The 1,113,354-nt window shown below is 44.8% G+C and overlaps 1 protein-coding gene across 1 annotated transcript; it reads right to left on the bottom strand.

Annotated features, from left to right (window-relative positions):
• Window positions 1-298,538: 298,538 nt before the first annotated feature.
• On the bottom strand, window positions 298,539-949,538 carry LOC146857855 (uncharacterized). The gene is made up of 57 exons (XM_085648551.1): window positions 949,148-949,538; window positions 911,961-912,054; window positions 773,419-773,572; window positions 714,211-714,335; window positions 710,206-710,279; window positions 706,839-707,027; window positions 695,204-695,343; window positions 691,545-691,657; window positions 690,809-690,891; window positions 649,980-650,091; window positions 643,220-643,340; window positions 631,299-635,096; window positions 605,446-609,951; window positions 597,008-597,117; window positions 593,685-593,782; window positions 572,193-572,461; window positions 568,417-568,514; window positions 567,688-567,806; window positions 556,452-556,607; window positions 554,780-554,953; window positions 552,481-552,682; window positions 524,135-524,274; window positions 516,652-516,780; window positions 514,444-514,534; window positions 502,804-502,983; window positions 493,766-494,081; window positions 492,383-492,497; window positions 487,356-487,685; window positions 485,725-485,794; window positions 482,980-483,114; window positions 472,848-473,003; window positions 470,491-470,686; window positions 468,853-469,071; window positions 454,673-454,869; window positions 453,857-454,014; window positions 452,328-452,564; window positions 450,766-450,904; window positions 445,384-445,636; window positions 431,836-431,916; window positions 422,512-422,611; window positions 421,037-421,167; window positions 418,825-418,912; window positions 418,480-418,585; window positions 407,938-407,992; window positions 402,978-403,155; window positions 400,998-401,113; window positions 390,236-390,407; window positions 388,080-388,333; window positions 386,351-386,564; window positions 379,754-379,863; window positions 354,444-354,594; window positions 347,715-347,849; window positions 345,774-345,877; window positions 334,328-334,420; window positions 323,668-323,773; window positions 315,094-315,231; window positions 298,539-300,183 (listed from the first exon to the last, which is right to left on the bottom strand). Exons 1-57 carry the CDS (start codon window positions 949,214-949,216, stop codon window positions 300,097-300,099), a joined length of 16,284 nt encoding a protein of 5,427 aa, XP_085504677.1. The 5' UTR covers window positions 949,217-949,538; the 3' UTR covers window positions 298,539-300,096.
• Window positions 949,539-1,113,354: the final 163,816 nt, after the last annotated feature.

Genomic DNA, 1,113,354 nt, shown 5'->3' with positions numbered 1-1,113,354 from the left:
TAATGTTGTCTTGGTACATTGAGATACAATGCGAGATTTTCTCACACATTGATCCTCCCAAATAATGAATAGAAAATAAGGGGTCCATAACTATTTCGTTACTTCTACGGATGTCTCTTTTGGATAAAATGTATCCCAGTTGTGGGATCATTACAAGTTCATAAATTCAATATTTCGGGTTTGTAACAAATTCCATGTTCAGGGGCACTTGGCAGACTTCCTGGGCTTGTCGTCATGATCATGGCTTTTCAGTTCATCAAAAGTGCAAGGTCACAGGCAGTGTGAAGCTTCCTTGCAGAATTTCCATCTTCTCGAATGCAGGCTGCGGATGGTAGCCATCTTTTGGTAGGCCTCATTGGTCAACTTAAGTGAAATAAGACATAAAACAGAATTACTGCACGGATATGATTATACAGTGTTATTCCCCTGCTAATACCCTTTTGTGTATGTATTTATCTAGCCATTTGCGACATCAAAAGCCATTAATGCATATTAATTATAAGCGCAAAACACAATAACATCGCATAAGCAACATCTATTTCGTCAATTTGCACACCAACTTAGTTCATTTATTAATTTAGCCATGCAATAGCGTTCCCACGTCTAATTCTTCTATTAATAGGATTGTTTAAACCAAACTCGACAAACTTTTAGTAGTTATTAATTAATCAGTAGTACTTTTAATTATGACATACGAAAATGAAACAGGTATTCGGTTTTAAAGAAAAAACCCTGCTCCATCACACCTAGAGGTAAAACATTTTTTGCAATAAATGGCAGACACTCAAAACACTAAAACAGAGGTTACGTTACATGAGGCAGTGGTGGCCGTTGTGCCTGTATCAAAAGCAAACAAAATACAAGAGGTAGCAAACAATACGTTACAAAAGGAGAGGTGACGTGTGCATGTTACAAAAGAGTACAAAGTACAAGTAGAGGTATAATACTGCACTAAATGGCAGACACTCAAAACACAAAAACACACTGGGAAGGCACTTCTATAGGCATGGAGAACAGAATTTCCAATAATGGAAGGACTTCCTTCAGAAAATAGAGGGCGTGAATTAAATTTGGAAGTGTCTTTGAAGGAGGAGAGCTTTGAGGTCAGTTTTGAAGGCCTGGGAAGAGGTGGTGGTCCGGAGCTGAGGCGGAAGTGAGTTTCAGATTCTCACCGCGTTGCCTGAAAAGGATTGGGCCATCGATCTTTCCTTCTTGAAAGTGGGAGGTTCAAGCAATACATTTTCTGCATTACGTGATGGTCTGGAGCCTCCAGAGAGTTTCAGTTTATTCGCCAGGTAGCGAGGGGAGGAGGAGTGCAAGGCTTTGTGGGTGATACAGGCAGTCTTTTAGATAGATCTTGCCTCTATGGGAAGCCAACGGAGGGTGGATAAAATGGGTGTGATGTGGTCGCTTCTTTTGGCCCCATATATGAAACGAGCTGCTGAATGGAGAACAGACTTCAGGGGGGACAGGTGGGATTTGGGGAGGCCAGTAAGAAGAGAATTGCAGTAGTCCAATCTGGAGAGAACCAGCGAGTGGACCAGGGTTTTAAGGTCGTGCTCCGGGAAGAAGCGACGAATCCCCCAAAGAAGGCGCAGTTGGTATCGAGCAGACTTTGCAATGGAATCGATGTGGGAGAGTAGATTGAGTTTTTTGTCGAGTATGACACCAAGGCAGCCGCTCCTTTTCTGCTGACCCCCTTCTGTAGTTCATCAGTGCTGCCCCCCACTCATGAGACCAGAGCACAGATGGCGCACACACCATTTACACTTGTAGGAATATGGCAGCGCCTCGCCTCCACTGAAACTAAATTGTGTAGGAATTCACTGACCTGAGAAGGCCAGTGGTCCTCACTGTAATTGACAAGGTTGTTTCGAATGAATAGCATCCCCACATAGTACAGCAGATTTTGCATGATGGGCAAAACATATTTGCTTTAGACAGTTAATGTTGTCAATCACCACATGACGTTTAGAACGTTCACCTATTGCACAGTACGGATTTTTTTTTTTTTAATTCAAATCGTTTTTATTGAAAAAGAAGAAGAAAGAAAGAAATACATGAAATGAATGACATATGTTGTCATAGTAAAACATAAAACATAATTGTAAATAAATGAATCATACAAATCATAATAAATAATAACAAATAAAGGCAGGATAATGCACTATACCATGAGTTACATAAAACACCTACCATAAGATCCGACTGCGCAATACTAGTTGAACACCATTACTACAAATACAATATTGCATATTCATGCCTTGTCCAGAGCCCTGGACTGAAATCTCTATTTTATACATTTCCGTAAATTCCATTGAAAATCGGTCCCTTTAGGGATGATGGTTCCACCCATTGCCTTCCCCATACAATATCAAGCATACGACAATTAAACTCCACTTCGTCATTGATTTACGCATGACTATAACACATCATGGAGGATCAAATGAAAATGATGAGGCATCAAGAGATTTCCAAAGCTTCTTGTGGGAAGCACGCCATGGGGAGGAATGTAGAGCAGGGTTGTCAGCTCCTCTTAGAAAAGATAGCCATTCTTGCCATAGCCTAAAGGACACCTCCGAAGCGCTCTTCCATTTACATAACACCACTTTACAGGCCAGAGTAAGCAAAATATCCAGCAATTGGCGATCATGAGCGTTATCTAGGTTATGGTCCAGGACACCCAATAGGATATAAACAAATTCCCTCTCAGGTTTGATACTGAAAATATGCTCTATGCAGTCAAAACATTTTCCCCAGAATGATCCCAGAGACGGACAGTTAAAAAGCATATGGGCCAAGTCTCCCACAGCTGAGTCACAGTTCCAACACTTAGGGCTATCTCGCAGTTGGAGTTTAAAAAGCTTATCTGGTGTCCAGTACGTCCTGTTTATTAGCATATATTTGGTTTGGGATAGTATGGGTGAGACTTTGTTCGATAAAGCGGTGGTGTGTATCATCTCCCAATCGAACATTAAGCCCGTAGAGTTGGGTTCCGACTCCCATCGAACTTCATTTCGCCTGTGAGCTTTCCTAGGTAGAGGGAGGAGAAGCTTGTATGTTTTCGAGACAAAATGACCAGCCGCCATGATACGTGTTACATGGGTCTTAATCCATGGATCACAGGGTTTAAGAGAACATGTGGATAAAAGGACTTTTATCTTCAAAAAGTCATAAAAGTCTATCGGCGCCAGATTATGTATGGCCTGGAGCGAGGAGAACGGTAAAGGGTGTATCCCTCCATACAGGTCGCTCACCAAATTGACCCCCTTCCTTGACCAATATTCCCATTGGAGGGGTTTTCCTTCAAACTTAAATGAGGGGTTACGCCACAAGGCTACCATGGTAGTGTTTTTGATTTTTAAGCCTGTTTGTCGGCTTGATCGAGTCTTAGGAAGGCCTGTCTTCTGTTTAGTAAGATGTATTTTGAATGAGGAAGATGGGAGAGATCCATAGTAAGTAAGGCAGTAAGGGGAACCCCATCAATGAGGGATTTCTCAACATCCAGCCACAACGGGGTGTAGGCCGAGTCTTCAATCAGCCATTGTGCGCCTTGTTTACAAAGGAAAGCAGTCTGATAATTCCTGAAGCTGGGGAGACCCAAGGCCGCCTTTTTCTTTAGATAGCTGTAGCTTCTTCATTGATATCCTGGGTTTCTTCCCCTGCCACAGGAATGTACCAAAGAGCCTGTCCACCCTGTCTAAAAAGTCATCCGAAAAGGTCATCAGCAACATTCTCGCCAGGTAATTCACCAATGGAGTTACCATAATTTTCAGGGTTTCGGCCCTGCCCCACCATGAGAGGTACTTAGGAGACCAACCATCTAATAATGTTGATATTTTCTTTAAGGTCAGATTTTCGTTAATGCGTAGTGTTGTAATTAGGTCCTTATCAAAGTCCAACCCCAGGTATTTGAAGCAGTCCGTTTGACAAGTTAGACCAGAGTCCCCCATTACATCCTTATTTCCCTGATTATTTAACAATTTAACCTTCGTTTTATCCTTATTTAACTTATACCCCGATACCCACGAGAACTCGTCAATAGTAGACATGAGGGCCGGTATAGCCTCCTCCGCCTTTTCCGAGACAACCAGGACGTCATCAGCATATGCGGTTAGCTTTATTGTACAGTCTTTAAATGGAATTCCCGAAATGCCCTTACTAATCCGCAAGTGGTGGAGGAATGGTTCGATCGCTAATAGAAATAATGAAGGGGAGAGGGGGCATCCCTGCCTGGTTCCTTGTTGTAATCGGAATGATGAGGAGAACGAGCCTCCCGCTCTAACTCTGGCAGAGGGGCAGGAATAAAGGGACATCACCATCTTTGTGAAGGACGGACCTAGGTTAAATTTATTTAGTACTGCCTCCAGGTAAGTCCAGTCCACTCTGTCGAATGCCTTTTCGGCATCGAGCGTAATTGCTACAGTAGGGGTGGTTAAAAGCTTCGCCTTTTCGAGTACATGTGCTAATGTTCTGGTGTTGTCACTGGATAACCTATACTTCAAGAAACCTGCTTGGGAGGGGTGGATAAGTTTGGGCAGAACTTTCTGGAGGCGGTTAGCTAGGATCATGGCTAAGAGCTTACAATCAAGGTTAATAAGCGAGATAGGCCTATAGTTCTTAGGGAGTATTGGATCTTTCCCTTCTTTGGGAAGGACGGCAATGATAGCTTCAGATAGTGTACCTTTCACCTCCCATGTACTATTGATTTCCTGAAACAGGTGTAGGAGTGGATGTGATAGGAGAGAGGAGAAGCACTTATAGAATCTAGCAGTGAACCCGTCCGGTCCGGGGGCCTTACCACTTTTTAACGATTTGATAGCCTTTTCAATCTCCTGGAGCGTGATTGGGTTATTAAGATCATTTTGATCGGCAAGGGAGAGAGACGGTAGCTCACATTCCCTTAAGTAGCCCTGAATTTTGGTTTCCTCCACTTCTATGTTCTTTGCATAGAGACGCTCATAAAAATCTTTAAATACAGCTGCGATCTTGACAGGATCTGAGTGGGCCACCCGATTGATCTTGAATGGAATTTATTGTGTTTTTCTGCACCTTAAATTTGAGATAAGCAGCCAGACTCTTCCCAGCCTTATTTGATTCACATAGCTTAAATTGTTTCCTCCTGTATTGTATTTATATTTCTTATTGGCCAGCTTATTCAGTGTATCTTCTTTCCTGTCGAGTAGATGTCTATTCTCCAGGGCAGATATTTCTCTTTCAAGATTTTCCAGGGCCTTGTTATGATTCTTGTTCATGGCTGACCTAATTTTGATACTGACCCCACTAACAGTACTTTTTAGTGCCTCCCAACGGATCAGATCAGTGGTGTCCCCCCTAATGTTATGTTCCAGGTAATCTTTAATGGCAGATTCAATGGCAGACTGATGTTGCTCCTTTTCGAGTGCCTCCTCATTGAGCCGCCAAATTGATTGACGAGTAGACGATTTCACATTGGTAATGGACAGGGATATACATGAATGGTCAGACATAACCCTTGGCTCTATTGTTGTCTCTTCTATTCTGGGGATGCCATTCTTCGTGATAAATAAGTAGTCGATACGGGAGAACGAATCGTGTGGAGATGAGTAAAAAGTGTAGTCTCTCCCATCAGGGTTTTGCAATCGCCATGAGTCTACTAAGTTAAATCGGGTACAAAGGTTAGTGAAGGCCTTGTGAGACATTGCCACGGAAGGTGCATCGGGAGTCCCTATCAAGAGATGGATCGAAGGGTAGATTGAAATCCCCTGCGAGAATGTGTATAGCTGAGTCAGGGATGGTCTCAATTTGTTTAGTGAGGTCTGACCAAAAACTTATATCACATGTGTTAGGAGCAAAAACATTCGTAACATAGAATTCAGTATCATCTTTGAGCAACTTGGTTGTGACCCACCTCCCCTTAGTGTCAGATATTGAGGAGAGCAAGTCAACATTGGATTTTTTCGCTATTAGTGTTAAAACCCCATTTTCCTTGCCTATTACCTCCGAACCTGCCACTTCGACATAGAATTTGTTCCGAAGTGTATTAAATTGTTTAGCATCGATTTTAGATTCTTGCAAAAAGACAATATCCCCCTTTTGCCTGCGTAGGTAATCTAGGACTTTCTGACGTTTAACAGGTTGATTAAGACCTTTAACATTAAGAGAAAGTATTTTCAGGTTGTTTTTACCGATTCATACCGTGTCCAGCTGACCACAAGGCCGCTGGATCAAGGGTTCAAGAAAACTTTTTTTTTTTTAACTCAAACACCTGCCAATATGTATTTATTTTGCTTTGCAATCAGTATATATTACAAACCATGAATTCCACTGTAGTCTGCAGACACTTTAAAGTAAATGGAATATTTAGTATGTGAAATTTTAGAAATATTATTCCGTTAAATGTTGTAGGGGAATATCAACATGTGGATGGAGCCCTCACAATAGTACTTACAGATCTATTTATTTTGATCATATTAAGTCTGGTAACAGCTATAATGTCAAACAAGACCTCAAAACCAGGGCATTCCACATGTCAGCGTGCAAACCCATCTCTCTTTTACCTGCCTAATACACTAATGATTTAGGAGCGCAGTAGTTCCTATCCGTACTTTGGTGCTCCCCCACTGGATCCGTCTCTCTTTTGTAACTCTTAAACATTAAAATAAAGCTGTGCCCTTTTCCAAAAGACACTGAAGAAGGTGTTGAGAAATACAGACTTTTTTTTTTGGTGCCATCACAAATCAGTTTATATAACAGTACATAAAACATAAATATCAAGAACTCAGTAAAGTTCAATTAGAAATCCAGCATAGATTTGCCTTCTAAAGTGGGGAAAAAGAGGTCTCCCACAGACAGTGAAAAGCAGGTTCTTTTATTGGACTTTAGACAAAGTATTGCATACATTAACTACATGAGAAGATGGCACCCAAGTTGTGCACTGATGGGGAATGAGCAAGAAGAAACATTTTACTGCAGAATGAATTTGAAGAGTCTGTCATAATACTATTACATTAGATTCAGTCTTTCTCAGAGTCTATTCGGGTAACATGAGTTGATGCATATTATATTAGACATTCTGGGCCAGCCAAGATTTCCTTGGTTAGGTACATCATGTTCAGTGTGACTGAAAAAGCTTTAGTATTTCAGTATTAAAGCATACTGTTCTTTATTACAGCAATAAAAATAACAGCAGCGGTGATCACATGGTGTATTACGACGACGCATTCAAAATGGAAAAAAAAGCATAAAATTGACTTATGTTAGTGTAAGCTTGATTCCAAATACATTAAACATTACAATTCAACGAAAACAGATTACACACACACACATAAAAGGAGGACTATATGTGGCGGCCACAGCATCATAGGATTACAGGAACAATGGTCATTTTCATAGTACTATCATAACACAGCTCTGGAGACGTATATAGGGTGGCCAACTTTCTGTTATCACTTTGCAAGGCCCTTTTTGTGTACAGCGACACTCTATAACCATAGAGCCATCAGAAAACATTTATTTGCTGCCAGAGGTGACTATGAGTAGCTGAGTACTTTTGGGGTTTTTATTCCACAAGAGCCTCAGACCCCAAGTCCCTTTAAAAGCTTTAACTTTGACAAGACATTGAGTTCTCCTATGCCATACTGTATCCAAGTTGCTATCCCACATTCTGTTGGTAGCCTTGGCTGCTCGATGTGACTTAGCTGGAAGTCAAGTGAATACAGGCAGTAGGTGGTTATTGAATTGGATTTAAAATAGTATTGATAGAAATACATTTTTTAAAGTTCGACTTGCATACTGTATTAGAATTTCACCTCAGAATGCATTTAAAACTCTGCTAAAGAACTGCATTTATAAAAATGCGTAGTGAAAATGTGCTTTATTTAAATGTGAAAGAATCACTTGACCTTCCTGGTAGGTCGCTCCCCCCCCCCCGATGCTGCTCCGCCTGCACCCCCGCTGAGGACTACTGACCGCCGCCGAAGTTGAGGCCCTCCACCACCCACAGGCTTCCACCTGAGCCTCATCCCTGGTGACCAGTGGTGGCCAGTGGTAGCTAGTGGTGGCCTTAGGTTCGTATCTGCTCTGCTGTGCCTTATCTCTGTCTGCCCGCTCCTCTTCTGTGTCCCCCTGCCTACCGCTCGCCGTTTTGCTCTGTGCCCCCTTTTTTTGATTCTGTGCCCCGTTTTCCTGACTGCTGTTGCCCTCTTTTGATTCTTGTGCCCCGTTTCTGACTGCTGTTGCCCCCTTTTTTTGATTCTGTGTGCCTTTTGCTGACTTCTGTGCCCTCTGGATCCTTGCTCCTTGCCTGCCTCCTTCCTGCGGTCGCTCCGCTCCCCTTCCCTGCCCCCGTCCCTGCCGCTGCTTCCCCTGCGGCCCGCCCCCTCCGCGCCCATTCGCTGCCCCTGCAACACATCTCCCGCCTCCCAGCTGCTCCTCCCTCCCCACCTCCCCATATATGGCGGCCGCTGCGCGGTGAGGAGAGCGACCCTTGACCTTCCTGGTAGGTCGCTCCTCCCCGCTGCAGCTCTGCCTACACCCCCGCTGAGGACTAATGACCGCCGCCAAAGTTGAGGCCCTCCACCACCCGCAGGCTTCCACCTGCACCTCATCCCAGGTGGCCAGTGGTGGCCTTAGGTTCTTTGATTCTGTGCCCCGTTTTCCTGACTGCTGTTGCCCCCTGTTTGATTCTTGTGCCCCGTTTTCCTGACTGCTGTTGCCACCTTTTGATTCTTGTGCCCCGTTTCTGACTGCTGTTGCCCCCTTTTGATTCTTGTGCCCCGTTTCTGACTGCTGTTGCCTACTTTTTTTGATTCTGTGCCCTTTTGCTGACTTCTGTGCCCTCTGGATCCTTGCCCCTTGCCTGCCTCCTTCCCGCGGTCGCTCCGCTCCGCTTCCCTGCCCCCATCCCCGCCGCTGCTTCCCCTGTGGCCCGCCCCCTCCGCGCCCATTCGCTGCCCCTGCAACACACCTCCCGCCTCCCAGCTGCTCCCCCCTCCCCACCTCCCCGTATATGCTGGCCGCTGCGCGGCCGCGCCGCTGGCGCTCCGAAGGTGCGCCTAAGGCAAGCCCGCCTGCGCCCGTCCGTGCCTGGACCGCGCCCAGCGCCAGAACCCCTGCCCCCCGCACCAGCCACGAAGACCGCCTCCGCTACGACGCCAACACCCTCGTCGCTCTCAACCCAGGAAGGACCCACACCTGCTGCAAGGCCACCCGAAGCGCACCCACTGTCCTTTCACCTGCCTGAACTGCAGCTTCTCCTACCTCGAAGGCGCCGAGACACCCGCCACGATGGAACCCAACCAGCTTAGATGCATCCTGATCAACACCCGGTCCGCACGCAAACACGCCGTCGAGCTCTGGGACCTACTCGACACCGCATCCCCGGACGTCGCCTTCCTGACCGAGACCTGGATGAACGAAGCCTTCTCGCCAGACATCGCCATAGCCATCCCCGACGGGTACAAGATCACCCGCAGAGACCGCCCCAACGGTGCCGGAGGAGGAATCGCCATCGTCCACAAAAACACCATCAGGATCTCAACAAACACCAACGACACCCTCAGCACCGCCGAACACATGCACTTCCAGATCCACACGGACCCCAAGACCACCCTAAGAGGCACCCTCGTCTACAGACCGCCAGGACCCCGGCCTCAATTCTGCGACTCCATCGCCGACCTCATCAGCATGCACGCGCTGACCTCCACCGACTACATCCTCCACGGAGACCTGAACTATCATCTGGAGAACAACAACGACAACAACTCCTCCACCCTGATCGACAACCTCGCCAAACTCGGACTAAAACAGCTCGTCACGACGCCGACCCACATCGCCGGTCACACACTTGATGCCATCTTCTCCTCAAGCCCCCACGTCACCTTCAGCCACGCCTCCGAACTCACCTGGACAGACCACCACTGCATCCACTTCTCCTTCCGTAAACCCCTCACACACCACCGCACCCTACAGATCCCCCGCTGCTGCTGGGGCAAAGTCACAGAAGAACAACTACAGACAAGCCTCGCACTCAACCCTCCCACCAACCCCACCAACCCCGATGATGGTGCACTCACCCTCGAATGCTGGATGAACGACTGCGCCAACACCGTAGCCCCGCTGAAAAAACCCACCAACAGAGACACCAGCAAAAGAGCCAGCTGGTTCACCCCGGAACTCCTCACCTCAAAGCGCACCTGCCGGAAATTGGAGAACATATGGCATAGCGACAAGACGCCGGACAGCCGCGCTGCCCACAAAGACATCATCCGCAACCACCACCACCTCATCAGGACCGCCAAAAGGACCTCCTTCCCAGACCGCCTTGACAACAACGCACACAACAGCAAGGAGCTCTTCAACATCGTGAAGGAACTCTCCAACCCCAGCTCCACCGCCAACGACATCCCGCCATCGCAAGCCCTGTGTGACTCCCTCGCCACCTTCTTTCACCGAAAAATCACTGAAATCCATGACAGTTTCAAACCCCGGACAACCCCTGCGGGCCTCGTTGCACTGGACCCACCGCACCCCACCGTTCACGACTCCCTGACAACCTGGGCCAACGTGAGCATCGAGGACACAATCAAGACCATGGGCACAATCCACTCCGGATCCCCGTCCGACCCTCTCCCACACCACATCTTCAACAAAACCGGCAATTCCATCGCACCCCACATCATCAACCTCTCGTTCGAGACCGCTACCTTCCCATAGAACTGGAAGCATGCAGAGATCAATGCCCTACTGAAGAAACCCAAGGCGGATCTGAGCGACCTCTAGAACTTCCGGCCCATCTCCCTGCTTCCGTTCCCAGCAAAGGTCATCGAGAAGATAGTTAACATCCAGCTCACCCGTCACCTCGAAGACAACAACATCCTGGTCCCCTCCCAATCAGGATTCCACAGCAACCACAGCACCGAGACCGCCCTCATCGCCGCCACAGACAACATCAGGATCCTTCTAGACAACGGCGAGATGGCGGCCCTCATCCTCCTGGATCTCTCCACCGCCTTCGACACCGTCTTCCACCACACACTACGCACGCGCCTCCAAGACGCAGGGATCCGGGAGAAGGCCTTGGACTGGACCACCTCCTTCCTCTCCAGCAGAACTCAGAGAGTCCGCCTCCCCCTTTCCAGTCCGAGGCCTCTGAGATCATCTGCGGCGTCCCACAGGGATCCTCCTTTAGCCCGACGCTGTTCAACATCTTCATGGCACCACTAGCACGCATAGCCCGACAGCATGACCTCAACATAATCTCCTATGTCGACGACACACAGCTGGTCCTCTCCCTCACCAAGGACCCTCTCACCACCAAATCCAACCTCCACCAGGGAATGAAGGCCGTCGCCGACTGAATGAAGGAAAGACGACTTAAGCTGAACTCAGACAAGACGGAGATCCTCATCCTCGGGTCCAACCCCTCAGCATGGGACGACTCATGGTGGCCCGCATCACTGGGGACCCCCCCGACCCCTACGGACCACGCACATGCTCCAGCGCGGAGTGCCAAATCCCTCCCTCCGTCACAGACCAAAGATCTCACATACACACACTATCCATACATTTGCTGGTGGGGCCCATAACACTAACATTCACTCACCATTAGTCCGTGTAGGAGGCGATTATCTTCCAAGCGCTGGTGTGAGAAGGAAATACCACCTTTACCCTAATGAGCGACAAATCTACACCACCTTCTGATACTCATTAGGCCCTGACCCTCCCCTTTAGTATTCCTCTCATAAATCGGGATGGATCAGTTATTTGCTGATTTAGCCCACATTTCTAATTCCCTAATTAACCTTTTCATTAACACATTTCAATGAATAAACAACCCAACTAATTTCTGTAGATATTCAACTTCAATTTTTATATTAATATTGCAAATTAAATCATTCATTTGATCAAGTTGCCATTCATATTTACCTATTCTGGCTAAATGTCGTCCCTTATGTAAAATCTGTCAGTCTCGCAAATCTATGCTCATCAATTTAGTAGGTTCGGTTCATCAGGAGTTTGGGCATTAATTCAGTCCGTCAAAGATTCAGGCAAACAGCTGTCCTGCAGTGTCACCGTCCTCTCCGTCAGCATAACGTCAGGAAATTGAGAAAGGCCAGAAACGAACCTGCAGCAACCTCTCTATTCTACCATAATTTATAGTAAAAACCATTGACAATTTGTATCGAAAACGGGTCTTCAAATGTTCAGATTGGTCCTTTGAAATCGTCTGACAGGATTCCCACCAAAATAAAGTCTCTGATGTCATTATAGTTGATTTTTCCGGTTTTTAGTAGCACATTATTGTTCATTCAGAAAAGCTGGCTTGTATCCCAGAGCAATCTTGAAGGGTACATGTTCATCTGGGGTCATGACGAGGCCACTGTAGCTGTCGTCAGCGCAGGCGCACTTCACCCAAGCCTTGTTCAGCGTCGGCAGTCGGGTTAGGCACCAAAGGCAGCCATCTTTCAATAGGCCAAAATGGTCAACTTAAGCAAAGAAACACAAAACTTAATTAACACATAGAAAGGACTAATTAAATGTTATTCCCTCGCTAATACCCATATGTGTGTGTATTTATCTAACAAAAGCAACACTCGCTGCGGTTTATACTTACTAAAATAAAGCACAAATCACAATTACATCACAAAAGCGACATATATCATGCAATATTCTATTTGTCTATCATTAGTATGTGTACAGAATTTAGTTCACATATTAATTAAGCCATGCAGATACAAATCACATGTGTAATTCATATATTAGTAAGGTTGGTAAGTATTTTCCACATCACTTCAATCCATTAGTTCGATTATAATTAATTAATTAATCTAATTAATAAAACAACATGCAAAATGGGGTGGGTAAACACATTTAAGCATTACCCGCTCCAGCAATCCCCCCTTTGGTGATTTTATCACCACACCACCCATACATTTTTCCTGTCTTACGGAATCTTTAAAATGTTTTCTTGCTCTTAATCATAATTCAGTTTCACCTATGTCTTCTCTTTTTACTGATTCCTACATACTCTCCTTCCACTCCTCCAATTCTATTTCGTCAATTTCTCTTTCTTGTTTCTTATCTTTTCTTTTTGAATTTTCGCTTTTTATTCTTTTCTTATTTTTCTTATTTTTACAACACATACAACCTAATCTTATCACTAAGAGTATGCAAATTACACATGTTAATGGAAACAATATTTTACCTACAAGAGTACTACCTATTTTTACTAATAAATTCTTAATAGCAGCTATTTTCTTTCCAATCCTTTCCCAAACACCTTCAACCTCCAGTGGTGCAAGTTCATCATGCAATTCAGTAATAATCTTAATATCAATTTTCAGATCTTTGCTTTCGTCAGGAATGTAAGTACAACAATGTTGAACTTTCAGCATTCCACAGACTCCACCCTCTTTTGCCAATAATATATCAAGGGCAAGTCGATTCTGCATTACCATAGCACGCATGGCAACCATTTCAGTGTTAACCAATAAAAATACTCCAGCGGTGCTTGTTGACAAGCGATCCACTACTGTTGATAATTTTCTAATTTTGTTTGCATTCAGAGTTATTCCCACTGCTGGTATCAATGCTTGAAAAATGTCACCTACAATTTCTGCCCAAGATTCTCTCTTTGTCCTGGCTAAATGATTACTTAAGCTATGTACACCATCTTCTCCTCTATCCATATGAAAATTTTTAGGAAAGACCAGGCCTACGTAACATGTGCCATACCAATGGTCTGGCAAACGATAATATGCCCTGTTCCCACAAATAAAATATAATCCAGGAAAGACTGGATCTTTACCACCTTTAAGTCCCCATCCACCCATGATTCGGTATGTATCATGGCACTCACTATTACTTAGGAAATAATTATCATACACAGTTTGATTCCTTCGAATGCAAAATTTCCCTTTCTGAGGCCAGTCTAAAGCTATAGTTGGACTAGCTTCTCCTTTCAAATGTTTTTCTTTCTCTATGTCCCAGACTGTTTTCTCAAATTTCCCTTCTGCTGCCTTTCTTTGCATTTTCAATCTCCTTTCTTCAACCATGTCTAAGAATGTCTTTTCCTCCTTCTTCAAACTGCATGTCAAATTGATTCTAAAAATATACTCTGTTAGCTCTTTACTTTCTAAGAAAAATTCACCTAATACCCTAGCAGGTTTTACTTTGTTTAATTTATTATTAGAAGGCACTTGCGCAAAAATGTTATCTACATCTGAAAAATAATATTCTAATTTCCCTGTCTCATAAAATAAACTAGCTATTACACTACATGTTATTCCATACGTTGCCGGAAGGTGATGATATGTCACTCCCTCTGAAACAGATGCAGTAACTGCATACATACGTAGCAGTCCCGTACGTCCATTGTCTTTACATATTCATACAATAATTTTGAAAACACATTATTAGAAAAATCTGTTATTGACCTGTATTTGTGAAAATAATTATTATCTATTCTAGTTGGAACTACCTTTGAAATGTTCCCTATATTAACACATTTTACACCATCTTTTCATGAATGTACATCTACCTTTACTACTTTCTATGTTAGCCATCTTTGTTAAAATGGACTGTGTCTTTTGACTTAGCCTCTTTTACTTCACAACTAGTTTTTCTAACCTAAGGTTCTAACACCAATATGGTTCTACCCGTCTCTATCTTTTGATTCAATATTTTGTTTTCTTCATCAGTAGTTTTCTTGATTTATTCAGTGTGGCATCTCATCATTCTTCACTCTCCTCTCGTCATCCAAATACAGATTTTCCTGAACTTCCGTTTCTTCTTCTCCAATGTCGGACAAGAGAACTCTCAGGATTTCAGATTCTATTTCATCCTCAACCACTTTCAGTACAGCCTCCTCTGGATTTCCTTGACTATCTGCCTCTTCTCCCTTTTCAGGCAGCGCCACATACGTCCATTCCGGTGACTTATACTTCTGGTTAGGTTTCCTTGTTCTTTTACTCTCTTTGTCTCCAGTTAATTCGTCTTCTTTTGATTTTTCTTGACTTGTCACTTCATTCACCTGTTCAGCTCTTGGTGAATTCACTTGTGTCAGTCAATATCTCAGTTTCCTTATTTTACTGGGCCAAACATCATCTCTTGCAACTCTTTTTACTTTGCTCCCTTTGTCATTCTTTTCATTCCTCCAAGCCCTCTTCCTTAAAACTCGACCTCCAGGTATTTCCTTTTCACTCTCTTCAGACTCTGTCTCAACTTGCTTTGTCTTTTCAGCGACTTCTTCTTCCACCACTTGTTTTGTTTTCCCTACTTCTGTCCCTCCTCGGATCTCCGACACGCAATCTTCCTGCTGGCTACTTGTCCCTTCATCTAACTGGATGTTGTAGTTCCCTACACCTCCTCGGGGGTCTTACGCAGAAATCTGTCCCTCTCTCTCTGTACCTGTCCCTTGTTCACTTAAATTTGTTATTTCAGGTGGAATTTCTCTCAGTCTCTCATCTGGTACTTCCTTTTCACGAATTTCTCTTATTGTTTCTTCAGCACTCTTTCCTTTTTTCTTTCTGTGTTCTTTTTTAGAACTCTGCGCTTCTTGCTCGTTTCCAGAATCGCTGGATTCAGAAATCTGCAATCTTCTTCTCAGAGAGCTACTTCTGGGGACCAAAGCTGAACTTGGTTCTGTTTCCCCCCTTTCAGAGTTTTCACGTGTCTTTGACCCTTCGTCATCTGACTCAGTACTTGATTCTGATTCATCAAAGTATTCATTTCCTGTGCTGTCCACCGGATTCGGAATTCTCAATGTATGACTTGCATGAATCCAGCTTTTCAGTCCAGCACACTTCACAGCTGTGGTCAGAATGACTTGTCGTGATTTTACCCACCTTGGAACCAAACAATTTCTTCTTCTGTGGACCTTTATCCTTACCCAGTCACCTGGGCTCAGATCATGGGCTGGCTTCTTTTCAAGTTTGGTGGCGTCTGCTCCAACCTGATGAAACACAGACTGAACTGCGTCAGCCAGGCCTTTACAGTATTCCAATACCATGTCATCAGTTATTGTCATCAGCTTGTTGACTGGTATAAACACATGTCCATAGCACGCCCCATGATTATTTCATGAGGACTCAATCCTGTAGTTCTGTCTGGAATTGACCTTATTGTCATGAGTACTAGAGGCAAGACATCAGGCCATTTCATACCTGTGGCCAAACACATTTTCCCTATTCTATTTTTGATAGTACCATTCATCTGTTCAACCACACCAGAAGCCTCTGGTCGGTAGGCACAATGTAGTTTTTGTTGTACATTCAATGCTTCACCAATTAATCCTACAATCTCATTATGAAAATGTCCTCCTCGGTCTGACTCAATTGTCACTGGGAACCCGAACCTGGGGATGAATTCTCTCAGCAGTAGCTTGGCTACTGTCAACCCATCATTTCTTCTTGTTGGGAATGCGTTCACCCACCTAGAGAATAGGCAGACCACAACCAAAACATACCTCAGTCTGTTACAGGGAGGCATCTCAATGAAATCTACTTGCATTCTGGTGAAAGGCCCTCCTTCTCGACCTATTGTTCCCAGACTCACTACTGTTTTCCTTCCAGGATTGTACTGCTGACATATTAAGCATCTTTGACAAAGACTCTCTGCTACAAGTCTGAATTTCGCATTGTACCAGGTCTGCTTAAATGACCTGATCATGGCATCTCTCCCAATATGTCCCTGGCCATGACACATCCGTGCCATAGTAGACATCATGCTATCAGGCATAACTGGTCTTCCATCTCGATAGACCCACACATGATCCTTTTCTCTTGGGGCACATCCTGCTTTTACCCACTGTCTCATTTCCTCATCTCCTGCCTCATCCTGCAATTGCCTTACCTCTTCCCAAGTTCCCACAATGTTAGTGAACATCAATGAGCAAGAAGACATTTCTCTTTCCTTAGCCCGATTGACCGAATTCTGATTTTGTGCACAATACTGTGCCATGTCGTTGGCGTACCTGTTCCTGGTGGCAATATAATCACCACCTTGACTATGAGCAGCACATTTTACAACAGCCAATTGTTTAGGCAGCTGTATCGCCTCAAGCAACTTTCCTACCACTTCTGCATTCTTAATAAGAGTTCCACTCGAGGTCAGGAAGCCTCTTTGTAGCCATAGTTGGCTGAAGTTGTGTACGACTCCAAAGCCATACTGGCTGTCAGTTATCACAGTCACTCTCACACTCTTCCCAATCTTGCATGCTCTAGTCAAAGCCACAAGTTCTGCTACTTGGGCTGATTTCACTCCTTTCACATATGATGCTTCTATTACTGCTTGTTGACAAGTGATCCACTACTGTCGATAATTTTCTAATTTTGTTTGCATTCAGAGTTATTCCCACTGCTGGCATCAATGCTTGAAAAATGTCACCTACAATTTCTGCCCAAGATTCTCTCTTGGTCCTGGCTAAATGATTACTTAAGCTATGTACACCATCTTCTCCTCTATCCATATGAAAATTTTTAGGAAAGACCAGGCCTACGTAACATGTGCCATACCAATGGTCTGGCAAACGATAATATGCCCTGTTCCCACAAATAAAATACAATCCAGGAAAGACTGGATCTTTACCACCTTTAAGTCCCCATCCACCCATGATTCGGTATGTATCATGGCACTCACTATTACTTAGGAAATAATTATCATACACAGTTTGATTCCTTCGAATGCAAAATTTCCCTTTCTGAGGCCAGTCTAAAGCTATAGTTGGACTAGATTCTCCTTTCAAATGTTTTTCTTTACCTATGTCCCAGACTGTTTTCTCAAATTTCCCTTCTGCTGCCTTTCTTTGCATTTTCAATCTCCTTTCTTCAACCATGTCTAAGAATGTATTTTCCTCCTTCATTCACTTCATTCACCTGTTCAGCTCTTGGTGAATTCACTCGTGTCAGTCGATATCTCAGTTTCCTTATTTTATTGGGCCAAACATCATCTCTTGCAACTCTTTTTACTTTGCTCCCTTTGTCATTCTTTTCATTCCTCCAAGCTCTCTTCCTCAGAGCTCGACCTCCAGGTATTTCATTTTCACTCTCTTCAGACTCTGTCTCAACTTGCTTTGTCTTTTCAGCGACTTCTTCTTCCACCACTTGTTTTGTTTTCCCTACTTCTGTCCCTCCTCGGATCTCCGACACGCAATCTTCCTGCTGGCTACTTGTCCCTTCATCTAACTGGATGTTGTAGTTCCCTACACCTCCTCGGGGGTCTTACGCAGAAATCTGTCCCTCTCTCTCTGTACCTGTCCCTTGTTCACTTAAATTTGTTATTTCAGGTGGAATTTCTCTCAGTCTCTCATCTGGTACTTCCTTTTCACGAATTTCTCTTATTGTTTCTTCAGCACTCTTTCCTTTTTTCTTTCTGTGTTCTTTTTTAGAACTCTGCGCTTCTTGCTCGTTTCCAGAATCGCTGGATTCAGAAATCTGCAATCTTCTCCGACACGCAATCTTCCTGCTGGCTACTTGTCCCTTCACCTAACTGGATGTTGCAGTTCCCTACACCTCCTCGGGGTCTTCCACAGAAATCTGTCCCTCTCTCTCTGTACCTGTCCCTTGTTCACTTAAATTTGTTATTTCAGGTGGAATTTCTCTCAGTCTCACATCTGGTACTTCCTTTTCACGAATTTCTCTTATTGTGTCTTCAGCACTCTTTCCTTTTTTCTTTCTGTGTTCTTTTTTAGAACTCTGCGCTTCTTGCTCATTTCCAGAATCGCTGGATTCAGAAATCTGCAATCTACTTCTCAGAGAGCTACTTCTGGGGACCAAAGCTGAACTTGGTTCTGTTTCCCCCTTTCAGAGTTTTCAAGTGTCTTTGACCCTTCGTCATCTGACTCAGTACTTGATTCTGATTCATCAAAGTATTCTTTTCCTGTGCTGTCCACTGGATTCGGAATTCTCAATGTATGACTTGCATGGATCCAGTTTTTCAGTCCAGCACACTTCACAGCTGTGGTCGTGGTCAGAATGATTTGTCGTGGTTTTCCCCACCTTGGAACCAAACAATTTCTTCTTCTGTGGACCTTTATCCTTACCCAGTCACCTGGGCTCAGATCATGGGCTGGTTTCTTTTCAAGTGTGGTGGCGTCTGCTCCAACCTGATGAAACACAGAATGAACTGCGTCAGCCAGGCCTTTACAGTATTCCAATACCATGTCATCAGTTATTGTCATCAGCTTGTTGACTGGTATAAACACATGTCCATAGCACGTCCCATGATTATTTCATGAGGACTCAATCCTGTAGTTCTGTCTGGAATTGACCTTATTGTCATGAGTACTAGAGGCAAGACATCAGGCCATTTCATACCTGTGGCCAAACACATTTTCCCTATTCTATTTTTGATAGTACCATTCATCTGTTCAACCACACCAGAAGCCTCTGGTCGGTAGGCACAATGTAGTTTTTGTTGTACATTCAATGCTTCACAAATTAATCCTACAATCTCATTATGAAAATGTCCTCCTTGGTCTGACTCAATTGTCACTGGGAACCCGAACCTGGGGATGAATTCTCTCAGCAGTAGCTTGGCTACTGTCAACCCATCATTTCTTCTTGTTGGGAATGCTTCCACCCACCTAGAGAATAGGCAGACCACAACCAAAACATACCTCAGTCTGTTACAGACTGGCATCTCAATGAAATCTACTTGCATTCTGGTGAAAGGCCCTCCTTCTCGACCTATTGTTCCCAGACTCACTACTTTTTCCTTCCAGGATTGTACTCCTGACATATTAAGCATCTTTGACAAAGACTCTCTGCTACAAGTCTGAATTTCGCATTGTACCAGGTCTGCTTAAATGACCTGATCATGGCATCTCTCCCAATATGTCCCTGGCCATGATACATCCGTGCCATGGTAGACATCATGCTATCAGGCATAACTGGTCTTCCATCTCGATAGACCCACACATGATCCTTTTCTCTTGGGGCACATCCTGCTTTTACCCACTGTCTCATTTCCTCATCTCCTGCCTCATCCTGCAATTGTCTTACCTCTTCCCAAGTTCCCACAATGTTGGTGAACATCAATGAGCAAGAAGACATTTCTCTTTCCTTAGCCCGATTGACCAAATTCTGATTTCGTGCACAATACTGTGCCATGTCGTTGGCGTACCTGTTCCCGGTGGCAATATAATCACCACTTTGTCTATGAGCAGCACCCCTTACAACAGCCAATTGTTTAGGCAGCTGTATCGCCTCAAGCAACTTTCCAACCACTTCTGCATTCTTAATAAGAGTTCCACTCGAGGTCAGGAAACCTCTTTGTAGCCATAGTTGGCCGAAGTTGTGGACGACTCCAAAGCCATACTGGCTGTCAGTTATCACAGTCACTCTCACACTCATCCCAATCTTGCATGCTCTAGTCAAAGCAACACGTTCTGCTACTTGGGCTGATTTCACTCCTTTTAGATATGATGCTTCTATTACTGCTGTGACTGTGCATACTACATACGTTGCACTCAGCACTCCTTCATCTGTTCTCAAACATGACCCATCAACGAACATCACAAAATCACTTTCTGGCAAAGGTACATCTTTTATATCTGGTTGTGGTTTTGTACAAAAATCAATAACATCCAGACAATCATGATCTACTTCATCTCTCACTTCCACAATCTCAGCATCAGGCAACAAAGTTGCAGGATTCACATTCAAACATCTTGCAAGACTCACATTAGTGGCACCCAATATGACCTTCTCATATGTAGTTAGCCGACTGTGTGTCATATACTGAGTATGACTCCTTGTCAACAGAATTGCTACATCATGAGGTACAAACACTTTCAATGGATACACCATCACAATTCCTTCACTCTGCTCCAAACTTCGACATGTTGCAGCCACCGCTTTCAAACATCCAGGTAAACCTACAGCTACTGGATCTAGCATTGATGAAAAATATGCAATTGGTCTTCTCATTTTTCCATGCTTCTGGGTCAACATAGAAAGTGCACATCCATTTCTCTCACTGCAATACAACTCAAATTCTTTTTCATAGTCAGGCATACCTAATGCAGGTGCTTCACACAAACCATCTCTCAATTGTCTAAATGCTGCCAATTCTTCCTTGTTTAATTCATTCATTTCATAAGGCTTTATTCGGAGCAAAAGACAAGTCCATAAAAGCACAGCATAAAAAGACAACAATATAAAACAACAGTCAAAAGCAGGAGATACAACAGTTTAAAAAGGTTAAAAAAGCATACTTTTCCTTGCATTAATTGATTTAAGGAGAAAGGTAGTCGTATAAAAACAAACGTCGGGGTGATGTAAGTTAAAAAGCAAGCTCATGCAGTCTCGTATTTTCCTGATTTCAAATTTAGCAAACAGGGGTTTCAAGTAAGCAATCCGCAGGTATTTGTACAGCTGACAGAGCAAAAGAAAGTGCACAGTGCTTTGGGGGGTGGTATTGTCACACGGACAAGGGCCAGCAGGATGTAAATGCTAAGAGGGGAAAGCAACAAGGTTGTGGACTACTCCGGTTCTAAGTCTAGCCAACACAAACCGATGTGCCTTCCAGGTCACTTGTGACAAATATGGTTGGAAACCCACAAATTCATTTAAATCGTGATAAAGAACACAGGATGAGAGTTCAGAGCTATTTTGATGCCTCCTGGTGGAAAGCTGTTGTAAAAAACAGTGCTTAAGTTCGATTTTAGACAGCTCAGTAGCCCCACATCGATCCGCAATGATATTAATGCTAAAGATCTCACGACAATTATCCACAATATACTTTAACCATGGGATCTTTAAATGATGGTCCAAAGAGAGGCAATCAGAAATAATGGCTCTGCACAATGAGGTCTCTACTTTTATCCAAATGGAACGCCATAGCATCAGTGGCCTAAGGAGGATCAAGTCGGCAAGATGGTGAATACCCAGTTCATTGTGCACTAAAGCATTAGAAACAGAGCTTGGCAGGCACAAAAGTCTCTTCAAGAATACATTCTCCTCAACCTGAAGAGATCCTGCCGGGGCGTGGCCCCAAATGCCCGCTCCGTACAAGGCAATCGAGACACAACGGGTCTGAAAAATTTTAAGCATGTCATGGACCCGCCTGTCTCCCAGTTTCGTAGCCATTGTGAAAATTCCATGAGCACTCCTCGCCATCTTAGCCCGGACATTCTTATGTTCATTGGCCCAAATGTTATTATTTGAAAAAGTGACCCCCAAGTACGAAAAATTGTCAACGGCCTGGACCTTCTGTCCCTCTATAAAAAATGAGAACTGTTTCTTTCTGTTCCTTCGCCCGCATTCCATAACATAGGTTTTAGATTTATTTAACACTAACTTTCTGCTTTTAATGAATTGCGAAAAGCCGTCCATCAGCCGTTGAAGGCCGTTTGGGGTGCGTGAAATTAGGACCGCGTCATCCGCGTAAAGTAACACAGGGACGTTTTACTCATTAATTTTGGGAGCCTCCACTGCCAGAGATTTGAGAAAAGAATCAATCTCATTGATGAAAAGGGTAAAAAGCAGTGGGGCCAACACACATCCCTGTCTAATTCCATGCCCGATCTCAAACTTAGTTGTACATTCCCCGTTGGAACCGTAACGGACACAAGCACGTAGTTTGGCATAAAGACGTGCTAGAAAGAACACAATGCCCTCGGGTGCCCCAATTTCAATTAGCTTTGCCCAGAGAATGCCATGGTCCACCAGGTCGAAGGCACTACTCAAATCCGCAAAGCAGAGATAAATAGTGCCGGTCTTTGCCAAGGTATATTTACCGATGAGCAGGTCTAAACTTAGACACTGCTCAATCGTACCATGACCCTTCCTGAACCCAAACTGGCTCTCTGCTAGAATGCCATTATCCTCCGCCCATTCTTCCAACCTTACTAGAAGCACTCTACTCATTACTTTTACGGAAGAATCCAACAAGGAGATTGGACGATAGTTCTTAACGTCCCCTCGGTTTCCTTTCTTAAATATTGGAATTAGGATGGATTCTTCCCAGGTAGGGGGCACCTCATTACGGACTGCTGCGTTGAAAATATTAGTTAACAAAGGCCCCCATACTTCAGGGACCAATTTATAAACATCGATTGGTACCCCGTCTGGACCCTGTGCTTTTCCTCCTTTACTGACCCTTATACTATCTAAAACCTCTTGGACGGTGATATTCAGTGGCGTATGCGGCCACCTATCCCCTATATCCCTGGATGCACTGTCCGAATCAAAGATTTTAGAAAAATGAGAGTCCCACTCTTCCTTCATAACGTTGGAAGTTAATTCAGGGATTTTATCATCTTTGAGGAATCGGGAATTAACTGTTTTCCAAAACAGGGTACAATTATTCAATTCAGCAGCCAGGGTCAAATTGTCCCATGCCTCCTGTTGGAGTTCCAATTTCCTCCATTTAAGGGTTTCTTTGTATCTGGCTCTAAGATCTACAACCAAACCCTTATCTCTTGGCGTAGCTGATAAAGCTGACTTTAGTTCCTTTAGGGCCAGGGTACAAGCTGAATTGAACCACCCCCGCAGGCGTTCCTCCTTGTACTTGAGTGTACTAGTAAGCTTAGAGTCAATGACCGCATTAATACCAATAAAATACTCAATAGAGCCAGTGGTACCTTGATTGTCTTCTAAGATCCCTGTAATACCTGCCAGGCAACTAGTGATAATTGAATCAGACATGATTTCAGCCTTATCCCCCTTTCACCTGAGTCTGGTGCCATTAGGGCACACAGCCTCAATGTTGTTAACAATACACCCCGGAATGCGGGTCCCTTTGTTTTCCCATAACATGGCCTCTACTATCAGGCAATTGTGGTCACTAAGCTGGATGTCTATAACTTTAGGTGCCAAAGTACAGGCCTCAAGACTCGAGGAGATACAAATAAAATCAATAACAGAATTCGCTCCCCGGCCTGTGAAAGTTGGGCAAATCTCCTCCTGTTAATTTTTCTCGTTAACCATAATATACATGTTATGTGAGTCAAGGAGACTGTTTAAGGCATCTCCATAATAGTTGTGTTGAAAATGGGGGACTCCATCTCCATGACAGTCCACCGCCCCACATACATTGACATCTGAGAGTGGGCAGGTAGTGGCGTTAAAGTCCCCTGCCATGAACAAATCAAAGATTACATTGGAATCCTTAAGGATGTCATCCAATGCACTTGATAGTGCTCTAACCACCTGATCCCTAGTATCATCAAAAACGTTGTTATAAAAATTTATTAAGAGAATATTCCTACCTCCTGTTTTGTGCAGCCATAAAATCTGGGAATGAACCCCAACTTGTACGTATTTTTTGACCAGCAGAGGAGTTTGGACAGAAATCAAAATCAAAAGGCCCCCCTTAGCTCTACCTGATAGGGAACCGGTAGCAGGTAGCTGGTAAGAGACAAAACCATTATATCCTTTAAAGTCCCTACACCAGGTTTCCTGTAAACAGATAATATCATAGAGAGCTAAAAATTCAGTCCAACCCAGACAGTCTGATTTGGACCTAATACCCGCAATATTCCAACTGGCAATATGACAGCTGGAAAAACCGGAGACACCTGACCCCATAGGAGAACAGTTACTACCCTGCTGGAAAAAAGCGATGTTAGAAGTATCCGATAATAACTCCGGGCAACCTACTGGATCACCCTCCTTGCCCATAGGCGTACAATCTACAGTTGTCCCAGAAATGTTAACCATAGGCCCTGATATACAAACACTATGACCCATACCAGACGAGACCTGTCTCTCCGAGATTTCTGGGGGTACCGTACACAGCTCCAGTAATGACTCCGAGCAACCTACTGGATCACCCTCCTTGCCCATAGGCGTACAATCTACAGTTATCCCAGAAATGTTAACCATAGGCCCTGATATACAAACACTTTGTCCCATATCAGACAGAGCCTGTCTCTCCAAGGTTTCAAGGGATACCGTACACAACTCCAGTCAATCGTTTTGATCCAGCCCACTAAATCATTGGAAACGATTAACGGTGTTCACCTGGAAACTATTTGGAAAGCTATGCAAAGCTTCCCCCCTCGTTCTCTCCCCCCCCCGTGGTTACTAGGATGAAAGCCAGTGTGTTGTCTATAGAAAAAGCCCAAAGGACGGAGTGAAATGCCCTGCTCGTTACAGGGGCAAGAAGTGGCTCGAATCAGAGCTGTCGTGGCAAGGTGTGGGTTACTGAAATTAATAATAACGCAATCCCCAGAGATGTTCTTCGGGGACGTGCCAATCCAGTTGGTTCTAGTTGTGGCCAAGATTTGGTCCACCAGGGCCACTGGAAAGCCACACTCCCGATTGAGCCATGCCACAGTTTTGTATTTAAGGGAGTCATGTGATTCCATAGAGTGGTGAAGCCCATCCTCCCTGATTGGCGTAACGTTAGTCAGGACTGCTACATAGGGTGCGCAGTCCGGTGGGAGGTTCGGTTGAGAGAGGCCTCAATTATTAGACTTCCCCCTTTCGGTAGTCTTCAACTGATTCCCCGGGACACGGGTAGTGGGGGGGTTCAAAGGGACATCACTAGAGCATAAAGGTGTTACTGCAATGACATTAATAGTGTCCCCTGTAGACGGTAGTTTTGGTTTGCCAGTTACGCCCTGCTGCTCGATAACTGTTATGGGACTACTGTTTGGCTGTGCAGGAATGCTAGAGCCTGCACAGGCCACTCCAACACTGGATGTGCCTTTGTTGGATTGCACGGGCTTACTAGTCCTGCCCCCAGCCACAGCAGCTACAGCAGCTGGTTGCGGACTGTTGTTTAGTTTCAAGCCGGATTGCACCAACACACCCAATCTAATCACTTCCCTAGAAACAGCCTCGAGTTTATCCAGGAGTGGAAGGACAATTTTGTCTAACTTGGCATCAATCATACCAATAAGCAGCTCAAGCTGATTGGAGCTAGTTTCAAGTGGGTGGAATAAACGTCCTTATGTAAACAATTTAGCTCAATGGGGCCCCCATTTGATACAGAGACAGTGTTCTTTTTACTTTTACGACCCCCCTTTTTAGACAGTACAGGTCTATTTAGATGTCTCCCTGCCCTCAACACTCTATGAGTTTTGGGGGCCACGGAACCCAGGGCGTCAGAGTCATTATGGGACTCGTTTGCATCGGATTCCTCTGCATCAGAATCATTGTGAGGGTCCTCAACGTCAACGTCAAGGATATCCTGTGATGGCTCTATTTCGTTGGTTCCCTCCCTAGTTGGACAATCCGGAGAGACCGTTACACAACTGTCATCAATGGTGGGAATCAACAAGGGGGTAGGCAAAGGGGCAGGGATCTCAGCAGAGACTAGTTGGATCGTGGGGTCAGGGACACTTCCTAGACCCAGGGATAGTCTTCGTTCCTTATTAATCTTATCTACTACTTTAACTAAGTAGTTGTCAAGTGTAGAGACAATGGGGCGGGAATTCCCGACTGACTTGGGCATGTTGCCTTGGAGAAAGGTACAAAGGTACAAAGGTACAAAATAACCAGCACAGATATTACCAGATGAGAGAAAAAAAAAATAGATATTAAATCCGAATAGCACTTAATATGAAATGACTTAAAAACACAATTATAAAATAAACGACGACCAATATCAGACCCCTAGATTGGGAACAAGGTTTAGGGATACTGTTTTTTACCGGGAGTAGACCAATGTTCAGGCAAACGGCAGAGTCTAAGAGTCCAAATGCGCTCCAAAATTATAGAACGTGTGACGAGCAGGGTCGTGGCTAGCAGGGTGCGCAGGCCGGGTCAGACAGATCTCGCAGGGACTCCTGGACTAGCGAGTCCCAGCGGCGCTCCACCTCTGCTGCACTTGCTGAGTTTGTTTTTCTGCCCCAAACACCACTGGGAATGTCCCGGTTCCACGGAACAGCACCCGTGAAGCCGCGAAGCTGCAAGGCGCTGGCGGGACAGGACAAGCTCCAAAGGACAGAGATTCAGGGGTAAGTTCGCCTGCAGAAGTCACACTTGAGACCCACCAGTATCCGCCTCCCGAAGTCTCTCCGAAGACTCCTCCGACCCCACTCCGTTACCCTCGTGGACCAGCCAACTCATCGGCGTCAGTCAGTCAGGTGAGTTGACTGCTAAGATCCGTTTCCAGTGGTGTGTTTCGGAAGGGTGCGCAGTCCGGTCCAGGGGGCACTCAACTGGGCTTAACACTGTAGATCTCCCCTGCTCATCACTGCCCAGTGAAGCGACAACTTTAACAGCAGCTGTATATGATCTTCAAGCCTCTGGGCTTCTCTCGCCGTGCTGCAATGACTGACCCCCTGTGTGTGTTCTGGGCTCCAGGCCGGTATAATGCACTCTGGACTTTTAGTTGCTCACTGGCACACCACAGTCCCTCAGAAGCCCCCCAAACCTCCAGAAGAGAAGGGCAGTCCCGGGCCCCATGCGGCACCGCCGCGCGTACCTCACGTTCAACAGGATTATGCTCCTTAGTGCTCGGGAGGGGGCCCAGTTTCGCCACAGATACCAACAGCAGAGGCCGATGTAAGTCACCTTAAGGGGGCAGCACAGACTCCTCCCGCTGCTCACTGCCTTGGTCAGTAGAGCACCGGGCCTCTGCAGTCAGTGCGCGCTGCAGCAAGAGCGCGACCATCTGCACCTTTCTCTTCCGCTCTGGTCGAGTCTTCCAGACTTCGTTTTTGGGTGCCGCCACGCCCTAGTGCAGTCCCAGCGAGGAGTCTGTTCAGAGCGGAGGGAGTCGAACAGGACCCTTGAGTCTCCCGCTCACCTCGTACACCAACGCAGACAAGTAATGTCTGCCCAGTGGTCAGACGAACGGTCGGTCGCGCCTCTCGTCACCGGGGCACTTCATGGAGGGTCACCACTTCTCACCGATGTACACAGGTGGGCTCAGGACAGGCGTCACCTCTCGGCGTGCATATCTCTGCCGTTTCACCTTGGATTCGACACGGAGCAGTGCCGATTGATACCGGAGAACCTCCGACACTCCAGGCACTACAATTCAGGCATATTAGGCTGCAGGGTCTGCCAGGATATTGGAGGATAGTACTATAGCGTAGCGGAGCTCAACTAGCATGTGGCTCTTTCACATCACTTCTCGTTAATCGCACCAAAGGTTTTGCAGTCAAGGAGAAGTTACTAATCCACTGACGACAGTATCCAACCATTCCCAAAAACATTCTCACTTCTCTTTGAGTCATGGGAGCTCTCATTCCTTTTATTATTCTGATTCTGTCTATTGTTATTTTCCTTAGTCCTTTCTCAATGTTATGTCCCAAATACTGCACTTCCTTCTTACAAAACTGTAGTTTCGCTGGTGACACTTTAAGTCCTCCATCTGCCAAATGATTCAGCAAGGCTATTGTATCTACCTCACAGGCCTCACGTGTTTTTGATGCCACCAATAGGTCGTCAATGTATTGGACTAATACAGAGCTTTCGGGCATTTCTAGACTCTCCAAATACTTTTTTAATAGCTGATTGAATATTGAGGGGCTTTCTGTATACCCCTGTGGGATTCGGCACCATGCCAAAATACGCTCACCAAAACGAAAGGCAAAAATTTGCTGACTGTCGTGGTGCAATGGGATGGAAAAGAAAGCATGACACAGATCAATCACTGTATACCATTCTGCATCATGGGGAATCTGATATAAGATCACTGATGGATTTGGTACTGTGGAAATATGGATTTTTTCTGATCAGTTATGTCCCCTATCTTGGACCCCAACGGTTCCATGTATGAATCACAAGTACATGTATGTTCCCTCCAGTTCTAGTTCTGAAGACGCAAACACATGTGCGTCCACCGTCAACATGTCCTCTGTCAGATCCGCCATGAATGGGCTGGATATTCAATTCCTAAGTACGAAAGGCCACCGACTTTATATGGCTCAGTTACTCCATTTTGCAGTTCAGGCGAGTAGGCCCGATTCTGCCATCAAGCTTTTCTCTGCTCTCTGCCTCTGACAGCTTCAGTTTGAGCTCGCATCTGTATCCATGAACTTTGTCCTACTCCCTGTGCGGCTAACGGTGCCTGCCTCGGCCGGTTTGCCTGCCTGCCAAAAACTGTATTTCACCTTCGAGTTATCTGCTTCGCTCCTCAGCCGATGCATTCCTGTCTAGTAGTTTAGGTAAACATTTCCTTCAGCTACCGAGCAAAGGGCCCGGCCTCTCTGTCCTCATGCAAGTAATTCATAGCCCTGTTACCATGGAAGGTTTCTGCCCCTTGCATCTCATATAGACACTTAGACGCTTGTGCACGCACACACAGTCAGTATAGAATAGATTTTGTCCAAGAGTCCTCCCTTTGTGGATAACATAGTTCTTTAAACATAGGATGTTAGATATGATTTGGGATTAGGTTGACTTGACCCCCCAGACTTCTTGTCTCCACATGTAGAGCTAAATGTCAAGTCCCCTTCACCCCCTAGTTGCACGTCAATCACACGTCATGCTGCTGCGCACGCATCTATGCCAAGTATAATCTTATAGATCCACCTATATATGACATCATAACCAATTATGTTCCTTTTTACTCCCCATTACGCCCATCTTCGGTTACACATGTGAATCGTCATCTTCCTTATCAATTGTTACGCCTACCGCATTCGCTTCATTGTAATGTATGTTCTATAAAAGTCATTTCTTGTCAATAATGTATGTACTTCACTTCCTGAACCTCCGTGGTGATGGAACTTGGAGCAACCGATTATAATCGATCATTGGAATAAAGCCCATTCCGAACCTCTAATACCACGGATTCTGCCTCTTATTTACTGAGCTGTTTTATTATGTTTCTGTACCAAATTAAGTCCCGGTAATTAAATTATTTACCACATGAATGGCGCCCGAACAGGGACACTTTCTCATCTCACGCGCCGGCGGTGAGTTGCAGGCCCGGTCTCCTGCCACAGCTGGACGGACAATAACGCGTACCAGCAGGATTTCCTGTATCTCCCTCCGGTCAAGCGGGGGCGACTGAGGCTGCGATCAACACCCAGACGAGGCGGTGAGAAGTGCGAAGTATCCCGACCAGAGCCTAGCTGAGAGAGCAAGATCCGAGGTATACAGAGGCCCACCAGTTTCCGAAGTCCCAAGTCGAGTCCAGTCTCCGCAGTGTTCGAGTCGAGTCCAGTCCGGTTCAAGTTCAGTTCAGTTTCCGAGGCCTTCCGTTTCCGAGCTACCCGGTGAGTACCATTACTGGGGAGGCTTTCTGACGTGCACATAGTTTGTGCCGGTCAAGACGGGTTTGGGTACACAAATCCGGTCTGCACTGTTTCAGCAGTGTATCTGTACTGTTTAGCAGTATATCTAGTATATCAAGTATATAAATTCAGAATAATTCAGTTAAAGTCGAGTATTATGTTTTAGTGATTTAAGTTTTCCTTAGATCGTCATCATTATTGATTGTTCAGGTAAATGTTAAATGTTAAATGTTTTAAGTACGTTCTGCATATTGTGGTATGAATGACTGTTCATTATCGTGTTTACTGTATTAAGTTTGTTCAAAATCAAGTATCAGATCAGTTCTCAATATGCCGCTCTTTTCGAAACTAAGACAGATCACAACAAGAAAAGGGGTTCTCGAAGAAGCCGTTCCTATTCCTCCTAGGGACACTCCAGGGTACTTCATGTATCATAAACATGGCTTAGATGCTATATTATTTCTTGATTTATGGGTAGACTACACCAAGGAATTACCAGAAAGTCAGAGGTGGCCCACAGCGGGAACCTGGGATGCAGAGTGCATCATGAAAGTCGAGGAAGAGTTATGGAAAAGGAAAGTCAGACAGTCACAGAAAGATGCCGTTGAGTTATGGCGTAAAGAATCTCATAGACGTACAGAAAAAGCACTCCGACAGGAAGAGAAGAATAAAGAGAGTTCAAATAAAGTTCGAGAAAATCTATTAATTGAAGAAGGTACAAGAGTGAAATCAGAACAAGTAGACAGACAAAGACATGCCCTTATGAATGGTATGTATCCCCTTCTGGCCGAAGGATTACCTAAGGCTACTCCAGAGATACCAAAAGACTTGCCAACCCCATTATTTCCAATAAAGGTACATCCTAAGGGGCATCCTAGAACCGCAGAAGATGTTTTTCTTTCCTCATATTTAGATGACGCAGCTCCCGAGTATGCTAATTCCGCCCCACATAGACCGCCTGCCAGGGAGGTTCAACGCCAAGATCCAGTACCCGTATCTCTACAGCAACGAGTTCCGGCAAGCACATCTGTTTCTACATCTGTCCCTGCAGATACTTCTATAGCTGTGTCCACACCTATAGTTGCTGTATCGCGTTCAACGAATCCTTTCACGCCCGACACCCCAGATGGGGCTACGGGAGGTACTAGCAACATTTTTTCTACGCCACCCAGAATAAATAAACTTACTTTTCAAGAGTCAGCACATTCACGTACACCCAAACTCATAAATGCCCGTACGCTTAAGGAACTTCTTGTAGATTGTAGATATGACCCTGTGCCCGGCAAAGAGGACGAAATGATCATGGCATCATTACGCATCAGACGAGCCGCGGTGTATTTAGGGAAGCTACCAGGAATGACTGCGCATCTAGATAATATATATCATTTTGTTCAAACAGGGCGAGATTCTGAATGTATTAACAGAGCTATGGAATATCAGAAAGTGGAGATACAGGGGGAACTGTTACGTTTCCTCATAAATTGTGTGATCAGAAATCAAGACCGACCAGGGGTAGACCCGGAAGCAATGCAAATTCTTACCAGATGGAGTCAGAATATATCAGAAGGAAGACATGATAAGCAGAATTGTATAATAGCCATGTGCCGAAAGATCCGAAAAGAAATAGAACGCCTACACGAAGAAAGATTAGCGGTAGACCAGTTCGAACAAAGCGAGGAAGAAGGATCAGGACTGCCTACAGGACAGTCAGACACCATAGCCTATGTAGGTAGAGGAAGATCTTGTAATAGTAATAGATGTCTTATTGACCCGATACGTCCGATATGTCCAGATAATAACAGGAGTTTCCCAACACCCATAGTCCATATAAAGTCTAACGAGCATTCGTTCCAAGCCGCTGACAAATTACTCCGAGAACGAAGGGGTTATCATTTTCTCGATTCTATGGATGAACAAGAATTAGCCAGGTCAGCTGTCCATTGGGTTGACAGTCCCGGAAAGTACAGTGATGATACAGTAGCACGCACGTTTTTGAATCTCACCCCAGATGAACAGCGTTTAGCTGGGATTTATATGATTCAACAACTCCTTATACTATATCAGAGTCAGCATTCGGACCCTGGTCCCTTACCTGATATATTGACTGTATTACTCATGAATAGATGGAGAGGTTCAGGTACTAAATTAATTAAAGAAATACTAGAATCAAGAAAGCAGTACATTCTTTTTGTATGTTCAGAACATGTTTCATTACCCATTAAGGAAAGAACCACGTATTACATGGACAGACAGAATCCTTTACGAGAAGTACACCCAATAAAGGGCGAGGACAATGAGTTTAAACGCGTATTTGTATACACGCCCATATCGAAAATAGAATTGTTAGAAATGAAGAAAGTGGTACCCAGTCATGACAAAGATCCAGCGGGTTTTCACCGAGAAATTAAAGACATGTTACTCATGGGAGAGTATACCTATCCCGACATTATGACAATATTAAAGGTATTAATGCCTGCTGGCATTTATGAGAAACTCAGGGAAAAAGAGTGGGAGGTAGGAGACCAAAAGATAGAATGGTCAGTATTAGAAGCAGAAGAAAAGGCCCGAACTGCAGGAGCAGGACTTGGGGATAAAACTAAAGCACTACCAGGCTTATTAGTACAGGTACTGCCACGTTTATTAACTACGAAAAAGGAAGATTGGGGTACAATTTCAGCCTGTAAACAGAAGCAAGATGAAGACACTAGTGATTACTATGCCCGATTTGAAAAATGTTTTGGTATAAATAGTGGCATAAAAGCAAGTAGCGAATCATACCCGCATCTGTTTGTAACAAAATTAGTAGAAAATGCCCTGCCCCAAGTAAAGAATAGAGTATTAAAATTCGAGAGTACCTGGCAAGGTAACACTCCATCACAAATGTTACAAATGTTACAGTACCATCACAATAGAATTAGAGAGGAACAAGAACATGAACACAGACGCATGAAAGACACGAAAATGAAAATACTAGTTTCTCAGACAGTCCCAGCTGAAGGACATAAAAAGGGTATGACACATTCCGGTGATTCAGCAGGACCTGTAAAAGGGACATGCAATTATTGTAAAAAGCCAGGTCATTACGTACACGATTGTCCAGTTTTGAAACATAATATCGCCATAGGTAATACAAAAGAAAGACCACGGCCACCTAGACAGGATCAGAATGAACAAGGAGCCCCGCAGCACGCACAGTCCATGCCAGCTCCACCACAGTCTGTACAGTTTGTGCCGGCTGCACCAGCGCTGCCTGTTACTGCCACACAAACCACGACACGACAACTGTACCAAACCGCACAGTACGACTATCCTGATTATCAACGATACGCATGAACCAGCCTAGAGAGGGAAGTTGACTTACCCCTTATCGAGATCCCAGTAGACCAAGAAGGACCTTATGTACATAGTGAATTATTAGGCCAAGACAGAAAATTTTTACTCGATACCGGGGCAAGTCGAACAACCATAAAACGTAGTGAAGTTCCAGGGGCACCCCTCTCAGGCTCACAGAATATTTCCCTTGGTTTTTCAGGAAAACCTATTGTTAATGAAGTGTCACAACCTCTTCCACTTACGATAGGACCTTTGACCCGAACTACAGATTTATTGCTTACTAAATCATGTCCAGAAAATCTGTTAGGAATAAAAACACTGAAAGCTCTAGGAGCTATAATATGTTGTTCTCCGGAAGGAGTAAGATTGTTTTTACGTGATTTTAAAGGTCACTATGTATCTAGAGACATGGATCCCCGACTGCAGACTTTACCTACACATCTATGGGCACAAGGCCCTACTGATGTTGGTTGCATGAATATTACACCATATCGAGTCACACTAAAGGCAGGAGTGGTACTACCACGAATGCGACAATACAAGTTACCACCAGATGCTGTAGTGGCTTTGCTGCAAATCATTGACGAGCTCATTGCCCAAGGAGTAGTTGTGGAAACAGACTCCAATGTATGTAATTCACCAATAATTCCGATTCTTAAACGAACAGATCCAAAGGCCCCGCCAGTATATCGATTGGTTATTGATCTGCGCGAATTAAACCAGTGCATTGTGCCACAATTCCCTGTGGTCCCTGATATCTCGTCATTATTGACAGCCATTGATTCCGAAGCAACATTCTTTACTGTAATTGATCTTAAAAATGCCTTTTTCAGCGTCCCAATAGATCCGGAAAGCCAATATTTGTTCGGATTTAGTTTAAATGGACGTAGCTTTAAATTCTCACGTGCACCTCAAGGATTTACAGAAAGCCCCAGCATCTATAGCCAAGCACTGAAACGAGAACTTGACAGTATCCACATGCCAGTTAACACTGCCTTGCTTCAATATGTCGATGATCTGTTGATCACCGCTAGAAGCGAACCCGAATGTGAGAAAGCATCACTGACAGTTTTACAATTTCTAGCTGAAAAGGGTCACAAGGTGTCCCCTTCTAAGCTGCAATTCTGTGTCCAGCGAGTTGTTTATCTTGGACACTCGCTGTCCAAGGAGGGAAGGCAGCTTACGCCCGACCGCATTCAGTTAATAGCTAACATGCCAATACCCAAGACACAAAAGGAAGTACGGGCTTTCATAGGCCTCACTTCATACTGTAGGCAGTGGCTAGTACATTAGATCCCGTAGCTCAGGCTTTGCCTGCATGCCTAAAATCAGTGGCAGCGACAGCTTTAGCAATCAGACAAAGCGATGCCATAGTGTTAGGACATCCATTGACAGTTCAAGTACCACACGCAGTAGAGGTTCTTGTAAATAGAACGCAAACACAACACTTGACTATAGCGCGACTTACAGGGTACGAACTTACATTGTTCCAGCCACATATAGAAATCAGACGCTGTAACACATTGAATCCTGCCACACTTTTGCCAGTAATCGGAACAGACCCACTAGCCCATGACTGTATTGAAGTTATTACTATAACGACGAAACCCAGACAAGACTTAACCGATGTCCCATTGTCAGATCCAGACCTGACATTGTATGTAGATGGTTCATGTATGAGAACAAATACAGGAGAGTTAGTGGCTGCTTACGCAGTCACAACAGATACTGAAGTCATTGAAACAAATCGTATAAATACTTTGTCAGCTCAAGCCGCAGAGCTCATCGCTCTGACACAAGCCTGTATTCAAGCCACAAATAAAAAAGTCAACATATACACTGATTCACGTTATGCATTCGGAGTTGTACATGACTTCGGCGTGCTGTGGCGAGAGAGAGGTTATTTAACTTCCCACGGTGCCCACATTCAGCACGGACCCCTCATTCATGCTTTATTAGATGCGATACATCTACCGACTGCAATATCAATTATGAAATGTAAAGCTCATACGAAAGTCACTCATATCATTTCTCAAGGCAATGATCTAGCCGACAGAACAGCTAAACAGACTGCTCAAACACAAACATCCGACATGACAAAGACAATAGTCCCGACGCCGACACATTGTATGACAGTTAAAGATCCTACTTTTGACGTAATTGACATCCAGACACATGCTACACCAGATGAAATAAAGAAATGGACCGAATTAGGAGGGATCCAAACGTATCAAGGATGGATGATGAAGGAAAAGTCTGTGTGGTTCCTTCCTGATTCAATGGTCCAAGTTATAATTAACACTATACATAGTCCAGCACATCTAGGAGAAAAAGCTATGCTAGATAGCATTCAACACATTTGGTTCAATAAACATTTACGAGCAGCAGCCAAACAAAAGGTCCGTACCTGTATGATCTGTTGCCAGTTCAACCCAGGAAAAAGCGTTCCCGTAGAACAGGGTGGATTTCATCCTCCTGATCACCCTTTTGAAGTCCTCCAGATGGATTATATCCAGATGGAACGATGTCGAGGATTCAAATATGTTCTTGTAGTTGTTTGTGCTCTTTCCCGTTGGACGGAGGCATACCCGGTTTCAGATTACACTGCCCCGACTACTGCCAAACAGTTGGTTCGAGAATTCTTCCCACGATACGGTTTACCACGTGTTGTTCACTCAGATAACGGCCAGCCGTTCTCATCCGAATTAATGAAACATGTTTTACTTTTGTTAGGTTATCAGTGGAAATTCCACTGTGTCCGACACCCTGAGGCAGCAGGTCTCGTAGAAAGACATAATCAGACCCTGAAAATTAGATTGTCCAAAATATGCAGGGAGAAAGGTGTCGACTGGGTAGTAGCACTACCAGTTGCACTCTTTTACACGAGAATGGTAGCACACTCTCGAACAGGGCTATCCCCGTATGAAGTGATCTTCGGCAGACCACCAAATATGTGGGGGACGCCTATGCCACGAAAAATAACTGATATTGACTGTAATATGCTGACAGATTACTTGGCTTCTTTGATGTCTGCACTACAATATTGTCGTTCCCAGGTAGCTGCAGCTTTTCCTGACAACACTGAGGTGAAACCCCATGACGTGGTTCCGGGAGACTTGGTTCTCGTGAGGAACTTTGATCGAAAGACTCAGCTGGAACCTAGGTGGAGGTCACCTCAGCTGGTGTTGCTCACCACAAGAACAGCCGTGAAGATCGAGGGCAGGAAAGGCTGGATTCATTCAAGTCATATCAAGAAATTCCATGGACTATCAGCAGATGTGAATACCGCACCTCGTGTGTCTTCACCCATTGACTCAAAACTTCCTTTTGTTGAAAAAAGTAGTCCTGAACTTTATAAACTAAAGCTTAGGTCCAACCAGTCAAGCAATTTGATTGTTTAAGTCCTCTCCAAGGTGAAGCGGTTGAATTGTCTCTGACATGTATCCCTTGGACCTAAATAGAGAAAGCACCCGAAAAATGTTGAAACGACAGGCGTACTGTAAATCGCTGCGTAGCCATTGCATAATGACGTTATTAATTTTGTTTTTCTTGAGTTTTTTAATAATTACTGCAAGTATATTGTTGCACATATATTATCCTATTTCTAGACATGTTTACAATGTTACTGCTGAACATTCTTTTAGTGAATTACCTCCGCTTGAGTTGTCTTATAGATTTGCGCTACGCAATAACACTTTTATTAGTATGTTACATCATTCCCATCAGGTTAGCAATGCTACAAATTGTTGGATATGTGGCCGACTCCCTCCCTATCAGAATTATAAAGGAATTTTACCTCTCTTTCCATACCCGTTCACACACAACGGCTCCTGTGGAGCATGGTTTAGTTTAATTAATTCTCTAGATTCGAATTCTGCAGTTTATCAAGATAACTGGGTATGGGGAAATTTGAACTTAATTTTACTTAAGGTCTGCTACCTCAACAAGGAGGGACTTCCCCAGAGAACAGGAACTGATCTAGAAAATGAGGTGTATGGATTAGGTAATTTCACGCTTAATCTTATGATCCTAAATGTCGAATCCGAAGCTACTCCAATTTTGCCCGCTATGTCAATATTTCCAGTAAAGGGTGAACTATGTGTAAGGAAAAATGGTTCCATACATATGGGCCATAGTAAATGCACGACTGTAGTAGAATTTAGTGATCAAGGCAAGTCCACATTTAGAGCTTCCCGCCATTCCTATTTCATATGTGGTCAGACGGCATATGTACGTTTGCCTCTAGACTGGGATGGTACTTGCTATATTGGATTCCTTTTGCCACCTGTTTTTTTAGCTCCTCCTGATTATCACAGAAATATTCATTTAGTAAATAGTAGAGTAAGGAGAGATTTCCCAATAGTCGATTACACTGAAACAGCATGGGAAAAATACACAGATTTCAATAAAGGTCTCTTTCCCTATATAGGTACTGTTACTAATAGTAAACTGATACGTAGATTAACTAGAACCCTTGAAGCAGTAGTGAATGAGACTATTTCCGCTTTAGGCAATTTAACAGAAGAGCAGTCTGCTATGCGGATTGTTGTGCTTCAAAATCGTCTTGTCCTTGACGTCATCCTGGCTGATAGGGGCGGAGCTTGTAGGGTCATCGGATCAAGCTGTTGCATTTTCATACCAGAAAATTCGCCATCTGTATATAAGGCCATAACTCGCCTTCATAAGATTGTAAGCCAGATACACCAGAACCCAGGCACCTGGACTTGGTTGGCCAATTTATCATTAATTTACACTTTGTCCATAGATCTACTGGTACGATTATGTCGAACAGACTATTCAAATCAATAATACTTTAGACAATTTCATAAATCTGTCTACCTGCCTGTACCACTCGATGGGCTTCTCACGCAGTCCAGGGAAATCATTCGTAAAAGACAAAATATCCTGTCTTGTCCATGGGACATATACATATCCTCCTCCTGGAATCTCTCTCATAGGGCACTCTGTCACTACCTTCTCCTTTTCTCTTACAGGAAAGGCTGAAAATGTCTTATCTGAGGCATCATCATTATGTTTCTGTACCAAATTAAGTCCCGGTAATTAAATTATTTACCACATGAATGGCGCCCGAACAGGGACACTTTCTCATCTCACGCGCCGGCGGTGAGTTGCAGGCCCGGTCTCCTGCCACAGCTGGACGGACAATAACGCGTACCAGCAGGATTTCCTGTATCTCCCTCCGGTCAAGCGGGGGCGACTGAGGCTGCGATCAACACCCAGACGAGGCGGTGAGAAGTGCGAAGTATCCCGACCAGAGCCTAGCTGAGAGAGCAAGATCCGAGGTATACAGAGGCCCACCAGTTTCCGAAGTCCCAAGTCGAGTCCAGTCTCCGCAGTGTTCGAGTCGAGTCCAGTCCGGTTCAAGTTCAGTTCAGTTTCCGAGGCCTTCCGTTTCCGAGCTACCCGGTGAGTACCATTACTGGGGAGGCTTTCTGACGTGCACATAGTTTGTGCCGGTCAAGACGGGTTTGGGTACACAAATCCGGTCTGCACTGTTTCAGCAGTGTATCTGTACTGTTTAGCAGTATATCTAGTATATCAAGTATATAAATTCAGAATAATTCAGTTAAAGTCGAGTATTATGTTTTAGTGATTTAAGTTTTCCTTAGATCGTCATCATTATTGATTGTTCAGGTAAATGTTAAATGTTAAATGTTTTAAGTACGTTCTGCATATTGTGGTATGAATGACTGTTCATTATCGTGTTTACTGTATTAAGTTTGTTCAAAATCAAGTATCAGATCAGTTCTCAATATGCCGCTCTTTTCGAAACTAAGACAGATCACAACAAGAAAAGGGGTTCTCGAAGAAGCCGTTCCTATTCCTCCTAGGGACACTCCAGGGTACTTCATGTATCATAAACATGGCTTAGATGCTATATTATTTCTTGATTTATGGGTAGACTACACCAAGGAATTACCAGAAAGTCAGAGGTGGCCCACAGCGGGAACCTGGGATGCAGAGTGCATCATGAAAGTCGAGGAAGAGTTATGGAAAAGGAAAGTCAGACAGTCACAGAAAGATGCCGTTGAGTTATGGCGTAAAGAATCTCATAGACGTACAGAAAAAGCACTCCGACAGGAAGAGAAGAATAAAGAGAGTTCAAATAAAGTTCGAGAAAATCTATTAATTGAAGAAGGTACAAGAGTGAAATCAGAACAAGTAGACAGACAAAGACATGCCCTTATGAATGGTATGTATCCCCTTCTGGCCGAAGGATTACCTAAGGCTACTCCAGAGATACCAAAAGACTTGCCAACCCCATTATTTCCAATAAAGGTACATCCTAAGGGGCATCCTAGAACCGCAGAAGATGTTTTTCTTTCCTCATATTTAGATGACGCAGCTCCCGAGTATGCTAATTCCGCCCCACATAGACCGCCTGCCAGGGAGGTTCAACGCCAAGATCCAGTACCCGTATCTCTACAGCAACGAGTTCCGGCAAGCACATCTGTTTCTACATCTGTCCCTGCAGATACTTCTATAGCTGTGTCCACACCTATAGTTGCTGTATCGCGTTCAACGAATCCTTTCACGCCCGACACCCCAGATGGGGCTACGGGAGGTACTAGCAACATTTTTTCTACGCCACCCAGAATAAATAAACTTACTTTTCAAGAGTCAGCACATTCACGTACACCCAAACTCATAAATGCCCGTACACTTAAGGAACTTCTTGTAGATTGTAGATATGACCCTGTGCCCGGCAAAGAGGACGAAATGATCATGGCATCATTACGCATCAGACGAGCCGCGGTGTATTTAGGGAAGCTACCAGGAATGACTGCGCATCTAGATAATATATATCATTTTGTTCAAACAGGGCGAGATTCTGAATGTATTAACAGAGCTATGGAATATCAGAAAGTGGAGATACAGGGGGAACTGTTACGTTTCCTCATAAATTGTGTGATCAGAAATCAAGACCGACCAGGGGTAGACCCGGAAGCAATGCAAATTCTTACCAGATGGAGTCAGAATATATCAGAAGGAAGACATGATAAGCAGAATTGTATAATAGCCATGTGCCGAAAGATCCGAAAAGAAATAGAACGCCTACACGAAGAAAGATTAGCGGTAGACCAGTTCGAACAAAGCGAGGAAGAAGGATCAGGACTGCCTACAGGACAGTCAGACACCATAGCCTATGTAGGTAGAGGAAGATCTTGTAATAGTAATAGATGTCTTATTGACCCGATACGTCCGATATGTCCAGATAATAACAGGAGTTTCCCAACACCCATAGTCCATATAAAGTCTAACGAGCATTCGTTCCAAGCCGCTGACAAATTACTCCGAGAACGAAGGGGTTATCATTTTCTCGATTCTATGGATGAACAAGAATTAGCCAGGTCAGCTGTCCATTGGGTTGACAGTCCCGGAAAGTACAGTGATGATACAGTAGCACGCACGTTTTTGAATCTCACCCCAGATGAACAGCGTTTAGCTGGGATTTATATGATTCAACAACTCCTTATACTATATCAGAGTCAGCATTCGGACCCTGGTCCCTTACCTGATATATTGACTGTATTACTCATGAATAGATGGAGAGGTTCAGGTACTAAATTAATTAAAGAAATACTAGAATCAAGAAAGCAGTACATTCTTTTTGTATGTTCAGAACATGTTTCATTACCCATTAAGGAAAGAACCACGTATTACATGGACAGACAGAATCCTTTACGAGAAGTACACCCAATAAAGGGCGAGGACAATGAGTTTAAACGCGTATTTGTATACACGCCCATATCGAAAATAGAATTGTTAGAAATGAAGAAAGTGGTACCCAGTCATGACAAAGATCCAGCGGGTTTTCACCGAGAAATTAAAGACATGTTACTCATGGGAGAGTATACCTATCCCGACATTATGACAATATTAAAGGTATTAATGCCTGCTGGCATTTATGAGAAACTCAGGGAAAAAGAGTGGGAGGTAGGAGACCAAAAGATAGAATGGTCAGTATTAGAAGCAGAAGAAAAGGCCCGAACTGCAGGAGCAGGACTTGGGGATAAAACTAAAGCACTACCAGGCTTATTAGTACAGGTACTGCCACGTTTATTAACTACGAAAAAGGAAGATTGGGGTACAATTTCAGCCTGTAAACAGAAGCAAGATGAAGACACTAGTGATTACTATGCCCGATTTGAAAAATGTTTTGGTATAAATAGTGGCATAAAAGCAAGTAGCGAATCATACCCGCATCTGTTTGTAACAAAATTAGTAGAAAATGCCCTGCCCCAAGTAAAGAATAGAGTATTAAAATTCGAGAGTACCTGGCAAGGTAACACTCCATCACAAATGTTACAAATGTTACAGTACCATCACAATAGAATTAGAGAGGAACAAGAACATGAACACAGACGCATGAAAGACACGAAAATGAAAATACTAGTTTCTCAGACAGTCCCAGCTGAAGGACATAAAAAGGGTATGACACATTCCGGTGATTCAGCAGGACCTGTAAAAGGGACATGCAATTATTGTAAAAAGCCAGGTCATTACGTACACGATTGTCCAGTTTTGAAACATAATATCGCCATAGGTAATACAAAAGAAAGACCACGGCCACCTAGACAGGATCAGAATGAACAAGGAGCCCCGCAGCACGCACAGTCCATGCCAGCTCCACCACAGTCTGTACAGTTTGTGCCGGCTGCACCAGCGCTGCCTGTTACTGCCACACAAACCACGACACGACAACTGTACCAAACCGCACAGTACGACTATCCTGATTATCAACGATACGCATGAACCAGCCTAGAGAGGGAAGTTGACTTACCCCTTATCGAGATCCCAGTAGACCAAGAAGGACCTTATGTACATAGTGAATTATTAGGCCAAGACAGAAAATTTTTACTCGATACCGGGGCAAGTCGAACAACCATAAAACGTAGTGAAGTTCCAGGGGCACCCCTCTCAGGCTCACAGAATATTTCCCTTGGTTTTTCAGGAAAACCTATTGTTAATGAAGTGTCACAACCTCTTCCACTTACGATAGGACCTTTGACCCGAACTACAGATTTATTGCTTACTAAATCATGTCCAGAAAATCTGTTAGGAATAAAAACACTGAAAGCTCTAGGAGCTATAATATGTTGTTCTCCGGAAGGAGTAAGATTGTTTTTACGTGATTTTAAAGGTCACTATGTATCTAGAGACATGGATCCCCGACTGCAGACTTTACCTACACATCTATGGGCACAAGGCCCTACTGATGTTGGTTGCATGAATATTACACCATATCGAGTCACACTAAAGGCAGGAGTGGTACTACCACGAATGCGACAATACAAGTTACCACCAGATGCTGTAGTGGCTTTGCTGCAAATCATTGACGAGCTCATTGCCCAAGGAGTAGTTGTGGAAACAGACTCCAATGTATGTAATTCACCAATAATTCCGATTCTTAAACGAACAGATCCAAAGGCCCCGCCAGTATATCGATTGGTTATTGATCTGCGCGAATTAAACCAGTGCATTGTGCCACAATTCCCTGTGGTCCCTGATATCTCGTCATTATTGACAGCCATTGATTCCGAAGCAACATTCTTTACTGTAATTGATCTTAAAAATGCCTTTTTCAGCGTCCCAATAGATCCGGAAAGCCAATATTTGTTCGGATTTAGTTTAAATGGACGTAGCTTTAAATTCTCACGTGCACCTCAAGGATTTACAGAAAGCCCCAGCATCTATAGCCAAGCACTGAAACGAGAACATGACAGTATCCACATGCCAGTTAACACTGCCTTGCTTCAATATGTCGATGATCTGTTGATCACCGCTAGAAGCGAACCCGAATGTGAGAAAGCATCACTGACAGTTTTACAATTTCTAGCTGAAAAGGGTCACAAGGTGTCCCCTTCTAAGCTGCAATTCTGTGTCCAGCGAGTTGTTTATCTTGGACACTCGCTGTCCAAGGAGGGAAGGCAGCTTACGCCCGACCGCATTCAGTTAATAGCTAACATGCCAATACCCAAGACACAAAAGGAAGTACGGGCTTTCATAGGCCTCACTTCATACTGTAGGCAGTGGCTAGTACATTAGATCCCGTAGCTCAGGCTTTGCCTGCATGCCTAAAATCAGTGGCAGCGACAGCTTTAGCAATCAGACAAAGCGATGCCATAGTGTTAGGACATCCATTGACAGTTCAAGTACCACACGCAGTAGAGGTTCTTGTAAATAGAACGCAAACACAACACTTGACTATAGCGCGACTTACAGGGTACGAACTTACATTGTTCCAGCCACATATAGAAATCAGACGCTGTAACACATTGAATCCTGCCACACTTTTGCCAGTAATCGGAACAGACCCACTAGCCCATGACTGTATTGAAGTTATTACTATAACGACGAAACCCAGACAAGACTTAACCGATGTCCCATTGTCAGATCCAGACCTGACATTGTATGTAGATGGTTCATGTATGAGAACAAATACAGGAGAGTTAGTGGCTGCTTACGCAGTCACAACAGATACTGAAGTCATTGAAACAAATCGTATAAATACTTTGTCAGCTCAAGCCGCAGAGCTCATCGCTCTGACACAAGCCTGTATTCAAGCCACAAATAAAAAAGTCAACATATACACTGATTCACGTTATGCATTCGGAGTTGTACATGACTTCGGCGTGCTGTGGCGAGAGAGAGGTTATTTAACTTCCCACGGTGCCCACATTCAGCACGGACCCCTCATTCATGCTTTATTAGATGCGATACATCTACCGACTGCAATATCAATTATGAAATGTAAAGCTCATACGAAAGTCACTCATATCATTTCTCAAGGCAATGATCTAGCCGACAGAACAGCTAAACAGACTGCTCAAACACAAACATCCGACATGACAAAGACAATAGTCCCGACGCCGACACATTGTATGACAGTTAAAGATCCTACTTTTGACGTAATTGACATCCAGACACATGCTACACCAGATGAAATAAAGAAATGGACCGAATTAGGAGGGATCCAAACGGATCAAGGATGGATGATGAAGGAAAAGTCTGTGTGGTTCCTTCCTGATTCAATGGTCCAAGTTATAATTAACACTATACATAGTCCAGCACATCTAGGAGAAAAAGCTATGCTAGATAGCATTCAACACATTTGGTTCAATAAACATTTACGAGCAGCAGCCAAACAAAAGGTCCGTACCTGTATGATCTGTTGCCAGTTCAACCCAGGAAAAAGCGTTCCCGTAGAACAGGGTGGATTTCATCCTCCTGATCACCCTTTTGAAGTCCTCCAGATGGATTATATCCAGATGGAACGATGTCGAGGATTCAAATATGTTCTTGTAGTTGTTTGTGCTCTTTCCCGTTGGACGGAGGCATACCCGGTTTCAGATTACACTGCCCCGACTACTGCCAAACAGTTGGTTCGAGAATTCTTCCCACGATACGGTTTACCACGTGTTGTTCACTCAGATAATGGCCAGCCGTTCTCATCCGAATTAATGAAACATGTTTCACTTTTGTTAGGTTATCAGTGGAAATTCCACTGTGTCCGACACCCTGAGGCAGCAGGTCTCGTAGAAAGACATAATCAGACCCTGAAAATTAGATTGTCCAAAATATGCAGGGAGAAAGGTGTCGACTGGGTAGTAGCACTACCAGTTGCACTCTTTTACACGAGAATGGTAGCACACTCTCGAACAGGGCTATCCCCGTATGAAGTGATCTTCGGCAGACCACCAAATATGTGGGGGACGCCTATGCCACGAAAAATAACTGATATTGACTGTAATATGCTGACAGATTACTTGGCTTCTTTGATGTCTGCACTACAATCTTGTCGTTCCCAGGTAGCTGCAGCTTTTCCTGACAACACTGAGGTGAAACCCCATGACGTGGTTCCGGGAGACTTGGTTCTCGTGAGGAACTTTGATCGAAAGACTCAGCTGGAACCTAGGTGGAGGTCACCTCAGCTGGTGTTGCTCACCACAAGAACAGCCGTGAAGATCGAGGGCAGGAAAGGCTGGATTCATTCAAGTCATATCAAGAAATTCCATGGACTATCAGCAGATGTGAATACCGCACCTCGTGTGTCTTCACCCATTGACTCAAAACTTCCTTTTGTTGAAAAAAGTAGTCCTGAACTTTATAAACTAAAGCTTAGGTCCAACCAGTCAAGCAATTTGATTGTTTAAGTCCTCTCCAAGGTGAAGCGGTTGAATTGTCTCTGACATGTATCCCTTGGACCTAAATAGAGAAAGCACCCGAAAAATGTTGAAACGACAGGCGTACTGTAAATCGCTGCGTAGCCATTGCATAATGACGTTATTAATTTTGTTTTTCTTGAGTTTTTTAATAATTACTGCAAGTATATTGTTGCACATATATTATCCTATTTCTAGACATGTTTACAATGTTACTGCTGAACATTCTTTTAGTGAATTACCTCCGCTTGAGTTGTCTTATAGATTTGCGCTACGCAATAACACTTTTATTAGTATGTTACATCATTCCCATCAGGTTAGCAATGCTACAAATTGTTGGATATGTGGCCGACTCCCTCCCTATCAGAATTATAAAGGAATTTTACCTCTCTTTCCATACCCGTTCACACACAACGGCTCCTGTGGAGCATGGTTTAGTTTAATTAATTCTCTAGATTCGAATTCTGCAGTTTATCAAGATAACTGGGTATGGGGAAATTTGAACTTAATTTTACTTAAGGTCTGCTACCCCAACAAGGAGGGACTTCCCCAGAGAACAGGAACTGATCTAGAAAATGAGGTGTATGGATTAGGTAATTTCACGCTTAATCTTATGATCCTAAATGTCGAATCCGAAGCTACTCCAATTTTGCCCGCTATGTCAATATTTCCAGTAAAGGGTGAAGTATGTGTAAGGAAAAATGGTTCCATACATATGGGCCATAGTAAATGCACGACTGTAGTAGAATTTAGTGATCAAGGCAAGTCCACATTTAGAGCTTCCCGCCATTCCTATTTCATATGTGGTCAGACGGCATATGTACGTTTGCCTCTAGACTGGGATGGTACTTGCTATATTGGATTCCTTTTGCCACCTGTTTTTTTAGCTCCTCCTGATTATCACAGAAATATTCATTTAGTAAATAGTAGAGTAAGGAGAGATTTCCCAATAGTCGATTACACTGAAACAGCATGGGAAAAATACACAGATTTCAATAAAGGTCTCTTTCCCTATATAGGTACTGTTACTAATAGTAAACTGATACGTAGATTAACTAGAACCCTTGAAGCAGTAGTGAATGAGACTATTTCCGCTTTAGGCAATTTAACAGAAGAGCAGTCTGCTATGCGGATTGTTGTGCTTCAAAATCGTCTTGTCCTTGACGTCATCCTGGCTGATAGGGGCGGAGCTTGTAGGGTCATCGGATCAAGCTGTTGCATTTTCATACCAGAAAATTCGCCATCTGTATATAAGGCCATAACTCGCCTTCATAAGATTGTAAGCCAGATACACCAGAACCCAGGCACCTGGACTTGGTTGGCCAATTTATCATTAATTTACACTTTGTCCATAGATCTACTGGTACGATTATGTCGAACAGACTATTCAAATCAATAATACTTTAGACAATTTCATAAATCTGTCTACCTGCCTGTACCACTCGATGGGCTTCTCACGCAGTCCAGGGAAATCATTCGTAAAAGACAAAATATCCTGTCTTGTCCATGGGACATATACATATCCTCCTCCTGGAATCTCTCTCATAGGGCACTCTGTCACTACCTTCTCCTTTTCTCTTACAGGAAAGGCTGAAAATGTCTTATCTGAGGCATCATCACGTTTTCAATACCACCTGCTTCTCCATTTATCCACGTCGCCCCACTTTCTCAGCAAAATGATTATGTCCTTAATTTGACCTATTCGTCCTGTGGTATTCATATTCTCAATGTCCTTTTCAGTGAATTCTACTCTATATGGTTTCTGTAAGGCTTTTACCTTTTCAATATCAATGCCCATCTCATTTGCTACTTCTTCTAACCTTTCATGTAAGTTTTTTGCTCTCCAGGTCACACTCTTGCACAAAAATAATAATTCTTCATCCTGATAGGTTTTCAATTTTTCTGTCGGGCTAGTCCCTACTATTAATTCTTCCAATACCATTCGTAACTTGGCCACATCAATTGATTGGGATTCCTTGTCTTTCCTCTGCAAGCTTCTTAACCATTCACTTAACTTGTCTGTTGTTGGTCCTACTGGTTTTTCTATACTTCCGTGTCCAAAATCTTTTTGTGTTTCTGTCACTGTCTCTATCATTGTCATACGCCTCTCTGCACAATTTTGATCTCCAAATGGATTGTTTGTAAAACTCAGTTCCATTACACTCATAGTCTGCCTCCATGGATTCTCATTCTGACTCATTCTTGGTTGTTCTACGGGTTTATTACTTCTTTAAGGGACTGTTAAACAATGCTCACTGTCCTTCTGTTTGTCAAAAATAGGCATTACTGGACCTATCGTTACTGGAACAGTTACCGCTTCTAGATTCTTAGTCAATTCTCTTATTTTCTCAGTTAATTCCAGGGTTGTTTTCGCTAATTCTGCAGAGTTTTCTCCATCTGTTCTTTCCTCTGATCTCTTTTCTACCTCCCTAGTAACACTGTTTTACTCAAACTTAGGGATTCTGGTTCCGATTTTATAATTTGCATCGTTTCTCTCATTGGGGCACTTGGAGTTAATATTTCTGGTTCTGGTCGATATGGTGGTGGATTTTTTTAGAACATATCATCAAGAACATCATCCTCAGACTCATTCGCTCCATACCCTCTTGACTCCACATTATGCCTCTTTTCAATACACTTTCGACCTTCATTCTCTCCTACAGTTCTTACAGGGAACACACCCTCAGTCATACTCGCATCCTGCCATCTTTTCATTCGATAACTATGCGTTTCATGTCCGTATGATCTTCCAAACCAGTACCTATATCCTCTACCACTTCTTTGTCTTTCTCGTTCATGCATTTCGTCTTCCCATTCCGTCAAAGCCTCAAACTGCGTCGGTCTAGGTCTTGGTTCTAAATTCATCATCTTTTCTCTCAAATTTCTCAAAACAGCCAAATTAAATGAACCATGCTCTGGAAAAGCTAATACTCCGTCGTCCTTTGTGTATCTCACCCAGTTATCCAACCAAATACAAGTATGATACCCATATTTCGCAATCATAAAGGAGCAGGGGTTTTCGGTGGAGGAAGTAACTGTCCTTCCCTAGTTTTAACTGGTTTGTCCTTCTTAAACCACTTCTTGATTCTCCCTAACCATGTTTCTTTCTCTTTTTCAGTTGGATCGTAATACATTCTCTTGCCTTTCGCGTATCGCTAGTCTCTCTTTACAACTGTACCACTAGTCTATCCAATCCCAGCACGACTTCACACTAACGCACCAATAAGGAGCGTCTACGTCACCTTGTTTTTCTCCACTCCTAGCGCGGCATTCACTAACGCACCAATCTGGGGCGTTTCACAGTTCTGACCGACTGTCCAATCCCAGCGCGGTCGTTCTGACGTCAGCAGCCGCTGCGGCAGCTCCTGCTTCTGCTCCTGCTTCTGTCTACCCCTCCTTTACAAATCTGCTCAGTACGTTTTTGTTTCAATTTCTACACTTCTGTTAATAACAACATAGAAACATCTCCATTGTCCGCTTCGCTAAGCAAAGAACAGCAAAAAGACCTTTCTCACGAGAATTCCTTCTTTCCCGAGAGCAGCGCTTACCTCTGCCCTACAACGGAATCATCACTTCCGTTGATAAAGTAGCACATCCCTCTACTTCACCCTTCTAACGGCATTAGCTGATTGTTTCTCTAGTATTTAAGACACATGGTTGGAGATACAATGCTCCTGAGGAATAAACCTAGAGTTTCGCAATCGACCCAAATGCCTTTACATTCACTCTCGTTCACACAAGAAAATGTAGTACATTCACACAGAATCCTGTCTTTCCCGAGAACAGCGAAAAGTCTGTCCTTCTACAGAATTATGACATACGTTAACAAAGCAGCGCTTACCTCTCCTTTGCCCTTCTAACAAGCTCAGAGAGTACCTATTACGTTTCCAGTGATAAGCGTTATCGGAATGCCAGTTGGATCCTTGGTACCCAAGACCAGAACTTCACAGGTAACCTTCGCTTTCATACACTCGTCTCTCACACTATAAATGTCTCTAATGGCAACACATGACGATACTACCGAATCGAACCCAGACAATGCGCTGTGCAACTTCAATTGTCACACGTTTCCCCTGTGTACCTACAGGGCAACAACAATTCCGTCTTTCCCGAGAGCAGCACTTACCTCTGCTCTACTACGGAACCGTTACAAACTTCCGACTTCCTACATCCCAGAAGTCGTGCTTACAACGTATAACTCAACGTAACTCAACATAGAGTGTTAGTACATAAATCAATACCAATCAATAACCAAAATCAATAGGCAATGTACAAGCAATAATCACTAAACCAAAACAATAACAACCATCATCTTGCTAGCAGAAAAACTGCTCCATCGCGGGGTGCAAAATCCCTCCCTCCGTCACAGACCAAAGATCTCACATACACACACTATCCATACATTCGCTGGTGGGGCCCATAACACCAACATTCACTCACCATTAGTCCATGTAGGAGGCGATTATCTTCCAAGCGCTGGTGTGAGAAGGAAATACCACCTTTACCCCAATGAGCGACAAATCTACACCACCTTCTGATACTCATTAGGCCCTGAACCTCACCTTTAGTATTCCTCTCATAAATCGGGATGGATCAGTTAGTTGCTGATTTAGCTCACATTTCTAATTCCCTAATTAACCTTTTCATTAACACATTTCAATGAATAAACAACCCAACTCACTTCTGTAGATATTCAATTTCAATTTTTATATTAATATTGCAAATTAAATCATTCATTTGATCAAGTTGCCATTCATATTTACCTATTCTGGCTAAATGTCGTCCTCTATGTCAAATCTGGCAGTCTCTCAAATCTATGCTCATCAATTTAGTAGGTTCGGTTCATCAGGAGTTTGGGCATTAATTCAGTCCGTCAAAGATTCAGGCAAACAGCTGTCCTGCAGTGTCACCGTACTCTCCGTCAGCATAACATCAGGAAATCGAGAAAGGCCAGAAACGAACCCGCACCAACCTCTCTATTCTACCATAATTTATAGTACAAATCATTGACAATTTGTATCGAAAACGGGTCTTCAAATGTTCTGATTGGTCCTTTGAAATCGTCTGACAGGATTCCCACCAAAATAAAGTCTCTGATGTCATTATACTTTATTTTTCCGGTTTTTAGTAGCACATTATTGTTCATTCAGAAAATCTGGCTTGTGTCCCAGAGCAACCTTGAAGGGTACATGTTCATCTGGGGTCATGACGAGGCCACTGTAGCTGTCGTCAGCGCAGGCGCACTTCACCCAAGCCTTGTTCAGCGTCGGCAGTCAGGTTAGGCACCAAAGGCAGCCATCTTTCGATAGGCCAAAATGGTCAACTTAAGCAAAGAAACACAAAACGTAATTAATACATAGAAATGACTAATTAAATGTTATTCCCTCGCTAATATCCATATGTGTGTGTATTTATCTAGCAAAAGCAACACTCGGTGCGGTTTATACTTACTAAAATAAAGCACAAATCACAATTACATCACAAAAGCGACATATATCATGCAATATTCTAATTGTCTCTCATTAGTATGCGTATAGAATTTAGTTCACATATTAATTAAGCCATGCAGATGCAAATCCCACGTGTAATTCATATATTAGTGAGGTTGGTAAGTATTTTCCACATCACTTCAATCCATTAGTTCGATTATAATTAATTAATTAATCTAATTAATAAAACAACATGTAAAATGGGGTGGGTATACAAATTTAAGCATTACCCGCTCCAGCACACGCAACCTGGGAGTCATCCTCGACTCAAAACTCACCATGACCTAACAAGTCAACGCAGTCTCCTCCACCTGCTTCAACACCCTCTGCATGCTCCGCAAGATCTACAGATGGATCCCGACAAACACGAGGAAAACAGTCACCCAGACCCTAGTCAACAACAGACTCGACTACGGAAACACCCTCTACGCTGGAGCCTGGTCCAAGCTCATCAACAGACTACAAATAATCCAGAACGCCTCTGCACGCCTGATCGTCGACGACCCGCGCCGCGACCACATCACCCCCCACCCGAGGAACCTGCACTGGCTCCCCGTCGACAGAAGAATCTCCTTCAAGCTCCTGATCCACGCACACAAGGCACTCCACAAAACCGGCCCAGCCTACCTCAACAGTCGACTCTCCTTCTACGTACCCAACAGGAAACTCCGCTCCTCTGACCACGCCCTGGCCACGGTACCGCGCATCCGCAGAACCACTTCTGGAGGCAGGCCCTTCTCCCACCGCGCCACCAAGACCTGGAACTCCCTCCCCCTCTACCTACGACAAACCGAAGACCTGCTGACCTTCAGGAGACAACTCAAGACCTGGCTTTTCGACCAGTGGCAGCAGCACCCCCCCCCCCCCCCAAGCGCCTTGAAACCCTTACGGGTAAGTAGTGCGCTTTACAAATTAACTGATTGATTGACTTTAGAATGCTTTTAAAACTCTGCTAAAAGAACTGCATGTATAAAACACACGTAGGAAAAACGTGCTCGCTTTAAACGTGTAGGAAAAATTTATGTAAAAAAGAAAATTGTATTTTCAATGTGCTTCTGTAACTAGGCCCAAGCCATTATTCTTCCTACTCTTGCTCACAGTTAAATGGACCTTTATATAGAACATTTTGTCTAGCACCAGCATCGTACTAAAGAATTGGCTGACTTTAAAATTATGTTCGTTTGCTTCATCACACGACATTAGCACACCCTGTTTTAACGATAAATTTGCTGTGGATTTATAATGAATAAAGAACAAATTAGCGCTATAATGTGTATGCTTAACCAGGACATTGTCGTTAGACTTGTTTCATTGCATTTTGACTTTGTATTCACAACCGGACATTGAAATCAGCTTATAGTTAGGTATGAAGGTTGTAATGAGAACATTTCCCTATGTATCCAAAAATTGAAACAGAATTCAACTAATGTACCAGCGTGAAAGTTTACTGTGGGAATCAAGAGGAGAAGCAACGGATGTCGACGACACCATCAGATGACCAGTTTCCATTGGCTAAGGACGAAGTACACCTACTAATTTTCTGCACATAATTGTGCATTTTCATATAATAACAGAGTGTTCCTAGCTAGAGAGGTGAGAAGACCCTTTACCTTGCCCTACGCTTGACGCTTCAGGTATTCTGTCCTCGTTACTAAAAGCGACTGCTGACAGTGACTTACCCTGTTTTCACTTTGATTCTTTTTGATCAGTGCTACTGCTGCAATAATTCCTCTATCACTGATTTATTTTAGCAATTGCTACTGCAGCTGTGGGGAACTCGGCTGAGTTTCCTAAATGACCCTTTACAGGAAGTTCAAGACTTTATGCTCTGAATATCTTGTTCTTTTTCCAGAGGAGACTCTTCGTGGGATCTCTACAGGGTAGGTTTGGCTCTTAAATAGAACAGGGACTGATTCCTTTATAGAACACTCTGTTTGATTATGCTGCCACTAATCAACCTTTTTTCTCGATATTTCTGTAATTGAACTAATCTGAATAACAATGACGAAACCATAAGATAAATAAAGGTTATGGAAACTTCTTCTTCTTCTCATCATTGACTGAAAATGTAGAACCTGGCAGTTAATTATGCGTGAACTGTATGTTCTGTTTTAGCTCCAATTTGAAAACAGTGGCATAGGTCCATTCAACCTGTCAAGCGCCATCTGGATTTGGAGGGTCCAAGCTGCAAGTTTGGGGCGATTGATTTTGGACCTGATTTTACCAAATTTTAGTCACTAACAGTATCCTGGATGCTGGAACAACTATTGTAAAGAGCAGTATCTGTCACAGATGAAACAACCTATTGCCTCAGGACCCTGAGGAAAGTTTACAAAATCCCCAGCCCTTATTCTTATATCTGTTAACATTCTTAGAAACATGCTCAATTCAAGTAGTGATTCCTCTAAAAACACCCTGTCAGGGCCCCTTCTAAGTTATTCATTTATTGGTGAGGGCAGACATCACCACCCTCACCATTAGATGTGGTACACTGGGTAAGATGTATCCATGGAACTATGGGACTTGAAGTCGAAACCCAAAATGAGCCGACAATAAACATTACATTAAAAATCTGGTCAAGACTCTATCAGTCACATTCCTCAGGAAGGGCACCCCAGGGCCTCACCGGCGGAACCATCCCCATCACAGTTGCGGTTTAGTCAGCAAACCGGAAACTGTGGATTTAAGAGATATGTTTTTATTCCCTGCCTCCCCTTGCTATAAATCTATGTGGTCTTTTCTTGAATTATCATTTTCTGATTCTGTTTTTAAAAGAATAGGGTTATTTGCAGTCTGCTATTAAGGGCCTGATTACGATGTGAGTCAGAATCCGACTCACATCGTAGGTTTCACTTTTGACCGCCGCATTACAATGCCGGCGGTTGAAAGTGAAACCGGCCGGTCACTCTGGCTGGATTCAGACAGGCTCAAGGAGCCCGTCGGCCATTCGGAGGCCCCAGCGAAATCCCTGAGGACTGCGTTTCTGCCGTTGGGATTGCGATATCGGTTTGCAACAGGCTTTTCATGTCGGGCTTTCCGACATGGAAAGCCTGTTTGAAAGCGCCATTGGGGGTACCTAGCAGGGTTCCCATTCCTCCACGACCTTTGGTTGAGGGCTGAGGGGGCACCTATGATGCCCCCCTGTTAATGAGGTGCCTGCCACGTAGTGTAGGGATTAACATGGGGCATCATAGGTGCCCCCTGGTGCGGGAATTTACAGAAATGGGAATATGTGACTTCACCATGTGCGGTTGCATTACAATACTGCGGTCTGGACCTCCGAACAGAGGTCGGTCGGTCCAGAATCTGCGATGATGTCGGTCGGAGGCAACTGCGACCGGCATCATAATCAGGCCCTAATTGTTTGATGAGAAAACTGAACCGGAGCCCAATAGACATTAACAATTACCCCGGGGTAGACAGTGCCCAGTCTTATGTATTACTCTGTGCGTAGTGGGGTAGGTATGGGCTGTAAATGAACATTGTTTCATTGTAATCGTGGTCCTTCTTACTTCACAAAATTGTTTAAACTTGATCAAATCACGTTCTCCCTATGACTTTGTCCCCTCACCTATTATTTATGCAAGAATCGATACAGGTTACAGAAAATGAGCTATTCTAAATTGAGGCCCCAGACACAGTTTTCATTTATCCATGATTATGATTTCATCATGTTTTCATGGCTAAATGGGGGTACTCTTGACAACCAGTAACCACCTGCTCAGTCAATGTCCCAGATTAATAAAACACCGTATCACTTTTAGTTTCATGTGCTGTTTTTAGTCTTACATTATGTTAGACTAAATATGTGCGGCAATATCAAATTGCAACAATTCCAACAATTACTTTAGTATTTTTCTTTATAAACTGAAAATTTGTTAAACTGATTAGTCTGTGTAATATGAGAGAATGGGGGCGAGGGGAGGAAGTTTAGGCGTCAGAGGATCACTGACTATTGATATAATATAGCTAATGTAAAGGTTCAGGGCAATCATCCACAGGTTTAGGGCCGCTCTACTTCTAGTTCAGGGCCCCTTCATGCAGGTGTTCACAGTGCTCCATCTTTGCATATCTTAAAAGTAAATTGCTAGAGCAGAATTGTGCTGCGCACCCCTGCAGCAATTTTTTTTTCGTGTTACAAGCTATTCCATGTTATGCCAGGACAACCTTCTGCGCGAGTTGGGGTTCCCAGATAGACATTTTGTCTTGCAAGCCAGAGATCAGCCTGTCTGGGCAAATTCATCTGCATTCTCTGAACTTTGCAAGTGTATTAGTCTGTATTGTTCTCCATGACCACTAGAAATGTAACATTTGGCACTGTACACAAGCTCAGTGCAGGACTTTGACACACAATTACATGGAAAGACAGACCTTCAGAAGCTGATACAGTTTGCAAAGCTAATTGTATTGTAGTTGCATTTATATACTGTTTCTTACCACTTGTGAGGAGTCACAATGCGTTTGCACATTGACTGCACGATAGACTCTCTAGGAGTGCAGAACTGCCAACTCACATGGTGTGCCACCGTGTGTAGTACGGTATTGGAGCTCTTCACAAAGTCAAATTTGAAGAATCAGTATCACATGGTGAAAACAATGTGAACTAGAAACCTTAAGCAGACTAGGTTTCCAGTTTTAGTGTGTGGAGGCTGTGCACAGCTGTAGGTCATTAAGGGTTTTGCAATTAGTCCCAAGTAATTAGGAGTGGGGCAGAAGCCGTTGAGTTTTTGGAGAGAGTAGGAGTGGCACTGTGACATGTTCGGGCTCAGTCCTTTGCGCCTAATTCTCCTAGCCAGGCCCTTCCCAACATCCTGCCTCATCTCTCCATAGGTTCACACATTGAACATGTTTTCAAGGTTGGAAGGTCTGGGAGCAATTGGATTGAATACTGTGTGGCCCGTGGCCTACGTGGGTAGGATTTCAATTTCATGCATAAGGACCACAGTATGATCTTATTGTGTTTTTGTTGCTGTATATCACAGTGTATTGACATAAAATGAGCAAGAGATAATCCGCTCAAGTATATGGATAGATATAACTGGGGGTATTTAGGGAGGCCTACGTGAGCAGCATTTTGGTGCTGTATTTCTATGGAAGAGGCTGTCTTTACACGTCGCAGTGAATTTGTAACTGCACATAATCGCAGGTTGAGGCAGAATGTGTGAGAGTAGATGTGATTGTGCATGTGGAAACCTAACATCTTTGGGGTGATCTCTATCATTCAGTTTAAATAACATTCACTCTCACTATGAGTATCCCAAGTAAACTTCCCTTTAACTCTGCCCTCTTAGAGTCAAATACAGAAGATGACGCCCCCAGGGGATTCAAAGCAGGAGCCTGAGGGTCCTGCTTAGAAAAGAGAAATTGCTGAGTAAATCCAGATCTGAAACCCTCCATAATTCCTCATTTAGTCACTGAACAACAGTGCTCATAATCCCAGTAAGGCTATGACCTACCGGTCAGTCAACAATAAAAAGAGTTTATAAAGATGCCCTCTGATGCTGGAACTGTCAGCTCCTGGGCGGCATGGAGCAACCCCATGTAATGTACTGTATACAAATAGCCATGGTCTGACAAGCAAAAATCCAGAGCAGCAGGGAACAAACCATAGGAAAGGTTTTTATACAACCAGCCACGGTATATGCTCTGAGTTCACCGAGGTGTGCCAGTTGAGCAATCTGTAGGAATGCTCATTAATCATAAAACCATTTTTTGATCCACAGTGTCACTACGTTTCACCAGTGTGAATTCTAATAAGTGTGACTTCCAACAAATTATGTTCAAACTTTAAACCATTTTAAACCAGAATATATCTAAAATCTTTTTATAAAGTACATCTCTGGGTTCAATGAATATAAGGTACTTGACCTATCACATAACCCACTGCTAATAATAACAATCATGTCCCTCTAAGAAAGAGAGTGAATCTGGTCCATTTAAATTACTGCCCTTCTGCTATAATGCACCATTGACCTAAATTATTTCCATGAACTAATAAGCCTTTCCTGAATTCAGTGGTACCTCAATACATTTTGACCTTAGGGGCTAGGATACACTTCCAGCGAGGGCTTCATCCAAGAAAACCAATTCTATACAGTGTAAGGGTGTAAGAAATTGACTTATTAGTTGAGGAGAGTCACTACCCACCTCAAGTAATAATCACAATCCTTGTCAGGGTGAACCACTAAAGTCACTAATCAAATGTGAGCTCAACCCCCGGTAACTATGACACAGGGCAGACAGGCTTACCTTAGAGGCAATGTGTAAAGTATTTATACAGTACTAAAATAGTAAATATTCTAAATACAAAACAATCAAATTCCCAAACTGAATTAGAAAAATAGAGTAACATATATTAAACAAAGTAACACCACCATGACAAAAATCTATTAAGGGAAATAGGAGATATGAATTTGTAAAGTTTTAAGTAGAAATAGCGCCAAGAAGCACAAAGTGCCCATGATATTTAATGGTCGTGGTAGAACAGGACCTAGGCACAATTGGGCACTGACTGTAATGGAGTGCGGGTCGGATACACTAATCAGGTTCGTCCTGGTCAAATATTTAACCTCCTGACTTCTTACACAAAGTCAGTCCTTTGACCATAGAAGTCCACTTCTTCGTACTGGGTTCAAGAGGGAGAGCAAGTCCAGTCTTCTCAGCTCTTCTCTTGTGTCAGACAGCTGGTTCAGTCCTCGTCTGATCTTCCACAGGCCCAGTAGTGTTCTGAAGTGGGCATTCTCAGCTACCACATTTATCCCTGACACAAGCTAGTGGGTGAGAATGATCCCTGAGGATGACCTATAAGGTGGGGTAAAGCTTCCAGTGGACAAAACTAACATTTTGGGCATTTTCAAGATGGCCATGTACTTTAGCCAAAATAAACATGTGCCCTGAGGGCTAGGTGTGTGTGTGGCTGTAAATTGGCAATCACAGTGTTCTCCCACATCTAATACTATAATGGAGTTTGAATCAAGCCCCGTGCCTACAACAACTTCAGAGACAAACGTCTGGTAGAACAAAAGGTGACTTTTCAGCAACCAGACAGTGCATACAAATTGTTAGGCAGCCTGTTTCTCTGCTTTGGAATGTGCCCCAAATGTTATATATAAATGCAGCAGATATGTCAAACAGGCTATTATACTGTAACATCAATAATAGGCCCATTGTAATTGTTGCCTGTCTGGCTGGTGGACAAAGGAAGGGCCATGCCCAAGTGTCCGTTAACATTTGCTTGTGACAGGGGAGGATCGGTGAAGTGTCATAAGAGAAACCCCAGCAGACCTATATGCAGGAGATGAAATTCAAGTAGGATTTGACACTTTAATGTCAAAAAGTATCCTCACAGCCCCACACTGCACATTCTGTCAGGTTCAGATGGGTCATCTCTGCCCATTCTAGTCAGCCTAATGATTGCTCCTGGGAGCAAATGCATACCTCATTCATGTCTATTGAAATGACATTTACTGATATAGCTTCCAGGGACATTAGGCAGGGCAAAAGTAACTTTTTAGAAGCCCTCTTTCTAAAATATATATTACAAATCGAATGTCACTAGTGAATTGGGCTTGTAATAAATATTTTGAAAAGTCCAAAAATTAAATTTGTAGCTTTATTCTAACCTAAGATAACATTTATTAAACTTGATAGTAAATCCCAGTGCTTTCCTTTGAAACAGCTAACACTGCTACAGTGAAAATAGGGCCTGTTATGGCATTTTCACTGTAAGGACATGTTTAACCAAGGCCAGCTTTAGAGCAGTGCAACTGGTGCACCTGAACTTGACGCTGACCATGGCGGGGGTGCTCTCTTTAGAAATAACATGGGTTTCAAAGACCCTGCTACAGTTTTCCTTGTGCAACTAGCAGTTTTCTGGCAACAATAAAAATGTAAAGATAACACCAGTTATTAATATTTCTGCTGGAGAGAGTTCACGTTTTTTAGTGGCATGTATTGACTCAAAATATAGTAGCACAGAGGGTTAACATGCCTGCTGTAAAGAGTGTGCACCATGCAGATCACAGAATTGTATTTTAAATAGATAGCTCAGTGTGCTACTGCTTTTGTCACAGAGATCCTTTTCTTACTTGCAGTTCATAAGTCACAATCCTAATATAGCACAGTGACCTATGAACTGGCATATAAGAGCTGCATGCAAACTGCAAGGTATGGTTTAGAACGTTATGATTTTTTCCCAGTCTTTAATTATCCTAATGCTGCTTATGTTAGGCATAAATACATTCTTATTAGTAAATCCCACCCCAGCTAGTGTGCTACTTTTAAATCCTGAGCTTGTGTTTCTCCAGACCACGCACTCCTAAAATATAATGCCTACCCATATGGATGTCAAGTGACTCCTACTTTGCTTTGATTTTAACTCTCTACCGCCATTATTTTCTGTAGACAGTAAACCGAAGGAAAGGCAGTGTCTATGAGGAAATGGAGTAGATCTTCACGAGCCACAAGCTGCTAGAGAATGCACAAGGTGCACTGGCCTGAGGGAAGAGGCCACCTGAAGAGTGAGATTGGGTGCCAGACACGTAAATGAGTGCGACCTCGGAGTAAATAAATGGAAAGGGGAAGGAACGATGCCGCAACAGTCGGCCACCCCAGCACAGAATGGCCACCATTTGGCCACCAAACAAGTCACACGGAGTGACCGACTTTGACAAGCATGCCCTCACTTGGGCAGGACCAAGTGCTTCAACGACATAGCCCGAGGCGCAAGCAGTGCATCCTCTTGTGAAGATGAGGCGAAGGAAGAAGGGTGACCCTCCAGCCAGGGAGTGGAGCACTAGGAAGACAGGACTTGTGAGAGGTCCATGAGAGGAAAGAAAGCCTGTAAGAGGTCAATAAGAAGATGATTCAGGTCCTACAGAGAGGACAAGATGCAACCAGGGAGGTCCCTGTGAAAAGAAGATCACAGTGAGAGGCCTGGCCAGGAGACAGAGAAGAAGAGTCAGTCCTACAGGTAAGACGTGACCAGGGAGGCCAATGTGAAGTGCACGTCACATGGAGAGGCCTGGTAAAAGGGAAGAAGAGCGTGACTAGATGACATAAGTCTATGTCTCGAAGAGGAAGAAGAATGTGGAGAAGAAGAGAATGGCCTGACACCACTTTGCGGAAAAGATGAGTGACATGATGCCACAACGTAAAGAAGAAGAGAGAGAGTTGTGTGACAGACCCGTCACATTGAAGATCCCGACAACCAAAGGTGTGCAGGAGAAAGGAATAAGAGCGGCAAGCGTCTTCACAATGAATAAAAGGTTACCATCTGCAGCAAGGGTTGTCCAGTGGTAAAACTCGTCATCATATGTCACCTAAGGAGCATCACACCACCTGAGTGGAGCCTTACGCCTGCAATACAACCTGGACAGTGACAAGACGTCCCTGGTGTCGTGAGAGGCTCCACTTAGTGATCTTCTGTTACCTCCAGTGAACCTTGAACCTGCTGTAGAGAGCTTACCCTACCACTTGTACCATACACTCTTGGGGTTGCACGAGAGGCTTGGTCGTGGTCCTGTTTGGACTTCCCTAGCAACCTCGGTCGAGGGTTCAAGAAGTGGCTTTGAGCAATTCAGACAGGCCTATGGCAATCCAGGGGCAAGGGCCTCAGGGAATTACAGTGAGAAGGAAATCCTGACACAAGAGATTCATCTGCAGCAGCTCCACAGCGGGCACCAGAAAGCATTGGGGCCGCAGACGAATTCTAGTTATCCAAAGATTATCTAACAGATGCCTGTGTCCCTAAGTCCTGATGGCAAGAGCACACAAACCCTGAGACAACCACCCTTGCAGCGGAACAAATGACTTGTATGTGGTCCTTTTGGTGGTTCCCCAGTGGCCACTTTGTATGACCTGGTGGACTTACCGCACAGTCCAGACAGTCCCTTGGAAGCCCGGCAGAAAGGGCCTCAAGGAAAGTCCTGTGAGAGAGGAAGCCTGGCATGAGAGGGAAGTCTGAACCTCACCCAGCATCAGGTACTGGGCAGCACCACACCCGTCGAAGAAGACTTTCAACCACTGCAGTGTCATCTTCCGTCTTTGCAGGTTGGCCATTCATGGAAAGAGGGTTTCTTCAAAGATCTCGCTACAGTAGACTCCACCAGCGCTCTGGATGCACCATCACAGTAAACTTTGTAAATGGACTCCAACACAGGGAGAGCAGGCGGGACTGGACCAACAGTGCACAGGTGGACTATAACCTCATGGACGGGCGATTGAGAGTTCCAGACTTCATCCACATTGTCATTCGTGCCAAGAGTTGTCTGATTGAACTATGGAAGTGTGCTGTGAAGCCGGGTGCTCCCAGCTGCACCCGTCCACTCTTCCTCTCCGGCAAACAAACTGAAGAGACTTTATGGTGTTTTTGTTTTGATGTTTTGTTCGCCCCCACAGATTGGACTAGTTGTCTATTTTCAATAAAATTTGTGAGGGATTTAGTGACCGACTTGTCATGGTCTAGTGTTTCTGCACTCATTGAGGGCGGGCATCCACACTCACCACACAACCATCCATTACAGGCAGGACTTTAAGTGGGCCGGGTCTCACCAGTGATGAGCTCCAGCAGTTTTTTAAAGCAGGCCTCGAAACGGGTCTCTATCGGGCTCTGTTTTGTGCCCTGGCACAGACGGTCCATTTTTTTTCCGGACTGCATTGACAGCAGGCACATTGATGTGCACGTGCTCACAGTTCTCACTTCTCACTAGTGGAGAAGTTACGGCATGACGTCATGCCAGTTGAATTTTGTAGGGGAACGGAAACCCTTTAGAGAATGCTTTTCTCTTTGGATTTTCCTACTCTTTTTGAAACTCAGGAGCAGCAACATTGTTGTGGTGTCACCAAGGCTTTAAGTGGAAGCTTTTTCAATATCATATACAAGCCATAGTTGCTGCTTATTTATCTTATGCAACTAACAACCATTGACAGAGCCAATAGCCCGGACTTGTTGGAGGTATGATGTTAATTGTTGTATCACATATCTGAAAGCAATGAGAGAAACAGCAAAATACAAGTCGGGCGGCACACTATGCTAAGCACAGATTTTTAGCTTACGTGTTTTTTAAACCATGCCTTTAATTACATTGGCCACACCCCTTTGAGAGACCCCCAGTTTTTTCATCCCACTTCAAGCCCTGATTACAGGTGTTACCAGTGAGGTGACCCTGCTAATAAAAGGGGCCGGACGCAGGTGCCCTGGGTCAGTTCCGGACAGTGTTACTATGTGTCTGTGTCATTATTGCAGCTGCATGAGGGCCTAGGGCCCTAACCATTACAATGTGTTGAAAGGCATAAAAAAAAAACATGCTGTCTGGCACCTTTTAAAGTTCAGTTTACACTTGAAAATCAGGGGGATATTGTCCAGTCAAGACGAGTGAATCCCAGCAGCTCAGTCCCCACCGGTTCCTACACCTATGCTTCAATCCACAGATAACAATTTAGACACTAGGACAAGGCAGTCCTTGGTGCCTTGGTGTGCTTTGCTTTCATGCGAAAAAACGTGCATATTCACAAGGCCATTTCTGGACTTCTGTCTAAGATCTAACATGCATTTGCAATAGAATCGGTCTCGCCTTTGGGACCTTATATGTATTTAGCAATGCTGCACATTAGCCTGGTTGCTGAAACATCTACTGTTTTTCAACATGGAGTGAAAGTAAGCACCAAACTGCATGACACGCCAGGTATGGTACACATGGAGTGGAATATTGCCTTTCAGCGGGCAATGGTATAGTCCAAAGATCTGTTTTTAATATAAAACAAGGGCCTTTGGTGGACATATCACTGAAAATCCAAGATTTGAAAAAAATATTATTGTCTACGGGTGCTTGTGGAAGTCAAGTTCTATGGACTGGAATCTAGGGAATGCTAAAGTGATTCTGGTATTTTACTGACCTCTGCTGGTCGTTTTCTATCAAGACAGTTAAATAGAGGCAGCTGAACAAGCAGAAAGCAATTCTGGTGTTTTACTGACCTCTACTGCTTGTTTTCTATCAAGACAGTTAAATAGAGGCAGTTGAACAAAAAAAAAGTCCCTAAGCGGAAGCAGACAAGTTCTAGGGCTGATCTCCAGAGCCCACAAAGTACATAGAATGTCCCTAAGTGGAAGCAGACAAGTCCTAGGGCTGAACTCCAGAGCCCACAAAGTACATACACATATAAGTATATACTAAAGTATATACAAGAGGTCTCGAATGCTTGACCTAAAAAGCAGGAGCCAGTGTCTTAGCAAATGAGGTGCTTTTATCGACCATTTAATTACCATCGTGATCTTTCACTGGCAACTAACTAATGGTTGTTGACTAGTAATTGCAACTTCAAACTATCAGCAGCATCGTGTAGTGTGTGCCTTTTCCCCTTCCTCGGGACTGACTCGTCTCCCCTGCCGCTGCCGCACGCCCCCCACCCTCAATCCAAGGATTACATTATTTTTTTCCAGTGTAATTACTGAAGCGCAGAAAGCGGAGATGGTGGGAATTCATCACCTTCAGGTGTACACTAAAAACACTCTCGGCTACGTAACAAGATGGAGGGCCATCGCTAGCAGCCATTTACCACAGGCTCGCTGACATTTCAAGTCTGCGAGCTCAGCCACCATATAAACATCACGCAATAAATCTCCGGGAATATGTGATTAAAGCGATCCCGTTATTGTTCGCAGGAACTTCGTCTATACGACAGGCAGCGCCCGGACGCAGAGCAGAGGAAACAAATCTCGTGCAGCAAAATAGTGAAGTGAAAACAACTATCGGAAAAATGTATACACAGCTTGCCCCAAACGTTTGATTCGTTTCAGCAGCTGCCACGTGTGCATATTAAAAAGATACATTTGGCCAATGAGTGCACGTTCCTGCTTTGTCTGCTTTTGCGGCGCTATATTTCGTTTTAATCAGCTTTTTATAGGAGGTCTTTAGTGACTGAATGCTAGCCAGGAGGACGTAAACTTCTACATTGGAACTGTTTACTGTGCACGAAATGTTTTGTGCTGTGGCGATGGAAAGCTTTTTTCCCATCATCAACGCAACATGAATCCTGCAATCACGATGAAAAAGCCCTCGCGCTATTTATAGCAAAGTCGGGCATTTGTCAGCTCCCATTTCCCCAGAAATTGCCTTTCGCAGGGATTCCTTTAGAGCATTTTTTGGCCAATTGTGAGTGCATGGCTCTGCAGAACCCTATCATTTATTTTAAATGTAGAATAGGGATAGAGAATACGCAGCCACTATCCATTAAATGATTTCGCCACCGTCATGTTTACAAGTTATTTTGCCTTTTTTGCAGAATAACCCAAATTATCTGGAAAATATCCCTGTTCCCTGGGGCTTAACCCTTCCTGTAGATGTTTACCCTCAGAGGATACCTTGAGTTTGTGCCTCTCTTTGAACCACCATATTGCATAGAGTTTGCTACTCATCCTTAAGGCTGCCATGTTGCTGGCAGACCGCTCCCAAACCAAAAAAGCTATTTTGGGCTCAGCACTCCTCCCAAAGCAATGATTATGTGGGGGACTCTATACCCATATTCAATCATGCCATATTGTGGGGGATTCCTCACCCTTCTACATCTATGCATTTTTATGGGGGCTCATGACCTACCCATTCATTGCCCATCCATGCCTCCCTTCTTGGGAGAATGTGTATTTGCTACACTACCTTGTTGGATCGACTGCATGTTGCACCTACCTCTGTTGTGCATCTAGACAAAAAATGAGACCATTATTTGACATGCCTTTTCAACAAGCATTTGCAATGCAATAGGTCTCGCATTTACGTGAGTTTGAGCTATTGACATTGTAAATGACAATGCCTTTTATTTTTGTTTCTATTTTTAAAACATAAATAAAAGGCATTGTTATTTACAATGCCAATAGCTCAAACTCGCGTAAATGCGAGACCTATTGCATTGCAAATGCTTGTTTTATTTGTGTTTGCTTTAAAAGTGCTCGGGCTTCCAATTGACCTTCAGATGCAATGAAGAGACAGCCGAGGGGCTAAAAGAACAACAATATGGTGTCAGTCACTGAGATAAAAGGGTGCGTGACGCCACTTCATCTAACCCTGGCATTTTGGTGAATAGATGTGTATCAGAGACTCAGTGATGCAGCGTGAAGGGAAGCTTGGCTGTCATGTGCCTTGGTCTTCGCCTGTACTCACTTCACTGACAACCATAAGCTCTGAGTGAGTCAGCTCATCACAAAAACACACATGCCACTGAATCATAACAGGCAGAAAACAAAGAGACAAGTAAGGGTGAAGCAAACCAAGCAATGCAGCTGAGATACAGTTAACGACTGACAGTGAAGGGCGAAGGGACAGAAAGGTGGCGGGCAGAGGCAGACACGAAAGAGACATCCAGTCTGAAGATCACACAGGGAAGAGGAGAAAAAGATCAAGCGGCCAAGGAAGCAGTGGAGGCAGCAACAGACCGGGTGAGATGGGCTGGAAGGACACAAGGAGACTAGAAAACAGGGACAGATGGAACCCTGCTGACAAAGGCAGGGGGAGGGGAAGGGACGATCAGAGGCAGTGAGTACTGGACACAAGGAGCAAACAAGACTCACATGACAAACAAGCGGCCGCGAAAGTGAAAGTGATCGCGATCGCGATCAAACATCAAAGCGGCCGTGCGGCTGCGACAGTGAAAGCAAATGGTGTGCAGGCTGCCAAATGGTGCGCGCGCCCGGCGCACATGCACGGTATTTGGAGGCCTGAAAGCACTCGTTTGCACTTCCAGATCCCACATTTACAAAAGCTCTCGCGAGAGCAGCGCTAAAGCGCTGTCTCAGGCGAGACCTAAAAACAGGTGCCGAAGTAGGGGGCGTGGCCAACATAATTTCTAAACAGACATTGCCTCCTTTGGCAGGCCTGATATTGATCCTATAGTAATTCCATACCGAGGTGTGAATCCGAGATCCTAAGCGAACGGCAATAGCACCCTGAAGACTAGGGAGGCTCATGTTTGAGCTCAGAAGAGGTGACTCTCCAAAAAGATAGTCGGCTGAAAGAGAAGGATCGGCAAAGCCTGCAAACACTCTTGCCCCTTTGCCAAAGATTGCCAGTATTTGGTGGATGGGGGTCGAAACTGCTGGGGGCACGCCGCAGTCAACACAAAAGACAGCTGAACTCGCACTGCAAGGTGAGGTGGGTCTGAATAGCGGCATACAGGCGTGGCATTCAAACAAGGTGGTGGCACAACAGGACCCCACCCCAGCCTGAGGCCATGTGAGTGCTGCTCTGGGCGCTGCTGTCGAGTGCCTCAGGAGACTTGTGTAAGGAGGCGACTTCCCTACCAGACAGAGACCACTTTATGGACTGTGGGGGACAGCCCCGGGCGAACCCCTTCGGCCCTGAACCATGGAACCGCATTGCGGCTTGGCCTGCCCTCAAACAGCGCTGTAGTGCCCCACCTCGCCAGAAGTGGAACAGTCAAGCAGAGCAGGAGGACGTGTGTGAGGAGGAGAGGAGCCTCATTCTCCTCCATGGAGCAACAGCATACTATAAAATAGAAAAGTGGAGGAAAGGAAGTGATACAGGGCCCAAAGTAAGACTGTTGCCAGGGAAGGAGGCCTAACACATGAATGACATGGTTGGGAGGGCTGCGACAGTAATCTGCAGGGCTAGAGAGAGAGTTGAGGGCTTCAACCTCTATGACAACATTATTCCAACAAGCACGCTGGACTGCTTGTGGTGCCTATAAATCACAGGGGGTAAGTGTACTGGGACATCAGTGTGAATGATACGGAAAAATGCTGATGATCCATCCTTGGGCCTTGACCTATTTGTTACAGGCATCCAAAGAACTGAGTCTTCAAGTAGAAGATGTAGAAGGCCTTTCATGCAGAAATAATCTTCAGTACATTGGTCTCCCAGAGAGGGCGGGAGGAAAAGGCCCTGCACAATTTCTGAATACCCGGCAAACCTCAGTCATAGAACAAAAAACTTCTCCCCCTACTTCATCATTAAAAAGGCGCATAGGGGAGTGTATAGAGCGGCTGACCCGGTCCCCTCTCCACCAAGGCCAATGATGGCCTGCTTCCTTAAACCACCAAGACAGAAACACGACCCTTAAAGAATCAGATTTAAGGAGGAGATGCTGTTTGTAATGAAAAGCATGCTGAGATTCCTGGATTACACAAAGGAAGTTCAGAGGCAAAGTAAAGCATTTGATCAGGTAAAACAAATGATCCTGGCTTTTGGACTCAAGCCAAAGGAACAAATGATGGATGGAATTTTGAACAATGCAAACATTCACCCCCAGTCACAAAGATCTGTGTTTAATCCAACTTTCTTTTGCTCACCACGCCACCCCAGTTTGGACCCAGCCTTATGCAAATCAGTCCTGACCCTGTTCCTCATGGGAATATTCCAGCCCGAACTGCCAAGCCAGGTCCTCCCTGGACCGGAAACAAGCATCCTGGGACTGGTTTTGGGGTATCAACCCTCATCAGCCAGGCTAGCTTGAATCCAGTGGTGCAGTGAGCACGGGATCAATGTCTGGGCATACCCGTCCCACATAGGCTGACAAAAGCAAAAGGAACAAATGATGGACGGAATTTTGAACAATGCAAACACTGTATTAACCTGATACTGTGGGAAGCCTATAGGACAGTGCTCAGGGACAAAGTACAGAATATCATAGCTCACAAGAAAAAAACTGAAGTGAAAGGAGGTTAGAAGTATATATGGATTGCTAGGCTGATCCCCCAGATAGAGACACAACTGGAAACACTCTCACAGGAATACTGGAACTCAACATAAGACGTGGCACGCCAAAAACGTCTGTCAACGCAACATAAGTTATAAGAGGTGGGAGTCAAGGCTGGCTGTCTCTCGGCCTGTCTTAGTCAGAGGGAAGAAGAAGCCAGATGGGTGGGGGCGATAACAGATACCAAAGGAGAAACAAGGGACACAGACTGGGAAATCATGCAGGGCTTTGCACAATATTATAGCGCCATCTACGAGGCAGGAAATGTGGTTGAGGACATCGTTATTAAACAATTCCTAGATTCAGTGGCACGACTAACAGTGGAGAATCAATAAAGGGAAGATCTGTATCTGTCACGCTTGAGGAGGTCACAGAAGCCATTAATTAAATGTATAGCAGGGAGACCTCTGGACCCAACAGGATACCAATCAAACTATTTCAAAAAAACCTCCTAGCAAAACTATTACCCCACCTACTCCATACTGGGAACATATTGGCATCTCCAAACGAAGTGACCAAATGGAAGGAGATAGCATAAAACTATTCACTGCCCTAAAGACCAAGTACTGCCTGACCCAGACTTATATAAATAAATACACGCAGCTACGACATACCCTTCAAGCAGAAGGGCCTGAATGATCCAAAAATTCAAGACAATATCCTGATGGAAAATAGATTCCTCCTCACGAATGTGTTAGGAAAAGGAGCAATTTCGTCCTCCTACAATACTGTTATCGAAAACCCGCCAGTCGGGCTATAGAGGTTGGGGGCCAGGTGGGAAGATGACTTATGGACAATGGAGGACATAGACTGGGAAGCAGCATTGATGTATCCGAGGTAAGTTGCAATAAATGCAAGGTTACACCTGATCCAGATGAAATTCGTGCACAAGGCATACCGTCACACTGGTAATGTTAATTGGTTTTGTAAAGTGCACGGTCACTCAGAGATGCCCTGGTGCTAGCTCACGTGAAGTATCCAGAGTACGGATGCGGAAAAGATAAAAGAAAAAACAGGAGGGCCTAAATGTTAAACAGCCAAGTTTTCAGCAGCTCTTTCCTGAAACTGAGCAAGTTGGGAGCAGAGCATATGAAGTAAGACGGCTCGTTCCAAGCCTTGGCCATGCAAATGATAAAGCTTTGTCCACCCCAGTTAGATTTCTTGAATTTAGGGATGACCAGGGTTTTGGCACCCAAGGAACGAAATATTCTAATGGGTACATACCAGGGGAACGTTTGTCTAAGGTGAGCGGGGCCGGAATTGTGTAATGCTTCGAAGTCAGTGCACAAAGCCTGGAATTTGATCCTGTTCCTGACAGGTAACCAATGAAGTTTTTAGATTACCATTCAAACTGAGCTAAATTTAGGAGTACTTGAAAGAAGTCTAGCAGCGGCATTTTGAAGCACTTGCAATTTATTGAGATATTCCTGCTGCATGTTGAGAAATAGTCAATTACCGTAATCCCACCTTGACAGAACAAAGAGGTCACAACAGTTTTTTGAAACTTAAATGGGATAAAAGGCAGAATCTTTTCTAATCATCCTCAAAATAACTAAAGTAGAGGCCTTGACTGAGCTAACCTCATCACCGAATGTGAGTTTGTTGTCCATTTTGACACCCAGGTTTTTGTCTTTCCCGACAGTGGTAGGCAGTGTGCCTAATTCCTCTGGCCACGAAGATGGCAATGAGAAGGAGGTATTATTGCTGAAGAAAATGACCTCCGTTTTATTGGAGTTGATTGTGAGGCAATTGATAATAATCCGTTTGCTGATTGTATCGCATGCAGTCATGGAGGTTGCTGCCAATGTTGGTGTTCTGGTTTGACATATGTGGTCAGAGAAATCCCAAAATATCTTATTAAGGAAGCCAGGGTTGACACAAACATTAAACAGGGTTGGGCTGTGTGAGGACCCCAGTGTGACCCCACATGGGAGAGAAAAGGGCTCTGAAACCAATGAGTCCAGAGCCACAAACAGTTTCCTATCCAAAAGGAAGGAGAAAAGCAGAGTCTAAGCTATCCCCTGCATTTCAGTCCCGGCTAGACAGTCAAACAGGAGGTCATGGTCGACTGTGTCGAACACCACAGAGAGGTCTAATAACATCAAGGCGACATTTCATCCGATATCTAAAGCCTCTTTGATTTTTTCTGTAGATTTAATCAGGGCAGACTCAGTGCTGTGCCCCCCTTTGAAGCCTTATTGAGTGAAGGCTAACCGATGATTTTCCTGAATAAAAAAGGATATTTGGGAGTTGATGACTTATTCTACCACATTGGCTGACAGAGGGAGCATGGAAATGGGCCGATGGCCACTAACTGGCTTCATTAAATGGGACAGGCTCCCTTAACTAATTGCCTAAAATGGAAGAGGGCACCTTCATATCCACACTGGGCAATTGGAGGGTGTAGTAAAATCCAGGAATGTTAGCAAAGCATATTGCATGAATTGGGCCAGGTTCTAACATGTGACGTTTCCCCACTGCCTCAGTTCATAATTACGGGACTCTCCAATGACGAGGACCGGCCACACTCAAATCATGGTCTGGGTTTGATAGTAGCAAAAAGGGACCTTTATTGTGATATCTACTCAACTCAATCAAAGTTGTAATAGGATATATTTAAGAATATCAAAACAATTCTATGGGTATAGGTTTGAAAATCATCTTCATAATAAAGGCAATACATATGATCACAAGACCGAACGCTGCCATCAGTGCCCATGTGGCCAAGTTTAAATGGCAGATCATGTAATCCCTCCATAGGATAATTGATGTTTTGAGAGGCATGCAACCTCATGCCCGAAAGGATTGGATTTACACAACTTTACGTTTCATCAGCTTCATCATTACCCGTGGATGTGCGGGCGACAGGAATGTGCCAAGCAGCTCCATGTTGCATGTGTGGTGCAAATGAGGTACATACTAATGCATATGCATATGCATATGGCCAGGTCTAAACTGAAGTGGCATGGTGAGCAAAAGAATGATGGATTTAACCCAGATCTCTTGACTGGGGGTGAATGTTTTGATTTTTTCTGCATTCCGTCCATCAATTGTGTGTCTTTTGCTTTCTCGCCCTAAGTGCGCCGGGTATGCCCAGATGTGTGTCCTGGACTCACTGTGCCACTGAATTCAAGCTATCCTCGCTGATGAGGGGTGAAACCCCGAAACCGGTCCTCGGATGCTTGTTTCCGGTCCAGGGATGACCTGTCTTGGCAGTTCAGGCTGGACTGTTCCCATGAGGCACAGGGTCAAGACTGATTTGCATATGGCCAGGTCTTAACTGGGGTGTCATGGTCAGCAAAAGAATGACAAGCAGAAAGGACTTGGTGACAGTTCCCCTCTACAGTGCGCCTCTCTCTTCTAAAATCTGCAAGACTTTCATATAAAAAACACATCTTTAGAGAAAAAGTCACCTTCTTTTACAATCAACTTGACCGCTCTAAGCACAGACCTAGGGAGCTCTTCAACATTATCAATGGACAAACTACCCTTACCTCCCCTCTAGAAATAACAGCCTCCAATGAACACAGTGAAGATATAGCCTATTTCTTCATTGATAAAGTAGCAACAATTAAGCAATCCATTATCCAAGTGAATATTCTGTCTTCCATTCACACCCACCCCACTGTCTCATTTTCCTCTACGTTTGCCCCCACTCCAAATTTAACTAATGACCAATTGGTCCCAACTACAATGAATGTAGACTATGATCTTCCTCAACCGAAAAATAATGCTAATTGGTTTGATTTCAAACTCATGTCAGAAAGTGAAGTCTTCAATGTAATTGCAAACCTGAAGCCCACATCTCACACCTGTGACCCCCTCCCATCCTCATTAGTACAAAACCTCAACCACATCATCTCCCCATTTTGGTTAAAATTAATCAATTCATCTCTCTCCTCAGGACATGTACCGATCTCCCTCCAACTAGGCCAAATCACTTCCATACTCAAAAACCCAGGGACTGACCCTAATGACCTCAATAATCTCAGCGTTCTTCTACAACACAACCAACATATAGAGGAAATCCACCTCCTGGGCGCCTTCCAGTCAGGATTCAGAAAAGGTTGTAACACTGAAACTGCTTTGCTCAATATCTCAGACGATATTCGCAGATAACTGGATGAAGGTGACGATTGCCTTTTAATCCTACTTGACTTATCGGCAGCGTTTGATACTGTTAATCACCCAGCATTAATCTAGACACTCAAGAACCACAATGGTATCAATGGCACAGTCCTGAGCTGGTTCTCATTGTACCTTCAAAATTGCTCACAACAAATAAAAATCAATAACTGTTGCTCAAAACCAACACTAGTGCCTCAGGGTGTTCCCCAAGGCTCAATTCTCTCCCCATGCCTTTTCAATCTCTTCATGGAGTCCCTGGCTGTTATTCTGAACCAAGCAGGGGTCAAATACCACCTATATGCTGATGACACTCAACTGTACTACAATATTAAATCACTGAATGACATCATACATCCGAACGAAACACTAATCAAGATACAAACCTGGCTTAACAACAATCACTTAAAGTTGAACCCCAACAAAATTGAACTACTACTTTTCTCACCGAAAACAACCCTCTACCAATACAAGTCTGGGTCTCGAACCTTGATGCACTAAATTGTTCCCTTATACTATCCAACTCCGTAAAGTCCTTGGGCATCACTCTGGACAAAAATGTGTCTTTGAAGGACCACATCAACAACTCTGCCAAAGTGGCACTGTACACTCTTGAACACCTCAAGAAAATCATACCTTTTAGTCCGTCCAATGATTTTAAGTTGGTAGTGCAGTCTCTTGTCATCTCAAAATTAGATTCTGGCAACGCCATCCTCACAGGAACTCCGAAATCCCACCTTTCCCCCTCCTTACAACTGTTCTTAACTCAGCCGCACAACTTCTAACAGGTGTTAACCGATTTGAGCACATCTCATCGGCCCTCAAGAGCCTCAACTGGCTTCCCATTGAAGGACGATGCATCTACAAAACTGCTTGCATTACACATAAAGCCCTGCACACTCACAACACAATCTACCTTGGTGCAAACTTTCCAAAGCAGGAAGAGCTAGGGCTCTGAGAAGCTCCAGCGCACTTCTTCTAGTTCCACCCAAACTGAAAAAGAAATCTTCGCAGACCCGCTCTTTCTCTGGTAACGCTCCCAGGATCTTGAACTCACTCCCTAGAGATCTCCGCTGCAACTCATCCTTTTCCTGCTTCAAACGGGACCTTAAATACCTACTGCTTAACAAATTCCTTAAATCACAAAATCTGAGTTATGTTCCCAAAGATCACCCCCAATCCTTCCTGATCCTTTAAGGAGGTCATTTGATTGCTGAATCTTCTCCTATTTCCGTCTTGCCACTATCTTGTGATGCGCTAATTGGCCTCATATTGTATTTACCCTGACTGTATAAACTTTTTCTTGATCTGTATATATGAGTTTACTTCAATTGAATGATCTGCATCTTATGTAAAGCGCTCTGATACCTTCGGGTCCAGCTAGCGCTATATAAAACCTTTTAAATAAAACAAATTATGGATTTAACCCAGATCTCTTGACTGGGGGTGAATGTTTTGATTTGTTCTGCATTCCGTCCATCAACTGTGTTTCTTTTGCTTTGTCGCCCTAAGTGCGCCAGGTATGCCAAGACATGGGTACTGGGCTCACTGTGACACTGGATTCAAGCTATCCTGGCTGATGAGGGGTGAAACTCCAAACCGGTCCTAGGATGCTTGTTTTCGGTCCAGGGAGGACCTGGCTTGGCAGTTCGGTCTGGACTGTTCCCATGAGGCACAGAGTCAAGACTGATTTGCATATGGCCAGGTCTAAACTGGGGTGGCATGGTGAGCAAAAGAATGATGGGTTTATCCCAGATATCTTGACTGGGGGTGAATATTTTGATTTGTTATGCATTCCATCCATCAATTGTGTGTCTTTAGGGAGGAACACCAGCCACATGTAAGAAAATGTGACTTATTTTACATTACATCATCATTATCTATTTTCTCATGCCTATAGACATGGTGACATGCAGCAGCATATGCCAAAACATTACTGGCCAATTACGCACGGAGTGAATGTCACTGTTTCTGTTACAAGTGCATGTAACAAAATTGCAAATTAATGGCTGTCTCCTCATCCATCCTTCCTGTGAGTCTAAACAAAGTTGGGGCCTGTTGTTTGTGTTGGTTTCGTGAGGTTGTACATTGCATTCTACCTCTCACAGTTTGGTTGTGTGATATGCAACAATCGTGTTACAAGCTATCTGTGGGTGATAAAGGAGTCTAGCAGGCAGGCACATGCATTAGACTCTTGATTTGAGTATGCTAAAACTGTTGAATGAGTTCATGTATTCTCCCGTGTGCTGTGGTGTGGGTTTCTTCTGCTGGGGTCTTTGGATTTCCATCAACCACAATCTCAAAGTATAACCGTACTCGTCTAGAGGGTATTAGGCACTGATTACATATTTTGCCTTTGATGTGTCATCTACTCATATGATCTGATGGGCATGTATTTCATATATATCCATTAATATCCCTTGTCTCCACACAAAACTTTCTAAATTGATTGGTGGTACATTGCCTGAATATGTATGAGTCATGTCTACTGTCTAAGCTAAATACAGGGCAAAAACTATTTGGCATCACGGATGTACGTACATTTATTGAGATTACATTTTTTGCATAGAAAACTGTCTTGACCTTTTGGTGATCGGACCATGGTTTTGGGAATCTGAGGTGCTGCAATATGATGTAGAGGAATGCGTCAAGCACTGGTGACAGTAATGTAGGTAGCGCTCTTTGTGACACCCTCACTACTTTGGTGATGTGCTCTTGAGTGAGCCTGATAATAGTAGATGCACTATTGCAACTAATTTATTGTGAGCGGGGTTTGCATGCAAACTACCTGTAGTTGGCTCAAGATGGCCTAATTTGTTGAAAGACTCCATATTATTTCACTGCTTAGGCTATTGCTTTCCTTGATTACTGCCTCACATTTCCTTATTGGTCAATTAAGACAGTATGTACTAGCCTTGATGTATAGGGGTGCTTACTCTGGAGCAGGTCCTTCTGCCAGCTCCCCCTGAAACAGTTCCTCTGTCCAGCTTGCCTCGAGTCAGCTACCCTCTGCTGCCTGTGTACCTGCTGCCCTCAGTTTGTGCCGACTCTGCTCGTTTCTTGAACTGTTTTGCCTTTTCTGCTAATTTGTCTGCCCTCTGTTTAGCCTTTTGTGCTCGGGGTTCTGCCCTCTGTTTTGTGTTTCCTGCTAATTCTTTTGCCCTCTCTTTTACCTTTCAGCTTGTTTATCTGCCCTTTGATTAGCCTTTTTTCCTTCTTTTTCTGCCCTCTGTATTGGCTTTTCTGCTCGTTTTTCTGCCCTCTGTTTTGTCCTATTCTGCTCTGTTTTGCCTTTTCTGCTTGTTTTTCGTTAACTGCAACACTGCTAGAAATGCCTTCAGAATGCATAATTAATGGTAACCTTTAACCTAAATACAAGAGAATGACACTACATCTTTGTACATATTCAATACAGTGGATTCTTCAGAGTCATCCGCAGGAACAGGAAAAGTCCTTGCTTTGTTGCAAGAGTGAATACTGGTAGGACAGAGCTTCCGCCAAAGCTATTAAGAAATTGCATTTCGTTTCAGCATGGCCGCATAGAATAGATTGTATTCCTGCTATTTTCTGTTAAGGGAAAAGAACACCAGCAGGCCTTTTAAACACGAAGAATAAAATAGCATTTCTTTTGTAATTGAAGAAGTGCATGTGAGTACAGGTAAGCTGAAGCCCAGTCATGTCAACTCGAGGTCTAGTTATGCTAACTTAAATACAAACAAATGGACATTCATTTTAATCAATAAATCCACTCTGACATAAGTTACTTCGGAGATGCATGCATAGCAACTAAAATGCTGATAGTGCTGCCCACCAAAGCATGACACACCAGTTTTCTGTCAGAGAACCTTGCTTTACCGCCCCATCCTTCTGCATGTCAGTTCTTTACCATTGAGAGGAAGTCATGCCCCCAGCTGGCAGACTTACCTAGTTTGCCCCAAATAGGACCTTGTTGACAAAAGAAACTTCCCTTTCATTTATTTTTCAAAAAATTATAGCTTTGCCCACGGTCTGAAATTCTAACAGACAAGGGGCAGCTGAAGTGACATCACACATTCTTTTAACCGCACGATTGAGAGCTCTGAAATCTGAAGTATGTACAAATCTCTCACAGAGCCTGTGAGTGTTATAAAGGAGTTCAACTTTGTGCACACCCAATTCATGGCCTCTTTGCAGAGCACACAGAGTGACGGCCACATATGTGCCAATTATAAATAGGATTGTATGAGGAAGTGTGTGAAAGAGGTACACTACTGTTGAAATATTGATAGCGCAAAAGGAAAAACATTGCACAGATTATAGGTGGTGTGTGTCTGTAGGGTTTGCGAACTGGAGGAGCCGAACGAAGACGGTGCTGAAGAGGAAAGAGATAACAAATCAGATGGAGAATTTTAGAATGATGTTGGGAGGACAAGGGTGAAAGTGTCTAACAGAGAGAGAGACTGAAGAAGAGAGTGATGTGAAGGGAAGAATGAGAGTTACTGAGACACTCCAAAGATAACTAACCTCCCAAAAGAACCTCGTTATTCACACTCTTAATATCTTCAAAATTGCAACATTTATTTTCAGTTCAAATTATTCACAACAAAATCATTGTTACTACTCACCTATTTGATACAGCTAACAGTTATTGGAAAACACAATAGATCAGGCTTGTTTTAGGTACATACAAATTACTAGAAGAGAGGGATAGGATAGACGCCCAAGCACATCCTCCTAATTATGCAATATTTATAGAGCTCAGCACTGGCCATAGGCGTCTAGGTGCGATTGTCTCAGTTGTCCGATTCAGCCAGAAAGCAGTTTAGCAGAATTGCAAAACGAGCTGGGAGATCTCCCTGCTGGATAAAAAGCAAGGTTTTTGAGGCTTTTCTGAAGGGAGAGTGCAATTGGATACAAGTCAGATGATTAGGAAGCGAGTTCCACATTCTTGCTGCTGCGACCCAGAAAGCTCTGGCTCCACATCTCTACCTCTAAACTCTAGGCACTGTCAAACATTTAAGGTGAGCTGGGCGAAGATTTCTCCCAGGGATATACCAGTGAAACATGGACTTGATTCCAACCAAACTGATCTGGTAAAGGGCCTTGTCCACAATGCAGAGGGCCTTGAACATAAAGCGTTTTTTGGGGGGAACCAGTGCAGATCATGTGGACCCTTGGACACCGACTGCCATTATAGAATATTCAAGGTAAACCTAGCCAGCACATTCTGCACTAACTGCAATTTGGCCTGGATGCTGTTGTTGGTATCTAAGTAAAGCACATTACAATGATAAATCTTTGAAATGACGAACACCAGGGCTACTTGTTTCCCTGCCGAAAGGGTGATAAAAGAAAATATTTTCTTCAGCATTCTAATGAGCCATAAACAAGTTGATGCAGGGCGGTTGGCCTGCAGATCTAGTGAGAGCTTGCTGTCCAGGACCACTCCTATATTCTTGGCCTTCTCTGTTGGCATTGATAAACTACATAGTATCTCAGGCCACCAGTTATTATTCCAGATAGAGGCACCTCAGTCTTTTGCCCATTGAGCTTAAGGTAGTTTTTCCATTCACCCTGTTACTGCTGTCGTGCAGTGGTTAAAGTTAGTTGCAGTAGCTGTCATATCTTTCGAAACTGAAATGACAATCTGGGTGTCGTCAGCATACGAGACCTCTTGTAGCCCAAAGGAGCATATGATCCTGGCAACCGAGGACATGTAAAGATTAAAGAGTGTGGGGCTCCGAGATTATCCCTGCAGCACCCAACATGGCAGAGAAAACGGGTCAGATTGAAATTATTTCAACGTCACACTTTGGGATCTATCCTTAAGGAAGGAAGACAGTAGTTTCAAAGCCCTGTATGTGACACACAATTCCCATAGGCGTTTGATCTGCAGAGATGGAAAGATCGTGTCAAAGGCCTCAGACAAATTCAACAGGATCAGAGCCGCGCCCTGCCCAGAATCCACTAGCCGCCTATTAGAATCAGTAACAGACACTAACGCTGATTTTTCCGGAACCTGAACTGTGACATGTGCAGCCAACTCTGTTCTTCCACATATGCCATCAAGTGACTTTTGGGATGTTTCTCCAAGATCTTCGCTAGGACTGGAATAATAGGGCAGTAGTTTTTCTGGTCATTGGGGTCCAAGTTGGGCTTTTTGAGTAGTGGCTTCACTACTGCCTCCTTCCACAGCTGAGGGTAGCACCTGGAAGAGATGGCTTTATTCATCATGAATGAGAGTGAGTGCGCTACCAAGTCGCCTGCTGTACCTTCTTGAAGCTCCGGTGGGACTGGCGCATCTCTCCTGCCCCGAAATCCATTGCAGACGACCACCAGGACCGCGAAAAATTGCGGGGGTGGTGCGCCAAAGGTTCCTAAACGGCTAATACCATCACTTGAGCCCCGGGGCTGTCCCAAGGCTGTGGGCCCTGTCTGTATCAGGTCCGCTATCCACCTAATCCTGCATGTAAGGATCACCTCCTCAATTCCCCCACATCAACCGGAGAAGCTGTAGTGGCGGCTGGGACCTTTAACACTGTACGAACAGGGAGGCGCGATGGGCTGACTTGAGCCGGGAGGCTGTTCTCGACTAGTGGGGGAGCGCCATTACTCTCTCTCCCTCCGACCGCTGCTCCACCACCGTGGTATTGCCCACACAAGTCTGGTCACTCGACTTGTGGAGATTGCCGCTCGCTGTGCCATTCCGAGGGGCTCCTATCGTCAGATAGACTTTGCACCACTGCGGGGGAAAGTACACACTATAATCAATACCCCAATATACTACAGCGAGGATGGCGCTATTCTGACAGAACGAACAGTCGCTGTATTGCTGTATGGTCGCTGCTGCTTTGCTGCACCCCCTGCCTGGAACACACCCCCCCTTTTTGTTTTTCTTTGGCATCTGACGGCTCTGCCCACCCGCCTGAATACCCGAGAGCCAAATATCGCCCCAGCCTCTACTGACACTGCAATATGAGACCCTAAAGAGGCGAGCACGGGCACGTTGTCACCGCTTGCCTCCCTTACCTGGGGACACTGCCCACGAAGAACGAGTGCGCTCCTAACCTGTATCACTACACATCCACCTGGACAGACACTACTCGAAGACCACCTGTCTACCCATATTGCTGCGGCAGCTACTCCAACTGTGGAAAGATGGGGAAACCTGATGGGCGACAACCTAGACTCACCTTCGAAAATAAAAAGGTCTCAACAAGATCCACCTCCGCGGACTCTGGCCAGACCAGTGCAGACCAGGCCTCAGCACCCTCGCAATCCTCCGAAGATGACGTAAATACACTAGTCCTGGCTGTTCAACACAGCCTCACTGACCTTTCAGGGAAAATGGACACAATGAACAATCGGTTGGATTTCCTTGTTCAAAAAGTTGATTAACATGATGGACAATTGAAAGAAGCTGAACGCTGCAAATCCGAGAACGAAGATGCCACCTCGCAGATGCAACAACAGATGTCGCAAATGGATAAACTCCTCAAAGTAATTGCGGCCAAAAACGAAGACATCGAAGCGAGAAACCGCCGCAACAACATTCGCATCTTAGCAGGCATCCCTGAGAGCACAAATACGGGGCGTATGGAGGACTATGTTAAACGTCCCCTAACTAGTTCCTTCGGCGCTGGCTTCTTTTCGCCGCAGCTGATGGTAGAACGAGCCCATGGCTCCCTTGGTTCTCGTCTGCCGCCGGACGAGACTCCAAGGCCCATCATAGCCCAACTCTAAAATTATTGGGACCGGGATGCAGCATTGAAGAATGCCCGAGAAAAGAAAGCGCTACAATTTGAAGGCACCACTTTCAGCATATATCTGGACTTCACTATGGCAGTGCAGGAGGCGTGCCGCAAATTCCTTCCCGTCAAACAGACACTGCGCAAAGCTCCAATAGAATATGCCCTCATGTACCCTGCACGCCTTCAGATTTCGAGTCATGGCAAACACATATTCTGTACGAATCTGCAGCAAGTGGAGGACTTTTTGAAGGCCAACCAACGACGTTCACCGAGACGGGATGATACTTCCTGATCCCCTTCTCCACCTTTGGAATGACCAAAGGCTTCATGGACACGAATTGAGATGACCCGGGGATTGACGACCCAATCTTGCAAGCTTTGCTGGAGTGGTCCCCTGCGAAGATGGAGGTCATAGCATCGGCTCCCTTCCCGATGGGGCCCCTTTCGCTCCTCAGATGAGACTTCCCTTCCACAAGATGATCACAGACAGCTGAGTGCCCAGCTGGGGATTTGAACACTAATAGTGGCTTCAAATGTGACATATGTTGTTTCTTCTTTATTCCTCAGGTAGATTCGTACTGTGTGTTGCCAGGCACCCTCCTCCCCCACTACTCTCCCCCACCCATCACTCTGTGACATTTGGGGTCTGCATAGCAGTTAGAGGTTTGGGACCGGGAAGGTTTAAGACCCACTGGCGCTCCCCCCCCTTATGGGAGATCCCCCAAAATGTTTTTATCTCAATGTTGCTTATTGTTACCTTCTCTTACTGCTCCACTGGGCCTCTTTAGGCTATTGTTAGAGAAAGGTACTGAGATGGGAATGTTAAGTCTTCGTATCATGTATCTTGGACAGCAACTCACAAACGTATCAATATCTATGGACACGAACACACAGAATACGCACATTGTACTATCCATTTTAATTGTAGCACGTGTATGTAATGGCAACTCACACCGCGCAACTACACATTAAAATGCTAACATGGAATGTCAGAGGCCTACGTGACCCTCGTAAATGGTGACAAGTACTAGCACACCTCAATACCCACCATATAAAAATAGCAATGTTGAAAAAAACACATACCGATCCCCGCCGCCTTAGCTGTTTTGGTAGCAAATGGGCCTCTACCCGTGTGTTCGTCATATTACCAAGGTACGATCATATTAGTTAAAAAGAACACACCTTTCATTTTGGGGGGCACGTTCAGCGATCCCACTGGCCGTAGTTGCCTGCTCTGGGGTACGCTGGGCACACAATCAGTCACCTTAGCTTGTTGCTACGGCCCTAACACGGATGACCCAAAGTACGCTTTGGGGACACATACTTAAGGTGGGGTCCACTCATGTTATATGGGGTGGAGATTTTAACACTGCCCTGCGTCCATCTATGGATCGCTCCAATCCTGAATGAATTTAAAACATTTACCATGATAGAACATTGTAAAAATTGTTGTCTTTTGCAAAACTAAATTAGTTAAATAAATGAAAACATATCAAACATAAAAAGAGCAATTTTATATGTAAAATGTGTTAAAGTTAATACTTTCATAGTATCAAATTACACTTAAAACCCTTACAATCTAAAACATTAAATCACACATAATTACACAAATATTACTTTGAAATTTCCCCCTCCTGTTACCCTAAAAAACAACATTCGGCTACCAAAAACCTAAATAAATACAAATCTTAAATCCTCAAAACAACTTGAAAAAGAAATAGAAATTCATAAACATCACAAAGTAATAGCTAACAAATGTTGACTAAATCTTTTAATAAAAAATTAAACAAGTAACACTTTTAATAATACGTGAATACGTTTATAAAATATTTGGATTTTCTGCAAAAGTAACACAATAGCTATATAATACCTTAACGAAAATTAAATTAAAATTAATTCTCAATTATGTTTAAAAAGTTGGAAATATACAACATTTAATACTTACGTTTTCTATTTAATGACATTATTTAAAATTGTCAACTTCAAACAACAACAATTTATATTTTACATTTAAATTTGTTGAATTTAAAATTTTTATAATATACAATTACAAGTTAAAAACCTAAAGTCGCAAAAATTAGATCACATATATATTTAATCATACACTCTTCAAAAATCTCCTGTATAATCCCAACATCCTACTATTTAAAATGTTATTAAACATATACTGTGCTTTACAAAAATCATTTTACACCTACATCTACATGGCCCCCCTCGCCGCCATCGTCAGACAGCATGGGCTCAGCATAGTATCATTCGGCGACCCCCCCACAACCCATCCTCTCCCTCATGAAGAACACCGAAGACACCAGACTCTGCTTCCAGGAAGCAATGAAAGACGTCGCGGCCTGGATGAAGGACAGCTGCCTGAAGCTCAACTCAGAAAAAACTGAGGTCCTCATCCTTGGACCCTCCAACTCTGCCTGGGACAACACCTGGTGGCACTCCACCCTCGGGAGTCCACTCACCACTACAGACCACACACGGAACCTCGGCATCATCCTTGACTCCTCCCTCACCATGACCCGCCAGATCAACTCCGTCGACTCCACCAGTTTCAACTGCCTTCACTTCCTCCGAAAGACCTTCAAATGGATACCCCCCGAATGCAGAAAGACAGTCACCCACACACTCCTAACCAGCAGACTGAACTACAGCAACGCCCTCTATGCCGGAATCAACAGAACCCTTCTTCACAGGCTTCAAACCATCCAGAACACCGCAGCTAGACTCGTCCTCGGGACCCCATGGCATGAACACATGACCCAACACCTACGAGACCTCCACTGGCTCCCGGTTGAGAAGAGAGTAACCTTCAAACTTCTGACCCAAGGACCTCAACGAAAGAGTCTCCTTCTACGTACCCAAAAGAAACCTCCGCTCCGCCGATCTTGCCCTGGCAGAGACCCCCCCAGCCGCGGTTGGTAGTAGGTGTAACTGCAGGGCGGTGACGTGGGGAGGGGAGGGGAGGGGCACGGTGGGGGGTAGTTAACTATGGATTACGGAGGTTTACAGGTAAGTTAACATATAAATTAATAAAACGAATTTCGTTGCGTGCACTGCATCCCCAAATGCGATGCAGTGCACGCAACGAAATTCGTTTTATTAATTTATATGTTAATTTACCTATAAACCTCCGTAATTCCTAGTTTACTACCCCCCACCTTTCCCCTCCCTCTCCCTACGTCACCGCCCTGCAGTTACTCCTACTACCAACCGCGGCTGGACCGCCCGCATCCGCAGAAACAGAGCAGGCGGAAGAGCCTTCTCCTACATCGCATCGCAGCCAAGACCTGGAACGAGCTCCCAGTTAACATTTGGCGCTACCCGACCCTGCACACCTTCAGGAAGAACCTCAAGACCTTGCTCTTCGACTGAACCGGAACTGCTCACCCCTCCCCCCATCGTCTTGAGACCCTCACGGGTGAGTAGCGCGCTTTATAAACCCCTGATTGATTGATTGATTGATTGATTGATTGATTGATTGATATCTTTAAAAATAATAAATATTACAATTACTTTTTAATCAAATTACATTAAATCAACCTAATTTTAAATTAAAACATAAATAAATAACAACATATCATAAAGAACATTATCTACAATGATATTTTAAGAAACAATACATTTTATATTACTATTAAAAACAACCCTAAAAACAATATTGTTACCTTTGATAATTATGTCTGCAGAACAATTACATCAGGATATTTCAGTAACTATATTTTTGTATCATGATATTTAATTTTTGATATTCTGTCCATATACGCTGAACTAGAGATCTGCGTAATAAAGTCTCTCGGGGTTAAATCATGGAAAGACCCTAGCTATTTGTCACAGAGTTCACAATGCAAAAGACCTTCCTCTTATCTTTGTCAAAATGTTCACAATGTAAACCTTCCTATTGTATTTTTCAAAGAGTTTGTTGTAGGGATTCTGCGTATGCACAGAACTATGCGCAGGAAACCAGAACCTTAGAGAATTGTGGTGTACCAGAAACTCCCCTCAGAACTAAGAACCCCTTATCCGACTAGCTTAGTGTCACATTCGTTATCCGAGATTTAGCTCGGCGGTCCCAATGTATAGACAACCCAGAACATGCGACTTAGTTATTCTCAGGAATGGTGGGAACCCCATACCGTATAGATCAGCTTTGGTGTATCACATCACAGGATCAGCTCAGTGTTCTCTGCAACAGCTCTTCTATCGAATGCCCTCACAATATGCTGCGCTGTGATATTAAAGCCCACGACATTCTGGTATTTGCAGCTGCGTGCATGTTGTGACTAAACAGTGGTACGATCACCCTGAACATAATCAGCCGGCACCGTCTAGTGTCCTAGAACAGTTCTTTACTCGATGTACAGACCAAGGCAACTAGCAACTGTTAAGGATGTATAAATAACATTCACTTGAGACAAGAGCGAGTCTGCATTTCTCAAATGAATAACATGTAACAACAGTGTCGGGTGCAAAGGCAGCAAAAGCAACAAGATGTTTTTCCAACAGCTAACGTGATTGAGCTAACTTAGCACTGTAAATAGGGAGTGGCCTAAAACCACGTGACATCCCCTTTTGATTGAACCACTGTACAACCAGGGGTGAATATTCCAACAGAACGCAGAGTTCAAGATCAACGATGCAGACTAAAGAACTTGAAATGTGAGTTCAGAAAATGAGAGGAAGAAAAAATTTCGAAGAAGAGAGAGAGAGAGAGAAAAAAAATGTAAAAACACAATCCATCGTCCATAGAGGCCAACGATCGTTCGAGAGAAGATAGAAAAAAATTCACTCCATTGAACTCGCCATCCGGCAGTCAATTTAGGAAAGTATAAGCAGCATATGCAGCTGCAGCTTCCAGTAGAAAATCATTGGAGTCATCCGCAAAATTGGCTGTCATCCAATTCAGCAAAGAAAAAGAACACACGTGTTCCACAGGGAAATGAGCAACAAGCACTCCACGTGGACAAGAAGCAGGCATCTCGATGTAACTTCGTGCCAGGAAGTCAACTGCTGCTCTCTCGATATCCCATAATCCAAGGACTCCATGCGCCGCACCCAAGGCCATAAACCCGACTCCAGAACAGTCAAACTCATGAACCACTAAGGGATACATCAGTCGATCAAAATCCAGGTCAGGTGACACCAAGTTTGACAGACACATATCCAGAGCCCATTGGAACGGACATTCGAGACAGTGAAAAACAGGCTGTACACAAGTGAAAAACGGGAACCGGAAGGATAATCCATAAGCGACACTCAAGGTAGCCAGTGGTAAAGTCCCATAAGATTCCCACATCTGGCTACGCAGATGGAACAGGCTGAATCCGTGGTCGAGTAGCGCAAGTCGTGCAGCCATAGCGTAGTGCGCAGACCAACAGGAGTATGCCAGCAATTAATGCGAGTATCAGAGGAAACCCTCCGAAAACCCCAGAAAAAATAGAATGAAAAATAGCTGGTATTATACCAAAGATAGACTGGAAAGACGTCACAATGCCAGAGCCTACAATTTTAAAAAAATGGACCAGACCAGTCGTAGAAGAAGCATTGAAGATAGTGTGTATTAGTGTGCCAAAATGTAGGGGGAGGTCAGTATTCAAAAGCGCTTGAACTTCCGTGCGAGTGTTCGCCACCTGAAGGAGAAATGTTTCACGTGACGAAGTCAACGCAACCTCCTTTTGAGACAAAAGAGCCCTTATTCTGCTCATCCTATTGAACTCTGCTTTCAAGGTTGGAATCGTCGGCCAGATGGATATATCCAGTCGGCCTTGCGGGGGTGGGAAAAGCACGTTATTACAGCAAATTACTCTCCGTGAAACTGAAACAATATAGGGAATTCCAGCTAACATCCCACAGCAAGCCTCACTATTTAAAAGCAAATAACTACCATTAGCAAGCAGCGTAAATGACGGCGTTCTAACTGGCACAGGAATGCCCTTCAATACGCAAGCTAAATTAGGGGCATTCATATTACATGATCCATGTAATTGGATATGTCTACATACTACAGAATGATCAGGAGCAGACGTACACTCCTCACCTTTCAAATAAACTTCTTTGCCGTCTCTCTCACATCGATATGTAAATGGGAGAGACCAGACCTCATGCAAGAATGTAGAACCAAGTTTTTCGTATCTGCCTAAGGCATAATGTTTCATGCACGAACTAAACCTATACATAGAAATTGGTAGAGTGACCATCCCATGGATAAGCCACACAGCATAATCCGACTCAGCAACAGAAAAAGGCAAAGGTTCTAACTTTTCTATATGCAGTAGTGAATACGTAGCATCTTTCATGGACATGAATTGCTGCTTTGCTGTCAGATTAAATGGGCGGAATAAAGAAGAAATATTCATGTAATCCCACGGCACTTTCCCCGCCTTTAACGTCTGCAAAGTCCAAGCAAATTGCATTATCGAACGCAATTGATTTTGACCATGATACAACACAGACACATCGTCCTGGACAATATCTACAACAGATGAAACAATGTTATCCAATGTATATATTCTTGAAGATAAGGTATTAATACTATTATCTATTGCTGCCAATACTTTTTCCATATTGGCTTGGTCAATAGCACGGAGTCTGGAAGCAGCCTCAATCTGCGACAACTTCCATACCTCGTTGTAAACAGCATACACCCATCTTTTGGATCTCCCCAATGCAGGACCTTTAACAAAATCATTGAAATCAATTTTGTCATGCAAACGTGACAAGTGAATTTTAACAGAATCTAATGTGGAATGTTGCAACCATGCCTGGCACAATTTACCTACTGAGTAGGTAGTGACAGTGTGTGCGGACAGAAAACGTGGGTCTACTCTATCCTGTATGTACCCGGGAATTAACCCCAAAAATCTACGTTGACAGGCATCCGAACTTTTCTGCCATACCAACCAACCTTTAGGGTCTAATGCACTAATATTGAAGGTGGAATTGGATATAAAAGACTGCAACATAGTAAGGGACAGATCTGTGTGATTCTCCCAACCAGGATAAGCTCTCAGATCCGGGATCGAGGGGGAATTTAATTTTTTAGAAAGAGCTAATCCAAAACAGGTTGTCTGAAAAATTGTAGAATTTAAAAATAACATGTGGTTTGGGATGAGGCAGGCACGATGTAAAGCTTCTGTACCTTGTACTTGCCAAGATTTAGTTCCCCAAACCGATTTGAGATCAATATTATGTTTCCAAACGTCATACCCTCCAATTGCCAAATCGTCCATGAAGGACTTAGAAAACAACAATTTAGTGTGGGTCAAACGCACCTTTGAAATAGGTTCGTCTCTAAGCTTAAAATAAAAAAGATGCATTATTGGATACACTGAAATCCGAAAAATATGAAAAATTTTCGATCAATGTTTTTGAACTACCAATCTTCGGGGCTGGGCAATGTTCCCACTGCGTAAAGTTGACTAAACTACGAAATGTGTTCGCCCTATGAAGAAAATGTGTTCCATAATGTTGATAACAAAACTGTTCTGCATAGTTTTCATTATTCAAATACAAATCCTCAGCATCAAATGCGGCATAGTATTTCAAATCAGAAAACAGTGTCTCTATAGTTTTAACATCCCAATCATCAGATCAAATGTCTTGCTTCACCACATCACCCATAGAAACACGATATACAGATGGCACATTAATCACTTCCGTGGGCCCATGAATTTGAAATTTAACTGCATCCCATGCTATTCCATCACGGACAGGCCAGGCGGTGATATTTACAAAAGTCTGGTCCCTCTTCATGATGTGCGACGATGAATGTGGGGCCAAAGTTCCATTAATTAATCTAATTGTAGAACGTTCATTCAGGTAGTGTCCATTTATCAGCCTAAAAAACACTACCACAAAACCAATCGACATGAACAAAAAAATGCAAATGAGCACCAGCCAAATGTAAATCCAGGGGGGAACCAAAAATTGTCTCTTGAACCAGGCAAAAAATTTTGAAAATTTGGAAGGGGCAGTGGAAGTCAATGATTCAGTTCCAAAGGAAGAATTAGACTGGACAATGTCAGTTGAATGCAAAAGGGACAAAGGGACATCAGCAGGATAAGAATACTCAGCATCATCAGGCATAGCACCATCCGCAGGTGAAACAGCAGAATCAGAAAGTACTTGCATTTCAATGGCAACCTCAGGCACGATGTCAGATGGTGGAACCACAACAGAACTGCGCATCATCGAAGGGCAAGAAACTGAAGGTGTCAGACTATGGAGTATCGGCCACCCTGTGTAGCTTGACATTGTCAACTGAAATGTACCTGTTGTCTCTGTGACCAGGAAGTGGAGGCAAAACAATTGTGCGGGTACCCTCAACTCCAAGCACCGGCACTGGTGCACGATAAGAGGGGCCAAACTCCTTCTTCTTCTCCACCTTCTCACGGACCAGATCACCAACTCTGGGTAGCCAGCCGACTACCGGAATCTGAAGTCCAGCTTCGGTCGCAGAGGATATGTGCTCTTTTGCTAGAGTGTCTCTTGTAGATTCTGTAAGACAGTACAGTGGTCATCTAAGTCAAAAGGCGCGGCTGCCGCCGCCATGTCGAGACCCTCAAGGTCAGGGACAAACATTCGAACTCCGAAGAGCATCATGTATGGGGTCCTCCCACCCAGAGACCTTCTAGGGAGATTATTAAGTGCACGTTGGACGTCATACAAATGGGCTAGCCAGTTTTGCCAGTACCTAACACCCTGGCTGTCAATGATTGCTTTAGGTCACGGTTCATTCGTTCCACAACACTATTGCCCTCAGGCCGGTATGGAGACGAAAATTTGACTTGGACCCCCAAACTTCTCATAGCTTCTTTGTAAGCCTTAGAGGCGAACGCAGGGCCCTGATCAGAGTGAAGGGTGCCACATGCAAAACTCCCTATAAAGACACGCAATGCTTTGATGACAGTCCTGGCATCAGCACTCCTGTGTGGCCACACCCAAAGAAAACGTGTGCACGAATCTACTGCAACCAAGATATACTTTTACGCAGCGTCCGAGGAAAAAGGACCGCAGTGATCTAAATAAACACACGCTAGTGGTTGATTAGATATATGCAGCTGCGTTTGTGGTGGACGCGCCACCGTAGATGGCTTTATTTGTTGGCAAATCCCACAATTGAGGACATAAGTCCGTGTATGTTTGTACAAACCGTACCACCAATAACGCTGTTGCAACAGTGACACAGTTGCGGACACTCCGGCGTGCGCAGACGCAACACCCTCGTGCGCAGCTTGTACCAATGCAGGCCTACAGTCCGAATTGGGAATAACCCTATCCCCAACATCATTAATCCTCACTAACGGGACGTTATCAGGACTTAAGTGATAATGGTATCGAGAAGGGAAACCTCTAGGGAAGTTCGTCCCAGTCTCTGATGCAGCAATAGCTGCCAAGATGTCATCATCGATCTTACTTTTGGATCTTGTAACTGCTGCTACTAAGTATGTTGCCACTGCTGTTTTAGCTGCCTCGTCAGCCAAACTGTTACCGACAGCATGGACGCCAACTCGTTGGTGACCAAGAGTGTGAATAACATTCACAAGGGGTCGACTGCATTTTAGTTCAGCCACCCTAGCCCAAAGCGTTTTATGCTTCACTGTGCTACCTTTTGAATCACGAAATCCATTCGCGATCCAAAACATCAGATTGTCGTTGTAAGATTGTACACAATAGTAAGAATCACTCACTATAAGAGTTGTGACTCTGTAATCAGCAAACTCCAGTGCAAGCACCAGAGCTCTAAGCTCCGCCAATTGTGCGGTACAATCACCCAAAGTCTGCGTATGCACCGCATCCTGTATGAATTCTCCATTCACGAAAGTACCAACAACAATTGCGCAAGCCGCTGAATAAGCGTGCCTTGATCCAGTTGCGGGCTGCGCGGACCCATCAGTGTATATGACACAATGGAACTCCTCCAACGGGCGCAATGTAAGTGGAGCTGGATGAACTAATTCATACTCCAAACTCTCCTGAGTCTGAAGTCCTGCGTCAAAGATGTATTCGACATCAGGCGAGGCTAAGGAGGTCGCCCATTGTATCCACCTTGGATGCAAAGCTTTAGAATTCGGCACACTTGCTTTAGTGACTGCCTCTAAGGCAGGAAATGGTGTTACCACCATCATGCGCTTCCCCTGTGATAGCGCTCGTTCTTTCAGGATTGCCATCTGAACTGCCGTCAAAACTTTTTCGACAGTGGAGAAACGCATTTCAGCCGAAGTATATAAATGAGATTTGTAAGCAATGGGGACAGTGTCTCCTTCATTGTATGTTAAGTACGTGAACCCCTCCACACCCGGTACAATTCTTATGACCAGGTTTGTGTGGTTATCACGAGTTTGTAAATATTTCGCAGTAAGAAGGTCAGACTGCAAAGAGTGTAATGCAGCCGAATGTTCTGGCAGCCAGCAAGATTTGGTAAAAGTAGGTTGCACCAAGGCATATAGTGTCTTGATACGCTGGGCATATTCAGGAATGTAGGTACGACCGAAATTCAGAAAGCCCAGCAATGACTGTAGTTGTTTCAGTGTCGTAGGGATACGAAGGCGTGCGCATTTCTCAAGGAACTGCGGAGCCAGCCTCGGCCCTCATTGTTGAGTTCGTACCCCAAGAATAAAACTGTGTACTCGGCAATGTGGGACTTCTTAAAGTTAAACTTGTAACCAAAGTCCGCAAACATAGTAATTATGTTGTCCACGCGAGCAAGGTGTGGAAGCAACTCGTCGTCTGTTAAGTAGATGTCATCAACGTACGAGTACGCCTCCGGGTCTACCATCTCTAAGAGAGAGACCACACGGGCAGCAAATACCCCAGGACTATTCTTATAGCCCATTGGTAGCCTTTTGAACACTTTTTGTTTACCACCCGAAGTAAAAGCGGTCCACTCATAACTATGAGGGGATATGTTATGGCAATAAAAACCATTGGACAAGTCGAGTGTGGTTTTGAACCTTTTTCTCACAAGACTATCGACGAGAGCTGAACTATGGGTATTTTGCACCGCACAATTCCGGCAGTGCGAGTTTAAGTGCCGGTAATCCAAAACTAGGCGGTACGATCCGTCAGGCTTCGTTACAGTGAAGAAAGGATTATTCATGGATGACACACACGTTTCAATTACTCCCTGATATTCCAATTGTTCAAGGATAGCCGCGACGTGAGACCTAGCCTCACGACGCATAGGGTATTGGGGCTGAGGCTGGGGGTCGGACCGCAATGGAAATTCGTGGAGGGTAGAACTTTTATCCCACCCCACCTGATTACGATACAACGCAGGTGCAAGCACCCGCGCCCACTCCTCGGCCAACTTCTTAGACTCCTCCTTGGGCACTACGTGTCCAAAAGAAGGAAGAATGACTTCTTCCCCCCTTGGAGCGGTTAGAACGAAAGCCGGGGGCCAATCTTTCTCCGCCAATAGTATATCATAGGTGGTCGTTAGATTATCCCAAAATACCGCGTTAATTTTTCGTTGTATGTCACCCTCAATATTGAGGACTACGTCAAATAATCTCTCAGGGGGGGGCTACGCGAGTATCAGCAGTTTCTACTGTTACATAGATTTTAGTTGCTGTCGCCTCCAGAAATAGACGCAGTGCTCCCCGCACTACTGTAACCTCCGCCGCGCTGTCTAGCAGCGTCAGCGCCCATTTCATGTTCAGAAGCTGTGTCCGCACCATCTGAGGCATACTTCGCTGAGATTGCAGCTACCTTCTTTTTCTGAAACGGAGGACGTGGACGTGCAGAATCCTCCTGCTTGCCTTTTCCGTCCGCCTGTCGGGGCTGGTCTCGACCTTGAGCACCCCGGCCTCTCCCACGGTCTCCTCCACCAAAGTGTGAAGCCGCAGTTTCCTGTGAAGAACGAGGAGAGCGCTGGTCAGGAACCTGAAACCTATCAGGTGACTTAATACGAGAACGATCAACATATGCCTGAACTGGGGACGCTGGACGAGTCTCCTGTTTCTGTTGCTGTTTATCTTGTTTTTTAGCTCGCCAATTTTGTTTTGGAAAGTTGGGTTTATCGTCTTTTGTAGACGAACTCACTTTAGTGTGCTGTACTACATCAGGAATTTTGATGACGGGTTTCACGCCTAGGGCACTACGTCCAACCATCCTATAGGCTTTCGCAATAACTTTTGCAAACTCCCTCGGCTTATCGTCATCCGCAATAAGTGCCATCATGTTTCCCACTTGAAACTGCATGGCATCTCCTTTGAGATTTCCCATAATCATGGAACATACTATATCGAAGCTGTCGATAAGCCGCATTCCCAATTCAATAGCTGCTTCCGCCCCATGGTCCTCCTGGACTTTCTTGATAACGGAAGGTAGTACCGACATAGACGTAGTGCCGAAGCACTTCGAATAGGTCGCGGCAAAGACTTTGCCCCAATTGTCACAATCGACAATGTCCGGGACTAGTTCTTTCGGCAAAGTAATAGTGAGTATCCTGTGTTTATCCACAGGACTAGTTTTAGGAAACACGGCTTCCAGTTGATCGAATTTCTCTGCAAGCCAATAAGGATACTCATCCTTATTCTGGGGGCGCTTGCCAACAACCGCGTTTACCATTACAGGACTGATCACAACCGCATGATGGTGATCAGCCCGTGTCCCGCAACTGCAGGTGCCCCCACCTGTACAGTGCGCGACACATACTGCACTAACGCCCTATGGACCGTAATCAAGGTCGTGTGTAGTATACGTAAGCTATCCACTCCTACCGTCAGGTAGCGTGGATGAGGCGTATGTCCGGCCAGCACCGGCCAAGTAGCTCCTTCAATTGACAAAGGACCCAGTCTCGCCGGGGTGACCGTGTGGGGGAGGGCGCCATTAAACCAAATAGTGTGCTGCCAGGTTGAAATAGGAATTTCTAAAGCCATATATGGGGTATAATGAAGAGGCACCTGCGTAGCAGTGTATTTGTGGAACGTTTTATCTGTATCTTCCACAGCCTCAAAGGTAACCCAAGAGTAAAACAACTCATAAGGGTAAGTGGCACTTGCACTTACGACAAACACCACTGCCATCCCGTCATCAGGCACCCCATACGTCCTCAAATGATCACGCAGAGACACCCTACTATGCGCGGGAATATCTACCGCCATTAGGATTAAAAAGAAGATACAACGAGATCTTCAGTAGCACTTGGGCTTAGATTAGTGTAACCTTTTTTATTATCAAGCTTGAAAGAACCTATAGCCTAAAACCTAGGTAGGTTAAACCGTCACTCCCGTTATCCGGAAACCAGAGTGAGGGCGTTGTGGACTAATAAAAAGCACTACTAAGGCATCTCAGATATTAAGACCAAACGTTAGGTGCGCCATGTTGTAGGGATTCTGCGTATGCGCAGAACTATGCGCAGGAAACCAGAACCTTAGAGAATTGTGGTGTACCAGAAACTCCCCTCAGAACTAAGAACCCCTTATCCGACTAGCTTAGTGTCACATTCGTTATCCGAGATTTAGCTTGGCGGTCCCAATGTATAGACAACCCAGAACATGCGACTTAGTTATTCTCAGGAATGGTGGGAACCCCATACTGTATAGATCAGCTTTGGTGTATCACAGGATCAGCTCAGTGTTCTCTGCAACAGCTCTTCTATCGAATGCCCTCACAATATGCTGCGCTGTGATATTAAAGCCCACGACATTCTGGTATTTGCAGCTGCGTGCATGTTGTGACTAAACAGTGGTACGATCACCCTGAACATAATCAGCCGGCACCGTCTAGTGTCCTAGAACAGTTCTTTACTCGATGTACAGACCAAGGGCACTAGCAACTGTTAAGGATGTATAAATAACATTCACTTGAGACAAGAGCGAGTCTGCATTTCTCAAATGAATAACATGTAACAACAGTGTCGGGTGCAAAGGCAGCAAAAGCAACAAGATGTTTTTCCAACAGCTAACGTGATTGAGCTAACTTAGCACTGTAAATAGGGAGTGGCCTAAAACCACGTGACAAGTTCACAATACAAAACCCTTTCCTATTACATTTGTCAAAGTTCACAATGTAAAGTGCCTTCCTACTGAATTTGTTCTAGGGTTACACCATTTAAAGCCCCTTCCCTTTGTGCTTGACATGGGTTCTACCTTAGCAAAGGCACTAGCAGTTTAGAGCAAAGGAACTACTTCATAGGAAAGCGAACACAACTTTTACCCAAGCAAATGTCTGTAAGAAGATATCAATAAAGAAGTGGTGCTAACCATACTCCTCTCTACAATGCTTTTTAATTTTTTGAGATTACAAGTGATCTGGCATAACGCAAAGCTGTCTCTAGCCAGGCCTAAAATGTCTAGGAAGTTTTCTCATTTGGTGTTGAATGATGGAGAAAAGTAGAGCTGTTCCAGCTGCAACGCATGTAAATGTTACTTCTGAAAATGGCGGTAGTGAATGGCTCAAAAGTGGGCACACAACGTCTTGATGAGTCTCTTCTGCGAAAGATTCCTGTAGAGACCATGCATGCTCTAGGAGCACGGTGATTTTGATTTATAAGGTCTAAAAGCTTTCAAGGTAAATGCGCTCTCCATGTAAATGTACCAGTTATCAGCAGCAGCAACATAGAGCGGTTCTTGGGAGATAATTATTCCTTTCTTTGAGTGACATTATGAACCTAAGCGGTCGATGAGCCCATTGCATAAATGATGAAGCAGCATTACCAGCTGCAGATGCTTCATTCACGTGAAGGGCTCTCGAGTCATGTTTTGTTGTGGTGCTGTATAAAACAATTTGATGAAAACCATTTGAAACGCCACTCTTTCTACACCAAGCAGTATATTTTTCTGTCCTTGACTCTGGTGCTGCCCCTAGACTAGATTCCGACTCCTTTGTCAGCGTACTGTAACACTTACTTATATAAAAAGATTAAGGGAAAATTATTTATCTCGTCCAGAGTGTATAAGTGTGAAAATCATCAAGGGCGGACAACAGACATTTCGTTATTTTTTGCCTTATTTTGTCCTTTGTCTATGGCTGCGTGAGTGATGTCAGTGTTGAGAATATGCAATGTTTATGCAACAGTTGTTGTGTGCGTCCCACATTGGTCATTTGATGTACCTCCGCCTATGCATATGGAATAATTTAATACAAAAAGTAATAAATAAAGTTTTAGTTTAGTTTATTGATGTTCAATTAATTGAAATCGTTACATCTTAAACTGAGCGAGAAAAGTAAAAACCGAGTAAAAAAAACACGCATTCGTTTGGTATAAAAGAAATACTACAATGCAGAATAAAACTCACAGTAATGCTGTCCTGTAAAGAGACACAACAATAGCGATCAGAACAAGACCATTCCTTCAAGAGCGGCCTAATACGTGCAATCTGATATAACCCAAAAAGTGCTTTCAATGATAAAACATAATTTGGACGCAAATGTCTAAATCATATTGCTTTTTTTTTTAGTTAAAATATCCACCTCAACGCAGGATATTAAATGATGCCGTGACAAATTGGTATTTTAAGGACGCACACCACTTCATAGACCTTTTAAAGGATGTGCGTCTTAGTAGTACTGATGCCATGATTCATAATACATAAATTGTTCCTCACGCAGGTTTTGTCATCGATATATTCCTGATCATCAACCCCCATCTTGATTTTTCAATTTTCCTGTTATTGATTTCATAAAATGTATGAAGCGCCCATATATCTGACCTGATACTCTTGCAGGCAGGTAAAAACGGCAGCCCCACATATTCTTCTGTTTAAAATTCAAAATATTGGTTGTAGCCTGTAGCACCTTAGGGGTTTCAAGATTTTGCATATGCAGATTACATGCATTAGGGTTTCTTCTGTTTTACCTTACCATCTATATCATGCGTCGGTGTCCCCCTCATTTTGTCCGTACCAGTAACATTTTAGGGAGATCAACCCGAAACGCATTCTCATAAGGGCATACTTAGGGCCCGATTCACAGAACTAACTTAAGACAAAATCCTAAACTTTCTACCATTTTGTATTCACAGAAGGCACTTATTCATTTTGGTATTCACAGAAGACACTTACTCACTTCGGTATTCACAGAAGTTAGGAGTCCTAACTTTAGGACTCCTAAATGCCTTTTGTGAATACCGAAAGTCTTAAAATTAGGATTTTTCTCAGTTTAGGAGTCCTAAAGTTAGGAGTGCTAACTATACTACTACTAAACTGAGAAAAATCCTAATTTTAAGACTTTCGGTATTCACAGAAGGCATTTAGGAGTCCTAAAGTTAGGACTCCTAACTTTACTACTACTAAATTGAGAAAAATCCTAATTTTAAGACTTTCGGTATTCACAGAAGGTATGTAGGAGTCCTAAAGTTAGGAGTCCTAACTATACTACTACTAAACTGAGAAAAATCCTAATTTTAAGACTTTCGGTATTCACAGAAAGCATTTAGGAGTCCTAAAGTTAGGACTCCTAACTTCCGTGAATACCGAAATGAGTAAGTACCTTCTGTGAATACCAAAATGTGTAAGTGCCTTCTGTGAATACCAAAATGGTAGTAAGTTTAGGATTTTGTCTTAAGTTAGTTCTGTGAATCGGGCCCTTAGTGTGGTAGGGGAGCGGTGAGTGTAGGTAATCAGGTGAGATGCCAGGAGGAGTTTTTAAATCCCTTAAATCCAGTTCTCATGAGATTTTCTTAGCTTGCTGTGATAGCAGTTTTCCAGTAGTTCTTGATTGTAAGCTGCTTTTTAGTAAGTCTTCCGCACTTTGTCTTAATTGAAGTTTCCAAAAGCAAACACCATATAGTACCAGGGACGGGAACTTCTCCCAAAGCAGATGTTTTGTTGTGCCCATCGGGGCCATTTGCAGAGTTCTGCAATAAGTTATCAATTTTGCTCTTAGGACTAAGTCCTGCTTTGGCAATTTAAATTCTAGCCTTATTTGTGACTAGCTAGTACAATTCGGGAGAGCAAAGATATGTCGGTGGCAGATGCATTGCTGCTCATCTAGCCACTCGTGGAGATTATCTTTGAACATCATAGCACAATATATCAGGGCTGGCATCAGCTCTGCTGCCATCACCGTTAAAATGGCCTCTGTATTTTGGCTTGCCACACTTCTTTTCACCTGGCCCATCTTGCTGGCCAGGTGTTTGGCAGTCATTCTCAAGAAACCCAGCTGGGTATTCTTGCCTCCTCTTCCATCTAATGTAACCCCACGGTACTTAAAACTTGCTGTTCGTTCCAATCTTTTGTCTCCAATCAACCAGATGCCATTTTTAATTAGGTGTCTGTCAAAGATCATTGTTTTTGTCTTTTTCAGGCTGATGGTAATTTTATTTACTATGGAATATTATTCTAATGCATCCAGTGATCTCTCAAGGCCGATTTGAGTATTGTCAAGAATTACCATAACGTCTGCATATTGCAGAATTCGTATTTTCCACCACTTTGCCAGTCAGGTGGGAAAATCCTTGGTAGCACCAGATGGTTTTCCAGGTCTGTCATATAAAAATTAAAAAGGAGGGGGGCTACTATGCAGCCCTGTTTCAACCCTTTGTTCATAGAGACTGTTTCTGACGTCGCCCAATTTGCTAATTTGCTATTAGTTTGACTCTGACCCATGTGTAGCTGTATAATGATACTATTGCATTTAGGTGATGTGACTGTATCTGCCACTTCAAGGAATATTGTCGAAAGCGTTAGTAAGGGGGCGGAGCTTTCCTGGCTCCAAGATGGCCGTAAGAGCCTAGAGCTCTGGAGACCCGATCGCACAATCCTTTAAGAATCCTGTGCCCAAGGACTGCAACTGCCACGAAACGAGAGTGGTGCTGATGCGGAATGAGCCGTGACTCAGGGAACGTGGCCCTGTTTGGCAATATTTGCCGCAAGAGCTCAAGCGACATTCAGTCCGGAGTCGATACTGCGCCCAAATGGCGGCCGCTCAATATCCGCCCGTGATATCGCGGAGAGTGGCCAACTCGCGCACTGTGTCCTAGAAATATCAGCAGGGTACCGCAGGACTGTGCCCCCGGGAGGAGATAGATGTGGGCTGAGCCACGGAGGGGGACAGGAAAAGACCTAGCAGCCCCCCCCCCCCCCCCCCCCCCGATGCCGGTAGATGCGCACGGTAAGAGGATACCGAGGCCTTTGCTGACAACCGTGCGGAGGGGTTAGAAGTGGCGCCGTGACGGACCGCGGCATTGCAAAAAGGGCAGCGTGGCAGAGGACTAGCAAATCCCAAAACTGGCTGGTGCAACGTCTTGCACCAGATACAAGCCGCGACAGCCATCCTTGCACAAATTGCCATCAATGAAATAGTTTACTTCAATTCGTCCTTTAAATTCTGTTTATTCAAATGTTTAACATGGTTACCAAGTTTTACGCAGAGGCTGCGTGCTTCCATGCTTTAGCTACTGCAAAAATACCAATCCAGGCCTTAGTTTGCAGCCAGTCAGAAAACGCATTATACCCGAGTACACCCAATACATTTCTGGCTAAGCAAGCCCTTCGTCAGGGGTCTCTAATGGAAAGGAAGCCCATCAATAACCACAATCGTCACCCCAACACAAACAAAAAAACCTACGGAACATAAGGTATAAACCCTCAAAAACCAATAACTGTCTGCTAGTGCCTGTGATCCCTCTGCATCAGTGCTTTTCTTAACTTTTTGTTTTAAAAAACACATTGCCCCATATTTTACATTCCTTTCATATACCAATATTTGAACAAAAATTCCCCGTGCTTAGTTCACCCTCCGTGAAAATGCAAGTGGGGTGAAAGGCTTGGGACCGTCCAAAAGCCCTGTACAAGCAACACTTCAGCAGCATCAGTAAAAGGCTGGGGGGAGGGCCCATACTAACGGTGTGCATTATTGCATCACAGAATCTTCATTGCCGCGCAGCAATACCAATACCCCAGCTCAGAGTGGCGAACGGGCAAGCTGACACTGCGACCACTGCACATAACGAGTCCGGGAGAGGATGGCGTTTCTTCCACGAACACACCCAGGGAGCAACTACACAAAGGGATTGCCGACAACAACAGGCATACTACCGGAACTGGCACGTATGTGCAGGTTAGTTCTGCCTCCACAGAATGGGAAACGGACAAGGCGCAAAATAAGCTTCCATTTGAGGCCTGCAGGACCTCCAGGACAAAAGAGGCTGTCATGCATGGCGTGGAGCCTGAACCGGACCCTGCAGATCAGGCGGCAGACCCAGACCTCAAGCAGATACTCTTGGCAATGCAACGCAGCCACACAAAAATAGATGGGAAGATAAATGCACTGACATTTCCAATGGACAGAATGTCGGAGCACAAGGCTAGACGCGGTTGAGAAATGGGTATCCAACGCTGAAGATATCCTTTCGGCAGATTTCATGGCCCAAAAAAATGGACAACGCCCTACAAATACTGAGAGCCAAAACTGAGGATTTGGAAGCACGTTCCCAATGGAACAACCTGCGGATCATAGGAGTGGTAGAGACAACACGCCTCGAGAACATGGAACTTTTTGTTGAGAAACTCATGATGACCTCTATCTTAGGTAGGGATACGTTCTCCGATATCTTCATTGTGGAGTGAGCGCACCGCTCGCTGGCCCCCAGACCTGCACCTGGAGCTGCCCCTTGCCCAATTATAGCTCGTCTTCCCAACTACCGAGATCGTGATGCAGCGCTCCGCAAGGCACAGGAACTAAAGACACTGCTGTATGAGGGCATGGAGATATCGCAATATACGGACTACACTCAACAAGTGCAAGAAGCGAGACAGCAGTTTGCCATGGTGAAAAAGAGATTACGAGATATACAGCTGGACTACAGCATGATGTACCCTGCAAAGCTCCAAGTCAAGGCAGAAGGCAAAGTGCACTACTTCTTGGAGCAGAAGCAAGTTTTACATTTCCTGAAGCTACGTGGAAGCACGAGTAGCAGAGAAGCTCCCCACGTAGAGGCTCCAGCATATCGGAGGATGCGACGGAAGACAAGAACAACTAAGCAATCACTCCACTCTGAATAAACAGGAGCTACCTGCCCTTCTAAAATCAGAAGGACGAAGCCGTCGAGAGATGGGATGGACTGCGCATTAGCAATCATAGAGGTAGCATCGACGTCGGACCGTGGAGGGGACGCCGCAGACTTAGCTACAAACACAAACTGCACAGGTACGGCCATCCTGGCGGCAGGGCAAACCGTGCTCTTAAGACTCATACCATGGCTCTCTCCCCTGAGGAACTCTGGTTATTGCTTGGCACGTCCCATGACTCCCTACTAGGCCATATTGCATTAATAAGAGACAGAATACGAGTAACTGTGACGAAGGACGTAAACATTAGGCAAAGGAGGAGATTATTGCATGTGGACTTATTGTTGGCCTCTTCACCTGGCACTGGGAGTTGCGGCAGGACAGTTCAGCGGTTGGGCCAGAGGCAACAGAGACACGCATAGCAGGCAACATTCGCCCCTATGTGTGCAACTCCACAAGGGAACACAAGATTGGGGTTGTTAAGGGGGGTTCACTTTGTCGGGAGGGGGAGGGAATTTGTTTTGCGTTGCCAAGTTGGGGGGCAAATAGCGTGGGAGGGGATGAACTGGTTCATGTTAATGTTTGTTATCGGTACGTAAAAAACAAAATGGGACAGGTCACACAAGACAGCATGCAGCATCACCACATGAAGGAGTCAAAAAAACACATGAGTAACCAGCGCAAACAGGACAGCACAGAGGCACCTCATCTCAGACAGCTCACTTGGAACGTGCAAGGGCTCAACGATCACAGGAAGCTTAGGAAAGATGTAGCTTATCTCAAACGCCACAGGCGGATGCGCAATACTCCAGGAAACGTACCTCCCGCAGGGGACTGAGATGCTGACCAAACAAAGGATGCAAGGGCCTTACCATACTGCAGGATTCACATTACATGCTCGAGGGGTCCTCATCTGGGCGGACAATCTGGCGGGGGTGCACTTGACCGGCATACAAACGGATAAGGGTGGTAGATATGTGATAGCTAAGTGCCAGAAAGATGACTGGGTAGCAGATCTGGTGGGAGTATATGAGCCCAACAACGATGACCCACAATTTTACCATAAGCTCAATGCCAGGCTCATGCAGAGGGGCTACAACCCTCAGATATGGAGAGTGGGCTTTAAGTGCACGCTGACCCAAGCTTAGATTGGTCGGGGGCCACCTAGACATAAATCAGCTGCCGCCAAAGCGATATTAGACATTGCTGAGACCTCCGTTTGGTAGACATATGGAGGAATCAGCATCCAAATTAAGGGGCATTTACTCATTATTTATCTGCACATTATATACACACTCGCATAGATTACTGGCTCTTATCCAACAGCTTATTTTCCTGGGTGGGAAGGTGCAGGCCACGCACCCGTAACCCTGTACGACCACTCCCCAGTCCTTATGGAATTTAGACTCCTGCTCCGCCGGATGGCCCCGTTCACCTGGCGTTTTCCCCCCTACTCATTGATGAACCAGGTTTTTAGACCAGAGATGGGTCAGGCAATAGAAGAATTCTTTGTGCGAAACATAGGCACTGTCCCCACATTTGCCTTGGTGTGGGAAACATTTAAGGTATACATAAGGGGAGTGGCAATTTCCAAACAGGCGGGAGTACAGAGGTCCATAAGGAGTAGACTCTCGCACTTGGAAAAGGAAATATCCGATTTGGAGACGCGACATAAGCACACAGAAGATACCAAGGCGTGGGAAGAAATAATGACCAAACTAGCTGAATACCATGCCACAGCAGAATACAAACAGCTGTACAAGCATAGCAGACGAAGGAGGGAGTTTGGTCACGGAACCTGAGCAAATAGCAGTTAGATTCTGGCGCTACTACGCAGAATTATACCGCATGCGTATCGCTCATGATGAGGCCGCCACAACCGATTACTTTGAGCACATCGAGATGACCTGGCTCCCTGTCGAGCACAAAGAACATCTCATGGCACCGGGGAAGGCACCAGGAACAGACACCCTAACCGTTGCATTCTATAAGCCATATCAAGATTTCCTTATCCCACACTTGGTCACCCTTTATGAAGAGCAAGGACCCAGAGAGTTGCGCTTCATACAGACCCATGTCTCTCCTAAATGTGGACACCAAGATATATGCAAAAGTCCTGGCTAACAGGTTGGCCCTCCTGCTACCAGGGGTTGTAGGTGCCGAGGAGGCGGGATTTGTCCCGGGCAGAACGTTGACACACAATTTGAGAACACTCTTTGACACCATTCAATACATTGACCCGAAGGTGAAAGCTGCAGCAGTGTTCTTGGATGCTGAGAAAGTGTTTGACTCGATGGAGTGGGCTTTCTTGATGGCTGTACTTCGTAGAGTGGGGGTGGAAGAGGTATTCCTTAAGTTGATAGCGGTCCCATACAATAAGCCTACTGCTAGAGTGCAGGTGGGGAGCACTGTGACTGCCCCAATTGAGGTCTCCAGGGGCACCAGGCAGTGGAGCCCACTTTCACCACTTTTATGTGCTATAGTTGGTGAACCCCTGGCCTGTGCCTTTAGGGAATATCACGGGCACAGAGGCATACGCTTCTCGAACTACAAATTAATTACATCAACATATGTGGACGACACCTTGCTATATGTACAAGATCCTGACGTAAACCTATCTTTGGTGCTGAGGGAGGTTGTATGGTTTGGAGGGTTATCAGACTCCGCATTAACTGGGACAAATCGCTGATGTTCACACTCACCCCTGCCACGACACAAATAAACGCGGAGTACCCACTCCAGTGGATGTCTGACCCAATCAGATATCTGGGCATTCAGGGAGAACTATGGCCGAGCGGTCCAAAAGTTAGAAGAAGATATCGATAGATGGATTAAATTACCTTTATCCATGATGGGGCGTGGTGCCATAATGAAGCTGGTGGTCCTTCCTGGATTCTTATTCCTATTCCAAAATATCCCAATGTCACTGCCCGCTCTTTCTTCAATACGCTGCGATCCCATATGCTCTGGCTGGCCTTGGCTGGGAAGGAGCCTAAGGTTAGGTGGAACATCTTAGTACTGCCATATGACATGGGGAGACTTAACGCCCCAGATTTGGAGCTCTACTACAGATAAGCACAGAGCTCACTAGCGCTTCATTGGCTCCTGGATTCACAGGACTTACCACACTTGCATATTGAAAGAGGCGTTGTTGCCCATGCCGCCCTTCCCAGGCTGTTGTTCAGTGCCCTGGCAAGAAATTATGGAACTCTGGACTCACTCAACTCTACAATACATGGCTGGAAGTAGATACAGGAATACTATGCTGGCCCCCTGTTATACTCGCCACACATGAAACTCACCTGGTGCCATTGGCTTCGGCTTAGTCGGGAGGGGGGAGTGGTGAAGGCAATATGCACCCTTGGAGTTGAAAAACTGGGAGACCTATTGAAACCCGGAACGGTGAGGGAATGGGATTAATCCTGGGGGACTCCTCTACTCCTGTGTCTTTAACCAGATACCAGTACATTAGAGTGAGGCACTCCTTACGAGAACTACTGGGGAGTGAGATGCTAGAACCTCCAGACATATCAGCATTATCCGCCCTGATACAGGCGGACTACGCAGCCAAACTAGTCATGAAAATATATGCCCATACGCAGGAAACACGCAGACTGAAAATGATAAAAGACTGGAGTGGCAGAGAGATTTAGACATGATAATAGATGATAGGAGTTAGAAATACTGTTGTGCAGCAACACGCAGGGTGTCACTGAATGGCAGGCACAGGTTAATCCATTGCAAGTACATTAATAGAGTATATTATACTCCAGAGAGACTGTACAGGTATGGTATACGTGACACAAAAGAATGCAAAAGTTGCCACACAGACACCGCTGATTTTCCACATGTATTCTGGCTTTGCCTGGAGGTCGCTGGGTTCTGGGGAGGGGTGTTCCAGGAACTGGGTACCATAATAGGCACTGACTTAAAACTAGATCTCATGCTCGCCTTGCTAGGGTATGATAAAGGGTTTGTCGCCAAGGAAAGGAAACTGGTGGTAATTGGACTGATCTTGGCCAAGCGTAGAGTTGCAATGCGTCGGGCGAGGGGCCCCATCCCTACAATAAAGGAATGGTATACAGACATCGTGTATTGTAAGACTCAGACGGATGTCTATAGTGAACTATTATCGTCTCAAAGTCGCCCCAAACACTGCTAGAGCCCTCTCCAAAGGTACTTGGTTGGCAAAGAGACAGGCGAGGCCGAAGGCGAGCAAGATAGTAACAGGACAGAGCAAAGAATTCAAACAGAGTAGGCAGAATGTATATAGAAGTTGGGGGGAGCTCAACCAACAAGACACTCGGGATACAACCTGGAACCGAGAGTAAGGGCGGGGTGGAGGCTAGCACCTGGGGAGGGACGGCCGGCACTTCGCTCGAGCGGCAATCACTAGATGGTCGGGTCCCGCAAGATACTAAGTGTCGCAGACACAACCCTGTAAATGTTTGTACACGTTTACGGTATACTAAATGATGTGCCATGCTTAAAAACTGTCGGTATTTGGTATACTTGTCTCGCTCAATAAATAAAATAAAAATAATAAAAAAGCTGCATTTAATGGAAGGGCCTGGGGGCTCATTGCTTCATCAATCAGACAAGAAAGAATTAGAAGATTATCCTCTATGTGGCAGTGTTTTTTAAATTTGGCTTGAAACCATGGCTATTTTTTTTCCCTTGGCCCACGTTTCAAGCTCTTCATACAATAGTTTGGCATAGCACTTCCCTTCGACATCGAGAAGCACAATTATTTGGTAATTTATGGGTGAGGTTCTGTCCCCTTTTTTGTATACGGGTACTAGAGTCGAACATCTTCAGCTTTCCGGAATGGTTGCCATACTTTGGCATACTGAGAATAACTGGGTTAAGATGGGCATCCATAGGCTCAAATCAGCTTTTAATAGTGCTACAGGTAGACTGTTGGGCTCTGGTACCCCGGCCAATCTCATGGTCCTTAGGGCTGCTTCAACCTTTTTTCATTGGCAGCCAAGTATTAGTGTCAGTCAATGTTATTACAGAATCCTTTTCCTGCACCCCAGGGGGTGCTTATGATGGCTGGTTGGCAGCGCTTGTTGAGGCTTAAGTTGATGGCCATTGGGGATCTCACCAACTGGGGTGTGTAAGCTGTTATCTTCTGTGGGACATGCCCAGTTTATATTATACCCACAGAAGGGGTCCTCTTCTGCGCCAGTGGGGAAGCAGTAAGACAGCTTTATAAGATCGACCCATTGTTTTGCTGACTATGACAAACCGTTTGGCTTTGAGTTTTGGTGAACTTATTCACTAGCCCCCTAAATTCTTAGAATCTTCTTGCTTTAGTGCTGCATGTAGCTTAGCCCATTTTTGATTTTTATTTGACCAGTTATTCGCCCATAACTGACTTCTGTGTACTTGCCTTAATTTTCTTATTCCTTCCTGAGTTCCTTTAACAGCCCGACTTGTATGTTTTAGGTCCTGGAGTGCCTTATTTAGCTCCATCCTTATATATTTGTTTTCCGGCTGTCAGCATGCCCTCCTCTCTTTTGTTCAGCTCTTCTTTTTGGGCCTTCTGTAGATTTGTCTTGAAGCAATGTGATCAGGGAGGGCCATCCTGTTATTAAGTCCTCTTCCCTCTAGGCTTCATGTAGCCTTCCTATTATAGCTGCACTTTGGTTGTCAATTTGATAGTTATCCATTTGTCAGTTTATTCTTTTAATTGCAACAGATTCTTCTGGGCAGCCTAGGATCATGGGGCCCGATTCACAGAACTAACTTAAAACAAAATCCTAAATGTATTACCATTTTGGTATTCACAGAAGGCACTTACTCATTTTGGTATTCACAGAAGGCACTCATTTCGGTATTCACAGAAGTTAGGAGTCCTAACTTTAGGACTCCTAAATGCCTTCTGTGAATACCGAAAGTCTTAAAGTTAGGATTTTTCTCAGTTTAGGAGTAGTAAAGTTAGGACTCCTAAATGCCTTCTGTGAATACCGAAAGTCTTAAAGTTAGGATTTTTCTCAGTTTAGGAGTAGTAAAGTTACTTCTGTGAATACCAAAATGAGTAAGTGCCTTCTGTGAATACCAAAATGAGTAAGTGCCTTTCTGTGAATACAAAAATGGTAGTAAGTTTAGGATTTTGTCTTAAGTTAGTTCTGGGAATCGGGCCCTTTATTTTATACCAGAGTGGTATGAAAAGGGGGCATGGCCTAGGAGCACCACTCTGCAACGCAGCTCCCTGGCGCCCGCGGTCCCGCCGGCTCCTCGCCTCCTGCAGGAGCCGGCATTGCTTCTCCACAAGGGGAGCTGCTGAAATGCATCTCCCCGTGTGGAAAAGCAATCTGCTTTGGATTTTGGAAGAGAGAGCAGGCTTCCCTGCTCTCGCTTCCAAAGTCCAAAGCAAGTTTGGTATGACAGGGCGGGGGCCGCAGAGCTCCTGCCCTGCCATAGCAAACAGCAGTGTCCCGGGGGTGGGCACCCTGGGACACTGTAGGGGCTGGCCCTGGGGAGTGGTGGTCCCCATGTGCCCCCCGCAAATAATTTAGAAATGCTCCATGGGGTGGTGGTCCCTGGTGCTTGGAGGCCCCCTACACATTAAAAAGGAAACCCTCCCGCATATTATTTAAAGCAAGCCCCGGGGGTGGTGGTCCCCGGGGATGCGGGAGGGCCGAGTGCCTTCCCGCACATTATTTAAAGGAAGCCCCGGTGGGTGCCGATCCCCGGGACACATTATTTAAAGCAAGCCCCGGGAGGTGGCGGTCCCCGGGGCTGCGGGGAGGCCGCGTGCCCTCCCGCATATTATGAACATAGCCCCGGGGAGGTGGTGGTCCCTAGGCCTGTGGGGACCCCCTCAGGCCCCCGCATATATTTTTTGGCAATGCTCCCGGGACCTGGCCCACCCAGGGGCCTCAATTAAAAAAAAAAATTCCGCGGGATTCGCGATGCCAGCGCGAATTTTGCTGAAATTTTAAAAAAAATGCTCCTTTTGGCCCTGGGGGTTCTTGTGGGACCCTCTGAGCAGGCCTGGGGGGTCAGGGTGTTTCTACCCTGCCCCCTTTTCTTTTTGTTCACCTTTGTTTTACTGTTTTTTTACGGTAGAACCGAGTCACAAGATGGCTGCCAACACTTCCTGGTTTGTGGAGTGTTAGCAGCCATTTACAGTGAAGCTCATGGTCAGGAGGGTTCGCGAATCCACCGCGTCCCTATATATCGAAACTTTTATTTTTTGAATTTCTCAGCAACCACTGAACGGATTTACACCATTTAAAAAAAAGGACGCTTTCTGAACCAAGCCCTACCTTTTTGCCAAATTTGGTGTAATTCCGTTCAACAGTTCGGGCTGTAGCCTTGGCTAAAGTTTTCTATGGGAAATTGATTTTTTTGACTCTTATTTTAGGAATTTCTCAGCAACTACTGAATGGATTTACACCATTTAAAAAAATGGTTGCTTTCTGAACCAAGAGCTACCTTTCTACCAAGTTCGAGCTGTAGCCTGTCTAAAAATTTCCTATGGAAATTAACACATGAAAAACGCGTTTTGGGACCCCCTTTTTTCTCAGCCCCCGCTTGACGAATCACCCCCAAACTTTCAGGATAGGAGCTGACCTGGATAGACTTTTTTTTTGAGAATTTGGCGAAGATTCATCAAACGACGCCAAAGTTATTAGCAAATCAAAAAACGCTTTTCCTAAAACTGAAACTAGGTTCTAACTATAACTACCTACAGGCGACCGCCAGTAGGTAAGATATATATCTATGAATACCATCATATAAGGAAACTTAAACCCATGTACATGCACACTTGTAGATAGACAACCTCATCTGTATACCCAGACATACATATTTTTGTCAAGTTTGAATGTACATGTAGTGTCAATATTTATGTATTTCTTTATTTATTAACTTATTCCATATGCATAGGTGTGTGTGTGTGTGTGTGCGTGTGTGAATATATATATATATATCTCAAAAAGCAATTGTATTTAACAGTGTATGCATATTTATGAACATATATGTGTATGTCTGACCATGTAAATACTGTTATATGTATGTACTTATTACCTACTGGCAGTCTCCAGTAGGTAGTTATAGTTAGGACCTATTTTCCATAGGAAATCCGCAACATTCTATTTGGAATAACGTTGGCGCCGATTGACGAATCTTCGCGAAATTTTCCAAACTTCTGGCCACCTCCGGTCTGCTCCTATCCTGAAAATCACAATGATTCGTCAAGCGGGGGCCGAGAAAAAAGGGGGGTCTCAAAACACGTTTTCCCCATGCATTTTCCCATAGGACCTGTTGACGCAGCTACAGCCCGAACTGCTGAACGGAATTTCACCAAATTTGGCAAAGAGGTAGTCCTCAGTTCAGACTCGTGCCTTTTGCTTAAATGGTGTAAATCCGTTCAGTAGTTCCTGAGAAAATTAGAGTTAAAAAGATAGATATATCTGGGCGGAGCCTAACCACAAATCTCATCGTGAGATCTGATTGGCTGTCAGTACTTCATCCAAGAAGTGTTGGCAGCCATCTTGGGACCAATATACATGATAGTACCTCATTAAAAGCATTGCAGTTAATAGAAGGTTTAAGACTTTAGTTATATTATAAATCATTTGTTGATGGTACCATACTCATTTTAGGAATTGTGGTGTGTACTAAGGTGATTTTACCATGTGGAAAAGCCTTCTGCTGTGATATCATGAATCATGTTTGAGAGAAAACTATTTTCTCATGCTTTTCCCACAGAGGTTTGGAAGGTGATCTATAAGCTAAACTGAGAGCATATTTTCTGTAAATTCACATTATCTTTCTCAGTCATGTGAGAATGAAGTCTGACATTCTCAGTAACACATGTACATCCAACAAGGGCAGAGACTGTCAGTTGATTCCTTTGTGTTCTACTGCAGCTTCCCAGAGTGTTCTAAAGAACAACTAGAGCGCTAACAGTCTTACTTATGACAAAAGTATGGCACACCTGAAGCCATCTTGATTAGAATAAAGTGGTAACACTTAAAACATTTAATTTACAAAGGAACAAAATGAGGGGTGTTGTAAATAACCCCAAAAATGCAGAGTTGATTAGAGGTTATCGTTTATTCGTTAGGATCCTTCAGCCTCTCACAGTGGTATGTCAACATTCTAAGCGGAGCATCAGCTCCAACATTCTAAGCCTGGGCGAGCCCATAAGGCGAGGGAGAGGAGGGGGGAAAAAGGGGACAAGGGGAAACAGGACCAGATTACAACACATCTCCCTGCGAAGCAGAGAAAATTAAACATGAGTCAACATATCAGAGGAACAATTTCCCTTAGCCAAAAGCCAAAAATTAAGAGTTACATTTACAGTTTCAGTTACAGAATTGTGCACCAGGAAGGCGTTACCCAAGAATAAGGTTGGAACGAGAAAAAGAAATACACACAATGCAAACCTACAACAGTTCCTTACAGCTGAAGGCTACTACCCCAAGAGACTTGAGGGTGGGACTAGGGGAATTAAGGTCCCATTTTGTAGTCCGATTGCCAAGTTGGAGGTTTACGCACCCTTGTCACTTTGAGTTCCCCACTCATGGGCGTTACAGGACTACGCTCATTCTCATAAGTGGGTTTGGCCCCTGTAGTGCTTGGACAACTAGCTATGTTGTCCATACTCCACGTGCCTCCGTCTTCCAGCACAACTGAGTTGTTGTTAACCCGAGTTATTCTCAGTGGTTTGGTAAATGAGGAAGTCATGGATTTAGACAGGGACGGCCTCTTAACCACCACCCACTGGCCTTCACTCCACTTTTTCTGTGAAGCTCCCCATCGACTGTCGTACCTGTGCTTGTACTCTTGTTGATGTTTGTGAGTTTTCTCCAACACCACGTCTCTGTCCACCCACACCGGAGTTCCTCCGTTTAGCCAGTTAGGGGTGAGTTTGGAACCAGGGTTCCTGCCTTTGAGAGAAACAAACGGTGACACTCCAGAGACAGCATTGGGCGATGTATGGTATGACCACAGCATTTTCCTAATGGCTTCCTCCACCGGAACCTGGGTGCTCAAAGCAAGCTGGATGGTGTCCTTTAACATCCTGTTCGCCCTTTCCACCAGTCCATTGGCTTTGGGACAGTAGAGTGGGGCCTTGATGTGTGAGATGGACAGCATGGACATGAACTGCTTCATCTCCTCTGAAGCGAATTGAACTCCGTTGTCCGTTATTATGACACCTGGTATACCCTCCATGGAAAAGACGTCTCTCAAAAAACTCAATAGTGACGCGGTGGTAATGGAAGAAACCATTCTCGTTACAATCCAATGAGAATGGTAATCTATGGGGACAAACATGAACCTCTGAGATTGGTTCAGTAGGTTTAGGGGACCAATTATGTCCAATCCCAACTTTTCCCATGGTACGGTGGGGACTTCCACCGGGCTTAACGGTGCTTTGCGGACAACTTTGGTTTTGTCACAACAACCGCAGGCTGCACAGTTCTTTACTTGATCCTCCACTAGTGAATCCATTCCGGGAAATCAATAGTGTTGCCTGATTTTGCTTTTCGTCTTGCTCCTCCCTGGGTGGCCCTCGTGGGCAATCTGTACTACTCTTTCATACATGTTTTTCGGAGGAATGATCTTACTTCCTCTACAAATTTGGTTATCAACAATAGATAATTCATCTTGTACCAGCCAAAAATGGCGCATAGACTCCGGCACCTCCTGCTTGTTAGCAGGCCAACCTTTGCTTATCCAATTCCTCAGTGTAGCAAAATCTCTGTCATCACTTATGGATTTCTCCCACTCCTCTCGATTGATGGCTGGAATTTCAACCAACAGAATTGTCTCCTCCGGTGGGTTTTGCATCGGGTTCCCATTGATCATTGGTAGTCTGGAAAGACAGTCCGCTACCCTATTCTCACTTCCTGGGACGTATATCATGGTGTAGTTGAACCCTTGTAGACTCAGCACCCATTTAGAGATACGGGGAGTGGTATTTTCCAAGCGTTTAGTGGAGAATAACGGTAGTAAAGGTTTGTGGTCCGTCCTCAACACAAACGGGATGCCCCATAAGAAATACTTAAAGTGGTTTATGGCCCAGTAGCATGCCAATGCTTCTTTTTCTATTGTCGAGTAGTTCAATTCTGCGTCTCTCAAAGTTCTGGAAGCAAAGGCGATTACAGTCTCTTGACCGTTAGACCTCTGCGTTAGTGAAGCTCCCAAACCCTTCGCGCTAGCATCTGTGGTGAGAGTAGTTTTGGCATTGGGATTGAAGGCACTCAGAATGGGTGCATCGACAATGGCCTCCTTGATGAGTTGGAAAGCTGATTGGTGATCTTGTTTCCACTCGAATTCAACCCCCTTCTTCAGCAACTCTCTGAGGGGACGCACCTGATCCGCAAAGTTTTTGACGAACTTTGACATGTATTCCGCCAGCCCCAGGAATGATTTGAGTTCATCCTTGTTGGTGGGTGCAGGGGCTAGTTTTACAGAGTCCACCAGACTGGATTTGGGTTTGATTCCCTCACTTGAGATGGTGTGACCTAGATAAACTACAGATTCCACCCCAATTTTACATTTGTCCTTCTGAGTGGTGAAACCTGCCCTACTAAGTCTGGTCAACACTGCTTCCAGAGTTTTATTGTGTTCTTCAGCTGACGAACCGTGAATCAAGATGTCGTCCTGGAAACAGAGAACTTTTCCCAGACCTTGTAGTATGTGTTGCATGACGCGTTGGAACACCGCTGCCGCCGATGCCAGGCCGAAAGGCAATCTGGAAAACTGATAAGCTCCATGCGGGGTTATGAATGAAGTGAGGGGCTTAGAATCCGGGTGGAGAGCGACTTGGTGGTATGCCGAAGATAGGTCTAGGACAGTAAAGACTTTGGCTCCATGGATGGCGGACAGCATTTCATTGATGTTGGGGAGGGGATGTCGGTCAACCCAAATGTTAGAGTTCAAGTCCCTGAGGTCAACACACAGACGGATCCCCTTGTTACCCCCTTTGGCTGCTACCACAATGGGCGCCAACCATTCAGAGCTCTCAATCCTCTCGATGATCTTACACTCTTCCAACCTGTCCAGCTCCTTCTTAAGCGGTTCCCTCGTCAACAGCGGGATAGACCTAGGTTTGTGGATGATGGGTCTAGCATTGGCTTTAAGTTTGATTTTGTGGAGGAAGCCTTTCAGGAGTCCGAGCTTGTCCGTAAACACCTCTGGGAAACGATTGCAGACTTCCATTCCTACACTGGACCTGTCGATCAGGTACACCGGTTCCGTCGCGTTGGGGTCCAGTTTGATTCCTAAATCCTTTTGGTGTTTCCACCCTAGTAGGTTGGAACCGTTCTTTGTGATGTAGACCTTTCCCACGGTTGATCTGTCCTTAAAATTAATGTTCATGAGACGCATTCCTACCAGTGGTATGGGATCCTGATTATAACCCCCTGGTTTGATGTCTGGAGGTGAAAGACTATACACTCCTGTTCCCGACTTAGCCCGAAACGTGGCTTCATTGACGAGTGTATATGGGGAACAGGAATCAGCGTAGACCTCGTACTTGACGTTGTCCAAAAATATTTCACATTTGGGGTAGGAAATGCCGTTGCTTTCTGAAACATTGGAAACTTGGAACACTATATCCTCGCTAGGTAGTTGTTGTTCCTGCTCACTGCCTATCATGTGGGTGACACTGTTTTTCGCATTGTGGCATAGTTTGGAGAAATGGCCTCTTTTCTTACACTTGCTGCATATAACACCCCTTGCAGGACAGCTTACGCTGTTTGCTAGATGATTGGGATTTCCGCACCTGTAACATTTCAACTTGTTCCCCGATGCAGTATGTACTTCAGTACTGGAAGATGAAGGTTTGTGTTTGTGGTCTTTAACGGAGATCTTGTGTACACTGCTCTCCGCAACTTGTTTTACCTCCACGGCTTCCTTCATTTCATTCATGCAATAAGCTGTATGCTCTATGCTCTTAGCAATATCAATAGCACGTTTTAAATCAGGGGCTTCTGCAAGAAGTCTTTCCTGGATCTTCTTGTTACTGGTACACCTTACAAGCTGATCTCTAATTAGTGACTCAGTTAACACACCAAACTCACACGTAGAGGCTAAACCCCTCAGAACAGCAATGTCATTTATCACCTTTTCGTTTTTCCCCTGAATGCGCAAAAAAAATTTGTGGCGTTCCAACACAATATTAATTTTATCTCCGAATTGAGCTTCCAATTTCAACAATGTTAACTGATATACGTCATGTTGGACATCTCCCTCGCCCCCCACTCCCTCATTAGCATTTTCAACAATAGCATCAGGCAAGTCATCAAAAATATCCCTCCCATGCTTTCCCAGATTGTGTAATAGGACATGTTGTTTACACACTGCAGAAAACCTGTCCCCCCCAATGGCAATAAGGTAGGACTCAAACAGGTTTACCCATTTTTTCCAGGGAATAGTAGGATCCCCGCTCTCATCCAGGAATGGAGGGGGTTGGGACATAGCAAATGCGGACATTATGAAGAACAGTAAGGAAGAAAAAAGTAGAAGAGGGGAGAAAAGGACTATAGAAAGAAAAGTGAGGAAAGATGAGGTGAGGAAACGAAAGAAACAGGTGGCGGACTGGTACTAGATGACAATAAAAGAATAAGAGAAATAATTACAAAACCAGTAGTACAACCCTCTGTGCAAATGAAAAGAAACCTAGGAGAAAAACAAAATTGCAGAAGAAACAGAAACTTGCGTGAGCTGAGCCTGTCAGCGATAAAACGAGGCAGGCCGGATGATCTTTGAAAATAATAGAGAATGAGTTAATCTTTTCCAGCAGGGGGAGCAGTCCTGAAGAAAACAAAGAGCAGTGTCTTGCCACGGAGCGGCCTCTGAGGAATTCAGTCAGAGGAGGGGCGGAGACACCAGCAATAGGAGGAACGAAGGACGCTACACTGACGAGACAGGAAATTAGAAGGCGACACCATCGCTGAGGAGAGCAGCTCACGCGTACATGGCACACAGCTTCTCCCACGACGCGGCGCTGATCTTGGAAAGCAAGAACCACCAGCAGCTTGCTCCGAAAATCCAGTCGTGCCAGGAACTCTCGAGAGTCTCCGACTGCCAACTGCCGCGCAATAAATGCCGGCCCAGCGCCGGTCACCTAGGAACTCACCGCCCAGGAATTACCTCCGTAGTAAGGTTCATCAGGAGGAGAGCTGGGGAGGCGTCCCAAATTTGGAGTGGCGGAAAGCAGGCAAACCGATCACCTCAGCTGACCGGGGCTCATAGGCAGAGAGTAGTCACGGAGGAAACCAGCGCAAAAGCCTTACAGTCAAACTCTCCACCACGGGGTCAGCAGCGCCGAGGGTGTATGCCGCAGTCAAATCCCTCTTGAAGCGGCCAGTAAGGTAGAACGGGGTGCGGAGGGGCGACCACCAGCAGGAAAGTCCGATGAGAGGCAGCAAAATACTGGGGGAAGGATCCGGACCGTCCCCAGTACGGTGAGTTATATCGTCGCCAAATTAATGTTGTAAATAACCCCAAAAATGCAGAGTTGATTAGAGGTTATCGTTTATTCGTTAGGATCCTTCAGCCTCTCACAGTGGTATGTCAACATTCTAAGCGGAGCATCAGCTCCAACATTCTAAGCCCCGGGCGAGCCCATAAGGCGAGGGAGAGGAGGGGGGAAAAAGGGGACAAGGGGAAACAGGACCAGATTACAACAAGGGGGTTCATTTTGCCATAGAAATTATGATTAGTGCTGCAGAATGAAAAATTAGGGCACATTTTGACTTCTCAAATCCTCTTCTATTTCACAAAAAAATTCTGACATGCAGACTGAAACATGCACTTTGAATACCAGCAGCAGACTTCCCTGGTGAGCAGTAGCTTTACTACAGTGATCTAATGAGCAACTAGAGTGCTAACATTCAGAATTAATGGCAAATGTGTGACACATCTGAATGCCTTCTTGATGGAACCAAAGTAAAAAACTGAAAGTATTTCCTACTGAGGAGACTGCAGTAAATGAGGAAATTAGGAAACTTCATAACAAATAAATCTCCCAAGATGGCCACCAGAGACAAAAGAGCCCAAATGTAGCCCAAATATCACCCAGATGTAGCCCAAGTATAGCCCAAGTATAGCCCAATGACAGAATGTCCCAGAGTGTTCTAACGAACACCCAGAGCGCTAACAGTCTTACTGAGGAAATATGAATTTTTATGATCGATTGTGTCCCCTATCTTAGACCCCAACGGCTCCATGTACATGCTACAAGTACAGGTATGTTCCCTCCACTTCAAGCTATGAAGACGCAAATACATATGCGTCCAACGTTAACATGTCCTCTTTCAGATCCGCCATGAATGGGTCAAATATTCCGTTCCTAAGTATGCCTTGCCACCGTCTTTATATGGTGTACCTTTCACGTTTTTCAGCTCTGGCAAGGTAGGCCCTGAATTCTGCCATCGAGCTTTTCCTGCCTTCTGCCTCTGAATGCTCCAGCCTGGACCTGTATCTGTATCCATGACCTTTGTCTTACTTCCTGCGCGGCTAACGGTGCCTGGCCCGGCCTGTTGCCTGCCAAGACTGTATTCAGCCTTCAAGTTATCTGCTCCGCTCCTCGAGAAATGCATTCCTGTCTAGTAGTTTAGGTAAACATCCTTCCAGCTACAGAGCAAAGGGCCCGGCCTTACTGTCTCCGTGCAAGTAATTCATGGCTTCTGTTGCCATGGTAGGCCCATGCCCCCTCGCATCTCATGTAGACACGTAGACGCTTATACACGCACTAGTAGTCAGTATAGGATAGCCTCTGCCTGAGAGACCTTTCCTTCCAGATAATACAGTTCCTTAAACACAAGATATTAGATACGATTTGGGATTAGGTTGTTCTGACATCCCAGACTTCTGTCTCCTCATGTAGGGCTAAATGTCAAGTCCCCTTCACCCTCCAGTTACACGTCAATCACACGTCATGCTACTGTGCGCGTATCTCTGCCATGTATTTCTGCTGACTTTGCAGGATTCTCTTATGGATCCACCCACCTGTGTCATCATCAGAAAGACGTTTCCTGTACACGCCCTCATGCACGCCTATTGTAACGCCTTTTTCATTACGTATGTGTATTCTTATCTCTCTTCTCAGCTGTCACGCCTTCTGCATATGTCTTCACTGTAATGCATTGACTATATATATGATAACCTGTCAATAAAGTATTGCTCTATCCCTTCCCGAACCTTCGTGGTGACGGAACCCGATTGCCTGGTTCGAACCAATTCCTTTGTAAGGAATAAACCCATTTTAAAACCTCAAATACCACGGATTCTGCCTCTTATTTTTACTGAGTTATTCTTATTAAATTTTACCGCATAAATTAAGTCTAGGTAATTAAAATTTACCACATAATTGGCGCCCGAAGAGGGACACCTTCCCCACCTCACGCGCCGGAGGTGCGTTGCAGACCCGGTCTCCTGCCACAGCCGGACGGACAACTACGCGTACCCGCAGGATTTCCTGTATCTCCCTCAGGCCAACGGGGGTGACTGAGGCTGCGATCAACACCCAGACGAGGCGGTGAGGAGTGCGGAGGATCCCGACCAGAGCCTAGCTGAGAGAGCAAGATCCGAGGTATACAGAGGCCCACCAGATTCCGAAGTTCCGAAGTAACTAAGTCACGAGTCGAGTCCAGTCCAGTCTGGTCTAGTCCAGTCCAGACTTCCCGAGGCCTTCTGTTCCGTTCCGTGCTTCCCGGTGAGTACCGTTGCTGGGGACGCATCTAGACGTGCGCATTGGTTTGTGCCGGTCAAGACGGGTTTGGGTACACAGATCCGGTCTGCACTGTTTCAGCAGTGTATCTGTACTGTTTAGCAGTATATCTAGTATTATGCAGTTAACTAGTTTTATTCTAATTATTATTGTTCGTTTTAAAATGTTTTAATATGTTTTAAATGTCGTGGTATGAGTGATTGTTCGATCTTCATTACTGTGTTTATTGTATTAATTGTGTTCAAGTCCGAGTAGGAACCAAGTAGCAAGGTTAAGATGCCGTTATTCTCGAAATTAAGACAGATAAAAACTAGAAAAGGGATACTCGAGGAAGCCGTTCCCGTTCCACCTAGGGACACTCCAGGGTACTTTATGTACCATAAACATGGCCTAGATGCCGTATTATATCTCGATTTATGGGTAGACTACACCAAGGATTTAGCAGAGAATCAGAGATGGCCCGTTGCTGGGACATGGGATGCAGATTGCATCATGAGAGTAGAAGAAGCATTATGGAAAAAGAAAGCCAGACAGTCACAGAAAGATGCAATTGAATTATGGCGTAAAGAATCGCATAGACGCACAGAGAAAGCACTCAGAAAAGAAGAGAAAAGTAGGGAGGATTCAGACAAAGCCCGAGAAAACGTATTAATTGAGGAAGGTATCCGAGCAAAAGCAGAACAAGTAGACAGACAACGAAACACTCTTATGAATGGTATGTATCCTCTTCTGGCCGAGGGTTTACCTAAGGCCACCCTGGAAGTACCGAAAGATCTGCCACCTCCATTGCTTCCGACTAAATTGCACCCCAAGACCGCAAAGGACATTTTCCTTTCTTCCTATTTAGACGATGTAGCCCCCGAATATGTTAATGCTCCGCCGCCACGCACACCACCTGCAAATGGCGCTCGACCCCGAGATAATCTGCCCCCACTTCCGCAGCAACATACTCCTCCTTCCGTTCCAAACCTTCCGCCCGTTCCTCCACTTCTTCCTACACCTATTCTTCCTACCTTACACCCAACGAATCCTTTTGGACCTAGCACCTCAGGAGGTGCGACAGGAAGTTTTCATACGCCGCCATCAGTGCGTCGATTGACTTATAGGGATTTAGCACACCAACGTACACCTCAGACAGCGAATTATGACATATTTAAAGAGCCTCTTACAGACTGTAGATATGATCCAGTACCAGGTAAAGACGACAGAATGATGCTATCATCAGTACGTCTACGACGAGTTGCGAACTATTTAATGATATTACCAGGAATGATTGATCATCTAGACAAAATATATCACTTTGTCCAAACAGGGCAAGGTCCTGAAAGTATTGGCGAGGCCATGGCATACCAGAAAGTGGACACGCAAAAACTGTTGTTACGCTTCCTTATAAACTGCCTGATAAGACACAGAGATAGGCCAGGTGTAGACCCGGAAGAAATGAAAGCACTTAACAAATGGGGTCAGAATATAGCAGACGGAAAACATGATAAACAGAATAGTATAGAAAGTATGTACCGAAGGATCAGAAAAACAGTAGAACAAATATGTGAAAGAGAACAGCCTGAAAGAGAAATAGATGCAGATAAAACCGAGTCCTCGGGGGAGGAGGAGGAACAGCTAGAAATGACAACAGGACAATTACAATTACCAGCTAGAGAAACGATAGCTTATGTGGGTAAGGGAAGATCCTTCAATAATTCAATACGTCCGATACGTCCAGAAAGTAAGAGAATTTTTCGAGCAGCTATGTCAAACCCAAAGACTCCTGAACATTTGTTTCAGGCTACTGATAAAATACTTCAAGAACGAATGGGGTACCATGTACCCGATTCTATGGATGAACAAGAATTAGCCAGGTCAGCAGTACAATGGGCTGACAGTTCTGATAAATATAGTGATGACGCGCTAGTACATACGTTTTTGAATCTTTCACCAGACGAACAGCGTTTAGCTGGTATATACATGATACAACACCTCCTTATATTATATAAGGGCCAACACTCCGATCCTGGTCCCCTACCTGATATACTGATAGAACTACTGATGAATAAATGGAGAGGTCTAGGTACCGATCTAATTAAAGTAATTCTAGAATATCGACACAGATATAGTGCCTTTTTGTGTCCAGAGCATGATTCATTCCCTCCTTGGCTGAATCATGCTCCCTCCATGGAAAGAAAGACGTATTACTTAGACAGACAGAATCCCTTACGCGAAGTGCACCCAGTTAGAAATGATGATAATACTTTTAGACGCGTGTTTGTGTACACGCCTATAACTAAAATAGAACTATTGGAAATGAAAAAATTAGTGGCCAGCCATGACAGAGATCCAGCAGGTTTTCACCGTGAAATAAAAGACATGTTACTCATGGGTGATTATACCTATCCTGACATTATGAAAATATTGAAAGTATTATTGCCTGCCGGTATTTACGAGAAACTCAAAGAAAAAGAATGGGAGGTGGGAGAACAAAAGATTGATTGGACAGCATTAGAAAACGAAGAAAATGCCCGAACTGCAGGCCTAGGGCTTGGAGACAAAACTAAAGCGTTACCAGGATTATTAGTACAAGTATTGCCACGTTTATTAACTACGAAAAAGGAAGACTGGGGAGCAATCTCAGCTTGCAAACAGAAACCCGATGAAGACACTAGTGATTTTTATTCCCGATTTGAAAAATGTTTTGGTATTAATAGCGGCCTGAAAGCAAGTAGCGATTCATATCCACATCTTTTTGTAACAAAACTAGTCGAGAATTCCCTGCCGCAGGTTAAGAACAGAGTATTGAAAGTAGAGAGCTCTTGGCAAGCTAATACCCCGTCACAAATGTTACAAATGTTACAGTATCACCAGAATAGAATTAGAGAAGAACAAGAACACGAACAAAGACGTATGAAAGACACGAAAATGAAAATGCTCGTCGCCCAGTCAGTTCCAGCTGACAGTCATAAAAAGGGTGCGACACAGTCCAATAATTCAGCAGTTCCTGTTAAAGGGACATGCAACTATTGTAAACAGCCAGGTCATTATATAAACGATTGCGCAGTTCTGAAACATAATATCTCTACGGGTAAAACCAAGGAGAGACCGCGTCCGCCTAGACAGGATCAGATCCAACAACAAGTACCTCAGAATGTACAGCCTATGCAAGCTGCACAACAGACCGTAGCGGCCCCACAGCCACAGCCTATTGCCGCAACACAAAACACGACACAACAGATGTACCAGTATGCACAAAATGACTATCCCGACTATCAGCGATACACATGAAACAGCCTAGAGAGGGAAGTTGGCTTACCCCTTATTGAGGTTCCTGTAGATCAAGAGGGTCCTTATGTACATAGTCAAGTATTAGGGAAAGACAGAAAGTTTTTAATTGATACAGGGGCAAGCAGAACAACTATAAGTCACGACGAGGTTCCAGGGGCACCCCTCTCAGGCTCACAAAATGTTTCCCTTGGATTTTCAGGAAAGCCTATTGTTAATGAAGTATCGCAACCTCTTCCTGTTGCAGTTGGTCCATTGACACGGACTACAGATTTATTGCTTACGAAATCATGCCCAGAAAACTTGTTAGGTATAAAGACATTGAAAGCTCTAGGAGCTGTAATATGTTGTTCCCCGGAAGGGGTACGACTATTTTTGCGTGACTTTAAAGGTCACTATGTATTTAGAGACATGGATCACCGGTTACAGAATGTCCCTGCACATTTATGGGCACAAGGCCCTACTGATGTAGGTTGTATGCATATTACACCATATCGAGTCACACTCAAAGCAAGAGTGGTATTACCACGAATTCGACAATACAAGTTACCTCCAGATGCTGTAGTGGCTTTGCTGCAAATCATTGACGAGCTCATTGCACAAGGAGTGGTTGTGGAAACCGACTCCAATGTATGTAATTCTCCTATTATTCCAATTTTTAAACGAACTGATCCAAATGCACCCCCAGTTTATCGATTAATTATTGATCTGCGCGAATTGAATAAATGCATTGTACCACAATATCCCGTGGTTCCAGATATCTCTTCATTATTGACAGCTATAGATTCAGAAGCAACGTTCTTTACTGTAATTGACCTCAAGAACGCCTTCTTTAGCGTCCCAATCGATCCGGAAAGCCAATATTTGTTCGGATTTTGTTTAAATGGACGAAGCTTCAAATTTGCACGCGCACCTCAAGGATTCACAGAAAGCCCCAGCATCTATAGCCAAGCATTGAAAAGACAACTTGACAGTATCCACATGCCTGTTAACACTGCCCTGCTTCAGTATGTCGATGATCTGCTGATCACCGCCCGAAGCGAACCCGAATGTGAAAAAGCATCACTGACGGTTTTACATTTTCTGGCCGACAAGGGGCACAAGGTGTCCCCTTCGAAGCTGCAATTCTGTGTTCAGCAAGTTGTGTACCTTGGGCACTTGCTGTCCAAGGGGGGGAGACAGCTCACACCTGACCGTATCCAGTTAATTGTAAACATGCCACCACCCAAGACACAAAAGGAGGTGCGGGCCTTCATAGGTCTCACTTCGTACTGTAGACAATGGATTCCCCAATATGCATTTCTAGTAAAGCCACTCATTCAGTTGACAACCCAGGAGGCAGCGACTTCGACTGTCCTCCCTTGGACTCAGGCACATACACAAGCTTTTGAAGACTTAAAGAAAGCCTTATGTCAAGCACCTGTTTTAGCGACACCATGTTACAGTAAGCCTTTTACACTTTTTGTTACAGAACGCGAAGGTACTGCCTTGTCAGTACTCACTCAGGAACAAGCAGGTTCACACAAGCCGTGTGCTTACTTTTCTAGCACATTAGATCCAGTAGCCCAGGCTCTGCCTACGTGCCTGAAATCAGTCGCAGCAACAGCTTTAGCGATCAGACAAAGCGATTCCATAGTATTTGGACATCAATTGACAGTGCAAGTTCCACACTCCGTGGAAGTTCTTTTAAACCGAACTCAGACTCAGCACTTGACTATAGCACGACTGACAGGTTACGAATTAACATTGTTTCAGCCACACATAGAAATCAGACGCTGTAGTACATTAAATCCTGCCACACTTTTGCCATTAAGTGGAACAGACCCATTGGCACATGATTGCATTGAAGTCATTACTATTACGACGAAACCCAGACAAGACTTGACAGACATTCCATTACCAGATCCAGACCTGACACTTTATGTGGATGGTTCATGCATGAGAACAAGTACAGGAGAATTAGTGGCCGCTTACGCAGTCACGACAGACACCGAAGTTATTGAAACAAATTGTATTGACACATTGTCAGCTCAAGCAGCAGAGCTCATCGCTCTGACACAAGCCTGTATTCAAGCCAAAAATAAAAGAGTCAACATATACACAGATTCACGTTATGCATTCGGAGTTGTACATGACTTCGGAGTCCTTTGGCGAGAAAGAGGTTATTTGACTTCTCACGGTGCCAACATTCAACACGGTCCCCTCATTCAAGCTCTGTTAGATGCAATACATCTGCCTACTTCGATATCTATCATGAAGTGCAAGGCTCATACAAAAGTCACCGATATCATTTCCCAGGGTAACGACCTAGCAGACCGAACAGCTAAGCAAACAGCACAGAATCGGACTCATGTAACTGACTTGACAAAGACAATAGTTCCGACATCGACACACTGCATGACAGTTAGGGATCCCGCCCTTGATGTAATTGACATACAGACACATGCTACACCAGAGGAAATCAAGAAGTGGACTGAACTAGGAGGGATCCAAACAGATCAGGGATGGATGACGAAGGGAAAATCTACATGGTTTCTCCCAGACTCAATGGTTCAAGTTATCGTTAACACAATACATAGTCCAGCACATCTAGGAGAGAAAGCTATGTTAGACAGTATTCAAAACATTTGGTTTAATAAACACTTACGAGCTGCAGCCAAACAGAAAGTGCGTACTTGCATGATTTGTTGTCAGTTCAACCCAGGTAAAGGCGTTCCTGTAGAGCAAGGTGGATTTCAACCTCCTGATCACCCTTTTGAAGTCCTCCAGATGGATTATATCCAGATGGAACGTTGTCGAGGATTCAAATATGTTCTCGTAGTTGTATGCGCACTTTCTCGTTGGACAGAAGCATATCCAGTCTCAGATTACACTGCCCCGACCACTGCCAAGCAGCTGGTTCGTGAATTCTTCCCACGGTATGGTTTGCCCCGTATCGTGTACTCAGATAATGGCCAACCGTTCTCATCCGAGCTAATGAAACACATTTCACTCCTGTTAGGCTATCAATGGAAATTCCACTGTGTCCGGCATCCCGAGGCAGCAGGTCTCGTGGAACGTCACAACCAGACTCTGAAAATTAGACTTTCTAAAATCTGTAGAGAGAAAGGCGTCGACTGGATAGTAGCCTTACCAGTTGCACTCTTTTACATGAGAATGATAGCACATTCTCGAACAGGGCTATCCCCGTACGAGGTGGTCTTCGGTAGGCCACCAAATATGTGGGGGACGCCTATACCTCGTAAAATCACTGATATTGATTGTAATATGCTGACAGATTACCTTGCTTCCTTGATGTCTGCACTACAATCTTGCCGTTCACAGGTAGCTGCAGCCTTTCCCGACAACACCGAGGTGAAGCCCCATGAAGTGGTTCCCGGAGATTTTGTTTTTATAAGAAATTTCGACAGGAGGAGCCCGCTGGAGCCTCGCTGGCAAACGCCGAAATTAGTACTTCTGACCACGAGGACAGCAGTGAAGATTGAGGGCCGCAAGGGTTGGCTACATTCGAGCCATATCAAGAAATTTCATGGACTGCCTTCTGATTTGAACTCTCAGCCCTACCCTCCTCCACAGACTGACTCAAAACTCCCCCTGGTCGAGAAAACTGCTGCTCAAGAATATAAACTGAAACTAAGGTCTAGCAAGTCAGACAATTTGATTGTTTAAGTCCTCTCCTAGGTGAATCGGTTAAATTAGTCTCTGACATGTATCCTCTAGACCGAAATCGAGAGAGAGATAGACAGAAACAGCTCAAGAAACGTGCATATTGTAAATCACTTCATAGTCACTGTATAGTGACATTGTTGATTATGTTTTTTCTAAATCTTTTGATTATTGCTGCAAGTATACTGTTGCACATATACTATCCTATTTTTAAGCGTGCACATTCTGCTTACAATGTTACTGCCGAACATTCTTTTAGCGAATTACCCCCACATGAGTTGCCCTACAGACTTGCGTTGCGCAACAACACATTCATTAGTATGTTACATCACTCCCATCAGGCCAACAACGCTACAAATTGTTGGATATGTGGCCGACTCCCTCCCTATCAGAAATACAAGGGAGTTCTGCCTCTCTTTCCGTATCCGTTCACGCACAATGGTTCCTGTGGCGCATGGTTTAGTTTGATTAATTCTTTAGATTCAAATACCAAAGTTTACCAGAGCAACTGGGTATGGGGAAACCTGAACTTAGTATTGCTTAAAGCCTGCTACCCTAACAAGGAGGGACTTCCCAAAAGGACAGGAACTGATCTAGAAAATGAAGTATATGGATTAGGTAACTTTACACTTAACCTCATGATTCTGAATGTTGAATCCGAAGCTGCACTAGTCTTGCCTGCTATGTCCGTATTACCAGTCAAAGGTGAATTATGTATAAGAAAGAATGGTTCAGTACACCTGGGTCATAGTAAATGTACTACTGTGATCGAATTCAGTGATAAAGGCAAGTCTACATTTAGAGCTTCCCGTCATTCCTACCTCATTTGTGGTCATACCGCATATATACGTTTACCTCTAGATTGGGATGGTACCTGTTACATTGCATTCCTTCTGCCACCTGTTTTCCTAGCCCCTCCTGATTATCATAGAAATACCCATCTAGTACACAATAGACCCCAGAGAGATCTCCCAATTGTCGACTACACTGAAACAGCATGGGAACAATATACAGACTTCAATAAAGGTCTCTTTCCCTACATAGGTGTTGTCTCTAATAGTAAACTGATACGCAGATTAACCAGAACCCTTGAAGCAGTAGTGAATGAAACTACCTCTGCCCTAGGCAACTTAACAGAGGAGCAGTCTGCGATGCGGATTGTTGTTCTCCAAAATCGTCTTGTCCTTGACGTCATCCTGGCCGATAGGGGCGGACCCTGTAGAGTCATCGGATCAAGTTGCTGTGTTTTCATTCCAGAAAACGCGCCATCCGTATATAAAGCCATAACTCGTCTTCATAAGATTGCAAGCCAGATACATCAGAATCCAGGCACCTGGACGTGGTCCGGTTGGTTCTGGAGCATGTTGTCAGCCTGGGGATGGAAAGTCCTATCCTTCCTAGGTATTGGCCTTCTCATAGTATTCAGTTGCTGCCTGTGTCTACAATGTGGACCAGCGATTTGCGGCCTGTGTGCCACATCATGTATTCCACGTTCAAGTTCTAATTCAAAATCCCGGAAGAAGAAAGAAGAGCAAATGATGTTACATGAACAGATTGATGGATTCCTGAGGATCGATATCTCATGAAGGGTCCGTAGGGGACAAGGAGGGAATGAGGAAATATGAATTTTTATGATCGATTGTGTCCCCTATCTTAGACCCCAACGGCTCCATGTACATGCTACAAGTACATGTATGTTCCCTCCACTTCAAGCTATGAAGACGCAAATACATATGCGTCCAACGTTAACATGTCCTCTTTCAGATCCGCCATGAATGGGTCAAATATTCCGTTCCTAAGTATGCCTTGCCACCGTTTTTATATGGTGTACCTTTCACGTTTTTCAGCTCTGGCAAGGTAGGCCCTGAATTCTGCCATCGAGCTTTTCCTGCCTTCTGCCTCTGAATGCTCCAGCCTGGACCTGTATCTGTATCCATGACCTTTGTCTTACTTCCTGCGCGGCTAACGGTGCCTGGCCCGGCCTGTTGCCTGCCAAGACTGTATTCAGCCTTCAAGTTATCTGCTCCGCTCCTCGAGAAATGCATTCCTGTCTAGTAGTTTAGGTAAACATCCTTCCAGCTACAGAGCAAAGGGCCCGGCCTTACTGTCTCCGTGCAAGCAATTCATGGCTTCTGTTGCCATGGTAGGCCCATGCCCCTTCGCATCTCATGTAGACACGTAGACGCTTATACACGCACTAGTAGTCAGTATAGGATAGCCTCTGCCTGAGAGACCTTTCCTTCCAGATAATACAGTTCCTTAAACACAAGATATTAGATACGATTTGGGATTAGGTTGTTCTGACATCCCAGACTTCTGTCTCCTCATGTAGGGCTAAATGTCAAGTCCCCTTCACCCTCCAGTTACACGTCAATCACACGTCATGCTACTGTGCGCGCATCTCTGCCATGTATTTCTGCTGACTTTGCAGGATTCTCTTATGGATCCACCCACCTGTGTCATCATCAGAAAGACGTTTCCTGTACACGCCCTCATGCACGCCTATTGTAACGCCTTTTTCATTACGTATGTGTATTCTTATCTCTCTTCTCAGCTGTCACGCCTTCTGCATATGTCTTCACTGTAATGCATTGACTATATATATGATAACCTGTCAATAAAGTATTGCTCTATCCCTTCCCGAACCTTCGTGGTGACGGAACCCGATTGCCTGGTTCGAACCAATTCCTTTGTAAGGAATAAACCCATTTTAAAACCTCAAATACCACGGATTCTGCCTCTTATTTTTACTGAGTTATTCTTATTAAATTTTACCGCATAAATTAAGTCTAGGTAATTAAAATTTACCACATTACTTATGACAAAAGTATGGCACACCTGAAGCCATCTTGATTGGAATAAAGTGGTAACACTAAAACATTTAATTTACAAAGGAACAAAATGAGGGGGTTCATTTTGCCATAGAAATTATGATTAGTGCTGCAGAAAGAAAAATTAGGGCAAATTTTGACTTCTCAAATCCTCTTCTATTTCATAAAAAAATTCTGACATGCAGACTGAAATCTGCACTTTGAATACCAGCAGCAGACTTCCCTGGTGAGCAGTAGCTTTACTACAGTGATCTAACGAGCAACTGGAGTGCTAACATTCAGAATTTATGGCAAATGTGTGACGCATCTGAATGCCTTCTTGATGGAACCAAAGTAAAAAACTGAAATTATTTCCTACTGAGGAGACTGCAGTAAATGAGGAAATTAGGAAACTTCATAACAAATAAATCTCCCAAGATGGCCACCAGAGACAAAAGACCCCAAATGTAGCCCAAATATCACCCAGATGTAGCCCAAGTATAGCCCAATGACAGAATGTCCCAGAGTGTTCTTAAGAGCAACTAGAGCGCTTACTGTCTTACTTATGACAAAAGTATGACACACCTGAAGCCATCTTGATTGGAATAAGCTTGTAACACTTAAAACATTTAATTTAAAAATGAACTCAATGAGGGGGTTCATTTTGCCATAGAAATTATGATTAGTGCTGAAGAAAGAAAAATTTGGGCACATTTTGAGTGACTTCACAAATCCTCTTCTATTTCATAAAAAAATTCTGATATGCAGACTGAAACATGCACTTTCAATACCAGCAGCAGACTTCCGTGGTGAGCAGTTGCTTTACTATAGTGATCTAATGAGCAACTAGAGTGCTAACATTCAGAATTTATGGCAAATGTGTGACATATTTGAATACCTTCTTGATGGAATCCAAGTAAAAAACTGAAAGCATTTCCTACTGAGGAGACTGCAGTAAATTAGGAAATTAGGAAACTTTATAACAAATAAATCTCCCAAGATGGCCACCAGAGACAAAATAGCCCAAATGCAGCACAAATATCACCCAGATGTAGTCCACATGTAGCCCAATGACAGAAGTGTGCAAAACACTTATTTTTTGTGCATTTGCAGTTTTATATAGTGCAGACTTGTCAGGTATTGGAGTGCTTTACATGCGCATTGGTTACATCACACAAGATAAAATTCATTTTGGGTGTAGACATGGGGAGATTAAGTGATTTGACCAGAATCACAGAATGTTGAGCTGAAGCAGAAACTCCAACCTGGTTCCCCAGTTGCAAAGTCTGCAGCTCTGGAAGTAACACCACATCCTCTCCCCTAGGTGCAACATTTAATCAAGTGGTCAACTGGATAAAAAAACATAAAGATTACAAATAATGTAAAAGTTCTTTGTCGCTATTTGAAAACTCAGAAAATATGTCCTCATTTTAGTTTTTTAGGGCACTAACCATAATTTTGATGCAAATAAGACCCTCTCATATATGTAATTTCTAAAGGAAATGCTCTAGGTATTACAGTTTTGATTACATCAAGATGACGTCAGGCGTTCCACACTTTTGTAATAAATATAGAATGTTAGCAATCTAGTTGTGCATTGGGATACTGTTGAGAGGCAGAGGCCAGGGGCACAGACATTGAAAATTGAAGGCAGGTAGGAGAGGGCAGAGGCAAACATTTGACCACACTGGGCAGGCAGGAAGGGCAGTGGCAGCACAACAGACTATGGAGGGCAGTGGAAAGGGGGGCAGGGGCAACAAACCAACAATACAGGACTGGCAAGAGAGGCTGTGGCAATATAATAGACCATTGTGGGCAGAAGAAAGAGGCAGTGGTAGTACAACTATACATGCCAACAGACCCGTTTCAGCCAGGAAACGTCCAATGTTTTTAAGCTCAAATGGGCTTTATTTGATCTGTCTCCTGTCTACAATCTCCTCTTTTTCAATGTAACTCAAAGGGGAAAATCAATACCCTAGCTTTTTTTCAAAATCTCCTTCTTACCAAGTACAAAAAGTTGGCAAGTATGGTACATTGGATCATGGTAGGCAGGAGGAATTGGGGTAGGGACATGGACTCGGATAACAGAGGACAGGAGGGACATGGAGAGGTGCACCAAACTGACCCTACAGAGCAGGCATCAGGGTTTGCAGCAGCACAATACACCACACAGGGCATGCGGGACGGGAGTGCAGCACAACAATCCATAGAAAGCAATAGGGAGGGGACAGGATCATGCACATGGACAACAGAGAACAGAGGGGAAAGAGGCAATGGTAGCTAGCTGACCATAATGGATAGACAGGAGAGAACGCTGCAGCATAACAGACCATAAAGGTCAGGAGGGACGGATCAGGGGCATTACAATGGAACAGACAAGCCAGGAGGGAGGGAATAGGGGTCTGCACATGGAAACAGAGGGCTGGGGGCAAGGGGGCAGGGCAGGAGCAGCAAGATGACCATGGAGGTCAGGCAGGATGGGCACTAGAAACAAGACACACCATGGAGAGCAACAGTGAGACTATGATGGCATACACACAGACCATGGAGGGAAGGTGGGAGGGGGTCAGGGGCAGCTAGCTGACCACACATGGAAGGTGGGAGGGGCCATGGCAGCAAAGAAGACCATGCATGGCAAGCGGGAGGGTTAGTGGCAGCACAATGGCTATGATGGGCAAGAAGGAGGGTGCAGGGGCATGCACAAAGGACCATGGCGGATAGAAGGGAGGTTCAGGACCTGGGCACAGACAAGAGAGTTCAGGGGAAGGGGCCTCACAACAGACCACGCGGGGCAGGCAGGAGGAGCAGTTGCAGCACAACAGACCAGGGAGGGCAGAAGGGTGTGGCAGTAAAATAGACCATGGAGGACAGGAGGCAGGGGATAGGGGCATGGCATGTGGACAGGCAGGGTGGAGGTGGCAGGGACGGGTTACAGTCATCTGACAATGCTATGCAGGTCGGAGGGGAGTGGCAGCTCAACAGAACACTCAGAGTAGATAGGAGTGGCAGGTCCATGGAACATGGTGGGCAAAAAGGATGGAGCAGGGGAATGCACAAAGACATCAGAGGGCAGGGGGAAGGAGAATAGGGGCAGCAAGCTAAGCACAGAGGCTAAGCAGGAGATCAATGATGGGCCATAGAATTGGGCAATGGAGGGCAGGAGGAGTGGACTGGTACATCATGCTAAATGGAGGGCAGTGGCAGCACATCAGACCATGCATGGCAGGAGGGAGGAGGCTAGTCCATGGATTCAGACAACAGAGGATAGGGAGGAGGTGGATGGGGCAGCAAGCTAACTGTTCAGAGAAGGTGGGTATTAGGAACTTTATTGTTTTTAAAATGTGTGTCTGTGCGAACTACTTAAAATATGAACAAGTATGCAGCACAATCTCACTTTTATTCAGGAAGAAGAGGGCGTTTGTGAATGTGACTCCAGGCTCACTTGGCAGAAACACCCCCTGACCCTCCACTATCCACCCCCCATCGCAAAATGTAATGCCCGTGAAAAGGGCGACCCTTGACCTTCTGGTAGGTAGCTCCCCCCGCTGCAGCTCCGCCTGCACCCCCGCTGTCGCTGCTGCCGCCAGAGTAGTCGAGGCCCTCCACCACCCACAGGCTCCACCTGCGCCTCATCCCTGGTGGCCAGTGGTGGCCTTAGGTTCGTTCTCGCTGCCGCCTGTTGTTTTGCCTGTTTCTGTCTGTGCCCCCTGCCCCCGCTCGCTGCTTTGCTTTCTGCCCCTTTTATTCTGTATCCCTCGCCGTCCTCTTTACCCGTGCGCTGATTCTGTGCCCCTGTGACCCTTTAACTTTGTGCCTGTATCTGTTCTGTGCCCCCTGCCCCCCGCTCGCCGCTTTGCTTCGTGCCCCTTTTTATTCTGTAATCCTCGCCGTCCTGCCTACCCTCGCGTTGACTTTTGTGCCTCTGTGACCCTGATTTGTACACTTTCTTTTCTGTGCCCCACGCCGGTCTCCGGTCCCCCGTCCCCCGTCGCCGCCGCTGCCTCCCCTGCGGCCCCGCCCCCTCCGTGCCCATTCGTCACACCCATCCCCCGCCTCCCAGCTGCTCCTCCCTCCCCACCTTCCCATATATGGCGGCCGCTGCGCGGTGAGGAGAGCGACCCTTGACCTTCTCGTAGGTCGCTCCCCCCCCTGCTGCAGCTCTGCCTGCACCCCCACTGTTGCTGCTGCCACCGGATTAGTCGAGGCCCTCCACCACCCGCAGGCTCCATCTGCGCCTCATCCCTGGTGGCCAGTGGTGGCCTTATGTTCGTTCTCGCTGCCGCCTGTTGTTTTGCCTGTTTCTGTCTGTGCCCCCTGCTCCCCGCTCGCCGGAGTAGTCGAGGCCCTCCACCACCCGCAGGCTCCATCTGTACCTCATCCCTGGTGGCCAGTGGTGGCCTTATGTTCGTTCTCGCTGCCGCCTGTTGTTTTGCCTGTTTCTGTCTGTGCCCCCTGCCCCCCGCTCGCCGCTTTGCTTTGTGCCCCTTTTATTCTGTATTCCTCGCCGTCCTCTTTACCCGTGCGCTGATTGTGTGCCCCTGTGACCCTTTAACTTTGTGCCTGTATCTGTTCTGTACCCTCTGCCCCCAGCTCGCCGCTTTGCTTTGTGCCCCTTTTTATTCTGTACCCCTCGCTGTCCTGCCTACCCTCGTACCTGATTTGTACAATTTCTTTTCTGTGCCCCGTGCCGGTCTCCGGTCCCCCGTCCCCGCCTCTGCCTCCCCTGCGGCCCCGCCCCTTCCGCGCCCATTCGTCACACCCGTCCCTCGCCTCCCAGCTGCTCCTCCCTCCCCACCTTCCTATATATGGCGACCGATGCACGGCTGCGCCGCTGGCGCGCCGAAGGCGTGCCTAAGGCAAGCCCGTCTGCGCCCGGCCGCGCCTGGACCGAGCCCAGCGCCAGAACCCCTGGCCCCCGCAGCAGTCACAATGTCCACCTCCGCTACGACGCCAACACCCTCATCGCCCTCAACCCAGGAAGGACCCACACCTGCTGCAAGGCCACCCTGAGGCGCACCCATGGCCCCTTCCCCTGCCGGAACTGCAACTTCTCCTGCCACGAAAGCGCCAAGACACCCACCACAACGGAAGCCAACCAGCTCAGATGCATCCTGACCAACACCCGCTCCGCACACAAACACGCTGTCGAACTCTGGGACGTACTCGACACCACATTACCGGACGTCGCCTTCCTGACCGAGACCTGGATGAACAAAGCCTCCTCGCCAGACATCGCCATAGCCATCCCAGACGGATACAAGATCACCCGCAGAGACCGCACCAACAGGGCCAGAGGAGGAATCGCCATCGTCCACAAAAACACCATCAAGGTCTCAACAAACACCAACGACACCCTCAGCACCGCCGAACACATGCACTTCCAGATCCACACGGACCCAAAGACCACCCTAAGAGGCACCCTCATCTACAGACCACCAGGACCCCGGCCTCAATTCTGCGACTCCATCGCTGACCTCATCAGCACGCACACGCTGACCTCCACTGACTACATCCTCCTCGGAGACCTAAACTATCATCTAGAGAACAACAACGACAGCAACTCCTCCACCCTGATCGACAATCTCGCCAACCTCGGACTGAAACAGCTCGTCACGATGCCGACCCACATCGCCTGCCACACGCTAGGTGCCATCTTCTCCTCAAGCCCCCACGTCACCTTCAGCCATGCCTCTGAACTCACCTGGACAGACCACCACTGCATCCACTTCACCTTCCGAAAACCACTCACACACCACCGCACCCTACAGACCCACCCGCCGCCACTGGGACAAAATCACTGAAGAACAACTACAGACAAGCCTCGCACTCAACCCTCCAATGAACCCCACCAACCCGGATGAAGGTGCACTCGCCCTCGAACGCTGGATGAACGACTGTGCCAACACCGTAGCCCCGCTGAAAAACCCCACCAACAGAGACACCAGCAGAAGAGTCAGCTGGTTCACCCCGGAACTCCTCGACTCCAAACGCACCTGCCGGAAACTGGAAAACATATGGCACAGCAACAAGAGGCCAGACAGCCGCACTGCCCACAAAGACGCTATCCGCAACCACCACCACCTCATCAGGACCGCCAAAAGAACCTCCTTCACAGACCGCCTTGACAACAACGCGCACAACAGCAAGGAGCTCTTCACTATCGTGAAGGAACTCTCCAACCCCAGCTTCAACTCCAACGACATCCCACCATCACAAGCCCTGTGCGACTCCCTCGCCGCCTTCTTCCACCGGAAAATCACCGACATCCATGACAACCTCAGACCCCGGACAACCCCTGCCGACCACACCGCACCGAACCCACCGCACCCCACCGCCCAGGACACCCTGACAACCTGGGCTAACGTGAGCCTCGAGGACACAATCAAGACCATGGGAACAATCCACTCCGGTTCCCCATCCGACCCTCTCCCGCACCACATCTTCAACAAAGCCAGCAACTCCATCGCACCCCACCTGCACAAAATCATCAACCTCTCCTTCGAGACCGCCACCTTCCCTGAGAACTGGAAGCACGCAGAGATCAACTCCCTACTGAAGAAACCCAAGGCGGACCCGAGCGACCTCAAGAACTTCCGGCCCATCTCCTTGCTTCCGTTTCCAGCAAAGGTCATCGAAAAGATAGTAAGCACCCAGCTCACCCGGCACCTCGAAGACAACAACATCCTAGACCCGTCGCAATCAGGATTCCGCAGCAACCACAGCACCGAGACCGCCCTCATCGCTGCCACTGACGACATCAGGATCCTGCTAGACAATGGCGAGACGGCGGCCCTCATCATCCTGGACCTCTCCGCCGCCTACGACACCGTCTGCCACCGCACACTTCGCACGCGCCTCCACGACACAGGGATCCGAGACAGGGCCCTGGACTGGACCACCTCCTTCCTCGCCGGCAGAACTCAGAGAGTCCGCCTCCCCCCGTTCCGATCCGAGGCCTCCGAGATCATTGGAGGCGTCCCTCAAGGATCCTCCCTCAGCCCGACACTCTTCAACGTCTACATGACACCACTAGCACGCATCGCCTGACAGCACGACCTCAACATAATCTCCTACGCCAACGACATTCAGCTGGTCCTCTCCCTCACCAAGGACCCCCTCACCGCCAAATCCAACCTCCACCAGGGAATGAAGGCCATCGCTGACTGGATGGAGGACAGCCACCTCAAACTGAACACAGACAAGACGGAAATCCTCATCCTCGGGTCCAACCCCTCCACATGGGACGACACTTGGTAACCCACGTCACTGGGGTCTCCCCCGGTCCCCACCGACCACGCACGCAACCTGGGAGTCATCCTCGACTCAAAACTTTCCATGACCAAACAAGTCAACGCAGTCTCCTCCACCTGTTTCAACACCCTCTGCATGCTCCGCAAGATCTACAGATGGATCCCGACAAATACGAGGAAAATAGTCACCCAGGCCCTAGTCAGCAGCAGACTCGACTACGGAAACGCCCTCTACACCGGAGCCTCGTCCAAGCTCATCAGCAGACTACAGAGAATCCAGAATGCCTCTGCACGCCTGATCCTCGACATCCCGCACCGTGACCACATCACCCCCAACCTGAGGAATCTGCACTGGCTCCTCGTCGACAAAAGAATCTCCTTCAAGCGCCTGGTCCACGCACTCCACAAAACCGGCCCAGCCTATCTCAACAGTCGACTCTCCTTCTACGTACCCAACAGGAAACTCCGCTCCACTGACCACGCCCTGGCCACGGTCCCACGCATTCGGAGAACTACTTCCGGAGGCAGATCCTTCTCCCATCGCGCCACCAAGACCTGGAACACCCTCCCCCTCTACCTGCGACAAACCGAAGACCTGCTGACCTTCAGGAGACAACTCAAGACCTGGCTTTTCGACCAGTAGCAGCAACAACCCCCCCACCCAGCGCCTTGAAACCCTCCCAGGTATGTAGTGGGCTTTACAAATTATATGATTGATTGATTGATTGATAGGTGGACGCAGTGTTATATAGAACATAGTCCTGAGAGCATGATTGAAAATGAAAACTAGATATAGTATATGGTATAAACTATGCACCAAAAAGTGTGATATAAGATTAACCGGGCGTGAAATATAATATGCAAAACATTCTGCACAATTACAGATTCATTGGAGAGCGCGAGATAGCACAGGCACTAGCGCGTGCCATGCGATATGCGCCTTGGAGTGTAATATGCACAGGGCAGTGTTGTGCAACCTAACTAGTCTCTAAAGTTGCAATATAAAATATGTGCTGGGGAGTGTAACGTTGCATATGCACTGTGACAAAGATATGGATCCCAGATTGTAATATGTATGGCATAGTGCTGTTCGTTATAACATAGGCATCGAGGAAGGCACGTTAGATGGGGCAATATAACCCGTGCGAAGGCAAGTGTGGCATGACATATTCACGGGGTGGTGTTACAGTGCACATGGGCTAGAGAGTGTCATAGCATACGCACTAGCTGGTGGAAGCTAGAAAAGTGTAAAACAATGTAATTTGATTACACAGAAAAAATAGCAAGACGTCTACAATAAGTGAACACAGAACTCTTTATTAACAAACTTTTTAGGATTATCTCCCTTCCTCCAGTAAGGAACAAGCGCCACGCATCATCAGAGGTGTGTGGCACTCAGCGGGCACTGGTGGGTGTAACACAGCATTGGGCTCAGCCAGGAGCACGCTGTGACTCTCAAGTGAGGTTTGTCTCCTTTCCAGAGAGTAAAATAAAAAGTATTACACTTCTGGCGGTGGATGTGTGTTTTATTAACCGTGAGGGGGGTTTCTTGCATAGTTTGGTCGAATTTTTGTCGAATCCCCTTTGAATGGCTTGGTGTGCGTATGTATTAAATGTGCCCGTCAATAGCTACCCATGTTTGTATAAATAAACGACAAGGGTGTCTACTTGGAGAGTACCCACCGGCGGGGGCGCCGGGATTAGGCACGGTAGGGCGTCAGACATGTCAGAGCTTCACTAGCAGTTTAAATACATTCCACGTGGATTCATTGTATGCATAGTCGCCTTTTAATGAATATCACGCAAATCGTCATGGTGATAGGTACATACGGTTTGTCCAGAATGTCCTAGGTCTTTCTATAAATATATATTTTTTTTAAATAATAAAAAACAAAGGCCGGCCCCGGGGGGTGGGGTCCCCGGGGCTATAAGTGGCCTGAGGAGGGGGGCAACGCAGCACCCCTCCTAAAGAATAAAAAAAAAAGGCTATGACCTGGGGGTTGGGGTCCCCGGGGCTGATTAAGGCCTTGGGAGGGCCAAATTTATTTTTTTCAACAAAAAAATTAGGGTGCAGGCCCTGCCAATAAATTAGAAACAGAAGGGGGGCCACACAGCCCTTCTTCTTAAAAAAATAAAATAAATAAAAGACCGGCATCGTGCCGGAGGCCACGCCCCCTCCTTGCAGCACTCTGCAAACGCTCCCCCTGGCCAGTTGGAAGTTGGGGAATTAATTCCCCTTCAATACTGAGGGTCCCTGAGGGCCAACTAGCCCAACAGGTATCTCCAGTATGCGCCAGGGAGCTGCGTTGCAGACAGGTGTTCTGAGGCCACGCCCCTTTTTACACCTCTATGCAACGCAGCTCTATGGCGCTTACTGGAGGTACCTAGTGGGCTAGTTTGACCCTAGGGACCCTTAGGATTCAAGGGGACTTAATCTCTCAACTTAGAACGGCCACAGGGCGCGTTTACACAGTGGTGAAAGGAGGGGACGGGGCCTGAGGTGATGTGTGCAAACACGCCCTATGGCACGTTTTAAGTCGGGGAAATAATTCCCCTTCAATCCTGAGGGCCCCTGGGGGCTAACTAGCCCACCAGGTGCTTCCAGTAAGCGCCACTGAGCTGCGTTGCAGAGAGGTGGTCCAGGCCGTGCCACTTTTTACACCTCTCTGCAACGCAGCTCTGTGGCGCTTACTGGATGTACGTAGTGGGCTAGTTGGACCCTAGGGACTCTCAGGATTCAAATGAACTTAATCTCCCAACTAAAAACGGCCACAGGGCGTGTTTACACATTGGTGAAGGGAGGGGACGGGGGCCTGAGTTAACGTGTGCAAACACGCCCTGTGGCGCGCTTTAAGTTGGGGAAATAATTCCCCTTCAATCCTGAGGGACCCTGGGGGCCAACTAGCCCACCAGGTGCTTCCAGTAAGTGCCACTGCGCTGTGTTGCAGAGAGGTGGTTTAGGCCGTGCCCCTTTTTACATCTCTCTGCAACGCAGCTCTGTGGCGCTTACTGGAGGTACCTAGTGGTCTAGTTGGACCCTAGGGACCCTCAGGATTCAACGGGGGAATTTCAATGGTTTTGTACGAGTGAGAAGTCCAGCTAACTATAACGCCCCTGAAACCTATGGTTTTTTCAGTGAATATATATATATATATATCTATATATATATATATATATATATATATATATATATATATATATATATATACACTAAAAATAGAAAGATTAAAGTACAGTTATGTGTAGGTGTGATAGTAAGATTTTACCTTACGTTAGAATAAAGTTGAAATTCATTGAAAAAGCCAAAGGTTAAAGTGGAGTTACAAGTAGGTCTTCTAATAATAAAAAATGTACGCTTAAAAACGAAAAAACACTGAAACTCACCAGTTATATTTAACTGTCCTAAGTATAACTTGTAGTAAAAACAAGAAGGAGTCCCTTTGATGTCACTCACTCTAATTATCCGTTCTATACGATAATTCTATACAGTCTCATTCTGGCACAATATTTCCTTATTCCCAGTCACTCCATAATCTAAACACTGAACATAGTTATATGTAAAATGTCTCATTTAGTAAAATGATTTTCTTATGCAAAATATATTTACTGTGATTCGTGTTATGCAGCAAGCACATTAATCCATATGTATAACAGATAGACTTTATCCAACTATAAAATTAGATATGTACAACATCAAAGTTTAAAACAAATATCATTTATTTCTCTAGTCTATTACACACTAAAAACACAGGTTGTGTGTAATAGACTAGAGGAAAGTGTTCAGTGTTTAGATTATGGAGTGACAGGCGCATATCAACACAAATCCACACTACACCTCCACTGTCCTTTTTCTGGCACCACCACTATGGGCGAGACCCAGGGCATCGGACCGGTGGAGCGTTCAGCGATATCAACAGCTTTTCTAGTTCTTCCTCAACCGCTTCTTGCAAGTGAAAAGCAACTCTGCGGTGTGTTGTACAAAAGTGTGAATGTCCTCATTTAGATTAAGTTGCACTTTCATTTTCTTGAGTTTTCCCAAACCATGAAACAGCGATGGGAACTGACGTACAATTTCATTCTGAGTGCAAAGGTTGTAATTGAGAGATATTAGTCCCATGTCAGCAGCAGTGGCAAAGCTGAGCAGGCATGCACTGGATGAGGTTCCTTGAAGGACATGATCTGCACCTGCACTAAGGTTGTTTTGTGTCGCATCGTTTCTATGAATGACCATTGGCTTTGCATTGGTTCAAAAAGCAGCCCATGTGTATACCTCTGTTCTTGATGGAGTAAGGCGAGGCACATGGGACAGGCTGTTAAACATTTCCACAGGCATGATGTTGAGCACAGCACCACTGTCTATGATGAAAGTTACTGGTTGATCTTTCAATTTCAGTGTGATTTTGGTACAAGTAAGGTTTGTTGTTTGTTGTTTCGTTTGGTGATTTTGTTTTTAAGGCATGGTCTTCTTTACAAGCAGCTTTTCAAACATGTGCATGCTGCTCTTTGGTAGCTACCATCAGTGCACATCCATCTTCTTCATTGGTACTTGACAGCGATATCAAGGAGCCTTTGTACGATGAGCTCAATGACTATTGAGCAAGCCTTGTTTTATATTTGTCATAGTTAATGTTGCTTTTTGATATTGTGGTCGTGGCAAGAATGATCTGAAACCTTCTGGCACCCATTTTCTCTCCTTGCGGTGACGTATTTGACTTCTTCTTTGCTTTGCAAACTGTTATGAAGTGCTTTTATTTCCCACAACCTTTGCATGTCTGTCCTATGGTTGGACATTTACCTTCATGTGGAAATGAAAATCCACATTGGAAATATAACTTTGATTTCTATAAAGATGTTGACTTACTTGCATCTTGTCTTTGCTTGTGCTTGCTTTTCGTGGTCAAGGCCGATTCATAATGGGCCATTCCCACTTCCATATTAGGAACTTGTCAATCTTCTAATTCTCACGCTCTTGCAGCCATTAGCATTTTCTCCAGACTGCGTGTTTTTTTCAGCATGCGCCTTCTTAACGAATCGGAAAAAAAATCATCGATGATTCTGAGGCGCATTGCTTCTTCGTTGGTAAAATCACAGAACTTACAATGTTTAATGCGTGTATCAAGTCTTTCAACAAACGTATCAATTTTTTCACCAACCTGTTGTCGTGCTTGGTTGAAGATGAATCTTTCATTGTCAACTTTCACCATTAGATTGAACTTGGCTTCCCATGCTTCTTTTGGTACGATTTTGCTTCAGTTGACAAGCCTTTCTTTATGGAGCGAGGCTTTGACTCCACATATCTTGATCTCAGTTTGCTTTGCATCGATTTTGTATGCACAAGGTACGCACAAGCTTACTTAAATCTTGTTTAGAGTCCGCCCAGAGCCACAAGGGTCCTAGCGCTCATAATGTTAATGACTCTATATCAGTCTTGGGTTCAAGCACCGAGGCATGTGGAAGCGACTGGTCTAGGCATTGGCGCGGCTTGGAAACCATCTTCACCTCCCTCCCTTATTCCATCCCATTAGTGCATCTGCACTGTAATCCTGCGCCATTCCCGGGCATGATTTCAGACATGGCGGTGGAACCGCGGCATCAGGAGAGCAAACGCGGCGCTCTAGACATTTCAGCAGACATGATGCGGATGCGTCAAAAAGGGGGCAGGCCACTAGAGAAAACAACGCGGAAGTCGGAAGAGAAGGAGGAGGACGCGTCGGACCACGAGGAAGGGAAGTCAAGAGCCGAATCAAGAAGAGAGAAACCGAAGTTGCAGCAGAGGACTGGAGACCCCTGGGAGCAGACATGAAGCACCAAAGTGGACGGAACTGCGGAGCCCAAAGAACTGACGCCAAGAGACACTGCGCAACAGTCAAGCCGTCCTGGAGGAGAGAAGGACGGTGTGACACCCTCGGCCACGACCCTGGAGGGCCATGGTTCCAGGACACATATCAACCCCCTTCTTCTGATGAGCCCCATAGCTCCACTGCTCCTCTGCAGCCCCATCACCAGCGCTTATCTGCTGGGTCACCGGATGGATCTCCACAATCTCCCTCACATGTTCCAGCCTGTGAGCTTTGTTGCCCTGAGACAGGCTTAGTGTTCATCAATGGCTCTTCTGGGCCCCATGGTGGAACTTGGACACTGTGACCTGGGGCTACAGCTGTGCACTGGCCTGGGAAGTCGAGGCTGAACACCTGAGCCAGCGCTGACTTCACAGCTGGAGTAGGAAGGCATCTGCTCATCTGCATGTTTGAATTGGGCACCTGAAACTCTCTTGGCATGGCTGTTGCACCTGGCAGTTCTGCACTGATTTAAACTGACGACAAGTCCTACTGGGGCCTATTGGATAGAGAACTTATACTCAGCTTTCATTGCCATAGCCATTAACCCTACCTCTTCCAAAAGGAGAGAAAAGTGGTTTTAAGTGAATCCAAGTGTCGGAGTATCCTCATTAATTTGTGTTCCCTGTGTGTGGAGGTGGCAATTACAGATGAGCAAGGAGAGGTAATCCATTTGTTTAACGTTTGATAATATGACTGTCAAAAAACCAATAGGACTCATTCTCTACAAATAAAAAGGCGACTTGTAGTTCCTAAAGTGAAAGGGGAGCAGAAAAAGAGCCTGCATATTGTTTCTGTGGTGGGCCTTCTTCCTATACCCGAATTTTCCCCTAAACAGAAAATCAACGGGAAGGAAAAGTGTGATCTGAAAGAGAAAGGTGATAGGTGATAAGAAAGGCGCCTCTCTAACCCAAACTCATTATGCAACGATAGAGTCTGAATTTGTCTCCCAGTAAAGCCCTATCCTCCCTTTGTGGGCAGGAAGTATGAGCGTTGTTCGAAATGGGGGTCTCTAGTTGGCAATGGTTTGCATCCTTGTCCACGTAGGGACCCTTCTTCCACCCCCTGGTAGCTTGGCATGAGTAGACAGGCTTATCTCAGAGGCAGTGTGTAAAACTTTTGTCCACACATACAGTAATACAGTGAAAACACTACAAATCGACACCACACCAGTTTAGAGAAATAAGTCCTCTTTATCTAAACCAAAAAAGACACAAAACGACAAAAATCCACAATACAGTAATCAAAATATGACTTTTTAAAGGTAGAAACAGTTCTGTCATAGCAAACTAAAGATGCAAAACTTTCAACACAAAGTACCTTGGCTGCGTCAAAATCATAAACAAAAACTACCAGGGAAGGTGATGTGTCAGTTCCTTACGCACAGGGAAGGTGATGCGTCAGTTCCTTACTCCAGCGGAGGTGAAGCATTGGTTCCTTACTGCCATGCAGGGGAGGTGATGCGTTGGTTCATTACTGTGCGGGGAGGTGATGCGTCGGTTTCTTACTGTGACTCCAGCATTGATGTGGACTTAGCGCCACGGTGCGATGCGTGAGGATCGGGGATGCATCAGTTCTCGAAGCGGCTGCGGCAACTGAGCTGCGTTGGTTTCTCCAGCCGTGGTCCCACGATGCGTTGGTTCTTGCAGCCGCAAAGCAGGGCCTGCGTCGGAATTGGTGTGGTGATCTTGGACTTCGTAGATCGGTGCACTCGATGCAGCTTGCAGCGATTTATCCAGCGGTAGGCAGGCACTGCGTCGGTTTTTTCGGGGATGCTTCGGAAACAGGTGCAGATGCATCGCGCTTCTTGCCGTTGCGTTACTTTTCCAGCTCCCAACAGCAGGAACAGCCTCCAGAAGCCCAGAACAGCGACCGACACCTCTTGGCAGGTCAGAACTCCCAACAAAGAAGTTCAGGGGAGACTTCAAAACAGGAGGCAAGCTCTACTTCAAGCCCTTGGAGATCCTCCTCAAGCAGGGGACACAGCACACAGCAAAGTCCTTGTCCTTTCCTTTGCAGAAACAGTCACTGCGGGCCAACCTCAGACAACACACAGCAAAGGGCCAGTTCTTCTGAGTTTCTCCAGCCCTTCTCCTTGGCAACGATTCCTCTTGAATCTTAGAAGTAATCTAAAGTTCTGGGGTCTGGGCCCCAATATTTATACAGCAATTCTCTTTGTTCTCTGGTGGCAGAGAAGCCCTGTGCTCAGGCAAAACCAGTTCTGTCCTCTCTGGTGCAGCTTCCCGGCAGGAGATGGAGACAGCATTGTCGTAGCCAGACCAGGCTCATTCAGGTGTGAAAGAAATCTCCTCCCCCTACTCTAAATGCAGCCCAGGTCTATTCAGCCCAGGCCCGACTCATATAGGAAAGGCAGGACACACATCAACCCTCTGCCCCCGTGGCCGTCTGAGAGAATGCACATCCCCAGCCCCTGTCATTCAAAAGCCAGAAAGTTAATACACAAACCTAGCAGAGGCACACGGGATGGCTAAACAAGAAAATACCCACTTTCTAAAAGTGGTATTTTGAGGCCCACAATATAAAAATCATCTTTACTAAACAATGCATTTTATATTCTGAGTTCAGGCATGCTAAATCTTGCTATCTTGTCCCAATGCAAAGTTATATTTATAAGATGTTATAAATAAACTCCTATTGTATCCTATGGGACAGACAGCCTTTCAATAGTGAAAAATGAAATACACTGTTATCAGGACATGTCACACACCTCAGTACATGTCCTACCTTTCACATACACTTCACCCTGCCCATGGGGCTACCTTGGGCCTACATTAGGGGTGTCTTATATGTAAGAAAAGGGAAGGTTAGGGCCTGGCAAGTAGTTGCACTTGCCAGGTCGACATGGCATTACCAAATGGCGCACAGACACAGCAGTGGCTGGTCTGAGTTACCTTTAAAAGGCTGCTTGTAAGGGTGGCACACTCAGTGCTGCAGGCCCACTAGCAGCATTTGATTTACAGCCCCTGGGCACACAGAGTGCACTGTACTAGGGACTTAGCAGTAAATCAAATAATCAATCATGGAATCACCAATCCATCATAACAATTTTCAGGGAGAGCATATGCACTTTAGCACTGATCAGCAGTGGTGAAGTGCCCAGAGTCATAACCAACAAAAACAGGTCAGAAATAGAAGGCCAAAAAGCAAAAAGTCTGGGGATAAACCCGCCGGATAGGCCAGGTCTAACAAGGGTACTGATAAATCTAGATAAGAAATTCAGTCAGATTATCCCCTCTTGGATTATACTGTCCTGGAAGTAGACATGAGCACACTAATTAATGAGAAGAGGGAAAAGAACCCAGAAGGAAACTCTCAAACTCTTTAACAGCTGATAGTGATTTTCTCGACCATATAGATAATATTTCCCATTCCCCTGAATTTCCATTAATTAATTCTTATCATCCTCTAAGGCCCTGCAAACACTTTAGCAGAACCTTAAATCCATTATTTCCTTTCTTGAAAAAAACCTCTATCTTAGACCATAACTTCGAAATACTTTCTACAATGTACAAATGTCTAACCAACCAGGCGGTGTCAATTTCTTTAATTAAAAAAGAGGCAATAATGCCAATAGAATCTTCAATTTCTCAGGGTAACCGGAAACAGAAAGCCATTACTCAAAAGAAGTCGCAGACAACTTAGACACAGTCCTTATGATACAAATAAGCAAAAATCCAGAAGTAGGGCAACTGTTTTCTCCCTTCGCAAGATCCATAACTGTCACCTTCTCCTGCGCCACTCCCACTCTACCCAATTTTTAGAACCCAAAAAGGAGAGGGGATGACACAGAAGGATGTGTCTCAAATGAGACCGTCACAACCGAGTCAAATACTACATAAACCATTAAGGAGAACACGTAAGCGATGAATTACCAAAAACACTCCAAATGCTATAGATTTGATCTGAATAATGTTTCTACACTAAAAAATAAAATTATGTATTGTAACACTGCAGAGTCATCAACTGTATCACAATCAAGGGCACCATCGGTACCTTCCCTTACGACTTTTGGAGATGCACAAAGCAAACTAAGGGGTCTATTGCGATCGCCCGCCACCGAAACGGCTAAAGGGACCGCCCACCATAGGTGCGGCGGTCCTGCAGTTGGCATTAGGATGCGCCGGCAACACTGGCGGGGGCATCCCGCATTTTTTACATTGCGGCGGGAGGTTCTGCAAGCAGCACCCGCCACAAGGTAAAAAATGCATGGATGCACAATGTGACAGGCACCGTGCGGTGCCTGCCACCTTGTGCATGCATGGTACCCCCCATGTGCACCCCTCACCCCCCCCCAACACCCTGGGGGCCCCCAAATGCAGGATACGCATGCCTGCCATGGAAAGGCTGATCTCCGCAGTCATCTTAATATGGATGGCGGTGTCTTGCAGACACCGCCACCATACTAAACACTTTTTCCACCCGGTCTACGAGTCGACTGGCGGAAAACCAGTGGACGGTCTTTCCTTCCGCTGGGGTCCTCCCAGCCATCGTAATGTGGCAGGGGGAGATAGGAGGCGGGCGGTGGAAATTGGCGATCCGCCCGCCAACTTAATCGACCCCTAAATTCTAAGCTTCTGAATTTGAACCGCTTACTACACCATCAGGAGATCCTTTGCTTGAAATAGAAGCCATCACACCCGCTCTAAACCCTCAATGAATGAATGTAAGCCATATGACCTGAATGTTGAGACAAATGAATTTTCACATGTTGAGAAAAAGTACACTTTGGAGGAATTTACAGGATTTTACAGCAATGTAGCAGAATACGCTGTAAAACTTGTCTTTTGTGAAAGGAGCAAGCCCACACGTACATTAAGCATCTCCCTGACAATATGCAGAGATACAAAGTTGCAAGTATTTTTTCCAAGCATGGAACGAATACACACATGCGGACGTCTTGTGAATAGACTTTCAAACCACAAAGTGTGCACACGTGCGCCCAGGTGGCGCTGCTTCATTATCTTTCAGAGAATTCCGCGCGCCTATTGCAGGATCACAATAGTAGTTCTTTTTTAGCAAGGTACGCATATCTCCAATAATTAATATCTGTTACAATTTATGAGAACTCAGGACTTACTGTTATTTATAAATCTTCTTCCCAATTAATTATATGCTATGGTTGCGATAACTCGACATGCAGTCTTACTAGATTGGGCGAGTGCTTACTAAAGAATCTTCCTACCCACCTAATCATTGGGTGAGAATGAGATTCATTCCATGACATGTTATTACACCTTTCTATATACAAAGAGGCTCATACCGGGATATGCTGGATGAACATTTTGTGCCGTCTGCCCTGACTTTGTACCGAACAGGTGAGTGTCTGCATATATTTTCACCAGCCATGGAGATCGCTATTTGATTATGATCCATTAAACCCACTGTCTTTCTATAATACATGGGTACTTTTTTTAAACTAAGGTCAGATACAGCCCATCCCCAACTCCAGATGAGTCAAACCCTGTATTTCTTTATTTTACATTGGTTTTTAACAATCATTCATACATAAGATCTGACATGATACGTTTCAACAAACAGGGTGTTCCACATACAGCCCTGATGAAGGCCTCTTATTATGTAGAGAAAACACATGCTTCCTAAAAGGGTTTGAAACATCTACGGTTTTACACTCAGCCTGTACTAATGAACTCTGGGTCTTTCGCAACTTACCATCAGATGAATCCGGCTCACCAATGAGAGATTATAGATTTGAACTACTTGGGCAGGCTCACTGAAGTTTTCAACTGTTCTTGTAAACATGTTTGAGCACCATTTTCCTTGATACACTGCACAAGAACTTTCTGTCACTCATCACCTAGGGAGCATCTTAATGCATAATTTATTGAAATTGATATTGCTGTATCAACTCAATTTATATCATTCTCAGTAAGTTTGTTGTTTGGACCACCATGTTCCTTCTTTTCTATATCAACTCAGCATATGATTAATTCCACAATTATCCAACAGAATCAATTGTATGTATAGTGGACGCTGGCAATGGCAATGCACCAGTTGACCCAAAACAGGCTAAGATATATTGGAACTCCAGTATTATGAGATACTTTAATAAATCCATACCATTTCTCTGTGAAGTTGAGAAGAATAAGGAGGGCAATCACATTACATTTGAGTATCCACAAAAAAATAGAAAAAGGATCTGTTTATCTTCAACAAGAAAATTAGGCAACTAGAACTGGATTGGCATTCAGCAGGCAGCATTAAATAAAAAATCAAGGGTTTTCTGGAGCCTAATCGCAGTGCATAGTGGAATGAGAAAACCGACTTCTATTGTCTCAATACCTGGTACAGGATGGATTAAATATATCTCTAATCTATATGGGGAAAATATAGAATCAGGCTCTAAAATATGGTCTTCATCAGCACTTGGGTTTTGTGAGAATTCTTCTAAGAATCTTCATCTCCATCTAGTAGCCAAATCAAAACCTAAATATAAAGTGCAAGGTCATATGCAGTGATGGGCCCTGACCAGATCCCTGTCATAGTGTTAAAAGAAGATCCAACTGCATGGAATTTGTTTTGTTTTCTTTGATTACTGTTTGATTACTGTTTTTTCAAATCGACTGAGTTCCAGACTCTTGGAAAGGGAGTATCATAATACCTCTTCACAAAAAACGCTCTTGTTCCCTCACAAATCATTATTTACAGATTGCTCTCCTCAATGCTATAGGAAAAATCTTCTTGGGATTTTGCAAAAGGAGTAGCCCCAGAATAATACCCAACGAACTAGCTGGTTTCAGATCCAAACACTGTGTAATAAATAACATTGCAATCGCCTAAACCCTGATTGATAAGTATGTTGTTATGAAATCGCACACCCTGTATAACGTCCTCTTAGATTGTTCAATAGCATTTGATAAGGTGGACAGAACAACCCTATGGAGAAAATTGCCGACATTCGGCATTCTCACAAGCCACCTTAATTTGATCATTGCACTACATTCCTTCACATGGTGTAAGGTCCTGATGGGACAAAATAAGGGGCTCACACCTATAATTTTCACCTCAAATGGCTTAAAACTGTGGTGTCTGTTAGCTTCGTTATCTCCTTTTCCTGTACCTATATGATCTAACTACCGGCCCCGCTCGCCAATGTCAAAAAATTTCCAAAGCAAATAGCATCTTATAATATGCATGTATTACTGTGTGCAGATGGTGGGCTGCTATTTGATCTCACCCCATTTGGCCCCCAAAGTCCTTTGAAGGCTCTACATGATTATGTGGAGAAAAGGTTTCTAAAAAATCAATTTATCTAAAATCAAAGTTTTGCCCTTTAGGGAAAGAAAAAATTCTCATTACTTTTCCTTGACCTTAGGTGGCACAACACTTGAAACTGTACAATTTTATAGATAATTAGGAAGAGTTTTCTTCAATCATATTGATAATAATTAACATTTCTCAGACTCAAGGAACAAGGCCTTGGCCTATGAAATTCTTTGAACAGATTTTACAAATCTTCCGGAAGGAGACACTTTAAACACCTCTTAGAAATATATAAAGATCCACCCAACTCTTTAATATTTGATTGAACATACACTTGCTAGCAAATTGGGTTTATTTGACCTATACGAAGGGAAGAGCTGGAGACGGTTGATGACCCAAAGTCAAGCAATTCTGGTGCAGGCACTATGGGTAGAGTTTGGATTTTTTAGTTCCTACATCATTGCAATGGCAAATATAGGTTGCCGTCCTATAGTTTGCTTCACATCACAAAAGACACTCTTAATTGCCCTTTTTGTTTCTCATATGTTCTTCAAAGGGTTTTTATTATGACCGTTTTCCTGCCCTTCTCCAGTGTGTTTCCCACACCTAGGACTCCTTTGAGAAAAACAAAAGTGAGGGAAAGCAAATTCACCCGTCACCACCTCGTCACCTGTGCAGCCATTTCCCTCCCTAGGCTGTGGAGAGTCTGGGACTCGAAGAGTTGGGACTACTATACCTGTCTTTTCATTTTAGGTGCACACCTCAGTGACTGGGTCCTCTTCCTCAAGACCGCTCCTTTGAGTTTTGGCTCCCTCGGTGTGTGGCCTAGTTGTCGCAAGCATCCTTTTCCTTTTCCATCTGTCCTCTCCTTGTTTGGGTTCTCTCTTTCACGCCACAAATTTCCCCTTCATATTCCAGTACATGTTTTGTAACAAAGGTCACATGCGTGACTTTTGCGTCTCTCTCTTCTCCTACTTGTCCTGATTCTGTGTCGATTTCCACATGTTCTAGTCTTTTTTCCCTTTTTAATGTCTTTCTGCTCTTTTCTCTCTTAGGATGCCATGGCAGTAATGACACCGGGCGCCACTGTGGGAGTGCGGCTACCACAACAGGTTCATTCTTCCACAAACTTCTTCCCTTAGATTCTTCCAATCCTGAAGATTGAATAGAAACCTTGAGGAAAAAACTCTATGTGCCCTTGGTTTTTGCTCTTCCTATGTTTAACCTGGAAGTGATAGGGTTGTAGAGAAAGAAACCAGAAAAGTACTTGATGGTGTCGCTTCTTTCTTTCTCCTGGTGCAAAAAAAAGCCATATGACGCCAATCACCACACTCGAAGCATTGAAGTTCACTATTTAAGTCTGAAGTTCATTTCCATTTTAAAGCCCTTTGGGGGTTTCCAGGGTGAGGGGGAGTAACAAACCTTTAAGGTGATTTAGGAGGAGGATTAGGCTTATAACTTCTCCCAGTATCGATTTCCTTACTGCAGGCTTTGTTAGCTCTATGGTAGGCACTAGTCTTCTGAATAGTGGTGGTTAAACGTAATTACTCCTGTTGTCGCTAACCCATTTCTGAACTCCAAGGTAAAGAGCACACACAAACAACTCTAGGTAGATTTATCCATTATCTCCTCTTTACTTGAGTCTTTTGGCTTGAACCGTTTATCAGCTAAATCTTAAATTCTAAAGAATAGAGCGGTTGAATTATCAGTAGGCTGGCCTTGTTGCAGCGGGGTGGGAATTGCACGGTGCAGATACTTGGTGAAAATGCAAGTAAAAGCTGCATTTAAGAGGATGGGCGATTAATCCCGGGCTGAGGTTTTAACATCAACAAAACAACAAATAGTCATTGTCTCTGAAGTCCATTTGGCCCCATAAGGATGACAGAGGGTAGTAGATGTGCAAACCATGAAGGTTTCTTAGCAGATCTGCAAAGTTACAAATTCAGCTCGTTCAAAGGTAATCAAAATAGTAAGAAAGTATCATATTAGTATAATGGTCAGTATATTTCAAAGTGATCCTTATATAGCAAATACAAAAACAGGCTATTTAAAGTTGTCAAATGGAAATAAAGTAGATTTTAGTTTCCCATGAAGCGAAATTCCTTAATACTAAGCTAAGGAGTCGAAGGAATGGGGAAAATAGATCAGAACGTGTCAGGAAATAGAGCACCTAATGGCAGACTCAAACAAAGGTTCAATCAGGTATAGAAGAAAGGATTCGCTTAGGAGCCTAACTCTTTGAGCAGGAGCACATTAGGATATCTAGTCTCAGAAGAGTGGAGCGGGGAATCTAAGTCTAAATAGCTCAGTAATACTCAATTAAAAGAGTTCTTGACAGTTTACAACACTCCCCGTAGGTCTCAGGGGTAGCTGGTCAATCAGAATTGACAGTTTCAGGATAATGTGCCTGCACCCCTTCATCCCAGCCATCTCACAGTGAAAGTTTGCAGGTGCGTGGCCTTCAAGAGATAGCTCATAACAGGATGGTACATAGTGGTCAGCTTCTTCCTGGCGTAGGTGTGGAAATTCACTATTCACTCTCTACAAACACATACTAATAAATTTTTCTCAGAAACAAAACCAATTGTAACATTTAATTAGCTCAGACGTCTGTAACTTGGTTCCTGAATCAAGAAAAAGAGAGACAGAATACTGCAGTCAAAAGTACAGTGAAATGTTAGCATAAGTCAGTAGAACTGAGACATGAGACCTTAATAAAACCGGCCAATGTGATTTGTGTAGTGGAGGAAGCCAAGATTTGGTACATGTCCCACTTGCCTGTCCAAATGGCAACTTGGTTGATGCACGCTCTCGATTCTTAAAACCGATTTGCACAAAATATATTTTTAGAACTATGGATCTGCCTGAGCTTATAAGAACCCCACCTGATGAAAATGTATGTTACAAAGTTTGTAACTTTTTCAAGCGTTTTTCCTGCTATTTTAGAGATGTATAAAATAAGAAGAAGAATCTGTTTTGTATACAAGGTATTTCGTGATATATTATGGTACTATGGAATTGGAAATCTGTATATACTATTTTAACATATTGTGGATCTCGGAACAGGTCTATACCAATACATTTCATTTCATTAGAACTGAGACCTACATTAATTATGGCTAACATAACATGAACATGCTTTAACTATGGTCTACAGTAATGTAAAAACCACACTTTCAGTAAAAATAAATGATGTGCAAATTAGTATATGTTAAACAACCCGAAAATTGGAGACAGAGGGTTACCAATTCCTCCCGTTGATGACAGAGAGAGTCATCACACAGTGCAGTCATAAGTCCCCTTGTGAATGAATTTCAAATGCTAGTTGTTGACTTCTGCTTTTTACATCTAGACTCCTATAGGTCTCTTAGTTCATCATAAAGATGACTCTGCATCTCTTCAAGCTCCACCTTTTTTCTCTTTTGTTTTCTACAATTTCCCTTTGTCACCTATTCTCCTCCCTTACACTTTGGTCTCTTTCTTCCAGTTATCATTCTAATCCACCTAAACAGAAACAAGAATTTAGATAAGGTAGCAATAATCAATATTGGGGTCAAAATAGTCCATAATAGTCCACTACCAATGCTACTGAGCCACCTAACTACTGCGGAAAATCAAATCCTTTACCTAGAACCTCCCAGGCACCTGCTGCTTCCACCTACTTCAAATCTTTAAAAATATCATAAATGTTAGTAATAAACTTGTTTATTTCCTTGCTCTTGTCTGGCACATACAAGCATGTTAGACCTGTCACCCTTTGGTGGTAGTCACCCAGACGTTTAGCCTTTACCCCTCCTGTTTTGCTGAATTCATTTTTGTTAGCTTTAGGGCCCTGTGTACATTAACACTGCTAACTAGTGCTATAGTGCTTCTGCTCTCTCCCTAAAACATGGTACAATTGGCCTAAACCTAATTGGCACTTTGAATTTGTGTATAAGTCTCAAGTAAATGGTACTTCATGCACCCAGAACCTGTTAATTTAATGCTACTAGTGGGCTTGCAGCACGCATTGTGCCACTTACTAAAGTAGCCTTTTAAAACATGTATCAGGCCTGCCACTACAGCCTGTAGTGCAGTATTAAACTGCCTTTCAACCTGGCAAAATAAACCTTTTGCCAGACATAAGCCTTCCTTTTTAAAACATCTAAATCATCCCTTAGGTATGCCCACAAGGCTCATAGAGCAGGGTGCATTCTATTTAAAAGGTAGGACAGTTTTACATGTCCTGGTAGTGAAAAACACTTAGGTGCCGATTCCGATCCTGTAAAACCCGGGTACGAATGGTCGTACGGAGCGTATTCTCTGTCCGACTCGTACCCGGGAAAACCACCTTACAAACCCGCAAGTACGATTCGTACTGAAATGCAATTTCCGTACGAGTCGTACAAAACACCGACCGGACAAAAATACCCACAATTCCGATCCAGGACATCGCGTATGTGACGTCCGGACGGAGTCAGGCAGTGTTTTACGAACCAGCAAGTACGATTCGTGCCTACGTCACTCCGCACGTAGCATTTTTTACGGGAGCCAAAAACTGCCGGGAAATTGAGGACGACGCGAAGAAGGAGCACCTGTACGCGACGGACAGCCATGGACCCCACCCTACATGTCATCCCGGCCCTCATAGCCTACGACCTGGTGCACAGGAACCGACGCAGACGCCGCAGAAGGTCAGAACAACACCCAGGGGCAAAGGTGGGGGGCAGGGGCAGGAAACATAACCCCCACCCAAGATAACAAGTACACATGCCCTGTACATACCTTACCTCCAGGGTCTGGTCACTTCGGGGGGTGGGGGCGTGTCCACCAAGGCCTGCGTCCCGCCACAACAGAAGTGGACGTGGACGCGTCCCATCACCACAACAAATGTGGTACGCACCGTAGCCACGCCTTAAGAGCGTGGGTACGGGTCGTACCACGCGTACCCCTACGTCACCCCAACAATGGCGGTACAGCCCGTACCCACGTTCTAAAGGCCTGGGTACGGGCCGGACCACCATTCTTGGGGTGACGTAGGGGTACGCGTGGTGCGACCCGTACCCACGCTCTGAAGGCCTGGGTACGGGCTGTACACCTACGGCACCCAGGGGTGGGTGCCTATCACTCCCAGCAGTGCCCAGACATATGAGGGGTGGGTGCCTATCACTCCCAGCAGTGCCCAGACATTGGGGGACGGCCCGTACCCAGGCCTTCAGAGCGTGGGTACGGGCCGTACCGCCATTGTTGGGGTGACTAGGGGTACGCGTGGTACGGCCCATACCCACGTTCTAAAGGCCTGGGTACGGGCCGTACCACCATTCTTGGGGTGACGTAGGGGTATGCGTGGTACCACCCGTACACACGTTCTCAGAGCGTTGGTACGGAGCGCATCACGCGTACCCCTAGGGCACCAGCACATCATTGATACAAGGCGTACACACGCCACGAATGATGGGATAGGGCCTGGTGCAGCATCTGACCAGTATATTGGGGGGGGGGTGTATGGCCAGGTGAGCAGTGTACTGCACCAAGGGTGCAGGCGGGTGGGTGGGTGTGGTGCTACGATCCACATCAGTGGACAGAGACATAGGGGCGGGTGCCTATCACTTCCAGCAGTGCCCAGACATATGAGGGGTGGGTGCCTATCACTCCCAGCAGTGCCCAGACATATGAGGGGTGGGTGCTGAGGACTCCCAGCAGTGCCCAGACATATGAGGGGTGGGTGCCTATCACTCTCAGCAGTGCCCAGACGTATGAGGGGTGGGTGCCCAGGACTCCCAGTAGTGGCCAGAGACATGTGAGGGGTGGGTGCCTATCACTCCCAGCAGTGCCCAGACATATGAGGGGTGGGTGCCTATCACTCCCAGCAGTGCCCAGACATAGGAGGGGTGGGTGCAGAGGACTCCCAGCAGTGCCCAGACATATGAGGGGTGGGTGCCTATCACTCCCAGCAGTTCCCAGACATATGAGGGGTGGGTGCCTATCACTCCCAGCAGTGCCCAGACATATGAGGGGTGGGTGCAGAGGACTCCCAGCAGTGCCCAGACATATGAGGGGTGGGTGCCCAGGACTCCCAGCAGTGGACAGCGACATGTGAGGGGTGGGTGCCTATCACTCCCAGCAGTGCCCAGACATATGAGGGGTGGGTGCCTATCACTCCCAGCAGTGCCCAGACACACGAGGGGTGGGTTCAGAGGACTCCCAGCAGTGGACAGACATATGAGGGGTGTATCACTCCCAGCAGTGCCCAGACACATGAGGGGTTGGTGCAGAGGACTCCCAGCAGTGGACAGACATATGAGGGGTGGGTGCCTATCACTCCCAGCAGTGCCCAGACACAAGAGGGGTGGGTGCAGAGGACTCCCAGCAGTCGACAGAGACATGGGGTGTGTACATCCTCCTCCGATGACCAAACTCCATGGGTGCATGAAGGCATCCACAATGTGCGACTATGTTGAGAGTGCCATGACAACACATCACTGACAGCAGTGTCCCACTCCCATGAGGATGGATGTCCTTCCCCCACTGCATGACACACCACATGTGGGTGTGATGACAAATTACACATGCATACCCACCCCTGGCGGTGGCAGCACAATACACACACTGAGATCATGCAACAAGACTGTATACTCATGTTAAACCCTACTAAACTAAGAGAGCCTAAGGGAACACACACTGTCACGCACATTCCAGGACTGATAGGAATGTACAGGTGCTGGGGCAGCCAACAAGTTGTTGCCTCCCATGGAAGGAAAAGGGTGGAGTACCCACAGATACAATGCCCACAATTGATAGTCAGGTGCCCAAATACCCTGCAGAACAAGTAACACATGTGTGCTAGGCTGGGAGTACACACATGCATAGTGCGGAAAAGGGACCATGTCCACATGAAGCCATGGCAACATACTCCATACACAAGTACAGTGACTACCAAGGATGGCACAGACAATGCAGGCGGAGACATTGCTCAGCAGGCATGGCCAAAGTTGAAGGGATCCGTCACACACCAAGGAAATGTAGACACAGGTCAGCACAACAATTGGGAAACACCCTGCAGGGAAGATGTCAGGTGCCACAGAGGAAGGAACACTCCTTGGGACAATGTCACCATACAGTAAGAGCTTACATGACCAAAGATTATTTGCAGAGACCTTGTGATGGCACGCAGATACCAGGGTTCACCCCATGACCAGCACACTACAACATTTCCCAGACACCTAACACATTATCACCACCCCAACTCATGGAGCAGCAGCACCAACAGCAACACCAGAAAAGCATTAGTGTGCAAATGAAAAACAAAATGCTTTATTCAGCATAAAAATAATATTTGAATTGAAATGTACACTATATACAAGGCCCAGAGACCAGTCCATATGTGAACTCGTGGGGGTGGTCACATTGGGACGCGTCTCCCCTAGCTTGCCTGCACAGTTCAGAGTTCCTTTTCATCCACGGGGGGGGGGGGGCATCATGTGGGGGGGAAGGACCAGGCACCGCAGGGACAGGAGGGGCAAGGGTAGGTGATGTGGGTGCAGGGACGGACGACTCCACCACAGGGGGTGGGGCAGCGCCAAAGGTGGTGGTTAGGATGGCGCTGCACACGGTCGCTAGGTCTTCCAGCGTCTCCCCTGCACCCGAAGGAACAACAGGCCCCAAGGAGGGGGGGGGGGGTCAGAGGGATGGGTTGCAGCGCTATTGGGGGAGGGTGTGGACAGGGGGGAGACTCAACTCCCCTGCCCGGGGACTTCCTCGACCGCTTGCGGGGTGGTGTCACACTGGGGCTGAGGGAAAGACTGGCCATGAAGGACTCTTTGTCTGACTGTTGGGCAGGGGAGCTAAGGGGAGTGGTTTTAGAGGAAGTGGGTCATGAGGACTGCGGACTCCCACTGTGGCTGCGTGTCTGCCGTTTCCACCCCAACCCAGTGGGTGTGCCTACTTCCCCCTGTGTGTGCATGACAGGAGATGTGCGCTTGGCCTTCCCTGTTGGTGTGCTGCCTGTGTCTGGTGGGGTACGTGCATGGGGATGTCTGGGTGTGCTTAGGACAGGCATGGGAGTGGGAAGTGTGGATGGTGCAGGGGTAGGGGGGAAACGGAGCGCTGCAGGAGACCCACTGATGCCATCAGTTACGAGTCCATGGACCTCAGCAACATCCGTTGGTCAGACATCGCTGCTGACATGCCCTCCATGTACGACACCATCTGTGTCAGCAGTCTGGTGTGGCCATGGAGGACATTAAGCAGCGATGTCTGACCAACCTGCAACTTCCGCAGGATGTCCACAGACTCGGCATTGATGGCAGCAGGGGAGACAGGGGCAGGGGGTGCGGTGCCTGGCACGAAGGAGACATGTTGTCGCCTATCACGGACAGAAGGGACCCGAGCAAGTGGGAGGGCGGTGATGGGAATGGAGGGGGCGGCGAGAGATGGAGTGCTGCTTTCAGCTGTGGGAGCAGCCTCCGCCCCCTCTGGGAGCTCAGCCTCGGACCCGTCAGCGTCATAGTCGGTGTTGGGACTGGACAGGTCCTCCGCCTGACTCCCCTCGCCCCCCGTGCCACTTGCTGCGCCAGACTCCCCAGCACTGGTGGCACCGGTGCTGGATCCCTCCTCCACGTTCGTGCCGGTGTCTCCCTCGGTGTCCCCCGACGATGCTGTGGGCAAGGTGAAGAGACAGGAAATAATCAGACACCTGTATACATATGACACATGAGTCTAAAACTACATAGGTCACAGTGCATAGCATGAAAAGCATCATGAGTTACATCTACAATACTACACACATATGTAGGCCCTGCACTACACAGTTGGTTGACCCACCATGCCACTTGGAAACAATGGAGAGCATGACACAACAGCAAATAACTTGATATCGAATTATACAGAGAAGCAAGTGTCTGTGGACAGTCGAGCACAGCATCTGGACCACACACCGTTGCCAAAAAAGGATGAGCAGGAACTTTAGACACATGCTGCAAAGCACAAACATTAAAGCCTGCACAACATGACTGGGTCAATACTTGTTGAGTGTCTGTTCAGACTGTCATCACACACAGGCCAGACCTGGAAAGGAGACATAAGGTTTGGACATGTAGGCCTTGGCCGCACTAACCCCCCCTACCTAAGACTATGTGATTGAGACAGAGGAAGGACTTACACCTCTTCATCTGGGATCACAAAAATGGGCTTCATGTAATACAAAGTGCACTCTAACTACCCCTCGTGGGGCTGACCACACATATTATTGACAAACAACCATCATCAGATAGTTGTACCGAGACACACAGGCACTGGCCACAGTGAGTATGCACAAGCCACATTGGGTCACCCTGTACAGTGGACACATGTAGCACACTTTACGTAAATACAAATGAGGCCAGGGTAAAATGCCACAGAGCCCAACCTATGCTGAAGACACAGAGAATGTCCACAGTGTTGGATGACACACATGATTCCTAGGAAAAGGTGTCTCAGGGGGCTGTAGTGGCCACACTGCTCCATGGTCCTGGATAGATCTGACTGCAACAGGAGCAACCGTCCCCGCACTATGCATATCTCCCACTCATGCACATCATGTCTGAGGCCACAACATCGGTCATGCATGCTGGAAGTCTGTTCATTTCAAGCCTCACACTCCTATGTTGAGACTCAGCATCAGTGCCAACAATCATGGACCCCAATATGACTGAACTGGACAGGGCAGAGGCAAGGTCCCAACACATGTCACAGACCACCCCCACACATGATGCTGCAAGCTTTGGGCACTTGGATGAACTGGCAGCCAAGATTACCTTGTGCAAGAGTGACTACACACAGACCAGGGAACACATGTCAAGGAGGGGAAGGGAGGAAGAACAGCACCGGGTGACTTGGGGGAACAGGATATGCACTGCACATATAAACCCTGGCAGTGTATCCAGGCGACTGAGCACTTCCAAAAGCTGGTGACACACAACAAACACACATGTACCTACCCCCTTGCTGCTGCTCCTTCTCCTGTAGCCGCCTATCCATGTCAGGGAAGACCACCGCCAGGACACGCTTCATTTGGTGGGTCAGGCGCCGGCGCCCGCCGTGTTTGCGTGGTGGTGAGTCCCCCAGCAGGACCCGGGCGATCCTCCTGGTCCAGCACCGGATGTCCTGCCAGCATTTCCTCACCTGGGCCAGGCGCCGACTGCGACCCTCCACCGACCTCACGGCCCTGACGGCCCGCTTCCATATCTCCCCCTTGGCGTAGCTGGCTACCTGTGAGGATGACAAAGTGAGACAACATCAATACACCTGCTCCATGTCACAGAGACACACATTAGAACAATTTGGCTTGTTTGAACAGGGCATAGTATGCAGCCAACTCATTGCACCTTTGTCATAGGGACATTATCCTCTGGGGAAGGCCAAAAGCACTACGTGGCATTGAAAGTACACAGGTGGCATGAGGGGTGCGACACAATCACTGATCATGGCTCACACTGTGCATCACAAGCAACACCAGGATTATGGACAGCACCTCAAAGCAGTCACATGCCCCAGTCCACTTACGCAACCTCAGCGGAGTACACAGACACACACAGGCCAATCATCTGCCATTGGCAACTGCGGGTAAAAACCGCACTCTGCACATGTGCCACTTGACTGGGGGGTGTCACAGGTGTGGGGCTAGCTCGCACGTCCGACACACAGCACGGCTCCCTGCTCACATCAGATGGGTAGGGCATATGCATCCTCCATGCAGCTGGGGTGCAACACTCCACATAGACACTCACCCACATGACAGGGGGCTTACACACACACCAATGTCCAGGGCCCGTACACATCATTTGGACACTCTCACCACAGGTACACTCAACTCACACACATCTGTGGGTACAGTCACCTGTCACACTGGGGGGACCACAGAATCACATCAGGACTATAGAAACAACATTCCCAAGAGGATTACCCAGGCTGAATGTGGCATGCACCATGCAGTGATAGTCACAGTAAGCACAATGCAAGTAAGGAGTGCAGATATGAACCACATCATGCTCTGCATGGGAGACATAAGGCATTCCCCCCCCCCCCGGGACCCTCCATGAACAACATTGCATGTCTGTCACACCTGGACACAATGCCAGAAGTGACAGACACAAAAAAGGGGCACAGTCAAAGCTAGTGGAGTCAGCACTCACCTGCTCCCCTGGTCTCCCATACAGGCAGGGGTACTTTGGGAGGATGACGTCCAGCAACGCCTCTTTCTCCTCTTGGGTGAAAGGCTGGGCCCTCTCCACAGACCTGGCCATGGTGCCAGAGGAATCACAAGCAGCAGCAGTGGTGTGGAATGAAAGGTTGTGCAGGCAAGTGCTCTCTCATGGGTCCTGGTACAAAAAACAATGGCCCTGGACCTTAATTTATCAAGGGTGGGCTGTAAGTCCTTACTTAGTGATATCATTCAAATATTGTGAGCTAAAGGAGATCAATTTAGGTAGCTCTCAGTATTGAAGTCACAGCTGGGATGGATGCCAAACTGAGGCTGCTATAATCGTGATCACGAGCACTACGCGTTTCGGACGTCTGCCGGATTATAGCGGCCTCAATTTGGCATCCATCCCAGCTGTGACTACAAGAAAAAGATTATAAGTGGATTGGGACCACTAAATTAAGCCATTGATTAAACACCCACCTAGTGGTACTTCACAAGTGGATTCAAGAAGCATGATGCTCATCCCACATGTACCGTAAACAAAGAGATATCGCCTCATGCATGATAGCGGGCACTCGACAAGGCCCAGCACCTATCTAGGTTGCCCCCACAGTCCTGATGAAGATCCGCAAGGCCAAGGTTCAAATTCCCTCTTTAGGCCACTAAGACGGATCGAAACGTCGACGCCCTACATACATGAGCCTGGGATACACTGTTTTTCCCACGTGCTATATTAGAATTGCTTTCTAATGGATTTTGCAATTGTTTAACTCATTTTTCGCATAATTTGATAAACGTGACCAGGCTTCTTTTTGGACGGTGATTGACAACCAGTCCAGTGTCTAACTCCTTTAAGTATTTTATGTCACAATCTCTTGAATACTTTTTCTTTCCTTTCACTTTTTCATACTCAAGCACCCTTACTATTTTCATGTTCCCCTTGGAGCAACCTTGATGAAAATAACTGTTTAAAGAAAACTATGAAAAGAATAAACGTAATATGAATTTTTGATGTTGGTTTGTTGCATGTTTGACTTTATGATGAACATTGTATTCAATACTGAGAGCTACCTAAATTGATCTCCTTTAGCTCACAATATTTGAATGATATCACTAAGTAAGGACTTACAGCCCACCCTTGATAAATTAAGGTCCAGGACCATTGTTTTTTGTACCACAATTGCACCCAGGTCCTTGACTTTTTGGGTTACCCCATTTCTGTAATGGTTACCTCTCATGGGTCCTGGCTGCCTTATATCTGCCTTGCTGGGCTGTTTCATTTACAGGAGTACAGAGTGATTGGTCAATCTCATTTGCATCCTATGTTTCCTCCAATCCCTTTAAACCTACCCCAGTGAGGGTCTTTGCATGGTTCAAAATTTGAGCATGATGTCAAGTCAACAACCACTTTGCAACATAGTATATTGTCTCCAACCGACTTTTGCTGGCCACCTGATGAAACATTTTGAACTGGAAACTCGGTCTCCATGTCAACCAGCATGCATTTAGGCCCTTATACTTGTCCCTCATGTGTCCCCTATGTTATTTCACAATCCACACACAGGTACGGTGCGTTCCACACGTACCTCTAGGGCACCACTACTCCAGTGATACGGTCCGTACACGCGTGTGTAGTGTCCGTATCACTATGGTAGTGTTGCCGTAGGCATACGCCATAGTGATACGGTCCGTACACGTGTGTGTAGGGTCCGTATCACTATGGTGGTGTTGCCGTAGGCGTACGCCATCATGCTACGGGCCGTACTCACACGGGTACGGCCCGTAGCACTGTGGCTTACGCCTAAGGCAACACTGCCATAGTGTTACGGGCCCTACACACACGGGTACGAGCCGTAGCACTATGGTGATGTTGCCGTAGGCGTACGCCATCGTGCCACGGGCCGTACACACACAGGTACGGCCCGTAGCACTGTGGCGTATGCCTACGGCAACACTGCCATAGTGCTACGGGCCCTACACAGGCGTGTACGAGCCATATCTCTATGGCGTACGCCTACGGCGACACTCCCATAGGGATTGGACCAGTGTGTACACGTATGTGTGTACGGTCCGTACACACACGCGTACTCCTACCCAAACCCCATATAGTGATACGACCATACACACGCCCTCAGAGCGTGTGTACGGTGCGTTTCACAGCTCACACTGGTGATAGGAGGCGCACAGGGAAGGAATGGAGGTGTCAGACAGTGTAGGGCCTAGGTGTGTCAGGCAGTGAGCTGGCACATGTCCCCTCATGTTTTAACCCAATAGTTGTGTGATGACCTGTGTACACATGTCATGTGTGATGGGGCACTCTGTGGTGCACTTCCCCTTGACACCTTTTACATGTGTGCATGTAGTTCAAACTTGTCAAGCACTGCATCACTGGCATGGCACAGTCACCAACACCCGCAACTGTCCCCTGATGCCAGGTACACGGATGATGGCACCTGACATCTCACTACCAGCATGCCCCGATGTGACTATGTCATGTGTGTGTCATGTGTTTCCATGATCTTGCTGTTGGTGTTCCGTCAACGGCATCTGCTGTAGCTGCATCCAACATGTGTCTGTGTGTAGATGCCCATGTAACACTATTACGCACACCAGGACACATGTGGAATAACACGTAACGTGTGTCTGTATGCATCGAACAGGGACTTGCGAGCTTAGGACATATCAGCGTAGTCTCAATGTCTGTGTGATCATTTTTGACATGTACCCCTTCATGGCAAGGTGTGTGGTCTCTCCTTTATCCATGACATGTGACCTGTGCGTCTAGCTTGCCGGCAGCTGTCTGTATGAGATAACATCCTTCAAATGCACATATGTGGATGTATGTCACTCCTGTAATGTGTCTGGCTGTTCACTCACACTGGCCCACAGCTACTTTCATGGCATGTCATGTAGACCTTGACAATCCACGTTTGTAGCTGCCTCTTGTTAGGAGTATCACCTGGCTGGCATACGTGTGCAGGATGTATTGCACAGACCAGACTCTGTATGTAGCATATGTGTATTAGCTGTTGAACATGTGCTCAGTTCTTTGACATTGGTGTAGTAATGTACTCAATCATCATTATTCCTTCCAAATTTCTGCAGGGCACCGCCTCTCCCGACCAATGCCAGACTTGGCGGCCATGAGGGAACGCGACTGCATACGCCGCTACAGATTCCCCCAACGGTTAATTGTGGACCTGACAAACAGGCTGGCCCCACACCTCCAACCGCGACACAGTTATCCGACTGCACTGACCCCCAAGATGAAGGTGATGTCAGCCCTACATTTCTTTGCCACCGGTACGTTGCAATTGACCATAGCTGATGTGGGTGGCATGTCCCAGACCATGTTCAGCCGTGTCCTGCATGATGTTTTAGAAGCCATGTTGGAGCACCTGGATGAATTTATCAATTTTCCAACTCCTGAGCAGTTGACAGGTATCAAGGGTGAGTTCTATGCCCTGGGAGGGATGCCCCATGTAATTGGGTCCATTGATGGGACACATGTGGCTTTGGTACCACCACAGGCACAGGAGGTAGCCTTTCGTAACCGTAAACATTACCACTCCATTAATGCCCTTGTGGTGTGTCTTGCTAACATGGTGATTTCCCATGTCTGTGCACGTTTTCCAGGGTCAGCACACGATGCCTACATCATGAGGCGTAGCAGGGTGCCAGAAATGATGCTGCAGCTGCACAACGAACGAGCATGTCTTGTTGGTGGGTAGACTCTGTTTGTCCAGTATTCAGCGGTATCTTAGTATGTGACGGCATCTCCTGACCCACTTCTGTACATGATGTTTCCATGTAGGGGACTCTGGCTATCCCAACATGCCACAGCGGGTGACGCCTCTCCGCAACCCGAGAACAGCTGCAGACCACCGTTACAACAACGCCCATGGGCAGACCAGGTGAGTGATTGAGAGGACGTTTGGCCTCCTGAAGAGCCGATTCCGTTGCCTCCACAAGACCGGCGGGTTCCTCCCATATGCACCGGTGAAGGTCTGCAAAATCTTCCTCGTGTGCTGCATGCTGCACAACATGGCAGTGGAGAAAGCTGTGCCACTCATCCTGGATCCCGATGAGCAGGAACATCCACCCGTGGAGGATGACGGCCTTGGTCACGAGGCAAGTGAGGAGAAGGAGGAGGAGGAGGAGGAGGGCATCCGGAGTCAGCTCATAAGCAACTTCTTCTCATAATGGTGAGTCCCTGGGTCTGAGTGTGCACGCTTGGAGCCTTGTGTGGCATGTGTTGCAATGTGTGTGTCCAGCTGACTGTATGCTAAGTGACTTTGAGGTGTGTGCTGATGTGTCACTCGAGTGCTGATGTCATTCCACACATTTTAGCTGACACACTCAATTGACAACTAGCATGGTGTCAACCTTATTCATGTAGAGTACATGACCATGCATGCGGATGACTATGTGTTTCCTGACTTCTTGTGTGTCTCTCATCCCCAGGTATTTGCGCATGCTGTCTGCTCGTGGCATCGTTGTGCTCCTGCTATTCCTCATGAGTAATGCAACGTGTGCTGAATCAGCGTTACATGCACGGACATGGTGAGAAGTCACCTTTGGGTAAGGATTGCAGCAAGGCTTTTTGGGTGTGGTAGTTGTTTGTAATGTGTGGGCACTGCTCCTGTGCAGGTATTGTTACTATGCATACATGTCGACTCACCATGGGGCACATAGCATGTAGCATGACTCACATGAATTGATAGTCACACTTCGTGACAGTCATCTGTTACGGGATTGTTGATTTTGATGATGGCATCTATGTGTGTACAACTTCCCTCGGAAACATACGGGAGGCTACGGGTGGACATATTGCGGGACATCCCCATGAGAGGTTCAATGGGGAATTGCAGCCTCTCCGTGTGCAGCAGGGGATGTTTGGCTCACCCCCTTCACTTGTGTGCCACTCCCATGGATTGACAGCATCTGTGGTGCGAAGGGGGTGTCCAGTGTAGGTCCCACATGTTAATCCAAAAGACCATGTGAGTCTGTTAATATTGATGCATTTCCATAGGTGTGAGCCTGAGTAATAAAGGTGTTCCTCAGCCTCCAAGGTGCCTCATCTCTGTCAATGCAGGTCTCTTGCCACTGTACATGCGCCATCTCTGGCATGGTTGTCAAGGATTGTGCATATGAGTCTATGTGTAGATTAGCAACCTGCATGCTGTTCTACATGTATTTGATTCTCTATTGGGCATGACGTCCATGGCTGTGTATGTGTTTTGGTATGTTGGTCCCCACAACGGGCCGTCAACACCTTCGGGGGTGTGTTTCCTGTGCGCAGCTTGGCCTTCAGTTTCATGATCCGGTGTCGGTCATCTTTGGGGATTGTGCATCCTTTGTCTCTGGGTGTACCATTGAAAACCGGTCACTCCTTCCTTGACATACACCTGTTGCAGTAGTCCTTTCTGACATCCTAGTCTTTGTGTGGCAATTGTGGCATAGTTCCCAGGACATGCCGCCTGCTGTTGCAGCCACTGCAGCAAGGGCACACGAAGTTTCCTGATTTGGCAACACACACACATCAAAGATGCTCCTCCCTTCCTCCATTAACCCATTCATTTGGCTGTCATCAGCTTGTCTGTGCCACAGTTGCGGCCACGCCGTCCCACAGGCTGGACCGTCTACACATGCAACGTGCACATTGCATGAGCCTCATGTCCTTGCATGACCCACATCACACTACAGTCTGATGTTGCAGCCACCCTCCAAGAAATGTCCATCCACAGATCTGCCGCCAGCTCTCAGGCATACACTAAGCGCACACACAACACCTTTGCATGATGAATGTGCAACTCCGACTGCCTACACAGTGCTACCACGCCTTCCAGGCCCTGTCACACCCACCAGGTCATGTCCCTCCTACTCCCCACCGGCTCTGTACCCTGGCAAGGACATGGGAGTGGGACTCAAGGCTTCTGCATGTAGTATGCTGTCGTTGTGAGGCACATGGCACAGGTATCATCTGTCAGCGTGTCAAAATACAATGTGTCCAGGACACCCCTCTCCACCATCACATGCGCACACAACCTCATCATCAACTCGTATGCCATTGACAGCCAGGTGCTCCTCACCCTCACCAAGGGCGCAGACCTTGCCAGTTCCAATATTCTAGATTGCATGAGATCCATTGATGAATGGCAGAACAGCAGCCACCTGAGGCTGGACTTGTACAGGACTGAAGCCAACATCTGAGGATTGTCCCCTTACAGCTGGGTCAGCTGCTTGTGTCCCACCCGCAGAAGCCCCGCACAAGCACCCAGAGTCCATGCACACAAGATGGTGTGCATCATGGATTGCTTGCTCACATTTGCCATGGTAATCACCAGCATCTGTGCCGCAGACTGCAACACCCTCTGCATTATGCACATGATCTCCAGATAGATCCACTCCAAGGAAAGACGGACCATCCCCCAGGTCCACGACAACATCCGTGTCAAATACTGCCCTGCCCTCTACGGGGCAGCCACATCCAAACTCCCAGGACACTTGCCCACATCCAGGCTGCATCTGCACACCTCAGCTGAAACATCCTGCGCCCCAGCCACATCACCGTCCAGCAGAGATAGCTGCAATGGATCGCTGTGTGCTGCAGGATGACCTTCAGACTCCCCACCCACACTCAGGAGGCAGGCCACAAACCCGACCCAACATCAACCTTGTACCACTGTCATCCGAGACCCCGTAGTGCCATCTCCGTGCATCCAACCTTGACCTGGCTACCATTCTTCAGATCCACCGTACTCCAGCATGCAGGACATAGTTCTCCCACCTGGGAACACATACCTGGGACTCCCTCCCCGGGAACCTCCGAATGAGGCATGACCTCTACGCCTTGATGGTACTCTTCCAAATCGGTCTGTCGGCACAGTATTGCATGCACCCCCTCAGCAGCTTGAGGCCATCACAGGTGAGTATTGTGCTCCATGTCTGCATTGAATGATACATTGTGACCCATGTGTGTCCTGTACCAGACTCCTGTCCCAGGGTATGGATGTGTGGAGTTAGTTCAACACTCAGACATAGTTTGACATTCACACACACATATGTTGAGGAATAATGCAAAATGACAACAACAACTCATGACAAAATAAAGTATTTATTTTTGGTGGGGTAAGTCTTTTGGTGGATGAAGGAAGGTGCTCTACCGGGTGCATAGAATCCAAAGTTCACGGGGGGAGATGGCATCCTTGTCAGTTGGAGTCATCTGAGTCCAGACCACAGTGTTGGTCATCATTGGTCAGACTGTGACCAGCAAGTCCATGTGGCAGAGAATGTCATTGGGTGGGGTGGTGCTGTTGCGCCAGAGGGCCAGGTGCCAGGCCAGGTGACCTGGGAGATGTGGATGGTCCGCTGACTCTCACGGTCTTTTCCGTGGACGACCCACCTTCCTCCGGGGACCCTCAGATGCAGGCCTTGGCGATGTCTGTGATGCTCCGTCGGACGAATCCTCCTCCTCCTCCTCCCTCCCTGTGGCCGGTGCTGGTCTTCGCCTGGTGTCACAGGGAGGGTTGCCCATGTTGTCGGCAATCCGACGGAGTGAACGGCTCATGTCCGTTTGCACCGCCAGGAGCTCAGCCAGTCTTGCCTCCATCCGTCCTTGGTTTTGTTGTTGACTGGCATGTTGCTCGGCCTGCAGGTTCTTCATCTCGTCGAGGGTCCCCTTCAGCTCTGTGAGGCTCGACACTACCTGGTTGATGCCCCTGGTGTCACGCCGGTATGTGTCCAGGATGTGGCATATGTGTGACATACCGGTTCCCTCAGCTGGCTGGTCAGGTTCGCGCCTCCGCCTGCCTCCACTCCCACCACCCCTGCCCACACGAGCCTGGCCTGCCGTTGTGGGCACATCGGGTCTACGGGACCCCTGAGGGATGGCATTATCGGGGTTGTCTGCCTCCTCCTGGGTGCCCGGAGAACCTTGTCCCTCCTGGTCAGACTGGCTGTGTTGTTCAGTGCGAGCAGGGCTCCTGGGTGTCTCCTGGGATGTGGCAGGAATGGGGGTGGTGGTTGGCACAGATGTACCTGACGCAGGTGCTGCAGGGGCTTGGGCACCAGAGGGGCCAGGTTGGTCGGGGTCATCCACGGAGTGGTGAGAGTCGTCGCTGCCGGTGGGATCATCTTCACGCTGAGCCTGGGACTGTGATTGTTCCCCCCCATTGTTGGGGGGAGGTCGATGACGTTGCCCTGTGTGTGAGAGAGAGACAATGTTAATGCTGTTTCATGCCACATCCATGTTTCATACATATTCAAGTTGTCACAGATCCTCCAGGTAGTTTGATGTGCCTAGCATTCCTCTCAATGTCCACTTGGGGATGGGTATGTTGCGGGGGACAGTTTGGTATGTTCTCCTGAGTGTTTGACCAGTAGAATTTTGGCTCGGATGCTTATTTGGCGATGGATTGGTTGGTGTGGCCTGGGACATGGCATTGCCTTTATTTGTGAATGGGGCATGGAGACGTTAGTGGCATGAGCGTGGTTTTTGAGTGTGGTTGTGTGCGGTGAGGGCTTGGGGGAAGTTGCGTGCATTTGGTGTATTTGTGGTGTGGATGGCATTCCCCCCATGTTATGTGAGTTGTTTGTGTACTCACCAGGCTCTGCGACTCCTTCGACTCCGTGTACTCCCACTGGCGGAAGCATGGCCATCACCTTCTCCTCCCAGGGATGGTAATGTACGGGTCTGCGGGGCAGCCCGCCTCCAGTGATGTTACTCTGAGCGTATTCCTCGTTTATCTTCCTCTCGACTGCCCTGCGCAGATCGTACCGCCTGGCTTGGCATTCATGCTTGGTCCTTCGGATGGGCGCAACAGCATTCACCTTGTCAACGATCCTCTGCCACAGGCTTGTTTTTTGGGCTATGCTGGTCTGTCTGACCAATGTTCCAAACAGCTGTGGCTCGACTCTGATGACTTCGTTGACGAGGAGGTCCAGCTCCGCCCTTGTGAACTTTGGATTCTTGTCTGTGGGCATGGTGTGGGGTGTGGGTGTGGATGGTTGTGGGTGTGTGGGTGTGAAGGTGTAGGTGTGTGTGTGAATATGAAGAGGGGGTGTTTGTGAATGAGGTTGTGTGAAGGTGTGTAAGTGAAGGTGTAGTTAAGGTGTAAGTAAGGTGCAGTTGTTTGTCTGTGGGGTCTGGCAGCAGTGAGTCTGTTGCAAAGGCTCATGGGTTGTGTGTGTGGGCCCTTTTTATTGGTCCATTTGTGGGTGTGGCTGGGGTTGAATTTGTGGTGGGTGTGTTATAAGAGGTGGTTGTGATTTAGGGCCTCTGTTTGCCTGTTTGGATGTGCCAGGTCAGTCATAGAGATGTATTTCGTCATGTTGACGTGTTTTGTGGTGTTGTGCGAGTCGAATTGACCCTCCTTGTGCTGTTTTACAGTGTCCTGGTTCTGTACGAGTCTTTTTCGCGTAGGTAAGGTCCGTACATACGCGATGCTGGGTGAGGGTGCTGGGGTACGGTGTTGGGGTATGGTGTGTACAGGTACGGGGCTGGGGTACGAGCCTGGGGTGGGTCGTGTACAGGTGGGGGGCTGTGCTAAGGTGTTGGGGTACGGTGCGGGGCTGTGCTACGGTGTTGGGGTATGGTGCGTACAGATACGGGGCTGGGCTACGGTGTAGGGGTATGGTGCGTACAGGTACGGGGCTGGGGTACGGTGCGTACAGGTACGGGGCTGGGCTACGGTGTTGGGGTACGGTGCGTACAGGTGCGGGGCTGTGCTACGGTGTTGGGGTATGGTGCGTACAGGTACGGGGCTGGGCTACGGTATAGGGGTATGGTGCGTACAGGTACGGGGCTGGGCTACGGTGTTGGGGTATGGTGCGTACAGGTGCGGGGCTGTGCTACGGTGTTAGGGTACGGTGCGTACAGGTGCGGGGCTGTGCTACGGTGTTGGGGTATGGTGCGTACAGGTACAGGGCTGGGCTACGGTGTAGGGGTATGGTGCGTACAGGTACGGGGCTGGGCTACGGTGTTGGGGTATGGTGCGTACAGGTACGGGGCTGGGCTACGGTGTTGGGGTACGGTGCGTACAGGTACGGGGATGTGCTACGGTGTTGGGGTACGGTGCGTACTGGTGCGGGGCTGTACTACGGTGTTGGGGTACGGTGCGTACAGGTGCGGGGATGTGCTAGGGTGTTGGGGTACGGTGCTTACAGCTACGGGGCTGGGCTACGGTGTTGGGGTATGGTACGTACAGGTACGGGGCTGGGAGACGGGCCTGGGGTGCGGTGCATACAGGTGGGGGGCTGGGGTACGGGGCGTACAGGTGCGGGTCTGGGAGACGGGCCTGGGGTGCGGCGCGTACATGTGCGGGGCTGTGCTACGGTGTTGGGGTACGGTGCGGTGGGGGGTACGGTGCTGACATACGGGGGTACGGTGCTGACATGTGTGGAGTGAGTGGGGCTGTACGACTTGTATCCGGGCACAAGTTTACCCGTGTACATGTAGGCTACAGCGTTCGCTCCGTACGGGGCATTTTACATGCGGTTGTGTATTCGGATGGGCGGTACGGATCGTACTTGCGCGCTCGGACTTCTGTTTTACGATTTGCACGTAAAAATGTCCGGCTCCGTGTCGGACACTTTTCCCGACGCTATTCGGGCGTAAAAATGTACGGCTCCCTCTCGGACCATTTTCCCGACGCAATTCGTATGTATTTTTCACGTACGAATCATACTTCGCAGTTTGTACAGTACTTGTACGATTCGTACGTAAAAAAATCCGGATACGAGTCGGACGGTAAATTTTTTTAACGGATCGGAATCGGCACCTTAATGTTGTTTTTCACTATTTCAAGGCCTATCTCTCCCATAGGATAACTCTGGTGTTCCTTATTACACTTAGCAAGTGATAATAGAAGTTTGGCAGCAGATAGGAAAGTTATGTTTACGTCAAATGAATTGTAATGTAAAGTCTCCGTTGAAAATAAAGTTGGATTGCAAGACACAAGTCTGAAAATACCACTTTTAGAAAGTTTTCATTATCTTGTCCTAACCATCTGCCTTCTACCAGTATCCTGGGTTACATGGCTGTGAATAGCTCTGCTGTTGGGGATTGTGTATTCCTCTCAGACAGTGAGACTAAAGGGGACTAGGTTTTTGCAGCATGAGGCATTCCTGCCAGGATGGTTGGTGGCAAAGCTGTGCCCTGCCCTACTTACACTTAAAAGGGGCGTGCCTTCAGAGCACACAAAATACCTTCAAACTAGTCTTTTATTACCTGAGACATCATGTAGCCTTGACAGGGGAAGGGAACAACTTTCCAGAGCTAGATGTGGTGGTAGTATAGGAAATCCCCCCACGCAAAAGGCTGCCCCAGATATAAATATTTTCTCCTATTTTTCGATGCAAAAAAAATATTTCTTTTGCGCTCCACTCTGTACGTTGGTCTGTGTCAGGGTGTAGTAGTCTCCCTATGATGAAGCATGCCGCTATAGAGTGGGCAAGGGCAGTATTTACAACCTGTTGGGTTTTCTCAATTAGGTTGCCTCCCTTACTTTCCTCTGCTTTGTCGGTTCTTTCCCTTTATCCTCTTGGGAATAGCCAGCCCAAATAAAGTGGGGGGTCTGCCTCTCTTTCCCCATAGCTTGAGTCCTTCTTGTATAGTGAGTGATATAGATTTCTTGGGAGAACGAGGGAAGGTGGAATCTCTTGTCCCTTCTGTTTGTGTGAAAATTGTGAGGACGGCCGCTGAGCCACAGGGACATCTGTTGGTACCAGAAGATAAGATGGATGAACAAGGTCTATTTTATGGAGAAGATGCGGTGGCATCTATTTTAGCAGGAACCGTTGGGGGAGTCCACTATCACCCAGGCTGTAACAATGGTGAAGGGCTGGGATACTCTCACTGAACTAAAAAAAACTCAAGTTAAGACCATTTTACATGGTGCCATTCTAACAGAATATCTAAGAGCGAATGCTGCACCACGAGGATTGCTGGTTGTAAATGAACCGCTTATCTTTCTGGAAGACGCCTCTTTCCGAAAGGATTGGTCACTCATCGCATTGAAATGTAGCAAAGATTGGTTGATTTTCATCATTAATATGGCAAAAAATATCTGTGATGCATTACTAATTCAACCCCAGACAACTGAAAATATTCTAAAAACACAGATACAATTTACAATCTTTAAAAAGAAATTAGAAGAGGCAATCATGCAAGTGAATGAGTACAAAGATTATTTGACACGTTTAAAAAATCAATAAATTGCAGAAGGCTCTGGGAAAGGTTTTGCGAGAAAGAGGAGTAAGTAAAACAAAAGGATACACTAAATACTAAGAAAAACATGATAGGGAGAAGGGAGACGGATACCTCCAACTCAGGGAATGAGAGCAGCGATAACAAGCAGAGGGAGAGGAAGAGGCAGACAGAAGGGGCTCCAAGTGCAGTGGAAAGACCTGAATCAGCAGGTCACCCGGAGCATGACCAGAGATGTCCAACCAGGATCCAGCGAGGAAACACTCTGATTATGAATTTGACAGACATTGCACTTACCACAGAACAAGAGGCCATCCTGAATAGGGGCCTAGGTTTTGTCCCTACTTTTGTAATTGAGGAGAGTGCTGTCGTGATATGTAGACCAGGAGCCAGAGATGTAGTTAAGTAGATTTATTAGTTCATGTAAGATGGTACAGGGTGCCCCACAGGGAGCAGCATCCTGCTGCTCAGCCCCACTCAATCTAACTGATCACTTATTCAAAGCATGCACACACACCCAACATTCTATGACATCACACTCATGCAGGCTGAGCAGCCGGGACTAAGAAGCATAGGATATAACATATCTCCTTCCTTTAGAAACAACAAAACAACAAGAAGCAAAGTGAAGAAAATAATCACTTTTCGTTTCTTGGAAATTAAATCAAGATGGGACACAAAAATCATATTAGATAAGTAAATGCATTCTTAGTTCACAATATTAATCAAATGGCATTCTAGGCTATTAAGATCAACAAGATCAACTAAAATGATAAGAGATGAATGATTCCTCTCTAGTTCACTACAGTGACTTCAGTACAGCATAAATAATTGTGCTCTTCTTATAGAATAGTAATGAAACATGTAATGTCACATTTAAAAAAATTTCACATGTTTCAGGCAGGGTGCAATCAAAACAGACTGCAAATGTTTCAGGGAAAATGCATTCACAACACTTACCCAGTGCACCCTGAAGAACACCACAGGGAAAATGCAATCAGCACACTTACCCAGTACACTCTGAAGAACCCCACAACACACCTATTTCCCTCTGCCAAAGAACATGAAAAGAGAAAAAAAAATTGCACATGTTCCAGTAAGGATGTAATAACGCACAATAAAGGATGTGCGAGGCAGAACACAAATGTAATGCACGCCGAACATTACAGTTTAAATAGCTAGTGCACTACCAACGCAACCTTGACGTGTGAGGCAAAAGATAAATATAATGCACACGACAACTGCAACACTAATTCTTGAGTACTCTGCCAATGCAACTCTGACGTGCGAGGCAGAGCACCTTCCCAAACACAACCCTGACATGTGGGGGACATTCCCAAGGCAACCTTGACGTGCGAGGGAGACTGCCAACGCAACCTTGACGTGCGAGGCAAAACATATTCCCAACACAACCCTGATGTGTGAGGGACATTCCCAACGCAACCCTGACGTGCGAAGGAGACTGCCAACGCAACCTTGACGTGCGAGGCTAAACACATTCCCAACACAACCCTGACGTGTGAGGGACATTCTTAACGCAACCCTGACGTGAGAAGGAGATGCAAAAAAAAAATTACTGCACGGGGTACACCTAGAAATGGACAAGGTACTTAACACAAACAGAAATCACTGTGCACCTAGAAATGTAATGCGTACCTAATACTTCAAAATATGCACTTATCCAACAGTGCAACCACATCCACACTGAAGATTCACTTATAAACTGAACACAACTAAATGCCAGAAAATTCACCGAACGACATAAAACAACACACATGCCACAATAACACCCTTCCATACCGCTCACATGTACCACTCACTATTACCGCTCACAAGTACCACAAATGATAGCCTGTATGCGTGGCACATAAAAAAAAAAACTTCATGACAGTATGCACCACAATTGAATGGCCATATACTCAAACAAGTCAAATCAATTAAAACATTAGGTGAGTGACCTCTCACCCGAGCCCACAGCGCAAATAGCACCAAAATAAATCCTCTTCTGGCCCGCGACGTGAAAGGGGAAAGTCAGAAAGCAGGCTTGCGGGTAGCAACACACTTGTTCAAAGTATAAATGGATCCACAGATCGACTAGCACGCTAGAGTCACTATAGTGCGGTGCTAGTTTTGGAATGATCACTTTGAAAGATTCCTCAGTTCGTTGCTCATGCGCTATCATCTTTAAACAGGTGAAGTCACGTGCATTGGGTCGATTTCTCCTTTCAGCCAACAGTCTGCCAGGCTTGACCCAAAGGCCTCGCTTTTACAAACAAAATTAATCAAAGTAGTCACCGTTGTTCAATCTTCGGAGATAACTTCCTCCTCACGTAGTCCCGGTTTCCGCTATGCCGATACGTTGCCGCTGAACTACTTTGTCGAAGAAAAGTTGGATCATGCCTTGCCGCACTCAATGTACTCAGTTCCTAACTGCAAATTTTTTCCAGGCGCCACCAACCGCAATTTGGTGGCACGTCTAAAGACATTCGGCCGGATGGCTATCGGCACATTCTTGCACCTAAACCTCAGTGGTGCACAAGATTGCCTGGCAACGAAGACTTCGTAAAGGAGACCTGGAGGGAAAGCCTCTGTGTGACCGAACAAATGAAGGTAGGAGAGTGCACGCTCCCCGTGACTCGTGCATCATTTTTAAAAGATGTGTTACAGTTGAACAGGCAATAAGGGCGCATGGCCATGAAGACAAAAAAACAAAAATGTACCTTCAATTCAGCAACATCACTGTCAGGAATCCACCGTCCATTGCCTTTAAAAGTGTCGCTTCACATAATTGCCATTAACTGATGGGAATTTAAACTATGAACGGTGTTCAAGATTATTGCTGATGCCTTTCCAGAGTAGAGAATTCATACGACGTTTCGCGCTTCACACTATGGTCACAAACATTCTTTATTCCAGACAGACACTGCTTCACATCTCGCTGGAAACTTGTCCCCGATCGCTACAAGTCACGATCTGACCACTTCCCTGTATTCCTTTCTTTTACCACATGTCTTCGGGATGAAAAAACCGCTCTTGACAGTCTCTTAGTTGCGCTTATGATCTTGTGAAGATAAACCCTCTTCAAGTGCTGCTCCTTCGCACTTCGACTTCTCCATGCCTCACAATGCATTGACCTCAGACGCTCTTTCCCATAAAAGGTTTATTTCACAGGGGCACACTGCACTTAGACTTCACTTAACAGCGGGCGGGCCCGATACTTGCCCCATGCCCCTGACATAGCGTTTGTTCCAATTATGCACCTCAGGAGTCTGTGAGCAGGCAGGTTCCAAGTCGCTCAAGCCACATAATGTCCTACGCCAAACACATACCTCTGTGGACTGTCTGTTGGAAAAGACACCGGTGGGGCATCCAAGGCGTTGCACAGGCTTAATTTTCAGGCTTCTTTTCGGACTCCGGCCATCTTCTTTTAGTTCCTTGTGTAATTTCTTGGCTCTTCACGCGTGGTTCTTGCCATTTTTGTAATTGAGGATATGTAGACCAGGAGCCAGAGATGTAGTTAAGTAGATTTATTAGTTCATGTAAGATAGTACAGGGTGCCCCACCGGGAGCAGCATCCTACTGCTCAGCCCCACTCAATCTAACTGATCACTCATTCAAAGCATGCACACACACCCAACATTCTATGACATCACACTCATGCAGGCTGAGCAGCCGGGACTAAGAAGCATAGGATATAACACCTACCAATCAAGTTGGCCTCTTTAACTAGCTGAATTTTTTGGAAAATCCGCTTCAGTGTCTTCTATGGGAATGACAAAAGAGAGAATACAATACAGGGATGCACAGGACTTCTCCGTAAGTCTACTTTTGTTCTATCACTTGCGCAGGTATCACCAGATATAGGGGTATTCGAACAAGCAGTCATTCATGAAATTGAGCATTCAACTGAAATAAAGAGAAAAATCTGTAGCAATTTGGCAGAACTGGAGAAAAAAGCTATGTTAAAACTCAAAGAAGATCAAAGTATTATTATAAAACCAGCAGACCAGTGTGATGCCTTAGTCATCCAAACCGTAGAGGCCTATAATGCAGAATGCTTATGCCTCCTCAGAGAGGAGGAACTATGAAGTAATAGGAAGAGACCCCACAACAAAATTGCCACAAGAGATTAACAGCATTTTGGAAGAAGCACTTGTGAACGGGTGGATTAGTCAAAAGGAAGCATCCTTTTTATGTAAAGAAAGCCCTAACATCCCGTACTTTTATACACTGCCAAAAGTACATAAAATAACAAGGCCCCCACCAGGTACACCTATAGTCACGGGTATAGACTCCATCTTGGAACTGTTATCATAATTTTGTGATTTTTTTCCTCAGACCAATAGTTCATAAAATGCCATCATACCTGAAAGACTCTAGGGAGGTTTTAAACTTGATAAAAGCCTTACATTTTAATCCAAAAGAAGATCTCCTAATTGGATTAAATATTGAATCTCTCCCTCTATGCAAACATCCTGGAAATAGAGACATTGTGAGTCATTGAAAATGTCCTCTTCTCAGAGAATTGGGATTTCAAAACCCTGAGACCCTTTATATTAGGGTTGGCGGTATTGGCATTAACAAGAAATTTCTTTCAGTACAATGAGACTCTTTACTTACAGACCCATGGTTCTTAATTTGCACCCAGTGTGGCCTGTTTAAGTGTGTCCCAATTTGAGACGGAACACATTTGGATTCAATTAGGGCTTTGCGTCAATAATATATTGACAATGTCATTTTGATTTGGCATGGGGACTTAGTTGCTGCCAAGGAGTTCCTTACATGGCTCAATGGGAAAACTCCCTATCTTTTCTTTACATCAACCATTACAACAGAGTCCATGCCCTTTTTGGATCTAATCATCAAACCAAACAATAGGAAATTGATGAGTGAAGTATTCCACAGGCCAACGGAAAAAAACAATTTATTGTCCTTTCACAGTTTCCACTCAAAATCAATGAGAGAGAATCTTCCCTACGGACAATTCCTTCGGCCCCGGAGGAATTATTCAGAAATTCAAGATTTTGATAAGGAGGCAAACTGTTGAGTGGGAAATTACAAGAACAAGACTAGCCGCAACATATCAACAAAAGACCCTGGAAACGAGCAAAAAACAATAATAGAGAATCACTCTTAGAAGTTGAAAAACCCAAAGAGGACAGGAATGTGTGTGTGCCGACAGTTAGTACAGCATCAAATTGTATTAAGAGAATCATCACAAAAAAATGGCATATCCTGAATACAAATGGCTTAGATTTAAAGAGCCCATTATTTTCGTTCAAGAAAACTGCTAGTATACGTAATGTCTTAGTGCACACAAGACCACAACCTCAGAGATCAAGAAACAAGGCCTTACACTTTAGGGTTTTTCCCTAACCACTGGACATTATTCCTGTGGGTCTTGCAAAGCTTGTCCACAAATCATGAACATATATCTGTGTATCTTGGGTTAAAATACCCATGGGAATTGAGAAACCACACTACTTGCAATTCAGAAAATGTAATCTACTTGAGTAAATGCCCCTGTGGTTTACAATAAGTGGGTATGACAAGGCGGGTCAAGATAAGAATTTTAGAACACATGAGTAATGTGAGGAGTAAAAAAACGATGACAAACTTACGGCTCACTTATTGGAAATGAATCACACAGAAAAAGTTCTCAGGTGGCTAGTAATAGACAAACCTTACGTCCCCACAACTACAACAGGCACAACGAGATTGCTGTTTCTATGGGAACAGAGATGGGTACAAAGAGTTCAGGGCAGTGAAAAGGGACTCAATGATTCAATTCCCTGGTACCATCTGAATTCCACACGTTAAAGATTGGTAGATTGAGCAGAGACGTATAAGTATATATGTACTTCAACTCGTATGGAGATATGATATGATGTTAGCACAAATGGAATGATATGACCATGTGCTCATGAGGGATTCCAAATAACAGAAGCACTGCATGGACCTGAAGATCGGGTCCCAGAGTTAGGACAAGGGAAGTTAGATAAAAACAATATTTAAAAAACCTTTGGAATGAAGTTAATAACAACTTGTTTAGATGCCATGTCAACTAAGCAATAGGGCACAAGAATTTAAATACCTCATTTGAGGGACTATTTTATTTTCTATAACGAAGCTTATATCAATACAATCCACTATACAGCGGTCACCGTAGAAACAGACACAAAGAACAATTGACTGTAAATTACCTAAAGTAATACGTAAATAAGTTAAAAAAAAATTTTTTTTAGCCCCAGTATCCATACTTGATATTCCCCTGACACGCCTACATTCCCATTTAATTTGAGATTTGTGTCACCCTGCTAAGATGGCTGCCATACAAACCATTTCTCGACTGCATATCATTTCGAGGGAGCCCATGGGGTTGGGAGAGATACTGGAACATTCCCACCTACTGGGGCATGATGAGCGCTGTGCGCAGTGGATCTCGGATACCAGACTCAGCAATTCCTTATAAACTCGTGTTCCCAAGGGACAAGACTATACGACTTGTTAGAAATTAATAGGATTACATTGTAGTGGATACATCCTGGGCTGGAGTGGCTGTTGGGGGCACCGGGCGTTTCCCCTGTGGGCCGCCAGGGTGGGGGCCAGTTTTGGGACCCTGTGGGGCCGTTTTTGTTACGGGGGTCGGCAATATCGGCCTCCTGTAACAAAATCGGAGGAAACCGGCAAACTGCTCAGCTGCACCCCCGCCCCCCAACAGGGGGGCCGTCGGAGGAGTTTGCCAGGGCCGGTTTCGGTTCCCAGTTCGGCCCTGGATATATCAGTGATCTAGCAAGCACACACAGCTCAGAAAAAGAAAACATACATCGTCAGAATTGTATGGTGCCGCTATAAAAAAACAAGAATCAGAGTCCCTCCCACCAACCGAGGAGGGGCTGCTGATAATGCAGTTACAAGGAGCAGGAAGGCATATGCTCAGGCAGATGCAAGATTGGAGTCGCGCTGGGGAGTGTGCACACTAGCAATCAACTTCATACATATTATAACCAGGGGTTGAGGTTGTTAAAATAAGAGGCTCCTGCACAAGACTTATTTTTTTGATTAAAAACAGTAACTGGTAATCAAGATGCTGAGGTGTGAGTAACTTCTAAAGCATCCCTCTCATATACAAGGCCTTTTCAATCAGACAAAAAGACAAGTAGATGATTGGTTTTAAATTTCTTGGAAATAAACATATTCATGTTTTAATTACATTTAATTTCTTAGAGTGTGACTACAGGGCGGTGATCCCACTCTACCCCCCGAGTTTGGAGCATCATTGATGGAACTCGGGCAAGAATGGCGCCTGACATGCGACTGATGATTGTGTGGCATAACTCGAGTTTATATGAGTGCATCACTTTTCACGGGGTGTTTGTTATCAATTAATGGGGACATACAGTGAAAGCAGAATAAGGAGATCACGATTTGTAAGTGTGCTAAATAACAAAGGGGATAATTGCAGTGGAAGGGAGCATTGAAAATACATTAATGAATCTTGTTTTATTCTTGTAGGGATGTAGAGGTGTGTCTACTAATGGCAAGTATTGCCACCGAAAGGTTCCCTACCACACTGATAATACTAGGAGGGAAGTACTAATAGGACATTTTAAGTGATCTGTATCCTGATGAATGCCATTGACCCTGTTGGGCGGCAAACAAGTGCAGAAACATGTTGATCCAGCTAATTGAGTAATGGAGACGTTGCCTCTCTCATATACCCCTATTCCTTTTAACCCTGCCAAGTGGGACCCAGAATAAAGTTAAAGGATAACCACTTGGATAGTTTTATCATTTTTCTTTTCTGCAATAGGGATCCCGATATTTGGAATTTTCTTCTTTTTTTCCCGTAGAAAATGTTTTTCGTTTGTGCTCCACCCTGTGCATTGGTCTGCGCCAGGGTGTGGTAGTGACCTATGATGAAGCATGCCACTATATAGTGGGTGAGCGCAATATTTCCAACCTTTTGGGTTTTCCCAATTAGGTTACCTCTCTTATTTTCCTCTGCTTTGTTCTTTTCTTTCCCTTTATCCCCTTGCGAAGAGCCAGCCCAAATAAAATTGGAGACCTCGCTCTCTTTACCCATATCCTGAGTCCTTCTTGTATGGTGAGTTATATAAATATTGGACATCCTGATCTACTCATAAGATCGCCTCTTGAACTGTAAATGACTCAGAAGAATGACTCGGAACAAATAAATAAATAGAATAAATAAGAAGGCCTGCTCTGCTGCCCTGCTGCCGTGCTGCCCTGCTGCTGAAAGGACTGCCCTGCTGACTGAAGAAGTAAGATTGGACCTGATCCTTGAAACCAGGACCACCGCAGTGTCTGTAAGGGCTAGCTGACTGGCCTCTTTTGTGGACTACAGGGACATAACAAGCTCTATAGTCCAGTCCTGCATCTGACCAACTGAACAGACTCCACTGGATCTGCCTGTGCCCTGCTGGCCTCTCCTGGAGTGAGTCCTGCTCCCCAAGAGGTGCCCCCCATGTCCTGGACCTTTTGCTGGCATCAGAGTGTACTCCTCCTTGTCCAACTGAGGGTTCCCTCAAAACAGACACAGTGTTATGCAACTTGACGCAGGACCTCGCTTTGCAGCACCTCTCAGTTACTTATTGGTGGCTTCATCGTAACCAACACACCGTGATGCAACTTGAAGCAAGGCCTCGCATCGGAGCACATTGCAGGTCCTGATCTGCGGCCTCCACGGAACGAACACAGCATGAGGCATTCAACGCAGGACCTTGCATGTTGCACCTCTTATTCCGCAACCTCATTGGAATCGACGCAGAAGCTCCCATCAGAGCACCTCCCAGCTTCTGATCAGTGGCCGCATCGTACATGACACATCGTGATGCAGCGTGGCACACAACCTCTTATCTCGGGCCCAAGTAATACCAGGTACACCTTGTGGCAGGCCGATCTGGGTCCTGTACCCAGCCCACGTTCCATTGTGGTCAGCCTAAACCTATGACTTTGTTTTTGGTCCAGAGTGACTAGATAATCACAGTTGCTTTTTCGTGCTACTTAAAATGTACAATTCATAACTCTGGTTCTACTGATTGGATTATGTAAATTTTTGTGTCATTTTATTTTTTAAATGTCCTCTATTCCTGTAAATTAGTTTGGAATTTTCCTGGTGTTGAGTTTTCACTTTGTAACTGTTTAAGTGCTTCATAAATACTTTTGCGTTCCCTCCATCAATTTTTCTTTTTGCATTAGTCACCCCAAGTGGGAAGGGTATGCCAGATGTGGGTCCCATGCTCACTGTGCCGCTGGATTCAAGGTGACCTAGCTGATGAGGGGTGATACCCCAAAACAGGTCCCAGGATGATTGTTTCCGGTCCAGGGAGGACCTGGCCTGGCATTTCGTGCTGGACTGTTCCCATGGGGAACAGAGTCAAGACTGATTTGCATATGGTTGGGTCTAAAATGAAATTGCATGGTGAGCAAAAAAAACTATGCATATAGGCCCAGATCTCTGTACTGGGGGTGAATATTTGACATTGTTCAACATTCCGACCATCAATTGTTCTTTTTACATTTGTCGCTCTGAGTGTGAAGGGTAGGCCCAGACATGGGTCCTGTGCTCACTGTGCCACTCGATTCAAGTTAGCCTGGTTGATGAGAAGTGATACCCCGAAACCAGTCCCTGGATGCTTGTTTACGGTCCAGGGAGGACGTGACAGTTTGGGCTGGCCTGTTACCATAGGGAGCAGGGTCAAGACTGATTTGCATATGGCTGGGGCTTAATTGTAATGGCATGGTAAGCAATAAAACAATGTATTTAGGCCCAGATCTCTGTAATGGGTGTGAATGTTTGACATTGTTGAACATTCCGTCCATCAGTTGCTCTTTTTCCATAATTACTTAACACCTTGCGTCCAAGTTAAGCCTGTAGGCTTTATGCCAAGTACCAGAGGGTTGAGCACAGATTCATTTATTGATGTTTTGTGATTCACCCTTACAAGGATTGTGGCTGTTGCCTGAGTGGGACTTCCACCCTTCGTAAACAATAACTCAATTTCTTGCAGTTCAGCGTTGCTGGACATGTAACATGTGGCAGACTCTTAAGAGTAAGATATCTGAAGCAAGCCTATTCTGGAGAACCATTGCTCTAAGAGCGACTAATATTGTATTATTAGCAGTCACAGACACTGTTTTGCTGGCAAGATGGTTGACTAATGTAGGCAATTTTTTAATCTTTAATGTAATGAAAACTACTTCTACAGATGGAATCATAGTGCCAAAGATGTCACCAACTATTTATTGAGCACTACGCTTAGCTCTACCATAAAGCACTGCTCCCTTATCGGCTATCTCATGTACATGATAAACTTTAGGGAACACTATAGCTAGGAAGCAGCTGCCTACTCAATTTGCATGAAAGTAAGCATTCTTCCCACACACATAATAAACTTCAGGAAAAACATGGTCCCTTCCACCATTCACTTGGTTTCCTAAAGCCTGAAATCTCAGCATGTATTTCCTCCAACCCATCATCTGAGAATTTGTCATCTTTTCCGTTTACTCATAAACCAAAGTTTGCCATGCTTATATTAATCTAAATTCAACTTTGAGTCCCTTTCACACTTATCCTTGGTTTCCTTCTTTCCCTCAAAATCAATTTTGTCCCCTTTGTCTTGCAACTCCTCAGTAAAATTATTCTTACGCCTAGTCATCCCTTCTTTCTGAGTATGGGAAACATCAATCTTTGTTGGAGACCAAAAGAAATTCTATATTGTGTTTATATACCTAGCATTATAATCAAGATTCAGATGTTTATATAACTGTTCAAAGACTTCATCAAAATTAAAAAGTAATATTAAAAACGAACCTGATGGTAAAGAAGACTAAGAATTGTATTACAAGACAAGGAGTGGGGGGTAAGTGATGGTAGGTCAGTCACTTTGCAGTAGATGCAGGCTGATGAGATGATATATGATAATCATGCACAAGCATGATCCGAGAGTACACATGAAACAAGATAAAGAAAACATTGTTAGTATAGTTCCCCAGGGAACCATCCCAATTTAAAATCTTCATATTAAATCTGTGCTATTCATCTAGATGAGTTGAATTAGGCTTAACCATAGTGAAATGGTGCTATACAGGAGAATGTAAGCTCACTAATAGCCAGACCATGAGAAAGACTAAGACAATTGCCAATACAGTTAATATCACCATACATTTGTTTCGACACTGTTGGACTTGGTCCTTTTTTGCAGGGTCATCCCTAAACTTTTTGCCTTTCTCCTAGCCTTTTTTTTACATGGTGTTGGTGGTTTTTAGGACTCTGGGCACTTTAGCACTGCTGTCTAGTGTAAAGTGCATGTACTCTCTGTGATAAATATGGTAAGATTGATCTACACCTGTTTGGCCTATTTAATTTACCTGTCAGTCCCTTGTAAAGTGTTATCTCATATACCCAGGGCTGGTGAATTAAATGCTACTGGTGGGCTTGCAGCTCTGATTGCACCACCCACCAAAGTAGCCTTTCAAACCTATCCCAGGCCTCTGCCATTGCACTGCTTGTGTGCGCAGTGTTACTGCCGCTGTGACGTGGCACCTAAAGTGTGTCTGTGACTCCCCTTTTACTGCATGTCAGTCACCCCTAAGGTAGGCCCTAGCTAGTCCTATGGGCAGGGTGCATGGTAGGTAAAAGATAAGACATGTACCTTAAGTGTGTGACATGTCCTGGTAGTGTCTGTGAGACTGGCTTTGTGGCGTGGACCCTCCCGACCAGCAAGCAACCCTGCAACCACACCTGATCCCCGGTGTCACAGACTTCTGGCCACCATGACCCAACAAACCCGATGGCCGGCCGGGGCCCCAGCCGAACCCACGACACTACCACGCATGCCCGGCCGAGGAGCGGGTAACCCCCAAGCAAGACCAGGAGACGCCGTCTCGGTCACACCTCTGATCTCCTCCCCAAGGAGGGTTTCGATCGGCCACCAGGCCCCGGTGAGCGGGCGCCTCGCATGCTGGGCGTCTGGAGTCCCTCCCAGACCAACCTGAATAGATCAAAGGGCCGAGCGGCAGGAAATCCCGACACACCGCCCCCAGGCACCAAGACCCCTCTCCGCGAGGACTCCGGACTTCAAAGAGGAGGGGGAGTATAACAAGGGGTGCTGAAGGCACGGAAGGCAGAGAAGACCTGGACCTACGTGAGCCCTGCTGACGCTGTCGTGGCTCCCCGAACTCTGAACCACCTGAGCCCTGCTGACGCTGTCGCGGCTCCCCGATCTCCGAACCACCTGAGCCCTGCTGACGCTGTCGCGGCTCCCCGATCTCCGAACCACCTGAGCCATGCTGACGCTGTCGTGGCTCCCCGAACTCTGAACCACCTGAGCCCTGCTGACGCTGTCGCGGCTCCCCGAACTCTGAACCATCTGAGCCCTGCTGACGCTGTCGCGGCTCCCCGAACTCTGAACCATCCGAGCCCTGCTAACGCCGTCGCGGCTCCCGAGAACCCGAAACCACCTGTGCCTGCTGAGAGACTCGCGGCGCTCCTATCCAGAAAGATCGGCGGAGATTGCAGAGTGAACCCAAATCCCCCAGCTCGAGGATTGAGAGCTGTGTGAAGGATACTCTGCAGAGACACTGAACTTAAAGACTGTCATGCTACCCCAATACCCCCATCCCGAGACCGCTGCCGCTTGCGGCATTGATCCAACGGCTGTATCACGGATCATAAAGATCCCCTGACCTTTCGATAAAGTATACTGTCTTACTAAGAACTACTGTGTGGTGTCCCTCTGTCAGAGAGTGTAAGTTCAGCATGTACGATCCTAGGAACGAGACCCTTCCCGGAAGGGCCTCCCCGCCAGTGCTCGGCCTAACTCTGGGAGAGGTGGGTCAATGGGTGGTCAGGAACGTATTCCGAAGCCCCCCGGAGACCGCCCTTCCAACATTTGGTGGCAGACGACGGGATCCGAGCCGACACCTAGAGATCGTACAGTAAACGGCTGACACACTACCGAAAGGAGATGGAAGGAAAAATCACCATGAGTACTGCAGGAACCAACACAAGCCCGACGTTCCGAGAGGACCGGTTGGAATATTATACGCATCGAGAACTAAAACAGTTCTGCAAAGACCTTGGAATCGCTACCACCGGATTAAGCACTAAAGAAGATTTCCAGGAAGCATTGAAAACCTGGGTCGAGGCAGGAGCTTCCCTGCCTCAGACCGAAGGGGACGGCCAAGAAAGAGAGCCGCCAAATGAACCACAAAGCATCCCGGTAAGGAGCAACGCCCCAGAGGGGGGCCTATCCCCGGAAGAGCTAGCGGACCGAGAGAGGGGCCGCAACCACGAACTACAACTAGCCAAACTAAAAATAGAGGGAGAGCTAAAATTGGCCGAAAAGAAGTTAGCCATAGAACAATTACGCTTACAAGGGGAACTCGAGGAAAAGAAACGCCAGCGAGAACACGAAGAAAGAAAACTTCAACTAGAACACGAACGCAGCCTAAAAGAGATCGAACTCAAGGCCAAAAGTGAGGAGTCCAGAACCACAGGAAACCAACCGACCTCCTCCGCCGTGGAACCAAAGGTCCACATCCCCAAGGATGTGGTGAAGGAATACTACAAGAACGACGACATCCAGCAGTGGTTCAAGGCCTACGAAGTCCCCATGACCTCCCACCGAGTTCCGCAGAAGGATTGGGGGGCTGGCTTGTGGGGCCGGTTCCTGAGTGAGGGGAGAGATACCCTGCTGGACCTGCCCTCCATGCTGCTGAATTCCTACAGCCACATGAAAGAGGCCCTACTAGCCAGATATGGACTCACCCCCGAGATGTACCGGCAACGGTTTTGAGACTGCAAAAAGATACCCGGTACTACGTGGGTAGAATACGTGAACTTTTACAGCAGGGCCTTTGACGGGTGGATCAAGGGCAGCAAGGTCTCCACCTTTGAGGAACTGTTTGAGCTAATAGCATGGGAACACTTGTCCACAAATTGCTTTGTGGAGTTACGCCAGCACCTCCTGGACAGCAAACTCACTGACCCTCGGAAACTGGCGGTCGAAGCTGACCGATGGGTGAACACCCGGGCCTCCCGGGGTCCCGTGGGAGACTACGGTCGCCACAGTCAGGGACCCCCCCGCCAGAGGGGCGGAGGGAACCAAGGCCGACCGAGGGAATCCCAGGCGGGCTCCCAGCATAGTCCCCCCAGAGGCCAACCCCCGAATTTTCCAGCCCCACCTCCGGCCAGCACAGGGCCCCCGGGGAGGCAGGGACCCCGAGTCAAGATCACCTGTTTCCGCTGCCAACAGACCGGACACTATGCCAGTGACCCCCAGTGTCCCATGTACCAACGACCCGCAGCGACAGCCCCTCCAGCCCGACAAATGGCCTCCGTAGCCCTAGGAGAAGAGATGGCAGACTCCGAAGAGTGGGAACCAGCAGCCATGGCCCTGGTCTCCCTAGGAGACTGAGAGATGGTTCCCGGAACACCCCTACCCGCCAACACGGAAAAATACCGACAACAAGTGACGGTCAACGGCCACCGAGTCGAGGCCCTCCGCGACACCGGGGCGAGTGTCACAGCGGTCCACTGCCACCTGGTATCCGAAGACCAGATCCTGCCCGACGCCTTCTGTCCAGTCATATCTTCGGACAACTCCGAGAGCCTCTGCCGAATGGCCCTGGTACCTTTCGAATGGGGGGGAGTCACCGGTAAATTAAGTGTGGCAGTCCGAACATCCCAACCAGTAGACTGCCTCCTGGGCAACGACCTCGAGAGCTCCCTGTGGGGACAAGTGGAACGAAGAGCCCATCTGGAGATGATGGGCCTACCCGAGTGGGTATGCGCCACCAAGCGCTCCATGGCTACCCGATCGCCTTCCCCCGAGGGAGTTGAGGCCTTACCCCTGAACCCAGTCGCCGTCCCCGAGGACCGGGACGCGCTACCCGAGCCCGACGACCCTCTTCCGGAAGAAGAACCCGTTCCCAATAACGGGTCAGTGCATCCAGACTCCGAACAACCGACCGAGCTCGGGGACCTACCCGAGATGGCCCATTGGCACTGCGAGGGAGGTCCCTCCCGAGAAGAGTTCTGCAGGGAACAAGCCACCTGCCCTTCCCTCATTGGACCCCGACAGCAGGCCGACGCCCAGGCAGCAGGCAACCAGTCCGGAACCCACTGGGTATATTGGGACAACGGCCTCCTGTACAGCGAACAGAAGTCGGCCGAGCTGGGATCGGCCCGGGTACTGGTGGTACCCCTGCGCTTCCGAAGTTTCCTCCTAGGCCTAGCCCATGATGTACCCCTGGCAGGACACTTAGGCCAAGACAAAACCTATCATCGATTGGTGACCCACTTCTATTGGCCCAAGATGCGAGCGAATGTAGAGGCCCACTGCAAGTCATGTCTCACGTGCCAGGCCAGCGGAAAAAGGGGTGGGAAGTGCAAGGCTCCGCTACAACCCTTCCCCGTTGTTAGTACCCCTTTTGAGCGGGTGGGGATTGACATCGTGGGACCCTTGGATCCCAGGACCGCCCAGGGCCACCGGTTCATCCTCGTCCTGGTGGACCATGCCACCCGCTACCCAGAGACCATTCCCCTCCGCACCATGACGGCCCCCGTGGTGGGCCGGGCCTTGATGGGGATCTTCTCCCGCGTGGGGTTCCCTCGCGAAGTCGTGAGTGATCGTGGCACGAACTTTATCTCCAAGTACATGAGGTCCCCATGGCAACAATGCGGGGTGTCGTACAAATTCACCACCCCCTACCACCCCCAAGGCAATGGCCTAGTCGAACGATTTAACCGGACCCTGAAAGGGATGATCATGGGCCTCGAAGAACCCCTTTGCCGGAGATGGGACGTCCTCCTCCCTTGCCTCCTGTTCGCCTACCGGGAAGTTCCCCAAAAATCTCTGGGGTTCAGCCCGTTCGAATTACTCTATGGACACCCCGTCCGGGGACCCCTGAGCCTGGTCAAAGAGGGCTGGGAAACGGCTCCTCGAGGAACCCCTCCCGATGTATTCCGCTATATCCTGACACTCCGCAACCAGACCCGGAAGTTCTGGGAGCTCGCCGAGGCAAACCTCGAGGCTAGCCAAGAAGAGATGAAGCGCTGGTATGACCAGAATGCCACGCTGGTCGAGTTTCAGCCGGGCCAACAGGTCTGGGTAATGGCCCCGGTGAAACCCTGCGCCCTCCAAGACAGATGGACTGGACCCTTCAAAGTGGTCGAGTGGAAGAGTCAAGTCACGTATCTGGTTGATGTTCAGTCTCCTCGGAACCCCCTCCGGGTCCTCCATGTGAACCGCCTCAAACCCCACTTCGTGAGGACGGAGTTGAGTTTGCTTCTGGCCACCGACGATGGGACGGAAGAAGACACAGAGCCCCTTCTGGACTCCCTGTGTGCTAAAGAGAAAGATGGCTCCGTAGAGGGGGTGAGACTGTCATCCACCCTCACCCCCCAACAGTCCGACGACTGCCGCCAGCTATTGAGACAATTCACAGACCTCTTCTCCCTCATCCCTAGGGTCACTGACTGGTGTGTCCACAACGTAGACACCGGCGACAGCCCGCCGGTAAGACACCGAGCCTACCGAGTCCCTGACCGGGTCCGGACCTGCATCCAGACCGAAGTAGCCAAGATGTTAGCCCTAGGGGTGATTGAACCCTCCGACAGCCCCTGGGCCAGCCCGGTAGTCCTGGTCCCGAAAGCAGCCGCCCCTGGTGTCGCCCCCGAGCTGAGATTCTGTGTGGACTACCGGGGACTCAATGCGGTCACCCGAGCGGACGCTTACCCTATCCCCCGCGCAGACGAGCTCATCGACCGCCTCGGGCCACTCGCTACCTCAGCACCTTCGACCTGACCTGCGGATACTGGCAAATTGCGCTCACTGAGGGAGCCAAGGAGCGCTCCACCTTCTCCACCCCGGATGGGCACTACCGCTTCAGAGTTATGCCTTTTGGAATGGAAAATGCCCCGGCCACCTTCCAGCGACTGGTGAACAGGGTCCTGGCCAGGCTAGAGGGGTGGAGCGCAGCGTACCTAGATGACATAGCAGTATTCAGCTCCCAATGGACCGAACACCTCCAGCACCTCCGACAAGTACTGCTGGCCCTGCGCCAGGCCGGCCTAACCATCAAAGCCAGCAAATGTCAAATTGGACAAGGCTCAGTGATCTATCTGGGACACCAGGTGGGGAGCGGGTAGGTTGCCCCCCTCCAGCCGAAGATCGACGCCATCTTGTCCTGGGAACCCCCCAAGACCCAAACGGAAGTCCGGGCCTTCCTGGGCCTCACCGGTTACTACCGGAGGTTTATTAAAAACTATGGCAGCCTCAGAGGCCCCCTCACAGAGTTAACCTCCAAAAAGCACCCGAAGAAAATACAGTGGACTCCCCCGTGCCAAAAAGCGTTCGACGCCTTGAAAGCCACTATATGTACTGCTCCGGCACTCAAAGCCCCCGACTACTCTCAGGAGTTTGTGGTCCAGACGGACGCTTCGGAGCACGGCATCGGGGCAGTCCTCTCACAGTTCAACGACAAAGGCATAGATCAGCCCATAGCCTTCATCAGCCGAAGGTTACTACCTCGGGAACAACGGTGGAGCACCATTGAAAGAGAGACCTTCACAGTAGTCTGGGCCCTCAAAAAGCTGCGGCCCTACTTGTTCGGAACCCACTTCCGAGTTCAAACGGATCATCGACCCTTACGGTGGCTGATGCAAATGAGAGGAGAAAACCCCAAGCTGCTACGATGGTCAATCTCCCTCCAGGGGATGGACTTCACTGTGGAGCATCGCCCCGGGACTGACCACGCCAACCCTGACGGCCTGTCCCGATTCTTCCGCTTCAGCGAGGAGAACACCCAAGTGGATGGGTAGTTCTCCCCGCCTTTCAGCTGGCGGGGGGGGCACGTGTGAGACCGGCCTTGTGGCGTGGACCCTCCCAACCAGCAAGCAACCATGCAACCGCACCTGATCCCCGGTGTCACAAACTTCCGGCCACCATGGCCCAACAAACCCGATGGCCGGCCGGGGCCCCAGCCGAACCCACGACACTACCACGCATGCCCGGCCGAGGGAGTGGGAAACCCCCAAGCAAGACCAGGAGACGCCGTCTCGGTCACACCTCTGATCTCCTGCCCAAGGAGGGTTTCGATCGGCCACCAGGCCCCCGGTGAGCGGGCACCTCGCATGCTGGGTGTCTGGAGTCCCTCCCAGACCAACCTGAATAGATCAAAGGGCAGAGCGATAGGAAATCCCGACACACCGCCCCCAGGCACCAAGACCCCTCTCCGCGAGGACTCCGGACTTCAAAGAGGAGGGGGAGTATAACAAGGGGTGCTGAAGGGACGGGAGGCAGAGAAGACCTGGACCTACGTGAGCCCTGCTGACGCTGTCGCGGCTCCCCGAACTCTGAACCACCTGAGCCCTGCTGACGCTGTCGCGGCTCCCCGATCTCCGAACCACCTGAGCCCTGCTGACGCTGTCGCGGCTCCCCGAACTCTGAACCACCTGAGCCCTGCTGACGCTGTCGCGGCTCCCCGATCTCCGAACCACCTGAGCCCTGCTGACGCTGTCGCGGCTCCCCGAACTCTGAACCATCTGAGCCCTGCTGACACTGTCGCGGCTCCCCGAACTCTGAACCATCTGAGCCCTGCTGACGCTGTCGCGGCTCCCCGAACTCTGAACCATCTGAGCCCTGCTGACGCTGTCGCGGCTCCCCGAACTCTGAACCATCCGAGCCCTGCTGACGCCGTCGCGGCTCCCGAGAACCCGAAACCACCTGTGCCTGCTGAGAGACTCGCGGCGCTCCTATCCAGAAAGATCGGCGGAGATTGCCGAGTGAACCCAAATCCCCCAGCTCGTGGATTGAGAGCTGTGCGAAGGATACTCTGCAGAGACACTGAACTTAAAGACTGTCCTCATACCCCAATACCCCCATCCCGAGACCGCCGCCGCTTGCGGCATTGATCCAACTGCTGTATCACGGATCATAAAGATCCCCTGACCTTTCGATAAAGTATACTGTCTTAGTAAGAACTACTGTGTGGTGTCCCTCTGTCAGAGAGTGTAAGTTCAGCGTGTACGATCCTAGGAACGAGACCCTTCCCGGAAGGGCCTCCCCGCCAGTGCTCGGCCTAACTCTGGGAGAGGTGGGTCAACAGGGTGGTCAGGAATGTATTCCGAAGCCCCCCGGAGAACGCCCTTCCAACAGTGACAAACAGCCATTTTGGTTTCTCACTACTGTGGGTCTGCCCTCCTATAGGAATGCATTGGGGATTCCCTGATATGTGTTTCAGTGGTAATTCCAGATATGAGAGGAGCAGCGTGGTTAAGTTTAGTATATTTGGAATGGTAATAATAAATGCTGCGCAATGATGTGCGCAGATTTATTATAACTATTTAGAAATGCCACTTTTAGAAGTTGGCTGTGTGTCTGCCTGCCTGATGTGAATTGCATGTCTGGCTTTTGAGTGACAGGGGCTGGTGAGGTGTGTCTGTCTCAAGGAGGGGCAGGGTGAGTCATCACTAGGCTGAATGGGACATCTGCATTTGGAGTAGTCCCTGGTCACTGAATAGGATTGTATCTGCCCTAGTGAATGCTGGCTCCACCCCCCTGTGGTGTGTCTGATGCCGAGCCCCCACCTAACAACGGAGAAGAGGAGCCCTGTCAACAGAGTGCTCCAAAAGCCCCTAGAACCAGTTGGGAATGGTTTCCCCAAAGCCCTGTGCTGCAGACAAATATTAAATGTATATAAATACTGGGGCTGTGACCCCATGAAAAAGTTGAGCTTGTTCCTGTGCTGGGGGCTGCTGCTGCTGGGCTCCAGGAGGAACCGCCACAAGAGACTACCTCCCTGCTGGACGGCTCTGTGAGCTGGCCCGCTGAGCCCAGCCTTATGCCCCTAAAAACTTTGCTGCTGGAGCTGGGGCTCCTAGCACCTCGTGAGCGCTCTGATTTTTAATTGCCAGGAGAGAGGAGCTGGTGTTTGCAGTGCTGTATGAAGGATTTCAGAGGGAATCCCCATTGTAGGGATTCCCTCATGTTGGTTTGTGGAGCAGGAGCCCACCCCGCTGTTTTTATGCCTCTGGAAGAGCGGGTGCCCACCCCGTGTTTGTGCGTGTCTTGTGGCAGGAGCCCACCCCGCCTTTATGCTGTTGCCTACCCCGCTGATTTAAAAAAACGAGCAGGAGCCCACCCCGCATCGGTGCCTTTAGAGCGGGTGCCCACCCCGCATTTGGTCTTTTTAGCAGGAGCCCACCCCGCAATTACCTTTATTTTAACAAGCGGGTGCCCACCCCGCACGTTGACAAGAGAAAACAAGAAATCACCGCCACGTCCCGACCCGGAAGCCAGGCGGTTGTGCCTGGTTGGGGGCATTGCCAGCTGGCAGGGAAGAGGACCTCGGACGTGCTGTAGAAGGAGGCGGGGCCCCCATGTGCCGGTGGGAGCCCCGAGCGGAGATGGAGCCTCCAAGCTTGCGCCGGTGAGAGGAGACCAGGAGAAGAGGCCCCGAGAGCAGGGCCAATCCCAGCACACTGCCAGACTCGTCCCCAGCCCAAGCGGAGTTCTAAGAAAGAGCCTGCAAGGTCCCGGTGAGTGGGGCCGATCGGGAGGCAGCGTTTGTTAAATAGCCCAGTGGGGCTCACACAGGCATCGTTGGTGCCGTTCGGGGCAGCTTGTCGGTGCCCGTTTCTGCCACAGCTGCCCCGCCTGACAGTGGGCAGCTGCAATGTGGGCATATTCTTCGTGGTGGAGTCCCAATGGGGCTCACAAGGCACAGTGGTGCCCGTGCCATTTCCAGCTGCCCTGCGAGAGTGCAGGCAGCTGCCACGTGGGGACCATAGGAAGCAGTGAACGCCCGTGCCTACATTTATTGCCATAGCTGCCCCCCCTGACAGTGGGCAGCTGCAACGGTTTGGCTAATCATTGGTGGAGTCCCAAAGGGGAGCTCCCAAGCGGCACGGTGGTGCCAGGGCTGATTTCTCATTCACAGCTACGCTGCTCCCAGAGCGGACAGCTGCAACATTGTGCATAAGTGTTTAGAGAGTCCCAGTGGGGACCCAGAGGGCACAGTGAGTACCAGTGCCCACATTTTTGCCCGCACAGCTGCACCGCAATTAGCGGCAGCTGCCACGTTCAGCCCATCGCAGTTGCACACTTTTGGGATTCTGCTGCATTGGCAGCCAATCCCTGACATTCTGGACAAAGGGCGTTTAGGGCCCAGGTAAAAGGCCAGATGGCCTGGGGTCATTGGAGATGGTGATTGCATAATGTGATTTATGTGAGGTATATGCTAAATGTGATTTATGCTTTGGGGGTTATTGCATACTGTGTTTATGCTAGTGAGACCTAGTGTGTAATGTGTTTATGCTAATGAGGTTTGGGCCTAATGTGATTATGCCTAATCTCATGCTATGATATTTTAGGATGTTGTCTAATGCTAATATGATAATGCTTAGGTCATTAGGGTACCAGTTGTTACTGGTTGTGTTTTAGATTTACTTACCTGATTTAATGGTTCTGATAGCGGCCCGATTGGCCCTGTCCTGTAAATAATCCCCTGTGAATATTGCCCAGTGCCAGTTGGCACAGTGTAAATGTGTGATTATGTTTCTAATGTGTTTATGATGATACATAGGCTATTTGTTTATATTGCCTTGTGTGGAGTTCCTTTTTGTGGTGTGCCTAGTGTGTTGCTGCTGTGTGTGTTGCGCAAATGTTTTACACATTGCCTCTGGGATAAGCCTGACTGCTCGTGCCAAGCTACCAAGGGGGTAAGCAGGGGTTATCATCAGTGTGTAACTCCCTTGCCCTGTCTAGAGTGATGGTTTCTGCCTGGCTTTTTGTCATCTTCTATCATGCTAATCAGCAAAACGTTGATTGGTTCAAGGATGAGTATATATTTAGTTATCTTCAGAAAGTGTCCCTAACCATACATCATCTTCTTCGAAAATGACAACCCTGTTCTTCTATTGAAGTCTGGGCCTTAAGAAACTTTAGAAACTTCAGCAAGATTCAATTTGTGTGTACAGTTCACTTGGATTAAGTCAGCGAAGAATCAAGCAATCTTCCCAGTGGTAGCTCTATTCATGAAGATTGTTCGATGAGAATCAGTTTCATGTGTTATCGAATCAAGATCACTTTCAACAAAGTATGTCCTTTCAGGAGCTGAAAAAACTTGACTAGGCACCTGCGTTCTCTTTGATCTCCTGACTATTGGCTGCTCGTCCTCAAGTTCACTTTGTTCACTTGACTCTGTTTACATACACATGATTTTGTTATTTAAATTAGCCCCGTGATGTGACTCCAAAGAAACCAGCAAATCGAAATGAGGGACTAATTTCCTCAATAACAGCTTGGCCACAGTGACACTGTCATATCTCCTAGGTGGGGAAAGCTTCCACCCAATGGAAAAAAATGCACACCACTACTAAAATATAGTGGATCCCATTGCATACTGGCATTTCAACAAAATCAAGTTGCATACAATTGATGGTACCACTTGATCTCCATATATGACTTATTGTTAGTGCAGTTCTTCTGCCTCCATTTAAATGCTGGCATTGACACACCAGTGGCACAGATTCTGAGCAATGACACAGTAATGTGGATTAAACCAGTGTATCTTAAACAGGTGCACATATATGTTGTGGGCCATGAAAATACCTTGCCATAGCAGACAACATAACGTCTGCCATCTGTTGCAACCCACATCTCAACCTGTTTGTTCACACACTCTGCTCTAACCCATCGCTCATGTTAACTTTCTGGGGCTTCCTCCTGCAAACGTTTGATCTTTACCCATGTATTAGCATCAGTCAACTAATGGCTAGTAGCAGCATAAGTCTTAGAATCAAATGTGCATTGCCCGAGAACACTGTCCCTTGCTTTTTCGTATGCGTAGCTGTTTCCAGCGGTCACAAAATCACATCTGCTCTTGTGTGCTGCACATTTCACATCCGGTATTTCAAGGTTCAAGTGTAAAACGTCCAAAAGGTCCATAACTGAATTTCCATTTCAGATAGGTGATCCATAGGTCATGAAACCCCTCTGGCACAACAACTGTCCAAAATTATGTACCACACCAAACTCATATTGACTGTCAGTGTAGATGGTGACTGTTAGAACGTGAATCCCTTCTTGGGTGAGGTATGCACCCAGGCCAGGCAGGAATCACCACAGTAGTCAGGATGATCGCACAAAAAGAAATCCTGTGCTCACCCTCTGGTAGGTTGGCACAGAGCAGTCAGGCTTATTTAAAGAGGCAATGCGTAATGCATTTGTGCAACACACACACACACATACACTCGCACACAAAGTAACCCAATGAATACATGACAGAAATACTCCCCACAGGGTTAAAAATATAGATTATAATTTTATGAAAAAGCATGACCAAAACGGCAAAAATCCAATACGTAGAACCGGAGTTATGTTTTTTTTAAAGAATAAACCAAAAACAGTGTTTAGAAGACAATAGTGCTAAAAGGAACTTGAGTTTGCGCAAGATTGGAGTAAATCTAAAGTTCAGGCTGACTGGGATGGAGCGCTGGTCAGATACAGTTCCAAATAGGTCCTTCTGAAGTGTTACCTTCTCATGGGGAGCCAAGAGTCCCGTTCATGGGGGAGACAGTCATCGGTAGCAAGTAGAGCGGTGCTAGCAAAGATCATGTGGGTGCGAAGAGTCGGCTGGGCATCGCGGATGGCAGATGGGACCTCGTGGTTGCGGGCGGTGATGCTTGTTGTGTGAGGAGATGATGTTTCAGTGGCTCGCGCTGATCCTTCGAACGAGCGGTGAAGTTTCTAGAGTAAACGGGTCCGTTCACGGTCGCAAAGAGCCCAAACGCTTGGTTTTAAGGCGGGAGCATGTTGACAACAGGCCTAGGAGCTGTAGGTGATGAGTTGGAAGTATTTTGTATCCCTGAGACTTCAGAAGAACTATACGCAAGCCAGCAAGCCCTTGGAGAATACTTGGGAGAAGGCATAGTCCAGCTCTCCTTCAGCAGAGTCAGAGAGCAGCAGGCAGCAGGGCAACAAACAGAAAAGCAGGCATCCAGATCATCAGTCCACTTGAGTTCTTTAAGCAGCACAGCAGTTCCTCTGGTAGAGCTTCAGTTACAATTTCCAAGTGTCTGCTTTTAGGGGTCAGAGACCCAGTACCCATACTCCAAAATGCCTTTGAAGTCAGGGTTACATCAAAGCAGCTCTCTGAAGTGAACAGGTTCTCCTTTCAGCCCAGTCCTGTCTGCCAGGAAATCTATGGAGGATAAATGAGCCCCTTGTGTGGAGACAGGACAGAACCTATTCAAGTGAAGTGTTAGCCCCACCCTTCCATCCTGCCCAGGCAGGGCCATCAGAATGCTGATGTATGTAGATGGTTACTCAGACACACCTAGCCAGCCTGTGTTTGTGTCTGTGTGAAGGGACTGCACCAAGTATAGTTGTCACCCAACCCAGACGTGTATTGGAAACAGGCTGCAAGGCACACAGAGCAGTACGTTCAGAGAAATGTCCACTTTCTAAAAGTGACATTTTTAAAACAGTAAAGTTAAATGCAAATTCCCCAGTAAGGAGAATGTATCAATACCATTCCAAACATATGGAACATAAAAAAGCTTCTCCTCTCTGATCAGGAATTACAGCTTAAAAGAGTTTTAAGGAATTCCCAATGTTAACCTATGAGAGGAGCAGGCCTCACAGTAGTGAACAGTGAATTTAGCTATTTGCTACTGCCAGGACATGCAAAACATAACAGTAGACGCCCTACCTTTACTTACACAGCATCCTGCCTTGATGACTAATTAGGGCCTACCTTAGGGGTAACTCATGTGTAATACAAGGGGAGTTAAAGGCTTGGCAAGTGGTTTTAAATGTCAAGTCGAAGTAGCAGTCAACTGCACACACAGGCATTGAAGTGGCAGGCCTGAGACAGGTTTGAAAGACTATTTCTGTTGGTGGCATAATCAGTGTTGCAGCTCACTTGCAGCATTTAACTTAAAGGGCCTGGGTATATGGTTACCACCTTACAAGGGACTTATAAGTAAATTAAATATGTCACTCAGGTATACACCAATTACACACATGTTTAGGGAAGAAGCACATTCACTTTATCACTGACAAAAAGAATGGGGGAAGACCAGTCTAAGGCTGACAGGTGTATCAGTGATGCTCAAATTGTTAGTGACACACGGGATCTAGTAAGAGCAATCAGCTTGGCCACCTGTATGGTGGTTATATTACACAAACAAAGCTTCCAATACACCTTTTAAAATGTAGACAATATAAGAGACTTTCAAACTCCCTTGTCCATAAACAACATACAATCAGGCTGCTCCAGCGGGACATCTTGAATGTCAGGTCATGGCTTAGTGCACAATTCTGTAACAGCAAGACAATTATGGTCAACCCTGCCATCATTTTCATCAGTCACAGGTTAAGGCAATAGTATGGCAGATTTCAGGCTGTTACACCTCTGAAGAGAAATGCTGCCTGTGGCAAGGATTAGCTGTTCATACCTGGTCACATGGTTGATGTGTTGTGTTCGCAACAGAATGGGGAATCATAACCGTAAGGGGACAAACAATTATTTTCACATTGCTGAATGCTGACACAAACTACGGCCGCTGCCTTTAGCCAACCCGGAAATGCTGCAGCTGCTGGGTCAAGAGTGGCGAAAAAATAGGAGACAGGACATTTCGAATTTTCATAGGTCTGTGTGAGGACATATAGTGAGCACCCATCATGTTCACTGCAGTCCAAAATAAAATCCTTGTCATACTCAGGCATTCCTAGAGCTGGGGAGTGGCAGAGAATTTCTCTCAGCTTGAGGAAGTCACTCATGCAGTTGTTGTCCCAAGGTGGAGGCTCAAACTCATCTTTGTGTGTTAGCTTCTGTAGGGACTTTGCCACTTGGTAAAGGTTTGGAATCCACTGACAAAAGTATCCTACCATTCCGAGGACAATTCTGACTTCTCTTCGTGTTGTGGGAGGGTGGATTCCCAGCTCCTTTGTCAATACGGTGTCCGAGACACAGGACTTAATTCTGACAATATTGCTGTTTGGTTGGGGATACTTTGGTGCCGATTCCGATCCTGTAAAACCCGGGTACGAATGGTCGTACGGAGCGTATTCTCCATACGACTCGTACCCGGGAAATCCACCTTACAAAGCAGCAAGTACGATTCGTACAGAAATACCATTTCCGTACGATTCGTACAAAACTACGTGCGGTGAAAAAATACCCACAATTCCGATCCGGGACATCGCGTATGTGACGTCCGGACGGAGTCAGGCAGCGTTTTACGGACCAGCAAGTACGATTCGTGCCTACGTCACTCCGCACGTAGCATTTTTTACGGGAGCCAAAAACTGCCGGGAAATTGAGGACGACGCGAACAAGGAGCACCGGTACGCGACAGACAGCCATGGACCCCATCCTACGTGTCATTCCGTCCCTCCTAGCCTACGACCTGGTGCACCGAAACCGATGCAGACGCCGCAGAAGGTCAGAACAACACCCAGGGGCAAAGGGGTGGGGGGGGCGAGGGGCAGGAAACATAACCCCCCTCCCCCCAGTTAAAACATATATATCCTGCCCATAACTTACCCCCATAGTTTGGTCACTTTGGGGGGTGTGTCCACCAATCCCACGTACCGCCACAAAGGAAGTGGACGTGGACACGTACCCGTCACCACTACAATGGTGGTACGGCCCGTACCCATGCTTTGGGGGGCATGGGTACGGGCCGCACCACCATTGTAGTGGTGATGGAGGTGTACACGCCGTACCCACGCTGTGGGGGAGTGGGTACGGGCCGTACCACCATTGGGGTGGTGATGGAGGGGTACGCGCCGTACCCACTCTGTGGGGGCATGGGTACGGCCCGTACCACCAGTGGAGTGGTGATGGAGGGGAACGCGCTGTACCCACGCCCCACAGCGTGGGTACGGCGTGTACCCCTCCATCACCACTCCACTGGTGGTACAGGCCGTACCCACACCCCCCAGAGCATGGGTATGGCCGGTACCACCATTGTAGTGGTTATGGAGGTGTACGCGCCATACCCACGCTGTGGGGGCGTGCGGTACGGGCCGTACCACCATTGGGGTGGTGATGGAGGAGTACGCGCCGTACCCACGCTGTGGGGGCGTGGGTACGGCCCGTACCACCAGTGGAGTATTGATGGAGGGGTACGCGCTGTACCCACGCCCTCACAGCGTGGGTACGGCGCGTACCCCTCCATCACCACTCCACTGGTGGTACGGCCCGTACCCACACCCCCACAGCGTGGGTACGGCGCGTACACCCTATGAATGCGGGGTTAGGGTCCGTCCCACCTGTACCCCTACGGCACCAGTACAGAATGGATAGAAGGCGTACACACACCACGAATGTTGGCATAGGGCCTGTTGTGGCATATAAGCAGTATATTGGTGTGTGTGTATGCACAGGACAGCAGTGTACTGCACCAAGGGGGCGGGTGGGTTGGTGGGTGGGTGGCTGCAGAGGCCTCCCAGCAGTGCCTAGATATATGAGGGGTGGGTGCAAGTCACTCCCAGCAGTGCCCAGACATATGAGGGGTGGGTGCATATCACTCCCAGCAGTGCCCAGACATATGAGGGGTGGGTGCAGAGGACTCCCAGCAGTGCCCAGACATATGAGGGGTGGGTGCAGAGCACTCCCAGCAGTGCCCAGACATATGAGGGGTGGGTGCATATCACTCCCAGCAGTGCCCAGACATATGAGGGGTGGGTGCATGTCACTCCCAGCAGTGCCCAGACATATGAGGGGTGGGTGCATATCACTCCCAGCAGTGCCCAGACATATGAGGGGTGGGTGCAGAGGACTCCCAGCAGTGCCCATACATATGAGGAGTGGGTGCAGAGGACTCCCAGTAGTGCCCAGACATATGAGGGGTGGGTGCAGAGGCCTCCCAGCAGTGCCCAGACATATGAGGGGTGGGTGCAGAGGCTTCCCAGCAGTGCCCAGACATATGAGGGGTGGGTGCAGAGGACTCCCTGCAGTGCCCAGACATATGAGGGGTGGGTGCATATCACTCCCAGCAGTGCCCAGACATATGAGGGGTGGGTGCATGTCACTCCCAGCAGTGCCCAGACATATGAGGGGGTGCATGTCACTCCCAGCAGTGCCCAGACATATGAGGGGTGGGTGCATCATCCTCAGATGACCACAACTCCATGGGTCCATGAATGCATCCCCAATGTGCGACTATGTTGAGAGTGCCATATCAACACATCACTGACAGCAGTGTCCCACTCCCATGAGGATGGATGCCATTCCCCCACTGCATGACACACCACATGTGGGTGCGATGACAAATGACACATACATACCCACCCCTTGCGGAGGCTGCACAATACACACACTGAGATCATGTCACAAGACTGTATAGTCATGTGAAACCCACTAAACTAAGAGAGCCAAAGGGAACACACACTGTCACGCACATTCCAGGACTGATAGGAATGTACAGGTGCTGGCACAGCCACCAAGTTGTTGTCTCCCATGGAAGGAATAGGGTGGACCACCCACAGATACAATGCCCACAATTGTCAGTCAGGTGACCAAATACCCTGCAGAACAAGTACCATATGTGTGCTAGGCTGGGAGTACACACATGCATAGTGCGGAAAAGGGACCATTTCCCCATGGAGGCATGGCAACATACTCTGTACAGTGACTACCAAGGATGGCACAGACGATGCAGCCGAACACATTGCTGAGCAGGCATGGACATAGTTGAAGGGATCCATCAGCCACCAAGGGAATGTAGACACAGGTCAGCACAACAATGGTGCAACTCCCTGCAGGGAAGATGTCAGGTGCCACAGAGGAAGGAACACTCCTTGGGACAATGTCTCAAAACACAAAGAGCATACACAACCAAAGAATCGTTGCAGAGACCTTGTGATGCCACGCAGATACCAGGGTCCACCCCATGAGCAGAAGACTACTACATTTCCCAGATACCCAACACATGATCACCACCCCAACTCATGGAGCATCAGCAACAACATCAATACCTGAAAAGCAATTGTGTGCAAAGTAAAACAAAATGCTTTATTCAGCATGAAAACAAAAAGTAGAAAAGGACACTATTTACAAAGGCCATAGGCCAGTCCAGACACGAAGTCCTGGGGAGGGACACATGGCCATGCATCTCCCCTAGCTTGCCTGCACATCAGATACCTCTGGTTGATCGACTGGGGTGGGGGTATCATGTGGGGAAGGACCAGGCACCGCAGGGACAGGAGGGGGTAGGACAGGTGTTGGGGGTGCAGGGACGGACGACTCCACCACAGGGGGTGGGGTAGCGCCAAAGGTGGAGGTCAGTACTGCGCTGCACACGTCTGCAAGATCTTGCAGCTTCTCCCCTGCACCCGAAGGAACCAAAGGCCCCAAGGAGGGGGGGGGGTCGGAGGGATGGGTTGCAGCGCTACTGGAGGAGGTGGTGGACAGAGGGGGGGGACTCTACTCCCCTACCCGTGGAGTGCCTTGCCCGTTTGCGCGCAGGTGAAACCGTGGGGCTGAGGCCCAGCACAGCCAAGTAGGTCTCCTTCTTAGACTGTGGGGCAGGGGAGCCGAGGGAAGTGACATCGGAGGGACTGAGGAGTGAGGCATGCGGAATCCTACTGTGGCTGCATGTCCGCCTATGTGCCCTAGACCCAGTGGGTGTGCCTTCTTCCCCCTGAGTGTGCGTGACAGGAGGTGTGCGCTTGCCCTTCCCTGTTGGTGTGCTGCCTGTGTCTGGTGTGGTGCCTGTCTGGGAAGGTGTGTGTGTGCTTGGGACAGGAATGGGAGTGGGAAGTGTGGATGGTGCAGGGGTAGGTGGGGGGACAGAGCGCTGCAGGAGACTCACTGCTGCCATCAGTGACGAGTCCATGGACCTCAGCAACATCCGTTGGTCAGACATCGCTGATGACATGCCCTCCATGTACGACACCATCTGTGTCAGCAGTCTGGTGTGGCCATGGAGGACAGTCAGGATCGATGTCTGCCCAACCTGCAAATGCCGCTGAATGTCCACAGACTCGGCAGTGAGGGCAGCAGGGGAGACAGGGGCAGAGGGTGCGGTGCCTGGCACGATGAGACACGTTGTTGCCCTACACGGACAGAAGGAACCTGAGCAAGTGGGAGGGCGGTGATGGGAATGGAGGGGGCGGTGACAGTTGCAGTGCTGCTGCCAGCTGTTGGAGCAGCCTCCGCCCCCTCAGGGAGTTCAGCCTCGGACCCGTCTGCGTCGTAGTCGGTGGTGGTACTACCCAGGTCCTCCGCCGCACTCCCCTCGCCCTCCGTGCCACTTGACGCTGCCGACTCGCCAGGTGTGGTGGCACTGGTGCTGGATCCCTCCTCCACGTCCGTGCAGGTGTCTCCCTCGGTGTCCCCCGATGATGCTGTGGGCAAGGTGAAGAGACAGGAAATAATAAGTCACCTGTGTACATCTGACACATGAGTCCAAACTAAATAGATCACAGTGCATATCATGAAAAGCATCATGAGGAACATCTAGAATACCCAGCACATATGTAAGCCCTGCACTCCCCAGTTGGTTCACCCAAAATGCCCCCTGAAGTAATGAAAATCAGGACACCACAGCAAATAACTGGATATCCAATTATACAGAGAAGCTAGTGTCTGTGAACAGTGGAGCACAGGCAGACTATGACGGCATGCCACCTCCTGGTCACTGTGAACGAAATAGTATTGGTGCACCCAATGCCAAATAACAGACGCCAATGCTGAAGGGGTGCCCACACTCATAGACCTGTGAGTACTGTAGAAAAGAAAATGTAATACTATCTGATCCATTGGGAAGCACAAAACTTTACACAAGTGACATATTTGGAATGTCTGAATGTCCCACCTGTGGAACAGAACACACATGTGCATGAATATCAGAAGTCACACAAGGAGGTGCACACAAAACTACATTTACACAGTCATAGTATGAGCTGCCCGCATAATGGCAAGAAGCCAATGTTAAGAAGAAATGTGGTATCAGGAAGTACACATATATGGCACCACGGTGGTCGGGATGACTTGACACCGGTAAGTTGCCTTCAGCAACAACCAAGGACTAACCCAAATGCTAACACACTGTAGGAACATGGATATGTATAAATCCTAAACAACTTTTGGCCTGAAATATGCCCATGTTCTAATTGTGCCAGCGTGTACCACAAAAGTGTAAAAGTGGTACTTGTGCACTCCCTTGGGAGACCTCTGTCATGCAGGCACATCATTGTCCTTCACAAAAATCAAAGTGAAGCATATAAACTATTGGGACATGTAGACAAGTGTATGGAGTGCCAGGCCACATGCCTTCTTGAATAACAACTTAAAACATGCCACCTGTCACATGGCCATCCGTACCATGATGACACAGTTGGCAACACAGTTGGCAACACATCTGATACACTACCTGTCATGTGGAGTGGCACAAATGTCCAGACACAGGACAATGCATTAGCAAATGGCCCTGAAATTGTGTTGGAATAAGGAGCACCTGCACTGAGGAGACACCCTGATGTGAACGAAGAATGTCCACACAGATGTCAGCACACACAGATCAAACCACATAGCATCTGGAGCACACACCCATGCCAATAATGGATGAGCAGGAAACTTGTTTTTTAACTTGTGGCACATGCTGAAAAGCACAAACATGACACCCTGTACAACATGCCTGGGTCACTGCACGTTGAGTGCCTGTCCAGACAATCATCACACACTGGTCAGACCTGGCAAGGAGACATAAGGTATGGACATGTAGTCCTTGCCCGCAAAAACAACCCATACCTGAGACAATGTGGTTGAGACAGCTCAAAAAGTGACACCTCTCAATCTGGGTATACTAAAAAGTGCATCAGGAAATCCTAAATGTACTCCACATCACCTCGTGAGGCTGCCAACACATATTTGTGACACAAAACCTCAACAGATTGTTGGACATAGACACACAGGCACTGGCCAGTGTGAGGATGCAGAAGCAAAATGGGGTCAGCCTGTACAATGGGCACGTGTAGCACACTTTAGATAAATACAAATGAGGCCAGGGAACAATGCCACAGAGGGAAAACTATGCTGAACACATTGAGAATGGGCACAGTGTTGGATGACACACATGATACTGAGGCAAGGGTGTCTTAGGGTACTGAAGTGGGCACACTGCTCCATGGGCCTGGAATTATTTGACTGTAACATGAGCTACCGTCCCGGCACTATGCATATCTCCCACTCATGCACATAATGTCTGAGGCCACAACATCGGTCATGCATGCTGCAAGTCTGTTCATTTGAACACTCACACTCCTATGTTGAGACTCAGCAACAGTGCCAACTGATATGGACCCCCAAATGACTGAACAGGACAGGGCACAGGCAAGGTAACAACACATGTGTCCGACCCCACCCCCACATGATGCAGACAGCAATGTGCACTTGGATTAACCGCCAGCCTAGATGAGCATGTGCAATAGTGATTACACACAGACCAGGGAACACATGTCAAGGAGGGAAAAGGAGGAAGAACAGCAGCGGATGACTTTGGGGAACAGGAAATGCAATGCACATATTAACCCTGCCAGTGTATCGATGCGACTGGGCACTTCCCAAAGCTGGTGACACACAACAAACACACATGTACCTACCCCCTTGCTGCTGCTGCATCGCCGGTAACCGCCTATCCATGTCAGGGAAGACCACCGCCAGGACACGCTTCATTTGGTGGGTCAGGCGCCGGCGCCCGCGGTTCTTGCCTTCTGGTGAGTCCCCCAGCAGGAACCGAGCGATCCTCCTGGTCCAGCACCGGATGTCCTGCCAGCGTTTCCTCACCTGTGCCAGGCACCGACTGCAACCCTCCACAGATCTCACGGCCCTGACGGTCCGCTTCTATATCTCCCCCTTCTCGTAGGCGGTTACCTGTGAGGATGACAAAGTGAGACAACATCACTACACCTGCTCCATGTCACAGAGACACACATTTGAACATCTTTGATATGTTGAACAGGGCATAGTATGCTGCCAACGAATAGCACCTTTGTCATAGGGACATTAGGCTCAGTGGAAGCCCCAATGCACTACATGGCATTGAAAGTACACAGGTGGCATGAGGGGTGCGACACACTCCCTGATCATGGCACACACTGGACATCACAAGCAACACAAAGCTGATGGCCAGCACCTCCAAGCAGTCACATGCCCCAGGCCACTGACCCAACAGCAGCAGACTACACAGACACACACAGGCACAGATCATTCACCTGCCAGTGCCAACAGCCGATACAAACCTCACTCTGCACATGTGCCACTTGCCTGGGGGGTGTCACAGGCGTGGGGCTAGCCCAGCAAGTCAGACACACAGCACGGATCACTTCTCACATCAGATGGGTCGAGCTGTTGCCTCCTCCATGCAGCTGTGGTGCAACACTCCACATAGACACTCACCCACATGACAAGGAACATTCACACACATCAATGTTCAGATCATTTGGACACTCTCACCACAGCTCCACTCAACTCACACACATCTGTGGGTACAGTCACCTGTCACACGGGGGGAACACTGAATCACCTCAGGACTATAGAACAAGAAGGGCCAAGAGGATTAGCTATGCTGAATGTGCCATGCAGCATGCAGTGAATGTCACAGTAAGCACAATGCAAGTGAGGAGTGCACACATGAAATACACATCATGCTCTGCATGACAGACATGAGCCATCCCCCCCCCCTGGGACCCACTCTAAACAACATTTCATGTCTGTCACACCTGGACACAATGCCAGAAGTGCCAGTCACAAAAAGAAGGGGCACAGTCAAAGGTAGCGGAGTCAGCACTCACCTGCACCCCTGGTCTACCATACAGGCTGGGGAACTGTGGGAGGATGACGTCCAGCAACGCCTCATTCTCTTCCTGTGTGAATGGCTGGGCCCTCTCCACAGACCGCGACATGGTGCCAGAGAAATCACAAGCAGCAGCAGTGGTGTCGAATCAAAGGTTGTGCAGGCAAGTGCCCTCTCATGGGTTCTGCCTGACTTATATCTGCCTTGCTGGCCTATTTCAGTAACAGGAGTGCAGAGTGATTGGTCAGACTCCTTTGCATCCTACGTTTCCTCCAATCCCTTTAAACATACACCAGTGACAGCATTATGATTTTTTCGAATTTGCAGCATCATGTCAAGTCAACAACCACTTTGCAACAATGTATATTGTGGCCAACTGCTTTTTCCAGGCCACATGATGGAAAAATTTGAACTTCAAACTGGGTATCCATGACAACCAGCATGCATGTAGGCCCTAATACTTGTCCCTTATGTGTCCCCATTGTAAATTTCAAATCCCCACACAGGTATGGTGCGTTTCACACGTACCCCTAGGGCACCACTACTCTAGTGCTACGGGCCGTACACGCGCGTGTATGGCCCGTAGCACTATGGTAGTGTTGCCGTAGACGTACGCCATAGTGCTACGGGCCGTACCCGCATGTGTTGGGCCCGTAGCACTATGGTAGTGTTGGCGTAGGCGTACGCCATAGTGCTACGGGCCGTACCCGCGTGTGTAGGGCCCGTAGCACTATGGCAGTGTTGCCGTAGGCGTACGCCATCGTGCTACGGGCCATACCCATGCGGGTACGGCCCGTAGCACTATGGCAGTGTTGCCGTAGGCGTACGCCATCGTGCTATGGGCCGTACACACGCGGCTATGGCCCGTAGCACTATGGCAGTGTTGTCGTAGGCGTACGCCATCGTGCTACGGGCCGTACACACGCGGGTATGGCCCGTAGCACTATGGTAGTGTTGGTGTAGGCGTACACCATCGTGCTATGGGCCGTACACACGCGTGTACGGCCCGTAGCACTATGGTAGTGTTGGAGTAGGCGTACGCCATCGTGCTACGGGCCGTACGTACGCGGGTACGGCCCGTAGCACTATGGTAGTGTTGGCATAGGCGTACGCCATCGTGCTACGTTCCGTACACACGCGGGTACGGCCCGTAGCACTATGGCATACGCCTACGGCAACACTCCCATAGTGCTACGGGCCCTACACACACGGGTACGGCCCGTAGCACTATGGCGTACGCCTTCGGCAACACTACCATAGTGCTACGGGCCCTACACACGCGTGTACGAGCCGTATCTCTATGGCGTACGCCTACGGCGACACTCCCATAGGGATAGGACCAGTGTACATGTACGTGTGTAAGGTCCGTACACACACGCGTACTCCTACCCAAACCCCATTTAGTGATACAACCGTACACACGCCCTCAGAGTGTGTGTACGGTGCGTTTCACAGCTTACACTGGTCAAAGGAGGCGCACAGGAAAGGAATGGAGGTGTCTGACTCGCACAAGGATGGACATCAAGTCATTGTCAGTGCAGTGCTTCATGTGTAGGGCCTAGGTGTGTCAGGCAGTGAGCTGGCACATGTCTCCTCATGTTTTGACCCAATAGTTGTGTGATGACCTGTGTACACATGTCATGTGTGATGGGGCACTATGTGGCGCACTTCCCCTTCACACCTTTTACATGTGTGCATGTAGTTCAAACTTGTCAAGCACTGCATCACTGGCATGGCACAGTCACCAACACCCGCAACTGTCCCCTGATGCCAGGTACACGGATGATGACACCTGACATCTCACTACCAGCGTGCCCCGATGTGACTATGTCATGTGTGTGTCATGTGTTCCCATGATCTTGCTGTTGGTGTTCCGTCAACGGCATCTGCTGTAGCTGCATCCATGTGTCTGTGTGTAGATGCCCATGTCACACTATTACGCACACCAGGACACATGTGGAATAACACGTAACATGTGTCTGTATGCATCGAACAGGGACTTGCCAGCTTAGGACATATCTGCGTAGTCTCAATGTCTGTGTGATCATTTTTGACATGTACCCCTTCATGGCAAGGTGTGTGGTCTGTCCTTTTTCCATGACATGTGACCTGTGCGTCTAGCTTGCCGGTAGCTGTCTGTATGAGATAACATCCTTCAAATGCACATATGTAGATGTATGTCACTCCTGTAATGTGTCTGGCTGTTCACTCACACTAGCCCACAGCTACTTTCATGGCATGTCATGTAGACCTTGACAATCCACGTTTGTAGCTGGCTCTTGGTAGGAGTATCACCTGGCTGGCATACGTGTGCAGGATGTATTGCACAGACCAGACTCTGTATGTGGCATATGTGTATTAGCTGTTGAACATGTGCTCAGTTCATTGACATTGGTGTAGTAATGTACTCAATCTTCGTTATTCCTTCCAAATTTCTGCAGGGCACCGCCTCTCCCCCGACCAATGCCAGACTTGGCTGCCATGAGGGAACGTGACTGCATACACCGCTACAGATTCCCCCAACAGTTAATTGTGGACCTGACAAACAGGCTGGGCCCACACCTCCAACCACGACACAGTTATCCGACTGCGCTGACCCCCAAGATGAAGGTGATGTCAGCCCAACATTTCTTTGCCACGGTACGTTTCAATTGACCATAGCTGATGTGGGTGGCATGTCCCAGACCATGTTCAGCCGTGTCCTGCATGATGTTTTAGAAGCCATGTTGGAGCACCTGGATGAATTCATCCATTTTCCAACTCGTGAGCAGTTGACAGGTTTCAAGGGTGAGCTCTATGCCCTGGGAGGGATGCCCCATGTAATTGGGTCTATTGATGGGACACATGTGGCTATGGTACCACCACAGACACAGGAAGGAGCCTTTCGTAACTGTAAACATTACCACTCCATTAATGCCCTTGTGGTGTGTCTTGCTAACATGGTGATTTCCCATGTCTGTGCACGTTTTCCAGGGTCAGCACACGATGCCTACATCATGAGGCGTAACAGGGTGCCAGAAATGATGCTGCAGCTGCACAACGAACGAGCATGTCTTGTTGGTGGGTAGGCTCTGTTTGTCCAGTATTCAGCGGTATCTTAGTATGTGACGGCATCTCCTGACCCACTTCTTTACATGATGTTTCCATGTAGGGGACTCTGGCTATCCCAACATGCCATGGCTGGTGACGCCTCTCCGCAACCCGAGAACAGCTGCAGATCACCGTTACAACAACGCCCATGGGCAGACCAGGCAAGTGATTGAGAGGACGTTTGGCCTCCTGAAGAGCCGATTCCGTTGCCTCCACAAGACCGGCGGGTCCCTCCCATATGCACCGGTGAAGGTCTGCAAAATCTTCCTTGTGTGCTGCATGCTGCACAACATGGCAGAGGAGAAAGCTGTGCCACTCATCCTGGATCCCGATGAGCAGGAACATCCACCCGTGGAGGATGACGGCCTTGGTCACGAGGCAAGTGAGGAGGAGGAGGAGGAGGAGGAGGACATCCGGAGTCAGCTCATACGCAACTTCTTCTCATAATGGTGAGTCCCTGGGTCTGAGTGTGCACGCTTGGAGCCTTGTGTGGCATGTGTTGCAATGTGTGTGTCCAGCTGACTGTAAGCTTAGTGACTTTGAGGTGTGTGCTGATGTGTCACTCGAGTGCTGATGTAATTCCACACATTTTAGCTGACACACTCAATTGACAACTAGCATGGTGTCAACCTTATTCATGTAGAGTACATGACCATGCATGCGGATGACTATGTTTTTCCTGACTTCTTGTGTGTCTCTCATCCCCAGGTATTTGCGCATGCTGTCTGCTCGTGGCATCGTTGTGCTCCTGCTATTCCTCATGAGTAATGCAACGTGTGCTGAATCAGCGTTACATGCACGGACATGGTGAAAAGTCTCCTTTGGGTAAGGATTGCAGCAAGGCTTTGTGGGTGTGGTAGTTGGTTTGTAATGTGTGGGCACTGCTCCTGTGCAGGTTTTGTTACTATGCATACATGTCGACTCACCATGGGGCACATGACATGTAGCATGACTCACATGAATTGAAAGTCACACTTCGTGACAGTCATCTGTTATGGGATTGTGGATTTTGATGAAGGCATCAATGTGTGTACAACTTCCCTCGGAAACATACGGGAGGCTACGGGTGGACATATTGCGGGACATCCCCATAAGAGGCTCAATGGGGAATTGCAGCCTCTCCGTGTGCAGCAGGGGATGTTTGGCTCACCCCCTTCACTTGTGTGCCACTCCCATGGATTGACAACATCTGTGGTGCGAAGGGGGTGTCCAGTGTAGGTCCCACATGTTAATCCAAAAGACCTGTGAGTCTGTTAATATTGATTTATTTCCATAGGTGTGTGCCTGAGTAATAAAGGTGTTCCTCAGCCTCCAAGGTGCCTCATCTCTGTCAATGCAGGTCTCTTGCCACTGTGCATGCGCCATCTCTGGCATGGTTGTCAAGGATTGTGCATATGAGTCTATGTGTAGATTAGCAACCTGCATGCTGTTCTACATGTCTTTGATTCTCTATTTTGCATGAAGTCCATGGCTGTGTATGTGTTTTGGTATGTTGGTCCCCACAACGGGCCGTCAACACCTTCTAGGGTGTGTTTCTTGTGCGCAGCTTGGCCTTCAGTTTCATGATCCGGTGTCAGTCATCTTTGGGGATTGTGCATCCTTTGTCGCTGGGTGTGCCATTGAAAACCGGTCACTCCTTCCTTGACATACACCTGTTGCAGTAGTCCTTTCTGACATCCTAGTCTTTGTGTGGAAATTGTGGCATAGTTTCCAGGACATGCCGCCTGCTGTTGCAGCCACTGCAGCAAGGGCACACGAAGTTTCCTGATTTGGCAACACACACACATCAAAGATGCTCCTCCCTTCCTCCATCAACCCATTCATTTGGCTGTCATCAGCTTGTCTGTGCCACAGTTGCGGCCACGCGGTGCCAAAGGCTGGACCGTCTGCACATGCAAGGTGCACATTGCACAAGCCTCATGTCCTTGCATGACCCACATCACACTACAGTCTGATGTTGCAGCCACCCTCCAAGCAATGTCCATCCACACATCTGCTGCCAGCTCTCAGGCATACACTAAACGCACACACAACACCTTTGCATGATGAGTGTGCAACTCCGACTGGCTACACAGCGCTGCCACGCCTTCCAGGCCCTGTCACACCCACTAGGTCATGTCCCTCCTACTCCCCACCGGCTCTGTACCCCGGCAAGGCCATGGGAGTGGGACTCAAGGCTTCTGCATGTAGTATGCTGTCGTTGTGAGGCACATGGCACAGGTATCATCTCTCAGCGTGTCAATCTACAATGTGTCCAGGAACCCCCTCTCCACCATCACATGCGCACACAACCTCATCATCAACTCGTATGCCATTGATAGCCAGGTGCTCCTCACCCTCACCAAGGACGCAGACATTGCCAGTTCCAATATTCTAGATTGCATGAGATCCATTGATGAATGGCAGAACAGCAGCCACCTGAGGCTGGACTTGTACAGGACTGAGGTCAACATCTGAGGATTGTCCCCTTACAGCTGGGTCAACTGCTTGTGTCCCACCCGCAGAAGCCCCGCACAAGCACCCAGTGTCCACGCACACAAGATGGTGTGCATCATGGATTGCTTGCTCACATTTGCCATGGTAATCACCAGCATCTGTGCCTCAGACTGCAACACCCTCTGCATTATGCACATGATCTCCAGATAGATCCACTCCAAGGAAAGACGGACCATCCCCCAGGTCCACGACAACATCCAAATGTCAAATACTGCCCTGCCCTCTACGGGGCAGCCACATCCAAACTCCCAGGACACTTGTCCACATCCAGGCTGCATCTGCACACCTCAGCTGCAGCATCCTGCGCCCCAGCCACATCACCGTCCAGCAGAGATAGCTGCAATGGATCACTGTGTGCTGCAGGATGACCTTCAGACTCCCCACCCACACTCAGGAGGCGGGCCACAACCCCGACCCAACACCAACCTTGTACCACTGTCATCCCAGACCCCGTAGTGCCATCTCCGTGCATCCAACCTTGACCTGGCCACCATTCTTCAGATCCACCGTACTCCAGCATGCAGGACATAGTTCTCCCACCTGGGAACACATACCTGGGACTCCCTCCCCGGGAACCTCCGAATGAGGCATGACCTCTACGCCTTAATGATACTCTTCCAAACAGGTCTGTCGGCACAGTATTGCATGCACCCCCTCAGCAGCTTGAGACCATCACAGGTGAGAATTGTGCTCCATGTCTGCATTGAATGATACATTGTGACCCATGTGTGTCCTGTACCAGACTCCGATCCCAGGGTATGGATGTGTGGAGTTAGTTCCACACTCAGGCATAGTTTGACATTTACACACACATATGTTGGGGAATAATGCCAAATGACAGCAACATCTCATGACAAAATAAAGTATTTATTTTTGGTGGGGTAAGTCTTTTGGTAGATGAAGTAAGGTGCTCTACCGGGTGCATAGAATCCAAAGTTCACAGGGGGAGATGGCATCCTTGTCAGTTGGAGTCATCAGAATCCAGATCACAGTGTTGGTCATCATTGGTCAGACTGTGACCAGCAAGTCCATGTGGCAGAGAATGTCATTGGGTGAGGTGGTGCTGTTGCGCCAGAGGGCCAGGTGCCAGGCCAGGTGACCTGGGAGATGTGGATGGTCCGCTGACTCTCACAGTCTTTTCCGTTGACGACCCACCGTCCTCCGGGGACCCTCAGATGCAGGCCTTGACGATGTCTGTGATGCTCCATTGGACGAATCCTCCTCCTCCTCCCTCCCTGTGGCTGGTGCTGGTCTTCGCCTGGTGGCACAGGGAGGGTTGCCCATGTTGTCAGCGATCCGACGGAGTGAATGGCTCATGTCCGTTTGCACCGCCAGGAGCTCAGCCAGTCTTGCCTCCATCCGTCCTTGGTGTTGTTGTTGACTGGCATGTTGCTCGGCCTGCAGGTTCTTCATCTCGTCGAGGGTCCCCTTCATCTCTGTGAGGCTCGACACTACCTGGCTGATGCCCCTGGTGTCACGCCGGTATGTGTCCAGGATGTGGCGTATGTGTGACATATCAGTTCCCTCAGCTGCCTGGTCAGGTTCTCGCCTCTTACTGCCTCCACTCCCACCACCCCTGCCCACACGAGCCTGGCCTGGCGTGCCGTTGTGGGAACATCGGGTCTACGGACCCATGAGGGATGGCATTAGCTGGGTTGTCTGCCTCCTCCTGGGTGCCTGGAGAACCTTGTCCCTCCTGGTCAGACTGGCTGTGTTGTTCAGTGCGAGGAGGGCTCCTGGGTGTCTCCTGGGATGTGGCAGGAATGGGGGTGGGGGTTGGCACAGATGTACCTGACGCAGGTGCTGCAGGGGCTTGGGCACCAGAGGGGCCAGGTTGGTCGGGGTCATCCACGGAGTGGTGAGAGTCGTCGCTGCCGGTGGGATCATCTTCATGCTGAGCCTGGGACTGTGATTGTTCCCCCCCATTGTTGGGGGGAGGTCGATGACGTTGCCCTGTGTGTGAGAGAGAGACAATGTTAATGCTGTTTCATGCCACATCCATGTTTCATACATATTCAAGTTGTCACAGTTCCCCCAGGTAGTTGGATGTGCCTAGCATTCGTCTCAATGTACACTTCGGGATGGGTATGTTGCGGGGGACAGATTGATATGTCCTTCTGAGTGTTTGACTAGTAGATTTTGGGCTAGGATGCTTATTTGGCTATGGATTGGTCTTGTAGTGTCACATGTCCATTGTGGGAGTGGGTAGATCCGTTGCCTGCCCCGGGGGTGCGTGCTTGTGTGAGGGGGGGGGGGGGTGTGACCGGGCCTGCTGTTGTGTGTAGTGTGATTTGTCATTGGGTCTCCCAGGTGATGTGTCTGTCCCCTCATGGGGCATGCTGGCATGACAGTGAGTGTGAGTTCCTGCGCTAGATATCTGAGCTTGTGGAGTTGGTGTTTGAGTGTACAGTGGTCACAGGAGGGCCTTGTGCTGCATACAGCAGGGATAAGTGTCAGCTACCTTGTCAGTACTTTGCCAGTCCCTGTGCATTGGGCATGGTGCATGGGTATGTACCTAGGCCATATGGGCTGAGGGCATTGGTATCTGCTTCTGAGTTGCACAATGTGTTGTGTGAGCCCCACCCTCCCAGCATCCCGGACATCCAGTCTTGGCTTTGTGGTTGGTGTGGCCTGGGACATGGCATTGCCTTTATTTGTGAATGGGGCAAGGAGACGTTAGTGGCATGAGCGTGGTTTGTGAGTGTGGTTGTGTGCGGTGAGGGCTTGGGGGAAGTTGCGTGCATTTGGTGTGTTTGTGGTTTGGATGGCATTCCCCCCATGTTACGTGAGTTGTTTGTGTACTCACCAGGCTCTGCGACTCCTTCGACTCCGTGTACTCCCACCAGCGGAAGCATGGCCATTACCTTCTCCTCCCAGGGATGGTAATGTACAGGTCTGCGGGGCAGCCCACCTCCAGTGATATTACTCTGGGCGTATTCCTCATTCATTTTCCTCTTGACTGCCCTGCGCAGATCGTACCACCTGGCTTGGCATTCATGCCTGGTCCTTCGGATGGGCGCAACAGCATTCACCTTATCGACAATCCTCTGCCACAGGCTTGTTTTTTGGGCTATGCTGGTCTGTCTGACCAATGTTCCAAACAGCTGTGGCTCGACTCTGATGACTTAATTGACGATGAGGTCCAGCTCCGCCCTTGTGAACTTTGGATTCTTGTCTGTGGGCATGGTGTGGGGTGTGGGTGTGGATGGTTGTGGGTGTGTGGGTGTGAATGTGATGGTGTGTGTGTGAATGTGAAGAGGGGGTGTTTGTGAAGGAGGTTGTGTGAAGGTGTGTAAGTTAAGGTGTAGTTAAGGTGTAAGTAAGGTGCAGTTGTTTGTCTGTGGGGTCTGTCAGCAGTGGGTCTGTTGCAAATGCTCATGGGTTGTGTGTGTGGGCCATTTTTATTGGTCCATTTGTGGGTGTGGCTGGGTTTGAATTTGTGGTGGGTATGTTATAAGAGGTGGTTGTGATTTAGGGCCTCTGTTTGCCTGTTTGGATGTGCCAGGTCAGTCATAGAGATGTATTTTATCATGTTGACGTGTTTTGTGGTGTTGTGCGAGTCGAATTGACCCTCCTTGTGCTGTTTTACAGTGTCCTGGTTCTGTACGAGTCTTTTTCACGTAGGTAAGGTCTGTACATACGCGTTGCTGGGTGAGGGTGCTGGGGTACGGTGTTGGGGTATGGTGTGTACAGGAACGGGGCTGGGGTACGAGGCTGGGGTGCGTGGTGTACAGGTGGGGGGCTGTGCTACGTTGTTGGGGTACGGTGCGTACAGGTGCGGGGCTGTGCTACGGTGTTGGGGTACGGTGCGTACAGGTGCGGGGCTGTGCTACAGTGTTGGGGTACGGTGCGTACAGGTGCGGGCCTGTGCTTCAGTGTTGGGGTACGGTGCGTACAGGTACGGGACTGGGCTACGGTGTTGGGGTACGGTGCGTACAGGTGCGGGGCTGTGCTACGGTGTTGGGGTATGGTGCGTACTGGTGCGGGGATGTGCTACAGTGTTGGGGTTTGGTGCGTACAGGTGCGGGCAGTGCTACGGTGTTGGGGTACCGTGCGTACAGGTGCGGGGATGTGCTAGGGTGTTGGGGTATGGTGCGTACAGGTGCGGGGCTGTGCTACGGTGTTGGGGTATGGTGCATACAGGTACGGGGCTGGGAGACTGGCCTGGGGTGTGGCACGTACAGGTGCGGGGCTGTGCTACGGTGTTGGGGTACGGTGCGGAGGGGGGGTACAGTGCTGACATACGGGGTACGGTGCTGACATGTGCGGGGTGAGGGGGGCTGTACGACTCGTATCCGGGCACAAGTTTACCCGTGTACATGTAGGCTACAGCGTTCGCTCTGTACGGGGCCTTTTACATGCGGTTGTGTATTCAGATGGGCGGTACGGATCGTACTTGCGCGCTCGGACTTCTGTTTTACGATTTGCACGTAAAAATGTCCGGCTCCCTATCGGACACTTTTCCCGACGCTATTCGGACGTAAACATTTACGGCTCCCTCTCGGACCATTTTCCCGACGCAATTCGTATGTATTTTTCACATACAAATCATACTTCGCAGTTTGTACGGTACTTGTACGATTCGTACGTGAAAATATACGGATACGAGTCGTACGCAAAAAAAAATTCCCGGATCGGAATCGGATGTGAACAGATAAGTTTTGAAAATCTTTATCTAATCTGTAACACTCCAACCATTCCCTCTCACTTATGTTGCATAACCCTTGATCATGAATTAAAGCAATTTGCTCAATGTCCGAATCACAGCTTTCGCACTCCTTCAAGTCAACAGGTAACCTAGACAGAAAGTAAGCAATAAAATTATTTTTACGAGGAACATAAACAACTTTGTAAATGTAATCCTGCAGACACATAGAATAGCTTGGAAATCTTGCAGATGCATGCAAAAATCCCTCTTTAGTGAGTAACTTAACTAAGGATTTGTGATCACTCCTTATTTCACAGGGTTTCCACCACACAAATTAACGAAAATGCTCCATGGCCCACACACATGTAAGGGTTTATTTGTCAATCATAGAAAACTTCTCCTCAGTAGGAGACAAGGCACAAGAAGCATAAGCTACAATATTTTCTTTACCATCCCAACCCCTTGTTGCCGGCGTCCACAGTGACCACATTTTCTAAATCAGGATCGAAACCTTTCAATGCAGGGGCTTCCACAATAGCACACTTGATGCTTTCAAATTCAGACTGACAATTCTGATCCCATAAAAATTTTACATTGGTTTTAAGTAACTGCCTGATGTGAATTGATACATTAATCTTTGGAAAATCGCAGCAGCTGAAGCTAATCCAAAAGGAAGACTCTTGTATTGGTAACACCCAAAGGGTGTAATTAAAGCAGTAAACTGTTTACTCTCCTTGGCTAGTGAAATCTGGTGGTAGGCAGCAGAAAGATCAATGGAAGAGAACACCTTAGAATTCTTCACAAGGGATAGCATCTCAGAAATCTAGGTAAGGGGAAATTTGTGCACCAGAATGTTAATATTCAAATGTCTCAGATCAATTCACAACTTCAATTTGCCATTGCTACATCTGGCCACCACAATCAGAGAATTCCACTCAGCTGACTCAATAGGTTCAATAATATCAGCTTTAACCAATTCCTCCAACTCCTTTTCAACATCGTCCCTAATAAAAACAGGTATACTCCTAACTTTGGGAAACGGGTCAGGTTTCGAAATGATACGATGCTCAAAATCATTGAGATTGACAATACTACCATTGAAAACCTTAGGAAAGTTTTCAAAAATCGCATTACAAAGTAATCACCGTCACTAAGGACCATAACAGGATCAGGACTATTGGGGTTTATGATAATATCTAATTTACCTTGATCCTTCCAACCTAAAACAGCAGGTCCCTTTCTTAGCGACGTACTGCTTACCAATGGTCTCCCTACTCTTGAACTTAAAAACCAAGGAACTGTAACCTACCATATCAATTTTCTCACCCAAAAAACCTTACGGGTGGATATCAGGTTCCAAAGGTTTATCACCTAAATGCAAAGCAAAAAGGGATTTCCAGGTCTTTTCATCAATTATGGTGTATAGTGAGCCTGAATCAGCGTACATTTGAATATTAACACCGCCAATTGACATAGAGCATACAAGTTTCTTTAAACCTAAGTTGCTCTTATCATTGATATTCGAAATGAAAAGGCTTTAGGATCAAAAGTATGAGAATTATCATTAGAATCATCAATGGTAAGTATCTTGATGTTGCAAACCTCACTATCACTCGAGTCACAATCAGCTTCGTCAACGCACTTCACCTTCCTACTGTTCTTCCTCCTGCAAACTTTAGCAAAATGTCCAATTATACCACAATTGGAACATTTCTGTTTAAAAGCAGGACATGGCTTACCAGAAGCAATGTGAGTAGCACTATCACAACGATAACACCTGAAATTACCCCATGGAAAAGATTCCTTGTTTTGACTGTGTCTGTTTTTGGTTTAGTGGAACTTTTCATTTTAATTTAACTGATGACCTCAGCATGGGTATCAGCAACCTTAACCTCCTGTTTGAGCAGTTTAGCACTGCGACTAGACATTTCAGCTTTCCGAACAATGTTTAAAATATCTTTAAGTTCAGCATCCCCATTGATCCATAACTTCTTCTGAATAGCAGGATCTTTAGCATGCATAACCATTTGATCTCTAATAAATTGATCTAACAAATGGTCGAACTTACAATCAGCAGCCAGCTTCCTTAAGGCGGAAACTTACTCGTCAATAGTTTCATTAGACTCCTGTTTCCTGTGTAAAAACTTAGGGCCCGATTCACAGAACTAACTTAAGACAAATTCCTAAACTTACTATTCACAGAAGGCACTTACTCATTTTGGTATTCACAGAAGTTAGGACTCCTAACTTTAGGACTCCTAAATGCCTTCTGTGAATACCGAAAGCCTTAAAATTAGGATTTTTCTCAGTTTAGTAGTAGTATATTTAAGACTCCTAACTTTAGGACTCCTAAATGCCTTCTGTGAATACCGAAAGTCTTAAAATAAGGATTTTTCACAATTTAGTAGTAGTAAAGTTAGGACTTCTAACTTTAGGACTCCTAAATGCCTTCTGTGAATACAGAAAGCCTTAAAATTAGGATTTTTCTCAGTTTAGTAGTAGTAAAGTTAGGAGTCCTAACTTTAGGGCTCCTAAACTGAGAAAAATCTTAATTTTAAGACTTTCGGAATTCACAGAAGGCATTTAGGAGTCCTAAAGTTAGGACTCCTAACTTCTGTGAATACCGAAGTGAGTAAATGTCTTCTGTGAATACCAAAATGAGTAAGTGCCTTCTGTGAATTCGAAAATGGTAGTAAGTTTAGGATTTTGTCTTAAGTTAGTTCTGTGAATCGGGCCCTATAACCTTACAACACCTATGCAAACTTTTGGTGCAAAATAATTGTCAAAATCATTAATAATGGCATCAAAGACATTATTATCACCACTCCGCAGAGCTTTAGTCATTTCCTCATAAGCCTTCAAACCTCCAGGGCCTACTGAATGTAGTAAAATTATGTTTTTTCTTTCTGGAGTCATCCTACCATCTTCATCAATAGTGACGATGAAATTGAGAAACTAAGACTTCCACTCAGTCCACTTCATACATGGATTACTGCCAGCAGGCCAAAAGGCTTGGGGTGGTTGAAGTGAAATTTTTTGACTTGTCATAGCTTTTAAAATGAAAAACACCAGATAAATGTTACAGCGTCCAAACTTCACCAGAAAAATGACTAGTTCGCTGTACAGTGAATATTTTCCCTGAATGTAGTGCAATTAAACAGGAAAGCTTGTATATACTGAAAACTCTGTTGAAGAGGATAAGTTGAAGAGGATCTGTTGAGGGAGTGCGTATCACCGTGAATGAATGCACTGGTAACACAATAAAGTATTAGAATAAAATGTGATCATTACTGTATAAATTCCAAAGGTGTGCGTAGCACTGTGTTGTATGCACAGTAACATGCAAAGTAAAGTAGCCAAAGGATGAGCGTGTAACTTTTTAATGCCAAGATGTGCGCGTCACCGCGCAAAACAAAGTAAACATGAGGCGTATTGGAATCATGCAAGACACGGATGAGAACAAAAACAGATCAGGTGTGCGCATCACCGTGCAATAAAACAAGTACGTTGGTGCTGACAGAATGGCGGCACTACAAATTATGATGTATGCAAAGTAAAGAATTCAGGTTTAGCATCACCGCGCAGTCGATACATGTAAAGTTGGTGCATTCCAAAATGGCGGGATGTAAGGTCACGGTGCGTGACCCTGGACGTGATCGCATAGGAAACTGATGTCAGAACAGAGTGGCTGCAGCGCAGATTTGCCCCTTGGTTCGGCCCCCCCACCCTAAAAAGGGGGAGGATGTGGCTGGACCGGGGGCCTTAGTGGAGACCACCCCCCGGGAGCAGAACCCGGACTGGAAAGGGCGGGGTTAAGGGGAGCGTAGGCAGGGAACGGGCTGGGCAGCAGATTAGGACACGGGGTTCAGCCCAGCCATAAATTTAAGCTAGGAATTTGGCTGGAGGTGGTGGGGTATTTAAGCAGAAGCGCGGGTCGCAACACCCTCTTTCTCCTGGGAATGTTACAGAGAAGACCCACCCACCCGCTGAGAAATTAAAAAGTGGAGAGCGGGGTACACTTAGGAAAAGTCAGTCGCAGGGGCAGAGGAGACTTACAGGAGGGTGTCTTACTAGCAGAGGATAGTGATCCTACTTAAACTTTGCATCTGCCGAACAAGAACAGGCCCCAAACAGGTAACAGTCAGGACCCAGGGGGTACTAACAAGCTACCGCAAATGGCCTTGGGGGTTGAACCGGAAGAAAATAGTCAAGGGCGGAGCCTGTAGCCCGGAAGAAGTTGGGAGGCGTGATAGCACCGGAAGTGTAAGGTCACACGGTCAGGTTGGAAGCAGGCGCTTACCCGGAAGGAAATGCATGGTGCTACCTACCGGAAGTGAAAGGTCACCCGGTCGGGTTGGAAGCAGATGCTTACCCGGAAGCAGAGGTGGTTGCACCGGAAGTGAAAAGGTCACCCGGTCGGGTTGGAAGCAGACGCTTACCCGGAACGAAATGTGTGGTTGCACCGGAAGTAAAAGGTCACCCGGTGGGGAAGTGAATGATGGCCGGCACTGAATGTAGGGCACAGTGCTTCTGGCTATGGTACAGAGGTCACAGGCTTTCAAATAAATTGAAGTAGTGCGTGTGGAAGGATCACTTGTAAGTTTAAACTGCCTAATAAACTGCGGCCTCAATTCTGCCATAAAGGGAAATTGGTGTGGTCTAAGTTTGTGGGATCCGGGTGGGGCGGCCAGGTGGGGGTGCCTTCACTAAGTAGCTCCACAGAACACTGAAGACAAACCTCGCTGAAGCTCTAAAATCCACAATGCTCACAAGGTAGGAGCGCGCGCTCGCGTAGTTGGCAGTTAAGTATTCAAACTAACCAGATCGCAGTAAAAGGCAGCAAAAGTCATGTAAATCAAACAAATTGCTTATACGATCTGCCTGAGGGTGTTCAATAAATCAAACAAGGCAGAAAAATAAGGCGCAAGTCCAGACCCTAAATCTGAGGTCAAAACAGCAATCCTTAAATCCATAAATATTTAGCGTTCGCAAAACCGATGCCAAATGCGTCTATCCAACCGGTGTTCCACTCGTCTCCACTTGTAAAGTGGAGCAGGACACAAGAATGCTTAAATTAGAGCTTTATTCCATTGGAAAGACCGGCACATAAAAGCAGCCTCCGCTCCGGCCCAGCTCCAACGTCCCACTGCCAGCACTCTAGAATACAGAGCTGACATGGACAGTGAGAGCGAGACAAGGAACGGTGAGCACAACAATATATTAAAAGGAATACTTACAATTAAAGACACAACAGTACCCCAAAAAAACGCTTGACATTTTAAGTAAACTCTATGGTCCATATTTATCAAGGTTTTACGTTGCCCTTGTGCCACACAAGGTAACGCAAGGGTGATGCAAAACCAACATTCCAACATGAACATTGCCAAGTCACGCAAGGCTCCCTTGTGTGACCTGTGTAGGTTGGTAAATGTAGAGAAACGCAAGACATAACAAAGTCACTGCTTTGCATTGCTCTGCAGCAGGGAGGTGTTCCAGATTTACCAACATTGGTAGACCTGGAAATGCATCAGAATTATACGCCTCAACACCAGCGGCGAAATGAGGAGACATATCACTATTTATCCTCGTTGTTTCTGTTTTTAAGTGTGCTGCATCGTATAGCACACTTAGAAAGAGGAAAATACACCTGAGCATTGTTTTTGATTAGGAAGGTGTGCCGTCCCTGCCTACAACACATGGGTGCCTGCATTGGTGCTAGGCAGCAGTTTGTGTGCTAGCACAGGCAGAGACCAAGACTGCGCCGCATAAAGTCAAATATGGCACATTCCTGCCCTTTCACATAGTGCAGTAAGGTGGCTTGCTGCTTTGCATTGAGTGAAATATTAATACATACAGGCCCATTTATGTCTCCTTATCATAGCTTTTCATTTTCAGTAGATTTTCATTTGGGCCACAAACATCACCTTGCCATGTTCATTGAGTGTTAACATGACCTACTGCCATACATGGACAGATTCTACCTTACATGTTAATGTACTACCATCACCGGCCTGAGATGCTAAAAGCCAAAGTATGGCATCCCTGGCACAGTGGTGGAAATTCCTGAGAGATCAGGAATTTCCACCACTGTGCCAGGGATGCCATACTTTTGTAATGAATGGCCATATTATGCCAAAGGTGGTAATATTATGCCATGCCCACCATTGTGCCAGGGCTGGACTCCGTAATGACAAGAATTCACATTATGCCAAACAAGCCAGTAGTCACTTTAGACCAGAGCTGGCCCTTTCTGTGTAAGGTGACCTTCCATCCCCAGTTTTTAGGGAGAGTTCCAGATTTCAATATCTTATCCACACTAGCCTCTGTGACCAATGTTGTCCATCATTTTGAAAATGTAGCAGCCTTGGAAACTGCTCATCATCTGGAAAATGACGTTCCACAGTTGTAAGTAGAAGGAACCTGAGCTTCACTGGCAGCATGTGGGTTGAAATGAGCAGAGGCTCGGCAGAGATTACTGAATGCTCCAGAACTGTCAGCTAGCCAGTCCACATCGGGCAACCTATGAGGCAGAGACCAATCCCACTGAGAAACAGAACATGTTTATATAGAAATTCAGAAAAAAAGGAGCCAGTGTAAGTGGGGAAAGAAATCTATACCAGCATATTGTAACAAACAGGCCTATTTAAAAAGCACGTGTTTACCACCGAGGGGGTCTCCCAGTGCTGTTAAGAGGTAATGCATGTTTATGGTACTCACCGGATTTTATCGACCTGATAAGAATTAAAGGATGAGTGCACAATCAGGATTACAAATTGTGATCAAGAGGTCGAAGGCAAATGCCTGCAGTTATACTCGATACCAGTCCAATAACATCTTTGAGGCAGCTATAAGAATATTGTCCAATTTTATTGTAACATTATTGAGATCCACAAGCCCCTGCCTCCTCGAATGCGAACCACTCAAAATGCCACAGTGGCATGCCAAAACAGTGTTAAAACCAAATTTAAATGTGACAAGTATTTACCTTTATGTAAACACAGCGCGGTCTCGAACAATTGCCTTAGTTTCCTTGACATTGTCGTGTAAATGGAAATTAAGTGACTCAATTAAACACACTAGAGCTTTGAAAAGAAGACTGTCTCATCACGAAAAAACTACAAAGCATCCACTGTGTTCTAATAGCTTCTTTCTTGCTCGTGCTCTTTTTTTCATGTGCCTCTCGCATGGCAAAGTGACTCTTCGCCCTTTGTTATTTTGAGTACAGCACAATGATCAGTGTAGCCTCTCAGTGTCTTCAATACGATAAGGAAACGGGGAGGTCTGAGTGCGGTCCCTGGATGTTGCCCTAGTGAGGAGTGAGGGGTGATGGATTGACTGGCCTTCCCTTGCTTGGGCCCTGCTGACAGCCCACCGCCTTGATGTGAAAGTGTCAAGCTGTCGTCATCAAAAGGTGGCACAGGACATGGCTTAGTGAGCCGTGAGTGTGTTCCCTGTACTTCCCACAGTGAGGGACAGTTGAGTGGCAACAGATGAGCATGAATTCTATCCCTGTTTGTACCACCTCAAACCTCATTTTACTGTTCAGATCTCCCAAACAACCCTTTCTAACCCCTTCTATCATGTATCCCTCCTTAAACGAATCCAAGAATTATTTTTTCCCTAATGCACTTCTAGAGACTCTTCTCCCCTCTATCACTTCTTTACTCATCCCAAACTTACTCCTACAGCTATGCTCTCCAAATGAACATTTTCTAAGCCCTTCCCTCTCCTATCCCTCCATTATCCTTTCAATCCAACTAAGAGATTCACATGTCCACCTCTCAAACTAATTCATATTTCACTATACTAATTTCCCTCTAATCCTTTTTGCGTTCCGAAAAGAGTTTCAACGCCTCGTCAGGGAGAGTAACCCTGAAATAAATACAACTACAATTATCTGATTTTCAAAGAAGCAGCTTTTGGTCAAATTCCCTCAATGACTCGCCCATGCCTGCATTTTTCCTATATCCACCCCGGTGACCCACAAGGAGCAGGAGAAGATGCTACCTCCGTCATACTCCCTACTGTTTGTGCTTGTGCTGACTCTACCATTGTTTCCATGTCCCTTTCCTGTCTGCTCACTTGACCTAAAGGGCCCAGGCCTTCATCTTCAAAGAACTGCCTAAGCCATAATTTAGTGTACGACTTGTATGAACTCTAGACTAAGCCACAGTGAGGGATATTTGATAGATGACCAACGAAGGAAGCAGCTGCTGTCTTTATTACATATCCCATCTGTTCGTAACTGACTAAATTCTGTGGTCTCAGCGCTGCACCTAATTTGCCCGTCCATTGGTATAAAGTTGGTTAATTTAGCATCATCGTAATGATTGCACGGACCACGTGTAGCTCTGTCATGGCCCAGGACAAGGGAGGTGCATTGTACCCTATCAGTGGTCGGAAGAGGCCAGCGCTGGGCCGCTATGGTTGCTTTCTTAAAGCTCGATGGCTCGGAATCAAACAATGGTTCTTGTTTACACAGTTGCGTCACTAGGGTTGGTGTCACCCGGTGCGGATAACTCATGGTGTCACCCCCTCACGACTTACCGCATGGACCTCCTCCGCCCGAGTCCGCCAGTGGACACAGTTGGCAAATAACGGGACCATACAGAATCCTTAGTAACGTTTGTAAATGTAGGTCCTATATTTACAAAATGTGCCTGTTAACAACAGTGTGATAATGACTCATTAATCAAGTTGTACAGTGGGCTACCTGCTAGTCAACAGTTTATTGTAATTTATAATATCATAGGTATGGTACTTTTTATTGGTGTGGTGTTCCCACTATCCAGCAACACGATATATCAGTGGTCGAAGTGGGGGAAAAAAAGTAAGGGAACTGTGGTTGGAGAATCAGAGGGCGGGAATAACCCAAGGATTGGATCAGTGGGCGGAGCCAGAGGCGTGGCCAGAATGCGCAAACATCCCAATTTTTTGTATTATTTGTTTCACTGCCCAGTTTTATCAACCAATGGATACACATGATTATTTAAGGTTTTAATGAGTTATTGACAGTAAAGTGTGTTCACAAAGTGGGATATGCTTCTAATCACAGCATGTCCCCAAATACGATAAAATGTGGAAGCACAAGCCATTTGTCTCCGAGCCATGGAGTTTCTGTCATCAGCACTTCTCCCTTTTCCAAAACAGCAGTTTAAACATGAATGGCTAAAAATCCTAGTTTGCAAATGTTTTCTAAATAATAATGGCTCTGCCATATTTGCCTCATAATGCAAGATCTGTAGCATGATCTGATCATTTAAACTAATAAATTGTTTGTAGCTCAAACGTGTCAAAAGTTAATAAAAAATGTGACTTGTGTTGCTGCGGAGTAGATGACAGTTAATAACTCACTGTTCTATTTTAGGATTTTAACTTTTAAATTGCAAGTAACAAAAGGATCTCTCTGACAAAAGCAGTAGCCCACTGGCCTATTTACATTATGTGCACTTTGTGATCTGCATGGTACATGTTCTTTGCAGCAGGTACATTAACCCTCTGAGCTACCTTTCCATGAGTCAAATCTTCCATTAGACAAAATTCCGATCTCTCTCTAGGAAGAACATTAATCACCAGAGTAATCATGACATTTTTATTGTTACCGAAAATTACTGGAGGCCAGGAAGGAGGCAGCAAGCACTTTTAAAACCATATTATACTTGCAAAAATGATGCCTCCACCTAAAGTGTAGAAAAAACACAGGAGTATAACCCATAAACAAAACTGAGATCTGGGAAGGGACAATATAAATACAACAATATCTCAGCCGGATTTATTAAGACTGTTTATATTTGTATGTACAAGACATTACAATTAAAGAACACATGACGAGAGGCTTCAAGATATTTGTTCAATGTGCCCTTGGGCATCATATATTTTTTAGAAGATCAGAAAATACACATAACAGTTGTTACAGCACTGTTAGGCATAAATGCCAAGGCAACCCTAAAGTAAAGTGCACATAGTGCTCGTGACAAAGAAGTGACGGCGCAAGTGACAATGTGAAAAAACACCACAGCGTACGGCGCAAGAGAAGATACAATATATATATACAAGATTAAAAAGGTTCACACATAGATTACTTCAGATACATAATTCGTCATTTTCATTGTGTTAAAGAACCAAAATTCAAGGTGCGCCTAAAGCGTTTAGGCTGGTGGGCAAGGGTCAACGGCGTTTCGATCCTATTAAATTAGGATCATCTTCAGGACCTGGGTGGCCTATTCGGGTAGTGCTGTGTAGAGAAAAGAAAGTATCAGAGCGGCTGGGGGGGGAAAGCAAAACGGGGGGGGGGAAGTTGGTGGGATCGGGGAGGGGAAGAAGTCAGACATTTTAGGAAGGAAGGAAAATTACCTACCTGATGCGCGTCAAATTAGGTACTGGCGCAGAAGAAGGGGGAATGGGGAGTTGGAAACAACCGCTGAATGGTCGAATCAGAATTAGGCTGGGCGTCAGGAATAAATCATCCAGCAGAAATCTAAAAAGGAGACATAGTGATACGTGTCAAAGCGGGAGACACCAGGGACCCAATTTGACGCGCATCAGGTAGGCAATTTCCTTCCTTCCTAAAAATTTCTGACTTCTTCCCCCTCCCCGAACCCACCAACTCCCCCCCGTTTTGCTTTCCCCCCCCAGCCGCTCTGATACTTTCTTTTCTCTACACATCACTCCCCGAATAGGCCACCCAGGTCCTGAAGATGATCCTAATTTAATTGGATCGAAACGCCGTCGACCCTTGCCCACCAGCCTAAACGCTTTAGGCGCACCTTGAATTTTGGTTCTTTAACACAATGAAAATGACGAATTATGTATCTGAAGTAATCTATGTGTGAACCTTTTTAATCTTGTATATATATTATATCTTCTCTTGCGCCGTACGCTGTGGTGTTTTTTCACGTTGTCACTTGCGCCGTCACTTCTTTGTCACGAGCACTATGTGCACTTTCCTTTAGGGTTGCCTTAGCATTTATGCCTAACAGTGCTGTAACAACTGTTATGTGTATTTTCTGATCTTCTAAAAAATATATGATGCCCAAGTGCACATTGAACAAATATCTTGAAGCCTCTCGTCTTGTGTTCTTTAATTGTAATGTCTTGTACATACAAATATAAACAGTCTTAATAAATCCGGCTGAGATATTGTTCCACCTAAAGTGAGCACCTGGTTCGGTCACACCGGTTGCACCGCCCTAGAGCTGGCCCTTCTCAAGGGTCCTGTGATCTCAGTGACAGGGTCATTGTTCTAGGGTGTACTACTTTATAGGCCTGCCCGCAAGACTGGAGGTGAACTTCAGTATGAATAGTGGTGGACAAGCCTTGAAGGTTAACCTACACTTCTCATGCTAGGGTCCACCTGCTGGTGCTACGACACCGGGGCTTCTAATGTCTGCATGAGATAGTGCTCTCTCAGGAGAGTGGTCTGGCGGACTGGTTATTAAGGCTGAACCTGGTTCCCCAGTTCCAAATTCAGCAGCTCTGGCCATAGTGCCACATCCTCTCCCCCACTGAACACCATACTGCCCTACTGAGAAAAACTCAGACAGCCTTCAACTACAACCCAATTGTTGCCAGCTATAAACACCTGGATGCGGCTCAATTTAAATTACGCACTGGGCAAGAGCAATATGCGGCCTACAAAAAAAAGTGACTGCATCCAGGAAAAATCAAACAATCATAGGGAATGCAAAATTTTGCAAACCATGTGAAATGTAAGCAGGAACAACATGGTTACCTTAACGCTTTTACACTCACTGTTCAGAAATCAATGAGTGCTTTTGCCTGAAAAGTTAAGGACATGACAACAGGGTCCTGAATGGACCCATTTCAATGGCTATTGCTTATATCCTTACAAAACGTAAGCAGTATGGTAAAAAAAAGACAACATCCCTAGATACAGAGCAGCAGTACAAATTTTGTTTTTCATTCCTCACATTGCAGTACCTCCAGGATTGGTGCACTAGTTCCAAACCCAGGGAAAACAAAGCCAAGACAACAAAAATAGCGCTTCACTGGCAAACTCTGTAAAAGTGGCACTAATGTGTTTTGGTGTGAATAAAACCAATCTGGCCAGTTTGCCACCACTCTGTCTTACTTTATTTAGCTATTTATTTTTCATATTTTTAAACTTTTATTCCCGATGCTGCACTTTGGAATTAAATGTCAGAAAAATAGACATTGATTACCAGCAAAAGTGATTTTCTTTTTTGGATCCATTTCACAGGGAAGCAAATAAAAGAAAGGAGGGGAGACAGTGCGCACTGCGCACAGGCACCTCCTCCTCCTAAAAGGTTAGGTTGCTCTGCGCACACCGGCCCTGGTGGTGTCACCCCATGTGAGGGTGTCACCCGGTGCGGTCCGCACCCCCTGCACCCCCATAGTGACGCCGCTGTGTTTACATGCTATCCTTTCGGCAGCTACTAGTGCACTAAATAAGAAAATTGGTGATTCAAGTTAGATAGTGCAGTGCCTTAAAACCAGTGCACAGCTCTGCTCTGTACAAGTGCACCAGTTCATTGTATAGTAGTTGCATTTATATAGCATTTAGTAGCCCTGCCAAGGTGTTGAAGTTCTTTACTCTGGACGGCATGCTACTCTGGAAAGCAACATTTTTGATTAGTCCAGTATTGTTGGTTATTGTTGGCTATTGGGATTAGTCTTGTCTGCTCAAGCAAACCATTCCAAGCAGTCATTCCAGTTTCTTTGTCATACAATAAATTAGTAGGAGTTAGTTGGGATCATTAGTTGTGGGGGTGTGGGAGTGTGCACTCATTCAGATAGTTGGTGGGATTAACAGATGAGCTAGAAGAGATTTGGTATTGTTAGGTTGCAGGGACATTCGGAGGAGGAGAGGTTGTGATCTTGCAAATTAGTTGTGGGAAGGTTGCAGAAATACAATAATTGAGATTAAGGTGAACATGCATGTGACATAGGGTAGGTTGTGCTCCAAGAGAGGAGGCATGTAGAGGATGGAAAAGAAGGAAAGATCCATTTGAAAGAAAAAACTGAGGCAGCAATCAGAAGATTCAAATGAATGTCAATTCAAATAAAGGTCATGACGTATTCTAGGGATATAGAGAATGTTTTTTGATATAGCATGCAATTTGAGGATACACGATCATACACAACAATATTTGCATGTGAAGATAGAGCTATGTTAGGCATTTTTGGTAGGTATCAGAATTACACAGCCAGTCTGTCTGCTTCTGGCTACTGCTAGACCACAGCTCCGGCCTGGTCAGCAGGTTATCTCAATGATTGAAAGCACAAAATAATGGCTAGAAGCACATATAGGGAAATATCAAGAGCTTTAGGCAGTGCTCACAGGAAGCAGTAACTTCAAGATCATATCAGTTTGAGAAAATATATGGGTTAATAACATAAGCATTGAAAAGGAGATTCTGCAAATGCTGGGATGGATGTCTTCAGATGTGCGTACTCAAGTTGGTTAACAGTATCAATTACAAAGCAGAGTGGGATCCATTTTGAATGCCTCTTGTTTGACATGGCACAAGATGGAGGGTGGGGATAGCTTCCTGAGAAAGTGGTAGTGTATTGTTTGCATTCCTGTGGCTGGAGGGCTGAAATACAGACATTGAGGTGAGGAGGAAGATGTGGGGAATCTGATTTTTCTGTAAGATCACCCCACATTTTTCACCCTGTACTGGTCCCAATATGTTGGCTGGCTTTATGACTCTGTACACTTTACCCCTGCTAAGGGGTCGAGTCTGATTCCGGCCACAAAACGTACCAACCGTCACGAACCGGAAAGGGAGACCGACCGACAGGGACCGGCGTGTACAACCCGTGCAGTACGATGCAACGCGTGTGAATTACAACCGACACGTACGGAATACAAGCTGTATGACCGAGCAGTAGGGAAACCAGTGATTCACCTGGAAACCGGACGCGATTCGCCCCGACCGACACGCACCACGAATGAACCCGAGCGACACGTACCCACGATGTCCGATCCGCACAGTACGATGCAATGCGTGTAAAACCAGACCGACTCGCACGAAGCCCAAGCCGCATGACCTACAAGCACATGAAACAGGGACCTGAAGCAATAGGGATCTCCGCGACCGACGTGTATAAAACACAGAAGAAAATCAGAGTGAAAGACCCGGAGAAGCCCGCATGAGCCAACATCAGCGTCCGTCTCGGTCAGAAGAACGTCTACTTCATGCCTAGAAAACCCAAAGGAAAAAATACAAAAAAAGGACCAAACAAGCAATGACAAGGTCAATAAATACCACAAAAAACTTGGAACAAAGACACACCCACAACTCCACCTATGTGAAGGACACTAATCACTACCATGATCCTTTGCAAATTCAAGACAACAGCAAGCAGAGAACACCATCAGACAGCAACCACAGACACACTCACAACTCACCCATCACACAACTTTCACACCATTAGCACCTCACCAAAAGCACTCACACATACACCTAGCAAAACTGACACTCACCCACTCTCACTTGCACCCTCACACACACACATCACTCACCACCACCACCCATCACCATGCCCTCAAAGAAGAATCCAAAGTTCACAGATAGTGAGTTAGAAGTGCTGGTAGATGAAATCATCAGAGTAGAGCCACATTTGTTTGGTACATTGGTCCAAAGGACCCCCATGTCACAGAAAACAAAGATGTGGGCGAGGATTGTGGACAAGGTGAACGCACAAGCACCAATGTTGTGCACAAAGGATGTCAAGAAACGCATCGAGAAGGATCACGCCTTGAGTCAGCGCACTGGCGGTGGCCCTCCTGGCAAACCAGCATACTTCAGGTCCTGGGAGGAGAAGGTGCGGGACATCCTACCACCAGAGAGCGTCCATGGTCTATCAGACATACCAGAGCCTGGTGAGTACACAACCAATATACTCAATATTGTGTGGCAAGGGGACAGTGAAACCATGCACCATTAGCAAAGCCACAGTAACCAATAGATAATCATCCCAAGATGTGTATGCTAGTCAGACAAACACAATACCTGCCATCTCATAGTGACTTGTGACTGTGTCATGACATGTACAAACGTACCAACAAATAGAGCAAGGCAGTGGCACAAAGCTAAATAAACACTGTCAGACAGTTTGCCACCACAAACACACTACCTCACAGTGCAGCTGACTGACAGGAAGGAATAGTGGGTATGCAGGTGAAGTGAGTGTATCCAAAAGCATGATGGGGTTTGTAGTCACAGATAATGCTCCCCCTCCCAATTGGCCCATCAAGAACTTCCTGAACCAAGCCCACATCACAGGGAGTGGAAAATGACTGACAAGATGGCTGACACTGGGTCCTGCTGTGGGGAGCACAATGCCCTGGTAGGGGTTGTGTGCAAATCAGAAGCAGGACACCACTGCCTGATATCCTGAAAGCCAACTTGCATGCCCTCCAATGGAAGCACATTTCATGGTGGGATGTTTGGCCGGGTGGGCATGATGACTGACAGCTCTGACCATACTTACCAGCATGTGTAGACACACACACCCCTCAACACAAACTCCACACAACTCACCGGGTATGATGCATTGACTCACACTGTAGTGAAATATCACCCAAAGATACACCGCACTGGGTTATGCCGTGTGAAGCACAGGGGCTGTCTTTGAACTTGTACCCAAACAAACACCAGAACTGCACATCTTGCCATTGCTGTCACACTCCCTCACAGGAAAGCAGAGTCAAATGGAAGGAAGTAAGGGCATGCTGGGAAGGGGGGTGTAGCCAAAAGCATGATGGGAGTTGCAGTCACAGACAATCCCCACCCACCCACATGGCCCAGCAAGCTCACACTGAACCATGCTCACCTCACAGGGAGTGGAAATGGACTGACAAGATGTCTGACACTGGGCTCTGTTCTAGGGTGCACAAGGCCCTGCTGGGAACTGTGCAGCAACAAACACCAGGACTGCACTGACTGACATCCTGAAAGTTAACCTGCACCCACTGCAATGGTGGCACGCTTCATGATGGGATTACTGGCCTGGGGGAGAAGGAGGTCCTGACTTGAAAACAAATAACACCGATGCTGGCCATACACACACCTTCTAGGCTAAAACACATTGCACACGTGGTACCAGTCACTCACAAAGGTAATGCCCGGGCAAGATATCTGACACATGGCCTGATAAATGATGTGGCTGAAAATCACACATATGCACTGGCCAAACCAAACACGGTCGCACACACAGCCATTGCAACCATATGTTCAAACTCACTGTCTGGGGATGCAGTGTCCAGGGGTGCCCCCTGACCTGGCTGTGGAGGTGTGTCTTGCAGATGGCAAGTGTGGAGATCCATATATAGTACATTGCACAAAACACACAGGATCTCACATATCCATCATTGACAGGGGACATCTGACAGTGAATGGAATGGACACACCAATATAGCCAACACCGTAGCATGGTCTCATTCACACTCGGTGCTGTTGTGAGCTGTATTCCACTCCTACATGATGCTGCAACATATGCATCCTTCACACAACACACCACTCACTGTAATAGACACTGTAGACACAATGTCTAACCTGGACTGCATTGGAGGAGATATGCTACTCACAGCAGCCAAACCGCAACTCACGGTCATGAGCATTGAAAAGCCAGAGAGCTTCCTTGCCCAATCCATGTCACCATGGAGAACATTGACAAGTCAGATTCAGATTCAGAAAAACTTTATTCGATTGTAAACAACAATCATAAAAGTATACATAGAAAAAAACAAAGAAAAAACATAAAATCATAAAAAAACTGCAATTAAAAATACATAATACCCAAGGGTTACAGAAAGATACATTATAAAAACATCCTTTTCCTGATAAGTATCACTTTTTTCAAATACAGGGTAATTGTTGCAACACAAAGGTGGTTATCCAGGCGTTGAATATCATACATGGCACGGCAACATTGGCGATGCCCAATCACCCTTAAGAACGACAATAAAATGGTTCGCCTAACTTGATGGTAAAATTTGCAGAACAAAACAACATGCATGGTACTTTGGGGGGAGATTTCATCACAAGGGCAGGGAGACAATTCATGAGACCAATCATTGATTGTTGGGAAACTGACCAATCTATGAAACAGTCCAAATCTAAAACGGGATAATAAAAATCTATCATAATTACCCGGGACATGGATCAAGTAGGGTTGAATATTAAAAGATGTTAAAATTAATTGATGTTGTAAAACAGTGGGTTTTAAGACCTCCACAGCACTTCTTGTTGATTCTAAAAAGACCAGGCCCTCTTTTTTAAGCTCTTTCCGTGAAATTGCTGAGATGGTAAGAGGATTTAGAAAATAATCCAACTTACCCATATCGGTCAAAAACTTTCGTACATAACTCAGCCATGGTATCCTCATATATCCTTCTAATTTTAAGACATCTGACAATATATCTCTGTTAAGCTTAGGTTCTTCTTTTGACCATACCCTATGCCATAATAGCACAGGTTCTAGCTTAATAAGGTTCGTTATAAAAGAGAGTCCCAATTCTGCATGACAATTATAGTTAGAGGAACTCTTAGGAACTGCGAGGATAAACTTCAGGAAGGAGTTCTCAACTACCTGGAGCGGGATAGGATCCACAAACCCCCAGATCCCGCTACCATACATTGCACCAGATACGCATTTAGCCTTGTAAATTTTAATTAATTCTGCGGGTGGTCTGGTGCCTAATTTCCCCGAGAAGGACCTAAGGGCAGCAGTCGAGCGAATCATCGCCTGTTTTTTGCTACCATTGCCTCACCCCATACGTCCTTCTGGGTAAACAAAATACCTAGGTAGGAGAATTGCTTAGTTAGAACCAACCGCTGGCCTTCAATAAAAATGGCCTTCTTAATTTTTACATTTCTACCACAGTGCATGATGAAAGTTTTTGCAATATTAACTCTTAAGCCCAATTCTTTCATAAAGAGGGCAAAACTAGCCACCACGCGCTGTAGACCCACTTGAGTACGGGACATTAGTACTGCATCATCTGCGTACATTAATAGCGGAATTGGGTGGCCAGCTACGTATGGGGGATCAAAACTATTGTTGCACAGGGCTTTCTCCAAACCATTTATGTACAAATTAAAAAGGATAGGACACAACCTTGCCTAACCCCACTCCTGATTGGGATTTTACCAGTGCATTCCCCCTTACGACCATAGCGTACACAAGCAGATGCTTCACTATAAAAACATTTAAGAAAATAAATAATATTTTCTTCAACCCCAATTTGTTCCAATAACATCCATAGTTTAGAATGAATCACACAATCAAAAGCGGCTGAGAGGTCAACAAAAGCCACAAACAAATTCTCCCTCTTAGCCCTAGTGTACTTCCCAGTCAGCATCAGAAAATTTAGGCCTTGTTCCACTGTTCCTAGACCAGAGCGGAAACCATATTGTAAGTCGGATAAAATAGAGTTATCCTCAGCCCAAAAGAGTAGGCGGTCCAGAATTATTCGTCCAGCTATTTTTGTAAAGGAATCTAAAAGGGAAATGGGTCTATAACAGCCCGGGTCGTGTCTATCCCCTTTTTTATATATTGGGACAATTATGGACTCCACCCAGGTGGGCAATAATTCCGACGCACAACTGGCGTTTAACACCTGGACCAGAAGGGGGGCCCACAGAGGCATAATTGCCTTAAATACGTCTATGGGTACACCGTCTGGGCCGGGGGCCTTCCCACCCTTGCTTGCATATATAGCCTTTTCAACCTCTGGCAAGGAAAACTGCATATTTCTCAGAGATGAGTAGTCAGAGGGATTACAAGAGGGGGAAGGCGTTCTATCTCCCTCGTACACTTTAGAAAAGTGATCAATCCACTCGGCCTCAGAAATAGCTATTTCTAGAGTGGGACAGGTCTCTTCTCTAAATAGAGGATTTCTGATGATCTTCCAAAAACTTGCACAATCGTTGCATACCGACGCCTGATGCAACGCTTCCCATGATTCTTTCCTTAACTCATCTTTTCTTTCTTTAACAGCGAGTTTATACTTTTTCCTAGATCTACATACGTCTTTTACACACCTAGGTTGGTTATGCACTGCTTTCTTTAAAAGAGAGTACGCTTTGGTGCATCTGGAATTGAACCAGCCACCCCTGTGTGTTTTATTATTTCGACGTTGTCTCGTTAAGGAAGTTCTAATCTCATTACAAATTGACAAAAAGGATGCAAGTATATTTTCAGAAGTAGTATCCTCCGCTAGACACGTTGAAAAATCAGAAGCACAGTTAGTAATCACACTATTAAGCGTGTTAATTTGATCCACCTTATCCCATTTAAGCGTATAGCCATTGATACTTCCAATGGCGAGATTTTCCCACAATCTGTCTCTATCTGTGCTGTTTTTTGGGGCAGACCACTTTGGGATAAGAATGGCTAAGCAAAGTGGAAAATGATCACTTAAAACAGTATCAGATACGTTAAAAGTGACAATACTTCCAGCGTGCCTATTTGTAATTAGTGCAAAATCAATAGTAGAGGTGCAACCTCGCCCATTAAAAGTTGGAGGAAGAGAAAATGGTGTTGGGCAGACCTCGTTTATAAATCCCAGATCAAGTTGACCAATTAATTCATTAAATTGTTCTCCCAAAGTAGAATGATTGAAGTGTGACTGACTCACTCCATCTTCTCGTCCTATACTACATCTATTATCTGCCATCATGTTGCAGAGAGTACAATTAAAATCTCCCAAAAGAAGTGTCAACATGGTAAAACCAAAGATTTTTTCCTGTGAGAACACTGCTTTGGCCAATTTCTTAAAAACAGTAGGGACTTCCCCTGGGGGGAAGTTATTATATAAATTGAGCAAGGCAATCGGGGTGGCTAAGTCCAAGACTATTATCAGAATTTGAAAATAGGAATCTTTAACTGGCTCCATTATCTTTATAAGATTTAGTTTATTAGATACATAAGTCGTCAATCCCCCTTTAGCCCTTCCGTGAAAGGTATCCACAGCTGGAGTATGGAACGTTTTGAACCCGTTTAGATGGACCGGATCCCTGCTCCATGTTTCTTGTAAACAAATAAGATCTTGCATTTGGATAAAGTCTTGCCAGAGTGGATTACCTATTTTGGATTTAATGCCAGAAATGTTCCATGAACATACGTTGCAAGGCAGAATATCAGGTGAGGGACAGACAGGAGGAACTAGAGTGGAATCTGCCAACAGAGACAGTGGTCTACTCTCACTCTTCTCCGCTAATTCTGCCTCCAGTGCCGTCAGCCCCCCTGCATTACCCTCAATCTCTAGTAGGCTACTGACTGCCCCCATTCCTCCCTTGATATTATCCAAAGGATCACTATTCGACATAGGCTCTGTATCAATAATTGAAGTGTTTTGAGGAGAGTGACTTTGCTGTCAATCATTGTTATCTAAGCCACTAAGAATGGCAAAATTATTAAACGTTGGTATGCTATATCTTTCTCCTTCAAAACGCCCCTGCTTGAACAAATGGGAGCAATAACCCCGCAGCCTTTCCTGTCGTAAGGGGGGATAAAAGAAGTCAAGGGGAACAATGTTAACATAGTCAGTAGCTAAGTGGCCAGTATAACATTTCTCAAGTATGTTATTAACCAATAAGGGAGACCGGAAGGATACAATCACACAGTCCCCTCAATGATTTAGCTGAAGAACCAAGCCAACCAACTCTTCTAATCATCTTAAAATTTGAGAACAGAGCACTATTCGACCCAAATTTGATAGACAAGAAATGAAGGGCCTTATTCCTCAAGGTTGACCAATGTTCATAAGCATTTGGAGGAAGAGGAGGAACATTTGCTAACACCACAGTATAAGATAAAGCCTCGGGGGTAAATTCAACGTTGGTAAACTAGATGTGGTAATAACCTCCCTGGTGTCAGCAACAGTTCTTTGGGTAGTTAAATTTTTATTATAAATTGAATTAGAAGGTCCTGATGCATTTATTCCGACAGGTTTAATGCCTCTTGAGCCAATTGGCTCCTGCTGCACACAACTACCAAGCACCTCTGATACTTTTTTTGGGTTGCTATTCGGGTCGGGCAAAATTATTTGTGGTACAGCAGGGGGTAGGGTAAGAAGTACATTACCCTGTGAACCCTGTAAATTGCCCACAACTTGTTCTTCCATATTATTAACCCTAGATTCAATATTTGTTAATTTTGTCATGATAGGTACAAGAAGGGCAGTTAGCATATTCTCCATTTTTCCCCAAAAGCTCTCCCCTATTAATAGGTCACTCATACAGATGTTAGAAGGGGCAGCTAATGGTTTGTTGTTATCCTTTTTCCCTTGTTCCACATTAGGTTTACTAGCGGTTTTGCATGGTTTATAGGATCTCTTTCCTTTGCCATTTATTAATTGTGGCCCTTCCTTGTTGCTATGTTTTTGTTTGCATCTAGCCTTCTGGCCTCTAGTTGTCATTTGTGGTGTATCATTGATGATACTTTGCACTGAACCAGTAATTGAGATTGGGCTTAAAGGTGAATCTGGTCCCACCTGTACTGTGGGATTCTCATGCAAAAGTGGGAGCTCAGGCGGATCATTACTGGAAAAGATATCCGGGGACACAGATAGCCTAGATTGTATGGGCATAGAGTCTCCATCTATTTGTTGCTGGGGAGTTACAGTATCCCCTATTTCTTGTAGTGTTCGAGCCTCTGGAAGACCAATAAAAGATGGTACTATTAAAGAATCCTGAGAGTTGGTAGTAAGGATCGATGCATTATTAGCAGACAAAGGGGGGGGCATACCTACTGGAAGCGAGAGGCGCCTTTCAGTACTTTCAATGGCAGATGCAACCACCCCAATTGTTTTTTGCAGCATACGATCAATTGCTGTCAAGGTTGGTAGTGGAGTATTTTTTGGCTTTGGGTCATTGTGGACCTGAGCAACCGTATGCTTCCCCATATCTAATGTCAGTCAAATACAACAATGACTACCTTAATAAAAAAGAAACCAAATACAATTATAACACTAAGAATACACAAATAATAAGTACAAAATACAAAGAAACTACTTTAAGTATAATAAAGACTACCTAGGGAAAAACGGCTTGCATAAAATCGATGCCAAACATCAAGGGATGGGGCCCTGCCCGGCCTCCTCCGGCCCCTGACGGCCACAGACGGCCCGCCCTCTGCCCGGGCTCAGCCCGGCGCCGCCCGCGCGCGTCCCACGACGCGGCGGGAGCCGTTTGTTTTTAGCGCCTCCGGGCACGGAAGTTCCGGTAATTGGGGGCGGAGCTACCACTGGAGACCCTGGGAGCTGTAGTCTCCTTCACTCCGTTTGTAGTGCCCAGCTTGCTCCGCCGACAGCGAGAAGGAGATCGTCCACCTCCACCTCTCACGTAAGTCCTGCTGCTGCTGCTCGAAAAGAAAAGCACCCTGCCACCAGCGATGTCACCCGCTCCACCGCAGGAGCCGTTCGTTTTTAGCGCCTCCGGGCGCGGAAGTTCCGGTAATTGGGGGTGGAGCTACCACTGGAGACCCTGGGAGCTGTAGTCTCCTTCACTCCGTTTGTAGTGCCCAGCTTGCGCCGCCGACAGCGAGAAGGAGATCGTCCACCTCCACCTCTCACGTAAGTCCTGCTGCTGCTGCTCGAAAAGAAAAGCACCCTGCCACCAGCGATGTCACAAGTCAAATCACATATGCGCGTACAAAACTCAGCACCAGACTCATTAACAATGGTGACATCATCACTTGTATGAAATGAGATGGGAACTAGGAACACAATAAAAAAACACTTTCTCCCAAGAGATCCCAGGCATACCAGACTGTGACCATGTTGTGCCGATACACCAATGTGACACACAAAGACTAGCAAAATCTGCTACCACACATGCCCCAATCTTACAACATATCCTCAGTGGAATTGTACGTATGTCCTTGTTAAAGGTCAAATGTGTACAGGGATGACACACCTGTGTCAGCAACGTGATGGCCCTTGAGTAGTAATGGCCATGTACAGTCAAATCTATACATGAGCTGGTCATGCACACACTTCGACATGCACATTGAAATGCTTCATGTTGGCTGGACAATGTGCTACAACAATACCATTCACTGTCTGTGACAACTTTGGACAAAGCAGTGTACAGGCACGCATCCTGACGTACAGTAGCAAATGTCATGTATGTGAAACATTGATGCCTGTCGAAACATAACTTACATTGTGTGTCTCTTCCAAACACAGGTGGTGCTGGGGACACAGCAGCAAATGATGAGGAGTCCCTGTCCCAGACTCCGTTGGACCCTCAGCTCTCTGGTGTGGATCAGTCTCTGTCCTCTTCGGATGACGAAGAACAACCTGGCACCTCCGATGTGAGTCATCATGCAGCACCAGCAGTACAAACAAATGCACCCCCTGTACCAACGCAACCAACATCTGGCAGCAGACAGGGCACCCCGCCAACACGGACAGACCAAGGACACAGAATACATACAGCACAGGGACACAGGCCCCTCAGGAAACTACGGACAACACCACCAGTAACAACACCCAAGGGGGCACAGTGTCACCTGTGTGTGCCGCCGCAGGTCCTGCCCGTGTGACTAGGGGTGGTGGGAGGGGTGGTAGGCAGAGGTCGCGGCTTGCAGAGGGGTCTGGACTGCATGATGACCCCTAACTGGCACGAATCATAGATGCGTACCAGGATAGCACCGAAGGATTTGGCCAGGTAGTGGGGATCCTCAAGGACATTCAACAGGAGCAGGCTGCCCATCATGCTCGCATGGAGGCAAAGTGGGATGCACTTACTGCGGTGCAAATAGGACATACTCACATGCCTCCGCCAGATAAGCACCAACATGTACACACCTCCCTGTGTGGCCACAACATCTGTTGCCGCAAGATCTGCCAGTGCCACAGGGAGGGAAGATGACTCTGGCGGAGTGTCTGCACCGCAGACGCCTGCACCTGATGATCCCTTCCCCCCGAAGAAGAAGAGGGGTCGTCTGAAGAAGGACAAGTGAGAGGCAGATGGCCATGCACATACCCCAGGGTCTCAAAATGTTCTTTGTGTGCAAACCGTTCACCTTGTCGTATATAACCCAACTCGCCTACATGACATGGAAGGTTCATGTTGGTCTAATGTAGCAGATGACTGTGGACTTTTCTCTGGACATTTCAGCGACCAACACTTCAACTCTTCTGTAAACTTTGGATTCAAACCCCAAGGTACAGCACCCACCATCCTGTGCACTATCCTCACACATGTTTGTAAATAAACTCACCAGTACACTATACTTGCCTCTATTGTGATTCCAACTTGTTATGTGTCATGGAGATGTTGATCTGCTAAAGAACACAGTGCATGCCAAATACTACAGCAATGTGATCACCGTTATGAGAGTCATGGTGATGTGACATATGTAAGGGAGACACACCACTATGGCACCACAACACATACTCACCATGGCCATGTAACTCATCCCATACAATGATGTTGACCTGAAATACAGTGGAATGCAGAGACACCACACCTATCCACAGTCAGTGGTAACAAGCCCACAGGTGAGGTAAACAAATGTCAGTCAGATGTGGGAAGACAGACAACGCACATAACAAAGCGTAGCACAGGTTCATTACACATCAGCAACATGTTTATTCCCCAACAGTTGCAAGGTAATTCTACGTGACAATGGACACACGGTCCCAAAGTGTTAGAGAATTGAAGTCCAGGGGTGTGTGGTACATCACTTGATGGGAATCGACAACTTCCACCCTGGGAATGGGTTCTAGGTGTTGGGGGTCAGAGTTGACCAAACAGGCAAAGTACCCTGGGAAGGACAGACATAAGACACAGTCAAAAGCACAGTAGAACAGGAGAGAAATGCAATACACATGCACAAAACATGTCACAAGAAACCTACACAGCAACAAGTTAGCATGTCGACACTATTGTGGAGTACAGACTACCTGAAAGGACACATCACTGCACGCATCCAGTCAAGTAGCACACAGACACTGCAACAGAGCAGCCCGAACACATTTCAGGCTAACTCAATACATTGACATAACAACCCTGTAAACTCACATTCAGGTGAAGAAGTTGTTGATGAACTGTGTGCGGACGTCATACTCATCATCATCATCACTGATATCGTGGCCCAGGCCTGGATCCTCCACAGGTGGCAGATGTAGGTCATCGTCATCCTGGATGAGAGGCAACTTCTTCCGCACTGCCATGTTGTGTAGCATGCAGCATACAAGGATAATTTTGCACACCTTTGCAGAGTCATATGGGAGTGCCCCTCTGGTCTTGTCCAGGCAGCGGAAGCGGCTTTTAAGGAGACCAAATGTCTGCTCAATCACCCTCCTGGTCCGACCATGTGCCTCATTGTAGCGCATCTCGGCTGGTGTCACAGGGTTCCTGAGGGATGTCAGCTACCACGGCATGTTGGGGTATCCGGAGTCACCTACATACAAACAATTGAAGAATTAGCTGAGTTTTGAAAGAGGGTGGCATACAACATTGCCAAACACACACAATGGTAAACAGTCAGTACACACCAACAAGCCAGGCATGCTGGTTTGGCATCTGTGACATCAACGTTGCAATGTGACTACTCCTCATGATGTAGGCCTCGTGCGCAGAACCGGGGAAACGTTCACACACGTGTGATACACATGTCCACAAGACATACCACCAGAGCATTGATGGAGTGGAAATGTTTCCTGTTCCGGTATACCTGCTCATGTGCCCGTGGTGGTACCAGGGCCACATGTGTACCATCATTAGATCCAATGACGTTCGGCATCCTACCCAGTGTATAAAAAGCATCCTTTATGTCAGTGAGTTGACCTGGGCCAGGAAACTTGATGTACAGGTCAAGGAAATGCAACATCCCCTCCAAGAAATCGCATAGCACACGATTGAACATAGTTTGCGACATACCACCAGCAGTAGCCACAGTGTACTGGAAGGTACCAGTAGCAAAGAAGTGCAGGGCTGCCATCACCTTCACCTCTAGGGTCAGTGCTGTAGGGTATGTCCGGCCAGGTAGCACATGTGGCGCCATCTGCTCCGCCAACTCCTCAATCAGTGGCCTGGTGAAGTGGTACTGTCGGATGTAGTTGCGTTCCTGCATGGTTTCAAGGTCTGGGAACGGTCTATGGACAGCTGGTGCCCTGCAGTACAGAGATGAACAGAGGAAGATTATCGATTCATCCAACCATGTGGCTATGACCAAGCAAAATATCACGATACATGATGACAATACACAATGTACTGAGGTGTGTTCTGTTGGGTATGGACACATATGTCACCTACATGCCCATCACCTCACATCTCAAGTCCACAAGTCTACATAAATTCCATGTAGTGCAATGGCCAATCATTGGGCAGTTTCACAGTACCTATGTACTGCTGTCACGTTCCAAACACACACCACAGTGACAAGTGAGGCCTGATGTCTCCCAGGCATCACAGCTCTTTGACAGGCAGTTACCCACGGTCCATGTATTGCCACAGGTACACTGGCGTGACATGGCGTAACATGTACACGCCACAAAACAACCATGAGTCCCACAGGTAGTGGCCACTGTTGTCTCTGCAGGCCCTACATGGACGTCTCGTAGACACACAACATCAATGTTGATGCACAAACCACATGGATGTGGAGACTGTCTCCCATTGGGCACATTTGATCAGACACATCTGAGACACAACATGCACACAGACTGTGGATGTACATCAGAATTGTGGCTATGGGTCTCACTCTGACGTACATACCATCCCACCCAGGACTCATGGTGTATGTGACATGTCCAAAACGTATCCAACCTGCAACTGTGTCCATGACTCATGCCCATAACTGTACAGTTGCACATCATAGTGGTAATGTGCACAACACACAAAGGATTCTGTCCCCATGAACACGTGCACAGCCTGGGAGTGGCTGCACCAAAGTGCCACACAACAAACCAAATGTTGCCCCCCCTACACACACAGGTAATGCAGCCTTACATGCCATGGGACATAGTGTGGCACATACTGCAGTGTGGTAGGTGTGCAACTGAGTACCTGGCAAGTAATTGTGTGTGGAAGCCATCAAAAAATCACACCAATGTTAACCGACGTGGGTGACTTCTACAGAGACGCATTGCACAGTTCAGGACCGAGCTGTGCGCACGCTTAGCCATTGACTGCAATGAGAACCGATGAGGGTGACTATCATGCATACGCGGCGTGCAGGCATGGACCGAGCCCTGCGCACGCCTTGGCCATTGACTGCAATGTGAACCGATGCGGGTGACTATCATGCGTACGCATTGCACAGGTCTGGACCGAGCCATGCGCACCCCTTGGCCATTGACTGCAATGAGAACCGAGGCGGGTTACTATCATGCATACGCGTCATGCAGGCATGGACCGAGCCCTGCGCACACCTTGGCCATTGAATCGTATGGAGACGGGTGCATGTGGATTTTCAAACAATGCGTTGTACAGTCAGTTGACCGAGCCGTGCTCACCCATTGGCTCTGTACTGTCATGGAGACGGACGCGGATTCAATACTTGTACGAGTCGTGCGCTGGAAATTCAGTTGGATGCCTACAACAATGTTGCAATTTCTAGCGTGTCATGAAGGTGAGGATTTGAACGATGCGGAAGACGTGTACGAGTCGTACAATTCCATGGATTGGCCAGATTCATAGAATGCAACCGTGTTGGACCTATTACTTGGGACACATGGCACAGATTCTGCCTCTGCAGCACAGATATAAGGCTAGCTGGCCCCCAGGGAGCTCACTTGCCTGCACTACATGCTACTAGACCACATCTCTGCTACCATTGCTGCTGTCTCTGCATCCTCTGGCTACTGCTATGGCACGTACTCTGGTGAGGGCCCCAGCCTTCACTGAGGAGGAGAACCTGGTCCTGCTGGACGGGCTCCTTCCACAGTACTGCAAGCTGTATGGGAAACCAGTGGTGCAGGGGAGTGTGCAGTCCACTGCCTTCCTAATTGTGCATGTTGCCTGACTAGCAGTACTAGCAGTGTGTACACCAGTGGCAAGCGTACTCACTGAGTACTTTCAACCCCCAAACTGTGTAGGTATATGTGATGAATAGGTGTTCTGCAGCAAAAGCGCATTTGTGCAAGCTTCAACTTCCCAGGCAATGTTAACATGTCAGACATGCAGGGCATTTGTCCATTTCCATGGGTGCACTACCTGTGTACCTCATTTTCCTTGTGATGTTATGTTATGTTATGTTATTTTTATTTGTACCGCGCACAGCTGCCCCAGCAAAGGGGCGTCCTGGCGCTTTGAGAAGGTGAACACAACACAGCACTAAAAGCGGACAAAAGGAGACGAAACACAACAGATAAGCTAAACAAATGACGACATGTATATCCAACTGCGTGCAGCAAAAATATGTGGCATGTGTGTTAAAGGACTTTTAACTTTGTCATCCTCACAGGTTGATGCCCACCAGAAGGTGGATCTGGCTGACCATCGCCCGGGCAGTTAGATCAGTGGGGGTCTACAAGTGCCGGATCCGCAACTGCCAGAAGAGGTGGCAGGACCTTTGGGCTGGACCCGGGGGATCGGCAGTGCCCAGCTGAAGCCATCGCCTCCTCGCAGGAGGGGCAAACACTGGACCCTGACTCCCCACATGCTCAGGATTCTGGCGGTAGTCTTCCCGGACCTGGATGGGCAGCTGAAGACCAGACAGTAGCAAGAAGGGAGTAAGTCCATGCCTAATCTGTGTACTATGTCTGACATGCTATTTGCAGTCTTTTGGCCTGGTCACACTTCCACATTACGTAGGTCTTGTAGTCCAGGACTCATGTCCCTCAATTGTGTGATGCACCTTCCTCATCTGATCCACAGGTGTGGACTCTACAGTCTGTGGCTTGTGTCACTAGGGCACCGTGTCCCGGCAGTCAGCTATGCTTCAGGTTCCGGACAGCATCTGTTACCGTGACTCTGTTGTGTGTTTCATGGGTGGGTCAATTGTTTACACAATGCCTGAGATCTGACATGTGATCTGTGTGTGCCCTTGATATGTGTTCTAATTGCTGGTCTGACTTGCCACATGTGCCTGGGGTATTTCAAACACACCCATGCAGCAGGGGACTCCAAATTGTGGGCCTCAGGAGTATGTATATCAAGTTTGTCATACTTGCTTAGCCACCTGCCCACTGTCCAGGGCTATACACTGTTTCACGTACACCTGGGCAGTCATGCCTACTCCAGGGCATTTAGAAACGCTCTGTAATCCCACTCCTGTGTATCAACTTACAGGTTGTGCTTAGTGGCATGTGCCTTCAGGTGTCTCCCTCTGTGTCATTGTGGTGTGGCTTCCTTTTCAGGACAACTGGGGTGTTCATGAGTTTGAGGGTCAGCAGGACATCTGAGATATGACTATAGGAGACGAGACCTGTGTGACATAGAGGTGTGTGATCACTTGACAGTGCACAATGGTGTATGCAACTGTGAAGTTCAGACAGCTGTGTTTCATGCACATTAGACTGCGAGGTGCTCATGTTCAGGGCGTTGTGTTTGTAGACACTCATATGTCTGTTTTGTATGATGTGGGGTCATCTGGGTCCGAGATATGTTGTTTGCAGGGGATGGACAAGTGCACTGGTAGGCTGCAGAGTTTGCTTTACACACGACCTATGATTGTGACACAGTGCATACTGTTGTTGTCTGGATGCCCCTGTGACAGGAGACAGTGATGACTGACTTTCCAGGCATGCCTGTGCCATGGCATTTAACTTGCTAAGAGTGGTCCTGCATTGGGGTCAAATGTGCTCCATGCACCCCATTGTGGCATTGACTATCAGGACATGAGAACATCATAGTGTGTGTTGCTGGTATGCATAACAAGCATGTGAAATGAGACTTTGGCTATCCCTTCTTCGTGACACCTGTACTGAGTCAGTGGCAAGAGATGTGATGTGTGTATAGTAACATACTCCTACATGTTCACTTGCATGTCCAACAAATGTGTAGGTGGTGCATGTCTGCACATTGGGGCATTAGCATCCAACATGCAACAGACATATGGGTGCAAGTCCAGGAGGGATATGAGTGCCATGGTTGATGGTGAGACTGACAATTGGCTTATTCAAAACAGTGTGAGCACTTTGAGCATTGTTCAGCTGATGATGCCAGGACTTGCCCTGTGATGTGCTGTACTCACTGTGGTGTGTGCGGTCAGTGCAGGTGACTGATGTTGTTCTTTTTTCCTAATTGTATCCAGATACATACATGGCCACAGGAGGGGATAGCTCCATGGACCAGGAGGAGCCACAGAGCCAGACTGGGACAGAAAGCGAGGAGTTGGAGGGACCCAGTGGCACGGAGGGCGAGTGGAGCCACTCGAGGAGTCCTCAGCACCATCCACCCCAGCTGAGGGCCACAGCAGCTCGGAGGATGACTCCCTTGTGGAGGCGGGTGTCAGCAGCCAACAAACCCCAGCTAGCGAGGCTGTCCCCGCCACCACCACCACCACCACCACCACCATCATCACCACCCTCCCATCGGCTCCCATCCCAGAGGTCCGTGGAGGCTCCCGTGTTCGGGAGCATGTCACCTTTGTGCCAGGCCACGCATCCCCTGCCCCTTTGTCCCCTGCTGCCCTGAGTGTTGAGTCTGTGGACTTGCTTCGACAGACCATATAGGGCACACACCAGTCTGTTGACACAACTGGTGTCGTTCATGGAGGGCATTTAATCGGGCATGTCTGCCCTACAGAGGACCAATCAGTCCATGGCCTCCTCCCTGATGGCAGAAGTGTCCCTCCTCCAACAGTCCCTCACCTCTCCTACCCCTGCCCCATCCACGATTCCTAGCACCCTACCTGTCCCAAGCACACACCAGCACATTCACCCAAACCCACAGACACGGGCAGCACACAAACACCCAAACCAAGGTTTAGACGTACACACAAGCAACCTCAGGGGACTGATACCACACTCACAGGGGATGGTTTGCCAACACACACACACAGGCATCCACAACCACTCTGCAGTCCTCCGATACCTCTCCCTCCAAGACCCCTTCCCTTGCCTCACCTGCATCCCCATCTCCCAAGAAGCTTTTCCTCTGTGACCTTGGCCTCTTCCCCACCAATCCAGCAGATCCAGCCTACAAGGGGAATAGGAAGTCCCCACACACAGAGGGGAGTGCCCCTCACACCTGGACATCCTCCCCCAGGCGCAGTCAGATTTAGGCCCCCACCCGCAAGTCCCCCCGGAGCCGGAAGAGCAAGATCCCACCCCCGCCCCACAGCTCCACGACACAGTCTCCGTCCTCCATCCCTGAGGCCACCCCTCCACAGGTTCCCCCACCACACCCTGCCCCAGGTTCCCCCACCCACAGATAGACCATCCGGAAAATGCTCAGGCCCTCCCCCTCTACCACTTGCTCTTCCACCCCCACCCCCCCTGGTCAGACTGTTTGTGCCACTGGTGTGGACCATGGCCCCCCCTCTGTCCTGCCGACCTCACCTGAAATCCATTCTGCTCCCTTGGAGTTGGTCACTGCAGTGGAGTCCACTACCACCCCGTCTGACTTGGGTACTGCAGTGGAGACCCAGTCCACTCCATCTGACCTGCCCACTGCAGTTGTGCCGGCACCGACCCCATCTGACTTGTGCCCCAACAGTTGTGACTGCACCCACTATGTCAGACACCTCCACTGCAGTTGCCAGTAACTCTCCTGCATCCACCACCCCTTCACTGCCTCCTTCTGCCGAGCCCTGATCCTGTCCCTGCGGTGCCTGGCCTGCCCCCATGTATGCCCCTCCGAGTGGATGTCCCCTGTCCTTACCAGAGCAGGCAAGCAACGTGTGACAGTTGTCACTCAAATCACAATGTTGACATTTGGATATGGACTGGCCATTGGCCTTTGTTTTGAAAGGACTTTGCATTTCAAATTTGCTGAATAAAGCATTTGTATTTATCCTTGTGAATTTGATTTAGATGTACATTATGTTGATGATGTTTACCATGACCGTGCAGTTATAATGCTGGATTTCCAATGTTGAATACTGAGGTGTTGATGTGATGTACTCCATGTGGTCCATGAGATATGTATCCTATTCTGGTCTGTATCCATGTCATCCTTTGCAGCTAACTGGCTGTGTCATGATTAACAATTTGTGAACATCTCTGTAAAAATGTAATTTGCATTGTCACATCTGTGGCTTGCACACATGCCCATATGATGTGCTTCCCATTGTCCAATTAGTCTTTTTCCCTGACTGTGGGTGCATCTCCACTGGACCTGCAGGTGTGGGCATCATTGGTGTAGGAACAACTGGGTCCTCTGTGCAACTTGCTGGACATATGTATTGAGTATGTGCAGATGACTTAAGGGACACTCCCGCACCCAGGCTGTTGTGACCAGAGCCTTCATTGGGTGGTAACTGATGGCTGACTGACCAAGTGTTCTGCTGACATGACTGAGACCTGCTGGGACTATGTTTGGCACAGCTGAGCTTCCACAGGAGTTGAGTCCCCTCAAGTAGGTGTATTGTTCTGTGACATTGCCTGGGCCCATGGTGTGTGTTGTGTGAGCATGTGTGTGTGTGTCCACATGCCTTTTTATACACAGGCAGTGTTCCCTTGATATGTTCCTGTTGTTGATGCTTGCTGAGTTGTACTGTGTTCATCCCACATCTTTATCCTGGGCTACCTGATGTGTGGGTGCATGACACACTTCTGTTAATTGATGTTTCATCATTGGGATTTGTCAGTTCTGAGTGGTGATGATGTGGTCAGACTCAGATGAGACACAGTCAGGTGGCCCCAAGGCACTCGTTTGTTCGCAATATCATGTAGTTGTCCCTAGGTGGTACCTTTCGGTAATTGAGACATGTGTATGTGTGTGTGACTGCTCCCACTCTTCAGCTTCAGGGCTGCAATGTTAGCAGGTGTCCACATGTTTGCCTTGTGGTTCTCCTTGGCTTCTGCATTGTCCTGGGACTGTGGCAGGGATTCCAAAGGTTATGGGAGCTTTGACGTCATGGCCATGTACCGCATACTGTGCAGTATGTCTGTCATGCACCGGGGTTGTAGACTGTCCTTGTGTGATGAGTCTGTGCACCTTAGTTCCTCCCAACATTACTGTGTTTGTCATGGGTGCATGTGCAATGTCACTTGTCCATGTGGGCTTCACAGATGCACATTGGTGCAGTTAAGGGTGTGTGGTGTTGAGGGTGGACAGATGTGAATGTTTGCATGGATGGGCCCCTACCTCCCGTTTGTCCATGGATGACGGACCATGCTGAGTGATTTGTGTTTGTGTAGGTGTGATGTACGTTTGTGGCACAGGACACATGTCTGGGTTTCACAGTTTGTACGACATCTACCTTTGTCATCACAGTGGACGTATCATGCATGCTTGTGTCACCCCAATGTATGGTCCCTGGGGGTAGTGCTGCTGTGTGTCAGTCTCTTGCTGTTTTAGTTGTTCATTCCAGCTTGTGTCACATGTGTCTGTTGGGCTCCCTCTCATCTCACAATGCCTGATTGCCCATTAAGGGGGGCCCAATGATGGGCTACTTTTGTATGGCACTGTGTCCACATCTGTCTCACTGTGGTTCAGCCCCACTCATGTTTTGTGTAGTTGCCTGTGGATACTGAGACACACACACACATGTTGTGTCAGATGTGCAGTGTGAGGTTGCCTGTTTGTGTTTGTGCATCTGCACCAGTGCATTGGTATTGCTGTTGTGGGCTATTGTCTGGATGTTGTTTGGGTGATTTTCCCTGCTGTCCCTGTGAGTCATATCACATCATTCTGCACATTCATCCTGGTTGTTATGTCCCATTGCTGCCATGGAATGGGAGTTTGTGATCTGACACCTACAGTCTACACAGGATGTATTGATTTGTGTGTCTTTTTTCGAGATGTGTGTATGCATTATGATGGTCACTTCTGCTTTTGTGTCATTGTACACTGTATGTAATGTCAGCCCCCATGGGTGGTGCTTGTCTGCGCATGGCCGAGAGTATGTTAGATTTTCACAGCACCGTTAGCCTCACCACATCTCTGTGGGTGTGGGACACAACCACTACTTTGCCACAAAAGTGTTTCATGTTGGGACCAGGAATCATACATGCTGTTTGGTGTTTGCAGCTTTGACCATGATGACACTTACCTTTTGGTCACTGTGATGAGGGGGGTTTTAGACCCCATCACCACAATGCTCAACATTTGCTGCAGTTTGGAACCCCACACGTAACTTGTGTTTTACACAGTGAGGGGGTGTTAGTGCACATTGACACAGTGCTATTGTGATGCTTGCCTTATGTAGGCCACACTAAGGTTTTTGTCACACATGTGATGGTAGTTACATTGTCTGTTCGAAGTCCTATTCACTAATTTGGGCATTTGTCACAGACTACACACTGTTGTCATGATGTTAGGGGGGATGTATTTTGCTGACATACCTAATGTTTGTGTATGATGGATGTGTGACGCATCACCCATCCTATGGGTGTGGGTGTTGATAATGATAGTTACACAGCACCCTATGAGTGGGGATGGCAGTAGTGATGGGCAACAGGTCCCCTATGAGTGGGGGTGGCAGTAGTGATAGGCAACATACCCCCTATGAGTGGGGGTGGCAAGAGTGATGGGCAACATAACACCTAGAAGTGGGGGTGGCAGGAGTGATGGGCAACATGACCCCTATGGTTGGGGGTGGCAGGAGTGATGGGCAACATAACCCCTATGAGTGGGGGTGGCAGGAGTGATGGGCAACATGGTCCCTAAGGGTGAGGGTGGCAGGAGTGATGGGCAACAGGTCCCCTATGAGTGGGGGAGGTAGGAGTGATGGGCAACATAACCCCTATGAGTGGGGGTGGCAGGAGTGATGGGCAACATAACCCCTATGAGTGGGGGTGGCAGGAGTGATGAGCAACATAGTCCCTATATGGTTGGGGTGGCAGGAGTGATGGGCAACATAACCCCTATGGTTGGGGGTGGCAGTAGTGATGGGCAAGAGGTCCCCTATGGTTGGGGGAGGCAGTAGTGATAGGCAACAAGTCCCCTATGAGTGGGGGTGGCAGTAGTGATAGGCAACAAGTCCCCTATGAGTGGGGGTGGCAGTAGTGATAGGCAACAGGTTCCCTATGAGTGGGGGTGGCAGTAGTGATAGGCAACATACCCCCTATGAGTGGGGGTGGCAGGAGTGATGGGCAACATAGTCCCTATGGGTGGGGGTGGCAGGAGTGATGGGCAACAGGTCCCCTATGAGTGGAGGTGGCAGGAGTGATGGGCAACATAGTCCCTATGGGTGGGGGTGGAGAAGCGATGGGCAACATAACCCCTATGAGTGGGGGTGGCAGGAGTGATGAGCAACATAGTCCCCTATGAGTGGGGGTGGCAGTAGTGATGGGCAACAGGCCCCCTATGGTTGGGGGTGGCAGTCGTGATAGGCAACAAGCCCCCTATGAGTGGGGGTGGCAGTAGTGATAGGCAACAACTCCCCTATGAGTGGGGGTGGCAGTAGTGATAGGCAACAGGTCCCCTATGAGTGGGGGTGGCAGTAGTGATGGGCAACAGGTCCCCTATGAGTGGGGGTGGCAGTCGTGATAGGCAACATACCCCCTATGAGTGGGGGTGGCAGGAGTGATGGCCAACATAGTCCCAATGGGTGGGGGTGGCAGGAGTGATGGGCAACAAGTCCCCTATGAGTGGGGCTGGCAGTAGTGATGGGCAACAGGTCCCCTATGAATGGGGGTGGCAGTAGTGATAGGCAAAATACCCCCTATGAGTGGGGGTGGCAGTAGTGATAGGCAACAAGTCCCCTATGAGTGAGACTGGTAGTGCTGATGGCCACGCAACCCCTATGGTGACCTGTTGCTAATGGACAGGATATGGATCCCCTGGGTGTGTGTGACATTTAGCGGGTACGTGTCGTTTGTTTGTGTGGTGTGTGTCTGACTTACCCTCTGCGCCGTCCGCGTCTGTTCCTGATCTGGTCATAAATGTACAGTACTGGTATGACCTGCGCGATGGGATTCATGATGTGTTTGTCTCGTACACGCTGCTTGTTGCTCCGTCTAGTACCCGTTGCTACCTGGTCCGTCTCGTAGCCGTGGATTGTGTTCTGGCGTGAATCGTACCTGATATGCTGCTTTCCCGGATGCTGTGACGTGCTGTACATGGCGACCCGTCCGGCGTGTATGATATGCGCATTGTACTTGTCCGGCTGGATACTGCTGTGGGAACTTCTTCCGGGCGACTCGGTTCGGCGATCGGAGGTACGGGTCGCACGGACAATAAAGCTTGAATCGCAGCCTACGTGTCGGTCGGATTTGTGTCAGTTATGCGCATCGTACTTCATTGCACGGACGGACCGGCTCCCGGAACGTGTCGTCACAAGGTAAGGCTACGAACAGCTCTCGGAGAGCTGTCCGACCCGGATCGGAATCGACCCCTAAATGTAGTTAAGTGTCTGTACCCCTCCCCTTTAAACATGGTTGAATTGGCATATTCCTAATTGGCATATTTAATTTGCCTATGAGTCCCTGGTATATGTAAAAAGTGGAACCAGAGCTATGTAAGCCTTGGAGCCCATGGGGGAGAGTGCATGGTATTTAACAGTAGAACAAGTGAAAATGTAATGTTATACAGTGACAAGCACTCAAAAGCTATTTTTCATTTTGGAAGGGCTAGCTGTCCAATTTAGTAGAAAAGTAACTTTTAGAAAGTTACATTTTCTCTGCCTGACGTTCCTGAAGGCTAATTTGCATTTGCTCTCCGATTCCCACAGCCAGTGATTAGCAATTAAATATGCAGAGATGAGGTGTAAAAATTGTCACAAGAGCTACACAGTGTGTTGCAGCGATTGACAGGTCAACATGAATGGTAAGAGATGACATACAGTGCATTTCTTACAATACTTTTCTTTTTGACATTACAGTGTCAAGTCCTGCAGAATTTTTTAATCCATTTTGACATTCTGTTGAGCTTTACATATTACACTTCAGGCACACTTGAAACAGATGAAACAGAACAAAACAGGATGCCAAAACAATTCTCTCTGGTTTCTGGAAAACATTGTCTGGTTGATGGAAACTCTGCTTATATCCTACCATATATTTATCATCCTATTTAACACATGGGACACGCTTGAAAGGAAGGAAATAGGATGCTAAAACAATTCTTGTGTATCCACACTCTGGTTGCTCGAAACTCCTGCTTTTATCATACCAGACTTGTCTCTACACTGATTGGGGGTAGAGTGGCTGCTACAAACTGTATTGTGGTGTTACATGTGGGAGGTCACTAAGGTAACCATAGTACACTCCACATGCACACCCCAAGCACTTATGTTGAGTGTGGTCAAATCTTTTGGCATCTTAAAAATGCCCAAAGTGAGTAAGGTTAGCACTGTGGACTTTTACCCCATTAGTTAGGGCATACCCACAAGTCATTCCCACCCACTAGCTAGTGGCAGTCATAAATATGACACCACCAAACACCAACTTCAGAACACTTTCTGGATATGAGGTAGAACAAAAGAGGACTGGGCCTGCTGTCTGTGACTTGAGAGAAGCTCTGTGGGACTGGACCTAACCACAATACCCAGGATAATTAAGTGGACTCAAGGGGTATAAAGCTAACCCCTTGTTCAAGCTACAGAGAAAAAACAAGTTGCAAGAGGATTTTCTTGCAACAGGCCAGCTACCTAGTTGCAACTTATTCTGGACCGGACCCTGCTATTGGCCTCTGTGAGTCTCTGTGCCCCCTGTAGGAAACCAGGATCTGCTTATTATGGTTACCCCCACTTTCTGTTTGATGTTGCACTGTTTTTGACTAGTCTGACTGGGAGCCTGCTAATCAGGACCCCAGTCTATCTGCTTTCTCCTTTAAATTGTTACACATGTACTTTGTTACACTCCAGATTGGATACTGGGGTACCCTTATAAGTCCCTAATAAATGATACCCATGTAACCAGGGAATAGGTACCCCAGATGTCTCCTGGTCCTCATGACTGCAGAGTCAAGCACCCCTTCTTCGCACCTGAAGTACCCGACATCAGTGGACATCCGTCTACCGAGCCCCTGGTCACTCTGAAGTGACCGAGTTTCTGTCCCCTCTGCTTTCAGGTTCCGTCCTTCCAGAAGTCAGGCTTGGATTCCACCGGATTTGAGGTTTCAAGATAAGGCTCAAGGGGTCTCTTCGTGGACGTTAATGCCTTAAATCAGTTGTTGGAGAGGCTATTCTCGAGGTATTGAACCTTTTATACCTCACTTTTTAATCATTACTTGAGTGTGAGACTGCCTCCTCCTCCATTTCACAATGTTCCTTCATGCACAGATATCATTCTCAGTACCAGGTAGTAATTTCCAATATGTTCCTTTATTTATGCATTTAATGTATTTTCATAGGTCCATTTTGTAGTGTACTCGTGGACGGACCTGTCCATGTCGATAACGTACAGACCGCAGTAAAATTACAAATGCAGAATATACCTTGTGTCACAAGTGTGATCTGAACATTATGAAGCCATTATCGTATAAGCCTTGAAAAAGCCCTGGTCTGATTGACACTGTAGGGCGAAACATGTGTCGGCTGTTCAAGATCTTTTCATGCATCTGATTTCACAACGAAAAATGGATCTCTGAAAATACATTAAATACATAAATAAAGGAACATATTGGAAATTACTACCTGGTACTGAGAATGAAATCTGTGCATGAAGGAACTTTGCGAAATGGAGGAGGAGGCAGTCTCACACTCAAGTATTTGATTCCACCGGTCCCTTTTCACCTTCACGGCAGCAGTACTTCTTTGTTGCCCTCCATTGAGAACGACGGCGGTTTCTGACACCACTCCAGCCCTATGTACCCAGCTCCTCTGGGATCGGTAACTCTGGTACTACGGTATGCATGGGTCTTCAATCTCTTCAGTTCCAAAGGGTTTCCTCGAAGTCCTCCTAGAAGGGTCCTTAAACGGCGAAATTGCAACTGTGACCTCCCCCTACAATTGGACAGAACCCACAGTCGTATTAGCACACTGTACCCGTCCTCCGTGGGATCCCTATCTACTCACCTGGGTGGTTCCTTGGGGTCCCAGCAATTCTACGTGCTCTAGACCTTGTCTTGATCTGAGTCGTGGTTGTTATACCACTATTTTAGTAGATGGTTTGGTCTCCCCCTGGAGCCCACTGTGTATTGTGCTACTTACAACTGTTCTATTGAGCTCGTATTGTGTGCTTTGTGTTCTATCCTTTTGTAGAGGATAATATAGAGTGCTATATTAATAAATACATATTTTAATATACCTACTGTGTGGTTCCCCATTCATTTGTTTAATTCAGGAGGTGATATTCTGGTAAAACAAGCTGCTTTGCATTCCTTCAAGATTAAGCCTGAAGGCTGTGCTCCACAGCTACCACTAGGATAGCTTTCTAAAGGTTATCTTTAACCTCATACATCATAAGGGTCGTTTAGACTGGTGCAAGGTGGCCACTTTAATTAGTGGACAGCATATACCAGGCCAACTTCTCACATTGGTGTGCAGCGGTTGGGATTCAAGCCTGCATTGTTTTACCAGATACATCTCTTTGGATTGATTAACTGAAAACCAATAAATTATTAAGGCACTTATAATACTTAAAGATTAGAATAAGTAAGTTCTACTAAACTTAGGGTTGAACAAGTTAAGGGTCTAGCACACCCTTTCTCCAACCTAAGAGAGTTTAGTTCCCACTAGGTTAGGTAGGTGCATACACCACACCACACTAGCATGTCTTCTAAAGGAGAAGCCAGTGGCTCTCTGCCTTCTATGTACAATGATTTTGCATTTCAAGAATTGAATGCCATGTGTGTTTTTAGGAAGCTGAAGACAGGGAGAAATGCCAAACCCAACGTCTCATTGAGGTGTTACTCTTAGATCACCTTAGGAAGACCCCAGGGTCAGATGAGGTAGAAACAGTTGGTGAGGCAGGGTATGAGGACAGGTCAGGAGGTGAAACCTTTTTTGACCTAGACTCAAACCCTGGCCATACGGATCAAGATGATTCCTACCTGGACAACTTAGATCTTCAGGAAGAGGGTGGAGAAGGCTCCAGTGGCCCTCTCTTTACTCCTCCTGGAAGAGTGCAGAGTTTACCAAGGTGATCTAGATCTCTCTCTGCAGATTCTGACCATTCAGGACAGAGAAGGGCGAGTAAAAGGGTAAAGACCAGAAGTCTTTTATCAGGGCCTAAACAAAATCTGCATCTGGGGGGGTGGGTGGGGGGGGGGGTCACAGTCTAACAAAGGTAAAGGCAAAAAGAAATCTTGGAGCTTCCTGTTTAAGGAGAAACCCCATTGGACAAGAGATGACAATTGTCCAAGGGCCAAGGGTCCTCCTACCACCCCCTCTGCCCCTAAGGCAACTGTTCCCCCTAGTTCAGCTCAACGTGGTGGTAGAGGGAACAGGGGTATAGTAGGGTTAACCTTGGGATCTGAGATGGGTTCCTGCCTAGTCAGAACTCCAGCTCAGGCTGTTCTAGTCTGTGATGCGGGCATAGATATTGCCTCCCTATTTGTAACCCCCAGTAATCTGGGAAAATACAGACAACAGCCTTTGTTCAATGGTAAGGAGGCCATGGCATATAGGGACACAGAAGCAAGTGTCACAATGTGACAAAAGATCTTGTGGGCCCTTACCAGATCATACTTGGTGAGATATACCAAGTGACCAATGCTAATAATGTCAGGACAGACCATTCTTTGGCAGTTGTTAATTTCAGCTGGGGAGGGGTAACTGACCCTAAGAAGGTTGTGGTTAGCTCAGACCTCCTTGCGGAATTCTTGTTAGGCAATGATTTGGAAACTTCAGCCTGGGCTGAAGTTGAACTCAGTACAAATGCAGCAATGTCGGACTTCTCTGCAGATTTGTTTGCTGTGACTAGGTCACAGGCCAAACTGTCTTCAACTGAACAGGCCCTGGATCCTGGAAAATTGGACCAGGTGCCTTCCAACAGAAGGAGCAGTAGGGGTAAGGCAGTGTCTTCCCCCCAGACTCAAAGTCAGGATCAGTCTCTTGAGGAAGATGATCCCACTCCCTGTGAAGGAACTGTCTCAGAGGAACTTGAACCTGCTCAGGTTGAGTTCTTGGTGACAGGGGGACCTTCCAGGGCAGATCTGAGCCAGGAGCAGCACAACTGCCCTTCTCTTGAACCCCTCAGGCAGCAAGCAGCTGCTGAGGCTTCTGGGAATGCCAGAGGGGCCGACAGGATCTACTGGGATGAGGGACTCCTTTACTCAGAGGGTAGAGCCCCGAAGCCTGGTACCACCAGGAGTTTTGGCATACCTCTGAAGTTTAGGGGTTTCCCACTGACACTGGCACATGATATCACTTTAGTAGGACATCTGGGCCTAAGAAACTTGTGACTTGCTTGTCCTTCACTTTCACTGGCCTCACATGTCAGAGGACACCAAGGAGTTTTGTTGCTCCTGTACCACCTGTCAAGCCAGTGGTAAGGCAGGTGGTACCACAAAGGGCCCCTGATAACACTACCTGTGGTGGGGGTTCCCTTTAAGAGGGTTAGGATTGACATAATTGGTCCCTTGGATCCTCTAACTGCATCTGGGCACAGATATATTCTTGTGGTGGTGGACCATGCCACTAGGTACCCAGAAGCAATACCCCTTAGAACCACCACAGCTCCTGTGGTGGCCAGGGCCCTCCTGGGAATTTTTTCAGGAGTGGGTTTTTCCAAAGAAGGTCTTAACTGACAGAGGTACAAACTTCATGTCTAGTTACAATACTGCTATGTGAAGGAGTGTAGAGTAAATTACAAATTTACCACACCCTATCACCCACAATGCAATAGCCTAGTTGAAAGGTTCAACAAAACCCTGAAGGACATGATCGTGGGCCTCCCAGAAAAGCTTAGGCGAAAATGGGATGTCCTGTTGCCCTGCCTTCTCTTTGCCTACAGAGAGGTTCCTCAGAAGGGGGTTGGCTACAGCCCTTTTGAACTTCTGTTTGGACATCCAGTTAGGGGTCCCTTGTGTTTAGTGAAGGAGGGATGGGAGTTTCTTCTCAAACCACCTAAGCAAGACATAGTGGACTATATACTTGATCTCTGCTCTAGGATGGCTGAGTATATGAAGAAGGCAAGTAAAAACCTTGAGGCTAGCCAAGAATTACAGAAAGCTTGGCATGACCAAAAGGCTGTACTGACTGTGTATCAGCCAGGACAGAAGTATGGGTGTTGGAGTCTGTGGCCCCAGCAGCTCTCCAGGACAAGTGGAGTGGATCCCGTACCATTATTGAGCAAAAGGGAGAGATCACCTACCTGATGAACCTTGGAACTCACAGGAGCCCCACAGATTGCTCCATGTGAATAGGCTCAAGCAATATGTTGATAGGGCAGACATGGGTTTGCTCATGGCTACTGATGAGGGACAGGAGGAAGAGAGTGACCCACTCGCTGACCTCCTATCACAGAGCCCTGATGATGGCTCAGTTGATGGTGTAGCCTTGGCAGGCAGCCTCACTGAGCAGCAACAGACTGATTGCAGGAAGGTCCTTAATCAGCACAGACATATGTTTTCCCTGACTCCTAGTCAGACCACTTGGTGTACCCATGAGGTGGACACAGGTGAGAGTCTGCCTGTTAAAAATAAGATTTAATGGCAACCTGACCATGTCAGGGACTGCATCAGGACTGAGGTCCAAACAATGCTGGAATTAGGAGTGATTGAACCTTCAGATAGCCTTCGGGCTAGTCCAGCCAGTAGTCCTGGTCCCTAAACCTCACACCCAGGGTGGTAAGAGAGAAATGGGGTTTGTGTGGACTACAGGGGGCTCAATGCAGTCACTAGGACTGATGCTCACCATATTGCTAGGGCAGATGAGCTCATTGATACTTTGGCCTCAGCCAAGTTCGTGAGCACATTTGACCTCACTGCTGGATATTGGCGAATCAGACTAGCTGAGGATGTCAAATCCAAAACAGCATTTTCAACCTTAGTGGGCATTATCAAGATATTGTGATGCCCTTTGGTTTGAAAAATGCTCCTGCCTCATTTCAAAAATTGGTGAATAAAGTTCTTACAGGCCTGAAAGGTTACAGTGCAGCTTATCTTGATGATATTGCTGTCTTTAGTTCCACCTGGGAGGATCACCTGGTCCACCTAAGAAATGTTCTGGAGGCCCTGCAAAAGGCAGGCCTCACTATCAAGGCCACCAAGTGCCAGATAGAGCATAGTAAGGTTGTGTACCTGGGCCACCTTGTGGGTGGAGGCCAGGTTCAACCAATGCAGCGCAATATCCAGACCATCATGGACTGGGTTGCTCTAACTACCCAGACTTTGGTCAGAGCTTTTTTGGTCCTGACTAGGTATTACAGGATGGTTGTTAAGGGTTATGGATCTATAGTGACCCCCTCCTTAAATGATCTGACCTCTAAAAGAATGCCTAACGTTCAGTGGACAGTTAGCTGTCAAAAGGCATTTGATGACCTGAAGCAGGCCATGTGCACTGCTCCCATTCTGCAAAGTTCTGACTATTCCAAACAATTCATTGTTCAAACTGATGCATCTGAGTTGGGGGTAGGGGCTGTGTTATCACAACTGAATGAAGATGGTCAGGATCAGCCAGTAGCTTTTATAAGCAGGAGGCTGACCCCCAGAGAGAAACGTTGGTCAGCTATTGAGAGGGAAGCCTTTGCTGTGGTTTGGGTTCTAAAGAAGCTCAGATCATGCTTGTTTGGAACTCAGTTCATTGTTCAGACAGACCATAAGCCCCTCTTATAGCTAAAACAGATGAAGGGTGAAAACCCCAAACTCTTGATGTGGTCCATTTCCCTACAGAGAATGGACTACACAGTGGAACATAGACCTGGGAGTAACCATGCCAATGCAGAGCCTCTCTGCAGCCTTCGGAGACTATTCTCCTGGGTTGTCGGTGACTCAGCCGCACATATAGGTAGAGGTGCATTATAACCTTGCGGTAAATGCTATCTCAAACGGCTGCAAAGAAACATATTGTGTTTGGTATCAAACACCTTGGAATCATACCACCATACTGGTAAGTGGTGTGGGAGGTATGATTTCACCCTTCTGAAGCGAGCTTCGTGAGGTCATTGGTCAATCCGGTGCCAGCCTTCTTGAACCGGAAAGCACAAAATGGATGCTGCTGACCAGAGACACATTTATGCCCTCCTGCTGCTGAGCCAAGCTCGAGCAGAGGAAGGCAGCACAATAGGCATCCTGTCACAGGGAGGTGTGACCACATCCCAGACAGGGTTTAGTGTATTGGGGCTGGGTGGGTGCACTCTGAGAGTACCTGAAAGTCTGCACTGAGGGCACATTTTGAGTCTCTGTGCATAGTCCAGCTCAAATCAGTTCTGGGAGCCGTTAGCTCCTGCTCTGGTGCTAAACTGGACAAAGGACATGGGTGTAACCACCCCTCTGTCCTTACCCTCCCCTACGAGGGTCCCCTGAATTTGTGCATCCCTTACCCATGGGTACAAAAGGGCTTACCTGGCTGTAAGACTTTAGATGATAGGTGGACAAGATTCTACAAGAAGTAACCACTGAACTTCGACCGTCTGGACACTCTGGACTTCGCTGGACTTCGACTCAGCCCGACTTTGTCCACCTCTCCGTCCAAAGCTTTGTCTGTGCCCTTGCTCCATACAGGGGCATTCTTGTTTTTTTGCTCGCTGTATTCTGAATTCCAGAGCCTGTTGTTCCTCAACTGAATTAGTCCCCCCCCCGTTTTTCCTTGCTCCATACAGGTTCTGTGCAGGACCTGTGGTGCACTAAGTACAACTGAAGAATCTCCCTTGGAGTGAAGGAGTCACTCTCCTGCATTAGCAGACAGCTCAACACAACTGAATGGTCTGCTGCTCCCAAGCTCCTGTGGACTCTGACGATTTCAGCAACACAGGAGGTGGGTTTTTGAAGGTCCCTGAGGTTGGTCTGCCCTCTCAGCAAGTTTTAGGCTAGTATCCCTCGTGGGCACTGCATAACCCGAACCCATGTGCACCGCATCCATTTGCAGTTGCATATGCTTGTTGGCAGTTCCCGAGCTTGTGCATTGGACTCCGTGGAGTCCTTACCCTGAGCAGTATTTGCACTAAAGAACTCCGGTCTCCTTACACCGAGTGCTCCGTGGGCTGGTCCTTTGCAATATTGCTTGCGGTCCCCTCGCGACTCCTGGTCATTCGGCATGTGGGTCCTCCTGAGGGTCATCTTTATTTCTGTTTGGCTTCCCTGGCTGCTCCAGACGTACCCTTGCTGGTCCTCACCGTAACCTGCTTGACCTTCCTGTGTGGGTTGCTTTTTCCAAGGCTTGTTGGTGCTCCAGGCAGACATCTACCCCTCAGCACTCGACACCCTTCGTGGCACAGCTCGCATCTGGCTCCTGGTTGTCGTCAACATCTCCTAGTTGTCATCAACGTCTCCTTGTCCTTGTGGCTGCAGAGTCAAGCACCCCTTCTTCGCACCTGAAGCACCCGATTCATCTACCGAGCCCCTGTTCACTCTGAAGTGACCCAGACTCTGTCCCCTCTGCTTTACGGTTCCTTCCTTCCAGAATCCAGGCTTGGATTCCAACGTAACCTTTTCACCTTCACGGCAGCAGTACTTCTTCGCAGCCCTCCATTGAGAACGAAGGCGGTTTCCGACACCACTCCAAACCTATGCACCCGGCTCCTCTGGGATAGGTAATTCAAGTACTACGGTGTGCACGGGTGGGGTGGCTCTTCAACCCCTTAAGTTCCAAAGGGTTTCTTCGAAGTTCTCCTAGAAGGGTCCTTAAACGGTGAAATTGCAACCACAACTTCCCCATAGAATTTTACGAAGCCCATGGTCGTGTTAGCGCACAACACCCATCCTCCGTGGGGTCCCTATCTACACACCAGGGGTGGTTCCTTGGGGTCACAGCGATTCTACATGCTTTAGACCTTGTCTTGATCCGAGTTGCGGTTGTTATACCACTATTTTAGTATATGGTTTGGTCTCCCCCTGGAGCCCACTGTGTATTGTGCTACTTACAACTGTTCTATTGATCTTGTATTGTGTGCTTTGTGTTTTATCCTTATGTAGAGGATACTAAAGAGTGTTATATTACCACTGTGTGGTTCCCCTTTCATTTGATTAATAAAGGAGGTGATATTCTGGTTAAAAAAAAGCTGCTTTACATTCCTTCAAGATTAAGCCTGAAGGCTGCTCTTCATTGCTACCACTAGGATAGCTTTCTAAAGGTAATCTTTGACCTCATACATCATAAGGGTCGTTTGGACTGGTGCAAGGTGCCCCCTTTAATTAGTGGACAGCATATACCAGGCCAACTTCTCACACCTCCACTGAGGTTCTTGAGGTTCTGTGGACTGTAGAAGTGTACTAAATTAGTGGACTGGGAATAAAGGAATAAAGTCAGAAGTTAAAATATTTGACTTGGGGGAACCTGGTTGGTACATTCAACCTGCGCTTTTGACTTTATTAATATTTTAGTAGTATACAAATATTTTACATGTTGTCCTAAGTTAAGCCTGTCTTTTCTGTGCCACATCTACCAGGGGTGAGCTAATGTAAATGTAATTACTTTAAGGGTGTACCTGGACAAGGATTTTGAATATTCCTCGAGGTGGGCAGTCACCCATCCAAAATAAAAATCCAATTTCTTACAATTATACACTAAACTTTCAGAAATGGATGCGTGTATAAATAGGCAAAAGACAAGTTGCCTGGTGTCCTCTAGCCGAACAGTAACATAAGAGAACTTAAGCAAAAATTAATGAAACCGTTTCTTTTTGCACAGTATATATTGTTTCATACTTGCATGGATTTCACAGTTTATCTACCGTGTCACTCCTATTGTAAGAAATGCACTGTATGTCTGAATTGATGGAAGTTTAGTATGTTAATGTTTTAATATTAAAAGAAGACACATGTGCATAGTACTTGAAATTGCATCTGGATATTCTTAGTTAAATATAAATCCTCCTTCACTAAAGGCGTTTTTGCTACATCTGCAGAAATCAAATGAGTGCTCTCAAGATTCTCATCATTTACAATGGGTGAAATCTCATCATTTTTTCTTTTAACCCCACCTTATCCTTTCTTCTCTATAAGTGCCCCTCTGGCTAGGCATTTGACTCCTCTGAATACGAAATTGGAGGTAATGAGAAAAAGGAGAAGGGCAGAGAGTCAACACAGTGAAAAGGTGAAGAAAAGGAAAAACAAGACAGAGGTATACATGAGGTAGAGAGGTTAATGAGTTAGTGAGAAATATCATATAAAGTATGAAATGTCTGCTAGTCAGCAGGGCAGGACACTGGAACTAAAAGCAACCCTGGCACTATTGCTCAAATTAGCCCCTCTCACTTCATCTCCTTATCTTTCTCTTCCCTAACATCCATTTACTCACTCCTTTTTCCCCTTTCTCTTCTCCCTCTCTGGTCACTTTCTCTCTGTCTTCCTCCTCCACCCCTCTCTTTCCCTCTGCCTTGAAGCCTCCCTGTGCCCGCTGCAATTACTTTGGTGAGCTGTGGAAAGTGATAAAGACCCCAGTAGTGGCATGATGCTTTCCAAACCAGGCTCTATGGGCCCCAGCTTACTGGTGAAATGTCTGGTAGAATAAAAGGCCTGTCCAGCCCTGTTAGTCAGAAGGAAAAATAGAGGTCGAAAGAGGAAGACCTAGACCTAGAGGTTGAGAGATAGTTAACGAGATTAGAGTGTGAGAGAGGTAGTGAGAATGAAATAGAAAGAAGGAGAAGAGGAGGGTACAGCAAGGGCGAAGAGGGTTAAAGTATAAATTGAGGGAAGTGGAGAGAGGTAAAGTTTGGGAGAGGAAGAGGTAGACAAATATAGAGTCCTGAGGCAGTGAGAGAAACAGAGAGACGCAAGCTAGAAAGAGAGCTGGGAGGTAGAGAGGGACAACATGTGATGAGGCACAGACAGGAGGGCTTGGCTAAGACAGTAGAGAGGCAGAGAGAAAGTAGTGACAGGTAGAAGGAGAAATTAGGTATACAGTTTAAAGAGAAGCAGAGAGACACAGGTAAAGACGAGAAATGAGATGAGCGTCATGGAAGACCAAGAGAGGATGTTTTAGACAGATGGAGAGCTATGAGGTAGAAACGGAAGTGGAGATAGAAGGGAGCTAAAGAAACTTTTTAAGCTAGAGGTTGAAAGACAGGCAATGTAGAAAGGAGGAGTTCAAATCCAGAGGGACGGGCTACGAAAGATGAGTGTGTGAGAGAAGGGTTTTAATGCTATTGGGAAAGCTAATTTGTTAACATGAAAAATAATGAATCTAGCACTTTAATGTGCAATGTTAAATATTAAACGTAAAGCATAAAGTGACACACATTTGAAATGTGCTGATTTACAATAGGCAGTCATAGTTATCCGTGTATGCCATAGAAAAGCTATGAAGCAGGTTTTCTTTAACTATAAGCAAACAATGTGGTTTAGAAGCTTGATCCTAAATTGACATGCTAGAAAGGCTTAGAAATGTTGCCATTAAGGCAGAATGATCCGTTTTAACAAATGTATTATCTTAAAAGCAACATTATATTAATTAAAGGTCATTACCTCCTACTTTCTTACATTTCATATAACGTGTGCGTAGAATAATTTGTGCATTTAAATAATGGTGCTTGATTCATAGTAAAAGGAATGCATTGCCTAACAGTGATTTTGCCTTTTAGTTAACAGTGCATTGTTCTACCAGGGAAACCCACTGAGATGCAGAAGGTTGATCTGTGTTGAAAGGCTCATGGAAATAAAGATCAATGCTTCCAGAATCTAGCTACAGGAGACTGTGGGTTGCTAGCCTTGCGATAAAGTGTACAAGCCGCATGTATTTTCGTGGGATGGAGTAGTTGAAACCTGCTGACCGAAGAGACAAATATCCTATTCGATCATGAAGGAAGAAGCCTGATACAATGTTTTCAACATGTTTTCCTGACTTGTCTATTAGTCTGTGTTCCTAGGTAGAGGAATCTCGTCTCTTCTCTCTCGCGCTCTCTCTCAGATGGATTGTTCCGGACCCCTGATGGTTCTGGCTGCTGTTGCTACTGTTTTCCTTTTTGCCTCACTTTGCTATTTGATTTTGCTACTGCAACTGTATGTGGAGTTGCTTGAATTTATTGATTCTCCACTGATTCCTATGAACTACTCTTTATGGGAAGTTCTGCTACTGTAATTTGGCTTTGAACCTTTATGCTACTATGATCTCACTCTTTTCTTCACATCTGAGCTCTTCGTGGATGCTTGAACTCTAAACCTCTGATCTTGATCTTTAGAGTAGGGAATCTATTCCTTTATGGAATTATATACATTGGGGCTTATTTACAAGCCCCTTGTGCCGTCGGTGCTTCACTGTCTGTGACGAACCGGCTGCGCATTTTGCTGTTCTCGTAAATATGGCCCCTTTACACTTACACCCTGCACACAGACCCACTCACAGCCTGTGCCCAAACCCACTCAGAGCCTGCGTCCAAAGCCACTCAGCCTGCGTCCAAACCCACTCACAGACTGCGTCCAAAGCCACTCAGCCTGCGTCCAAACCCACTCACAGCCTGCGTCCAAACCCACTCACAGCCTGCGTCCAAACCCACTCACAGCCTGCGTCCAAACCCACTCACAGCCTGCATCCAAGCCCACTCACAGCCTGCGTCCAAACCCACTCACAGCCTGCGTCCAAACCCACTCAGCCTGCGTCCAAACCCACTCACAGCCTGCATCCAAGCCCACTCAGCCTGCGTCCAAACCCACTCACAGCCTGCGTCCAAACCCACTCACAGCCTGCATCCAAGCCCACTCAGCCTGCGTCCAAACCCACTCAGCCTGCGTCCAAACCCACTCACAGCCTGCGTCCAAGCCCACTCACAGCCTGCGTCCAAACCCACTCACAGCCTGCGTCCAAACCCACTCAGCCTGCGTCCAAACCCACTCACAGCCTGCATCCAAGCCCACTCAGCCTGCGTCCAAACCCACTCACAGCCTGCGTCCAAACCCACTCACAGCCTGCATCCAAGCTCACTCAGCCTGCGTCCAAACCCACTCACAGCCTGCGTCCAAACCCACTCACAGACTGCATCCAAACCCACTCACAGCCTGCGTCCAAACCCACTCACAGACTGCGTCCAAACCCACTCAGCCTGCGTCCAAACCCACTCAGCCTGCGTCCAAACCCACTCACAGCCTGCGTCCAAACCCACTCACAGACTGCGTCCAAACCCACTCACAGACTGCGTCCAAAGCCACTCACAGCCTGCATCCAAGCCCACTCACAGCCTGCGTCCAAACCCACTCACAGCCTGCGTCCAAACCCACTCACAGCCTGCATCCAAGCCCACTCACAGCCTGCCTCCACACCCACTCACAACCTGTGTCCACACCCACTTATAACCTATATACACACCCACTTACAGCCTGCATCCAGACCCCCTCACAACCTCATTGAGACCCCTCACTGCCTCAAGTTGACCCACTCACATACAGGTGACATGTGAACAAACGTTGACATTTCTATCATCACTTTTCGAGGTCCTACAGGCTACAGACCTCTTCTTACGATCTTTTGCAGAGATCTGTGTGACTGAAGCTTTGCGTTTTATTTTCAGCTGGTCCATTGGAAAAAATAGTGGAATCTTTGGATACAAGGGAGACGATGAGCACATAGCAGTTATTTGGACAAAGGTCCTTATGGTAAGAAGTAGTCGGCGAGTGAACATTCCATATCACAGCCAATAGGAGCCAACGATGCAAGGAATTAAGGCTGTGCATATTTATAGAGAGACATATACATGCACTTCATGCTTTCACAGCACGTGCATTCTTTACAACAAGTATGCCTTCCGGAAAGCCATGACTCAAGCGGGAAATAAAGCTTTTTTTTGTCATTCATTTAAACTGCAACTGCCTTCGGATGATCAGCACTTCAAGGCATTGGGGTTTTCCACGTGCCGTAAAAAGCCGTAAAATATTTCGGCTTCGTTACTGACCACCAGCTGGCCTTTGTGATCTCAGATTGCTAAACTATGCAGTTCTGGTTTTTGCCTTTTGATCCTGCAATGGTTGATTCTGCCTTTCCTAGAATCTCACGTACACATTCCTTTGGTAAACATTCTTCTTGGTTCTCTCACGGCTGTAGAGACAGTGTCAAATTAGCAGCAAACTCTGGGATCACTGGTTCTGTGCAGTTAATCCAGAATCCTGCTGCTAGGCTAGTTATATATTTTGCAAAGGGGACCATATAACTTCCACCTAAAAGTGTCCTTCACTGCGCTCTATGAATAAGAGACTGGCCTTCAAGGATTTGTAATTGTGCATAGGACTATTTATAGAAACTGTATTTTCTAGCTTCCGAATTCAGGTGGCCCTTGTTTGACCATCTCTCTGTACCAGTTGCATACTCGGGTAAAATGCTTCCGCTCAACCTGGTCAGGGAACATGATTTGCTGAATTTTAGGAAAGACTTGAAAACTTGACCACTGAGGCCCTGATTCACAAAAAGCCTCTGTCTTTGTGGCAGGACCTCTGCACTCCAGTTTCCCATTGCAGAGATCCCGCAACGCCTGCGGAGATCCTGCCACGACTGCGAGGCTACACACCGAGTGCAGAGGCTCTTTGTGAATGAGGCCTGAGTCTACAGCACAGGTTGTAGTCAAGCTTTTTTATATCTCAATGCCTTCCTAGAGCAACTTTGAAATTTTCAGATAGTTGTAGCGTCGACGTGGCTTTATTTGATTATAATTCACTATCTTATTCTTATTCAATTTAATCTTTGCTACCTATCAAACTTTCTTGGTCCTCCGATGGATCTTGTTCTGTGTTGAAAGAGGCCGGAACATTCAGATAATAAGCAATTATCAAATGTGGCCCAGGAGTAAGATAATTGCTATCAGATCATTTCATGCTCATAACATTTAGAAATCCACATTTATAAATCAGGAAAAGGACACTAGTCCAATTATTTCACCCACAAATAAATAATGAGTCAGAATCAGCAGAGTTTAGTTTAATCTCAAAGTTTTGGTATTTCATAAGATACTTAAATGAATGGCATTCAATCTTAATCAAGCTAATTCAAATTTAATAAAGCATTAATAAACTCTGCAAGATTCAAGAATGTAAGGATTGATCTTCCTCAGCCGAGGCAGATGAATTATTTATGCAAAATTTGATCAACAGGAAATTTAGTTGTGCCTCAATGTGGCACTCAGAGAATAGATGAATTTGTGGTCTCATACTTTGTCTGTTAGCTCTCAAGCATCTGTTCTAGTAAGCAGCAGTTTTTGTTGCAAGTTTAATCAGAGTGTGCTGCAAATGTCAATGGTAACTTTAGGAAAAATTGTCATAGGGTTCAGACTATTCAGTTCATAAGTTCATATTAATCAAAGAAGCAAAGTTGAGGCCTTCATGAAATATAGCTCATGCACGATGAAATTTTGCTAAAATTTGAATCTCGCATTACATAGCATGATGTATTAATTTTTCGATTAAATGTATTAATATAATTTCAATCATATTGTAATTAATTCATGTAAGAATAGGGTACTCAAACTTTTTAAAATGTTACTGTCACTCACTATATTTTTTACATTTCTTTTGCACATCATATGTTAATGAAGCACACTTGTTTAAAGGCACATCAAAGGAAAGATTTACGAAATGCAATTTTGCTAAACTCGCGTGCCACTTACCTTTCTTTTGTAATTTTTAGTACACACAATATACATTTTAATGTGCTATTTATCCCTAACACGTATAACATTTAATTCTCACATATAATTTCTTGTTACCGTTATTATCACAAGATCAAATGTCATTTAAGTGTTAAAATTCACACCTATTCATTAAATATAAAATGTACCAAACTAATTCTAACATTCTGCATGGTTTTACGATGCAGAATCTAAATCAGAACTTCGTTTTTGTCATTTCTAGAAACGCCTCACTTCAATGTGATTGGCCCCTCTCGATGGGTCTTCTACCTCCTCATCCCAAAATACCTGTCACTGATCTTTCAGGTGAGCAACATAATCAAACAATATCTTCTACCATCTTAAATGTCCTCCGGGGAATCCTGCTGTTACTAGTTTCATCCACAAAGGAAGTCCGTTGCCCTACCTTAAATCATCTCCAAAATTAATGATTGCAAATTCATTTATGGACGCCTACCAGACAACAACTACCAAGCTAGAAAGAGGTTGAAAACTATGACATAACATTCACCTTATCTATTAACTGAAGCACAGAGACAGCCTCTCACTGGCATTGATGTCTCTCCATTGACGTCAAAACAAACAAACAAACACCGCGATTAACTCCAAAACCTTTGTCTCAAGCACAAGGTTTTTGAGGGATATATACCGTCCCAGCTTTGTCTTGTTACCACCTTTCCGAATGACCAAGTGGCTTCCCAACACTTGGCCCATCTAGTGAGATGCAGATGTTTTGAGGGCACAACCCATTGCATATGAGGTCCTTCTTCTGAAACTCACTTGCTTTATCCATACACCACAAATCGTCCTGAGAGCCAGAAAAACCCGGCAAAGGCATCTGTTCTTTCATGCCACTGTATTTCATCAAAACTCACTGGCTCCAAAGTAGTGAACTGTTGATGGCATGTAAGGTCTCCTAGGATTTCATGGTCTTCCTCTGACACTCTTGTAACCTGTTAGAAATGGGATTTCTGGTTGGCTGGGGCTTGCGCCAAAGCCAGACAGAAACCACCACTCTAGTCAGGGCTGGGGAGTTACACGCCAAAGATAACCCCTGCTCACCCCCTTGGTAGCTTGGCACGAGCAGACAGGCTTATCCCTGAGGCGATGTGTAAAGCGTTTGCGCGCGCACCCAGCAACAACACCCAAGGCCCACCACAAAGGAAACTCCACACAAGGTATTCTATAAAAATAACCTTTGTATTATACACAACACATTAGATAAAAACACACACTCTACAATGTGCCACCAGGCACGGGCAGAATTTACAAGGGATTATATATACAGGGGACAGGGCCACATGGACCACTGTCAGGAATTAGCACTTAGAACATAGGAATAATACTGTAGTACAAAATAACATATGTAGCACACAACCAGTAACTACTGGTAACCAGAAAGTACCACCTACGCAACCCTAACCACCTTAGGAAAATATTGCGCAGGGAATCAGGAACTCACTAGCACCACCTGTGTTAGGGAGAAAACAACCACCTAAGTATCACAATACCTGTAGGGGTCTAAGCACATAAACACATGATGCATAACATTCAGAGGTGTAAAGCAAAGCACATGACGCATAAACACATTCAGAGGTGCAGGTTAGGAACACAATTGCGCAAGAACTCACATAAGCCACCACCTGTGGCAGTCCCTAGGCCAACTGGCCTTGTCGGGGCTAGGACGCCCTGTGTCCCAGCAAAGTCAGGGCGCGACTGCGCAGGCTGCGCAGACCAGGGCGCACAAAGCACAACCTACACGTAGCAGTTGCCCACTAAGTGCTGGGCAACTGGTGAAATACTGGGGCACCACCGTGCCTTCCTAAACAAATATGGCAGGGGTTGGAGCCTCGTGGCTCTAAATGCACCAAATGCCCCCTAGAGCCTTCGTGGCCCTAAACGTTACTGTGGGGCAAGGGGGGAGCGACCCGCTGCCATCTGGGGCCGCCCCGTCACGAAACAACTGGTGCCCCCTTTAGGTGGAGCCTCGATGGGCTCTCGCAAACCTTGCCCCGTCGTTGGAGCGCCACGCGCTCAGAAACTACAACAATGCCCCCGAGTACGTGGGAGCCTTCTAGGCTCGAGGACAACGTGCCCAGTCGTTGGAGCCTTCACGGCTCTGAACAAATTGGCCCCGTTCGTTGGAGCGCTCTGGGCGCTCTGAGCACCAGGATGCCCTGTACACGTTGGAGCCACGGGGCTCTGATTCTGCCCCCGCACCCCCAGCACATGCGCGGAGTCCCCCAGCCCTCTTAAACACTCACCGGGCTGTCTGCAGGGGACTCCCGCGTCGTCTCTCTCTCTCTGCTGGGGGGGGGGGAAGAAGGCTTCCCAGGCTTTTCCTGAACCGCGGAGGGGGCAGGCACCGATAACGTGCCTCGCGCCCCCCTCCACACAAGCTCCGGCCGCGCTCTCCTCACGGTCCAGCGCGGGGTGGGCTCCCGCCTGGATCTCCGGCTCCTCCGACTTGGCTGCGACCGCGTCGCTCCGTAGGAGGCGGGGTAGGCTCCCGCCCTCCTCTCCTCAGTTCCGGTCGTCCCGGAGGCCCGCCCGCCAGCCCGCCTGACTTCCGGTAAGCCCGGGCCGCGACGGTGATTCCAACTTTCGGGCAGCAAGAGGGGTAGGCTCCCTCGATTATAAAACACTATCCCGCGGGGTGGGCACCCGCTTTCAGTTACTGCAATGTCCCTGGCAGGGTGGGCACCTGCCAGGAGGCTTTACGATCCACGAAGCTGGGGCAAATGCCGGGTGGGCACCGGCTTTCAAGAATAAAGCGCTCCTAGCGCTATGACGCCAGTGAAAGCGCTCTCAGGCGCTTCGGGGCCCACATAAAGCGCTCCTGGCGCTATAAGGCAACTGAAAGCGCTCCCAGGCGCTTCGGGGAGCAGGAAAGCGCTTGCAGGCGCTTAGGGGAACACATCCAGCGCTCCCAGCGCTATGAGGGAAAGAAAGTCACTTCCTGGTGTTTTTAGGGGGGCAATAAAGCGCTCCCAGCGCTTTGAGCAGAATCCAAGCAAAGTTCTTCCCTGCATGCAGCAGGGCAGGGGTGGGGGCAAGGCTGGACCCAGAGCCAGCTCACTGGGCCTCCAGGCAGGGAGGTAGTCCAAGTGGCGGTCCTCTGGTCCAGCGGCAGCAGCAGCCCCCCTCAGGTAAGATCCTGGCAGAGAACAGTCTCTGTGGGGACACAGCCCCATTTTTATACAGGCAAACCCTTTGTTCTGGGTTCAGGGTGAGGGGGAAAACCAGTCGCAGCTGGTTGGGGAGCACCCTTGATGTGCTCAGCCCCTCACTCTATTCACTGGCAGGGCTAGGGTCGTCAGTCGCACCACAGGGGGCGGGGCCAGCATTGTGTGTGGAAAACCCTGTCCTATTCAGGACCCAGGTGTACTCCTCCCACCCATCTAGCTGCTGATCTCCCCATTCACCACTGGGTGACTCATCCTGACTCCGGGGAATCCCTAGCCCGTCACATGACACGACCAGCCAATCACGCGACAGACACACTGCACACAGAAGTGCCCACTTCTAGAAGTGGCACTTCCACACTAGGTACATGCACGCCGCACACATCATCGCGCAGCATTCACTCCCACGAGTCCGCACATACCAAACTCGGGCCTGCACACCCCACGCATCAGGAACTACTAGGGACACATACACTCCCCATGCATTCCTATGGGAGGGCAGGCCTATCTCACCACATGCACTCAGAGCACGCACGCACTTTACCCTGGGACACAGGGAAAGTGCGCAGAGACCAAACAATTACCACACCAAGTCACCAATAAAAAGCCAAAAAGTCCAGGGGTGAACCTGCCAGAAGGGCCAAGTCCAACACAACCCCCTTCCAGCCAAAACGCAGGGCAGACCAATCACCACCGTGATGAACTTCCCTGCTTGGGGCGATAGAACACGGACGCGGGCCCGCAACTGCAGGGACACCCTCCGGTTCTACGCCACGGTGAACCCATGGAATTCTTTCTAACACCACTGTCTGGACCAACTGGGCTACCCCACTGGTACTCCCAAGCTGTCCGCGGCCAAGACCAGGCCCTAGGCCACCCAGGTGCCACTGGTCTTTGCCTAACCACAGAGTGGGGGGTAGTAACCCCTGGCACATAGCGGCCATTCTCCACTCTTCCTCTCTGAAAGACAGGACTAGACTGCCACTGGTTCTCCAGCCTAGGGTCTACACCCTCAGGCGGACCAGGAGTCTCAGGGAAGGCTCTCCTCCCCCTACCTCTTCTCCTAGGGTTCCTCCTCCTCTGGCGAGGGGTACACCCAGAACGCCATTCCAACCCAGGGTTTAACCCCTCAGGTTGTACCGGGGGCAGAGGTGGGCTCTCCCACCCTCTGCACCCCCTTCCAGAGCCCTGCTCCCTTCCAACTGGGGCGGTACCTCTGGAAGAAGAACTGGTCGGGACGCTGGTTACAGACGTCCCACCCTTCAGGTCAGGCTGATCCTGAACCTGGCCTCCCAACCTCCGGCCTAGAACCTTTGGTGGAATAATTGCCTGGCACTCCAGGACTTCTGGGGATTTCCACTCCATCCCCCTGAGGCTATCAAAGGACACATATGTCGAGCGACTGTCTGTCTGGCGCTGATCTCCCGTCCCCTGTCCACCTGACAGTGCGCGGAGATCCCCCAGAACAGAAGTGGTGCCACCCTGGTCACTACCCGGGATCCTAGCCCAACTGGGTAGTCCCTGACCCACAGGCTCTTCCACTGGGGAACTCATCCCCCAATCACTCCTCACACTGGACTCCTGTACCCTCCCTACCGGAGCGGTACTGCCAGACTCTAGAACCACAGGAGCCCTGGTTACAGGTGCTCCAGGTCCTCTACTCACCAGGAGATCTCCCTCAAATGGGCTAACAGGACAGCCTAGGTCCCCAACTTGGTGTTCCCTCATGGAACCATCCAAGTCCTGAGGCAGGGTTTCGTACGTCCGGGGACCCTCGGTCACCCTCTCACTCCTGCTCCACTGAGCCAGGCAGTGAGCCCCTACACCCTCCTCGCTATCCTGGGACCTAGCTGGGCTACACTGAGCCTCTTCCACCACGCTGGGCTGGAAGATACCTGACCCACTACTTTTGGAGTCACTCCCTAATGACTCTAGAGAACCTCTAGCCCTTTCCCAGCGCTCTGCTTCCTCCGCCAGGTCAAATGGCTCAGACAATCCACACCCCAACAGGTGTTGGCGCAGCCCCGGCACACAACAACTGAGCAGGTGTTCTTTGAGAACCAGATTACACAGTATATCAAAATCACTTGCTGTGGAAATCCAATCAAACATTGCATCCTCACATCCATCCACAAACTCCTCCCAAGTCTGGTGAGACAGTTTCCTACTGCCCCTGAATTTCAACCTTAACTCCTCCTCCTGGGGAACAGGTACCAGACTGGGGGAACTGGGACTGGGATTTCCTACACTGGAATCTACATCGCTACTACCACTGGACTCAACCCTCCCTGGGGAGTCCAGAAAATTAAAACTGCGCGCAGGGGATAGTCTACCCTCCAGAGCTACTTTGCCTCTGGTGGAGGCCCTCTCAGCCTCCTCTACCCTCTCCCGCGCCAATACCCACTCAGTCTCTCGCTGTTACTTCCTGGCCTCCAGCTGCGCCATAGCCTGAGCATGCTCTAACCTGAGCTTCTCTAACGCCAGCTGGTGCTCCCTTTCTTTCCTCCTATCTTCCCACTCCTCTGGGGACAGGGAAAGGGATGAGGCGCTGCCTCCTACGCTGGACCCAGCAAGGGACGCCCTACCTATGGGGTCCTCACTCTCTACTGGCGTCCAGGTATTGTCATCCTCTACCTCCTCTTCTGACTCTTCCTCTGTACAGTACCTTTCTAACTCCTGCCTCTGGCGCCAAGCTAGCTCATAGGGATCACAAGCAGGCTCCATTCTGGCGGACGTTATGGTAACAATTATACAGGGAACCTAGGGGTCTGAGTTTCACACAGGAGCACACAATTCACAAAAAGATTCAGCAAGCTCTCTAACCCAGAGAACTCACACTCACTTGCCTAGTGCCACACACCATTCATCCACACACACAACCCTCCCCTCGGACTGGTAAGGCAGTTTCTACCACCCCTGATTCCTCAACCTGACCACCACGTGACACAGGTACCAACTCTGGGCGCAGGGCGGGGGACAAATGTACTGGACACTATTACGCTGCCACCACTGGATCCCACCCTCTGGTGAATCCAGAAACACAATGCACTAGGGGGATGATCTACCCTCCCGAGCTAGGGACACCTAACTCACAGTGCACAAGAAACACATTTCCAAAGAAATTACATTTAAAAGCAACCTTAGAACAATAATCCCTATACCATGTGATTTATCTAAATGCAGAGTTTTGTAGTGCGGCCAGTTGCCGCTGCGGTACAGCGCAAACGCAAGTCCAAATCCCACCGCTGATCACCAATGTTAGAAATGGGATTTCTGGTTGGCTGGGGCTTGCGCCAAAGCCAGACAGAAACCACCACTCTAGTCAGGGCTGGGGAGTTACACGCCAAAGATAACCCCTGCTCACCCCCTTGGTAGCTTGGCACGAGCAGACAGGCTTATCCCTGAGGCGATGTGTAAAGCGTTTGCGCGCGCACCCAGCAACAACACCCAAGGCCCACCACAAAGGAAACTCCACACAAGGTATTCTATAAAAATAACCTTTGTATTATACACAACACATTAGATAAAAACACACACTCTACAATGTGCCACCAGGCACGGGCAGAATTTACAAGGGATTATATATACAGGGGACAGGGCCACATGGACCACTGTCAGGAATTAGCACTTAGAACATAGGAATAATACTGTAGTACAAAATAACATATGTAGCACACAACCAGTAACTACTGGTAACCAGAAAGTACCACCTACGCAACCCTAACCACCTTAGGAAAATATTGCGCAGGGAATCAGGACCTCACTAGCACCACCTGTGTTAGGGAGAAAACAACCACCTAAGTATCACAATACCTGTAGGGGTCTAAGCACATAAACACATGATGCATAACATTCAGAGGTGTAAAGCAAAGCACATGACGCATAAACACATTCAGAGGTGCAGGTTAGGAACACAATTGCACAAGAACTCACATAAGCCACCACCTGTGGCAGTCCCTAGGCCAACTGGCCTTGTCGGGGCTAGGACGCCCTGTGTCCCAGCAAAGTCAGGGCGCGACTGCGCAGGCTGCGCAGACCAGGGCGCACAAAGCACAACCTACACGTAGCAGTTGCCCACTAAGTGCTGGGCAACTGGTGAAATACTGGGGCACCACCGTGCCTTCCTAAACAAATATGGCAGGGGTTGGAGCCTCGTGGCTCTAAATGCACCAAATGCCCCCTAGAGCCTTCGTGGCCCTAAACGTTACTGTGGGGCAAGGGGGGAGCGACCCGCTGCCATCTGGGGCCGCCCCGTCACGAAACAACTGGTGCCCCCTTTAGGTGGAGCCTCGATGGGCTCTCGCAAACCTTGCCCCGTCGTTGGAGCGCCACGCGCTCAGAAACTACAACAATGCCCCCGAGTACGTGGGAGCCTTCTAGGCTCGAGGACAACGTGCCCAGTCGTTGGAGCCTTCACGGCTCTGAACAAATTGGCCCCGTTCGTTGGAGCGCTCTGGGCGCTCTGAGCACCAGGATGCCCTGTACACGTTGGAGCCACGGGGCTCTGATTCTGCCCCCGCACCCCCAGCACATGCGCGGAGTCCCCCAGCCCTCTTAAACACTCACCGGGCTGTCTGCAGGGGACTCCCGTGTCGTCTCTCTCTCTCTGCTGGGGGGGGGGGGGAAGAAGGTTTCCCAGGCTTTTCCTGAACCGCAGAGGGGGCAGGCACCGATAACGTGCCTCGCGCCCCCCTCCACACAAGCTCCGGCCGCGCTCTCCTCACGGTCCAGCGCGGGGTGGGCTCCCGCCTGGATCTCCGGCTCCTCCGACTTGGCTGCGACCGCGTCGCTCCGTAGGAGGCGGGGTAGGCTCCCGCCCTCCTCTCCTCAGTTCCGGTCGTCCCGGAGGCCCGCCCGCCAGCCCGCCTGACTTCCGGTAAGCCCGGGCCGCGACGGTGATTCCAACTTTCGGGCAGCAAGAGGGGTAGGCTCCCTCGATTATAAAACACTATCCCGCGGGGTGAGCACCCGCTTTCAGTTACTGCAATGTCCCTGGCAGGGTGGGCACCTGCCAGGAGGCTTTACGATCCACGAAGCTGGGGCAAATGCCGGGTGGGCACCGGCTTTCAAGAATAAAGCGCTCCTAGCGCTATGACGCCAGTGAAAGCGCTCTCAGGCGCTTCGGGGCCCACATAAAGCGCTCCTGGCGCTATAAGGCAACTGAAAGCGCTCCCAGGCGCTTCGGGGAGCAGGAAAGCGCTTGCAGGCGCTTAGGGGAACACATCCAGCGCTCCCAGCGCTATGAGGGAAAGAAAGTCACTTCCTGGTGTTTTTAGGGGGGCAATAAAGCGCTCCCAGCGCTTTGAGCAGAATCCAAGCAAAGTTCTTCCCTGCATGCAGCAGGGCAGGGGTGGGGGCAAGGCTGGACCCAGAGCCAGCTCACTGGGCCTCCAGGCAGGGAGGTAGTCCAAGTGGCGGTCCTCTGGTCCAGCGGCAGCAGCAGCCCCCCTCAGGTAAGATCCTGGCAGAGAACAGTCTCTGTGGGGACACAGCCCCATTTTTATACAGGCAAACCCTTTGTTCTGGGTTCAGGGTGAGGGGGAAAACCAGTCGCAGCTGGTTGGGGAGCACCCTTGATGTGCTCAGCCTCTCACTCTATTCACTGGCAGGGCTAGGGTCGTCAGTCGCACCACAGGGGGCGGGGCCAGCATTGTGTGTGGAAAACCCTGTCCTATTCAGGACCCAGGTGTACTCCTCCCACCCATCTAGCTGCTGATCTCCCCATTCACCACTGGGTGACTCATCCTGACTCCGGGGAATCCCTAGCCCGTCACATGACACGACCAGCCAATCACGCGACAGACACACTGCACACAGAAGTGCCCACTTCTAGAAGTGGCACTTCCACACTAGGTACATGCACGCCGCACACATCATCGCGCAGCATTCACTCCCACGAGTCCGCACATACCAAACTCGGGCCTGCACACCCCACGCATCAGGAACTACTAGGGACACATACACTCCCCATGCATTCCTATGGGAGGGCAGGCCTATCTCACCACATGCACTCAGAGCACGCACGCACTTTACCCTGGGACACAGGGAAAGTGCGCAGAGACCAAACAATTACCACACCAAGTCACCAATAAAAAGCCAAAAAGTCCAGGGGTGAACCTGCCAGAAGGGCCAAGTCCAACATAACCTATCTCCAACGAGCATCCCCCAAAAAAATCAATATTGAACTCGAAAGCAGAGAATTAAGGGAGGAGAAAATAGAGTTCACCATACATTGCATAGTAAAAGAGTGGGAAAGGGGCGGAAGATTAATGAAAATATTATGGCGACAGTCTATAAGCGTGAGAGACATCAAAGTCAACAGCAGCTAGTTGTTAAAAATAAGAGGCATGAGTACATATTAATATCACAACAAAGAAGACTCAGTGGCGTCATTTTGCTAAGACAGTGGGATAGTAAAAGTGACATCACACACTCAATGATGATGAAATGACATCACAGGAAGTGACATCACAATCAGCGGAACCCCAGTGATGTGGCACTATACATTTGTTTAAACCATCTTGAATAAAAACTAAAGGTAGTATTGAGCTAATAAAAATGAATAATAATTGCAAAAAAACAGCACCCAAAATATCAACAGTTAAAGATTTAGGGCCATATTTATGACCATGTTTTAAGCCACACAAAGCCACTTTTCGTGGCTCTAAGTGGCTTAAAAAATCTGGAGTAAGGCAATGCAGCGTGCTAGGGAGGCTTTCCATGGGCATTGCATGGATGTTCCAATGCAATTCCCATTAATTTTGACACATCCCCTCATTTACAAGAACTTGTAAATATGGGGATGGACCGAAATCTTATGCCTCCCCAGGGGAAGCCTAACAAGGAGAAATATCTCTATTACTCCTTGTTTCTTCCCCTTTTTATGTGTGCTGCAATCTGCAGCAAACATAGTTAGAGAAATATGCCTCCTTGGGTTGTGTTTGTGCAGAAAGGTGTCCCTGCCTGCACTAAAACAATCCTGCATGCAACACAGGCTCACTTGCACCATGGTGCAAGTGTGCCTGCATTGGCGCTAAACATCACATTGTGCGCCAATGCAGGGGGAGAAGTCAGGAATGCGACATATGCCTTAACTACGGGGAATTCCTGCCCTTTCCCTGTAAGTTACTTGCTGTGCTGCACTGCATGACATTGTGATAAATATGCCACTTAATTACTTTTCAAAAGATCATTAATTGCATTCATCAAATCATACTGGTAACAATTACAAGTTAGTCTGCAAGCAGCAACACCTGGGTGAAATTACAGCCAACCACGCTGCTGCTGTCACCATGACAGCAGCATTGTGTTTGGTCTGAGTGCTGTGGTTCGGCGCTCAGCAAGTGAGTGGAAGCCTGTGCATGTTCTAAGGAGCCACCGCTGCTGGCTTGGACAGATATCACAGATAATGTTATGTTATGTTATGTTATAGAGACTTATAAAGCGCTCATATACCCTAGTGTGTCTTCGCGCTAGCACTCCAGCTACATGACTGAGGCGCGCCTAATTGCAAAAAAGCCAAGTCTTAAGTTCCTTCCTGAAGTTTACTAAGGTGAGGATACTCCTGATATCAAAAGGCAGGCTATTCCACAGCTTAGCAGTGCGAGTGAAAAAGTTCCTTTCGCCCTAGGTCGATGTTTGGACTCTGGACGCTGTAATTGCATGGGAACCCCTAGATTGAAGGTCTCTATTGGGATTATACCATTGAAATTTCTGTCTGAGAGTTTCAGGCCCACCATCCTGCAATGCTTTGTATGCGTTGGGCTTTGGATTTAATACGATTCCTTACCGGGAGCCAGTTGAGTTTTTTTGAATGCCTTGGGAAATTGAATGGAATTTGGGGAGTCCTAACACCATCTTTGCTGCAGCGTTTTGTACTAGCTGTAATTTTTTAGCAAGGTTTTTCTGCAGGTTCATAAGGAGCAGTAGTCTAGCTTGGTTAGCACTAAGGAAGTAACAACTAATCTTTTAAATGTGGCTGGGATAAAAGGCAGAATTTTCTTTATCATCCTAAGGGTTTAAAAGGATGCGGAAAGGACCACTGCTACCTGTACGCCATAGTTCAGCCTGTCATCAATAATTATGCCTAGGTGTTTAACCTTTGGCATTGGGATAGGAGGGGGGCCTAGATCATCAGGCCACAAGGATAGTGACCAAGGCAGTGCAAGCTTGCCAAAAATCACGACCTCCGTTTTTCCTGAATTCAACTTTAAGTTTTGTCTGTTCATCAAGGAGCTAACTGCTCTCATACAGTCCTGAAAAGGAGAGGACAGCTTAGGATCGTTTGTACGGTCTGACACCACAATCTTTGTGCCACATTATTCGATTACCTTGGCTAGTCCAGAGACATAGCAATTGAATAAGGTTGAACTAAGCGAAGACCCCTGAGGGACCCCGCAAGGTATGGAGAAGCAAGAGGATTCAAATTTGCCCAATGCCACAAGTTGTTCCCTGTTGGAGAGAAAGGAGGTGAGTAGGGCCAGGCCTCTGTCCTTGATTCCGCACTGTCCGAGCCTGATTAGTGGAGTCTTGTGGTTAACTGTCTCAAAGGCGGCAGATAAGTTGAATAGAACGAGAGCTGGTGAGTCTCCCAGTCTACGACAGCTCTTATCTCCTCTGTAGCTTTGATAAGCGCTGTTTCAGTGCTATGTTCTGGCCCAAAGTCAAACTGTGTTGGATCCATGAGATGGTTTTTCTGGATAAATTGGTACAGTTGCATGTTGAGGGTATTTTACACAATTTCATCTGGTAAGGGGAGCCGGATGATTGGATGGTAGATATTTGGATCTTTTGAATCTAGGCTGTTTTTTTCAGTAATGGGAGGATGGAGGATTTTTTCCAAATTGATGAAAAAACTCCTGTAGAAAACATGGAATTGAAAATCTCCGAAAGTCTAGTGGCATTTTATAATGGTGCTGATTTAAGTACCATAGGCGGGCAAGGGTGATGAGGGTCACCAGATTTGGCACTAATAAGGATTTCGGTCACTTGGGCAGGAGGGTTAGGGGTAAATTCCGTCATGAGGGAGTAGGTCTGCTTCCTAGGGACCTGCCATTATTTCTTCTGCCCCAGTGGATTTGTCAAAGATCTACACTATTTTGTCAAGTTTGTCCCAGAAACAGTGCGCTACTTTGTCACAAAAGTCTTGAATCGGGGAAGGCAGATTGTTACTAGGGCCTGAGGAGAGTTTTTTTCCTACTTGAAAAAGTTACTTTGTACAATTTGAGGCAGACTCTATTTGCTGCAAGTAATAATTACTTTTTTCTTCAATGAGAAAATGTTTGTATTTAGTGAAGACTAGTTTGTAAGCTAGCTTTTCTTGTGCATCGTAATGTCTACGCCAGCTTCTTTCCTGCCTTCTGCATGCTTGCTTCTCTATACTAAGCACCTAAGTGAACCAAGTTGCTGATAGTAATCTTCTATTTGACCGAGAGGATATGGGCGGGGCTACTGTGGCCAGCATGGAATTCAGCCACTCATTGAAATTATAGACTGCCTGCTCGGGATCTAGAGGCAGAGAGGGTTGGGAGAGACGGAGCGGTTGGGTTAGGATATCTTTGTCTATTATACTCCATGCTCTATAATTGGGAGAATTTTCCTCTCTCCTGGTAATATAGGTTCCACCAGGGATATTGAAATAAAAAATGATGGCTTGGTGATCTGACCAACTGAGAGGGAGCATCTCTGTTAATATGGCATGCAGGTTGCTTGTAAAAAGCCCCTCCAATGTGTGCCCTGCTTGGTGTGTGGGATGTTTAATGATTTGAGTGAGACCAAAAGAAGACATGGTCTCAACAAAGGTTAGAGCGTCTTTGTCAATTTGAGATTCCAAGTGGATCTTAAAATCCCCTAGGATTGTAACATCTTTTGTACAAAGACTGTTCTCGCAACACGCCAAAACTACTCACAAACTTGGCTTTAAGGCCTGTTGGGTGGTATAGTAGGATACCATTGAAAGTATATTTACTATTAAGGTTCATATAATAAAATAAGGCTTTGCAGTCCATAGAGAGGGCTGGTTTGAATAAGGCGGTGATCCAGGTGCGATAGATTACTGCAAGCTCTCCCCCTCTTTTAAGAGGTTTGTTCAGTCTAAATAAGGAGAAACCTACTGACACCGCTATTTGAAATCCAGGATTGCAGGCTGCATTCCATCAAGTTTCAGTTATATAAGGCACTTCTAGGTTTGGCTTTCGATCAGATCCGCTATTTCCATTTTGTTTTTGGCAAGAGACCATGCATTTATAAGGTTGAGCTGTATTTTGGTATTTTCCCCAGGGTGGAGACTGAGCTGTGGTCTCAAGGTAGGTTTAAGGATAGTTGATCTACAGCTGGGGCATGTGCGATGCACAGAATAAGGGACGGAGGCGTGGTTAACACAGGTCAATTTTCCCGAAAGTTCAGGTCAGAGATTGTATAGTTCCTTACCTGTGTACATTAGTGGCCCTTTATGAAGGAGGCTGGATGACCAGGTGTCTTGGTGCTGGGCGCGGACTGGGTGCAGATAGGAACAGATGGGCTTGCCTTTGGTGCGTCTTCGATAACGATAACTCATAAAAGGATTAAAATAAGAAACTAGTACCTTCGTAATAGCCCCAAACTGACAGGAGCCAGGCACCTCCGCAACTGGATACAATAAAAACAAAAGGTGGGGCACGTCCAGTGTGCTCAGGAGGAGCTGCGTGGATGTGCTTCCTGCATGTTTTAAATAGTCCTCTCAGAAGAGGGGAGCATGGCCAATAGTTCGGCATCGCAGTGCGATAAAAACAGTGGGTAAATAAAAACAGACTTTTTAACCGGGGTCCAGCAAGCCCCAAAGCGCTCACAGGCTCCCCTGTGAGATGTTGTCTACTGGTAAAGTAAATCAAAGGAAGCTAAACAATGAGAAATGATAACTTAAAAAAGAATTAAAATGGAAAACTAGTCCATTCATGATGGCGCCCAGCTAACAGGAGCCAGGCACCTCCGTAACCGGATACAAGGAAAACAAAAGGTGGGTCTCATCCTGCGTGTTCAGAAGGAGCTGCGTGGACACGCTTCCTGCATGTTTTAAGTAGCCTTCTCAGAAGAGCGTGGTGTGGCCAATAGTCTGGCACAGCGGCGCATTAAAAACAGTGGGTAAATGAAAACTGGCTTTTCAACCGATGTCCAGCAACCCCCACAACACTCACAGGCACCCCTGTGAGATGTTGTCTACTGGTAAAGTAAATCAAAGGAAACTAAACAGTGAGAAATGATAACTCAAAAAAGAATTAAAATGGAAAACAAGTCCCACCATTATGGTGCCCCACTAACAGGAGCCAGGCACCTCTGTAACAGGATACAAGGTAAACAAAAGGTGGGTAGCGTCCAGCGTGTAGTGGCCACCTGGCCAATACAATACAATGTATCGTGGTATTACTCCTCGTGACCGGGCGCGGTCCGAGGGTATAAACAAATTAGCCTGGGGTTGCACGTGACCCTCGGTTGAAAAGCATACCAGTGGACGTGTACATGTTACTGCAGCTCGCTGCTTATGCCCCTGCATCATACCTGGTCGTCCACCACTACACTGGCGACGAAGGTGTGAACGGACCCTCACGTCTCCCTGCATCGCCGAACTGCCATTCCGGTAGGCCTAATGTGGCCGGATCTGCCACGAGTGACTCAGCATGGCCCCTACGATCCAGCGCTGCCTGCCGCATACTCGCTCACCAGCAGCGGTGCACGCGGCTCCACCGTGGCTGACGACAGGCCGAAACACCCTGGGCCTGGGAGAGACAGGCCCTGGCAGGGCAGAAGAGCTCCACGGTGGAGCCTCAGCAGCAGAAGGTACCGCCTGCGTGAGACGCGCAACATGAGGGCTGGGCTTTAAGGCCCAACGTGGCAACTCCCTCACTGGGCCAGTGACAGCCTGGAAACGACCGGAGATTCCTCCCTGCAGGCCGCAAGTGCCCCAACTGAGGTACTGGGAACAAGTAGGCGAAAGAAACGGATAAAGAACAGCAGCAAAGAAAAAACAAAAACAGAAGGGGAAGTGAAGAAATCAAGTGCATACTGTGCACAACCTGTGCAAGTGCCTGCAGTCAGCCCCCAGCAACATGTGCCAGTACCATCCAGTCACAGTAGTCGGGTGGGGCCACCACAAAGTCCCAGAGTGGCGGACTCGAGGCGCAAGACGAGAGGGGTCCTCTTCACAGGCGGTAGAGCTGCCACGAAACACCTTACTCGGTGGACATCCGTGTATTCACCACCAGGAAAGACCAGTCCAGGCGCATCATGGGAGACCCTCCCCCACCACAGCCACCGGCACAAGCGCCAATGGCGCCATACCCACACGCATCAGTCACGCCAATACCCCCGTTCAGCCAGCTCTCGCACCCAGCCACAGCTGCGCCCAGATGGAAGCTCTGGGTAGGTCGCCTAAACCACTATTTCACCGGGATCAGAGAGACCAACGGGACAGTGAAACGCTCCCTTCTGATGCACTTTGGGGGTGATGAGCACTATGAGCTGTTCGAGACACAACCCAACAAAGGAGCGGCACCTGAGTACGATTGGGCCATCACAGCACTTAACAGATACTTTGACCCACAGATAAACCCCGACTATGAGCGGGTCAAGCTTTGCCAACCGAGGCAGAAACGGTGGACATGTTCTACATCCGACTCAGGAAGTTGGGGCGCATGAGCACCGGCATTGACAAAAACAGGGAGATCAGGGCACAGATCATCCAGGGGTACAAGTCTGTCACGCTGCGATGCCAGATGCGTCGACAACCGGGGATATCTCTAGATGAAATCCTGGTCCTGGCCCGCTCACACAAAATGTTAGACAAAAGGGCTGAAGAAATGGAGGCCGTTCGAGTTAGAAATACTCCGACCACGTCAACGCAGAAGATAGTCTAAGTCAAGGAAGAGACGGTGGGCGTCATACAGAGGCACCCCGTGCCAGGACAGAGGCAAGGCACTGGGAGCTGGCCAAGTGGCAAGTGTGGACATTGCGGATTTAACCACAAAGAACAAGATAGGTGCCCAGAGAGGGAACAAACCTGTTCCAAATGTGGCAAGGTCAATCATTATGCCAGCGTGTGCCGCGGCAGCGGGGGCGATCTCGAGGAGGTAGTTCCAGAGGGTGCCCAACAACTCTTCGACACCTCACGCTCGAAGAGCACGACAAACCGAGGGCACATCAGAACAATGTGCCACCGCATTTTATGAAGACTACGACAACACGTTTGTCTTCTCATTCGCAGAAAGGACAGGTCGCAAGAGGCGCCCACCCCCGATGTGCAACATCACTGTCAATGGAACCCATGTACACGCTCTGATAGACACGGGCGCATCGGTAAATGTGATGGACTCAATAGGAGCGGCTGTCACCCACACCCCGCATGGCACTTAGCTCGGCTAAAATTTACACCTATGGAGGCACGGAACCGTTACCTCTCTGGAGAATGATGGAAGTTGAAGTCTTGAGCTCCGAACACTCAGTAAGAACCAAATTCCATGTGATGGCAGGAAAGAAAAGGACGCTGCTGAGGTGCCACACCACAGACGACCTGGAGCTGGTATTCTTTGCCAAGCAGGTTCACGACACCCATGCGGAAGACATACTGAGTGAGTTTCCCCAGCCCTTCCCAGGATTGAGCAAGATGAGAGGGTGCCAAGTGAAGCTACATATCGACAAGGCAATCCAGCAAAGAGCACTCCGGCACAGACGCATCCCCTTTCACCTCCGCCCCTTGGTGGAAAAAGAGATACAGAACCTCGAGGCCTTTGGGGTCATAGAGAAGGTGTCGGGGCCCAACCCAGTGGGAGTCCCCGTTGGTAGTGACACCAAAGTCAAAACAACCTGGTGCCATTCGACTGTGTGTCGACATGAGGCTCCCCAATCAGGCCATCCGGAGAGAACGACACCTAACCCCGACGATGGATGACATTGTGGCGGACCTAAACAGCACACAGTGGTTCTCAAAAATCGATCTAAACTCCGGATACCACCAGTTGGAGTTGGCGCCAGAAAGTAGGTACCTCACTACCTTCTCCACGCAGATCGGCCTCCGATGGTATACCCACCTCAGCTTTGGGGTGTCCTCCACCTCAGAGGTGTTTCAAAATGCCATCAGGGAAGCCCTCTCCGGCCTGGTCGGAGTGATTAACTTGAGTGACGACATCTTAATATATTCACAAAGCTTGGAGGAACATCATATCTGGTTGAGGGCGACCCTGCAGAGGCTGTCAGACTGCAGACTCACACTCCACAAGAAGAAGTGCGAGTTCTACCAAGGGTTGATAGACTTCTTCGGATATGTCTTCTCACGAGACGGCCTCCGCGTCGACCCGCACAAGGCCAAAGCCATCAGGAGAGCCCCGGTTGCGCAGACTCCCACGGAAATACTCAGCTTCCTTGGGATGGTGATGTATTGCGGGAGGTCCATTCCGAACCTCGCCACCATATCAAAACCCCAACGACCGCTGACAAAGACAGGCACACCGTGAAAATGAACGCCCCAAGAAGAATCGGCATTCCAGGACATTAAAAAAGCTCTCCTGGATCAGACGACAATGGCATACTTTCACCCCAAGAAGAAGACAGAACTCGTGGTCGACGCGAGCCTGATCAGGCTCGAGGCAGTCCTTCTGCAGGAGGACTCCAGGGTAGTCCATGCCCTGGTGGCATACGCCAGCCGATCGCTATCCCCTACTGAAGCCAGATACACTCAAATTGAGCGGGAAGCCTTGGCCATAAGATGGATGTGCCAACATTTCCATGTGTACCTTTGCGGTGATCCCTTCACGATGATAACCGATCACAAACCCCTCCTGCCGCTGTTTAGTGGGTCCGCACTTCTAGCTCCCCCAAGAATTGAGAGGTGGGCGATCCAGCTGAAGGCGTACTCATTCCAATTGCTGTACAGACCAGGGTTGGCAACCCCGCTGACTTTCTGTCAGGACACCCCACGGTGGAGCACAGTGAGCTGACACAGGACACAGGACAATGCCACCAACGCCGAGGCATTCATAAACATGTTGGAAGACAATGCATGTCCCGTGGTAGTGACAAAAGAAGATCGTTGCGATGCCACAGATGAAGATGACACCTTGAGAAGAGTGAAGGAGGCCTTGGAAAAAGGGCAATGGTACCGATTCTTAGATGGAGTCTCTCTGCTCACCGCCGAGGATCAGAACTTCCGACGTCAACTCTGGAGGGTATGACATGATCTCGGTGTCAGTGGGTCTGGACTCATATTAATAGGGCAACGCATTGTCGTTCCAAAAAACCTGTCCCACATATGGTTGTGCTCGCACTTCAAGGATATCAAGGCACTGCAAAGGCCAAGGCCAGGCTACGTGCGAAGGTGTCATCAACAATGTGAGTTAGTACTGTTTCAGCACTGTGCCCCGCTCTGAAACCCAACTTGTATAGGTCAAGGAGCTGAAATTTCTCAATGTGGTTGCAGAGCTGTGTGGGAACGCCTTTCTCGAGCAGTCCTGCACCCCGCCAGTCCACATGGGCAGAATACAAGATATCCCCATGCAGCACCTACCTGGGAACAGGTGAACTCTGGGATCTGTTGTTCCGATGAACTACGGATGGTGAGCGGACACTTGATTGGGAGAGAGTGGGTTCCCGCCAATTGGAAAGTGGCAGGACAATTAAAACATGGGTATTACAAGCCTCCTGAACATTTAGGCATCTGACGAAGGCCGACTGGGCTGAGATGCATTATGCCGCAATATCAATAAAGGAGCTTCCTCAGAATCCCCTGTGTGGCCTCTGCTCTTTCATCTGGAGGAGTTTCGCAAACCTGTGAAAGTTGCCAAAAATAAATTGAGCAGTAACCAGGTTCTGGAGTGCCGCATCCTTTGAAAGTGTGTGTGTGTGTGTGTGTGTGTGTGTGCGTGCATGCGTGCGTGCGTGCGTGTGTGTGTGTGTATATATATATATATATATATACGCACAGTGATGTCTGTGTCATAAAGTCGAAGACAACACAGTAGCGGTCACTGGTATTGTGAAGTGGTGAGGTGGGTGGAGGGGCACTACAAACTAAAGAAAACTAAAGAAAAGCGAATTATAAATGTTAAAATTACACTTATTTTTTTATTTTAATTTTCTTTGAAAAGTTTTATATAGCGCTACTAGACCCGGAGGTATCAGAGCGCTTTACATGAGTTACAGCGAGTTACAGGTTACATAGTTACATCAATTAAATCAAAGAGTCACAGGGGGAGGAGGAGGGGGAGGGAGGGAATACACAACGGGAAAAATGAGGAAAACAATGTCAGATGTCCGGCTGGGTAGGTGTTGGCTGAGGGGGTGATACCAGGGCCAGACTCCTCTTTAGCTGCATATGACAGCTCCACTGGGCATCGGCCAAGGTTGCTCGTGTATCGAGGTGAGTACAAACAGTTTTGACGCCCATGGGACATCGTCAAAGGTCCAACAGAAGTTCAGAGGAACCTTATTTATGAGTAGGTTACAGAGCACTTTACATTAGGCCTCACAATGTTACAGAGAATGAAAACAAATACACATTACGTCAAAAATTAAGCAACAAATTGGGAGAGGAATGAAAGGTGAGACAAATAGAGAGGAGGGGGGGAAGGGGGAGTGTGAAGGGGGAGGATGAAAGAAAAGACGGCAGGAGAGACGAAAGGAAGTCTGCCCAAAGACCGACTGGGTAGGTGACGACCGAGGAGGGAATCCACAGCTCATCACCCCAATAGCTAAACAGGTAGCTCCATCGGGCATCAGTCAGATTGCTAGGTCTCAATTGACAAGGGAAAGTTACCAGAAGAATGTCCAGGGGATAAACAGGGTGGGAACTATGAGCAAGGACGGGTGAGGGCAAAAGTCAATAGCTGGAAAGAGGAGAAGAGTAGAGAGGCTGGGGGTAGGGAACATGGTGAAGAAGAGAAGAGAGAAAAGTCCAGTAGAGAGACACAGGAGAGTTTGTCCAAAGACCGGCCGGGTAGGTGATGGTCAAGGAGGGAAATCCATAGCCCATCTCCCCTTTAGCTCACGAGGTAGCTCCACCGGGCGTCAGTCAAAATGTCTACTTCTCAGCTGCCGATGGAAAATTCTCTGATTCAAGTGTCATGAGCAGGGTCGGGTGAGGGCTGATCCAGAACAGGACGATGACCAATGATTTTAGATCAGGAGAGATACTTGACCCTGTGGAACGTCCCACCAGCTCAGTTTGGGAGTGCCCCGGTACCTCAGGAGTCCCCCGTGGCGGTAGTCAGGACTGGCCCCAATCGCCTTCTTGGGGACAGGCACTGCAGCAAACTCCACCTCCGCCTCAGATGCAAGCATTGTGAAAGGCAGAGGGGAGGGGGGACAAGAAATCACAGTAGCCTTTCCAGCAGGAGACGTGGACTAAGGTCCAGCAGGTCGTTGGGCCAGAAATCCGAAGGTGTAACAGGTACTCACTGTGGACGATGAAGGTTCAGCTGAGCGCCGGGTGCTCCTCACGGCAGCGATGGCACAGGCCCAGGATTCTACGGCATGGGTCATCTATCAGCTCCCCAGCCGCAGCGACGGTGTGCAACCTAGGCTGGGTTTGGAATTTTGTAGTGTTGTTTATTTCGTTATTTTATTTATTTTTGGTATTGGTGTCCCACTGCTGGGGTTTCGAGCAGACTTCAGTCTTTCCATCGCGCATCCTGTACCCGCGCCATTTTAGGGACAAGCATGAACAGAATGGTGGTGGAGTGCCTGTAATTGTTGCTCTTACACTAACCTGCTCCGACTCCCGCCACCTTGCTCCTGATCCTCGCATCCTTCTCAGGAGCCTGCTGCACACTGCTCTGTCTCCCAGCTCCTATTCCCAGCACTGCTCACATGTTGGTAATTAATATTCCCAGCATGTGAGCAGCACTGGGATTGGCCTGAGTACCTCGGTTCGGCGCTCAGACATGGACTGGGAATCTGTACTACACAGCTCGATGGAGAAAGGCTAAGTGCGCAGGACGGTTTTGCTGGCTGCAGAGGGCCGGCCAAACCATCATGGGCACTTGGTAGTGCCCACCACTCCTCCCCCCTCCTCCCTGGTGCTGCAACTGTAGCGTCAGGATGAATGGCCCCACCCCTCCCTCGGCTCGCAGCCTGTAGGACAACAAATAAAATTATAATAAAAATGTTTTATCATAATTTTATTTCTGTTGGTCCCTCAGCTGGCTTTCAGCAGGGGGGGTGAAGCTCCTGCGCCATAACAGAGGAGCGGCCCCTTAGACACAATTAATAAAGTTCAGCGTGTCCACGAGTGATAGTTCCCTACACTGTAGTCAAGGGTCCTCAACCAGATAATATTTTATGGAGTCTACCTAGGAGCACCAACACCCAGACGCCTGGACACACGTTATAGAGACCAGGGAATACTGTAGGAATCCTCCTAACTTCTAGAGGCATGGCTGACTGAACAGAGAATACTATAAAGAGTCCACCCAAGAGCAAGGCAAGACCATCTCCTGAAGGCACGGTCAATCGACTAGAGAATATGCGATTATGCAACACCACCCACATATCACAGTCTAGGAATAGTGATGTGGCTCTCTTCAACAAAGAACATGGGTCATTCAGACAAGATAGTTTGAATACTTTTCACTCCACTGGGGTTTAGTAGATTAAGCATAGTAAAGTGGCCTAGGTAATGCAGGCAGTTTAATTACATTTCAGATCCACAAAGCCTTATCAGAGTAGGTACATTAAGAGTAGTTCAGCAAATTGCATCAAAGATCATGGCGGTTCAGACAAGACATGGCAGTAGGAGCGGCCCGTGAAGGTAAGAGTGGTTGGGTGGGGTGAGGGGTGATTTGACAAATGAGAGCGGGAGAAAATTAAATAAATAATCACATAGCTAGACAGAGAACCAGGGCAAGGGAAATGCATAACATTAGAAGTAGATCACTACATATCTTCCCCCTTTTAATATTAACAAAATGAAATGGTATAGAATTATATAAACGTAGGAAGAGAAGATAAACATCCTAGATATAAACACCATATAACAACAGAACTGAAAATAAGAAAAACTCTCCTTTTGTTGTAATAATAACAAAATAATGTAAATGTAATAACAGTAATGTAATAATAATAATGCAAGTAATAGACTGAAAGATAGAAATAAACAAATGTAAACAAATAGCAGGACCAGGGAATATTACATGCCCTCTACTGCATGCACAGTAATATCTGTACACTTACACCTACCGCACAGGGGGAATCCTCCTCCCTATACATCCCAGTTACCTCCAAAATTAATGTAAAGGGGGAATCCTCCTCCCTATACTTCTCAGTTACCTCCACAATAAATGTAAAGGGGGAATCCACCTCCCTATACTTCTCAGTTACCACCGAAATCAATGTAAAGGGGGAATCCACCTCCCTATACTTCTCAGTTACCTCCGAAATCAATGTAAAGGGGGAATCCACCTCCCTATACTTCTCAGTTACCTCCGAAATTAATGTAAAGGGGGAATCTTCCTCCCTATACTTCTCAGTTACCTCCACAATAAATATAAAGGGGGAATCCTCCTCCCTATAAAACGCATTAAATACCAAACTAATTTTAAATAACACTACTACGCAGCGCACATTAAAATAATGGCTATACATTGCAACCACCAAAAATAGCACTAGGGCCCTAAAGTGATGGTTACACACTACAATCTTCAAAAATAGCACTGTGGCCCTAAATAATGGGGACACACTACAACAACTAAAAATAACACCGGCCCCCTAACCAGCCCACAACTTCACATAATACCTTGAAATATCAATATATGCCCTTCTGTATGTAAAAGAACTGAAATACTCACCCCCACAGTGTTAAGTAAGCATCAGACCCCAAAACACATTTTACAACATTTAAATTAAACAAAACACAAAGCGCCGCTCTAGTGAGCACGCTAACATTTCAAAGCATCACCATCTTCCTTTCAAAGCTCTACAAATTACTCGTGTGTCTCTGGTTTCGCTGTGTTTCTTTTCTTTGCTTTAAGCGAATTAGAGCACAAAACGTGGACAAAATTTTCTTTTGGTTTTGAGCAACTCTCTGTCAATGCTGGAACTAAACGAAATACTCTCTCTGAAGTTGATGTTAGGCGCTTGACAAGTTTTCCCCATTAAATATGTGAATACAAAATCCATACAGTATTCCTTTTAACGCTTCTTCAGTGACGTTACTATTTATGTGCTTTTGAAGATCACCATCAAAACCAGCACTGGCTCAATTCTAGGCTTCCCTGGCGCTACACTCTCTTTCTTTGTTAATGGACGTTCCGCTTTTACGCTAAATCCACAAGGTGGCGTTGTTGTCACAGATTTAACATTGCCTGCCACAAAGATGTCTCAAAAACTTGCCTGCTTCACGGCAACGAGATCATAGACCAGCACGACAGCGTGTGAGGAAACTGAATGACAATGCCCACCTTATCGCCTCATTTTAATCTTCGAGCCGGCGGCGTTACGATGTATTCCAGTAAGCATAGGAACAACAACAATATGGCTGTTTCACGTTGTGAAAAGCTGCGCAATGACGTGTCCACCCTAGCAACACGGAAATAATTACTTTACCGTGACGGTGCACTGCCGCTCCACCGACACCCACGGAGATTCCAATACGTCATCAGTAGGAGGAAGACAGCACCCAGGGAAGGATCTCTCCACACAGCAACGGTAAGAAGGAGTTTGATACATTACTCTGAAGGAGTTTGACACGTTTCACCTCTCTCTTCAAATTATGCCAATGTCTAATTTTCTCACTCTCAGCTGCCTCACGAATTATTTACAGCTTGCCTCAAGTTCATATTTAAATCGGTAAAGTTACTTGTGAAACGCTCTTGCTTTGAATTAAAATCATAACATGCAGCTTGTAATGTCGAGTCGATATACTTTTGAGAAAACATGGATTCCAATTTAACAGAATATCTTTACTCATGTTGATAGCAGTGCGCACGCGACCAAGAGTCATCTCCAAACACTGGGGCTCAATGTGTACCCCCGACTAATACACTTCAGAGTCATCTGCGACATCCATCTGTGAGGCATCAAACACGCACCATGACTTCTCAGCCAGTTTCAGGGAGAGCGTCATAATTTCCTTGCACCGTTACAATAGTTAAATTGTTCAGCTTTTCACATCAAATCAAGCTTGGGAGTTGACAAGGTAGGTGAATCTGGCATCTTTAGTTTCCAGGGCGACCGATCTCAGGGTCACTGGTGGGGCGGATGCCAGATAATTTAAATAGTTCAGTGTCTTTAATAAAATTAGTACCTTTAGTTGCAGTTCCAAAATTCTTCTCCTTTGCACGCGTAAGTTCGTCTCCAAATCGTCGCCAATGTAGAAATGAAAGAAGTCTCATAGACAGGATCTTGTAGTTGTAGTTTATTCTTCAGTTACACCATTACAGGTTCCTTTGTAAGTCTTAATGTAAGCCCCACAAGGAGCAGCCTCCTGGCTACTCAGCCCATCTTCTCCACCTGTCACCCTTCAAGTACCAACATCCCTAACATTCTACATGACATCACATAGCTAGACAGAGAACCAGGGCAAGGGAAATGCATAACATTAGAAGTAGATCACTACACAGTTTTAATGGGTTTAGTCGATTATATATAGTAAGAGTAGTACAGTGAGTTACACATTTCCCAGTCGCCGGGTTCATAAAAGCACTTTAATTAGATTTGAAGTCTAGCTGGCCTCATCAGAGCAGGCAAAGTAATAGTAGTGTAATCATTAATAACGTCCCACTAGGACCAGGCGTGGGGAGACGGAGAAGTTAAGCAAACGTTTTCTATGCCCCTTTTTATGCAAACACAGACAATATATTTTATGTGCACTACAGAGCGACCATGGATGAACCAAACATTTTTTGCATTATACAACCAGTCTAGGTCCACCCTAGACTGACAGAGGAGGACCCCCCAGAGCTCTGAACCTTGAGCTGCAGGAATCAGTGTAGTATAAACAACCATGGGAGGATTTCCAAGGTATTTGTAGCGCAGGGTGTAATTATAGGCAATCCTCCAATATCTGTTGATTCAGCATCAGTTTCCCTCTTTCAGAGCAGATCGAATGCCAAAGCAACACTGGTGCTAACTTATTTATAACTGTAATATAGGGTAAACCCAGCTCACTATGGCATATATCACTTGAGCAGCTGGAAGGTAGTGCTAAAAGCTGTTTAATAAAAGCATCCTCGGCTCGCTGTATCTCGTCAGCTTCCACCTTACCCCAGACAACTGCCCCATAGGTGTGCTGTTGATCTTCAGCATCTAAGGGATAGGTTTCTTCCTAAAATTGAACAGGGCCAGAATAGTCTTTTCTAACATTCATGCCCTGTTTGACACCATGTGTTTCCAGGAGTGTATAATGTCAAAGAGAATCCCTAGATATGAAAGGTCTCAGTCTCATTCACCCTCTGGTTGTTGATGCTAAACACTGGGTGTTTCTTTGGGCATTTCCCACAATTAAGTGTGAAAGTTTTACTTTCATTCACCTGTAGGTCCAACTCTTTCATACAGATTGTATAGTCCTCAATGAGTCCCTGCAGTGCTCGACCAGTCCTTGCTACAAGCATGGCGTCATCTGCATGGAGGAGTATTGGGAGGGGGCAAGATCCAATACAGGGGGCATCTCTGGGCCTCCCCACTAGGGCTGATTCCACTCTGTTATAGTATAGGGAAAAAGGAAATGGGCAAGGACGCATTCCTGCCTCATGCTCAATTCAATATTAAATTGCTTAGTGCAGTCACCTTACAGACCATAGCGCACACAGGCGGTCGCCTCCGAATACATCTGTCCTATAAAGGAGATAATGACATCCTCTATACTCATCTCCACCACTAAGAGCCCACAATTTAGAATGGGAGGCACAATTGAACACAGCTGTAAAGGCCATAAGAGCCCAAAAAAGAATACCTTTCTTAGCCACTAGGTACTGGCCTATCAGCATACTCAGGTTTAGGCACCGGTCAATAGTACCCTGCCCCTTCTTAAATCTATACTAGGTATCTACCAGAATGTTTTTTCCCTCCGCCCAGTCCTCCAGTCTGTGTAGCAGGATACGCCCCATTAGTGCTGCTGTGGAATTGAGCAACGATATATGGGCATATAGTTCTTGGGGTTAGACTTGTCTCCCTTCCTACAAATTGGCACAATTACTGATTGCCTCCATGATGCTAGTGAGCTAACCTTTTCTATACACCATCTCACACCGTGATACCGTTACAACTCAGGCATTACAACGCAAGTCGTTACAACAACTTGCGCTGGAGGGCGCTGGAATTAGGAATAGTATGATTTACTATTCCAACTTCACCCTACGTTACAGTAGGGAAGGTGTTGAAATAGTAAATCTTACTATTCCTTAGATTAGAGCGCCATCCAGTGCAAGTCAATGATATCGTGGTGGCAGAAAACATTTTCCTGAAACAATTGTTGGGGGTTCCAAAGGGGACTCCTAACCAAATAGTGCACGAAGAAACCGGTACACCTTTTATTAGTGACACCTTAGCACTACGGCCACTAAATTTTTGGTTAAAATGTTGGCTTAATAAAGAATTGATTTTAAACCACCTACTCCTAAGAGAAGCAATATCTCTGGATAATATGCTTAAAATCCCTTGGCTAAAATATCTGAAGGACTGTTTTTTTGCCGTGGGGCGCTCAGAACTTTTTTTTAACCCTGAGTCGATCACATCTGCTGATGTATAGTCTGTGAGGAAATCCTTTTCCTTAGCTCGACAAATGAATCGTGAACAGGCGGAATTATTTAAACCGAGTGTTCGAAAACACGTCATGTTGAAAACTACACCTTTAATGGAGCCCTATTTATCTTGGCCCTTGTCGGGCTTCGAGCAACACTTGTTAATCAGGTTCCGGCTGGATTATTTTCATTTTCTTTTAACTGTTCCACAGGGTTGTCATCGTGGTCAAGTGCTGCCAAACTGCGGCTGCGACAATGTGTCTCCGCAGAATTTGGTGCACTTTTTATTTATTTGCCCCTTTTACGATTTACCCCGGAGGTTCTATCTAAAGCCTCTTTTAAAAAAACAGAACTTTACCCAGGTTAGACCAGCCCTTTGTTATTTACAAATGTTAAACCCCGAAAGTACTTTATTTTTGATGGGTTTTTAAAAATCTGCCTTAAAACTCAGAAACACCAGGGCGAGTTAACTGTTTAGAATTGCTGCTATCATGATACATATTTAATTGTGTCTGTTGTTATTAATACATACTTAACACTTGGGTTTTTTATTAATGTACATCAAGTTTTTATTTGTCAATGTGCTTTTATGGTTCTTTCTGTTTGAAAAACCGAATAAAGATTTTCTATCTATCTATCTATCTATCTATCTATCTATCTATCTATCTATCTATCTATCTATCTATCTATCTATCTATCTATCTATCTGTCTGTCTGTCTGTCTGTCTGTCTGTCTGTCTGTCTGTCTGTCTGTCTGTCTGTCTGTCTGTCTATCTATCTATCTATCTATCTATCTATCTATCTATCTATCTGTGCAAGTCATTGTAATGACTTGCGTTGTAATGCCCGCGTTGTAAAGGTATTGATGTGAAGACCGCGATGTAACCCATGTTTCCCTATCCTAGAAACACTTGAGTAAAGGATCCCCGCTATTAAAGCACGAGACTCCAGGCTAGCTCACATTTCGTTCATTTTTCTCAATTTTATGGACCCTGCCTTTTTGTGCTTTATGCAACCTTTACCAAGAGGTACCGCGTAGAAATATATTAGGAGGCAGAAGGGTGGACATGGCCTGCACAGCTCTCTGGAACTCCCACCCTTCGCCCAGTGCTCTAACAGTGTGCTGGCTCCATGCCAAGGCCTCATCATGACCTTGATGCCTTAGGGGGATGTTGTAATAGATGCACTTCAGTGGCCATGCTGCCGTTGTCAACAGAATGCAAATGCAATTAACAGATGGATGAATGAAGGTGCCTGCAGTCTGAATGGGTCAGGATGTTCTGGAAGAAAAGGGGGAGAGAGGCAGGGGCGCTGGGGGCCCGATCAGGTGGGATTTTGTTTTAAAATTCATTTGAGTACTCTCGGAACCAGGGCCTTTTGTACAGAAAGTCATGGAAATATACACGCTGGTAAATAAAACACTGGCAGAGGCAACAATAGAAATACATCCGTGGGCCACTATCTAGCTGGTGTTTGCGGGTAACACCAGTTCTGGGCTGCTGTCCATCAATTTCTTGTTCAAATAGTTTTTCCCTTATACAATGTGCATCATCAAATGGTTTTGACTTAATTTCTTCATCGTACTATGATGTTTTCCCCTTCTTCACTGAGCACTTGGGTCCGTTGAGTACTTTCTGTCTTGCTGCCCAGCATCTTGGCGGATAGTAACCCATTAGTCTTGCTTTAGCATCTGACAAGTCACAGAGTACGTTCAACACCTTTTCTTCCCTTTATTTCCAGGTGTGTCTTGGTAATTGCTTGTGTGATTGTCTTCTCATGAGTTTTATGGCACATTAGAAAGTTAGGAACGAAGTGGAACACATCTTTCTTCTGTTCGCCGACTGACCTGTTCGTGGAAGCAAGATGTGTTCTGCTTAGGATTGTTCCAGTGGTAGTAGTCCATTTGTAGCCAGGGTGAATAGCCTCCTCTCCACAGGATTTGTCACATAGAGCTGTGCGCACTGAGAGCCATCTAACAGCGCAGTTGAGCTGCTGCATGGAAGCTGTTGAAAGCCTTCAGTTTTTTCTTACTTGGAGTCAGGTGAGAGTGTTTGCTCAAGTTGGAGGTCTCTCATGAGGCCAGAGCGTTGCAGCCCTCAGGGTGCTCTCTTATGGTAAGGGGTTACCTGGAAGGGTCTGTTCCACACGGTTACTTGATCTCAGGGTAGAAAAAAGATAAACAGGTGGGCACTAGGCCTATCCTGAACCACTGTACCTTCCACCTGAGGGTCCCTTGGTTGCCCCACTACTCCATAGAAAGGAGCAGTTCAGACTCACTGGTGACATTATATCCAAGACGCCAGAAAAAGGGCAGTAAATGCGCAACCGAGATCGATTACCACTGCCGAGTCACCAACCTTGTGGCAGTTCCCTACAAAATCCCAAGTTGGTGCTGGCTTTCATGATGTCAGCTGGTAAAGCCTGGATAGAGTTCTGGGATGGGAGTCTGGGTCCCCATCTTCTGCAATGGGGTTACCTGTGAGGGTAGAGAATTGATTTCCTTCAGATTAGACTCCCAGGTTCACATTTCTCGCTCCATGTGAAGGTTCTCCATTCCCCCTGGTTTACAGAGGTGCTCCTGCATAGAGAAGATGCAGCGTCAAGGCGCAGGTTAGCCTTGAAAAATCAACCAGGAAGGTCTAATGTTGTCCTAAGTCCAGGGTACTGTGCCACTAGGGCTGTCTAAGTGTGTTGACTACCTGGCTCTACGTGTTATAAGGGTAGGTACGTTTCGGAAGGTGTGGGTGGCCAAACCCCCCGACAAGTATGCCTCTATGTATATGCTCCAATGAGGGTGCCATCTGCCATAGACTGCCACCGTTGCAATGAAGGTGTATGGCATGCAGGTACTTGATGACTGTACTTATTGGAGGAAGATAGGCTGGAAAAGGAAATGTTGTTCATGGACAGTGGATGCATTAATTATGGAAATGCTCATTGAAGAAGCAGTGCACATGTGGCACTTCATAAAGGCTGCACACTCATTCAGGCGCGGGAAGCACACTCCTGTCTGGCATCACCTCCCGTAGCGCAGGGAGGACTGTACCATGTCCCTTCCCTCATTCAACTATGGTGGACCGGGATGTAAGAGGTGACTCAAGCTTTAATGTTACTACTCGTACTGTAATTATGGTTATCTTGACTTCTATTTTATTAAGAATACATTTATCTTCGTAGGCACGATGGGTTTCTGGATACAAACAATAGCATCATTTACAGACCAAAAATGACTAACAACCAGCCCTTGCATTGACACACTCTTGAGTCTGGTTTTATTCACAATGCTTTCACACTCATTCTTTACATTTCTCATGTTAAATCAATAATTTAGCTCTTCAAGTGTAGTTTCTCCACATATATTATATTGTTGGATTAATCATTAAAATAACTTCTTGCCAGGTCACTCCTGCTTCAGAGATGGCGATCAGATCTTATACCAACAAAAGGCGAGTGCGTTCGGGAAAATGAATGCGAAATGGGGGATTAAGAAGTTCAAAAATGTCTGGGCTGCCTATTTTGATTAAAGTTTCGAACACAAGCTTATATTCTAGGAGGTACTCTTATTATGCTGGAATCTTATTCATGGTTGCATCTCTTGATATAATTGCACATCTTCTTGGACTTGATTGCACTATGGACACCCATCTATTCGCACTTTATTACACTATAGACACTTTAGTTTTTATTGCTAAGTATTTGAAGTTGCTTTTATAGGTTGAAATATGATCTACGGCGCACATGTTGATATCTCTGCATATTTTAATGTACCGAAGGCTATATTCGATTTTTTAGCTTGTTTTAAAATAGGCAGTCAAGGTTGTATTGGATCTTGAAATACTAGCCGTAGTTTTATTTAAGGTTATATTTATAAGACTCACTTGCATGTATTTTTCAATGCATTATGGGAACGTTTGCTATAATTTCCTTAATGTCGATGTGATATGATATCTGGTCTCTAATGTTCTTTTTTTCCTAGGCCAACTGGATTTTGGTACTGTATTAGACTTTGTGGTGTTGAACGGTTTTTATTATTTGACATTTTGAATGAATTGTATGGATGAATTTATAAAAATTTCCTGATGGATTTCAATAAAAAACTACATTTTAAAAAACTTCTTATTAATTGGGCTCTTAACCCTCAAATTAGCCTGCCTTCTCTAATACACACCCTCCAGCCCAACACTCCCAAAGGTAAACACCTTACCTAGTCTGTGCAATACGGTAAGTGCAATTGGTTTGAAACCTTCTCCTCCCCATCTCCTATCATCATAAATATTCTTTAAAAAAAGACTGGGAGCTAATAACATTCACAAACTTATTGCAAGTATCCTAGCAGAGCACCACGAAATGAAAAAGAGGGCAATTATTGTGTACAGTCAGATTACATTTTTTTATTTTTTTGTTTTATTCTCTGTCCCATAATAGGCTGGATGGAACCCTGGAGAGAGTTGACAATCCCTGCATCCCGAAGGGGAGTTATGAGTTACTATTAATTATTTTAAGAGTCATATTACTACAAATGTATTTCTTGGCTAAAGTAAACCGTGGTGTATATTGGCAGCCTCTCACTTACGGGTATTTAATATAGTCTCGAGAGGACCGTCTCTGTGCCAGATTTCAGGAAAACCTGCGCTTATATATGTGAGCTCGATGTACATTACATTTATGCAAATACATTTTATGGATATGAAAATCTGGACCTACATTTGATTCTCCACGTCTCCCTGCTCCCTTAGTATGAAGTTGAAGTTGGGCTTGTAGTGTTGAGGTTGCTACTTGGTGCCAGCTGATGGACCTACTGTGGACCCAACAACCACTATCCCAATTCTGCAAGTCTAGAAAAGCATGTTCAAGGAGGTCTGGCTGCACCTCTCCTAGTTTCCCAGCCATGTTAAATTATCTTGGATGTTACAATCTTCTAAAACCTGCCTCTTTCCGTCCATGAACTGAGGAGTCTCTTCCTGCCTTTTAATGGTTGAGTCACGTGCCGCGATTGCATCTTCTGCTGACCTGGTCAATCTTTGACTTCCTGGCTCCAGTGATCGTTCTCATGAGCCTGCCCTTCATACAATAGAGGCAAAGAAAATTTACGACGGAAAGAATAAGGCAAGCAGTCATGACATTGAGCAATTAATGTAGTTTTGTGCCACAGTTTATTTGCTTAAAAGCGCTCGTAAACATTGAGGCCTTGAGTTTGAAGAAGTCATCCATAATAAGCAAAGCTTGGTCAGAAACATTTGCTCTCCTCTAAAATCCCTGTACAGTAAAATACAAATCTGATTTTTTCATAAATCACATACAATAAATAATAAAATCCTTCCGAAGATCAAAGTGCAGATTGGGGGTGTGGAAGGGTCTCATAAAAAAGTGCTTTTCTAAGAGCTTGTGCCTTTGCAGTTTGTTAGTAATAAATGCAGTCTTGGTGTGGCATCTTGGCACTCGGGGAACCTTTAAGCTGTATGGCTGGCCAACGTGCCAGGATGGACACAGGCCAACGTGCCGGGATGGGCACAGGCCAACGTGCCGGGATGGGCACAGGCCAGCATGCCAGGATGGACACAGGCCAACGTGCCGGGATGGAGCACGACAAACAAACATCTCATATCATTTCTCAGAAGGAAATCGTGCACTATTGTTACTGTATGCTAGCATCACGCTTTCCAGACTGCCCATCTCAGGTCACACAGATGAGAAGATCGAAACATCCCTCTTTACTGCGATAATCGCAGCAGCACCGGGGGCAGCCATGGTCCATGCTGAGAAGCTGATTGCATCTCTCTGAATGCTTTGTATCGCCTTCTTTAAGGCAGGGTGAATTTCGGGTCACGTCGTGCGCCTTGGGCTAGACAAATGTGAAAGGTAACAGGACCTGTTCTCCTAGCAAGGTTTTTACACACCCTCGCCCAGCGCTGCCCAGTCGCCATAGCTTGGCAGTGCCTCTCATCTTGGGTACCATGTTGCGTGCACAATTAGATTGAAGCACTTGTTCATGCAGGCGAGCTGACATGGTCGGCATATCTGCATGAAGAACGGTGTGGCTCAAACATTCACCTAGGGGTACTGATCCCGGCGCATTGAGTTTGCCGATATGGATCAATACCCCATACAAGGAAAATAAACAAATAAATAATCCATTTATTGAGAATTAAAAACAATAATATACACAAATAATGCACGCTGCATCTTCTAACAGGTGAAACTGATTGGAAGTAATTGTGTACGTAAATGAAGCCTAGCATCACATCGGCTTCATTTCACGTTCTCGGTTTGAATTCCTCGTTTGCAATCGCGCACTTTTTTATGCTTTCCTTCTGTTTTTGCAAGCAGCAGAGGTAAAACTTCCGTAGTCCTCCTAAATGCCGTATAACTGTTGCATTAATTGTTGTACAGCATCTGACAGTTCTCCAATGAGGCTTCGTTTTAGTATTTACTTGCCTGTGGCTCTCGCCAGAATTGAGGGTCATCCGGCGCTGAAGAAGTTAAGAAATGAATGTAAACAATGCATAGTAAAAAATATAATCTTCTTAAAAAAAGAAAGAAAAAGAAACTCCTTTTGGCTGATGGTGACAAAGTTCGCAAAAGCAGATTGTTCAAACGGAACGCTTTCCTCGTTTTCCTTCGTAGTTGCATTAGTGGTGCTTTGACCGGGCCCCGCGCTCCGGGGCTCAGGGGAAAGAAAGTCCAGGCTCCTGTCAGGAGACAACGACCCGTGGGGGTTCCTGGCTGCCGCTGTTAGAGTTGTCGGGTGAGACTTGAGCCTGCGCAAAATTGATGAATACCTGAAATATGGGAATAAAAAGGGTAAATATATTGAAGAGAGGCACAGCGATATACACCAATCTCCAAAATGAATTGCTGAACTCATTACAAATGACTTTTCTTTGTTTCTCTGGGACTGGGCTTGCGCAGTTTGCCAGAGCTGAGCCTCGGCTGATACCAAGCTGAAAACATGTTGCTGGTTGCCCACCTGCCACAATGCCACTGAGATTAGAGGGCCAGAAGGTCCTTTGTACCAGGGTAGACTTTGTAACACTCTTTTAACATGTTCACGACTGTCAAACACTGTCTGACTGTTGCCCCTGCTGCAAGAGTAGCAGGAGTGACAACTAAAATGGTAATAAAATGAATTTATTACCATTTTATTATTCACTGCTGCTCTCAGTCCGAGCCAGGGCCATTGCTGCTAATGTTCAGCAGGGGAGGAGTGGTGCCCACTCCTGTTCAAAGAGCGCATGTCACTTTGGCCAGCTGTCTTGCGACGGCCAGCCTGACATGCGCTCTTCAATCCTTTCCAACACAAGCTGTCTTAGACAGCTGGGCGGAGAAGACGCACAGGCCCCCAGTGCCTAAGGAGCTTCGAGCCAGCCGACTCCAACCAAATCCTGGCGCTTCTCTCGATCTGCTTTACATTATAAGCAGCGTCTGGAGAGGTGGAGCGGAGTTGGCTGAGACTCCACGACTCACACTGGGACTGCCGTAGAGGACACTGAGGATGCTGGGTTAAGTAACATTTAAAAAAATAAAATTTGACCCACTGACAGGCACTGTGAGAAACTCGCACTGCCTTCAGCCTCAACTTCAGAGCTCTAAATCTTGGCATTAATATTGTTAACGAGCCATGATTGAGAGGTTTGGCACTGAGACTGTAGTCAATTATCATAGTGCTTTTCACTGTGTTAAAACATTGACTTCATTTCGGCACCTCTCCATTTCTAAATATCACCGCCCGCCACTGACAATGACCCCCCACGTGCTGGGAGTTAAAACTTCCAGCGATTATGAGTTATTTGATTTTGAGAATAAAACTGTCTATGCCCTACTTTGTAGGCTTGTTGCTGAAAATCAAAAAATATGCTGCCCGACTGCCATTACATTTTTGTGTAAAGTACTGAGGGGTACATTTATCAAAATATCATGCAACGCAGTGCAGCAAGACATCGTGCTGCATTGTGTGACAGATAAAGGGGCGGAATGCACCATATTTAACATTATATGGTGCCTTCCTTTCCTCTCCTATTATTGGCACACCATAGGCTGCATAGCGCCAACATAAGTACCCTTGCACCAAAGTTCAAGGTTGCCTGCATTACAGGCACAATTGTTTTTCCGAAGGAAGGAACACCTTACCGCACAAAAACAATCCTCTCGGATCCTCCCCTAAACATATTTCTCCTTGTTACACCTACACTGGAATGACCTAGCATTTTGAAACATTCCCATATCTATCACTCATGGTAAATCTGGCAACGTGCCAAAGTCCAAGGGTGAATGCGTAGGAGCACCCATTCACTACCTATGGAATACTACTCTGGGGCAAAGAACGGAAGGAATGTGTGCTGTCTTGTGTTACTCCAGATTTATCAAAGCACAGCATGGCCACACAAGGTGGCCTTGCGTAGCTTGGTAAAAATAATTTTAGGTTTTGCGTCGCCCTGTGTCTCCTTGCATAACGCAAGCGTGACGCAAAACCTTTGATAAATATGCCCCCGAATTTCATGTTGATGCAAACACTAACAATGTAAAGATCCAAACCAAGATGGCAGGAAATCTGTAGATATGGCAGGTGGTTCACTGCTGGCAGAGGAGGGGCTAGGCTACACCTGCAGGTTGGCAGGCTGTTGTGGAAGCTATTGGGTCATCATCAGTCTAAAAAAATTGGATTAAAGCAAATATATTTTTTGGTCTTAAAAATCACACACAGCCCTATTGTCCCTGGCACTTAAGGAAACTCATTTGTGTGTCTGGATGTGCTCCTTTTAGAAGGTCAGAATGTGGTCACTCACACTGAAGTTAACCAATGGGTAAAGAAGCCTGGCCCATTGCCCCTCACTCTACTGTAGTTGGTGGAATTAAAATGTGAATGATACAACAGAGGATTAAATGAAGAGGAATTGCTGAAAGTAAGAATAAAATACATATAATTTTTGTAAAACCAGAAGGTCTTGGCTAACTCAAGACCTAAAGAGTCTTAAAGGACATTGGCTTTGGCTCTTGTTCCTATGCCACTTATATACTAAACACCGCTTGAAAAACTGATTTTGCCTGGCTAATGTCAGAAATTTTAAAACATAGAAACCACAGTCATTGTAGAACACAGTTCACCTGTAAATTTGTGAGAAAAATTGGCTCTTTTTTAATGTTTAACCATCGTTGAGTTATGTGTTTTTACTTCCTAAGTGCAAAAGTGGCCTCTTTGCAGTTTAGCAGCGGACTGTCATCTCTACTTCACCACAGAGACTATAACCAACTATGACTGGCTATGCAGTGCATAATCCACTGGAACAACCCCCCCCATTGAGTAATAAGATAAACCCACCCTTCCCTTTGTTGTCGGTGGGAGCCTGGGGACTGTTAGGCAGCAGAAGGGAGAAGGCCACCCAGAACACACCAAAGATGGTTGGGAGCAGGCACAGATGAGTGGATAGCTAATGCAGCCTGCAACCGTGTCAGAGGGAGGCCCACAGTTCTCAGTGGGAGGTTGGCAGGGTCAAGTACAGACAGTATTGGTGCCCTGCCTGTTCTTTCTATGGTAGCTGCAACATGTTATAAAAAGGGCTCCTTCGTTCCTCAGGTTGGATCCAAGAGATGCACTGAAGTCTCATTGTGGGGCTGTGATCATTATATGAGAGGGCTCCCTCCTCCTGTGTCTGAGGGAGGGGAGCCATTTCTATAGCGTGAAGGGAAGATGGCTCTGTGATACTCCTACTCATTTGTCATATGTTACTACAATTGATGAAATGTTCTAATTATAGGCGTTCAGACAGCAGAAGGTAGCTCTAATAAGAAACTATGATACAAGCCTTTTGTAGGAAAGTCATCCTTTTTGCCCTGATCACCTCCAATGTTTGACTGATGCTGGTGGTTACTGAATCTAAAAGTGCCCTGGGCACTGCTAATCTGGCCCAGTGCCAGTGCTCTGCCCTTAAAAGTTATATGAAAAGGGGTATAATTCTTATTAGCCAAGACAACCTACCTATAAATCCCTAGCATATGGTAGGGCATAAGGGGTTTGAAGACCCCAGTGGACTTAATACACTATGCACTACTGTGGTGTCAGGCATCATTTTAAGGCCAGACCTGCTTTGTAGGCTGGTTTTAATACAAAACTCCGTCCAAATTCAAATTTGGAATTAAAAGTATATCCGAAGTCCAAAACTACCTTTTTAGTACATAAGAGTCACCCCTAAGGTCTGTTCTAGGTACCCTAAGGGGTACATTGTTATAAAAAGTAGTGACAATATGAAAGAGGTTTTATATGCCTTGGTAGTGAAAACAAGCCAAAGTTGTTTTTCCACATTGTAGTGCTAATAGCCCCATAGATTAAAACAGGCAGGCTTTATTGAAGTTAACTAAAATCTAACATTTGATTGGAGTTAGCTAGCAATACGATTCAAATTATCAAAATAATGGTTTCAATAAATCAAACAACTTGTCAACATTGAATTTATTATAACTATTATAGGAAAGTAATTGCAGAACTACAGTAGCCAAGATGCTGGAGTTGAGGATAATTGAGTCCTCTGACAGTCCATGGGCCAGTCTAGAGGTACTGGTGCCCAAACGTGATCCCCAAGGCGGAAGGAAAAAATTAAGGTTTTTTGTGGACTACAGAGGTTTGAATGTAGTCACCAAGACTGATGCTCTCCCCATACTTAGAATGATGAGCGTTAGGAGCTACAAAGTACTTGAGTACCTTTGATGCAACCTCAGGTTACTGGCAGATTGTCCTAAGTCCAGAAGCACTGAGCATTTTCTACCCCAGAGGCCAGTTTCAGTTCAAAGTGATGCCCTTTGGCTTATAGAATGCTCCTGCCACCTTCCAAAGATTGGTGAACAGAGTACCATCTGGGTCGGGAACTTTCAGTGCTATGTATCTAGATGATATAGCTGTATGCAGTTCCTCCTGGGGGGAGCACCTGGACCACCCGAAGGAAGTGCTTCACGCCTTGCAGCAGGCAGGCCTGACTATCAAGGCGAGGAAATGCTAGGTAGGGCAGGGTTCAGTGGTGTACTTGGGTCACCTTGTAGGTGGAGGCCATATACTACCTCTCCATCCCAACATCTAGACCATCCTTGATTGGGAGGCTCCTAAAACCCAGGCACAGTTCAGGGCATTTCTTGACCTGACTGGGTACTACCAGAGGTTTGTAGAGAACTATGTGACCATTGTGGCTTCCCTGACAGAGCTTACCTCAAAGAAGTAGCCCAAGTAGGTAATCTGGACCCCAGAGGCTATGTGTTCTGCACCAGTTCTACTGGCCCCTTACTACACTAAGGAGTTTGTGGTGCAGACAGATTCTTTAGAGTAAGTGATTGGGTCAGTACTGGCACAAGTAAACAAAGAGGGCCAGGATCAACCTGTTTTCTTCATTAGCAAGTGACTACTCCTCGGAGAGCAAAGATGGAGTTTCATTGAGAGGGAGGTCTTTGCTGTGGTCTGGTTCCTGAAGAAGCTGAGACCATACCCGTTTGGTGCTCACTTCCTAGTGCAAACTGACCACAGACCTCTCAGATGGTTTATGCAGATGAGGTGGGAACCAAAAATTGTTGAGGTGGTCCATTTCCCTACAGGGGATGCACCTTACAGTGGAACACAGACATCGGACTGCCCATGACAATGCAGATGTACTTTTGAGATTTTTGTGCACTTAGATGATGAGGTGTAGGTTAGTTACCAATCACCTTTTGTCTCGGGAAAAGGGGAGCCGTAGAAAAGTCATACTTTTTTGCCCTTATCACCCTCATTTTTTGACTGATGATGGTGGTTAGTATGAAAATGCCTTGGGCTCTTCTAACCAGGCCCTGGGGAAGTGCTCTGTCCTTAAAAGGTAGATGATAATTTGTATAACTCTAATGGCCAAGACAACATACCTGTAAGTCCCTAGTGTATGGTAGGGCATGTAGGTTTAGAGACTCCAGTGGACTTAACGTACTTAAGTATGCACTGCTGTGGTGGCTGCTGTAATTTTAAAGCCTGTCCTGCCATGCAGACTGGTTTTAAAAACAACTATGATTACATTCGACTTTGGAATTAACAGTACTTCCAAAGTCCAAAACTACCTTTTTAGTACATATAAGTAACCCCTAAGGTCTGCCCTAGTTGCCCCAAGGGTAGGGTGCATTGTTATAAAAAAGCAGGGACAATATAAAAGATGTGTGTAAAGCCCTGGTAGGGAAAAACAGCCAAAGTCGTTTTACCCCATTGTAGTGCTGCTAGTGCCACAGGCTAACATGAGAAGGCTTTATTAGACTTAAATAAAGTCGAACTTTTGATTGGAGTTAGCTAGCAGTTTGATTCAAAGTATCAAAATAATGGTTACCAGTAGAAGCCTCTTCTGATAGGCCATCCTTTCACAGCCTGAGCCAAGCTGATACCTGAGTAAGTGTGAAGAGGCCTGGGGCTGAAACAAGACAGCCATTTGGTGGAAGGAGATCTGCTTCCTTGAAAAGCCAGTGAGAGGAAGGGAGCTGGGGAGATAGGTAGGATTTCAAAGGGAGGAGAACAGATGTCTCAGGACCCAGACCAGCCCCCACTTCCTTGATCCCAGCCGGTTGGGAGCCCCCTAATTAGATTAGGACAGGGGCTGGAAGGAGCTTGTAGTGAATTGTTCATCATTACTTTAGGTTGGATACACAGACACACACTCCAAGAAGAGCATCACTCCATTTAGATTTTTTGATAACAGTGCATTCTGGGTGAAAAATATGGCACGCTTCAAAGGAAGTGGTCACAGCAGAGGGAGAAAGCTTTACAGACCCTCCATTTTGCCATTTGCAAAAATGTTGCGAAATCGCCAGTTTTGTAAAAAGCCAGTGATTTTTACAAAACCGCCCGTGAAATTTGGAGCATGCAATCATTTTTTTGTTGTTCACAAGGCTGACAAAGGATTGTGAAAACATAACAGATATTTTTGCCTCTTAATTCCCAATTTTTTTTAAACGAGCACCGACCACCTCTTGTGGCCATCTTATAATGTCCATGATATTAGTAGGTTTTGTTCATGTGATAATGTTTCATCATGAAGTACAATGCACTTTAATATCATAGGACTGCACTTAAAACAACAGCTGCCACCTTTGAAACTGTTACTATCAGATCACTATTTTAGGAACTGCAAACTGTGTTTTTGTATCCACATATGTTACCAAATGTAACTGTCATTTTATCAGTATAGTTTTGTTTTGATAGCAGAAGTATTTTAATAATGCAGAAATAAATAGAAGTGTGTTATTTAGGAAACACTGGAATATTTTTTTTTACAGATAGTGTATGTAAAATTATTCCAACAGATATGTTGTGTGTGGTGTATTGAGGTATCTCATACCCATCCTGGGATTTGATTGAGAGCTGAGAGACATCTGGGGGTGAGGGTTACTGGTCAGGTAGAGGGTTTTGCATTATATTTGTGCAGTTGTAAGTTTACATTTTGCCTGATGCCAAGAAGTGAGTGAAGAGCAAGCAATGCTTTGTATAGCAGGTGTCCCAGCTTCCAGGAGTGTGGTGTATAGTATGAGATGTACTAGGGGTCACCAGTGTATGATGTGTGATGCATGAGGTTAGCACGTGTGTGATATGTGGGTGTGTTAGGGAGAAATACGACACCCTCCCATGAGGTTAGGATTGGAGCAGTGCTTCCGTAGAGCTGCGGAAACTCTAAACAAGCCTATTTCAAAGTGGAATACTCTGCTAAAACAGGTTCCACGGATTTAAGGCTGAAAAAGAATGATTATGAGTAAAATAAAGTCCCACAATATTGCTGCAAAATTTATTTTTGTGCCACAAAATTTGCTCACCCAATATCCTGGGGGGGGGGTCTGACTTAACCCCTATTTGTTGGCGTATCCCCATCTTTGCCAGCTCATAATGGAGGATAAATATGGCAGAGCTGCAGGAGCTCCTCAAATCACTGCTTTAAATATCTGAAGAAGACTGCCCAGCTGGACCCTTGGACTACACCACGGAAGGCTTGTACTCAGAAGGACTGCACCTGCTGTAATCTTAAGGCTCCACAAAAAGGACTGTGCCTGATTCAAATGAAAAGGAGTGGACTCCCTGAGTAGCAACAGCTAGAAACGTGCTGGGAGAAGCCACCTTCAGCCGCCAAAGAGAGGACTACTTAAGCTGACCAGGTATAACTGGAGTTTTCTGGACTGCCCCGGTTCATTGTGGGAGACTGAGTCTCAAACCTCAAGAGGCAAACTTCAGCTTCCAAAACCTTTGGCTGGTGCTGCCGGACACTTTTCAATACAGAGGAAACAACCAAGAAGAAGTTCAAAAAATGTGAGAACTTTCTACAAAATTTTGTTTAAAAGCTCCAGAAGAAGACTAGCTCGACGTTGAGAGTCAAGCCACTGTCTTCGACTTGAGAACTGCCCTGATCTCGCTGGTTTGTCCCTCTAAAGCTCCAGAGCTCCTCGCCATCGACGCCGAGGACAAAGATTTCCAGAGACTCACTGAGGCATCGTGCTGCAGTAGGCTGCTGTAGTCAAAGCGAACTCTGGATCCGAGAACCAGAGGGCTCGACATTGAAAGAAAAGATCCAAGAAAAAGACTAAGTCCTAAGGTAAAATCATGACCGGAACCTAGTACTCAGTCTATCCGACCCACACTCCATTCTGGTCGGCCTAAAACCTTGACTTTGTCCCAGTCCAGCACAACCATATAGTGACGAGTGGTGCTAGAATGCACATTTTTTTAATTTAAACTTTAAAAATTCTTATCTCCGGTTCCCTACACTGGACTTTTGTAATTTTAGTTTCAGTTTATAGATACAAATATTCTCTATTTTTATAAATTGGTCTTGTATTTTTTTATTGTGCTGTGTCTTTTACTTATTTACTGTTTTGGTGATAATAAATGCTTCACACATACCTGTCTCCTAAGTTAAGCCTGACTGCTCGTTGCCAAGCTCCCATGGGTTGAGCAAGGATTCATTTATTGAGACTTGACTGGACCTTATTAGGCCCGGCCTGGGTGCCGCCTAGCAGCTGAGAACTCTAAGACTTGGGAGGCCTAGTGACTCATAGGAAGGGGGCTATAATAAGGCTGGTGAGAAGAATAGGACAGAGCGGTGCGGCCTCAAAAATCAGCCTTCAGAGGTGTAGGCCTGGTCCATCACGTCAAAAGCCGGTGGCTCTGGGCCGGTGCACATTACCAGACTGGGAAGGCCTCAAAGAGAAAAACCAGAGACAGTAAGGTGAGGAGAGGAGAGGAGAGAGAGTCCCAGTGGGAAGGAACCTGCCTAATAGACTTCATAGTTGTGGGCCCAAAGACAACAACTAGGAAGGGACTTGACCTGGGATGGGGCCCATTTGTCTAGAAATCTTAAGACCTGTGTTGTCGATACTCACAGGGGAAGTTCCCTATTAAGATCTGAAGAGAGGAGAAGCATCCACAGGGGTGTGGCTACAAACACTGGCCTAAGAACGGCCGACATTTTGGCTTGGCACAAAGGATTAATAAACTTGGAGAGGATGGTGCCCTTTGCCTTCCCATCTCTCTTTCTCTTTCAAAGTAGCAGTGACTAGGAGAGAGCCAGTGATAGGTTGGCAGTGAGGCACGGGGTCCATGGAGATGGGGTATACCTGGACCAGAGGTAGAGATAACATGGCAAGAAAAAAAGACCCATGCAAGCTAAAGTTCAAGACCCAGAGGCTACATAATAAATAGTGCCCACAGATCGCTTCCATAAACCGATCTTGCATCCCACTCCAGGATGGGGAAGGATAATGTCCACCCAAAATAACATAGCAAGCTAGACAGATATGCTAAATGGAGAGCCAAGAGAGTAGACACAGTCTGGCAGAAAACACCAGGAGTGGTGCTTCGTTAGAGGAGACACATACTTCGATACAACAGCAAATAATGCATTGATCCTTCAGGCCATTAAGGACACATACTCAATGCTAGAAATTCGAATAATAGAGGTTAGCATTGATGTGACACTCCTAATACAAGAGATACATGATGAGGTGGACAGAGTCAACGAGGTTGAACAAAGGGTGTCTGATGTAGAACAACCTACACACAGACACAGTTTTCCCTTTAACGCCTAACAATGGCTACTAGCTGGCTTTAAGACTGGATAGAAGATGTGGAAGGCTGCTCCTGACAGAACAACCTTTGCATACCTGGAATACAAGAAGGGAGGGAAGGTAACCAACCACAAAGATTCCTCAAGAAATAGCTGCTTACTCTGCTAAAACCACAAAATGTTTCAGAAACATGATCTGGGGCATGTGCTCATCCAATCATTGTCAAGTTCCTCAATTACAGTGATAGGCACGCTATCCTCAGAATGGCCAGAGAGCATAAAAAGGCTGCCTCTGAGGGCTCATGGATAATTTTTTTCCCAGAATTCTCAAAAGCGATACTGGAAAAAAAGCTTTCCTTTGAGGATGTCAAAACAAATATTAGGGCAATGAATATTTAAGACATGGTCTTTTCTCCAAGCTCAGATAAAGTTGATCTACAACTCATAAACCATATTCTTCGATACAGTGGAAGGATTGGGTAAGCTGCAACTTTCATTTTGATAAAATCAACTCACCCACAAAGGAATTTAAAGACTATTCAAGCCACCCAGGATGCAACTCGTCTAGAAAATTATCATCATGGATCTCCTTACAGCAGTGGAGAAGATGGAGAGGCAGGGGATTCAGAGGTGTGGCAAAGTAGCATACAGAAGATAGAAACCGAATAAGAAAAGTCTCAAGGAGAAAGAGACAAACTCTAATCCGTTGTGATATCTTGTTGAAAGGACTTGAGACTGAGAGGGGTCTTGAGGACAATGAGGTGGCACGGTGCAAGATACAAAACATAACATAAAGGGACTGTTTTGATAAATAGTAGAAAGATGTAAGTAGGGGCAGGAGTGACAGACCTTTCCAGGGTTGGGGAAGTGGGTACTTTTGAACCTGCATAAAGGAGGGAGGATATGTTGGGTAACAAAGTTGAGTTGAAAAGTTGGTTTGTATAACAGATCACATAGACGGACACAAAAGTAGTGGGTTCTTAAGTGGGGGATAGTAGTGAGAAGCCATTGATGAGTGATAAACCTGAAATGGAAGAAGTAATGATCCTATCATGCATCATCAATGGCCTGGCTAATAAAATCAAAAGAGGGGCAGTGGCATAATTTATCAGTAGGCTGTATGAATATGCACGACCCAGGCTTCAAAGGTGGTCTCGAAAAGAATGGGCCTTCTACTCCTAGACATAGACAACACAATGCCATAGTAGACCTTAACAATGTTCTAGTTAGAGAATCCGACAAGAGAACATTTAATCCTAGGACTCCACACACACCCACTAGCTTAGTGCAGTTCAAACATGCACTGATTCTAGCTGACACCTGGAGAATTAAGAACCCCTCAGAGAGACCATTTTCATTTTATTCGGGGCCCATAAGACATTCTCATGCTTTAAATACATATTCATGCCAACGGAGGAGATTACAGCAATACAAAAGGCCGAATTCTTGGGCAGAGGCATCACTGACCATTCTCCTATAAAGATTGTATTGGAGAGTGGGAGAACACAAGAAGCCCACATGCAGACTAGACGCTTTGGATTGGAAATACAAACAAAAAGTCTGGAAATGCAGGGTGAACTACATGTTATGCTTACATAAAACAAAGGCCCCGTTGATTCCTTTTCAACATGTAGGGAGGCATTTAAAGTTGTTATTAGCACAAAGCCGGATCGCACAAAACAATACATGCAAGGCAAGACAAGTTGTAGCCCTAAAAGGAGAGCTCCAGGTATACGAAGCATTATAGAGACAGGATCACAAGCTACGTTGCAAAATCATACAAGAAAATGGCAAGTTAGCCAAGACAGACTTGGCTAAAGAGCAGGCATTTGCGCAATACTACTAGGCGCTCTGTGCTGAAAGAAGAGTTGCTACAGAGGGTGACATAGCGGACTTCCTGAGTGAGCTGGTCATACCAATCTTAAATGATGAAGGCAGGGCAACCTTGGAGAAGGACTTCTCTCCAGTGTCTTTGGAAACCCTGCAGCAAATGCAAACTGTTAAGATACCGTGATACAACTGATTCTCAGTAGAAATGTACAAGAAGTTGTCTCCCATACTGGAAACCCACATTTTAAATACACTTAAAGAAGCCGGGGCAAAGGGGGCAGTGGCTCCACACTTAAGACATGAGATAATTGTAGTAATACACAAAAATGTAAGCCTAGAAACGAGTGTTCTTCCTAGAGGCCCATTTCACTCTTCAACACCGGAATCAAGATCTTGGTCAAAACTTGGCGATGTGTCTTGTGAAAGTTACTAATTCCCTCATACACATAGGTCAAACAGCGTTTATGCTGAGAAGGGCGACAAGAGTGAACCTTAATTTACTCAACTGGTTAGACAAAATAAGAAACATACAAGATCCGCTGGCAATCATATCACTTGATGCTGAAAAGGCGTTTGATTCTATTGATCGGTCATACTTACTTGAGACTCTGCAAGTAGATAGCATTACTCTATGATGTGCCAATAACGATGGTAAAGCTGAATCTTGTACTCACAGACATGTTTAAATTACAGAAAGTTATCTGACTAGGCTGCCTGCTTTCACTCTTGCTTTTTGTCTTCTGTATAATGCCTCCCTCATGCTGGGTTAAGGTAAGATCAGACAGGCTTTTATCATTATTACAATTCCTAAACTAAAGTATGTTCTGAAGAATATGCCTTTCATTATTCCAGACTACTACTTTGAAAGGATTGGTGAAACAGTGCATACATTTGTGTGTGGTGCAGTTACACCTAGGAGAGCATTACAACAACTGTCAGTAAATAATGGGGGTATTGCATTCCAAAATATCGGAGCGTACTGGTTGGCCACAGAACTCCAGACTGTGAATGAGTGGGGGTTTAAGACAAGTCACAAAGCAGCAATGTGGATGGAGAGATTCAAAATGGAAACCCATGCATATAGCCATTCTGTTTATAGTAGGAATAACAAAAGGATGTTGCTGGAGTTTACTCGGGAATGCCTTAACTCTTGGGACAGAACTGTAAAATATTTAGGCTTGCAAGGAAAAGTAACAGAAGAGACGCCATTGTGTAAGGCAATAGCGCTAAAAGAAGTGCAGAAATTGAGAGGCTTCCAAAAGTTGCACGTTAATAGGCATTTCTAGAATAGGACATGTGGTTTACCTAGAAGGGTTAAAAATGTTTAGAAAACTACAGCAACCGTATGGAATGATGCATACCCAGTTATATAAGTATCTGCAGCTTTACAAACCCCTGGGGCCAGAGGATATCAACTAGGGAGAAGTGCTAGACAGTAGCTTGTGGAAGAGATACCCCCCAAAGTGGTCTTGCAAATAAACTGAACCATAGTCAATAACAAGCCAGATACCCTATCTAAACTGCAGGAGACTAGAGAAAGAGATGTGGAGCCCACGGAAGACATGGATATACCCTATAGAAACAGTAACCTTGACACCTTTGGGTATTAGTGCACTCTATAAATTGTACCCTACCTGATCCTAATGAAATGCAGATTGAGGTTCATCCAGCTACAAATCCTAGATGGAACACTTTATAATAGAAGAGACCTTATAAAATGGTAGTGCTCAGACTCCCACATTCTATAATGTAATTCGGCTGAGGGTTCCAACATACGGTCTAGGAAGGCCTCCTTATTAGCAGGTATTGAAGAACTATCATCCGGGAGTTGGAAGAGATACTAGAAGCATACATACCATGTACACCACACTGTACCATATGAAGTGGACTTCCCACCATCCAAAGTAATGTTCTTTGAATTGGGCTTTATAGTAGGCAAGAGAGACATTGCTAGAATGCGGGGAAGGTAGCAAGCCACCAAACAATTATGGTTAATAGGCATTAATATATACATGGAAGCAGAAAGAGTGGTGAATGAAGAGAGGGGATGTCCAAGGAAATTTGAAAAAGTGTGTGGTGGCTGGAGAATGCATATGGACTTGCACAAGAGAACAGGTCAACATTAAACAGTATCTTATCATACGTTATTTGTAAAGTGCTGCTTATCACCTGCGAAGGCATCCAGTACCTCTGGTGTACAGGCGCAATCCACAGAGGGTACTAATATAAGCGAAATAGTAGCAGCTAAGAAGTGGTAGGCTTCTGAGAAGTTTAGGGGCTAAAGTGGGGAAGAGAATTGTTTTAAATGTCTTTTCTTGTAGGGGGGTAACATTGGTCAAATGCTTATCCTTTTAAGTTGGACAAAAGAATGAATAAAGTACTTTAAAAGTCTTAATTTTTTAACTTTGAACTTGTTGCCTTCAGATCAATGCAAATATCTGCAACGAGCATTATTAAGTCACTGAGCTACCTCGCCAGCATGTCTTTTTCAATTGACTATAAATTATCAACAGCTTTCCTGCAATCTGCTATCATTTGTCCACTATGCTATTTCAGTTTGCTACATCTTGTCCAGGGATCCAGCCATCTAGTGCCAAGATACTACAGGCCTACATGTGGTCCTCTGCTAGGGCGCTTGCAAGCTTTTTGCTAGTGCTATTATAGCCTAAGAAGCCCGCCATTAAAGGCCTGCTCCAGTGTTAAAGGCCCGAGCTGTAGGCGAAGGCCTTTAACAAGGGAGCGGGCCTTTAATGGCCGGTAAATCCCACTACGGAGGGCTCCAAGGCTATTAGAACATTATGCCCCTAGAAGGCAGATTCTTCTAATTTGTAAAACAAAGGCCTTACGGAACCCGAGTGGGGTTGAAATCCCTTCGGGCTCTATGAGGCTTTTGTTAAAAATTGAATCGTTGATGCTCCTGGCTTCTACCAGCCATTAGAAGCCCGGAGCACTCCATTGTTTTCAATGGAGCACTCAACATTCCAATGTTCTAATACAAGATATACCACAGCACTGTAATTGGATTTGTACATACCAGTATGTACCCACTGGCAATCACAATTTGGGGAGCACAGTGGGTTCCAAGCGCCGTGGGCCTTGCTGAATTGTAATCTACCAAGAATGTTGGTTGACCCACTGTAGTTGGGGGGAGGAGGGGGAGGCAAACAGATTAGAAAGGAGAAACAAGGAGGAGTTGGATCCAAGTCCACCAGAGCGCTAGCTTCAGGGCCCAACCTGTTCACTGCTCTGACATCAGAGCAGTGAATTTTGAATTCAGGTCAGCAACAGATTGCAAGATTGAGACTAAATGGTTAAATAATAAAACAATAGTGGAACAGGAGCACAAATTAAGGTATTTGGAAAAGTAAAACAAAGATTACATAGAGCGAGGATGATGAAAGGAAAGGGTAGGGAAAAAACAATGAAGAGGGATGGTGCTAGGACGACAATGGAAGATGAGGTGTGCTAAGGCAGGTAGATTGTTAGATGGTGTGGAGGGGAAACAAATGTGTTGTGTTTCAGAGAACTGCATGCACGATGGGCTTTGAGGAAAAAGACTCATTTAAGTCCCTTAAGAAGTAGAATATGCTGAGCTTGGTACACACATGCTGCTCGCTTCATAACAGTCTTAGCACAAGCACAAGTTGGGCAATGACACTTTTTTCACATTTTTATCTTTGGAGACACTAAATAATGCAGGATCTTCCTCTAATGTGAATACTATTCCCGCTTGTGTAAACAGCCAGTTTGCTCTGAAGTATTTTGGAAAGTTCTCTGTGGTGAGTGAAGAAACGCCTTGTCGAATTTATCTCTTTTGCCCCTTACCTCATCTAGGGTAGTCTGGCTAACAGAGAAGTGTTGGATGTTGAACGCTGCCTTGTTGGTTTCCAGGAGGTCGAAAATGTTGGCCACTCCTCCTGCGAAGACAGGCACATGGTACTCAAGCATGGTCAAGTGATGATCCTGCGAAGAGAAAGAGTTGCAGTCAGTGTTTTAATGACTGCCTTACCAGACAGATCTCATTTGTGTATGAATATACCCGAAGCCCAGGTCTAACCTGGTGCGGCAGCATCAGGGATCGGGCTATACGGAGCCTACTGCACCAGCTGCTTCACTCACAAGTTGCTGACACCGATTCTAGATGTCATATACTGACTAGCCCATGGTGGGGCCATTTTCTTTGCTTCCATTAGGGCCTATGTCAAACTCGCTAAGTCACTACTATTAAAAACATGCTACTAGGAGCCTTCGGTTTCCATTGGCTCTGGCAGAGAAGAGTCGCCCAACTGCTTTAAAGCAGTGCAGAGGAAAAAGAAAATGATAACGAAAAGTGCTATTATCATTTCCTTTTTCCGTTCCTAGGTGCGGGGAGGGGCGGGGCTGGCCAGAGCAGGGGCCAAGGGAGGAATGGTTTGCCCTCTCAAAGTGCATATGAATGTTTGACCAGCCGTCTTGGGCCGGCCAAAAATTCATGCGCACTTTGCATGTTCCCCACTAGGCTGGATTACACAGCCTGGTGGGAAAATGCACAGGCTCCCTGTACCAGTCTGAGCACTGAACCACGGAGCTCAGACCAATCACAGTGCTGCAATGCATCATTGTGATTGGCTCAGGGGAACCAATTACAATGCTGCATTGAAGCATTGTCATTTGCTTAGGGAGCCAGTGTGCTTCCCCTGCGACGAGGAGAGTCTTGCAGAGAGGCGGCGACTGGCGGCGTGAACAACAGGCGTGTTTTTTATATTTTTTGTCTATTTTTTTATTTTGTACAGCCACCGTTCCCTACCAGCCGCCTCTGCAGGTCTCACCTGCTTGGCCTGGCCTGCAAGTTCTGCCGTTCATTGCTGAAGACTGGTGTTTGGATGGCGTTCATATGAAGGCCAGGGCCAGGACTCCTTGTTGAGTTGTTTCATAATAACCTGTGTCAAAGTCAACTGACTTGAAAGCAGCATTTTATAGCCTAAGCAGCAGCCTTTCGAATCCTGTGTTAAGTCCCTCTGCTCCCAAATCACAAAGAACATATGTGTTTTGACTACTGTGAAAGTGCAAAACCACCCTTTTTGGAACCTCTGGAATTTTCAAAGGTTGCTTTTGCCCCTGTACAATGATTTACTTGCATAAAGTTATTTTTGCGAGTAAATGTACTCACCGTAGAGGACTAGAATTCCGAGGCTTGCATACATAATTGTGGGTATTTGCATGTTTCTCCTTGACACCTTTGAACTCTGATAAATGTCACATATCTGCTTCACTCAAGAGCAGAAGTAAATCGCTTTGCAGAGAAAAAGGGGATTGGAATACCCGAAAAACTAGGGTTTTATTCACAGGAAAAATTTCCCTGTGCAGTTTTGTTTTCATAAAAAAATTCCATCACAAAATATGATGGCTCTTCTATGCGCAATTGTAAAATATGTAGAAATGCACATTTGAGTGTTTCCATTTGGTGTCATAACCAGCGATTGACCCAGATGTGAATGTAAAATATTAGTACAGTTACAGTCATGCCAGGATTAAATGTCTATTTGTAGATTTACTCCTTTAAGTTCCCTGTGTGTGGGTGAGAAGTGAGAGTGAGGGCAGCAGGGGGACAGTAAACTTGGAGGAGTAATGACTTTTGAATGAGAGGTGTTTAAATAGGTCCTTGGGTAGTTACGTATTCACCCTGGTAAATCTGAAACAACACAAGTAAATGAGGTACCGCCAGTTGTGTCCCTACTTCATACGCCTGTTTTATGGTACATTGTTTTTTAACAAGAATATTGTTCATTCACCCATCACCAGGAGGCAAAATGTGCAGCTGTGCTCTGCAGCCCGGGGGCCAATGATGATAAACGTACGACGTTTGTTGGTCTTTCCTGTGAAATGGTGCTAAGAGCGTGTTGCCGTAAACCAGAGAACCACGCAGTGTATCCTCCTGCTCCCCTCAATGTATTTTGATCATTTATTGGAATGCCAGCGAGAACTGGCAACACGGCCTCCATAGGAGGAGCCTCACGAAGAGCATGCAGAAAGCCCCCTTACGTAGCGCCCTTGGATTCGTTCCCTTACGCACTGCCTTGTATGACCGCTGCCCAGTGGCAGCTCCTCCACTAAGGCAGAGGAGCCTCGCTCTTTGAGCAGTGCAAACAGAAGAAAATAAAACGATAATAACAAAGACGTTATCATTTTATTTTTCACTGCCGACTCGGAGCCAGGTTACGGCGGGTGGGACTGGCTGGAGCAGGGACAGTAGTGGTTGACACTCCCTAACTGCGCATGACGGTTTGGCCCGCCCTCTTTGACCGGCCAAGTCATGTGCACTTTGCATGCTCCCCACCCGGCTGTAATGCACGGCCTGGTGAGGAACATGCACAGGCTTACAGTCCCTTTCTGAGGCAAGAACCACGGCGCTCAGACCAATCACAAAGCTGCTGTAAAGCAGCGTCGAGATTGGCTGGGAGAGTCTGGGAGCCTAGGTGCTTCCGTTCTTCCAGTGCACTGCCGAGAGAAGAGGACGCAGGAGGGGTCGCGGTGTTTGTAGGTTGTTTTTTTATTTTTATTTTCACCCCGCCTCACCACCCCAGTTCAGAGGCAGCCTCCACTCTTCATTTTTTTTCATTGTCATTTGTGATTTAGCTCTCTATTGAAGTGCATGTCCTGATACTGTGCCTATTTCTTTATTTTCGCTCTCTCACTCTTTCCCTTAAACCCCCCATCAGGCTCTCTCTCCCCCACCTAACTGCACATTTTTACCTTTAACTTAACTACAACACTGAGCACCACTCTGGCTTGGTGTCACAGATTCTCTCTCGCCCACCTTTTTCCCACTCCTGCGCTGCATTTCTCCCACCTCCCGCCACTCTCCAGGCATTCATTACTATTGGCTTTGTGATTGCCACATGCCTTGAAAAAATGTTCCGGCAGAAGCAACAGTGGTGGCCGGCATTCTTTGAAGCTGTCATTTTCATACTTCTAATATTGGCAACACATTCTGTGATACAACGTTCCGTGATTCAAAGTTGCGCCAATCTCTAAAATATTTTGGTTGATACTTCCAAGCTGATCTCCATATTGTGTGACACAACACAATGTCATACAATACAGCCGCCACTTAGCAAGTGTGTTTTTTATTCTTCCAACATGGTTTCCACAGTGGGTAATGCAACATGGTGGCCAACTTGGAAATGCATTCGTTAAACTTCCATGATGGGTGCCATGCCGTGTGATGTAACGTGGCATGACACAATCTGTCTGCATTTTAGAAGTACACAAAATACACTTCCAAGATGGCCAGGCACCACTATTGTCTTTGCTAAAGCTGCTTCAAGTAAACAAGCCAATAGTGGCAAACAAGAAGCACTGGCAAACCGATACAATATGGCTTTGCCAATGCTTGATACCCTTTGAAGGTAATTGATTTGCTTATACTCTTGATGAGCTGAAAGTCATCAAGACTATTATCTCTTTCGACCAAACCCTCTCCCTCGCATCATCCTTTCAAGCATGCCATTACATTTACACTCATTTTGGTAACAGTTAGAACTCTGGTCAAAGCTTAAATTCCCTCTCCATTTTCACTCTTACTTTCTCTTACCCTTTTCCCCTTACTCCCTCTTGTCTTCTTCCCACATCTTTCCCATCTTAATTTCCCTTGTTCGCCTTGAATTAAGGAAGTGCCTCAAAAACTCTTCTTTCCACAAGTAATTTGTTGAAAGACCAATGATGGTAGTGGATCAACATGTTTTCATTACAGGCACGGGCCTGGGTCTGCTAGCCGATGAACGACTTCTACTTTTTGCATCAAGCCACACATGGGACAACCTGTGGCCGGATTGAAACATGGGCTATAAATCTTGGACTCTAAAATGGGACGTCATGGGAAGGGCGAGGGGAGGGTCTGGAATTTGGCAGGGAGTTCTATTTTGTTTTCTTCTTAGCTGAGTATGTACATTTCTTTTTTATAATGATTACATTTTAAAAAAATTATTGAAGCCTAAACTACCCATCTGTCCAATAGAATTCTAAATTTGACTGAAAATCGTATTATAACTGTCCTTATACAATAAGGTATTGTGCTAACATATACAAAAAAATAATGAAAATATTATTGAACGTGAAAGCAATAATGATGTTTTTGTCACCTGATTGAGTTGTCTGGGAAGTCTGGTTTATGGGAGAATCAAGACTATGCTGCTATTGCCATAGTATAAGTGGGAGGTTAGGGTGTCGGATTTATTTAAAAGTAAAATGATTAAAAGAAAGAAGAGTTCAATGGACAAAAATTACATTTAAAAAAGTTGTAACAGGGTGCTACATTGTGTGATCAGAGTGAAAAAATAGTCTATACTCAGTTAAGAGAACAGAACAGGGACAACAAACAATTGAAAATAATTCCACCGTCCCAAATAAAAGATGTAAGAAATACTGATAGATAGACTCTGAGGTAAAGTGATTCAGATGTTTTTGCATTGATATTTTCGCATAGAATCTAACATTGTTCATTTTATTGTTATGTCAACTGCTTTTGTCCTTAATTGTAGCCTTGTTTTCCAGTTCTTTGTTGTTTGTTGTAACTCTATAATGGCCAATTCTTAGAAAAAGGCTGCAGTTTTTAATTTTTTTCCATAGAAATAAAATACTCTGTCGGAGGCTTTTGGAAAATGTGTCCCTAGGAAATACTCTGAGAGCCACTACATGCCAAACTCTACTACGGAAAGCAAAGGTACAACTTATTAACCCAACATTTAGCCTAATATGCAAGTGCGGAAAAGGTGGTGTAGTGCTGGAATGAGATTTGGTAAACTGTGCTGTGACCCTTCAAAAACTGAACCACGGATACTAGGTATGTGGGAGTTGGAGATTAGTGAAGCTGTCCAACCTACTATTAATATTCTGAATCGGAGGATCCTGTGCAGTTAGGTAGACTCTGTGTAGTTTATGGATTCTAGAAGACAAGGATCCACTGGGTATTATGATTGAAGTATCCTTGTGTTGAGGAGCTCACAGTGTGAAAGCTGGTGTGGGATAATGATCTGGCTGCATAGCTCACTTGGTTGAGCCCTGACTGCATTGACCATGTGCACCAACAGTTTGAGTACCAGCAGGGTTTACGCAATCTTTAACTTTTTCATGGAAATACAATTTGCATCAGATTTGTAGAGTACACTATCAACTGGGAGGGTAGCCTACCACTGAGTTATTGAGTAAAATACACATTATTTAAGTATCTAGAGCAATTTCATAAGTCCACCTCCCACTATTTCTGACCATGCCATATGTGCATTTATTGCAGTCCTATTTCCTTTTCTTGTGTCTGCCTTCAGCGCGAATAAAACTGCTGATGCCCCAGTGAGCAGTGATCAAATCAAACATTTCTTTCTTGGGGGATGTAAAAGTCAGAGCGTTTTAGTGTCACTAATTTGTGGGGTTAGAAATCTTTAAGGACTGCAAGTGGCAAAACGACAAGCATTAAATTATCAATGACAATTGAACAGCCCAGGCGTCTCACCGAAAAAAAGGCAGCGGGAGAATAAATAGCTCACTAAACATGTTTTATGGAAGATGCATGCACAAGGCGAGACAATTGCAAGCCTGTCATTAGCAAACCACTTTGGGATATGACAGGAAACCTGCTACATCATTCCTGTATTCGCTGCGGTATACGGAGAATGTGCCTTCGTGCGGCTTTTTGATATGACTCAAAGACCGAGGGTTCCACAGGGAGATAGTGATTCTCAATGCCTCTGTTAAACAGGTAATTTGGATCCCTGACAATATTTATGATGTGATCCAATAGAAAGCAGCTGAAGGACAAGAAGAGGTTGAGGAAGATGTGCATTAACGCTGGCCTTTCACCATCCACAGAGAGCAGCATGAAGAGTGACAATAGCCGCTAGTGCGTTGTCCAGAGTCCATCACTGAAGGACAAATGTTCTTAGCTCTTTTTCCCAACTCTGGCTTTATCTGGATAGACTATATCTTGCTTGAAAACAACAAACTCCAGTTTCTTAGGTGTTCTACTGTTTTGTACTCTCAGAATCCCACCACGGTCAATGCATTCTAATGGGAATGGTGTTGGGAAGGTTAGGGCCAAAACGTCGAAAGTCCAGTGATTCAGAATAAAGACCAAGAGTTGGCAATCAGCCAGAGTACGACCAAAGTCTATGCAGGACCTCTTGGAGCTGCCAACAGTAGGGAAGCAGGTTGACAGGGTGGCTCAGGTAGTATGCACACTCTGCCAATTTCTTTTTATCTACATACAGTAATTATTGAGACCGCCCAACTGTAGGTGACATTCACATGCCTTGTAGACTTGTACTGCCTTCATGGGGGTGAGACACACGCAAAAAAGCGCAGAGGACGATTGGAACGGGAACAAGAGAAGAGTCTATGGGCTATTTTCGTAAATATGCTTTGCATAGATTTAGAAATTACACATATCACCATTGAGTCACTGCATTCTCGCACGGAAATTGCTATAGGAAAGGATTGAACTTGAAATTTGATTCCTCCTTCGGTGGTTTGAAATGCCATAAATAGTCATGTTTCAGTTAGAGTCGGGCTGCATTCCCACTTCATGAGTGCTGGACCTACTTACAGTCAAAGGCCCATTTCCCATCCAGGACAAATGTGCAATTGACAATATTGTCCCAAACTCTGGAATCAATGTCTGTTAAATAGCTGTGTATAAAGACTAAGCCTGGGCGGAGTTTGCGGAGTTCTGCTATGAGGAGCTCTGCAAGCGGCAGCGTGTGTTGGATAAATGCTGTTCGCTGTGATTTTCAGAGCCAGGTGCGTGTCTGCACTATGCAATCATCGCGAACGGCACCATGCACAGCGCAAGCGAGCGCTGCTTCCTTTCTGCTGCTCAAGTAGATTTTTACACGAGCGGCAGCTTTCTCAACGCGAACGGACAATTTCCCAACGCGAGCGGTCGGGACCATACACAACCACTCGCAATGAGAAATCTAAGTGCCTGCGTTGAGAAATCTAGCCAAGAGGTTGATTTTCCACGGTCGCCCTCACCAACTTGTTGTTGACGATCGCGAATGAAGAAAAATCTCACCGGGAAGTGGATTTTCCTCGCTCGCCAACTTGACGTTGATGAACGCGAGCATGGAAAAAAACTCGGAGTGGAGTTTTTTGGAACTCTGCGAGCTCCACATAACACAGAGTGCGGAAATCTCCGCAAACTGTGAGCGGAGCGGAGTTCACGGCCCAGACTTAATTAAGATCTAATATGGCTGTAATTCCACAAAGATTTTTTGACATCATTCAATTGACTGAAAAAGATTAATCATGCGGCATTTAATGATTGTCACAACCTGGAGCGGATTTTTTTAAGTTAATTGGGTTTCGGACCGCTTTTTCAAAGTAAAAAATGTTTTGCATTAGCACAGAGAACAGTTTAATGGGAGAAGGTTATTTTTCACGTGGTTTAAGTACAATGTATGGTGGAAGGGGCTCTTTTTACACTGATAAACAAATTAAATGTGTTATACAACATCCATGCACTACTTGATTTGTAAAAATATAAGTGCCAGTCCCAGGGTATTTCCCAGCAGCTGCCTCAACTACACCTCCTACCACAGTTGTCTAGTGCAGCATTTTGGACTATTGCAGGTAAACCCATGCTGTGGGGATGGCCTGAAATCACACAAACCGATTTGACATGTTTTAATAAATACATGTTTAAATTTAAGAATGAATAAATCTGTGTAGCACAGTTTTGTAAATGAAAATTACCTAAGGGCAATTTATTCTGAATTAGAGTATAGGGTACGCAAAAACACACAAATAGGGAGGTTTTTCCTTTGTGTCTAAAGGCAATGTGATCAGAGCGGTGGTTCACAAGTAGGCCCGAATGAAATTTCTTTTAATTTCCTTTGCAAAACCACGAAAATGCACCAAAAGTATGTGAATTCACTCACAATGTTAGCCATGCAATGTGTGCTATTTTTTCACAAAATGTGTCCTCATATCCATTTTTTATTTAAGTAAGTATTTTGTAGCAAAAAAAACACAGAAATTCGCACGGTTTTAAAACACAACAGCCACTCGCGTTCCCCTTGTCCGCCTTATTCCTGTACTCTTGCAATCGATTTTTAAGTTGAACAACATCACAATTGCGTAATTTGGGGTCATGGCGTAATCATGGCATTTCGCATGATAAGAGTAACGTGAAATGTTGGAAATTATGTGATTTCGCTGGCGAAGGCGAAATTTTACAGAAGCCAGTTGAGACGCACTAGCAGCCTAAATAGGTCTCTTCACACCAGACAATTTGTAAAATGTCTGTGTTGGTCTTTCAGTCTCAGTAGAGAGAGAGACCTATAACAAACCGCACAGTCCTTGTCCCCAACGATTTGCGAAGATAATCCGACTCTAGAACCCATGTTTCTTCTCTGATCTGACACCTACCTTCAGGTATGTGTTGGGAAAGCGTCCACGCATCAGCTGGGTCAGTGCCTCGACATCCACCGAGATGTCCCTCAAGTGCATCTTCACAGTGAATCCGCTTCCAAACCTTGAGGATAAAGGCCAGATGCAATTGTTTTTGGAAACACAAAAGAGAGTCGTCACCAGGCCTGCGTTTTGTGGGTTATCAATCTGTTTTTAATCATAGTCCTATCATCGAACTACATATATTTTTCTAAAATTAAGAATGAAAACATTTTACATTTAAAAAACATCACAGACAGGTCTAAAAAAGATGACTTCTCAAAAGTCAGTTCATGGAAATACTTAATACAAATATTCCACTCATTATATCCATTATCTTGCTTTTCTCAGTTTGGTGTGAATGCAGGATTTCCGAAATTCCTCCAATCCCCTCCACAGGACATAGCTAGCATTCCCTTCTTTCAACGTCTATCTTAGTTGATCCATTCCTCAAAGGTTGAAGGTATCATCAGTGTGTTTTCATGCTCCTAACATGATAACAACAATAGCCATCATTCTACCAGTCACAGCTACCAAAGGAAGAACAGGCAGTCAAATATTCTCAAGGGGATAATTTTTTGTTGACTGAGTGGGTATCTTTAAACTATTCAGTTCAGAGAATAGTGGGTAGCTTTCTGTCTGAGAAACAGACAAAATGTGAGAAAGAACGCCTGATAAGTTACAACACTATCAATTTCCTAATGTAAATGATTTCATTCGCAAAGCTTAGTTCAAGTGTAATACAGATTAAATAGACTCTGGTAGCACAAGTTTAGGAAATTGATCAGAAATGAGTGTAATGTGTTAAGTTTGATCAAACATTCAAATTTGGTTCAATAAAATCTTGCCTCTGTTCCTACAGACTATCACGCTTTCAATTACGCATCCTCACAGTTCCTCCAAAGAGATACCAAAATAATAAGAAACAATAATTTGTTATATTGGAAAGAAAACTTGCAGTAGCTTAATAGCAAATATTAAAACATTGCAATGTTGAGAGCTCCATTGAAAACAATGGAGTGCTCCAGGCTTCTAATGGCCGTTAGAAGCACGGAGCTCCAACCTTGTAAAGTTTGTTCACAGTTGTTACTGTGAATAATAGGCCTCACTGAGTTGTTTTACAAATTAGAACATTCTGCCCTTTAGGGCCGGAATGTTCTAATAGCCTTAGAACCATACGTAGAAACATGCGCGGGCGCCCACGCATTCGTGAGGAAGAAGCTATCCAGGAAGCAGCAAGATGGAGCCCCGGGATGCGGCTGCTCAGGTAAGTAATTTTCTTTATGTTATGTTTATAAGTAATTGTAAAATGAGGGCGGGAGGGAGGTGGGCGGCGGGCAACTCTGCTCCGCCGCCGGGTGTGCGTAGTCTGCCCCTGCTACGCCTACTTTGCGAAGCGCAAAGTGGGCAGTACTATGCACACTCCGCGGGCGGAGCGGAGCACTGCGCCCACCCTTAGCTCTAAGGCTATATTAGAACATTGGAATGTTGAGCGCTGCATTGAAAGCAATGGAGTGCTCTGGGCTCCTAATTGCCGGTAGAAGCCAGGATTATCAACCGTCCAATGTTTGTCTAGAACAGCAACAGCTGTGAACAAAGGCCTAAGGGAGCAGAAGGGGATTTCAACCCCCTTGGGTTCCGTGAGGCTTTTGCTTTACATATTAGGACTTTTCACCCTCTAGGGGCAGAATGTTATTAGAGTCCTCCACAGCCCCTCATAGCGGGCTCTACTGGCCATTAAAGGCCCGCTCCCTTGTTAAAGGCCCAAAGCGGGCCTTTAATGGCCTGTAGAGCCTGCTACGGCGGGCTCTAAGGCTATATTAGAACATTGGAATGTTGAGCGCTCCATTGAGGAGCTTCTGTTTAAAAAAATGTTTTGTTGCATACTTCACGGTCAAACACAGCTTCTCGCCTACAACCCTGGGGCTGGCAGCACATCTTTATGAACAGCAATACACAGCTATTAAGCCAACAACCCCTAGGGGCAGGCAGCGATCTTGAACCCATAACTCTGAAGAACAGTATGCGTAAGGGAAACTTAGAAAGCTACCCAAAAAAACCGAAACCAAACATACTCAGCTTGTGTCGCTAAAGTATCAATCCATATGCATAAAGATGTGAAAGGTCGATAAACATCAGTGTACGGTGGAAGGCTGAACCTATCTAGCATGTACTGGCAAGACCTGCGTCCCCTGTATGCAAACCCCACGTTGACCCTAGGAGGGAGGGGGGAGGGGAAAGTAACCAGAGCGCACAACCACCTCGGCTTATGACATATCTTCAGCAGTGATCACCACCCACCGTGGGCTACACAGACGCAGTATTCACAATGCCTTCCAAGTCCACGGGCGACTCAGTATTAGTGTCCTCCGCTCTGGCAAGCAGGAATGACGTGTAAAGTCCCCAGAAGTTCTTGGGTCTACTTCTGGGAGGAAGGAGCTCGCTAAAAGTCTCTGTTTCTGTGCTACAATAAAGCATACTGTGCGACCATTGTGCTATTGTGGGCAAGGGGCCTCTCGACCAATACATTGCAACACGCCGCTTAGCTATGAGAAGACCCATGTCCACTAGTCTAGGTATCGGTTTAGGCAGCAGTTTAGAGTACCCCAACAGAGCCATAAGCGGATCTGGAGTTATCACTGTCTCAACTATGTTCCCCAATTCCCGAAAGATAGACTCTCAGAATTTGCACACCCCTGGGCAGTGCCACACAAGGTGGATAAAATCCGCCGGTTGTGCTCTGCATCTCTCACAAGCCGAGGTGTCCCTTAACCCATATCATTGTAATCTCTCTGGGGTGTAGTAAACTCTATTGACAAACTTGAAGTGTATTAATCTGTGTCTGCCGTGCAGGGAAATACGTCGAGTGCTGGTGCAGCGTTGCTACGAGAGGTACCAGACCTGATATGATTTTAGCAGCCTACACAAGCAACCCTACACTCTTCCTACTCCCTGCTGACGAGAGGCAACTACCTCGAAACACGTGTCCAGGGATGGCTAACGCTACTCTGACTTGCACGCACCACTGAGCATAGGCGTACCCGCCGATGCTGACTACAGGGACCACAGTTTATTGGGGTAACACGCAGGTAGGTCAGCAACGTGCGACCATTTTGTTTAGTTATTTAGTGGCTCCCTGAGCCCCGAGAGCTGACGGGCTCTAGGTTAAGCACCTGCGTTGCTACGAGAGGTACCAGACCTGATATGATTTTAGCAGCCTACACAAGCAACCCTACACTCTTCCTACTCCCTGCTGACGAGAGGCAACTACCTCGAAACACGTGTCCAGGGGTGGCTAACGCTACTCTGACTTGCACGCACCACTGAGCATAGGCGTACCCGCCGACGCTGACTACAGGGACCACAGTTCATTGGGGTAACACGCAGGTAGGTCAGCAGTGTGCGACCATTTTGTTTAGTTATCTGGTGCAGCAGTAAGTCCACGTTGAGTCATCAATAGTTTGTTGCAAATCCCGTTGCCAGGCTAACCGAGCTTTAGAGAACTGGTGCGCTCTATGGGACATTGCTAATTTATATATATATTAGTAACCATTTTATGAGGTGACTTAGCTTTAAATATATACGACAATTCCAAAACTTCAGGGGGTTCCAGAAGTTCTTCTCCTAAAATGCCACCCAACGCTCTCCGCACTCTATGGAATTGAAACCGTTGTAAGAGAGTGCTAGGAATCACTGGGTCCTCCACCTCTTCCCAAGTCTTAGCTGTGCCATCTATAAATAAATCTCCTGCCGTCCGTATATTCAATGATTGCAACACTCGGATTACCCCTTTATCTCTACACGGGGCCAACCAGCGAGTCCATTTGATGGGCATGGACGGGGCATATAGCAACGCCCCCTCCTGTAATTGCAACATGTTATGCCATGTATGGCGGGTTGAGTTGACAGAGTCCAATATCCCCGTCCTGCGATCCACAGGTTCGAAAAGTGTAGCAGGGAGAGAGAGGGGATCCGCAAAGAGTTTCTCCATACGGATAAACGGAATATCAGGCGAGCCATGTATCCAATAGTATGCTAGAGCTCCCTGCGCCGCCCTATAATACAAGTTTAAATGTGGCGCACCTAACCCCCCCAAATGATATGGTAGTGTAAGTGTCTGCCAACTCACCCTAGCCTGCTTGCCGGCCCAAGCCAATTTAATTAATAATGTGTTGAAAGAGCAGGGTAAAACCAAGGGTATGTTAGTAAAAAGAAACAAAAAACGCTGCAGAACCATCATCTTCATTATTGATATCCTACCAAGTAAGGACAGTGGCAGTCTGATCCAGGTTTCAACGTCATCTTCCAGTCTGCTGACTGCGGTCCCATAGTTTTCCCTGAACACAGTTTCTGAGTCCATGTGAATACGAATACCAAGATATCTAATCGCTTCAGTGGACCATTGCAGAAGGTAATCCGGCTCAAAGGGATGTGTGATTGGGGTAAGAGGGAAAATTATTGATTTGGACCAATTGACTCGCAGGCCTGAAAGCGCACCGAAGTGTAGCACCTCCCATAGCACTGAGGAGAGGTTGTTTTCCGGTTCACGGACATATAATAAAATGTCGTCAGAGTTGGTAGAAACAATGATCTTATAAGTTGGGTAGCAGACACCTTTGTGGCTGTGGTATTCCCTTAAAGCGCACGCAAGAGGTTCTGCCACCAAAGCGTATAAAATTGGGGACAGCGGGCATCCCTGCCTCGTCCCCCTACTGATCGTGATAGCTTCGGTTACTAAGTCGCCTATTTTGATACGAGCCGTAGGGGAGTTATACAATACCCCAATCAATTGAAGGAAGACGGGGCCCAGTCCCATCCTGAATCAGAGGCTTTCTCCATGTCGAGGTAAACCGCGATCGCCCTAGAGTCTGGATTAGTATGCTGAATGGCACCGAACACCATGCAGAGATTGTAGGTAAGGTTCCTATCCGGAATAAACCCCGCCTGTTCTGGGGCTATCAGTACTGGCGCCAGAGGTACAAGCCGATTGGCAAGAATCTTAGCGAACAACTTAGTATCGAAATTTAGCAGGGATAGAGGACGGTATGAGGCACACTCGTCCAATGGCTTATCCAGTGTAGGGATGGCAGCGATTATCGCCTCTCTCATCGTCTGCGGCATCGTGTCCGACACACACATATTATCAAAAAGTGTTGAAAGATGCGGGAGCAGTAAATCAAGAAAACATTTATAAAAGCAGACGGTAAGGCCATCCGACCCAGGAGCGCTCGTGGCCCTCATTCTAGTCAGGGCTAAGACAATCTCATCTTTTTCAATCGGTCGCGTAAGAAATTCACAGTGAGAGTTAGTGAGAAATGGTAGTTTAATATGCTCTAAATAGTGAAGTATTTCTGCCTCCTATACGGACGATCATGCCGAGTACAATTCCGAGTAGAATTGCCTGAACCTGTCCGCAATATCCACCTCTACCGTTAAAATCTCACCGTCGGCCGACTTAAGTTCCCAGACCTGCGTTCTACCACGTTTGGCCTTCAATATACGTGCAAAGACAGAACCTGGCCTATCCCCTTCACCGTATACTCGGGCCGTGGCGTATTTACCTAAATGTTTAACTTCACTGTCCGCTGCATCCTGATACTTGCCCAGTAGCTCTCTCATTTCACGCATGATCTCCTCGTCATTACACTCCAGCTGGCGCCGTTCTAGAGTGATTAGCTTACGCTCGAGATCCGCCAGTCTATGTTGGATAGAGCGCAGTACACCCAAGTATTTTGCCATGGCCACCCCTCGGATGTAGACCTTAAAGGTCACCCAGACCACCTGGAAGCTATCCACGGATCCCACATTCACCATAAAGAAAGTGTCAATGGCTTCAGCTATACCTTCTTTAAAGACAGGGTCCAATAAAGAATAGGGCGGGAACCGCCAGGTGAACGGCGGGACAGCCTTCCTTGGCACGCTCAGTACCAGAAGTAGGGGAGAATGATCTGATAGTGTACGTGGAGGTATCTTACATTCCTGAGTGTAACACAAAAGAAGGGAAGATATCAACCAATAATCTATACGAGTGTGCAAATTATGATAAGCTGAGAAATGCGTGAAACCCCCTTTTTCTGGGTTTCTCGTTCGCCAGACATCACACAGATCCACGCCCAACAATACACTCTCAAGTGCCTTAGCTGCCGCCGAAGGGCACCTCGTCGGCCCCCCTGACCTGTCTAAATCCGGGTTCCTAACAAGGTTAAAGTCACCCCCCCAAAGGAAGCACGACTCCAGTTACTTATAGAGAGCGCTAGCAAGGTTATCATAAAACTCCGGGCAATCGTAATTAGGGCCATAGACGTTTACAACAATGAAATCAGCTCCTTTCCCATGACACCTGGAGAGTACAAATCGACCATCGCCGTCTGATTCTAGTTGGACCATTGTAATAGCTGACCTGGGGTTCACCCACGTCAGCACCCCTCTAGCATGCGTAGTGAATCCTGATGCGCTAATGTTGCCTATTAGGCCTCTACTACGCAGCAATGGACTGGACAGGGGCAGATGCGTTTCCTGTAGCAAGGCTACATCAATATTATGCCTGTGAAGATAATTCAGCACTTTGCGCAGCTTCCGGTGGTCGTTCAGCCCCCGTACATTCCATGTAAGAGCAGGAATGTGCCTATGGTCTCTAACGTGTGTGCCTCACTATGTCCCGCACCATGTGGAATGTAGCGCATTATGTAACCCGACCCACACCACAAAGAACTGGAATTCACATTGTGCACATTTAGACGCAAAGCTTCGTATGACTTTAAGAACAACAAGTTCCCGTCCAGCAGCCCACCCTCCACACACATCAGACCTCCCCCAACTTGGTTGTGGCTCATCCCTTTAAACACTCATCCACCCAAAAAAACAAATATGCACTCCCTTGCGTGCTGCAATCGAGGGCAGATGTTGCTCGCTCTTCAATATACAGCTGTGAAAGCACTGTAAACAGTTCACCCCCACGCATCGTCAAAGAAAGAGTGTACAGTCTCACAGATCAAATAAATGTAGACCATAACTTTCAAACTACTCAAGCCTGGCCATAGAGCCCCTTCACTCAAATCACATAAATTTGCAGCTCCAGGTCTTCAACTGGTAGAAGTTCCATTGCGTTCGTTGCCAAACCTACGCCCTCCCGCTCCCCCTCTTGGCTACCCCCGACACCAAGCAGCATCCAACCCCATGGGCCATCGGTCCGTTCCATGAGGCGTTCGGGTTAGTGGTCCAGAGTTCCTCCCCCCACACCAGACGAGTTAGGGAGCCATACCCCCTTACAGACATCATCCTAAGAGGACACTTAACCACCCGCAGAACCACATCCCACATGCCGGAAGACCATACTTATCGTCCATTAGCTGTTAGCTCCATCAGTCCTGATCGTCAAGTGAACCCCCAGACGCCTCAGTCACCAGTTGTCGCTCCGGACTGGCGCCGCTCCTTGGTCCAGCCTTTTAGGGCCTTTTGTAAGGCTTTGGGATCCGTGAAGATGTGAGAATGCCTGTCTATTGACCCAGAGTTTTATAGGGCACAGCATAGCGTAGTCAATACCCAAGTCGCAAAGTTGCTTTTTCATGGGAACAAACTGGTGACGAGCTTCCTGCACCCGAATGGTGAAATCTGGGAACAAAGATATTTCAGAGCCTTCGTACTGCAAAGAGCGTTTCTCCCTTGCCAATCTTAGTGCTGTATCCCTGTCCCGGTAGTTGAGCAGTTTAGCGATGATCGGACGTTTTGGCGCTCCCGGAGATGGGCGAGGTCCTAGAGAGCGGTGCGCTCTCTCTACCACGAACATGGCAGAGAAAACCCCTTCACCCAACAGTGTGATCAGCAGCTTTTCAACAAAGTATTCCATGTTTCCAGTGGGTGTAGTCTCCGGCAGACCTGTGATTCTTCCAAATCCTCTGTTTTGTCTTGGAGAACTCACAGGACTCTCCCCAGTTGCTTATGCTCCGAGTCCAAGGTGGTGTGCGCTTCCTCCACCTCCGTTAATCTCCGCTCGGTCATGTCCAATCGTTCCGCATGCTTGTCTAAGCACTCCGCCATTCTGTCCAAGCGTTAGTAAAGGGCATCCATCTTAGTGCCCAAGGAGTTGATTCCACTTTGAAAGTTTTTCTCCATAGCCACCAGCATCTCATGGAGATCTGGACTTGGGTCTTCTAACGTGGTTCTACTCTGCATCTGCTCCACCCCCCGTAGTGGCGTCCTGCGATTTCAACCTTTTTTGTTCGAAGGAGAGCTTGGGCTGGGCCTTGAACTCCCTACCCATGCCGACCTTCAGTGGAACTCACCAAGCTGGGGACCACAACGTAGCAAGCCCAGATTCTCTCAAGCCAGGCACCAGGCGTGGTGAAAGGGTTCCCCCCAAGTCCACTGGGCCGTATCACAGGCAGGCGTAGTCCAAGGTAGGTCCCCCTTCAGAGTAAAACTGGTGTCTTGTGTCCGTTAGTCTGCGAGACAGTGCAACAGTGCGCAAATCTGCCCCTCGATCCAGGCAGCAGATGGCGGACGATCTGAGGGTGCCCCAGCCTCCAGCAACTAAAACATCAGCAGCGATCCAGGTCGGCTCCACGGTATTATGGGCAGCCCAGCTGGCCTTCACTCCACAGTATGCCTCAACACTACCGAAGGCCACAGTGGAGCACGATGGACCAGAGCCAGGGGGAGAAGCAGAGTACGATCGCTAGCGCTAATCTCTGTGAGGCACTCTGCACTTTCTCAGCTCCAGCATACCTGCGCAGGGCCCATGTTCCAGCACAGCCGCTCCTGGGCAGTCAAATCTATTCCGAATCACCGTGGCGATCCCCGCTGCACTAACCACGCCTGACTTTCCCTGGGGGGGGGGGTCTAAGCAGGCATTCACGCTCTGGGCCGGTACTCACCAGGCCTGGCCACCACCTGTAGCAGCTCTCAGCCTGAGCGCCGAGCACGAAACCCACACGGAAAGTAGGCAAGCAGTCACTGGGGGTGGCGGGGGGGGGGATGGAGGTTCCACGCCGTATGTTGTTAAGGGCTCACATCAAAGGCAGCACACCTCGTCGGCACTGAGGCAACCTCCCGGGCTCCGTGGGAGGAGAAGACAGGGGCTCCCGGTTGAAGCGCGCATGTCGCCCTCTGCTTCCCGCCAGAGGTCAGACAGCCGGTCCCGGCGTCACGTTCCACCCCCGCCTCACTCCTTACTCTTTACAAACAGCATCACGTTGCAGACAGGTTCCAAGGAAGGGGAGAGGCGAGGTCCAAGTCACGAAGACAGCCCCAGAGGGCGAGACGGCAACCCAGCACTCCACTTCACAGCCGCTTGTCGCGTACCAGCCACAGCAGCGCACTACAGCTCGGGGATCCTGGCCTAACGAGGCCTGAGACTTCCGGATCGACTATCTCCGCTTGTGGTGATCGGAGCAGAGCCGGAGTACAATCCTCAGGAACCCGGCTCGCTCCGACTTTCAGAGCTTAGCTTTGGCAGTATAGAACACAGAGAAACTGTCGGATTCCTGGTGAAGAGTGTGACGATACTATGGAGCTCAAGGTTCAAGCGACCATCTTGGTCGCGAGCAAATTCCGCCTCCATTGAGGAGCTTCTGATGGCTGGTAGCTTTCAATGATTAGTAATGTTAATAAATGTGCAGGCATGGGGCACAAAACAACACACAATTTATTCAGCAACTGCCACAATTTCATCCTACAGGAAAAGGGGCAACCCATCAACTCAGGGACCTGTGTAATCAAGTAACAAAGCAAAACAGTAGTGCCTCAAGGGAGAAGTGTGAACCTCTACTTCTTAGGAAAGACTAAATGTAACTATCAAGAGATTGGTTTAATTTCTCAGTACGACCGTTTTATTTAAATTTCCTAAACAATAGAAAAAAATATTTCAATTTTATATACTGTCTTATTGAGAAATGGGACAAGTCTCTTGATGGTCAAAGTTATCTCTCCTAGGAAGTAGAGGTTCACACTTGCCCCTTAAGGGACCACTGTTTTGCTCCATTACTAATTTATCCTACTATACTTTACTTTTTAATGCCTAACGGGTTGAGACTGTCTCATAAAACATCGTAGATGCAACCTGGTTATCTCACGAAAGTACATTTGCTGATTTCCCATCATCTAACCAAGTAAAGGCCAACTGACTTCAACCTAACTTTATAAGACATTGTGGGTCAGAAAAACACAAATAAGGTTAACTTGTGGCCTCTAAATTCACTGCAAAATTTTACAGCGAAAGCCCAGTAACACATGACAGTAACACACAACTCCAAACAACCTTTGTCTGGAGAGACCATTTTATGGTATTCAGGGTTTTCTCTGTGGCAGACATAGTTTTTTACTTTGCCTGCAATGTTTTAAAAATTTGAAACTTCACTAGCGTGAGATGATCCGGGCAAAAAACATTTTGGAAGAGAATATTTTGTCGTTTTTTTTATATAGAAAGCTACTTCTATCACATATGAAACCACAATTTGCAAACTTTCTGAAGCTTTAAGAAGATGGTGAAGTTTTAAAGATGTAGAGGGAAAACATTTGCAGCTATTACATCACTAGTTTTTCCTCACTCCTTCTAAATTAATTTGATATCTGATGAGTAGATTTGAGGATCTCTATACTAACAAGTAGTATTTGAAACAGAGCTAGGGTAATAGTTACAAACCTGTTTTTGATGTGCTGCATAGATCCGATGCACTGGAACGCTCCCCGGACCATGATGGCCAGCCTTGTGCACAGAGCTTCGCACTCCTCCATGCTGTAACATAAGCAGTATTGTAATTTACGATGAGGTTGGGAGCAGGCCTTTATCATACATAATGCACTGAAGGTCCTTGAGATAAGCCACTAGGATATCAAAACAGTCAGTCGGGGCTCACTGTCATCTTAGAATATGTCCGGTTCCTAGCTGCACTGCAACGTGTGAGCATTTTATGCATAACTCGATCAGCCCCCCAATGCCACGAAGTACTAGCTTCATCAGATCTCGGGCTCACATCTATAGAGACCTGACGTTTAACTTTACTGGGACCCAGAAGCCCTACCGTACTCTCTTCACCAACTTCCATTGACTTCAGAAAGCTAGCTTCACCCAATGTCCCTGATTCCCAGCTTAACTAAATCCCAAGAAGCACTGATTGCGATGAGGCACCCGCAGCCCTGCTATCGAGTGCCAACGGGATCTGCTTAAGCATCCCTGTGGGAATGTGGTGAGCTGAGAGAGGGAATGGAAATAGCGAGGGAGGGGGAAGGAAATGCTAGCTTCACCAAAAGCCAGGACCCCTTCAGTCTACGCCTCAGCAGCCTTCAGGGCACCAGATTTCTAGCTTTCTTAGACTCAGATTCATGGCTTCACCAAAGGCCCATAACCTCCAGCTTCATCATCTCTCAAAAACCCACAGCTCTTAGTTTTCACCATCAGCTCCGAAGAAGGTTTTAATTCCTACCTTCAACAGCCCCTTTAGTTTATGATTCCTAGCACATGCCAACTCAGAAGGCCTCTTGATTACCATCCTCTTAGCTCAAGCAGACCTCTAATTCCTTGCTTGATCAACTCCTAGGGTACCAAATTCGCCATCTCCTGAATTACCAGCTCGGAGGGGTCGTCTCAGTTACATCTTCACCACTGAACAGGGATTCCTGGTTTCACCAGTTCCCAAGAGCCCTGACTCACATTTTCACCAGCTCCCAGTGACATGGATTCCCAATTTCAGCATCTATCAGAAGCAATGATCCCTGGCTTTATCTGCTCCCTGGAGACCCGACTCCTATCTTAGCCAGCATCCAGGAAGGCCTGTATCCCAGGTTTCACCAGCTCCACTAGCTCACAGCACCCCCATGTCACACTGACCTCTGACTTCCTTAGCCATCAGTCAGCACATGCCTTGTGTACAGCGGTACCCAGGCATTCCTTCATATACAATAGCTGGACTGAAGACACTGTAACCAAAACGCCCTCAAAAGGAATCTACATCAATTGTGGCACTAGACAGCATCCTTCTTGAACCAGAGACAAGTTTCCTTCTACGTGTACTTCTGAGCATCTCTGTGCCTCCTTCCTTGCAGCGGATTGCGAACAGAGAGTTGTTCTCGCCACATACAGGGGAGCTATTTCGCTAGGTGCGGGGCTGGCAGCTGGCGTCATTCAGTCATGGCATCATTCACATTCTGCTGAAGCTTTGCCTTTGAAGATCATTAAATCAAACCACCTGCTGCATTGAGCTGTCCAGCAAAGGGCAGGCTTCTCGGCCGGCTCCCAGCAAGCAGCAGGAATACACAACACATCCCCCCTGTGAGGGAGGGGCGACGAGGCACCCGCAGCCAAGCGAGCGGGCACTGATGTGACCAGCTTCAGCATCCCCGTGGGAAGGCGGTGAGCCGAGAGAGGAGGAGATGGCATGGAAATAGCGAGGGAGGAGGAGAGGAATGGGAAAGGCCCCAGCACACAAGAAAGAGAGGGGAAGGAGCACATAAGAAAGAGAGGGGAAGGAAGGGAGCGAGAACGACCTTGATGTAAAAGTATGAACTGAAGCAGGGACAGGGAGAAATGGGGACAGGTAGAGGGAGGGAAGACTCGAGGGCGAAGGACACAGAGATGGGAAAATTGTCCTGCATGGAAAAAAGAGAGGAAGGTGGAAAGCAAGCTCGAGTCATACAAATACAGAAAGTGAGACAGGGTTAGGGAGAGATGTAGCGGAGGAAAAGGCTGGGAAAGAGAAAGGGTGAAAGAAACAGAGGTGGTAAAACAGTTGTACTTAGAAAAGAGAGATGTAGGAAAGAACAAATCATACAGAGAAAGAAACTGAGCCAGGGCCAGGGAGGGATGGGACAGACCAAAGAGGTGGAAACAGATGATCTAGGAGGGAAGACATGATGAAGAGGGAGGGTGGAAGAGGAGAAACAGTATCTGACAGGGACTTTACATAATTGAGCATTTAGTTTAATTAGCTTTATCTCAGTTATCCTCCAAGTTACTACTATTACCACTCCACCTTTTCGTGGGGATCCACTCTCCCTAAACAAGAGGAGTGGTGAAGAGAGAGAGAACATATAACATGAAGATATATATGTGACGGCTAGAGGAAAGGGGCAGATGAAAATGGAATAACCTTGGGGCATATCAACAACAACTGGCGATAATTATCGCTAAGCGCACTTAGCGCTAGGATAATTATCGCCGCCTAGCGTGGATTTTTATCGCTGAGATAGCGTGCTATTAGCAACGCTTATCTCAAAAGCGATAAAAATCCTCACGCTAACTGCCTAACGTGAGATTATCGCTGGAAACCCAGCGATAGTCTCACGTTAGCTTGTTGATAGGGACTCACAAACTTAGCCATGATATCCTCCTTCCATAGGATATCATGGCTAAGTCAGTCCTGAAGCAGGCGTAAGGAAAGTAGCGATAACAGGGGTTATCGCTACTTTTCCTGCCGCTATGCTTCATAGCGTGGGGCTTGATGATAGGAGAAATGTCGCTTAGCGACATTTCTCCTATCATGTCAGGTCAGGAACGCCCACTTTGCATCTCATTAGAGATGCAAAGCTGGGCGTTAGGAATCCCCACGCTAAAGCAAGGTTTCACGCGTTGGCGTGACCTTGCTAATTAAGCGATAAAATTATCGCCGCTTTTCGTCCGAAAACGGCCGCTAAAGCGGCGATAATTTATTATTGCCTCCTTGTAAATATGCCCCCCGTGTGATTAAGGAAAGGAGATAAAAGGGGAAACGTAAAGGAGAAACAGAAATGTCAGCGCTGAAAAGAGGGTGACAAACGAAGACATAAATAAGATGTTAAAGATAATGCTTAAAGGTTGATAAACAGAGAGGAGAGTCAGAGTAGAGTCAGAGACGCGGTTGGTGAGACGGAGGAAGAGGGGGTAAGGAGTGATACAGCGAAGGGGACCAATAAACTAAGTCCCAGGGGGGGAAAACAACACAAGTTAAAGTGAATAATAAAGGACTTATAATACCCTACTTCTAGATCGTGGCCTATTGCCGGGAATAAGGGGTAGGTTGTGAGTGGTGGCTCTGGGCATGCCAGCCTCCCTGCAGGAAGGGGCTGCATTGCATCAGAGCGCCGAGGCCGTACATCAGTAAAATGGCACAATCCGGCTAAATTCCCCATCATCACTCTCCCAGTGGTATGAATTATCTCGAGGCAAGAGGCCTATCAGGTGTAGCATGAGGTGGGCCATTCAGTTAGTGAAAGTATCATATGTTAGATTTACATTACATGGGAGTACCTTTAGGGGAGGGAAAACATAGGGTTGCCCCAGGAGACTGACCAGTAAGGAAAGGTTGACCATGGGGGAGAGGAAGATACAGAGGAAATGCCAGTTTTATATATGGTCAGAACTTTTTCTCAGGTTTTCCCAGGTGCCCTTTTAAGGGTATGGCACAGTGGCATAATCTGCCATTCCGGGGACTGTCCCATCCTTTCTGGCACATGAAAATAACGAGCTGTACATTGATGTGGTGCTACTAGGAAGATGCAATAAGTAGACCTACCTACCAACCATAAGTAAAATGGCTACAACCTAGTCAACACCCATGTGTTTCATTCAAGTTGGTTGACCGAGCTAAATCAGCTGGCGGGGATTCAGGTTGTGCCAAGTTTCTCCTGCCAACCACGAGAATGTGTGTGTCTAACAGAGAAAATGGCAAAAAGATAAAAGAAAAGGAGTGGTAATGAGGAACACTAGTATTTCACTGAAAAAGGAAAAAGAGAGGCGAACATGAACTGCAATGAGAACAAGTTTAAATTAAAGAAAAGTAAAAAGGAGTGGTATTGAGAGAAGTGAAATAGAAGAAGGGGAAACAGAAGCAACTAGCATAATAAAAGCATAGTGATAATGAGGGAAGATGTAAAAAGGAGAAAGTTGCGACATTAAATAGGGAACTATCCAGGAGAAAGGGAAGATTTAAGAAAAGGGAAAAAACAAATGAGATGTATAGCTGAAAGTCCAAATAGTGAAGAGAAGTGGTGAAAAAGAGAGCTAGAGTGGTAAAAAATAAGCAAGTTGAAATATAAAAGAACAGGAATGATAAAGAAGGATGAAGAAACACAGAAAAACTTCCTTAAGACGGATCAAGGAGACATAGAACAAAGAAGGGTTAAGAGGCAGTGAGTATTAAACAGGTTGATGAAGAGGTCAGAGAAAAAGAAGAGGAGAACAAGGTAAATGCATAGGCAACTGAATGAGGGAAGAGGAAAGCAATAGATACTGAAGAGAGGGAGAAATGTGAGGAAATACTATATGGAGATACTGATAGAAGAAGCGAGCAGGAGATATAGGAAACAAGCATTGGCAAAGCCAATACGTCTTGTCTTTATAATGTGAGTGTCGACCCCTTGGCTTTGTGAATGGTTATAAAGTATTGTTTTCAAAAGTTAAAGAAAGAAACATTTCAAAATACTGAAGGAAGAGCAAACCCATATCTTATATAGTATCTCAAAACTGTACCTTGAATTCAATGTTTTTAATCTTTATAAATGACAAGGTTTATTTTTCAAAATACTTTTCAGGAAACTATGGCAATTTACAAGGAATACGGAAGACTTGACGGAAGGCGTGACCTTGCTAATTAAGCGATAAAATTATCGCCGCTTTTCGTCCGAAAACGGCCGCTAAAGCGGCGATAATTTATTATTGCCTCCTTGTAAATATGCCCCCCGTGTGATTAAGGAAAGGAGATAAAAGGGGAAACGTAAAGGAGAAACAGAAATGTCAGCGCTGAAAAGAGGGTGACAAACGAAGACATAAATAAGATGTTAAAGATAATGCTTAAAGGTTGATAAACAGAGAGGAGAGTCAGAGTAGAGTCAGAGACGCGGTTGGTGAGACGGAGGAAGAGGGGGTAAGGAGTGATACAGCGAAGGGGACCAATAAACTAAGTCCCAGGGGGGGAAAACAACACAAGTTAAAGTGAATAATAAAGGACTTATAATACCCTACTTCTAGATCGTGGCCTATTGCCGGGAATAAGGGGTAGGTTGTGAGTGGTGGCTCTGGGCATGCCAGCCTCCCTGCAGGAAGGGGCTGCATTGCATCAGAGCGCCGAGGCCGTACATCAGTAAAATGGCACAATCCGGCTAAATTCCCCATCATCACTCTCCCAGTGGTATGAATTATCTCGAGGCAAGAGGCCTATCAGGTGTAGCATGAGGTGGGCCATTCAGTTAGTGAAAGTATCATATGTTAGATTTACATTACATGGGAGTACCTTTAGGGGAGGGAAAACATAGGGTTGCCCCAGGAGACTGACCAGTAAGGAAAGGTTGACCATGGGGGAGAGGAAGATACAGAGGAAATGCCAGTTTTATATATGGTCAGAACTTTTTCTCAGGTTTTCCCAGGTGCCCTTTTAAGGGTATGGCACAGTGGCATAATCTGCCATTCCGGGGACTGTCCCATCCTTTCTGGCACATGAAAATAACGAGCTGTACATTGATGTGGTGCTACTAGGAAGATGCAATAAGTAGACCTACCTACCAACCATAAGTAAAATGGCTACAACCTAGTCAACACCCATGTGTTTCATTCAAGTTGGTTGACCGAGCTAAATCAGCTGGCGGGGATTCAGGTTGTGCCAAGTTTCTCCTGCCAACCACGAGAATGTGTGTGTCTAACAGAGAAAATGGCAAAAAGATAAAAGAAAAGGAGTGGTAATGAGGAACACTAGTATTTCACTGAAAAAGGAAAAAGAGAGGCGAACATGAACTGCAATGAGAACAAGTTTAAATTAAAGAAAAGTAAAAAGGAGTGGTATTGAGAGAAGTGAAATAGAAGAAGGGGAAACAGAAGCAACTAGCATAATAAAAGCATAGTGATAATGAGGGAAGATGTAAAAAGGAGAAAGTTGCGACATTAAATAGGGAACTATCCAGGAGAAAGGGAAGATTTAAGAAAAGGGAAAAAACAAATGAGATGTATAGCTGAAAGTCCAAATAGTGAAGAGAAGTGGTGAAAAAGAGAGCTAGAGTGGTAAAAAATAAGCAAGTTGAAATATAAAAGAACAGGAATGATAAAGAAGGATGAAGAAACACAGAAAAACTTCCTTAAGACGGATCAAGGAGACATAGAACAAAGAAGGGTTAAGAGGCAGTGAGTATTAAACAGGTTGATGAAGAGGTCAGAGAAAAAGAAGAGGAGAACAAGGTAAATGCATAGGCAACTGAATGAGGGAAGAGGAAAGCAATAGATACTGAAGAGAGGGAGAAATGTGAGGAAATACTATATGGAGATACTGATAGAAGAAGCGAGCAGGAGATATAGGAAACAAGCATTGGCAAAGCCAATACGTCTTGTCTTTATAATGTGAGTGTCGACCCCTTGGCTTTGTGAATGGTTATAAAGTATTGTTTTCAAAAGTTAAAGAAAGAAACATTTCAAAATACTGAAGGAAGAGCAAACCCATATCTTATATAGTATCTCAAAACTGTACCTTGAATTCAATGTTTTTAATCTTTATAAATGACAAGGTTTATTTTTCAAAATACTTTTCAGGAAACTATGGCAATTTACAAGGAATACGGAAGACTCCGAATTTAAAGGAAAACACTTGCCAAGGCTTTATTTACTTTCCACAGGATTCAGCCACGTGGGCCTCTGCAGTAGCCCAATGAGCAGGTTCCTGGGCCTCCGGGCAAAGACTCATACTAGGTACACATTTTGCCTCAGATGCCAGCTGAGTAAGTGCAGTAGATGGCCCTCCCCCAGATCGATAAAAGTCTTTCTGTGCCAAAGCTTGTTCTTTCATACAATGTTTGGAATGCAGTTGATAAAACAAAACAGCCCTTAAAGTCTGCTCTTCAGCCAGACTCCAGCAAACATATACCTGTTGCTGTGTTTTTAAAGAGGCAGGAAGGGCTGCAGAGCAGCATGGGGCGGGGGCAGGTATTTGAAGGGGAAAGCAGCAGATGAGTGTGTGAACTGTTATGGAGAGCTGAATGAAAAAGAAAATAATGGTTCCATAAATGTGAGCAGTGGAAGGATACAAGCCAGCTAATCAAAAGGACCAGAAAGAGGGTGTGCTCGATGGAAAGGATAAATGAAGAATATCGCAAAGAAAGCAAGCAAAGTAGTTGGTAAGCTATGGGAGGCTTCTAAGCCCAACTGGATGTTCAAAACAGGTCTTTCACAATCAGACATAATCAGACAGCTTGAGCTGCCTGGTACGTGAGAGCAAACAAAGAGCAGCAACAGGAATCACAATAACCCATGCAGAAGAGTGAAGGCATAAAACATAGAATAGAAGCAGGCAATGTGACATCAGAGCTAGACGAGGGTTCGAGAAATGGAAGTAGAACCAGGGAGGGAAAGTGCTGAGTGAAAGAACTACAGAAGAAGGAAGAGATGGAGACAGAAAAGAAGAGTCTGTAAGACTGAAAGAAATAGAGATGAAAATCAAGAGTGGAGAGGTGCTAGATATGGACGGAATGTGGAGAACACTACATACGACAGCTGAAGAAGAAGAACAATGAGGTAGGGAGAGAGAGAGGTGAAGAATGTTTGAAAAGGGGATAAAGTGACACAAAGAGAGGGGAAAAATGAAATGAATGAAAGGAAAGGGACACATATATAGCGCATGGCTACCCGGAGGCCTCCCAGCGCTGGGCGTGACCAGTACTCAGAAACACAGACATTAGGGGAATAGGAAAGTTTTAAGTTGTTTATGGAAGATGTGGTAGCTGGGTTCCCTGCGGAGATGGAGTGGGAGTGCATTCCATAGTTTTGCAGCGTTAAGGGAGAAGCGTCGACCCCCGGTTCTATACATACAGGTGGGAAGACTGTGAAGAGTGAGAGAAGGGTAAAGTGCGGAAAGGTAAAGTGGGGCAGGGAGACAGAAGGAGGCAGGAAGAGAAAAGAGGGCAGGGAACGGAAGATGAGGCTACAGGACTGTAGCTGTCCTGTTTCAAGGGGACTCTGTGCTCTGATTAAAGTGTAATGTATGAGTGTAACTGCAGATAATTATACTAAAAATAACAGGGGCTGAAGGTATGAATTGACTACAGGAACGCCAGTACTTTGTATCAAGGTTCATGAACAAGCCAAAAAGTCATCTGTGTCTTCACACAGCTTGGCTGTTGTGTAAATGATAACAGTATAATCTCTGCCACCCAGACGTGTAGTTTACGTCTGAACTACCCAGAGCTTCAGACAATTAAAAATGAGGCAGATTAGGTAGAGATCTTCGGTTTTGAGTTACAAGTCATAGTCGCATGTGCCAAAGGCCACATATGCAAGAGTTTCCTGGCACAAACCGTGTGGGTAAACATCCACAGGATGGAAAATTTGCCAACTATTCAACTAGGATGACCACCTCACACCACGTCAATATGCACTACGCTTCCAGTCCTAGCCTTTTATGTGGCAGACTAATGCATTCTGGTTGTTGTAGTCTTTGTTTGCTTCCACTGAACTAATTAGACTAACACACTTAATTGCAATGATTGAAGGTGAAAAGTTTAGGACTGCAACCAGTGCACATAATCACATAGAGTGAGGTAGCAACCCATTTAAAAACTTTTTAGGCAGTAACACCTGCTTGTGCCTTTATCAGGATTAGCGTGGGGTTTGTAATGAGCGCCTGAATGTTTTTCTCTATGAGAGGAATACTAAGAAGAAGTCAACCGTTTTATTTAGCCTTGCATGACTTTATTTCACTATACAATTAATTGAAGTCCTATATATATATATATATATATATATATATATATATATATATATATATATATATATATATATATATATATATATATATATATATATATATTCACCAAGGTGCCCCGGATCGTGAGAACGCCACTCCACGAAGATGGAACGCGTTTCGTTGCACCATGCAACTTCTTTCCCTATATAAATATATATATAAATATGTGATCAAGGCCACCTGCTGGCCGAAACGCGTAATGGCATGTCATGCCGATGCTGACTTTTGAATAAATCTCCTTGAAGCACGATCAGGTGTCCGTGTGCTTTCTCCTCGCCTGCTTGGAAGTGGATGAATGCGCCTGGTACTCTCATATATATATATATAATATATATATATATATATATATATATATATATATATATATATATATATATATATATATATATATATATATATATATATATATATATATATATATATATATTCACCAAGGTGCCCCGGATCGTGAGAACGCCACTCCACGAAGATGGATTCAAATCCTTTATTGGCCAAATCACGGTACACAGCCCCAACTGATATGAGTCCCTGACGCGTTTCGTTGCACCATGCAACTTCTTCATAGGGAAAGAAGTTGCATGGTGCAACGAAACGCGTTCCATCTTCGTGGAGTGGCGTTCTCACGATCCGGGGCACCTTGGTGAATATATATATATATATATATATATATATATATATATATATATATATATATATATATATATATATATAGGACTTCAATTAATTGTATAGTGAAATAAAGTAATGCAATAAATATATATATATATATATATATATATATATATATATATATATATATATATATATATATATATATATATATATATATATATATATATATATATATATTTCTGCCCCCTCACACCACTTTAATGCTCTGCACTGAGGGCTGTGTCATACTTTCCATACAGAGAGAGCTGCTAACAACCGGCCCCAGAAAATACTGAGTGATAAATGCAGCAGGTCATTTATTTTGATGTCACTTGGGTGAAATGAGAAGGACCTTGCAATAGAGAGAACTTGTCTGCTGTTGAAAACATTATAACGACAGCGTTGTTAGTAGGCAATACCATTACATCGCAAGTCATTACACGACTTGCTGTAGGGGGAGCACTTGCATTGGATTTAAAATCCAACACCTTCCCTGCTGTTGCGCAAACTGGAGTAGGAATAGTAAATAATACTATTCCTAAGTCCAGCGCACCCTACAGCACGTTGTTGTAATGACTTGCGATGTAATGGTATTGTGTACTAACAACGTGGTCGTTGTAACGACTGCGTTGTAATGGCATGCAATATAATCGGATGTGTTGTAAACATTTATATTCGATAGGGAGACATCGACCACTCCGGTTTTAAAGGGAGATTTACAGCCTACCTAGTTCCTCTGCAAAACAGATGGGGCTTCGGAAGAGTCAGTCAGTTGACCTACACACACTTACTACATTGGAAAGCTTATATGTTGCTATATCTGAAAACCAGCGTAGTGTGCTTTATTTTCTCCAAGTAGTACTACGAATATACATCAAGACAACCAATAGGCACAGGATTTCTCCTATCTGAAAAATCGAACCCACACAAGCGCCTGGATATGCTCTCGGGTCATTAGTGCACTATACAAATCAATATAACATAACATAACATAACATAACACAGAAGGGATTCCATATCAAGTGGCTGTGGTAAATACCACATAGGGGTCGGAGCAATAGCGCACCCGGGAACTTAACTTCTGTATAAAATGTACATCTTCAGTTCAATCGCAAATGCAAAGGTTTAGCTGCTCCCCCACAGGTTCTCAACTATATGCTGAATAAAATAAATAAATAGATATAGTGTGACGGTGAATAAAGAGTACCATGCATACTGTCTGCCCACTGTCCTTTCCTCAGTGACATCGAAAAACCCTTCACAGTCTCTGTATGCACCCTCACTTTCTTCCTGAATCACAAGGAAAATGCTTACATCTCCATGGCTTCACCTTTAGAGCCTGGATAATCCCTGTTCTCTTTCTCAATTTCGCAAGAACAATTTTGAGAAGTGCTTGTTGCCGCCAGTCCTCATCACCCTCCTTCCCCTGTGAAAATGTGGACACAATGGTATGCATGGAAACCCTCAGGCAGCCGAACTACCCTCCTCAGCTCCATTGGCACCTTGAAAACCAACCAATGGACGACAGTCAAGGCAGCGCGTGCTCCTTCTACAGCTCAGAAATGCCCTTGCCTGCCCTAATATTCTCCTGACGTGGGCTTTAACAGGTCCAGGCGAGGATACCAAATTGCTGCAAGTCATACTTCCATAATGTCATAACTCAAAACACATGCTGAACAACAGGTCACTCTTGCCAAGAGCACTGTAAATTTCCCACATGACATGCCTTGGCACCAGGACACTCACCTGTGAGAAGTCAGCACCACGGCACACTTATCCCGCACTTCTTCTGAGATGACTTTCCACAGGTGTCGCTTTGTTTTGGGATCCATTCCAGAGCTTGGCTCATCCTTAATTAAAAATAAAAAAAATAAAGTAATACATTTTTTAACAGGAGATCATACCGTTGATGACAGAAGATATTTCTTAAAAATAGCGAATACTTTCATTCTTTTCCATTATCCCGCAGATAGTGGTTTTATACGACGCTTGTGAGAAAAACAGTGGAAGGCAAGACTTTTAACTGATCACAGAAAGCTATTGATTTGAGCACTGTGAAAGATGGTTTTGTATTAGCCTAATGGACAATGGAAGTTCCTTTTACAGCTTCACCATAAGTAAGAAAGACAACGGACACAAAAACAGGATCAGTTTGGCTGCTGGATCTCTTCAGATCTCAGCATACCACATTCTGTTTGGAAGACCCACAGGGACAGATGACAGAGAGATTGAAACCTGATCTGGTGAGGAAAGGCAAGAATGGCAGTAGTTACTTTAAAAAGAAAGAAACAGGCAGAAGAAAGATATAGGTCTATAATGAAGCCCAGATGTCATACCCCTTGTACATAGGTTTTGACTAAAAGTCAGATGAACCACAGCTACATTTACTGGTTGACAACAAAAACTTTAAATTTAACATATTACTTTTTATCAGCTTATTTCTGCATAAAAACCTTAACGTTTGGACTCTTTTATCCAGGAGCGCATCCAAATGGATATTCACCTGTGAGTTGTCTGCATACATATAACAAACAGTGGTAAAGCTAATGTGTCTCGCCTTTTGGCTTTGCCAGTATTGTTTGCCGATGATGCCGAGCAACAATGAAAAGAAAAAAAAGTTAGTAATGCTGAACAGCATCGGCAAAAAGACAATAAAGCTCAGCATGATGATGTAAATGTGTGCATGTGACATCATGCATGCACACATATGAATTTTGAAGCAATGGCAGTCCTAACATGTTGAGATATACGCATTTATGAATCACCAGTTATACGTATGCATACTTCATGATGTGGTGGTCTTTTGTTTTTATAAATTTACCATTCGAAGAGGGCAGACTCCAATCTTGGAGCAGTATAATAAAAAAAAAAAAGGTATGTAAAGCAAGACTACAGAAAGCAGCAGGAGTGAAGCAAAATGCAGCTACCGGGGCCTCCTAATAAAAAATATAAAAATACAAAAAATGGGACAGGAGGGATGAGGGTGCACTGAGCAAGTACATGACAGAACAAGAAGGTGCAGTGAGAAGGGCGGCGCCGTTGAGCAACGGAATGTGGTGGATTTATGATAAATAATAGCAGAGCAACACAATAGGCCTTTTGACAATGGATAGTGTCAGCCATCTGTAGACTAGACCTAAAAATATAGCCACAATTTCCTAATGAGTGCAGCTTGAGAGATAATAATTTCTAAGATATCCCATGTGTGATGGGCAACTAAAGTACACAGGAGCTGAGTAGGCCCTGCCTAACTGTTTTCCTTTCTTTGAAAACAGGCAAAAATAGATTGCTGCTTCCCACAGGTGAAGCACATTTAGTCATGGATATTATCCAAGGATGGAGATGGGGAATGAAAAACCATACACATAAAAAAACTCAGTTATTTCTCATGTGCTTGTTTAATTGCTAAATAATTTGAAAGGGGTTCATAAACTTTCAACGACATTTTCTTGAAGTTTTGATTTCCTTATATTTCTCCATGCCAATTCGTATTAATGTACCTCACCATGCCATTTTTAGAAGGGCAAACCTTAGCCTGGTATGTGCCGGGACCTAACCTTATATTGCAAATACAACCCAAAAAAATCTTTGAAGGAAGAAAGGAACTTGTGTCTTACACTGTCTCCTAGTGGGAAGAATCTTTATGGACAAGTCTTATCTCTGTTCCCCTGAACTTCTCTACTTTACCAGTAATAGGATGGAGGGTCCCCCGATGAGGGCGAGTGCTGCGGAGAGCTTCCTCTTGGTACCACAGCTGTATGACTCAGTGATCCGGCTTTTGTACTGCATCAGTTGAAGCTTGTTCAGAAGGTCATTCACCACCTGTGGGAATACAAGGACAAACCGCAAACCACTGGCAGGTTAGTGTTTGCAAGGAAAAGTACAACAAATTATTGTAAACAACACCAAGTGCCTAGTTGGTAAAATGGCAGTGTAAGGTCAACAAGAGGTGCAAAGACCTCTGTCTATTTCATAGTTTTTAAAGTAACTCAAGACAATGGGACTTATTTACAAGCCCCTTGCGATGCCGGTACGTCACTTTTTCCCAAATTAAAAGTGATGCACCGGCGGCGCAAATGGCTTGTAAATAAGCCCCTATATACAGTTTGGTGGGTGGTCTGCTTACCCGCCAGGCAGCCAAGAACACACCTCCTTTGGCCGAGAACTACCCACTATACTGAGAGGTCCTAGGAATACTATTAAGAACAATTGAATGTCTGCTGGATCCTATGTCACAGGATCAGATAGCTTTTTTCTATCACAGAAACAAACCCCTAAAGAGGGGCTTTTCCCTCCATTTGTAACCTCCAAGCTTTATCTGAGAGTCACAAATATAAAAAAAGAGCTTTGGAGGTCCGACCATAAATAGGGTGGCCCTTACGACCTTTAAAGCTGACACCACTGTTGCAGATGGGCTGCCGGCAATGGAAGCTCTTCCATCAGAAACCCAAAGTCTCCCTACAACAATTAGATTGGCAGATGTTCTGCATCCGCCAATCGCTAAATTATCCTCTTTGACTTTCATCCTTCTAAGATGAACTAAATGATAACTGTAAGGTGGACCAGTAATGTCTTCGAGTGGTGGTCCTGAAAAAAACCATATTTGCAATCCCCTAATGCCCACTCCGTCCAATCTACCCCACCTAGTGTGAAGCACTGAAATAACATAATTGTGCTGAGTGGGGGTTACTGCTTAAGTCGGTGACTTGTCCCTCCCACCAATTTATAGTTGGTTAAAATAAAACAGGTTTAGATTATTGCACTGGTTGTCTCTAGCACAGGGTGAGGTTCACAGCAGGCCATTTGAAGTTTGCAGCAAGCACATGTGTGTTCACCAAAATAAACTTCCTGCTCTGTAGTATTTTACACGTGCATATAGCTGGTGTCAGTGTGGCTACCCTGATGAACACAGCCCACCCTGTAGTGCAAGGCAGTGCCACCAATCACCTGATGGCTGTACCCTCCTGTGCTGCTTGGGACCTCAGCCTGCAGCCACAAGAATGTGCCCACATGCTCAGTTGTAGGGAGGAGTCACCCTGTTCTCAGCCAATAGAGAACAAAACATGTCAGACCTTCGCATCATCCAGTACTTGACCAATTGCAATACCCACAACTCCATTGGTTTGCTCATTCTATAGCTCCCTCTCAGGACCTAGTGCAAGAATTACACCAACTATGCCTTGAAAATACAACATTAAAGCAGACCTTGGTATTACAGTCCACAGATATCCCAATAGTTCCTTAAAGTGGCCAACATTTTACTGGAGATCCTGTGAATTTAGGAGAATTTTTGTATTTTCTTACAGTGCATTTTGCTTTTTGCCCTGCACAGTTCAATCAAGACTGAATAAAGGTGGGATCCTTGACTGGTTTCCTTATCAGACTTTCTTTGGCATGGGAAACCTCTCTAGTAAGAACTTTGGATGCCAGTTTGGAGACTTATGAAACCTGCTTGCTTGTATTTAGCAAAATATTTGAATGCCCACATTTGCAGCATTTCCCTGAGGCAGCATTGCGTGATATTCAGCAAGATGGAACAAATGTTTTGACTTAGGAGATTTAATCAATTAGCAACTGAAAACTCTTGGGTTGGAAGAACTTGAATGACTCTTTTTTCGACTAGTTTGAAAAGACAAGATTAAAGATGAGTTGGTTCCTTCTAATGTCCTACTTTATTTTCATTGATTTAGTGCTGTTAATTGAATATTGAACATTGATTACGTGAATGATCAAAAAAGAAGGAAGGCTTGTGGAAGTCATTCTCGCTGTACTACAGTTTCTTCATTTGGTCACCGTAATGTTCCAATGCTCAAGAAGAACCTATGTAAATAAGGCCAGCTGGTATCCCTTTGGGAGAGAATGGAAAAGACCTATGCCATATGGTTGGGTTGTATCACTATTGTGGAGATACCAAACATATGATTCAGATTTGTCCCAAATGACCTTAAACATTTTTAGGAAGAACCCAATCATCTACTGTGAACAAGAAGAATACAGGAGTTTGTTGGTTTCCTTCTATTGGATACTCTATGAAAAACGCTGATAATCATACATTTTTCCTTTATCAATTACATTAAGAACAGAAAAAGGGAGCGTTATTAATGCATACAATGCATACAATGTGTTGCTGGATAGTGGTGCCTGTAAAATATTAATTGATCTGTACAGGGCTACTAATAATAATATTCATAAATAGAGTTCAAAGAACTCCTGAAGTGACTCAAACTGTTGATGGGTTTTCATTAATTGCAGGGCCAGTAGGGGGCCTCTTTACTGTTGCAGATTACTATTGGAACTCATATCGAAGTGCTCTCCTTTAACATTATTACTTCTCCTAATTATGCCTTCATATTTGGAATTTCTTGGTGAAAGATGCATAATCCATGTCTCAACTAATTTACTAGAACTATATCTTTGACATCTCATTTTTGTCATGATCACTGTTATAGTTCAAGTTACTGGCCAACAAATAATGAGATAAAGTATTCTACTTGAAATGTAATAGTGGTTGACCTGTCACTTCAGTACCATGCTTTATCTTCAATTGTTTTTCAAGCCTACAGTCTGCTAATTTTTCCATCATACAAATATGATTGCAACATACCAACTGAACCTGGTACTATTGTTCCTATTAGATGCATTTATTCCTTGTAGGAAAAAGAGCAGTAGATACTGAGGTGCATTTGATGGATAATTTGCAAAGTGGGTTAATGGTTTTATCTTCCTCGCCAGCTATGGGACCATTGTGTTTTGTCTTTGATTGCCTGTTGATTAGGGAAGTTTAAATAATATTAGCCCAATGGAATGCTTCATTAACGACAATGGAATAGCTCTGGGCTTATAATTGCTGGAATAAGCCTTCTGCTCCAACATTTCAATGTTTGTCTATCAGTTTCTCCCTTCTTTAGTTTAGAACATTCTACCCTCAGTGGGTGGAATGTTCTAATAGCCTTATAGCCCTTCTGCCTCATGCTTTACTGATTCCCTCAGTATAGGATCGCGTCTACGGTTCAGGGTCTTTAACAACTGGTAAAGCGCTATGCAGTGGGCTATAACACTATATAATGATCAAGAGTCGCTATTGTTTACCTCTCATAAAGAACTGTCTAGTATTAGTCCATGGAAAATTATTCTTCACATAAATTAATTTGAGGGATTATAGTTTGATGTTACAAAGACTCCAGCAACATCATCTGTCTTGTAAACCTGAGAAAGGTGATTTCAATCAGGAAGAGCTTGCGTATCTTGGGTTTAGATTAAATGTTTCTGGATTTTTCATGTTTTTGATAGTAAGTTTTTTTTAAATGACCTTCACCTACTATTGTAAATGAGACTCCAAACTTTCTTGGATTTGGACAATTTGATTATATATTTATTAAGAATTATGCTGGGATAATAAGTGGCATCACACGTTATAAAGAAGGAAAACATGAAAAAGGGATTTTGCTAAGTTGATAAAGCTGGAAGGTCATCTGCTCAAAAGGATGTTTATCGAAGCACTAATTTTATGTCATCCTGATACTTCTACGAAATTTATTGCAAAAACAGATACCACTGCAAAACTATTGGGGCAATTTTGTTATAAGAACAAGAAGGTGCCGGACAAGAACATCCTGTCTTTTATTTGTTTCATGTTCTGTCAGAGAGGGAACATAGTGTTCAGTTCTTGGGAGAGAAATTCTTAATATGATTTATACTGAGTTGAGAAATCTTTTGAGGGGCACTAGAGAATTTTATGATGTATACTGAGTTGAGACATCTTTTGAGGGGCACTAGAGAATTATTTGAGATTCCCAAGACACCCCCGGGTATACGTGCGCTTTATAAATTACTGTAACATAACATAACATAACAATGATGAATGGAATTTCAGTGTTTCCACATTTTTCAACATTCATCAAGCTAAACAGGCATTTTTCTCAATGCTCAATCTCATCTTTATTCGGACACACTCACTTATGATCAACCTACAATTCCTTCTCATCATGTGGTTGGAATTGTTCAGTTTTTCTTAGCCAAAGCTAAGACACGCAAGAACAAATGGATTCAAAGGAGGAAGCTCTTTTTATTAAGACTCCTCTTGTTTGACAAAATGAGCTGTACTTCAGTTAACATGCCATTTTTGTCTCAACAAAATAACTACATCTTCTTGTGATGAAAAATGGGTCATGATTTTGCTATTTGTGCTCAGAGTAGTTATGACTACGTTGGATTTAGTTTTATAATATGTTATGTTCATTGTGTTTTTCAAGAATACATTCTTGCCTGTACTATTTTTGTCCAGGATAAATGATCATATTCAAAAAAAGAGTTTAGTATGTTTACAGCAGGCACAGGTGGCTTCTTAACATTGGCATACGGGTTTCTGCCGCTTTCATCATGGATACTACGTCTTAAGAGGAGTGTCTGGTGATAATAGGCACAGTAGATAGCTTTTTGAAGATGGCCTTTTTTCTCCTTTATCTAAGTAACCTGAAGTAGAAGAAACGATTGGGTTTTGTAAATTGCCATATTTCATAATCAAAGATCGCCATACAGTATTATTATTATTATTAATTTTCGACAGAGGGTTAATTGGTCTTGCATGTTGATGAAAACTTTTTCAGAGAGCCTCTAAAATGAACAAGCTCCTCCCTCTGGTTATCATTTCCAGACCACTTGAAAAAAAGAGAAAACGAATCGACTGTATATGCAATGCTACTATAATGTAACTCAAAAATAATTGATTTTCCTATTTACCAATTGTGGGATTTTCGTATAACACTACAGGTGGTTTCAGAATGTTTTCGCCATTTTAAAGTCAAGAAAGAGCAACATGCTGACAAATCAAGAATATCATATTCCCCTTTTGTCCCTGAACATATCATTTACTCATTAGATTACTCTAGTGGCTTTAGTGGCCTTTCACTTGATGCTACCTCACATTTGGCAGATTCTTCTGTCTGTCATCCTTCTTAGTTCAGATCATATGTTCCTCATCCTTATCATTGGCTTCTGTCTGAACCCTGCTAATTATTATGCAAGCACAACTAGACTATGAGGATCAAGACATTTGTGATTCTCTGATATTTTGAGGTTATCTTAATTTCTTGATTCAGAAAGATTATCCCTTTAGTGAGCTCACTTGAAAAGTACTTACCACAGCTACACACTCTTCCTATCAAACATACAGGTCTGCCTTCAGTTTTGACAGATATTATGCGCTACAATGCTGCACAAGTGGACATTTCACACAATACAAATGCTAGATAACATAACTTGCCCTCACTCAATTCTTATTTAAAGAGTCTATTTTCCCATGTCATTGCGTTCCCTGTTTCCAGTTTAGATATTTTCGTATAAATTCTACACTCAGCAACCCCCAGCCTATCAGTGCCGCCTCGACACAGAGACAAGATGCATTAAAGAAAATCATGGTATACTTGATCATTAATTTGATGGTTTGTGTAATGGCTCTTAGGGCAAAGTCAGCTCTCCCCTTACATTCTGTAGATTGACAATTTATAGCAACAAGCCACTGTGCCCTTTAATAGTCATGAGTCTAAGGGCTGACATTATAATATCACCCTACTCTAACATGATATGCCATTGTAGAACCAGTTTTGTTTTAGGTTCCATTTTGTGACACTTAATCGGAGCTCGCAGAGTGTCTAAAGATCTGCTTCTCTGTTAAACTTGCAGTGACCAGAAAGCCTTGAGAAATTATGAAAACCATGAGACTATGAGTGTACTGCAGCTGTGCTTTGGTTGGCAGAGTCAATATCCAAATATAGTTATATGCTTGTTGTTGATTAATGCTTAGATAAATATTTGGAAAGTCCCAACACTGGGTGTGCCAAGTTGGCTGTGTTAAGTACGAAATATGTATCAAAAGGTATACAGACTGATATGAATCATTGTGCTATGAAACAGCCCCTCTGGGATGCTGACTCCATGCTGCTACCTTTTAAAATAGTAATACTTTGAACATTACTGAGTACTTCTGCACCATATCTTGATTATACTATGCAGCGTGTTTGCGGTCCCTACGTCTTTATAATGTATTGGTCCCCAGCATTCTGTCTGAGAAAACATGGTAACATAATCCTAATCTTGAGGCAGCAGCACTGACTTCAAGGAGACTCAATGTCTACTTCAAGGTGTTTTGCCTGGTGTACCAAGCCTTCTATGAAATGCCTTTATCATATTATTGCCCTGAAAAATCAATCAAATCATTTATAAATGTATAAATAGAGTGAAGAATACGCTTCTACGGTAATTCCAGTTACATGGCAGTGGGAAAAAACACCCTTTCTTTACTCTTTGCAACAATCTTATTAAGGAATGGAACCAGGACATATTTTGCTCTCTGCTCTTTCCAAAAAGAGGAAATATAATCACAAAGAGTTTCCCCATCCCACTGGTGGCTATGCTTACCACTCTGATCTGCTTTTCTGGGATGCCATGTATCCTGGCGTAGTAATACAGGTGCTCCTCTCCTGTAAGCAGGTCATCTAAGGCATCCTCCTGAGGGCAGTATCCAAACGTTGACCAATCAGCATTGCAGTCAAGGACATTCACCAAGTTTCTGTATCACAAACAAACAAGGAATATGTCAGTCGATTTTAAAGCAGCGTCTCCACCCAGAATGTACAACGAACATGGTTAAAATCAGTGAGCTCTGTCATTAACATACACCCATGATTTGTGTATCGGTGTCATAATTGCGATGGAGACTGGCCCAATTGCAACCGTAGTGTGGAGACAGTGCAAATGTGATTTATGACAAGTCGTAAATCTATCTGACACCCTATTAATTGCTTCAGGCATATTCCATTCCATTGTTTTTAACTTGTCTGACCCATCACCATCTGGGGCCATGGGTATGCAGGCCCTCTTTGCTGCTGTCAAAGGGGGGACAGTCCAGTCTGGACTGACAAACTATGAGTCAACTGAATAGGAAGAGAAGCAAGTCCATAAATGATGCAGCTATGTTGGGCCTCATTACTGAGTGCGCCTTGAGATCCCATAACACAGCAAATGTGGAACACGCATCTGGGCATAACTGCGCTACTAGGGGAAATACACTTTGTATCATTCTAAAACACTGGTAATTACTCTGGGCACATTCAATTCCATTATGTTTTAGCTTGTGATCAAGTGTGTCACACCCTTCCCAGTTTTCCCTGATATGTCACTCTTTGCCCATTGACATTTCCCCTCCAACATCAGGTTAGATTGAATGTTAACATTTTTCCATTCTTACACAGGCACGTTGATCTTTCATGCCTCGGGAAAATAGTAAAAGCTATAGGTCTCAGTATCCAGTGCTGTGAAGGTGATTTAGCACTTTCTGGTGTTTTTGTAGGCAAACGCCTGTTAAACAAATACTGAAATTACATAATGTAACCCGGAGCAAAAAAGGAGCTATGCTTTATTTGCACCTAGGATTTGTGTGCACGATATTTACACTGATATGCAATTTGTATAGTTTTTATAATTAGCAATCAGTTTCAATATGTGTCAGTTCTCATGCATAAGGTGGACAGTCAGGAAACATTGGAAAGATTGAGTAGTGTCTCGATCCATAAAAATCTGATGCATTATATAAGGCGAATAAAAAGAATGATCATGTTTGCACATTTTCCTGAGTAGACGATTCAAGCCAAATGTGCATGGTTATATAGAAGGTTAAAGTATGCCTACTATACCTTCCCCAAATTAGAGTCTTAATGATTGTATGGCTTTCATCTGAACCCACTGGCGTGAACACCGTTTCTAAATCCAACTTTCCACTTCTGGGACGACGTCTGCTTTCACTTTTCCAGTCTCTGAGAAGCCCGCCTTGCCTGGAACAGTTTTATATGCCTGGAACAGTTTTTTATGCCACTTTTTACAGCAGCTATGAAGTGGCACTTAGAAGCATTTAATATTTTAGGTGGCCAAATGTAATGAAAGATTGGTTAAAAAAATAGTTGCAAATTGTGCACTGACCTTTTGCAACCAGTCCTTAATTTTGTGATGTGACCTATGTACTAACAAGTCGGATCGCAGAATCGTCAGTGGCAGGAAGCTGCAGGATGAACTGTCTAGGGTCATTAATTATGACCCCACCCCCCTATGATAATCTACAAACAATATAGGAACAGCAGACCACCACCTCCATTTGCATTCCTAAACGGGAAACGTCCATGGTCCATGTTCCTTAGAGGAAAAGCTGCTTCTTTGAAAAATAATAATAATAATAATACATTTCTCATTTGGGGAAACATTGGGAGGGTTAGGCAGTGGTGGTCTACTCTTCCTTGGAGGCTGCTGACATGGTTCACAAAGAGGATGATGTACCAAGAGTGATCCTTTCCCATTGTGAATCATTTAGCACCCGAACCCTGGTCACAAACCATTGATCTCTGATTTAGAAATAAATAAACAGGAAGCTGGCTACTCTTTCACGTCTCTTTTATATGCAATTAGGAACGAGACGCAAGAGCTCTTTCATAAGTCAGATTACATTTTTATACTTATAAATGGGCAATAAAAAGACCTTTTCGGTCACATACCTTGTGATTTTGCAAATGGGCTTTGTAAATCTGGCCTAATGGTGTCCTTGTTGGGTTGATTTTGTTATCATTGTCATCTTGCCTGACATTCAACTAGGTTACGAGGTGCACAAGGCTAACTAAGTTCCTCATTACAAGTTTGTCAGTATAGGTTGGGGTATTTACCACAGCAGTATGACAGAACCACGCATGACTTTACAACACAGCCCTTACAATGCATGCATCTTTACCATGCATGTCTTTACCACAAATGTATTTTACCACACATGTCTTTGCCACGAAAATGTAAGTATTTTCAGGTAAGTATAAACCCTTTATATACATATATAAAGGGTTTATACTTACCAGTAAAATACTTACATTTCTGTGGTAAAGGTATGCACGGTAAAGACATATGTGTGGTAAAATGTTTACAGGAAAGTATAAATCATATATATATATATATTACCTACTGGCGGTCGCCAGTAGGTAGTTATAGTTAGGACCTATTATCCATAGGAAATCCGCAACATTGTATTTGGAATAACTTTGGCGCCGGTTGATGAATCTTCGCAAAATTTTCAAAACTGGTGGGGCGCTCCGGTCCGCTCGTATCCGGAAAGTCTCGGGGTGATTCGTCAAGCAGGGGCCGAGAAAAAAGGGGGGTCCCAAAACGTGTTTTCCCAATGCAATTTTTCATAGGAATATATACATATATATATATATATATATGCATACACACACATACCTACATATGTATGTGTGTGTGTGTGTGTGAGTATATATAGATATATAAAATACACACTTATACATATATATATTACACACATGTACATAAATATATATATATATATATACACATATACAAACACACACACACACACACATATATATTCACTGATAAAACACAGGTTTCAGGGACGTTATAGTTAGGCTGACATTTTACTCATACAAAACCAGAGAAATGTGGCCGTTATAGTTAGCTGATCTAACTATAACTTGCCTCTCCACAAAGCACTGCTGATGACGTCCCATATTACATCACTCATGACATGGTCAGTGACATCACTGATGACATCACTCATAACATCACCAACAGCAACAGAATTTCAGAAAGAGAAAGAAAGGTGCAAAAAGAAGCAAAAGAAGTGCCGAAAGAAGCAACAGAGGTCCAGAAAGAGGCCTACTTCGACTGTACCTTTCCACAGACTTGTACAAAGTAGCCTAATCACTAATCCTTCTCTCAAGATGTCTTAAACCTCACTTTTCTCTTGAAGGTTTACTATTCATCAACTGCTCAAAATGTTAGGCCTACCATGAGGGGCTCTATAACACCTATATACATAAGACATGTCTATCTGTGCAACCGACTGATAGAGCAGAAGATTTGACCACCTACAGGAGAAGCTACCCGCTTTTTAAGCTACTATCTTCAGATGCATAACATATGTAAGAATACATGTACAAGTTGACATATACCTCAGCCACGAGGGCACACAGACCTTTAAACTTGACAGCTACCACTTCCCATTTTAGTACACAAAAAGAGGTAAGAGAAGTTCAGAGAGAAGCAAGAGAAGTGTAGAAAGAAAAACAAAAGAAGTGCAGAAACAGTAACAAATGTGCAAAAAGAGACAAGAGGAGTGCAGAAGAGGGAAGAAGGGTGCAGAAAGAGGCAAGAGTGGTGCAGAAATTTACAAGAGAGGTGCAGAAAGAAGAAAGAGCAGTGCAAAAGAACCAACAGAGGTACAGAAAGAGGCAAGACAGGTGCAGAAATAGGCAAGAGGAGTGCAGAAAGAGGCAAGAGAGGTACATAAATAGACAAGAAAGGTGCAGAAAGAGAGAAGAAGTGTGTAGAAAGAGGCATGGGATGAATAAAGAAGCAAGCGAGGTACATAAAGAAGCAAGAGGAGTTCAGAATGAAGCAACAGAGGTGCAGAAAGATGCAAGAGGGGTGCAGAAAGAGGCAACAGTGATGCAGAAGTAGGCTAGAGAACTGCAGGAAGAGGCAAGAGAGGTGCAGAAACAGGCAACAGAGGAGCAGACAGAGAGAACAGGGGTGCAGAAAGAGGGAAGGGGGCGCAAAAAGAAGCAAGAGAGGCACAGAAAGAGACAAGAGATGTGCACAAAGAGGGAAGAAGGGTGCATAAAGAGGTAAGAGGGGAGCGGAAAGAAGCAAGAGAGGTGCAGTAAGAAGTAAGAGAAGTACAGAATGAAGCAATAGGGGTGCAGAAAGAGGCAATAGGGGTGCAAAAAGAGGCAACAGAGGTGCAAAAGTAGGCAAAAGAACTGCAAAAAGAGGCAAGGGAAGTGCAGAAAGAGGCAAGAGAGTTGCAGAGACAGGCAAAAGGGGTGCAGAAACAGGGAACAGGGGTGCAGACAGGGGCAAGAGAAGTGCAGAAAGAGGGAAGAGGGGTGCAGAAAGAGGCAAGAGGGGTGCAGGAAAGAGGCAAGAGGGGTGCAGAAATTTGCAAGAGAGGTGAAGAAAGAAGCAAGAGCTGTGCAGAAAGAACCGACAGAGGTGCAGAAAGAGGCAAGATGGCTGCACACTAACACTTGTCGCTGCATTTTTGGTAATGTTTGAGCTGTTTGAGCTAGAAACAGGGTTTCTTTTGTTCAAATCTGCAGATTATGCAGCAGGTGATGGATTATGTGGCAAATGCAGAAAATGTATAATTTGTGCAAAAGTCGGTGCAGCCAAACAGTCGCATAATTCCAGTGGCCCTGCTCATACCTCTGACTAGGTTTAGAAGTACTCCTCATTGGTTCCTTCTTTTTTTGTGTCATTCAGTTTATACTTTAGCTTCTATGGAAACCTGAGGTTACCACTGCACACACAGACTACCATACCACATAATTAGTCTCCATGACACATAATCCCACTCTATATAATTCCTATAAACTAAATACCACATACTTTCTATCCACATAATTTCACTGCACAACATACCACATAATTTCACTACACACAACGTACATCCACTCCACTCCAAAAAACATTCATAAAAAACTATTACATTTACAATGCCAATAGCTCTAACTCTTGCAAATCCGAGACCTATTACAACTAGTAGTCACATTTGCAGAGTGGTGGCTGGGCCTCCAAGCAGCGCTCAGGAATTCTGCTGCATAGGGCTTACAGGAGGTACCAGGAGGGCTTATTGTCCCCCAAAGTGCCTCAGGAGTAAAGTGGACTTCATCCCCCAACCTGTAGAAAGCCAGGAGGCGTGTTTGCAGAGTGGTAGAGAAAGTGGGACGTGGCCTCCGAAGACCTCTTAGCAAGACTTACTAGAGATAACAGGAGGGGTAGTTGGCCCCCAAGGACAACCTTTGGGGCAAAATACCCCTTCTATTACCTCCAGTAAGTCCCACACAGCAGCATTAATAAGTTCTGAAAGCAGGCCACGCCCCCTTTCCCACCACTCTGTGAATGCGCTCCCTGGCGCGCTCTTGGATGGGGATTAAAGTCCCCTTTGCTGATGGGGGTTGTTAGGGGCCGACTAGGCTCCCTGACATCTCCAGTAAGCCCCAGATAGTGGGATTGCTGAGATGTGGACAAAGGCCACGCCCCCTTTCTCCACCACTCCGCAAACGCGCCTCCTGGTGCACTCTTGGTTGGGTGATGTAGTCCCCTTGCCTCCTGAGGGTCCCTGGGGGCCAACTAGGCCTCCTGTTATCTTTAGTAAGCCCCACCCAGCTGGATTGCTGAGAGTGGTTCAAGGCACGCCCCCTTTTTACACCACTCTGCAAACGGGCCTCCTGGTGCACTGCTGCTTGGGGGGATGAAGTCCACTTCAGTCCTGAGGTCCACAGGACACGAGGACCTCATCGCCTCACCAGCAGTGCACCGAGGCGCGTTTGCAGACGGGTGTAAAGAAGGACATGATCTTGGCCCACCTCTCAGCAATCCCACTGTGTGGGGCTTACAGGAGGTACCTAGTGGGCTAGTTGGCCCCTAAGGACCCTTAAGATTCAAGGGGACTTAATCCCCCAACCCAGAATGTGCCAGGAGGTGTGTTTGCAGAGTAGTGCAGGGAGGGGGCGGGGCTTCTGGCGAGATGCTGGCTTCACTTTTAAATATTTTTTTAGAAGGGGGGCTGTGTGAGTCTCCTTCTCTTAGTAATTTTTGTGCCCTAGGGACTCCATTTCCAAGGGCATGAGACTTAAATCATTTTTTTTTTTTAAAACAAACCGGAAAGGTGCCGCGTGGCCCCCCTCCCGAGACTGTGGGGACCTCATCCCCTGGGGCATGGCCTCGTTTTCTATTTTTATTTTTTATACAGGAGGGGGGCTGCATGGACTCCCTTTCCTGGGCCATGTTTGGTCCCAGAGACCCCATTCTCCGCGGCCTGGCCACGGTAAAAAAAAAATATATATATATATATATATATTGCCAAACACCACGTCTCTGGAAAAAACGTGCGGCGCACTCAGGCTCAATCAAAAGATTGATATAGCACCATTGATGGGACCGGTAGCCAATGAATTTAGGTCTGTACATTGTGTATCTTAGCTGTGGCTCCGCCCATTGGTGGGCGTAATTTTGTATTTCATGATTTTTGGAGCCAGGCCTTTTTTGCCACTGACACAGCAAGTCATGTCATTGTATGGTCATAAAAATAATCTGTTGACAATATTGCATATGAATTCCACATATTTGATTTCTTGGATAGTTATCATCATTTTATTGCATTTATGCAGATGTTCACTGGGATCTAATGACGTGTTATAATGTATTATACATGATTTCCGTGTCTGTGTGGCAATTCAAATATGGCCGCTGTGGTTACGATGAATTGTGGTTAACCCTCTGCGAAGTCCCTTGTCGATGTTGCTTGCTAGTCCTGTCGACCAATGACTGTACTTATTATTTATATGTGTGTTTTGAACATGACAAACTAACACTGACGAAGGCCAGGGTGCCGGAACACGTGTGTTAGTCTTCACGGAGAAGAACGAATAAAGCCAATTTCTTTTGATTGAGCCTGAGTGCGCCGCACGTTTTTTCCAGAGACGTGGTGTTTGGCAATAATTATTTGCGCTATCGCCCGCGCAATTGGTGCACCCGCACTGCAGAGAGCAAAGGTGTGGGGCGTATCCCTGGCCTGGCTAGTCTTGATTTTTCATTTTGGAGGGCCTCAAGAGGATTGCCCCCTCCTGAGGCACCAACATTTTTTTATATATATATATATGGGAGGGGGGCCGCGTGGCCCTCCTTTCCTGGGCGACTATTGGCCCCGGGGACCACATCCCCCGGGGCTTGGCCAGCCTTGAATTGAGTGTTATAATCATAACAAACTGTTGATGGAGTTAATTTCAAGGTGTCTTAACAACAATTTATTTGTCTTTAACAATGATGTATATGTCCAGAAGAGAGGTGTTGTGATGGGGGCCTGCTTTTCTCCCACGTAGGCTGGTGGGAGGAGCAGGTCCTCAAACGTGCACACTCTATGGATTATAACAACCATGTGCGTCATTGGTTCAGATTCATTGACGATATTTTTATTGTGTGGAGAGGAAATGCCAAACGTGCTACTGATTTTATCCACAAGAACAACCAGAATACTGCTAACCTTAAATTCACCTCCCAGATGAGCAATGAAAGTATTGAATTTTTGGATGTCAAGGTGTTTGTAAAAAATGGAAAAATTGCCACTACATTGCATAGAAAAGTCACTGCTGGCAACTCTACACTGCATGCCAGCAGTGCACACCCAAAACACCTAATAGATGATATCCCTTATGGGGAATTATTAAGGCTCAAAAGAATCTGTACTAATCAAAAAGACTTCGAATTATGTTGCGAAGAAGCTTTGAGCAGATTCAGAGAGAGGGGATATAATGAAAAAAGGTTGCAGGAGGCAGTGAACAAAATCAGCAAGAGATCTAGGGAATCCCTACTTCCCAAACCAAAAGATTATAATGATTTAATTTTAGGAGAAGAAGCACCCAGGCTTATCACCACATACAACAGACAGGAGAGAAAAATCCAGCCGATTGTTAAACGCAATTGGCCAATAATAATGACAGGTGGTGTATTAGTCTTAAGACTTCCTAACCAACCTACCATTACCTTTAGAAAGGGTCCCTCGATGCGCACACAAATTGTGAAAAGTAGCCCAGAACTTACTACTTCCAGTACATGGTTAACAACAAGACGAGGGTTTTATAAATGCACATCTTGCTGGGCTTGCAAGTTCGGGGCTAACACCATTGAGTATTTTACCCCATTTTGCCCCACAGCAATTGCAATCAAGGGCAACTTTGGTTGCAGGACTGATTTTGCAGTCTATGTACTGACATGCACCTGTGGCTTACAATATGTAGGTAGTACCAAGCTACAGGTGCATGTCAGAATATTACAACATCTACGTGCAATTGTAAATAATGACCCGATGCACCCTGTGGCACGACATTTTAAAGCAGAACATAATAACGATCTTAACTGTCTGCGATATTATGTCATCAAAGCTGTACCAAAACCTCGTCGAGGTGGTGACAGGGAAAAGATGCTGCGAAAACTGGAATCTACAACAATCTTAGAATTAGACAGTAAGGTTCCCAATGGGCTTAATAATACTGAAGACCTTCACCACTTCTTATAAAAAGATGCCAATGCATAATGGGGAACTCTTATTTTCATTGATTTTTACTGTATCTTTGTCCCTTATGAGATTCTTTTTATTTAGGAATGTGGTTCTGTTCCACTTAACGATATGACCATTGGAAATCCTCCTCTTCTACGTGCATTAATGCAGAAAAAGATAGAACCTTCACGCTTCTCATCAATTTAACTGTTTTATTACACCACGTATGCACAGTTTTTTTATTATTACAATTTTTAAGGTAGCACTTTATTTAGCGTCATGTAGATACACATAAGTACTTTATTAGTACATGACACCTTACATTTCATTGCAACATTTCCACATTTCAGTAGGTCTGATTAATGTATGATAGAGTTTTTTCTCATCATGCACTATTTTCCAATTTGCACTAATTGTAACTTAATCAATTTTTTGCACCTAGATCTTTTTATATACAAAAAAATGATTTTGCACATGCAGGTATTTAACTATGTTTTTTAACCTACGTTGATTCATGGTTTTATTCTTGACATAGAAACATTTTTTATGGATGAAATAAAATATTTATGTATTTATTATAATATTTATGTATTTATATATTTATTTAAACATTATCATCCTATGGTATTTTACCAATATATCAAATGTGCTTTTACCACCAAAAGATCGTATTTGGAAAACAGACTACGAATTATATCTATAAAAAATGTTGGAAAGGCTTAAGTATTTTTGCTATTTTCACTAATCACGTGGTGTTTCAACATGTTTTAAAAAATGGCGAACTACATTTTCTCTGTATGTGATCAAGGACTGGTGAAGTCCGAAACGCGTCATCTTTGAGGAATAAAACAACAATTCAAGCCATACCTTCCAGTGGTCTGTATCTCTCTATTCGCCAATTGGAAGTTGGAGAGTTATCTGTTCTGTATATATATATATATATATGGGAGGGGGGCCGCGTGTCCCTCCTTTCCTGGGCCACTATTGGTCCCGGGTACCACATCCCCGGGGCCTGGCCAGCCTTGAATTTTTCTTTGGAGCGGGTCTGCATGGCAACCCTCCTGAGGCTAATTATGGCCCCGGGGACCCCATCCCCCGGGCCCTGGCCTTACGTTAGGGACTGTGGGGGGAGCCCCAATGCATTCCGCAGGAGCCGGCATTGCTTTTGGACAAGGGGAGCTGCTGACATGCAGCTCCCCTTGTCGAAAAGCAATCTGCTTTGCTTCACGGAAGCGAGAGCAGGTTTCCTGCTCTCGCTTCCATGAAGCAAAGCAGAAGTTTGCAATGAGCACTGCTCCCGCCCTTCCACTGCAAACTCCTGGGGATGTAGTGGTCGCTGGGGGTCCGCAATGGACCCCCACATTTCAATAATTAGTGCCCTGGGGAGGTGGTGGTCCCTGTGGCAGTATGGGGGGGGCTTGAGCTAATAATAATAATAATAATTAATAATAATAGCCCAAGGGAAGTGGTGGTCCCCGGGGCTGTGGATGCCACGGCGAGCCCCGGCTACATAAATTTGGTTTGCCCCCGCGACCTGGCACACCCGGGGACTTAAGAAAAAAGAAAGCACGGGAGCCAGTGCTTTTTTAAAATGTTTATTTTCTGCCGGATTCATGCACCCAGTGCGACTCGAGACGCATTTTTTGAAAATAATGCTTTTTGGACCTGGGGGTCCCTGTGGCACTCCTTGAGCAGGCCTAGGGGGTCAGGGTGTTTCTACCCTGCCCCTTTTTCTTTTGTTTTTACTGTTTTCTTGTGACTCGGTTTTACCAAGTCACAACAGGCCTGGGCGTAGTTCGCGGAGTTTTGCTATGCGGAACTCCGCAAAGTTACAAAAAACTCAGCGAAGTTCCACAAGAGGTGTAGTGCAGCGCGCACTGCAGTTTGTGCTGGTATTTCTGCTGCTCGGGTAAAAATTCTACCCGAGCGGGAGCTCGTGTTTGCGAATTTACCGCTCGCGATCGCGGAATTACCTTTCGCGATCGCGAGCAGGGAAAAAACTCCGCTGCACATCGCGAAGCGGAGTTTTCTGCACTCCGCGAGCTCCGCGAGGTGCGGAGTGCAGAAAACTCTGCAAACTACGTGAACGGAGCAAATTTCACCGCCCAGGCCTACTGCCAACACTTCTTGGTTCGGAGTGTTGGCAGCCAATCAGAATGAAGCTTGTGATCTGGAGTGTTCGCGGATCCTCCTCGGTCACCAGATATCGATAATTTTTATTTTTTTATTTCTCAGGAACTACTGAATGGATTTACACCATTTAAAGCAAAGAGTGCACTCTGGACAAAGAGCTACCTCTCTGGCAAATTTGGTATAATTCCATTCAGCAGTTCGGGCTGTAGCGACAAAAGTTCCCATGGAAATTAACATGGAGAAAACGCTTTTTGGGATCCCCCTTTTTTCTTGACCCCCGCTTTACAAATCACCCCAAAATTTTCAAGACGGGAGCTGACCAGAGCGGGCCATTAGTTTTGAAAACTTCACGAAGATTTGTCGAACTGCGCCAAAGATATTGGCAAATCAAAAAACGCTTTTCCTATGGAAACTAGGTCCTAACTATAACTACTCATTATATATATACATAGATGGATAGATATATATAAATATATATATTATATATATATCACCTACTAGCAGTTGCCACCTGGTAGCTATAGTTAGGACCATGTTTCCATAAAAAAAGCTTTTTTTTTACTTGCCGATATCGTTGGCGTCATTTGCTGAATCTTCACAAAATTTTCCAAAAGAGTCTCATAGTGAGTCTTGTGCATTGCACGTTTTGATGTGATCCCTCAAGCAGGGGTTGAGAAAAAGGGAGAATCAAAAAAGTTCATTTCCCTTGTTAATTCTCATAGGAGCTTTAGGGACGCCTGCAGCCTGAGCCACTGGACGGAATGGCACTTAATTTGTCAGGAAGGTAGATTTTGGTTCGCAGATGACACTTTCAGTTATCTGGTGTAAATCCGTTCATAGTCTTTGAGAAATTAAAGGGAATCCAAATTTGGATATCTGCAATTGCAGCTAATTCAAGATGATTTTATGATTAATCATGAATGCGTGCACCAAGAGGAATGACGTGGCTGGTTGGCCACAACCTGAGCAACGAGTTTTGCGGCTGCCATTTTATGTCATCGAGCAATCCCCGGGGCTCAAACCAAATGTTAGAAAGTGGCATAAGGGGTCAGGTTGCTTGTGCTCTTACCCTGTGAGAGGAATATAGGGGTGTTTGAACACCTTATATGTATGATATGTTGAAAGAATGGTTTTTCTTTTTCCACAATATTTGTGAATTTTCCGCAGCTGGAAGCACGCCCCCAAGTAACATTACGATGAATTAGCAAATATAAGTTGGAAAAAATATGCAAATATCATTGAAAAAAGAGAAATGTGAACATTAGTTAGGAGGGTTTGCTATGTCAAAATTCCTGCCTTCTGTTTAGGAGTTCTTTTCCATGATACAGTGGCAGAGGTACAAAAGGTTTATGATCATGTCCAGTTTCATTTCTTTGGTCCTGAAAGAGTGTAGGCACAACATCTGTCCTCATTTCCATCGGGGATAACCTTAAGAACAGGGTCGACTGGATAGGGCTTGCTGCACGAATTCTCTTGGACCTCTCAGCTGCATTTGACACAGTTGACCATGACACTCTAATACAAAGACTCTATGAAGCCGGGATAGAGGGGACCGCTCTTGGCTGGCTCACATCCGATCTTCAAAGCAGAACACCTACTGCCACTTTCTCGTCCAGACCATACTTCACAGAAGCAGGGGTCCCTCAAAGCTCATCTCAACATCTACGTAAAGTCATTACCAGCACTGATCAATCAATTTCACTTCACATGCAAAAACTGCAGATGACACATAAATACTCCTTAAACTGGAAAGCCCCAAAAACATTGGAAACTCATAAGTTTTCAGTTGCTTCAGAGCCGTTGATCAGTGGATGACATGGAGCCATCTCAAATTGAATGCTTCCCAAACGAAAATACTCACATGTGGTAATTGGAAAAATGATGACTCACATGCCACCTGGCCCGACTTTCTGGGAACATTGCCTAAAGTATCTAAGGAAGTAAGAAACCTCAGAATTAACATGGACTCCAAGCTATTAATGAATGCCCAAGTGGACAAACTAGCAAGATCAAGCTTCATTACTATACCAACTCTGTGACATATATGCCCCCACCTGGGATTTCCACACAAGGTCCAGGCTAATATCTCTCTTGTACTGTCTAAACTCGATTACGTCAATAGCCTCTACCACGGATCAACAACTATGAAAAGAATACAATGGATTCAGAACTCTGATGCCAGATTACTCCTACATGTGAAGCCACAAGCCCACATGTCCTTTGCCTTGAAGGCCCTACAGTGGTTACCAGTAGCCGGAAGATCCATTCAAGCTGCTTTGTATCACCTACAAAACAATACATGGAATAGGACCGCTCTTCATCAGGAATAAAATCACCAAATACATTCAATAAAGGAACCTTCACTCTAGATTGGCACCTCACTTCAAAATCCCAACATACAATAAAAAAAACATAGGTGGCACATCCTTCTCAGTTCAAGCAGCCAAACTAAGGAACTCTTTACCCTCAAACACAAAATATACAGATAACTATTTTATCTTTAGAAGACTACTCAAGAGTTGGCTCTTCCACACATAACCACCATACTCAAACATAAATGTACAGTGTATATAACATTTATATGGATTATATGTATGTATCTAGATATGTGTATTCCTTTGTATAAATGTATATATTAATTATGTTTATAAATATAAAGATATTTGTTATATCTGCTTAACAAATGTACATATAACCTATGGGTATAATATTCTATATTTAACTTGTATATAGGGCACTGCATAAATAAGTAATTTTTTATCATAACTATTTGTCTACAATTGCTTTACAATTGATTAAAAGGAAAAAGATAAAAATAAATAAAAACAAAGTAGCTTAAGGTACAGCATCTCTTGAAAGTCTGGGTTTATTAAATACAAATTAAATCTAGATATATTACCTTTCGTATACATATATACCTTCCATGTAATTATGTAGCTTTATATTTATCACGTTACTCCTAAGTCAGCATCTCCAATGCACTACCCTATATCTCACCCTATACCTCACTCAATATATCCTCTATCTACACTCTCTGACTCATCCCTAACCCATTCTACTATTATAATCCCCAAAATAACCGTTTCTAGACTCTTCCTTTTTCCACTGCTCCTTGTGTCATAGCAAAACTTGTTTACTATTCAGATCTCCCAACAAGCCTTTCTAAACCCTTTTCTCATATATCCCTCCTAGACTCCTCCGATACCTCATCTTTCTCCCTAATCCGCTTCTAAAGACCCTTTCCCCTCTATCTCTCCTTTGCTCATCCCAACTTCCTCCTACTTCTAAGATCTCAAAATAAACACTTTCTAGACCCTTCCCTCTTCTATCCCACCACTATAATTTTCAATCCAACCAGCAGACGTACATATCTACCGCTCCAACTAATTTTATATTTCACCTTACCAATTCACCACATATCCTTTTGGGGTTCTGGAGTCCAAGCTACTAGCTGAAAAGCTCTTTGATGCCTCGTCAGAGGTAGTAAGCGCTATAAAAATGCAATTACAATTACAATTACAATTCTAATACAGAGCTAGAGTCCGTATGGAGCTAAAGACAGGGAAGGTACCTCCAACAGAGTTACAGAAAAGTCTTAAAGGTAGAGTTGTGTACTTACATTAGATTTCAAGAAGAATATTCTGGGGTGGAGAAAGGTTTGGAGGAAGCACTTATTATTCTAGACAATTGTGTACATACAAAGAGTAAGAAAATATGGCAAGAGGTAGTAGATGTTAGTAAAGTAAAAAAAGCAGCATTATATCAGGTACAAAATAATATTTATTCTAAAGATGTAGATGTTCTTCAAAATCTTGCACATCTGGAGGATGACACATCAACATGAAGAGGTAAAATTGAGAAGGTGGATTGATCCCGATCAGAAGAAAGTTATGAACACCACAGTACCCACCATCTGCATTCTAAAGAGATTATTGGTGATGCAATTAATCTCTTTCAAATGAAAGAAGCAAAAGGAGCTCCCTTGAGTGTGTGGGAGTAAACTTTAGAAGCTCAATGTTTTTCTCATCTCTTCCCCACAGGAATGGGTGGTAGGTAATATGACCAGCCTGTACAGATAACAGCAGTTGAGCACAGATCAACTAGACTATATTCAGAGGATCCAAGATTTTGGCAATGTATTCCCTATATATTTCACCATTTATTTGAGAGTGACTTGTCAGGAATATGACTCATTACAACGCGCACTAATACCCTGCTTGCCATACGCGTTGCCATTACATCACATACTTTTACCACGCATACCATTCCAACGCAAAGGCATGCGTGGTAAAGCTATACTCATGGTAAAAGTATGCAATGTAAGTGACACTACCTTGCCCTGCCCTAAACCCAAATTTAGTACCCCTGAACGACCCTCTCTGACCCCAGTACTCTCCCAACATTAAGACTACCCAGCACGACCCCCTGACACTACCCTAACTCCAACAACACTACCCTGAACTACACACACACCACGGCACTACCCTAAACCCTAAAACACTACCTCCAGCACGACCCTCCCCCGACACCCAGTCCGCTCCCTACACTTAAACACTACCCTGCCCGACCCCCGACACTACCCTAAACCCTAAAACACTACCCTGCACTAAACAAACCACAGCACTACCCTAAACCCTAAAACACTACCTCCAGCACGGCCCTCACCCAACCCCAGTCCACTCCCTACACTTAAAAACTACCCTGCATGACTCCCCAACACTACCCTAAACCCTAAAACACTACCTCCAGCACGACCCTCCTCTGACCCCCAGTCCAGTCCCTGCACTCAAACACTACCCTGCATGACCCCCCGACACTACCCTAAACCCTTAAACACTACTCAACACTACACACACACCACAGCACTACCCTAAACCCTAAAACATGACCCTCTCCCTACCCCCAGTCCGCTCCCTACACTTAAACACTACCCTGCACGACCCCCCGACACTACCCTAAACCCTAAAACACTACCCTGCACTACACACACACCACAGCACTACCCTAAAACACTACCTCCGCAACGACCCTCCTCTGACCCCCAGTCCAGTGCCTACACTCAAACACTAACCTGCATGACCCCCCGACACTACCCTAAACCCTAAAACACTACCCTACACTGCACAAACACCACAACACTACCCCAAACCCTAATACACTACCCCCACCCCAGGCCCAATCCCCCTTACCTCGCTCTCCTCGTGGTTCCTCTCCCTGGTTCCTGCTTCGCTTCACGTCGGCTGAGGGGCGGTGCACGATGCACGTCGTTGTGTGGAAACGGAAGAGTGTTTCCTCACAACGAGGTGAATCGCCATTACATCACATGCATTGTAAAAGCGCATGCGATGTAATAAAATGCGTTTTAACGCTCGCGATGTAATGGTATGCGATGCAAAAGCCGCGTCGTAATGGCTGTTTACCCTTGTCAGGCCTATCTTATCCAGTAAACCCCATTTTCAAGTCAGGAGTGAATGTGCCAAATATCACTACAAGGGAATTCAAGGACAAAGTTCAAGGAAAAGATGAGAACCTAGAATACACCTTGATTAATTTGATGGCATACCAACGTGGCACCAATGAATATTGGTATCGTTGTCATGGTGAGTTGAGATGCATGTTGAGAAACTTAGACTCAGTTGTGCTGAGTATGCACAGGATGAACTCCATGAATTCATTCAAGAAGCAAACTCAAACATGAAAGACATCAATCTAAAGACACCAGGAGAACTTTGCTCACTGGACCCTGCAAACGTTTGCAGATATTTTAACCACAGGTATCAAGCGATGATGGCTTTTATTTGCAAGAAAACTAATCCTTGGAATTGGAAAGTGTCTGAATGTTTTTGGCCCAAAGAGTACCAAGCAAGAGATGCTCCACATATTCACATGCCGTCATGGGTGAAAGATGCCCCAAAATGTGTTATAGACACTGATGAGTCTGTCTTGTCATTCATGAAACAGTATGGGACATGCGCCATCCCAAAAGATGGTGCTGACAAGTGCTTGAGACAACAAGTTCTATGGCTTCAAACTCATAGATGTGGGAAGTATTGTTGATGAAAATACAGATACAAAGGAAATGTTTACATAAGACGTTGTTTTTGGATTCCCATGACCTGTCATCTTAGAAGAAAGAGTCAACAGCTTTTTGTCTGCAGTCAGACATACACTGACACGGAAATCATCCAAAAATACATACAACCTGAGAATATCGGACGCTTTGAAGTATATCAATGACTACAACCCTATGATTCTCAAGATGTGGAATGCAAATATGGTTCTACAATTTGTTGCAGACAGCTCCATCGCAGTTGCTTGCTACGTGACTTCATATATTACAAAATCAGAAAAGACAAAAATTAAAGAGATGTAAGAGGAGATTGCTGTAGAAAACAGTCTTACCAAGAAATTGTACAGCTTCAGCTTGAAAATGCTTTCCCAGCGAGAAATAGGTTCTAATGAATGCTCGGACAGGTTGAGCTCAGCTAGTTTGTTCTCCTTGTCAAGAGGAATTGTGTTGATAAGTCTAGGCCTTGCAAGCAGTACAAATAGAGTACTAAAGTATTTCCCAGAAATAGAGTATCTTGCAGAATTCAATCCAGAAAGTAGAGATACTCTGAAAACTAATATGCTGGATACACACTACCCAAGTAGAAGTCCACATCTTCAAAACATGTGTTTGTATGAAGTACATCAGCACTACACATATAGAAGCAATGTAACTGAAAATATAGAAGAAGGAACATATGGAGTACTTGGATGTGACGGTTGTTTGGTGAGACACAAAAGAAGGGAATCTAATTAACCACTGAAAGCTTTGTTGCCAAATCCCAGAGAGAAGAGAGAGTTTTTCTACTTAGCACTTCTGAAGTTGTTCAAGCCATGGTGTGCTGAATCAGAATTACTTGGGCACTATGACTGTTATGAAGACTCTTTCAACGCTGTGAAAGACAGTACTGAGTGCTCAGTCTTTCTAACTTACCTGCAAATGTTGAAAGATGAGATTGAACAGGAAGAAACTGTTGCTACTGAGATAGCAAAAGAGAGTTCACAAAGCAGCCAAAGTTCTGCTCCGGTGAGTCAAGATCCGGTTGGAGAAACAATTGTTCAAAATGAAGCAGCTATAGCTATGAATGAGGTAGGGACTGCAATGCAGAAAGCAAGAGAGGAAACTATGGATTTCGAACACTTAGTACAACAACTGAACAATAAACAATAAGAAATTTATAACAAAGCTAAAGATAAAACAGAACACGGATTTCACCACAAGTGTAATTGCTCTTCATACAGACCAATATTACTATACATTAGCGGTCAATCTGGCACTGAAAAAAGCTTCCTAATTAAAGTTCTCACTGGTTACAGAAGACTACATAATCAAATTTGTCATGTGTAGTAACAACACCACCTGAACTAGCTACACATAACATTTAAAGGGATTACTTTTCATCGCCAATTAATGCTACCTGCTGAGCATGACAAAAACTGGAATACCAGAAATTATCTGGTGAAGCTTGCCGTGAGGTACCAAGAATATTGAAGAAACTGAAGCTTCTAATTATTGATGAGGTCAGCATGGTATTCAAATTAATGTTTACCTGCATACACTGAAGAATACAGCAGATTTTGAAAACAAACTACGATGAGCTATTTGAAGGAAAACAGTTGATTGTATTTGGTGACCTACTGCAACTCACCCCCATAAAAGGACAACCTGTTTTCAAAACACTAATGCATCACAAAACAAAATTCTCAAGGTGGCATTGGCAATGTATACATTTAGTTAAACTTTGAATACAAGGAAATAGTGAAAAATATGCGTCAAGCATCTGATGTAAATTATGCAGAAATGCTGGAGGACAGTAGAACTGGAGTTCTGACAAAAGAGAGGAAACATGCATTGGAAAGTTTACTTATGAAGAAACTATTTCAATCAAATATTACAGCTACTGAACTAATGCACATTTTCATTGAAGAAAAGACGTCTATAGTTTGTTTAAAGCCAAAACTTGGAGTGCTCCAAGTTTAATGAACAATTACTACAACTGGAGATAGAAGGTATTTTGGAAAGTATAGCTATTGATTAAATGGAACATCAGGGAGTCACAGTACTAGTCACAGATAAAATATAAGCAAAATTAGATTATTTGGAGAAGTCTGTCTCAAAAACTGGAGGATTAGAAAAGCGTTTATACATCAGCAAAAACTGTTGAGTAATTTGCGCCGTAATTTAAATGTAGAGAAAGGGTTAGCCAATGGAGCAATGGGTAAAGTAACTGATTTTATTAATTTCCCAAATAGAAATGAGGATGAATACTAGGACACAAATTTGATCAGAGTGATGGCATGAAGTAGATTGGCCGTTGTGTTGTATGTTTTTTGGTAGTGTAATACCCTGTCTATGAGAAACAGATAATCTGACCAAAGCGAAAGATTACAAAAGAGTGTACAGATGCTGAACAAAAGAAAGGACACAAGGATAAAGTATAATCTGATAAGAAGAAAAAAAATGGAAAATTACAGAGATAGTGTAGGTTACCAGTTAAAAAACAGTTCAGGTGTCAACTGCTGTGCAAATATTATTCTCAATGTATTGTTTCATTTACCACACCAAATCAACCAAATTGAACAAAAAGCAGATGTTTACTCTCAACAGTCAACAAGATGCACAATAATTTATTATGGTTATGTTTGGAGTTTTAGTAGAAGATGATGTAAATATTGATGATTTGTTTAGAATTAGTTATGCATGGAACCATAACTGTGAAGACTGTGATTATTCATCTACCACTAAAATAGATTCTGAGCGTTTTCTCTATTTAACATTACCAGATTCAAAAAGCGTACCTTTTGTCAAATTGTTGAAGAATACAAACCAAAACATGACCTGCCCAAACTGTAAATCAAATGGTGTCTCTATGTTAATCCTAACGAGAACTGGGAAATACCTTATAGTGATACCAGAATGATGCAGAGCAGATGATTCCAAATTGGATGCTCAAATTGCAACCTTCAAAGCTGCACAAGTTTACATTTCTGGGACAACTTTTTCTACTTCAGCTATCATCTTTCACAAAGGAATTAATATAACTTCTGGACACTACACTGTCTATTTAAAGAGTAAAACTGGATGGACGGAATCTAATGATACCAACCTCAAATTCAAACTAAAACGTCTTTTCACATTACCAAACTCTTAGTTTTTGTTTCTTGAACCAAAGTTCTTTAGAGAAATAGTGGATAAACAAATGGTGCATGGTATTTCTTCTACATGGTTCATCAGTCTTTTAGACATTATTCGGTCTATTGGGGGTAGTGTCTTTAAATTCTTCATCAAAATTCAACAGTCCTTTTAACTTCCACAAGGAGTTAATATCATATCTAAATACTACACTGTGTAATTCTAGTCAAAACCTGAATAGACAAAATTCAATTACAGCAGCTTCAAGTTCAAAGCAAAAACTGCCTTTGTAACTAAAAAAGGACCCCTTTTGTTTCATCAACCAAACTTCTACCTACTATTTGTGAACAAATCACACAATGGGATGTTGTCTATATGGATCACCATTATTTAAGCATCATTTGCCCTACATGGGGTGATGTTTTCAAAAGGATGTTGAAAATTGAAGAGTGCTTCGTATTTATTTGTAATATTGTACCAGATATAATAATTTAACAAAATAGTTTTAACATAGGTTTGTTCACATTACTGAAGTAAATCCAGAAAAGGAATTAATTAGTGAATTGTAGTGAGTGTAATGCATAATAGCACCTAATTATAGTGATGAACTGTGCAGCTATGGGCTTTTTTGTTTTACAATCCATTAATTGTTTTTTCTCTTCTGTTCAAGGATGATGCTTCATACAAACCACTGTTTATGGTGAAGAAGAATGAAAGCTGAGTGTTACAGTATAAGTAATGTGTATTAGGATGATTCTGTAATTTTACTAATACTAACATATCTTTGTTATTTTTCTTTTTCCATAGCGGTCACAGTTGAAGGTCATTAGATGTCTCAAAACTGTTTTTCTACCTTAGCTAGGGTGTTTTTAAACAAAGTGTTCTCGCTATAGATTGCCATTAATTTATTTTGCCTGTTTTGTAATGACAGTCATTCTCCAATACAGCCACTCACACACCAACTCAGTTAACGAAACACTGACCCTAACAGCCACTCACTAACCCATACCATAGTCACTTACACACCCAGTCACTCAGTCATATAGCCACTCACACAGCCACTTTGTCACCCATTCAGCCACTTACATACCCACTCACTCACCAATATATCCACTGACACATGCACTTACTCTTCCATACAGCTACTGACACCCTCTCTCTCTCGCCCATACAGTCACTCATACGAGCAGTCACTGACACATACAGTAACTCACAGTAGCAGTTACTCACCCATATGGCCACTCACTCACCCACACAGCTACTCACACAGCAACTCACTGCCCCATACACCCACTCACACACCAACTCACTCATCCATACACCTACTCACACAGCCACTAACTCATTCAGACAGCCACTCACATTAGCACTCACTCACCCATATAGCTCACTCACACACTCTCTCATGCACCCATACACACATTCACACTAGCAATCACTCACCCGTGCAGACTCTCACAGTAGCAGTCAATGTAGCAGTGAATCACCCATGCAGTGACTCACTCAGCCACTCACTCACACATCCATTCACACTAATCCTCACTAACCCATATAGCTACTCACACAACCACTCACTAACCTATACACACACTCAGACACCCAGCCACTCGCCCATACAACCAGCCACACACTCACCCTTACACCTACTCACACAGCCACTTACTCATCTATACAGCCACTCACACTAGCCCTTGCTCACCCATATAGCTACGTACACACCCTCTCACTCACCCATACAGCCACTCACACTAGCAATCATTCACACATACAGTCACTCACAGTAGCACCCACTCACCCATATGGCCACTCACTCAGCCATTTACTCATCATACAACCCCTCAGACTAGCACTGACTCACTCATAGAGATACTCACACACCCATTCACTCATCCATACAGCCACTGATACAGGTACTACCTCACCCATACAGCCACTCACACAACCGTTCACTCACCTACACAGCCACTCCCACAACTACTCACTCTACCATATGGTCACTGACACAGCAACTGACTCACCTATACAGCCACTCACACAACCACTAACTTATCCTTATAGCCACTCCTGCTAGCAGTCACTGACTTATACAGCCACTACAGTAGCAGTTACTCACCCATATGGCCACTCACAGAGCTGCTCACTCACCCACACAACTACAAACACACCAACTCACTCATCCATATAGCTACTCATGCAACCACTCTCAACCATACACCCACTCACACACCCAGTCACTCACCCTTACAACCAGTCACACACTTTCTCACTCACGCATGTACTTACTCACACAGCTGCTTACTCATCCATACAACCACTCACACTAGCATTCACTCACCCATATAGCTACTCGCATACCCTCTCACTCACTCATACAGCCACTTCTACTACAATCACTCACCCATTCAGCCAATCACAGTAGTAGTCACTCACTCATATAGCCCCTCACACAATCACTCACTTAGCCGTACAGCCACTCACACTAGCACCCATAGAGCTACTCACACACCCACTTACTCACTTATATAGCCACTACACACAGTCACTCACTCACCCATACAGGACACTTTATCTTTTTTCAACAGTAAAAGGAAGTTCTGATAATAACCTTTTTTCTTCTTCTTTTCTGGAACTGTCATTTTTTTTTAATTTCTAACATTTTGCACGTTTTTGTATTTTTCTCAAATAAAATGGCAACTAGGGAAAATAATCTAACAACAAACAGAGAAACAGTGGAAAAAGTGGAGTAAATTTTCAATTGGTTGATCAAAGGAGGGAGGAAGAAGCAGAGAATAATTCGACTTCCATTGGATATAATAATAAAATCATAAGGAAATGAATCACACGTACTGTTAATACCAGGGTCTAGGGTTCTCGTATGGTGAATACCCTCATTCACATTAAACACACAGTACGGTATATCTTGATTCTCCGCTCTGTTGTTAAGTCAACAGTATCATCATTGGGTCTTTTTTCTCACTTGAGTGCTTGGTTCTCCAAGTGATCTCCTTATCCTCTACCTGCAGGTAGACCGTCTGGTTATCTGACAGTTGTGATTGGTACGAGCAAGAATATTTGGTAAACTGTGAAGTTAAAATTACCTCCAGTCCTCAATGAGAATTTTATTTGTCAAGGATGGGGCAAGATTAAAAAGGTGAGTTGATGGAGCAGTGGTGGAAGTGTTAATGTTCCACTGCACCTGGTGGTTGGTCTTAGTAGGTCGACATGTTTCGGCACTTAGCAGCCCTTGTGGGTCTCTGGGCCTTCTTCAGGACCAAATTGAAGTTTGCTACCTTCGTGGCAGCTTGTGGAGAGTAAGTAAATTTACTCACCCTGTTTCATCACTGAGCCCGTTTGCTCATCATTGTATATGAGTTATAGATGGTACTACTAAGGGCCGAAGCATGTTACAGGGACATTATAGTTAGGCTTACATGCCATTTGTATAAAAGCCAGTGAAAATCAGCAGTTATAGTTACCTGAACTAACTATAACTTAAGCCCCTTCAATGTACTGCTTATGATCTCACAAATTACATCACTCATTACATGGTTAGTGACATCACTGGTCACATCACTGATGACATCCTCCACAGAACCACTCACACACCCACTCACACCCCTTTACAACCTCTCATACACCTACACACACACATCACATATCCATTAACAGACCATACAAGTACTCACACAACCATCCCAGTCATTCACTTGTACAGGCACTTACACAACCAGTCATTCAGCAATACAGATACTCCCACAACCACTCACTTACTCATACTGATACTAACACATTTGCTCAGTCACCCAGTCACACAGAGAACCACATACTCTCCCATAGACCCTCTCTCTCACTCACCTGGTCACCCATACAACCAGCCACACATCCGCTCACTCATCCAGAGGGCCACTCACACACCCACTCACTCACTCATACCGCCAGTCAGACAATCACTCATTCACCCATACAGCCACTCATGTACCCTCACACTCACCAATACAGACACTTGTGCAGATGCTCACACAACCACTTACATACTCATTCACACATTCATACAATCACTTACACATCCACTCACTCACACATACATACTCACATAGAAATTCACTCTCAATACAGGTACTAACACCCACTCACATACCTATAGACACACTCAAACAACTACTCCGTGACTTATACAGCCACTCACACAGCCACAAAGTCACCCTTACAGCTACTCACACACCCAGTCATACACCTATGCAGTCACTCACACAGCCACTAACTCACCTATACAGCTATGCACACACCCACTCACTCTTCAATTCAACCACTCACTCAACCACTTACTCACCCATACAGCAACTCTCATGCTGCTCACTCTTGAATACAGCCAATCACACAGCCACCCACTCTCCAATACAGCCACTCACACACCTGCACAGCCACTAGGACATCCACTCACACACCTATGAAGCCATTCACAGAGCCATTCAGAAATAGATTCATACAGTCTCACAGCCACTCAGATGACATATATTAGAAATAGTGTCACCCTTACACTGGATAATGTCATTGGTGATGTCATTTGAGATGTTATCAGTGATGTCACTGACCATATCATGAGTGATGTAATATGTGAGGTTATAACCAGGGCATTGCGGGGGCATATGTTATAGTTAGCTCAGGTAACTATACCTGCTGAATGTCACTGGTTTTGTACAAGTGAAATGGGAGTCTAACTATAACACCCATGTAACCTTTGATTTTTTCAGTGAATATATATATAAGAATTAGTGTTATAGGCATGTTCACGGTACAAAATGTGTGGTAAAGACATGCATGGTAAAGATGCATGCGTTGCACTGGACTTATTGAAAAGGAAATGCGTGGTTCTGGTTTTGTTGTAAAGACTGTTTCCTATTTACCACACCTCGTAATTACCCTTACCTTATGATAAGGTATTTTCCATTAATGGTAAATACCTCCTAGAAGAAAATGAGGCATAACATGAAGACTCTGCATTTAACACTCTGAATTCCACATCTTTGCATTTTTTTCCCGGCCTTTCCCCACTGATAATTTGTGATGGGTGTGACCTGTTGGAATTTATCTGTGGAAAATGGCAAAGGCTTGATAATTTTCACAGAATTCGTCATTCCAATCCTTGTGCCAATCCTATTGGCACAGGTTCTGAATGTATCCCTTAAGTCATAATGGAAGCCATAGATGTGTGAAATAGTACACTGCACAATGGTCATAATATGATGAAAAATCCCTACTTGCACAACCCGGACGATCTCTGAATGTTCAGTAAAGAATTATTCATACCCAAATCGATCCTGGATTTGTATTCGTCCACTAGAAGGCGCAATGTCCCCTGTGAGCATCTTAAAGGTGGTCGTCTTGCCAGCTCCATTCACACCCAGCAGGCCAAAACACTGTATGGAAAACATGACAAATCATAAACACCTGCACAAAGGTACACCTCGTCCAAGTTCTCCTTTCTAAAATAATATGAGAAGTCCAATTGAGAAGAATGTGGAGTTGGCGCGCAGAGATCATTCATTAATTTGCACTATGAACTTTCTGAGACATTGATTTGGTAAGCTTCTTTATTGATTTATGTATGTGTGTGTGTAATATATATAATATATATATATAATATATATATATATTATCTACTGGCGGTCGCCAGTAGATAGTTTTAGTTAGGACCGAGTTCCCATAGGAAATCTGAAAATTCTATTTTGAATAACTTTGGCGCCGGTTGACGAATCCTTGCGAAATTTTCAAAACTAATGGGGCGCTCCGCTCAGCTCCTACCCTGAAAGTCTCTGGGTGATTCGTCAAGCGGGGGCTGAGAAAAAAGGGGGGTCCTAAAACACGTTTTCCCCATGCATTTTCCCATGGGACCTTTAGTCGAAGGTACAGCCCGAACGGCTGAACAGAATTACTTGAAATTTGGCAAAGAGGTAGTCCTCAGGTCAGGCATGTGCCTTTTGCATATATGGTGTCAATCTGTTCAGTAGTTCCTGAGAAAATTGCAGTTAAAAGTACATAAATATCTATATGCGGGCACCAAATGTCCGCGAGCGTAATTCTGATTGGTGGTTAGATGTCAGTCAACATTCCAATCGGTCGAAATCAGGAAGTGTCGGATGCCATTTTGTGTGTGACAGTGAAAAAGAAAGGTGGAGAACGTGAAAAGGGGGCAGGGTAGAGAGTTCCTGACCCCCTAGCCTTTGTCAGGGGGTCCCTGAAGGACGCCGAAGGGTTAAAAAAAACTATGTTTTTTTCAGTGAATTTGCAAGGTTTTTTAAATGCTAATTCCTAACTATAACATGTGTGAAACCTATGGTTTTTTAAGTGAATATATATATATATATATATATATATATATATATATATATATATATATATATATATATAACCTGTCTTTTTTGCTTCTGACCTTCTGTTTTTGACTGTGGGCTGCATTTAGTTTTTGCAGCTTTTAGGACTCTGTTCACTTTATCACTGCTGACCAGTGCTAAAGTGCGAGTGCTTCCTGTGGAAAATGTATTGGTGATTGGTTTATCTCTTTTAGAAAGTGAGCATTTTGTTGCTTAACCATTCTGTGTCTCTGCCTGTCTGTGGAATACACATCTGGCTTGGCTGACACTTGGGCTCTTGTGCATTCACTGTAGACAGTCACACATAGGGAGCTGAGATGTGCCCTGAATATCCTAGTGGCCTATCACCAGGCAGATGGGCCTTCCTGAGCTAAAGTGATGGGAGGAGTTGTCAGTGACATTTGAATGGGGCTCTGCTTCCCTCACACAAAGCTATCTCCACCTCCCTGTAGTGTGCCTGGAGCCAGGTCAGGGAAAGGCAGGGTATTGTTCACTACAAAGACTTTTCTTTGAAGTTATAAGTATTAGATCTCTGACACCCCAAAATCAGAACACTTCTGGACTGAGGACATTTTGCTAGGAAGAAGATCAGGATGCTGTAGGAGGAACTGCCACTCTGCCTGTTGCTTTGTTGTGCTGGCCAGCTGCTTTGTTGTGCTGGCCTGCTGCTTTCCAGTTCTGTCCTAGGAGTGAAAGGATTGGACTTTGCTTTCTGTATTCTGCTTCCAAGGTTCTCCAAGGGCTTGAGTTGAGCTTGCCTCATGTTAAGAAGTCTCAGGGCCATCAAAGACTTCACCTGCCAGTTCATGGGCTCTCTTTCTGAGAGTCCTGACTTGCCAAGTGGTGCCAAATCCAGTTCCTGTGCCCTTGGAATCATAACCTGGTGATCTTAAGGGAAAATCCATGCATTGGCTCCCGGCGCCTGTTTAATTGATGCATCGCAGCAAAAGACTGACGTATTGTCACTGCCTGCACCGAAGCGTGGTTCCCGCTTGAAGGATTGGCCACAGCTTCCACAGCAGGCCCCAGCTTGCCATTGCAGTGCATCAGAATAATTGCTGCAGCGTGAGTCTCGAGCCCTGGGTCGCCAATGTTTGTTGCACCTGCTCAAACTCCAACGTATCACCTGCTTCACAGCTGTGGAATCGACACAGCGCCTGCTTTGTAGCTGTGAAATCGACGCAGTGCCTGCTTTGCTGCTGTCGCATTGATGCAGCGCATCTGGATTTTCGCTGCATCATCCCTGGATGCCGATTCTTTATTGACACCACACCACAGTAAGGAACCGAGGTTGCGTGTATCGGAATCGGACTCATCACCTCCCCTGCCAGTAAAGAACCGATGCATCACTTCCTCTGCCTGTAAAGAACCGTCGCATCACCTCCCCTGCCTAGCAGTAAAGGACCGATGCATCACCTCCCCTGTGTAGTTAGGAACTGAAGCATCAGTTTGCTTTTCCGGTGCCTCACCTCCCTTGTGCCTTGCACCATCTTTAAATTTTAATGTATCTAAGGTACTTTGTGCTAAAACAAATGCATCCATTGATTTCTATGGACTAAACTTGCTTAATGGATTTTTTATAATGATATTTTGACTTGTGTATGTTGGATTTTTTTTGTTTTGGTCTTTCTTCATTCAGATACATCTTGGCTATTTTTCTGAGCGAGTGAATGTGTGTGTGTGTGTGTGTGTGTGTGTGTATGTGCGCATGTGTCCCTGTGTGTGTCCCTACTTGGACAGGGTGCAAACCACTGCCAACTAGAGACCCCATTTCTCACTATATATAAGGTAATCAAAACTGAAAGAGGGCTGAGGGTCAATCCTGGTTTTAATAAGTGCCTGAAGTGCAAGGGTTGTAAACATGGTGTGAATAAGAAAGAGATACAGCTGCCCCTAATGAACAAACTATGGAAGATTCCTCGTTTTTTAATTGCAAAAGTGATCATGTAGTGTACGTGCTTCAGTGCACTTGTCCAATGGTATATGTGGGCAGCACAATTCACATGGTACATGTAAGGAATCTTCAGCACCTCAGGGCAATGAAAAATAAGGAGCAGTCATACCCAGTGGCTCGACATATTAATGATATCCAGGGAGGCAATGTTGAGGAACTAACATACTTTGTAGTTGATTCTGTCTCCAAAAAAAGTCAGGGTGGGAATCGTGAAGGAAAGTTGAGGCAACTGGAGTCTCGATACATATTAATGTTTGATTGTAAGACTCCACACGGTCTGAATTTTGATGAAGGTCTACATGTCCATCTCGATTAAATGATAAAATATTGTACAGTAAAAATGACTCATCCTCCAGATAAAAGGCAAAAAGGGAAGAGAAAATCTAAAACGATATCAGCCGTCATCAGCCAGGCTAGCTTGAATCCAGTGGCAAAGTGAGCAAGGGACCCACGTCTGAGCATACTCTGCCAACTTAGGGCGAACAATGCAAAACCAAACGGGATGATGGAAGGAGTGTTGAACATTGCAAGCACTCACCCCCAGTCAACTGAACTGGGTTTAATCCATCATCATTCTTTAGCTCACTCCGCCACCCCAGTTCAGACATGGCCATATGCAAATCAGTCTGACCCTGTGACTCATGGGAACAGTCCAGCCCGAACTGCCAAGCCATGTCTTCCCTGGACCGGAAACAAGAATCCTTTTGGTTTTGCATTGTTTGCCCTAAGTTGGCAGGGTATGCTCAGACGTGGGTCCCTTGCTCACTTTGCCACTGGATTCAAGCTAGCCTGGCTGATGATGGCTGATTAGCCAGAAACCGGTCCCAGGATGCTTGTTTCCGGTCCAGGGAAGACCTGGCTTGGCAGTTCGGGCTGGACTGTTCCCATGAGGCACAGGGTCAGACTGATTTGCATATGGCCATGTTTGAACTGGGGTGGCGGAGTGAGCTAAAGAATGATGATGGATTAAATCCAGATCAGTTGACTGGGGGTGAGTGCTTGCAATGTTCAACACTCCGTCCATCATCCCCTTTGGTTTTGCTTTTAGATTTTTTGTACATTATGATTAGACATTTTTATATGAACTAACTAGTTAGAAGATCATGCCCTGGGGTGTTAATCATTAAAGGGTAAAACCCTTAAAGAGTTTAGCAGGGAATCTGGCGTAGACATATAATTTTAACCATTTCTATATAAGCTACTATATTTAATGTTGTGACCTTAACAGTAAGTGTTTTAAGTCTTGCATATAGATAGCAATGCAATAGTTTGCACTGGAGCATATGCACTTTACTTTGTCTAGAAGTTGAAATATACTTTGCCCAAATATCTATTAGGTAGTTACCTATGGCAATTGATATTGTTATCTTAAGAATATCTTCTAGCAATGCATGGACACTTTATCAAAGTAATAAGCACTGAGGCACTAGCACTTTTTGTGGCAAACTTAGAAATCTGAAGGAAGCACTGTTAATTGTTTTATATAGAGATTGAACGTATAAACCCACAGTTGGAGTGATTAATTTAGGTATGAAATGTTTAAGAGTAGGCAATAACGAAAACAAGAAGGGTGTGTAAAACATAAGACCTGCTATTATTACTTTCGACATTTAGAAACTCTTAGCACTTGCACTATACAAGCTGAATGTGTGAAATTTGCACTTGCACTTTAATGTCGAGCTGTTTACAATGCAATACTAGCATTTGCTTTTTAAACGCTGAATGCGTAATACTTGCACATTCAATATTGAATTACACAAAGCTGAAACAGTGACTTATTTTCAATACATCTCGCATAAAGGGATTTGGGATTAGTGTCATAACTGAATCAATATATTCTATCTGAAAGAAATAAGAGCACACTGTGGAATAAAGGTCAGAATGGGTACATACGCCAGCCGATGCATCCGGGAAAGATTTCAATAATAACATGCATTCAAAGGGGCTTACAGTTGATGTACAATAAAGTTCATTCAAAGATTTGAAACGGAAAGTCAATAGAAAAAGAAAAAATTGTAAAAATACAAAAACAGAAAAAAATGTACATGTAATAATAGGCTTTAATATATGAACTATGAGAAAATTTACTTTTCTACATTGTGAAGTATGTTGTTTATGTCTATGTGATCACGTGATGGTGACAGTACGTTTAAAAACAAAATTGGTATAGAGGCTCGGTGTGTGATCAAGGCAGGGTATGCTGCCAAAACGCGTCATAGCCCGTAATTAATTGAATAAAGAAATTACCTTAAAGCTTGGGACCGCGGTGTCGTTTCCTGGAAAGGAGAGTTGGTGTGCTGGACCTGGTTGCTAGGCAGGATTTATGCAATGAGACCCCCTGGGAGGAATTCCTCCTTATCGGTTGGGGATAACTATTGAATAGTGTTGCTGAGGCTTGTTATAATCTGCACTCAGATGATTTCTCTCTGCCTTATACCCACATGGATCAACATGAGATACACTCAGGGTCCAATTTACAAACACCCTCCGCAGTCGTGGCAGAATCTCCGCAACGCATGGAAGACTCTCTGCTATGCAGTTTCTCATTACGGAGATTGTGCCACAACTGCGGAGCCTCAGCCACGTCTGCAGAGCAGTGGCGGTCACCTTTAACAAAGGGTGTGGGGGCAGGTGGGGGGACCATGGTAAGGCCAGGAGAGTGAGTGTGGGGGTTTAGGAGGGGCGGGTTGATAATCATTTTTTAAAACTTACCTGACGCTGCCGGCCTTCTCCTGCATCGCGTCTCTCCTGCTGGCCGCTTCCTGGGTCCCAGCATTCCCTGGGACAGACTCCCAGCCAATCCCTGTGCTGCATAGCAGCACAGGGATGATCTGCACAGGCTAAAAAGACGCCCTGCTTAGACCAGGGAGTCTGTGTGGGTTTCTCCAGCTCGGCTGCTGAATGAAGCCGGGTTAGAGAAACCTAAGTGTGCATGTGACTTTTGGTCGGCCTGAGACGGCCAGCCAAACACACATGAGCACTTCGCAAGCACTATTCTCCACCCTCCTATGCCCTGCCCCTCAATGCACAAGTTGGCAAACTAAAAATAAATCGATGCTAGAGCTTAGTTTTATTTTTCGTTTGGTGGCTCTGCGCCAGGCAGTGGGCGACGCTCCTCCGCCATTGCGGATGAGCCGCCACTGCTGCAGAAGCTCCTTGTGAATTGGGACCTTAGTATTTTATTCAGTTTATGGATTTCAAAACAACTGCATGAAGATGTCACTGTGCTGCACGTCCACTCACAAACTGTAATGCAGTATCAGGCCTATGGACAAGCTGATGCCATTGTAAAGCCACAGCCTTCATTTTTTTCCTAGACTCATGGATATCAATTTCATCCATGTCATGACTGGTCTTGCCGTGGTTTTGCTCATGCAAAGGACTACGCCGTCAAGCCCTAGCTATGTACACGTGTGCAGTTTCTTATTTCACACTCTTAACTGCTAGTTTCTTAGTATAATTATTTTATAGAAAGAAGGCAATTAAGGCTAAAGGAGAAAGGTGATTGGCCCATGATCCCACAACTTGTTCAAGAAGTCAAACCCCCATGGCATGCACAGGGGCATAGTGTGTCCTCACCTCTCCTGCCCGGATCCCAAAGCTCATATTGTTCACTGCCAGCACTTTCTTGTTGACCTGGTGGTAGATCTTGGTGAGGCCATGGATTTGAAGCAGGTCTGTAGCCCCTCTCCCAGTCTCTACCCGATCCCTCTCTGCTTTCACGTCTTCATCTTCCTCCACTGTGTTTATCACACGCGACATTCCAATATCAAACCTTTCTTTCAAAAAAATCCTGCAGAGAAAAGTAATACCAAACCTGATGTTAATCCATAGTGATGTGATTAAAACAGGTTTATCTACTTTGTGTCTTTGCCTCTTTTTTTCCCTTTGTTTTGAAAATTGCCATCTTACCTTCAACGGATTCTTCTTAAAACAGACATTGCCAAACTTGAACAAACCATTGATAGCACCCACGGGCAACCCATATACTCAAACTCGTCAGAATTTTTCTCCTTCTTTTAAATTTTTTTCAGATCAAAATGTTAAGATTGATTTTCTTCAAGCAGACGACTAGATTCCTTACTATTGCTCCTTTATTAGGTCAATATTTGTCCGCCCACATTATTTCTTCTTGAAGTAATAAAGTGCTTACCAGTTCGATATCCCATCGAAATAACAGAGCTCACTCTCAGAAGAGCACCACCACCAGCAAAAAACCTTTGTATTACATAACCTATCATATTCATTTACATTTAAAGTTACATTTATTCTCCACTATCATATTACATCATACATACTACAAACAGATTAAAGAAAAATAATCTAAAACACACAGCGCAGAGTGAAGGCATGTGTGAAATTCATTTGTATCAGCAAAGATTGTTATCTGGGGCGTCATCAATATTCAATTTGAATAGGAATTATCAATAGACGCCGCCTAAAAACAGAACTAACTATGAAACCCTACAAGTGGGGAGAGGATGTGGCGCAATGGACAGAGCTGCTGACAGGTTCGAGTCTCGGCCCAACATCCTGTGATTCTGGGCAAATCACGTAATCTCCGAGGCCTACCAAAAATGAATGGGTCGAGTTTGCATTATAAGTGCTGGTGTTGATGATTAAGTGCTGGTGCTGAGCAACGGAAACCACCTGCTCAAATTAAGCACTGCACCCATGTTAAGTACACCCATCTTTAAATGCATATAAACTTCAGGGAATCGTTTTATATGCAGATAAAAGTGAATTGTGCTACGGGCAACAAAGGAACCACCCTCGGTCATTCTATGCAGAGTAAAGCAACGTGCATAATTGTGTTCAGACCCATATATTTAATAATGCTATGCACCGAAGGTAGTAGTTGTTCCAACTTATGTTCGAACAAAGAAAAGAGCTTCATTTTTTAACCCCCGCCATTTTATCTCTAATTGACATAGTTCCATGCCCACCATTCTTATAAAAGTAAACTCATTTTAGGGTCATTGGCTAACTCCAGCAGTATTAAAGACTTCCAAAGCAGTCAGGGGCCTGGTGTAAACTACAGAAGTATTGACGTCACTGGGTCGCCACACTCTTAATGAGGATGTTGAGTGATGAAGCTGCACAAGTCACAGGAATCTGGTTGCAGTAGTGGCTCAGCAACACTGAATTAGTTGATGGTATCCACTGAAATCTATGAAATACGGAGGGGGGGCGGGGCACAGAGCTGGTTCATAACTTTCAAGAACAGCCAGTGTTCAAAGGCAACATGAACTAGCGGTAATGTTGCCTCAGCTATAACCACCGAATCATAGACACAGATGACACCTACCTGATGTTCTGATAAATGGTATTGTTGATCAGCAACCGCAGGACGAAGAAAAACGCTCCTTGGAACATCAGGGCAACAAACATCCAGCCGAGTTTGTCCATGGCAAAGACATCGGATGAATAGCTGTAGCCAAAGGCCTTGTAGTAATCAACGATTTGTTGTTCTTGAGATAGCTTGACCAAACCATAGCCAAAGCAGAACTGGGGGAAGATCTTGAAAACGCCTTGCAGAACGAGTGAGACATTCCCAAGAGACTGTTGGGGGGGGGGGGGGGGAAGGAGAGGTGAGACAAAAAAATGCCATCTTTCAGTGATTAATGTGTTCTCCTACCCAGTATAGATCTTTTTCTGCACCAAAACACAGAAATATTCAAAGGCTGTAGCCCCCCACCAATCACAATATTTAATGGCTGTAACCCCCACCAATCACAATATTCAATGGCTTTAGCCCCCCAACTAATATTCAATGGCTGTAGCCCCCCACCAATCACAATGTGCAACCAACTTTCATGTTCTGTCCCCTCCACACATCCACAAACATTGTCCCCCTTACTACACCCAAAAAGGTCAGATAACTAAAAACAACACGCCCCTCTCTGCACCGATTCACAGGCACCTAAGAGAACACCTGCCCACAGCTCTGACAAGACTCTTGTTCCTAAGTGGACGGCTCGAAAGCTCCATCCTCGAGGGTGTTAAGCCGCTTTCTTTATCATTTTTCCATCACGTCGTGATGTACTTGATCTCCCGCCCTCAATTTTCCTATTTAGGTTTTGATATACTTCCATTTCTTTGAATATTTATTTGTGTTTACTTCAAGATGGCTTTAGCAAGTAGAACATACCTGTACAAATCTTATTTAGAAACATTATTAGCTATAAAATTTACTGACCCTATTTTTTGTAATCTTTCGTAGAGGCAAATCTCCTCTTTGTTCGGAATGGACCATCCATTGAATTCTAATGTACAGCCTTTGAGAAGAAGACATGGTTGGCTGTGCTGAAACTAGATTCTATACTGGCGTGGAAATATCGGTACTTATCTGCCCATATTATGCTGTTTGTTTGGCAGCTCCTGATTCCCATTATGTACCTGCTTAGTGGGTGATCTTTTCTATGATTAGCCATTTCCAAGAGTCTGGAGAAGCTCTCCCAATAGGCTAAGACGCAAAACATCCACAGAACTGTCTACTTCTGAGGCCCCCACCAACAGGTATAATGGGTCGTACTGGTTCGACAGAAGTGAGAAAACAACTGAAGGTCATATTTATAAGGAAGAAACGCAGCACGGCGCCGCAAGCAATTTGGCTGTGCCGCGCTGCGTTACGTTTGGAACAAAGGGATGCGTCATATTTACATACGTATCCCTGAGCTGGTGCACAATTGAATGCCATGCGCCAATGCAGGCACCTTTGCACCATGGTGCAAGGGTGCTTGTGCTGCGGGGATGATTGTTTTTGTGCAGGAAGGCAGACATTCCTGCACAAAAACACTCACAAGAGGTGTTTTCCTCTTTTTATGTGTGCTGCAGAATGCAGCACGCATAGAAAGAGAAAAAAACGAGAAGTGAAAGTATTTCTCCTCGTTACGTCTCCTTATAAGATTCGGACCCATTCCCAGGTTTACAAAAACGTTGTAAATCTGGGAATGCAGCAGAATCCATAGGTGTTGCATGGGAACACCCACAGCAACACACATGGAAGCCCCCTTTCACACAAAGTGCTGCGTGAAAAGGGGCCGTATTTACAAGGACACGAAAAGTCACGCAGGGTGGCTTTACGTGTCCTTGTAAATATGGAGCACCACACTGCCCCGCCGGTGCGTCAAGAAAAGTGATGCACCGGCAGCGCAAGGGGCGTGGAAATATTCCCCTAAGAACATAAAGCAATCCTGCAACATACATTGACATCTGGGCCATTTGAAAAAAACAAACAAAGCCCAGGCGGGGGCTTATGTCTTCATGTCAAAGGGAGGATTGCAGAGTCTAAATGTAATCAGTAAATAGGCAAGTTGAAAAATGACCACAGCCCTGTGGGTCACATACAACAATAAGGAAAGCTTCCTGGCTTGCCCCGTTACAGACCTCTAGACCCCATGCATTGTTAGATGCTGTGATGCTCGCAGACGGCAGGAGGCAGCATTCGATTGTTGGTCTTACCTGGATAACTGTTTCGTTCTGTGATGTGTCCAGGGCCAGGACGTTAACAACAGTAGCTGATATGATGGTGTTTATACCAATGAACAAATTGATGCAGACGAAAACGATGAAAGCCATGCCCAGGTTCTTGAAGGTTCCCGCCAGCAGGTACATCCACGCGAATGTCGCAAACCTACCGAACAGAAAAAAACACAAACTGGAAGGTGGCTGCATCACCTGTGCTCTGACCGAAGGAGAGCGTCTTTGTGTTATGTTTTCTCACATTGCATACCAAGGCAATTGTTAAACATTCTGCTGAGCATTTAACACTCATCCCCTGCACACCTTGCAACAAAGTCAGATGCGTAAAAATGACCGCTGTGGTAATGAACTCCGCTTTAACTTTGCATTAAGAGCTGTTCTTGTACTTGATGGCTAATGCTTCTCCCAATAGCCGGAGTTAAATTACTAATTCCAGTTTTAAATCATTATCCCTTAGTGTTAGCTGTTTATGTCAGTCGCCACTCTTTGCTCATTACTTTCTTCTAAACACGGGTATATTCGATTGTGTTCTAGCTTCCTGCATCACAATAGTCATGCCATCATTTTTGCTCGTGGCTGCTCTGCCTGGGTCTGCCATTCGTTTCCTCGTTCACCGGCAATCTCCATTGCAGAGCGTTGCATCTTCAATACACGCTGATGCTTATCCTCAACCAAAACATGACACAACATTCAGTTATTTTGAGTGTGAACTTCACCCTTGGCCCCTTCAAAGCTACTCAACCCCCTGAAGAGGAGAAAGGCCAAGGAAAAAGGCATGCAGGTAAGGCCTGGGATACACTTGGCATGGGAGGGGTTCGAGCTGAAGACGATGAAACGGGTGTGAGAGAAGTTAGGGTGCAAGTAAAGATGGGGAAAGTCGGTGGAACCAGGTGGAAGAATGGAAGTTAATGCCTAATTTCAATGTTTTGTGAGTGAAAACATGACACACTTCTCAAAGCTCAGACTGCTGCTGCAGAATCATAGTAGAGCAGCATTCACAACATACAGGCACTGGCAGTTAGCATCATGGATGTATTTAGGTAATAATGTATTTTTAACATGTATTTAGCACCCCTTGGTCCAACAGGTATGAGGGTGCATTACAAAGAACAATGTGAAACAAAAAAGAGATACATCAAGCAGTAGATGTGGATTCACTGGGTTGCACATCCAGGCTAAATACAATGTTGAGCACCTTTGGAGACAGTTGGGCCTTTATGTTCACTTCTAGATTAGACTGAGGAAATAGGACTTGAGTGATGTACTAAACCTGGTCAGAAGGGTCTATTTTCTGAGTTTATAGGGAAGCGAGATCCAGGCAAAGATGGCGGCTCCAGAGAGGTATTGCTTTGGACAGTAGAGGTTATGAGGTGAGAGCTTCAAGGGTAAATGTGTAATAATGTCGGAGTACTCATGCTAAACCTGAGGTGATAAGCAATTATGCTAGCTTGCCTCAGGTATATAAGAGGGTTCAGACCTAAGGTAAATTAAATCCAATCCAGACTGAGACAGATTGCCGTATGTGACAGAAGCAGTTATATAAGCTCTGTCCATTTGTAACACTGGTGAGCACAATGTACCTTCTAAGTTAACCAGGATATCTATCAAACGTTCATGGTCTTTGTGAAATATACGTTGGGGCAGATTTACAAGCCGCTTGCAACACTTTTGCGCCGCTGTTGCGTCACTTTTGTGACACAGCGGCGGCATATAAAATGCTGCCAATTTACAATGAGACGCACCTAGGGAGATGTGTCACGTTGCAAAGCCCTGCGTCACATTATACCTGGTGGGGGTTCCCACGGAAAAGCCTTGTGAAAGTGATGCAGTGAAATCTACAAGGTTTCACTGCATCACTTCTAGGACGCTACTGCGTCAAAACCTTACGCCTGCTTGAAGCAGGCGCAAGGAGTGGTACAGTGTAGTGGGAATAGGCCTCAAAATGCATTTCTAGAGTTGCGTCGTGCTTGCAACATGACTCCAGCAATGCATGACTTTTTCCCCAACAGATGCATCAGAATTTCTGACAAATCTGTCAATCCTTGCGCCATAGTGCGCCGTATTGTAAATACAGCTCATCCATGGTGGCGCAAGGGTTTCTCTCAGGATGGGGCAGGGAAAGTGACGCATCTGTCAGATGCGTCACTTTCTTGTAAATCTGCCCGATACTTTTTTGATCTTCACTTCCCTTCCTTTAATGTTCTTTAATGTTGCATATTGAGGGCAGCAGATTCACATCATAATTTGCATGCATTCGATTTTCTATATTTTGTTGGCACACCTAGATTTAACTGAAGTGCTAGAAAGCCATCAACAGAGAGGTTTCCTTTATCATTCCGTTTAGTAAATTGGACAAACATGTTAGACTAGATTATTGAATTGTATTAAACGTTACATCACTTTTCTCTGTTATCTATTGCGTTGAAAGTTATCAGCAAAAAACACAAAATAAATTATTCTTGGCAGTTAAAGACCACAGAAAAAAAACTACAACGGTTCAGTATTTCTAAGATTAAAGATGAAACTATTCAAATCAGAGCATACGCCAAAAAGATGAAGAAAAAATACAAAATACATTTATTTGGAGATAAATATTTGCTGTAAATAGGCTCGATTGGCCTGGCAGAGGGACCTGGATACAGTGATAGACGACGCCATGTGGTCATATTGCTGTGCTGGTACACGTCGTATATCGTTGCATGGCAAGCATAGACTTATACATTTCAAGTTTGTGAATAGAGTCTATTACACGCCGGAAAGGCTACACAGGTATGGCTTACGTGAGGGGTCGGCCTGTGAGAGGTGTGCACACCCCGCTGCAGATTTCATTCATTTAGCGTGGTACTGCCCTGGCGTGGGTAAATTCTGGGAAGCTGTATTTCGGCAGATAGGAGAGATAGCTGAATTAGAATTAGTCCCGGACCATGCGGTAGCACTGCTTGGCCACTCGAGGGGGCTCCCAAAGGCAGCACGTAGGCTAGTAGACATGGGTATGCTGATAGCTAAGCGCAGGGTAGCTCTAGGTTGGATGCGTGGCCCCTTGCCCACAATGGCACAGTGGAAACGTGATGTGCTCTATTGCTGTACGCAGTCAGAGACGTTTAGCGAACTGCTGCCCCCGAGAAGCAGACCAAAGAACTTTTGGGGATTGTATGCCGACTACCTCAGGAGCGGTGGGGCAGATGCAAGACTCAGTACTGGAGAGGAAGGCGAGATAGCCCCGGAGACGGTTGATACTGGTGCACGCTGAAGATTGGTGTATGACAGATGGTGGAGCTTTGAATATTGGTGTGCACAGGAGTGCTTGCATTGCAGGGTATAGATTGAAAGCGGGAGGGCACAAAAGGCCATTTGATTCTGTTCAACTGTGTGCAGACAAGCTAGACAAGGCAGGCCTCTGAGAGAAGACGCCGAGGTCAGACATAGAGCATGAGGAAGTACCTTTGTGTGCAGCTGACAAGGTATCTCTACAGTTGGGGGTGGGGGGTGGGGGAGGGTGTTGATATTAAGTTTGGTGAGGTTGCAAGGAGGAAACTTTGTGCTCCCTAATAGGGAAAAGACTATAAGAAATGACATGCAGGGCTGCACTCATTGATAGATATGTCAAATTGCTGCTTTGGAGGACAGTGATGCCCGACCTCCGGGATGTGGGATAAGCTGAGAAGTGTTGCGATTATCAGTGACTAAGCAGCCGGCCTCAGGGTTGTAGGCGAGCAGCTGTGTATGCCAACTTGATTGTTCACTAAAAAATAAATAAATAATAATAAAAAAAAATAAAAAAAATATTTGCTGTAAATAATGGTTTACAATCACAAAATGAAATGGTAAAAAACCCAAAGGAAGAAAAATCTTCACTTCGGCAAAATTTAACCTATAATAAATTGTTATAACGTAGAAGACTTGAGATCATTGCAAGACAGAGACGCCAAAACACTGCTTGTTTTTCTTAACAAGCTAATATATTCGAAGGAAATCGTGAACAATGACGTGAACATAAGCTAACACACGGAAATATTAATAACCTCTCACTTTTATCATTTCAAGAAGGTAACAAAGCCTGTGGCAATATTCTTCAAAAAAGATCTGAACGAAAATATAATCAAAATGAGACACAAGAGAGAATAGCAGGAATGTGGTAAAGAAAATGCAACAATCATTTAGGAAAAAAAGAGTTTTGGAAAGCACATCAAGACCTGTAGATGGAACAAAAACTCAGGTAGACATTTTTAATAAGGCATGTTTCACCAATCAGGATATACGGCGTCAGTTCCATTTCAACTGGCTTGGTTTGTTATGGTGTCTCAGTCCTGGCTGAAAGTAAATTTACTGATTTTGTCCTACTGATTATCAAGCATTGATTTCCCCATATATGTGGCAGATTCAAATGGGGTGAGTAGTCTAAGCCCATTACAATCTTTTCTGTAGAATGCCACGCTCACTGTTTAAGACTAACTCAGACTGAGTTTAAGTTATGATTCTTTCTCGAATGTCTATAATGCCTACAGGTGTCTCGAAAAGTGAATTGAAATTTTGTTTGATCACCTAATGTCTTCTGAATGGTGTTTCGCTTTGCTTCAAAGCACATTTGAAAACAACAGTAGCGGCTTGTCGAGGGAGTGCCACGGAGTGGGGGAGGGACAGGGTGGGGGGTAGTAAACTCCGGCTCACCGCCGACCGGAGTAATGTAAATAAATAAATAAATAAAACAAATTTCATTGCGCGCGCTGAAACGCATTTGGCGTTTCAGCGCGCAAAGTGAAATTCGTTTTATTTCTTTATTTACATTACACTGTGCACACGTTTTATTTATTTATTTACATTACTCCACGCGTGCAATGAAATTCATTTTATTTATTTACTTATTTACATTACTCCGGTCGGCCGTGAGCCGAAGTTTACTACCCTCTACCCTGCCCCTCCCCCACCCCGCAGCACTCCCTCCATGAGCCGCTACTGGAAAACAGTGATTTGTAGGTATATAGTTCAACACTGGGAACAGTGACCATTTGTCCTAGTGTGATTCACCCTTTTGAGAGTACTCCATCCTTATCCCATAAATAAAGATATATATGGATACAAATAGTGATCTTCAGAGGTAGCCTCATCTATTGTATTTATGTGTATATTTCTGATAGATTTCAAAAGTGAGATGAAAATCCTAGCCTAGATTCCCCTCGGGGGATAACCACACTCTAAAAAAATCCACATAAAAAAAAAAACAATCCACAGAACATAAAATAACACACCATAGCAGAAACAACAAACTGCATATCATCAAAAATCTTGCCATTTTCTTTTATGAATCCCCTCATCTGCGTTATCCATTTACCCTCTTTATACTTCTACTAATTGGACCGATGCTGCAAACCTAAGCAAAATTAAAATCCACTAGAGCAACCAGCAGATCAAGATGGAATTAGTAACCATTATAACCATGTCCATTAAGGTATCATTACGAAAGGGGATTACGTTAATTAAAAATATGATTGTTATATAATCTCAACAATAAATGTACAGATAAGCACGCGTATGTATACACAAATGTGTTAAGAGAATTATTTATATATATATATTTAATTATATATAGATACAGAAAATGGCCAAATCGTTCAACAAATAGATCTATGTTCATTGCGCAACTATAACTCGCGCGACCGCCACTCTATCACAAGGATGATGTCATCAGTGATGTCATGAGTGATGTCACTGACCATGTCATGAGTGATGTAATATGTGATGTCATCAGCAGTGGATTGTGGGCACGCGAGTTATAGTTATCTGAACTAACTATAACGGGGGAATTTCAATGGTTTTTTTACGAGTGAAATGTCCAGCTAACTATAACATGTGTGAAACCTATGTTTTTTTAAGTGAATTTGCAAAGTTTTTTAAATGCTAATTCCTAACTATAACGTGTGTGAAACCTATGGTTTTTTAAGTGAATATATATATATATATATATATATATATATATATATATATATATATATATATAACCAAGAAGACATTATGTACAACTGAACAACCCAATTAAAAAAGAATTACCTTAAAAAACGTATTCTAGTTTTTTGTCCTTGCAATTCTAGTAATTTCTTCATTCCTGTTCTAATGCTTGTTTTTTATAGTTTTATTTTTTTGTTATTGAGGGGACATAAACAACGGGAGGGTGGAGGCTGGGAAATAGTACCGGATTTACAACACGAGCAGCTGACAGACTTTAGGAGAGAATCAACAGATGGCAGATTCAGAGGGAAGACTGAGGTGGTGCTGAGGCACTGGTGTGCTGATGCGGAGTGATGCTCAGATGATGCTAACTGATACTCAGGTGGTGCTGAATTATGGTGAAGTAGTGCTGAAGTGGCGGTGTGCTAGTGCAGAGGTGATTCTGGGTGATACTGAGGTGGTGCTGAGTGATGCTGTGGTACTGAATCAAGCTGAGGTGGTGGTGCTGCACTGGTGCTCAAGTGGTGCTGAGTGATGCTGAGTTGGTGCTGTTCTGAGGTGATACTGTACTAATGCGGCAGTAGTGGTGTTCAGATGCTGAAGTGGTGCTGCATTAGTGCTAGATTGATGCTGAGGTGTGATTGCGCTCATGGTGGTGCTGTGCTGATGTGGAGGTGCTGCTCTACTGATGCCGAGATGCTGCTGTGCTGATGTTGCGGTGGTGCTGCGCTGGTGCTGTACAACTCACAGACCTCAATACTAGGATATTCAGGGTCAGGGTGGAGGGCCCCTTTTTGACCCCTGGGGGCTTGAGGAGCTGTCCATCACATACAGGGAATGAGCATCTGCATGAAAGAGGAGTCCACTTAGAGTGCGTGCATGCTACTGCAGATTTGCCAACTTGAGAACACAATCGGTCCTATGAGGAGGGGCGTGGCCTTGAAGGGGGCGGGGCTTTATGCCCCTAACTTCCCGATAGTGCCTTCTGCCCCTGTTCCGTGCCCCCATCGACCTCCTCTTTCCACCAAAACAACTAGATCAAAGGTTTGTTGAGGCTGCTAGTGATGTCATGGGGTGTTTTCACACCCCTTAATGGACATTGTCTGCTTGCAGCCTCAAAAGACGAGCTGGAAATCCATTCTTTGCTGTGGTTTCCAGCTCGGCTTGCCTGCCATTGTGTGATTTCGGCTCCTTGGCGGGTGACCGTGTGAAGGGGCCTGAAATCGTGTGACACGCGGTGGCACCATGCGAGTTGGCATTTCTGCTTCTGGCAAGAGCTTGTTGCATAAGCAACATCAGGGAAGTTGCATAAATAGAATTGTATACATTGCATATAGATTGAATGCTGTGAGCATTTATTGCCCAATCTGCGTGGCACGCCCTGGTGAGAAGCCAGGCGTATGTGGTCAGTAACTCGAGCCTTGTTCACGTCCCCTCGCTGCTGCTTGCACAGCTGGAAATGTGGGGGGTGTACACGTGTGCTATGGAGACTGCTCCCGGGTACGCAAGGTCTGGAAACATTGTGACGCTATTAGCTGTAGGATTCCTTAGGGGGTGCCACTGCCTAAGTGCGCTTCTGCACTCACTGTCCTGTCTATGAAAATAAGAATCTTACTTATTGTATTTTCTATCGTTCTGTGGTGCACGGCGCTGATACACACCACTAGCTGGTGAAAGCGCACTAGACATAACAATAAATATGTGGCCGCAGCTGTAAGGGGTCCACTTAGCACGCAACAATAATGTCAAGGGTACGTGCTAGGAATGAAAAGATAGAGAGAGAGTCTTGGTCTAACTATCCAAGTGTACCTATTAAAGAGCGCTTCATGGCTTTAAAGCACTCCTCGATAATGACATGCGTAGCTTCTATAGCGCCACGGACTTCGGAGCACTGCGTGACATGCTGCCGAGGGTGTGCATCAAGGGATACATGCACGCTGTGGAAGGTGAAGCCGCAGTGCGCTATATGCTGCAGAATGAATATTTAGCCTACCGCTACATGGAGTCGAACGATGCCTCGGAGCGCTATATGCTGCTGGGAGGGTGATGTACTCCTCAGTGATGGCAGTGGCCACGAGAGTGAGCGAGTGATCTGAAGAGAGGTGACCCCGAAGAAATGGGGCTCCGTGATTTAGCAATGTGACCCGGAGAGAGTGGTGGGGGGGGGTGCATTCGCGATAAAGAGATTTGAAAAGCAAGCGACGCTTTGAGAAGGGGATAGCCAGGCCTGCGGGAGGAAGGTGACAAGAAGGCAAAGGTATGACTCTCAAAATAGGTTATCGTACTGAGCTGAGCAGGGCAAATGACCCCCTGGGAGGGAGGACGCGCGAGCAAGGGGTGGGAAGGGGTTTGGCCTCGAGGCTGAGATGTCGCCCGGGGGAGGACTGTGAAATAATGTGACCACAATCGAAGTGACCCTTGTGGAGGAATGTTACCCTAAATATGGGGTTTGAAAAGACCCTGGGAGGGCTATCCTAAACAGAGAGAGGTGGTGTCCGATTGAGGAAGAGTGACTGGAGGGGAAGTAGGGGGTGGAGGGGAGCGTGGCCGAGAGCAGGCAGCGTTTCCCTTGCGGGAGCGAGCGCGATAATTGCTACCACATGGCGCCGCTCGCTCCCGCAAGAAAATCGCCAGACGTGCACGCGTTGCCATTGGAAGCACTGCAACGCGTACACGTTTTTGCCTGCAAAACCGGACCGATTCTAAAGGTCTCTTCCTACGCAACGCATGCGCGCTGCGTAGGCAAGACCTAAAAAGGGGACATCGTATGCATCACACTCAATCAAGTAATTGTGATACATAGGATGATAGCGTACATCAATCTTTAAAATGTCATTGTATCCTCATTAGTGTCGGTGGTATTATGGTATTACTTTCGACCCTTCTGTAATTTAACAGGGCTTCATCTGGACGGAGTTGAGTGACCACACGAAAAACTCGATGTCGTAGCATTTTGAATAAATGAATATATACAAAGAGAATTTTAAGAATGAGTGACAGAAGCAACTGAACGAGGATACCATTGTTTGAATATATTAGACGTTTATAAAAGAATTAAAATTCGAGAAACCCGGACCATGAGATTGACGGTCTTGTAAATGATGTCACCATGATGGGCGGGCATGTTACATGTAGGTTCTAGCTATGAGTGACCTCTTAGTTCCAATGTGGCGGGGACCAACAGTAATGCGATCTGCGGCAACACCCCTGATCTGTTCACTTTCAACCTGAGATGTTGGTTGCTAAAAGCAGTCAAATCTCCAGGTGAATGTCTGGGCTCAAATGAGGAGTTACTGGAGACATTGGACTGGAACGACTGATTCCCCCGGTAATTCCTCATTTCTTAGTGGACCCTTAGCATCTCTTCGGATAACAACGTCGGTTCGGATTTTCGTTGGCTCCAGTATTAGTAACTTTGAGAAGAGGAGGAGTGAGTGGCCATGGATGCATGGAATGAATTGGATTAATTTGGGAAAGAAAGCACAAAAGCCTAAGATTTGGAAATAAAATGATAAAAAAAGAGTTGGAATCTTTTGGCTTACATTGCGTTACACACTGTGCGATAAAACGACATAGTTTACAGGAGTGATTGCAAATGACTAGGATTCAACTGTAGCCAGTGGCATAAACGTCTTGAGCCAATTACTGCCTTATTCGTGCAGTGCTTAGTTGAACGATTCAAACATAAAACGGGTGAAGAGTGACATCTAGCGGATACGAAGAATGTAAGCAGGAAAAAGGGATTTATAATGCAAATTATGATAGGAAATAAAAATTTAACTCACATGTTCACATGATGAATTTGACCGAACAATTACACATTTTTAATAAAACACAGCCAAGTGCACGAAAGTTTAGCAGGCTGATGCAATGTTTAAAAATAATATGTTTCTTAAAGGGTTTTCCTAGTGTTATAAAACTACATTTATAGTTCCACCCATCCACAGCAGGCATTGAAAATATTTGGAGGGGTGGGAAGAGGAGCTGGTTCTACCATTGACATATGTGGCTACAGCAGGGCTCTCTGCTGGGACCTGTACCCGTGCTTGTAAACCTAGACATATTCATTGTTTAACAGTACACAACTCCTTATCTCGCTGAGATCAGCCCGCTCACATGACTACAACAAGCATTTGCAATGCAATAGGTCTCGCATTTACGAGAGTTTGAGATATTGGCATTGTAAATGACAATGCCTTTTATTTATGTGTTTTTAAAACAGATAAATAAAAGGCAATGTCATTTACAATGCCAATAGCTTAAACTTTTGCAAATGCGAGACCTATTGCATTGCAAATGCCAGCACTCGTGCTAATAAAATAAATAGAAAAGCGTTAGGAGAGAGCTTGCCCAACAGCCAGCAGGACAAAGCTATTTGAGAAAATTGTGCTCAGAGACTATAATTAAAGCCTACCGCATAACAACACACGTAACAAGGGGTGTCGCCAAGAAAGGTTTCAAAATGAGACAAGGAGGTACTAAGGAGGGACCATTAAACCTATTGACCAATGGACAGCCACAGTTTACAGTGGACAATGACACAAGCCAATGGAAAATATGGGCGGAGAGTGGGCAGAGGTTCAAGTCCCTACCTGAATACAGCATGCATCACAGAGCAGCGCATACGCTGCCCAGACTCGACCTAAAAAAGAATGCCTTTTCAAGGCACATGTTGTAGCTAGGAGTGTAAGGCAAGATTACCGCTCATTTCCCTATGCCCCTTTAGTGCATCAGGCAGACCAGCTTCTGTTGAGGCGTGCTAGTGAACCTGGTACCAAAACCTCTTTGTGCTACTCACCCAAACATCACAAAGAGAAGAGACACCGCCCCCAGGTTCTGGTTTTCGTAGAAGGCAGACAGCTTGAAGCCGGCGATGGTTGCTATTGAAAGAGCCACTGGCAACATGTAAAGGAACTGATGGAGAAGACAAGAAATGGGACATGTGAAGCAGGCTTTAGCGACAAGGTTCAGCATCATTCACTGACTCATCTCAAGCCACCACCTAATACTCAAACGAATCCTGCCCTTCAGGCACTCTGCTTTTACTTACATCTGCAACCAGAATATCCCCCATCCAGGCAACATACACGTACGGGGACTAGGTTCTCAGCCAACTGACTAAATACATACATATTACCATACAGATACAGGGCGCACAGGGCTTTAATACACTCCTTGTGCCACTAACAGGCCCCAGAAGTACAGAGTCCAGCCAGTCTGAATCATCCCCATATGCTACCATACACCATTTGCATTCGATACATGCTTCAACCAGAATGTCTACTCCTGAGATGCTACCATACATAACGTGTAACGTGTAAAGATGGCCTGGTCCAACCAGTACGTATCTTTTGGATATATATATATATATGCAAGTTTATTACAGCTTGCTTCACGGTCCGGCTAGTTCAACTATTGTGACTGGACGTTGGGGACTGGAGGGAATCGTGGACACTTTAATTACGGTGGGAATCGGCCACTACATGGCCCTCCCTTTGCGAAGCAAACACAGCGCTCATTCCAGCACAATCTGACCCTGCTGCAGTACACCAGCAAGGTAGACACTGGGAGCTGTAGTCTCACATTTGACTACATTCGTACTGATAGGAGTATGGTCAACTGTTCTCCCGCCAAGGGGAGTGCCGCAGCAACATCAAAGGAGGGAGAAGGTGCAATCCAGCTGAGAGCGGTGTCTGACGAAGGCTAGGAAGCCGAAATCCATTATGCCGCATTTCATTTTGTGAATAAAGGATTCCTGAAATATTCCCCCTTGTGTCCTTGGATTGCTTTTAGCCAAGTGATCTTCTTTCTGATGTATATATACATATACACATATATCCAAAGAACTCCGCCTCATGCATCCAGTTAGTCAGGAAGGACGAAGACGGACCCAGTCTGTTGTGCAAAGTATTCTTTATTCCATAGGAATCCCACACACCGCCATGACGCGTTTCGGCCTCAGGATGGCCTTGATCACATGACGCTATAGCGAAAAGCCATTGGGTTTTAAAGTGAAGCAAACAAAGTGATTGTCACGTGATAGAGGGGCCAATAGACATGGAAAAAATACATGTATATACATATAACAGTGCGGCTTGTCGTACAAATCCACATAAATTCCATCAGTTATGTTATTTACAAAGGTCCCAGGTGGTGATTTAAATAAACCATGCTGTAATTGGTATGATCATAGGTTTAAGCAAGAGGTGGCGTTTTAACCGCTCAGTGTTGGAGGCGATCGGTGTCGCAACATATATATATATATATACACACACACACACTCACTCCAGGCATACTATCTGCTGATGGAGGGCATTGACGGCACAAGCAGCTGTTCACCCTCGGTCTGCTATCAACATAGAGTGGACATCAATGGTACAGTCCATATGCTTTTCCAGACATGCTACCAAATGATGAATAGGCTCGAAAGTCGAGTCCACCATTGTCTCCCAGACACACTACAACAGAGATGGAGCAAAGCCAGGACTCACTCTTCCAGCACCTCCTAAGCATGTGACACCGCTGATAAAGAGCACAGACCCCCCAACTAAATGCTTCTGCCAAGCACACTCATAGAAATAATGTCCCATATACAATATGTAGCACCACTGTGGGATGAAATGGAGACCACTGCTGAGAGCTGGATGACAATGTGCTACACAGTGGGCCTTTGCAATGCGAGACAATATAAATGAATAGCACAGCACACAGTAAGCAGGCGTCCAGACGGTCACCCCATCCCTTGGCCACCAGAGGCGCTAGAGTGCTTGGTATTTACCATGTCGTAGAGGAAGTTGGTCACCCAGTAGCAGGTCTCGCTGATGCCCGAGATGTGCTGCAGCCGCTTGGATCCGTTCTGATGCTCTTTCACGGTGTAGATGACGAAGCTGGCGGTGGTGATGGAGTAGCCCACAAGGATGCATAGAGCCACCAGGATGTTCACCAGGTTGCTGAGTCTGCAGTGCAATAGGAAGGGAGAAAAGAGGAAGAGGGGGAGGGGTGAGAAGACAGGGATGAGAAATGGCCGCCATAGAAATTTTAGAGTTTCTTCCACTAACCCCAGTCCCTCGACCCTCAGCTATAACTCTGGTAACAAGCATTTACAATGCAATAGGTCTCGCCTTTAGGAGAGTTAGAGCTATTGGCGTTGTAAATGACAATGTCTTTTTCCCATGTGTTTTGGTATGGAGTGGAGTGGAATTATATGGCATGGTGATTAGATATGGTGAGAGGTGTACAGAATTAATAGAAAGGGAGATAGAGAGGGATAGGTACTTTGTGCATGAAGTGGTGAATGAACTCCGTACAGAGGAGCAGAAAGAGTGTGTGAGAAAAAGAGATAGATGGGGAGAGCATGCCACAGATGCACAAATAGGGTGCGCCTGTGTACGCAGAAGACACCCTAAAAAAAGGAGGAGAGCATGGGTTTGAGGGACGAAAATCTTGAAAAGGCACAGGAAAGAAACTGTGCTTGAAGATCTGAAGTGAACCAATGTGAAAGGGAGGAAGAGTGCAAGAGAGGTGTGAGAGGTATGAGAGATTACGAGAGAGAGAGACGGACGCATGGTAGGGGGCAGCCAGAGGGGAAGGCGAAAGGTGGACCAGTGACCAGTATGAGGTGGTACAGGAAGGTAGCATGTGTGTACGTAAAAGCCAGCCTCTCCGTGGGTGTATTGCACATTTATAAGTGCTGCTGAATCAGAGGGCTGAGAAATGTCTTCATTTTACAGCCCCTTTAATCTTGGGGTAAGAGCGCTCATTTGCCTGTTGGAAGCCAAACACAAAAAGACATGTGCAGTTGAACGACCCTATTAAAACAAAAAGAATAATATTCTTTTAAAGTTCCTTAGTATTGAACTGTAATATTGTTATACTTTAGGGGGAAGGAAATTAATGTGCATAAGGATAAAGGGGAACCCATTTCTCAAAAAGCATTTAGAGGCGAAATTGCAAAGACACAGCATTGAGTATGGAATCACATACACATGAAATGGAAACACAGCTTTCTCCTGCTTGATTCAATGCAGGTTGTTGTCTGAAACGAGATCCTGAGTAAATAAAATGAAAGGAGCAACGAGATTCACCTGTGAAAAACAGAGGGTGAAACTCCGAGTACTATAAGCTATGAAAAGTTGTTATTAATTGCCAACTGGTAAAAGGACGTACAAAGCCAGGAACAGCTTACGAGGTTTCATACGCAAAGAATAAAGTTGAAAGTGCCCCCTGCCGTTTACTGAATGCTTTAAATACAAAAATGGAGCATGCGAGTTGCTAAACAAACATGTGCCCAAGGCCGACCAAACACAACCTAATGCCACTCGAACAGCTAAGTATAAAAACACTCTCCAAACTCTGCCACAAAGTCGATGGAGTCGATGCTGGAGTCGATGCCTCGGAGCAGGCATGTAAGGTCTAAGAGAGAGGGAGTGTGAGCACAGGGAGAGGGGCGAGAGAGGACCAGAAAAATTGTTGCGGTGAATATTACAGCTGAGTCCCGAATTGATCATCTTGCCAGGTGAGGTCCCTGTGAAAGCTAAGCTGCTCAGGCCGCTTCACGTTATTGTATTAACACAGGACTACCCATGCAACCCCGCTCCTCTGGGTGGTATGACCACTCAGCTGATTACATGCTGGTTAAAGTCAGCAGCCGTCTCCAGCTACAGGAGAGGGAAAGCGGACTGCCACCCGCAGTCGTCGGTCAGATGCGCATGGGGACTGCACAGGCAGCTCCCGGCAGAGTTCCCAGGCAGGCAGGCACGGCGCTTCCAGACCCGTACGCGTGCACATCTCCTGTCCTCCGTACATGCAGACAGGAAGGGAGAGAGGGAGCGAGCAGGAGTTGTGCTAACGCCCCGAGCCGTAAGCGTGCACATCTCCTGTCCTCCCTACATGCATATCTGCTGTCTCTTGTGCTAACGCGAGCAAAAGAGACGCTAGTGCACATCTCCTGTCCCCCTTCCGCTGACATACCGACGACAATAGATCTCACCAAAGCAAGCAGCGCACGCGCTGCATCGCTAGGCAAGACCTAACAAGGCGGGCAGTGCATGCGCTGCATCGCTAGGCGAGACCTAAAAACTGCAGGATGCAAGACACACTCGGCTGGGAGACAGATAACTCTGCCTATGGAGTAAATGGGTGAATACATCTTGTATACCACTGTACCATGTTCCTCGTTCGGCAACTGCTACTGTAACCTCAGAGAGACAGTGCGGGTCTCGGAAAGACACAGAAAAGGCCACAGAGAGATTTTGTTGCAGACTAGTGTGTACTCTGCACGTGCTTCTCTCAGCCCAAATAAGAGTACAATTTCCGGTTTTCTATGCAGTGATTACTGCTGCACTGTACTCTGTGGTAATTGCATTCAAAGAGCACTTTCTATCGCTTTTGAGGGGCTGACATGATTTGTAGGTGGAAAGAGCGCGAATCCATGGCATAATTGCAAACTTGGGGACTTGGCATGCGTTCTTAGTTACACTTTGCATGCTATTTTTATGCCGGTGTCACACAGTTTCTAAGTATCCCACCGTGCAATTTGCCATGCACTGCGTTATATAGAACTGTCTCAAACTATTGCGCAATCTTTCATACTCTATGCACTGCAAAGTTTATGCAATCTGTCACGCAGGTGAGATCATTCAGGTGATTGGGTATGCGATCATAGATTGCTCATGGGAACGGACTTGCACGGAATCCATCTGGTGGTAAAGGCAGCGCTCACGTCAGAGGTCCTGCAAGGGTCGTGATGCATGGATCTCAGCTTACTCAGAAGTGTCACTCATTCCTTCAGACAGGGAACAGAGCCACAGGAAGGTGCACTACACATGGTTTGGCCAAGTGGGTAAGGCGCATTAAGAGTGAACAACTTAACCATGCGCCACCTTTGGTCTGTATAAGCTTTTCATAGCTGTGGCCCGAGGTTGACCTCATCACCACATGAACTCACAGTGGTGTTGTCCCTTACCTTTGCTCATGTGCCCCTTAGACTTGTAAATCCACCTAGGCTTCCTATTTTATGTGACGCCATCATCTCTGCTTACCCTTCCAGCCTGCGGTGGCCTCAGGACTTGCTCTCCTGACACATCCATTCCTGATTTATTTGATTACAGATCTGGCCTTGTCCACACCCTGCCTCAGCAGACCCCTCCATGGAGTCTGCGGTCCCTTTTACCACCCAACACCAGTCTCATGGACACAGGGAGGTGTAAATCCCTCTCTTGAGTCTTGCATACATCGTGATTAGAGGGAACGGGTGCTTTAAATTATGTTATCAGAATTTGTAAAGCACGATTTATCACCCGAGGGGTATCCAGGCGCAGTCTGGAACGCAAGGACGCCGGACACGCGGGCACCTCCAGAGCTCTCTCTCCCCTCTGGATCGCCCATAGAGCAGCACCAAGTAATCAGCATGTGCACACTGCACCCCACACATGTTCTGTTACTATTCACCATACTCAACACTAGTACCCTGCTCTAGTATACGTGCAGTGGCTACAACACCGTCCCTAAATGAATGAGTATCTCCAAATGATCTCAGTGGGGAGCTAAGTGCAGAACCGGCCAAATACCTTAAAAAAAACAGTAAATTATACTTTTTGGTCACAATCCACATTGATCTCAAATTGACATTATATGAGAGAGACTAGTTAGTGCACCTTCTACCGCCGTTCGCCAGGCGCTCATGTGCTGTTTTACTGCCATACGTGGTACCTAAAGGCCGAGTTTTAATCCAAGCGTCACCCATTTGACCAAATTATGAGATCCTGGGGAAATCTTTTTATCTTCTCTTGCATCCGCTCTCTTCTACATCAAACACAATTGTGAGCTGTTAAAAATCAGTACACAGAGGCGCAACTAGAGCCAAATTTCAGGTGGGGGGCTGAGCAAAAATTTCGGGGGGGGCTGAGCAAAAATTTCGGGGGGGGGCTGAACTTTAAGCAATAGGCAGAGTGGAGCTGCAGGGGCTCTTAGAAGGGGTGAAACAACAGCAAGGCCTCATAACATGTAAATGGTCTTTTAAAGACCTGTGAAGTGCTCGGGTGCGGCTGCTTTTTTGCCCGGGAAGGTGTCTCATCCCGGGCTGCCACACACGACGGGGGGGGGGGGGGGCTGAAGCCCTGTGAGTCCAAAGGGTGTTGCGCGCCTGTCAGTACACATACCTTCGAATTACATAAACATCCTTGCCCTACGCCTATTACACCCCTTTTGAATATAATTTTGGTTTCCAGTCTGTGTTTTTATTTTTTCATTACTTTTGTCTCCTAAAGACTCGTCCAACACAGATCTTGAAGGGCTGGATCCATGCTTTACTGGCTACGCAAACGACCTCCGTTTAGATTTACTATACAATTATCCTCGCTGGCGCCTCAGGAGGTAAGCATTAGAGTGCCACCAGCAGGTGGCGCCAAAATACAACAGGCTGAAAAACACGGATTGTGAAGGATCCAGATTAAAAATGTAGTTTGCCTGGAGCACAGAAAAGTTTTGCATCATTCCTTGTCTTACAGGATCTGGGTACACCATTGGTGACTCAAAGTACCTACGTATGTATAAAGAAACTTGAGATTTCGGTCTCTGAAATTATAAGCCACTTTTGTTTTTTTTAGTTTTGTTACATCTTCTCAGTGGGCTGCTCTCAAGACATGTGTCAAAGAAGTGACTTTATAAATGCATTAAAAAAACCAAAAGCAAATGATTGCCCGATTATTCCCAGTTGAGGGAGAGAAATATGCTCTTACTGGGTCTGTTGCATGGTGAGGGCTCCGGGGTAGGGGTGACTCGTCACAAAGATACCTGTGGGACACAGAAGAACATCAACATTATTATTATATGTGGGATCGTTCAGTAAATTCACTCGGGCACAGATGCCGACTAGCATGAGATACAGCTACTGTACAAACCCAAGCATGGCTGATTTATTCTTCTGAGATCAATCCATTAAGTACCATTACATTAGGTAATATTAACACTGGTCATATACAGTGCTTAGAAATGGCAAGAGTGCAGAATGACGCGCTATTTAAAAACACAATATTATTTTTTTCTGACACATGCTGAAGAAACCAGCACATACATGCACCGGGCTCTCGCTCGCTCATCTATCAAGACTGCTGCATATTCAGTCTCACGAGAAACCGCTTGCTATGTTGTGCTTTTATCACCAGTCTGTCATGAGAGGCAGCCACCAGGAACACTATAATTTCAATAAAAATTCCTCCTATGAAAGCTGCCACTTCCAAACAAGCATTGGAAAAGCCAATGGATCGTGGCTTTCAATGGGATTACCCGAATCACTGGCTTTGCTAATACTGTTTGGCAAAGAGAAAAAAAAGCTTTTTGATGTAGGAATGCACGTGCAAAAAAGTACAAAGATGTCTACTTGTGCATACTCATGCGCACACGTATCACAAAGCTACAGCAGTACAGATGATGCATGCATGCACATGACATGCATATGAATCAACAAGCATTTTATTTTAATTTACAGTTCCAAGATGGCAAACATCCATCTTAGAGTGGCAAATGAAAAAAAAGTGTGCCATAGCCCATTTTTATAAAGAAAGAAGCAGCCTGCAGACACATGGCAGCTGTCAGGGCCTAACAAAAATTACAAAAATAACAAAGTCAAAAAATGCTACTGAGTCGGCAGATTGTAAATCTGGAGCGCGCGGCAGGAAGTAAACGCAGGTAAGTGACAGAAGCAGTAGGGAGAGCAATGGAGGAGCGGGGGGGGGGGGGGGGTGGGGGGGGGTGTGAGTGGAAATTTACAAATTAAGAAGAGAGCAAGAAAACACATGCCCTCCGCCCCCGCCGAACACTCTGCCTCAGTGTTTCCCTTATCCCTCACTGATGCATTATTGCGAGGTCCCTCTTAAATCTAATGAGGCTGGGAACAGACGATACCGGGCATTCGGAATGAGGCCCTTAATGTACATAATCCAAAATTCATGAATTTACCCTAGTGATATATATTACTCCATTATCCACCACCACGTTTGCACCATGTAACTAGCAACACATACAAGGGCTATTTCATGTGGTGAAACAACTATATAAAGTCAACCTTCTGAAATACAGCAACAAAGTTGGCACATTTCCCCACTTTTAAAGCATGCACGAATCATGCTCAGATACTTCTCTTGCAGCGAAACATGCACAGCATCTCTGACAAACACCTGAGACTAGAAGCAAGATTTGACAACTCTATACACGTTGACACGGGACGATCATGCGTCACGCGTTAGGCTGAAAGTAAGCTAAGCCCTCCATTTTGAGCTGCAATACCCAGCCGTCCAAAGCAGCGAGTATTTTCCTAGTGACGGGTGAAAAGCTCTTTTGTCCTTTTTTTCTTCCATCTGTTTTGTACAGAGACTAATTTGGACCTCGGAAAACAGGATTGGGCTTCCTTTCATATTGCTAAAGCCCCCGCAGTCCTTTACTGCTTATTCCGCTCCACGCTTTTTAAATCTGCAAAGGCGTCACACAGCTTTGGCTGCCACGGGATGACAGGGGAGTCCCACTGCACTGAGCTGCTGAGCGTGTGCGCCAGCAGGAGGCCTGGCTGTCATTTAATCCGCCCCTTCCGGGTGTTAGATCATGGCTGGCAAAGTGGCACTGTGAGAAACAGCCCTTCTAGTACAGATTGCTGCTAAGCGAGGGCGTCAACACACCCGGTTAAGCCTGGTGACCTCAATGTCCAACAATGTGGGTTCAAATACTGGATGGATTACTTGCAGGACATGCACCATTCACCTGTGTTTGTGGAACCGGGGAAAATGAGGATGAATCAAAATGGCTTCTCAGTAGTCAGCGTTGTGGTGATATGTAAAGATGAGAATATGGCTCTCACGCCGTGGAGGTTTGGTAGAAGATGGATGGAGACACGTTTGAGGGATGGCGAGCCCAGGCAGGGTCTATCTTCCATTTGGTGAGCAAGTCACTCCACTAGTTGATCTGCTGCCGTTTATTGCTCAGTATATGGCTCCTTTGTTGGCTGATGAGGCAAATGGATGGATCGATGAAGTAGTTCTTGTTGAGTAGTCTGGTCAGTCGGTATCTGAGGAGGTGGCTGTTTTGTGCCGGCAGAAAGGTCAGCCAGTCTAAGACAGGTCATTTCAGACCAGTTCATTCCTGAGATAGGAATGTTGACAGAAGATGTGACTCCAGTGATCAGGGCACTATCTGAAGTGTGTGTCTGACTGTCTGTTGTCTCACTGTGATAGTTCCTTTGTCTTAATATGTCAGTTAATTGCCTAATGATGGTGGTCAAATGACATGTACTTGCATTACCTTACACTCGGGCATACCATTGTCAGATAATTACAGTTTGCTGTCTTACAATGGAGATCTATAGTCAGATAATGAAAATTCATTGTTTTTTGATGGCAGCTCCTTGTCTGAAGATGACAGTTTATTGCCTAGAGATGGCTGGCCATTGTCAGATATTTTCACGGACAACGAAGGAAAAATATGTACTTAATACTACCTGTATTTATATAGACAAAGTATCATTTTGGAAAGCCACAACATTTTTATTAATTGCCCTAACCCACTAGGTAGTGGCATTCTTCATCATAGGGCCACTCACACACCTTGTTGCAGACCAACACTCGGGGTAGAGCACTATATTTTTTTTATGAAAACTATTAGGGACCCACTAAGCAGAAAAACTGTTAAAACTGTCTAAGAGGGTACCCTCTTAATTTTATTTTGCCTCCCCCTTGGCAGGGTTGAACATTAATGGGGTGTATCCAGGAGCTTAGATCCCCGTCACCCTCTCTGATGATATCAACATGTTTCTTCCTTTTATTTTGACCACCATGGATCACTGGCCTTCCTGAGGATCTAGATCCCTTCTGAACACACCTCCAGATTAAGAAAAAAAGAGAAGATAGGTAGTAGTGGTCCCTGAGAGGGATAAACCGCACCATCAATCTGTAATATGTAATTATAAGTAACCAAATAAATGTGAATAAATCACTCAATATAGTCTGGCCGGGGTGCTAAAGTAGCTTGAAACACCTACTACCCAGAGGTGCTATTTGCATGTTAGAAACTAACATGCAAGCAAATATACCAAAGGACAAAGCTGTTACAGCACACCACTTATCATGTATAACAATGCAAAAACAGTATTGGATAATTAATGGACGACCCTTAATCCTGTTCCGTTCTAAATTCCCTTTGACACGTCCCGTACGGTCCTGAAATTTGAATGGGACATGTCAAAGGGAATTTGGAACGGAACAGGATTAAGGGTCGTAAATTTACCAGTGTATACGCATCTATAGAGAACTCTTTACCAGTAATTTTTCCTTCTGATATTATCTCTCTTTTCCTCCCTTCCTGTGTCACATCTCGGCTGCTCCTATTAACTTCTGGTGGGGACTCTCCTGTTTAAGCGCCAGGATACCCGTCGGGTGATAGACCGCTATATAAGCACCTCATTACATTACATTACATTTACCAGTCTTGTCACTTGTGGAAGACATTAGTTTGATTCTGACTGCCTGGGTCATTATATTTAATTTTGCTTTTGAGCTCGCAAACGGACGTTGGCTTACGAATTATTCACATCAGACTACAATGAGATAACATCCTTATATTCCCTTGAAAAAGTCTAGGATTAGACGAAAACATTAATAAAAAGAGAATGAAAACCAACAGATGACTTCTTGGGACTACTTGCATTTTTCTGTATACCTGATGTCTCATCAGATTGTCTTCATGAACTTTTGTTAAGAATTGCATTGGAATTCGGACTTTTTCCATTACTTATCCAATACTGTTTTTGGATTGTAATGCATGATAAGTGGTCTGCTGTACCAGCTTTGTCATTTGGTACAACTCCAGTTTAGTAATACTATGGAGGAGATCAATCACAATTCTGTCATACTTGCCAGTTTGTAGTAACACATCAGGAAATTCCTACAAAGACAATAATGCTATTATTATTCCATCATCTTTAAAAATACACAAAATAAGTCGAGGATTATACTTCACCTTCCTAAGCAGTAGAAAACACACCCAGCGTGCCCTCAAACACAGTTTAATAAATGTGAGTAACATCTCTCTCAATTAGAAAGAAACCCATAAAAAACTATTTTATCTCTTAAACCGAGTTCCATTGTCATTGCTCCTAACACGGGGTAAGAGTGGGTATGTTGTCTTATTGTCATGCTCTACATGAAAATGTTGATAACTTCGTTTAGTCTCGATAGTTAAATGATATACAAAACAGGATTATATTTTCTCCCATTCCCGCTATCACCTTTTCAAATATCAGTGGCTTGGATAAGCTTAGTCCCTACTGACTGATCATGTATGTAAGTATTAGAACATTGGAATGTGGAGCACTCCATTGTAGACAATGGAGTGCTCCGTGCTTCTACGGGCTGGTAAAAGCCCGCAGAGCAGCATTCCAATGTTTTACAAAAGCCTCTCGAAGATCGAGGGGATTTAAATCTCCTCGAGCTTCGAGAAGCCTTTGTTTAATTTGTTAGAACATTCTGCCCTCTAGTGGCAGAATGTTCTAATAGCCTTATAGCCCTTTGTAGCAGGGCTATACCGCTATTAAAGTCCCGCTGCTTTTATTAAAGTCCCTCGCCTTCGGCTCGGGCCTTTAACGCTGCAGCGGGCCTTTAATAGCCGGTATAGCCCGCTACGGCGGGCTATAAGGCTATATTATATTATAGGTCCCAACTCCGAGCAGGGCCCAGCCATGTCAGTTAGACATACTAAATATCTTATTTCAACTTCATTTCATAATCTACGGGCACATAATGTCCTCCAATCTATTCAGCTTGTCTGAATAGCATGCCTCTATCTAGTGGTTGACGGCAATTAAAAAACACCCTTAGGGCTTTCCAAATGAGGCTCTGTCTATATAAATATAGGTAGTGTTAAGTATATATTTTCCCTTCGTTGAGTGTGATAGTGTAGCAATTTGTAGGACTAGGTAAAGTATTGACCTCTTGCCCCTCCCTTGTTGGTGTGTATGCATTGTCTATATTAGAAACAATCCTTAGCACACGTAGATCATCACAATTCAGCAAAATGAGTAATGATTGAAGCAAAATGAAAGACAGATAAAGAATCCACAATTCACAGCAGGTTTTCTTGGTGTTCTTCACTCTTTTAATATCATATGACGAAATTCTTTTTGTAAGTCATTCATGTGACTGGTCGAGAATTCAAAGCCAAAGCCAACACGTGTTTCGTCGCTTTCTGTTTTATGTACATGCGACTTTTTCAAGGCTGGATACGTAAAAGTTCAATGCCGTTGATGTGTGGTGTTAATTCCAACCCACAATGAAACTCTGGCATGGAGTAATGCAAATTTCTATTCAGTAGGTGCCGCGAAGTCCGTGCAAGAATCAGGAGTCAAATATTCTCAATGTGTAACGTGAAGCCAAATCCAATCCTGTAACTGCCACACCACGCCGGATCCCCTCAAGTACTTGCACGGACTTCGCGGCACCTACTGAATAGAAATTTGCATTACCCCACACCAGATTTTCGTTGTGGGTTGGAATTAACACCAACCGTCAACGGCATTGAACTTTTACGTATCCAGCCTTGAAAAAGTCGCATGTACATAAAACAGAAAGCGACGAAACACGTGTTGGCTTTGGCTTTGAATTCTCGACCAGTCACATGAATGACTTACAAGAAGAAATTCGTCATATGAATTAAAAGAGTGAAGAACACCAAAAAAACCTGCTGTGAATTGTGGATTCTTTATCTGTCTTTCATTTTGCTACAATCATTACTCAATTTACCGAATTGTGATTATCTACGTGTGCTAAGGATTGTTTCTAATATTCTGTGTTGCAGGCTAGCTGCAGATTAGGAGTAGTGGGTGGTTCTCTTCTCATTGTAGCATCAGTCCAATACAGTGTTGTTTTTTTGATTACTGTGAATATTTCTTTTGCGCCTTCCCTATGCCTGACACCACCTCCTTTGTGCGTATGCATTGTCAGCTACTGCCTGTTCATGGTCTTTTGACAGGAGTTAATTGTCTGATGATAACTGTGCATTGCCTGAGGATGCCAGTTCATTGTCTGAGGATAGCAGTCCATTATCTGAAGATGGCAGTTCATTGTCTGATGATAGCAGTCAATTATCTGAAGATGGCAGTTCATTGTCTGAGGATAGCCCTTCATTCTCTGAAGATGGCAGTTCATTGTCTGACGATAGCAGTCCATTCTCTGAAGATGGCAGTTTATTGTCTGAGGATAGCCATCAATTCTTTTGAGCCAAAAGAAAGGACAAAGGACAATCGCAAACCAGGTTGATTGTGATAAGATACAGGACTTTTTCCTGGCCAAGATTCAAGACTTGGTTAGGGAAATAAGTAATACCCATATAAGTCCTTGTCATTTCCCTGTGTTGGATCCACCAGACATTCAGGGCAACACACTTTCAGTCTTTCCTGCACTTGACTTAAACAGTCTAGCTCATACCATGGCCAAAGTAAAATCTAGGTAACCAGATGATCCCTGTCCTCCTGTTTAATATGAGCCTCCCGGCGGTGGGCCCAGAAATTCTTTCCTTGCTAAATTTATCATTAGCAACGGGGAAGGTCCCCGTAAATTCAAGGAAGCCATAGTGATCCCATTACTAAAGAAAGTTGGGGCGGACAGTAAGAATTTGAAACATTTTCGACCTATCTCTAGACTTCCTTTCTTGACTAAAGTACTGGAGAAACACGAGCTTGGAATAGTCTCCTCTTTTTTGGAAGATCACCAGCTGCTACATGTTCGGCAAGCTGGATTTAGAGTCCATAACAGCACTGCGTTGGTTATGCTTACAGTGTTGGATGAGCTAAGGCTCATGACCGACAGGAAAATCCCCTCTGCACTGATCCTTTTGGACCTCTCAACACGGTGAACCACGTAGAGTTGGTGGCACGGGTCCGGCCGCTGGGACAGCCCCCCAATGGATTGTTTCATTTCTGGAGGATTGGTCCCAACATGGCCAATTAGTATACATCTTGGCATGGAGCCTTGTCATGTGGGGTGCGGCAGGGCCCTGCGTTGTCCCCCATGCTTTTCGATATCTACCTTCAACCATTGGTGGAAGCACTGGCCAAACAGGATTGTCAGGTGTTCAACTATGCCGATGACATTCAACTAATCGTGCGTATTGCCAATTCCACCCAGGCACAGCTTAAGGTACAGAGCATCCTCCGGTTTACGATGAATTGGATGACCTCCAATTCACTTAAGGTAAACCCTGATAATACAGAGGTTCTGGTTCTTACCAAATGAACTAATCCATGGTCTAGTCTCTTCTTGCCACAAGAGCTTGGTACCACTCCGACACCAGTGCCAGCTGTGAAAAGCTTGGGTATCAGGTTAGACACCAAATTAACCATGAACAGTCAGGTAATTGCAGTAGTTGGGAGTTGCATAGGTTTGATAAGACAACTCCGGAAACTTGCACCTCTGCTATAATTTTCCACCATGCGTACTGTTGTGTCGGCATTATTTGTGTCACTCATGGATTATGGCAACGCAGTTTATATAGGGCTTCCTGAGAAACTTTTGGGGAAACTTCAGGTGGTCTTAAATGATGCGGCGAGATTGATTTTCAAAGTACCTAGAAGAACACGCGCCACACCCTTGCTACAACAACTACATTGGCTCCCTATTAAGCAGAGGGTTAGTTTCAAAGGCCTGTGCATTGCACATACAGCCCAGTTTGGAGCAGAGCCTCGCTACATTAAAGACCGTTTGAAATCCAAAGTGCCTGGTCGTTGTCTCCGTTCATCTGAGACACACCAGCCGGACTGCCCGCGCTTTAATAGAGCCACGTTGGGAGGGCGTTCCTTCTCGGTTGTGATTCCCCAGCTCTAGATCAAGCAACCAGAGAGTCTACATGAGGAAGCCAGGCTACTCCCTTTTAGAAAGAAAATTAAAACGGTCCTGTTCTCTGAGTCATTCGGATAAGCCTCCTCCCCTCTCTGTGTGACCAGTAACTAATTAAGAAATTCCGGGGTTCTGGGTCACTAGCGCTTAGAGACCATTGGTGATTTGATGTTGACGCTTCGCTAATGTAAATTAACAATAACAATAACAATTCTCTGAAGATGGCAGTTCATTGTCTGGGGATAGCCATCCATTCTCTGAAGATGGCAGTTCATTGTCTCAGGATAGCCGTCCATTCTCTGAAGATGGCAGTTCATTGTCTGAGGATAGCCATCCATTCTCTGAAGATGGCAGTTCATTGTCTCAAATAGCCGTCCATTCTCTCAAGATGGCAGTTCACTGTCTGAGGATAGCCCTCCATTCCCTGAAGATGTCAGTTCATTGTCTGAGGATATCCGTCCATTCTCTGAAGATGGCATTTCATGGTCTGAGGATCGCCACCAATTTTCTGAAGATGGCAGTTCACTGTCTGAGGATAGCCCTCCATTCTCAGAAGATGCCAGTTCATTGTCTGAGGATAGCCGCCCATTCTCTGAAGATGGCAGTTCATTGTCTCAAATAGCCACCCATTCTCTCAAGATGGCAGTTCACTGTCTGAGGATAGCCCTCCATTCTCTGAAGATACCATTTCATTGTCTATGGATATCCGTCCATTCTCTGAAGATGGCATTTCATTGTCTGAGGATAGCCATCAATTTTCTGAAGATGGCAGTTCACTGTCTGAGGGTAGCCCTCCATTCTCTGAAGATGCCAGTTCATTGTCTGAGGATAGCCGTCCATTCTCTGAAGATGGCATTTCATTGTCTCAGGATAGCCATCCATTCTCTGAAGGTGGCATTTCACTGTCTGGTGATAACTGTGCATTGCCTGAAGATGCCAGTTCACTGTCTATGGATAGCAGTCCATTCTCTGAAGATGGCAGTTCATTGTCTAAAGATGCCAGTCCATTGGCAGATAATGACATTACATTTGCTAAGGAACTTAGTCTGTTATCTGACAATGACAGCCAACTATCTAAAGATCTACATTCACTATCTACTTATGCCAATACATTATGTGATGATATCAGATGAAATTAGCTCAGAGTCTGAAAGTATCCTTCTGGTGATGTTAGCTGATGGTAGTGGTTCATTGTCTGATTATGTGAGCCCTTTGTTGGCAGCAGCATCAATACTCAGATCATAAAGCATCCTATGATAAGTTCTTTTTGTAAGATAAATACAATATTTTGTAGTCTATCCAACTCCAATGTTAAAGATTTAAAATGGGCTGGACTAGCAGACTAGGTCATAAGTGCTAGTATTTTTGGGGACCTGAATCTCCGTGGTAGTAACAGGTCAGGCAACAGATGGTATTGTCCTTGATATAGGATATCATGTACCAGAGGTGTTCCGTCATAAGGGCCGGCGGGGCTCCTTCCCTCAACCCCTTTTTTCAAAGCATGATGAGTGTCTGTCAGGCTGAGGAAAAGGTCAGCTTGACATACACTCACCATGTTAGAGTCAGGCAGCCTTGTGCTCTACATTTGCTAATGTGCAGGCATCTGGCAGCCCGAGTCACGTTTTTCCTGGCTGAACATCTCACAACCCTGACAGCAGTAGCATTATCAGCTGGCAAAGCCCTGTGAGGATCCTCTTCCTCTTAATGATGTGGAGCGTCACTAATAGAATCAGAGCTCAGTGCTTCAGGTTCATGCCCAGAAGTGCCCAAGGCTCACTGTCTATCAGTGACACCTCATCTGACCCTCCCCTAGCTCTTATCAGAGCGGCCAGGGATGAGTAGACTTCAGAAACTTTAGTTTCCTTCCTTCCCTCCCAAACCTCCAGCTCCTTCTGGGCTGCCGTGCTTCTCCCTCCCACCACCACCTGCTGGTCCTGTCATCACTGCAGCGGCCCAGGAAGTGCCTTATTGAATGTATGTTTGAGTGCATGTGTGTACGTATGAATGTATGTGTATTTGCCAGCATGTGCAAAGAATGGGTATGTCCATGTGTCAGTATGTATGTGCTTGTGAATGGGTGGACATGATAGTGTGTGCTTGTGAATGGATGGCTGTAATTGTGTGCATACAAGTTTGCTTGCTAATGGACGGATGTGAGTATGTGTGCGCATGTGTGCTTGTAAATGTATGAGTGTGTGCGTGTGTGAGCGCATTGATGGGCAGAAGTGAGTATGCGCATGGGTGCTTGTCCCACTACTCCTGCAAGTTACCAATCGCCTATGTCAGGTACTATGTAGCAATAATATACAGTCTCAACAGAATAAGGAATATACGTATATTCTCTGTAGCAAGATGCTATGCTGTATGTGGAACTTAGTCATTAACCCAGAGCTGAGTAAATGCCCTTACCGTATTGGGAAGACTGATTGCTGGGGAGATTAGCCCTCAGGATGAAGTTGTTGAAGCTGTTGAGGTAAGCCGGGAGGGTGTGATATCCTTCAGAGTTGTACCACACCTGAACAAACAAGGGCAAGAAAATGGAAGTAATACATCTCTTCTTCTGATACTGATTTCGTTTTTTCATCCTCCAGTTATGTAGCTTGACTAGGGCTGGTCGGGACCAGTTTTTCTTTGCTAGTTTACGTATTACGAAACATTCGCCATCTGACTGTCCTGAGTGCAGCCTCTCATCGTCGCAATGCCGGCAGGTTTCTGCCTTGGTTACTGACTAAACAGATAACTTGGAAAACTTACCTTGGACAATGTTCTGTTGGGTGGGATAGATGAGCTGTCCAAGAGCAAATCACTGCTTAGGGGAAGTCCAAAACTCCACGCTCCATATCTGTCAAGAAAAGCATTTCTTAAAACCGATCTTAAATCCACTCTAATGCAAGTTACACTGAGAAGAAAGTAGAAAGATGGAAAAACAAGTATTGGAAAAATCTAACAGCTATCACCTTTGGGACCTACTGGCTTTGTCATTCTTTATTGGTGATGCCGGAAAGTATCAGTAAAAAGCACAATGCTTTTTGTCAAAGCAGTTTAGCAATGGAAAACATTGGGGGAAAAATGTGCGATGGCACAGCCTCTGTTGGGGTTGGCATAATTCTGTAGGCATTCGCCCTATGCATGCACACCAACAGAAGGATGCTTGTCCCATTTTTGTAAATGTTATTTACCAACTTAAAATGGCAGACATGACTTAGACACGTCAATAAGAAAATTAATTTTAAGTGCACAAAGGTGCTTTTGTTTGAAGCAAAACACTCGGCCGCAAATGGCAGCTGTCAGGCCCTCAAACTAAAGCCCCAACATTTTCAAATAACTGAAAGTTTGTGGAGCAATGAAGGTGGGGGGAATGAAGCAACAGGTTGTATTGGATTAAAATAAAAGTAAAGACAGGTGGTGGAGAAGGGTAAAAGCTTGAGGAGAGAGCACAATGGAGTGCAGAGGAGGGAGGAGATGCAAACAGAAGAGAGAAGCAGACGAGGGTGAAAGCAACATGGAACATAGAGATGTGGGGGGAGAAGCAGGCAAGAAAGAGAGTGGCACACAAGGGAAAGAGCAACACAGAGCCTGGGGAGGGGAGAGGGAGGCTGCAATACGCAGATGTTGTAGATCATTGGAAAACACATGCACTCTCATGGAGTGCTTAACTAAAAAGTAGTTCCCTAAAAGTGAGCACTGTAAAAATACAAATCAGCCAAGCCAAAGGGATGCTCCAGGGGAAAAAGTAGTTCCCTAAAAGCGAGCACTGTAAAAATACAAATCAGCCAAGCAAAAGGATGCTCCAGGGGAGGGACAAACACATGATAGAACAGGGAAAGTCATTGAAACATAAGCAAGAACATAGAGATAATAAAGGCAACCAATGGTAAGCAATCAGTGAGTTCTAAGCCTACTGCAAGCTGTTCCCAGGCACACATTAGGTCTGCTGCAACGAGGCAGCTTGTGCTGTCTGGTAGGCAAGACCTAAAAAGACACACCACCAAAACAAAATGATTATGTTGTAGACTTCAGTGTGCACTTGAAACGCTGTTCGTAGTTGTGGCAGATATCTGATTCCTAGGACTCCTTCAGGGTAGAGAGAAGGGTGTGCATGTGTGCCCGTGTCCTGAAACATTAGTGCTAAATCACTGAGAAACATTGTTCAGAAGGACCACTCAACCTTACTGTGCCATTAAATGGAGTATCATTAAATGGAGAAATTGAAGCACCGACTGCTGGACCACTTCAGTGTGCATTAAATATGAGCAGTGGTAAACAACGTTTACCACAAAACGTTTTCCCCGCAGGGAATTACAACGCGGTCGTTACAACGACTGTGTTTTAATTCCGCATACCATTACTCCGCAAGTTGGAACAACGACTTGCGGAGGAGGGAGAAGGTTTTGGATTTAAAATCCAACACCTTCCCTAATGTCCGCGCAGGCTGGAGTTGGAATAGTAAATTAGACTATTCCAGCATCCAGCGCCCCCCCTCCGCAAGTCGTTGTTATGACTTGCTGGGTAATGGTATGCAGAATTACAACGTGGTCGTTCTAACGACCGCGTTGTAATTCCCTGGGGTCAAAAAGAATGCGGGATAACGAGGCATATTCATGAGTAGTGAATCATGCTTCCGCCTATATGCATTGTGGTATTGACAGACTCTTGAACGAGGAAGTAGGATTTTAAGTGTACCCTAAACGTGAATATCTAAATCAGTTCCAATCCAATGTTGCAAATCCAAAAAGAAGTGGTTAGATGTTAAGTGTTTCAGACTGAAAAGGGCCCAGGAATCTAATGTTGTACCTGCAGAGTGTCTCTTGGTGGGTGAGTGTGATAACTGAATATTGATGAAGAGCACTAGATGAAGGTTTGCTATTACAGGGTGTTCTCTAATCCAGATGTACACGTTAGACAAAACTACAAGACAATTATAGTGATGAACTGGGCAGCAGACACCACTAGGCTCTGCACTCACCGAGTTTGTTGAAAGCTGTTTGTTGTGGTCAGCAGGTAGTTCTCCATGTTGTGGCCACTGAGGTTGTAGATCTCTTGCTTGGAGAATGTCTTTCGGCGGGGTGGATGAGCATTGGTGGGTATTCCACATTCCTAAACAAGATGCATACATGATGAAGAGGCAAAAGTATCTTTTATTTTATTGAATGCCTTTTATTTAATGTGTTTTGTATAGGGCTAGTGCAGCCCTAGTGTAGCTTCAAATGTTTTCATGGAACAAAATATACGGCAATGGAATGGGACTATATCAACCTGTGTTGTGTTCAAATGTCTCAAAAAGAGGTGAATCCTTGAAATGTTATAGAATTGGAAAATGCCTGGCTGCAAGCAAATACAAATAGGTAAGGACTTCTAAAATGTAGATAGTTGTGCATTCTGCAACCATCCCTCAAACCATTTGTATCTTGTTGAGTGTGACCAGAAGCAGTTTGTGAAGCCAATCATACGTCTCTCTGCGGCTGGCATGGGAGAACCCCAAGGTATAGGGGCTCAGTGTTCCATTGAGTACAGCTTATCCATGACAAACACTTTTGCATTCAACCCTCCATTTAGTTATCAGCTAATGCAGTGGAAACTAGCACAAGAAGTGATAACAAGCATTCGCAATGCCAATATGTGTGGCTTTAAAATATTTTTTTATAGTAATGTGAAGCACTACAACTATATATCATGGTAAATATGTATTTGTGTGGATGCAAAGAACTGTAGAGTAATATTGGTGTAGGTAATAAGGTGAGGTGACAGTTGCACTGTACAGCTAGACCCTAGAAATCCACTTGGGTTAATGGCTGCCCTCCTCCCATCTGAGCTGCTGCTAGAGAACAACATAAATTATCTAGTTATCTAAGGCACTTTAACAGCATTACAGTGTTATGGGTGTGCCACTGAAAGTTCAAGCTCAGGCAGCTGGATACATAAACAAAATGTTCACAGCTGTGTGGAAGGCAAACTCTTTTTTTTGTGGAAGCACAAAACATCAGCCCAATCAAAATATGTACTCCTGTCTCCCAACATGTGTGTGAAGGCAAAGCCCCTCTCTAGTAATGATTCGATAAATATCTGGCAACAGCTGTACTGTCAAGCCAGACAATAAAAACGAAGAAAGCAATTTAAAACCAACACTGGCAAAACTAATTGGTGTCGTTTTACTAATGCTTATTGACAGTATTGGCTTTGCCAGTGCTTGTATAAATGTAGTGTAAGCATTATACTTTTCTGCCACTTTAATGTATTTGAGGGCCAGGACCAGGCACAAATAAGCCTGATTGAGTTGGCACCCTGCTTAAGTACAGTGCAAAGTATGCTATACACATCCTATCCCTGCAAAATATTCTGTTAAAGGAGTTGGTGCCACCATACATGTCAAAATACTTTCCTGTCAGATGCCCCACAATAAGCCTCTTAAAAAACTGGCACTTCTGATCCGACAGCACATACCCGAGTTGTTTTCGTGCATTTGCAGGTACAATATGATCCGGACTCATTGCCTGCTGAGGTCCACGCACCAAGCTGGCTTTCCGTTAAACAATTTTTGTTTCTAAAACAATCACAAAGAGGCACGATTAGTAGAAGAAAGTCATCCCTTTTTGTCTGGTGAGTGAGAGGAGACATTAAATATCCATCCATTCATCCATCCACCCATTTATCCATCCCTCCGTCCACCCGTCTTTCCTTCCACCCTTCCATTCACCGGCCGTTTCTGTCTCGTCCCAAGGCTACAAAGGACGGAGACACACCCCTTCCTTGGTGGCTTCCCTCCACCATAAAGGTCATGACCCAGAGAAGATGTAATATAAGATTCAGTGCCAATAGTGGCACAGAGAGAGGCTTTGCTCCGGCAGTGCACATGCTCTGAGAGGAAGGTTTCTATGGCGGCACTCCACAGGAAGTTCAAAGCTCAACGCACCTGCTCCAGGGCTGGAATAGGAATACATTACTCTTGATACTCATAAATTGGGGGACAGGGTGTGGCAGCGGAACTGGGGTGGCGTCAGGAAGAGCAAAGTAATGAAAAGCACTGTTTGACAGTCAACTTAAACACTTATTTTGTTAAAACTCTGCCACAAGGTATTTGGCAAAATGGAGGAATGCAAATCTGTTGTGGCTTATTTAATTGGTCACAAAAAGGCTGCATTTTAAAATATCTTACCGGTTAAGGTACCTGCTGCAGAAATTGTTGTGAGCAAAGCAGTTTTGAGATAGTTATAATAATGGTAAAGTAATTCTGGTTGTTAACGCACTTGCTGGAGAGAGTGGTGTTTTGTCTAGTGACAGATTTGACTCATAAAGTAACATAGCAGGTTAATGTGCCTGCTGCAATGCACACTGTGTAACATGCATATCACAGATTTTATTTCATGGTGATAGGTAAGTAGGATGTTTTTAATACAGATCCTTTTGCTTCTGCAGTTCATAAATTGCAATCCTTCTAACATAGCACAGTGAGCTATGAATCTGCATCAAGGCGCTACATGGAAACTGCCATGCATAGTTTTTGAACCTTACTACTTTTTTCTGAATCATTTTAAAGTTACTAAAAAGGGTTCCTTCGGGTGGTAATTAAGTATTTTTAGTTTGTACAAGCCCAACCACTGCATTACGTTTTAGATCTTGACTTGTGTTTTTCCCAACCTTTCACTCAACTTATAATGCCTTGAAATAAGGAAGGCATGTGACTCCTACATTCAATAACCCTTAGCGGCTTATATTATAGTTCCTGCACAGTGATTTACACACTTGTATGAAATATTGAATCTGGAATGATTATTGACTGGAATGAGTAGCGCTATGAAACAATTAAATAAAAAACTTAGTAAGTACAATGTAAATCCTTATTTGTGTAATGAATTATACAGGCAGACACATCTGATGTTCTTAGAGTGCATGCATACCTCTTATGCACATATATTGAACACATTAAAAAACCTGCCTCCAAACCATAGTTTCTCTTAAGCACTTCAAGATAACAGGCTGAGTGGCTTTTCTCCGTCCGTTGTATTGGCATCTAAGCAGTGCTTTAAATGGGCAAGTACTGTTGGTTCCTGCATTTCTTTGACTTGAAAGGGAGCATACCTGCACTTTTCAGCACTGCTTCAATACATTTACTGGCAGAGTATCAGGACTTCCAAGGAGAAAATAGTTACTCTAAATAGTGAGTACCTGCACTTCTTTATTTCCATTCAAAGCACTGCATTTAGGTTTTAAGCTCTAGATAGCTCTTAGCCACAATAATACTCAAAGAAAAAGTGGGGTGATAGCCCTTTGTAAAGTTATTACTACAGTGAATGATTTTTCGAAAGTGTGTTCATCCAACTGAACACCACTAGAGAAAGTTTCCTTCATATATCTCTCTTCCGAGTAACTGCTGCAGTTCTGGCTCCCGGGTTCCATTTTGGAATCAGAAACACGAACCGCGACAAAATAAACTTAAAGATACAAACACAACACACCTCCTTCCACTGAATAGACAAAAGAAAACCAAATATAATTAAATAATTATATAAAAACAACATAATATAACATCTAAATTAAAACATTACATTAATAGGAAAAGGTAAATATGGCATGGTGCTGGAATGAACATGCTTAATTAAAACTAGCTATAAAGAACTTATATGTAAAAACAACACAATAAAATCTAACTTACAACATTACATTAATAGATAAAGGCATGCATGACGTGCTGAGTAAACATGCTAGGCTAAAGCTAACTATACAGAACTTATATATATAGATTAATACAAAGGAAACAGAACATGGATACAATGAAGCTACTTAATCAGTACCTTCACAAACATAATATGTACTCTTTTGCCATCCAAAGATTCCAAAGAATTGCGTACCAGACCATCTTCCACAGCCTCCTCAGAACTGTGTACCACTTCCTCCTCAGAACTGCATGCCCGACCTCATCCTCCTCACCATTATTCCCCAAATTGTTTTCTCCTCTCACATGACCCCATTTCTTTTTATCGCATAGCAAATCCAAATCATAAAATCAAACCTTTTAAACATGCTTCCCATATCCTTAAACTTGACCATCACCCTTCAACATCACAATCCTCTTTAAATTCTAAGCCTTTCCATCACTTAATTTTACAGCATTCTTCAAAACGATAATAACCTACGTAGGTTCAAAACATTGACTCTCTCCTTTCCTTACTTTCTAGGGTTTCTTGACCTGTGCCAACACACCTACTTCTATTTCTGTAGCAATCTTTGATCCTTCCTTGCAGTCATGCATCTGTTTATACTTCCTATGAACATTTTTAATTTTCTGCATCAACTCGTCAACAGAAGCACTACAGGTAGTGGATCTAATTAATCACGGTGGATTTCTCTTCGTCCTCGGATTCCCACCTCTCATGATTTCAAATAGTGAATAACCTGACATGTCATTAGCTGTAGTTCTGTACATCCACACAGGTTTTTGAACCCTCTCGTTTTCTGCCAACTGAATAGCACCTTAAAGTATTCTATTAAACCTCTGATATTGTAGAGCGACGTGGTACGATGTTTAAAACCCACTCCCTTGAAATTATCTTCCCATTTCGCCTCCCTCCCTCACAGCGCTCTCCTAGCATGCATCTGTTTCTCCCCTCACCACCATGCCTGCCTCTACCCCATCTTGCCTTTCTAACCAGCCTAACTTTCTACCTTCCTGTTATTCCTGGTAGTGAACCTTTCATTTCACCCCTCCGGTTGTATTACATACGCATTCAAATTGAGTAGGTCATTGCTGTGCTCCCAACCCGACATCGAGACCCAGTCCCCTAGCCTCTCAACATGCCCAGATATAACAACAAGCATTAGCATAGCCAATAGGTCTCGCCTTTGGGACCTGCTGCAGAACTAAATGCTTATAAGGTCCCAAAGGCGAGACCTATTATCTATGCCAATGCTTGTTTTTCTCAGCTTGGCCTGAGCATTACCCGATCCTGATTGTCTGCCATTTTAGCCCTGCTCCTATTGATTAAAATTAGCCACGCCCCTTCATTTGCCAGGTTAGCCCCCCCGGAAAAATCTCTGCGGACGCCCATGCCTAACATATTCAAACTCCATTTGACAGTCACCACTCCACTCAAATGTATACTTATTCTTAAGCAATTGGAGAATATTAAAAGTTCTGCAGGCGAAATTCTGGACATACTTGGAATACAATTCTGTTAACCCCAAAAAGGAACTTATTCATAGGAGCAAGAGCCATTTGTGTTTTCTCCACCAACATTGATTTGGATCTGACTTTATCCTTATCCAAATTGTGATCTAAACAAGTCACAGATTCCACTGCAAATTAGCATTTACTATATTCTACAGTTAAACCCCTTTCATTCAATAATTATAAAACCTTCTCCAATGTGTGATCATGTTCTTCCTTGTCTTTCCATATATCGAAATATCAACATGAAAAAACGTCAAGCTAGATATCTTGTCAGATAACTGGTGCATCAATCATTGGGAAACTGGAGCCGCAGATTTAAGACACAAATGGCATTCTCTTATATTGATAACCCCCATGGGAGTAACAAAAGCCATATACTGTTTACTATCCTCATGCAATGATATCTGATAGTAGGCTGCTGAAAGTTCTATGATAGTAAACAAAAAAACATCTTTAACTAACATCTCTGATATTTTAGGTAGTGGAAATTGATCGACAAGTATGTTGTTATTCAGATAACGCACATCAAGGCATAATCTGATTTTTGCATTACTGCATGTTTCCACCACAACAGGAGAAACCCACTCCGAAGATTCCATACCATCAATGATGCCATCCTTCACTGATTTTTCCCATTCTTTCTCAACTTCATCCCTAACAAGATTTGGAATGTTTCTAGCTTTATGAACTTTGGAACAAGCATCTTGTTTCAAGACTATCTCATACATAAAATCAGATAAATTTCCAATTTTGCAATTAAAATTATTTGGAAAATTGTCGAACATTTTTCTCCCAATACTTTCTCCTCCTTCGAAAATCATAACTGGTTCAGGATTATTTGGATTCCAAGTCATGTGTAGATTTCCCTGATTATACCATTCTAGCAAAGAAGGTTCTTTCTAGCTACATACAGTTTCCAAATTGCTTTGCGATCTTGAATCTGAAAACCAGTTTTCTGAACCCGACCATTACTATTCTTGCACCTGAATACCCTTCTGGTCTAATATCAGATTTGTAAAGTTCATGAGCCAATCTGTCAAAAAAGTTCGTCTTGCAGACATCTTCATTGATAATAGTATATGGTGACCCTGAACCAGCATATATCTGTAAGCTCATGCCTCTGATCATTATGTTCCTTCTTCTTTACTACCTGGTTATTGATCCCCAAAATGCATTCCTCATTGTCTTTGACATTCAAAACAAAAGCACACAAGTTTTCTTTCACATTACCAACCTATGTAGCATCCTCCCCACCAGAACCGCCTTCATCCACAAACATATTCCTCCTCTTTTTACAGACTTTCAAGAAATGGGCAAGAATTCCACAATTCCAGCACTTCTGTTTTAACGCCGGACATATTTTACTATAAGCAAGATATGACTAGCAGTCACAACAGTAACATCTTAAACCCTTCTTATTTCTCGTTGCACTCTTTTCATTCTTGTGGTTCCTGTAAGTTTTGGCTGTTCTTTGGCTTTTAACCTTATCCACACATTCTTCTTGCTTCTCACTCCCTTCTATGTGAACTGCTTTGACACTTCTACTGGATATTTACGCCTTCCTAACTAAAGCCAGAATATCCTTTAACCCAGCATCCCGCTAATCCACAACCTTTCTTGAATTGCAGGATTACTAACATGCATCACAGCTTGATCCACGATTAGGTCTCTTGCAAACTCCTACACTTACAATACAGGCATAGACGTCTGAAAGTAGCAATGTACTCATCATTGGGTTTGTTTGGTTCTCGTTTCCTCTGGAAGGACTTGTATCTTACAATACCTATACACACATTAGTTGCAAAATAATGGCTCAAATCTGCAACAGCTTTCTCAAAAACATCACTATCTCCATCCCCCCAACCTCCTTACTCATTTGACCAAACACTTTCAACCCTTCAGGGCGGTTGTATGATGGTACAATGCAGGTAAATACATCAATTTTAGTATGCATGTTTTTACCGCGAATATGCATTTACAACACTTGCCAATACCACACATTGTTTTTAGATTAAAAAACAAATTGGGGGGGGGAACCCCCATCCCCCCAATTTACCTTAAACGAGTGGTATTGGCATGCATTGTAAATGCATATTTGGGCTAAACATATGTGTGTTAAAAAATGTGTGGTAAAGGTACAACAAGGTTAAAGTTCATCTTTAAAAAAATTGCTTTCACCAACTGTGAATGCAGTGATATAATCGAATAAACTTACTATGGGGGACACTTGCCTTCAAGATTTGTTTTTTAATCTGAAATAGTTTAAATCATATTTTTTCATAATGTTTGCTGTAGCCTTTACATATCAAATATTTTGATGGCTTGTGCTTTGGCTTTTAGAGCTAAGTTGGAGAGCCTATCTCAACTCTACCTGTGAATGTGCGACGTTTCCAACATTCTAGCACACCCACATACTTGATCTCGCTTTGTGGGTTATGATGAAGTAGCCTGCCTGTTGTTTAAAATGACGGAAACTCACCATACACCAAGCAGAGACAGGGTCGAGACTCCTCATTGCAACATATCAGTGATTCCTAGTCTGTATATAGAAGATATTAGACCCCCTGCTGACGGCCCTCTTTGACCCTTCAATTAACAACCTTCTTTCATCCTTAAAGCCATCTCTCCCTGCTGCCTTACACAGACCTCACCATTGCAGCGTTTAAATACTCCTTCCTGCTGCGTCTTTTGAAGAACCCATAGCCAGCTGAAAGGAAACGTCTAATCGCATTAAGCTTGCCATCCGTGCCCCACGCCTTGCTTTTTCTGTTGTAACTTTTCAAAATGCTGCACAGCAGCCACAATGCCCTACAACATAGCCGAAAAATATTGGCACAGCCAATAGATATGGGAAACACTTATAAGGTCCAAAATGGCGAGACCTATTGGCCATGCCAATGCTTGTTTTTCTTATTGTTTAGCTTTCCCATACTTCATTTGCTTGCGCTTCATCGTTTCTCCTTTCTTGTTGTTTGCTCGGAGTGGAGACTTTCTAAACTGACAAATCCATATCTGTCTTGCCCAACAGTTCTAATTCCCTTTCTTTTCAAATTCCCTTCCTCCACTTCCATTTTTGCTTCAACCCATACCTTTTTTTTCCCTCAGAAAAAGAGACAAAAAAAATACAGTGATAGATGAATATAGAGCAAATGGGGGGAAAGAAAGAGAACATGGAGAATTACATAAAGGAGCAGAAAGTGAAGGAGCCAAGTGTAAAAGCAGAAGGAGACAAAGAAACGAGGGTATCGTTTGATTTAAAGGCAAAATGTGAGAAAGGGAGAACGCGAGAAAGAAAATGGAAAACAGAAAAAGAGAAAATGCTAGAACTGAGTAAGAGAAAAGAAAAGAAAAGATGGAGAGGAAGGGAAAACATGGGATGGAGAATGATGAAAAGGCCAGACATAAAAGAAAAAAGTGAAAGCATAGGAAAAAAAGAAAAGCAAAAGGTAAAGTAGAGAAAGGCGAAGAGACTGGTGAAAGGCATTATGAACATGAATGGATTCAGTACTCCATTGCCGACCCACAAACCTCGCCCTTGTATAAGGCTCAAATGGTCCTGAACTTTGTTCATTCCCTCTATTACCTAAAGCACACAACAGAAAACTAAAAAATATCCACACGTCCATTTGTGTGCATTTACATATTTGCACAAAGTGAATGGGAACTGTAAGCAATTAAAGAGGGGATAACCTATGTTATTTCTATCAGTTGCAAGTGATTCTTCTTCCAAACATGCATCACTAAAAGTGAGGCATGCCACTACGTACATATTAACCATTTGTTATTGGATGCAGCAAGTCTATGTTTACATACAATTTCAAGTGAATATATTTTGAAGAACTTCCATGGCGTTTAGATGTGCTGTAATTGCCAGAATCTGGGCAATATTGTAAATATTATTTGTAATACTGATATATCTAAAATGTACGACACAATAATAGACGGACTATAGTTGTGTGAACTGAGATGTCCTCTTTGTAATGGAAGTAATTGTTATAAACATGTGCATCACTTTTAATAACTATTGTTCTTAGCTTTGCATACTGTCAATCTCCAATTGTAAGCACACCATCCAGGGCACGAGTCGGGGTACACGCGGGTACATGCAGGGCCGGACTGGGAACCAAAACCGGCCCTGGCAAAGTGCTCGGCCACCACCCGGGGGGTTGGGGGAGGGGCCGAGCTCTTTGCCAGGGCCGGATTTCGGCCAATTTTGTTACAGGACCGATTTTGCAGCTATGCTGCAAAAACTGCCCTGTAACAAAAACGGCTCCCAGGGGCCCAAAACTGGCTCCCACCCATGCGGCCCACCGGGGAATTGCCCGGTGCCCACTAAGGCCAGTCCGGCCATGGGTACATGGCGTCCCCCCACTCTAAGAAGTTGGGCCCCACAGAAATATATTGAACTTGTCCCAGTGTAATTTTGAAACACCGGACACGTTCATCAGTTCCTGCAAGTTGTCTGCTTTCGATTCCCAGCAGCAACGTGCAGCCAGGGAGGGGGCTTTTTTCCCACCTTTAGCTGGGCAAAGATAAAGATAGAAGTTAAGGGGCCATCAGGACTCCTTTTGATCGAGTGTGGGACTAGAGGCTTCCTGGAAACTCACAAATGCAAATACACCAGGGAGAAAACAAAAGCCCACAGCTTGTTATCTCTCCACAGGTACTTAAGAGATGCATGCTTTTTACTTCGTTGTTATATAAGTGCATGTAGAATGTCAGCTGGGTGGGTCTGTCTCAGTATTTACATAAATAAGAATTTAAATAGAATTTTTTTATTTCTTTTGTAGCACTACTCCCCCAATGCAGAGTGTTAGAGCACTTTACATAACATACACATTATCCATTCCAAATAAATCATGTAAGTGTGTAAATTAATGTACAAGATGTGTTACATGAGACAGTCAGGGTTACAAGGTATAGGAATCAAATACACTTCATAGCTCAGTGTAGTTTACTAGAAGGATGACTATTTATTAACTGCAAGTAACAAAAGGATCTCTGTGTTCATAGCAATAATCCACTTACCTAGCTACATAAAATAAAAATCTAGGATCTGCATGTTACATGATATGCTTTAAAAGAGACAACTTAAAAAAAAAACCATATTTTATTGCATTTTCACTTGGCATATGTTAAAACATACACATATCAAAGCATCACTTCCAGTGAGGTCACTTCCTGTGATGCCACGTGGAATGTCACGCGCCGTAACGCCATGTTTTTTGATAGCACGCGTCATGTTGTCACTTGCAGACTGCTTGCCTGAATTGGCCAGTCCCCTCACTTCTTTTTTTAGGACTTGTGCCCTGATACCATTTAAATTGTTGTGTATGTAATCAAACACATTACCACAGAATGGCTACAGGCTGACCCAAAGCAACCTATTCCTGCAGCACACTGACCCAAAGACCCTCTCAGTTTATTTCTTTGCGTTGATGACATGAGCTCGAGAACAAAGCCAGGACAAGCCTGGAAGATACAGAGCACAAGTATTAGTTAAAACACACGGGATGCTTTGATAGGAGAGCACCAACCCTAAGTAAAAAAAGTGTGCTCTTCCTGTAGAATTTAAGCTAACAAAATAACACATAACTTACGAGATGTTCATGCAGGTATTTTCTATTCCAGGGAAGGACAGCATTGCGTTGACAAGATGATCAGTGCTGCTGTTTGAATTCCTAGAGTGAAAATGAAAGAAAAATTGCCTGAGTCACTCAAAAAGCTCAAATAAAAAAAAACAGATGAATGTCTTAACGGATGGCAGTGGCATTACATAATCTCACCGCATACCGGTACACCATGGTGTGAACTGAGTTGACATTTTGACCTCTTGAAAAACTAACATCTCTTCACATAAGGACACTTTCAGGCCCATTGCTAGTGGGTGGGTATTGTTCCTGGGACTTCCCCCGCTTCAGATAACCAATACTGGAGGTACTGGTATTGGGGAATACATGGGGCCTCATTAGCATTATTCGGATTCGGAACTGCCTGACCGATTACGATGTGACCGAACACTGCATCTGACTGTCTAGGGCATCTGAGTAGCATTTCTGACCTCCCTGATAGGTGGGTTGCCACAAAAGAGGTTATTCCCCCTTTTTCTTCTTTTTTAGGGGTCCCCTGAGGGTAGGCAATTAGATTTGTCCTGACAACAACTTCTGGAAATGACTGCTCATCATCTGAAGAGTGTTAAAAGACTCTTCTGCTGGTGGACACTGGATTTCTGCTGTTCTTCAAGCCAAGACCCACAACAAGGCTTCTCCAGGTTGGAAGAAGCCTGCTGCACCTTCCGACCTGTGCTTCTTCGAAGATCTGCAACTCTGTGAGCATGCATCCTCCGAGTCACCAAGGACACAGCCTGCATCCCAGCCTGAAGGAATCTCCCTTGAAATGAAGGAGTCACTTCCCTGCATCCGCAGGCACCTCAACGTTGATGACCGGTTTGCTGATCCTCCGGTCCCACGGATATCTTCTGGCGGTGCAACACAGGTGGTGGTTTGTTGCTTCTCCAGAAGCCTGACCAGTATTCCCTGCAAGCTGGGAGACTGTAATTCCTCTTCACCCAACGATGACCACCTTCCTGTGCACCGCTTCTGTTTGTTGTTGCCAAGGCTTGTTGACTCTCTTCACAGAAGATCTTGAAGCTCCAAACAGCCCCTGCCTCCAGCACTGCACAGCTCCAAGTATGTCATCCTGCCTGCATCTCTTGCATCATCGTGGGGCCTCTTCTTCTGTGTGCTGCTGGGGCTTCCTGGCGACCTCCTGTGCCTACTGCCATAGGGTCATCGAGGGGGCTTCACCCACTCCTTCCAGGTCTCCATCGTGCCAAAAGCAGGTCCTAATTTACCCTTGCTGGGTTAGTCCCTCAGACCTTGCTGGTCTGCATCTGTTACATCTTCACCCGCAAACCTTTGTTTGCGTTTGCAAAGCTTATTAGTGGTCCTTCCGGCCACCAACCTTTCTGCACTTGTCAACCAGCGTGGGGCAGCTCATTAAAGGCTCCTGGTGTTCTGCAATGTCACCTGACCTCCACAGCTGCTGTTTTCTTCCCATGGTACTTCAGCAAGAACCTCCAAATAGGGCTGATATTGTGCTTCTGTGCCTCCTGGTTATCTGCGGGTGGTTTGGACTCTGTTTCCTCTGCTTTCAGGTTCCCCTTGTCTGGATTCTTAATCCTGGTTCCACTAGCCTGGTCCACGAGACGTTGGAGCTGCAGAACTACCACAACCCACCATTTGCATCTGTGGAGGTTTCTGACATCACTTCACGCTGACCCCGAGTGATCACTTTGCACCCGGGTGCCTTGGAGTCCCTAGCTACTCACCATGGGTGGTTCCTTGCTTCCTCTGGGGTCCTCCAACCTTGTGTACTTGTCTTGTTTTGGTACCTATTTCGCGAAATCTGGTTAGTTCTTACAGAATCGTTGTTCATCCCCTTGGAAATAATGGTACTATCAGCAGGCAATTCCCTGAGACGTGTGTTACAATTAAGGTGTACCAAACAATTTTAAAGTCAGGAACACAGCACAATAAAAGTGGAATTTAAATTTGGTCCTTCTATCCACAAAGAACAGTATTTCTGTTTTCATTCATCTAGTCTTTCTCATAGATAAGTAATAATCAGGTAACAGTATAAATGACTACTGTGATCCTGTGTGTGACAGAGTAGTATAGTGCTGTCTGCAGAAAAATGATAAAACACTCCATACCACCCAATACCTGAGGCAAAAGAGTGAGTTTGCAGACTTGTCATTGCATGGTCAGAAACTTCTATAGGTTGAACAGAAATGGGGCAAGAAACCTCCAAGTATGACCCTGTTCTTAGTAACTTAGGGGCATATCATCAAGGGCATTATCACCGCTTTAGCTGCACTTTTTGCCGCTTAAGCGGCGATAATCTTAACGCCCTATCAGCATGGACACGTTAGCGCGTGTTTCCATGCATTTTCACCCTTTCCCTGAACGCCCAGCTGTGCATCTCTAATGAGATGCAAAGTGGTCGTTCCTCCCCCAAATAACGGGAGAAATGTCGCTAACCGACATTTCACCTATTATCAAACCTCCCGCTAACTGGCATGGCGATAAGAAAAGTACCGCTAACCGCGCTTATTGCTACTTTTCTTACGCCTGCTTTTAGTCTGACTTAACCATTATATCCAATGGAAGGTGGATATAATGGTTAAGTCTGCCCTCCCCTATCACCAACCTTTCGCCAATCGTTGTACGATTATCGCTGGATTTCCAGCGATAAACGCACAATATGTAGCTATCGCTGGTATTTCTATCGCTTTTGAGATAAGAGTCGCTGATAGCGCGCTATCTCAGTGATAGAAACCAGCAATAGCCGGCGATAATTATCCTAGCGCTAAGTGCGCTTAGCAATAATTATCGCCGGTTGTTGGTGATATGCCTCCATTTTCCTTGAATGTTTTCGCTCTTTTCCCTAGTAAGCCAAGACCACGATCTTACAATGGCAATGCTGAATTTCTCAAGTTGAGATTGATGTTGCACTGGATTCTTTTTATGTTTAATGCAAGTTCATATTGTGTTTATGATGTTATTGGTATTTAATTGCTAATTTATTGTTATGTTTATATTTTTAATGCAACGTGATCCTAATTTTATATTTAGGTCATATTTATGGAATGTAATCTTTTGGTTTATGTGGTGTTTGATTATTTACATGCTACGTCTTTGAACTATTTATATCATGATTATGTTGTGTTTATGTTTTGTTTAGTTATATCTAAGTTATGCTTATATTATATTTATTTTCTGTTTGGTAATGCTTCGATTACTTTTGCTTTATAAATATATATTTTATTAAAGTTCTGTTTAATAGGACAAGCAGAGTTTCGTGTTGGAGCACAAAGTATAAAGACAGATATGTTTGGGCGTAAAGCATCAGAGTAAAGAGCATTAACAAGATGTATAAACTAGGCCTGGGCTAAATTTCCGTTCCGCTCGCGGAAATTGCGATAATTTGACATTTTCGCGTTCCACGGAGAGCGCGAAAATGTCAAAATTTCCGCATTCCGCAGCTTAGCGATAATTTGTTTCTTGCTCGCGCTGTAAAATAATACATTCTCGCGCGCGCGCGATCGCCTTACCTGAATCCCCGCGTTCGCTGACAAGTTTTCCCGATCCGGTCGCGTTTTCCACAAGATGTTAGATTGTTGGTAGCCATTTGCGTTGTCTCGCGACAGTTCGCGCCCGCAGTAATGTCATTGGTCGCGCGATCACGTCTTTCTTCTCGCGATCATGCACCGCGAGAAGAGTGAAAACAAGATGGCCGCGCCCGCAAGCAACCGCATGGTTAAGTTGGCGAGCCGCGACCATGCAGAAAATACCACGAACGGGCAGGAAAAAAACTTCCACATCTTCGTGATATTTCCGCGTGTTTGCGGAGATTTGTAAAATTTTCTCGATAATTTGCGAAAGTCACTTTCGCAAATTCCGCCCACCCCTAGTATAAACGTTGTGTTCCTACATCTTGTGATTGAGGATAATCTTACGGTTTCGATTTCTTTTGTTGTGCTAGTTTTGTTTTGCATTTGAATATGTCAAATGATTTTTGGGGTGTTCTCATGGTGTGCTTTGAAGCAGAGATAGAAATAAAGATAGAAAAGTCCGAGTAAGATCGGCGGAGGGCACAAGGTTTACATTTTCCCTTTGACATCACAAATTAATAAGTCTCTATTCTAAACTTAATGAGGTGTACTTATTTGTGAATCAATGAGCATGAAAAGAGTTCAGTTAACCCATACACCCCACCAGACGCAATTCAGGCGGCGGACTCGCGATTTTCTGAAGCCAAAAATGGCTTAATTTAGGCTTACACGTGCCTAAAATTGCCTCTGCTTCAAAAGAGGTCAATAAGGATAATGCTTTCCCTAGATTTTTTTTTACAAAATCTTCCACTTTGCTGTTCTAAAATGTTGGCATTTAAGGTTAACCGCATAGATTTATTTCATGCAAAATAAAAGGTGCATCATTCTGAAGCAGCCTTTGCTCAGTGTGTCAAGCAACTCCTTGCCACTTTGACCTCTTCTTTTCCATCCGCCAGGCAGTTCAGGAAAAGTTCAGTGGCGGCAGGCATGGCTCGTAGGTGGTGAGGCGGGTGTGGAAGCTCGTGGGTGGTGGGCTTAAAGGTGGCGGTGCGGGTGTGGGGGATGGCGGGGAGGTTACACGGGCGGGAATAAAAAATAAACAAACTTATCTGAGGCCGGGTCCTGCGTCTCTGCTCCTGCTCTCCTGTCTCCGACTCTAGGAACATGAAGCAGGCAGCCAGGCTCCCTCTCCTAAGCCAAACACGTGATTGGTCTGAGCGCCGTGATATGGCACTCAGCCAGAGGCTGGAGCAGTGGGCATGTTCTCCATGCAGGCTGTAATGCAGCCTACAAGGAGAACAGGGAAAGTGTCCATGACTTGTTTGGGCCTCCCGAAAGGGACAACCAAACAGTCATTGCGCACTTAGGACTGGGCAAACTACTCCTTCCCTACTCCAAGAGCAGACCAGCCCCACCCACCCACCGGCCTTCAAAGCAGCAGGACACGAAGCATAAAATTATAATAACTATAAGTTATTATCATTTTATGTTGCTCACTGCAGTGGGGCGACCCTCCTTCGCCATAGTGGAGGAGCGGCCACTGGAAAAGTTAAGAGCATGTTGGCTTTATAAAAGAAGCTTAGGGCTTAAGCTTCTACAAACCTATAATTACTAAGCAGGGGTGAAAACTGGGAAGGGGGGGCGGTGGGACAGCGAGCATTGGTTGACGGCATAATGAAAAATAGGGAGAATTGCCCAAAGTTGATTAAGTCTTTAGAACTTGATAATTCCACAACATAATTATGTTGTGAAGTTTGTTAACATCAGACAACATTGCCTGCTAGTATAAGTTGATGTCAATAAGGTTGTGCAGGAGATTTTTATTACAGAACTTTTTTTGTAGGAGAATTTTACCTCAAAAAGTAGATTTGGCTGCTTTTATCCTCAGTGTTTAACTTTATACCATTTTGCTAAGATAGTCATAACGGTGTATTTTCGGATAGTTCAGTGATTTGCTGTTCAGCACAAATGATAAAACGAAGAGACAACAATGACGGATATCCCATCCTCCAAAATCTAAATCCCATAGGATATTATAGGATTTGGATTTCCATTGACAGGATATCCGTCACCATTGTGATGGAGTAACCCGTCCCTGAATATATAAATCAGGCCCAAAATATTTAACTGTAGTGCTGCCGAGCGGCCGGAGCATCCTCGTCATGTTTAACACACTACTCCCCGTAAGTCAGCACAGCATAGTTCTGTGGTGCAGAATGAATATCAACTTATGGTAATTACCTACTTCCATATACCAATTGGAATGTCAATTATAGGACAGGATCTCTGAGGTCTCGTGACGCTTTGCTGACAAGGCCACGCCATGCCATTTGTTTTGTTTTGACTAAGATAACATGACTTCAATGTAGTCTTGCATATAGAACTGTTTGTGATTATGAGACTGAATGAATGTTCAGAAGCAGTATTGGAAAACACTTTTTGAATCCATGTAACAGATATCCTTCTATTTCTTTGGCTTAGGTGTCCAACGTTAATTTGTGTGTGTGTCATCGAAAATGGGAACGTCGTCAATGACCACTTTGAATTTGGTTTACACTCATTACAAATGCATTAAAATATGCCTGCTGCAGAGATACCTTTGAGTGTATTTGTAACATTTTAACAAATGCCATTCAAAGATGATCACTTTGTAGTGGCCATCTTAGAATGGACTTCGGTTTATTTTAATAACTCCTGTTCACAGGTGGCTGCTCTGTATGTGCGTGCATTCGCGGTGATCATCTTTGAATGAGTTCGGGCTGGACTGTTCCCATTGGGCACAGGGTCAAGACTCGTTTGCAAATGGCTGGGTCCCAACTGGAATGGCATGGTGAGCAAAAGAACGATGGATTTAGACCCATATGTCTGTACTGGGATGAATGTATGACATTGTTCTGAATTCTGTCCATCAATTGTTTTTTTTTGCATTTGTCACACTGAGTGTGACAGGTATGCCCAGACGTGGCTCCCATGCTCTCCATGCCACTGGGGTCAATATATCCTGGCTGATGGAGGGTGAAACCCTGAAACTGGTCCTAGGATGCATGTTTCCAGTTCAGGGAAGACCTGGCATGGCAGTGCGGGGTGGACTGTTCCCACAGGGCACATGGTCATATAGTATGGTAGTGGAAAAGGACAGCAGACAGGTAGTCTGAGACAGAGAGTCTGGCACTTTAATGTGTTCATGTCAAGCACTGGAATGGGAGCTGCCAATGGATGATTTTCAGCTGAAAAATAAAATGCAAAAGAACACTTTCACCTGCGCTCGAGAGACTGTCCTTTCTCAGCTGTTCTTGCGGATGAGTGAAATAATAGATGCTTTTAAAGGACACAGATTATATATATCCGTGTAGTTTAGGAAAGGCTGTGATCTTTACATCTAATTTATTCTGAACAAAACCCCCAGCCAGGGCCGCGTCAAATCACTCCTGTCTGCAGCTCATTAGATTCAGCTGCAGCCACCGGAGTCCTGGCTAATGCACTCATGTTTTTAGGAGGAAATTGAGGCTTGTCTACACTCCCCTTTCCTTTTCTCCTGACTTGCTCGCTAAGCGTCCCATTCATATGTATGTTTGATCTAAGTTTCAATTTTCTTGATATTTTGGGAATGCAAGATTTTTTTTACTACCTGAAAGAAACAGAAAGCAGAACCAAATGTTTGCCTCTAGTATTTAGAGGTAAATTTGCTGCGTCTATCCGCTTACTGTTGTATGGGCTACAGGAGGAAGAAATCCAGTTTTATTTTACAAGTAAAGTTCCAGAGCCTTTTAGCAAGACCGGCACTACAGTAGCAGAACGTGTTTACATAATAAAAAGCACACCTGACCTGCTCCTCGCTTTGACAGAGCTCTTGGTGAAAGAGGATATCATGTCACACAAGTCCGAACCACGGAAGTCAAGATTTATGAAGTCAAGATTTAAAGGCACAGGCACAGGCCAATCACAGGAGCAGGCCCAGAGGACACCAGGCAGAGTTAAAGGGAGGGTGAGCTGCAGACATCTGAAACACCGGGGCTTACTAAGAAAATGGAAGAAAAAGCAAGGTCCGGGGAGGAGGGCGACGGTATGGGTCGGAGAGGATCAATTAATCAGGGTTTTGTAGAGCGCACTACTCACCCATAAGGGTCTCAAGGCGCAGAAAGAGGGGGTGCAGGCAGCTCCGTTGGAGTCATCTGAAGAGCCAAGTCTTGAGGTCCTTTCTGAATTGGTGCAGTGTCGGTCTTCATCGGAGGTGGAGCGGTGTTCGTTCCAGGTCTTGGCTGCGAGGTAGAAGAAGGATCTTCCACCTGCTCGGTCCTAGTAGAATTGAGGGACGGTGGCTAAGGCGAGGTTGGCTGAGCGGAGGTTTCTCTTGGGGGCGTGGAAGGAGATTTGGTCTTTGAGGTATTGGGGTCCGTTGTTGTGGAGGGCTTTGTAGGCATGTGTGAGCAGTTTGAAGGTTATTCTTCTTTTGACGGGCAGCCAGTGGAGGTCACGGAAGTGTTGGGTGATGTGGCAATGTCGTGGGAGGTAGAGAATAAGTCTGGCTGTAGCATTCTGGATGGTCTGGAATTTGCGTAGGAATTTTTTGTTGACTCCGGCATAGAGAGCGTTTCCATAGGCCAGTCTGCTGGTGATGAGTGCTTGGGTGACACTTTTCCTGGACTCGGGGGGATCCACTTGAACATCTATGTGGAGGGTGTTGAAACATGCGGAGGATCCGGCGTTGATCTGGCGATTCAAGGTGAGTGAAGAGTCAAGTAAGATGCCGAGGTTGCGTGCGTGGTCCATTGGGGTGGGTGTGTTTCCTAGGATGGGAGGACCAACAGGTGTTGTCCCATGCAGAGGGGGTGGAGCTGAGGATAAGGACTTCTGCTTTCTCTGCATTGAGCTTCAGGCAGCTGTTGCTCTTCCAGGTCACGACGGCTTTCATCCCTTCTTGGAAATTGCGCCTGGTAATGTCAGGTTCCTTGATGAGGGAGAGGATAAGCTGGGTATCATCGGCATAGGAGATGATGTTTAGTCTGTTGTTTCTGACGATGGTTGCGAGGCGTGCCATGTAGACGTTGAAGAGTGTAGGGCTGAGGGAGGATCCTTGGGGTACTCTGCATCTGATCTCTGTTGGTTCTGAAAGGAAGGGCAGGAATCTTATTCTCTGTGTTCAGCCTGAGAAGGAAGACTGTATCCAGTCTAAATCTATTCCTCAGATGCCGGCGTTGTGGAGCTTGGGGGCAGGAGTGCGGTGGGAGACAGTGTTGAAGGCTGCTGACAGATCCAGAAGGATGAGGGCTGCCGTGCGGCCTTGGCCAAGGAGGGCACGAATGTCATGGGTGGCGGTGATAAGGGCGGTCTCGGTGATGTGGTTGCTGCGGAATCTGGATTGAGAGGTGTCGAGGATGCCGTTGGATTCTATGAAGTGTGCTAGCTGGGTGCTGACGGCCTTTTCAATGACTTTGGCGGTGAAATGGAGCAGAGAGATGGGCCTGAAGTTTTTGAGATCTTTGTCTGTGGTGGGATTCTTTAGGAGGAGGGGTGACTTCGGCATGTTTCCAATCGTCTAGGAATGTGGCGGTCTCGAGGGAGCAGTTCGGCGTAGCTCGGGAATGATGGCAGTGGTGGTCATTTGGAAGATGTGCGACGGGCAGGTGTCAGTAGGTGATCCGGAGTCAATGCGTTTCATTGTCTTTAATGTGTCCTCTGTGGTGAGCGGGATCCAGGTGAGAAGGGTCTGTTGGATGGCGACGTTGGGGGTGTGAGTTGAGGCTGTGTCACGGTTTTGGTCGTCAAAGTTGTTGTAGAGTGTTTTGATCTTGAGGTGAAAGAAGGAGCTGAGTTTGTTGCAGAGGTGTTGGAAGGGAGGGACGTCAGTTGTTTCACTGTTGGGTTTGGTGAATTCCTGTATGATGGCAAAGAGTTCCTTAGAGTTGTGGGCGTTGGAGAGGATCCTGTCTTGGATGAAGTTTTTATTTGTTCATTTGATGAGTTGGTGGTGTGCTGTGATGGCTACTTTGTAGGCAGAGTGAGTGGCGTAGCTAGCCATATGGCCTCCCGTGGCGGTCTCTGCTTTTGCAGCCCCGCGACGGCTGCAATGTAGAGCGGTGGGGTGATTGCCACACCAAAAAGGTTGGTAAAAGCAGGAGGAGGCCGCCGCACCCAAAACTCGTGCCACCTGGGGCGGACAGCCCCCTCCAAGACCTCCTTGCTACGCCACTGGGCACAATATGCTTCAGGGGTTTTGCTGTTTTTCCACTTCTTCTCCAGTTATCGGCAGGAGTGCTTGGATTCGCGGAGATCCATGGTGAACCAGTTGGCTTTCTTGTGTAGTCTCGTGGTGCTCTAGAGGGGGACAAGTGTGTTAGGGCAGTTGGTGATCCATTGATGGAGGTTGCCTGCCGCTGTGTTGGCGACTGTCGTAGTTGGGGGAGGAATGCAGGTGAGTGCAGAGGTGAGGTTTTCTTTTGAGACTTTGCTCTAGCTTCTGTGTGGGGGCGGAGCATGTGCTTGTGTGCGGTGGGTTTCGCAAAGAAGAAATAGATGCAGTGGTGGTCTGTCCAAGGCAGTTCAGTGGTGTGGCTTAAGTGGATGTTGTTGCCTGCGGCAAAAATGGGGTTGAGTGTGTGCCCTGCTCTCTGAGTGGGGGTGAAGACAAGTTGCTTCAGTCCTATGTTGATGAGGTTCTCCAGGAGGGCAGTGGTGTTGAGACCGCTGTGGTTGTCCAGGTCTCACGGAAGTATGTAGAATATATAGAGGCAAGGGCATGGGGTGCGATGTGGTCTGAGATGACATTGGTAAAGGGGTTGCGGGGTCGAGGAGGTCTGTAGGAGAGTGTTCTGTGGAACGTCATTCTGGGCTTGGACAGGATCTGGAAGTGGATGTGTTCCATGGGGAGCGAGAAGTCATCCGGTTGATGGTTGTGAGTCAGAGGGAGCTCTTGCGGACGATGGCGAGGCCTCCTCCTCGGCGGTTGGGGCGGTCTTTTCTCAGGATCTTGTATCCATCTGGGATGGCGTTGCAATGTCGGGTGCAGAGCTGGCATTGGTCCAGGTGTCGGTGAAGAAGGCGATGTCCGGCATATCAGTGTTGAGGAGGTCCCAGATTTCTATGGCATGTCTGTGCATAGAGCAGAATACATTGAGGAGTATGCAGCTCAGTGGCTTGTGTGTGGCGGCGTCCGACGCATTGGGGGTCGCTGCCTGGGTCCGTAGGTGGGAAGTATCAGCAGGGGATAGGGACTTGGGTGTCGTTCGGCGTCAAGAGCTGGCAGTTGTTGTTGTGTCTGGGGTTGAGTGTGTGGAGTGTGCTGGGGTCGTACTGGCGGTGGTTCGGGGGACCAGGGTCCCTGGTGCTGGTTGCCGTCAAGTTGTGGACGGGCACAGACAGGCTTGCCTTATGCGCACCAGCAGCACACCCGCTGCGCATGTCCGCTGTGCCGTTGTGCAGCGTCCGCCATTAAGTAGGGGTTAAGGGGAGAGGAACAGCTGGAAGGCGGAAGTGGCACGCAGTGGGGAGAGGTGCCATGGGGGCAGCAGCGGCGGGGAGCACAAGGGAAAAGGAGGAGGAAAAGCAGAGCAAAGAAAGGCAAACAGTAAAAACAGACAAACAGAAAAAGGCAAACAGAAAGAAGGCAGACAGAAAAAGGCAAACAGAAAGAAGGCAGACAGAAAAGAAAAAGGCAAAACAGGGAAAAGATGGCACACACAGAGCGGACTAGCAGAAGAGCACCAGGGATGAGGCACAGGCAGGAGCCTGCGGGTGGAGGAGGGCCTCGAACACCTACCTGGCAAGGAGCTTGAGTGGCCCTAAGGACAGTCCCACAATGGTGGAGTAGAGCAGAGGGAGAGCAGTGACTCTGACCAGGAAGTCAGAGGTCTTACTCTTCTTGCTGCGCAGCGGCTGCCATTAAGTAGGGGTCGGGGGAGGGTGAGCAGCTGGGAGGTGGGAGCAGCCCGCTGGGGGGATGGGCCGCAAGGGCAGCAGCGGCGGGGAGTGCGAGGGAAAAGGAGGGGGAAAAGCAGAGCAAAGAAAGGCAAACAGTAAAAAGAAGCAAACAGAAAAAGGCAGACATAAAAATGCAAACAGACAAAAGGCAGACAGAAAAAGGCAGACAGGGAAAAGGTGACGCACACAGAGCGGACTAGCAGAAAAGCAAACTCATCCACTAGACCACCAGGGATGTGGTGCAAGCACTGACCTTTTGCCTGGATACGACACTGCATTCAGAACGCAGGTTTTTCCTTAGTTTAAATCTCATACTTTATGCATGAGGCTTCTTGGAAGCACAGCAGGACTACCATCTCCTGTGTAATATCTCTGTATACAATTCAGGCCCGACATCATCCTTTAAGCTGACACAGAAACACAGCAAGGTAGGACCCCTGGGGACACCTATGGGTATATATACATCACATCTTGCTTAGAAAGACAGAGGAGACCGAGACTTCCCGGCTAACACACTGACCAGAGATGCTGAGGTACCTGCATGCAGACGCACCAGCTCACAGTGGTCTAGCATCCCTCGCGGGGTGTCCAACTCAAGACCAGGACGGAGTCCCATATTCGCTCATTCACAGGTAATGGGGTTGACTAGATCCTAGTGGGATTCTTGGCATAACACCTACACAGATGTTAGGTATATTTAGGTACATCTAGTTAGGGAGGCATCATAGGAGTACACACTTTCTATCATGTGTTTTATATACTTGTATGTATTCATGATTATTGCAAGATGGTAGAGCTATACCATCACTTTACTTTCTTAATGCTTCTAATCATATATCTCTGTTACTGTCTAATGGTTGTTGCAGCTCATCTATTCTACACTAGAATAACAACTGTTAAATACATTCTAATTGAAAACACCCAGCCTTTTTATTCTGGGTATCTCTCTGAGACAAACTAAGTGAGCACGAGTGACTGAGCGAAAGATAGTATATTGTTTCCACGATTCTGAGGGATCAGGGTTGTCATGTTCTGAGGGTGCCAGAATCCATTCTGTCCCTGGTAGGAGGAGATTATAGTGGCTCTGTGAGCTAGCTAAGACAGACAGGCTAACATACTCGGTGGGGGTACATGGAATCAGTCTGCCACCAATCCCACAGTTTATGTTATCCAAACACGCAGATCCTGTATAGGTCATACAGGAACTACACGACACTAGGGCCCTAAAAAGCGTAGGATTTTGGGCCAATGTCTCCTCTGCACATCTGCCCTTCTTGTGAAGGACCAACACAGTGCAGGCGAAAACACAGGTACTGGGTACAACAGCATAAATGCTTTATTTAGAAACAGCTATTGGGCCTGATTACGTTAGGCGCCTCCATGCCTCTGCGCCAAAGGGATGTATGTACCCCCCTGTCTGTATTCCCGCCAGTTCCAGCACAGCATGGACGTCATTGTCCATGCCGTGCTGGAACATTTTTTAGCCGTTCCCCTTGTGGTGCCTTTTACAGGGGACTGCCATGGGAATGGCAAAAGGACCATCAGCCTGTATGAGAAAAACTTGTATTCAGGTGGGCGGTCCCTTCATGGCTTTGGCGGTGCTGTGTCAGCGGAGAGCCGGCGCTGCACAACCAAAGTTGTAATTAGGCCCTATGTTCCTAGTAGTAGAATGGAGTGAGTACTATTCACACCATCAAAAATTATCCACATTACTTCAAAAATAGTATACAAGCTATTTTATTTTGACAACAAATTCATTTTACAACCATATCCCTTGTGGAAAGAAAATAAGTGGACTACAGAAATACAGTACTACGTACTCTTACTTACCTTTGCGAATCGAGTCAAAAACATTCAACTCACTTTTAGTAAAAGTGCCAAAGAGCACAGTCATTTCTATTTGTACTACCTGTACATGAATATTCCCTGAGTATTTCAATTTTAGATGTTTTGGGGCCACTCACTACATGAAATAGTAATACTTTATGTACCCAAAAATGGCTCTGTGAATAGGCCCCAAAATTCTTACGTAACTCTACACCAACGTGTTTCGGGCTAAACACTTTGTATTATTATAGGAGTCATTTCAATCAAAAGATTTCATTACAATATTTACCCAAATGCGACGTTCTGGCCAGTGGAGCCATAGAGTGCAGGAGATAGCAGAAGAGGGGGATACTCTCCTGCGTCAGAAGTCAAGGTTCCAAGCCCCATTGCGGCGATAACGAAGAGCACAGGCAGCACAATCTGAGAGATGAGTCCCTTCCAGTTCCGCCGAGAGTTATGGAAGCGTTTGATGAATATTGCCAACATTTTCTTCAGCAACAACATAAATCCGCCAACCTTTTTGGTTCTTGTTAGGGCCTGGTCTGTATAGGTAAGAGAGGAAGCAGTTTACAGTTGCGTGCTGCATGTACTAGCTGTTCCGTCAGATAATCGGTGAAAATGAGACACAACAATTTATTTACAAACAGTAAAACCTTATTGTAAGTGCTAGAGGAAAAATAAGGCGCAGAAATCACATAGAGTTGGATTATGCACCCAGACCCAAGCCTCGACCCGCCGATAGGAAAATGCATGAATATGGTGTTTGTGACAGAGATTACCACATAATGGCTACGATTAATTTCATTCACAGAATTTGATGTGCGACTGTTATAACCTCCACTGCTTCCCCTTTGATATTTTAAGGAAAATGCATGAATATGGTGTTTGTGACAGAGATTACCACATAGGCTTCTCCCTACCAGCATATTTTTGCAATTCAAATTCCTGGCACTAGCTGAAAGAAATTTAGCAGGCAAATTCTTCAGACTACACACAAATGAACAACATAAAAATTGGGACCAATTTTAAAGTTACCACTGCCCTCAAATGGAAGAGATTTGTGACTCGATATAGCGAACAGTGTGGAGGAATGAAGATAATAGAAAAAAATGAAATAAAAGAAAATGACACAGCCAGCGTTTAGTTTGTGAAAAAATAATAATAATACGTTCAGAAGCCCAAATGGTTTTTTACGCATGAGCTGCTGACACTGCCAAATGCTGGGGTTGCAGAATACCACGGCTGCCTAACCTTGATTCCATCTCATGCCTTGTTTTTCTGCTACCCCACACTTCCCGTAGACTTGCTGTTGCCTGCATCATCATCAATCTTCTGTCTTTTCTCCCCAAAAAGCGTCTTGCTGTTCCACAGCTCTGCCACCACTGGCCTGACCTACCGAATGAAAGCCAGGGATCCATTGATGTCCCAGTAGTATATGTAGGTGAAGGTATCTCTAAACACCAAAAACTCCCTGGTCCACACTACTTGAAACTTTATGATTTCTTTTGGTTGCTCTGAGTCCTTTGGAGTTCAAAACCTCTATGTCATGCCTATCGGGTCCTCTGGAATAGTACTTTTGTGACGGGCCCCTGGTACCCTATACATTGGGCTTTCAAGTTTCCATATTAGGCTTTACCATAATCAAATTACTATTACTCCCTGATTACAGGGGTGAACTGAAACAATTTGACAACATTAGGCCAATTACATGATACAAGTGTGTGCAGCCACTGTACTCTGAGTAATGACAAAATTTTAAAGGGCCTGCTACTTTAAGACACTGGGCATTTAATAGTTCCTGGTAACACCACCTGACTCAGGGGTTCTTCAGAACACCAAGAAACCTTTTGCAATAACATTTGTGAAATATCCTCTGTGCCTTTCCAAGCTAAGGGTCCAAGTAGAACGTTTCCCCAGTGCTCACTTGCTTGAGCCCAAAGTCGTTGAGATTGTTTGCTCCTAAAAAACACCTGGTATTTGTGCTATACTGGGAGCCCAGCCTCTTACTCACACATCCATATCTTGACAGGGCCTTGGAAGTGTTATAATCTTGATATATTTTCTATTTTAGGTATAAAGTTCATTTATTTATCATGTTTCATATAAAAAATGCACAGTTATTAACATTGTTTTTCATTGCAGTGTAATACTGTGTACAGCAAGTACAGAAACAACTTAGACTTCCTATAGTCGAACCATCACCTTCACGACTCCCAATCTGGTTTTAGATCCGGATATAGTACAGAAGTGGCTCTGCTGGAAGTGGCAGAGACTATCCGGGAAACTGTTGATCAAGGAAGGTGTGCGATGCTGGTGCTGTTGGACTTGTCCGCGGCTTTTGATACCGTGTCGCACAGGATCCTTTTAAACAGACTTAAGGGTCTAGGTGTGTCAGGCATGGTTTGGGCCTGGTTCCGCTCCTTTTTAGAGGGATGCACGCAGCAAGTGTTTCTCCAATCTTGCACCTCAGCTGTTATCCCCCTTAAATGTGGGGTTCCGCAGGGCTCGGCCCAACGCTTTTTAATGTGCACCTCACTCCAGTGGCAGCAATAATTGAGAAACATGGGGTGGAGGTCGTCTCGTATGCGGACGACACACATTTAGTGTTCTCCTTTAAAGACCATAGCGAGACGGCCTTTGTTAGTTTTAAACAGTGTCTTCTGGACATTTCATCATGGATGACAGAGAACTGCTTAAAACTAAACACAGATAAAACGGAGGTCCTCTTTTTTAATCAAGCTACTACCCCACGGTCGGAGCTCTGGTGGCCGATGGAGTTAAACCCTCCACCTCTTCCAGTTATCTCTGCCGGAAAACTGGGCTTTAAGTTTGACACACAACTGTCTAGTAAAGTGCAAATTGCCCATGTCTTGGCGAAGTGTTTTTGGAAGATGAAGGCTCTTCGGAGCTTTCTTCACTATATTCCTATGGACTGCAGGAAGACCGTGGTGCACGCATTGCTCACTTCTCAACTAGACTATGCGAACAGTCTGTATATGGGACTCCCAGAGGCCTTACTCGGAAGATTGCAGACTGTTCAGAACGCAGCAGCTAGGCTTGTGCGGAATGTGCCAATGCGTCATCACATAACTCCACATCTGATCAGTCTTCACTGGTTACCAGTGAAAAGAAGAGTAGAGTATAAGGCCCTCACAGTGGCTCATAGAGCAATGAACAACATTGGCCCGCAATATCTGAGGCGAAGACTTGTACAATACAGCAACAAGAGAGCACTCAGATCTAATGACAAGAACCTTCTGGTCATTCCACGGTTTGCAAAGGCTAGGACCGGAGGTCGCTTCTTCGCGGTTAAAACGGCCGCTCTGTGAAACACTATGCCGGATTACCTAAGGAAGATTCACTCTGAACAAAGTTTTAGGAGAGAACTAAAAATATGACTCTTTACTCTCCCCTAACTCCTTACCATCTGTTTTACATGGCTTTTGTCTAAAGCACTATCAGCGTCGGGACACCTCCGTTGAGGTAGCCGCGCGCTTTATAAGATGCCCATTATTATTATTCATTATTATTATTACTTCAGCTTGCTTGAATATATTTGTGTTTATTTTTTCATGGTGGGAAATGCTTTTCTAGTTGTTGTTTTTAAATAACGAACAAGGCTTCATAGAAACTGACATCTTGATTTCTTTCTTATTGTTCCTAAACAACAAACACTGTTTCACAGAGTATAAATAGATGAAAGACTAGAGGGGCATACTGTTAACTGCTTATTTTGAAAATGTTCCACAACGCTCAGAGTACATAAATTGGAACAAAGCATTATTAGATAGTAACTTCGATCCGCGAACTGGAGACTGAGGGTCATCCAGTAGCCATAAACACAGCTTGCTTTGCTAAAGGCTACAGAGAAGGCATATTGAGTCCTACAACAAGTTTATCTGCCGGTTTGAAAACAACATAGCCATAGAGACATGGAGACAAAAACAGCATCTGCTATTTCATTACCGAACATTGATTCTATTGTTCCTAAAAGGTATATGGGGGCAGCCCATCTATAAAACTTGAGTCGGCCCCATTTGCTGCTAAGTTTTCTTATTTTGCCTAGGGAAAGGAGGGATTGGGGGATTTTTATGTACAGATATTATATAATACAGCCATAATATTATAATATTTTCTGTTGGTCTGCCTTCTGAAAAGTATCATTGCTACAATCTTGTTCATTTTTTATAATAGTTACTATTCATATTGTATAAATAAAATAGGATTTTTATTTTAATAAATCTTGATTTTAATGAATCTTGAAAATATATTCCTAGTCTCCTAGTGTTCTTGAGTGTGCCTATTCATGATGAAAGATTTGGGTGGCACTGCCTAGTTTTAAAGGACTGATCGTCATGTAAACGGCACCTCATTAATTGACCAATTACGATGTTTCTGAACACTGTTCGGCCAGACTCCCATTGACTTCAATGGGAGCCTGGGTTTGGACCGACAACACAGGCTCCCATTGAAAAAAGGGGTGGGTGCGGAAAACCTTGCATCCTGAGGCAGGCTGCCTGCCTCAGGATGCCTGCCACTCTATGCATGGTTGCAAAGAAGTGACCCATGGGTACTCCCACAGACCCCAACAGAGGTCTCGAGGTGAAGGGGAGCCTGCTGGGGGCCCTGGAAGTCAGTTTCCGTCAGCCGATCCGTGTCAGACTGACCGAGTCAGAACGGCTGTCAGAATCTGACATCATAATCCGTCAGTCGGAAACGCGGCCCGTAGAGCTCTACGATTCAGCTCTGATCACCTGGATTCTACGAATGCCAGTCGGGCCGATTCGGAATGACCGAACGACTACTTTGTATCGTAATCGGTCAGTCTGAAATGTTTCCGAGTCAGTCAGAAGTGATCCTGCAACCTTTGATCCATAGGACGTCACAAGAAGTGAAATCTCATGTCTGACCTTGATGAAATTACAGAAAGTTGCAAAAAATCCAAACCTAATTCTACAATGAAAACATACATTTAAAATCTTAAAGAAGCAGATAAAAGGCAAGTATAAAAGTTGCAAGTGTGGGGGGGGGGGCTCACTGTCACTGTAAAGCATGCTTCTACCATAGAATGAATGACTATTGTTCTCTTGCTGATACCTGCTTTGGGTGGTGGTGAAGCAAAAATAAATGCTCTTATCTTTATCTAAGGGGTACTGGAGACTCCAATGTCTTTTATATCTAAGTCTCAGGAGCATATGGGGTAAAAAGAAAACCACACAAGGTTCATATCAGAAACCTGTGAGAGCCAGATCCAAAAATGCATCTTTTACTTTGTTCTCAAATCCTGAGAGGCAGAATCTGTCTCTAAAAGTGTTTCCATTAAATGGTCAATACCAAATAAGGTCAGTGGCACAGTTAATAAAAAATACATACAAATGTGTAGTAGAAGAGGAACATTTCCCATGAACTTACATATATAACCTTAATCTCCACCCTCCACAATATGCCCCAAAAGACAATGCAGAAGCAGAGATTTTAGGCAAGCAAAGTTCTGCTAAGAAACTCCATATTTATGTCAAAGAAATTTGACAATGTTTATAGATGGTGCGGTGGTCATATGGGACTGGGGTGAGATGTGGAGGCAGCAAGTTCTGGGTACAGTAGGGGAGCAGGATTTTGTGTGGAATACAGAGAAACTGAGTGAAGCAACGGGGGAAAAGTATCATCTTACCATCTCTAAAGCTGTAGCTGCTTGTGGAGGATTCATCGTGCAACATTAGATCATCTGTACCGCCAATGGGCACCACCATTTTAGTCCTGGACCATGCATTTTCATCAAAATCTAACCCTTCTGTGAGTTTCAAGAAGACCTGTATGAAGGGTGGGAATACAGAAAACCAGGTGCATTACTTTCGCAACTAGAACATTGCCAAACGTATTTTCTCAATTGATCCATGGTACCATCTTAAGCAAGTCACAATAGAAGGCCTTAGGAAAAAAGTTTAGCCTATTTTTTTCCGACTGTATTAATAATCTACCTATAGGCTTATGATTTCCACGGCTGAATAAGTGATAAAGGCTAACATAATGCTCTGTCCATGAAGTTTCAAGGTAACATAGACTGATCTGATTTTTTCAAAATTTTCTGAATGGTGAAAGCAGGTGGCAGAGTGGTGAGAGAACCCCAGATAGGATATAGAAGGGAGTGGGTTATATAGTTTTATAGACTGTTGTATATATTCTCCTTTGTGCTTTATACTATTCTTTATGCTTTTTACTACATTTCAAATGAATACATCCTAACAACATATTGACAATTTGTATGTATGTGTATGTATACATTTATATTCAAAACCATGAGGCTTAACTATAATTAAGAGGCTTCCAGAAATCCTCATTTGGAGAACTAAGGAGAGATCAGGTGGCGAGAGAAAACAAAGCATATTTCAAGGGATGGGAAGTGGTAAAACTGGCATACAGTAGGGGATTCAGCAAGGGGTCTGTATCTCTCGACACACCAATAATGTACTTACTACACCTACTGCCACCTGCAGGTGCTCTGTTACCAAATCTCTTTCAGAATCAAAATGTTAGCCAATGTGGTGTCAGGGGTGAGCCACACGGCAGCAGGGACTCTGCCAGGCTTCAGAGACTTGTAGTACTACCTGATGTTAGAACTATACATGTAAAAATAATGCAAAGAAAGACCTCACTTTAAAAATAAGAATGTAAAGTTCCTTCTGCCTACTTTATCAGCATGACAGCACCTCTTTGAGGCACTTTATGTCTACGAAGGAGTACCTAAGGGAATCATATAATTTCATAAGTGTTTAGCATCTATAGAACGACATATTATGGTAACAAAAATGTACTATTTCCCACTGCCTTCTTTAGGTTTCAATTGTCTCTTGGTTTACTTTCTAGACTCACCTGAGTGGGATCCTGCGATGACAATGAAGCATCATGACATCTACAAGATACTGTGAGGAACTCCAGCGATCAGGTCTAATTCGGTCTATTGAACAATGGTTCATTTCTCTCAAAAAGATTCTAACTCTATTCTACTTCAGATTATATATTAAAGTTGCAGTGACTGATTGGCAAATTTAATGCTTTCATTTCTTAATTGAACGGCATGTGATGAGAAAGATAACTGGAACAGAGTCAAACACGGAAAAATATTATTTTTCCCACATTCTAAGAGGAGCAAGAGGAGGAGACACACAGGTCTTCCCAATAAATAAGTGGAGTCAGCCTTTTGATTGGCAAGCAGAAGTTAGGTGAGAGTCCTACCTCCTCCACTGTGGTGTCCGAAATCCCATAACAGCCGATGTGCAGTCCATCCAGACCAGTGTCCAGGGCTCTGAGAAGGGACAGGTAGGCAGCTGAGATGCCTGCATTGAATGGAGGTAGTACATACACCAGCTCTTCTCCTATATCCTCCTTGAGGTAAGCCTGAGGTATGTGCGACTGGATGAGAGTGGTCACTGCTTCTGTGTTGCAATGTTGAGCTGTGTCTCTGTCTTTATACTGGAAAGAGAAGCATTCACAGAATGATTGTACTATGTTTAGTTACAGATAGCACCAGTAGAAGGAATTTAAAGATGAAAAACAAGTTACCCTTTGCTGGAGAGGCGAGAGTGGCAATGAGGAAAATGAGGTGCTAATCGTGGACGAAAGACAGAGAGCTCAACTACTCCTTCCTAATTACAGTCCTCACCTTGGTTACGAATAACACTTGAGTCTCTATGACTTTGTCAGAGCCCCTCAACATTTTGCACCCAATCACTTGTGTTGTGTTGCACACTGCACATTGACATGCTTCAAAAAACCTTAGCACCAACTTTCTAAAATCAACCCAAGCATCTTCAGACAAACATAAAATTATGAACTTGCATGTGATCTTCTACTTCATGATCAAACTCTATGTCCTGATCTGAACATTCATCAACTTATGCAATCACTACATGCATTGTAGAAAACATCTTCTATCATTGTTTATTAACCGAACAATAGTCAACTAATCCATTATCATCTCCTACCTAGACTACTAGAATTCTCCTGTATAGTTCATATTATCTACATTATCTTACTAGCTCCCCCAGCCACAAAGTGCATTAATGGAAATCTCTTCATTTCTTTATAATATAAAGACCACATCATGAGCTATACAGGCCATTACAACCCTAGAAAGGATTTGTTCCTGTGGATCTCTTCCACTTTCCAGCCCTAGCCAGCAACGGCTTTCTTGGCACTACACTAGCCTTTACTTTAGTTGGGGTAAGTGATATTTTTGCCATGTCCTCCGTGCACATGCTATTTTGCAGCTTCGATCAGCTCTGCTGAGTACTAGTTATATAGTCAAGTCCAAGGACTTGTATGCACTAATAGAGACAATATTAACAGATTTGTGAAGCCTGACCACTGTCCACTCCTCGTGTCAATCTCACACTGGTACTATCTCCTGATAGGTTACCAACTTTTAGGAATAACTGGTCGACTTTTTATAGTGCAAGTGCTTTTGAAGAGCTGGCCAGGCTGGGGAAGTCACATGTCAGTTTCAAGCACCACAGCATATTTATGTTCCACTAGATCATATTTTGTACATTAATGTAGAACTGCAATGCCTCTAATGTATGCAAGCATTTTAAACATACTTTCAACACAGGTATGAACAAGTAAACACTGACAGTTTACTCACTACTACTTAATGACAACTACTGTTTTGTAGAAACATATTTCATGCTTGGAGCGACACAAGCACCTCACATGCAAAAATGGGACACATGTCCGATCATAATTAGTACAAAAGAGGGGATTACCTTCTTTGTGAGTGTCAGGTGGTAGCCTTCTCCAAATTTCTCCTTCAGGAAGAAGGGGCTTCCACAGCACTTGAGTCCACCATTTTCCAAGAACGCTATTCGATCGCTCAAGACTTCAGCTTCATCCAGATGGTGCGTGGAAAGAATTATGGTTTTCTCTAAAGAAAGAGATGATGTGAACATTCAAGATGATAATTAGTTTATCATTGGGGGAGAGAAATTTAAAATCATGAGTCCTGGTTCCATATCCTGATCTGAAGTGCTATTTCAAAGCTCCATGCACAAGGTCAAAGGAACTCTATGGCAGGCAACACCTCTTCTGTCCAGGCTACTCCTCCTCAACCTCACTAAGTCACAGCTCTCTCCAATAAGCCATCCTTATTCTGCCACTATCTCACATCTCATGCTGCAAGGCCACACTTTCTCTATCAGTGCTCAATGGTCACAAGACCACACCTTCTTCCACTAAGCTGCACCTTCAATGGAGCCAAACCTCTTCTGTATGCTCCTCTATCCATCCGAAATAAGTCAGCAGAGCTAAAAATCCTCCTACTCTTACAATAGATAATCACAACCATGCCTCATCATTAGATTACTCCACTTTTCTATGCGATACCTACTCTTGTTAGTATTTTCTTACAACATAAGATCGTGGGCTGTCAAGTAAATTACTCTAACTCATCCGAACAGGCCCTCCAGAAGTCTAGCTTGTCAGAAATTCTCTCAAATGTCCACACCACCTCTGAGAATAGATGATGAATTGACACTGACAGTCACAACAGAATCTTTAAAGCTGACCTTTCCACTAATGCCTACCATGCTTGTTTTTGGATATGATTTCCCATATGGCTCTGCGAGAGCAAGGGTCCACCCCTGTTGTTGGCTCATCCAAGATGATGACTCTCGATCCTCCAATCAGGGCGATGCAGATAGACAGTTTCCGTTTCATCCCACCAGAAAGGCTTTGGACGGCTTTACGCCTATGGTTGTATAACCCAGTGTCTTTCAAAGTCCTGCAGAGAGGGGAATGGAGATAGTGAGCAAATATTCAGGCATGTGAGAATATCAACTACGGATCACAGCTAAAAACATGAAGATAGGTCACACCTGATTACATAAAAATTAACATATGAATGGGAAAACCTCAGCCAGCCACTTGCTTAACCCAGTTATCTGCACATCTAAGAGTAGCTAGTGCAGTGTTTATTCCTCATGGTTTTATTGCAAATGATACACTTTTGTTTCAATGATTCCAAGTCAAACCACAGAATAATTTCAAGTCTCATACCAGCTTTAACTGATATCCAGCAGTTTCAAACAAAAACAAACAATTCTATAGCTGCAATCTACACATAAGATGAGTTTGAAGTCCTGTTTGAAGCCACTGAAGCTGAAAAGTTAAATCTGATACACTCAAAGAGTCAGGATTACATAAGTCCTGGAGTGAATCCTCAAACATGTTGACATTTTCTTCAGTTTATTTTTTCTTGCAATGAGGACTGTAGTCTGAATTTGTGGCTCAGCATTCCCATACATATCTTTTAAGAGTCCAACCCTTTAGCCCTGTCCATTTATTCTACATAGTGGCCCAGTGCTAGCCAGCCTTCTGGCCTGAACAAAGGGCAACATTCGCTTTTTTCTGTATTTTTATATTGATTTTTTTACATACACCACAAAAACAAATATAAAACTGGAAGGTAACCAGGGATCTTTTAACAAAGCAACATACCATTGAATCGCTACCACTCTGTGATTGCTCAGCACATGAAATATCATAGAGTCAATTAAATTCAAGACTGACTACAAAGCTGCAAGCCCCTAATCCTCTGAGGTTTGTTAGCACAACCCCTCCATTTGTAAACCATTCTTCCTGCGGCCGTGCAGTAGTTCATTCCTCTGTAACCGTCTCTTATCGGGTGCAGACTTTCACTTCGCCAACATTTGGCATTGTGCCTTTTTGCCACCATGAAACCCACCCCTGCAATGTTCTCTGCACGCTCGTGTATGCCTAACCATCTATAATCCCCAGTAATACCACCTTGGGATCTGGGTCAGATGGGGTGCTTATAATCTCTGCTAGTGAGTTATATATTCTCTGCCAGTGAGTCATATATTCTCTGCCAGTAACTCGGAATGGGTTAGTGCACACATATCACATAATATACGGTGCCTTTCACCTCTTTGCACATAGCCCAAAGAGGGATGATAACTTATTCCATCTTCCCTATCCGTTCTGGGCTGTAAAAGGCCCTATCGAAATAGTTAACTGGAGTGATCTAAGATTGGATTCGGTGACCAGCACCATAGAGGCCATTTTAGCCTCTTGCCTTTCCTTATCCTCTAAGCCCCCCACATCCTTTTTCTCAGGCTGCATGTGTGCTTGCAATTAGGCCATGTGTATTGATGATCAGAGAACTATGCAGTCTTACTATTCTCTTGCAACCCAAAGGTTCAAGCAACAGCTTCACCTCCAATGGATTAAAATAAGGGACCTCGCTTAGTTACTCCTCGTATAAGGCTTGGGCATAGCAGAGCTGAAGATACTAACAGAACGATAATGTAATTGAAACTACACTGCAAACTGTTCAAAGGAATTCATCTGTCTCTGTTCATAAATGTCTCCCAGGCATGAAATCCCAATGAGAACCCATGGCCTGAAACTGAACAACTGTGACACTGGTTCAAGGCTGGTTCTAACGCATAAAGGGGTCAGGCTAGTCAATTTTTGTTTAACCATTTAATGTGCTGTTGGGCGTCCCACCAACAGAATATTCTGGCTATTTATGACATGCCATGGGGGAAGGGCCCCTTTATAAGAGTTGTTCTACCCCAGTTTTGTCTGTGACCTCTAATTCCAGGCTATGGGTTGAATTCTGCCTGTCTCCAAAGAGCCAGTCCTCTGTTGAGACCATCTGACCCCACCCCCCCACACTAGTAGAGGCTAAGGTTGGGTACTCCTAAACCACCAAACCACCCTCATATGCTAGCAGGGAAAACTTTTGAAAGGAGACCCTGAGAATCATTACTTGTGGAATTGTAACCATTGTATGCAGCAACACCCTTCCCATCATGGAGATGGGCAGAGAGAGACTCCCCTCAAGCACCCTGTGAGCACTTCAGAGCAGGGTGACTATATTTAGATCCCAGGCAAATTGTCTTCTGACAAGCCTGACACCTCTCCGAATGCCACCTGTGTATAAGAACATTCTGATCTTTCTTCCGTTTGGCCAGAGAAGTCATCAATATGTGCATCCCCCCTGATTCACTCTGCCAATGGCTTGATGGCTTGATGACCAGAGTGAGGAGGAGCGTAGAGAGAGGATATCCCTGATGGGCGTCCTGTCTTATACAAAACAGGGGGGACAGCACTCTGATTACTCTCACCTGTGCCATTCAGGAATCATAGCGAGCCCTTGCAAAGCTCAGAAACTGTGGGGCTATATTAATTTTCTGAAGGACTTGAATTCAAAGAGCCAATGAATCATGTCAAAGGCCTACTTGTAGTACATTAGGAGCAGTGCAGTCGAACTGTGCAGGCAAGACACACTATCCATGGCCTCATGTACTCGACATATGTAATGTCTTGTACTTTTGCCAGGCATGAAGACTTTCTGGTCTTCATGCACCAGCGTCCGTATCACCTTGACCTATCTAGAGGCCAGTATCTTAGCCAAGAGCTTGGTTTCCAAATTAAGTAACAAGATGGTTCGGCAGGACACACACTCTTCTGGTGGCTTATTGGGTTTAAGAATAATTGTGATTGTTGATTCCCGGAGATTTCTTGGTAGAGAGGTTGTCTGCCCTGCCTCAAAATGTCCCAGCAACGTGGGGAGAATAGAGATGCAAATTTAACAAAAACTTTAAAGGTACACTGTTAGGGCCAAAAGATCTTCCAGAGGATAGCTCAGTCACAGCCTCAAGGGAGAGTGGCTTTTCCAAATCCTCATTTTCCTCCCCTAAGTGTCCTAACAATTTAGTTGTTAGCAATAAAGTTCATCACTTCCAAGTGCAGCAGGGGAGGTCTTGCATGAATTATGTAGCTATGGTAGTTTGCAAAAACTGCTGCAATTTCAATCAATAATTCTTTGTCGTCTTTATTGCATATTGCAGGGATTATGCTGACTGCCTCCTCTCTCTGAATAAACTATAAATTCTGCCCTGGGACTTTGTCTAGTCCATTTTAGCCGTATCCGTGAATTTTTGCTGAAGAGCAACTGAAGCTGAAGCTTTTCCACCTCGTTTGGCTGCCCCACAACAGAGCTCTGCTCCAGTGTTATAATTTGAGTTTCATATTCAGTGATTTCCTGCTTGCTGTCCCTTTCCTCGCCCTGCACAAATGAGAATGCCCTGTTTTGAACACTGATTTAAAGGTCTCTCAAAGGGTAAAGGGGATGGAGCCAAAGGAATATTAAAGTATTCTTTAATCGTATCATTAGGATGGTCGGTAAAGGCTTTGTTCTTCAACCACCAAGTGTTAAGACGCCAAACACCTTGTGGACTTCATGGGGCCCAAAGAATCATGTTCCTACTGATGTGTAATCCAACAGGCATCTCGGTAGTAGCGAGAACCTGCGATAGCACTAAGTAAGTAATACAATCTAGAGTAGAAGGTATGCGAGGTCGAGCAATGTGTGTATTGGCTCTTGTTCAGGTGCTCATGATGCCACACATCCCCTAAAACTATAGAGTTAGCCCACTTACCCAACCCAACGATCTAGCGATAGGGGCTGGACTGCCAATATCAAGGGCCCGGTTCAAAATCCCTTTCCAGTCGTAATCTAATAAACACACCCAACAAGGAGCACAGCAAAACCTTTGCGACAGCCCGCAGGGTATTGCCTACTCGTGCTGTGGCAACTTATATACCTCCCATTGTTTGTGGGGCAACCTCAAGTGTTCCTTCAGTTATAACATATCTGATCAGCACATCCAAATGGACCTTAGAATCACCAAGGTGAAAGACTTGTGCAGCAAGTTTGCCAACCCCCAGGAGCTTCCAATGAATCCAGCATGGAATACTCTAGCACAGTGGTTCTTAACCTATGGTCTAGGGACATCTGGAAATCCGAGAAGCCTACTCGGGGATCCGTAACGGCTTCGAAAATTTTATAATATTTACAGATAACGTTTAGATAAATGAAGAAGCAAAATGTACACTGAAAAATGTAAAACATTCTGTAAATGTGAAGGAATCTGAAATTGGAAGTTGAAAAATTAAGTTAGTATTCTCAGATTGATATGTGGGAGCAGTGCAAGTGAATCAAACCCAATATAGTAAGGACAATGGAATTTAGAAAAGATCCAGCCTTCCTATTAAAATAAAATGGTTTATTGTTTTATATTTGCTTGTGAATTAAAAACAATATCCATTCATTTGTGTATGTGTTTGATGTATGTTTGTTTCTGTAGATTGTGTGAAAGTTTTGCGGTTCAAATCCTCAAAAATGCTTAGATGGGGGTCCTCGGCTTCCAGTAATGATTCAATGGGGGTCCCTGGGTTCCAGTAAAAATTAAGTTGGAATTCACAGAAATCAAAAGGTCAAGAACCACTGCTCGAGTATAACTATGTTGGCCCAGAAAGCCACATCTATTATCCATAAAATGTGCAAGAGAATCTCTGGGGCAAAGTGTTTGGTATAAGCCTTGACTGCCCCCGATTGATCTAATCAAGCAGGCCATTGACATTTCAAGTCAGTACTTTATATTTTCCACGAGCATTGCTCATGATCTCTAGCAAACTTACATCTCTACCTGTTGCTGGTCTGGATATAAATCCCTTTTCTGCCTTTCTAACTACCTTCAATTTAACAATCACTCCCCACTGAATTCTTCTTAGCTAGAAACATCTGTCAAAATAAAGAACATCCCAAATATTGACCTATAAACTAACACACATTCTCTTACCCCAACTTTAAACAAAAGAAGCCGTAAAAACCCATTAAATTGCTAACTGGCAGTTAAGTAGAGTCTACAGTTATTCTAGAGAGTTTCATTTTGCACAGGGACTGATGCATTCTCACCTATATCTGTATCAGCTTAATCAGTTGTTGGGCTCTTTCCATTAGCAAACTTTTTCTGGAGCCCTGGGGGGTTTGGTGTCACCTCTCTCTCAATCCTCTGGCCCATTGTTCCATTGATGTTGTGAGCACTGTGGGAAAAGCGCAGTCGATAGATCTATCTGCTCCTCCACCCATTACCAGACTTGGTCAGGAAGGTCAAATTTTCAGTCACTGAGTTTTTGGTTCACTTACTCATAAGATTTCCAATGATTCTGTACCAGTTTAATGTAGTCTGTGAAAATGAAGAACTTCTGGGAGTCTTATGACAACTCACGTTCATTCCTGACCGTTCAGAAGATCTCTAGCTCTCTAATTCAGGTGACCATAGGTCTAGGTGGGGCCCCGGGAAGGGGCTTTTGCATTACTGTGTTTTGTGCCTGCTCAATAAAAAACAGACTGCGAGTAGATCCGCTGGCAGGATGAATAGTAGCCAAGTCTCTAAGAAGTGCTCTAGGTGCAGGGAACGCCACAAAGCTGAGATTGTTTTATCTTGAACAGCCATCTGCATCTACAACCTGAGCTGCCATTTCTCCCACTGAGCATTTCAATTTCTAGGCGGTCCGGTGAAGTTCTTGAATTGTGTCGGCAGGTTTCAGCCTCAGATATACAGCACATAGTCTTGCAAAGATCCTGTTTGAGAAGTGCAAAATCAACCCTAACCTCACCTATTTTATTTATTTTCAAGCACCTGTTGTGAGGATTGAATTCTCTTTAAATTAACATCTGTGAACAGATATGCTTCCTTGGCCCCTCTGCCACGATCCACTTCATGTATCTTTACCCGTTTTCACTTCTTATCTCCAACGCTCCCTTTAAACCCACCTTTACTCAGGACTGTATTGACTTGACCTACCAAACCTCTCCTCGCAGGTAGCTCAACCAGTTTAGGATGAGCCCAAGTCCTTCAAATCACCATTTTAACCTTTCCACCAAGGTCCAGACTACATACTTTTATTTCCCCCCTCAGGTACTCATTGAAAAAACGGGGTTCCAATAAAGTTAGTCACATAGGTTAGGCGCATAAGTCAACTTCCATCCCTCTGGTTAATGGCTACTAATAGTAATACTAATAGTGTCAGAGTCTTCTCCAAGAAGAGAATCCACCACATCTTTGGGCTGTCAGCTCCACGTGGCCAGAATCTTGTACAGGAGACGCACTACACCAGGCCTGTCTTCACAGCAGAGAGGCAAGCAGAGTGAATCCTCCTCACAAATAGGTTCTCGAAGTCTCCACAGGGGCCACTCTATACACGCTCCTCCATTCCAGTCAGAAGGGGCCACCAGCAGCAGGATATTACAGGATGTGGAAAAATTAAAATGGTTTCATTCCCCCTCTTCCCCATGCTGCTTGTCTACTTTTTAGGTATAGTCTGCCAGTAAAAATAATATTATGAGCCCCCAAGGTTGTATGTCTGATATAATGCTGGCTAAATGATACATATTCTTTTGAGCTATGCCTACTTCGGTATACAGACAACCGCATCTGAAGATACACCTACTTTTTATTTTTAAATAAAAACTTCACACTTGATAATAGTTTGATAAAAATATTATCAAGTGAACAGCTTTTATTTAGGCTTGCTTCAACATTATATTTTTACTCCGTTAGGTAACATCCAACTGACAGTGGAGTGGTGTTAGTTTTTTCATGATATATATATAATGTCTTCGGTAACATCTCGACTCAACTTACCAAAGCAATCTCTTGGATACACTTCCTTCTTGTGCTTCGATTCAGAGGTGATAAAGGGCTGGTGGGCATGCTTTCAGTGTACAAAGCCCTAGTACTGGTCGAGCATATTGGACATTATAGTGGATGTTCCATCATATTTTATTACTCACCATAATCATGCCATCATTTTATCACTTTGTTTCCAAGAGGGATTTAGAGTCAGCACAGACTTCAAATACAGTGAATAAGCTGAAATTATTAGCCTTAATGCCTCATTTCCAATAAATATCTGTCTTACTGGGAATGTAAAGATTTTCAGTGTGTAGGACTAATAGTGCACCTGATCATGTACACCTTCGACTGCCCTTATTATGTGTATACATAACAGCATAAAAAGGTATCTCTCAGAGACCCTTATGACATATGTCTATGACCATGAAAAGTCCAAAAAAGAAGCTTAGAATTAGGCTCCTTTCTGGGGCGTGGGTAGCTTCGGTATTTGGGTGTGGGATCAGTCAGCACTTAAGGAAATCAATCGACACCTGAAAATCCTGGAAAAACTATACAATCATGATAACTTCCCAGGGGAATTCCGGGTTGTGCAGCATTGTGAACACGGCCACTTTTCCTTTCCAAAATGCCCTGCCAATATCAAATATCAAAGACACAGAATTCTCTCCATTTTCTGTGTGGGAAAAGTTTGGACATTTTTTAGGAAAAGCAAAAGTCAACAAGAAGCCCGATGAGTTGGGGGAGAATGGCACTAGATAGAGCCTGCCGCCTCAGTTTGTTGGCATCCTGTGCGACAAGTAAGAAATGGGACACTCGTCAGGCCACGCCTCGTTTTTATAGCAGCGGCCATGTTGGGACAATCAGGAAGCCTGCTGTTCAACCATTGTTGTTACTTCAACTATTTTGAAAACGAATTGAGTTGAAGTACGGAGTGCATGATAATTATATTCAATATGAACTCTGTGAATATCGAATACTGAATATGCACTCTGCGATGTACAACATGCATTGTCCACGTCACTGAAGTAAAGTACGTTTTTGGCTTCTATTTATGTTCTATGATGCGCACGCATTACCATTTTACCAATGGAATATAGACTCACCAAAGAGGTGCAGTGAGTTTAAAGAACACTCATAAATGTGCAAGCAAATTAATTTTATATGTATGCTATAGCTGACACCTATAAGTGCATCCAGTGTTCATTATTATATTTTAACAGCGAATTCAAGGAATGACGTAAACATAAATGAGTTAACAGAACAATCAAGTGCTTTTAGACACTTAGGTGCTCCCAGTATAACTTATTTAAATTGTATTTTGTATTAATAGGGTCAATAGTTGGTAGTATCATGGACAAAACAGTTTTTGAGGAGGTCAACTATAAAATAGGGGCATCAAAATCAGTGAAATGTTTTAATCCGAATATCACATTCACTATTACAGTGGATGCAAAGGAATATGGAATTGGTGTAGTTTTGAGTCCGCATAAGGAGGGGTTAGAAAATACCACTGCATTCAATTCCAGAACATTAAAGCTGGGAGAGTACCAACACTCTGTGATCAACAAAGAGAGTTTAGTGAGCCAATAATCTGTCAAAAAAATTGAAAACAGTTCATGTAGGGTAGTAGATTCATAATTCAATCATATTATAAACCTTTGGTGCAAATTTTGAGAAAATGTTAATTGTTCTACACATTTAATCTGCTTAGCTGCATGCATGAACAAATATCCATTTGGTGTTCTCCACAGCCAGTGAAAAAAGAACCGCTGCACTGACTATTTGTCATGGTTGCCCATTTGTGTTGTTGGGGAGGACACTGAAGATGACAAGTTGGAGGATTGAATTATCACCAGTGTTGATATGGGTGGGGTGCAAGCCCTGTAAAAGGCATCAGCGAAGAAGAATGGATAGAGCAGTTGCATGATGACCAGGAGTTGGTCTGCATGTTGCATCACGTAAAGGAAGGCTGGCCTAAGAAAGGGTGTCTGGTGGCACATTTGCGGTCTTGTTGGAAACTAAAAGAGGTACTTTCATTGGAGGATGGTTTGCTGTGTCAGAATTAGAAGTTGGCTCCTCCAACAATGTTAAAAATTAAATAAACTTGCCAAAGTCATGCTAGTCACATAGGAGGAGTTCCAACTATGAAAAGGCTGAGGCAGAATTTTCGCAGCCGGGCATGTGAATACTCTTGTTCAGGGTTGCGTTAAATTTTGTAATGCTGATAAGTTCATTCCAACTCATAAAGCTTCACTCCAGTCGCTAGTTTTTCTGAATAAACTCTGGCACATATTGGGTATTGATTTGTAGGTTTAAGTCAGAGATGAAGTATTTTGTGATGTTAACTGATTGTTAATCCTAGTGGATTGCAAGGAGGTTTATTCATGAAGCACCCGTAATATCAATGGATTCTTGCAAAACATGTTAGGTAGGGATGTCCAGCAGTGGTTGTCAGTGATAATGGAGTACAATACACATCACAAGAAATGAAGTATTCTTTGTTGGTCACTGGTTTTTGGCACAAAAGTACAGTATATCACAGTCAATGGCTTAGAAGAGAGCATTAATCGAATATTTAAGTAGTGTATACAGTGCCTATGGCAGCTAACTCCAATGTGCGGAATACCCTGGACACAAAGGACTATGCCACATTCTATTCAGAAATAATCTCCTTTTTTTCATGAAGAGCAGGTGACCATCCTCTGTGTTTTGGATGGTGTGAACAATTTGTTAAGGTTCAAAATAATGGAAATGATGCAATTATATTCAGGGGTAAGACATGAGAACCCGGACGAAGCATTAAAGCTATCACGACAGAAAAGCAGGTGTCGCTCAAATCTATGTGAAACCAAGAGATTAAGGGGCCTATTAGGAGGGCGGTCAGAAAATCTCCCCGACCGCCAGGGTAGCGGGAAAAGACCTCCCACAAGGACCGCAGCATTACCACCGGTCCAATTACGATGCTCCGCAGTCGAAATCTGACCGCAGCGTCGGATTCTGGCGATTAACATTGCGGCGGTTGCTGCTGCCAGCATGTGGCGCATGTCATGCATGGCACTGCACTGCGTGGCAGGCACTGCACAGTGCCTGCCACCTGGTACAGGGACATGTAGGGGGTACCATGGGTACATCCAGTGCACCCACACACACCCCCAACACATTGGGGGCCCGCAATGGGCCCCGGGAGACAATCTCCGCATGCCTTTCCATGGAGGTTCCACCGCTGCGGAAAGGCTGGCTACCGCAGGCATCATAATCATGCCGGCGGAGCCTGGCCCTGCACCGTCATCATTGTAGCGGTCCAGTTCTGCCCTCTAGGCATGCGTGCGGACTGGTACCGGCGGAGAAGTGGCGGGCGGAGATTCTCACCGCGGCTGTCGTCACCGCCATGCTAATGGGACCGGCGGTTTTCAGGGTTGCGATCACGGGCGGATGTCCACCGCCGGTTCGGCGGTTGCCACCGCCGGCCCTGCGGCGGCCATCCGCCCGCCATCCTAATAGACCCCATAGTTGTGATAACAAAAATCTGCATGGCAAATGGGCCTCTAAATGCTCTTAGATGAGCAAGGTGGTCAGAAATGGAAAACGCTCTGTGGGTGCGGCAGATGGTAGGGTACAACATCAAAATTATCTCCAAATTTTCCACTGTTCTGAGTTTGAGCCTAAGAAAAGCGAGAGAATCTAAAACGTATGCTTTAATGGAAGACCTGTGTGGAACACAAAGGTCAGTGTCCTGCTGCACGCAGCCAGGCATTAACTTCTATTACAGAGGTATATGGTAAGAATATGCTAAGGAATGTGGCAGAAATTGTGAATGAGCGAGCATTGTTGTCACTGGTGGAATGGTGTCTAAAGGCAGATTGAGGGTCACTCATTTGTAAAGAAGGTGCAAACACCAAGCAAAATGAAAGATTTTGTTCTAAACTAATGCCTTATATTATATTAGCTGTGCTATCTTATTATATAACTGGCAGCTACTTCGTTCTCTGATGACAATAAACTTCTATACTTTATCTACCTTGTTATGCCTAACATTAGAGACACATCTTTACACCATGCTAGTTGAATACATGCATGTGAGCGAGTGGCATCTTCAGGGGATATCTCAGAAAATGCTGGGTGCAAAACTCACCTAAAATACACAAATGTTAACACAGGGGCGAGTACCTTCCTAACAGGTATTTACCTATTTACTTACTTAGCTTAGCATCTTGAGCATCTCCTCTTTGGCCATGTGATTTAAACTATGCTTTGTGTTTGTAACCTGCTTCCAAACTGACACAAGTTAAAATGTGTCCTTAGAGATACATGCGAAGGGTTTCAGGTATACGTTAAGTAGTGGCGCCCACAAGTGTGTACGTAATTAGTCTACAATTAAATATACAACGGTGCAACGAGGGTAAGGGGGAACAACCCTAAACCCCCCAAGTTGACCAAGGTCACAATTTGTATAAAATAGGATACCCATGCACAAATCAAAAGTTCAGATTCTGTGAGTACAGTAAGTAATGGAGAGAACACAAGTTCAAGAAACACTTCGTACGTCCAAAAGAATGAATATTTCTTGCTTTAATAACGTTCCGTTGCCCAGCCAACACGTGTTTCGTCTGGGTGTAAACCCACGACTTCTTCAGGGCCACAAGAAACATATAAGAATACATTGTAGAAATAGTCGTAATCTTAACAGACGGTGGTCATGTAAACGAAAGGAATACCAAGACACCGCGACAATCAGTGAAAGAGTAAAGTCCAATCAAAAGTCCCAGGAGCAAAAGATGCTGTGTAACATGACACAGAAAAAACAAAAAACAAGCAAGCACTGTACAGAAAAGTAACACCTGTGACGTGATACCAGAAGCATGGTACAGAAAAACATAATATATAGGTACCAGCTCTATTACATGACATTGTATGGAAAAACATAAGTAGGTAGTACAGAGTAACATAAACAAGTCATGTTAGCAGGTTAATGTACTAATGATGAAAGAAAACGTCACATAGGAAAAATTAAGATTCCTAAAATCCAAGACACATTATTCGCAAGGAGTATCGCAGACATTGAGTTAATAAAATATCATATTAAAAACAGTATAGCCCCTGGTTGACGTTATAACGTCTTTCAGGTCACTTCCGGGTGTTGCTACTTTCGGAATCCCATTGAACTGGTGGCCTACTCGTCTTCCAGGTAAGAGTGGTCTCAACGTGGTCTCACACGTAGTCTCAGACGTAGTGGTTAACGATAGTGACTTGGTACTTCAAGCACAGACTGTTAATTAGAGTGACATGTGGCTTTGGTATTTTAAAGTCGGCTAACGTAACTTGCAATTCTCTTACTTACTACGGCATAATTGAATACTCACTGTGCCGTTGTTCTTTTCACTAGAACTGCGTTTGACCATTCTTATGTACGGAGTACTCACTTCAACCTAATTTAGTGAGACACATATCTTGTTACATGATTACCTGGCGTACCCTCCTTTTACTTTTTTACCGTATTCGGTTGACTTAACTCACCAATACTTACATCAGGTTAGGCACTGTTTTCCATGTACTGGGAAATGTTGTGACCTGGGTAGATGCACTGTAGAGGCTGGTAGCGGAACTTAGACTCTCTGTCTGCCACGTCCTCTTTAGAGATATTGTGTGCTTTTATAGTTTGACTAGCACTAAGTTACACATGTATATAGAACATCCTTTATCTTATGTTGTGAGACACATACCTCGCTACATGAGTACCTGATTATATCTCTTGTTATCTTTGGAACCTTATACGGTTGACTTTACTCACTATTCCTGACGTCAGGTTAGACACGTTGTCTTACCTCTTAGTGCCTATGTCCTCTTACATTTTCCTTGTAGGTCATTGTCGTAAGGGGTACTTACCCGTGGTACACGTGCATAGTCTGCATCACTCATTTGTATTCCTGCACAGCCGGGACGGAATTAGAACCGGCGGAGAGGTGAGCTGTCCCTTTACTTAGGTTAATATATTTTTTGTATCTGTTGATGTTCACTGTCCGGATTATTTGCCGCTCGTTGACTCACGAGACGTCCATTCTCCTTTGTTCTTATAGACTGTATACTCTACCCTGTTTCGCCTGATAGGTAAGACCTGGAGCTAGTTTGTGTTCACCCCTTGGCATGATCGGACTTATTAGTACTCCTTCTTTTGTTTACTGATCTATGTTCTTTCCCTCCTTCTTCCTTTGTTTCTTGATGATCTGCAGCAGGGTACCTACTGTACCCCTGCTGCGGACCCACATATGACTATACTGTTTTTAATATGATATTTTATTAACTCAATGTCTGCGATACTCCTTGCGAATAATGTGTCTTGGATTTTAGGAATCTTAATTTTTCCTATGTGACGTTTTCTTTCATCATTAGTACATTAACCTGCTAACATGACTTGTTTATGTTACTCTGTACTACCTACTTAGGTTTTTCCATACAATGTCATGTAATAGAACTGGTACCTATATATTATGTTTTTCTGTACCATGCTTCTGGTATCACGTCACAGGTGTTACTTTCCTGTACAGTGCTTGCTTGTTTTTTGTTTTTTCTGTGTCATGTTACACAGCATCTTTTGCTCCTGGGACTTTTGATTGGACTTTACTCTTTCACTGATTGTCGCGGTGTCTTGGTATTCCTTTTGTTTACATGACCACCGTCTGTTAAGATTACGACTATTTCTACAATGTATTCTTATATGTTTCTTGTAGCCCTGAAGAAGTCGTGGGTTTACACCCTGACGAAACACGTGTTGGCTGGGCAACGGAACATTATTAAAGCAAGAAATATTCATTCTTTTGGACGTACGAAGTGTTTCTTGAACTTGTGTTCTCTCCATTACTTACTGTACTCACAGAATCTGCACTTTTGACGTGTGCATGGGTATCCTATGTTATTAAAATGTGTCCTTGTCTGTTCTACAGAACTGGACACAAAACTCCACATTAGATGGTAATAGCTGCAATTAGACCCACTACATAGTCGAGGCCTGAGACACAGTACACAACATAGAAGCAGTGGCCCTGAGAACTGGACACAGTTCTCCAGCCAAGACTCCCATAAATGGACACATTAACTTAGATTACAAATGGGAGTCCAAAAGTCGCTTATTAAAACAAGCATAGAGTAATATGCCACCCCTCTCTTTTTAGTATTGTTCAAGAGGACCAATCACACTCCTCCTTTGGTGTACTGACACAGTGTATGTGTATTCTCTCCTCCCTGGGCTCAAATCCTACCTCTTCACTTCATCACGTAGTCGTCGCTGGTCCCACTGTGGCGCCTTGATAGCGCCATAAAGCAGTAGGTGTTCTTTGCAGGTAAGATGAGAAAACAGCACGTCATACTGCATGCAGACCCCCATACTCTTCCTGATGTGATCCAGGTGGGTTTGGATGTCCTCCCCGTACACATTGATGGTCCCTGATGTGGCGCTGAAGAGGCCTGTCAGCATAGAGCTGTTGGAACAAGAATGGTAGATGTGATGAAATAGGTGAATCTGATTCAAAATACAAGAAACCAATCATCAATTTTGCTCGCGTGGGCTGAAACACAGAATTATGGAATAATGGAACTTGGGTACGTTGATTGAATAGGCTCTGAAACCCAACACATCCCTGATTTGGCGTGCCTGAGGTATTAGACATAATACAAGTAGCCATTACCAAGGCCACCCTGACAGACTAATACTTGCCAAATTTAGAGATCGCTGCCAGCGATGATCGCTATACCAACAGATTAGCGGTTCCTCTGAAGGTACGAAAGGTATGGTGAACGGTTGCTGTCTCTTGATGGCCTTCCATCAATTTTTTGCTTTTTAAAAACAAACACTCAAGCTGGCAGTTCGTTTAAAAAAAATAATATTAATAACTAATGACTTCAACACCCAAGGAGTTTTTCCCTGCGTGGGGGGAGGTTATTCTTTTGTATTTTTTATATTTCTGTTCATCACTGTCAGGTAATTCCCTGGCAATGATAGACAGAAAAATGGACATCTGACCGTCGGCCCTAAATAGGGCAGGCAGTGTGGTCTACCAGCTGCGTCTCTGTCAGGCTGCCAGAGTAAGCTTTCCATCTACTAAGGCAACTGGGGTACCATAGTGGAAAGCTGATGGTCCAGGTGATACTAAATAGCTCGGGCACACGGAGAGTTTGACGAACATGTTTGTGATAGAGTACCCTTTCTGCCAAACTCTAAATCGTGCCCTAAACTCATAATTCTTTTAATCCTTGTAAAGGACGCTCCGATCTAGAGATCATTGTAATTGATAACCTATAACTAGCCATCAACAATAAAAATACACTCAAGAGGGCCAATTGGCGATAGAACTTGTGAACACCGTCCTATACCAAAAATTATATAATATAAAATAACATTCACGTAATACACCTATAGATATAAAGTATAGTATATAGTATGTAACACATAAGGGATAAGATATAACACATAACATATAGCAAATAATAAAACAACATAAAATAACATTAACCATGTCACATTATATATAGCATATACGTTATGTGACATACCATAACATAAAATACACACAAGCACACCTTTTTTTATATGTATTACCTTTTTTGGAGTCTAATTAAACATGCCTGCACATGGCTATCTTAATACATATGCCAAATTACGCAATATTGAATCTGGATGACAAGATGTCACAATGACAGCACGACCCTTTTTACATTCACCATGTATAGATTTCTAAATTGAAGCTCCAGGTTCCGACATGAGGCAGTGTTGCATCGCCCATTAGTATTAAAGCCACACCCTTCTTCCTTTCTTTTTGAGGACAAGCTACAGTCCAGGGTAACAACATTTAGGCTTCTTGTGGGAGTCAGCCATGTTTGCCTCTCCCACGGATACTTACATGGTGGTTGTCTTCCCAGCACCGTTATGTCCCAGGAGCGAGGTGATTTGGCCTTCGTAAAAGTTCATGTTCAAGTTGCTGACGGCTGCCTTGGAATTGAAGATCTTGGTCAGCCCATGGAGGGACACACCAGCAACCAAGCCATGGGGCTCGGGTTCGAAAACTGGAGACAGGTCAGACGGGTCCGACTCAGCACCTTGAAAAGGATGGAAGTGGATGTCAGCGACAGTGCGCCTTCACTCAGTAGGAAATGCTTTGAGTTCTCGCATCAGTGGGGGTTTGAATCTTCTGTAGACTTATGGCTTTGGGTTTCAAGCTAATGGAAAATGGTATGTCTGAGAGCCCTGAGGCCCAAAGTCCTCCTTAGTGAAAGCTTCTCGCACTTGCTTCTAGAAAGTGAGGCAAGGCAACAGGATTCACACTTGCCACATAATCCACTATCTGTTGCACGTGTGTATAAATGACAAAATAGCAACATAATGCTGCCCAGAAAGTGTTGCATTATGGCGAGTAATTTGCCTTTTCTTGCTGCATAATTTAGTAAACTATGCGGTATAATTTCAGTGGCCCAAGGTGTTGGTACTGATGTAAATTAAATCTGCTCAGAAAGGTGAGAGGGCATTTCAGCAACATTCTTACTCTCACCCTCTCCCAAGAGACATCATTAGAGGTGATAGTGGTGTGCTAATGCTGATGAGAACGTTATAAGAAACAGTACTGAGAATCGTTACATATCTGCACTTGTCTGTCCAGCTGGGTGGTGGGTTCCTGGTTTTTCACCTGTGATGTTGGATGCGTGTGGGATTGCTAAGATCCATGAGAGTCAAAACTGCAGTGCATAATGGGGACATGTTTTGAGACCTTGTTCACTCAGCTTGAAGGGGCTGCGATTAGCAAATAGCATCCCCAACATGGCGTCCCTGGAGGACCTTGGAGGAAAGCTGGGTCTAACTAAGAAAACTTCAAAGCAGATTCTAATGTTTGAAATGATTTTGAGCAAATGCAAAAACAACAGTTGATGGACAGAATGCAGAACAATGTCATACATTCACCCCAGTACAGAGATCTGGGCCTAAATCCATCGTTTATTTGCTCACCATGCCACCCCAGTTTAGACCTGAAATGATTTTGAGCCCTGAAACATCATAAAGCCATAGGCGACAAGACAGAGGATAGACATGCACTGTACCCTTCTTGGGAAAGGACATGGCACTCTCAGCCATGATATTTTTTAACACAGATCAATAGAGAAGACAGGATAGACATGCACCGTACCCTTCTTCGGAAAGGACACAGCACTCTCAGCCATGATGATTGTAAACACAGATCCGAAGGCAAGAAGACAGAGTGTAGATATGCCCCCTACTCTTCTTCAGAAAGGAAATGACACTCCCAACCATGATATTTGTGAAAACAGATCCGAAGGCAAGAAGAGAGAGGATAGACATGCACTGTACCCTTCTTCTCACAGGACATGGCACTCCCAGCCATGATATTTGTGAAAACAGATCCGAAGGCCAGAAGAGAGAGGATAGGCATGCACTGTACCCTTCTTCTCACGGGACATGGCACTCTCAGCCATGATATTTTTTAACACAGATCGATAGAGAAGACAGGATAGACATGCACCGTACCCTTCTTCGGTAAGGACATGGCACTCTCAGCCATGATGATTGTAAACACAGATCCGAAGGCAAGAAGACAGAGTGTAGATATGCCCCCTACTCTTCTTCAGAAAGGAAATGGCACTCCCAGCCATGATATTTGTGAACACAGATCGATAGAGAAGAAGACAGGATAGACATGCACTGAACCCTTCTTCGGAAATGACACAGCACTCTCAGCCATGATATTTGTGAACACAGATATGAAGGCAGGAAGAGAGAAAATTGACATGCACCATACCCTTCTTCAGAAAGGACATGGCACTCCCAGCCATGATTTTTGTGAACGCAGATCCGAAGGCAAGAAGAGAGAGGCTAGACATGCACTGTACTCTTCTTCTCACGGGACATGGCACTCCCAGCCATGATATTTGAGAACACAGATCAATATAGAAGAAGACAGGATAGACATGCACCGTACCCTTCTTCGGAAATGACACAGCACTCTCAGCCATGATATTTGTGAACACAGATATGAAGGCAAGAAGACAGAGGATAGATATGCACCGTACCCTTCCTCGGAAAGGACATGGCACTCCCAGCCATGATATTTGTGAAAACATATCCAAAGGCAAGAAGAGAGAGGATAGACATGCACTGTACCCTTCTTCAGAAAGGGCATGGCACTCCCAGCCATGATGTTTGTGAACACAGATCGAAGGCAAGAAGATAGAGGATAGACATGCACTGTACCCTTCTTCTCACGGGACATGGCACTCTCAGCCATTAAGTTGGTGACCATCAACCCGCTTGACTTCTTCCTTATGCAGACAGATGAAAGACCGCAGCATTCTTTCCAGAAGGAAGGCTGGAATGGGAAGTACCATGGGGAGCCTATGCCGTATCTCCCTGTAAACGAAATACAAACAACACAGGTAAGTAGATCATATCCCACCAGAACAACAGAGAAAGACTACAATAAACAAGGAGTTGGGGATTGCATGCTATGTCTTGAGTGAACACTCGTACCATTATGGGTGAACATGATATCCGTACTACCACGCCAGCCGAAGCGGCAAGAGCTCTACATATTCACACACTTGGCTCATGTGGATTAAACAATGGTCAGTGATTCAAACTATAGAGGCTAGCTAATGCAGCAGTTCTTAACCTTTCGACGTCCGTGGTCTTCCACTGAATCACAACTGGAAGTTGAGGACCCTTGCCTCAAAGCAATACACAAATATACATAGACAAGTATGAATCAAACAAATACATAAATATTTCAATATTATATTTAATTGACCAACAAACAAACAAACAAAAAACGTTATAATCAATACTTAAATGGGAAACTTGAAGCAAAATCTAGCTTTATTTCCACAAGATAAGCCAATATTCTTGAATATAGAATAATCCTATCTTTTTTGCACCTAATGCACGCTCTTTTTCTGTCGGCGCATACCACTGTTGCTTGACTTGAGGCCTTCAGTGGTCCATAACAGATTATGTTGCTGTCCTTTCACTTCCCCCACAAATTATGATAATGATACCTTCTTAATTTTTAGCGTTTAATTTCAAATTTCTTCACATTTACAGAGTGTTTTGAACCCGGATATGGAAGAGATTGTGATTCAGAATCTTAGACATTCGTATTTTTGATAATTCATCTCCTGCTTAGAAGACAGAGAAGTGACCAAGTTCTTCACCACAAAAGAACAGACACAAAGGAAGGTGGGTGTGCTTGCTGCCAGGAAAAAGAGTGTTGGGGGCGTCATAGATATTTTAAGATTGTTCCCTTTTAGGGTTCCAAAGACCAGATTAGTTGGTCGACAGGGACAGACCCAGGACTTTCTAACATTATCTTAAATAATTCCGAATGTTTGATTGATGTAACACGCTGGCTAGGGATGGAAAAGAAAAATGCAGTCTGCAGCTAGAAAGAAGCAACTTTTAACAGAAAGAGGGCACTGTCGGGCTGGACTGCGGCCCAGCATATCTCTCTTTAACAAGTGTTTGTCCTCATAACCCATGCATACCATGCTTATTCACATGGAAAGTGCGACTGATAGCCTTGGTGCTCACACATTTTATCCAGGAAGCTGGTGAGATGATGTGCTTGGAAACTAAAAAAAAAAACAACCACAAAACGCAAATTTGATGTGTACATGTTTTTGTGGAATCATAAAAGAACTCTAACCCAACTTAAGTTAATATCTGATGCTCTGGCAGCAGTCTCTAGATGGAGTATGTATTGGAATTGATGGCAAAGTGTTAAACTCTTGTTTTGGGCAGCATCTTACTGGGATTGACTAATGAGTACCCTATGAAATAGCGTAACATGTTAGTCGTATCGCTTTAAAGTGCCTCATCTGTGACTGAGTGAGTGCTGTACACAATGTCGCCTATACTTGGCACCAGTGTAAAATTACCCAGCAGTGGAGCAATCGCTGTAATGTCACCTATAGTACTTGGCCACATAATGGGATACTGCTTGAATCCCTAATTCGGGAAAGGTGCCACCTGCGCTGAATCACACAGAGCATTCAACTCTCTACTTAATATGCAGGAGCCAAACTTGTGGCTCCTCTCTCACATTTATTTGATGTCCTGCGTAGATTAGCTCACATATGGGTCTTCAATACAGATATCTTCCCTACCATGCAGAAGTTAAAAACCTTCTTCAGGATATCTCACACTGAAGCATATATTCACTTTCAACCCAGTCCAATAGAAAACAAGCACTGGAAAAGCCAAGCTGTCTTGCTTTAATGTGTCAATTCTTTTATGACAATCCCCAATTTATGGGATTCTGCAAGGTCAATGCTATCACCATTACTATGTAATCTTTATCCGACCTCCTATCTTTTCTCATCTAGTCATTTGGTTTGACTTTTTAGGTCTCACTTGAAACAGCCTATGTGCTGTCGTTTGCTAAGATCTTTTGTTAACTTAACTTTTAAAAGGGGGCTTACAGCAATTGGTCGGCTTCATTGTCACTCTGATTTCCTTGTTTCTCTTTGATGAGCCCATCCAGTTTCACTTTCTCTTTGTATCATAGACCAAGTATTAATGAATTTCTTTACAGGTATCCTTCTGCTGATTGGGCTTGAATTACAGTACTTTTTTTTTCTCCCTCCTGCTTTGTTGCTTGTTGGCATTGTCCCTCCCACCCCGTTGCTTGTTGACCCTGTCCCTCTTGCCTCGTTGCTTCCTGCTTCATCCATTCATCCTGCCTTGTTCTGCCTGTACCTTGTTGAACTGTCTTTCTTGTCCAGTTGATCTCCATTGCTTGTTTATTTATAGAGCAGACTTGGCACTATGGCATTGGAGCACTTTACGTAATCACCAGTTACATTACATAAAGTTGGATTCATTTATTAGGCATGGGGAGATTAAACAAAATGCCCAGGATGTTGTGCCAACACCGAGACTAGAACCTAGTCACTCAGTTCCCACAATGGCTACTGAGTTAATGATTAATTACATAGGATACCTTTTATTGAAGAGATTTTCTGTAAGGAAGTTGTATCCTATATCCTTTCCTCTCATTACAGACATCCCTCTCTCCCCTCCCGAGCACTGAATTTATATCCATTACTACTGGTTGCGTGGATAAGCATTAATTTATTAGCCATGGGGAGATTGACTGATGCGCCCAGAATCACAGAATGCTCAGCCTACACTGAGGCTCAAACCTGGTTGCCCAGCTCCAAAGTCAGCAGCTTTGACCATATTGCCCCATCCTTTGCATACCATCCCTGCCCCTCTATTGCTCATTGCGTCAGTGTGCTCCTCCCCAAGCTGTGTCTTGTTTTAAAGCCTCCCTGATCAGTGGCATAGCTAGCCCTTGGGCCGCCCGTGGCGGTCCCTGCATTTGCTGCCCCGTGGCGGCCGCAGTGAAGAATGGTGGGGGGTGCCGAAAAGCTTGCATTGAGGAGCAGGGGGTGGGGTGCTTGCTATTGCCGCCTGAGATGGCAGGTAAGAGCAGGAGGAGGTCGCTGCCCCCAAAACTTGTGCCGCCCGGGGCTGACCACACCCCTACCTCCCTTACCTACACCACTGTCTCTGACAAACTTTTAGCACAAACTCTGCCCAAGGACACTGGAGCGCTTTACGTTATCTTGTTAGTAAAGACCTTAGAAAGCCTAATCTTTAACTATGAAGTTCAATAACATAAGGAGCGCCAAGCAAAGCAAATAACATTCACCATTCCTTTTTATTATTGTTGGAAAGTGGGTTATTGGTAGGGGCAAATGTAGATCTGCCACTGGCAATAAGGCTACTAACACATGATACGACTCAGCATAGGTCTTAGAAAATTATTCCTATGCTCCACCCTTGGTAACGTTGCTGCGAGCAGACAGGCTTAACTTCAAAGACAGGTATGTACAGCATTTAAAAACACCATTTCAGTAAATATTTAAGACACAACACATAATAAAAATCCAACACCACTTTATAAAAATAGGAAATATTTTTATCTTTAAAATGACACCAAAACGACAAAAATTCAATGTAGGGAACGGGAGATATGAATTTTCAAAGATTTAATAAAATATAGCACTTGGAAGATTATAGCACCATATTGTGATACCTGCTCGCGATAGACCAGGCCAAAGTCAAAGATTCAGCCCTGAGCGGCTACAGCTCGCGGCAGGTCCCGGTCTCAGTTTCTACCTTCACACTTAGAAAACTTTTCTGGAGCTTTTCTTCCGAGGGCCCTCAAAGTTCCCAGCCAGTCCGGATCCAGTGAGGCTTCGCTGGCTTGCTTGTGACAAGGTCCCAGTCAACTTCCCTGGAGTGGACTTAAAAAATTTCACAAGATCGCTTCAGCGGGGCAACCCAGGAATCCAGGCCGGCACGCGATGGAAGGCAGGCGGCTTGGCTCTCGCGGTTGTTCCCGGTCACCTTTTCTACAAGCGGACTTAGAAACTTTCTGGAGCTTTTTCTCGCGGGGTCTCTCGATGCTCCTCATGTAGCCGGATCCGGTGAGGATTCTTCGGCTTCAGTTTTCTTCTAATCCCGGTCCAACTCTGGAAGTTGGACCCATGGAGCTTTTAGCGGGACGAACCTGGATGGCTTGGCCGGCTCGCGGTTGAAGGCAAGCGGCCTGGCTGGCCAGGTTGAGTCGGTCCCTTTATGGAGCTTTTTTTCAAAGTTGCTCCAAAGTTCTCCAAACTTCTTGAACTTCTTCCTGACATTCCTCAAGGAGTCCCAAAGTATCTAAAAATTACTCCAAGGGTCTGGAAGCTCCAAGATGGTCCTTGAAAGTTGAGGACGTCAATTCCCACAATCCACTGGTACAAAACACTTACAAATCCACTGATGGTTCTCCAAGGTCTAGATTTAGTTGGTGGTGTTCCAGATGAGCTCTTTTAACCTGTAGCTTTCAGGGAATCCACTCTTTAGTTCCTTTTTCAGCACGATAATCCACAGGGTTGTAGTTTCAGATGGTGCAGTCTTCAGAGGTCAGGCCTTAGAAATCTTTGCACAGCAAAACTTATCAGTAGGGCACTTCTTGCTTCAGTAAGTTTCAAGCAGCAGATCTGAGAGGCTCTGCCCCTCTCATATACTTATTCCAAGTTCTCTGGGTCATGCAGGAGGTCACTTCTGACCAATGGGATCAGGGTAACTCCTCAAAGATATGACCACATCCTTTAGAGTGTGGCGTTATTTTGTCCCAGAGTGCATCAAATCTTCCAAATCCATAATGGCTGATTTTCCAGCAAGGAGGTAAGAGCTGGCTAAACACACCACTAGGATGGCTAATTTACTTAGACTCTCCCCCCTGCATCTCCTCATACCTTCCTTAATCCTACCATCTGCCTGAGGTGGTAAGTTCAGAGTTGTAAATGACACAGGTTTCTGCTCTCCTCTTTGAAGACCATGGTTTACGACTCCTCCCCCTGGCCTGGCATTCCTATGGAACAGCACACTGCCCAGCCAGCTGAGCTGGTCAACTCCAGGGGCTCTTTATCACCTCTACAAGGCAGCCTGGTTAATCCACTTAACTCTAACCAATCAGGGCAGACCACTGGAAGGCTGAATTTGGACTTACAAACAAGAAAGTCTTATAACTTCTTGTATGTTCACTTTAAATCCTTCACTGCCTGTGTAGCAGCGTTGTACTGAGGTTGCTCATTTTCTTGGTCCTGAGGAAGACCCCGTTTGAAGGAACTACTGAGAATCTGTGTTTTTCTGGGGTCAAAACGTCGAGTTTTCCTTCACCTTGACCTGTACCTGTAAGTATTTGAATGGCATTTCTAGCCCTCTCTCCTATCAAGAGTTATTAATCCATAACTTCCTACCATGTTAACCTATGTAGGAGGAGATTTGCAATAGGAAAAATGACTTGGGCCATTTTTCCAGCACCAGGACTTACAAAAGCACATTTTATAAGTACGTTGCTTATATCTACAGGACCCCCACCCTATGGGACAACTAGGGGAGACTTTAGGGGTTCTAAATCTGTAGAAATATTGCAGATCCTCCCTCCACAGTGCTCCTAGCATCAAAGTCGAATTTGAGCAGCACTTTACTACAATGTGGGGAGTGAAATGTGAAATTACACTTTACCCAGGCAAATAAAAACTCATTTTATAAGGGTGTACCTTATAAATACCTAACCCCCTACCCCTGGGATACCTAGGTTATCCATTGTTAAGTGCCCCAAACACCAAAGTCGAGTGTGGGCACAATTTACTTTTTAAAAGCAGTCCTGGCACCCAGGGCTGCTTTTAAACTGACCTCAGTCTTCAGCAGTGCGCACATACAAGTGCAAAAAGAGCTGCTGGCCTCTAAACTGCCATGCCCTAGGGTACTAGGGACTTCTAGGTAGTTTCAACCCCCTGCCCTATTATATACTAGGGGCTTATAGGGTAGGTCATGCCAATAACAGGGGTACCCCACCATAACATTGTGTACCCTAGTGTATGTAGGTGTTTTAACTGTATTCTAATATGTCTCTTTTCAGCATAGCACTGGCCCTGGGCCTGGTTAGGCAGAGCCCAGGGTCAGTCAGAGTCAGTTACCACCAGTACCAGTCAGCAATATGTTGGGGAGTGTCCAGGGCACAGGATGACTTTGCAACAATTATCAAAAATATACATTTTAAAATCAACACAGAATACTGATGACTCCATTGAATCAGTCCTGTTCTATGAGTAAACTAGATACAGTTGTCTAATCTTCATCTCTTGATAGGATATACAAATATACAGGTCACAGAGATAACCTTTCTTCACAAATTAAATACACTATGTTTGGCCTAGATCGTGGATAATTCTTGGTAGGATTGATACAATAAAAAATAGTGTTATGACACGGGAAATAATGACTGCGTCATACCTTTTTTTTTTCTTTCTGCTGTGCTGCTGTGCAACATAGGTAAAAACGTTTACAAAGTCAATAGCTCACATAGGCAAAACCTATTGACTTTGGCAATGACCCTCAGATCATCTTTAAGATTGATTGTGGCTTGAGGCAGAGGGCTGATAATGTGTATGATTGTTTATAAAGTGTGGAGTCTTGGATGTGTCCGAATAAACTCAACTGAATGGGTCAAAACAGAAATCTTGTCTGCCTTTATACCCTTTCTAGCTTGGGTGCTCTTGTTATGGCCATCTTGTCTCGACGGTGAAAAACCCACTCCAGAGCAACGAGTTAAGAACTGCAGGGGTAAATTCGACTCTTGTTTTGCCTTGTCAAATCATATTATCTCTTGTCATCTCCAGTCTGTTTGAACTGAGCACCTTAAAGCGGGTTCTACATCTGCTCTCATTCTCCTGATTCTAAATACGCTTATTGCAGCTAGACTGGACTCTTGTCAGTGGCGTAGCCATGTCATGGGTCCGAGTGCAAGGATGGAAAAAGCTCCCTGGCTGCTGCTTGAGCTGTGAAATACGGTAATAATCAGGGTTCAGTGAGCCTCTCAAGTCGCTGGGCCCTGGTGCCACTGCACCCGTAGCACCAATGCAATCTACGCCCCTCACTATTGGAATGACGTCTAATATGCTCTAGTGACAATGGCTGCCAAGAAGCTGTTCACTATGGCGGCTGGGCTTGTCTTGAACTTGAAAAGAGCTGTTCTTGTTTCTCCTCCTCTAGCCTCTTTAAATTCGCTCCTGATGAAACAGAGTAGTATTAAAATATCATTGTTTGGTCAATAAATCTCTTTTTGATGAGTACCAAACTCCCCTTGCTCAAAAACTTGCTCATTACATTCTAAGGCATAGTCTTAGATCAGAAAAGGCCTTTTTAGTTACAGTGATCAAGTGTGGTCGAGTTACTCTTGGTGGCAGAACGTTGCCAATTCCAATCCCAGCAGTCAGGTACTGGAATTCTTTGCCACTTTCCCTTAGTTCTCAAGATTCTTTATTGAAATTTAGAAACAAATAAAAACGTTGCTCTTTAGTTCCTCTTAGTGGCTTTGGCAGATATTTTAGGTCTTTTTTCTGACGATTCTTTGTGATTGGTGCCCGAGCGGCAATATACTTTTGGGTATACGTCGGTGCTTTATAAATATTTAGTTAAACAAAAAAAATGAACAGAGGCATTCACAAATGCTTTTTAAATTCAATGCATGCAGAAATGCATTTATCACTTTAAAGCACTGCCCTATATGCTTCGCTAATGCCGGAGAACATACAGTAGAAAAGAACTGCTTCATTATGTATAAAATACACAAAAGGGGATAAAGTTGAATGGGACCAAACAGTGTGATGAGTGAGTGTACTTTTCAGATGTAAATGGCACCTAATGCACTGCAAGGTTGGCACTTCTTGGACGAACGGAATGATACACCAAATAGCCAACAGCATGATTTGATAAGGTAAATCTACCGTGGATAGAGCCTAAGCCCACCCTATGAATGTTTGAAAAGATTTGTAACACTAATCTGTGCTGTCAAGCCAGGCCTCGAAAAGAGTACTGTGGATCTGTGCTCAGAATGAACATCAAAGCAGCTTAACTATAGGACGTAAGACCTCACTGCGGTCACACTGACCCCTTTGTGCTTGTGTAGTTTGATGCTTTATGTCCAAGTTGCCATTTGCCAATGTGAAGACACACAATAGATCGGCATCCCTTTAAAAATCGGGAATGTGTCTCCTTTATGCCAGAGCCCAATCCATTCAAGTAGAAATTTCTGCATTCATAGTAATAAGTTAAGAACTTGGTGGGGTTATTTACAGTTCTATGAGGCAGGGCACATCCACCATAAATTGGTCAAGGTCAAACAGCTCTTTTGTGACTTACATCATTCTGATTATGCATGGTTATGTATCGCTGGGAATACTTTATACCCTATAGCCAAGACTGAAAGTTTGACGGTTGGTACTCTGTCCATCAGGGTGGCGGAGGACATTAAATCTGCCTCCTGGCAGTCTACTATATGACAAATTTGAAGATCCCCACTTTTCCAGTGGGGATCACTGTACTTTGATAGAAATCTGCATTGTTGTGGTTCCTGTACAGATACAAAAGCTTTGGTGGATGGCTGCCATCAGTTTTGACAGCCTTCCACCTAACTTTTAACATTTTTGTCTTTCAAAAACAAACTCCCAGAGTGGGAGCTTGTATTTGGAAAACAAAAAGCTAATGTCCCCACACACCCTGGGAGTTTCCTCAAAGGGTCATAAAAAAATTTTCTGTCCCTCACAGCTTGGTTTTTCCTGGAAGTGATGGACAGAAAAGAAATATCAGACCATCCACTCTTAATAGAGTGGGCGGTGTGATTACTTGCTTTATTCCAAAGGCCCCTACTCTGATGGGCTGTCAGAGGTAGCTTTCCGGAGATGAAGTCAATGGGGGCCTCATTGATGGAAAGTTGACAGTCCACCCATCTCTAAATGAGGTGAGTGGACTGTTAGTTTGGAGGGCAGGGTACTCAGTCACATTTGTGACTGAGTGCCCTGTCTCCCACACTTTAAATCATCCCATATATTTTTATCGGATCCACTGGCGTAACGAAACTTGAGGGGGTCTCCCTGCAAGGTACGTGGAGAGGCCCCGTCTGGAGCTCTCTGGCCAGAGTGCTGTGCTGAGGGGGGCCCCTGGAGCTTGGGGGTCCCCCCGCACCGTGGAGGCTGCGGGGGCCTGTGTTACACCCCTGATCGGATCAACCATCCAACTACTTTTTGCTTGCTGTAGGTTCGTCATACTTATGTAGAGATGGTGGAGTTTGCCTAGTTTAGCTGGCTGGGTGTGTCATACCTTAGGATCTAGAATACACAAACCAGCAGCACAGCGTCACCTCTTAGGTCCTCGGTACAAGTTTGTCGGAATAGCACCGTTTATTTACCACATAAGTTAAACACCATTATGCCAGGGTAATATCTCATATTCTGAGTTTTGAGCAGGAAATGGAGGCATCGTTTTTTAACACACACTGAATTCTGCACTTTTTGCTTTTTTTCCTGGGGTTTTTCCCTGGAAAACTTCAGTAGATTTGACCTGTCGGAACTTATCGGGGCAAACTGAGAGCAATAATCAAACAAACCGTGTGTTTGCACACTGAGAGGAATGCAACTGTAAATTTGTAAAGAAGGCCTCAGAGCAGCTGTTCTGGGCAGTCAGCCCTACTTGGGCTACTTCCACTAAATGAAATTAAAGCTGGTGCAAGTTTAATCAGAAATTCAAAATGTTGGGGTAACCAAATATCTGTATCTAAGAAAACAACGCACCATCCACACATTCAGTTAGCTATGTGTTCTTCTATTATCTAACTTGAGCAGCTTAAACCTCCAGAAGCTTTAACTCTGGAAATGCATCTTCATCACTGCTTCTTCATATGGTCCTTACCTGTGCAGGAATGAAAATATACTTGTGTTTGCTTGGGGGTACTTGGAGATAGGGTTGGAAACTATTTATTTCTGTGTCCTACCTGGAAAGACCGTCTGGATATACCAGCCCACGATGAAGTAAATACCCGAGTCTATAAGCAGGAGCCAACACATCCAGGCAAATGAACAGGTATCGTTTGTCACAGGAGAGTAATACATATTGTCCCACTGAAGCCCTACAGAGAAAGAAACCGAGAGAAAGAAAACATGTTAACCTGGTTTCACACTGTGTTTACACGCAAGAGACTCAACTCAACTCCTCCTCTCTTCTGCTTCTAGATTAAAAAAAGGCTCAAAGAGCTGTCAAACAGAGTTCAATGATGATTTGCAACATGTGCTCATTGCGAATACACATTTTCAAGTCCCTTATCTTTCAGTTTATGAAGCATCAAATGAAAAAGGGATTCATAGAGTAAAAGGCACTAAAGTTTACAATTCGGCTACTCCACAAACTCCGATTTTTCATTAACACAGCTTTCATCAGTAGAATACCTGGAGTGGTGTTTTTCCCATTAAATATGTTTTAAAACTGTAGTCCTGTTCAATGGCTAAGTGTGTCTAGACCAGTGGTTCTTAGCCTTTTGACTTCTGTGGAGCCCACTGAACCATTATTGGAATCCGGGGACCCCCACTGAGTCATTTCCGGAAGCAGAGGACCCCAGCCCAAGTATTTTCGATGATTTGAACTGCAAAACAAACAATATGCAGTGACTACTCATTGTCCATACTATATCCTGTTTGATACACTTGCACTGCTGCCACAAATCAATCTGAGTTTACTAACTTAATTTTTAGTCTCCAATTTCAAATTCGTTCCCATTTACAGAACGTTCTTGAACATTTTCAGTTGAACATGTCTTCTTTATTTATATCCTCTTTATTAATCTGTTAATATTATTTCATTTTCAAATCAGTCATGGACCCCCTGAGTAGGTTTAGTGAACTCCCAGGGGTCCCCGGGCTAGAGGTTAAGAACCACTGGTCTAGACCATACATGACAAGGTAACACCCGACTTGACTGTATTTCCTTGCGTCCTCTTGTCCCCTCTCTTAATCTTCTGCCCATATCTTTCTAGACCGGACTGGGTATTCTCTTTCCTTTCTTTCTTCTCCGTGTAAGTCACTCCTGCACATTCATGGGTAGGCCAATAGTAAGATAAGAGTACACCAGGAGTAAGTTAGAAGTAAGCTAGTAGTAGGCCAGGAGGTAAGTTACCATAAATAAGTCTGGAATGAGTTAAGAGTAAGTCAGGAACAAATCATGCAAACGCACACCGGCATAAATGAAAATCTTTGTCGAGAGGGTCTGCTATTGGTGGTTTTACTTATGCGTTACCAGCAGGGCCTGCTATTTTGAACGAGCAGTGGAACTGTCCAGCAGGAGACAAAAAAGTTGTTTCATGGTGCTGTGTCTCTCGTCCCACCAAAGATCGTGTACAGCAAGAGCAGTGATGAGCAACTGAGGGATAATTCAGCGTGCTCGGGTTAATCCGATCTGGCCCTGATAATCCAATTCATGACTTGACAGCTCAGGCATCTCTGATGGCTGCACTGTTATTCATAGTCTCTTTATTTTGGAACACAAATCTCTGCCACAATCTGTCAATCCCAAGATCCTCACCAATTCTGAAACAACTTTCTTTACTTTCCCAAAAACTACCTAAATATTTCGTTTTCAGAATTAGCCCAATTTCCTGTTGTAGATCTGAAAACAGTTCTGTCTGATTTAAATGCATCCCAGGTATACTGTACAGAATCCTAAATTGATAGTCTATGATCATGAATGTCTTCTGGTTTCGAATATCCCACCTTGAACCACACATGCACTGATGACATTTTTAGTTTCTTGCATAGAACAGTCAGTGTTACACATAAAGAGATTTTGGGAAATATTTGGGGTAATGAAACTAAATGAAATCCTTGAAGATGAAGATGGTGAGTTGAAGTCATTAAATCTAGAAATGAGGATGGATATGTAGCAGTTCTGTATTAGTTTTCAAGATATATAAAAGTCGACATGCTGCCCAGGAAGGCTCTACATAGTTTTAAGGTTTGCCCTGTTGTTCTTTAACCTCCATGTAAAAAACGTACCTTTTTATTTGACAATGATTTTAGGGTGGATGCATCTAATTGCCTGAAACATGAAAAGGAGCTGGTAAAGGGTACACATTTTAATCTTATTCACCCGTTCAAGTAAAAAAAAAGTTCTAACATAAACCATGATGATATTTTGACCTTAATCGTGGTCAGAACAAGTTTGAAATTGAGCCTCAAAATGTGAGCAAAATCTGCTGTTGAAAAAACCCACAGCTATCCCGGGATCAGCAGGATCACCTTCCTATTTCACATCTTGGAGATATATTCTCAATATCTGCCTTCTATACATTCACATTGTAAGTTCATAACTCATGAAAGTTAAGGGTGGTCTTGTGAGTGGCAACAGAAAACTTTGGATATGGGGGGGGGGGAAGTATCCTCTCAATTCCAGGAAGTTTGTTTTCAATGAATTGAGAAAAAAGCATTGCGATCGATTATACATTTTCAGGACGCCCTCTCTGGCTGCCTAGGCTAAAGGGGGGACATCAATCAGACTCCACTCTCACCCTCTAGAGATTGCCCTTCCAGTTTGTTTTGGGAATCAGTAACTGAGTATCATAAATAAAGACGACCATTCTATCATCCACTACAGTGCCTAGGGCTCTCAAACTGGTTGTTGTAGGGAGCACTGCATTTTAGGCCATAAAATATGTTTTTAAAATAAGTATTTAAAAAGAGGTCCAACTTACCTAGGCTCTGTTCTTCATACAGGGTGGCGTATTGAGCAGCATAACTTAAGGCTGTCGGGGAAAACAGGCCCTGCAAATTACATAAATATTGAGAGAAGGAACAGGGACAACACCTTTATGTTGCGGTATACATTCACTTTTTTACCAAGTAGAACATGACAAAGACATATTGTATTGTATTGTAATTGTATCTAAATAGCGCTTACTACCCCTGACGAGGCGTTGAAGCACTTTTTCGCTGAGTAGCACGCTACTCCGGAACCCAAAAGGATTAGTGGTGAATTAGTATAGTGAAATATGAAATTAATTTGAGCGGTAGACATGTTAGTCTGTTATTTGGATTGAGAAGGATAGTGGAGGGATAGAAGAGGGAAAGGTTTGCATTTATGTAGCGCTTGCTACCCCAGATGAGGTGTTGAAACACTTTTCGGCGAGTAGCACGCTACTCCGGAACCGAAGAAGGATTAGTGGGGAAAACAGTGTAGGGAAGTACGAATTTCCCTACACGCACAAAATACAAAGACCTATGCAACAGGGGCACTGACCGACTGAGGTGTTTCACATGCTTTACAGAATATTCTTCTGAGTTGTGTAACTTCAATGAATTTTCAGAGCATCAGCTTGAGTTGCGACCAGCCTCCGTCCTATGCCAAAAGCATGGGTCCTAAGGCACAAAATCCTCCAAAGGGAGCAACAATCCAACCATTCAGGCAGAGCATAAACCTTATTGGCTGTCACTGAAAACCTTAAAGAAGGAGGCTCAAGTTGTGAAAAATCAAGTTAAAGACGGCACTTCTGGCAAAACTTTTCTGATGAAATTCCCACTTGATGAAACCTAAGTTTGGTAAAAAAAAAACTTTTCAACATGACTGGGCTTAAAATAATAAATATTGTATATAAATTATTACAGTGGGTTTTTTTCTATGCTAGAAAAATGTATACATTTTTCGCGTTTATTCGGTGCGAAACATTTATCCAGCATGCAATCCTTATTGCACTTGGTACTTATTGGGTGTGATAAAGATGAAGTCCACACAACTCAAATTTACACAATCTTGCACGAAAATATAGAGGTTGGACGTCTGGTATCGATGGCAGCAGTCTTTCTTCTACGGACAAAATAGAGAGAGAACAGCACCAGGCGCAGTGCAATGCAGATGATGGCTTACTGATCTGAGGAGTGGCCACCAGAAGAGGTAAGAAGGAGGAGAAGTTGAGAAATCACTAGAAATGGGAGATTTGATCACAGGCAGCCTCCAAACTGTACCATTTAAAACAAAGAGAGCAGGAGACAGGGTGTGGTTAGAAAGGGGGGGGGGGGGGTTAAAGAATACAAAATAACGGGAAGCCCTCAAGGGGTATCAAAAAGTCTAAGTCAAATAGTAGAAGAGAATGTGGAGTGGAGGTAAAAGGTAAAGCGAGAAGTTTAAGGTGAAAGAAGGCGTGGGAATGGCGCTGTAGGCAGGAGAAGAGCAATAGTGAAAAAGATGTGAGCTGTGGGTGTATCCCATAAAGAAAGTATGCAATGATATATCTTTTTACCAAAAGAGGCACTAAGTGAAATTAAGGAAAAGCAATATATGATGGTAGTTGGTCAAAAAGAATTTCATAAATTAGCCCTTAGAGCTTACCAGCAATGTCTTCCCTGCAAAGCTCAGTGTGCTGGACTGTGACGTCATGACAATGAAGGGGAAGAAGCTGATAATATAGATGAGGCTGCCACTCAATGCGGCAATGTTGGTGTTGTGAAAGAATACACTGATGAGGTAGCTCATAGCAAGTATACTGAGGCTGTAGTCCATGAGGAAGAGGAAGATTAATCCACCATCACTCCTTGGCAAGATGCCCCCAAACTTGATGATGATGACTAGAATGATGACGGTAATAGTGAGGAAAACGGCACTCTCGATAAACCAGGCGAAAAAGTGACTGCAAGTGTTGACGCCCATCATCTTCATGTACTGCAGAGAGAGAATGATGACACAGAATTAGTGTGTGGTTATGGCAACAACCAAGGGAGCTATCAGAGCTTTCTATTTCCTTTTCTCAGTGGAGGTGCAGACCTTCTAAGTTGCATCATGTCTGGTGTGAGAGATTCATACAGATATGGAATATTTTTCGCACAACAGTTTATTCTGGTTCCTGTTGTTATAAATTTCCATTAAACATGCAGGACTGCAAGTAGCACAAAGTAGTCAGATACAAGATAAACCATTGGGACTGGCTCAACATCCTACATATTTCATGGGACGTATGGAAAGCCGCAAAGTTGGATAAACATCATGGTTCTGGAATTCTCTACATAATAACATGGCGATGAGGCACTTTTTAGCTGTGGATGGCTGTTCTCATACTGCGGTCAAAGGTTTCTGCAGTTAGTTTTCCAAAGTAGGTGCAGCCTACAATGAGGTTATGTCTTTTAGCATATGGTCTCAACACGGCAGTTTGTAATACTCTTGCAATCCCACTTTTGTGCAAGACTTGGGGGTTAATCAATGCCTTCATTTCACAATGCTGCTAATAATCATGGATCCCACAGAAAGGTGCTGCATTCACCTCTGTGAATGGAAGGGCTTATGTAAAGCAACTGGGCAAGCAAAAAGCTAGTTAACAGCCACGGGCATCCTGTGTTTTAATTATTATTTAGTTGTAGTGCAAATGCAAAGCGTAAGAGGTGGATGGCAGAAAACTCCTGGTTGCACAGAGGCAGAGTATAAGAGGGGGATACACCATATACGGGAAAACAACATTCTTTGATTCCCTGCAAGGCCAACATCTGCAATGTCTCCTTCTAGTATCCTCCATCCATTCATCTTTTCAGTCCCTAGGGATTATGGATTGGATGCAAACAGAGCTCCCGGGGGAACCAATTTCCAACCCTCCATTTTCAAATGCAGGGTGCTGAGTTCACCTTTCAGTGCTCCTACCATACTCTGCGCCTACACATATATACGTGGCCCACGAGGTGCCAGCAGTCATGCAGTTGTAGGTACCACAGCACATCACATCACATCACATCACATCTCTTGAGTTGGGAATTTCTGCCACAATTGAACGCTACACTGCTCGAAGATTAACAGAATAAGAAGGATTTCAAATAAATCTTACAAAATGTTGTCTTTTATTTTCCCATCTTATGCACATGTTAAAATATATTTCCACCTATCCATACCAACATGAACTTTTCAAGCCCAATGAGGGATCTTCTTTAAAGTTCACTGGAACTGAATATCCTTTTACTTACATGCATGTTTCAGGCACAGTCAGGGCCCTTCGTCTGGGTTCTCCTGGAATTGGTCATCCTAAGTGTTTAGAACCACGTTTGTCGCTGGCGAAAGCTCACATGGGAGTCTTCCGTGGACTGCAAAAATATTATCACGACTTTACCGATGAAAACACAACTGCAGCTCTTGAGCAGTGGCTTTTACAGTAGACAGTCTGACAGGAAAAGTAAACTTCTTCTATCTTATCTCCTATCTGTAAGCTAAGTCATGAAGATCAACAGAAGCAGGTCCACTTCTTCAGAGAGAAAAAACATAGCCCGAGCTTGGCATATCTACAGGACTTCGAGGAACAGATATTCTGGAGCAGGGATGTAGAATAGACTCTATGGCCTTTAACCAGCAGTGTGGGTGTGGTGAAAGTGAAACTTTCGGTTGATGCCAATGTGGCCATTATTCTAGCTGCAAGTCAGGTCAGCAGGCCCTTGAAACCAAATAATAAAACCTCCATAATCCAGGGTGTTTTTGTTGACAATAATTTAACTGGTGAGGTTCCACCAATTATCCTGGAGTGAGGACCAACTAGGTTCTAAGGATTTTCATAAAATCAGTGTCAGAAATGGGGTCCTTACATTTTCCAGAGTAGCAAGGCTCGAGGCTATGGCCGGAGTGGGTCCCTCAAAATCAGATATGTTGTTATCGTGCTCCCACTAAAGCTGTTGCTTTTGGAGCTGAAAGCTCCATGATCGATCTACCTGGATTTCTTAGATGGCAAAGTGACTTTACAGGCCAGCTAGATTTGTCACCTAGGCCCAATCTAAATTTTCACCTTAGTGACTTAATCCGTTTTTTGGGAGTGGAAATCATCCAATGGAGCAAGGCTGGAAACCATAACCGGGCTGGGCTGCACAAGTCTGGATACCTTCGCTGGTATGTCCCACTCACCCACTTTCAGCATGGCTAAAAGGGAGAAATCTGTAAAATCAAGCTCTCTTCTGGTATGAATATCTCAACTGGGATCACATACCTTGTTGTTACTACGCTGACTGAAGCAGGGAGGACACAATGCTGCCTCTGCGAGTACCCCAAATTCAATAGGTTGGATCTCATCTGCCATCCCCTCAGAACATCACTTCAATGTTTTGAGTGGAGCATGGTTCAACTGTTAAAGATTGCATTAATCTCTTAGCATGAGCTGAAAGCCATTTTGTACTTGGCAGCCATTTTAGTTAGCTATGTGCTGGCCATTTGCTGTTTCCCTCTCCCAGAGTCTTGCACATGCTCAGATGTGCCTAGCTAGTAGAATGCACCTGCTCCTAGTATAGAACTGTCAGGCTGTTCTAACTGATGTCAGCAACTTATTACTCCTCCTACTTGTTGACTGTGCAGTTTCTGTATGACCATCTATGTGTATAACTCTTCTCATGTGTACTTGTACCGCCTTCTTTTCAGCCCCTGTGTGGGTATATAAGGCCCCTGTTCTCTGTACTCCTTAGAAATGTCTCCTACAGTGATTTGAGAATACTGTATGACGCATTTTTCCCTCTTCTGAGGTTAAATAAAAAGATATCTTTTATATTAAAGCTTCTGTGCCAATCTCTTCTTTGTTTAAAAGGACCAGGTGTATCAGTGAAGCCCCTGAGAAGGTTTTGATTTCTACACAACAAGGACATGTCCAAATGTTGTACCTGAGTTACCGGGGATTGAAGAGGCTTAGCAATGAAGATGAGGTCAATTTTTGCATATGATGGGTGGTTGGCCGAGGTGTCTGAATATCCAACCTCTACTGGGTGCTTAACCCTACAGGATTCGGTCGGATTTGTGTCTCCCTGTAAGCCTTTGCTAATAGAAGACACCACTGCCATTTACCCATATTTCTGTCCCAATTGAGCAACTGCTCCATCCAGAACCAAGGTCAAATTCCACCCATATTCAGTGGAGCTGTGGTGCATGTCAGTAACTTCTGTAAGGTCATTTTATTAAATGCTTCCTGGTCAGAGTCTGAGGGATATGTCTTTGGCACAGAGATCTCTCTACCCCACAGTATTTCGTTAGGGACCAGCTACCTCCACTTTATGTCTCTAAAGTCAAGCCGCACAAGAGGTCAAGAAAAGCCCCATGCCCACCGACATGTACTTTGCTGTGCAACAATATTGTGCCATAAACTGTCGAGCTCAAAGCCTAAACATGTCCTTGACCAACAAATGTTTGTTCCTGTAAACACATGTCTGGTGCAATGTGGCACAGAGATTGAGTACATTTAAAGAGACTATCCTATCCACACCTGATCCCTGATAGTGTCTGCAAGTGAAGGTACATTGCAGCCTTTCTCCGGGTTGTATGGTTTGTGATAGTTTGCTAGCCTTAAGGTCAGTTTGACAGAGCTCCCAATCCACTACGCCCTGGAGCCTAGAGCCCAAGACTAACAATACAGAATCAGAAAAATACAGCCCCATGTCTTTAAAGAGGCCAAGCTAGGTACTTGTGCAGCCATCGTGTGAGCTTGGAGTTGCTGGTTGCTTCAGCTTCAATTAACATCCTCAGGCACTTGGGAAAGCCAAGACTACTTTGGTGGTTGTGCCGGACACAAGAAATGATCGTTGTGGGGACTCCTGGCACAAAATGGTGCTGAAGTCTGCATCTAGCTGACTCTTAGTATCAAGAATGGAGCACTATAGACAGAAGAGGTAATGACTCAGGGTTTTGTACAAGGCTGGGGTGCTGAATCAGAGGGACGGTCTCAGTGAAATGTGCATGTGCTTTCTCTCTCAGAGAAACGTGAGTACCTGTAGTGAGGTGCGTTTGATGGTGGTATTGCAGTCAACATGTGGGTATCATATTGACTGCACTATAACTATTACTTGTCCATACTTTGCCGCTCCACTTCTTGCAGTTTCATTTTATTTTAGTTTTTTTTTGTGTAGTGATGCATATCACATAACTGCCATCTCAAACCATTAGGGAAAATAGGGGAAATAAGATGCAAGCCATAGGTAGAGAGCGGACCATTTTGCTTCCAGGAATCAATCAAGATAGTCTATACCCTGAGGCATAAAATGCCCTTATCTGCTGAGTCTGCAGCATGGAATCCCATCTTGAAATTGTGGGATGGGTGGAAAAGTGTGAAAATGGTGCTCAGTAGGAACAAACCAGACCTAGACGTCTGTCCAGACTGAGGCCAGGTCTAGGTGGAAGTCATAAAGACACTGTTTGTTTGCATTGATTTTTGGTGTGCCCAAGAGCTGATTCATTCGTTAGATAGCCTTAGGGTGACTGGTTGATCAGAACCTGACTATTTTAAAATGTGTATTATTAGCCTGAGGTGAGTTACGTCTGGACGTCCGCTGTGCACTTTGCCTCGCACTCAAACTGAGGTTCTTTTCATGCCTTGTGCAGCACACATCGGCTTATGTTGAGCGCAAGGTCAGACAACCTACCTCGTGAAGCCGGAGGTCTTTCTCCAGGACCAGCCTTTTCACAAACGCAGCGACAAAGAGCACCCAGGCCACCATGAGCACGATGGGGAGCGAGAAACTCACACTGTACAAGAAGCTGAAACAGAGCAAAGACACATTTTAAAGGTGAATGTGTTGAATGAATAAAAACTTATAAAGTGCTTTGAACAGCAACCCTTCTGGAGTACTTCCTTGTGGTCAGTGCCTGTCGGCTTTCTTATACACAGGCACTTTTCGATGAGGATTCCTGTGGAAAGTGCGCCACACTGACTTTTGTTTTAAGAGGCAAGGGTCAAGGGGCTTCCTTTATAAAAAGTTACTGCACTGGGGGCTCTCTTTACAAATATGCATCGACTATGCAGGGCATTCGGTGTAAAAGGCGGTTGCACAGCAGTGGCTTTCTGTGCATAGCCATGCTGCCATGAAGGACTTTCTGTGTTTCTGTGTGCTTTAACTGGTATTCTCTAGAAAAAGGCACTGCACTTTGAGAAGCAGCTTTCTGTATAACCAGCTAGCGTTCTCGAGAAATGTGTTGCACAGATAGGTACTATACTGTGGCCTTTTCTGTTAAAACAGGTGCTTCGATGCAGGGTTCCTTATAAAAAGGCACTGCTATGTATAGATAGGATCTTGGCCTTTCTATATTACCAGGGACTTGTCTTTGCGGGTTCTGTATACTAGGAACTGATAATTGGGGATTCTGCATAAACAGGCACTTCAGGGGGTTCTTTATTTTACAGACACTGCTGTAGATAGCAAGTAAGTAATCTGTGGGCGTTCTGCACTACAAGACACTGGCTATGGAGAATTTTACATTACCAGGCATTTATCTTGTGGACTCTCTGCACAGCCAAGCACTAATGTGTTGTTCTTCATGGCACCACACTTACATGTGTTTTGTTTATACGAGGCGCTACACTAATGGGCCTTGTAACCAGACAGTGCTTGGAAGGGCTGTATGCCCAGCTAGGCACTTCCATGGTGGAGAGATTACACTGAGAGTTATACTTCATTTTAAGGTAGTTGTGGCGCGACCTTTTGTACCATAGTGCATGCTTTAGAAAGGGACACTTGAGTGAATTTTCAGTAAATTGGGTCCTGTTTTGAATTATCAAGCCCTGCTTTGAGATATGGGCTTTCTGAATAAAGAGCACTATGCCAGGCACTTTTTTAGAATTCAAAATGAATATGTTTACTTTTTTAATGTTCACACTTTTACTAAGCAGCAAAATACTACTGGGAGCTGCTTCAGCATAGCCAGGTTGCTCTAGGAATGATTCTACAATAACCATACGCTGCTCTGGGAGGTGCTGTGAAATGATTGGTCAGTCATTGGTAACCTAACCCCGTGCAGACATGACGTACTTGTCCTTTGTGTAGCAGGCGTACGGCATTGGCTGGAACTGCACGGCAATGTCGGACAGGCTCGTATGGGTCTGCATCTCAATGATGGCCCGTTCGATGCTGTCCTGCAGGAAGACGAAGGCCTTGCCGTAGATCATGTACTTGGTGGCGGACTCATGCGGGCCTGGAACCCACACCAGGTCCCGGATAGCATTGGTCGGCTGGCTCAGGCCAATGTTCATGCGGATCGTGTACTTCACTTGTGGGGGCAAGGCCGTACTGTTGGAGTTCGCTCGTCGGCGTCTTTTGGTGTTGGAGAGTTTGTCGAAAATGACACCTGCTTGGAAGAAATAAAAGAAGGCGTAAAACTAGCCGGCATGGATGTTTTGTCAAACCAGCCGCTCGAGCATCCTCGAGTCCACCAAGCAGCTCCCTTTCAGAAAAACACGCTGTGTCCCGTTTGTTTCTGAGCTAGATTTACAAAGGGTTCAAATGGGCCAAAAACAACTCAACAACAAAGGCATTTCAAGCGCTGCAATTGCAGACGTATTTCAAAAATCGTAGAAAAGCACAGGTGACAATCTCAGACTAAGCATCTACAGAGAGCCACAGAAATACATAGGGGCGTATCAGCAAGGCGAGGCGATAGAATTATCGCCGCTTTTGCGGCCGTTTTCGGCCAAAAAGGGGCGATAATTTTATTGCCTAATTAGCAAGCTCACGCTAACGCGACATTTCTCCTATCATCAAGCCCCATGCTATGAAGCATAGCGGCAAGAAAAGTGTAACCCCTGTTATCGCTACTTTCCTTACGCCTGCTTCAGGACTGACTTAGCCATGATATCCTATGGAAGGAGGATATCATGGCTAAGTTTGTGAGTCCCTATCATCAAGCTAACGCCACATTGCGTGAGATTATCGCTTGGTTTCCAGGGATAATCTCACGTTAGGCAGTTAGCGTGAGGATTTTTATCGCTTTTGAGATAAGCGTTGCTAATAGCACGCTATCTCAGCAATAAAAATCCACGCTAGCTGGCGATAATTATCCTAGCGCTAAGTGCGCTTAGCGATAATTATCTGGGGGGACTGATCAAAATAGAAAAAATCACATAGCACAGGAAGGAACAAGGGAGACCAAGGAAGGTGGAAAGGTTGTTATTTTTGCATATAGAAGCACAGAAATACAACTAAATTGCAGTAACCATAACAACCATATGTGCAATGGAAGTGTTATAGTGAATGAACGGCGCAGTGACACATGTGGTGAAAACACAACGTGAGGCGGCACAAACAATAAGGAGATTGGTGAAGGTCAAACGAAAATATTTACATTCACAAACATAATTTCATCATTTGTGAGTGACGATTTGGTATGCCACAATTGGCGTTGTGGGGTCGACGGCGTTTCAACCTCTTTAATTTGAGGTCATCATCAGGACGATGGTTACACAAATCAATAATAGTGCTCTATAGATATAAGAAGAAATGAAGGGAAAATCAATAGGATTCAACCAAGAACAACACATGAAAATTAAGGAGGAGGTCGTAATAGAGGTAATACCTGGTGGCAATCAATGGGGGTGGGGAAAAGGGAACGCCAAAAGGTGGATCCTACCCTTCTGGTAACCTATGGCTGATCAGGCTTGAGAGGCGGTGGTCTGGGAAGAAAGGAGGACAAGGTAATGGCCATCGGGAGAAAAAGGTGGTGTGGGGGGGGGGGGCGGGCGTGGGTAGCTCAATAAGGAACATGATGATGGCTGTGAATACTTACCAATTAGAGAGTCCAGCATCCGGGGGGACAAGCGTGCATACGGGAGGAAGGCAGCGCTCTGGAAGGAAAGGGAAGGAAAGGTAGGTATGAGCAGGTAGATCCCACGAGCGGTCGAGGCTGTCTAATGGGGGAGAAACCGTTGGTGCGGCGGATCTTACCGGAGAAGGACGATTCGCGGTGTAGGGTTGGGGGCAATAAATTCAATATCGTAAGGAATACGAGCATCGGCGGAAGTCCAGACAGCTAGGGAAACGAGTGAAACGTCTGTCGGGCATACCGCTGGTGTAACCGGAAAGACACAAGGCCGGTCACGTGGGGGCGATGACGAGTAAGGAGAGGGAAAGACTAGAGCGTGGAAAAGGGGGCTGAGTACACCGGGGGAACTGGGAGATGAAGTAAGAAAAAAGAGAAAGGGAGGCGGGGCACCCGGGGGGGCTAAGGGCGAACGGACGGCGAGGAGCCAGAGCCGTCTTGGGACAAGGAGAAAAACACCGAAAGTGTGCATCTAATTTACATAAGACGACAATTCGTAATGAGTAAAACATCAAGAATGTTGTAAATTGAACGCATAGAACAACATTGAACGGAGGTGTGCATATAATTTACATGAGACGACAATTCGTAATAAGTTAAACACATCAAGAATATTGTAAATCGAATGAACATAATTTTACATAGGTCACAGCGGTGCTGTACAGTATGCAGTAGAACAACAGAACGTTGAAAATGGCAACACTTTTAGAGGCAAACCAAGGCAATAAAACATCAGGCAACTGAAGTTAAAAAGGTTCCGCAATTACAAGGATATATAATAAGTAAGAAATGAGTAGCGCGGAGACGTGAACAAAGATGTAGTTACAACATTCTTGATGTTTTACTCATTACGAATTGTCGTCTTATGTAAATTAGATGCACACTTTCGGTGTTTTTTCTCCTTGTCCCAAGATGGCTCTGGCTCCTCGTCGTCCGTTCGCCCTTTGCCCCCCCGGCGCCCCGCCTCCCTGTCTCTTTTTACTTACTTCATCTCCCAGTTCCCCCGGGGTACTCAGCCCCCTTTTCCACGCTCTAGTCTTTCCCTCTCCTCACTAGTCATCGCCCCCACGTGACCGGCCTTGTGTCTATTTCTGGTTACACCAGCGGTATACCCGATAGACGTTTCACTCGTTTCCCTAGCTGTCTGGACTTCCGCCGACGCTCGTATTCCTTACGATATTGAATTTATTGGACCCAACCCTACACCGCGAACCGTCCTTCTCCGGTAAAATCCGCCGCACCAACGGTTTCTCCCCCATTAGACAGCCGTGACCGCTCGTGGGCTCTACCTGCTCATACCTACCTTTCCTTCCAGAGCGCTGCCTTCCTCCCGTATGCACGCTTGTCCCCCCGGATGCTAGACTCTCTAATTGGTAAGTCCTCACAGCCATCATCATGTTCCTTATTGAGCTACCCACGCCCGCCCCCCCCACACCACCTTTTTCTCCTGATGGCCATTACCTTGTCCTCCTTTCTTCCCAGACCACCGCCTCTCAAGCCTGACCAGCCATAGGTTACCAGAAGTGTAGGATCCACCTTTTGGCATTCCCTTTTCCCCACCCCCATTGATTGCCGCCAGGTATCACCTCTATCACTACCTCCTCCTTAATTTTCATTTGTTGTTCTTGGTTGAATCCTATTGATTTTCCCTTCATTTCTTCTTATATCTATAGAGCACTATTATTGATTTGTGTAACCATCGTCCTGATGATGACCTCAAATTAAAGAGGTTGAAACGCCGTCGACCCCACAACGCCAATTGTGGCATACCAAATGGTCACTCACAAATGATGAAATTATGTTTGTGAATGTAGATATTTTCGTTTGACCTTCACCAATCTCCTTATTGTTTGCGCCGCCTCACGTTGTCTTTTCACCACATGTGTCACTGCGCCGTTCATTCACTATAACACTTCCAGTGCACATATGGTTGTTATGGTTACTGCAATTTAGTTGTATTTCTGTGCTTCTATATGCAAAAATAACAACCTTTCCACCTTCCTTGGTCTCCCTTGTTTCTGTGCTATGTGATTTTTTCTATTTTGATCAGTCCACCCATGTGATTTACCTGTTGAGACACTGTTCATTTTTGCCATATATTACCCGGTCTCAATTGGGTGACAGACAGTTGCATCAACCTGGGAGTAAGTGGCACCTCAGAGTGTGACAGACCCCCACCCCCCACACCCAGAGGTGCGCGGGCTGAACACTGCATGCAGGCAACTCTCCACTCGCCTAGAGTCATGTAAAGTTGGACTAAAAGAAGACTATCTGACTCACCTAGGGGCATATTATCAAGACAGGCGATAAAATTATCGCCGCTTTAGCGGCAGAAAACTGCCGCTAAAACGGCGATAATGTGCATGATAATATGCTCTATGGATTTCCAATTGAAGCCCATGTGAGATGTGAAGGACATCTAAGTTTTCTGCCGCTAAAGCAGCGATAATTTTATCGCCTGTCTTGATAATATGCCCCCTAGTTAGCCCGTTTCCCAGCAAATCTGTCTATTGGGCACCTTTGGCTCAGGCTTTCTCCTGAATTTTCCTACCTATTTACTACAATTTGCGGCATCGTGAGCCGTGGCGAGGTGAGTCATTGGTGAATCGTAGGTGTTTTGAACTGCTGTTTCTATTTTGCATTGGCTTGTGTGTGTGTGGTGTATGTGTGGTGTATGTGTAGTGTGTGTGTGGTGTGGTGTGTGTGTGTGTGTGTGTGTGCGTGTGTGTGTGCGTGTGTGTGGGTGTGTGTGTGTGTGTGTGTGTGTGTATATATATATATATATATATATATGACGTTAGGAAGACGGCTCAGTTAGTTAAATGCTCACCGAAGTTAAACACTCGCCGTTGACATCAGTTTTAATCTGCAAGTCATGAGTGTGAATACTGGAAAGGCAACCTCGGTCTTCCACATTCCAAGATAAGAGGAGAGCTATCACATACATAAGTCATTTCTAATTTTATAGCATATAATTGGATTTCACCTCTTGCTCCATTGCGAAAGGGATGTAATTTTCCAATAGGGGTTCCCTCCTCAAAATCTGATATATTTAATACCCTGGGATGGAATCAACATACGCGCACAGCATCCTGAGTCAATGGAACCAAGTCCTGGACATGGTATTTTTCTGACGTAAGGAAAAACGATAAGGTTTCTGTCTCGGAATGTTTAAAATCAAGTATAAACCGTCTATCAGTGAATATATTTTGGATGTGACAATCAAAACTATTAAAATTCACCGTACTAACCGTTATCTGCCCGCACACAAACAAGTAATACATATTATGTCCAATGAACGGCATGCGATTGTATTGCATTGAGATATTGCAATCTTTTGCCTTCTATCTACAGCCCTCGTTTAGCCAAGGCGGCGGGAGAGCGCTCTGGGACCTGTCACTCGGACCATCAGCAGCTTGACCTGGAGCCCATGGAATTAGTGTGAAGTGGGGCTACAGGCACAGAGGACCTTGATCCTCCAAGCTACAAAGCTTAGCCAACAGAAACTATTTTGTATTCTGCCTGCAGGGGGCGCCCTTGCACAATAAATTAGATATAAACTTCCCATGCATAAGTGAAGTAAGTGCATTCCTCTGACACCGTTACATTCACCCTAAGTATGAATATATGTATCCCTCTGAGCCTTCCACCTTATGCACTGTGCCTCAGCACACACATATGTATTGGTATTTGAGCATGCTGCAACAACCAGTCCAGGTAAGTTAAAGTATAAACAACCATGTTGTAGCCGCGCGACATTGCGCACAATCTCTTCCAATCTGAACATAATCAGCCGGGTGACAACTATTAAAAGCAATCAGCAACGAGCTTATGGACCCTTCATCCATGTGATATTCCCCATTCTATGTAGTGTGCATGCAATGCAGGTTACAAAGAAATACCATAAATTCGATAAAGTTTGCAAATCCAAGGGTGTATCCCGTTACAGGTAAGGGACCGCAGTGAGACCGGTCATTTGGGCCAAAGGTTGGGTGCAGCACAGACCACAAACTAGCTTGTTTAGTGTGAAAAAGGCCGCTTTATTGAAGACAGGTGCACCTTACAACACATATCCTTGGCCTGTGCCGTACAAAACTAAACCTCACTAAATATTTTCTTCCTACCTTACCCCCACCCCTAAAGTTTCCCCCTTTGCGACCATTTATAACCCCCAACTCTGTCCTCCCTGCTGACTCATTAAACGTGTAACTTCTTATCATTTCCTAAAATAACTATCTATGTAACCTTCCTATGCTACTTCCCCTTCCTGCGTGTTCCCGGAGTGACATACTCCAACCAATAAACTTAAACTGTAAACAGATCTACCAACTATTACTAAGGAAAACGCCCCCTCATAAATCATAACCCTGGACAACACCGGCACCTGCTTCAAGCGACAATCAATCAATTACATGTTTCCCCACCCGGTGCACCTGTTCCCAACAAAACCAACCGAACCAAAAAGAAAAAACCCCTATTATCTATCACCCCCTTAAATCCTTAAACCCCTCACCCATCCCCCTGAAAAACGGGGAGGGCGGCGGGACAAAATTTCCTCACCCTATCTATCCCCGACCGGCTGCCGTGTCACCCCACCGAAATGGTGGCTGGTGACCTAAAATGGCCGTCTAAATATCCCCCCAGCCCAAATGTAGCCCAACAAGCCCAATTGGGCTCTGGGCTGCACCACTGGCCCAAAACTCCCCGGCGGAGGCAGGCCTCCCGTTGGTCGGCCGCCCCCCCAAAGCCCTAATATCAAACAAGACTGACCTTACACACCGATAAACTCATAGTTAATTCTGAGAAAGAACCTAATGCAAGCCACCATTCTTGCGTTAGACAATATACCATCCTCTGGCCTTATTTATTACACCTTTTATAAACACGACCCATATTTTAGTTTCCATATAAATTTACAATATGTACAGAACAGCAGTGTGATTACATTGTGATTATGATATGAACTTAACTAATAGATTACATTTCCTAGCCAATACTCCAATAACTAATACATTAAATTTCCTAGCACATACTCCAAAGGAGTCATGGTTGACGACCCCCCAGGCCCTGGTGGCATCGACTGATTCAATTGACTTGGACCCAGGAAAAAACCCAGCTGGTCCTACCATAAGTTGCCCTCTGCAAGGTGAACTTACCTGCCCCTTCAAGACAGAGGGGGCTTGGGCCAGCATAACAGCTGGTCTCCCAAACAACACCTGCCCCCTCAAGACAGAGGGGGCTTGTGCCAGCATAACAGCTGGTCCCCCAAACTACCGTCCCAGAGCCAACCCAATACCGGGATCCCCTCAGGCCCCCTTTGGGAGATGGGCCTTGGAAATTGGGCCCTACCTTGGTCTCCTGGCATAGCCCCCATCCCCCAGTATCCCTAGGGCCCTGTAATGGAGTACCCTCGCCGGCTATGGACAATCGCTGTAGCGGGCGTCCTCAGCCTTCCACTAGAGACCGTTGTACCCCTGCCCTGGCTTGAGCTAAAGGCTTAAAATCCAATTCCATCTTGAATTCGCCTATACTTATATTCTTGATGCCAAGGTTGTCTACCTGTTTTGTGGTCAACCATGACTCCTTCCCTACCACAGGCCTGGGTGGTTCTCCGGCCAACCAGGCCTCCCCCAAACTCTGTTGCTTAGTTTTTGCAATAAATGCTATGGATTGGATGTAACCAAGTCCTCTACATGCATATTGCCTTCACAGGATGATGAAACGAAAACCCCATGCCATTAAAACGACAGCTGTTCCTTGTTCAAGGGGCCTGACTGATACATTCGGCCCCTAAGGGACTTGCGACTGAATGTAATGGCCCACACATTAAATTCTTGAATAAGGCACGTCTTCTAACCCTGCTAAATTGTTGCCACTAATGTGGAGGACGTTGAATGCTGGTGGCTGTAGCGTCCTGCCTGTGTCTTCCTGTGTGAACCGGCATAGACCATTGAATAGAGGACCTCCCCTGGCAGCTGAGAAGAATTGATCCCCTCCTGATGCGGTGCTGTAAGGCCAAGGGTCGCGCTCCCCTCCTGATGCGGTGCTGTAAGACCAAGGGTCGCGCTCCCCTCCTGATGCGGTGCTGTAAGACCAAGGGTCGCGCTCCCCTCCTGATGCGGTGCTGTAAGGCCAAGGGTCGCGTTGGCAGTCGCCAGGGGCAATCTGGCAGCGATGTACGTTCCCGTAGCCTGGCCCATTATTTAACCTGTCTTGCTGTTCCTGACGACTGCACAGGCGACCCAGCCAATCTCGTGGCAGCCAATGGTTGCTCCGTGTGCGTTACAGCGAAATTCGAAGCGTGGCCACAATTGGCCCCTGCCCTCGATCGGTCCAATCCTGCCTGCACCTGTGTGCCTGTGACTTGCGCCTGACCCCTTGTCCAGTCTTCCCCTCATGGCGGTCTCTCGTCACTTTTGGCCTCAAGTTTCCGAACATAAACATCCCACCCAGTGATTTCCGGGCCCTTCCGTTGTGCTGTCGGTTCGGGTAACGCGCGATCTGCTATTCCCCGTACAGTCTCTGTTACCTCTAGCAAAGCTTGTTGCAGCAGACGGCAGTCCCATGCCATGTGCATGAAGCTAGCATGTGGTGCACGACCTCCAGGCAATCCGAGGACGCCCGCTGAGGGGTCATATGGAAGATAAACCTTTGCAGTGCGAACACACCTGTTCCACCATTGTCTTGCCGGCTGTTTTCGTGAATCGGGTTTCAAGAGATCGCATCGGGACGTCCCTCCCGCATCAACCCTGTGAGGATATGTATCACCTGTACCTCGTATCATAACTCCTCTCTGATAAGGTTGTTTAGCTCCTTGCATTAATACCGCCTCTAAGCACTACATACACATGATCATGCCTCGTATACTGGGCTACGCCTGCTTTGAGTATTATATGGTTCGGTCCATCCCAAGAATAGTCATTGTCTACACCGCATAACTCCTCTTCATGGCACTTTAACAACATGTATTTCTCCTGGTACTACCGCCACGCCTAAGCACTTCATTGGTCACGTGTCCCTTCTGACAGTGTGTCACACCTCCAGCAATCATTACGAGGGCCCTCGACACACTTCTTTAACCCTGTGTAAGAACTGCCACAATCTATACCTCAATTCGTACGTACCCCTGATACATACAGCACTATGCTTACTCTGATAGCAAAACACAACTGAATATTCTGCTTCGGAGGCGGTGTCATGCTTGCCACCCAAGTCCCAAGAACCAACTTTCATTTTAGCGGCGCAAGCAACTCACCCGCGAAGAGCTTGTTCTCCTGGCGCAGCTGCGTGGCCGTGTCATCCAACGCCTGGCTGCTGCTCGCAGGGTGAATGCGGTCGTACCATATACATTCGGCCAGGTTCAAAAACAGAGTGACCATTGGCGTGATCAGGTCCAGGGTGTTGTTGTTTTCTTTTAGAATACTGATGTAATCATCTGCAGAAAGAAGAAGACATATAAAACAAATGGCGCGGGGCGATGTGAGCGATTCAAATCGTTTCACCAACACCTGGCGCCACACATTGGATTACAGGCGATGCTGAGCGCGCGCTCCTTTTGACGCAATCCAACGCATCATCTTTGGCTGCTATGCTCTGTCACTTCTTAATATATTTACCCCTTAGTGCACAATGCAACAACGCTGTTGTTACCAGCAAGGCAAACGCTTGAATTCCATCATTGTGTATTGTGAGGTCAATAAAATGGGTGTTATGTAGCAATAAACAATTGGTATTTAGTGCCATATATAGTTGTGGTTAGTGCATATCTCCCTCTCTTCACCAAGGAACACACCCAGACCTACACATTTCCCCATTAATAGAGTTTCAGGAAGTGAAGAACACTTTCAAATTGCAATTTTTTTCACATTCAAATACCATGATTTATAAACCATAGTTAAAAAAACTTACTGTATAGAAGTATACATTTTTATCTTGGGGTTCACAAAAGATTCGAGAACTTTTCATAAGAATCCTCGAGAGTCAGAGGTTCTCTGGAGTAGATCTGGAATTCCTTGTGAATCCAATGTTACTGCAATGTACAGCCATTTACGCTGGCTTAACCGCAAGTCATCTGCACACACATAAAATGTACTGCGCGAGTGGTTTTTCTGTGAAACGTTTTTGTGTTTCCCTACAGGGAAAATACTTATTTCAGCATATAAAAATACCCCCCTCAAATCCCATCCATCAGTTCTGGGGTGTACTTTACCCCTCTCTCACTCCAACTTTCAATTTTTGGGGTGTCCTTTTCCTCCAAGAACACTCCAGCTTAAAAAGCAGAAAACGTCATACTGTATGGGCAAATGGTTCATTTCTGACTAGCACAACAATACTTATTATGGGGCCAATTCAGTCTGTGAATCAGCGCTTCAGGAGTACTACTTCACAGACTCATAGATTCAGTCTGTGAAGCAGTATTTTGAATTGTCTCCGTTTCTTTGGAGACATGGCAAGCCGACTTTTATAGTGAAACTTTTAGATTAAAATGCTCTTTTATGCCTGTCGCACTAACTTGAAATATTGTTATACAACAGGGCATTCTGGTGGTCACAAAGAATTACCATCTACTAGTCAATCCTAAAACGCACAAAATTATCAATTTCTTCACCTTTTCGAAGACTCCTGCTGAGAAAAAAATAAAACGTGCATTGGCATAGGCTGGGCAGTAGTGGTTAAATGTTGAGGGTCTTACTGTGGTGATTCTTTAGTTTAGATGCAAACTCACTTTACATTCAATGCCAGGGCTGTTTGGAGTTTTAGCTCCCACTCTATGAAAGTTGTGAGGTTTGCTCACCTCAAATGTTTGATTATAATTCGCTTGCCTAGTTGCAGACATATTTGGGCTCACATTTACTAAAGTTTTTATGGGCAACTACACGACACAGCACTGTTTAGTGCGGCCCTGGTGGATCTTTATGGTTGTAAATACACTGACACTATCTCTTTCTGCACTTTGCAAAGTATCCTGTGCAAGTTCCCTCACAAAACGTTAGTAAATGTGGGCGTCACTGAGGAACTATTTTTCTAGTAAAGATAAGTTTCTTACAGTTGGTAATGATTTTTCTCGTGGATTATCTATCTACATGCAGATTTTTCTCCTCATGAATCTTCACAGGCACCAGACTGGATACGAAACTTGAAATAGGTCTCCTGCACCAGCAGGTGACGCTAAGGCCCCAACTCGACTCTAGTTCTTCACAGCACACTGACGTCAGTTGCCATCCTTTTTTCCATGTCTTTTGAGGCAAGGACAGGATCAAAGAAGAATCCACAAGACAGTGTTGAAAACTGAACAGCACCCAAATAACAACATTGCAGCCACACTTTCGAGTGGGACGGTGGGAAGGAATTGTGACGTATATAAAGGTTGGCAGTTCGGGCTGGACTGTTCCCCTGAGGCGCAGGGTCAAGACTGATTTGCATATGGCTCAGTTCAAACTGGAATGGCATTGTGAGCAAAAAAACGATGGATTTAGGCCCTGATCTCTGTACTTGGGTGAATGTATGACATTGTTCTGCATTCTGTCCATCTACTGTTGTTTTTGTATATACAGGTAGACAGAGTATCCATTAGAAAGATCATTACCAAAGGTAAGTAACAGTTTCTTCTGATGGATACTTCCACCTGCAGATTACTTATATTATGAATCAATACTAGAGCAGTGCCCATGGAGGCGGACCTGATGATAATAAGAAAAAAACATCCCGTAGGATAGCATACACAACACAATCTCCTTCTAGAAAAACGTATGCTCAGGAACAGAGAAGGCTAAGCAACAGGTCAGTTACCCTGGGATAGAAACCAAAGGCAAGGACAAATGCCACAAAAAGTATGTCAGCTCCAGGGCAACTGTTGGCATGGGCAACCTCAAATATATATATAGTACAACAACACCAGGCCAGTAGAAAACTACCACTATCAAAGCCAGTAAGCCCAAAAGAAGGACCCTGGAATGAAGAACCATAAGGAGTCACAAAGAGCTCAACTGTGCAAAGGACCTTGGGAGGCAGCAGGGCTCGAAAAATACTAAAAATGTTTCCAGACCTGCAGATCTAGTAACATGAAAAATCTCCTCAACCTAACTGTAACCTACTTGACCTATGTCTCTGAAAGCCAGCAAATGTGACAAGATAACAAGGTTTAAAGGCATCTTTATTGCTCATTCACTTTGTGAGCAATAAAAATGCCTTTAAATGTTGTTTTTGTCACATTTGCTCTGCTTTCAGAGACAGAGGTCAAAAGTCAATTCTTCTTCCTACTCACCAGAAAGGGTGAGTAGGCCCTAAAAACAGCTCGTCCTGAACAAATATGGCTCGCCATAGCAAGCGGGCGAGTGGATTGTTCAAGCCCTTTCTGGGATACCATCATATCCACCACCAGACAGACAGAGGCAAATAGGAAGCCACAAGGGCTGGATGCCACTACAGCAGAGAGAAGGCAAGTCGTAGGCAGCAGGGCAAAGAAAGAAACAACAACACAAACCAAGGCATGCGAGGGCAAGAAAACAAACAGAAACACTGACCAAAGCATTCCAAGCCGAGCACATAAAGGGACAGTCCCAGCAGGCCTAATGGCCAAAATAGCCATAATATGAAGGTAGCAAGGAACGTCCTGCTGCTGAAGGGGGCAGGAATAGAAAGGGTATGTATGCAGGCAGAAGAACATGGGACAGACAGGGGTCCACATCTCTGTCAGAGCAATGATTCACCTACTTCCCCTGCACACATAGCTCATCACCAATCAATACCACTATAAAAAGGGATCAAGAACCTTTGGCACATCAGAAAACAGATTAAGTCTGAAAAAAATGCAAACAAGACCTCACCCCGTAACCATCCACTTCCAAATCCGACACCCCCTACAGCAGTTGGTGGTGAGGAATAGAGCACCCACCAACAAGTCCAACTAAAAGACAGTCATATCTGCCAGATTCGTAATAAGAGTGAACATGGAGAGAACAACCAACGTGATTTGCCGAGCCATAGAAAAAAGCATCAAAAGGGAAAAATGGACTGATGAATACTCTAGCCTCAGGAGAGGATGAGGATCTGGAACACCTGAGAATACCTAAGGTATGTGGATTCTTTAAGAAAAATCAAAACTGGTCCCAGAGTGGTGGAAACCTCTACCACCATAGCAACAGAGAGGACAAAACACCGCCTGATACCAGGGCCTCGAAGGATTTGAAATTATCCATAAAAGATTGCATACAGAATGACTGAACACAGCTGCAAGGAAAAGGCAATAACAAGGCCAACAGAGCAACATTCAAGCCAACTGGAGGGACAGAAGACAAGCCAAAAGGCACACCACATCTCAATCAGTGGTAACTGGCATGACAAATCCCAGACAAAGAGGGTGGTACTGCTACGGTGTGAGAGGAAGGAGTGACCCAGACCAAACCTGCCTACCTGCCAGTGCCTCCTATAGGGCCTGGCCCTCGAGGAACTCTAAGAAGAGCAAGACTGCCCCAAAGCTGAAACAGTGGAGAAACTACTCTCCTAGAAAAGACTAAAACACCTCCTGGTTACAATGTCTCCAGGAACGAGCAGCCAGTGCACCAAAGATGTAAGAATCATCAAAGAGCAAATCTAACAGGGCATAAAAACTAGGGTGGGTGGAACTCGCAGAGTTTTCATTTGTGGAATTCCATTGAGTTACATAAAAACTCAGTCAGATTCCGTGGAGTTCTTCCCACCCCTAGTAGTGTTCTCCCCTCGACCTTTAGTCCACTCTACCTGTTTGGTGGCACTCTTGGTGTCCATAGAAACCACTCACCGTTTGTCATAGGTTTTCACTCATATCGGGTGTGCATTCTCCCGAGGTGCGCCATGGTACTGTCTTGCTGTGCGGGCATCTCTGGGGCTGTGACTCACCTTCCTCGGCCACCCAGGGAGAGAACACTCCCAGGTCCTCCTGCCGCAGTATCACCACGCAACCAACTCTGCGGAGCCGGCGGGCAATACCAAGCAGCTGCAAGCGGAGAGGGAAGAGCCTGGATTAAACCAACCAATCTGTGCTGGATTGAATACAGACTGCCCTGGTATGAACAGGGGCCGACCATCTGCCCGAGAAGCAGGTAAACACAAGCTAATACTATCATGCAGCTTTGAGACCTAAAGAGGTAGCAAATAACATATGTAGTAAAACAAAAACAAAAAAACAAAAGCAGGAATTGCCAGTGACAGGAAACTAATGGTAATAGCTCGCCTTTAGCCAAGCTGGATTACTGCAATTTCTTTTGTAATGAACTGCTAAAGACTTGCTGCTATGAATGGTAATCATGGCACTCTGAAGCTCTGCAAAACAAATGCAGCCGCGGGGGAGAAAATCAAACACCTCTTTCATGCCGTATTCATGAGATCCTACGCGTTACAAGGGGTGGGTGCCAGTAAACACTATCACGCGGTGGTTGGCAGAGTTTTTTCTGAACTCCATGCTCCAAGCGGAGTGCAGGGTGGACAAGACTCTGCGAAATGCGCCAGCGTATTGGAGTTTACTGCCCACCCCTAAACACTACAGGAAGGAGCATTGCAGCTTATGTGTTGGAGGGGGCACTACAGTGTGTGGGGTGAAACTTTTCAAAACAAGTGTGAATTATTCTAAGGACAGGGTACCAATAGCATGTGATTAGAGAGGTGCAGCAGTGCCAATATGATCTGGTCAGACCTTTGACTGGGACGCTTGTATAAGGTTTGCTGTAAATTATAAATTGTACCTTTGGTTCCTTCAAAGATCATCATTTTGAAAGGTTTCTGCCCTTCCTCCGTGCAATGAAACACTCATACTTTATTATTGTTCCCTGACATGTAAGTCTGCGTGCCCCGTTTTATTAAACTGTTTTATCTGAATGCTGTGGATTATTATAAGCAGGGATGTTGCCGTTGATTTACAACTGGCAGTTTGTAAGCTGCAGGTAACTATTTCACGCAGACATATTTGGGTTCTCGCATAATTAGCTCACCATCTTCCAGAATTTTCCAGACCTCCGTTTTGTGGAGATTAATAAAATACTCCTGCATCTACAGTGGAAACCATGCCTTGACAGGAGTGTTTTCTTCTTTTGTTTGGATGTTAAGCTACAGAAAATAGTATTAAAAAGGTAATCAGGGTATGGCAGCTAAGAATAGTGCACCCTTTGCTTATATCCTCCCATTTAGTAATAATGTATTTTCCTAATAGTGCTTGTCACCACCATTTTGCCAATTTGTAGCACTGCAGATGTTTCTTCTTTATTTTTATTTGCTCTTTATTTCCTTTAAGATTGCTACAAATGGACTAACGGATGGCAGAATGACACAAACAGGAAAAACAATGCAATGACGTAGGAGTCCATGGATGTGGCAACGGAGTCGGCCAAATCATGACCAGACCTAAGAAGTTGTCTGGCTTCATCGAACCTGGCACGCGATACCACTGCAAAGGGGCCACTAACATGATCAGGAAGGAGTGGGATCAATAGCTCCGCCTCCTCTCATGGGGCATTGGAATAACAGGACAACAAACATATGGCATTAGAAGAAAGGAGGGTGAGGCCTCCTGACATGAACACACCCCCTTCCCCTTTCCAAGGAATTCAACTGATGCCACTTCCTGGGGACCAACAGGGGGAGGCAACTCAAAGTCATTCAGAAAAGGTGCAGAGAACAAAAAGCCCAGCCTGTCCTCAATTGGGTGATAAAGCCATGCAATCCATGCAGTAACAGTCAGAGCAGGGGCAGGCCTACTCCATTCTACCGGAACAGGGACCCTCGGTACCTAAAGGAAGGGTAACAAGTGCTCTGATGAGGAAACACATGACTGTAGCATTTCTGTTGCAAGGAAGTGTTCACCACAGAGGCAATCTCAAGACAGAAGCATCCTAACATATGAAAAAAGTTCAGACTGAAAGACAGAACGTGCTCTGAAGGGAGCTTTGAGAACTAGTACAGGTTGGCCTCTGTGACTAAGAGACCTGATCACTGGCCGAATTGAAAGCTAAGGAGAATTCTTTTACAGATTCAGAGGAAGAATAATAAAACAACATCCCATTCCTTACAGTGGCACCACAACCAGTGGCGGCTCCTTCACTATGGCGGAGGAGTGTCGCCCCACTGCTTTTAAGCAGTGCAAAGCAGAAACATAAAATGATAATAACGTTGCATTATTATCATTTTATGCTGCTTCCCGCTGCTTGTGGACGGGTGGGTGGGCGGGGCTGCTCTGCAGGGCAGGGCAGGGGAGTGGTGGTTTGCCCACTCCTAAGTGCGCAATGACTGTTTGGTCTGTCCTCTCGCGCTGCCGAAACCAGTCATGCACACTTTCCCTGTTCTCCAAGCAGGCTGCATTCCAGCCTGCATGGAGAACATGCTCAGGCCCCCAGTCCCTAGTAGAGCATCAAACTAGGATGTTCAAAACCAATCACAATGCTGCATTGCAATGTTGTGATTGGTCAGGGGAGCCTGGGTGCTTACCAATCACAACGCTGCATTGCAGCATTGTGATTGGTCAGTGGGGCCTTCTTCCTGTTCCTCGATGTGGAAGAGCAGAGCAGGAGCAGAAACGCAGTACCCGGCCAGCGGACAGGTAAGTTTATTGAAAAAAAATTAATTTTTTTTGCACTAAGCGTGAACCCCCCTCTCCGCCCCTCAAGTGACCCCAAACGCCCGCCTCACCACCCACAAGCCATGCCGGCTGCCACTGACCACAACACAATACAACACTGTGATCGGAGATATATTGAAGCCAATCTCAGATACAGTAGAACACCCAGAGTACTATCCTAGAGCTTGGGCATCACACCTGGTGTTGACACCTCATTTGTGCACACCTTGACAAAATGGTCCAGCAGTGCCAAAGAACAGGGAGATCAGAAGGTGGAGCAAAGGGCAATGGCATCGCTGACACCTAGCCGACATTTCATCTGAGGAAACCGGCCAGGCCCCTAGCTGCACAACCAGAACCTTCAAAGCGAAGCAGACTTTGACAAAGCCAATGATATTAACAGAAGCTGTTGTCAGAGTATCTGATGGAATTGTAGCTGAAAGACCAGAAGACACTTTGGAGCTTAGAGGCTCACCAGAGAGGGACAATGGGGGCCAGCACCAGATGAATGGATTCTACCACCGGGGCTGGGAAGGGAATGTGGCAGTACTGGAAATTGAGCCAGATTGGAGTCAGGCACTGGCTCCTGGCCTCTGCCCAACTGTGCATGAACTTATCAGAGTACTGCACTAAGACGGAAGTCGGGGAGCTTATCCAAGTGCTGTGCCAAGACGGAAGTCGGAGAACAAGGACCTAACTACCAAACGAATGTGAGTACCATTGTGTGAAGGAAACATCCCTCAAGTGGAATGAGACATTGCATCCATCAGAGGTAGATCCTGACCTTAGAGCCATGTCTCCAGAGTCACTTTAAGAGCAGGACTTGGAGCAGGACCTGGAGAGATGATGGCCCCAAGGTCCAACATGGTCCTTTGAAAACATCTCGATTTTCACTACAGGAATATAAAGATGGCAAACTCAAGTCTGCAACAAGATCAGGCGCAAATGTCTGCCAAAGTCCAACCACTGTTGAAAAAAAAGCAACAAAAAAACATAGTCAAGTCAATGCCATGACACCACATACTTGGCTGGGAGAGCTATTTCAAGTTTCTGGATCTCTGAGAGGATTAATGAGGTGAGACAACTTCAGTTAGAAGCATTAGTCGAAAGCTGTATTTACAATGTGATTGAATTGTAAAAAAAGATCACTTGGAAGCTAAGATAGAAGGGCGGCCCAGTGGCATCTAGTTCCCTGGTAAATTGCAATGCATTTCTTTGCAATAATCTTTAAAACAATTCAATGATCAGTCGTTCGTATACATTAGCAATAAAAAGACAGTGTACTGTCCCTACTATACAGAAACCATACTATGCTTGAATTTGCATGTTTTGCACATAGTTTATTTTCAAGCATATTAAAACTTGTTTGGTTCAAATATAAATACAAAAACAAAGACATTTGCAATGTTCATGTTGTGATACACACTTCTTGCAAACATTGATTGGGTTGTATGCCTATATTTCAAGTGTCCATTAATACATCCTGAGGAAGTTAATGAGAAAACGGAAATCCATTGGTCATTCCTATTTCCAGGTGAGAGACTTCTATTAATGCGAAATCAATCAGAGCGTTTCTTTACTTGACTTACCGTGCAAACTCCTCAGAAGAAAATATGGTCGAAGCATTTTGGCTTTTCAAATTAAGACCTCCTCAGGACTCAATTTCAAGGGAACGCGTATGAAATCCTAGAGTCACAACAGTCCCACTGGCCTCTTGCGGAACAATTCACTCTTCTACAATTGTCGTACTGTAGGCGGGAATGTTTCTTCAAAGTGGTTCCGTAGGAGGGAATACTGCTAGGCAGTAAGGGGCAGATTTACAAGAACTGACACATCTCTGCATATTAGCAGAGAGGCGTCAGTTAATTTGCGTCACGGAAAAAAACCCAATGCGGCGCACCGTGGCGCAAGGATTGACAGATGCGTGACACATCTATTGGCGTAAAGGCAATGCATTGCTGGAGTTGTGTTGCAAGCATGATGCAACTCCAGCAATGCTTCGAAATGCCTATTTCTATTATGCTGCGTCACTCTCTATGGCTGCTTCAAGCAGGTGAAAGGTTTTGACGCAGTGGCGTTGTAAAAGTGACTCTGTGAAATCTTGTAGATTTCACTGCGTCACTTTTATGAGGCTTTCTTGCATGGGAACGCCCACCCTGCATACATTATACCTGACGCAGGTATAATGTAACACAGGGCTTTACAACAAGTGTTGCAACGTGGCATATTGTTTACGACGCTGCTGCGTCACAAAAGTGATGCAATGGCAACGTAAAAGTGTCACAAGGGGCTTGTAAATCTGCCCCTAAATTTTGATAACGAGCCCCCAGTATTCACTGGCATCTAGTGGTTTTATGGCCGAGCCACTTGTAGAACCAGTGGGAGATTGTTCGGGCTAGAAGTGGCCAGTGTCGCGGGGCTAGGTGAATCCATTCACACTTGGCATGTATTCCAAATTTAGAGCCTATACAACAACAGCTCATACGTAACCACTTTGAAGCTATCCAGTCAGAGCAGTGGTGGCACACAATGTGCAAGCAGGGGTGAGGCGGACACACACACACACACACACACACACACTCTTTCACTCACATACTCTCACCCAGCACACACACGCGCACACACCCATTCAAAGCATGCATGCACATACACATAAACTTTAATACATACACACATGCACGCACCCAACATTACTACTAAAAACGTCCGGGGTAGCATGCCAGGAGGCAGGAGCGAAGCCTCAGTGGTTCATGGAGGATTGAGACTGCCACCTGCTCTTACTGGCTGACTTTCAGCCAATGAGGGTATGCAGCAGTTCCTGAATCGCTACATAGTGACACTTAGCCTTGGGCACTTCAGAGCTTAAAACTGAAGCAAATTTACCGAATGTACAGCGCATGGATCCCTGACCCCAACATAAAGAGTGTCTGTCAGCCTGACCTTTGCCCCGTCTGAGAGTCACTCTTCTTGTGCCGGAAAAAGGTGGAGGAGTGGGGCCCCTCTGCTCTTAACAATGGGCCGCTGCTGCCAATCGGCTCTCTTCCATAGTTCATGTAGGGCTTCTTCAATCAAACCCTGCATAGCAACTGCAAGATTAGCTGAGCCCAAGATCATGCAAAGCAGAAGTGTCTCCTAGGCTGGTTCTAACCGGCCCAAAAACAGATGTGGATTCGTCCCAAACAACAAAGCACAATCTTTGGAGAAGCAGCACAGACAAGAAGGGGTGTTGCACTTTTTTGTCCTTTGCAGATAACAGCGCTGCAGTTTTCACTGAGCGCTGCACTGCCTGAAAGCTCTCTAGTCAGTGTTGACCTGGGCTGCCTGGCGCAGGACCTCGAGGATGGAGCAGGTGTTTGGTCTCAGGCCTTTACCTAGAAAATACCTGATGGTCCTTGTTTGTCACTGCGCTTCCAAAACTCTGAGTTCATGAGCAACAGCAGTGGTAAATGCTAACTCCTGTTCAGATACTGAATCGCCCCAACTGGAATTCACCCCTGTGACAACCAATATATATGCGCAGTTCACAGTAGCCAGTGCACCGCCCACTGAGGCATATGGCTGGTAGCTTTCAGCCAGCAGTGTATTATAGACATGTACTCTGGAACACTGCCGGGGTAGGTGGCCTTACTCGTGGTGTCCTGGACACCATTGTTTCAGGGATGGGGAAGTACAAGTTGTTGAACTGATTTGAGACAGAGGACACTGCTGTGCAGACCACAGCTGGCAGGGCTGAGGGACAGTGCAGAGTTTATGTGATTGAAACATATATGCAGAGTACATGCACTTTCAGAACTGTGGTTACATTCAGCTCTAGATTACGAACCCCCCCTCTGTAGGCAACCCCAGGTTCTTAAAGTACTAAAAAGTTAGACAGAGTATAGGGTCTTTACTGGTCCAACCCAAAACCCTGGAGCATAGGAACTTAATGATATGGAAACAGTCAGAGCCCTGTGCAATGAGGACAAGGAGCATTCCCTAAACCAGGATCCCAAAGTCAACATGGTCAACCTGGTATGAAGTGCAACTATCAACCCAATTCAAACACCAAGCACACAATGTAGCCCAAGGCAGGCGACAGAACGCTGAAAACAAGTGTTACCCCCCTCCCCCTCCCACAGGGCGTTTTGAAAATGGACCGTATTAGCAAACTCTGTGATGCGACTGGATGATGGGTCTCCATGTGGTGGATCATGCGTCTGATCGGGTTGTAAGACCTGATGGTTGGACATGCCGGCCCCTGGATCACACAATACTGTAACACATCCGGGGACAGTTACCTCTCATTTCAAAGGAAGGTGTGATGTGACTTACTGAGTTTGTCTATTTCGGAATTCAGCTCAGTGGCATTTGCTTTTCCTAATGTGCTGAATAAGGCCTGCACTAAGGGATTCCGCAGGTAACTCTATTCAGAAAAAAAGAGACAGAGAAATTAACTGACGTAAATGTAGCGTTTACATTTTTTCACATTATAAAGAAGCAAGTTAGAAGAAAATACTAAACACTCCTCATCAAGCACTAGGCACAAGTAAAGTTGTCAGCCATAAATATGACTCTTTGAAAGGTCAGGATAGTGATCAATTTTGCATATATTATCACCGTCAATTTTCTGAGATCACTGTACAACAGACAGAGCACTTTGCAGAACACCCTGCCATTCAAACATGCCCTTACTGCTATAAGTGGTAGAGCAGAAAGCCATATGATACACAGGAGAGGGCAAATAGTCCAGATGCACCATACCATCAACAGCGTGCTTTACAACGCCTTGTTGTATAGGGCAGTCGCTGGAGGCCTGTGGTATGAAAACCGCATTCTAAACCAGGGTAGTCACTGGTACTATGTCAGAGAAGTTGAACACCAAAACTGTTTTCCACTGTTAACACACCACCAGGGGATTTACTCTCATCCCGGGTGTTACCCAGCATCACCCCAGCCTCTCTAAACCCAAAGTAAGTAGCGGAATAACAGCGGGCAGTCTCACTGGCCTTCTTTTGACTCTGAGGGGTCTCCACCAACCCAAGGAAGGCTGAAGAGTGAAGGGGGCTCTCTTCCTCCGCCCCCTGCTACAATCCCCGTCAGTGTGGGTGCTGCAGACAGAGAAGACACCTAATTTTTTTTCTTCACAATTTGGGCATGGTTAAATGCAGAGAGGGGTCAGTGTGGGTGGCTGGACATCAAATGCTTTTGTTTGTTAATCAGTGATAAGGGGATGTCATGTATTTTTAAGTCTTGTTTCGGACAGGGAGGGATTGTCAGAGGTAGGTGGTGCAGCATTGTTTGTGGTAATGGCAAAACTAAAGAACATGGCATGTACGATAAGTCGAATCAGCCTGAATTGATCAAGACACTTCTGCATCTGCTTTCTCCCATGGCTAAGAATGTTGGGACTGACGTAAATGGGAGCCGTAACATGGTGTTGAGTTAGGGGCCCATTTACATCCAACCAGTCAATCAACCAAGGCCTCAGCAGCATCAATGTCATCGCCTCTGCCCTCCATGTGCAGCAGTAACTGTCTAATGAAAGTGGTTCTGCAAATACCACAGGAGTATATTTGTCAAAAAAAGTGCATGCCCGGTGGGTTGCCAAATTCTTTTGTGTTTCACAGAAATGAACCCCCACAGCGCGGTGTTGTTTCTTAAAAACATAAAACCATGGCTCTGACGCTTAGGGAGATTTCTCCTGGCACGTGGGGGCCACTGTTGATTCTGCCAGCCTAGGTCCGCCATTAATGAAACTTCTGCTCTGGGAGGACAACCATAAAAAGTGGGAGAAGCTCTCAATGCACCAGAGGGAGCAGACCCTCATGTAGGCATGCAGGCGATGCAACGGAAGAGCTGGTAGAGGGTCCACCAGGACTCAATCAGTGGTTTCTCACATCTAAGTGGGGTGCAGAAACTCTGGGTTGGGAAACGCAGGAGTCCTGATAATGTGCCCCTCATTCCACCAAAACCTAAAGAATCCCATCTGCCTGCATTATAGTGATATCTACCTTAATGGCTAAATCTGTGCTAGCTGGCCATGAACTCCAGCTGGGAATCTCCTGCTTTATCTGTGTTTTTGTAAGTAAGCTCTGTCCCTGTTCATGTTGCTTTCTACTCATCTTTCTTGAAAACTGTTTTCTTAGTATATCATTCCTGTGGCACCATAAACAAGGCAACACGCACATGCAACTGTTGACAAAGGGTACACAGGTATCACCATAAACCCCTAAGTGGGGACGGACTCTCACTGCATGCCTCTTTGGACAGTTGATCCATCAGTGTCTGCTATCCATGGCTCAGAAGCTTGCACATGCTTAAACTCTTTCGGCCACAGTTTTATAAAGGGCATTTACAAAGCTCACTTCAACAGCTTATTCACCCATCCATCCACCCATCCATCTCGCAGCCTATGCATTTGTTCTTCAAACAGTTTTTCCACATGTTTGTTGATTAAGTGGCCTGTTCACCCTTCAACCCAAATTACGAACAAACAGCTCTGTTATAACGAAGGGGAAGCTCATGAAAGACGATAGACACCTGAACTTGGTTAAGCAGCGGAGTGATGCTGGTGATCAGTGCCGAAAAGGCGGCAATGCCGTCTGTAAGGGAGATTATCGAAGATGCCCTCATCCTCAGTGCGTTTAGTTCTGCCAGTGTCGCGTTGACCTAGAAGTTGGGAAGAAGAGAAAAAAGAAGTGTTAGCTGCACAGCATCCTCAGCATAACAGCACACTCAGCTGCTATCCGACCCTTGAAGGGGCAGACCCCACAGAAGTGTGTCCATGCAAGGAAACTGTGGATGAGAGAAAATTCTGCTTCATGGAAATTTATAGGGTTTGGAAAATGTAGCTGTGTTGCAAAAAGAACAAAGGTTTGAAGCTCCACTACACCACTAGCTATCGGTGTGACTTCAGAGAAATCATACCATACCCTCCTGGTAACCTAAACTAAGAGAAGTTCATCCCAGAGGGGGTGACATACATTTGTGGAGGAAATAAATTAAGTCTATTTATCCTGACACCAAAGCCAAGGTAACCATTTATCCTAATGGAACTCTCCTTCACCCACGTTTTCATATGGTTTTGTTAAATGTACTGGAGTTGAGTAAGAATATCAGATATGCATCAGATAAGAGGATAGCTACATATATTCTTTGTCTCTCCTAGTAAGTTGTGTACAAATAACTTCCAGGATGCGCTGATATTAAAATAAATTTATTCAGGATACAAATTTGCGACCAGTCCGGGAAATCTCTCCACAGCAGCTGCGACTAAAAGAACACTCACCCAACAATCTCATAAAGGATTCTATAACGTGACTATGCGAAATACAAAACATCCTCTTTTCTATACTAATTTTTTACAATGGAAATTTCAACAGAAACAGTATACTGACACAATTATTGTGCACACATTTTTATTTGTTACATTTCATACAGAATTAACATAACTTGTAAGAAACTTCTTAAGGTGAAAAATTAAACTCATATCTTTGGCCCACACATGGTCCCGCCCATGTAGATATCAGACATAATCCTTTAACCTCAAATGTAACTTCTTTTGACCTATACTTCTACGCAGATCCCAGACGATTTAGCTTGTTGTTCCGAATCAGCATTTAATTCACCATCCATTTGGGGTGTTTTTTCACACCACGCCTTCATTTCACTCCCACCACACTTCACAGCATTTCTCATATTCCATCTCTTGCCATCTTCTAGCCAACTTTTCTCATCTTCATTGGTGCGGACCATTCATAGAAACCCTTCTTCACCCCAGAAATCAATCTAAATCTCACATAGTCTCCTTCTTTATACACATTTCCCTTTTTCCCAACTCTTGAGATTCACATGTGGCATATTTCTTTTGATTCTTGTTTACCTTTCTCCGTAACTCCGTCTTATTGATGTTTTGCCCCTTGCCATGACTCATCCACCCAGGAACTCCTTTTTCCATGACTCATCCACACAGGAACTCCTTTTGTACAAGGTTCCCAACCCTTCAGCAGAATAATAGGTAATTCCCCTGTCATAGAATTAGGAGTTGTTCCATAGCTTCATATTAGTTTTTTTCTTTCTTCTCTACAATCCTAGCAATTATGCAATGACAATTGCATTTTTTCACCTAACACCCTGTTAGATTTCTCTACGAGATTATTTTCACGAGGATGTCCAATGGCTGTGTTTCTATGATTTTCACAATAATACTCCAAATATATTTCAAACTTCCCTGACACAAATAATGAACTGTTAGCGGTGAGTAATTCCTTGGGATATCCCTCACTCCTGAATATTTCCTCACAAAATCGATATCGATGCTAGCCCCTGATCTTGCCTCATTAACTAAACTCACATTTGGCCATTTAGAATAATAATCTATGAGGAAAATTACATACGTGCTACTGATATTTGGCAACTCAAATGGACCACACACATTCATTGCTACCTTTTGCCACACTCTCTCCAGAAACACAATAGGTAAAACCTGCGTTTCTATTACCTTATGAGATTTGTCACTGCAAGCACAACACAATCAACATCTCAGAAACCTTTCCACATCTCAATCCAGACCTGGCCACCAAAAGTCATCTCGCACTCTCCATTTCATACCAGACATACCACCATGCCCCTAATGCAACATCTTCAAAACTCTCTCATGCAAAACCAAAGGCACAAACAATCGGTCCTCTCTTCGCAAGATACCTCCTTGATAAGACAACTCATGCTACATACATTTATAATGATTTACTTCTAAAACATCACCACTGGATATTGACCTTCTACTCAGTAATAACTGAATAATATTTTGCATGACAGAATCTCTTTGCAACCTTTCCTTCCATTCATCCTCCGATATGGCTTTTATTCCATCGCACTCCACAACTGCTGCCATTGAACTATCTTCTAAGTCGTCAATCTCCACATGCAAAGACATTGTTTTTTGTTAAAGTATATATTTATTCAAGTTTCATCATGCAATTTTTACACAAAAAGGATATTGTTTCCACTCAGTCACATCAGTATATATTGCATCAATGACAGCGAATAAGAATACTCAAACAATGATAATTAAAACAGAGAACTTTCCCAACGTTCTCCCCAACACCCTCCACCCCCAAGATGCCAAATAGAAAAAGGGCTAGGATTCCCAGTATTCCTTTCCTCTACATAGTTTTGTCCTTTGTGTTTTTATTTTGCTTCCCTGGTGTATGTGATACATGGGTGAAGGGTTGCCCGCGCCATGTGTCGTTTTACTAACCCCTCTATCTACCTGAAGCGTTTCTATTCGCACTCTCAGCCCCTTGCAGCCTCACTCACCTGAGACTTCTGATCATTCAGACGTGGGACCTGGGGCCCCAACTGGGTCCAACAAGTCTCTAATCATTGTCCCCAATGCAAGCAGCACCTCTTGCTATTTGCAGTCATGTCATGTCTTTCACATATGTTCATCTTCTGCCCTGGCCCACTTCTGCAAGTCCTTCTCCCATTTTTCCCTTGTCAGGAGCCGATCTCTTATTAAGTGGATTGCTATGTGGTGTTTTGCCACTGTTAGTCCAAGCACTGCAAAACGTCTGCTTATTTTGAGCTGCGGGTCAACAGGCAGTAGGCCCAGTAGGCACTGGTTTATCCTCAATGGTATATTCCAGTCCCTCACCCACTTGAGCTCTGTCAGTATTTCTTCCCAAAAGGTAGCTACAGGCGGGCAGTGCCAGACCATGTGTAAGAAATCAGCCTCATGAGCCTTACATCTCGGCCAGCGGGACTCTCTTGTCGGTTATATACTGTGTAAGTATTTGAGGGACAGGTAGGTCATATGAATTATGTTAAATACAATCTGCTTGAACCTGGCGCTCACTGATACTCTTCAGACTCCTGCATTTATCTTAGACCTATCCACAGGCAGTAGAGCTTCATCGCTAAGAGACTGCCATCTCTATTCCACTCGTAGTGGCTTAGGTCGCTTATGCTTGCGTAGTGCTCGGTATAGATGTGTGACCAACCAGCGGCCACCAGCCATAGACAACATTGTCACCATTGTGTGGGTGGGTTCTGGGGTCTCCGGGAAAGTCGCCCATATTTGGCGTGCTATAAAAGCTATTTTTGCGTATTGTAAAAATTGTCCCGGGCCCAGAGTAAATATAGATATAGCATCTTGGATCATTAAAACCTCCCTCCTGTGAACAGATCAGGTAGGGCCAGGCATTCTCCCTCCTTCCATTTTTCCATAGTCATCACTTGGGCCAGTCTATCAAAGGGTTGTATGATCCAGACATCTAGGTAGGAGGGTACGCGGCTCTCTTCAGTATCCTCTGGGCCATCCTCTCCCAAATGTTTGCAATCAGTTGGACCATGTGGGGGAAAGTCCAAGGTATTTGTCCACCACACATTATTAGCGACCCCAGCTGATGGCCATCACACTCGCAAGCCAGTAGGGATCTCTCCCAGCTTGGTTCGGTGACCAACCGATGGATTGCAAGCTGTAGCTGCATGGCTAGGTAGTACAGCTCTGTATCTGGGACCTCCAGACCCCCCTTCTCCCACTCCCGCCGCAGCATGTCAAGACCAACCCTGAACATCCCACCACTCCAGAGAAGTTCCACCATGAGTACATCCAGCTCCTTGAATACACTTTGTGGGAGTTCGTAAAAAGTGCCCTGCATAACACAGAGACAATGGGGCACCACCACAATTTTTATAAGGGCAATCCTACCCATCAAAGACAGTTGTAATGTAGTCCAGAACCGTATGGACTGATGCGGGCCGTCTATCACTCTCTCTATGTTGCTAACAGAAAACAGCTTCTCGTCATCTATTTCCAGCAGTGTATATGAGTTCTGAGTCTCAAGGGGTTTGTGCTCAATACGTAGACTACCATCAGTCCTGGCCAGGATACGTCCCTCGTTACCTTCCGTAGGAGTGTCACCCTTTTGTTGAGAGGTCCCCCGACATCGCTGCGATCGTCTCGATCCACTGCACCTCTGTTTCCTCCATAGGCCCCCTATCAGCATGTTGCAGGCTAAGAGAGTCCATTCAGTCTAGGGCATTTTTGGGACTCTCGTAGAATAGAACCTTGCTTTCATATGGGACTCAAAGCCACGTGGGGTACATCAGACTGTAGTTTATATCGTACTCACTGAGTCTCCGTTTGATTGGCAGGAAATTATTGCACAAGTCCTGCACTCTCCGGGTATAGTGAGGATGAATCTGGATTGGGGCACCTTCCTAATTTGGATGGGGACATGCTGCAGACATGTTGCAATATTATGTCCCTGTCCTGGTAGTTGAAGAGACGGGCTATGACAGCTCGCAGGGGCACCCCAGGGTGCAGCACCGGACCCAAGGCCCTATGAGCCTGTTCAATAGTGAAGAAGTTGGACAGTTATATCGGGCGCAAGGCCGCGACAAGCTACTCCTCTAGAAACAGATCAGCAGAGGGACTCAACACGCTCTGGGAAGCTGAGAAAGTGCAGGTTGTTACACCGAGACCGCTCTTTAGCATCTTTCTGTCAAAGGTCAAGCTGTGTGGTAGTGCACTTAAGACCAGCCATGGTTGTTTGCAGCTCACGCTCTACTGTTTTTAAGGTAGTAACGTTCTCCTCTGTGGTCGTGACCCACTGTGGTCGTCTCCCACTTTGCACCGATCTACTCGGAGGTGGTTGATGTCCATTGCCATTGAATCCATTTTGGCCTCAAGTGCTACTCTGGAACCCTTTATAGACTCCAGTATTTCCGCCGTGTCCTCCAGGCCCCGGCTGGGGCACCACCTCCTGGTCCGCCCCCAGGGGTCCCCCTCCCGGGATGGTGTACAGTAAAATCTTGTTGATCTGTCCCCCTCTAGGGGGTTTGCCCTTCATCACGTCTGCGTGTTCGCAAACAGGGAAGCTCTGCTCAATGCAGTGTTCAGGAGAAAGGGGGCAAGCCGCAGATCCTCCGATTCCACCAATTATTCTGCTGAAGTCTATGGGGTAGCACCCCCAGCCTGTGCACTATCATATACCGTCTCCGCCCCGGGGTCCGGGTTCCTCGGGCTACTGCACATAGAAGGACCAAATCGTACTCGTTTTCCTAAACACTCTCGAAGAATGACCAATTCTCTGGCAATTGAAACATTTTGCCTTTACCACTGGACAATTTCTGGAAGTTGCTACATGTTTTATATTTCCACATCTATAACATGTTATTTTCCCATTACCAGGTATAGTTGTCAACCTGACCTCTTTTTTCCTTAGACTTATCTGCCACATGCAAAGTAGACTGCAATGACTCCCCCCTGGTTTTGACCACCATCTTTTATCTTTAACTCTCTACATACCATGAGGTATTTTCTGTATGTTTGGCCACCATTTCAGATTATTTTTTAATGATGGCTCCTTTAAATCAAACAACTCCTGTACTTTCATGTTAGAGGTTTGGTTGATCAATTGGTCCCGGATTATCTCCTTATGCACTTCCTTAAATCTACATGTTGCAGCCAAAGTTCGCCAAAAAAACATGTACTGATCAATAGTCGCAACTGGCAATTGTGCACAGGAGAAAAACTTGTGTCTTTCCACAACAAAACTATTTTTTTTTACAACTGTTCTCTACCTGTGTGTTTATGGCAGAGACAATTTCATCATACACTACCTCATCCATATCAGATCCATTGACCCTTTCTTTACTACAAACTGTAACTGCTGGCAATGTTTTCAACACATTTCTGTCCTCCACCCTCAATTCATGCTTCAATAAAGCCAAGTTCCTATTTGCAACAAACAACTGACCACCTATAGCCTCCAAAAATGTTTCAAATGCTTCTCGTCAGTCCTCCCATGCCATAATAGGTTCACCAGGAGTGTATGCAAATGTGGTTGGATGTGCAACAGATTGCATTGTGTCAACAATTAAAAATGAGAATGCACATATCACCCAAATAATCTACAAATAGATTGCCAAATAATACTGCAGCAGAACAAATAAAGTTGTTCCAAATTTGTTTGAAACAAAACAAATTTACATAATAAATGTAGTCACCGTTGTCTGGTAGATTAAAAACAAAACATTAACATAACAAAAGTTGTCACTGATGTCTCCTGACTGCTCAGATAGTGGTTGCAACTTCCTTTATAGAATCCCACAGTATTAACCAATCAGACATCGTCTTTGTTCACCCAGTCACAGATCCAGCCTTCCCCCAATGGGAACTCATCTTGAATGCATAATGCTGCATCTACAGTCAACCCGAAATTCCAAGTTGTGCTTGACAGGAATTAGCAATAATCCCACTTCACTCCAAACATGTCGCATCAAGAACGCAGGGTTCACTATGGTGTGTCATACCTCCAGAATAATATTGCGTGAGCAACATTTTGTGTCGTAATTACTACATATGTATTTCAGAGCACAGAATTAAGGACTTGCAACTTGCGCATCAGAATGTTAATCAAGACCGAGTGTAATTCAAATAGGGCACACAATGAATCCCCTTCACAAAATGCGCCAATTTGAAATAAAATGATTTCACTTCTCTGCCCCAAATCCGATCTGGAATTAGGGCTGCCCAAAATTGTTTTGGGCTAGAATAACCATTCAATCACATTCACTGTTTGCCCCACTCTATCCACAGGGTGGGCTGACCCATAAGGGTGGTTCCTTCCACTTGTCCATCGCCACTGATAAGTTGTTTACCAAAAACTTACATATGTGGAGATATTAAATGAGAAGCTTTATCCGGGACACAAACATGCGACCAGCGCAGGCAAGCTCTCCATAGCAACTGCTGTTAGAAGAACACTCACCCAACAATCTCATAAAGAATTTTACAACAGAACTGTGAAAAATACAACATCTCGCACTTAGTAGGCTATAATGAGGTGTGGACACTTAGATATGAACATGGACCATCCACTAGAGAGGTGTCTGCAGTTACATAACTATGGACTTGAAGGAAAGTACAGAATTTAAGAACATAAGAAACATGCATCACGGCATAAAGTCCCAATTCCCTGAAACGCCGGGGTTTGCAGGAATGGCTCCATCTTACCTTTTGCATTATTGCCCGAGTTTCTGCTGTCTCTGGTGTGTAGATGATCTGGCCATACAGCATTGGCTTCAAAAACACCCAAAAAAAGGCTCCAGTGGTGGTATTGACCATTTTCACAAGTATCGTTTTACAAAAGGTAGCTGCAAGAAAGCAGAGAGAGAAAAATGTTGGGACGAGTAATGCAATTTCTATATTGTCTATCCATGGGATGGATTTCCAGAAGAACACACATTTTGAGAGACTTTGACCAATACAGGGTCTCCCAGAAAGTTACTTCCATTTTCATTCGAAAGTATCAAAAGTAAAGCCATCGGTAGGCCCAGTGCTGAAAGTAGGCAAGATGTCACAGACCAGCTACTTAGACCTGAGGTGTGAAGGCAAACGGGAAGATTTGTACACAAGTGATTATCTCAGATTCGACATGTATATCCTAAAAGCTTCCAATATAGAGATTGTTGCTCTACAATCTCTTTTTTTAAATTTTATTGAGCAGAGCAAACTGGACATATTAAAAACAATTGATAACAGGTAGTTTGAATAACATCCTATAATCAAAAACCTGCACGTTAAACTTAAAACCAGCATGGATTAAATACAAGAGTAGTAAAGAAAAACATAATACAACAATAATCTGGCTACAGTCTTGCTTTTCAAACAGTACTTAGGTCAATATCACGGCTATTTTTCAAGTGTGCAAATCTTTCATATTAAAGTGCTAAGGTGCTAAAGTCCTAAGGTGCTACAGTACCCCCAAAAAATAGTTACAACTATAATCTGGCCACAACCATAATTTTCGAAAAAGCTTTGGTCCCTACTTTTTTCTATAGATGTGCAAATCTAGCATGCTAAAGTGCAAAGTGCTAAAATTCTAAAGTGCTTTAGTAGAAGAAACGACCAAAGAAAATTTCTATAAAGCTTCTATTTCCACCATAGTTTCAAGATTCGCCAAATATTTCCAAATGGCAGTGAATTTTCTTGTAGCGCTTACCCTCCTAGTATATGCTTCTTCAAACATCATAGTTAGTTTCATTTTGTTTAACCACTTCGGGTAAGAAGGTGCATCTGCCGACCTCCAATTCTGGAGGATTAAGGAACGAGCAAATGTAAATGTAAATGTTGTAGACTTGTAAAGCGCACAGCTGCCCCAGCAACAGGGCGTCCTGGCGCTGTAGACCGCTGGGGAACCCGTCCTGGCTATCCCTGTGAGATGGTCCCTTTCTGGGTATCTCCAAGGTGAAACCAGGCATCCCCGGCGTCTGTGGGGGGCCGTTGTAGAGATGAGGCAAGCTTAATGCCCAAAGTTGCCGAGTGTGTTCCTGGTTAGAGTAGGTACCGAGGCGAGAATTATCGAGTCCATTTTGACCCTGGTCCACGACCCTGCCGCGTCGGGAATTGAACCCTGGTCCCTGGCTGATTCTCTGCTTACGGGTCTGCCGCCTCTAACCAGTGAGCCACACCTCTCCACTCTCCAACAAGGGAGCAAATCGCTGTAAAATTCTCCTCTGCTTTTTTCAAGTCTTCCCTTGCTCTAGTAATACCAAAAAGGGATACCTCAGCCTCAGGATCTAGCCTCTTCTGGATTGCTTGACTAATGGCCAGAAAAACCTTGACCCAGAATGACTCTAATTTTGGACATGTGAAGAATATATGTAACCAAGCCGCTTCCCCTTCTGCCCGGCAGCGGAAACATCTATTCTCCACTTCAGGATATTTTTTACTAAGTATTTTTGGAGTATAGTATGCCATCCACCGAGACAAGAAAGCCATCCTCTTAAAATTGGCAGCTCTTAAAGCCTTACTCCCTAGCTGGGATATAGACTGCCATTCCTGGATTGTCAGGGTACAGTTGGTTTCCCGAGTTACTCTTTCTAAAAATTTCTCCACCAGAGAAGATTAATTTTGTTTACACAGCTGAGAGTATCAGTTACCCACCCCACTTAATCTGGTTTGAACTAGAGCGGTCACCTGCCTGGTCGGGGCGCGACTAGACACGAGGTTGTATCTATTGAAAAAGTTTATAATCTGTAAATACTCAAAGAAGCCAAGCTTGTTCCATTCACCGCATCTATTTTGGACTTCTTGCTAGGTAATTATCTTATTTTTTGTAAATAAGCACCTTAGCTCTTCTAAACCACAGTCCTTCCAGTTTTTGAGGTGCCTGGATTGGATTTGAAGACCCAAACTTTTACATTCCCCTAGCTTTAAATAGTGAAAACCGGAAGAACCAGCTTGCGTAAAAAAAGATTGTAGACTAGAGGCACAGTCCTGATGAGTCTTGTATCTAGTCCTCTTTGGCAATTTAAATATTTTTAGAAATATCGGAATTTACGAGCAAGATTCCTTTACCATTTTGTCTAAGAAAAAATGATCTAATAATCCATTTGGTTCCAACAAACGAGCTGTAAGATCTAAAATCGCTGCTTTGTAGTAAGTTAGGATTTTCGGCAATGCTAACCCCCCCTGATTTACATCTAGTTGTAGTGCAGCTAGCTTGACCCTGCAAGCCTTTTTGCCCCAGACAAACTTGCTAAACATAGTTTCTAACTCTTTAAAATAGTTGGTGTTAATTTTTAAAGGTACATTTATAAAAAGAAATACGAGTAGGGGAAGTATGGACAGTTTAATGAGGGCTACATGGCGTATTAAGGTTAATGGTAAAAGTGACCAGTCATCCAGCAATACTTTAATTTTACTCCGGATTGCTTGATTGTTTAATTTAAACAGCTGCTCATAATGGTTGGAAACAAATACCCCCAAAAAGCATATTTTCTACTTTTAAGGCCTGAAGTTTAAGATTTGAGGGAAGAAAATCACAGCCAGTATTCAAAGTTACAATCTTAGTTGTGTTTTGATTTATTTTGTAACCCCCAATCAGTTCACATTGAGTAACTTCTATTAAGTTTCTATTCAAGTTCTCAGGGCTTAAATAAAGAATTATGTCATCTACGAACAACTTTAATTTGGTCATGCCTAGTATTGGCGCTCTGATTACCCAGTTGTTGCGGATTTTTGTAGCTAGGGGCTCAATAAAGAAGGTGAACAGTAGGGGGGACAACGGGCACCCTTGTCTGGTCCCGCGATTGATATTTACTATCCCCAGGCACCCTTGTCTGGTCCCGCGACTGATATTTAGTATCCCTACCTGGTTTGCATTTATCACCACCTGGGCACCCTGGTAGATGTTCCTCAGCATTTCTGTAACCTTGAAAGGGACACCAAACTTACCCAGACCAAAAAAAAAGTGCGGCCCAATTAACCAGGTCAAATGCATTTTCGGCGTCCACCATCATATTGAGCACTGGGGTACAATTATTATTAAAAAAGTCAAGAGCCTGAATTAAAAATCCCATCTTAGAGGACATCGACCTTCCGGCAACAAACCCAGACTGATCTCTAAAAATCAATGCCTGCGCTAAGGGAGTGAAACTTTGGGCCCAGATTTTCATTAGAATTTTATAATCTGCATTTAGAAGACTAATCGGTCTATATGAATTAACATCTTTGAACTTTTTACCCTTCTTCACAAAGCTTACAATTATAGACTGTTTAAAACTTAATGGGACGGCATACCCCATCTTGATATAATTAAACTTCTTCGTCAAAAAGAGGATTAATTCATTGGCGAATGCCTTGTAAAATTCAATAGGCAGCCCATCGTTTCCACAGGCTATTCTATCCCTATCCGTAACTGCAGCTCTAGTCTTGGGATCTATGACCTCGGTAATTAAGGCTGCTTCCTGTCTAGTCTTGGTTAACCCAGCTAGTAGTTTACTGACCATTTGGCTTTCCTCATATAGACGTTTTTGGAAAGTCCTGGAGCTATTTATTTCTTCAATTAAAAAAAATCCCTGAGCGCTTTTTTAGCTCTTTCAAGCTGACCTCCTGCTTCCCCATCTCCCTGGAGAGGAATATTTATCTGGCTCAGGGTACTTTCGACAGGCTGCTGGAGTTTGACACTTTTTTCTCGCCGTGCTTTAGACTGGGCGGCAGAAAAGGCAATCATTTGCCCATGTACGGTTGTCTTGAACCCCCCTAAACTGAGAATAGTTCCGCCGTTCCTTCATTGATCTTAAAATAGTCCTTTATCCACTCTCTTGAATCAGCTACCCATTGAAGATCCAGGAGGAGGAGACGATCCATCTGCCACCTGGATCTCATCCTCTTTCCCTCCTCAATTTAGAGCTCTAATTTTACATAGGAGTGGTCGGAGAATGAATTTGCCCCTATTTCAGCCTCTATATAATTCAGCGATCGAGATGTTAGAAAAAGTCGATGCGAGAAGCCGTTTGAAATTGGCGAGAGTAGCATGTATACTCACAGTTTATCTGATTGGTTATGCGTCAGGGATCTACCAACTGGTACTCCTGTTTTATAGCGTCTAAGACTTTTTTAGTTTTTGGCTTCAATTGCTTCTTATTCTTATTGGAAGTGTCTTTTCTCAGGTCTTGGATACAATTGAAATCCCCTCCTAATATGACCTGCCCAGGTGTCCCCTTAAATTGCTCACTAACCTCCGTTAGAGCTGAGGGATGATCTATTACTGGGCCGTAGTAGTTCACAAAATTTAGTATCGTCCCATTTAATTTCACCATGACCCATAACCATCTTCCGTGAGGGCCTCTCCGGACTTGAACAAACTCCCATGCCATACTCCTACAAAAGTAAATAGCTACACCTCTTTTGGCCATCACAGCAGAAGGTAAAAGGCATTTGAAAAGACTCTGGGGAAATAGAGTTTAGGAGAATTTGTTTTAAGATGGGTTTCTTGGAGAAATAAAACTTGCGGTGTAAAAGAAGCCAGCCACCTTATGAGCTCTCCATACTTTTGTTTGTTTAACATACCATTCACATTTAGCAACATAATGCAGCATTTACTAGCCATTACTACAGTTTTTCTTACCACACATTTTTTTTTTATCTCAGAACCCTGTTTTCCTTGCCCCACTTGCTACTTCTCTTTTTACTGCTATACCCTTCCCAAACACAGCCCTCCACCCCACTAAGCCCCCTTCCAGAAATGTGGAAAGCCACGCTAGTCACATCTCACCCCCCACTTCACTTGTGGGTGTCATGGAACTACACCCTAGGTGACCATCCTCCCCCCAGCAATGGAGAACTTCAGCAACATGCTATATATGCTTTCACTTTGGAGAAGAGATCTCTTATAGCTGGTCCTGAGCATCCTTCAAATTTGAAAACATATTAAATTTCCCCCTCACGAGGACCCGCAACTTGGATTGTTGGGCTATTGAAGCCTGTGCCTCTTGAGCCTCAAAAAGATAAAGAAGTTTAACAAACTCTTTACGCCTACGTGCGGCCACAGCTGACATAGAGAGTATGCGACATTTTGAAACTTCATTGATGGAAAATTGTCTCTGCTGTATTGCCTTAGCCAGAATCTTTTTTTTAATGCGTTAGTCAGCAAAATTAATCAATATGATACATGGAATCTTCGAGTTGGGCAGAGGGTGTGAGGGAACTCTATGCGCCCTTATAATTGTAAGGTCTCCAGTGAGTTCGGGCAAAACCTTCTGCTTAATAAAAGACTCTACCCATTGGAGTGTTTGAGATACCTCACTCCCCTCAGGAACCCCTACTAATCGTAGGTTTGACCGTCAAGAGTGATTTTCAAGTTCCTCGAGTTTATTCTCTAGAATATTTTTATCTTTGGTAGCTTTGTTTACTCTCAGAAGCATTGCACTCATTTGATCTTCCAACTGGGCGATCCTTGATTCCGCTTCTTAGATTTTTTCTGGAAAGTAAGCTACTGCTTATTCAGTTTTCCCAAGACGCAGGTGAAGAGAGGCTATCTCGTTTTCTTGGGATTTCTTCATTTCCCTTATCTCTTCCAAGATAAGATTCAGCATGATCTTGATATCAATCTATTGAGTGGTGGTTCCTTCTATTAAAGATTCCCAAGATTCCGAAGTGTCCTGCTGCACTTTTCCACCATCCTTTTGAGCTCCCAAGTCACTCCCATCCCAAAGAAACCCAATGCTGTCTTAGCGGATTCTAACAACTTCTGTCCGATCACCAGTATCATGATGCTAGCTAAACTGCTCGAGAAATGGGTCCACACAGCTCTGCAACCATATTGAGAAATTTCAGCTTCTTGACCTCTACCAGTCGGGTTTCAGAGTGGGGCACAGTACTGAAACAGCACTAACTCACATCGTTGATGACGCCTTGAGATCCCTTGATCAAAATGTCCCTTGTCTTCTGATACTTCTTGACCTGTCCTCAGCATTTGAAAGCATCAAACATGAAAACCTAATTGCTCTTTTTCAATATAGGATGGGATTTTCGGGACCCTGTCTTACACTGGTTTGCCTCTTTCTTACAGAACCACACCCAAAGAATCAAAGTTAACCAATCCCTTGAACCAGTACCCCGGTCACCATTGGAGTACCTCAATGCTCCACACTTTCGCTCGCTCTTTTTAACTTTTTTATGGAAGCGCTCTCCATAATTCTGATCCGCTCTAACATCCAGTACCATATGTATGTGGATGACACTCAACTATATTAACTAGATTGCTTCTACCAAATGACATAAAAACTCTAAATGATGCACTCCTAAAAACTGAACAATGGTTAACTCATAACCATCTATTGTTGAATACTCTCAAAACTGAATTCTTTCTGATTGCCCCCTGCAACCACTCTTCACCTACCCTGGACTGACTCTACCATCTTACTGCGCTTAAATGCACTCCTCATGTTGTTGACTCGGCTAAATCTTTAGGTATAACCTTCGATAAATACCTAAATATGCAAGATAATATCGGTGCACCTGTTAGGGGAGGCAATCTTCAACTCAACACTCTTAGGAAAATCAAGCCTTTCCTTCCACATGAAGACATCCAGCCAGCTGTACAATCCCTAGTTATCTCACGCTTGGAATATGGTTTGGTGACCCTTGCTGGGCTACCTAAAACTAGTTTGGCTCCGCTTAGAGCCACACTAAACACTTCAGACAGGCATATCACGGGCTCAAGAAAACACGCCCACATCACGCCAGAGCGAATTCAACTAAACTGGTTGACCATTGAAGTGAGGATCAGGTTCAAGATAGCGTGCCTGATGCACAAAGCTATTCATCACAACACCCTTATATACCTGGCAAAAAAACTTGAGCTATCGGGCTCGAGTCGGAACTTAAGAAGCTCTAACACTCTATTATTGAAACCTCCCAAATTCAATTAGAAGAGAACTTACAATCGTGCTTTCTCTGGTCTTGCTCCAAGAATATGGAACGCTTTCCCCCCAGAGATCAGAGCCAATTCATCTACTGCCGCTTTAAAAAAACATGTCAAATAGCTACTCCTGAATGACCTTCAATGGCATTAACATGGATATTATCTCAATCTACTTCTTTCTCCGGTCTGGATACTCTTTTTTAACGTACTGTTTCAATTGGATTTACGTTTCTTCTCTGCTGAAACCTTCCTGGTCCCACTAGTCGGGCTGACTCCCCATGCCCCCCTTTGGCCTTATGTGTTCCCCCCTTGACCTTTTGATTGTTAAGTTGTCTCTTGTGATCCATTTTGTCGTTGTACTCATACTTATGCTACTTTGTACAGTGCTCTGATACCCGTACGGGTCATGTTCGCTCTTTATAAAACATTTCAAATAAATAAATATTTGTCAGTTTCACTACCTCTCATGTGGGAGACTGAGGTTCAACCCCTGATAGCCAGGGTCCCAACCTCTGCTGAGTTCACCTAACATTAGCTCTCAACACTTGGGAAGACTGAAAACCGTGGCATCAGGGCTGGAATGCCAGTTTATTCCATCTGGAAATTTCCTGGAAGGTTGACTGGTTTGGTGCCTCTGCCACTTTTTGCAGCTCGCCTAAGTTAGTTACAGTAGGCACAGCTGGTAGTTCAAGAAACAGAGGAGAGAGAAAGATGAGAGAGGAGGATGGGAACATGGTTGGTTTGTATATTCTTGCCTTGGCTGCTTTTGGTTCCCATCTGTAAATCGGATAGCTAAAAAAGTGACCCACATTTTCACATCAGGTGTGTCTAACTTCTGCACTTAGGAATTTGCAGCGTATGTTTTGAATTATTATAATGCAGGAATATCTCAGGTATACTTGTCAGCGGCAGTAAATCATAACATTTGGATCTCGATCATTAGAGTGCATTTCCTTTTGCTCCCCTTACTTGAATATAGGAGAAGCTTCAAGCTCTGGCTTGTGTCAAAGGGAGAGTTATGCACACGCAGTGTCTTTGTGAAGTGTTTGTGTTTCATTCCATGAGCTACACCCTCAGGGCAGCAGTGGGTATGGCACACACTGGGAGTTGAAATTTACTATTCTCAATCAAATCACTTTTATTTCACTTAAAAACCCTTAAAAGAATATATACAACATATGCATCACACAGTACTGATTAAATGGTGTCATTCACAGCCAATCCTTGTTACTATTGAATGCAATCTATTACATCAATAAAATCATTGTTTAAAAAACAGAGAATCAGTCCCCTTTTTTACCACACAAATCCTACTGCTATAAAATATCTACTTAAGCTAAAAAGGGAGGCCCTTATTTAGATGTCAAGCGGACCGCCACCGACAGGCCATTGTTGGTGGTCTGCCTGACAATCAGGCCATTGGTCCGACCGCCAGATTACAATGCCGGCGGTCGGGGCATTGATGTTGAGGGGAAAGACCGCCACCTCCAACAGGCTCAAGAAGCCCATCGAGATTTTGGGCGGACTGCTATCACTGCCATGAGGGTGGTGCCTGTGTAGGCACCGCCGTAGGGATTAGGATGTCCCTTTGCAACAGCCTTTTCATGCAGGTCCCAATGACATGGAGAGGCAGCTGGGAAGGGCCTTTGGGGCCCCAAGCAGGGCCCCTGTCCCCCCGTGGGCCACTGCTAAGTGGCCAGGGGGCACATGGGGTGCCCCTTCAAACATCCATGCACCATGTGACAGGCACCACATGGTGCCTGGCAAGCGGATATTTGAAAAATTACTTTTTCTACTGCGGCTTGTGCTTGGCCCTTTTCCAGGCCGCAGCACTCGCTGCAGTAAAAAGTCAAAAAGTACTTCATTTCCAAGAAATATATTCTTATATGAAATATTACACAAATTTCTAATTCATAAAAGGAAAAAACATTAAAAAAACCACAATTTTAGTAGTCTAAAACAACGCTACTTGCAGATTATGCAATTTCCACCATATAAATATTAAAAAATAATCCTGGCCCAATTCAATCTATTGTCCAAACCTCACATATATTTAAAATCTCTCACTAAAAAATTATAGAAAAATAATCAGTATAAGAACATTAATTCTGCCCCAATTGCATTTTAACATGCAATGTGCGTTTAACCAATATCAAGTCGTACGTTTACCCCAATCGGGATTCTATGGTGCAATATGTATAGCAGCTTTTCACAACCTTCCTATTTGGGGATCCACTATTTTACTTAACATCACCTTGCTGAGTAATTACATCCATACCTACCTAGATCTCAAACTCTATGGGGAAGATAATGCCAATTGGGATCTTATGATTTTGCATAAATACTGACCAACGGCGAAAGGTACATCTTGGAATCTAAGAATGTAAATCAGCTCTAACCCCGCATCCCAAGTTTGAATCCCATATTTTGTAAATAGAGGTCGGAGGATCTTCTTCCTTGCCTCCATGATCCATCAGTAAATATCTCACTGAATATTTCCTCCCTCTCTTACAAGGGCACTGGCTATTGTTCTTAACAACCTCGTTGTTTTTTTTAATAAATCTTTTTATTCAAAGGCTGCTCAGCACATAGCAATACATGTAAAATATGAAATACTAAGGGCCTCATGTACGTAGCCGAATACCGGTCGGTAACGGCCGATTTTCGGTAATTATACCGTTACCGACTGGTATTTAGGCTTGTGACATGTAGGGGGCTCATTTCTGTATTCGGTAATTTACCGAATCGGTAAAATTACCGAATCGGTAATTTTACCGATTCGGTAAATTCCGAATACAGAAATGCGATGTAGGGGGAGTGTGTGGGTGTTGTTTGGAGTCGGTATTTACCACCAACTAATAGTTGGTGGTAAATAAAGAATCGATGTGTATAAGCATTTTATAGCGCTTAGAAGTGTGCAATGTGGCAGACATACATGCCCTTAGGGCATGTATGTGTGCCACATGTGCACACATGGCCGAATCAGGGGCGCAACAGGGTGTCAATGTGACACCCTGCCACCCTTGCATGTGCTCCCCCATTACCGAATCGGTATTTACCGATTCGGTAATGAGACATACCTTCCCATCAATGGGAAGGTATGGCTCATTACCGAATCGGTAAATACCGATTCGGTAATTACCGACTCACTCCGATTCGGTAACATTTACCGAATTTTTACCTACATACACTTTACCGATTCTGAAATACCGAATCGGTATGATTCGGTATTTTAGAATCGGTAAAGTGTATGCCACCTACATGAGGCCCTCAGTGTAGGACAATTGTGGGTGCTACAGACTACATTCATCTGCCGCAGTGCTTACCGTGAAAGATATAGTGAACATACATTGCCTTCGGCGCTATATACTACCCCAAAGCAGGTTCAGAAAGAGAGGTTTTGCGATCCTATTTATGCCCCAGCCCCCACCCTCCTCAGGCCCCCCCATATTGTGCCCAGTTGCCCCATACTTCCTCGTACTTGCGAGGACAACCCCAACTCTGGTAGACCTTGCGTTCCGCTAGTTGACACCAATCTAAATCTTTCTTCCAGTCCCGAATATCCAGGAGTCTAGTCACTCCCCATGCTTTAGCAATGTTTCCCTTAGCAACCCCGCTGCCAGCGTCAACCACAGTCTGAGGTATCTGGGCCACTTTTCTTCCTTAGAAATACCCAAGATCAGCCATCTAGCCGCTAGTGATACCTCCAGGCTCATAACCGCCATCATGACTGCCGTGACCTCCCTCCAATAGCTCTGGATCGCCGGGCATTCCCAAAGTGTGTGGAAAAAGGTGCCCACTTCTCTGCAACTCCATACACATTGGCCCGAATTGCTTCGATCACCCATGTGGTATATCCTAGATTGAGATTAGTAAAATTAGTATATCCTAGATTGAGAATAGGAAGATCTGTGTAAAATACGTAGTTGTTTAAGACGGAGGCAAGGCATTATAGCTATTTCCCTAGGGCTTTGGATGGGCTCCCCCAGTCGTCATCTTCTATAAGCCCTAAGTCAGCCTTCCAGGCTTCTCTCAGCGAGCAAAGGAGATCCGGTGAATTGTTCATTATCTTCCGGTAGACCACAGAGAGCGCTTTGGCCGGCATTGGGTCCAGCAACAATCGGTCTTCCATGGGCGAGTACTCCGGTTGCTCCCTCTCAGGTAGGTGGCACCTCAAAGCGTGTCGCAATTGTAGGTACTGGAATCTCTCCCCCTGTGCTATATCATATTCCGCCTGCAGGTCCTTGAAGGACAGAATCCCCGCACCTCCCCCAGACATCCCCTAGTTTCTCTATCCCTATCAGACTAAACCTGATGTGACTTTTTCAATTTCCTTACCTCTCTAAAGTCTTCACTATCCCATAGTTGGGTCATGGCGGTCAATTTGCCTTCCCATCTCAAGCACCTGTTGTCATCAAGCCATCACAATTGCTAGAATATGGCTCGGAAGTGTACCCCTCTTTTTCCTAGTATATAGAATGGCAGGGTATCCCCGATTACTGATTGTCTGACGGTCGATCTTAAAGGCTGGTTCCTCTCTATTCCAGAATATCCACTCATTGATTACCATCAGTTGGGCAGCCAGTAGTATGTGCGAAGGTCTGGAATCTCCAACCCTCCTTCAAACACTCACTTCTGCAGCTTTTGGAGGGATATGCACAAGTTGCCTCTATTCCAGAGAAGTGTTCGAAGCTCACTGTTAAACCTGGTAAAAAGATTGTCTGCCACCTTATACAGGGTATTTTGGAGGACATATAGCATGCCGGGAAGGGCCATTGTTTTAAAAAGGGATCTGCAGCGCCCTCCAGTGGGTTACATCTGCTTGGAGACGCTCCGACTGAATGAACAAGTTCTGATGAAGGAAGTCCTCCGCGATCCTGATTTGTCCCAATTGATTTTGATAACCCGAGTAGCTCCCGAAGAGGTCAATCATGCTGCTTGTTACTTGCTCCTTGCCCGGTCATTTCTCGTAAGAGCCCCTTGAGGGTGTGCCATCAGCTTGCTAGCTCCCATATTGTGGCAGATCGGGCAGATCCATTTTTTCCCAAGCCTGGCATTTGCAAGATTTTCAATATTGTGCAAAGTACATAAAGTGCAAATAGTATCTACATCAACATTATTATACGAGCAAGGTTTCGAACCGAAATTTCATATATAGTATTTCTGCCAAATAAGGTTGGACAGCATCCAAGTATTCTTCAAAGCATGGGTTCGACTTAACTACAAGAAATTGAAAGGTCAGCCTACCTAAACTAGGGTTTTGGTGAGGGGAATTTAGAACATACTTCTGATATGTCTGCTTTGTTTTTATTTTTTTTATTTGATGTTAATGTTTGGGGATCATGGGGGCGCTAGCGAGCCCAGAGCAAGATGGCTGCACTGTAGTGTAGCTCTGCTGGTCGAGCTGACTATCTGTCAATTATCCGAACATATTGGCGCCATCCGTGGCCACCAACGACTGCTACCTGCCACTGAAGTGTGCTGGGCTGAACTGGTACAAAAATCAGCGCAGTCCGCTGTCTCTGCCCCGAGAATCCGAGTTTGTACTGGCGGACCGCGCTGGAACTAAACTGGCGGCTGCTGGAGGATCCGACTAATGACTCTGGGGAAGGACCTGCGCTGCCTGGTAGTGGGCGATGTGCTGGGGTATTGAAGCAGAACAGGTACTCACATGACGCCGACTGCTGGTGGTTCCCCTGGGCCGTGCGGTGATCGCTGTGTTGTGCCTCGTGGTTGCTGGCGGCCCCAGTGACATCCCTCCCGGAGCCGGGTGCGGCTGCTGTCTGCCTGCTGCTGGGGTCCGGAGCTGCTGCGGGACTCCTACATCGGACGACGCAGCAGAGATCTCGCCCTAGGACCTTGCGCGGTGTTGAGGAGTTGGAGGCCTCCGGAGCGGTGAGTCCCTGGCTGTCCTGGTGGCGTCCTGGTGGGGCGGAGCACCAGCTGCTGTGACCCGCTGGGAGCAGGCCACCCGAGGAGGACTGCGCTGCTCTCTGGGCCCTGCGGACTGGGGCCCCCTGCGGCCGCCGGCAAGTCCTAGGATGGCTGGAGGGGCCTATGGTGCGTCTGGATCCCAGCTGAGGCGGCCTCTGATGGGGGAGACTGGCTCTGGATGCTGGTGAGTGAGCGCTGGTGGGGGCATCTGGGGCGCGCCACACCTTTGGCGCGGCGGTGGATGGTGCGGCCTGAGGGGACCCCCTGGAATTATTGCGGCCTGCTAAAAGACATATAGTACACTGGGCCATCCGGGAGAGCACATCCTAAGCAGCGTGACGAATGAGGTGGCCCTGTGGGGATATGTGGGCCCAAGTGCAGTAACTGGGCAGCTGATGATCCCTGGTCGGGCCGGATGATCGCGGTCCTGATTGGGGCTGTGTAGGCCACATTACAATTGCACCCTGCACTCCCTACCTCCCTGGGGGAAACAAGCTCGCTCAGGCACAGGTGCTTAGCTATATCTCTGCCCTAGTAAATAGCGTGGCTGCAGGCGCTGATTGCTCGTTCCTTCTGCGACTGCCCTCCTTATCAGACGGTGGGGAGCTACAGGCATGTGTCGCACGGATAAACAGCAGAGTAAGCTTCAGTTCGAGGCTAAATCAAGTACCAAAGCTCCTACACCTGCCACCCCTAGTTCGGAATCGGAGCTGGAACAGGGCCCGACCACACGGCTGGAGCAAATGATGCTCAGTATGCAGCAAAGCTTCCAAACTATAGGTGCAAAAATCGATGGTTTAAATCTCTGCATGGACAGTATGGCCTCGAGGCTTGATAAGCATGGTGCGCAAATCGCGGAGGCAGTGATCCGCATCTCAGCGGCGGAGGACCGGATGGAGGCGGTGGGACCTCATGTGCCACTATGCAGAAAGTACTTGAAGTCATAAAGGCTAGAAGCAAGGACATTGAAGATCGCTCCCGAAGGAACAACCTGCGCATTATTGGGGTGGCCGAAACTACCAACACTGGTCCCATGGAACTGTATGTTGAGTCGATGCTCACGGCACTGCTGGGCGCTGAACATTTCTCTAAGGTGTTTATCGTAGAGCGCGCTCACCGCTCCCTGGCCCCTAGACCCATCCTGGGAGCCCCGCCGAGACCGATAATTGCCAGACTCCTTAATTATAGGGATAGAGATGTGGCTCTCCTGCTGGCCAGGGAGAAGGGGAGGCTTGACTATCAGGGAATGAAAATAGAATTGTTCCCGTATTTCACTATAGCAGTGCAGCAGGCTCGACGTGAGTTTCAGGCTGTGAAGAAAAAGCTGCAATCCCTTCAAATTCCCTATGCTATGCTCTACCCGGCCCGCCTGAGGATACAACACGATGGGAAGGCGTGTATCTTTACGACCCCAAAGGAGGCACTGCAATATGCCCGTCGGTTGGAGCGGCAGGAATCGGCAGGCAGGAAAAATGGACATTCTGGTTCAGATGACTGAATGTGAGGCGCTAGGTTGTCCGGGCCACTTATTGCTGCTCTGCCTGGCATTCTTCTGGCTCTTCACTGTGTATATTGACTAATGTGACATTTCCACTTTGAGTGTGCCATGATTGGTAGCTGCTGCTCCGGGGTACTGGCATGGGGGCACGTTTAGAATACTATTCTACACCTAATGATAGTACCAGGCAAATATGGTTGCAGTTTGCATTTTTGTGTAATCCACGAGGTGGCTGCCAATCTCCCTCTAGCTCGACCCCTCCCACCTATGCGGGGGGCCAGGAGCCTCTAGTGACCCCTGAAATGGGAATTCCCGGCAAAGTTATTGGTATATGTTGGTGCCAGGTTGGCGCCTTTGTTGGGGGCACTGTTTTTTTTTGCTCTCCATCTATTATGTGCTAGGAAAATGCGAATGTTCTGTTTCCGTTTGGTTCATACAAGGGAATGTATGTGGCAGTGGTTATTGGGCGCAGTGGGGGGATGGGGTGGTTGGGGTTCTATGACTCAATGTGTTGGCGTGGTGCAGATTCTAATGATGCATGCTATATGGTGCCGCGAGTGTGGCTGTTGTCCAGTTGTCTTACTATGTCCCAGAGTACGCTGCTGTGGTAGTTAACAACAGGTCAAACCTTACTTGGCTGAGCTGGAATGTCAGGGGCCTTAACAATGCTAAGAAAGTGCGGCAGGTGTTAGCCTATTTAGACAGGCATAATGTGCAGGTCGCACTGTTGCAGGAGATGCATCTCACGCAGCAATCCGCCTTGAAGGTCGCCGCTGGGTGGGCAGGGGTGAGGCTAGCTGCGTCCTACTCCTCGTACACTCGGGGGGTCATGATACTGGTCAAAAAGAATGTGCCCTATACGCCTATCCAGGTGGATGTTGATACAGAAGGCCGATACATCATAGCTAGGGGTACGCTCTATAATACACCTTTAACTATTGTTAATATATATGGTCCAAATACGGATGATCCCGCTTTTTTTGACACTCTGTTGGGCAAACTTTCCAATATCTCCTGTGAGACCATTATATGTGGTGGGGACTTCAATGTGGTGCTTGACCCTGCGCTGGACAGAAAAACAGCAGTAGTTTATCCCTCCCGAAGGGCCACAGGTGTAGTACGAGAGGGAATGAGGTCATTGGGGCTTGTTGATATCTGGCGGCAGCGGCATCCACAAGCTATGGAGGGAACATGTCATTCATATGCGCGGCAGGCTTGGTCCCGTATTGACTATTGGCTGGGAACGCCGGATGTTTGTAGTTGGGCGGTACAGATAAGGCATTTACCTAGACCATTGTCTGATCATTCTCCAGTGGTGCTAGATGTGATGCTGCCCTCTCGAATTCCGCCTCCCTTTCAGTGGCGCTTGCAGTACTCCTCCCTTCTGGATCCGATGTTTACAGAAGGGGTTCGAAAGGCTATAACAGATTACTTCGCAGTAAATACAGGGTCAGTTACGACAATGGAGGCGTTATGGGAAGCGTTTAAGGTGACCATTCGGGGGGAATGTATAGGTCTGCAGGCTGGAGTCTTAAAGTATCTCCGTTGCACCATGGGGGTACTGGAGAGGGAGATGGGAGATCTGGAGCGTTTATATAGTGTTCTGCCTAGCCCAACCGTCCTGGCGCAAATAAAGGAAAACATTTTATGTATAACGACACTGCTGAACAAGAGGTTAGGCATCTCTCAAGGCGCAGTAAGGCGCGCTATTACGGAGAGGGTGGACGGCCGGGGAGGACGCCTGCTGCCCGCATCCTTGATCCGCATCGTAGGGCGCCGGTAGTGCAGAGCATTAAGGTGGATGAAGATGTGCGGCATGATGCTGACGGTGTCTTGCGGGCGTTCTCTGATTATTACACTGAAATGTATGATCGCCGGCCGACGGCTAGTCCTGATGAACTAGAAAAATATCTAGAAGATATCGGGCTGGTGTGGTTATCGCGCAGACAGCAAGAGTTTCTGATGCACTGCCTAACGCTGGGGGAAATACAAGATGCTATTAAAGCACTACCTGGTGGTAAGGCGGCGGGAACTGACGGGCTGCCAGCTGAATTTTATAAAGAGTATGCTGACCAGTTGGCACCATGTCTGCTGTAGCTTTATGAGGAGGCCTACGAGACCCAATGTTTGCCGCCGACCCTCCGGGAGGCACTGGTGGTCACCCTTTTGAAGCCTGACAAGCCGCCTGATCAGTGCGACTCATACCGCCCATTGTCCCTAATAAATACTGATTTAAAATTTTGGCAAAGGTATTAGCCACGAGGCTCCATCTTCTCCTTCCGGTTATGGTGCTCCCGGACCAGTCGGGGTTTATTCCCACTCGCTCCACGTCCCACAACTTATGTACCATATTCGCGGTCATGCATGTATTGAAGCCCACACTTCCGGCAGTGGCAGTGCTACTTGACGCTACAAAAGCGTTCGATTCTATAGCATGGTCCTATATGATTGCAGTCCTTCATCGTATGGGCGTCCCGTTTGTGTTCACGAACTGGATTAGATTGCTGTATACTAAGCCGGAAGCCAGAGTTCGAATTAATGGTCATCTCTCTGACAAATTTACGATTCACCGGGGTATTCGGCAGGGACGCCCGCTGTCGCCCCTGCTATTTGCGCTTGTGCTGGAGCCCCTGGCTTGCATACTGCGGCAAAGGCACGCTGCGTCGGCATTGTGTTTTTTTCAGAGACCGCTTGCAGTTTCCATGTATGCGGATGACATGGTGCTGTATGTTCGTGAGCCAGCGCAGTATCTGGCGCCGCTTATCCGTGAATATATTTGGTTTGAACGCTTTTCTGGCCTTGGAATCAACTGGTCCAAGTCCACTATATTGTCTCTCATGGATAGCACCCAGCCCTTTGATATGGAGTACCCATTGGTGTGGGGTTCAAAGGCTGTTAAATACTTAGGAGTATGGCTGCATAGGGATCCGCAGACGGTCATTCAAGCAAATTTTGGCACAGCTGTTACCAGACTGGAAGAGCAGGTGGCTCGTTGGATCAAGCTGCCGTTCTCCTTCGCGGATCGCATAGCATTGTTGAAAATGATCGTGCTTCCGCGCTTTCTATATTACTTTTGTAACATCCCAGTGCGTCTTAACGAACACTTTTTTGGCACTCTTCGCTCCCTCCTGATCACACTGGCATGGGGAGGGAAGAAATCCCACCTTCGGTGGGAAACGCTCACATTACCATATGACCAGGGTGGGTTTGCGGCACCGGATTTCTATCTCTACTACTTCTGTGCACAGGCGCAGTACGCCTATTACTGGCAGCATGACCCTGCATTCATCCCGCATGTGGCTGTGGAGGCGGGTGCAGTCCATCCTCTACCCCTTAAGGCGATGGTTGTAAACACGCATACGGTATATGAGAAGGGAGATTTCGACACGGTGCAGACTATCTCAAGCGCCTGGCGAGCATTGGGGCAGCGTGCGGGTAAATTACCGCTCTATGCTCCAAGTATGCCATTGCTCCATCATTCTGACCTCTCGGTAACTCAAGAGACGGGTACACTGCGAACACTGGCGGAGATGGGATTTGGCGTCATGACGGACGTGTTCCCTGGGGGCCAGTTTATAACATCAGTAGACCTGGCGGCCCGTGGTGAGGTCTCGACCATGCAGCGCTTTGTATATGCTAGGTTGCGCTCTGCCATGCGTGCATTTAATCCGCACTTCCCCTCTGAACCGCCGACTCTTGGGGCCCTGCAGCTTCTTTATACGGCTACCTCTAGAACTCGGCTGGTGACAAGGCTCTATAAGGCATCCCAGCGTGATAGGGTATCTGTGGGGACTACGGCCCTGGAAAATTGGAATGTGGTGCTTCCGGAACATCTCACGGAGGAGGAATGGCTTGATAGCTGCAGCTTGACGGGCCGCCTGACGCCGAATGGCAACCTGCGCTTGGTGCACTTTAAGTATCTGCATCAGTTGTACTATACACCGGCGCAATTGTGTAAATTTGGGCTCCGACAGTCCGATGCCTGTAAGCGATGTGGTGCATCTGGGGCAGGGTTTTATTATCTGGCATGGGAATGTCCTAAGATATTTGCTTATTGGGGTGAAGTTGTGAGAGTGCTCGGTCTGATGATTGAGGAGATGCTGGACTGTCATCCACGGCTGTGTCTGCTGGGCGTTGGGACTAAGGTGCACCCTTCTAATAAAAAACTCATGCCCATTGCATTGCTCATGGCTAAGCAAAGAATCTCTCTCTGTTGGGAGAGCCGATTAGCTCCTACAGCAAAAATGTGGCTGCAAGACTTAGCATATTGCCGGGACCAGCTTGCCTGCTATGCGGAGGAGCTGCCAGCAGCCTCGAGGCCACGGGACATCTGGAAACCACTTACATCCTATCTGTTGTCGCTTAATAGTGATTGATGTCTAGACTGTAGATGGTGTGCTGCCCTGCTTATTTTTACTCTGTAGGTTGCTTCCCGACTTTCTGGCCTTGTCGTTCTGGGACTGCTTGGGGACATGATCTTGCGGCAATGTAAGTTCACTGTGACATCGCTAATTACTCTACTCATTGTATTGATGCCATGAATCTGCCACCTTGCATAATTTTGTATTGTATCTGAAATACATAAATAAAGTTTAAAAAAGAAAAAAAAACATTGTTTGGGGATCACTCCAGCAGGAGGAGAGATCAAGCTTGCCGAACCAAACTTGGACATGACGAAACCAGGGAAAGTAAAACATCTGTACAGTTCCAATAATTCTCTTAATCCCTCTCTACACTGCACCAATTCCTGCATTGGCCATAATCTTATCCAGTAAAGCATTGGTCTCACGCAGCTATATTCTCTATTTTTTTAATGTTTAAATCCTGGTAAATGGGTATCAGTGGCATGGATGTGGGGAGGTGTAATAGCTTCCTTATTAACTTTTTCTCACTTAATGTGAGTTGGTTAAGATTATCTACACCCCACAGCTTAGCCCATATAGAGCTGCTACCTTGTGCTTATAGACCTCGAGAGCCGGAGAAATTGCTTTGGATATGGTGGCCTGATGTTTTTGGATAATAGCCATTGAATTATGTGCGAGAACAGCTTTTTCTTTGCTTATGTGTGGTAGTGTTAATATGTGGGAGACATAAAGCCTAGAGTCAAGCATTACACTCAAGTAGCTAAAGGTTGATCCATACTCTAGTTTTTGCTCTTCAACAGTAATGTTTTTCTTAAAGGTCTTGTGTGGTTTAATAGCCATATATTTGGTCTTGCTAGAATTGATTTCTAGGCCTTTAACTGTCCAATACTTATTGAAGCTATGAAGTCGTTATTGCAGCCCCATCGGACGTCTCTGACACAAAGATGGTGTCATCTGCAAAGAGTAGTGCAGGAACTATTGTACATCCAGTGCTAGAATATTTAAGGAAATATGCAACTGTCCCAAAAATATACCAGGAGGCTATTTCTTATTCTGTTTTTCCACAAAAACTTTTAATTGAAATATTATCAAGCTTGACAAGAAAAACAAATTCCAGGCGTGAACTTAGATCAGACTGAACATGCAAAATCTGATATTTCATTTTCATCTCCCCCACCAAGCCCCTCACTCCTTACCCTCCCCCTCACTAACATCTAATCTACTCATTCCGACAGCTGCGTGTTCCTCACTAGGCACAAGGTGTAGCTCCACTGTCCCATGCTTCTCTGGTAAGTTGAAGTCATGCTGTCCCTTTTCAGGTGTAATACCAAAACACTTCCCTTCAATTCATCAGGTAAAGTGAATGTAATGATCTGGGACAATCCAGACCAGGGCCAGTATCTGCTAAATATTCAACCAGAAACTGAAACTGAGTATCAAATATGTGGGCCATTTCGTAGAGTCCCTAAGTACGTTTTCCCATGACTTACAAAGCCCACAACTTTCTTGCTCATTCATGTATTGTGGGTATCCTGGGTTCTTTCCACACAAGATTATCCTCCAGTCTTCTTTTGTCATAGTTTCATATCCCTCAGTACAGTATTATAGTTGCAGGGTCAGGTCCTAAGAGATAGCGATCACTCCTCTAATGTGGCTTAAAACTTATTTCCAAAATAAAGTTAATCTGGGGCAATCCCACCACCCATGAATCACATCCCCATCATGACCACACTCTCTCCAACACTGACCGTCAGACTGGCCATACATGTGCTTTATATGGTTCGGTGTAATGTACCACCACATCATTATTTTATATTGAGATTCCCTTTGTTGCACACTCGCCAGTATTTCAGTGGTATCGGGCAGGCCAAATTTGCTGCATATATAACCATTTTTGATCTACAGGCTCCTCCATGAGGAAGCCATTAATAGTAGAAATGAGACCCTTGGGACCGGTGTATGTAGTAAATGATTTTCTCAATCTGACAACGAGCAATTAGCTGACAACCTCTTAGTGGGATAGAGGGACCAATGACGCACCTGGAAATATCTCGGCCTGGGCGGTAAATTCCGTTCGGTTCGCGGAATTTGCGGAATTTGGGTAATTTCGCGTTCCGCGGAGAACGCGAAATTGGCCAAAAATCTGCGTTCCGCGATTTCGCGAAATTTTTTGCTTGTTCGCGTTCTCAATATGCGTGTTCGCGAGATATTTCACCCCGAGCACGCAAACAGCGATCGCGAACAGGAAAAAAGTATCGCGAACAAGCAATTCCGCGTCTTCGCGGAATTTCTGCGTGTTCGCGGAGATTTTTTACCGTTTCGCGGAGATTTGCGTAACGCAATTCCGCAAATTCCGCCCACCCCTAGAAATATCTCAGTAGTTATGTCTTTAGACATCTGCGCTCCAAAGTCTAATGTGTACTTCTAGAAATCCTTGATCAAACCCCCTAGGAAGAAATCCCTTAACATTCTACAACTCTCCGAGAACCATTTCAAGAAGACCTCCTTCTTCATCCTTGGATGAAATCTATGTTGCCTTGCAGGGTTGTAAAACTGTATGGAAACGTGGTCAATTTAGAAGTCTTGGCAAGAAACCCATATCCCAAATGAGGTTTTAAGTATTTCGGACAAAAGCAAATTGACGATCATGCTTGTTTCGGAAGCCATGGAACCGTCCAGGGTGTCGTTCCTGTAGCCTCTGCATCATTTGTACCCAATGGCGTTCTGTTTCGTAGAGGGGCCATTCATAGAACATTCAGAGCTGGGCAGCCTGGTAATATTTTCGAATATCTGGAAGTGCCAGTCCTCGCTTCCTTCTGGAAGCTCGCAATACCATCCTTGACACTTGTGCTCGCTTGAACCCCAGATAAAATGTTCAATGGATTGCTTTAGGAGTTCTAATTCACACTCCAGCATTTTGACTGGTGGGGCCTGAAAAGGGTAGAGCAGCCAGCGCAGAATATTCTGCTTAATGACTGCCAACTGCTATTTATTATTCTAATTCAAGTCCTAGAATATTTTAGAGAAAGATTCAAATTATCCAAGTATTTTAAGAAATGGCTGAAAATAAGTACTTTTTCATTGTCAAAACTGCTTCCTGGCACTATAGAGATCAAGAAGAACTTACTCATGATGCCCTCTTTTTTAACTGCAACAAAGTTGTGTTATTTAACCTAAACAAACATTTTAAGAAGTCACAGGTTATCTAAGCTTTTTAGTGAAAAGAATGAATGAAAATGTTTTATCTGTATGAAGGTTTAGTGGCACTAACAGTCTTTTGGTGTCTGCATGTAGGAGCCATGATGTCTGTTTGGTTAATGCTAAGCTTCACAAATGCAAAGATATTAATTAATTTACATTACATTTTTATTGATACATCTCCACTAAAAAGGATGTGAATGTTGGTCACCGGTTGCCCCTTAATCACAATTTTGGAGTGTTCCTCTGTGATCTTGTGGTGATAGAGTTGGTCCTTATCTTTTCTTTTCATTCAGTCTCCCACATATTTATATTTTAGGCACAGACTCCTGTGATGCTAAGTGTTTACGTCCTCAATGCAATTTATGAGTCTTTCACCAACCTATTTGTCTAGGATCATATTAGTCATTTACCCCCTTGGATGGTGGGCCGGTTGAGACTTTCCCACTTTCTTTTTTCTACTTTTTACATCATATTTTTGGCTTTCTTTGCCCCTAGCTCACTGTCTATTTACTACCAGGGTGAGAGCGTCTGGCGGCCCGCCATACGTTCAGAGTCCCCTACTGTTTCCCCTTAGCTCACCTATCCTCCACTTGTGGGTACCAATCCCTGATTTGTTCCCCCAATGATCCCTGGAAGCCGTTCACCTGCCTCTTGTCAGTTACCAGTGTCCCACAGATGATCCATACAGGTGACAATCACTTTGCTGTAAACAACACTTTTTACCAGTGTACATCACATAAAAAATCTAACATGACATATTAGACAGAACACCTCCCATACATCCAACAGAGCACAGACATACCAGACAGTCGCCTATTCCAGTAATACCATTAGTTCTTCGACAGTGAAAGTAAGACATAGGAAAGAACACATTAGACAGAAGTCTTCAACACAAACCTTAGGCACACCAACAGCACTAACCACAATGGGAATATCTGCATCACAAAGACAAGAACACATAGGGAGAGTCATTTAGAGTTTGGTGGAGTGGGTGAATGAGTATAAATTGGCAGTTTAGCCACCCTGCCAAACTCACGGTGTGCCCGCCTCATGCAGATGTGGGTGAAGCACCATTTTTATGTTGGTGGAGCCTCAGTGTGTTGTGCTGTTAAAAACCTTTGTTCAGGAAGCCAGTCCGTCCAAGGGCCACTGGGACATAGTAACAGCCTGCCCACAATTTTGTGGGGCAGAGCAGCGGTGACTATAACTCAATGACTGGGACCGCCAAGGAGTCATGGCTTTCCAAGGCAAGGAAATCAAACAATTACACCCGATATGCAGGGAGAAAACTCTGGGCTCTGCCAGGCTGCCTCGAAATGGGCCTCGAATCACTGAACATCAATTAGCTAAGAGTAGTGCTAGAGGCACTCTTGTGGTCTGACACACTGTGATGACCTTTGACTACCATTATTTTAATTGACTTTGGTGTGTTATTTTACCCTAGCCTGATTGTATGACGTCCTGCATATGCCTTGCTTCTCTTAAAGGTTTATTTCTTGTAATCTTGCAGTCTTTCAGTGGGAGCTGTCATGGAGTAGGACAGCCTTGTCAAGAACAGAACGTGTGGGATGTGCATTTGAAAGCATGAGAGAGAGGTGTGCAATGTACTTTTTGGTCTTGAAGTGCAATGTTCTGAGCAGTGGTGCACAAATGTGCACTGTGTTTTACATTGGCTTCGACTATGCTGGAGATGTTTCGCCTAGTACAGAGTGGAGATATTCCTCCTGAGTCCTGGAAGATGGCAAAGAGTGTTATATTTTTAAAGAAATGGAAAGTGGCGACTGACCCAGGGGCTTACAGGCCCATTACTCTGATAAATAGTAACATTAAAATTTATTCCAAGATTTTAGCAAATAGATTGGCATTAGTTATTAAAAAAATGGTTTCTCCCCAGCAACACGGCTTTGTGCCTGGTCGGGAAACTATCGATCATACTCGCCGGACAATCGCATTATTTGATTATACTAAGGTTACTGGAGACCCTATGGCCTTAATTCTGCTGGATGCAGAAAAGTCATTTGATAGGGTCTCCTGGCCTTTTTTATGGGCGGTCATGAAGTATAATGGCATTGGGGAGGGATTTATAAGAGCTATTCAAAGCTTGTATAAAGATCCAATTGCCAGAATTGCATTGATGGGAACTCAGTCGGGGATAATTAATATATCACGAGGCACGAGACAAGGGTGTCCATGTCCCCCCCTGTTATTTGCCATCTGCATTGACCCTTTAATTAGGAAGATTCTGGAAGATCAAATAATTCAATCTGTCCATGCTAGAGGGGGAATGTCAAACTTTTGGCATATGCCGATGACCTAGCCATTATAACCGCTGATCCCCACTCTGCTCTTGAGGAAATAAATAATCTAACATCGCAATTCTGTAATATATCAGGCTATCACCTGAATGAATATAAAACTCAAATTGTCATTAATGACAAAATTACTTTAGTCGATCAGCGGATAACACCAAGTGCTAGATACTTAGGCATCGAAATAAGCTCTAAAACCCAGGACATCATAGATATTAATCTGACACCATTAATACAGATAATCAAATCAGATTCCCAAAGAATGAATAAGTTACATTTGACATTAATTGGGAGAATCAATGTCATTAAAATGATATTTTTGCCTAAAATCTTATATTTTTTCAGAGCGATTCCTTTAGATATAAATAAAACTTGGTTTCAGAAACTAGATCAGTTAGTTTCATGGTTTTTATGGGCGGGGCAGCGCCCCAGAAGGGTTCTTAGATATATGACCTTAAGCAGAGACAGGGGAGGGTGGTCTGTCCCTAACTTTCAAATGTATTATTGGGCAACCGCGTTGAAACAGATGGGGGAACTGCTAAAAGGGGGCAATACGGGAGGTGAGGAAATATCAAATTTATGATCTAATTTATGGGATAGAAGCTAGAGGACTCCTTATGCGCCACACAGACTATGCTTATTTCAAGAGGGTTAAATTTAAGGTCTTGCTTGGTGCTTATAGGCTCTGGACAGCAGTCAGGAAAAAGGTTGGGATCGGGCGGTTGCGTATATATTCCCCTCTAGCAAATAATATTTTACTTCCGGAAATATTTCAAGATGTATATTTTAAATACTGGATTGAGAAAGGTATTTTGTGTATAGGGGATCTTAATTCTAAATACTGACTTTTGAGGCTTTAAAAGAGAGATTTGGGATCAAGAATAATTTTTTCTTTAAATAGTTACAGATAAGGGATTTCTTCACTAAAAAACTAATGTCCTGGAATAGAATTACTTTATTAGATTAGATTTTTGGGGGTCAATCTACAACATCCTCTTTATATAGACTCCTAAATGGGAAGATGGGCGATGATTTAGCCAAACATTTTGATAGATGGCAAACGATTTTACAAGCTGGGCAGGGAGAATGTGAAGATTCTCTCTTGTACAGCCAAACGACATGTATCTCTGCAAGTTTGCAGGTACAATGCTATATGACATGGTGCAATTTATATACAACTCCGGCGCGCATTCATCGATGAGGGGGGTCCTCGGGGATACACTGCTCTCGGTGTGGGTTGTTGGCAGCAGATAGCACACATATGTTTGCCACCTGCCCCAGTCTCTCTCAATTGTTGGCTAAAATCGAATCGCGTATAGAATCTATATTTGGTTATCTAGTCCCATTGACCCCCCCAGGTTATAATGTTAGGGATCTGTAGTCAGGAAATGGAGGAGGCCGCTAGGAAGTTGGTCTATATTGTAATGGCTGTATTGCGACTTTGTTTGGCTACTGCGTGGCTTGATCAGGATCCTCCTTCGATACATGTGTGGTTTTGTAAATTAGTATACTTTTACAATTGGGAGATTTCTGTGTTCAGGAGAAGAGGAAGTCGGGCAAGGGCCAAGGGGGAAAAGATATGTGAACCATTAACCAAGTGGTTAAATAAGGATTAACAGTTATGGTGATGTAAAGTACCCCTTTGTTTGTTCGGTCCATATTTTCTTTTTACTTTCTCTTTTTCTCTGTTGGGATCCACCGGGGTGGGGGGTTAAAATCAGATATGTCTTTTCCTTTTATGTATTTATCTGTAACATTTTATTTTTTGTCTCTAATGTCCTAATAAAAAACATTGAATTAAAAAAAAGAGAGATGAAGTATGTGATGCTATAAGCAGTGGTGCACAAATGTGCACTGTGTTATACATTGATAAGTATTATGAAGTTCTTACTATTGGCTTTGACATGGCCTCATGTCATCCTGAATTCTGACTCTGCCTGTCTTGAACTTTATCTGCGCGCACAGCCATGCTTGCAAGTTGTTTGGGTTAATCATGTTCAAGGATTGTTTTGTGAGAGATTGTTTAATGTACCCTGGAAGGCTTTCATGAGCTTTGTCAAGATAAAGGCTGGAACATGCAAGAACGTAGAGGGAACGTGGGAACTCCTTCCTGCCATGGAATGCTTGCTTGGAAGCTGGCCAGTCCTAGTAAGTTTCCTTGTGCGGGGAGGACAATTCTCAAACCTTCTAGTGTGTGTTTTGAGATTATAAAGCTGAGGGTTGACTTAGAAACCAGGATTTTCGAATCTGAATGAGGACAGACGCGTCTACTTTGGTACAGCAGACCCTGGTTGCTGAGGCTCTTATCCCCGGCTGTTGATTCTCCGGTCAGGAGTTGGCTAAGATTCAGTGTTTGCACCAGGTGAAGTGTTGAGTTTTGATTATTGCCATTGTAATGTGTGGCCAGTGGCTTTGATCATTTGAGGTGTTTTCTTTGTGATTTGGTGTATATATCTTTCTTATCTTTTGCAGGACGTCTTATAATATTTTCTTGAGTGTTATCTCATATTATTTGCTGCTTGTTTATTTATTAGTATTATTCATGCATTCAACTGGTGCATTTATCAAGTGTGTTAATATTGCTTACATATTAACATATATATCTCTATGTGTATTTGAATTTTGTGCATTTGGCATCTGGGAAAGCCTTTCTGTTAGAGAGCATTGTGTAAAATAAAACCTCAAGCCTTATTTTAAAAAGAGAGTCTTTGCATTTTGTAAAATAAAACCCTTTTTTAAAGGTGTTGTGTTGTGTTTATGTCTCCTGCTTCGCCGTGAGTGTTTGAGCCACCGTGTGGGAGATTCTGTATTATCTAAAAGGGGAAGCAAGACACTAAGGGGCAGATTTACAAGCCCCATGTGCCAATTTTGCGTCACTTTTAACATGGCAAAAGTGACGCAAAAGTGGCGCAAGTGGCTTGTAAATCTGCCCCTAAGGGACCGTAGATATATATAACCAGCATTAACCCCTTCAGCGCTGCGCGGATTCCCCCGCGGTGCTGAAGGGTTCGAGCGCGGGCGGGGCCATGACGGAACGGTTCCGTCATGAGCACAGCTCAACCGATGCTCATGACGGAATCGTTCCGTCATGAGCATGGAAGGGGTTAAAGCCATCTGGCCACAATTCTCTCTGGCTCCAAAAGCAGGCACCTACATTCCACTGAATAAGCATTGCAAGTCACTATACAGGCACACCATGATCATATCATAATTGTGCAACTTCGACTCTGGCCAGTAAGAAAAACCAGGAAACTGAGGGAAGTATAAGTGCCACTAACATAGCATAAAGCAATTAGCATAACATAATATCAAAAACAGGGTGATACATAGAACATTGTGTTCATGTGTTGGTTCCAGTTGTAACCAGATTACAGAAACCAGGAGGCAATACGATATATGACCCATTTCATTTATTTTTGCATTAGATTTTCTGTAAGACAGTACTCACAGCAGGCAGTCACCACAGAGCACTTTACGGAAGGCTGAGAAGAGTTTATGTGGTCACTGCAGCTCAAAGGCAATGTCTGAAGTCGTACAGGCCCCTGGTCTCCCAATGGAAGGCATGTGTTGTATGGCTGAATCTGCCAGGGGGTGCTCTAGGTGTGAGGGAAACTCTGAGGTTTAGGATAAGTCTTCTGTAAATCCCCTGACAGGGGCAGCAAGATGGTAATGGCTTGGTGGAGGAAACCCAACTCATGATAGAGAGGAAAAATGCACCATTTACCACCAAGGGCAAGTTATAGCGCCGACCAGAACAAGCGCGTTGTGATTGGGTTCTCAACCTTACTCTTTCCCTAGATGCCCACATGCCGCTGTTTGCACAGGGAGCTCCTCGCACTTACTTGTGTTGGTGGGGATGCCGAATTTCTCAATCAGATCACTGGAATCTCGATCAAGTGCAGTTTCCGCTCTAGACGTCATAACGGGGGGAATCTGGCTAATGTAGGCAAAGAGCAGTGGGATGTTCTTGAGGCACAGCACATTCACTAGGGTCCCCACAGAGAAGGGAACTGGAGACTGCGTGTCCCTTTTTCTTCTCTGCATCTGAAAGAAAAATGTAAAAAAAGTACGTCACCTCGAGGGCGTCATTGTGAAGACCATATTTTCACAGCACCTCACCGGGTGATCTTCAATTAGGCTTTCCAATGCCTTTAAAGTGGAATCATCACGTAGTACAAGTAGGTACGTACTTGTACGTATGTACAACACTGCTGAGTAAAGCCCATCTCAGTGCTGACCTTGCACATTGATACAATGTCTCCAAGGCGAGCCTCAAATGCTCCTCCGGTCTTAAAGTTGCTGCCTCAGTTGCAAAATAATACCCAGACCAGCTCATCAATAACGCCTTTGGGACAACATTTATCAGAATACTTTGCGAAAGTGAGTTTGAAAGAAAGAAGAGTTTTATCAGCAGATTTTTTAGAACCGGGCCAAAACATTAGCCTGGGTCTTTTAGTCCACTGTCTGGAGATAGCGATCTCCAATCTTTGAAGGGAAAGGGTTTAAAGATAGAAATTAAAATAACAAAAAGTCCTTGGTCAATATAAATTCCACCGTCAAAATGTGTGATTTAATCAACGTACTTTGATATAAGTAGAACATAAACATACTTCAGAAAACTCTTGTAATAACAAGAACAAGAAGTACTGTCAGGCAGGTAAAACAATCATTGGGAAAGCCAATAGTACTGGCCTTGGCAAGCTGATGAGATGGCTCAATATATTTTCATTTTGATTGCAGGCATGTATCACAGAAAGAAAAAAAGAACACCGAAATGAAAACATGCCAGCAAAAAAATGTGCCAGCCGTCTGCGTGGAAAATAAAAAAAAATACCATCACATGTTAATGTAATGGATCAGTAGGAGTGCTTGCCAGCAGGCAGATATACTTAGAAGAGGTTGATGAATACTGTTTTTTTTTAATGCACATTAAAGGAAAATATGATTCTTATTAGCACAAATAAAAGGTGCTAGTGGCTTTCAATTACTGTAAACTAAAATACAAAATCGGATACGAGTGGGAAAAAAAGCACTGGCAATGTAACCCTGGCACGGAAGCGCACTTCTTTTTATTTCGATATGTTTATATGACTAGGCAACATGCCATCATTCACAGTGCAAGAGAGTCAATGGCTTAAGTGAGTTGTCCATTGTCTGCAGTGATGGGTAAAAGCAAAGTGTGAACGAGCGGTAAACAGACAAATGGATGAAGACAGCTGACCCAAACATCATCTCTGCTTTTATATATAACATTTCTTTTATTGCATTTTCAAACGTTAACACAATACCAACATTGACTCCCAGTAAATCAACCCCCCTGCCTATGTATATATTTTCTATTTATGATTTTTAATTACATGTAGCTGGTGTGACAGTTAAAGCTACTTCTAGGCCATCAAGTTTGCACGTGGGTCATGCTCTCCGATGACGTATCACGGATATATGCAGATGATGTGTACCACTATGGAATGTACAATCTGTTATAACTATTTGAATGATCTATACGATGTACAATGTGTCTAATGTAAAAATGGCAATAAAAAAAAGTTTAAAAAAAAAAAAAAAAAAAAGCTACTTATGGCCAGACCTAAAAAGAGAAGAATATGAGAAAAACTGCTAATTTATCGTTATAAGGAATAACAACAGCTCAAAATCTTTCAGAACTGAAATTAAAAGCTAACTATGCAGGAAAGGTGAGGTGGGTATGGTGACATTTCAGAAAAATAAAAAGATATAGCTAAAATTGAGGCAGCCTTAGGAACTAGCATGCAGACAATCATCATTGATGAATCCATTATACAGAAGATGCTTGCAGCTGCTGTGACACCAGCATATTTAGAAAGTCTGTCTGTTCCTCCACTGCTGACAGACAGCAGTTGATTCAATCTGATCTTAGTATCTTCTGTGCCTCCTGCCATCGTATTCACTGGCAGGGCAACAGACCGCAGACTCCCATGATGGAACTCCCATTGAAAGCTCGGAAATCTTAGTGCTGATTTTTTTTGCTTTCAGCGCAGCAGAAAAGCACATCAGAGAGAAATGATAATCTGTTGTGAGTTACTGAATGTGCTGCTTGGTGGGTAAGAGGGGAGTGAGAGCTGTACATTTCCTGCTTCTTGTACTCGAAGCTGCATGACTCACCTGTCTCATCTGCACATTGGCTGTGTCCAAGATATTCTGGAGCTGATTAATCTGCGAGGTCGCCTCCTCAATTGATGGTAATGCAGCCATTTTGTCCTTTAGGGCCCCGGACAGCTGTGTGAGGCCAATTATTGCCATGTCAATGCTGTTCTGGAGTTCCAGCGGCAAGTACATCTAGGAAGCACAAGAAGAAAGTTGCATTCATAGAGCCATGTTAAAAATCTTCAAACCTTCCTCCTGCTGAAGGAAGGAGAATAACCTAATCACTTTAATGGCTATTGGTGGCAGAAGGTGCTAATGTGAATCACTGAAACTTTTACCTACAAATTCAGCTCAACTGGAGGTGAAGTGGCCTGAAGCAGGAGAGATTCTTCAGCAGCCCTATGCCTCTGAAAATCTGGTAGTGCTGGGACTGACATTTGACTGACTGTCCCAGCACTGCTGACATTTCAGTGTTGGTCTGTTCCCCACCCTATCAGAAAGGTTCAGTGCAGCTGGTGGAAGCACCAAACTTTAATAGTTTGTGTACCATAATGCACTTTGAGAGAGAAAAAAATATAGAGAGTTAGAGTGTGTGTGAGAAACAGAGAAAGAAAGAGAGAAAGAGGCCCCGGCTCTTGAAGAGACTTAAGGTTGGAACATAATGTTCTTTGCCAAACAAAGATTGCAAAGCCAATAGGTCTGGGTTTAATGTGCTAACGGAGGCAGAATTAGCAAATTAGAATGAAATAAGAGGAAGGGGGTCAGGAAGTATCGACAGAGATGACAATATTTGTAAAATAGTCCCTCATGCAGTTCAAAGCAAGCACTTGAGTTAAGGTGGAAGGATACACTGAGACAGCCAAAAACATTAGGTAGCAGATGACTACTCCAGTGGGCTGAGCTAAGAAGTAATTGAAAAAGTCTCAAGCCAATGACTAAAAGAGAATGGTCAAAGGAAATTAATTGATTGAAAGGGTCCAGATGTAGTGAAAAATCAGTTGTCCCCCCTGACAGCTCCTTTACCTCTGCAATCATGTCTATAATTTGGCATGGGTGAAGAGTCGAACTGTTCCTTCATTTGCAAAGGACAATGCCGCATGCCGTGAGGAAACAGCCCCTTAGGACTGCACCACCATACATTTGCTCCAGCACTATCTGTTTTAGAGGAGGGGTCACGGAAGGGCCTGAGGACCCTTTCTCTAATTTCAAAGTGCCCAGGCACACAGAAAGCGGGTGCATATGTCAATTGCACCCCTGGGCCTCTTTCCATAGTACAGCCCAGTCTGCATAAAAAGATATGAGAATGTTTGTAAAGGATACTTGTGCATGGATGTTTTTGCACTCCTTATTACAGCAAAACGTGGAATGAAGCTTCAAAAAGTAAGTCATACCTGGGTAAACCTGAAGCAAACACAAAGAGATAATGGACGGGAAGCAAACTTATCTGGCTTTCAGTTTTCTCAATGTTATGGCAGTGATGCAGTGGAAGCAATTCCCTGTTGATGCACATAAAGCTTGCTTTGTTTTCAGGTTCTAACTCCCTTTGGTGAAATGACATAAGCCAAAGCCTCCGCTTATAATTCCATGGGGTGTTGCTTCTCTGCCTGTAAAGTGTCATGTGCACACATATATATCTACGACCCTTTTGTTGTAGTTACTTTAACACTTAATATGATGTATTTGCCCTTACCCTGTAGACAAAGTTGAAAAGATCTACGTTCCTTAGCAGAACAATTGCCATTTGGTAGCCTTGTAGAGCCGACATGTTGCAGAAGACTTGAAGGGGCTGAGGCACCAGTGAGGGATCTTTACTGCAGGCGTACAGCTGCTGGAACCAGGCGATCATCTGCATGTGTGGAAAAGGAAGAGGAGACGGACAGCACATCACATTTTGGTCTGTTTTGGCAACATAAGTATTTTGCAGTGAATTACAAAATATTACAGATAGATGTTGATGGCAGATGATGTGAAATAGCCCCATTGAGCTTTCACATGTTCCTATATCCTCTTGAAACAGGCAAGTATTAAACAGTCTGCAGCCTTACCTTAGCAAAGCCAGTACTGTTGCTGCCACGAGTATTCTGAAGTCACTTTCTGTTTTGTTACCCCCTCTTCTGCTGGGAGGGGTTAACCTCTGTATTCACTAGACTTACTGGGACAAAAACTACATTTTATTTTTATGTTGCATTTGAGCATCCACACCCACCTAATCACAAATTACGACTTCTTATTATACTGTTAGGAAATGCAGCCTCACGTGCAGATCTTTTATTTTATTTAGGAATTTGAAGGAATCTTCATATTCATGGTAGAGTGGAACATTCCATAGCGGAGAAGAACTGCGGGGAGTCCGCCCTTAGGGCCTTATTTGGAGTTTGGCAGACAGGCAATCCTATGGCAATTGTAATGCAGTGGATGGTATGTCATCACGTTTTGATGAACTATTACATCCCCTAACTTTAAATAAAGTACTGAGTTCTATTCCACTGATAATCAGAATGCAGTGGTGTCTGCCTTTTTGTATTCCACCTACAGGACACAGTGGAGAACAAGAGTTGAATGCTTTTGGGTAAGCTGAAATATCAAACTGCACAGAACACTGAAAGTTTTTCCCCATTCGAAACACGTGGTAAGAAGAGGCACGCCCCTCGACAGAGTTGTCATGAAAGGTTTCTTGTTCTGCCTGCAGTTTTGCCTCCACTCCATACATTTCTAAGCTTCTTCTTAAATGTGGTTGCAAACATGAACCACTTTAGTATAGGGACGGACCCAGAAGCTGAAAAATAAAATGGTAATGAAATTGCCATTTTATTTTTCATCCACCCATCCCACCCCATCCCGAATAGAAGGGCAGGGCGGGGCAGGGCTTGCTCAATCAGCAGCAGTGAGGAGGGTGGGCTGTGGGGGAACTTTTCAAAGTACGAATGTCCCCTTGGCCGGCCGTCTGTAACGGCCAGAGAGACATGCGCAATTAAAAGCGCCAACCCAGCTGTCTTGAGAAAGCTAGGTTAGAGCAAGTGCAGGCCTCCATTGCCCTGGGGAACATGGAGAGATGAAGCTCTCTCCAATCCTGGTGCTTCTCTCATGCTAGTTGAGAGCAGTGGTAGAATTGGCTAAGGCAGTTTTCTGGGGCTTGCGTTGAACAAGGGACTGTAGCAGCAGGTGGAGGACATGCAGCGAGGAGGAGGCCATGTTGAAGGTAAGGGTTTTTAGGTCTTGCCTAGGCAGCGCATGCGCTGTCTCTCCGAGACTTCAAGTAATCTGTATGTTGGGTGAAACTCCGCCCATTAGCGGGAAAATTATCGTGACGCTTGCCATTAGTTTAACTGTGGCATTGCTCTTCTTAGCTGCCTTTTTATTGGCTGTTGATTTGAGATGTACTTCCGTTTATTTCGGAAGCAGCACTGCCTAACTACAGTTAAGATCCACTGCAGGGCTGTATCTTTTTATGTATGGACTTCCTTGTTTTTTGCTACAGTGCATGGTTCTCTAGACCCATTCATTTAATGTGCAAGGCCGCTTTGTCTCTCCCCACCACGAGATGCTCGCGTGCCAGCCTCGTGTTTCAGGGAAGGCTTAAGCGGGCTCACGGTTAGGCTGCTGTACTTTATACACCTCATAAGAGGCTGCGGGGGAGAAATGCAGAGTAACATGTTGGCAGCTTCAGCAGGCTCGTGCCGTATCCTCTTTAATCAAAACGGGCCCATCACGCTTCTTTTTCATCAGCATAGCTCCTTTTTTGTCTGCTGTAACTCTCCTTCTGCAGCAGGCGACCGCCTCAAACGTCCCACTGTTTTTAACAATCTTCCTCTTGGTTGGTGATTATGTTAAAAAGAGGCCACCAAAGAATTAATCCCCCCCCCCCCCCCCGGGACCCTTCTCCTGGCCTTTTATTGGACCTTTGTTGAGCGACGACGTAATGGGCAAGGTAAAGCTGTGAAAACTCAAAAGAAGAATATTTGTAGTGATCAGTGTGTGAAGTGTTTGCATGTCCTTGTATTGTTAATTTAGAATATTGGTACTTGTAATATTGCCTTTTAAAGGCGAAAGTGATATCATGAAAATAAAAAAATCAATGGCGTGACTGCATGGTCTGCTCACGTGAGTCGGGGTAACTCAAGATGTCTGGAGGTATGCTGTTGTGTAAATACAGGAGAATACTAATGGCGCTTCGATAATGCAATTGTTTATTTTACAACCCCCCTTAAAGGAAAGTTGTAGACTGGCAGCCGTGATAATGATCAGGACCGTAGTTTCAGGAAGGTGATAGGGGTTTGTCTACCCCCAAATAAATGCATACTTGGCTTTTTAGTTAGGACTGGGGGTGCTGAGTAGGGTCTGCTTTGAGTGTTGCTGTTTATCATTCGTGGGTCAAGAATAAAAGCCAAAATCGTGACCTTTCGTGTGAAACAGGAGAGAGACAGACAGAGATAAACAAAACATATGGAGACTGAATTTCCAAACAAAATGTGATAACCTGCATCAATACCGGCTTCCCAAGTTGTCCAAATTGTGTATTCCTACGAAAACATATTTTGCTAGGTCTGTTTAAGTTTATTGTGTTCAGACGTCTCTAACACCAATCTGTCCTCTGTCCGTTCAGACACTGAAGGTTTCAGAAACCAACACTTAAGCCTAACATAACACCGTACATTGAATTTTTATGTAAAAAATGTGTTCGCTTGTTGATACGTGACACCTTTAATGACTGCCTCTGTTGTGTTACAAATATATATTATATATGCGCCACTAACATAAACAAGCATTGGCATAGCCAATAGGTCTCGCCTTTGGGACCGTAGAAGTGTTTAAACATGTAACAGTTGATGTTCTTGCACCAGGGATAGTGTGCTGCATAACTAAATACTTATAAGGTCCCAAAGGCGAGACCTATTGGCTATGCCAATGCTTGTTTATTTACCGATCCAAGCAACGCCTGCCATCTTGACACTGTAAATAGAAGAAATTAAACCAAATTTCGTTCTGACGCATGTGCCTGTCAGTGGAAGAACAAGACCGCCATTGCACCTTTTTTTTAATGTTATTTTTCTGACGATACTGCACACCGTCCCGATCGCTATACATCACAGCCATAAGTAATTGGCAAAGGTAATCGGTCCAAAGGCAAGATCTATTGCCCTTGCCAATTCTTGTTTCAATCCTGCGGTTGTAAAACAGTAGGGATCTCCCACGTGAGTGATTATTGAAGCAGCAGTTCAGCAGTGCAGTTTTACCAGGGGCCTCCAGTGTGTGCATTCAGACATGGTGAATTTTGCAGTCTGCCTTCCATGTAGTTAAAAAAGGTGTCCAGTTTCGAGATGACCTCCCCTCATTGAGATGCGCAAAAATGCAGCTCGTGCCAGCTCCTATGACGTAACTGGCAGCCTCCCGCTGGTGCGGGTAACATGGATTCCCTGATCCCCTCTCTCACAGAGAAGCTGTTGCAGCTGCAACAACAGACCCTTGGCGGCAGGGAAGCCTCCAGCTGTGAGGTGAGGGCCTTCAGTGGGGCTCAGCTTCTGGGTGGCCCAGACAGATGTGCAAGCGACTGGAAGGGGGGGAGGATGGAGAGGGGCCCTCTGCTAACACCCTCAGAGCTGCTTTCTGCCACTCCAGTTTTGACATGTGCTGTGATCGCCGAGTCCAGACGCAATGTGCATATGTTGGGCTTCAACACTCCAACAGCTTGGCTTATGTGTATTCTGTTATGCGGGGCATCGGGTGGAGTCACCGCTTACCTTGGTGGCCTCTGGAGGATAGGAGTTGAGTGCGGCTGAGCACTCGTGCACGTCTGGCGTTTCCCTTGCGGGAGGGAGCAGCAAGGCACGATAATTGCTAACAGATGGCCTGCTGCTTGCTCCCGCAAGGGAAGCGCCAAACGTGCATGAGTGCCCATAGAGAGCAGTGCAAACATGCACGTGTTTTTGCAAGAATGCTGAGCGATGCCAAGAGGTCTCTCTAAGCAGCGCTTGCGCGCTGCGTAGGCAAGACCTAAAAACAGACAAGTACAGCAAACGTAAAGTGGTGTCAGCACCGCAGTTAGAGGTCAGCGGGGTGCAGCAAATTACCCACTGTACATTTGATCGCTGCGGACAGAGCCGGGGCTGCTGGGCACAGTGGGACCCTCCTCCCCCTGAGCTGCTCCCACCGGTACATGCTAGAATGGCAGCAGAGCCTCTAGGTAGAGCGAGGGGGTCCCCAACCCCTGCAGAAATGGAAAATGATTTGAAAATGAAGCTGATGGCGGAGCGCGAGCGGGTTGCAAGCTTAAAACTATTTCATGGACTCTCTTTTACAAGTATCATAAAGCCCTGATAAAATGAATCTGCTAGTGACACAAAGTTTCAGGCACAGGCTCTCTTAACCATATAAAATTACTAGGGCTGGTATAGACAAGCATGTTCAGCAAGCAGATGACTAACCGTGCCCCAACCCTTCAAAGGCATTTGTAACTTTTCCTGGTTTCTGCAGATGCTAACAAGTCTCTGTTTAACAGTTGTGCTCTTGTGAGTGAGTTGGGGACCCAGCTTTTATAAACAGTGATCCCCACTTGACCTCATTGTGTGAAGATCACATTCCATGCCTGCAACTCACTTGCAGTAATAACATATTAAAATGGAGTGCGGAGTCCCTGCACTATTATGTGGCCGTCTGATGAAAAATGCAAACAACTTTGTGTGAAAGCCGCAACTTATCCATAGGCACCCATGTTTCTCTCTCTCCTTGACCTATTTGCACTGTCAATAGTAATCTCCTTCCCTGCGCTTTAACTGCAAGACTTTGGGCGGAGTTTTCTTTCATTTCACTTTCACAAAGCAAACAAATACCTGACTAAATTCTACCCCTACAAGCGCTTTAACTGTTCTTTGGCGCTGCCTCTCCCTTTTCCTTTTCATCGCTAGCGTCAATTCACAGCAGTCTGTGAGCCCCGCAATAACCATGGTTGGTGTTCCTGCTTACTTTTCACATGCTTTACTTCAACTTGCATTCCCTACCAGTGTTTTTCTTTTTATCTCCTCTCCCTCATAACCTATTTCCTATGTATTCATTCGCCAGAGTCGCAAGGTCATACCAAAGGTAATAGCTCTATGCAAACATGATCACTCCACTGCAAACCCCCCCAAAAACTAAAAGTAAAAAACATTGTCATTTTGAACGCCAATAGCTCTAACAAGTGCGAGACCGATTGCATTGCAAATGCTTGTTTATTTGTATTTTTACCCACCACCAAATTGCCCGCGGTGCCACCCCCCATAGATGCCAGCCACAGCGGCTATAGTGGCTGTCTTTGGACTATCTCCAATCTATCTTCGTCCTTCTGCAGATGTAAGTTCCACACACAATGATCCATGATTTGCCATAACATTCCCCATTATGCCTTCAGATCTGCACAATGCTACATATGCTACTGCTTAATCTGATTTCAACATCCACATGTGCCCCCAGATGTTTTCAGATGAACCAGTGGACAACGTACTGCCAGAGCAAGCCACAAAGACTGTAAAGGAGTGTTGATTTTTGACCAGGCTAGCTTTAACCTCCAAAGTTGCCATTCAGGCACTTTGAACAAGTCTCCACATGGAAAGAATTCCACCATCAGACTGCTCCTTGATGTACAAGTCATGGACCAAAAAGGAAACCACAGTGGTAGGGACAATTTGCGCTGGGAAATGTAGTATCGGTACTAGTGTAAATGAGAACCCTTGCTACTAGGTTAGCAATACGACAACCACCAACGTCGTAATTTAGGCAAACTAAGTTTACCTTAAACATCAACAATTTATGAAAACCGAGCAATAGGGTTCAAAGTAAGATTCAAATAATGGTGCTAGTGCACATCAATAAAAGTCTCAAATAAATTCCAGCTGTTCAAGTCTTGTCTTTATTTCTTGACAAAGCTTCTTCGTTGCAAGCCCCCTGCCAGCCAACACGTGTTTCGTCCTGACTATATTAGGTCATGGACTTCATCAGGGCTGCAGGCAAAAACATAACCAAATTCCATAAGTGTATATTACTAATCAAAAAACATACATGCAACTGTACTGACATCATAAACTGTAATGCTAATTGTACAATTCATTGTACCAGTTAAACCTAATAGATAAACGTGATGGTCGGAGCAAGACATGTGATGTGTAAGTTCACCGAAAGGTAAGGGTTATAATCTGTGATTATAGGAAAGGAAGCGAAACAAGTCATGGACCAGAAGTACAGTGTGTGATGTCTGCTGCACTTGCTGCCTGGCCGCCATAGTTCAACATTAAATGGGGCATGTAACCCATAAAGCTTGACCGGGCAGCCTCATTCTACCTAACCTACAAAACTGACAAAAGAGACTATTTAAGATGAGAGCGGAAGTTGACTGACTGTTTTGAAATCTCTATTTCCCAAAATGGCTTCAGGTGGCCCTTGCTCTGTTCGGGAGGTAAACCACCCTGACTTTAGTCACTGTCTCAAAGAATTACTTACTTTTTAATCCTCCTCATAGCTTTGCTGCACTTCCTTGATATCAGAGAATTGTCTTTGAGATGTTCTCTTCCATGGAGCGTAGTATACAAATATCACAAATGACACGTGCACTTGCTCACTCACTCACTCACTTAGTTTTTAATTTGAGCTGGTGCTGATAATTTTACTGAGGAACTTCCGCCCCCCAGCCCGGCCTCTTCCGCACCAAGGATACAGCAAACTTTCACCACTGTTGCTGTCTTCCTCTCTTTCCTCTGCTTTCTATCCATCCATCCTCAGTCCACCGTACCCCTTCTTTTTCTTTTATTTGTCACCCCTTGTCTGTCATCTGCCTTCCTCTGTTTCTGATTAGTTTTTTCTGCATTCTACTCCTGTTCTCTTTCCTGTCCCCTTCTATCCATGACCTTCTGTTTCTCTCCTCTACCTTGGCTACCTTCTGTCACACCTCTAGTCCTCATCAGCTCTCTCTCAACTTTACTCCTGCTCTGCTCTTTACTCTCTACCCATTCTCTGGACCTATCCTCTCTGGTCTCTTCTCCACATCCTATTTTTCTGCCCACTGTCCATAGCTCTCTCTTTTCTTCACTCATGGTTTCTCTTCTTTCCCCCACTACAGCTAAATCGCTCTCCTTTTTCCCTCCTGCCCTGATCTCTCTTGTCCCAACTCTAACAGTTAACCTGGTCTCAATATAAATTATGAAAGTTTACCACTAGGGATAGAGAACAGTACAATACTTACAAAAATATGGTTGAGCATAAACTAGTTTTCAGTTTTCTAGTGCCCAAAAATGCTGAACATTTTTTAAAAAGTCATCAAATGAGACAAATAATTGCCTCGAAAACTTGTTGATACTTTAATGTCCAGGCTCACTAGAGATGCAGAGCGTAAAGTTTTCATTTGGTGGTCTGTTGATGACCGCGCAGTGATCAGCAGACTTATTTAAGTAGAGGGACTCAGATAAAGAATAATTTGAATTTACTATTTCTAAAAAGGGCCAACTAAAACACAGTTCCGTTGAAAAAGACAAGTGCACACATCCATGTACTGATGGCAAGTGTGTGCAATAAAGTGATGAATATGCGGGGTGCTATGTGCATTCTGAGAGTGTGTATCACCTTGAGGTTTGCGCCACAAGTGGCTCACTTCTCAGATGGCAGCAGCAGCAGGGTCACTGACTAATGCTTGTTGGACACATCAGTAAAAGATGTACACTCTCTGTGCTGATTGGTTTACCTTCCCAGTGTGGGTGGGGGAAGTAGAGGGTGTTTGGGGCCAGGCTTACAACAGGAACTGATGGAGCACAGCAGGAGAGAGGGCAGGGGGACAGTAACAAAAAATGGTTTAGCCCCTGTCCTGTTAAAGACTTCCTTAATCCACAGCAGTGTCCATGGACCATGACGCTGTACCGGGCATGCGTTGCTGTACAGTGCATGTCTACACCACCACCTATCCCCTCTGGCTCAGCCATTCCAGCTTCTAAAGAATGGGAGGCTAGTCAAGGCTGGTGACAGGGGGGCCAGACAGTCCTCACCTAGTCCTACTTGCACCAGCATACTGATAATGTCATTGGAAAGACTGGTCAGCGCCTGGGTGGTACTCCCGGGTTGACATGAAAGAGTGCCGGCGGCGAAATCACACAGTGTGCCATGAATGCCTGGACTTTGCCCTGGAAGAACAGACAGCCTGTACCGATCTAGCAAACCTGGGAATGCGGTTATGAATAGTCATCTCTGGAGGGACTAACAGAGTCTATGCCCTTTGAAATGAGTGCCAGTTGTGCCCACTGGCAACTGCCAACACAAAATACCTACTGCTCTCCTTCACTCACCCGCACCCATTGAGTCTTTTGTGTGCTTGAGTCAGGATTGTGAACTACTTTGAAGCATGTGCTTGTGTGCGCTTTCCTTCTTTTTCCTAGGATTAGTATGACTTTGGCACTGTTTGTAGTAATTTGTGTTTAATGTAGTAAAATGTTAATATTTTCATACTTTGCCTTGCAGTAGTGTAGAAGGTCTGTTTTGTGTGTTTTTTAATTTTTTGTTTTTTACTTGGCGCATTGGAGTGGTGGTATTGCTTTAGTAGGAAATGAAAAAAGAACAGTTGATGGACAGAATGCAGAACAATGTCATACATTCACCCCAGTACAGAGATCTGGGCCTAAATCCATTGTTTTGGCAGTTCGGGCTCTACTGTTCCCACCAGGCACAGGGTCAAGACTGATTTGCATATGGCCAGGTCTAAACTGGGGTGGCATGGTGAGAAAAAGAATGATGGATTTAACCCAGATTTCTTGACTGGGGTGAATGTTTTGATTTGTTCTGCATTCCGTCCATCAATTGTGTGTCTTTTGCTTAGTAGGAAATGAAGTATGCAAAATCCTGGCCATTTAGCTAAATTGATTTGATATCCTGTTTCCTGCACTTTTTACTTTTGATTGAGCATTAATGTTTACCTATACGATTTAAATGCAGATTTTCAAATTTTGCTGCATGCTAATTTCCAGCCTTACATGGGAAACTCTACTTCATCTAGTTTTCAATATCATCCAGGAGTGTAAATATATTGCTAGGCAATTTCTGGAGATTCGATTACACTGAGCCATCCTCGTAAATTGTACATCCTGAGCCAAATATATTAACAGTCTTGGTTGCAGTGCAGTACGAGTTTTGCACCCTGCCTGAGCTGTTAACCAGTCAAGTCTCTCCATAGGATTCACTGATTGAGCACATCACAGAGCCGCTTAACTCCTGCCTCATTATTATTCATGAGGCTGGGTGTGTTTGCATCTTCTTGCAGCTGTGGATTACCCCCAAGAACACTAGATATCCATCGATGAATGCAGTTTCAAAATCTTCAAGTGGCTCCCAGTGGAAACCAGTAGTACCATCGCGCAGGCCCTAATCCCAAACAGATTGGAGTGCGACAACACACTTTACAATGGCATCCCAACCCATCTCTTTCACAGACTGCAAACCATCCAAAACGCTGCTGCCAAGCTCATCCTTGACCACCCACACTGAACCCACACTACTCCTCAGAGAGCCCCACTGGTGCCTCATCCAAAAGCCCTGCCAGTTCAAACTTCTCACACACGCATTCAAGTCAGTACACAACACCGGACCCGCATGCCTCAATCACTGACATTACTTCCACCAACCCACCAGGCAACTTTGCTCAACATCACTCTCCCTCGCACACACCGCATCCACAGAAGCAGAACCGTTCTTCTACCAAAATCCTGGAACAACCTCCCTAGCACATCAGGACCTCCTCCTCACTTCTTGAATTGCGCAAGAAGCTGAAGACCCGGCTATTCGACTATTTTTCTTGCGGGACTATCTAGCCTGCCTGTATTCAGTCGTAGCCTCACCACATGCCTACACTCACCTACTCAGCACCAGTATACCCTCATGGGTGACATGGAGCGCTCTACAAATCCACCTTACATTACACAAGGAACACTGTCTTGTGCAGTGGAGCACTCAATGATCCAGTGGACACTATCTACCATGGACAGCTTCCATTATGAGAAAGGTTATCAGTAACCAGAGACGCAACTAGAGCCAAATTTATTTTTGGGGGAGGGGGTAAGTACATTTTTCGGGGGAGGCTAATTCTTCCAGCAATAGGCAGAGTGGAGATGCAGGGGCTCTAAGAAGGGGAGAAAAAACAACAAAGCCTCATTAACAAGCAGATGGTCTTTTAAAGACCTGTGAAGTACTCGGGTGTGACTGTGTGTGTGCTTGGGAAGCTGTCTCAGCCCGGGCTGCCACACACAACGGGGGAGGAAGAGGATGAATTGGCTGAAGCCCTTTGAGCCCAATGGGAGTTGCATGCCTGTCAGTAACTATTCAATGTTTGATCAGTTCACAGCAGATGTCAGAAAGCATTGGTTTATTTCCCTGCGAGTAGCTAAGTATGGGGATACACATTTTACCACCTCCTTTGGGGCTTCGACAGATTCCAAATGTAGATATTGCAGTTTTCCTACAGAAATGTCATATTAGCCCATTGAGTTGTGCAATTTTGGGATCAAAAAGGCTGCCATTTTGCCCATCGCTGCTTCAGCAAACTCTAAATCCCTTTGGCACATTGGCCCCCTATTTTGGATTCTCTGAGTAGACGGGGCTAGGGCACAATATGTGGTGAACACGGTTGTTGAAAATGAGGTCCCCTGGATACTCCACACATGATGACTACAGTTGGATGGTCTATGTATCTCTCTGCTGTGGTTCTCACTTGTGTTTGGTAGTGAACTGCTGAGAGCCATGTTGAAAATGATGTGCGATGATTTCTACTCAGTGCAGTCTCTGAAGCTTCAGTAAACATACCCAGCCTGAAATTAAGTCATATGTCCTTTTTTACCTTTCTTTGTTGCATTAAATAATGGGTTACTAATGTTAGAAAAGAGTGAAATGTTAAGCTCAAGTGGAAAGGGATTAGGACAGTATCTCACCTGGAATGTTGTATTTGTGATGGTCACGCTCATCATGGCATCCACATTCTCCGAGGATAGGCCTGCTGTCTTAATGAGGTCCAGTTTTGTATCAGACACATTTCCAAATATGTTGCCGACTTTCATTTTGATAAAAAAGGGATGAAATAATATTAGAATGCCTCCTTCAACTCAGTGTGGGGTGTAGTAACATGTGTCCCATAACAGGGTTCAATTTATTTCACGAAAGGCTTTTAGTACAGTTGGATTAAACTACAACTATACTGAACCCACTCACACATTCTCTCAAATGATGACATATAACAGGAGTGTGGTCAAGTTTCTAATTTGGCCTGTTTGCTAATTTTCCTTGCTGTCTATGATAAGCGGAGACCTTCTATTCCTAGCTGAGCTAAAAAATCTGTCTACTACGTAATACGTCCCCCCACCCCTGCCCCCGATTTAGAATGGTGGTTGACTCCAGTGCGGTCAGAGGAACTTCAACTTTTAGATGTGTTTACATCAAGATCACCCATAGATCAAATTACCTACCCAAAATGATTATGCAACATCTTGGACAAGGGAGACAGGCGTATACAAGCATGCCTTAAACACGCATTGGATGTAATCTATAGACCTGTGTGTTTCTAGGGGAGTCTTGATTAATAGGTACACTGCTTCCTCTGTGCATCACCCACGAGTGATATCTAGCTTTGAACAGAAAACAATGTGATTTTCAGAATAACATACCTTGTGGGACTGGAACAGTCAAATTGGGGAGGCCAGCAAGAGTGAAATATTGACTCATATTCTGCAGTGAGCCCAATGGAAGAAAGTCACTGGGAATCCTGAAAAATATATATTAATAAAAACAAGCCATAAATGTCTCATTCACAAGTTTATTATTTATCTGATTCTAAAAATGGAAACAATGTTATCATCCCCTAAAGCATAGCATGACTGACAGCAGAAGGCATGCATAACAGGCCAGGTTCACAAGTACAATTCATGCTACTTTACTGTTCCTGACATATGTGGATGAGCTGAGTTTCAACTTACTCGCGTTTTTACAATCTAGCAATCAATAGGCTATCTTTCTGATATTGCAAATTTTTTCCAGGTTGCAGGATTGAACGGCAGCAAAGTTGGAAACTCGATTTCAAACAATAATTATATGAACATAGGTTTCAAAATTATTGCAGCTTGAGCACTGGACATACACATCAATTGTCCAGTTTTCTGTTTTTTAAACTTCTTAGGGGCATATTATCAAGGACGGCGTTAAAAATTATCGCTGGTTTGGCGGCAGAAAACTGCCGCTGAAGCGGCGATAATGGGCTTGATAATATGCACTTGAGAATTCCAATAGAAGTCCATGTTCTGGTGTGAACATGGACTTCTTTTGGAATTCTCCAGGGCATATTATCAAGCCCATTATCCCTGATAATTTTAACGCCGTTCTTGATAATATGCCCCTGAGTAATTTCACCCAAAAAGCTAAACAATATTCAGGTATTTCAATGTGTTAAATTTTAACAAGGTGATACTGTTCTGATTATTCACAATCACTAAGGGGTCTATTATGATGTAGGGCGGATCGCCACCGCCCGCAAGGCGGTGGCGATCCGCCCTACATCAAACCCCGCCCGCCACCCATTTCCCCCCCACCATATTAGTATGGCGTGGGGGACACCGGCGGACGGAAAGACCATCCGCTGGTTTTCCGCCGGTCGACCAGGTGGAAAAGGGTCTGGATATGGTGGCGGTGTCTGCTAGACACCACCATCCATATTAGCATGGGAGCGGGAAGCAGCCTTTCCGCCACAGAAAGGCATGCGGATTTTGCTTTCGGGGGCCCGTTGCGGGCCCCCAGAGTATGGGGGTGAGGGGCGCACATGGGGGGTACCCCCTACATTGTCACGGACAAGGTGGCAGGCACCACACGGTGCCTGTCACCTTGTGCATGACAATGCACAACATGCATCCCCAGCATTGTGGCGGGCGGTGCTGTGAGCACCGCCCGCCACAATGCTGGGAATAGAGGATGCCACCGCCACAGTGGCATCCTAATTGCAGGTGCGGGACCGTCGCACCACTGGCGGCTGGTACCAGCACCACTAGGGTGGCGGACGGACATCCTAATAGGCCCCTAAATGTTTTACATCAAAGTGGCTTCATCTATTTCCCTACACCTTTATGGTGAAAGCTCCTTCATACTTCTGCCCATGATACGGTCCTATCTTTTCATGGCATGCGCTTATGAGTTAACAAGTGTGCAATTAAATGAAATTAGAGGCAGAGGGATACTAGATGCCGAGATGATGGGAACATTATCCGTTTCTAAACTGAGTGGTGTTACTTACTCCGAAGTAATGAAGATATTTCTACTCTATTCGTGATTTAGAAAAAAGACAATAAGCCTTCATAAAGTGGTTTTCCACTAAACATATGTTGGCTGATGAAATATCAGAAAAGTGGATTATTGCTGTTGTGATGAGAAAAAAAGGTGGAATATGCGATTATATTAAGAGTGAACCAACACTTATGTGAAGCTGGACAATCCAATCAATATTTATTATCTATACAGTTGAAGCAGAAGCTTAAAGAAAGAAAATTAAATTGTCAATTTGTAATAAAGTCGAAGCATAGGTTCCTATAGTTATTGTTTTATGTAAGGTGCTTCCCATTTACTAAAATGGGATTCAGATTTAGCAAAACTGAAGAGTAACGGCTAAGGTATACACATCAATCACAGTGCTGCTTTCATATATTCTAATTACGAATCCTTGATTAATTAGGTCAAACAGAGTTACCAACTACTTGGTCCATTTTTGAAGAAGCTAGCCATAACTGCCACCTGAGCCAGATCTCTAGCTATAGAACCATAGCTTTGAACACCACATACAAGTTCTATTTGGAGTCCTTTATGCACACTCTCTTAGCCAACATTTTTTTCTTTTTTTTTATTGTACATGGTGCAAAGCTGGCAAACTGTGAGAAAGAGCGCTACAGCCAACAACGGGCGCCTGAGACAGAAATCTTACAGTAAAATCAAAGTGCACGGATAACATAGACTTGAATGTCTCAAGAGAATGCTGGTGAGCTTCTAAAGAGACTGGAAAAGAGCACACATGATATCAAGCATCTTTCTAACGCGATGCCAACTCTGCATTATGGAACTGAGTATCAGAAATCAGAAGAAGGATGGTGGATAATTAAAGAATAACAACATTTAGGGAAATGAAGAGGTGTATGGGTGTGTGAGTGTGTGAGGCTGCAAGACAGTAAACACAGTATGTGTCATGGGCAACTATGTCATGTAGTATTCAAGTTATGTGGCAATGTGCCTTTTGGTGGTAGTTACATTTTATCTGTCCCCAAATGATAAAATTATATACATAAAAAGTAATGCTGTTTTTAGTTTACATCTTGACTGCCTTCTTGTCTGCTACCTTAAATACAAGTCTGTGATATCTGATCAATCCACCCGGTCAATGACGTTAGTAGTGTCAGAATTGCTAAAAAGATTTCACCTACAGCAGTGACAGAGACTTCAAATGTTGTGCCCTATGACTTTGCCAGCGTACATTTCTGCCTTCTTGTATGCCACAGACACTGGCATCGCCATCGATACCTAGTCCACTTATTTGGCAATATCATAATGTTGAGAGAAGTCTGCAATAGAAAGTTGAGTCCAGACACAACTGTGCGTTGCTGCACAATGTAGGCTTTGTACAGATTTTGCCTCGTACTCATTATTTTGATCCACAGTATAAAAAGATGAGGAATACAGTCTGAAATTACTGCACTTTCTTTAGAATCCATCAAAGACCATCATAAAAAATATAACTATGGTTTGGTCAGATATTTTGAGGTTCCTTTACAAATGTTTGGTGAAAATGTTAATAATCCAAAGAATTTGCATGAATATGTTGGAATCCTGCCTGGGAGTTTCTGAAAATTGGAACTGTTTTGACATTTAGGGGCTGGACTATACACAAAATCTTTTGGAATGTGTAAAAGTGTTCAGGATTTAGTTAAACCGAAGCATGGTTTTGCAAAAGGATTCAACATCTGCAATACATTTGTACAACTGTGTTTTACAAATTGTGTTCTGAATTGTGTAAGGCTAAGGCCTTACTCTATTTGAATTGTTCAGAATTCTTATACAAACTGGGCAGACCTAACTCAAGCTCGGACACCTGCCTCACACATATTCAGCAGTTTGAGTGGTGTAGTCCAAACTTCTTTCTGACAAGTTCCACATTCATTGTAAGTATAGTCAGTGGGTTTTAGGGAGTACGAATGCTGATTCCGAGGCCCAGCTTGGCAGTGCTGGTTATTTGACATGGGTCATGCGAGTCAGCAAATTTACAATCGACAGAAGAGTGTGGTTAAGAGTAGATTGGCAAATCTGGAACTTTGCAAGACAACCAGGCGTCTTTGTGCACTGCCCTTCTCTCCCCCTACTCACCTGTTCATCTCCATACATATTCTACAGGGCATTAAAATAAAGGCATAATTACCAGTTTATTGACTTCAGCTGGGCAGCAATGTTTTGCAGCAGCGTATTCAGCACACTGTTGCTTGTAGAGGCCGCGTTTGTCGTCGTATTGGTGGCTGCACGTGACTTAATGCCATTGGCTCCGCTGGTGTCTGTCAACGAATGAAATCCCAACTCCATCATACTAAGAACTTGCAGAAGGTACTGGCAGGGTAGTTGGCAGGTTTCATTGGCTGGGCCAATCTTTGCGGAGTCACACATCAGGTTGGTAAGGTTTTGTAGCTGTGATACCTAGAAACAAAGTAAACAGGGACTGACATTCCATAACAATAGACCCAGCCAGTGTTTCAAAATGTATTATAGAGACAATAGTGACAATAGTGGTGGAAGTCTGTGCACCAGAAAATAGAGACGCGCAAGGCCTGCTCTGGAGTCTATCTCCAATACTCCCTAGTCTTCTAGACTCATAAACAAGAGCCTTATCAGACACAAGCCCAGTGACATCTTTTAGGGTTTCTGTAAGATAGTTTGGAGCCCATCTTTGCAACAACTTTGAATTTATTAAGCATTTTTGCTTATTTAAGCATGTAGGATGCCAAACAAAAGAACTGTACATTAAACTTTCAGAAACAGCATACATAAACAGCTAAAAGAGCAAGGTCCCTGGCCAAACAGTAGCAAAAGCAAGCATGATGAGGCATTGACGGAGCCACTATTTTTTGTGCTGGATCTAAATTATTTGTCTTGCAGCAACATTTAACATGGAATTCAAAGCCACATCAGAAAAAAGCACAGAAAGAAAGACTTGATGGATGTGTATGGACGAGTGCATAATTTGAAAATAATATATAGGAACACTGAGCTTCAAGTAGTAGCTTTCATTGGCTGGCATTTGCAGTCACAAATAAATCCTCCTTTTCAACCAATATCCTTGCTGCAACACTCAAAGTCAATGCCCTGCTCTGAGGATTTTCATCATCCATTGGTTGAAATCTTATTATTTCTCATTAATTCTCTTCACCTGTTTTGTCTGTGTTCACTTCTCTGGCTAAACAGTGCTCTCGGGCTCTGAAGAGTCCCATAAACGGGATGGAGAATGAGGCCTGGTTAGTGTGTGCTGATGGGCCCCACCTGCACTTATTTTTGGGGGACATGGACACTTGCTGTCTTCCCACAGATGGCAGTCCTGATGAACCAAAACTGAATTTGTTTGTCCTGTGCTGTGCAACCAAAGCAGGTAAGTAACATCGTTATCTGTTGCAGTACATGAATGCCCACATTTACTACGGTGTTGTGCTGTTGCAAAGAACACACAGTGAAGAATAGTATTTACTTTCTAGTGCAATGAGTATTTTGTGCTAGAAAGGTGCCCATATCTGAGCGCCAAAAGGACTTGCACTGCTTTGTGTCACTTTGCGTCAGGGAGGCTTTAATGGGGCATTATATGGGCAAATCTGCATAAACACCCATAGGGTTTGACAGAGAACTCAATCTACTAAGAAAAAAAGCTCCCTTGAACCAGGGTTAACTGAGGGGAATGTGTTCTTTTCTCAAAAAGAAAAATACAGGAAAATTGCATGTGTGCTGAAATGCACAGCACACACCCAATGAGTGGAATTAAAGTGACTTTGCCTTAGCATAGGGATTTGTAAGGGAATGTTATGCTTTCAGTAAAAATCCTATGCTAGACAGAGAACACTCACCTCTGCACCAAAGTGTGATGCTTTGCATCACTCATGGAAAGCTTTATCAGAACACCAGTGCAGGGGGAGAAAGCAGAAGCTTGAGAATCTTAGTAGATATGGCCCTGCACTTTTCCCCCCTAAAAAAATAATAAATATAGTCCATAGATTTCCTCTTGTGGCTTTGATGGCGTAGCCAATACAAAAACTTAAAAAGTTGGTTGTGCGAGCGATGCTTTTGCTGATAGTGGCATCCAGTCCTGGCCTTCACTTATGACTGTATGTAAAATTTAACATGCAGTGTATCACCTTGTAAAGGCATTTCAGGTTAAACACGTGCTGAGGAGTTGCGCGAGGGCGCGCAGGAAGATGGCCGCCTCCCGCTGACTCTCCGATTTCGCCTGCCAAACGACGATTCAAATTGACGATTAGGACATGAATTTTACTTACTTTTTGACCAGGACTCGGCTTGTGGACCTCAATGCTTCCATTTAGAAGGTTTGTGGAAGTTTTTTGTGCAGGTTTTGTGCTGCGTTCCTTTCTGCTACTTTTGCCTTTTGCTCTGCCACTTCTCTGCTGTGGTTTCCTGTCAGGATGGTGGAGTTTACCTCATGGAAGGGTGAGGCTGAGGCCTAAAGCCACTCCTACAGTTGGTTTTAGCTGCTGCACATTCAGCTTCTATGACGAAGATCATTTATTTCCGCTTCTTCAGTGCTATCTCAGGTGAGAATGAACTTTTATATATTAGATTATAATTATTTTAACAAAATGGAGGAAAAAAATATTTTTACTGGACATAAAAAACGTAAACAAACTATTTCTCCTCCACCTGTCAAATCTAAAATTGTTGATTCTAATGAACCTTCTTTATCCACTCTGTTGGAGGAGCTGCAGGCTGTGCATTTAAATACTGATTCTATTGCTTCAGAAATCAAAAATATTCGCAAAGACATGTCTAGTCTTTCTATGAAAGTTTATGACAACGCAATTAAAATTCAAGATAATAAAACACACGTTGAAGCTATACCACCACAAACTTTTCCATTGCAGACTTTACTTCGTTTATGCCCGGTAAAAGCTCTCCTGCAGGTACCTTCCAACTACGGTAAAAGTGAAAATATTCTAGGTAGCAACAGCTACCAGCATTTCTTACTGACTGTGGCAAATCAGGGCCCGGGCGGGGTAGAGCTCCTCGTGCAGGGAAGTTGGGAGGTGCAGCTGCAGCCTCGGAGTGACATGACAATCACATGACTGCCAAAGATGTCACAGTGTGAGGTATGGGAAAGGCATCTTTGCCCATGCAGATGAAAAGGAAGCCCACCACCTGCCCTGGTGCAGGGGCGTTTGGGAGCAGGCTGGAGTGGTGGGTAGGATTTTGAGTTTGAAATGTCAAGGAGTTGTGAAAGAGTTGCTATGTGTTGCTGCTCATGTGGCAAGCTGAGGAAGGGGAAACCCTAGGAGATAATTAAGCGAGAGAAGGCGAAGTAAGAAGGAATGAGGGAGAGTGAAGAGAAAAGACAAGTCGTGGAGGTGGGCCTTGTCCAGGGGCAGGTCGGCATTGAAAGCAAGTCAATGAATTCCCTAAAAGTGGAATGAAAAGACGCATGTTTCATTTGGAACATACATATGATGTTTGCTGTCAGGCCATGGGGAGCCATAAGGGCCCTAGGGGTGTAGCGATTTCCACTGACAGAAGAGAGATATTACTTTTCCATCTATTTAAGTCAATTTTACATAGATATGATTTTTGGGTGGAAATTGGGATGCGAGTGTGTTACAGGAAGGAGGATGGGCTGGTGTTAAGTTGTTAACAAGTTGTCAAGGCTACTAACATGAGCTGTTCCTTCAAAGGAGGTTAGGTTCTCATCTTGCGCCCAATAAAAGTGGACTTTTGAACTCAAAAGTGAAATGAGTGGTGTTCTGATTAACTCCAAACGTCACCCCTTTCTACCATGTAAATCAAGTGTAAACTGGCTTTAAGTGGTGCTGGTGAGGGGTGCGGCCCTTCCTGAGCCCCAGTAGTAATAAAAAACAAACATTGAAAGGGGTTCTTATGGTCTCTATGAGAAGGAACCCGTTTCACAAAACAAGCATTGAAAGAGGTCCCTACCAGGGGGACTCATTTCAATCTCTGTTTTTCATTACTCCTCCACATGACCCAAAAGTGGCAAGCACGATGATGGTTCAGTAAAGGTAAAAACCATCAGACTTTAGTTCTGTATCCGTAACTTTGCAAGCAAAAAAAGAAAAGAAATCATGGCACACCTGTGAGTATTCTTTGTCCCACCTCCTTGGCACACTGAGGCCTGCCTGCTCCATGGCCTTGTGTGACTGTTGGGGGCACAGCCTAATGGTGTTCACCCTTCATGCTCACCCAGTCCTTAGTCTCTCTGCAGAATACACATAGCTTCGACCCACCAGTGTGGAGAGGTGTGTGTGGGGGGTGTACGTGCACACGAGAAAGAGAGTGATGACTGTCGAGGGAAGGAGACACAGTAAATGGAACAATCTGCAGAGGTGTTTACGTGACCTACGCGTATGAAGAGATAGCGGATGAAAGTGAAGTGAAGGAAACAGGAGTGACTGAAACACTCAGAAGGATATTACCTCTTCCATACATGTTTGTAATATTAAATTCACTTTCTCATATTCTCAGATTTTTCCGGAATGTCACATTGTCAATATTTTAGGCCACACCCATAATTAAATAGGCCACGCCTCTCCCCCAAACTGGGACCATGAAAGTACTGGAATATTTCAGGAGTGCCCTTTCAGAATGATCTGACAGAGCCTATGGTTTTTTATTACCTAATCCAAGTGAAAAGGAGTTGTAAAATGTACTGTTTAACTTTCCATAATTAAAAAAAGAATTCATGGGGTTTGAACTAATTCCCAAACTCTTCTTTGAGAAAAACAGGCTTTCTTGCTTTGCTCGCTCTCTGCACTTCAACTTTGTCATTGTACATTCAGGCAGCCGGAGGGGAAAGAGTTGGAAGTAGGAGGAGCCAGCAGGGGAAGTGGATGGCTCAGTGGGAGAAGGGCCTACTAACAAAAAATGTGGGTACCGGCACTTTCTATTTAATTTTACAAATTGAGCAGTAGGAATGATACAGGAGAGAGACAGAGGGGTAATGAAAATGGCAAAGATAAAGGGGTGAAGAAGAGGGATAAGTGATATGGAAAGAGAGAGTTGAGGCAGAGAGTTACGTGAATTAGGGAGACATGGAAGGTAAAGAGAGAAAGATTTGGTAGCCACAAACAAAGATGCACAGCGGTAGAATGAAGAAAAATGGTTGGAAGTGCATAGAGGAAGAGTGATATGAAAGTTTTTGGAGTGAGGTAGTGGAAGATGGGGAGAAGGAAATGTAGTGAGAGTGAGACAGTTGGATCAGTGCTTAATTTGTAAAATATGAAGTGCAGGTGCTCAAATGTTTGTCGGAGGCCACACCTACTTTTCTCTGGCTCCACCCACTCCCCCCACTGGCTCCACCCACATCCTCAACTAGCTCTGTGAAAAGTCAGATGAATTTTAGCAAGGGCGCCTTCCTCATAGTAAGGTTTTGATAGAAGGTTCCCCTGCCCTATGAACATTTTGAAAAAGATTAAATCAAAAGTGCATTTAAAGCACAATTTTTAGAATAAATTAGCTAAAATCACAAATGCATTGAAAAGGGACAATTCCAGTGCTCTATGTGCCGATTAAATTAGATTAAACGCCACCACGCTCAAACAAAAAAAAAGCAGCGTTGGTTTGGCACTGGGCATAGTTATTCATACTCATGGTGGGCCGGGCGTCCGGGGCACTGCCTTATTTATTACACTATATAGCTAGGTAGGCCTGCAGGTTTGGCCCAGGGCAAAGCAAAGCAACCTACATTTAGAGAAGGCAAATGTGCCTTGGAATGTAAATGAAACCATGGGTTCTGCACCAAGGTTAAACAGAACCATTAGGTTTTACAACACAGAGCTGTAATCCATATTTTTCATACAATTCCCTGCCATGCGACCAGGAAAGTTCCAATACCTTTCTTTTCAGGATAAACAAGCAGGACATTTCAGCAGGTATACATCCAGACTGTCACTATGCCCAAGATTATAATAGGGCCTAGGGGTACTGTGAGGGGTTATGAAGATCAAAAGTGAAAAAGTGTCTCGCTGTTCTAGAGGTATAGCGCTGTCAATCGTAATGTTAAAAAAATTGCATTTTAACTTTCGGCTAATTTTTCACTTGTCATTCTGTGTGAACCAGAAAATAGTGTCAAGAACAGTACGTTTTTTGAAAAACAGTGGCTATTTGGAAGATGTGCTCCATATGTGACAATATATTGTAATTCAAATTGTAATTCAAATTACTCCACATAATGATAAAACAATAGGATTTTAAGAGAATAAAGTGCCCACTGTGAGTGACACCTTGATTAACTGTTACAGGTCCTTATGTTCCCAGTCTTTTAACTAAGTTCAACACTCTCAGAGGTTGGGTCACATCATCCAAAATCTCCTCATATGTTCTCTTTGAGAAAGTACATTTGCCTTTTTCATGCCATAATTGAAGATCCCTTCACTGGGTGTAACATAAAAATCCTTCAAAAAAGTAACCTCATCAACCCATATGTATATAGCGTATAATCCCCAGTACCTGACCTTTAGTTTTGAGAGAACAAAATCACGTCTGTTTTTCCTGAAAGCAGTGCTTAGGGTGTTAAGGCCTTGATCATGATTACGATCGGTTCTTTGCATTCAGGTGGTAATAGCTGCTGGACTGGTTTTAGGAGCCTGCCTGGTGCTGCTGCTGCCTGCCTGGCCTGCCCACAACCTCAACGTCGTCGGGCTGATGATGGCTCGTCACGGGGTGCGGGTGTGCCAGGGCTTGGCAATCGGAAAAAAAATCTGTGCACGCCGCGCTGCCTGCCCTACATAACATCCTGCTTTTCATGGCATTATTTAGCCACTTTTAAGCCAGTAAAAGCGGTGCCACCGTTAAGCATGAAGGCCGGGAGGAGGACACAAGTTCAAACAAGGCAGGGGCCGGCCAGGGCATTTAACTTTAAACCCGGCTGACCGCCGGCTGTATATCATGATACGTCAAGGGGCAGAGCCTTCTTTAACAACTTAAGCCCGGCCGGACCTATTCTGATATAAATAAATGTATTTTGTTTAATTTATTTCGTTTTAGTGTACATTCTACCATGGGCCGGGGCAGGCCAGGCACAGTGCGTCATCAAATCTCTTGTTGATGGAGATGGAGCAGGAGCTATAGCGGTGGCGGTGCCCGACACACCACCACGCTTAAATAAAAAAAAAAAGTAGCACGCGTTTAGTTTGGGAATGGGCATGCAATGCATGGCATGATGTCTACTTAGAGGCGTGCGTACTTCTTACGGTTACGCTCGTGGTCGGCCAGGGCTGCGGACCACTGCCTTTCCGCCTGGTGCTACTGCTGCACTGCCTGCCCTCAAAGTGGTCGGGCTGATGACTCGTGGGGTACGGGTGTGCGCCGGGGGTGTGGCAATTGGAAAAAAAACGCCAAATCTAGCCTAGGCCCAGCCCAATAAGTGTCTCACTCTCACCCACCACCGGCAACAATGAACAAAGGAAGGGCCGCCATCACAATGATCACATTTATGATGATGATCAATGCGCAGACTGAAATTATGCATTAATCTTTGCTAAATGCAGTCTTCGGCCGGCTCACAAGTCACAACGAAGCACTCACTGTGACTCGGGAGACCGAGAAGATAGAACAGCACTCTGCGCCGTGTTAGTAAGCTAACATCAGGTAAAATGTGACGTGTTGTGCAGTCGTAAAGGGTTGCAGATGCGTGTAGACCCGGCCCTGAAAAGTAAGTGCCGGTGCTTAGCACCGGCAAGCACCGGCACAAATTAAGCACTGAGTTGGATACAAAGAAGGGCCAGGTAGGGAGACAGGAAAACTAAACAGAAAGGTGAGAAAGAGAGATAGAGCTAGAGACAGAAAGGCAGAGGTAGGCAGATAGACATGTGAGGTGTTGAGATATGTCCAGAGAAATACAAGGTAGAGAAAGGGGTATGTTGTAGCGAGAGGGGCAAAATGAGATGCTAACTATAACAGACAAGTCAGGTAAAGAGAGTAGTGAGGCAGTGAGAAAGGCAGCGCAAGAGCTGTGAAGGTAGAAAGAAAGGTGTGCTCCAGAGACAGAGGTGAGGCCTATAAAGACATATGAGGTTGATTCAGATTTGAGGGAGATTGCTACGTGGGGAGAGAGACGTGGTAGAGACAGAGAGGTGAGGTAAAGAAATGTGTAAGAAGAGAGAGGTGGAGGCAGAGATGGTGAGTTGAAATACCGAAGGCGGTACTGTGAGAGATAAGACAGAGAGAGTAGTGGTAGCAGTGATATTTAGGCAAAAGAGATGGAGAAACAGAGGTAGTGAGAAAGGAGTAAGGTAGTGAGGGAGCTGAACAGAGTTAGTAAGAGATGAGATGGACAGGTGGACAGGTGACATAAACTAATGATGAGGTAAATTGAAAGGCAAAGTTATAAAAGGCAGTGAGAGGAAAAAAAGTAGAGGTAGAAATAGATACGAAGTATAAAATGTGAATTAGAGAAATGAGGTAGAGAGAGGGGTGAGGAAGAGTGGTAAGGAAGAGAGAGGAGTGTGAGAAAGAGGGAAGGTTTAGAACGACGAAGAGAGAGAGGCGAGGTAACTAGAAAGATGAGTTTGAGAGACAGGTGAAGTAGATGGCAGAGACATATGGGATGTCAGTTGGAAACAAATCAGCGAAGGGCAGAGAGAGAGGTGAGGTAGAGCTAGAGGTGAGGAAGAAAGAGGGTTAGAGTGAGAGAAAGGTGAGGTCATGAGAGAGAGGTGGAGAGTGGTGAGGTAGAAAGAGATGTAGTGTAGAGAGAGTGTGCTAGAGAGAGAGAGATCTGATAAAGATAAAGAGAGAATAGGTAGACTTAGATGCTGAGAGAGGGGCAGAGCGGCGTAAAGGTGGAGTATAAGAAGTGAGCTTATATAAAGAGAGACATGAGACAGAAACATGATGAGGCAAAGGCAGGGAGGTAGAGAGTGTTCTAGAGAGAGGCTGTCATTCACCCACTGGAGAAACACTTCAACCCCCTCACGACTGAACACTTCCAGCAGGACGTGCCCCTCAGCTGCGGACTGAGCGCTGCTACCCCTGGGAACTAGAAGTCTTCAGGAGCATCGCGAGAACGAGCGGAGAGCCAACGCAGAGAGCCGCCATCGCCGGGAGCCGCTCCCACCTGCCCCCGCCCCTGCCCCCGCCTGCCTTGCCGTGCTGTGCTGTCGGCGGCTGGGCTGCTACGGTTGCTACAGTTGCGGTTGCTGATGGTGCCCCGCTGGGAGTTTGCCTTTGTGAGTCCGCAGGGTGCCAGCCTTCACCGCCGAGGAGTGCCGCGAGGAGCCCCATGGAATGACGCCAGCGCTGTGTGTATGGTGAGCCACCCTCGACCCCCCTGTTGCGTGGCCAGCCGCTGAGCCCAGCTTCTGAAGCCGCCTGCATTGTGGGGCGCCGCAGGATAGTGTGACAGATGTGGAAAGTGAGAGGATCAAAGCGGATTAAAACTGCCGCTGCTTTGCCCCCATAGTCCACAGTCACCTGAAGCCGAAGCGGAAGCTGAAATGGTGCGAGGAAGGACACCGTAATTGTAATTGACGAAATTGACGAAAGTGCCGAAATTGTTGGCCGTGCTCTGGTTCTTGGTTCCCGGCGCCCTGCCTGCTTTGCCCGGACTAGACCAGGCTTCAAGGCGTTTGTACTGCCGGGCGAGGGTGTCACAGTGGCCGTGCGGCAGGTCGGGCAGACCAATCGGAGCAAGGGTGTAGACTGCAGCTCCGTAGGCCTGCTGGGAGGTACTGTGGGAGGTATTGTGTTTACGCTGTGATCGCTTTGTCCGGAGTAGCAAACCAAGGTGGAATGTGGCTGCGAGGTGTAAGGGGAGGTAGAGAGCTTTGGACGGTAACAGCGTGAGCCACTGCCGGTCTGTAGCTAATCAATCGTCTCTCACCCTGAGTGCCCCTTAGTGCCCCCTTGTCTCCCTTGTGCCCAGAGATTGCTCTGAGACTGCAGCCTTGTGCGAAAAAGGGGGAAGTAGAACAACAAACACAATAATTGAATAAAATTAAATATAACAAAATATGAGGTCAGGAAGAGACAGAGCGCCTTGCCCTGCAACAAAAAGGAAAAGAAAAAGTGCAAGGAATTCCGGCCAACAACAATAAAGCAAAAACGGAGGGGGAGGCGCAAACATTAATATCACCAATCTTTCATATATTTACAAGAACAAATAAAGTTCCATGCAAGACTGACTTTTTAAAAGACCCAGCAGGGACAATGCTCACCAAACAAGAGGGAGATAATCAATTACTCCCACCAATTACACCAATAAACAAGAAAACTAGGGACACACAAGTAAAGGACACAAATGGTGTATACGACATAAATGCCTTCGACAACGCAAATGACCCAAGGATAGCTATGGGTCCAACCGAGTGTATGTTACAACAAGAACCAATGGAACGACAAGACAATTTATGGGGATCCATAACAGATTTGGAGCTAATTAGATCTAGAGAACAATCTCCGCAGGTGACAGAATGCCCACAAGAGGAGCCTGATAGCTCACTCTGGCACAAAACTCAGGAATTGTTCACTAGCACTGAGGCCCAACAACCAATAGAGGACCAGGTAAAAATTCTCAATCAAACATCAAAACAAGTATATCACGAGGAAGTAGACCAGAATATTAAGGTACTAGAAAAAACCTTACAATCTGAACCATCATCACCATTAAAGAAAACGCCTAAAGGCGTGAATCGGAGTCAAAGCTTTGAGACCCATGCTCCAGCACTAACAACTAAAACAGCGCCAGCAACCGACTCAGGGACAATATGGGACATCTTCTTCAAAACATCACAACTCACTCTGGAGGCCTTAAATTATCATTCAAACAAGATGGATGTTCAAGTAGACCTGCTAAACATCATGGCAAATGCAATTACAGGGATCAACCAAAAATTGACTGACCTCAACTCTCTAATCATGCGAGCACAGGTTTACGCGACCACATTAAATACGGAATGTGCTTGTTGCCCAATAATCGATAAACTGGCAACAATTCTGGAAGTCCTGACTACCCTCATTGAGGATTTAAAGACCAGGGTAATCAACGACAACAAGTCTAATAACATGCTAGCAAGTCCCCAGTACATCGATAAAAAAGGGGAATCAAATACGCCAAGCAGAGAATTAGCCAATAAATTGATAGTTACCATTGAAAACTCAAATTTGGAGGACAATCAAGTAGATTTAACCCAACCAACACAACTGAATATGACCAGACGTATGAAGAAAAAACTTAAAAAACAAAAAAAGGCTGAAAAGACAACACAACTTAGAAGGAGCTGGGGACAGCCTACACACGGCTCTAACGAACCAGTAACAACATTTAACCAGAAACAGGATCAGCAATCAAATAAAAAACCATATCCAATTTTTTCCAAACATATAAAAGCAAATAAACATTTAAGAAATGCTACTGAGACAGTGAAAAGTCCAGTTGAATTAGCTACCAGAGAAACGCAGAAGAAAGCTGAACAATCGGCCATCAGAGAAACTCAGAAGAAATCTGAGCAAGAGGAAGTAGCAAAAAGGTTCAATGGACACAACAACCATTTGCTTGGACAAAATACTAAATGAACACCCCAAAAACATAATGGGGCAAGGAAAGACCCGACCTCATGGGGCCACATTTATGCTTCCAGGTGAAACAACGTTCGATGTAACTAAATCCCCGCACAACGCAATTCACAACAAAAGCTATCTGGCGGATAGAAGAGACTCAAGACTAAGCGTCTTCCAGCCATCTTATAAATCAAAGGGCAGACATGATATCATAAATAGGGGCAACCTATTAAGGCTCCTTCAACATATTCCATCTTTGTCTAACATTACAAGTGCAGACATGGAGAGCGTTCATTTTGAACCAAGGGACGAATACCTCAACCAGGAAAACACGGTAGTGACCTGGATAAATCATTACATCGCAGAAGCTGTGCTTGTGGAAACAGAAACTTTCAAAAATTGGGGTATAGCAGTCACGACACCTGAGCAAGAAAAATATCCACAAATTTTATTTGACTTATCGAGCCTGGTCAAAGACATAAAGATAGTAAAGCAACATCCTCGTAGCATATTGAAAGGTACCTCGAATAAACAACCGGATCAGAACTATAATAATTTAAGTATCATTGTAAGCACCCAGGAGGAAGCAACCGCACATAGAATAATAAAAGCAGAGGCACCCCAAAAAATCCAATGGAGGGAGAATTACAGTGATACACAGAGTCCCATTCGCCATACCTGACGCAAAAGTGCACACTGCTGACTTTTCGGGAGACCTTCGAGCAAAGGCCAGAACAAATTTGTTAATTGAGGAAAACACCGGCATACCAGGTCAAACACAAAAAAACATACCAAAGTCTCAAACTCGTTTTCTGGAATGTGGCGGGCTTACAAAAAGCCCTTAGACAAGTAACAGCTATAAATAATTTGCTAGAGGGTGATATCCTATGCCTACAAGAAACCTGGGCAACAGAACCGGCACACTTGGAAGGGTATGCGGGTTACCATCAATTTGCAACCAAACATAACTATTACGGAAGACCATCAGGTGAAATCTCAATCTATGTCAAACACGCAAAACAACTAACTGTTAGGAACATAAATACCAACTCAAACATGCTACAAGTACTGCTAATGGAAGGAAAAAGCGACACGGAAAACACTGTCTCGTTGCTTGTAATTAATGTATATTTAAATACATCAGCTCAATGGAAACTAAAGGTCACAAATTCTATGATTACAACAATACAGGAAATTTTATGCAAATACCGGTCACCTGCGAAAATGATCGTGGGTGATTTCAATTTGCATCACTTAGGAAAAAAACAGTGCGAAAGGAATTACCTAACTTGCGCCGAAAGAATTTTTAACAATTTCTTACTAAATTATGAACTTAATTCAGCTGAGTAGCTACAAAAAAGCTCAGACCCAAACAACCAAGGGAGAACCACATTCAAGAACTGCTCCACAATTGATTATATTTTCTTATGCAATCAGTTTGCTTGCAAAATTGAAAAGTTTGAAATAAAAACAGATGACACAAGTGATCATGCATTACTCCAGGTAGAACTTAATGTCACTACCAAAGAACGAGAAAAAATTATAATGGTCTCTCAATCAATAGGCTCCGAAGAACATGCACTGGTGAGAAGAATAAACTGGAATATTAACCAGGTGACGGTTCTAAAATATTGGAAAGAACACACAGAGGATAATCCTGGTGTTGCGCCTAACAGGGAAAACTGGTCAGAGTGGACAAATGACCTGAAAACATGCTTGAAGACAGCTGAGCCCAATTCTAAGGAGATGACCATTACACAATCCACGGACAATAATAAAAAATTGATTGATATAACTAGCAACTTTAAAAGGGCAAAAAGAGCATATAAGAACGTAGGCTCGAAAAATACACGGGACAAGTACAATGAATTGCATAAAGAACAGAAACAACTGCTCTGGACAATCAAGCAAAATAGGCTTGAAGAAGAGTGGATTAAAATCCACGAATTAACAAAACCTCACAAACAACGACAACTCTGGCATTACATAGCAGAATTGGATAATAACAAAGTAGTCCGGAGTAACGCCGTACATGCCGACGCATGGGTGAGACATGTGGACGCAATATACGTGGATAAGGAAGATTTCAATAAACGTGAAAGCTCCATGGTGTACATAGAGAGCACAAATAACGATGCGGAACCCACAAACCTAGCTATGTTCAAAGACCAGGACGTAAGAGCCGTTGAAAAAGTGATCAAAAAGATAAGGAAAGGTGGGGCACCAGGACCTAACGGCCTGCCGGCTGCGATGTTCAGGGAAGATCCAACTTATTGGGGGAGAGTCTTGTCCAGCTTATTCACCGAATGCCGATTACAGGGCAAGGTGCCAGACTCGTGGCGCGGGTCAATCCTACAACCCATATTTAAGAAGGGCGATAATACAGAACCGAAGAATTACAGATTAATAGCCCTGCTGGACATTGAGGGGAAAGCATATGCAAATACCGAGAAAACAAAATTCTTTCCTTCCTTCAAACAGGTTTCCACAAAGGCTGCTCGACAATTGACAACATCACGGCAATATCATATCTAGGTCACCAAGCCAATAGTAAGGATAATAAACCAGTCTATGCCTGTTTTATAGACTACTCAGCAGCGTTTGACGGAGTGCCACGTTGCAAGCTTTGGTCCAAATTGCGCAACTGGCAAATTCCATCTGGCCTCCTCAATGCCATTATAAAAAACATTACAACGAAAAAGTGCGTCACATATCGGGGCTTAAAACAGGGATGTGTACTTACCCCAACACTTTTTAACCTATATACAGCGGACTTGGGCAAGTTGATCCAAAATGCTAACCTAGCAGTTCCAAAAATAGGTGTCAACAAAATTCATATTTTACAATATGCGCATGACCTAGTGGTGATGGACCACACGAAAACAGGTTTACAAAGGGGCCTCAACACTCTAAATGATTACAACCTGAATAATGAATTAACGATAAACCCGGAACTGTATAAAAAAAACATTTCTAAAATGGCAAGTGGGAAAAGAGACAATAACCGTCTCAAAGTTTTATAATTACCTTGGGTGCTGGTTGAGCGACACAGGAAAAGCTACTATGCATTTACATAAAATGAAATCTAAGGTGGAGTCCACAATATATGCGTTGTGCAAGCTACAAGAGAAAATGCAGAGCCCCAACACCATCCCAATTAGAAAGGTGCTACAATCAAAAATAAGGGCAGTCGCGGGATACGCCCAGCAGGCTTTCCCCGGAAAAATGAGCACAATGATGGACAAAGTGCAGTGTTGGGCGTATAAACGTATTTTCAAACTACCGAAATACACCCGCAATAGAGGGATTCGCCTGGAATTCGGCTTGGTGCACCAGAGCAAAGAATGCCTAGGTACGCATGTAAAATACTACTATTCAATACTTAATGCGCCGAACGGGAGCTTGAAGAGTAGGCTGAAACCCATTTATGATGGCTTACCCAATCCATGGCAGGCTTATCTGCAGGAAGCAGTAGAGGTTTTGGCCTTGGTAACACAAAACTGGAGCGAGGAAGGCATAACCTACCCGATTATTAAAATGGCAATAAACAAACAATGCTATCGACTCTCAAGAGAAATCGACTTAATAAATCTTGAAAAAGAAAGAGGTCAATCTGGGGTGATAACAACTTACAAGGACCACAAATCCCAGCCTTATTTTGACCAAGCACTGGGGAGAAAAGCCCTAAAAACATCCAATGGACTAGACTTGTACCTCTCCCAATAAAATAACTTAATCTGGGCTGGAAAACTTTGGAAAATAAAATCTGCTGCAGAATATGTAACTTCAAAACAGAATCATTGCTACATCTGATGTGCTGCTGCACGGGGCTCTTACAATCTCGTCGGAAGTTACTAAAGCCAATATGGCTACGTAAAGGGAACAGCAAAAGAAGCAGTTACAGACATATTTTCTTGTACATTAACAACGTATCTGGGCAGAATCGGTCGATACATGCAGGACGTTCGCTCCAGAATTGACAAAAACAATGGACTCGGATAATTCCAGATAAACAGTTTCGAGGTGCACAAACGAAGTGACATGACGGTGATAATGTCTTTTTAAATGTAATCAATTTTTAACTTTTATATTATGTCCATATTGTTTTATGTTCTTTTATGGAAAGAAACGAGCCATAATTGTTATTGAATCACCTCCTTTCTTACCTTGCTATATTGCAAATGGTTTTAAGTAACTGTGCAATAAATAAATTTTGATTGATTTTGATTGAGTGTTCTAGAGAGGTAACAGAGGTTGTGGGAGAGAGGGGTAGATAGAGAAATGAGAAAGAGAGAAGGGCAAACACTTAGAGCCAGATTTACGACCATTCCGTTTGGCGGGTCGCAAATTAAGATTTTCTGTGACTCACACTTTGCAACTCACAAAATGGAATGTATTAAGGTGTCTCAGACACATTTAGCGATTCCCAATGGGGTTGAATAGACCTGACTCTTCAGTATTCATGAGGCGTGTTGCAATTTTCGACCCATTAGGACTTGGCTATAATCACAGGGATGGTGGCCTGCTGGGGACAGCAGACCACCATGTCTGTGTTTGCTTTTTAAATAAAGCACCTTATTTTTCAAATGCAGCCTGTTTTCCTAAAAGGAAAGTGGAAGGCGTTTAAAAGAAAGGTCAGGCAGTGGTCCCTGGGACGGTACAGAGACTAAGGGGTCTATTATAATGGCGGGCGATCGCCCCGGGAAATGGGACGGCCCGCAAAGGATGCGGCGGTCCCGCTTGGGCAATTAGGATGCGCCAGCCACACTGGCGGGCGCATCCTGCAGTTTTTGTATTGCGGCGGGCGGTGCTGTCAGCAGCACCCGCCGCAATACAAAAAAGGCATGTGTGCATTTGCATGCACAACGTGGCAGGCACCGTGAGGTGCTGCCACGTCGTCCATGCAAATACTGGGGGGTACCATAGGTACCCCCCATGTGCCCCCCCCCAACCTCCCCAACATCATGGGGGCCCGCAACGGGCCCTCAACTGTTGAAACCGCATGCCTTTCCGTGGCTGCAACGCTGCCACGGAAAGGCTGCTTCCTGCTGCCATCCTAATATGGATGGCGGTGTCTAGCAGACACCTCCACCATATCAGGGCCCTTTTCCGCCTGATCACCTGTGTGACCGGAGAAAACCGGCGGACGGTCTTTCCATCCGCCGGGGTTCCCCCGTCATACTAATATGGCGGGGGGGGAAATGGCATGCGGGCGGAGGAGAATGTCGGGCAGATCGCCACCGCCATGCAGGTGGTGGTGATCCGCCCGACATTCTAATAGACCCCTATATATCGAATCACAAATATCGAATAACCTGAATATCGTTGCAAAAATATTGTGGCTCAAGAATATCAACATACAAAATATCTTGGTGAAGAATATCGACTTTGGGTGAGTAATATTGATGTAGAAAATATCGAAGTGTTTAATATCGTTTGCATAAATATAGATGTAAAAAATATCGAAGTGTTTGCTATCGTTTGCAAAAATATAATGTTAAAAATATCGATTTTGTATTAATGTTATGTATGTTAGTATATATTTTATATGTGTGTGATGCATGTATTTTTTGTATAAGATGTGTTTGTATTTTTATTATATGTGTACATTTTTTGTAATTATTAAAAAGAAATTGTTTGAATTTTGCGTTTTTAGTTCTGTAGCGTGTTGTGGGGTTATAGGGGAATAGGGTGGGAAGTAATTTAATTATATAACATTTATAGAAAAATGTTCATTTATTAATAATTGTTGAATTGAGATGTTATAATTTTTTATCAATTATTTATGTAATAATTTGTTGTTCATTCATTTTAATTAATTAATTGGCAATTAATGATATTAATTGTGTAATTAGTTTTGTGTGTGTGTTGTGCTGTTTATAGGTGAAAATGGTGGGAATGGTGGGAAGTAATTGAGGGGCCCATTAGCATATCGGGCGGATCGCCCCTGCTCGCCAGATGCTCCAGTTTCACCCCGCCATATTAGTATGGCGAGGGGCACCGCGGGGGACGGAAAGACGTCCGCCGCTTTTCCGCCGGTCGGATTCCCAGCTGGGTGGAAAAGGCCCTCAATATGGTGGCGGTACCTTGCAGGCACCGCCATCCATTTTAGGATGTGCAATTTTAAAGGCCTTTCCATGGCAGAGATGCCGCCATGGAATTGCTTTGGGGGCCCATTATGGGCCCCCGTGATGGTGGGAGGGTGGCTTGCTACACTTGGCGGTGCCTGTCACGTTGTGCAGATTTTGCATTGCGGCGGGTGCTGCTGACAGCACCGCCCGCCGCAATGTAAAATTTGCGTGATGCGACCGCCAGGGTGGTGGTCGCATCTTAATGGGCCTAGCGGGACCGCCACACCTCTGACGGTCAGTCCCGTTTCCGCCCACCATCGTAATAGACCCCATAGTTTTTAATTGATGATTTAATAATTAGTTGTTAATTAATTGTCAATTAATTATGTTAATTGTGTAAAACTTCTAGGTGTTTATAGGCGAAAATGGTGGGAAGGGTGGGGAGTAATTTATTAATAAATAATAGTTAATTACTTTAAAAATAATTAATTAGTAATTAATTATTATTCGGAGAGCTTTCCGACCCAGATCGGAATCGCCCCCTTAGTGGTTGTAAATTGCCTGATTTTCTTTTTGCTACCGCCAATAAACGGTCGCACATCTGGCCCTTAGTGAGGGTGAGATAGAGAAGGAAGAAATACAACAATGTGAAGATGTCGAGAGAGAGATAGTAGAAGTAGATAAAGGTTAGGTAGGAAGAAAATGGGGGTATAGGCAACGCAGGCAGAGGGAGGTTAGTGAATAGTAATTTAGTAGAGGTTGAGCTGAGAAGTAAAGAGAGAGAGTTAAAGTGAGGTGTGGTCAGTTGGGGAGATATGTTTAGAGTAAAATAGAGGTAGGCAGAAAGGTAGAGAGTGTTGAGGTTGAGGTAGGTAGAAAAATGAGAGGTTGAGATAGAGAAATAGACAGAGGAGGGATAGAGAGAAAAATGGATTACTTTACCCTAGGCCCCTGGGAAGGAGGATGCACTGTACACCAAGTTGCCCATGGCTTACAACTTTCCTATACTGCTACTAGACTAGACTGCTACTATCAGAAACACTCTGCCAAGACATGGAACTCCCTCCCGACCCACCTCCGCCTGACCCAGGACCACCTCGCCTTCAGGAAGCAACTCAAGACCTGGCTGTTCGAGCAGTAGCGGACCCCCCTCCCCTAGCGCCTTGAGACCCTCTGGGTGAGTAGTGCGCTATATAAATGCTTTGATTGATTGATTGATTGGTTCTGTGTTGCAATTTTGGTTATGACATAAATGATAGCCAAGTATTTTTTGGTACTGGCCCCCAAACACTGAAATGCTTTACCTTGTCATCTTAAATGGACTACTGACCTGTTTATAACTGGTAATCAGCATTTGTATAGCACACGATTGAAGACACTTTCAGTAATCCATAACAAATTAAGATCTGTGTCAAATGTATTGTTTGTACACGTGTGGTTGGGCTGTGAGATTTGGAACCAGGAGATGCCAGTTCTAACCTCAGCTTTCATTTGACTAAATTGTGTGATCGTTCACAAATTGCCTAATCTCCCTGTGCTTTACTCCCTTACAATCCAAACATTAGAAACAGGCCCATCCAACCAATAAGTACTATATAAAAACTGAACATTTATTTATTAGCAGTAAAATCAGATTTAAATAATATTTATTAGTAACTGGTGTGTTTTTCTTGAAATTATAACCCTAGAAACTAAAGATCAATTTGCTATATTGGATACTATGTAAGGTGCAGGCCTCAATATGTGTGAATAAATATGCACATTCAAATCCTTAAGATTTGCCTGCCTCTCTATAACTCCTGGACACAATAATGATGCAACATCACCATGAGGGCCATCAATTTACAGGATTAATGAGAAAGTTCACACTTTTATATTGGTGTCCTTAAGTTAATTTGCTGAGTTACTGATGGATCCTTTTGACTGTTTAAAAGTTTAGTCCTCGTAGAGAAAGAGTGCTTTAAAAACACAAAAGTGTGCATATTTACTCACAAGTATATTTACTACTATACCGAGCTGTAACTTTACAGTTTTTACTATTCACCATTTCTGAGTGTAGATTTACACTTAGGGGCAGATTTCGATCCGGGTCGGAAAGCTCTCCGACTGAGCCGGATCCGGAGTGTTTTTCGACCGAGCCGGAGTCCTGCAGTCTGACCGAGCAAGTACGATGCGGCCATATGCTGCCGGACTCGGTTCGGTCGGACTCCCATAGAAGTCAATGGGAGCCGGTCGTACGACGCGTACATGGGCTCCCATTGACTGAATGGATACGTCTCTCACAAGGGCGCCCCCTACAGTGGGTATGCGTCGGTGCCATCTGCACCATACATGCCTGTGTTGGGGGGACCCATGGGTCTCCCCCTGTGTCCGAGTCGTAGGGCTGCGGGTGTCAGGGGGTCCGACCCGGACCCCCAAAGGCAACTTCCCAGACGTTTTGCAAGCCGGAGTGTCCGGCTCGCACCGGCTGTCCGACGCGCGCATCTTACTGGCTCGGTCGTAAATCGCATCCATTGCACGCCACGGTTAGCTTACGGCCGAGACGTACGGAGCGGTTCGGACCTTGAAACAACTCGGTCGGTGAATTTCACATAGCTCTCATCGTACTTGCTCGCTCGTACAGCTGTACGAGTCGGGCAGAAAACACGTGTACGGCTCGTAGTTTTTCCGGCCGGATCGCATTCGGTGCCCTTCCGACCCAAATTGGAATCGGCCCCTTAGGGGTAGACTTACATGTCTCTACTCCCTTAAATCAGGTAGTGGACTATCCTACAACAGAATTTACAAATGTAAATTCACTACTGTTAAGTTTTCACACATAGGTGGATATCTCCACCACCATGGTTAAGATCTCCCAATGCAAAAGTATGGGGAAAATTATCAAAGTTTATAATTCTTTAAAAAAACATTTTGACGTAAAATATAAAAAGAGAATGAACCTTTCTGAGCACCATTTCTGTGCGGAGCTTTCTGCATAGTAAAGATAGGGCAGAGGACTCCTGCTGTAAGTTTGTGAATAGCGTTTGTAGTATGTGTAGTATGTGAGTAGTGATACTGTAGTAATGCTTTACATTCTTCAAAATACAGTTTATGACTATGCCCCTTCCTCTTTGTTTGAACAGACTCATCTTAGTTGCAGTGAAAGAGAGGTATCTTAGAGAAGCACATGGGAGAAAATGAAGAATGTATGAACAGCTCACAGCTCAGTGCTATTTTGTAACAAACTGTGAGGATTGGCCAGCTCTTCCTGCTGTCAGATAATTCCTGTACATGTGTAAAAGTGTTATTGGTAAATTCAGTTGAATCATTTCCAGACAATAAGCTCTTTGTGATATCCAGCTGCTCTAAGTAACAGCTCATGGTGCTTGGGTTTACAAACCAATGGACAGGAAGCGTCACCACTAAATCAAGCCAAAGTAGAAAATTTGTCAGGGAATCTCTGTCTTTTGTAAAGATCTGTTAAATGGTCAGACCTGTGATGATTTGATCTATCACCCCAACTATTCAAATAAATGATTCCCCAAGCACAAGGGTGAAGAGCATCTTTGCATGAAGAGTGAAATTAACAAGAGTCACAGGGGAGAATTAATTTCAACCCTACGCAAAAGGGGAATCCAAATTTATATTAATGAACTAGATTAAAGGCTAGGTGTTGAGCTACAGATCCTGGTATTAATTGGGTCAGGCTCTGACTCATTTATAAACATGTTGCCCTTTCTGAGTTCACAAATGAACATAGATTAAAGGCAAGTTTATCTAGTTCTGATACTGTAGTGGTCTTTGCAAACCTTACATACTTCTAAAAACTGCATCATATGAAGCAAACTGAAACAGGGAGCTTACAGACCCTTGTCGTGTCATTCTTCAGTATATACTACACATGTGCTGTGAATGTCAATGGAGCAGATGGTAATTTGGTCATTGTTTTGTTCTGAAATGCTTTGTGTGAGTTAATGTGAAAATAAATTTGATCTAGGAAGTTCCTTGTAGTTTTTTATGTCAATGTGCATGTACTTGGGCTTTGTTCCATCATGCTGTAACACTGTCATGTGATTAATGTGATTATTGCTTACCTTCAGCCCTAGGACTTCTGGAACCAGGGAGATGTCTTCAAATGTGTAATTATGGGCAAAAAGAGACTGGATGAGCTGAAATATTACCTCCTGATTCTCTGAAAAGGGGAAATTGTGTAAATAAAGTTATAAGAATGCCACATCTTTCTGAAACAATCTTGCAAAAGGAAAATACTTTTATTTTTAATGGAGTGTGAAAGTGGATTATTAGTTGGGGTGGATTGTAGTCCTGTAAAGGTTAAAGTTGTTTAAACATGATTTCATACCCTCACAGCTATGGCAAAGAGCAGACAAGCTTAACTTAAGGAAATTTGTAAAGCATTTAAAAGTACTAAAACAGTTAAAAAGTAGGAAACACAATACAATTACAATTCCACTCCAATTGAAAACATTTGAAAATAATGTACTGAATAAGATTAAAAATATCCTAAAAGAGGAACTGCATGTTTGAAATGTTCAAGTTTTAAATGAAAATTTTGCCAAAAAGAGTTAGGGGCTAACCATGGTCATCTGGTTGCGGTTGGCCGGTACGTAGGTGCAAATTAAGACTGACCATGATGCAGCATGGGTCAGATACAGGGACCATTTCATCCCAGTAGAATAGCTACCTCCTCATGGTGACAGCCTTTCCTAAAAAAGGCAGTGGGGTTGGCGCAGAGAGAGAAGGGTCTTAACGTCGACATATTCTGGCATCTGAATCGAGCCTTTTAGCTTAAGATGGGAAAACATCCAGCAGGAGACGTTCAGGTTTTCACGTCCCAGAGGCCTCTGGCTACAATCACTTCTTCAATGGTAGCACCAATGAAGCTGCGGCTTGGAACCAAAGAAGACTCAGCTTCGGTGGATTTCAGTGTCTAGAGAAGAACTTAACAGGAGCTATCCCAAAGTCAAGCCCAGTGGTAATTCACCCTCAGTGGATCAGCTGGGCAGATTGTCTCCCGATTGTTCTCAATTAAATGGTTTGTAGAAAGTTTCTAAGTCCCAGATATTAGGGTGTAGGCAGGAGGAGTACACTCTGATGCCAGCCAAAGGTTCCAGTACCTGACGAACAGTAAATGGGGATCAGGGCTATTTCAACAGAAGCCACCAGCAAGGACCAGGGAAGGACCAGTTGGAATTGGTCAGCTGGCCTGTTTCACAAAAGTTGGTTTCTTATAGCTTTTTTGTCTCTGTAGCATTATGGGAGGTCAGCCAACTGACCCCTGAAGTCTGATTCTTTGTTCTGGGACTAGTGGGAGCAGAACTAGCCTCTCAGGGCTCCTCCCAGGTCTCAACAGCAGGTGCAGTTGCCCACTACAGAGGTGTGGTCAGGGAAATGAGCAATCCCTCCTCTGCTGTCACTCAAAACCAGTTCTGGGGAAAACTTCTCTTCCATTGGGATTGGTATCTGGCTGACTCGAAGAACTAATGAGTGGGAAAGGCCATGTGTTAACTACATCTGCCTATGACGGGGAAGCCGTTTTGAAGTCAATTAAGTTCTTGGGCAATGCGCAGATGGTCATCCTATCAGAGGAAAAGAATGCCTCTTGACACCAAGGCATTTGAGCCGTGGAAGCAAGTTCACACCTCATCAAGGTGTTAATCAGCTCCTGGATGACAGTTGAAAACTCATGAAAATGCGCTTCTAGAGGTTTTAGGCAGGTTAAAGGTCATTGAAAAAAAATACTTTTTGTAAAATACTGACTTTACCCATGAGTTGTGCTTGTAATAAATATTTTAAAATACCAAAGAACAAATTTGCTAATTGGTTTCTAAACTAATAAAATATTCTTTAAATGTAAAATTATATCCCAATGCTTTCTTCTGGAAGAGCTTTTGGTGGCCTTGTAACTGTAAGGATATGTTTTCCACTAAACTTTTACATTTCCTACTTGTAAATACCTTGCGCCCTGCCTTATTAGGGGTCACTTATTAATATTTAAAAGCAGGGTTTTAGGCCTGTCAAAAAGGGTTCCAAATTTGCAGTGTCATCCTGCACAGCTCGAGTATTATTGGTGACAGGTCTGCAGTGATGTTTTACACTGTCACTCTAGTGGTGGTACAATTTGTGCTGCAGTCCACTAGTGCCACTTAGGAGTGTAGTCAATTTTGACATGGTTTAAGGGTCAGACCCCAAACACTGGGAGCCTGTTTTGCAGAGTCGCAGGGCACAGAAGCAAAATACAGCTGTATCGGTCCAAAAAATGGTTGGTCATACATATAAAGGCATTTTGCTAGAGGCAAAAATGGGTTTAGTCGCAATATCACCTCTCTTAACATGTAGCTTTCCTGGTAGAGCCTAAGCTCATCAACCCACCAAATAGTAAGTCCTATCAGGGTTTGAGGATATTCTCAATGAATGTGAGTAAGGAAAAGGTATATGTAGTGAAATTCACTGCCAAGTCTTAGAATATTGTCTTAAAACCTCATTAGGATTTTACTATGCAGTGGCTCCCCTAGTCCTTGACACCAGCCACGGCCTGTATAGGGTGTGCCACCGGGCGGTGATGTGGGGCGGGGGAGGGGGAGAGTGGGAGGTTGTAAAATGCGGCATACGGACGATTTCAGGTAAGTAACGGAAAAAAAAATGGAATTTCGTTGCACGCGCTGCATCACCAAATGCGATGCAGTGCACGCAACAATCTTTTTTTTTTTTTCGTTACTTACCTGAAATCTCTGTATGCCACATTTTACAACCCTGCCCCTCCCCCGCCCCACGTCACCGCCCGGTGGCACGCCCTATACGGGCCGTGGCTGCTTGACACATGAAGATGAAGATGATGGTAGTTATTGATCGATGTCAAAATAGTCAGAGTTAGCTCTAAAAGGAGTTCATTGCAACATTGTCCTTACAATTCCACTTGAAGTGGCTGCAAAATATTGCCTCTGAACATAGGTACAATGACATGACACAGTTAGCTACTGTATGACTTCCACAAAATATTTACTATACATTTTAGTATACATTAACAGTTGATGTATAGAAAGAAAGTACTGGTCAACCTGGGTTTAATGGTTGAATAAATGTACACCCAAGTGAGGCTGTGTGAGTCAGCCAAGAAACTCTTGGTTTCTTCTCTGCCAAGGAGTTGCCTAATACTGCATATTTTACAGTGATAACTTTATAAATGGAGGAAGACACTTGGAAAGTCTCAGAAGAAATGCATGCCCCATGAAATGTCTAAACAGTATACCTTCATTGACAGCCCTAGAAAGCAGGCACAGCAGATACATTTGCATATGAATTCTCACTGAGGTGCATTCACAAGATAGCACCAGAAAATGAGAATCTCGGATACTAAAGGAAACCAGCTTCAACACTTTGGTGGTGAACAAAGGAGTACCTTGTGATTGATTGGCCAACCAAGTCATTGAATCTTCTAAGCAGCTCAGGAGTGACTGAAATGGGTTGACTGCTGATTGGTTCGACAGTGCCTCTTTTAAATCCAAAAGTCTACAAAAATACAAACAAATGTGACAATTACATTCTAGTTCTCTAGGAACCACATTTTGCTATATGGTATGTAGGTACCCTTATTTTTAGCGTATTTACAGTGCAATAGTGGCTGGGAACTGGAAAAAGCTTGATTAAGTATGACATGCAGGCAATCACAGGTAGTGTCTTCCGCAGTACACAATTGCCTAGGATCACACAGTTTGGTAAAGTGGGGGAACTGGGATTAATCCCAGGTTTTCTGGTTTCACATTGTGCACTTCAGCCTCAGGTGTTTATGCTTAACTTCCCCTATACCCACTTTACTGTCCCCCTCACCGCTCCTGTATCGCCACTCTGCTGTCGTCGATGCGGCCCTCAATCACATCACAGACCAAACTTTGTGCCCCTTGGGAATATGTTTGCCAGTACCCATGGTCTACCTCAAACCCATTCCCCAAAGGAGCAACCTGCTAGTGGGGCAACTTATAAATAGATTTTCAAACACCAATGAGCACTAAGGGAACATTGCAAATGGTTAACTGTAAAAGTAAATAACAACACTATAAGGGCTCATTATATGTTATGACCCATCATAGCATAACAAGATGGCAACCTAACAAAGTAATATTAATGTAATAGTCATATGTATGGATTCAATCCTTATAAAATATCAAAAGTAGGATGCCATACTTCCACCAAAGAAGTTAACAATCCCATATAAATTATGCAAAGTTATGGTGTAAGTACACACTCATTTTGATTGCCACGCCAAAGTGCTGCACAAAGAACATCTCAAACAATAGGGGTATCATCGAAGTTTGGAAGTGGAAACGATCTCATGAATCTTTAGTGAACCATCTTAAATAGTACAGGGACAACAGCTATTCTAATGTTCTAGGGCCCCTTGGATTGACGTGGCCAAAAACAGGCAGTGGTTTAGGTAAACTAAGGGGCATATTTACAATAAAAATGTCGGGCGCTGTGCTAAGCCATAATTGATAACGCCATACTTCGGCAGTTTCAAAATGCAAGTATGTGCCATATTTACAAGAATGCAGTTCACCTCTGCTTTGCCCCTAGAGCTGGTGCTAAATTTAGCTGCCTAGTGCCAACGCAGACACCTTTGCACCATAGTGCAAGGGTGCTTGCGTTGCAGGGAATGATTGTTCATGTGCAGGAAGATGTCCCTTTGTGCACATAAACAATCAATAATGGCGATTTGCAACTTCTGTGTGCTGCAGAATGCAGCACATACAGAAGTTGCAACTCGTCATTTTTTAATGATTGTTTATCTGCTGGAAGGGACACACCTTCCTGCACATTAACAATCACTACTGGCGAGTTGCTCTTTCTATATGGGCTTCAGTATGCAAGGCCATTTTGCGTCCGTTCCTGCCTGGACCGCACCCAGTACCAGGACCCCTGGCCCTCTCACCACCCATCGCTTTACCGCCAAGGAGCCTTTGGCTCTGGACACCGAAACAACTTCTGCTGCACTTCCTCCCCGCGATCAACCAAACCTGCTGCCATAGTTACTTCTCATACAACACAGGGCCGCCAGCACACCCTGGATCCCTTGCTACTTTCGCCCAGAAGAGCACAGACAACTCAGAACCGCTTCAATTCATTCTGCTCAACACCCGTTCTCTCTACAAGCACACCGTGGGAAATCTGGGACACCATCACCACCCTCTCCCCTAATTGTGCCTTCATCACTTAAACATGGCTCAAACCCCGACATCGTCACCGCAACACCAGACAGCTACAAGATAATACACTGAGACTGCATCAACAAACATGGCAGGGGCATCTCCATCAACTTCAAGGAAATCATCTGATGCATTGCCACCAACGACGACATAACACCCCTAATGGAACACCTCAACTTCCAACCACAGTCTGGCGCCGAGACCACAATAAGAGGCCCCCTCTTATATCAACCCCCAGGACCCCAAACGGCTTTCTGCGATGCCATCTCCAACTTTATAGCTCCCCTAGCCATCAAAACCTACTACTACCTTCTAGTCGGTGACCTCAATTTCCATGTCAACAACCACATCAATGCCAATCCACCACCCTCCTGAAGAACCTGAACAACATCAGCCTCAATCAACTGGCTACTGAAAACACACACAAAGCTGGACACACACTCACCTCTATTTTCACTTCCAGCAACAGAATCAAATGCAGACGTGTCACAGGACTGACCACGCTATCGTTCACCTCACCATTTCTGACACTCAGCACACCATCCCCAGGCATCACAGCTCCTCCTAGTGCAGCTTGGGCAAGGTAATGGAGACACAGTGGACACCGGCCCTCAGCGACACCCAACCCGAAGCTTCATCAGACCTTGACCAGGGTGTCCAGATGTTGTCTGCATGGATCACTAAATGTGCCAACAAAGTCGCCCCGATTGAAACCAGCAAAAACAAACAAAACCTCAAAACAAGTGAGCTGTTACACCCCACAGCGCAGAACCACCAAGTACAATTGTTACTGACTCCAAAAACAGTGCAATGCCACAAGGAGCCCCTCCTACAGAGCCGATCACAAAGCAGCCATAAGCAACTACCACTCGTGCAGCAAGGAAGCCAAGAGAACAGCCATCACAGCCCGCATCAATTCAGTGGCCAACCACACGAATGAACTCATAAAAATAGTCAAGGAGTTCTCCAACCCAGCAGCCTCAGAGAACACAAATCACCCCTCTCAAGAACTCTGTGACACCCTCTCTGACTACTTCCACAGAAATATTTCCACCATCTACAACAACTTGAACCCCCAACCCACGGCTCTCAACCTCAAAAGCCTCGACCAACTAGCACACACAAGCTGAATGAATATCACTTGGTCTCCACTCATCATTAAGGCCACTATGGCCATCAAGTCATCCATTCACTCCGAGCCACCCACCGACTCCTGCCCTCATCATCTTTTCAACCTCAGAACTGACCCATTTCAGCACGGAGCTCACCAGCGTCATCAACACCTCCATCACCAAGGCAGCCTTCCTAGACAGATGGAAACGAAACACGCAGAGGTCAGACCCTTCCTAAAGAAACCCTCCGCCGACTCCAGCCAACTCAAAAATTATTGACCGATTTCCCTGATCCCCTACCTGGCCAAAGTACTTGAGACGGCCATCAACAAACAGCTTACTGAATACTTGGAACAAAACCACCTACTTGACGCATACCAATTAGGATTCCAGGCCAACCCCAACACTGAGGCCGCCCTGATCGCTGCCACAGATGACATCAGAACCCTCCTCAACAATGGAAAGACTGTGGCCCTGGTCCTCCTAGACCTCCCTGCTGCTATCAACACCACATCCCCATCAATAGACTCTACAACATTGGCATTCTGCAAAACGCCGTTAAGTGGATTGCCTAACTTTCCTCCAGGATGCACACAGAGCATCCGGCTGGCTCCTTTCACCTCCGAACCCAAGAACATCGGTGCAGAGACAGAATATTGAGTACAAAATATTGAGTTGCACAAATATCGAGTCATTAATATCGTGGGTCAGAAATATCAACAGCAAGAATATCGTGGTCAAGAATATCGACTTAAGTTAAATAATATCGATTTTAAAAATATTGAAGTGTTTAATATTGTTTACAAAAATATAGTTGTGAAAAATATCACTTTGTATTATTGTAATGTATTTTAGTATATATTTTATATGTATGTGATGTTTTTTTTATATAAGAATTGTTTGTATTTTTAATATATGTATTACATTTTTAGTAGTTATTAATGTCTTTTATTCGAATTTTGCGCTTTTAGTTACATACCGTGTGGTGGGTTTATAGGGGAATAGAGTGGGAAGTAGTTAATTATATTACATTTATTATAATTTTATTATTTGAATTTTGCATTTTTAGTTCAGTAGCGGGTTGTGGGTTTATAGGGGGAATAGTGTGGGAAGTAATTTAATTATATTAAATGTATTTATTAATTTTTTATTTATTAATATTTTTTTAATTGAGATGTTATAGTGTTAAATGTGTAAAGTAATTTATTAATAATTCATAATTGGTTGTTAAACAATTGTAATTAATTAATTGTAATTAATTATGGTAACTGTTTCATTAATTTTAGGTGTGTGTAGTGGTGTTTATAAGGAGTAAAGGGTGGGAAGCAATTTATTTTTAATTTATGAATTTATGAATATAAATTGTCAATTAATTTTAATTAATGTATTTTTAATTAATGTTGGTAATTGTGTAATAAATTGTTTTTGTGTGTTGTGGTTTTTATAGGTGTAAAGGGTGGGAAGTAAATTATTTTTAATTGATTAATTAAAAATTGGTTGTGAATTCATTTTAAGTAATTAATTAATTGGTAATTAATGATGGTTATTGTGTAATTAATTTTAGGTGTGTGTTGTGGTGTTTATAGGAGTAAAGGGTGGGAAGTAATATGTGTTTAATTTAAATATATAGGGGCCAATTCCGATCTCGCTCGGAAGGGCTCCAAACGTGATCCGGCCGTAAAAAGTACGAGCCGTACGCGTGTTTACCGACCAACTCGTACAGCTGTACGAGAGAGCAAGTATGATGCGAGAAACCCGAAATCGCCGACCGACTCATTTCTGGGTCCGATCCGGTCGGTACGCCTCGTCCGTAAGCAAACTGTGCCGTGCAATGGAGGCGAATTCCGACCGAGCCAGTATGATGCACGCGTCGGACTGCCGGATCGAGCTGAAGTTTCCGGCTTGCAAAACATCTGGGAAATTGCCTCAGGGGGTCCGCATCGGACCCCCCGTCACCCGCAGCCTTACAACTCGGACACAGGGAGAGACCCAAGGGTCCCCCCAACACAGCCATGTACGGTACAGATGGCAGCGACGCGTACCCATTGTAGGGGGAGCCCTTGTATGAGACGTACCCATACAGTCAATGGGAGCCCATGTACACGTCGTACGACCGGCTCCCATTGACTTCTATGGGAGTCTGACCGAACCGAGTCCGGCAGCATGCGGCTACATCGTACTCGCTTGGTCGGACTACAGGAGTCCTGCTCGGTCGGAAAACACTCCGGATCCGGCCCGGTCAGAGAGCTTTCCGACCCAGATAAGAATCGGCCCCTGAGTTGTTAGTTAATGTTAATTATTTGATATTTATTTTGGGTACAAAACATTTTTTTGTGTTGTTTTTACTTATAAAGGGGTAAAGGGTGGGCATTAAATACAATTTAATTATTTGATTATTAGTTGTTAATAGTAATAGTTTTTAATTTTAAAATATGCTTGAATTCAGTTTTATTATTTTATAGTTTAATTTAGGTGGGTGTTGTGGATAGTATAATTTGAGTGTGTGTAGTCAATTAATGTTTATTAGTTTTTTTATTAATAATATTTTTCATTGGTTATTAATTATGTTATTTATGTAAATAAATTGAATTAAAAATGTTGAAGTGTTTTGTTATTGGTGTAGTGTTATAGGGTAGGAAATAAAATGAATACATTTATGTTTTAATAATTTATTTGTTTGTAAATAATTTCTAGTTTTAAAGTATAATTATTTGTAAATGTATTTATTATTTTATTGTATATAATATGTGTAGGTTTTTGCTATATGTAATTAATATTATAATATGTGTTCTTTTTGTATGTTTAATATATATATTTTTAAATATTGTTTATTTCATATTATTTTCACATTTTTAATATATATATATATTTTAAGTGTGAATAGTATTTTTTTCCTCCGGTATCCAACACTTTCCCCACAGTTGCATTCACTGGAGTGGGAATAGTAATTGTTACCCCTTCGCTATCCAGCACTTCCCCTACTTTTGCACTCACTGGAGTGGGAATACTAATTTGTATCTCTCCGCTATCCTGCACTTTCCCTAATGCTGTACTCACTGGAGTTGGAATAGTAATGTTTACCTTTCCGCTATCCAACACTTTCCCTACTGTTGCACTCTCTGGAGTGGGAATAGTAATTTTTACCCCTCCACTTTCCAACTCTTTCCCTACTGTTGCACTCACTGGAATGGGAAAACATTTGTTTACCCCTCCGCTATCCAACACTTTCCCTACTGTTGCTCTCACTGGAGTGGGAATAGTACATTTTACCGCTCCCCTTCCAACATTTTCTCTACTGTTCCACTAACTGGAGTTGGATTAGTAATGTTTACCCCTCTGCTATCCAGCACTTTTCCTACTGCTGCACTCACTGGAGTGAGAATAGTACTTTTTACCTCTCTGCTATCCAACACTTATCCTACTGTTGCACTCAGTGGACTAGAAATAGTGATTTTTACCCCTCAGCTATCCAACACTTTCCCTACTGTTGTTCTTACTGGAGTGGGAATAGTAATTGTTACCCCTCTGCTATCCAACACTTTCCCTACTGTTGCACTCATACTGGAGTGGGAATAGTCATTCTTTCCCCTCCGCTATAAAACACTTTCCCTACTGTTGCTTTCACTGGAGTGGGAATAGTCATTTTTACCCATCCGCTATCCAACAGTTTCCCTACTGTTGCACTCTTTGGAGTGGGAATAGTAATTGTTACCCCTCTGCTATCTAACACTTTCCCTACTGTTGCACTCACAGGAGTTGGAATAGTAAATTTAATTATTTTGCTATCCAACTTTCCCTACGGTTGCACTGATTGTATTGGCCCTTTTAAGTTCAATTACTTTTTCATAGTTTAATGTTTTAATTTATTCTAGAATGGTTTTTTTATATTTTAAATTATGTATATATATACATATATATATCTATATATTATTTTTATATAATTTTAAAGTTTTAAAATAATAGATAATAGTGTAATAATTTTTTTAAAGTAAGTATATATAAATGTAGAAATTATAATATTTGTGTGTTTATCTTTTTAAATAAAGTTTATTTGTTACATTTTGTAAACATGTATATTACATTTAATTAATTGTGCTAAAATTATTATTACTATTTAATATATATTATTTTATTCTCTATATATTTAAATTGATATTTTTTACATCTATATTTTTTACATCGATTTTTTTTATTTGATATTTTTGTACTTAACAGTGTAGGTATGGAAGCCGATATTTTTGTAGTCTAGAGATTTTTAACATCGATTTTCTATCAGTGAACCAAGAGCATCCTATGCGGCGTACACCAAGAACTATCCCTCAGTCCAACCTTGTTCAAAATCTTGTTCAACACCTACATGACCCCCCTCGCAGACATCATCAGATCCCAGGGCATCAACAGACACTCAACTCATCCTCTTGCTCACCGAAGATGCCTCCACCGCCAGAATCAACTTCGGTGATGCCATGACCAATGCAGCCTAGCTCTAAATGAGTCCCTTAGGCTTCGGAGTAATAACAGAAAAGTAATTAACTGAATACTGAGGCATGTAATGATATATTGCTCAGTGGTTAATGGGGCTCAGTTAACAAAGAAAAACGTAAATGCTGGACTGCATAGCATACATCTACACATTCCAAAGATCTACATCGACTTACTGGGTTATAAAAATTCCTGCCATACATACGTCTTACATATTGGTTTCTTGATTACACACAAACATGAATGGCTTCACATACATTCCTGGACTATGCCTGTTGTCCGTCACCCTACACTTAATTCCACTTTTTATTTTTTAAACTTCATGGAAAACGTTTATCCATGAAATGTCCTTGCCTCCTTTTAAAATAACTTAAACTTATATTGTCAAGTGTTGCTTTGGAAATAGTAAAGACTTTGTTAAGTACATAACAAATGTTTGTGAATGCCATCCCACCAACTACATAGGACTGAATCTGCGAACACCACATTTACATTTGATTTTTATGAATGCATAAGGTGCACATACTTTCCATAACTTCTGCGAACACAGATGACTTTGCTGCCTGTATAATGCACATGATTATGTTTTTGTCACTCAGCAATTAGTTATGCATACAGACCTAAATAGTTTTCCAAGCTCACGTATAAAGGAAAAATGTGTCTGTGCTCTAGACCCAGAGTTTAAAGGCAACATGTATCTCATAATAAAACGTCAGGTAAAAACATCGAGTTTTGAATAACAAGCTAGACCAAGTATAAAGAAAATACAACTTAAATTGCATTGATAGTATCCAATCAATTCTACACACCTATAATTGATAACTGTGCCAAAACATGGTGCTTCTACATGAAGTCGCCTACTTAGATATATTTATTGTGTTCTAACTCAGGAACACTTTGCTTCCCTGCGTTCAGTCATAGATTATCAGACAAGCACTTTTTAAACTTTCTCGACATTTTAATTCTACAAGTAAAATATTCACGTAGCATAGAAAAATACATCCGAAATACAAACTTAAAATACTTCAGAAATACAAACTTACCGTTGAGCAAAATTGTTGGACGCCTGCTCCTTGTCAGTCCTGTTGAAGAGCAGTGACACTACTTCAGAAGCAAAGGTGAATACCTCAGAGAAGGAAGTGAAGTTTAACGTTTTCAGAAGCACATGCAGATTATTTATTGCATACAGAGTTGTATTTTGTTCTACGTCGACTTGACTGTCATTGATGCTTGCCTCAATTATGGATCTTGCCAAAAAGAAAATCAGATTCTGGAAATCTGGGTTGTCAACCCAATGATTCAGAGTAGTGTTTTCAGACTGCAACCCTAGGAAAGGTAATAGCAAATCAACAAGGCTTTCCAGCCTACCATCCTTTGGGAAACCGGTGAGGTTGAAAGGAATACTGGCCAACAAAGAAAGAATATTGTCTAAGACATTATCGGTGCTGTCCTGTGAGGTGGTAGATTGTGTTCTGTTGATTAGTAGATGCAGAATTTCAGAAAGATGTGACAACGTGTCAGCAGCAGAAGACAAATTAAAAGCTCTTAAGGTATCCTCAACAAAGTCTACTGCAGCCCTGACAGCATCTTCTGCTGCCAGGATTTGACGTCCACTTCCACCAGCAGTCGCCATGTTCAGGACCAGAGAAAGCATTTCTTGGAGAGATGGGTTGGCCAGGACACCGGCAACGTCTGTTCGGTCAAACAACTCCAAAAATAGAGTCAACATCTCAAAAATGCTTCCCATGCCATAGTCAGATGTAAAACTGGTGCCATTCATCAAAAGGTTGGAGAGCATAGGCAAGAACTTTCCTGCAGCCTGGAAGTATTTAGCAGTGTCGGTGGGTGAATATTGTGATGCATATGAGATGATTCCCTCTGCTTTCTTCATCTCTTCAGCCCAATCAAAATTATTATTGCTTGAAAGCAAAAGGTCACAAGCCATGAAGGTTATATTTGAGACCATGCTAATGTCCCCCCAGCTTGGTGGTGTCATCTCTAAATCTTTCAAAATGTTCTCGGAAGCAGAGGCCAGCTTGTTCACCAAATCTTTGCAGAGTGAAACAGCAGTGGAATCCAGCTGTGGGGTCCATGAGCTCAGGTTCAGTAAACTGGGGCTAATTATCCCCTTGAGGATATCATCCAGAAACAGCTGAGCCTGTACAACTTCTTGTCCCAAACCACTGCCTGTCAAATTGAAAGCATCTGAGAGTCTCTCCAAGAGATCCATGAGCTCACTGACTTCTGTCATGGTCCAGTTTCCAGCTTCCATGTGCTCAAGAATGTGCTGCACCCTTACGAACAAATCAAACTCAGGGATTCCTGGAGGATTTAGGAACACTTGCATCAGTTCAAGCACCGGCTTTGCCCATGACTCAGAATTTGGAAGCAAACTGAAAATAAACATTAGGTCTGGCAATGAGATGTTTGGTAAAGTGACGTGTGCGTAGAAGTCTATGAGTTTTAGGATAAGAGAGATTGTAAGTGGATTGGACTGGTTTTGGGAGAGGCTGTCCAAAATGTTAATATTAACAGTGCCTAATGTAGCTGGACATGTTATATTGCTTTCTGTTAGTTGTTCAGAAAATGCACTCAGGGCTTCATGAAGGGGTTGAATCCACTGTATATTGTATCCAACAATGTTGTCTAACTTTGAAAAGAAATGCGTAGTAAGCTGCAGGGAGTTAATTATGCATGCTGTCTGCCCTCCTACATTGGAGGAGGTGTTGTTGTACACTTCAGCAATTTGTTCTGCAAGTTCTAAAATTTGCAATGCTCCCTGAAGGATATCTTCAAGTGTTTGATTTGTGATTGTCCCATTTTCTAAATTTTGAAACACAAAGGATAACTGGCACCCAGACTGTGACAATGACTCATGAAGAGTTGTATTCCCAAAAGCAACGCCCATTATTAAATGAAAAATATCTGTCATTGAACACATCTGGGGCATGCTTCCATTTTCATTTCTTTCTGTGAGGGCAAAAGTCAAGATTGAAATTACTGAATCAAGCAGTTTTGAATCCAGCATTAAATCCTGGTGTGAAAAAGTGCCATTTAAATCCTCCCCGAGCAGTAGGTGTGAAAAATTATACATTGCGTGAATTATGTTTTTGCTAGAAGTTCCTCCCATTTCGATGCTGTTGAGGAGGTTTACCCCTCCCTCAAGGACTTCATCCAACTTTTGAGAAGTGTCTTGGCGGAAGCCAGGGAGCAGACCCAGATTGTGGGCATCAATGGCGAGAAGTATTCTTCTGATGCCATTCAGCATTTCAAGGAGCTTGTCAGCAAAATCAAAACCCAGTGACATGTTGGTGAATTTGTTTCCATTGTGATTTTGCAGCAAGTGCAATGTGGACTCCATAACACTTAGGGCATTATCTTTGACAAGAGTTACCCAGGTGAAAGAAGGATTAGTGTAATTCGGAAACAAAACATGAATGACAGCTTCTGTGTAGTTTATAACCTGCTGCAACTCCTGGAAAAAATCCTGAAATGGGATTTCCCCCAGAAATTGAATTGCTGGAATGCTTTGGGATTGATTGAGGACAGCTGCCATGTTTTGCATATTATTTAGAATGGACTGGAGAGCAGAGTGCTTGTAAATGTTTGGTAATGTGTTACTTAAAATCAGCTGTGCAATTGTGTACCAAGGATAACCCACATTGGAGACTTCAACGCCTTCTGTTTGGTTCTCCAAGTAGAAAACATACCACTTTGCAATCTGGAATTCAACTTGCATTCTCTGCAATTGGTCTTTTGTCGGTAAATACAGTGTGGCAGGCATGTTGTCATCGAAGAGTTCGAACTCTTTGGGTTGTATCAGATCCACCAAGGTTTTAATGGTTGCTTCATATTCTGTAGAAGATACATTGGCATTGATTCTGATGTTGTTTAAACTGTTTACAATGTTGGACACTGCACTGTGCATTAAATTGAGAACAGGCTCATTCTGTAAAACCCCCAATGTAAGATTATACAAATAGTCGAGCTGCTGGTAGAATGTGTCATTTCCCTTCAATGCCCCCATCCAGAATTTGATTATTGAAACAGCAATAGAAAGTCTGTCCTGTAATGGTTGTGGCAAAGGCTGTCTCTCCAGCAGGTCCACGACATGTAATGTGAGATGCAACGTACATAGTAGAGAGAAAGATTCAGTTTGGTTATAACAATCGGAGATATGGAGAACACTCTGAATCTGAAGCAGGAGTTCAGAAATATTGGATGAAGCAAACATCTCAAGCGTGCTCCTCACCTCGCTTGCATTCAGATTCAAGGATTCAGACAATGACTGGACGAGAGTCCAGTTGAGATCACCCTGGACGGTAACGTTCAGAAGTAGGTCCCTTAGTGAGATTACATTGTGAAATACTGCTGTTATATCAGTCTCAGAACTAATAGAGTTTTCTCTAGAAGACCGGAGAAGAGAGAATATACTGCTGATTAATGAAACCTGAATGTCATTATAAACTGCAAAATCTGGCACAGAAGAAATATTGAACTCTTCTCCCAGGCTGCTGTTCTCCATCATTGCTAGCAGCTGCACAAAGTCTCCAGCTAGCTGTTGGAATTCATGAATCACTCTTGTACAATTTGATTGTTCGGTCTGGCATGTCTGCATGGATTCAATGGCTCGGAGAGTGATATTTGCTGCACTGTCAAACACTGCTTTTTCATCTCTGGGAATATATTTAGATATTAGAGACAGTAAATCAGAAGGTGTATTGGTAGCAGAAGTGTTCAGATTCATCAGATTGGGTGGGGAGATAAATGACAGTATTTCCATTGCATATTCTCTCAGCTCCTCTGAGTGCACAAAGGGAAGCTGCCCACTGATATTGCTATATGGACCCAACCAGAAAAGGGCTCTGTGGATGTTGGTATCTGAGGTTAGAAAGTTGAGTATCTGCTGCAGGTAGACCCCAGTAGGGACTTGGACTTCAGCACTACTGTTCATACTGATGATGTGGTTGAACATCTGTAGGGCATCAAGGAGATATGTAGTTACCTCAGTGAAATTGTGACTTGGAGTGAATATATTTTGGAAAGTTTCTACGACCTGCATAAATTCAGGCTGGTTTAGAACATAGAACAGCTTCATTATGGTTGTACTTGTGCTGAATGAGCCAGTGCTGATAGATGTCCAGATAGCAACCAGTGATTCTAATTCCTTCACAGTGTAATCAGTTTCATTTTGCATAAACAGAGTGCCAATTGAGAGCTTGTTCCAGATTTCGACATCCTGGATGAACATCTGAGAAATCTTCCTCCAGTTTTCGAACCTGGTGTCCTGGTAGGCAATCTGCTGAAGCTTCTCCACTAGGCCAGTCAAGATTTTCATAGACGAATCAATGTTTATAAATGGTGGAGCTAAGGTCATGTCAGAGAGTAACTCATTGGTGATGTTGAACAGAAGCTGCAGCAGGCTAGTGGCCACAGCAGGCAGTTGCTGGTTGTTAGGGAATTGTGTTGAAAGCATCAGTTGTATCTGTTCATTCAGAAGTTTTGCAATGCCGCTCCCCTGAAAAATTGCCCATGCTTGTTCAAGAATTCTGTAGAAGAGAGAAAAAGTAGAAGGTCAAAGTCGCTAGCCTCTTAATGATGATAACGCATTGTTTGTTAATACAGTCAGGTATGGATTATCTCTACATAAGATTTCTATCCTAAAGCCACCAAGCATAGGATATATCTTTCTTAATTAGTATTTGTTTTTAAAACTCAACAAAATGCTGCCGCTAATTTAAATTCACATCTCATTAACCAAATATGTGATCGTGTTAATCTCTACATGATTCTTAAAGCTCACAATGTAAATCGATCCTTGGTGTCGTGTGGTTGCCTGCCACCACAATTTTTGGAGTTTGTCTTTTGCACTGGCACTTTTGTAACAGAAAATAAATGTTTTTATACTTTTGCACCGTAGATGCTTAATGGCTGGTTTGTGTGCGAGAATGCAGTGGGCTGCCGGTGGAAAATCGTGGTATGCTCCACTAAGATGGTATGCATTGGTGATTTTACTGGATATCACTTCTGGATACCATTTTCAACATCTTACATTTTATAGACTACATAAATGAACACAACATGCGCGAGAGCAGAATGTTCATTCTACATCAGTTAAGAGTGGTATGGACCAGCCTGCATCACATGACCTGGCAGTGTCAAGCTAGGTCCCAGACGATGGGAAACCACTTCACAAAAATTCCCCATTACGAATACTTCTGTTCAGTTGACACATATTGGAAGAACCTCTCTAGAGCCCAAGAATATATGAAATGTCCCCTTTTTCAACAGAGGGGAACCCAAAACAGCACTGACATGAAATGATAGTATCTTGAGATGTTTGCAATGTCACTCTCAATGTTGGACCATTCTTGTGATGAGTAGGAGGACTCCATTTACAGTGCTAATGGCATTCACATTTTGGCCAACCTATTCATTGCACAAAAACAAATTGTGACATTATTGTCCTGAGGCAAGGCCAATAAAATATATGATTGACCTTCCCCCATTAATGGGCTTGATGGCAGTCAAGCGCACTTCAAAGGTTTATTTTAGGTTCATTTATCACATGAGTGTGCCAGTGTCATGAACTTTTTCCTCCTTCACATAGTTTTTCCCTCCCTCGCAGAGTCCCATCTTTGCTGCTTGTCAGTACTTTAAATGCACGCTGTGGAGACCACGCGGCGCAGGTGAGTGTGACCTGTCCTCAGGACACCCCCGCGCCGCACGGCCCTCCAGCTGTGTCTGTGTGCCCCCTCCCTCGCTCGCTGCTGATCGTTGCCGTTTTTGATAAGTGCTGTGCCCTGTGTTTTATTTTTCCACTTGCTGTCTGGATTGCCCCTGTTTTTGTTTTGCTCTGTGTATTCCTGTTGTACTCTAGCCCCTGTTCCCTGTGACCCCCGCTCCCCGCTTCCCGCCGCCGGACATCGCGGCCCCACCCCCTTTTCTTCTGTGCCCTACCCGCTCCCGCCCCCCAGCTGCCCCTCCCTCCCACTTCGCCTTAAATGGAGACCACGCGTGCGCGCAGCGTTCATGCGCAGCGGATGCGCCGATTGTGCGCCGAAGGCATGCCAAAGGCAAGCCCGTCTGCGCCCGTCCGTGCCTGGCCCGCGCCCAGTGCCAGGACCCCTGGCCCCCGCTGTTGCCAGCCCACCCGATGGCCCTCAACGCACTCAACGCCGGCCGGAACCCCACCTGCTGCCGGGCCGCCCCGAGACGCATTCACGGACCCTTCACCTGCACAACCTGCAAGTTCACCTGCCTCCGAACCTGCACCGCGCCCGCCAAGCCAAACTCCAGCAGCGACCTCAAGTGCATCCTGCTCAACACCCGCTCCGTCCACAGACACGCCGTGGAACTCTGGAACCTCCTCGACACAACATCACCAGACATCACCTTCCTCACTGAAACATGGATGAACGCCTCCTCAGCCCCCGACATTGCCATCGCCATCCCAAATGGATACAAGATCATCAGGAGGGACCGCGTCAACCAGACCGGAGGAGGCATCGCCATCGTCCACAAGAACACCATCCGCATCACGACTGATGCCGACGACACACTCGCCACCGCCGAACACCTCCACTTCCAGATTCACACCGACCCAAAGACGACCCTCAGAGGCACCCTCATCTACAGACCCCCGGGACCACGCACGCAATTCAGCAAAGACATCACGGACTTCATCAGCCCACACGCCCTCCCCTCCGCTGACTACATCCTCTTAGGAGACCTCAACTTCCACCTGGAGAACAACAACGACCGCAACACCGTCACCCTGCTGGACAACCTCGCCAACCTCGGACTCAAGTAACTGGTCAACACCCCCACCCACTACGCCGCCACACGCTTGATCCCGTCTTCTCATCCAGCAAGCACATCACCTTCAGCCACTCCACCGGACTCCACTGGACCGACCACAGCTGCGTCCACTTCGGCTTCAGAAAAACCACAACCCACCACCACCCGCATCAGGTTCCTCACAGGAGCTGGAGCAAGATCACCGCCGACCAGCTCACCGCCTCCCTCAGCCAGAACCCACCTGCCAGCACATCGGACCCCAACGAAGCAGCCTGCAACTTCACGCAGTGGCTGACCGCCTGCGCCGACGACCTCGCACCACTGAAGAACCCTCCCAGCAGACCCAGAAGCAAGAAAGCCCCCTGGTTCACCGACGAACTCAAGGACTCCAAGAAGACCTGCCGCACCCTCGAGAAATCCTGGCTCCACGACCAGACCACCGACAACATGACCGCCCTCAAACACGCCACCCGCAAGCACCACCAGCTCATCCGCACCACCAAGAAGAAATCACTGAAGGAGCGACTGGACAACAACGCCCACGACAGCAAGGAACTCTTCAGCATCGTCAAGGAGTTCTCCAACCCCAGCACCGGCAACAACAACATCACCCCGTCACAAGATCTCTGTGACTCCCTCGCCTCGTTCTTCCACCGCAAGATTGCCGACATCCACAACAGTTTCGGTGCACCATCCTCGCACCCAACCACCGAACCAATGCACCCCACCGCCACCCTCCGCACCTGGACCACGGTGACCACCGAGGACACAGCCCGCACGATGAACACCATCCACTCCGGTTCTCCAAGCGACCCCTGCCCCCACCACGTCTTCAACAAGGCCGACTCCACCATCGCACCCCAACTCCGGGACGTCATCAACACCTCCTTCAACACTGCCACCTTCCCAGAGAGCTGGAAGCATGCCGAGCTCAGCGCCCTACTGAAGAAACCAACAGCGGACCCCACCGACCTCAAAAACTTCCGCCCCATCTCGCTCCTCCCTTTTCCTGCCAAGGTCATCGAGAAGATCGCCAACAGACAGCTTGCCACCTTCCTCGAGACGAACGGATCCCTCGACCCCTCGCAGTCTGGTTTCAGAGCCAACCACAGCACCGAGACCGCCCTCATCGCAGCCACCGACGACATCCGAGCCCTGCTCGACAACGGGGAAACAGCAGCACTCATCCTCCTGGACCTCTCCGCAGCATTCGACACTGTCTGCCACCGCACCCTAGTCCAACGCCTCAGCAACACCGGCATCCAAGAGAAGGCACTGAAGTGGATCACCTCGTTCCTCGCCGGAAGAACACAGAGAGTCCGCCTGCCCCCGTTTTGATCCGAGGCCACCAAAGTCATCTGCGGTGTCCCGCAAGGATCATCAATGAGCCCCACCCTCTTCAATGTCTACATGAGACCTCTTGCAGCCATCGCACGCCAGCACAACCTCAACATCATCTCCTACGCCGACGACACCCAACTGATCCTCTCCCTCACCAGAGACCCCGCCACCGCCAGAACGAGCCTACAAGAAGGGATGAAAGACGTCGCCGAGTTGATGAAGAACAGCCGCCTGAAATTGAACTCAGACAAGACGGAAGTCCTCATCCTGGGACCATCACCCTCCGCCTGGGACGACTCCTGGTGGCCCCCAGCCCTGGGCACCGCCCCCAAGCCAACAGACCACGCATGCAACCTGGGCTTCATCCTGGACTCCTCCCTCTCGATGACCAGACAAGTCAACGCCGTCTCCTCATCATGCTTTCACACCCTTCGCATGCTTCGCAAGATCTTCCGATGGATCCCGACCGAAACCAGGAAGACGGTCACCCAGGCCCTCGTCACCAGCCGCCTGGACTACGGAAACACCCTCTACGCCGGAACCACAGCCAAGCTACAGAATAGACTCCAATGCATCCAAAACGCCTCCGCCCGACTCATCCTGGACATCCCCCCACGCAGCCACATCTCCGGGACCTGCACTGGCTCCCCGTCAACGAGAGGATCACGTTCAGGCTCCTCACCCACGCACACAAGTCTCTCCACGACCTGGGCCCCAAGTACCTCAACGACCGCCTGACCTTCTACACGCCCACCCGCCAGCTACGGTCTACCAGCCTCGCCCTCGCCACCGTACCACGCATCCGAAGAGCCACCGCCGGTGGCAGATTCTTCTCCTACCTGGCGGCCAAGACATGGAACTCCCTCCCCATCCACCTTCGGCTGACCCAGGACCACCTCGCCTTCAGGAGACAACTCAAGACCTGGCTGTTCGAGCAGTAGCGGACCCCTCCCCCAAGCACCTTGAGACCCATCCGGGTGAGTAGCGCGCTATACAAGTGTTATGATTGATTGATTGATTGATTGGTCTCATATCTAATATTTATTTCAAAGAACCCATACACGCAGTGATGAAGGAGTCTGAGAGTCTGTCCTCCTCTTAACATTTCAACCTTTTAAAATTGCAGATTAAACTTTCTTGTGTAACCAGAGCATTAGGGTTGGTTCCAGAAACCTCAGGAAAATAAGTTATTAATCAGATATAATTAATTAAACTTGCTTGAAGGACAAAAAAACGCTGAAAGTGCAAGTTAAAGGATGGACTAACTGCTCGTCATATGGATCCCTGACGTTCCCTCTGTGGGGCTGTAACGACAAGTTGTAGCACCTCTGGAGCAGAAGAGAAGGCTTCTCCTTAGGTTGTGAGTAAACAGTGGTCCTTGTAAAGAAGCTGGACTAGATATGTAATTAATATAGACTAGAATCAGTGCTATATTGCTACTGTCCAGCCGGACAGTGAATCTAATAAAGGATCAAGACAAAATATTAAATTCACAACAATAAAGTGGGACACGGTCCTGCGTCCTACATAGTACCATAACATGTACATTTAAACAAAACATTCAGGCAAGACAAGAGCAGCTTGTATATAATGCAAATGGTTAGAACAAGCTTAGAGACGACAACCGTTGCACTGATTTATCAAATAGATTGATCTGCAAGGTGTTTTAGCAAGTCAAGGACGTTTCGATCCTTAACACAATACTAGGATCATCATCAGGACAATTTTAATACAAGCCTGAATTATTTGGTGCCTGAAAAACATTTAGGAGAAAGGGGGAGGAAAACAGGCAGGGAAAATTAATTTTACATACGAATAAGAAAAGGAAAGATAATCCTATTGCAATTTTGTGCACATAACGATGTGTGACTAGCAATCAACCAAGTTTGTGCACAATGGAATAGCTATGTAGAACCGAGAGAAGTTATTTAATCTAAAAATGAATCCAGAGGGTAGGTGGGAGGTTACCGCATGAGTATAAATTGCAAGAGAGTGGTGCTGTAGTGTGCTTACACGTGAATAAAATGAGTAAATTGTGACACTAATACGTACATGCGCCGGTGTCATTGGATAACATAGATAATTGCGATTGGAGCGGGTGGCCGGCGGTGGGCGATGGCCTAATCAAGAGGGCGCATGGATTGACATCTGGATGGTGCCCGTAATACTAACATGAAGGTAATGTAGTGATGCCGCTGTTGTGTCTATTTGTCCCACTTTATTGTTGTGTGTTTAATATTTTGTCTTGATCCTTTATTAAATTCACTGTCCGTCTGGACAGTACCAATATAGCACTGATTCTAGTCTATATTAATTACATATCTATTCCAGCTTCTTTACAAGGACCACTGTTTACTCAAAATATTGACGGCCAAGGTCCCTGTTTACCTTGTGGGTTCCCTTGTCTTTTTTTAAATATATTCTCCTTAGATTGAGACATTCAATTTAAGGAGCAGATGCAGCACCTTCAGGCTCTGCATGCTCATTTCAGATTCAGCAATGAGACTGTCATTGACAAATACATGAAGGGTAGGATATCCAATCTGTGAAACCCTGGACCTCATCCTAGGTCTAGTCAAATATCAGCCATGGTTCAAACCTGATGTCCCTGGCCTGCAAATCTGTCAAGTTATAACAGTTCTTGAGAGTCCCAGTGAGTGCGAGCAAGAGCTAAGGAGACTGAAGGGATGAGGAATTCCGAGTCAGCGTGGATTCTTTGCACCACGCGCAAGGTCCATTCCCAGTTAAAATCAGTACTATTGAAATACAGAAGATCAAAAGTTAAGGGATACATACCATTAAATAATTAGCTTGAAATCCACAAATACTATCTCAGAGGCAGCTGAGAGGCAGTCCAGGAAACTGCTAACGTTTACACAAGAAGTTGGATGGTTGATCATGTTTAGAAGGCTTGCCATGCACAGCAGATCTGATGAGTTTGCTTTTTTGAGAATACAAAACACTGCTTCCAAAGCATGTTATACTCCATGGCGTACATCATCAGGAACCAATAATGCAGCTCTTTTTCTACACTCATCACAAAATCTTCCAGGTCTGCAACATCAAATTTGTGGATAATAGGCTGTCACTATATTGCAAAATGATGGTCACCGGATACCAATTGGATAAATCTGAGGAATTAAAGATCGTCTGCAACATATTGATCAAGGATTTACTCATTAGAAAATGATCTTGAAGCGAATCAAGGATGTACCCACTACTGTTTACCACACTTTCATTGGTTGGGACTTGAAACCCATTTGATGTATGCCCTCCTGGTTGCTTGACTAGTAGAGAGATCCAGAAGCAAGGATCTAGATGAACAATTACTCTATGCATTGCAATGCAAAGAGTAGAAAGAGTTACCTCCTTTTATAGGTCAGGAAAAACAAAAGTTGTGTCATCTCCATATTGATTTAGGAAAGACTTTCGGCAATTTGCAGGACAGCTGTGATATTTACATTGAGACAGATATTACCTTCTTCAATTACCTCACCAAAGAACCCTTGATGGATAAGGCCGAGCAACCCTATGACGTAGTACACATTGTCTGCAAGAAAGTGCCACAGAGAAGAACTTTGCAAGAGAAAGAAAGGTGTCTCTTCTGCCTAAGTCTGTGGTACCTGCAGTTTTTGGAGACATCTTGTGAAGTGTAAAGTAAGGCCCAATGTGCACATAGATAGACGATTCAGCATTCGGATCCCGACAGGGAACACAGCAGATCACAAAAGAAGGCATTTATCCTTTCATCGTGCAGAAATAAGGACGCCATGGAAACACTTAGCATATAGTAGAATTGGAGTAAAGGAGAAACACACCTGTTCCTTTGAGGAATTTACCCAACCCTGAGGAAGTCCAGTAGGACAAAACGCGTTGGCTGGGCTGATGCACACATGTCATTTAAAACTGCAATAAAGTGAAATTGGAAACAGATGAACCAAGACTCCCTGTTCAATATATTTGGATTTGATAGACTCATGATACTGACTGTATTTTACAATTGGATATTATATAACTATATGCTGTTTTCATTTTGTGTTTTTGAACGATTGTATTTTTGTTGTGACTTCTAAGCAGTGAGGTCACATTGAGAAAACTATACCTGTGAAGCCATTTTGGCCTACGCTGCTAATACTATAACTTTGACCTCACCAAAGAACCCTGGATGGGCAGCTCTATGGTGTATAACACATTGTCTGCAAGAAAGCGCCACAGAGAAGAATTTTGAAAGAGAGAGAAAGGAGTCTCTTCTGCCCACCGCACACTCTCTGTAGAATAGAGGTATGGCGGCTGAAATGGGAATTGTCACACAATATGACAAAAGCAAAAGTGGTAATAATTGTAGTGATGGAAAGTTGCTCTTGCACAGTCTGTGGTACCTGCAGTTTTTGGAGACATCTTGTGAAGTGTAAAGTAAGGCCCAATGTGCACAGCTACCAATCAGATTTGGTCTGGTTAGTGCAGTCAGAGATCCCCGGAACACTCTGGTGCCGATTACGATCTGCTAAAAACCGGGTACGAACCGTCGGTCGGAGAGTTTTCTCCGTCCGACTCGTACCCGGTCGGAAAACTTTACAAACATGGAATTACGATTCGCACGGAAACACTATTTCCGTACGAATCGTAAAAAACACCGACCGACGAAAATATACATACGAATGTGATCCGGGAATGCTGCGACGTGACGTCGGGACGCTTTCAGGCAGCGTTTCACGACCCAGGAAGTACGATTCGAACCGACGAGCAGTCCGGACGGCGATATTTTCACGGCACCCAAAAAGTGCCGGAAAAGCGAAGTACGGCGCGAAACGACCAGAGTAGGTGGCCCGGTATGCGCCGTACCCCCCCCAGCCCCCGTATGTACGCGCCGACCCCCCCCCCAGCCCCCGTATGTACGCGCCGACCCCCCCCCAGCCCCCGTATGTACGCGCCGACCCCCCCCAGCCCCCGTATGTACGCGCCGACCCCCCCAGCCCCCGTATGTACGCGCCGACCCCCCCCAGCCCCCGTATGTATGTGCTGAGCCCCCCAGCCCCCGTATGTACGCACCGACCCCCCCCAGCCCCCGTATGTACGCGCCGACCCCCCCAGCCCCCGTATGTACGCGCCGACCCCCCCAGTCCCCGTATGTACGCGCCGACCCCCCCCAGCCCCCGTATGTACGCGCCGACCCCCCCAGCCCCTGTACGTACGTGTCGTACCCCCAGTGTATGTACACCCATGTACGTTCGAGTCGTACCCCCCCGTGTATGTACACCCGTGTACGTGTCGTACCCCCATGTATGTACACCCGTGTACGTGTCGTACCCCCGTGTATGTACACCCGTGTACGTGTCGTACCCCCAGTGTATGTACTGGGGGTACGCACCGTACATACACGGGTGGGGGTACGACTCGAACGTACACGGGTGTACATACACGGGGGGGTACGACACGTACACGGGTGTACATACACGGGGGTACGACACGTACACGGGTGTACATACACGGGGGGGTACGACACATACACGGGTGTACATACACGGGGGGTACGACACGTACACGGGTGTACATACACGGGGGGTACGACTCGAACGTACACGGGTGTACATACACGGGGGTACGACACATACACGGGTGTACATACACGGGGGGTACGACACGTACACGGGTGTACATACACGGGGGGTACGACACGTACACGGGTGTACATACACGGGGGTACGACACGTACACAGGTGTACATACATGGGGGTACGACATGTACACGGGTGTACATACACGGGGGTACGACTCGAATGTACATGGGTGTACATACACGGGGGTACGACACGTACACGGGTGTATACATACACGGGGGGTTCGACACGTACGTACGGGGGCTGGGGGGTCGGCGCATACAAACGGGGGCTGGGGGGGGTCGGCGCATACATACGGGGGCTGGGGGGGGTCGGCGCGTATGTACGGGGGCTGGGGGGGGGGGTCGGCGCGTACGTACGGGGGCTGGGGGGGTCGGCACGTACATACGGGGGCTGGGGGAGGGTCGGCGCGTACATACAGGGGCTGGGGGGGTCACGCGTATGCGGGCACATGTCTCCATGGTTGCTATGGGAGTTCGGTGCGGACGGTGTTTTTTCCATACGGTTGTAACATCGGACGCACGGGATGGATCATAATTCCGCGGTCGGACTTCACTTTTCACATTTGTACGGTGAATCGTCCGTGGACGTGTTGGACACATTTTCCGACCCGAGGACGTGTGGGGAATAATTCCCAATGCGATTCGTATGGACTTTTTCCCATGCGAATCGTAATTGGCAGTTTGTACGGCACTTGTACGATTCGTACGGTAAAAAGACCGGATACGAGTCGTACGGGGAATTTTTTTACCGGATCGTAATCGGCACCTTTATGTGGGTAAGAAGCTGTGTTATGCTGGATGAGGCTGACAGCTCTGACATGTTTGTAGCACATTTATATTAGGTCTCATGGACCAGCAAAACAATTGAGTGAAGGTCACGTTGACATCACCTCCAGTGACGATTCTTCACATTGATACTCCTTGCTGAAAGGGTTGTCTCACACTGATACAGTATCAGCCACATATTCTCGCAATGACCAATGGAGAGCAAATATACTGTTGATTATTGAAATGTGACCACCACGTTGAACTGCAGACTGCAACACTGATGGATGGAGGATCATCAGACCGTTCTCCCGGGTTTTTTTTCGCAACAAGAAACGGCGAGGCTTCACAAAGCAGCAGCTGACATTGGCCAAAGAACAGTCTGTAGAGTCACTGTGGGACCTTTGTGTTGATTTCAGGAATTGCACTGTGGCCTTTATACTGTTAGAGATTTCTTGGTCTCCCTTAGCTAGGAATTTAGAAAGCAGCACGCCTTTCTTAGTGATAGTCTGAAACTAAGAAATCCAACAAAATCAAGCAGCAGTTCCCTCGGGAACGCAAGGACAACAAATATAGTTTTAAGTAAACATGCGAGAAACACTCAAACTGGAGTGGCCATTACAATTTCGATTTTAACTGTGCATACGTTTATATGATATTTCTGAATACAGTATTGGAGATAATGAGTTTCCTCGGGCCTCGTGCCGGTTCATTTTGAAAGAATGTAAACTTGAACTGCACCAATTTGACGTGCGCCCGCCTGGTCTGTAGGCCTCGTGCAACACCTCTATGCATGAGGTCTCTAAATGTTGTCTGGTTGTTATTGGTCTCTTGATTTATGACCACGTTGATCTTTCCCAGAAGGCTTTGCAGCACATCCAGTGAGGTGGTTGCATTTTCATTGGCTGCCACACTCAAGATGGCTTGTCAGAGCATCAGCATATTACAAACTCCTCATTTCACAGTGGTTTAGTTCATCTGTGTTTATCGCACCATTCTCACCTAGAACACCGTGTGATTCGTACAGGGGTCCTTTGGTGGGCTCCTTGCATGCACGTTTAAGAGCGCGTCACTGGTAATGAAACGGCATGGTGACAGAGCTTCAAAAAAGGAAGAATTGGTGAGTTGTTAAAATAGAATAGGGGGGACATACAGCTCCACTTTCAATTAGAGAAATTGTTTCCAAAAAGTCAGCATCTTTCTTGGAAGAGTGATAATCCAGGGAAAATACATCTTTTAAATAGGAAGCAAAAGGGATGACAAAGGAATCCATGAATTATTTCGTGCACTTTCCTTGAGGTTTCACAAGCTCTCATGTAGTTTGTCCCTTCACACTCGGATTTGTCTCACGTACTTACTTTAGCACTAAAACAAAAATGCCAAAACAGATACTTTATATTGGAAATGTCCACTAATTTACAAGCATATTTTCCACCATGATAAACTTTCTCGTGAGTGTTACTGTCAGTTTCTTTATTACAGAAGAGCTTATTGTGATCTTTAAGCAGACCTCACAGCAGGAAAGAGAGCAAAACATTTTTACTGGGTGAGACATTCACCGAAAAGCAAGGTACGCTCAGATGACACAAAGATATACAGTGAAGCAATCCCCTGGAAGTATTTGTATCGACATTTATAAAGCGCGCTGTAACCCCACGGGCATCCTGGTGCTAAGATACTTGTAAGATGCTGGCGGGTAAGCAGTGTGACAGAGCCGGTGATTATGCTCTAGGAAAGAGCCAGGTCTTGACTTTCTTTCGAAACGACAGTAGGTCCTGCCTTTGCCTCAACTCCAAGGGAAGGCTGTTCCAAAGGCGGGCAGCTTCCACGCCAAATGCTCGTCCCCCCCGTTGTAGATCTCTTTATCCTCGGGATATTGACCAGGTTGGCTGAGGAGGATCGTAAGCTGCGTGCCGGTGAGTATCACCCGAACATCCTCTGCAGAGGTTTACGTCCAAGTCTATTCAGTGCTTTAAAGACAATGCACAATGACTTGAACATTATCCTTTGGGTCACCGGAAGCCAATGCAGCTCCGCTAACGCCTGAGTTGTTGATGACCGGCGTAGTCTTGCCAATGCAAGCTTCGCTGCTGCGGCCTGAATTCTCTGGAGCCTCGTAATCAAGTAACTCGGGGACTCCAGTAGCAAGGCGTTACAATAATCCAGGCAGCTCAGGATAACACTCCTAACCACTGTAGCTCTGGTCTGGGAAGGTAGCAATGGCAGCACCTTCCGGAGACCTTCCGGTGGCAGCTTCCAACCAGCTTATTGACATGGGATTCCAGATTCAGCTTATCATTGAAGCTAACTCCTAGACTGCGTATCGTACTCACGGGTACCAAGGTGGCATCTGTGGGGAGAGACCAGAAGTCAGTTGATAAAACTGGCGGTACTCTGCCCACCCCACAGTGCAGAATCTCAGTTTTGTCGTTATTAAACTGTAATGAGTTGTTTCTCAACCAACTCACCATTTCCCGCATACAAATATGGAATGTTTCTTGGGAATCAGCGTGATCGCCTTCCATGGACACTATGAGCTGGGTGTCATCAGCTCATCAGCATAGTTAACCACACTAATGTTATGAGCTTTGATGACATCCAGCAATGGCCGCATGTAGGCTTTAAATAAAATGGGGCTAATAGACGACACCTGGGGTACCCCATGGTCGTTATTAACAAATTCTGATTGAAAAGGAGGGTGGGCTATTGCCTGTCGTCTTTCACCCAGATAGGATTGAACCCAATGCAGAGCCATATCCACCACCCCATCTCTTCCAACCTTGCAAGCAGAATGGCATGGTTCACCGTGTCGAATGCGGCGGACAGGTCCAAAAGAATTAGGACCGCTGACTGTCCCCTGTCCGCATGCATACGCATATTATCCAACACGGTTACCAGTGCTGTCTCCGTCCCATGACCTGGGCAGAAACCAAACTGCACATCCTCCAGCTTGTTGTTAGTCTCCAGAAAAAGGGAAAGTGCACGACTCACCAGGCGTTCCACTATCTTGACTGGGTACGGCAAGAGGGAGATCGGTCGATAGTGTCCAAGGCAGTTTGGGTCCAATGAGGGTTTTTTCAGGAGAGGTGTTATTATTGCCAGCTTCCAGCAGGGAGGTACCACCCCACAGCTGAAGGACTGGCCACACAGCTGACGTAGGACAGGAAAGACCTCAGAACCTAGCTCTTTCCACAGCTTTGAGGGAAAGGGGTCCAGTGGTGAGCCTGAGGAGACTGTCAAGGCCACCCTCATAGGAGAAGACCTTGATACAAGAGCATGTGAAGAGATTCAACAGGACTGGTCAATCTCAAAGGATGGTGGGGTGTGGGTCAGGCACAAGTTAGGCTTAACCTCTCCAGTATCAGAAGAGTCCACCTCTAATTCATGTTCGTACATAAGGCCCATGCATCTTACATACCCTGTCCAAATTTAAACCCTGAGTCAATCTACTAATGGTCCTATCACCATGACAATGTTCTGCCTTTGGTCAACTGCAGACTGAAAGGACATAGTGATATGTAGCCGTGCTTCATACCGCTGAGGCTCGTAGGACCATTGGACGGTGCCAATGATCTGAAATAGTAAACCTCGACCCCTAAAGCTGCTGTTTGCCTCCCCTTCCGAAAGCCATAGCCAGGTGAGGACCCCATTGACTCTTGCGGCCTCTGAACAATGTGGTCTATGGAGACCGTGGATCTTTCGTTCTTCAGAGAGGCATGATGGGTTGCGAAAGATGACCGTTGTCCTCTGCTGCAATTGTAGGACTCTTTGTGGGTCTGATCATCTTCAGCCCTGCCTTCAGTCAATAACGAAGATCTGGGGCCCTCGAGCGTTCCAAGTTCTGAAGCGGGTTGAAGTTTGAAGCCAGAACCCTAAAGTAATTTGCCTTCTTCACCGGTGCATTTTGCTAATGTTGGATTGCTATAAGAGCACCAAAAGACACATTTACATTTAGAGGTTCAAAAAGAGAAACATCTCTGTGACTTAAACGCTCTCTCATTCAGACTGGTGGCCCCGATGCCCTGAGACGCCCAAGAGTGCTAGATTCATTCCAGATTCCAGGATGTACTGAGAAGATACGTTTATATACAATTGATCACTTGGAAACTATTTACATAGCTCTGAAAAATTGGATGTATCTAGCCCTCCTGGACCTACTCTGGGCACCGCTGGAGTAAACTGTTTTTTTTTAATATTACAGCGCTCGTGGGCAGCTGGAAAGAGGGATGCTAGTAAAAACGTAATTGTCGTTGTGTCTGTGTAAACTCTACCATACCAACACCCCGTCTTCTGTGTAGGTAGATGTATAGGAAGACAAAGGTAAAATGAATATGTTTGGAAATCGTGCGTCTTTTTTTCTGCACGCGTCAGAGTCGCCATATTGTAAATAACAAAAACCTTTGCATGATGTGGAATATAATTTATAATCTAAAGGAGGCAAGCCAGCAATCCAACTCTTCTACAGCTGGTTATTTTAGAGTGCATATCTGATTCTTACTATTTATTTTCAGTATTGATTGTGACCGCACTTTCTTGACTACATCATATTGACCTGAGCGAATAAACATCTATCAGATTTTTAAATTGTGTTACAATCTCTTCCTATAATTCAATGGATAGCAATGTCTCTGCTGGCCTCCCACGGGGATGCTGAAGTGAATTAACAGCCTCCCACAAAATAATGTCGTCCTCCGTAGCAGTGTGTGGCTGGCGACCTACTCACCACAATGTCAATGTGTTGCGAAATGAAATAGCTTCAAAGAGCAAACGCCTCTTTAGTGTTGTTAAGTGATTCTGCGCGCTTCAATGGACGGGTTCGATGGCCGGGAGGGATATCTTGGCTCCACAAACAGGTCTATTGTGCGACATCATTTCGTTTTATCCTTGCTTGGCACGACGAACACGTTGTATCAGTTGTTCCTGGAGAGCCTACTCAATGACAACCAGCACATGCCACACAATATGGTAGGAAGAGGGACAGAAACCAGACAGCCAACAGCCCCGGGGCCTTTTGTGCAGGTGTTACAGATCAAAGACCGATGCAGCGCCAATGTTAACGTTCGACCAATCAAAAAACAGGCCGGGGCACATATACGTGTGCAAACTTTGGACTTCAACACAATTCGAAGTTTTTAAAGAAATAATAGAAAACTGGTAGGTGTCTTTATTAAATATTTTTGATTTATATTTGTATGTAAATTTTTGCAGATAAAATTATACTATTTAGTGCATTGACAATTATCCATCAAGGACTAACTTGTACTCTGCAACATCTCATTTCTGTCTATAACCAATCAAGAACAAAACCATGTCCTATAAAAGCTTTTCCCCTAAGTATATTCCCTATATCCTTTATGGCATTCTTTAAATTTTGCAAGAATTCATTCTACATGCCTTAACTTTATGCCTGTTGATTTTTTATTTGTAATGATGTTCTACTTGGATTATCATTTTCAATAAAGCTTTTTAAACTAAAAAAGAAAAAAGAACAAAACCATGCATTCATTGTTTTTCTTTAACAAAAAGAAAGGAAAAACATAGTAGGGAAAACACCACAAAACATGGGGAGACAAAAACAATACATCAAACTAATTACCCATACATTTATCATAAGCAGAAGCGTAATGATCCTAAACTTTTAGGAAAGCATGCCAAACGTTGTTGTGTCTTCTCAGATTCTTCTTCCTACTACTCTGATAGTACAAGGACAATACAGTGGGAGTATCATTCTGCGATTAGCAGAGCTTGTCACATTCCAATGGTACCCAAAGGCCAGAAAAATGTATATAATGACAACGGTTATATGTCACAATAGCAATGTCACGAATATCGACCTAGAAAAATATCAGCTCCAGGTTATGGACTACTATCATTTCACAAACGAATGTCTAACTAAGATTTACTATTATTAACTCCATATTTATATACCTTGAAAAGACAGGAAGACACCCACCCCCACATCACCCCCACACATACAAACTCACTCATCTCATTCATCCAAAATCTTATCTTCCAACCCGTACAAATTGCGTTAAGGAATGCCAGGCTACCCATTGCTATTCCATAAATTATTATAGAACGAGTGCATTGTCAATTTCATATATGCAGCATCCTAAAAATTACCCCCCCCTCCCCCCGCCCCCCCCAGCAATGTTTCAGATCTTACAAGCAGAAGACGACCACCATGGGTAACAATACTTCATAAAAAAGTTAGGAATATATCACACATTGAATCTTTAAAAACGGAAGTTGCGTGCAAAGTCTACTGTGTGTTGTTCTGTCCTTTAAACCTGTCACATTTCAGGCCCAGATGTGGAGGCATGAAATCTTCAGATCGCAATTTCACTTCTGAGAGAATGTTATAGATGGGGGAGAAGTTATCCACTCTGTATCAGAGGTAAACATACAAGCGGATCTCTCTGAGAGGCCCTCAGTGCAAGATTTTGTTCAGTCAGATGTTGTGTCAACCTGGATACCTCACAGAAGGCCTACAAGGCTGGGGTGGAATCAGGCACGTCAAATATATTCTTCTGGAAGGCCATTAGGGCTGAAGGGAGTCTGTTGTTTTCTAGGTACACCAGTGAGCCCTCCATGTCAGTACTACTAGTGTCTGACATACAGTAAAAGGCACCAGAAAGAAAATTAGTATACATGTCTGGGTGGTCACATGGTGATTCAGTATCCCTGGCAGAAGCGATGGGATAGAGTCAGTCACGTTGTATGGTCGGACATAATATCATGACAGGTCAGTGTCTCTGTAGATGCAGACGATTTGGCTTGCAGTTGGCCACGAACTCCGGTGGTATCACAGACAGAAGCATAGAACAGGGTCAAAGACAGGAACATAACAGATTGATGACTCAAAGAGGTTGGCATGGCTAAGCATAGTTCGTCATCTTTCCTGCCATTGGTTATTGAAGGTTGATGGGACTGAGGTCGGGTCAGTAGCTTAGGAAACCAAAAGTGTGTGGAGCTATGGGGTTAGAGGTTGTGTAAGTTTACCAGCATGCCAGGGCAATACCTCTGGATAGTTTGCAGAGCTTGCGTAAGACAGTGAAATTTTGAGTTGTTGCATTTGGAAGTCTGGACAGGCTTGGGTGGAGCCAGTTATTTGGCAGGTCAATATCTCTGTTTGCCGGAAGGTCTGGGTCAGGGTCATCCACATGTCAAAAGAGTGCCTCAGAGAAAGCGTGTGAAATGCCATAACAGGATGTTACAATCTGTGTGTCTATGAGGGTAAAAAGCTAATCAGCCAGGATAGTGACTCATAAAGTATCTGTGCCTGTTCAAACTACCTGTCAGCACGCGCAGCTGGTACAGGTAAGAGCGGTAGGGCGGGGCGGGGCAGAGTCGACATATGATGGGATAGGGAAAATAAAATAAATAAATAAAACCACTTACCTTGCGCTCGCTGCATCACCAACTCACCGACTCGGCAATGTAGCGAATGCAAAGTAAGTGGCACTATTTATTTTATTTTCCCTATCCCATCATATATCGACTGCCCACCGCCCTACCGCTCTTACCTGTACCGACCACGTCTGCCTGTCAGTACACCGAACAGCTGTATTGCATGGTACATTCATAGGTCTTCTTCTTTTCTCTACCTGTCTTAAAATTACTCTTTAATACAGCAATCTTAGATGCTTTGGTTGCGTTTTGAAAAATGCTCACCCACACACTTGTCTGCCTTTGGAGAATAATTTTTCCAAATTCTTCAACATAATACCAACTACATGGGTATTTCAGCATTTCATACACATGATTTCCCTTTTGGTTTGTAATCTTTTATGCGTGAACTATCCTGATTGTATATTGTATATATATATTTTACCTACTGGCGGTCGCCAGTAGGTAGTTATAGTTTGGACCTAGCTTCCAAAGAAAAAGCTTTTTTGATTTGCCAATAACTTTGGCACCATTTGGCAAATCTTCGTGAAATTCTCAAAAGTAATGGGCCACTCACTTCAGCTGCTGTGTTAAAAATTTCGGAGTGATCCGTCAAGCGGGGGCCGAGAAAAAGGAAATCCTGAAACACTTTTCTCCATGTTAATTTCCATAGGAAATTTTAGACACGGCTACAGCCCAAACTGCTGAATGGAATTACACCAAAGTTGGCAAAAAGGTAGTTCTTGGTCCAGAAAGCACCCTTTTTTGTTTTAAATGGTGTACATCTGTTCAGTAGTTTCTGAGAAACTGAAAGAAATTCTCAGATATACAACTGTGGCTGCAGTGGATCCGCGAACCATCCCGATCTCGTGCCTGACAACTGATCGGCTGCCAACACTTCAAACCAGGAAGTGTTGGCAGATATCTTGTGACTCGGTTGAGCAGAGTCACAAGCAGAAACGTGAAAAAAAGAAAAGGTGGCAGGGTAGAAACACTCAGAGCCTCTAGGCCTGTTCGGGGGCCCTACATGGGTCCCCAGGGACAAACAAAAGCATTCTTTTCGGTGAGATTTGCAGTAAATACGTGAATCCAGCAGAAAAACAAAACATGTTTACTTTAGGCCTCCAGGTGGGCCAGGTCCTGGGGCAATTAAAAATAGTAATGCGGGGTCCTGTGTAGCCCTTGCAACCCTGGGGGCGACCACCTACCCGGGGCGAATACTTTGAAGTGCAGGGGCCATGCAGCCCATCTGCAGCCCTGGGGTCGCTACCTCCCCTCGGCTATATTTAATTAGAGTGTATGGGGGAACTCCAGCCCCCCCATGCAGCCCCGGGGACCACCACCTCCCTGTGGGTCGTTTTTTTTAAATGCAGGGGCACGTGGCCCCCCCACAGCCCCAAGGACTGCCACCTTCCTGGGGTTATATTTAATTAGAGTGCATGAGGAGTCTCCTGCCCCCACACGCAGTCTCGGGGACTGCCACCTCCCCGGGGCTAGTTTAGTTTTTTTTTGCCCCTGCATTGTTACAACCTTTGTCCTGTAACAAAGGTTACAGGACCATTATAGTTAGGCTCAGATTTCACTCGTATAAAACCAGTGAAATTCAGAAGTTATAGTTATCTGAGCTAACTATAACTTACGCCCCCACAATGCACTGCTTATGACCTCACATATTACATCACTCATGACATTGTCAGTGACATCACTGATGACATCACTCATGACATCTCAGATGACATCATCCAGTGATTATAAGTGTGTTATAAAAGTTATTTGTGTGTTAAACGTATAAACTATGGTACCACAAAAGTTGAATTAGTAAACTTTGTGTACTACTAATGGGTGATTCCTTTTTTTAACATAGTTTATGTGAGTCACTTTGTGACTATCTGTATCCGTGTGTGAGGGGGTGTCTGAGTGACTGAACAGGTGGGTGAGTGGTTGTATGGGTGCATACATGGGTGTCTGAGTAGCTGTGTGGGTGACTTCATGGCTGTGTTGGTGAGTAAGTGGGTGTGTCAGTTGCTGTATGGGTGGCTGTGTGAGCTTCAGTATGGGTGGGTGAGCAGGTGTGTGAGTGACTGTATGGGTGAGTGTGTGGGTGTCTAAATGGCTGTATGAGTTAGTGACTGAGTGTGTAAGTGTCTGTATGAGTGAGTGGCAGTTTAAGTGGGTGTTTGGTTAAGTGAGTTGGTGTATCAGTGGCTTATGGTAGAATGAGTGTCTATGGGATTGGCTGTATGGGTGAGTGAGTGGCCGTATGAGTGGCAGTATGGATATGTGATTGGTTGTTGTGTGTGAGTGAGTGAGTGAGGGAGTGAGTGGTTGAATAGGTGATAATCTGGCTCTGTTGGGAGTCTATATGGGTGAGTGAGTGGGTGTATGAGTGACTGTATAGGCTAATAACTAGGTGTGTCAGTAGCTGTATGGGTGAGTGTGTGGCTTTGTGAGTGGAAGTTGGGTGACTGACTGGTTGTATGATCAGGCTCTATTCTATGAGTGAGTGAGTGGGTGTGTGAGCGGCTCTATGGATAAGTGAATGGTTGTGTAAGTCCTTGTATGGGTCTGTGAATGGGTATGTGAGTGGCTGTGTGGGTGTTTGAGGTGGTGTATGTAAGGTTGTATGAGGGTGTGAATGAGTGTGTCAGTAGTTCTGTGGATGATGTCATAAGTGATGTCATTTGAGATGTTATCAGGGATGTCACTGACCAGGTCATGAGTGATGTAACATGAGAGGTCATAAGCAGTGCATTGCACGGGTGTAAGTTATAGTGAGCTCAGATAACTATAACTGCTGAATTTCACTGGATTGGTATGAGTGAAATCTTAGCCTAACTATAACATCCCTGTAACCTATGTACCGAAACCACGAGATGGCAATATAGAACGATGTTACACTTGTTATGTATTGCTTATATTACATGCTTTTTTTTTTGAGAATTAGTTTCAAAAACCTGTTTTTTTCAATGTGGAGCTCAACAGACACTGCTTGAAATTAGGATGTTTAGGTTTTGTTTACTTTTCAATTGTTGATTAAACAGTGGACAATAGTGAGTGTCAGTAGCTTTATGCAATTATGTGCCTTCAGTATTTACGGCATAATTATGGATTATCACAATTGTCTCACAATTTCTGTAGCTTTTGAAATTTCACAAAAATGGTGTTTCCAGTTCAAACAGATGAAAAATAATACTGCCAGAAAATGTGCTGCATAATTTGCAATTTTTGCTACATGATTTAGATAACAATGAAACATAGTTTGGTCCTTCATTCTGCATAATCCTATTTACTATTATAATGACTATGCAGAGTGATTTGGGGGCTGTCATCATGATGCTGAAGCTCATATTTCACACCGAACCTTTTCATATTTTCCCTGTTTCATTGTTCTATGTGAAATAAGGGTTTCTACCACTGCATTTTGCACAACAAAAGCACCCAAACGTGATCTGCATACACCTATGTGTATGTGCATATTTTAAAGGTACTTTGATGCGGAGTCAAGGATAGTAAATCAATGATTACCTATATTTACTTACCTTGATAGCATAGTGGTAGGTGGCAGTCTATAACCTGGAGTCCATATTTTTGTAGGTCGAAGTCAAAAGCTCAATCTTCTGACAGTACACCAGTCACATCAAGGTTTTAAGCTACTAAAACAGTTGGTTGCATTCATTTATATGTATTTTTGCACTTTCTTTAAGCCTTAGAAAGCATTTTTCAGGTTTTATTACCTTGAAGGTAAGGTGACTTCAAGTAAAATATGAGAAGAAGACAGGTCTATAGCAAGTTTTCCATCAAGATCAAGACAAAGTCTTTGAATTTCCAGCAGGGCTAGAGAGAATCTACACTTTGTTATCCTAGGCTGTTAAACACATATTTCAGATTCCAAAACATATTTTTATACATAGGCCACTCAAAACAAAAAAATCATACAAAAATAATTGCAATGTGAGCATCATAGAACAAAGGTTGACTTACCGGCCAGCCACACTGTTTTCATCAGGTGAGTTGTGGATGCTATTGGAGAACATTTGCAGTATGTCAGAAGCAGAGGAAATGTCCCCCATGGCAGAGGTGGTGTTAATGGTTTTCAAAAGTTCTCTTAAAATACTGGCAGCCTGAAAGGTGGCCTTTTCAACAACTATGATGCCACTTGCATTGGATTCTGTGTCGTTTTGTATGATGTGAATCAAGAGGGAGAAGAGGTCACTTACAGCTGGGTTTGCTCCAAGTTGACCTGTAGTCTTTATTTCATCAATGATCTCAATCAGCTGGTTAAAAAGCTCAGACAGAGTCTGTGTTGCATAGCCATCGTTGAAATTTTGGACATTAAACATGGCTTCTTGGAGGACTGAAAATAGCTTTTCTGTGACATTCAGGTACTTGAAGATGTTTCCTGGAGCCAGAGATGTAGATGGCAGAATGCTTCCCAATATCTTTAATCCTACCTCCAGCATGGAAAATGAATTACTTGTGCTTAAAAAGCTGCAGGCCAATAAACTTACATTGGATAGCAGTCCATTATGCGTCGAAGCCTGGGTTTGATTGAAAATTATGCGGTTGATTAATTCAGAAAACAGTTTGCATTGTGAGATGGCAGCAGATCCCATTGTCAAATTTTGCATGTTTGTCAAATCTAGTAAGCCTAAAGTTTGCATATCATGGGAGCTTACAAAGAATTCATAAACTTGCTCAACTTCTGGCCCCACTTTGTTCCCTGCTAGTTCGATAACACTTTTTAAGGCCCCTAAATTGTTCACCAGAGAATTTATTTCTGTCAAATTCCAATGTGTTCTCAAAATGGTGTTTGCAGTGTTCCAGACTGTTGAAAACTCAAGCAACTCAGACGAGTTTGACCACTGAGGGAATAGTTCATACATTGTATTATTCCAGTTTGGATGACCATTCATGGAATCTAAGATCTTTGTAATCATATTGGACATCTTGGACCAATTGGTTTGATTCCTCAATGAGACATGCGACAATATGTTTGCCTGGTTGTAAACAAAGGAGATCACAACATGGAAAGGATTAGAATGGTTTAAGCATATGTTGTCCACAAGGTTTAGAATATGGGAATTAGGTGTTATGCATGAGATGTGGCTTTCTGGTACTGCTTCGGTAATGGAAGTGAGGGTTTCATACATGGCTTGAATCCAGGGTCCCTTGATTCCAGATAGATTGCTCATCTCCAGAAGGACACCGATGGAGAGTCTCAAAGATTTGATAATGCAGGCCATGAACTCCCCAATAGCATTTGCTTGTCCACTCTCAAAGTAAGGACCAAATTCATCTGTCAGTCCAATTACCTGCATGATGAGTCGCAGAGTTTCCCCAAGGGTTTGGTTTAGCATGGTGCCATTTTCAAATGTCATCACAGTGAAAGGCATCTGGCAATCTGTTTCTGCCATGGACTCATTGAGTGTCTTGTTTTGAAAGATGACTTGACTTATTATGTGAAGAGCATTATTGACAGAGCAAGTCCTTGGAGTTGCTTCACTTGTTGTATTCTCACCTAAAAAGGGGCTGATCGCTGCAAACAAGATGTTCAACAGTTGTGTTTCAAGTGATGAGGCATTATGCAAAACAGTTCCATTCCAGTCCTTCTCTAACAGGTGTGCGAAATGATAGAGTCTCTGAAATATTTCCTTACTTGCAGCTGCTTTTTCTGTTTCATGTAGGATGCGTGTTCCTTCGGCAAACAATGCATACACTACATGAGTAGTCTCATTATCAAAACCAGGATAGAGGGCACTGCTGTCAGGGCCCAAAGCTGCCAAGTGCTGCCCCAGGTACTTCAGAACATGAATTGTATTGTCTATAGATGTGAGCACAACATTGGTTTCTGATTGGTTTACACCATATTCCTGTAGAAGCAGCAATGCCAACTTCAGAACTCTTTGCACATCTTCAGTGTTAAGGGCAAGCCAATGTAACAAAAGACCTTCATTACTAGGAAACAGCCTTTCAAGTCCACCCTGCATTGTATTGATGAACAGCTGAAGCGGCTGGATGTGATCTTGAAAAATAAATCTCAAAATAAGAAGATCTGTTAGCCTATTTAACCCGCCTAGTGTATTTGAATGGTATTCTGTGTAGTTCCAACTGTTGGCTATAGAGTTATCTGCAAGTAGCAGTGTGATTTTGTACATGTGGTAAATCACATTTGAAAGGTTCTGCAGTTCAGTTTGGTTTGTTAGGTGGGTGAGATGCCATGCTGTGATCTGAAGCTGTGTTTTAGCGTTCTCAAGTGTGTTATTGACTCTAGAAAAGAAATCTCTGCTTAAATTATATCTAATGGCTGCAGATTCACTGAACTGCATCATGCCTAAGAGCACATTCATGGTTTGACTAAATCCACTGGACGTGTCACCCAAGTTGGTTGCATTTAGAGCAAGCACAATATCTGAAATAGAGGAGCATATTTCAAGAACCGTGGGTTCATTTTGGAAGATAATTGTTGTTAGGTCATGGAGATATCTGAGTTGCTGATCCACTGATACATTACCCTCAATTTCACTCCTCCAGTATTGAACAATTGAGCTCACAATTGAAATCCGGTCCAGTACTGGCTGTGGGAGCTGGAATGTCTTCAGAAGCTCAACAAGGGAGGGTGTGAGGTCCAAAGTGCACAGTAAAGGATCTAATTGTGTCTCGTTGTAGCAGCCAGTAACATTAAGAACTTTATTAGCCAGTTGGAGAAATTCTGTCATGTTGGGAGATAAAAACAATGGCTGAAGGTTGGTGAGTGTGCCCATTTTATCCAGCAGCTGGGACTGGATACAGTTTGAAGGCCCATCTTTGCAAACATCAACTGATTCAAGGACTTGCAGTGTAGCATTTACTACTTCTTGAAAATTGTCTTGGTACTCCGTTGGTAAGAAGTCAGAAAAGATTGAAAGTAAAGCTGAGGAGATGTTGCCTTCTGAGATGCCAGCACTCTGCAGGTTTGTTGGGTTCAGAAATGACAAAATGTCTAGAGTAATATTGGTAAAGTTGTTGGAATTAAGTAAAGGGAGTTGACTGCTTATTTTGAAGTATGGAGTCAAAAGGGAAAGAGCTCCTTGTAGACTGCTGCTGGATAATAGGAAGTTAAGCAACTGTTTCTGGTAGGCTTCTCCATGTACACTGACATCATCTGCACCTTTCATGCTCAGAATTTGGGTAAAGAGCTTTAAGGAATCTAACAGAACTTCCACACTTTGTTTGCTGGTGTCATTGGGCATGAAAAAGTTCTGCACACTCTGCAATAGCTGTGTAAACTCAGGCTGTTTAAGACTGGAGAAGACCTGGATGAGGACTGCAGTGAAATTGAAAGAGCCATTATCAGCCTGTGAGCTCAAGGACATCCAGCCTTCGATCAATGTCTGTAGATTATGCAAAGCTTGACTGGTTTCACTTAAAGGTTGGGTGGAACCAAGTGAAAAATTCTTCCAAAACTGTGTGTTTTGGACGGTCATTGAAAGGTTTTTTAGGAGATCTGCCCAGTTATTCCCATCTACTTGCTTAGTAATCTGAAGCACTGTCTGTTGGATTGTTTCTAAAAGTTTCTGCACAAGTTCCCTGGATATGCTGCTGTAATTGAGGGAGGAGCTTTGAAATGACATGGATATTATCTCCTGTGTGACATTAAGAAGAAGCCTTAGGAGGTCCTTCACATTGGGTGGCAACTCCTGATTCCATGAGGACTGGTCAGTGGGCTGAGAATTTAATGCCAGGCGGAATATTTCCCCAAGACCATTTTGTTGAAAAAAGGTCCAACCTTGATTCAGGATTCTGTAAAAGAAAGGAAATAAAATCAATAGAATAGGTCATCTGATGAGATTTCATCTTCATAGGTAATGATTCCTCTTTTCTGCAAAAGTTCCGTATGAAGATAGACAGCCATTCCGATATATCAGTACCACCATCTAACTGCAGAACTTGGTTTCTAAGACACATAACCAAAAGTGATGTACTATGGTTCCCACTAGAAAGTGCATGCAACTCTTACAAAATAGCTACCGATTCCCACATGCCATGGCCCAACAAGGCTTAGAAGTACCTTCGGAAATATATGTAATCTCATGTCAGTCATGTTCCACATGTGTATTCTGGGACGATTCATGGATTGCACACATGTATTTCATAATGAGCTATGTCCCAGATTTAAAAAGACACCATTCCACACAATATATGCTTAAGTATTGATGCTAGTACTGTAATCAAGACAGTATTTGTCTTTCAAGATGACCCAAGACTATTTTTACATATATACGTTCTAAAAATTGCATTCAGGATAGTAAACCAGCATGTACTTGATGAACAGATATATCATAGTGATTTTATAATAGCTCCAGAATTTAAAGGAAAGAGGTGATCTCTGGCAAAGGTGTACCATCATTTCATTTTGCATCCACTAATGAATGATGAAAGTTCATCTCAAATGATACTGAACCACTCGAAATTCCTCTTGCCACTTCTGTATGAGGATAGAAGCTGGAGCTAAAAATGCATTCCAAGTATCCAACATTTGCTTTTTTGCTCTATGTGTGCAAATAGATATGTATATAATTTGATTGAATGCCCATGCTATATAAAGGCCAGGAATAATGTGATATTTACACCCAGGTTCGGCACCCACAATAATATTGTTACTGGAGTGTCTCCTTATTGTTGGCAGTTGTTGCTGCTACATATTTATGTGCGGTACGTTGGTGCCCAAACTGGTCTCTCATCACTCAACACAAAGAAATAATGAAAGTGATAAAAAGAGATATCTGACCTGAACACCATTTCATTAACCTGTGAATCCTCATTTACAAGGCAGATACCCATTGTCCATAGGATGTGACCATCACCCCTACTAAACTGTGTATGCTCCCTTAACAGAAGACACTTACAGTGATCATCAATACATTTGCAAGCTCTCTTCCAGGACAGAAAACCTAGCACACACTAAACCCACTAAAACTAAACTAAACCCTCTAAAACTAAACTAAACCCACTAAAACCATGTCAAACAGAGGGGCAGACCTAAAAAAATCATTCCTACGGCTATGTATACTCTTACCTCACACTCGTAATATGAGTATACAGTTACAACAAGCAATGCTACTTTTTGTTACGATTATACATCTCCGAAGCCTTGAATGTTTTGTTACCTGTATATCTGTGTTTAAGGGCCTGCAACCAAACATGGTACTGCTAAGGAGAACGCCAGGCCAAGCGATTTGTTTCGCCTGATTTCATTATATGCACTACATGAGTACTGATATTCTGAGCACTATACAATGCAGTGAATGATATACACAAATGAGAGACAACACTAACACAACCCTCATTACCCCACATATGTGGGTGCAAACTTTACTCGAGCACAATGATGGAGAGCCAGCTCTCTTACAACAACATGGATAGTGGGATTCACACTCAAAGAAATACAAATTTAGGGCTGATCAATGCTATTCAATGCACTTTTAAAACATATATTGGCTAAAAACCACTGGAACAATGTTGATGAGGAACCTGGGAAACTTCAATACTAGAAGATCTACCATAGGGCCGTGAATCATTATGCCTCTGCAGAAGGAAGCACAAACGCTTGTGCTTCCTTCTTCAGAGGGAAATGGCATTCCCAGCAGTGGTGTTGGAACAATTTTCATTAATGCTATATCACTTAAGGAAAACAGTGGTGAAAAATCTAAGCGTCATGCAAAAAGCGACTATAGCAAATATGCTGTGCCCATTCAGCCGGAGGGTGGTATGGGTGTGGGATGTAGACGGTGATGTATTTTGGAGAGCTGGTGAGGTAGCCTTCTGTTATTTACAGACAGCACATTTTCCATGAAATTCTCAAAGGCATACAGTTGTACTGGTAAAACTATATTCTGCAAAAAAGATGTGGAAATCCGGTTTCAACAAATATTTATCATTTGCGCATCTCCAATTAAAGTGTCTTGATTTGTTTTGATCCTATTACAATCCTTATTTTCCATCACACTTCAGAATTACAAAAAACAGAGCTTCATTTCTGGTTTCTAAATCACTGCTCTAATTTCAAATGTCTATAATTCATCTACCAATATTTATATGTTCTTCTGTGTTAGGAAATAATATTTCCTTTCCGTTTCCTGTACCCAGCAGGATTGTCACCTAGATCACTTTTTTTAAATCTTCTCCCTTGACAGTCAGAGAAATAAAATTACACACCCGTTTCAAATAAGTAGCAATTCGTCAGAAGATATAGTCTGATGTTTGACCTTTGTCTTTTAATGCACAGCAAGTGTGACAAGATTACAATTTAAAGGCCTCTTTATTGCTCATTCACCTTCTGAACTCCAGCATGCTTATAACTGGGGGTGTTCCAGCACCCCCAGCTCACCTACTTCCACGCCTATGAGTCCCAGTAGGAAACAACAGATGCAAATATTTAGCCACGTGAGAAATATTGATCTTATACATTTTGCTCTAGTAGAAACACCCCATCACATATCTTGTGCACAGTGAAATACCTCAGTTTTACGTGCTGTGCCCAAATACATAATGGCAAACAGTACTCCAATGCGCTTGATTAGCCCATCAAAATTGCTGTGCCAGAATTTAATCTCCTCAGAAATACTGGCCAATTAGTTAACCACCAAATGTACACGATTAAAAATAAGGAAATTTAAGATGAGGAATAACTATACCGTCTAATGCCTGATGTTGATGTACTGATATCAACATAGTGGCTTCTACTGATTTGTGGGTTATGCACCAATTTGAAATTTAGCTTTAAATGAGAAGACACTGAAAATACTTTGTTTGATTGTGTAAACAACTATGGAATTTAAAATTTAAAATACTATTTCAGAGCAGCTAATTTCGTGCATGAATACTCATTCATTAAAGAACCGGCTCTTCCTCGTTTATTGTCCTATGTCTATTTTTTTTGTGCCCATGTGTCCTCTGGTCTGAGATGATATTAAAGAGCTGACCTATAAATCTAAGATGACAATTAACGATAAGGTCGTATTCCAATATTTCTGATAGGGTTCATCTTCCCTTTATAAAGGAGAGCTGTAACCTATGGATTTGTGATGGGAAACGAAAGTGCACAAAAATTGATAGCACTCAGGGTTCCAATGGATCTGTGAATGGATTAACCTTATGTTGTAGTGTCACAGCATTTGTTTGTGTTGGTGTTGCTGATATCTATCTGTTTTACATTGCTAAAGCTTTTCCGGAAGCTTTTACCTTTACTTCCGGGCGAACATAGACCGTTGATTGTACAAACTACTATCCTGACTCGGTTAGACTTTGATAATTCACTACTTCCGGGTGCTTCAGATATGTTGATTAAACGTTTGGCTCATTTACAAAATGCAGCGGTTCGCTTGGCTCTGTCTCTCCCATGAACTTCATCAGCCTCTTGGGCACTGAAAAAGTTGCCCTGGTTACCGGTAGGTAAGAGGAACCTTTTTAAATCTCTCCTTATCGTCTACAGGGCTTTAGGCTCCGTCCATCTGCGGGGTAATTTTAGGAGATATTGCCCTGGCCGCCGGTTGAGAGCCCCTGCAGCCAGCCTTCTCACACAGGGTAACATTGACTCTCTTAGGCAGGGGTAGAGCATTCTCAGTTCAAGCTGTGCGTCTATGGAACAATGTTCCAATTTCTCTGCGAAAGTTACCGGACCTCGGCCAGCTTGGGAAGTCACTTACAGCATGGCTGTTTAGCAGGTGATTGCTGGCGATGAGTTTGTGCACCGTTTAAGTTTTTTACGGCCAGGATGTCTTTCAGGCAGTTGTGCTCTTTAGAAATAAATGCAATTATGACCATTATAATAATATTATGACTGTGCTCTGTGACACTACTATTCAGTGTCATGGTTTGTGTGCTCTGTCCCTAAAGATGTACTATGAAATGGGTCACCCTTAGGTGGTTGCTTTCTGAAAAGACCACAGTGAGTTGGTGCAAGAAATGCAATAATGGCATTAAAGATAAATGAGATAGGTACCTGTATGAGTAAAGTATGTGGCTTCAGACAACACTATTGTGTCCTGGTTAGGCTACAGTTTTAAACCACTGCAGCAACACATAACAAGGAAAAGAGCTTAACTATTCATTAGAACCCTAATTATATACTGAGGGATTGATTAATGGTTTGATGCACGGTACTCCGCCTGCCAGGGTAGCGGAGGACATTACTACCGTCCAATAAATTTAGTGATCACCACAGGCCCATTGGTCATCTCTGTTCATTCAAAGTAGCAAACAAAAAGTTTGGTGAACAGCTGCTGTCAGTTTTGATGGCCGTTCACAAAACTTTTTCAGAGTTTTGGTTTTTGAGAAACCCACGTGCAAAGCAGGAGTTTGTTTCTGAAAAGCAAAAAAGTAATGATCCATGCACCCTGGGAGATCTTACCAAGGTGTGGGGTTAAAATTTAATTTTTTCTGTCCCTCACCTCCAGGCTTTTTTTGTCAGTGACGGACAGAAAAAAATGCATCACACCTTTCACCCTCTATAGGGCGGCAGTGTAATATCCTTCCTCCGATGGCTCTTACTCCGTCGGAGGAAGTTTTCCATTGACAGAGCCAACAGGGGCTCCATCAGTGGCGAACGGAAGGTCCACTTCTCTTTAAATGAGGCGAGTGGACTGAGGGTTTGGCATACAGGATATTTGCAATGGAGTACCCTGTCTGCTAAACTCTAAATGAGGCCCTGGCTCATGGTTCTGGCTCAGTTGTGCAAAACTAATGACATTTGCTAGGTATGGTTACCAGCGCACACAACAGACGTCATAACTCACACCGCCTGCCATGTTATTCCCTTGATAGCTCTTTTGTCTGTTTGTGAGCTTCTGGAAAATTGGTATTTTCAGCATGGCAGGCAAGGCAAGTTATGGCATGTGTTGTAGGTGTTGGTAACCATAAGGGACGGATTTCATGGGTATTCATGTTTGAGACAGAATCATAAGTTTAAGTTTTTAACCATAGTTTTTCCAGGGAATTTCATTTGTGTTTTATGACGGTCTCAATTTCTCAACCCTGTTTCCCACAGCCTTTCACCATGCACAGCGAGGGTTGGGTGCAGGGCTTGGCCTGCGCCCAGGCTCTGCACCTATCCTGGCACAGCGCATCCAGTCCCTGCCAGCAGCCGGAGCCCTGGGGCCGGGCACTCATTCTAGTGTGGAACGTTTTTCAACTGTACAAAAGCTATAATCATATTATGAATCATTCACAAAATGAAGGTTAAACCCAGTACCTAACATAGCAGCTAGTGGGATCACAATCCCTTGTTGATTTGTGAATTGTGCACCAATATGGAGTTTTCCACACCTCTGGGTACCCTCACAACTCACTTGGGATCTTTTTTCATCCCACTTAACTTTTTATCCCCTGCACAGAAATGTATAAAATGTGGCATGCCGGACCTTAGCTGACTACGACAAGAGATTGCCAAATATGGTGCAAATCCATGCATGCGTTATAAAGTTATAGGCAAATCAAAAAATGCCTTTTTAATGGAATGTGATGCTGAGCCATAATTGAAAGCTGACAACTCCCACTATTTATTTAAAGAAAATATGTATCCACAGTGAAGAAATGCCAAATGTTATTTGTCACTGTGAAGTTCAAGCTGCATTTTGCCTTTGTGCTGCCTGAGAGCAAACTAGAATTAAAACAAGTTTGGCTGTCTGCCTTTTATGAGCTGACTGTAATTAGCACTAAAGTAAGGCACACACTGTTTGCCTTGTAGAGGACAATGCAGCCTCTTCTAAGAGCAGGAAGGCTGAGAGGAAAATACTGATCTGTTAGCATGGATGAGCCAACAGGATGGGTACCGTGGCAGATAGCAACACAAAGAACTACCATAAAAAGACTCCTCTTTCAAGTGGAAGGAAATCATTTTGCCCCAGATTCCTTTCACACATTCTCCTCTGTCCACAGCATAAGGAAATACTGGTTCAGGGAGAGGCGAGTGATCCCTCATCTCTTGCATGAGAAGATGATTAGGGCCATCTTGAAAGAGGTACTCTTTTATAATGTTTACCACAAGTTGAGCGTGATAATAAAGTACACAAGATAGGAATAGCAGTACGCAGGATAGGAATAGCAGTACACAGGATAGGAATAGCATCTCACCACCACCACCTACGAACATTCCTGGGCCTGGAAGAAAACCCCTGAAGGGAGAAAGTAGAATTATGTCTGACTGTTGGGGAAAGATGGCTGAAGAACACCTGTTCTGCAGGAGCAATGATCTTGCTTGCATCCTGTTCACTGCTACAGGGACAAAAAAGCATAGAAGGTCCCCATTCTCTGAAGAAGATCCAATTGACTAGTTGTGAGATGACTGCACTTGATTTTGTGAGAACTTTATCAGGAGAAAGATCTAGTGCCTTGAGGCCCTCTCTGATGTTGTGGTGCTATAGGAGAGACCAGAAGTGGCGTTTCTGGCATCTTCTAGAAAGAAGTGGCAGAGAGTTCCACTTCACACTTGGAGCTGTGCCTGGAGATAGACAGAAGAGTATCAAGAATATTGAAGGCACTGGATTATACCTGTGCGAAAGATTATTGACCCTGTCGCCGGATTTACCGGCCTCTATGAGGCAGAAACGTTTGCTGGCTGTTTGATGTAAGAGTGGCTTCTGGTGGCCATTTTTTAGGTAATTCACACAGACTCACAGAAACATTTATAGTGCTGTTTTAAAGCATTAAAAACATACCTCAAGTTCATCTAATCGGTTTTAACCATTTTTGTGACTTTTGTTCAATACATTTATCACGAGTTTTCCTAACTTGTTTGGGAATTGTGTTCTTAAATGTAATGTCATTGGTACAGCTTGAACGTAGCACACAATGCTCTGAAAATTGCCTGATGCCATAGCTGCCAGGGGGTAAAGCAGGGGCTCAGGTTGAACTGTGCTTTAATCTATCCAATGTGTTTTTATTAGGTTAGTTGGGGTTAGGCCTCTCCAATAACCCACAGTCTGACATTGTCATGAACCAGGGTCCTGTTCAAGAACTATCTCCAATATACAATATTGAATCATTGTCTCACATGACCCCACAACCAATGCTAGGAAATTGCCCAAACCAGTAGAGTGAAAGACAGTGAGGCAGCGAGGAACTTATGGACACCACCAAGTTGAAACACAGTACCTGGCTATGCAGCTGTGTCTTGGTGAAGCCGGCTACTCTTAAGTTCCTTTCAATGGAATTCTGTGGTTACGGTCTACCTTCCATACTTGGTTATCTGGCTATGAAAGTAACTTTGCTATAGTTCGTTTTTTTTAAAGAACAATATACTATGTTCTAATGTGGGTACTGTAGCCTTTTGTTTTCAACCAAACCATCCAAGCAGGCGTTTTTCATTGTAAACTGCGGCTGAATTTAATGTTAGAGAAGGAGCAAGAACACATTGTGAAGTTCTAAGATCAACTTGTAAATGCAAAAGTCATATTAAATTAGGTGACTAATCTCTATAATGCCCTCTGCTGCATGCATGCTCCTGCTTCTTTCACTATGCTTATTATCTGAACCGTTACAGTAATTTTCATGCCACCAAAATCCCCCTTGCATTTACCATACCAGCCTATAATATCAAGTGCAATTGCTACATGTAGAATGCCATTCATACTATTTGGATAAATTTTCAGACCTACCTAGGACCTTACAGTTATAAAGAGTTTCAGGGCTTCGCCATAAGTACATTTCTCATTTTCTATCTTCATAAAATAATGGTTTCAGTTTGTGTATCTGTGTCTCCTAAAACCTCTCCTCCTTCTAGTAACACTTAAGTGGGTTGGTCTTTGGGCTCGAACAGGCTGGTGCTGGGCACTTTGTGACACGTGAAAGACTCTGCCCAGATCAACCTAGCTTTAAATCTGCCCAAGGGTACGTCAATCTTCCCTGCATGATGTGCAATCCCTTACCTCTGCACTGTTGTGTGGTTCTGCATTGCTGTCTGTACTGCAGTCACTGCACTCTGATAAAACTGTTGCCAGAGGGTGCTGTCCTCACACACCACATCCATGGAGGACATTTCGAGTGAACCTGTGGGAGACAACGTGTGAAACTTTTATCTTTTTTATCCAGTACATAAAAACCTCAAATAATCGACAGACATAGTACAATGACGCCTGAACAAGGTGCTTCTGATGTAACGACCTGGTGATAAGATAAACTACCACAAGAGGCCTGTGATAGGCTTCGGGAAGCATCATTATAGCATTCATCATAGGGTGGTCAGTATGTGGTATATTTCCAACAGTTTTCGAGCATGAAATACAATAACGAGGTGGTCTTTAAGTGCTCTCCCGATGTGAGCAAACAAGGAGTGCAGGAGTGGGGAGGGGTTGATCAATAGAGAAAAACACCATATCTTAATGGTGCAGAAGGATAGCTGGAACTCATTGCCTGTGGTATATGAGGGAAAGAGTTCCAAAGGGAAGAAGCAAGAACAGAAAATGCATAGCCACAACTCCAGACTTAGCAGTGGTGTAAGATATACACAAGGAGCTGGTGGTTGAATCGTAGGGCCTCTTTCTTGTGTTCAAAATAGTTTATTGAATTTTATGGTACAATTAAAAGACTATACAAAAAGATCACTGAAAAGGTACATGAAAGGTTTTAAACCATTAAAATAGAGAATATTATGAGGAATGTACCTGTAAAGAGATAAATATGTAAGATACTATAATAAAAAAGAAAAGAAAAAGGAAACATGAAAACTTAAATATAAATAAAACAAAGTAGAGCCACTAAATTACAATGCAAACATATAAACGTTTTACACTTTAGCCTCTGTATTAATCATAGCACATCTTATAAATATAATGCAATATAATCATCAATCGGTTTCCAAACTAGTTGATAAGTGGAAGTATTATGAACAACACCCCAAAGAGTTCAATTAGCTCCTTGTCTAGAACAAATTAACCAGGACCACTATTTATGGACTTATAATATAGAAGAATTTTTCTAGGTTAGGGCAATTGATTTTAGAGCAGCAGATAGCAAAAAATCTAATAATTTGTTATGCAAATCTGACATAGGATGATTAAATAGATTTACAAATAAGCATATCAAAATAGAGATGATCAAAGATTTTAAATATTTTCCTAACGATATCCCAGATCTATTTCCAAAAATGTGAAACAATAGGGCATTCATACAAAACATGTTTTACGGAGCCGAGACTCAGATTACAATGCACACAAATTGGAGAATTTAAAAGCTTAGAAGTATATATTTTCAAAGGAGTCCATAAACAATTAAACAAAATCAATGAGTTGGTTTGATATAAAGCACCAGGAATCCAATCAGAGATATTAATCATCCATATTGAGCTCCATATATCCAGGGAAACAGATATTCCAAGTTCATTTTTCCATAAGGTATAAAACAAAATGAAGATTATTCTCATTGGGATTTTTTAATTTTTTGTAAAACTTTGAAATAGCATATGGGGGTGCAGCCAATGTTTAAACCTAAATCTCTAGACCAGATGGGACAATCTCAGGTAGTTTTAAAGAAAGGAATTAAGAATAGAATTACACAAAATTTGATATTTAGAAGAAGGTAAAATAAACTGTTGTTGCAATTCAGCGAAGGTTAAAAACGTGTTAGTATGATAGATAGATATCCTTCAAGTAAAAAAACCTGCTTTAATCCAAGATAGCCAAAATTGTGTGCTACACTTTAGCTTAATTAATGGGTTATACCACAAATATAGAATAGAATACCTAAATATTTAAGGTTTTCTTTTTGCCATATTATATCGTTGTTGTTAAGCCTATCTGGGATACAATGAACATTCAAAGGATAAAATTCAGTTTAATTAGTGTTTGAAGACTAGCTTGAAACTTGGGAGAAGGTTTGTATTACATTAAGCAGAGGGAGAATAAAGGAGTCAGGAATTACTAATAAACAAAAGAACATCATCTGCATACGCTGAGGATGTTATTATGACATTGTTAATAGTAAACCCTTGAATTTCATTAGAATTCCTTATGGCTGCAAGTAGCAGATCAATAGCATGTAAAATGATGATAAGGGACATCCTTGTCTAGTGCCTCTAAAATGGTGAAAAGTGCGGGGAAATTGACAGTTACTGTATAGCCTGGCAGAAGGACCTGAATAGAGTGCTGATATCATAAGAATAAATGAACTACCAAAATTGAATGCAGTCAAGGCCAATGGACTTCATCAAATATTTTTTCAGCATCAAAAGCCAGGATGCTGGAGGGAAGTGAAAAAGATGAACTAACTTCAATAGCTTGGAATAAAAACCTAGTGCTATTAACAGAGTATCTTTTTTCACTGGCTTGATCTATATGTATAACATTATCAAGAGTAGATGATAATCCGGTAGCTAGAATTTTTGCATAAAGCTTACAATCTTTATTCATGAAAGATACAGGCCGAAAAATTGACATTTTGGTATGATCTCTGTTAGGTTTCGGGAGAACAATGATCAAGGTGTCAGGGAAGGAGCCAGAAGTGGTCCCTGAAATACTAAAATGAGCAAATATTTGGAGTAGATGAGATAAAATGTGAGGAGAAAACTCTTTATAAAAGTCTGCTGGGATACCTTCTGGACCAGGAAATTAATGTGTTTTCAGGGATTGAATGGTGGATGTAATCTCCTCTAAGGAGATTGGTATCTCCAGCTTAGATTGAATTTATTGAGAAATTTTAAATAAACCACAAGACTCTAAAAATGTATCAATATTATGAGTATACAGAAAGGAAGGATTACTGTATAGGGTAGAATAATAATCTAGAAAGGCATTAACAATTTCTGCATGTGTAAAACCAGTTTTCCCATTGGGACCATGGACAGCATAGATTTGATTTTTATCTCTTCTTATGCGAAGGTAATTTACCAAGAGCCTCCCAGATCTGTTAGCACTAAAACAAAATGTAGCCTTATGATTCAAAACTTGGATGCCAGCTCTTTTTTTTAACAAATAATTTAATTCATTGTGAAATTTTTGTAGGTGTACTCTATAGGCAAGACTATTAGAAGTACTGAATAGACATTCATATTTAGCTATTTCTTTATCCAAGTCTTAAGTTCAGAAATAAATGCTTCATTGTCATGCGCCATTATAGAGATAGTTATAACTCTGATTAAGGTTTTAAATACATTTCAACGATTGAGGTATGAAGACGAGCCTTGGATTAAATGAAAAACTGCCATTCTTGGCAGATACAATTTTGGCTTATTATTAACATTAAGAGCAACATTAACATTATTACGCCATCTTTGTTGAAAATTCAGTGTGGAACCTCGTTGCATCACTAAAGAAATGACCGCCTTGTCAGGAACATCAATATTAGCAATAATAAGATCTGAAATTGAATTGCAAGACGTTAATGAGTTATCAACTCAGGAATAAAAATTATGAGGATTAGACAAAAGATTTGACATTTTTATCTGTTGAGTGATGTAAGTCCCAAATATCTACAGGTTTGGTCGTTTTAAAAAAGGTTTTAAGAGCATGAAACCCTTTGGTTGGACGATATGCAGCTGAGGAGCTAATGTCTAACAGGGATCACATATCAGATTAAAGTCTCCTTCAACAATACGGGAAACATTACGTAGTTTGAGCACTTCCGAGGTAAAGTTGGACCAGAATTATGGACCATCTGCTGTTGGACCATAAACATTGATTAAATATAAAATTGTATTATCAGTTTTTATTTTAACTATAAGATAATGACCCTCAGTATCAGAATGCTTATGTAAAATACGGAGCTGAAGGTTTTTGTAAAAAAGACTAGCAACTCCATTTTTTTGCTAACAGCAGGGGAAAAAAGAATATTAGCTACCCATTTCTTATTCATGTACGATAACATTGTATCATCTATTTGAGTTCCTTAAAGCAAACAGATATCAGCTTCATGGCGTACCAAACAATCTAAAGTTTTCATATGTTTAACAGTGTGTCATAAACCTTTAACATTAAAAGAAACAATTTTCATTCTGCTAACATCCATATTCATAAATGACAGAGACCAATATAAGAATAGAATATAGATAATCAATAAAGAAAAATAGTAGCTTGAAGAAGAAATGAAAAGAGAAATACAAAACATTAATCGAGCTCTAGAATCTCACACACACGCATGCACAAGAATAGCCAGAGGAACGAAAAGGTCTGGTGATTAAAACCAGGGAATAGTCTAGCCAAACGATAAAAAGGAGTAGTATTAACAGTAGACTCAAGTGGATTTCTCATTTGTATCCATAGAGAGTGGAGAATGGCAATTCAAAAAGGTATGAAGGTCTTCCGGATGTTGAAATGCTTTGGAGAAAATAGCTTTTTGAATTCTCATGGTGGAAGGGTCACACAAGCCATATTCAAAACCAGAGCACCGCAGTCTTTGTCTTTGTGAATATTAACTGTTTCTTTGGCAAATTTGTGATGGATGAACATTTTTTTTACTTTGACCAGAAAAGATGGAATATCTCTTGCTGCTTTCTGAATCATCACCAAATGATGATGATGAGAGTGCAGTACCTTAAAAATCATTTGACAAGGTTTGGTGTGACTTGGAAAGGAATTCTAGGTGCTTTGTCAATTTAAAATGTTTCTGAACATATCAAATGCATAAGGCCATGTAAAAAGTTCTCCAGATAACATCTACAGTCATTGTCTTCCACATCTTCTGGTAGAATAGAAATGTGAAGATTATATTGCATATTATTATTTTCTAAATCTACTAAGAGCTTACTCATCTGCAGAACAGTGGCTGAAATTGGCATAAAGCTGTACATCTTTGATTTGTTATCTTGAATTTTGATTGCATTGTCTGTGACTTTCATATCCTTACAGATATTTTTAATTTCTGAGGCAATATTGTCTGCATTAGACTGGACAGCTTGTAATTCTTCCAATAATGTGGATAAAGAAGGTTCATTAGTATCCACAATTCTTGACTTGACTAGGGGAGGAGAAGTTGTTTGCTTTTGTTTATTGTTAATGACATACACTTTTTCCCCCTCCATTTTTGTAAAATACTGCAAAAAGATAAGAAAATAGAAAAAGAAAGAAGATGAAAGGAATACAATTAAGTCACCACAAAAGCAGAGGGTGCAGCAGCTAAAACCAGCTGTAGGAGTGGTCTAAGCCTCAGCTGCACTATTTGCTGGAACCAACTCTGCCCTCCTGACAGAAACTTCAGTAGCAAGATGAGGGAGAAACCAATGGGCAGCTTTAGCAGCCACTCTTCAGAGGAAAACTCAAAACATATCACCAGTGGGAGTATTCTGGTGAAGTGCTGGCAAAGGAGTTGTATCTAGGTAAAAACAATGAGGCTAAACTAACCTATTATAGCGGAAAATATCATCAATAAAAGGGGGCATCGGGGACAGCTAATAGGGGGCAGTCTTCTTGATTTGCACGCTCACACCATTCCCCGTAGAGCCTCTTTCTGATGGTTTGGTTTAGTTTTCCTGGATGAGGAGCAGGAGGCCGTGTTGGTGTTAGGCCCAGTGCCCGGCTCCAAAGCATAAACTGATTCTTTGGAAGGTGCAACTAAGCAGTAGTGGGAAACGTAGACACAGGCTGTTACTATAGGTCTATCTGGAGAAGACGTGGTGACTTTGTCAATGAAGTGCAGGCAGCACATTTTTTTATGCAGAGAGTGTGCAGTTAGAAGAACAGGAAATCAGTGCCTGACTTATCTGGGATGCTTAAGAGAATTTGAGGAAGAAACCAAAGTTCTGACTTCAGACATATAGGGTTAGACAGTCCATGGCAGAGAAGCCAGAAATATGAGTGAGGCCCATGAATTTGGTCTCAAAATTAGTATCATCAGCAAAGCAAAAAGCAAAGGTGTTTCTGTTCAAATTTCTGTAAAATCCTTTAAGTTGCTTATTTTTTAGGGTGATTGTTCAAAAAAAGTCTCGCATAGGTATCTTTTGTCAGCAATGAATGCTCTTTTTGGTGTAGCCTGAAAATATCGAGTCCCGAATATCATCGAGACAGAATATATCGCTACAACAATACTTAGAGACAAAATATCAAAAGCTACGTTTCTATACATTTTCTATACCTAACTCCACCTTTACGTACCTTGGTAACATATATATCTTGAAGGTACCTAGATGTGGATTTAGGAATAGTAAATCCTTAGATCTCTCTGCTCGATATTTTGTCCCTCTATATTGGGCATTTGCTAGTCCTTTCTGCAATTCTCATATCCTAGATACACCTGGGCAGAACTACAGAAACTCAAGACATTGATCGGTTCTGGCTGTTAATAAGTGGCTCAGATGAAGGCCAATATGGGAGATGAAAAATGTGTCCATAGTTGGTGGCCTAGTTATTATGCAACATCCATCATGATTCTTGTGTGTTCTTCACATTATGGATTTTTCTCATGCCTTCTAAAACAAATATCCACATAGACAGTATTACCTGATTTCCAACTTTCCAAGTCTTTGCTGAATGAACAGTAAAGGAAATATGGGGTTTAATTGCAGCCATGTATACCCTCTGCCACTGTCTAGCCTAGTACTGTCATTCTAAAGAGGAAACTGCAATGGAAGCAGCTTGAGATTTCACAGTGAATTTGCAAGTAGTTAAGAAAGTGATCAGTACATTAACAAGTGTGTTTTTACCACCAGCAAACAATAGATCCTACAAGAAATATAAAAGACAATAGTCATTGTTGACTTACAGACACTGGAGCCCTTCGTGTTGGTCAGAGTCGTTATCAGCCAATAAACCCATTCAAAGTAGTGTTGCATGTCAGGCCAGCACTCCTCAGTCGAGGGATCACAGGCAAATTTCTGTGGAAGAAGCAGACTCACATTTTAAGTTCCTCCAGACCACAAACACTGAGTGGAGAGAAAAAGTCAAAAATGGCGCAGTGTTCTGCAATAGAGAGCTAACATGAACAAAATGTGAGCATTTTAGCTGTTGTTAAAATATATGTATAATGTGCAAACTTGGGTACAGAGTGGCCGCCCATTGAGTTCTCAGTCCTAGAAGCAGGCAGCCATTTTAAAGCCAAGCTTGTACTTGAACACTGGCAAAAAGAATTAAAAAAAAATGTAAAGCAGTAGCAACAAAAGATTGTGCTGTGCACAGCATGAAAGTATAACATCAAGTATTACGTTTGGCTACTGAATCACTTTTTGTTGTGTCAGTGGTCAAATGTGAGCCTGTCACTAAGATGGCAACCTAGCAGCACCACTCAGCAGCCGCTAGGACACTGCCTGGCATCTCCCCTCTGCCACCGAAGCTCGTTTCAGCCTCGTCTCAGCCAGTGGGACATTCCATCCTTCAAGACCATCACTGTCCAGCAGCCTCTGGTGATTCCTTCCTTCTACTGACTGCACTGGTAGAGCCAATGGGTGTTGGTTGAAAATCACAATACGAGTCAGACCTACTGGGTTTGCCAAAGCATGTTCTATATGCTAAACAAAAGTAGTTTTAACTAAATCTACACCGTGTTTTCATTAATTTGCTGCTGTGGGGAATTTAGACCTGTGCCATTGTCAGTGTAATCCTTAGGGATGGGTGATCAATTTTGATGCTGTTTGTGACATACCAGATACCAGAGGTAATGGCCACATTTCCCACACTGGGTGGAGTTAGGCGTTTGGCCTCTATTCATGCTAACGGGGCTAAGTCTCTATTTTTTGTTTCAGTATGTTGTTGGCAGCTGTTGCAAGCGAGGCGTTTTTGCCCATTTTTCATAAGGGCACCCAATCTAGGAATTTTATGTCAAGGTTCATTTAGTCAGCAAAGTGAAGTCCTTCTCCTATCTGGGCATGTCATTTGATTTGTTGCTTAGCTGGACCCCCCTTACTGAAGCAGGAAAGACTGATGTTTGGGAGGTCTATTAATTGTGTGTTTGACTTCGACAGGTGGGTAAGCCACAAATCCATTGAAGCTATTATAATGCAAAATGTGTCTCAATAACTCTTATAGGTGTGATGCATGGGGGTACATTGTTGCATCATTACTGCATACAGAGGAAAAATGTTTCATGAGAAGATAGTTATCCCTACCTCGTAGTGTTGCCTCAGTTATGGTGCATGAAGAACTGGGAATGCCCTATATTCTGACGTGCTACAACTCCATACATTGATTTTATGGCTTAGCGTGTGGTTTAAACGAAGGCTGAGTTGAATAGGTCAATGTTGGAAGATTGGCTTTGCCTGGATCACGTTATGTCTATCCCTGGGGTGAGACATATGGAGCACAGTTCCAATTCTTTAGGTGGACCTGACCTATGTACCTGCCCTAGCTCAATCGCCAATACGGATGCAAATTGGACAATAAAATCATTGTATCATAGCAAACAATCGGCGAGAGAGGTGGGGGCATATTATCAAGCCCAATTTCGCCGTTCTAGCTGCTATTTTTGGTCGAAAAGCGGCGATTTAAATATCGCTCTATTATCAAGGTCACGCTGACGCGTGTTTCCTTGAGGTAGCAGCCGTCTTTTCTCCATTGTGCATGTCAGCGATATTTATCGCTAATGACATGCAAAGTGGGCGTTCCTCACTAAAATAACATGAATACTATCACTAACACAACTTCCCTCTATTATCAATCCGGCCCGAACACGCGTAGCGATAACAAAAGTCGCGCTAACCACGATTATCGCTGGCATGTGAACGCCTGTTTTAAACCTGACTTAGCCATCTTGTCAATAGGAGGTGGATTATCAAGATAAGTCCACCATGGCATATTATCAATGATTTCCAGCGATATTCTGGCATTTCGCCGCTATCGCTGGATTTTTTATCGCCTTGGAGTTAAGCGTTGATGATAACACGCTAACTCAGCGATGTAATCCAGCGATAGCCGGCGATATTTAAGTGCGCTTAGCGATAATTATCGCTGCCTGTTGATAATATGCCCCATGGTGCCTCGGTTAGATAACTCCTCGTGGTAAACCCACTTTGTTTACAGAACCTTATCTTTGTTTAGTATTGTCTAATTATCATTCTTTCTTATTGACACGTTTAAGGATTCATCACCTGCTGGTAATTTGAGGGGCTGGGTCAAGGAATCTGATATTGCACCATGCCCTTGTGATATGGTATCTCAAAAAGACCCTTTTTACTCATTTCATGTTTTGTCCCATCCATAATAATTCATGGGGTGCATTTATTAGTCCCCTGCTGAAGAATTTTAATTTTAAACAGGTTAGACCCACACTTTTATACCTTCAACTTTTCTCAGATGTGCGTATTCGTTATTTTGTCGCCTGATTTCTTTCTGGAGCTGTAAGATCTAGGAGACAGGTGGGATGTGCATGCATTTTTCTCTTTACGGATTGCTTTTATGTTGCATCTGTTATGGTTTTTTATTATTTTAATGGAATAAAGATGAACTGACTGACTGACTGATCATTGTCCACATTACTCAGCTCAGTTCAGTTCAAAAGCTTTATTCGGTATGTAAAATACAACCATATAAGCAAAACACAACATAAAACACATAAAATACATAGCAAGCTAGAGTGTCTTGTACGCGGGGCATTATACAATTGTGTATTCAGTTCAGCCAATGCCATATCAAACTAAAAGTCCATTAGAGTTATTTTGGCAAGTACAAAATCTACACGAAATGACAAGCATATTGTAATACTGCACAGAACACTGTGTGCAAAAGTCATTATTAAAGTGCAATGTGCTTCCCTAAACAGCTCAAAATTAAAACTAACAATACATCTTCAGTATTATTTAACAAAGTGCAGATTCCGCATAAAGTGTCTAGTGCGTTACAAGTATGCAAAAAGTGCTAAGTAAAGGGGCAATATCAAAATGCAATATGCGTCCAGGAACATCTCGAACTTTAAGGGTACATAAAAAGGTCCGAGCAGTACATAAATGTGCAAAGTACGCAAGGCAGTTAAAACTAATTAGAGAAAACTATAGACTTCCTTATATTTATACATTTTAGCACATATAATGCCACAAAAAAACAGGTATCAGGGCTTTCCAAAGTTGTTAAAAGCTTCATTGCTGATTTAGTGGACCGAACCTTGTATTTTAAAAAGATAGGTTTAAGATAAAACTTCCTGAAATGACAATAAAATTTGCAGAACAATAAAAAGTGACAGCAACTTTGTTTTGAAATGTTATCACAAGGACACAGTATATTGGATTTAATCTTCATGTGCGGGAATGAGACTAAGTGATGAACAATTCCCAGCCTTAAGCGGGTTAGGACAAATCGGTGAGAGTTATAAGTCACAGTTGTAAGATATGTCTGAAAACCTCTCCTTGAGTTCAATCCAAGATAAGAAGCTACAGTTAGTAAATTACTGGACTGACTCTCTCTAGCCGCATTCTTATATGCTAGAAACCTTAGTTTTATATCTTTCTTTGGTATCAGTGCGGCTGCTTCTGGGTTCAGACGGATATTGCAATCAAATAGAAGATTGAACCAGTAGTAAATATAGCTCAGCCATGGTATGCGTGATAAATTATCGAGATTCAAACAATCTTTAATGATTGTTTGTGTGAATATTGTCTCTGTTTTAGACCAGATAGAGCGCCAGAGTAATAATGGACGTAATGCAGCTAGGTCCATAATGAAGTCGATACCAACTTCCATATGAGTTAGCAAATTTGGAGCTGAGGGGGGGGGGGCACATAACAATTTTTTCAAAAACTTATTTTCATCATTCTGTAAAAGATTAACAGGATGGTGGCCCCATACACCTGCCCCATACAATGCTGATGAAATGCACCTAGCTTTATAAATAGCCAACATTTCTTTTATTCTCTTTTGCCCTAGTTTAGCTGCGAATCTAAAAATGCTACTGGTATTTCTGTTCATCTTCAATCTCACGTTCTCCTCCTCATTAGTCCATTTCCCGTCTCCTGAGAATGATATCCCCAGATAACAGAAACTGTTGACCAATTGTATCTTGTCTTTATCAATATAGAAGGTGGATTTTGATTTCACCTTCTTTCCACAAATCATAGCAAAGGTCTTGGCTTTGTTGACTACCAGTTTCCTGTCTTTAATAAATAGCACAAATCTATCTATGAGACGTTGTAAACCAATCTGTGTTCGTGATAAAAGAACAGCGTCGTCTGCGTATAATAAAATTGGGGTGACACTTCCGTCAATCATAGGGGCATCTGAGGGCAATTTGCTTAAAATCGAGTCAATTTGATTAATAAATAATGAGAATAAAAACGGTGCCAAGACGCAACCCTGACGAATCCCTCTGGCAACTTTAAAAAAGGGTGTGCAGTCCCCCAAAGGACCATAACGAACTTTACATGATAGTCCAGAATAGAGCCGTGCCAAAAAATATACGCACTCTTTAGGGGCACCAAGTTCTAACAGGATGTCCCATAAAATGTTGTGATCTACAAGGTCAAAGGCACTACTCAGGTCTGCGAAACAGAGGAACAGATTGCCATCCTTTGCAACAGTATATTTATGTATAAGGAGGTCAAGATTAACGCACTGCTCCAACGTCCCCAGACCTTTTCTGAATCCATATTGTGCCTTTGATAAAATCGAGTTGTCCTTGGCCCAGGTCTCAAGTCTTTTTAAAATTATTCTGCTCATGATTTTTATGGACGCGTCCAATAGGGAAATGGGGCGATAATTGCTTGCCTCAGACTTTGAGCCTTTCTTAAAAAGGGGAATAATTATAGACTGGCCCCAAGAAATCGGTATCTGGCCTTCCACTGTTGCATTAAAAAATCTGGTCAGAATGGGGGCCCACAGATGTAACTCGGATTTATATAAATCCACAGGGACCCCATCCGGGCCAGGTGCTTTGCCACCTTTACTATTACTTAGACTCTCGTAGACCTCGTCCAGGCTTATAACCAAGGGTAATCTTGGCCAATTATAATCATTTTCCAGAGGGAAATCTAAAACTAACCTATCCGGATTAAAAATATTTAAAAAATGATGCATCCATGAATTACAGTCTACATGAGAGGTTATTTCAGGCACTGTATCATTTTTCAAAAAGGGGCTATTTATAGTATCCCAATAAAGTTTACTATCGTTTGTGTCTGCCGCAAGGTTGAGGTTGTTCCAGGCCTCCTCTTGTAGGGCTCTTTTCCTCTTAATAAGTGATGTTTTGTAATCAACACGACAGTTTTTAATATTTGTAGGGTTTCGGGGTTTAGAGCTCAAAGCTTGTTTTAGGACATGAAGAGCCTGAGTACAACTTTTATCAAACCAGCCCGTATTGATTTCTTTTTTCCCCTTATATGTTTTCGTGAGTAGGTTATCTATTGTTTCATTAATTGTGAGTAAGTGATTGAGTACAATATGCGAATGCACCTCATCACCAAGACAATAATTAATCTCCTTGTTACATTTTCTTAATACTTCCTCCAACAATTTGGGTGGAACAATCTTTTTCCATTTGATCCTTGACCCATTAGGTCTTACAGCCTTGATATGATTAATACGATTATTGACATCCGTATGTTTGTTGCCCCAACAATGCAGTGATAAAGAAATGCAATTGTGATCACTTAAAGTTTGCTCATTAACACACAAATTAGAATAAGCAATATTATTAGAAAGTAAAATGTGGTCAATGTAGGAATTAGCACCTCTTCAAGTGAAAGTTGGGCAGTTAATATTTGCACTATTTTTCGTGCAACTTAACATATCCAAGTCAAACTTGGCTAACATCGTATTTAGGGCCGTGCCATAAGCGCAATGTGGGAAGTGTAGACAGTCGGTATCCTCCGAATTTCCACATTCCCTTCTTAATCCACATAAATCACTCGTGGCAAATGGGCAGGGGCTTATATTAAAATCTCCCAACCAAAGGATAATCGACTGGTAACCTGATAATGCCTGGGTCCTCTCAATTTCCTTTTCTAACTGAATCAAAATGTTACCTCTGTCAGCAGTGAATACATTATTGTAAAAATTAATCAATAGCAAATCTTTGCCTTTGTCAAACTCTAGACATAATACCTGAGAATAAACATCCACTGAAACGCAACTTTTAATTTTACAAGAGTTTAGTTTAGTTGATATTAGAAGCAAAAGGCCTCCTTTAGCTCTGCCAGCAGTTGAGCTCACCGCATTCAAACTGTGTGCTAAATAGCCCTCGATAAAAATAGGCTCTTCGCACCAGGTTTCCTGAAGACATATTATGTCATACCCTATGTTAATAAAATCCCTCCAAAAGGGGGAGCCCAGTTTTCTATTCAAACCTGCGATATTCCATGTGACGACACTGTAACCTATATTTAAGTCACAGTTAGCAGCTATACAATCGTTTGGTGTATCTTCAGGAGAGAATTCTGGATTTAAAAAGGGATCTGCCATGGAAGGCTTAGTTGTAGTCAAAGTCCGTTGGGCCCCAGCGATCACACTATCAACTTCCACTGTGTTAAGTTCAGGTAAGAGGGACAATTGAACAGCCACTGCTTTACTAGGTGAATGGCAAGTAACTTGTTCATCGTGCCTCCTTACTCCTTTCCGTATATTAGAACCAATGCATAATCTAGAGTGTGGTGGATGATTAACCTGTATTGAGGTTTTTGGCAAAGTTTGTCAATCAATATCCTCCAAGGAGTCAAAAACCTGAAATCTATTATACGTAGGGATACGGAAATTCTGGCAAGGTCTCAGGGAATTTACGGGGTCAATATTACATGAGTAAATAGGTTCCAGTAAATGCCTATAGAAATAGCCTAGTGGTAATAATGTGATGCTAAATTCCCGAGTTGGTGGTGGAGGCGCGTTTAAAAGTGTATTTTTGGCCCACTGACACGTTTTAAAATTAATTATAACGCAATCTCCTTCGAAATTTTTTCTAAGGGGGCCTATCCATCCCACTCTCTGAACTAGATTAATCTGGCTGGCCCCTTCCATAGGGAAGTTACAATTAGTAGACAACCAGTGGAGGATTTTATTCTTCAATTGATCATGATTCTCCAGTTGGCCATTTTTTAATTTAGGGATGTTAGCCAGCACTGTTACATACGCGCTGCATTCTGGGGGCAGATTAACACAGGGAGGGGGATTATTAGTATTTGATGAAAACATATTTGCTTCCTTAACCTTACGAGTTTGTTCTGTTGGTAAGGTTGTTATATTAGACTGCCCTCTCTGTTTCGTATTTGCTGATAAATTCCTTTCTGAAGGTGACTGCGGACTTGTGGTTAAGATACCCCGAGGTTGACTAATGGGAGGTTTAGTTGTGGGCACATTAGTTACAACGGTATTCCCAACAGCAGTACCCTCTGATGTAGCGTGAATTTCTACGCCTATTGTTTGTAGGTCTCGCTTCCCAATTTTATCAATAGATCCTTGCAATTTGTGGATCTCTCTGGCTAAATTATCCACTTTTTCATGTAGTGGCCTGATGAGCTCAACTAATTTATCAAGAATTACTTCCATACTAGGGGTTTCCATTGAAGTTTGGTTAGCCCTTGTGCGTTTTATAATCTTATGCTCAATGTTAGGTAGTTTTTTAACCTTTTTCTTTGGTATGGTGCTCTGTCCTGTAGTTTTGTTCCGCCCCCCTTTTTGATTAACCAGTGGTGATATTAACGGGGCAGGGCTATCTACTGTGACAGACAATCTGGGGGTATTCGAAAGTTTCGATTGACTGCTAGCATTTAAGTCCTCCCTTTCTAAAGTAATTGAAGCAGTAGGTATTTCGGTATTATGTAGGGAGTTATCACAGAGATTGCCTAAATTAGTTGGCAGTAGTGTACTTGCACTCATGGATAGTCTTTTTTCTGTCCGATCTATCTCTTGGGTAAGAGCACTAACTGCTTTTACTAAGTAAGTGTCAATGGTGTTGCAAGCTGAATCAGCTGATACTTTAGCTCCCCGCTTAACCATGATTGATGGAGATGGAAGGATACTTTTTTTAACCAATTACCACAATAAACAGTTTTGAAGTAGTACCCAAATGTTACTCAATACGTTACATGTCCTTTGTCCACCAATTGCCGATCCAAGGGGGGTGGCCCGACCCGACCTTCTTCGGCCTCTGACGGCCGCAGACGGTCCCGCCCTTGTCCCGGGCTTCTCCCGGCGCTACCCGCGCGCTACCCGCGCGCTACCCGCGACGCGGGAGAGAAGCTGGAATTTATATCGCCTCCTGGCGCGATGTTGTTGCTTCCGGGTTCCTGTCCCGGCACGCTTGGGGCGCTGGGGGATGTAGTGCCTCCACTCTGCGGCCGCGTGAGAAGGCGGTGCGGCAGCGGGAAGCAGACACCCTCGGCGTTTACACAGGACTCGTGTGGCAGGTGAGCACTTCAGGGCTGATGGCAACCGGATTCGACCCCCGGATTCATCACCTGCTGGTAATTTGAGGGGCTGGGTCAAGGAATCTGATATTGCACCATGCCCTTGTGATATGGTATCTCAAAAAGACCCTTTTTACTCATTTCATGTTTTGTCCCATCCATAATAATTCACGGGGTGCATTTATTAGTCCCTTGCTGAAGAATTTTAATTTTAAACAGGTTAGACCCACACTTTTATACCTTCAACTTTTCTCAGATGTGCGTATTCGTTATTTTGTCGCCTGATCTCTTTCTGGAGCTGTAAGATCTAGGAGACAGGTGGGATGTGCATGCATTTTTCTCTTTACGGATTGCTTTTATGTTGCATCTGTTATGGTTTTTTATTATTTTAATGGAATAAAGATGAACTGACTGACTGACTGATCATTGTTCACATTACTCACTTTTGGAGTTTGCATGAGGGCCCTTTTAAAGTGACATATCTCTTTTTTGTTGTTCGTATGTTTTCTTTGGAACGTGCAAATCTGCTGCTTTTCCTGTTCATACTTGATTCTCGGACGCTGGGTTGACCTGGTCGCTACGTCGACATTCATTCCAAGACACGGACTCACTCCACATACAATTGATAATGAGCTAATTCGACGCTTGCTGCCTTTCACTCCACCAACATGTACTTCAGTGCACTGCTTTTATGTGCAGGAAGGTCACACATTCCAGAGTAGCCCCTGCACTGCGTCATCAACTCTTGTTTGCATTGATTTGCAAACCGCTGAAGTAAAATAATGAATTCCAAGAGCTAATGAAGGAGTGATCTGACTGCATATTTGTTAAATTGTCCATTTATGACTTCGTTGCCATTTCCTTTAAACTCGCCTTGAAACAGTGATTGTAAGAAGGCCTGGTGAAGCCGAACTTGTAAACGAAAAACCCAGAACTGGCTTAAATGTTGTTCAATGTACATGGTGCGCTCTGGTAAACCCTAAATGTGATATATGTTTATGCTAGAGAGATGCAGGTACTGAACTTCAGTGCTACATGTTTATGATTATAGCAAAAGGGAAAGTCATGGAAACAGTATGCATGAAGCAGTGTAGTAAAAGAGGCCAAGGATGAAATGGGCAAAGGAAGTGCAGTAGATTGTTAATTAAAGATGATCATTTGAACGCGGACAAAGATTTAGATGCACCATAACATATCATACCAGACAACTTTCCTGTGAGCCCTTTTAGCTCAGAGTTCACCCTCTATTGTTTATGTTTACCCTTTTGCCATTGGATAAGTATGGAGACTAGAGGTGTGCGAGCCACAGAAAGCACAAGCCGGGCTCGAGCCTGAAGACTGCTCTGCCTCCACTCAAGGTCCTGTTTGAACCCCAAGCCCATAACGAGCCGAGCTTTCAAGTGGCTTCTGCCTGCCACCCTCCCTCTACCCACAATGTGGCACTATGGCCAAAAGTGCCTACTTTGGAATTGGGGAACCAGGTTCGAGTCTCAGCACCCACTCCACATCCTATGATTCTGGGCAAATCACTTAATTTCCCCATGCCTATAAAAATTAAAGTGATCTTGTGTAATGTAACTAGTGCTCACGTAAAACGCTCCAATACCTTCAGTCGAGTTTGCTCTATATAAAAACTGCAGACAAATGCACAAAGAGGTCAAAACAAATAGGTAACATAAAAAGACAAATAGGTACCCATCTAGTAGCTGATTTGTAAAGAGACACCAGAAACCCTGGTTAAATCATGGCTTCCCCTGCTTTAATTCAGTGAACTATGTTTTATTTCACCAAAACTCCTTTTTCTTTATTTATGTTGTATGATAGCATTTTCAAATATGTGAGTTGAGGATACCAGTTGTACAAAAATGTATTGTGTTTGATTCATTAAACTATAATGTTGCTCTATAATAGTCTGGGTCACTATAGGATTTACAAGGCAACTGTCTTGCCTCTTAATTCACTAATGGTTCATGGTTAAAAGCTATCATTTTCATAAAGTATTTTTCAGTGCAGTGCTGTGATGTGGCCTATTGATTTTAAAGTTTACACATGTTAAAGAAATACACTTTTTTGAATTTTGAATAGACTTAGGGTCTGATTTAGATCTTTTTCTGATCGGATCCCGCCGTCGCTTTTTTGGCGGTCTTCATGCCCGCTGCCTTGGTGGTGCGTCCACTCGATTTTGATGTTGTCTGGTCACTGGAGCGAAGACCGCCACAGTCCTGCCACCTCCGCCAGGACCCTTTCCCCGCGTCGATAGCATCAGAGGCAGAAGCGGCTTTCAGGGGGTCCTGCCAAGATTCCTGCCATCCAGAAGATGGTTCCATCGAGGCATCGATGGCGGGAAAACCTCCAAGCTTGAGTGGAGGAATCGAAGAATAAGAGGTGAAAACTCACCTTTTTCCGGGTCGCCCCTACGAACCCGTCCTGAACACCATTGTCCAGGTCCTTGCTGTGCTGCTGCTATTGCTGATATTTATTTAAGGTGAGAAAAGGGAGGGCACCGGAAATGATTGTCGAGCGCGAGTTTAAATTCAGATGCAGGAAAGGGGAGGGGAAATACTTCTTGGAAAGGAGAGAGGAGGAAGGATGTTTAATGGCAGGTACGTAAAGGGCAGATTGTTGCAAACGGGATGCGCAGCGAACAATTAAGGTAGCTTAAATTGGCGAGTGCAGGCAGGGTACGGGTGATGTGAAGAGAAGCATGGTGTTTGAACGAAGGGTAGAAAGAGGGGGGAATAACATAACGGAATGGTGTGTAACAACTGATTGAAGAGCTATATACAGAGGATGGTGATACAAGAGGGGAACAGTATGGGGGTGAAACGTATGTTGTTATCCCAGGGAAGTTACTGTTTGATTACAACTGCGATACAACAAATGGTTAAATCTTGACAGTGATGCTAGGGGGTCTGAGTTGTTGAAAGGAGCAGTTAACAGCAATGCGAAGTAAACGTGACAGTCACAAGGACTGGTGGTGTAATTAAAATTAATTTCATGAGTATGTCAGCATAAGATTATGTATGATGTTAGATAATGAAATAATAATACATGTCCATTGTTATTTTCAGTTACCCCTGACGAAGGGCCTCAGTTGCCCGAAATGCATTGGGTTTTTAATAAACTGCTTTTTGATGAACTTTGCGCTTGTACGTGTTCTTGGAGTGAGGTCCGGATGGGCACGTCTTGAACATGAGAAACCTGGAAAATTGCATTACCTTGCATGAGGATCTAAACAGTTTCAAAATGAACGAGAGGATGAATACTGGAAGCATAAGCAGAAGTAGAAAAAGATGAAAAATGAACAATTGCAAAAGCAGTCTCGGCTGTGCCAGTGGGTTGGGGTGATAGCTCGCCCCTACTAGATGTGCAGCTACTTGACCATGACACCCACCCACCCCGTGGTCACCGGTATTAAAGGTAAGCTTTTGTGGTGGGTGTGGGTGTACATTCAATAGTGTGTGTGTGTTGTAGGTGTGTAATGCTATATGTAAAAATAATGGGCAGTACACATTACCTACATATACATTTTGACAGATTCACAACACATATGTTTATTGAGATGAAAATAAGTAGTACTTACCTGTCTCCACACCATGATGCCCTCACTCCTTCAGGACTCCGCCGCCAGGGCACTTCCAGTGCAAAGGGAACAACTAAATCGGCTCCACGGAAACCAGCCGGCATGACAGCAACAGAGTACTGTTAGACAGCAAAGAAGACCGCTGCTGCGGCGGTCTCCTGTCTATTGCCACAACATCTAAATACGGCAGGCAGAGCACCGCCAGCTCAACAGAGTACTTGGGATCGCCACCATGGTGGAACGGCGGTAATACTCCCAAGATGTAAATGAGGCCCTTTATCATATTTAAGTGATGTTTGTTGTATGATGTACAAAGCAAACATTTTCAGGGCTCGGCTCGTGCACGGGCTCTAAGAGCAGAGCCAGACACCTGGCTGTGCTCTAACTCAGCTCTCCCTGTCAATTTGTTGGCTTGCCCACCTCCAATGGAGACCAATATATTCATTCAATCGCCCATAAAGGGTCAGTGATGAATTGTTATTGATACTGCGGTCTTTTCTTTATACGTTCATCTGCAGAAGGGCTTAGGATCACGCAAACATGAAGACTGACTGAGTCTATCTGTCCATCAGCTTGCCAGCTCGTCCCTCCGTCTGGATGACCTGAAACCTATTTGAATGCACTATTTTTGCCTATGTGTCTGAGAGGGAGTCAAAGATAAAAAGAGAGAATGAGCGAGAAAGATGCTGTGTATAATCACCTGTGCAAATCGCACACTGTCATTTATTATGTGCATGAGTGACTGCATGCTTGTGTTCTGTATGTCTGCTTTCATGGGTAATAATATATTCCATAGTTAATGTGTGTTGCAACTGTAAGTCTGTTCATCTGTGTGTGCATTCATTTCTGCAGTACATGTGCTGATCTTTGGGTGCAAGAATGCCTCTATGTGGATTGCTTTGTCTGTGTATGTTAAGTCACTATCACTGTATAGAACACAATGTGTCACTGGTATAGCATTGCACCACCTACCATACACAAGGAGTGGCTTTCCAAATGTTTACAATACATGCATCTATGAGTGATACATGCCAGTATGAACATGAATGGTTTGTGTTTTTGTACACGCTCTGTAAAATATGCAAACCTATTGACTTTGTCAGTGCCTGTTTAACCTTAGAATACACAAGGGTTCTTATTCATATCCCATGTTTGAGATATTGCTATTGTCTTAATGTTATCCTTCTGACACAACCTTCTGGTGCTTAAATCCTCCATTTGTCTCCTCCTCCAACTTCCTCCATCCAGGGCCGGACTGGCCGTACCAGGCGTGTTCCTAGGAAGCTGGAAGGGTGGGGGCTGATTTTGAAGCAGTGGGGGCCGGGTTTGTATATGGAGGCCAGTTTTGAAGCAGTGCTTTAACCGGTAACAAAAACAGCAGTTCTTCACATTTGCTCTACCCCCCTCTGCCCCCAGGGGCTGGTCTGACAAAATTGCCAGGGCTGCTTTGAGTTCCCAGTCCGGCCCTGCCTCCTTCCCTCCCTATCTTCCCATTATACTCTGACCCTTGAGTTACTTTCAGTGTATTAAGAGTCACACCTTTGACTCTCACTTTTCCACTGTTATAGGCTTAACTGGTGTAATACTTTCTAGCACAATAATAGAATTACTCATAATTATTGCAAAATTACTCATTGTAACATAGTTACTCATCAGGGAAGAGGTGTGGCGCCGCGGCCATGGCAACTGACTTTGAATCTGGGGATCACGGTTCGATCCCCAGCGCCGGAGGCAGATTAGCCCAGCACCATGTGACTCTGGGCAATAGCTTGCTTAATTGTCCCGACGGCCTCCAGCGCCTAGAGACCCTTACGGGTGATTGTTCGGACTTTACAAATGTGGATTATTATCATTATAGTTGTGCTCAATTGTGTAAAAAGCATCATCCAGCATTTAGCACAAATATCTTAGTGCAAAATGAACTTTGTGTCCAAAATGGGCCAGAGGATGCACTGCACACTAAGAAAATAACACTAAAAGCAACAGAACACAAACAGCAGTATGCTCCGGCAGTAGGATTTTTGCTCTAAATGACTCATTATTTAAACCTGCCTAGTTGCTTAATTTCTGTAAGTTTGCATCACAAGAGTAATGGGCAATTGCTGAATTACTCTGATTACTCCAGCGTAATTAAAATTTCTCCCAGGCCTATTCTGTATTCATTCAAGTTATTGATGTCCTGTTTCATAGCTCCCTCTGCCCCATCCCTATGGCGCTCGTTCGCACCCCGGCTTCTAAACACTGGAATGCTCCCTTTCTTCGATCAGTCTCCCGGTGCAGATGCCCGCGGCATTTATCTTTGGCCTTCTGCAACCTGGCACATGTTAACCCTATTCAATGTTTTTGCTTATCTTTATTTGTTCATTGCTTTAGAGAAACCACTCAGTAAAGTCAATGAAATCGAATGAAATATCACTTAGGGTGAAATGTTACCAAGGTTAGAAAAGAAATATCACACACTATCAATTATGTGACTCATTACAATGGTATGTAACATGGAAGGTGCCTCCAGACATGAGGATCTGCTCTTAACTGACTTTGATGAGATGAAATGATATACATATTCAAAGAGGCGCCTGCTTTGTTGAACATTGGGACTTTCTCCCACCTCCTCAAGAGCTGAAAGCATCCATCGAAGAAGACGGTAACTGTAGTAAGGTCAGGATGAACTGAGGGATACTACAGTGACAGTCTTCTTTGATGGATGCTTGGCTATAATGTGTATTAGAGGAAAGATGACATGTTCCACCATTCAAGTGAACACCTAGGAAAGCTAGAGCGTTGCTGAGCACACTGACCACTGACTGAATACTGAGCTTTGACAATTCCAAAAGATGCCCAGATTTCATTCTTCTTATAGTTTTAAATACCCAATTCCCCTAATTTGTCTGCATCCATTGATAATGCCCCAAGCGGGTCCTTGCATCTTTTGCGTAACCCACTAACTAGTATGAGCAGTCAGTCATCAACTTACCTACATCTGGCGACAAATCGCCTGATCCCTGCCATAGTGGAAGATCCTAAAAGCTTAATCTGTTTGGTTGAACTCTTAGATATCAGCCCAGGTGTATGTGATGCAATAACTCCAATTAAGCAAATATTGGACATGCAATAAGGCGTGCAGTGTTCATTGCACAATTCTCATAATTGTATTATCATTCATCGTGGGCATGTCCATTCCAGTCTTTTCCCTTTAATACGCAGCTCTGCATATGTTCAATTTGTCCAATTTTAGGCAAATCTCTTCAAAGAGTAAGAGATCGTCACAGAAGTATTAAGAGTGCGCTTCACAGTAATTTACATAAAAAACGGTGGTGTGCCACATTGTTTTAACGAAACAGCCCTTAGGTCTGTACTGAAAAATAAAATCAACTCAAAAATGTTCACACCTGCACCACACTGCAGGGGGTGCGGTGCGACTGGATGTGGGTATGGGATTTTCATGGTCGGGTCACGACATCTCATCCAGCTCTGCAAGCAGCCCCCCAGTGGTGTGGGAAGGGGGGGTGAGGTGGGTGCGGACCTCCCTGGGTGTCATCCCTGAGGGGGTGATAAAATGGCAAAAATATGTGTTATTAAGTGACAAGAAATTTTCCACACTGGGTACCACCTGACCTTGCTACGCCACTACAGCCCCATACCCTACTGGGAATTTCCAGCATGGCACAATGGCCAGGCTGGCCCTAATAGCCATCAAGCCAAGCTCAAAACCAACAGACCTTTTGCAAGGGTTGCCCTGGCTCTTTTGTTTCTTCGCTTAGTTTTCCTGCGACTAACGTACCACATTAAATCGTTCACATCGTTTTGATGGACCCGTTAGAGAGAGAACAGATAAAAATAGTATGTGTTTCATGAAACACTACATATAAAGAGGTGATGTCCTGGAGCTTTAGAAAGGGCTGTTTTTGTTGCACGAGTTCCATTTTTGGACTCGCCTTCCATCTGATAGTACAAGTTCATGTCTGCTCCGCCCTGCTCTGCCACATTCTTCTGAGAATTTACTGGAAAACGTCCTTTATTAAGCACAGCAAAGGCGTGGCCTGTTAGCTTTACCTGCGTGTTACACCCGGAGGGACAAGACAGCTGCTTAGTTAACATGAATGAAAAGAATGCATTAAAGAAGCTGCACGTGAGCCATCTCTTGCGTCAGTGCCGGAAGATCTCGAAAGCAGTGGAATCTACCAATGACAAATATGCAAACGGAACCGATTCACAGCCAATTTCATAACAGAGTTTAGCCTAAGAGATTTTCCTCTCCAGAAGGGCTACAAGCATGGGGTACAGCAATACCCACTCTACCATTATTGCCCAACTGCTAAAACACCATGTCAGCAAGTCACGTTAGGATTCTCCTCCTACCTTTCCAACTGGCAGCAGTTAGTTCATATGGGGACTTCCAGGTCCTAGTACTTCCCTATCACCTCCGGTGTCCACCTGCATCCATCTGGATTGGATAAGCTATTCACATGGACATGGGGAATTTGAGAGCTCTGGTATATAATCTCAGCATCCGGTAACCAGGAAGTTTTACAGCTTCCTATTTACGCTACGCTAACACCACTCTGGTTGGGTGGCGGAAAGCAGCTCGTATCTTTTGAGGTGCAGAAGCACGTAGACTAGAAGCGCAATAGACAATCACATTCCGTCCTGTCAATCTGCCCAGCCGGTAAAGAGACCCAAATAATAGGGCAATGGATGCAGCAATGCTGGTGGCCCTGGCAAACACGACCGAGACTCTGGATGTCGTGAGGTGCGTGATTTGGAGTTTCATAGGGAGGTGCGTTTCCCTATTTCAATGTTCTATGTGTCTAAGGGAGGTGTTTTCCCCTATAGGGAGGTGTTTTCCCCTATTACAGTATTTGGAGTTTCATAGGGAGGTGCGTTTCCCTATTTCAATGTTCTATGTGTCTAAGGGAGGTGTTTTCCCCTATAGGGAGGTGTTTTCCCCTATTACAGTATTTGGAGTTTCATAGGGAGGTGCGTTTCCCTATTTCTATGTTCTATGTGTCTAAGGGAGGTGTTTTCCCCTATAGGGAGGTGTTTTCCCCTATTACAGTATTTGGAGTTTCATAGGGAGGTGCGTTTCCCTATTTCTATGTTCTATGTGTCTAAGGGAGGTGTTTTCCCCTATAGGGAGGTGTTTTCCCCTATTACAGTATTTGGAGTTTCATAGGGAGGTGCGTTTCCCTATTTCTATGTTCTATGTGTCTAAGGGTCTAAGTATTTGGAGTTTCATAGGGAGATGCGTTTCCCTATTTCTATGTTCTATGTGTCTTAGGGAGGTGTTCTTTTTGGTAGTGTGTACCCATCTAATTAGTTTCCCTAGGGAGGGGGATGGGGTTCATTATTCTTTTGTTATAGTTATTTTCTTGCGACTATTTGCTGATTTGATGTATAATTATTTGCATAATGTACTTTCTTTTTATTTTTATTTCTACTTTATTTAAGCAAAGGTATTTTGTGCTATCTTGATTCAATGCATTTATATCTTTTGCTTAGTTTTTCTAAGGAAGGGAGATGTGCTATAATCTATTGTAGTTGTTTGTACATCTTCCTCATTGCTGTCCTGTTCCTTGCTGCTCAGCCATGAGTGAGGTCACTTGGAATGTTGAGTGTGGGGGACTGGAGGAGTTGGCAGTTGGAGGAGATGGGCTGAGCAGCAGGGAGGCTGCTCCTGGTGGGGCTTTACTGGGGCCTAGCTGAGGCCTTACATGAGATCTACATGGACTTTATGACTAACCAATAAACCTATAACTTGTTCTACGTAACCTGTCTACGAGACATCCTTCATTATTACAGGAGCACAGCCCACAGCCGCATCAGAAGGGCAAAAGATGCCCCTGGGCAACTGAACATGCAGCCCGGAGGCCCAAATGGGCAAAAAGACCCACCGCCACCACCCCCAGGACCCCCTCTCCCCGGCACCCCCCGAAAAAAACATGCCACATCAGCCGCACCTAAACACGTCCAAAATAATCCGCTTGATGTCGCACAATCACAACTGGTGACATGCATGTGTCGTCACAAAAATGAGCATCACACATTCACTTTCGAAGCAACAAATGAAACTTTATTAACATGAACACTGAAATGAAATGAAGACACATGGCAGCTCCCCGCGGGACAATCCGTAGGTCACAGCCTGCAAGACAAAAATCATGATGAGAAGGTGTGTCCTGCGGACATCAAAGGTCAGAGAGAGAGTGAAGGAGAGAGCGAGGAAGAGAGGGGGAGAGAGAGACAAGAAGAGAGGGGGAGATAGAGAGAAGGAAAGGGGGAGAGAGAGAGAAGAGAGGGTAGAGAGAGAGAGGGAGCGAGAGAGAGAGAGAGAAGAAGAGGGGGAGAGAGAGAAGAAGAGAAGGGGAGAGAGAGAGAGAGAAGAAGAGGGGGAGAGAGAGAGAAGAAGAGAGGGGGAGGGAGAGACAGAGAAGAAGAGTGGAAGAGAGAGAGAGAGAGAAGAAGTGGGGGAGAGAAAAGAAGAGGGGAGAGAGAGAGAGAAGAAGATAGGGGGAGAGAGAGAGTGAGAGAAGAAGAGGGGAAGAAAGAGAAAAGACGAGAGGGGGAGAGCGAGGGAAGAAGAGGGGGAGAGAGAGAAGAAGAGGGGGAGAGAGAGAGAAGAAGAGGGAGAGAGAGAGAGAGAGAGAGAGAGAGAGAGAGAGAGAGAGAGAAGAGAGGGAGAGAGAGAGAGTGCCGCCACTACACACCCAGGCCACACTGCTCACCTGCTACCGGTGTGTCTCCAACCACTTGCCAGTATGTATAGCATTACAGCAGGTCACACATCTGAGACAGACCCGTCATCTGAAACAGCGTTCAGATACACGATTGTCACAGTACACAAAATTGCACAAGACAAAATCGCTTTCCCGCCCATGCAAACCCAGGCAGAGGCACCCCAGCCCCTCCCGCCGTCCATCAGAGCATGCCCGCCCATGCACACCCAGGCCTCACTGCTCACCTTCTGCCAACGGCACGTAGACAGGAGGTCCCACCACGTGTCGCTGCAAGCCACAAGCCTGGGGCCTGCGGACATGGCACCCTCAACACCATGCAGCTCCGCTCCGCAGGCCACCATGTCTCACGTTTGGTGCTGGGTCTTGATTACTCAATGGCATAGGACATACCAGTGCACCTGGCATCAACGCAGGCTGCACACCCACTCAGCCCAATGGGAGCCACTAACTCTGGGAACCTGGAAGCGATGCCATGTGGCGGTAGACCCGCGCTGCCCGCTGGCTCTGGCCTACGCTGCGGTCCAGCAGGGCACACAAAACCTGAGCTGTCTGGTACAGGGCATCATCGCAGGCTGCACACCCGCTCAGCAGCTTAAGGTGCCACTGACTCTGTGCACCCAAAGTCACCATCCCATGGCGGGGTGCCTGTGCCGGCCGCAATGCTCTGGGTGCCACTAACCCTGTGCAACGCCAGTCAGCGCCACATGGTGGTAGGCCCATGCGGCCGCAAGGCCTCGGGTGCCACTAACCCTGTGCAACACCAGTCAGCGCCACATGGTGGTAGGCTCATGCCGGCCTCAAGGCCGCGGGTGCCACTAACCCTGTGCAACGCCAGTCAGCGCCACATGGTGGTAGGCCCATGCCGGCCGCAAGGCCGTGGGTGCCACTAACGTTGTGCAAAGCCAATCAGCACCACGTGATGGTAGGCCAATGCCGGCCTCTAACCCTGTGCGCAACAACTCATGTGGCCTTTATGATTGAGAACCATGGAGCGTCCGTAATCCAGTCAACACCGGCAGAGGGGAATGTTACGTCGTTGGCCCCTTATGTTGGCGGAGTCACATGGCCTGTGATGCCTGTGATGGATGTGTGTGGTGTGCGTGCAAACCTGCCCTCAGGGAGTGGCTGTGACATGCAGACAACTAGACCAGTGACCTGCACACCACCAGCATGTACGCCTGTGACGGGTAGCAACGAGGGCCCCCCCTCGGAGCGTAAGCAAAGTGGTCTGGCCTGCCGTATGTCGGACCAGTACAGTGCCTGCAAAAATGACTCGTGGGCTCTGGGCATGGTTCAGTCCATGTCCGGACATGGAAGTGACTGATGCGTGTGTCCCTGTTGTAGAGTTCACGGGACCCGGTACACAATATACAATGTGGCAACCTCTGACTGGCATCCCACAGGATGAGCATCATTGCCGCAAGGGAAATCACTGTCCCTACATTCATCCACACATTCATATGTGAATGATGAAAGACATGACACAGCAGTGCGTCACTGGATGTTTATTGCACATCTAGTGCAGTTCTGCAGCTGGAGCGGGACAGGGCAATGCCGAGCACACTACACAATATGGACATGTGGAGGGCCAGCCAGAGTCCATCTGATGATGACAAGTAATGCGGAAGAGGAAGGGTACAGTCTGCAGTCTGGTCGCTGTGTTATTGGTCATCAAACAGTATATAGTAGTCCATGTCGCCGTCCAAGGTGAGTGCATCGGAGTGTATCGGGGATCAGTGGACGGTCCTGAGGCCATGTGCGGCACCAATCAGAAACAAGCCAGGTGGTGTAAATGAATGCTAGTGCATCCTGATCACAAACCCATCCATGTCCTCGTCCCTGGATGTGTGCTCGGTCCCACCTGTGGGTGTTGCAGTACCGGCTGAGGCACTGTGTGCCACTGACAAATCAGGTGCCGGAGTGGGTACGTCTGCCGCACTGTGAGGCAATGGCACACCAGGGGGTGGAGATATGGATGGTGTGAGGGCAGCAGCATTCATCTGCACCACGCCTTGTGGCAGCACTGCCATGATGATGATCTGCAGGTCATTTTAGATCCCAGCTACATTTTGCTGATGTACAGCGGTGGCTACCATCCTTTCCGCCTCCATCCGCACCATGTCCTCCATGAGCCTCCGCATGTGTGCCAGCTCACGGCTGGTATCGCTGGTGCCCCTCTGAGTGGACAGTTGTTCTTCTCTCTGCATCAGGACTCCAGTGATGTCAGTCAGGGCTTGTTGGAGACCATGGAGCGGGCCTGGACACCCATGCATGGCGTCCAGTTTGGTGGCTATGAGGTCGAACCCTACCCGCACCTGCTCAGCCATCTCCCTCTGGGCCTCCAGCACACGGTGTTGGAAGGCCGTGTGTTGTTCCTGGGGGTCTTGGGAGACTGCTGGGGCCGTGGGTGCCTCCTGCTGGGTGGTGTGGGTGGTGGGTGGGGTCTCCTCAATGCAGCTGGTCAGCCCTGATCCTGGAGGTGAGTTGCGGATGATTTCAAAGATGTCCAGGTGGGCTTGTGCGTCGATGCTGGGGTTGTCCTCCTTGTCATCAGTGAAGAGCTGGGACTGCTCTGCAGGGGGTGTTAACGGTGGCCCTGCAATGTGAAGGGGAGATGGTGTATTGAAATGTGTCCACATGTATGTAGCCGCATGGTACAAGTTGACATTCAGACAGCATGGTATTGTACATTGTGAAAGTTTATTGATCTGGGCGATGACCCAGAGTTATTGAGGGTTTGCACTGTGCTCTGCTTGATTGTGCATGTGTGCCATTGTGGCCATCTCCACCCGTCCCCCAGTAGCCGGTGGTCACTCACCCTGTTGCGGTTGTGTTGTGTCCTGTCGAGCATTGTCCGGTCCCCCGACTCCAGCCACAGTATCCACACTGATGACTCTCATCACCAGCTCCTCCATGTCATCCAGCACGAGCTGTGGCGCTGGGCCCCAACCTCCAGTTTACATTGCTGCCTACTGGTTGGCTGCGAGTTTCTCCTTGGTCTTTCTCTTGATGTCATTTCATCGCCTCTTGACCGCATCCATTGTCCTCTTGTGCTCTCCGACGGCATTCACCTTGTCCACGATGTCCCGCCATATGCCAGTTTTGGTGCCCAATGACACGTTGGAGGTGACGAACAGTTGTTGTTGGTGTTCCATCACCTACGTGACAATGATCCTGTTCACCTGCGGACTGAACTTCGTCTTCCTCTTTTCCTTGTCCTTGCCCTTCCCTATCCCCGAGGTCCCGGGCTGGTCGTCCAGGGTGCTTGTGGTGTTGCACTCGTCGTCTGCGCCTGCTCCGGCTGCCTCCATGGTGCTTGGGTGTTGGTCAGTTCGTGTTTGGGTGTTTTTTCTACTTTTATGGTGATTTTTCCCACCTGCCAGGTGTGTGTTGCAGGCCTGGCGCTGCTTATCGCTGATTTCTTCATCGCGCTTTGGCCCATCGCAGGTTTTTTGGCATTGGGGTTTGTGTTTTTATCTCCATCAAGGTGGTTGTATCACGGGCATTGGCTGCGGTTTTGGCAAACTATCTCATGGGGCCACCTTGTTGTGAATTCCACGTTGACACGGGGTTGTTTTCCCGCGATAGGCTGCGATGTTGAGAGATGCGTTACGCTACTCTTACAGTAGTTATCTTGTGAATATACCCCTTAGTGTTCAGACTCGACGCCATGATCCAAGAGTCGGTCAGAGTGCAATTCCGGGTGCATTGGTGTAAAGTCAAGCACTTGTCATTGGGGCAGCATGGCACAGAGCCTCGGATAGAAGAAAGCTTAAATTATACTAATGAAGTCAGCGTGAGAGAGTGACGCTAACCGCAAAATCTTCCTGTGTGGGTCCCTCTCTATGTAAATAGGTGGCAGGCCATTTTTTTTTACATATACAGCTTGCTTCCATATTCCTCTGACTTCCTAGCCCTCTGAAAAACAGGGGTTACTTTTGCCAAATTCAGTGATACCCATTTGCTCGATTTCTTAAATGAAAAGGTATGGGTCAGCCTTGTCAACCTGGGAGCCTTGGGATACGCATATCTCTCTGCAGCAGTGGAAGTGACAGGCTTGCTCATGCCGTCCTCCATACCCATACCGCCTCAAACCTTGTACCTCTTGACCCCATTTCCAAAGAATATGAGAAGTTGTTGCTGGAGAAAAAGTCAGCAGCTTTTTAAAATCACCGCCCACCTGTGCTGTTGCCATCAATGCAGCAAAGGCCAAACACCCCTTTCTTGTAGTGCGGGGCCCTAGCTGGATTGACCACTTCAGGAGCAATACCCAATCAACATGTGACATTCTTGCACCACACCTGCAAATCTCCCACTGTGGTAGGCCAGTTGGTGCTAAAAGCCCTGCCAATGTCATCTTCTTTCTGTTCCCAACAATCCCGGAACATTGGCTGGATTACCAATCCGGAGCTGTAAACCTCGCTGCAGTAGGCCAGGATGACCATCACCGTAACCCATTCGTTAATGCTACTACTTGGATTACTGTTGATCAAATTACTGATTTTTACCCTCAATTGTGCTTGCCTAACATGTGCCAGACCCTATTCCATCAAACTGCTCTTCTTTAAGCACTGATAAGCCAGAATAGCTTCCAATTTTCTTTAAACCAGTCTACCTCATTCAAACTCAAGACTGAAATTTGCGTCATTTTGTTAGTAGCTGTGAAACCAACTGTGAAATTAAACACTGTTTAGTCCTTCTACACCTAAAGTAGCCCGCATACGTTGCTCAGCCATTTAATTTGCAGCCTACATGACACTGTTTCTAGTGGTCATTGAATCTCATCTATTCTTGGTGTATGGATGAACACTTAACAAAAATGACTGAAAGTATGTAGAGTTTTCTATGAAGTATTGGTAGAGGTTTATAGATTTCCAATTGAGTAGCTCGGAAGCGCATGGCAGGTTATAAATTATAGTACTTTCTTGGGTAGCCACACAATAATATAATTAATTACTATTAAAACACTATTTCAGATCAAAGATGTGTAGTACTCTTACATAGGCCTCAATAGAATTTCTGAAGAATTTAAAAATGGACATGGAATTTTTGTTAAATGTGTTAAACCCCTTCGACCAATTCAACCCATGAGATTTTGCCACAATCGCCTTTCTGCGCAGTCTATGGAAGACCATAGCCAGAGATTGTAAAATTAAGGGGGGGGGGGGCGATGGAACACAAGAAGCTGTGACATTAGCCATAATGGATGGGTGTTTTGGCTTGTGTCTGACTTCAGATGTTGTTTCTAACCATGGCTACGTTCATTTTCTGGTTTATTAGGTTTAGTATGCCATAATGAGCTATTGTCATGTGTCATGTCTTTTCAAGGTTTAGAAAGAGCCATACCTGCTGTCTTTGAGTCAAAACACCCACCATAGCCTTCTTGTGTTCTTGTGTTCTGGATCTGGTACAACAAGCGGGGGTATCAGTAAAATGTACCAAGGTAACCTCCACGAAGGGAACATCTGCACCGTATGCACGGTTAGTGTAAATAATGCCATAAAACTTAATAGGAAACTCTCCAACGTAACTTTTACAGCACTCATCAACTGGAAGTGCTTACAGTCTATGTGTAAAATTCCACCCAGCCATGAAGCAACCATGGAGCAACCCCATTCCTGTTGACCTCCTCTGATCCGTTTCCAAGGCCGTGAGATATTCTTCATCCATTTAACGACACAAGCAGATATGTGTATACTGATTTTTGATAAACAAATGATATAGATCCAATTGCAGCCTGATCACACATCCTCGGATAAAGAGCCCATGTTCAGTGTTGTGAAGTTCCTGCTGACGCTGATGTGAGACACACTGACCTACCAAGCAGGCCCTTTGGAAATCTAAATACAGTGTGGTCAGCAGACTGGTGCCTAAGGAAGCAAGGGCTGAGGGCAGGCTGCCACATATCGGGCCAGCCATTCAGCGGCACTGACCAGCTGCAAAACAAGCATTGTCACAGCCAAAAGGTCTGGAGAGGAGTAGGTTGGCGTCGATTTCAGCGCTGTTGATTGCACTGTGTATGTGTAATCCCAAGCAAATAAAATAAACTCTTTTTAAATATGGGACTCAGGTTTTTATTTCGCCTTGCAGTTTTATTGCATACATACGTGTGATTGTGCATGGCAATTGGTTCTAGTATAAAGGCGTGTGTAGGCACATTGTTTGGGTAAATAGTTTCTTATCGGGTAAGAGAGACACGGTGCCAGCATGCACGCTGTTTGGAAAGCGCTGACACTTTATTGTGTTGGAAGTGAGAAGAGTGTGACAAGGAGGGGGTGGCGGAGGAGGGCTGAATGGTGTTTGGTTGTGTTGTGAATGCAGATGCATAACTATAAAGATTGCTATCTTTCTCGTGAACTGCATATGGGCCTTGCCTGGGAATGTAAACCTTTAGTGAATTGTTCCACATTACAGGATGGGAAGCTTCCCACCTAGATATGACCCTAGTTTACAAGCTGCAAGTAAGTTTGATATGGGTTCTAAATTACATCTGGTGTGTTTTACGTATATTTTAGTCTCTATAATGTAAACAGTTAAATGCTTTTTGGGGGGAAATGTGTATTTAGGGCATCTAAAGGCAGCGTTTGTTTTCGTTCTTAACTATATTTTTCAATTGCAAAAGTTGCGGACATAGGCAAGCGCATTCTTTAAACAGTATACCTATATACGAAACATTTTCAATTTGAAAACATAAATTTAAACGAAAATACACGCTACCTTTCAAATGCCCTTAAGCACATTATCAAAAAACAATTGGAAAAGAGACAGGCAGTCTTTCAATTGGCATAAATGCACAGATAAATGTCAAAGTTTGAATAAATAAGCACATACTTTTTAATAAACCACAAACACGATGTAGAATGAGAATACTGTAGTTATTTAGCTAACAAGGGAAAGAAACACTGTCTTCTTAATTGCACACACTATATCCGAATAAAAAAATCTGTGTCTCTTTCTCTCGTTTGCTAAACTGCTAAAGTATTTTAACGCTACATCGCATTTAGACCTCATAGGAAGTATCGGCTTCTTCATTTAAATTTTCACATCTGTTAGTGTCTTTGTGCAAATGGAACTGGGATAGCAGGCAGATGCAGTGCAGCACTGTTTAAAAATACGATTGAATGTACGAGCGAGATTGCTCTACCCAAAATTGCACCAGTGAGGAAAAAAAACGAGCGGCACGCAGGTACAGTTTAAAATACAGAGCACAACTCGGAACACAAGCAGGAAAGTAAAACAAGTTAACAGCACTATAACATTTTGTATGTGACTGCATCACTGGAGTACTCAACCGCCAATGAAGAAAAGCAGTGAAGCATTTTCCAATGGCGGAGATGTCACATGCCTCCTCCCCCAGGACCTTATTCACAAGATAACCGTCTCCAGAATTTTCCATTCAAAACACTGCTTGCGCCATCCATTTACCAGCAAGCCCCCGGTTCGCCCTCTGTCCAGCCCCCTGGGTATGGGAGAACTGGACATAGCAATAACAACAAAATGCTCCTATTTGTCGGGTAGAGGGGTAATAATGAATAAACAGGGACGGCGTCGGCATCACTTCATCTCTGCTCACCTGAAAACACAAAAATTAAACTGACCTTGTATAATGTAACTAGTGCTTTTGTAAAGTGCTCAAATACCTTCAGGTCAGTCAAGTTTGCGCTCAATAAAAATGCCCACAAAAATGAATCTGACCTTGTGTAATGTAACCAGCTCTCATGTAAAGCGCTCCAACACCTTTGGGTCACTCAAATTGACATTATATAATAAAAAGTCTCACACTCCCTGGGGAGACGCTGTGAATGTGCTTAGAAATTAGAGCACTGAGAGGAGGAGGGCGACACAAAGTCTCAGTGAGGCGGGCATGCAGCGAAATGGGAGGAGGTAGGAGGGGTGAATGCTGCTCCCATTTGTCAGGTAGAGGGGAAATAATGAATAAACAGGGGCATAGGCATCACTTAATCTCCGCACACCTAAAAACAAAAATATTTACCTGACCTTGTGTGTAACTGGGGCTTTTGTAAAGCAAATGAATACCTATGGGTCAGACGAGTTTGCGCTCTATAAAATGGTAATCTTACATTTTATAAAGTAACTAATTCTCATGTAAAGCGCTCCAACATCTTCGGGTCGCTTGAGCTCACATTATATAAACAAGTTTCAGTGAAAATGTCATAGGAGTTGCCTAAGACTTGCCCTTAACTGTGCTGCAAGGTTGGGCTTCTGAAGGCCCGTTGACCAAGACTCGCAAGAGCAACACGTAGTGAACTGGAAGGCGCTTGGGGGAAATCCTTGCACTTTGAAGTCAGAGAAAATTAAAGAGGCAATTTTAAAATCAAAGTCTGAGGCGTCTGACATTATCTCTCGGTATTTGAGCGGGATGTGGAGATTAAGTGGCTGGCGCCGAAGCTGAACCAACAAAGATGGGCCAACAGTGACACAAGCAGGAATCAAAGAAAAAAAGTGTCCCCAAAATGTACACATAAACACACAAGCATAATGTTAACAGTAATTGGACAGTGCTCTGGGGACGAAATAAAACACAAAAAGGAGAGACAAAGGGGAAGAATTAAACACTGGCAAGCATGTATTTTTGAACGACAATCGAAGGGATGAATAAAAAGCCAATGGGTGGGCTGTAAGGCCACATAGTGAATACAGTATGTCTCGAAGAGACAGCCTATGAGTAGCAGAGGCTCGACCTAAAAACAATTTCCATTCAAGACACTCCATCCCCTGACAGCCCTTTCTTTTGCTAAAGCTCAAAATAATGTCCCAGATGTTGGTTCTGACAATGACACAGATCCTTCGCTTTTGGATAAAACTTCTCAACTTTGTGGGCCAGGAGAATGCTTTTTTGTTTGAATTCCATGAAGCACAGGGAGATGAGTAGGTTTGCTTCACAACACAGGAGGGTGAAGCTGGGATTAGAACAGGGCAGGTGGGTGTATGTGAGAATATCGAGAACAAAATGTGTGCTACTGGAATAGTCACAACTAAATTATCCTTAAGGAATTTATATACTTTAGTATAGATTTACCCTTCATAACTCTACAAATGTACATACATTAAAAATATACATTTTATCATGAAATATATGTGGAATAAAGTATAGTAAATGTTTACTTATATACATATACCTACTTTCAAACCAGTTTGGTAGTTGAAATTTTTCCGCAATATTATTGTTACACATTATTTAAAAAATGATATTCAGGAAGAAGGGACTGTTATAGGGCTACACATATGCAGAAAACAGGGCACTAAGCTTATTTTTTAGCACTATGGCAAAAAACGAGGAAATTAATTGTCACCCCATTTTTAAATATTTGAAAAACACCTTTTGCTTGTAAACCATTTTCCGTGTGTCCTAGATATGTTACTACAGAGAGACAGGTTCCCTATCACCCTTTTTAACAAAACCATAGAAAACCCCTAGAAAACAGATTTTGGACTATGTTTGCTACTTATGCAATAAAAAGACTTAGTCTTATCCAGAACTATTACATTTGAAAAGTTTGGGCCTTATTGTTTTTCCACTTCCTGGAATTAATGATAACGGGTGCCCTGATCATTCTATGGTTTGAGGATTGCTTGGAATTATAAAGTGTACCAGTGTACCTTGAGAATACCCTCAGAAAGGAGGAAATACAGTGGGAAATGGGAATTCTGCATTTGATTACTCTGGTAGTTGTCCATATTCTCTCAGAGTGTCACCTGGATATTCCAAGTGCTTTCAACAGCTGAAGGGTCTGGGCGAAACACACTGGATTCTTGGGGTTCTGATAAAGCTGATGACGCAGATGAGGCTGTAACTCCTGTTACTAGATCTATCTAGGTTAAAGCGCTACTGGCAAAGTGGAACTTAGTGTTACACACATACAACAAATTAGTATAAAACCTGTCTGGTTCATATTTAGTTGTACTGTGGAAATATGGATTTTTCTGGTCAGTTATGTCCCCTATCTTGGACCCCAACGGTTCTATGTACATGTTACAAGTACATGTATGTTCCCTCCAGTTCCAGTTATGAAGACGCAAATACATGTGCGTCCACCGTCAACATGCCCTCTGTCAGATCCACCATGAATAGGCCGGATATTCCATTCCTAAGTACAAAAGGCCACCGCCTTTATATGGCTCACTTATGCCATTTTACAGTCCAGGCAAGTAGGCCCTGATTCTGTCATCAAACTCTTCTTGCCTTCTGCCTCTGAAAGCTCCAGTCTGAGCCTGCATCTGTGACCATGAACTTTGTCTCATTCTCTGCGCGGCTCATGAAGCCTGACATCAGCCTATTCTCTGCCAAGAACTGTATTTCACCTTCGAATTATCTGCTTCCCCCTCAGCCGATGCATTCCTGCCTAGTAGTTTAAGTAAACATTCTTCCAGCTACCAAGCAAAGGGCCCGGCTTCTCTGTCTTAATACAAGTAATTCATAGCCCTGTTACTATGGAAGATTCCTGCCCTCGCATTTAGTGTAGACACTTAGACGCTTGTACACTCACGCACAGTCAGTATAGAATAGATTCTGTCCGAGAGTCCTTCCTTTGTGGATAACATAGTTCTTTAAACATAGGATGTTAGATATGATTTGGGATTAGGTTGACTTGACCCCCCAGACTTTTTGTCTCCACATGTAGAGCTAAATGTCAAGTCCCCTTCACCCCCTAGTTACACGTCAATCACACGTCATAATGCTGCGCGCGCATCTATGCCAAGTATTATCTTATAGATCCACCTATACATGACATCACAACCAATTATGTTCCTTTTTACTCCTTATTACACCCATTTTTTGGTTACGTAGATATATCGTCATTTTCCTTGTCAATTGTTACGCCTACTGTATTCACTTCATTGTAATGTATGTTCTATAAAAGCCATTTCATGTCAATAATGTATGTACTTCACTTCCTGAACCTTCGTGGTGACGGAACTTGGAGCATCCGATTATAATCGAGTATTGGAATAAAGCCCATTCCGAAACTCTAATACCACGGATTCTGCCTCTCATTTTACTGAGCTATTTTACTATGTTTCTGTATCAAATTCAGTCCCGGTAAAGGAAAATTATTTACCACATGAATGGCGCCCGAACAGGGACACTTTCTCATCTCACGCGCCGGCGGTGAGTTGCAGGCCCGGTCTCCTGCCACAGCTGGACGGACAATAACGCGTACCAGCAGGATTTCCTGTATCTCCCTCCGGTCAAGCGGGGGCGACTGAGGCTGCGATCGACACCCAGACGAGGCGGTGAGAAGTGCGAAGTATCCCGACCAGAGCCTAGCTGAGAGAGCAAGATCCGAGGTATACAGAGGCCCACCAGTGTCTGAAGTCCCAAGTCGAGTCCAGTGTCCGACGAGTCGAGTCGAGTCCAGTCTGATTCAAGTTCAAGTTACCGAGGCCTTCCGTTTCCGAAGCTACCCGGTGAGTACCATTGCTGGGGAGGCATTTCTGACGTGCACATAGGTTGTGCCGGTCAAGACGGGTTTGGGTACACAAATCCGGTCTGCACTGTTTTAGCAGTGTATCTGTACTGTTTAGCAGTATATCAAGTATTCCGAAGTATCTAGTTATTGTCAAGAATTAAGCTTGGTGATTAGTTATGCAGACGATCATCATTGTTGTTTCAGTTAAAGGTTTAATGTCTAAATGTTAAATGTGTTTAAATACGTTCTGTATATTGTGGTATGAATGACTGTTCATTATCGTGTTTATTGTATTAAGTCTGTTCAAATTCAAGTATCAGGTCAGTTGGTCAAAATCAAGTATAAGGTCAGTTTTCAATATGCCGCTCTTTTCGAAATTAAGACAGATCACCACCAGAAAAGGGGTACTCGAAGAGGCCGTTCCTATTCCTCCTAGGGACACTCCAGGGTACTTCATGTATCATAAACATGGCCTAGACGCCATATTATTTCTTGATTTATGGGTAGACTATACCAAGGAATTACCAGAAAGTCAGAGGTGGCCCACAGCGGGAACCTGGGATGCGGAATGCATCATAAAAGTAGAAGAAGAGTTATGGAAAAGAAAGGTCAGACAGTCACAGAAAGATGCCATTGAATTATGGCGTAAAGAATCACATAGACGAACAGAAAAAGCACGTAGACTGGAAGAGAAGAGTAAAGAGAATTCCAATAAAGTTCAAGAAAATCTATTAATTGAGGAAGGTATCCGAGTGAAATCAGAACAAGTAGATAGACAAAGAAATGCCCTTATGAATGGTATGTATCCCCTTCTGGTCGAAGGATTACCTAAGGCTACTCCAGAGATACCGAAAGACTTGCCAACCCCATTATTTCCAATAAAGGTACATCCAAGGGGGCATCCTAGAACCGCAGAAGATGTTTTTCTTTCCTCATATTTAGATGACGCAGCTCCCGAGTATGCTAATTCCGCCCCGCATAGACCGCATACCAGGGAGGTCCAACGCCAAGATCCAGTACCCGTATCGTTACAGCAACAAGTTCTGACACAAGTTCCGGCAAGCACATCTGTTTCTGCATCCGCTCCTACAGCTACTTCTATAGCTGTGTCCACACCTGTAGTTGCTGTGTCACGTTCGACGAATCCTTTCACACCCGACACCCCAGATGGGGCCACGGGAGGTGCTACCAATATTTTTTCTACGCCACCCAGAATAAATAAACTTACTTTTCAAGAGTCAGCACATTCACGTACACCCAAACTCATAAGTGCCCGTGCGCTGAAGGAACTTCTTATAGATTGCAGATATGACCCCGTGCCCGGTAAAGAGGACGAAATGACCCTAGCATCATTACGTATCAGACGAGCCGCAGTGTATTTAGGGAAGTTACCAGGAATGACTGCGCATCTAGATAAAATATACCATTTTGTCCAAACAGGGCGAGATCCAGAATGTATTCACAGAGCTATGGAATACCAGAAAGTAGAGATACAGGGGGAACTGTTACGTTTCCTCATAAACTGTGTGATCAGAAATCAAGACCGACCGGGGGTAGACCCGGAAGCAATGCAAATTCTTACAAGATGGAGCCAGAATATATCAGAAGGGAGACATGATAAACAAAATTGTATAATAGCCATGTGCCGAAAGATCCGTAAAGAAATAGAACGCCTACACGAAGAGAGATTAGAGGTAGACGAGTTCGAACAAAGCGAGGAAGAAGGGTCAGGACCGCCCACAGGACAGTCAGAAACTATAGCCTATGTAGGTAAAAGAAGATCTTATAATAGTACGAGATGTCTTATTGACCCGATACGCCCGATATGTCCAGACAATAACAGGGGTTTCCCAACACCCATAGTCCATATAAGGTCTAACGAGCATTCGTTCCAAACAGCTGACAAACTACTCCGAGAACGAAGGGGTTATCATTTTCTCGATTCTATGGATGAACAAGATTTAGCCAGGGCAGCTGTCCATTGGGTGGACAGTCCCGGAAAATATAGTGATGATACAGTAGTACGCACATTTTTGAATCTCACCCCAGATGAACAGAGGTTAGCTGGGATTTATATGATTCAACAACTCATTATACTATATCGGAGTCAACATTCAGATCCTGGTCCCTTACCCGACATATTGACTGAATTACTCACGAATAGATGGAGAGGTTCAGGTACTAAATTAATTAAAGAAATTCTAGAATCAAGAAAGCAGTATATTCTTTTTGTATGTTCAGAACATGTTTCATTGCCCGTCAAGGAAAGAACCACGTATCACATGGATAGACAGAATCCCTTACGAGAAGTGCACCCAATAAAGGGCGAGGACAACGAGTTCAAGCGCGTATTTGTATACACGCCCATATCGAAAATAGAATTGTTACAAATGAAGAAAGTGGTAACCAGTCATGACAAAGACCCAGCGGGTTTTCACCGAGAAATTAAAGACATGTTACTCATGGGGGAGTATACCTATCCCGACATTATGACAATACTGAAGGTATTGATGCCTGCTGGTATTTACGAAAAACTCAAGGAAAAAGAGTGGGAGGTAGGAGACCAAAAGATAGAATGGTCAGCATTAGAAGCAGAAGAAAAGGCCCGAACTGCAGGAGCAGGGCTTGGGGACAAAACTAAGGCATTACCAGGTTTACTAGTACAGGTACTGCCACGTTTATTAACTACGAAAAAGGAAGATTGGGGTACAATTTCAGCCTGTAAACAGAAGCAAGATGAAGACACTAGTGATTACTATGCCCGATTTGAAAAATGTTTTGGTATAAATAGTGGCATAAAAGCAAGTAGCGAATCATACCCACATCTGTTTGTAACAAAATTAGTAGAAAATGCCCTGCCACCAGTAAAGAATAGAGTATTAAAATTCGAGAGTACCTGGCAAGGCAACACTCCATCACAAATGTTACAAGTGTTACAGTACCATCATAATAGAATTAGAGAGGAACAAGAACATGAACACAGACGCATGAAAGACACAAAAATGAAAATGCTAGTTTCTCAGACAGTTCCAGCTGAAGGACATAAAAAGGGTATGACACATTCTGATTCAGCAGGACCTGTAAAAGGGACATGCAATTATTGTAAAAAGCCAGGTCATTACGTACACGATTGTCCAGTTTTAAAACATAATATCGCCATAGGTAAAACGCAAGAAAGATCACGGCCACTTAGACAAGATCAGAATGAACAAGGAGCTCTGCAGCATGCCCAGGCCATGCCAGCCGCACAACAGCCAATACAGTTTGTGCCAGCTGCACCAGCGTTGCCTGTTGCTGCCACACAGACAACAACACGACAAATGTATCAGACCGCACAGTATGAATACCCTGAGTACCAGCGTTACGCATGAACTAGCCTAGAGAGGGAAGTTGACTTACCCCTTATCGAGATACCAGTAGACCAAGAAGGACCTTATATACATAGTGAATTGTTAGGCCAAGACAGAAAATTTTTACTCGATACCGGGGCAAGTCGAACAACCATAAAACGTAGTGAGGTTCCAGGGGCACCCCTCTCAGGCTCACAAAATATTTCCCTTGGTTTTTCAGGAAAACCTATTGTTAATGAAGTGTCACAACCTCTGCCACTTACGATAGGACCTCTGACCCGAACTACAGATTTATTGCTTACTAAATCATGTCCAGAAAATCTATTAGGAATAAAAACGTTAAAAGCTCTAGGAGCCATAATATGTTGTTCTCCGGAAGGAGTAAGATTGTTTTTACGTGATTTTAAAGGTCACTATGTATCTAGAGACATGGATCCCCGACTGCAGACTTTACCGACACATCTATGGGCACAAGGCCCTACTGATGTTGGTTGCATGAATATTACACCATATCGAGTCACATTAAAGGCAGGAGTGGTGCTACCACGAATGCGACAATACAAGTTACCGCCAGATGCTGTAGTGGCTTTACTACAAATCATTGACGAGCTCATTACCCAAGGAGTAGTTGTAGAAACAGACTCCAATGTATGTAATTCCCCGATAATTCCGATTCTTAAACGAACAGATCCTAAGGCCCCGCCAGTATATCGACTGGTTATTGATCTGCGCGAATTAAACAAATGCATTGTGCCACAATTCCCTGTGGTCCCAGATATCTCGTCATTACTGACAGCCATTGATTCCGAAGCAACATTCTTTACTGTAATCGATCTCAAGAATGCCTTTTTCAGCGTCCCAATAGATCCGGAAAGCCAATATTTATTCGGATTTAGTTTAAATGGACGTAGCTTTAAATTCACACGCGCACCTCAAGGATTTACAGAAAGCCCCAGCATCTATAGCCAAGCACTGAAACGAGAACTTGACAGTATCCACATGCCAGTTAACACTGCTCTGCTTCAATACGTCGATGATCTGCTGATCACCGCCCGAAGCGAACCTGAATGTGAAAAAGCATCACTGACAGTTTTAAAATTTCTAGCCGAAAAGGGACACAAGGTGTCCCCTTCTAAGCTGCAATTCTGTGTCCAGCGAGTTGTTTATCTTGGACACTCGCTGTCCAAGGAGGGAAGGCAGCTTACACCAGACCGCATTCAGTTAATAGCTAACATGCCAATACCCAAGACACAAAAGGAGGTGCGGGCTTTCATAGGCCTCACTTCATACTGTAGACAGTGGATCCCGCAATATGCATTTCTAGCAAAACCACTCATTCAGTTGACAACCCAGGAGGCAGCCACATCGACTGTTCTCCCTTGGACCCAGGAACATACGCAAGCTTTTGAAAGCCTAAAGAAAACTTTATGTCAAGCACCTGTTTTAGCAACGCCATGTTACAGAAAACAGTTTACACTCTTTGTTACAGAACGCGAAGGTACTGCTTTGTCAGTACTCACACAGGAACAAGCAGGAGCACGCAAACCATGTGCTTATTTTTCTAGTACATTAGATCCCGTAGCCCAGGCTTTGCCTGCATGCCTGAAATCAGTAGCAGCGACAGCTTTAGCAATCAGACAAAGCGATGCCATAGTGTTAGGACATCCATTGACAGTTCAAGTACCACATGCAGTAGAGGTTCTTGTAAATAGAACGCAAACACAACACTTGACTATAGCACGACTCACAGGGTACGAACTTACACTGTTTCAGCCACATATAGAAATCAGACGCTGTAACACATTGAATCCTGCCACACTTTTGCCAGTAACCGGAACAGATCCACTAGCCCATGACTGTATTGAAGTTATTACTATAACGACGAAACCTAGACAAGACTTGACAGATGTTCCATTGTCAGATCCAGACCTGACATTGTATGTAGATGGTTCATGTATGAGAACAAGTACAGGAGAGTTGGTGGCTGCTTACTCAGTCACAACAGATACTGAAGTCATTGAAACAAATCGTATAAATACTTTGTCAGCTCAAGCCGCAGAGCTTATTGCTCTGACACAAGCCTGTATTCAAGCCACAAGTAAAAAAGTCAACATATACACTGATTCACGTTATGCATTCGGAGTTGTACATGACTTCGGCGTGCTGTGGCGAGAGAGAGGTTATTTAACTTCCCACGGTGCCCACATTCAGCACGGACCCCTCATTCATGCCTTATTAGATGCAATACATCTACCTATTGCAATATCGATTATGAAATGCAAAGCACATACGAAAGTTACTGATATCATTTCTCAAGGCAATGATCTAGCTGATAGAACAGCTAAACAGACTGCTCAAACACAAACATCCGACATGACAAAGACAATAGTCCCGATGCCGACACATTGTATGACAGTTAAAGATCCTACTCTTGACGTAATTGACATACAGACACATGCTACACCAGACGAAATAAAGAAATGGACTGAATTAGGAGGGATCCAAACGGACCAAGGATGGATGATGAAAGAAAAGTCTGTATGGTTCCTTCCTGATTCAATGGTCCAAGTCATTATTAACACTATCCATAGTCCAGCGCATCTAGGAGAGAAAGCTATGCTAGACAGCATTCAACACATTTGGTTCAATAAACATTTACGAGCAGCAGCCAAACAAAAAGTCCGTACCTGTATGATCTGTTGCCAGTTCAACCCAGGAAAAAGCGTTCCCGTAGAACAGGGTGGATTTCATCCTCCTGATCACCCTTTTGAAGTCCTCCAGATGGATTATATCCAGATGGAACGATGTCGAGGATTCAAATATGTTCTCGTAGTTGTCTGCGCTCTGTCTCGTTGGACGGAGGCATACCCGGTTTCAGATTACACTGCCCCGACTACTGCCAAACAGTTAGTTCGAGAATTCTTCCCACGCTACGGTTTACCACGTGTTGTCTACTCAGATAACGGCCAGCCGTTCTCATCCGAATTAATGAAACATGTTTCACTTCTGCTAGGATATCAGTGGAAATTCCACTGTGTCCGACACCCCGAAGCAGCAGGTCTCGTAGAAAGACATAATCAGATACTGAAAATCAGACTGTCCAAAATATGCAGAGAGAAAGGGGTCGACTGGATAGTAGCATTACCAGTTGCACTTTTTTACATGAGAATGGTAGCGCACTCTAGAACAGGGCTATCCCCGTATGAGGTGATCTTCGGCAGACCACCAAATATGTGGGGGACGCCTGTACCACGCAAAATAACTGATATTGACTGTAATATGCTGACAGATTACTTGGCTTCCTTGATGTCTGCACTACAATCTTGTCGTTCACAGGTTGCTGCAGCATTTCCCGACAACACTGAGGTGAAACCCCATGACGTAGTTCCGGGTGATATTGTATTTGTGAGAAACTTCGACCGAAAGACTCAGCTGGAGCCCAGGTGGAAGACACCCAAGTTGGTTCTGCTGACCACAAGAACAGCCGTGAAGATCGAGGGCCGCAAGGGCTGGATTCATTCAAGTCATATCAAGAAATTCCATGGACAATCCTCGGATATAGACATTGTGCCCTGCACTCCCTCACAGACTGATTCAAAACTTCCTTTGGTGGAAAAAACTGAAAGCGAACTCTACAAAGTTAAGTTGAGGCCTAGAACGTCAGACGGTTTGATTGTTTAAGTCCTCTCCTAGGTGAAGCGGTTGAATCTGTCTCTGACATGTATCCTCTAGACCTGAATCATGGACAGTCACGAAAAATGATGAAACGACAGGCGTATTGTAAATCACTGCGTAGCCACTGTATAGTGACATTATTAATTTTGTTTTCCTTAAGTCTTTTAATAATTATTACTAGTATGTTGTTGCACATATATTACCCTATTGCCAGAAATGTTCACAATGTTATTGCAGAACATTCTTTTAGTGACTTACCCCCGCATGAATTGTCCTATAGACTTGCGCTGCGCAATAACACTTTCATTAGTATGTTACATCATTCCCATCAGACTAGTAATGCAACTAATTGTTGGGTGTGTGGCCGACTCCCTCCCTATCAGAATTATGAAGGAGTCTTGCCTTTCTTTCCACATCCGTTTACACATAATGGCTCCTGTGGAGCATGGTTTAGCTTAATCAATTCCATAGACTCAGACACCGCAGTTTTCCAAGATCAGTGGGTATGGGGAAACCTGAACCTAGTTTTACTCAAGGTCTGCTACCCTGACAAGGAGGGTCGCCCCAAAAGAACAGGAACCGATCTAGAAAATGAAGTATATGGATTAGGTAATTTTACACCCAATCTCATGATTCTAAATGTCGTAACCGAAGTTGAACTAGTCTTACCCACCATGTCAGTATTCCCAGCAAAAGGTGAATTGTGTGTAAGAAAGGTTGGTTCCATACATATGGGCCATAGTCAATGCACTACTACAGTAGAATTCAGTGATCAAGGCAAATCCTCGTTCAGAGCTTATCGCCACTCCTACTTTATATGTGGTCAGACTGCATATATGCGTCTACCTCTAGATTGGGATGGTACCTGCTACATTGCATTCCTTTTGCCACCTGTTTTCCTAGCTCCTCCTGATTATTACAGAAATATTCATTTAGTACACAATAGAGAGCGGAGAGATCTCCCAATTGTCGATTATACTGAGACGGCATGGGAAAAATACACAGATTTCAATAAAGGCATCTTTCCCTATATAGGTACAGTTACCAATAGTAAGCTGATACGTAGATTAACTAGAACCCTTGAAGCAGTAGTGAATGAAACTATTTCCGCCTTAGGCAATTTAACAGAAGAGCAGTCTGCTATGCGGATTGTTGTGCTTCAAAATCGTCTTGTCCTTGACGTCATCCTGGCTGATAGGGGCGGAGCTTGTAGGGTCATCGGATCAAGCTGCTGCGTATTCATACCAGAGAATTCGCCATCTGTATATAAAGCTATAACTCGCCTTCACAAGATTGTAAGCCAGATACACCAGAACCCAGGCACTTGGACTTGGTCCAATTGGTTATGGAGTGTGATATCCGCCTGGGGATGGAGAGTTCTATCCTTCCTAGGTATTGGCCTTCTCATACTATTCAGTTGCTGTCTATGTCTGCAATGTGGACCAGCGATTTGTGGTCTGTGTGCCACATCGTGTATTCCACCACCAAGATTTCATTCAAGACCCCGGAAGAAGAAAGAAGAACAAATGATGCTATATGAACAAATCGATGGATTAATGAAGATTGATGTCTCTTGATGGGCAAGTAGGGGACAAGGAGGGAATGTGGAAATATGGATTTTTCTGGTCAGTTATGTCCCCTATCTTGGACCCCAACGGTTCTATGTACATGTTACAAGTACATGTATGTTCCCTCCAGTTCCAGTTATGAAGACGCAAATACATGTGCGTCCACCGTCAACATGCCCTCTGTCAGATCCACCATGAATAGGCCGGATATTCCATTCCTAAGTACAAAAGGCCACCGCCTTTATATGGCTCACTTATGCCATTTTACAGTCCAGGCAAGTAGGCCCTGATTCTGTCATCAAACTCTTCTTGCCTTCTGCCTCTGAAAGCTCCAGTCTGAGCCTGCATCTGTGACCATGAACTTTGTCTCATTCTCTGCGCGGCTCATGAAGCCTGACATCAGCCTATTCTCTGCCAAGAACTGTATTTCACCTTCGAATTATCTGCTTCCCCCTCAGCCGATGCATTCCTGCCTAGTAGTTTAAGTAAACATTCTTCCAGCTACCAAGCAAAGGGCCCGACTTCTCTGTCTTAATACAAGTAATTCATAGCCCTGTTACTATGGAAGATTCCTGCCCTCGCATTTAGTGTAGACACTTAGACGCTTGTACACTCACGCACAGTCAGTATAGAATAGATTCTGTCCGAGAGTCCTTCCTTTGTGGATAACATAGTTCTTTAAACATAGGATGTTAGATATGATTTGGGATTAGGTTGACTTGACCCCCCAGACTTTTTGTCTCCACATGTAGAGCTAAATGTCAAGTCCCCTTCACCCCCTAGTTACACGTCAATCACACGTCATAATGCTGCGCGCGCATCTATGCCAAGTATTATCTTATAGATCCACCTATACATGACATCACAACCAATTATGTTCCTTTTTACTCCTTATTACACCCATTTTTTGGTTACGTAGATATATCGTCATTTTCCTTGTCAATTGTTACGCCTACTGTATTCACTTCATTGTAATGTATGTTCTATAAAAGCCATTTCATGTCAATAATGTATGTACTTCACTTCCTGAACCTTCGTGGTGACGGAACTTGGAGCATCCGATTATAATCGAGTATTGGAATAAAGCCCATTCCGAAACTCTAATACCACGGATTCTGCCTCTCATTTTACTGAGCTATTTTACTATGTTTCTGTATCAAATTCAGTCCCAGTAAAGGAAAATTATTTACCACAGTACATAACAACAATATTAATGTAAAGTTAGTTTTCTAGGAATGTTTTAAAAAACAGTATTACAATTTTGTGAATTTTGTTTACAATAGGTAGGAACATTCAGAGAATATAAACTTGGGGTTGGTAAAGTTTTAATTCCAAAGGCCGAATTGGGTGAGTCCATGATGTTTGTGCAAATCAAAGTTGAAAAGTTAGAATTTTCGTTTGAAAATTCTCCCGCAACAAGCAAATGTAAAGAATTTTATTTTCAGCAAAATAAGTGAAAAATAAAAGTTCTAACGGCATTTCATTTACATTTTTGAACTATAAAACCACAAAATGCCCAGTTTCTCTTTCTCCCAAGAAAAAAAAAAAAATTGCAGAAATTTTCTCCCACATTGTTTTAAACTTCACAAAGTGTGCAAAACTGAATTCCCACAACATCTCACGGTCCTGATTAAAATATCAAACGCAATCAAACAGCGAAGAGGAGGATATTTTTAGATGTCATGCTTGCGAAAACATAAAAAGTGCACAGCTTGTATTGTCTCTTAAGTTAGTACTTTTTGGAAATTAAATTGACTTAAAAAAAATTAAGTGGAGGACAGCTGAAGCCTGCTTGAATGGTAAATAGAGACATGCAAAAACACAGTACATATTTTGAATGGGTGGTGAGCGTAGGGAGTTATCGGTGTTAAAATGCCCATAAACATTGAATAGTAAGAGGAGAAAAGGTATACAAGATGGCAGAAAAGTATTTCACCTGGAAAAAGGATATGCAATCCTCAAGGTCTTCAGTGATGGATGTGCTGCTGGCTGTTTGCGTCTGGTCAGAACTGTTACCAACTACAAAAAAACAACCAAAAGCCGTGAAATGTAAGGAAAAACACAAAGGGAAAAATGAGATAACAGGAATTGGAGATCACACTGAACACTTTTGAGCCTCATTATGAGTGGTACAAATTTGGTATGATATTTACAAGCCCACATAAAATCCAACTATGCTGGGTTGCAATTCATCAGGTTCAATAAATAAGTCCCAATTTGTTCCCAATATTAGGAAATGATTAGCTGATTTATTTTTGCATACCACTAAAATCAACAAGTCCTGGTTATTATTAGGCTTTTCCACCCTAATATAATTTCAGCTTAATCTGCCAAAATGTATCCGGGGAAAACTGCAATAGTGAGGTGTCATTCAGTATACTCCTAATTCCAGTATGTGTGGTAACTACTATTAACACACTTACTGAAAGTAACCACACCATTGGCAATGAGGTCCTATTTGTATTCTTTTTAACACCACTTATTCAAATTCGTCAGTCTCACATCACATCAGCAAGTTTTGACCATCAAATAATCATACTACCCTTCTTCAGGACTCTGTACATGTACACCTTAAATTAAATGGCATATTTGTCACTTGTTAAGCGTTAGTTTTCTCAAATGGAAGCTTGACATTATCCTGTTAGGTCTGAAGTCTGTAATTAGGGATTTACCTTGACCAAGTTTCTTGAAGTACTGCAAACATGATGTGATGTACCGGACATCCTGAAATGCACTGCTGCTCCTGGCCTGGTGTCTATTGGTAGCTCTGCTCTGCGGCATATCACTGGGGAGTTAGAGAAACAATGAGAACAGAATGAGTTTCAAGATGTTTAGACTGAGACAAATTTATGTTCAGTCAGGGTAGGGGGCATAGGCAGATGTGTCTGGTAATCTTTGAGTCATAAACACATGGAAGGTGATCTTGCCCTAGTCCTGAAAGCCTTTCAGAGTCAACAGTCCAAATGCAAATCTCTAAAGGTCCCAATTCCCATTCCTTTGGCTTGTATACAGCCTACAGTATAGCAAGACATCCCTGTGTGCTAAAACATGATGGACCAGTGGCAATGTGATGGTGCATTTGCTTGGTCAAAAAATGGGTGTGCGAGACAACAGGTGGCGCAATGTTGCATAAGGCCATAATGCCAGGTTTATGTATCCTCAAAAAAGAGGAGACAGGAGGTGAGGCAATGGAAAACTTGAAGTGTAGTTAAAAGAGTGAAAACATAATGGCACTGTGTTAGGCTCAGATTGAGGTATCTACAGAATGGATCAACATATTAGGAGAGGTACTCTATTTTACCTACTTGGACAGGGACCCACAGCTGATGAAAAGATATTGTGAGTGAGTAGAAAACTTGCATGGAATGATCAGAAATCTACCTAAGCACAAGGAAGGTTATGATGCCTTCGTACAAATCGTGTAGGTGAAACATTTGGGGAGTCAGATCCTGATCCTCTTTTAGTCGAGGGGTATGTCTTGGTAAGAATGGGTAGGACAGTAGTAATAGTTCATGGCAAGGTAACCTAGAATGGTTCAATGAGCAACTTAGGCACTACAATGTGGACACTATGCGAGGAAAGGGATATTATAAGGACATATGCGTACTTGTAGACTATCAACAAGGTAAAGATACCGTTGGCAGAGAGTCTTTAGTAGAAATGGATTCAGGAGATGAGCTTGAAGGGGGAAGACTAAGGCAGAAAGCAAAGATATAATAATCCACTGGTGGGCCGATAGTGCAGCATCCAGCAGGAGAAGTAGGAACCCACATAAGAAAGTGATATAGCAAGGTCCGTATGTGTACAGGGGATCCTTAATGGTGAACCAAAAAGCGTTGGAATCCAAGTAGGGTCTTGGTATAATATATGATAATGGGATGAGGCGTAAATAATTGAAAGTGTCAAGATTGATGGTTCGATGTTTAAGGTATATTTCATGGTCGAAAACGACATGAATGAATACATTTTAGCATGCGCACACAACAATAAATAAACCACACACATCTTGAGTCAATCAACCAGTTGAAGCAACCCTTGAACAGGCAATACAGAACCTTTACGGAGCATATGTGGAAGTACTTCCCTACAAATGTAGCATCTAAAAAACCAGAGCACAGAATGCTCAAAGGGAGGGTTAATTTAAACAGCCACTCAAATCACAGTCAAAACCAGAAAGAGATGAGCAACAAACATACAAACAGAATTACTAATAATCTTATACATCCTGAATCAACCATAAAAACCAGTCATACAAACCTCAAACCATTTATACTAAACCGAACCCAATTCAGTAATTAATGTCTTATTTTCTATTGTCCTTTTATCAAAGCACCATTTAGGCAAATAAAAAAGTGTGGCAAACAGGTATAAGAAATATGGTGATAATAAAGTTTATTGCAGACAAATTTCAAGGGTAACTGATCAAGTGATTGGGAGATATGAAAACAAGGATAAGAAAAACAGGACGTTAAGAACATAAAGAAATGCAGGTCAAGCGAGGAATGGAGCATATCGTGAATGGGGATGGATGGCGTGGTTGTACACAACAAGTGTCTGAAATGAAGAATGGACAGAGCAAGTTTGGAAATAGATTGACACCAGGGTGCAGCAGAAGAGAGGAGCTACAACATGAGCACCACAAAGAAAGTGGAATTGAAGGCAAAAATCTGTGGCGTAACAAAGGCTTCCGCAGTGAGGGGGAGCCCCTGAGCTTCAGGAGGTCCCATCAGCCCATGACGCTGGCCTCAGCGCTCCTGAGCAAATACGGAAGGGGGGAGGGCCCTCCATGTGCTTTGCAGAGGGCCCCCTCAAGTTGTGTTACGCTATTGACAAAAATGGAAATATAGACAAATTTAAGAGATGATGTTGTGAGGGATGTGGAAGAGTAGGCACGTTGGACGAGGATTTCAGATTGAAGCAATGCCTAATTAGTTGCAGAAGTAGAAAAGACAAGCTTGAGATTCAGTTTAGTGGATGTTGGAGACATCAGGAAAGCTGGAGGGAAAGGAAGACTGAGACTGCAAAGATCAGCCCATCATTCTCAGCAGAAGTGAGAGGGAAGAAAAAAGCAGGAGATCAGAAAAGGCAGAGGGGATTTCTTAGGGGTTTGCAGATGCAGGACATTCACCAAAAATTGGCAGATTCCCTGTCATCCATATTTAAAGTGTATACCAGGGATTACACTACAGAGGGCATATGGGACATCCACAAATTTTCGACCAAAGTCTGCAGTCGCAAAAATCAAAATAATTCCCAAGGTGCTGGCTAGTGAGACTAAATAAGATATCAGTTTTGAAAGGCCAGAGGCCAAAGAAACAAGAAGCCTCCCAGTGATTAATCGATGAAAGGAAGTCTGACTAAAAAAAAGAAAAATTTGATAAAGAGCGGAATCATCCACATAAGGAAGTTAGGAAGACAAAAAAGTGATAGTAGCAAGAGGAATAGTGTGAATGGAAGACACATGGGGGATCCAGACATGGTATTTTGATACAAAATAAGACTGGTAAAAGAGACTGTAGGAAAGCAAGGAGAGACTAGAACAGGAAGTGCCTATAGAAAAGGTATAGTATTAGAATTTGTATGTCAGAATGTCTTCTAACATAAGTATCTTGTCCAAAATATTGTTTACAAAAATATCATCCCATTGCGTTAATAACAAATCACCCAATCTACACCCAATCTAAACACAATTTGTAGGAAGGATATTTGGGACACAATATTTATGTCAGACGATATTTGTGGCAATAATAGCCTGACATACAACTGTGGAAGAACATTTAGCAAGCAAAACAAATTAATGAATCCTAGACTAATCATACAATCTATGACTCGATCCTACAAAACACAGACCAATTATACAAAGTATGAACTCATCATACAAACTAAGCCAATAATATCAACCATAATTCATTCACATTCAAACAAACCAGGAGCCAAAAATACAAACTTTGAAACATTTGTGCAAGCCAGTATGAATCATTCACGCGATCAACCGATTACACACACCCAGAACCATTCAGCAACCAAATAATGTAAACCACTAACACCTTATGTAAACTATGGACTGCTTAACTAATAAATAAACCATGCCTCCAACTGCAAATCAACTACCCAGACTGAGAGCCAACAATGCAAACAACAGAAGTAATCACACTCATGTTCGAAAAAATACAGAGTGTGATATGAAAACAAGCATTTTGCATAATAGTGAGAATCACACTACAATAAACAATAAATGATGAAACATACCTAATAAATATGTTAAACACTTCAGCCCTTCCCTCTAAAAGTATCATACACAGCAAATGCATAGTCTTGGATTTCATGTTACCTGTTTAGATTGAGAATCTGGTTAGGGAGATCTAGAAGAGAGTTCCATAGGCCTGTGCTTCCTTGAACTGTCTTGACCATTGCCACACCTTTGTACACTCCTGATAGCAACAGTATCTGATTCTCAGGGTCTGCCAGTAGCTATATTAAAAAACAGAAGCATAATGGATAATAGAGGCTAATTAAATATATTCTTCTTATACTGTTCCATATTCATACATTAGAAATGGTCCTTCCACTGTAGGCTCAGCTTGGTTAACCCAGTCAAATCCAAATGACTATCCGAACAAGAGGACTTTTATCCTGACCAATGTCTTATTTGAATTTTTAGCCCATCAGGGAGGTAGTGCATTTGTTGTCACGCTTGTACTCTACTTGTTGAAGTTTAGTGTGCAATGCAGAAGGTTTAACATAGGTAGTCATCTGCAGCTTAGAAAATACTTGAATACCATGGTACAGGATAGCATAGAAAAGAAAAGAACAGACGGTATGGCTTCAAACGGAAACAGGCCGAAAATTAGACTAGAACACAGTATGGTATGACATAACAACCAGATGATAGTAGTACAAATAGTGCAAAGAAGTAGACAAATAAAATAGGAGTTTTAGAAACCAGAGAGGAGCAGAATACAGGATAGAAACGTTGAATATAAAAGGACACCATCACATCGAGAACATTCAGAGGGGCGAACATTAAAAGGGGCATTTCAGACAGACCAGGAGGAATTTGGGGGTTGGCAGAACCAGTTTTACAGATTGGGCTTCTCTAGGGCAACATGCATGTGCATGCATGTACACAAACACACACATATGCACACGCACACACACACATGAAGCATGTGTCAGTTGCGAGGGCAGACAGACACTGCCACGGCTTTGCCAAGGCCATGCAGAACTGTGCCCGGCAGTCCTTTGTCTTCCTTATTCCATTGTGGAGCCTGTGGAGCCTGTGCCGCCTTGCAGCCTGCAAAGGGTGACTACCTTTGGGTTGGGAGTCAGTTACGTTTCTCTTTCAGTATGCATCTCCTATAGCGCATTTTGCAGCACCGCACTGGAGAGACTTGACCTGCCCATATATCTTGTTTTGGGCAGTGTTAAGCCCTTACTGATGTTGCTCCACGTATATTTTTCCAGTTCTCCTCGTCCACTGCATAGGTTCACTCAGAGGTACTTTCACACATACTACAGGTGAAACCTGTATCCGGTGTGCTTGTTAAATGTGGGGGACAGGTGTGTGGACATACCCCTGGGAGACTCTTCTGTTATCCTTTTACGTCCTGATGAAATTGCCATGAATATTATTGGACAATAAAACATGTTGACCCTACCTTACTAACCGGTCACGACATGTTCACAGATTTTTAATATGTACCTATTGTAAATTATTAAATGTTGTCCATGACCTTTGATACATTTTAAATTTAGGCTTTTTATCATAAACACTTCTGTGGTACTCCATTGAGAAGACAAATTCAATTGCTTCACAACAGTGAATGAATGTTAGGATAACAGTGTATCACAAAGCTTTTCTGAGCCCATCCATATATACAAAGGGAACATCTGACAGTACTTCTTTAGACACTTGCACTTTGCAATTGTGGACCTTGAAGACATTTAGATTTATGAACCATCTAAAGAGAGTGTGATGCCAATGATGAGAAACTCAGGGCATACAGATCGCATCACTACCCTTCGTATGGTGTTGCTCCCATGAAGTGTCTCCTTCACAAAAAAACATTATTTTGTAAGAAAGATCCTTATGACCCACCCTGCAATATTACTGTACATATGTGGGTCTCTCAAACACTGCTGGTAAAATGAAATATATTCTTAATTGAAGCAGCCTCATTTGTATTTAGGATGTTTTATTAGCTGTCGTATTTGACAATTTTTGATTGATAAGTGTTGGAAATCACCATCTTCTGTGTGGTTTCCCCCCGATTTTCGCCTTAACTGCCCTATTTTTGTTGAACCTGTTTTTGTTGGGTGTACCACTCTGAGCACGTTACTCCTTCTAACCAGTGGCAAAGTGCTTCTGCTCTCCCTTCCAAGTATGGCAAAATTGGTATACACCCGTTTGGTGCATTTAATTTAGTTCCTAGTATATGGTTCTATATGTACCCAGTGTCTGTAAATGAGATACTACTAGTGGGCTGAAGTACTCATTGTGCCACCCACCAAGGTAGCACTGTAAAACATGTCTCAGGCCTGCCATTGCTGTTTGTGTGTGTAGTTTTAAAACAGCCATTTCAACCTGTCAAACTAAACCTTTTGCCAGGCCTAAACCTTCCTTTTTAATACTTATAGATCATGTAGACGCATGGAGAAGGATGCATGGCATTTAAAATTTTACATGTCCTGTCAATGAAAAATAGCCAAAGTCTTTCACTGTGTCAATCTTGGCCTCCAATAGACTAACACTGGTTTACCTAATTGCATTTAATAAGTTCTAAAATTAGTTTGGGAACAGCTGGAAACATATTACTTCCACTCATTTTGATTGTAATTTAAATCCCCTTTAATGGTGAAGTCGGATTTTAAATAAATTGCCATGTTTCTGCCTTAGGCAATTGTGCCTTTCTGCCATTGTCCATGGTCACCTGACTGCTAATGGCTCGCCTGTGGTGTGATGTTTATTACTCTCAGGCAGCAGACAAACGGACTTTGGGTGTGGAAAATGGTGTTTCTCTCCAGAGCAGGATGTCCTGGAGGGTTGTATTCTGAGCTTCGATGGTAGCCTGAGGTCTGTAACCAGCTCCTTCCTGACTTCAAAGGTTGTTTACCCTTTCACTGGCAAATGCAGCTCACACTTGGCCTTGCCTGCCCTTTGTTTCATTAGACAGACTGGGGGAGGAGGTGGTGACCTCTGGGAAAAGGATGCAACAGAAGTGTTGAGTTTGAAGAAGTCATTGCTGCTAGCATGTGTCCCTGCCCTTACTGCTGCTTGTCTCCATCTTGTGTTTCCCCTGCCGCCTCTGCCATGCCTTCTGCAGTACCAGCGTGTTCTTTGCCCCTACTGTGTGAAGGTGCTAGGCCTCAAATGGGCTCAAAAGGTAGTGAGCTGGCAACTGCTGCTCTCTCTCTCCAGAGTTTCGGGAAGCTTAGTAATACGTGCTTGGCTCAAGATAGATTGGAGGATGACTGCTGAAAATGTTTAATTGCAAACAATAAAGGTGAGAGATGACCAAACGATCAAAGACTCTCTGAAATATAGGAGTGAAAGCCAGCAGATGAATAAGTGTTCCTTGTGCCACTCAATTTCCCTTCTAAAAATGACATCAAAATTTTGACCAGCTAATGGCTCTGAGTCTGTAGATACCACGTTCCTCCCTCATACAGCTGGGTCAGACTGGCTTTCTTACTCGTACATCGATCAAATTGAACTATATAATTACATGGAATGGTTGACAAATAATAAAGCAACCCTTTCAACTCTATCCTTAGACATGGAAAAAGTGTTTGATTCAGTTGAAAAGTAACTTTTGCTTAGATTCCTAGATTTCTGGGCTTTGGGGTTGAGTTTGACTAATGGGTAGCACTGCTATGTACTGATCCCAAAACGTAATTGACAGAGAAGGGATTCTGTTGCCAGGGTTGGAGTTTGGGAGAGGTATGAGCTGAGGAGATGACCTCACTCCCCATGATCTTCATGCTCAACCTTGAGCTTCTTGCTTGTGGAATGAGTACTGCTTAGCTTGTGAGGGACATCAAATGGAGGAACAGTAGAAAGGACTGAATCTTACTATATGTGACTGATATCTTATTAAATTGAGTGAATCCCTGAAAAACCATTCCAAAACTATATTCCAAGGTTTTAGGAAACAATACCAGTTCTGAATGAACTAGACTAAGTCGACTCTGTTTCTGTCACAAATATGGAAAACCAGGGCTCTGAGCAGGCATCACTTTTGGCAAGAAAGAATTGAGGTGCTCGGCATAGATATCATCAGTGCCAGACCCAGTTCACTGAATACAATCTACAAATTCTGTTTGATATGTTTGGCGATATAATTCAACAAGGGAGGAGACCCCTCCCTCCCTACTAAGGATGGGTGCCTTACTGAAAATCATATCACTTGCAGATTGCTGTCCTAAAGAATACCCATAGTGGACCCCAAAACATTACTTCCAGAAGATTGATAGGCGGCTGTGAACACTACTGTAGGATGGGAAAACACAGTGCATCTCACTGTACGACTTGTCAAGATTGATATACAATGGATTTAACATCCCTAAATAAGGAATGATTACTTGTCATCCAGGCTGTGCGTCCCAAATTAATAGATGCATTCCAGATAGTCCAGAGACCTCAGTCAGGACTGATAGGTTAACTGTAGAAGACAAGACTTAGTTACAACCCCTGTTTCAACAGTGTTAACAGCACAGACAGCTTGCTGCCATCTACGCAGTTGGTAGCTGAATTCGAGAAACTGCTGTAGATGCTATAACTTTGGAAGGGCAAGCTGACTAATTAAACTGCCATTAGTGTGGGGGAAATGAGTGGGAAAGTGACTAGGTTCAAAGGACTCAGATAATGTGAAAAAATTGCAACATGGGTGCATGTCAAAACTTGGGGCTCTGATGGGCAAGATGTCATGAATACGTTCAACCAATTTTAAGTTGACTGTGAATTAAACAAAGTTAAAATATTCATGAATATATGAAAACCAAGCAGGAGCCTTGTGGGCTAGAATGAACCTGCATGAGATGATTGGCTCTGATGTCACCCTAGAACTTATTGCGAATTATTAAAGATTGAGTCAAACTCACTTACTGCTTTGTGTTGTAGCTTTAACCGTCATTGTTGGGCAACACACTATTCTGTAAACCCGCACACGGACACAAAGATTTTTCCCTTCATTGTAAATTGCTTATTTTTAATAACACCAAAAATATATATATTTTTTATAAATGCGGGTATATTGCCCCAATATGTTCTTGGTTTATGAAAATGGCAATTGCTGGTTTTGTTGGGATTGAGTTTGTTTACCCAAAAAGAGACATTTATGTTTAATTGCAAAATGTTATCATTTTCAAAAACTGACCTCTTGATGTTTGGGGACAAAATAGTTGCATTTCTGAAATATATTTTATACTGATGTTTAAATGATAATTAATTGAGTTTGTTAATCTTGGTTTTGATCTTGGTTATAGGGGTTGCTTATATTGTAGCTGAGTTTTTATTTGTGTGAAGGTATGTACTCATCTATACTGATGTGACAATTTATTATATAATCATGACTACTGTGTGAGGTACGAGCATGTAAGATTGCGGTAAACTGTGTTCTCTAGGTCCTATAAGGTCACAGTAAATTGAAAAGTCAGACTCGTGTCTGAGCAACTAAGATCTGCCTATTTCGGATTTTTTTTTGTTAATGTACTTTTGTTGTACCTCGCCCTGTCCAAAGATATAATCAGACATTAACATTTGACGAAGAATGTATTTGGAGGCAGCAGGGTGGAAAAATGAAAAGGAGTGAAATGTAAAAGTGACTGAAGATGACACAAACATTTGGAAATATGATAAGCCATATCAAATTCCATGCCCAGATTTTACCGATAAGATCATCAGATATCTAAATATAAAATCATAATGCTGAGTAAAACAGAAAACACGTTATGAAAAAAGTAAAACGAAATAAAATGCATAATACAGAAATAAAAAAGAGCGGAATAGAGCACAGCATCACAGAAAAGTCAAGAATAAGATATTGTAAGGAAAATAAGCATGGAATATAATATTGTAAAGATGAAAAAATGTGAAAGTAGAAACTCCGAAGTATCATGGCGTAGAAATGCAAAATAGTAATACATAGCCTGCAGGGTGCATGCGATGGGGAGGTCTGGGACTGGAACAACTGGGTACTGCTGCTACTCATGGCGACTGGCATGCATGGGCAGAGCTCTGTAAAAGGCCCGTGCTGCTAAAGCAGTGGGTGCTGCAGGTCAATATTGAGGTACATTTGTAGGGGAGGAGCCAGTGCTAGAAAATCAGCGTGTCTTGCAGTTTAGTGAGGTCCCAGTGCTGCAATTAGCAGGGAGTGCTGCAGATTTAGAGTGAGGCATATTGTCGAACACTGTGCAGGGGTCGGTGCTAAAATAGCAGTGTGTGTTGCAGGTTAGGGCAGAGGTACATTGACAGAGCAGCGTAACAGGTCAGTGTCGGCTGGGAATGACGTACGTTTACGTGAGGGGCCAGGGCAGGTTAGGACTGAGGTAAATCGAAAGAGCACCTTGAGGAGTCCGTGCTGTAATGGCATTAGTTGCTGCAGGTTTGCTGTGAGATACATTGACAGAGCAGCGGGTGTTATAGGACATATACAAGACTCCCTCAGAGCTGTGGACCGATGTCAAGATGTACAATCCGGAAATTACAAGAACTTCCACAGTTACTTTGAAGTCTTCGTTGGGGGAGAGATTGTAAAGGTGGTATCTGGGCTACTATTGGGTACGTTTTGGCAATGATTTGGTGAGAAGCTGCACGTGGTCTTTGGTCATTTGTACTGAGTAGCCAGTCAGTGCAGGACACCTTCGAGGTGAATTGACAATGATATGTGCTGAAAATCATACAGCAGTGCTTGGCGTGATGGAGGTGCAGTGGTCTGTTGTCTGGGATCCTTCATTAGAATAGTACACAATGGTATATACCAGGCTTGAAGTGCAGTGGCATGGATGTCAAGGGTCCCTGCACTGGTGTAACACACAGTACCCGATACCTTGATTGAAATGCTGTGGCTCGGATGGCAGGGGTCCCTGCACTGGTGTAACACACAGTACCCGACACCTTGATTGAAATGCTGTGGCTCGGATGGCAGGGGTCCCTGCACTGGTGTAACACACAGTACCCGACACCTTGATTGAAATGCTGTGGCTCGGATGGCAGGGGTCCCTGCACTGGTGTAACACACAGTACCCGATACCTTGATTGAAGTGCAGTGGCATGGATGTCAAGGGTCCCTGCACTGGTGTAATGCACAGTACCCAACACCTTGATTGAAATGCTGTGGCTCGGATGGCAGGGGTCCCTGCACTGGTGTAACACACAGTACCCGACACCTTGATTGAAATGCTGTGGTTCGGGTGACAGGGGTACCTGCACTGGTGTAACACACAGTACCCGACACCTTGATTGAAATGCTGTGGCTCGGATGGCAGGGGTCCCTGCACTGGTGTAACACACAGTACCCGACACCTTGATTGAAATGCTGTGGCTCGGATGGCAGGGGTCCCTGCACTGGTGTAACACACAGTACCCGACACCTTGATTGAAATGCTGTGGCTCGGGTGACAGGGGTACCTGCACTGGTGTAACACACAGTACCCGACACCTTGATTGAAATGCTGTGGTTCGGGTGACAGGGGTACTTGCACTGGATTTGCAGGCAAGGTTGGATACAAGGGTTGAAGCACAGTGCTATGGATATCTGGGGGTCTCTGCAATTAACAGACAGTACTCGATACTAGCACTTGGCACCTTGACCCACCGTTACCTTCTATAATAAAAGCCTGACGTGGATGATTCTTGAAAAGACCAACACAATTTTAAGGTGCAGATACGTTTCTTCATCTATTTTAAAATTAAATAAAAGCTTAATATTGTGAAGGTAATTTTATTGCAGAGCAAAGAAAGTAAATATTCTGAGAATTCTTTTTTTTAGAGCGTGAGTGCACAATCGCTGAAAGATATAGCTCACGGGTGAGCATGTTAAGCAAAGCACAAGCCTGGCCCTCACCAGGTGTCTAGTTCGGATCTGGGGCTGGCAAACGATCACAGAGCGGAGCCCAGCATGCCAGGCTCTGCCCCTCCCTCCTTAAAGCAATTAAAGTGTCGAAGGAGTAGGAAAATGACTTAGACAAAGTAAAATACGTGTTTTTCCACATGAAATGTGCAGGACCGGACTGGGAACCAAAACCGGCCTTGGCAAAGTGCTCGGCTGCCCCTCGTGGGGAGGGAGGGGGTTGGGGGTGCCGCCGAGCTCTTTGCCAGGGCCGGTTTTCGGCCGATTTTGTTACAGGGCCGATGCTGCAAAAACGGCATTGTAACAAAAATGGCCCCCAGGGGCCCAAAACCGGCCCCCACCCGTGCGGCGCACTGGGGGATTGCCCGGTGCCCGCAACGGCCAGTTCGGCCCTGGAAATGTGCATTGAAAAGACAAGTGTAAAGCTATGCTGAAAAAACGGCCCTGTAACAAAAACGGACCCCAGGGGCCCAAAACCGGCCCCCACCCGTGCGGTGCACTGGGGGATTGCCCAGTGCCCGCAACGGCCAGTCAGGCCCTGGAAATGTGCATTGAAAAGACAAGTGTAAAGCTGTGTCTGCAGTCTGCAGCTGAGCGTCTCTTCTCAGATGTGTCCTATTGAGGGTCAGTGACCAAGCTGTGTGGTGTGCTCACATATTTAACGCCTCCAGTGAGGTACTCAGACTCTCCTGAAATAAATGCTTGTTTTTTTTAAGCCAGGACAGCGCAGTGAGATTAACATATACAGCGACATCTCTTCCTTCCTTACACTTAAACATTGGTTATTGAAATGCCAGTCTCATTTTTAATGCATGTAATTGACTTTATACTCTTGTATGCTTTTGCTCCCACCTAAACATCGCATTGTGCTTTGGTAAGCCAGGAAGTAAAAATGCTGGCGAAGAAGCTGGTTATGTGGTGGGGGCAGCTGAGCGAGGGGGTGACTGGTTTTTGACATACGCGTGTCCTTGAGCCACTGCATTAAATCTGGGGCAGTTAATGAGTGCACTGACCACAAGTGCCAGTTGCAGACTGTGGACATTTATGCACGTACTGTCTGGGCCATGTAATGAACCCTCAAAAGGTGCGTTGAAGAGTGATTGGGAGCGACTTTTAGAGGCAGGAGAGGACAGAGTAGGGCTTGTGCTGAAAGAAACGTAACAGATGTGTCCATTAATGGCGACCATCCTCCACCAAAAATGCGGTGCCACCCCTAACGTGAATCCCCACACCCTGAACCCCGTCCCCGGCAAGCCCAGCCGCACCAATCACAGACCTCACCAGCCGCCACTGGTGCTGGGTAAAATCCTATAATCCATAATCTGATTGCAAAATAGTTCTACAGTCTTTAGTCTCACCTGGAACAGACTGGTAATTTTCTTCTTACAGGCATACCTAAAGAGCACATAGCTATTCTATAGGCAACCTTACATCATGGCCACTGGAATTATGCAACAGGGCAGGGACGATTTATTGAACAGGGTTCACTAAATTACACAGACAGAATAGACAAATTATACGGAGAAAATCGGAACAATTTGTGGCAGTATTGCTTTATTATTTTGTGCTTTTTACACGTTAACACTATGAGCCCTATTATGATGTTGGTTAGAGTTGCCTCCGACAGACATCATCGAGGAATCGGGGAAAGACTAACCTCTGGTCGGCTGTCCTGACCGCAGAATTACAATGCAACTGCACATGGTGCAGTCGTATAATCCCATTTCCCTATGGGAGTTTGTGCGGCGGCCATAAAGCGGCAGTAGCACAAGCTCCCACAGGGAAATGGGAGATTATGGTCATCCCTGCACCGTGTGGCAGGCAGCGTGAGGTGCGTGGCACACGGTGCAGGGATGAACAGGGGGGCACCTTAGGTGCCCCCTTGGCCTCCAACCAGAGGTCACAAAGAGAAGGGAGCCCTGCTGGGCGCCCCCAAACTCGCTTTCCGACAGGCTTTCCAAGTCGGAAAGCCCGGCATGGAAAGCCTGTCGAAAACCGAGCATAGTAATCCCAACGGCGGAAATGCCGTCCATAGGGATTATGGGTCAGCGTCCTACTGGATGACGGGCTCCTTGAGGCAGTCGGAATCCAACTGCAATGACTGGCCTGTTTCAATTCTGACCGCCTAATTTGTAACTAGGCAGTTGGAATTGAAACTGACTTTCTCGGTCGAAAAGCATCCGACCTATATGTTAACACTATATGGGAAAAAGTTATGCCTCATTAGTATCAATTTAACGCCTGAATAGAGCAATTAGCAACTGAAAGATAACCAGTTAACCTTTGCAAAGGAATTTCCACTGAAAGGCAACATGCATAGAAGCATTTTTGCAACTGTTGATCCGTTTGAACTATAAAGAATTTGTTTTTTAATCTGTAAATTATAAAGCAGATGATGGATCATGCAGCAAGTGAGGCAGATCTATAATTATTCAGGAAATGCTGCGCATACTCACATAATTCCAATGGCCTGCCTTATATGCAGTGGCAAGGTTAGACACTGGGAGCATTTCAAGGACACTTTTGAAAGATAATATGGTTCTCTCTTCATAGCCTGCTATTAAGAAAATAACGTACTCGGCATCTTTCTCCCTCTGTTCCTTTTCTATCCTTTGAAATAATTCCAGAGGTATCTTTACTTCATAGTTTGTAATGTATACATGCTTCACACATTATTTGTAAATATTGTTTCCCTATAATAACTCCCTCTCTGCCTCCTTGAATTCTTTTTTTACTTTGGCTTTTTGATATTACTGTTGTACCATGCACCCAAATGTCTTTTGTTGTTTGATCTTAGTACTATATTGTTACTCTTCCAGTTCCAATATTTGAAGTGATTTATCACACAGTGGGTCTTTTCTGCACTATACAAAACCACTAAAAACTATCATGTGCATTTGCATGGTCCTGTAAGCTTTCAGAATGTGGGTGCCCTTTACAGTTCTGAGGTTCTCATTGAAACAGTCAGAGAGGTCTGTTGGCATTGTTTTATAGTGTTTACAAGTGAGTCACATTGCGTGATGCCCAGCCAGAGTTGAATACACTGCAATACTGCTATGAAACGGATAATTTTGCCTTTGGGCCGGCAAGGTCCTGTGTAAACAGGTGTAAAGTGCCATATCTATGGAAGTGTTTTCAGCAAGACCTTGCCTCTTTTTTTTGTTCTGCACTGTTGCCCGTTGAACTGCTCAGGATGGTTGCTCAGTTCGAGTAAATCTTTACCAACTTTAGTTATGTTACCGACATTTGGGTGTGAAAAAAAGGCAATTTTTTAAAATCCACAATTATATAAAAACAGTTGATCAAAGTACACTACAGAACCGTACAAAAACATATAGTTGTGCAGAATAGATTACATAAGACTGTAAGATTATGAAGTTGGGTGGGGTAAAGTAGAGTATATCCCCAACCCTATAGACTAGAGCATAGTGGTATACAGTAAAACAAATGCGAGGAGAAGTGGTGGTTAAACATGCCTACAGTCCTGATTCAGGAGGGAGACTACTGATTATTTTAAAGCCAAAAAGCACTTCATTTTAGCAGCCTCAGGCCTGAAATCGCTTTTGCTTCATTGAATGGCGATAAATCAGTCCCCCGATTCTTTTTTCAAAATTTCCTTCTTTCTTGTATCAAAATGTTGGCACGTATGGTAGTGTAGAGGTGGTGTAGAAAATAATGGAGTAGAGTAGAACTGGCTGTGTGTAGTATATTTAGGTTAACGTTAGCAGGGTAGACTAGTCAAACACAATGCAATTGAAGTGAGTGGAGATACACTTGAGCATTGTAGGGGTGAGATGGTTCTGTTTCATATGACAGCCAATGACTTCATTCGATACACTTAGAATAACAGCTGCAATTCTTGGAGGCATGTAGGCAGACAGAGAGAGGCATACTCACCGGCAGCAGGAGGACGCTCACTTCCTGGACAGAAGCGCTAAGCAGGGATTGGTCGGTAGAACAATAGTTGGACAGGACATATGTCACGAACTGTAAACCAGTGTTGTTAGTGGCCACCGGTACAAAAAGCCGCGTGAGGTTGCACAAAAGGATTTTGAGGATCTCTGGTAAAGTATTTTGACTTGAGATCTGAAATAAAGTACAGTATAAAAAGAATTACGAGCAGCAATTAAATACCGTGGCGGCTGGCATGGATGGGGGGCGGGATGGGAGGGGGTAAAGAAAAAGAAAATGACACCTACCTCCTCGCCACGTCTGTCCTTATTGTCCCTCCACTCCGGCCAGAACAAGAAGCACCCAGGCTCCCCTAAGCCAATCACAACTCTGCAATGCAGTGTTGTGATTGGGCTGAGCGCTGTGGTGTGGCACTCAGTCGGGAACTGGGAGCCTGGGAATGTACTCTAGCCTGGGTGGAGAACATGCAAAGTGCCCACCACTCCTACCCCTGCTCCTCTGTCAGCAGAGCAGCCTCACCCCACCTGCTAAGCTGTCACAGCAGGAAAAAATAAAATACTAATATCATTGAGTTATTATCATATTATTTTTCCTTTATTTACACTGGTGAAAAGCAGTGGGGCGACGCTCGTCTGCCTAAGCGGAGGAGCGTCCACTGATTAAATATAGGGCTAGGAAAACAAAGGAATGAAGGGTTTCTGGAGGTTAAAAACTGGCAACTCTAATTGAGGAACTTGCAAATTACACTGAATTTTTCCAAAACTGTCGAAAAAGTAGAAGCGTACTTTTCAATTTGTGACATAATGCACAATGTACTAGCTAAATGTAAGTATTAAATATGCTTATAACTAACCTGGAAATGGCACATGCTGAGGCCATGAAAAGGTCATTTGGTAACAAAATAACAGGATAAAACAATCATTTAACCCCAGAACAGTCTTCACAGAAAACTAGGTATTGCCGCTTTCCTGTCAGTCAGCACCAGCATATGCGGATGCAGTCCAGACCACATACACAAAAAGGTATGCGCAACTGCACTGCAAGCTTCCTTCATTCACAGAGCAAGTAATGCATGGATACAATCATTGCAAGCTTCCTAAGAAATAGACAATAGTTTTATACAAGCCCTGCTTGCTCATAGAGAAGAGTTATGGCGCAGGCAAAGGGAGTGCCAATTTTCTTTACTCACAGATATTAGATATTGTACACTGAGCAACGGTGCAAGCTTCCTCACCTACAGTGCAGGTGTGGGTAGGCATAGCACAGGCTTTCTAAAAAAAACAGAACAAGCAGCGACAGCTTTAGGGTGGTGCAATCAGTGCCACCTCACTGAGTGCCAAGCTTGAGGGGGGGGGGTTTTGCACACTGATTGGAGGGGAGGACAGAGCAGACAGGTCAGGCACTACAGGTGCAGCCTGCAGAGATCTTTGTGTGCCCAGCAAATATCAGGGGATAATAATAATAATAATAACATGATAATTTTGTTGGTTAAAGTATTTGCTGGAGAGATCAATGTTTTGTCTATTCACAGTTTTCATGGATCATAATGTAGCACAGAGGGTTAATGTGCCTGCTGCAAAACACAATGTGTAACACATAGCATGTAGATTTGTGTTTTATGTAGATAGTTCATTGGGTTACTGATTTTGTCACAGCGACCAGTGCTTAATTTGAGCTGGGGGTTTCCGGTGCTCTGCACTGGCACTTAATTGTCAACATCGGGACCTATGACAGTCTCCCACATGGTGGTGCTGTACATCTAATTTAGAAATGAGGACAACAACTGTTGTTTGTTCAATATACAGTAAAAATGACTAATACCTGCAGCCCATGACATTCCTATAGAATTGGGGGCATGGAATAGTCTGAATTGTCACACTTGTAGTAGTGTGATGGTTAGTAGTTATGTAAGAACTGTCATTGGCAGCGCTGGCAGGGAAAATAGGTGTCTCAAGCTGCAGTTGCCTCCTGACGAGGGACCTGCCACTTATCTCATTTACAAATGAAGCACTGACAGAGATACCTTTATCTCAAACACTGTGTTACATTTTACATCCTGAGTTTGTATTTTTCCATATCAAACACTCTTACAATATCATTACTACCAGTACGTATGACATGCGACTCCTGCACTTTGTAGCACTCATTGTCTTATGTAACATTGACTATACATTGATTTACAAACTTCTATTATCCACTGCCTGTGTGTTTAATATGAGAATGAGATGTAACATGCTCTAACGCCCTACATTAGTTCTTTAAAAGAAATTAAATATGAGGGAGGGGCTATGGAGAGATGAGCGGCACCTTTGGAGGGTGGTAGAGTGGGAATCTGTGGAGAAGGGGGTAACTGGGAGTGGGGCAACAAAGATTCCTGTACCATGTGCCACCAAAGACAGCCCTGAGAACAAGCAATATAGAGGTAGCAATAGTACTAGGTCTCACAGATGGGAGACATCCATTACATCGCGGTCTTCACACCGCAATGCCTTTACTACGCGGGCATTACAACGCAAGTCATTACAACGACTTGCGCTGGATGGCGCTCTAAGCTAAGGAACAGTATGATTTACTATTCCAACACCTTCCCTACTGTAACGTAGGCTGAAGTTGGAATAGTAAATCATACTATTCCTAAGTCCAGCGCCCTCCAGCGCAAGTCGTTGTAACGACTTGCGTTGTAATGCCTGCGTTGTAAAGGTATTGTGGTGTGAAGACCGTGATGTAACATCACATATTCCTCAAAGATGCATCAGATACAGGACAGGAAGCTACAGCTGTACCCCTGTTTCCCTCCCACACAGAACAGATACAGCACAGCATGGAGAAATGCATTGTTTGTGAACACACGGCCCACAGCACAGCACAGAGAGCAGCAGCAATAAAAGCATCTCACACACCAATAGTCACAACAGGCACAGCAGAAACAGCAGTAAAGATAGAGACGTAATGATGCAAAAGGTACCTGTCCGCACATAGAACAGGTGGAGAATGAGCAGCAGAAAATAAGCTTTCCTTTGCTATGCAGCAGAATGTTTACATTTGATGCAATCTGAAGTCTTTGCTCATTTTCCCAGTTGTACGAGTTTACCAACCCCATCTATGGATTATATTCCCTTCCCTGGCATTCTTATAAACAACTCCCTTTTTGGGTATTTTTCCCACCAAATTCTACACAAACAGGTGAAAGGAGATATAAGAAAGTGGCAACACGCAGTTGGAAAGTGCGACAGCGATGACAAGGTACCTATTTGCATCTGAACAAAATCTGGGTTCAGGGGCTCATTCCACAATATCAATGAGAACAGCAAATGCAAGCTTGTGTGAGAGTGGGCGTGGGCTTGAGATTTACCTGTCCAAGGTCCAGCGTTACGCCATTGTCGGTCCCACTGCCGGTGTCTCTCTTTACACGAGATGAACTGGAGCCTAGATAGATAAGGCAAAATAGATGAGTGACGCACCACTGACATCCCTTCTCATGTCAGAGGAGGGAGCCTACATTGCTATTGGAGCTTAGTTTAAAAAGTATACTGAGTTAAGGTTGGTTGTCTTTTTCCACACATACGTCGGCTTATTGAGGAGGCAATCCACTCCTTGAATATACCATTCCACTTCAGGATCAGTAAGATTTGTCCTCCCCAGCACTGCCTATTGGTTTGACAAAATATGTGAGCTTGAGTGTACTTCTAGAGGCTGCTCACCAATCAGTGGTACTGAGAGCGGTGGGAAAGTGGGGCGGGGCAGGGGGTGGGAGTCGCCAGATGACGGAATAGGGAAAATAAAATTAAAAAAATTATAAAACCACTTACCTTGCGCTCGCCACATGGCCGACACAGCGATGCGGCAAATGCAAGGTAATTTGTTTTATTTATTTATTTATTATATTTTCCCTATTCCATCATCTGTCGACTTCCTCCCTCCCAACGGCTCTTACCTGCACCGGCCGCACCTGATGATTTTTCATAACATAAATGCAGTGGTAAAGATCGAAGCATGGCTGAGTCTGACAAGGGGGACGGAGTGAGACCCACAGTACACTAAGGTTGGGCAAGGGGTGATACTGGTAGGCTCATTTACAAGCCCCTTGTGCCGCGGGCTCGTCACTTTTAATATGGGAAAAAGTGATATACCAGTGGCACACAGGGCTTGTAAATAAACCCTTGGGTCTTTAGAGCAGACTACTTTTTGTGATATAGCACTCTGGCATGGCACGCACTCGTTGATTGACGGTTAGTATATGCAAATCATTTTGCTCCTCCAGTTGCTCAGTCCATGCAGGATAATGAGAAGAGATTAGCTGTTCTTCTACAAGTTCCCATTTTTAAAGCTAACAGCACCTTTTCAGGCAGTGTATGAGGCAACAGCAGATTTATTGTTTGGCTAACTAGTTGGAACATGCCAACCATGCACGTGTGACTTTGTTCTGCCTTCCACCAACTCACTTCTGGCAGCCGGCGGTGTTCTTATCTGTCTACAATGTATTTTCTATTTTCTGGAGTACAATATTTAAAAAACAAAACCTCACGTTGGCAACCAAAACTTTGTCCCGGATTTCACATTTATCTTTCTGTCCAGGGATATGTACACTAGGGGGCATCCAGTCATAGACTTCACCTCAAGATAAACTCCTAATCTGCAGCCAGACTCTCACCTGATTCTACCGTTAAACATATCTAGAATTTTGCTCAGTTTCGTAGCTTAGTTTCACACCTCAAGTCAATACTGTTCCTTGTTCCTGCTTTTGCCATCTCAGGGCACAGCAAAATGTTGTGCCTTTCCTGGCTTTTCCCCCATAGCGTTTCAATTTTGGGTGCTTCGTGGGCTTTCTTATTGAAATGTGATAATAGTCTGTACCCCATCCAACCCCGGAGAGGGCGAGTAGAGTTTTGTAACAAAAAAAGGACCAATGCCTATGGTATGTAACATACCAATTTTTCAATCACTTTAGGCACAGCAATAGTATGGACCCCAAAAGGACCTAAAGTCTAAGCGTGCATAAGAATCTTTCTAACAGATGAAGTACAAGTCCTTTAGTCACTATTCAGTCCAATCGTAACTATAGAGCTCGTACTGCACCTTATGAGAAGCATCTTATAAATGCGATCAATTCATGAGGTCCTTTTTTGAGGTTTGTAGGGTACACTGCATACTGAACACTGATCACCAACTTGTTATCAGAGGCATGGAAAAGGAACTCATCCCCCTTTTCTACACTTTTCATGATCAATCCCTGGCAGCTCACAAATTTATGAATAGGAGCTTGATTTAAGATTCCGCAGATGGGTTAAGCCACCACAAATGTGACGGATATCATCATCATAATACTTTATTCTGGTTATAAGCCCCTAAAAGTACACCTTACACTGGTCACAAAAATAATAAAAATACAGTTAATTCCTTAAAAGTAAATATAGAGTAACAGGTCAACAATTATGCATTTGCCGCTGACTATAATGCACTTTTAATACAGCAGATGGGATATCGGTCACATTTGGTACGGAGTAAGCCATCCACTGAACTCTAAATCAGGTTCATGACTTGTGCATTGTACAATACTAAAGTTGAGGCCCACCATTCAGCAAGTTGAGTTTCCATATATGATCCTGCTTATTGCAACTATCTCAAATAAACTTCTTTCTATTCCACAGTTCAGTCTGTTTCATTGGGCGACTGATCGTTTTCTGTGCAGGCATCTCAACTGAGGAACTAACTTCTCATTCCCATTAGAAACATTACCAATAAGGTACACTTCCACTGTGCCATAAAGCACAGTTTCTCTAAGCAATTGACTACAAGTATCTTGACATCCTTAAATTGCCTTCTTACCAAGGGAAGACGATGGTGCCAAATGCGTCATTTTAATCATTACCTCTACTTAACATGAAACGCTTATGGTGTAGGAAATGGGGAATGGTTTCTTTGATGCATGGCAAAGCCTCTGCGCCGAATTCCTGAGAATAGAGCAACACTATGCTTCTGCAAAATGGTAAAAAGTTTGTTGTTACACATGGACTTGTAGGACTAAAGATCAATTATATTGGATGCTTGCATAGCACCAAATATTGTGGTAGATATGATCAAGCAGTCAAGTAGTGCTCAAATCCATGCCAACACCGTCTCAAAGTCATACCCACTGAAATGCATGGAGTATTGAGTCATTTGTAATGCCAGCTGTCATTAAGTTTACACTTTGTGTGTAGACCACTCAACCAATTTCCACAATATGGAGTCAGTTCACAGGGACAGTTGTAAATCTATAGTCATAGTGTAACAAACAGATGTAGATGTATTACTTTTTCTTGTGCACAAACATTGTCAGTAGTAAATCTAGAGAGCTGCGCCAGGCGTGGTATTCTAGTCGTACTACTGGCACTGTCTTGTAACATTTTTAAGAGTTGCTGTTTCCCTAGTGTTTAATTGTACATGTAATACAATTATGTATTGAGGAATGGCAGCCCTTCTGTGGAAAGAGCACTTTACAAACATTTTTAACTCCACAGAGGAAACATTTTCCATTTGGAGAAACCCCTTCCTGACACCCCGTGAAGCTTGAGGGTGTTCCGTTCACACTTCTGAGAGGAATTTACTCAATCTCTTTGCTGCAGAAAATCTCAAACATTTCCAGGGTAGGAAAGGGTCAGATTGGAGGTTGTGAATGCACACAATCACATGAGTTTGTGGGGATTCGCAATCTTCTAAGGGAGCGATATCTTGATTCACTCATTCCTAACCCCCTTGCCTGGAGTTTACTACTGAGTAATGGCATGTAGCTGTAGTGTGCAATTAAACAGTAGTAAATATATTTTTGTTGGCTTGGCATCATTTTATGAATGCTTGATATGCATAAATGGATCCATTTTCAGTCTTAAACGTAGGTCTGAGGGCAAAAATACATGGTGAATCCGGTTCATACCGTGCATGTGCTAAATAATCTACTGAAATGTTCACATTTGACGAAAGGTGGCAATAGAGAATCCTGCATCTTTGGTCACTTGCCTGGCTGTGCACGTCAGCCAGCATTATGAGTGGCATCTTAATTCTAAAGATTTCGGTAAAAGCAGTTATCATACCCAACCGAATTATGAGATCTAAAGGACTGCTGTGAATCTCTTTCACATAGAGTTCCGAAATCTCTGTTTGAAAATCCAGGGAGAAATGAGTTACAGTTGGAATCAGACCTGGAATTACTGCTTCCAATGGTAATTCCTCATTTCTTAGTGGACCCTTAGGGTTCAACTTTTACTTGGTTGCATGTTCCCCAACCCTGGAATTTCCACCCAAGTTCTGCCATCTTGAGTACTGCATGAAAAACAGCTAACCCACAGAAGATAAGACTAAGAACAACACGAGTACATACCTGGCAACGCCTTCTGGTCCACCTCTTGCTCAGGTGGTCCCGGTGATGGATCACCACCTCCACCATCATCTGTCTGTGTGTCTGGCGTATTCCGATGGAGGGTGTTCCATGGAAGATCCAGCATCCTTAAAAGAAAAGAATAGACCAATAAGCATCTCTATGATATTCACCTATTCAGAAGCTGTAACAACACAAAAAGTTGTCTCAGAGCTGATTCCTGGGGGTAGGGAGGGTCGGCATCATTTTGATGAAGTGGAGTTTGAGAGGGAACAAGCTCTCTCTGGAATGCACTCTGTAAAATGTCATGATGACTATAATTTGAATGACCTCTAGTAACCCAAACCTTTCACATACTAGAATAACTGGTACATGTTATGTAATTCTCACTTTCGTATTGGCTCAGCATCTATTTTTAAACTTTTGTTTTGTGACAAATGAAGGCTAGGGTCAAGACCCTGGGCAGAGAAAGTCTTTATGGAGGCTACAGTACTTTCTATGCCAGTAAAACCCATCATTGCTGGTTATTCTTGCAGTCCTTTTTGCTGGGCTAGAATTAGTCACCTTTCAACATCATAAGAATTGTGCAATGGCAGATGCCGGGAGCATTCTGCACACTTTGAAACAGTAGGTCTGGTTGTGTCAAAGACAACTGGAAAAAAGCACTTCCCCCCTCATAGATTAAAGCAAAGATGCAGGAAAGGACGGTCTTGGCTATCCTCCATGTGCTGCTCTCAGCCCACACACTATCATGATGTTAGCCATAACCTCATCTAAATGACAGTAGTAAAGCCACACCTCTAGGTTCCTTCAGCTCAGGTCCTTCTTTTTTAGGTTGAGCCTACCAGACAGCATAAACCGTTTAATTGCGAAAGACGTATTGTTGGCTTAACAAGAACATAGAATGGCTTGCAGCCCATCCATTGCTTACCAATGGTTGGCTTTACTGTCACTCTCATTTGCCTACTCCTTATTGGTATCCCAGCTCGTACCTTTTGTGTTTGACCCTCCCAAGGAGCATAGCCTCTTCACCATCTCTTTGACTGGCTTGCTCCTATGGGTCCACTACTTGCTTTAAGGAAACAATTTTTGTTATTTGCCTGTGTTTTCCAGCTATCTAAGCATGTGCTTTTCTCCCCCCTACAAGTTACTTTCCCTCGCTTGCCCATGAGTTCCTCTCCCCCAACCGCACTCATATTGTCTTGCTTCTGTGTGCCAACATTGCTCTCTTTCACTTATGTTGCTCCTCTCCCACCTGCTCCCTCAACCCAATCATCTTTTTTAATTAAAAAATATACATATTTAAGCACTTTCATACTGCATTTTAAAACAGAGCTTTTGCACTCCTTTTTTGTATTCACCAATTCATCTCAGATTGATCAATGAAAAAGAAAATACCCATGTCATTTTGTAGACATGCGCATGCGTGTTGAACGCATGAGCATGCCTACAAAATGATGCAGCAGTTACGCTAATGCACTTGTTTAAATAGCCATGAAACACAGCATCTGTAATGCATGGCCAAAAACTATTTTAAAAGTTGTCTAACAAGTGAGAAACACATTACAGCTTAATATACACACATTAAATCTATAAAAAAAAAGGGTCCGATTTAGAGAAGGGTGGAAGGTATATGCCGTCAAAATGTGCCAGATATTCTGTCCTCCTCACTACAAGTATATTAAATGCTATGGCACTTGTAGTAAGACAGGTGGGATATCTATCATGTTTTTGGTGGAGTAACCTGTCACCATTAAACTCTAAATCAGGCCAATAATTTTCTAAACTTGAATTGATTGTGCCGATCCCCCATCAATAATACATTCCAGTCAGTCTGTTATAGCACCACATGCACAATATTCATCAGCTGTTTAATTTTCTATATGTTTTCAAGCAATTTGTCATAAAAAAGCTACCAATAGACACATACATATTTATACCAAACATAGTTGATTTTTCCACTTTCTCATAGAAGCTTCCTTCTAGGATGTTAGGGGACCCATATCTGACTACTGAAGTTTCAGTCATGTGTAATTCTTCAAACAGGCTCAATGTAAGTGTCACTCTACTCTTAAGTTTCTAATCAATCAAATCAAAAAATGAAAGCCATGCAGTATACCTTAAATTTGTTATCAATAGATGGTGTGATATTGTTGAGAAAGGCATATCCCTTGCATGCTAAAGGTATGTGTGATTCATGCCCTCAGTGCCCGACTGCATGTATCTGGTATCCTGACTTTTTAATTTTGGCTCTGACATCCAGCGAATGTGCCGAGACCTAGACCCGTCCCTGAAAATCAGTAGATCCTGGATTTGTCCTGTGACCTGGAGGGGTGCACCAAGCATGTCTTCCTCTAATGAAAATGGTCTGTTGGCCTGTCATAGGTTTAACATGTAGAGTGGTGGTTGCAGCAGCATACCATGTTTTGAGAATTGATAGAGTGATCAGAACTTTTTATCTGAGTTACTGGTGTGGTGGCCAACTTGCCCACTCCTGTAAAATTCCACTTTTATGTGCTTACTCGATCCTTATTGCTAACAGCTTGTTTGCGCACTAAGCGTGGTAAGGTTTGTAGTCTGTCTGTTACATGCATTATGTGAGTGAATGAGCAAGAGTAATGGAGGCCAGTGGGGTCCATTTTGGATACACTTGGTCAGGCCCTGCACAAGATGGAGGTGAGGTCTGGGCTCGCAGACAGTGGAAATGTATTACTCACATTTCAGTACAGGATGAGTATGTACCTAGACATTGCAATCAGAAGAGTGGAGACTGGTTTCCTTTAGACTTTCGAAGTGCCATTTTGGTCAGCAAGGAGCTGATGATTAGTCTTCCTGGGCACTACCATTTTGTGGATGGTGGTGGGCTGCAGACTCTGTTGTGATAGGTGAGGACAACTTCAGGCGAGACTTGCCACGGACTTGTTTTTCCCTGAATACTTCTTCAGTTGAGCTCATGACAGCTAGGTTCAGAAAACTCACATCTCTTTGTGCATGTTGTGGGTGCTGTAGGATGGAGAAAACCCTGCTTGGGTGAGCATCACTCTACACCAAGGCTGTGTCAAGAGAACAGCCTGGAAAGGAAATTTGAAAGGAAAACCACCCTAAACTGTTTCTATAGTTTCAGAAAGTGGATCCACATCTCATGTTTGCAAGTTCTGTATTCTGTATACAGGTAGCACATATATATATGTCTATGCTGATGTGGAATATGCTACTTAATACTATTGTTTAGCATGGAGAGGGGCAATGATTAACAAGAGGAATGGATGAAATTTGACAAGACAGCTGTCTTGTGAAAGAATAAACTACTATCTTTGGAATTGCACAGCCAAGGTTGACTGCAGAACCTGTACATAATATGCCGTGACTAGCCAATCCTGTATGGAGCATTGTCTTTGGTTGTGTGCTGCAGGGATTGATTATAAGGCCTTTCCTCTAGCGAAGCACTGCACTCAACCTGCTATGGATGGCCAGGCTTTATCTGCACCTATGGCAAACCCAACACAGATGAGGTTGGCCCAAAGAGCTTGGCTTTTGGCTTGGCTAAGCCATCTGAGCATCTACCCTGTTTACAGTGGCCGGTCAGATGTTCTTGTTTTTTTACTATATGTCACTGCCACGCATATCCTGGTGTTGATGTACAGTAAAAAACGAAAGTGAACACCCATGGTGTGGAGGTCATTAGATTTTTATTTTTCCCACTTTTGGAGATTGTTTTTGAAAGATAAAAATCTTTCAAAATGTTTGATGGCTGGTCATCATGTTTGATGGACTATCTGTCAGATTTTCCCTAAATTCACAGGAACCACCATGACTGTAATTTCTGCGAATGCATATAGATGTCCTAGGGACCGCTAGCTATCTCTTAATTTGTCAGGTGGAGTAATGGCAGGGTGGCAGATGTATAGTTCTCCGGTACCCTATCTGCCTTCACTCTGTCTGCCACACCCTAAATCAGACCCTAAGTTAGTAGACTCGAATCTGTGAACGTGTTTGCCTGAAATTGAATCATGTACACCATACAGAGAATGGCCAAGGCAATATTTTGTTGAGTATAGTTATGTATCCTGTTCCTTTGTATGTTGTTAATATAAAAATAAATATAAATAAATATAATATTTAATGCATTAATACAATGCTCTGCAACATTCCCAAATTAAAGAGTCAGTTGTGCGGGCTGAAATTTGGGTCTGCAAACCCAAGATGGCAGCTGGACTGAAAGTTTTCAGCTGACTCAAGCCAATTAAAATTTGCATTTAGTTTCTTATTAAGGTCTGGATATCTGCTCTACTGATTATAGCTAAATATATATGCTTTCTTCAGTTTTTCCCTTTAGCAAATCTTTCAATTTATATTTGGTGCTGATTGATTAAGAAGCTTGAAAATAACTCTGTTTTTGAGTTTTGAGGTTTTAGTTCCAAAGAATTGACTACTGAAGGCACAAAATCCACCATTGTCTTATAATTCTTGGTCTCCTTTCTGACATGATGGTTAGAACGACTTTACATGTGCTGCAGATGAAACGCAATACTCTTATTCGCCGATGGTCCGATTTTATTGGGTCACATTGAGAAGTCACTCCATGCTCTACTAAAAGCTTGTTCCAACTACAGCAATGGAAAGTTACTTGAAGTTATTGGAGTAAAAACAAAATAATAGTCAAGGGGCCCAGTTATCTACCAAGAAAAACACCCAGTTTATGAAGTTATTTCATGGAGGTAGCTCTTTGCTTGGATGTTTCAGAACATTGATGCAGGTGTTTTTCAGTTTGAAGTTATTATTTCTATTGTAAGAAATGCTAATTACAAGATTTAAGGCCTGCATATTACAAGCAAGTGCAATCAACACCATAAATAGCACAGAATATAGAATAAAAACAAACCATATCAGCAAGTACCTAATTACAGAATCTATACAAACTGTAGTTGGTAAAGCAAGGGAAAAGTACAAATACTTTCAAAGTGCATTATAAAGCAATCACAGTCCAGCAATATACAAAAAAATCAAGAATGTTTTGTAAAACAATCCCCCTGTCTTCTTGCATCAAGGTGACCCAGGGTCTTCCCTTGTCTGCGTCTCCCAGTGTTTTCTCATGTTTGTGTCTATCCATGAATGCTAGTGGAGGTGTCTCCCAGTGTCTGTTTATGTCTCCCACTGTCTGTGTCTTCCAGTGCTTGTGTCTCCCAGTGTTTTCCCAGGTTTGTGTCTATCCAGGAATCCTAGTGAAGGTGTCTCCCAGGGTCTGTTTATGTCTCCCAGTGTCTGTGTCTTCCAGTGTTTGTGTCTGCCAGTGTCTGTGTCTTCCATTGTTTGTGTCTCATAGGGTCTTTCATTCTCTGTGTCTCCCAGTGTGTTCCAGTGTTTGTCTCTTCCAGGGTCTTCCCTTCTCTGTGTCTCCCAGTGTCTTCCAGTGTTTGTGTCTCCCAGTGTCTGCCCTTATCAGCGTTTCTCAATGTTCATGTCTTCCAGTGTCTTTCCTTATTTGTGTCTCTCAGTGTTCGTGTCTCCCAGTGTTTTGCCATATTTGTGTCAATTCATGAATCCTAGTGCAGGTGTCTCCCAGTGTCTGTTTATGTCTCCCAGTGTCTATGTCTTCCAGTGTCTTCCCTTGTCTGTATCTCCTAGTCTCCGTTGTCTCCCAGTGTCTCTTCGAGTCTCCCAGTGTCTGTGTCTTCCAGTGCTTGTGTCTCCCAGTGTTTTCCCAGGTTTGTGTCTATCCAGGAATTCTAGTGAAGGTGTCTCCCAGTGTCTGTTTATGTCTCCCAGTGTCTATATCTTCCAGTGTCTTCCCTTGTCTGTATCTCCTATTCTCCTAGTCTTTGTGTCTCCCAGTGTCTGTTCGAGCCTCTCAGTGTCTGTGTCTTCCAGTGTTTGTGTCTCCTAGTGTTTTTCGAGGTTTGTGTCTATCCAGAAATCCCAGTATAGGTGTCTCCCAGTGGCTGTGTATTACAGTATTCATGTCTTTAAGGGTCTTCCTCTTTGTATGTCTCCCAATGTTTGTGTCTCCCAGTGTCTCCCTCTGTCCATAAATCCCAGTCTTTGTGTCTCCCAGTGTCTCTTCGTGTCTCCCATTGTATGTGTTTTCTAGTGTTTGTGTCTCCCAGGGTCTTCCCTTCTCTGTGTCTCCCAGTGTTTTCCCATGTTTGTGTCTGTCCATGAACGCTAGTATAGGTATCTCCCTGTGTCTTTCAGTATTCACGTCTCTTAGTGTCTTCTCATGTCTGTGTTTCCTAGTGCCTGTATCTCCCAGTCCCTCAGTGTTCATGTCTCCCAGGGTCTTCCCTTGACTGTATCTCCCAGTCTTTGTGTCTTCCAGTGTCTGTTCACGTTTCTCAGTGTCTGTCTCTCTCAGTGTTCATGTCTCTCAGGGTCTTCCCTTGTCTGTATCTCCCAGTCTTCAAGTCTCCCAGTGTCTGTGTCTTCAAGTGTTTGTGTTTGCCAGTGTCTGTGTCTTCCAGTGTTTGTGTCTCCCAGGGTCTTCCTTTCTCTGTGTCTTCCAGTGTTTGTGTCTCCCAGTGTCTGCCCTAATCTGTGTCTCTCAGTGTTCATGTCTCCCAGTGTCTTTCCTTATCTGTGTCTCTCAGTGTTCGTGCCTCTCAGGGTCTTCCCTCGTCTGTGTCTATCCATAAATTCTAGGGTCGGTGTTTCCCCGTGTCTGTTAGTGTCTCTCAGGGTCTTCCCTTGTCTGTGTCTCCCACTGTTTGTGTCTCCCAGTGTGTTCTCATGTTTGTGTCTATCCATGAATCCTAGTATAGGTATCTCCCAGTATCTTCCCCCCAAACAGAATTCACAAATATTTGCTGGACTGGAACTTTCTTTGGGCGCAGCAGGTGCAGTGACACCGGGGCCCAAAGGTCTGAAGGACCCACTGAACCCAGATTATTGCTATATTTCACAATTAAACAGTGACCAGGGGACCCATTTTTTCATTGTACCGGCCCCTTGACACACTGACTACGGCAGTACTTAAGTGCATGGTAAAGCTTTTCCACAGTCTTCAGATCTGCATAAATGCACATCTCTGTGACTGTGCTGTGTGATGTGTTACGTATCTTTGAGATGCTCACAGGCATTGCCTGATTGTCTACAACGAAGGGTGGGGGTCATGACCTCTAGGGGATATGGGCACTTCTCTTTATAGTTACAGGAAGTTATTTCTTTGAGTATTTGGATCCGAAGTCCCCTCTCCTCTCTCACTATTGCCTGATTTTCGACAGGGGCATTCTGAAATGACGTGCGATGCTGCAGGTAGTTCAATCCAATTAGCAAACAGCGTGGGTAGTTTTGTGTTTCCTGTCACACACCCAGGCATACCTCTCCCTACATGAAAAGTGTTGTCTTGCACTGATTGATGGTGTCTCAGATGGAGTGGGCTGCTTGGCAGTCATGACATTATATTTCTAAGAGGTGTCTGTCCCTGTGTGAACTCGCCCTCCAGGTGATTGAAATCAATAAATCTACAAGCCTTAGTGCTGGAAACAGAAATAAGCAAAAGCCTTAATCTGTGAGATCCAATGCACACGCTGAGCACTTACTGTCCAGAGGTTTCAAGCACTTTCTTCCCACTCATCATTTACATCCCTAGATCTGACCTCACGCTGTGTGTATCAGGCACAAGGACCAGGAGAACAATGTGAAATTGTCTCATTCTGGGACCTCGTCGCCCAATGCTGTACAGGCTAATAGCCTACATTGGATAACATCTCTGTTTCTAGTCCTACCTCGGAACAGGTGGACACAATACATAGATAGTGAATTTTGGGAGGCAAAAGTACATGTGCACAAGGTCACCCAAGGGGCATCTTGGCACTGAATAAAATGTGTTTGTTGGTACCTGACTCAGTGGTGCTAGGTTTAGTGACTATGGAAGGATGAAAGGATGAGTAGACCCATCGGGATTAAAACCTGCGTCCGTGAGGTCAAATACAGATTCCTGGCATGAATTCACTGAGCTCCAGACCCTGCAATGTAGGCCATGTCTAACAGATACACACACCGATAGGCCACAGGGCTGGTGCTGGCCTGATGGAAAGAACAGTCAAGACATTCCATTCTGGCTGCTCCACTTCCAGCCCTTACTTAATTCTGGGGGTCTGGAGCACAAACCGACCGCACATCCCTTTGTTTGCTGAATCTTGCTACCGAGGACGATCCCTGTAGAAATCACTATGCATTTTATCCTGAAATTGTGCTTTTTCTTTGCTGAAAAAAAACTATGCGCTGGCAGAAGTAAAGCAGTTTGCTGACACTGACGTAATTCTGCAAGTCAGAGGTCCCTGGAGTGAATGAAATGTTTTGCACAAACCAAAACGCGCTGAGTCCTGGAAGTCAGTCTGAGCCTGCGGGAGGGCAAGATACATTCAAACTACATAGGTAAAATGAGAGCGAGAAAGATGTAACGTACACTGCTAGAAGTAAAGTAGTTTGCTAACGTTTACCTGATTTTGCAACTTGGCCCCTTAATGTATTGAAACATTGCGAAAATGCCATCACGCTCAACACTATAGCGGTTATTCTGCGCCAGAGCAGGTCGCATTGAAAAGACACAGGGCACTTTTAGAGATGACAGGGAGATGGAGAGAAAGAGGGGGTCACGCAAGAGGGATCTCATTCCACGTGCAGCTGGTGTGGGAGGGTGCCCAGGACAGCCTATACTGATGGATTATGTAAGTTACCAAGACACGAGCACAAAAATGACACACAAAGGAAATCCATTTTTCAAGATGATAAGAAATTCAATTACGTTAACTCACAAGACCACATTGAAGCTCTGCCAAGTGTTTCCCATGTTATCTGGAGAGGTACTGGAGCGAGGACAGACAGTTAAGAGCATTCACCCATCGTAACACCAAAGAGTCCAAAGGACTGCTGAAATTTGTGTCTGCAGCTGCTCCCGGCCCCTCTCCCTTATGCCCCCCATGCGGAAGTTAGCCTGGAAAAGCCTTGTAACTATGAATGCAATTTTAATTCTGGTCTCACTCACCGTCTCAGTGCCCCCGGCCCGTCAGCACCGCCTCACCGGCAGTTTACACTGCGCATGATCATTCCAGACTAGCTCTGCCCCACCCTGAGTTTGAAGACTACGAAGCTGCGTGCTGCGCAGCATTTGATTTATTTCATTGGACTGGAGCGCGCGGCGGCGTAGCATTTAAACTACGTCTAAGTCCCTGCTCTCAATGACTACTGGTGGCACAATCTACTGCCTGCATGATTTCGAGTTTCAGTCGGGCCCCCTCAGCACACAGTAGTCGCTGCATTGGTTTGACTACTCAAACAGCATTTGTTAAATAAAACGTTTTTTTAAACTGTCTAAACTGACAGTTTAAAAACGCGTTCTTTTATTTAACAAATGCTGTTTGAGTATGGTCAAACCAATGCAGCAACTACTGTGTGCTGAGGGGGCCCCTCGAGCTCGGGGACCACCCTGCAACGCAGGGGCCTTTGGTACGCCCCTGGCATTAACACATCACTCTGACAAGTGTAAGTGCAACATTAAGTGCTAACAGTCTCACGAATAGCAAAAAGATGGTGGGTATGTCACCTCTGTACAGAGAGGCTGTTTAAGGTGTCACGTATTCGAAATGCCATTTCAGGGTGTCAAATGTAGTATGTAATCGCACTCATCAGCGTATCACATGTGTACAAAAACATGACATGAAGGCTGTCATTGGTGTCCAGAAAAAGACAACAGGGTGTCATTTGGGGTCAAATATGACATTTCAGGTGTCATTTGGGGTCAGATATGAACCACCCTGATGCAGAGATGCACCCTGTGACTCAAGTCCCACAACATGAGCAACATGGACGTAAGGGGGATAACGTCAGGGGTTGTTTGTGCACGTGGGTGTGTCAGAGTGTGACCTGCTCCTTTATAGATGTGGTCCACACTCAGTCACCTCAGAGTTGTGGCGTGCAGCATGTTATGATAATTGGACTGCAGCCATGCTAATCGTCATGCAGTGTCACATGCATTGTCAGTGTGGCTCATGGACCAGCAGCTTTGCTGGGTTCAGCACATGTGCATAGGTTTGTTGTGAGATTAGTGATGTGTGGGGAGGGCCCCCTCTCGGCACATTGTTGACAGGGGCCTACTTGCTGTTTCTATGTGTGCTGCAGTATGCCAAGGAGATCAGGGACATGATCCAGAGTCATTGTGGGTGTGCACTGTGCTATACTTAATTGTGCACGTGTGCCATTGTGCCCATCTCCCCTGTCCCCCCAGTCCCTGGTTGTTACTCACCCTGCTGCTGTTGGGTCAGGTCATGTTGAGCAGTGTCTGGTCCCCCAACTCCTGCCGCCATCTTCCCACTCATGACTATGGACACCATTTCCTCCATCTCATCTAGCTCTTGCTGTGGCTGGACTCCCACTTCCAGGCTGCATTGCTGCTTTCCGGTTGTTAGCAAGTTTCAGCTTGGTTTTGCGCTTCACATCATTCCAGCGCTTCTTGGCACTTCACTCCGACTGCATTCAGCTTGGCCAAGATGGACTGCCATATTGCATTTTTAGTTGCCAATGACACAGTGGCGGTGATGAACAGTTGTTGGTGGTGTTTTATCACCTCCGTAATCAGCATCTTGGTTTCCTGCAGACTGAATCGCGGGTTCCTCTTCTTCTTCTCCTTGCCCTTCTCCTTCCCCGAGGTCTCTGGCTGGTCCTCCGGGGGATTTGTGGGGTTCTGGTTGGTCTCTGTAGTTGCCCCAGCTTCCTCCATGGTGCTTCTCAGTAGTTTGGGTTTTGCTTTCTTTTTTGCAGCTTTTATGGTGATTTTTCCCGGCTGACGTGGAAATTGCAAGCCTGGCGCTGCTTATCACTGATGTTTTTATCGCTGTTGGGCCCATCACATCTTTTTTCATGTTCGGGTTTCCTTTTTTATTTGTGACTCTGTAATTTTAACCCGGACATTTGACGCATTATCGGGAGACTATCGCCTGTTACCGGCGTGTTGAGAATACGCTGTTAATACGGCATTGGTTTCCCGCGATAGACGCCGTTATGTAAAATTTCGGTAACCTAGGTTGGCGATAATTATCGCCCCTTCTTGAGAATATCCCCCATGTTTTCTGACAAACAGCTGCTTATTATTTTAACATGGAAATTGGTGTTCACTTTTCTTTCTCTGTTTGTACAGTTAAAGGACTTTGCAAAGTGAACTATCTGATAATCTGGCTCGGGTACAGGGAGTATGAAAGGAAAGACTGTAGGATGTTAGTTTTTTGCGAACACAAAACAAAATGTAAATGCCTGTAAATAAGCTGCACAAATATTTCAAAATATCAGCAATTAGAAAAGCACAAATGAAGCACATGTTCTTGTAATTCAATATTGTGATGGAAACAAAGATTTTAATAGGATCAAAACAAATCAAGGCTCTTTAATTGGTCAAAGCAGTTTTCCACACATTATCTTTCGTGCGCTGTAGAGTTTCATCACTAAAACTGCATGTCAGTGCAAAGTTTGGGGCCATTTCAATAGAAAATGTGCTGTTGTAAAAGACACGGAGCTACCACACCAAGCTTCAGTAATATATTTGCAACAGTGTACTCCAAAATGAACTAGTGGTTACTGGAGAGGATGTGGCCTAACTGCCGACTTGGGAGCTGGGGAACCAAGTTTGAGTCTCTGCATGGGCTCAATATCCTGTGATTCTAGGACAGTCTCTTTATCTTCCTGTGCCTGCCATGAAATGAATGTGTGCTTGTGTAATGTAACTGATGCTCATGTAAAGCGCTCCAATACCTTCGGGTCGAGTGTGCGCTATATAAAACTGCACACAAAAAAAACAAATACCACTCCCCTGCTGAATGGGCATGGCTCCTTTGCTGCACGTGTTCTCTGTGAAATGCTTGGATTTTTGGCACTTGCTATGACTTCAGTGATGTAACATTGATAGCAGCAGGCAATCTCAAAATTGTTCCTGTACAATACATTGTCCAGCAAGGAAGTATGTCACAAATATGCAAGTAATGTCAATCGCACTCCGCAGGACCTGTTTGACTTGCCTGGATTATATTAGCGCGGCAAAAATCTTGCCATTTGGAGAAAAATCAGCACATGAATGAAGGAAATGTCACAACTTTTGAGAAGGACGTTAACAAGCAACTTCGCACAATAAAAATAAACACACACCCTTGTCGATAAATAACTTGCTCTAGAATTCTTTGTTCTTTGACATTTAATGAGTTTAGACAAGTAATCCAGACAAGTAATCTGATTAACTGTTGTTGGGTTATTTCCAGAATTGTGCAACACCTGCCCTGCAGGCATTACCTTTTCTGGTGCCTCTTGGAAGGCACTGCCGACTTCTAGCAATTGCTTTATTCTTGCTAAGGAGCCGGTGCCATCATGATTCAGTTTGGGCAGGCGATGAGTGGTGCTGTGTGGTTTCAAACAATGTTTGCAGTAAGTGATGGGGAAAGCCCTCCGTGCCACTCATATCAATGCGCTCTCTGTCTTCAAGCTTCCTAAACCCCTGATACTGCTAGAATCAAGTGGCTTTACGTGCCTCTATCTTCCAACTTTGCTTTTTATATTTATCCATCCATCTTTACCCAGACACATAATTATTGGCACATGACACTCGACTACCAGACCAATGACTAGCTATCGTTTTGCCTACTACACAACTATTTAGGGCAAGTTTTATGAATAGGTGGGATAATTCTCAGCCCAATTGCAGCTGGCTGATTTTACTACACCAGGATTTCATTTCCTGGGTAAAACTGCATGAGGCTTGGGCTGCAAGATCTGCCCATCCGGCCTGCTGCCTCACCCATTCCCTCCTGCGTCACGGGGAGCATGAAACTCTCCCACGCTGTCAGCCCACATCCTGACCGGTCCTCTGACACTGGTCCCACCCCTTCCTGAGATCCCGTACCTGTCTGCTCACTCCCATTTACCACTCGCAGGTCGTAAATTGGATAGCTAATCCACACTAAATTGGGAATTCTGTGTGTAATATGATCTAGAAAAAAACTGGTCTGCATTATTATTCCCCATAGTGAGGGACTTTGCTTTGAATCACAAGATTTAGGTGCAAGGATAGTGGCTGGGTTTATTTCCTTTACTCTTGCACAACTATCATTCCACAGAGGTTCTCCAGTTTTCTCACAAATTCGTTACTGACTTTGACGTTCTTTAAAAACCATCAGTGTGTTACCTCTTTGCCTCCCACTACCAAAGTTTAAGACTCTCTGTCTTGGGGCAAAACTATAGTCACCATATGTAGAGCACTTTGCTTATCATATCTCCCCCTTCCTTATTCTTTTCCATTGAATTCAGTACTCACCCTTTTCTTTACAAGATGTCTGGTGCACGTTTCATTGTCTTTGCACTGGTGGCGGCTGGTGCACATTGTAAGTGATACGTTTTTAGGAGCTGGGAAGAATTTCACTAAACAAGCAAGCAAACACAGCAAAACTCCATTTTCCTTGAGGTAATTTGAGGAAAAGTTAGTCCACAGAAATCATTTTGAATATATCTGGTCAGAGTGCCATTTTTACGGCACAATTTTCGAGCAAATTTGCTAAAAAGCAGCACGTTACACCGAAAGCTTCGAAAAAAAACTATTGAAATATATAATTTCAACGTATGCCTGATCTTTCCTAAGGGGCGCTTGGAGAGTTCACACACCAAAAACCTGGGTTATAAATTGTGCCTAATTTCCATACAATTTCCCTAGTGATTGGCTAAAATGTCATAGCTTTTAATGGCAATTTGACCAATCTGAATATTAAATTTAACATGTCTTCCTATCATTTTCCAAGCTGTATGTATCATATTTCCTAACGCCTCCCTTTCATCTCCTTCAAAGGCTCACACAAGTCAGTGTGACTGACTTTAGGGTTCCAGCATTATCTTGCTAATCAAAATTCTACCTTTGGAAAGAAGCAATTCTTGCAGGCCCGCCCTGTCAGTAACACTATGCACATGAGTGTGGAACCAGCTCAGCCACCACTGCTTGTTGACTTTCTCTTGAGCTAGCTCTAAACTGCATTTATTCTTCATGAAATGTAGCCTCCATCTTTGAGCTGGGAGATAAAAATAGACCTGTATAAATTATTTATCATAAGACCCACGTTACACTGAGTGAGTGCAACCCTCTCATGGTGATTTTGATGAAAGGGGGTGCTGCAAGCCTAATTTTCTTTTTTTTTAAACAAAGTCTAATGATGCGTTTTACAGCATAGTTTGTTGGGTAAAGGTCATAGAGTTAGTTTACAGACAATTTTTAAGTGAGGCTAATGTAAATCATGAAGGTGCCTATTACAGCGCTGTGTGCTCTTCATGCAGAGTACTTTTTGATGATGCCTAGGCTAAGGATCCCTGAGTTCACCAGTCAGTCATGAAAGCATCTCTCTATTCCAAGCCTATTATTTTTTTTATTTGTTTCTATGTGGCGAATTTAATCCTGCTAACATCTAGAACTGAGCACACTCTGGATTTGTCCCCCAGAAAGAGATGCAAGCATCCAGATGTGAATTCACATAAGCGCACGAAACAAGAGGAGTTGCGCAAGTGCACAAAACAAGATGGCCGGCACGCTAACCCTCCATAAAGCCCGCAATTACGATGATCGTTTCTGCGATTAAGGCAAGTAATGCCTGCATATTTAATTGTATGGCAGCTCAGCAAGCTAAGCTCTTCATAGTGGTACCTTTTCTGGAGCATTTTATGAAGTTTTGAGGCCGTTTCTACTGAGATTTCCACTGGGCTCTCAGATACAGATCTGCTATAGTTCCTGTCAGAAAGGAGGAGTTAGCTTCAGGAAAGGGCGCAGCTGAGGCTAAGCCACTCCCACAGCTGGTTTTAGCTGCTACACGTTCTTCTTTTGTGGTGACTTTCAGATACTTTTGCTTCTATTTCAAATTTAAACTGGGCTTGATTTCAATACAATTAATGTGCCAAAATGGAAGGAAAAAATGTACATGTTGGGAATAATAAGCGTAAATAAACAACATCTCCACCACCAGCAAAATCATAAATTGTTGATTCTGATGATCCCTATTTATCGACATAGCTGGATGAATTACAGGCTGTTCATTTAAATAATGATACTATTGCATCGGAAGTTTAAAATATTCGCAAAGACATGGCTAGTCTTTCTATGAAAATTTCTGATAACACAATTCAAATTCAGATAATAAATCAAAAATTGACAGTCTGACACCTATTGCAGCAAACATTTTACCAATGAGTAATCTACTATTATATTTAGAAAATCGTAATTGACAATATAATCTACCCATTTTTAATATATCAAAAGAGGTAGAAGGCAATGACTGTAGACAGTATTTAGAGAATTTATTGCCTGGTCCTTTTCATTTAAAGTTCTCAGAGAAATTAAAAAATGACAAGGCACACAGAATTCCCTCTCATCGTAATCCCCATCATGACAAACCGCAACAAAATATTTTAAAATATTTGTGCCACCACCATTTAGTGATGATCAGGAAAGCAGCAAGAGAGATCCCATCTTTGAAGGTAAATGGACATAAAATCTATATCCATCAAGATTTTGATTGTAAAATTGTAAAAATGCACAAAGAATTCACTGAGCTTAGACCACGACTAAGAAGTTTTGGTTTTAAATATGGTCTTTTTGACCCGTTTACTATGAGAATTTAGAAATATGGTTTCTCCAAGCAATTTCAACACCCAGAAGATCTTTGTGCTTTCTTAGAGCAACATTATCCATTTTCCATTGAAACGGATGGGCCTGATAGTTTATTCCTCTGCCATAATTTTTCCTTATAACTTGCCTTTCTTTCTAAGCTTAGCTATGAGGGCATTGTCTAGGCAGGTCATTCTTGTTTATGCGTGTGTGATATTCAGCAGTATTATTAATGTTTCTATGTTGTCTTATTTATGTTTGTCTTTGTCTTTCCTTTTTCTCGTCATTTATTTTTAGACCTACTTTTTATTCTTCTACACATTAGTAAGTTTTTCTTTCCTCCCTACTTTTTAGTTTCGAATATTGATAATATCAATAATATTAAAATTGTTTCTTTAACAGTTAAAGGTTTAAGACATCCTGTTAAGCGTATTAAGGTTTTAGGTTACTTAGCTACACATAAAGCAGACATTTGTTTACTCCAGGAAGTATATATTGATGATACAATTTTAGCTTACATGAAGAAAAAGTGGGTTGGTAGTGTTATTTCTTCCCCTGCAGTTAACAAAAAAATGGCGTTGCTATTCTTTTTGCAAAAATATTGCATCTCCAAATAATGAACAAATGTTCTGGTGCAGATGGTTGTCAAATTATAGTCAAAATTAAAATTGGCAATACAGTTCTTCACTTAATGAATGCAGTGGCGTAGGAAGGGGGTGCGGTGGGTGCAGGCTGCCCTGGGTGTCACCCCTGAGGGGGGTGACAAAATGTCACTGAGGGGGGTGACAAAATGGCAAAATTCCTTTCCCTCAGCTCTCACCTGCCGTTTTCAGTGTGGCACCGTCATGGGGCGGCAATTTGTGGATTCGCCAGCAATCCCTCCCCCCTTCAAGGAGTCCTGCCGCAGGGCGTCAAACGTAGGTACTGCATCGAGCTGTCTCAGGTCTAGCTACACCACTGAATTAATGTATATGGACCGACAAGCTATGACCTAAATTTTCGTCTATTTTTACCTCTGAGGTGCTCAAGTTAGGTAATGTTCCATTTATCATTGGGGGGGATTTTAACCTCATATGTGATCTTTTGTTGGATAGAACATCGCAAACTAAATATCGTCCACCCAAAGCTTTTTTCACTTTAAAGTCTTTTTTTGAAACCATTAAATTAGTAGATATTTGGCATTAACACCACCCAACAGAGAAATATTTAATTTTTTTTTCTAATCCTCATAATTCCTATTCAAGATTAGATTATTTATTTGTTTTCCTTCAATTAATTCATTCAATTTCTGCTCCGCATATCCATAATATAGACATTTCTGATCATGCACTCATTTCAGTTGTTCTACAACTTAGCTCTATTTAACGTGCTCAATACAGATGACATATGAATACACATATTGGCCTTAATGAAAAATAAACCAAAACTCTTGTCAGCAATTCATGATTATTTTACTTTTAATCAGAATCTCTACATTTATTGTAACTCATTAGGATGCTTTTAAGGCATATATTACAGGGGTAACCATTTCTCTTTTGGACATGAAAGCATATCATGTAACTCTGAAATCAATGGGGCAACCAAGCTGGGGGCAGAGGAGACATCTGAAGTGCCATTGTCTGAGCCAGTTCACTCAAGGGGATTCGCCAGCAATCCCTCCCCCCTTCAAGGAGTCCTGCCGCGGGGCGTCAAACGCAGGTACTGCATCGAGCTATCTCAGGTCTAGCTACACCACTGAATTAATGTATATGGACCGACAAGCTATGACCTAAATTTTCATCTCTTTTTACCTCTGAGGTGCTCAAGTTAGGTAATGTTCCACTTATCATTGGGGGGATTTTAACCTCAAATGTGATCTTTTATTGGATAGAACATCGCAAACTAAATATCATCCACCAAAAGCTTTTTTCACTTTAAAGTCTTTTTTTGAAACCATTAAACTAGTAGATATTTGGCATTAACACCACCCAACAGAGAAATATTTTAATTTTTTTACTAATCCTCATAATTCCTATTCAAGATTAGATTATTTATTTGTTTTCCTTCAATTAATTCATTCAATTTCTGCTGCTAACAGGTTCAGTATTACAGGGACATTATGGGTAGCCAAGTAAAAGCCTCATCATACCTTGAGTGTGGCGCTGAGCCAACGAAATGAAGCCGTGAGGGGGATATTCTGTGTAAAAGTGATATAGTCACAATTAGGTGGGTAGTATCTTTCATTTTACCATTTGCAATATTTCCACTGTAGATTAAGATTCCACTACCGGGCAAGACATGTTCAAGGTGGAATTATGATCAATGTATTTGATTGCCCGTTACCAAAACAATTGCAAAATGTCTGAAGTGAAATATTGCACATAACCCATTCCATTTTTTGCCTACCAGTATATTTATGCTGCAATGACTGATTCTATATTTTGGCAAGTGAATGAGGAGTATGCTCCTGTACCGTTTGAAAATGCTAAATACATGTTTTAGTTTTAAACAAAATGTGTTAGTGAGTTCTGTTCCTGAATTGTGAGCCACGTCCTACAATGTCCAGGCTTGTTACTCTGGTTGTGAAAGGGCAGAGGTGAGCAGGGAGGAAGAGCTATGTGATGGGCAGTGAGAAGTAAACGGCGGGCAGGTAGGTGTTCAGTGCGCAGAGAAATTAGTTTTTAGTTGGTGGGAAGGAGGCAGCCTGTTATCAGCGATTGACTAGACAGTGGAACATTGTGGAGGGCAGAGGGAGAAAATACATTTTGAGAACTTCATGGGTCAAGTGTGGAGGGTGCAGTGGGGGTGGTGCTCTGGAGGCTAGTGAGATGTAGCACATGAGTGGGTAATGAAGCGTCCTGTGGTAGACAGTACGGGGCTGCTCTACGGAGTGACAAGAAGGAGGCTGTGGTCAGACATGTATAGTGACAGGGTGTCCTGTTGTGGGCATTGAAGGGAGACCAAAGATGGTCAGTGAGCGGGTCTCATCCAATGCTTAATTTTTGCCAGAGGCTGCAGATGTTGGGCACCAGGAGTCATTTCTGTAGACTGGGACTTATTTTTCATCGTTAGATTTTAACCCAGAGCAAAAGAAAGGCAGCAATTGGAGAAAGAAGGAAGTGAATGTTAGGAAAACAGTGACAAAATCAGAAAGAAGACGTAAACAAGCATTGGTATAGCCAATAGGTCTCGCCTTTGGGACCTTATAAGTGTTTAGCCATGCTACAGTTGATGTTGTTGCACTAAGGATTTTGTACTGCATAACTAAATACTTATAGGGTTCCAAAGGCAAGACCTATTGGCTATGCCAATGCTTGTTTTCTAAAGCAGGAGGGGCAGCACCACCCCCTCTCCGTCCCAAAAAAGGGACATAAAGATGGGATCAAAAAATGCGTAGGATGTCTTCTCAACATCCTGAACTCTGGGATTCTTCAATACTTAGCACTTAAAATAAGCATACATTGATTAATATGTTAATGATCATGCCAGTGTCATGTGTATGCTAGTGGTCTGTGAATGCTCTATGGAGGGGTAACGCATAACTGATAGATTCAGAGAGGATCAATATCCTGAGTCTTGCTCACCTGAACTGAACATCTAGCAAGAAAAAAGCTTAGAATTTAAGCCGAAATACCCGTTTGTCCTAAAACAGTCATAATAACGATGTAAAGAAATGCTGAAGAGGTGGCGATTCTACCAACATTAACTTTTGTTATAGGTATAGGCAGCGTTCGCACAAAGTTGTATTTGAAATGTTACCTTTGTATATATGTATGCAATTTATGTAAAGGGCACAGAAATCGACAATAATGCAGGTCCATGAACTATATTAGATCTAACGGTTGCGGATACTTTGAGGTCAGGGGAGAGAACAAAAATGCAATAACAGCAAAGGTATTGGGGGGGGGCAGAAGGGAGGTGGCAGTGTTCACTGGAGGCACTGTATATACTAGATATGGTGTACTCATAGAGGCACTGACGCTGCACAAGTGAAAACGAAATGAGGCCCAGTCCTGCATGATACAGACACCACACTTGCAAGTCTGTGGGAAACCTAGAACTGGTGAGGTGCAAACAAAGGTGTTGGGGTGCCGCGTAAACAAATTTTAGAAAACACCTTTCTTCCAAACCACAAATTCAGAGCAGTGCAGGCGCGCAACACCCATTGGACTCAGAGGGCTTAACCCCCCCCCCCCCCTCCCCCGTCGTGTGTGGCAGCCCGGGATGAGACACCTTCCCGGGCAAAAAAGCAGCCGCACCGAGCACTTCACAGGTCTTCAAAAGACCATTTGCATGTTAATGAGGCCTTGCTGTTGTTTCACCCCTTCTAAGAGCCCCTGCAGCTCCACTCTGCCTATTGCTTAAAGTTCAGCCCCCCCCGAAATTTTTGCTCAGCCCCCCCCCCCGAAATTTGGCTCTAGTTGCGCCTCTGGAGCAGTGACAGCCCAGAAACAAATCCTGCTATAGGGAGGCCACTGCGGCCTGGAACTCACTACCTCCCAACCTCAAAACATTGACTCCAACCAAGCTCTCCCTTCCATAAGCAGCTCAAATGTCCAGACAATTCGTAGACTAAACATCGAACTGTTGCTAGAAACTGTTTTTATAACTCTTAGCTCTGATAAAATGCAAGTTTTTTTGATTTGTTGTCGAAGTAATCCCAAAGTTTTATCCTATGTTTCAGATGTTAAGCACTCTCATACAAAAAGCTCCAGACCTGCTATATAAATGAACAAATAACCAAAACAGAACTATTACTAAAATAAACGTCACAGTCTGCTGAGGTACACTAGGAATGTTGGTAAAACACTGCGGTCTAACTAAGAACACCTGTAGGAGGAAGCCGTTTGATTAAGGGGAAAGGAGATGGGTAGTAAGAGATGGAAGGACAGGTCACGGCAAAAAGGGAGATGTTCTGGGCCATGATCATTTCGGGTCCAAACAGACAAATGTACTGTAGTACATTGCCATCATCTGCATGCCTTAAAGCGCTTTCGGAACCCGGGCATCCACTACACGCGACGCCATTCCTTTAGCATTTCATAAGTCTAGCCTTTACAGCATGAGCATTGCATTCTGAGAGAGAAAGGCCCCCTCATGTGGTAGGTCCAAGACTGCTGCGAAACCATCCTCCATTTACATCCGTGGTGATGTGTGACACAAGAAAAGAGGCAAAACATGGTGGTCTCTTCTGCATACTGAATTTTAGTATTTCTACCTTTTAACAGATCTCATGATTAGTATGCACAAACTTTACTTGTGCTACCTCCTTGGTTGATGAAGATGAAAGTCCACAAGTTTAAACTTTTAATAAACTCCCCAGACAAAGCCTAGCTTGAAGACAAAGTGTCCATACCAATTGCCTCGTTGCACATCGCCTGGCGATCAACCCCAGGCCACTTGCCACACAGAAGGTAAGGTAGGGATGCCTCTTTGTAGGGTGCACAAAAGACTTGTGCTCTTTCAAGGGAGGAAAATGTCCCAAAGCGTGCCTCCCCCAACTCACAGTCAGTGGGGCTTCCGCGTAGCAAAGCAGAAGGCCGGGCACAGATGGGTCGCCCACATTGTCATGCTCACAGTTGCGGCCCAGCTGCTGGTCTAACGGCTCTCGGCCTCTGCAAATGATTTAAAGTGTCGACAAGGACTGAATGGAGCTGCTGGGACGCGCATAATGACAACACGGAGCAGCTCAATACTTAAGGAAAGCAGAAACGTCTATTGTGTGGCACACTAAATACGTTTGTTGGCTAAAAAAGACTTTCTAGAAGCAAACAGTTGAAAACACCTGACCGACAAGCTGCAAATAGAGGTAAAAAAGTAAAGTAGTTTACATATGGGTGAAAGAAAAGGTTATACAGGGGCCTACCAGACGGGCTCCCTTACAAGAACAAGTGTTTAAGGCGATTTCATACTTAAACTATTGCACGATCAGCAGTGTGCCTTTACAGGTGTGCTTTGCTGCCCATTCCAGCCACACACACGCAGAACACAGTAGCGCTATATTATTGGTTATTTTTAGAGTATTACAGTGACAATAACCAAACAATAGTGATCGACAACCAGTTTAGTACAGTGTAACGAAACACTTAATTGACTACATCGGTATCACATTGCTTCCAAATAAAACAACGCATTTGTTATTCAACAGTTGCACTGGCTTGTTACCAAATATTGCACATAAATTAAAATTCTCCAGCTCATTATATGGCTCCGCCTGCATTACAGGTGACACATGTTATCTTTATTGTTCACACTTAAACAGTTGGAAGCAGGTCCTCGGGTATAAACAAACCTTCAACCTTCGTGGTCCAACCTTCAACCGTTAGTGGCTCAGAGTCAATAATGCGAATGGGGTGTCTGAATAGGAAGTCAATCCACCGTCTCAATTACTTTCCCCATTCTTTGGGGAGGGGGGTAAATGTATGTTGCAATTTCCCATAGGGTGCCATCTACTTGATATATCTCTGCAACCGAATTCCCATCACATACACATTCTGTATCTCAGTCTTTCAGTAGCTCACACTCTGCTAATGCATGCAGTACCCTCAAACATTGCACCAACATGTTGCTCCCTCAGCCCCTGCAGGCTCTCTCACCTGTGGGTGCGCTTGCCAGGATGAGTAGGTCGTAAGCTCCGGAGCAGCATTAGTTGGCAGCGGTGCCGTTGTCCCAGACCACCACCACCTCCTCGGGGCTCTCAAAGTTGCGCACGGTGCCTATGTGCCCCTCGCCGCCATCCTGCTTGCCCCACTTCCAGTCAGGCCCACGGGAGAAACGGGCGCCCACGCCCTCACGATTGGGGGTCTGTGCTCGTACTAGGTCAAAATAGTTTAGTTTGGATAGCCAATACGTCGTGCCCAGTAAAACTTGTCGGTCCCGTGGATTTAAAGGCAGCCCGTTGGCTAGATAAACAAAACGTTCAACATCAGCGTGTAATGCCAGCTTTCAATGTGTTTTACTTCTAAGGGAGCTGTGGCATCAGCAACCAGAAGACAACTTTAACAAGCGCTCGCCAGGCAGCCACGGTTTATTTTTGCATCACGCTTTCAAAAGTGAAAGTGTGATGTAAAAATAAACACGCGGCAGAGCTTGTCTTTATGGGCCTATGTGTTTAAACACATGGCCCCATAAAGATAAGAAATCCTTTGCAACTTGAACGGAAAGCAGGCGAGCACGTCCAATTGGGATGGCAGAAAAAGCCAAAGGGAGGTAACACACACAGCTCTTTTCCAATGGCTGGCCACCATTTAGCATAAATGGTGGTCAGCCATTGGAAAAGAGCCAATGGAAAAGAGGGGTGGGTGTTAAAGCCCTTTACTGAAAGTCCTCAAAAACGTTAAATCTCGCCAAACGAGCTGCGCATGTGCGCAGCAATGCTAGGCGAGACCTAAACAGGAACCAGCTATAAGAGACAAGAAGTGAAGGGTGGTGGGACAAAAAGAGGCATGAAGTCTATTTGAGTGTAGGTAGCCTTAGTATTTGGTACTGTATATCAGTGTAGGTATCTGGCAGTTGGTTGTTGAGGGCTCATAAAAAACCTATGGACTACTGCACTTGCTTTTTTTATTTTTGCTAATTAGTGTACTAACACGCAAGTCTAAAATCATCTTAATCAAAACAAAGCATTCAACATGTTGTCAATCTTTGATTAGTTCAGAAAAGTTAAGGCGCTATAGTTACTAAAGCTTTGAAATTGTATATCTTCCATCCTACTAATTTGTCGTTTTGGTGTCAACTAAGTTATTCCGTTTTCCAGATTTTTCTTGTGCTGTGCTTTCGCTTTATTACTGTTTAAATACTGCATAAATACTTTACACATTGCTTCTAAGTTAAGCCTGACTGATTTTGTGTCAAGCTACCAGAGGGATAAGCACAGGTTAATTTAGTACCTTTTGCGGTTCACCCTGAAAGGGTTTGTGGTTGTTGGTGGTTAATACCCCCCTCATCCAATAACTCAATTTCTCAGAAAGACACCTGGGGCTGTATTATACCGGGAGGGGGGGTGCAGCAGGTATTTGCACCCGCTTTTTGTGCCTCCTGGGCACAATAGTGTTACAGAAGGGACCTCAGACGCTTGTGCAGCCCCTTCTGTAATACTGGTAGAGCTGATCCACATGTAGCGCCAGCGCAATCATGTGATTGCATTCTTCGATTTGCATGGGGGCATGGTCCCATGCCAATAAAAGAAAGAATCACTTCGCCAAATAAGGTGCCACACTGCCAGTCTGACACCTGAAGGCATCCCTCTAAAGGTGGACCCACCTGCCATTCCCTTGCAGGTGAGTGCAGTCGCTCACTGCACCTGCCTGCAGGGGGATCTTTGACCTCTCTGTAAAGTGCAGGAGCGTTGTTGCCTGCACAGAGAAACACAGATTGGCTTTAAAGAAACCGCTCCCTAATTCACTGAATGCACTGCTCTCAGGGCAGCATGAGTTTGCAGCTGCCCTGGGTGCAGCACATTAATTGTAAGAGGACACACCGCCCCTGCTTTTATCTGGCGCACCTTTTGAAAGGTATGCTGTAGCACAAACAGGGAAAGTACACCTGTGCGTAATACAGCCCCTGGCTGTTGATGAACTTCTGGATTATTTCCTGGCTCTTACATAGTGGCTCCAGCCATCATTCTGAAGGAATTAACTAAGGAGTTGGGCAAATGACTACATTGGTTTGAATCATTACTGAGCAACTCGGCCCCTACACTACATAAATGTTGGCCTTTTATATCAGTACCTATAGCAACAGATTAGGAGGGTTTTCAAGGAAGTTCTTGTTGTTTAAAATGTATTCATTTTGAGTGAGTTATGAACTCAGAATTCCTTTAAGCAAGGAACTGATACATGTGACTTACAGTAGGTCAAATTACATTTTGCTATTCATTCAAAATGTATGTGTGTGATACTATTTATTATCTGTGTTGGTTTCAAGAAGTCAGGTACTGCTTCTGATCACTAATAGCATTACATGCTCACAAGTCTCACACCGCATATCCCAGGTGTTCGATCATTTGGCTTTGACTCCTTTAGGGGAAGCCAAAAGAGCTTTATGCCTTGGAGGATCCCACACTTGAGTGAGATACAGAGGGGAATATTTATGGCATTCGTGGAGAAGGGAAGCCCAGCAAGTCATATGGCTGCACTGTCCTGCATCACAGGGAACAGGCTAGAATGCATTGTTTTTATCCAATAAAGCCTTTGCGCTGGTGTCGTTTTGGCAGCCTAGCGCCAATGCAGGCACTCTTGCACCAGTGCCTGTGTTGTAGGCAGGATTTTTGTTGTGCAGGAATTGGGCACTTTCCTACACAATAACAATCCTGAGCGGCGTTTTCCTCTTTCTATGAGTGCTGCAAAATACAGCACACTTAGAAAGAGGGAAAAAGAGGAGAAATAAAGATATTTCTCATTGTTACGCCTCTCCTAGGGAGGTGTATCTTTTAGGCTCATTCCCAAGTTTAAAAACATGGATGTTGCTTGGGAACAACCATGGAAATGCCTCCCTAGCACAGAGTAATGCAGCGCAGTGATTTGTGATGCGTTACATTACTCGAGATTTATGTAGTCACGCAGGGTGGCCTTGCATGGCTTTAAAAAATCTCATTTCACATTTTCGTCGCTCTTGCACCATGTAGCATGGTGCAGGAGTGACACAAAGAGGCTCATTAATATGCCCCAAAGTTTGGACTTACAAAAAGAAATCATAGCACCACTTCATAATGAGCAACAGAAATTAATGTCAAGTAGGCATGTGACGACAGAGCCCACTCGCTGCTATACAAGCACAAAATAATTTTGTTTCACTGGTAACAGCAACAAAACCGACAACAGTAAGCTTTACACAAACCCAAACCAGCCATACCCTATCCAGCACCTTTATCGGTGGTCTAGTGAAGGGTTGTGTAGGTCAAGCACACAAAGAGTTCCCGGTTCCCACTGTATACAACAGCTCAGTAAATATTGATCGAGCCAAGAATGTATTTGCCTGGGGTCAGACCTCAACTGAACTAGGGGCCGTCCAGGCAGTAGAAAGCTCAAGGAAATTGATTGAACCGGTCAGATCTTAAGGTTCTAGCTGGGAAGGTTTTGAAGGTCCCGAGCTGAAGTCTACAAGGGAGGAAATTTCTTATTGACTGAAGGGGTAGGCAGGGGTTTATCTGCTCACATTCTCCCCAAAACGGCATGTCCTTATTATATATACAGTTTTTATTGGCGTTTCATTGTGAATAAATACAGAAGAATTGCAAAATAAAATAAGCCACTTTCTCGGGTAATTAATTTAAGATCTAAGAACCATTTTGAGTATTGCAATCCAAAAAAGGTTCGGGATCTCAACCTTTATGAGGCTACCATTTACCATTTTTACTGACACCTGCTAAATTCAGGAGTGTAGATAAATTTTGAAGTGAGACATCCAAGTTCCCCATATATTCTCATGCTCATGGGGACAGTCTCTAACCTGGTATATGGGATTGTCAATTATCCTAGACCTCTCCATACCACTAGTTTCACGCCCACTATGGGCCTCTCACCCAGTTCCCAGTTTTCAGCCACATCCATTTTGGCTACAACCATACCTCGATGTGTGAAGGCCTATATAAACGTAGGAGCATCCAGGCTTCTAGACTTCCAGGCCACGCAGCAGACCTAAAATGGTCAATCTCTGTGTCAGAATAACCCTCCATCCTAGCTCTAGAAAGATCACTCCCATAACGTCCGACCAAAATGTTGTATGACTGCCATACCGTATGCAACCTGACTTTAGGGAACAGTGTTGCATATCACAGTCTAGCACGTACATTATTTTACGTTAATTCTCCCTTTCTTGCCAGTAGGCTGTCTCCAGTGGCACAAGATAACTCCAAATAGGAACCATTCCCTGAAGACTAATTCATCAGTAGTTCAGTGAGTTTCTGGATGTGCAAATACAGTCTGAAGATCCCCGCTGTCTCCCAGCCTGGTCCTACCAAAATGATACGGAAATGCATCCATTCAACCTACACAAATACAACAGCCAGGGTTCGTGAAGGGAGGAGCTCTAGGCATCCTAGACATCACTTTGTTGACCTCAGTATTGATTCCAACAATACACCAGCTATTTTATTTTGTCTTACCAAGATGTTCACATTGCATACCATGTCCCATTTTTATGATCCATTTTTACCAAAACATTTTGCTAAAAAAAATTCAAATAAACATAACTAATCCCTTTAATCTTCCGAACCTCTAGAAGTCCTTAGAAGGGCGATTACCAAAACCAACAAAAATACATGACAAAACTTTCTGCAGGGAGGTTTTACCTGTCAATGCTGAACTTAAGGACACGTACTAATGCAGCGATTCTCTGTGAGAAACCCTGAGGTTGGCCAAATGTTTTTGAGACCTTGGATCAAACACTTAGAAGCTTAGGTTATGACTTGTATGCAAGGTGGAAAGTCAACAACCAATAAGTCAAATAACTGCAAATTACAACACAAAAAATAGACCAAATCGTAAAGAAGCAAATTGGCGACTTGAAACAAAGCATTATTTATAAGACAGTCTCATCTTAGTTGAAAGAGTAGCAACTGGAATCTCAGATAATCAAAAGCATCGCTTTGGATGTTTTATAACAACATGAACTTGATGAATACCAAAGAAATAAATACTACAAAGGAAGACAGAGTACATGAAAAAGAAAATAAATAACACCAGTTAGGGAACAATCAGATAATGTAAACCACAGAAATACACTGGCATAGTGATGATTGTGTGCCAAATGTGGAAAGTATTCTAGTAGAGTGGTGTTTCACCAGTTAACACGTGGGCCATAGGTGGCAAAGTAGGGTCATCGCTTGGAATGGAAAGCATACTGTAGAAAAACAAGCAGGGGAGGAGTTGCAAGAAGCAAAAGGTTTCCTCTCATCTTTCGAGCACGTAGATCAAGTCAGTACCAGATGTGCCCTAAAAATTCCCCTTTGACCTGCAGCAAAATTAGATCTACTGCTTTTCTGAATCATATAGGATCTATGTAATGAAACAAACAATGCTGGCAACCCATTATTCCATTCTCGCTCCCATGACAACAAACAAGGATACCCAAGCATCCCCATTCAGTACCTTACTGCAAAGGTGATTATTCCTGCATAGTCTCTGTGCATGTGTGTTACACAAGTTTCAGCAAATCTTTCACTTTTATTGTGTAGTGGCATCTTCCTTATGATGTGACAGCATGTGCAACGGGAGACAAAGGACCTAAATTAGTGAATGACAGACAGTCTATCCATCAGTCAGGACAATGAAGACACATTTTACGTTGCCCCGGTAGAGTAATGACCGCCATACTTAACGATCGTTGCTAGGCATGCGTAGATCTCTGTGTCTTCAACAGAGCTACGCTAGTAGTAGCTCCATTCAATGGACTGAAACTTTGCTGAATGGGTGCATTGTTTAAGGTGTCCTCCTAAGCAGCGTTTTGTGTTCCTCAAAATCAAACTTCCATACTTGGGGCCTCATTTATGTGTTTTTCCCGTAGGGCAGTGCTGCAGGCCTTCCTTCTGCGCTGCCCTATGGCAAAGGAAAAGGGCAGGAATGCACCATATCTATGAGACACAGCACATTCCTGTCCTTTTCCCCTGCGCCATCGCACAATAGGCTGCCCTGTGCTGACGCAGGCACCCTTTCACCATGGTGCAAGGGTGCCTGCTTTGAGAGGATGATTATTTTTTTTGCAGGAAGGGAAACCGTCATGCTCAAAAACAATCACTAGAGCCTTTTTCCTTTCTCTATGTGTGCTGCAGAATGCAGGACTTATAAAGATATTTCTCCTCGTTGTGCCTCCCTTATGCCTCCCCTGGGGAGGCTTACGTTTTTGGCACTGCCTCAGATTTACGATTTCACGTAAATCTGGGGCAGTGTCAAAATGCCATGGATGTTGCTTGGAATGCCCCCAGCAATACCCATTGCACGCCCCTTTAATGCAGAAAACTGTGTTAAAGGGGACGATATTTATGAGGCAGCATTAAGCCCAAAAAAGTGGCTTAGTGCTGCCTCATAAATATGGAGCAGGCTCCGATAGCGCAAGGGGCCTCATAAATGATGCTCTTGGAGTTTATTTCTGAAAAACATAAAAGAAATGTCCCTGACATGCTGGGTGATATATTCACCACAACTCCCTTCAGAGTTTGTAAAATATAAACATTAAAAAAGTGTTGGAAATTGGATTACTGGTGGAGAGGGGTGAAACCCTACGCAAGCAGGAACCACAATTTTTGTCAGGGTGAAACACAAGCAAGCCCCAGATTAACCTGAGTTTAACCCTCTGGTAGTCTGCCACAGTCAGGCTTAAATTGGAGACAATATGTAAAGTATGTATGTAATACTTCAAGTAGTAATACATTGAAAACACAATACAAGACAAATCCCACACCTATTTAGAAAAATAGAGTAAAAATACATAAATTATTTGACACCAATATGACAGAAATCCAATCAGTAAATGGAGATATGCAACTTTAAAGATTTCACGTAAGTAAAACGTATAAAAGGACAAAGCGTCATTCATTGTTATTTGGTGGTGCAAGATGTGGTCACAAGTTCAGGTCAAAGGCAATGGAGAGTGGGCTGGATACAGGGATCAGGTTAGTCAGGCTGAAAGATTTACCTTCTAGGTCAAGCGTGAAGAGTTCCGTTTGCGGTGGACGGGGCGGCAGTGAGACGGCATGCATCCCGGATATCATTGATGTAGCGCGAAGAACAGGCCAGGTGCCTCAGACAGACAGCTGTCACTTTTGCTCAAGGATCCTGTCGGGCGTCGTGGGCAGTCATCCTAGAGCTGCGCGTTTGCTGTCAATGCTCTAGGGTGAAGTGCAGATCTCACGCTGTCAGGTATTGTTGGTGGTCGCTGTAGCATGAAGAGTCGGGTGCACCAGAGCTTCATGTTGGTAGGCTGTGCAGGTGGCAAGATCTTGGCATGAATGGGCCCATTTATGTTTGTGAACAGCCCAAAACTTCAGGAGACCTCAACTGAGGCCACACCAAGGGTCTAGGACCTGAGGGGCACCAATTAGGGTCAGGAACTCACTCCAGAAGAGGCCAGGAAGGCTCAGGTAGGCCCAGCCAGCAGGTCCAGGCAGCAGGTCAGCTGGGCAGTTGCAGGGGAACATCTGAAGCTTATGTCCCCGAAGCACAAAACAGGAGGTTAGCTGGCTGACCCCTGGGGTCACATCAGCATAGGATGAAGGATACAGGTCCAGTCCTTCTCAGCAAGCAGGGAATCAGGCAGGAGAGCAGCAGAGAAGCAGAGTAGCAGAGTCGCAGTTCTTCTGGCAGCAAAGCAGCACAGCAGTCGTTCTGTAGTGTCCACAGGTACAGGAGTGTACAGGAGTGTCTGAGGGTCCAATATGTATATCTGGTGCCCACTTTGAAGTAGGAGAAGTTTCCAGAGAATTCTCTGTAAAGTCCTTGAGGTTCCTGACCTCCCCTGCCCTGGCTCCAAGCTGGCTGCATTTACAATGCACTGGTGACAAGTCCTTTGTGTGAAGGCAGGGCATAGCCTATTCTGTTGCAAGAAGGGCTGTGCCCAGTTCTGCCTCCCCATCCTGTCTGTTGATGGCCCATCCAGGGACACCTAACCTAAGTTTCCTTTGAGGTGCATGCCTGTGCGGCCGCGCAACTCACTTTAACTTCTGCGCACTTATTTATCAGGAGCGCGCACGCTCCTAAAATACAATAAAGCCTGCACACAAGGCAAAGGAGAGGTAGGCAGAGGATGTGCTTTCCATTTTTGCCAGTGTGTTGCCTGAAAGGATTGAGGCTTTCATCCTCCCTACACCATTCCAAAGTATGACTTGTGAAGGTTCGGGAGGGATGGGCATGCAAGGATTCAATCATAGTGATGAATGGCAGGACTGAAGAGTACAATATTGCTAGCGGGAAGCCTCCTTCTTCAGAGATGCACATTTTAAAGATAATCTGTGCAGAAAGGTGTGTCAGCAGGCTCCTTCGTTTACAGTGGAAATTGTGATAAGGTATATCAGCACAGAGGGTGGTCTGCTGAACGGCAGCTATAGGTACACGTTTTCGCCTTTGAAATGCTTATAAGGAGGAACATCAGCAACTGCAGGTAGGAGACCTTTAAATCTAGAGGGAGCAAAACCAAGGCATGTCATTAGGTCCCTTTTTGTCATTTATCAAATTTGTGCTGTATTCATTGCCAGGCACTCACAGTGTTCTGGAAAAAGTGAGACATTGACAAACTAAAGTTAGCAGTGAACTTTTCCCCTTCAAGAGAACATAATATATCTTTCCATGAAAACATAAGGTTGCTGAACGAGGGCCAGGTCCACAACAGTCGTGCTCCTATTTAGCTCCCGAATGCAGCGCTGACATTCATCTGAGGGACGTCTGTACAGGAGTCTTAAAAACCCACTGACCACCTCTCTCACATTCCTACTTGGTGCATGTGCCTTGCAGAATGTTATTCCTCATCTGAGAGTTTACAGCACTCTTCAATTTAATAGATGGAAGGGTGGATTATTGAGCTAAATGCTCGCTGCTGACAAGTGCAGTGGTCCAGAGATGATGAGTTTGATTTCCTGTAGCAGAATCAATCTTGAGTCCTTTTGCGGTAGGTAAACTGAGTACCATAAATCAGTTTATTGTGAAATCGGTCTTTATAGTGCTTAGAAACGGCAGTGGTGGTATGAAATGGTATGTAAAACACATTGTTCATGCAAATGCTCTGTCAATTTGAACATATTACTCTTTGCTGCCTTGCACGACACTGCAGGTATAGAAATACAATAGTCTGCATGAAGTCTTTAACAATTGTGCTTTGTCATTGCTGGGTAAATTCTGATTGAAGGCAGTTGTACTGTTAAAGTTCTGTGAATGTGGACTGGCAACTCTGTGAAATGGATGCACTGTCAAAAATGTGTAGGGGTAGGAGTGTACCATGAAAGTTATTGTATATTTTTTTAATGGGTACAAAAGGTAGATCTGGATGTGACAATGTTGAGTAAGGAGAGGTGTTTGAGTGCAAACTTTAGCCAGCCCTTTGATGGAGGTGCCTGTCAGAGGTGTTCAAATGCATTTCAAAGCTAGCCATGCAGTGTTGGTGGACCGGTGTGAATGAAGACTCAAGCCAGCCTTGTGACGGAGATGCCTGTCAGAAGTGTTCAAATGCCTTTCAAAGCTAGCCATGCAGCGTTGGTGGACCAGTGACACTGAAGACTCAAGCCAGCCCTGTGACGGAGGTGTCTGTCAGTGGTGTTCAAATGCATTTCAAAGCTAGCCAAGCATCGTTGGTGGACCAGTGACACTGAAGACTCAAGCCAGCCCAGTGACGGAGGTGCCTGTCAGTGGTGTTCAAATGCATTTCAAAGCTAGCCATGCAGCGTTGGTGGACCAGTCACACTGAAGACTCAAGCCAGCCCTGTGACAGAGGTGCCTGTCAATGGTGTTCAAATGCATTTCAAAGCTAGCCATGCAGCATTGGTGGACCAGTGACACTGACGACTCAAGCCAGCCCTGTGACGGAGATGCCTGTCAAAGGTGTTCGAATGCATTTCAAAGCTAGCCATGCAGCGTTGGTGGACCAGTCACACTGAAGACTCAAGCCAGCCCTGTGACAGAGGTGCCTGTCAATGGTGTTCAAATGCATTTCAAAGCTAGCCATGCAGCATTGGTGGACCAGTGACACTGACGACTCAAGCCAGCCCTGTGACGGAGATGCCTGTCAAAGGTGTTCAAATGCATTTCAAAGCTAGCCATGCAGCCTTGGTGGACCAGTGACACTGACGACTCAAGCCAGCCCTGTGACGGAGATGCCTGTCAAAGGTGTTCAAATGCATTTCAAGGTTAGCCATGCAGCGTTGGTGGACCAGTTTGAATGAAGACTCAAGCCAGCCCTGTGACGGAGGTGACTCTCAGAGGTGTTCAAGTGCAGTTCAAAGCTCGCCAAGCAGCGTTGGTGGACCAGATTGAATGAAGACTCGAGCCAGCCTTGTGGCAGAGGTGTACGTCAGAGGCGTGTGGATGCAGTTTGAAGGTGGCAATGAGACACGCGGTGTAGCAGTGTGAATGCTGGCTCAAACCAGCTCTGTGACCGAGGTTCATTGTCAGAGCTGAGTGACCGGGTACAGCTTTAAGACTTGGCAGTGGAAATGCAAGTTGCTGACAGGTTTGCCCATAATCTAAAAGTGACTGTGCCTTTAACAATAAACGTAAAAAATGCAAGATTTACCTTTACCAAAAACAAAGCATTTCCTGTCATTCGGGTTCTTCCCGCTCATGACAGGAAGGCCTATAATTTACTTGGGTGCAAACTATCGGATTACAAATGTGCAAGTAATTCTGCTCAGTTTTCCTGCGCAAATTTGGTAAAGTCTAACGTAATTTGTGCAGGGAAAATACTGCATATTCATAATTTGGTAACTCAGTAAGGAGGAAACATGGAATACTATAGCAGCGTCCCCAATTCTGCCCAGCAAAACTCAGAAAGGGTAGATATTCCTGCGATCAGTAGTTACTGCACCGGTGCTATCTGGATTTACCAGATGCAGTATGGCTTCCTAAATTAACAGATAGCTCATAATGAAGCCCTGTAATAGTGGAAATGAATTCCCCAAAATTATAAATAGCGTGTCATTTTGGATGGACACGGACAACGCATTTTAATTGGGAGGATGCTGTGAGACTAAAGGGCATATTATGAAGTACGGCGTTAAAATTATCGCCGTTTTAGCGGCAGAAAACTGCCGCTAAAGCAGCGATAATGGGCTTGATAATATGCCCTTGAGAATTCCAATAGAAGCCCATGTTTCTTGATAATATGCCCCCAAGTACTTAGAAAGTGGACTATGGAGCACCCGGTTCAGGGAGAAGCGTCACATCTCACACGTGTCATATGTGCCAGCACTTGAGCAAGTCTCTTCATTTCCTTAGTCCTTTGATAGATTGAAAGCAATGAGTTAGCTCTTACAGATCACCAAATTGCACCTAAACCATGACAGATAAAAGTATTGAGAGTTTTCTAATGTATTCAGCATTTAGTGTATTTCCTTGACTTTTAGCAAGCCATAGTGGAAAATTGATCCATTTGATACCTGAGCCAGTTAGGCTAGGATACTCCAACAACCAGGGCATATTAGCTAGATTAGAGAATACAAAGGAAGCATCCAGCAGGAAACAGCTACCAAATATACCCGCTAAATACACTTCTCTACCAGTGACCCCAAATACTGGCTTTAGCAATGGTATAGCAGAAACAGCTGCTATTATGGCGAAGGGTAAGCCAGTCCAACTAGCACCAGAGGTACTCTCAAGATTCGTACTCCCTTCTCATCTTCCTCGTAGATGTACTACCTCGCGACGCGCGGAAGAACCTGGTACTCCCCACACTGCCCATATGAAGCGAATCTTTATGATCAATGTTCCTAAATGCAAATATACAATAAGACAAGAGACAGAGGAATGCAGAATCAACAAAACCATCCATTGGATCAGGCACACTAGAAGGTGCAGGTCGATGATAAGGGAGGATATACTACATGCAAAGAGACATGCACAACGCTACAAACCAACAGATACCATTGAATTGACACCAGCTGATGACAGCCTAGTGCACGATCTTATTGCCCTGGAAGTTAGGACTCTTCCCCCGACAACAATGAATATCCAATTCAAGAGGCAGCTGACAACTCATACACACTCATATAATTCTACCCTTAAAACCAATAGGCAAACTCCATTATTCGCTCTAGCAGATATTGACTGACTAAACCATAGCCCTTTATGTATGCCTGTAGATAACAGTGCCGCTTGCATTGTCCCATGCACAGACCTTTTAGAAAATAGGGAAATGTTATTGTTTTCGACCTGTTTAGAGGACTTACACCCCACACACCCCATAGCAACACCTATTGGAGAACCTATAATATGTAGCCAGGACTCTGTTATAACTGATGTCAGGATGTTATCTATTGATGAAGGAAATTACTCTGAATATCCTCCCCACACCCAATTGGAGCCTCCTATAGCTTCCAATTTATTCAAACTAATATCATGGAACATGGCTGGTATGCAAAGCAAATTGAGCTTGCTTCATTGGGTACAGCTGGTGAAATCTCACAGCATTTGTATCCTGCAGGAGACTTGGAGCCTATCCCAACTTTCCTGCCAGGCTATGTGTCGGTTCACCAGCCAGCATTAGCACCTAGAAAAGGTCGCCCATGAGGTGGGATGTTGAGTTGGGTTAACATTGCACTTAATTGTATTATCAAGGGGTTACCTACAAATTCAGGCTGTGAGGTTGAAAGTCGATTCTGGCTACATTTTAGACATCTCTAATGTGTATGCCAGAAGTACTAGAGGGAGAGGTAAATCGGTAGCCCAACAGACCCTAGATGAGCTCCTAGGCAATACACAACCTCCACACCACCTGATTGTTGGAGGCAATTTCAATGTAACTTTTGAGCCACTGGAAGAGGATGATAAACATGAGGTAAATGAGGAGGATACATTTTGGAATGTCCCTCTGCTTAGTTTACCTCCAATTAAGAAATGGTCTCAACCGGCCTTGCAGCTAAATGGGCTGGCCATTGTACATGGATTAAGGGCCGCTAATGGCAGGACCACATCAGATAGAGGAGGCAAACTGACCTTCATAGGTCCAACAGGAACAAGTCGTATAGACTCCATCCTAGTAGACCCTAAGCTGTGGCGTTCACTACTTGATATGACAATACTGAAGCAAAGTGATAGTGACCACAACCCACTCAGTCTGGAGCTAGCCTCCCCTTGGGAGGGGAAGTCAGTGCCCCCAGGAATAACCTGATTACGAAATAAATGTAGGCTACTAGTCATAAGCGCCATCTTAAATGGCCCTTGATCCTAGGGGGTAAATCTAAACCATGCAAAATTAAGCAGGATCTATTGGCACGTTCAAAGGAATTCAAATCCCTTACAGTAGCCGCACGAGATTGGGAGGATTTTAGAAAGCGGCACTTAGTGTTCTTTGAGCTTGCTATATTCTTTGTAGCCAACCCCAAGCACACTAAACATAACATTGGGGATACATACAGGACAAATTCATTGTATACAAGCAAGCAAGTGCAGATCCCTAAGGTACCAACTAGTCAAAGCCATCAAAAATAAAAACATACCCCTAGTAAGAGAATTGCGGAGGCTATATAAATTAGCCATAAAGAAGGCTAAAGCAATTGGGACGAGGACAGGTGGAAGCAAATTGGAGAAGCATGTAAATAGGGGGTTCGCGAGGGTTGTGTGTCGGCCCCCATACTGTTCTCATTATACATAAATCAGGTTGTGGATTTTTCTAGCTAGAACACCAGCCGATGCTCCTTCCCTGGGGAACATGAAGATCACTACACTCCTTTTTGCAGATGACACGCTACTTGTCTCTAAAACTCCCAGTGGACTGCAGACACTATTAAACAATTTTAAAGGGTTTTGTGATGAGAGGGAGCTAGAAATAAATACTAGCAAGATGAAACTAATGATGCTTAACCCACTTAGATCCTTTAGAGGTTGTTTACTTGTTTTACTTTGACTGGAGCCAGATTGGAGCGGGTATGTAGCTTTGAATACTTGGGTGTAAAATTGGCAGAGGGAATGTCCTGGATCCCCACCTGACTAAGACCAATCTAAAGTTTAGACAGATAGTAGGTGCCTTGGGGAAAGAACAATCAGGCTTTTACACAAAACCAGTTGCTCTAGTCCTAGACATCTATAAATCTAAAGAAGTAAACAGTGCTCTCCATGGGGCAGAGTTGTGGGGATTTGAGAAAATGGGTGACCTCACTACACCTGAGAACAGAAACTTGAGGAACCTGGTCTCTCTCCCACAGAGCACACCTTTACTCCCTGTGCAATTTGACTTGGGTGTGAAATCCATAAAAGATTTGGGCAAACTACGTCCCCTTTTGTTCTGGCTGAGACTCTATTCAACTCCCGATCTGCACCCGTATGCCTTAGCCTGGGAGGAAGTATGCACTTTAGACACACATAAGAAGATTGGCTGGATAAGGAACATAAATACCTCACTAAAAACATTAGGATACAAGACTACATGACTTCCCCACGTAAAACCAACTAAAATCTATCTACTGGGACTGGGTATTTGGAAATGAGTTCAGGATTGGCTACATAGGAAGGCTAACAGGGGAATTTCTACATTTTAAACCACAACGATCAATGGAGAACATCCTAGATCTGATACAGATTCCAGCTGATAGGAAGTTCTATATCCAATTTAGATATGGCACTATTCCTTTGAACACATTTAAAAGCTCTTGGTCAGGTAACAAAAGGGCCAGTAAGGGCTGTCCATGTTGCCATGTACCCAAAGAGTCTGCAGGCCATGTCGCCTTTGGTTGCCAAGCATTCTTAGTCCCTAGGAACAGATGGCTTGCTCCCATATGTAAACAACTGGGCACTAGGGATTATAGCGAGGCACTTCGCATTTTAAAAACAGATTAAAGACCCCTCTTTGCTTGTGTGACTTCCAAATACCTAAGCCATATGTGGGGAAACAGGAGGAAGGCAAGATGAAAACCAGATACTGTTCCCATCTGCCCTAGTGTGTTCCCTTAATCCCGGCCAGCCAATAGCAATCTGCATTGTTTTAAAGTATACCAAGTATTGCTACATAGAAACAGCAGGCTTGGGTCACATCGATTTAGTGTTTCTAAAGTTTTTATCCTTTATTCAAATGACTCTTAATGGATATAGTCCCTTTTTTTAACATATTTTACTGCATATGTAAAATTGAATTAAGTGTTAATGTGTCTTTTAGGGATTACAATGAATTATGTCTATTTAACTTGTTATAATCTCTGAACATGCACTTTGGCACTTTTTTCTGTTGAATGGTACTGTAAGAAGCCATGATGGATATTATTTATTTTGAGTCTGGTTCTGACTTTTATCACGCATAGATATAATGATTATGTTTTAAAGAGTTATCCTGACAAAATTAGTGAATGATGAATATATAATTTATGTTTATGCATGTGACACTTTTAAGGTCTGATTGACCGAAATTAAGTTTTTACTATCAAACTGAGCTAGTGCTATATAAAGAAATAAAGTCTTATTTAATGGGCATGGAGCTTAAAAGCAGCATGAGAATCAAAGAGGCTTGAAAATCTAGAAGGAAGTTGTGCTTTTTAGTGTGGCATGAAAATAATTGTGTACAAAAAACCATATTTTGGGAAAATATTTTAGGAAAAGCACCTCAGCATTGTAATATTTGATAGAGGAATAAAAATGCATAGTATGACCACCCTTGTCTTGCTCTCAACCCGACATCCAGCTTACGCTGAAGGAGTTTTGCACATGGCCAGGGGAATCATGTTCACAAAGGGTCTCTTGCCACACAGGCACAAATTTAATTAGAGGGAACATTGGACCTAGCCCATCTATTGTGGGGCTGTCTGGGAGCAATAAACAAAGCCCGACTGTAAACTACACCTGGTCATATGACCCAGGAACAGGCTGAGGCACCAAATAATTAGGGCAGGAAAATGCCAACTTTCTAAAAGTGGGATTTTCAAAATTGTGCATTAAAATCCGACTTTACCATTAAAGAGGATTTTTAATTATAGTTTCTCAGACACCAAACATGAAATGTTTACCTGTTCCTAATCAAAAGTTAGAACTTATCAAATATAATGAGGCCACCTAAAGTTATCCTATTGGAAAGGTAGGCCTTGCAGTAGTGGAAAACAAATTGAAGAGTTTTTCACTACCAGGACACGAAAAACTTAAAAGTACATGTCCCACTTATTAAATACACTGCACCCTGCCCTCTGGCCTGCGTAGGGTGACTTACGTGTACTAAATAGGAAGGTTTAGGCCTGGCAAAAGGTTTAATTTATCAGGTCAAATTGGAAGTTTAAGACTGAACGCATGCTGCAATGAGAGGCCTGAGACATGTTTAAAAGCGCTACTTAAGTGTCTTGCACAATAACTGCTGAAGACCCAGTAGTAGAAGTTAATTTACAGGCCCGAGTATATATGGTACCACTTTACTAGGGACTTTCAAATAAATTAAATGTGCCAATTTGGTGTGAGCCATTTTTACCATGTTTAAAGGAGACAGCACAAGCACTGTAGCACTGGTTAGCAGCGGTAAAGTGCACTGAGTCCTATTTCCATCAAAAACAAGATCAGAAAAAATGAAGGAGAAAGGCAAAGGGTTTGGGGGAAGACCACCCTAAGGCTGACAGGTCTAGCATGCATCTTCCCAATTTATTCATCTCTTTGTGCCCCAATGTAACATTCAATTAAAACGTGTGTATTTGAGTTATAAATAGCAATATTTTTAAACATCTAGCAAATTGTTTTAAACCTCCATCTTCCTCCTTCTGCTGTGGCTCTGGCATGTGCTGAAAAACTCCTTGATCTTTACCCATATGGCAATAAAACAATTGTGTTATTTCCTCTCTTTACTCTATTTGGAACCATAAACAATTAGTACATAGTTAATCAACTGGTTTTCCATGTTTCCCTCAGCATCAGCATACAAATAAAGGATACAAATGTTTTTCAATAAACTATCAATAGACACAAAAGACACAGAAACACATCGGCAAATAAAACAATCACTGGCAATCCCAATAGGTTGGGTGCATAACTGAAAGTGCCTCTATGTCAACTGGTGAGTTTCGGCACTCAATAAGTTATTGTACTTGAACTGTGTCACTTATCTATGCACTCATGATTCGTTCATCTACCCACTGACTTGTTCTTGCATTCAGCCTCTTATGTGCCCATAGTAAAATACATATACAAATTCAACAAGCATATGCAACATAATTTAAAAGAATAAAAGTAGAAAAAAATAAAACATTCCACCACCTAAATGTGGTGGTGTATGCAAACAAAGTTAAACATAGCAGCAGGTGTCAGTCTTGCAATGGTATTGTAAATAGTGAATGTAGGAAAGTGGGTTTTTATGTGGTGTGGTTGTGAGACCGCATCATGAAATAATGTGACAATCTCTATCAAGTCCAGTTAGGTAATTTAATAAAATCTTTAGCTTACTCCTGTGTATCTATGGCACAGAGCAATCAGGCTTAATCAAAGCAACACGATTAAAGCATTTAGAAGCACCAAAACATTAAGTAAGTAAGAAACATGACTCAATAAAGATCTGACACCAATTTATAAAATATGGTATGTATTATTATCTATACATTGTACCCATAATGATAAAAATCTATTGAAGGAAACCAGAGATACGATTTTTAATGTTAAAATAGACCACTGTAGTTCAAACTTTAAAATGCAATAAACTAGTGCAAGAGGCTTAGCAGTTTTGAACCAATGGGCTAGTACAGCAACTAAACCTCCCTTAGACGGGCCATAACGGGTTGGAGCCAGTCACATGGACCACTTAGGTCCAGGAAGACTGTTACCTTTTGGGACCAGCATTCTCAGGGTCTTCTCTGTATTTTTGTTCTTTACCATGGTCCAGCAAAAAAGTGGTCCTGATGCTGGCAATGCAGGATGCTGAGGATGCTAAAGATGTTGAAGATACTGAAGAGATGCAGTGAGTTATCCTGGGGCTAACCTTGGGTCCACAAACGTCCATGGTCATCTCTGGCATAAGGACTCGATCTGCTACAATGTAACAGTGAGGTCTAATGCAGGTCTAGTCGCGGGTGGTTCCTTACAGTTAAGCAAATCTTTCTTGTTGAGGTCCAGGTTCCGCTCTGACTTCAGTCACAGGTCCAAGGTCCTTGGCTGCTTCTCATGACAGTCAAGACTCAGTCTCCCAGCATTGTACAGGCATTGCTGGGCTGCTCATCTCTCAATGATTCAGGCTTCTTTAGCTTTTGTAGCCTGGTGCTTAATAAGTGGCTTGCCACCTAGCCCTAATAGACACTTCTCACAAGGCATGTTGGATTAGCTCCCTCTCCACACACATTGAAGGTAAATCTCTTGGCAGCTGCGGTTCATGATACTTTGCACTCAGGTTTTTATGGGTAGGGAATGCCAATCTTTTTCTTAATTACCCACTCCATGTCATTCTTTACATTCCATAGAATCCATTTGGATCTCCAAGACTAAGAAGCATTACATAGCTTCTGGTTTTGGGCAAAGTGAAAGTAGAGCAAAAAGGCGCTTTGGGATTTCTCGATGCATATGAGACAATACAGAAAGAAGGTAGGAGTGGTGCAATCTATAGTGCCCCTCACACTCGTTTTTTCGCTACGTAGAATGTGTCATTTATACTCAGTCATATTTTCTTTTGATATAGGTCCACAGTGAGGACCCCCTATTTTGTATAATCTTGGAAATTTTGATCCATACCTATCTGCACCAGGTTATATGCAGTAACTATTGAAATCAGGTGTGAGTTCAATGTCTACTTCCACCTAATCCCAGAGCACATTTAATGCTTGGTCTCACACTAAAATTCAGTATCCTTTGTTACACAGGCTGTTCTGAATGTTTCTATTCTTGAATAAGACCCATTGTGATGTGTTGTATGTACACACTCTTTGTTAAGGGCTAGAACATCGACGATAAGAATAGGTGTTCCAATCTAATGTCTTACACACTTATACCTGAGTAATAAGGATATATGTTTGGACATTTCAACTAGTGATGAACGGATGCCCAGCTGAGTTATTTTTTCTGTTTATTGTGTATATGTTGAGTGTCTTGTTTATTGGATTATGTCTTATGTAATGCACAATGTATATGGCACTTATTTATGTAATTATATATGTTGTATAACAGTCCTGTTTCTTCGGTTCATGACTTATGGGTTCATGCACGACATATGAATGTAAATACACTTTGCACAGGTTACTATTTAGTGTCAGTCTCATACTTTCGTTATTCATTTTTCACCATTGATTGGTTTTCGTCGTTTATCCGGATAAATCTAACTTTTCAAGAAATTGCGCATTTCTCAACAGAATCCACTGTTGGCATATATGCTCCCCGAGCGTGGCATCGCACTTAAAATCTCTCTACTATGGTACTGAACAGCATACACAAGATTTATAGGGTACTCATTATGACAATAGATGTACTCCTACTCCATTGAAAAAGTAGGCCAATATTTCTTTGCTTAAAAGACCAAAAGTGGTGTACGGTGCTTACTTCCAATTCTTAGCATGGCCTAGAGCTTTCTGATTTATTATAATTAAACATTTTCAGCCTTGTGTGCTTCAAACAAACAAGTTAAATAAATGTAATAAAATGATCAGAGGTTTTCAGATTCTACTCCAGGATTTAATTTTCATTTCAATGCATATGAATTCCACTGCATTCACTGTTTTTTCTTACACAGGGTCTTAACCAAAGCTCTTTATCATAGATCAATAAATGGCTGAAAAAATCCTGCACCATAAAAGATAATATAACGTTGTTTTATGTGGGTCTGAAAAATTACTATAATAGTAGCAAATGAATGAGTAAATGGCAAGTGCCCGAGCTATCTGGAAGATAGACTACGCCCCTACAAACAGTCACGCACACTGCGCTCTAACGCCCAAAACCTGCTACAGTCTTTCCACTTTAGGAAAGCTCGCCTGGGTGGTAGAACCTTCTCGGTTAGAGCAGCCACATTGTGGAACTCCCTGCCAGGCCACCTTCGCCTGGCGAACACAGAACTTGGTTTCCGGAAGGCCCTGAAGACCTGGCTGTTCAAGTCAGATTAATACACTAGAGGTGGCTCTCGTCCTCTTTGCTTGCTGCTATTGCCTGATGTTTTCAGCGCCGGGACGACCCGGCTTGAGGTAGCTGTCGCGCTTTGTAATCTTCTGTATTATTAAATGTTCAGATAAATGCAGAATACGAGAGGAGAAATGAAGAACAGTTCCGAAATTCTGGTGTGTTGTATGAGAGCAAAAGAGGCCACGCGGAGAAGTGTCACAGAGGAAGAGTGGATGGAAATGGTGAATATGTAAAGAGTCAGAATTTATGAAAGATAGTTAGGAGATCACACTTCAAGAAAATACAGAGAGGGGAATGATAGTAGGAAAACTACATCCCTACGCAAAGAGAAAGGAAAGGACTTTGACAAATGTTTTCTAAACGTAGCAACGGATGCATATGTTGACAAAATTGGACAATAGATGGGGATAATGAGGGTGATATCTTGAGCTTTCTTAGGTAAAGATGTGGTGCCAGCAAAGCATTGTGAAAATATCGCCTGACAACAACATTGTGCCGCAAATATGATCAACAAAATATTGCTGCATTGGATTTGATAATAGCAAATCTACACCCACTGGGACAGGATTTTTTCAAATCATATTTAGGATACAATGTGTAGGTCTATTTATTTCTGTATATGGTAGTTTGACATACAGCCAGTTGAAAGTATGGACAGGGGACGATCTAGTTAATATTCACAAATTGGAAAAGGCAGATATGGGGAACTGATGAAATGTGAGAAGCAAAGTCCAGAAGGCATGAGATGAGCCACAGTAGACACCACATTGTTTGCTGAAATAGAGACAGTGATTAAGGAGGGAGGGAAGATTATGGCCTGAGGAGGAGAGGCAAATGGTTGAGAAATAATTAAAAAGACCACGGATCATGTTTAAAAAAGTTTAGGTGCAGCGAATGTGAAGAAATTCAAGAGTTTATGATAGAAAGCAGCCGTATAGATGGCTTTAAAGGGACTATAACAAAAGATTTGGGAGTTGTTTACCAAGAAACTGCTTGAAAGCCTGCAGCAAGGGATAATAGCATCTCACAGGTAATTAGTTTATATTAAAAAGAGAGGGAGAAAAAAAGGTAGGAAGAAAAACAAAAGAGGGTTTTCCGAGAAACACGAAGGGTAGAGTTTGGTATGGATGATAGGGTGAGTCCAATGACTAGAAAAATGAGCTTGAAGAAGGGTCTGGTGTGACCAGAGATTAGGAGGAGGTTTATGACTGCAATAAGTGCGGTTTCAGCAGAAAGACCTTCTCGAGCCAATGACTGGATGAGGGGAAAGAGAGACGAGCTCAAACAATGACCCTGTCTAAATATGAACGTACCGCCCAAAGAGTTGGGAAAGAAAATAGTTTAAAGTGATGGGGCAGAAATTGGCAGTGTGAGAAGAGCCCAAGCATTCTTCACTTGAAATAGGTAGAATAGCTTCTTAGTGGAAAATAATGTATTTAGTGTCCGAATGCCAATCAAAAGTTCAAGAGAAGAGAAATATGAGTACGGTGAGGGTTCCACTAGTATAAGAGTGACTGGGAAACAGAGCCAAGGTAGAAACTACAGGGTATTCTTGGTACAGACCGTAATAAACGTTTCATTTAGAGATGGAAGCAGCTGTGGAGTATGACTGGTCAACAACAGAGTGGGGTGAGTGAGAAGATGGGCTGCAAGAAGAGGTAAAGCAGTTTTGTAAGTGAAATAGTTAACGATGCCCAAAGCAGCAAGGCAAGAGAGAAAAAAGCGATAACAAACATTTGCAAAGCCAAGAGGTCTCGCCTTTGAGACCTATTGGCTTTACCAATGGTTGTCAACCGCGCAGACCAGCATCCCTGATGCTGTGCAGCATGGCTAAATAAAAACAAATCCGAAGATGCTACTAGCTACATAATGTTTTAGGCAAAGCACCACACATGCACATACTTACAAAGTGATGTAGCCATTTTTTTCTTTTTATTTGCCTATCAAGCTGGATCCTCAAATAACAGCCTGAAGGGGTAAGACGAAGGACATGGGTGGGGCAACACAGAGGTCATGGGTGAGGAGAAGCAATGTGGGGTGGCGAGGAGAAGCAATGAGCGACAGAAAAGAAGTACACGGGGGAAGCAATACAGAGGGCAAGAGGACAGAAGCAACACAGAAGCCACTGGTAACGAGGAGAAACAACAGGCAACAGAGAAAGAGTGAGTGGGTAAGTAAAGCAACACAGAGGGTGGGGCAATGGAAGAGACACGAAGAGTGGAAGCAGGGAAGAGAAGCAATAGGCAGGAGAGCAACATGGAGCAGGCGACGCAGAAGTACATGGGTGAGAAAGCAACAGGGGAACACATGAGAGCAAGTGCAACATGGAGGAGGCAGGAAGAAGGATACAGGTGAGAGGCAGGAAGAGAGAAGTACATGAGGGGACAGCTGGAAAACACATGCACTCTTGCGGAGTGCTTAACTAAGAACAAAGTAGTGCTTGTAAAGAAGCAGTGGAAGCATAGCAGCTAGCCAATTAAAAGATATGGTTAAGAGCCTATGCTCCATGGGAGGGGCAAATTTAAGATTGACCAGCTAGGACACAATTAAGAAACAGACAAATGAGAGTGATGAGAAAGGCAAACAATGGTAAGCAATGGGCAGGATGCAAAACTGTGCTGCCTGGGTTGACCTAAAAAGGAGAAGGGAAAAGTAGTTCAGTAAGGGGCAGACACTAGTAAAAAACTATTGAACATTTCTATTGTTGACCCCACCACAGCAATGACTGCTGGCCTGAGAGGGCTATATTGCGCACTCCACCATCAACTGCTGAGGGCTGGGCTGACTGGCTGGGGCGGCCTGCTAAAAATGTTTCTCATATCTCCCAAACAACATTTAAACAGGACAGACCTCTGTTCATTTCCGTGTTGTCCCCTGCTATTCTGCACAAATCAGCTCTGCTTAACCCTATCCCATTCTATCAACAATACAGACACTAACATTGACTCTTAAGCCCAGGATTACTTTGTACCGGGTTTGCATCACAAAAATGATGGGATTCACTTTCAAATGCAAATCATGATCCATATTGGAAAATTGCCTAAAGTGATGCAAGTAACGATATGTGCTAGGGGGCATTCCATGAGTGGTACATGGGCATTTCCATGCAGTCATGTTGGATTTTGATGCAAATATTTACCTACACACATTTGTAGACAGGGATTTGTATCAAAAAAGTAAACATCCTGGAGACAGGCTATTAGAAATGGTCCTTTCTGAAGGAGCACCCTCAAGTGTTTTGCCTCTCTCCTGCTAAATTCTTTTTGTTAGCCTTAGGACTCTGTGCACTTTACCACTGCTAACCAGTGCTAAAGTGCTTGTGCTCTCTTCCTAAAACATGGTTTCATTGACTTATCCACAGTTGGCATATTTAATTACCTAAAAGTCCCTAGTAGAGTGCATTACATGTGCCCAGGGCCTGTAAGTTAAATGCTGCAGCACTGATTGTGCCATCTACTAAAGTAGCACTTTAAACATGTCTCAGGCCTACCACTGCAGAGCCTGTGCATGCGGTTTACACTGCCACGTTGACTTAAACAACCCCCTTTTATTACATATACGTCACCCCTAAAGTAGGCCCTACATAGCCGATAGGGCAGGGTGCGGTGTAATCAAAAAGTAGGACGTGTACTTTTAAGTTTTGCATGTCCTGGTAGTGCAAAATACCTCTTTTTCACTACTGGGGGACCCATCCCTCCTATAGATTAACATTAGAAAATCCTTAATACACGTATAAGCTGTTATTCCTGATTGAGAAGGAGTAGGTCTATCATGTTTCATATAATTGGAATGGCAGTGATAAATCATCTTTACCGGTAAAGATGAATTTATCACTTCCTTTTTAAAAATGGCAATTTTAGAAAGATGTCTTTTTTCTGCTCTTGGACCTGTGTGGAACTTAGATGTGACTGAGTGCCCATCCACATCCTGATGCGTCATCCTGGGCAGGATGGGAGGGAGAAGCTGACACACCTGATTAGACTGGCTCTTGTGCCCACACAAACTGTAGTGAGTAGTGAGTCTGTAGCCACAGCTGGGAGGGACAACCTCTGTGTATTTCAAAGCCTCTCTTTGAAGTCACCTTCACTTCAAAGGCACATCTGGGTATAAGTATGTAGTGGGCCTCTCTGGCACTACCAACTCAGTGCACTACATGTAAAGAACTCTACCAGGAGGAAGGACTGCTGTGCTGCTGCTAGGACTATAACTCTGCTGTACTGCTGCTCTAGAAAAACTGTTTTTCTGCTGTGTTGCCCTGCTGCCTGCTACCCTCAGCCCTGATGAAGAAGGACTTGCCCCATCTCACTTGAACCCAGAGTGACTCCAAAGGCATGCTGGCTTGCCCCCTATTCTAAGTCTCAGGTACATCATAGATGTAAAATCATCCTGCAACAGCACATAGACTTTGCTTGCTGCAAGCTTTGCACTTCCAAGTACTGCCAATCTAGTCCTGCGCCCTTGGAAGTGGGTAAAAAGTGCTGTTTCTACCAAAATCCACACATCAATGTCATTGTGCCGATCTGAACCAACGCATCTCCCTCAACCCTGATGCATTGCCACTGCTGCGAGGACCACGGACACCACATCGCATCGTCTCCAGTTTCTGATGCATCTCCGACTTTGTGTGGCTTGATGCCAACGCATAGCCTTCAATCCTGTGCTTTAGCGACAATGCATAGCCTTTTGCTGTCCGTATCTTGGCTCCGTCAATGACGTATCTAAGGTACTGTTCAGCTGGCCAGGGCCGGTGCCTGTCTCCAACCCGCACTCCATCATGGTCGGCCTGAACGTTTGGATTTACCCCTATCAAGCACAATCAGATATGGCATTTTAAGCACTATATTTTCATTTATTAAAAAAATTATAACTCTGGGTATACCTATTACATTTTTGTCGTTGTGATCTTGTTTTGTTCATTAAAAAATATGCAATGTTTTATAAACTGCACTGGAGTCTTTCGTGGTGTTTTTGCTGTGTTACTGTTTGAAGTGTAGCACAAATACTTTACATATTGCCTCTTAAGTTAAGCCTGTCTGCTCTGTGCCGAACTACCAGAGGGTGAACACAGGTTAATTTATTCTGTGTATCTGACTTACCCTGACTAGGATTGTTGGTCCTGCTTGGACAGGGTGAATATCTCGGCCAACACAGGCTTACCAGTTGTGCAATCTATGGCTCCACACTTTTCCAGCTTTGACTGTGTGCTGCCCTGTACAGCACAAAAACTAAGTGGGAAACAGATTAAAGCATAGTTTTGTACTGGAACGATTATCTTCCAGTACAAAATTTAAGTTTGACAGAATGCACATAACCATTCACTATGAGGCAAGGATGTTTTCATTGGCACATGGCAGCCTAAAGTGTGCTGGGAAGAGAAAAATAAGGCACTGTATTTATCTCATAGTTTGACACAACACAGCGCAGCAACTTTGGTTGGTGCACTGATTTGACCCAAAAATGTGTAAATCTGCCCTTTAATATGTCTAGTGTGCAGGTGTTAAAGCAGCATTGGGGATCCAAACTGCTATTATAATGCTAATTAATAGCTTGGAATCAGGGGTTCACTGCAATTCTCTTGTTGCCAATTAAGGCCAGATAATATGCATTATAGGCTATTTAATACACATAGGCAATGATATGTCTGTACTATTTTTATTTCCCAAACAAAAAGTACATGCAAATGGGACTGTGCATGACATTACAACACAAATATAACAAGTGGGTTGTTTTATTTTGCATCAAGGGTTATGAAGCGCTGCATAAATGCAATTCCAAACTATGGGAATAAATATGCATCTGTAGTAAGTTGACATAGATGCCTCCCAAACTAATCCAAAACCCAAAGGGCATGGGTTTGGATTCCAGCAGGGTTCATTTCACCCTTCTGCTATTTGTAAATTTCTATCATTAGAGAATATTTCCAGTGCTGCACACCTTTACAAGATCCTGCAGCAAGCTCTACATCCAACATCAATACATATTTCTTACATGAAAAGTAGATTTCAAGAAAAGTGAAGGTCACAACATGTAACACGCTATAATATCTTCAAAAAAAGTACTGAAACGCACCCATGGCTTTGCTTTTTGAAAAATGGCCCTTTGTGCACATCTTAGCTCTTCCTGAATAATGCATAAAGTCATCTCATGCCCTATGGAGTAATCGTCATTCTAGATTAGCGTAGGGTTCTGTTGTGGTTTATTTAAAGAGTATCTCAACTGCTGCAGCTCAGAATATTTGAGATGCTGAGGTATAAATTGTAAATGTAGTAGTCTACATCATTAACTGCTAATTAAGTGAAGTTCAGTGACTGTATAGTTTTGCAATGCACAGTCCAGGTTGCATATATATCCTCTTCAATGTTTGTATACATCTGTGCACACTAGGGAGAGACCATTGATGCCAGAGACAGAGACTGGAGACATGTTCCTTTTGCGAAGTGGCATATATGCTGTTTTGCGTGTGCTGAAGCGCTGATAAGTGAGAGATTCAGATAGTTACACTTAAACAAACCATCATTGTGCTTGCTTGATACGGTATTTTTTTTTAATGTGACCTAGGTGGGAGGCGTTTTGGTGTGGAACATGATGACTATAGGGATGCAACTATTTCATTGTGTTGCAGCAGCACATTGCAAAAGTAAAGCAAGGTTATACATTTCAAATGGAGCCTATATGACCAATGACATTTTGGTGTATACCGAGCAAGCAGGCTTCCAAGCAGCAGTGCCCATCCTTCCCTCTCCGGTTCCAACCCCATACTCAGCACCATTGAAAGTTATGCCAGTTACGCCAGTTATCCCACACTTTTTCTCACATCTTTGGACAGCCCCTGCTTTGATAGACCACTTGCTCAGCGCGTTGATACCAATCTAAGTTGGACTCCCAGTCTTCTATCCGAGGGGAAGTTGTTGCACCCCAGGACCGCTCAACATTACACCTCCCCTGTTATAATCAAAAGAAGCCTTTCACGTCAAGGGGTACCTCCAAAGTTAATACCCAAGACATTCTTCTAGTCACTTCTCGCCAGTAGAGCTGTATGATCGGACACTCCAAAAGGATGTGAAAGAATATGCCTTCTTGCCCACACCTTCGCAAATAGAGAGCAAAATCCCCCTTTCCTATCTTCTGAAGTAGCACTCTAGAGTAGTACAATCTGTGTAGGATACTCAGCTGCACCAGTCGAAAATGGTTACGAATCACTACCTCTCGCGTGCTTTGTGTCAGGTCCAGGCGGCCTCGGCGCCAACAAACTCCATAATGAGGAAACAGCACAGAGAACTACAACTCCCATGAGACCTAGGTCAGGGCTCATGGGTATTTCTTGCAGCCGCGCACGCCGGTGTGCGTGCGTAATTCATTGTTTCAATGGAGTATGGGCTTGCAGCTGGAGCAGGTATCGGCGGCGTCCTAGGGCTTCGGTGCATCCATACCGCGATTGCTGGAGTGTAGTAGGGCTCTGCCTACACTCACGGAAGGACGGAGGACTCAGCTGCGGTACGGCGATATTCGGCGTATGATTCAAGGAAGCCCTCAGGTACTTTTGTTTCCCTACGTGCACGAAGGATTGGAGTGCGACATACCGCGGTCAGAGGAGAAGAGTGATTCTCTTGGAACACCGACTTTGTTAGTGTGGACAGGCAAGAAGGATTGCCTTTTTACGTTTTTCGACTGGTAGCAGGAATAGGTGTTCTGCCTCATTGTTTGTAGACCTTGCACTTTAAGTGGATTAACGTTCATTGTGAACGAGAAGACGTGCAGGAAGCACGAGTAACTGCATCAAGGATATTGGCTGTGTTAATTAGACTTCCGTTGACTATTTAAGGGACAATCTTCCGCTGCTGCACCTCATTGTTCCTTATTTTGGATTTACCTTTTTTTTCTTCTTTGCGTTTGCCAGCAGGGGTATGTATGAGAGGTTATGACCTGGTCTGGTGTATGATGTCTGTATGTGCATACTAGAGGAGATGACGGATAACCTGTATACCTTTGTTTTGTTAGGTATATGCAAGAAGTCAAACACGGAGTGAATGTAACTCTGAGGTTTACCTGGAGAACATCTGCTATATGTTTGTTACAGGTATATGATTACACATGTAGTGAGATATTTACCGAGTGTAGGCTTGTGGTGGTTTAGTACTCACACTATACCCTTTTGTTTCTTCCCAGGTTCTATTCCCTGCTGTACCCTTCCTATCCCTTATCCCTAGCTTGATCACTTCATTATTCCGTGTGTATTTGCTAGCGGAATTGGGGAGATCAGGAGGTGGAATCATTGCGCATCGTTCCAGTCCTGAGGAGCTGTTCGAAGTGTGACACTTTGGAAGGCTTCTGTTCAATCGTCATCTTCCAAATCACCCAGGTCTCTTGGCCAGGCCTCTCTCAATGCACCTATAGGGTTGGGGGAATTATTGATTATTTTTTGCAGATCATAGATACTGCTTTAACAGCTATGGGCTCCATGAGAAGATGGTCTTCAAGCGGTGTCTCCTATGGCATGTCCAATCTGTAAGTATCTATACCACTCAGTCTCTGTTAATTCATGCTTCTGTTGCAGCAGCTCAAACTCAACTATTGCTTGCCCCCTCGAGATATCTCTCAAGCTTTCTATACCAACCAAGTCTCAGGGGTCTTAAAGGAAGTGCCAGAAGTAGCAGGGAGCAAGCTATAGAGGTCACGAGAGGAACGGGATGGTTTATGTTTAGAAATAATGGTTCAGTGTAGAAAAGATACAAGGGCAACCCAAAGAAGGCCCCTGTGAGGCAGGAGACATGTATTTTGTAGTAAATGAGTAGGCATAGAAAGGTATCTTCTTGAAGAGCAGTTTAATTAGGCAGAGCAGACACAAGAACGGACTCTCCACGACAGAAGCCAACAGCAACTGTCAAGGAAGAGAACCTAGAACTCACAAGGCAGGGAAGAACGTAGGAGAATAAACATTCCATAAGCATAGAAACACTAAGCATGTACTACACATCTTCTTCCCTTCTAAAGAAAACAAAACAAAACAAAAAAAACTAACAATACACCGGCGATACACACGCCTTGTGTATTGTTAGGAGACACACAGGTACTGTTGTTTCTTTTTGTGTGTATACTCCGTCTTGCATCAGTACAGTGACAATACTCACGCAGGTTCTGTTGTTTCTCCTGTGTGTGCATTCTGATCCTTATTCTTCGATTTTCTCCTGTGTGTGTGCTCACGCATTGTTTTTAAATAACTATGTCCAACGAAAATCCCTCGATAGTTCTTCCTCCAAGTTTCTTGGTTAGTCCCGGTCAACCCAGCATCTCGTGGGATGATTGGTTCCCAATGTTTGATAATTACCTAGATGCTTTGGATGCACAGGAGTATTCTGCAAAAAGGAAGAAAGCCTTACTTTTGAGTTCTTTGGGCAAGGAAGGTCAACGCATTTTTCGCTATTTACCACAGGCACTACAGGCTAATGGACAACCTGTCCCAGACGAGTATAAGGAAGCAATTTGTCGCTTAGAAGTCCGATATGCCAAAGAAGAGAATTTGGTCATGAATAGGTATAGATTTTATACCAAGGGTCAAAAGATGGGTGAAACTATCGACAATTTTGTGGAAAGACTTAGAGAAATGTCGGTCAAGTGTAAGTTTGGCAATATGACTGATGAGCTCATTAGAGATCAACTTATCGTTCAATGTAACAATAAGAAAGTTCAGGAGCGTCTTTGGGCGGCTAAAAATCCTAACTTACAAACTGCTATTGAATTAGCTAAAATTGTTGAAGATTCACAAGGATATATGAAAGAACTGGAGAAGAAACCGTCTAGTGATGTTAATGAAGTCTCGACCCAAGAGTACTCAGAACAAACTTTTGCTTCTGGCGAACTTTCTGATGTTGCTGCAGTTAAGAACAAAAATGTCTTTAAAAAGAACTTTACTTCCAAACCACCATCTACACAAAAGTTGTCTTCATCTCGCATGTGTAACAGATGTGGTAGCTCTGTCCATTCCTCTGACTCAAAATGTTGTTTTGCAGCTAAACAAGAGTGTCTTAAGTGTGGTAAAATGGGCCATTATGCCAGAGTTTGTCGTGGCAAATCTCGCTCTTCTGTCACCACTGTTGAAGACTCCATTCTATTTGATGAGGAGGGCCATAAAATTTTGGTTATTAATGAAGATTCTGCAGGGCAAGTTGATGATAGGCGTAAGGTTAGGCCTAAAGCCCTCTTCTCCATTGATAGTAAAGAGGTGTACTTAATGGTGGATACAGGTTCTAGGTACACTATCATTCCGTATGAACTTTTCAGGGACAAATGGGGTTCCAAGTGTCTTTTACCCAAGGACATCTCCCCGGGTGGTTATCAAGGTGAGACCATTGACATTGTGGGGTATTTCACAGCGGACATTGTTTTTTCGTACAGGAAAATACATGGCAAGGTTTATGTGTCCAAGATTGGTCCAGCTATACTTGGGTGGATTCACCAATATGACTTAGGGATAATTGTCAATCCCCGCGCTTCCCCACAGGTAATGGTTGTTGAAGACAGTGGCTTACTGGATATCCTAGAGAAGGCCAACTCGGTATTCAGAGAGGGTTTGGGTCAGCTCAAGGGGTATTCCCATCGTATTATCTTAAAAGAGAATTCTGTTCCTGTACAACACAAAGCGAGGCGCATTCCCATAGTGGTTCGGCAAGAGGTTAAGAGTATGATTGATGACATGCTTGTTTCTGGGGTTATTGAACCTGTGGAGGCTTCACCTTGGGTTTCTCCCATTGTCGTCACAAAAAAATCGGATGGCAAACTCCGTTTCTGTGTTGACTTGAGGTCGTTGAATGACTGTGTGATTGCGGATACTTTTCCACTCCCTAACATTTCGGAACTAGTCACTACTCTGCATGGTGCTAGGGTGTTTTCTAAGTTAGACCTTAGAAGTGCTTATCACCAAATTGATCTTCACAAGGACTCTAAACACTTGACAGCCTTTATCACACCGTTTGGCACGTTTCAATTCACACGGTTGCCCTTTGGTCTCATTTCGGCTGCCAGTGTGTTTCAGAGGATGGTAACTGATCTTTTTGAAGGTGTTGGTAATACTGTGTTTTTCCAAGACGACATTTTGGTTTATGGTGACTCTGAAGAGCAACACAATGTCATTCTCAGGCTGGTTTTGGACAGACTTTTGTCAGCCGGCCTGACGTTGCGTAGGGACAAGTGCAAGTTTTTGACTGAACAGATAGATTATCTAGGTTACACTATTAGTGCCAGTGGTGTACGTCCAAAACAGGACTTATGTCGTGCTATTCACTCTGCCCCCAGGCCTAAGGACAAAGATCAGTTGCGTTCCTTTATGGGACTTATTGAATATTACTCAAAGTTTGTGAAAATTGTTTCAGATAAAACTGTTTCCATGAGGTCACTCCTCAAGAGAGGTGTTAGTTTTGTTTGGTCTTCCCAGTTGCAAGAGTCTTTTGAGGCCATCAAAAGAGAGATTTGCAATGCAAAAGTGCTTACTCCTTTTGATATTAAAAAGACTTCTGTGGTGACCGTAGATGCCAGTGCTACTGGTTTAGGGGCTATGTTATCTCAACTTTATGATCAATCTAAGCGTACAGTGGCTTTTGCCTCTAGAACTTTAACTGATGCGGAGAAAAATTATTCAGTAATTGAGAGGGAGGCTCTAGCTGCTGCTTGGGCAGTGGAACACTTTAGAACTTATTTGTGGGGTTTGAAGTTTGTGCTGAAGACGGATCATAAGCCCCTCATAAAAGTTCTCTCTCCCGGGGGCACGGGCAAAGGCTCTGCTAGACTGGCGAGGCTTGCTTCTAAGCTCCAAGAATTTCAATACTCTGTTCAACATATCCAGGGCTGGAAGAACACTCAAGCGGATTGTCTTTCAAGGTTATCTTTGGATTGGAGGTCAGTTCTTGATTCTTCCACTTCTAGCTCCTCTAATGATATTGCTGTAGCTTCAGTGGAAGATGCTGTTTTTGTTGGTGAAGGGGCTTTCCAGGCTTGTGATTGGGAGAGAGAGATGGCTGTGGATGTGACATTGCAGGAAGTTATCAAACTTATTTCGCTTGGTTCCAGAAGGGAGAGTGCGGTGTCGGTTTCTGTGCGTCCTTTTCTCAAGGTCTTGGATGATCTTTCCTTAGTTGGGGACAATCTTATTGCAAAAGGGGAGAGGTTCATACCTCCTTGTGGTCTGAGGAGCAAACTTTTGGCCTTGGCACATGAGGGGCCTTTGGGTCAAACTCTCACTCAGCGTCGTCTCAAAGACAATTTCTGGTGGCCTGGCATGGATTCTCAAGTTGTAGATTGGGTGGAGAATTGTCCAACATGCAGAGAGGGGGAAAAGAGACTCAAGGTTTGTCCTGGTACTTCGCAGGGGCATCTACCTAATCCAGGTTCACCGTGGCACACCATTTGCTTAGACTTTATTGGTCCCATGGGTGAGTTACATGAGAGAGACAGATTTGCCATAGTGGTGGTTGATGTTTTTTCAAAATGGTTAGTTGTGGAATTTACCAACAATATCACTACCGATACCACTATCAGGTTCTTAGGAAATTTGTTCAAGGATGAGGGTCTTCCTTCTATAATCATAACTGATAATGGTACTCAATTGATTTCTTCTGATATGCAATCTTTTCTCATGGGATGTGGGATATCTCACCATCGCACATCTTTGTACAACCCACCAGGCAATGGGATTTGTGAAAGGGCCAATAGGGTGGTAAAGGGCATCATACAGATGGCTTTTTCTGATGGTTCTATTGTTCGGAAAATGGTCAATGAAATGTTGTGGGCATATCGCACTACACCTCTAATTGATGGTCAGCTGTCTCCTTTTCAAATGATGAGGGGGCGGGTTCCTGGCTCTAAATTGATTCCGGCCTGGATGAAGAAGGTGGTTGCTGGGGAAAAGGATCTTGCTGTGTTGCTGCCTACTTCTTCTGTGCGCCCTTTTTGTGTGGGGGATTTGGTCAAGGTAAAAAGGGGCAGGATAATCAAAGGGTTGTCAAAATTTCAGGGTCCTTTTACGGTCAAGAAGGTTTTGGATCATTGTGTCATTCTTAACAATGGGGAATGTTGGAATTTCAGGCGGGTAGCTTTGTATCGGAGAGGTGCTTCTTTGGAAAGTCTTGGAGGCTCTCCTGGGGAATCTCCTTCTTCTGAAGAAGGTAGTAGTGGGTATCTTTTGGCTTCTCTGCCTTCGGAGTCTCACTCTGCTGTTGCTGCACCTCTGGTGGTTGGGGGTGCTGGGGATTCGTCAACATCTAATCCTATTCCTCTACCTGTGCCTTTGGTCTCCAATCGCACTCCACGTTTTAGGAGGGCTCCAACCTACTTGCAAGATTTTGTTTGTTGATGTGTTTTGTACTACATATTTCATATTGTGTAAAGGTAGACCTCTCTTGAGCCTCTCTGTAAGGCACACATTAAGCTGAAGGTGGAGCAGGAGGGATGGCGGGAGGGTTAGATGGGCTTCTGGGAGGACACAGGCCATCAGGGTTATAGGTATCATGTCTTTAACAATTGCTTAAGGGGGTGGGAGTAAGAAGCTAGGTTGGCAGGTTGGGCCATGCTTAAAATGGATAATACAAAGTGCAGATACTTGCTGTCTTGGAGTTATGCATCCTGCTCAGAAGACCCAGAATTCACCCTTTGAAAATCAAACGACATTGGGAGCAGGTTTCAAGGGCTTGTTTATTGCGTCCAGTTTTTTGCCTGTTAGTACACAGTAGACACTAGGGGCCTGATTATGGATTTGGCGGACGGTTACTCCATTGCAAACGTGACGGATATACTGTCCGCTGTATTATGAATTCCATTATATCCAATGGAACATAATGGAACTCGTAATAGGGTGGACAGGATATCTGTCATGTTTGTGATGGAGTAATCCGTACACCAAACTCGTACTCAGGCCCTAGGTTGTCTGCAACCCAATCTTTTTCTTGTAGTATGATCACTCGCATTTTTCCAAAAGCTTCTTCAATTGTTCTGATCCAGCTCCATTGCTACCAAATGCCAGGCTCCTATATGCGCCATCCTTTCTGAAAGTATGCTGCCAAGCTAATATCAAACATTCCCCCAAGAAGTTATTTTATGCCTCATCCAAGCATTTGCCAATAAATGTGCTCACTGTGCTATCTGTGAAAACATTGAACAGGCTATAATATTATTCTTCATGCACTTTTGGTAAATATTTTACAGAAGTGTATTAATCTGCACCTACTAGTGCTTCTGGGTATGCTACAATTTGGAGTACTGGTCCTGTGCTGCAACGGGCATTCATTTGCTAAATGCCAGAAGAAGTCAAAGCAACATCACACACCTTTGACTGTAATTGGCATCACAAGTTGACTCCTTGTCCCATGCTAAGCCCTTCAGCAGCGAGTTATTTGCTGTCAAGTGGCTAGCTGAAGGGAAAGGATTGTAAACTAAAAATATACTTTCTGGCCCTACCACTACCATAAAGAATCCTGATACAAAGGGGAGCAATGACAGTACCGAAGGTACCAAATGCAAGCCAGAGCTTGCACCTACTACCCCTGGCAACCTCTAAATAATGACTGTGTGTGATGTAAGTTTACCATGCACTTTAAAACTCATGTGCTCAGTTTCTGCCCTTGATGTATGCTCTTACAGTCGATTTTTCCAAATATGGGATGTGTTTCAGAGTGACTTGCCAAGCAATTTAGAGCCAAGAATATTTTGTGAGAGATGGACGATGAAGTGCCACAGAATAGAGACTGAAGTATTCACAAACATTATAGATGGAATGCTTGAATTAATCTCAGCCATTAGTAATTATTTGGGAGTGAATCCCAGTCCATCATTATTTTCCACACCATGCCACCTCACTTAGGACCCAGACATGAAGCAACCTCTCCCTGACAGCAAGAGACTTGTCTATTACAGCATCCTTTTTTGCAAATAACATCAAAGTAGTAGGTGTGGGAAAACACTGTACAAACAGAACAATAACTGAAGAAGTGTGCTTAAACGTTATTATTTGTAATCAGTTTTTTAAGACATTCTTTGAGAGGAGGATGCTCAAATATCCTGTAAATGTTATCCACTGTACTTAAGCCTACAAATAACATGAAAGTTATACGATAGGACCGCAAAAGAAGACTGAAGAAATGTGCTTATGGTGCACGATTTGCTACTAATTTTCAAAAACCTCCTTGGGAGGTGGGTTGAATCTCAATTATCTTGTAAAAATTGGGTTTCTAAGCCTTTTTAGGTTCTTGTAACTGGTCAAGTGAGTTTAGAATTTTCAATTTTAAACTGAAACGTGACTTTCCACATTGCACTAGGCCTTAAGGCTCAATGTGTATGAAAATAGAAAATTTGCCATTTATTATGCTGAAATTCCTTGTGGGAGAGCACCAAAACACAAGTAAGTGATACTAAATCCTGTTACGCTGATGTGGTGTGCTTAAAAATTCCCTTTTTGACACATATAGTCCAGAAGTATGCAAACAAGTTATGAGTTGCACTACAAAAGCAAAGGGAGCCCCCACATACTTATTTTCCATGCTGCTCTGATATCTGGTAATGCCTCCTCACCCCCTGTTAAAAATGCCATTACCCACCCCCCACCCCTGTGCGAAGTCTTAGGGGCCTATTAAGATGGCAGGCGGACCTGAGCCCGCCCGCCATCCTCGCGGTGTTGGGACCGGCTGCCAGACGTGCGGCGGTCCTGCACTGCCAATTAGGATGCGACTGCCACCTTGGCGGTCGCATTCCGCATTTTTGACACTGCGGCGGGTGTTGCTTACAGCAGCACCTGCTGGAATGCCAAAGTGCCATGGTGTGCATTTCCATGCACAACGTGGCAGGCATCGCGATGTCCTGGCCACCTTGTGCATGGAAATGGAGGGGGGTATCATGGGTACCCTCCAAGTGCACTCCCCACCCCGCTCCCCCCGGGGGCCCGCAACGGGCTCCCAATGCACATCCCAGCCAGCCTTTCCATGGCGGCATCACCGCCATGGAAAGACCTTCCACCGCACTCATCATAATATGGATGGCGGTTACCATCTTGTTGTCCAAGTCTGCCCGGCCGGCAATCAGAACGATTGCTGACCTGTGGAAAAGCGGCGGACGCACTTTGCGTCTTCCACAATCCCCCGCCATTATAATATGGCGGGGGGTAAATCAGGTTACGATGGCGGGAGGATCGCCACCACCGGGCCGGTGGTTGCGATCCGCCCGACATTGTAATCAACCCCTAAATCTAGTAGTTATGCCCTGATCCCCTCGGATTTTTAAATACGCCCTCATGCACTAAAACACAAACAGCAAGTTTCCAAACACATTGGCATCATTACATTAGCTCCACGAGTTAGCTCTAACTTTCTGATTATTCACTAAAGAACTAGGGCAGGACCTGCCGATATCAAGAGGAATTGTAATATGTAATTTATTTCCATTATCCTAGGCTCTAACTTTCCAAATAGTCTCTCCACAGGGTCAAGGAAAGGCCATCTTAGTAAGAGACCAAGACAGTGACTGAGATACCAACTTGGGATCTTTTCGCAGATCCAATACATTTATGTAAAGTGAGAACTTCTTCCCAACTGTTAGACGTGTTGTGTATATATTCTCAGTAGTCGTAATCTCTCTAAAGCAGGTAAATAAGTGAATGCCCCCAAATACAACCTTCCAACACCATATATTTGCTAATACAATGAAGGCATCACCTTTGTCCAACAATTTGTTCACTTGAGATGCTGCCTAGGGATGCCTCGTAGGGCTAGTCCATGTCCTAAGAGATCCTGGAGCGCCTGTGCACACTCCACCCTTTCTCCCCTGTTGACACAGTGCTGAACACACCTCTTGATGATAGGGATAAAAACATTTCTGAATGGACAGAATTGTTCGGAGGATAAGGAAAAAGAAATCAGGACCGTTGTCTGGAATTTGAAAAAGGAGACAATTGCTTACCTGGTGCTTGAACCATTGTTAGCAGCATCACAGGCCTTGGAGGTTGAGCCAGCGTCGTAAGACACGTTCTTACATTTTGAATCCGTCGTGCAGAGGTAGGTTTCTAAGAAAGGAACCAGGCCAGTGCTGGGGAGGTTTCGAGGAGCCAGGTGACCTGCAGGCAATAATGAAGCACAGTAAGAACTATAGGCCAGGCTTGTCTTTTGTTAAAACTATATACCTGCAACTTTACAACACAGTTCGTCAGTCCTATATGCCTCTGAACAGCCTGCTAAGCTAGTAAGACTCTGTCCCAGCCCTACCAGCTGCTCTGTGGACTGGCCTGTTGGACAGCATAGTCCTTCTCTGTTGTCTACATAGATGAAGAGGGGGCATTAATGAGCGAGTTACATGATGCTGTTTTACCAAAGAAAGAGCGCAAAGTGCTTTGTTCATAAGGTGCCCTAACATCAGAATTACATGTCATTGCAAAGTTGCAAAGAGGATTTCAGCACAGAGTGTGTCATTCTCAATCAAATGCTTTGAAAAATTATTACATAGAATGCTATTCACAGAATACTAAAGAAGTGATCATACAACGCTGAAATGGCATAAATGCAATACATAAATAAATACATTATCTACTGGTGGTCGCCAGTAGATAGTTATAGTTAGGACCTATTTTCCATAGGAAATCCGCAACATTCTATTTGGAATAACGTTGGCGCCGGTTGACGAATCCTCGCAAAATTTTCCAAACTTTTGGCCAGCTCCGCTCCGCTCCGCTCCTACCCTGAAAGTTTTGCGGTGATCCGTCAAGCGGGGGCCGAGAAAAAAGGGGGGCCCCAAAACGCGTTTTCCCCATGCAATTTCCCATAGGATCTGTTGTCGCAGCTACAGCCCGAACCGCTGAACGGAATGACAGCAAATTTGGCAAAGAGGTAGTCCTCAGTTTGGACTCGTGCCTTTTGCATATATGGTGTGAATCTGTTCAGTAGTTCCTGAGAAAATTAGGGTAAAAAAGTTAGTGATATCTATGGCCGCGGAGGATCCGCGGACCGTACCCGCACCGTATGCGCACCCTCCCCTCCCGATCGCGCGCTGAATGCTAATTGGCTGTCGAGTGTCTCTACATTCGAAACCAGGAACTGTTGGCGGCCATTTTCTGCCTCGGTAGAAGCGAGGCTGAAGATGCAAGGGGAATAAGTGTGTAAAACATATAAAGGGGGCAGTGTGGAAATACTCTGACCCTCTAGAGGTGCTTAGGGGGTCCCAGAAGGACCCCCTGGGGCCCCCTTTTTAAAAAAAAAAACACGGGGAAATGCACGCACGGTGCGCGCATCCTTTCGCATTGGATGCACGGATTCTCTCGCGGTGGGTGCGCGGATCCACGGCAACATTTTTTGAAAAACAACAAGAAATCATTGGTTATATGACAACTTTCTACACTGAAAGGTAGGGTGTATATTTCTGTTTTTTTAAAGGTATGATTGTTATTGGTTAACAAAAAGGAACATTATATATGATAAGCTGATATGTTGAAAAGTCAAGCACACTTCCTGTCTTGTGTAGGAACATTGTGTGCTGAACTTGTGACCTGTGAGCTCAGTGCAGTGTTCCATGACCTGTTTCTATGGTAACAGGCAGAAGGCAGATTGGGGGAAGGGTTGAAATGTATTTCAGTTGGAAAGGGTTGAAATGTTTAACCAATAGAAATGTGTGTTTGATTTTTAGTTTATGTGTGAAGAATTGTGATTTGATGTTTACATGTATATGTGTGGAAAATGAAAGGGAAACTTTTTCATTCTTTGCTTTTGCTGAGAGGTGCACAGTGCAGAGATTCTGTAAAAGAAAATATGGTGAGTGATTGATATACTTCTTAATCTACAAAAGAACTTGAAAGATGAGTTATTTAATTGTGAGGGGATGTATGTAGACTATTTTGATTTTAATCAGACTAGTGTATTTTTCCTGCTAACGTGTAGGGAGCACTTTTTTTCTCTACAATGTGTGTCCATGTAGAAACCATTCTGTGATAAGCATTTGTGTTTTTCATGTGTTTGTAGACAGATAAATGTGCTGTTTTTATATTTTGGTAGAATTAGAAACCAGTCATTGTTTATGAATTTGTGAAATGAGTTATGTTATGTTTCTATACTAAAATGTAGTACTAGTTATAGATGAAGAAATGTGTTTTGGTATAGTGCAAGGGATAGTGTTGTTTGTCTAGAATCACACAGTGAGTCTGTGTGCATTTGGGAACCACTGTGAGAGAAGCATTTGGTAACATCGTGTATTTGCTGACAGATAACTGTTTTAACTTGTCATGTTGTGAAGTTTTAGTAGCATTAGAAGACAGTTGTGGCTTATGATTTGATTAAATGAGTCAGGCTTTGACAGAAAAGTGCAGTCCTGAAATATGTAGACTGTGTGCAGTTCCCTTACCAGTTGCACTGTAGTGAATGAGTTTTGGTAAACTCCTAGGGATAGTGGTGCATGTCTAGAATCACAGTGTGAGTTAGTGTGTATTTGGGATCAGTGTGAGAGAAGCATTTGGTGATATCATGTATTTGCTTACAGATAACTTGTTTAAAACCTGTCATGTTGTGAAGTTTTAGTAGCATTAGAATCCAGTCTTTGCTTATGCGTTGATTAAATGAGTCATGCTTTGACACTGATGTGGTGTACTTAAATATGTGGATTGTGTGCAGTACAATTAACTCTTCCAGAGTAGTGAATGAGTTTTGGTAAACTCCTAGGATAGTGTTGCTTATCTAAAATCACACTGTGAGTCTGTGTGCATTTGGGTAAGGATTGTGAGAGAAGCATTTGGTAACATCGTGTATTTGCTGACATATACCTGATTTAAAACCGGTCATGTTGTGAAGTTTTAGTAGCATTAGAAGCCAGTCTTTGCCTATGCTTTGATTATATGAGTCAGGCTTTGACATAAAAGTGCAGTCCTGAAATATGAAGATTGTGTGCAGTTCGCTTACCACTTCCACAGTAGTGAATGATTTTTGGTAAACTCCTAGGTATAGTGGTTGTTGTCTAGAATCACACTGTGAGTCTGTGTGCATTTGAGAACCACTGTGAGAGAAGCATTTGGTTACATCGTGTATTTGCTGACAGATAACTAATTTAAAACCTCTCATGTTGTCAAGTTTTAGTAGCATTAGAAGCTAGTCTTTGCTTATGCATTGATAAAATGAGTCAGGGTTTGACACTAAGGTGCAGTACCATGTACTATTCTGTTCACTGTGGCAGAACTGAAAATGTAAAAGTTTTACCTAAGCACTGTCCTAGAAGTAGTCTGATTATTTAGTCAGTTTCTAAGTACCAAATAGACTGCTTCAAATGTCTATGCAGTATGCATGTAGTGTTCTAACATACTATACACTTGTCTTTTACACCTTCAATTCCCTAGTCAGTATCCATACACTTCCAGGAAACATCCTGTCACTTCCTTTGCAGTCCTCTAGAGACCCATTCAACAGCATGTACTAATCCATTCACTGTGCCAAAACCCAAACACTTATAAATTCACCAAGACACTCTCTTTCCAGTACTCTAATGATTCAGTCACTGCCTAAGTATTCATGCACTGAGCCAGGTCTTAGCACATGGACTTCTTCAAACCCCTATCCACTATGCATGCAGTCCTCTATGCACCTACACACTTGTCTTTCACACCTTCAATTCCCCAGTCAGTATCCGTTCACTTCCAGCAAACACCCTGTCACTCCATTTGCACTCCTCTAGTGACCCATTCAGCATCATGTACTAATCCATTCACTGCGCCAAACCCTAATAAATTCACCCAGGCACTCTCCTTGCAGTACTCTAATCATTCAGTTAGTACCCAAGTACTCATCCAGTGACCCAGGCCTTAGTATATGGACAGCTTCAAACCCTTATCCACTATGCATGCAGTCCTCTAACCACCTACACAATTGTCTTTCTCATCTTCAATTCCCTAGTCAGTATCCATATACTTCCAGGAAATACCCTGTCACTCCCTTTGCAGTCCTCTAGTGACCCATCCAGCACCATGTACTAATCCATTCACTGTGCTAAAACCCAAACACTTATAAATTCACCAAGATACTATCTTTGCAGTACTCTAATCATTCAGTCAGTGCCTAAGTATTCATACACTGAGCCAGGCCTTAGCACATGGACTGCTTCAAACCCCTATGCACTATACATGCAGTCTTCTAACCACCTAGACACTTGTCTTTCACACTTTCAATTTCCTTGTCAGTATCCATACAGTCCAGCACTTGTGACTGCCTTTGCACTCATCTAGTGACCCATTCAGTACCAAGTACTAATCCATTCCCTGTGCGAAAAGCCTAGCACTTATAAATTCACCTAGGCACTCTCCTTGCTGTACTCTAATCATTCAGTCAGTACCCAAGTAGTCATGCAGTGAGCCAGGCCTTAGCACATGGACTGCTTTAAATGCCTATGCAGTATGGATGCAGTCCTCTAATCGCCAACACAGTTGTGTTTCACACCTTCAATTCCCTAGTTAGTATTCATACTCTTCTAGCAAACACCCTGTCACTCACCCAGTGTGTCTCCTTATAGTACTGTAATCATTTAGTCAGTTAGCATGTAGTCTTTTAGTGAGGTAGGCTTTAGGGCATGAACTGCTTCAAAGTAGTATGCACTATGCATGTAGTGTTTTAACGATCGTCACACTTGTGGTTCAGGGCTATAGTTTCTTAGTCAGTTTTTATATAAAATGTTGTTTGTACAGTAATGGAATAGTATAAATTTGAAAGTTATTAATATACAATTATTTGTGATTCTTTTTTACAGATACAGAACAGGAGTGTTTCTCATCTGTTTGCACTCTTCTCATGCAAGATTGTTTGGATTAAGGATCCTTAGGTGTTTCATCATACTTGCTGTGCCGCATGAGTATTTTTTGTTAGGATCCTCTCGTAACAGAACTCTTTGGCAAATCTTGCGAAAGAAGAAGGTGGCATTGGTCTTTGTTTGCCCCTTGGAAAAAGTTAAACATTTCTTCACCACTGAAGAAAAACGTTGTGGGCGCGGTGCCTTCTGTAAAACATTTTCCTCAGATTCAGTAAATATTTTAAAGCGGCAACATTTACAGTTTTTGAAAGTTAAACTTATAAAATTTTGTTAGCTGTATGCATTTTATATATCTGTGATTTGTTTCTTGTGGTATTTTGTTGAGAATACCATATTGTTTTTTTTTTTTAACAATTTTTCTGATTTTCCAGGTCTGTCGTCGACATCCATTGTCCCCACAGTAGTGTTCCGCCTTGTTGTTTTTTGTTATTGTTGTTACATTTTGTTTATTAGTTTAATGTTCATATATATGTTAATAAAAAAATTAAGTTTGAAAATAGTTTTTCGTTTATATATTTATTATTATAAAAAATAAAGTTTGGAAAAAAAATTAATAATGTTTTTGGTTGTTCTCTTAACTGCTGTGTGACTCTTTCTTGTTCTTATTACTGTTATTTGATGGAGTCCACCATGGTGTTAAATTTTGGGGCACTTATCGCTGGAATACTGGTGATATCTGCAGTTTGCACCAACTTCTGAATAGTGTGTTAGATTTATCTCAACTTTACTTCCGTTAAAGTGCTGATAATGAAATGGAGAGTAGCCGTTCCCGTGCAAAAAGACATGAGGTGCACCTTTGCGATTTATTCTAAATACTAAAATCCTGTATTGTATTGCACTGAGGTATTGGCTGCACTTACAGTGTACACACAAAATCTATTTAGAAATCTCATTGTATTTATATTGATTGGGAATAGTGCGTCAGGTGCTGGATCTTGACGAGATACACTGCTCAGTTCGTATTTTGTTGTGCACACGAAAAAAATCACATCACAACTTTCACACCGATTGCAATGCGAAACATATTCCGGCGATAAGACACGTTAGCACCAGGGATTTTACACCTGCTTTCTGCTGGTGTTAAGCAGGACAACTACCTGCACCATGAAAGGGAACACAGCCAAGAGCTACACCAGAACACCGACAGGTGCCATTGAGTCAATGAGCATGATAGAGGGATACCCATGAGGGCCAGAAGACTCATGTCAACAACTCCAGGACCGCCAATGCCCCCCAAACCCACATCTTAGTAAGTGTGTCCCTGTGGTCATTGTCTTAGCATGATAGGCACGAGCCCTGAAACATCACAGTGTGCTGTCACCTCAGCGTTGGCAGGGAGCCTGGATGTGTAGCTACGTACGCATCCTCCTGCATGCACAACTGGCGTGTGCCGGTCTGTCGTTCACAGGTCAGTGCAGGGGTGCGCCTATCCGGCAAGGGGAACGGGGTGTCTCGGACATGTCCGTGTACAGGAAGTGCGGTAAGTGTGTCTCTGTGCTCTGGTGTGGCCTGCTACAAGAGCTGCAGCAGTCGATGTTGTAAAGTGGCATGCACCACCTCCAAACGGCACTGTGATGTTGTAGGTGGAATGTAGCAGGACATGCGCAAATAGGCATTACAATGGCGTGCCGTACGAGTGCACGAGATACAACAGCTCACCGTACAAAAGTGTGGGGGCTCGTGGGAGGGAGGAGCTGCCGTTTGGCAACATAACACACAGTGAACTCGACCATGTGCCACATGCTGGGCATCTCATCCATGATGACCACGGTCGCAGACATCCCACAACACCAACGACTGGGCTTTGTACACATCCTGTATGAACGCAGCATGGTTTTCACTTCTATGCTCGTTCAGTGGTGTGATGTTGGCAGGTTGTGTGACTTGTGCTCCTTGTTGGTGTGTTTCATTTTGGCCATTGTTAGTCTATATGTGTGTTGTACTTAATTGTGCATGTGTGCCATTCTGCCCATCACCCCCTCCCCCCACTCCCTGCTTCTTCCTCTTCCGAGTGCTGTTGTGTCTATAATTTTGTTGCTGCACACATAAACATGTAAAGAATAAATTAGAATAGTTCCTTGATTCTTTTAGGTTTCAAAACTTCTCTATTGGTTTCTTTTTAATTTTCCATATGAACCGTTTTTTAAAGTATTCAACAACACATAGAAGTCAGAAGTGCAACGTATTCTATCAACACACTTTCTAGAACATTCTACAATACGTGCAGGTTAAAAGTTCATCCATTTTTTTAAACTTTACGATATTTTTTTGTAACATTTTCTTGAACATTTAACGACACGAGCAGGTTAAAAGTTGACGATTGTTTTAAGTTCGAACAGTGCCTTCCAAATGCAAGTAGCAGGTGTGGTTGAGCTGAGCAAATTTTATCCTATGATATGTACTCCACGTTGAAACTGCTTTTTCTTAACCAATCACAAAGATGCTTTTCCACAAAACTAATGTGCACCCTACTTTTAAAAAAGAATGCTTTTCATGATATCTTCAGAGAAGTTATAGATCGGAATTAGCATTTAAAAAACCTTTGAAATTCACTGAAAAAAACATAGGTTTCATGCACATTATAGTTAGGAATTGGCATTTAAAAAACCTTTGAATTTCACTGAAAAAACCAAAGGTTTCAGGGGCGTTATAGTTAGGAATTGGCATTTAAAAAATCTTAGAAATTCACTGAAAAAACCATAGGTTTCAGGGGTGTTATAGTTAGCTGGACATTTCCCTCGTACAAAACCCTAGAAATTCCCCTGTTAAAGTTAGTTCAGCTAACTATAACTCGCGCCCCCGCAATGCACTGCTGATGATGTCACATATTACATCACTCATGACATGGTCAGTGACATCACTCATGACATCACTGATGACATCTCAAATGACATCACTGATATCTATATATTTATATCTATATATATCTATATATAGATATATATATATTACCTACTGGCGGTCGCCAGTAGGTAGTTATAGTTAGGACCCCTTTTCCATAGGAAATCCGCAACATTCTATTTTGAATAACTTTGGCGCCGGTCGATGAATCCTCGCGAATTTCTCAAAATAGGTGGGGCGCTACGCTCCGCTCCTACCCTGAAAGTCTCGGGGGGATACGTCAAGCGGGGGCTGAGATAAAAGGGGGGTCCCAAAACGCGTTTTTCCCATGCATTTTTCCATAGGACCTTTAGAACGAGCTACAGCCCGAACGGCTGAACAGAATTACTAGAAATTTGGCAGAGAGGTAGTCCCTATGTCAAGGAAGTGCCTTTTGTAGGTTTGGTGTAAATCTGTTCAGTAGATTCTGAGAAAATAGCCTTTAAATCAATATATATATCTGAGCCCGCTTACGGTACGCTTACGGTACGCTTACCGTAAGCGTACGGTGGCGTGCGCGAGCGCGATTCTGATTGGCTGTTAGATCTTAGTAAACATTCGAATCGGCCGAAACCAGGAAGCGGCGGCCGCCATTTTGTGTGTTTCACTCAGAAAAAAAAGAGTGAAAACAAGAAAAGGGGGCAATGAGGAGAGTTACAGACCCCCTTACATTGGTGAGGGGGTCAAAGAAGGACTGTAAAGTACAAAGAAAACATTTATTGATTTTTTAAAAAAATCACGGGGTACGCGTACGGTAAGCTTACGGTAAGCGTACGGTAGAAAAAAAATAAAAAAATAAATGAAATTCAGATTTAAGTGTTTAGATATTAGGGGGCTCTAAAAAGAGCCGTTGTGTTTATGAAATGATTTTTTAGTGGTACCTACAAGTAAGTACCGATGCAGAGTCTAAGGTTCAAGAGGAAGACTCTGTTCCCTTTATCATTGAAGTGCACACCATCTCCTCTATAAATGTCTTGCATGTCAAAACGCAAGTTGTTGTGGTAAATGGCACCCATACCATAGTCACGGAGGAAAGCAGAAACAGATTTGTTGACGTGCTTTCTTGCTTTGTCAATCTGCGGACAGAAATGATTGGACCAGTTCCATTTTTGCCTTTGGCATATGTTGGAAAACACAAAGGCAGTTTTAGGGAAAAGTGAAAACAGTTGTGCAAAGGTGTCCTTCATAAGCATTTCCAGACCTACCCCAGTCAAAGTGCCTAGGTCATTGCCACCACAGTGCACTATTATGAGGTCAGGGTGTTGGATTTGCATGAAGGATTTCACCAATGGCATCAATTGGTGCCACTTTAACCCTCTCTGACCAATCCATTTAATGTCTACATTTGGCAAAGCAAGGTCTCTCACCATATCTGTTTTCTCTGCAAACTTTTCACTCCAGAAGACATAGCTGTGCCCTACAATCCACACTGTGAACATCTTCAAAGGAGAACTGGATGCACTCAGGAGGTGTCTTTCAGTAGAATGGCAATATGAAAAGAAAGACAGTTTGGAAATGGAGGCATACATATTTTTTTCAAAACAAAAAGAACTGATTGGCTGTTTCATACCATTCTAGAATAAAAACTAGGCTGTATGTGTAAACTAATAGAAGCATGTTTTGTATTGGTACAAAAAAATGTGTTACCAAAGAACAGTACTATGGATTTGCTGTTAGGTTTGAAAAGTCAAGCACTCTTGCTCTGTGGAATTGAAACATTGTGTGGCGAACTTCTGACCTAACTCCACACAGCAGTGTTCCATGAGCTGTTGCTATGGTAGCAGGCAGAAGTCAAGTTGGGGGAAGGGTACTAGGCAGAAGTCAAGTTGGGGGCAGGGTACTTTTGGAAAAGGGTTGGTTTTCAACCAATAGAAATGTGTGATTACATTTGAAAAAAAGGGGGAAGCACTGAGATTTGAAACTTACATGTATATGTGTGGAAAAATAGAGGGAAAGTTTGCCATTATCTGGTTCTGCTGAGAGGAGAGAGGTGAACACAACAGAGATCCTGGCTCTGATAATCTGCTGTTTGAGTGTCACATTTCTTTCACAACTAACTAATTTTAAAGGTGAGTTTAGAGTTTGAGAGGGGATGTATGTGGTAACTTAAGAAATGAATAATAGAAATGGAAATTCTTTTTGTTGTAGTTGCGTTTATCATTTTCTGTTTTGGGAGAAATTTAAATGTGAGGAACATGTAAAATAATATGGAGTATGTTTTCACAATAAATTAAGGTGTACTGGAAAAAAAAAGAATAGTTTAAGGGTTTGAGGTTGGACTCAGTAATGCAAATACATTCAGCATCACTAAGGCTGGTTGCCCTTGCTGGAGTGTAGGCAGCCACCCAGGTTACACATGGAGGTGGTCTGAAAAAGAAGTTTGGACATGTGCATTTAAGAAAATCGAAAAAAGTGGTTTCATAATGTGTCAGTCTGTAAAAGTGATTTTCACTTGCCCAAAAAAAAAGAGCAGTAAGTGTGCTTTCAAATTGGCAAAGAAATTTCGTTTTGGGACTAATGTGAAAACATGACTCTGTGTGCAGAGAGGAATTATAGGCAGAGATTTATTGCGTATTGCTCTGGTGATTTCACAGTTGCATTAGATGGAAAGGGGGAGCGATTTTTTGGGGGAAGAAGCAGACTCTTAGCACACACCCATGTGCTTGCCATGTATAATCATGCACAGTATTTACAAGCGAGTGGGGTTTTCAGGTTTCAGTCTGTAATGCAAATACATTCAGCATCACTAAGGCTGGTTGCCCTTGCTGGAGTGTAGGCAGCCACCCAGGTTACACATGGAGGTGGTCTGAAAAAGAAGTTTGGACATGTGCATTTAAGAAAATCGAAAAAAGTGGTTTCATAATGTGTCAGTCTGTAAAAGTGATTTTCACTTGCCCCCAAAAAAAAGAGCAGTAAGTGTGCTTTCAAATTGGCAAAGAAATTTCGTTTTGGGACTAATGTGAAAACATGACTCTGTGTGCAGAGAGGAATTATAGGCAGAGATTTATTGCGTATTGCTCTGGTGATTTCACAGTTGCATTAGATGGAAAGGGGGAGCGATTTTTTGGGGGAAGAAGCAGACTCTTAGCACACACCCATGTGCTTGCCATGTATAATCATGCACAGTATTTACAAGCGAGTGGGGTTTTCAGGTTTCAGTCTGTAATGCAAATACATTCAGCATCACTAAGGCTGGTTGCCCTTGCTGGAGTGTAGGCAGCCACCCAGGTTACACATGGAGGTGGTCTGAAAAAGAAGTTTGGACATGTGCATTTAAGAAAATCGAAAAAAGTGGTTTCATAATGTGTCAGTCTGTAAAAGTGATTTTCACTTGCCCAAAAAAAAAAGAGCAGTAAGTGTGCTTTCAAATTGGCAAAGAAATTTCGTTTTGGGACTAATGTGAAAACATGACTCTGTGTGCAGAGAGGAATTATAGGCAGAGATTTATTGCGTATTGCTCTGGTGATTTCACAGTTGCATTAGATGGAAAGGGGGAGCGATTTTTTGGGGGAAGAAGCAGACTCTTAGCACACACCCATGTGCTTGCCATGTATAATCATGCACAGTATTTACAAGCGAGTGGGGTTTTCAGGTTTCAGTCTGTAATGCAAATACATTCAGCATCACTAAGGCTGGTTGCCCTTGCTGGAGTGTAGGCAGCCACCCAGGTTACACATGGAGGTGGTCTGAAAAAGAAGTTTGGACATGTGCATTTAAGAAAATCGAAAAAAGTGGTTTCATAATGTGTCAGTCTGTAAAAGTGATTTTCACTTGCCCCAAAAAAAAAGAGCAGTAAGTGTGCTTTCAAATTGGCAAAGAAATTTCGTTTTGGGACTAATGTGAAAACATGACTCTGTGTGCAGAGAGGAATTATAGGCAGAGATTTATTGCGTATTGCTCTGGTGATTTCACAGTTGCATTAGATGGAAAGGGGGAGCGATTTTTGGGGGGAAGAAGCAGACTCTTAGCACACACCCATGTGCTTGCCATGTATAATCATGCACAGTATTTACAAGCGAGTGGGGTTTTCAGGTTTCAGTCTGTAATGCAAATACATTCAGCATCACTAAGGCTGGTTGCCCTTGCTGGAGTGTAGGCAGCCACCCAGGTTACACATGGAGGTGGTCTGAAAAAGAAGTTTGGACATGTGCATTTAAGAAAATCGAAAAAAGTGGTTTCATAATGTGTCAGTCTGTAAAAGTGATTTTCACTTGCCCCAAAAAAAAAGAGCAGTAAGTGTGCTTTCAAATTGGCAAAGAAATTTCGTTTTGGGACTAATGTGAAAACATGACTCTGTGTGCAGAGAGGAATTATAGGCAGAGATTTATTGCGTATTGCTCTGGTGATTTCACAGTTGCATTAGATGGAAAGGGGGAGCGATTTTTTGGGGGAAGAAGCAGACTCTTAGCACACACCCATGTGCTTGCCATGTATAATCATGCACAGTATTTACAAGCGAGTGGGGTTTTCAGGTTTCAGTCTGTAATGCAAATACATTCAGCATCACTAAGGCTGGTTGCCCTTGCTGGAGTGTAGGCAGCCACCCAGGTTACACATGGAGGTGGTCTGAAAAAGAAGTTTGGACATGTGCATTTAAGAAAATCGAAAAAAGTGGTTTCATAATGTGACAGTCTGTAAAAGTGATTTTCACTTGCCCCCAAAAAAAAGAGCAGTAAGTGTGCTTTCAAATTGGCAAAGAAATTTCGTTTTGGGACTAATGTGAAAACATGACTCTGTGTGCAGAGAGGAATTATAGGCAGAGATTTATTGCGTATTGCTCTGGTGATTTCACAGTTGCATTAGATGGAAAGGGGGAGCGATTTTTTGGGGGAAGAAGCAGACTCTTAGCACACACCCATGTGCTTGCCATGTATAATCATGCACAGTATTTACAAGCGAGTGGGGTTTTCAGGTTTCAGTCTGTAATGCAAATACATTCAGCATCACTAAGGCTGGTTGCCCTTGCTGGAGTGTAGGCAGCCACCCAGGTTACACATGGAGGTGGTCTGAAAAAGAAGTTTGGACATGTGCATTTAAGAAAATCAAAAAAGTAGTTTCATAATGTGTCAGTCTGTAAAAGTGATTTTCACTTGCCCAAAAAAAAAAGAGCAGTAAGTGTGCTTTCAAATTGGCAAAGAAATTTCGTTTTGGGACTAATGTGAAAACATGACTCTGTGTGCAGAGAGGAATTATAGGCAGAGATTTATTGCGTTTTGCTCTGGTGATTTCACAGTTGCATTAGATGGAAAGGGGGAGCGATTTTTTGGGGGAAGAAGCAGACTCTTAGCACACACCCATGTGCTTGCCATGTATAATCATGCACAGTATTTACAAGCGAGTGGGGTTTTCAGGTTTCAGTCTGTAATGCAAATACATTCAGCATCACTAAGGCTGGTTGCCCTTGCTGGAGTGTAGCAGTCTGGACATGGGCTTTTTAAAAAATCTGAAAAGTGGTTTCATAATGTGACAGTTTGTAAAAGTGATTTTCACTTGCCCATAAAAAAGAGCAGTTAGTGTGCATTCAAATTGGCAAAGAAATTTCGTTTTGTGACTATTGTGAAAAGAAATGTAGTAATATATTTAAATAAAATAAAGGAATTTTTTTTTAGTTTTTTTCAGGTATTGCTGAAGAACAGTGAACAAAATTAAAGATGCCTACAAAATCCAGAGTTCAAAAAACGCAAAAAAAAAAACTATATTTGAAGACAACTAGAGGATCAAAGTTAGTAGAAGATGCTGATGTTGGAAGGAAGAAAAAATCTTCTGGTAAGCAAAAAAAAGATTTTCTAAGGAATATATTCAAAAAAAGGAAAAATGTACAAAATGTCTGTACAGGAAAGAATGATTTCAAACAAAAAAGACAAGAAAAAATTGAGAATTTAGTTAATGCAAATATACCTTCTGCAACTAAAAAGTTAAACTTAAACAGAAAAACAGCGTTTAAAGAGATACGTAGAAAAATGTTTCAGAGAAGAGTTATGTCCAATTTGATAAAGGATGTGAAGAAATATAAGCAAAAGGCTAAGTTTTTTAAGAGAAAAAAAGAAATTGAAGCCATTGCAGCAAAGGCATTAGAATTAAAAAGGAAACTATTCATTTTAATTTTGAATAGGATGCGTACATTAGACAAAATGGTTAATGTACTGAAATCACATAGCAAAAGGAAAAGAGTAGTGAACAGAACAAACTTTTGTAAAGTGTTTTTAGGAAAGTGGATGCATAGTTCAAGTAGTGAACCTTTTTTTAATGAAGAGAGCTATTTTCAAAGTAATAGTTTGCTGCATGCAGTTGACACCAGAGGTCGTTCATACGAAGTAAAAAATGGTTGCATAATGGAGAAGGAGATAATGGTTCCAAGAGATGAGGTACAAGTGATGGCAGATGAGGCAATGGGGAGACGTCCTAAAGCCCCAGTGTACACTTGGAATTGTAGTAGTATTTGCACTGTGCGTCAGGAATCTATTGACAAATTTCGAGAGTTTCTAAGAGAATATAGTAAAAAACAGAAGATTAAGGTGCTTCAAAGTCTGGATCCATGCAGAGTGAGAGAGAATACTGGTTTGCAGGGTCATTCTCTGGCTTGTCTATCTAGAAAAGTGTGCAATAGTGTTTTCCATCATTTTAGGATGCTGGCTGTTCATCATACTGAAATGAGAAAGTTTGTGAGACGGTTGTATTTTGCCAAAAGTCCAGCAATAAAGTTAAATGAATTGAATAGGGCTCTGTTCCGAGGAACGGTATCAGATGTAGAGAAGGTTGTTGATGAAATTCAGTTTTGTTACTTTGGTCCTGAACAAAACAGTGCAGAGAAGGACACAGTAAATGAGGAAGAAGTGGAAGAGAATGTAGAACCCTCTGTAAGTAACACATTTAATGATCACATAACAAAATTTGCAATAGTCTCTAATGAAAGACCAAATTTTACTTGTATTTGTTGCCGCAGAACTCATTATAGAAAACAAACTATGAATGTTGATCTCTACAGAAAGAGTGAAAATGAAGATAATTATAAGTGGAAGGATTTTGCCACATATATATTTCTAGAAAATTGTTTTGAATTGGGTGAAGATCAGCGTATTTGTAAATACTGTTACAACAAGTTAGAGGAAAATAGAATGCCGACCAGAGCTGTACATAATAATTTAGAATTGGATGCTATTCCTGCTGAACTTTCTGAATTAAATACATATGAGTCTATACTCATTCAATGTGTTCATCCGTTCCAGACCATAGTACGTATGGAGCCGAAAACTGGTAAATTACCTCCTTCAGATTTACTGAGAGGTTTAAAAGGTAGAGTGGTGTATTTGCCCTTGGATTTGAAAAAAAATATGGAAACTATTGATGCGGATACTTTGGAAACTGAACCATTAATTATTCTGGTTAATGGTGTACCTACAAAGAATAAGAAGATTTGGCAGGAGCTGGTAGATGTGCGGAAAGTACAAAGAGCAAATTTGTATTTGAAAAAGAATAATAAATGGTATGAATCAATTTATATAGAAGAAGAAGAAGAAGAAGATTTACAAGAAGACACAGAAACACCAACTGGACAAATTGAAAAAGTGGACAAGTCAAAGGAAGAAGACATTTATGAACATTTTAGCATACATCCTCTTCATTCGAAAGAAGTTATGGGAGACAATATTGGTCTCTTTCAGATGAAGAAAGCAAAAGGAACTCCCGTGAGTGTATGGGAGGAGAGCTTGGAAGCTCGATGTTTTCCCCAGCTGTTTCCTAAAGGAAAAGGAGGACGATATGATGAACGTCCAGAACAGATTCCAGCTTCTGAGTATCGGACTACAAGACTATATGCTGAAGATCCCAGATTTCGACAAAGTATTCCTTATTTGTTCCATCTTTTATTTGAAAGCGACTTGTCTGCACTGTCTTATGCAGTAAATCACATTTTAAAAAGTGGAGTACATTTACAAAATGTGTCTGCTAAGGATTTTATGGAGAAAGTGCAGCACCGAGATGATCATTTGGAAACACAACTGATCAATCTGATGGCTTGTCAGCGTGGGACAAATGAATATTGGTACAGACGCCATGGTGAACTAAAATGCATGTTACGGAATTTAGGAACACCAACATGGTTCCTTACCCTAAGCTGTGCCGAGTACGCTTGGGATGATTTACTGGATTTTCTACGAGAGGCCAATTCAAACATTAAAAACATCGAATACAAGACAGCAGGAGAACTGTGCTCATTGGATCCGGTTAATGTTTGCAGATATTTCAATCATAGATTTGAGGCTATGATGTCCTTCATCTGCAATAAAAAAAATCCACCCCTTGGAGAAGTAGTGGATTTCTTTTGGAGAAAAGAGTACCAGGCAAGAGGTGCTCCTCATATTCATATGCTGTTGTGGATCAAGGATGCCCCAAAGTTTGGAACAGATACTGATGAAGCAGTGTTATCTTACATTGAAGAATATGCAACATGTGCTATACCAAAAAGCACAGAAGAGAACAAGTTAAAGGAGCAAGTTTTACGTTTCCAAAGTCATCGGTGTGGAAAATACTGTCGACGGAAATACAAGAGCAAAGAAAAATACTACACTAAATGTCGATTTGGATTTCCTAGACCTGTTCTTTCAAATGGAAGAGTAAACAGTTTTATGTCAGCTGTGAGACATACTATCACAAGAAAATCACCTAAGAATACCCACAACCTTAAAAGAAAAGAAGAATCAAAAAATATAAATGACTACAACCCAGTCATTTTATCCATGTGGAACGCTAACATGGATATACAGTATGTTGCTGACAATTCCATTGCTGTTGCTCGATATGTAACGTCTTACATTACAAAATCAGAAAAAACAGAATTGAAGGAAATGTGGGAAGAGATTTCTCACGAGAAGACTGTCAGTAAGAAGCTGTACAGTTTCAGTTTGAAGATGTTATCGCATCGAGAAATTGGATCCTACGAATGTTCAGATAGGTTATCTTCTGCAAGTCTCTACTCGAAGTCAAGAAGAATAATTTGGGCAAGTTTAGGCCTTGCAGCAATGAGAAATCGGGTACTGAAATCTGTAGGAGAAATTGAATATTTGGCCGAGAATGACCCAGAAAGTACAGATATTTTGAAATCAAACATGTTGGACACATATTATCCCAAGAGAAGTCATCATCTGGAGAACATGTGTCTCTATGAAGTGCTGCAAAACTACATTTATTCACGGAAAGCTGCAGAAGACATCAACAATGGAAAATATGAAGTCGTTGGTGAAGAAGGATGTTTGGTGAAGCAAACAAAAGGAAGTTTGATAAATCACCGGAAGCTGAGTTGCGACACTACTGACAAGAAGGAATTTTACTACTTGGCTCTTTTACAGTTGTTTAAACCATGGCGTACAGAGGATGAACTACTGGGAGAATTCCAGAGCTATGAAGATTCTTTTAATGCTTGCAAAGACAGCATACAATGCAGTACATTCTCAACTTATCTGCAAATGTTAAATGAAGAAATTGAACAGGAAACTACAATTGCAGCAGAAATAGCTAGAGATAGTTCTCAGGACAGCCAAAGTTCAGGAACACTCAGTCAAGATCCCCTAGGACAACCAATCGTTGAAAATGAAGCATCAATAGCCATGAATGAAGTGGAAACGGCTATGAATCAAGCTCAAGAAGAATTTATAGACTTAGAAAATTTGGAAACACAACTGAATCAAGAGCAGCAACAAATTTATGAAGAGATCAAAAACAAAATTGATCACGGATTTCTACATGAAAAAAAAGAGTGCTCATGCACATCATTTCATCCAATCAGGATGTATGTAAGCGGACAAGCTGGAACTGGAAAAAGTTTCCTAATAAAAGTCATCAGAAGCTACCTAAAGCAAAAAACGGATTCTACTTTGTCTTGTGTGGTTACTGCTCCAACTGGGTTAGCAGCATATAACATAAAAGGAATCACTTTACATCGTTTGCTAATGTTACCAGTGGAGCATGAGAACAAAATACAATTCAACAAGCTAACTGGAGAAGCATCCTTGGAAGTTTCAAGAGTATTGAAGATGCAAGTTCTCATTATTGATGAGGTGAGCATGGTATAAAACTTAATGCTTGCCTTTGTGCATTTAAGAATGCAGCAAATTTTGAAGACAGACTATGACATGTTATTTGGTGGAAAACACGTCATAGTTTTTGGAGATCTTTTGCAACTTACTCCAGTTAAAGGACAACCAGTGTTTAATACTGTCACACATGAAGACACGAAGAAGTCATTGGGAAGCATCGGAAATACAAATATTTGGTCCTTCTTTGAGTACAAGGAACTTACTACTAATATGAGGCAAGCAAACGATGAAGAATATGGAAGTATTCTGAAAGATATCAGGATTGGACTACTCACAGAAGTTGGCAAAAAAGCATTACAGAGTCGGCTGCTACATAATTTATTTCCAAAGGAAGAAATAGTTGCAGAGAAGATATACAAGAACATTGCAGAAAACAAAAGTGTCATCTGCTTAATGCCAACTCTACGTGAATGCTCAATATTCAATGAGGAGCTTTTGAAATTGGAAAAGGAAGAGATCAGGAAATTGGAAGCAGTGGACAAAATTGAGGATGGAAGAATTACTGTCACAGTAACAGGCAAAATGAAAAATAAATTGGACTCACTAGAGAAGAACATCTCCAAAACAGCTGGATTAGAAAAAAATCTATATGTTTGCATGAACTGTAGAGTATTTTTAAGAAGAAATTTGGATGTTGAAAAAGGTTTAGTTAATGGAGCGATGGGAAGAGTTGTGGGTTTTATTAATTATCAGAAAAAAGATGGAATTGAATGTTTAAAAATAAAATTTGATCAGATAGAAGAAGTTAAAGACATTTGTCGTTGTTCAGTTCGTTTCATGCTTGTGAAAGACTTATATGTACGTAGGAAGCAGTTTCCGTTTTCGCTAGCATATGCTGTAACTATTCACAAGTCTCAAGGATTGACTGTAGATTGTGCATTTGTGAACATTGGTTCAACTGTGTTCAAAGAGGGTATGGCATATGTTGCTTTGTCACGAGTGAAAACATTATCAGGTTTATTCATGATAGACTTTGATGACTCAAAAGTTACTGCTGATACAAACTGTGTAAAGGAGTATAACAGATTAAGAAGAAGCTATGCTCCTCATTTAGGTCAGTATCCTGTGTTAGAGAAACGTGTAGTTTCTCGTAAAAGAAAAAATGAGAATATCTGTAATGAAGATGTAGAGAAGAGGAAAAAAAAGAGGAGTGATGTAATTGTAAGCAAAAAGAAAAAGGAAAATGAAGAACAGGTTGTAGGATGTCATTTTGAAAATAGCTCTGGCGTCAACTGCTACGCAAATGTAGTGCGGAATGTTGCATTTTATCTGGAAAGTTTGCAAGAGCAGATAATAGTAAATCAGGGAAAAAGATTCTGTTCAGAGCTGACTCTCCTTTTTCAAAAGCTAAGTAAAGATAAAACTCAAATAGAAAGTGCTACTGAAATTAGAAAACTTTTAGATGTATGTTCAGGACGAACACAGTTTTCTCAAAATGTACAGCAAGACGCACAGGAATTCTTGTTGTATTTTCTTCAGGTAGTGGAAGAAGAAGGAGTTCCCATTGAAATTTTTTTTGGTCTCTCTTATAAATGGGAACATAGTTGTGAAAATTGTTATAATATATGTGGCTCTAATGTTGATAATGAAAGGTTTATTTATTTGACATTGCCAGAGAGTAAAACAGTTACTTTTGCTAAATTAGTTAAAGATGCTAATCATAGCATGAAATGTGGTGAGTGTAAATCTGACATGTTTTCAACATTAATTTTAAAGGAATACGGACAGTATGTAATTTTAATGATGCAACGATGTAGAGCTGATGGTTCAAAATTGGATACTTTAATAAAGAAGTTTACAGGACAGCAATTATCAATTTCAGGAAAAACTTTTGTAACTGTTGCAATAATTTTCCATGATGGACCTACTGTTACTTCTGGACATTACACAGTTTATCTTAAATGTGAAAAAGGCTGGACACTGTGTAATGATTCCCAATTGATTTTCAAGCAACGTTTGCCTTTTGATTTAGCAAATTCCTATCTAATCTTCCTGAAACCTAAATTTTAGACAGATTTGGCAAGATCTCGACAAAATAATTTTACCATTTTACTGGATTACCATTGCAATTTTATAGAAAAAAGATTTTTTAAATTATCATTTGGCCTAATGGAAAGATAACCAATTGTAATGTGGACTTTTTTAATTTTAAATGAAACTTTGAAAAACCAATAATTTAGAGATAATCGGTAACATCTGCACAATTTAAATTTTGGAATGTTATTGGACTGCCATTGGAAATTTTTTCAAAAAAGATTTTAAAAATTACTATTTGGCCATGCGGAAAAGTAACCAATTCTATTGTGGACTTAATAAATTATTCAAAAAATTTTCGTGAACCAAAATGTTACAGAGAATCGGTGAGATCTGGACAAATTAAACTTTAGAATTTTATTGGATTACCGTTTGAAATTTATTCCAAAAAAAAATTTAAAATTACTATTTGGCCTAAAGGAAATGGAATCAGATGTATTTTGGAGTTATTTGAGATATAATATTGTGATTATACTTCTGAAACAAACATATCAGACGGTATTTTAAAGAAATAACTATTGGTATTAGATGATATTTTTTTAGAATATTATGCATTTCTATAATGTTAAGTTTAAGTAAAAAGAGATTCTGGGCTTTTTTATTACAATCTTTGTGATTGTTATTTTTTGTTGCCCGCTGTAAAATGATGAATGCAATTGCTTTCACAATTTATAGTGAAATGCAATATATTCTGAAAACAGCAAAAATAAGGCAAAAATATTTTTGGGAAAAAAATGTAAATATGTGTACTGTATTATAAATTGTTTTAAAAATAATACTTTTTTCTTTTTTTTCATATTGATATAGAAAATTTTCGAAAACTAGAACCATTTTTAAAACTATTTTTAAAAAAAACAAATGAATAAATATTTTTTTGAGTGAGTATGGTAAGTAAATAATAATAATTGTAGTCTCTCAAGGACCTTGTAATGTGATAATTGATTTTTAGTGTTTTTTTTAAAAAATAAAAAAAAAGTACGCGCACCGTACGCGTACGGTAAAAAAAAAAAAAAAGTTTTAAAAAACATATGTAAAAAAAAGATGAAAGATAAGGTTGGCTCTTAAAAGAACCGTTGTGTTCATGCAGGGACAGAGGAAAGAAAGCATGGAAAAATTAGTCTCTGTGACAAGTGTGCTGATCTATTTTGTTGTTCACTAGGGAAACACTGGTCTCCCTATGACAAATTAGATCATGACAAGAGGCACATCGAATATCAACCCTCAGAAAACGAGGGTTAATTTCCAGAGGGCCAGCAGAAGGAGATGCTCCCCCCACAGATGAAGGGCTCACCTGACCTGCAGAAGAAGGAGTCAGCCCTGCAGATGATGGTCCAGGCTGAGCTGCTGTGGATGTACTTGCTTGTCTTTCTGAAGAGTTACCTCCAAAAAGATGACCATGTGTCCTTCTGTGTACATCCTGGAGGTGTCTCTTCATGGTGTGATTCCCAAAGGAATACTTCCTGTCAGGATTACCTCTAGAAAGTACACGCTGACACAGCCTGCAAGTTACTAAGGGTGCATTCACCTTTTGCTGGCCTTCAGGAAAAGTAAAATAATCCCATACATAAGAGGGCTTTTGTTTCCTCGATCTCTGCCTCAAGACAGTGCTGCTAGTGCTAGCCTCACTCTCAGAAGAGCTCTGCTGTTCTGCCATCGTATCCCAAAGACAAACCAGCTCCTTCTCCCAAGGGATCACAAGCAGAAATGAGGGGAATGGGTGTGGTGTAGGAGAGTTCTAGAACTGAAAGTAGTTTCAACCAATCAAAAGTTGTGTTTCATGATCACATGACCTACCGTATGCTTACGGTACGCTTACGGCAAAAGTGCGCATGCGTGTAAAAAAGACACGCGCTTGCGCGCATGCGCATAACAGTCGCTACCCGACACTTCCGCGTAACGTGCGCGTGTAGCGTACACGCTTACGCGTCCCACGCGGAGGACGCGCGGCTACGCAAATTGCGTAACTCTACGCAAACAGCGTAGATAAATTACGGACGTTGCGTAAACCGTACGCTTACCGTAAGCTTACGGTACGCGTACTAAAAAAAAATTTAAAAAAAAGGAAAAAATGTATTGCTAATAAATTTTACATGTTTATTTTATAAAATATATTCAAAAAAACATATTATAGAATTTTAAAAATGTAACCATAGTCTTTAAAAAAGGGTAGAAAATTAAAATAAAAATATGTTTAAAAAAATAGAAGAAAAAAAACAAAATTAGCATTTAAAAAACCTTGCAAATTCACTGAAAAAACCATGGGTTTCACACACGTTATAGTTAGGACTTAGCATTTAAAAAACCTTAGAAATTCAGTGAAAAAACCATAGGTTTCACACACGTTATAGTTAGGAATTAGCATTTAAAAAACCTTAGAAATTCAGTGAAAAAAACCATAGGTTTCACACATGTTATAGTTAACTGGACATTTTACTCGTAAAAAACCATTGAAATTGCCCCGTTATAGTTAGTTCAGCTAACTATAACTCGCGCGCCCGCAATGCACTGCTGATGACGTCACATATTACATCACTCATGACATGGTCAGTGACATCACTCATGACATCACTGATGACATCTCAAATGACATCACCGATGACATCACTGATGACATCATCCTTGTGATAGAGTGGCAGACCTCCTCTTCCCCTAATATAACCTTTGATACACACAATCAAAAATAGAAATTAAAATTTTAAAAACAATGGACATACCAATACCAGTTACAACAACCTATACAGTAATTCTAAGATCCAAATACACATCCACTCATTCACCAACAGTCCTATACAGTCACTCATACATGTACTCACTCATCATATGTACTCATACACGTATACATCCTGTTACACAATGCCACTCATCCATAGAGGTACTCACACACATAGTTAGTCATGCTAATAAAGAATCAAACATACATTTACTTGCATATACAGTTATACACACACCACCACACTTACTTCTACGGAAACTTACATATACTTAGTCTTTTAAACAATCACTTATAGAAACACATACTTATTCATACAGGAACTCTTTCAATCTCTCACTCTCCCATATACTCACATATATACACCAATAGTCACATATACTAGTTTAAAACATATGTAGTTACACATAAAGACACTATTGAGACAGTCATTCACTCACTAACACACCCATACATACACTCATCCACCCATACAGTCCTGCACACATGCTGTCTTCAACACATACAAACAATGAGTCACTCATTCATGCACCCATGCACTACGTAATACCCCTCACCGAACCAGACACTCACACTCATACTGATACTCAAAAAACCAACTAATAACCTATTTAGACACTCATGTAGCTACACACCAACCCATGCAGCCACTTATACACAAAGTGAGAGACTGATACAGATATTTACATATTTAAACATTACTCACTAAGCCATGTATTCACTAAGATACACTTAATCAGTCAGTAATACAATCAATTTTTCAAAAACAATTCATCCATTTAGACACTTATATACCCATTTATTCTTCCATCGACCTTGAGATATACATATATAAAACATATTTAATTTTCAGAAAAACACACATTCACTGGATGATGTCATCAGTGATGTCATCAGTGATGTCATTTGAGATGTCATCAGTGATGTCATGAGTGATGTCACTGACCATGTCATGAGTGATGTAATATGTGACGTCATCAGCAGTGCATTGCGGGCGCGCGAGTTATAGTTAGCTGAACTAACTATAACGGGGCAATTTCAATGGTTTTTTACGAGCAAAATGTCCAGTTAACTATAACATGTGTGAAACCTATGGTTTTTTTCACTGAATATTCACTGAAAACGTGATAATATTTTATCCCCACACATAAAGCCAACCCCCGCTGCACACGGCCTATAGCTGACTCCCTCCACAGACAGTCAAACCTTCCCCCCCTCAACACCTTGCGCCCAACACCCTACATATAAAGCAGCTCTATCATCTTTCCCCAAAAATTACCAATTATTTTAATCAAATGTATATTTTAGTAATGCACACAATGAAATGTTTATTATCATGGATTACTTAAAAAATGTTTAATCAAGTTTTATTAAACTACATATCTGTGAATCCTTGTTTTTATATAGGTTGTATTATCACACTATGGGGATGAAAAATCTGAAAATAAGTAGTCAGAGACGTATTATTTTTCTTAAGAAAAATAAAAATTTTAAAACATATCTCATACTCCACATTTTAACATCTTACCCCCCAAAACATGCAATCATGAAATAAGCTACAAAAAAGCCTTGTGTTTTATGTGGTACTTCTCCAGGCCACATAAAATGCAACTTTAAAATACAACTTGCCCTAGGTAACACTGCAGTCCCAAATACAGCACTAATGTTCCAGCATGGGAAATGCTTTAAAGAATTTGGTAAGTTCTTCTGGAATCATGATTCCAGTGACCCAGGAGACTTATGTTTTTCTTCTAGTGTAGCTGGGTAGCCGTAGAAGTCCCTTTAGCTCTGTCCAAAACATTAAAATAAAATTAGGGATGTCCCTGGTCCTTCTAGGACATCATCAAAAACAAAATGTATGCAAATAGACTTCCCAGGGCTGTCACTGTTCATTTAGTATTATTTTTTTATTTTGTTTCTAAGAAAATGTGGGTGTCCCCATCCCATCCAACTGGCACTATGATACTAGCAGAAGCTGGTATTTTAATTAGATTTAAGGGGTAACCCGGGTTCCGACCTGGGGCACATAAGACCTTTATTATTGATGCGGGCTGCGGGAGAGCCCCAGGGACCCTGCAGCCCTGTCGGCATAGTAATTTATTTCAAAGTGGCATGCCCCGATGCCCACCCGGGGCACACCACAACTAGTGCCGGCATTTTTCTTTCTTAAATGGAGTGCCCCGGTGCCTAACCAGGGCCCTTGACAGCTAGTTCTACTTTAGGGCTGTTGGTAAAGGCCCAGGGCCCCCACAGCCCAAACGTCTCGCGTGCTTGCACCCATCGTGGGTGCATAGGGATCCGGCATTGCTCCAACCCCACAGGAGAACTTTTTTTGTTTCTCCCGCTGGGTGGGAGCAATTCAGTACATTTCCTTCCCTGAGAGGCCACATGCCCCTCCCCCTAAAATATACACCACATTTCCCCCTGGACCCTGTCCCGCCCAGGGTCGGGTTTAATAGAAACTATCCAGAGGCGATGACCTCCACTGGGATGTATATATATTTAGTCACTGAAAATAAACAAAGGTTACCGGGACGTTATATTTAGGCTCACGTTTCACTCGCACAAAACTAGTGAAATTCAGCAGTTATACATAGCAGAGCTAACTATAAATTGCACCCGCAATGTACTATAATGCAATGCAATACAATGCTATACAACAACTATCTATATCCATATCTATATCGATATATATATTTGTATATAGATATAGATATTTTTCGAAGCAAATTGAAAAGAAACGCCGCACTCGCTCCGGATTAGTCAATTGATTTTAATGACTACATTTCTCTCCACCTACGCGTTTCAAGCTGAACACAGCTCTTGGTCACAGTAGTGTCACAAGTCCCTTTTCACTTTCATCAATATATACCAATGTGCCACGTAAGCCAATAATGATGCATTGTGGACTATGTAGTATATAGAACAATTAAAAGCGTTTTATCTGTTAGATAAATTCATTCAAAGGAGTAAATATAATAATTATTCATTTGAATTGCTTGGCCTAAGTGGCCAATATTATGAGCATGAATAAATGTTCATTAAATTGCGGCATGTGGCATTAATGCTGACATCCGTTTGTGATAATTAGTGTTGCATAATGCATAAATTGATATTATAGGCTGAGTGCCAAATTAGTTTTACCACCTAAGAGATGAATTGTTTAACAGAGATTCTTATACCAGTGACTTAGTATATAAATCTACTCATTCAAGGAAGAAGAAAGAAAATGGAAAAGAAAAGAAAAAGAGAAAGAAAAAAGGAAAAGAAAAAGTCAGGAATATAAATATATATGTATCACACAGTGACAGTAGGCCTATTCCTTTTTTTATTGTGGTGAAGCATGCAAAGTTTTGCGAAGATTCATCAAGAGGATGCAAAAAAAAAGGGGGGTCCCATAATACGTTTGGGCATCAATGCATTTCCCATAGACTTTGCACTCATGCATTGCACGAAAACGGCTGGATGGATTTGAATTAAATTTGATAGGATTAAACATTAAAGTGCACACATGGGTACTACAGTTAAGTATTTTTTTTTTAATTATAAGGCATTTTACAAAGTGATATCTGCAGTTACTGTACTTTCCTGAAATGTTGTGTATTTCATGGAAGTACCATGGTATATAGCAATGACAAGTCATTATGTGATTGGCTAATGACTGCCTTTACAAAAATTAAAGGCAGCCATGTTATTTTTAGGTACAATTTAGCTATGTGCTGTGTTGCGCCTTCAGATATAGGCAAGTATTAGGTTTGATATTTTTTCTCTACCAATTACTTTATTGAAGTGGTTATAGGTAGGGAAAAATATTTATAAGTTTCTGTATATTTTTCCAGCAGTGTAGAGAGAACTGCACATTTAAAAAAAAAAATTTGTAGTACAACCATTAGCCAATCACATACTGACTTTGCATCCGCATGTATTTTAAGTAGTACTTTAATAAAGTCGAAATAGGTAGTGAACAACAATAAAACTGAATTCTTACCAATATCTAAGAACGTAACCCAAAATGCAGCTAAACACAGAAAGTAGAACACAACCAAACTATGCTAAAAACTACAAGGCTGCCTTTTACCTTTAGTAAACACAGCCATTAGCCAATCACATACTGAATTCGCATCCACATGTACCATGATATACCACAAACTTACCGCAGTATACCTTGGCACAATATATATGTACGTTTTTTATAAATCATAACTCTAACGCTACTTTCACTATTCACACTTAATACCCAAAAATACCATTTACATCTCATAATGTATATTCCTGACACATTACATCTACATCTGTTCACACACATTCACGCTGCGTCTGTTTCAATTACGACTCTATGCCACTCAATTGTATGTCACTCCGCTCTATGCTATTACACTCCATGCATCTCTGCTCTACGTCACTCCACTATACTCTACTCCACTGTGCACTAATTCACTAAACACCACTCCACTCTACTCCACTCTTCGCCACTTCACTTTAATGTATGCTATTGCACTCTACACCATTCTACTCTATGACACTCCAGTCTACACCACCGCACTGTATGCCCCTCCACTCTAAGCCACTTCACTGTATGTTATTCCACTTTACGCAACTCCACTCTATGACACACCACTCTACTCTATTACACTCTATGACACTCCACTCTATGCCACTTCAGTGTACATCACTACAATGTATGCTAATCCAGTGTACACCATTCCACTCTACACCACTCCACTGTATGTCTCTCCACTCTATGCTATTACACTCCATGCAGCTCCACTCTACGTCACTTCACTATACTCTATTCCACTGTACGCTAATCCTCTAAACGTCATTCCACTCTACTCCACTCTTCGCCACTTCACTCCATTTTATGATATTGCACTTTACACCACTCTACTCTGACTCTCCAGTCTACACCACCCCACTGTATGCCCCTGCACTCTACACTACTCCACTCTATTTTATTTCACTGTACACAACTCCACTCTATGACACTCCACTCTACGCTATTACACTCTATCGCACCCCACTCTATGCCACTTGAGTGTACATCACTGCAATTTATGCTAATCCAGTGAACACCATTTCACTAAACGCGACTCCACTGTATGTCACTCCACTCTATGCCACTTCACTCTACGTCACTACACTCTATGTCACTACACTCTACATCACTGCACTCTATGCTGTCCCACTATACACCACTCCACTCTACAACACTCCACGCCACTCCACAGTACACTATTACTCTGTGCGCTTCCACAGTCTACCCCACTACACTCTATAAATCTCCAATCAATGGTATGCCATTCTACAACACTCCACTCTACACCACTCAACTCCATTCTACACCACTCCAGTCTACACTATAACAATGCATGCCACTGCTCTGTATCTCAATCCACTCTATGCCACTCCACTCTACCCTACTCCTCTCTACACCCCTCCACAATACCCCACTCCAGTGTATGCTATTCCACTGTACGCCACCACACTGTATGCTACTGAACTCTACACTACTGTAATCTAAGCTATTTGACTCTATGCCACTACACTACACTCACTCTACACCGCTACTCTCTATGCTCCTCTACTCTATTCTGCTCCACTCTATGCCACTCCACTCTACTCCACTGTAAGCAAGTCCATTCTATCACACTCCATTCTACACCACTGCACATTAGACCACCCCACAGTGTGCTATTTCACTGTATGCCGCTCCACTGTACTGTACTGTCCGCTGTAGGGGCCTGTGTTTGACCTCATGGTCACAGGCTGAAATCCCAGTGAGTCCACTCAGCCTTTCATCCTTTTGAGGTCGATAAAATGAGAACCGTTGCATAATAATAAACATCTGTCATTCAGTGCCAAGATACCCTTCAGGGTGAACGCGAGCTTTACAAATACATACGTTATGGTATGTTACACCACTCCACTCTATGCCGCTCCTCCCTATGCCACTCCATTCTATGCCACTCCACTGTACGCTACTCTACGGTATTCCACTGTATGCAACTCCACTTACGCCACTCCATTTTATGCTATTTCACTCTACTCCACTTCACTCTACCTTATTCCACACTACACCACTAAACTGTATGCCACTCCACTGTAAGCTATTCCACTTTACATCACTACACTCTATGCCACATCACTCCAATCTATGCTGTTTTACTGTATGTCACGAAAATGCAAATAACTCCTCCGTACACTGCTCCACTATATGCCACTACACTCTACAAAACTCCACTGTATGCTATCCACTCTATGCCACTCCATTGTATGCCACTCTACTGTACGCCATTCCACTCTGCGCCTCTCCATTCTATGCCACTCCACTAAAACTATTGCTCTGTATGCAGCTAGACTATATGTCACTCAACTATACGTTCTTCTACTGTAAGCAACTCTATCTCTCTACACTGTACACCACTCTACTGTATACTATTCCACTGTACAATACTCCACTGTACCCCACGCCACTGTACAGCACTGCACCCCACTGTACATTTCTCCAATCTATGCCACTCTGATGTATGCCACTACAGTGTACATCACTCCACTGTATACTGCCCCACTCTACTCCACTGTATGCTATTTCTGTGTTTACTACATTACTGAAAACGATATCTCTGTATGCCACTCCATCTATGCCTCTCCACTCTACTCCACTGTACACCACTACACTAGGTGGTATTCCACTCTACATCACTCCACTCTATGCTATTCTACTGTATGCCACAACACTGTACTTTAATCGACTGTATGCCGCTCCACTGTACGTTACTCCACTGTATGCTATTACACTCTACCACACTCCATTTTATGCTGCTCCACTCTATGCCATTCCACTGTACGCTACTCTACTGTACAGTATTCCACTGTATGGAACTACAGTCTATGCCACTCAGCTCTACTCTATCCATCTGTGCCACTCCAGTCTACCCCACTTCACTGTACAACACTCCACAGTATGCTATCCCACTGTACGCTACTCCACTTTACCCTTACTCCATCCTGTGCCACTCCAGTGTACGCCACTTCACTCTATGCCACTCCACTTTATGCTATTTCAATCTATGCCTCTCTACTGTTCGCCAGTCCAGTGTATGTCAGTCCACTGTATGCCACTCCACTGTACCCTACTCCACTATATGCTGTTTTAGTGTATCATAGTCTTTGATATTTTGTTCCAAAGTATGCCACTCCACTCTACAGCACTACCCTATATGCCACTTCAGTCTACGCTATTTGACTGTACACCATTCTACTCTACGCCACTGCCCTGTACGCCACTCCACTTTATGCTGTTCCACTGCATGCCACTCCTTTCTATGCCACTCCACTGTTCGCTAATCCACAGTATGCCACGCCAGTCAATAACTCTATTGTACACCACTGCACTCTATGGCAATAAACTTACGCTATTGCACTGTATGCAACTACACTCTATGCCGCTCTACTCTTTGCTATCTCACTTTACCCGAATCTACTGTACTCCAGTATATGCTACTACAATGTATACCTCTCAACTCTACTCCCTTCTACAGCAGTTTACTGTATGCCACTCCAATCTATGCTATTCCACTGTACGCCACTCCACTCTACTCAATGCCACTCCACTATACCCTATTCCACTTTATGATACCCCACTGTTCTGTAGTCTGCTGTACCCCTGTATCCCACTCCACTGTATATTATTCCACTCTACCACTCTCCATTGTATGCCAATCCATTCCAGGTCACTGTACCTTACGCAACTCCTCTTTACGCCACTCTACTGTACACCACTCCAGTGTACGCCATTCCACTGTACGCCAATCCACTGTATGCTATTCCATTAGATGCCACTCCACTCTTCAACTCTCTACTATTCCACTTTATGCCACTCAACTATATGCCACTCCACTCAACCGCACTGTATGCTCCTGCACTCTACAAGTCTATATGCCACTCCACTGAAGCACACTGTACCCCATTCTAGCCCACTACACCTCATTCCACTGTACAGTGCTTTACTCAGCTCAATGCAACTACACTGTACTCCACTCTACAACAGTTTCACACTTTCTACAACACAATGTACCATTTCACTGTACAAAATGGCACTCCACTCTCGTAACATGTTATTCTACTATATGTTACACCACTACAGTGTGCTACACTCCACATCACTGTGCTAAACAAGACACCACTCCACTCCACTATATGACATTTTAGTCCACTCTATGGTACGCCACTCCACTACACTGTACAACAGTTTAGCCCACTGTACAATGCTACAAGACACTCAAATGTAAGCTGCTTCACTCTACAACACTCTACTCTATAAAACTGCACTCTACAACACTCTACCACACTCTATGCCACTCCACGACACCGTGATATACTGTGTGCCCCCTCACTGCACTATACAACACTCTACTCCACTCTATGTAATTCTACAACATTCTACTCAACTCTATGCCACTTGACGACACTCCACACCATTCCACACACTCAGCTCAACGATACTACAGTGGACGAGACTCCACTGTACCACACTTAACTGTACTGTATGGCACACATCTCCACTGTACAAAACGCCGCTACACTCTACAATACTCCACTATAAGACACACCATGCCCCCCCACTTTACTCCACTGTGCGTAACACCACTCCACTCTACTCCACTCAACTGTATTCTACTCTACAACACTACACTCCATTACACTACAGTGTCCAACACTGTCCTTTACTATACTTTATGACACTGCACTTAACAACACTTAATTAAATGACGCTCAACACTATGATTTGAAACACATTTAAAAAATATATATATAAAAACCGTATAAATCTAATAAACAATTCAAAGGTTAAAGCTAAGTTCTAGTTTGGAAAACTTTCTTTATTCTTTATACACAAACCTGAATGAAACTATAAAACACAGGAGAAATTATAAAGTTTTAGCTATAACTTAGATTTCTGATTTATGTATTACTAGTGAGGAGTTAGATTTATAATTTATGCACGATCTTCAATGTACTATTCGTCACGCACCTCCATACACATTCTTCTCGCATCAGTCCCCATACTACATTAACTATAATATGCCGCTCTACCATGCACTGTTTTCTGAGAAATTATATAATTTCAGATGTCATAAGTCTTATTTTGACTGGTATGATTTTCACATTATATAAGTTATATGAGATGCAAGGGTGTAACCAGTGGATGGAGGAATGGCAAGTAATAGTTAATGTAGTATGGCGATTAATGCGGGAAGAATGTGCAGGGAGGTGTGCGGGGTTGGACTCCCCTGGACCACTTGTGACTCGGGGAGGGGCTGCAAGCATCCCTCCTCCTCCTCTTTACAAATATTTGTGGCCCAGGGGAGTGGGGTTTCCAGGGCCCAAAGTTGCTCGAGAGGGAGGTCACATGCGCCTCTCCATCAAAAAAAATAAAGTCCTTAGTGATAGGGTCCCGAGAGCCTGATGTGTCTTGGGTAGAGGGGCTCCACTTATGGGTTGGACGCGCCAAGGTCTGTGACCAACCTGATACAATACACACACCCAAAGGCTGTGCCAAGCTTGGGGTTGGCTTCCTGCTGGGGGTTGGACACAGACCCTGGCCAGAGGCCAGACCCTGCGGCCAACCCGGGTGTCCTGCAGGATTCTTCCCTTAGTGCCCTCCAATTTAACATCTATGTGACTCCTCTGATATATCTAGCAGAGGAGCTGGGGGCTAAGGTGATGGCCTATGCGGATGACACCCAGCTGCTCTTTACCTGGGCCAAAGAGGCGACTCTGTATATCAGGTCCAACACTGTCTTTCATCAATCTTTAAATATCTGGCGGATGCACAGCTTAGGTGCAACGAAGGGAAATCGGAGATTCTGCTGTTTGACACATTTCCTTAGAACTTCAGAGAACAGCTCTGGCCTCCTGAGTACCCTCGTCCGACCTCTACTGAGAAGCCAGCAGAAAATCTTGGGGTCTGATTTGACGAAGAACTGTCCTTTGCATCAAATATCAAGAAGCTGGCTGGAGGCTGCTTCGGCTTGCTTAAATCCTTTAGAAGATTTTTTCCCCTCCTGCGGCAAGACAAACCATCACATGCGCGCGGATCCTGTCTCGGCTGGATTATGCCAATGCTCTCTTTGCTGGCATTCCGGGCTACATGTTAAAGAAGTTACAGGTGGTCCAGAACACCGCAGCCAGACTGGTATCAGGCCTGTCAGCCAGGGACAGTGTCCATAACCAGTTGCGCTTATACCACTGGCTGCCCAGAGAGAAATTCAAATGACTGGTTATGGCCCACCGTGCGCTCCATGGGTGTGGCCCTCTTCACTTGCAGAGGCATGTTTCCTTCTATGTTCCTGCACGCTCTTTGCGATCTTCGTCCCTATGCCTTGCGCAAGTCCCACGTTTCAAGTGTCAGAGGATGGGGGGCAGCTCCTTCTCAGTTAAAGCAACGGTTGCACGGAATGCTCTTCCTCTGGTCCTACGCTCCATCCAGGCTCCAGTTGCATTAAAAAAAAAAATGTAAACACATCTATTCACTTGAAGTCCTCTGCCGCACCCTGATGGTCTTGCGCCGGGACACTCACGAGTGGCCGTGCGTGTAACAAATTCATATAACATAACATAACGCCACGCAGTGTATGGCCAAAGGCTGTGCATGGCATGTGGTTCGCAGCCTGCAGAGGGTTGGCTGCCTGAAGGAGGGTTGGACACAGGGCAAGGCCGTGTGAAGTGGGGGATTGGCTTTACGTATGATAACACAATATTACTTTACATTAAGAAATGCTAGAAATTCACTGAAAAAATGAAAGGTTAGAGTAATGTTATGGTTAAGTGAGAATTTCAGTGGCAATGCAATGAAATTCATTAGTTATATTTAGCTCTGTGCCCTAAGGTAACTATAACTCACACCCTCACCAAGCACTGCTAAATACCACACATATTGCATCACTCTTGACATCTTCTTTGGAATCATTGATAATATCACTGTAATCTTTGCAATGAAATTATCAATAAGAAACCTTTGCGCGAATTATAGTTACCTTAGGGAATGAGTTATAGGCCCATATGTACGAAAGGATTTTGCATATCTTAATGGTTGGAATCGCTTTTTCGGGCAGTTGAGAAATGCAAAAAAAAAAATGAAAGGCACACGCGTCTCAAAATAGAACTCAGTAGAAATCGCATTTTGCAATTCGCAAAATAGGAAGTTGCAACTAGGGATTTCCTATTTTCGAATCAGTAACTGCATGTACATAGCATCTCCTAATTGCGACTGGTTGCAAAGTGGGCATTTACGAAATGCAATTACCACTGAATCGGATCAGGTGATAACCAGGTGCAACCAGGTGCAAACTATGAACAGGCACACAAAATGCATAAGGGTTTTTCACAATGGTGACCTGGTTTGTTTTGGTGAGGAGGATGAGGATTTTGGCAGAGAAACAGAGAAGGAGGAGACTGGAGAGGATATTTAGGATGAGGGTCACCCTGTTTGAACAGACAGAGTAGGAGATTGTTGCTTGTACAGATTGAGTAGCCAGGTAATTAATAGCTGTGTTACGACTTCAGCTACAAGCCTCAACACTCAGAAGCAACTCAATGCCACCATATGTGTAGGTATTGTTTTGCCTTCACCTCTTAGCGTCGGGTAGTTATCTAGGGGTCATAGCAGTGTCAGCGGGATGTCACAAAGTGCCTTTTACCGGTTCCTTGACATCATGGTAAGTATGATCAACCAATATATCTCATTCGCCAATAGCCTTCAATCATTGCAGCAAACCAAACTCATGTTCTACAGAGTGGCACAGCTCTGTAATGTCATTGACAGTAGAGATGGCACAGATATTGCCATATACTCAGCAACTGAATACACTCTAGGAACAGGAAAAGCTCACACTCTCTCAATATGCCGGTAGTGTGCGACACCTCATGTAGCATAACAGACCTTATGGCCAGATTCCCACGCAGCAAACAAGTCTCATTCATGTTCTGCCACAGAAGAATTCACAACCGACCTGCACAGGGTAAATTTAGCAATGATTTCCTACTGCACACAGTGGCCAGCATGGTGTGTGTAATATGACCTAATGCTTTTACTTCTCATGTTCTTAAGGTGACAGTGCATATGTCTTATGCCCCTGGCTACTCACACTGTACTTGATTCCGAGGACGGAAAAAAAGTGAGAGGCAAAACAACCGGGACAACGAGCGCCATCATTGAGCGAATCTTTGGAATCCTGAAGTCCCGATTCCGCTGCCTCTACAAAACCGGTGGGGCACTGTTGTACAGACCAGATACTTGCTGCAAGATCATCGCCACTTGTGCTATATTGCACACTATACCAATGAGAAAGGGTCTGCATGACAGCCCCATAGACTCTGATGATGGGTTACCACTGCTACAAGTGCAGCAGGAGGGCACAAGCACAGCAGAGGGATGTGCAGGATGCTCAAAGATCAGCAATTATACATTAGAGGGTCCCTGTAAAATCAGAATCAAGGGGAAAATAGCAGGGAAACATAATCAATTAAACAGCAACATGCCCCTTCAAACAATATTCACAGCAGAGAACTGTCCCACAAAAGAGATAACACTATTCTATAACATTATTTTGTTTTTATTATCAAAAATATTTATTTTCCTCAGTAAATTAATATTCATGTTTTTATCAATAAATCCATACAATTGTACTCTTCATCCATATAGGAAGAGTCTCAAAAATCGACGAAGCAATGCATTTAATCAAAGTACATGACTCAACAGTTCAGACTAAATAACATAACATACGCAACAGAAAAAAATAAATGATAAATCGAAAAAACAAAGAACAATCATCATGAAAACACACATAACAATACTATACACCAAAGACAGTATACAACACACAATTGCGCCGACGTGCGTTTCGGAATCCCATGTAGCATCCTTCCTCGGGGCGCTGATGGTGTATTCAAGAAGCAAAATTTAAATCTAACTAATACATTTATTTATTCTGACCAATTATTTTCAAATATCTGTTGAAGCTTCGTCAATAACATCTGTGGGAACAGTTATCACAACATTAGATTCTTTAAATTATTCACACTATATTCATCCAGATATTTCATGAGAACTTAAATTGAGAGTCAAAAGATAATATAATCTATATAAGGTGCATGAATAAGAATAGTCATGATCCATAGAGACCAAAAAGAGTTATAGAGGAATTATAAGACATCACCCAGTGAAGAGAATTCACTCAAAGAAAGAACTGAGCCAAGTGCACCCAAAGAGAGACTATAAAGAGATATCCAGTAATACATACTTGTTATGACACAATTGATTAGAGTAAGATGCTATCCGTCATAAGTGTTGCGTCAGTCACTAGAACTTTCTTCCCAAAATTCAGTATAAGTACAGATCTTCTCAGGAAATTAATGCTTGATCAATGGAGTCCGTGTATATAGATCACCAGAAACTGAAGATGTCCAGATGCTTGTATGATAAGAAAGCATCAACTGAAAAAAAGAAAATAAATAATCCAATATTTCAATCTGAAAAGCTATATGTGAAAGTTCTATAAGAACCACAGTAACACCCACCTAATTCAGGTGATGTCCGTATAAATCCGTATTAGGGAATATCATAAAATTTTGAATAATATAATGTGACTAGAAATTTCCGTTTTTGTAGGAAACTGTATATAAAAGAAAAAAGCAGGAATGAATAAAAATCAGGGACAATTAACCAAGACTCTTACTTATAGTAGTCTCATCAGGGGCATATCGAAGAATACTCGTGACTTACTTAATATTCGTTAGCTTGAGTCTCCACTTGCGTCCGTGCCTTCAAAGGCATGTACTCCTAAAGTTTTTTTTGCAATGGTTCCTTTAGCCCAGGACGGTAAGATCTAAAAGAGAGGGCTGTAAAGGATCTATATATAGAAATACTTAACCGCTAGATTTTTCAGTGTTATTTGGAACAGACTACTGACGTTACTACAATATTTACATAGAGCTAATATCCAGTATCAAGATGATTTGTTTTATAATCCAAAATTACAGCTAATCCAGAGGCTTCGAAAGAGGATTTAATTAATCAACTAGTACAGGGAGAACATCTTTACGGCTTCACGAAACAATCACAAGGTGCGGCAAGTATAGCTAAAGAGGGGGCCGAAAATAGTGGGTAAGCAGATTGAAGGCACGGACACAAGTGGAGAAACTTGCTATGATTCACGCTAACGAATATTAAGTAAGTCACGAGTATTCTTGGATATGCCCCTCATGAGACTACTATAAGTAAGAGTCTTGGTTAATTGTCCTTGATTTTTATTTATTTCTGCTTTTTTCTTTTATATACAGTTTCCTACAAAAACAGAATTTTCTACTCACATTATATTATTCAAAATGTTATGATATTCCCTAATACGGCTTTATACGGACATCACCTGAATTAGGTGGGTGTTACTGTGGTTCTTATAGAACTTTCACATATAGCTTTTCAGATTGAAATATTGGATTATTTATTTTCTTTTTTTCAGTTGGTGCTTTTTTATCATACAAGCATCTGGACATCTTCAGTTTCTGGTGATCTATATCCACGGACTCTATTGATCAAGCATTAATTTCCTGAGAAGATTTGTACTTATACTGAATTTGAGGGAGAAAGTTCTAGTGACTGACGCAACACTTATGACGGATAGCATCTTACTCTAATCAATTGTGTCATAACAAGTATGTATTACTGGATATCTCTTTATAGTCTCTCTTTGGGTGCACTTGGCTCAGTTCTTTCTTTGAGTGAATTCTCTTCACTGCGTGATGTCTTATATTTGCTCTATAACTCTTTTTGGTCTCTATGGATCATGACTATTCTTATTCATGCACCTTATATAGATTATATTATCTTTTGACTCTCAATTTAAGTTCTCATTAAATATCTGGATGTATATAGTGTGAATAATTTAAAGAATCTAATGTTGTGATAACTGTTCCCACAGATGTTATTGACGAAGCTTCAACAAATATTTGAAAATAATTGGTCAGAATAAATAAATGTATTAGTTAGATTTAAATTTTGCTTCTTGAATACACCATCAGCGCCCCGAGGAAGGATGCTACATGGGATTCCGAAACGCACGTCGGCGCAATTGTGTGTTGTATACTGTCTTTGATGTATATTATTGTTATGTGTGTTTTCATGATGATTGTCCTTTGTTTTTTCGATTTATCATTTATTTTTTCCTGTTGCGTATGTTATGTTATTTAGTCTGAACTGTTGAGTCATGTACTTTGATTAAATGTATTGCTTTGTCGATCTTTGAGACCCTTCCTATATGGATGAAGAGTACAATTGTATGGATTGATTGATAAAAACATGAATATTAATTTACTGAGGAAAATAAATATTTTTGATAATAAAAACAAAATAATATTATAGAATAGTGTTATCTCTTTTGTGGGACAGTTCTCTGCTGTAAATATTGTTTGAAGGGGCATGTTGTTGTTTAATTGATTGCACAAGGATCACCTACAACTATTTTTGAGGTAAGAGAAATTAGATAATCAACTAATGTGACATCACACATGATGCTAATGCTTGGTGCATAACTGAGACACCACCTTGTATTCAGGTAGGAACAACATTGTAAAACACATATATTGAATGTATCCTTGTGAATGTAATATTGTTGTTATATTAACAACAAAAGTAATGAATGTGAAACAAAACAAAGGTGCTCATTCCTCTGAGTATACAGTGCTTCACTTCTTTCTGTCTCTAGGATTGGGTGCTTTGTCAGCAACATTGGGCTGTGGGACCGGTGAAATGTCAGTTCCAGAAGTGTTACCCACTCCCAGGGTTGTGGCCTGTTTTTCACAGTCCAGTTGCTCATATGTGTGTGAGTATTATTTTCCAGGAGAATGCGACTAGATGATTATCTCCCACTCTCTGGGAGTGAGGCAAGCATTGTGAAGTGAAGTGAAGGGGTTTTGTAGAGCGCGACTGCTGCCCGAAGGCGTCCAAGCGCTGGTAATGGAAGGAAGACGGTTCTGCGGGTAGTGGGGGGCAGGGGGGATTAGTTTCTAAATAAGAGTGTTTTGAGTTCTTTGCGGAAGTGTAGAAGGGTGGGGTTGGCTCTGAGTGGGAAGGGGAGTGAGTTCCAGAGCTTGGCAGCATTAAGAGAAAAGGACCTGCCTCCTGCTCTAGCTTTTTTGATTCTAGGGACTACGGCGAGAAGTGCATTCGTGGAGCGCAGGGATTTTCCAGGGCAGTAGGGGGAGAGAAGTGAATGATTGATTTTCGGATTTGCTCTGTAAAATGCTTGATGCAAAATGCCGAGCGCCTTGAATTTTATTCTCTCCCTGACTGGGAGCCAGTGAAGAGCTCTGATCCCTGCCTTGACTGACTCTCTGCGAGGAACCTGTAAGAGAGTGCGGGCGGCACAATTCTGTGTTCTTTGTAGTTTTCCCAACACATACTCTGGGGCTCCTAGGTATAGAGCATTGTTGAAATCCAGCCTAGATTGTACAAGGCCTTGAATGACCACTTGCCTGGCTTCGAAAGGTAGTAGTGGAAGAATTTTTTTCAACATTCGGATAATTCCGAAGCAGGTTGCAGTTGTTTTGGTTGCTTGGGTGTTTAATGTGAGTTTATTATCTAGACAGACTCCTAGGCTTTTTATATTTTCCTTGGGAGTTGGCATAGGTCCCATGCTTGGGGGCCACAGCTGGTGATAGGTTGTGGGGGGGGGAAGGAACCGAGGATCATAATCTCGGTCTTGTCACCGTTAAGTTTTAAGGATGACATTGTCATCCATCTTTTGATTTCCTCCATGCATGCTGCCAGATTGGGTTGGGGGGACACGCTGCCTTTCTGTGTCAGGGAGACCACCAGCTGGGTGTCGTCCGCATACGATATGATTTTGATACCGTATTTTTGGACGACGCCCGCCAGTGGCCTCATGTACACGTTAAACAGCGTGGGGCTCAGTGAGGAACCCTGAGGCACACCGCAGTCCAAAGGTCGTTTATTGGAGTAGGAGTCGCCATCAAAGACCTGGAAGGTTCTGTTGCTGAGAAACGAACTCAGACAATTTAGGGCGATTCCTGATATGCCAAGATCAGAGAGTCGAGCTAATAGGGTTTTGTGGCATACCATGTCGAAAGCTGCGCTTAGATCGAGGAGGACCACTGCCACTGTCCCTCCTCGATCCAAGATCTTCCTAGCTTCTTCTGTAACGGCTAGCAGCGCCGTCTCAGTGCCATGTCTAGGGCGGAACCCTGTTTGGGATGCGTCCAGTAGGGGGCCTCCACAGTTCCGAGAGCTGAAGTTTAACTAGGTGGAGACCTTGACATGTGTGCAGTTGTACATAAGGCCAGTATCTAAAATTATTAGAAATGGCAGAATGTCTATCATTTGATGATGATGTTATATCGTCTATTTTATCTGCACCTTACTTAATCACTGACACTACTTCATCTTAGACCGGTGGAAACACTCGGGAGTGGGTTACTTTGACAGAACTTAAAAGAAAACAATTGAAAATATTGCTGCACAGGGCAATTATGACTGAGTACTTGCACTGAAACATAGCTCCTAACAGTCTTATTGTCTCCAGTGCCTCACACATATTCTTCATCAATGTAGAATTTAGAAGCAGCAGGTACCTTATTGCATGGAACCATGGAGAAAAGACTAAAAACACAGGTCTCTATAATGGTTTTAAAAAGAAATTAAGAGGAGAACAATGGAATTATAAATACATTTAAAGAGTATTTAACACAAGCCAAGATCAGCAAACTTCAGTAAGATCACACTTTCAAACTTATGTTTCCATATTCAAAACCGGAATTCAAACCTAACAATTCAGAGGGCTCTGATTTCTCAGACACCAACAGTTCAGGATCTGACAAATACCTGAGTGACTCCTCTAATGGGTTCCCCCAGTGGAATCAGGATGGAAGAAGAGGAGGCTGCCAACAGAGCGGTTGGAGTTTCTATTCACAACCAACCCCTTTTCAGACTTTCCCCTCCCAACCTGTTGGATGGAACCGATACATGCATCCCTTCCAGCCCCCTCAATTTGGGGCCAGAGTTAAGACAGAGGAAAAAGAAGAGGCCAGAAGGTACAACAACAGACAGAACCCCCAATGGAAGTAGACCACGAACCCCAGCCAAGGACCAGCAAGAGCGCATAGGTTTAGTGAACCTGAGCCAAGTACCCTTCTTTGAGTTGCAACTCGTCATCTTAAACAAAGGACTGGGTTTTGTTTCAACCCCAATACCACACCTTTTCAATCTAAGATTTGACCAGCTGGAATCTTTTTGACAAACCTGCTTAGCGGTATTTTTGGGAATCCAGTTTTGAAGAACACTAACACTGGAATGCGGAGACGGTTATGATTCAATGCATCGAGCAGTGCGATGCAACCCGCTGTCTTGGCTTTTGAAAAAACCATCTCCTTGGAGACTGATAAGCTCAGAATGGAAAATAAAAGAGTTTTCAGGAATCTCAGCAACCAGGAACACCAAGCAATCATAGAACTTGAGAAAATGGAAAACATAGTGATCAAGCCGGCCGATGAAGGCGGAGCAGCGGTATTCTTCCCATAGAAATGTACCAGGATGCCTAAAATTCCTGAATGATCAGAGGAATTACAAGAAATTGGAGAGGTACCCTTCCACCAAAGTCGCAGATGATTTACAATACGTGGTAAACCAGGCAAAGGAAAATAACTAGATAACTGTGCAAGAAGCCAACTTCCTGATTGAACAATATCCAAGAATATCCTATTTCTGTATACTTCCAAAAATCCATAAAGGGAAAATCCTTCACCCAGGAAGACCGATTGTTTCAGGTATCAGCTCCTTATTGGAACCCTTGTCCAAGTTTACTGATCATTTCCTGAGACCCTTGGTGACCAAGATGCCTTCTTATGGAAAAGACATCACTGACGTACTAAGGATAATACAAGACTTACCATTTGATCAAGATACAGACCTTTTCCACACACTTGATGTGGAAGCCATGAACACAAGCATTCCTCAATAAGCCTCCCTTTGAGTTTTAGATGCCCTGATGAGTGAAACAGAGTAGATCTCTATCACTTCCAAAACTCTATCCTGGATTGAGCACACATGGCCTTTACACAGAATTTATTTGAAATTGAAGGTGACTTTTATTCACAGAAGTGTGTCTGCATGAACGCATGGTACTGCATGCCTCCTGAACGGATGTGGCACTGAGGCTAGAGCCCTCTTCATTCTCGGGTGGGGGCAGGATGTTGGGGACATAGAGGTTGGGGTTCTGGATGTCCTTTAGGGCTGTGGTCACATGCATGAGGCCACATGCATTGTCCTGACAGCAGTGCACCATGCCAGTCTGAATGTTCACAACCTACCTTGCTAGCATTGTTGTGGCTACTGTCAGGCAGTTGAGAAACCGGTGAAGGAATCAAACCTTGCCAGGTACTGCCTGTGCCCAGTGCTTAATTTGTAAAATATGAAGTGCAGGTGCTCAAATGTTTGTCGGAGGCCACACCTACTTTTCTCTGGCTCCACCCACTTCCCCCACTGGTTCCACCCACATCCTCAACTGGCTCTGTGAAAAGTCAGATGAATTTTAGCAAGGGCGCCTTCCTCATAGTAAGGTTTTGATAGAAGGTTCCCCTGCCCTGTGAACATTTTGAAAAAGATTAAATCAAAAGTGCATTTAAAGCACAATTTTTTGAATAAATTAGCTAAAATCACAAATGCATTGAAAAGGGAAAATTCCAGTGCTCTATGTGCCGATTAAATTAGATTAAACGCCACCACGCTCAAACAAAAAAAAAGCAGCGTTGGTTTGGCACTGGGCATGGAATGACCTGCTTAGTATTACTTAGTTATTTATACTCATGGTGGGCCGGGCGTCCGGGTACTGCCTTATTTATTACACTATATAGCGAGGTAGGCCTGCAGGTTTGGCCCAGGGCAAAGCAAAGCAACCTACATTTAGAGAAGGCAAATGTGCCTTGGAATGAAAATGAAACCATGGTTTCTGCACCAAGGTTAAACAGAACCATTAGGTTTTACAACACAGAACTGTAATCCATATTTTTCATATAATTCCCTGCCATGCGACCAGGAAAGTTCCAACACCTTTCTTTTCAGGGTAAACAAGCAGGACATTTCAGCAGGTATACATCCAGACTGTCACTATGCCCAAGATTATAATAGGGCCTAGGGGTACTGTGAAGGGTTATGAAGATCAAAAGTGAAAAAGTGTCTCGCTGTTCTAGAGGTATAGCGCGGTCAATCGTAATCTTAAAAAAATTGCATTTTAACGTTCGGCTAATTTTTCACTTGTCATTCTGTGTGAACCAGAAAATACTGTCAAGAACAGTACGTTTTTTGAAAAACAGTGGCTATTTGGAAGATGTGTCCATATGTGGCAATATATTGTAATTCAAATTGTAATTCAAATTACTCCACATAATGATAAAACAATAAGATTTTAAGAGGATAAAGGGCCCACTGTGAGTGACTCTTTGACACCTTGATTAACTGTTACAGGTCCTTATGTTCCCAGTCTTTTAACTAAGTTCAACACTCTCAGAGGTTGGGTCACATCATCCAAAATCTCCTCATATGTTCTCTTTGAGAAAGTACATTTGCCTTTTTCATGCCATAATTGAAGATCCCTTCACGGGGTGTAACATAAAAATCCTTCAAAAAAGTAACCTCATCAACCCATATGTATATAGCGTATAATCTAGAATTTTCCATGTGAAAGTGTCATTCTGACTGCTTTTTCTTGGTGCAACATTTAAAACACAAAATCAACCAACGTGTAATAAATACCCCACAAGAAGCAGCATAATTTACTCCACCCAGTGCCTAGCAGGAATGAAAGACTATACTGTAATCCAATCGGTATCCAGAAACATAATCAAATGTGACATCTCTCTAGTAAGAGTCAGACATTCATTCGTGTTTTAAGGGAGGTAGAAATGGCTTTTGAAACTTGCATTAAGTGAAGAGCAATTTCCCATCTCTGTTCTCTCAGGATGTTCTCTTGAGTATGACATTACCTCCATGCTTAAGAGATTAACTATGTAGACTTTTCCGATAAGAATTTTGGGAATTATTTATGGGAAATAAATCCCCAGTACCTGACCTTTAGTTTTGAGAGAACAAAATCACGTCTGTTTTTCCTGAAAGCAGTGCTTAGGGTGTTAAGGTCTTGATCATGATTACGATCGGTTCTTTGCATTCAGGTGGTAATAGCTGCTCGGCTGGTTTTAGGAGCCTGCCTGGTGCTGCTGCTGCCTGCCTGGCCTGCCCACAACCTCAACGTCGTCGGGCTGATGATGGCTCGTCACGGGGTGCGGTTGTGCCAGGGCTTGGCAATCGGAAAAAAAATCTGTGCACGCCGCGCTGCCTGCCTACATAACATCCTGCTTTTCATGGCATTATTTAGCCACTTTTAAGCCAGTAAAAGCGGTGCCACCGTTAAGCATTGAGGCCGGGAGGAGGACACAAGTTCAAACAAGGCAGGGGCCGGGCAGGGCATTTAACTTTAAACCCGGCTGACCGCCGGCCGTATATCGTGATACGTCAAGGGGCAGAGCCTTCTTTAACAACTTAAGCCCGGCCGGCCCTATTCTGATATAAATAAATGTATTTCGTTTAATTTATTTCGTTTTAGTGTACATTCTACCATGGGCCGGGGCAGGCCAGGCACAGTGCGTCATCAAATCTCTTGTTGATGGAGATGGAGCAGGAGCTATAGCGGTGGCGGTGCCCGACACACCACCACGCTTAAATAAAAAAAAAAAGTAGCACGCGTTTAGTTTGGGAATGGGCATGCAATGCATGGCATGATGTCTACTTAGAGGCGTGCGTACTTCTTACGGTTACGCTCGTGGTCGGCCAGGGCTGCGGAACACTGCCTTTCCGCCTGGTGCTACTGCTGCACTGCCTGCCCTCAAAGTGGTCGGGCTGATGACTCGTGGGGTACGGGTGTGCGCCGGGGGCGTGGCAATTGGAAACAAAAACGCCAAATCTAGCCTAGGCCCAGCCCAATAAGTGTCTCACTCTCACCCACCGCCGGCAACACTGAACAAAGGAAGGGCCGCCATCACAATGATCACATTTATGATGATGATCAATGCGCAGACTGAAATTATGCATTAATCTTTGCTAAATGCAGTCTTCGGCGGGCTCACAAGTCACAACGAAGCACTCACTGTGACTCGGGAGACCGAGAAGATAGAACAGCACTCTGCGCCGTGTTAGTAAGCTAACATCAGGTAAAATGTGACGTGTTGTGCAGTCCTAAAGGGTTGCAGACGCGTGTAGACCCGGCCCTGAAAAGTAAGTGCCGGTGCTAAGCACCGGCAAGCACCGGCACAAATTAGGCACTGCCTGTGCCTCTGTTTATGCACACTGTGCTCCCTCTCCATTGCTTCTAGCCAACAGTCCTGCTCTTTCTCCAAGTTCTACAGTGATTTATACATACAGTGCAGCTACCTACTAACTGTCTGTATCTGTTTTGTCTGCAGGTGCTGTACGGATATGATGGAGATCTAAAACCCAGCATACACAGGGGCACTATCCGACATATCGTCTGACACGTTCTCTTTACGGACTGCTGATCTTTGCCCTTTGCGCTGTCTATGTGTCCTGGCCTCCAATGTTGTGAGGTCCCTACTCTGTGATTGCTCCTCATCACTGTCCACAAATTCTGGCAGTGGTAGGACAGCAGCTCTCCTGACAGTGGGAGCTGGGGTGATAGGTGGAGGGGTTGGTGGTGTTGTGTCCTACATGACCACATCAAAAATCAGTAGGCCCTTCAGCTGCACTAGGTCGTGGCACGTCCGGGTTGTGATCTTTGTAAATACATTTAAATAGTAAGTGTAAATAAGTTGCTACAGTTTGATCACATTGATGATGTAACTCTCTTTCATGTGTTTGTGACTTGTTAATGGTGTAGGCATATGTTTGGGGTAGTAATCAGCACACAGTACAACAAGCAAATGATGTGTACTACAATTCCCATGATCCATTGCCAGGGTGCAGCAAACATCTCAATGGGGTGAATCATACTGAGTGTATAATATAAGGATTTACTACCATTCTGTTTTGTTAGGTAAGTAAAGGGCAGATGACTTACCCTGGATGGTGCCTGCTGGATTGGAGGTGTCAATGCCATATACTTCCATCACACTTTCTGGTTCCAGGGTGCCCTCTATTAGTATCTCGATGGGAGTTTGAGGGGGGATGTTTTGAGGATCCTCCACCAGTTCCACGTCCCTCTGCCATCATGCTGGCCACCTCCTCCTTAGTACAACACCTCAGGCCATACCACCTTTTGCGGATCTCAGGGATGGTCCTCTGGGTGACTCCTATGGAGTGCACCTTCTCCAGGATACTGGTCCAGATCCGGGTCTGTTGGCTCTCTGGCACAGAGAAGGAGGCCTCCCTAACAGTTGGCCCATATGGGCCACCCATTCCTCAGTCAGGAGCTCCAGCTCCTTCTCAGTGAACTTAACTTTGTTCTTTCTGGACCGAGTCATTGCTCCCATCCTCTATGCCCATGGTCTTCTCCTGGGATGGTGTAATTCAGTGACATTGGGAACGCAAGGGCACTCCTTACTTACAGCATAGGCCTCTAGGTTCTGAAAACACTCTATATTTATAAACCTCCTGCTCTGACATCGTTATTTTGCATCCAGAGAGCTGTGTTTCCTAGTCTGCGATTTCCTATTAGTATATTGCTATTTTGCAGTATCCAAAATTGCAATTTCCTAATAGTAAATGTGACACTGTAGGAATCACTATTAGGAAATCGCAATTTACATACATTCAGTTTTGCAATTCCAAAACAGCGATTTTCTACAGATTTGTTGTTTGGCAATCGCAAAATCGGAATTTCGTACATTTGGGCCATCGTTAACAGAGCTAACTATAACTGGTAAAATTCTGTGGATTTCTACATTTAAAACATTATTTTGTCAGTGAAATTCTCAGCTATGACTTTACTTTAACCTTTCATTTTTTCAATAAAAATAAAAATAAATATATATATATATATATATGGCGACATGCTAAAGAAATAAAATAGAAAACCAGCACTTATCTTGGGTCCACTCTCGTTTGTTGTTTGGAAAAACTTGGTGAGATGAGACTGTTTCATATATATATATATATATATATATATATATATATATATATATATATATATATATATATATATATATACACACATATATATGCATATATATACACACACACATATATATATAGCACCCGCCGAAATCCGTAGGCTTCCTGTTGTTTTATGGTGCTTAAAATCCAATAAAATGGAGTTTATAACCCCCACAGTGCCTCATCCATCAATATAACATATGGCACACTTGGTGCGGCTGAATTTGGTGGTGAACAAGACCTGGAGTTAGTGTGACATATATGTACAATCTCTTTATTTTTAAAGCAGTGTCAGATTTAAATGCAGGAACAAATTTGCATATTTATTGAAAATAAACTTCCATTTATCTTCTAAAGATAGAACATAATTATAAGTCAAGTAGACCGGAAATCCAAATTTAGTTCCACCCAATCACAAGTTAGCCATGTTCCCACATCCATTTTTCCCATGTAGCCAGTTTTAGCTGCTGGAAAAACCGTCTGATAAAATTGCTTGAGTTTTTTACCCATAACAGCTGCCAAGTCTCTGTCAAAATTGTTTTTTCAGCAGGGCAGTGGGAGGCTACATACTCTCTAGGCAACCTTTTCCACTCTGCCCTTTCTTCTCAAGCCTCCTACCCCAGGTTACATTAACCACTTGCTTAGTACAGGTGCTAAATGTGAGCATTAAACTAGATGAAACATTTTATTCCATGCAGATTTACGCTCAGTGAAACCTGATCAGAACAGTTATTCCCCATTTCATGAGGTGTAGCTCCTAAAGTATGGCACTCCCAGATTGTTATTGCCAGAAACCGGTCCCAGGAAGCTTGTTTCCGTTCCAGGGAAGGCATGGCTTGGCAGTTCGGGCTGGACTGTTCCCATGAGGCACAGGGTCAGACTGATTTGCATATGGCCATGTCTGAACTGGGGTGGCAGAGTGGGCTAAAGAACGGTGATGGATCAAACCCAGATCTGTTGACTGGGTGTGAGTGTTTGATTGGTTCTGATGCTCCGTCCATCACCACCCCCTTTTGTACCGCTTTGTTCGCCATAAGTTGGCAGGGTATGCTCAGACGTGAGTCCCTTGCTCACTTTGCCACTGGATTCAAGCAAGCCTGGCTGAAGACGGCTGAAATGCCAGAAACCGGTCCCAGGAAGCTTGTTTCCGTTCCAGGGAAGGCATGGCTTGGCAGTTCGGGCTGGACTGTTCCCATGAGGCACAGGGTCAGACTGATTTGCATATGGCCATGTCTGAACTGGGGTGGCAGAGTGGGCTAAAGAATGGTGATGGATCAAACCCAGATCTGTTGACTGGGTGTGAGTGTTTGATTGGTTCTGATGCTCCGTCCATCACCACCCCCTTTTGTACTCCCAGATTGTTATAGCACTGTACCTGTGTTAGACCGGACAGCCTTAGGGTGGTCTTCCCCAAATGTTTTGCCTGCTTAACTGCACTTTTTGCTGTTTTCTTTTTGTTGGCCTTAAGACTCTGTGCACTTTACCGCTGCTAAACAGTGCCGAAGTGCATGTGATTCTCCCCTAAACATGGTTTCATTGACTTATTTGCAATTTATCAGTAAGTCCCTAGTAAAATAAAATTCCTGTGCCCAGGGCCTGTAATTTAAATGCTAATAGTGAGCCTCCAGCACTGATTGTGCCACACACACAAGTAGCCCTTTAAACATGTCTCAGGCCTGCCATTGCAAAGCCTGTGTGGGCAGTTTACACTGCCATCTCGACTTGGCTTTTATAACCTCTTTCCATGCCTTAAACTCTCCTTTTAGTACATTTAAGTCACCCGTAAGGTAGGCCCTTGGTAGCTCATAGAGCAGGGTGCTGTGTAAGTAAAAGTTAGGACATGTACTTTTAAGTTTTAACATGTCCTGGTAGTAAAATACGCCTAAATTCGTTTTTCACTACTGTGAGGCCTACTCCTCTAATAGGTTAACATTGGGAATTCCTTATTGCACTTATAAGCTGAAATTCCTGATTGAGAAGGAGTAGCTCTTTCATGTTTAGTATTATTGGAATGGTAATGATGAACATTTTTTGCTGACAAAGTTGGATTTAACATTACTATTTTAAACATACCACATTTAGAAAGATGGCATTTCTCTGCTCTTAAAGCTCTGTGTACCCTTCTGGAGTGGGAGACAGCTGGACCTTGTGCATTACCTCTAGACAGCTACACACAGTTAGGTGTGCCTGAGGGGCCATCTGCATCCTGTTGGGTCATCCTGGGAAGGATGGGAGGGAGAAGATGACACAGGAAGGGCAGTGCCCTGTTCCCACACACAGGGTTGTATACCCATCCCTTTAGTTAGTCTGGGGCCAGGGTTGGGAAGGGAGGGCCTCTGTGCACTTCAAAACCCCTCTCTGAAGTTACCTGCACTTCAATGGCACAACTGGTTATGGGTAATGGGCCTTTGACCTCACTAAATCAGATCCTACTGGACTTGTGAAGAACTCTGCCACGAGGAAGGACTGCTGTGCTGCTACAAGGACTGCCACTCTGCCGGACTTCTGCTCTTGAACAACTACTCTGCTGTGCTGCTGTGCTGCCCTGCTGCCTGCTACCCTCTGCCCTGCTAAGGAAGGACTGGACCCATCTCACTTGAAAACAGAGTGACTCCACAGGCATGTTGGCTTGCCCCTGTTCTAAAGTCTCAGGGACTTCAAAGACTCCTTTTCACCTGCAAGAGCATCTGGACTTTGCTTGTAACAAATCTTGTCCTGCCAAGTGGAAAGTGCTACAACTGCCAGAATCCACGCATTGTTGTCATTGTGACCCTCAGAACCAGCTCATCTTCCTTGACAATGACGCATCAAGGCTGCTGCGAGAACCGTGGACATATCTGCAAAGTAAGTGCAATGCATCATCTGCTTTTCCAACTCATCCCCGATTTGGCGCAGCTCGTAGCTGATGCATCACCTTCAGCAGGAAGCTCGACAACGACGCATCACCCCTTTTGCTGCTTGCATTTCGGCTCTGTCGACAACGCAACAAGGTACTTTTCAGTGGGCCAAGGTTAGTCCCTGTACCCAACTCGCGCTTCATCGCGGTCAGCCAGCACTTTTGGATTTCCCCATGTAGCACTTTTTTTTTTAGAACAAATTTTATTAGGTTATCTCGCAATTTATAGGGGTCGCAGCCCCACATAGGCCACAGCGATGTAGGTTTAATTTGTATCAATAACCATATTTCTGACAAATATCAACACCTACCAAACACGTGGGTGTCATAAACGGTAAACTTACAGACAGGTTCCAGTCTCAAAGTTTGTACAAGCGGTGCAATCATCATAGTGTTCCACATTAATATGCTACTTACACATGTTTTAAAAACTCTCATTGGGGATATACCGATACAAAACAACACAATGGGACAATTCTCAGGGGTCCGGCTCAGGCAGGGGGGGAAGGTCGATACCGCGATAATCCGCCCATCTGGTCCATATTTTGAGGTGTTTACCGGGGCATCCACGGGCCTCGAAAACAGCAATCTCAGCCCCAATACATTTGTCCAGTTCAGTTTTCCATTTACCCAGGGTTGGGGGTGATGTTGCCTTCCACATTTGGGCTATATCTCTTTTGGCCACTGCGAGAGCTAAAAACAAGAGGTGTAGTTTATACCTATTCCCCCCTATATCGTCCGTGGAATGTAAAAAGAAAAGGCAGGACAGCACCTCATGGAGACATGAGCAAATTCGGTGCCAAAATGGCTGTAACGCCGAGCAGCTCCAAACCGTGTGTAAGAAGGTCCCCTCCTCCCCACCACACCTCAGGCATACAGGGGACTGAATAACACCCATCCGCCATAGACGTACCCTAGTGTAATATGCGCGGTTTAGATATTTAAATTGGATAGGCCGAAAGCGCATGGACACCGCTGCACCCCTAGGGCTGGCGATGGCTTCGGCCCAATCATCGTCAGTGAGGTCAGGTATGTCTGCTTACCAAGCAAGCCTGGTCTTGTCCAGTGTGGTGGGTGAATGGGTTGTCAGTGTCTGATAGACATGTTTGATCTTGTGAGGTCCTAGATCCCCCTGTAAGCAGTCGCCCCTCCAATGGTTGAAACTCAGGGAGGGATTCTAATGTGGATCTGGGGACGAAGTGCGTGTCAGAGCTGAAGGAACTTATAGAATTGTGTTTTATGTAAATCAAAATCGGTCTGTAATTGCTGAAAAGATTTCATGATTGTGCCGCGCATTACATTGCCAAGTGTCGAAATCCCGACACGGTCCCACCCTTTGAACCCCGTTAATGCTGCTAACGAGCGGAGATATGTGCCCTGCCATATGAGGGTCATTTGAGTAAGCGTCCCCTTCCAACCCATCTGTCGGGTCTTGGCGCGCCAGAGCTGTATCACCACTCTGCCGGACGGTGGTAAGTGATCGAGGCGAACCGTGCTGTATAATAAATGAAGGAGCGGGACCTGATCCATAGCAGCATGTTCTGCCGAATATGCGGGATCCGTGGGGGAGCAGTACCACCATTCATTTATTACCATCACATGGGACGCTACATAATAGGCATAAACATCCGCTGCGGCGATCCCGCCGCAATATGTGGATTGTGTACCCCATGTAGCATTTTAAGCTTTTAAACACTTTATTTTAGTTTATTCTGTAAAAATTCATAACTCCGGTTATACTTATTAGGTTTCTGTCATTTTCATTTCGTTTTGTTCATAAAACAATCTAATTTTATAAACTGTTGTGAAGACTTTTTGTGGTGTTTTCACTGTGTTACTGTTTGAAGTGTTACACAAATTCTTTCAACATTGCCTTCAAAGTTAAGCCTGCCTGCTCTGTGCCAAGTTACCAAAGGGTAAGCACAGGTTAATTTATGCTGTGCATCTGCCTTACTCTGACTACGATTGTGGTTCCTGCTTGGACAGGGTGCGTACCTCTGCCAACCAGAAACCCAATTTCAGAAAACCTGAAATTATGGGTGCGGAGTTTGCACTATGTCATTACTGTGCAACATGTAAAGAAGGAATTAATGTTATTATCCGCAAAAGAAGGAAACATCAATTTTCCTAGAACTTGAACCACTAATCTACCTTGAGCACAGGTATCTGTAGTAGGTGCACTGACGAATCAGTCATGGTATTTGCATAGGCTGATTTTCTGGCACAGGAAGACAGTGATGTTGTTCTTTCATATGAAAGGAAAGTTTCTATTTCTGTCATACTTTTGTCTAACATTCTTTTTCTCTGTTATAAAAGGACACTTAAGAAGAACAATAGGATATCACTAGGCGTATTCCAAAATGTTTTTCTACTTAGCAAAACCACTGAATATTGAGATGCTATAAAATGTATTAGAACATTGGAATGTTGAGAGCTGCATTGAAGACAATGAGGTGTCTCGGGGCTGATAATGGCATGTGTAAGTCTTCTGCTCCAACATTCCAATGTTTGTCTTTCTGCTTTCCCCTTTTTAATTGAGAACCTTCTATGCTCGGTGGGTAGAACGTTCTAATAGCCTTTTAGCCCTTCTGTCTTGGGCCACACCAGTTGTTAAAGCCCCTCTCATTTGCTATGGGCTCTTGCCTTCGGCTCAGGCCTAACACTCAAGTTAAGAACCTTTAACAACTGGTATACTTGTTAGTGGGTTGTAAGGCTATATTAGAGAAAACAAACAACACTTACCACAGAAGTAGAATAAACTCAATACCGAGAAGCACACAAGCCTCGACCGCTCATATATTAAAGGTGCAGTCTCGTGATAGATGAACGAAATAAACGTCTGAATGACAGTATTTTTGTGGGAGGGGGAAGGTAAGGTCTAATTTTCAAACAGTTTAAAACCATGAACCCAACTTTAAGCAAGAGCATGTAAAGTACTGGCAAATGGCCAGGAATACCCTTGATCAGCTAGCTCTTCAGGTTTAAAAGTGTAGGTTTGGGTTTGTTAATGAGAAAAAATGGGAACACCAAGGCCTGCCACCCTATTTATTGTACCTCCGTGATCTTATAGGGACTGCTTTTTTATAATCATGTGATCCTAAAGGGGCTGTCCAGAGAATGATGTAAAATAGGTCTAACAATGCATAAATGTGCACTCCTTTTGGTTGGTGGTTGCTGAAGACTCATGATTGGGTAAAAAGAACTGGAACCTTTCCTGTTCATTTTATAGTCTCCTAAAAAACCTTGTAAGTGCTAGATACTTCTCCTTGTGTGTTGATAGCACAGGCCTAGGTGAAATATAAATTATGATGGGAAATATGTGAAATTTCAAAATTCCATGTTACCCAAAATTTCTAAAAATTTTGCATTATGCAATTTTCTGGCAGAAAAAGTCTAACTGTTCAACCCATCCTTCTGCCCATATCTAACATATCTTGTTTATACGAGGTATGCCCTAATGAGAAAATGATACTAGACAACCCAATTTCTATCTATAGTATAATTTTGTGTAATTTCGTGATTTTTTCTGGAAATTTTCCCACAAAAAATATTCAATTTCATACATCTGTAATATGTATTGAAAGATTTAATTTCAGGGGGCATAAGGCTTAGTAACCCTGACCTCACACATTATGAGGGGAGCTAATATTTTCTCCTTTTGATTTACCTCTCACCAGGCCTAAAATGTGGAATGAGGGTAAAAACCAGTACCCCGTTGGCTGCTACCAGGCAGGATAGATTGTCAGAGGATAGTTTAAGCAAAACAGCAGGCTTTCCTCTTTAATATGGGGATAATTTTCATATAAGATGTCAATGAATTCTGCTTAATAGTCATGTGCCGTTGCAATCCCTTGAGGTATGCATTTAGGATTACAGTGAAATGCAAACGTTTAGATGTGTGCGTACTACTTAATACTGGGGCTATCCTGTAATGAGGAGCAAGCAGTTTGTGTAGTTTAGTGAACTGAATAGGGAGCTAAAGTGATATGCCCAGGTGGGAAATTTAGGAATAGAACTCATGCCCTCATCAGAGGTGTGGAAGCCAAATTATTTGGGCTGCATGAGGATTGGCCATTATTCCTGAAAAGAAAATGTTGGTTGGGGGGGGTCAGACCAGATGCAGAACTGGTACTTCCTGATAATTGGTAGATATGAAGAGATGACATAGGGTTTAAGGGGCAATTGCAGAATTAGTAGGTCCTGAACCCTCTGGACCTCTCAGTTGCACTTAATACCATCCGTCATGCAATTCCGATTTCCAGGATGCATGAGTTTGGTGCTCATAGCAAAGCCTTGGGTTGTCTCTCTTCACTCTTGAATGGGTGTTCCCGAGCCACTAATATCCTGCCTTAAAAGTCTTCTTGCAATTCCTTTAACTGTGGCGTGTCTTAGGCCACTTCCTTAAGTCTCACCCTCTTATTCTGTTGCTAAGCTGATCGGGTTTTATGGGGTGTCCTTTATAGCCTATGCATGCAAGAGATCTAAACATTCTTTAGAGTGGATAAAAGCATTGAGGAATTACTCCTTAACATTTGTGTTTGTCTTTCGAAAGTAGCCAGTTGGATGAATTGTAAGAGCATCGATTTGAATGCAGAAAAGATTGAGAACATGATCAGGAGTGGCTCAAGCTATTTTTGGTCCTACAATTAGTGTCCCTTAACATAGATCCTTGCGCAATGCCGGTCTTCTCAGTGCACCATCAACGTTTCATCTTTGACCAGGACCTCTCATGCCCATCCAGACTACCAAAAGCCCTTCTTTCTTCTATTTCTATTCAAGTATTCTTACTTCACGAGCCCTGGACCAGCACCTGCGCGCCATGAGTGGTACTTTACCTGAAAATACTTTTTTGGCAGTCTACGCGGCAACCCCACACACTTACCTACTCCCTGCTGACGAGAGGCAACTACCTCGAAACACGTGTCCAGGGATGGCTAACGCGACACTTACTTTCACTTAAAACTTTGGCACAGGAGTATTCTCCGTCGCTACTTCATGGACCACAATTCCTTGGGGTAACACGCTGGTAGGACGAGCAGAGTGCGGCCAATTGGATTTTTTGTATTAAGGCTCCCTCGAGCCGGTTGGGCTGACGAGCCCTGGACCAGCACCTGCGCGCCATGAGTGGTACTTTACCTGAAAATACTTTTTTGGCAGTCTACGCGGCAACCCCACACACTTACCTACTACCTGCTGACTAGAGGCAACTACCTCGAAACACGTGTCCAGGGAAGGTTAACGCGACACTTACTTTCACTTAAAACTTTGGCACAGGCGTATTCGCCATCGCTACTTCATGGACCACAATTCCTTGGGGTAACACGCTGGTAGAACGAGCAGAGTGCGGCCACTTGGATTTTTTGTATTAAGGCTCCCTCGAGCCGGTTGGGCTGACGAGCCCTGGACCAGCACCTGCGCGCCATGAGTGGTACTTTACCTGAAAATACTTTTTTGTCAGTCTACGCGGCAACCCCACACACTTACCTACTCCCTGCTGATGAGAGGCAACTACCTCGAAACACGTGTCCAGGGATGGCTAACGCGACACTTACTTTCACTTAAAACTTTGGCACAGGCGTATTCGCCGTCACTACTTCATGGACCACAATTCCTTGGAGTAACACGCTGGTAGGACGAGCAGAGTGCGGCCACTTGGATTTTTTGTATTAAGGCTCCCTCGAGCCGGTTGGGCTGACGAGCCCTGGACCAGCACCTGCGCGCCATGAGTGGTACTTTACCTGAAAATACTTTTTTGGCAGTCTACGCGGCAACCCCACACACTTACCTACTCCCTGCTGACGAGAGGCAACTACTTCGAAACACGTGTCCAGGGATGGCTAACGCGACACTTACTTTCACTTAAAACTTTGGCACAGGCGTATTCGCCGTCGCTACTTCATGGACCACAATTCCTTAGGGTAACACGCTGGTAGGACGAGCAGAGTGCGGCCAATTGGATTTTTTGTATTCTTAGGAAGGATCTCCCTGCTCATCATCATTATACTTGAAATGTGTCTGTCACGCCAAGACTATGGCAATGTTTCCCTGCCAGCTTTCCTGCTTATCAAACCCATCACCTTTACATGATGTATAATTCTGCCCAGTCTCTAGTCACCTTCATAACCTCCAGTGGCTGCCCACTGCCAAATCCCTGCTATTTAAATACTTCTATGGACATAGTCCAGTGTTTATAAAAGGAGGAGTTTTGCTTGTATCAACCAGTCAGTACTCTCAGCCCCTCCTCCACCTTCCTTCTTAAAACCACTAGGATTCATTGCAGTGGTCTTTTCTTCTTCTTTCTGGTTGTCAAGGAACTCACTACCACTCACAATCCACAACCTGGCAGAACACCTGGCTTTTGGCAAAACGCTCAAGACCTGGCTTTCATTCAAATCACCCTTCTCTCGCTGCTAGCCATGTCCAGGGCAGTCCTAAAACCACACCTTAGCGGGTACTTGCACGTTCAAAAACATTTCTAGAACAATACATTTTCAAAACTGAAATCAGACGGAGGACTGAGGTGGTTTAGAAGCCACAAGCCAGTTAAGTAAGGGGGACCACTGAGCCGGAAAGGGTGTGTGGCAGCTACGCCCCGGTGTAAGCCAGAAAGTGAGTGGGTGGCTGGGAGAGATCTTAAGAGTGGGTAGGGTCGGATTAATTGATATATATGTGAATGTGAGGCCATAGGTCAGTCTGTAGCGCGAAAAGCCAGGCGGGTATTTTTACAAGGCTTAACATCAAAGCGGTCTTTCACTCGCGGATTGATTGTGGAAGCCCAGCCAATGAAACAGTGCCAACAGGAGCGTCATATCTATCATTCAAGCTCTCGTTTTGTTTGCAAAACACCGACTTGGCAAACACTATCGAAGCTCAGTGGCACACGCTGCCCCGGTGCCCATGTTCAGTACATGGTGAAGCATGCCTGACCCCGTCTCCACAGTGCAAACCCCAGTGCTGGGAGTCGCTGGAAAATCCTGATTTTTCCAGCCCAAGCTTTTTTTCGTTGCTTTAATAATCGATTTTTTAATGTTTTCTTAGCAGACATAAAAACATATTTTTCAAGAAGACATGAAAGGGCTGGGCATAGAATATTCAACCAGGCGGGCCTGCATTCCCGTCTTTAGTGTCAGGAGGCCTTTTTCCATCACAGTGAGAGGGCTTCGAGGCATTCCAGATTTCAGTTTTTGGGCCCGCACTTCCGCAAGGTGTGTGGCAATTACAGCACGTCGACTACTCGACCAGAGGCGTTCCTTCTTTGTGACGTAGAGGTGTGTCTTAGCATGTCACGAAAAAAGCTACACACAGGAATGTGGTCACTCAGGTCAGAGCAGCTTACTGTGAGCACGAGGAACACACACATACACAGATATCACAGTAGGTCCTGGTTGGTCCTATAATTTGCTTTCTCTCTAGGAATTCCTTATGGAGCAGGGCCAATGGGGAAATTGTGAGCGATTTCCTTAAGGCCAGTGGCACTGGGACCAAACATGCCCCATGTTAGCTACCACCTGATATGCGAAAGACACTCCGTCCTCTTCACAGACCCTTCTAAGGCACTCTACAGTCAAGTAATCTTTGATTTTCCCAATGGAATGCCCACCTATGAGGGCCTCCCCAAGGACAGCCCCAAAGTAAGAGTATGTTATTTCTATAGTACAAACCCAGTCAAAGCAGCAAAGGAGTGTACAGGGTCAAAGACAAGACAAGCATACAGTGAATAAGCAACAGGGAAGGCAGCTGGTTACGGATTGTAGGATTCTTTAAAAAAGGTTTCTTTTCAACTCTTTTTTAATTTGGGGCAGCGAGGTGCTGGTCCTGATAAATGTGGGGATGTTGTTTCAGATCCTGAGTGCATAAATGGAGAAGGCCTACTGTGTCATTTTTTTTTATTTTTAACACTTTTTAGTCTGCAATCTTATGGTGTCCTGGCTATGGGTGTGCCGAGAACCAACCAGAGATGGTGAGCTTGTCGTCAAGATAAGTGGGGGGGCTGGTTGTATTGGCTTTGTACATGATGCTTCTTGTTGCGAAGATTATGCAGGTCAGCAACAGAAGCATATAAATTTCCTTCCGTTTGGGGGTGATGTGCTCATATTTATTCTTGCTGTGGATGGAACGTTAAGAGGTGCCAGTGTGGAGTCTGGGAGGACATGGGATAGGGTGTTACCACCATCGATATGTAAGTGTGCGAGGGCATGAACAGCAGTTCTGAAGTAGCTTTCCAGAAGAAACAGTTTTACTTTCTTTAGAGCAGAGAGCTGATACCAGGACATCTTTGTTCTTTTTGCAGAATGTTTCTTGAGGGCGAGGTTGGTGTCCAATATCCAAGTGGCTTGTCATTCAGTGGAAGCCGAGGTTCAAAGCCATCAAGGTTCATGGTTTTGAGCCAGGTTTGTACTGATTCTTGTTAACTGTTTTTCTCAAGTAACAAGGATTCTGTTTTGGGTGGGTTGAGCTTCAGGTAGGCACTCAACATCTAGGTCTGGATGATGTGCAGGTAGGTAGGGAGGACCTGGCTTGGCTGTTCGGGCTGGACTGTTCCCATGAGGCACAGGTCAAGACTGATTTGCATATGGCTGGGTTCAAACTGCAATGGCATGGGGAGCAAAGAAAACAAAGTATTTAGGCCCGGATCTCTGTTCTAGGGTGAATGTATGACATTGTTCTGCATTCTGTCCATAAACTGTTGTTTTTGCAGGTAGTGTGCGAAGCGGATGTCTGAAGCTGAGGAGATTTTTAAGTAGAGTTATGTACCATTGGTATATTGGTGAATTTTGATGCAGTTAACTGCAAGTAGAGAACCAGGCAGCTCTATGTAGAGTTTGGAGATGATATGGGATAATGTGGAACCCTGGGGGGCTCTGCAGGTGACAGAGATCTTTTGGGACCTGAAGGTATCCACGTGAAAGGTAGGAGGAGAATCAGTGGACATTGCCAGTAAATCCCATTTGAGAATCCAGGGTGACTTTGAGGGTGGAATGGTGGACCCTGTTGGAGCCAGCTAAGAGGTCCAATCAACAATAAGCACCCCACATGATAAGGTGACATACTCTCATGAGTCACCAGTGGAATCAAAAGACTTCAAAAAGAAATTAATAGAAATACTTCAGCTAATGTTTTTTAAGGAGTGTGAATCCCTCTGTATATCATTCTATTCCATCATTTTAGTCAGTCATTCCCATGACAGCAGGGGACCAAGCATAACCAAATGTCATCCCAAAGGAGGATAACTTATCAACTTATACAACAGTTTACTCTTTGTAGTGATACATATATATATAATTCACGAGCGCAACTAGTTTTTGTTTTACCTTATGAATGTTAACATCTACCTCTCAACAGTATATGGTATACGAAGCAAAGTATTTCTACTATGTTTATTTGGTGATGGTCACGTGATTTATGATGCAATAGGTAAAAGCAATGGCGGATGCAATACTCTGTGTGTGATCAAGGGCACTCAGTGCTCGAAACGCGTCGCAGAGGGAGAGTCAAATGAAATCAAAATCTTCCTGCCTGAGCCGTGAGGGTCCGTTTCTCCTTTGTTTTGCGTTGGGAAAGCTGTGAAAGCAGAAGCTACGTGAAGGTGTGGAGAGTGTACTATTTATATATATATATATAGATATATATATATAAATATATATATATATATATATATATATATATCTATATATATATATATATATTCCAAAATCAAAGCTCCCATTGAGCATAAGGAGCACTGTGCAAGTTTCAGAAATACCAATTTATTTACCAGACAGACGAGTTTTGGCAGGGGTTTGCCTTTCTCATTGCTGGTAGCGTGAAATGTTACACACGCCATTAATTGGTCTTTGAAAACACTCCTGTAAAAGGTAGATTATTGCCTTTGAGGATGGACTATTTGTTCTCAGTCAATTTCTATGCCAGTATATCACACATTTTGTTGCTGGTTTTTAGAGTCTTATTACTTCCAATTATGGTGCATTATGGGCTCATTGTAACTGCAGTATTCTTCCTCCTCGCAGTGAGCACACGCCTCACAATGCATCAAAGTCCATTACTGGCATGCAGGCTTTTTCAAAAACTCTTAAGGGAGCGCTTACAAACTGTAAGTAATGTTCTGTATCACTCATTCGGCCGCTGTCACCAACTTTTATGCCACATACCTCCAGGTGCTGGTTCCAGTAACTAACGTCTGTCCATTTCATAATGTCCCCACTTATATGGGCAGGTGTGGCACTTGTCTTGGCTGTGACCAACACTCTCAAATTCCCATAGGAGTTGCACTCTAGTTGCTCTGTGCAATCATATCACCCTCCAAGACCACTCACTACTCGGACAACCAGAATCAACCCACATCAGGCTTCTTGCTACCTTTGCTCAATACAGGACTGGACCTATTATGAGATCAATTCTTGTAATGTGAACCTACCCTCAGACACGTACGTACATTGCAAACAATGGATTTCTGTTGAGTGACCTGCCGCCTTAAATGAGAACCTCATTACAGACTTAGCAATCACATTCTTTTTAAGTACATATTCATATTCTGTAATACAAATATGTCCTTCTAATTCTTAGCCAAATGTGTTTCTGAATGTAGCATCACTTTCCCAGAACATACTTATGCTTGAAGATGATAAGGTGAATAAGATTATGGAGTGGGAATAACAAAATCAGAGCTCACACGATTCAGGCATATTTATCAATATTTTGCAAGGGCACAGTGGTGGATGAAACAGGGTACAGATCTCAAAGGGACAGGAGGCAGCGGACATATGGAACTTCTCAGACCAGGAGAAGAATGAGAATACGTAAAAGATGTGAATAAGAACCATGGTTGTACATCATGAGTGTCTTAGAAGACCCAAGGTCTTGTAATTGATGCCTCCTACACACAGCAGGACCAGTGATAAAACAAGCATTGAAAAAGCAAATTGGTCTTGCCTATGTGAGAGCTATTGGCTTGGGGAATCATTTTTAGACATCAGTGTGGCTGCTGTTCAGCATGGATAAAAGTTAGTGGATTGAGGTGGGTTAGATGGGAGGGTGTTGATTGGGGTTGAGTGGAATTGGGTAGAGTGGGGTAGAGCGGAGTAGCATAGACTGAGGTAGAGCGGAGTGTGGTATATTGGGCTAGAGTGGAGTGTTTAGATTGGGGTATATTGTAATAGAGTAGAGTGGGGTAGATTGAAGTGGGGTAGAGTGGGGTTGATGAGTGAAGCAGAGTGGGGTAGATGGGAGATGAGTGGGGTGGAATAGAATAGAGTGAGATGGGGGTAATTTGGGGTAGATTGGGCTAGACTGCAGTGGAGGTGGCTCGATTGGAGTGCAGAGAGTAGAGTGGGGTAAATTTGAGTGGGGTAGAATGTGGTAGATTGGAGTATTGTAGATTGGGGTAGATTGAAGTGGAGTGGATTGGGGTGGATTTAACAGGGGTGGAATAGATTGGAATGGAGATTGCAGTGGAGTGGGGTAGACTGGTGAGGAGTGGGTAAGATTGGAGTGGGGTAGATTATGGTGGGGTAGATTGGAGTGGAATGGGTTAGACTGGGGTGAAATGAGGTCAACTCAGGTAGATTGGACTATGGTTGATTAGGATATAGTAGAGAGTGGTGGGGTATATTGGAGTGGGTCGGTAGATTGTGGAAGATTGAAGTTGGCTAGATTGGGATAGATTGGAGTGGAGTGGTGTAGACTGGAATGGAGTGGGGTTTATTATGGCAGAGTGGAGTGGGCTAGATTGGAGTGTAGTGGGGTAGATTGAGATTGGGGTGGAGTGAAGTGGGGTAGATTGGAGTGGAGTGGGGTAAATTGGAATGAAGTGGGGTTGATTGAGTGGTGTGGTGTGGAGAATATTGGAGTGTGATAGATTAGAGTGGAGTAGATTGGGGTAGATTGTAGTGAAGTGGAGTGTGGTACATTGGGGTTGACCGTACTGGAGTGGATAGGGGTTGACTGGAGTGGAGTGGATCAGATCGGAGTGGAGTGGGGTAGATTTGGGTAAGTGACATGAAGTGGAGGGGCATAGAGTGGAGGTCCGTAGAGTTGAATGGCATAGATTGCTGTGCCATGTCATAGAGTGGAGTGGTGTGGATTGTTCTAGAGTGTCTTCGATTGGAGGGGAGTGGAGTGTATTAGAATGAAATGGTGTGACATAGCCAGGAGGGGCATAGAGTAGAGTGGTGTAAAGTAGAGTAGTGTAAAGTGAAGTGACGTAAACTGGAGTGGCGTAGTGTTGTCTACGCATGGTGTGATGGCACACTGCTTTGACAGACAACACATTTTGAACTAAAATACCCTTACATTCGCACAGACATACAGTTTCTGCGCACAAACGATAAAGGGGCCGATTCCGATCCTGGAAAAACCGGGTACGAATCGTCGGACGGAGCGTTTTCTCCGTACGACTCGTACCCGGGAAAAATACCTTACAAACATGCAAGTACGATTCGTACAGAAACACCATTTCCGTACGAATCGTAAAAAACACCGACCGGCAAAAAAATACATACAAATCGGATCCGGGACACCGCGTACGCGACATTCGCACGGAGTCAGGCAGCGTTTTACGGATCAGCAAGTACGATTCGTACCCACAGCACTTCGCACAGAAAATTTTTTACAGGACCCAAAAAGTGCCGGAAAAGCTAAGTACGCTGCGATGCATGACGAAAAGGGGGCCCGGTACGCACCGTACCCCCATCCCTACACGCCCGGAGCGTACCCCCAGCCCACCCCGTAGGTACGGAGCGTACCCCCACCCCCCGTATGTACTGTGCGGACCCCCACCCCGTAGGTACGGTGCAGACCCCCCCCCCCTGTAGGTACGGTGCTGACCCGCACCCCCGTAGGTATGGTGCGGACCCCCACCCCCATAGGTACGGAGCATACCCCCACCCCCGTAGGTACTGTGCAGACCCCCACCCCCGTAGGTACGGAGCATACCCCCACCCCCGTAGGTACGGTGCGGACCCCCACCCCCGTAGGTACAAAGCATACCCCCACCCCCGTACCTACGGGGGTGGGGGTCCATACCGTACCTACGGGGGTGGGGGTACGCTCCGTACCTACAGGGGTGGGGGTCCGCACCGTACCTACGGGGGTGGGGGTCCGCACCGTACCTACGGGGGTGGGGGTATGCTCCGTACCTACGGGGGTGGGGGTACGCTCCGTACCTACGGGGGTGGGGGTACGCACCATACCTACGAGGGTGGGCTGGGGGTACGGCGTAAACATGGTGGGTGGGCTGGGGGTACGGCACATACCTACGGGGGTGGGCTAGTGGTACGGCATGCACCTACGGGGGTGGGCTGGGGGTACGGCACGTACATGGGGGGGTGGGCTAGAGGTACGGCGCGTACCTACGGGGGTGGGCTGGGGGTACGGCGCGTATGCGGGCACATGTTTGGACGTCTCCATGGTTGCTATGGGAGTTCGCACCGTACGGTGTTTTTTCCATACGGTTGTGCATTCGGACTGACGGGACAGATCGTACTTGCGCGCTCGGACTTCAGTTTCCCGATTCGTACGTAAAACTGTCCGGGGACGTGTTGGACACTTTTTCCGCCCCGGGGACGTGTCGGGGAATTTTCCCAATGCGATTCGTATGGATTTTTTTACTTACGAATCGTACTTGCCAGTTTGTACGGGACTTGCACGATTCGTACGTAAAAAAATCCGGATACGATTCGTACGGGGAATATTTTTAACGGATCGGAATCGGCACCAAAGTGTGGGAATGTCCTCACCTAGTCTATAGATTTGTTTTTAATTTATTGAAATATTTGTTTCTAGCACACTTCAAAATTAAAAAAAATGTATTTCATTTGTATTTTCCTAATTCTGGTATATTCTGTAATTTTGGCAGAAATATTTTTTGTGGTATGCTATCCAAAATACCATTCTACAGCCTCTTCTCTCACATGGGCACCCAGCAGGATTGTCACATAAATTCTCTCACTTTGTAGTCAGAGAAATAAAAGTAAACACCAAGCTCCCTTGGAGGACAGAGCCTGACATTTGACCTTTGTCTTTGAATGCATAGCAAATGCGACAAGATAAGAACAAGATTTGAAGGCTTGTTTACAGAAAGTGAGTACTTGAAGGATACAGTAAGCAAGGGATACTCCACGGGTGGGACAAACACAAGTTGGACAGCCTAAAGCAAATAATGCCAGCAAAAAGAAAACAAACAACTGTGAGTTACAATCCATAAGAATAATTGTAAGCAAGAATGCTTACAAGAAGTTGTAAGCAAAACAGACAGAGCTTTGACCTAAAAACAAATCAGGCACTAGAATAAATGTAGGAATGGAGTCAAGAAAATCGTCTGAAAAAAAAATATTTTATTTCCGCATCCACTGAATATCAGTGTTCAAGTAGATTCTTTGAGAGTTATTTTTTTTTGCACTGCTTCTATAATCCTTTCATAAAATACTAGGTAAATTCATATGTAAATTCACAATCCTATCATTCACCCACTAGCCCTAAGAGGGGGGCACTGTTAAGCAAATCAGCTATTTGTCTTCTCTTGCTTGGAATCTTTGTATTGTCTGCACTAATCACCTCTACTCATGTCTCGAGAGCGGCCTTCAGCCTGTCATGATTTTTCAGTCAAAAGCGCCAACATTCCAGAACTTGTACTTCGACTTTTTCTATTTTACATTCTGGACTACAACTCCCAGTATAAGTGCAGCATCTGGCTAAAAATACAGGCAAGATTGAAAGCCACCAGCCTGACATGAAGGACGTTAGCAGCTCTAATTTTAGAGACTTTCAAGATATGGAACGAATCTTCAACCTGTGCAGAATCTATTATGTGGGTGAGGCATTGAGATCACATTTAGACAATAATAAAGCGGTTGTCCTGGCTTGCCATTGCTTTGAGCCAAACAAATACTTTGTTGTGTGAATCATATATCAGTTGATTTGAAAGAAAGCAAGTAGTCTGCCTGGCCACACCTTTTATGAAATCTCTATCCAAAATGTGAATGAAATGTAATCAAAGCCTCATCCTCAAGATTTCGAGGCAAACATTTCACTTACCTTGATCTTGAAAAAGAGATGCTTCTCTGCGTTAGTCATTGAAGGATAACTTTTTTTTTAAACGGTTAGAACACTTATTTACTAGAAATTCAGAATACACCATTTTTGAGTTACACAAAAAAATGTTTTAATGGGTGTTTTATCAGCTATGATAGTTACATTGTAATAATGTTTACTCTTGCTACTATTCTGTTAAATTGTTTTGAGTAGGCAATGTCAATGCTAGCTTCTAGCCAGTTGCACTATAAACGAAAAGTTGAGATATTATTCCCTATATTACTTTTGATAACCTCCATCGTCCTTCTAGTTGTTTTTCACTTTGTGGGTGTGAAGGTTAGGATGTCTCCTGTGGCCTGAGGTCTGTTAAACAGGCCGACCTACTGCATGCTCTGTGTTAGAATGATTCATCCTTTAGTTTGGTTGAGTTCCGAACAGTAGGTCAGAACATTAGTCTGACTATTAGACCTGGCATCCTTGGCGTAGCTTTCCCAGTCTTTTAATTTTAACTCCTGTATTTTTTACTGTGTGCTGGCCTTCGTTTTTGCTGGTTTGTGTACGCTAGGCACTTTTCCACTGCTGATCAGTGCTAAAATGCAAGTGCAAATTGTGATTTTGATTGGTTATCTATGACTGCATATTGGATTTACTAGTAAGTCCCTAGTAAAGTGCAATGTGTGTGACCAGGGCCTGTAAATCATATGCTACTAGATTACCTGCAGTACTGATAGTGCCACCCACACAACTAGCCCTGTAAACCTGTCTCAGGCCTCCCTCAGGCCTGTAAGTGCAGTTTTAAATTGCCACGTTGACCTGGCAAGTGCACTCACTTGCCAGGCCCTAAACTTCTCTTTATCTACATGTAAGGCACCCCTTAAACGGGCCCAAGGTACCCCCATGGGCAAGGTGCAGTGTATGTGAAAGGTAGGACATGTACTGTTGTGTGTGACATGTCCTAATAGTGAAATACTGCTAATTTCGTTTTTCACTATTGCAAGGCCTGTCTCTCCATTAAGTTATCATTGAAGCTGCCTTGTAAAATTTTAAAAGTGTAACTTTCAATTGGGAACAGATGGAAATTCAGAGTTTGGGCTTATTGAAGTCACAATTTAAAAATACATCTTGTAGTGAAGTTGTTTTTTAAACATTGTGTTTAAAAATGCCTCTTTTAGAAAGTGGGCATTTTCTTGTTTAACAGTCCTGTGCCTCTGCCTTTCTGTGGAATCAATGTCAGGTATAGACTGACATAGGCCTGTTTGTGCATTAATTCTAGACAGTCACACAATCGAAGCCAAGGTGTGCCCTGCATATCCTTATGGCCCATCACTAGGCTGAGCTACAGTGGTGGGAGGATTTGTCACGGACACCTGAATAGGACTTTGGCTATCCTCTCACAATGCTGTCTCCACCCACTTGGAGTGTGCCTGGAGCCAAGGCAGGGCAAGGCAGGAACCTGTGAAGTACAAAGACTTTTCTTTGAAGTATGCCTACTTCAAAGACCAAAAGGGGTACAAGTATTGGACCTAAAACCTCAAACTTAAGAATATTTTTAGATCAAGAGGAGACTGCCAAGGAGAAGAGATGAAGAGCTGTAAGGAGGAGTACTGCCCCTTTGCTGTGTGTTGCTTTGCAGGGTTTGCCTTCAGTTGCTGATTCTGCTTTGGAGAGGAAAAGGACTTGACTTTGCCATGTATCCTGCTTGAGAAGTTTATCCAAGGGCTTGTGTGTGCTTGCCCCCTGTTAAGAAGTCTCAGGGGTCATCAAAGACTTCACCTACAGCATCCCTGAACTCCACTGTTGTGAGTTATGACCCATTCCAGTTCTGGCCCTTGAAGGCAGCGGCGGCTGACACAAGTAAGTGCAGTGAGGTGAGGCAGGGCGCGGCAGGGGAGGAAGCTGACAAATGACGGAATATGTATTAATAATTTATTTAATTATACATTTTCCGTTGCCTGTCAACTTCCCCCCCCCTCCGACCCCACCCCGTCTTGCCCCCACCCCGCCTCACCACTTTTACCTGTGCCAGTAGCCGCTGCTTGGAGGTGGTTCCTGCAGTAAAAATCTACAAAAGACATGAAAATAAACGCATCACTCTTTCAGCGCCTGTTTTTCTGATGCAGCACCTCCGCGCGGGAGAAGATTCCACATACCGCTGCAGTGCAGCTGAAGAAATCGACCCAGTGCCTGCCCGCATTAGAAGGAACTGCCGCAGCCTGAGTTCAGCGCACCATGTCTCCGAAGTCCGAAGCCAACACACTGACTTCAATGAAGGCCCTGCTGTGCAGATGAAAGATTCGACCCATCACTGGACTGCGGCTGCAGAAACTGCCGCATCGACCTCCAGCATGTCCAGATTTTCACGCATTGCACCTATGCGCCAGTTTTCCACTGCATCACCCTCAGACCAGAACTGTCTTGGATTTTGACTCATCGCTTCTCCTTACACAACGCAGCACTTCTTCTGCGTGCAGCAGAACTGACGCATCGCTGCCACAGGGACTCATAAACTGAGACATCGCTGTGTTTTCTGATGCTTCCCTCCTCTGCGGCTGTTTTTCCTTGTGGATTTTGACGCATTTAAAGTTACTTTGTGTATAATCAGTGCATCCATAGAGTTCTATGGACAGAATTGCTAAAAACCTTCCAAACTTGATATGTTGAGTTGTGTATGTTGGATTTTTGTTGTTTTGATCTAGTTTGGTTTAGATAAAGATACTTTATTTTTTTCTAAACTGGGTGGTGTCCATTTGTAGTATTTTCACTGTGTTACTGTGTGTGCTATATGCAAATACTGTACACATTGCCTCTGAGATAAGCCTGACTGCTCATGCCAAGCTACCAAGGGGATGAGCAGGGGTTATCTCGGTGTGTATTTTCCTTTCCCTGCCTAGAAGGAATGGTCCCTACTTGGGAAGGGTGCATACCACTGCCTACTAGAGACCTCCATTTCTAACACTTACATTTATAACTGTCAGTCTGCAAGTTAGGTGTCAAAATGGCATTACGTCTGTCCATTTGAAAATATGCTCTATTGTGAGACTAGGAAATAGTAAGTGCTATCCCCCAAGCTCTGGATGATGTATCTCACGTTGCATAGAACCCAGTGGAAGATGTGACCTTAATTCAGTGTCTTCATATCTCCAAAAATTAACTAAAACCCTACATGTTTAATCTTTTGGTTGTAGTAGTACAGTTTTTCTAGAAAAAAACATAATATAGTGAGCTGTGAATGTATGCAAAGACAAACTGGGACTCTCCAAGACCTCCACTTTGTTAAGCTCTAAAGGACCAATGACCTTGTTTCCCTTTGGATTGCAGCATTCTACTCCCATTGAGGAGAAGACCGCTCTTGGTGGTGTCTACATAAGGCCACGTACCAGAACCTATTTTGGTAACTGCACTCAGCTTTTCTCCCAGGCACTCCTCAAATGGATCACAATGTAACTTTACTGCTGCGGAGAGCACACATTCTGGATGCATTCTGCATACAGTGGCATTATCATAGGATGTTTTTTAACACCTTCCTACTAAGGGCTAGACTATTGTTCGTGACACCATTTAATTGAACCCATGACCAACAGACACCCTGACATCTACTCTACCCTCAGGCTTCACCATTCAGAGTTCTGATGATGGTCCCATATCGCTGACAGGGATAGAAACAACGGTGGCGCTGATAATTAAAAATAATTTGTATAATTTATTAACTGTCTGTGCTGTCCTTGTATATTTGATATGCCTGATGATCACTTTTATCACACATGCATATTACGTTTAAGAGAGCACCAAGCAATTTTATCCACTGGCACCCATTTTATCCACTGTGTCATTGCAATACATTCTCTATTTTATGATTAAATTCCATTCAAATGTGTTATCAATTGTTCTTTATCAGTATATTAGGGACCAATCCTCTTGTTCTAGCTATAACACCCAGGGCCCTAGTAATTTATGGATTTACCCTTGTGTTGTGAAAACTCTCTACTATGTTTTTAGCACAACTCAGGAATAGGAAATGAAGCAGATGAGCTACCTTGAACTGTACCGGACCATTGTTTCATCCATGGACTGTATCTCAAGACAATTCATGTGGCAACTGGAAGCAAGTGATTTCCAAGTGCTAAGTAAATTGTGTTTTGATCACAGAGAATAACTTTGTTTGATGTTACAGATAGGGGTGGGTGGTAAATTTCACTACGTCAGTGGAGTTCGCTGAGTTTTGCCCACTCCCTGCTCTGCCCGGTGCATGTAGTTCTGGAAAAACTCTGCGTATTGCCACGTGGCAGGGTTTTTCTCACTTGCAGCTTCAAGTTGGAAGACGCGAGCGAAAAGAATTGAGAACTAGGAAAGGCCCTAGCACAATTTCTCAATGCGGACAGTCATGGCACTTTAGTAGAAAATCTACTAGAGTCCCAGAAAGAAGTAGCACCCTCTGACATTGCACCTGGTGCTATTCACATAGCATGAAACATGCTCCAGGTGCAAAAAAATCAACACAAGCAGCACCACGTGCTGAAATGCCGACACTTACGGAACTTTGTGGCATCTTGCAGAGTTTTGTAACCCTGCAGAATTCCGCAGAGTAAAACTCAGCGAGTTTCGCCCACCCACAGTTACAGGTCATATTTCTGCAGCTGCTAGTACTCAGCACTGTGAGTATTTATTTACTATTGAAATATACTTTAACTATTTATTTTTCTCTTAGACTATTAACGAGGATATGTTCCTTTTCAAATAAATACCTCTGACGTGACACTGGTTGCAACTGGCTGCGAAAAATTCTGTATTACATTGTGTACGAATTCAGATTCCTTACCTCCTGTTAGAGTAAGCATTGCCCGCTCAACCTCAAATTGTTCATAGAAACGTAAAGCATCTGTTTACCTTTTGTAACACCAAGCCTGGACCATACAGCAGGGAGGTGGGATAACAATTCCATACACTGGCATTCTACAGTTTTCCCACCTTGGAGTGTAATTTAAACAGTGCAGCAGGTGCAGTGGCTCTGGGACCTTTGGCCGTGAAGGGCCCACTGAACTCCCATTTAGAGGTCCTTTTTTGCTGCCAAGCCATGGTGTGGAGGGGACATTTCCATGCTAACATCAGGGACATGGCACCATTGCTACGCCACTGCCTCTTCCTGCCAGGGTCCCCGGAAAAACCGTATCTGACTTGGATCCTTAAGAAGCCATTTCTAGTTGTTGAAGTGAAAATTCCAAAATAATAAACAGATGAGCAGGTCTGCAAGTCATGTATAGTGTATTTGTCTCTAAATTTTAGGTGTAGTCTTGAAAAGTGGGAAGGAATTCCCTTTACACTAAAGAATATCTTGCAAACATTAATTGCCCAGGTGAAGGGCATATGATGCCAACCAGTCAGGCAATAATGTTAATCAACACTTACCCATATGTGGAGTATTTTTCAGCCAAATTGTTACAATTTCAAACATATTCAAGCAGTCACCACTGACCGCTCCAAATTCCAGCAACCCTAAAAGCCGCCCGCCATGCCGTACCGTCACGCTCCACCCAACTCTTGACCCTTTACAGATCTTGGCACGATGCCCTTTGCATTAAACCTGGCACTGTAGAATTCCCAATGCTATGTCGAAACGATATGTACCTTTTTTGTACGTAGCAGATACATTGTAATTTATCATACATAATCCATTCCTCATTATGTCAGTCAGAATTTCACCATGTCCATGGTTTTCAGTAAATATGTACTCCATGCAATTCCGTATAAAATACATGCAACATTTATTTCAGTCTGCACTATATGCACTACATAATTTCAATATTCAGCATATACTTTTCAGCATTAGGTGGATTCACAATATACATTGCAGACAATGGATTAGTAATATTTATTTCAGTCTATGTTATATGCACTTCAGTTAACATGAACATCACAGCATCTAATGTATACATTTCATTATAAAGTTCATAGATTCTTCGTATTTTAAATCAGTCCAAGTGATACCAAAACAATTTGATGTAATCTTTTTTTGGGTAAGATGGCTGGTTTGACTAGCCCTGCCACTTCACCTCTATTCTCAGCTTACCACGGGAAATTATAGGATGGCCTTGCAATTATTAGGAGGCCGAGGGCCAAGAAAGAAAGAAGATAAGAGGAGATATTGTGTCCTGCTTTCTTTCTAGGAGTAACCGTGGGCGGAGTTAACCACTTTCCATTGAGAATGTGTAACCAAGGTTGCTTTTGTTTGACAGGTGCACCACAAAAACACAAAGCGCTTCCCTCTCCTTAGCAGGTGGAGAAGCCCAATTTAGGCTCCACCCTGCTACGCCACAATTATGCCATTATCGGCTCATATTTGACATTATATTCACTGTGTGTCTAAGGTGTGTGAAGCATTTAAATGTATTAATGAAATGTATTCATTGTAGATGCTAGAGATTTATATACAGATGCAGTGATGTTGAGTCAATATGTAATCATGTACTTTTATTCAGGTTTTACACGGTCCTCAAGTTACACGTGCATGTACAATCATGTATTCAGGTTCATATTAACTGCTCCGCTAACTTAGCCTGACAACAGGCTTCAATTGAAATGCCTTTAGCTTGGCCAGCATATTCTTTCTTTCTTTTGCAGGTGCATTATCATGATTCTTGCTAAATAGAGAAAGGCTTATTGTTTGTATTAGACTGCCGATAATGAGGCCTGAAGGGAAGAACTTGGCATTGAATGTGGAGAATTAATGGAGACCTTCTGTTCATCATGTACCAGGATGGAGAAATGTTCAGGTTTGAGAATTGCAGTCCAAGTTTCAATGCGACGGGAAACTGAAGGGATGTTGCAGATGCTCACTTGAGTAACAAGCGGGTTTAGTTCCTGGTTGTGTGAAGGGAGATAAGAAGATTTCTGAATCTTCTGTTACTTTTAATTATTGTTCTCACAGTTATAGAGGATATATTCCCTCTCGATTTAGAAAGGTGCTGACCCCAATCTGCTTGCCTTATACTTGTAAGTGTGACGCTTTATGCTAAACACTTATTTCCGTTTCCAAGACTTATACAGAAGTCTGATCATGCAGAAACATTCTTTGATCACTCAATAGAGACCCTAGGTAGATGATCCTATATTTGACTTATGTCCTATATTTGACTTATGTTTTGAAAAGAAAAGGGGTTTCTTTATTGAACTGTTTGCTTCAATTAGTTTCATTATTGTAGTTGCTGACACAATTCTGAATCTCATTTTATTACCGATCAACTTACTGAGATAATTCAGCTTCCCAGCTGTGTTTTTGTATCCTTTGAACTTATTCTTAGTATGCTTAGATACTGGATTTATTAATAACTTGAAAATATTGCCCATTTAATTATAGTTGGTGATTTCTGGTCCTTTTTGTGGCGTCACAATGGCTTCAGAAGATAGAAATGTATTGTTAATATCTTCTCACTTAAAATGCTTCATATGAACCAACAAAGGTCAATACAACCAATGGGAACATGTTTTAATGACTTTACTAAATGATTGAGATGTTAGTACAAGCACACTGTCACAGATATCGGTAGAATCAGCCAATGACGTCAGCACAAGGTGTGGAACCAGAATGTACTTATTTTGGTTTTGGAATGTTTTTGTTCACCTCATAGAGATGTTCACTGCTGACTAAGGCCCATAGAAAAAAGATAAAATTTACAAAAAAGCTTAAATGTAGACTAAGCAAGAAAGGAGTTGGGAAGACGAGAAGTGAAAAGAAAAAATGGGCGAAAAATAAAAAGAACTATTAATGTTACAAGGAAAGATCCTAGTTACAAACGGAAAAAAATTAGACAAAGGCTGCTGCGCCTTCCTGGTGTGTGACCTCCATCACTCCTTCATCGTGCATCACAAAATACAGTCTCATTTGAGATGACGTGTTTGTGTGCAAAAAAAGACTGTTGCAATTCAAAAAATCACTGTTTATTTTGGGTCTTCGTGAGTCACCTAGGAAAGCCTGGTCATTGAAATAACATTACAAAACATAGAACATTTGGTGCCTAAACCCTTTAAAAGACTTATCAGCTCCATTATATAGCTAGGAAGAAACTAGAGTGTTCTCGGTTGTTCACCTTCGTTATATAGTTATAAAAATATATATATATATGTACACACACATACATATATATATAATTACCTACTGGCGGTCGCCAGTAGGTAGTTATAGTTAGGACCACGTTTCCATAGGAAAACCTCAACATTCTATTTTGAATAACTTTGGCGCCGGTCGACGAATCCTCGCGAATTTCTCAAAATAGGTGGGGCGCTACGCTCCGCTCCTACCCTGAAAGTCTCGGGGGGATTCGTCAAGCGGGGGCTGAGATAAAAGGGGGGTCCCAAAACGCGTTTTTCCCATGCATTTTTCCATAGGACCTTTAGAACGAGCTACAGCCCGAACGGCTGAACAGAATTACTAGAAATTTGGCAGAGAGGTAGTCCCTAGGTCAAGGAAGTGCCTTTTGTAGGTTTGGTGTAAATCTGTTCAGTAGATTCTGAGAAAATAGCCTTTAAATCAATATATATATCTGAGCCCGCTTACGGTACGCTTACCGTACGCTTACCGTACGCTTACCGTAAGCTTACGGTGGCGTGCGCGAGCGCGATTCTGATTGGCTCTTAGATCTTAGTAAACATTCGAATCGGCCGAAACCAGGAAGCGGCGTCCGCCATTTTGTCTCTCGCACTGAGTGTTGTTTATCAAACATGATGGCCAAAAACATGTTACGGGGCTGTTTTGACAACTCCCTCCAACATAGTCATGTTGAGGGAGTCCCCAAACATCCCCCAAGAGCAAAAACGGTTTTATTTTTTTTTCGGCAATTTCGCGGGGTACGCTTACCGTACGCTTACCGTACGCTTACCGTAAGCTTACCGTACGCTTACGGTAAAAAAATAAAAATAAAAAAAACACTATCCACACTTACCCCACCCCCTGTGCTTTTGGTGGCCGCAGGCCACCAAATGTGCAGGGCTTATTAATAGAGAAAAAAAACGTAATTTTGGCAACATGAAATTATAAAATCGAAATAAAAAAAACACTATCCACATTGACCTCACCCCCTGTGCTTTTGGTGGCCGAAGGCCACCAAATGTACAGGGCTTATTAAAGTTGATAAAAACCGTGCACGGAACGAACTGCGTTAAGTGGGCGTGCACGCCACAAATGGCGTAAAGTAACTTAGCATTTAAAAAACCGTACAAATTCACTGAAAAAACCATAGGTTTCACACACGTTATAGTTAGGAAATAGCATTTAAAAAACCTTGCTAATTCACTGAAAAAACCATAGGTTTCACACATGTTATAGTTAGCTGGACATTTTACTGATAAAAAACCAATGAAATTCCCCCGTTATAGTTACTGTAGGCAACTATAACTCACGCGACCGCAATCCTCTGCTGATGCTAATACTGTATTTAGACACTTATTTGCCCATATCTTCTTCCATTAAATTTTAGCTATACATATATTACAAATATTTTTTTTTCATAAAGACACATATGTCATCAGCAGAGGATTACGGTCGCGTGAGTTATAGTTGCCTACAGTAACTATAACGGGGGAATTTCATTGGTTTTTTATCAGTAAAATGTCCAGCTAACTATAACATGTGTGAAACCTATGGTTTTTTCAGTGAATATATATATGTATGTGCATGTATATATATATTCACAAAAAAACGTAGGTTTCAGGGACGTTATAGTTAGAAATTAGCATTTAAAAAACTTTGGAAATTTACTGAAAAAACCACAGGTTTCCGGGACCTCATAGTTAGTTGGACATTTCATTCGTACTGAACCAGATAAATTCGACCGTTACAGTTAGCTAACTATAACACGTGCCCCCGCAATGCACTGCTGATGATGTCACATAATAAATCACTCATGACATGGTCAGTGACATTACTGATGACATTTCTAATGACATCAATGATTACATCACTGATAACATCATCCAGTGAATGTGTGTTTCTGAAAAGCTTAAAAATGTTTTATATGTATATATCTCTCTCTCTCTCTCTCTCTCTCTCTCTCTCTCTCTCTCTCTATATATATATATATATATATATATATATATATATATATATATATATATATATATATATATATATATATATATATATATATATATATTCTTGCTCGGGGGTTTGTCCAACGATAGAGAAGTACTTGGGCACAGAAGAGCTTTATCCCAACAGCTTATGTAAAACAATTGCTCTTACCAGTAACCTTCAAGCACAAGGCTATTATCCGGACGCGTTTCGGGTGATTCCCTTCTTCGGCGGCATCACAGTCCTTAGAGAACCTGTCAGGTTCCGCCTTCTCATTTAGCGATATCGTACGCCATTGATTGGCTGCTCAGAATGCACTCTCCGGGGCTCATGTGGAGCCTGATTTACAGCATGCATCATATGAGCATTTCTTTTGGCAGATGATAGACCGGACTTTACCTCCCACAAGGCAACGTACTGACTCATTCTGAGCAGCCAATCAATGGCGTACGATATCGCTAAATGAGAAAGTGGGACCTGACAGGTGCTCTAAGGACTGTGATGCCGTCGAAGAAGGTCCAAGTACCCGTAGGTTAAGGATGCACTCGGGCAGCAGTTCGCTTCAAGCTTTAATAGGTAAGACTGCACAGTATTTTAGTATTTTCATCAGCAAAGTCGGTGTTGGCCTGACGCGAGTTTTTCGCTCTCTTCAGACGCTTGACTTAAATGAACTGCAGCTGACACGCCCACAAAATTGCCCCAATAGCCCGCCTTCAGATAGGCCACTCAAATGAGCGCAATGTCTGCTGGGTTTCGTAGTTTGTGTCAGCTCGATCTTCCCCAAATGGGTGCATAATTTGATGCTGCTTAATTACAAAGCCCTCAAATGGGCTCCAGCATGTATAACAGTCACAATCCCATGCCTGCTGTCTCACATTCAAGGCTCAGCGTGATTCCAAGCCCTGAGACCCCCAGTTATCGCGGGGTGGTGCATCCTTCGCGGCCGGGCAGCCGCGTGTAAATTAATGCTCCAAATACCCGTAGGTTAAGGATGCACTAGGGCAACAGGTCGCTTCAAGCTTTAATAGGTAAGACTGCACAGCATTTTGGTATTTCCATCAGCAAAGTCGGTGTTGGCCTGATACGTTTCCGAGCTTTTTGCTCTCTTCAGAGGCTTGACTTAAATGCGCTGCAGCTGACACGCCCACACAATTGTCCCAATAGCCCGCCTTCAGATAGGCCACTATAACGTCCCTGAAACCTGTGGTTTTTACTGTGAATTTCTAAAGTTTTTTAAATGCTAATTTCTAACTATAACGTCCCTGAAACCTATGGTTTTTTCAGTGAATTTCAAAGGTTTTTTAAATGCTAATTTCTAACTATAACATCCCTGAAACCTATGATTTTTTTCAGTGAATTTCAAAGGTTTTTTAAATGCTAATCTCTAACTATGCCTACAAAGGTAGGACATTTGAAGAAAGAGGAAAAGCGCAGAAACAAGCAAGACATATGCAGAAAGAGACAACAGAAGTCCAGAAAGATGAAGAAAAGTGCGGGAAGAAGCAACAGAAAGTCCTCCTGTGCCCCCAACTTTTTGCTGACGGGTACTGGTGGTAACTAACTCGGACTAACCAGGCCTAGAGCCAGTGCTATGCTACAAGACACTTAGAATACAGTGAAAACACCTACATACACTAGGGAACACTATGCGTTGGGGTACCCCTGTGATTAGCATGACCTCCTCTGTATTTACCATGATTTAGTGCCTGGGTCATTGCATGAGTACATGTGTACTGACTGGATGATTAGAGTACTGCAAGGAGTGTGCATGATGAATTTATAAGTGCTTGTGTTTTGGTGCAGTGATTAGATAAGGACATGGATCTGACTGGGTGATTGGAGGAGTGCATGGGTAGTGACAAGGAGATGGCTGGACTGCATCAGTAGTGCTCAGGGGATTGTAGCAGTGCATGTGTTAGTGCCTGGGTCATTGCATGAGTACATGGGTAGTGACTGTATGATTAGAGTACAGCAAGGAGAGTGCATTGTGAATGTATATGTGCTTGGGTTTTGTCAGAGTGATTAGATAAGGACGTGGAACTGGCTGGGTGATTGGAGGAGTGCATGGGTAGTGACAAGGAGATGACTGGACTGCATCAGTAGTGCTCAGGGGATTGTAGCAGTGCATGTGTTAGTGCCTGAAGCTCGGGGGCTCTTTTGGAATATGGAAATACACGGCGGCCTCGGCCGTGGGGTTTTGCACCACCTGATAAAATATACAGGACTGTGAGGCTGTGAACTCATAGTCATAGCCTGCTCGCAACACAGAGGACTTTTGATTTTGAAACCGGACCATTGATCTGAGGTCCACTGGAGGGCTATTTAAATATTTGAACATTGGGAGCATATAAAATGGCAAGAAAACGGACCCCACAGGAGGGAAAAATCGGCACTACATTTCCCAGCATACCACTGACTGGAGAGTGAGTGCCAGAAAGGGCGAATAATTATGTAATACTTTTCGTGATGTTGCCAACCCTGCCCTATGATTAAGGTGCAGCAGGTGCCTATGAATTAGTGACTGGGGTCTGGTTTTGCATATAAAAAGGTCCATGTTGAACAGTCCTTTGTTTGGAGTGCAGCCTGAAGTTCGCGGGCTCTATTGGAATATATATATATATATATATATATATATATATATATATATATATATATATATATATATACATATAAGTATATATACAAATATATACACACATATATCCACTCGTCAACGTTTCACTTGCTGGATACTCCAAAGAACGGGTCCGGACCACGAAGGTAAGTGCAAAGTTATTTTATCTAGTGTAAATCAAGTCGGTATGACGCGTTTCATCTCACTCTGGAGCCTTGAGCACATGAAACAGTTCTGCATTTTCCTTTTGCCACCTCCCCTGCTTGGTGGTACTGAGTTAATCACAAAGTATCTGAGATCATGGCTTTTAGATTCATGTTGGCTTTTAAAATGACATGCCACTGGATATGTGTTATCATTATTATTAATCGCCCTGAGGTGTTGTAAAATTCTTTTATGCACCTGTAATTTGGTGCTCCCTACATATTGTAGGTTGCAGGGGCAGATTAAAACATATACAGCACATTCCGTCTTGCACGTCAGAAGCTTAGTGATTTTTATGCTTCCGGTGCAAAACGGTGTCGTGTATGTCGTCCGATTTTCACCTTGCCGGCACGCTTTACAGATTTTGTACCTGAAAAGGCCCTTGTGTGTCTGTAGCCAATTAGTATTCTCAATGACCTCTGGGCTGGTCTTCACCAGTTCATCCCGCATTGATAAACCTCTACTAAAAGTGATAGATGGTCAAGTCGGTAGACTCTTCCCAATAATGGGATCAGATAGTACCATGGGCCAGTTTCGTGTGATGATGGATTGAAGTTCCTTGTGTTGTAGACTGCATTGTATGATAATTCTAAAATCTTTGCTAGTTTCACCGTCCCACTCAGGAGGTTGAGTTATAGGTATTGTTTTGCTAGAATGTTTAGATGATAGTAATTCAAACCTATCCCTATGCATAGATTTGAGAATAGCACTGTCTATAACACTTTTAGAATATCCTCTCTCAAGGAACCTCATCATACTGCTGGACTGAGTTTCTTTTAAATCCTTATCATTACTGTGAATCCTCCTCAGCCTAAGCATCTCCCCATAGGGGATACTGTTTATCAAATGCCTGGCATGAGAGCTACTCGCATGTAGCGTAGAATTTCCCGCGGTCTCTTTGCGGTATAGTTTGGACTCAATCTTGTTGTCACACACATAGATCTTAGTGTCTAAGAAGCTCACTTCCATGGCACCTATGGCTGCTGTAAATTGTAAATTCAAGGTATTAATGTTCAGTGCATTGACAAACTCATTCGCATCGTCAATACTGCCATCCCATATCACAAACAGGTTGTCAATTAATCTTAACCACATTTTGCCATTCTTGGTCATTGTCTGCCTGTGTCGGGATTTGAGAACCAGCACCTCCCACCAGCCCATGTGCAAGCATGCATAGCTGGGGGAGAAGCTTTCTTCCATGGCTACTCCCCTGATTTTTCTGGACATTAAATTATCAAACATGAATACATTATTTACTAAGCAAAATTCCACCATCCCAATTAGCATCTCCCTCTGGTTAACTGTAATTTCAGGTATTTTCTCCAAATAAAACCTCATTGCTCTCAGTCCATCTGGGTGTTGAATACTGGTGTATAGTCAATTAACATCCAATGCTATAAATAAATATCCAAATTTCCATTCAAAATCCTGGAGTTTTTTTAAAAAGTCATCAGTATCATGTATGTATGATGGTAGGGACTTCACTGAGTCTTGGAGAAAAGAATCCACATATTGGGAAGTATGTTCTAATAAACTGTTTCTGGCTGAAATTATCGGTCTGCCTGGTGGTTTCTGAGGGTCTTTGTGAATTTTAGGAATAAAATAAATCATAGGCACTACCGGGTGTTCATTTTTGAGGAACTTGTATTCCTGGGCTGTTATTATTTCCTTGTTTTTCCATTTCATTAGTTGAGTGAGTAAATTCATGAGTACACAATTACACCAGAGTTATTGGCAATTCGGCAATGCATGAAAATTAAATAATAAATAAATTGTGTCAACTATTTAGATTTTTGCAAATCACCAAGATCAAATAAATGCGTTTTGAATTCTTCATGTTATTTGGCAATAGGTTATATATAATCCTCATCACCTATTACAATGTCTTGTGGATGATGCCTAGCATATGTGGTTAAAAAATATGTTTGTTGTGTTGTTTGTACAAATGTGCAAATCACCTAAACCCTATGTGAATTGAAAGAGTTGACATTAGTCACTTATATCAGTATAAATCCATTGATGATCTTTTTTTTTTTTTTTTTTTTGCATGGTGATATTGGAGCGCCAATACACTACATTGGAGTTCAAATCCCTTATACATTTGTTGTACGTGGGTTTACGGAGTAATTAGAATTGAATGAGCTTTATTGGTTTATTTATCTATATATATTTCATTTATTTATATATATATATATGAAGTCATACATTCTCAGTAAAACATGTACATCCAACAAGGGCAGAGACAGTCAGTTGATTCCCTTGTGTTCTACTGCAGTTTCCCAGAGTGTTCTAAAGAACAACTAGAGCGCTAACAGTCTTACTTATGACAAAAGTATGGCACACCTGAAGCCATCTTGATTGGAATAAACTGGTAAAACTTAAAACATTTAATTAAAAAAGGATCAAAATTAGGGGGTTCATGTTGCCATAGAAATTATAATTAGTGCTGCAGAAAGAAGAATTATGGCACATTATGAGTGACTTCTCAAATCCTCTTCTATTTCATTAAAAGATTCTGACATGCAGACTGAAACATGCACTTTCAATACGAGCAGCAGACTTCCAGTTAACTCCCTGGTGAGCAGTAGCTTTACTACAGTGATCTAATGAGCAACTAGAATGCTAACATTCTGAATTTATGGCAAATGTGTGACACACCTTAATGCCCTCTTGAGGGAATCAAAGTAAAATACTGAAAGCATTTCTTACTGAGAAGACTGCAGCAAGTGAAGAAATTAGAAAACGTCATAACAACGAAGTCTCCCAAGATGACCACCAGAGACAAAAGAGCCCAAATGTAGCAGAAATATCACCCAGATGCAGTCCATGTGTAACCCAATGACAAAAGTGTGCAAAACACTTTTTATTTTTTGTTTTTTTTCAGTTTTTTATAGTGCAGACTGGTCAGGTATTGGAGCGTTGCACCTTACTTGGACCCCTTATTGCGTATTTTGCACAAAGTACTTGAAACTGATCTTGCGAAACAATAAACTTTACTATTCTGTTAAACTGAAGTTCCTCTGAGCCGGGCTTTGTAACACCCGTTTTTACCTCCTGGTTTTAATTAATTATCATTGTATTGTATTAAGAAAGAGGATTTACTGTTTTTATGTACACTTTTATGATCTATGTTTCTAAATCGGATCGAATAAAGTTTAGTGAAGTCTCCCAAGATGGCCACCAGAGAAAAAGGAACACAAATATCTCCCAGATGTAGCCCACATTTAGCCCAATGACAGAAGTGTGGAAAACACTCAGTGTTGCCAGAATGGGCTATTTCCTGCACAAATGGGCCACATTTTTCCCATTTGTGCGAGAAAAAACCCAAATTGCAGGAGGCTACTTTTTGGGCGCTTTTGCGCATTTTTACAAGCTGGGGCAGCGCCTCCGCTGTGTCTCCTTTACCACGATCATCATTGGCAGCCACCCGCAGCCGTCAATAAACACGAAGCGCAGAGCATGACTGGACCAGATTGGCCAGTGTGTTTAAGTGCAACCGCACTGCACGCACCACCATATATGTGTTACTAGCTTGTTTGGCTCCCAGGGCCGTCAATCTGGTAGGGCACGAAAGCGCTACCAATGGCGGCCCTGTAAACTGTTTTCTCCAGAGCCCACCAGCTGCAGTGATCCTTCCTGACATTTAGGGCGCACCACACACGTGTTGGTGTGCATGCCTGGTGTGACCAACGGAAGCAGAACCGATTCCCAGTTTCAGGCCATGAGTTAGTGACTTGTTTAACTTGTCACTCTGAGTCAGTGAGTCGGTTGGACGTCGGTTGTCCGGCTGGGCAGGTCACGTGAGAGTGATCTTTGGGAGATCGAAGCAACATGTACATTTTCTCCATTGTTTGTACACTGTTTTTGATGATGCCACTTCAGGGGTGAGGTTAAAAGGGCACAGTACCGAATAGTAGTGCTTCCTCTGTTATGTGTAGAGGGAGTGTATTGCAGGCTCTGGCCTTGCCCTTGGACATGGGGACAAACCGGCACAGTAACAGGGGCAGTGTTTTAAATGGGCCTTCACTTCTAAATATTTTTCTTCAGTACTGGAACTTTTCCTTCGCAGTTTTGTAGTAGTACAGTTGTATTTAAAAGCACTACAAAGGTCCTTTGTATATTGAGCAGTTTTCAGGCAACAAATAAAGTGTCAAGTTAACTCTGGTGATTAATGTACATGCTGGAGAGAGATGAGAGTTTTGTCTTGTGGCAATTTTCACTTGTGTAAGGTTACCCAGTGTGTTAGTATCATAGTTGCCAAGTATTCAGATTGCTAATGTGCATACATGCCAATAGGCCCAATTCAGGCAGGAGACTACCAATTTTTCAAGCCAAAAATGTCTGTTTTTTTAGGTGTGGCCCGCCTGAAATTGCATTATCTACACTAGAAGTCAATGGGGAATTGTCATTCTCCCGATTTTTTATTTTAAATCTCCCACGTCCCTGTCCTAAAATGTTGGCATGTATGAATGTGTGACATTTCCATTTTTGCAGTGACTTATTAGTGCCATTCCACAGCAAAATATGACATGTCAAAAACATTTTATACCATGTAAAAATAATGAGTTGCATATTCATTGTGCTTTAAGTCATAGGCTTGGACCTTATGGCACTATAAATACAGAAGTCATTAACCACCACACCTTGTCCCTCTGCCAACCAGGAATCTATTCCTTTACTGTCTGGTTACACGCGTTGACATCTGCAATGACTGAATTAATCAATAGGGTTTCGTAATGCAAACACATGCATTTCTTACTGATTACTTTAACTTGGATTTATCTTACAGTTTTAAACAGACAGCGCGCCTTTATTTTATTTGCTGTTACCTGAAAGTGAAGACAATCAAAACAGACTGAATGAACATATTGTGACCTTTCAGCTATGTCTTTAACTTTCTGCCCCTCCCAACCCTCTTCTGTCCTGGTACTGCCCCCACAGCAGCTCTCAAGTTTGTAGAGTGATCAGCTGCGTTGGATTCAACTGTGGTATCCTGAAGGTGCTGCCAGGCAAAGCCTGCAGAGTGCGTGGTCAAACCCACTGTGGTGGACCGGGCTGCAGACATTGCTGAGGTTACCTACTGGCCCAAGGTCTGCCAGACAAATCTACTCTTTGACCTCCCTTAGTCACGGTCCCTTGCTGTTACACTAGGTGGTCCTAAGTGCTGGTTAGCTGTGCCACCTTCAAACTGTGCCCGCCACAGCCCACTGGACGGTCTACAGGGACCACTCCCTGATCTGAGGCCAGGTGCAGGAGAGAGCAAAGTTGCTTGCTATTTTTAAGCTGAACTGTCCATGAGGCGGAATCTGGACTGTGCACAGCAGAAACATCTTCCTACACTGTGCCAGTGCCAGCTGCCTGCCAGCAGCACGACCATAGAGAGCCCACATTGAGAGTCACCCAATGCTGTTTGTGTGGCGAGCATGGTGACAGGAAAATAAATCAAAATTAAGCCACTGGCTGGGATAATCATTGCAGGCTTTCTGGTGATGGTATAGAAGAGCCAGATCCTGGCTGTTGTTTATGTTCTGCAGTAACACCAGATGACCAGGTGGAGGGCCGGGCCTCGTGCAAATTTATTTTACCTGCCGGGTGGAAGTCATGAGCGTTTTTCGAGACGTTTTGACACTAAAGGTCACAACGCTGCTGCATAACAGCCAGAGCAGAGTCAGTTATAGGCTCCTAATTGTGGGGCTGGAAAAACAGTAGCACAGTAGGTGCTGGCAGTGGCTGCTTTTGATATAGTATGAAGCAAGCACCGTGTTGTGATTCTCCCTGGAGCTATGGTATACGTGACTAACTCATTTTAGTGCGGTGATGCGGTCATCAGTACAAAAAAGCTTTAGTCCAACCCCTGATGAGTGGTTACTGGCAGGATTGTAATATGCCTGCTGCGAAGGACCTGGACCATGCACATCAGAGAACAATATTTTCTGTGCACAGCTCAGTGGGTTACTGCTTGCTGTTACTGTGCAGTTCGTAAGTTACATTAGTAATGTAGCACAGTGAGCTATGAACTGCCATCTAAGAGCTGCATCGTACAGGTTAGAAAGTTATGTTTTTTCCTAGTCTTTCTATCCTGATGTTGCTAAGAAAGGTTTGCTTTGGTAGAAATAAATGCTATTAAAGTCGACCCTAACCACTGTGTTATGTTCTGAATCCTGAGTTTGTCCTTCTCCAGACCAAGCACTCTTAAAAAGTGTCTACTAGTACGGGTGGCATGTGAATTTGAAACCTTTTGTTCTCCTTTGCTTTATGTAACATTTTCAATTTACTGAATTACAAACGTATGATTCATTGTCTCTGTATGTGTGTGTGATGGATTTTGAAAATGTGGAAAGTTTTGCTTTAGGACTAGTGATTAATGGAGTCATTTTTTTAATGTGGTCTGTAACATCTGCATTGGTAAAGCGAGCATTCACGCCTTTGGGCATTCTGGCTGTTAGATAACATGTTTGTTGCTGATGAGGTATGTTTCACACAAGATTCCCTATTAGACACACTATGTTATACCGCCTTTAATTCTGATCTGCTTTTGAAACACCATGTTTGTTGAGGAGACCAAGTGTGGTAGCACAGCACATGCAAAGATGGTAGGACTGTTACAAAGAGTAGGGTGTTGAAAATGCACTGAAGAAAGTTTAATATCATACGTTTCTAATGAGTGCATGATGATGTATAAAGTGCAATAATGTATGAGATGCCATACATACTAGATGGTACTTCTGATTTGAACTCATGTAGAGGCGGGCACCATATGCCACACACACACATTCACACACACCTCTCCAACGAGGTGCCTTTCTGTTTCTATCTTCTTTGTCTCAGGGCAGTAATAGTTACGAATGTCTCTCAGCTTTGCCATTTGCATTATCCCATACATACTAGATTGTACCTCTACCTTGACACTCTTATGTAGAGGCATGCACCCTATGCTGTATATATGCACATCACTCTCCAGTGCTGCTCCGATTCTGTTTGAACCTTGTTTTTCCAAGGTCAGCAGCAAGCAGGAGTGTCTCAGAGCTTAGCCAGTAGCATTCTTCCATACACACTAAATGGTACTCTTGCTTTGAGAGATCTCAGTTAGAACATGCACCATAAGTACAGTAGCGGGCAGGGGTGTCTCTGAGCTTAGCCAGTAGAATTCTTCCATATATTCTAAATGATGGGGATCTCATGTAAAACATGCACCATAAGCAGTATGCAACTCTACTCCCCAGAGCCGCCCCCATTCCGTTTGCATTTAAACAGAACAAAGAGGACCCTATATACCCACCCACGAGAACCAGGGTAATTGTATTATATTCCAACAATAGTCCTGTGGGACTAATTTATATATTGAACTTCAATCTTTTTTTTTTTTAAATGTGTTTAAACTTAATTCTATTCGTTACAAGAAAGGTACAGGACACCTTTTTTATTTGAATAGAAGAAAACGTGTTGTCTAGGAACAATATAGCTCATAAATCCCAAAATTGAAAATACTCTTAGATAATGAAAGATGTAATGAAGATAAAATGTCATTGACTCAGTGCTTTGTACTGTAAATATAAACTGCGTGGCATGGATTACCTTAGGGTTTTATTTTATGGCCATTATTGAGAAAGGTGTATATATTTGCTTGTTCACACTTTGAGTATTATTGAGAAATTGATCCATGCATTTGCCTTGAAATGTAATGACCTGAATATAGAGCTCATTTGTGATCCATCGCAAATTCAGTTCTATAAGCTTCTCCGCTTAAAGCCATGAGTGGCTGATAGGTTTAAAGTACTTGCACAGCCTAATGAGATTTCACCAATCAATGGTGATATGAGAGACTGACTGTGCGAATGATGAAGGGGAATGGATCTGAATGGGACAAGTGGAGTATTGACAGTGTCATCTGACTTGAGGGAGCATTAGTGTTGAGATAATGGGGAAGAGTATTTCCTAAGGTTTTGGGAAAGAAGTCTTTTTCCTGTGCACTCCAGTTGAGTTCATTTGGAACCCACAGAAACCCATCTGCTTCTTGCCAAAACTGGGGCCTTTAGTCAAGCCTTTGCTGAAGCACAAAGGCAATGTTTAATGTTTAACTTTTAGTGTCACAGTAGAAGGTCATGGTGAAAGACTTTGAAGTGGAGGGTAAGCAGTAATCAGAGTAAGTCACTCTCCTATTTGGCTTTTGTACATTTTAACTGGAGTGAGTGGGCCTCTAATCGCAGCTTGACCAACAAGTTGTGCTGAAATTTCTTTAATGCCAAAGTGGTTACATTATATGTGCATTATTGTGTGGTGTGAATCCTGTGAGATCCATGAAATGCATTAAATGTCCTGCTTGTGAAGCTACATGACATAAAGTTTCAACTTTTCAGCATTTGCACTTCACTGAAATGGGTTGCAGTCTGCTCTTGTAAAGTTTGTTCATCAATGCCAGGTTCAGGTTTGGATTTGTGGTGAACAAAGCAACAGGTCCTAATGGGACCTATCTTCAAAATCAGTAGTTACTTAATGAATTGGAACATGATTGCAGAAGTGCATAGGTGCCCATTGCACATCCTCCCACTGTAAGCAAATTGAATAGAAATTAGGATTAAGCGTAAAATGTTTCCTGAAGGCTGATATTGCATACATTGAGGGTGGTAACTTTGGGCTGGTTTTCGGGCTGAAACTGGTCTGTGTTGGGCTGGATTTGGGCTTAAACTTGGACAGCATTGGGCTTGGGACGGGTATCAAAATCTGGCAACATGAAAAAACTTTATATTTTTGTTTTTTTGCAGTTTTATATAGTGCAGACTGGTCAGGTATTGGAGTTCTTTACATGAGCATTGGTTACATCACACAAGGACAAATTAATTTTGGTTGTAGGCATGGGGAGATTAAGTGATTTGACCAGAATCACAGAATGTCGAGCTGAAGCAGAAACTCGAACCTGATTCCCCAGTTACAAAGTCTGCAGCTCTGGAGTTAACACCACGTCGTTTACCCTAAGTGCAACAATCAAGTGGTCAACTGGATAAAAAACATAAGGATAACAAATAATTTAAAAGTGCTTTGTCGCTTTTTGAGAACTCAGAAAATGTGTCCTCATTTTAGCTCAAGTGGTCAACTGGATAAAAAACATAAGGATAACAAATAATTTAAAAGTGCTTTGTCGCTTTTTGAGAACTCAGAAAATGTGTCCTCATTTTAGCTTTTTTGAGCACCAAAATAAGACCCTCTCATTTCTATAATTTCTAAAGGAAATGCTTTAGGATTACAGTTTTGATTACATCAAGATGATGTCAAGAGTGCCACACTTTTGTAATAAATGTAGAATGTTAGCAATCTAGTTGTTCATTAGGATACTGTTGAGAGGCAGAGGTCAGGGGCACGGACTCGGAAGGCAGGTAGGAGGTTGCAGAGGCAACAATTTGACCACACTGGGCAGGCAGGGAGGGCAGTGGCAGCACAACAGACTATGGAGGGCAGTGGAAAGGGGGGCAGGGGCAACAAACCAACGAAGCAGAACAGGCAAGAGAGGCTGTGGCAATATAACAGACCATTGTGGGCAGAAGGAAGAGACAGTGGTAGTACATCCATACATGCCCACAGACCTGATGCAGCCAAAAAATGACCAATGTTTTTAAGCCCAAATGGGCTTTATTTTATCTGTCTCCTGTCTACAATCTCCTCTTTTTTTAATGTAAGCCAATAGGGAAAATTGATTCCCCAGATTTGTTAATCAAACTCTCCCTCTTACCAAGTCCAAAATGTTAGAAAGTATGGTACATTGGATCATGGAAGGCAGGAGGAATTGGGGTAGGGACATGGACTCGGATAACAGAAGACAGGCAGGGCATGGACAGGTGCACCAAACTGACCTTACCGGGCAGGCATCAGGGTTTGCAGCAGCACAATTTACCACACAGGGAATGTGGGGCGGCAGTGCAGCACAACAATCCATGGAAAGCAATAGGGAGGGGACAGGACCATGCACATGGACAACAGAGAACAGAGTGGAAAAAGGCAATGGCAGCAAGCTGACCATAATGGACAGACAGGAGAGAAAGCTGCAGCATAATGGACCATAAAGGACAGGAGGGAGGTATCAGGGGCATTATGAAACAGACAAGCCAGGAGGGAGAGAATAGGGATCTGCACATGGAAAACAGAGGGAAGGGGCAGGAGCAGCAAGCTGAAAATAGAGACCAGGCAGGATGGGCACTAGAAGCACAACAAAATATGGAGGGCAACAGTGAGAATATAATGGCATACACACAGACCATGGAGGGAAGGTGGGAGGGGGTAAGGGACAGCTAGCTGACAACACAGGGAAGGTGGGAGGGGCTGTGGCAGCACAGAAGACCATGCATGGCAAGCGGGAGGGTTAGTGGCAGCACAATCGCCATGATGGGCAAGAAGGAGGGGGCAGGGACATGCACAAAGGACCATGGAGGATAGAAGGGAGGGGTAGGAGCTGGGCACAGACAATGGAGTTCAGGGGAAGGGGCCTCATAACAGACCAAGCGGGACAGGCAGGAGGAGCAGTTGAGGCATAACAGATCAGGGAGGGCAGAAGGGTGTGGTAGGAAAATGAACCATGGAGGACAGGAGGAAGGGATAGGGGCATGGAATGTGGACAGGAAGGGTGGAGGTGGCAGGGACAGGTTACAGTCAGCTGACAATGCTAGGCAGGTGGGAGGGGAGTGGCAGCTGAACAGAACACTCAGAGTAGATAGGAGGGGCAGGTCCATAGAACATGGTTGGCAAAAAAGATGGAGCAGTAGCATGCACACAGACATCGGAGGGCAGGGTGGAGGAGAGTAGGGGCAGCGAGCTAAGCACAGAGGCTAAACAGGAGGTCAATGATGGGGCATAGAATTAGGCAATGGAGGGTAGGAGGAGTGGACTGGTACATCATGCTAAATGGAGGGCAGTGGCAGCACATCAGACCATGAATGGCAGGAAGGAGGAGGCTATTGCATGGATTAAGACAAGAGAGGATAGGGAGGAAGTGGATGAGGCAGCAAGCTAACTGTTCAGAGAAAGCGTGAAGGCCAGTGGCAGAACAACGGCCACACAGGGTTGTAATGAGGGAGCAGGGGCATGAACTTGAACAATGGATGGCAAGGAGGAGAGGAGGCAGGAGCAGCAAGCTTGGGTGGGGGCAGCACAATGCCAGGCCAGGCCCTGCTTCCAACCCCCCACCATTCATTGTGATAGGCATTTTACTTAGCGTTAAAAAAAATCTAGAAATTCATTGAAACAAATAAAGATTACAGGGACGTTATACTAAGACTCAGAATTCACTCGTACAAAACCAGTGAAATTCAGCAGTTATACTTACCTGAGCTAACTATAACTTGCGCCCCCGCAATGCACTGCTTATGACCTCAGACATTACATCATTCATGACATGGTCAGTGACATCACTCATGACATCGCTCATGACATCTCAAATGAGCTGTGAGTGGAATGGAATTATGATCGCTAGAACTTTATTTAGAGATAGTCTGTATATATTAACACCCCTTTTTTTTCTTTTCTTTCGTGTACGAACTATTATAATACGCAAAGTGCCCAGATCAATATGGCTGATAGGCTTTCACTTTTAAGTAATGTGTAGTCCATTGTTTATGTTGATGTTTGCAATCGTAAGTATGTTTATTATGAACAAGTCACGTTGACGAACATACAGGTACGGCGGTCACGGGGCAAGATATGCTGAAATAAAATTGTGTGTATATTAACACTTGTGTTATTTTCTTTATTGTATGAATTCCTGAAATTTTGCATCGTGACCAGGCCAATATGGCCTCCAGCTTTTTGGATTAATGTAATAATCAGTCCTTTGTTAATGTTGGCAACTGGAGGCATTTGTACATTTAAATAAGGAAGCTACAATGATTCTTGTATCCTTATCAAGGTTCGGACGAGCCGAAATGTGTGGATTGCGTCCTTTGCAGATTAAATACTTCCAAACTAAAACCTGAGTGCTAATTTCTTCCTTGTAAGAGTGAGAGGAGATTGATTACATATATCTAAAATTTACTGATAAAAACACAGGTTTCACAGACGTTATAGTTAAAAATTAGCATTTAAAAAACATTAGATATTCACTGAAAAAATCACAAGTTTCAGGGACATTATAGTTAGTCTGATATTTCACTCGTACAAAACCAGAGAAATTCAGCCGTTATAGTTAGCTGAGCTAACTATAACTCGGGCACCTGTAATGCACTGCTGATTAGGTCACATTTTACATCACTCATAACATGGTCAGTGACATCCCTGATGGCATCGCTGATGACATCTCAAATGACATCACTGATAACATCATCCAGTGACTGTGAGTGTTTCTAAAACGTTTAAGAATGTGATACATATATGATGAGTCAGTCAGTGTGTGACTGAATGTATAAGTGAGTGATTATAAGTGTCTGGGTGTATGTATGGGTGAGTGACTAATCTGTGTGAATCTCTGTATTAGTCTGTCAGTTGGTGTGTATGTGGCTGCATGCGTTGGTGAATAGGTACATGAGTGTCAATATGGGTTATTGATTGGTCATCTGAGTACCTGTATGGGTGCCTGAGTGTCTGTGTGTTGTGTGAATACCTGCATGGATGTGTGAGTGGGTGATTTACTGGGTGTATGGCTTCATGAGTTCATCTGCGAGGGGCTGTATGGGTGAGTGAGTGTGCATATGGCTGTGATGATGAGTGAATGAATGTCTCAGTGGTATATGTGTGAGTAACTGCATATGTGAATGGCAGTATATGTGAGTGTTGGAGTATATAAGTGACTGTATGTGAGAGTGAGTGATTGCAAGAGTAGATGTAGGGATGAGTGTGTGCTTGTGTCAGTGATTGTATAACAGAGTAAGTATGTGTTAGTATCTGTATGAATAAGTGAGGTGGTGTGTGTATAACTGTATAGGAGAGTATATAGCATTGTGATTGACTCTTTGGGTGACTGACTGGGTGTGTGAGTAACTCTCTGGGTGAGTGGCGGTGTGTGAGTGTCTGTATGGGTGTATGAGTGCATATAGTATGTACTAACTGGTATTGGTGTGTCTACGGTTCGAGAATGGTAGTCTGTACTTTAGAGTGGGTGTATGAAAGGTTATATTAAGTTGTGAGTAGGTGTATCAGAGATTAAGTGGATGATGTCATCAGTGATGTCACTGACCATGTCATGAGTGATGTAATATATGACGTTCTCAGCAGTGCATTGCAGGTGTGTGAGTTATAGTTAGCTCAGCTAACTATAACGGCTGAATTTCTCTGTTTTTGTACGAGTGAAATATCAGACTAACTATAACATCCCTGAAACCTGTGTTTTTTTCAGTGAATATATATGTACATGTATATATAAAGTGTAACAAAGTACTTTTCTGTTTATCAAAATAAAGCACCGAATGTACATTGATTTATTAAGGGGTCTTTAGGTATCTCCCCAAGTAAGTGCTCTGCCTCGATATACTAGGAGTCAAGTGCTATAGGGGTGGACTTGCTATTTGGTTTCATGTCCTATATGAAGGTGGCTCCTATCAATGACACATTACTTTGATTGTTACTACTGGAGCCCAGTTACCCCTGGATTCCCTGGACCAGGTCTCACACGGTTCATTCAGAATCTGGATGCAGCCATAGTTCTTGCTACATTGAAACATGTTTTACTGGTCATAGGTTGGCATAGATTTTGTCTTGCCAATTAGGAAATGTGCTAATCCTGTGGTGACCCTGATGATCGTGACTTGATTCTGTACTTTAGTGGGAACAAATGAAGACCACAGAGAATGAGGCAGCTGGTGATCTTATTATTTTGGATGACATGTCTGACTTAATTGATCATATCAGCTGCTTTGTGTATAGGGCATACCTTCAGAGTCATTGGAAGGAAATCAAAGCCTATGCCACATGTGGAAAATCCAAGCAGGTCACTTAGATATTCTCATTTGAATGGTATAGTTGCTGACTAACAGGCTTGGGACTCGATTCAATCACAATGAATCCTTGGCCTTTTTACTAAATCTTGCTAGGGTATGTTACATCTGGGAGATGGGGCACAGTATCTACGAATTTGAGCTACCTCTTGAATGGGAACAGTGAGAAGATTAATGAACGTTTTTTAGTCCTTCATAATCAATCAGTTTTCTTCTATGAAGACTGTGAAAGCAGGGTGTCTTGTAAATATAGGCTGTGAAGTATATCTGGACATCATTATGAAAGCTAGCATTGTGCAAGTTCTTTGGTGGCTATCAATGGTTTGAAGAGCACTGGGGATAATTCCAACATCGGTTAATGCCACAAACCAAAAAATTCCATACTATGATGGACAGTTTATATGTCAGTATATCCTGAACTCTTTGTAGCCAATGGAGACAATGGCCTACAAGTGCCACTGCTTTGAGGCACCAAGTTCTGGCATCTTTGTCTGCACTACTGTGTCAAGTAGACTGGACCACATATGGAAAAATGCGCCCACTAGAGCATCATCTTGTGTACTGAGGAGGGGGTAAGGGTGTACTGTGTGCAATTTCAGACACACGTCTAAAGGACTGTGTTCAGCGCGGAGGGTCACATCTGAAGTATTGTGGTTGGTACTGAAAGATTATGCTTAGTACTGATGGCCACATTTCGTGTATTATTATCATTACTGAAATCCACACCTGGTGTCTAGTACTGAAGGTCACTTTTTGTATAGTGCGGTCAGTTTTGGACAATAAGTCTAGAGTATCCAGTACAGCACGTAAGGCCACATTCAGATAATTGCATTTATTGCTGAAGGCCATATCTATAGTCTTGTGTCCAGTACTGATTTGTTCATAAGGAGTAGTTTGGTCACTTAGGAGGCTACACCTGGAGAATTGTATTCTGTTTTATTTGCCACATCTGGCGTGCCGCATCCAGTTCTGCAGGTGACATATCTAGAAGAATAAAGACAGAATTGAGACATCCCTTGGATGGGCAACCAAATTAGTGAGCAGTTTCAGCAAAATCTCATAGAGAAAAGGCTTAAGTACCTAAAACCATATGCACTGAAGAAAATGAAATAATTATGGGATACGAGAGAGAGATTTTAGAGATTCAAAGCGGGTCAGTATAGTAAATTTGCAACATGTTTACGTGGGAGTGATAGTGACATAAAGGGAGAATTTTGTCAGCCACCTTGGATTTCTTTGTCAGTGGTTTCAAAGCTTCTATTTCACAGAAAAGAGATCTTTGATCTTCATTGTGAAATATTTCCCATAATTCACAGTGCTGAATTCATTTGCAAGATAGTTAGCTTCTTTAAATAAATTTAAAAAAAGTGAAATGGATGCTTAACAATGCATTTCTTCTTTCTTTCAGTGCTGGTTAAAAGGCTTTCAAGCAGCTGTAGTCTGGGGCCGGGTTGGGGGGGGTGGGGGGGTGGATTTGAGGGACGATGCAGAGGGAAAATTAATTATTTATCTAATTTTCCCTCGCCATCGTCCCTCAAAATGCCCCCTTACACCGCCCCACCGCTGTTTCCTGCACGGACCGCGGCTGCTTTCATGGTAAGTGTGCTTCCCTGAGAGTATTAATCAGAACATCTGACAAGGTCAACCTTACTTGATTTTAAACCCACGCTTGAGACAAGCATCTACCAGATGCATCCTCTCAGTGTGCGAAAATAAACATTGTCAATGGAGACCCGGTCAGCAAAAAGTTATACTGTCGCACTTTGCACTTTATTTTCTTTCTTTATATTTGTCTTGTTAAGCTTACTTTATAGTGCCTACTTACACTACAAAACTGCATATTTAGAAGAGGCTTTAGTTTCCTTGAAATACGCTTTACACTTACACTCTGACTTCTAGTAATATGCATTGCTGTGTAAAATCCATTTTGAAAATAACACATTAACCCCAACAAAGCCACACATTTCTCAAAACACTGGCAGCCATGTCAGCAGTCTCAGGCAAACAATGAATACTATACAGATGACGCTCCAATCTTGCAAATCTCTTTAATGAGTACTAAAATCAATTAATAAATCATGTAATATCAAAACATACAAAACAAGTAAAAACTGTAATATGGTTGTATATTGTCATCTGAGTGCTCCTAACTTTACTACTACTAAATGCCTTTTGTGAATAACAAAAGTCATAAAGTTAGGATTTTGTCTAAGTTTAGTAGTAGTAAACTAACTTTACAACTACTAAATGCCTTCTGTGAATACCAAAAGTAGTAAGTTTAGGATTTTATCTCAGATTAGTTCTGTGAATCGGTCCCCTTGTTTCTGGTTCCAAACTGAGGTGGCATGCTGTGCAAAATAACAATGTACTGGGGTGTGGCCCAGTAATTACCAGTCGCTGAGAATAATTAAAGCATCTCATCCATTGCTTCTGGTAAACTTTAGAAATGAGATAAAAACTGGTGCATTGGTGTATTGGCTTTTTCCAATAAATAAACTTTGGGTGGCATAAAGCAAACCCAAGCAAAGTGTAAGCCAAGGTCCCTTTATCTAAAAAGCCAAGGGGCTTGATAAGGTCGCATGTGCTGTCCAACAGAGTGTGCTGTTTGTGTGCCAGGTAAGTCAGGCAGAGTCAAGCGGTTACACTGGTTTACCAGTTGTTACGGTGGTGCTGTGATTTCACGCATGCCATTAACATCTGCACTGATTTAAAAGGCGCAAGTTTGAGTCTCGGTAAGAGGACTGGAAATAAGCTATTTAATTATCACACCCTCTGATATCTGGGCCTCCAACTCTTACAAGTTAGACGGGATAGGTGCGGCTTTTAAACCAATACCATTACTATAGAGTGAGGAATGTCCCACATGCAGTAAATAGACTTTACTCCAATTTTGTAACTTGTAAATGTGGCATAACTTGCAGAATCAATCTTTAAGACAGTGAATTGCCAAAGTTTTGAACTTTTTACAGGCCTTTTCACCCAGATAAAGTTCAGCAGGTTTGACCTGCAGGAATTATCAGGGGACAACTGTGAGGTTACGATAATTATCACACAACGTGTAATTCGATTATTGCTCGGAACTCAGCTCTGCATTTGCAATTAGGGCGTCTGAAATGACAAGGGGTACACAAAGCACTATACAAACAAGCATTTATATTAATAAATATATATATCAGGTAGGTGAATCAAAGAATAAAACTGAAAAGAAACTATACCGAAAATCAGACTGTATGTCTTCATCCTAACCCTCTTCCCCCAACATTTGACTTGTTCCTCGTTTCGATTGTTAGCATCTTTCTGTTACCCATTGCTGCATATTAACTGGGATAAAAGGAAACACATCTTTTATCCAGACAACCTGTGTATTCCAAATTTTCCTCTTTCACGTGCAAATAATTTATATGTGTTTCAGTTCCCAAGGTTTAGCTCAGGAGTCCGTGGCTGATGCTATTAAATGTCAAAGTTACTGAATACGAAGGGTGCGTAGTCTTGATTCCTCCTCATGGCTCTTTCTTTCACCACCAGGCATCTCTTGTTCCTTTATCTCACTGTTGCAGGTTCTTTTCAATCCCTGCTTTCTTCCTTTGACAGTGTTTTTTCATCTTTCTCGTTCTCCTTCTTCCCCCTTTTGCATTTTTCGCTCTGGCTCTGGATCAAAGTCTGATAAGTTAAAATATGTCAAGCCAATTGGTGTCTCCTATGCGAAACCTATTGGTGTTGTCAATGTTTTTTAAAAATGTTGCCCAGCAGCGTAGACTGCTGTGTCACATGGCTCAAAGCAAATACAATCAAATGCCCTTGAACTTAATTGAGTCCTTTGTGGCAGAAACATGTTGACCATTTAAGATAGGGTAGTTTATTTACCCCCTGTCCTCTCATAATTTCTAAGTCTATCCAATGGGGGCACCAGAATAAAAGAAAATGTTCGTCCACCATGAGATCATTTTATTGACCCCTTATATCATTTTGCTATCTTCCACTCACTCTAGAACACTATCATTGCTCATATTGAAACAAAACACTGCCACTCCTACCCTTTGGTTATTGGGGAGCTGTAGCCCACACTAGGTACCTTGTGGTCTCTGTGTAAGGAGGGAACCCAATGATGAGGGTTCACATGCTAACAGCATAGTGCTCTCTTTCTCTGTCTGATCACCCCTCTAGGTATCTTGTTCTCTACAGTCAGGCCATCAAGATGTACAAATTATGTGTGAGTATCAATATAGGAGCAGAACTTTGTTGGGGGGGTTAATGCTCCGGTTAGAACCCCCAACAAAGTACAGTGTGGGTGGCACTGAAGCCCTGATGTTTGTACACTGCACTGAGCACTGCCTTGTAGCAGCGCTGTTCCCGGATCCCTTTGTGTGAGTGGGTTAAAGAAAACAGGGGGTGCCGAAAAGTTAAAACAAGAGGAACCTGAAGGAGCCTGCGGTCAGTGGAAGGAGTTTGGCCACAGAAAGCTGTACTTGGTCAATGCTCCACAGTAGGGACAAAGACTGACGCCCAGGATGAAGCCTGAGGTGAGGAGAACACGCCAACCAATAGGAAGCAAGAAAACAAGTGTGACCTGGGAGACAACCAATGGTTAGTAAAGGTAATTATTTGGCAGGCTCTAAGCCCCTTTAAAGCTTTTTTTCTTTTTAAGAACAATAGCTTTCGCTGACAGTGTATGTGAGTTGTAGGTGAAACCTAAAAAAGAGTGCTAGTGGACCTCACCTGCAACTACCAGCATAAATAAATAAACAATTTTTACTAACCCCACGCCCCATGAGATATCCTTTGACAACAAGAAAGTTTCAACAACTTTCAGCATATTGCATAAGGAGTTCCATGGGAAGGTTTTTCTTATCACCACACCACTTCTGCTCTCTAAAAAACATTGTGACCAACCGACCCATTCAATAAATCCTTCCTTGAACTTAATAAATGGAAATTTTCATTGCGGCTGGTACAGCTGTAAGAAAGAATCGAAATCTGTTGCCCTAACTACGTTTTACATCTTTCATTGCATAAAAATGGCGTGAGGGCACATGTGTCTGTGAATTTACTGACCAGGGACAACATTAGAAGAAGCTGAAGTTTGTCACATTTCTCTGACTTTTGCGATTCTGACCTAATGCAAAATGTTCTTGTGGGGGTGGCAGGGTAGAGGAGGGGGGCTAAGCTCAATAGGCTGTTCCAGCCATGAAGTTGACACATTTCACAGAATCTGTTGTACGATAAACCGCACCGCCTATCTATATAGGCATTATCTAAGATTTCCCAATGTTGGGTATGTAACATGACCATTTTGTCATTTATCAGACTGGTTCTGAACTATCAGGGTCTGTAAATGGCATATGTTCAATTAAGAAATGAATAACCACTCTGAAGCTGCTTTGCATCATTCAGTTTTCAGTAGTGGTGATGCCTTGCGAGAGATTGGCATAATAGGTTGTCTGGTCAGTAAAGGATCCCACATATACTTACAAAAGTCAGATTCTGTACAGTCACAGAAGGACGTCCGTCCACTACATACTTTATATGGTCTTGGATCAGTAACCTACACATGAAAGACAATAGATATGTGCCACAACACATAAGCACTCACAGATGAAGAAAAATAATATCCAGAAAGATATATAGTAGACTGACCGCAGACAGATAAATAAAATGATTGCTTGATCAAACTACGACCCTAGAGAGAAGGTGGTGGAGAATTGAAACTGTAAAAATTACAAGACAATATGTTTACTGGGAAGAAGATAGAGTTGTTCAAATTACTACAGTCAAATACTGCTGGTGTTTCAGAAGATCATTGCTCCTAGATGTAGAAGCCCTGATAGAAGATTGAAACTGCACATTTTAGATCAACATATGCTTACAGTGGCCTCTGAACACAAGAGAGGCATTAAGTGAATCAATTAATTTGTTGGTGTTTGAGACAAGTATGAAATACTATTGAGGGATCAAGGTTGAACTTAGTGCCCAAATAGGGTCAACGAATTGCAAGAATCGTGTGATATGAGGTAGAGGGCAGTCCTTATGGGACTTCAAATATGCCTTCTTTACTCACAGTATTAGCGAAGTATACAGTGCCTGTTCAAAATGATAGTAATATAGAAAGAATTGGGCTTGGGGCAATGTGGTTCCATATTTAGTACTATCATGGCTGGCCCTTTAAAACGGGTGGGTAAGGCAATTTCTGGTTTGGGACAGATACGGCTCTTGATGTTTCAGCCTATCCTTCGCTTAAGAGCAGTCTCTTTTCTCCTATCTTTTAAAATAACCATATACTTTTGAAAAAGTGAGATAGGACGGATAGTATGACCCTGAGTGTAGAAACTTGTGTCTTTCACTGTGCCTATGTGGGAGTGGTATAATGCAAAATGACTGTAACTCTCTACAAAATTAAGTCACCCCCCAAATTCCTGCCACCTGTGGTACAACAGTCCAAACTGCCAGAATTAACAACTAAGTAAGGCCACCTCCCATGTATATAGGACCGAAGAGGAAGCATTTCTAAAGGTTAGGGTCCTCTCAGTGCATGGATCCTAACTAGGCTCTTAGATGAACATTTAAAGTTCATGAACATTTACCAGAACTATACAAACAGATTTGTCATGGGATTTGGGTGCATGATTGCCCTAGAATGGATCAGTTAAAGAATGTTTACTGTTGACAGACATTGCCATGCAACTGGACTTATACAGCACTATCAGGTTACAGATGCTAACGGGAAGATTATCCCTTCACTGTAATGATGACAACATTCTTTACTAAGGAAGAACAAACAATACATATAATTAGATGCGATTGGGCACCTTATTTGCTGTTCACTAGGGGATCTCTGACATGATTCTACGCATGCCAAGAAGAATCATGTCTTTGTACTGTGGAAAGCTCAAATAAACCTCACCTCGACTGAGATTCAATAGTTTTGGAGACCCTCATGTAGCAGCTAAAAAGGTGCACATCATAACAGAGCTACTCACACATTTGCACCATTGGGACAGGGGTAAAGTTTATATAAACATTTCATAAATAATTCTCTACCCCATGGAATTTTGGGGAGCTGTCCAGGGTCAAAAACAAATAAAAAAGAGTTATAACCAAATGTGCCACTAAATATTTAAAAAATATATAAAAATACAAACTAAAATGAAGCAAAAAATCAAAATGTAAGTACAGAGAACAATACAATATACAAATTAAAGCGTAGATGTTTGCGGAAAAGCGAATTTGAACACATAGGACATAAAAGCCTTAAGAGAGGATAGTATGAAAGGTAAAGTGCGAGCCTTGTTGAGCAGGGCATTCCATAGTAAGAAAGCAGCTACATAAATTCTCGTTTGCTGAATCTTGTGTGAAGAATAATTACGTTTGAAATGTCCCTGTGCATGTTATGCATAGAACCATCTGCCACCTTCAACTTCTCGTGAGTTAAAATGGTTCTAACTGAACAAGAGTTGTGAAGGTGATGCCTCAGAAAATGAACTAAGGGCCTTATTCCGATGATAGCGGAAGGCCATCCGACAGCTTGTGGGTGGCGGCCTGCCTGAAATCTGCTGCTGCAGTCCGACCGTCGCTTTACGATGCGTGGGACCGGAGGCAGCAGGCTGAGAGACCATCCGACACTTTCCGACAGGACCGTCGGATATACAGTAATCCCTAGGGGTGGTGGCTACTCAGGCACCACCGTAGGGATTACAATGTCCCTTTCCGTCTGCCTGTCTATGGCGGTCCAACCACCATAGAAAAGCAGACAGAAAGGGAATTTGGGGGCCCCTAGCAGTGCCTCCACATCACCTAGATTGTGTGACAGGCTCCGCCATGAAGGCGTTTGCATCATTATTAGTAAAGAGAACCTCCAACTCCTTGTTGGGTGGTCCATTTCTGAAACGATGCCAGTCGGGTGCTCGTCCAACCAGCATCGTAGTGATGCTCTAAACGTTGAACTGAAGAAACAACCCAAGTAATTTGACAAAAGTGATGTGGGTAGCTTTTCATGCTCCAAGCTAAATCATCCTGTAGAATAAAAAAAAGGCGTATCATGATGCCTGTGAAGACTGGGGCTGCAAATCAGAATAGCATGCTGCCATAGAGCCAACAAGAGACTGTAATGCAGAGGGTAGAGTTGGCATAGAAAGGAATAGATGCAATCTTCTTAGCAAGAATTTGTGATAAGAACTTTCCTGAACAACTTTTGAAACAGAGCAGTAGCGGCCCGTGAAGGGAGTGCTGCGGGACGGTAGGGCGGGGCAGGGGAGGAGCAGGGTGGGGGGTAGTAAACTATGGAATACGGCCCAACAGAGGTAAGTAAACAAATAAATACATAAAATTAATTGCGTTGCGCGTGCTGCATCGCGTTTGGCAATGCAGCGCACGCAACAAAATTTGATTTATTTATTTGTTTATTTACCTGCATTGGGCCGTATTCCGTAGTTTACTACCCCCCACCCTGCCCCTCTCCTACCCCGCCCCACCGCCCCGCAGCACTCTCTCCACGGGCCGCTACTGAAACAGAGTGCTAAAAGACTAGTATCAAGGACAAGTTAAGATATATTGCTTTGCTTTGTTGTGGGTTTTCCAAAACGTTATTGTTGAGTGAGCTGCTGGGTACTCGTCAAAATGAAAAACAAGCATTTGTGGTGCAATAGGTCTCACTTTTTTTTAGAGTTAGAGCTATTGGCATTGTAATGTAAATGTTTTTCATTTATGTGTTTTGGAGTGAAGTGGATGTATGTGATGGTTATTGTGTGTAATCTGGGACATTAAATGTTTTTGACTAGTCTGGCTGGGATCCTGCTATCCAGGACCCCAGCCTATCTGCTTACTCCCTTAGAAGACATGGAGTGCATATTAGATGCACTAGTGATTGGATACTGTGGTACCTTATGAGCCCCTAGTATATGGTACCTTAGGTCCCAAGGGCATAGGTACTTCACAGGCCTACCAGGGGCTGAAGCATGTATTATGCCACCCCTGGGAAGCAGACTAAATCTGACACCACAGGCCTGCTACTGCAGCCTGGGTGAGGTAGTGTTAGCACTCCTTACTGAGATATAGGCTCCCTATATCTCACCTTACACACACATATAAGCCTATCAGTCACCCCTAAGGAAGGCCCTATCAATCATGTGGGCAGGGTGCTTGGTTTACATGTGAGGGGAGTGCCTCTACCTGAGCAGGGCCCCTCTGCAGCCCTCAGAGTCTATTCTCTGTGGCTGTTTGTGGATGCGGTTAAACCATATACTCTTAAGTAAATTATAACCTCGCGGTAAATGCTAACTCTGGGATGGCTGCTTCAAAACATGTTGTGTTTGGTGTCAAACGCTTTGGAATCATACCCCCATACCAGTAACTGGTGTGGGAGTATGTTCCCACCCTTCTAGAGGGGTAGACATGTACCTACTGTGGAAACACGGTAGAATACTGAAAGAGCCCTGGCATCACAAAATGGATGCCACCAGCACAGACACTGGGCTGCCCTCCTGCTGCTGACCGAAACTCGCAGTGGAGGAGGCCCAACAATAGGCATCCTGTCACAGGGAGGTGTCACCACCTTCCAGACAGGATTTAGTGTATTGGGGCTGGGTGGGTGCACTCCTAGAGTGCTTTGAAGTCCTGCACTGGGGGAGCAATAGGCTCCTCTGTGAATATGCCAGCTCAAACCGGTTCAGGAGCTACCTGCCCCTGCTCTGGCATGAAACTGGACAAAGGGAAGTGGGTGTAACCACCCACTCCCCTGACCCTCCCATAAGAGAGGTCATAGAGCTAGTCACTCCCTTCCTTGTAGTATAAGTTAGGGAGCCCTTGCCATTGCAAGTTAGATATCCCTGGACGACGCTCTGAAGAAGAATCCTGGACCTTCGATGTTCCACTACCTTTGGAAGACTGAAGAATCTCCCTTGGAGTCAAGGAGTGACTCCCCTGCTTGGCAGGCACCAAAACTTTGAATCAACAGTCGCAAACTTTCCCGCTCCCGCCGGAGTCCAAAGTCCCTGTAGAAACAGAAGTAGATTTCCTGACTTCTCCAAGGCCATCGTGAGTCCCCAGCGAAGCTGAGGCAAGTGGACCCCACGAGTAACGAGGAACAGCAATACCCGGGTACTGTGCACTATTGTCGAGTGCAATCCCTTCACGACATTCTATGAACTTGTGCATTGGACCACGTGTGTTCCAAGCCTCCAGCAGGATTTCCACTGAAGATCAGAGGCCTACCTTGTCCCGAGTGACTGTGGGCTCCTGTGAAGTGAATCCTCATGAGGCATCTTTGCGATCCCTTGCCCGTTGGCTTGTGGGTCCCCTGAAGACTTTTCTATCAAACCAAAGGGCTCCCCTGATTGCTCCAGGTCTTCCCTGACTTACCCTTGCTGGGTGAGTCCCTCAGACCTTGCTGGCCTGCACCGCTGACTTTCTTCACTTTCCACGAGACTTGCGGTTGCCAAGGCTTGTTGGCTCCAATCCGGTTGCCGACACCTCAGTAAGCTGCAGACTTTGTGAGACACGCCGAATCCAGCTCCTGGTTGTTGTCGACACCTCCTGGACCTCGTGGCTGAAGAGTCAAGACACCTGTGATCACCTGAAATCACCCGACAACTGTGGGCATCCATCTTCCTGGGCCCGAGTCACTGGCAAGTGACTTTGAACACTATCTCCTCTGCTTTCAGGTCTTCTTTCTTCTGAATCCATCCTTGGATTCCACCGGACACTTCTTCTGTCTTCACAAGCAGCAAGTTTTCTTTGGGTCCCATTGAAAACGATGCCGCGACCCGACACCAAAAGACACCTATGCACCCGGCTTCCCTGGGTGAGGTAACTCATGTACTCCGGTGTTTCTGTGTGTGTTGGCTCTAGAACTACTTACCCTGTAAGTGACTTGCTTGTAGACTCTCCCGAAGTACCCTAGAACTTTAAAATTCCAACCGCGACTTGCTCCCTTGAAGTCTATTGGGATCCGCGGCTGTGTTCTCACACTGCATGCGTCTCCCGTGGGTCCTTTTACTTACATGCCTTGGGTGGATTAGTGAGGCCCCAGCGCTTCTGAAGGCCCTAGGCCTTCTCCCTCCTCAAGTTTATCTTCTTATACCTCTTTTTTAGTATATGGTCTGGTACGCCCCTAGGGCCCCAGCCATATAAGTGCTTAATTTGTTGTGAACTGTTGATTTGGGCATATGTCCCTGACTTCTAATCTCATAAAGAGATTAGTAGAGTGTATTAGAAATAAATACATATATATTTTATATATATACCTGTGTGGTGTCCTTTCATTTAGTGATTCAAGAGATTATAAGGTAAAACAAGCTGCTTTACATTCCTCAGAGACTTAGTCTGAAGGCTGCTCTCCACAGCTCCCACTAGGATAGCTTTCTTTAAAAGGTTGTCTTAAACCTATCTACCATAAGAGTCAAATTGGACTGGTGCAAGGTGGCAACTTTAACTAGTGACCAGCATATGCCAGGCCAACTTCTCACACCCGTGAAGTAAAATCAAAATATTTTTTGAAAAAGATGGAGAGTTGGGGGTAACGGAGGAGCTGGAGGTATAACTTAGAAGTGGACAAGGAAGGAGTAAAGAAGCACCCAATGGGGAGCAACATGGGGGGAGAAGAACACAAGTGACATAGCAACATGGGGGACAGGGGTAGATAGTTTGGCGCAGAAGAGTCACACAAGAGAGAGCTTGTAAAATAAGGGGTTAAGTAACACTGTGTTGAGGGTATTTAGCAGGCTAAATAAACCATCAATGTTGCTAATTTCTTTTTCTATGTTGCTTTCTGAGCTATAATAATACAATCAGCATTATCTGCTGATGTCATATAGGCGACACGCTCTGTACGCCTAGCGAACTGGACTGCTAAGGGATGACAGCTTTAAAATTGACGGGGACCAGTAGCCCACACTGCAGCGGCGGTTTCTTTATGCAGGCGTAGGGGCGTTGGCCCTCTGCCCTGCCTCAAATTAAACAATTAAATTGCCATTTAGTAGACACAGCAGTGATCGGCGTGACCTGGGTGAACTTTGCTGTTTTGTAATGTAGAGTCAGGTGTGGGTGGGCGGAGCCAGATGTGGGTGAGGGGGTGGCGCTTGAATGTTGGTTGTTGAGTGAGTGTGATGATGCTGGGACACCTTGGGGGGGGAAGTGCGCATGTCGGGTTGAACAGTACTTTGCTCTGCCCAGCCCCAACATGCGCACTTGATCCCTTGCCTACCTGCAATGATAGGAGCCCCGGGGTGGATTACATCGAGAGCCTCCAAGTCCCCAGAGGAGCATTGCCAGGCACCGACCGAGCCAATCCTCACGCTGCTCTCCTGCTGTCTATGGCAGTCGAGCAGCGCAAGGATTGGCTTACGAGTCGCGGGGGTGGGGCTGCAGCAGAGCCGAGTTGGTGAACAGTGAAGTGAACAGTGAAGGCCATGACGGGACAGTAAAGTGAGTATGCCTGATCATTTTTGTTTTTCAAAGTGCCTTCCTGGTACCTCTGTCAGTGTAGCTCGGCCCTGCTTAAAAATATTGACACCACATTGTCTGCTCCAACATCTACGAAAGGCCAGGGATTTACAGATGGGGTAAGGGGGTTCGTAGGCCGTGAATCACATTTCCTCGGCGCTGCTAAGGCTGTCTCTGGGATTGCAAGAAAATAGTAAAAAGCTTAATACTTGCTAAATTTACTAATGCATTCTTTATGTTTTACAACTGGCCCAGATATAAAGGGCGCTGGCTTTGTTATTTATCTCTCAAACCATTTTGCACAATTGTGCATTGTTCTGCCAGTCGCTAGCAATGCTTGGAGCAACCAAGTGATTGACAGGCTTCTATCTTCATTTATTAAGTGAAGTCATTTCAAGTCACTCATTGCATTGATAGTTTAAGTGATTTCACACCCTGTTCATGCTCTAAAAACGCAGGAAATTACATTGCGCAACCTTTAATCCCGATGTTCGGCTACTACATTTCCTTATTGAAAACTCGAGCCCGCCTGCTGTATGATGAGGACAAGTGGAAATTAAAATCATCAAAATCTAAAACTCTACTCACTTCTAAAGATCAGCAATGAGAGATTAATTAAAACCAAAAGGACCACAGCTGGCCGTCAATCTGCGGGCAGCTGTACACGATCAACCATTGCTGCCGATCATGGATCTCCAGCGGGCCCCTTACATGAGGCTGACCTCTATCCTGTCCTGGTCACTGAGCATACCTACAAAGTGGAAGATGAAACTATAAGTCCTTGCTTCCCTTCTGTCATTTGTGGAAATGGAGCTGTCACAGGCACGACAGGGAAGTTGGCAGGTCGGCATTATGATGCTTTAACATATTGTAAACGTATGAGTTGAATAGCAGTAGAAGTTCTCTCCCTAAGGGTTGGTGTTCCCAAATATCTCTCTATCAGCAAATCATGCCAGTCCAGTGCATTCTGGGACATGAAGTCCTCGCTTTCTTGCATTAAATGTTGCTCCTAAGTTTTGCATTCGCCATTTCTTTCAGTTAATACCATGTGCTTACCCAGCAGACTCTAACCCCTCCGCTTGCTGCCTGACAGGCCTCCGATGCAGCATGTGTTATTTTTCTAACACAGCACTCCTGAAAGTGGGAGCTGGGACAGATATGCCGGTTCATTGATATTTTCAGACATGTCATGCCGTATGTTATTGTGAATGCATCCTGAGCCCAGCATGTGTTGGAACAGCAGGAACGAGGCCTTTCCAGTGCTTGCTATATCATACCGAATTTTATTGACCCCCTGATCTCTGCACAGCTGCAGTGATTTGGTGAAAATGAAATGCTTTTCTTTAGACTAGGAGCACTGCCATAATAGGTCATGCAACATTTTCTGGTGAAACAATATGCCTAAGTGTGGTTTTGAAACTTCAAAAATCCTACCTTTTTTGGTCACAGAATGTTGTTAAGAATATTGTATCTGCCAGTCTGTGTTTCAAAAACAGTAGTTGCTCTTTGCGCCTTTTGTATATTGATACATAGCTGAAGGAAGAAGTGAGTGGCTTCCATGACACTTAACACTATCGTTGTTACTCATTTATCTTAAACAGCTACAACCATTTATTGACCGGTTTTAGGTGTCTGTCAGTTGCTGTGTTATGTGTCTGTGTGCAATAACATCTCAGAAAGAAACCACAATACCGGGCAGGTGGCACATTATGGGAATCACAGAAATGTATTTGACATTTTCCTTTGAAAGAGCCCTCACATTTTTCATCCCACTTAAGGAACTGTCTGTATATATTTCTATATGATGATTGCAGCCAGCAGCTGTGGGTGCTTCCCGAAGCCTGGTTACAGAATTTTCTTCCAAAGTTGATGCCACATGCAGGGCAGGACAATGGGCAAGGCAAGCACACACTTCAAAGGGCTGAAGATGTTGAGCTGTACAATTTGCACATTACAGTAACCGTTTAACACATTAATGCAGTAAGATATGGGTCAGTTTTAAACGTGTTTAATGTGTCCAGAATATGCGTTTCCACTGCTTTATAAGCCTGTTTTATCAAATTCATTTGCTTTAAAATGCATCGAATATAATACAAATAAAATATATATTAATGTTTTTCAAAAAGTATAACAATTATAATTATATAATTATAAGTATAATTATTTTCAAAAAGTAAAGCACACACAAATATTGATATATATATTTATTCACACATACCATACATTTTTTTATTAAACTAATAATTTAGATTTTTTAATGTAATATCTTTTTTAAATGTGATAATATATAGATATACATTTGTTTAAAACACTAACCATTTTAATTGCAAATAAAAAACTAAACAAAGTGAAACGTTGCAATTTATTACAAATAAATAACATATTAAAACATTAATAATTATAAATATTATACTTGTAAATAAATAAAAACATAATAATATATATTTAATAAATATAAAGTTAACTATTACATTTTACAATTAATACATATACTATTAATACAAGAGTAGGCAAAGTGTTGGCATCAGGAGGGGTAAAAAACTTACTAGTCCCACTCCATGTAGTGCAAAGGTAGGGAACCTGTTGGATTACACAGGGGTAAATTATACTATTCCCACTCCAGTCAGTGCAACAGTAGGGTAGTTGTTAGATTGCGGAGATGCAAAATGTACTATTCCCATGCTACTTTGGGGGCCACTAGCAGGGATCCCTTCTCCCTGCAGCCATGCGGTGGAGGGGTTTACACAAACCCCCATTTCTCTATGGGACCTTGTGCTGTAGGCGGATACTGCAAGCAGCACAAGCTCCCATAGAGAAATGGGACTTTGTGACTGCACCATATGTGGTCCCATCCTAGTACTGTGTTTGGAACCACCTCGTAATTAGGGTATAACTGTTGGATTGCGGAGGGGTAACATATACTATTCCCACTCCAGTCAGTGCAACAGTAGGGAAAGTGTTGGATTGCAACGGGGTAAAATTTACTATTCCCACTCCAGTCAGTCAGTAGGGAAAGTATTGGATTGCAGAGGGGTTATAATTAACTCGGATTCGCAATGTATCCTATGGGAGCTCGTGTTACGCCCCAGAACCGGCCGTAACACAGGCTCCTGTAGGAAAATGGTGTGTGTGTGTTTTACAGGGGGTACCTTAAGTACCCCGTCGGCCACCAACCGTAGGCCTCATGGGCTAGGAGGCCCTGCTAGGGGCTCACATAGTCACTTTCCGACAGCCTTTCAGTGTTGGAACGGCCAGCGCAGAAGGGCTGTTGGAAACCGAGATCGTAATCCCTACGGTGGAAAAGCCGTCCATTGGGAATTACGGTCTGGTTCCCACTGACAGGAATACTCAGCCAGTCGGTCGGAATCGAGTCGGAATGACCGGCCGGTTCACGTTCCAACTGTGAACATCCTAATCAGGCGGTCGCACTGTAAACTGACTGAGTCAGTCAGAAAGGCTCTGACGCAGTCTGGAAGATTCTGACTGTCGGGCAGAGGCTTTCTGCCCGACATCCTAATGAGCCCCACAGTACACAGATCTACCATGTTTTTACATTTAGCCTTAAATACTTCCCTGCGTCTGGCCCAGTTTCAGGTCCAATGTTTTTTTAAACAGTTGTTTCATCTCTTGTTTGTCCTTGCTACTGTTTCCAAAGAACAGTATTTTGTAATATATTATAACATTGCTCCTAAGTCTCCCCTTCCAGTTTCATACTATAAGCTTCAGTCTTAATGACACGCTTTCATTGAAATAGGCGTTCCTCTTGCACCATGTTTATGCTTTTTATGAATGTGAATGCCTCCATCAAATATGCCAATCCTTCCTTCCCCGGTGCACATGATCTTAGATGATGTAGCCTCTTTTAATATTTTTTGTCATTAAACACACCCACCACTTTGGAAGCACATGTGTAGGCTCTCTCCAAACTGGCTTTTCTGAAGATGAAATCTCAGAATTGGAACCAATATTACAGGTGTTGAGTTTCTAGTGATGTAAATATGAAATCATCATACAGTTTATAGTAGGCACAACATGGCGATAATAGCTGATCAAATGTATTTGTTGCTTAAATGTCTTCCTTAAAATATTTATATCGGTGATCCACGCATTAGGATCATGCTATGACCAATTCAAGAGTCCAATACGTTTTATGCAAAATAATAACAATAGCTCAGCATGTTTCAGGAATTTAATTATTCCCTTCTTTATGAGCATGTACTTAATCTCCGACTTTTAAAATAAAGACAGCATACTAAAAGATAAGTATTGTACAAACACTCAACACAAATCATACCTGTGCTATGTGACACTACAAAGAATAGTCTTAATGGTAACCTGAGGGTATCCATTTGAACAATTTGAGCATCTCAGAACATCACAAAATGCCTAGTCCGCCTTTTAATCAGACAATCAATTTTTCCAGTTGCATATATTTGAGGCCATCACATGATAAATCATCAATTTACATATGTTGATTCTGTGTTCATGTGACAAATTGTAACATCTCAATATTGCATTGAGATATGTCATAAACAATTATGGGCCCTATTCCGATCTCGGTTGGAAAGCCTCCGACCATAGGTGGGTTTTCACTTCCGACCGGCTGATTACAAATACAGCCGGTCAATTGAAACCAGCCGGTCATTCCAGCTGGCTTTCGACAGGCTCAAGGAGCCCGTCAGCCAGTCGGAACCTGCCTGTAATCCATATGGACGGTGTTTTATTGCGCCCAAATTATGATGCATGGTTTCTGGCAGGCTTTCCATGCTGGGCTTTCCGAGATGGAAATCCTGTCGGAAAGCATGTTTTGGGGGCCCCTAGCAGGGACCCTTCTATTTTCGGCCTCCAAGTGGAAGCCGAGGGGCACCTCTGGTGCCCCCCTGTTGATCCCTGCACCTTTATGGCAAGCACTTTGAGGTGACTTTCACGGGGTGCAGGGTTTAACACAATCTGCCATTTCTTTATGGTAGCTTGTGTTACCGCTGGTTTAAGGCCGTAACGCAGGCCCCTATAGTGAAATGTGGGAACGCGACCGCACCATGTGGGGTTGCATTGTAATTAGGCAGTCTGGACCGCCGACCTGAGGTTGGTCGAGACAGCCAACCAGAGGTAAATATTTTGTTACCGGTACTATTTTTTATGCGGTAAAGTCTATTAAGAACAACTCAGTAAAATGAGAGGCAGAATCCGTGGTATTAGAGGTTTAAAAAGGCTTTATTCCTATACAAAGGAATACAATTCGAATTGTTGGCGTTCTATTCCATCACCACGAAAGTTCAGGAAGGAAGGGCATATATTATTGACAGGTAATCATTTTTATAGAAAAGGCATTACAGTGAAACAGATGTAGTAGGCGTATCAACTGATAAGACAAAATGAACTATGCATGCGTAACTAGAATAGGCGTAACTAGAAAACGTCATTATACATGATGTCATAAGTGGGTGGATCCATAAGAGAATCCTGCAATGTCAGCAGAAATATTTGGCAGAGATGCGTGCGCAGCCGCATGACGTGTGATTGACGTGCAACTAGAGGGAGAAGGGGACTTGACATTTAGCTCTACATGTGGAGACAGAAGTCTGGGGTTATGTCAACCTAATCCCAAATCATATCTAATATCCTATGTTTAAAGAACTGTGTTATCCAAAAAGAGAGGTCTCTTAGGATAGAATCTTATTCTATACTGACTATACTGACTGTTAGTGCGTGTACAAGCGTCTAAGTGTCTACACTAGATGCGAGGGGGTAGGAATATTCCATGGTAACAGGGCTATGAATTACTTGCATGAGGACAGCGAGGCCTGGCCCCTTTGCACGGTAGCTGGAGGAATGTTTACCTAAACTACTAGACAGGAATGCATCGGATGAGGGGCGGAGAAGATAATCTTGAAGGTGAAATACAGTTTTTGGCAGGCGACGGGCTGGATCAGGCACCGTTAGCCGCTCAGGGAATAAGACAAAGTTCATGGTCACAGATGCAGGCTCAGACTGGAGCTTTCAGAGGCAGAAGGCAGGAAAAGGCTTGATGACAGAATTCGGGCCTACTCGCCTGAATCTGTAAAATGTGGAAAGTGAACCACATAAAGTCGGTGGCCTTTTATACTTAGGAGTGGAATATCTGACCCATTCATGGTGGATCTGAAAGAGGACATATTGACGGTGGACGCACATATATTTGCGTCTTCAAAACTGGAGCAGGAGGGAACATACATGTACGTATAGCATGTACATGGAGCCGTTGGGGTCTACGATAGGGGACATAACTGATCACAAAATTCATATTTCCTCATTCCCTCCTTGTCCCCTTCGGACCCTTAGGAGATATCGATCTTCATCAATCCATCGATCTGTTCATATAGCATCATTTGCTCTTCTTTCTTCTTCCGGGATCTCGAACGAAAACTTGGATGTGGGATACACGAGGTGGCACACAGACCACAAATCGCTGGCCCACATTGTAGACATAAGCAGCAACTGAATAGTATGAGAAAGCCAATACCTAGGAAGGAGAGCATTCTCCATCCCCAGGCTGACAACACGCCCCAGAACCAACCGGACCAAGTCCAGGTGCCTGGACTCTGGTGTATCTGGCTTACAATCTTATGAAGGCGAGTTATGGCTTTATATACTGACGGCGAATTTTCTGGTATGAAAATGCAACAACTTGATCCGATGACCCTACAAGCTCCGCCCCTATCGGCCAGGATGACGTCAAGGACAAGACGATTTTGAAGCACAACAATCCGCATAGCAGACTGCTCTTCTGTTAAATTGCCTAAGGCGGAAATAGTTTCGTTCACTACTGCTTCAAGGGTTCTGGTTAATCTACGTATCAGCTTACTATTAGTAACTGTACCTATATAGGGAAAGAAACCTTTATTGAAATCTGTGTATTTTTCCCATGCTGTTTCAGTGTAATCGACAATTGGGAGATCTCTCTGCTGTCTATTGTGTACTAAATGGGTATTTCTGTGATAATCAGGAGGAGCTAGGAAAACAGGTGGTAGAAGGAATGCTATGTAACAGGTACCATCCCAATCTAAAGGTAGACGTATATATGCGGTCTGGCCACATATAAAGTAGGAATGACGAGAAGCTCTAAGTGTAGACTTGCCTTGATCACTGAATTTTATTACAGTGGTGCATTTACTATGGCCCATGTGTATGGAGCCATTCTTTTTTATACATAGTTCCCCTTTTACTGGGAATACGGACATGGCGGGCAAGATTGGTGTAGCTTCAGATTCAACGTTCAGGATCATGAGGTTAAGTGTAAAATTACCTAATCCATATACTTCATTTTCTAGATCAGTTCCTGTTTTTTTGGGAAGTCCCTCCTTGTTAGGGTAGCAGACTTTAAGCAAAACTAAGTTCAGGTTTCCCCATACCCAGTTGTCTTGATAAACTGCGGAATTCGAATCTAGGGAATTAATCAAACTAAACCATGCTCCACAGGAGCCATTGTGTGTGAACGGATAGGGAAAGAGGGGCAAAACTCCCTTATAGTTCTGATAGGGAGGGAGTCGGCCACATATCCAACAATTTGTGGCATTGCTGGTTTGATGGGAATGATGTAGCATACTAATGAATGTGTTATTGCGCAGCGCAAATCTATAAGACAATTCATGTGGAGGTAATTCACTAAAAGAATGTTCTGCAGTTATATTATAAGCATGCTTAGGAATAGGATAATACATGTGCAATAGGATGCTGACAATGATGATCAGAAGACTTAGAAAAAACAAAATTAATAATGTTACTGTACAATGACTACGAAATGATTTACAATACGCATGCTTTTTGAGCAGCATTTGATTATTTCTTTCTCTATTCCGGTCCAGAGGATACATGTCAGAGACAAATTCAACCGATTCACCTTGGAGAGGACTTAAACAATCAAATTGTCTGACTTACTGGACCTCAATTTTAGTTTATACAGTTCTGGTTTCGTTAATTCAGCCAAAGGGAGCTTTGAGTCTGTCTGTGAGGGAATACAGGGTTGAGTCTCTACGCTGGATGGTAGTCCATAAAATTTCTTGATATGACTCGAGTGCAACCACCCTTTCCTTCCCTCGATTTTCACAGCTGTCCTTGTGGTAAGTAAAACCAACTTCGGTGACTTCCACCTAGGATCCAGTTGGGTCTTCCGGTCGAAATTCCTGACCAAAACCAGATCCCCAGGAACCACGTCATGGGGTTTCACCTCAGTATTGTCGGGAAAAGCTGCGGATACCTGTGAACGACAAGATTGTAGTGCAGACATCAAGGAAGCCAGGTAATCTGTCAGCATATTACAGTCAACGTCAGTTATTTTACGAGGTATAGGCGTCCCCCACATATTTGGTGGTCTACCGAAGATCACCTCATATGGGGATAGCCCTGTTCGAGAATGTGCTACCATTCTCATGTAAAAGAGCGCAACTGGTAAGGCTACTATCCAATCGACTCCTTTCTCTCTACATAGTTTGGACAATCTAATTTTCAGAGTTTGATTATGGCGTTCCACGAGACCTGCCGCCTCGGGATGTCGGACACAGTGAAATTTCCATTGGTATCCTAATAGAAGGGAAACGTGTTTCATTAGTTCGGATGAGAACGGCTGGCCGTTATCTGAGTAGACAACACGTGGTAAACCGTACCGTGGGAAGAATTCTCGAACTAGCTGTTTGGCAGTAGTCGGGGCAGTGTAATCTGAAACCGGGTATGCTTCTGTCCAACGGGAAAGAGCACAGACAACTACGAGAACATATTTGAATCCTCGACATCGTTCCATCTGGATATAATCCATCTGGAGGACTTCAAAAGCATGATCGGGAGTTTGGAATCCACCCTGTTCTACGGGGATGCTTTTACCTGGATTAAACTGACAACATATCATACAGGTACGAACTTTTTGTTTCGCTGCGGCTCGCAAGTGTTTGTTGAACCAAATGTGTTGAATGCTGTCTAGCATAGCTTTTTCTCCTAGGTGCGCTGGACTATGTATAGTATTAATGATGACTTGGACCATTGAGTCGGGAAGAAACCATATAGATTTTTCCTTCGTCATCCATCCTTGATCTGTTTGGATCCCTCCTAATTCAGTCCATTTCTTTATTTCTTCTGGTGTAGCATGTGTCTGTATGTCAATTATATCAAGGGCGGGATCCTTAACTGTCATGCAATGTGTTGGTGTCAGGACTATTGTCTTTGTCATGTCAGTTGTGTGAGTCTGATTCTGAGCAGTCTGTTTAGCTGTTCTGTCAGCTAGGTCATTACCCTGAGAAATGATATCGGTAACTTTTGTGTGGGCTTTGCATTTCATAATCGATATTGCAGTAGGTAAATGAATCGCATCTAATAAGGCTTGAATGAGGGGTCCGTGTTGGATGTGGGCACCGTGAGAAGTTAAGTAACCTCTCTCTCGCCACAGTACGCCGAAGTCATGGACGACTCCGAATGCATAACGTGAATCTGTGTATATGTTGACTTTTTTATTTGTGGCTTGAATACAGGCTTGTGTCAGAGCGATGAGCTCTGCTGCTTGAGCTGACAAAGTGTTAATACAATTTGTTTCAATGACTTCAGTGTCTGTTGTGACTGCGTAAGCGGCCACTAACTCTCCTGTACTTGTTCTCATACATGACCCATCTACATATAATGTCAAGTCTGGATCTGTCAAAGGGATATCTGTCAAGTCTTGTCTGGGTTTCGTCGTGATAGTAATGACTTCGACACAATCATGTGCCAATGGATCTGTTCCGCCTACTGGTAACAGTGTGGCAGGATTTAACGTATTACAACGTCTGATTTCTATGTGTGGCTGAAACAATGTTAATTCGTAACCGGTGAGTCTCGCTATAGTCAAGTGTTGTGTTTGTGTGCGGTTCAAGAGAACCTCTACTGCGTGTGGTACTTGTACTGTCAATTGATGTCCTAACACTATGGCATCGCTTTGTCTGATTGCTAAAGCTGTTGCTGCCACTGATTTCAGGCACGCTGGAAGTGCCTGCGCTACTGGATCTAATGTACTAGAGAAATAAGCACATGGTTTATGTGATCCTGCTTGTTCCTGAGTGAGTACTGACAAAGCAGTACCTTCGCGTTCTGTAACAAAGAGTGTAAACTGTTTACTGTAACATGGTGTTGCTAGGACAGGTGCTTGGCATAAAGCTTTCTTTAAGCTTTCAAAGGCATGTGTATGTTCTGGAGTCCAAGGGAGGACAGTCGATGTGGCTGCCTCCTGTGTTGTCAACTGGATGAGTGGTTTTGCTAGAAATGCATATTGAGGGACCCACTGCCTACAGTATGAAGTGAGGCCTATAAAAGCCCGCACCTCCTTTTGTGTCTTGGGTGGTGGCATGTTGGCGATTAACTGGATGCGATCGGGTGTAAGCTGCCTTCCCTCCTTGGACAGCGAGTGCCCAAGGTAGACAACTCGCGGGACACAGAATTGCAGCTTGGAAGGGGACACCTTGTGCCCCTTGTCGGCCAGAAAGTTTAAAACCGTCAGTGACGCTTTTTCACATTCATGTTCGCTTCGGGCGGTGATCAGCAGATCATCGACATATTGAAGCAAGGCAGTGTTAACTGGCATGTGGATACTGTCAAGTTCTCGTTTCAGTGCTTGGCTATAGATGCTGGGGCTTTCTGTAAATCCTTGAGGTGCGCGTGTGAATTTAAAACTTCGTCCATTTAAACTAAAACCGAACAAATATTGACTTTCCGGATCAATTGGGACACTAAAGAAAGCATTCTTGAGATCAATTACAGTGAAAAACGTTGCTTCTGAGTCAATGGCTGTGAGTAATGAGGAGATATCTGGGACCACAGGGTATTGTGGTACAATACATTTATTTAATTCGCGCAGATCAATAACTAATCGATATACTGGTGGAGCTTTTGGATCCGTTCTTTTAAGGATCGGAATTATCGGGGAATTACATACATTGGAGTCAGTTTCGACAACCACTCCTTGGGCAATAAGCTCGTCAATGATTTGCAGTAAAGCCACTACAGCATCTGGTGGTAACTTGTATTGTCGCATTCGTGGTAATACTACTCCTGTCTTTAGTGTGACTCGATATGGTGTAATGTTCATGCAACCAACATCAGTGGGGCCTTGTGCCCATAAATGTGTAGGTAAATTCTGCAGTCGGTGATCCATGTCTCTGGATACGTAGTGACCTTTAAAGTCACGTAAAAATAGTCGTACTCCTTCCGGAGAACAACATATTATGGCTCCTAGAGCTTTCAATGTTTTTATACCTAACAAGTTTTCTGGACATGATTTGGTAAGCAATAAATCTGTAGTGCGTGTTAATGGACCGACTGTAAGTGGAAGAGGTTGTGTTACATCATTAATTATAGGTTTTCCTGAGAATCCAAGGGAAATATTCTGTGAGCCTGAGAGGGGTGCCCCTGGAACTTCACTGCGTCTTATAGTTGTTCTGCTTGCCCCTGTATCAAGTAAAAACTTTCTGTCTTCCCCTAACAGTTCACTATGTACATAAGGTCCCTCTTGGTCTACAGGAACCTCTATAAGGGGTAAGCCAACTTCCCTCTCTAGGCTATCTCATGAGTATCGTTGATAATCGGGATAATCTGTTTGTGCGTACTGATACATTTGTTGTGTTGTTGCTTGTGTTGCAGCAACAGGCTGCGCTTGTGGTGGTGCTACGATCTGTTGTGGAGCTGCCTGTTGCGGAGCTAATTGTTGCGGAGTTAACCTAGGTTGTGCCTGCTGAGGCAGTTGCTGTTGATTCTGATCCTGTCTAGGTGGACGTGGTCTCTCATGTGTTCTACCTGTGGCAATATTATGTTTCAGGACTGGACAATCGTGTATGTAATGACCTGGTTGTTTACAATAGTTGCATGTCCCTTTCGCAGGACTTGCGGAATCACCCTTTTGATGACTATCGACTGGAACTGATTGTGCAACAAGCATTTTCATTTTCGTATCTTTCATACGTCTTTGTTCGTGTTCTTGTTCTTCTCTAATTCTATTGTGGTGATATTGTAACATCTGTAGCATCTGTGATGGGGTATTACCTTGCCAGGTACTTTCGAATTTCAATACTCTATTCTTGACTTGTAGCAGAGAATTTTCGACTAATTTTGTCACAAACAGATGTGGATATGACTCACTACTGGCTTTTATGCCACTATTTATACTAAAACATTTTTCAAATCGGGAATAGAAATCACTAGTGTCTTCATCTGATTTTTGTTTACAGGCTGAGATTGCACCCCAGTCTTCCTTTTTCGTAGTTAATAAACGTGGCAGTACCTGTATTAGTAATCCTGCTAATGCTGTAGTCTTTTCCCCAAGCCCTGCTCCTGCAGCTCGGGCCTTTTCTTCGTTTTCTAATGCTGTCCAATCTATCTTTTGGTCTCCCACTTCCCATTCTTTTTCTTTGAGTTTCTCATAAACACCGGCAGGTAATAGGACCTTTAATATTTTCATAATGTCAGGGTAGGTATACTCTCCCATGAGTAACATGTCTTTTATCTCACGGTGGAAACCTGCTGGGTCCTTGTCATGGCTGGGTACTACTTTCTTCATTTCTAATAATTCTAGTTTAGTTATAGGCGTGTACACAAACACTCGTGTAAAATTATCACCGGCACCTCCAATTGGGTGTACTTCGCGTAACGGATTCTGTCTATCTATGTGATACATTTGTCTTCCCATGATGGGAACTGGAACGTGTTCTGGGCATACGAAATTTAAATATTGGTTGCGGGATTCTAGAATTTCCTTAATCAAATCAGTACCTGACCCTCTCCATATATTCGTGAGCAGTTCTGTCAATATGTCAGGTAAGGGTCCTGGATCGGAGTGTTGGTTTTTATATAATATAAGGAGGTGTTGAATCATGTATATACTAGCTAAATGCTGTTCATATGGGTCTAGATTCAGAAACGTGTGTGCAAGTACATCGTCATTGTATTCGCCGGGACTGTCAGCCCATTGTACTGCTGATCTGGCTAATTCTTGTTCGTCCATGGAATCGAGCACGTGGTACCCCCTTCGATCTCGGAGTAATTTATCAGCGGCTTGGAATAAGTATTCAGGGGATTTTGTATTTAGCATAGGGTTTGGAAGATGTCTATTACTTTCTGGACGTATTGGACGTATTGGGTCGTTAAAACCTCTGGTATTATTATGGGATCTTCCTCTACCTACATAAGCTATTGTATCTACTTGGTCTGATTCTTGCTCCCCCTCCTCTCTGTTTAGGTCAGCGGCGTCTATCTCTAATCTTTCTTCGTGTATTCGTTCTACTTCTTTGCGGATCTTTCGGTACATAGCTACTATACATAACTGTTTATCATGTCTTCCGTCTGATATATTCTGGCCCCAAGTGACAAGTTTTTGCATTTCTTCCGGATTTACCCCAGGCCTGTCTTGATTTCTGATTACACAGTTTATAAGGAAACGTAACAGTTGTCCCTGTACCTCCGCTTTCTGGTACTCCATGGCTCTGCTAATACTTTCAGGACCTCGTCCTGACTGGACAAAGTGATATATATTTTCTAAATGTGTAGCCATTCCTGGTAGCTTCGTTAAATATATTGCAGCTCGTCGAATGCGTAATGATGACAGCAACATTTCGTCCCGTTTACCGGGTACAGGATCATATCTACAATCTACTAGAAGTTCCTTGAGCATGTCGGGGGTTGCTAATTTGGGCGTACGTTGGTGTGCTAATTCTCTAAGGGAAAATTTATTTCCTCTGGGTGGCGTAGAAAAAATGTCTGTCGTACCTCCTGTAGCACCGTCTGGGGTGCTGGACATGAAAGGATTTGTTGAAGGTGAGACAGCAACCGTCGTTGCGGGAAAAGCTGTAGAAACAGATGTGCTGGTCGGAATGTGTGTCGAAGCTTGTTGTTGTGGAGGTACAGACGGAGAGTCTTGGCGATGAGCATCATCGGCAAGCAGTCTATGTGGTGCGGTATTTGCATACTCGGGAGCTGCGTCGTCTAAATAAGAGGAAAGGAAAACATCTTCTGCGGTTCTAGGATGCCCCTTGGGATGTGCTTTTATCGGAAACAATGGAGGTGGCAAGTCTTTTGGTATTTCCGGAGTAGCCTTAGGTAACCCTTCGGCCAGAAGTGGATACATACCATTCATAAGGGCGTTTCTTTGTCTGTCTATTTGTTCTGATTTTACTCGGGTACCTTCCTCAAGTAATAGATTTTCTCGGACTTTATTTGAATTCTCCTTACCCTTATCTTCCTGTCTGAGTGCTTTTTCTGTACGTCTATATGATTCTTTACGCCATAATTCAATGGCATCTTTCTGTGACTGTCTGGCTTTCTTTTTCCATAATTCTTCTTCTACTCTCATGATGCAATCTGCATCCCAGGTCCCCGCTGCGGGCCATCTCTGACTCTCTGGTAATTCTTTGGTGTAGTCCACCCATAAATCAAGAAATAATACGGCATCTAGGCCATGCTTATGATACATAAAGTACCCTGGAGTGTCCCTAGGTGGGATGGGAACAGCTTCTTCAAGTACACCTTTTCTAGTTTTGATCTGTCTTAGTTTCGAGAAGAGTGGCATTTTTAGACCTTATTACTAGAACACACTTTACAAAAACACAATAATGAACAGTCATTCACACCACAGTATATAGAACGTATTTCGAAACATTTAACACTTAACAGTTTTACGAACAATGATAACTAATAGAAAACTAGTTACTGACATAATACTGACACTAGATAATACTTATTTATATTTATTTATATGCAAAACATACTATATATATACTGCTAAACAGTACAGATACACTGCTAAAACAGTGCAGACCGGATTTGTGTACCCAAACCCGTCTTGACCGGCACAGACTATGTGCACGTTAAATGCCTCCCCGGTAATGGTACTCACCGGGTAGCTCGGAACAGAAGGCCTCGGAACGGAACTGAAACTGGACTGGACCGGACTGGACTCGGAACTTCGGAACCTGGCGGGTCTCTGTATACCTCGGATCTTGCTCTCTCAGCTAGGCTCTGGTCGGGATACTTCGCACTTCTCACCGCCTCGTCTGGGTGTTGATCGCAGCCTCAGTCGTCCCCGCTTGGCCGGAGGGAGATACAGGAAATCCTGCAGATACGCGTTTTTGTCCGTTCAGCTGCGGCAGGAGACCGGGCCTGCAACGCACCGCCGGCGCGTGAGATGAGAAAGTGTCCCTATTCGGGCGCCAATTTATGTGGTAAATATTTCGTTACCGGTACTATTTTTTATGCGGTAAAGTCTATTAAGAACAACTCAGTAAAATGAGAGGCAGAATCCGTGGTATTAGAGGTTTAAAAAGGCTTTATTCCTATACAAAGGAATACAATTCGAATTGTTGGCGTTCCATTCCATCACCACGAAAGTTCAGGAAGGAAGGGCATATATTATTGACAGGTAATCATTTTTATAGAAAAGGCATTACAGTGAAACAGATGTAGTAGGCGTATCAACTGATAAGACAAAATGAACTATGCATGCGTAACTAGAATATGCGTAACTAGAAAACGTCATTATACATGATGTCATAAGTGGGTGGATCCATAAGAGAATCCTGCAATGTCAGCAGAAATATTTGGCAGAGATGCGTGCGCAGCCGCATGACGTGTGATTGACGTGCAACTAGAGGGAGAAGGGGACTTGACATTTAGCTCTACATGTGGAGACAGAAGTCTGGGGTTATGTCAACCTAATCCCAAATCATATCTAATATCCTATGTTTAAAGAACTGTGTTATCCAAAAAGAGAGGTCTCTTAGGATAGAATCTTATTCTATACTGACTATACTGACTGTTAGTGCGTGTACAAGCGTCTAAGTGTCTACACTAGATGCGAGGGGGTAGGAATATTCCATGGTAACAGGGCTATGAATTACTTGCATGAGGACAGCGAGGCCTGGCCCCTTTGCACGGTAGCTGGAGGAATGTTTACCTAAACTACTAGACAGGAATGCATCGGATGAGGGGCGGAGAAGATAATCTTGAAGGTGAAATACAGTTTTTGGCAGGCGACGGGCTGGATCAGGCACCGTTAGCCGCGCAGGGAATAAGACAAAGTTCATGGTCACAGATGCAGGCTCAGACTGGAGCTTTCAGAGGCAGAAGGCAGGAAAAGGCTTGATGACAGAATTCGGGCCTACTCGCCTGAATCTGTAAAATGTGGAAAGTGAACCACATAAAGTCGGTGGCCTTTTATACTTAGGAGTGGAATATCTGACCCATTCATGGTGGATCTGAAAGAGGACATATTGACGGTGGACGCACATATATTTGCGTCTTCAAAACTGGAGCAGGAGGGAACATACATGTACGTATAGCATGTACATGGAGCCGTTGGGGTCTACGATAGGGGACATAACTGATCACAAAATTCATATTTCCTCAGTACGTCAGTCCCGTTTCCGCCACGGTGTCTGTCGGAGGAAACATTGTAATAATAAGCCCCTATGTGTCTTTACTATGCTCTCCCCACAACCCTATCAAATTGTTACACTCTTTGTTTTGGGTGCTTTTTAAGATCTCCTTTTCCATTGTATTTTGCTTCCTAGGATTGCAGCACCACCAGCATATGTCTTTGGACTTGGCCACATTAAACCTCAGTCCCTATAGCTAAATAACTTAGCTCATACTTCATTTTGTAACTACCTCATGGGTATTAGTCCTGTGGTAGATTGATATAATTTACATATAGACAGGCTTTAGGCAAATCTTAATAATAATTATAAGAGGTTGATCTGTACCTACCATTTCCTGCACAGTCACATGTGAATGAATTTTAGACATAGAATCAGGCCTTATGGCATTCGTCTTGTCACTGCCTTTTCCTCAGAGTGGTATTCTTTTACCCACAATCTCCACCTTTCACTCAGTCAATTGTTTATTGTGAAGTATTGAATTAGAGTAGGATTTCTTACAAAAAAATGCTTTACTTAGTTGAAGACGCTTTGTGCGAGAGCAAGGTCGATATAGATACCATAGAAGTGTAGAAATTGGTTGGTGAGAGATGGTACAGCAAAGACAAACCGATAAACACATGGACTTCTTTGCATATTGTACATAGCTTTTTGCAATCTATTTGGGGTGGTGGGTGGATAAGATTATGGATCAGGAATGGGAGTTGAGGAATGGGTCTGTTAGATACTGTGGTGCTTCAGGAGGAAGAAGTAGCTTTTTAGAGCAAATGTGGCTACATTGATGTAGGAGACGACCCATATGTCATATAGGAGATCTCTAGCCAGGATATATTCGGGGTGTATGATTGTGATGTATGGGGACGCCATTGACTATTTTGAAGGTAATGGCCAAGATTTTTTACAAAACACTTCTTTGTGTTTTTGGGCTCAACTATCTGATATTTTGGGTACATGAAAGAATAACATCCTGGAGTTTAGCTTTAATGAAGAGAGTTACAGCGGCATTCACGTGACATGGTGTCATGTGACTGCACCAGTCAGTTGGTGTGTCTCCATTTGCCAGCAAGTGAAGTCGAGTGAGTGTAGCGCGGCCGTTATGGATCTTTAGATATTGCTGGTCCCACAGCCTGCCGTGCTGTAGAAATATGGTGCTGAGCCTTAATATACGATAGCATGCATTGCCCGGTGAAGGTCGCACAGTCCGCGCACTCGCACAGGCAGGATCATCAAGAGATAATCATTATACTGGATCCGACTGCCTCTGGCGCATGTTTCAAGACTCGTCCTCGCGGCTCAATCAGGTCTGTGTGAATCGGTGTTTTAAAATTTACCAATTTGTTGAGCATATTTAGTTTACAACATGAGCCTGCAGCTCATTGCTTTCCTTAGGCTGGTGCCAGCGGCGGGGTAAGCTCAGTTCGCATGCAGCTCGGCCCAGACATGCTGGCAGGTGTCAGCTTTGTGTTTTTCATTTCGGAGCTGCTTTCAGTAGAGAAGTAGCAGCTACCAAATGCATGACCCCTCGCAGTGCTTTCTACTATGATGAGGAGGTCATTGTGGCACTGCATGATATTGTGGATTTCCGCAACCAGCCGTCCCACCTCAGTCGCCCTCAGCATCCAAGCCAGCGGCCTGGCCTGCAATTGCTGGTCCACACCGCATCGGAAATTATGGTAGTTGAGTGACAATTAAACAATCTCTATTACTGACCTCGTGTCCTGCAGTTACACACTTTTTGGGAGCCTGGGGCATAGTGTTTGTTTAGTCGGAGCTTGGCCGCAATGGACGGCAGAGCGCACACGTTTTTAAGTGCGCCCACCAGCCAGCTGGAGCCCTGTTGACCACTTTTGAGCTCCTCTGCCAGAGGCCCTACTTCAGTATCGATAAATAGGTCCTTGGAAGAAAAAGGCTGTCTGCACAATTGTGACAGAAACAGCAGCCAGCCTAACAACAGAGCGTGACACCACCAATATATAAAGCACCTGACAGTGTCTGCAGCATTTTAAAGGCTAGCCCAGTAGTAAGTCAAGTGGCCATTCAGAACTTTCAGTTTGTTATGGCAGTAGGGAGGACTGTGGTCATGATACGGTTAGTTAGGATTAGCAATGACAATAGGCCTGGTTTGTTGTTGTATGTTCAGTCTGTTTCTCATGTGGTTGAGTGGCATTCCATTTCTGGTGCTCTGCAGAGGTTTCTACTTGTTCAAATGGGTGTAATTTCTGATATTTATACGTTTCCCTCATCTTCCTTGCTTGAATTTTGCTTACGAAAAAGTGTCACTCATAGTCATTGAATGTCACCCATAATTAGGCCTGGGCGAAAATTTCGTTCCGTACGCGGAAATTGCTATAATTTGACATTTTCGCGTCCCGCGGAGAGCGCGAAAATGTCAAAATTTCAACATTCCGCAGCTTGGCGATAATTTGTTTCTTGCTCGCGCTGTAAAATAATACATTCTCGCGCTCGCGCGATCGCCTTACTTGAAACCCTGCGTTCGCCGACAAGTTTTCTTGATCCGGTCGCGTTCTCCATGAGATGTTGTATTGTTTTTAGCCATTTGCGCTGTCTCGCGACAGTTCGCGCCCTCAGTGACGTCATGCATCGCGCGATCACGTCTTTCTTCTCGCGATCATGCACCGCGAGACAACTGAAAACAAGATGGCCGCGCCCGCGAGCAACACATGGGTAAGTTGGCAAGCCGCAACCATGCAGAAAACCTCGCGCACATGCGGGAAAAAAACTTCCGCATCTTCGCGATATTTCTGCGTGTTTGCGATAATTTTTAACATTTTCGCACTAATTTGCGAAAGTGGATTTCGCAAATTCCGCCCACCCCTACTCATAATTACACTGAAATTGTGAAAATGTCACACATAAGCAATCTGAAACCTTGGCAGCTATGATCATGAAAAAAGGAACAGTGCAATATCCAAGCCTTGAGGGACACCAACAGGTAAGGAAATGTTAGCCAAACACCAAAAGACAGAAAAGATCAGTCAAAGAGGGAATATGAGTGCCACCATAGAGCCATGCTGCAGATTCCAAGGGTGGGTAATATTAAGGGCCTCATTACAATGTCGGGCGGTAAGCCTCCACTCAACAGTCAGAATTTTCTAGACTGCGTCAGAACTCTTCCGACCGACTCAGTTGCTTTACAATTTGCCTGACCGTTTACAATGTTCGCGAACGGAAAGTAAACCGCAGTCATTACGAATCAGTTCTGACTGGCTCTCAGAGAATTTGTGTCAGTCAGAACCTCATTGTTGCTCTCTGCGAACAGCGTTTCCGACCGGCTGATTACAATGACGATTTTCAACAGCCTTTCCTATTTGGCCTGTCCAACACAAAAAGGTTGTCGGAAAGTGACTTTGGGGGCTCCTAGGAGGGCCCGCTTCATCCTGCAGCCTCCAGTTGGGGGCCTAGGAGTTACCTAAGGGACCTTTCCTCCCCCCTGTAAAACCCTGCACTGTGTGGAAGGCACCGTGGCGTGCCCTAGACAGGGTGCAGGGCTTTCCACACATACCTCATTTCTCCATAGGAGCCTGTATTTGTCGAGCGAAACACGGGCTTCCATAGGGAACAATGGGACTCGGACCGAACAGTGTCCGGTCGCAATGTAATCAGTCGGATGAAGCCGCCGACCCCGAGTCAATCGGTTCCCGAATCCAAGAGGGCCGACATCATGATGAGGCCCTCTGTATAGAAGGGTGTGTTCAACAGTATTGAATGCCAGTGAGATGTAAGAATGGAGTATAAGTAGTTGTTTTAAGCTAAGGCAATGAAATTGCAGTCTGGGTGGAGTGGCTGTCTCACAAATCAGACTAGAGAGGGTTTATTATGTTCTCATTTAAGAGTTAGGATGCAAGGTAGTTTACAAAATACATCAAAGAGGTTTGGGGGAAAAGTTCGGCGATTGCCTTTTTGGAGGAACGAAAGACATACCGTTAGTTAATTTCTTAAACAACGTTAGAACAATACCTATTCTGGACCATAAAGGGCATAGGCCCGATGGGAATAAGTGGCTGAGCAAACTGATGAAACAGGAGAAAACGCTTCAAGAGGGTTGTTCATTTGGGGGTACTTCTTAATATGAGCAGATGGTTGCGGATGTGGCCCACCAGCACTCATTTTTAGAAACAGGTACTTATTGTTCCTCAACAGGCTTTGATCCAGAGCAAGAGAAAGACAAACACAAAAAGGGAAATGAAGAGAAAGACGGAAACATTTTGGAAAGAAAAGGAGAAAGGAGGAACCTGCAAGAATGAGATAACAAGGGGGTGTGTGGTGATGGATTAAATAGGCAATTGGTGGAATCAAGGCTATTCCTTGGTATTCAGCACCTTGGCCTTCAGGAAAACCAGCCGCGGCTTCTTAGAAAGACCTTAGAACCTAGCACTCATTCTTTTAGAAATTAAACACTATTTTAGTGGGGCTGAATGTGTCAGAGGGTGCGATGGACAGGTTGTCAAACTTTATTATAGAAATAACTTTGGTGGGGTTTCTGGATAAAAAGAACAGAAGCTGGGAAGCGAGAGGGGATTGTTGCTGATTATAAGGAGACAGGGAACAGTTGAAGAGCAGGTTGCAGTTCCCAACTGTTAGAAATTGGGTTACTGGCTGACTGGTGTATGACCCTAGTCAGGCAGCAACAAAGATCCTAGTCAGGGTAAGGCACAAGAAAACCCCAAATTAACCTGTATTCATTCCCATGGTAGCTTGGCACAGGGCAGTCAGGCTTAATATAGACTGGTTCGGTGGAGGGTTTGGATTAAGGACAGGAAGACAGGAAGTAATGGCACTCAAGCGAGTACGCAAAGAAATTAAAGATGTGAAAAATGAGTACGGTGCTGACAGGTCAGGGGAAACAAACCCAAACAAAACAACCCCTGCGAGTGTGTAGGTCAGAACCCACACTGTAGATATAGAACCAAGTCCTGTGCACATGTTTTAGGTTGATGATTATAGTGTGAAAACCACTATTAAAGAACTTTTCTTGTAGAAATAAAGAAGGTTGACATCAGGAGTATCTTAATGAAGATTTTTTTTATATCAATCCAGATCAATGTAGAAAGAAAAACCAGCCGACACGTGGTTCGTCACAACGTGGTACAATTGTGACTCTTCAGGGCTGGGAAGGACACAAAGCATATGGTATAATACAAAACAAAAAACAGTCAAACTCTGGTGAAACAAAAGACAAAATTGGTCCACTGTTGTGGGCGCTGACTGTTTGGTCACCCCCAGGGCCGACCAAACCAGTCATTCGCCCTTTGCTCCATGTAGGCTGCATGCAGCCTACATGGATAAAATGGCATCCCCATAGATGCCTGTGCGGTCGGCATCCCAGTCAATCACAAAGCTGCCATTGCAGCATTGCGATTGGATTAGGGGAGGGGAAGGAGGTTGCCTGCTTGGCTGCTTCCTGTGTGGAGGAGAGGACGCTGGACCAGACCGGAGCAGGGTGCGAAGGTAAGTGAAAAAATTGTTTCATTTGTTTTAAATTAAACCCCTCCCGTGCGACTTCCTCCCCGGGTCACCCCCAACCCCCCCACCCACGAGACCCCCCGTCCACCCGCAAGACTCCCTGAACCCCCACCCGTGATTCATGCTGGCTGCGACTGCCAAGTTGCAGGTCCAGTTCTTCTTCCCCAGGCAAGACTGCAGCAGGCAGCAGGTCAGCACAGCAGGGCAGCAGTTCCTTCAGAGCAGCAGTCGAGCAGAGTGGCAGTCCTTGTAGCAGCACAGCAGTCCTCCTTCCTGGTAGAGTATCCTCAGGTCCAGAGGTATACTGAAGTGGTGGTGTCTAAGGTCCTTCTTTTATACACTGGTGCCCTGGTTTTGTAAGGTTGGAGAAGCTTCTAGACAGTCTATTTGAAGTGCATAGAATTTCCTGCCTTCCTTGCCCTGGCTCCAAGCTGATTGAAGTGACAATGGAGGATTGTTAAGCCCTTTGTGTGGAGACAGGACACAGCCTATTCAGGTGTGAGTGAGGCTGGGCCCGGCTCCTCTGCCCACCCTGCCAGTGATGGCCCATCAAGTCACACCTAAGCTCCAATTGTGTGTGGCTGTCTAGGAGGAATACACAAAGCCCAACTGTGCTCTGCATTGGAGCACAGAGGCAGCGTAGTGATAACAGGCTCTCTGAGTGCCTTCTCAGAGCAGCCTGGAACTAATTTATGGCTTATTAATGTGTGTCTCTCACTGGTGCTAAATCAGAGTAGTCAATAACCAGATTTAGAATTTGGTATTCATGCTAGCGGCGCTCACTGAGAGCCACATATAAAAATGAAATTATTAGTTTGTGATTATGTGTTGCATGAAGAAGACACATTAACTCATCTAACTTTTAAAAGGTTTAGCATTGTTTTTTTTGTTGTTTATTTTAAAACTGAAAAACAGCGCAGTACAAGTTTGCATAAGATCTCCACAAAAACATGATCATAAATGAATGCATGCATTTTCCCACCCACACCAGGTCGTCTCTCTCTCTCTCCCTCCCCGGAATTCAAATATACCAGTATTTCCTACACACGTCATTACACTAAGGTTGTATTTATACACCTGGAGTCCGGAAAACGGTGGTGTCTTGGCCGCGCCAGTGATCACGAAGGTACCACATTGTCGGGCCCCCGGGTCGGGGATCCTTGTGTAGTATATGTCGCGGACTGTTGTGTAACTCCCCCCATGTCGAGTCCAAAGTGTCGTCGCCAGGGGTCACAGACTCTGTGGAATTTCTTGGGGCACCCTCTGCTACGAAAGGTGGTCTGCTCGGCTATCATGTACATGTATATGCCTCACGTCCAGTAGTGGCCTGTGGTAGGAGTGCCGTGGGACGGTGCATTTCGGGCCCTCCCCCACCCCGCCCCACCACCCCACGGCACTCCCTCCACGGGCCACTACTGCTCGGGTCCATTCCTGAATAGTCGGCTTATCTGCCACTCCCCATTTCTTGGCATTGTCTCTTTTCGTGATCACCAACTCCAGGGAAGCTAAGATCAGCTCTGGTAATGTCAACCTTACTCGGTATCCCTAGTATCACAAATTTGGTTTCCACTGGTAACATCACCCCCAGAACAGTACCTAGTAGTCCCAGCACTTGTCCTCAGAATGATTGAATTTCAGGACATGTCCAGATTGTGTGGAAGAAACTGCCATTGGTCTCTGTGCAGGCCAAGCAGAGTGGAGACTCCACCCTCCCCATTCTATGTGGCCTGTCTCTGTTGTAATAAGACCGATGTAATATCTTCAACTGAATGAGTCGGAGTCTCGCCTTTATGGCCACCTCCCTGGGGTGCATCAACGCCGCCTCCCAGTCTAATTCTTCCATGACCACCACCTCTCTCCCATTGCGATCAAAGTCTCAACAGCCTGTCTGGAATGTTGTTGTTAATGATTTTGTAAGTGAGTGAGACCGCCTTGTGGACGAGCTCCTCTTGCAGGAGTCTACCCTTCAAGGGCGCATATTCCGGAAGTTGGTTGCACGAAACATTTTCTGCCAGCCATGCGTGATGCAGCTGTGCATATTTAAGGAATTGTGAGTCACTCCTATTGTATTATTGTTGAAGTTTGTCCCAAGTTATGAAATCTCCTTTCTCAACTATGTTGCCTATCGTGGAAATCCCAAAGAGATCCCAGGCCCCGATCCCACTCAGCTTGTTTAATTCCCTGATGCGGGCCCCCTCCCAGCGTGGGGTGGCTTTCCTCACCCGTCCTGTCCATCTCATGGTCCTGGTCGCACTTCTCCATGCCTCCAGGGACACCTGGGTCACGGGCAGCAAGCGAGGGCCGACCTTCTCTCCATATAGGTAGTGCAGATACGTACGGGGCAGCATGACTTCCCTCTCGAGCCGGTATATGGGGTGTTGGCTATGTTTGTGTATCCATTTGTTTATGGGTATCAAATGAGATGCCCAGTAGTAGACCTCAACGTCAGGGAGGGCGATACCTCCATTGTAGGGATTATGTTGCAGTGTTTTAAGCGCGATTCTCAGGTGGCCCCCTTGCCACAGTAGTGTTCAGAGTGTACCGTCAATATCTGTAAATATGGCATGAGTAAGGGGGTGGTATGAGTTTTGTAGGGTGTAAAGAAGTTGAGGCAAGGTGATCATTTTAAAAATGGCTGCACAACATAGTAGGGTAAGGGGGTGGTCTCTCCACCGTTCCGCGTCTAATTTAAAATTAGTGAGGACTGATCCTACGTTTTCCTTTCTACAAACCTCTGGGTTGGAGTAATGAAGATACCCAGGTATTTAAAGCCACTCTGCACCATTCTGAGGGCAGTCTATGTGTGCGGTGGTCAGGCAGAAAAGTGTGGACTTGTTCCAGTTTATTTTATAACCCAAGTAACTGCCATAGTCAATAATCAATTCAAAAAGTGCCGGGATGGTTATTGCTGGGCGTGAGATATACATCAGGATGTCGTCTGCGTAAAGAGAAATATTTTCCTCTGCAGTGTCTGTGGGTGCAATATGGAAACCACGGTTGGAGGAGTGTACCCGTATCGCGCATGCCAAGGGTTCGAGAGTGAGCGTGAATAGAAGAGGGGAAAGGGGGATCCCTGACGCGTTCCCCTCTCAATAGGAAAGGGGGTGAGCATCGTCCGTTAACTCGCACCGTAACCATTGGTAGAGAAGTGCGATCCAGCTACGAAATTGTGGCCCGAACCCAAATTTGGCCATGGAGGCATCAAGGAACAGCCAGTCGACCACGTCAAACGCTTTCTCAGCGTCTAACGATAGGAACACCTGCAGGCTGGTCCAGTTCCGTACCTTCATGAGCCAGTTATGGGTTCATCTAAGCTTTAAGCGAGTGGATCTGCCCGGCATAAACCCTGATTAATCCTCGTGAACCAGACCCTCATTCACCCCCATGCGACATGTAGCCAATATGGTGGCCAGGCTTTTAACTTCTGAATTTAACAGGGAAATGGGTCTGTAGGACCCACACTGGTCTCTGGGCTTGCCCTCCTGGGGTATGACCACAATGGTGGCCATCTGCAAGTCGGGAGGGAGAATGCCCTCCTCATGGTAGTCAATAAATAGTCGGAGGACATGGGGGCCCAGGATGTTCGTATATCATCTATAAAATTCTGCAGAGAGCCCGTTGGTACCCGGCGCCTTCCCTGGACAAAGTTTCACAATTGCGTCCTGGACCTCTGCTTGTCAGTTTCCCTTCCAGGCTCTGTGCCTCCACCTCCTCCAACAGCGGCATGGGAATCCCCCCCCCCCCCAGGTAGGCCTGGACCTCGGCTCGTGACTTGGACGTCCTGGCCATGTATAGGTCTCTATAGTACTCTGCGAAAGCACCAGCAACCCCGTCGTCAGTGAATTGGACGGTGCCCTGGGAGTCCAACACTTCCCTCACCCATCTGTTCTGTACCTCCTGCCGGCTCATCCGAACTAGGATTTTCCCAGCCTTGTCCCCAACCTCGTAGAGGCGATGTAAAGGGGCCAAATATAGCTTTTTAGCGTTGTCCGTGGCCAATTCCTTATATTCCCCTCTCAAGGCCGTCAGTCTGCAATGTTTAGCATTGTTAAAGGATGCATTTGGTGTCAATATTGAGCCATTGTATGCTTATGGAGGCCTTACTGCAATTATCTTTGGCTGCAATTATATAATTGAACATGTTAAACAGAAAGATAAAATCAGAATGAATTAGTCTGCACAGTCTGTTTACACACACACATCGAAAGGCTACTATTCCAAATAATTATGAATCTGCTTTCTCAATAACACATGGAAAATCACAAGAGGAAAACACGTTCTCAAACAGAGAAATCCTTCACAAGCTGTAAATCTGAAGAATAAATTAGAAAGATTTTAAACTAACCACTATATTTGGTATTTTGCAGCTTTTCTATATCCAGTCACCCAATCTGTTAATTATTTCGAACGGTAAAAATTTAAAAATTATGAGATGATCAAATTTGAATCTTGTGGTTCTCTTTGCACAAGATTGTATAGACTGTCTAGTAAAGTGAACAACTTTCCAAGATTTTGAACTTAAATGATCAAAGTTTCTCAGCTGCATAATCGTAATGGGTTAAATAAAGGAAAAATGTGTTAATTTCAGAAACATTCATTTTTTTATTTGATGGGCAATTTACCAGTAAGGGTGCACAAAATATTGTGATACGCCCGCAGAATTGGCAGAATTTTGGTTTCTATTGTAACGCGGAGTTCTGGGGAAATTCTGCCATTCGTCGTGTGGTGGAATGTTTTCTCGTGCGCGGCTCCAGGACTGTAAGTTGGCAAGCGTGAGCGAGATATGGTATCCCCCAGCACGATTTCTGGTCGCTAGGACATCCAGCGAGATGTTTCTACTGCGGCCGTTGTGGCTGGTCTTGACCGTTTGCAGTCAGAAAGCTGCCGCTTGAGTAAAAAATCTACTCAGGAGTGTAGGAAAATTAAGTCTAGTAGCTGCACCCTCTGGTGCGCCTGATGCCTTTTGCACTGAATTTGCACTGCGGAACGTACTCCTGGTGCTAAATCGCAGGGTGAGCAGCGCGACATACCTATTTCCACCCATTGGCGTAACTCCACGGAATCGCAGAGCGTTTATGTAGCTCCGTAGAATTCCACTGAGTCAAATTCTGCGAGTTCTGCCCATGCCTAGTTACCAGTTCGCTGGCAATGCTCGTCCTCGGCTAGCCCGTGGTAGCCTACCCATTGCATTCTGATATCTGTTCCGCCGTGGCATGGCTTTTTCAATGAAAGCACTCAGTCAGATAGGGTGGGAGCAATTTTGATGAAAACGTAATGGAATGCATGCTGCCAATTGAAGAAAACCCACATATTGTTTATGTTTGACGAAAGCAATCCTCAAAGTAGTGCTTGTTCCTGCTAAACAAAAAAGAAATGTACCTGACCAGAGCTAGGACATTTCTGAATATGATTTATGTGATAATTATCTCATTCGTGCGGTTTTTCCCAGACACATTTCAGCAGGTAAAGCCAGGCAAATTTTATTGGGGAAAAGCCCTAGTAAAATGGCAAAAATGCTAATTTTGGTGTGAGAAATACAGAATCTGCATGTTATGCCACATGTTATGCTTCATTCCAGGTTAAAATGTTCGTAATGGGATATAGTTAGCCCAATTGGTAAATTCCCCAACCTCGGGGTTTTAGTAGTTCCCATGTGCCTGAAACTTATCCTACTCAAGGGTCCTGTGGAGGGTATAAAGGTGACTCTTCATGATTTGAGGATTAAAACGAAGCAAATGAACCCACTGTAATGCAGTGAGTAAAAGGATCCCTGTTGCACGGACGGCAGGCGGCAGCCACAGTGAACACCTCCCGTTGCACGCAGAACAGGTAGAGTGTGAAAGCAGGTGTGTTCGTTTCTTGCACACGGAACATGTCCAGTCGAGGCACTGGTGTCCTCTGGGAGGCACACAGCTCTCTGGAGCAGGTCCTTAAACCACTGTATGTGTGAAGGAGTGAGTGAACCCGTTGCATGCACAACAGGTAGAGTGTGAAAGAAGTTGTGTTCGTTTCTTGCACACGGAACATGTCCGGTCGAGGCACTGGTGTCCTCTGGGAGGCACACAGCTCTCTGGAGCAGGTCCTTAAACCACTGTATGTGTGAAGGAGTGAGTGAACCCGAGTGTGCTTTCACCACTTTCTCTCACATGTCAACACCTTTCTGGTCACTCTTTTTCATGCCTCCAACTCTCACTCCCGACGCTGACAATGACGCTTCGGTCATATCCTGAAATTCCTGCTGCAGTTGCTCCCAGCGCTGCTGTCATTGCCGTAACTCCTGCTGTTGCCGTATGCCGCAGTCTTGCTGCTGTCACTTCCGGTAAATCCTGCTGCTGTCATTGCTTGCCACTCCTTGCTGCTACTCCTTGTTGGACTGCATGTGGCTCCTGCTGATGTCATATCCTGTCACGTTAACTACCGTCAGCCTGCATAGATCCTACTGCTTGCCATTCACATGCACATTGGTCAACAAACGTAAGTCTCACGGTCTAAGGTCTTTGCACACCAAATACATGGTATCAGGTGCGGAGTTACACCTGTGAAACTGTTGTGAGATGCCGCTGTTGATGTGTATGTTGACCTGTAGAGCCACAAATATTTTGTATACGATTCATTGTCCATATTCGGACCGCAGAGTTGTGTTTTCAGACGTGCGTTACAGCGTCTTTAAGGGTCGTCTAAACAAAGTATAAAACCAGCCCCAGGAATTCCGGTCTAAGGCAAGGCTCGGTGATGACAACCAGAGGGATGACTCAAGGTGCAATGAAAAGGCAAAAATCACAGGCCCAGACCCGCCTCACGTGCAGACAGAAACCAACCAACCCCGCAGAAACCTGCCTGACCTTTAAATGTCGTCACGGAGTCTTTGTTAGTAAATGAAAGACCCAATTTATTGTTTCTTCACAATCCTCTGAACCTGCGTTTGAAGGGAAAACGCACCAACTGGAAGAGATTATAAAGCTTGAAAAACCCGAGCGGACATTCTGCTTTTACGGCAAACGCCAGACACTCCCGTCAATCAATCACCCAGCAGTCACCAGGAAATTCTGACGTCACGGGCGAGGCCAAGCCCAGCGCCACGCCCTATCTACAGTGACGGGGCTATCACACTCTATGTCTGCTGAAGATCGGTGTCAAAGCCTTCTGACCTCTGGAGCGATGAGCATACCTCTGTGCTTCCCTCAGATGAGAAACAACACAGACCACTTCACTGGTTTCAAGCAGGCACAGAGTGCGCATATGGCCATAGCTTACGACTAGGTTCCCTCCAAAGAGAGTTTGGTCATATGGATCTATCACCTCATTTCATACATTGTCATTGGCTGTGTGCTACCTTTGCACTGGTGTCGTATCACCAAATGTGTTGCAAACTCGTGCAAAAAGTGGAATTTGGATTTCCTTTCAAAGGTCAAAACTTGTTTTGTGTTGAGAAGTAGCCCTAAGGCAAAGTGAACCCTGCTTCTTAGGGTGATGCATGAGAATTCCCATATAACCACCCATAGGTTTTTAACAGAAAGCCCCACCTGCTAAAAATGGTAAGCATGACTTTGCACCACAAAAGTATGCCTCCTTGAGGCAGGGGTAAAGTTAAAGAAAAGAAACCCCTTTCAACTGTATATGTGAGTTCTACAGTACAGCACATGTACAAACTTGGAAAATGTTTTTAACTATGTTTAGCCCCTTGAGTGCCCATGACGAGATGGTCTCGTCATGGGCCGCGGTTGCGCTGTGCCCATGACGAGACTATCTCGTCATGAGCCCCGCCCGCTAATGAAACGCCCGGCACAGGGCGTGGAAAGGGCGGGGCACTCAAGAGGTTAAGCGTAATATGTTGTCATGGAAAGATACCCTTCCAGTACAAAACCTATGGTAGACATTACTCTTCTTATTAGCGTTTATTAACCGTACTCATGTTCTAATCTATTTGATTTCTTTTTGGCCCAGGCAGCATTTCATGGATGACTTTCTCTTGCAGTTTGCATATGTCTGTCTCACATGTAATCAATTTCCAAGCATTTTGCCAATGCTTTGGCATAACATGTTGTAGAAGCATCAGAAAATAAATGTAAATAAATATATATATATATATATATATATATATATATATATATATATATATATATATATATACATTACAGCCAGCATGGAGAACATGCCCAGGCCCCCATTCCCTGGCTGAGCATCGAACCAGGATGCTCAAAACCAATCACAAAGCTGCATTGCAGCGTTGTGATTATACAAGCGAGCGTGGCTGTTCTGCTTGGCCTCCTGTCCCATGAGGGGAGCAGGAGCAGGGATGCGGGACTGGGGGGCAAGGTAAGTGATTACACATATTTTATTCTCCATTCCATGACCTCGTGCCCTGTGCTACTTGAGGCCGCCCACCACCCGCGATTCATGCCGGCCACCACTGGGGACGACAGCAGAATAAGCAATCTCACAATTCGGTAGGATGAAAATTTCTCAACAACCCATTTACAAACACTTCAATCTTAAGGTATCCTTAACAAGGATTAGCATCTGATTCAGTTATATCACCTGTAGTAGCAATTCTTGGATGCCAGAAGGTGGATTTATATGAAAGGGCACACGAGAAAGGCCACATGATTAGGTAATTTGATAGAAAGATATGTTAAAGGCCACTTGAGAAAAGTCACATGATTATGTCATGTGAAAGAGACATATTCTTGGCTAGATTCTTTGTTGCGTATGTGCTGTGTAGACGCCTTGTACAATTTCACAATATATTCAGGAACAGACTTGCAGCAATGGTATTCCTGTAGCATTTATGAGCAGCACCTTAGCAGCAAAACCTCTTTAGCATAATTATCAAGTTGACTAATTATGAGAAAATATTTAACGAAACAAGCGGTCCCCAAGGGGGACGTATAACCCTGGACTCCCACGGCTGTAGTGATCTAGTAAAGATTTAAACAGCTCTGTCTTTGATTTTGCCATAAGTGCATTCATTTATTTACATATTTGGACAAAGATGGCCTAGGGTTCAAATTTTTACTTCAATAATGTTTTCTTTCCTGAATTTTTCAAAAGTTATTTTCAATAAACAGAAAAGGGAGCTCCTATAGTTTAGCGGCGCAGTGAAGGGGAATAAAGTGGCTAAGTGGTGCGCATGTATTGTATCCAGAATCTATACATGTGACTGATTGTGGTAATACGTTGTTACAGACACTACTCTGGAAATGAGTGTTGCGTGACACAAGCAATTTGTTTTTAAAGAATCAGTCCACATAGAGTTTACAGAGTTAATTTTAACGTTTCAAACCCTCAGTATAATGATTTAGAATGGAGTCATCATCAGGACAGAGCAGCTAAACGAGACACCAGTTGAAAAAAAGCCAAGTGACCTTTAAGTGTCCCTGTAGCAAAGGTGAACAGGAACCAATTGTCGTCTAAGCTGTCTTAAATAGGGTTGAAAGAAAACAGTGTAAGCAGCAACTGTGCCCGCCTTTTAATGGGTGTGGCCAGTGCTGTAACGAGAACTCCTCCCCAGCTGGTCGCTGTAACGGCGCGTGTTGAGGAATGATCCAGAGCAAAATGGCTTCAGGATGGGGCAGTGTCTATAAACGGCAGGCTCTGGGCGTGTAAACGCTTCTTGCGCTCCGTGCATCAGGTTACCGGCGGCGAGGGGAACATAGCTGGTTAGAGACAGTCCCTCTCTGGGAGCAGGGCTCTCAGAGGCACCATGCCCCCGGAAGAGTCAGCAGGGGCGATAAGGTCCTCGGTGAGGGTGATAGGAAGACACCGGCCTAGCGGAGCAGGCCATGTGGCCCGAGGGAGGTGAGGACTGGGGGGCTGAGGCTGTCAGTGCCAAGATGGTGTGTAGGAAAGACGAGGTTGACTCCCTCGATCCTGGGGCATGGTGCATCTGAGAGCCCTGCACCCAGGGAGTGACTGTCTTATTATGGTATTGATCCCTGTGATACAGAAACATCTTTCCTTGAGCTCCTCAGAAATAGAAGGGTACGTTCAATAAACACGTGAATGCAGTCAATTGGAGCTGGTAGGGTTTTACACCACTCCAATAAGCAAATTAATTGAATTTAGTGCACGTGTGACAAGTTTAATCAGCAGTTTATCATTGGCAGCAAAACCACTAGTTGTTCTTGGAAATATTTCGTTCTGTCACCCACTATTAAATAAAATAATTAGTCAGTAACATTTCCAATTTAAGCTCGTAGGATTCCTGGTTCTTGGAAGCTTCTTCACATTTTTGAAGACCTGAATATCCTGCTCCTTCCACTGTGCTCAAGACGTACATTGACCTCATCGTGCAAGATCTAGCCATCTCTCCTTTCCTCCACGTTTAGTTTACATAGCACTCACCTAGCTGCATTCAAGATTTCCATAATAAGTGTTCCCCTCCCTCTTCGAAGGAGCGCCCCCAAATTACTACTTGTGATAAACAGTAGGGTTTGAGACAGCCTTTTTAAATACTATTTTTACCAAGACTTCACAGAAATGTATTTTCGAGGTTTTCTTCTTAGTGCATTGTTTTAAGTCTCAATTACCAGGGTAGTATAGAGGATTTACAGCATCTTTGGTAGAAATGCCTTGTTAAAATTGAAATTGTGACTCAAATGCTAATACTTTGCGGGCTCGACCAGCGACTGCTTAGTTGTAAGTTTGTAAGCAGGAAGTCTGGATTTTAGTTCAGTGGGCGGCTTTCATTTGTGAGTATTTGCATTCGTAATAATTGAATGCCCATCTAAACTTCCAGTTTTTAAAGCCTTTCTGGAAACTGAGGGGCAGATTTACATGCCCCGTACGCCGCTTTTGCGCCGCCGTTGCGTCACTTCTGTGATGCAGCGGCGGCGTAAAGCCAGCGCCATGCTGCGGAGTATTTACAACGTGATGCATCTAGGGAGATGCGTCACGTTGTAAAGCCCTGCGCCACATGAAACCTGCGTCAGGTTTCATGTGGGCGTTTAGGCGCAGGGGGGGCGTTCCGGCGCAGGAACGCCTCGGAAAAGTGGCTGAGTGAAATCTACAAGATTACACTCAGTCCCTTTTCCGACCCCCCTGCGTCAAAACCTTGCGCCTGCTTGAAGCAGGCGTAAGGCTTGACGCACCATGTTAGACAAAGGCAGGGTTGGCACAGTGCTGGAGTTGCGTCGCGCCCGCGACACAACTCCAGCACTGCGCCAACCTTACGGCAGCAGATGCAACACGGATCTGCATTTCCTGGCGCCATGATGCTCCGCATTGTAAATGCGGCGCATCCGTGGTGGCGCAAGGATTGAGATGCGTGTCGCAAGGTTCCTGGCGCATCTCTGCTGATTTGCAGGGATGCGCCAGGAAACGTAAATCTGCCCCTGCATGTCTATGAACTTGTACAATTCATTACATATCCTGACAGATTTGAGATGTTCCTGATTACATTAAACAGTTCACATGTTCAAACAGACAGACATCTGAAGCACTGAACGCAGGATACGAGACATGTTCTGGTATATCCACCTTTGCATGGAATTACGGACTTAGCTCTTCTTTAAATAACAAAAGGGGGGATATGTACTATGGTGTCAAGCTCACGTTTTACACCCGGGATTATAAATAGAAAGTAATTGATGCCTGGCTGCTGTGGAACATGGGTGTTCGTATATGGCAAAACAAGCTATCCCATCCCTCAAGGGGATCCGCAGAAAACTCTAAAATCAGCAGATTATTTTATGTCACATCCTGATCATTATTTCCCAGAGCAAACCTTCAAGAGAGTCAATTTCAATCCTATAACAAGGTGGAGTTTCACAAACAAGACAGATTCATTGATCCACTCCTAAATTAAAAACAAAACACCTGTTTTGCTGCTGATGTGTAGTTTTTCTATTTCTGTACGTGTTCAATAATGCGTGTAGACAATCACCCCCCACGCTCCCATCCAGTAGATATTGGGAACCCTTCAATTCCTGGCTTTCTACTTAAAACACATACATCCCAGATTATACCCTGGCAATGCAATAGTCTACACTAGCCGGGATCACTCTCCTGTAAACATTACACGCATGTAACCCACTGTTTAATGCCAATACTACTATATGTTACTCTACAGATATCGAATGTATAATGCCAGATGAATATAAATGTACTGATACAGTCTTCAGCTCACCAAGCTCACCAATATGTAATCGTTATGGAATACATTCTGAACAACAGTCGTACCTAATCCTTACTGTATTATGAATCCTGACGATGCCTTTGTGCACTGCTTTTCAAGTAGTATGTGATTTCCTTCCCCCTTCCCTTCCCCTCCATTCCTTATTCCCTTATTTTCTTTTCTTTTGATTGTGCTGGCGAACAAGTTGTCTGTTGTATTGAATGCAATTTTAAATGCCAATGAAAAAAATAATGCATGCAGACAATCATAATTGCATTCCACGATTCTTCGGTTATCCTTTTAAATCATTATTGCGTACGCTGTGTAAGCCATGGTGATGTACTGTGCCATATATCATGTCAGGAGCTTTGCATTGGTGATATTCTACAATCAATCACATACTGAATTTCAACAAGCCAATAAACCATGCTATGTCATATATTTATATCATTCCATCAGAATTCTTCACTTACTATGCATGGTAATTGATGAGGACATTGGGCACTAGGCTCGGATCATAAATAAATGATCACAGCAGTGTATCTAGCCTAAATTAATACTTTTGAAATCATGCTGACAAAATGATATGATTGGAAATAGGCGAAAACGAAAGGGTAATCATTGTGACTTACAGTTTTGTATAAGTTCCGGAGGGAATTGAGATCTGGTAATCGCCAAAATAATGAAAATTACTATTGGCCAGATTATCAGAACACATGACCAGACCTGCAAGACAAAAGCAAATATTGATAATATATTCTCATACACAAATAAAAGTGCAACTCAAACAATTAGTAGTAGTTTAGCAGAAGAGGCATATAATCACAGGGAACTATAACAATTGTACCAGGCAGGATAATCGTTTAACTGGAAGATGCTCTGGAAGGTAACCTGAAGTTCTTTTCTCAAGCCTTGCAACAGCTGCAATGTGAACAAAAGCTGCGGGGATACCCACAAGACGCAGAGGTAGGCACACCAACTGCACTCCCTCACATCAAATCCACTGTATGGAAGGCATTCATATGTCCCATTGGATCTGGAGCACGGTTTAGCTAAGCAAAGAGCTGAGCTCATCAGGAAAGTCAATAATTAATCTCCAAACTGAGTGACTATCCATGTCTACTGAGAGGGGAATGATGCCTCTTCTGCATAGTCATTATCTTAAGAAGATAGATAACACATTTGAATAGCACTTAAAGTCGCCAACCACACCTAGGACAAGCAGCTGCCCACCAGTTCAAGCTATTACATTTATGAAACAACTTCACAGTTCGCTTTTACTTTCAATGAGCTTCAACCCCTTGAAAGCATTACCATTATTCAAAACTATAAGGCTGATTCCTAAATAAAGATCTACAACTTTCTGAAATTCAGTCGAAGGAGTACGCCTGAAAACCTGCAACATTTGTAGGTTTCCATGTGTCTCCTGAAAAATTGTTGCATATTACATTTTGCATGAGAAAATATACATGCCTATTGTTTAACATAGTATATATGCCTGTGTCTAGGGATGTCATGATTGTCAACAGTTTATGGGAGTAAGAAATGTCTGCTACAGAGTAGTACAAAGTGATAAGAATGTCTGTGTGGGGGGGTGGCTTACCACAGAGAGCAATGGCTACTTGATAGAGCGGTTCCATTAGACCACCCGACTTTCCCCCATAAATCCGGACAAATCTCCAAAAATGAAGGCAGGAGCAAGGTCCCCACGACTGCCTTGATGCCTAGGGGCAAAATCAGCCCTGCAGAACAGCGACGGACCTGCAACGGTGGCAGAACAGCAAGAGGCCTACTGGAGACTGATGTCCCAGGGCTCGAGTGTTAGAGCGTGCAGCGTAGGAAGCAGCGGAAGGATCTGGCGGTGGGCCTTTCCCTTTGCGCTGCACGTCCCGGGGGCGATCTGAACAACAGGTTGAGCCACACACTATCCAGAGGACTGGGGTAACGAGGAGCCGCAAAGGGCTTGCGGTACTCCAAATGCAGCAGACTGGGTCCTGAGATATGCGAGCAGTGATGAAAGAATAGGGAGCTCATCAACAGCAGAGCTAAGCCCATGCGGAAGCGGCAATTAACAGGGGGAGAGGCCAAGATCTACGAGCCCAGGAATAATAACAAGGTGAGCTACGGTACACCAGGGACGAGGCGCGACGTGAGAAGAGATGTGGGCAGTGACCGAAAGTTAAAGAACAGCCATCTTGGTGAGGGGTGCGCAACACAGCAATAAGACGGCACGTGAGCTGTTATCGGGACCCCGAGGTAGGACCGAAGAACTGGGGGCCTCACAAATAGAAAACCCAGACCCATATGGGAGTGACGGTAAACTGAGGGCAAGACCAGGATCAATGCTCCCAGAGTAAACAATAGGGCAAATGAAATAACGCCATATGTGTAGAGGCGCGAAGCGAGATATCGGCTGTTGCTGAAAGTGAAAGCCATGTTGGAAATACAAAGGTCAGATTGGAGCAGCTCGCCTTCAGTAGATGGTGTTGTGCATGTGGGGGAGGACCCATACATCATATGAACTCTCAAATGCAGTGCTCTCTTGGGGGTCCCCTCACATTGATACCCCAGGCTGGGATTAAGATACAGGAGTTCCTGCCCCAGAAGTGTTGAAGGTACACTAATAAATTGGTCTCACCCACCGTGACAACCACACATGCAAGCACAACTGCGAATATGACAGGGGGCAGAGGTACACGTGCTCCCTACCAGACATAGCTGGATAAATATGCGTTGCCCAAGGACCAAATGACCAGCGCAGAAGGTGCAGAAGAAAATGGGTTATGAACAGCACTGTCCCAGATAGTGACACCTGAACCTACGCTACTGGATATTATGGCCATGATACAAGGGATTAAAATGGATTTGGCGGGGGAAATTGATGTTGCTACCATGGAAGTATCGCTGCTTAGAGCGGACCTCTGCAACATGAAGGATGGAGTAACAGAGGTAGAAGGAACGACGACAGAGCTGATCGCATACACAAAGACCCTACAGAAGCAAGTCAGAGATCTGACACAAACGGTGAGAGAGCTGGAAGACAAGTTGGAAGATCAAGAAGGGCGCTCCCGCCGAAATAAAGTCTGCATAATTGGGATGCCGGAGAGGGCAGAAGGACAGGCAGTGAATCTATTTTTGGACGACCTTATAACTAAATCACTGCAGCCTAGAGGGCTAACAAAATTCTTCTCAGTGGAGCGGGCCAACAGTGTCTTGGGAATGCGACTGAAGCCAGGCGCCCTGCCACGGCCCAAAATAGCCAGACTGTTTAATTATCAAGACCGAGATGTAATCCTTCAAACAGCCATAAATGCCCCATCATTGAAGTACGAAAACGCCTGTATCTCCTTTTATCCTGACTTCACACAGAAAGTGCAGCAAAAGCGGCCGAACTTTTTGTACATAAAAAAGAACTTGCGGGCGCAAGGCATTAAATACTGTATGCTTTTTCTGGCAACCTTTAGGGTAGTAGCAGAGGGCAGAATTTGGAGATTCACAATCCCTGATGAAGCACAGGACTGTCTGGATGGCTGGAGAATGGTCCCAAAGTCAAGACATGGAAGGAAAAGCGCACCGGCAGCAGATACACAGGCAAGGGACTCAAGCAGGGTTGTTGACTGAACATCGAGAGGAAACACAGCACACTTCACCGATGTGGGAGTGACAACTTTTGGGAGAGATTCTATAGGGAATAAGATCCTGGAACTGCCCATCGATAAACTTGGACTTGGGGGCAGGAACCACGACAATTTGTGGGCTTTTGAACATGGACCCTATATACAGATAAGATTGATGTCTTTTACTAAAAGGAGAATTGTAGAAATAGGTGGTTTAATCTGCTTTAGCGCGAATTGACATAGCACCGCTGGGTTGTATTTCGAGGCGGGAGTCGGGGGTGGGGATGACGGACTCTCAGGACCTGAGCCGACCCAAGTTGAAGTGGTTATCAAAGGGCGACAGGCACTCTGCAAATTGGGGGGGTTGGAGGTTTCTAACCCGCAGGGCAGCATGGTGGTGGGGGGGAGAGTTTACAATGTTCAAGTGGCCACCAGAGAGATTGCACAGTTTTTCTGTTTTTCAAATAGATTACCTGGCAGGAATTGGGAAAGGGTTGTGTTACACCAAAGAGACATTAAGGGAGAGACAGACTCCCCCGCATACATATGGCAGGGCGAATAGGCCCTGAGTAAAAAATTGTACGCTAATGGCAGACAAAAGTCATGACACGGATAGGCCACGGGCTTCCTCCCAAGTGAATACAAGAATTCTGGTACTAACTTGGAATGTTAATGGCCTAGGGCATAAAATAAAACACAGCGTGGTTTTGCAATATCTCCACAGGCACAACCCTGACATAGTGCTAATTCAGGAAACACATCATAGGGCAATACATGTAAGGCACTTGACGGATTTGGATACAAACTAGTGACACATGCAGGATTTACCTCGGGGTCGAGAGGGGTTGGGATCCTGATTCGGACAGCTCTTCCTTTCTTGGTGGGGAGAACTTGGTGTGATCAGCTGGGTAGATATGTGGTTGTAGCAGGAAGATGGGAAGGTAAGGTCCTCAATATTTGTTCAGTGTATGTACCACAAAGGTTACACTGAAAGACCTGGGCACACTACTGGTAGACCTCCCGAAAGGAGTGTTAATTATGGGAGACATGAATGCAACGCTAGACCCAGAGATGGACAGAATAACGACCTCTGATAGAGAAAGGGTGCCTAACCCATTGCGAGATTTCGCCGGGGTGATGGGGTTAGTGGACCTATGGAGACTACACAATCCAGAGGACCTGCAATACACGTTTCAATCAGCCTCACATGAGGGTACTCAGTTTGGATTACCTGATGACACAAGAAATGTATGCACACTGGTTCGCTGGGACAGAACAAATGGCGAGGGGATCACTCCTCAGTAGAAACACTGTTGAAAGAGCCCACCAGAAACTATACCCTGCCCCCTAGCCTAGACCATTGAAGGCTAAGGTACTACCAAAGATATTGGCAAATAGGCTAAGTACGGTCATCACCTCGGCGGTACACCCAGATCTATCCGGGTTCTTGCCTAATAGGAGCACTAGGCTCAATCTGCGGGGACTATATGGAATGATGCACACTACCAAGATTAACTCGAATGAGGACGCTGTACTACTGTCATTAGATGCATGCATGGCATTTGATAATATTGAATGGCCGTATTTACAGGCACTGGTGGAAAGGTTTGGAATTGGACCCGGGTTTCGCGCATAGGTACAACTCCTCTACGCGAATGAGCTAGCGAGGGTAAAGGTAAATACAGCTCCATAAAGGCACGAGACAGGGATGCCCGCTTTCACCCATGCTATTTGCATTGGTGCTGGAGCCCTTGGAATAGACCCAATAATCCAGGGAATAAGTGGGGGTGGTCACTGGGTGGAGAAGATATCCCTATATGCCGACGATATATTGCTATATGTCACCCACCCCAGGTCATCAATAAACCAAATCATTCACTCATTCCACTTGTTGGGAACCTATTCGGGATATAAGATCAACAGGAGCAAATCCCTGTTATATGTGTTGACTAGGGCGACCCCGAACCTGCCAAGTAGCACAAGCTCCCTAGCAATTCAAGATACATTTAAGTACCTAGGCATAACAATATCAAAAGGGTATAACCAATTAATTGAAAATAACCTACTCCCCCAATTGGATAGGCTGCGCAGGGATGTTCAGCATTGGAGGAAGCTTCCATTACATTGATGGGGCGTGCAGCCAAATTTAAGATGATGGCACTGCCCAGACTCTTATATACGCTTCAAAACACCCCATGCAAAATACCTCTTAGCTTCTTTAAACAGATCAACGCGGAACTAAGGCTGTTACTCTGAGATGGATGACAGGCCAGAACTGCCTTACAAAAGTTGTAACTCAGTGGTAACGAGGGAGGGCTGGCAATTCCTGATATCAAAAAGTATTACTGGGCAGCACAACTCATGATCATTAACGAGTGGGTGTTTGCGGGGAGGGGGTAACCAGCATACGAAACTGACCATTATCATATGGGAGAGGGAGGATACCTCTCTGTGCTGTGCCACTGGCGAACGAGCGCCGAATTGTCCACACACACACACAGACGGCAATACATGTATGGAGGGAAGCCACTACATTTTTAGATTGGAAAGATAAATTGACCAGGAGAACGCCGCTCTGGCACTCCGATCACCTATGGGAAGTGGGCCACCTAAAGGGCTTCCGACAATGGCAAACAATTGGAATTGAATACTTAGGCGACATATGGCGAGAGCAAGCACTTTTTCACGGAACTGAAAGTGGAATAACAAATGTCCTATAAAGAGTTCCTTCGATACCTGCAGCTCAAATATGCCCTGAAGAGACATATCCCCGAGGGGGAGCAATTACCAAAATATGCTCCACTGGAAGACAGACTGCTTATAGACCCTTATGTTAAAGAAAGCTGTCTCATTGGTGTATAAAATAATAATGAATAACTCTCCTGATCCCTTAGTAACACTTAGAGAAGCATGGACAAAGGACCTAGGGATGCTAAACGATGACGATTGGACGCAGGAGATACAGAGTCCGAGGAAGGTCGCAATTAGGGCACGATTCCGACTAATACAGTTATGCATACTCCATAGGTAGTATGCCTCCAGAGTATTCTTACACCAGATAGGATGCAGCGACACTGACCAATGTACACAAGCCTGTGGGGAAATAGGCACCTTTTTCCACATACAATGGGCTTGTCCACAGATACAATTATTCTGGAAAGGAGCACTACAGATCATGTCAGAAGTATTGGGCGAAGAGAAATGGAAAAAACATCACAAGATATGGCTCACAACAGCGGGCATTGTGGCCAAACATACTATAGCAAGGGAGTGGGTGCAAACCAACCGCCAAGTATTGAGAAATGGAAAGATGATCTAGATTGGTGCTGCAGTGCCGAAAAGGTGGTGTTCCAGGGGAGGGGTTGCTCAAAGAAATGGGACAAAATATTGGGAAAATGGATGCAATATAGAGGACTCTGAGTTAGCCGGGGTGAAATAAGTCAGTTGAATAATGGGGGGACCTACACTGTATCTCATTGTATTGTGCCAAGATAGGTATTTACGTTATGATTATTGTTAGACCTGGCATCATTGGCATGAGTCTCTCCTCCATTTTTTTCTGTTTGCCTCCTCTGTTTACGATGTTTTTGCTGGATTATTGCTTTGGGCACTGTGCCACTGCTGATCAGTGCCACAGTGCAAGTGCTCCCTATGTTAAATTGTTACATTGATTGGTGTTACCATGATTGGCTTGGTTGACTTACTGTTCAGACCCTAGTCTAGTGCACTGCGTGTGCCAAGGGCATGTAAGTTAACTGCTGCTGGTGGGCTTGCAGCACTGGTTGTGCCACCCACAGAAGCAGCTTGTAAAATGTGTCTCAGGCCTGCCACTGCAGCGCCTGCGTGCAGTCCCTGACTGCCATGTCGACTTGGCAAGGACACCTACTTGCCTGTCTCTAAACCTTCACTTTGCCACATTTCAGACACCTCTATGGTAGGCCCTAGGGCAGGGTGCATTGTTGGTAAAAGGTAGGTCATGCCCTGATGTGTGTGGCATGACCTAATAGTGAATTACAGCCATTTTCGTTTTTCACTATTGAAGGGCTACCTGCCTCCAATAGGCCAGACTGGGCAGACTGATTATTAACTCCATTATAATCTATCTGACTCAGGGAGCATGGTAGCAGGTCGAGTTTAGTATACCTGAACTCAGAATTTAATAACACACCCTTTAGGATGGATGGTTTTTAAATTCTATGTTTGAAAATAGCCCTTTTAGAAAGTGGCTATTTTCTTGTGCAACTATCCACCGGTCTCTGCTGGTTTGGTGTGTGTGTCAGGGGCTGGGTGGCTCCAGATGTCTGAATGAGTTAGTGTGGGGTGAATGAGGCATTTACACATAGAGTGAGGGAAGAGTAGCCTGCCCTGCCTGACACAATACTGGCTCCACCTCCTGCTCGGCAACTGATAGCCCTGCTCCTGCCAGTGACAATACTGGCTCCGCCTCCTGCTGGGCGGCTGAGGACTCTGCCCTGCTCAGTGAATAGGCCAGGTGCCTCTGCCTGGCAAAACCCACAACGAACCTGAGATGGGGGGAATTTCCCTGCTTGGACAAAGGGATCAAAGGAGAAAAGGGGTATAAGAGAAGGACCCCTGAACCAAGAACTCAGATCACTTCTGACAAGGAAACCTGTACCAAGGACAAGAAGCCTGCTGATCTAAGGACCTGCCTCCCCTTTCTGCCAGAGTGCTGTTTTGCTGTGGAGGAACCTGAAAGCTGCTTCTTTATTTTTGCCAAGGAACAAGGAGAGAGGAACTTGGTGTGTACTCTCTGAACACTTGCTAGGAAATCTCCAAGGACTGGAAGAGTGCCAGTCTCCTGTTGAAGTCACAGGGCCAAAGGACTTCACCATCTACTGAATTGCTGGAAAGTGTTGTTTCCAGTACACAAGGGAAAATCTGCAGTCTCGACGCCGCCGACGCCGCCGAATCCAGCTCGACATCGTGAGTAACGGCTCCAGTGTCCCGAGCCTTCGACGCCGGCCGCCGGGCCCGTTCGATGCCAGCAGCAATGCCAGTGAGCAGTGGGTATCGGCCCCGGCTCCAAGTGACCCCGTCTCGACGCCGGTATCGACGCCAGTGAGGAGTGAGTATCGGCTCCACCTCCAAGCGACCCCGTCCCGACGCCGCTGCTGATCGCATCGACTCGACGCCCTTCTCGACGCCGTGAGCGCTGCTCCGGCCCGACATCCCTCGACGCCGCGGCAGATCGACCCGACTCCGAGGCACGATCGACGCCGACCTCGGCGCCGACATCTCGACGCCGTGGATCATCGTTTTCTTCAGTTCTCAAGGTACTGTACTTGTGGGGTCTGTTGCAACTCCAGGCTCGACGTAGCGCTCCTCGCGGTCGACGCCGAACCTTGGGAATTCTGTAGACTCGACGTCGTGTGACTCCTGTGGGGGTCACATTGTTGCCAAAGAACTGTGTTTCAGAAGAATACTTAATTTTGTTGCTAAAGAACTATTTGCCAAGAAGAAACCTTACCTGAACTATTATTTTTCCTTCCAAAGAGTATTTATTAAGACTGTGGTATATTTTTGTCGTTATTTGGTCTTGTGCTAAGCCTTATATAAAAATACTATTTTTATAATAACTTCTGTGTCGTGTCCATCTGTAGTGTATTCACTTTATTACTGTATGTGGTCATAAATGCTTAACACACTGCCTCTGAGATCAGCCTGTCTGCTCTGCCAAGCTACCAAGGGGGTAGCAGGGGTTATCTGAGTGTGTAATCCCCTTTCCCTGACTAGAGTTGGTTGGTCCCTATTTGTCAGAAGTGTATACCTCTGCCAACTAGAGACCGCCGGTTCTAACAATTATTATTGTACATAACAAGAGACGTGGCTGCAGAGACAATAACAATGTAAATCATGGAAATCTATTTTATTGATGTACTGCCAGGTGCTGGTTACTTCATTAATAAATGAGTTACAAAATAAAAGAATGTCTGTGTGAGAGATTATGTGATTTTGGCCTGAGTGATCAATGGGTCAAGCACTATTGAAGCGGGAGGTAAACTGGCACTCATACAAATTGCAGAAGAGTCATCTACAAGGGCAGCATTGTTATTAGCAAGATGAAATAACCGCACAGGGTGGGTTGAGAAAAACATTACTCGATTAAGCTTGCAAGATTGATGGTTTACTTGACATTTGTTAAGGTCAAATTGAACTATCATTTATCTTAAAGAAACAGCCCACACAGTATTACACAAAGTTTAAATACCCATAATGTAAAATGTTCAGTTCCATCCGAAGAGCTCCTTCTCTCTAAAAGGAATACACATATTTCATCATCAATAGGCTGCTTACACTTTGTTGAGGTTCAAACTAATTTCCATATTGGATTAGCTTTTGATTTGCATCAATAAAAATACAATCAAAATGCCATTTTCTTTTATGTTGCACTCACCTCCTCCTCTAAGGAATTCCTTTTAGAGAGAAGGAGTTCTTCACATGACATTAAGCATTTTAAATTAGAGGGATTTGAACTTTGTTTGGGTAATACTGTATGGACTGATTCTTTAAGATGAATGATAGTACAATTTGACCATAACAAATTTCAAGAAAACCATCAATATATTATATCCAGTACACTACTCTTGCAGGCCTATTCAAGAAATGTTCTTCTCAACCCACTCTGTGCAATGATTTTATTTTGCTAATAACAATGCTGCCCCAAATAGACACCTCTTCTGCAATTTGTATGAGTGCCAGTTTACCCTCCTCTTCACTACTTCTTGACGCATTGTTCACTCAGACCAAAACCACATAATCTCTCACACAGACATTCCTATCTCTTTGTGCATTGGTTTAAGTCTCAATTACCAGAGTAGTATAGAGGAGTTACGGTATCTTTGGTAGAAATGCCATGTTAAAGTGTAAATTTTGACTCAAATGCTAATACTTTGTAAGATCGACCTGCGACTGCTTAGTTGTAAGTTTGTTAGCAGGAAGTCTGAATTTTAGTTCAATAGGTTGCTTGCATTTCTGAGTATTTGAACTCCTAATAATTGAATGCCCACCTAAACTTCCGGTTCTTAAAGCCTTTCTGGAAACTGCATGTATATGTGGATTGTCTATACTATGTCTTTAAGGAGTACTCCTTCATATATCTTCGCAGGAGAAGAGAAGCTGGTCAGGTATGGCAATTAATACACAAAGAATGTATTATATGCCAGACTATAAAACTATTAATTGACATAATATGAATGTCTTTCAGTCCCCACTAAGGTACATTTCATCTTTCACTTGGCAGGTGATAAAATCACCTTTTTTAGATTAACTATTTGAATAACCAACTGATAACTTGTTCTCCACAGGTATCAATATCCTCCTTAGAGAGTGTAATCTACACTGGAGAGATCTTGGGAGCCAGGCGTATAATGGTGTTCTTAGTTCTTAGCACATAGCAACAAAACACAAGTATGGGCAGCTCCTCGCCAATCCAAAGTCTTCATTCTAGACCTCATGGTTGGTACTGAAGAGAATATTAAAACTGAGATACTGAAACTGATACCCTTCATATACTATTTTCTCACTTTGTCTCCAAAACCCTGATGTCAAGTCAACCAAAGAGACCGAAACAATTAGCCAGGCACCTGAATAACATTGATCCTTTTATTGTAGCTAATTTTTACAAACCCTTTGGTAGATGCTATCCTACCAGATAAAGAACTCATGGCCTTTCACTCCAAAACATGACCTGCATCTGATAAAGTAGTGCATTCCACGCCTCTCAAAATTCTGAAAGATTAAAAGAGACTGAGTGGGACTGTCCGTAGACGGTTCTCGTCATACTTGAGCCTGCTTCTTTGACTATACATGGATATGGAATACTGGCACATCATCACTGACTTGACCATCACCAGGCAGCTAGAAAGTGGCAATGATCCCTTAGTGACAACTTTAAATCTGCAATTGGAGCCCAGTCTGGGGCCAGAAGGGGCCAAAATCTACAACTTAACTAAATTATGGAGTGAAGCAGGAAAATCATGGCAGGCAGATCGCTCTGTCAATAAGCCAACAAACTACGACATGATTAATCGGAAGCGAGAATGTGACAACCTCTTACTGAAATGAGACCAAATTAACCCAACTGTTCACATTAAACTGGCTACTTGATTGAGAACCATGTCCAAACTACAGTAGTTAGTAGGCCATCTTTGCATGGCCATCTGAACCTCAAAGGCAGTATTCGCATCACATAGTTTGATGAAAAGCGCCTTAACTTAAATTCTGCTCTCGCATCGGCCTTACACTCAGGAAAGAACTCTGAGGCTGATTATGATGGCAGTTGGATGAGCGTCTGACCGTCATCGTTGCAGGAAGGGGACCGCCCGACACTAAGTGCGAGTCCCTGTCCACCATATTACGATCCAACTGCCGTGGAGGCAGTAGGTAACATGCCTCTTAGCATTGAGGCTTGTGCTGCGGCCCGAAAAAGGGCTGCAGCACAAGCCTCACTGCTAAGAGGCATGTTTGTAAATATCCCTGTACGCTGTTACAGGCACCATGCTGTGCCTGCACACGATGCAGGGATATTTAAGGGGGCACAGGCCCCATATTGAGGGCCAGGGGGAAGGAGTCTCTTTCCTCCTGCCTTTTCATGGCAGGTGAACCGCCATGAAAGGCCAGGGAAAAGGGAAATTTTAATCCCTACGGTGGTGACTGAGCAGGCGCTGCCCCAATTGTAAGGATTACTCACCATCTGATGGTCCGACGGGCTCCTTGAGCCCATCGGAAGCACGATGGACGGTCCCTCCGCCAGATGCCTCTGCAACATATCACCACAGGGGCTGATGTCAGTGAGTCCGCCACCGACGAGCCTTCGGTGGCGGAATCACCAACATCGTAATCAGGCCCTCTGTATAGGATGAATAATGTTTTTTGTTCCTGAAGAAGGAATATAATCAATCAATCAATCAATCAATCAATCATTCAAAAACATTTATGGAGTACACAGCTGCCACTAGTATCAGGCATCCTAGGGCTAAAGCAGAAAACTGGAACTTGAAACATGAAGGAAATTAGTCCTTGCCGAAAGGCTGCGACCCAAACAACTTTTTATTCTCCAGGGGCCTCGGTGCAACAGTTCATTCCGCCTCTGGCTTTTAAACAATTTCGAAAGCATTTTGAAAGTAAAGCATGCTCTGATCTTAAAGTATGGCGTGAGAAATACTTCCTAAGTTTATTCCATAGATAATTAGGAGCCTTCTAATTAAAAGCCCGAAAGTTATCAGAAGGGCTTTAAACGTCATTTGTTTAGTAATAAGAAGCCAATGGAGCACTTTCAGCTGTGAATGAATGGGTTGAACTTTAGGTAAATCGAAAATAAGCCTTGCTGCTGCATTCTGCAATTTGAAGCTGCTTAAGCAGGTATGAAAGAGGGCCCAGATAGAGTGTGTTGGCATAATCAGGCCTAGCTCTAGGGCAGTACGACCAGTGCCGCAACACCGGGTGCTGACGTCAGGGGGAGCCCTGTTTGCAAGATTATTTTGGTTTTAAAAGCACCTGCTGCTGCTTCCTGGCCTCCAGCAATTTCCAGGCAACAATAAAATGCCAAGATAAGTCTAGTCATTAGCAGTGGCGGCCCGCACAGGTAACGCTGTGGGGCGGAGAGGCGGGGCAGGGGAGGGGTTGGATGGGTGGTAGTGGAGTGTGACATACGATGGGAAAGTGGAGAGTAAAGAAATAAAGAAATAAAAGCACTTACTTTACGCTCGCAGCATCACGTACTCGGTGATGCTGCAAGCGCAAGGTAAGTGCTTTTATTTATTAATTAACTCACTCTCCACTTTCCTGCCGTATGTCACACTCCACTACCCGCCCACCGCCCCACAACGTAACCTGTGCGAGCCGCCACATGAAGAACATGTTCCATGCAGTTCACAAAGTGCATATAATGTAAATAGGTCAGTGGGTTACTTCTAAGGGACAACCTTTTATTACTTGCAGTTTATAAATTAAAATCCTAATAGAGAACACTGAATTATTAATTATTAACTGTCATCAAAGAACTGCATTCACACTGCAAAGTATAGATTGAAGCATAGATTAATGTTGCAACAAAGTTAATTTGGGTATAAATCAATTCTTCTTATTAAAGAGAACCTCCAACTATGGTGCTCCATTTTTAAATTCTGAGTTTGTGCTTCTCCAGACAAAACACTCTTAAACTATACGGCCTACCAGTATGGAAGACATGTCACTCCTACACCTTGTAGTCCTCTGGCTTATGCAACATTTCCTATACGCTGATTTACACATGTGTAATTGATTGTCTCTGTGTAATATGTATGTGATGCAAAGTACTCCGACACACTACACTGGAATGAGTGCAACTATATAACTATTTAAATGCATCTGAAGAGAGAGTGGTTATGGAGTCTTGAGAGGCACTGTTAAAAGGTGTTGGTGAGGGAATGCATAGTGGAGGTGGCCACCTCCACCATGGATGGGGGGGTGCCAACAAACATTGTCGATCCGGGCGCCGCCAGCGCTAAAGGCGGCCATGGGAATAATCTAATCTTGATGTAATGGCCGCACGCTCAATAGTTTTCTATAACTTTAAGGGGACATGTTCCAGTGTCTTCTTTAGTGCCCTTAAGATAGCAAAGTACATAAGTAGATGATTAAATTAAAAAACTGAGCATGCATGTTAAAGCCTGACCAAAATGTATGGTGCCAATTCAAGGAAACAACACACAATTGTGTTGGAACTTGATTAGGTAGTGGCTGTGAAGATGCCCCGGGAAATCACGCCTTCGGCATCAGGGCACAGGCCAGGGTTGACCATTTACCAACGTATATAATCCAACATGGTGTTGGAAAGGGGGCCCGGAGTTCGGATGTTGCCGAAGATCTTGCAACGACTGATGCTTTAATGTCACTTGTAGTCACTTCTAACATCACAAGTTTGAATTTGTGGAAAAGGGAGTACGTATATATTGCCATTGTAAGCATAATTGTTTGAAAGTGCCTGGCCCTGATAAAATTCCCTCTGACACCTACCACAACAATCTAATCATCTGGGTCCCTATCCTAACTGCAGTCTACAATGCAAGCTGGGAATATGGGGAAGTCCCAGCTTCTCTGGAGTGTCGTAGCCATTGATCCTCTACATAAAAAAGGTCCTCGGAAGGTCCCAAGCAATTATTGCCCAATCTCTCTAGTTGATAGAGTGGTAAAAATCTAAGCCAAATTACAAATAACTCAATTAGAGACTTGGGTCGAGGACCAAAATATTATTTGGTCTGCATTTCAAGCCTGCTTTTGCAAATTGCAAGGTACAATTGACCAAGCAGCCAGGTTGTACTCCATCTGTTTGAATACACCTTTATAAAACATTCAGATCATTTCTTAACATTTATTGACCTTAGAACAGCCTTTGATTCTGTAGACAGGCCAGCCTTTTGGCACACACTGGAGGAACAGGGTGTCAACATCAAGCTTTTGTGTTAGAATTGGGAAGGTATGCACTTGCGACAAGCAGGGACTCTCAATTCTAAGTCAGAGTAAGGGGATCACCCTTTCAAATAACCCCTGCTCACCCTTTAGGTAGTGTGGCGCAAGCAGTCAAGACTATTCTCAGGGCGTCATAGGTTAAGCATTTGTGAACACATACAGTAATGCAATGACACACCACAAATGGACACCAGTCAGGGTTATATCAAAAATAGTTCTCTTTATATAAGGCTTAGCACAAGACCAGAATAATGATTAGAAATGACAACAGTATTATTTTAAAGTTCAATGTTCTTGTAAAAAAGGCTTAAAATGCAAAAATAGGCTTCTTTTAGTCAATTCTGCTTCTTTTCAGGCTTTGTACGGTTCGTACCTGGGTGTGCGACTCGTCCGCATTAAAAACAAGAAAAGTACGAGTCAAACAATCGGTGCGGACTCCGGGGTCCGTAACATGCACGCTGCGGTGCGAACAGAACAAAGTACCTTAAGTTCATGGGGTCCGCGACGGACAGTGCGGGACAAGTTGATGGGTCCGGGTCGTAGTTCGGCAGCGTATTCAGATGCTGGTCGGGTCGCGGCGTCGGGACACGGCGTTGGTATGGGACCTTTAGGGATACATGTGGATGGCCCGGATCAGCTTGCAGAGTCCGTGGCGTTCGGCGTTCGAGCAGTACCTTCGGTGCGGATAGGCGGCGACACTTCTCGGCGCCAATCAGCGCACGGGGAGGATCAGCGTGATGCGGCGTCTCGGCTCCGAGTACTGCATGGTGCAGTACGTTAGCAGCGTACGGACCGTACCTGCGGGACAGCGAAGCTTGTTTTCAGCGTACAGGGTTCGGCAGCCAGGGCTGTACGACTCGAATCGGCGGGGAAGGTTAGGTGCGGTGCGGCCGGGAGGGATACGGTGCGCACTAACGCTTTTGGATCAGCGTAGACGCATGGTGCCGGGCGGCAAAGACACGGCTTCGCGGCGGATGCGGTACGAGTCGTACTGGGGCCAAATCCAGCGGGAAACAAGCAAGAATTGTTCAGGCAACTCAGTTTTGGAAGACAGATGAGTCCAATGGTCCTGGGACTCAGTTCAGGGGGCAAGCTCTTCTTCCAAGCCCTTGGAGATTGTTGAAAAACAAAGTGCAAAGTCTCTCTTAGTCTTTTACTCTCTTTTCTCAGCAAGGCACCAACTGCAGGCCAATCCCCCAGGTCAGGGAAAGTTACTCCTCCTTCAGCTTCTTCCAGGTCCTTCTAGTCAGGCAGAGTTTCTTCGTAGTTCAATCAGGATCTGATTTCTTAGGAGCAGGGTTCCTACATTTATACCAAGTTTCTTTTGTCTTTACAGGCCAGGGGGGCCTTTGCATAATCCCAGTCCAGTTCTTTTCAGTGAGGAGTACTTTGTTGTTGGGACTCTGGCTTCTTCTTTCAGCAGGCAGGGCAGAGACATCAGATGCTCCCCAAGGGGTGGAGCCAGTATTGTGGTGGCAGAGCACTGCCCTATTCAGAGTCAAGGTGCACTCCTCCCACCCATCCTGGTGTAATCTCTCTATTCACCACCTGGCAGCCCCAGCCTGTCTCCTGGAACTTCCCAGCCCTGTCACTCAAGCTACACACAAAGAAGATAGCCCTCCCCTCCAGAGGCGGACTGAGATGGGTAGGCACGCAAAGGCTAACTTTCTAAAAGTAGCATTTGCAAACCCAGGATATTAAAATAACCTTTACTAAAAGATGTATTTTATTATTCTGAGTTCAGGCATACTAAACATGAATTTCTACCATGCTTCCTGAGCCTGCTAGGATTATAGAGTGTTATAATCTAGCAGCCCATTCTGGCCTATGGAGAGCAGGTAGCCTTACAATAGTGAAAAACGAAAATGGCTGTAATTCACTATTAGGACATGTCCTACCTTATCCTTACAATGCCCCCTGCCCTAGGGCCTACCATAGGGGTGACTAATATGAAGGTAAGGGAAGGTTTAGGGACTGGCAAGTGGGGACACTTGCCCAGTCAGCATGACAGTACCAGACTGCATGCAGGTTCTGCAATGGCAGACCTTAGATACATTTTACCAGGCTGCTTCTGTGGGTGGCACAACCAGGGCTGCAAGCACACTAGCAGCATTTGGATATACAAGCCCTTGGCACCCCTGGTGCACTCTACTAGGGACTGATAGTAAACCAAATAAGCCAAACATGGAAGTCAATTCACATAATACATTTTACCATAGGGAGAACATATGCACTTTAGCACTGATCAGCAGTGGTAAGGTGCCCAGAGTCATAAATCAGCCAACAACAGGTCAGGAAAAATACAGGAGGAAGGTAAAAAGTTTAGGGATGACCCTGCAAAAAGGGCCAAGTCCAACACAACCCCCTTCCAGCCAAAACGCAGGGTAGACCAATCACCACCGTGATGGTCTACCCTGCTTGGGGCGATAGAACAAGGACCTGGCCCGCAACTGCAGGGGCAGACTCCAGTTCTACGCCAATCTGAACCTATGGGATTCCCTCTGTCCATACTCTCAGGGCCCACCAAGCCAATCCCTGGGGAACCCTTCTCCTCGCCTGTGGACACCACCTGTGCAGCACCTAACCTTAACTGGCCCACAGGTGTGTCCCAACAGACAGACAGCAAAATGCTACAGCGGCCACTGACAGTAGTCAGGGATGAGACCCAGGCCGTATGCCTCTCAGGGCTCTCAAACCTCTGTGGCGCCAGGGAGCGGGGGGCAGTAGCCCCAGGTGCTTGGCACCCTTTGTCCATTCTCCCCCTTGTCAGGTCAGGTATGACATCCTGGCACTGACCCACCAGCCCCAGGACTGTACCCGGCGGCTGGACATAAGACTGGGGTGGCCTCTCCCACACCTGGTCCTCCCTCTTGGGGCTTTGTACCCTCCCACCTGGAGTGGTACCCCCTTCCAGAATTGCCAGGGCACCTGGGGCAGGTGTCCTGCGCAATTTGCCCACCAGTTCAGGGGTTCTATCCTGCAACTGGGCATCCAAATCAGGGGGGACACCCTGAACCTGGCCCTCCAACCTAGGGTCTAAACCCTTCAGTTGAGCCGGGGTCAGAGGCGAGGACTCCCTCCCTCTGCACCCCCTTCCAGAGTACTGCCCACTCCCAACTGGCGTGGTACCCCTAGAAGCAACATGGGTCAGGACACTGCTTACAGTGGTCCCACCCTCCAGGTCAGACAACACCTGAACCTGGCTTCCCAACCCTGGGTCCAACCCATACGGTTGAACGCTCGCCTGGCGCACCAGGACTTCCCGGGGAGCACGCATGCCCCCCCTGAGGGTGACACATAACTCATGTGTCGTGTGACAGTCTGCCTGGCGCTGATCTCCCGACCCCTGTCCATCTGACAGTGCCTGAAGATCCCCCAGGACAGAAGTGGTGTCACCATGGTCATTCACTGGTGACGCAGCCCTTCTGGCTGGCCCCTGACCCACTGGTTCTTCCACTGGGGACTCTTTCCCCCTCTCACCCCTCACCCTGGACTTCTGCACCCTCCCAACTGGAGCGGTACTGCCAGACACCAGAACTGATGGAGGTCCGATTACAGATACTCCCAGCTCACCAGACACTAGGAGATCCCCCTCAACGGGCGGCCCATCAGGACAGCCTAGGCTCCCCGCCTGGTGTTCCCTTAAAGAACCATCCAAGCTCGGAGACTGGGTTTCGGGCACCTGGGGGCACGCAGCCCCACACTCACTCCTTCTTCACTGAGACCGGACGTGAGCCCCTACACCCCTACCATGGGACCTAGCTGGGCTACTCTGCACCACTTCTACCACTTTGGGTTGGAAGATACCTGAGCCACTCCCCACGGGGTCACTCCCCAATGCCTCTCCAGACCATCTGGAATCCACCAAAAGGTCTGCCTCCAATGTGAGGTCCCTGCGGTCAGAGAACTCACTCTCCAACAGGTGTTGGCATAGCTCTGGAAAACAGGGACTTAAAATATGCTCTCCCACAATTGGATCACACAGCTCCCTAGCAGGGTTAACCAAACTATCCTTCACCTGACCATCCAGTGCCTCGCACACATACTCCACACCACTCTCTTGAGACTGGCAAGACAGTATCTGACTGTCTCTGTCACACAACCCACACTCTTCTGGGCGGTCTTCACACTCACCTACCAGGACTTCAACTTTGGGGGAACCCCTCTCCCTGCACCCCTCATCTAGAGTCAGTAGAGTGTCCCTCCCACCACTAGGACCATGAACCCCTACGCCAGTTACCCTCTTCCCTTCAGGGTCAGGGATACTGCGCACTACTGGCGCTACCTCATGCCCTTGAACCTCCTGGTGTATGTTAACCCCCTCCTTCAAGTCAGGCGCCACATCTCAGGGTGTGCGTACTACTCTCTCAGCACTAGAAAATTCAATTCTGCTGCCACCAGAGGGAGAGTTGTCTAAACTCTTGGCCTCGAGATCCAACTCCCTCATTCTTACTTCATGCTCCATGGCCAGCCTTTGTCTTTCCATTTCCATTCGAAGTTTTGCCATCTCCACTTCATGTGCTCTTGCAGCCATCCTGTCGGCCATCTCGTCTGGCGACAGGCCTCTGCCAGGCTTAGAAGCACCTTCTGGGGGTATCACCTCCAGCACATTCTCTGGGAACTTGGATTCGTACCAGGCCCTCAGCGCCTTTGTATACTGCTCCTTGTTTTTCAATCCAGTTTGGTTAATTCTGTACTTGGAGAGGTATCCTTTCAAGACTTTATTTGTGCACTTCAGCAGTGTCCTCTCCTCCCAATCTATGTCATCAACCCCAGAGAATATAGAGGACGCCCCGCCTCCATTGACTGAGCTAGGCATGGTTTCTTAAAGTGGAGATTCTTCAGCAAAACAAAAATCAATACTGTGTGGCTGCGTTATCGGTCTGAACTCACTACGTGGCGTTCACTCAATCACTGTACATGAATCACAAATGCAAATTCAAATCCTCACCGCTGACCACCAATGTTAGAATTGGGAATCTCTAGTTGGCACAGGTATGCACTTGCGACAAGCAGGGACTCTCAATTCCAAGTCAGAGTAAGGGTATCACCCTTTCAAATAACCCCTGCTCACCCTTTAGGTAGTGTGGCGCCAGCAGTCAAGACTATTCTCAGGGTGTCATAGGTTAAGCATTTGTGAACACATACAGTAATGCAATGACACACCACAAATGGACACCAGTCAGGGTTATATCAAAAATAGTTCTCTTTATATAAGGCTTAGCACAAGACCAGAATAACGATTAGAAATGACCACAGTATTATTTTAAAGTTCAATGTTCTTGTAAAAAAGCTTAAAATGCAAAAATAGGCTTCTTTTAGTCAATTCTGCTTCTTTTCAGGCTTTGTACGGTTCGTACCTGGGTGTGCGACTCGTCCGCATTAAAAACAAGGAAAGTACGAGTCAAACAATCGGTGCGGACTCCGGGGTCCGTAACATGCACGCTGCGGTGCGAACAGAACAAAGTACCTTAAGTTCGTGGGGTCCGCGACGGACAGTGTGGGACAAGTTGATGGGTTCGGGTCGTAGTTCGGCAGCGTATTCAGATGCTGGTTGGGTCGCGGCGTCGGGACGCGGCGTTGGTACGGGACCTTCAGGGATACATGCGGATGGCCCGGATCAGCTTGCAGAGCCTGTGGCGTTCGGCGTTCGAGCCGTACCTTCGGTGCGGACAGGCGGCGACACTTCTCGGCACCGTACAGCGTACGGGGAGGATCAGCGTGATGCGGCATCACGGCTCCGAGTACGGCACGGTGCAGTACGTTAGCAGCGTACGGACCGTACCTGCGGGACAGCGAAGCTTGTTTTCAGCGTACAGGGTTCGGCAGCCAGGGCTGTACGACTCGAATCGGCGGGGAAGGTTAGGTGCGGTGCGGCCGGGAGGGATACGGCGCGTACTAACGCTTTTGGATCAGCGTAGACGCATGGTGCCGGGCGGCAAAGACACGGCTTCGCGGCGGATGGGGTACGAGTCGAACTGGGGCCAAATCAAGCGGGAAACAAGCAAGAATTGTCCAGGCAACTCAGTTTTGGAAGGCAGATGAGTCCAAAGGTCCTGGGACTCAGTTCAGGGGGCAAGCTCTTCTTCCAAGCCCCTGGAGATTGTTGAAAAACAAAGTGCAAAGTCTCTCTTAGTCTTTTCCTCTCTTTTCTCAGCAAGGCACCAACTGCAGGCCTATCCCCCAGGTCAGGGAAAGTTACTCCTCCTTCAGCTTCTTCCAGGTCCTTCTAGTCAGGCAGAGTTTCTTCGTAGTTCAATCAGGATCTGATTTCTTAGGAGCAGGGCTTTTGTCTTTACAGGCCAGGGGGGCCTTTGCATAATCCCAGTCCAGTTCTTTTCAGTGAGGAGTACTTTGTTGTTGGGACTCTGGCTTCTTCTTTCAGCAGGCAGGGCAGAGACATCAGACGCTCCCCAGGGGGTGGAGCCAGCATTGTGGTGGCAGAGCACTGCCCTATTCAGAGTCAAGGTGCACTCCTCCCACCCATCCTGGTGTAATCTCTCTATTCACCACCTGGCAGCCCCAGCCTGTCTCCTGGAACTTCCCAGCCCTGTCACTCAAGCTACACACAAAGAAGATAGCCCTCCCCTCCAGAGGCGGACTGAGATGGTTAGGCACGCAAAGGCTAACTTTCTAAAAGTAGCATTTGCAAACCCAGGATATTAAAATAACCTTTACTAAAAGATGTATTTTATTATTCTGAGTTCAGGCATACTAAACATGAATTTCTACCATGCTTCCTGAGCCTGCTAGGATTATAGAGTGTTATAATCTAGCAGCCCATTCTGGCCTATGGAGAGCAGGTAGCCTTACAATAGTGAAAAACGAAAATGGCTGTAATTCACTATTAGGACATGCCACACACCTCAGGGCATGTCCTACCTTATCCTTACAATGCCCCCTGCCCTAGGGCCTACCATAGGGATGACGAATATGAAGGTAAGGGAAGGTTTAGGGACTGGCAAGTGGGGACACTTGCCCAGTCAGCATGACAGTACCAGACTGCATGCAGGTTCTGCAATGGCAGACCTTAGATACATTTTACCAGGCTGCTTCTGTGGGTGGCACAACCAGGGCTGCAAGCACACTAGCAGCATTTGGATATACAAGCCCTTGGCACCCCTGGTGCACTCTACTAGGGACTGATAGTAAACCAAATAAGCCAAACATGGAAGTCAATTCACATAATACATTTTACCATAGGGAGAACATATGCACTTTAGCACTGATCAGCAGTGGTAAGGTGCCCAGAGTCATAAATCAGCCAACAACAGGTCAGGAAAAATACAGGAGGAAGGTAAAAAGTTTAGGGATGACCCTGCAAAAAGGGCCAAGTCCAACACAACCCCCTTCCAGCCAAAACGCAGGGTAGACCAATCACCACCGTGATGGTCTACCCTGCTTGGGGCGATAGAACAAGGACCTGGCCCGCAACTGCAGGGGCAGACTCCAGTTCTACGCCAATCTGAACCTATGGGATTCCCTCTGTCCATACTCTCAGGGCCCACCAAGCCAATCCCTGGGGAACCCTTCTCCTCGCCTGTGGACACCACCTGTGCAGCACCTAACCTTAACTGGCCCACAGGTGTGTCCCAACAGACAGACAGCAAAATGCTACAGCGGCCACTGACAGTAGTCAGGGATGAGACCCAGGCCGTATGCCTCTCAGGGCTCTCAAACCTCTGTGGCGCCAGGGAGCGGGGGGCAGTAGCCCCAGGTGCTTGGCACCCTTTGTCCATTCTCCCCCTTGTCAGGTCAGGTATGACATCCTGGCACTGACCCACCAGCCCCAGGACTGTACCCGGCGGCTGGACATAAGACTGGGGTGGCCTGTCCCACACCTGGTCCTCCCTCTTGGGGCTTTGTACCCTCCCACCTGGAGTGGTACCCCCTTCCAGAATTGCCAGGGCACCTGGGGCAGGTGTCCTGCGCAATTTGCCCACCAGTTCAGGGGTTCTATCCTGCAACTGGGCATCCAGGTCAGGGGGGACACCCTGAACCTGGCCCTCCAACCTAGGGTCTAAACCCTTCAGTTGAGCCAGGGTCAGAGGCGAGAACTCCCTCCCTCTGCACCCCCTTCCAGAGTACTGCCCACTCCCAACTGGCGTGGTACCCCTAGAAGCAACATGGGTCAGGACACTGCTTACAGTGGTCCCACCCTCCAGGTCAGACAACACCTGAACCTGGCTTCCCAACCCTGGGTCCAACCCATGCGGTTGAACGCTCGCCTGGCGCACCAGGACTTCCCGGGGAGCACGCATGCCCCCCCTGAGGGTGACACATAACTCATGTGTCGTGTGACAGTCTGCCTGGCGCTGATCTCCCGACCCCTGTCCATCTGACAGTGCCTGAAGATCCCCCAGGACAGAAGTGGTGTCACCATGGTCATTCACTGGTGACGCAGCCCTTCTGGCTGGCCCCTGACCCACTGGTTCTTCCACTGGGGACTCTTTCCCCCTCTCACCTCTCACCCTGGACTTCTGCACCCTCCCAACTGGAGCGGTACTGCCAGACACCAGAACTGATGGAGGTCCGATTACAGATACTCCCAGCTCACCAGACACTAGGAGATCCCCCTCAACGGGCGGCCCATCAGCACAGCCTAGGCTCCCCGCCTGGTGTTCCCTTAAAGAACCATCCAAGCTCGGAGACTGGGTTTCGGGCACCTGGGGGCACGCAGCCCCACACTCACTCCTTCTTCACTGAGACCGGACGTGAGCCCCTACACCCCTACCATGGGACCTAGCTGGGCTACTCTGCACCACTTCTACCACTCTGGGTTGGAAGATACCTGAGCCACTCCCCACGGGGTCACTCCCCAATGCCTCTCCAGACCCACTGGAATCCACCAAAAGGTCTGCCTCCAATGTGAGGTCCCTGCGGTCAGAGAACTCACTCTCCAACAGGTGTTGGCATAGCTCTGGAAAACAGGGACTTAAAATATGCTCTCCCACAATTGGATCACACAGCCCCCTAGCAGGGTTAACCAAACTATCCTTCACCTGACCATCCAGTGCCTCGCACACATACTCCACACCACTCTCTTGAGACTGGCAAGACAGTATCCGACTGTCTCTGTCACACAACCCACACTCTTCTGGGCGGTCTTCACACTCACCTACCAGGACTTCAACTTTGGGGGAACCCCTCTCCCTGCACCCCTCATCTAGAGTCAGTAGAGTGTCCCTCCCACCACTAGGACCATGAACCCCTACGCCAGTTACCCTCTTCCCTTCAGGGTCAGGGATACTGCGCACTACTGGCGCTACCTCATGCCCTTGAACCTCCTGGTGTATGTTAACCCCCTCCTTCAAGTCAGGCGCCACATCTCAGGGTGTGCGTACTACTCTCTCAGCACTAGAAAATTCAATTCTGCTGCCACCAGAGGGAGAGTTGTCTAAACTCTTGGCCTCGAGATCCAACTCCCTCATTCTTACTTCATGCTCCATAGCCAGCCTTTGTCTTTACATTTCCATTCGAAGTTTTGCCATCTCCACTTCATGTGCTCTTGCAGCCATCCTGTCGGCCATCTCCTCTGGCGACAGGCCTCTGCCAGGCTTAGAAGCACCTTCTGGGGGTATCACCTCCAGCACATTCTCTGGGAACTTGGATTCGTACCAGGCCCTCAGCGCCTTTGTATACTGCTCCTTGTTTTTCAATCCAGTTTGGTTAATTCTGTACTTGGAGAGGTATCCTTTCAAGACTTTATTTGTGCACTTCAGCAGTGCCCTCTCCTCCCAATCTATGTCATCAACCCCAGAGAATATAGAGGACGCCCCGCCTCCATTGACTGAGCTAGGCATGGTTTCTTAAAGTGGAGATTCTTCAGCAAAACAAAAATCAATACTGTGTGGCTGCGTTATCGGTCTGAACTCACTACGTGGCGTTCACTCAATCACTGTACATGAATCACAAATGCAAATTCAAATCCTCACCGCTGACCACCAATGTTAGAATTGGGAATCTCTAGTTGGCACAGGTATGCACTTGCGACAAGCAGGGACTCTCAATTCCAAGTCAGAGTAAGGGTATCACCCTTTCAAATAACCCCTGCTCACCCTTTAGGTAGTGTGGCGCAAGCAGTCAAGACTATTCTCAGGGCGTCATAGGTTAAGCATTTGTGAACACATACAGTAATGCAATGACACACCACAAATGGACACCAGTCAGGGTTATATCAAAAATAGTTCTCTTTATATAAGGCTTAGCACAAGACCAGAATAACGATTAGAAATGACCACAGTATTATTTTAAAGTTCAATGTTCTTGTAAAAAGGCTTAAAATGCAAAAATAGGCTTCTTTTAGTCAATTCTGCTTCTTTTCAGGCTTTGTACGGTTCGTACCTGGGTGTGCGACTCGTCCGCATTAAAAACAAGGAAAGTACGAGTCAAACAATCGGTGCGGACTCCGGGGTCCGTAACATGCACGCTGCGGTGCGAACAGAACAAAGTACCTTAAGTTCGTGGGGTCCGCGACGGACAGTGCGGGACAAGTTGATGGGTTCGGGTCGTAGTTCGGCAGCGTATTCAGATGCTGGTCGGGTCGCGGCGTCGGGACGCGGCGTTGGTACGGGACCTTCAGGGATACATGCGGATGGCCCGGATCAGCTTGCAGAGTCTGTGGCGTTCGGCGTTCGAGCCGTACCTTCGGTGCGGATAGGCGGCGACACTTCTCGGCACCGTACAGCGTACGGGGAGGATCAGCGTGATGCGGCATCTCGGCTCCGAGTACGGCACGGTGCAGTACGTTAGCAGCGTACGGACCGTACCTGCGGGACAGCGAAGCTTGTTTTCAGCGTACAGGGTTCGGCAGCCAGGGCTGTACGACTCGAATCGGCGGGGAAGGTTAGGTGCGGTGCGGACGGGAGGGATACGGCGCGTACTAACGCTTTTGGATCAGCGTAGACGCACGGTGCCGGGTGGCAAAGACACGGCTTCGCGGCGGATGGGGTACGAGTCGTTCTGGGGCCAAATCCAGCGGGAAACAAGCAAGAATTGTCCAGGCAACTCAGTTTTGGAAGGCAGATGAGTCCAAAGGTCCTGGGACTCAGTTCAGGGGGCAAGCTCTTCTTCCAAGCCCTTGGAGATTGTTGAAAAACAAAGTGCAAAGTCTCTCTTAGTCTTTTCCTCTCTTTTCTCAGCAAGGCGCCAACTGCAGGCCAATAGTTACTCCTCCTTCAGCTTCTTCCAGGTCCTTCTAGTCAGGCAGAGTTTCTTCGTAGTTCAATCAGGATCTGATTTCTTAGGAGCAGGGCTTTTGTCTTTACAGGCCAGGGGGGCCTTTGCATAATCCCAGTCCAGTTCTTTTCAGTGAGGAGTACTTTGTTGTTGGGACTCTGGCTTCTTCTTTCAGCAGGCAGGGCAGAGACATCAGACGCTCCCCAGGGGGTGGAGCCAGCATTGTGGTGGCAGAGCACTGCCCTATTCAGAGTCAAGGTGCACTCCTCCCACCCATCCTGGTGTAATCTCTCTATTCACCACCTGGCAGCCCCAGCCTGTCTCCTGGAACTTCCCAGCCCTGTCACTCAAGCTACACACAAAGAAGATAGCCCTCCCCTCCAGAGGCGGACTGAGATGGTTAGGCACGCAAAGGCTAACTTTCTAAAAGTAGCATTTGCAAACCCAGGATATTAAAATAACCTTTACTAAAAGATGTATTTTATTATTCTGAGTTCAGGCATACTAAACATGAATTTCTACCATGCTTCATGAGCCTGCTAGGATTATAGAGTGTTATAATCTAGCAGCCCATTCTGGCCTATGGAGAGCAGGTAGCCTTACAATAGTGAAAAACGAAAATGGCTGTAATTCACTATTAGGACATGCCAAACACCTCAGGGCATGCCCTACCTTATCCTTACAATGCCCCCTGCCCTAGGGCCTACCATAGGGGTGACTAATATGAAGGTAAGGGAAGGTTTAGGGACTGGCAAGTGGGGACACTTGCACAGTCAGCAAGACAGTACCAGACTGCATGCAGGTTCTGCAATGGCAGACCTTAGATACATTTTACCAGGCTGCTTCTGTGGGTGGCACAACCAGGGCTGCAAGCCCACTAGCAGCATTTGGATATACAAGCCCTTGGCACCCCTGGTGCACTCTACTAGGGACTGATAGTAAACCAAATAAGCCAAACATGGAAGTCAATTCACATAATACATTTTACCATAGGGAGAGCATATGCACTTTAGCACTGATCAGCAGTGGTAAGGTGCCCAGATTCATAAATCAGCCAACAACAGGTCAGGAAAAATACAGGAGGAAGGCAAAAAGTTTAGGGAGGACCCTGCAAAAAGGGCCAAGTCCAACATTTTGCATGCCAGAAGGCTGCTCACCAGAGTAATACAGCTGTGATGAGATTTGGCCCCCAGGCGGAGAGCACATGAAGCTTTGGCATAGAACTGAGTGTCAGGCATGGGTGTGTGCTCACAGCTATGTTATTTAATTTGTTCATCAATGATGTGGGCATTCAATTGCTAGCTTTAAACCTGGATGTCCAGATGATGGGGGGGGTGTAATAAAACACCAATCTTGCTGTTCGCCAACTATGCCGTTCTACTGGCCTGCACTCAGCTTTCCATGCAGAAACACCTTAAAGGTGTTGAATTGTATTGTTCCAAGAAGAAACTCAAAAAACATATTTCAAATACTAAATATATGCCGTTCAATTCTTGGTGCTGCTAAAACAATTACTTCAGAGTTTACAGCCGGCCGCTACAACAGGTCAGTTCCTACGATTACCGAGGGATAAGGTTCAACGCTAATGTAACCTTGGACAAATAGCGGAAAAAGAACAAAAGGAGCATGGTCCAACAGTCAAATGCTGTCATACGTTTCAGAAGTAGTATTGGGTGAAGAGACATGAAGCCAGTGCTACAAGCATATCAAACCAAAGTGCTTGCAGCAGGTTTACATAGTGCCGAGATTTGGGTGTCCAGCGACGCAGCAGACCTCCAGAAAATTGAACATCAGCTTCTACAATGTTTGTTACAACTTGGAGCTGAGACCCCAATGACAGCACTTACACATGAGTTGGGCTTGAACAACATTGAAGCAATTGCAGCTCTAAACAACTCTTGTTCTGGCACTGAATGTGGTACAAAACAAGGTTTATCAACCTACCTCAAACCAATCTGTGAACTTTGGGATAGCAGCTATTCTTACAAGTTACCATGGCTCAAACATATTGCAATTATCCTCACCAACATGGGCTGGTATGCATGTTTAACAAATCTGGAGACCATGAGTCCCTAAAACCTAGATAGGCTAAGAAGAACTATTGGTCGTGGATTTATGACCAGCACCAGGGAAAAATGTTGCTTATCCTACCTAACGAGAATGAAACCCGCATTTGGTTTTGAAACTATACTGATCATATATCATCACCGATAAAAAGAGCACTGTTTTGTAAAATTCAGGCTAGGATGCCTCCATGTTAAGTTTTTGACGAGGAACTGGCCGTTCTCCAGTGGTGATTTATACCTTAAAACAAGGATTTATTACTGTATGCAACATACTGTCTGGCTTATTTCTTTAAATTGATAGAGGAAATTAGTTCAAAAATAAAAATCGACTTCCACACTATGTTAGAATTGCACTTTTGAAATGTGTTTAAACTGCTGCAGTAATGTTTTCACATAGAAAATGACACGTAAAAAGAATGTGCTTACTGCATACATGTGAAAGAATCCTTATTAATGCCACATATAATATGTTAAAAACTCATATATTTAGAGGAAAAGCTGCTTATTAAAGTTTATGCAAAATTGTGCAGGCATTTGTAGGTCGAGTATTCGCGACCTCTTGTATATATCTTGGTATATACTTATATGTGTATGTACTTTGTGGGCTCTGGAGATCAGCCCTAGAAATTGTCTACTTTGCTTAGGGACTTTTTTTCTGTTCAACTGCCTCTATTTACTTGTCTTGATAGAAAACGACCAGTAGAGGTCAGTAAAATACCAGAATTGCTTTCGGCTTGTTCAATTGCCTCTATTTAACTGTCTTGATAGAAAACGACCAGTAGAGGTCAGTAAAATACCAGAATTGCTTTCTGCTGAGGGACTTTCTTTTTTTTATTTTTCTGGCAACTGCCTCTATTTAACTTTCTTGATAGAAAACGACCAGCATTCTCTTGATTCCAGTCCATAAAAATTGTCTTCCACGAGCACCCGTAGACAATAATATTTTTTTCAAATCTTCTATTTTCAGTGATATGACCACCAAAGGCCCTTATTTTATTTTTAAAACAGAGCTTTGGACTATACCATTTACCGCTGAAAGGCAATATTTCTCCTCTCCATGTGTTCCCATACCTGGCCTGTCACGTAGTTTGGTGGTTACTTTCCCTCCAATTTAAATAACAGTAGATGTTTCAGCACCCAGGCTAATGTGCTGCATAGCTGAATACATAGAAGGTCCCAAAGGTGAAACCGATTGCATTGCAAATGCTTGTTCGTATTTAAACTCATAGCACATCTCTTAGCTTAGGTAAGGAGGTTCTCATGAGAACTTTACCCCATGTAACAAAGTCCTGAAACAATGTTTATCACTATAGCAATGTGAATGTTTACCCTGGGAATCGGGAAAAGAGATATCTGAAGTTGACAACACTATTGGATGAGCGGTTTCCTTTGGCTAAAGGAGCTAATACCTAATAGTGTTTTGATGTATTATTGTGTGATTTTATAATAATGAGTGTTCCTAGTTAGAGCTAGGAGAGTTCCTGATGCGCGATCAAGAGACCCAGACCTATCTCCCCTGCCTTGAGACTCATCTGGAATGTTGATCTTTTGCTATGTTACCAACAGCTCCTGCTAAAGTGACTTGTTTCTTTTTATCTAATAACCTTTTCCGGTCAGTGCTACTGCAGAAATCATTCTATCATTGACGGTTGCTACTGCAGCTGTAGGGAACTCGGCTGAGTTTCCTGAATGACTCTTTGTTGGAAGTACTTCTTTTATTCTCGCTCTTGCTCTTTCCCAAAAAAGACTCTTCATGGGTTCTACTTAGAATAGGTTAGGTCTCCTAGTTAATTTAGTGATGTTTTCCTTCATGGAGTAGTGTGCATTGATTTATTCTGTCACTAATCAATCTTTTACTGATACTGCTGTAAACAGACAAATCTGAATAAAGATGACAAAGCAATATTAATCTTTTAAGATAATTAAAGGTGTTGAAACTTCACCAACTTCTCATCATTGACTGAAGATTTAAGATTCTAACTGTCGATGATATAGGCATAGTTTATGTTTTGTTCCAGCTCCAATTCACAAACAGTGGCTAAGGTTCATTGGCCTTTCAAGAACCATCAGGATTTCCCAAGAACAAAGCCTGTAAATTGGATGTTTAATCTCAAAACCATACTTGGCTAATCCTCAGTCTCCCGCACTGACACAATAAATTAAATTAATCTTGTCATACTGCACTTGTGTAAACACATTAAACTCCCCAACTCTCTCCAAACCTGCAGTGCTTCACCAAAGCAGTCCACAAGGCTTCATACTCTCTCACCTCACTCTCTTCAATCTGTTTGTGACACCACTAAACTCCTCCTTCATTCATTCAAAAATGGTATATGACTTTCACTCTAGCAACACTCTGCTCTTGCTTCAGACTTCATCTCCCAAACACATTCAGATCATTGCCCAAGCACAAATTGTCATAGAATCACGGATGATGAAACACCGACTGAAACTCTACCCACTTAAAAGAGTACTTTCTGATTTCATCACCGAACTGCACCTTCCTGGTCCAAATATGTCTTAACAAATGCTAATACATCATTGTGAAAGGCCCTAAATATCTAGGCTTCTTCCTGGAGCAGAATCTGAACTTCAAGCAGACTTCAATTCATCATCACAAAGGGCACAGAATCAGTTCTGGCACTCACAAGGTATGAAACTAGTCCGTTGGTTATAAGGAACTGATTCAAGCCCTCGCGTTGTTAAAGCTGGACAATCAAAATACTGATTCAATCCCTCGTGTTGTTAAAGCTGGACTATGAAAACACTGATTCAAACCCTCGCATTGTTAAAGCTGGACAATGAAAACACTGATTCAAGCTCTTGCGTTGTTAAAGCTGGACTATAAAAACTTACTTCAGAGTTCAGAAACGTCACCTCTCAAAGTTACATTACATACAGGAGATAAGTTTGCCCAGGCTCAGACAAGTGTGATCCTATATCTCTGATCCTAAGCACACTGCGCTAGCTCAACATTCAGATCAGGAGTGTTAACAGACCAACCTGCATTACCCATAAGTCTGCTGACAATAGCTCCTTGTTAGAAATGGGAGTCTCTAGTTGGCAAGGGCTTGCACCTTCGTACAAGTAGGGACCCTTCTTTCTAGTCAGGATAAGGGAGTTACACTCCTAAAATAACCCCTGCTCACCCCCTTGGTAGATTGGTACGAGCAGTCAGGCTTATCTCAGAGGCAGCGTGTAATACAGTGTAAGCACTACAAAAGGACACCACACTAGTTTAGAAAAATATCCAATATTTTTATATACTTAAGACAAGACCAAAAACGATATAAATCCACAATACAGTATTTAGAATTCTTCAGTTATCAAAATAACCTTGAAATAAAGTTCCTCGTAGTTGATAGCTCCATCTGGGGCCATCACGGCGTCGTGAACAAACAAATCCAAACAGTTCTGGCTGACCGCGGCATCGCGGGCCAGCCACGGTGTCCGGGAGACCCTCAAAACAGTGCCTTTAGAAATGCAGGGTGTCGGCGACCTCTCATTGAGCTTCCGAAAGCACGGCGTCCGCAGGCATGTCGGTTCCGGAGGTTGGTGCAGGAGTCGTCAGGCCCTCGAAGTCACACGCGTTGCTGATCGAACTCATCGTGATTGAAGTCAGGAGCGCTGGTGTCGGCAGGCGTTGGTGCTACAGCACGAAGTGCAGCGGTGCGGCGTGCGATGCCCTCAGGTCACGGTGCGAGCAGAGGCTCGATGGCGGCGTCAGATGGCATTGTCGGTGAGACCAGGGTCACGCTGCGAAGTGACGCAGTGACACAGTGCTTGTCGCAGTGCTGGCAGGTCACGGTGCAAGCAGCGTCATAGTTGTTGCCGAAGTGCTATCGCTGCTGACGAACTGGAGTCGATGGCGCCAGCGTTGGTAGGCCAAGGCTGCGGTGTGGGATGAGGATGGTGCGTCGCGTAACTTACGAGCGGTGCCCTTGAACCACGGTGCAAACAGGGGCGTCGATGTCGGTGTTAAACTTTGTCATCAGGCATACCAAGGCGGTGTTGTGAAGCGAGGCGGTGTGAAGCGCGGTGCCCACAGGTCGCAGTGCGAGCAGCGGCTCGGTGACAGCATCAGATGGCGTCCTCGGTTTGACCATGGTTGCGGTGCGGTATTGCGGCGGTGCCCTCTATGGTGCCTTCAGAACACGGAGTCGACAGCAGCGTCGTAGACCGCATCGGGTTGCTTTTTCTTCTGTTGCAGCACAAAACACACAGTCCCCTATGCTGAGGGCAGAAGAACTTTAAGTCTTTGCTGTTCCTGAGACTTCTTAAACAGGGGGCAATCTCTTCCTCAAGCCCTTGGAGATACTCAAAGAAAGAAGTTGTAGAAAGTTCAGTCCAGTCCTTTCGCTGCCAAAGACAGAAGCAGCCACTGCAGGCCAGCACAGAAAAGCACTCAGCAAAGTGGTAGTTCCTCCTCACAGCTTCTCCAGCTCTTCTTCTTGGCAGTCTTCTTGGCCCAAAAGAGTTCTAAAGTTATGGGGTCTGGGCCCCAATATTTGTATCCCAAAATCCTTTGCCCGCTGAGGCAGAGAGTGTCTGTGCTTAGTCCAAACCAGTTCTGTCCTCTCTGGCCCAGCTTCCTGGCAGGGGGTGTAGACAGCATTGCCCAAGGCAGACAGGGCCTATTCAGGTGCAAGCGAAATCTCCTCCCACCACTCTAAATGCAGACTGGGCCTATTCAGGTGCTAGTGAAAACTCCTCCCACTACTCTGAATGCAGCCCAGGTCTAACCAGCCCAGCCCTGACCCATCTAGACTCACTGGAGTCACTGCTCCTACCCAGCCACTGTCACTCCAAAGCCAGTCAGTCCATACACATCCTAGCAGAGACACACAGGATGGCTAAGCAAGAAAATACCTACTTTCTAAAAGTGGTATTTTCAAACACAGAATGTAAAAAACACCTTTACTAAAAGATGCCTCTTTAGATTCTGAGTTCAGACATACTAAACTATATTTTCCTATCTGGTCCCAATGGGAAGTTGCATTTATAAGATGTTATAAATTAACTCCCATGCTTTCCTATGGGACAGACAGCCTTTCAATAGTGAAAAACTAAATTGGCAGTATTTCACTATCAGGACATGCCACACATATCAGGGCATGTCCTACCTTTCACATACACTTCACCCTGCCCACAGTGGTACCTTGGGCCTACCTTAGGGGTGACATACATGTAAGAAAAGGGAAAGGTAGGGCCTGGTAGGAGGGTGCACTTGCCAAGTCGACATGGCAGTTACAAACTGCGCACAGACTCTGCAGCGACAGGTCTAAGTTACCTTTTCAGGGCTACTCATGTGGGTGACACAATCAGTGCTGCAGGCCCACTAGCAGCATTTGATTTACAGGCCCTGGCACACTCAGTGTACTTTACTAGGGGCTGACTAATAAATCAAATATGCTAATCATGGAAACACCAATCCATAATAACAATTTACAACAGGAGCATATGCACTTTAGCACTGATCAGCGGTGATAAAGTGCCCAGAGTCCTAAAACCAACAAAGACAGGTCAGGAAAAAATAGGAGAAAGAAGCAAAAAGTTTGGGGGTAACCCTGCAAAAAGGGCCATTTCCAACACTCGTAAACCTAACTAGCCTAGAAACTGATCATTTCAGGCAGCTGACATCAATACTAAACCAGATACTGCCCCTCTCTTGAAATCACTGCATTCACAGAATCAAATAATCTAAATAAATCCTTCTCCAGGATTGCTCCAGGGGTCTAAAATTCCAACACCTGGACATTATGGCTCTATCCTCTTATGAATCATTAAAAACATGTTAATACTTATTATTTCAAGGTCACCTTGTATGTTGAGGGTTTGAGCTCAGTGCCAAAAGCTTTTGATTACAAAAATCTGCATTCCGAAATTAAGACTGATATATATCCTTATCACTATACACTGCTCTGCTCATTACATACAGACTGTTACCTCATTTTGGGAAACAGCCTTTACCAAGCAACCGTTACAACGCATGCCATTACATCACATGTTGTTGCAACGAAAAAGGTGTGCAGCAGTGGGTAGAAGGTGTTGGATTTAACTCCAATACCTTCCCTACTGTTGCACACACTGGAGTTGGAATAGAAAACTAATCTATTCCAACTTCCAGTGCTCCCCGACAGAAAGTCGGGGTAAAGGTTGGCGTTGCAACGGCATGCGATGTAATGGCATGTGTTGTAACGTCACATATTCCCTTGTTTTTATCACCTTACACAGCTTTGTATGTTGGGTATAATATATTATTCTAATTTCGGAATGCATGCTTGGCTATTAATTTATATATTTATGTTTATGTAGTACCTACACATGTGCTGTGACTTACTTCAGTAAAACATGTCTCTTGAAATCTCTATATAGTAATCTACCCATGTATGAAGTGCACTGTTCCTCTGATCTAGTCTTCACTTTAAATAAATATAAATTACATAAATCAGTATATAAATGGTGGACCAAAATGATGGTATGAGTCATTGTATGAAATATATCTGTACATTGATGCCTCCAGTTCTATTAGAAGCTTAAAGCATGCTTACTGGAAAATGTATGTGCTACAAGAAGTTAAACATGCTATTTTCCAGGCCAGAACATTTTGTTTTCAGACGTGAGAAAATGTTTATGCTCTTTTCTGGAGCCATTCATGTACTCAACAGGCCCAAAAGGAGGAATAAATATACTGCCTAGGTAACTAGATATTTATGCAGGATAAAATTGACAAAGATATTGTCTCACATGGTGTGCCGTAAATATCATTTCCAAACGTATTGCCCCATTAGGTGTATTAACTCCAATGGGGTAATATTTTTATTGAGAATATTTAGGACACAATATTTTTGTCAGAGGATATTTAGTCCAGAATAGTTTGGTACTATTCCCAGCCAGTGTCTAATAAAGACTCAATATTTGAATGGCCACAGCATGGTTTCAGGGACTGTGAAACTTTTTAGGTGGGATATGAAAATACCTAACAGGTGAAAAATAAATGTGTGGTAAGATAAATAGTGAAAATATCCCAACTTGTGCTCCAGAGGAGTATTTACAGATGGACGTATAGGTTTCAAATACTTTATATTGTCTATATTTAGTAGTTGCATTGAGTAGGGATTCATTGGTAGTAACAAAAGACTCGATTTAATTAGAAAGGAAGTCATGTTTGGAAAGTTAATTTGGAAAATATGATTAGTGATATAATGCAGTAGATATTTACTCATATTTGTAACTGAATTTATTGTACGTTTTGCATAAACATAGGTACTTTTTTAAAATGTACTACGTATATGTGTGCCTTTTGTATTGCGCGAACCCTGGCCTAAAGCAGCAGATAGATGTTACGGGTGAATACAAGAGTAGTTGATGTTAGGTTAAAATAAAATTTAGGTATGGGTATTAGGTGTGGTTTATTGTGAAAGTATTTCAGTTTGAGTTAAGATATTTACGATTTATTCATTTTACGTAATTAAATGTAAGCGATGTGTCATTAGGATAAGAATTAGTTTTCGTGATAGGCTAAGGCAAACTATTAAACATAACTAATTATAATTATTCACAGTTAGGTAAGATTTTGATTTAGTGTTTGAGTTACAACCCGGATTATTTTTAGATTCATTCCATTTATTGAGTATACATTTAATAGAAATAAATATAATTAAAATATATTAGGAAGTAGTAGGTTAAGGTTAGGTTATGGGTGAATAATACATTAAAACCCATGTGCCCTATTATCTCTCCTACCCACTTCTACTACGTTTTCTATTTGAATGTAATGTTGCCAAAGCTATGATTTAACTTAGTGTTTATTTAATTATGGATGCATTTGTTTTGAAGTTTCATAGAATGTGAAAAAGACCAAAAGGCGGGACAGAGTGCTTTACATAGGATCACTTACAATACATAAGCACTTAGAGTTTGTGACTTTTCGTTTCACTGAGGATGTGTTTCAGAAAGGAAGCTACAATCAAACAAGAATTACATTTTCTTTACTAGTTCATTAGCCAATAAGCTTGTGCCTATATTTGTGACGTCACATCAAGACATCTCCAAGATCTCATTCAGGAAGCATTCCACTTTCGGAGGCGCAGGTAGGCTGTATTAGCTACATCCACTGCTCTTTCTAATGCCTTCTCATTAATTCCAGAATTAGATCAAATAATGAATTGAGATTTTTTCAACACATTAACAGTGTAAATCGAATCCCTTTGCTAGTCGCTCTTGCTTTCTAATACGTTTTCTAATAAATGCTAGATCATTAACAAAGAATAAATCTGAATTTGAATGATTGATTCAATTGCATAAACCCAACATTATTTTTGTCGCAGAAGCGTGGGTGTGTGATTCACCAGACCCATTCCATTCCAGCAGGACACTCCATACTTAGGTAAGATTGACTTAACAAGCGATGAGGTGGGTACCTGTGGGTTTTCGTGACACTGCAGTGTGATATCTCTCCCCTTACCTCTATGCACTGAGATGCTCTTTCATTTTGTATCAAAGTGAAGGTTATCTAGTCCTTCTCTGGTTTGCTTACATACTGACCCCTGGGGCCTAGAACTGATATTGATCTTGCTTTAGGAGCACTGCTAGTACCTTTTCTGCATAGATCTAATTTTGCTGTTCTTGGTGATTTTAATTTTCATCTCGAACTTAACAATAAGGAAACATACATGGTCATTGCTCCCATGGCAGACTTTGGCTTTACGCAGTTGGTGAATATTCTGACCTATTCAGAAGGACACATGTGGGACAGAATCTTCTCTAATGATCCCGATCTAATCTTGAAAACTGTCATTCCACTTATCTGGTCAGACCTCAGGACAGTTGCTTTTAATGCAAGAGTACCGGTGACTTTATTTAGCTGCTACACACCAGGCCCGCCATGCGCGCACATGGAGCTAAATACCTCAATGCAAACTTAATTCAGCGGTTTCATCCGGTCCAAGTAAAGTAGAGCATCTGTTCTAACCACCAAATCTGGGCTCCCACTGGTTCCTGTCCTTCCAGGATTCTGCAGATCCTTCTCCAATGCTACCTCTAAAGGATGGCAGTCTTTGCCCCTCCTCGTTGTCCTTAGAATGCCACAAGCAATTCAGCAAGCTTTAAAAACCCTGCATTGTACCTTCTAATCTACCTCTTGCTGATTTAATCATCTCTCACTGCAATGGGTTTGCGGTTGAATAGCGCCAAGTCGCCCTAGAATATTGGTGCGCTTTATAAATTCTTTCAATTTCTTTAGATTTAACTTCTATCTCTTGCCCTGGGTCAAAGTCTGATGATAAAAAAAAAATCCAATCTCCAAAATGAAAAGCAAGAGACCACCCCATGGTCCTACCTGCACAAGTAAGCACTGCACTAAACACCCTACACAGTACTTTCTAGGGTGATGTTCGAACCTGTTGTCATTGGAAGACATTAAAAGATTCAATTGGTCAAACACGTTTTTTTTTTTTTTTTTAATCTCTGGAGTTTTCCAGCACTTACCGGTTGCCTGCGGACGCTCAGCCAGTTCTTCCACAGTAGAACGCCGAGCTGATGAAAAAAGGAAACCATTATCTCAGCTGCGTAAAGCGGCGGAGGCCGGGGTGAAGGGTCGAAAATGGTCGGAAATCAGGATCCGGGTAGGACTCCCATCTCGTTCTTTTTGGAGTGACGCACAGAGGATTTCAAGCTGACACAAAAGTTCACTGGTCTGTGTTGGAACTCACGACACGCTGTTCTCACAAACAGTATGACCGGTCCAAAATGTCAAACAGCACCTCTTTTTTTATCCTTAGGAATATTCTTCCCCTCAGTGTGGTGGAGGCTGGGAGCAGTAGTTTGGTGCCACCACCAGCAGAGGACAACAGATGGCGGTGCAGACGAGCTCCTTCTGGCGAGGGTAGTGACTGCTTTCAAGGAGCGAGGATGCTCTTGGCAGGCAAGAACGTCCAAAGGACGGCCCCCTTTCCTCCACGCAATCACAAAACAGCCCGGGCACACCTTGGAACGTGCCTCGCCCGTTCGATGGCAGGTGTCGGATTTAAAGAGGAGCGACTGGGCTGCGGGGCTCACCCAGGCTTTTGACAGCCCGCAGGCTGACTGGTCAGACTCGAGGCTGGGACTGGTGCTACACAGAGACCCGACACCAAGACAACGGGTGGCAGCTAAAAAAAACAGGCGTGCCGCCATGTCTGAAGGGTCCGAGGGGGGCATACATCTTGTGAATTCATGACACCAAGCAATACCTGACACGTATAATAATAGAATGAAATGTACTTTGACATAAAGACGTAAAACAAGTAAAACGAAAAAAACATCGTGGATACAAGTTTCTAAGTCAAGTTTGCCAAATGTTTGAAATTGTATAGAAACTCGTTGTTATAATGGTGTATTATTATAGGCTTATTATGCAATTCATAACAGAGAACTTCAAAGTCTCTCTTTCTAAACTGTCTAAAACTCTTGCCGATATCAGACTTTCCGATATGAGCCCAAACTACATTATGTTGTGTAACCACTCACATACCCAAGATTCTAGGTTACTCAAGTCAAAGTTACTCCTGTTATCGACCTTAGAAACACGAATGTCTGAGGTGTGTCCTGAAGACAGACACTTACGCTCCTTCCTCCTACCAGAAATAATCTCCCGTTGGTTCTTCGCTTTCAACCCGTTAGACCGTAGCGATGTGTTCTACTTATGAAAAAAATATTTACCTATGGGCCACCAGGCCTCTACAATATTCCCGCCCAATGCCTAGTCTTACCCTCGAATGTTCTGACCTGATGTGCAATTTTTCCCGTACTTTTTTAATGCTCTTGCTGTCCAACCCTGCTTTTGTATTTTTAGTCGTGGTGTTTTCACCACTTAAACCCTGCGTGTTCTCAACCCTTTCAATGAAAACGTTTTCTGTGTGTAGCTAGGAGCCCCCCCTCCCGCCTATCTCGAATGGAAGAGACCTACTTCAAGGAAAGAGGTGCGGCCTTTTCTGTCACTGAAAAACATTGACAGACGCTAAACAGAAGAATGGAGTTAAAAAAATAAAATGGTGCGCTCTCCCTTGCTCGTGACAGGGATAGCCCGCAGTCAGTTACACCGAGGACTCGGACAAGCAGCAAAACCGGCTCGGCTGCCTGTCAGTACTAAACGCGATACCGGGAATGAATATATGAATGCGGAGTTTCGTTTTGCACAGCGCTGAGAATATATACGCCCCCAAACTATTAATTGCTTCTCACGCAGAGCCCGTGTGTGGCGATCCTCGAAGCTAGCTATCCCTTCCAGACTAGGCGAGTAGACGTTTCCTGTTCTGAACACTCAGTGCAGCCGGGTTGCTGGTCTACTGTTGCCACACTCCGGGTGGCCAGAGGCACTATGTTGTTTGGCAACATGCTAATCTTTACAGGACAAACCGGCTTTTCAAGGCCCTGGTCTCTGTAGGGTAGCCTGTAGATGACAGGAGAATGTCGGCCCTTCACGCAGAACTGGCGAAAAACTGGTAAAATGGGCCAGTGAGGTCCACGTATGTGTAAGGGTGGGGGGGGGGGGGGGGGGGAGAGACATAAGGGATTGGGCAGCTGAGAAGACGGGGTGGCTGATCAAGAGGAGGATGCGGGCGTATGGAGTGCCAACGGACTGCTTGTGTCCCTTTTAAGGCGAACTGAAGACTCGTTGCATCACCTCGATTGTGCCCCCATCACTGTGGCAAGTCCATTAGAAACACTTGAAGTCAGTGGTTTAAACGGGCGGTACTGTCCGGTACTGAGTTAGAGTGACCAATTGGCATGGGTGCAAATTCAGGACGGTGAGTGTAAAAATTCAGGACAAAGGGTCAAAATTCAGCACAAAAATTCAGGACAAAAGGTCCAAATTCAGGACAAATCTTCGGGACAAAAAGTACATTTTACAGATACATCAGAGGAGGTCGCGCAATAGTATATAAGTAAGCCCATCCATATCCAAACATATTAATCAATTTGCAAACCTATCCATCATGTATCCTTCCATCAATCATTTCACTCATACATCCGTTCATTCACACTTTCACTCATCCATCCATCCTCCCTTTCACCCTATCCATCCGTACACTCATCCATCCACTCTTCCATCCATGATTCACTCATCCATCCAGCCATTTACCCTTTCACCCATCCAGCCATCTTTTCACTTACTCATCCATCCACACAGTCACTCATCCTTCCACCCATTCACCTTTTCAGTCATCCATCCATCCTCCCTTTCTCTCTTCATTGACCCTTTTATTTAGCCATCCTTTCTTCCATCCATCCACCCATCCATCTACTCATCCACTCATGAATCCATCCATTGACCCTCTCACTCATCCATCCTTTCACCAATCCATCCATCCTTTCTCTCATCCATCTCCCCTTTCATTTCTTCACTCATCTATCCATCCTTTTGTCCATCTACCCTCCCTTTCACTCACTCATCCATCCTTACTTCCACCCTTTCACTCATCTGTCCACCCATTTACCCTTTCATTTATCAATTCATCAATCCATCCATCATTTCACTCATCCATCTGCCCATTCACTCATCCATCCACCCATTTACCCATCCATTAACCCTTCCACCCATGCATCCATTTACCTTTTCTCTCATCCATCCTTCCACTCACTCATCCATCCATCCATCCATTCTTTCTCTAATTATCCATCCATTCACACCTTCACTAATCCATCCATTCATCCCTTCACTTACTCACTCGCCCACCTTTTCATATTAATCATGTGCCGAGCCTTTGTCTGCAGAGTTGCAGATAGAAGAGGCCCATCAAGAACTCCACCCTCGCTGTAGTTCCTAAAGCAAGGGGTGGGGTGCCGGGAGGGTTCACTATCCCCCTGCACATAGGCAGCCTGGAAAAGTGGAAGTCACGAGTCATGCATGATGCACAGTGCCAGGCCATGAGGTGACTGTGACATGGTATTGTTTCGATGGCTTTAAGCGGGATGAAAAAAATGGGGGTGGCGGTCTCTCCAAAGCGGGTGTTTGATGTAATCAAGGGTGTGGATTAAAACACCTAAGCTAAAAATCTGTGCTTAGCATAGTGTACTGCCAGACTAGTATTTTGTCTCTTCTGTCATTGTATCCAGATTTCTAACACAAGCAATGTTTCACCTACAACAAGCCAGAACTGTCAATGGTTGTTAGTTGCATAAAATAAAAATGCAGGAACAATGGCTTCATTAAATATAATATTGAAAATGCACTTTTCTAAAATGATGAGTTTGTGAAAGAACTCTTGCCCCTTCTGTTTTTGCACATTTCTTCCATCCACATAATGCCCTGCCCTAGACAGAGGCTGGAGGAGGCCACCACATGCTTTAAGAGCCCAGACTGGCCCATTGTCGTTCTGTATGTGACAATCAGCTGCAGACAGAATGACAACGGGCGGGGAGGGGCTGCTCTTGTGCTCCCAGGAAGAGTGCGAGGCGGCCCCATCAGGAGCTGAGGCTTCGTGCATGGGAATGGTCCTTCCCCAATGCCCAAAATTACCGACAAAAGGCCTCCGTAAAAGGGATCATCACTGACAACGGACGGGAAATCCAAATTACGGGCGGTCCCTGAAATTTACGGATGGTTGGTCACCCTATATTGAGTACCGAGACTTTTTTATTTTGAGAGGGAGAGAGTACCTGCACTTCTCAAGAAAAACGCAATGCTTTTAATTTGAGAGTACTGGCACTTCTCGGAAACAAGCAGATACTGTGTCGCAGAGTACCTGCTTCTTCCATTACAAGCTCTGCTTGAAGTGTGACCTGCCCAGACACCACCCTCGGCTCCTTAGCCTTGAGAATGGCACAGGAGGGGTTTCTGAAGGATGGGGTGCCCACCAGAGGCGCAACTAGAGCCACATTTGTGGGGAAGAGGGGGGCAGCGCTAAAATTGTGTGTGTGTGCCCGGAAAGCTGTCTCAGCAGGGCTGACACACAGGGTGGGGGGGTGAAGCCCTTTGAGCGTTGCTCGCCTGGTGTCCACCATTGTCTTTCTCAAGCCTAAAGCATGTGGGAATGTGACACGTTTGAGATTTGGGGCGGTTTAACACACCAGCAGGAAACAAACTAATCAATCCTTAAGTATTAGATCGTAGCAGCAGAAGATACACCAAGTTGCTTTTATTTGCACAGTAAAATCTGGAATGTTTTAATGTAAATTTGTTCGTTTTAAAATGTTGAGAGTCATAAGCAAGCTGACCAGCCCCTTTCTATGAAGAAAACACATCTGTGATTTACCAAAAAGTAACATTGAAATAAAAATGTTCGTTTAAAAATGTTTTGATTGATTATCTTTATTATTTGTTGTTGATAAAGTCATGATGCAATGACGAGGCCACTTCGGTCCACCATTGAAATATAACATAATCGCAATCCTCATTCAACAATGTCACATTTCTGTCGTGTCCCAAATAACGTCGTCCTTAATGTCAAGTAGACCTGTTTAAAATATAAAATATAAATGATAACTTAAAGTGGGGACATATTTTTCAGAAACCTTCGTATCCTTAAATGTATCTTTACTGCATGGCAGGTATATACCTTTGTCCACTATGCTTTAATGTGCAAAATATTAAACGTTTATTATTGCATGCATTCTTCTTGCCAAAAATATTCATTGCTTTGTATTCACGGACAATAATCAGACAGGACGTAGATGTTTATGTTTGTGTAGTTTAGATATGAATGCATATATTCCAAATGTACGTGTCCCTTAATAGATACAATATAGCAAACATTGTAGCTCAGCTTTGGTCTTAAAATAGGGGCAGTCTCTTATTTAGGGATATGATAGGACATTACTCCCACTGTGACTCCAAGTGACATCATTACAGATTACCTAAGTTAATTAGGCCCATTGAGCAGCTGCCATCAGCTGTACCAGGCATCCGAAATTCAGCTGAGCAAAGTAGCCCGGAAAGAGATCTGACAGGAGATCTCCAAGTGCTGCAGTGCAATGGGTGTTCACACTCAAAGAGCCAGGGAGCGACAGTCTCAGTGCTTAATTTGAGCCGGTGGTTTCCTGAGCACTGGCCATTAATTGTCAGCACCGGTGCTTGTGACAATCTGCCACAAAGTGGCGCTGTCTGGCTAACTTTGAGGTGACTACCACAACATTTAATTATTAATTCAATATACATTAAAAATGAATATTACCTTGCACCCAAGCCATTCTTATAGATGCGGGGGACTGAAATAGTCCGAATTGTCACACTTGTAGGAGTGTGATGGTTAGTAGTGGTGTTTTCACTATCATTGGCAGCGCTGGCAGGGACAATGTGTGTTGCAAGCTGCAGTGGTTTCCTGGTTTGCAAATTAAGCCCTGGTGCCAGAAGGGAGGATTTCCAACGCTGGGCAAGGTTTTAGGCGAAGGATGTGCTGGTGGTATCTCCCCATCTGAATACTCGGTATCCCAGGCAATCTTCAGTGCACAAGAGGGCACTAAGAACAACTTGCTCAACCCTACGCAGTCAGCTGGAGGACCACAAACGGATGCAAGATGGTAATCCTTAAAAAAGTTACAAAATGCCAACCTTTATGTGTGGATTGAGTTTCAATGTGTCATGTCTCATGTGTAGTTTGTTTACCTTCATGTTGTTAGTGCTATTTATTGTGATCTAAAATGTGTAGCTGAATGACTCTTATTCATTTTATTATCTGTAACATATACATTTTTATTAAATATTTTTAACTTGCATATTTTTTGGCAGATAGGATTTCTTTTAAATAATATTTCAGTTTTGTAAAAAGTATAGCTCAGCATAGGGCATTATTTATTGCAATTATTTACTTTGTTTTGTTAAATGTATATAATGCATCTAACAATTCTACTGTCAGACACACATCATAGTGTGAAAAATACCTCTTTCGCATTTTTGACACAATATATATATATATATATATATAAAACAGGCACTGTCATATAAAGCACATATAATGTACATCTACAAGGCTCGTCCATCACATGTCCACACAATGCCCATTCATGTTTTATCAATCACCCAGTTCTTGATCTTCAAATCATGCATATGTTCCTTTTCATGGGGGAATAAAGGGTTACTTTGTGATGGTTAATCAAGGCATACCATATGCTAAAACAATATTTATGCTTATACATAAATAATAATATTTATAAATAAATTTGATACTTGTATAGCGCACTACTCACCCGCAAGGGTCTCAAGGCGCTTGTACGAATAGCGCTGTGGAACCCATCCTGGCTTTCCCTGTGAGGCGTCCACTCCTGGGCACCCCCAAGGTGTAGGCCAGGCATCCTTAGCGTTGTGGGGGCCGTTGTGGAGATTAAGCAAGCTATTGCCCAGAGTGGGACTCCATGATTGGAATAGGCACCGAGGAGAGAATTATCAGGTCCGTGGAATTTTTGAGCCCAAGACCCGCCGAGGCGGGAAATTGAACCCTGGTCCCGGGCTAGACCTCTGCATCAGGGTCTGCCGCTCTAACCATTGAGCTACACTTCTCCTCTTATCAGGGAAGAATTGTGCGCTTCATCTGCATCTTTGGCAACCAGGATCAACTACAGTTAAAAATGGCATTTGGGATTTATAACATTGTGGGGCAAAGGGGAGTGAATTATGTGACATTGTCATTATTTGTCATATTTAATATTGAAAGTTTTTTTTTATTTCAATGAAGTAAGTGGGCATTTGCACTCATGAACCTTTCCTTTTCGGTGGGCAGCCAAGTAAAACGTAGAAAACAGCGGGCCCACAGGCAAAAACAAGAAAAGGTAATCGGCTAAAGGTGGGCACAGGAAGTGGAAACTTCCACTACAACAGAGGATGAAGGAGCGTCCTGCAGCAGGGCGAATGCACCTATCTCAAGAATTACTCATTCACAATCAAAGATAATCTAGGAAGAGGCAGTGGACAAGCAGAGGGATGCGATGTGGCTCAGACTGGCCAACAGCAATCAAGAGACCTCCACATCAACCAGCCCACCAGCTGCAGCCAATGTTATACCTTCTACTACTGCAAGTTTCTGCTCAGATGATCAGCGTCAGAGAGTGAGATTTGCCCTGCTGTAGCATTTACTGGGCCACTGCAAAATGTTCTTACATCTTACACTACTCATATATTCAGTTGGTCCTCCAATGGATCCTGCTTTAAAGGGAATTTTATATTTGGGTAATGGACAGTTACTCAATGAGGACCAAGAACAGGATAACCAATTAAACAGAATTACAATATCTCATAGATCAATCTTTCCCAATGCATGGGCAACCCATAATTAATGCTCACTCTCAAGGAATGGCGAGAAAGAATAACAGAGTCAAATTAAATGTTAAAGTTTAGTTATTCAGTCTAAAAAGTAAAGAACCTTTGCATTCAAATAAGTGGCATACAGCTCTAATAATCAATAATTAGTAAAGGACTTAAGGACATATACCAAGCCTCTGAGATTCTGGGAGAATAAGATGAGTGGATGGGGAAATGTTTTTCAGCCGAGGCAGATTCTGATCACATACATATTGATAGGGATAAATAGCCAGGGGAGCCTTTCTAAAGGCTCTCAGGAGAGTTCAGCAAAGTTCCAAGTAGCCAGTCCAGTTCGTCAAGACAGTGATCTAGGGAGTCGGAAGCGCGCGTGATCCAAGATGGCCGCCGCGCCTTGTGCTCCGTGATTATCTGCATCGGCGACGAATTTTTACGGTTGACAGGGGCATAATCGGGCTTCGTTTTTTGCCCCCAGCAGCTCTGTTGTGGTTCCTGCAGTGCCTGGTCCGTTTTCAGAGGCCTGGTGCCTCCCTGGGAAGTGCGGCAGGTGTTTTTTAATTTCTCCTAACAGAGGGCTCCTGCTCTCCTCAGCATTCTCCAACCTTCCACACAGAGGAGGCGGACTTAACCCTCTGGACACCTCCTCTTTTTAGAAGCCTCAGCCCTTCTTAAAGGGGTTTTCGTACTGCCTCTTGTTGACCACAGCTTTGCAGTTTGGAAAGGATTAAAGGGATTTCCCCCCTTTTTTCTCTATACTACAGCTGATTGTTCCTGTATATTAAGTCATTTGGAGCTGATTTTTTCTGTCTACTGTTTGGTTTTTTAATACTCTGCTAAGGCTCCTTATTTCACTACAGGTTTTTTGTTGTTATTTGTGGTGTAATTAAATTTTTTTTTTCCTATTGTTTGCTCCCTGTTTACCAGTATGGAGTCTAAAATGGTTCCAAATAAACACAAACAAGCTGTCTCACCTCCTCCTGCTAAAGCCAAAGCTATTGACTCCCAAGAGGACTCATTAGCAAAAATTTTGAAGGAAATTCAAGCTATTCGTACCAACATGGACATAATTTCCTTAGATATCAAAAATATTCATAGATATATGGCTTCCTTATTGATGAGAGTTGCTGACAATGAGATTAAGATTCGTGATAATACTACAGCCATTACAGCTATGGCGCCCTTTCCTACTCAGGTTGCTTCTCCCCAACGTTCCCTACTTGATTTGTCAAACAAAAATCGTCAGTATAATCTACGCATATTTAATGTTCCTGAAGGAGTCAAAGGCCAGAGTTGTCATCTTTTACTGGAACATCTTCTCCCTAAGCTATTAAATATTAACCTTCCAGAGCGCTTTGAGATTGATAAAGCTCACAGAATACCTTCAATTCGTAAACCCCATCAAGTCAAACCCTGACAAATCATTTTTAAAGTTCTGAGGCATCATCATCTTCTTCTCTTACGCAAGGCTGTCCAAGAGATTCCTTCTCGCCTAATTGAAGGAAACAAAGTCTTTATTCACCAGGACTTTGCAAAAGAGACTGTTCAAATACGACGCCAATTTTCAGATTTACGTCCTCGTTTGCGAGAAGCTGGCTACAAATATGGCCTTTTTGACCCTGCGGTCATGCGCATCTGGAAAAATGACATTTCTAAGTCTTTCTCAGCTCCTGCAGATTTAATAAGATTCTTGGATCAACATCATCCTGTTCTCATGGACTCTCAACCTTCTGGCTGAAAATATTAATATTTTTTCTGCCCCCTCACTGTAGGTTGTTATTCACTTCTTTTGCAGGTGCCTATTAATAATGGTTTTCTTGCTTCGTACCTCCGTATCCAATGGTCTACTGGTATGAGGTCTTGGTGACTGACATCGTTTCATGTTGTTTGTCTTGTTTTGTCTTTTTTATATGGGCTACTGTCTTTCTCTCTTTTTTCTTACCTTTTATTTTTCTTCCCTATAGAAAAATATGTCTAGGCCACAAAAGTTAATTGTTGCTTCATTAAATGTGAAGGGTCTCCTACACCCAGTTAAGTGACGTAAAATTTTGGAATATTTACACATGTCTAAGGTTGATATTTGTTTTGTTCAAGAAACTCATGTTAATGATAAAATATTGCATACTATGTCTAAAGGTTGGGTAGGGCTTATAGTTCCATCTCCTGCTGCAAAACATAAAAATGGAGTAGCTATATTTGTCTCACACAAAGCTTGTGTACACATTTTGTCACATCATCATGATGTAGATGGTAGATTTGGGGCTGCCCAAGTTCTTATTGACAAACTTACTTTAAATTTGGTTAATATGTATGCCCCTACATCTGATGAACCTGCCTTTTGGTCCTATGTCTCTGCTGAAATACTAAAAATTGGCAATGCGTCCCTTATAATTTGAGGTGATTTTAATCTTATCAGGGATCCTTTGTTGGACCGGTCTTCTTTTTTTAGGTTCCGGCCCAGCAAGGCATTCTTTACTTTGAAATCCTTTCTTTCGGTTACCAAATTGGTAGATTTTTGGAGATTTTTGTATTCTAATGGTCATTCTCCTTTTTCTAGAATTGATTACTTATTATCCTCACGTACTTTATGTCACATGATTAGTGAATCAGTTATTCACCCTATTACGGTGTCAGACCATGCTTTAATCTCATTTTCCTTATCTATTTCCGATCCTAAAATTAATTGTAAAAGATGGGGAATGAACTCGGAAATAGTTCTTAACCCCACTAATTCTAAAAAAAATGGCCTCAGCTTTTACTGATTATTTTTTTAATAATACGTTTTGTGACACCTCCAAAATCATACACTGGGATGCTTTTAAAGCTTATATCCGTGGGATTTAAATTTCTATTATGGCACACAAAAACAAATCTTTTTATTCCCACCTCAATGAATTGAAGACACAGATTGCAACAGTGGAACGACTTTTTATTACATATAGAGATCCACAATATAAATCCCAACTTCAGAAATACCCCAACGAATATAATTGCATGCTTCGTAAATGAGCAGGCTTACTTATCTCAAAAGAAAAGTCAAATATTAAATTTAATTCTAATAAATCGGGTCGCTTACTAGCTAATTATCTTCATCTCAAATGTGAAAGAGTTCAAATTCCAGCCATCAAGTCCAATAAAGGTAAATTGGTGACGGAGGTTGAAGACATACTGAAAGAGTTTCTTTCATTCTACTCTTCTTTATATCATGAACCTCTTACACCTAATAACAGTGTTATCAGTGATTTTCGTAATTCCTGCTGATTGCCTCAGATTTCTGATAATGATAAAGCTACCCCAGAGAACTCTATTGACATTAAAGACATTTTTACAGCAATTAATGCTTTAAATTAAAACAAAAATTCCTGACCCGGACAGAATTCCAGCCTAATTCTATAAATGCTTACAGGACCAATTATTCCCTTTTTTACTTTCCCTTTATACGGAGTTTCAGCATACTTCCATTATGTGTTTTTTTTTTTTTTAACAAAGCTACTATAATTGTTCTTCTCAAGCCTAATAAAGATCATACTTTAGTCTCAAATTTTTGGCCCATATCTTTAAGCAATCAGGACTCTAAAATCTATGCAAACATTTTAGCAAATAGACCATCACCCCTATTATTCAATATTATACAATCTGCTCAGACTGGCTTTATGAAAGGTAGATTATCCACTCACAAAACGCAGAAAAGGCATTTGATAAGGTTAATTGGCAATTTTTATTTAAAGCTTTAGAAGCTTTTCGTTTTGGTCCTATTTTTATCAATATGACTAAGGCTTTGTATTCAGCCCCCTCAGCCTCTATTTTAGTCAATGGATTGTGCTCCACTTCATTTCGGTTATGTAGAAGCACTCGTCAGGGTTGTCCTCTCTCTCCTTTACTTTTTCTTATTGCTATAGAACCCCTCCTATGTTCCCTTCGTAATAGCGATACTTATTCAGGTGTTGTTTTGAAAGATACTACCATTAAACATTCGGCATACGCTGATGATGTGGTACTATATGTTACTGACCCTTCCACCTCCATACCTATTATCCTTGATATTATTCATAAATATGCTGAGGTTTCTCGTCACTCCTTGAATACTAATAAGAAATAATTTTTTCCATTAAATGCATTTTGTAATTCTACAATGTTAGAGAATACTGATATAATTTAGTCTCCAAAGAAACTCAAATACTTAGGCATAATTTTTACTGGTTCGATCAAAGATACAGTTGATACCAATTGCTCTGTTATTCTAACAAATACCAAAGAGAAACTTGATAGATGGTCTTATTTACATCTAAATTGGTGGGGACGTATTGCAGCAATTAAAGTGTCTATAACTCCACAAATGTTATATTTATTGTCTATGCTACCCTTCTCCTTCCCGTCCACTTTTTATTCTAAGCTATATAAATTATTTACTAAATTCCTTTGGTGTAATAAACCTGCACGTATTTGTCTTAAGACTTTACAATTGCCCAAATGTGAAGGTGGGGTTGGTCTGCCCGATTAAAAAAAAAATCATTTTGCATTCCTTGTGGCACAATGTTCTTTATGGTTCCACACTGCCCCCTCTCTAATTCACCTAAATGGCTTATTCTGGAAAAAAATATTTTGGCTCCATACCCTTTAACTGCTTTTCTCACCATGTCCAATAGCTCTTTTGGTAAGTGTTCCCCTATTATTGCCAACTCTAAAGTTGGCCTTTTATCATTTGATAGTTGTTTTTCTATTACTATGCCTTCCACTAAAAAAGTTTCTCTTTGGTTCAATCCTAAACTCCAATATCATAAAAATATTTCTTTTTGGAAACTATGGATTACTGCTGGTATTTTCTTTGTTGCAGATATTTGTCAATATGATATGTTTTACACATTTGATGTTATTCAAGCCACCTATAAGCTGCCATTACCTGAGCTGCCTAAATATACACTGTTATGTAATACGATTCGTAATGCTTATCTCCAACTACTTTCTATGTCTCAGCCCTCTGGTATTCAATTTTGTATTTCTGTGTTCAGCCGTTCAGGACATACAGCATCCAAAGTATATAAAAAACTTACCTCTTCAAATTCCTCCTTTTCACAGTCGAATCAAAAATGGTCACCACACTTAACTTTTCATTCACTTAGTATTTCATGGAAGGACATCTGGAATTCCAACATGGCCAATTATCTCCCAGCCACCCTTATACAATCTAATATTTACCTACTCTATCAATACTTCTGGACTCCTGACAAATTATTTAAAACTAAACTCATAGATACTCCAAATTGTTGGCAATGTCAATCTGTAACTGGTGACCTACAACATTTATTTTTCAATTGTTCCATCATACATCAGTTTTTATTAGAAATATGGCATCTTATTACCCAGATCCCTAAGATCCAAACAGCTTTATAATTTCAGGTTCTAATTCTCAAATCCTCACTTTTTAAATCCAGTTTATCCCCTATGGATTGTAAATTGTTGGATTTCCTTATTTCTACTGCAATCAAATCTATTACCTGTAATTGGAAAGATGCTACTTCACTTTCGGTTAATGCATGGTGGGAATGGATTATTTTTCTCAGACGCAGGCACTGTTTTTATCCACACTCTCATAAAAACCCCTCTTCCTCTAGGTCTAGTATTTGGTCTAGTTTAGATTCTTACATCAGTACATGTTCTACAATTTAGGAAACTTCTCTCAATTTGTATTAATGAATCTTTGCTTATTGTAGCCCTATTATGTTTTATTTTATTATTTATATCACATTTTTAATATTATGTAATGTTGATATAAATATTCTATCGTTTCTTATATATTGTAGTATGTTTCTATACTTTATGATTCGGTATTATTTTTTGTATTGCGTTTCATATATATGAAAATGTCTTCAATAAAACATTTTGAACACAAAAAAAGGACAGTGATCTGTCTCAGTTTGCAGCTGTAACAGCAAGAGTCACAGTAACGAGACCTGAACCCTTTATCTAAAAAGTTGCAATCTGCATCAGAATGCCGTCAGTAGTAACAAGTCCAAATCCCAACAGCAAAATCAGAATCTAAGTCACGATCATAAACCCGAAACCAGAAACCTGAAGCCAATAGCCTCCACATTCTTCCACAAATGAGCAAATATACTGAAACTGTTTCCAGGGTGACACCCCTTGCCATCCCCTCTATTTGTCAGACCAATCAGTTAATTGGTTAATCCGCAATAGGGTGATGGTGATGTGGCAATAAAAAAACACAAGTCCAAAAAAATTAAGTGACTCAATTACTCAGTTCCTAAGGTCATGTAAGCATAGGAAACATTAAACAATATGACATTAAAAAAGAAAACCAAAGGGTTCATAGGGGCTCTTTCCCAAGCAGCTGTTCCAGAGTGTTACAATATGTATTGCAAGTGCTCCAGTTCAGTCCGGAGATGTCTAAGGAAACAGTTATCTTTCAGTACAACTTGCAATTTAGCAAGAAGTTCTCATACACTTGGAAATATTCAGTCCATGACTTCACTGAAAAGGGAAATGAAGCCTTCATGGAAATTTGGGCTAATGTACAACAAGATCATGTTAATTTGTGAGTTTATACATTAATAGGAAGCTAGCATGTGAATTCAAAATATTACAAAATACATTAATAATCATTTTATTCTGATCATAATTATTGCATGTCAGTATAGTGTACTAATACATTTTTTAATGTCAACATTAATCATATAAGAAAATGCATATAAATCTTTGTCTTTTATGTGTTACTCAAATAATACATATGTGAAATACATGCTAAAAAAGTTTCATGAGAGCACATCTGAATAAAATTTTATAGCACCTACTTTTCTTTTCCAGTTCACACTTTATTACAATAAATGGCATTGTAGCTAATTTTCCCATGGAAACCAAACTAAATCATAATAATTTATTGTAGTCTTATTAATTTCATATTCATTATATGAAAATCAATTCAATTAGAAATAAAATCCATAACATGAGATATTTCTCCTACATTATTCTAACACATATAAATGAATGGAAATAGTGTTTCATGGATAATAGTCACATCTATATTAATTAAATGAATATTATGTCTCAAATCTATCTTTTCTTCTGCATGCTTTTATGGCGCAGTTATTAAAATGTATATTTATGTCAATTTTCAGAACATGAACCTTTGCACACGTTTTATATGGTTTACGCAGAAGTTGTCATAATCATTACATCAGTAAAATCAATTGATGTAGTCTCTGCTCAATCACCCCTGACAGTCATGAGCTGTAATTTAGTATCCCAAGCAAGTCCCTGAGTATGCAACAAAGGCTGCTTTCCACGAGGCCGTGAAGCAGATTACTGCTAGAAATGGGCTGTCAGAGAGCTAGTGGCAGAGACAAGAGCACACCAAGAGGCAGGGGCTGATCGACACTCTGCTCCAGGTCTACAGCCATTCACATTTGTTCTGTCTCCCGTCATTCCCCTAAAGTTGTTGTGGTCACGGTATATATTCTCCTTCTGCTGGTAAACCTACCATAGTGTGTCCTGATTCACAGATGGCGCCTGGTCTCACTCCACAACTCTCAGTGCCTATGCCTGCGGAGGAACTCCAGCTGGTTCTTCTTTCTGATGTGCATGATGGCAGGTAACTGGCTCGACCCAAGCCTGTTGAATACTTTATCTGAGGTGGGGGGTTGACATTCATTTTCTGCTTGAGTTTGGACATTTACTTTCACTTTTACTGTGTACAGTAATTTGGGCTTTTGAATTTTGCTTTGGGCTATGTTTTTTGAGAAAATGTGTTTTTTTTATGGATTGTCCTAATTTAATGTTGTATATGGACTAGGTCGTTGATGTTTCTGGTGTGCTTTTCCTGATGCTCCAAGTTGCCCTCAAAGGTTGAACTTCCTGCTTGGATGCAGGCACTATTTTTATTCTTTCTCCTTTTTGCAAGAACAATTGAAATATTCCTAAATCACATGCCTCAATTTTTTGGACATTCTTAAAGTATATATGAATAAGAACGTTGCATTTTATATCTTCAAAACTTGCATGGAAGTGTCGTTACTTCATTCTATACGTGGGTGCTGCTTTCAGATGTATGTGCATGTGTTGCTGTGCAGCTTTCATTACGTCATTCTAATTCCCTCTTCTTTATAGCCAGGCACATTGAGATTACACTTTTGAAAGGAAGCGCAAGTGATATAAATTGAAAATGTTTCACAATTAAAGGGGTTCTGTATGCATGCATAGAGGTTGGTTGGAATATCAAGAAAGTAAGGATGTGTTGTGTATATATGGGTCAATAAGTGGTGGTTAAATTTCCCATGGGGCAGTGCTTGCCCACGGGGGGGGGGGTGGCTATCCACTTGCGTAGCTATTGAACTGGGCTTTCATTAGGTTGAGGTTGTGGATATTGGGTGGTAGCAGGTGACTTTGTGGGGTTTCAGGCAGGTTGTTTGTAGGGTTAGAGGGAAGGGTGGGCCTTGCAGGTTGGTTTTATTCCCCGATTGACTGGGGCACATTCCGTAGCCTGGCAGTTTGACAGACACAGGCACCTGTATGATATTGCTGTATCACCTACGTTGCTAAGGTATTTGATTTCCTATGCACACAAAGGTGTTCCCAATGTAATTTCACCATGTCTTGGAGACATGTCTCAATTTTCTTAAAGACGCAGGTCTGTCTTTTAATCAGTCTTGGACTCTGTTTCAAGTGGATCTTGATGTTGTGTAGAGTCACCCCCATTTCACAAATATCCCCTGCACAGAGGATTGTTGTTGGAAAAATGAATCCTCCCAGAGGGCTGGATTTGCCCATGCCATCCCGACCACACCAGTTGTTTCTTCTCTATTGGAAGATTGAAAGAGGGTGAGAGATTCCCTAGGGTGGAGGTGGGCATATGGGGAGTCATCGGAGGTACCTGTAGACTGAAGTCTTGGTTCTGGATTGTTCTTCGCAGATAGTACTTTCAACAGTGGCTTTTTAGCTGTTACCTGGGGACTTGAATCTAAGGGTGGGAGGAGTTGGAGGAGTTGCACTATGCTGAATTTCGCTGAGTAGCAGAAAACTCAGTGAAATTCCACAGAGTTCTGCTCCACCCTAGTCCCACGCACCATGCAGTGTGAATGTTTCCTCAAAGGAAATCTGGGGTGAGAGACAAACTGAGGCCGCCGAGGAGAGGTCACTGAAGGGAGAGGCAGGATTGGGGTTTGAATATGGCTGTGGAGAAGGAGGGGGAGGCTTTGAGGGCGGTAGATGCACTGCTTAAGACGAAAGATTGGGCCCCGTTATGGGGAGAGCTGGGCTGTGGTGCAGGCATTCACTATAATGTCTGGTATTCACCTCTTTTGTCCTCCTTCAATCCATGTACGTTTCCGAGGGGCTGTTCCCGCTAATGCCCTCGTGACCCGAGTCGTGACATCACGCTGACTGTGAGCTGGGCTCCCACAACCAACACTGCTGCGCTGAAAATAAAATGCCTCCCCCTCACTGTGCTTTCAAGCCAAGCTGAGTTTGTTAGGGGCCAAACTGCACATGGGGATGAGTGTAGTGTCGCGATAGCTACACTGACGTTACACGCACTGGCGTGTGCGTCAGGTCACGTGTATTTCACCCATGAATAAATATGACGTCACGCCTGCACGTAGGCAGAAGGGCCACGGCAGCGGAGCAACCCACACATCCCGTGTCCGGTGTGTTATTGACCACGTGTGCGGGCCTGTGCAACAGAGGCCCGTGGTAACTGTCCCGACAACACCACAAAGTGGCGACGAGGGTGGGCGTGCCCTCGTTCGTGCTCCCTGCGTACAGTTGGTGTGGCGGCCGGTGAGCGGTCCCCGCTTGCGGTGCTCGTGCCCCGCTGGAACGCGCTGCTGTCCCCGCGCCCCCCTGGCCTGTAGCGGAAGAGCGCGTATGCCTTGGAGCGCTCCCGGTCGGCAGGGTGAACGCGTGGGGGACGTCTGCTGCCTCGGCGCTCCAGCGCGCTACGGTGTACACGTGCGCCCCACCCCCGCTGGCCTGTGGTGCGCGAAGCGCCTTCCACACCCTGCCTCCGGCCTGAAGCTGCCTGGGATACTGGTGGGCGTTGCCTCGCCGCCAGCAAATCGTGTAGTCGCATGAGGACCTGATTCGAGTGCTGCCTGAGGGGTAAGGAAGATCGACACACCCAGCCTGCATGAGAGACCCCAGTTTAGTAGGGGCAACGCGCTGAATGGTCCCCATATCCCTGAAGTACCAGTGATCACGGGGGAAGGTCACACACAGCCGGGGAAAAGGTCCTGCCTCCCACGTGGGAGCCATATCTGGGAGCCATCACTGTCATGGGTTGGAGGAGGTCTCGCCCAGCGCAAGCAGCGCACGTGAGCAGGAGGTCTCGCCCGGCACAAGCCGCGCACGTGCGACATGGCAAACATCCCGCCAATTGAGCCATTCTCCGTCGAGGGGTCCCCATCAGCGGTAGCAGCCCGATGGAGAGACTGGGAGGATAGAGTGCGCATCTTCTTTGAGGCCACGAAGGTCCAAAGAGACCAAAAACGCGCAATGATAATTCACCTTGGCGGGAAGGAGATTCACAACATAGTAAAGATGCTTGCGGAAAACACCCCAAGACGCACACGACGTTAATAGCGGCGCTCAACGAGTACTTCGAACCAATGGCAAACCGCGACTATGAACGTTTCATATTCCGCCAAGCACGCCAATTGCCGGAGGAGTCGCTCGACAAATTCTACGCTCGTCTAAAGAACCTTGCGGCCACCTGCGGGTTTCGGGATGAGACGGAGGAGATAAGAGGCCAGATAATACAAGGGTGTGCGTCCGTCAAGCTGAGGGAAAGAATCTTAGAGGAATCGGGGAAGCCCCTGGCTGATATCTTGACAATGGGCCGAACAAAGGAACTATCTAAAGCGTGCGCTGCACACATGGAAGCGGCCCTACAAGCGCCAGTGAAGACCGAGCCGGTCAACGCAGTGGCAGTCAAGCCAAAACAGAGGTGGCCCCGACGAGGATCAGGCCCGGCCGCTCAAGAGCAATCCAAGTCCTGTGGGTATTGCGGTGGCTCGCCCCACACCCCGTCTGAGTGCCCAGAACGAGGGAGTAAGTGTAGGGGGTGCGGGCGCTTCAACCACTTTGAGAAAGTGTGCCGGTCAAAGAAATTCCGAAGGCCCCGCCAAGCCGTCAACACGGTTGAGGAAGGAGGCCCGGGGGCCAGTGACATGGACGATGATGAAGAGGAAGAAAAGGAGTACACATGATAGGCACGGCGGCACGCCGGACTAGGAGACTGCCGCAATGCAGCATCCGAGTAGGGTCGCAGGACGTCACGACGGTGGTAGACACAGGAGCCAGCATTAATATAATGGCCGCTGCGATGCACAGATCCATGCACCCACAGCCAGCACTCCAGCCCTCGACGATCACGGTGTTCGCCTACGGACAGGAGGAACCGTTAAAGGTACGGGGAAAGTTCAGGACTGTGATATCCCATGGGACGCGGTCAATCACGTCAAACATCTATGTTACCGAAGACGGGCAAGGCATGCTCCTGGGCTGCCGAGCGGCAGAAGATCTGGGAGTGGTAACGTTCGCATTTGGGGTACACCAAGAGTCAGTACACCACACCTTGGAGGAGTTCGAGGAAATCTTTCACGGAATAGGCAAGTTCCGAGGCAAAGAGGTCCACCTACACATCGACCCCACTGTTCAGCCGATCGCACTCCGGCATCGCCGCATAGCGTTTCACCTCAGGCCGCTGGTTGAAGCCGAGCTGAAGAAGCTAGAGGCGGCGGGAATCATCGAGAAAGTGTCCGGACCAACCCCGTGGGTGTCGCCAATCGTCGTAGCGAAGAAACCCAAGCAACCAGGCGCTGTCAGAATATGTGTAGACATGCGGCTCCCCAACGCTGCCATCAAAAGGGAGCGACACATCACTCCGACCATCGATGACATCGTCGGGGAAATGGCAGGCGCCAAATGGTTCTCAAAGCTGGACTTACGCTCTGGGTATCACCAACTAGTGCTGGACGAAGCGTCCCGGAACATCACCACGTTCTCCACGCATGTAGGTCTGAGGCGGTACACGCGGCTGAGCTTCGGAGTGTCGAGCGCTGCTGAAGTATTCCAGAACGTGATACAAGAGCTCATCGCAGGAATCCCCGGAGCAATCAACGTCAGCGATGACATCATGGTACATGCCACGACCGTGGCGGAACACAATGAGAGGCTGGTGCAGGTGCTACGACGCATACGAGACGCAGGCCTTACACTGCATCGGGAGAAGTGCGAGTTTCTGTGTAGGAAGATACAGTTCTTCGGCTAAACCTTCTCGGCAGAGGGTGTCAACCCGGATCCGGACAAGGTAAAGGACATCAAGGAAGCGGCCGCCCCCGCAAACATCACGGAGGTGCGGAGCTTTTTAGGGATGGTGAACTACTGTGGCAGGTTCATCAAGGATCTGGCGAACCTCACGGCGCCACTAAGAGAGCTCACCAAAGAGTCCACCCCCTGGACATGGAACAGTGACCAGGATCGAGCGTTCGAGGAAATCAAACAGGCGCTCTCAGAAGCCACGACGTTGGCATTCTTCGATCCGGCCAAGCTGACACAAATTGCCGTCGACGCCGGTCCAGTCGGTTTGGGCGCAGTCCTGCTACAACGGAAGACAAGTGCCGAGGAATGGGCCCCGGTGGCATTTGCCAGCAGGTCACTTACAGAAACTGAGCAGAGATACTCACAAATAGAAAAGGAGGTGATCGCCATTCATTGGGGGTGTCGTCACTTCCACCTGTATGTCTACGGCAAACCATTTGTTGTGACCACAGACCACAAGCCACTGGTATCCCTGTTTGCGGGCACGTCCACTAAGCCGCCGCCAAGAATCGAGAAATGGATGTTGCAACTGCAGGATTACAACTGCAAGATCGAGTACCAACCGGGCGCCCGGAACCCGGCGGACTACCTATCTCGCCACCCCCGAACAGCAACTCCACAAGAGATGAAGGAAGCGGCAGAAACAGAAGAGTACGTCCGCTGCATCACTGCGCGGTCGTGTCCCAGGCCAGTGTCCATGGTCAGCCTGTCACAAGCCACCAGCGAAGATGAGTGCCTACAAAGAGCAAGAGTGGCGGTCCGAGACAACAGCTGGACCCGCGCCAGAGAGGAGTGGAAAACTTTGACCCCGCGGGCGAAACAAATAATGGAGAGCCTGTACAATGTAAGAACGGAGCTGACGGAAGATGACACAGGATGTCTGGTTGCCATAGATGATCACTCCAAGTATCCCGAAGTGGAAATACTGACTGTTTTGAGTGCCCAGGAAGTAATCCCGAAGCTTGAAAAGATCATGGCAACACACGGCATAGTCAAGGAAATCAGAACCGACAATGGGTCACCTTTTCAGAGCCAGGACTTCGCGGCGTCCCTACAGACTCTAGGAGTTCATCACCGGCGAATCACCCCCCGATGGCCTCAAGTGAACGGAGAAGCTGAACGCTTCATGAGGACACTCAACAAAGTGATACGGATCGCCCACGAGAAGAACCAATCTGTAGAACTTGCAATCTTTACATTTCTCCGCAGCTATCGCCAGACGCCCCACTCTATTACGGGAGTAGCACCGGCACACCTGCTGATGGGGCGGGTTGTCACAGACACCATACCGCACCACCCAGAATGGAAGCCCGAAGTTCCCAACGACAGTGCCATTGATGAGCACCGACGCGGAGCCTTTGCTCAAGTCGACGCCCGACGGCGGGCTGTGTCCTCACACCTAGTCCCAGGTGACAATGTACTGATCCGAAATCGGATGCCAGGAGGCAAGTTTCGTTTGAACTTTGAACCACAACCATGGACAGTGGAGAAAGTCAGAGGCACGTGCGTGACAGCCAGGAAAGGTACCGAGAAGATAACGAGGAACATTTCATATTTCAAGAAAATCCCAGTGCCCACTGGAACGGAGGAACGACGTCACGACGGTCCCCCGAGACACGTGCCGCGAGAGGAGAGATTCTTAGAACTTGCGGACCAGGCGAGCGGAGGAGCGGACTCCATGAGCCGTGGAATTGCCCCACCGCAGCAAGGCCCCCAGCCAGAGAACACGCCACCCGAGGCAGGTGGCGCGCCAGAGGCGGGAGAAGGTGGCGCAGATGGTGACTCCGTGAGTAGGGGCCGGGGTATCGCGTCGGACTGTGGGGGACCGCGATATGACCTGAGGCCGCACCCTGAGCCGTCCTGTCGTTTACGAGACTACGTCAAGTAAGACTGTTTTGATTTTTGTTTGAGGGGGTTTAGAATTGAAAATGTCGAATGCAGGACTGAGGACTACTAAGGGACCTGTTGTTCATGTTTAAAATGCAGTCACATGTTTGGGTTGGTGTTCATTGTTTTGTGTGTTGGGGAGGAATGTAGTGTCGCGATAGCTGCACTGACGTTACACGCACTGGCGTGTGCGTCAGGTCACGTGTATTTCACCCATGAATAAATATGACGTCACACCTGCACGTAGGCAGAAGGGCCACGGCAGCGGTGACGGAGCAACCCACACATCCCGTGTCCGGTGTGTTATTGACCACGTGTGCGGGCCTGTGCAACAGAGGCCCGTGGTAACTGTCCCGACAACACCACAGATGAGTAAGCTGACGACCTGCTCCCCTCCCGCCCGGCTAATGCTGCTGCCATAACAGTGCCGCCCTTCACTATCACGTGAAATTTGCTGCAAGCAAAATGTAAACTTTGGCCCAGAGGCTGATCAGGGGCCCGCTGCATTTTGAAATACCTCCGCAGTCATCTTCCACCTCGTTCATAAATCTGTCAGGTTGTTTCAGAATTTATTGGTATTTAGGGGCTTATTTACAAGCCCCTTGCACCACCTGTACATCGTTTTTTTCATATTAAAAATGATGCCAAAGTGGCGCAAGGGGCTTGTAAATAAGCTCATTAGTGCATAAGAGTTCATCGAAGGGTTGTGGAGCCTTTCATCTGTGGCTCACTGAATAAGAACTAGCTCAAAGTTTGCAAACCTTGGGAGGCTGCGAGTGTCTTGCCGAGACTGGAGCTCATAATACGCCAATCTCAGCAGTGAATGTTTAACTACTTGTGAGCAAGGCTACGTGGCAGTAATCTGCGATAATGTGCGGCTTTGCTAACTACTGAAAAGGTCCCAAAAGCAAGACCAATTGCATTGCAAATGCTTGTTACAGATGTTCTCCAGGGCCAGCAGTTTCCAGCTATGGGGACCACAAAGATGGCAGCTTGGAAGAGGCTAGGTCTTTCTCCATGAAATGCATATCATCCTCGGCTTGTGGATGGTATGGCATCATCTCCAGGCTCATGGTCCCAGCTAGATAAAAGAATGTGAATCTTATATCTACCTAGATTGATATTACAGATTGGTATGTGCATAAAACAGAAATATTGCAATTGCTGTAATTAACAGATGGCACTTTAGTGTAGATATGAAGCATTAGCATATTATATGATATTGGTTGTTGGTTAGTATATACCCACACAAATAATATATATTCATGTATTACCTGTTACTTCCACTGATGCTTCCTTTATGGACGGACCCTTATATTTCAGCTGCTGGACCTATGCCATCAAAGATGGTTTTAGACAGCTATGCCAGCTGCTCATTTGCTGATAACCATAACGGCCGAAGCCACGCACTCAGCAGGACACACCCTCGACCCCGTCTTCACAGCAGGAATCTCCATCACCTTCAGCCACACCACCGAACTCCCATGGACTGACCATCGATGCATCCACTTCACCTTCAGAACACCCACCATCCACAGACACCAGCACCTGCTGCCACAAAGAAACTGGGCTAGAATCACCGACGACCAGATTACCTCCTCACTCAGCAACTCCACCCCAGCCATCACTGAAAACGGCGACCCCAACACCACAGCCCGAACCCTGCATCGATGGATCTCCGACAGCCCCAACACCATAGCCCCTCTCAAGAAAAACAACAACACGCATGCCAAGAAAGCCAGATGGTTTACCACCGAACTTCGAGAGTCGAGACGCACTTGCCGCCACCTCGAAAAGGCCTAGAGGAGCACCAAATCCACAGAAGCCCACAACAACTTCAGAGCCGCCACCAACGCCCACCACCAACTCACCAGAAAAACGAGGAAAAAAGCGATTGAAGACAGAATCTCCAAACATCCGCACAACAGCAAAGAGCTCTTCAACATCATCAAGGAGTTCGCCCAACCCACCAGCGAGTCTACTGACATCCCTCCCTCACAAGACCTCTGTGACAAACTCAGTACCTTTTTCCACCACAAAATCAAGAGCATCTACGACAACTTTGATGAAGACAACCAACACGCTGAACCCTCACCAACCACCCCCGACACCCAAAAGCCAGCGATTGACAACTGGACAGCCCTCACCACCGAAGACACACTGGAAACAATGATGTCAACCCACTCCGGGTCCCCAGGGACACCTTCCCCCCCCACATCTTCAACAGAGCCACTGACACCATCGCACCCATGCTCTGCCACACCATCAACCGCTCCCTGGCGACCCCCTCGTTCCCCGACAACTGGAAACATGCCGAGATCAACCCCCTCCTGAAGAAACCCTCGGCGGACCCCACCGACCTCAAAAACTGCAGACCCATATCCCTGCTCCTGTTCCCAGCAAAAGTAATCGAGAAAGCCATCAACAGTCAACTCGCCACATTAATCGAAGAGCACAAAATCCTCGACTCCTCCCAATCCGGCTTCAGATAAAAACATAGTACGAAAACCGCCCTCCTCGCCCCAACAGACGTCATCCGAACCCTACTGGACAAAGGAGAAACAGTAGCCCAAATCCTCCTCAACCTCTCAGCGGCGTTCGACACAGTCTCTCACTGCACCCTAATACGCAGACTCCACGACGCAGGGATCCAGGACAAGGCCCTCAACTGGGTCTGCTCCTTCTGCACCAGCAGAACGCAGCGGGTCAGACTCCCCCCTTTCCTCTCGGACCTTACACCATTCACCTGCGGAGTCCCCCAGGGCTCCTCCCTCAGCCCTATGCTCTTCAACGTCTACATGGCTCCGCTCGCCCCCATCGTCAGAACCTACGGACTCAACATTGTGTCATACGCAGACGCCACCCAACTCATCCTCTCCCTATCCAACAAACCCGACACCGAAAGAAACAACTTTCGAAAAGGCATGGAAGCTGTCTCTAAATGGATGAAAAACAGCTGCCTACAACTAAACACCAACAAAACAGAAGCACTCATCATGGGCCCAAACCCCGATGCCTGGAACGACACCTGGTGGCCCCCCGCCATCGGAAGCCCGCCCACCCCATGGTACACGCACGCAAACTTGGAATCATCCTGCACTCCGAGCTCAAAATGGACCACCAGATCAGCTCCGTCTCATCCTCCTGCTTCCACACCCTCTGCCTCCGACGTAAGACCTTCAAATGGATCCACCTCGAACAAAGAAACACCGTCACTACGCCCTGGTCTGCAGCAGACTCGACTATGGCAATGCACTCTATGCCGGAATAAACAAAAACCTCACCCGCAAGCTATACAACATCTAAAACGCCGCCGCAAGACTGGTCCTCAACCTGCCAAGAAACTGCCACATCTCCCAGCACCTGTGCAGACTCCACTGGCTCCCCATCGAAGCTAGAGTCACCTTCAAGATGCTAACCCACGCTCACAAGGCCCTCCACGATACCGGACCAGCATACCTGAACAGCCGACTCAAATTCCACGCACCCCAAAGGACCCAACGATCAGCCGAGCTCTCCTATGCCGTGGTCCCCCGCACCAGAACGACCAGATCGGGAGGCCGCTCCTTCTCTTTCCTTGCGGCCAGAGCCTGGAACACCCTTCCGTTCCACCTCAAACAGGCAACATCGCTCCCCATTTTCGCAAGAAACCTCAAAACCTGGCTCTTCGACAGACCCCCGCCTTGATGGACTGGAACCTGCACCCCCACACCCCCAGAACCTTGAGACACTTACGCATGAGTAGTCGCGCTCAACAAATCCCTGATTGATTGATAGATTTCAGGATATTCTATGATGTTCTACGATGGATAGGGTGTAGTGTGGACACAAAGGGCCATTGTATCACTTACACTGTGAATAATCATATACAGATTAAGGAAATATCTCTGCACAAAAAATCAAGGACGTACTTCCCCTGCCCCAGCCCTCTCCTGCAGCGTTCGCAGTGTGAGTGGGTCCCCAGCTTTCCGAATCTGAAGGGGCTACTTCAGGAGAGTAGTTCGCACAGTGACGTGTACATTACACACTGTGTGACACAGGAGAGTGCATATGAACGTCCCCAAAGAAGAGATAATGATTAAGCGAGAGATTAAATGGAAGGAAGTTCACAAACACAACATGTGAAGAGACAGGTGGAGAGAATGTAGTTTCAATTGTTTATTTATGTAAGGTTTTATATAGCATGGTCGTGTCCAGATGATCTCAGGCTGGTTTACATTTGAGGTGGCAAAGAGTCTATACATTGTACATGTCCAACAAAGCGAAGAATGTTTTACATACTTACAATTTGGAGACAACTGAAACAATGAGGTGTGATCCTAGGACTATGAACACAAAACACTAGTTACCTGTACATCGATTTTAGACCCTGCCTTCTATATCGTCTACTTGGTGCAGAATCTGCCAACATTGAGCGCTGTTCTTAAACATTAAGAAAAATCTCATTTCAGTTTTGTATTTTGAAGTGGATAAATAAATGTATTGAGATGGTTTGTTTTGTGTGAGGGTTAAATTATAGATGACACACCCATGCCTTGCGACAAACTCTTTATTTAGACATTTTTAGAGACTCTCTGGCCCTCATTACGAAGTCTCACTGTTTCGGTGTGAGAACCGCCTGACCATAGGTCCCCGGTTCCGTATAGAAAATTATGATGGTGCAGTTGCAAACTTCCATTTTACAATGAGCGCTTGTGCGGCGGTGGGAAACCACCTGCAGTTCAACCTACCATTGTAAAATGAAAGTTTATGCACATCCCTGCACCGGGTGGCAGGTACATCATGGGCAGAATGGGGGCCTGCTAGGGGCCCACAAAGTTCCTCTCCAACAGCTTGTTGGAACCCAGTCGGTTATTCCCGGCCGGTTTAACCCCTTCTCTGCCAGGCCTTTTCCCCCTCCTGTGCCACGCCCTTTTATGGCTATTTGGGGTAGTGCGCGCTGAGGCCCCTGTAACTTTTTGACCACATAAGGTATCCACGCCAAATTTGCGTCCTTTTCTTCCAACATCATGGGAATTCTAAAGGTACTCAGGGTTTGTGGATTCCCCTGGAGGGTTCACAGAAATGAGCCAAAATACAGCAAAATTTAGTTTCTTTGGGGAAAAATGGGAAAAACGGGCTGCAAATGAAAGCATCTGTGTTTTTCCCTGCAAATGTTATCAAAAAAGGGTTTGTGGGGCTGAAATCACCATTTTCCCAGCTTTTAGGGGATACCAGACTTTTGTCAGAAACCCAAAATTTTTTACACAGTTTTGGCATTTTTCTGGGACATAGCCTATTTTTGCTATTTTTTGTGCTTTCGACCTCCTTCCAGTTAATGGTAGAAATGGGTACAAAAGCAATAATGGATCCTAGAAAGCTATACATTTTTGAGAAGTAGACAAAATTCTGAATTCAGCAAGGGGTCATTTGTGTAGATCCCTCAAGGTTTCTTTATAGAAACTAACAATTAAATATAGGATAAATTGAAAATTTGTTGAAAAAAAAAGCCTTTTGTGTCAATGTTTTCACCTGTAACTTCTTCTAATTATGACAGCTCTTTGAAAGCAATATACCGTTACATCCGCTGGATATTACTGGTTGTGGGATATATAGGACTTGTAGGTTCACCAAGAACCCGCGAACCCAGAGCCAAAAACTGAGTAGCAATGGTTTTTTATTATGTACCGGGTATATTATTCTGTAAAAATGTGTACATGGAAAAATCGGTATGAATGACACCTATGTATTTCTGAAATGGGAACAAAATATAGAGTTTAGAAACAGTAGATATTTGCACATTTCCGAAATTGGGAATACTCATACTAGCATGAGAATTATCAGTCATTTTTTAGAATGACTTCTTTTTTACACAATGTCTTTCATTTGGAAGGCAGAAATGCATCGAAAGTCAATAGGTAATAACAGTTGCTTTACAAATCTGAATTACCCTAAGTCTCCCGATAAAAATGGTACCTCACTTGTATGGGTTGGCATAGTGCCCACGACAGGAAATGGCTCAAAACCCAACGTGAACCCACCACATTTTCACAATGCAAAATTACCCATTTTTAGCAAAGTGACTAGCTGTAGTTTTTTAACCCTAGCTTTGCCGGCACCTAGGGAAACCTAGCAAACCTATACATTTTTGAAAACTAGACACCCAGGGGAATCCAGGATGGGGTGACTTGACTGCCTGCCACCAGGTTCTGTTACCCAGAATCCCTTGCAAACCTAAATAATTGTAAAAAAAACCACATTTTCCCCAAATTTCTCTGGTGGAAAGTTCTGGAGTCTTCGTGAATCCACAAATTTCCACCCACCCAGTGTTCCCCAAGGTCTTCAGAGAAAAATGGTACCTCATTTGTGTGGGTCTGTCTAGTGCCCGCGACAGGAAATGGCGCAAAACGCAACGTGGACACACCTCAATTTTGCTGTGAAAAATGACCATTTTTTGGCAAAGTGCCTAGCTGTAGTTTTTGAACCATAGCTCTGCCGGCACCTGGGGAAACCTAGCAAACCTATACATTTTTGAAAACTAGACACCCAGGGGAATCCAGGATGGGGTGACTTGACTGCATCCCACCAGGTTGTGTTACCCAGAATCCCTTGCAAACCTAAATATTTTGCCAAAAAAAACACATTTTCCCCACATTTCTGTGGTGGAAAGTTCTGGAATCTGCGTGGATCCACAAATTTCCATGCACCCCGCGTTCCCCAAAGTCTTCCAAGAAAAATGGTACCTCACTTGTGTGGATCGACATAGTGCCCGCAACAGGAAACAGTGCAAAACGTAACGTGGACACACCTCAATTTCGCAGTGAAAAAGGACCCTTTTTTGGCAAAGTGCCTAGCTGTAGTTTTTCAACCATAGCTCTGCTGGCTCCTAGGCAAACCTAGCAAACCTATACATTTTTGAAAACTAGACACCCAGGGGAATCCAGGATGGGGTGACTTGACTGCCTGCCACCAGGTTCTGATACCCAGAATCCCTTGCAAACCTAAATATTTTGCCAAAAAAAACACATTTTCCCCACATTTCTGTGGTGGAAAGTTCTGGAATCTGCGTGAATCCACAAATTTCCACCCACCCCGTGTTCCCCAAAGTCTTCCCAGAAAAATGGTACCTCAGTTGTGTGGGTCAGCCTAGTGCCCGCGACAGGAAACGGCGCAAAACGTAACGTGGACACACCTCAATTTCACAGCGAAAAATGACCCTTTTTTGGCAAAGTGCCTAGCTGTAGTTTTTGAACCATAGCTCTGCCGGCACCTAGGGAAACCTAGCAAACCTATACATTTTTTAAAACTAGACACCCAGGGGAATCCAGGATGGGGTGACTTGACTGCCTCCCACCAGGCTCTGTTACCCAGAATCCCTTGCAAACCTAAACAATTGCCCAAAAAAACACATTTTCCCCACATTTCTCTGGTGGAAAGTTCTGTAATCTGTGTGGATCCACAAATTTCCACCCACTCCGCGTTCCCCAAAGTCTTCCGAAAAAAATGGTACCTCACTTGGGTGGGTCGGCCTAGTTCTCGCGACAGGAAACGGCGCAAAACACAACATGGACACACCTCAATTTCACAGTGAAAAACGACCCTTTTTTGGCAAAGTGCCTAGCTGTAGTTTTTTAACCCTAGCTCTGCCGGCACCTAGGGAAACCTACTAAACCCACACATTTCTGAAAACTAGACACCCGAGGGATTCCAGGGAGGTATGGCTTGCGTGGATCCCCCAATGTTTCCTTACCCAGAATGCCCTGCAAACCTCAAATTTAGCTGAAAAAATCACCTTTTTCACACATTTGTGTGTGGTAAAGTTGTGGCATCACGGAGCTGACACAAATTGTCCTACCACTCAGCGTTCCCCCGGGTCTCCCGATAAAAATGGTGCCTCACTCATGTGGGAGGCCCAAGTACCCGCGACAGGCAAGGGCACACAACGTAGGGAGGCGACATGAAAATTGCCTATCTCAAAACGACCTGGTTTTGCAAGGGGGGTCACTTGGGTTTTTGGCCCGGTGCTCGGCGGCCACCTAGGTAAACCTACCAAACTCACACATTTCTGAAAACTAGACACCCGGGGGATTCCAGGGAGGTATGGCTTGCGTTGATCCCCCAACGTTTCCTTACCCAGAATGCCCTGCAAACCTCAAATTTAGCAGAAAAAATCAAATTTTTCACACATTTTTGTGTGGGAAAGTTGTGGCATCACCGGGCTGACACAAATGTCCTACCACCCAGCGTTCCCCCGGGTCTCCCGATAAAAACGGTGCCTCACTCGTGTGGGAGGCCCAAGTACCCGCGACAGGCAAGGGCCCACAACGTAGTGAGGCGACATGAAAATTGCCTATCTCAAAACGACCTGGTTTTGCAAGGGGGGTCACTTGGGTTTTTGGCCCGGTGCTCGGCGGCCACCAAGGGAAACCTACCAAACCCACACATTTTTGTAAACTAGACACCCGGGGGATTCCATTGAGGTTTGGCTTGCGTGGATCCCCCAACGTTTCCTTACCCAGAATGCCCTGCAAACCTCAAATTTAGCTGAAAAAATCACCTTTTTCACACATTTTTGTGTGGGAAAGTTGTGGCATCACCGGGCTGACACAATTTCCTACCACCCAGCGTTCCCCCGGGTCTCCCGATAAAAACGGTGCCTCACTCGTGTGGGAGGCCCAAGTACCCGCGACAGGCAAGGGCCCACAACGTAGTGAGGCGACATGAAAATTGCCTATCACAAAACAACCTGGTTTTGCAAGGGGGTCATTTGGGTTTTTGGCCTGGTGCTCGGCGGCCACCTAGGGAAACCTACCAAACCCACACATTTCTGAAAACTAGACACTCGGAGGATTCCAGGGAGGTATGGCTTGCGTGGATCCCCCAACGTTTCCTTACCCAGAATGCCCTGCAAACCTCAAATTTAGCTAAAAAATCACCTTTTTCACACATTTTTGTGTGGGAAAGTTGTGGCATCACCGGGCTGACACAAATTTCCTACCACCCAACGTTCCCCCCGGGTCTCCCAATAAAAACGGTGCCTCATTCGTGTCAGCTTCATTTGAGGTTTGCAGGGCATTCTGGGTAAGGAGATGTTGGGGGATCCATGCAAGCCATACCTCCCTGGAATCCCCCGAGTGTCTAGTTTTCAGAAATGTATGGGTTTGGTAGGTTTCCCTAGGTGGCCGCCGAGCACCGGGCCAAAAACCCAAGTGACCCCCCTTGCAAAACCAGGTCGTTTTGAGATAGGCAATTTTCATGTCGCCTCACTATGTTGTGGGCCCTTGACTGTCGCGGGTACTTGGGCCTCCCACACGAGTGAGGCACCGTTTTCATCAGGAGACCCAGGGAACGCTGGGTGGTAGGAAATTTGTCTCAGCCCGGTGATGCCACAACTTTCCCACACAAAAATGTGTGAAAAAGGTGATTTTTTCAGCTAAATTTGAGGTTTGCAGGGCATTCTGGGTAAGGAAACGTTGTGGGATCCACGCAAGCCATACCTCCCTGGAATCCCCCGGGTGTCTAGTTTTCAGAAATATGTGGGTTTGGTAGGTTTCCCTAGGTGGCAGCCGAGCACCGGGCCGAAAACCCAAGTGACCCCCCTTGCAAAACCAGGTCGTTTTGAGATAGGCAATTTTCATGTCGCCTCACTACGTTGTGGGCCCTTGCCTGTCGCGGGTACTTGGGCCTCCCACACGAGTGAGGCACCATTTTTATCGGGAGACCCGGGGGAACGCTGGGTGGTAGGAAATTTGTGTCAGCCCGGTGATGCCACAACTTTCCCACACTAAAATGTGTGAAAAAGGTGATTTTTTCAGCTAAATTCTAGGTTTGCAGGGCATTCTGGCTAAGGAAACGTTGGGGGATCCACGCTAGCCATACCTCCCTGGAATCCCCGGGTGTCTAGTTTTCAGAAATGTGTGGGGTTGGTAGGTTTCCCTAGATAGCCGCCAAGCCCGGGGCCAAAAACTCAAGTGACCCCCCGTGCAAAACCAGGTCATTTTGAGATAGGTAATTTTGATGTCTCCTCAATTGGTTTTGGGCACTTGCCCGATGCGGGCACTAGGCCTACCCACGCAAGTGAGGTACCATTTTTTCGGAAGACTTTGGGGAACGCGGGGTGGGTGGATTTTTGTGGACCCACACAGATTCCAGAACTTTCCACCACAGAAATATGAGGAAAATGTGTTATTTTGGACAAATTTTTAGGTTTGCAATGGATTCTGGGTAACAGAACCTGGTGAGAGCCAATCAAGTCACCCCATCCTGGATTTCCCTTGGTGTCTAGTTTTAAAAAAAGGAACAGGTTTGCCTACGTGCCAACTGCGCTAGGGCCCAAAATCCACAGGTATGCACATTGCTAAAAAAAAGTCGGAGTCCAGTGGGCTTTCTGCCGCCCTGGGGGGAAATCGGGGAATGGGGTTTCATGCCGATATGCCCCTAAAGGGGCAGAAAGACTGTGGCTATTTTTTGTGGGGGTGGGGGCTGCCCAAAATGGTCATACCAATGCCCCCACGCATAAAAAAAGCCTGCGGCCCATAGGAATCAATGGGAAGGTATGCCTCATTACCGATTCGGTAAATACCGATTCGGTAATGGGGGGAGCATATTCAAGGGTGGCAGGGTGTCACATTGACACCCTGTTGCACCCCTGAATCTTGCATGTGTGCACATATGGCGCACATACATGCCCTAAGGGCATGTATGTCTGCCACATGGCACTCTTAAATCTGCAAAATATTGCTTTTTGCAAGGTATTCGTTATTTTCACCAACCTGTATTTGGTGGTAAATAACGAATTCTTGATACTAATTTTCCCTCTTCAGAGTGCTCCCTACATATGATTTCAGGATTCGGTATTTACCGAATCGGTATTTTACCGATTCGGTAATTTACCGAATCCTGAAATTATGCCTCCTATATCTCAAATAGCTAAATACCGGTCGGTAACGGGATATTTACCGAATTTCGGCTGTTACCGACCGGTATTTAGCTACCTACATGAGGCCCTATATATTTTATTGTAATTGCATTTATATAGTGCTTACTACCACTGACGAGCATCCTGTTACAAACTCCATGGCTTCAGATGAGAGTCATCACACTCTGTTTTTCAATTGAATTTTGGGAACAGTTCCTTTGTTTTCCCAGGACTTTAAGTTTCTCGAAATAAGGAAGGGAAGAGGAAGAGAAAGAAAAACTAGAAGTAGAGACATAAAAGGAAGGGGCTGTGAGGAAAAGAGCAGAAGCAAGTGACACTGCAGTTGGACAAACACACAAAGGAGTATAAAGCAAGCCCCTGTAGACCCTGTGGAGCATCGGGCCCCCAAAGTTAATGGGCTCCTATTCATCCCAAGGCCAATGAATATCTGTGAGATATTGGGACCTCAGGGGCCCCTCACCACATTCTGCATTGGACCCCATCATTTTGGGTTACACCACTGTAAAAATACCAATGTATTGTAAGATATTATGGACATAGAGTACATAAACAACCACATGATCATCTCCTGGGTCACAGCTAGTGTGATAAAGACATTTGTAGGCATACTGAGACATGACGTGAGAGAGTGTTCAGTGCTGTGACAATAAACATATCATTCAATGATTGAATGCGATAGGGTCATGCATGATAAAGTTGGCGATAAGGGACATATTCAAAGGATCTTCAAAAGAAAAGATGACATGATATGGCTGAATACATTAGAGGCCATCTAATTACAATATTAGTATGTGTTGACACATTTGTCCTAATATATATTATATATAATGCAGATATATCCATGTCAGTGTTGTGGTACAACAAACCAAGCACACAATTATCTAAGGGGTGTTAGTGACACTGATATCAGTGTGGCATATCTGTGTGGGTGGTATTAATGAGTCTAGACATGGGGACTAATTGCTTGCCCTGGCACATTAGGGGCTACTCCTCAGAGTACTCCTGCACTAGCTGTTGCAACCAATGTACTTGATATGGGGACTGTATAAAAGATAGTTTGATTGTGAGAAGATAAGTATATATGTACACTCTACATGGGGGTTAAGTTGTGTGTGAGTGAAATTTGTGTTTATATGTTAGGAAGAAGGACACTGTGACATAGTTGGGGAGCAGTAATTTAGTGAAAAGATAGATAATTTAAGTTCTTACCTGACCTGATTTTGGGATATCCAAGTACAGGCAGGCTAAATAGCATGTCTAGGTGAGTGGTGGAGAAGATACGTTATTGAGGTGGGCGAGATCGAGCCAGGACCTGGGTCAATCTCCATGAATACTTTGACTGCTCGAATTTTGGAACAGTTCTCCTTTACCTGCCACCTCTCATCATGTCACACCTTGTTAAGGTCCCCAACATTGAATACATTCAGCCCTGACTCATTAAAAATCAATCAATCAATCAATCAGGGTCTTGTACAGTGCAGGTATCAAAGCGCTGGGGGCGGAGGGCTGCTGATCAGACTGGGTGGAGGATCATTCGAAGAGCCAGGTCTTGAGGTCCTTCCGGAATTGGGTCGGCGCCGTGGATTGCCTGAAGTGGAGGGGTAGGGTGTTCCTGCTCTTGACAGTGAGGTAGGAGAACGACCTACCTCCGGTTCTGGTCTTGTGGATCCTGGGGACGGAGGCAAGGGCGAGTTGGGAGGATCGGAGTTGTCTGGTAGGTATGTGGAATGTGAGGGAGTGGTTCATTTATGCTGGTCCTTCTTCGTATAGTGTTTTGTACGCATGAGTGAGGAATGTATGACGTTACAACGCCTACATTTCCAATGCATGCATTTACAATGCATACCATTACAATGCATACCATTACATCGCATTTAAGGTAAGTGAGTGCAACAGTAGGGTAAGTGTTGGATAGCGTAGGGGTAAAAATGAGTATTCTAACTCCAGTGAGTGCAACAGTAGGGTAAGTGTTGGATAGTGTAGGGGTAAAAATGAGTATTCTAACTCCAGTGAGTGCAACAGTAGGGTAAGTGTTGGATAGTGTAAGGCAGTGTTTTTCAACCACTGTTCCGCAGCACACTAGTGAGCCGCGAGATGTTGCCTGGTGTGCCGTGGGAAAAATTGAAAAATTCGAAAGATTAAAAAAAAAAAAAGTCAAATTTTCACCCACTAGGGTGGCGGGCGCCGGACTGTGTCCTGGGTATGGGGGCGGGGTGGGGTTTTTGACCCCACCCTCGGCCAGCAGGGGCGCCGATTGGCGCTCCTCAGGGGGACACCCTCCACTTTTCTGATGTCCGGGCTGTGATTGGTCCAGACTCCAGCCTGGACCTATCACAGTAGGACATCATCTTCCGACTTCCTTCCCGCCCGAGCACAGTGTGCGCAGCAGCGGAGAGAAGAAGACGTCGCGACTCGAGTCACCAGGAGGACCGGAGCAGGAGGAGACGGACGGAGACCAGGATTCGGCGGGAGTCGGCACTGCAGAGACCGCATCCAGATCCAGACCAGGCCGCAGGTGCAGCGTGAGGTGAGGAGGTCATCTGGAACCAGTCGGTCACGGTCGGGTCTCGGAAGAGAGACGAGTGAGTCCAGCCCTGTGCAGCAGCAGCCCGGTAAGTGAGTCCTCCTGTCAGTCCTCCTCCTCCTCATGCCTATAGTACCATCTGTGCCATGCCTATAGTATAGTATACCATCTGTGCCATGCTTATTCCATCACCTGTGCCTATTTTCCATCCGTCCTGGGTGGGGATCAGATCGGATGGGATCGGATGAGAGCGGAAAGGCGGTCCGCTCTCATCCGATTCCCCATAGAGAGCAGCGTGGCTCTGACATCTCCCTCTCCGCACACAGTGAGAGATAATAGTTAAACATTTAAAAACTCTCGAGGAGAAGTTGTCATTTTATTTCTCTTCAGTCTCCACTGAATGCCTTGACTGGGTTAGGGACCCTTATAGCTCAGCATCAGTTGGTGGAAAGGACATGACTTTACAGGAGCAGGAGGAACTAACTGAACTGAGACAAAATCGTGGTTTCAAGCTAAGATTTGCTGATCTACCTTTGGACAGTTTTTGGTTGGATACTGCCAAGGAATTCCCCCTTCTGGCAAACAAAGCTATTTTGACATTGCTCCTATTTTCCACTACATATCTGTGTGAGATGAGCTTTTCAAGCATGATTGCTATAAAAACTAAATACAGAGAGAGACTGAGAGCTGTTGACGAAGAGCTACGTGTGTGTCTTTCTTCGATTCCAGCTAGAATATCAGCTTTGTGTTCAGCCAAACAGGCCCAGATTGCGCACTGCTCAATAAAGTATTTTATAATTTTTCATATTTTTGTTTACTTACTATTTCATAATAAAGTAATTATAAAATACTTTCCTTGTGTTTATTTGATTCCTATTCAAGAGAATTACTTTATATATAGTCAATATAGGCACAGAGTTACATTTTTTAACATTTTCTAATGGTGGTGTGCCTCGTGATTTTTTTCATGAAACAAGTGTGCCTTTGCCCAAAAAAGGTTGAAAAACACTGGTGTAAGGGTACTATGCGTTGTAATGGTATGCGTTGTAATGAATTGCGATGTAATGCCTGCGTTGTAGTGACATGCGATGTAAAGGATGTTGCGATGTAATGACTGCTATGTAAAAGTAGTGCGATGTAATGACAGCATTGTAAAGGTTGTCTCCCATGAGTGAGTAGCTTGAAAGTGACTCTCTTGTTGACTGAGAGCCATTTGAGTTGTCAGAGGTGTGGCGTGATGTGGCTTTGGCGATGGATATTGAGGCCCAGTCTAGCTGCGGCGTGTAGGACGTTCTGTAGTTTCTTGAGCTGTTTCTGGGTGACTCCGGCATAGAGTGTGTTGCTTAGTTGAGTCTGCTGGTGATGAATGCGCGGGTGACCGTCTTTCTGGATTCTGTGGGTATCCATCTAAATATCATTCGAAGCAGGCGGACCGTGTGGAGCAGGATCAGGAAACTATATTGATTTGGCGGTTCATAGTGAGCGATGAGTCCAGTATGATACCAATGTTGCATGCATGCTCCATCGGGAGGGGGGGAGATCCCAGACCGGCTGGCCACCAGGAGTCATCTCAAGCTGAAGAGGTGGGTCCCAGGATGAGTACTCTTGAGGTTGCTGTCTTTCATCCAGGTAGCAATGACCTTCATTCCACTGTGGAAGTTGGTTCTGGCAGGTGTAGTTTTGTTGTTGAGGAAGAGAATCAGCTGGGTGTCATCGGCGTAGGAGACGATGTTGAGCCTGTGGCTTCAAGAGATGACTGCGAGGGGGTCATGTAGATGTTGAAGAGATTAGCATTCAGGGTAGAACCCCTGGGGACTCCACAGCTGATCTTCGTGGGTTCTGAGAGGAACTGTTGTAGTCTTATTTACAATGCAGCATTAAGCCACTTACTATGGCTTAACGTTGCCTTGTAAATAAGGCACCCTTTCATGCTATACTTAACGTGAAAGGGAGGGCAATGGGTGTTGCTGTGGGAGTTCCACCGACGCTGCCCATATTTACAAGGGCAGTGTAAATATAGGGCAGTGCCAATATTTTAGAACAGGGAAAACCTGGTCTTACCCTGGTGAAACGAGGAGAAATGTTTAATTTCTCCTCGGCTTTGCTGTTTCCATGTGTGCACCGCACATGGAAACAGCAAAACGTCAATGAATGTTTATGTCCCGGAGGGTGTGCCTTCCTGCACTTAAACAATCATAAAAAAAAAAGGCATTTTGAAACTTCTATGTGTGATGCATTGAGCAGTACACCTAGAAGTTAAAAAACACCATTTAAAGATTGTTTTTGTGCAGGAAGGGACACCCTCCTGCACTTAAACAATCTTCCCCTGCAACACGGACAGCCTTGCACTAAAGTGCAAGAGTGCCTGCGTTGGGGCTAGGCAGTTAAATCTAGCGCCAGCGCAGGAATAAACGCAGGGCTGCGCTATAATCTTGTAAATATGGTGCAGTCCTGCATTTCTAAAGTGAAGGAGCGTGTTGTTAGCCTTCTTGGCTTAAGGACACACTTCGCCTCTTTACTAGTAAATATTCCCCTTGGTTTCTTGCTTTCCAACTCTTGTAAAGCTCCTTCTCTTCAATGACGACCTGTCCATATTTCCTATGATTTTCTACTGCCCTTTGTGGGTTTTCCTCCTAATTCGAGCTCATTTAAATAGACATGTGACACCCTTCACATGTAATCAAAGTTGAGGGAGACAATATAGCTCCTGGGAGGAGTCTCCCATTCTTGGGAAATCATGAAGGAAGGATCACTGACAGAATACAGGAAGCAAAAATATTGTGTGGACTGAATATCGTGTCAAAAATATCGAGGACCAAAATATCGAGAAGATAAGTGCAAATAGGTAAGTATAGATTTACTATTCTTAACTCCACATCTACGTACCTTGAAGATATGTATATATCATCAAGGTACATATATGTGGAGTCTTATATATTAAAAAAAATACTTACCTATAGAAACTTAACTTCACAATATTTTTGTCCTCGATATTCTGGAAAGAATATTTTGGTCCATGATATTTTTGTTTCTGATAATTTGTCTAAACACCGTGAAGGAAACGAGAGATCTTCACTGCACTCAGTCTTTGTCACCTACATGGATAGGGCCACTAGATTTCCTCAAAGTTTATGAGATTATCCTCAACTGGAAGACTCTACGCATTGCCAATAGTAGTGGGTGCTTGTAAAACATACAGCGTGCGTAGACTACGTTCCATTCCAGACTAGTACACTCACTGGACACGTTGCACACAAGTGTAGGGACGCTTGAACGATGGCGGCATATATGATTTTTGGGGAGATTATTTTTTAGTCGGAATAGTTTTCAATACCTCCTGCCTCTATGCTAGCCCTATAGGTGTTGGTAATGTCAATGCACCAGCCGATATCTGTCTAGGTCCTGCCTGTTAATGCTGTTCATCGGTTTTCATTTTTATACCTTTCTTAAGGGGCATCAGTGACATTATATTTACCCTCCCACCCCATGGTTTCCTAACTTTGGCAGGATAACTGAAGGTCATCATAGACATTTCCCCTGCACACAAGAAGACTCTAGTGCATAAATCTGCATAATGGGACTTTGAAGCAGCTTGCATTATAAAACGAGCCACATGACCATTTCTTGCATGGTGCATCCTTCCTGTCTTTTCCACCAAGAAGACTGGGTTGGTCTCTGCTTTGCTACCAATATGCGTCCTGAAAGGAGCGGCTTCTGGAAATGCTGATCAGAATAGCACCAGTCATTATTCTTTTTTCATTATTTTCAGCGTAGAAGCACACACATCATGCACAAATATTGTTCAGTGTATTTATTAATATAACATCGATTCAGACGTTTGACCAATAGGAAATTATCCTCCAAAATATACTATTTCTTAAACACACGACTTCTAATGCATCACATTTGGAATTTGGAATATAGTTGCCATACTTATGGATCAGCTCCTGTTTGAATTCAAGAGTCTTCTTATAGAGTGTACAATCCAAGAGACCAATTGTTGGACAAAGTTAAATACCAAGAAAATGAAAAAAAACATCTGATAAAACACCTTTGGGGAACACCCTGATCAAAGTACAATGTGCCAGTTTCTGAATTCGTGTTCCAATCTCTGGGCACTGATCTGAAACATCTGTGTTCATTTTTCTAAAAAAAAGGGATTACACACAGTAGGCTGGCATGTACTGTGTAGCTGGTATAACGAAGCAATAGCTCCATAACCGAACTTCTAATTTAATAACCAGAGAACTTTTCATTACGCCTTTTAGACCACTGACCGTACCTCTTTCTGTCACTTAGCTAAAAAAGAATCTAAGTGTTAGAAATTGGGTTTTTGATTGTGGGGGTGAAAACCCTTCTCAAGCAACAACCACAATCCTTATCAGGGTGAACCTCAAAAAGTCACTAAATTAACCTGTGTTTAACCTTCTGCTAGCTTGGCATAGAAGCAGTCAGCTTAACTTAAAGGAAAAGTGAGAAGCATTTATTCAGCACTCAAACAGTAATAAAGTGAAAATACAACCCAAGAAAAATCTCCCACCAATTTAGAAAAATAGAGTACAATTCAATCAATAAATTAGACCGAAATGACAAAAATCCAATCAGTAAAACTGGATATACACAGTTCCAAAGATTTAGGTAGTGTTAGACACACCAGTTTTGGGCTGGCTGGGACACATGGAAGCCAGTCAAAATCCACTGCTCTAGACAGGCTGAGCACTATACACGTGTCTGATAACCTGTGCTCACCCCTGGGTAGTTTGGCACCGAGCAGTCAGGATTATCCTTAGGGCCCAGTTGTGAAATGTTGGCACAACACCACCCTCACAACACACTGCATTCGCCACCAAAAGACTCCACACCGTTTGTATAAAACACTGTCTTTGTATTGCACACAAACACACTGGAATCAAAATGAGATACGCATTGTGTATATACTTTACAATTGTATGCAATTGTTGAACTTTCCAATTGAAATCAAAATGAGACACTCATTGTACATACAATTTACAGTTATATGCAATTGTCGAACTGTCCCATTAGCAGAAAGGTCAAACAGTCACAGGTCTTTGAATATGCCTCATGACCCAGCCCCTCAGTCATTCAACTGCACCAGCCAATTATACAAGTTGCACCTGCTAGCGTCCCATTGACTAGGCAGTCAGAACCTCCTAAAATAGAAAGAAACAGTTTTGTCCATCCAGATTAGACCTTCAGATGCCCGGCAGCACCTGCACGGGTGCAGGATCGCTATCCCCCTGTACACAAAAGGTTATGACCCAGGAAGCTGGCACACTTCCAAGTCTGGAAAAATGTTTTCCTTTCAAGTATGGGTGTGAACTGCCATAGCCCCGACAGTCAACAGTAGGTGCCCACAAGGCACACAAAACCCCTCAGGGGTCGTCGCGATGTTCTCCACAACAAAGTACCTTGCAGTGTGGGTCCAGGGAGAGGAAGCCAGCGACTTCGGACAGAGGCCCAATGTTAGGCACTGTTGTCCTCACAATCTGGATGGCGAAGAGAGTCTCAGCTCCCAACTCATGTTTCCCAAACACCCATTGGACACCACATGCTCCATAGTGCAAGCAAGCACAGGTCCTCTTGATTGCAAATACGTGTCCCTCGGACTTTGTAAGCTTCCACCGCACTTCTTGAACTCCTCACATCCTGGCACCTCAAGTGGTGGCTGATCTTTATGAGCGCACTCCTCTGCAAAGTGTGATGATGGTGTATGTCAGGACAGTCCTTGTCTCAACCAATGAACACTTCCACCAGTTTCTGCTGTACCCTGTGCAGTCCCTACAACCTTTTAAAAACTGTGAGATCCTTTGTGTCCCTGGGATCTCGTGGCAAGAGGCCAGACAACCAGCTCTTAGAGAGTACTTTGGGACCCTAGTTACAACAGTTGCCACTTAGCTGCAGGTCAGCAACGTCCAGACAAAATCCACCAAGTGATAGTCCCCTTCCTGGAGCATGACAAGCTCCAAGCCACCAGAAGTCTGTGGATAGTCCAGTTGCAGTCCCTCGAGCCCCCAGGATTCCTCATGTCAATATACCAGCATAGAACCAGCGAAGTATGGTTCTAAATCCAAAAGCATCTCTACTTACGCAGGCCAGAGCCCCAGTAGTTATTCCTACTTTGGCCTGTGAAGATTCAATCAATTCTAAAGGCCACCTTCAAAATGCACAGGCCGTCTCAAAATTTTGTCCTGTCTGCCATCCTAACCCTGGAGGTTTGATCACCATCTTTATTGGGGGCAAGACCCTGTCGCTTGGAATGCAGGTGCAAATTTCACCCCCATGTGACCGTCCCAGAAAGGGCCCTCAGAGTCAGAGGAATGCAGTTTCCCTTGAGCCCCTAGTTTGTGGCCTTCTATCAGGAATGCACAAATCTAGCTGTCCACCTAGCAACCACATGTGAATTGGAGACAGGCCGACAGGCACACAGAGCAACGAGCTTTGAAGTGCCCACTTTCACAAAGTGACATTTCCACCACCATTTCCACTCACACTGCCGGCGAGGATTCGCCATTATGAACTTATTGATACCACACACTATAATGCTACTATTCTGCCTGTATACTGCACAATAGCCTTTACTTACATTCACCCGTACTAATCCAATGCAAGAAGCAGGCCCTCTGGTACGGAACACACCACCCGGCGGCATTCACAACCCTTGCATGCAATGCACATGTGCACATGCCCTACCTCTTCCCAACACCGCACCCTGTCACCAAGGAGAACTCCATTATATCAAGATACATGCAGAACCTTGGCACATAGAGTATTAAATGCCAAAGTGAGTAACTGTAACCTGTGCATACAGGCCCTACCAGGGCAAACCTTTGGCACAATCGATGACCTACCTCCGTGGATGGCACAACCCATGCTGCAGGCCCATGAAGCAGTATTTAAGATACATGCCCTGGGTATATGTTTTACCCCTTAACAAAGGACTTACACCTAACTCGAATCAGCCAATCATGTATACACCAATCACCATTATGTATATGATGAGCACAGCACTTTGGCACTGAATGGCAGTGTTAAACGCGCTCAATGCCTTAAGGCTGGAATCCAGATCGGTGGAAAACTGGGAAGGAGAAAAGCAAAAAGTCGAAAGAAAGCACCCTAGAAAGGGCCATTTCCAACAGGTATCTATTGCGTCTAAAAGCATAAAGCACCACTCGCAGTCATCTGGTCATGCTAGATATGGGGAAAATCACAAGTTCAGGCTGACTGCATTGGAGTGCGAGTTAGATAAAAGAACCAGGTTAGTCCTGCTAAAAATGTTACCTTCTCAAAGTTCGGCCCAAAGAGTCCATTTCATGGTGGTGGGAGGCCATGATGAGCAAGGAGAGTGTTGTGGATGGTCGTTGCTGTAGTGCAGAGAGCTGGCCTGGCGTCACCAAGGGTCGTCAGTGTAACATACAGATCCTGTCAGCTGTCCCACACTGTTGTTCCTGGAGCTTCGCTTTGGCGGTCACTACAGGCTGTAGCATGAAGTGCAGACATCACGTTGCCAGTCATCTCTAGTGGTTTCTGTAGCGTGGAGTCGGGTTCACCATAGCTTTGGGTCTGCAGTCATTGCAGGAAGCTAGATCTGGTACAAACGGCCCTATTGGTGGTCACAAAGGGCCAAAAATGTCTGTATTACTCCATTTCTCAAAGGAGGAACTCAACTAATGGCAGCCGAAGGTCCAGGACCCGTGGCGGCATCTCTTGGAGAACTCACTACAGCTGGGTCCAGCAAAGCTCAGGCAGGTCCAGTTGCAGGTCCAGGCTGGTCCAGTGCAGCAGGCTAGCTGGGCAGTTCCAGTAAGGCTCTGGAGCCTTTTGTGTCCCTGTAGCTCAGAACAGTAGGTCTGGCACAGACCTTTGGAATCACAAAGCCCAGGCCAAGGGCGGTTTCGTCCGCGCGCATCAGAGGCTGGGCAGGGGTCTCTTCCTTTCACTTGACCTCCAGCTCCAGGTACTGCTCCCATAGCCCCTCCCCTGTGCTGTCTGCAGCCCCCACCCCTGTGCTGCCAGCTGTCCTTGCCCCTGAGCCACCTGCTGTCCCTGTCCCTGTCCCTTTGCTGCCTGCTGTCCCCACCCCTGCACCGCCTGCTGTCCCCATCCCTGTGCTGCCTGAAGACCCCACCCCAGCGACACTTGCTGTCCTCACCACTGCACGGCCTGCTGTCTGCTGTCCCTCCCCAGCGCTGCCTGCTTCCCCCATCCCTGTGCCACCTGCTGCCCACACCAATGGAGGCCGCCGCAGAGCCATGCAGAGGACGTGCGCAGCAGACATGCTGCTAATGCACCACTATCTGGACAATGCCCAGCACAAACAACTATGGCCCTCCCGGCACCTGAGGATTCACCAGCAAGGAGCTCCAGGACCTGAGACCCAGACGCCGAAACAACACCTGCATTTTTGCCTCCCCACGATCCTTCAAAGGACACTTCACCTGGTGACACTGCCCCTTCTCCTGCGACACAAACTATGAAAGATCCCGCATTACCATCGTCACTCCCAAAGGCTGCACGATGATATGTCAAGACGGCACCATCAAGATGGAGGCATCGCCATCATCTACAAAGAAACCATAAAATGCATCATAACCAACGACTGCCCCACGCCTTTCATGGAACACCTCAACTTCCTACTACAAATCGATGTGAAGACCACATAAGAGGCACCTTCATCTACAGACCCCCGGGACGCCTTGCAACTTTCTGCGATGCCGTCCCCAACCTCATTGCGTCCCTAGCAATCGACTCTCACCACTGCGTCCTACTTGGTGACCTCAACTTCTTCATCGATGATCCAAGTGATGCCAACTCCATCGTCCTAGTGGAGAACCTAAAAAACATCAGTCTCACCAACTGGTCATCTGGTCAAAGTATCTATGCACAAAGCCGGGCACACACCGACCCCATTTCCTCCTCCAGCAACAGAATCAAATTTAACCACACCACAGAACTCACCTGGACTGACAGCACCGTTGTACACTTCATCATCACTGATGCTCAGCACACCACCATCAGACGTCAGAGTTCCTCCCACCACAGCTGGAGCAAGGTCACTGCAACTCAGTGGTCACAGGCCCTCATCACCTCTCAACCCAAGGCCTCAACAGACCTCAACCAGACCGTTCAGAACTTCACCTCCTAGAACACAAAGTGCAACTTCCACCAACTGGAGAAACAATGGCATGCCACGAAGAACCCCACCGACAGAGCTGCTCAGAACACAGCCCTCCGCAACTATCACTAGCGCATCAAGGTAACCAAGAAAGAAGCCATCACCACCAGCATCGATTCGGCTACCAACCACACAAAGTAACTCTTCAAAATAGTAAAAGAATTCTCCCAGCTGAAGGACCCTGAGAACATCATCCACTCCTCCCAAGAACTCTGCAACACCTTCTCAGACTACCTCCACAGCTAGGAGAAACTGACACAGGTCAGCCACACGGTACCAGAGAGTACCAACGGAGAAATTGCGTGTTTGCACAGTATTTGTAAGCCAGGGAGTTTTGAATGAATGAATTGTATCGATTTTCAAACTCCTCGGAACGCTTTTAAGACAACCGCTTTTTAAATACAAAGCTTTTAAAAACAACTGTTTTAAAAATTGAATTGAATTTGAATGTTTACTCACGCCGAACAGTAGAACAGCAAGCTGGACTAGTGAGCACAGCTGAGAGGACCCACCCTCGTGGGGAGCGAGGGACAGGTCAGCGCTCTAGTCGTTAGTCAAACGCCTACTTATGGTGCCCTAAGGCAAGCCCGTCTGCGCCCGTCTGCATCCGGACACGGCAAAGGGCCAGGAACTATGCCAGAATTGTCCCAGAAAACTATAAGCCCATTACATATGATCGAGCAGAACTACTCTCATGGAGATACTCTGGTTGAGCCCATTGTGAGATGACTCTATCTTCAACAAGCTTGATAGGTAAGGATATGTCATGTCCACTTTGCCTGACTAAGTTTAACTCAGGAAAGGTTGAAGGGCCTCTACAACCAGACAGGTCCACAAAGAGTAAGCAGTGGAAAATGGGACTTATTAACAGTAGATCCTTGCCAGCAAAACACCACAGAAATCAAAATGTCAATAGAGAATGAAGAACTTGACATTCTATTCGTGACTGTGGTTGGAAGACTATTCATCCCCTGACATAGTCCAAGCACTACCCCCAGACTTCCTCATCCGAAGACAAGATAGGAAGGGAAAAACTGGTGGCGGTGTAGCAATCATATACAAAAACGATTTTGAATGCATGATCTCTCCTGTTACTACCACCAACAGTGAGTCAGTACAATTCAGCCTTACACTTTCTTCTAATAACTATTTTTCAGGCACACTGCTCTTTAGACCTCCAGGACCTCCCACCCCATTCCTAGAGGAACTTCCTGGTTTAATAGCAGACATGGTGGCCAGCAAGAGCTCCATTACACTACTGGGGGATTTTAATTTCCATCTGGATAAACCAGATAATACCACAGCGATAAGATTAATTCATGACATGGAGGCCATGCAATTGAAACAATTGATAAAACAAGCACCCATGTAAAGGGTCACATACTGGATGCCATTTTCTCGAACAACCGCAATCCTAAATGTAGGGACTCCAATACCAATGCCATGGTCGGATCACTACTTCATCCCGATTACACTTGAAAATCCACAGGCACGACACACTAGTCACAAATTAACCGGGATTAGGAATACATGGCCAAAATCCCTACCTGACAAGGTGAGCAATGAATTGGAGGCCCACGCCCCAGGCCTGACAGATGATGTAGAAGAGGCCGATAAGCTCTAGGCCAACTGGCTCAACAAAGTAGCAGCTCAACACCCACAGAAAACCAGACAAAGTAAGCTCCACGTGAGGAATAAAGCACCATGGTTCAATGAGCAATTAATTCTGATAAAAAAATCTTGTAAAAAAGTGGAAAGGCTGTGGAGAAGAAACTACGATCCCGCCATCAAAAGGCAGCTATCAGACAATATCATAGGGAGATGATTCAGGCTCAGGCCAAATTCTTTGAAGAAAAAATCAATGTGGCGCATAATTGCTCAAAAGAACTATTCTAAGTAGTGTGCTCCTTAACATCCACTAATCAAGAAACGAACCTCCAATCCTCTTCCAAAGAAAGGCGTAATCAGATGGCGAAATGTTTTTAAAACAAGGTGGAAATACTGTATGAGAACCTGCAACAAAGCAGAAACATCATGAAAGTTGATTCCTACCCCCACGCTTACGAAAATCTGAGAATTAAAACAGGAGGGGACTAGATGATTTTGCGAATTTACAGGTAGTGGACCGGACCTCAACCCTGCAAAGGATTATATTTGGCTCTCCTCAAGATCAAATTACACCAGACATTTGGCTACAGGCTGGCACAAGTACAAAATCAACCGCTGCAGCCTTGGTGTCGCTCTCTGTGTCCCAAGGCCTGATCCCAAAATTATGGAAACACGCGATCATACGGCCATTGTTAAAGAAACAACAGCTGGATCCAGCTGAACCTGGAAACTACCGACCCATTTCACTCTTACCATTGCTAGGCAAAATTGCCGAAAAAAACGTGAATCAGACCCTGTCCCAATATCTAGAAGAAACTCAAAGGTTACACAATACACAAATGGGATTCCGTCCCCAACATAGCACGGAGTAAGCTCTGTTGGTGGTAACTGAGGAATTAAAGAGAGTTCTAGACCAGGGGTGCACAGCGGCTATCCTGCTCCTAGATCTGAGCGCCGCATTTGACACGGTGAACCATTGCACATTGATCAATAGGTTAGAGGAAGCAGGTATCACAGGCACAGCTATAAAGTGGCTAACTTCATTTTTGAAAGACCGGTCCTTCCAACTGTTAGAAGGGGATTATCTATCTGATACCCTCCAACTATTGTGCGGAGTCCCACAGGGCTCTGCACTAAGCCCCACACTTTTTAATGTTTACATGCAACCATTGGCAGGGATAGTACAAGAATTTGGTCTAGCCATAGTGTGGTACACTGACGATACACAACTTGTATTATCAGTGACGAACGACCCCCGCTCCTTGCACAACAACCTGGGTCCATGCATGACACGAATAACTGATTGGATGTGTAAGTGCTTCCTGAAACTGAATGGGGATAAAACTGAACTTATGTTCTTGGGAAACAAAACAGTCCCCAGGAATCTTATCAGCTGGCCTACTCAGTTGGGGGAACCCCAAACTCCCAAGACTGCCATCAAAAACCTGGGAATCTGGCTAGACGAAAATGTAAGTATGGATACCCAGGCAAAGAAACTCTCAGGTAAATGTTTCGGTTTACTTCATATGCTTCAAAAAATTCTCCCTATCTTACCTGAACAATCCCGCAGAACTGTGATCCAAGCTTTAATTATGTCACAGCTGGATTATGGGAATTCTTTGTATCTGGGCGCACCCAAATACGTAATTAACCGACTGCAGGTAGTACAGAATGCCGCAGCAAGGGCCTTTCTCCAAATCCCAAGACAGCAGTCAGCCAAGGCAGCCCTGAAGACACTTCACTGGCTTCCAGTCCAGGCTAGGATCAAATTTAAGGCAGTCTGTATCGCCCACAGAGCCATGAATGATAGAGGACCTGTCTTAATAAAAAAACTGGTCGCTCACTATACCTAAGTAGGGCCCTAAGATACTCAGCGGATCTTCTCATGAAACAGAGCAGAATAAAAAGAGCAAGATGGGGAGGAAGATCTTTCATGCACCTGGTTCCCAAAATATGGAACTCACTACCCAGGGATATGCGCATGTTAACCAACAAATTAGCTTTCAGGAAGAGACTCAAAACATTGCTCTTTCCCTAAAACTCCTGCCTTCAGGCAGCCTGAACTAGTCCACAGTTGTTATGTTTTCTCCTAGTGCTGGGAAGCCTAAGGGCAGCTACGCACTTTACAAATAAAAAAAAAAATTAACAAAATCTACAACAACTTCAACCTACAACCCTTAACCCTAGTCGGTCAACCAACCAGTAAATCTCAGACACACCATTATCACTTGGTCTCCGCTCACCACCCTGACCACCTCAGCCATCATGTCTTTCATCCATTCTGGGGTGACGACCCACCCCTGTCCCCACAACCTCTACAACCTTGCAATGAACCCGATCAGCATGCAACTCACCAGCATCCTCAACACCTCCATCTCCACAGCAACCTTCCTGGACAGATGGAAACATGCAAACGTCAGCCCCCTCCTAAAGAAAGCCTTCGCAGACCCCAGCGTTCTCAAAGATTATTGTCCGACCTCCCTACTCCCCTACCCAGCCAAAGTACTTGAGAAAGCCATCAACCAGAAGCTCACCAAATTCCTGCAACAAAACGACCTACTGGACGCCTCACAATCTGGATTCCGGGCAAATCACAGCATTGAAACTGCTCTGATTGCTGCTAGATGACATCAGAACACTCCACAACTGCAACTGTGGCCCTGATCCTCCTCGACCTCTCCGCAGCATACAACACCGTCTACCACAACACCCTCATCAACAGACTCCACAGCACAGGCATACAGCAAGACGCCCTCAAATGGATCGCCTCTTTCCTCACAGGATGCACTCAGAGCATCCAATTGCCTCCCTTTACCTCCACACCTAAAGACATCATATCCGGGGCACCACAAGGATCATTCCTCAGCCCCACCCTGTTTAACATCTACATGACCCCCATCGCAGATGTCGTCAGATCCCACAGACTCAGCATGATCTCATACGCAGATGACACTCAACTGATCCTCTCGCTCACCAAGGACGCCTTCAATGCCAAAACCAACTTCTGCAAACGCCATGACCAACGTAGCCAAGGGGATGAGAGACAACTGCCTTCAACACAACTCTGATAAAACAGAAGTACTGATATTTGGGAATAACACCTCTGCATGGGACCACAGCTGGTGGCCTGCAGAACTCAGACCTACATCGACACTGTCTGACCACGCACGCAACCTCGGCATCATCCTCAACAGCCAACTGACTGTGAAACGACAGGTCAATGCAGTCTCCTCCTCCTGCTTCCACACACTTCGCATGCTCCGCAGAATTTGCAGATGGATCCCAACCAACATCAGAAAGACTTTCACTCGTGCTCTCATCACCAGTCACCTTGACTACAGCAATGCTCTCTATGCCTGCATCTCCATCCAGCTCCTCAGAAGACTCCAGACCATACAGGACACTGCAGCCAGACTTATCCTGGACCTCCTCAAATGATCCCACATTGTCTCCTCACCTGAGAGATCTCCACTGGCTCCCCATACAGATGAGATGCCATTTCAAGTTTCTCACACACGCCTACAAAGCCTTCCCTGACCTAGGGCCTGCCTACATCCACCATGGATTGAACTTCCACCAACCCTCCAGACACCTGTGCTCCTCTTCACTTGCCCTCTAACACTACCCTGCATCTGGCGCAGTCACAGCAGTGGCCGCTCCTTCTCCTAAATCGCTGCCAAGACCTGGAAATATTTTTTCCTCCAGCTCTGTACATCCTCCTCACTTGCAGACTTAAGAAAGAGACTCAACACCTGGCTCTTTGACAGAGATGCAGCTCCCAGATACCCATAAGGGTGACAGCGTTGCGATTTACAAATGTAATTGATTGATTGATTGAATCCGAAAGGTAGGTCTCAAGCATCAGGGCAGTCCTCTGAGGGTACACGGCAAGCTTCAAGCAGCCTGGCAGGCCTCTGGTAGTAGCAGGGCTGTCTTCTGAGGTATAAAGCAGGCCTCAAGTAGCAGAGCTATCGTCTGGAGTACAAGGCAGTACTCCTGGGGGTCGTTGACAGGTCCAGAAGTGAACAGAAGAGTTTAGAAGGTTCTGAAGGTCCTATTTTCATAAATGGTGCCAGCTTTGAAGTGGAAGAAATTTGTAGAAATTTCCCCCCACAGATTGTTCTGGAACTTGCTTCCTCCCTGTCCAGGCTCCAAGAGGTATTCGGTGACAAAATAATGGTTTGACGTTTTTTGTAAGTGTGCTGAGGCAGCTCCTTTGAAATGTAAGTAGGACAGGTAACAGCTCTGCTCCTTCCATTCTGGCAGGATGGCCCATATTGCCAACACTTACTTCCCCTTAATCTCTCTGTCTGAGAGGAATACATAAATGCCAGCTCCCACTCCAATCACAGTCTTGTGCCCCAGGACACATGCTGCAGGCAACAAATGGTTAGGACAAAAAAATGCCTGCTTTCTAAAAGTACAATTGATGGACAGAATGTAGAACAATGTCATACATTCACCCCAGTACAGAGATCTGGGCCTAAATCCATCTCCTTGTGTTTGAATTCTAAAAGTGGCATTTTCAGAATTGTGACTTACAATCTGACTTTACCAAAATAGAGGATTTTACATTACAATGGATTATATTTTAAAATGCAATACATTTGTACATGTTCCCAAACAAACATTATCACTTATTAAATGTAATAAGGTAACTCAATGTTATCCTAGGGGAAACAAAGTCTTGCAGTAGTGAAAAGCAAATGTAATAGTTTTCCACTACTAGGGCATGTAAAACTTAAAAGTGCATGTTCAGCATTTTATAGACACTACACCTTGCCATGTGGGCAATTTAGGGCCTACCTAGGTGTCACTTCTATCTACTAAAAAGAGAGTGTTAGAAATGGGACTCCTGGTTGACTCAGGTATGCACCCAGACTAGGCAGGAACCACCACTCAAGTCACGGTAAGTGAGATACACACTAATAGTTTATCTGTGCTCACCCTCTTGGTACAGAGCAGTTAGGCTAAACTGAAGAGAGAATGTGAAAGTATTTGTGAAACACATACCACATACAGTAACCAAAAGAATACACCACAAAAAGGCTCCACACAGGTTATTAAAATATTAATTGTATTATCAGCAAAACCGGACTAAAACTATAAAGATGCAAGTAATGCTTTTTAAATTATGACTTTCAGAGTTTGCAGGTGAAAATAGCATTGAACTCGGTCTTCGTGCTGCAATGAACATGGACTGTCTCATCGGACTGCTTGACAGCGACTAAGATCCAAGCTGGGGTCTTCCAGAGAAGTTGCCACCCAGTGCCTCAGTCGCAGTCAATTTGCGGGGATATCGGGGGGCCTTGGAAGTGGGTTCTGTGTTGTTGCATCTTCCAAGGCGGGGAATCACCAGCGTAGAACACACAAAGTTTGCCGTGGAGCAGAGACGTGCTAACGAGCTCCTTGTCTCAGGGACGCCTCTGGTTTCCCTGGCATCCCGTTGCTGATGAGCCACACTGGATGGTGCTGCAGCAGCTTCAGCTGTAATAGGCACACACAACCTTGAAGGTTTGCAGCGTGGGTCGAAGCGGTTATGCTGGTCTTTCAATGAAGCAGAGCACTTGTCGATCAAAAATACCACTAGCAATCCAGGACCCTCCGCTACTGGCAACTGTATCATATGTGCAGTGCTGATCCTGAGCAAGCAAAAGTGCTCAATCAGTAGGCAGGAAAGCTGGCGATCAAGCCCGCTCTGCTTGATGCTAGACTCACAGAGTGCAGAGTCCCATGGCGATGGAAGAGCAATGACATTTGTGATGGCTCTGAGACTTCAGGAACAGGGGGCAAGCCAGCAAGCTCTTGGAGATCACTACGAGGAAGGCAGAGTCCAGCTCTTCTTCAACATAGGCAGGGAGCAGTAGGCAGCAGGGCACCAAACAGAAACGCAGTCCTTCTAGAAAAGCAGTCCAGATGAGTCATTTGGCATGCACAGCAATTCCTCTAACAGAGCTTGGTTACAAGTCCAGTAGTGTCTGATTTTAGGAGGTCAGAGACCCAGTACTTATACCCAAAATTGCTTTTGAAATGGAGGTGACTTCAAAGCAAAGCATTTGAAGTGCATAGGTGCCCTTTCAGTCCAGTCTTGTCTGCCAGCCTACCTGTGGGGGTTGATCAGTGCTATGTGTGAGAACAGGACTCTACCTATTGAAGTGTAGGTGTCAGTGCCTCCCTTCCCACTTATCCAAGATGACTCATCAATATGCAGATGAATGCAGATGCCCTGAAGTATCCGAGGAAATGCACAAAGTGTAACTCACTCTTCCCCAGATGTGTATTGGAGACAAGCTTTAAAGCACATAGAGCAGAAAGTGCAGAGAAATGCCCACCTTTCTGCAAGGGGGACCGTTTAAACACTGTCGGATTTCCTCCTTGATTTAAGTGGCGCATATATTGATAACAAATGATCTTTGATGTGAGTATACACTCATCACATTTTATACAGACCATCTTAAGCCCCTATATATTTAATTAATTGGTTTTTGCTTTTGTGTATTGTGTTTAGTTACTTGTCTTGCAGAACTGTGCTTGGATTACATGTCAGTGGAGCCCACTAGTCCCCTTGCTGTGGACTCGTCGTGAATAGGTGATTGAATCCTTAGGTTGTTTCCAGAATTGTCTAGGACGCACGTTCTTTCTTTTCCTCATTTTCACTTGGTCTTACTTGGTTTCTAAACTTACTATGGTGTTTCTTAATACTGCTATGCTAATCTTCTTTAAAAACTACTTTATTTTATCCATCTGGCTCTCGGCCGAATCTGTGAATAATTTTGTCACTATTTCTTTGGGGGTTTTATCATTTTTGATTACTCATTGGTGGTTCCCCTGCATTGGTGGTTGTTATTTCTTAGCTTTCTTTTTTTAACTATCACAACTTTTCTGATCTTATACTATGTGATGACCCCTGGACATTGTTGTGATACCCCTGTGTTTATGCACATTTTCTAGATTACTTTACTTAATTTTTCTACTGGACGCCTTAGTATTGAATATTGTTTGTTCTGATGATGACCACCTAAATTTGAGGTGTTTGAAACGCTGTTGATGCCTACATGTGACCTTGACTGAAGAGGACGGATTTTCTGCTATTGTTTTTTGTTTTGTCCAAACAGTGTATATGTAATTTTCCTCAGCCACTATCTATGTTTACACAGCTCATTGTCTTTATGGTTTTTGGTGTAACTTATTAAACGCCATTGTCTTTTGTTTGTTGATTTTTTATTATTGATTTTACATCAATGTGTTTTTAAATGTTGTACTTTTTGAATCTGTGTAGGGGTATCACTTGTTAAAATGTTTTCATTCTTTTTCTTGTTTTGTTTCATGTGATCAATTTTTTGGGGGTGATTAGGATGGCGAAAGGACCGCCACCGCAGGGCTGGTGGTGGCAACCGCTGGCCCTGCGGTGGCGGTCCTTCTGCCATCAAACAGATTTTACCCACTGCCAGATTAGGATGGCGGTGGGAACGTGACTGCGTCCCTAGCGGACGCAAAGACCGTCCGCCGCCAGCAATCGTTCCGATTGCCTGGCGGACAGTGCAGGGTGCCCAAAATGGTGGCGGTGCCTAGCAAGTACCATCCACCAGATTAGGATAGATGTAAAAATTGGCCTATCCATGGCGGCGATGCCGTCATGGAAAGGCATGCCGAGTTTTGCTACGGGGCTGGTGCGGGCCCCCCTTGTGTTGGGGGGGAGGAGGGGTGCACTTGGAGGGGTACCTGCATGCGTAGCTTTGCTATGGGGGCCCATTGCGGGCCCCCCTTGTGTTGGGTGGAGGTGGGGTGCACTTGGAGGGGGTACCCCCCAACATGCCACTGCACTAAGTGGAGGCACTGTGTGGTGCCTGCCATGTGGTGCAGTGACATGCACTACGGGGAGTGACTTCAGCATCGCTGCAGGTGCTGCAGTAAGCAGCACCTGCCTCAATGTTGAAATGCGGAATGCGACCGCCAGAGTGGCGGCCGCATCCTGATTCACGGTGCGGGACCGCCCATGTCTGGCAGCCGGTGCCGACACCACAGGGATGGCGGGCGGACTCAGGTCCGCCCACCATCCTAATAAGCCACTTTGTATTTTACGTTATATGGAATATACTACTTGAACCCTTGTTAGGATTCTAATTTCACCTTGCCCCTGGTTCAGCTATTAGGGCTGCCCCTGTTGGTGGTAATCACCTTCTAAAAGTGGCACACATAAACTAGTGCAATAAGCCACTCACCTGAATCCCAGGTGGTTTCAATGGGGTAATACTGAATCCTCAGATCCCTCCTATGGACCTGTGCATGAGGCCAGGATATAACACTGTTTAGACCACAGGCCCCTTGGGGAAAGGGGGTTGGGGTTGGGGCTGGAACGACACGATGCTGCGGTTCTCCTCTGTTGCGACTGCAGTGTACCACGCAAGGGCCCACCTCAGATCTTGTGGTGCACTGGCTAAGGAGTACCAGTAAGGAACAGGAGAATAGGTCAGCGCACAATCATTAGGGTGCCGATTACGATCCGGTAAAAACCGTGTACGAACCGTCGGTCGGAGCGTTTTCTCCGTCCGACTCGTACCCGGTTGTAAAACTTTACAAACATGGAATTACGATTCGCACGGAAACACGATTTCCGTACGAATCGTAAAAAACACCGACCGACGAAAATATACGTACGAATGTGATCTGGGAATGCTGCGACGTGACGTCGGGACGCTTTCAGGCAGCGTTTCACGACCCAGGAAGTACGATTCGAACCGACAGCAGTCCGGACGGCAATATTTTCACGGCACCCGAAAAGTGCTGGAAAAGCGAAGTACGGCGCGAAACGACCAGAGTAGGTGGCCCGGTACGCGCCGTAACCCCCCCCGGCCCCCGTACGTACGCGCCGACCCCCTCCCAGCCCCTGTACGTATGCGCCGACCCCCCCCAGCCCCCGTACGTTCGAGTTGTACCCCCCGTGTATGTACATGTCGTACCCCCCGTGTATGTACACCCGTGTACGTTCGAGTCGTACCCCCACCCGTGTATGTACACCCGTTTACGTGTCGTACCCCCCGTGTATGTACACCCGTGTACGTTCGAGTCGTATCCCCACCCGTGTATGTACACCCGTGTACGTGTCGTACCCCCCGTGTATGTACACCCGTGTACGTGTCGTACCCCCCGTGTATGTACACCCGTGTACGTGTCGTACCCCCCGTGTATGTACACCCGTGTACGTTCGAGTCGTACCCCCACCCCGTGTATGTACGGTGCGACACATACACGGGTGTACATACACGGGGGTACGACTCGAACGTACGGGGGCTGGGGGTGGGGGTCGGATCGTACGTACGGGGGCTGGGGGGGGTTGGCGTGTATGTACGGGGGGCTGGGGGGGTCGGCGCATACGTACGGGGGCTGGGGGGAGTGTTGGGCGCGTATGCGGGCACATGTCTCCATGGTTGCTATGGGAGTTCGGTGCGGACGGTGTTTGTTCCATACGGTTGTAACATCGGACGCACGGGATGGATCGTAATTCCGCGGTCGGACTTCACTTTTCACATTTGTACGGTAAATCGTCCGTGGACGTGTCGGACACATTTTCCGACCCGAGGACGTGTGGGGAATAATTCCCAATGCGATTCGTATGGACTTTTTCCCATGCGAATCGTAATTGGCAGTTTGTACGGCACTTGTACGATTCGTACGGTAAAAAGACCGGATACGAGTCGTACGGGGAATTTTTTTACCGGATCGTAATCGGCACCTAGGTCTTTTTCCCCCTTGTACTATCTAGTCCATTAGTTGTGATCATACCTTAAAAAAGAATCTACCGGGCACTGTCCTTCAGATGAATGAGTCTTCTGCACTCATTTAAATGGAGGTTGAAATCTTGCCAAGGTCAGAGCAGATGTTAAGACTAAAATGAGTCCCTGACTCTGCGCTTTGTAACTGGTCTATGACTCAGTGTTGTAAGGAGTAGATTTCTTTAGGCAATATTAAAATCCTTGGGGGCACTTGAGGGGTGTCAAGAAAATAGCTGGGTTCTGACAGAGGCCTGTCGGAGGAGATTAGATGTTGCGCTTAAAATATTGCCTTACAAAGGAATTGTTCAGGAAGGCTACTGAGCTCAGAGCATTCGAATATATGCATATATCGATTGTGAACAAGAATACTTTGACACTGGAGTTTTTCTTCTTTTCTCGTTAGTCTTTTTATTCTTGTTCTTTTTCAGAGATCGTGGTTCAGCCGGTAACTGGAGACTGCAGTGGATTGCTGGGGAAGCTGGAAAGACAGTAGAGGAGCCGATCACAGGAAACCAGTGAGTGATCAGCAAGGAGGCCAAGCAATGCTAATTGGCTAAGGCAGTCTATTTATAGAACTGCTGGGCAAATACAGTGCACGTCAAGGGGAAAAAACACTGAAAGTTGTTAGAAACTGTGTCACATTATTTTAATTGTCAGGAAGGCATCTGCTTTGGTCATACAACGTTCAACACTGCTCCAGGCTAATTTCCATGATTAAGGCTAATTGGCAGGAAGGCACCTGTTGGGGTCATGGAATGTTCAATACAGCCTCAAACAATGTTCTGTTGAATGAAGCTAATCAACAGGAACGTACAGTAGCTGCCACACTGGTAAAAGTTATTTTTCTTGATTGTTCAACAGGTGCACCTGCAGGGTTACCAGGAGGTTCAAGACTTCAGGAGGATTCTGCTGCTCACTAGTTTTTTTTAGACAGTTAAGTGTCTATTTTTGAAAGGGTCAATGGTTGCTACTGCATCACTCGGGTAAACAGAACACAGACTTTTCAATACAGAGAAAAAATGTGCCTATCCAGAGGGCGGGGAAAGAATGGGAACATAGTCAATGTCGAATTGAAAGTTGTGATGTTGCTGAGACCATGACAACTAGTAATGTTAAATCCATCTTTACCAGTCATTAACAATCCAAATGGGAGACATTGTTTAGTTTGAATGCGATACATCGCATGCCATTACAATGCAGTTGTTACAACGACCGCGTTGTTACATCTCAAAACATTATATTGCAAGTCATTACAACGACTTGCTGTAGGGGGCAGAATCCAACACCTTCCCTGCAGTTGCACAAACTGAAGTGGGAATAGTAAATTATACTATTCCTAGGTCCAGCGCGCCCCCTACAGCAAGTTGTTGTAATGACTTGCGATGTAATCATATGCAATGCAACAACGTGGTCATTGTAACGACTGCGTTTTAATGGCATGCGATGTAGCACATGCGTTCTAACGACATATATTCAATCCAAAGATATAAAACATGAAGCAGCTACTCCTCTGCAATCAAGAATTACATCTTAAAGGTATTTTAATCAATGCCCAATGTTAACCTATGAGAGGTGCAAGCCCCACAGTAGTGAAAAACCAATTTGGGTGTTTGTTACAACTAGGACATATGTAGTAATCGACTCGAGGGTGAGTAGAGTTGAATACGTGTTTATTTGATAAAGCTGCACAGCATACGAGAGCAATGGTCAACAACCTCCCACACCAACCGCTCTCCTCGCTTGTCTCAACCCCACAGTTCTATTCTTGGTAGCTAGGCAACACAACATTCCACAGCATTTAATACAGGCAATGGTAAACAGCTGTGAACAGGTAATGTATACGAGTGTGGAGTATAACATATCCTCCTTTCTCAATAATGATAAAATATAACTTTGTACTTTAAAACAAACATTCAAATTCAAAAGAATAATGTAAATGAAAAGAAAGGAAAACAGAAAAATAGAAACATAAAATTAAAAACAACTAGCATTATTCCTCCTTCCTTATTAACAATAAAAATCTAAACCTAACCGTTGAACAGAAAATTTCAAATCCATCACACAAAAAACAATTGAGTGAACTTCCTAAGAAAGTGATTAAAGGTAAAACATTACACATCAACACGGTATCTCATGGGAATAACTTTAGGCCTTGAACTTTTCCTGAGAACCAATCCACCATTTACCTCCTTCGACTTGCACAGAGTTCCTACCCAACCTAGTGACAGAAATGGGAGAACCAAACTTGCTTTCACCCTTTCTTACATGCACCGGCGACCTAACTCGAACCAGGTCTCCTACCTTTAGAGGTACAATCTTCACACCTCTTTTATTATCAAACCAAGATTTTTGCTTTGACTGAGAATTGGAAACATTCTCTTTGACTAACAGCATAAGACTGTCAATATCCGGCACAGATTTAATCCACTTGTTCATCCAAGCCGGCTTAAAACTTGTATTAGGCTTCCTTCCTCTTAGTCGGTCGAAAGGAGACACTTTAGTTGTGGAATGTGGAGTGGTCCTGTAGAACCACAACATACTATTAAGGGAGTTAATGATATCACAGTTACACGACTTAGCCCACTTGATGCAATCACCCACCACCCTGTTCATTCTCTCAACCAGACCATTCGACTGGGGATGATAAAGCGAGCTTCTGGCATGTTGAATATTACATGAACTAAGAAAAGAATTACATTCACTGCTAGTAAACTGTGAACCATTATCAGTGATCATAGTCCCAGGAAAACCCTCCCTCAAAAACAGATCTTTCAGAAACACAATAATGTTATTGGTAGAGGGTTTTTTAACAAGTTTTAATTCAGGCCATTTTGATGCATAATCAACAAGGACCAGAATAAAACGACATCTACCAGGCAGAAACTCTAAAGGTCCCATGACGTCTATGCCAACTTTGGAGCATGGCTCTGTTGGACATTCAATAGGCAGAAGAGGAGGAGTGAAAGTTTTTAAACCCTTGTCAGCAGACTTACAAATGTGACAGTGGCCGACAACATTATCAATATCGCTATCCATAGCGGCCCACCAAAAGAATTCACGAACACGTCTTTTTGTGAGTGTGGAACCCAAAAGCCCCTCATGAGCTTTAAGAATGATGTAATTCCTAAGACTTTGAGGAGTGATGAGCTTTTCTCCCCTTAACAAAACACCATCTTCTAGAGAGATTTCTGTTTCAATTTTCCAAAAAGGTTGCAGAGAATAAGGAAGAGCACGTTCCCTTGGCCAACCTGACCTAACAAAACCACACACACGTTGAAGAATATCATCATCAGAAAGAGCTTTAATCCAACCTTAAGCAGACTGAATCCCATGTTCAACTAAATCAAGTGAAGCTACTAAACAATCATCAGAATCTTCTTCACCAACTTCGTTAGATGACTTCTCATATTTGTCATCCTTTACAGGAAAACGAGAAAGAAAATCTGCTCTGAGATTTCTTCCTCCTGCGATATGTACCACATCAAAATGGTACTGCATAAGACGTGAGACCATACGAAGAATCCTAGGGGAACAACATTTATTACTTCCACCCCCAAGAATAGAAATAAGAGGTTTGTGGGCAGTTTTCAATAAAAACCGCCTTCCCCAAATGTAGGGTCGAAATTTTTCGATTGCCCACAGACAAGCCAAAAGTTCTTTCTCTATGACTGAATACTGGAGCTCACCACCTCTCAACACCCTTGATGCAAAAGCGATTGTGTTCTCCCCTTTTGAACTATCTTGAGTGAGGACAGCGCCTAATCCTACCTGACTGGCGTCAACCGTGATACAAGAGGATAAAACAGGATCAAAAGGCTTTAAAGCGTTGCTCTTAACAAGAGAGTGCTTTACAAACTGCAAAGCCGTTTCACATTGAGACGACCACTCGAAAGAAGAACCTTTGCAAAGTAAGGAACTGATGGGCCTAACAATGGTCGCATAATTTGGTATAAACTTTGAATAAAATTCCAATAAACCAAGAAGCGACTTTACACCACTTTTATCGCACGGCGTTGGAGCATTACTAATAGCCTCAAGTAATCCTTGTCTTGGTTTGATCCCATCACCTGAAATAAGATGACCTAAATATTCAATTTCCTCAGTAAGGAACATGCATTTTTCTGGTTTAACATCAACACCATGATCTTGGAAAGTCAAGAGTACCTTCTCAAGAATAGAATTGTGAGTTGCACTGTCTTTAGAATGTATCAGAACGTCGTCCTGAAAAACGAGTACACCTGAAATCCCTCCCAACATATTTTGCATGACACGCTGAAAAACTGAAGCTGCAGAGGCGAGACCAAAGGGCATGCGTTTGTACTGAAAAGTACCTAAAGGAGATACAAACGCAGTGAGTGGACGAGATTCAGGTTCCAGTTCGATTTGATGGTAAGCACTTGCTAGATCCAGTTTTGAGAAGATTCTAGACCCTCTAACACTTGCAAAAAGATCAGAAATCTTAGGTAATGGGTGGGAATCGACCCAGATTTCTTTATTAAGAGATCTTAAGTCAATGCAAACGCGCAATTTCCCACATCTTTTGCGTGCGACGACCAAAGGTGAAAGCCAGAGAGAGGATTCAGTGGGCTCAATGATTCCTAGATCGCACAATGACTTAAGTTCTCTTTCTAGACCTTCTCACACACTGAAAGGTACACCTCTCAATTTATGCTTGACAGGGAGTGCGCCATCTTTCACTAAAATCTTGTGTCTGAACCCTTTAATAGTACCTAATCCCTCACTAAAAACCGAAGGAAAACGTTTGCTCCATTGACACAATTGTGGATCATCAGACACCAGGAGCACCTGTTCGGCAGTACCGGGTTTAAGCATCATCTTGAAAAGACCTTGATGGTACCACCCCAAAATACTGAGCCCTTTTACTGCCACATACACCTTCACAGTAATTATCCTGTTTTTGAATACCAGATCATCCTCAAAGAACCCCAGGAGGTCTATTTTCCGTCCTTCATAAGAAACTGGTGAACGGTCTGGAGGTTGAAGGGGTCTTTCTCCCCAAGTTTTGGAAAACAGATCTTGAGTAATCATGGTAATTTTTTAACATGAATCAACTAAAAGATTGAGTGGTTTTCCCCCCACAATAATCTCGGCAATAGGATCAACACATTCACTTGATTCATCAATCGTGCCCACAAATTCATTCGTAACAGATACCACAGATACAACTTCAGGATCAGAGTCTTGATCTGACTCCATAACACAAGCAACGGATCTTCTGTTAAATTTACGCTTCATGCATACTTTTGCAAAGTGTCCAATCTTCTTGCAATAATTGCAGGTTACATTAGCTCCAGGACACTTAGCACCCTTAATGTGGGGTGGATTTCCACAACGATAGCACATTTGCCTTGAATTTTGACATTCCATAGTACTTTTATCAGGGTTTGAATATTTATGTGCACTGTCCTTGGGCAAAGATAACTTGTTATCACTAGCTTTGACTTTACTATTAGAAGAGACCACATTTACAGTATCCGTGGGTTTATCCTCTAGCTCCTTTAAGGATACTTGTGACGTTTCAATGCTCTTAGCGATTTTCACAGTCTCATCCAGAGAAGGATTGGCTAACGAAAGCAGTTTCTGACGGATTTGCTTGTCTCTACAGTGGCAGACGAATTGATCACGGATCAGTTGGTCAGTGAATGCTTCAAATTGGCAAAAAGAAGCAAGTCTGCGTAATGCAGAAATGTAAGAGTCAACATCTTCGTTTTCAGATTGGTATCTTTTAAGAAATTTATGACGTAATACCATTAAACTGGGTTGTTTGTCAAACCTGGTCTTCAGCTTTATTATAGTGTCCTGATAAACATCCACTACATCATCAGGTAAATGAACAATTTCTGGCAAATGTTTGAAAATGGAGCGCCCCTCAAAACCAAGTGAATGTAGCAGTAGCCATTTTTTCCGTTCACTGTTGAATCTTGACGCACCTATTGCTCCCAAATACGTTTGAAACGCATCAAACCAAATCTCCCACCTTACTGGTGGTTCTCCTGGAGATTCAAGGAAAGAGGGTGGAGGAGCAACAGATTGCATTTTGAAAACTATGTGAAGTTAGATATTGCGTCACCCCACGGGAACAAGAGAAAAGTGAACTTGGTAAAAGAATAAAAAAAAAACTATGAAATTATATATTTCAAAATGACCTTGTCACTACTAGAAGAAACACATGGAGCCAATTTGTAAATGCTCACTTGGAACAGCACTTGATATGTACTTGGTATGTAAGATATGAATATCCGTGGTAATACAAACGCTTACTGAAAAATGAAGAAAAATAGAGTCAGAGCACAATGGTGTGTGAATCACCGTGAATAGAATCACAATTCATGAAAAAAAAACATAGACTGTATGAGGCGTGTGGATCACCATTGTTCTGTAAGTATTTGAACTAATCAGCGTTTACAAGGAAGGTGTGTGAATCACCGTAGAATAAATCACACAACGAAGTAGATTTAGGGCAGCTAGCAACCTTTCACAGAGAAATCTGAAACGCACTCGCAGCTGAGCGCAGCGTTACCGGGTTACTAGGATGCAGTGCCCTGACGTAGGAGGTGTTTTCTTTTCCGTGCGCAAGGATCGTTGCCAAGCAACAGACGAGAGCTTTGCTGCGCATGCGCGTGTTGGAGAAACGCTTCAATTTTGACAAAAACGCCAAAATAAGGAAACAGGAGAAGTCTTTAAATTACACCGATGGGACTCTGGAGGTTTCCGAAAATCGAAGGGGCATTTTCAAAAGATCTTTGTAACGCCCTTTCGTTGAATTGTGAAACGCCCTTTCCGCCCTCTCGGCACCGTCTTCTCGAGTGCACAACGCGTAGAGTAGCCGATTTCCGATGATATTTTCAAAAATCGCTAAACTGTGACAGTCTTACCGCATGGCAGGGAGAAGACGATAGTCCATGGCCATCAATGCTTGAAAGTAGTTGCACGCAGGGTAGAGCGTGTTGCTGTGCAGCTGGAAACGATCGTCGCCAAGAATTGTAGTAATCGACTCGAGGGTGAGTAGAGTTGAATATGTGTTTATTTGATAAAGCTGCACAGCAGACGAGAGCAATGGTCAACAACCTCCCACACCAACCGCTCTCCTCGCTTGTCTCAACCCCACATTTCTATTCTTGGTAGCTAGGCAACACAACATTCCACAGCATTTAATACAGGCAATGGTAAACAGCTGTGAACAGGTAATGTATACAAGTGTGGAGTATAACAACATATAAAACAACAAGGTACATTACCTAACTTTTACTAACATAGCACCCTGCGCTTGGGGGTGACTTACATGTAATAAAAGAGGAGTTTAAGGCTTAACAAGTAGTTTTAAATGCCAAGTCGAAGGGGCAGCACAACTGCATACACAGGCACTGTAGTTGCACGCCTGAGACAGGTTTGAAAGGCCACTTCTGTGGGTGGCATAATCAGTGCTGCAGTCCACTATTAGCCCTGGGTATATGGTATACCACTTTACAAGTGTCTTACAAGCAAATAAAAATATGTCAGTCATGTATACACAAATTACACACATGCTTAGGGAAGAAGCAAATATACATTAGCACTGATTAGCAGTGGTAAGGTGCTAACAGTCCTTAGGCCAAGAAAAAGATACAGTAAAACGTGGAGGTAAAAAGAAAAACGTTTGGGGGAAGATCACCCTAAGCATGCCAGGCCTAACAGGCAGGTTCAGGCCTGGCAAAAGGTTTATTCTGCCAGGTCCAATTGGCAATTTAAAAGTACATACAGGCTGCATTGGCAGGCCTGAGACACGTTTAAAAAGGCTACTTGAGGGAATGGCACTATAAGGGCTGCAGGCCCACTAGTAACATAATGGGGCCGATTCCAATCCTGGAAAAAGGCTGTACGAATCATTGTACGGAGCGTTTTCTCTGTACGACTCGAACCCGGTAAACTTTCCTTCCAACCTAGGAAGTACGATTCGTACAGAAAGCCTCTTTCCGTACGAATCGTACAAAAGACCGTACCGGTAAAAAAAAAAAACTATTCGGATCCGGAACAGCCTGTACGCGACGTCCCGACGTATTTAAGCAGCGGTTTCCAGCCCAGCAAGTACGAATCGTCCCTACGGCACTCCGTACGGCTCTTTTCTTACGGGAGCCAAAAACATCCGTAAAAGCCGAGTCCTACAAACGGAGCCCCGGTACGGGACGTACACGCCATGAACCCCATCGTACGTGTCATCCCGGTCCTCTTAGCCTACGACCTGGTGCACCGAAACCGACGCACACGCCGGAGAAGGTGAGAACAACACCCAGGGGCCAGGGTGGGGGTGAGGGGCAGGAAACATACCCCATACCCAAAGCCAAACCTATAATATGGAGCCCATACATTACCACCAGGGTCTGGTCACTTGGGGGGGGCGTGTCCAGCAACCCCTGCGTACCGCAACAACGGAAGTGGACGTGTACAGTGCGTTGCACACGTACCCGTGCGGCACCAGTACAATAGTGATATGGGGCGTACACACGCAATGAATGCGGGGGTACGGTGTGTTTCACACGTACAGGTACGGCACTAGTACAATAGTGATACGGGACGTACACACGCAATGAATGCGGGGGTACGCTGCATTTCACACATACAGGTATGGCACCAGTACGATAGTGATATGGGGCGTACACACGCAATGAATACGGGGGTACGGTACGTTTCATACGTACAGGTACGGCACCAGTACGATAGTGATACAGGACGTACACACGCAATGAATGCGGGAGTACGGTGCGTTTCACATGTAGAGGTACGGCACCAGTACGATAGTGATACGGGGCATACACACGCAATGAATGCGGGGGTACGGTGCGTTTCACACGTACAGGTACGGCACCAGTACAATAGTGATATGGGGCGTACACACGCAATGAATGCGGGGGTACGGTGCGTTTCACACGTACAGGTACGGCACCAGTACAATAGTGATACGGGGCGTACACATGCAATGAATGGAGGGGTATGGTGCTTTTCACACATACCCGTACGCCACCAGTACAATAGTGATACGGGGCGTACACACGCAATGAATGCGGGGGTACGGTGCGTTTCACACGCTTACAATGGTGAGACGAGGCATACACATGCCAGGATTGGAGGGCTACGAGTCGCACAAGGATGTCCATCAAGTACTTGTCATTGCATACTTTCATGTGCAGGCCCTAGGTGTGGCAGCCAGTGATATTGCACATGTCATCTCATCTAGTTGCACAATTGATGTGTGATGACCTGTGGACACGTCATGTGTGATGGGGCACTATGTGGCACACATCACCCTGACACTTGCCACATGTGTGTCTGTAGTCCAACTGTGTCATGCACAGCAGCAGTGGGACGGCACAGTCATCAACACCCGCACCTGTCTCCTGATGCCAGGGACAGGGACACTCTATCAACTGACATGTCACGATCAGCGTGCCCCTATGTGACTATGTCAGGTGTGTGTCATGTGTTCCCATGAGCTTGTTGTTAGTGTTCCGTCAACTGCATCTGCTGTTGGTGCATCCAACATGGGTCTGTGCGGAGATGGGCATGGCACACATCCACGCACACCATGCCACATGTGGATTCCCACGGCTGTAGGGTCTGTGTGCATCGGAAATCATATTTTCCCAGGCATACATGTCTGCGTCATCTCAATGGCTGTGTTTTTTTGTTGTCACGTGTACCCCTTCATCGCAATGTGTTTGATATGTACATTTGACATTCCATGTGACCTGTGCGTGTGCCTTGCAGTCAGCTGTCTGGATGAGATGACATCCTTCCAATGCAGCTATGTGGATGTGTGTCACTCCGGTGATATCTCTAGCTGTTCACTCAGACTGGCCCCCAGCTCATTTCAGGGCATGTCATGTAGACTTGACAATCAACAGGTGTATCTGGCTTTTCGTAGGAGTGCCAGCAAGCTGGCATATGTGTCCTGGATGTATTGCACACACCAGACTCCATAGTTATCTGATGTTTAGTAGCAGTTTAGCATGTGCTATGTTCATTGACATTGATGTTGGCAGACTCTCAATCTTCATTATTCCAAACAATGTCCTGCAGGGCACCGCCTGTCCCAAGACCAATGCTAGACTTGGCTGCCATGAGGGAACGTGCCTGCATCCGACGTTACAGATTCACTCGACAGTTGATTGAGGACTTGACAAACAAGCTGGCACCACACCTCCAACCGCGACACAGGTATCCTACTGCGCTGACCCCCAAGATGAAGGTGATGGCAGCCCTACATTTTTTTGCCACAGGTACGTTTCAATTGACCATAGCTGATGTTGGTGGGATGTCACAGACAATGTTCAGCCGTGTCCTGCGTGATGTTTTGGCAGCCATGTTGGAGCACCTTGATGAATTCATTAAATGTCCTACTCCTGAGGAGTTGACAGATATCAAGGGTCATTTCTATGCCCTGGGAAGGATGCCCCATGTCATTGGGTCCATTGATGGGACACATGTGGCTTTGGTACCACCACAGGCACAGGAGCAAGCCTATCGCAACCGAAAACATTACCACTCAATAAATGCCCTTGTGGTGTGTCTTGCTAACATGCTGATTTCCCATGTCTGTGCACGTTTTCCAGGATCAGCACACGATGCCTACATCATGAGGCGTAGCAGGGTGCCACAAATGATGCTGCGGCTGCACAACGAACAAGCATGTCTTGTTGGTGGGTATACTCTGTTTGTCCTGTGTGTTGCGGTATCTTTGGCTCTTATAGCATCTACTGACCCACTTATTTACATGATGTTTCCATGTAGGGGCTCTGGATATCCCAACATGCCATGGCTACTGACACCTCTCCGCAACCCAAGAACAGCTGCAGAGCCCTTATTCTGCTCATCCTATTGAACTCTGCGTTCAAGATTGGAATTGCTGGCCAGATGGATATATCGAGTCAGCCTTGCGGGGGTGGGAAAAGGACGTTATTACAGCAAACTACTTTTTGCGAAACAGTGGCTATGTAAGGAATACCCACTAGCATCCCACAGCAAGCTTCACTATTTAAAAGCAAATAACTACCGTTGGCAAGCAGCTTAAAAGAAGACGTCATAACTGGCATTGGAATCCCCTTTAGGACACAAGCTAAATTAGGAGCGTGTATATTGCAAGCGCCATGTAATTGTATATGTCTACAAACCACAGAGTGATCAGGAGCAGAAGTGCATTCTTCACCTTTTAAGTAAACTTCCTTGCCATCCCTCATGCATCTGTAAGTGAACGGAAGTGACCAAACTTCCTGCAGGAACGCATCACCAAGTTGTTCATATCTGCCAATGGCGTAATGCTTCATGCACAAACTAAATTTGAACAAACTAAAAGGTAAAGTGACTAATCCGTGGATAAGCCACACGGCCGAATTTAATTCCGCAACAGAAAAGGGTAAAGGCTCTAATTTTTCAATGTGCAGCAATGCGTAAGTTGCGTCTTTCATGGACATGAACTGCTGTTTTGCTGTTAAATTAAAAGGAAGGAACAACGACGAAATATTCATGTAATCCCAAGGGACTTTCCCTGCCTTTAACGTTTGTAATGTCCATGCAAACTGCATAATTGAACGCAACTGATTTTGGCCATGATACAACACAGACACATCATCTTGTACAATATCTACGACAGAAGAAACAATATTATCAATGTATAAATTCTAGAAGACAAAGTATTAATACTATTATCTATCACAGCCAATACCTTTTCCATATTGGCCTGGTCAATAGCACGTGATCTAGAAGCTGCTTCAATTTGCGACAATTTCCAAATTTCATTGTAAATAGCATAAGCCCATCGTTTAGACCTGCCATTTGCAGGACCCTTAATAAAATCATTTAAATCTATTTTGTCATTTAATCATGATAAATGAAGCTTAACTGAAGTCAACGTGGAATGTTGCAGCCATGACTGACATAACTTACCTACAGAGTAGGTAGTCACCGTGTGTGAAGGTGTGAACCGAGGGTCAACCCTAAGTTGTGTATACCCTGGAGCCAAATCCAGAAACCGACGTTGACAGGAATCTGAGCTTGTTTGCCATACCAACCAACCCTCAGGATTCAATGTTGAAATATTGAAGGTGTCATTGGAAACAAGGGAGTGCAACATAGTAAGGGACAGATCTGAGTTATTTTCCCAACCAGGATAAGCAGCCAGATCAGGGATCGAGGGAGAAATTAATTTTTTAGATATAGCCAATCCAAAACAGGTGGTCTGAAAAATTAGACGAAATTAAAAATAAGATATGGTTAGGGATAAGACAGGCCCGATGCAAAGCTTCTGTTCCTTGTACCTGCCACGGTTTAGTTCCCCAAACCGATTTAAGATCGATAGTAGCTTTCCATACGTCATAACCTCCAATAGCCAATTCATCCATAAAGGATTTGGAATATAATAATTTTGTGTGTGTCAGTCTGACCTTAGAAGTGGGTTCTACCGCCACCTTAAAATAAAAAGAATCAGGGTTAGACACACTAAAATCTGAAAAGTATGTGAATTTTTTCAATAAAGTAGCAGAGCTGCCAGTCATAGGGACAGGACAATGTTCCCATTGAGTGAAATTAACAAAATTTCGAAAAGTATTTGCTCTGTGTAGGAAATGTGTGCCATAATGTTGAAAACAAAATTGCTCATCGTAGTTTGCAGTATTTAAATACAAATCTTCAGCATCAAATGCAGCATAATATTTTAAATCAGAAAACAGTGCTTCTATTGCTTGTACATCCCAATCATCTGAGCGGATGTTTTGTTTAACTACATCACCCATAGAAACACGAAAAACAGTTGGCACATTAATAACTTCGGTGGGACCATGAATTTGAAAGTTCACTGCATCCCAAGCAATCCCATCACGTACAGGCCAGGCGGTGATGTTCACAAACGTCTGGTCTCTTTTCATGATGTGTGATGAGGAATGGGGGGCCAAAGTTCCATCAATTAATTGAATTGTAGAACGCTCATTCAGGTAGTGTCCATTGATAAGTCTAAAAAACACTACCACAAAGCCAATTGTCATGAATAAAAAAATACAAATCAGCACCAGCCAGATGTAAGTCCAAGGTGCACCCAAAAAATGTCTCTTGAACCAGGCAAAAAATATAGAAATTTTGGAAGGGGCAGTGGAAGTCAATGATTCAGTTTCAAAGGAAGACTGGGACTGGGTAAGTGTTGTTGTATGTAATAGGGGCAAAGCGACTTCTGCAGGATAAGCATACTCAGGATCAGCAGGCAAACCACCAGCAGTAGGTGGCGGATTAGTAACTGTGATCATCTCAGCGGAAACCTCAGGCGCGATGATAGAGGGTGGCACCACAACAGAGTTTCTCAGCATCGAAGGGCAGGAAACCGAAGGTGTCATACTATGGAGAATCGGCCACCCTGTGTAGCTTGACATTTTCAATTGAAATGTACCTGTTTTCCTTGCGACCAGGAAGTGGGGGTAAAACAACTGTACGTGTACCCAATACTCCAAGCACCGGGACTGGTGCACGATAAGAGGGGCCAAACTCCTTCTTGTTCTCCACCTTCTCACGGACCAGGTCACCAACTCGAGGCAGCCAGCCGACTACCGGAATCAGGAGCGCTTCTTCAGATGTAGAGGGCACGTGTTCCTTTGCCAGAGTGTCTCTTGCTTCTTGTAGATTCTGCAATACAGCACAGTGGCCATCTAGGACAAAAGGCGCGGCGGCCGCCGCCATGTCTAGACCATCAAGGTCCGGAACAAACATTCTCACTCCAAAGAGCATCATGTATGGGGTCCGCCTACCCAGAGACCTTCTAGGGAGGTTATTAAGTGCACGTTGGACGTCATACAAGTGGGCAAGCCAGTTCCGGCCTGTACCTAACACCTTGGCTGTCAACGATTGCTTTAGGTCAGGTTCATCCGTTCCACAACACTATTGCCCTCAGGCCGATATGGAGACGAAAATTTGACTCGGACCCCCAAATTTCTCATTGCCTCTTTGTACGCCTTAGAGGCGAACGCCGGGCCCTGAACAGAGTGAAGGGTACCACACGCAAAACTCCCTATAAAGACACGCAATGCTTTGATGACAGTCCTGGCATCAGCACTCCTTTGTGGCCACACCCGCAGAAAATGTGTGCACAAATCCACTGCAACCAAGATATACTTGTACGCAGTATCAGAGGTAAAAGGACCACAGTGATCTAAATAAACACACGCAAGTGGTTGATTAGATATATGCAGCTGCGTTGGAGGTGGACGCGCAACAGAAGAATGTTTAATCTGCTGGCAAATGTCACAATTAAGTACATAAGCCCGCGCTTGTTTATACAAACCGTACCACCAGTAACGTTGCTGTAAAAGAGACACAGTTGCTGACACTCCAGCATGCGCAGACGCAACACCTTCGTGTGCAGCTGTTATCAAATTTGGTCTGCAGTCGCGTTGGGAATCAATCTATCACCAACGTCGTTAATCCTCACTAACGGGACGTTATCAGGACTTAAATGATAATGGTATAGAGAAGGGAAACCTCTAGGGAAGTTTGTCCCTGTCTCAAAAGCAGCAATAGCTGCCAAGATGTCAGCATCAATCTTAGATTTTGATCTTGTAACTGCTGCTACTAAGTATGTTGCTACTGCTGTTTTAGCTGCCTCGTCAGCCAAACTGTTACCGACAGCATGGACACCAACTCGTTGGTGACCAAGAGTGTGAATTACATCCACAAGTGGCAGACTCCCTTTAATTTCTGCCACTCGAGCCCAAAGCGTTTTATGCTTCACAGTGCCACCTTTGGAGTCACGAAAACCATTCATAATCCAAAAAAGCAAATTGTCGTTGTAAGATTGAACACAATAGTAAGAATCATTCACTATAAGAGTAGTGACTCTGTGATCAGCAAACTCAAGTGCAAGCACTAGAGCACGAAGCTCCGCCAACTGCGCGGTACAATCACCCAATGACTGTGTATGCACTGCATCAGATTGGAACTCTCCATTTACGAAAGTACCGACTACAATTGCGCAAGCCGCTGAATAAGCGTGCCTTGATCCAGTTGGGGGTTGCTCCGACCCGTCAGTGTATATGACACAATGGTATTCCTCGATGGGGCGCAATGACTGAGGAGCCGGATGAGCGAATTCATACTCCAAACTCTCTTGAGTCTGCAACGCCGCGTCAAGGATGTATTCAACGTCAGGCGAGGCTAAGGAGTAGGCCTGGGCGGTAAATTCCGTTCCGCTCGCGGAATTTGCGGAATTTTGGTAATTTCGCGTTCCGCGGAGAACGCGAAATTGTCCAAAATTCTGCTTTCCGCGACTTTGCGAAATTTTTTCTTGTTCGCGTTCTCAAAATGCATGTTCACGAGATATTTCTCCCCGAGCACGCAAACAGCAACTGTGAACAGGAAAAAAGCATCGCGAACATGCAACTCCGCGTGTTCGCGGAATTTATGCATGTTCGTCGAGATTTTTTACCGTTTCGCGGAGATTTGCGTAACGTGATTATGCAAATTCCGCCCACCCCTACTAAGGAGGTCGCCCATTGTATCCACCTTGGATGCAAAGCCTTAGAATTTGGTACACTAGCTTTAGTGACTGCTTCGAGAGCAGGAAACGGTGTTACCACCAGCATGCGCTTTCCCTGTGACAGCGCTCGTTCTTTCAGGATCGCCATCTGAACTGCTGTCAAGACTTTTTCAACAGTGGAAAATCGCAGCTCAGCTGAAGTGTACAGATGAGATTTGTAAGCAATGGGGACTGTGTCGCCCTCATTGAACGTTAAGTACGTGAAACCTTCCGCGCCTGGAACAATTCTAATGACCAGGTTGGTGTGGTTGTCACGAGTTTTTAGATATTTAGCTGTAAGAAGATCAGTTTGCAATGTATACAATGCTAATGAGTGCTCTGGCAGCCAGCAAGATCTGGTAAAATTTGGTTGTATCAAGGCATAAAGCGTCTTGATACGCTGGGCATAATCAGGAATGTAGGATCGACCGAAATTCAGAAAACCCAGCAAGGATTGTAGTTTTTTCAGTGTCGTAGGGATACGAAGGTTTGCGCATTTCTCAAGGAATTGCGGTGCCAAGCCTCGACCTTCATTATTGAGTTCGTACCCCAAGAACAACACTGTGAACTCAGCAATGTGGGACTTCTTAAAGTTAAACTTGTAACCGAAGTCCGCAAACATAGTCACTATGTTATCCACACGGGCAAGGTGTGGAAGCAACTCGTCGTCAGTCAGATAGATGTCATCAACATACGAGTATGCTTCCGGGTCTACCATCTCCAAGAGAGAGACCACGCGAGCGGCATTCCAGGGCTGTTTTTATAGCCCATCGGGAGCCTTTTGAACAATTTTTGTTTGCCACCCGAGGTGAATGCTGTCCACTCATAACTAAGAGGGGCCAGGTTATGGCAATAAAAGCCATTTGATAAGTCGAGCGTAGTTTTGAAACGTTTTCTCACAAGACTATCTACGAGAGCCGAACTATGAGTATTTTGTACCGCACACGTCCGGCAATGTGAGTTTAAATGCCGGTAATCCAAAACTAGGCGGTACGACCCGTCAGGCTTCGTTACAGTGAATAAAGGATTATTCATGGGTGACACACATGTCTCAATCACTCCTTGATATTCCAATTGTTCAAGGATGGACGCGACGTGAGGTCTTGCCTCGTGACGCATGGGATATTGGGGTTGAGGCTGGGGATCGGATCGCAATGGAATCTCGTGATTGGGAGAACATTTATCCCAGCCAACCTGATTACGACATAACGCAGGTGCAAGCACCTGTGCCCACTCCCCGGCTAACCTAGTAGACTCCTCCGTGGGCACTGCGTGCCCAAAGGAAGGAAGTATAACTTCCTCTCCCCTTGGGGCGTCCAAAATGAAATCCGGTGGCCAATCTTTCTCCCCCAAAAGAATATCATAGGTGGTAGTAAGATTGTCCCAAAAAAACACTTTAATTTTGCGTTGTATGTCACCCTCAATATTAAGGACTATTTCAAATAATCTTTCCGGGGGGGCAACGGGAGTATCAGCAGTTTCAACTGTCACATAAATGTCAGTTGCTGTTGCCTCCAGAAATGGACGCAATGCTTCCCGCACTACTGTAACCTCCGCCGCGCTGTCTAGCAGCGTTAGTGCCCATGTCAGGTTCCGAAGCTGTGTCCTGACCATCTGAGGCATATCTCGCTGAGATAGCAGCAACTTTCTTTTTCTGAAACGGTGGACGTGGTCTGGCAGCGTCTTCCTGCTTGCCTTTACCGTCAGTCTGGCGGGGCTGGTCTCGACCTTGAGCACCCCGTCCTCTCCCACGGTCTCCACCACCAGAGTGCGAAGTCGATGTTTCCTGTGAAGAACGAGGAGAGCGTTGTTCAGAAACCTGAAATCTATCAGGTGACTTAATACGAGTACGATCGCGCAAATCATAAGTGCGTTCACTATACGACTGAACGGGTGAGGCAGGACAAGAAACCTGTTTCTGTTGCTGCTTCTCTTGTTTTTTGGATCGCCAACTTTGTTTAGGAAAGTTGGGCTTTTCGTCTTTTGTAGACGAACTCACCTTAGTTTGCTGCACTACATCAGGAATCTTGATGGTGGGTTTCACGCCTAAGGCACTACGTCCAACCATCCTATAGGCTTTCGCAATAATTTTCGCGAACTCCCTAGGGTTATCGGCATCAGCCACAAGCTCCAGCATATTACCAACTTGGAACTGCATGGCAACTCCTTTGACGTTGCCCATTACCATGGAACAAACCACATCGAAACTGTCGACAAGCCGTAATCCCAACTCAATTGCTGCCTCCGCACCATGACTTTCTTGGACTTTCTTGATGACGGAGGGTAGTACTGCCATAGACGGAGTGCCATAGCACTTCGAATATGTCGCAGCAAAGACCTTGCCCCAATTGTCACAATCAACAAGTTCGGGGACCAGGTCCTTCGGCAAAGTAATGGTGAGTATCCTGTGTTTATCCACAGGTGTAGTGTTTGGAAACACGGCTTCTAATTGATCGAATTTTTCCGCAAGCCAGTAAGGAAACTCATCCTTACTGAGGGGGCGCTTGCCGATGACCGCGTTAACCATAACAGGGCAAATCACTACCGCGTGATGGTGATCCGCCCAGTGTCCAGCAACCGCAGGTGCTCCCACCTGAACAGTGCGTGACACATACTGCACTAAAGCCCTATGGACCGTAATCAGGGCTGTGTGTAGTGTTCGTAAATCACCCACTCCCACCGTCATGTAGCGTGGGTGTGGAGTATATCCGGCCAGTTCCGGCCATGTGGCCCCTGCAATTGACAATGGGCCCATTCTCGCCAATACGACCTCATGGGGGAGGGCGCCATTAAACCAAATTGTATGCTGCCAGGCAGAAATAGGAATTTCTAGAGTCCGATATGGGGCATAAGCCGCAGGTACAGCCGAGGCTGTATATTCGTGGAACAAATTATCGTCCGTATCCACCTCCTCAAAGGTCACCCATGAGTAAAACAACTCATACGGGTAGGTGGTATCAGCACTGACCACAAAGACTACGGCCATCCCGTCATCAGGTACCCCATACGCCCTCAAATGAGCACGCAGAGGAACCCTACTATGAGCGGGAATATTAACCACCATAAGGACACCCTAAAGAGTAACAACGATATTTATAGTAGCACTTGGGCTCAAAAATTATAACCTTTTTAATTTTCAAGCTTGATAGAACCTTTAGTCTAAACCTAGGTAGGTTAAACCGTCACTCAAGTTTTCCGTAAACGAGAGTGAGGGTTGTTGTGGACTAAACCCCAGTACTACTAAAGCGTCTCAGATCATAAGACCAAACGTTAGGTGCGCCATGTTGCAGGGATTCTGTTTTTGCACAGAACTATGCGCAGGAGACCAGGACCTCAGAGAATTGTGGTGTACCAGAAAACTCCCCTCAGAACCCAGAACCCCTTATCCGACTAGCTTAGTATCCCATTCGTTAACCTAGATCTAGCTAGGTGGTCCCAATGTATAGACAAACCAGAACAAGCGACTTAGATATTTCTCAGGAGTGGTGGGAATCCAAAATACCTGTTCGTATCTATTTGTTAGTCCACAACATAATAATACAGACACGGTAAAGTTTAAAGAGTTTATTTTATAAACCTCGCGTCCTAAGATGCAGTACTTTGGCTAACACTTGCAGACTAACAGTACAGATCAGAACCATAAGCATTATTACAATACCATACAAAATGAAAGGAGCAATCATATTAATAATGACAGTGGTATACAGCCACACTCCTTTCACTAGAATCTAATACATTATTATTATTAGACCATTAGAAGGTCTCTTAGGCTAGCAGGGGGGACCCCATACCGTATAGATCAGCTTAGTAGAATCACATCAAAGGATCAGCTCTCGCATGCATCAGCTCTTCTGTTCGAATGAATGTAAAACCAAACTGTTCTGCAATATTAAAGACGCTTGTCCTTCAGATATTGGCAGCTGTATGCATGATATGTCTAACAAGTGGTACGATCAATCTAAACACAACACTCTGTACCTTCTAGTGACCCAGACGCGTTCTTTGCATGATGTACAGACCAAGGGCACATTTCACGGTTAAGAATGTGAAACAACAGTTTGTTATCCTGTAAGGCAAAGTCGAGTCAGCATTTCTAAAATGAATAACACATAACAACAGTGTCGTGTGCAGCGCAGCAGAAACGACAAGCTTGCTTGCTAACAATGATCTCGTTTATGCTAACTTAGTGTTGTAAATAGGGCGTGGCTTAATCCATCTCACACTTTGGCTCTTACGGCATCTACTGACCCACTTATTTACATGATGTTTCCATGTAGGGGACTCTGGATATCCCAACATGCCATGGCTACTGACACCTCTCCGCAACCCAAGAACAGCTGCAGATCACCGGTACAACAATGCACACGGGCAGACCAGGCGAGTGATTGAGAAGACGTTTGGCCTCCTGAAGAGCCGATTCCGGTGCCTTGACAAGACAGGCGGATCCCTCCCATATGCACCGGAGAAGGTCTGCAAAATCTTCATCGTGTGCTGCATGCTGCACAACATGGCAGTTGAGAAGGCAGTGCCACTCATCCTGGATCCGGATGAGCAGGAACATCCACCCGTGGAGGATCAAGGGCTTGGTCACGAGGCAAGTGATGAGGAGGAGGAGGACGATGATATCCGGAGTCAGCTTGTTAGACCTGGCACCTTGGCGTGAGTTTCCCTTCCCCTTTTTGATGGTGTGCCTCGATTGTTTTGCTGGTGTTGTCCGCTCAGGGCACTGCGCCACGGCTAATCCGTGCCGCAGTGCAAGTGCTCCCTAGGTAAAGTGTACCTGTAATTGATGTCCATGATTGGTTTATTGGATTCACTGTCAGTCCCCAGTAAAGTGCACCAGGGGTGCCAGGGCTTGTGAATGCCAATGCTGCTGGTGGGCTTGCAGCGCTGGTTGCGCCACCCACGGAAGCGGCCTTGTAAAGTGTGTCTAGGGTCTGCCACCGCAGACCCTGTGCGCGGTCCGGGACCGTCGCGCTGACTGCGCAAGTGCCCCCACTTGCCAGTCCCTAAACCTTCCCTTACCTACATATTAGCCACCCCTCTGGTAGGCCCGAGGGCAGGGTGCATTGTAGGCATAAGGTAAGACATGCCCTGGTGTGTGTGGCATGTCTTAGTAGTGAATTACAGCCCTTTCCGTTCTTCACTATTGAAGGCTACCTGCTCTCCATAGGCCAGAATGGGCTGCTGGGATCACGCCAACGCTGTGACCCCAGTGGACTCAGAGAGCATGGTAGAGTGTCAAGTTTGGTATGCCTGAACTCAGAATAATAAAATACTTCTTGTAGTCAAGTTTATTTTAATATCCTGGGTTTGTAAATACTACTTTTAGAAAGTTAGTATTTACTGACCTGACCATCTCAGTCCGCCTCTGCTGTGTGTGTGTGTGTTCTGCCTAGCAACAGTAAGGAGCAGGGTGGGGGAATCCCCAGAGACAGGTTGGCTGCCAGGTGGTGGGTAGAGAGGTGACACCTGGATGGGTGGGAGGAGTACACCTTGACTCTTGAATAGACCTGTGCTCTGCCACCACAAAGCCGGCGCCACCCCCTGTGGGGCGGCTGATGTCTCTGCCCTGCTGCTGAAAGGAAAGAGCAGAGTCACCATAACAAAGTGCTCCAGAACTGGACTGAGCCAGGCCTAGGCCCCCTGGCGCTAAAGAACAAAAGAATCATGGTATAAAAGTAGGAGCCTGGCTCCTAAGAAATCAGAATCCTGTTTACCACAAAGAACCTCTGCCCGACTAGAAGGAGAAGAAGACGCTGGAGGAGCTGGCCTGCTGCTTGCCTTGCTGAGAAAGGAGAGGAAGAGACTTACTGAGAAGACTTTGCTACTTTGTGCTTGAACATTCTCCAAGGGCTTGATCTGAGCTTGCCCCCTGAACTGAACCCCAGGAACAGTGGGTTCTCTGTGCTTTTGCTCGTCCTCCAATTCGAGCCGTGTGTGCATCCCGCTGGAAAGAGACTGCGCCCCTCATCGTCCCTCCTAGGGCCGTGACACTCAGAAGCTCGCCTGCCTCAAACCCGTGAGAGCCCCGCTCCGTCCCGAGCCGCTCTCTGTCCCCGGGCCAGGCCGCCTGCATCCCTGTCACCGCCTGCTACTGGAGCGCGCTGACCGCGCTATCACCCCTCCCGCCGGAAGCCGTCCGACGACTGTGATCTACGCCGGGTCATCCAGCTGCACTGACCGTGCCCTGCGACCCCGCTTCGCTATCCCCGGACATCTCAGGCCGCGCCGCCCCCGCTGTGGAGACCCTCCGGCACCGCCGTGCTAAAGGGTCGCTGGCCGCGCCTGCCTACGTGCCCACACCTGCTGATTGAGGACCCAAGAACACTTCCCAAGCTGAGAGTCGCACCGACCTGTGCCGACTCTCCACATCACGAAAGAAGTTCCAGTATCGGGCTCGGGGCACGCAACGCCTTATTTCCCCCGTTCGCAGGAACCGATCTCTGTGAGTACTGGAACTACAAGTAAAGAGACTACAAAGTATCCATTTGAAACTACGAACCCAGAACATTTGCCTGCTGTATAACCTGGCGGCCTAGCGAAAACGTTATTGGTCTTGTGATAAGTCTGCTGAGATATATATACCTTATTTTTACATAAAGAATCGTATTTTGATATATATCCAAGTCTGGTGTCCGTTTCTGGGGGGATTGATGTATTTACTGTGTGTACGATTGTAAGTGCTTAACCAACAACGCCTGAGGAATCGCCTTGGCTGCTCACGCCACGCACCTAGAGGGTGAGCAAGGGTCATTCGCGAGGGGTTATCCTGCGCCCTGACGTGGAGGAGAGGGTTCCTGCTTGACACAAGGGCAACCTTGCGCCAACCAGAGATCCCCGACTCTAACATTGTTGGCAGCGGCTGGGATTTCGGATTTGCACTTGTAATTTGCATACAGTGAGTTATTAATCACCAGATAGTGAGAGCAGACCAAGTAACGCAGCCACAGGTTTTCATTTGTTGAACTTTGTCGAGACATCTGCCATTACTGCAACCATGCCTGGCTCACTCTCTGCTGGAAGAGCGCTCTCTGTGATTTCTGGAATAGATGAGGTGGATTGGGAGAGACTGGAAGGCTACTCGATGGAGCAATTGAAAGGCTACAGTGTAAAATTCCGAGTCCCCCATGCTGGATTCAAGAGGAGGGTCCAGTACGCCAAGGCGTTGAGAGCCTGGAAGGAGTCACGAGACCCACGGAATGCGGGGGACATCGTTCCACCCGACAACCTTGAGGAGCCCAGCAGAGTCCGGTCGCCAGAGGAGCTGGCAGACAGGGCAGCCGACAGGGCGCATGCAATGGAGATGGCAAAGTTGGCAGGACAAATGGAAATGGAAAAGCAGAAGTTGGCCCTGGAGGCACAACAACGCCAAATGGATCATGATATAAGATTGAAGGAGTTGGAGCTGAAGGCGAAAAGTTTGGACACCGCTCCTTCTGGTGGCAGCACTCCACCAGCGCAGGTAGAGTCCAAGGTGTACATCCCCAAAGATGTAGTAAAGGAGTATTTCAGAAAGGATGACATAGGGCAGTGGTTTAGGGCCTACGAGGTGGCCATGTCCTCACACCGGGTCCCTGAGAAAGACTGGGGAGCGGGGTTGTGGGGAAGGTTCCTTGCTGAAGGGCGTGACACACTGTTAGATTTACCCTTAGATCTCCAAACCTCATACCCCCATATGAAGGAAGCTTTAATGACCAGGTATGGGTTAACTCCTGAGCTATATAGACAGAGGTTCAGGGAGACCAAGAAGATCCCTGAGAGTACGTATGTGGAATATGTGACCTTTTTCTGCAGAGCGCTGGATGGTTGGGTGAAGGGTAGCAAAGTGAATGATTATCAAGGGCTGCTTGATTTAATTGCATGGGAGCACTTGTCCAGTCAATGTTTTCCTGAGCTACGCCAGCACCTGATTGATAGCAAGCTGTCCAACCCGAGGAAGCTTGCTGAGGAGGCGGACCGCTGGCTCAGCACCAGGGTCCACAAGGGTCAAGTGGGAGACTCCGCCAAAGGTGGGCAGGGTCCCCAGCAGAAGAGTGGGGGGGACAGGGGTAAACAGAAAGGGTTCCAAAAAGGCCCCCAAAGTAATCCCCAAGGGAACCAGCAGAAGGGTTCTCAGCCTCCCCCACCCCCGCAGCAGAACGGGGCCCCGACAGGTAGACCTGTTCCAAAGGGGCCCTTCAATTGTTATAGGTGTGGTGACCCGGGTCACATTGCCTCTGATCCTAAGTGTCGCCTGTTTGGTAAGACCGCACCCACTGGTGCTCCACCCCGGCAAGTAGCTAGTGTTAACTTTGGGGAGGAGGTAGCAGTCCAGGAGGGTGGGGGTCCCGGGCAGATGACCCTAGTCTCGCTAGGAGACAGTGAGATGGTCCCTGTAACCTACCTGCCCTCTAACACTAAGAAATATGGGCAAGTAGTGACCATCAATGGAAAGAAGGTTGAGGCTCTTAGAGATACAGGAGCCAGCGTGACCTCGGTGAGGCAACACCTGGTGTCTCAAGAGCAAATTGTACCCAATGCCTACTGTAGGGTTGTCAATGCTGACAACATAGAGAGTCGTTGTCCAATGGCTCAAGTTCCCTTTGAGTGGGGGGAGGTCTCTGGTACTCTACAAGTCGCTGTGAGAACTGACATGCCTGTAGACTGTCTGCTAGGGAACGACCTGGAGAGCTCCCCTTGGGAAAAGGTGGAGAAGACCACGCATCTGAGGATGGTGGGTCTACCCGACTGGGCGTGCGTGACCACCCGGTCCATGGCAGCCAGTAGGGGTGTTGAGAGGGTCCTGGAGCCTGAGGGAGAGGTCCAGGAACCGGCCTTAGGGAGAAGGCGCAGGAGGCGCGGGAAACCGGCCCCCGAAGTTCCCACGGCCCAGGAAGAAGTAGACCCTGAGGGGGATGCTCTGGAGCCTACCGGGGAACAGATTGCCGAACTGGGAGACTTGCCTGAGCTGACCCATTGGCAGCAAGAAGGAGGTCCCTCCAGGGAGGAATTCTGCAGGGAGCAGAAAGAATGCCCTTCTCTCGTGGGTATGCGGCAACAGGCTGCGGACCAGGCCAATGGTGTTCAGGCCAAAACACACTACGTGTACTGGGTGAGTGACCTCCTGTATTCCGAGCCTAAGGCTGCTGAACCTGGGTCAGCCCGTGTGCTGGTGGTACCCCAGAAGTTCAGAACCTTCCTACTGGGGCTGGCTCATGATGTGCCGTTAGCAGGACATTTGGGGATGGACAAGACCTATGACAGGCTTGTCACCCACTTTTACTGGCCCCAAATGCATAAGAATTCAGATTCCTACTGCAGAACCTGTCAGACTTGCCAGGCAAGTGGTAAGAGCGGAGGGAAGCACAAGGCTCCTCTGCAACCTTTCCCTGTGGTCGGTACGCCATTCCAACGAGTGGGTATTGATATTGTGGGGCCTCTGGACCCCAAGACAGCCCTGGGCAACAGGTTCATCCTGGTCTTGGTGGACCATGCCACCCGGTACCCTGAAGCCATCCCTCTGAGGACAGTGACGGCCCCCGTGGTGGGACGGGCACTGATGGGAATTTTCTCCCGAGTGGGATTCCCTCTAGAGGTGGTGAGCGACAGGGGGACCAATTTCATATCCACATATATGAAATCCCTGTGGAAGGAGTGTGGGGTAACATACAAGTTCACCACTCCTTACCATCCCCAAGGAAATGGGTTGGTTGAGAGATTCAACCGAACCCTCAAAGGCATGATCATGGGCCTGGACGGTCCAATGAGGCGTAAGTGGGACGTCCTCTTGCCATGCCTGCTCTTCGCTTACCGAGAGGTGCCACAGAAGTCTCTAGGATTCAGCCCCTTTGAGCTTCTGTATGGTCACCCGGTAAGAGGACCTCTGAGTTTGGTAAAGGAAGGCTGGGAGCAATCTCCCAGGAAACCTCCCCAGAATGTATATAGTTACATGCTGGCCTTCCGAAACCAGACTCGGCGTTTCAGGCAACTTGCTGAGGCAAATCTGGAAGCCAGCCAGGAGGAGATGAAGCGGTGGTACGACCGGAATGCCACTCTGGTAGAGCTTCAACCTGGACAAAAGGTGTGGGTCTTGGCCCCAGTGGAGCCGTGTGCACTTCAGGATAAGTGGACAGGTCCATTTGAGGTTGTGGAGCGCAAAAGTCCTATCACCTACTTGGTGGACATGCAGACTCCCAGGAACCCTTTGAGGGTCCTACATGTTAACCGCCTTAAGCCCCACTTAGAGAGGACCGAAGTGGGCATGCTGCTGGCCACTGATGATGGAATGGAAGAGGAGACCGAGCCTCTTCCTGACCTCTTAGTGGCCTCTGAGAAAGATGGGTCAGTGGATGGAGTTAACCTCTCACCCACCCTGACGCCCGAACAACAGGAAGACTGCCGCCACTTGCTGGGACAGTTTTCCGACCGATTCTCCCTGGTTCCTGGTGTCACAGATTGGTGCGTCCATGATGTGGACACAGGAGACAGCTTACCTGTGAAGCACAAGGCTTACAGGGTAACTGACAGGGTCAGAGCTTGCATTAGGGAGGAGGTCTCCAAAATGCTTGCGCTAGGGGTGGTTGAGTCCTCCAGCAGTCCTTGGTCCAGCCCCGTGGTCTTGGTCCCAAAGGCTGCTGCGCCGGGAGCCACACCTGAACTCCGGTTCTATGTGGACTACAGAGGACTCAATTCAGTCACGAAGACTGACGCGCACCCCATCCCCAGAGCTGATGAGCTCATTGATCGGCTGGGGGCTGCCCGGTTCCTCAGCACGTTTGATTTAACGTCTGGGTACTGGCAGATCGCCTTGACCGATGGGGCCAAAGAGAGGTCCGCATTCTCTACACCAGATGGGCACTTCCAGTTCCGAGTCATGCCATTTGGGATGAAGAATGCCCCTGTCACCTTTCAGAGGTTGGTCAACCAGGTACTGGTTGGGCTGGATGCGTTCAGTGCCGCCTACCTGGATGACATCGCAGTGTTCAGTGCCACCTGGCCTGAACACCTGCGCCACCTCTGGGAAGTGTTGATGGCGCTGCGCCGAGCAGGCCTCACGATCAAGGCAAGCAAGTGCCAGATCGGGCAGGGTTCCGTGGTGTACTTGGGACACCAAGTGGGGAGTGGCAAGGTGGCACCCTTGCAACCCAAAATCGAGACCATCCTGGCTTGGGAACCCCCCAAGACGCAGACCGCAGTGAGGGCCTTCCTGGGGCTCACTGGGTACTACAGGAGGTTTGTCAAGCGCTATGGAACGATCGTTGCCCCCTTGACAGAGCTGACTTCGAAGAAGCAGCCCAGGAACGTGATTTGGACTGACACCTGTCAGAAAGCTTTCGACACCCTGAAGACTGCCATGTGCATGGCGCCCGTGCTCTTGGCCCCCGACTTCTCCAAGGAATTCCTAGTCCAGACAGACGCTTCAGAGCATGGTGTAGGGGCTGTTCTTTCACAGATGACGGAGGAGGGCTGGGACCAACCCGTAGCCTTCATCAGTAGGAGGTTACTTCCACGGGAAAGTAGGTGGAGTGCAATTGAGCGAGAAGCATTTGCTGTGGTCTGGGCGCTGAAGAAGCTAAGACCCTACTTGTTTGGGTCTCACTTCCGGGTTCAGACGGACCACAGGCCCCTCAGATGGTTGATGCAAATGAGGGGTGAAAACCCGAAGCTGTTGAGGTGGTCCATCTCCCTACAGGGTATGGACTTTACGGTGGAACACCGTCCTGGTACAGATCACGCCAACGCTGACGGTCTGTCCAGGTATTTCCGCCTTAGTGACGAGGAACCCCCTGGGCAAGGGTAGTTCTCCCCACATTTCAGCTGGAGGGGACACGTGTTAGACCTGGCACCTTGGCGTGAGTTTCCCTTCCCCTTTTTGATGGTGTGCCTCGATTGTTTTGCTGGTGTTGTCCGCTCAGGGCACTGCGCCACGGCTAATCCGTGCCGCAGTGCAAGTGCTCCCTAGGTAAAGTGTACCTGTAATTGATGTCCATGATTGGTTTATTGGATTCACTGTCAGTCCCCAGTAAAGTGCACCAGGGGTGCCAGGGCTTGTGAATGCCAATGCTGCTGGTGGGCTTGCAGCGCTGGTTGCGCCACCCACGGAAGCGGCCTTGTAAAGTGTGTCTAGGGTCTGCCACCGCAGACCCTGTGCGCGGTCCGGGACCGTCGCGCTGACTGCGCAAGTGCCCCCACTTGCCAGTCCCTAAACCTTCCCTTACCTACATATTAGCCACCCCTCTGGTAGGCCCGAGGGCAGGGTGCATTGTAGGCATAAGGTAAGACATGCCCTGGTGTGTGTGGCATGTCTTAGTAGTGAATTACAGCCCTTTCCGTTCTTCACTATTGAAGGCTACCTGCTCTCCATAGGCCAGAATGGGCTGCTGGGATCACGCCAACGCTGTGACCCCAGTGGACTCAGAGAGCATGGTAGAGTGTCAAGTTTGGTATGCCTGAACTCAGAATAATAAAATACTTCTTGTAGTCAAGTTTATTTTAATATCCTGGGTTTGTAAATACTACTTTTAGAAAGTTAGTATTTACTGACCTGACCATCTCAGTCCGCCTCTGCTGTGTGTGTGTGTGTTCTGCCTAGCAACAGTAAGGAGCAGGGTGGGGGAATCCCCAGAGACAGGTTGGCTGCCAGGTGGTGGGTAGAGAGGTGACACCTGGATGGGTGGGAGGAGTACACCTTGACTCTTGAATAGACCTGTGCTCTGCCACCACAAAGCCGGCGCCACCCCCTGTGGGGCGGCTGATGTCTCTGCCCTGCTGCTGAAAGGAAAGAGCAGAGTCACCATAACAAAGTGCTCCAGAACTGGACTGAGCCAGGCCTAGGCCCCCTGGCGCTAAAGAACAAAAGAATCATGGTATAAAAGTAGGAGCCTGGCTCCTAAGAAATCAGAATCCTGTTTACCACAAAGAACCTCTGCCCGACTAGAAGGAGAAGAAGACGCTGGAGGAGCTGGCCTGCTGCTTGCCTTGCTGAGAAAGGAGAGGAAGAGACTTACTGAGAAGACTTTGCTACTTTGTGCTTGAACATTCTCCAAGGGCTTGATCTGAGCTTGCCCCCTGAACTGAACCCCAGGAACAGTGGGTTCTCTGTGCTTTTGCTCGTCCTCCAATTCGAGCCGTGTGTGCATCCCGCTGGAAAGAGACTGCGCCCCTCATCGTCCCTCCTAGGGCCGTGACACTCAGAAGCTCGCCTGCCTCAAACCCGTGAGAGCCCCGCTCCGTCCCGAGCCGCTCTCTGTCCCCGGGCCAGGCCGCCTGCATCCCTGTCACCGCCTGCTACTGGAGCGCGCTGACCGCGCTATCACCCCTCCCGCCGGAAGCCGTCCGACGACTGTGATCTACGCCGGGTCATCCAGCTGCACTGACCGTGCCCTGCGACCCCGCTTCGCTATCCCCGGACATCTCAGGCCGCGCCGCCCCCGCTGTGGAGACCCTCCGGCACCGCCGTGCTAAAGGGTCGCTGGCCGCGCCTGCCTACGTGCCCACACCTGCTGATTGAGGACCCAAGAACACTTCCCAAGCTGAGAGTCGCACCGACCTGTGCCGACTCTCCACATCACGAAAGAAGTTCCAGTATCGGGCTCGGGGCCCGCAACGCCTTATTTCCCCCGTTCGCAGGAACCGATCTCTGTGAGTACTGGAACTACAAGTAAAGAGACTACAAAGTATCCATTTGAAACTACGAACCCAGAACATTTGCCTGCTGTATAACCTGTCGGCCTAGCGAAAACGTTATTGGTCTTGTGATAAGTCTGCTGAGATATATATACCTTATTTTTACATAAAGAATCGTATTTTGATATATATCCAAGTCTGGTGTCCGTTTCTGGGGGGATTGATGTATTTACTGTGTGTACGATTGTAAGTGCTTAACCAACAACGCCTGAGGAATCGCCTTGGCTGCTCACGCCACGCACCTAGAGGGTGAGCAAGGGTCATTCGCGAGGGGTTATCCTGCGCCCTGACGTGGAGGAGAGGGTTCCTGCTTGACACAAGGGCAACCTTGCGCCAACCAGAGATCCCCGACTCTAACACAGCTCATACGCAACTTCTTCTCATAATGGTGAGTCACTGGGTATGAGTGTGCAAGCTTGTAGCATTGAGTGGCATGTGTTGCAATGTGTGTGTCCAGCTGACTGAATGCAAAGTGACTTTGATGTGTGTTCTGATGTGTCACTCGAGTGATGATGTCATGCCACACAATTTTGCGGAGAGATTTTCTTTGAAATTTGCATGTGTCCAACATTGTTCATGTTTCGTAACTGACCATGTGTGCGGCGAGAATTGTTTTAGGTGACTTCTTGTGTGTCTGTCATTCCCAGGTTTTTGCGCCTGTTGTATGCTTGTGTCATCTTTGTCCTCCTGCCATTCCTCATGAGGATTGCAACGTGTGCTGAATCAGCATTCCATGCACGGACATGTGGAAATGTCAGCTTGGGCAAGGCTTTTTGGTGGTGGTACGGGTTGGGAATGTGTGGGGACTGCTTCTGTGCATGTTGTGGTACCATGCATACATGTCTTCTCACCATGGAGCATATAACATGTAGCATCACTCCCATGACATGATAGTCACCCTTCTTGACAGTCATCTGTAGTGGAGTGTGGAATCTGATGAAGGCATCAATGTGTGTAAACCTTGCCTCTGAAACATTGCGGATGCTACAGGTGGACATAGTGTGGGACATCACAACAACAGGCTCTATGGGGAATTGCAGCCTCTCCGTGTGCAGCAGAATCTGTTTGGCTCATCCCCTTAACTTGTGTGTCAGTTATTTGGGATTTACAACATCTGTGTTGTGAAGGGGGGGTCCAGCGTATGTCCCACATGTTATGTCAACTGACCTGTGAGTCTGTTCATATGGATGCATTTCCCTTTGTGTGAGTTTGTGTAATAAAGGTGTTCACCACAATCCAAAGTGCCTCATCTCTGTCACTGCAGATCTCTTGCCAGTTTGCATGTGTCATCTATGGCATAATTGTCAAAGATTGAGCATATGAGTGTATGTGTACTTCAGCAACATGCATGCAGTTCTTCATGGCCAATCATCTCTATTGTGCATGAAGTACCTGGTTGTGTATGTATTTGTGCAGGTTGCTCCCCACAACGGGACGTCAACGCCTGCTGATGGTGTGTCTCCTGTGTGCAGCTCCGCATTTTGTTGCCTGATCCTGTGGCCGTCATTTTTGGTGATTGTTCATACATTTTCTCTGAGTGACCCATGAGTAACCTGACACTCCTTCCTTAACATACACCTGTTGCACTGTGCCTTTCTGACCTCCCTGTCTTTGTGTGCTACTTTTTGCCTAGTTTTTCACCCCTTCCACCAGCTGCTGCCTCACCTGCCGCACCGCCCCACCGAGTGCCCTGATTCTGCAACTCACATGCACCCAAAATGCTCATCCCTTCCCCCTCCACCCATTCTTAATGCAGCCAGCAGCTTGTATGTGCCACTGTTGCGCCAACGCCGTGCCAAAGGCAGGACCGTCTGCGCCTGCAACGTGCACAGTGCATGACCCTCTGGTCCTTGCATGACCCACGTCACACAACAGGCTCATGCTGCAGCCACCCTCCAAGCAATGTCCACCAGACAATCAACCACCTGCTAACAGGCAACCCCTAAGCGCACACACGACACCTTCGCATGCTGAGGGTGCAACTCCAACTGCCTACACAGCGCTGCCCCACCTACCAGACCCTGTCAGAACAACCAGGTCATGTGCCTTCTACTCCACACCCGCTCCGTCCACCAGCACGCCATTGGACTCTGTCACCTCCGCAACACAACAGCCCCACACATCACCTTCATGACAGTAACCTGGATAAAAGCATCCTCAGCACACAACTTCTTCATTGCCATCTCAGACGGATACAAGATCCCCCGCAGGGACGGCACCAACAATCCCGGGGGATGAATTGCAATTTATTCACAAGTACACCCTCAGAGTCACAAATCCGGTTTCGCACCAACCCCCTGGCAACCCTCAGAGTAACACTCATCTACAGATCTCCAGGCCTACATCCACAATTCCGCTAAGCCATCAACACGTACATCTGCACGCACGCCCTCACCTCCACAGGCTACATGTGGCTGGGGGCCAGTAACTTCTTGCTGGAGGAGAACCACACCACCATCCATCATTGGTCCATCAACATTTGCATCCACGTCTCTGACAAGCAACACACTGCCCCTTTCCCCGCTACCGATCCCCCAAAGATGCTTGATGTAAGTCACCACAGACAAACTGTGTGGGACACTCGAACCAACACCACCGCCACACCCTGCAACCTCACACACTGGATCAGCAAATGATCCAACAATATTTCCACATTGACGGACTTTCCTGTGAAGCACAACAACAGTTAAGCCACCTGGGACAAGGCAGACCTACTGGACTCATACAGATCTAGCTGGTCTCTTGTGCAAACCTTGCAACGCAAAGAACCATCAGTTACCTTACAACCCTGGAAAATGCCACACACAGCCATCACCATATCATCAGCAAGGACAAGTGGAGATCCTTCAGATAGGGCCAAGGCACCAAAACACACGACATCAAGGAGCTCATCAGCATTGTGAGTGAACAGACAGCAGCTCTCCATCCAAAAGACACCCCACCCTTGCAAGGCAGATCAAATCCCTTGCAACTTTCTACCACTGCAAGGTCATGGACATACACAACAGCCTTGGCACACAGAGGCAGACAGCACTATTATCCGCGGGACAAACCCCCCTCAGGTTCTGGACTCCCGTCAGCAGCAAATACACCACCTGGCTCATGTGCACCATCCACTCTGGCTCTCCATCAGGCCCCTTCCCACACAACATCTCAACCACATCATTACCCATCCTTGAAGCCCACGTCCAGCCCGTCATGAATGTCTCTTTTGAGTTTGCCACATTCCATGGGAGCTGGAGGCATGCAGAGACCCAGGCCCTTCTTAAACAACGGACGGCAGTACCGCAGGATCTCCTGGAACATCACCCTGCTTCCCTACCCAGCAAGTGTCATCAGGAAGACACTCAACGAGCAACTGACAAACTTCCTCCACACAAACAGCTCCAGGCAACCGGCACCAGACCATCTTCCACAGTAATCACACCACTGCATCCGTCATCATTGCCACCACCAACGACAACTTTGCCCTGCTCAACAATGGTGAGACCACCCCCCTTGACCTCTCAATGGCATCCTACACCATATGCTACCACACTGGCAGCTCACACATCTCCAACACTGGTATCCAGAGGAGGGCCCAGGATTAAATCAACAAATAGCTCACCAGCAAGGCCCAGGGAGTCGGCCTCCACCCTTCAGCATGTAGTACACTGGGGTCATCTGGCCCAGGCCCCAGTGCTCATCTGTCAGCGTGATGATCTTCAATGTCTCCATGACCCCCCTCTCCACCATCACATGCGCACACGACCTCATCATCATCTCGTATGCCATTGACACCCAGCTGCTTCTCACCATCACCAATGACCCAGTCATTGCCAGATCCAACCTTCAAGAAGGCATGAGATCCGTTGACGAATGGCTGAACATCAGCCACCTGAGGCTGGACTTGGACAGGACTGAGGTCATCATCTGAGGATTGTCCCCTTACGGCTGGGTCAACTCCTTGTGTCCCACCGGCCTGGGCCCCATACCAGCACCCAGTGGCCATGCACGCAAGCTGGTGTTCATCATGGACTCATCGCTCACAATTACCATGCAACTCAACACCATCTGTACCTCATGCTGCAACACCCTCCGCATGCTGCAAATGATCCACAGATAGATCCACTCCAAGGCAAGACAGACCGTCTCCCAGGTCCACGACACCAGCCGGGTCAACTACAGCACCGCCCTCTACGGAGGAACAACAGCAAAACTGCAGGAGAACTTGTCCACATCCAGGGTGCATCCGCACACCTCATCTTCAACATCCCCCGCCCCAGACACATCACCGTCCACCTGAGATAGCTACAATGGCTCACTGTCATCCAACACCCCGTTGGCCCAACTCCTTGCAGCCAACCTTGCCCTGGCCACCATTCATCACATCCACAGAACAACTGCATGCAGGAGATAGTTCTCCCACCTTGCCAAACAGACCTGGGACTCCCTCCCCGGGCACCTCCACATGACCCATGACCTCTACGCCTTCATGATACTCTTCCAAATTGGTCTGTCCGAGCAGTATTGCAAGCCCCTCCTCAGCAGCTTGAGGCCATCACAGGTGAGTATTGGGTTCCATGTCTGTATTTGATGATACATTGTGACCCATGTGTGTCCTCGACCAGACTCAGATCCCAGTGTATGGATGGCTGGAGTTAGTTCCACACTCAGGCATACTTTGACATATCCCCACACGTATGTTGTGGACTCATGCTAAATGACTGCAACATAAAATTTCAATTATTCTTTTTTGTATTATAGGTCTGGGGCGTGATTTGTGCAAAGAAAAAGGTGCAATACAGGGACCATAGAATCCAAAGTTCACAGGGGGAGATGGGATCCTTCAATCAATCAATCAATCAGAGCATTTGTATAGCGTGCTACTCACCCGGAGGGTCTCAAGGCGCTTGGGGGAGGGGGGTCCGCTACTGCTCGAACAACCAGGTCTTGAGTTGCTTCCTGAAGGAGAGGTGGTCTTGGGTCAGGCGGAGGTGGATGAGGAGGGAGAAGGATCTTCCTCCCGTTGTGGGTCTTCGGATGCGGGTGGGAGTGTAGAAGGTCAGGCGGTCGTTGAGGTATTTTGGGCCTTGGTTGTGGAGGGCTTTGTGTGCGTGGGTGAGGAGTTGGAACGTGATTCTCTTGCTGACGAGGAGCCAGTGCAGGTGTCTCAGGTGTTCGGAGATGTGGCTGTGTCGGGGAGTGTCCAGGATGAGGCGTGCTGAGGTGTTCTGGATGCGCTGGAGTCTTTTGTGTAGTTTGACTGTGGTTCCGGCGTAGAGGGAGTTGCCGTAGCCCAGTCGGCTGGTGACAAGGGCCTGGGTGACCGTCTTCCTGGTATCGGTGGGGATCCACCGGAAGATCTTACGTAGCATGCGTAGGATGTTGAAGCACGACGAGGAGACGGCGTTGACTTGTCTGGTCATGGAGAGGGAGGAGTCCAGGATGAAGCCCAGGTTGCGTGCGTGGTCTGTAGGTTAAGGTGCGCTGCCCAGGGCAGGGGGCCACCAGGAGTCATCCCAGGCAGAGGGCAAGGATCCCAGGATGAGGAGTTCCGTCTTATCTGAGTTCAGTTTCAGGCGGCTGTTCATCATCCACTCGGCTACGTCTTTCATCCCTTCGTGTAGGTTGGTTCTGGCGGTGGCGGGATCGTTGGTGAGGGAGAGGATCGGCCGGGTGTCGTCAGCGTAGGAGACGATGTTGAGATTGTGTTGGCATGAGATGGCCGCAAGGGGGCTCATGTAGATGTTGAACAGCGTGGGGCTGAGTGATGATCCTTGTGGTACGCCGCAGATGACTTCAGTGGCCTCGGATCTGAACGGGGGGAGGCGGACTCTCTGTGTTCTTCCGGCGAGGAAGGAGATGATCCACTCCAGAGCCTTCTCCTGGATTCCAATGTTGTTGAGGCGCTGCACTAGGGTGTGGTGGCAGACTGTGTCGAATGCCGCGGAGTGGTCCAGGAGGATGAGGGCCGCTGTTTCCCCGTTGTCGAGCAGGGCTCGGATGTCGTCGGTGGCTGCGATGAGGGCGGTCTCGGTGCTGTGGTTGGCCCGGAAGCCGGACTGCGAGTGGTCGAGGGATCCATTCGTCTCGAGGAAGGCGGCCAGCTGTCTGTTGACGGTCTTCTCGATGACTTTGGCCGGAAAAGGAAGGAGCGAGATGGGGCGGTAGTTTTTGAGGTCGGTGGGGTCCGCTGATGGTTTCTTCAGTAGGGCGCTGAGTTCGGCGTGCTTCCAGCTCTCTGGAAAGGTGGCGGTGTCGAAGGAGGCGTTGATGAGGCGTTGATGATGTCTCGTAGATGGGGCGCGATGACGGCGTCGGCCTTGTTGAAGACGTGGTGGGGGCAGGGGTCGGTTGGAGATCCGGAGTGGATGGTGTTCATCGTGCGGATGGTGTCTTCGATGCTGACCGGGGTCCAGGCGCGGAGGGTGGTGGTGGGGGGCGTTGGTGCGGTCATAGGGTGCGTCGGCTGTGTGCTGAAGCTGTTGTGTATGTCTGCGATCTTGCTGTGGAAGAACGCGGCAAGCGAGTTGCAGAGGTCCTGTGAGGGAGTGATGTCGTTGTTTCCGGCGCTGGGGTTGAAGAGCTCTTTGACGATGTTGAAGAGTTCCTTGCTGTTGTGGGCGTTGTTGTCTAGTCGTTCCTTGAATGCGGTTTTCTTGGTGGTGTGGATCAGCTGGTGATGGTTTCGGGTGGCGAGCTTGAGGGTGGTCATGTTGTCTGCAGTTGGGTCTCTGCGCCAGGCTTTCTCGAGTGCCCGGCAGTTCTTCTTGGAGCTCTTGAGTTCGTCGGTGAACTAGGATGCTTTCTTGGTGCCGGGTCTGGCGGGGGGGGGGTCTTCAGTGGAGCTAGGTCGTCTGCGCAGTTGGTGATCCACTTCGTGAGGTTGGTTGCAGCTTGGTTGGGGTTCGCTGAGCTGGCGGGAGGGTTCTGGTACAGGGATGTGGTGAGCTGGTCGGCTGTGATCTTGTTCCACAGCATTTGAAGTCCAGACCACAGTTTTTGGCATCATTGGTCAGACTGTGACCAGCAAGTCCATGTGGCAGATAATGTCAGTCAATGAGGTGATGCTGTCGCACATGAAGGCCAGGTGCCAGGCCAGGTGACCTGGGAGATGTGGATGGGCCGCTGCCTCTCACGGTCTTTTCCGTGGATGACCCACCTTCCTCGGGGGACCCTCAGATGCAGGCCTTGACGATGCTTGGGACGCTCCGTCGGATGAATCCTCCTCCTCCTCCTCCTCCTCCCTCCCTGTGGCTGGTGGTGGTCTTCGCCTGGTGGCACAGTGAGGGTTGCCCACGTTGTCGGCAATCCGACGGAGTGAATGGCTTATGTCCCTTTGCATCGCCAGGAGCTCAGCCAGTCTTGCCTCCATCCGTCCTTGGTGTTCTTGTTGACTGGCGTGTTGCTCGGCCTGCTGGTTCTTCAACTCTGTGATGGTCCCCTTTATCTCTGTGAGGGTCCCCACTACCTGGCTGAACTCTCTGGTGTCACGCCAGTATGCGTCCATGATGTTGTGTATGTGTGACATACTGGTCCCTTCAGCTGGCTGGTCAGGTTCTCGCCTCTGCCTGCCTACACTCCCACCACCCCTGCCCACACGAGCCTGACCTGCCGTTGTGGGCACATCGGGTCTACGGGACCCCTGAGGGATGGCAGTGGCGGTGTTGTCTGCCTCCTCCTGGGTGCCCGGCACACCTTGTCCGTCCTGGTCAGACTGGCTCAGTTGTTCACTGCAGGCACGGCTCCTCGGTGACTCCTGGTGTTGTGCGAGTCGAATAGACCCTCCTTGTGCTGTTTTACGGTGTGCGTGGTTCAGTGCGACTCGTTTCGTTGTATTTGCTTCTGTTTTCTTGTGTGTCCGACTCGGTCATACGTGACGTTATCCGCTGTACGAGTCGTACTCCGACACGTTCCCAGGGGTGTGAGTCATACAGGGGTACGAGTCATACAGGCATACACCCCCAAGCGTTGTGTATGTACAGTGCGTACCCCAACATTGCGTATGTACGGTGCGTACATCCGTGATGTTGTTGTAAGGTGCGTACATACGCGATGTTGGGGTACGCACCGTACATACGCGATGTTGTTGTAAGGTGCATACATATGCGATGTTGGGGTACGCACCGTACATACGCGATGTTGTTGTAAGGTGCGTACATACGCGATGTTGTTGTAAGGTGCGTACATACGCGATGTTGGGGTACGCACCGTACATACGCGATGTTGTTGTAAGGTGCGTACATATGCGATGTTTGGGTACGCACTGTACATATGCGATGTTGTTGTATGGTGCGTACATACGCGATGTTGTTGTAAGGTGCGTACATATGCATGGGGGGCCTGTACGACTCATACCCCTGTACGACTCGCACCCCGGGAACAACTTTTCCCGGGATACGAGTCGTACAAAGTTCGCTTTGTAGCGGGTAAAGTCATTCCCCGTGTACGGGACGTTTTCCGTACGATTCGTAAATCGGAAAGCCGGTCCGAATTGTACTTGTACGGTCAGACTGTATTTTTACGATTCGTACGGAAAAGTGTCCGGGTCCGTCTCATACAACTTTTCCCGATCCAATTAGTACGGATCGGGCCAATCCGTATGTATTTTTCCCGAACGAATCGTACTTCACGGGTCGGACAGGACTTGTACGATTCGTAAGGAAAAAATTACGGATACGAGTCGTACGTAAAAAAAAAATACAGGATCGGAATCGACCCCTAATGTGCAGGCCTTGGGTGCGTAAAGTGACAGTTTGCTAGAGACTTATACGTAAATTAAATGTGCCAATTGGGTGTTAGTCAATTTTACCATTTTTTAGGGGGAGAGCACAAGCACTTTACCACTGGTTAGTAGTGGTACAGTGCACAGAATTCGAAGGCCAAGAGAATCAAAATTCAGAAAATAGGAAGGGTGAAGGCAAAAACTTTGAGGATGACGCTGCAGAAAGGGCCAGACCTAACAGTAAGGTGCCAGTTTGCAAACTGCTAAAATAAGAATACTGCTCTATACCGGAATAACCTGGTTGACGTGGCAGGAGCTTTCTTACAATATCTGCTGCTACTTCCAGTTCTTGTAGAGGCAAAGAGCGCCAAGCAGTAGACAGAAAAATAGCCAACAGTTTAACTCAGCACATAGGTGATAGCATATCAAGTATAAATTTGGCCTAAGGGAAATTTTCTTTACACTGGAATAATTTCAGTAATTTTACGACTCTTGTTAAGCAAAATTCCGGAAATTATGCAATTATGCAATGTCAGTTATACACCTTCTATAGGAAAAAATGTTTTGCAATTGTGCCATTTACAGTAAAAAATGATGGCGAACACACAGGAACAACACGGAACATGTAATGTGAGCGTGCTATTGTTTGCAGTGCCTTTGTTTTTTTTGCACTATTTATGTAGCACCGAGTGCTTCCTTAAGTCCACAGTGGATGTAAGAATTCCTTTCATGCTAAAATGTAGTGCCAAATGCCAGTTTTGCATTTTGCATAATTATGCATAATTTTGTTGGATTTAGCAAATATTTTTTGTAATTACTCATAGCTAATTACACAAATCTTCCACGCGACTGCTCAAAATCAGCAATCATTCTTGTATCTTCCATGCAGTAGCTCTGTTCCATCCTGGTATGGTCAACATCTACTCATCAGATATGAGGGTTACTGCCATAATATGATTTCCATCAACCCAATAGTGACATGTCCATTCCATCTGGCTCTGAGGAGGGTGATTCACAGCAGATTCTTTCTAAGGCCACCCTGTATGTCGTGTTGGTTCATAGGCTTCGCTGGCCTAGAAATGACAACACCAACACCAGTACTTCGATTGCTCGGGGTACGCTGGCAAACTACTCTTCAAGACCTGCCTCTTTATTTCATACTGTTGCCCACATCACTGAGTGGGACAAACCAACTTCCCTTGGGACTTGGGTGAGTAGTGATAACACCGCTTGATCCCAAAGATTAGTGGAACACTATATTCCTCACCAACTTTAATCAAAAACAACATGGAACTTGAGTAACAGAAATCCCGGGAAATAAACATTACAAACATGGAAGTACGATTCCCACGGAAACACCATTTCCGTACGAATCGTAAAAAACATCGACCGACGAAAATATACATACAAATGTGATCCGGGAATGCTCCGACGTGACGTCAGGACGCATGCAGGCTGCGGTTCACGAACCAGGAAGTACGATCCGCACCGACGTCACCCCGCACGGATTATATTTTCCGGCTGCCAAAAACTGCCGGGAAATCAGGACGACGCGCACAAGGAGCACCTGTACGCGACGGACAGCCATGGACCCGAACCTACGTGTCATCCCAGCCCTCATAGCAGTCCACCTGCTCTACAGGCACCGACGCAGATGCCGCAGAAGGTCAGAATAACACCCAGGGGCAAAGGGGGGGCAGGGGCAGGACACATAACCCCCACAAAAGTCACAAATCACACATGCCCTGGACATACCTGACCTGCAGGACCTGGTCACCTCGAGGGGGTGGGGGCGTGTCTAGCAACACAAGCGTCCGCCACAACGGAAGTGGATGTTGATGCGAACCGGCAACACAACAATACCGGTACGTACCGTCCCCAGGCCTTAAGAGCGTGGGTACAGTCCGTACCACGCCCACCACTACGTCACCCCGACAATGGCCCTACGGCCCGTACCCACGTTCGAATGGCCTGGGGACGGGCCGTACCAGCATTGTTGGGGTGATGTGGGGGTACGCGTGGTACGACCCGTACCAACGCTCTGAGGGCCTGGGTACGGTGCAGACCCCCAATGGGGTGCCGTAGGGGTACGCACCGTCCCCAGCCCTTCAGAGCGTGGGTACGGGTCGTACCACGCGTACCCCCACATCACCCCAACAATGCTGGTACGGCCCATAACCAGGCCATTCGAACGTGGGTACGGGCCGTACCGCCATTGTCGTGGTGACGTAGTGGTGGGCGTGGTACGGCCCGTCCCCACGCTCGTAAGGCCTGGGGACGGTACGTACCCAGGCCTGCAAACCGTGGGTATGGGAATGTACGGAGCGTTCACCCACCCGTGTATGAATGGAGCGTACCCCCACCCCACCAGTGTATGTACGGACCGCACCCCCACCCCACCAGTGTATGTACGGACCGTACCCCCACCCATGTATGCATGCAGCATACCAACTCCCCACCCGTGTATGTACAGACCGTACCCCCACTCCACCAGTGTATGTACGGACCGTACCCCCACCCGTGTATGAATGGAGAGAACCCCACCACACCAGTGTATGTACGGACCGTACCCCCACCCGTATATGAATGGAGCGTACCCCCACCCCACCAGTGTATGTACAGACCGTACCCCCACCCGTGTATGCATGCAGCGTACCAACTCCCCACCCATGTATGTACGGACCGTACCCCCACTCCACCAGTGTATGTACGGACCGTACCCCCACCCGTGTATGAATGGAGCGTACCCCCACCCCACCAGTGTATGTACGGACCGTACCCCCACCCTACCAGTGTATGTACGGAGCGTACCCACACCCGTGTATGAATGGAGCGTACCCCCAACCCACCCGTGTATGTACGGAGCGTACCCACACCTGTGAATGAATGGAGCATACCCCCACCCCACCAGTGTATGTACGGACCGTACCTCCACCCATGTATGCATGCAGCGTACCAACTCCCCACCCGTGTATGTACGGACCGTACCCCCACCCCACCAGTGTATGTACGGACCGTACCCACACCCGTGTATGAATGGAGCGTACCCACACCCGTGTATGTCCCGACCGTACATGCCCAGACTTAGGAGGGGTGTGTGCCCATCACTCCCAGCAGTGCCCAGACATAGGAGGGGTGTGTGCCTATCACTCCCAGCAGTGCCCAGACATAGGAGGGGTGGGTGCAGAGTCCTCCCAGCAGTGCCCAGACACAGGAGGGGTGTGTGCAGAGTCCCCCAGCAGTGCCCAGACACAGGAGGGGTGTGTGCCTATCACTCCCAGCAGTGCCCAGACACAGGAGGGGTGTGTGCAGAGTCCTCCCAGCAGTGCCCAGACACAGGAGTGGTGGGTGCAGAGTCCTCCCAGCAGTGCCCAGACACAGGAGGTGTGTGTGCAGAGTCCTCCCAGCAGTGCCCAGACACAGGAGGGGTGGGTGCAGAGTCCTCCCAGCTGTGCCCAGACATAGGAGGGGTGTGTGCAGAGTCCTCCCAGCAGTGCCCAGAGATAGGAGGGGTGGGTGCAGAGTCCCCCCAGCAGTGCCCAGACATAGGAGGGGTGGTTGCCTATCACTCTCAGCAGTGCCCAGACACAGGAGGGGTGTGTGCCTATCACTCCCAGCAGTGCCCAGACATAGGAGGGGTGTGTGCAGAGTCCTCCCAGCAGTGCCCAGACATAGGAGGGGTGTGTGCAGAGTCCTCCCAGCAATGCCCATACACAGGAGGGGTGGGTGCAGAGTCCTCCCAGCAGTGCCCAGACACAGGAGGGGTGGGTGCAGAGTCCTCCCAGCAGTGCCCAGACATAGGAGGGGTGTGTGCAGAGTCCTCCCAGCAGTGCCCAGAGATAGGAGGGGTGGGTGCAGAGTCCCCCCAGCAGTGCCCAGACATAGGAGGGGTGGGTGCCTATCACTCCCAGCAGTGCCTAGACACAGGAGGGGTGTGTGCAGAGTCCTCCCAGCAGTGCCCAGACATAGTAGGGGTGTGTGCAGAGTCCTCCCAGCAGTGCCCAGACACAGGAGGGGTGTGTGCCTATCACTCCCAGCAGTGCCCAGACACAGGAGGGGTGGGTGCAGAGTCCCCCCAGCTGTGCCCATGGAAAGAAAGGGGTTGAGTACACACAGATACAATGCCCACAATTGTCAGTCAGGTGCTCAAAGACCCAGCAGAACACGAAACACATGTGTGCGAGGCTGGGAGTACACACATGCATAGTGCGGAAAAGGGAACATGTACACATGAAGTCCTGTCAATATACTCCACTCACAAGTACAGTGACCCCCAAGGATGACACAAATGATGCAGGTGGAGACCTTGGCCAGCATGCATGGCCAAAGTAGAAGGGGTCCGTCACACACCCAGCAAATGTAGACACAGCACTGCACAAATGTCTGCACAACACCCTGCAGGGAAGATGTCAGGGTCCACAGAGGAAGGTACACACCTTGGGACAATGTCACCATGCAGTAACAGCTAACATGAGCAAAGTTTGATAGCAAATACTGTGTGATGGCACACAGATAACAGGGTCCACCCCACGAACAGCACACTACAACATATCCCAGACACCTAACACATTATCGCCACCCCAAATCATGGAGCAGCACCACCAACAGCAATGCCAGAAAAGCAGTAGTGTGCAAAGGAAAATAAAATAGCTTTATTCAGCAATGTTGTAAAATGAATTGTACGAAGAGTTCAAAATGCACAAGGCCCATAGGGCAGTCCATAGTTCCAATCCAGGTGGGGGACACATTGGGATGCGTGTCCCCTAGCTTGCCTGCACAGTTCAGACTACCTTGTCATCCACAGGGGGGAGGGGCATCATGTGGGGGGGAAGGACCAGGCACCGCAGGGACAGGAGGGGCAAGGGTAGGTGTTGTGGGTGCAGGGACGGATGACTCCAACACAGGGGGTGGGGCAGCGCCAAAGGTGGATTGGAGCACGGCGCTGCACACTACTGCCAGGTTGCCCAGCGTCTCCCCTGCACCCGAAGGAACCACAGGCCCCAAGGAGGGGGGGGTCGCAGGGATGGGTCGCAGCGCTACCCGGGGAGGGTGTGGAAAGGGGGGAGACTCAACCACCCTGACCGGGGACTCCTTTGACCACTTGCGGGGTGGTGTCACTGTGGGGCTCAGGGACAGAGCGGCCATGAAGGAGTCTTTGGTGGAATCCTGGCCAGGAGAGCTGAGGGGACTGGATTTGGAGGGTGGTGGTCGTGAGGAATGTGGACTCCCACTCTGGCTGCGTGTCTTCCGTTTCCCCCCGACCCAGTGGGTGTGCCTACTTCACCCTGTGTGTGCGTGCCAGGAGGTGTGCGCTTTGCCTTCCCTGGTGGTGTGGTGCCTGTGTCTGGTGGTGTGCGTGCATGGCTACGTCTGGGTGTGCTGTGGACAGGCATGGGAGTGGGAAGTGTGGATGCTGCAGGGGTAGGGGGGGGACATAGCGCTGCAGGAGACCCAATGCTGCAGTCAGTGTCGAGTCTATGGACCTCAGCAAGTTGCGTTGGTCAGACTGCGCAGCTGAAATGCCCTCCATGTATGCCTCCCTCTGGTTGAGCACTTGGCTGTGGCCATGGAGGACATTAAGCATCGCAGTCTGACCAACCTGCAACTGCCGCAGGATGTCCACAGACTCGGCATTGGTGGCAGCAGTGAAGACAGGGGCAGGGGGTGCGGTGCCTGGCAAGAAGGAGACACGTGGTGACCTAGCACGGCGGGAAGGGACACGAGCAAGTGGGAGGCCGGTGAGCTGAATGGAGGGGGCGGGTAGCGATGGAGTGCTGGTGTCAGCTGTGGGAGCAGCCTCCGCCCCCTCGGAGTGCTCAGCCTCGGACCCGTCTGCGTCATAGTCGGTGGTGGTTTGACTGGACAGGTCCTCCGCTGCACTCCCGTCTCCCTCCGTGCCACTCGATGTGCCAGACAACTCTGCACTGCTGGCACTGGTGCTCGCTCCCTCCTCACGGTCTGTGCCAGTGTCTCCCTCGTAGTCCCCCGACGATGCTGTGGGCAAGGTGAAGAGACAGGAGAAATCAGACACCTGTATACATATGTCACATGAGTCAACTCTACATAGGTCACAGTGCATAGCCTGAAAAGCTACAAGAGTAACATCTACAATACAAGGTACATATGTAGTCCCTGCAACACACAGTTTGTTGACCCACCATGCCACTGTTAAAATATGGAGAGCATGACACAATAGCAAATAACTTGATATCAAATTGTACAGAGGAGCCAGGCTCTGGGGACAATCTAGCACAGCATCAGCGACACACAGCGTAGCCAAGAAAGGGATGAGCAGGAACCATGTCTAGCAACTCTTGGTACATGCTGCAAAGGTAATACTGAAAACCATGGCCAACATGACTGGGGCACTGCACCTTGAGTGTTTGGCCACACAAACATCACACACTGGCCAGACCGAGCAAGGAGACTTCAGGTTTGGACATGTAGGCCTTGCCCGCACCAACCCCCTCCCTACCTGAGACAATGTGATTGAGACAGAGGAAGTACTTACACCTCTTAGTCTGGGATGAAAACACATGGCCTGCAATTAATCCTGATCACACACAAACTACCCCTGGTGCGCCTGTCCACACATACTATGCTGAAGACACAGAGAATGTCCACATTGTCTGATGACACACATGATACCTAGGAAAAGGTGCCCCAGGGGACTGTAGTGGCCACACTACTCCATGGCCCTGGATGGATATGACTGGAACACAAGCCACCATCCCTGCACTATGCACATCTCACACTCAAGCACATCATGTCAGAGGGCAGAACATTCGACATGCAGGCAGTAAGGCAGTACACATGAAACACATACTCCCATGTCGGGACTCAGCATCAGTGCCAACTAACATGGACCCCACAATGACTGAACTGGCCAGGGCACAGGCAACGTGCAAAAACCTGTTACACACCACCCCCACACATGATGCTGCAAGCATTGGGCACTTGGAGTTACTGCCAGCCTAGATGACCATGTGCAAGAGTGGCTACACACAGACCAGGGAACACATGGCAAGGAGGTGAAGGGAGGAAGAACAGCACCGCTTTACTTTGGGGAACAGGATATGCACTGCACATTTAAACCCTGGCAGTGTATCCATGCAACTGCGCACTTCCAAAAGCTGGTCACACACAACAAACACACATGTACCTACCCCCTTCCTGCCGCTGCTTCTCCGCTAGGTGCCTATCCAAGTCAGGGAAGACCACCGCCAGCACCCGCTTATGGATGTGGGTCAGACGGCGGCGCCTACGGTTTTTGTGGCTCACAGGTGAGTCCCCCAGCAGGACCCGTGCGATCCTCCGCGTCCAGCACCGGATGTCCTGCCAGCGTTTCCTCACCTGGGCTAGGCACCGCTTCCGACCATCCGTCCTCCTCACGGCACTGACGGCTTGCTTCCAGATCTCCCCCTTGGCACAGACGCCTACCTGTGGGGATGCAAAAGTGACAATACATCAATCCACCTCATCAATGATACAGAGACACACATATTACAAATCATGCATGTTTGAACTGGCCATAGTATGCAGCCAACTCATTGCACCTTTGTCATAGTGACATCATCCTCCTGGGAATGGGCAAATGCAGTAGGTGCCATTGAAAGTACACAGGTGGCATGAGGGGTGCAACACAATCAATGATGCAGGCTCACACTGTGCATCCCAAGCTGCAACAGGAATCTGAACAGTACCCCTAAGCAGTCACATGCCCCAGCCCACTTACGCCACCTCAGCAGAGTACACAGACACACACAGGCACTGAACAATCACCTGGCATTGGCAACTGCCGCTACAAACCTCACTCTGCACATGTGCCACTAGACTGGGGGTGTCACAGATGTGGGGCTGTCTCAGCACGGCAGACATCCAGCACAGCTCCCTGCTCACATCAGATGGGCAGGGTGTATCCATCCCACATGCAGCTGGGGTGCAACACTCCACATATGCACACACCCACATGACAAGGGACTCACACACACACACCAATATCCAGGGGACGAACACATCATTTGGACACTCTCACCACAGGTACACTGAACAGACACACATCTGTGGGTCCTGGCACCTGTCACCCTGGGGGGAGCACAGACTCACATCAGGACTGTAGGAACAACATTTCCAGGAGGATTAGGCAGTCCGAAAGCGGTATGCACCATGCAGTGATCGTCACAGTAAGCACCATGCTAGTGCGTTGTGCACACAGGAACTACAGCATGCTCTGCATGGGAGACATGAGCCCTTCCCCCCCCTGGGAACCACTATGAAGAACCCTGCATGTCTGTCACACCTGGACACAATGCCAGAAGTCACAGTAAAAATAAGGGGCACAGTTTAAGCTAGTGGGGTCTGCACTCACCTGCTCCCCTGGTCGACCATACAGCATGGTGTACTGTGGGAGGATCACATCCACCAACACCATATTCTCCTCCATGGTGAATGGCTGGGCCCTCTCCACAGACCTGGACATGGTGCCAGAGGAATGACAAGCAGCAGCAGTGTTGTGGAATGAAGGGATGTGCAGGCAAGTGCTCTCTCAAGGGACCTGGCTGCCTTATATCTTCTTTGCTGGCCTGTTTCATTTACAGGAGAACAGAGTGATTGGCTCAGTCACATTTGCATCCTACATGTCCTCCAATCCATTTAAAACTACCCCAGTGACAGGCTATGCATGGTTTTAAAATTGAGCATGATGTAATGTCAACAACCACATTGCAACAAAGTTAATTGTCTCCAACCGACTTCTGCTGGCCACATGATGCAAAATTCAAACCTGAAACTCGGTCTCCATGACAACCAGCATGCATTTAGGCCCCTATACTTGTCCGTCATGTGTCCCCTATGGCAATCCTATGTCACAACACAGGTACGGTGCGTCCCACAGCCCTAGGGCACCCCAAATGCATTGCAACGGACCGTACACGCGTGTGTACGGTCCCTATCACTAAGGTGGTGCTTGCGTATGCGTACGCCATAGTGATAGGGACCGTACACGCGTGTGTACGGTCCAGACTACTATGGCGTACACGTACGCGAGCACCTCCATAGTGATAGGGACCGTACACGCGTGTGTATGGTCCCTATCACTATGGGGGTGCTCGCGTACGTGTACGCCTTAGTGGTCCAGACCGTACACACGCGTGTGTACGGTCCCTATCACTATGGGTGTGCTCGCGTACGTGTACGCCTTAGTAGTCCGGACCGTACAGTCCCTATCACTATGGTGTTGCTGGCGTATGCATACGCCATATTAGTTCGGATCGTACACACGCGTGTACGGTCCCTATCACTATGGCGTATGCATACGCAAGCACCACCATAGTGGTCCGGACCGTACACACGCGTGTGTACGGTCCGAACTACTATGGCATACACGTACGCGAGCACCCCCATAGTGATAGGGACCGTACACACGCGTGTGTACGGTCCGAACTACTATGGCGTACGCATACGCCAGCACCACCATAGTGATAGGGACCGTACACACGCGTGTGTACGGTCCGGACTACTAAGGCGTACACGTACGTGAGCACACCCATAGTAAAAGGGACCGTACACACGCGTGTGTACGGTCCGGACTACTATGGCGTACACGTACGCGAGCACCCCCATAGTGATAGGGACCCCGCACACTCCCTCGGAGCATATGTACGGTGGGATTTACACCTGACAGTGGTGACAGGCGGAACACAGGAATGAATTGAGCTGTCATACATGGCCAAGGCTGGACATCAAGGCATCGTCTGTGCAGTACTACATGTGTCGGGCACAGGTGGGTCAGGCTGTGATGTGGTACCATACTCCTGAGGTGTGAAGCTAATTACAGTATGATGGGCTGTGTACACATGTCACGTGTGATGGTGCCCTACGTGCCACACATCCCCTTCACTCCTTTGACATGTGTGCATGTAGTACTGACTTGGTGGGCCATGCGTCACTGGCATGGCACAGTCACCGACACCTGCAAATGTCCCCTGATGCCAGGTACACGGAATGTTACCCCTGACAAGTGAATGCCCGCGTTGCACGCTGTAGCTATGTCATGTGTGTGTCATGTGTTCCCATAGGTTTGCTGTAGGTGTTTGGTCAAATGCATCTGCTGTTGCTGCAACCAACATGTGTCTGTGTGTAGATGGGCATGGCACACTGTTACGCACACCGGCACACATGTGTAATCCGACGTAAGGTGTGTATGTATGCATCGACACGGAGTTTCAAAACAAGGACATATCTGCATACTCTCAATGTATGTGTGATCAGTCTTGACATGTAATCCTTCATGGCAAGGTGTGTGGTCTGTCCTTTTTCTATGACATGTGACCTGTGCCTCTAGTGTTCCGCAACCTGTCTGTACAATAAACATCCTTCTTCTGCACATATTTGGATGTCTGTAACTCCTGTAATGCGTCTGCCTGCTCACTTACACTGGCCCACAGCTAGTTTCATGGCATGGCATAATGAGGTTGAGAATCAACGTTTGTAGCTGGCTCTTGGTAGGAGTGTCACATGCCTGGCATACGTGTCCAGGGCATATTGCACAGATCTGACTCTGTATGTAGCATATGTGTATTGCCTGTTGAGCATGTGCTCTGTACATTGACATTGGTGGTGTACTGTACTCACTCTTCGTTGTCCCTTCTAATTCACTGCAGGGCTCCGCCTCTCCTTCAACCAATTCCGGACTTGGCTGACATGCGGGAAAATGACTGTATACGCCGCTACCGCTTCCCCCAACGTTTGATTGAGGACTTGACGACACGGCTGGCAGCACACCTCCAACCACTACACAGGTATCCTGGTGCACTGACACCCAAGATGAAGGTGATGGCAGCCCTACATTTCTTGGCCACGGGTACCTTTCAACATACCATTGCCTATGTCGGTGGGATGTCCCAAACCATGTTCAGCCGTGTTCTGCATGATTTTTTAGAGGCCATGTTGGAGCACCTTGATGAGTTCATTAAATTCCCAACTCCTGAGCAGTTGACAGCTGTCAAGCGTGAGTTCTATGCCCTGGGAGGGATGCCCCATGTCATTGGGTCCATAGATGGAACACATGTGGCTTTGGTACCACCACAGGCACAGGTGGTAGCCTTCCGTAACCACAAGCATTACCACTCCATTAATGCCCTTGCGGTGTGTCTTGCCAACATGGTGATTTCACATGTCTGTGCTCGTTTTCCAGGATCAGCACACGATGCGTACATCATGAGGCGTAGCAGGGTGCCTGAAATTATGCTGCAGCTGCGCAACGAACGAGCATGTATTGTTGGTGGGTATACTCTGGCAGTCCTGTATTTAACGTCATCTTCCTGTCTTACTGCTCCTCCTGACCCACTCTTGTCCATGATGTTTCCATGTAGGGGACGCTGGCTATCCCAACATGCCATGGCTGATCACGCCTCTCCGCAACCCCAGCATGGCTGCCGATCACCGCTACAACAACGCCCATGGGCGGACCAGGCGAGTGATAGAGAGGACGTTTGGCCTCCTGAAGAGCCGATTCCGTTGCCTCCACAAGACCGGTGGCGCACTCCCATATGCACCGGTGAAGGTCTGCAAGATATTCCTCGTGTGCTGCATGCTGCACAACATGGCAGTGGAGAAAGCTGTGCCACTCATCCTGGATCCAGATGAGCAGGACCATCCACCCGTGGAGGATGAAGGGCTTGGGCACGAGGCAAGTGATGTGGAGGAGGCGGTAGAGGACATGCGGAGTCGGCTCATACGCGACTTCTTTGCTTAGTGGTGAGTTCCAATGTCTGAGTGTGCACGCATTGGAATGTGTGTGGCATGTGTTGCAATGTGTGTGTCCATCTGCATGTCTTCCAAGTGAGTCTGAGGTGTGTTTGGATGTGTCACTCGAGTGATGGTGCAATAGAAGAATGTTTTTCCAGAGTCATCATTGTCACCTCGCATGTTGACAACCTAATACGTGTTGAGGACATGCACATGCATGCGGATGTGCTTCTTTTGGCTGACTTCTGGTGTGTCTCCCATCCACAGGTACTTGCGCATGCTGTCTGCTGGTGGCATTGTTGTGCTCCTGCTATTCCTCATGAACACAGCAACATGTGCTGAATCAGCGTTACATGCACGGACAAGTTCGAAAATCTCCTTTGGGTAAGGGATGCAGCACGGCTTTTTGGGAGTGGTATTTGTTTTGAATGTGTGTGCACTGCTCCTGTTCATGTTTGGATACTTCACATACATGTAGATTCACCATGGGGCACATGACCTGGAGCAGAATTCACCTGAATTGATGGTCAGACTTGGTGACAGTCATCTGTAATGGGATTGTGATGGAGCCATCAATGTGTGTAACACTGGCCTCGGAAACATACGGGTTGCACCGGGTTGACATGGTGTGTGAATTCCCCATTAGGGGCTCAATGGTGTATAGCAGGCTCTCCGTGAGCAGCAGGGGGTGTTTAGCTGTAACCCGTCACTTGTGTGCCAGTGCCATGGATTTCCAGAATCTGTGGTGGTAAGGGGGGTGCCAGTGTTGGTCCCACGTGTTCATCCACATGACCTGTGTATGTGTTGACAGAGTTGCATTAGCATTCCGACACACATGAGTAATAAAGGTGTCCCTCTGCCTCCAAGGTGCCTCATCTCTGTCAATGGTGGTCTGTTGCCACTGTGCATGCGGCATGTCTGGCATTGTTCTCAGAGATGGTGCATATGAGTCTATGTGTAGAGTAGCAAGATGCAAGCTGTTTGTCAGGGATTAGATTCTGTATTGTGCATGATGTCCATGGCTGTGTAGGTATTGTGGCATGTCAGTCTCCACGACGGCCACTGTGCTGCATGTGAATCCATTGTGTGTGTGTGTGCCATGTTGAACCAGACATTCCTTCCTTGACATACACCTTTTGCATGGTTCCTTCCTGAGATCCTTGTCTTTGTGTGCTACTTGTGGCATTGTTTCCTTGACATGGCGCATGCTGCTGCAGGCCCTGCTGCAAGGGCACCCAGTGTCCACGCAAACGAGCTGGTGTTCATCATGGATTGCTTGCTGACATGTGCTATGCTGATCAGCAGCATCTGTGCCTCATGCGGCAGCACACTCTGCATTATGCACAAGATCCCCAGTTCCATCCACCTCAAGGCAAGAGGGAGACCATCCCCCAGGTCAACTACGACATCCGTGTCTAATCCTACCCTGCACTCTACGGACATGTGCGTTAGAAATCCCATGATACTTGTCCACATCCAGGGTGCATCTGCACAGCTCTGCTACTACATCCGGCGACCAGGCCACATCAATGTCCAACAGAGATGGGGGGAGTGGATCACTGCCAGCTGCAGGATGACCTTCTCAATCCACGCACACACTCAGGATGCAGCCCACAACCACAACACAACCTTGTGGCACTGTGATCCAACACCCAATTGTGCCATCTCCATGCATCCAGCCTTGGCTGGCCCACCATTCTCCACATCCACCTGACTCAAGCATGCAGGACATGGTTCTGCCACGTGTCTACACATACCTGGGACTCCCACCCCAGGACACTCCACATGATCCCTGACCTCTGCGCTTGACTGTTGCTCTTCTAAATAGGTCTGTAGGCACAGTTGTGCGGGCACCCCCTCAGCTGGTTGGGCCCATCACGGGTGAGTATGGTGCTCCATGTCTGTCTTGGATGGTACGTTGTGACCCATGTATGTCCTGTGCCAGACTCAGACCCCAGGGTATGGATGTTTGGAGTTAATTCAGAAATCAGGCATGGTTTGACTTTACAACACACACATGTAGTGGAATAATGCAAAATGACGGCATCATCTTGTGATTGTGATGAATTTTATTAGTGCTGGGGTACGTGTTTGGGGGGGTGACAAGAGGTGCTTGGCAGGAGTGTAGAATCCAAAGTTCACAGGGGGAGTTGGTGTCCTTGCCATTGACAGTCATCAGAGTCTGTGCCACAGTCTTTGTCAACATTGGTCAGACAGTGACCAGCAAGGCCATGTGGCAGAGAATGTCCTTTGCTGCTGTGCTGCTGTTGGGCCAGAGGGCCAGGTGCCAGGCCAGGTGACCTGGGAGATGTTCCGCTGACTCTCACGGTCTTTTTTGTGGACGACCCACCTTCCTGCGGGGACCCTCAGACGCCTGCCTTGACGATGCAAGGGACGCTCCGTCAGATGAATCCTCCTCCTCCTCCCCCCCTGTGTCTGGTGCTGCTCTACGCCTGGTGGCACAGAGAGGGTTTGCCAGGCTTTGGGCGATCTGACGGAGGGATTGGCTCATGTCCCTGTGCACCGCCAAAAGCTCTGCCAGTCTTGCCTCCATCCTGGCATGATGCTCAACCTGCAGGGTCTTCATCTCATTGAGGGTCCCCACTACCTGGGCGATGCCTCTGGAGTCATGCTGGTATGCGTTCAGGATGGTTCTGACGTGTGCCATAGCCGGGTCCTGAGCCAACTGGGCAGGTTCGCGCCACCGCCGTCCTCCACTCCCACCACCCCTGCCCACTTGCGCCTGGCCTGCCGTTGTGGGCACATCGGGTCTCCGGGACCCCTGAGGGATGGCATTTGGGGTGTCGCCTGCCTCCTCCTGGGTGCCCGGAGAACCTTGTCCCTCCTGGACAGACTGGCTGTGTTGTTGTGTGCGGGCAGGGCTCCTGGGTGTCTCCTGGGATGTGGCAGGAATGGGGGTGGTGGTTGGCACAGTTGTACCTGATGCAGGTGCTGCAGGTGGTTAGACACCAGAGGGGCCAGGTTGGTCTGGGTCATCCACGGAGTCGTGAGAGTCGTCGCTGCCGGTGGTGTCCTCTTCACGCAGAGCCTGGTCCTGTGAGTCTTCCCCCCCAGTGTTGGGGAGAGATCGATGACGTTGACCTGTGTGTGAGAGAGACAGTGTTAATTGTGTTACATGCGACATCCATGTTTCATTCTTTTTTGATTTGGCACAGTTCCTCTGGGTGGTTGGATTTGGCTAGCATTCCTCACACAGTGCACTTGTGCATGGGTATGTCCCTTGGCCACAGCTTTCGACACTTTACCTATGTGTGACATAATCTAAGTTGATGCATATTTTGTGAACGCAGTCAGCAGTGTAGTGAGCGGGTGTAGCAAGCCATGCAGAGCCGCCTTACGTGTTGCACTGTACGTGGCCAAATGGTGTTTATTCCATGCTATTTGAGAATGCAGGTAGGTTACTTAACAATTTGTGACAGGGTTCTGACGAACACAGTGGGTAGGTATACTGGGTGTAAGGTTCTGTTTGTGCCTGCAGCACGGATGTACTCGTGCACAGATTGACACATGGCCTAGTGTTTATCAAAGGTTGAAGGGGGAGTTAAGGCACTGCAAAACCTTGTCTACATGCACACAGTCCACCTGCTGACGAGCGGACATGGCCACACCACCCAAGGGTGATTTGGTCTCCCTCTGTCTCCCTTTCTCCCTCCCTCTGTCAGCCTCCTCCCACTGTCCGTCTCCCTCTGTCTCCCTTTCTCCCTCCCTCTGTCATCCTCCTCCCTCTGTCCGTCTCCCTCTATCTCCATTTCTCCCTCCCTCTATCAGCCTCCTCCCTCTGTCCGTCTCCCTTTCTCCCTCCCTTTGTCAGCCTCCTCCCTCTGTCTGTCTCCCTCTGTCTCCCCTTCTCCCTCCCTCTGTCAGCCTCCTCCCTCCCTCTGTCTGTCTCCCTGTGTCCACCTCTGTCTCTGTCCCTCTCTCTGCCCCTCTCCCTCCCTCTGTGTGTCACCCTCTGTCACCTCAGCTTCCTGGGCACACACAGTTTGCAGGTCTTGCAAAGGCCATTGGCTTGTTCATGTGGGTTTGTTTCTTCTCTGCCGGCACCCATTGGGCGGAGTGTCTGAGTCTGCGCTGCTGCTGTGGCGGTGTGTGCTGACACTCTTTCAGTGTGCTGCGTCTTCATTGGCTGCTGTTATGTGCAAATTGTGTCTTCATACCCATGTCGTCCTGCAACGTGGCCACCATTAGCAGGCAAAACAGTACTGTGTGGGGACACACTGTTGGTATGGCTGTGCCCTAAGCCATATGGGCTGAGGGCATTGTTGTGTGCTTCAGAGTTGCTCTATGTTAGATTTGAGGCCCACCCTCCCGGCATCAGGGACATCCTGTCTTGTGTTGGTGTTTTGTGTGGCCTGTGACTTGGCATGGCCTTGCTTGGGGCATGGGGCATGGAGGCGCTAGTGGCATGTGTGTGTTTTTGGAGTGTGGTTGTGTCCGGTGCTGGCTTTGGGGGGGTTGTGTGCATGATTGGTATTTGGGTTGTATATGGCGTTCCCCCCATGTGAGGTGAGTTGTTTGTGTACTCACCAGGCTCTCGGACTCCTTCTAGTCCGTCTACTACCAACGGCGGCAGCGTGGCCATCACCTTCTCCTCCCAGGGATGGAGGTGTACCGGTCTGCGGGCCGGACCTCCTCCAGTGATGTTGGCCTGGTTGTGCTCAGACCGTCCTCCGCAGATCGTACCACCTGGCTTGGCACTCATGCCTGGTCCTTCTGGTGGCCCCAACAGCATTCACGGAATTGACTATCCTCTCCCACATGGCAGTTTTTTCTGATATGCTGGTCCGTCTGACCAATGTTCCAAAGAGCTGTGGCTCGACTCTGATGATTTCGTCGACAAGGGACTCCAGCTTGTCCTTTGTGAACTTTAGATTCTTGTTGGTGGGCATGGTGTGGGGTGTGGGTGTGGATGGTTGTGGGGGTGGGGGTGGGGGTGTGGATGGGTGTGGGTGTGGATGGTTGTGGGTGTGGGTGTGCAGGTGTGTGTGTGTGAATGTGATGAGGGTGTGTTTGTGATGGTGGTTGTGTGAAGGAGTGCAAGTGTAAGGTGTATTGATGGTTGAAGTATGGTGCAGTGCGTTGTCTCTGGGGTCTGGCAGCAGTGGATCTGTTGCAAAGGATCATGGTTTGTGTGTGTTGGGCCTTTTATTGGTCTATTTGTGGGTGTGGCTGTGTTTGAACTTTGGGTGGGTGTGTTATAAGGAGTGGTAGTGGTTTGGTCCTCTGTTTATCTGTTTGTCAGTTGCAGGTCAGTGTATAGGATGTATTTGGCCTTGTTGGATATGTTTTGTGGTGTTGTGTGCCTCGGATTGACTCTCCTTGTGTTTTTTTGGTTTGTCCTGGTTCAGTAGGAGTGTTTTTAGCATCTGTACGGTGCGTACATGGGCCATGTTGTTGTAGAGTGCTGTCCTTTGCTATGGCTTAGTACGACTTGTACATGCCCGATGTTGGGTGAGGGTGCTGGTGTGTGGGCCTGGGGTAGGGTGCGTACGAACACGGGCAGTGTGTTGGTCCGCACCGTCCATCGGTGGTGGTGTTTCGCACCGTACATACAGGGGGGGCTGGGTGTAGGGTCCGTACATACACGGGTGGGGAGTTGGTACGCTCCATGCATACACGGGTGGGGGTACGTCCGTACATACACTGGTGGGGTGGGGGTACGGTCCGTACATACACTGGTGGGGTGGGGATACGGTTCGTACATACACGGGTGGGGAGTTGGTACGCTGCATGCATACACGGGTGGGGGTACGGTCCGTACATACATGGGTGGGGTGGGGGTACGGTCCGTACATACACGGGTGGGGGTACGGTCTGTACATACACGGGTGGGGAGTTGGTACGCTACATGCATACACGGGTGGGGGTACGGTCCGTACATACATGGGTGGGGGGGTACGGTCCGTACATACACTGGTGGGGTGGGGGTATGGTCCGTACATACACGGGTGGGGAGTTGGTACGCTGCATGCATACATGGGTGGGGGTACGGTCCGTCCATACACGGGTGGGGGTACGGTCTGTACATACACTGGTGGGGTGGTGGTACGGTCCGTACATACACTGGTGGGGTGGGGGTACGGTCCGTACATACACTGGTGGGGTGGGGGTACGGTCCATACATACACGGGTGGGGAGTTGGTACGCTGCATGCATACACGGGTGGGGGTACGGTCCGTCCATACACGGGTGGGGGTACGGTCCGTACATACACTGGTGGGGTGGGGGTATGGTCCGTACATACACTGGTGGGGTGGGGGTACGGTCCGTACATACACGGGTGGGGAGTTGGTACGCTGCATGCATACACGGGTGGGGGTACGGTCTGTCCATACACGGGTGGGGGTACGGTCCGTACATACACTGGTGGGGTGGGGGTACGGTCCGTACATACACTGGTGGGGTGGGGGTACGGTCCATACATACACTGGTGGGGTGGGGGTACGGTCTGTACATACACGGGTGGGGAGTTGGCGCGTGCATCCGCGGTCGGGGGGTGTTTTGCGCGTACATGCGGGGTCTGTGGTGGAGTGTTCGGCGCGTGTGCAGGCACGTGTCTCCATGCTTGTAATGGGAGTTCGGTCCGGACGGTGTTATTTCCAGTTGTGAAATCGAAAGGAGGGGAGTGATCGTACTTGCGCGGTCGGACTTCATTTTTCCGATTCGTACGGTAAATCATCCGGGGATGTGTTGGACACAATTTCCGACCCGAGGACGTGTGGGGAAATTTTCCCGATGTGATTCGTATGGAGTTTATCCCATGCGAATCATACTTGGCAGTTTGTACGCTACTTGTACGATTCGGACGGAAAAAAGTCCAGATTCAATTCGGACGGGGGAAATTTTTCCAGGATCCGAATCGGCACCTTACTGTTATATTATTGGTCGGTTATGATACAGGCTTTTGGAATTCCACTTTTAGGAGATAAAATGGAAGTTCCGCTATCTTTGAGATCGGCTTAGGTACTGCGGCTAAGGGTATTCTGGTTGAAGTTCTTGAACCAAGCTACTTTAAAAAGATCAGATTTAAGGTAATTAATACTTTGTTCTTCATCTGGCAGAAAATTCGGCGGAAATTATCGATACATCGGCTTAATGTTTATACTCCATTTAAAGCATCTCGACTCCTTTCTCCCCTTATTTTTCAAGATCAGGTAATGTCTAGATGGCGATTACAAGGGTTGTGGGTGATAGGAGATTTGGTAGGGGATGGCCAATTATTACCTTTTGTAATTTTGAAGGATACATTTCAGTTGTATTCCCATGATTTTTTTAAGTATTTGCAGGTTAGAAGTGTATTGTCTAAACATCTTGCTGCAAATCCTTCTCTATTTGATAAAATAACTATATTTGAACTTATTCGAAAGAAAGCCCGAATTGGAATAATATATCGGTATATACTCTCCAGTTAACCGGATGATCTGAGTGCACAAGGACTATGCTGGGGGGATAAATTGGGAAAAACTACCATTGATTTAAATCCGGCCCTGGAGTTGGCTAGTAAAGTTTTGGTTTCTGGCAGTCTTCGGGCTCAAAGTTATATGTCAAAGTTTGATCTTTATTATGCACCTGCAAGGATTGCAAAATGGGGCAGCAGAGCAGGGGACCATTGTTCTAGGTGTGGGTTAAACGCAGCAAATACAACCCATATGTTTTATTTTTGTCCAAAGCTCAAAAAATTTTTGTCTGACATAGAATGTTTCATTAATGTCACGTTCAAGATTCAGTGTACTTTGACATCTGAGATGGTGATAATGGGTTATGACAGGGCAGCGACATTGGGTAATACATGGTACACCTCTGCATTTTTGTTTATTTCCATGTCTATGATTCGGTTATGTATAACCTCACAATGGCTTTCTCCTGAAGCCCCGACATTTATAAATTGGAGAACTAGATTGCTTGCTATCCATAAGTTGGAATCTTCAGTATATTCAATAAAGGGCAGGAGGAGGCGGAAGCTTGCTTCTAAGATTCGGGCTCCAGTGGAGGAATGGATTAAATAGTTGCTATCTATGTATTGTCGATAGGATAAGGCTTTGCTTTCCTCATTTGTTTGTCTCAGTACTTGTTAACGATTATGTTAGTTTAAACGAGAAACAATGTTTAATATACCTATATGTTTGGACTGAAAGTCATGACTGTATTGTCTTCTGTTAAAAGGAAATAAAATCAATAAATAAAGGAAAAAAAAAAGAAACTCTGCCAAATGGGATGAGGGGTCCTGGTTGGAGAGACCATATCTGGCATTGTCACTGCGCCCTGAGCAGGTAGGTCACCAACACCAGAGTCACCACTCTCCTATGATACTGGAAGAGGGGTCCTGGTTTGCCCAGACCTTCCGTTGCTTGTAGAGGGCAACAAATCCAGTGTCTTGTCATCAGCAATGTCTACAGGGTCCTCTTCATGAGGGGATGGTTCATCACTGGGACCATGGACCCTTTTAAAAAAAGAGAAGTTCTGAGTCACCTCCTCATCTCCTCTCCGAGCTGTGATCATAGTCACTTGTCTTTTCACCACTCTCCACTGTTGGGGCTCAAAAGGCAGGTGAAACTTACTGCCTAGGTGGTGATTTTTTAGATACACTTGATCTCCTTTGCAGGTGTCAGATGAGGTCGAGTTCCGCCTTGCACTGGATTGGTCATTGAGTCCAGGGGGGATAATGGGGAATAGTGTCATGTACCACTCTCCCCAAGCTGTCATGCTTCAGTGCCCTCTCTGTAGTTACATGGGGTATTGTGCGATACTCTCACAGGAAACTGTATATTGCTCTCTCTACTGAGGACTTGTAGGCATGTGCAATGCGGATTATCTTATTACGTGTTCTCATGAAACGTTTTACCTCCCTATTAGCTTGTGGCCATCGAGGGGTTACTCTGTGGTGTTTGATGTCCCACGACTTGAAGTAGTCGTCAAACTCTTGCCCGTGGAATGGAGGCCCGTTGTCTGTTTTCACTACTTTGAAAATACCATGAGTGGCAATGAACTTCTCCACCTTAGTGATGACTTTGGCAGCCATCTGTGTTCCCACGATCTCCACCTCTGGATACTTTGTCTGGTCATCGATAATAACTGGTAACCGGTAGGTGGCCAAAGTCCATGCTGACTTGTTCTGAAGGATGGTCCAGGTTGTCTGCTGTGATCACGGGGGATGGTCGATCTGGGGTAGCGGACACATGGCACTAGTGGCATAGCCGATTGCACACTCTACCATCTCATCCATTCCTGGAAGCCAGACTTTGGATCTTTTTGTCTTGACTATTTCTTGATGCCCTCTGTGGGCAAGTTGCACGGCCTGAGATGTGAGGCTCGATAGGATGACTAACCTGGGACCTCTTAGCAGGCATCCACTGTCATCTGTTGACAATTCCTGCTTCACCCTGAGTAGGGACTCCGGGACTCTTTGTGCTTGTGTGGTTCTTTTTGTTAAGCTTTGTGCGATTGATCGCCAGTCATTAGACTGGAAGACAGTGATGACCAGCTACAGGCACTCGTCTTCTTTATTAGCCACGATCAGTGACTCTAGACTCATCGGGATGGGGTGAGATCTCTCAGTGCGCAGCCTGACATAGGCCTTGGTGGCTTCTGCATCTTCCTGTTCTTTCGAGGTGGCATTCCAGGGGTGCCTCGAGAGGTAGTCTTCCAGATTGGACAATCCTGGGTGGTACTCCACTCAGCAGTCGTACTCATGGAGTTGTAGGAGCCACCTCTCGATGCGGGAGGTGGCTTGGAGGAGACGCCTTGGAGGAGGGGTATCAGGGGTTTGTTATCAGTTGAGATGACGAACGAGCAGCCGTAAACGTAAATATAAAAATGCCAGCACGGCCAGTAAATTGAGATGGCCTCTTGCTCGATCTGAGAGTATCTCTGCTCTATCTCATTCAGAGAGCAGCTGGCATAGGCCAATGGAGCCCAGCTCTCATCAGGGTGTTGCTGCATCAAAGTTACCCACGTAAGCCTGCCATTGACGGCCATGTTTGTGGGTATCGCCGGTTCCAAATATGAGAAGGTGGTTTTGGAGGAGAGTGCCTCTTTTGTCTTTTGAAAAGCCTGTTCTTTATTGATGCCCCACTGCTAGGTCATCGAAGGCTTCATGAGTTCTCGCAAGGTTTGCATCTGATTTGTCAGGTCCGGGATGAACCGTCCGCAGAAATTGACCATGCCTAGGAAGCTCCTCACCTCCAAGATGTTGTTCGGCGCTGGGGCCTTCTGGATGTCTCATACCTTCTCTGGGGGTCAAGAGCAATGCCATATCCCGAGATGGTGTATCCAAAGAAATTGATCTTTCTCTTGAGAAACTCACATTTTCCACCATGTAGGGTTAGACCGTATAGGATGCGCCAAAGTACTCCTTGTAGGTGTGCGTGGTGTTCTTTGAGCAACTTGGTGAACACTAGAATATCATCACTTACATTGAGGACCCCTGGCAATCCGCTGAGCACTTTCCTGATTGTATTTTAGAATACCTCAGCTGAGTTTGAGATGCCCAATTTTAGGCATCAGTACTGTTGAAATCAGGGTGGAGTGGCAGTTGGTGGTATCCCGACCGGAGGTCTACCTTCGAGAAACACATGGCTCCGATCAATTCCCCGAAAATGTCGTCAATGGTAGGAGTGAGATGGCGTTCTCTCTTGATAGCTGCGTGCAAGAGCTGCATGTCCATGCAAATTCTGACTTGACCTGCCTGTTTTGGCTTCTTTGCCACCACTATCGGGGACACCCAGGGGGTGCGTCCTGTGAATTTCTCGATGACTCCTTCGTTTTCTAACTTCTCTAATTCCCCTTCAACTTTATGCCTCATGTGGATAGCAATGCGCCTGCATCTCAAAGCTACCGGTTGAATGGATTGGTCAATGTGGAGCTTGATCTCCTTAGTTTTGAGGCCTTCTTATGTCTTGAAAGATCTTGTGAAATTAGTCCAGTAGTGTTGCGTGTTCTTCTTCCTGATTAGCAAATGCAAAGGATATCAGTTTTACTGTCTATGCTGTACCCCAGCTCAGAAGCATCCCTTGACCTTTCTCAGCTATATAGACTGTGGTGCCTGACTTAAGTTCCTCATAAGATATCATCGATACAAAGCACCCGAGGAGGGAGATCTGTGTCTTTTGGCCATACGCAAATGCACAGATGAATGCACTATTGAGCAGGGTTGGGTTCATGTTGTTGTAGGTTTTTGAGGACATGAGTTTGATTGAGGCCCCTTTGTCGATGGTGGCTGCTATGCTTTGATCGTGGACCTTGACTTGGCATTTAGGGAGGTGGTGGCGATTGGGAGATTTTTTCCCTATGACACGTACGTAATGTACTGGATAGTCATCAGCTTCATCATCATCCATGTTGCCCTGGGCTTCTTTTGTGGGTTGGGCTGACCTGCACACTTTTGCAATGTGATTGATCTTCCGCCAGGCAGCGCAGCGCTTTCCTATTACTGAACATTTTGTCATCCGGTGTTGGGACCCTCCACAGCATCTGCACACTTTGTTTGTGCTGGGAGAGCATCATGGTGGCAGAGGGGTTGTTCTGGCTCTCACTACCTGGGTCTGCTCTATTTTCATGGGATGATGAAGCGGTGCTTCCATGTGCGAGGCCCTGACCGTCACCAGTTCTTTGGACCTCCCCATCGATAGGATGTCCTGTAAGGGTTTTCCAGATTCTTGGAGTATGTTTTCTCTCAGTTTTTCTGGGTAGCATCCTTGAGTTATTTGAGCCCTGATTTCTTCCTGTTTGTCCTGGAAGACACATGTACTTACCAGTTCCTTAGGACGGCAGTGGAAAGCGTCTAGCGATTCGTTGGACTCTTGGCAAGCTTGCCTGAACACGAAATGCTCATAGTCTGTGCTAGCCATTGGCTCGAAGTGAGGATTAAGGGCATTCAGGAGTGTGATATATTTCTTGGGCGTGGCCTCCACTAGCTTTTGTGTATCCTATGGATGTCCTTTCCTCCCAGGTGTAGAAGTAGCACCTTTCTCCTGTCCTGAGCGATGCCTGCCCCTTCGAAGTTGAATTGCAGGCGATCAGTCCAATCTTTCCATTTTGGCACCAACGATGATGGCGCGCCATCAACTACGAATGGCTCAATAGCTGGTATGGCCGACATGGTGGTTGGTGCTTAAATGCTGTGTCTATGCAGCCCCTCGCGGCATGAGCACTGTCCATAGGTCTGGGGTAGACAGCCGCCAGACCAAGGGTGTGTGGTCTGGTGAGGGGGCACTTTGTGCAGTCTTTGTCGGGCACTCTGCTCTGCCGGAATATGTGTACCTTTCTTTTATCTAATTCTTTTATCTAACCACCCAGTTGTGCCCTGGTGTACAGTGTTTAACCGGTGTTTATTTGCCTTTGCTTGTGCTTATTTCCCCACTTTATCATTTTGCCATGTACAGAATAGCCTTCCTCTCTCTGAGGCACCGCAAGTATTGCCTTTACACGTGTAGCATGGGGGACAAACCTCCTCTTCATAATCTGCCAAAAGTCTCCAGACTTTTGGGCAAAGAGACTTGCACCGTGGCGGTCTTTAGCAAGATGTGCCAGCCTGGAGAGTGAGGGCAAGAGGGGCACCGTGCTTTACTTGAGGCACGGCCACACTCAGTGACCACACCGTGCCTCGTATAGAGGAAATCAGGCCTCCGATGCGGCGTGGGCATTGGCCTTACTGTGAGCTGTAGTGGCGGGCCTAAGCATCGCAAGGCAGGGCCATAGGTGGGTGGAACCATCATGGTGGGCGATCGGCTCGCGGAGCACTCGGCAAGGCCCGCCCAGTTGGGGAGTGCACCAGGTGCAGTATACTGAAGCTCCCATCAGTGTAGGTGAAACTGTTGGTGAATTGGGTGCGTGGTGGATGACCTGCCTCGTAGCAAGTGTTGTGTTGGCTCATAGGCTTTGCTGGCCTAGAAAAGACAACTCCAATACCAGTACTCAGATTACTTGGGGTACGCCCGCAACTACTCGCCACGGCGCGCCTCTTTATTTTATACTCTTGCCCACATCACCGAACGGGACAAAACAACTTTTTCTTGTGACTCGGGTGTGTAATGATGACACCCCTCGATCCGAAAGGTTAGTGAAACAGTACACTGTCCTACTCACGGATAAAAAACATCTCTGCCCCCTGCCCTGGGGACACAAATAAACAAACTCTCTTGTAGTTCTGTGAATGTACTCTTTGCCTTGCATATTGGCTTGAATATGTGACCTCTACATAGTGGAGTCCATAAAATGAAATAAGCTTGTGAAACAATAGATATATTATACCCAATGTTGGTACTGTGATGTTAGTGGAGACAACAGCTAGTACTATTGTCCTGAGGGTGACTAGTGAAGACGCATGCCCTGTGCCAAACCATCAGCACCAATTGAGAAAGGTGCAAGAGTAACCACTGCTGAAGCAACACTATCTAAAAGTGCTGCTTCACTGGGAAGGGCTGCAGTCCTAGGTTATCACCTATTTCTTCCCCTGAAAGATATCCTGGGCCTGGCTTGCATTTGCAGGTACTCCCACCTGTTTCTAATATATCTGTGAAATTGCTCTCCTTCCCTTCCAGTTCTCTTCGTGAATCTTTTACACCCCATGACCCATCTTTGACTTTTTATCAACTGTTTTTGAATATCCTTACACCCCCTAGGTGCTGTGGATGCTCCACTGACGCTCAGGGGTGCTCCAGCCAAGCACATCCAAGCATCCACCTGTGGGAGAAGCACACCGTTTGAGTGATGTTTGTTAGCCCAAGACTGCCACTAGCCTTCTCCAAAGGGAACCATTGATTTTGCTGTAACTGGCGACTGGTAGTCCAGTGACAACTGAACTTTTCCTGGAACAAAGCTGACTTCAAGGGACATCTACCCCTTTTGCTAAAGTTGGCCGACCTAGACCGTGAACCAAGGAATGGCCCCAGGAATACCCCGTTCTACCCCACAGCATCCTCAGCATCTTATAGCATTGTCAGCATCCCGTATCCCTTTCATCGTGACCACTCCATTTAAGTCTATGGCGGTTCTCCCATAGCTGCTGGAGCTGGACTTGAAACTGCTGTGCTGCCAAGGTTACTGTACTACTAGTCCTCATTGCCCCCCCTAACCTCCCCTGTGGTAGATTTGGTTGCTGAAAGCCTGAATAGCCAAACTCAACTCTTTAAAAGTTTTACAAAGTTTTCAAAATTTGTGCTAACCAATGCCTGCGTTTTTAAATGAAAAGCTGAGATTCACATTTTATTTAAAATTTGTATCTCCAGAACCCTCCAGTGGATTTTGTTCATTTTGGTACATTAAAATTCATAAAAGTAAGATCTGTTTTTATAAATTGCTGTCTGATTTTTTTCGTGTTACCTGACTTTCCTATTTTGTTGTTTTGTTACTTCTAAATGCTTTACGCTTGTTTCTTTGTTAAAGCCTGACTGCTTGTTTCTTTGTTTAAGCCTGACTGCCCAAAGCCACAGCAATCCAGGATTGAGCTAAGGTTTAGCAAGTGAGCCTGACTGGACTCAAGTTGGTTTAATAAATGTATTCAATGGTGAGGTCGCAGAACCATAATATATAATACACCACGATTCCTTACACTAGATATCTGCACTCAGAGAAGCCGTTATATAGAAGCTTGTTCTGTATCTTTCTTGGATCTGACCCTAGCATGTATATCTCTGCTGGGGTAGGAGGCACTATAGTAATAAAATCTAAAAATATGTTTGAAAAAACTACACAAATATTTACAGCATTTAAAAAAAAATAAACACAAATATCAGTCAAAAAGAGATTATACATACAATCAATTGGAAGCACTTAAAACCGCAGTCCTTTACCTATTTTTATTAGAGCCCCTTGGCCAGGATCTAATCAAAATGGCTGACATTCCGAGAAGGAACTTCTAAACAAACATTTTTAAACATGCCAAAATAAATATACATTCTGTCAGGTTGTGAATCACACGAAAAAAACTTTCCAAAACATATTTTCTTTTTAATGATCGTTTACCCCCAAAAAACATATAAAAGAAGTGGTCCACCATTTTGTGCTCAGTAGTAAACTGACTTTCATGGTGACCACACACAGCAGGAGTAGCAGGATAATTTTGCTGACTTTCCAGTTGAACACTGTCATCTACAGACCAAAGTAAGTGCAGGTTTATAAGTAAACAGCTTACAAATAATAACACCTAATTCACAAGTACGTACAATATATTTTTTACTTATTTCCAGCATTTACTGATTTTGAAAATCAGCCCCTAATACACAGCAGATATTCATGAAATTATCTTAGCTTTGAAATGTAAATAAACAAAAGAACAAAGGGGTCGATTCCGATCCTCGATTTTTTTTTCCCGTACGACTCGTATCCGTATTTTTTTACGTACGAATAGTACAAGGTTCGTACAAACGGCGAAATACGATTCGTACGTGAAAAATACATACGAATCGCCTCGGGAAAAGTCTACGAGACGTCCCCGGACAGTTTTACTTACAACTCGTAAAACTGAAGTCCGAGCGCGCGCAAGTACGATCCATACCGCCCGTCCGTAAACAAAAGAGCATGGAAAAGGCCCCGTACGGAGCGAACTTTGTACGACCCTTACCCTGAGTACACTTGTGCCCGGGGTATGAGTCGTACGGCCCCCCCAGCCTCCCACCCCTCCCGCGTACGTCCGCAACGTACCCCCCACCCCCCTTATGTACGGACAGTACCCCCCACCTCCCTGTATGTCCGCACCGTACCCCCCACCCCCGTATGTACGGACCGTACCCCCCACCCCCGTATGTCCGCACCGTACCCCCCACCCCCGTATGTACTGACCGTATCCCCCACCCCCTGTATATGTCCGCACCGTACCCCAGGCGTACCCCCACCTGCGTATGTCTGCACCGTACCCCAGGTGTACCCCAATCCTCGCGTATGTACGGTCCGTACATACGCGAGGATTGTGTACGCCTGAGGTACGGTGCAGACATATGCGGGTGGGGGTACGCCTGGGGTGCGGTGTGGACATACACGGGTGGGGGTACGTCTGGGGTACGGTGCGGACATACACGGGTGGGGGTACGCCTGGGGTAAGGTGCGGACATACGTGGGTGGGGGGTCCGCCTGGGGTACAGTGCGGACATATGCGGGTGGGGGGTACGGTCCGTACATACGGGGGGTATGGTCCGTACATATGCAATGTTGGGGTACGCACCGTACATGATGACACGTACGATGTGGGTGATGGCATGTACGTCGCGTAGCGGGCCCCCTTTTCCTCGTGCATCACAGCGTACTTAGCTTTTCCGGCACTTTTTGGCTCCCGTAAAAATATAGCTGTGCAGAGTGCTGTAGGTACGAATCGTACTTGCTGGTCCGTAAAACGCTGCCTGACTCCGTGCGGACGTCGCGTACGCGCTGTCCAGGATCAGAATTGTATGTATTTTTTAGCAGTACGGTGTTTTTTACGATTCGTACGGAAATGGTATTTCCTTACGAATCGTACTTGCTGATTTGTACGGTGGAATTCCCGGGTACAAGTCGTACGGAGAAAACGCTCCGTCCGACCATTCGTACCCGGGTTTTACAGGATCGGAATCGGCACCAAAATGTTTTTAAAACTAAGAAGCCCATAAGCAAAAAAAAAGATTATTAAATTTTCCTTTCGATATTAGTAGAGACTGGACATACTGCAACACCAAATACCTACCTAGAGCAAACACACCTTTACAGAATCAAATGTAAGTAAACTGTAAAAAATGATCTGAAAAAAGAACTTTATTGATATCAGAAATAATATATTAGCCAGACCCTCCAGGATTTCGCGATTTTGCGATTTGCAAACAAATCGCGAAATCGGCAGTTTTGTAAAAATGCCGTGATTTTTACAAAGCTGCCAGCAGGTCAAAACCATCATTCCTGTCACCTCACACGGCAAGTGCTGTTTCTCTGGTAGTGGTTTACATACTGCAGTCTATATGTAGGACTATTCCTTATTTCAAAGCCTGGCCCAAACTGCAGTAGGTGGTTGTATGGCTGTACAATGGAATCTGCATGTCCTACATGATGACAGTGTCACTCTGACAGTAAAGGGCATCAACCCTCCACTGACCTAGATTTTCCTTCTTCCACCGCCACAGCCATTGAATAGCCACACCATAGTAGACTCGAGCACACACAGCGGGAGTCGGCATCACAGCCAGGTTACATAAAATATGATTTGTCATAGCTTTCACTTTTAGATAGTGGAATTATATTAAATATAGAGTGCCTCCACTTTGTCATTTAAATAATCACATTTGAATTTATAATTCTGTTTTATGCAAGACCTCATTGCTAATTCATCCAGTGCGCTGCACTCTCACTAGTCTATCTGTAGAACGAGACACCTCTTACCGGCGGCGGTGCGGTGCAGCAACAGGAAGATGGCGAAGTATCTTGCATCCATCTTCTGTACCGAGAAGTGCAAGTAAGAACCCCACAAAGGGTCGCAGGCTTCGTAGGGGATGGGAACATGGTACCGGTGCCTCCGGAGGCCTTGTGGTGGAGGGAAGCTCGCAGAACAGAAGCAAGCAAAGAAAAGGGAAAGGAGAGATTGGGCCTTACTGTAGAGCGAGAGGATTTGGGTGCGTTGGAAGTTTGTGAGGTGACAGAATGGAGGTGCTGGTGGGGCAAGGGCGGTGGTTTCAAGCAGTTGAAGGAGAGAGGCTGGAAACAGTTGAAAAATCCACAGAAGTACCATTAAATTGGGTAGTGTTACCATATGTTGCGAGCAGCTCTCGGGAGCCACTTAACTGGTGTCATATACCATATAAAATGAGTGGTCAGCAGAGTGTGTACAGCCTGTGAAAGAGAATCGCAGGGTCTGTGCGTTGGTGACCTAAAGACCCTGAGAGAGTGGATGCGACTTGGCGGGCATATGGTCTAGGAGGGGGAGAAGGACTGACATTGGCGATGGCATTTATTTTCTTTGTTCTGTCTGTTAAGGGGAGCTTTAATTTATCAACATGCCAGAAGCGGTAGGATAGCTTGTGTACAGGTGATAGAATGTGGATACTGACGAGGCTGCATTTTAGTCAAGCATCTGTTATGTACAGAGGCAAACACTTGATGGAACAACACATGTTTAGGTTCATCTCGATTTGAAGTGGTTATGTTCTATGTTGGCTTTGGCTAGATAACTACTCGCTTTGTGTAGTGTATTGCATTCCATGTTCCTCTCAGACTTTAGTTTTGGAGATTTTGTTGATTATGAGTAGAATTATGCAGCAGGAGACAACCAAATTATGCAGCATGGTTGACTAAACTAACCGGCAAGAAAAGACAACTGTGGATAGTATTGCTTCATTTTGTCACACCTGTTAACAATATCTGTTCACAGGTTCCTTTATCAAAATGAGGGAGTGAGAAGTATTAAAGATTGTCGCTGACACTGCCCAAGTTCAGATGATTAATCAGTAGAGAGTGGACCCACTATCAATAATTCTTCTCTCATTAAGTCCCTAAGTCTTTTTTTTTTATGGTACTCTTGCCCAATAAAGTTACTGGTGGCATACTTCATCATCGAATCTTCGTCCATACACCAACTGTATTTGGAGAGGCTCAATCTGGAGACTCAAGGGAACACGTTGATATGGGGGATGTAGTAAGCTGGACGAAAACAAGACACTGCAAGAATATCAATTTTTACTGGTATGTAAATAGTCCGCTTAAATGAGTCTTTACGCATCAAAGCTTCCCTATGGGACTTCTTCCTGCCAACATGCCCTGCTTTACATCCATCATTTCATTGTATCCCTTTCTCAAGATTTTTTGGGAGGGGAGATGAGAAGAAACTCCGTTTTTCGGGCATTCAGTTTGAGCTGGTTGTTGGCAAGCCAATGGACAGTCAGTTTCAGGGCATCATTTAGATGCGTGATCTCCTCAAGAGAGGGGATTTTAATGTAGATCTGGGTATCTTCGACATACATGTGGAAGGAGATGAAGAATTTCAGCTAAAGGTTATAGGAAATAGACTGTTAAGTTACAGTGGCTATGTTTATTGTAAGGAGAGATTAACTGAGGCCTGATGTCATTGGAGGTGTGTGCATTATTACTCATCCCATTGCACAGGCAGATCAGTTACTCTTGGTGACACTACTGAAAGGACCACCGACTATAACCACTCTGCCTCTGCAATGGAGATAGAGGTAAGAGAAAATATAAATGAAATGGAAGCCCTGGCATCCACCTCCAATGAACCCTGTGGTTCAGTTTGAGGGAGGTATCACAAAACATTCCTACCCATGTAGCAAATTGTAAGCCCACAATTCCCAACCTATGCAGAATTATTCAGCGTAAAAAAACAGGCAAGTAACCCCCTACGTGTAACACCCCAAACCTTCTCTGATATTAACATTCCACCTGAACTTACTGTAACAAAAACACTCTTAAAAGAATTCTAATCTTTAGCACACCCCATAATCTTGTTAAGTTAGAAAGCAGTGATATTTGGATGATGGATGGGAAGTTTAAATACACACCCCATCCATTCACCCAAATATACACTATTCACACCTACATTAATCATACAGTAGTGCCCTTAGTGCACAGTTTACTCCCTGATAAACAAACCTCACCATACACTGAATTTATGTCAGTGTTAAAAGCTAAAACCATAACAAAAGTCCTAGAAAAGTAGCAATTGACTTTGAATTACCTATGAATAACACAATTACCAAAATGTACACGGATACCCAATTTCAAGGATGTTTTTTTTTACTTTTCACAGGCTTATTGGCGAAAAATTCCAAAAACAACCTTGGTTTAGGATTACATATCAGACAGTAAACTGTTCTTTGAATTGTAGAAACTAACAGCACTTTGAGTGTCATTAGCATGGCGGCTATCAGCCTGCCAAAACACCCCGCCATACGGCCTGTTACCCCCGCCACATTAGCATGACGGGGGGTACCGCGGCGGATGATAAGACCGTGTGCCGCTTTTCCGCCGGTAGGCAATCGTCATGATTGCCTACCGGGCAGAAAAGGCCCACAATATGGTGGCGGTGTCTTGCAGGCACCGACATCCATATTATGATGATGGCGGTTTCATGCCTTTCCATGGCATTGACTCCGCCATGGAAAGGCATGCGGGAATTGCTTTGGGGGCCCGTTGTGGGCCCCCAGGAGAGTGGGGGGCTGCACTTGGGGGGGTACCCATGGTACCCCCCTACATTGGCATACATGAGGTGGCAGGCACCGCGCGGTGCCTGTCACGTTGTGCATGCCAATGCACAACATGCATTTACAACATTGTGGCGAGTGCTGCTCACAGCACCGCCCGCCACAATTTTGTATATGCGGGATGCTACCCCCACGGTGGCGGTCGCATCCTAATTTGCGGTGCGGGACCGCTGCACCAATGGCAGGCGGTTCCAGCACTGCTAGTGTGGCGGGCGGACTGAAGTCCACCCACCATCCTAATGGACCCCTTTGTTTTGTTCCTCCTGACAGTGTAGATGAATACTACACATCTATTACTGAATATGACTATTTTACTGCAAATTAGGACAAAACAGCACCCCTTCTAAATTACTTTGAAGACACATGGATTGGCCATCTAAGCAGGTCAGGTCGCAGGAGGAAGCCACGTTTCCATGTGAAGTGGTGGAACTGCTAGTCGCCCTGCTTAGAGGGAGGAGCAAAAACAAATAATGCCATAGAAGGATGGCACAACTCCTTCAACAAATCTATATGTAAACCACATCCTAAATTCTATCCTTTTTTGGAAATTTTTAAGAAGGAGCAAAGTTTCCAAGAAATGAGAATTGCACAATCAACAATTTTCGTTGGCTTCAGACTACCTAGATAATTTTGCACACATCCTACATTTCTAATCTACACTAACTCCTAAAACACCTTACTTGCCTGTTTTGACAATGAATTTCCCTAATTCAATTGGCATTTCTCAAAAAAAAGAAAAAAATTATAAATTAAAAGTCGGGTTTCTTACCTTCAGTTGTCTTCTTTTTTCAATTCTTGGACTTGCTTAAAATTCCACATTTCACTAAGAGTCTTGAGCAGTCCTTTAATCCATAATCTGTGATGTAAACCATGACCCGAGTTAAACTAACAAAAATGGACTCAGTTTGGCAAAGCTATTCTTTACATCAAAATTTATGCTGAAAACTGTACTGTGCTCACCTACAAAAAACGCATTCCCCCAAAAAAATCCCGAAAAATAATACTTGTTTGGCAAGAAACGCAACAAGAAATCTATCGTTGCAATCGTCTCTCAATCGAATTCTGGTTAAAAGAACACGAAAAATGTAAAACATTTTGAATAAATCACTACAAAAAAATCCATCGATTAAATTCTCTCTCGACCGAAATCCACCATAAGCCCCAAAAGCCATATATCCATGTTTTAAAAATGTCTCAAAAAGTGTTTCTGCAATTCATGAAGTCTGGGTCCATGTTCCTTGGACCTATCCGAAAAACCGCGACGACACAATAACTTAATTTCAAAAACCCGTTGCATCAATAAAAAAAAAGAAATATTGCTTTCATAACACTATTGTTTAAAAGAAAAATAAATTATTCCTCAAAAATAATTCTATTAAACAAAAATTGTTACAAAAGCAATCAACCTGATGTGGGCCTCCTACTGCTACCTGTTTAGGAAAACTTTTTAAAGTTAAAACATACAAAAACATCAAAATGCAACTACCCTAGTTCTTACAACCTCCCTACACTCTCCTTACAATAAACTATGCCACCCTTAATCTATTTTTAATCATTTAAATTTGCCTTACCTGGACGCAGCTCTTCCTTGCTTCTGATCCGGACCGCAACGATCCTCGCAATGACTAAAGGTACGTACAAGCGGCAACGTCATCTCTTTTTGTAAAAAGGACTATTTCTCTCATTCACTTCAATGGGAAACTGTGGGAAAACCTACAAAGAAAATAAAAATTATATGTTACAATACAGTTTAAAATCTATGTTTATTTTAAAAAAACAACTAAGTTTAAAAAAAACTTTTTTTGATTATTTTTTATAACTGAATTTTTCTTTTTAAATGTAATAAAGTTACCTACAATACTAATAATATGTCAATTAATTGTTTTGTTAACTATTACATTCTTTATTACTTTAATTTATGTTTTTTAACTTTATCAATGTCTATTTATGCAAACTCATGCTGTACATATATGTTTTTTTTTATTTCTAAACTATAATAATATATTGTTTAATGTTTATTGTTATTAAATTAAAAATAAAATATATATTACTTTTTTAATGATAGCTTATAATTAAAACTTGATATCAAATCTCCCCCTACTGAGAAACACCCTGTGTTTGTCTGCATATCACTTTTATTAATTTTAATATTAATAATAAATTTAACAATTTTATAATAAAATAAAGTTAAAATGAAGAAATAATGATTACTCAAGTATTACAAATATTAATTTTAGATACAAATTATTTTTAAAATTATCTATCAGTAAAACTGAATATCAATTATTTCTCAAGCATTAAAATGAATACCTGATTATTAATACACTCTCCCACCCAAAACCCCTGTTTCCCATGCATCCCGTCCCAGAGGATAGGTGCCAAAGCCGTTTTTATTCATCATAATTTTTTTTAAATTATCTATCAATAAAACTAAATATCAATTAATTCTCAAGTATTAAAATTAATACCTGAGGATGGGTGGCGTAGCCTTTTTTATTATAAAAAAAAAATGTATTACTAAAAATAAATTTTAGTATTGTATTAATACACTTCCCCACCCAAAACCCCTGTTTCCCATGCATACCATCCCAGAGGATAGGTGGCAAAACCTTTTTTATAAATTTATTTAAAACATTTTAAATAATATTTCTAGCACTAAAATTAAATATCAATTAATTATCAAGTATTAAAATTAATACCTGAGTATTAATACACTCCCCCACCCAAAACCCCTGTTTCACAACATCCCGTCTCAGGGAATAAGTGCAAAGCACATTTAATTTATTTTTTATAAATATAATATATTTTTGCTATATTTTATTTATTTAAAAATAATAACAATTAATCTACATTTTTAATAATACTCAAGTTTTAAAAATAAGAGTACTAATACACCACCCCACCCAAAACCAATCCCATTTAATAACATTTTTTATGTATACCTTTTCTTTAAACTAAAAACTTGTGAACTAAATATTAATTAATTCACAAAAATGTAATTTAATACATGAGTATTATAACACACCCAGTTTCCCAAGCATCCCATCCCTGGAAATGGGTGCCATGCCCTTTTAATTAAATGTGTTGAGATATATTATTTTTAACTAAAAACAACTAATAATAAAACATTTCAAAACTCCCCTACCCAAAACCCCAATTTCCAAACAATACTTTGATAATACCCAAATATAAAAAATGTTCAAAAATAAAAAGTTAACTCACTTACCTCAATTACTTACCTTACAATGCGTTGTAATGGCATGCGCGGTAATGGCATGCATTTTAATGGCACATGCGTTGTAATGTCACCCACATTGTAAAAGTTGCGTTGTAAAGGCATTACGATGTAATGCCTGCGTTGTAATGGACTTATCCCATTTATTTTCAATACCAAATTAATGAAATCTGATGCAAAGTTCTGTTTTCTTTTTACTTATGTAACAATCTTAAAATTAGTTGTTTTCTTTTTGATATATAGAGTGAATCACTTCCGAAGATGTGACTTCCTACTATTTACACTGTATTTCTTTACAATTATGCTCAAACTGGTATATATTAATCTGTTTTTGGCTGAAGAGGGGTGAAACCCCAAAACCGGTCCTAGGATGCTTTTTTCCAGTCCAGGGAGGAACTGGCTTGGCAGTTCAGGCTGGACTGTACCCATGAGGCACAGGGTCAAGACTGATTTGCATATGGCTGGGTTCAAACTGGAACGGCATGGTGAGCAAAAAAATGATGTATTTAGGCCCAGATCTCTGTACTGGGGTGAATGTATGACATTGTTCTGCATTCTGTCCATCAACTGTTGTTTTTGCAATTGTCACCCCGAGTGGGAAGGGTATGCCCAGACGTGGGTCCCGTGCTCTCCATGCCACTGGAATCAAGCTATCCTGGCTGAAGAGGGGTGAAACCCCGAAACCGGTCCTAGGATGCTTTTTTCCAGTCCAGGCTGGACCTGGCTTGGCAGTTCGGGCTGGACTGTACCCATGAGGCACAGGGTCAAGAGTGATTTGCATATAGCTGGGTTCAAACTGGAACGGCATGGTGAGCAAAAAAACGATGGATTTAGGCCCAGATCTCTGTACTGGGGTGAATGTATGACATTGTTCTGCAATTCTGTCCATCATCTGTTGTTTTTGCTTTTCTTCCTAACAATGGTTTGCTGTGCCAAAGTCACCATCTTCCCAGCTTTCAGAAACATGCAGAACTGAATCAAAAAACCTAATTTCATACTACAATTTTGGCATTTTTCAAAGAGGTAGCCCGTTTTTCCTCTTTTTTGTGCTCCCAGTCTACTGCGAGTATGTGGTGGATACCAGTGTGAAACCCATGGTTATTCTAGGAAAGCCTGTAGATTTCAGAAAATTATAAGAAATTCCAAATTCAGAAAGGTGTCATATGTGTAGATCCCTCAAGGTTTTTTCAAGAAAGATAACTGTTGAAATAAAGAAATATTGAATATGAGTAGGAAAAAATGGTCATTTGTGACAAAGTTTTCATCTGCAACTTTTTGTCACGAAGGCCAATTTACAAAAGCTCTATACCACTACATCCACTAGACCTTTCTGGTTACGGGTATATGTAGGGTTTATAGGTTCTCCAAGAACTCCAGGTACCCAGAGTCAACAACAGAGATGCACCTTACAATGATTTGTTATTGAGTACCGAGTATAGACCATTAAATATGGTTAAATATGCAGTGTCAAAAATGGATATCAAGGAATAATGTATTTTTGAAATTGTCCCAAAATCTGAAGTTTAGGAGCAGTGGTTATTTGTACATATCTGAATTTGTGGGTTCCCCTACTAGCGTATGGGTATTTTTCAAAATATCTTCTTTCTTATACACTGGCTTACATTTGAAAGGCACAAATGCAGTGAAATCCAATTAGTAATAAAAAATGTTCTACTATTCTGTGGTCCCAGAAGTCTTCCAATAAAAATGGTGCCTCATTTGTGTGGCTAGGCCTAGTGCCTGCGACAGGAGATGGTCCAAAACACATCAGGGACACATCAAATTTTTCCACTCAAAACTGACCATTTTTTCTGAATGTGCCTAGCTGTAGATTTTGGATCCTACCTTAGCAAGAACCTAGGGAAACCGAGCAAACCTGTGCATTTTTTAAAGCTAGCACCTAGGGGTATCCAGGGTGGGGTGACTTGCGTGGCTGTTGCCAGGTTTTCTTCATACAAAGTCCCTTACAAACCGCAAACCTTGACTAGAAAAAAACACATTTTCCTCACATTTTTGTGATGGAAACTTATGGAATCTATGGGGAGCCACAAACTTCCTTCCACCTGGAATTCCCCCAAGCCTCCCGATAACAATGGTACCTCACTTGTATGGGTAGTCCTAGTGCCCATGAATGGGAATGGTCCAAAACTCAACACGGATGCATCCCATTTTTCCACAAAAAGGACCCCTTTTTGTACAGTGGGTAGCTGTAGATTTTGGATCCTAGCTCAGTCGGCACTTAGGGAAAATTAGAAAACCTGCACAGTTCTAGCGGCATCAAGAGTGGGGTGAATTGCATGGCTCTCACCAGGTTTTTTTACTCAGAATTCCTTCCAAACCCCAAACTCTGACCAAAAAACAAATGTTCTACAAATCTCCCAATAAAAATGGTACCTCACTTATGTGGATAGGCCTAGTGCCTCTAGTGCCTGTGACGGCAAACACCCCAAAATGCAACATGGAAGTATCACATTTTTCCACTGAAAGCTGATCCCTTTTTCCAATGTGGGTAGTTGTAGATTATGGACCCTAGCTCAACCGGCAAGTACAGGAACCTAGCAAATCTGTGCATTTTGAATACTAGACATCTGGGGATATCCAGGGTGGTGTGACTTGCATGGCTCTCACCAGGTTTTTCTTACCAAGAATCCCTTGCAAACCTCACACTTTGCCAAAATCAAAAAGCATCTAACATTTCTGTGATGGAAAGTTCTGGGATCTGGGGGAAGCCACAAACTTCTTTCCCCTAGTCTCCCAATAAAAATGGGACCTCACTTGCATGGGTAGGCCTAGTGCCCTGTGCAGGAAGTGGTCCAGAACGCAACATGGATTCATGACATTTTTCCACTCAAAACTGACCCTTTTTTCCCAATGCGGGTAGCTGTAGATTTTGATCCCTAGCTAAGCCGGCCCATGGGAAAGCCTAGCAAACCTGTAAATTTTTGAGAACTAGCCACAAAGGGGTATCCAGGGTGTGGTGACTTGCATGGCTCTCACCGGGGTTTTGTACCCAGAATGCTTTGCAAACCTCAAACTTTGACTAAAAAAAACACATCTTCCTCACATTTCTGTGATGGAAATTTCTGGAATCTGCAGGGAGCCATAAACTTCCTACCACCCAGCATTCCCCCAAGTCTCACAATAAAAATGGTATGTCACTTGTGTGGGTAGGCATGGTGCCATTTTTCCACTGAAAACTGACCCTTTTTTCCAATGTGGGTAGCTGTAGATTTTGGACCCTTACTCAGCCGTCACCTAGGCAAACATAGCAAACCTGAAAATTTTTGAAACCTCAAAAAGCAGGGGAGTCCAGGGGTGCATGGCTTGCGTGACTAGCACCAGGTAATTTTACCCATAAGGCCTTGAAAACGTCAAACACATCTCCCATTAAAAGCAGTACTCCACTTCTGTGGGTGGCCCAAGAGGCCACGACATAAAAGACCCTAACACACTATATTGAGAGGTAAGCAATAGAGGTAGCTGCTGTATTTTGGGGTGGTGCTGTGGCGATACCCATGCAAACCTACAAACCACATACATTTTTTAAACTAGACAAGCAAGGGATTTCAGGGTGGTGTGCCTTGCATGGATCCCAAAAGGTTTTCCTACCCACAATTCTCTGCAAACCTCCAACTTTGCTTGAAACAATGCTTTTTCCTTATATTTCTGTGATGAAAACCTCCAGAATCCACAGGAATCTACAAAATTTGTATACCACCCAGCATTACTCCACTGGTGCTGATAAAAAGATTGCCCCACTTGCCTGTGACAGAAAAAGATCAAAGCAAGATCAATGGAGACCCCTGGCGTGTGCTTCAATTGAACTTGTTTTGTGCCGTTCCTCTAGAGGGCATTAGTCCCAACCACACAAGTGGGGCTGCTTTTTATCAGCACAAGTGGAATAATGCAAAGTGGTAGGAATTTTGTGGACTCCTGTGGATTCCAGAAGTTTCTAATACAGAAGTGGAATGAAAATGTGTGATTTCAGGCAGATTTTGAGGTTTGCAGAGCATCGTGGGTAAGAAAACCTTGTGGGATCCATGCTAGGCACACAACCCTGGACTCACCTGGTTGTTTAGTTTTCAAAAATGTCTGTGGTTTGTAGATTTGCATGGGTGGCATCACACCACGGACCGAAATACAGAAGCTACTCCTTTCGCTTATCTCTCAACATAGTGATTTAGGGCCTTTTGTGTCGTTTTTTCTTGGCCCAGCCACACAAGTGGAGTACCTTTTTATCTGGAGATGTGTGGGAATGCAGGGCAGTAGGAAATATGTAGCTCCCTGAAGATTCCAGGACTTTTCATCACCGAAATGTGTGCTTCTTACCAAAGTTTGATGTTTGCAAGGGCTTTTGGGTAAAATTGTCTGCTGAGAGCCATGCAAGTCAGGCAACCCTGGACTCCCCTGGCTGTCTAATTTTCAAAAATGTGCAGGTGGGCTTGGATACAGCTACCCACAGTGCAAAAACAAACCAAAAGATGAGGAGTCCTTAGTAAAGGCTGTAGTTAAATTTTGGCAGACGAAGAAGACTCCATTGCCTTGGCAGAGGACTTAAAGTCTGCCATGCTAAGACAACTCCATCCGTCAAATTTAGAAATGACTACCAAGCTGGAGGTCAATTCAAAAACATTGACAGGAGCCGCCGTCACAGCAGTTCCTGTTAATGCCTTTTCACGCACTACTTCATCAACATGACAGAGCCGTCCATCAAATAATTTTTTTTATTTTCAAAAACAAAATCCTGAAGCTGGATATAGTTTTTGGAAAAAAAAATGCTCCTCTCACCATTAAAGTTATCTCTCATGGCAAGAGGGGTATTAGACAGTTATCACTGCCGCTTACCACCATGGTTTTCCGAGTGATGATGGGCAGTAAAATGGACCTGGATGTCTGCACATGTAAAATAGATGGACAGACATAGAGGTCGTTCACAGCTGGCCCTTACTCAGTCGGGATATGGTAGGGGTACGACCATGCCAGAAATGGCTTCCCCACAGTTAAACCAATGGTCCGTCTGCATATATATTAGGCAGCCAGACTATTATCTTCTCATTAAGGATACTCTGTTGACACTGCGATGGAGTATCCTTGCCGCCACAGATATATGTCTGGTGCTAATTTTTTTTAATTAATCCTCTAATTACACTGGCTTGTTTAAGTACCTCCAGAAATGCTGACTTCAAAGCACAGACACTCATCAAAGTATCTGAGTATTGAAACCAAGGCTACTGAAAGTGAGCCATAAAGCCACATCACGGCACCAGACACTTTACGGCCCATTCACACGCCATTCATGCAGCACACACAAGACTTTCATACCTACGGCACAGGCCCAATCCAACTGATCAGTTTACTCATAGCAAAATACCGCCGCCATACAACGGCTCATCACATTCCTACGCGACAGAATGGAATCCTCATTCAAGACAACCTCTCAACCAGTCATCAACCATGTTGCACACTAACACAACACAAATAAACCTCTATAAACACATATGTCCAGACATGTTGACAGTTGGTGCATCCACAATCTTCACAAATGAACAAACAGTCTGACTACATTTTTACCACCTGTCAAGTAACTGCCTCCATTCTGAACACTACCAAACGCATGCCAGGCTCAGGAACACATGTCTTACATGCATCTTTAGTACACTCACTGTGGCAAATCCCACTAATTTCAGGTTGTGGATGCAAGTTGGGGGTTTACGAGAATGCCTTCTGAGGCCTGCATTGCTTGAACTGAGAGAGCATATCTACATTTAAAACTAAAGCAAACATGCTTGGGCATACTGCCTAAGGTCCCTAGACAGAATATCCTAAACTACAAAGAACGTTAGTTTTTGATGTGCAGGGTTGTCAGTGAGAATGCAGCATATGTCACATCCACTTTTTTTCTGCAGTGCTGTCACTGTAATGCACTTGTTTTACAGTAAGCTAAACATACTAAGATCTGGGGGAAGATGAACATGGCAAGCAGAACAAACATTTTACCCATAAATGTAGCGTTGGGTGCAGAGTTCTCTGAAATGTTATGATTTCTTGTAAAACTCATTATCACCAGAACGGGTATTCTGTGGGAGATGCAAGAGCAGTCAGGGCTGATCGATTGGAGTAATCTAGTCAAAGAGTCAATTGTTCAATTTCATGCGGAATGCACTAAGTTTAGAGGCATCCCATATGTGTAGAGGCAGGTCATTCTGCCCTTTTGGAGTCAATTAGAAGTCTATTGTCCTTGTTCTGGTGCTGCCTATGCTGTGCATAGATGTCTTGAAGGTCTCTGAAATCTGAGGTGGTATTGAGGTTTGCTGGACCAAAGCTGTGTAAGTCTTTGAATGTGTGTATAAGGAGTTTGAAAAGAGCTGTGGAAGGGGAGTCAGTGATGCTGATCTTGAGGGAGGAGGCAAGCTGCTGCGTTCTGCAACATTTGGAGTCATCTGCGTAGTTGAATGAGGGAGTAGTTCGGTATCGGGGTGAGTGCAGCGGCAACGGGTTTGAATCCGTGGGTGAAGATGAAGTGATGTCATGTGTATCTGTATTACCTTGGATATTTGCCTTCTACCTATGCAACATCTCAGTGAAAGCACACCTAGCCTAAGTTTTTCGTACCCGTTATTGTTTCTGTCCTCAGCAAAGCCCTGACTTATCCCGTATACTTGCCAGGTGAATCTATACCAACACCTTCCATCCCTAGCTACTTGAAGCTCAAGAAAGAATGTCTTTCATGCACCTTCAGTGCAATCACTGTACTAAATCCAACTCCTAGTTTGTGGATGCAAGTTGGGGGTGTCCGAGAATGCCTCAGAGGCCTGCATTCCTTGAACTGAGTGAGCATATCTTCCTTTGAAACTAAGGCAATGATGCTGGGGAATACTGCCTGATTTTCCTAAAGTAATATGCCAAACAAATGTCATGTGGGACTCATTCACCAACGATTCTACTTTTGCTTTGAAAGAGTGAAAACTCAATTAGTAATCTGTATCTTAACCATTGTTATTGTAAAAGGGTATAGGACGCAATATCTTGTATGATGATTGTTTTCAAATTTTGAGTATTAGGACAATATACATTTCCTTATTTATTCAAATTAGTGCAGCTGATGCAGTGCTCAGATATTGAACACGTATATATACAACAACATAGAACAAGACACTGAACAGATCGCAAGGTTGCATAGGATTTTATATCAAACAAACAAAAGCAGAGATCCTATCTGTACATATATGGTATCTCCTGGCAAATCATAACATATTTTGAAAGCAACTTAGGAAGGAGATGTCAATGTTTCGACCTGTAGTTAGAGTTCCGGTCTCATCTGAACAAAAGTTGTCTGACTTGGGACCTTCAAAAAGGCATCCTGTATGCAACATGAGGTAATATTACTTCAAGACAGAGTCTACAATGTATATCAGGTCCCTCAGTTAGTAGGACAGTTCTGATGGGGTTAACAAATTATTCAGGAGAAGTACACCTTTGTATTGTGTGGAGAAAGTGGTCCCACCTACACATACAAGAGTATTCCTAGATAAATTCATCAATGCAAAAGGGGCCCCTTGTTTCTTTAGACGGTCCCATCGAGGTAAATGGATTACTCAAGAATAGCACTCCTTTGCATTGTGTCATGCCACCGCATGATCAGCAGTCATGTTGGTGGCACAACAAAATGCGAATGGGTGCTTTTCCCGAGTAATCCATTTACCTTTACAAGACTGTATAAAGAACTGAGAGGTCCATCTTGCATTGTTGGCTTTGTCTAGGAGTACTCCTAGGTTGCCATCTGGACCAGGTGGGTAAACAGTTTCATATACTAGGTGCGACTTTTAAGGCTCGCATTGTATGGCTGAATAACCTGGTCGTTCTTATCCACTCCGGTTGTATGATGTTACAATGCATTCCGTTGCAACGCATGACTTTACCACGCATGCGTTACAACGAGAATGCCATTAGTATGCATAACCTTTACCACGAAAATGCCTTTACCACGCATGATTTTACGTTTTTCGTTGTTAAACCATGCATGTTAATGGCATGTTCTTGCTAAAGGTTATCTCCGATCCCATCCCCATTTCCATATACTGCTCCGATTCCCACCCACAAACCCTTTTATTGCATACCCCTCCCTTTAACCCTAATATTTTACCCCTTCCATACACAACCCCCTCATCCCTTTTTTTTTTTTTTAATACTAATATCCCCCTTATCTCTCCAAGCGCTCCTCTCCAAGCTATTCCGATGTCATGTCGCACGTCATAAAGAGGAACCGGAAGTGTCTTTCCGGTTCCTCTAACGACACCGATTGCCTCCACATCGCAACTTCAACTGGTGATTTTTTTGGGGGGGAGACCCCCCAAACCCTCTTTTTTTCTCCTGTTTATTCTTTTTTGGGGGGGAAGACCCCCCAACCCCCCTTACCTTTACCACACATGCCTTTACTACATATCTCGTAGTAAAGGTATGCGTGGTAAAGGCTATTCGTGGTAACCACGCATGCGTTGTAATGCATGCGTGGTTAATGTTATGCGTGGAAACAGCCGCGTTGTAGTGGCCGTTTTCCATCCACTCCGCCCATGTACTTGTTGCAATCTAGTTTACAAGAGGGCTTGTGAACTTCGGTCATCTGACCCCCAAACCATTACGGTGGAAGTTCTCTCATCGTGATCTGTAGTTAGCACATACACATCATGCCTCTCAGAGAACTTGACTGCAGGCAGTTCAATGGAATGCAACACAGTGCTCTGGGATTTCTGGAGCATCTTACAAACAAGTTCCTGCAGGAATCCTTTGCGGTGACAACAAACTGTACCTCATGGCACAGTGCCAGCATTATACAGCTCACTGGACAGCTCTTCTGCTGTATAGAAATTGTCCACATAAATGTTATAACCTTTGGGAAGGAATGGCTGGTCAAGGTCCCATGCAATCTTACCTGCGACTCCTAGTATGGGAGGGCAACCTACAGGGTTTAGAGTGGAGTTCTTGCCTGTATACACTTTCATGCTGTATACAGAGCCAGTAGAGCTCTCACATAGCATGTAGAACTAGATGCCATAGAAGTCTCTTTTGCTCAAAATCTACTGCCTGAACAGTATACACTCTTTGTACAGAATCGAGGCATCATCAATGGCTTTAAGCTTTCCAGTAGTATAAATCTCTGGAAACCTGGAAAGCAGATGTTTCACGACAGGCCGAATTTTGAACAACCTGTCATGGTCCGTATGGTCCCTAGATTCTGTTCTAGATTCAGTGGAATTGCAGAATCTAGATAATATGTCATGCACGTACAGTGAAGCAAGACCATCATGCTGTCTGTGCTAGGGCAACTAATATTTACAAGTGAAGAAGGGATGATCAATACAGGGTGTCAATGTACTTGGCAACTATACAAAAGTTAATACATTCCCATGCACGTGTATTGCGGTGTGTTGCGGAGTGATTGGCATCAATACCTAATTAGGTAATACACTCCCATATCCTACAATATGAGAATGTCCTACCTAATTAGGCATAGGTCATGCTTCACGGTACGCGCATGACATATCATCTAGATTCTGTAATTTCAGTGAATCTAGAACTCATCCAGTAACGCTCCTTAAATATGTGCATGGCCAATATTTTTTTGTAATGAATTCCTTCAATCTCTTAATTCTTATTTCTTTTTCTTTTTCTTCCCTCTTTATTTCATGTGGTTCATAATTGTATGAAATCATTAAACAGGCACAAAACAATCTGTGATGCCTGTTGCTTGTTATTACAGATTGTTGTACAAATCAGGTGCCTAATGTAATATACCAAGCAGCATCAAGCCAGGCAAATGATCTTTAGTCCTAATGATGATCCCATATTCACATGGGATGGAAACGCCGTTGACACACTCTGACCCGCTATACTCTGTGCTTTGAATCCTTTCTGTTCTGGGTGCAGCAGTGTTTTGTTTTTTATAATAAGTGAACGAAGTGTTATACACAAATGTTGGTCACTATCTTCTTGCCTGTATGTGTTCAAATGTCTTGTTTTGTCAGTTTCTAACGCCTGTTTTTTTGCTTTTTGTTTTCTGAAATTACTCCAGTGGGGGTAATTCCCATATTCTTTTGGTTGAATTAATTTTGTTGCAATAAAAACTCGAAATTCTGATAATCGAATCCGTCCATGGATCTGATTATTGTATCCATGAGGACTAGTTTGTAAAGAAATATAACCTTGCTTATGGGACTTTGTTCCTATTATAAAATTAATATCCTATAGCCAAATATCTACCCTTGTACTCAAGAAACACACATTCATATAATAGCCCCTGCAACTTTGTGCACAGCCGTGATTCTTGTGAAAACACAGTGCTATCACCAAAGTCACTGGATTTATGTGGCGGGAGAGTGACTAATTATGAGACAGGGTTAACTACATTATGTGACAGGAAAAGGCAAATAATGCAGTTTAACGCAACATGTTGTTGATAGTATTACTTCATTATTTCGTGATTTCAAAACATGATAATACCGCCTACGCAAAGATTTATCTCATTTTATTATCAGTATAACAACCAAATAAAGAAATAACCAACTGAAAGATGACCTGTCAACTTTGTGCAGTGTCTTCCACTGCATGCAAATAAACTGGTTCTACGGGAAATGGCCTGAACAGTGTGGGCAGAGTCACATGTGTAGTTCCAATGCAAGCACAGCCACGCTTGCCTTAACTCCTTCGCTGCTAGGCCTTTTCCCCTCCTGTGCTAAGCCTTTTTTGGGCTATTTGGGGTAGTGTGCGCTTAGGCCCCTGTAACTTTTTGACCACATTAGGTATCCACGCCAAATTTGCGTCCTTTCTTCCAACATCATGGGGATTCTAAAGGTACCCAGGGTTTGTGGATTCTCCTAGAGGGTTCCCAGAAATTAGTCAAAATACAACAAAAATTCTTTTTTTTTTGTGAAAAATGGGAAAAACTGGCTGCAAATTAAAGCGTCTGGGTTTTTCTCTGTAAATGGTATCAAAAAAGGGTTTGTGGGGCTAAAATCACCATTTCTCCAGCTTTTAGGGAATGACAGATTTTTGTCAGAATTCCAACATTTTTTACACAGTTTTGGCATTTTTCTGGGACATACCCTATTTTTGCTATTTTTTGTGCTTCCAACCTCCTTCCAGTTAATGGTAGAAATGGGTACAAAATCAATAATGGATCCTGGAAAGCTATACATTTTTGAAAAGTAGATAAAATTATGAATTCAGCAAGGGGTCATTTGTGTAGCTCCATCAAGTTTTCTTTATAGAAACTAACAGTTAAATATATGAAAAATTGAAAATTAGTTGAAAAAAGCAGCCTTTTGTGTCAACGTTTTCACCTGTAACTTCTTCTAATTATGACATCTCTTTGAAAGCAATGTACCGTTACATCCGCTGGACCGTCCTGGTTGTGGGGATATATAGGACTTGTAGGTTCACCAAGAGCCCAACGAACCCGGAGTAAAAAACTGAGCAGCATTTTGTAATGGTTTTTTATTATGTTCCGGGTATATAGCAATTATTGTAGGAAAATGTATACATGGAAAAATCGGTATGAAAGACACCTATGTATTTCTGAAATGGGAACAAATTACAGAGTTTAGAAACAGTGCATATTTGCACATTTTCGAAATTGGGAATACTCATACTAGCATGAGAATTATTGGTCATTTTTCGAAATGACTTTTTTTTTACACAATGTCTTTCATTTGCTATGGAGAAATGCATCAAAAATCAATAGGTAATAACAGTTGCTTTACAAATCTGAACTACTCTAAGTCTCCCGATAAAAATGGTACCTCACTTGTGTGGGTAGGCATAGTGCCCACGACAGGAAGTGGCTCAAAACCTAACGTGAACACACCACATTTTCACAATGAAAATTTACACATTTTTTGCGAAGAGTCTAGCAGTAGTTTTTTAACCCTAGCTCTGCCGTCACCTAGGGAAACCTAGCAAACCTATACATTTTTTAAAAGTAGACACCCAGGGGAATCCAGGATAAGGTGACTTGACTGCCTCCCACCATGATCTGTGACCCAGAATCCCTTGCAAACCTAAAAATTGGCAAAAAAAAACACTTTTTCCCCACATTTCTGTGGTGGAAAGTGCTGGAATCTGCGTGGATCCATAAATTTCCACCTACCCCATGTTGCCCAAAGTCTTATGAGAAAAATGGTACCTCACTTGTGCAGGTTGGCCTACTGCCCGTGGCAGGAAATTGCACAAAATGCAATGTGGTCACACCTCAATTTCGTAGTGAAAATTGACCCTTTTTTGGCAAAGTGACTAGCTGTAGTTTTTGAACCCTAGCTCTGCCGGCACCTAGGGAAACCTAGCAAACCTATATATTTTTGAAAACTAGACACCCAGGGGAATCCAGGATGGGGTGACTTGAGTACCTCCCACCAGGGTCTGTTACCCAGAATCCCTTGCAAACCTAAAAAATTGACAAAAAAAACACCTTTTCCCCATATTTCTGTGATGGAAAGTTCTGGAATCTGCGTGTATCCACAAATTTCCACCCACCCCGCGTTCCCCAAAGTCCTACGAGAAAAATGGTACATCACTTGTGCGGGTCGGCCCAGTGCCCACGACAGGAAACGGCACAAAACGCAACGTGGTCACACCTCAATTTTGCAGTGAAAAATGACCCTTTTTTGGCAAAGTGACTAGCTGTAGTTTTTTAACCCTAGCTCTGCCGGAACCTAGGTAAACCTAGCAAACCTATATATTTTTGAAAACTAGACACCCAGGGGAATCCAGGATAGGGTGACTTCAGTGCCTCCCACCAGGGTCTGTTACCCAGAATCCCTTGCAAACCTAAAAAATTTACAAAAAAATACTTTTTCCCCACATTTCTGTGATGGAAAGTTCTGGAATCTGCGTGGATCCACAAATTTCCACCCACCCCGTGTTCCCCAAAGTCCTACGAGAAAAATGGTACCTCACTTGTGCGGGTCGGCCTAGTGCCCGCGACAGGAAACGGCGCAAAACGCAACGTGGTCACACCTCAATTTTGCAGTGAAAAATGACCCTTTTTTGGCAAAGTGACTAGCTGTAGTTTTTTAACCCTAGCTCTGCCGGCACCTAGGTAAACCTAGCAAACCTATATCTTTTTGAAAACTAGACACCCAGGGGAATCCTGGATGGGGTGACTTGAGTGCCTCCCACCAAGGTCTGTTACCAAGAATCCCTTGCAAACCTAAAAAATTGACCAAAAAAAAACACTTTTTCCCCACATTTCTGCGATGGAAAGTTCTGGAATCTGCGTGGACCCACAAATTTCCACCCACCCCGTGTTCCCCAAAGTCCTACAAGAACAATGGTACATCACTTGTGCGGGTCGACCTAGTGCCCGCGACAGGAAACGGCACAAAACGCAACGTGGTCACACCTCAATTTTGCAGTGAAAAATGACCCTTTTTTGGCACAGTGACTAGCTGTAGTTTTTGAACCCTAGCTCTGCCGGCACCTAGAGAAACCTAGCAAACCTATATATTTTTGAAAACTAGACACCCAGGGGAATCCAGGATGGGGTGACTTGAGTGCCTCCCACCAGGGTCTGTTACCCAGAATCCCTTGCAAACCTAAAAAATTGACAAAAAAAGACTTTTCCCCCACATTTCTGTGATGGAAAGTTCTGGAATCTGCGTGGATCCACAAATTTCCACCCACACCGTGTTTCCCGAAGTCCTACGAGAAAAATGATACCTCACTTGTGCGGGCCGGCCTAGTGCCCGCGACAGGAAACGGCGCAAAACGCAACGTGGTCACACCTCAATTTTACAGTGAAAAATGACCCTTTTTTGGCAAAGTGCATAGCTGTAGTTTTTGAACCCTAGTGATGCCACAACTTTCCCACACCAAAATGTGTGAAAAAAGTGATTTTGTCAGCTAAAATTGAGGTTTGCAGGGGATTCTGGGTAAGGAAATGTTGGGGGATCCACGCAAGCCATACCTCCCTGGAAGCCGCCAGGTGTCTAGTTTTCAGAAATGTATGGCTTTGGTAGGTTTCCCTAGATGGCCGCCGAGCACCGGGCCAAAAACCCAAGTGACCCCCCCTTGCAAAACTAGGTGGTTTTGCGATAGGCCATTTTGATGTCGCCTCACTACGTTTTGGGCCCTTGCCTGCCGCGGGTACTTGGGCCTCCCACACAAGTGAGGCACCATTTTTACCGGGAGACCTGGGGGAACGCTGGGTGGTGGAAAATTTGTGTGAGCCCGGTGATGCCACAACTTTCCCACACCAAAATGTGTGAAAAAAGTGATTTTTTCAGCTAAAATTGAGGTTTGCAGGGGATTCTGGGTAAGGAAACGTTGGTGGATCCACGCAAGCCATACCTCCCTGGAAGCCGCCAGGTGTCTAGTTTTCAGAAATGTATGGCTTTGGTAGGTTTCCCTAGATGGCTGCCGAGCACCGGGCCAAAAACCCAAGTGACCCCCCTTGCAAAACTAGGTGGTTTTGCGATAGGCCATTTTGATGTCGCCTCACTACGTTTTGGGCCCTTGCCTGCCGCGGGTACTTGGGCCTCCCACACAAGTGAGGCACCATTTTTACTGGGAGACCTGGGGGAACGCTGGGTGGGGGAAAATTTGTGTGAGCCCAGTGATGCCACAACTTTCCCACACCAAAATGTGTGAAAAAAGTGATTTTTTTCAGCTAAAATTGTGGTTTGCAGGGGATTCTGGGTAAGGAAACGTTGGGGGATCCATGCAAGCCATACTTCCTTGGAAGACGCCGGGTGTCTAGTTTTCAGAAATGTATGGGTTTGGTAGGTTTCCCTAGATGGCCACCGAGCACCGGGCCAAAAACCCAAGTGACCCCCCTTGCAAAACTAGGTGGTTTTGCGATAGGCCATTTTGATGTTGCCTCACTACGTTTTGGGCCCTTGCCTGCCGCGGGTACTTGGGCCTCCCACACAAGTGAGGCACCATTTTTACCGGGAGACCTGGGGGAACGCTGGGTGGTGGAAAATTTGTGTGAGCCCGGTGATGCCACAACTTTCCTACACCAAAATGTGTGAAAAAAGTGATTTTTTCAGCTAAAATTGAGGTTTGCAGGGGATTCTGGGTAAGGAAACGTTGGGGGATCCACGCAAGCCATACCTCCCTGGAAGCCGCCGGGTGTCTAGTTTTCAGAAATGTATGGGTTTGGTAGGTTTCCCTAGATGGCCACCGAGCACCGGGCCAAAAACCCAAGTGACCCCCCTTGCAAAACTAGGTGGTTTTGCGATAGGCCATTTTGATGTTGCCTCACTACGTTTTGGGCCCTTGCCTGCCGCGGGTACTTGGGCCTCCCACACAAGTGAGGCACCATTTTTACCGGGAGACCTGGGGGAACGCTGGGTGGTGGAAAATTTGTGTGAGCCCGGTGATGCCACAACTTTCCTACACCAAAATGTGTGAAAAAAGTGATTTTTTCAGCTAAAATTGAGGTTTGCAGGGGATTCTGGGTAAGGAAACGTTGGGGGATCCACGCAAGCCATACCTCCCTGGAAGCCGCCGGGTGTCTAGTTTTCAGAAATGTATGGGTTTGGTAGGTTTCCCTAGATGGCCGCCGAGCACCGGGCCAAAAACCCAAGTGACCCCCCTTGCAAAACCAGGTGGTTTTGCGATAGGCCATTTTGATGTCGCCTCACTATGTTTTGGGCCCTTGCCTGCCGCGGGTAGTTGGGCCTCCCACACAAGTGAGGCACCATTTTTACCGGGAGACCTGGGGGAACGCTGGGTGGTGGAAAATTTGTGTGAGCCGGTGATGCCACAACTTTCCCACACCAAAATATGTGAAAAAAGTGATTTTTTCAGCTAAAATTGAGGTTTGCAGGGGATTCTGGGTACGGAAACGTTGGGGGATCCACGCAAGCCATACCTCCCTGGAAGCCGCCGGGTGTCTAGTTTTCAGAAATGTATGGGTTTGGTAGGTTTCCCTAGATGGCCACCGAGCACCTGGCCAAAAACCCAAGTGACCCCCCCTTGCAAAACTAGGTGGTTTTGCGATAGGCCATTTTGATGTTGCCTCACTACGTTTTGGGCCCTTGCCTGCCGCGGGTACTTGGGCCTCCCACACAAGTGAGGCACCATTTTTACCAGGAGACCTGGGGGAACGCTGGGTGGTGGAAAATTTGTGTGAGCCCGGTGATGCCACAACTTTCCCACACCAAAATGTGTGAAAAAAGTGATTTTTTCAGCTAAAATTGAGGTTTGCAGGGGAGTCTGGGTAAGGAAACGTTGGGGGATCCATGCAAGCCATACCTCCCTGGAAGCCTCCGGGTGTCTAGTTTTCAGAAATGTATGGGTTTGGTAGGTTTCCCTAGATGGCCGCCGAGCACCGGGCCAAAAACCCAAGTGACCCCCCTTGCAAAACCAGATTGTTTAGACATAACTATTGCTTTGTTCCTACAGCGTGAGAATTTTGGAACAATATTGCAATGAAAATGTGGCAGACATTTTGAGGTTTGCAGGACATTAGGGATAAAAAAACCTTTTTGAATTCACAAGAGAGACATCACCATGAACTCCCGTGGGTTTTCGACAATATCTACAGTTGGTGGGTTATTCTTACATGGAAAGTACACCTTGGCAGAGAAACTAAAGACAAAGATTCCTGCACAACCATCTATTCCTCAAACACACACACATACTGGTCGGATTTGGCACGAGGGCAAGTCATGGTTCAGTGTATTACATTTTATTGACAAGAGATTTCACAAAAATGAAATGCACTGTCAATAATTAAATGCACAAAAATCCAAACCAATGACTCGCATCTCGTGAGCTGTAAAGCCACGTCAAGGCACCAACCACTTTACAGGCCATTCACACACCTTTCATACGTGATACAAACAAGACCATTCACACCACCAGGCACAAAAGCAACACATTACAAAATTCACAAAAAGGGACAAGGTACACCCTGCTTCAGAAAAACAAATATTACTGCACAGCCATCTAATCCTCAAGCACACACACATACTGGTTGGATTTGGCACAAGGGTGAGTGATGGTTCAGTAGATACAATTGTATTAGCAAGTGATTTCACAAAAATGAAATGCACTGTTAATAATTGAAAGGGCGAGAAACTGAACCATTGACTCACAGCTCGTGAGCTGTAAAGCCACGACAAGGCACCAACCTCTTTACAGGCCATTCATACACCTTTCATACGTGTGAGACATACAAAACCATTCACACCGCCAGCCGCGGGCCCATCACATAACAAAACTCACACCAGCACACAGCGCCATTCAAGGGCCCATCACTTTCACACGCCCACAATCCTGACACAGCAACTACACAGGCTGATGGATTGCGTGGAGTGGCACTCAGCTAGCAGTGTGTGTAGTGACCAGCAGAAAGTCACTACTCACACACAGCCAGCCAAGCGCCAGTCCACACACACCGCTAGTAGAGCACCAGTCCACGCACACCGCCAGCCAAGTACCAGTCCACGCACACCGCCAACCAAGCTCCAGTCCACGCACACCACCAGCCAAGCACCAGTCCACGCACACCGCCAGTCCACGCACACCGCCAGCCAAGGACCAGTCCACGCACACCGCCAGCCAAGCACCATTCCACGCACACCACCAACCAAGTGCCAGTCCACACACACCAACAGCCAAGCGCCAGCCTACACACACCGCCATCACATTTAGGATTTTTTTAGAAAAAAATAAAAACACAAACAAATCGCAAATAGATACAAATCTACAAACACAAAATCAGCAACTAAATACATTGCACTAACGCCAACCTTGAAACAGAATCAAATTTTCCAAAGAATACAGACCAGGCAGTTCACTTTACCATTCATGAATGCTCCCAAAAATTATTTTGCGTGTGGTACGCTCTAAAACAAGCAGGGACACACAGCCCAGGTTTAGAAGGACAGTTGGGGCAGTACAGACGAATCTCCTTCCGCGTACCTCTTCGCCAACAGACTCTACATCTCCTACTGGGAAAATCTTTTGAGGGTGTGGGAGGAATGTGATCAGGAAAGTGTCTCTCAATCTAGCAACATCCTCCACCACTCCTACTCTAGGAACACTTGCCTGTTCCACTACAACAAGGTTGAGTATTACAGACTCCTGAAACTTAGCAAAAGTAATCTTTGACTCAGGGCAAGAATCCTGGAACACAACAAAAGCATTAAACATTGCCAAGTGGAAAAGATGGATAGCCAACTTCTTGTACCAAATGTAAGCCTTACGAAGAGCAGCGTAAGGTTCCAACCTCTGATCTACTCTGTCAACACCACCCATGTGCCTATTATAGTCTAAAATGCACACAGATTTGCGCGCTTCAGCGACCTCACCCCAAACAGTCACAGGTGCAGTGCTTTCATCATGGATGGTAGTCAGCATGTAGACATCTCTCCTGTCTGAAAACTTCACAGCAAGAAGCTCCTCGCAACGCAACGCACTGCACTGTCCCCGCACAAGCTTTTGACAAACAAGTTCTTTTGGGAAACCTTTACGGTTAGAGCGGATTGTGCCACAAGCAACAGTGTCCACTTTGGCCAATTCCCTGAACAACCGCACACCAGTGTAGAAGTTATATACATATAAATGGTGGCCTTTGTTAAAAAATCCTCTACCAAGGTCCCAAACAATTTTCTCAGTCACTCCAAAAGTGGACGGACAACCAGGGGGGTTAATCCTGGATTCCTTACTGGTGTACACCCTGAAATTAGAGACATATCCAGTCCTACTGTCACACAGCATATAGAGCTTAATTCCATAGCGTGCCCTCTTACTAGGAATGTATTGCCTAAAAACCAAGCGGCCCTTGAACAACACCAAAGACTCATCCACTGCAATTTCTTTCCCAGGAGCATAGATCTCAGAAAATCGATCAACAAAGTGATCAAGGACAGGCCTAATCTTAAAAAGACGGTCACACTCAGGGTGATCTCGTGGCAACGCTAAACCATTATCAACAAAATGCATCATCCGAAGCAGAAGCAAATACCTGTCACGACTCATGACTGCCGGAAAAATAGCAGTTGCCATCAAGGGACTAGTAGACCAATATGAAGACATTGATGGCTTCCTTAGCAAGCCCATCAAAAAAGTTAAACCCAAGAACTTCTTCATCTCTTCAAGATTTGTGGGAGTCCATCGGGTAGCTCTAGAGTGTGGCTTAAGACTGGCACTGTTGTCCCTCAAAAACTGTTCGGCATACAAATTAGTCTGCTCAACAATCTCTGCCAAAAACACATCGTGCATAAACAACTGAAAAAAATGTATCGGCAAAAAGTTTTCAGTATTCACTCTACACCCTGGAACACCAGTAAAGTCTGGCAATGCCGGCTGCACCATGCCAGGGGCAACCCAGAGGTCATCGCTTTCAAAGGGAAGCCTTGCAGCCCCAGCCTGCAGCCCAGATGCCTCTTGCCGCACTACACCAACAGGAAGCCTTGCAGCCCCAGGCTGCAGCCCAGATGCCTCTTGCCGCACTATCGGCACATCAGTCTCCTCCTCTAACACAGGCACTTCATCCGCACTAAGAGTATCTTCATCATCCGATGACTCCATATGGAGAGAAAACTCACTGCCAGAATCGTCCCCTGCCTCCTCTGCCTCAGATGCAGAGTCAGTCTCTGAACCATGGTCAGAGGAAGACTCAAACAGCAAACCAACAACCTGCTGAGCAGTAATCCTGCGGCTAGCCATTATACTTACTAAGATAGAAGACTGCACAAACAAGTCAACAACAACCAACAATGTGCAAACCAAGTAAGTAAAGAAATGTGTACCGTTATCACAAAGATCAATGTACTCAAAAACTATACAATTCAATTTCAAGAGACAGCTGCACTCACCAGAACTTACTCTGCAGTGACACAGCAAAAACCAACGATATCCAACTAGAAAGAAGAAAAAAAACAAATTACTCACAAGACAGCAAAATACACATCGAGCACCAATGCAAACAGTTTTTGACACTCAAAAACTAAACATACTGCTATTATTACACCATTTGCAAAAACAAATTCATGCAGAGAAATCAAACCCATTTACATTGTAAAAAAAAAGTCTCTTACCAAACTACACAAACAGCAGAACCACCAGTAACGAAACCGCAAACTGGAAAGTGCAAAAGCCTTCACCTAGAACAAAAAAGTAAAAAAAAAAAAAACATTACAATTGCAAATCACAAAAAATATAACAATAAACATTATAATATGCTATGTAACTACCCAAATGGTCAATCGGGTTGTGTGCCAGGTGGGGCAGAAAACAGCAGGAAAAAAAACAGGCTAATCTGTCCAGGGGCGTGGGGTCCAAATACATATTATAAAAAATTGCCCGCTGGAAGCAACCCTTGCCCAAGGGGTCACTTCCATTTTTATTTCAACTAATTCCCTGGTGTCTAGTGGGCTTTTCTGCCACCCTGGGACCAGAAACGGCTACACACAAGACTGATCTGCCCCCAGGGGGGGCAGAAAAGTCTTGATAAATAATTGGGCCCCCAGGAAGCGACCCTTGCCCAAGGGGTCGCTTCCTTTACTCAAAAAATAACATCCCTGGTGTCTAGTGGGCTTTTCTGCCCCCCCTGGGAGCAGAAACGGCTACATAATCAACCGATCTGCCCCCAGAGGGGGCAGAAAAGTCTTAATTATATTTTTAGCCCCCAGGAAGCGACCCTTGCCCAAGGGGTCGCTTCCTAAAACTAGAAAAGACATCCCTGGTGTCTAGTGGGCTTTTCTGCCCCCCCCCTCCCCTGGGAGCAGAAACGGCGACTTATGTGACCGATCTGCCCCCAGGGGGGGCAGAAAAGTCTTAATAAAAGTTTTGGCCCCCAGGAAGCGACCCTTGCCCAAGGGGTCACTTCCTAAACCTAGAAAAGACATCCCTGTTGTTTAGTGGGCTTTTCTGCCCCCCACCCCCTGGGAGCAGAAACGGCTAATTATGTGACCGATCTGCCCCCAGGCAGAAAAGTTTTAACATTAATATTCGCCCCCAGGAAGCGACCCTTGCCCAAGGGGTCACTTCCTAACACTGCACAAGACATCCCTGGTGTCTAGTGGAGTATCCCTGCTCCAAGATCGTGAAGCAGGAATGCCCTGCATTGAGACATCAGGGGAGAGGAAATACTCTTTCCTCTCCCCCGATGCCTCAAGGCATCCCAATTCCCCCCCCCCGCCACACCGGAGCCAAACACCTACCTTGTTCGATGGACGCGCTCGAATAAATGAATTCCAGCGCGTCCAACGCTTCCTGATGACGTCGGCGCGCGCTGTGTGCGCTGACATCATGGGGAAGCGTGGGGGGCTCGGGGTGGCGGTGGAAACTCTTCCGCTGCCAACCCCCCAATTGGTTACAAAATCGAGCCACCAGGGGGGGAGCGCCAGCGCTTCACCCAGGGGCTGTGCTCATGACGGCGCGTTCCGTCATAAGCACAGCCCAACCGATGCTCATGACGGAACCGCTCCGTCATGAGCATCGAAGGAGTTAACCATGCATATGCCTTAACCCGCATATGCATGGTTAAGGCAATGCGCAGTATAGATGCTGAGATGGAGGGCCCAGGAACAGGAAGGATCGGGAGGGGACACGGTGAGGTGAGTAGGGCTAGATTTTATATGATGGGGGTCACTTTTAAGGGATTGGGATAGTTTTTAGGGCTCAGGGTTAGTGCTGAGGGGTAGGGTTATTTTTAGGGCTAGGGCGTCCAGAGTTGCTTTTAGGCCTCATGGGGTGTTGGGGTCGTTTTTAGGGATTGGGGGGTCAGGGTAGTTTTAAGGGCTGGACGGTTGGCGTAGGGCTCAGTGGAGTGAGAGAAGTTTTTAGGGCCAGCGGAGGAGGGGGCGTAAGGTTAGTTTCAAGGGCTCAGGGTGGGGACGGTGGCTTTTTAGGGCTCAGGGGGATTTTTAGGGCTCAAGGGGGTCAGGGTAGTTGTTAGGGCTAAGGACAGGTGGCATAGGGTGTGATCTTTACCTCACATCCCTATACCAGTCATGCCTTTACCGCAAAATTGCATGGTAAAGGCATGCATGGTAAAGAAATTCGTAGTTCAGATGCATTCGTGCTTTAGGCAGCGTGGTAGAGGCACACGTGGTTTAGCCAAGTGTGCCTCTGTCGTACAACCTGTTTCCACATGTGTAGTGTTTTTTTCTTTTTATATATAAATGTACGTTTTGCCATGGAGGGAGTGTAATCACCCCACCAGTGGAAAACACACGTTTATAATAAAAAAAGGACCCCAAAGGGGATCAACCCATGCCTTTAGGGCAACCCTCAAATATATCTCCTTATATAGTATATATATGTATATATATATATATATATATATATATATATATATATATATATATATATATATATATATATTCATCAACAGTTTGCTCAGCAAATAAGGGCGCATTCAGGAAACAATAATCATCCTCTGGGCTCTGCAGAAGCTTTAATAATACCAACAGCCTGACGCGTTTCGGAAAACATTTCCTTAATCATAGGCATTTATCCAAAGTCTCGCGCTACTGCAGCACTGAATTTAAATTACCTGCCCTCCAATGGGCTTCTCAGATGAGACCCCAGTGCTTGCTGGGACTTGCAGTGCTGCAGCCTACATTCACCCTGAATGGGAAGGAATATGTGGGGAAACAAACCATGGATTATGGGCTCCACGGACGCTTTGCCGGCCCATTGAAGTGCCGTTTTGAATGTTTTATTCCTTCCCATTCAGGGTGAATGTAGGCTGCAGCACTGCAAGTCCCAGCAAGCACTGGGGTCTCATCTGAGAAGCCCATTGGAGGGCAGGTAATTTAAATTCAGTGCTGCAGTAGCGCGAGACTTTGGATAAATGCCTATGATTAAGGAAATGTTTTCCGAAACGCGTCAGGCTGTTGGTATTATTAAAGCTTCTGAAGAGCCCAGAGGATGACTATTGTTTCCTGAGTGCGCCCTTATTTGCTGAGCAAACTGTTGATGAAATTATGCGCGCCGGCTTCGGGCGTGAAGGGCTGCACCACCCAGTGGATTTGATGGGGCCATGAGGCGCAGAATTCGCTGTCGTCTCATATGTGGGGAAACAAACCATGGATTATGGGCTCCACGGACGCTTTGCCGGCCCATTGAAGTGCCGTTTTGAATGTTTTATTCCTTCCCATTCAGGGTGAATGTAGGCTGCAGCACTGCAAGTCCCAGCAAGCACTGGGGTCTCATCTGAGAAGCCCATTGGAGGGCAGGTAATTTAAATTCAGTGCTGCAGTAGCGCGAGACTTTGGATAAATGCCTATGATTAAGGAAATGTTTTCCGAAACGCGTCAGGCTGTTGGTATTATTAAAGCTTCTGCAGAGCCCAGAGGATGATTATTGTTTCCTGAGTGCGCCCTTATTTGCTGAGCAAACTGTTGATGAAATATATATATATATCTCTACTATATCTGACCGACGATCCACTGCCAGGAAAGCCTTATTGGAAAGGGGAGAATCTTCCCATTTAGGCCTCCCTAAACCTGGGGAGGATTTATTAGACTTTTTTCCTCACCAGAAGCGGGAGAGCACTTACCTTGCTGCTGTCGTCGCTCCGGTGGGGAATCTGTGACTTCAGCACACCCCACGGCATGTTTACGTCATAGATGGGCGGGAGGTGGGCAAGGGATGATTTGCCCAGCTTTAACCCGTGCATTTTATAATTTTTCTCATTACTTCACCTCACCTTTTCTACCTAGTCCTTTCTCTTTCTCTTAACCTCTTTCTTTAACTCTCTATGTACCTTCATTCTCTCTCTCCCTCACGTTTGTCCTTCTCTCCTCTTTTCTTTGTCTTCCTCTTCTCTCTGTACCTGTCAGGAAAAAGCCTCACACTGTTCCAGTATTGTGTCCTGTTTGCCTTCTATCACAAAGGAACGTCATTAATCATGTGGACCCTTGTGTATAAGTTGTGTGTGAAATAATGTTATGCTTGCTGAACAGTCTGGTAGCACTTCTGAACATAGTATATGTAATAGAAGAAGACACGCATTTCTATTTTCTTTTTGCACATGATTGAGAGCATCACGTTGTTGGCACGAATGTAGGAGCACGTTTTGTTAATATTGCACGTGCTTCCATGCCATCACGTTGCCGTGTCACCAAGAGAAACAACGTGCTTGGTAACGGCAAAATCCCTGCCTCTAAAAAGCTAAGTTACCCAGGAAACCCCGCTTGACTTTCTTTTTGTTCCTGTACCGGGCATGAACGGCTTCGGCATCTTGGACATCGCGCTAATCCCCGAGGGACTCTGGCATGGGTCTTCTAGAAAGAAATCAGGAATATATGTCGTTACTACGCATTCCGTTGCAACGCATGCCTTTACCACGCATGCGTTACAACGAAATGTTTTTTCTTCCCATTGCCCTTACCTCGATCTTGCCTTTACCCCGCTTTTTCGTTTTTGGGGGGGGGAGACCCCCCAAGCCCCCTTTATTCTTTTTTTTTCCTTTTTCTTAGGTCTTCGCCGACACTAACGAAGGACTGACGCTTTTTTTTTCGACCAGGAAGACGTTTTTCCGTGATGACGTTGCTTCCGTGCTAAAGACGTCGTTGAAGCAATACGCGTTGTGAAGACGTTTATGAGGTAAGTGTACCGTTGTAAACGTAACGCGTAGAAAATGCTTCGTGGTAAAGGCTGTTTCCCAGAAATCAGCACGGGACTTCGGGAAAGCAGCGCGGGACTTCAGAAGAGAAAGCCGATCAGAGAAAAGGAGCAGCGCAGGACGTCCGCTTCCAGTTCTCGATTCGGCAGAGTTTCTTGTCAGCTAAGTGCCGATATTTAGGGGGTTTCTTAGTTACGCGCATAAGGCTGACATTAGTAGTTTATTTTTCGGACACTTGATGATACTTGCGCATCGAACCACAACAGTGATAAGTCAATTACGGTGGGGATATTAAGGTGTTCAGAAAGACATTTAGTTAACGGAAAAAGTATTTTCCTTCGTGCTGAAACGCTTGACTTTTGCAAATTAGAAGCAACATGATAAAAGTATTCTTTACTGTGATTTCCCCTGCAGAAGTTCTTTGGGCTTTGTATATATCCTAAAAAGTATTTGTGAGTGCATTATTATTTTTCAATACAAGAGAAGAGGGACAGGGGGGCCTTTTCCACTCACAAGGGAGTGGGAGGTCCAGCATAAACTAAGCCCCAAGTACAGGAATCACAAAATTCGAGTGTATGCCGTTCCTCTATGGTAGAGTTAGTGGAGTCAATAAAGAAGAATACTGGGTCCAACTAATTAGACGAGATGTCTAAGGTTGGGAATCCATGTGTTGGATATTAATGCCCTCACACACCCTTTCAGGTGTCATGCTTCATCATATGGGCTGCTCCTCGTCGGGTCGGCGGTGCAATACCCAACGGGCTCCCGAGGTACGGGGCACTTTGTCGGAGATCTTCTATCCAACTGCCGTATGGTGAAGTGCGGGTGTGGGGCCAGAGTAGTGTAGATGTGCAGTGGTGATTTAAAACAGGATTAGGAGTGCCTAACATAAATTGACTTTTTATTCTGGAGGTCTCCTACCCTGATTAAAAGCGTGTGAGCAAGGCACTCGCCCAAGTATAATGTCTCGTGTTAGAGTGTCCTATGCTAAAAGGTATGGGTCAACATGTTTCTCGCATGGAGTAGATATACTCGCGATTCTTCAGGACCAACAAAGAAAGAAGGGGAACTATCTACAACTAAATGCTACTAGTAAATAAGGTGTGTATCGAGTGTAAGTATTACTTCACTAAAGTACCTGTTGCGGTCAGGAGCTACCTGTAAGGAAAGAAGGAAGGTTAAAATTATCTCACATACAGGTGCGTACCGCATACAACAGTAGGAAACACAAACTTCAATGTGACTCCAAACTCTAAATATAATATAATAGTGGTGGACGCTCATGCGTCAGAGGACTCATTCAAAAAGGAAGTTGGTGGTGAATCCCCACAGTGAGCTATAGTGACTACTCGCCTCTGTGGAAATACAATGAGTACAGCAGAAAGTCTAAAGGTACGACTCACTCTAGTCAGTAATTGCTCGGACTTCAACAGTTCTCGGTGGTTTACCCATGAGTCTGAGTTCCTCAGAAAAGTAGGAATAAGCGATAAAAGACAACACAATTTGGGGAGAATGGTTGAAAGAGGACACACTATGAGTATAAATGATAGCACCAACCAGACTGAAGTAAGATGAGCGTAGTATGACAAGTCATGTAGGTAGTACACATGTAGTCAACCAGATCTATGGAGAGTCATTATTCAAAAAAAACAATAAGACACAATTTCTATAATGAATGGTGGATGGAAAGCAAGATTAGAAACAGTTGTCTGAGCTACTAGCATTAGTAAGCGCTGTATATGTAATAAGTTAACTAGTATTAAATTCCATTGAGCCCGCGATGTACATCCACTATTAAGTGAAGGGTTCAGGCTAAAATAAACGAAGGGGCAAAGAGTTAGGTGATGTAGAGACCACCGTGAGTTGAAGGATGTGGGCGGATCTCATTGTATAACAGATTGCCCCCGATTCAATACGAATTAGGTTGTGTTGTCAACCTCTCAGATGTGGGTGCTTTTATCGTCCGGTGCAACGTACCGGCAATGATGACAAGCGGAAATGTTAAAGGACAAGACTGTCAGCCCGTTAACCTGTATGTTGGTGTCTCGATTACAAAAGACAGTGGTGCCGCTTGATGTCCCCTGCGTTAAAAGAATTTGAGACCCATAGAGATGACAAACTGTACTTTAAAACCTGTGTGGCTCGGGGGAGTTTGGCTGGTGTGTAGGTTATTAAATACAATGGTGCCACTCAATGTCCCCCAAATTGAAAGGATTGAGACCTCATGGGAGAAACGAGCCGTGGTTTAGAACCTGTGTTGCCCGGGGGAGTTTATCTAAAGAGAGGGTTAATGACCACGCCGTATAAGTCAAAAAAATTGTTCACTAGCGTGGCGATCGACATAGTCAATCGTCAAGTGCGTGGGGAGCTAGGGTAACAGTAGACTCACAAATGAAATCCTCACGCTGCTTCTTGCGACCTACCCACTCCACCGAGTCCGGGAGGTAACGCAATGGAAAGTGATGACAGACTTATCCTAATCGTTATGCCATGTGACTAGGGGAGGGGTCGTCCAAGTCAGTGGTTAGGGCAAGTGTAAACAGTGGCCATCTTGGAACGGTGTCAATATATCCATCGTGAATGGTGGGAAAGAAGGATTCTTATACTAGTAAGTGGTTGAGTGTGTCTAGTATAGAATTAAAACACGCGAATGTAGCGTGTTGTGTAGAGGATGGTATTAAGATGTTGACATATTCACTTTGTATTCACTCAAGTCATTGTTAAATTATAAGACAGTACTGGAGTGCCATGACAGGGTCTGGAAGGTATGCTTGATCATTATTGATAAACATTGAGACTGGGCGAATGAACCATCGCCAGAGAATGGTAGGTGTAACTGTTGATGTACAGAGATAAAGATGGTTATGTTAAATCTTAATTGACCCCCACAGGATTTTTTCATTGAGACCATTGGTATCAGAAGATAAGCCATGTATCCAGCGTTGTTCCTTCGCAAACAGATTCTGTTTAGCTGTGAGGGGGTTGGCTTCAAGGATGACCCATTTGACAGAGTCAGGTGAGTGGTTCATCTCAAGGTAATGAACACACATTTTGGTGTTGCTCTTATGGCAGCGAAAATTGCTGCGATGTTCTGAAATTCGCAGTTTTATTGGACGAGTTGTCATCCCTACATAGTAAGGATCACAGGGGCACATAAGGAGATAGATGCAATTAGCAGTATTGCTATTAGTGTGTGTTCTCATTTCCCAGATAAAGGTTTTGTTGAGTGTTATAGTCTTGTGTGTTGATGTGAAAGCACAGGCACTGCATGTTCCGCACGGATAGTGTCCTTTGACCATGGGCAAGTGCCACAGTGTGCTCTACAGGGCTTTAACCTTAGGTTTGGGTCTAGTTTGTACAAGCATATCTTTGATATTCTTGGAGCGTTTGTAAGCAAACCGAGGTAGGTCAAATTTAGTGGTGCCTGTATTGAGTATGCACCAGTGTTTTTTCAGCACCTTGGTCAATTGGTTAGAGGCTGGTGTAAACGTAGTCACGCAAGTCAGCACCTCGGTCCTGTTTTTAACCTTGTGTTCCAAGAGACCGTCTCTATGATTGTTGCGTGCTCTTTTCCTAGAGAGAGCGATACTCTTCTTAGGGTATTGTCTTTCAGTCAAGTTTTGTGCCAGAAGAGCTGATTCGCTCTTGTATTCGTCCAAGGTGCTACAATTCCTCCTAACTCTCAAAAATTGTCTGAAGGGCAAATTCTCTTTGAGAGCTTTAGGATGATAACTATCGAAATGTAGCAGGCTGTTACGGTCAGTGGCCTTTCAGTACATGGTGGTAGTGAAATTGCCCTGTGTAATACCGATGGTTAAATCCAAAAAGGCTATTTGCTGTGATGGTAAATTTGAGGTAAGGATTGAGATTGTTAATCCACCTGAAGAAATCGCCATAGCTAACGTGATCTCCTGTCCAAAGAATCAGAATGTCGTCTATGAAGCGCTTCCATAGACGGATGTTGTTGCAGTATGGGTTTGTGTCATGGAAAATGTGTTGTTCCTCAAAGGATGTCATATAGAGGCAGGCCACACTAGGAGCAAAGGTACTTCCCATGGAAGTACCTTGTGTCTGGTGGTAAAGTTGACCTCTATACTCGAAGACATTTTCGGTCAGGGCTAGTGTGGCACATTCCATAATGAAGGAAGGTGGAGTAGGTGACTCCCATGTTGATGTATTCAATATTCCTTCTATAACTTCTAGAGTGGCCCTCTGAGGGATATTAGTGTAGAGGGACTCCACATCTAGAGTGATGAGGAAGATGATTTGATCGGTATCCTGGAGTTGATCCAGTAGCCGTAAAACATCAGTAGTATCCTGTATTTATGATGGTGTAAGTTTCACCAGTGGTTGTAAGAAGTGATCACAAAATTGTGACAACGGTTCTAGAACAGAGTCAATCCCAGACACTATCGGCCGTCCTGGTACTGGTGTGACCCCCTTGTGAATCTTAGGTAGAATGTAAAAATAGGGGGTCTTAGGTTCTTTTTTTATGAGGAAGGAGGCCTCCTTCCTACTTAGCCATCCTTGACTTTCTGCAGACTCAACCAATCCCATAATGGTGTTGTTGAGACGCTCAGTTGGATTCCTTGGGATAGGTGTATAGTACTTCTTATTGCTCAATTATCTAAGACACTCTGTGTCATAGTCTGTTGTCGCCATTATGACTGTAGCACCGCCTTTATCTGCCTGTTTAATGACAATGGTTGAGTCATTAGCAAGTGATCAATAGCCAACATCTCTTTCTTATTGACGTTCTTAAAAGGTTTGAGTCCTGTCAAGGCTTTCACATCTTTTAATACTGCCTCATCATAGGTTAAGATTTCATTGGGTATCATCCCGCTGTGGGGGGTGAAGGAGGAAGGGTTATGTAAACCCGAATTCTCGTCGGGTGTGCGATCCTTGCCATCAAAGAAAGATTTAAAGCGTATCTTGCGAAAAGATTGGTGTAATTCGCAGGTCTGTTTGAAGAGGTCCACCTTAGGAGTAGGAACAAATCCTAAGCCTTTCTGGAGGACAGCATCTTCTATCTCAGTCAGTTGCCTGGATGACAAATTGACTACTAAGTTGTTTTTTGCTGGTGTGACTCCTGGTCTCCATTCCCCGTCGGGGTGTATCCTCCCATTGTACCCGCTTCTCCTGTTGGTTGCCTCTTTTTCGCCCTCGCCCTCTGCCCCAACCTCTGCCTAAAAAAGGTTGGTTCATGCCTTGGGGTCCAAATTGGGGTGGGCAATGAGGTCCAAACTGGGGTGGACCCTGGGGGAACAAAGGGTATTGCCAAAAGGCTGGGCCCTGGTACTGTGGTGGCGGGTAGGTATTATAACCTTGCTTACCCCTCTTGCCTCTGTATTGGTTAGGCCTCCAGTTGTCTGCACTGGAGTCGCTGGTGCTGGATGAACCTCTCCTTGAGGAGTTAGTGCTAGAGTCAGATAAGTAGTTGGTGTTAATTGGGACATAGTCTGCTTTGAGATAAGGATATACCTTCTCTTTATCAAAGCGTTTAATGTCCTTCTGCAGTTTCACAACTTTCTGCTTCATGAGATACTCCTTGTGTTCAGCAATTTCGTTGTTAAGTTCCCTAAGCTTTGATTTGAAGCTAGGAGTAGGGTTTGCATGTTTTAAAGCACTCTCGGCGGCTTGTATTCGAATCAGTAGTTCATCAGCCAATCTTTTGGCTGTGTTGACAATTAAGATCAGGAGGTCTCTGGTACACTTCCAGGAAATTTGTGACCACTCTACTTTGAATTGTCCATCTTCCCAAAAGATCCTCGGGAAATTCTTTACTACAAGGCCATTAGGTGAAATGTATGTAGGAGCATTATCCTGTCCAACCAATGTTCTATACTGACTAGAGAAAAGTAATAGAAAACAAAGAGAAAGAGACGAGTACAGAGAAACTCTTAAGAAATACAAAGAAAGAGTTAAAGGTAAAGTGTATCTAGAATATTTAAATATAAGAATTCACTGCCAAATTGCATTACACATAAGATTCTTATTTCTTTCACAAAGAAGAGTCTTTTAAAGATGACAGCTTAAGAATGTGCTGAATACAGAATACATATTAAAAAGACATCACACTAAGAAAGAGTAACACAAGAAGGTGATTACATCACTGTGTTTAGAATATGAATGAATGAGCTCCATGATTGGTAAATAAGCATTAAGGTTACTATTTCCTCATTCTTTACAGTACAACGTGGACGATTCTGATAGCGGAATCTGATCGTGGAAGCAGACCAAGTCTCTTCTCTTGTCTCTTTCTCGTCCCAATACCCCATCCCTCCTTGTATATTTGTCAGGCGTGCTGTAGTATCCAGTACCCTGAGAAGTATACAGTGAGATTAGAGGAACTAGCATCGCTCCTGTTGACTTCCTGGTTGTTCAGGTGAGTGGTGAGACAAAACCAACAGTACCAAATATACCTCACAACCTCAACTCATTCTACCTCTCTCTCATTACTTTGCCACTCTCTATCACTCTCTACAAATATGTCTATATATATTGCTCCTGGTCTACTCTGTACCTCACCTTTCTCTTTCTCTCTACGTCAGCCCTCTCTTTGACCTCACTGCCTTTTTCCATCTGACCTCTTTGAATCTCACCTTCATCCACTGCACTTCTTACACATCATGTCAATCTTTACCTCACATCGCTATCCCTCTTCACAGTGCCCTATTACCGTACCTATCTCTGAACTTTCTCTACCTTACTGTTACCCTTACTCCTCTAGCTAATTTCTCTCACTACCTCCCATCCCCTGCACTACTTGTCTTCCTACCCCTCCACACTCTCTTGCTACCTAACCTCTGAATTGACCTTAACACTAGTTCACTAACTCCCTCTACAGCTACCCTTTCTCTTATTCTACCTCTGTTCCCCTTTCATCACCTCTCTAAATACCTTACTACTTTATGGTCAGTTCTATTTCCCAACCGCTACCTTTCTATCTATCATCAGCTCCTCTATGTCTCTCTTTCTCTCTCTCTCTAACTCTATATATATATATATATTTATATATATATATATATATATATATATATATATATATATATATACATATATATATATATATATATATATATATATATATATATGGTAATTTACTGAAAAACCATAGGTTTCAGGCATGTTATAGTTAGAAATTAGCATTTAAAAAACTTTAGAAAGTCACTGAAAAAAACACAGGTTTCAGGGGCATTATAGTTAGTTAGACATTTCACTCGTACAAAACCAGTGAAATTCCCCCGTTATAGTTAGTTCAGCTAACTATAACTCGCGCCCCGCACAATGCAGTCACATATTACATCACTCATGACATGGTCAGTGACATCACTGATGACATCACTGATGACATCTCAAATGAACTACCGACCCCTACTGGTCTGAAAGTGCTGGGTACGGAAATTAAGTGAGGTATTGCTTAGAGTGTCATGCTGCTAAATTGAGCTGGTGCTGGACTTGGGTATGAAACCGTGAGCCTGTGTTTGCTATGCTGTGAAGTCATGTGCTCTGGGCGCTGTGCCACACTTGTCCAACTTGTATATGGTGCTTAGGTGGTGTTGTACAGGGAGTGCGAAGGTAAATCAATACGGTATTTGTAAAGCGCAAACTACTCACCCCTATGGGGGAGTAGAGGTGGTGATCAAAGCGAGAGCTCTGTGCTGCAAAGTCAGATGGTCTGGCCGCTGTGTCACAGCTGTGTGGAGAATACATTTTGGTGACGGGTGCGGGAGTTGCCATTACCTGGCACTAAAATAGCGGGCATAAGTTGTCAGTTATAGGGTGGCTCTAAAAAGAGCCCTTGTGTTGATTAGTTGGAGCTACATATAAGTGCGGATGCACAGCTTCAAGTTATTCAGGAAAGTTCGATTTCTGTGATCTGTGAAGTGTACTCCATCACTTCACTGTAGATACAAGCCATATCAAAACGTATGTTGTTGTTGTAGATGGACCCCATTTTGTTGTCTCTGAGGTATGCAGACACAGCTTTGTTGAGTTTCTTCCTAGATTTTTCAATCTGAGGACAAAATAATTGTTTTGACCATTTCCACTTCTGTCTTTGGCATATATTGGAATATACAAAGACAATTTGAGGGAAAAGTAACATCGATTGTCCAAAGGTGTCCTTCATAAGCATTTCCAAACCTACCCCAATCAATGTGCCTAGGTCGTTTCCGCCACAGTGCACAATCATGAGGTCAGGATGTTGGAGATGTAAACAGGTATTAACCAAAGGCAACAATTGGTGCCACTTCAATCCTCTCTGTGCAAACCATTTAATGTCCACATTTTGTAAACCTAGGTCTAAGTCAATACATCTCTGCTCTGCATACCTCTTCCACCAGAAAATATAGCTATGTCTTACGATCCACACTAGTATTTTGAAGGTATGGCTGGAAGGTATGGAAAGATGTCTGTAGCTCATGCAGTTCCTTGGTAGAATAAGAAATATGTTTAAAGATGGGGAACTACTTTTTATTGCCATACAAAACGATACGTGATTGGGAGACGAAAAGCATTCTTTTTTTAGGGTGCACATTCATTTTGTGGAAAAGCATCTTTGTGATTGGTTAAGAAAAAGCAGTTTCAACGTGGAATACATATCATAGGATAAAAGTTGTCAACTCAACCACACCTGCTACTTGCATTTGGAAGGCACTGTTTGAACTTAAATCAATCGTGAAATTTTAACCTGCACCTGCCGTTAAATGTTCGAGAAAATGTGGCAAAAAAATATGGGTAAGTTTAAAAACATTGATGAACTTTTAACCTGCACGTGTTGTAGAATGTTCTAGAAAGTGTATTGATAGAATATGTTGCACTTCTGACTTCTATGTGTTGTTGAATATATAAAAAAAAACTGTTTGGAAAATTAAAAAGAAACCAAGAGATAGAAGTTTTGAAACCTAAAAGAATCAGGGAACTATTCTAATTTGTTCTTTCCATGTATTTATGTGTGGAGCAACAAAATTATAGACAGAACAGCACCAGGAAGAGGAAGAAGCAGGGAGTGGGGTGACGGGGGGAGATGGGCAGAGATGGGCAGAATGGCAGACATGTACAATTAAGTATTGCACAAGTATAGACAAACAATGGCCAAAATGAAATACACCAACAAGGAGCACAAGTCCAACAACTCGCCCACATCACACCAGTGAACGAGCATAGAAGTGAAAACCACGCTGCATTCATAGAGGATGTGTACAAAGGCGGGTCGTTGGTGTTGTGGGATGTCTGAGACTGTGGTCATCATGGATGAGATGCCCAGCATGTGGCACATGGGCGAGTTCACTGTCTGTTATGTTGCAAACAGCTGCTCCTCCCTCCCACGAGCTCCCACACTTTTGTACGGTGCGGTGTTGGATCTCGTGCACTCGTACGGCACACCATTGTAATGCCTATTTGCGCATGTGCTGCTGCATTCCCGCTACACCATCACAGTGTCGTTTGGAGGTGGTGCATTCCACTTTAAAACATCGACTGCTGCGGCCCTTGTGGCAGGCAACACCAGAACACAGAGACACACTTACCGCACTTCCTGTACACGGAGATGTCCGAGACACCCCGTTCCCATTGTCGGATAGGCACATCCCTTTGCTGACCTGTGTACTCCGGACCAGCACACGCCGGTTGTGCATGCAGGAGGATGCGTGCGTAGCTACATGTCCAGGCTCACTGCCAACGCTGAGGTGATAGCACACTGTGATGTTGCAGGGCTGGTGCCTATCATGCTAACACAATGACCAGAGGGACACACTTGCTCAGATGCAGGTTTTGGGGGCGTTGGCAGTCCCGGAGTCGTTCCGAAGAGTCTTGTGGCCCTCATGGGTATCCCTGTATCATGTTCATTTACTCTATGGCACCTGTGGGTGTTCTGGTGTGGTTCTTGGCTGTGTTCTGTTTCATGGTGCAGGTAGTCGTCCTGCTTAACACCATCAGAAAGCAGGTGTAAAATCCCTGGTGCTAACGTGGCTTATCGCCGGAATTTGTTTCACATTGCAGTTGGTGTGAAAGTTGTGATGTGATTTTTTGAGTGTGCAGGACAATATACGAACTGGGCAGTGTATCTCGTCAAGATGCAGCACCTGATGCCCGATTCCCAATCAATATAAATACTATGAGGTTTTGTAAATGATTTTGTGTGTACACTGCAAGTGCAGCCACTACGTCAGTGCAATTCAATACAGGATTTTAGTATTTAGAATAAATCGCAAAGGTGCATCTCGTGTCTTTTTGCACGGTAACGGGTAGTCTGCATTTCATTATCAGCACTTTAATGGAAGTAAAGTTGAGATAAATGTAACACACTATTCAGAAGTTGGTGGAAACTGCAGACATCACCAGTATTCCCGCGATAAGTCCTCCAAAATTTAAGACCATGGAGGACTTCATCAAATAACAGTAATAAGAACAAGAACGAGTTACACAGCAGTTAAGAAAACAACCAGAAACGTTATCAATTTTTTTTTCAAACTTTCTTTTTTTATTAACATATATCAACGATAAAGTAATAAACAAAATTTATCCAAAAAATACAAAATAACAAGGTGGAACACTGCTGT

This window comes from Triturus cristatus, chromosome 3_2 (assembly GCF_964204655.1).
Source record: "Triturus cristatus chromosome 3_2, aTriCri1.1, whole genome shotgun sequence".
NCBI lineage: Eukaryota > Metazoa > Chordata > Amphibia > Caudata > Salamandridae > Triturus > Triturus cristatus.
The sequence above is the reverse complement of the archived record's forward strand: the minus strand, read 5'-3'. Positions and strand labels throughout refer to the sequence as shown.

Coding starts and splice junctions, on each gene's coding strand:
- LOC146857855 (XM_085648551.1), bottom strand. CDS start 949,216: ATGGTTTCCTTTTTTCATCAGCTCGGCGTTCTACTGTGGAAGAACTGG. Junction 609,952..631,298: donor GAAAACAGTGTGGCTGGCCG/GTAAGTCAACCT, acceptor TCTCTTCTACAG/AATTCTTGAACAAGCATGGG. Junction 494,082..502,803: donor GGAGAACAAGCTCTTCGCGG/GTGAGTTGCTTG, acceptor TCTTCCAAGCAG/GTGTCATTTTCGACAAACTC.